Source organism: Pelodiscus sinensis, chromosome 7 (assembly GCF_052426305.1).
Source record: "Pelodiscus sinensis isolate ZL-2025 chromosome 7, ASM5242630v1, whole genome shotgun sequence".
Taxonomy (NCBI): Eukaryota; Metazoa; Chordata; order Testudines; family Trionychidae; genus Pelodiscus; species Pelodiscus sinensis.
The window spans coordinates 60,470,136-61,585,644 of NC_143058.1; the positions used below are offsets into that span (position 1 = coordinate 60,470,136).

At 43.0% G+C, this 1,115,509-nt stretch overlaps 1 protein-coding gene and 2 long non-coding RNA genes across 8 annotated transcripts; all 3 read right to left on the reverse strand.

Annotated features, from left to right (window-relative positions):
• Positions 1–41,479: 41,479 nt before the first annotated feature.
• ERBB4 (erb-b2 receptor tyrosine kinase 4) lies at positions 41,480–964,491 on the reverse strand. Of its 6 annotated transcripts, XM_075933933.2 has the most exons (29): positions 964,063–964,491; positions 599,430–599,581; positions 462,255–462,441; positions 342,812–342,946; positions 315,101–315,166; positions 298,460–298,578; positions 294,363–294,504; positions 291,508–291,621; positions 289,588–289,714; positions 283,896–283,969; positions 281,208–281,298; positions 278,696–278,895; positions 265,807–265,939; positions 263,833–263,926; positions 262,236–262,390; positions 253,564–253,608; positions 253,367–253,441; positions 225,461–225,593; positions 221,908–222,030; positions 220,815–220,913; positions 194,759–194,944; positions 94,571–94,726; positions 89,454–89,529; positions 86,797–86,943; positions 82,956–83,053; positions 79,688–79,858; positions 57,383–57,430; positions 56,149–56,449; positions 41,480–50,787 (listed from the first exon to the last, which is right to left on the reverse strand). In XM_075933933.2, the coding sequence occupies exons 1-29, from the start codon at positions 964,145–964,147 to the stop codon at positions 50,342–50,344; spliced, it is 3,978 nt and encodes a 1,325-aa protein (XP_075790048.1). In that variant the 5' UTR covers positions 964,148–964,491; the 3' UTR covers positions 41,480–50,341. The 6 variants fall into 6 exon arrangements, with proteins under 6 accessions (XP_075790048.1, XP_075790049.1, XP_075790051.1 ...); XM_075933934.2 differs by lacking the exon at positions 253,564–253,608 and having other exon boundaries at positions 964,063–964,490; XM_075933936.2 differs by lacking the exon at positions 253,367–253,441 and having other exon boundaries at positions 964,063–964,490.
• On the reverse strand, positions 859,330–894,550 carry LOC142830233 (uncharacterized). Its single transcript, XR_012905320.2, has 3 exons — positions 872,503–894,550; positions 870,233–871,110; positions 859,330–861,395 (listed from the first exon to the last, which is right to left on the reverse strand). It is a non-coding gene; the product is annotated as an uncharacterized LOC142830233 (long non-coding RNA).
• A 5,394-nt stretch (positions 964,492–969,885) lies between the features above and the next one.
• LOC112546481 (uncharacterized) lies at positions 969,886–995,028 on the reverse strand. Its single transcript, XR_003090182.3, has 3 exons — positions 994,904–995,028; positions 990,739–990,920; positions 969,886–974,989 (listed from the first exon to the last, which is right to left on the reverse strand). It is a non-coding gene; the product is annotated as an uncharacterized LOC112546481 (long non-coding RNA).
• Positions 995,029–1,115,509: the final 120,481 nt, after the last annotated feature.

Sequence of the window (1,115,509 nt, forward strand, 5' to 3'; positions counted from 1 at the left end):
ACTAGCAGAACCACAACAAACTTAGTGACAGTCCTAAGTCCCAAAACAGAGATGGTCTGATAATAGCAGTAGGCTGCTTCGCTCTGAGACTGTATCAGGAACCGTTCGACTTCAGAGATCCACCTGGCTTTGTACTGAAGGCTCTGAAACTGCCATTTTACAATGTTTGGCTTTCATTTGGAATACCAACGCACCCCGATTTTGAAATATCAAAATCTTCTGCAAAACAAAATTACTGTTTTCTGTGCAGCTATCCTACAGACACCATGGTTATAGCCCAGGATCAAACTCAGGGTCATCGGCCTCAAAAGCACGAGGTCCCACCACTTGGAACAAAACAAGTAAGTCTTTGAGTTGTAAGTAGTAGCAGGCTGTTTTAGCCACTGGAGGAAGGCGTGATTGCGTGCACTAATCCAGTACAATAATATGAGCTCTTTTGCCTTGCCACTTCTTAATACCTTTCCTAAATCCTTGGGCAACTCAGAGATCTGTCCCACTCCTGTTGGATACTGGTGGAAAAATCTGTGCAAAGATCAGTAGGCATATGAAGATATCAACTAAAGGGAAAGTGCTACATCTAACGCATTAGGCTGTATTTTTTGCCTCACTCATCATGGGTTGTCATTCAGTATAGCCAACTCTGCTCTTCACTCCCAAAAGAATATCTTGGGAGGTCATAGACAGGTGAGCTAGGGGAAATTAACTTCTCTTTGCTACAAGATAGTAAGTAATTTTATGTCTGTAACACGTGGAGGGGAGAAGGGAAGAGAAAGTTCTCTCTAAATGGTCGCCTTTCAATACATGCTGCTTGAGACACTTGGTTGGGATTTGTCTACATGGGAAAGTTTTAACTAGTTACAGGTTCAACTTCTCACATAGATGATTATTTTGAAATAAGTTTCTCTCCCTCCCCCCGTTTAACTTAAACTCCCTCCAAAGCAGTGGAAGCTAAACTTTGGAAATACCTTAGTAAAAGTGTCCACCTTAGAGTTATATCGATACAGGTGCAATCTTTCTGGTCTGAGCTTCTGGACCAGAGAGCCCCCAGCTGGGAGTCCAGGAGCAGAAATGGGATTGGGTGGGGAGGGGACTGGTGTCTGGGAGAGGAACTGAGAGCCCAGCCTCGGGAACAGCAGTGGAGCAGTGAATTCAGCAGCTGGCCCAAGGCTGGGGCCCGTGGAGTGTGGCAGACAGGGGCAGGGAGCCCAAGGGTTGGGCTGCCAGCCAATCAGGGAGTCAGACTGGGAGCCAACCTGGCAGCAGAGCTGGATGTGGGCATGGAGCCTGGAGGGGAGTCCAACTGGGTCTGCTGAGGAGCCCCGGGAGAGCTCCAGAATCCATCAGCAGCAGTGCCAAAATTGACCTTCCCTGGTCTGGAAAACTCTCTTGTTCAGGACTGCTCAGGTCTTGAGGGTGCCGGACCAGGGAGGTCCAACCGGTATAACTACACAATTAGTTTATATGGTTGTGTCTACACTGGCATGAATTTCCGGAACTGCTTAAAACGGAATACTATTCCGTTTTCAGTTTTTCCGGAAAAGGAGCGTCTACATTGGCAGGCTGCTTTTCTGGAAAAGCCCTTTTTCTGGAAAAGTGTCTGTGGCCAATGTAGACGCGCTTTTCCGGAAAAGAGCCCCGATCGCCATTTTCGCGATTGGGGCTTTTTTCTGGAAAAGACTACTGGGCTGTCTACGCTGGCCCTTTTCCGGAACAGTGTTCCGGAATAAGGACTTATGCCCGAGTGGGAGCAGAATAGTTTTTCCGGAATAGCGGCTGATTTTGTACAGTAGAGCGTCGTTGCTTTTCCGGAAATTCAAGACAGCTCGCAGCTTATTCCGGAAAAGTGGCTGATTTTCCAGAATAAGTGGCCCAGTGTAGACACAGTCCATGTGTATAATTTCCCTCTGTGGGCCACCCCCTAGCATTAGAGGGTCTGTCCATTCCAGTTTCCCCAGGGCAATCCAGTTTTCAAGGTAGAGCCATAACAGTGCCCCACCTGAAACCGAACCACAGATGCAGGTGTTAGGAAGTGGCAGTATTGAGTAGTGACATGGCAGCACTCCACACCACCTTGACACCTCCACTGTGTGCTTGGCATGACATTGAGAGGTGGAAGGATCGCCCTCTCAGATAGACTGATCCAGCGCATCCTTTCTTTGCCCTGACAAGAGGCAGAGCCTGCTCAAGCTAGAGGTCCATTTCTTTGTGAATCAGTATGGCTCCCCTGAAGCCAAGGGCCAGCACCAGTTTCCACCTGATGATAAATCAGTCCACATGCTCTTTATTGAATGAGATCAACGTATGGCGTATCACGTGTTTGTTTACCCAACCAGGGCACGCTCATCTACAATTAGCACAATCTAGAAAATAAAAGGATAACAGCTTCTTATTGCTACAGGCCATCGTCTCTAGAAATCCAAGCTATGTTCCAAAAAAATTTGGACTTATAGCAAAACAACTTAAAATGGGACTTTTTTTTCCCTGCAGCTGACCTTCATTTGCACAAATTGTTTTTGTTCTGTTCTGTTTTTTGCACAACTCAAGAGCGGGGAATGGGAGGACTTCTAACGCATCACTTCCTAGAAGTGTCAACGACTTTAGTGCAGAACGGATGCATACCAGGGCAACTTATAGTGGGGATGCCCTGTATTAGCTGTACTTTGGTAGTGACTAGATGCTCTGATGTGCTAGGAGCTGTACAGAGAAGTGAAGGTATTTATATTGGAGGCTTATGACTTGATTGAATTTGGCAGACTGTGTTACCACCTACTGTCTCTTTCTCTCTCACCTATTTTTATACTTCAAAGCGACTTGTTTTCCTAGTATATTAAACAGTTAAGTCCCATCGCCACACCTTTAACAAAACATGATACATTGATTATGCATTAGCATTAACCTGTCTTATATATTGAGATGCAAACTTCTGTTAGCTATTTAAAACTCATTCCTTTTCCCCGGTTGGATGACTTGTCAACTGCAGCTCAGGTTTCAGATTCAGTCTCTGATGTCTTGTCCAGGGCTTATGAAAAAGAGAGAAGTCCAGACTTGATCGTTGTGGGGTAAAAGAAGCAAGCAGGAGAAAACATAAAACAGAATATTTGGGAAGTGTCCTTCACCCGTAACAAAACAGGGGCAAAAGGTAGAGAGGTCTCCCATTTGCTGTGCTGCGGTTTGCTTTTGACGCAGCTGATCAAAAGCCAGCAGGAAACGAAGACGGCGAGAAACAACAATCGGTCTGCTACAAAGAGGCTGTCGGGGTGGCTCCTTTTTAATAACAGTGTTAAAAATTAATTTGCTCTGGAATTTAACTGGTGTGCTCATGCGTGACTTCTCTCATGCTGATTGACAATACAGTCCAGGCACTGTTTGGAGAACGGCACATGTTCCCTTTCCGGTATCGGGCAAAAAGGGGAATCTTCATGATATTGGGTGGCTGTGCCATCAAGAAATGGCACAGTCAGTGCAGTTGGATGCAGCACCAAAGGGGAAAAACGCTGTGCCTCTCATTTTCCAATGGGATCCCAGCATCTGCAGATGTCTGCCTTATGCGTAGGATAGCAGATGGCTCTAGTGAAACCAGCTCGGTGCCGGTGACAAGCAACAAAAGGGCTTGTTCACAGTTAATCCTAAATTGTGTTTGAATGGTCCAGTGGATATTCTAGTGCTGGAGAGAACCTGTAGTTCTGAAGCTGGATGTGTGTTTGCTTTTCAGATCACTTTTTCCTTGTCATGCTGCAGCATGCGACACTTCCAAAAACGAGGAGAGACACGGAGGAAGAATGGTGGACCCTGGAGTTCCAAGCTCCAGCCAGGCTGGGAAGATGAAAGGAAACAAAACAAAGAATCACAGAGAGACGTGAGTGCAAAAGCAGCAAGGAGACCAGTGTGCCTTTCAGGCTGTCAAAGCTGTACTACAGCTCCTGCTCCCCTGCTCTGTACTCCCAGTTCTGGCCCAGCCAAAAGCACCCATCAGTGGGGAGGTCTGAGAAACAGGGAATATTTCCATTCTGCAGGAGTAAAAGGTTTCTTTAGTTCTAATTCCTCTGATCTACTTTTTGCAATGCCCTCACATTTGCCTTATGTAACAAGGACAAAAGCAGATTATTCTGGGAATATCTGAAAGGAGACCATGTTGTTTCCCCTGTTGCAACTGCCTTGGTTACTTGCTAGTGTTGCATGGTTTCCAGTTCAGACACATTTTCTTTGCATAGGAATAAAAAAAAGGCTTTCATAATAATAATAATAATAATTAATAATGAATGCAGAGATTGGTGCATCTGTGATGATGCATCAAAGAATTTAACACCATCTTGCCAGAGAGAATAATTTATAGCAGACGAAATAGTCAAGTTCTGTTTTTCCAGATTTCAGGTCCCAGGACCGTGGCCCCAATTCACCAAAACACTTCATCAGGCGTGTGGCTTTCAGCCCACGATGCCGTAGATTCAGTGGGCCCAAAGTTAGGTATTGATTCTCGTTATTACTTACCGCGTTCTAGAGAAACACAGAATAGGAGTCACTCCCTGCCTGTAACGGTGGCACTCACCTCCCGCAAGTGCCCCCATCTGGCCGTGTGTGTGTGGGTCTGCACCGCCTCAGTTTACCAGCCCTTTTGTCTGCTCAGCCCTCCCACTGAGTCATGCTCTGTGTGAAGCACAACCCCTTCAGGGAAACCCCTTTCCCAGGGCCTATCTTGGTGTCCACATCCCTAACCGGCTTTCCACTCGGTGCTGTCCATGGTGCTGCCTCTCCCTTAGCCAGTCACCCCAGGTCTTCACTTGCAGAACTGGGCTGCAATTGACTGCTGCTGTGCTTTGCATACTCCTTTCTGACCCCTGATTGGCTGGTTCCCCCACAGCCACTCTAGACTCCTTGGAGGACTTCTCTATGGCCATTTTCTGGGCTCAGGGCCTGATCTGCCCCGTCACACTGCCCTAAAAATTTCATACGCTTCAGTGCTTTGCTGAGTCAGGGCCTGTATGAAAAGTTGTGATTCCAGTCCTTTACTAGTCTACTTTTTCCCTATGAATGGGAGAGCAGACAAAGGTCAAAGTTCAGTTATTTCTAAAAGTGCCTGAATATTTAAAATGCATTTTACTGCTGTTAAGAAAATACAGTTTTCAGAAAGCAGCTACACACTTCAGCAGGATTGCCCAGTAGAAAGTTTTTGACTGGAATGCCCAGTCAGAAAGAACTGTGGTGACTCCAGTCAGCTCCATTGACTGGACTATTCAAGGTCCTGTTGATGGTGCAGTAGGACAGAAGCAGGCTCTCTGACTGTCCTGGCTCCACACAGCTCCCAAACAGGCAAGCATGTCCCAACTCCCTGTGGCCCCTAGGTGCAAGGGTGGCCATATAAATTCTAGGTGCTGCCCCTGCCCTGAGCAGCACCTCTGCAGCTCCCATTGTCTGGGACCCATAGCCAATGGGAGTTGTCGGGGTAGCACCTGTGGGCAGCATGTAACATGCAGAGCTGCCTGGATGTGCCTCTGAGGGCCCAGCATTTGCTGGCTGCTTCCAGGAGCAGCATGGAGCCAGGGCAGGCAGGGAGCCTGCCTTAGCCTTGCTACACTGTCAGCCAGGAGCCACCTAAGAGAAAAATGCTGCACAGCCAGAGTCTGAACCCATCTCGATATCCTAACCACTTTCCCCAGGTTGGAGCCATCTCTCTCCCCCCTTCCCGCCCCCCGCACTCCAAACCCCTTGGCTCCATTCTGGAGCCCCCTTTTGCACTCTCAATGCCTCATTTCTGGCCCCATCTCAGATCCCCCATCTCTAGCTGGAGCACTCCCACCCTGGACATGCCCGGGTCTTTGGGAGCTATGTGGAGCCAAGGCAGTTAAAAAGGCCAGGAAGACTAAAGCAGGCTCTCTAACAGCCCAGTCAGTGAGAGGGGGGAAGAGTGAGTGGGGGAGGGGAGAGGGAAGGAGGCGGGGCCTTGGGAAAGTGGCAGAACAAGACCATTCAATTTAGTCCAATTAGAAAGTCAGCTACCCTAATCCAGCCTATATATGATACTGCTCCTCCCTGCCCTGGCAGTACTGCGGGTGCTAGACATAAGCTGACTAAGCAATTGCTTTGGGCATTGAACAGCTCCAGGGGGTCCCGTCTTCACTTTTTATTGCACAGACTTGCTCAGTATCCTACTGGGAGGGGAGAGGAGGAGAAATATTCCCGCCTCATTCTGGGCTCTGCCCCGGCAGTATGCTCCCGATGACTGCCTAATTGCCACTTCTCTCATGGTAGCCACTTGTGACCGTCACAAAAGAAATGGATGATTTAAAAAACAAAAACAAAAAACCCACGCTTTTGAAAGCACAGACAGAAGGAAGAAGAATTAAAAAAAGGTTAAGTGTGGAACATAAAAAGGAACTGAATTCCTCAGCAAGGCTCCAAAAAGCAGCCCCAACCTTTCGATGGTGTTGAAAATTAGAGACGTCGCTGGCCAATATTGCCGTTACAAATATTGCAGTGCTGGTGACAATCATGTTAGACAAATCAGAATGAGGAATAATCAAAGGATTTGAGCATGTGATTAGCAATCAGCCTTAGGGAAAGTGACTTTTTTTGATATACTACCAACGCTGAACCAGTCAGGGGAAAGAATAAGAAGAGGGATTGATAAGGAATGATTGAATGAAGGCTCTGGAGAGTTCAGAAACATTTAGCTTCTATGACCAGAAGAGACATAGGTCACAGAATTTCACCCAGTTACCACTGTATTGATCCTAGCAACTTGTGATAAACTCAGCCTTCCTCCAGAAAATGTCCTATCTTGATGTTGAAACCATTTAGAGAGGGAGTATCCATCATTTCCCTTGGTAGTTTGTCCGAATGGCCAGTCTGCTTCAGTTGTAATCTCTGTAGAACAAGGAACCACTTTCAAGGTGGAGAATCAGACATGTTCCCTAGATTTTGCTACTTTCTCCTGTGTCTGTTGTGAGTGAATTGGAGCTGTCCTGTGCTAGCTGATGGCTGTACATGCGCGTGGATATTGGGGTGTTTTCTATTTGACTATGTGGTAACTCAAAAGGAGTCTGTCTGGGAAAATAGGCAGGTGGGAAAAGATTAGCTCAAGACAAGCCATTTCTGAGCAAAGACTCGGCAGTTAAAGGATAGTGCCAGAGCTATTAGAATCATGGAACACTAGAACTGGAAGGGACCTTGAGAGGTCATCAAGTCCAGTCCCCTGCCCTCATGGCAGGACCAAGCACGGTCTAGATCTTTAACTTATTAACTTTGATGGTTTTGTCCCTTTTGCAGCCAACCCACAAAACTGGTTTTGACCAGAGCAGGAAAAGACCTGGGACTGCCAAGAACAAAGGAACTCGGCCTGGTTTGGAAAAGCAACAATCCATCCAGAGAGGGCGAACCACTCACTCACAACTCCCCCCTCCCCACCATGGGGTGTCCAGAGAAGAAGCTAGGTTACCATCAGGAGCAGGTGAGACTCTAGGTAAGAGCATGTGATCCCTGGATGCCAACTGGCTGAAGCGTATCAGGTAGATTTTGTTTTGAAATCCCTTTTCTCTCAAGCTTTGCTTCTATTGCAAAATACACTGTTCTTTCATTTTTACTGCACTTCTTTGCTCTTGCCTGCTATCCAAGCATGTTCTGTATAATGGTCCAGCTGGAGGGCTGGATCTTATGATATCTCCAGTGGTTGTGTAGAGCTACCCAAAGGGTGGAAAAATTGTGGATTTGCATTGCAGGAGAGGTCAAGGCCCAAAACCTGGTGCCTGAGGGGAGCGTGCACCCAGAGATGCTAGGAAGGGCACAGAAGGGCCGTGACAGCCATATCCTGGCAGCATCACCCAAGGTTCTACACAGCCCATGCACGAGTTCACTGCTGGTGTAACTTGGCAATATTAGTGACGTAGCAGTGACATCCTCTAGCTGAGAATCCGGCCAAAGGATTCAGGGCCTGTATAAGGGATGAGGCCAGGCTAGTATCGATGACAATTTTAAAGGTGTCACAGGTGCTCTATGAATAGGCTTCATGTGTCGAGGGAAACTTAAGAAGAGTGATAAACATAAAAGTAATTCCTGTTCACTCCAAAATAATGAAGTCACGTACGGAAGGGACTGAAGAGCCTGAGAGCAGCAGGACTTTGAGGCACAAGTGGACTGTGAATTTCATTTGCCCCTTAACACACAGGAACTGAGTTAATTGCTCTGCTTTTGCACACATCTCTGTGGTCTACATGACTCTTAATAATTGCAGTTTAATTGCCTAGTTATGATTCTCCACTTACTGAAGGAAAATACATCAAAACTTCAGAAGGTGTTTCCATGCAATTGGTTTATAGTAATTAGAAACTGAAAACCCAAGTTAAGGCCACTGCCTAGTGATTCATCAGATACTAAGTTGGTACTACAGTTCCCTTGTGCTGGGTCACATCTCTGAGGCCAGGTCTACACTAGACCCGGCTGCTCGGCTTAAGGTACAAAACTCCAGATATGTAGAATACGCAACTGGAGTCAGATTACCTTAATCCAAGATTGCCCGTGTCCCTACAGCTTGAGACCAATGGAAGCAAACCCTCTCATCAGCTTCCCTTACTCCTCACAATAGCAGTAGTACTGGCCATTGGTAGGGGAGCCCTCTGAGTTTGATTTAGCGAGTCTTAACTAGACTCTAAATTGAACTCCAGAAGATTGATCATGCCAGTGGAGATCTTCTTTTTAGTGTAGACAAGGCCTCAGAAATTAATGCTGAGAGCACAGGTGACTAAGGTCCTCTTCCCGAATCTGCTCTGTCCATACTGTGTGATCTTTGTTGAGAAACGTAACCCCATCTGTGGCTCTATCGGTAAAATGGGATAAATACAGTTTGGCAGAAAAGAACCTGCGGATTACAGTGGATGAGAAGCTGGATATGAGTCAACAGTGTGGCCTTGTAGCCAAGAAGGTGAATGGACTATTAGGGTGAATTAGGAGGAGCATTGTCAACAGATCCAGAAGAGTGATTATTCCCCTTTATTTGGCTCTGGTGAGGCCACATCTGGAGTATTGTGTCCAGTTCTGGGCCCCCCACGATAGGAAGGATGTGGATGCATTGGAGAGGGTCCAGTGGAGGGCAACCAAAATGATTAGGGGGCTGGAGCACATGATCTATGAGGAGAGGTTGAGGGTTTTGGGCTTATTTAGTCTGCAGAAGAGAAAAATGAGGAAAAATGAGGAAAAATGACAGCAGCCATCAACTCCCTGAAAGGGGGTTGTAAAGGGGATGGAGAGAGGCTGGTCTCAGTAGTGACAGATGGCAGAACAAGGAGCAATGGGCTCAAGTAACAGTGGGGGAGGTCTATGTTGGATATTAGGACAAACTATTTCCCTTGGAGGGTGGGGAAGCACTGTAATGGGTTATGTAGGGAGGGATGGAATCTCCATCCCTAGAGGTTTTTAAGTCCCAGCTTGAAAATGCCTTGGCTGAGTTGATTTAGTTGGCATTGATCCTGCTTTGGGCAGGGAGCTGGACTTGATGACCTTCTGAGGTCTCTTCTAGCTCTATGATTTCCTTCTTGGCAAAGCACAGTGGGGCTGTCAGATGAAAAATCATTGTGGGGCCTTATCCAAAAATCAATGAAAGTCTCCTGTAGATATCAGTGGAATTTTGATCGAGCCCTGTAAGACGGTAACATTCTCATTGGAATTGCTGACTCTATGCAAAAGGCGTGGGCCTAACAAAGTGGCAGTGGGGCCACCAATGGAATCGGGAACTAGTTGTTCCTACTTGAGGGAAATGTGCTCTCCTACCCATCATATGCAATACATCTTGGAGGAGGAGGAGAAAGTGGGGCATTGTGGAGGAATAGTTTAAATGCCATGCAAAAAGCCTCCTGTGAATCGTGCTCCTGTCTCCCTGGGTGATTCACAGCTTGTAGGGCCATGGCTAGGCCACATAGAGCAGGTGCCATGATAAACCTTTTCAAACTCAATTTGCGTTTCCTCAGAATGCATGTGAGGGAGGCGCGAGGCGCAGTTTCAGTGTAAATCAGCAGCAAGGGTTTTACTTGAACATAAATGATTTGTAGCATGGCCCTACAGGTAACAGGCATGATGTCCTCCCTCATGCAGCCTACTCCCCATCATCTCTGGGACGCTGCTTACTTGGAATCCCGTTTGGCCATTGTACCAACCTTTCCATTTTCAAGCTGCTAATTAATATGCACAGCACCAGGCTGGAAGGAGGTAGATATTATCCCTGTTTGAACATACCGGGGAAATAGAGGCTGACTGTCACTTGTATGTGTCCATCCAGGAAATTCAGAGGAAATCCTGGCCTACACAGAGTTCTTGAATTCAAGGTAGTGTTGTGTTTAAACTTTACTACTGGGGAATCTCAGGTGACTTAGGTTACTTGGGCTTTCTGGGAAAGAAAACAACCAAACTGTGACATGGACTCTCTTTTACTGTGTGCTCTGATCATGAAGCATAGAGTAATCTTTGCCAGCTCCTGGGAACAATAATACTGAAACGGAAAGTCCGCTGGGCGAGTGACAGTAAATGTGTCTGTGTTGAACTGCCTATGGGTATGTCTACACTACCACCCTACTTCAAACTAGGGTGGTAATGTAGGCATACTGCACTTGCAAATGAAGCCTGGGATTTGAATTTCCCAGGCTTCATTTGCATAAGCCGGCCGGCGCCATTTTTAAATGCTGGCTTGTTCGAACCCCGTGCCGCGCGGCTACACGCGGCACGGGCTAGATAGTTCGAACTAGCAAGCCATTCCGAACTCGTTCCACGAGGTGTACAGATAGTTCGGAATGGCTTGCTAGTTCGAACTATCTAGCACATGCCGCGTGTAGCCGCGCGGCACGGGGTTCGAACAAGCCGGCATTTAAAAATGGCGCCGGCCGGCTTATGCAAATGAAGCCCGGCAAATTCAAATCCCAGGCTTCATTTGCAAGTGCGGTATGCCTACATTACCCCGCTAGTTCGAAGTAGCGGGGTGGTGTAGACATACCCTCAGTGAGTAACACGGCTGCTATTAATCTGATCAGAAACGATTTAAGAGGATTCATGGGAACGGCAAGCTGGTTCAGAGGGGTTTGTAACCAATGAGAATTAAGCAACTTTTTTCTGTTTTCATTGCCCATTTGCCTTCGTATTTGATTATCCTCCCTGGCTTGCTTACTAAAGTGATTATTAATTTTTGAATGCTCCGTCTCAGAAACTTGCCTGATGTCTATATGCTCCAGCTGCATCACAGTGTGTCGGTGCCTTTATGTATCTATACCCTGTACCTTCCCTTTCCATTTCACTCCTGCCTTAGCTGGCTCCCTGCTCAGCTCATTGGGTTCTGAGGATCCTCCTCTTGTGTACCTGTCTGCCTACTGTAGGGTTGAGAATGCTAGTAGATGGTAGGGCACCTAGAAGTTAAGCCAAAATATCTTTAGAATCTGGGCCTTATTGAAAGTTATGGACTTGGGCTCCTCTTTTCACTCCTCCTCTGGTCCAATGAATATTTATTTTACACAGTGGAAGAGGTATGAGGCTGAGACAGACTCATACCAGAATACTTTTCAGCCTAGTCTTTAGAGTAGTTAGCTGGGAGGTAGGAGATCAGATAGCCTTCTGCTTTTGCCAGTCACCTGCTGCTGACCTAGCTTCATCCCATGCTATTTTGATAGCTTTCAGTTCTGCTTGTGTTGTGCCTCTCCATTATCTTTGGTCTACTTCCTCACCTCTTGCACTTGGAGAGCCACTCATGTTATGTTTGGGTTTTCTACCATGTATGCCTAGCTATCCCCATTTTGCTTCTGTAATTTTCTGTCCTGTTTTTCTATTTCATCCTCATCCAGAGTTCTTTGTGATTTTTTTTTGTCCATCTGATATTGAGGATTTGTCTTAGAGTTCTTTATGAAAAGTTTGGAGATTTGATACAAAGCTCTTAATGTCTCCATATTTCAGTGCCATATAGTAAGACAGACTTTACAATGACGTTTAATAATTTAGTTTGAATGGCAAGATTTCTGCTTCTCCAGATCAGCATTAGAGTTATGACAGCATGTCTGGCTTTTGTTATTCCATCTTTGACAGTTCTGTGTGTTGTATTTACAGTTCTGCCAAGATACGGGAAATATCAGACTTCTTCCATGTCCGTCTCAGAAAGTGTTACTGGTGTTTCTTTTGTGTTGATTTTCCTAGTTGTCATGTTTACAGTGTTCATTTTCATCCCTACTAATTGTGTGTAGGCCTGCAGATCATTTGTTTTGGCTTGTGTGTCTCTAGGGATACGGTATCCCAATCATGTCATCCGCCAAGTCAAGGTGAACTTCTGTGTGAAAGTTCATTGTATGCTCTTGTTGTGATGCGGTTTTCTTAGTACCCATTCTCCATTCGCAGTGAAAAGACTGTGGGTGAAAGAAGATCTCGGTCTCTACTGCCCAAAGCAACCTCAAAGGACTTACTCAAAGGACTTACTCACAGCTTTTATATATTACAGGTTGGACCTCCCTGGTCCGGTGCACTAGGGTGAGGGATGAGAGATTTTGCCAGACCAGGCGAGGTCATATCTGGCTCCCCCCAGCTCTGGACAAGCTGCTGCCTACTGACCGGATCCCCCTTGTTGCCAGCGTCGCCACCCTGCCAGTCCCCCCACCTTCTTCCCTGCTATACTCGGCATCCCAGCTGCAGCCCAACTCTCTGCACGCGGGGCTCCTAGCCTCACTGGGCAGCACGACTGGGTTGTGCTTGGCTGCCCAGATTCCAAGCACTGGGCAGCCCAGCTGGCAACCTTCCACCAGGACTCTCTGGTCCTGGAACATCTGTGGTCTTGCCAGATGATGAATGTTGCAGGATCAAGGAGTGCCAGATTACAGAGGTTCAACTCAATGTAGCCTGTCATAATTTCATACACGCTGTGAATTATGTTCACACATTGCTGAGGGATTCCATAGTGGCAGAGTGATGGACCTTTACAAAGCTGGACATAGGATCCCATGGTGATAAGTGTGGTCTGAAATCTTAGTCTTATTGTTACTCTGTTGTTGCCCCCCCTTCTGGCAGGTTTAATAGCTGGGCCTTGCAAACAGCATTAAAGTGTTGCCCCTTTTTCTATACAGTTTCCAATTCCCATATATCTTGTTTAGGTGGGGTGACTGCATCTGCACGCAGTATTCAAGATGCGGGCGTACCATGGATTTATATAAAGGCAATATGATATATCTGTCTTACTCTCTGTCCCTGGAATGATTTCCAACATTCTCATTGCTTTTTTGACTGCCACTGCACACTGAGGCTATGTCTAGACTATAGAGCTTTTCCGGATCCCGGAAAAACTCTGCCACATCCAGACTGTTTCGTAAGTTTCCAGAAAAAAGCAGGCACATTCTTTTGGCATCCATGTATTTCTCAATGTCAGAAAAGCCTCTTCTGAAAAAACAGGCGGACAAAGATACGTAAATTGTGAACTGCAATTAGCGAATCTTTTTCCAAACCCCCATCCCACCCCCCGGCAGTGTAGACATAGCCTGAGTGGATGTTTTCAGAACACTATCTACAATGACTCCAAGTTTTTTCTCTTGAGTGGTAACAGCTTATTTCGATTCCATCATTGTATATGTATAGTTGGTATTACGTTTTCTAGTGTGAGTTACTTTGCATTTAGCAGCATTAATTTTCATCTGCGATTTTTTGTTGCCCAGTCACCTAGTTTTGAAAGATCCTTTTAAAACTCTTTGAAATCTGCCCGGGACCTAACTATATTGAATAGTTTTGTATCATCTGCATATTTTGCCACACCAGTCTTTAACCCTTTTCTCAGATCATTTCTGAATATGTTGAATAGGATTAGTCCCAATACAGACTCCTTGAAACCTCACTCTTGACCTCTGTCCATTCTGAAGACTGACCATTGATTCCTGCCCTTTGTTTTCTGTCTTTTAACCAGTTACCAATCCATGGGAGGACCTCTTGTCCCCTCACAGGGTGAGTTACTCCCTACAGACATTTTTAAATGCCAAGAAATGGTATTTTAACACACAAGGCAGGATGATTATCCCTATTATATTAGGACTTAGAAGTCTGGGCACTCCAAGAACACCCACAAAGACATTCATCACCCTGAGGTGTTGTGGTGTTAGGGAGGTTGGGAGTGGGGGTGGGGGAGTGAAGGTGAGTGAGGTAATTGCAAAAGGAACAGGGTTTTCCAAGTGGAATCTCCAAGTCCTTTGTCTTCATAATCAGAATATACATTTCAGAGCCCAAACTCTGCTGGTGTAGCTCCATTATTTCAGAGGAATTTTTTTCAGCAGTGAGTTTGCTTATGCTTATATTCTGGGTCTGGTGCAGAAAAATGTGCGCCAGCTAGTTGTGTGGTTCTGGTGGCAAGAAATCACCCTCGGGATAGCATATTTCTTTTTTCTCTTATGATTTCACTTTGAAGCCTATCCTTCAAGGTGAATAACTTGCCTATCCTACGGCTTGATTTTTCTTCTCTTGCCTCCTACTCCCCTGAGAAGCATAAGGTATTTTTTAACCTTCTGATCTCTCCTTCCTTGCTTGTGTGTAAATATGTACATACATTTCTAGTATATAAGCCCAGCTCAGATTGCTGTTTCTGCATGTTTAATAGACTTTTTCTCTATACTCAACTCATCCTTATTCTAGCAAAGCACTGAAAATTCAACACAAAGAACATTCTTTTAAAAAAAGACCATTTGCTTTATTAGCATAATTAGTACAGCTCAAATTAAATCCTTCTGGATGTAGAGCTAGACTCAGTGAGATTTATTTTTGCATAGCTCAGTGGATAACACTAGGAAGCACTGTGGTGCTGTTTTGGTACGGTCGACTCTGACATGCTCTTGGTTTAATTTTTGAATAAATTTCACTGTAACTATCGTGCAGTGGTTGCCCTTAAAACTGTTTCTTTTCCCTGTTTACTAGGGCAGAGCCAAACATTTTGGGAAAAAACCCCAAAGCTTTTCGAACAATCGAGTTACGTTAGTGAATTTTCTGATTTATTTTTCTACCAAACCATGTGAAATATGGGGAGGAATAAAGAAAAAAAGAATCCATCCAATACTAATTTCAGTTGCATTCCACTCAAATCGAAAAGAATCAACGTTTTACCTCATGGAAAATTTTTCACTGAGTTTTCCAACAAAACGTTTCAGAATGTAAAATTGTCAAACACAATGGAGACAAGTCTTCATTTTCTTTGAAGAAGTGTTTCACGGAAAACAACGGTGAATTTTTTGTTCTTCAGGCCATGTCTCCTGTTTTCAGTAGTTGTGTGAGCAGTGCCATATCCTATTTATACAATAGCTGCTGAAACAAGGCACATCTCAGCAACTGAAGAGGAAACTTAGGAGCTTTCATTGGCTTTATGCCACACTATCTCCCTGGCTGAGTGCACAACACATGTCATTCTGGGTCCTAGATAGAGCTCACCATGCCCTTCTACTGCCCTCTTGCTTTTGAAGGGCAGAACATTTCAATGGCTGGGGTATGCCTCATAGGAGACCTGTAAGGAGCTGCACCTTGCTAATGTACACAACCCACATCCCATGCTCACTGGGAGTAATTAAGAGCCTCCATTCTGCTCCTCCCGCTTCATTCCTCACCCCCTTCCAAGGTAGCATCTCCACCCCTTCCTGTCTACACAACCATGGGCGAGAAAATGGTGCTTCAGGATTCCTGCCAGTAGAGCCGGCGGTAGAAAGTGGAACAACTCTCCTGGCCATTCCCTATGGCACGGTGTTTCTGTCCAGTTAAAATACTTACCTTACAGTGTACGTGGGACTGTGCTCACTCTCTTTCTCTCGTGTCAGGCAGGGATGGTCAATATTATCATCTACTAGCTACTCACATCTCTGGGCAGAGTTTCCATCCGTTCTACCTCAGCGGTGGAAGGGTCCTTTTTTTGGCCAATAATGGAGTCAGTCAAGATCTCTAGCCTCTGTCACATGTGGAGTCCGATGTCATTGCTGGATGTGGCAGAGATGTGCCTTCACGCAGCCGCCCTTCGCTGTGTTATTGGTGCACTCACCAGGAAAATAAGCACCCAACACCCAGAGAGGATGGTGCCTGCAACTGCCACCTGCTTTGATGCCTCAGTCGGCAGTTGTTCTGCAGCATCATATGGCTCGGTCTCAGGTTTGCTGCTGGAGGGGGAGGGGCTAAGGAAGCAGTTGCCCGGAGATGCAAAGGGGGCAGTGGTAGCAGTGGGGCCCTTCAAGTGGCTGTCAGAGTGCGACACCACACACTCTTGGCATTGCCGTGGGCTGCAAGGGTGGGGGAGGGGACTGCTCCCCAGGCAGCGCTGAGGGTGTGCTGCACTTCTGCTGGCACTCAGGGCTGGCTGCACTGGCCCCTCTTCTTCCACCCAAGGCCCCGCCCTTTCCAGGAGCGTGGAGTCAGGCCCTCCCCCACCTTAGAGGCTGTTGGCACCCCTGCTCAGTCTGAAAAAGCTGGCAGCTTCCAGCCTTTGGCCCTGCCAGCTACCTGAGAGGTGCATATGGCTCCCAGGGAGTCTGTGTGAATCCCCTTTATAGTCACTCTGTTCGCCTCAGGCCGATCTGTTGCAGTGCCTGTGTCAAAGCTTTGGCAGAGCTTGGATGCTGAAAGTGAATGGAGTGGAGTTCCTGCAGGTTGTCTGCTCTCTCTTCTAGGCCATGTCACACAGGCATGGTGCCAGGCTGTTGTTGTGAATGCCACAAAGGATCCCTGGGGAATGGGAAGGAGTAACCTGTCAGAAGAGTAGGGCTCTAAAAAAGCCACCTGACTGATCTGGATGGTTCCGTCTAACTGAGATTTGCCAAGCGGTGGAGTATTGTAATGAACAACCTGACAGGCCCATCCGTCCTGCAGGAGAGGTTATTTTGAGGCACTCAGTGTTATCAGTAGATTAATCCTGCCACATTAGAAAGTCTAGGATAAGTGGAAATGGAGGGTGCGATGTGGCACTATCTGAGGTCAGTTTGCCTCAGCGTGTTCTATTTCAGGACGAAGGCTCAAGGACAGGACGCTTGTTGCCCTTCCACAGGCTGTGCATGACATGCCCAGATCAAAGACAGTCCCTAGAGGTGTCTGTTTGGTCTGTGGTAGACACTTCCTCTCCGCTCGGTGCTGCGCTGCGCTTGTTTGGCCCATAAGGCCTCTTGCCTTCGGACAGGCCAGTGTCAAACTCTGTTGCCTTGCAAGATCCGTGTAGCAAATGCTGACAGATGCGAGGGAGCCACAGCATCGCCTGCAAGGCAGATGTACCAGCTACGGCAGCCAAGAAGGTTCCCTGTTGCCCTGAGCACTGACACAGCAGCCTTATTTATCCCCCTGCACCGTGAGAAATTAAACACATAGTTCAGTGCACTTCCAGCCTCACCTTGGGCTGAGTGGATAGGCCTGTGGCTTGCATCCAGACAAGGCAGTGCCAATGAAATGTGATTTATGATGCGGCATGCTCAGAGCGAGAGTGTGCTCAACACCATGCTTTTCTGGCTACAGTTCTTCAAATGCTTATGAGGGGGCTGCACTGGAAGTGCCGAGGTATGCGTGAACTCGCAGACTAGTACCAAGAACTCTCTGGTGCTTCTAAAAGTCACCGCTCTGAGCTGCTGAGTGATTTGCCCTCAGAAGCAACTTCCCAAATGGGTGAGGCTAGGGCGGAATAAGGCTGATGTCCAACTGGTTGCTCTCTGTTATCAGCTGTATCGGTGCAGCCAGGTCTGGGTACAGTGGTGTTGCTTATGATCACGAGGTGAAGGTGTAAGAGGCAAGGAGAGGCATTGCCTCTCTGGGTCTTGGTGCTCAACATTTCCCTTCTTCCTATCTCTGTTCTGAACGTACCTGAAGGCTACCCCAGCAGGCTGTTGCAGACCGATAACTGGTCCCCCCCAAGAAGATCTGTTCACTTACAAGTGAAAAGCCTTCCAGCTTAGCAGAACATTGAACCAGTGAAAGAGCCATCAAGTGGAATGAAACCACTTAAGAGGCATGTGCCAGCCCTGAATTTTACAGACCAACCCAGTTGGGCATTACTATGTCTGCAGGACTTTAGTTTAACTTCTGTTTCAAATATGTCATTCATTTGTTGTTGGAGATTATAAAATCACATCTCTAAAATATCCTTGCATAAATATTTAGATGTGCAATCTGAGTGTTCAGCTTTAGCCTTCAGTGCTCAGATCTTCGGACGTACAGATTTTTAATAAACTCTTCAAAAGGCCACCTTTATCTAAAATACACATTTTAATTTTGATTATCATCATACAAAAACTTGCTTCCAAATTCTTCCTGTCCTTTCTACCCATCCCTACTCTCTTTGTACCCTCCTGTGGAAGGGACAGCATTTCTTTTCCTCTAGATAGCTGGATGAATGAGTTTCCCTTTACTTCTGACTTCTTGAAGAACTAGTTTTTAAGAGTAAGGTACTGACTTCAGTGGACGGTTCTAAGATATGTTAAAAATGTGTTTTCAAAGATTTTAGGTATCACAAAGGATTTGATAAGTATATAGTGGTATATAGTGAAATTTCATAAACGTGTCATGTTATGAAAATAACCAAATAAATTAGAGTTCCCTATTTCTAAAATCAATGACCTTTGTTATGAACACACTCAATTGCTCTCAATGATTAATGTGAAATAATACCTTTTATTAGACTGTTCAAATATGTCATAATCTGGAGTGGTTACTTTATGAAGGCTTAAGAGCATATTTAAAATATAAAATTAGCCTAGAACTGCTGGTGAAGAAAATGTAAAACAGAAAAGGGGCACATTATGTATTCCATAATGCTTCATGTTGTATTTAGCAGGATAACTGACTTGCCATTACTGCAAAGTTTTTGCAAATCAATCCCAGACAAATGTCAGGATGTATCAAAAAACCCTGTGACTGATATTTTTTATTCCCCAATTTAGTGCCTTTAATTAGGTACCTTCTTCATGTCCACTCTTCACAATCTGGCATGCCGTGGAAAACGTGCTCCACTTGCTTTAGAAAGCAATTTTAGAAGACTGGTTTTAGTAAAATGCCATTTACCCCATTTGGCTTTGGGGATTTGGCTGGAAGGGGTGAGCCAAGATAGGGGGTAGGGAGCGGGGTCTGAGCAGAGGAAAGATGGAATGGGTGGGGCCACAGGCTGGGGAACTCGCTTCCCCAAGCAACGGCTTCACCTACTACTCATGCTCCTGTCCTGGAGGAATGTCTTTGCCGCTGCTTTGCGGGGGCAAACAGGATGAAATGGGTTGTCCTTGGCTCCAGTGCTGCACAAGGGCTCGGGCCAATCACCATTTCCTTCCACTGTCGTTCAGGGTGCACGTCACCCTCTACCCCTCTCAGACATACATGCGCAAAAGTTAATTGTTATGGAGATTAGGTTCAGTGGGAGTCCATCATTGTTCCTGTGCAATGTACTCACACCTGCAGCACTCAGCAGGCACAGAACTCACCAAAAAAACCAGCCACATGTGACCCCCTCTCGGGCGAACGTGGAATCGTTGGGGTTTGAATCCACCTCCTCATTCCCTTTCCACCCACACAGACTAGTCCCCCGTACTACTGATGGATCCAAATGCCACAGAGCAAAGAGATCCGTTTGAAAGCAGCCAGATAGCATTCTTCATAACACCTCCCCACTCCAGCTCCAACGTCAATACTGTCTCTCTGAGACTAACAAGAGAACCACGTTGTGGAGTGTCATATAAAGTACTTGCAAGGTCAGTAATATATTTCCTTTAACACTTGTAACAGAGGTATGACTGATTGAACATAACCAGAAATCATACAGGGTCAGGGCTGACTCTGTCCTGGGTGTGGTTCACTGTCCCGTGTAGTGGCACTTAGACCTCCTATAGCCAGATATAAGAACAAGGGAGCTCTACAGCCTAAGCTGAGAGCCAGCTGGCTTTATAGCTCAAGCTGTAGAGGCTCCCATGCTAAGCTCCAAAGATCCCAGGTGGCAGTTATGAATGAGGGCTCATCTGAGATCTCAGCTGGGTCTCTGAAGCTTGGGTCATGCTCCCTCAGATGGGGGAAGTACGTAAGCCCACACATCTAGTGGGTGTGGTTCTGATCTCTCATTGTAAGTGGTCCAAGTGCCACTACATGGGACAGTGAACTAGGTGTGTAGGTTACAATAGCAAAAGCAAATCTGATTGTGGTTGATGCTGACAGTTAAATGTACAGTAACAAGCAGATTAACACACAAATGGAAGTGACTTTGTATAATACTGTAAAAGTTTAACAGGAATCCATCAAAATGCACAAGAAACCAAGGGGTTTGGTTCAAACTAACGCATCCCGGTGCACACTTTCACTTTCGAAACAAATGGCATTCGGAGTAGCGAGATCATGCCAATGAAGCATAGGATATTTAAATCCCCGCTTCATTGACTATTTCAAATGCCTGCATTTGCATCCCTAGTTCGAACTAGGGTGCAAGTGTAGACATACCCTATTCTATAAGGTGCCACAAGACTTCTCATTGTTCTTGCAGATTCAGAATAACACGGCTACCCCTCTGTCAGCTGATGGTCAGGGCAGTGTGTGTGTGTGTCTGTGTGTGTGTGTGTGTTACACCCGAGTCTTCAACTGCTGGGACACACAGCCCCGTCGCAATGGGCAGTCTAGGAGAGACTGACGGGCACCCTGAGGAGTTTAACGTCCGTGTCCGTGTCTTAGTCCGCTAGGATCGGGATCCCTTCGCGGAGGGCAGCCAACAGGCTGACAGACGCCACAGAGTTTATAGAAAGAGCTTATTAAGTCTCAGATTTTAACTGCTAGGATACAGGATCCCTTCGCAGCAGGAAGCCTAGGGAAGACTGAGAGATGCTCCTACGGATCTGTCCTCTGGAAGCGACACGATCCAAATGCCCAAGCTCTTCCTATATCTGTCCCTTATGACTGGCTGAAGTTCTTTTAAATTGTGCTTGGTTCTGTTACCGCAACTGAAAGAGTCAGGTTAAAGCTTAAACAGTTACAGGTTTATTAAAGAAGCTTATAAATCATATGGTTACAATGGCTGTTGCTCTATTTCTTAACTGCTAGCGCAAATAGATCTTAAAAATGGTTACCAAAAAAATAAAGATAGAAAATAGAAATAATGGTACCAAATGACAGCTTAATCTTTAAAGAGTTCTAAATCTATGTGTACACGTAAGACAAAGGACCACATCCAGGTACAATTTTTACCCCCTTCTGTGCCTCTCGACTCCAGTGTATCAGGCCAGGGCTGGTCCCTCAATTCCTAGAAAAGACGAATACGAGGTGGGCGTCCCCGTGGAACCTCGGGAGGCCAATCACCTAACCCGACCAGCAGATAGATGGTAGATTGATACTCAGAGCAAATGGGCTGCCTGACCCATCTTTATAGGAGCCCGTATCCTCTTTCTTATCTAAGATGCCAAATTGTGTTGGTCTGTCTTTGTGACGCCAGTTCTTACAAGGGAGTTTCAACTTAATTTACACTTGCAAGAGAGATAACTAAATTGTGAGTACCGGACATTTTTTTTTACTGGGCGGGAGATTCCTCCCCCCAGTCAGTGTGTGTTCATATCAATATGGGTTTCAGTCAAGGGCACTCCTCGGCAGCAATTGGCGTATCTCTGTTTACAGCCATCCAGGGTCACAGCAGCCTGCATATCCGGGCCTTCTGTTCAAGGCTTTTACTGCTCTGTGTGCCCTGCATGCTCCAGGCAAGCAAAAATGGATGTTACAGGGGGCTTCCTGTCTGGCTACACCCTCTGATACTAAGCTAGGGGGAGAGGTAGATACGCTGGAGGGCAGGAATAGGATCCAGAGTGACTTAGACAAATTGGAGGAATGGACCACAAGAAATCTGATGAGGTTCAACAAGGACATGTGCAGGGTCCTGCGCTCGGGACGGAAGAATCCCAAGCATTGTTACAGGCTGGGGACTGTCTGGCTAAGTGGCAGTTCAGCAGAAAAGGACCTGGGGATTACAGTGGATGAGAAGCTGGATGTGAGTCAACAGGGAGTCCTTGTAGCCAAGAAGGCTAATAGCATATTGGGATGCTTTAGTACGAGTATTTCCAGTAGATCTAGGGAAATGATTATTCCCCTTTATTCACCACTGGTGCTACCACATCTGAAGTAGTGTGTCCAGTTTTGGGGTCCCTACTATAAAAAGGATGTGGACGCATTGGATAGAGTCCAGCGGAGGGCAACAAAAATTATTAGGGGGTTGGGACATATTTATGAGGTGAAGCGGAGGGAATTGGGCTTATTTAGTCTGCAAAAGAGAAGAGTGAGGGGAGATTTGATAGCAGCTGAGAGAGCCTCACAGGTCTCCTGCTCCGTCAATGATGATATCCATGCGGCTGTGTGCATCTGCTCCGGCTGTGTGCTGTATTGAACTTTGCGCAAGTAGTCGATGCAGCAGTCTCTGGGGGATCCCCCCGTAAAGACCACAAAATCAGATAAGGATAGAAGGTATGTGCCCAGTTTTATTGTCGAACAAAGTACAATAATAGTTATCAGTAGACTCTACCTATATGTACCCCATGACAATGGCTCAGCTCGTTCAGTGCTAGGAATGTGGTACTGTCCCCTTGACTTGATAAAGACAACTCCTTTGGGTTTCTTTTTATACACAGGTACAAACAAGTTGCATATCATTCCTCCTGTATTAGTTTTTCACCCTCTGACGTACCTAGATGCACCCGTTCCCTTAGTATGGAAGACAGAGATCGAACCCCCATGTATGTCAGTTTAGACCCTGTCCTGAACTTGGGTTGGTATGTTCCTTTTAACTGTGTGTGTGTGTGTGTGTGTGTGTGTGTGTGTGTGTGTGTGTGCGCGCGCGCGCAAGCGTGGGGGGAAGGGTTGGTAATGAGATGTTTCTTCATGAAGTGTTTTGTTTCCACCCCTCTGTAATGTGTTTACAGCCTCCTACATCAGGTAGAAGTTGGCAAGAACAGGGCCGATATAGAAATAAGCTGTGAGGAAGATGCAGGCCTGGCTCACAGGAGTAATTTTGCTTTATGTCGGCAAAGTCTTGACCATTGTAACCTAGACCATTAACCTTACACAAGGACTGTTATACATGAGCTTATTGTCCAGGTCCTCATCTTACCTCAGCAGCTTTCACCTTCCTGAAGGGGTGTTCAAAAGGGATGGAGCTAGGCTATTCCCAGTGGAGGCAGATGACCCAGCAAGAAGCAATGGCCTCAAGTTGCAGTAGGGGAGATCTAAGTTCGAGATTCCACTACCTCCTTGGCAAGCCATTCCAGTGCTCCGCACACAGTAGTCTTTCTTAATATCCAACAAACCTCCCCCTGGAAACCTCTAAGAATAAAGTCCTGTTGGGATGATTTAGTTGGGGCTGTCGCAGCTTTGGGCAGGGCGTTGGACTAAATGACCTCCTGAGGTCTCTTCCAGCCCTGGGATTTTCTGATTCTAATGCTGGGAGGTGTATTTCAGACCCTGCCTGCTGCTTGCTCACTGTAAGAAGTTTGCTGCCCCAGCCCTTTTCCTGGCACAGGTCCATGTTGGTGATGCTGGCTGGCATGAGGGGTGGGTGGAATGAAGGCTCTCCCCACCTGCATGCGGTGGAGTGCAGCAATACTGCAGTAGCTGCTCGCTTCTGCCCAGAATCTGACAGGAGGTCTCTTACTCATTTGCATGGGATACCTGTACTTACACCCTTTTACTGTTCTGTCCGAGTGCGCAGCCAGGCTCACTACTGAACCCCAAGTCGAGCCCTTTTCAGGGAAGCTCTCCTCTCTGGTCCCGGTAACAGCACTGCACCCCGGGTTTTTTTACCTCACGCTGTGAATTAACATTTCTTTTATTTTTCCCATCTACCATCACAATCTTGTATTTGCTCCTCCTACAGAAGCAGGTAGCTTATTTCCAAACAGCACATCTACATTGCAGGGAAGCCTCAAAATTAGTCCATTTTGGAGTAACTATTCCAGAATAGCTTATTTCGAAATAGCACTAAGGGTACAGCTACACTGCATGGCTTAGGCAGGCTTCCCTAATGTAGATGTGCTATCTCAATTTAGAGCCCCAGGAGGCACTGGGAAGTAATAACTTAGCCACTCACCAGGGTCATCCTATTTTGAAATAGCTATTTCGAAATAAGGCATGTGTAGACGCTCCACTGCTGCTATTTCGGAATAAGCGTTATTCTGAAAACTGTAAACCTCATTCTATGAGGAATAAGCCATCTGGTATTTCAATATTATTTCAAAATAACAGAATGGCTGTGTAAACACGTGCATTGTTATTTCGAAATAACGCTAGTTATCTCGAAATAACGGTGCAAGTGTAGATGCACCCTAAGGTAACTGCATAAGAAAAGCTGTGACAGACAGAGCTTTTATTTTAGCATGTAAATATCTTCCCATTAGCTATTTGACAGATGTACATTTTGTAGATATTCACAGGGAAGTTACAGCTGGTAAACTTCACACAGGCTTAGTCCTGAGTAGGACTAGAACACCAGAACATATTATATTGGTGTTTTCAACCTGCACTGGTTCTCCATTCATTACTTTAATCCATTTTAGAAGAGTAGTGCAGATCTACAAAGACCAGAATGGGCCACACTGTTATTTCAAGGCACATTTCGCCTGTAATGTGCCATAGCAGCTGGGATTCTCCAGTATACTGCAGAGTAGACCTATCCTGAGGTCCAAGAAAGGATTAACTTAACAGGTAGGTTTTGTATGGAAAACCTTCTGTTCAGAAGAGAGAATTAACAGATAAATTGGACAGGATGATGTTCAACAAAATGCTGCAAGGTACCTTCTCTATTTTGCCACCTCTCATAGCCACTTTTGAGACTTTCTGAAAAAGTCTTTGGCTGCTTAATTAGAATTTGAATGGTGAAATAAGCTGATAAAATACAGGGGGGGGGGTGAGAATCATCTAGGCTGTGTGTAGACTGGCAAGTTTTTCCGCAAAATCAATTGATTTTGCGGAAAAACTTGCCAGCTGTCTACACTGGCCGCTTGAATTTCTGGAAAAGCACTGACAATCTCATGTAAGATCATCAGTGCTTTTCCGGAAATACTATGCTGCTCCCGTTCAGGCAAAAGTCTTTTTCTGAAAGACTTTTGCGCAAAAGGGCAATGTAGACAGCATAGTACTGTTTTCCGCAAAAAAAAGCCCCGATCGCGAAAATGGCGACCGGGGCTTTTTTTAAGAAAATCGCGTCTAGATTGGCCACGGACGCTTTTCCGCAAAAAGTGCTTTTGCGGAAAAGCATCCTGCCAATCTAGACGTGCTTTTCTGAAAATGCTTTTAACGGAAAACTTTTCCGTTAAAAGCATTTTCGGAAAATCATGCCAGTCTAGACGTAGCCCCTGTGTATATTGATATGGCAGCAGTGACTTCAATGAAACAAAGCTGACTTTCACCAGCTGAGGAGGTGCCCCTATGTATTTTTAACCTGGGAAAAGTTATTCAATATTGAGATTTTTGGGGGATGTTTTATTTAGCTAATTTGTCCTTCAGGTATTACATGATTCACCAACTAATCACAAAGCCTTACTCGTACTTGACTGAATTCTGGCACTGGGCTAACATTCATTGAACTCAATGGGCGTGAACTCCCATTAACTTCAGGGGACCTTTGATTGGGTGAGGCTTTACAGTGCAAAGAACTTTTTGTTTAGTGTGATACAATGGAAGCGCAAAATCTATACCAGCTCACTGTGATGGGGATGATGGCAATATTCAGGCATGTGCTGGTCAGGCTTTTGGTTGTACCCGTTGGCAAGCGTTAGAGCTGTGGTCTAGTTCTTCAGGAGTCTATTCCCTATTTCACCCTGAAGCATGCGGTTTGCCTAAGGGTTTCCCACACAACATCTCTGCATGGCTTGCATGACGTCTGAGGCCAATACATCTCTGGAACACCGGGACTCCTATCCCACAGGAAGTATCTTTCCCTTACTGAAAGATCACCCTTTCTCCAGAAATAAGACCACCTCACCTCAGTAACCTGGTTAATGTTTGGCCACCCGCTTAAGGTTCAGAAGGGCTTTAGGTTTGAATTGAACAATTTTTCTACAACTTTTAACACTGATTGATAAGTGGAACAGAACCTGGGACCTCTGGAGCTTAGTACAATATTGAGTCACTAGCGCTTGAGTGAAAAGGCAATTGGCTCTCAGCTAAGGTGGAAGCTCTCTCTCTCTCTCTCTCTCCCTCCCTCCCTCTCCCTACCCAAAGTGTGTGGGTCACACAACCTTTCTAAATGAGCATTGCAAGGCCACAAATTAATGTTATTTCACTAGCAGAAAGTGGGTTGATTAATCCTTTTTGCTAGAACAATAACCTTTTTTTTAGAAAAAAGGCATTCGGTAATATTCAGGTCCCGGGCATGGCTTTTACAAGTACCCTGTATGCAATGTTTGGATGCATTGCCAATGCCTTAGAGTAATCATATCAATAAGTTTTTTTTTTGTCAACCTCAGCCCTCTTGTCAGAACAGATCTATCCCGCTGTGAAGCATTCATTGCATTTATATAAGGCACAGCTTTTACATTCTTTCTTTGAAGCATTTGAGAAAATTTACTTAGACAACTTGTCAATTGAGCAGTGGAAAATATGCTCAATAGCGACACACCCACTTTTGATCCTCAGTTGGTAGAAATGGAGTTAGCACTGCGGAAGTCAACGGAGCTATGTCAATTAACTCACACAGAGGAACTGAACTGTTATCCCCTTCTGTTTGCCAGTATCATCCTCCTGGCTGTTTCCCTTTCACTTTGGCATCGGGCCCTAATTGAACAAAAACAGAAGGGTGTCTCTAACTGACCTTTTTCAATGGTGTTGGGGTTGGAACCATACATTGATTCTTAATGGCCTGTGATCACGTTCTACCACCTTATATTTCATACCTTATTCTCAGAGGCTGGCTGTAGTTTTCTTTGACACTGCCAATCTTGTTGATACATTTTCTTTACCTTCTTTAATAAAGAGGGTCCTCTAGAGGTTCAGGATGCTGCCTTGGTTATTCTAGTCTTAACTTGCCCAGGCACTCGTAAATGAAGTTAAGTTCCAACCATTCCCTGTCTATTTGGCTTATGAAATTGTTCTGAAACAACAGGGTGACTTGGAGATCCATTAATAAGTTTGATTCTTATCAGAATGGAATGAACAGGGATATCAGCTGGCTTGCACGCTACCTTCCATGTCCTAATGACTTAAGGACAATTAGCACCTCCATTGATTGGTTGGTTATCAGCCTCTTGAAACTTGAACAATCTATTCATTGTCTTTTTTCTCTCCCCCGCCCCTCTTATTTATTCTTGGATCTGAACTTTTAATTCTCCAGTCATCTGAAGAAGTAGGTTGTGCCCACAAAAGCTCATGATACCATCTGGCTGTGTCTACATTGGCACCCTTTTCTGTAAAGGGGATGCTAATGAGACACTTCGGAATTGCAAATGCCGCGGGGGATTTAAATATCCCCCGCAGCATTTGCATGAACATGGCTGCCGCTTTTTTTCAGCTCGGGGTTTTGCTGGAGAAAAGCGCCAGTCTAGACGGGATCTTGCGGAAAATAACCCCCTTTCCGAAAGATCCCTTATTCCTACTTTCAAGTAGGAATAAGAGATCTTTCAAGTAGGAATAAGGGATCTTCCGGAAAAGGGTTTATTTTCCGCAAGATCCCGTCTAGACTGGCGCTTTTCTCCGGCAAAACCCCGAGCCGGAAAAAAGCGGCAGCCATGTTCATGCAAATGCCGCGGGGGATATTCAAATCCCCACGGCATTTGCAATTCCGAAGTGTGTCATTAGCATCCCTTTTACGGAAAAGGGTGCCAATGTAGACACAGACTCTATGTGTGTTGTTAGTCTAGTAGCACCCTAAAGACTAACCATGTACATTAGAAAAACTTAAAAAACAACAAATAGACTCTCCAGAACTGTAACACGCCTGTTTCTCATTGGAGTACCAAATATATATATATAAAGAGTGGCTTAGTGGTTTTAAAAGCCTGAGAGTCAGACGAGAGATCTGAGTATTAAGCCTGACTCTGTACCCATAATCACACAGGGAGCTGATGGCTTTCTGAAAAGTGCTCAGTATTCAGCTGCTTCCATTCTTCACAATGGGAACTGCTGAAGTGCAGGGAAAATCTTGAAAATATAGATCTAATGGTGGTTGCTGAACACTTGGAAATCTGCCCCCCTAACCATCCTGGGTCTCCATTCTCCATCTATAGAACAGAGCTAACAGCATTTGCCCCACCTGAGTCAAGCACTTGGAGACTGCTTGCTATATAAATGTAAATTATTAATGTTTATTTAATCTAACTGTAATAATTAATAAGGAACTTCCCAGCAGGTGGGGAAATTCCATGCAGAGCATGTTTCGAAAGCACTGATATTGTTGCAAGCTTTTGTTGCATCACCATCATACCCGGACACAAGATGTGGGACTTAATAAATAGATTCCAAACATTGGAGACCACGTACTCTTACAGTTAAAAGAACTGAATATATCTGTGAAATGACCTTTCCAGGCTACTGAGGATAAAATGTTGAGGTCATGCACGAAACAAATAGTTGCAATCCAGGGAGATTGGAGTATTTTAAAATGCGCCTGGAAGAGCCAAATGACCTTTACTGTTTCTCACTAAATTTAAAATGCTCTCATGAGTCCTGATAATACAGTTAGTGAGAGAGGCTGATTCGGGGGGGTTAGTGGGTTTAGATTTAGGGCACTTGCCAAAACTCATTGCATTAACTAAGGATTTTGAAGCTAAAGGCTCCCTGTGGAAGATTTCATCTGCAGAGCGGAGTGCCTATGCCAGGGGATACCAAGGCTCCAGTTCAGAACAGGACTTGGGCACATGCTTAACAGTGTGTGCTTTAGTGACATTGGCTTCAATCGGATTTACACCTAGATTGAAGTTGAGCATGTTTTGCCCTGGATAAGCTGAATATCATTGGGCTCATGTTTCAGGCCCTGATTCTGACAAGCGTGCTTAACTCCAACGGCAGGTCTCCATGTGGAGAGGAGGGTCTGGTTCAGATCAGATAAAAAAAAAAAACCTTAAACATTTTAATGACTTTCTGGGTTGAAGTTGAATAATTCGCCCCACCTTTTAACCCCACACTTTTGGGGACAGTTCTAGTGTTCTATGATTCTATTATCCTATGGCCCGAGAGAGGTGGATTTTGACGTACTCCTGCCTTACTTTCTGCTACCAGTTATCACATGAGAGTCTAGTTCAGCTGACACTGAAAGCTGGGACATGAAGCAAACCTTTGAGGGTCACTCAACAGGCCTATCAGGGTAATGTCATTTTAGCTACCAAGCTGGATTCTTTTCTGCATCACTCATGCTACATGGTTACTCTATGGGTATCTAGACTGCATCCCTCTGTCGGCAGAGGGATGCAGATTAGGCAGGTCGCCATTGAAATGAGGCAGGGATTTAAATATCCCATGCCTAATTTGCATAAAAATGGCAGCCGTTTTGCCGACTCAGCACTTTGTCGGCAAAAAGCGGCCGTCTAGAGGGGGATCTGTGGAGAAAGAAAGCCTTTTCTCTCAGATCCCTTATGCCTCCTGCAAGGAGGTTTACAGGATCTGTCGAAAAAGCCTTTCTTTCTCCACAGATCCCCCTCTAGACGGCCACTTTTTGCTCACAAAGTGCTGAGTCGGCAAAACGGCTGCCATTTTTATGCAAATTAGGCACGGGATATTTAAGTCCCTGCCTCATTTGCAATGTCAACCTGCCTAATCTGCATCCCTCTGCTGACAGAGGGATGCAGTCTAGTCATACCCTATCTGTCCATTGTATCAGTATAACCAACAGTGACATGAGGATTTAGCTTGTCTCTTCAAACTCTTGGGTGCTAAGTAAAATCCAAGGGCCAATGTTACCAGTACAGAATCTAAACACAAGTCTCCCCTTTCTACCTTCTGGACTTAGCTAGCGCATAACATGCCCACATAAGTAATTGTCGATTCAGATAGTTTGTTCCCATTTTGTATAAGTGGTTGGTGGCAACTGGAGAGAATGAATATGAACTGTGAATCAGCAATGTTAACAAGTCTGCTATAATGGTTGTGTCCTCATGGAGAAAATAATGGTGTGGGAGGCATGCTTTTTGGGCATGAAGTCTTGAGAAGCCTGCAGAACCACTGGTGTAGTGCAATGAGAGAGCTTTTAAAGTAATCACTGGGCTCCAACTGTGTTTCTAGCACTGCATGAATGGCCGTTATCAGCTGCCTCGTGTAGGCCTGGCTGGTTGGAGCTTTCAACGCAAGTGGGGTGATGTCACTTCTGAGAGAACGCAAAGCTCCAAGGAAGAAAGGATGGGGGAGGGGAAGAACTGGGAGAAATTTGCATGTAATTGCTGTAATTTCATTAAATAACATTTGAATAATTGTTAGGTTTCCTTTCCCTGGGACGCAGACAATTTAATGCTCAGGCTTTTTTTAATGGTAAGATGAAGTATAATTGTAATGTTTTCTGAGCCGCGGCACTGGTGGCCTCATTCCATGAGAGAGAGAGGTGGAGAGAAGAATAGAAAGCATGTTCCAGCACATGCTTAGAGGTGACAATGGGAGCTGTTTTCTCTGAGAGAAGAGGCTACGTAGGAGCCTGTGAGTTCCAGGCCTTTGTGGAATTGACATTCATCTGCAATTTTACAATCGCTTGCTCTAATTGTCTGGTGAAATTCCTTTGTAGAACATATTCAAACTGATTTACACCAGCTGAGACTCTGACTCTACTGTGCAGTAGTGTTCTAGGACTGATTTCTATTTTCGTGGGCTTGAACAATGACATTGATTGGATGTTTTGTTACAAAGCCAGTCTCCCCTGCCTCTAACAACTTCATTTTTGTATCAAGTGCTAAGAACGGGACACCTCCAGCCCACTTAATTAGCACGGGTCCTAAAATTGAGAGATACTTCTCCCCCCACTCCCCATTATAAATATCATGATTCTCTTATTTCCACTTCAGCTCCTCTGAGGAAGTGGTTTTTACCCACAAAAGCTCATGATGCTATATATATTTGTTCTTTCAAGCTAAGGGTGCTGTGTAGATGCACCCTTAGAGACAAAGCTATGTAATTTACACTACGCAAATTGTGTAGCTTATTTCAAATTTATTTTGAAATAGCTTCTTTCATAATTTGGCATTAAATAGCTCGCTATTCTGAAATTCCCCTTAACCCTCACGGAATGAGGATTACTGGGACGTCGGAATAAGCTGCCCGGTGTTTTGAAATCTATTTCAAAATACCGGTCTGCTTTAATAGATGTGGAATAGCTATTTCAGGATACTTCCAGTATCCAAAATATCTCCGCAGCGTAGATGTACCCAAAGGCGTGAGAGCTACTCATTGTTTTTTAAAGATTAAACAACTAGGCTATGTCTACACTCGCGGCTTCTTGCGCAAGTATGGCAGTTCTTGTGCAAGAATCCGCAGAGCATCCACACAGCCCGCCTGCTCATGCGCAAGGAAATTACAGTACGGCGTGGGACGAGAGGGCTTCTTGCACAAGAGCTACGCTCTTTTTTAACAGGTGTAAGCCCTCTTGTGCAGGCGCTCTTGCGCAAGAGGGCAGTGTGGACGGTCGGCCGGGGTTCTTTGTGCAAGACAGCCCTATGGTTAAAATGGCTATCAGAGCTTTCTTGCGCAAAAGTGCGTCCACACTGCCATGGATGCTCTTGCGCAAAAGCACAACTGGCACATGGCAGTGTGGACGTTTTCTTGTTCAAGAGTTCTTGCACAAGAACCCTTGCGCAAGATGTTCTTGAGCAAGAAGCCGCTAGTGTAGACATAGCCCTATAGGCATGTCCACTAACTCCTCCAGTGGGGCACCGATTTAACTAAATACATTTATATTTTAGAGAACCTAGCACAATATTGAGTGAAACTGTGTCCTCTGCCTCAGAGTCACCGATTATTTTCAGCTGCCATATTAGTGTCTTGCTCAGTAGGGGCTGAGGGATTACTATGTAATGTCCATGCCTGCCAAGAAATGGCTACATTGATGGCGGTGAATTAGTTTGTTATTCAGATAATGTGAATGGCACGGCATAGGCCGGGTGACAGTAAAGGTGAGCTGCAGGGGATGTGTGGTGTGTGTGGGTTGTCTCTTAAAACAAGTGTTTCCCTTGAGTAGTTGTCTGTTTGCCCATGGCATGGTTTGAAGACTTTGGCCTTGTCTCCACAATCCCTGCTGCCGCGATTGATCTTCTGGAGTTCGATTTAGCGAGTCTAGTTAAGACTCTCTAAATCGAACTCCATGGGAGCCCCCTGCTGGTATCCAGTATGCCTCCTTTTGTGAGGAGTAAGGGAAGCTGACAGGAGCATTTGCTCCCATCGCCCCCCCTGCTGTGGGGATGCCGCCAAGCTCCGCTTCAGGCAAACCAAACCCAGCTATGTATACTACGTAGCTGGAGCTGCGTACCTTAAGCTGAGCTGCTGGGTCTGGCGCAGATGTGGCCAGGCATAAGCATCGTGCGACTCTGATCAGAATGCGCTTACTGTGAGTCCTGCTTTGGTAGCTGTGGTATATTTATTTACCTTCTTTTTACCGTCTTTTTGTTGTTGTTGCCTGAGTCTGTCTTCCTTCCTTTTATCAGTCATCTCTCCATGCTGTGCCTAGGGGATTTAGGCACCTGGAGTGTTGAGGAGGGCAGTGGCACCCACACACTGCACTTGGACACCTTATAATCATTTTGAGCACCAATGTCTCTTTGTGGCTCTCGTTCTTGGCCTCTTTTGTCTCCCGGTCCCTGTGTCATTACTGAGGTTGTGCGATCAGGAGAGGAGGTTTTTCAGTGGGTCTGTTAGCTCCTAGCACAGTGGGAGTGACCTCAGTTAATGGGGTCTCTAAGGGCTACCAGTGAGTTGTAATTATGATTCCCTGCCCTCCAGACAATATCGGTGGGGAATCAGACCCCCCATTTTTAAAGGGACAGCCCCACATTTAAGATCTCCTGCAACTTCCTCTTAAAAACAAGCCAACTGGATCATATTTTCTGTCTCCCCCATTAGTACTGGTGGGGCCCTGTGGCTGGCTGGATCCCTGCTTGCCAGCTGCCTGCTCGCTAGCGGTCAGTGGTTGACCTTGAACAGGCTGGGTGTGCAATGTTGGTGGTGGGGCGAAGACACAGAGCATGGGGTGAGCTGCTTCCCTTGCAGGCCTATCATGGGGGGAGGGGGCGTTCCCAGCAGAGCCCTGCCTCTATCCCATCATGCACTGCAGTGGCTGGTGAGTGTGGCAGGCAGTGGCCAGTTATGTCTTTGTGCCAACCCATCAGCCCTTTATGTGCTGCCCTGCTTGCGGTCCTCTTCCTTCAGCCCTCCCTCACACATCCCCTGCTCCTCCATGTGCCTCCTGATGGGGCCTGTCCAGCAGGAGTCGAGCCTTGCATAGGCCCAAGCCTTGCACGGCAGTAGCACGGGGAAGGCTCTCCACAGCTTAGCTGAGGGGCAAAGTGAGATAGGGGAGCAATTTTCTGCTTGTTCATGCCCTGAACCTGCAGGCTCCACAGCAGCCACCTGGGCAGGGGGATTCACACCCTTCTTCACAGCCCCCACCTTGGGTCCTGTCCCCCCCCCAGGGAACACTGTCCCCTAGGTACTCCCCCACCCCCCAGATGAGCCACCTCTCTGGCTTGATGCAGGCAGGTTCTCTGGGCCCTTGTGCACATCAGAGCTTTAGGGCTTCACCGTTTTCTGCTTGTGGTGTAGCTGGAGGAGAGGCAGGGGCCAGCAGAAGCCTGGAGGTGTTAGCTGCCTTTTGACATTGTGGGCAGGAAGAGCCAAGTTGCCCTCAGCCCTAGCAGGGGAAGGAAAGGAAGGGAGAGAAGACCTCTGCAAAGAGGGGTGCCTGGTCATCCCTCCCTTCCCCACGCCTCTGACACTCCCCTACCCTCACAGCTGGAAGCAGCTTCCCTCCCATCCAACGCCAAAAGGCTGCTGTGGGACACATTCTGCTGTGAACCCCGGCAGAAAGTGGGGGAGGTATGTGAACCTGCAGTGCCCCCCCCCCCCACCTACACACACATATTTTGCCTCAGGAAGATGCAATGCCTAGGTTTGCCAGGTATCCGGTTTTGAACCGGACAGTCCAGTATTTGAGCTTTCTCTCCGGGAAACAAATTGAGGAAATGGAAATGATAAAATATAAATGTCTGGTATTTTCTAAATAAGATGTAACGTCGATGCTGATGTAACATCAAGTGTGTCTGGTTTTGTTGTTGAAACCATCTGGCAAAGCCAGAAGAGGCGGGTGCATCCCAGGGGGGTCCAGCCAGGCATGGGGCGCTGGGCAGGGAGGGTTTCGGCAGGTCAGTCACCCCCTGTGTGAGGGAGACATATGGGAGTAGGTTTCTCCTGTGTGTGTGTGTGCGGGGGAGGGAGGTGTGTTCACAGTAGGCTGATGCATCACCCCTCACTCTATAAACCCTAAAGCCACACGACAAAGATAAATACTGTGTAGGTGGATTCTTTTTATTTAAACAGGGGCTCTGGCAACTCAGTATAAATTTGCGCATTGGTACGATCGAGGGCCGTGGAACACTCCTGAATTAAAGTAATTTTACTCAGTGTCCTGTATTCAGTGTGGGGCACTGTATTCAGTGTGCCCCCTCAGTCTATGGGCAGGTACAGTGAACTAGCACTGGGTGTACAGCAGCAGCATGGCTAAAACCTGTCCCTCAGCAGTGCCATGCTACTGTCGCTCCCAGCCCCGGCACCCATACGTCAGTTTTTAGGCTACAATTCTTCAGCCTACACAAGCTCCAAATGGGCCCATGAAACGGACCGCCACAGGCGTACAAATGTATGCTCCATACCTAATGAGAATTTTGACATGTGAGAATTAAAGCGTGAATGCCTCCGGAATGACCCGCCCTCTCGGTCATTCACTACATCTCTGGGAAAACAGCACTGAGGGCACCTGGTTTCCTCAAGGGCCTTCATGCAATTACCTTTCTTTTGTGCAGGAATAATGCCTGCAAATAGGCCTACAAAATACTATTTACATCCAGCTCTAGGCCTGCAAAAATGTCACTGGCTCAGCACTAATAACACCATTTCTAACATCAATGGCAAGACGTACTTCTGTGGGGACTTTTTAAGGTGTTTTCTTGTATTTGAATTCCTGTGCGTTTCCCCAGCCGTCGTTCTCTGACATCTTTATGTGCCGCAGCCCAGGATTGCAGATGAAAGAGCTGCCAGCAAAGGTAAATTGGAAGCTCCACGTGGTGCTGTGGTACACAACCAGTGAGAGGTACATTTGTACAGAAGACACATGACGGCGCCTTGCGATTTAGCGGCCTGAGCCTGACCACTTACTGCACTAAACTCCCTTGACTGCTGCAGGACCTAATGCCCTGGCCATTGTAGTCAAGCTGTGTAGTCGCTGGCTAGTACAAGGCAATCTGGAAAACAGCTCTCTGGCAACACATATGCCACCATCTGATAGGCAGAAGATGCCCAAGAACATGTAGCATAATTCCTGGGTTTTGCAGGACCCATCCCGCTTGTGCACTGCAAATGGTGTCGTCTTTGGTACTTATTTAGGCACCGAGGCCCCCTCATGTAACGCAAAATCCCTGCTGGCCTCGTGCTCTTGTCTAGCTAAGGTTTCTGGGCCACTGCTCAGGGTAGGATCACTTGTGTAATGTTGTTTATTATTGAAGCGAGGAGCCATTGGTGTTGTGACTGGCTGTTTCTCAGGAAGACCACGTGGAGGAGGGACAAACTCTGAAGTTGTCTTAGCCCTCGCAGCTGCGGGCAGTCTCGGAATGAAAGTCCAGAGGAGCTTTGTTTCAGCCCAGCTGGGCTTTGGTCTAGGCAGTGTGATTTATGGAAATGTGGCGGTGCACAACTGGTTTGGCCCTTTGGAAATGTTTCTCCGGTGCAGCAAAGGTCAAAAGGATGACTGGAGAGACGCCCATTGAGTTGAGGGAGTGGTTAGGCTTTTTGGCCCCCCCTTCCGCCCCAGAAGCTGCCTTGACAGACTTCCAGCGGGGGCGCTGTGGCAGAGAATACACGGGACATCAGACAGGAAGTTGTCAAGTGGTTAAAAAGAAAACTCAGGTATTTTGCCTCGCTCGTTACCTTTCAGGAAAAACAACGATAAGTAAATGTATAAACCTTCCGCGGGGCAAATCCCACTCAGCAGAGAAGCAGCAACAGAAATACCAGCATTCCCTCCCCGGGTCTGAGGTGTTTCCCTGTGCCCTTCCGGCACGTGCCCAAGCACCACTGTAGCAATTGATTTCAGCGTTGCAGGTGTGGGTTTGGGCTGGAGGCTCAGCCGGTCCTTCCAGGCCTGTGTGACTTGATCAACTCAGAACCCTGTATGAGGGTGGGCACTGGTTAGTGCTGCCTGGATTAGGGTTTGTTTTGTGTCTATGCTAGACGCTGTCCTAGCTCGCGGCTGTCCTGTGGGTGCTCTGAGCTTGCCTGAGGGCCGACCCAGCATTCCCATGCAAGGCCTGAGTAAATGTGAGTCCATCATCCTGGACAAATGCAAAGTTAGACTGTACTCTAAAGCTAGAGCTACACAGCAATGGTAAGTCGGAAAAAGAAACAATTTGCAGTATGCAGTATGCAAATTGTGTATCTTTTTCTGCTTTATCGTCAAAAGAGGATTTTCTGAAATTTGGCTCGTCTACATGGTGACAAATTTCAGAAAAAAAGTGCTCTTTCGACACAACCCTTATCCCTCGTAAAATGAGGTTTACAGGGACAGTGAAAGAGCCTGGCGCCGCTTTTAAATAAAAGGCCAAAAAATGCATTCCTTGGATGCGGTATTGCTTTTCCAGGATTCCAGAAGTATCCCAGAAAAGCAGTGCAATCGAGACATAGCCTTAGTCATAGAAAGAAAAAAAAAAGCTGTTTCCCATTTGTCTCTCCTTTCCTTTCACATGCCGGTCAATGGTGGGGAACAGCACAGCCAAATTGCAGCCAGTGAACAGAACGTTCTGGAATGTGGCCACATGCAGTTGCCCACAGCCAAGAGAGCTCAGGCTGGCATTAGAGACAAACTCACCTCGGCTTGAGCAGGCTTCGAGTTGAAGCCACGGCTGCCATTAATACCTGGGGCATGATAATACAATGTATTTAAATAAGGCTGATTCCTAGATCAAATATAGCATGTTGCATCACTTTTCAACAGGATGCCAGGTATCAATAGCTTGCTTTAAGGACAGTTCGTGGTCTAGGCTACACTTAAAACCCAGGCTATTAGCTTCCTGGCTGTCTTTTTGTACAGCTCATTGAAACCTGAGCTGTATATTATGTTCCCTTTCTACAAAGGTGCTTGTAGCGAATGCCTCACCGTAGTGTCCGAGTGTCTCTGCTCAGGCTGCACAGTGTGAGCACACACTGCAGTGTTCCACACGCATTAGCTGTAATTAACTTAATCAGAAAACAGGGAGATTTGCGCCCTAACAGCAGCCCCCAAGGCAGACTTTGGCGTGGCGTCACACTGAAGTAAGCGGGAGCAATTTTGCCTGCTTCTGTGGGGAATTGAGGCCTGATTTTTTTTAAAAAATCGGAAGTGTGCCAACTTCTCAGTAACATTTCACTCCTGTGGGCTACCCCTCAGTGTCCCTCCCTGTCTGTGGAGCCGTGCGCTTAGCTTCCAGCCCCCTTGTCGCTACCTCTTTCAAACGCCTCGTTCAAAGGGCTCCAACCTTTTTAAGCACAAGCTCACTTTTTGAATGTAAGGGCAATCCAAGCTCTACCTCAGACCCAACTACGCCGGCCCCACCTCCATTCCCCCTCCTTTTCTCCAGGCTGGGGCGCAGGCTCTGGAGTGTGAGAGGAGCTCTGAGCTGAGCTTGGGGCAGGCCAGAGGGGGTGCTAGGTGCAGGTTCTGAGAGGGTATTTGGATGCAGAGGTGCTCAGGGCTAGAGTAGGGGTAGGGTTTCAGGATGTGGGTTCTGGCTGGGCCCTGCTTACCTCAGCCCCACTGCTCCACCCCCCAGGAGACACCTGAGGCAGGATCACCTCTGCCCTGGCCTTGCACCATTCCCAAAAGCAGCCAGCAACCTCCCTCCCACGACCTGTTGTGCCCCCTGCCCTGCTCTGTGGAGAAGGGATACAGGTGAGGAGAGGGGGCACCAAGACATCAATGTCCCCGTGGGAGTGGGGGAAGGCAGCTCCAAGGAGAGGGCAGGAGGTGCACAGCAGTCGGGGGAGGGGCAGCTGAAGTCCTGGCACTTGACAGCCTCTTGGCCAAACCAGTCAGGCTCACCCACCACAGGCTCCAAGATCTACCGGTAGACCCCGATCGATGTAGGTAGGAATGTCTAGGGCAGGGGTGACCAACCAAAGTGTCTGATTGCTCCTCCACAAGTTGTTTGTGTTAACTGTCATGCCATTGCATGTACGCCTGTGAGAAACGTGGGGGCATTCTTTAGCGAGAAGAGGAAGAGGAAACAGAAAACGCCCACTTTTCCATTACGTGGCACCTTTTAAAATATGTGCTGGTGATTTGCAAGTGGCGATTTTGCAGTAGTCGCATGTCTCCCGGGACCCATTTGGTTTACAGCCCTCACATTGCCGTCATGTGGAGACGCTTTCCGTGTGCAGCTTTCAAATTGCTAGCTGGTTGACAATCTTCCTGTCTGGCATCTTCAGTTGGTTAGGTAGTGGCTTTGCGCCCCGTGGCTAATTGTGCAGTTTGGAGGGAGACCAAAAACCTAATTAAGTACAGCCGCTCGGCATACACTGTTATGACGGTTACTTTTGAACAGGAGAGATGTTTCCCCACGTTTCTTTCCTGCAGTGTGTGCAGATCCCAAATTACCTCCCCCTGGGGCAGACTGAAAAGGAATGTTGCTTATGGCACATTGTAACTTCGGTCCTATTTTCTTTGTCAGCTCCCGGACTGAACAGCTGGTAGCGAGCCAGGGACAAATGTTCTACTCTAGGTGTCTCAGAAGGCTAGTTGGCTGTTGAGCTAACAAAATGACAATATTAACCTTCGGGGGGGGGGGGGGGGAAACCTGTGCCACCAACGTGCCAGACTTCATCCATGGATGAGTCGTTTTTTTTCCCTTCCGTGTTCACGTGAGCTCCTGATAGCATTAACAGGAGTTAATACGCATGGAAAGGAGAGTGGACCTTGAAGGCTGGAATGTGAATCCAGCCTCGAGGAAAAAAATGCTGAACGGTATGAGGCAAACCCCATGGTAAACTGTCCACGTCGAAGGCAAACTGTTAACCCAATACTGGTCTCATTGAGGGTGCAGGAAATCCACCAAGGCTGCTGGTGTTATACTGGTTTCACACCAGTGTGAGGGCAGGATGATGCCTTAGTGTATTGATCTCACTCCTGCGCTTTGAAGATCTTACATTTAAGAGGACATTTCAATTGTACATGAATGAGATGTCAGCTGAGTGGAGTGTTGGGCTAGTTACATCCTGGGATTGGTGGGGCAAAGTGCTGGGAGAAGCCTCTGGTACACCGTTTTTGTGCTATCACTAACTGGAGAGAGAAAGGGACTTGAAATGTAAATTTCATAACCTCACAATGGAATAAAACCCCACTAGCATCTCCAACCTCAGCCCGTTTAATTCAATGTTTAATATCTTCATTGAATGGCCTGGCCTGCAGACAGATGGGATAAATTGGCACTCAATGGATGACACCAGGTATTGGAAAGTGTCACAATGTGGTGCGTGCCAGGGGAGGTTGCAGCTGATCTAGAAGTAGGTGTTCCAGGCAATGTGCAGGCATGACAACCATCTCACCGCTTAGACCTGTTCCATAATACAGGCAGTTCCCGGGTTACATGGATCCGACTTACATCGGATCCCTACTTACAAACGGGGTGAGGCAACCCCACACTAGCTGCTTCCCCCCAGCAGACCAGGGAGACGCGAAGCTAGCGCTCCGCCCCCAGGAGACCAGGGAGACGTGGAGTGGCTTTGCTCAGCAGATACCTCAGCTTGAGAATAAAGGACTGAGGGAAGTGCGGTGTGGGAGAATAAAACTGAGCTCTGGAGAATGTTTGGCTAGAGTTTCCCCTACAATATGTACCAGTTCCGACTTACATACAAAGTCAACTTAAGAACAAACCTACAGTCCCTATCTTGTACGTAACCTGGGGACTGCCTGTACTAAGGCTCTGGCTAGGCTGTCTCATCAAGAGAGGACTTACTCCATGCTCTGGTCACCTGCAGTGGTTCAAATACTAAATCAGCCCTTCCTACCCCAAAGACTGAGGTTTTTTTTTTTTTTTTTAAAGCTATTTTCCCCCAATGTACCTTTTGAGCATGAAGGAAGCATTTGGGTCGGATTTTCAGGCTTTTTTCCCTGTGATGGTTAGAAACTCTCCCTCGGCTCTCAATTTGTTAAAAAGTGAGTCTCACAATCATTTAGCTGCATGAGCTGGCAACAGTTCAGCGGAGAACTCCCTCCCAGCACAGTATGGCGGGATATTAGAGCTAATATAATACCTAATGATAATTTGGCAGTCATTTTAAGCGCACTGGGAAGATTTCCTGGAAAATACTGACAGTTTGAAGGGAGGAGAAAATTTAGCCTGTCTGGAGGCCCGAGGAGATGTTCTTAGCCTTGAATGCTTAGCTGATTCTTTTTTCAAGGCTGCACTTGGATGGCAGGAGAGGGATCGGGTGATGAGTCCCTGTTCTGTTCACTCCCTCTGGGGCATCTGGCATTGGCCACTGTTGGTAGACAGGATACTGGGTTAGATTAAACTTTGGTCTGACCCAGTGTGGCCATTCTTATGTAAAATGGGTCTTTTTCAATTTCTCCTGTTAAACTGCTTCCATTTCCAGCCTCTGACTAACAGGGTTCAAAATTGAAATTGATAAATTCATGGAGGTTAGGTCCTTCGACACTTACTAATGAGGATGGGTAGGAATCGTGTCCCTAGCCTCTGTTTTAGTTCTAGCCTTCACAACATCCTCTGGCAAGGAGTTCCACAGGTGGATTGTGCGCTGCATGAAGAAATACTTCCTTTGGTTTGTTTCTTACAACTAACTTTCAATGGGGCAGAGACTTGAAAAGCTAACAGTGCAGAGCACCCTCCTATGTGGTGGGAGGCCCCACTTCATGTCCCAATGTCCAGTCATTGCCGATGAATGACAGTGAATTAGGCCAATGAGAATGACTGTACAGCATAGTGGTTAGGGCATTTATCTAGGGAATGTGAGAGACTCCAAGTTCATGTCCTTTCTTGACATCAGGGTCCAGAATGGTAACCAAGTCATCCCTCTGTTTATAATGCAGGGGAACGTTTTCCTGGGTTGCTGGTGCCATTTATTCCTTTCCTCTGAAGGAAAGTAATCTCTGAGTGGTCTATATTAGTGGTGAATTCCTTCCTGGCCAATGTACAAGGGGATTAAAGGAACACTTGTGCAAAGGCTGCTGGCTTCTCTGTACAGTCTTGCATTTCCGCGTCCATCTTCCAAGTGGGAAAAAACAGACCTTTCAGGCTATTTACCCATCTTCCCATGTTCTGCCAAGACGGCCACACTCAGCTGCTACGGCCGTCAATCAAACATCCAAGGCACACGCTGAAACTTTTGTTTCATATTTTATTGAATTTCATTTATATTAAATTAAAAATATATTTCTGACAGATTCATGTAACAAAAATGCAGAACAGTTTTCAAATTGTTTAGCGGGGATGATCAGTGGGGGCTAAGCAGGTCCTGATCTACATTTGTTTTAACAAACAGGGAAAAGCGCTACCACCGGGAGGAGGAATTTGGGAGTACACTGAAAAGAAGATCGTAATCAGACAAAGAAAAGGGCCACTGGTTTCTGCCCAGCCTCCAAAAGGAAAAGAAACATGGCAAATCAAGGGAAAGGGAAATAATGCTAAAATATATAGCTAATATTAACCCAAGTCAGTATCTAGTTTAACAGTGCATAATCCTTCATAGCTGAAATATGAGACAAAAGGTTAAAGTAACATTACGCCACACACAACTGGCATACGCTACTGTGTAAGCGAGTGCAGAAAGTTTGAACATACCACAATAGTGCTAAACACAGAGTCACACAGAATGTCAAAATGATAACGCCAGCAAAAACTAAAAAAAAGGAAATAAATCACCAGCAAATTACTCATATACAAATCAATCCTAAAGACAATTATGTTCTGAAGAATGATGTCCACGAAAAGAAAAGAAAAGCAACATTGTCCTTATTTACAAATGCAACTAGCCGTGTCTTTAACAAGCTATAAAAATACTATTCACATTTTCAAAGAAACATACAGTAGTGTTTTTTTTATTTGTTTGTTTAAAAAAGGTAGCTAACTCTGAGTGCACTGTGTCAAATGAATGCAGTCACCCTCATAGTCCTCAAAGGCAGAACTCTTTTTGTTTGTATTTTTTTACATTTGACGCACGGGGAATTGGATAACCAATATAACACTCAACAGGAGGTACATGAAAAGGCAGACATGTAAAGTTCCTCATGTTGACTCTGCAAGGAAACGCTTGGATGAGAAGATGTGGGTTGGAATAGGAAGGGACAAGATAATGAATTCCACAATTCTGTTGCTCTGGAAATCTATTCTTGTGGCCTCTTGTACCTCCTTTGGTGTGACCTTTCTTGAAACATGATCCATTTAACCTAAGCCCATTGGAGTCAAGTATTGAAGGTCTACCTATCATACAGCCTTGAGCCCCTTTGGAGGAGGGCTGTGTAGAAGTGAGCCTAAGCCAGGGCAGGGCCAGTGGAGGATGTGGGTTGGGAGTGAGAGGCACCAGCAGGGCCAGGGTAACCCAGAGCTGGTCTTCGCAGTAGGATTCAGAGACGAATTTGGATTAGAGGGCATTGAAATGAGTGGACGGGGAATAGCAATTTTTCTTATTTTTTCCAATTCAAAATTTGAAAATTTGTAATATTTTGACCAGCTCTGAACTTGGCTGAATAGAATGAGTGAACAATGCTTTGTGGATTATTTTTGTTTTGTCTGTCTGCATCATTTGAAAATACTTTCAACAGCTCTAATTTATGGAGTCAGATATGTTTTCGTTTTCCACACCAGATCCACAATGATACAACATATGTACTTGTTCCCATCATACAAGAACTAGGAGTCTCTAAGTGAAATTAATAGGTAGCGGGTTTAAAACAAACAAAAGAAAGGATTTTTTTCCACTCAGTGCAAAGTCAACCTGTGGAACTCCTTGCCAGTAGAGGTTGTGAAGACCAGGACTTTAGTTCTTTCTTAAATTCATGGAAGATAGGACTATCAATGGCTATCTAACATAATTCAATAGCCAGGACAGGTAGGAATGGTGTCCCTAGCCTCTTTCAGATGCTGGGAAGGGGTGATGGGCACGGGACTGTTTGAAGATTCCCTGTTCTGTTACCATGTGTGGCTGTCCTTATGTTCTTATAACCCATCTCTACATATTCCAAGCCAACACTTCCTACCTATAAAAAGACAGCTTAGCTTTCAGCAACAATAACACATCACCTTAGTCACTTTTAAAGGATGGGTTGTTTTAGTGCATTCAAAGTTAGTTACCCTTTACACAGCTGCTCAGTTTAATAATCGACCCATTTAACAGCAGTACCAGTTTATGCTACATATTTCATAGTACCTTACTTCAAAAGAACAGCTTACGTATCTACACTGACTTATAAAATACCATTCACATTTTGATTCTGTGGTTTTCCCAAAAGGCTTGACTCTTCGGAGTGCTATGGAAAATACAGCGATTCCTCCCAACAAAGGCTGAAATGGCAACTTGGTTCTCCCACCACTGGAAAGGAAGAATTTGCAAACAATGGACGTCTGACGCAACCAGAAGGAAATCGCTTTCCCATCAGAGTAAGTACAGGACTTAAGCCCCTAAACTCCATGGAGGAGCTGATCCATCATTGTTTTGGAGCAGATTTGGGCATGCTAAGTCATGCTGTACCACTCCTCAAAGCTGTGACTACCACCACTGATGTGACTATGGCCTCTGTTATTTCACTTAAACTTGAGGATCTAACATCTCCCAGTTAGTACGTGACAGAAAGCAGTAACAGATGGCTAGAGCGGGAAGTAAAGTGGGGCCAGAAAACCTCAATTTGAAGCATAAATCCCACCAACTTCGATGGGACTTCGGTGAGGGCTTGGATCAGGTTGTTTTTCCGAGTTGGGACCTGGGCATTCTCTGCACTGTACCCAGCACAAATCCCCAATTTGTTCTGCTATCCAAATACTAATACCTTACGGCTTGAGCAATCCCAGTGACATTAGTGCTACAGAGTAGAGTACTTCCCGTGAGGGTCTTGGGCACTGGCCCTCAGCTTTGAAAGAAGCAGCTCAGCATTAGAACATCCACTAGGAAGTTGGCAGGGGGGTAGGGGAGAAAGTTTGTTGACAAACTAATGTGGACAGTTTAAACTAGTGTCGCCAGTGATGCAGCTTGGTTTCTGTGCCTTTGTCCTCTGGGTTTTAAAATGTATTTGAACAAATAACTTTTTCTACCCGTCTGCCTAAAGCTCACCATAAAAACACATTTTAAAAAAAATCTAAAAAAAAAAAAGGAACATTGGGCAAAAGAATGGCCCTATTAGACCGCAACAGTCTCTACCGTGTTATGAAGCATGGAAACAAGGGAGAAAGAACACCTAGGAATAGGCCCATCTTCCTACAAAATGCAGAAATGGTGACTTTACAATGAACACACCCAACGTGAGCAGCGGTGGGAGGGTGGAGATCAACAGCAATGAGAGAATGCCACGTGGCGGAGCGGAAAGCCAGCAGGAAGCTGCTCAGCAAACCATCCAGCTTCCATGTTGTTATTGCAACCGAAAAGAAGAACTTGACTTTTACAGAGTGAAAAGTAAAGGCAACAGCCTCAAGCTGCAGTCTCTGTTTAACCTGCTCATGGAGGGCCTGAGCCTCATTTTCACAAGGGCCCAGTATGTAAAGGGGGCATCACTATCAGTGTGCAACATAAAAGGGGCCTTTGTGTAAATGAGCTGCCGTGGTAAAGCACCTCTGTACCCATCTTGAATTTCCAGCTATGAAAATGGGGTGTAAAATGCCAATCCCGGCCCCATAGTACCATGCCAGCAAATAGCACCCCCGTTCTATATCTAGCACAATAGCCTTAACTCTGCTCTCACCCCTGGGGCAGTTGAGAGGGGCTGTCCTGAGTGCCCTGCTATGCAAAGAGCTTTGTTGTTGCAAGGTGCACACATAAGGAGCTGTGAGACGCAACCAACCCTGCAGCTGTCAGAAGAGGCGTGGCCCCAGAAGATGGAGGGATGCTACAACTCCTTTCGGCTTGCTCACTGAGACCTTCCGTTTCAAGTCCCTGCATGCCGCCACAGTGATCTAGACGAGCCTGCATGGAAATAAGAACCCAGGTGCCCTGCATCCTCAGCTCTCTTCCCTCCAGTCTCTTGTCACGTCCACCAAAGGCGAGGGACGGCGTGCCCACTGTGCATTGGCGTGAGTGACTACACACAGAGCTGCAGGCCCCACGGGTTCACGTTCCTGCACAGTGCAGAGCAAAGGAAGGCGTCCCAGGTAATTGGTACTCCAGGTCCCTTTGCCTCCGGTGGGTGCAGCATTGAGTTGCTAATGTCTACCTAGAGGTCTGCTTGACCTCAACAAAACATAGCCTGCAGTATCTTCAACCTCTTCCCCTCACTGCCACAAGCTGTGGGAAGAGCATGGCAAGACACTCCCTCTAGTCCAGGGACTCTCAGAAATAAATAGCACAAGCTGACCAGGCAGCAACTTGTGCAGGCAGGTGATGGGCCCAGTCCCTGAAACAGCTGGCAGTGTTAACATCAAGTTTCTCGGCATAACTAAATCAAGTTTCTGGTCTGAGGTTAGGCCTTGAACTAAGGCTCCGGTTTAAATCTTGTGAATTCATCAATTAAGAAAAAAAGAGCTCAAGGGATGCTGGCCATTAAAAATGGAGTCAAATTCCGTTCCCCCAAATCATTCAAAGGGATGCCGTCGACTTGAAATCTAGCAGGATGGTTTCTCACCATTAAAAAAAATTACATTTTTGGGGCAGTGTCTAAAATTCATTTTCCTCCTACTGATACGTGTAAAACCTAGCCTGGGAAATGATGGAATGAAACCCTCTTGGTTTTCTTTCTGTTTTCACATGATAACACTTGGCACAGGCATTTTTTCTCCTGAAAAAAAAATTAGTCATTGTGTGGCTATACTGTGGGCAGGAATAGGGGAAAGAGAAACAATGCAAAATTTGCTTGTAATGACAAGGGGCAGAAATAGAACATGAGGTTTTGACTAGGTGATCAAAAAAATTCAGTGAAAATGTGTTTTTCATGGAAGAAAAAAAAACAAACCCTGAGTTTTCAACTAAGTGAATTTTTTTTCGTGGAAAAACATCTGCTTTCCAAAGAAAAATTTGATATAATTAAAAAAAATGGAACGACATCTGTCTTAGTCATGGTTGTTAATATTGTGGTGAGAGGAGGCCCCAGATTAAAATTAAACGTCACAGTGTCATATTTTTCCCTTTGGGAAGTGCTCAGATTCTATGGAAGTGAGGGGAGGAGGTTTTCTATCTTAGCTGGAGATTTCTGTTGAAAACATTCAGACTGTATGTAACAAGCCATGCTAATGACTGTGTGTTTTGTTGTAGGCCAAGAATAGTCACCCTTTGGGATTACAAAAAGAATCTATGGCTATGCCCATACTGCCGGCTTTTTGCGGAAGAACGACTGTTCTTGAGCAAAAACTTGCAGAGCGTCTACACTGCACATGTGTTCTTGTGCATGTAAATTTACAATAAGGCATTGGAACAGAGGGCTTGCTGCGCAAGAGTTATTCCTCTCCGCACGAGGAATAAGCCCTCTTGTGCAAGAGCTCTTGCGCAAGAAGGCAGTGTGGACGGGCAACAGGGATTTCTTGCGCAAGAAACCCCTATGGCTAAAATGGCCATCAGAGCTTTCTTGCGCAAAAGAGCATCTACACTGCCATGGACGCTCTTGCGGAAAAGCACATGGCAGTGTGGACGCACTCTTGCGCAAGAACTCTTGTGCAAAACAGTTCTTGCATAAGAAGCCTGCAGGGTAGATGTAACCTAGGTGTTTAGCTCAGCATAGGCCAATACCTCATATCCAGAGCAATGACTTGTTAAAAGGCAATTTTTGGCAACGGGACTATCCCAAACCAGAAACTTGGGAGATGTAACCGGGCAGCGATTATGTTACTTTGCATTTCACTAATTCCATTTCCCTTTGTCGTGTTAACTGTTGGTTTGGGTTGGTTGGTTTGTTTTTAAAGACACATTTGACACTGCTCAGCCTGTAATTGTAAACCTACTTCAGGGTTTCATGCTCCCTAAAGTGAGCCTCATATACTCAGTCATATGAGAATGCTATTTTACCCACAACTGATAATTAAAAAGTAAATAAACAATTCAAGCATTGGCCGGCGAGGAAGGGGGGGGGGGGTTAGACTGTTAAAAACAACCATATTTACATTTCCTTTTTTTTCAGCAGGACTTATTTTTAATGTTGATATTACTGAATTATCAAACAGGTTTTCTACCTTCTGTTAGCAGCTGGATTCTAAAATCCTTGTAGCGGTTTGCCTTCAGTAGGTTGGAGCGGTGCACTAAAAGATGGACGGTGAGAGAAAAGTGCACCCCTTCAAATACAAATACGCAGCCTGTATCTAGATTTCCATTAGCACTTCACTCTTCTCTTATACCTGTTCCGTGATGGAGTTCAACCCAACTTCTCCCGCCCTCTATTCTAAGCTTTCTCTGAGTCACAGAAGGGACATAAAACAAACAAAAACCCTTGTACCAGAATTGTATCATTTGTCCATTTGCTCTTTTCAAGAGACTTACCTCCTGGATCCCAACCTTGAAGATTTATGCACTACTCGCACATGGAGTGCTTTAACAGATCCGAGGGGGTCTAATTCTTTTGTGGTCATCCACCCTGCTTTAATGGTCAGCTGTTCATTTCATTCTGCCGTGACAAACTGATTTGTTAGGTAGCCACCTGCCCACTCCTTTTAATAGCTGCAAAGACTTATTGTTCTTGTTTATAAATCACCTATTTACATACAAGGGTTATGGGTTTAGTAAGTGCACAGCAGCTGGTAATTAAGTTCTGCTCGTTCAAATTGGTTTGAAGCACCTCATTCCATAATGCCCTATTGGCTGAACCAGCCTTGACCTGAAATTCTGATGGACACAGTGGGGACCAGCCACAAATGCTGTGTCTAAGTACAAGACTAAGAAGTAACCCAGGTTAGGATCCCTTTCCTACCCAGAGCTGACTTGTCTAGCAAGCCCCAAGACACAGAAAATTAAGCAATTATTGCATGGCGGCCCTGGGAGAGGGAAGAGGGAGGGATTAGGCAATTTTGTAATGTCGCTTCATGAAGGCATCACCAGATACTTGCGTAACATGGTATAACATCAGCTCCTACAGTAAACTCAAAATGGCAGACTGAGGAAGAGGGTCATAGCTTACTTAGTTTTCCTCGTTCAATCGGAGGGGTCTGCTCTCCCTGAGAGGGAGCTCATGATGGCAATCCATTAAAATTAGGATTTAACCGAAAATAACCATTGCTTCCATACTGTTCCTCCCTCTTGCCGCGTTCCATCATCCAAAGGGCCTTCATTTTAGTGGTAGTAAAGTGCATTAATGTGAATACTGTTGCCCTCTTAAAATTTGAGTCTAATTAGATAGATCTATTTTCTTTAAAAGTCTAAATAGCTAGACACTTAGTGCATTAAAAAGCAAGACACCCTCCCTGCTCTTCCCTTCTGCTTCCTATGGTGTTCTATGTCTGAGGCTAAAGTGAATTTAAAAACACTGGCTAAAAATATTTCCAGGCATGGGGGTAGACGGAGGATAAATGAAAGGTTCTGTGACAGCTCAAGTTGATGAAAGAGAAATAAGTGCATGGAAATCAACTCATGATTTACATTTCGGACTGAAAGCAGTGTGTATCATGCATGCATTGACTTTAAAATCCTTGTATGTACTAGCTTATGTGCTGGAAAAATCTGTCTATCAGAGCACTATAGTCCTTGCTGGGCTCCAAGCCACACCTAGCCAGTCTTCTCCCCAAATCCCTTCACTGTTTGCATTGATTTCCATTGTGCAGCAGTGTTTGAACTGGTTCCTTCTTTACTGTATCCTCTGAAGTAGTCAGCGTACTGGCCTCTAGAACCAGCCGATGCTGTTCCACAGATGCGACTTTCTTCATTTTGGCATTTCCACAGTTGTCCTTTATGTATAATTTCCTTATTTAATTTAAAATTATTTTTATTTTGCTGGTCACTTCCATATTGCTTCATTCAAAATCCAGAAAAAAACAGTTCAGAGTGAGGGCAAATAAAACCATAGCTTAAGTGCAAACTAACTTTCCAGTGATCTGCTATGAGTGTTTTACCCACTCCAGTGTCTTTCTTCCAGTTTAAAGGACTCCTTAATAGGCCACCCCTTAGAACACCACCGGTTTTCCTGAACCGGTTAAACTCCCCTCCTCCTGTCGACTGTGTCCCCAGATAATTTAAATCCATGAGCAAAAAGAAAGAAGAAAATTGGCATGGATACGTTGTCTGTATTAAGTAGGTATAAAACATGAAGGGGAGGCTCTGTGCCTACAAATCACAGATCTTGGCCTCTCTTTCAGCTTCAAGGAGGCTGTTGGCTTTTTGTGTTGAAAATACTTGTCGTCATGGCGACACATACAAAAAAAATTGCACTGTTATGCACAGGAGCTTCAAGAGAAAGTCTCGGTGCTTCGGAAAGGGGACAAAACTGTGGGAGTGGCTAAGAAGAGGGGACAGGCCAGAGATAAAAGTCACCTCGTTATCACCTTGGGTGGCTGTGATGGCCAACTGAATCGTTATGAAAAGCTGGGATAGCTGTTTGCAGCTGCCAGGATAGAAAATGTTAGGGAAAAGAAATTGGATTCTCCAATCTCAATTATTTAGCTATCACACGTGATATAAAAGTTGTCCTTTTCTCCCCCGAATGGAAACCACATTGCGATTTCCAGGAATGCTGAAGAGGCTCTCGTGGGTTTCTCTTGGTAGAAACAGACATGGTGTGACGTCCCCTACAGCATCAGTTGAATTACCAAGAACGAGGATGACAGCAGACAACCCTGTAACTGGCCTTTCCTGGCATTTGCTAGCCCCTCAAGTCCCTCTGACCCTCAGGGTCTGGGAAAGGCAAGAAATGCCAGGTTTGGGCCTTCTTTCAGTCAGTCTTTCTTTCTTTCCTTCCAGGTTCAAAACCCGATCTGCAAATGACTCCAAGGTGTCCTTCTACTTGGAAATATCAACGTGAGTGAACTGGCAAAAAGAGGAAGCTTCCGAGAAACAGAGAGGGAGAGAGAGAAAGAGAGAGAGAATCCAGCAGCTAGAAAGGGGTTACCTCTCCGCAGGTGTAATAGTGATGGGGCTACACCACTGTGTTCCGATGTCTGTATGGTGGTGGGGGCAGTACAGTGCCAGGCTTCAGCGAGAACTCAGAGAGGTATTCAGGGTTCTCTGCCACGATGGGCCGGATCCGTCCATTTTGTTTGTAAAAATATTTTGTGCTGTACTCCTGCAGGCAGTCTGGGTGCTGGAAGGTGCTTCGTGGGGGCAGGCTGTGGTTCCAGTAATCCGGGTTGTCGAAGGCCTTCTTGGATTTCTCTGGCAAAGGAAGCCCGTTGTTCTTCAGGTACTCTGCGTTTTCCAAGGTGTTAGCAAAGGTATTGAGGTACAATGGCTCGTTCACGTACTCGTCCTCTGCTTTGGGTTGCCCATTCGGGGCGCTGTGATACTCGGGGTTGTCCAGGGCTTGAAGATCACCGTTCTTCCGGCGAGAGACAAATGGGTTCTCCTCAACCGGGTTCAGGTAATCTGAAAAAGATGAGAGGCATGTCAACACAAGGAAAAGCTCATGTGTCCACAGAGTGGCCATCATCAATCATTACCATCTGTTCACTTGAATGTACACTTCAGCCCAAAGTCCCTAATGCATACAGCCTACTTTACTTATCTTCACTTTGCTACTAGCAGATAGTGCCGAGAGGCCTAGAGATCAGGGCCACACTGTGCTAGGTGCTGTACAGACATATAACGCGGGACAGACCCTGCCCAAAAGAGTGTATTGCCTAGCCAGACAGGTTGGGCAAAGTGTAGAAGACAGGAAAGAGGGAAACTAAGTGACTTGTCTTAGGTTGCCGGGGAGAATGTGACAGTGCTGGGAACCAACCCGAGATCTCACCTTCTCTCTCTAGAAGAATTGGCTATATGGTCCACTAAAGTGGAATGAAGATACCGGGGACTGCCTCTATCACTGACTCTTTGTGCCACCTTGTCTAAGTCAGGTAAACTCACCACCTTCTCAGCAATTCTACCTAGAAAATGCTAATTAAAATTATTGTTCCTCTTCTACTATCAACATTTCCATTCTAACCCTGTATGGCTGCATTATTAAAAACTCAGCTCTGTGATTAAAAGCTGCCCTGACTGAGGGACAAAGGGCCTCCAAATGCGAAGGAACAAAGATTATAATTAGCACGGAGCGGGACTCAGATGAGTTCCTGAGCTAGCACTAAACAGAGTAGGACTGTGTGAAATTAGCACAAAATGTCAACACCACTTTGTAAACAAGGCTGAAGGTCACAGCGAAAATGAGGACAGGTTGATGGAGGCAAGAGGGGGGCTAGTCACTCGAACACCACAATCTCCAACATAGACCCATTAGGCAACAAAATGTTAGGAGATTGGATGGTGATGCGATACTGCACACGCCTTCTGGAGTAATGCAACACTGTTAGCAAGTTCTCTCCCAAGGCTGCAGCCTGTGGCTCTCAAGTTGTGGTTACCATGTGTTAACAGACCTACTGGGTCTCCACAGAGCTCTGTGAGAAGCAATTTTGACACAGAGGTCAGTGGGGCTGTCTGCAAGAGTAGTGGACTGCAAATGGAATTGCTTAGAGATTAACTATAGACACACAAAAAATCACGTTCGCAGTGAGATGTGTCAGAAGTATCCAGTTCAAACAAGTCCAAATATGGCTGGATCAAATCTACATCTTGAATGGGTTTTGTCTTACATTTTTCATCTGGAAGGATCCCAGTGCATTTTACTAGATGATGTGCTAAACAGTGGGAGTAAGCCATAACACTTGGAGATTTGGGTTTATTGTGCCTACTTCCCACCACTGCCTTGCCCCTTATGTGGGGTTCTCCACTCCCCCACATCAGTGCGTAAATGACACACAAGGTGCAAGGCAGTGGAGAGTCGAGCCATTGTCTTTAGTGAACATGGGCCACGGTGGCTCTTGCTGCACCTTTGGAAAGGGTGTGATATTCCACAGTAGCCAAGGATCAAAGAGATCAGGTACCTATAGAAACAACAAGGAGTCCTTTGGCACCTTTAGAGACTAACAAAAATATCTAACATCTCACGTTTTCGTGGGCAACACCCACTTCATCAAATGATGAGCTGGAGTGGAAATATCAGAAAACATTTTATTTATAACAGGAATTATAAAAGGAAAAAAGGTACCTGTCAGTTGTAGGGCCAGTATTAGTGAGGTTAATTAAGTGGGCTGGAAGTGTCCATTAACTGGGTGATGCATTATAAAGCCAGTCTACCTTGTCTTTAACACTGTATTTTTAAACATCAAAAGCTAAGTGTGGGGCACTGCCAGCCCATGTCAGTAGCTGGATATATTTTGGTTAATCTCTAAGGTGCCACAGGACCACTCCTTGTTTTTAAAGTTACAGACTAACACAGCGACCCCGCTGAGACTTAGGCACATTTGAGAACCACTGTCCTAAACTTTTTGGCTCGTGGACCACCTGGCTCGATGTAAACCTTTCTGTGGCCCACCAGTTGCTAATGGAAACTCACCATTAATTTGCATGATTACACCTGAGCCATTTTGCTAGTGGGAGACTGGTTAAATTTCAATTATTAAACAGATTAAGCACTTTAACTTTCTCATATTAGTTTATCAAATGTTATTTTAAATAAAATAAAATATTATTTTATGTCCAACACAAAAGGTTTCAATGTTTTTACGGCAGGTGTGGGGAAACCTCTTTTGTGTTGGGGCCACAGACAAATCAGTTGGGGACCCACAAGTGAGAAGAAAAAAAACTTCCCCCAAATTCCCCAACCCTCACTGATGTGGTCCCCCAATTGAACCACCTCATTCCTCTGGTGTTCCAGCCCCACGAGGCAAGGAGAAGGGAGGGGGTGGGGGGACGGAAGTGTGAGGCTTCCTAGAGGCCAGATTTACTTTTCTGGGGCTCTGGAGTTAGTGGATTTTATGGACCCCCCCTTTAGGCTCTGGGGTGGGGACAAAAATGAGGGTTTCAGGGTACAGGACAGGGCTGCCAGTGAGTGGGATAGGGATGGGGTGAAGGATCTTGAAGGGAGGTGGGTGTAGAAAGATCAGGGTGCAAGATCAGGGAGGTAGGATGGAGAAGAGGGTCAGGGATAGGGTGTCTGGCTCTGCCCGGCTGAGCCCCATTCATCCCAACTTGATGCCTGCCCTGTGGGACCAACCAAGGGATGCGCCCCCCCCCCTTAATGTGGCCACAGTGCTCCTCCACGTATAGGTCCACAGCCTGCACGAGCAGGAGGGGTGAATTTGCTTTCTTCACCTCTCTGCTCGCCAGCCGGCGCTAATACTAAAATCTCGCTGCTGCATGTCGATCACGTGGTGGCAGCATGGGCTCCCTGCTGCATGGGGGAGGAGGAAGGGTGAGCTCCCGCTACGGACCACTAGTGGTCTGCAGCCTGCATTTTGAGAACCACTGATTTAGAATATAGAAGTGAAATATCAGTATTAATTAACATTGGGACATAGACCTAAGGCCTGTTTGTTTTGCTAAGCTAAATATCTTAGAAGGCCAAGTCTCAGGCCAAAAGATTAGCTTACCAGCAAGCAAGATAATGTCAGCCTTTCATATCACAAGGTGAAACAAAGTCTGTTAGCTCATCTGCTGACATCCAACTTGAGTTGGTACATTGCAATATTTTTTCCCCCTGAATATCAGCAGCTAAGCAGAAGTTTAACAAACAATGAATAGTCCTGCAGCACTTTAGAGACTAACAAAACATGTAGATGGTATGGGCATAACCCACTTCTTCAGATGAATGGAGTTCAGGTTACAAATAGAGAAAGAAAGGGGATAGGGAGCAAAAGAGAAGGAAAACATAGGAAAGGAAAAAAAATATCTTGTCAATTAAAGTGTCTCTGCTAAATGAGTCTAATAGAGTGGGCTGTAAGTGCCCGCTAGCTGGCTTTTGATGTCATTAGAGTGTGGAATGTAGCGGCCCATCCTATTCATGTCTTTGACACCTGGAAATAAGGTCTGACCAGACTTGTAATTTAAACCAAGTTCTGCAGCTTCTCTCTCAAGTTGGTTTTTGAAAATGGGTTGTCATAATATAGTCACTCTTAGCTCCGTTACTAAGTGCCCAGACAAGATACCATTTCAAATATCTGATTATAATACACAGAAACGCATTGGGGAACATTTTGTGTCCATTAATCCTTTGTTGTAGAGGTTTCATTTGCAAGTTTGACACCTGGAATTGAGGTCTGAACAAAGACCTGTACTGGATGGGCTGCTACATTCTACACCCTAATGACAGAAGAAGCTAAGCACCGGGTAATATAGAACCCACTCTCTTACCCTCATTTAGCATAGACATTCTAATTAATAAAGTTTTTTCCTCATTTCCCCCTTTTTCTTTCCCTCCCCACCCCCCCTCTTTCTCTGCTATTTATTTGTACCCTGGACTCCTTAACGCCATTCATCTGAAGAAGTGTGTTGTGCCCATGAAAGCTCATGATACCACCTACATTTTTTGTTAGTCTGTAACTGAAAAAACAATGAATAGTCCTGCAACACATTAACACGGCTACCTTTGTGAGACTTAGTTCCCATTATGCTTGTCAATGTCTAACAAGTTAGACTATGTCACTCTTTAACCAGAAGTTACTATGAAAAACAGGGCAACTCAAATTGAGTGGAGTGTGGAAACACAAAACAAAAAGGAGTTGAAACCTTCATAAATATGTACGATCCCCAGTGGGCATAAGTGGAACTCGTGTTAACAGGTGTAAATCGGCTGGTGTGCCATGCAAGAGGATGCAGATGCTGAGGAATATAACATCTAATGCTCCAGGATTCCCATTCAGGAGTCGTGAGTGACAGTAATCCCAGGGCCACGCATTTTGTACTGCTTCTGTATCTACTGTGGTAGTTTATTGACACATTCGCTGAGCTGATTCTGCAAAGGGACTGGTGCGTTCCTCAGCTCTCATTCTAATCATAAGAAACAACTGCAGTTTATCACATTGGTAACAGTTTTCCTGATGCTCTAGCTGCTCAGGAGACTAACCCTGTATCGACCACTGCAGTCTCAGCGTTTAATCAATAATCAATATAAAATATGTCAGAAGAACTCTGTCTTCTCCCATACAGGTAAGATGGTGCCATACCCCCATTCTTCCCTCTCCTTCTCAGGAGGCTACTGTTTCTAATCTCAAGTGGGCCAATCAGATTATTTATACAACGTTTTTGTCCAGCACCTCCCTTGATGCATGAAAACACTCAAAGATGTGCTTAAAGTTAAGCACACAGTCAGGTGCTTTGCTGAATGACAGTGCATTCCTTTTTCTTCCCTTGTGTACCTGTGCAATCACAATCCAGCTGTCTATTTTGGGCAATGAAATTTAGCTGCCGTGCAACAGTACCAACGACATAACTTAAGTTCTTCAGAAAGGCAGGAAAGGCCACAACAACTTCTCCAATGGAAAACTCAGAGGCTACATCTATGCTACAAGATTTGCCAGAAGAGGCAATGCAAATGAAGCATGGATTAGCATTTTTCACACTTCATTTGCATATTCTCGTTTGATCCGTTTTTGCACTAGGGGTTTTGCACAAAAACTTTATTTTTGAGGCATAAGGCTCTTGCACAAAAGGGGGTTTTTGCACAAAAAGAAAACATCCACACTGCTTGTTTTTGCGCAAAACAGATCGGAAGAGAATATGCAAATGAAGCACGAGAAAATGCTAATCCGTACTTCATTTGCACTGCCTTTTCCGGAAAATCTTGTAGTGTAAACGTAGCCTGAAGGACTTTAGAAACATGTAATTATACACACTAGAATTGAGCACATGTGCCCAAAATTTGTGATTAGCTCAGCCGGAGATCTTTCATCCCTAAAAATATTCAAGGTTTACCTGTTTTGGGCTTGTCTCGCATTGGAGTCATGTACCCATCTTCATCCAGCGAACCCCGCGAACCCCGCTCAGGTACAAACACCGTTGGGTCAGCGCTGTACCGTTGAGCGCTACTGTCCTCTTGTGCGATGGCGGCAGCCACCTGCTTCCGCAGAGTGCCGTTGCAGCAAGTGTCATCAAAGATCTCTGCTGTGGCCCCCTGGATGGCTGACGCCTCTGGAGTTATGCAGCTGACAGCTCTGTAGGGCACAGGTACTCCTTGTTCTGTAGCAAAGCCGCCGCCTCTGTACGTGAACTGGTTCTGCGCCAAAGACAAAGTGGTGCAAGAAAGGGCAAAATAAAATAACAGACTAAACACAGACATGGTGGCTCCTTTGGGTTCACATCAATGTGGGTTCGTTTTCTCAAATGTTCAAAGCCTCATCTAGGCCAGGGTTCTTGCCACCATTACTATCTCTGGTGAAGATACACAATGCCTATATCAGCATTGGAGGATCGGACCTTGGTGTTGGGCAGACTGGAACGCCAAGTCAATAATTATTTTGCATTTACACTGATGCAATCATACAAACTGCTGGCCACCAAGAGCAAATCCTCAGTCTATAAACAGCTAATAGTGAGCTATCCAGTAACCAGGACCATAATGTGTAATGCTCCTTAACTATTGGGCTGGCTAGAACAAATGCTGTCTTAAGAACAAACCTTAAATCCGACCTGCTGGAAACCTTCCTCCGGAAAGGAGAGAAAAGGCTCCAATTTCAGAACTGTTTTATTCAGAATGGTGCTGGTTCGGGTGTGAACAAGTAGCTACAGTCAATGAATGGTCATGTAAACCATATCTTATTTCCACTGGGAACTGAATTTTAGTTGGGTAAGATGCAATCCCATTGGCGCATCAACTCATTGGATTGGCTCAACCTAATAACTGCTTATCGGGATGAGCCTGTCAATTTCAGCATCATGACAAAACCGATCATCATCGAAATGCAGTCTCTATCAACTATGAGTTTGTATGAACTATGATCAGCCATTCTGGATACATAGTACCATAGAACTCTAATCCCAATCTGGATTCATCTGGAACCACAAAGAGCCCTTGTATGCTTGCCCAATTTACTCCAGTGCCAAAAGTGACGAGAAAGAATACAGAGGCTGGCCAATTTATGAAGAAATGTGTAGGTTTAAAATGATGAAAAAAACCCTACAGGATGAAGGTTGATTGTGAAATACTTACTCCTGACATAGGGGCGTAGGCAGGAGGAGGGCTGTGTCCAATTTCACTCTAATAGGAAAGAAAAATGGAATGATGGATATAAGAAGCAGTCACATGAGCTATATGAACTAATGGGGGGAAAAACATGCACAACAGTGAAGTTCACTGAAGAGGGGTCAATTCCAATCATTCCTACTCAAGCAAAACTTCCAGTGAAGTCCGCAAGCCTCCAGTGTCAGCGGGAGTATTACCCTAGTAAGGGCTGCAGGATGTGTCCCCAGCTGATTAAGAATGGGTGGTACACTTTCTGAGAGATGAGCGTGTTCTGCCAGTATCCTTGGTGTAATTTGCAAAAGGAGAGATTTACATAGAGAATGATGTATACATAAAGAAGCCATGTACGGCCCAGAAATTCTGACTTCAAAGGGGTGTGGAATGCCACAGTTTCTAAACAGCCTACTCTATAGAGAGGTTTCCTTTTCCACTCTTAGCAACCAACAAGGACTGGGTAAGAGCTATGGGAATTCTGAATCCAGGTAGAGGGTGGGCTCAGGTGGATTTCACCCATCTTTGTACCTGCAGGAGATGGAGAAGCTCTTGTCCTTGCTTACCTAGCCTTGGGGAGAGTGGGGGAGGGTCTCAGTAGGATTGCCAAACCTCTGGGATTATCCAGAAGTCTCCAGGAATTAAAGTTTCAATCATACAATGAAACCTCAAAGAATGCAGCCAACCAAAATTGGCAACCCTGAAGGCTCTCTTAGTTCTGAGAGGCTATGTCTACACTGGTGGCTTCTTGCGCAAGAAAACGTCCACAGAGCCATGTGTGAGCTGTGTTTTTGCACATGGCAGTGTGGACGCTCTCTTGCGCAAGAAAGCTCTGATGGCCATTTTAGCCATAGGACTTTTTTGGGTAAGAAATCGCTGCCGAGCGTCCACACTGCCCTCTTGCACAAGAGCTCCTGCACAAGAGAGCTTACACCTTGCACAAGGAGCCATCTCTTACCATGCTGTACTGTAAATTTCATTGTGCAAGAGCGGGTGGGCAGTGTAGACACTCTGCTGATTCTTGCGCAAGAATGGCCATACTTGCGCAATAACCCACCAGTGTAGACATAGCCAAAGTGCCCCCGTGGTCTCCTACGGGCCCTGGCAATGTCTGCAGTCTCAGCAGAGCTGCATGCTGGACCCTGGTCCAGATGTGGCCCCCTGCTCCTGACTCGTCTCCTAGTCCTCAACTCCTACCCCCCAGCATACCTCATATGCAAGGAATTTCAAGGTAGTCCTTGAAAAGGAGCATATGGCTGCCTTCTACAGTGCCTGTGCTAAGGGAATCTTCCCCCAGCTTGGTATAGGACCCCTGCTCATAGCTATGCTTCGTTTAATGGGCCAGTGTGGCAGGCAGGTGCTCATACCAGGCCTGCATACACTAGAAGCTGTGCACATTTTTGGAAAAAGGTTTTATTTTCATTCTTTTTTTAAAATTGTTTTTGATTAAAAAATAGTTGAAATATTTTATTTAGATGCATTTGTTTTGATTCAATGAGGAAAAAATGTGGCTCTTTTTCAAGTGGAAAAAGGAGGGGTGAGAGGGAATGTTACACAAGGTAGGGGAAAAAAGCTTTTCTCATGCAAAAAATGCATGCAGATTTAGCAAACACCAATATTGAAGAAAGTTCACTTTCTTTTTCTACTCCATGTGGTGAGTGGCTAGGAGTACAGAGGGACAGCAACAAGCTGGAGGAAGAGGCAGTAATGGCCCATAACCACTAGAGCACACTCTTTTATAGAAGTTGGAATTGCTCCTAGGAATACTGAAGCTCCCATTCCTCTGCTGTCAGCAAACCATGCAGAAATAATTTTCCCTCCTCCCCGGCCGTGCATGCGCATCATGATACTGTCTTTAATTCTGTGGTGAAATATTATTTTGAATCTTCTGATTCTTCTCAGAGAAAGAGAGTATCCAGGAGGGAGAGGTGTAATCTTCACCCATGCAGCACAATGGAACAAGACCATCAACAGCTCAGTGAGAATTTACAGGCTAAAGAAAGAAGCACTCAAAATGTTTGTCTGCAAAACTGAAACAGCTGTTGGTATGACACTGGAGAGTCAACGACATGCTTTCAGGCCCACCAAACCTTTCAGGTGGCACCTACAGGAGAGCCTTCTGGCTTTCAACTGAGAAACTCCCCACTGAGCTATGAATTGCATCTTTTGAGGGACCAAAGAACAATTCAAAGAGCAGCACAGACATTATTTGCTTTTGTAGTAGTTTACTTGAAGAGCTCCTGGATCTGAGCTTCCAGAGTTGAAGCCAGGAAGGAGAGGAAATAATCCTCAAGCACTCTACAATTATTCTGGGGGTGCTGGCTGACCGGGGTAGAGCACAGGGCTCTGGCTGGAGGCAGGAAACGCTTGGCTATGGTTAAGTCTTTATCAAATAGTTGACTACTTCTGACGGCCAGAGCTGATGTACAACTTTGGCTCTGTAAACAGGGTTCTTTCTGAGCCAGCTGTGGCTGCTGCCAGCTCTAGAAAGGAGGATGATACAAGCTGCAAAGGAAAGCACTGCCCGAGGCAGGAGAATAAAGAGGACGTAGCAGAGACAGGTCCGACAACCTTTCTTGGTCACTCTTCAATGTGAAAAAAAATCTCTGAGTAGAATGAGCTGCAACACATTGTTAAATGAAACCTTGAGAACCTTGGCAGCTTCCACAGTTCTTGCATGATGTCTGATGGATGGACTGACTCACAGTGCCTATGAGGGGAGCCGAGATGGAGGACAGCTTCAGGACTTCTGCATCTACGTCTAGAGCTATTTGCAATATGCATGCACTGTGGCTCTAGGGTTATCAAGAGGCTTATGCTTGAGCATGCAGGGATGTAATCCAAGCAGTTCCTCAAGAAATCCATTTGGAAACACTTGGAAGAGAGGAAAGTGATCAGGAACAATCAACATGGATTCACCAAGGGTAAGTCATGCCTGAGCAAACTGATTGCCGTCTATACCTGGCTCTTTAGAGATGAGGAAGGCGGTGGATGTGATATACCTTGCCTTTTGCTGGAAAGATTACTATGGGAGACCGTATCAAAAGCTTTGCTAGTTAAAGAAGTATGGCCTAGAAGAATGGACTGACTGATAAGTGGGCTAGACAGCAGGCTGGATCATCAGGCTCAACAGGTAGTGATCAACAGCTCAATTTCTAGTTGGTGGCCAGTATGAAACAGCGTGCCCTAGGCTCTTTACTGGGGTTGGTTTTGTTCAACATCTTCATTAATGGTCTATATAATGGGTTGGGTTGAATCCTCAGAAAGCTCACAGATGACACCAACCAGTGGGGAGAGGTACATACGCTGGAGGGATAGGGTCCAGAGTGACCTAGACAAATTGGAGAATTGGGCCAATAGAAATCTGATGAGGTTCAACAAGGACAAGTGCAGAGTCCTACACATAGGATAGAAGAATCCCAAGCACTGCTATAGGATGGGAACTGATTGGCTAAACAACAGTTGTATAGAAAAGGACCTGGGGATTAGAGTGGATGAGAAGCTGGATATGAGCCAGCAGGGTGCCCTTGTTGCCAAAAAGGCTAATGGCCCATCTGGGTGCATTAGTAGGAGCATTGCCAGCAGATCTAGAGAAGTGATTATTCCCCTTTATTCACTACTGGTGAAACCATATCTGGAGTAATGCATTCAGTTTCGGGATCCACGCTACAGAAAGGATGTAAACAAAAGGGACAGAGTCCAGCAGTAGGTAATGGAAATGATGAGGGCTTTGGGGCACATGAATTATGAGCAGAGGCTGAGGGATTTGGGCTTATTTAAAATGCAGAAGAGAAGAGTGAGGGGGGATTTGATAGCAGCCTTCAACTACCTGAAGGGGCGGGTCCGAAGTGGATGGAGCCAGATTATTCTCAGTAGTGACAGATGGCAGAACAAGGAGCAATGGTCTCAAGTTGCAGTGGAGAAGGTCTAGGTTGGATGTTAGGAAAAACTATTTCCCTAGGAGGGTGGTGAAGCACTGGGATGGGTTACTTGGGGAGATGGTGGAATCTCCATCCCTAAAGGTTTTAAGTCCCAGCTTGACAAAGCCCTGGCTGGGATGATTGAGTTCGGATTGGTCCTGTTTTAGCAGGGGGGTGGACTCAATGACCTCCTGAGGCCTCTTCCAGCCCTCGGATTCTTGTTCATCATGAATGAGTGCAGGATAGATTTCTAGAGAGAAGGAAGCTACTGGTTTTGCAGCTGTCTCCCTAACCCTTTCCTGACCCACAGAAAAAAGGAGCTGCCAGGAGAAGAGACACCAGAAGATGTTTTACATGAGTGTTCGCACAGCGGAGACACATCATGACCTGCAGTTTGCACTGATCAGTTTGAGAGTCGGGGTCACTTCCAACCATCTCAAAGCTGGGCACTGGGCACTGGAGCGTATGCTTTTAAGCAGGGCAGTCATGGGTATGAGAGAAGGAGAGCTGCCCACTGAGATCTGTACTGTACTGGTCTTGTCTGTTCTCCAGACCTAACGTCATCTCTCAGGCCTTTTATCCCGAGGCTGGGAGCTGGCAACAAGACTGCAACTGATCAGGAGATGGATAAAGGTTGGGGAAACGTCCTTCCTGAGCCACCAGCTACTGATCAGAACTATGAACAGTGGCTGTTACTGCATCAGCTAATGCCCGGGAAGAACTAGCACGCTGGTTCTTGTGCTCAAAAGAAAATCCCTTTCTCCTACACAGCTACAATCAGGGAAGATTCCTGGCCTACCCAAAAAAGATGGGACTGAAGGGGAGACAGGCAGGAGTCTGTGGATAAGGCAGACAGGCCCTTTGTGAATCCAGAACGAGGGAGCAATGATTTAAGAGGGCACTCTCAGAAACAGCAAAGAACCCGATTCGGGGCTGGGAGTTCTCTAGCTATCTCTCAGTGCCCCATTCTTGTCTTTATCTGTTGTCCGATCAGCTCATCTTCCTTCCTGCTGTCCAGGACATGAGAAAAGTGTAAGAGAGTTAGAGGCCAGATGAACCGTGAGTATGAACCAACACAAGGCTCCTCTGTCTCTAGGCTGCAGTAAGGAAGAAAAAAAATTGAGTGAACAGGTTTAATAGGTAGCAGGTTTAAAACAAAGAAAAGGAAGTTTTTCTTCACTCAGCACATAGTCAACCCGTGGAACTCCTGGCCAGAGGAAGTGGTGAAGGCTAGGACTTTAACCGGGTTCAAAAAAGAGCTAGATAGCTATTGATGGACCTAACCTCCATGAATCTATTAGCCAGGATGGGTAGGAATGGCGGCCCTAGCCTCTGTTTGTCTGGAGGTGAGTGACAGGGAAGGGATCACGAGAGGATTATCTGTTCTGTTCCCTCCCTCTGGGGTGTCTGGTATTGGCCGCTGTGGGCAGACAGGATAATAGGCTAGATGGATCTTTGGTCTGACCCAGCATGGCCCTTCTTATGTAACAAGGCAGTAAGGCAGCAAGAGATCTTGTTTCTTCCAATTGAGGGTATGTCTACACTACCCCCCTAGTTCGAACTGGGGGTAATGTAGTCATACAGAGTTGCAAATGAAGCCCGGGATTTGAATTTCCCGGGCTTCATTTGCATAAAGCCAGCCGGCGCCATATTTAAATGCCGGCTAGGTCGGACCCCGTGCCGCGCGGCTACATGCGGCACGAACTAGCTAGTTCGGATTAGGCTTCCTATCCGAACTAGCTGTATGCCTCGTGAAACGGGGTCCGACCTAGCCGGCATTTAAAAATGGTGCCGGCCGGCTTTATGCAAATGAAGCCCGGGAAATTCAAATCCCGGGCTTCATTTGCAACTCCGTATGACTACATTATCCCCCCTAGTTCGAACTAGGGAGGTAGTGTAGACATACCCTGAGAGACTTCTAAGTGGACTATTATTCAGTTTGAATGGAACCATATTTGCATAACAGGGAAGGACAATATGCACCGCAATAGGGCCCCAATTCTTGTTTGTTCTAAGATGACCTGCCCATTGTTTTGCTTTGTTTGACTATTCATGAATCATGCAATCATCTCTAACAGCTCCTCTATGCTGTCTCCATATTCTCTTGGCTATTATGCTTTCCATTAAATAGACACGGCATAACAGAATAATGCATTACAGGATCCTCTTAGGAACAAATTAACTAACCCCCTTGGATTGGGGTTATCATAAGACCTCTGGAGAGGACCTACCAACATTTAAGATAGCTTACACTCACAACCTCCGGTCAGACACTTGTACACTACACATGCTGCCAAATAAACTCACTGTAATGATGTTTTCCGCATGCATTTCCTTTATTTCACCATAAAAGCTACTCATAGAATACTCACCATAGAGTATTAAACAAGGCTCCTTTTTTGTATCTATTATCTGAGCAGTTTCTTTAATGATGGCAAAAAATAAAATGAATGTACAAAGTGCCAGAGTCATTCTTCCAAATAAGGAGGCAAAGAGAACAGCTGTGGCGCAAATTAGTGAGGTTGAAAATGCGATATAATTGGTGTTTAAATGTCATTAAATTGCCTGCTAATTACAATGTGATGTCATCATTTTGTAGGCTTCAGAACCCGCTTTTTGTACTTCAGCCAACTTTTATTTTATTGTGTTACTTGTAGTTGGCCAGCAAATTACATTTTGGCAGGTGGGGGTAAGCGGCCAGGAATATTTTTATATTTCCAAGGGTGAAGTTTCAATAGCTGAAATTATAATTCTGATACAAATCATGTTGTGAATTATTATGGTTTTGGCATTTGGTTTGTCCTTGCTTTTTAGACACTGATTTTTTAAAAGAAATGCTTTAGAACAAGTAGGGTCTGACGGGTAGAAAAGTAACACAACTCTATATATGGTGTACTGTCTCTCTCCCCTCACATATAGGGCCTAGATTTCTGAAAGCATCTTATTCTGCTCCATGGCTGAGTGCATAACTTGAAATCCTGCTTAAGGAAGTTTGATTATTAGAGAGCACATATTCTGTGCTTCCTAAAAACCAGTCCTTTCTATAGAAAATATCGCACGCCGGGTACTGAAAAATCAATAGCCACTTCAGAAGATGTAGACAGGCATCTATGCTATATGCATCCCCTAAATTTAAACCCTGATTACAAGCTATGGAGAACCCAGCATTTCTAATGGCCAGTCAGCACCCCTGACAAGGAACATGTGAGGTTCCACGTTTTTTGTCTCTGACTCTATTTGTAGCACAAAGCAAAGTACAACAGGCAGAACATTAAAATAGGCAAAAGCAATCCCTATGACTTTCCAGAGAGCCTTGTGGTATTAAATGCCAATGACCTAGGAGCTGGTGTGACTTCTAACATGCATGTAAAACAAGCCTCAATAAAAACAAACATACATAACTAGGCATTGGTTTGTGTTATTGCTCTCTGTCTGCTAATCTGCCTTCCTTTTCCTGGCCTTTGCAGTCTCTCTCACTCAATAGCTCATCTCTTCATAGCCTGGACACAACATTATTGTGGGGGTGCGTTACAGTGTAAGGAAACCAAAGACAAACCATTCACATCACACCTATGTGAATAGCACCTCATTCGCCTCTCCTTTCATTCTGTTCTGCTGATACTGTGGGACTGTGCCCACCTTATCCTTCCAAGTGGTTTTTCTCATACTCCATTTCCAGCAGCCCCTTCTGCAGTATCTAAGGGACCACTGCATTTTTCCCACTTCCCTCCCCTTGACGAGGCTGACTGGACACACAGCCGTCCCCAGAGCGGCACTCAATGCTTTTCATGTGGCAGGAGGTGCTAAGAAGCAGCGAGTCCTGAGCCTACCAGTTGGGATTCAGGGTGCTCACCACCACACACACGTCCCTGGCCTGGTGAGGACCCAGCACCCCCAAGCTGTGTTCTTTCCCACAGCAGCTCTGAGCGCCTATGGGCTGTGGGGTTTCACTGCTGTCAGGCATGAACCACAAACGTTTGGTCCTACTTCTTGTGCTAAACCCATCCTACCGTTACATAAGAATATAAGAACAGGCATACTGGGTCAGACCAACAGCCCATACTGCCCAGTATCCTGTCTGCTGACAGTGGCCAATAGCAAATACCCCAGAAGGAAGGAACACAACAGGCAAGCCTCACGTGATCCCTCCCCTGTCACCCACCTCCAGCAAAACAGTGGGTAAGGACACCATTCCTACCCATCCTGGATAATAGCCATTGATGGACCTCACCTCCATGAATCTATCTGGATCTCTTTTGAACCCTGTTAAAGTCGTAGCCTTCACCACATCCAGTGGCAAGGAGTTCCACAAGTTGACTGTGTGATGATTGAAGAAAAACTTCCTTTTGTTTGTTTTAAACCTGCTGCCTATTACAGACAGGCAGATTCTATTCACCTCAAGCTGAGCAGCACCTACCTCTGCAAATAGCCGTGCTATGGCAGACACACCCATGCTGGCTTTGCTGGTGCTAGGCCACTCAAAAAAGTAGCATGGCAATGGTACAGACCTGATTACTGACCGGGGGAGGGGCAGGCAGGCCTGTACTCAGGCAAAGTACTTGTGTTAGCTTGGGCACAGCTACCACATGTCTGTCTGTCTGTCTGTCCAGGATGGGAGGTGCACTCTACTGCAACATAGCTCTATCCAATGAGACAGCATAAGGAGCCAGGTGCTAGCTAGCAGATGTGTGGCTAATACTTTCTCTTAACTGCTTCATTGTTGATCCTTCACTCCAGTATCTGTACTGCCATGTGGTTCTGCTGCATTCATTGGCTAGCTCCAGAGAACACTCGGATATGTACTGTCCAGTGATCAGAGGTGCATTTTGCCCGATGACCTTGGCAATTTATGTAGCAGCGAGGTGTTGCAGAAATCTCAGGCAGTCAGCCTCAGAAAGGGGAAGGGGAAGGATAAATGAGGCAGGCCGGCTGGCAAAGTGCTCGGTATCGTGATGTGTGTCCTACTGAAATGACTCACTAACAGAGCTAGTGAAAAAAAATTGCTGGTACATATTTGGAATTAAAAAAAAATAGCTTTTAGCACAGAGCAAAACTTTTCATTGTGGTTGAAATGTTCTAGTTTAAAATAAATAAATAAATACAAATTAAAAAACTGATAAAAACAAAAATAAAACACTCCCCAAAAACAAAAAAACCCACAACAATCCCAGAAATTAAAAATAAAAAATTTTGTACAGGAAAATTTTCAGGGTTTTATTCTGGTTAAAAATCCCTCTTGTTTAAGCCATAGTTTGTTTGGGTTTATTTTTTAAAGTGAAAAACCACAAACTTTCCACAGGAAATAAAGACTATGCTTCGGAATTCATAAACAGCTCTGCTTCGTGGTGCTGAGAAAGGAAGCATCTGAGTTTAGCTGGCAGCAAGCTCTTTGAGTTTGATTTAATAAAAAGGGAAAAATCATCTCAGGATTTCTCGCTCTCTCTCATGTAAAACTCTCCCTTCCCCACTTCCTTATGCCCGGTTGCATAGTTATTTACACCCCTGCAACATGAATGCAACGTAGGAGTAAAATATTTGCACATCCAAATGCCATTTCATACCCACTTAGCACAGGAGTAAAAGATTGCACAACCTCCACAGCAGGCCACGGTTTGTGGTATCTCTGACACATGCATTTCAGATCTCACATGTCCTTTGTCTACATCCCTGTGAGAAATTCCATGCCAGGCCTGCTTGTACTACAGAACAGATGATCAACAGGAACTGTCTTGATAGAAACCGAGTGAGTATTCAGGCTTAAGTCACCAACTGTAACCTCCTAAATGTACCTGACTGCACAGCTGCTGCTGCTGTAAGCATAAAGATTTCAGCAGTCCGGCTGGAATAAGGACAGCTGGTTTATGCCAGTGGATCTGAATTAAATGCTTTGGATACTCGTGTCGTGTGCCAACGAACAAACAACAGGTAGCTGTCCCATCCACCCAGAGCAAATACCAGTTACATTTCAAAGGAACAGGCTGGTATTTACAACTGCTCCAAACTGAAATGGAATTGAAATAGGAAACAGCTCCCCAGGGGGACCATCCACCTCTTCCCAGAACTATCCTGGCCTTCTGCTGAACACTGAACAGTTTACTCTGCTCTGCTTACCTACAACTCACAGTAAATATATCTGACCCTGAACCAACCCGAGGAAGGGACATTTTGTAAAACAAACCTGGTCTATATAAAGAGACACATAAATGAACTGAAATACCTACAGTTCCCTGCAGCCCAACAGGGCTGAGTCAACCAACCTGTCCTTCCAAAGAAGATACAGTATGTTCCCTTCAGCTTATTGCACATGGGAATTTCGGAGGCAACCTTAAAACCCAACATCCGGGCTGCAACGATTCCAGGGAAATCCCGGAATCTTGTTACAGAACGTTCCCTGGAATCTTTAAGATGACAGCTTGGCCCCTTGCTCTTGGGCAATCTGGAGCAGAACAAAGGGTTTGGAAATTCACCCAATTAGGGCAGAAGTGCGTTTCCCCAGTGTTGTGGCTGGTGCACCAAAAACAGGAGGGGCAAGTCAGAGCGTTTGCTACTCTGGCAATGACTGGCAGGCTCTATGGCCTCTGAGGTTGCTCCAATGCATGCTGGGGGCTCAAATGGCCCAAGCTATACCCAAAAGTGTGAGCTTTGGCTGCTGACGCTAAGCCGCTACAGCCTCTACAATCCTTAAAGGACAGATCTACCTTCTGCAACCCTTCCTGACCCTGGACCAGCTGCCCATTCCAACCAAGCAAGCAACAGCAGCTCTCCTTCCCTACCTGCTTAGGAAAAGCTGGGCAGAACAGCTTCTTTGTGCAGCTTGGCTTGTATTCGTGGGTGTATGGACCACGCAAGGTGCTGACTCTGCCAAAGGGCCGGGAAGGTCAAAGTGCACAGTGCAGTCCCCACAAAGCAACAACGTTGACCTCAGCTGTGGGCGTGTGCCTCTTTCAAAACCCACCGATTTGTATTACCCAGTCGGCATTCTTGTGTCCCTCACCACCGAGCCAAGGCAGGCAGCAGCAAGACCTCCACTGTATTTGCAAGTGAACTCAGGCACAGTTATTTTTGGAATGAGCTGCAGGGAAGCCTCAAAATTAGCACATCTACATTAGGGAAGCCTGCCTCAGACTCTCTCAATTTAGAGTCGCGGGAGGAGTGACTTGGCCATTCTATTTCGAAATAGCTATTTCAAAATAAGGTGTGTGAAATAAGGCTCCATTTCTACAGTCCCAGCTCCTCTGCATTGTCCCTTCTCTGCCAAATGTGCACATCTGGCTCCTTGCCATCTTTGGCATCACTCCCGCTATGGCCAAGAGCGGTGTCCCACAGTGCAAGCATGGAACAAATCTGTACCTTAGGAATGGGTTAGAGACCCACCACTCAGTACTGACCCATTGCTGTATAAGCAGAAATAGCAGCAGTGTCTTTTACCTAACAATGCTAGGTGTGAGCAACACATCAGCTATTAGTGTTGTTTTTTACGTTTCTTTCGAAAGCACTGTGGGTCACTTGAGGTTCTGCAGTTACTTAGTACCTGAATATTTCTGACAACAGAGCGAAATAGCCAATAAAAAGGACAGATTTATAACTATATCTTTCTAGTAAACTACAGTTCCCTCAAATGTTTTGATTTGGCAGTAAAATTCCATCAGGCTAGATTACTCTACATTTGACTTGGCGCTGTTGAGTGTCTTTAACCTGCCAGTTGTAGAGTAGCTGCCAGCTTTTTTTTTTATATGAGCGCGAAGGCAGCAAAAAAGGAGTCGGCGTCACTCCATGTTAACCAAATCATTTGCTTAGATATCTGAGGCTCCAGCTCTTAAGTTGGCTGTGTCCACTTAAGTGAGCTCAGTCAGAAGAAAAAAACCCCATAGGGGCAGCATTTTCTGCCTGTTCTGTGCGACTGAAGAAGAAAATAGAACATATTCTCCTCCACTGAAATTGCTAAAGTGGTTGGAGCTCTGGATTAGCCGTCAGGAAAATATGAGAGTCAGGGGTCTACTGGGGGGAAATTGCTTAGTCTGTCTGTTTCCTCTCCACCCTTTCTCTGGCTTTTTCACACCAAATGGAAGTCTTTAAGACAAGGACTGCTAAGGGCTATTTGCCCTATGAGGTATGACTGGAGAAGCAAGGCCGGTATATTTATTGGCTCATCACATGATTGAGCTACCTAATTAGCAGAGATGCTAAAGATTAAAAACGTAGGGGGGTTGAGTTTAGTGGGCAGATGCTAGGGTGGGGTTGGTGGACACAGAAAGCCAGACTAGATGATCTGATAACCCATTCTGGACCTCAAATTTAGGACTCTAAAATAGTATGAGCTGCTCTCTACAGTCTTGCTGGCTATAGCCTTGTCTTTGAATAATCAGAAGTGTTTTGCTGCATTTCTTTAAATATCTGTTGCGTGGACATGCTTGGAAATGCCATGCAAAACAAGCTAAAACCTTCCTAATAGCTAATTGGCTTTCATCATGCCATACCGACTTATGACCTAGGATTTTTTTTTCATTCAAAACTGCCATACTTTGTGTTAATACAATAGGGGTAGCAAATGGGCGGGTAGGAAAGCCAGTGGCGGGTAGGCTCCGTATGTGTCTCTAATCCCTCTTTTCCATTCCTCCTGATTCCCTGTAGAATAGTGATAGAAATGTAGCCGTGTTAGTCTGTAAAGTGCTACATAGTCCTGTTTTTTGTTCCTGATTCCCTGTCATTCTTGGTCCAATACCAGCTCCTTTTCATTGTACAACCAGCCGCTAACACTTGGCGCATCCTCTCCATTTAGAGGCGACGACTTCGTGGTTCAGTCAGGGACCACTGCGTAAAAGCAAGGTCAACAGCTTGACCTTTCCGCACTGGCTATTTTTATCGTAGCGAGGTAATGGCAGAGTCCGAACCACACCTTGGTACGCTGCTCTTCAACCAGAACTCTGAACTTCTGAGCAGACAATTTTTGCAAAGGAAGGAAGGTGAGAATAAAAACACCACATGCTTGTGATTTGTGATTGTGATCTGTTACCGGAAGAAAAAAAAAAAAGCATAATAGAAAGTTGATGAGGAGCACTCATAGCAACACCCTCACTACATAGCTAGTTTCCCCATTCTGTTTGATACAGTAATCAAAGGCTATTCTGAGCCTCTCAAAATGCCATCAACCCTCATTGAGAATGAAATAGAGCACATCTCCTCCAAAGCCTTTACAGGAGTAATCATTACTGCGGGCTGGCCTGAACAGGGAGCTCTAATAGATAAAGATGGAATTTAAAAAAAAAAAAAAAACTCCTAAAATCTGAATAGTAACTTGATGATAATCTCTCAATTTTGTTATGCAGAAGGATAAGAAACCCATAATTGTGCACTCTTGGGCTCTTAAAGCAAAGAATAGGCTTCTTGATGAGCTGCTGGGATGATTTAGAACAGGGCTGGGACTCTGGTGGCAATAATACTTTATCCAAATCAGTTGGAGAGCTATTTCTTTTAAAGTCATCATTAGCATTCTAAATCTAAACCTCCTCTGGATTCACTCCCACCCCACCCCCATCTAGCTTTGCTTCTTTTTATAGCTCAGATTTTTTCCGTTATCAGCACTTCACGAACAAGGAAGGCAGCATCTTTACATTGGCTATGGCCCACCTATTTTGAGGGGAGCATAATCCTTGGTCAGACTTCATCTACCACGATGCACCACAGCGTCCCCTCTTGATGGCCAGCTGTGATGCATCATGGGAGTTCTATGGTTTGCTGGGAGATGTAGTCCAGTTCAGAAGCAGCTGAGAAGGGGCACAAGGCACTCAAGTGCCATCTCTTCTTGAGACACCTAAATCAAGATTTCTGTTTTTTTCCCTTTCAGCCAAAAACTTGTATGTTTGGGGGGGATTCAGGGTTTTCCTCTCCCCCAAAATGTGACAATTTCCAAAGAATGTGCCACTTTTTTTGGTGAAAAAATGTCACTTACTCAAAAAAGCAGTTCCAAATTTTGAATCAGTCCTCAGCATTATTTCCTGACTCCTAGTCCACCTTCCTAGCATTGGAACTATGCAGAGCTGTCTGGTCTGCCTTTTCCAAGACTTTTTCCCACCCTCCAGCTCAGGTAGGTGTACAGTATGGACTGCCACACTCTGGCCCTTCCTATAGTGTTTCAGTTCCACTGCTTCTGTAGTCGAGAGTGATGAACACACTGCGGTCACTTCCTGGGCTGGCGACCCACAGCCCTTGTGACGAGGTGACTCCTGGTCCTGGAGCACATTTTAAAGTGTGCCATGTTGTGGAAGCTCATATATTTTGCACCATTCACTTGGTTAAATAGCAATCATTTGCATTATTGTGAACTACATTTTCAAATGCGCTGGGCACTCACAAGAGAGGAACGGGTTTTTATAAGAGCTCAGCTCCCATTTCAGCATCAAAATAAGTGTTCAAATTTCCAAAAACTCAGCATGCAGTTGACTGGGCTCTGGTGAAAATCTTGCAACATGGACAGTAACTCCTCACCCTCTCGCTTAGCCCTGGTCTGCACGAGGGCTTTATTTCAAAATAATGCCCACTTAAGTTGAATTAATAAGCAGAGCATCCGCTCTACCAAGCCCATTATTTCGAACTAACTGGCTGCTTATTTTGCAATCTGTACTCCTGCTTTTTTCAGGGAACAACACTAATTTCAAAATGGTTATTTCTGAATAGCATTAGTGTGGATGATCCCTAGAGTCATTCAAAGTAATTATTCCCCAGTGCTGCCTGGGGTTCTACGTGTTCACGTGAATGGAGCCTGCCTCAGACTAATTTCAAGGCTTTCCTGTAGTGTGGGCACATTAGTTCGAGTTTGTTATTTCAGGAGTTATCAAATCGATTTTAATTAGTGCGAAATAGTTTCTGAGTTTAAACATGGCCTTAATGCTGTTCCAGTGTGACGTCCCTGCCCCAGGAGTGAACATGCTCATTTAAAGGTGCCCCGTGCTCCCTTACACTGTTGTTACCGTGTCCACTTCTTGTAGGTATCTCCAGGAGGCAGTGAATTTATAGGAGACCCCCCCCCATCAGCTCCCTATCACCCCCAGTGCCTCCCAGCTGCCAGTGGACCACACTGGTCAGCCTCTCGCTCTTCCCCTTGCTGCAGCAATCAGCAGAAGTCAGGAGGTTGGGGAAGGAGGGAGGATGCGATGTGCTCTGGGGAGAAGGTAGACAGGGGCAGGAGGAAGCAGGCCTGGGGTGGACCAGGGACAGGGGTTGAGCATCACTGGCAACTTCAGCTGGGGAGCTGCCCCCCCGCAGGGACTCACAGATGCTTTGTGATCCAGCCCCGACCCTGCTGGGGAACAGTGCTTGGGAGGCCACTAACCCCCTGCAGAGCAGCCGTGCGGGAGGAGAGGGTGAGTCATGGCCTGGCTCTGCGGCTGAATACAGTTCTATGCATAATGTGCCATTCCCCCCCTTCCACCCCTCCATTTTGCGGGATGGGGGGCAAGAACACCAGAGCAGCAGCCCCCCACCCCAAGCAAGTTACAACTGAGGCAAGGGCAGCTGCACAACGTGCCCGGCCAATGGGAAGCAGGGCAGCTCTCTGGGCGACTCACCTCTGCAGGTCTCCCCTGGCAACCAGACCAGGCCCTGCGAGGGGGAAGCTCATTAGGGCCGGATTCAAAGCAGCCACTTGTTCCGGGTGATCCCTCAAAGCAGCTGGGGCTGCCAAGGCAGGCTGAGGGTGCCTCCTACCCCTCCCCCCCGGGCACAGAGACATTAGGGTGATGCTCACGGCACAGCAGGGAAGGCATTTACCCCAACCGGGCTCGGTTGGGGGCCTGCCTCTGGGGAGCTGCCCCGGCCATCCATCAGGCTCAGCTGGCTGTCTCCTGGCCCACAAACTGCCTGCAGCTGTACCAGGAGTGGAGCACCTGGACCTCTTCCATCTTCTGCCCCACTGCACGGGAGCGCCCAGCAGCAAGTGCATGGCCAGTCAGGAGCTGTACGGCTCTCATGGGTCGAGTTCCTTCCTGGGGAGGCGCCCCACAATCCACCCGCTAAGGAGCTGCCTCTCTCAGCTGCAGGGCTGTGCCCCTCCCTCCTGTGTGCATGCAGGGGCGAACAAACATCATTTTCCTCTTCTTGCTACGGTATTTGTTTAAAATTGTTTAACACTCAGATACGTGTTAAATGGCTTGTTTAGAACTGGTTATACCTTATATTGTTTAATACACTTGGTGCCTTTTGTCTGGCAAAGCTCTCTCCTTACAACCTAACCCCCCATCCCGGCCTTCTGGGAAATTGGATCCATTTAACATTGCTTCGCTGAAAGCCGCATTTTTCAGGAACATCATAACTATAACATTAAGCCAGGGGTTACTGTCTCCATCTTGTAGGGGTCTGAGCATGTTTTAAAACCCATCCCTATATCGGTGCCTCAAGGGGAAGTCTTTTCCAATGCTGCCCCCTCCTCCCTGAGGGTTGCGGGCATTTGAAAATCTGGGGCCTACTCTTCCCGCTGTGCTTTCTGAACAAAAATGCCTGACACTCGGATTGGAGACTCGCTGCATGCTTCCTCAGTGGAGTCGAGAAATATTGGGCAGGTACACCCTTTGCATCCACTGGCTTTTTGTTGGGCTGATGAAGCGGATCAGCTGCAAGCGCTCTTGTTTGTTCACAAAGCCAACAGCTTTCATAGAGGAGGCAGATGTACTGAGATTCCCTGTCACTGGTTTAACATCAAGGAGCGTTTCCACCCCACACACAGATAACTCTTGCGAACGACAGCTGCAGTCCTCTAGACGGGTTACTGTCCTGTGGTGGGATTATGAGCTCATGAATCCCAGAACAAATACCCCCAAAATGAGAACAGTTGATTCTGGATGTAAACATGGCTTGGGACCGTGTATGTCAGGGAAAAAACAAGAGGGACAAGATTAGCACTGCAGGCGCTGGTCTACACTAGGGCTTTAGTTCTAAATAACCCCTCTTACATCAAATTAATAATTGGAGTGTCCACCCTACTATTTTGAAATAACGGGCCACTTATTCCCCGAGGAACATAGGAGTACAGATTTCAGCATAATGCTAATGTCAAACCAGTTATTTCAAAATGGCGGTGGCGTTATTTCAAAATAACCACTCCCCAGAGTAAGTCCAGCTAATGACTCCCCAGTGTTTCCTGGGGCTCTAAGTCTGAGGCGGCGCTTCCACATTAACGGAGCCTGCCTTGGACTAATTTGAGGCTTCCCCATAGGGAGGACATGCAAGTTTGAGGTTGTTATTTTGGAAGTTATTAAATCGATTTTAGTTATTTTGAAATAGTTTCCTAGGGTGGACATAACCTAGTCCTGGTGTCTAGATGTTGAAGGTCATGTTACAAGAGTTGTCGTAGGGAAAGAGCCCACCCTTACTCACACTGCGCAGCACGGAGTAACACCGCTAATTTCCAAAGGACTGCTTACGGCGTGAGGTAATGTTGATCATCAGGCTAAGGAATCCATACTAAAAAGGTACCCTTCTCTAGCTAAGTCTGGCAGCATGTGTTTTGTTTGATCCCTACATATGAACTTCCCTCTCTTTTTTTTTCTGTCACAAATTTAGCATATTTTAAAGGGGCACAGTAAATTATCCTTCTTTTAGAATAAATCAGTAAATTGAACTGTGTGTATCTAATTTATTTTACATCAGCTTTGATGCTTGTTTATTTTCCTTTATTTTATACTCAGCCTAAACAATAAAATTAGACCCGACAGTTCCAATTTCTGTTTATAGCTAGGTTTGCTTTCTGGGTATTAAGCACAAAAACTACCTTGTTATGTTGGATTTCCAACACAGGGGTTAGAAATAGGCGCATGGTATTAGACATTTCCCAGGGACAAGGAGCTAAAACTGTTTCAAACTAGCCTTACAAAAAAAATTGATTAAACTCTAAAATCCATCCAAAACTTCTTAAGGGAGATGCAAAGCAGAAAGAGTAGAGGACATAGAATTAAAAAAATATATTTAAAAAGCAAGAAATGGTACCAAAACTAACTGGTAATATCCAAAAGGAGGTTCTTGATTACACAACTGATCTATAGATTTGACTTTGTACCAAATACTAAACCCACAAATTAAGGACAATGATAGAGTAGAGAAATATCTGGAACATTATCATTTAATGAAAGACATTCAGGATGGATTAGTAAAGGAAATGATTATTCCTAACAAAGTGTTTTGAAGAAGCAAGACAGCTAACAGAGGAACACTGTCAATATAATTTTCCTGAACTTTAAGATTGCCTTTGATACAGTATTTTATTAATCTACGAGCTCATCTGTTATGGTATTGGAAAGGAATTATAGCACTTGAATGAATAAGGCAATGACACAAACTAGTGGCAAGATATGTTGTGATTGCCAAAACTTACGAGAAGAAATTAACGAAACTGGATGCAAAGTTAAAAAACTAAGTTCTTGGTAGTATAAATAAAAGCATTAAGCCTTACATGAATCAGAGAGCTCCTGTCTTGCGGAGGAAATTGGATTAATAAAGAAGTCGCATTTGGGGAAAATAGAGACCATTCTGGTTGCTTTATGATGACTAAGATGCTAAATAAATACAGAGGGCAGTGTATGGCAGGAACCAACGAGGATAAAAAGGCAGCGTTAAATAAAATTCTGCTGTGAATAAGGTGTATATAATCTTATGTGGCACCATTTTGTTCAGCAATCCTGCCCCCTGAGAAGAAGAGATTTTGGATAGTGGGCACCTGGTTAATCTAGGAAGAAAAGGCCAAACGAGCTCCAATAGTTGGAAGTTAAAAGCTACACAAATTCAGACTAGAAATAGGGCCAAAAGCAGTGAAAGGTTAAGTACTGGGTGGTGGTGAATGCTCCAACACTTGCAATCGTTAAAAAGGTATCCAGTCCTGACTCTATGATGTATTCTAGTGCAAACACTAGTGCTGGGCTTAATGTAGAATTAAAGGTGAGATTCTCTAGCCTGTGTTATGCAAGGGATCACACTAAATCAAGGGTGGCCAAGAGGCTGCCCGCAAGCCGGATCCAGCTCACCAAGCCATGAGGTCCGGCTCACGGCCTTCTCACCAGAACCCTCAGGCAGAGAACAGCTCACCCTTTAAAGAGCCAACTGTTCTCCATTCTGGATAGCTGGGAAGGGAGGAGGGAGACTTCTTGTGCTATTCCCGCCCCCCAGCAAAATCTTAGCTCCCATTGGCCAATCTCTCAGTGTCCAGCCAATAGGAGCTGAGAATTTTTGTTGGGGATCAAATCGACCCCCACTGAGGTTTCCTCTTTCCTACAGGGTGCAGCTCTATGTCACTACTGCATATTAAACGGTTTTCTGTAGCTGTCTTAGGCACCCATGAATGGGGCTATAGATAAATGCAATGTCACCTTGCAGAGATTTAGACCCGTATAGCAGAAACTTCATACCTTTCCTTTGTAAAGAAGTGCTCCTACAACAGTTCAATGTCTTAAAAAAAGGGGGGGGGGACTCAGCGTTTCCTTGCTTTCATCCCGCTAGACTTGTGCGGTGGCACCCTGCACCCAAGGCATTCTGTGCAGTATGCACATTAGCCCCGCGCACTATGCATGCCTCATTTTGCAAATGACAAATGCAATCATTGTAAGGGCAAGGCGAGATGGTGCGTAAAAGTATTTTTCAGGCGCCTCATCTCCAGGAATGACTTGAAGGCTCCGCGGCATTTGGCTCTGTGTTTTGCCTTAACGAAGCAGCGCGGAGATTTTCACATCAAATTTAATTTCCCAGTAACAATGAGCATAAACGGCCGGAGCTGTATCCATTTATTTGGCATTCACAGTAATAACACTGATCATAATGAGTTCATTTAATATTAATATTCATTACACCAAACAAGCATAAATCCAAGTTACCCAAAGGAAACAGAATAAGCCAGACTCAAAGCATTCTATGTAAAGATTCTTGAAGGCATTTCGGTTCTATGAGATTCTTGTAATTGACATTCATCTGCACTCAAAATATGCACAGTAGAAAGAATACTTAAAAAAAAAGCTGCAGCGCATTTGGTTTTAAACCAACATGAATGTTTAGAGGAGGAACAATGGCAGCCTTATCTCCACTGGTTATTAAATATGATATTAAGTTTTCTGCATTAATGCAACTGCCGAGACAACAGAGCAAAGTTTATATCCAGAAAAAAAAACCATCTGTGTTAGAAATCAGGGGGTCTCTCTGGCAGCCCTGTACCTTTGGGTACATCTACACTGCAAGCTTATTTTGGAAAAAGCTATTCCGGAAGATATCTTTCGGACTAGCTTATATCAAAATAGAATGTCCACTTGCCTGTAGTGTGGATGCTCTCTCTTGATTTAGAGCCCCGGGAGGCACTGGGGAGGAGCTATTTTGACATAGCAGCAGTGGAGCATCCACACACCTTCTTCCAAAAGAACTTTTTCAGAAGAGGCATTATTATTCCTCGTGGAATGAGGTTTACCAACATTGGAAAAAGCCCTCCGTTATTTCGATTTTTTTTCGAAATAACGCAATTGCAGTGTGGACGCTAGTATTGGATTTTCCAGAATAACAGTGCAGTGTAGACGCACCCTTGGACACAACATATCTGATTCACCCCTGAGGTTTTTCAGCATTACGTTGATCTAGCGCTACTGAAATATGGCCCTGGGTGTGCCTGCCTGGATGTGTCTGCTGCCTGGTGACTCCTGTGAGAAGCATAAGACATGCAAAAGCTAGCAACGGGCCAGGCTTTCTGTGCTGACCCGAAACAGGGGATGTGGCTCAGAGTTTTGATGGTCAATATTTCTGTCACATGAGAGGAGTCCAGCAGCAGCTTTGAAAAATCAATTGTCCATTTATCGGCCACACCCTGTGCAGTCTCTTCTCTTCCCTCCCCCCCCCCCCCCGAAAATAATGCCTGGGAATTAGGGTGAAAGGATCCCCATGGAGGAGGGATGCAGGCTGTGACTGGATTGTGTAGGCTCCCTATACCCTACCCCATAGCTCATTGGTTACACTGCATTCTGGGCCTTCCACAGCCCTTAACTGGCCCAGAAAGTTTGGCCCAGAGAATGAAAACAATGGGAAAAGTATATTATGTTGGTTAAAATGCTATAGGGTGCTGTAGGAAAATTCAGAGCCATCATCCAGTCCCATTGGAAGCCTCGTGTCCGAAAGCATTGCCCTCTCAGCATCAGATGGCCCTGGTTTCCTCTTTATAATGTGACATTCTTCTCGGAAGAGGACTTGAAGGGGCGGGTCCCACTGGGTACATCTACACTGAAAAGAGAAACTCATGGCACCAAGTCTCTGGGCCTGGGTTAATGGACTCAGGCTCATGGTGCTAGCAATAGCACTGGGGGAGGTTTGGGCTCTGAAACTCATTCAGGAAAGCCTCAGTCGACTGACCCAGGCTCTCAGACGTGGCACTTTGGGGTTGTTCTTGCAATGTAGATGTGATGAGGGTTGCATGGATCCTGCTGGATCCATGCTCCGATAGCAGCTGGGAGGGAAGTCAGAGTAGTGAGGCTTCTGCCAAGCTTTGTGGGAGTTGGAGTCAAGAACCTTGATAATGGCAGCAACGCCCGGATGCTCCCACAAGTGGCAAGCCTGCAAGTTTACACTCATGATTTTCCCTACATGGAGTTGAGGCCCTGTGAAAGAAAGTTTTCCAGTCTAAGGCCAGGTCTACACTAGACCCAGCAGCTAGGCATAAGGAATGCAACTCCAGAACGCAGAATTCATAGCTAGAGTCGGCTTACCTTAACTGAGCTTGGCACCATCCCCAAAGTGACTCCTCCATCTCTCAGCTCCTTCTAGACATTGCTTGATTGGCTGTTCTTCAATTCACCTTCCTACTGACTGTCTTCCAATCCTTCCTCCTATTGGCTGGCTGCAGTGCAGCTGCCTTTAACCCTTGCCACGAGCCAGAGCGGGGCAAGTGCCCCAGCACAACATGAAAGATGTGAGGGGCTTATAGTATAGTAACGGAGCCCCTAGATAGACTGGAGAAAGAACTAGATTCCATCCTAGCTCAAGACACATTGAAAGGCTGGTGTACTTAGTTCCCTCTGCCCTCAGTTAAAATCCTTTACTGATCACGGAGCCGCACAGCAGACACCGTCAGAAAGACTCTTGATTACTGGCACTGATGATGCACTGTCCAGAAAGAACACCACATGATCATGTCATCTGAGACGTAGGACTAGCTGTTCAAGGAGCACGTCCATTCACTTGTGCACAGAGTGACTGACTTGGAATTCATGGAGACCCACTAAGCTAGGAACCCCAGCATGCGATTATTATAGTCACTCTCCAGCTCAAATTTTCCAGGGGTAACTCAGGCTTATGCTTGATTAGAGCACTTAAAACTCTATTCGTGGTTTTGAGAGTCAGTAGCTGCTCTTACCCTGTTGGAGTCAATTCGGGCCCTGGAGGTGTAGACAGGCGGAGGAAGGTTAAACGCCTGAGGAACTAAGTATTCCTCGGCATCCATCATATCGTCCAGGTCTTCCTCGTCCAGCAGATTTTGGAAGAATTTGCTGTCGTTTGGGCTCGGGAGCTTCATCCGGTCATCACCCTGAATGTAGCAAAGGCCAGAGCAAGATAACAGAGATTAATTCATTTGATGAGGGTGGTTACCTGCTTTCCATGCCACCTCACAGTCATGGTGCAGTGTCCCTGCATATTACTCAAGTTGCCCTCCATCTTCGCAGTTACATTTATTGTGATAAATTTGGCTGGGAATCTGATGGCAGGAAGGGAACAACTACATCCATCAAGGAACAATAAATGGTCTGCATTCCTGTTATTGATGTTTATTTTCTTTCTGTTTTCTTTCCATTTTTAACCAAACTCAATTCTGGACCCTGTAGAGCCGCTTCTGGCAAGGTTTGATGTATATTGTGAAATATTTGGGCCGTTAAGGCTAATGCAAGATGCTATTATATATGTATGGAGACCAGCTCTTTTTGTTTGTGTTTTTATTTTATTTTTGGTTTTAAGGACTTATTGCGTTCAATTCCCCTGTTAGCCATATGGAAGGTCATATAAGAATTTAATAAGAGGGAAATCAATAGGAATTATCCTGGTTAATGACATTTGGATTGAAGTAGTGCCCAGTCAGGGATCAGGGCCAGATTGTGTTACATACAAACACAGAACAAAAGAGCTCGCAAGATATAGAAATTATGCTATAGCATGCTGTAGAACTCATCAGACAATTATATCTCTGCTATGGAATTCTATAGGTCGGTTGAAACGTCCCATGGAGAGGGCATTTGCACTGTTGTAGAAACCATGTTGGGTCCAGGATATTACAGATCAGGTGGGTGAGGTCATATCTTTTATGGGACTAACTTCTGTTGGTGAAGAGACCTGAAGAGGAGCTCAGAGCTTTTTCAAAGCTCGTCTCTTTCACCACCCTTAAGTTGATCTCCTCAAAGGCTATGCCTACACTGCGAGTTTTCTCGGCAAAAAATATGCTAATGAGGGACTCATTTGCATGAGTTACAATCCCACTTGAATATTTTCTGCCGATCCATTTTTCCTCTAGGGGTTTTTGTGCAAAAACAAGCAATGTGGACATTTTCTTTTTGCGCAAAACCCCCTTTTTCCGCAAGATTGTATAACTCATTTTTTGGGGCATAAGGATCTTGCAGAAAAAGGGGTTTTTCCACAAAAAGGAAACATCCACACTGCTTGTTTTTGCGCAAAACCCCCTAGTGCAAAAACGGATCTGCAGAAAATATGCAAGTGAGATTGTGACTCATGAAAATGAGTCCCTCATTAGCATATTTTTTCCAAGAAAACTTGTAGTGTAGATATAGCCAAATATATTACCTCAGCCATAAAGAAGTTATATAACATAGGACTTCTCATAAGGGCAATGACACCAGTGTTGCAATAGAGTTAAACTGAGAAGAGCATTTGGCCTTCATTATCCTCACAGACTACTAAGGAAGAGGTCACCTGGGTGACCTCAAAAGACGAAATATCTGCCAGATTATAATAAAATACCTTGACAATGAGATTCAAAAGGAAGCACCAAAGAATGCAATAATTGTTTGTAGTTAGTGAAATAACTATGCTGGCAGGTTTCCTGAGGCCTTCGTTTTTCAGAACAATGCTCTTCTTTGAGCTCAGAGAGGAAAATTGGTAGGAAAAGGACCCATTATGATGCTATTACTTGTGCTATTGTTTTACAGATTGAACTGTTCCACCGACTTGCCTGCCTTGCTCACAGTGAGTAAGCCTATCAGAATCTGACCCATGCTGATTCCACATTCTGGTCTCTGGTATTTCACAATTCCGGTTTTGATTTTTTTTATTCGTCTCCATTTGTTTGTCCAACCTGTTCTTTGGAAAATCCCTGTTACTGTAGATTTTTTTAACCTCCCTTGGAAGCCTACTTGAGAGCTTAACTACCCATAGCATGAGAAAATTTTCTGAATGTCTAATCTGAAATTCCCTTGCTGCAAATTCAGCATATTCTTTCTTGTCCAATCTTCAGTGCACATGGAGAACAAGTGATCACTGTCCTTGTTAGAACAGCTCTTCACATATAACATAGTGTGCCCTCCAATACAGAAAAGATGTGGACTCAACTGGACAAAGTCCTGCAATGTACATTGTTAGGGGGATGGCGTGCAGGACTTAGGAGGAGAGGCTGAGGGATTTGGGCTTATTTAGTTTGCAAAGAGAAGAAAAAGGGGGGGGAGGGATTTGATAGCAGCCTTCAACTTCCTGATGGGAGGTTCCAAAGAGGATGGAGAAAGGCTGTTCTCAGTAGTGATGGACAATGGTGTCAATGGTGTCAAGTTTCAGTGGGGGAGGTCTAAGTTGGATATTAGGAAAAACTATGTCACTAGGGGTGTGTCTAGACTACATGGCTCTGCAATGGAGCCATGTAGATGAGTTTACTAGACATAATAAACGAGGCATGCCGGAGCGGTCGACAAAGGCTTCCTTTGTCGACCGCGGAGCATCTAGACTGCCCGCTGTGCCGGATCAGCTGATCGTCGGCACAGTGCGGCGGCCATTTTGATGTAAATGAAGCAGGGATTATTTAAATCGCCGCTTCATTTTGCTATGTCTAGTAAACTCATCTACATGTCTCTGTCGATGGAGCCATGTAGTCTAGACACACCCTAGGAGGGTGGGGAAGCACTGGGATGGGTTCCCTAGGGAGGTGGTGAAATCTCCATCCCTAAAGGTTTTTAAATCCCAGCTTGACAAAGCCTCAGCTAGGATGATTGAGTTGGGGTTGGCCCTGCTTTGGGCAGGGGGCTGGACTCGGTGACCTCCTGAGGTCTGTTCCAACTCTAGGATTCTATGAGTCTATGATTTCACTAGGAGGGTGGACCAGCACTGGAATGGGTTATGTCATGCCTGTATATATTAAGCTGCCGTATAGTATTTGTCAATGTTTTCAAGAAGAGGCGAGTCAGGCACCTGGCAGGGATGATCTAAGTTTGCTTGGTCTTGCCTCAGGGCAGGGGACTAAACTAGAGGGCCTCCCAAGGTTCCTTCCAACCTGATATTTCTATGATTCTATCATCATCACAACTGCAGTTTTCCTTCAGCGGGGTTGAGAGAGCTTCTGACACACACAGATTAGTTTTAAGTTTTTTAAAGGCAGAATTAATACGATTTCCAGAGGTACCACAGTTGCTGACCTGAATGACCAGGTATCTTTGAGGGTCTCGAGCCATTCTAGAAAATTCAGCCGCTAATTCCTTGAATTTTGGCCGACTGTCAGCATCAATCATCCAGCCTGGGGACAGATGTAAAAAGAAAACAAGGAATACAGTTAGCTTTTGAACTACATTTGAAACAATCCCGGGTTTGAGGTGGAACCCCGCCCTTTGTGAATGTGGTGTGCAGAAGAAAGGAAATACAATTCACTTGCTCAGGAAAATTGGAAAGATCATCATAAACATTGCTTCTAAAACAGAGGAAGATCGATCTTGTGGTGAAGGCACTGGAAATCTAGATTCATTTCCTAGCTTTGTTGTCGTTGGGCCTTGGGCAAGTAGCTTAAGGTCTCTGCCTCAGTTTACCCTCTCTAAAATGGGGGAAAATACTATTATTTACTAATACTTTCTAATTCTCCTCCTTTGTTAGTCATGTCTGTTTAGATCTTAAATTCTTTATGGGCAGGGGATGTATTTTCCTATAGAGCTATACCATCCCTTGCATGATGAGACCTTTATTTCAATCAGGGCCTCTAGGCATGATCATAATACCACAAGTACAATAAACATTTCAATCTGATCTGCTATTCCACAGGCCCTACCAGACTGTTAGCTGGTGATGGCAACATTAATACAAGGTGACTCCAACAGATCTAAACACTCTAACCTCCCTCTCTCCCTCCTCATCATGTATCGGCTCTACTGTAACATTGTTTGCAGGCATAAGACTGTTGCAGGCTACGGAGATTATTGAGACACTTGCTACCGTTAAGCAAGCAAGGACTCCCCACACCCATTGGAAAGAACAGCCTCCCCTTGGTGAAGCAACCGAGACCTGCTGGCGTTTCTCAGTGCCAACCTCTTCTACCAAAAGCTTCTAGTGGTAGTTGCTAAGGAACATCTCGGTGACATGGGCGGTGTCTCCGGCGGTGTCTCCTACAGTGGTGGTTTTCACACTTTTCTTCTCGTGACCCAGTTGATGGCTGAGACCCAGCCTGAGGGTGCGAGGTTTGAGGTGTCGGAGTGGGCTCCTGCTTTGGAGGGGGTCAGGGCTGGGGCAGGAGAGGCTTGCCTTTTGTGGCTCCTGGCCAGCAGTGCCGTGGGGTGCTAAGGCAGCTTCCTGCCTCTTCTAGCAGCACAGACCAGTCTGTGCCCCAGAAGCAGCCGGCCGCAGGTTCCCAGCCAATGGGAGTGCGGAGCTAGTGCTCAGGGCAGAGGCAGTGCGCTGCTGGCTGCTTCTGGGGCGCAGCGTAGTCTGTGGTCTGTGCCTCAGCACCACCTGATCCACCCGCAGGAACAAGCCCCAGTGCCCGACATTCCACCACCCAGTCCTGGGTCGCGAGTGGTAGTCTGACAACCACCGGCCTACAGCCTTATTACGCTGAAGGTGTGATCAAAGTACAAGACCCAACACCCCCTCAGCCAGAAGGAAGTTTGGTAAGAATATTAAAAGATTAGAGGACACCATTAGCTGCCGTTCCCCCAATGGTAGATATTCAGAACATGCACGTTCCCTGTATCTCCTTCCAACACTACAGCAAAATGCAGGACAATTTAAAGACTAACAAGATGGTTTATTAGATGATGAGCTTTCGTGGGCCAGACCCACTTCCTCAGATCAAATAGTGGAAGAAAGTAGTCACAACCATATATACCAAAGGATACAATTTAAAAAAATGAACAAATATGAAAAGGACATTTTTTTAAATTGTATCCTTTGGTATATATGGTTGTGACTACTTTCTTCCACTATTTGATCTGAGGAAGTGGGTCACGAAAGCTCATCATCTACCATCTTGTTAGTCTTTAAAGTGCTACTTGTCCTGCATTTTGCTTCAACTACCCCAGACTAACACGGCTACATTTCTATCACTATTCAACACTACAGCACTGTTTCTTATTCAACTGGAAATGTGTTCTGCTAAACCACGGTCCTCATGGTCCTCCCCTTTTGTATAGTTAGCTCTTCGAGTCGACTTCCCCACCTCCATGCTGTTGCATCAGTAGCTGCCTTGCTCTTTTAGCCTCTGTGTCTTTTAGAGCCCATAAGGATTCTACGATCCTTTCTAACAAACTTCTGTGTGTCAGTATTCCTGCCAAAGTGAAAGGGACTCCTCACATGCCATGTGGACTCTTCAGCATCATGCGGAATTAGTTTCTATGGCAGAAATGAAATGTTGAGGAGCGTTCCTATATTAAAGGAAATGTCATGCGAGTCTTACAAAAATAGCAGCTGAGCCACAAACAATCAAAGTGCATAAGGGGCTGATTGCCTTTCCACTAGCCTTGCTGACATGAGGGCAGTCTGCAAAAAAACAAAAAATAAAACAAAACAAAACACAAAAACCCAAAACACAAAAAAACACCTTCTATTTATTCCTATCAGAATTGTTTGTGTTTGCATTTCAGGGCCCATGTATATTCCGATGGACAGTGCTAAAGATTCAGATCCTATTTACCCACAGATTGTGGATAGTACATGAAATTCCATTACAAATGACCTCATAACGTCCAAGCGGTGTGCCTCACACCTACAGCCTTTCCCGAGATTGGTGTTACAGTCATTGGCTTCTCTGCTAATACTTCCAAAAAGCAAGTGAACATAAGAACGGCCATACTAGGTCAGACCAAAGGTCCATCTAGCCCAGTATTCTGTCTGCCGACAGCGGCCAATGCCAGATACCCCAGAGGGAGGGAACACAACAGGTAATCCTCACGTGAGCTCTCTCCTGTCACCCATTTCCAGACAGGGGCTAGGGACATCATTCCTACTCATCCTGACTAATAGATTCATGGAGGTTAGGTCCATCAATGGCTATCTAGTTCTTTTTTGAATCCTGTTAAAGTTCTAGCCTTCACCACATCCTGTGGCAAGGAGTTCCACAGGTTGACTGTGCGCTGAGTGCAGAAAAGTGACAAGCTTCAGGTTACAAATACAACTCCGGGAAGAGAGAAATCCCACTTTCTTACTAAGAATATGTATATTTTCCTGCTCCAGTTTATCTTTCTTAGTTCTGATACTTTTGTGTGAAAAATTAAGTGAAATTAACTTACAGTCATCTCTTTGTTCAGACATGGGCCTTTCCCTTTTGATTAAGTCAGAAACACCACCGAGATATTCCTAATTCTTTTTTAATTAGAAATCTAGGTTTCAAGGATCCATTTGTGTGTGCATCTCTGTCTTTCTCTCACAGGGAGGAAAGGCTAGGTACGAGAGAATCGAGATATAAACTATTTTCATTTTTTGCTAAAATATGAAATGTCCATAAACTACAGGGTCTGACTAAACAAGCAAAAACAAATCTTCAGTTGTGGCAAATTTGTGATATTGATTCCATTTCTCTTTAATAACAAAGCATTGTGGATTTCTTTCCTCAATATCTGAGATTTTTGTTTTGGAACCAACTCTACTTTTTGCCACCTTGAATGCTGGGCGATCCATGTACCGTAATTATGTTTAATGCTATCATTTTTACATCAAAATCAATTGTCATGGAAATGACAAATGTTTGCAATAACAATCATACCATTTTGACTTCATAGTGAGATGCACGATACCATCTGACAGTAATAAGAAGCAGAGCTAACACAAACCCTTCGCAGCTAAACTCATATCCTTTGCAATTGGAAAAAAGAAGGTGCATGCTATGTTCAAATTTATAAAAGCTTAGGAAGCTTTTTGTTTTGGACGAGCCTGCATTATTAGCAAGCAAGGATCCATTTATGGGCATGGCTCTCTGTCTCTCTTCTCAATGACTGCAGATGTAATGGAATATGCTCCGCTAGCATTGCCCATAGTGAGATTAAAACAACAGGAACTCACATTTCACCATCACCATGTAAACATCAATGGTGCAGATGGGAGGCTGGGGCAACCGTTCTCCTTTCTCTAGCAGGTCTGGAATTTCTCGTGTTGGGATTCCATCATAGGGCTTTCCTCCAAAGGTCATAAGTTCCCAAATAGTGACACCTAGCAACAAACAAGTATAGGATTAAGAGTTTCAGAGGGGTAGCCGAGTTAGTCTTTAAAGTGCTACCAGACTATTTCTTGTATTTTAAGTTTTTCCTGTTACAGACTAACAAAACATGTACAGTAAACTTCCGATAATCTGGCACCTTTAGGACCCAGGGGGTGCCGGATTATCAGATATGCCGGACTATTGGAAGGGGGGGGCTATGAGGGGTCTGGGGTGGGGTGGGGGATGCCACCCCAGACCCTTCATAGCCCCCTCTTCTGATAGTCCGGCTCTGCCCCAGGCATCCCTGATTCAGCCGCTGCTGGTCAGTTTCAGCAGCGGGTGAATCGGGGACACCTGCAGCAGAGCAGCTGGGGTGCTGCCGGGATGGTCCGGTAGTGCTGCCCCTCAGCGCTGCAAGACCAACCCGGCAGCACTCCAGCTGCTCTTGGGGACGCCTGGGACACAGCAGCTGGGGTGCTGCTGGGTTGGTCCTGTAGCGCTGCCCCTCGGGTTACAAAGTGACGAATTGGTCTCATTCATCCTCAGAAGCAGTGCATGTATAAAGCATCCGTAACTTGCTCTGATTTATGCTGGATCCACCATGGAAAGACTATTGCAAGCCTGTGTAACAGCACTTGAGTTCAATTCTAACACTCAGGTCTCTTGTTTGTACTGGGTTAAGAACGGGGGCAGGCTAACAGATATGGGAGAATCAGAACAAACCAAAGGTGTAAAGTGCAGGCATGACAGGTATAGAAGACTAAGGACAAATAAATGGAGACAATAACAAAAGAATATGTCCTGTTCTTTTATCATATCAAAATGGAAAATGAATGGCTGATGTACACTATTATTGTAAGGGGGGAAAAAACCTAAAGATGTTCTCTAAATTACAGCATCAATTTCCCGTAATGATGCATAGTTGAATAAGGTTATGTCATTATCTTTGCCCTGCAAGTCATTCACAGTCAGTTGTGTTGTTTTCTCTTAAAGCACCTTTTGGATTTGGATTATGATAATGCTATGATTTAAACCCGGGATCCTCCTTTTGAATAGCCGGAGGATTTTTTTTTTTTTTTTGGCAGCTAAGCAGAAAGATAAATAATGTATTCCACAAGTAACAGAATTTATCCCAAAAGACAATCTTTAATATTAAAAATACGGCTGCTTTCTCAACTCTCTCCTTTGTTTTGCTTTTATGTTATTGTAAAGGTCATTTAAAATATGCCTCCAGCCTGGTAATCATATTTTGCAGACTGTCACTTCTAATCTGAGGAGAGAGAGGGAAAAATACATATCCATGAAACATGCATTTATTTTCTCCCTCATTCACCTCCACGCTGATGTTTAATAACTAAATTTTGTCAATCGTCTGGTTTTCTTCTTTCCATGTACAGGTATGTTGGGCTTCCTGTTTGAAATTGAGTGGCATAAATAATGGAGAAAGATGTATATTTTGCTAACTTGGTCAATACACAATTTGCGGGGGGAGGGAAGGTAAGCTGCTTTATGCATACTATTTTAATATCCTATAATCATATATTTGTCTTAACTGGACAGACAAAAGGACAGCTACCTGGTAATAGCAAAGAATGAATTTTACTGCTACCCACAGGTAAAAGTGAGTAATGAATTTCGAAACACGTCTGTTTCCAGCACCAGAAACTTTGGCCGAGGTCCAGTATCTCTAATTACCTATTATGGGTTTGATGCTATGAAATTCCATTTAGAAAGGGTGCAGGTTACTGCCTCACTAACAGCTGGACAAGATAAACAGGCAAACAACTAAACAGATGCTGAACAGCTCATTATGATATGGTAGTTAACGCAATTAAATAAACTCTCCAAATATTGAAATCACTTGGTTTTCAGTTTAGAATTGGTGAGAAAGGTCAGGCCACAAAGAATCTGAAGTTGTTCAGGAAATTAAACCTAAGCCTCTATAAGTCAGCCTCTGTTTTCTTTTCTCCTCCCTTTCCTGCTTCTCTCTTGCTGTATTTGTATGTGTGTGTGTGTGTGTGTGTGTGTGTGTGTTATATTCCCTTTTATCTGACTGTAGTACAGAAACTCCCATAAGCCAGAAAATATTTTTTTGACATTCCTGGCTTTCAGAGTTTGGTTTTCAAAGAACTGTTGGAAATTATGACCCGCAGTCATATTTCTACCAGTCTGTGGCAAAACTGAAAGAGGCTTTTTTCTGTCACAACAATCTGCCAAACTGCTACCAACACAGAGCTTCTGGCAGGCAACCCAGAAGGGACATTGTGATAATGCATTTTAGTGAGCAGGGAAGTAACACAGAAGACAGGTAACAATGCTATTTAGAAGAGAGTGTAACAATGCTATTTAGAAGAGTGTGTGTGTGTGTGTGTGTGTGTGTAATTAAATAGAGGAAACACAAGATAACAGTTATCCCCTTTAGGAAATATGGGTTGATAATTAAACATCAGTGACACAATAAAAGAACTTCATGTATTTCACAAGAGATGAACTTGTAAGCACAATCACATGGAAGATTTACCATAGCTCCAAACATCGCTTTGATGGGTGAATTTCCTGTAGTGTATACATTCCAGAGCCATCCACTTAATGGGCATCTTGGGAACAAAAGAAAGACATGGAAGTTAGAATAATAATATGAATCGGTTCTAAACCCAGGTTTCCCTCTCTCAGGTACTAATTTAAAAACTCCAAAAGTTAGAAAATTAAAAAAATAGTAATAAGGCTCGCAACAATAAATTAAATAAATGCTTGGCCAAACTCCATGCTCCTTCACATGCAAGGAGCCCTCAGAGAAATGGTGTAGCAATGATTTACGGTCTGTGCCACCCCACGGAATCCTTCATGTCCTGCTTTAAAGTGGGATTGCTTGGAGGATGGAAGTTGCCTTGGGGTACATCTACACTGCAACACTATTTCGAGATAACTAGCACTGTTCCAAAATTACTGCCTGCTGTGTAGACGTAGACTAAGTTATTTCGAAATAGTGTCAAAATACAGTCAAGCTGGAGAGCTTCTTACTCTGACTCCTGTAACCCTCAGGCTACGTCTACACTGGCCCCTTTTCCGGAAGGGGCATGTAAATTTCATGAGTCGTCGTAGGGAAATCCACGGGGGATTTAAATATCCCCCGCGGCATTTAAATAAAAATGTCCGCCGCTTTTTTCCGGCTTTTAAAAAAGCCGGAAAAGAGCGTCTACACTGGCCCCGATCCTCCGGAAAAAGCACCCTTTTCCGGAGGCTCTTATTCCTACTTCAAAGTAGGAATAAGAGCCTCCAGAAAAGGGTGCTTTTTCCGGAGGATCGGGGCCAGTGTAGACGCTCTTTTCCGGCTTTTTTAAAAGCCGGAAAAAAGCGGCGGACATTTTTATTTAAATGCCGCGGGGGATATTTAAATCCCCCGTGGATTTCCCTACGACGACTCATGAAATTTACATGCCCCTTCCGGAAAAGGGGCCAGTGTAGTCGTAGCCTCATTGTATAAGGAGTAAGGGAAGTTGGAGGAAGAGGGCTCTATTTCAAAATAAGATACCCAATTCAGGTAGCTCAATTTGAGTAGCTCATTTTGATGTAAGCCCTGCAGCGTAGACGCACCCCTTGGTGTTGTTGTACACATGTAAAGAAAAGAAGAGCAGGGATTCAGTATTGGGAATGGTGGCGGAGTCCATGTAAAGAGTTTAAATAAAGAGAACAGAATAGATTTTGTCCCACAGGGAACAGTGAGGTAGGAAATAAGCAGAGCTTTCTATTAGCAACTCTTCATCCCACCCAAACTTGGGTTTGATTTCATATTGCAAAATGCCGAGGTGACAAGGTGGTTCTAGTTTATCTGAGCTACCCGTTTGCCCAATATAATGACTGTGTCCAAACTGAGGTAGTTTGGAGAAAGGGGAACCCTTTTGATTTTGACCAGGTTTTGCAAAACCAAAGCCCACTTGCTAGTGAAGATACGGAGCAGCCGATGTAGCCAGCAGGAAAGCTCTCAGGCCATGAGTTAACGTCTCTGTTTCCTGACATACGAGGGGAGGGGACATGGGTGAAGGGGTTCAAACCCACCAGCCCTCTGCAGCCAAACACCCGTTGACTTCAAATGGGCGGAGTGTGAAACAAACATTGTCTTGTAGCACCGGAGCCTCAGGGTATACGTTATATCCTACCCAGTAAGGAGCATTTTCTTTTGCAAGCATCCAACAATTCATTGAAAGGAACCTTCCTCTCCTCCCCACCCCACACCAAATACACCTACAATTGCAGGTGCCCTAGTAAAATTGTAATGGATGTATAAAGCAGTAAATAGGTCTGCCTCAGGAAAATGTCCTGTGTAGCTGAGTAGAGAACTGTAATCTCTATATTGACAGGCAGAGACATCTTTCTCTCTTAAATTCTATAGGTTGTTTGATGCCCTTTATTGTAAGGAAATCATCTTCTACTGAGTTCTATAGAAACCTATTTAATTTCTGCAGAAGTCTATTAAATTCCATAAGACTTTTCCAGACAGGAGCAATTTCAACAGCAGAGCTGTATTATTCATCAGCTGCCTAAGCCCTCCTTAGCAAAATTACAGTATAGCTTGAAATGAAAACAGTTTCTAGGTTGGGAAGCAATACTCTCCGAAGCAGGACAGACCTTTCCGGTGCATGCATCCTGCCCCAGTCCCCAGTAGTGTGTTCGGGCCCGGGAGTTTGGGAAACTCAGCAAGAGCTGAGGAAAGGAATGGGTGGAGAAGAGATAGAGGGGGTTACTGAAGGGGAGATCAGAGGACCTGGAAGAATCACAGAGGGCTGCCAGACCGCCAGAGGGTCCTTGCAGTGCTAGTGGGTTGGAAAGCAGCCACTGACAATTGCTGTGAAAATAACTGATTTTTCAGTTCTCCAGTATTTTTTGAGGGAAAAAAGGGTTTTCACTTGACCCAATTTTTTAAAAATATTTGGAGAATGGAGACGTTAAAAAAAAAAAAAAGTCCCTTCATTTTGGCTTGAAGGACACATTTTGTTCAACCCAAAGTGACATGTTTTCTTTCACTTTTACAAAACCCCCACACATTTCAATTTATATTAACATCGGCTTTAAAAATAAATTTCAAAATGAAAAAGGAATTTGGAAAAAAAAGCCCTGAAATGTTGAAAGATATTTTTGGATTTTTTTCCGTTATTTGCCAAAACAACTGGGCACATGCTGCACGAATTAGTGGGGCAAGACATATCAAAGAAATCAGCAGCAGGGCCGGATGAAATTTTTTGACAACTTTTTTTTGTTTTACAAAAATGAAAAAGCAGGCCAACCAAAGCATTTCAGTAACAGTATCCCCGTGGCCTGTCCCCCACAACTCCTGTTCATGGAATAGTTGGACTCAGAAGCGGTGCGTTTAGAAAGGCCGTCATTCTCCCAGGGACGAGCAAGGGATGGCTGTGGTTTATAGTCAGCCACCAATATAAGGCCATGTCTACACTGAGGAACTATTTCAAAATTAGTAAAGTCGACTTAAGTCCCAATTTAACAAAATCGAGCTAGTGTGTCCACATGACAGGGAAGCCTCAAAATTAGTGCAAGGCAGGATCTATTAATGTGGACACGCTACCATGGATTTGGAACTAATTACTTCCCAGTGTTTCCTGGAGCTCTAATTACTCTAGGGAGTGGTTATTTTGAAATAGCGGCACTGGAGCCTCTACACTATCATTATTTCAAAATAACTATTGCGGAATTAGTATGTTTCTCCTCATGAAAAGCAGGAGTACAGATTTCAAATTCCACGGCCCGTTATTTTGAAATAACGGGCTTGGTAGTGTGGACGCTCCACTTAAAATTCAACCTGGGGGGGGTGTTGTTATAAAATAAAGTCCTACTGTAGACCAGGGCTAAGTGAACAGAGCAAATGAGGGGTGAATGAGAAAAGGAGCAGAGCAACAAAAGGTTTCAAAAAGGCGCTTCTAAAACTCAAAAAGTCTTTGGTGGGTGTGTCTCTCTACTCATCCCCTAAGGCAGATTAAGATGGGCATTTTTGGTAAGGCAGTTCAAAGATGCATAACCTGCATCTGGAACCCCCTGAATATTGCTGTGCCTTTGTTGGGTGCCTTTATAAAATCTTGTAATGGTGAATCTATTTAAGACACAGTATGGGATAAAGGTTATGGAGGTGCAATGGGAAATAATATCAGAAGAACATTGGAAAGTGTCTCAGTTAAAAACCAACTTTTTAATGACATGCAGCAGAACTCCTTAGGGTCCTGGTATTTTGCACCCTTTCTTGAGCAACTGTTGGCACGGCAACAAGGAACCGGGAAACAGTGGTCACCGGTGCTTTTACCAGATCGCTTAGAACCAGAGGTAAAACCTTAGTGGGTATGCTACAAGAAAGCACCCCCTGCCCAAGGGAAGGCCCTTGGAGAGAGATCTGTCTAGGAAACGAAGCCTGCAAACTACTCAATCCAGTGCTGGCAATGGAGAGGTAGCATACGGCGATGGAAATGGAACAACTTCACTGGCTTCAGATGCCTTGGTTGCAGCAGAGGTAACACAAGACCCAAGAACAAAGCGTGGCCCTGATTCGGTTTTGCTCGGTGGGGCCAACCCCGGTACCTTGCAGAGTTCCACTGAACAGAACGGAATGGCTTGCAGGACCGGGCCCACTGGGTGCTGAGTGCACATAATCATAGCTCTCACCGAGGTCACGGTTGGCGCTGGTGCTCTTGGCACTGTTGAAAAAAATGAGTCTGGTACCGACAGAAGAATCCCAAGCACTGCTACAGGCTGGGGACCTAGTGGCTAAGATCTGCAGAAAAGGACCTGGGTGTTACAGTGGATGAGAAGCTGCATATGAGTCAACAGGATGCCTTTGTAGCCAAGAAGGCTAACGGTCTCAAGTTGCAGTGGGGGAGATCTAGGTTGGCTATCAGGAAAAACTATTTCCCTAGGAGGGTTGTGAGGCACTGGGATGGGTTCCCTAGGGAGGGGGGTGGAATCTCCATCCCTAGAGGTTTTTAAGTCCCAGCTTGACAAAGTCCTGATTTAGTTGAGGTGGGTCCAGCTTTGAGCAGGGGGTTGGACTCGACCTCCTGAGATCTCTTCCAGCCCTAGTATTCTATGATTCTGTCATTTAGGGCCTAACCTTCAGTTTCTCTTTTTGAACATCTCAGCCTTCAGCTACAAAGATTCCTTTTAATTAGGATGATCAATTGTCCCATTTTGAAAAGGGTTGTCCCATGTTTTCTAAGAGCAAGTGGGGGTATCTACAGGTGGGCTTCAATACAGGACTATGTGCCCATTTTTAGTCTTGTGCCCATATCAGTATTGGTGGGCCCTCTACTTTGCATCTTCCAGCCATCTGGCCTCAGCTCTCCCTGTCTGCCCAGCGTGGTCGCTACACTGCCAGCTGTGCTAATTAACTCCCCTCCCCCGCATGAGACCTGTGTACAGGAGAGTGTGGGGTCATTCCTCCCTGTGTGACCCCTAAAGTCCTCAAGGTAAGAAGGCAAAGACCCTCCTTTTAATAATGTACACAGTCAAGCACCAATAGCTGTAACCATATCAAGTGATGGTTAGAGAAAACCAGGGCTTTACACTGGAATGAATAAAGCCTCCCTCTCCCCGCCCCAGGCAAAACAGCAAGACGAGGGCTGTCGGTGTGAATGCACCCACCTTCCCTCCATCTGCGTTGTACTCTTTCTCGTCTCCTTCCAGCAGCCGGGCCAGGCCAAAGTCCGTGATCTTTACATGGTTTGGTGATTTGACCAAGACATTCCGGGCTGCTAAGTCCCGGTGGACCAGTCTCCTCTCTTCCAGATACATCATGCCCTGAGGGACATACAAAAAATGAAAATAAAATAAACCCTTCAATCTTTTTTTTCCCCCCAGAATTCTCCTCTCTCTGTGACCTGTTTTCATGAAACATGGAAAAACAGCATCTATTGTTATTAATTATGATAAAACAGTGTTTAGAAGGTCAGTGACCCATGTAGGCTCAACACTGCACGCATAAGGGAGTCCTCGTTGCTAGCAACATGCAATCTTACTAGACAAGACAGAGGAAGGGAATATTTTCCACCCGATTTTGAAGACAGGGAGCTTGAAGCACAGAAATTAAGTAATTTTCTGAAGGCCTCAACAAGGAGTTTATGGCAGAGCTCGGAACGGAATCCAGATCTCCCGAGACCCCATGCAGCTTCCCAACTACAAGAAAACACTCCTGTTCTATACCCAAAGCCTCCAAGCTAGATACAAATTTTCAATGTTCTTAGTGAAATATGTGGAAAACAACTGTGCTCCGTTGGCTGCAATCCAGCTGCTTTTCCAACCCCATTAAAACTTTACCTCTCGTGTTATAATTGGATATAAGATCAATGTTCAATGTCTTTTATGAGCATATACATCCTGTTACAAGTAGTTTTGTTAACAAGCCATCCAGGTGTCTTCGCAGATAAGCAAACACATGCCCAAACTGACTGGCTGGTGTCTGCCTTAATCATTTACTTTGCCTGGTGACAGACTAAGTGCTTGTGATGAAGGTGGGAGTTTAAATGAGGCTTTACTGCACTGAAATCATCTTAGCCTCGGTAGGTATATGGACAATGCCCTGAAAGGGTTCCCAGCCTGCCAGTTCATAAAGAGGAACTTACGACATTAGTAGTCATTTTAGCCACCTGCAGATGATATCACATGTCTGGCAATTACCCTTACGGTAGCTTTTAATATAGCAAATCTATAACTTTAAAAAAACCCACCATTGGTGAATATCAAAGAAACTGCATTATCATATAAGATGACAATTCAAAGAGCCACTGTCAATGATTAAATTAACTACATTCTTCAGTATAATAGGCCAGATTCTGATTCCTTTGCACTTCAGTGCTACACAAGTAGCCGTATTCATGTGACAGGGTCAGAGTAGAAGGCTATAAAAAAGTATTGGAGAGGAGATGTATAAGCCTCAGACTGAGGAGATCTCTGTTTCCAGAGTAACAGGGAGAGGCTGGTTTAGAACCAGCAGAGGCAATCCAGGGCAGTGGAACACCTGGGGTTAACTGACCAGGCCTGCAGAGTCAGGCCAGCCTAGGCAGATTAGAACACTTGGGGGTAATTAAGAAAACCAGTTCAGACTGGCTATAAAAGACACTTTGCCTACAGTTGGGGCACACATGTAGCTGAGAGGACAGAGGAGGGCCTCACTGGGAGTAGGAGGAAAGGAGACAACAACTGAAATCGAGGAGGACGAACCAGAGAGAAGGAAGGTGCTAGGGAAGGGGTGGGGAAGTAGCCCGGGGGTCTTGGAGCTGTATTTCAGCAGGTGTTAGGGATTCACATGAGCAGCTACTATCAAAGGGCCCTGGGCTGGAACCCGGAGTAGAGGGTGGTCCCAGGTTTCCCCCCACATCCACCTCCCCATTTCTACTAGGGGAAAAGGACCGTGGAGCTTCTTCTCTGTTTTACTATATGCTAACCAAGGAAGAAAATATCTCAACAAACAGAAAATTAAAGCCCTGGGCGTGGTACCTAAAACTGTGGGCCTGCTGTGAGCCTATGAGGCAAGCAAAATCCACCAGGAAGCGCAGGCCCCGCCGAGTTTTCATAAGAGCTTTGACACATATCAATGGGTCATACGTTGATGTACTGTTCAATGCAAGGTGGTCAGAATCTAGTCGTATGCTGGCACGAAAGAGAGGGACACCTCTACAGAAGTCATCTGGGGGACACTTTGAAATGTTGTTCAGCAAAAAGGAAACCAGTTGCCGTAATATTCCGCTATTAACTAGAAGATTTCAATGAAATCAACACGGGAGCTATGAAAGGCTCATGGGGAAGCCTTGGTATCAATACAGTTTTATTTTTAACACAGTATCTTTTGCTGCGGTCAACATGAAGAGAGTTTGCTATATGCCATATAGTCCCCACTTCCCTATTCCCACAGAATTATTTTTAAAAGGCACTTTTAGATGAAGCAAGTGCTCCCTCATGCCAATTTCAAATCAGTGCTGCTGGCTGCTGAACACGAGAAGTGTAGGGCTTTGAAGGAGTAAGAGTTTCTGACATTAAAAAAAAACCTGAGGTAAAAAACGACAAATACATCTCACAGAGCAAACAGTTATGAACCTGGACCAAGCACACCATGAAACAGCAGATTGCGTTGGATGATGATATGATGGGAGTAATGCTTGGACCCCAACCAACAAGAGATACTGTATAAATCAGTCAGTGCCTGTGACAGTCCAGGATATGGAAGCAGCAGGATCGACAGCAGTGATATAAGGTGATGGGGAAGAGGAGCCCAAGGTTTGGAGAGATGTATCTGTTAGGGGCAGATTTATGGAAGGGGAGACTCTCAATCCCTAGCAAGGAGAGAATCTGACAAAAGTACAGATAGGAACTGAAGAGAAACAGTCAAATGAAAAAAAGAGTCCCGTCTAATTACATCACATGATGGCAGACAATTAAATTTTGACGGGGCTTCTGAACTATCGGTCACCAACTGTCCAATCATGATCGTGAGATCCTGGGGAATCTCTCAGCCTATTGTAATTGGCATTCCAAGAGCTCCCTGTGTAGTCTATAGGGCTAACCTGCTTTCTTGCTTGCCTATGGATATCAATAAACCTTTTATGGTTTAATCACTTTGTTTTATTATAGTTTCTGGTAAAGCAATTTGGCTGTAACGCAAGGGACCTACAGGACATATCCTATATGTTAAGCTAAGGCAAGTTAGTATTTTTGTCTGGGAGCTTTCACCCAGACAGCAAAAGACTCCTTGCATATGTTTGGGACCTTTCACCTGGATAGATGGTGATAAGATAGAGCAACTTTTTTTGTGTGGAATAGGGGCTTCCAAGCATATCCTCAAATTTAACAAGTACACCACACGAAGAGCAAAAATAACATAGAAATAACGTAGGTGAGAAGGATCTAGATTAATGAATAAGTATGTTCATGTCATCACTAGGTACAAACATGTTACATGTGTCCAGGCCATGGAGTAAGTGTACCCCAATTCTTTGTGGGTGAGGAAGTTAAATTTGGGCATAGAAGGAGGGCCCAGGCTCTTGTGCTTCTAAAACAGGGTTCCCGAAGCCTTTGCTAGGCAGAAAAGGAAGGCAGAAAACGAGAGGAGAAGGAGAAAGGGAAGAGGAGAAGAGCTAGAGAGAGAAAGAAGAAAGGCAGGAGGAGTTAGGGGCTGAGATTAGTCTCTAAACTTTATCTTTAACTTTATTTTTTGAATAGTCAGTTAGGTAAACTAGGGGTGCGTCTACACAGCACCCTAAACTTGAAATAGATACGCAATTTGCACTATTTCAGAATAGCTTATTTTGACATTTGGTCTCTACACGGCACCAAATTTTGAAATAATGCTCTATTTTGAGCTATCCCTTATCCCTCGTGCAACAAGATTTACCAGGATGGTGAAATAGCAGCCTCATTATTTTGAAAAATATTTCAAAGGGGGCTTGTGTAGACAAAGGGTAGCTTTTTCGGGATCCTGGAGGTATCCCAAAATAGCCATGCAGTGTAGACGTACCCTAGGTTACCTTTAATAAGCATTTAGCATTAGCCTTTGCACCTCTCCGCTGAGAACGGAGAAAGCTGGACCTGAACTGCTGTACCAGAGGCCGGGCTCGTCCTTTGTCTTTTATCACCAGGTTACCCAGATCGGGTGCAAGTCTATTAACCACCACTTATAGAAATAATCCCAAGTGTATCTGAGACCAATAATCCGGCATTTGTAACTCTGATTTATTTTGCTACTTACATTGCTATTTGATTTCAATTTCCGTCTATTTTAATAAAGTTTCAAATTATTTTGTCTCAGTATGAACATCTTGTCATACCCCCGAAGGTCCCTGGTATATTCTGTGCAGCCTGATTCTGGGACAAGAACCTGGTTATCTCCTGATGAGTTCAACTGGCAAGCCTATAATCCAAACTATCCAAATTAATAAGATTTACAATCCTTAAATCAGGTGACACCTGCCTGCACATGCCCCACACAACTCGCTGGTTCCCAGGAGTGGGCAGCACAACCCCATGTGTGTGTGTGGTGGGGGAGAGGATGGGAGTCTCAGCGCACTATTCCTGTCTGCAAGCCCCACCCCTTGCAGCTCCTATTGGCCAGGAATGGGAAAGTATGGCCAATGGGAGCTATGAGGGATGGTGCTGGCAGAGAGGGGCAGTGTACAGAGCCATGTGCTCCCCACCTTCCACCTCTGCGGTCAAAGTGGCTTGTTGGTCCCTTCCAGGAGCCCTGCATAGATACAAATGACACCTCTAGATAGACATCAGTAGCCACTCACCAGCAGGGCTCTGCTGCCGGGAGACACTGTGGCCAAAGCAGAGGAGTGGAGCCGCCTTTCCCAGGAGCCAGCGCTGTGCACCTGCAGCTCCACCTAACCATGCGGGGCTCTGATGTGGGGCCACAGCTAGGGCCTGCAGGCCACAGCTCACTGCATTGCCACCCTGGAAGTACCTTGAGGGAACCAGCACCCCAACCCCAGTCCCCTCCCAGAGCCAGCACCCCCTCCTGCAGCCCTGCCCCAGCTCTGATATCCCCAGATTGCCAAGAGTTTTTAAAGATAATAGACAAGGGCTTGGAAATCATATTAGCAACTCTATCAGCATTAGATCTGGCCACATGCCCTCCTGCACCCCTAGCCCTGGTCCCCCTCCCAGAGCTAGCACCCATACCCTCCTCCTGCACCCCAAACCTCATCCCCGAGCTCTGTTCCAGAGCCAGCACCCATACCCCTTCCTCCACTCCAAGCCCCCTCTCACATCCCAATCTCCTGCCCCAACCCAGTAAAAGTGAGTGAGGGTGGGGGAGAGGAAGTGATGAGAGTGGGACAAGGCTTTGAGGAAGGGAAAAGACTTTGGGGAAGGGGCAGAATAGATCTTGAGTTATCCTGAAATTGCAAAACTGATCTAGGGCATAAAAAGTTTGGGAGCCATTGCTGTGCTCCCATGCAAGAAGTCTAAACATTAAAATGGGTGAACTCAAGTGCCTGGTATTAACTAAGGATACTCATATAATACTCATCAGAGAAACGGGATAACAATGATAATCACTGGCACATGGTAATACCAGGGCAAAATGTATTTGTTGGCGTGTCAGAGTAGATTGTATTGCTGGAGAAATGGCACAATATACGGGGGGGGGGGGGGGAACCCATCAAATGCACTAAAAATTTGAAATGAGCAAATCAGGGAATCTCTACAGTTAGAGAACAGTAAGCATATAGCAGTAGGACAATACTACTTACTACCTCACCAGGATGGTGATGGTGTTTGTGAAGGGCTCAGAGAGACTGGACAGTCTACAAAAACTGAAAACTTAATAATAATGGGGGATATCAACTATCCTCACAGAGCAGCAACGTCACCTCAGGATGAGATGCAGAGATAAAGTTTCTAGAGACCATTAGTGACTGCTTCTTGGAGCAGATAATCCTGGAACCCACAAGGGGAGAGACAATTCTGGATTTATTCCTAAGGGGAGCACGGGATTTTCTCCAAGAGGTCAATCTTATAGCAATAATATAATTAAATGTAACATCCTTTCTGGGGAGAAAATACCAAAGAAGCCCACCTGAACATTTCACTTCAGAAAGAGGAATGCCACAAGGATGAGCATGTTAGTTAAATGGAAAACAAAAGGAACAATCTCAAGACTGAAATGCTTGCAAGTTGCATGGAAATTAAAAAAAAACCCTATAATTGAGACTCAAAAGTCAAGTGTAAAAGTACAATTGGACAAGCCAAAAAATAATTTGATATATAAAGTAGGGGTTGTGTCTTTTGCAAGTTGCTCTTTAGAGGAAGGATGTCTGCCAAAAAAAATCGGTGGGCACAGGGGATGATCAAGAAGCTAAAGGGGCACTCAAGGAAGACAAGGTGAATTCTTAGTCTTCACTGCAGACAATGTGAGGGAGATTCCCATATCTGAAGTTTTCTTTTTAGAGTATAACTATGAGGAACAGCAGAAAAGGTTTTAGAGCAAACTTACACCTGGCAGTAAATAACCAGGGCCAGCAAGTATTCACCAAAGTATTCTGAAGGAACTCAAATATGAACGTCAGAACTATTAACTGTGATATGAAAACCTACCGCTTACATCAACCTCTCTATCAGATGACTTGCAGATAACTCATATTAGTCTGATTTTTAATAAAATGCACCAGAGCCTGACACTGATGGGCTGGTAAACTTAACTTCAATACCAGGCAAATTAGTTGAAACCATAGCAAATAACAGAATCAGACATACAGGGTAACACAATATGGTGAGGAAGTCACAACGAGGCTTTTGTGAAGGGAAATCACGCCTCACACATCTCTTAGAATTCTTTGAGGAGGTCGTCAAACACATGTACAAGGAGGATTCAGTGGATAAAGTGTCTTTAGACTTTCAGAAAGTCTTTGACAAGATCCCTTGCCAATCAGTTATGCAAGAAGAGAGACGGTCCTCTCATCGGGAAATAGGAAACAAATGGTAGGGGAAAAGGTCCGTTTTCACGGTGAAGAGAGGTTATGAGCAGCGACCCTCAAGGATCTGTATCAGGACCAGTGCTGATCAACATATTTAAGAATGATCTGGAAAAATCAGTAAACGGGGAAGTAGAAAAGTTTTCAGATGATACAAAGTTACTCAGAAGTTTGCGCTCCAAAGGGCAATAGCAAAGGGTTACAAGGGATCTCTCAAAGCTGAGTGACTGGATAGCAAAAATGGCAAAAAAAATTAAATACATGCAAAAACAAAGCTAATCGGGGAGGAGGGGGGGAAGAATCTCAAGTAAAATTACAAAATGATCAGATACAAATTAGCTGTTACCACTCAAGAAAATGGAGTCATTGTGGATAGCTCTCTAAAACATCTGTTCAATGTTCTGCATCTGTCAGAAAAGCTAACAGGATGTTAGGAAAAGACTAGATAATGAGGCAGAAAATATAATTGAAATTATAATCCATTGTATGACCACACCTTGAATATGACATGCTGCTTTGGCTGCCCTCCTCTTTCCCCCCTCCCCCTCAAAAAAGCTGTAGTAGAATAGAGAAAAGCACAGAGAAAAGGAATTAAAATGATTAGGGATATGTAACAGTTTCCATATTAAAGAGATATTAAAAAGACTCTTCAAGATTAAAAAAAGACTGCTCATCTTGGGAAAAGGAGGACTGAGAAGAGACATAACAGAGAGCTATAAAATTGTGAACACTATGGAGGAACGAACAAAAAATGATTAGGGGGGCTGAAGCAATGATTTATGAGGAGAGGCTGAGGCATTTGGCTTATTTAGTCTACAAGAAGAGTGAGGAGGGATGTGATAGCAGCTTTTAACTACCTGAAGCGGGGTTCCAAAGAAAATGAAGAGAGACTATTTTTAGTGGTGACAGATGGCAGAACGAGAAGCAATAGTCTCAAGTTGCAGAGGGAGGTGTCTAAATTGGATATTAAAAAACAAAACAAAACAATTTCCCTAGGAGGGTGGAGAAGCACTGGGATGGGTTCCCTAGGGAGGTGGTGGAAACTCCATCCTTGGAAGTTTTTAAGTCCTGGGTTGACAAAGCCCTGGCTGGGATGATTTAGTTGGGGTTGGTCCTGCTTTTAGCAGTGGCTTGGACTTGATGACTCCTGAGGCCTCTTCCAGACCTATGATTCTATGAGAGTGAAGAAGGAATTGTTACTCACCCCTTTGCAAAACCTGGAGTCACTCAATGATGCCAATCGACACAGAGGTTTAAAACAAACACGCAGAAGCTCTTCATGCAATGCTCTATTGCCTTGATGAACTCACTGCCTTGGGATGATGCAGAGGCCCAAAGTAGCACTAGTTAATTCCTGGAGGATCGATCCATCAATGGCCATTAGCCAAGATGGTCACAAGTTCCTTGCAGTCTACCACACGTGTCCTCTTTCTTGCATATTTTTGCTGCAGTTAAAACTGTTCTCTAAACCAGAGGACTCCATATGTACCTGTTTAATCCATTCACTGATTAGATATCTTACAATATGGGCCTTCATTTTGTGAACTAGAGGAAAAACATCCAAACTCCACAGCTGTGGGATTGCTCCTCAAGTACTAATTTGGACAAAACTCCTATTAATAACTTCAGATAAGAGGGTCATGTGGACAGATCCTAGATAGATAGATAGATACACACACACACACACACACACTCACTCTACAAGTCTAAATAATAAGAGGGGTGAACTAGAGAGCCTCAGTTTGAATGAGGATATTGATATAATAGGCATCACAGATACTTGGTGCAATGAGGATAATCAATGGGACACAGTATAATATCTGGGTACAAAAAATATCAGGAGGACAGAACAGGTCATGCTAGTGGGTGAGTGGCATTCTGTGGAAGAACACATAGAATCACTTGAAGTAAAAATAGCAAATGAACCGAACTGTTCCATAGAATCACTATGGATAGTAAGTCAGTGCTCTAATAATATGAATATTACCCACCACCTGATCGTGATAGTGACTAAGGGAGATAAGAGAGGCTATAAAAATAAAAAACTCAATAATAATGGGGGATTTCAACTATCCCCATATTGTCTGGGTATGCATCACCTTAGGGCAGGATGCAGATATAAAGTTTCTCGAGACCTTAAATGACTGCTTTCTGGAGCAGCTGGTTCTGGAACACACAAGAAGAGAGGCAATTCTTGATTTACTCCTAAATGGAGCACAGGATTTGGTCCAAGAGTTGAGCATAGCTGCACCGCTGGGAAATAATTAACATGATGCATTAAATATGATATCCCTATGGTGAGTAAAACACTACAACAGCCCAACATTGTGGCATTTAATTTCAGAAAAGGGAGCTATGCAAAAATGAGGTGGTTACTTTTGGCACTATACCTTTTAATTTCTGTTTAACTGAAGTCCCATGCAAGCTGCATGGAAACATTTGATAGACACCATAATCGAGGCTCAAATTAAATGTATACACCAAATTAAAAAACTCAGTAAGGGAACCAAAAAAGTGCTACTGTGGTTTAACAACCAACTAAAAGAAGCAGGGAGCGATAAAAAGTTATCGTTTAAAAAGTGGAAGTTAAATCCTAGTGAGGAAAATAGAAAGGAGCATAAACTCTGTCAAATGAAGTGTAAAAATATAATTAGGAAGCCAAAAAGGAATTTGAAGAACAGCTATTCTAAACCCCCCAAAAGTTTTTGCTATTACTTTTTAAGTACATCAGAAGCAGGAAGCCTACTAAACGGCCAGTGGGGCCACATAACAATTGAGATGCTAAAGGACGATAAGGCCAATACAGAAAAACTAAATGAATTCTTTGCATTGGTCTTCACGGCTGAGGATGTGAGGAAGATTTCCAAACCTGAGCTTTTTAGGTGACGAATCTGAGGAACTGTCCCAGATTGAGGAGTCATTGGAGGAGGTTTTGGAACAAATTGATAAACTAAACAGTAACAAGTCACCGGGACCAGATGGCATTCATCCAAAAGTTCAGAAAGAACTGAAATGTGAAATTGCGGAACTATTAACTGTGGTTTGTAAACTATCCTCTAAATCAGCTTCTGTACCAAATGCCTGGAAGACACCTAATGTGATGCCAATTTTTATAAAGGGCTCTTGAGGTGATCCTGGCAATTACAGACTGGTAAATCTAACTTCAGTACTGAGCAAATAGAGAATTCTGCTCTTTACAGTAATTTCAACCAGATGCATAGATGAACATAACTTGGAGGAAAATCCGCATGGTTACTGAAAAGGGAAATCATGCCTAACTAATCTACTAGAATTCTTTTAGGGGGGGCAATAAGCATGTGGCCAAGGGGGATCCAGTGGATATAACGTACTTAGATTTCCAGAAAGCCTTTGACAAGGTCCCTCACCAAACGCTTTGAAGCAAAGTAAGCTGAAATGGGGTAAGAGGGAAAGTCTTCTCACAGATTGATAATTGGTTACAAGATGGGAAACAGAGGGTACGAATAAATGATCAGTTTTCAGAATGGAGAGAAGTAACTAATGGTGTCCCACAGGGCTCAATCCCATACTGAGACCAATCCTATTCAACATGTTCATAAATGATCTGGAAATAGGGGTAAATAGGAAGGTGGCAAAAATTGCAGACGATGCCAAACTGCTCAAGATAGTTAAATCCAAAGCAGACTGGAAGAGCTTCCAAAGGATCTCACAAAAATAGGTGACTGTGCAACAAAATGGCAAATGAATTTGAATGTTGATAATTGCAAAGTAATTGGAAAATGTAATTCCAATGCACACTGGAAAATGTAATTCCAACTATATGTACAAAATGATGGGGACAAAAATTAGCTATTACCACTCAAGAGAGAGATCTTGGCATTATTGTGGTAGTTCTCTGGAAACATCAACTCAATGTGCAGCAGCAGTCTCCCCCCCCCCCCAAAAAAGAAGCAAATAATGTTAGAAATTATTATTAAAAGGGACAGAGAATAAGACAGAGAATATCTTATTTCCGCTATATAAAACCATGGTACACCCACATCTTGTATACTGCATGCAGATGAGGTTGCCTCATCTCAAAAAAAAATAACTTGGCATTGGAAAAAGTTCAGAAAAGGGCAAAAAAATGATGAGGGGTTTGGGACGGCTGCCATATGAGGAGTGATTAATAAGACAGGGACATTTCAGCTTAGAAAAGAGGAGACTAAGGGGGAATATGTTAGAAGTCTATAAAACCATGACTGGTGTGGAAAAAGGGAATAAGGCAAAGTTATTTACTTATTCCTATAACATACAAATTACAGGTCACCAAATGAAATTAATAGGTAGCATGGTTAAAACAAACAAAAGGAAGTTTTTCGTCATGCAGCACACAGTCAACCTGTGGAACTCCTTGCCAGAGGATGTTGTGAAGACCAAGACATGAACAGGGCTAAAAAAAGAACTAGATAAATTCATGGAGGTTAGGTCCACCAATAGCTATTAGAGGCTAGGGACACCATTCTTACCCATCCTGCCTGTTTGTCAGATGCTGGGAATGGACGACAGGGGATGGATCACCTGATGATTCCCTGTTCTGTTTATTCCCTTTGGGAGCACGTAGGATTGGCCATTGTCAGTAGACAGGATACCGAGCTAGCTGGACCTTTGATCTGACCCAATTTGGTCATTCTTATGTTCTTATCCTGATGGCAGCATGAAGTTCTTTTTGGAGATTCATGACCTTCAGGATTGCATGTGCTTTTGGGACTATCCAAGGTAAATAACATATTGATTTTCCTCCGCATCCTATTAACAAGGGCTGTGCATAGAGGGTCACGTACAATATAAACAAATCACAACAAGGAGGGAGGGGATGGGAGAAACCCATGGTACTCATTGCAACAGCACCATGTGAAAATACCTTATGCTAGAAACCATCTGAAGACCTTCTTAAACCAGGCAGGAGCAGCATTATCTATGTATTTTTAACATTTGTGTAAGATACTTAGACTTGGCAGAATTCAATATCGTTTTTCATTATTTTGATGGATTATACTGATCTTTATTTTTAAGCTTTTTTAATTCGTATTGATTTACATTTTTACGGATGCATGACATTTGCTGTTTTAAGCATTTTTAATTTTTTTTTATCAAATTCAATGCTCACACTTGCAAGAATTTATGGGCACATCAGACAATAATGATTTGTTGACAATCTCTAATAAGTTAAGTTCTCAGGCAATATTTTTCTTACGTTGCCTATTTGTAAATTTCCAGGACTATAGATGGAAGTATTTTTGGTTGGCATGTGCCTGGTGAAAACCACGTTTGTCAACATTTACCAGTGAAAATCTAATCCGTCCAAGTCTAAACATACTCTACTGTATATAGCCAAGGCCCCTTCTACAGTTAGACTATGCAACTGCCCAAATGCTAGCATTCTTCATTTTGTAAATACACGGTATGAGTGGCTGTCCTGAAATCTTGGGACTTAACAGAGATAAGACCAAGTAGCATCTGTGTAGATCACAGACAGACAAATGGTGGGAGGATTTCAGAGAAAGAATTTTCACAGCTCTAACAGAATTTAGAAACCCTGCAATAAAAATGTCTTCTCTAGCTGCTGAGCTCAATCAAGATATGCAACTCCAGCTCCGTTAAGTATATAATTGGAGTTGACAAACCTTGGTTTGTACCTTGGTTTGAGATTCCCTGCCTTCCCCACCCACACATCTCCATCAGCTTCCCTTACCCCTCGCAGAAGCAGGAGTACTGGACACTGATGGAGGTGCCCTCTGAGTTTGATTTAGCGAGTTTTAATTAGACTTGCTAAATCAAACTCCAGAAGATCGATCATAGCAGAATCGATCTTCCGTTTAGTGAAGACATGGCCTAAGAATAGCACAAGAGAAGAGAACAATCATGCACCTTACAAGCTCCACCAGAGTGGGGTTGAAGTAGTTAGGCTGTGAATAGGGAAGGCCAACGTTTCTCCTACACACCTTAGGATCTTGACAGCTGGGGAAATGCCTGGTGAGGGGCTCCCACAAGCTCGTTCCACAGGTCAGACATTTCCTCCTGACAGTTTCTTAGCTGCTTGGTTTGCAGTTTAACAGCCTCCGGCCTGCAGCCTCATTCTCAAGCTGGCATATCCACAGACAACAAAGAGCAGCTAGTGAAAACACTCCTGCTGGAAGGTGGCAACATGACACTATTTCTTAGGGCTTGTCTCAGGGTGATCGTGCACGATCCACTTTTTAAGATGTGCACGATCTGAGACACTGTGGCACTTTTTTGGGGGGGAGGGAGGGAGAGACTGGGTGTTTGCCCCATTTGCTTTTGCCAGTTGATGACTGTCAGTCCTGAGCAGCAGAGGTAGGGGCATTAGCCATGGACCCAGGACAGGGGCTCGAGTGAGCAGCTAGGGCATGTGTCTCAGGAGAGCCCCATATGGTGTGAGGGTTCAGGCAGGCATCATGCAGTGACCGGTTTTCACTCTGGGAAATACGGTCGCTCGTGCCTCTGCAGACAGGGAGTTAGCACCTAACAAGCTGAGATGTAAATCTGCATTGCCTGGGCTTGCTGTCTGGGTGGATCCTGCTACAGGGCTCCTGGAGATTCCCTAGTGCAGGGGTCTCCAACATTTTTAAGCACACGATCACTTTTTAAAATGTAAATGCAATCTAAGAGCTACCTCAAACCCAAATACCCTTTCTCCGCCTCCTTTGTGCTAGGCCCCACCCTGGCTCACTACATCCTCCCTCCCTCCCCCATCCGTCCACTCTTTAATCAGGCAGGGCAGAGGGTTGGGGCGCAGGCTCTGGTGTTGTGCTAAGGGATTTGGAGTGTGAGAGGAGCTCTGAGCTGAGCCTGGGGCAGGGAGTTGGGGTGCAGGATGCCGGCTCTGCAAGGGAGTTTAGGTGTAGGGGGCTCAGGCTAGGGGTGCAGGAGGGGGTTTATGACTGGGGCAGGGGTTCAGGATGCAGGCTCCAGCTGGACACTGCTTACCTCAGGTGGCTCCTGGGTGGTGGAGCAGTGGGGCTAAGGCAGGTTCACCCCTGCCCTGGCCCTGCACCGCTCCATCCCAGGCCTTGTGCCCCCCATCCATTCTGTGGCGATAGAATACAGGGTGGGGGGCACCCTGACATCAGCACTCTCCTCCCCCTTCCCTACCCTGCACAGCAAGTGGGGAGGGGATGGCTCCAAGGCAAAGGGCAGGAGATGCACAGCAGTAGGGGGAGGGGCAGCTGACTGCCAGCCCTTGAGAGCCTCTTGGCCAAACAAGTCAGGATCATCTGTCAGAGGCTCCAAGATCTACCGGCAGCTCCCGATCGACTGGTTGGTGACCACTGCCCTAGTGCATGCTGTGACCTACTTCCCCCTTCACACAGAGTGCATCAGAGCACAGCAGGGAATATTTCACATACAACAGCAGGGCCCACGCACCCCGGCAGCACTGCGCACGCAAGTGCTGAAGTCGACTGGCACCTCCGTGTGCAGGGCATTCGCTCTCTCGGCTGTAGGAACCTCGCTCACAGCAACACAGTGACAAAACAGGCTGCCGATAAAGCGGAGGGCACTGTTCAAGCCAGTTTGCTCTAGGCTGGCTTTTTGCAGGTTAACTGCGGAGCAGCCAGGTTGCGCACAGGGATCAGAGTCCCCCCTGGCCTGCAACTAGGACCAGCAAACCTCTAGCATTTAAAGTGACAGCTTGTAATTTTAGCACAGTTTTCAATACCCCACACATACCTTCCCCTCAGGCAGAGCTGACTTTTAGGAGACCCTCCTTCTCGGTGCCCTGGTCTACACTAGGGCTTTATTCCAAAATACTCCCCTCCCTTTAGGTAGAATTAATAAGCAGAGCATCCAGACAACCAAGCCCGTTATTTCAAAATAATGGGCCGTTTATTTCGAAATCTGTACTCCTGCCTTCCTCAGGAATAACGCTAATTTCAAAATAGTTGGAGAATAATCTAAGACCAGTCTAGCACAAGGAGGGCTATGCCTACAAAGTGCATAGTATGCCATACAGAATCAGTTATATAGCGTCATACTTTAACAAGGAGCTTTGCTAACCTCACACAGGATCTGGTGTTGCACCATAGGATATAACAGCAAAAATCCTTTTGCCGTCAGAGGTACAGAATCAGTCTCTTTGGAGAAGAAGATGGTTTTATTCAGAAGGAATCATAGAATCATACAACAGGAAGGAACCTCAAGAAGCATCCAGTCCAGTCCCCTGCACTCAGAGCAGGACCAAGGACCATCTAGATCAGTGGTCCCCAATGTGGTGCCCGCTGGGCCATTTATGTGTGCCCGCAGAGCAATCTGGGCTGGCCCCATCCTCGGGTGTATGGCAGGTGCTCGCCCCGGGCACCTAGGCAACCCCTGCCTGGGGTCGCAGCATATGCTTGGCCCCACCCCCCGGCACGTAGCCCAGGAGCAGCCGTGGCCCCGCCCCGTACGCACAGCGTGTAAGTGGCCCCGACCCCGTACGCACGGCAACCCCAAAACGTTGGGGACCACTGATCTAGATCATCCCTGACAGGTGTCTGTCAAACCTGCTCTTCAATATCTCCAGGGATGGAGATTCCACAAGCTCTCTAAGCAATGTATAACCACCCAGACAAGTAGGAAATTTTTGCTAATATCCGAACAAAACCTCCCTTGCTGCAATTGAAGCTCATTGCTTCTTGAAAGTGGGGAGGCAGACAGGTACGGGTGACTGGGAGCATCAAAGGCAGAAATAGTACGCAGCTGCCTAACTCCCTTTGAAAGTCAGACACGGACCTCCATCTGCCATTTGTGATTTTGAAAGCTTCCACTATCATTAAATACAAGAATGTACCTATGTTTGACTCGGCCAGATTCTGCTCTTGGTTACCCCTCTGTAATGCCAATGACCCCGTGGGGCAGCTTAGGCGTAACTCAGAGCAGAACGTGGTCCATTATACAGACTCAGAACTAATCCATACAAGGTGTATGAGAAGAGACCCTTCTCAAGTTCATCACGGATTGATAGTCTCTAAGCCCTGGTCTACACTAGGACTTCATTTTGAAATAACCCTCCCCCCTCCCTCATCCAGGCAAATTGATAAGTGGAGCGTCCACACTACCAAAGCCATTATTCCATAATAATGGACCACTTCATTTGAAATCTGTACACCTGCTTTTCATCAGGAATAACACCGATTTTGAAATAGTTATTTCGAAATAACTGTCACGTGGATGTGCCAGTGCCACTATTTTGAAATAGCTACTCCTGGAGCTTTAAAGTCCGAGGTAGCACATCCACATTAACAGAACTTGCCTCGGACTAATTTTAAGGCTGCCCCATAGTGTGGACACACTATTTCGATTTTGTTATCTTGGGAGTTAAGTCGAATTTACTAATTTCGAAATAGCTTCCTAGTGTAGACAAGGCCTAAGTTCTCAAACAGACAGAAGGATGCTGATAAATTAGGGCTCTGAGTTGCTGTGAGAAAACTGGCCTAACAAAAAATGAGCTATTATGTGTCAGTAACAAAAGTGCTCTGGGGCAGAGGAAAAGAAACTTCCCGGGGGTGAAGACAACACATGGAAGAACTGTATGAGTTAAAGAAAGAGCTGCACTGCAGCAGATGAGTCTTGAATAGGTTCATAAAGTACGAGGACTGTTGCTAACGTAGGCATCCGCAAAGCAGGCTAGCCAAAGGGTGTGTGGAAATAAAAGTATGTCGCAGGAGATCTTTGGAAAGAAATAAAATTGAGCTTCTCAGATGTAACTCTGAGTTATAGGTCTGTCCCCTGAGATGCCTTGCCTTGAAAATGTGGGCACCTTGGCAATAAAGTAAAAACACAGCAAAGCATTACTTTCTGTAGCTCTCATTTGTCTGAGGGCAGTTGTTGAGCCGAGCGGCGTTTGGTACAGCTTGTGGTCTGGCTGTTGCAAGGTGGGACTGTTGAGACGTATCGATTTGGTTTTTGTACCTTTTTGTACTTTTCAAAGGACCTCCTGCTCGGCCCCAGCCACAATTTGAGTCTTTCACAGGGGGCCCAAGATGCTTAGGAAAAGTTGAACACTTTGATTTCAAGGAGCCCTGTCGGAAGTCCACTTCTTTACGGTACTTGTGTGACAATTTTAGGCTCCAGTTCAGAAGAGCGTTCCTATTCAGGAAAGTGCCGAAGCATGTACATCCCATGGAAGTCAAAGTGCCCTCTGGGATAATTAAAAAGAGATGAGCTGCTGCTGTCACTGAGGGAGACGTGCCCCTCCCCCAGCCAGGCAGCTCCGTGGGCGGAGCTCATTAAGCAGCAGCGGGACTGTGCTGCCACGCAGCTTAGGGTACATCTATACTGTGGTGCTATTTCGGGATACCCGAAGTATCCCGAAACAGCAACGCCACCTCTTTAAACGCCTCTGCTATACCCTGAAATAGCAGGCGCGCTAGTCCAGTGTTCCTGTTAAGGGATTTGTTGGAATAGTGCCTTATTTTGAAATTTGGTGCTGTGTACAATTTCAAAATAAGCTCTTTCGACCTAGATTCGGAATAAGCTACTCAATTTGCTGCCTAGACACACCCTTAGAGGGAACCTTGGCCCCAATGTGCATACAGTTATATCAGTATAAAGGTGCCTTATGCCAGAATCAAAGTGCTTATACCAATACAGTGTATTCCTATAAGGAAGGGGAATGTCTATACTGGTATAAGTGCATCCACACTAGCAGGGTTGTAACTCTATAGTTTAAAGCAGTAATACGTCTCTCTGCAGACATGCCCTTACTCACTGGTATCATTTGTGAGTTTTGTGGGACTATTTATACTTGTAAAGCCAAACATGGGCATAAGCGCTTGCAGTATCAGAGGCCTGATTCTCCATGTGAACTTATTAGTTTAAGTAAAGCTGTACTTATTCTTCACAGTACTACCAGTAAGCAGAGGTGCTATAATCACTTCCCTGCCTCATGTATCCCTAAACGTCCGACTCCTGGCAGCTGGGATGGATGAGTAGGGATGTATTGCTCCATCGATTGCCGTGTTTGGTTAGTTCCCCCTGTAGCAAATGGTACTGGCCATCGCTGGAAGCCGGGCTACGGGCCTAGATGGATCATTGGTCTGAGCCAGTAGGTCTGTTCTCATGTGCTTGGCGTGACTCATTTTTGAATCTGGAATACAAACATTCACTTCTCTCAAAGTAAAAGTTGGGGAAGGGGAGGAGGGAGAGCATTGATCTGCGTACCCCCAGGAAGGTAAAGAAAGCCAAGGGAGGCCTGAGTTACTCCGATAACTTCTGCTCACCACAGCCAGACGGTGCGGCCGAATCTTCAAACGGGTGTGTGAAGCCAGGAAATTTCAAGCCGGCCTAGGAGCGAGGGGATATTAATCTGCAGAGCTGGCAGGAGTTCTTTTCTTCCTAATAACCTGAAGCTTGCTTAATAAGAGGAATCATCGGCAAAGCAAGCTTGAAATGATAATCTCTCCTCCCCTTTCACCACTAAAAAAATATAATTCTTCCTCGGGAGAAAGCGGAAGACACTTTCAAGGGACAGAGGCCGTTTTTGTTATCAAAAGCCACTGGCAGCCTCGAAACAGCCCAAACTCCCTGAGATAACCACGGGTAGGAAGCACTGAAGTTGCTCTGCAATCTATTGACTCAGCTACGCACAGGGTTTTTTTAAAGACTCTTTCACTGCGGAAGTATGATTTGTGACAGGGTCTGCCCATGGAACTAGACACGTGGCCGTTCCCCCAGCGAGGAGATGGTGAGGGATGATAAAAGAATTAAATCCAGTCAGCAGATACAATCGAACGTGGGATTTACAGCCGGCACCGTGCTATTCTTCCACAAGACCAGCTGCTAAAGTGTTCCAAGAATGCCTACAGTGCAGTGAGCGAACACCGAGGCTGGAGAAGCAGCAGAGGGAATATTGTGCTGTAGCCAGACCCTCAGCCTTCAAGTTGGAGGGTGATTTCACCCAAGCAGGCTGTATGTGTGGGAAAAGCATGCCCCCTTGCGGGATTTCCTCTGCATGGAGGAAGTGATGGACTAAGCTACACACCCTTCCTCCCTGCTCTGAGGGCCTGTCTTCACTCAAGGCACATCTACACTCAGAAATGATTTCGAAATAATAACTCCTCAAATAACTATTTTGAAATAAGTGTTATTCCTCTGGGAAAGCAGGAGCTATTATTTCGAAATAACCAGCCCCTTATTTCAAAATAACAGGCATGGCAGTATGGACGCTCCGCTTTGTTATTTCGAAATAACACCCTAGTGTAGACCAGGGCGCAGAGTTAATCTGAGTTATAATTCAAGGGTTGCCCTTGATTTGAGTCCCAAGCATACACAAAAAGCCTCAACTTGGGCCTGAGGGTGCTTGCAACTCAAGTTGGCTGGCTCAAATCAGCGCAACTCGGCAAGAGCTAACACAACTGTAGTATGCTGCTCCAGGGTTGTTTTGCAGCCTTCCAGTGTCACGCCAGCGTGTGTGTTAGATAATGAGTCAGTACTGCAGCAAAAACATTGCCTCAGTGAGAGATAAAATGAAAGGAGTCAAAGCAGAACTGGACAAAATGAGGCACAGAAATAACATGGAAAGGAAATAATTTAGTGATCAGGGAGATACAATTTTAGACTGGGCAATTTCAAAGAGTATTCTGGCTTGCCATTAAACTACTCCAGATTCATTATTTTTTCTCTTTTTTTTCTTTTCCCTTCTTTCTCTCCCCTCCCGCCCCCCTTATTTATTCTTAGATCTGGACTTCTAATGCTCCAGTCATCTGAAGAAGTGGATTGAACCCACGAAAGCCTATGATATCAGCTACATGTTTTGCTAGTTTTTAAGGTTCTACTAGACTATTTGTTGTTTTTTAACGTGAAAAACACACGTGATTCATAAAGGGAAAATGAGAGAGGGAGAAATACGCCAAAGAGAAACAAGGAACATATTGACTTTGAAAGGCCTAGACGCCAGGACCCATCAGTTACAGTCTTAACAGTTTCATTTCAGTCATTCATTCCTCCAAGGCAGTAACTGGAGTGCTGGCTCCCTTACCGCTTGGAGATTTGGGGAATTAAACCTTTCAAGCCAACTTCTCTGCTCTGGATGGACATTAAAAGGTCATGTGGCAGTTTGTGCAAAAGGAATTTGTGCCGCTGTCGTGGTCAAACATTTCCCTCCCTTCATGGTTCCCCAGCGTGCCATTTGTCTCCCTGACTGTGTGTCCCACCCCAGAGATAGCTCCATGTGCGGTGTTTGAACTGAGAGATTGTGTATAAACCGGAAGTAACAGCGAGACACATGAAGCAGGAATCTAACAACTGTGTTCCCTTGCTTTGCTGGGAACAGGCCTGCCAGGTATCTGGTTTTCGACTGGAAAACATGGATGAAGAGAGACCCTGATGGCAGCACCACTGACTGGGATGGTAAAAGTCCAGTTGGTGGGCTGGCAGGCTCCCTACCTGGCTCCGAGTGGCTTCCCAGAAGCATTGATATGTCCCTCAGCTCTTAGACAGAGGCACGGCGAAGGGAGCTCCGTGTGCTGCCCCCGCCCTCAGCGTCGGATCTGCAGCCCGTTGGCTAGGAACCACAGCCAATGGAACTTGCAGGAGTGGGGCCTGTGGGTGGAGGCACTGCAAAGCTGCCAGGTCAGGCCTCAGCCTAGGAGCCACAGGACACAATGACTTGTAATGGTAGCACCACCCAGATTGGTGCTCTCTAAAGGCTGTCTTCTCTCCACCACTATCAATGCAAGTAGAGGAGAAAGCAAGGCAGAAGCCACTGGAGATTTCAGTGTAGCCCTGTAATATGTTTCCTTCCAGTTTGAGGAAGCCCTTTCCCAGTTCCATACAGTGCCTGGACTCTCTAGGGCTGCGTCTACACTAAACAGAAGATTGCCGCTGCCGCGATCGATCTTCTGGAGTTTGATTTAGCAAGTCTAGTGAAGACTCGCTAAATCAAACTCAGAGGGCACCTCCACGAACTGTCGGTACTCCTGCTTGTGTGAGGAGTAAGGGAAGCCAATGGGAGCATTTGCTCCCATCGGCCTCCCACTGTGGGAATGGTAGGGAAATGGGAAACAAGGTATGTTGACTCCAGCTATGAACTTAGTGTAGCCAGAGTTGTGTCTCTTGCTTTGACATCCCCTATTAGTGTAGACCTAGGTTAGGTTTTTAATAACAGGGTTTAGTAACAGCTAGTGAAACGGGACTGAGCACGGCTTGTTGTTATCTGAAGTATGTTCAGCTGTAATCACTGCTGACATATGAGGGGAGCATTTCTTAGCTTAAATAAGACCTTTAAATACTATCTTCTTAGTAGCCCACATTTTCCTCGCTGGTCAGTTAACACTTATTGCCAACTAAAGTGAAATGATTGGAAGCAACACAATCCACTAACACACATTGCAATACGTAACTTTGTTTCCAAAGCCTAAGCTGCCCATGACAGAGTGTAACGGCATGTTTATACTAGCGAGAAGATTGACCCTACAGAGGTTGATCATCAAGCATTTGATTAAGCAAGTCTAATGTAGACCCATAAATTGAATGCTACAGGTGTCTGATACTCCTCTTTTTGCTCCCATTGGCCTCCCATAGTGTAGACGCTGCGGCGGCTCGACTTAAGGTAAGCCAAATCCAGCTACACATTTTGCGCAGCTGGAGTTGCGTACAATAAACCGACCTACCTGGTCTACTGTAGACCAGGCCAAAAAGTTGCCTTCCTCTACCTGCCTATTGAAGTTTGTAGGGGATTCAGTTCCAGAGTCACAGTTGATCTAAACTTCATGAGAACTGCTTGGTACTTTTTAAAGAGGGCTCATTCAAGAGCACTTGGCATTTGAAAGCTATTTATCTCCTTTTCTCCTCCCTTACCTTAATCTCTGCAATTTTAAGAGCGCCAGGACCTTCCTCTGAGAAGTGAGGTGGACCAAATAAGACTCCCTAAACAAATTTGCAATGCAACTTGCACTCTAGCTATGATGCCAACTCCAAGGCCAAAAGGGACCACTGTTATCATCTAGCCTGACCTCTTGCATAACACAGGCCCTAGGGTTCCTGCCCCCTTACCCTAGAGCAGATCTTTCAGGGAAACATACAATTGTGATTGAAAAGTGATCAGAATCCCACCACCACCATTGGCCAATTGCTCCAACGGTTAATTATCCACATTGTTAAAAAATTACACCGTGGAAGCCTGAATTTGTCTAGGGCTTCAGCTTCTAGCTATTGGACCACATTCCACCTTTCTCTGCTGGACTGCCTGTTGTTACCATGTGTTCTCCAAGTACATACTTGCAGAAAGAAATCAAGTCGCTCTTTAACCTTCTCTTTGTTAAGCTAAATAGACTGAGCTCCTTTGTATCTATCGCTATAAGACAGATTTTCTAAGCCTTTCATCTTCCTTGTGGCTCCTATGCTGAACCTTCTCTAATTTATCAGTGTCCTTCTTGAATTGTGGGCACCTGACCTAGACAGCAGCTGTCTCACCAGGCCCCAAAACAGAGGCTACTTTCTTACCGCTGCTTTCTGAACACTCCCTAGTTACGCGTGAGAGAACCTGGCTTTCTGAACCACTAGGCATGTGCGAAAGGCTCAGCTCCTCACACGGCCAGCAGCATACTAAACAATGTGTTACCCCCGCCCCCGCCCTGCTCCCGCTGACCTCTTGCCAACACAATTACAAGCAGGAAGGTATATTGTGTAGTGCATGCACTCTCTCCAAGAAGTGTATTTAAAATGGATTACTTCTGCTCCTTAGGCAGGCGATCAATAGCGATGTGGACTGCAATAAATACAGCCATGTCTGTGGACTGCAGCAGTTATCCTCTGTCTCTTTAGAAATTAATTAAAAATCGATGAAGTGTGCAGCCTATTAATAAGATACAACCTCCAGATTAATAGATACAAACCCAGCCTTCTCTGGGCTGCCATCAGCGTGTGGCCGGAGTTCAAACAGAAAGCAATGAAATCCTGAGTCTTCCAACAGAATCCTTACTCCATTGACTCTCTATATTCCCCTCCTGTTCCTGGCCTTAATACATTATGCATAAGTTGTTTGTATGTGGTTAAGTAGGAGGAGTACGTGCACTGACAGTTTACAGCCTATATACTTATGTTTGTGCTTTCCATACAGGACCCTTAGGGTACATCTACACTGCAGGAGTTTTCCGGGATACCGCCAGTATCCTGGAAAAACTCTGCTGTGTCCAGGGAATGTGTTTGTTTTTCTGCTTTTTTTTTGTGTGGAAGTGCAAATGCGCTCTTTCGGAAGCACTGTCTTCCTCATTCCATGGGGAAGAAGGGATTTTACAAAAAAGGGGGATTTTCTAAAATTTGGCCCAGTGTGGACGTGCCAAATTTTGGAAAAGCCTCTTCTGGGAAAAAAAAATCGGAAAAAGGTACGCAAAATGCAGCACACATTTTTGCGCAGCTTTTTCAGAAAAAAAAGCTGTAGTGTAGACCTAGCCTTATTGTAATGCACCACCTGTACTAGCCAGCACAGAGCTAACAGATCCTAGCAACCACCTTCTGGAAGAGGGATAACTTTGTAGGATGAATGTCACAGGTGTGCGTCGGTATCCTTAGCATGCACACTGTTTATCTGACTTCCCTGACAAAGTTCTGATGAGAACAGCTCGCAGTCCCGGGAATACTAATTACCTATTTACCACTGATGAGGGCGATCAGGTGAAGTGATTGTGTGAACAGTGTCTAACTTATACACTGTTTACAGCTGGCCTCCAACTGCCACACTTCTCCTCTTTGGGGCTGCATTCATGGCTTGAGTTGGTTAGCACCCCACGTACTCCAGAACGCACATGTTCCTAGACAAGCCATTGCCAGAGGCTCAGAAGCGCCTCCCGTTCCCCAAGTCCAGGGCTCCACTGTGCATGCACCCAGTAAGAGACCGTCCTTGCCTTCTACAGCTTATACTAAGTACCAGTACTCCCAGTTTACACAGAAGGAGCCTAAAAATGAACTGGATGTGTCCAAATCCCAAGGTGTCTGTGACTGAAGAGATCTGAGTTCAGTTCCCACTTCTACCTGAAGTTTTCACCACAAAACACATCTTTCCTCTATAATCTGCCACACTAGTTTGTCTCCGGTTCCTGATTTCCTTCGGGGGGATCCACATTAGACCAGCACACCATGCGTGGCCAGCCAACGGTTGGGTTTTAATGTGTGACAGGTCCAGATGTCAGGGCGTAATGTAAATTACTACAAAAAAATATAGAAAACTATCATTCTTTCCTATGGGTATACATTCTGCCTGTCCTGGTGCCTTGATATGGGAGATATTTGCACAGTTGAAGAATTTGACATGATGTTTACCCCTTTCCGAGGGCCTGCTGATCACAGAAAAGCTAGGTTGTTGGTGTGCACAGATAAAAATATGTTTCAGACTGTAGGCTCCTTGGGGCAGGAGCCATCTTTCGGTTCTGTGTTTTTACAGCACCTGCCACAATGGGGCCCTGTTCCATGAGGACTCCTGTGTGCTACAGCATTGGAGAACAGCACATTTGCATTGCACACAAATATTTTTATTTGGGGCCTTTAGACCCATCAGGGAAGAGCAGGTAGTCACCAGGTCCTGCACCCCCACCCACACCCAGGGGTGACTCAGCTGGCAGGGAGAACCGAAGATTTCTTAGTTCACAGGGACACAGACTTGTTAGCGCAGGAACCAAGACCAGCCAGTATAATCCAGCTCGGGGATGAGAGGCCCAGATTCAGGGCCCCGGGACCACACCTGGCATCCTAAGCCAGCCAAGACTAACTCATACACTCAGCAGCCAGTCCCAGACCTGCAGGCAGCCCTGCCTCCTCCCTTTGTCCAGCTTCATGGGCAAAAGGTGTTACCTAGTTGCACCCCCCCCACCACCACCTAGGTGTTACCTAGTTGCACCCCCCCACCACCACCATCAGGTTATAAGAGAGCCTCAGCCATAGATAGATAAAGATCTATAAAATCATGACTGATGTGGAAAAAGTGAATAAGGACGTTATTTACTTAGAACATAAGAACATAAGAATGGCCGTACTGGGTCAGACCAAAGGTCCATCTAGCCCAGTATCCTGTCTGCCGACAGTGGCCAGCACCAGGTGCCTCAGAGAGGGTGGACCGAAGACAATGATCAAGCGATTTGTCTCCTGCCATCTCTCTCCAGCCTCTGACAAACAGAGGCCAACGACACCATTTTATCCTCTGGCTAATAGCCTTTTATGGACCTAACCTCCATGAAATTATCTAGCTTCTCTTTAAACTCTGTTATAGTCCTAGCCTTCACAGCCTCCTCTGGCAAGGAGTTCACAGGTTGACTACACGCTGTGTGAAGAAGAACTTTCTTTTATTAGTTTTAAACCTGCTACCCATTAATTTCATTTGGTGTCCTCTAGTTCTTCTATTTGGGGAACTAATAAATAACTGTTCTTTATCGGCCCTCTCCACACCACTCATGATTTTATAGACCTCTATCATATCCCCCCTCAGTCTCCTCTTTTCTAAACTGAAAAGTCCCAGTCTCTTTAACCTCTCCTCATATGGGACCCGTTCCAAACCCCTAATCATTTTAGTTGCCCTTTTCTGAACCCTTTTCAAGGCCAAAATATCTTTTTTGAAGTGAGGAGACCACCTCTGTACACAGTATTCAAGATGTGGGCGTACCATAGTTTTATACAGGGGCAGTAAGATATTCTGGGTCTTATTTTCTATCCCTTTCTTAATACTTCCTAGCATCCTATTTGCCTTTTTGACCGCCGCTGCACACTGCGTGGAAGTTCTCAGAGAACTGTCCATGATAACTCCAAGATCTCTTTCCTGATTTATCGTAGCCAAATTAGCCCCCATTATACTGTACATATAGTTGGGGTTATTTTTTCCAACATGCATTACTTTACACTTATCCACATTAAATTTCATTTGCCATTTTGTTGCCCAGTCACTCAGTTTGGTGAGATCATCTTGGTGTCCCTCACAGTCTGCTTCTGTCTTGACTATCCTAAACAGTTTTGTATCATCTGCAAACTTTACCACCTCACCGCTTACCCATTTCTCCAGATCATTTATGAATAAGTTGAAAAGGAATGGTCCCAGGACTGACCCTGGGGGTACACCACTAGTTACCCCTCTCCAATCTGAAAATTTACCATTTATTCCTACCCTTTGTTTCCTGTCTTTTAACCAGTTCTCAATCCAAGAAAGGACTTTCCCTCTTATCCTATGGCCATGTAATTTACACAAGAGCCTTTGGTGAGGGACCTTGTCAAAGGCTTTCTGAAAATCCAAGTATACTATATCTACTGGATCCCCCTTGTCCGCATGTTTGTTAACCCCTTCAAAGAACTCTAACAGATTAGTAAGACAGGATTTTCCTTTACAGAAACCACGTTGACTTTTGTCCAATAAATTATGTTATTCTACATGCTTCACAATTTTATTCTTTACTATTGTTTCGACTAATTTGCCCGGTACTGAAGTTAGACTTACTGGTCTGTAATTGCCAGGATCACCTCTAGAGCCCTTTTTAAATACTTGATTCCACAATATAAGAACTAGGGGTCACCACATGAAATTAATAGGCAGTAGGTTTAAAACAAACAAAAGGAAGTTTTTCTTCAGTCAGTGCAGAGTCAGCCTATGGAACTCCTTGCCACAGGATGCAGCGAAGGTTAGAACTTTAACAGGATTAAAAAAAGAATTAGATAGCCATTGGTGGACCTAAACTTCGTGAATGTATTAGCCAGGATGGGTAGGAATGGTACCCCTAGCCTGCAGATGGATGACAGGGGAGGGATCATCTGAGGATTACCTGTTGTGTTCCCTCCCTCTGGGCATCTGGCATTGGTCACTGTCGGCAGACAGGACACGGCTAGATGGACTGTTGGTCTGACCCAGTCCGGCCATTTTTATATTATGTTCTTATGCTGGGTTGGGGCAGCCTCCCCTCAATGAGAGGGGCACCTGCAATTCCCATCCCCTTCCGGGGAAACTGAGGCACACACACAGAGCGGTACTACGGAACAGGATAGGACCGTAGAAGTCACATGCAACATAAAGTGAGCAGAGTCACTACAATCTCCACAAGACCTCAGCAGGTTCTTTTTATAAAGGCATTTGGGGTTCAATAAGGAAGATTCGTATTACTCCATGTTCTCAACAAAGGAAGGTTCAAGAGACATTTCCCATAATGGACCCTTTAGGTCAACGCTGTAGGTGGTCCACTGTATCTTGTCTGATGCATAAGTGCCCTTCAGTTCTATGTCCTGGCCTGTAGCAAGTCATATCCAGCTGATTGCTGTTTTGGAGCTCCCTTCAGGAATGTGAAGAAACAACACAACACTTTACTGTGGTCTTGGGTTGTCCCATGAAGTCCTACTGCTTGGACTTAACATGTCCATGTGCATTGTACAGACTGGGCTGCAGACACGGCTGTTTCCCATGGATCCGTCATTTGGACAAGCTATTACATTCCACGCACAATTATGCATTCTGCAGAGAACAGCGATGAGGGCACAGATATTTTGCTCTAGTTCAATTTTTGCATTTTCTGAGCAGGGCTGGTAGCCAAGTATCTTGTGGAAGCTCTGCTGTTCGGTCACAACAATGCTGTTCGGCAACAGAAAAGATTAATGTCTCGGACTGATTTTAAATACTTTCAATACTCTGACTCAAGTGTCCTCGACTAAATTAAAGCCTTGAACGTCCAAACTCCAGTGCCATTAGGTTTCTGTACATTCCTTAGAAAGCCGCAGCATAAGTAACCATAGTTTTTTAAATTGAGAAACTTGTAGTGGTTTGTGGAACAGGACAGAATGGTTGAATACTCAGGGGCTACATCTACATTGGCCCCCTATTACGGAATAGGGATGCAAATGTAGCACTTGGGAAGAGGCAAATGTGCAGGGGATTTAAATATCCCCCACGGCATTTGCATTTTCATGGCCGCCGCTTTTTTCCGGCTTGGAGATAAGCCGGAGAAAAGCGTCCAGACTGGCGCGATCCTCCGGAATAAAGCCCTATTCCCGAGGATCTCTTATTCCTACTTGCAAGTAGGAATAAGAGATCCTCGGGAATAGGGCTTTATTCCGGAGGTATGCGCCAGTCTGGACGCTTTTCTCCGGCTTATCTCCAAGCCGGAAAAAAGCGGCGGCCATGAAAATGCAAATGCCGCGGGGGATATTTAAATCCCCCGCGCATTTGCCTCTTCCAAAGTTCTACATTAGCATGCCTATTCCGTAATAGGCGGCCAATGTAGATGTAGCCAGGATGTGTGGTGGGAAATAGCTGGAGAAAACCACTAAGCAGGTTCTTAGCACAATTCAATGAGCCTAGATATCATAGGGGACGAGTGGGTGAGAAACACTTTTTGGTTTCAAGATGTGGATTTTTTCCCCCAACTTAAAATGACAACCATTTCAGAAGGGTGGCCGTGTTAGTCTGTAAGTGGAAAAATTTAAAAAAAACAACAAATAGTCTTGCAGCACTTTAGAGACTAACAAAACAATGTAGAGGGTATCATTAGCTTTCCTGGGAGTAATGCATTTCTCAGTTGCGCCCACGAAAGCTCATGGTACCATCTACACTTTTTGTTAGTATCTAAGCTGCTGTAAAATTACAACCATTCACAGCAGTTGTATGTTGACAGAAAAAGTTCACAGAGTGAAAAACAAATGGCTACCAGGCCACATGTTAGTTCCATGCATTCAGCCTCAGCATCCTTTGTTGAGTGTTTAATAAATAAATGCATTTAAAAAAATATCATGACGCTGTTTTAAATTGGTGTAATTTACCCAAGCATATATGTAAAGGCTGTGATGGTTCTCATGCTCCATGCACTTTTGGACTATGAACAAGATCCTTGGGGAGCAAAAACTATGAGGTCCTTGGGGAGAGGAAGGATGAATGGTTAGGCTGCCAGCCTGGGACTTAGGAGATCAGAGTTCAGATACCTCCTCTGCTACAGACTTCCCATGTGACCTGGAGCAAATCACTTAATTCCATAAATATAAAATAAATACATAAAGGAGTACGGGGTTCAGATACTATGGCAACAGGTGCCATGTAAGTGCTTGAGGCTTATTCCCATGGTGTTTAGCCTGCACTAGAGGATTGTAAATTCTAGTTGACACAGGGGTGAGCTATGCAGTAGCTGGCCTATGCAGAGCTTGCTGGCCTGCACTAGAAGTTCCCTGGGGCATATTAATATAGCATAGTGTGAAATGGGACTACATTGTTGCTTGTTGCTTATTAGGCAACTTCTAGTGCAGGATCTGTGAGTCCAGCTAGTATGCACTAAAATTTACAGCCCTCTAGTGCAGTCCAATGCATCATGTCCACAAGGCCTTAACAGAGGAATACCTGTTGTGGTAGCACAGTACAGTCTAATGCATGTAGCCGGCAGGCACGTGTAGAACAAGTAACAGGTAGCTATCAGTCACCGGAAAGGCCACAATGGTTATGAGGAAGTTCCAGGAAGATCACAAAGCACAAGCATTTAGCTCACGGGGGCAGAAATGTCTGTGCATGGAAAGTGCTGTAGAGACTCCTCTTTTCTCGTCCGTGTTGCAGCCATGCATTACAGAGCCTGGCAGCAGAAAGATGCTCTCTCCCTGCTGTGAACTGAGCGGCAAGACACAAAATCCATTCAGGGCAGGAGGCCCATGTGTGTGAGTGCACAAGGGAAGAGATGAACACTGGTGGAATGCGTCTGCATCGGGTTTCACGCAGCTCCATAGTGACCCAGATATTTACATAATTTAAACCCTAGGGACATTTTGGGTCTTGCAGTCACAAAGCACTTGTAAATTAGTTCTACCTTATCCCATTACTGGGGGGTTGCAAGTTCAGCAAATGCCACAATGCCACTCAGACGTCTAGTGTTAAAATCTAAGATGCGTCTTTTAAAGCACAGAAAGCCCTGATTGCCTAATTCAGTAACATCTCAACATGTTTGGCTCAGGCTCTCCAAACCGGTTTGCCTTTTAATGGAACCAAGCACAGAAAGGTTCAGACCAAAGAGTCAGGAACGTTACAAGCCAAGGGTTCTAATGAAAATCTGTAAGCACCTTAACCGTACCAAATCCCGTAATGAAGGCTTGACCTATGTCACAGGAGTTATAGACTCCATGATTTTCATGTTTTTTAACTTATGTATTTTGACATTTAGCATTTAAATGTCGTGGTGTGTGAATCAGCTTTACTAAAAAGCTTGTGAGCTTCCAAGCTAAAAGAGGTCACTAGGGCTACGTCTAGACTACAGGCTTTTGTCGACAGAAGTTTTGTTGACAGATACTGTTGACAAAGCTTCTGTCGACAAAGAGTGTCTAGACTACATCCAGTTCTGTCGACACGACAGCGTAGATGCAAAGGACAGTGTAGATGTAATAACGCCTTCTGTCGACAAAACTCTGTCGACAAAAGGCATTATTCCTTGTAGAATTAGGTTTACGGCCATCGACAAAACTGCTGAGTTCTGTCGACATTATGTTGACAGAACTCAGCGGCAGTGTAGACGCAGGTATAGTTTTGTCGACAAAACCCTGTCGTCTAGATACACCCTAGAAGAACAGGAACCATGAAAAATTAGGGTTATTGCTTTCTCATCCAGGGTAACATAGGAATGTTTCCAGTGACTTTAAGGGGAGCAGGTTCAAGCTGTGAGTGACTTAGGAGTTGTAATGAGAGACTTGAGCTTCTAAATCACCTCGGCACTTTTGAAACTTTTACTGCAGACACTGAATGGAAGTGGTGGGGCAGAGTTTCCATGCAAGACAGAATGGATATTGGCTGCTGCTAGAGAACTTCAAGAAAGCACCAGGAACGTATATTTAAATAGCTTAAAATGACTGGTTTAATGGCAAAAACAATGAGGAATCTAGATGCACCTTGGGCATGTCTACACTAAGAAACTATTCTGAAATAATTAAAATTGATTTAATAATTCCTGAAATAACAAAATCGGAAGAGCTTGTCTAAGGGGAAGTCTCGAAATTAGTCCGAGGCAGGTTCCATTAATGTGGACCTGCTGCCTCGACTTAGAGCCCCAGGAAGCACTGGGAAGTAATTACTTTGAATGACTCTGGGGAGTAGTTATTTTGAAATAGCAGCACCGGAGCATCCACACTATCGCTATTTCGAAATAACTATTGTGAAATTAGCGTTATTCTCTAAGGAAAACAGGAGTACCTATTTCGAAATAAGTGGCCTGTTATTTGAAATAACTGGCTTAGTAGTGTGGATACTCCACTTACTAATTCGACCTAAGGGGGGTTATTTTAAAACAAAGGCCTAGTGTAGATCAAGGTTAGAGACCAACAGATTTATTACGGCGTAAGCTTTCGTGGGTAAAAAAAAAACCCCACTTCATCAGACAAATTGGAGTGGAAGTTACAGAAGCATATGTGTGTGTGTGTGTGTGTGTGTGTATATATATCTATATATGGAAAAAGTTTTTTGTGTTAATGTGGCAATAGGCTGTGCTTTTCAAGGAGAGATCCAATGAGAACTGGGCATGTTAACTTCTTTGCAAATCCAACTTATGGGTTTTTTTAAGAAAATGTTAATAGACGTGATGCATATTGGAACTTTTGCCTTTTTTTAATGTAAATTCATGACTTTTAGATTTTTATCCCACACCTGGGCTGTGACTTTCTGCATAATTTACTGTGACAAACTGTGAGTTGTAGATGATGAGAGAGGGGCATTGCCTAGAGTAGCCAAAGCCCTTTTCACCAGGAATCAACTCCCTTCTCCAACCTGTCAGAGTCCCGGTGTGTGTCCAGCGCTCTCTTCTTGCCTCAGGAGGCATCTCCTCCATAGCTACCATCACATGCAGTCTTGCTAGATCCTTTGCGCCCTGCTGTTTCACCCTACAGTCACTATCATTTAACAGTCACCGGCTCTGTCAAGTGACTTGTTTGTTTTAAAGTCAAAATTCTAGTAAAAGATAAATCCTATGGCTAGCCTGCCATTCATTTCAGTGCTGTTTGATGAGTGCCATCTACCCAGGTCCTGTTGGGCCCATTGACTGTCTAATTCTCTCTGATGAAATTTTTCTAACACACCTGTTTCTCCTGGCAACTTCACCCACCATTGTGTTTCTTCCTCTTTCAAACTGCCTTCAAACAATGCCTGAAAATTACAAGGTCACTCCAACAGAAGTGTTAATCTGTGGAACTCCTTGCCAGAGGAGGTTGACAAGACCAGGACTTTAACAGGGTTCAAGAAAGAACTAGATAAGTTCATGGAAGATAGGTCCATCAATGCTTATTAGCAAGGATGAGTAGGAATGGTGTTCCTAGCCTTTGTTTGTCAGAGGCTGGAAATGGGTGATAGGAGAGGGATCACATGATGTTTCCCTGTTCTGTTCATTCCCTCTGGGGCACCTGGCATTGGCCACAGCCGGCAGACAGGATTCCGGGCTGGATGGACCTTTGGTCTGACGTAGTATAGCCGTTCTTATGTTCTTATGTCACAAAAAGGTTCTTTATAAGAAAGGTTCTTTAAGGACAGGGGTAGAGAGAACCAGGCTGTCACTGAGAAACCCAGTTGCCATAAAAAATATCATGTCAATAATTGCCAGGTTGTCACCAAGTGGCACCAATATTAACTGAAAGTGCTTCTCTTCTGCAGGTGCCGCAGTAATTGAGGATACAGACAATCACATCAACTGTCTCATTACTCACAAGATCACTGCCATCAGACACACACAATAGAAATTGCTTCCCCTTTCCCTCCCTTCTCCCCATAAAAATGGCCACATGTTCTTGAAATAATGAGGTCACCCATACTGCATCAATATGAAATTACTTTCAGTATATTAGCCCATACAGTACAGGACATATTCAAACCTCCACTAATAGGTCTTGGTAATAAATGATGTTAATTAGAAACTGAATGTTAATGCTTTGCCAGACATGCAGAGCATCAGCCTGTCAGCTCCAGAAAAGATGGATTAAATCCATCTGGGGGTCACAGAAATTATATACAATTTAGTGGTTCCCATCCTGAAATGCCTGTAAGTCACTGTTCTTTGCATTCTTTTTAGTACAGTTGAAAAATGTTTTGCTACTTGGTGTGTGGGTTTTTTTTTAAGAAAATAGCTTTAGTGGTCTCAAGAGATCAGAAACAAACAAGAACAAACCTCTTTTGGTCAAATCCTCCAATTTGTTTAGGTCACTCTGGACCACATCCCCACCCTCCAAGGTATCTATGTATCAGTCTATACGGCCAAGAGGATTTTTGTTTTAGCAAGGACAAGTGCAGAAGAATCCCATGTACTGCTACAGGCTGGGGACCAACTGACTAAGTAGCAGTTCACTAGAAAAGGACCTGGGGATTACAGTGGATGAGAAACTGGATATGAGTCAACAGGGAGTCCTTGTAGCCAAGAAGGCTAATGGCATATCAGTGTGTCTAGACTACAGGGTTTTGTTGACAAAAGTGGACTTTTGTCGACAAAACTATACCTGTGTCTATACTACCGTCGAGTTCTGTCGACAGTAAGTCGAAAGAATGCGACAGTTGTGTCGATGGCGGTAAACCTCATTCTACGAGGAATAACACCTTTTGTCGACAGAGTTCTGTCAACAAAAGGCACTATTGTATCCACACTGTGCTTTTTCAAAAGAGAGAGTCTAGAATCTCTGTAGAAAAAGCGACTTGCTTTGTTGCTAGAACTGGCTGTAGCCTAGACGCTCTTTGCCGACAAAGCCTCTGTCGACAAAAGCCTGTAGTCTAAATGTACCCTCAGGATGCATTAGGAGAAGCGTTGCCAGCAGATCTGGAGGAGTGATTATTCCCCTTTATTCAACACTGATGAGGCCACATCTGGAGTATCACAATAAGTTCTGGGGCCCCCATTACAGAAAGGATGTGGACACTTTGGAGAAGGTCCAGTGGAGGGCAACAAAAATGATGAGGGGGCTGGAGCACTTGACTTATGAGGAGAGGCTGAGGGATTTGGCCCTATTTAGTCTATAGAAGAGAAGAGTGAGGGGGGATTTGAGAGCAGCCTTCAACTACCTGAAGGGAGGTTCCAAAGAGGCTGGAGAGAGGCTGTTCTCAGTGGTGGCAGATGGCAGAACAAGGAACAATGACCTTAAGTTGCAGTGGGGGAGGTCTAGGTTGGAGATTAGGAAAAACTATTTCACTAGGAGGGTGGGGAAGCACTGGGTGGGTTCCCTAGGGAGGGGGTGGAATCTCCATCCCTAGAGGTTTTTAAGTCCCAGCTTGACAAAGCCCTGGCTGGGATGATTTAGTTGGGATTGGTCCTGCCCTGGGCAGGGGGCTGGACCTTCTGAGGTCTCTTCCAGTCCTAGGATTCTATGATTCTTTATTGATCGATAGATTGAAACCGGGGTTTAATGACTGGTCACATGAAGCTGGCTCCTACTTCCTATTTCTAGCTGCCAAGGTTATCTCTCTGCTGCCCGCAGTTTGGGAGTCCTGTAGGACTATCTGGGTGTGAACTGGGAACTTTTCTGTGCATGCCTACAGCACCCACACAGGGCAGTTTTCGTCAATTAAAACTAAGGTTTAACATGCACCACGCTTAATTTGTTTCTCTATTTTGACTGAAAGACACTGATTCCAACAGATGCTCACTTTGGTGAGCGCTCGTCCCACCCATAGTCTGAAGTACAAGGCAGTACAGACATCCCCTGGGCTAAACATTTGCTAAATACTTTTTCTAATAATGGGCCAGAATATCCTTTCCAGCAGAAAAACCACCAAAGGGAGCCTTTTATTTGGCCATCTCTCTGAGGAATTCCCCCATGGAATTAACCTAAATTGTTCCATTGATGGGGCAAGGGTGCTTTTCCCCCTTGTGGAAAATCTTCCTCCCCCCACACTTACATGATCACAAATGACCTGTCAAAATACGGGCATTAAAATACGGTGTGGGCTCTGAAAGAGGTCGGACACTTACCTAGGAACACACAAAAATTGCCAGGCTGATCAGAATTTGGTTCAGCTAGTAGAGAATTCTGCCTCTGGCAGGGGAGAGTACCAGAGGCTTTGGAGGAAAGTGCAAGAAGCCCCAAAATAGGCAGATGTAGGATAACCACCCCATCTGCTTTTTTATAGGGAGTCATTCCCTATTGCCCTTCCATGGGGTTCTGGCTTTGTCAGTCTAGCAAACAGCTGGTTAGGCAATTGTTTAAAGTCTCCTAGGGTGTGTCTACACTGCCCCTGTAGGTCGAAATAGGCTATGCAATATGAGCTAGGCAAATTGCATAGCTTATTCCAAGTTAATTTAGAAATAGCTTATTTTGAAATTTGGTGGTGTCTACACAGCGCCAAATTTCAAAATGGAGCGCTGTTCCGAAACATCCCTTAATGTTGAACAAGGGATTTACAGGGACAAGGTTTACAGGGACGTCAGAATAGCGCGCCCGTTAATCCAAAAGCTATTTAGAAAGAACAGGTGCACTTTCAAGATGCAGAAAATGCTATTTCGGAATACCGGGTGTATCCCGAAATAGCACCTCTGTCTAGACTCACCCTTATGGAATCACTAGTAGCATCTGTAGCCAATCTGCTACCTTCGGGTATAATGCTATGGACTGCTCTGAAGGGGGGGGAACCCTTATTTTCTTATAAAAAAAATGCAAGGGAGAATTATTTTATAAAAGTATTTTTGTTGGGTTGGTGTTTTTGTTGATTTGTTTTCGTTCTAAAGCTGGTGAGAAGGTATGATTAAAATATTTTTGCCCTTTTTTATTTTATGGATGACAAATTTAGCCCAGTTCTGATACCTACCATCGGCTTCATCTGAACTGCATACCGCTGATCAAGACAGGGAAAGTACAAGAGGCCACAATAATCCCATACTTTCAAAAATCATGAGCCCAGATCCCCAAATCAGAAGATTTAAAAAAATCTATTTAAAACGCAATCTGCTTCCCTTCTGGTCTCTGAGCCTTTAAGGTTCATTGTGATCCCATTTGCAAACATTTTTTTTCAAGTCTTATTTTTAAATGAAAGCTGAAATCCCCGTGTAGGCTGTTGATTTGTAGAACTGGGGTTTTAAGAAAAGCACCAAGACCGTGAGACTTGCATTAAGAATCACAAAGCTTTTTTTAAATAGTTCCAATAGTTGGTGGGGTTTTTTAGTCCTTGTTATAACTTTACTATTTGCATTGTAGTAGTATCTACAGACCCCAAACTGAGATGTCAGCCTCAGTGTGCTAGGCGCTGTACATACAAATAATGAAAAGATTGTCTTTACTCCAAAGAGATTACAGGCAAGGACCCAATCATGGAGACATTATTATTGTTGCTGATTTTCGCACAAGAATAATTCTCTTTACATCAACATTAAGTGATAGGGGTCTAATTCTTCATTACACTGGCATAATGCCATTACCTCAACATTCGTCCTAAAGATAAACTCAAACCATACCTAAATCCTTCCAACTTCAGATTCAGATCCAAATGTAGTAGACATGAATTACCTCTATGATTATCCCCAAACCATACAATTCCATAGCCTGGATCCCTCTCTCTCTTGTGTTAGTATTTTAATGATCAGATTCTTCTACAACTAGGACTGATACACGTTGTGTGCACCCACTGTCTGCCAGATACAACCACAAGATGCCTCCTGGTGCACGGGAGAGGAACTTTCCGTTTAGTGTTTCACGCATTTCAGTCCAAGATTAGTGGCTGCCAATGACTCATGGAAATGAGCAATAATTATGGGCATTTTAATGGTTTTCAAACTCCACACTGAAGGGCAATGGAAGTCACACCTCAGGTGGAAATTGCAGGTCAATATTTTCACATGCGGGTACTTCAAGTTAGGCACTTGAAGTGGCTTTTCAGAGATGCTGAATGTGTTCAGAACTACTAAAAATCATGGCACTTACATCAGGGGGCCCAAATGTAGATTTAGTATCCAAATGTAACTGTCCAATTTTGAAAAATGTGATCCTCACGCACCTAACACTGAACAAATGGTGGAATGAATATTGGGGGTATGTAGTTTGTTCTATATTAAAAGGGGCAGAAAGCTTTGGAGAACCTTTGGTAAAATGTAAAGAAAATTGTTAATATTTGAGAACTCTGTCAGTCTGAATTGCACTAAGTACTATGAGAGAACCCTTCAAGGGGGAAGCTACAGAGAATCAACATGCTAGCCAGGGATACAAAGATGACAGCTGAACTTTTTTTGGGGGGGGGGTGGGGGGAATGTAATTTCCAAACTAAACCTGAAATAATTGGGTTCAGAGCTAAATTTGACCCTGAAATTACCAAAGAATGGCAGTGCACAGATACCAGAGTGATGGGGCTGATAGAAAGAAAGAAGAGGCTGACACATCAGATACCTTAATGGCTGTTTTATCTTCTTCTCATTAAGATTATTTTCAAAGATCACAACCAAATATCATAGGAAAGTAATATTTTGTACAAACTTCAAAGCGATCTTTTTCTAATTAAGTCCTAGGTGTTTGCATCTTTTCTCAGTCTCTTGCATCAGGATAACAACTAAGCTGTGCAGTAAGCACAGTACGCTTGGATAAGCTGTTGAATGAGTTACTGAATATGCTAAATGTCATACAATTTAGCCCAAGAGACAGAAAGGGAATAAACTGAGGTGCATATGTACAACATTTCTACTCACTCATTCAGTAAGGCAGCAAAATACATATACTTGGTTGTTAGCCATGTATGAAATTTTACCCTAATATATAAAGGCAATTAAGGGACTGATCTAAAACGGGTCAATAGAAAGACTTATTACCTTCAACTGCTTTTGGACTAGGTCCTCATTGAGGAATAGCTCATAAATATGATAAATTAACATATCTGCCGGTCTTTGCTCTACAAGCTAGCAATGTGCCTCTATGTCAATTTTCATAGACTTAGATAACAGAGCAGTATCTACTACCTCAGAAATAAGCGATATGCCCTCTAATTCCTGCTGGGTATTTCCAGGCAGGCCTGAAACAAGTTTCATGTGGTAATTTCATCTTTTCTAAAACTCCTCCAGTTATGATTGTATCACTGGTGCCCTAAAACGTTAAATCTATCGCTGCGCAAATAGACAAGTGTTCCATGTCTCTTCACTGGCCACCCAAATTACAATTTTATTTTGGATCATCTTCACTCAATACTCTAACAGCTCTGAGAACAGCCCAGAAGAGGAGTGAAATGAAATCTCTGCACTGAATCTTTAATGCTGGCCGTTAGTAAATCAGCCCCAAGCTATTGCTAATCAATATCAGTTACTGAAATGGATCACAATTCCTTCCCCACACAATTCTTCACAAGATTGATCCAAATCAGACCTCAGGCTGCTTTCGCTCTTGTTGGAAGCCTAGCCAGACAGCTGTAAAGAACTGGGGATAATGTTTAAAGGAGCTCTTATAGGTTTAAGCAAGTGCAGCTAGTTTGTAGCTCCAACGGCCATGCACTCTTGGGATGCCATCATTTTTGTACATAGTGCATACTAAGGGATGTTCATCTAGCCAGGACATTATCAATGATGACAGCTCTTGCCTACCAGCTCCAGTCTTCCACTCTTTTTTCACTCCAAATGGTTTGAGCTTTCTGAAGATATCGCTGACACCAGGTTACCACACTCGATGGTTCTGAATTCCATGCAGGTCTGTTACAAATTAGAGGTGGTCTAGAGCCAAACCCCAGGATCTAGACATCCCAGGTCTGATTGAATTTCAGATCTAGATCTGCACATTGGATCCAGGATTGTGGCACTGCTCATAAAGACCCAATTCCCTGTGTTTCCCAAAGAGAGGATGGGATCTGCACTTGTAGATTAGGCCCATTAATGAAACATGCATTTGACTTCAGCTTACAAAAGAGCATTACACTTTCCAACAGACAATACCTAACAAAAATGCTGTATGGCCTCAAAGACATCTGTTCCTTCCAGATGGTTGTTTACCTGCTTTCATGTGTGCCCTTATTTTACAAGACACAGGGGTGATTTTTAAAAGTGGGCAGACAATGGAACACCAGGAGTAGATTTGGCATTCCAGAAACCCCTAAATGCCAATAAAGGATATACAAATAGAAGCCATCCACAACAAACTTGACTGCTGTCTGTAGTTTAAATATTGTGGATTTTCTTTCCCTGTTTACCCATTAAAGGATTTGTTTTCTTTATTGTGGTATGTATACTATTGCCATGCACATATTCCATTTTCAGCTAGCTGGGATACATTGGTTCTTATTTGGAATTGTCTACTAGACTGCACCTTTGGCTTTTCCCATTTTCTTTTGGTATCGAGCCTTGCAGAGTCATCATGAAAAACTTGCCACTCCAGATACAAAAACGCCAAAGCAAACAAAAACCCAATCTGTTCTCATAACTGGGGACACACCTACTATTAATATAAGCACCCAAAGGCTGTTGACTTAATGGGTGTGTTGCTTATTTAAGGAAAGCAGAAGTTGGTGCTAATATTTTGCTTGCCCATTTGAAAAATTATCCGATAGAAAATAGTAAGCAGAACTACAAGGCTGACCAAATGAAATGTGATACAAGTAACAACATCCACCAGACAAAGCCACCACCATCAAACACATCTTGAAATCTAAAAGCTACATTGGCATTATTCAAACTTTGAATAAAGACCCAAACTGGATGGGCTGCTACATTCCACAACCTAATGACATCAAAAGACAAGCACCGGGCACTTACAATCCACTCTATTAGCCTCATTTAGTACTGACACTGTAATTAACAAGATTTTTTTGTGTTTTCCTGTTTGTTTTCCTTCTTTTTCCCACCCCATCTCCTCTCTTTCTCTGCTATTTATTTGTACCCTGAATCCCATACTCTGCTCATCTGGTTGTTCCCACAAAAGCACACGATACCGTCTATTTTTTTTGTTAGCCTCTAAGGGTATGTCTACACAGCAAAGTTACTTTCCTAGCATCTACACAAGCCAACTGCTATTTCAAAATTAATTTGAAATAGCAGAGGGCTTATTTTGAAATTGGTAAACCTAATTCCATGAGGAATAGCCCCAATTTTGAAATTGCTATTTCAAAATAAGCACTGTGTTATTTGAAATAAGCTTATTTCGAAATAGGGGGCCTCCAGCCCTTCCCAGGGTGCCCTACTGGCCGCCCTCGCTACAAGGTAACTTCTGACCTGATGCCCTGCCGGAACCAGTTCTGGATGGCCTTAAATGCGATTCAGTGACCTATCAGTGTGGACGCACTATTTCAAAATAGCAAAAAGCTATTTCGAAATGCATTTTGTGTGTAGACACGTTATTTCAAAATAAGATTTTTCAAAATAACTCTTTTGAAATTAGATATTTTGAAATAATACTGTAGTGTAGACATACCCTAAGGTGCTACAGGACCATTTGTTGGTTTTTACGTCTCTCCATTTTCATCTGACACGTAACAAACCACCCTCCTCCCACCCGGCCCCATGTGGTAACGATCACAGTGCCCAAGAATGCAAAGTCTGAGCAAAACAGTAGGGGTATGTCTACACTACCACCCTAGTTCAAGCTAGGGTGGTTAATGTAGGCAACCGAAGTTGCAAATGAAGCCCGGGATTTAACTATCCCGGGCTTCATTTGCATCTTGCCGGACGCCGCCATTTTTAAAGCCCCAGTAGTTCGGACTCCATGTCTGTGGCTACACGCGGCATGGAGTAGGTAGTTCAGTTAGGCTCCTCGTTAGAGAGCCTAATCCAAACTCCTCGTTAGAGAGCCTAATCAGAACTCCCCATGTAGCCGCGGGCACGGAGTCCGAATTACCGGAGCTTTAAAAATGGTGGCGCCTGGCAAGATGCAAATGAAGCCTGGGATATTTAAATCCTGGGCTTCATTTGCAACTTCGGTTGCCTACATTAACCACCCTAGTTTGAACTAGGGTGGTAGTGTAGACATACCCTAGGAGAGTCAATAGAGGATGTCATACAAGTGGTGCCTTGTTTCATTCCAAACATCTCTCTCCTCCCCTCCCTCTATTAATTGTGACCATGGTAATAATTGATGTTATTTACTGTAAGGAAGAGAGAAAGGGGCCTTTGAGGGCTCCATTAACAACTCAGGAGAGCAGGAGAAGGCAATTGCTTTTCCTGTTGGGCAAACAAATAGGTCAGCTAATTCTCATCCAGTTTGTCAGATGCTTCCTGCCAGTGCTACTCTGTCCCCTGTGCTTGTTTAAAGGACTTGCTGGCCTCCAGGCAGATCTGTCAGCATTGGCTAGTTATACAACTCTTTCCAAAAGAAATGACTCTGCATTTCCCTGCCTCCTTCCCCATGCAGGTACCTGTGCACCTGCTGGATCTATCAATCCGTCTCTCTCTCTCTTTGCATCCTTGACCAGGCTCTTTAAATCCCCATTAGTGTCTTTCCTCAATGCACTGTCATACATTTTAATTCCAGTTCTTCATCAGTCAACACTGAATTTTGCCAGGCAAACTGAGCTGAAACCATGTTGGATGGAAATAATATGTTTGAATGGTGGGGTGGGGGAGAAGGTCATTTCAGTGGAAGTCTTTCATGTAAAATACTAAAGTGAGTAGCCTACAGTGCACTATGGGCTGTGATCGAACTGTAATTCTCCACCAGACTTCTAAATCATGGTTCTCGGCCTGCTGGCCTGGAAAGTAATTTTCCGAACGTCACCCAACACAGTGGTTATTTGCATGGCATAAAAAAAAATTCACACATTGAAATGTACACATTCCAAGTTTCTAAGGGAATAATACAGGCCGCTCCTGGCCAGAGCACCGAAAAGCTGCTAGGATGATTTCTAGGTGACTGTGTTGTGGCAACAGAAAGATACGTTGACTCCAACTATGTAATTTACATAGCTGTGTGGTTGCATAACCGCCCCTCCTTCCCTCACCACCCCAAAGTTACTCTTTGCCTCTTCTGTTTATGGCCAGATTGTACTGAAAATACTGGTTTCAATATAACTACTTGTGGAATAAGGCCCTTCGCTGCTTAGGGGGACAACATGTGAAACAAACAGTTAAGGGCCAGATTCTACTATTTTATTTTATATTTGAAGGGGGAAAGAAATGAAAAGTGCAGTCAATGCAAACCTGTGAAATGTTATCTAGTGTATTTCCCTGTGGATGCATGCGTAGAACTCCCGAACTAAAAAGAATAGAGGGGGACACCATGAAAAGTGACCCTAGTACTTTTGCTTATGCCAAACTACAGGCAGAGGCAAATAGAGCAAGAGGCGCAGGGTACAAAGTGAGAGTTTGTCTACACTACAGAGCTTTGACAGCACGTCTACACTACACGGAAGATTGATGCTGCTGCAGTCGATCTTCCGGGGTTCGATTTAGCGGGTATAATATAGACCCACTAGATCGAACTCAGAGGGCACCCCTGTAGGCGCTGGTACTCCTGCTCCTCATGAGGAGTAAGGGAAGCTGATGGGAGCATTTGGCGCAGAAACGCGATGTAAGATACATCGACTCCAGCTACATAATTTACACAGCTTGAGTTGCACACCTTACTTTGACCTTCCCGTGTAGTGCAGACCAGGTCTTAGTCACATGGCTTGGTCGACATAGCCGTGTTGCAAAAAGTCAGGCATCGTAAACATTGTGGGTATTTTTGCCGACAAGAAATCTTCCACTCTCTCTGAGTGGAGTTTGCTTTGTTGGCATGATTTAAGAGAGAAAATCTTTATTTCCTGTGTCTACCTAAGACACTTTTTTCAATATTATATTTTTACACTGCATAACCCCACTCCAATTAATCTGACAAAGAGGGCGCCACCAGAGATGTGCAGTGATCTTGGTATGCTCATAAAACAAATGAAACAGTGCCCTCCTCTTTTGGGGGTCCCACAATAAATAAATGTTTGGAAAGACCAATCCGATCATGGCTAGATTAGTCTAGTAGCATACTAATAGTATAATATTGCTCCAACAGTCCTATCCCTGCTCCCATAGTTGACTTTCCTGAGGAATTAGAGAATCTTTCATGTTCCTATTCAATAAAGGCCCGAATTTGCTTTCATGCTAGTATTTTTCAGTGTGTTTTGCTGGGGCGGACTCTCAGCTCCACATTAAATACCCAGATCTTTCAGTTCTAACCTCTTCATTCCAACGTGATTAATGTCATGGCTGGGGAGGAGGAGAATGTTGCTTACCATGGCATTCATTGCTCTCCACTCTCCTTCCCAGATCAATGCAATAACTTTCACTGCCACTTTGCTGGCAAGACAGAAATACGCAGCATCAAACATGCCATGTTAAAGCAGTGTCTAGAATATGAGCTCAAGGAGCCGAGGCCTCTGTTTGTGTCAACAGCATCTCTCGGGCACCCAGAAATGAAGGTCGCCGACAAAGAGCACTTGAATCAACTGACAAGCTACAGATAAGCTTGCAGGGAAAATTGCTCCTTCCCCGTGCCCCTTTCTGGAGGATATAACTCAAAAGGAGGACGGAAAAAAAATCGTAACCCTACAACTATCCGCATCTCATTGCCAAACCACTGGCAAGCTTTAAGATAACTGTTGTTGTATTTTTCCAGAGGACCTTAGCAAACGTAAGTGCTCTTGACTCGCTTATCATTTCTGGAGTTTGAGCTTGCCTCACTTTTCTTCTTTCTAGCACACCACAGGAACGTTGCCAGCCAGACTTTTGCTATAGGGAGAAAAATCCCCCTATGAAATTTCAAGTGGAATAGAAGAGAAAGTGAGATGTACAGTAAGGACCTGATCCAAAACTCAATGGGAGTCTTTCCACCAACTTTACCAAACTTTGCTTCAAGGTTTTAAAAGGTCCAAGTACTTTGGACCCCACAATACATAGCATTCCTATTTAATTAGACAATAACAAAGAACGTTTCCACAGATGATCTCAAAGAACATTAATGAATCAATATACTCATTACACTTGTGAGAAATATGCAAGACTAACCCCATGCTGGGCACAGAGAGAGATTAAATGATCTAGTGAACATGGCAGAGGATGACAGTGGCAGAACCAGGAACATCGCTTTCAGTCTCTGGCTAAACCACTAGACCCCCAGTGTTACTGAGCGCATACTCCCTTGACATTTTGTGCTAAAGCAATCAAATAAAGATCAGTCCTGCCACATGACTTCAGGAGGAGACAAAATCTATGTTAATAAAGAAATAATCCAAGGAACACTCAGTTCTCAGATGTAGAAAGGGAAAAAAAACCATGATGGAGGTGGGTTGGTTACACAACATTTGGCATCTTACAACAGCACTGAGTGGAAAACACGTACCACTACTACCAGGTACTTGACTTTTCTAGTCATGGTACAAGTTTTCTGCTTTCTGGAATGTATTTCATTTTTTAAGAGAAGAATAGTCTAAATGGTGGGGCAAAACTCAGATGGCTGTACAATTTTCTCAATGTTTACGTGCACTCACTTCAAACTGATGTTACAGTAGACTTCCGATAATCCGGAACCTATTATCAGATATGCCAGACTATCAGGAGGTACTATAAGCTGGTTATATATATACTGTATACATTATATACTGTATATAAAGTGTTCTTAACCTTTTTTATTGTACATACTGTATACAGTATACTGTAATGTTTTTGTTTTTTTAAGCTTTTTTTTTACCCTTTTTGCTCAGTTCAGCTGCTGCCGCTGTTACCTTGTGACTCATTTTTTGCCGAAGCTCACTCACTACGCTCTTGCTATTTTGATGCCGGACTATCAGGAGTGCTGGACTATTGGATGCCGGACTATTGGAGTTTTACTGTATTTGGTACAGCTAATTTCTGACACGAGAAACCACCTAGTAAATGTGATATTTTAAAAACAGATAGCCAATTGGCTTGGTATGAAGGAGAGAACACAGCAATTGCTATGATGCCAACAACCCCAGCACTTTTTCCATGCCACCGGATTACTTTGCTCTCTCTGGGGGTATGTCTACACTACCCCCCTAGTTCGAACTGGGGGGGGGGGTAATGTAGTCATACGGAGTTGCAAATGAAGCCCGGGATTTGAATTTCCCGGGCTTCATTTGCATAAAGCTGGCCGGTGCCATTTTTAAATGCCAGCTAGGTCGGACCCCGTGCCGTGTGGCTACATGCGGCACGGAGTAGCTAGTTCGGATTAGGTTTCCTAATCTGAACTAGCTGTACGTTTCACGAGGCGTACAGCTAGTTCGGATAGGAAGCCTAATCCGAACTAGCTAGTCCGTGCCGCGTGTAGCTGCGCGGCACAGGGTCCGACCTAGCCGGCATTTAAAAATGGCGCCGGCCGGCTTTATGCAAATGAAGACCGGGAAATTCAAATCCCGGGCTTCATTTGCAACTCCGTATGACTACATTACCCCCCCCCCAGTTCGAACTAGGGGGGTAGTGTAGACATACCCTGGGTTATTACTTCTTTCTCAATGAACTTGCACGGAGTTACTAATTCATTTATCAGGTGGAGAAGCCAGTGTTAAATCACTACTGAAACCAAATATTGTAACCCTTTGGAATAAGATGGAAGTGTTGCCAAGTGACCAGGGCTCTGAGCTGTATTTCGTGCTCTAGACTAAACAGCTGTGTGGTATTATACAGTCCTGTCACCTGTCTCTGTACCTCTCTTTGCTCTTCTTACATTTCGTACTCTGTCTAAACAATGAGACTGCACTCGTTCAGAGCCTATAGCTTAATAATACTTGACGTCACTGTATGAGTTTGTAGAGTGTTCCTGTAGACAAGGCAGCAGACTGGAAGTCAAGACACTTGAGTTGTGTGACATAGGACAACTCAAAACTTCTCTGTAGCGTAGCTGGCTCTCTCTATAAAGGAGGCACATCCATGTCTCTTAAACTGTTTCCATACTGTTGATGTCAAATGTTGTGTAACTACTACATAATAGTGCTATTTTACTGTCATATTACACACACACATTAAGACGGGAGCGATTCACTGGACCAAAGCATTTACTTACAACACTTGCCCTGACCCCTAACAAGCTTTTTACTGGGTTTTGTGGCTCAGTCTTGCTCTCTTTACTCAGGAAAAAAATTCCACCGATCTCAATGGCTGTTTTCTTTAAGTGGACAGGAGAGGAAAAACAGAAATTTGAAGGTCTCGTTGGGACTGACCTGTGTTGCTGTGCTCTTATTTACTGATTATACAAAGAGCGGCAACTGCAGAGTGAAACCCTTTCAAGGTTAGAAATGTAATTTGATAAATCAGAGAGTATCCTGTTCACTGAGCAACATATCAGTTACAGTGCAAAGCGATTAATAAAATGTATGGAGTGAAATTCCTCCAAGAAAATGCTGGAGTTACCTGAGGGAAGAATTTGGTCCATTTTGTCCTATTTTACTGACAGTCATCTAGATTTGCAGATGTTTTAATTGATGCCATTCTGATGCACAATGGTAGTCAACTGGACATGACATGAAATACATTCTCAGAGGGGTAGCCATGTTAGTCTGTAACTTTGAAAACAACGAGCAGTCCTGTGGCAACTTAGGCCATGTCTACACTTGGAAACTATTTTGAACTGACTAAATTCAATTTAATAACTCCTGATTTAACAAATTCAAAATAGCGTGTCCTCGCGAGGGGAAGTATTAAAATTAGTCCAAGGCAGGCTGCCTGAGGGTGTGTCTACACAGCAAAGTTGTTTCAGAATAATGGTCGTTATTCCAAAATAACAATGTGAGTGTCTACACAGCAATTCCATTATTCAAAATAATTTTGAAATAACAGATGGTTTATTCTGCTTTCTGTAAACCTTATTCTATGAAGAATAACATCTCTTCCAAAATAGCTATTTCAAAGTAAGGCGTGTGTAGACATTCCACTGCTGCTATTTCAAAATACAGTAAAACTCCATTAGTCCGGCATCCAATGCTCCGGGACTCCTGATGGTCCGGCACCATCAGGAACCCGGACGTGCTGGGGCAGCTGGACAGGCTTCCCCCATTCAGCTGCTGCTGAAACTGACTAGCAGCTGAATCGGGGAAGCCAGGAGCAGAGCAGCTGGGGTGCTGCCGGGATGGTCTCGTAGCACTGCCCCTCGGGGCTGCGGGACCAACCCGGCAGCACCCCAGCTGCTCTTGGGGACACCTGGGGCAGCTGCTCTTGGAGACGCCTGGGGCAGAGCAGCTGGAGTGCTGCCATGTTGGTCCCACAGCGCCGAGGGGCGGCGCTACGGGACCAACCTGGCAGCATCCCAGCTGCTTTGCCCCAGGCGTTGGGATTCAGCCGCTGCTGAAACTGACCAGCAGCGTCAGTTTCACGAGCAGGCTGAATCCAGACGCCTGGGGCAGAGCCAGACTATCGTAAGGGGGGGGCTATGAGGGGTCTGGGGTGGCATCCCCTCCCACCCCACTCCAGACCCCTCATAGCCCCCCCCTTCTGATAGTCCGGCATAGCTGATAGTCCGGCACCCCCTGGGTCCTAAAGGTGCCGGGTTATCGGAAGTTTACTGTAGCCCCTCACCAGGGCCATTCTAAGTTATTCCTTCTGGGGCTCTAAATCGAGATAGCACGTCTACATTAGGGAAGCCTGCCTCGGACTCATTTTGAGGCTTCCCTGCAGTGTAGATGTGCTATTTCAGAATAAGCTATTTTGGAATAACTAGCCTTAATGTGGACAGGCAACTTCAGACTTACAGCTCCAAGAAGCACTGGGGAGTAATTAGTAATAGAGATGTAGCCGTGTTAGTCTGATCTTGTTGAAACAAAAGACAGGACTATGCAGCACTTTAAAGACTAACAAGATGGTTTATTTGGGGAGTAATTAGTCTGAATTACTCTGGGGAGTAGTTATTTCCAAATAGTGGCACCAGAGCATCCACACTACTACTATTTCAAGGTAACTGTTTCAGAATTAGCATTACTCCTGATGAAAAGCAGGAGTACAGATTTCGAATTAAGTAGCCCATTATTTCGAAATAACAGGCTTGGTCGTGTGGATACTCTGCTTATAAATTCAACCAAAGGGGGTTATTTCAAAATAAAGTCCTAGTGTAGACCCAGTTTAGAGACTCACAAATCATATCATAGAATCATAGAATAATAGGACTGGAAGGGACCTCGAGAGGTCATCGAGTCCAGCCCCCCGCCCTCAAGGCAGGATCAAGCTCCGTCTACACCATCCCTGACAGATGTCTATCTAACCTGTTCTTAAATATCTCCAGAGAGGGAGATTCCACCACCTCCCTTGGCAATTTATTCCAATATTTGACCACCCTGACAGTTAGGAATTTTTTCCTAATGTCCAATCTAAACCTCCCCTGCTGCACTTTAAGCCCATTACTCCTTGTCCTGTCCTCAGAAACCAAGAGGAACAAATTTTCTCCTTCCTCCGTGTGACACCCTTTTAGATATTTGAAAACCGCTATCATGTCCCCCCTTAATCTTCTTTTTTCCAAACTAAACAAGCCCAGTTCATGAAGCCTGGCTTCATAGGTCATGTTCTCTAAACCTTTAATCATTCTTGTCGCTCTTCTCTGTACCCTTTCCAATTTCTCCACATCTTTCTTGAAATGTGGCGCCCAGAACTGGACACAGTACTCCAGCTGAGGCCTAACTAGTGCAGAGTAGAGCGGCAGAATGACTTCACGAGTTTTGCTTACAACACACCTGTTGATACAACCTAGAATCATATTTGCTTTTTTTGCAACAGCATCACACTGTTGGCTCATATTCAACCTGTGGTCCACTATGACCCCTAGATCCCTTTCCACCATGCTCCTTCCTAGACAGTCGCTTCCCATCTTGTATGTATGGAACTGATTGTTCCTTCCTAAGTGGAGCACTTTGCATTTCTCTTTATTAAACCTCATCCTGTTTACCTCTGACCATTTCTCTAACTTGCTAAGGTCATTTTGAATTATGTCCCTATCCTCCAAAGAAGTTGCAACCCCACCCAGTTTGGTATCATCTGCAAACTTAATAAGCGTACTCTCTATCCCAATATCTACATCATTGATGAAGATATTGAACAGTACGGGTCCCAAAACAGACCCTTGAGGAACTCCACTTGTTATCCCTTTCCAGCAGGATTTAGAACCATTAACAACGACTCTCTGACTACGGTTATCCAGCCAATTATGCACCCACCTTATCGTGGCCCTATCTAAGTTATATTTGCCTAGTTTATCAATAAGAATATCATGCGAGACCGTATCAAATGCCTTACTAAAGTCTAGGTATATGACATCCACCGCTTCTCCCTTATCCACAAGGCTCGTTATCTTATCAAAGAAAGCTATCAGATTAGTTTGGCATGACTTGTTCTTCACAAACCCATGCTGGCTATTCCCTATCACAAATGTATTAGGTCAGATCCCAAGAAGACATGCAAACAGCATAGGACCTTTTACGCTCTACTCCTCTGAGTCCATTGTTTCATCAGGAGCAAGAGAAGCGACTCGGTTGCCATACAATTTGCGTGCTGATCTGCCGTCAGGACCACAGAGCATGGCCTGATAGTTAAAGCTGAGCAGTCTGAACCAACCCTTTGTGTTTGCATTCTCTTTGCAGTGGGAACAGGCCCCTTTTCTCCCAGGGCCCAGGCGACTCTCTTGGAGAGTCTTGTGGAATTTTTGAAGACCGGAAGGTGGCAGTGGGAGAGGCAGTGAGAGGGAGGAGTCATCTCACAAAGCCATTTAGGATGTGCCCCACCTCCATTTAACAGCCTTAAGCTACCTGAAGGGAGGTTCCAAAGAGGCTGGAGAGAGGCTGTTCTCAGTGGTGGCAGATGGTAGAACAAGGAGCAATGGTCTCAAATTATAGTGGGGGAGGTCTAGCTTGGATATGAGGAAAAACTATTTCCCTAGGAAGGTGGGGAAGCACTGGGATGGGTTCCCTAGGGAGGGGGTGGAATCTCCATCCCTGGAGGTTTTTAAGTCCTGGCTTGACAAAGCCCTGGTTGGGATGATTTAGCTGGGGTTGGTCCTGGTTTTAGCAGGAGGTTGGACTCGATGACCTCCTGAGGTCCCTTCCAACCCTATGATTGTATGATTCCATTTCCATTGACCGGTTATGTATTTTTTCTTCCCTCCATACAAGGGAACGAGGCAAATGGTCCCCAGAAAAAGAGGTCATGTACTTCTTTCATGTAAAAATGTGCAGACGACCCTGCTGCAATGCAGTATTCAGTTGCAAAACAACTACTATAGAATTCAAAATATACTTTTTTTCCCTGATGCTGGGAGTGCATATACAAATGTACAGTCCTGGTGTTTTACTGGGATTGCGCTGAAAGAATTGGATGACTAAAAAGGTGAAGTTTGGACGATTTGGATTGGCGCTTATTCACACTTTTGTTTGAACTCCAAATTGTAAAATTCGAGTTGCAAAATGAGGTTCTCACAATGTTATTTTTATGCACGTTTTCAATATTTCTAGATGCCGTAACAGCAGGAGAGAGAGAGACTATTCTAGTGTATTTCAGCAATTCAGCCTCTGGAGAGGACCAGGGAATGCAGACGTGAATGAAAATGAGAAATAACAGAGAGCAGGTTAACTGAACCTTTTGAACCTTGCAAAACAATTCTGCTCAGGTTTGCCTTGAGTTCTGGGGGAGCTTTCTGGTCCATTCCCATATTATTCAAACTGTCTCTCCCGTCCTTAATAATAAGGCTCACAAAAGGCTGTTGTAATAGCAGTCTTAGTGGGTCTGGGGCTGCTAGATTGATCCTGCCAATTACTGTAACCTTCAGAAGGGAAATCTAGCGGTCTAAAACTGTACTGCTCAGACTTTAATATGATTCCCAGAGGTGTAATGGCCTTGCCCGCTAGTGGTTACAGAACTACTCAAAAGAGAAAACCCTATCACTGCAAGCCTGTAGTTGGAAATTTCCTTTTAGCTGAAGTGTTAAAACTATTGTTTTTGGATCACAGGGTCAATGGTTCAATTCCCAGCAAGGGTGAGTAACTTATGCACTGAAAAGGCATTCATTACATTAAACTGCAATGTGGATTGATCGCATGCCGTAGTGCAAGAGGACTTGCTAAATACTTTCCTTAGGACTACTGATGGGCCTGCTAAGGGTCTTCCAAGATATTGCACCACTACTGAATTTCTACCCCTGAAGTTCCCTGGCAAGTTGAGTAATTTGTTCCTCTTGGTTTCTGAGGACAGAACAAGGAGTAATGGGCTTAAAGTGCAGCAGGGGAGGTTTAGATTGGACATTAGGAAAAAATTCCTAACTGTCAGGGTGGTCAAATATTGGAATAAATTGCAAAGGGAGGTGGTGGAATCTCCCTCTCTGGAGATATTTAAGAACAGGTTAGATAGACATCTGTCAGGGATGGTGTAGACGGAGCTTGGTCCTGCCTTGAGGGCGGGGGGCTGGACTCGATGACCTCTCGAGGTCCCTTCCAGTCCTATTATTCTATGATTCTATGAACTCAACAGGAAATGTAATTGGGATCAAATTGTTCAATGAAGACTGATTGTATGGCAGTCAACTTAGGGCTTCCTTTTCATATAACAGTTGCTGGAGTAACCAAAGGTACTTATGCATTAAAGTGATTTCTGTGAGGAATAAAAGAGAGAGACTTTCATTTTCCTGGTATGATTTTCCCACACGGTTCCATTTTGGAATATAGCACAGAGTGTGCATTTCCGAATAACCATTTCCTCCCCTAGCTCCTGTGGATCCCCCTCCCAAATGTATTAGTTTTTAATAATGGGGGGTGGGACATTGCACCAGTTTAAATAAAAGACTTCAGGCCTTATGTGACAGGTGACACATGCTGAGGTGCGGTAGTTGGCACTGTTTAATCTAGCTGCTTGACCAGTTCACTCATGAATATATGTTGGAACAAAACGATGATTCAAACAGCTAATTTCAGGGACATTGGTTTCAGTCAGAGAGGAGAAAAAGAGAAAAAGAAATACATGCTCTGGCACCTGGGAACTGCTTTCCTGGCTAGCTGACATGCTCATTCAAATAGTGGTGCTGGCGCCCTAACAGAGTTGTGGAGGGAGGAAGCCATGGATTTGGGTGGTTATTACTACCTCAAGCCAATTCGGCAGCGCGCCCAGCACCCTTAGTCCAAGCACCTATGTATTCAAGGACCAATCTGCCCCTTTCTTTAGGACATTTCAGGGGATTCCCTGAGCATGCTCAGTGCACATAAGTTGTAAGTACCTCATTCATACGTGGAAGTTTCCCCTGAAGAGCTGTAGTTAGCCACCATGGCTGAAAGGAGGCTGACAGAGCTTTCTTGGGCAAGCAACTGCGCCAAGCTATTTTATCTTTCAATCAGATGGCAATCTCTCTGCTTCTCTATTGCCATTAAAACGTGGCATTCACGTGTGGGTGCCACGGCATGCTGCCCAGATTACCCATGCACCAGAAAGGGAAATGCTACGGGACCTGGTGTGATAAGTGTGGGTAAATAATAGCTTTTTAATGGCGACTGTTGTTGGGAAACATGAGTGACAATCACGTGTGAACATGTCCGATCTTATCTGGTAGTTTCAGAGGGGTAGCCGAGTTAGTCTGTAACAGGAAAAAAATGTAAAACACAACACATAATCTAGTAGCACCTTAAAAACTAACAAACCATGTAGATGGCATCTGAAGAAGTGGGTTGTGCTCACAAAAGCTCACGACACCATCTACATGGTTTGTTAGTCTTTAAGGTGCTACTAGACTATTTTTTGTTTTTTAAGATTTTTCTTATCTGGTAGGCCATTCTTTACCACAACCTACCCCCAATATAAGATGTGTGCCTACGCTGTATCCATACGTTTATGAAGATGAATGTGTTCATTGCATAGTATATAATGCACAGTGTTCAAATGTTTCATGGATATAATCTATTAGAAAGTACATGCAACAGGGAGCGTATTTCCAGATGGACATCCATTGCATTTTGTGAAAGACAACAAAGGCAAGGTCTGCTACAGAGAGGTCTTGTCTGACAAGAGAGAGGCTGCTCTGGGTGATTAGACATTTGAGAAGCCACAGAAGACACAGCAAATATGTATTTCATAATTACAGTATCCGTACGTCTGCGCGTCTAAATCTAGGTTCACAGGGCAAGGTTCAAAAGCTTTTTCCTGGGTTTCTTGCCTAGCAGAAATACAGTACCAGTAGAAAAGTACTTTTCATAGCATTTGGCAAAAGGTCAGAATCATTTGTGAGAGGACAGGTCATCATGAAGTTTTTTTTTTATTCCTTCCATGAATAAAAATTGCTTTGGAGAAGGCAGGCACTGCAACCTTTGAAAAAGACTCTATAAAACCTTCTACATGAAATAGCTTTCCCCTCATAAGTTGGCATTGTTGTTCACACAAAAGCATTCACTTAGTGAGAGTCAAGGGCCAGCAATCTTTTTGTGATAGGTAAAAGGTTATTTTATAATACGACAGGTAGTTAAGTAGATAACATGTTATAGTAACAAGAGGGAAAAAAACCCTCTTGCAATAACCTATGAACGGCTCTAGCCTCTTTTCTCAATAGGCAGCAAGAAAGCGAGACTAGAGTCTTAAATCCCAAATCCTCTAGGACTCAGCAGCTGGGAAAAACATCCCTGGTTCGTGCATACCTGAACTATAGCTCTATCTTTAAATCCATTTTAAATAGAAAATAGACCTCATGACGTGTTTGCACATTACAAAGGAAACTGCAGTTATTACTGAATGGAAAAGTTCAGTGTCACAGCATTGGCTCACACGTATCAGTAATATTGTTCTGTAGATCTCAGAGAGCTTTATACCAGTGACCTAATTTCCCTCATCTGTAAAATGGTGGCCAAATGGGGGGAAAATGAGAGGTCAATTGCTTGTCTATATGGGAAGTTAGTGTAGAATAAACCTGGGTGTGAAATGAAAGTGTAGTAACTTCTTCACAGAAACTCCTTATGCAGACACTCTTTTTCCTCCCTATGTGTGTGGCTTAGCGGAGGGGGTACATATAGGGAGGTCAAGAGTGTGTCACACTAGGATGTGACTAAGCTGCTGTGTGGACTTTGTTACCACGAGCAAAACATTTTCTAGCATGCTGTCAGATATTGCCACTTACTTTTAGTGCATGGCAGTAGATTCTCCACAGCCACTTATCACACAGCACTATGGAGTTACATCCCAGCTTGCGATGTATTGAGCCCTGCGTGACTGGCACAAAGTGAGTCTGTGGAAGCACAATTATGTGGTGTGGCGTGCTTATGGTACCTGCTGACAGAAAGATGCCCTGAAAGATATCCTTGTTTCTTAAACAGACTGGAAGCTCAATTATATTGACTGCCTGATTACAAAAAGCATTTTTTAAACAAAATCAGATGGCTGTACATAGGAAACACTGCCAGCAACAGATACACACCGGGGCCTTCATTACTAAAAAAATCAATCTGATTTTTCTAAGTCCTCTGCATCATTTGGATCATTTTGGACCCGGTGCAGGAATGAGAAAAAAGGTGCTATTCCTCTAGAAAACATTCTAAAAAAAAAGCCCTCCAAGGTAGCAGCTCTATGCTTCATAACCTCATGTACTGCATTGTCAACTAGATTGGCAGAGATGAGAAAGCTGACAGCTCTCTAGAGGACGCTGGCTGAAGCTGTTGTGCAGAAGTCTGGAACGGCAGAGACCTGCTCCCGCATGTAATGAGACCAAACAGAGCTAGAAGGTAAACTCTTTCCCCTCTCTAAAAGGAAAAAATGCCAGCCTGTCACATAGCACCATTTTGGCAGATGTGTGTGTGGGGGGGGAGGGTGGGCGGGTCTCTCTCTCTCTTCCCTCTTGGAGGAGGGGCACTGGTGAAGCATGGTGGATTCTTTCAATGTCAGAAATGAATTACACACTCAAAAGCAAAACAAACCATGGCTCCTAAAACTCCTGACACATCCCTCCTCAGAATACACACTCGATCCACGAAACCAGTGACACAGCTGTGGGCTCCCACTTCTACGTGTGGTTAAGCATGCTGGAAAAGCTCCATTAACTTGCAACAGTTTTAGCCACAAGTCTTGTGCACAGGGCTGGTTGAGACTATTAAGCCTCGTTAAACTAAAAACAATAGAACAAACTTAGCGGCTCTGATGCTACACTGGGTTTGTCTAATTCCCCTTTAATTAGCATTCATGGAACTGATCGCTTGTTTTCATCATGGAACCGTGGCAGGGTATTCAAAGAGACACACGTGTGTGCGCAATGGACTACAGGAAATTACTCTGATTGTTCTTTCCTCCCCAGAACAATGATACTGTTTACAATCTCGCAGCAAGTAACACACCATCCAAAAATACATGGGCATGTTGGTAAGCTTGATTAAGTGCATGGCTCCAGTCAGACTCCGGTGGGGTAATGGTGGTCACTAGGTAATAACATACCTGGACCATTCTACAACACAACATGAGCACTTTATTTCTTAGAAGTGTTGTGCATTTTAAATAAATGGTAAACAACCCCTGCTCACGGCATTTGACGGTTCCTTTGATAGAAGGTGGAGAGCTATGGTATTGAATGCACCATTCAGAATTCTCGCACACCCAGCTGGGTATTGTATTGAAATAAAGGGCCCAATTCTACACTCATCGTGAATCAGGAGTAACTCTACTAGAATTGTTGGGCCGGAAGCTTTTCCTCAATAATGGCAGATCTGCGAGGTTGTCAATGGCTGGAGCTTACTCAATGTTTGACTCTTAACAGAATGGGAACCCAGTGTAAGAGACGGCAAAGCATCGCTGCCATCCTATGACAATGCAAAGAGTAGGTGATTGGAATGTTACAATTTAAATAGAAGGGTCTGTTTTTCCACAATGCCTTTGTACTGGGAGTCCTCATTGTATAAAAACAGCAGGATGGAAACTGATTTACTGTCTTTTACCTCTGGCTCCCTTTCTCCAGGTAAAGGCTAGTTGTCTTCCCACGTAAAAAGACAGCAACCACATACACCCAATTTTTTTTAAACTTATTTAATGCAAAATATTCATGTGTCAACTTATTTGACTGCACTGTCCATCGGGTTCCACTTTCTTTTAAGGCTGGACATGTAAATTCCTTTAAATAGTCGGCTGAAAAACGGCAGGTCTAAAAAAAAAAAAAAAAAAAAAATCAGCATCCACTAGGGATGTTTCCTGATTGCAAATCTGGAAGGGGAAGGTATTATATAGGCCTTCCTCTGTGTGCGATATCGTTCTGTTAAACTCAGCCACTACGGGAGTGATTCACTATCCTTATGCTTTCAGAAAAGACACAATACAAGAACTAAGATAAAGCCCAGTCACTTTGTGATAGAGATAAAAGGGCACGTTGTACTTGAATGGAACTAAATGTGACAGTAATAGTCCAGAAAGTGAAACATGAGCATATGCGGTCTCTGAACCAAGCGCCTAGCGATTCCAACGGAACATGTGAGACAAGTCCCGTACGCCTTATCATTTTGGGTGCAGACACTTGCTTTTTTGTAGCTTCAGCAGTCGTATTATGGTTTGAATTCTTCTTCAGTCACTAGAGGGCGGAGTAGCACTGCCCTGTCTTGAACTGTGGAAGCAATACTGAGTCTGTACCAGAAATGGCCATATAAATGAGATAGGGGCAGCGTCATTAGCACTGTTTATGTTTTTAGGAGGTTGATTAAAACCCTTTAAAGGTGTGGTGACGGTAAAAAGAGTTTACTCATTCACCGAAGTCTTTAACTTTCACATCTGAAGAAGATCTGACAGAGTACGTCTAGACTGAAAGGCTATTTTGGGTATCCCTAAATAGCTACCTCGCATCCAAGGAACACATCCTCTAGTTCGAAATAATCTTTGAAATAACAGATGTGCTATTTCGGCATTCCCGTAAACCTCGCTCCATGAGGAATAAGGGATGTCTCAAAATAGTGCTTTATTTTGAAATTTGGTGCCATGTAGATGCAACAAATTTCAAAATAGCCTATTTTGAAATAAAAATCAAAATGAAAAACGCAATTTGCATAATGCAAATTGCGTATCTTATTTTGATTTTAGAGTGCAGCCTAGACGTACCTAGAGAGAGCTCCATCTTTCAAGGTGCCGAGTCTCCTTTGCTCCCAGTGTAGAGCCCTGAAGCACTTCTCTGGAGTGGAGAGAAAGAGAGGTTCACATTTTTCCCCACCAGTAAAGTAAGTGGTCGAGCACTGTGCTTTTCAGTGGAGAAGGCAAATATATCCATTTGCTGTTTACTGCACACTAGGATTCTGAAACCTGTTTCCTCATTTTCTGGGGTGTCTCCCTCTCTATCCCCAGACTCCTCCTGTGATGTATCATTTTGGCTCCCTTTCTCAGAAGAAGCAACATGCCCAGATTGAAACGAAATGAAACAACTTCCGGGGCTGGCGGCGACCAAGCGTATTGCATTCTGAAGTCCTGTTTTCGGGGTTTGAACGAGACTTTCCAAAACATCAAAGTTCATAGTTGTGGAGGGCTTTGAATTTCCCGACAACAAAATGTCACCAGCCAAGAACAGTGTGGGCATGTGAACGAAGCCCAGGCAAAAAATCCCACTTGAGGAGGATTCCAAAATAAAAAGGCTGATCAAGTAGTTAAGGCCCTGGACTGAGAGTCAAGTGATCGGAGTTAAATTCTTGTCTCACCCCAGGACATGCAGAAAATCTGTGGCAAAGTCACAAACTCCAAGCACTTCTTCATCCTGCCTTTGTCGAATCTGTGAGGCTCTCTGGCCAAGCCCTTGTACAGTATATAGTAGAATGGGGATTCCAGGAACCATGATAATACCAATATTAAATAACTTAATTGACCTTAGCTGGCCAATCGGACACACTGAACTGTGTGCTGGCATGACCCTTTCACAAGAGCCTCAAAACACCCCCAGCACTAGCATCAGTACTAACTGACACAGATAACATTCACATTCCTTCATTGTTCAGTTGCATCCTCTGGCTGGAATATGCCTGAGCAAAACCCCAGGGTATTTGTTCCTGCAGTTTAGGCGGACATACACAGCAGCTTTGTGGAAGCACCTTTGGCAGATGACAGTAACTTCTGTAAACTGCTTCCACGAAAAGAAAAGAAAAGAAAAGAAAAGAAAAGAAAAGAAAAGAAAAGAAAAGAAAAGAAAAGAAAAGAAAAGAAAAGAAAAGAAAAGAAAAGAAAAGAAAAGAAAAGAAAACCTCATTTTTTATGGACACTGTAATTTCCTTTTTAATAACTATCTACTCTCACAGCACACTCGCCAACTCAACAGTATTTAACTAGCATCTTCAATATTTTCGAGAGACTTCAATTATGAATTAGATTATAAACTTATGTTTTAGATGATTCACCAGAAAACATTAGGTTCGAATTCCTCTGGACACACAGACTATTGCTTCAGTCTTATAAAACAACAATGGCCCTGTAGCACTAAAAATATATATAGATACTGTAGTATATATTATATAAAAATATATAGATAGTATATATAGCTTTTGTGGGCACAGCCCACTTCTCCAGATGACAAATATGTAACAAGAGGCACAGAGGTTCAAATATAAAGCAGAAAAAGAGGGGAGAGGGGAAGGTAAAAAACCTGTCAATTAGACTGTCCATGCTAAATGAGACTAATAGAGTTGGCTGTGTCGGATACTCAGCTTTTGATGTCGTTTGGGTGTTGAATATAATGACCCATCCAGTTCATGTCTTTGTTCAAGCCATGAGAGAGCGTGTCAAATTTTGCATATGAAGGCCAGTTCCCCAGACTCTCACTCTAGTTGATTTCTGAAATTACTTTGTAAGGGTACGTCTAGACTGCAATGCTATTTCGGGGCATCTCGAAATAGCTACCCTATGTCCAAGGAATGCATCCGGTAGTTTGAAATAATTTTCAAAATAATGGACGTGCTATTTCGGCATCCTTGTAAACCTCGCTCCATGAGGAATAAGGGATGTCTCAAAATAGCGCTTTATTTTGATATTTGGTGCTGTGTAGATGTATCTTATTTCGATTTTAGAGCGCAGCGTAGACATACCCTAAGAGAATAGCAACCTTTAAATCCTTTAATGAGTGCTCGGGCAAGTGAAAATGTTTCCCAACAAGTACATTGGTGTTACAGGTGCAACAGGTGTGTTACCATTTTGAATATTTGATTTGCGTCAATTAATCCAATTTGAGTTGTAGAGACTGTCCAGTTTGGCCAATGTTCATGGCAGAGGGGCATTGCTGGCATTTTCCATTAGTGTGGATGTGCAGGTGTATGAGCCTCTGATGTAGTGGCTTATGTGCTTAGGTCCTATGATGATGTCTCTTGTGCAGATGTGAGGACATGGCTGGTGCCAGAATTTACTGCAGGGTGGGTTTCTGGGTGAGTACATTTTAGGTGTGATGCGTGGTTACTGGAAAGGCTTATATTAGAGAATGGGGTTATTCCTGCCCATACCCCTGATGATCTCCTGGAGATTACCAGATAAAGCCAAAACCTAGCACCAGCAAATGGTTCAGAAGCCAAATCATGTCTTCAGATGACTGACCCGTTACCCTTCTGTATGTAGTATATTCTCCATGTCTTGAAATTAACAGAAATTCTTAAACCACACAACTCTCTCAAGCTCATCTGAGGAAGTGGGTTTTGCCCACGAAAGCTCACGATACTAGACATATTTTTTTGTTAGTCTGTAAGGTGCCACAGGACTACTCATTTTTTTTACAACTATCCCTGTCCGCCTGAAAGCCAAAAAACATAGCTGGCTTTGCAATGAACTATACAGCTGTTTATTCAATCTCCATGCTTTATAATTAAGCTCTAATACCCATTAAATCACTCATTACTACCAATAATAACCAGTTTGCTCATTAGCAGCCTAAGGCAAGTTTGAGGATAGTTAATTCTGTAACACCACAATTGCCAAGTTCGGTAATGACTTATTCCCAAGGATTTACTTCCGTTATTGTAGAACAATCTATTTGTTGGAAGTCACTGATTGCTTTGCAGATTATTTCCTTTGGTTTCTGAGAGCTTATTCGCTAGTCAAAATACAGATTACAGGTATAGGTTAGCACATAGATAGACCTGCCTGTAAAGACCTATATAAAAGCAAAGCCAAACCAACAAGGCAGGTAAATTCCAAACCAGCAAGGAAGGTGCATTCCAAACCAGTCACAGAAACTTGGGTTGATAGCTGGCAAGGGTCCATTCTCTGTGGGTTATCTGTCTGGTTCTTGGATTGTCTCTGTCTCCTGTATAATTAACTTTTCTGGATGTAAATCTAACACCAACTGAATGTCCACAGACATAGCACACACAGAAACGTAGGTAGTATCTGCAAAGCATTACTTAAATGTAATTGTTTATCGTGAAGGGAGGCAGAACAAATGGAAAGTCTACAGAGCTGCTGTTCTTACCTTCAGTACTGGGAGCTCCGGGCATATCTGAGAGCTAAAATGAAACCCAAATTATTTTCACTATTTTAAACAGCAATGAGTCAAAACCAAGAGCACTTGCTTTTTCCTTGTGGTACAAACCACCTCACAGTAATAGCTTGTTGTTGCCCAAGTGGCATCTATGTATTTTCACCAGGCAAGAGCCTGGGTAGGCATGCATTTGGAAAATGCTGATTCAGCATCTGAACTTGGTAAAAAAGGGGGAGGGGCTGTGTGCCTTTATATTTCTCTTGGGCCTATCAGAAACAGTCAGAGAATGTTACTTTATTACTGTAAATGACGCCGGCAGTGGAGGGCTGCTGGGGTTACCGTGCAAGAGCATTTCTGTCCAGCCACTAGCAGTCGAAGTAATTAGCTGGTGTAATGAAGAGGGAGAAAAAGGAGAAGAATGTTGGACATTGGAGCATTGTACTGCCAGCATTTTCATCTCTCCAAGGCTTCGGAAGAACAATGCATGGCTGAGCCTTTCAGTGCTCTCTACACATGGCTACACATGAAGAGAATAATTAAGAAATGTCAGTGTTTCCTTGGGAAAACACCAGCACGCCCTGACAGAATAATGGTAAATCCTCAGAACAGCCCCCTCCCTCTTTGCTGTGGTAGGCAGTAAACAGATATGACCGTGCTCTGAAATCAACATGCTTTTCTTCTCTTCTTCCATGACACCCTGCCCCATTATGCAGCATCAAAACAAAGTGTTGTCAATGGGGTCGAGAAAGCTGAAACAAAGGTAGTTGTATATAGACAAGGGAGAGAGGCACGCACTTCAATCCCGCCGTTTTACTCACAGTCCAAATTTCAAACTCCTGAGCACCCTCCCCTCCAAGTAAGTGGAACAGTGGCTGTTGAGCACTGAATGGGGACCTTCGCATTTTGTAAGATCAACTGTGCAGACAAGCAGAGCTACCGTTGTTGTAAAAGCAGCTTTTTTCCCCCCCTCAGTCAAGACTGTGCTACATGATTTTGCTTAAAGAGACACAGCTGCTCCAAGAACCACTGAAATCAACATAACTCACGATGGTTTTAGTGATTTAGATCCTACACAAAGAAAGGTGGAGGGAAGAGGACCTTGGTGGAGGTAATTCTTAGCCATACCAGGTGGGAAAAAGACTCCAACTTCTAGGCCAATATACAAGAGAGAGTGGACAGTTTCCCAGAGGATACACTCCTATCATCCTTAATCAGGAGATTTTTACACGGTGTGAATAATCAGCCCATCTCCCCTGAATGAAAAGATGACATTGTGCTGGAACACAGAAAGGCAGACATCTACAATCTGATCATTTCTTTTGAAGATGTCCATAATGACCGAGTGCAAATGAAAAGCATATACACATCCAACCTACATTATAAAAGCGATCGTTCCTGCAGCACTCCGGAGCTACTGCCCTCTCTGCCAGTACCCCGCGCTCTCCAGCTGGAATAATAAACTGTCTTTTTCTTTGATATAAAGATGCATAGCACAGCATGAAATGTAAAACCTTCTTCTCTCACCTTAGCTCTGCCCACAAATGAACCAGAATCCCTTCTAAGGAAAGGCCAGGAATTCACAACACACAAACAGAAAATCCAGAGGGAAAAAAAAAAAGTCAGTGCAGCAATTCTTTGCTAATGAGGCTGATCAAATCAAACCATTTTCTCCTCTGATTCTCTTCCAATTTGTTTATCCTGATCTCTGAAATTAAGCAGTTGTGTCTACACAGCTAATTGTACCTTGGATTCTCCAATTTGCTGCTCAGTTGGATTATACTGGAGGTAAATATTGGTACCCAGAAAGTAGAAAGGTTGAGGCTTTGAGTGTAACCTATGTTAATCCTGTTAGCCTCTGCTTTCTGGGTTCTAGCACCATAACACCAAAACACAAGCTGGGACAAATTCCACAATGCTTTGTGCTGGACACCTTTAGATAGAAATGCAGCAATTGCTTAGTATGGTTCTGAGATTCTAGCTTTCTTTTCCCCCATGTGAGTGAATTACCTACAGAATGATGATACCACATTGGAAAAATAAGTGGGGAAAAAATTAAATTAAATTAAATTTTTTCCCACCTCCATTGATGACTGTAACTGTCATTTCCCAAAGGTGCCCGGTGCTGTTCTGTTGGCTATCATCAACTTACCAGTGTAAAGATGTTGTCAAGAGACACTGCTGGTTTTAGCCTGGATTCCCTCCAGAACACAACAGCTGCAACCAATGAGGTAAACAACAGGATTCAAATAATAACAGTGAGGTTAAAATATTGTGGAAAAAAGTGGTGACTGTTGGAAAGCAATCTAAAAAAACCCCATTTCTATTATGTAAATTTGTGCAAGAGGAGAAAAAAAATTATATGGGGATTGGAAAAAGGCCACATATTTTTAATTTCTACTTGGATTTATTTTGTGAAATCAAAAGAGAGACAGAAATCCACTGCTACTCAAGCCAGGGAAAAGGCATGATTTTAACTCCCCGTCCGCTCAGTTGGAATTCCTATAAAAGCTGTGTTCCCTGTTGGAATTTTGCCCAGCTTCAGTTTCTGCCTATGCACACAAAAATATCAGTTTCCCCAAAGTGTAACTCAGTGGGTTCGCACAGCAATCTAGAGTACAGAAAGAAAAAAAACCCTCAAAATTAAATGTGCCAAGCCGTTCCAAAAAACTGTTTTATTCTGTTTCATTCTAAGATCACAGGTCTTCGTATTGTTTTGAATTTGGTGAGTTCAAAGTGTAAGACAAGTATGTTTAGAATTCATAACAGACCTTATCCTCTCTCAAATTTCACATAGCTACTCTTTGAACAGCCCCTTCATTGAGAAGTTCTGTTTCTTGAGATGCTGTCTGGTAACAGACACTTCAAGAAAGTATTTGCACATGGACAGTAAATGAGAGCTAATAACCCTCCGAAAGAGTCTAAATTGTATTAATAATTCATACTCCATGTAAGAGAAAATTACTTACCTTACCATCCTGCTCCTTTGGCAATATCAAGAAAGATTTTCTATTGCATCTCATCTTGCATACAGTCTAATTGCCCACAGGGCTCAAGTTGGCAGTATTGATGGCTGATCAAGAACCCTACATCCCACCCCCTGGAGATGACACAGACTGAACATTTGCATCCTCCAAAGTGATGTCTTTGTTCAACAAATCATACATGTAGGGGAACAAGTGCATTGCCAGCCAGTCAGGTTAAATCACAAGTCAGACCATATTCTCAGAACACTTACAACCATCATCAACCCCAGAGCAAGAGACATTAGGACAAGATGCTTCCACTTATGAGATGTATCACAGTGTGTGTGGCAAGTACATATAAGAGAAGCCTTGTCTACACCAAAAGGAAGATTGGTGCTGTCACGATCATGCTTCTGGTGATTGATTGAGTATGTCTAAGACTCTCTAAATCAAACTCAGAGGGCATCTTTGCCAGTGTCTGGTACTCCTTCTTTTGCAAGGAGTAAGGGAGGCCAATGGAAGCATTTTCTCCCATCAACTTCCTACAATGGGGATGCCAACACAGTTGTAGGGCCCAAATGCAAAACGTACTCCATGCTCCAGTACCAAAGCCATCATTGTACTCAGTGGGTTCAGTTAGAAAAGGTCTAAACACTTCTGTACACTACACAATATTGTGCATTGTACACTACACAATATTCTTGCCTGAGCAAAAGGAGATTTTAGAACTCTAATAGAACACCCGGGGACTGCTTCCTCACTCCCTTGAACTCCATCTTGTTATAGGTACCTACATTAATAGATTTCAAGGCCAGAAAGTCCATAGTGACCCTCCACTCTAACGTCCTCTACAACAGATCACAGAGCTTCGGCAAAATAATTCTAGGGAGTAGATGTGTGTGCAATGGGGAGGGTGAGTTTATGTAAAATGCTTTGGGCCTGATTCTTGTTTGCATGAAGGCCACTTTCACTCTGGTAATCTGAAGTGCTCTTGAAGCAGGTATAAATGTAACTAAGACTCATTTCCGGAGCACTTTGCCCTTCCAAAACCAGAGGAGTACAAAGTGGCTTTAATGCAAATGAGAATCAGGCCCTGAAGGTCTAATTGGTAGTAACTTTGCAGTTACTTCACACAGGTATAAACAAGCCCACAAGGTGCATGAGAGTGGAGAATCAGTCTGGGAGTTACATCTGAGGAAAAGAGAGCAATGTGACAGATGAACTTGTAACGTAAACAAAGAAAGGACTATGGAAACAGGACCGAATGCGGTCCTCATGCAACAGGAAACTTGCCAATATGTTGGCCTAGTGAAGACGCTTTGTTTCGATGAATTGATTTCAACTGTGTTTGCACTCACTGGTGCCCCTTCTCCAAAACTCCATCAGTTAAGTAGGACATCATGAGAGAAATCCTCCAGAGCATGTGGAACAGACTTCCATATATAACCTGACCCCAGTGTTTTAGCAAGTAGAATCAATATCCTCACCATTTTCATTTCAGATAGTGACTCCTCAGCTCTCATCTAACTCTTCCTCACCCTCTCTGCTGCTCCCTCCATCAATTTTTAGGTACTTTTTAAATACAAGGTCTATTGCCGACATTCAGCTCTCAGAAACTAAAGACAGGGGATGATACACACAATGTAACAGGGACAGTCGCATAAGAACAGAACATAAGAACAGCCATGCTGGGTCAGACCAAAGATCCATCTAGCCTAGGGTCCTGTCTGCTGACAGTGGCCAGTACCAGATGCCCCAAAGGGAGTGAACAGAACAGGGAACATTCAAGCAATCCCTCTCCTATCACCAGCCTCTGACAGAAGCTAGGGACACCATTCCTACCCATCCCGGCCAATAGCCATTGACAGACCTAACCTCCATGAATTTATCCAGTTCTTTCTTGAACCCTGTTAAAGTCCTGGTCTTTACAACCTCCTCCATCTTCAACGCTCTGATGAGCTGATGGAACATAGTGCAGTACAGGGCAATGAAGGGAGCAGAGGATGTCATCCTATGTCCAGATCTGATTTTTGAATCCGCCTTTATGCCTGCATGTTAATGAGCCTCTGCAGGTGTTTAGTCACCTTTCACACCAGTACAGGGGTTCTCCATTGTGCCCCATGGTCATTGGAAATATAGTGATTTCAGTGCACTAAGATTAGGAAAGAAGTAGTCCTTCAAACAGCAGCAGCACAGACAGACTTGTTGAAAGATGAAAGCTACTTGTCTCTGTTCAATAATAGGCCTGATGAATAATGGTGCTTCACTGTTGGTGAAATATGTCTGAAAGTGGAAGATGGATATAGACCTGCTCACTTATCTTAGCCAGTCAATTAAAAGGTTTCTCCTGGCCAGATCCATTTTCCAATATGCATCCAGATACCCCCTGCCTAGTCATGAATTTATTCTTACATTTACAAACCTACCCAACCATCATGTGATAATATTAGCATTGATAAAGCAAATCCAAGGATGTGGCGATGCTGGAGAAATTTCACAGACTTAAACAGGATTAATTCTAATTTCATGGGAGAAACTAAAATCAGAATCAGACATAGTAAGTGTGTATATAAAAGGGCAGGGTTGATCAAATAGACTGATTTTCAGCCTTGGGAGAACAGGCGTGACAGTGCTGACACATTAACATGCTATTTTTGTTAAATGAATCACAGCTTTAAATATTTATTAGGTTGATCACACAGGTAAATAGTCACAAGTATGCCATCACAGGAAATCTAATCTCAAAAAAAGTTTAGCAGAAGAAAAAAAATTTACACTGGGGCTGCAAAAAAGTCCCTGAAAAAATTGGCCGAAATGGATAGCCATAGTTAGAACAAAAATAATTCCTACAAAATAACTTTCTTGGCTTCTCTTCAAGCCAGAGATGAAGGAAAAGTGACTCCCTCCACAGGCTACACCGATCAGTCAAGCCCTTGCTAGGGGAGCCAATGGTTCCACGATACCCCATCTAAGAGAGAAATTTGGCATCTTGAAGGACAGCCTCGGAGACTGACCAGGCTGTGTGGCCCAAAGGCAGGTTGAAAATGGAGCTATCTAATGAGCTCTGAAATGGAGTTTCAGGAAACTTCAACAGTAAAAAGTTCTTCAGCCTGGAGAGCCTGCCCATGGCAGCTGTTGGCTGAGAAAGATACAGAACTAGTGTGCGTGCAAATCACTCCACTGCTTCCCAGGCACTTTTGGATATCAATTTCAGGTGTTGGTCCTAATTTTCAAAGCAATTAATGGTTCATGCCCCAACTATGTCAAAGATCATATTTCAATGTATAAACCACTGTGGTAACATACGCTTCTGGGACAACCTACACCGTAAACTCCAAAATGAAGCATCCCAGAGCTAGGGACAAAACAAAACATTATCTGTCCAGGGGGTCTAGCTAAGACAAAAACTTTCAGTGCAAATAAGGCCAATTCCAGCTCTTATTCCTCATCAATATTTATCTATCGTCTTTAGGAAATACAGCAAAACCTCTTTAATTGAAAAAATGTTTCCAGTCATAAGAATGACTCAACACTTTCTACTCAACAGCCCCCTACCACATACCCCAGCAAGCAAGCAAACCAATAAAGGAATATGGGAAAATGAAATACAAAGAGTCCAAAACAAGGCCCCTCACCCAGTCGGAACTGCTATCAGAATCATAGAATCATGGAACACTAGAACTGGAAGTGACCTCAAGAGGTCATCAAGTCCAGTCCCCTGCCCTCACAGCAAGACCAAGCACCATCTAGACCATCCCTGATAGATGTCTATCTAACCTGGTCTTAAATATCTCCAATGATGGAGATTCTACAATGAGCTAGGGACTTCTTGTAGTCCACTGAGAACTTCATCCTTTGCTATTGAATTCACACAACAGATGCTCAAATAGCATGCTGATGGGCAGCAATATACAACTATAGCTAGCTAGCTCAGTAGACAGTCCAACCATAACCCATCCTGGCCTTGTCTCCATTCTGGCAACATGGACAACAATATGTGCTGGTTAAGATCTGGTCCCCACTTCTCTGCTTGTCCTAGAGTCGCAAATGAATTCCACAATGCAGCCCATGGGAATGAAATTACCCCCGTGTCCAAAGCTGAAGAATATAGTGCAAAGAAGAGAGAAAATCTCAGGGCTTGGGCAAGGCCACTTGGGACAGGAAGTCTTTGCATCCGTAAGTCCTTTGAGCAGCTCTGCACCTACCAGTTGTTGCACAGGAACAGAGCCCTTCTTACATATTCGGCCAATCATTTGGCCAAATGTCCCAGCATGCAACAGGCCGTATGGAACCCTGCTCCTTTTACAGCAACGTCAGCTGTACACAGGGTTTACAGTGCTCCATATTCAAAAGAGATCAAAAAGGCATGAAAGCATTCAAAATGATCAGGCATAAGAAGTGAAAATCTCTCCCTAAAGCTCAGTCCCATGTGACATTCTCTACCGTGCTTTCCCTTTTACCTAAACCGGCATCTTCTTCTCTACCCAAATTCAGTCGACTAGAGTCCCATAATTTGCCTTTACTTATCAGAAAAGCAGGAAGGTACAAAGAGGGTTCCCTCATTCAATAAAGGATACTAAGCAAAATTTATACTTGGTGGGTCAAACTCTACACCCACAGGATTCCCACTGGCTTCAGTAAGACTTGCAAATATGTACATGAAGGCAAAATAAAATGGACCTAAATTTCTCAAAAGAGGCAAGTTTGGTGGTTCTCGGCTTTTCCACACAGACAGGATCTACCAAGTAGCCTGCTACTATTCAGAAGATGGGAAAGGCAGGGTGGCCCTCCATGGTGGTCATGACCCCTGCAGGAGAATGCCTGGGCTAATGTACTTTTCAACATCTTCTTTCTTTCATGTGAAAGCCTCAGTGTGAATTTAAGTTACAAACCCCTTTTTACCAAATACGTAAAAGGGTTGTTTCTATGTTGGCAATAGGATTAAAGAAAACCGGATGTCCAGGGTCTGTGATTCTGAACCTACATTGTTAAAATGCTGATTACCACACCCGAGTCATTCCCTGCTCACCTCTCTTCTAAGAGGTCGCTTTGCCCCGGGTTGCTGAAAGCGCACGTGTGACTCTTTAAAGCTGATTGTTAATTTTGAATCACTGAAAAGTTAAAACAAATGTGTAATGTTTCAAGAGCGACGGCTTCAATGCACCCTGAGCCACGTCGCTTTTTAAGGTAGCCGCTGTTAATCTCGTAGCTTGGTTTCTAGTTTGCTGGGATTGCCACAGTATGGAACACCTGATTGGGACCAATTCATATAACAGAGAATTCCTTTTAATAAGCAAAATTATTAGCATAATTAATCTTGAGAAAACAGCCTGGGCTACATCATTAGCTGGTGTAAATCATTATTCCATAGGCCTCAATGGATCTATGACGACTTACACCAACTGAGGATTTGGCCCCATATTTTTAGAAGGGTCATACATATTTGTTTTAATAATATAACCACATAGGTCTAAGCAAATACATGGAGGAATGGATGGAAACTATTTTATTCTCTTCTTTTCTACATTTCAGTAGAGCAGTCCCATTTTGTGAGATGGCTCCCAAAGAGAAGCCAACCACAAAGTTTGTCAGCAAAGGAGAACTATTTCATCTAGACTATACCCACTTTCCAAGAACCAGATTTATTTTGAAGGCAACCTTGCGATGGCTCTGTACCATGAAGAGAGAGAAGGGTAAAAAATGAACATGTTGGATGGCAAGAGGAGGGAGAATTATATTTAATAGAGCTATAAAATTCTGCCCGACTTGGATCAAATGCTTCTGTCATTGCTGTCAGGCAAAATTATGGTGAATCAGTATGAAAGGTGCATTCTTTTAAATCTATAATCATGCTTCTCATATTGATTGGTGGAAACAGGTCAAATACAACAGCTTTTTTTATAAAAAAAATATTGAAACAGTAGCCAGCGGTGCTAAATTTGCATGTGCGTGATTGCACGCGTGTGCGGCTTCATTTTTTTCCTATTTGCCACATAAATGTCTTTTCTAACACATTCATTATTGTGACAACAGGTTGAATCTGCAATTCACCATCTGCCTAAACAACATTAACCTTCAAGCAACCTCGTATGATCATTGCTCGGCTTTGTCTGAAATTTTAAATCCTGCTAACATAAGTTTGGTGTCAACTCGACACAAAACGAGCCTTCTCCCATGCAGTTGGACATGAATGTTGGAGAGTGAAAGCACATTTTGTTATAGAAATGTGCTAGACTATCTGAAAGCAGTGAGAGTAGAATTGAACAGGCTGTCAACAAATTACAATAGCGGGCATTCTCAATACACACACCTATGGGGCAGATTAATAGTCTGAGCACTAGCACCTGGATGTTAAAGTACTCCTAGAAAATCCCTGTCCAGAAAGCTTTGTTTTAGGAATGTTTTTAAAAAGATCATCTAATCATTTTACTACAGCAATGCCATTCTTAAAGGTTCTTTCACTCTGGCAGAGGGAGAAAGGCTACTTCAGGGAATTATGCAAATGCAAGAAGTGGTTTCTGCCTATGAAAGTGCAAGATAATATCTTTAGCCCATCTACACTGTGGGCTAAAGTCGAGTTAAGCTACACAACTTAAGCCACATCAATTACATAGCTGAAGTTGAAATAGCTTAACTAGACTTTTGGCACTGTCTACGCAGCAGAAAGTCGAAGGAAGAACACTCTTCCTTCAACTTCCCTTACTCCTCCTGAAATGAGGGTTACAGAACTCAGAATAAGAAGCCCGTTATTTTGAAATTATTTTGAAATACCGGACTTGCTGTGTAGGTGTGCTCTCTGTTATTTCGCAATAACTCACGTTATTTGGAAATAAGGGTGCTGTGTAGACATAGCCTAATGTGCTGCAGGACTACTGTTGTTTTTAAAGCCACTGTAACGGCCACTCAGCATTGGCAAGGGGGTGTGGACCTGCTGCCTTGGCCTACCCCGGCTGCCTCTCTGCAGCTCTCCTGTGCTCAGGTCTGGCCTCAGGCCCTGCAGCCTGGGAGCTTCCCTGGCTCTGCCTGCCTTTCCCCAGCACTGTGCTATCTCCAGGAAGCCTCCTGCTTCTCAGGCAGCCAGGCCCCTCATGCTTCAGCCAGAGCAAGAGTACATCCTCCCCTCTCCCTCCTGGGGACCTTCTTTATATAGCCTCCAGCGGGGCCCTAATTAGCAACAACCACCTCAGCTGGGGCATCGCTCTCAGCCCGGGCATCGCTCTCAGCCCGGGCATCGCTCTCAGCCCTTGCTCAGGTATGGGCTTTGCCCTTAAAAGGCCAGTGCAGGTTAGAGGCCCTGTCAGTGCCACCACGAGGAAATGGGGTTACCATCTTACCATTAGGCAAGCATTCTGGGTAACACGCTAGTACATCTGCAAGTTGCTTCATTTCTTTGCAAGCTACTTGGTGATAGCAAACAATGGAATGGGACAGGAGTCCTAGGAAACAGGGAACAGGCCCTACATTCACCATGTTGCATCAATGAGAGGACAAATGTATTAGTTGGTCTTCAGAGTAGGTAACAGGGCCCCAAACTGCAAACACTTATACTTCCCTTTCAGCCCAAATCTTCTGATATAAGTTAGTCTGGCTCCACGTGGGCTTACAGTTAAGCACATGCAAGTGTTTGGATGACCAGGGTCTTTGAACACCTATGACAATGAGATCTTTAAAATAAATCAAGAGAGGGTCCTCCCCCCCAAAAAAGTGTGACATACACAGTACAGTAATTCCCATCATGTCATCACTGAAAGCCAGCAAAATGGGACACAGTAACTTTTCTCATTTCAGAATAATGGCATGTAATTGGTCCACAGATGGCTTGTTTGTTTTTGGTTGGTATTCAGTGTATGCCTGATTCAGATTTATCAGCGATTACTATAAAAATCCCAATTCAGGAAAACGTCCCTTTTCAGGAAGCGGACTTAGACATACGCTTCACACTGTGCATATGTTACAGTGCCTTCCTGATTCAGGGCCTAAATCAGAACTAACACAAATCCAGTTGTTTTGTTTCTTCATTTTCTAAGTCCTATGGTGACACAAGAACACAAATCCCATTGACTTTCAGTCATTTCTGACAATCGCACACTAGTGGATGTAGTATATGAAGGCCGACAGAACGACAGTCTGGGAACTGGGCGATCTCTGTTTAATGAGAAATGGTTTTCAGCAGAAGTGGAATTGTGCTATTTTGTCAATGTGCTTCAATCTTGATTCCAGGAGAACACGATCGGCTAATCTGGCTTCTTCCCTCGGATGAAATTGTAACTTGTCCATCATAAACAGAAATTCATTTACATAAGTCATCAAATGGTAAGAAGTTTCACGAGGTATAAACTTGGGCTAGATTTGAGTCTCAATCTGGAAGTGAACATTTGTAAACGTGTTTGTATACCAATGCTCTGAGAGAGACTACTTTGCCATTGGATTTTCTGTCTATTGTTTGTGGGAAGTTCTGTATTTTGGTTTCTTTCCTTTCTGAACATGATTTTACCCTATTCTGGCTACTTGCTTCCCATACATATCTACTTCTCAAAGACTTCACATCTGTCATCATTATGATACAGAAAACGTCTTGAATCTAGCTGGATAACTTACACCATTCATTCAACACAGTAATTGCCACGTGAGGTTTGATTTCTACTGCTATGTGAATGGCTTAAAGTGTCTTTTAATCTCATTTTTATACCTCAAAATGAAATTGATTAATTTTGATACACAACTGAACATACAAATTCCTTAAGGCAGATTGAAAAAAATCTCTCGATAATGTACAAAGTAGCCCAGGAGATTTAGACACCTCATGTTGCATTAAAATTACTGGCCAAAGGCCAGGTTTTCAAAAGTATTTAGGGGCCTAATAAAGGAAACAGATGCCTTTGAAACTACCACTAGGAGCCTATCTGCATCTTTAGCTCCCTGTCTTTGAAAATCTGGCCCTAAAATCTTTTGACCCGCTTTGAAAGTCTCAGCCATGGGCGCTGCTGAGCATGTCAGTATTACAAATCAAGCCGTGTATTTAGGTGCCTAATCATGGATTTAGGAGTCTAACTCTGAGCAATGAGTTTTGAAGCGCTTACCCACAGCAATTTAAAAGCCAATATAGTCTAAACAGCCCCCAATCAGTCACCCCCAATCACTTCAATCCAAATTCTATTAGTCCTCCGCTAAGTTCTAAGTGATACCAAGAACTGTCACTGCCAACATAGATCAGAAAAATTATATTATAGCTACTGTACCTTTTAGCTTAATAAATCCACTGTCAAACTGTATTTAACATGTTAATGTTAGCTTTGCTCTGACAGCCCCCTTTTGATAATATCTTCAGAATTTAATCTTTCAGTATGCAACAAGGACAGACTTCCCGCAGTGACTATTCACCAGCTAGATTGCTTCAATTTATTTATTTTTTCTTTAAGTAATTTGTTTGGTATAATAGTTCTTGTCTGAAATAGAACTAAAAGGCAGAGACTAGAACTGATGCACAATCAAACTCCTAGAAACAAACACCCCCAATGAGGCTGGATGAGATCAGATCCAGATCTACACATAGAGGGTCAGCCTCATCGCTAATAGTGATTTAAAGCTTGTTAGAGACAGTAGAAGATTTTATACTGGGCCCTGGTCTACAGTGCACACAACCAAGCCTGTTATTTCAGAATAATGGGCCATGGATTTCCAACTCTGTAATCCTGTTTTGCAGTTTGCATGCAATAGCACTTTAAAAAAAAAAAAGCATTATTCCTCATAAATGAGGTTTACTGCTGTCGACAAAACTGCCACATTCTGTCGACTTACTGTCAACAGAATACGGCAGTAGTGTAGATGCAGGTATAGTTTTGTTGACAAAGGCCAACTTTTGTAGACAAAACCCTGTAGTCTAGACACACCCATTAATGAAGCCTGTCTTGGACTAATTCCGAGGTGTCCCCATAGTGAGAACACGCGAGTTCGAATTTGTTAAATCGGGAGTTCTTAAGTCAAATGTAGTCATTTTAAAATGATTTCCTAGTGTAGACATGGCCTGATAGCAGGAAGTGCCTGATCCTGCAAATATTTAAGCATGCGCTTGAGTATTTGAAGGCTTGGGATCTAAATGATGGCAGCGATAGGACACTTCAAAAATAAACATCGTTCATTCATGTGCTTATTTGTGGTAAACGCTTCAGCTAAGCCTAAATAGCTGTATGTCACTGGGACACCATTACCTGTTGGCAATGTGCAATTCTATTACCATCATTGCTTTTTTAACCCATAGACAGTTACTTTAAACCAAAAGGAGCAAACAAGAGACTACAGAATGGAAAGCCCGTTATTTCAAAATAACAAAATCTGTACTTCCTGCTTTCCTCGGGGAATCACACTTATTTCAAAATAGTTATTTTGAAATAGTGGTAGTGTGGATGCTCCAGCACTGCTATTTCAAAATAACTAGTCTTCAGAGTCATTCAAAGTAATTACTCTCCAGTGCTTCCTGGGATTCTAAGTCGAGGTAGCGCATGCACAATGACAGAACCTGCCTCAGACTAATTTCAAGTCTCCCCAGTGGTGGGGACACGCTATTTCAAGTTTGTTATTTTGTGAGTTATTATTTCAAATTTAGTTATTTCTAAGTAATTGCCAAGTGTAGACATGCCCATCCGGTTCTATGATTCCACTATTGACTGACGTCCATCTGGTTCCTCTCTGCAGTTTTCTCCCCAGGGCCAAAAGATGTACGGAAGAGAAGGCAATTACCACCTGGTTCCTCCTCTCTGCTGACTGTGCATGGGACTCTCCTGCACTGTTCTGAGCCCGGAGAGCGTAAGGCATAAGGGTGACCCAGGCTGGGACCCATTTTACCCCCACCCTTTCTACCTTGGCTGCATCTGAAGCTGCTCCTATTGGATGGAATCTCTGGAGGGCTCCTCCCTATATCATCAGGTTCTCCTCCCCCCCCCCCAGTTTAAGCCCTGGAAGAAACTTTTAGTTCTCCGCATGGCCTCATGTGTACACAGCTTGGTATCTTTGAGGGGTAGGCCCCAAATATTGGTATTTCCTACCTTCATATAACTGTGCTTTTTAACGTTGATAGTAGGGGCCAAACTTTTTTTTTTTTTTTTTTTTTTTTTTTTTTACAGTTCTGAGGTGCTGGGGAAGGGGAGGAACTCAGCCACCAAAGAACATACTGAGAGAGCCTGATTTTCTCTCCTCACTTTTAATGACAGCGAACTTGTTGGTTATTAGCAAGGGGGTGTTAGAATAATGTTTATTGCTATTTATAGTTTTTGAGTACATTGGGATGGGCTTGTAAGCAATGGGTAATGGCTGAGCTCCAAAGCAGAGAGGAGTTGTAATCAGAGTACAGACTATTGAAAGCCTGGATTTTTCTTTCTATGAATATTCTATTCATGTCCCAATGGTTGTAAGCTGAAGGGGGAGTGGTCACAGTAAGCAGAAGAGAAATGTGACGGCCTCTTGCTTGAGGCTCTGTTTTGCAAAAGTCGTCAAGTGCTGGCACAACTGACAGAGAATTCATGGTGCTTTTGAGAGTTCAGCTTGCTGCCAGTGGGTAATACTCTCGCACTCATGCTGAACAGTACTTTGCTCCACTCGCAGTCCCAGCAGAGTGTGAGGACTGATCATGTGGTCTTGACTGTTCAAGCTCCTGTTTGGAGGCTTCCCAGAATTAGTATTTGCTGTGTTCAGAGTTTTGCATGTGAGAAAACATTTCCTGGAGTCTCTCGCCCTGCCTGGCTTCTTTGGCTTTCCATGTTTAGCTGTTGGCTCTAGTAGGGAACACTGACAAAAGCGATACAGTAATTTAATAATTGCAGTGTGCAATGCCCATGTCTTTGGCTCTATTAAGGAACGCTGACAAAAATACACAATTATTTAATAATTGCTAGGTGCAGTGCCCATGAAGCTGATGAAGCAAAGGAAAAAACATGCATTTCATTCACTGTAATTTGTTACTATTATTACACATATTACTTAGATGCTCATCATTGAAATATTTGGGTTCCCTTTACATACTTAAGAGACAGCATTGCTCCAAATCTGGAAAAATACTCTTTACCCCTCCTCACCTTGTCAGCAATAACTGATTTAACTGGCACCCGTCTCCCCTGAAAGGTGGTAAGGGTAGGAATCGCCTGTCAGAAAGTATTTGTCTGAAGGGGCCCCATACTCACAGTGGGGTGAGAGGAGAAAGAGGGAGAAAGAAAGTCGTGTGTTTTCTACTGAGACCTGCAAGTAGAGAGACCTGGGCTTATACGGATCACTGTAGAAATAAATTATGTAGTTAAGGGCCTAGCCCACATCATCTGCCCTGGAAGCTTTCAGGTAGTGCATGGCCACTGACTGTAGCTATCATGATGGGTATAAATGACCAGGCAGTCTATGTTACTGCTGGTTCTAGACAAATTGGAAAAATACAATTGGTCAGACTTTGCAAGACATAAATTTACAACATAGGTACATTCTGATGCCTAGTTTAAGTGCTCTACGATAGCTTACCTTGATAAGATTCTATGAACATTAATGGGGATTCTTTTTTAATCCAACAGAAAGGAGATCCATTGGAAACACCACAACTTATTGTGACATATAAGAAAGTATTGTCCAGCTATGTGCAGGCATCTCACTAGCTAGCTGACTCTCCACTGCAATTATTTCTGACTAGATCTTTACTAAATTATACTTGCTACAAAGTAAAATCACACCAGGATTTGCCTTCATAAATCAGGATGAAAGCTGGTTATCAATGGGGATACTCATTTGTACAATGTTTGAGTCCTGTATCCATAAACCAAAGAAGAAAAAAAGGTTCACCATGCCATATTTTGATATGTATTAGTAGTTTGCATACCCAAATATCCAGTTTTCACTCCTGGGGACTTCCGCAGCACTGTACGCATGCAGAATTCATGTCCCCTGAAGATTTTTTTCCTCCGCCAAAAAAAAAAAAAAAAAAAAAAAAAAAAAAGCATTCTGCTGGTGAGGCACTGTAGTTGCACCATTTGCACAGCAGGGGCTGCTGTGAGGTCAGAAGGGAGAGCAACTGGACTCAGGGGAAGGACATAGTGGGGGCACATGGGGCTGGTGGGGAGGTCACAGACTGAGGTTCAGAAGGGCTATCGCCAGGGGGGTAAACTGGAGTATATAGTGGAGACAGTACTGAGTGAGGGGCAGAATTGAAGAGGGTGCCAAGGCACATAAGGACAGAGGTTGACTGAGTGGGGGGTACTGGGGCATTTGGGGATGAGCAAAAAGGTAGCTGAGTGAGGGGGCACGGGTCCTTAGACGGGCCTGACTGAATGGGAGAAGCTAGGGATTGGTCAATGGTGGGCATTGGTGAGAGGCTCTCCAACTCCCTAGCAGTTCCCCCTCCACCCCTCCCAAAAAAAACCTCTGTTCCATATTTCTCCCAGGTTCACTGCCAGCCTCCATCCCATCCCTTCAGCTCCCTTGACCCCCTCAGCCTCTGCACTGCTTCTGAGGGGTGCAGGAAATACATCCCTGTATTGTGGTTTAAATGAATTAGTCAAAGTTCTGCATTAAAATGCCAAATAAAGAATCTAGACATCTGAAAAACATTTCCTGAATCTTTTTGCTGGTTTGTATTGTTACAAACGTACCCATTGACAGATACTTTTAAATCAATTTATCATATTCATTAAAACTGGTGGGATGATACTAATTTTGACAAACAAAACATGCAGAATTTTGCCATTTTAAAATTCTGTGTGTGGAATTTTTAATTTTTTTGGCACACGACTCCGCAAGGAGTAAGTTTTATATTTAATGAGTCCAAGAAGCCCTCAGATAGACCATACTATTCTCTTTCACCTGTCAGCCAAACCACTTACAAATGTCTCCAGTTCTAAATAAAATAGAGAAACATTCAAAAAATAGGAAAAACTTTAAAAATAACAAATACTACTAAAACTACTTTTGTTGTTTTTTAAAGTTTTTCCTGTTACAGACTAACTCGGCTACCCCTTTGAAAAATTAGAAAAATAGTTTGTTAGTTATAAATCAGCTCCATTGTGTTAGTCTACGTCATTTCCGTGGCCAGCCTGTTTTCTCTTATTGTAGGCTGGGATTTACAAAAGAGTTTAAGTGAGTTAAGCACACAATTCTCATTGGAATTCCACTGGTTGGCTTTACAGCAATGGTGATACTGTCATTTCTCTCTACCTGTTCCCATCTATAGCTAGTAATGATACATGCTGGCAACATTAATAGAGAAAGAAACAACATGATGGATAGATTGGATCCTGGGAGGTATTAAAAGACTGTAATTTCAATTCAAATGCCTGTGACTGTATAAACTGGGAGAGCAAAACTTGAGTCATACTGACCCTAATGAGAAATGACAAGCCTTGTAAAACCATCCATAACTTCCCTTTTAAACAGCACGCTGTTCTGATAAATGAAATTGTTTTACATCCTTTTACAGGTCTCCGGTAATGCTGGTTCAGTTTCTGAATTCATTCTTTAATTGCGATGCTATCCGAAGAAAAGGCGTTTCTAAATGCCAATATAAATGAGTACCACAGATGTAATGGATAAAAACTATCTTACTTTGTACAAAGATTTCTATGCATACATATAGATCCAATTAAATATATTTACCTAGGGCTCAATCCTTCAACCAACTCAAACATCAAAACATTCAGACTACCTCCTCCCAGCATGCAATGAAAGGAGGAAAAACAGAAGTATAAGCGCTATCTAGCTCTGCTTGGTACCTGGATACTCTTGTCAGTTCTTGTTAGGAATATGGCATCTCCATGTGTGGCTGCTTGAGAGATTGCTCATGTCAGAGCTGAAAGGTTTTCTTGGGTTTTTCCTCTGGCGAAACATATAAGTTACTGAGCAATAACAGAAGTCACCTATGCAGAGATACCTGCATGTTCATTATGAGCCTCTTCTGACTGGTGCAAATGTTAAACAAAACAGAGGAACCCAATATATCAAAGATCTGCTGAGGCTAAAATACCTGCTGTTCTTAACTCCCTCTGAATACAGATATTCAACTGCGCTCAAACTACACCTTAGTTCTCAAGGCACTGAAAGAATGTCTTTCATTTTTATAGAGTAGGCTGCTTATGAGCCCCTTCCCACCATTTCTGATAGGTGCAGATTCCCCACAGGAGGAATATCATTAAAAAATACAAAAAGGAGTTTGCGATCCAGTGATGACTGATACAGACAAAGAAACAGCACCCAAGTACTCAAGGATATGCAAAATCAGCTGGTACAAATCTGCATATGGACATTAATATCTAAAACAGTCAGGGTACATCTACACAGTTATTCTGAAATAACATAGTCCTCATCTACACGACAAGCAGTTATTTTGACATAATCGAAATAATGTCGAGCTGGAGGACTTCTTACTCTGACTCCTGTAACCCTCATTTTACGAGGAGTAAGGGAAGTCGGAGGAAGAATGCTCTTTCTCGGACTATCTGCTGTGTAGAACGCGCCAAAAGCTGAAATAAGCTATTTTGACTTAAGCTACACAATTAACACAGCTCAACTTGCATAGCTTATTTCAGCTTTAGCCCTGCTGTGTAAACATACCCTCACATTTCTTATGGTTCTTTTAAACAGTAGTTAGCAAGAACAGACAAATATGCTTGGCTATGCCAAATCACTTCTTTGACATGCCAAAAGATGAGTTGGAAATCAGTGACACATAAAAAGAAAACAATCCTGTGTGCGTTGGAGAGAAAGGACGAGGTGTGGCATAGATATAAGACAGACATACTTACAACCTGCTCCTAAAACAATATTTCACGTTTATTTAAATGAGCCGAGAGGTTGAGCATTTGTTGGAGTATTATAATCAAGCTGCACCACTTGCTTTTTTGTTCAACTAAAGTAGGCTCTTCTGAGTTGAGTTTGGCAGGTGTGACATTGTGACATCAACTCAGTGTGAAGCACTAGTACTTTTTACCTACACAGTGCCTTTCATCCAAGGATTTTAAAGATTAAGATTCACCACTCCTACGTCAGCTGGAGGGGGGTGGTGGTGGTTAATGAACCCGTCTGAGCTTCATGGCAAAGCTAGCAATGGAATCCAGTTCTTCTGAAGCTTGGTCCCATAAGAACATAAGAACGGCCATACTGGGTCAGACCAAAGGTCCATCCAGCCCAGTACCCGGTCTGCTGACAGTAGCCAATGCCAGGTGTCCCAGAGGGAGTGAGTTGAACAGATAATGATCAAGCAATCTCTCTCCTGCCATCCATCTCCACCCTCTGACAAACAGAGGCTAGGGACACCATTCCTTACCCATCCTGGCTAATTGCTATTTATGGACTTAACCTTCATGAATTTATTTAGTTCTTTTTTAAACCCTGTTATAGTCCTAAACCCATATGTTAGCCTGAGGTCGTCCATCCACCCTTAATGAGCCTTGTTCTCCAAGATGACATCAGAGTGCAGCCCATACTGTCACAAGACCTACAGAAGCTGGCTCACTTCACTGTGGATTTCTGGTCCCTTGCTTTGAAATCTCTCTCAACTTTCCTTCAATCTAGATTTTATAAAATGTGGTCATGTGCCAAATTAAAAACATATTTGGCTGTTATTGTCATATACAACCTAGAAGGACAGTGCAATTTTCATGAGAAACTAGGGAATTCCTCACAGGAGTAACTATGTAATAGCAAATTGCCCAAGGTCATGCATTTATCTTATATGCCTGAAGAGTTTTCAGCTTGTTGACTCTCATCAGTTGCATGTTGTTCTATAGGACTCCTTTTGCATGATTTCTGCCCTATGCAAAACTCTGAGATGCCCACTATTTCCTGAATTGCCGTTTGCTAAATTTGGGTCAGTTACAAGAGAGAACCCACATTCGTCCCAGCAAATAGTGCGAGAATGCTGGTCCTTAGCAAGCATCTCAATGCAGGATTATCATGTGACATTTTTTTCTTCATTTGCCAGGAAAAAAAACAAGAGTCCTACCACTAAGATATTAATAGAGAAATGTGAGATTCATGCATGCAAGGAAATGGAAGTGTGGACTGAATGTGTTTGGAAGGAGCACAGTACATCCCAGATAGCCGGACAAGAAAGAGTGAAACAATACAGAGAGAACTAACATTCAAATGGTCCTGGAAATCCATCACAGGCCTTTCTAACACATCCAGTCCTTGCAGAATCTCAATTTCTCCCCACCCACAACTGATGATTGTTCATACATTTGTCCAAGAGATCTATGCTATTATTTATTATTGCCTATATTACATTAGTGGTAAAAATCATGCTTCCAACTCCTCTTAAGCTTAAGCATTCCCCCCTTTTTTGTACAATTTCTTCTCTTCCTATTTGCATTCATGAGCTTATGTTGCTATGGGAAGGCTTTCTCCAAGAGGTGGCCTTTGCTTCCCACCCTGAAAACAGCCAGTGCTTTGACAGAAACCTTAACAGAGTCATTTGCCTGCAGCTTAAGGCACCGTACAACCACCTTGCATCTGACAGCAGCCGAGACTCAGGATGCTGAGGGTCCATAGCTCTACTATGCAAGTCAAAAGGAACGTCTCTCTCTCTACCCCCCCACTTAGGAGATTTTTTTCCTACCCTTAGCTCAACCGGAAGTATTCCCTGCACAAATCACAAAGAAGAAATCAAAGGCAAGTTAGGTGGCTCTAAACAAATATATGAATAATTGGGGAAAATATGAGTAGGTGTAGAAAACTACCAGTACGGGCAATCAGGGCGTACAAGGGAAGAGAGGGCCAACCATCTCTGCTGTCCGTGGAAGGCATGGATTCTCTCTGCTGCTCTAGACTCTGTAACCCATGGAGACTCGTATGGCTAGGAGATAATTGCCCTGGCTCAGGAGTAGCTTAGGAACAGGTTAAGCAGCCCTACGCTGATCCCCCTGCTACCGATAAAGCATCTCCTAGTATGTCCCAAGAGAAACTCTTGTCTGCTCCATGCACTAGCAGCCTTTGAGAGCAATGCAGTTTGTTAGAGCAGCCAGGGAATTACACCAGCCACAAGCTGTCTCAGAAGCAAGGCCACCCCTCCCCCCCAAAAGTAACAACAAGCTACCCTTCCCCCCCTCATCTGCTTGAGCCTCATGTTCTCTGCTGCACCCGCCACGGAAGCCCAGCAAAACATGACTTTGGAAGACAAAAGTGGAAATGATCAAATAAAGTAATCAATGCCATTCAAGGCAGAGAGGATGAAACACAAGGTGACCAGGATGGAAAAAATAATCAATGCTGACTTCAAAGGGGCCATCCCTTCACCAGTGCACCCTTATACACATCCAAAAAACAAACAGAGAATGATACAGAAGTTAAGCTCCTTCAGGTGTAAAAGCTCTATGATAGTAAAGGAAGTGGTATTGCTAAGGAACTGACTGGCTTCTCTGCCTTGTTTTTGCAAGGAAAATAGCCCATTAGCAGAGAGATCAGTTTTCTAGAAGGACAAAAAAAAAAAAAGCTTCTTTAAAAAGTGTCATATTTAGGCAGATTAAAAGAAAACAATAGTATTTAATATAGAGGTTGGGCTTTTGGACCGGACAACGCCATGTCCTAGGAGTCGAAAGAGAAATGGAATAAATAAAATCTTTCTTCATTCTTCTCATTGGCATCAGAGATTGTGAAGAAACTCCTATAGCAGCGAGGCAAATTTATGTCTGACTCTGGCACTTTGTTTTTCATAGAATCATAGAACTGCAGGATTGGAAGGGACCATAAAGGTTTTCAAATCTAACTCCCTGCCCAGATGCATGATGTGTTGTGTCTAAATCATCCAAGATGGCTGTCCAGTCTCCTTTTGAAAACCTCCAGCGAAGGAGTTTCCACCACCTCCCTAGGCACTCTGACACATTGTCCTACTGTTCTTACAGCTAGTAAGTTTCTCCTGAGATTTAATATAAATCAGCTACGCTGAAGTTCGAACACATTGCCTTTCATCCTGCCCTCTGTGGCTAAAGAAAACAACTTTCCTCCATCTTTTTTATAGCAGCCTTTCAAGTATTTGAAGACTGCTAACATCTCCCCCTTTTAATCTCTTCTTTTCCATTCTAAACACACCCAATTCCTTCAACCCTTGCATACATGGCTTGTATCCCATCGCTTTGATCATCTTTGTTACTCACTGCTAGATCCTTTCCAGTTTCTCAACATCCTTGCTCTACTTTGGTGACCAAAATTGGGCACACTCCTCCATCTGGGACTTAACTTATGCCAAGGAGAGCAATGTTATTCCCTCCTGCAACTTGCATGCCTTGCTTCAGTCAATGGAACCTAAAACTGCATTTGCCTTTTTTGCAACAGCCTCACACAGCTGGTTTACATTCACCACAACGCCCTGATCCTTCTCAGCAGTGCTGCTGCCAAGTCAGTTTTTCCCGAGTCTGTATCTGTGCATTTGGTTTTAATACCCTAAGGGCGTGTCTACACTGCACTGTTATTTCTAGATAACTAGCATTATTTCGAAAGAACAATGCAAGTGTCGACACAGCCATTCTGTTATTTCGGAATAATTTCTAAATAACGGATGGCTATTCTGAAATCTGTGAACCTCATTTTACAAGGAATAATGCCTATTCCGAAATAGCTACTTTGAATTAAGCATGCAGTGTATACGTACCTTAAGTGTAGTAGCTTACCTTTGCCTTTGTTGAATTTCAATTTTCTTCCCCATTACCCACTTCTCCAATTTATCAAGATCCCTCTGAAGTTTAAGCTCTATCCTCCAAAGTACTGGCAAACCACCCCAGCCTTATGACATCTGCAAACCTGATCAATGCACTCTCTATACCTAACTCCCAGTCATTAACAATGTAAAACATCACCAGCCCCAGAATAGATCCCTGTGGAACCTATCTTGAGACCTTCCAATCTGGCAAAACTCTACTAATGATTGCTCTTGTTTGTAGTAGTTTAATTAATTATGTGTCCACATAATAGTAGTTCTGCTAAACCCAACTTATGTCTCAGAATGTCATATGAGATTGTGTCAAAAGCCTTGTCCGGGTCCAAGTATACTATGTCTACCACATTCCTCCGTCCACCAAATCACTATTTCACTGAAGCACGGATGTAGCAGTGCAGAAGATTCTTTGATGAATGGAAGCGCCATGAAAGGCAAACATTGAAAGTGAACGCTTTCAGAATAAATGCACTGTTAGAGAGAGTCAACTTGTACAAAGTGATTATAGTGAAGGACGGGCGCATCATAAAGAGCTTCTCCCTCAACAAGGTCATCCTGTCCTGCACCCAGTAATGTCAGAAAATACTTCTCAATAAGGGGCTTTTTTCCTGTACATTTACCAATCATCTATTCCAGCTTATCATCATTGTTGTCTTTATCATCTTCATCCTCTTCTTATGATTTAGAGAAAAAATAGCTACAGACTGAAGAGTCAGAACAAAAATAACCGTCCGATCTTCAGCTGGTACAAATCAGTGTCACTCCACTGACTTCAGTGCCAATGTAGGATCTGGTCCTGAATGCAAAACACAGAGCAGCCACAGCAAGGCTGGGGAATGTAGAGAAGAGAAATTTCCATTAAGTCTTTTCAAACCCTAGATCTAGCATGTGATGTGTACTGCTCTGAGCAGCATGCTGTCTTTGCTTAGAGCTACAATGCCCAACCTTACTGGGAAGCACAGACCTAGAGAAGGGCCTACAAGCACTGCCGCTTCTATATTTGGGAGACTGCAGTGCCTAACAGCAAAATTCTCCTCGGGAGGAGCTCAGATGAAAAGGGGTGAGAAGAGGCAGAGAGTCGACTGATCTATGCTCTTCTCCCCACAAGTTGGCCTCATAGGGGTAACATATACTGTCCACCTTAAAATGCCATAAAAGTCTATGAGCTTCTGTATGAACTGAGACCTAATCCTCTGTCACATGCTCAAGCAGCATTCCCCTCAATAAGTTTTGTCTTACCACGGCACACAGGAATAAGCCCCAAGAACTTAGATCTTCCTTTTATATCCAAGAATACAACTAGATTTCTTTTCCCCATAAAATACAGTGTTCTGGAGCGACAGTCTCAACCACAGAAAATAAATCTGTATTCAGCACATGGGTTGAGAGAGAGCTAAACAAAAATAATTACAGTCTGGTAACAGAGCTGTCAAAAGACAGCTCTTTCACGATTTCCATTATCAACCTCCTTTGCCTTCCTATTTTTACATATTTTAAAAATTATATGACAAAATTAGTATTAACATTCACATCGTCACAGAGCGTAACCCATTCCCTGCCCCAAAGAGAGGACAGGCTTAGGGTTCAAGTGCAAGAGAGTGCAGATGGACCATTTGGAAGGAAGGAAGGAAATACAGTGTAAAGAGAGCAGGGGTGGGCAATAATTTTCACAGGGGGAGCACTTAGTCAATTTTAGTTTTATTTTGTGGTTATGGGCTGGCTCCACCCCCAGAAGAGGCAGGGTCTACGGTAGAAGGGGCAGGGTTGAGGGGCAGAGCTGTCTAGGTCCAGAGGCTAGGAAGTAAAACCAGAGCCACAGGCTCACAGATCCTGGCCCAGCCACTACGGCGTTGCCTGGCAACCACCTGGGGTTGCTGCAGCTATTTAAAGGGCTCTGCTGGGGTAGCAGCGCCGCAACCCTGGGCTGCTCTCAGGCAATGCAGTAGCAGTGGGGGCAGGAACTGTGAGCTCTTTAAATAGCAAAGATGTAAAACGCTCGCAGCTCAGGCTCCGGCTGGGGTAGGACCACAACCAGGAGCCGTGAGGCATTTAATTCGGATCTTATTGCCTGAGCCACCACCTGGAAATTCAGTGGCATGGGCAGCAGGATATAAATATAAAGTGTCCAGATCCAGTCCGTGGGCCTGATCAAAGTGTTAGGCACGCTACATGTGGCCCCCAGGCCACATCTCGCCCGGCCCTGGTATAGGGAGAGCATTGACAATCTACTTCCTTCAAACTGAAATGTAGTGCTCAAGGCAGACTGTGTCCAAAAAAGTTTTCCTATCTAGAAAAGTGTTTATTTTACCTACAGCCATCAAACCCAGAACCATTATTTGTTGTAGGGTTTTTTTTTTCTTCCAGACGTGCCTGTACCTTAGATGGAAAGTTATGGGTCATTAGCCTATAATGTGAACTGGAACATTTTTAGGTTAAAATAATATATTCTTCATTAAAGAACTCCATTACGCGCTAGTCTGGCAGTGTGTGTTTGCCACCTACAGTACATGAATCATGATTTACTGATATCAGACCCAAGACAATACTTAGATTCAATTGGGTAAGAAAAGAACAGAGTGCAAGTCTACATCTCATTGGTTTTGTTAGAGTAAAACAGACTCAGCGTAATGGGAAAGATACCCTTCCTCCCACGGAGCAATCTCTCACACTAGAAGAAGTCATGCTGATTTCAATGAGACTGCTTGCCGACTAATATACTATTTAATGTGAGTAAAGGTATCTAATCCGACCCTACTTAAATGAAGGATGAATGAATTGGAGGGAATAAGAAAACCAACCCTAGCTATTGTCCGCATTTTAAACCCTGACTTTCATCAAGCAGAAATATGTCAGAATTGGAAAGTTCAGATCCGGACTCTCTATGTTAAGTGAGGGGCTTTCCTAACCGTCTGGCATTTCACTTGCTACCTCCCCACAAAAAATCTGGAGAAATAGAAAAAACCTACACATGCTGCCTTTTATATATCCAATTACTTTGTATCCACTTTCTACCAACATCAGCACTGAGTTGGCACGGTGACTTCAATGCAACTTTCTCCTGGCATCAAACCGCAAGAATGAAACCGGAGCGACTCGTGTACCTCCAGATCCTAGACGGAAACAAATTCTAGTAGAACCCCATCTTGGCTTTACATACGTATGTATATAAACCATCTTGGTTTTCATCACACACAAAGAGGGTCCTTCCTTTAAGGAGTTTACAATGTAAATAATGCAACATCTTTGCAAAGATAGATATTTTTATAGCGCATCATCCAATTTTCAGCAGAACCAGCTAAAGTTTTGATGTAAAACAGTTTTCTATTAGAAAATGTCACGTTGATGAATCAGAAGTTTTCAGCAATTGTTCATTGATTTAGCCACCATTTCAAAAAGAAAAGAAAAGAAAAGAAAAGAAAAGAAAAGAAAAGAAAAGAAAAGAAAAGAAAAGAAAAGAAAAGAAAAGAAAAGAAAAGAAACCACCCACTTCAAAATTCAGTGTGCTCCCTCTTCGGCATTTTTAGAACCAAAAGTATCAAATGTTGGTGTCAAAATGACATTTGAATTAGAAAGCTGTTCTAGTAAAAAATTAACGAGGGTTGAAATCTAAGCAATTTGAATTTCCCAAAACAAAATCTTTCACCTAATTGTTAGGAATTTCTTTTAAAAAGGGGAGAGGGGGTACTGCTCTGATTTGGGATAATTTTTAGTTTGAAAACTGAACATTTTCTCTCGGCCAGAAGATCAATTTTCCTACCAGCTTCAGTTATGAGCAAATGATTTGTTGCTACATGGTAGGCACCAAACTATTATCAGCCACTGTGTATTATATGATCTTCTTTCTCTTTAACTATCTTGAAGCATTGACAATTGGTCTATAAATGCAAAAGCACTGAGGATTTTAGACCAAATGTTCCCATACATGCAAATGTATAGCCATAGGTAAGAAGGAAGTCAAAGGATGCAGAAAGAAAGCTAGGACCAGAGTGAGAATTGCCACATACTGAGAGCTCCTTTCCCGGACGAGCTAGACAGAAATAGATGGGAAGAAAGGAAGAGTTGACGAATGACACCAGACTGCCAGATGACCCTATAGGTACAAGCACTCTGATGTCACCTGACATGGTGCCAGTAGCCAGTTCGAATGGCCCTGCCTCCCCATATTTCATTAAACAGACGTAAATTGTTCTTCTCCCGGACACAGGGATGTGCACACACACAAAGGGCAGCATCTCCCGAAACGATGTTCTTCTAACTGGGCAACATTTTTATCAGCAATTGACGCAGCAGCTATTTAACTAACTGCTTGCCATTAGCACTGGATTTGATAGTGCACACTGGGAGGGTAAAGGAAATCTGTTCCTTTAAAATGCCTTGAATGTAACACACCCCATCTCACAGCAGTTGTACCACTGCGTTCCGTGGCTAGAAGAGGAATATTAGAACAGGACTAGACTGAGCCCTCGACATAGGGCAGAATCATGTCCTTCGGCAGAGCAGGTGCAGAGGAGTCAGGGAATAGTCATCAGTAATTCCCCTACTATTTCCCTACGCGGTCATGTTAAGGAATACTAAGGAGGGGCAGTGGAGGGAAGAAAGCAGACTTCATTTGGCCACTACTTCCCCTCCCACACGGACAGGTCTGAGCTGGGACCTCCCTGCCCCCACTCCCCTCCATACACTGGACAGTCCAGCTTACACGTCTACAGCCACCCATGGGGTTGGGGTGTATATTAGGCTCATGGCAGCTATGGATTGGGAAGAAGGGGCTCACATATAACACCCTGGCCTGTGACTTTTGTTTGCCCCATTGCTTTCTCCCCAGGCAACAAGAACCACCATGGTTCTGCAGAGATTGGGAATCCTCTTAGAGCCCTTTTGGAACTCCTGTGCCCAGGGGCGAAGATATAAGAAGCAGAACAGAGCCTATTAATATTGATCCAAACTGTACAGTGAAAAAAATGACACGGGCATTTATCTATTCAAATTTACAATCTCCACTTTGTAAACTTTAGTGTCTTGGCCATTCACTGCAAATAGGATAAGCTGCATTATCCATTTATGTCTTTCAAATTTTTATTACACACGAGAAAAAAATCATTTTTAATTTATAGGGATACAAAAGGCCTACAGTTTTCCTTCTCACATCCCTGCAACCTACAAATAACTCAATACATATATTTCTTGAATAACAACAAAAAATGCTTTGGGCTGAGATTTTCATGCCAAGTCACAGCCCAGAGCGAATTTTTATGACTAAGTTATAAACGCCCCCCCAAATATAGGTTTATAATGGAAATCCTGGGTTTATAATGGAAATGTGCTGCTATAACATCTTGAATTTAATTTAGGAGTGGTTTTCAATAATGCTTTTCCAAGCCAGTTTGTTTGGGACTGCTAAGAATATCATATTTTTTTCCCCTCGGTCGTTCAGGGTACTTGATGACAGTGCTGGTGTTTTAATGCAGAACATGCCTTTAGGGTCGACTGAGCCAGTAGCCTTCAGACCCCCCAGTTTTGAGCCCCTCAATATGTCAGCGCTACCTTTAGCTATCAGTTAGCAAAACATTAAATTGTCTAGCTCCGTACCATTGCAAGATGAAGACTAGAAAACATAATGAGCTGACACACTGATTTTTTTCTCACAAGGGCAGATCCTTCCTGCAGGCTGAGCTGGCTTTTGTAGATTGTGAAGCCATGATTTTTTTTTTTGGTGGTGGGGGGGGGGGTAGCATAGCAAACTGATTCTGAACTGGGGCTGCTTTTGCCACCACAACATCTGCCCTGGAGCTAAATTAGCTTGTTTATTGACATGCCACCATAGCCATAAGGGGACCCGAAACTGTGAGCTCGGTCAAGTCCCTTCCTTTGTCTGTCACTCTTCATCTGTCTAGACTAGTGTTTCTCAACCAGGGTTCTGCGGAACCCTGGGCTTCCGCAGACCGTCAGGATATATATATATATATATATATATATATATATATATATATATATATCAGCTTACATTGTAAGAAAAAAAATGTTCTTGACAATAATTTAGCAGTAATTGAATTGTGCTCCCCGCTTTCAACTTTTTCTGGCCAAGGAAATGTTTTCATAGGTAGGGATTCCTCGGGATATGAAAAATTATTTTAGGGGTACCTCCATGGGAAAAAGGTTGGGAATCACTGGTCTAGACTGTAAACAGGATAGGGACTGTCTTTCACCGGGAATATGCACAGCACCTAGCAAAAGGGGGTTCTGATCTTCTCTGGAGATGCTAGCTGCTATTTCAGAATCCCTACAGCAATTGCCAAGAATCCAGTCTCCTGGCGTATTTAGAGAACTGTCGTTTAAAAGAAAATGAAAAGTGTTAGATGTTGTGTCACAGAGTATGCCCCTGGCGTGGGGTGCACCCCCCTTACGGTCCCATTGCCCGCTCTATCAGGGTGACTACAATCCCAGCAGTCCCCACATAAAAGTTCCTGCCCTTCTATCTGGGTATATACGGCATTACCATCCTCAACATAAAATCCAGGCCCTTCTATTCGGGTAAATACAGCACTAGCAGTTCTAGTACAAAGTCCAGGCTCCTCTATCAGGGCATATATGGTATTTGTGGTCTACCTCCAGGAAAGGCCTCTCCCAGCTGGGTGTGGTTGCCCAGGAGCGGGAGGGATCATAGGGGGACCTGGGCCCTCCCTCTCCACCGGGTCCCAGCCCAGGGCCCTGTAGCCAGGGACTCTTGCTCCTGCCTGCTCAGAGGGGAATCCAGCCAATACACACCGAGCTGTAATAACAATCCTTTGCCCTGGGCGGCTTCCTACCGCCTGGGCACCCCTATGGTCTGTCCGCCTGAGCGGCGGTCCTTACCGGGGCCGGGGCTGGCGGCGTGGGCAATCCGGTCCCTCAGGCGGGGTTGGCTGCTGGCTGCACTCCCGGTGGCTGATGCCGGCCCTCGCTCTGGCCTGAGCTGCTGCAGGAACACCGGGGTTGTCGCCTGGGCCCTTCTACCCTCCAGCTGCCTCCTCTCCTGCTGGGCTCCCTCTGCCTTTATATGCTGGCTCTGCTGGGAGCATGCCCAGCAGGGCTGGAGGGGCGGGGCTCTTTCAGCCAGCTGGGCCTGGGCTACTCCCAGCCCTTCAGTGTGGCCCGTTGGCCCCGTCACATGTTGCTAGCTCTTTACTACCCCCTGTATCAAATCTGGGCTCTGCTTCTGCAGCAGAAAAGGCTGCTAGTGGCTTGAGGGCCATCACTCCCACAATTTTATGGGCATGGAGGATTTTGGAGATGTGATCTGAGCTGTGAATTTTGTCCCTGTCCCACTTTTCCTGGAAAAGCTCTTTGATTAAGATTGGGGTCTTCCCAAAGAACTCATTTCATTAGCCTCTCTCTGCAGCCCTGCCCAGGATATCCTCTGCATAGCAAGGTAATCACAGCGGAAAGAGGTTTCAATCTCAGAAGGGCGTACATTTTTGGGCAGGGTGGGAGCCAGTTGCAGAACTCTTTTACTCACAGCTTCAACCCAGACTGACCTGTTTTCAGCGAGCATTTCTCAAGTGTAAATTTGTCCCTGGTTCTGTGCGTGTTTCTGTTAAACAAAGTGCCGGGGTAGGTGATCCTAAACCCTGACTTAGGAACATGCTTTTATGGCACAGCTATCCTGGGCTCCAGAAAGAGAATGGCTGCCTCTCATTTCAGCGTGCCTTCTGTAGACAGCCCCAGCCAGCCAGCAAAAGACGGGAGGAGATAATTATAGAGACAGAAAACTGTGAATATGTGATTTCAATGTAATAAAAATACCTTTCCCACCTATTTTAATTGTGCTGCTCAGCACAATTAAGTCATTATTTCTATATTGCTTTAATTTCATAGCCCTTGGTTTAAACCAGACTATTCTACAGGCTAAGTTGCCTAATAGAGCAGCCCCATTAGTAAACTACGCTTATGCTAATGCACTTGCTTGGAGTGATAATTATCACAGCCCTTAGCCCTGCTCCTTACCAGTCTGAGTGTGTCAAGTGGGACTGGTATCGCATTACAATTATACAATTAGCCTTGTCATGGCAAGGGGCTTTGGGAACAGAGACATCTTGAAGCTTCAGATGTGGACGGCTGATGGATGACTGTCATTAAACGCGCATCCCTCGTGCACTCCGCGATGGAGTAAGTCACTAGGCTGCAGGCTAGGGATGCCTAAATGAAAAAGAATGACTTTGGACCACAGCCTCTCTTCTTCAACTCCTTGCAACCTTCCCGCTCATCCGCCACCACCCACAGGCCACACAGTCTGTTTGTCTCACCCCCTGACTGCTGTAGAACAACACAAGCTGTTGCCAATATGCCATGGCTTATCAGTCAAATCCACACAAAGACAGTCAAGCGGTTCCTCGCCCAACAGGGCCTCCAGATGTCCTTCATCGCAGCCCCCTTTTTACTGTGTCCTTCACTTTCCGGGTCGGCTGGAGGGGAGACAGAAACAAACGCACAGGAGAGGTGCGAAATTCAGACAGCTGCTGCCGTGTCGGACCAACTTCTTGGTTGTTGTTAATCAGTGTAATTCTTCTGAAATCACTATAGCCCTGGCAATTTTCACAAGCGGACGGTCTGCCTCTGCGTCTTCACCCCAGGGGATTACAAAACACTCAGTTAAAAAGTCTGCCACCAAGGGAGGTCACAGGAGCAGAAAGCTGAAGTCCTGTGGAGGAGGTCGGTGGGACCACTCAAGTGAGCAGAGCTGGCAAGAGAGGGGTGTAGCCAAGATAGCAGGAAGATGCACTGAACAGAGACATTCCCTCAGCAGCCTTTGGCTGGGGGGCTCCCAATGCAAGTCAACATCAGCCATTCTCCTGGAGAAAATCCCCCGAGAGAAGGAAAATGGCCCAGATGCCTTGGATGGACCCTTATCTGGAGCAGGTGTGATAACGTGGATTTCCCTTCAACACTCTAGCTTCAGAGAGTCGCATCCTGGGGGCTTTCCTTTGGCATTCCATTTTCTGGTGTCTTTTCCATTTTTTTCCTCTGTTTAGCTGGATAACTGAAGGTGTTCAGGCCTCTCTCTGGTTGATGTAGTTTGAGAAGCTTTTTTATTCTAGAGATGTAAAAATAATCCCCCACAGGACTTGATTTTCCTTCCACGGCATGCCGCTCTCTCAAACTGCTTCTGCGTTGGTTTATTATTATTATTATTATTATTATTATTATTATTAAGTAATGCTTATGGAATTACTGTACTCTGAAATGTGATAAGCGGACTTGGCAGCCTTCAGAGGGACCAATGATAGAATGGGGGAGGGCACTGGGCTATGACTCAGGACACCTCAGTGCTATTCTAAGCTTGGAACAAGTGCTCCAGAGTGCTATTCCAAGTTTCCTCCTCCCACCCTTTGCCTGCCTTGTCCATGAGATTATCAGCTCTTCAGGGCAGCAACTTTCTCTCAGGCCATGTCCTTACTCGGGGGAAGATCGATGCTGCCATGATCGATCATCCGAAGTTTGATTTAGTAGGTCTAGTTAAAACCTGCTAAATTGAACTCGGAGCCTCCTCCCCACCCTCTTGTCGGTGGCCAGTACTCCTGCTTCTGCAAGGGTAAGGGAAGCCAATGGGAGCATTTGCTCCTCTCAGCCTCCCACTGTGGGGATGGCAAGGAAACTCGAATCAAGGTACATTGACTCCACCTATATAATTAACATTCCCCTTTAGTGTAGACCTGGCCTCATAGAGTTTGCACAGGGAGTTCCCTGGACTCAGCTTGGCTCTGTTGTCACCGTGACAATATAAATACACCGTACTGATGAAAGTGCGGCATATGTTAGCATTTACTGCTGCTTTTTCCCTGTTCCTGCTCTGTGGATTAGGACTTCATCTTGCAAGTCTATAGATCCCGTTTTATTCATAAGCACTTACCTGAAATAAGAAATTTTGTGAAATGAGGCTCCTGTCAGGTTGCAGTATGCTGTACCAAGTGAAGAAAAACGTACCAACAGAATTCAACCAGATGGAAAACAGGCAGTGCATTGTATCAGAATTTGAAGGGAACATGCTGAGAAGTTACATAGATTAATTACCATGACAGCCATATGTCCATTCTTGCAGAATAGGAGTCATGCCCAATGGGCGCAAGTATAGCAGAAACCTTTATAGACCTGGTTACTACATGTTCGCTATCCAAGCCCCAAATCAATAGTCCCTAAGCATGCTAAGAGTTGGCAGGATATGCACAACTGAGCCATGGGCGGGTTGATCTAGCAGTCAGAGTAGAAGTCAGACTAGTTCAGATACCAGTAGATCAGAGACCAAGACAGCCCAGACGATGAACCACAAGTCAGGAGGCAGGCAGGTTCACGCAACACTGCCAGGAGACAACCTTAAGGGCAGAACCATGGAGCCATACCCAGAGTCCGAGACGACAGGAAGTCAAGCTAGTAAAGTGGGAACAGGAAGCACAAGACACACAGTCCAGAATAAGAATGACTTTCTGTTCCTCCGATGGGTTTAAATATAAGCTGTGGACCAATCAAGTCCTACGACCTAGGACTAGGGTCCTCTATCTGAGTTCAGCTCTTAATTTGACAACAATTAGCTTGCCCTGCAAGCTCCTAAAGAGCCCTGTGGACCAGTGTTCAAGACTGACAGGCTATTAAGGTTTAGCCATCCCTCAATTAATAAAGGCAGTTATTATGGACCAGAATGCCCCCTTACATTCAGAAGCATTACCAACCACAAGATGTCACACTCTGTTCAACTGAACCACTGACAGAGAACTCCCTTTGAATAACAATATCAGAAACTGGCCCAAAAGAATGACACTTTATTTTATAGTCTGACCTAGCAGCTGCAGGCTCTGTATGAAGAAATCCTTGAGACAGTATTTTGCTCTGCTTGCCTGTGTTAAAATATGTACAAGTCCTGCTCAGGAAGTCTATTTGACAACTTACATCTACTTGGATAGATTCAAGTAACAGCAAGCAAAAAGGTTCCACCAATTTCTCTGGAAGGAAATTTAGCTCTCTCAGGCCACTCCCTTTTCAAGGTTTCAACTTCTGATGCAACAGGGCATCTGTTTTTCAACTTGATGAATGTTAGCAGTTTATTCCACATTGTTACGTACAACCTGCTGTAAACTTAAGAATTCATGGCCAGATTTTAAAGATATTTTGATCCACTGAAATAAGTAGGAGCGAAGTACCTGGACATCTTTAAAAATTGGAACCTCAAGTAATTTTACTAAAAACCTTGTATTAAATGAGTGCCTTGGTAACTGTCCTTCTCTAATTCATTGCAGAAGTGGGGCAGAAAGACAATAGAGACTTCCCCTCATTGGCTTACTAGGGGTGTGTCTAGACTACATGCCTCCTTCGACGGAGGCATGTAGATTAGCCAGATCGGAAGAGGGAAATGAAGCCGCGATTAAAATAATCGCGGCTTCATTTAAATTTAAATGGCTGCCCCGATCTGCCGATCAGCTGTTTGTCGGCAGATCGGGGGAGTCTGGACGCGATGCCCCGACAAAGAAGCCTTTCTTCATCGACACAGGTAAGCCTCGTGAAACCAGGTTTACCTGTGTCGATGAAGAAAGGCTTCTTTGTCGGGGCATCGCGTCCAGACTCCCCCGATCTGCCGACAAACAGCTGATCGGCAGATCGGGGCAGCCATTTAAATTTAAATGAAGCCGCGATTATTTTAATCGCGGCTTCATTTCCCTCTTCCGATCTGGCTAATCTACATGCCTCCGTCGAAGGAGGCATGTAGTCTAGACACACCCTAAGTGTCTAACAGCAAGATCTCCAAAGGCAAGTAGGTGCTTAACGATGAGGATGTTTCACCTAGTGGTATTTCAGAAGTTAAGAGTTGGGGGCTAAGTGCCTAGGCCCTTTCCAAAATATCACTAAGCACCTATCTGCATTTTAGGTTCCTAAAAAAAAAAAGAATTGAGGAATTGGACTCGGTGTCCATTTCTGGAATAACCAGTGCAAACATTTCAACCTCCATGATGATTTCCTTCACCTTTAGTTTCTTGGGCAGGCCTCTTTGCCCCTCCCCCCCCGGCCAAAAAAAATAAAACCAATTTGCAGAGCAACTAGCCAAAGATGTGAAAGCTTTAAGAGCAAAAAAACCCACCTTAAGTACATCAAAAGCAGGAAGCTTGCCAATAACCAATGGCCAATAACCATTGGCCCCTGGATGGTCGATGTGCTAAAGGAACGTTCAAGGAAGATAAGGCCATTGAGGAAAAGAGAAATGAATTCCTAACTGTCAGGGTGGTTAAACACTGGAATAAGTTGCCTAAAGAGGTTGTGGAATCTCCATCACTGGAGATATTTAAGAGCAGGTTGGATAGACATCTGTCAGGGATGATCTACACAGTGCCCAGACCTGCCGTGAGGGCAGGGGACTGGACTCAAAGACCTCTCGAGGTCCCTTCCAGTTCTAGGGTTCTATGATTCTATGATTGCCATGGGATGCCAGGAAGGGCAAAAGTATAATAGGGTTCAAAAAGAATGAAATGGGTTCATTTAGGACAGGTCCATCCATGGCTATTAGCCAAGCTAGCCAGGGATACAACCCCATGCTCTTACTAAGTGTTCCTTGCCTCTTATTGCCAGAAGTTGGGAATGGACGGCAGGGGATGGGTCACTCTGTGATTGCCTTTCTTTACATGACTTCTGAAGCACTGCATTTACCATTGTTAGATGACAGGATACTGAGGCAGATGGACCATTGTTCTTATTCATTATGGCTGTTTTTATGTTCTCAGAGACTACTCCACTGATAGTTCTTATTGTATGACTAATGGTTGCAGATCTCATTGCTTCTTTGCACTTAGTTTCTTGGGGTTCCTCCTAAGGTACATGACAGCTGAACCCTCAACCAACACAATGTTTAGATATTAGAATGCTGTCTGAAAAAGTCAAAGGTTCAGTTCCTAAGTGAGACCCGCTAATGTGATTCATCTACTGTGTGTCCCACAAAACACTGGAAGTACTTGGTTTTTGTGTAGACAAGCAGGCCAGTATTCCCATAGCCGTGGCTGTCATTGAACAACAGTATTTTCTGTAGAATATGTGAGGTGGCAGTGCTGCGGTGACTTTCACCTTTGGAATGAGAAAGTAAACTTCAGGAAAGAAAATGCAATTAGTCTACAATGATCTAATAATCAAAATAAACATGGTCCATGCAGGCAAAGAAATTCAGCTCAGCTCTCGTTCACCTGGAAAATACTTAATAGTCACCCTCTAATCAATGTTCAAAGGAGATCACCAGAGACACGTTGACCTTGGCAAGCAGGCCTCATTCCATTTTAGCCTTTGCATTGAGTGATAAGAAAATACAGACAGCTGGAAGTTAGCACCCAGGCAGCATTCATTAACTCTGGCGAAATGCCTTCAGTGCACAACAGCCTGCATAATGCCAGAAAGAGAATGGCAGTGGGAACAGTGCACATTATAGTCATGGACATTGGATTGCAAATCATTCACCAAAAACAAACCCACCCTCCAAAACAAAGGCTCTCCTACTGCCTTCATCTCTGTTCTTGTAGAGAAAGCGGTCTTCAAAACCGGACCGGAGCAAAAAACAGCGCACATAACAAAAGACAGACATGAGATGTCACCTCAAGCATCTATCTTGGATATCACTGGATGCTCTTTGGGTCTTGTTACACCCCGCTGGATGTTTGGTAGCCTTCAGAAAGACAAAATAAATCTTTTCAATGCATCTAAGTGAGAGAAATTCCCATGCCCAGAAGCAGCCTGCAAACTGAATCACGAGACTCGGGCATTCGATAAGTAAAGCATCTTCCCTTAGCTATCTAATAGAAACTGTAGTTCAACACAACAGCCTACTTCAACGTTAATGCCACTGGTAACGTGCAGGCAAACGGACTATTTCTATTTTCAGAATGCCACTTGATTCCCCTCATTGTTCAAGGTGACGGATGAGCCGCACAGGAACACTGCGATTCTCCTGAGACTAGCATCCACCCTGCACATTTATCCTACTTTTTGGAGTAAGGGGACTCCTTTCCTCTGCTCCAAAAGATTATTTTCACCCTCATTATCCCAAACGTTTGTCTGTGCTCTGCTGCTAAACAACAGACAGACTTGTCACAGAGTCGAAGGCCAGAAGGGACCATCTAGTTTGAGTTCCTATATGTCACAAGACACTAAATCACACCCTGTTATTATGTTTAACTCAAAAACCTGGATTAAACTAAACTACATGTTGAACCTTTCTAGTCCGGCACCCTTGGGACCTGACCAGTTTCGAACCAGAGAATTTTCTGGACCATGGGAGGTCAATATTGTCTAGCAGCGTTACAACACTTCCACTGCTTACTGGGCTGTTAGAGGGCATTTAGGGGTAAATTAGAGCTAAATAACAGCACTGAACACTGAGAGCCAGGACTGGTGGCAGTAAACAAGCTTTTTGGGACTGCGAGAGACTTGGTTGTAGCCATGTAAAGTGGACAACCAGCTAACTAAAATCATGCTGGACCATGGACATTTCCAGACCAGAAAGTTCTGAATGAGAGAGGTTCGACCTATATTTAGTGCCACAGGCTGAAACTAGGAAGAATGGGGATGCACCTCTGGCAGGGAAATGATATGGTGAGACATACTCAGATCACTCGAGGGCTGCAAGAAGAAGAGTCGTGTGGGAATTTCCATTGAGAAGTGCTGTATGATGCAGTGATAACACTGTGCAACTTGAAGTATACAACAGGGTCACCCCTATCCCCCTCACTCTGTTCTGTTCTGTGGTTCCTTAATGTTGATTACACACTCTGGGCTAGCTTGCATTTGATCTTTGTGCACATACATGAACGGTGGGGGAAAAGTCTCAACACGCCATTTTCTTCACCACGAACCTTCTACTCGAAAGCCAGGCACAAAAGAGTCTTGGCGCTCCAACAAGCATCTAAGCACTCTGCACCAAAACTGTATGGTTCTCCTGCTCTCAGCCCACTTGCAAACCAAAAGTGATCAGTACACGGAAAGAAAGGCAGGAGAAATAAAGGGAGATGCACATTAAAGCAAATAAGAGGAGGTAGATCCAATCATGCTGTGACGGCGAAGAACTAAAAGGGCAACTATGTCTAGCATGCAATATGCCGTTTCAGAAAAACAGCTGCTCAGAACAGCCTCCCATGTGAGGAGCCAAGCAGATGACCCTGATTGCTGTAACACGAGGCCAAATTAAAATTAACCATATGCCACTGCAATGTAGAGAAAGATGGATTAATTAAACTTTGCTTCTTCCCCTCATTAATAGGCCACCTTTCGTTCCGGGGAATTTCCCTCCCTCTTCCCCATGGTTCATCTGTTAATATTACACATGTGGTCTAGCCGTCCGTGGAGTGCTGGCGGGCCGAATAGCTCAGTTTTCTAGTACTTGTAATGCCTCACTTCCTTCTCTCCCCATGAAAGGCTTTAGGCTACAGTTTTCCAAGTGCCTGAATCTAGGCCCATGTAGCCAGCCACAGGCCCTTCAATGAGGGACACCATTTTGGATCAATTCCTTTCAAGAAGGCTGAGCCCTGCAGTTCTACTTCAGCTACCGCATAGAGTCCGTCCCTCCATCCATAGCTACCACAGACTAATAGGAAGTGCTGTAGGAGGTCCCCTCAGGATACGCTAATGGGAATTTTTGTCTCAATATACACTGCACAACCAGGGACTCGCGTGGCACTTGAAAAAAAATCCAGGTTATCATTCTGCAAACAGTATCGAGTAAGTAACAACTAATAACCACCATCAATAAGCAAGGGAGTGAACAGATGGAAAAGGGGGAGAACTGAGAAAGAGGGTGATGAGACAAACACCTGTGCTCTCCCAGCCTCACTCTGAAATCTCTTCTGGATATGCCCCTGTAAATACCCAGAGACGGGTACCTACCCAGCAACCAGCTCCAGCCAGCCGCACATCTTCTGCTGCATGAGCATCATGGATGCGGCCATATTGAAATACATTTCTCTATATTTTCACCTATTTGTCTTCCTCCCAGACCCAACATGAAAGCATTAAATATGAATTACATGGCATCTCTTTGAATTATTCCCTCACATCCAGCATGGAGGTAATTGCATCCATTTTCAAGCTATCTGAAAATGTCAATGAAGAACGATGGACTCTCTGGTCCTGGAGAAACAAGCAACCCCTGAGGAGATCAAAAAGACATGACTGCTGCATTCTACCCCTCATGGGAATGTAGGAAGGAAGGCAAGGGAGGCCGTGTTTGCACCCTCAGATACTTTTCTCTCCTGGCACACAAATGCAGGGCTGGATCTTGCTGTGGGCAACTGTATTGGTGCTTCCTTTTTGCAAACAACTCCCCGACAACACTTTTGTGATGATTGCCCCCTTGTGTGACACATTGCGGCCTGACCCCAGGGCTGACAGGATGACCTGCTACAAAGCGACCAAAGAGACAGGACTTCAATCAGCTGCTGGAGCAGACTCATATCTGCCGCCAACTGGGCACCCAAGGGGGTCTGTAACATGAACTCACAGGAGAGTTATTGACATTTTCAGATATGTTGTGGCAATGTAGCTTTGGAAGAATGGTGCAACTATTTAGTGCCTGATTCAGTCAGCCTCACACACTCTGAAGTCCCCTTATACCACTTTGATTGCTATCCGAGAGAGATACTACTCTGGCAGTGTAAAATAGATGAATATTTCAGTCCCTTGACACTTCAGAATCCTTTCATTCATTGCATCTTGATACCTAAAGAAGTGACTCTCAGCAGGTCATTAAAAACCAACATATTTGTTGCAACACATTCATGACCAAAACACAACACTGTGCCAGGAGGGTATGAAGGCCAGATTGCAGTTTACTGTTATTACATCTTATAAGACCAATGCTCTTTGAACAACCAAGTACATAGCGGAACTCTGAAGGCTTCCTTCTAACTTGGGTAAAGCCCAGTGAAGTCTAAGGAAAGTTTGCCAGAATGCAAGAAGAGAGCCAGGCACTCGCTATTCAGCCTACAACAGGGCCAAGTGCTATTACCCTCTAACCTCAGCTGTTGTGGTAGGCCCTAAACATAACAGAATACCTGCAATGGCTCCCAGAAACAGTGCAAGCCATGTAAGCCATGTGGAAAGAATAAGTCTCTTCAGGGCAGTGTGTAGGGGAACAATTGGGCAGCAAATCAGGATAGGGCAGGGACTCTAGAAAGGGAGGTTGGCAACTGGATTCACCCAGGCCTAAAAAACTCAACCAGGCTACACCAGTGGCTCATACAGCCCACAGGGTGAAACAGCAACAAAAGTGATTGCATAATTATTCTGTACTAAGGGTCAGATCTAGGCCTCTTCAAGTCTTCCTCTACAACACCCTACAGAACAAAGCAATATATGTCTGGGGCTGAGTCACCTTGTTACCATAACAGTGTATATTGTATCCCTGCAGAGAGCACTGGAAGTAAAAAGATCACCAAACTGTCTTACAAGACTAGATTTCGCTTTCTTGTTTCCTGCCTGGGAATCAGCACCGCGGACTTTCCAAAATGCTTGTGTTAATTTGCTTAGTCCCAGCAGTGTCCAAACACCAGTAGGGTCTTACCTTGGCGATCTGGACACACCAGTTCAGCAGGAGCTGGGAGCCAATGTTGTCCTTGTGTTCATGGACATAGTCCAACAAGCAGCCGTGGGGCATCAGCTGGGTGACGAGTTGAATGGTGGGGCTCAGGCACACGCCCAGCAATCTCACTAAGTGGGGATGATCCATGCTTGCCATGATGAGCGCTTCCTGCAACAACAAACGCACCCCGAATCCATCATTGTGTTCCACAGTTCCCACCAGTGTGGCCTCTGTGCTCCCCACCCACAGCCCAAAGGGGTTCAGCACCCACTGGTGTGCAATAAGGTTTCATGCTCTTTTCCCCTTGTGAGGAGACAGCACCAGCTACTCTTCAGCAAGGTCCAGACTGGTGTGATTTATGTTCCAGGATACCAAACAATGGGCCTGGCCATCAGCCGGTGTAAAAGCAGCTTAGCTCCATCGACAGCTGCAGAGGGAAATCCTCCCCTGTCCTGCACCACCTCTGAAGAGAGAGCAGCGGGGTAGCTGACCATACTCAGAGCAGGAGATCGGTTTCTCCATGGGAGCGGTAGCAACAAATACTTCTTCCTTAGACTCTGGCCCATAATGTGGAGCAGGCCACTTGGCATTAAGCAACCATTGTAGCAGCAGTCCCCAAACTCTTCAAGATCATGCCCTTTCTTTTCTCCCTTCACCACTGCTTCCTTCCCAGAACCAGAGCCATGGGCACAGAAAGGAGTAAGGGGGAGGAGGCTGGGTCTAGAGATAAGGCCAGAGCCAGAATGGAGCCATAGCCAGGGTTTGAAGGCTGTGGATGGGGCTGGGAGCATCTCCCCCCCCCCCCCGAATTTGGGGACCTCTATGTTATAGCAAAAGAGCCAAATTTTGCAGGTCTGACTCCTCGGGCTACCTCAGGCCTGGGGCTCAGTCCTACACGATGCTGAGTATTCTGGGCCAGACCCAGTAAAGCACTTGTCATGACCATGAGGGATGGGCAGCAGCCTGGGGACTAAGGGGTTAATTATACTTAGCCAGGTAGCAGTCAGCCAATAGAAATGCAGATAGGGATTTCAAACTGAGACAAAGGAATTTTTGGTTTTTCCCTCCTTTCTCTCTGAGCAGTTTCTCTCCAGATACTGAGGGGGACAGACAAAATGTCTCTCTCCAAGAAAAGACTCTTTACTATCTGTAAATAGGGTAAAGTTTAGATAAATCCATTAGGTTTTATTGTTTTATGATTTGGGACTGTGGATCTGATGTCTGTGCATTTAGAAATGGGGTTTCCTCTCTTTTATAACTAAGTTTTGTTCCCCATGGGAAAATTCCCCATGAGTTTATTAATTGGTGGCTCTTACCATCTAGCCAGTCCAACTATGCTTGTAACAGGAGTATTGTGCTGATAATAAAAGTTATTTCTTTTTTATTAACCTGGTATTGGTTAATTTTTGTGTCCTGGTTTTACTTTAGGGCTGAGATTTCCCAAGTCATCTCTTCCCTGGTTTTCTTACCATTACTTGGGTGGTAGCAGCAGATTTTTAGCCCCAAAATCTAGGTTTTTAAGATTTTGCAGGGAAGCTTTATACCAAAGCCTGGGGAAATAAGGTTTTGGGATACTTTTGCAGGCCCCCACTTCTGCATTCATCGTGCCAGAGTGGGGAAATCAGCTTGACAGCATTAAAAGCACATGGTGAGAGCTAAGCCTGTGATGGGCCAAGGACTTGGGGGGGGGGAGAGGGTGTGACCAGACTGCTCAGCACAGGGCAGGATCACGCCTATAATGCAGCAAAGTGCTAGCAATGAGAGTTTCCCTGACTCAAAGTTATTTTTATTCCATTCATTGGGGTAAGACAGAGACGACCTGGGACTGGATATTCAGATTTGCTCAAGTGACTTTGGCTCACAAACCTCATCTGGGGGACTTGTGGGACTAAGAAAATCTGACTCCTGGGGGTCAGTTCCTAGCTCTTCCACAGCCTTCCTGCATGACCTGGGGCCACTTGCTCCATTTCTCCATGACTCGGACTCCCAACACAGATCAGGAAACCCTTTGAGACAGGAGCTGTCTCTCTACAATGGGGCCCTCCCTCTCAGTACAAATTTGAACTTCTGAGTCCATGGGGAAGGCTTGAAATCAGTGCGAGGCAGGCTCCATTTATGTGGATGCTCTACCTCGGACTGAGTGCCAGGAAGCACTTTTGGGAGCTGTGAAAGGCCTCCTGGAGGCCAATTAGTTTGCATTAGTGGCACCGGAGCATCCCCACTAATGTTATGTCAGACTGTCATGTTCGGGAATGGCGTTATTCCCCATGAAAAGCAGGAGTACAGAGTTCAAATTCTGCGGCCCCTTATTCTGAAATAACGGGGTTGGCAGTGTGGACACACTGCTTATAAATTCAACCCTGGGGTGTTTATTTCAGACTAAGTGTAGACCAAATCCTAATAACCACAAATCCTGCAGGGTGAGACACAACAGCAGCCTGTAATTTGCACCTATAAGTCAACTGCATCTCTGCACATGCAGCAAAGCTGCTCCCAGCAGTAGCAGGTGGCTTTCAGAAGAGCAGGCGGGAAAGCTCCTCTCATTCACTGAGCTCTGCCTTCCGGTGGCAATCATTTCACCGAGGCAGAGCAACACTGAAAAGCGAAACGGAAATGGGAAGTGGGAAGCTCTTTTGGTTTTCTCCCCTCCAAAACCTACCCAGTGTACAAGTGACAATTCAAAGTGTAACCGCAATAGTCATTCCGCACAAACAGAGGAAGATAAAACCTGAGCATCAGAAGAACACACCAAGAAAGAAAAGTCTCCTTATCGTTTTTTCTCCGGTATTAAAAAAGTCCTGGCAAGGAAGTTGGGTTTGTATTAAAGAAAATTGCTCATCACAGTACAAAGAGTATTTGAAACCAAATTGAAGAGTATTTGCATAATAGTTTTTTTAAAAAGATGAACAAGACTCTAATTGTAGGTTTTGTTTTTTTCTCATCAATAAAATAGCAGATGGCCTCATTTCCCTCTCTCCCCCCATTTTCTTTTAAAGTGTACGTGAAGGGGGGAAAAACTCAAACCCCAAATACCGAACAATTCAGAGGGGTATTTCAGAGAGTGGATACGAGAGAGATTCTAATGCCACAAATGAGATGGGGGTAAGCAATTTGGTCCATGTTAAAATTAATACAGTTACCCCTACTCTATAAGGGGTATCCTAAAGGCAATTTTAGCCTCTCTTCTGCTGTCACTAGAAATGTCACTGAAGGCCGCCTGACTAAATAGATGTTGACAGGTGCATTATCCATTTTCAAGAAACAAAATTACTTTGCCTTTCTTTTTCTTTATTACCCCGTATATTTTGTCCTGGAGTTGCACCAGGGGGAAATCTCCACTCACACGTCACCAGCTTTGGGTAAAATAACAGGTGCGTCACTAGCTCCTTCAAACTGGGAGCATTTTTCTTTACATTGGGATCAGATTAGAATGTGGGCATTTTTTTTCACCTACCGTGGACTAGGAAAGCCTGGACAAAAAAAGCTTTTGAAACATCTGTCCTCATTAGTCTCTAGCCACATGCTATTTGTAACTCTAGTTGAGTCTGAAGGGAAGACGTTTCTACACAATAATAAAAGCAAGCACTGCCATTCGTCACATCCAGTTATTATTAGGAGTTCACGATTCCATCACTAGTTTTGGAAAGGGGCAGTGGGAAAAAGAGGCATTTTTATCAACTCTTAAGGGCAGACCTGTATGAAATTAAGGCTTGTAGTATAGCCAAGAGCAGCACAACCTTCACTACTGCTGCTGACCATTCATCTAAAAGGAATATTAATTTTGCACGAATCCTGACTTTACATTTCCTCAGTAGTAAAATTATTGCTTTTTGTATTACATTAGCATCTCTGGGACACAGCTGAGGCCAATATGTTAGGCACTGTACACACACAGCGTAACTGGAAGAGTTTATAATTGAAATGAACAAAACAGACAAGAAACAAGAAGGAAGCATGCTGATGGTCCAAAACACCTTATTGACTTCAGAGTGTGAGTCCCAATTTCAAAAGCAGTAATATTTGGGCTTATGTATTTAACCTAACTGTAAGCATAGCTGTAACAAGCGAGTGAAATTTTCTTAATAACCTGTCATGAAAATTGTTAAAGGCAAGATGTAGGGGAGACAGAAAGACTGATACTGCCCAAGGCCGGTGTCAGGGTTTATGCTTGGTAAACAAGAAAGGAGGCCCGGAAGTCAATGAGAAAATTGATGTGTTGGGAAATAGGCTTCTTGGAGGACCAATTACGAGTAGATTGGCTATTCTGCCCATCCCTCCCTCTTGGGGTTCTTAACAGGAAAAGACATTTGGAGAAAATGAGCTGAAAAAGGAACTATCCCGTAACAACAGCTGCAGCAAGTTTTTCTTCTCGGCAGCTACCCTTAACATCTCCTGCTACCCTCACTAATGCTGGAGGATGTCCCCACCAAGTTTGGCCAGACAGATGAAACCGCTACTCCACTGATGTGGACTGAATTCTCGAACACCACCTGGATTAATGAGACGTTGGCTTTTCCACCAATCGGGGGTCTTTTCCTGCCTCGCCTTGCAGATTTTCTTTCCTAGCTCTTTCCTTTTGCCTTGTATTTAATACAAGTGTGGCTCAGCCAGCCAAGATTAATGCCCTCAACAACCTTAACACTGGTACAAATTTAGCTGGTCTCAGAAGGGCCTGTGTTTTTCAGCCATGAGGTTGCAAGGGAAAGTCAATTTCAGAGGCAGAAGCTGAATTCTTTTTATCTTTGCTGTTCTTTCCTCTCTCCTCCTGTTATGTCTTCATCTTGTGTCTTAGACAATGGGATTGGGCTTTAACAATGACAGTTCCAGCCCATTTCAACTACCGTCGCTTCTCTTTTCCCCCAAAAAGGATAGTTATTAACATCTAAAAGAGGGTCAAACCAGGGTTTCTTTTTGTCCTTCCAAAAATTCTCTCTAGCAAAGGGAACGGGAACCAGATGTTAAAAAGACATCCTTATTTAATACTTGCAGTGTTGTAGCTGTGCTGGTCCCAAGAGAATAGAGACCCAAAGTGGGCGAGGTCATATCTTTCATTGGACAAACTTACCTTAGAGAGAGAGAGACAAGATTTCGAGTAACACAGTTCAACCTGAAGAGGCACTCGATGTTTTTCTCTTTCACCAATATAAATTGCTTCAATAAAAGATCTCACCTCACCCACCAGGTCTCTCTATTTAAGGGGCTCTCCACCTTTTTCTTTTGGTAACTCCCCAAAACATAAACACTCCAGGGCGCAGCTGTGCCACAGTGACTGTTTTTCTCCATATAAAGCCAGGGCTGGCATTAAGCTTTCTGCCCTGCACCCTGGTGCACCTAATGCCAGCCATGCTTTGCAGGCTCCCAACCACCTGCTTGAGCTCACCAAGAGATCTCAGGCCCCTACTTGAGTCCACTGATTTTGTAACTGCCACCAGGCAGATCTGAATCTGGGACCTCAGGAGCTTAGTGTAGCAGCATCTACAGCTTGAGCTATATAAAGCCAGCTGGCTTTCAGCTTAGGCTGTAGAGCTCCCTTGTTCTTATCTCTCACTGTAAGTGGGCTAAGTGCCACTACACGGGACTGTCAACCACACTAGGTGTGTGGGTTACACTTTATTTAAAACTTTCCATTCCAAATGCTTCCTTCCTTTTTGAACCTTTAACACAGGGGTTTTTAACTGTGCGATTATAACCAACCCCAAACTGTATTTTAGCGGTTTGATGACAGGGAGTAACAGGGCTACGTCAGCACCTTTAACTCTTTGGAACTATAGACACAATAGGACCAAGAGCCAGATTTTTGATTTTTCATAAACACCCTAGGAATTGTCAGAAACACCTAACCAGGTTAGACACCTAACCCCCACCAGTGGGAGTTGCAAAATGCCTCTAAAAAGTCCCACCGGGTGTCTAAATCCCTTTGAAGAGCTAGCTGCTAGATTCCCATTCTCTTTCAGTGAGATTTAGGATCCTGCGTCACTGAGGTCACTTTGAACATTTTAACTATCCTGCCCATTTACAGATGGGCAACTGGTGTACAGAGATCTACCATGTTCCTGAAAGTCATGCAGGGAGTCTAAACCAGTACTAGCAATTTGGATGCAGATCTACCCACAAAATATAACTGCAGTCTAACCACACAATATATCTTCTATCTTTCTAGGAACTTAGAGGAAAAAAATATAACTTCTCTCTCTTTCCAACCTAAGGAAAAAGGAGGAAATGAAGAGGACAAAACATACGATCTGTCACAAAATGTTGCAATCTCACTTATGCCATTGCTTATGTTTGAATCTGAAGAATGGCAGGAATGTTGACGTGTTAAATAGTCCATCTGTCACAAAGTCACTATTAGACAAAAATTAGACAAAACCAGCAGACACTTTACAGTTAGAGGAAGACTGGGAGACAAGAGAAACCAACTTATCCAGACCTGATCTCTGGCTCAGAGAAGGAAGTGGAAGAAAGACTGTTTGCTCAGGTAGCTGACAGCAGGGTTGTACTGCATCCCAGGGAGGATGCCAAGTGACTTTAATTAAGCATTCTGTTCTTCATTTAATATTCTGATGTGTCCACGTCGGGTGTTTCACACAAAGAAATCATCTGTCATGCGGCGTAGTCCCAGCCTCTCTCCTCTTTTTTAATGAATTTAATCATTGTCACCAGATATATTAAACTCAATTCTGATTTATGAACACGTCCTACATTAAAAACGACTCCCAATGTTATATTTATGCTCCATACTAATGCAAAGGCCTTTTAGGGTGCATCTACACTGTACCCGGAGCTCAAAATAAGCTACGCAAACTGTGTAGCTTATTTCGAGTTAATTTCAAAATAGCTGATTTCGAGATTTGGCGGTGTCTACACAGCACTTATTTCAAAACAAATCACTCTTCTGAAATGTCCCTGATTCCTCGTAGAATAAGGCTTACAGGGACGTCAGAATAGCACACCTGTTTTATTTCAAAATAATGGGCGTGCTCAAAATACACGAAATAGCTATTTCGGGCCACCTCTGAGGTACCCCGAAATCACACTGCAGTGCAGATGTAGCCTTAGTAAGATGATGACAGGCCCAGTGAGAAGGACAGTTTACTCACCTATGGGTGAGTAAAATTATGTCAGTGCTGGGTGGGTATATAACCAAATGGAGAACTAAGGGTGAGGTTTTAAAGATGTCTGTGGGATTTGGGCACATTGAGATTCAGTGGGAATTGGGCACCCAGATCCCAAATTGTAGCTAAAATGGTTTCTAGACCCAGCTACTCAGGGCAGGCATGCTCAACACGGTTTTAGCCTGAACCATGGAACCATGAAGGAGGAGGAGAACATAGAAGAGTGAGCATGAAGCATTCCCCTCCTCCCTGAGTAAACGCTACACACACGAGCGACCATAAGGCTGCATGGAACTGACCCCTTTTCTGGCGTACTGCTTTCTTGGTGAAATAATAATTGACAACTGAACCTAAATATCAGCCTGGCTGCTCCTAGCCCTTTCTGTGGCACCACCTGGCTTCTGACCTTAGTTTCCCCTGACTGGAGGGCTAGGCTCACCTCTTTTATAAACAGGAGGATGTCAACCAGATGCACCTGCCACAAAGAGACAACAGAATGTGTTCAAGATGCTTCATGCCTGGTTCTCATGCCTTTCCATGTGGGGTGGCCTCAGAAGAGCCCTTCTCCCAGCCTGGGTTTGTAGATACTGCCACTCTCCAGCAAGATATTCTCTCAGTTTTCCCCATCACCCTGCTACAGAGCCACAGCCATGGGGTCTGCTGCATTATTTATTGCTTTCCCAGATAGGGCCTGATTATGACCCCCAAGAGCCTGATCCATGTTGGACAGGACCTCCTGGTGGTACCCGGATGTGGGTATGCTGAATGCCAAGTGGGTCTTCATGCATTGCAAAGAGAGAGACAGTGCTCCCTCCATATGCAGCCAGCCTGGGGTGGAGGGGTCTTGACCCCCACAGAAATCTCCCCATTGTCAGAAGGGAAAGCTTAATTTAATCCAGAGTGCTTAGATCAGGGGTTCCCAACCTGGGGTACGTGTACTCCCAAGGGGTACGAGAAGTAGTGTTAGTGAAAAAAAATGTGGATTCTAGAATCTAGAATTTATTTCCTTTCATATTGAATAGGGGGTACGGGAAGGTTTACTAAAAGCCAAGGAGGTACGGGGACCGAAAAAGGTTGAGAACCCCTGGCTTAGATAAACTGAGCAGGTGAAGTACATGGCTCTTGGAGTCAACATTTTTCCTGCCTATGTCCTATAAACAAAGAACCAAACAACCAAACATGTTGCCTTATCCTGTTGCTTCCAACTGTTTTCCACCTTAAACAAAAGAACCTAATTCTTTAGATTTAACGTTTCCCACCTAATTTCCCTAGCTCAGTGCTGTGGAAATCATTTTAAAAAGCTGTTTTTTTTTACTGGGCTGTGCATGTCTTTGAAAGCCCAAAAATGTGTGCTGTGTGACAGCAGAGATACGACCGTGGATACTCTTTTCCCATTAATTTTATGATACCTGTAATAGCTAAAGCAAGAAACCATGCCTACAGTGCATGTCTGATCTGCCTCGGGGAGAATCCAATTATAGACGGATATATTTTCAACATACTTTGTTCTCAAAATCTCCTAGTTAATATGCCCTGTTAGGCCTTGCTAAACCTTAAGCTTGCAGCTGACTTGGCCATATAGACAAACCAAAAACTTAAGGAGAGTGCTAGATATACATACACACAACATATATTGAGTAAGATAGCGATGGTTGCCTGGTAAGTTCCTAATATGGTAATCTGTGTTCAGTTGCTTTTAACTTGGCCCAACTGTCTGGGCCTGACATTTTCATTGCCTCCACCTGAATGATTTTGGAAAGTTTTAGTGAAAATTAATTAATTATTTGGAAGAATGCAATGGCGGGGGGGAATCATTGCTTTTGGGCTATTAAAAATATCCGGCAGCCATTTTGTGGGGAAGCTCTACTGCCATCAAGCTTTTGGATCAGGCAGTTGTAAGGGTAAGTTTGAGAATCCTATACAGCAGTTCTCCCCACTTTTGGAGGAAAACCCCCCGGAAACATTTCATTTTGTTCTAGACTCTCAATGCCAGTTCCCCTGTGCTTCTTTACTTATCACGTCCCTTGCACAACTCCTTACTACAAAATAGGCTGAGAGGATTTTCAGCCAGCTGACAGCGTGTGCGAAACTCCCGCTGTGCTAAGGTTTAGCAGCATTCCTGACTACCTTGGCAACCACTGCACAAACCTATGGCTCCAACTTATTTCACACTGCAACACGCCAGAGTCAATAATCTGGCACAGAGAATGCTGGCACCTTCATTTTGCGTCGAGGGAAATGTGCTTTCACCTACGCTAGTGCAGTTCCCCCACAGATGTGAGCCAAGCATTCCAGCGGGGAATTTACAAATTGACCCTGACTGCATCACACCACAGCAGGGCTAGTTACATTAGGGGCTTCTCCTCAAAGTGTCACATAGGCTTAGAGACATCAGCTTTCCAGATAGTTGAGCTCAGCTTTCAACGATGACGTGAAGGACTGACTAGAATTCAGCTTTACCAACAGCGAGAGCCATGTTAACACATGACCAAGCCCCATCGGCTCAGACACAGCAGAGAGGCACAAGAATTCACGTTTGGGCTACGTCTACACTGCACAGTTATTTTGAAGTAAGCTACTCCGGAACAGTTATTCCAAAATGGCTTATTGTGAAATAGCACATCTACATTGCAGGGAAGCCTCAAAATGAGTCCTAGGCTTCCCTAATATAGATGTGCTACCTTGATTTAGAGCCCCAGGAAGAATAATTTAGAATGGTCCTGGTGAAGGGCTATTTCGAAATAGCAACAGTGGAGTGTCTACATGCGCCTTATTTTGAAATAGCTATTTTGGAAGAGTCGTTATTCCTCATAGAAAGAGGTTTACAGAAGTCGGAATAAGCCGTCCGTTATTTCAAAATAACAGACTTAGGCTGTGTCTACACTGGCATGAATTTCCGGAACTGCTTAAAACGGAATACTATTCCGTTTTCAGTTTTTCCGGAAAAGAAGCGTCTACATTGGCAGGCTGCTTTTCTGGAAAAGCCCTTTTTCCGGAAAAGCGTCCGTGGCCAATGTAGACATGCTTTTCCGGAAAAGAGCCCCGATCGCCATTTTCGCAATCGGGGCTTTTTTCCGGAAAAGACTACTGGGCTGTCTACACTGGCCCTTTTCCGGAACAGTGTTCCGAAAAAAGGACTTATGCCCGAGCGGGAGCAGAATATTTTTTCCAGAATAGCGGCTGATTTTGTACAGTAGAGCGTCATTGCTTTTCCGGAAATTCAAGGGCCAGTGTAAACAGCTCGCAGCTTATTCCGGAAAAGCGGCTGATCTTCCGGAATAAGTGGCCTTACTGTGTAAGACACAGCCTTACTGTGTAGATGCTCGCATAGTTATTTCGGAATAATGGCCGTTATTCCAAAATAACTTTGTGTGTGTACACACATCCTTGGAAATCATGCGTTCATTTCCCACAGACAACCCAACTAAGGAGGCGATTACAAATCATGGCCCCTAGGGGAAATTGTACTGCCAGAGATGTCTGATGCTTAAGACAATAGCCCTATTCTCAATCAAGCACATAGGAAACATGACACAGCTACTAATGGACAAGATGGCTGCCACTAGCTTTGCCTTCCTCACACACACAGAGCCCTCCCTGTTTTTTTGCCAGTGCCACCATTCGCCAGAGTCAATCAGAAGAAGAAAAGCCAATTTAATTGGCTTGTATTGCAGATTCAGGAGCGGCCCTAGATGAGCTGCTGGCAACTGATGCCCTAGGAGAAACGGTGTCCCGGTGCAATAGCGCCAAAGGATCATAGACAGTGCTGGTCAGGTGAGGAGGAGAATGAAATCCAGAAGAATCAAGGAGACCTCTGTGCACAGTAAGCTAAATCAAGAGGCTCTTTCAAGCATTGGCTTGGAAGACAGAGCAGTAATTATCCCTGTGCTAAGTGAATTTTCTTTCCACCATTTAATACCAAGCAAACAAGAGCTCAGAACCTCCCTGCAAAGCACAGAATTTTAAATAGGGATTTATGACCAAACTAACAGTCAAGACAAAATTGTGAGGATAGAATTCAGAGCACTGGCAACGGCACAGTAGGTGTTTTAATCTCGGACAATTAATTTCATGCTCATTGCTAGAGCATCACTTCTCAGTATGAACCTCACAAATACCCCAGCCTTTTTAATGATGATGAAGCTAAGCTGTTTTACAATCAAATTCAGCTCCTGCAATGAGGTGGCCAGATGGAAGTAACCAACCAACTATTATGTTCTGACCAGATCTCTGCAAGTTTCTGGGTTCCATTTTGGTACAAACCCCCCCCCCCCCCACACACACACACACAACATAAACAAAGAACTTATGAAGAAAGTGAAATATTTTGCAGATTTTCTCCCCCCCCCCCCACCCCCCAAGGAAAATTGTAAGCCCCAGTGTTCTGAAAATGTCACCAACTCATGGGAAAAGTGTTTCCCTTCAGCCTCTGGAAAACAAACAAACAAACAAACCCTCCATGATTTTCAGGGAAAAAAAAAACTGAGAAAGACAATTGCTTTTGGTTTTGATTGGTGAGAACTGCACCCTGCCAAAGGCAAAAACTTTGAAAAAGTACATCGATCCAAAACCATTAATATTTGTCATCATTACAACAGGCCAAAACCCAATAATAATTGATTGGTTAGTAATTGGTATTATAGTTTTAGCTGTAATCCCCTTTCAGCAGCAGAGAGTTACTGCTTTAGGGTTGTGTGTGTGTTTGTTTTGTTTTTTAATGTAAGACAACAGATGGCAGGGTCTCATTGGAAAACATTCAACAAGTTCTCAGTCCTTCTGAAGAGTCTTACAGATGTCACTTTGAAAAAAAAACATTTTCAGGTAATTTTCTAACACCACAGAAAGCTTTCCCTTATCACCAGACACTTAAAAGCTCTGTTTTATAGCCCCACCGTTAATGTTACCAATTATATTATCAATATTAAAACTAAAAGAATTGAGATGGGGGGGAATGAATATACTTTTTATCCTGGCACAGCTGCTTCATGTCTTGCATATGAGAAATCAAAACAGATTTCACAGTTTCACTGTTGGTTTTAGAAAATTTCATTGTCAGGTTTTCATGCAGAGTCACAAAGCGTCATATCTGAGTTGCAAATATTGCATGGGAAGAGTTAAGTATAAACCAAGAATGGATTAAAAACAATCACAGAGATATATGTTCTGAAATGTAAAAGTCTAAAATTTAAGCTCTGAGGCCAGGTCTATACTAGATCTGGAAGATTGTCTTAAGGTACACAGCTCCAGCGATGTAGAATATGTAGTTGGAGTTGACTTATCTTAAGCTGAGCTTGGTGCTCCCTTCATAACAGGAAGTTGAAGGGAGAGAATGCTCCCATTGGCTTCCCGTACTCCTTGCGACTGTGAGGAGTACAGGCGCCGGACGGAGCCATGCTCAGCGTTCGATTTACAGGTCTATACTAGACCGGCTAAATCAAATGCCAGAATGTTGATTTCCAATATTATGAGTGAAGACATGCCTTCGGTGGGTGTTTTTAATACTAGTTCAGCCATTGGGTTTTATTGAACCATGAAGATAACAACCCCACCTCCCATTTGCTCAGTCTTTTCACATCACCCTCACTACTACTCCCATCTACCCCCTCCTCTTTCCTCTGCTTTTTGACCAGCTCTATAACTAGCACCACTCTTATCGTACCTATTGTATCCCCATGTGTCTCCATGCAAGCACTGACCTAGTCCAATGCTGCATCACTCACAAAATAATGGCCTGAGGTGGTATAACTGCAGAATAGGACTAAATTCTTCCTTTGGCTACACATGTGGAACTCCTATCACACTCAAATGAAGGGTAACATTGGTCAACGAGAAGTGCCGGCAATATTGGGGAATATTTTTAAGGTATTCAGGTGAAAGGGTGTCCTAGCACTTGTGTTGATACCACTCAATATCAAAGCACAGTATTCTTCTTTACTTGGTGCCAATTTAAAACATTTTCTGGTGACTCAGCTTTCAAACAAATAAACAGTTGTTTCACCACAGCTCAGATGTTTTGTGGCACTACATCGATATTGTTCCATATCGCAGTGTTTAATTTCATGAACTGATTAATGAGACCCCGGAAGATGCTATTGACCACTAATACCACGCTTTTCAGAAGCAATTTGGTATCACATCTCCATGATTTTAGTAATTACCTCTTTTTACTTAAATATTTTGATCACGCTCGCAATGCTCAGAGCTAAGATAACACTGGGCCTTGGTTTGTGTGGCCATTAGGTGCATTCTGATTTGCGCAATAAAAGTTTGTCTATCCAAATAAAAGTTGGCTTTCTGTATTGAAGCAGAATGCTTTATGATCCAATTTCAATCTCCTTATAAGTAACTTAGAGATAAGAACCTCTAATTTGCCCCCTGTTGCTATTTATATAGCTCACCAGTTACGGCAAGTATGCTCCAACTTATTTCAAATACCAGTCTGTGGTGGCAAGCATTGAAAGTAATAGAAATACATATTGGTGACACTAGAATGCAATTGTCTATCCTTATTTGACCAGCAACATCATCTTTATTTCAAAATGAGCATTAAAATCTTTCATACTGACTAACATGAATGTCCAAGCAATTTTATTTTCCTGACTGCCTACAAAAATTCCCTTTTCAATGTTTATGTTTATATTATTAAAAAAAAACCCATTACCCACAGTTCAATTTCTAAAATAGAAATTCTGTAAAAAATAATAATTGATTCAAAACTAATAGCAGACATGTTCTTTTCCCTGTTGTTATTCCCAATTAAAATTATTATAATTTCATATGCATTTACTACCAGGAACACTGGAAAATTTAATTCTCACTCAAAAACACTTTAGGACTTTAGTGTCCAAACCTTCTTACTGCTCGAAGTTGCCAATATCATTTAGTGATCCAGGTTCACAGATAGGTCTGCATGTTCATTCCCGAGAGAGAGAGACAATTTTGTGATAAAGGAATGTGTCTCTATTTTAGAGAGGAAACTGGAATTGAACTAAGATCTCATAAGTTTCAGACCAAAGATGCTAACACTTTCTTTCCCCCCAAATGCCAACTGCTTTGGATATTTATACTGTAAACTTGTCAGGGAAGGGACTGTCTCATATGTGTGGCACAGAGGAGGACTCATCTTAGCTGGGGCCTCTAGACACCGCATAATACAAACAATAACATAACTTAACACACTGAATATCCACTCTGTAGGAAAATGGGTTCTTATTAAAGCTTGTCGGAATTTTTATTTCCTTCAGTGGTGCTGGCTGAGGCCTTAAGAAAACAGCAATCAGTGAGCTAGTGATCATCAGACAGATTATGGTCTCCGCTCCATTGTAGTGTGTCCAACTAACTCCAGGGAAGTCTATGAAGATCTAAATAAAACATCACACGAGTGATCAGAAACTCCTGCGTGTAACAGCTTTAGCAATCTGTCATCTTACAATGCAACAATTTGACAGTCAACAGTCCACATCTTTTGCTCATCAGTGTAAGACAATACACTGAATCTACTATATATTTTACAGAGTTTGTGCATCTCTCTATCTTGTCTGCATGTTCCCCCATCCATGAATCCATTCTCTCAAAAACTGCTTATAAACAGTAAGAGCTAAGACCAGCAAATTCGGTAGGCAACTTCGTCTTATCATAACTTAAAGGAAAGTCAGGGGTTGGTTGTGCCAGGACAATGGTATGTACCTGGAATGGGATTGTTCTGCACCAAACAGAAAAGGGAGAAGTGTGATAGCAGGGACAGTTATACTCACGAATGACCACGGGGGGCTTCTCCCTAGGACTGGAAAGGTAGTCCTAGGGAGAAGCTAGCAGGTGGTCTGTGTGGCTCCCACCTACCCTAGGCCAGTCCCAGGGAGAAGCCAGCATGTGACCTGCTTGGCTCCAAGTTGGCCCTGAGAAATCAGTGATCAGTCTGTATGACTCTCCTATGCCCCATGCTTGCCCGGGGAGAAGTTGGCAGGAGGCCTGTGAGGCTCCCGCTGCCCTGGGCCAGCCCAGACCCGTGTAATGTTGGGTTAGTCTTCTAGTATGTATATAAGCAGAGGTTAATTCTTTTATTTTGATAAGCCAATTGTTATCTTCAACGCAACTCATCACAGAAAAAATCGTCATCCACCATTGGACATGGCCAGACAACTCAGTTCCACCACCTCTTTCTGCCCAAGGTATTAGTTAAGTAGTATTCCAACCTGTGAGTTTTGGGCAGAAGAGATTGTGACACTGGCATTTCACCGAGATCTCACAGACCTTCGATTCTTTCCCGTTCTTGCCATTTGGATCAACAACAGAGGCTCTCATATTCATACTTCCACAAACATTGATATTTCCCCCAACTACAAAAATCCTTCCTTAACCTAATATTGGCCCCCTTTCAAATGTGTGGTGCGTTTAAAGTATTAAAACAAGAATGATAGTCATAGCAGAGAACTTACAGTGCCCTTTGTCCTCCAGTGTTTTCTGCATTGTTGATAATTTGTGAGGCACGGCGTTGAAGAACATTCTAGGGCTAGTCTCCAGTCAGATCAATCTATTATCACGAAAACCTTGTAATGTAATAACTCATCTCCAAAGGGGCAGTTCAGTCACACAGGATCACACTTCAAAAACTGCTTAGCTGGCACATACATACGTTTTCACAGCCTGCTTGGTTGGCTTAAATATCAAGACATTTCTTCTTCAAGCTTTCATCAAATCCTGATTTGCTGACTGCTAACCTTGAACCAACCGTGGCTTGTTTGGAAGTTATTATGTTTAAATCGATGAAAATAATACCTCGTAATATAAACATAGAGCCCATAAAACCATCATTTGCTATCAATGAAGCAGCAATCTCATATATACATTACCCTTTAGAAATTGAAATATCACTGTGTCTACTTTGTATTGCTAATGTGAACTGGAGGCATGCAGGGAAAAGTCCTAAATAACAGGAAGTTCTTAAATATAGGCTTTCAGTTTCTTATTGTAATATGTTGGCACTAATTGCCCAATGCATGGTGCCCAAGTCGACGTTAAGGTTTGGATATTCTTTGTTAATTTCTGCTCACAGTGAAGGTGTGAAATACTGTGCAGTAATTACATCTCCTGTTTTACTCTTTTTTTGGCATAATTTACTCCTGTAACTTTAGCTGCATCTTAAGATATCAGGAACAATATAACATATAATCTCAGTGCTTGCTCTCATGCACTGCTTATTGGACTAAGGGCCATGGAGAGGTATAACTGCCTTGATTTGCATTTGGAGGCATATAAGCCTATCAGCTGCCACTTCGTTGATCTAGCAATAAGTCTGTCCCAGCATGCATCCTTCCTTCACAGGAAACTCTAGTAGAGACCTTAAAGCTGAAGACTTCTCCTCCTCCAAGTTCAGCTCCAGATGGAAGACAGCAAAAACCTCGGAAAATTTGAATCTGGATAAGAACTTTCCGGTTCCAGACCATCTCTGATGGATAGCAAAGGTCTTCAGCAAAATGATGAGAACAAGAAGGGGAGACTGCCTAACTAGTAAAATAAAAAGTGCCAATAGCTTCAGCTTATGTCGTATGCATTTTAGGTGGGATGTATCTGCTCCCACAATGTTACCTTTAGTTATACTTTTCTTTTCCACTCTAGTATTCTTTGTCTTTTGGAGGGGGAAGAGACTCTCTCTTACTGTGTGTCCATACAGCAGCTTTGGACCTGATCAGGAATGCAGGGTACTACCGTAACACAGGCAAAGGAATAATACTGACTACCATTGCAAGCTAGCAGGAGAGCAGGAAAGAAAGCACTAGACTGAATACCTGAACCACAAGCCTCTCCCTTAAAAACCACAGCTGCCTTGTCAGAAGGATGATTTCTAGAGTGAAACCTGGGCCCCACTGAATTCAATGGCAAAACCCTCACTGATTTTATGGGGCCAGGACTTCCCCTCTGGTATTTTTCTAACTTTCATCATCTACAGGACGCAAACTCTCTCTCTCTCACGCGCGCGCACGTGCTGTGTTTCTCAATTAGAAATTTATGCCAAGGGATTGTATCCAGCCAACCTAGCCTGCTCAGTCTGTGCTGGTACGTTAGCCTCTGTCTGTAAATAGGCATGCTATTTCCTCAGGAACCGTACAGAAACAATACTAGGGAAGAAAAGATTACTGAGGTAAGTAAATATTTAAAGAGGAAATTACCAGTGAAGACAGAAATAAAAGGGAACATGGCCTTGAAACAGTTCCCGTGAAATGTCTACAAGCAGTTAACCTTCAGCAGGGCTCAGATTTCCCGCTTCTGCCGCGGCTGTCACTCTAGGGGGCTTGTGCCTAGCGTGCGTACTGCTCTCAAGGACAGCTTGATTTCTGGCACCTCTGGAGAAGTTGGAAACTGTAATTGCGGTCACAGTGAGTTTCTGTGCCTGGAAGTGACAGGCAAACAGGTTCCTTTTCAAAGTGGTTACTCTACAGTATGCATAAAGTGGAAGGGCAAGGGGCAGGGGCACACAAAAGGGGATCTACAATCAAGAGCTGGGAGGGGGGTTGTACCTTCTAATAGCTTTCAAACAGTTTTGTGTTCACCCTGCGATGCTAAGTTATTAGAAACACAGTAGTGCTAGGCGGATGACTGTGATGGTGCTTCTTATTAGTCGATACTCATTTGGGGACCACAAAAACTAGTCAAAAAGAAACACGCGTGTATAAAAGATGGACGAGGAAGACAAAGGAAACTGCTCTGGAGACTCCGGAGCTACTCATTAAGCCGCGCTTTAACATGAGGCTCAGTATTCAATGCTGCTGCAGAAAAAGATGAATCTGCATGTAAGGCAAGGCAGCAAATTTTCCTACCAAGTGGGACGCCCACTGGGGTTGCCCTAGTTTTGCTGGCAGGCAGGGACTGGCAGCATGGCTGAGGTGATGCTCTCCACACGTACAAGGAAGCTGAGCTTGTTTCCTGAGGCTAATCTAGAAAAGTGACACGATTTTTGCAGAGGAACCAGGGAAGGCGCTGGGAACAAACCGTGATTCAGAAGGTGCAAGAGAGACACGGCATGTAGGTAGCATGGCAGGCTGTGATCCTTCAAGGGTCGTATGTGAGAGGACCCATGGGCCTCATCAGAGAGGCTCCCCTAGGATCACAGGGGACTGCCCATACAGATCTCCTGAAAGCGGCAGGACCGCAGCATGATTGGCATGGGACAGCACTGAGAATCCAAACTCTTAAACCTGCTTCCCACATAAGAATGGCCAGACTTGGTCAGACCAAAGGTCCATCTAGCCCAGTGTCCTGTCTGCTGACAATGGCCAATACCAGATGCCCCAGAGGGAGGGATCACAGCAGGTAATCCTCATGTGATCCCTTCCCTGTCACCCATTTTCAGACAAACAGAGGCAGGGACACCATTCCTACCCATCCTGGCTAATAGCTATTGATGGACCTATCCTCCATGAATCTATCTAGCTCTTTTTTGAACCCTGTTAAAGTCCTAGCCTTCACCACATCCTCTGGCAAGGAGTTCCACAGGTTGACTGTATGCTGAGTGAAGAAAACACTCAGTGCAAACACTGAAAAAAATGGGGAAAGGCTCCATCTTTGCTTTTCTCCATTCCCGTCCATCTGCATCTCCAAAGTGCTTCTCATTCCATGATGGAGCCACACTATAAGGAGTGCAGGGAGCAGTGTGATGTATCCAGAAAGCCCACACAATCCTCTCACATTGAATAACAGTTGAATTCGGAGAGCTTCTCTCACTGCAGGCTTGTGTATCCCACCTTATTTCCCCTTCTCTCTTTCAGCTGGTGACCATCCACTTTATGCTTGGGAAATCAAATGCCAGTTTGGCATTCACACCATGTGCCTTACGAAACAGAGCAGCTTGCCTTTTTTATAAAGTGCATCTACTGTGGCAGAGCTCTGGCTGTGCCCATGGGTCTTGCCCTTCTGGAGTATAATGTTCATCCTCAGAGGCTCGCTGTGCCCCTCCACACAGTCTCATCTTTGTAGAGGCGAGAGCTGCAGCCTACTGAGCCATACTCATCACAGATGAGTCCATAATATGGGGTGAAACGCCTTTTATAGTCCAGGTCTCCCTATCCAAAGACAGAGTCTGTGGCAGTGTGGGAAGGGTTGGGGAGAACCTGAGCCCGTCCACTACTCTGGGTTCCAGCCCAGAGACCCTAAGACAGCGGCAACAGATGTGGCTGGTTCTACTCTCAGTCTTGCAACTAATTCTCTGGGCCACTTCCCCAAACAATCCCTCCTAGCACCTTCCCTCTGCTACCTGAGCGGCCTGTTCTGCTCCTCCATGGCACTCTGCCTGGCTCGCAGTTCCCAGCTCTCACACAGACTCCTCTCACTCTCAGCACTTTGGCTTCTTTCTTTCTCATCTGGCACCTCTACACTAACAGAAGAGGAGCCCTCTTGAACCTGTCTCAGCTGGCTCTTGATTGGCCCCAGGTGTTCTGATTAGCATGATGCCCTTGGCTGTGGAATTCTGCTAATTGGCTCCAGGTGTTCCAATTGACCTGATTGTCCAAGCCTGATTCTGGAAGGCCAACTGGATGCCAGTTCACTCAGGGCACAGAGTCCTACTTCATCTAGGGCTCATATACCTCCCTTTGCGTACCCTCCTATAGCCATCAGGCCTGACCCTGTCTCATTATGTTTTCAGAGAAATTGCTTCTCTTTCATTTTGGAGCTAAAGAAGCAGATTGACTTGATTGACTTATTCATTGAATTCTTTAAGCTAGACATACCTCCCTCTTTTCACCCTTGGGACAAGCCATACCCCCTGTCCTGTGCAGCTTTGCATGCATTTGCTACACGCTTGGTAAAAGTGAGAGTTGTTAAACCCTGGCTCAATTTTATTTGTGATCATTATGTATTGCTTAACAAACACTCTCTTGATCACTAGTGACTGGCTATTTCTAGGGAATGACAATAACTCTGGCTAAAGTCAGAAGGGCCCCTAGATCTTAATTATAAAGCCATAAAGCAGACCGACTCCCTTAGCAGCTCTCTTACCAGGAAACAAATGAGAATGGGAAATTTATTTCTAATCATAAATCCTCAACCCTTCAGTTTAATTTTTCCCAAGTTCACTTTCTCACGTAGCTAAGCAGCATTTGCCTTCTATTATTAGCTTCTGGCCCACTATCGGCTGACCAGCATCAGTCAAACTGTCGTCATCTCAATGAGCTAGGGGACTCCCACACATCTCTGGGTCTGCAGACTTCTGCTTGCAGCCTCTAATTATTTTCTAACAGATAACAGAACGCTTCCGTTCAGAGAGGTTCGATTAAACTTGTAAGTGGACCAGCCCACTGGAGAAAAATCATAGCTCACGAGGTCACTTACTGGAAATACCCAGCTTCTTGCAGATGAGATCCAGGCCTTATGTGATTGCCTGCTCAACCGTGACAAACTCGTGTAACATTTTTTGCATCACCAAAGGTTCATTCTGCTTTTGAATGGCAGCAGAACTTAGAACGCAGATTCGCCTTAGCTGTACTCATCTCTTTGCCTTGACGTAAAGCCAGCTGGCTATGCCAATGGCTACATGGCCTGTTAGAGTTCCTGGTGGCATCAAATAAATTGAAGTACAGGAGGGATTTGCACAGGACAGAAATTACAGATTGCTGCTTAAATGCCATTGACCTAGCCAGCTGTCGGCCTCTCCTTGCCTACCCTCAACAGCTGTCGTCTCCTCCTACATCAAAAGCCAGGCCCCTGGTGCTTTCTTACTGCTGCCAAGTAAAGGTGGGGAGTTTGGTTCCCTCCTGGGCCTTCAAGGTACATCAGCTACTTCACCCTCACATCTGCTTTCAGACAGAGCAGCTGCAAGAGTCGTTGCTGCATTAGGTCCAATGGTGGCCTGGTGCAGATGAAATGTAGCCAATCAGAGAGCAGAAGGAATGCCATATGACTCAGGCAACCAATCATATGCTGTGAATGGCTGAAAGGAGCCACGGACCTCACTAGCTTTTGAACTAAGTTCAGAACTTTTTGGCCTAGTCTTCCCCCAACAGCAGCAACTACCTTTGCTCAGGAGACAGAGATGGAAGTTCACACACAGATTTAATTCCTGCAATCTCCTGGAGAGGAGGGAGAAAAAAAGGCCTTTTAGTGGAATTTTCCTTGCAGTATGCAGCATTGGAGGGCATTTGCTACTATGGTGATCGGTGGGAGAAGTAGACCGAAGAACCGTACCAGGAGCGCATAAAGAACACAAGGAAAATACCGTCTTCTATACTTTTTTTGAAGAAATAGCCAAAGATATTGGGTGCTTTTTGTTAAGACACTCGGTATTGCCTGACAGGAGGAGGGAGATGTCCAGAGCACATGCTATCATGATGCATTATACCATTATAAGCATTATGGATCCATTAGCAGGTGTTCCAGGGTGCAGAAATGACAGTCCACTTGCCAAATTGCCGTGCCTTATTCTCTTTTAGTGCAACATTTAGCAGGATCTCCACTGGCCGTAAAGCACTCTCTGGCTTGCCCTCTGTCGACATTAAAAGTTTTAACAAAAACCAATGGGCCCTACCGCTAATCTCTCGGTCTTGTATGGGATACTAGGTATTTCTTTACATCCTTCATGTGACTGACAATATAGCCTTGTATACACGAATTGAAAGGGAGGTTTTGATGGGTTCTGTGCTTTACATACACTCTCAGACAGCAATGCTCACTTATCAGTTTTAAGGGCAAGGTACAAGGACACCTATCACGACGTAGGAAACGATTCCTGTCAAGAGGCACACTTCTACTGCATGCCTGCGGAGGATTGAAACCTAGGTGCTTTTAACTAAGCAAGCCATTGGGAGGTGTCTGTAAAATGGCTTGACCACAACAGCATAATTGCTAGGACTTAAAGTTTCATTATTGGGCTGTGATAGTTATTGACTTGGTAGGCCAATAAAAGGCTCAGTGTAAATAGAGTTATACCGGTATAAGGTGCTTTATATCAGTATAGGTTATTTTGCTCCACCAAATATGAATAAGATCAACTGACATACGTGCTATCAGCACACCTGAATCTACACTCATAATGAGAACTCTTAAAATGGTTTCATCAGGAGATCTCAAATCACTCTAGTGAAAGCAGCAAAACTTTTAAGTGTAAGCAAGACCTAACTCCCTTAGATTAATGTTAAAAAGCTACCAGTGAGAGCAGGGTTCCATTCCCAAAACACACCATAGGCCAGGGGAAAATATCTCCCAAGAGATCAGAATAAAACGGGCATTGGTGGTTACTTTTACAGAAGGAGATTGTTTGTGGCAGCAGAGTCAATGATCTCTAGTTATAGAAAGTCCTCGGTGATGCAAGCAGACTTTGTGATCCCTGTGTAACAGCAGCATCCACTAACGGGCATCACGACAAGCTAATCTCCTCTCCATCTTGCTGTCCCATGTCAGGGTGTGTCTATACAGCAAAGTTATTTCGGAATAATGGCCGTTATTCCAAAAAAACTATGTGAGCGTCTACACAATTCTGTTATTTCAAAATAATTTTGAAATAACGGGCGGCTTATTCTGACTTCTGTAAACCCCAATCTACAAAGACTAACACCTCTTCCAAAGTAACTATTTCGAAATAAGGCCTGTGTAGACACTCCACTGCTGCTATTTCGAAATAGCCCCTCACCAGGCCCATTCTAAGTTATTCCTCCTGGGGCTCTAAATCGAGATAACACGTCTACATTAAGGAAGCCTGCCTTGGACTCATTTTGAGGCTTCCCTGCAGTGTAGATGTGCTATTTTGAAATAACTATTCTGGAATAGCTAATTCTGAAATAACTGTGCAGCGTAGATGTAGCCTCACAGAGCTACAGCTGACAGTCTGGGCATGGAACTAAGCAGACTCTTAATCTTTCATTTTTCTCCACTTTGTGACCAGTGGGGCTGGGGCAGGGTGGGGTAGAGGACAGGCCTCCAACAGACAGTGATTTGATATGGGACTGACCCTAACATGATTGCTGAGATCTCATACCTGCTGATACTGAACCGCTGGGTGACATCAGGCAAGTTACTTTCCCTTTCAGTGCCCAGTACCCCCATCTTCCTTTCTGAGGTGCTTTGTGATCCAGGGATGACAAGAATTATGTAGGCACAATTATATATTATTATTCTCTTATTTAATGCCTTATCAACAGACAGGGCGAGATATTCAGCTGCTCTGAACCACGCAGCTCCAGTGAATGAAGCTGTGCTAAAGTTACACTATCTGGGATTTTGGCTCAAATAATTGAATTCTGCCATTAAGTATAGAGGCTTCATTGCCACTGAATAGCTCTTTGTTCCTTGCACATTTATTTCCCAGGGAGACTTGATTGTGATGCACCAAGCCCTAAAGTTTCAGATATTTAGAGTGATTACTACTCACTCAGAAGTCAGAGTTATTTTGCCCATTAAGTTAACATTCAGTCCTCCTTCGCCCTTCTCCTCTGTGTGTTTCTACCAGACCAGGAGTCAACATGGCCTACGTTTGCTTACTTCTTTGTTTGTGAACAATGATTATTGATGTCATTAGCATGAACCGTGCAGTGTTCTGAACAGCGTTGAAAATACCTTGATCTCAGTGTCAGCCTGACTGCCTGAGAGTTCAGACCCGGTAATTTGTCTGAAATAGCTGAAGCTGTAATTGCACATTTCTGCTGGTTTCTCAATGACAGAGTAGACTACATAATGGGAGCATAGTCTTCGTTTGGATTCTGCTATCATTAATGCTAATCAACACACACACACACACACACACACACACACACACACACACAACCCTAGAAATGCAAATGCCTCAGTAACTTCCCAGTTGAGAAGACAAATTTTATAATTTAGGGCTTGACAAAAAACAAAAAAACAACAACAAAAAAACCCACCACAAGCAGAAAACTCATGTGGACTGTCAAAATACTGTCCCTGCATATGACAGGCATGTTCATAATGTCAATGGCCTTTCTTTCTTAGCACTGAGCTGAAAATCGCAGTTACGGACTCTAGGACTATAAAATAGATCATTAACAGGAGTGTCGTGAGTAAGACATGAGAACTCATACTTCCTACTCTACTCTGTGCTGATTAGGCCTCAATTGGAGTATTGTGTCCAGTTCTGGGCACCACATTTCAACAAAGATATGGAAAAATTGGAGAAGGTCCAGAGAAGAGCAACACAAATGATGAAAGGTCTAGGAAACATGAGATATGAGGGAAGGCTGAAAGAACTGGGTTTGTTTAGCTGCAAAAGAGAAGACTGAGAGGAGACATGAGAGTGGGTTTCAAGTATTTAAAAGGGTGTCACAAGAAGGAGGGAGAACAATTGTTCTCCTTGCCCTCTGATGATAGGACAAGAAGCAATGGGCTTGAATTGCAGGAAGGAAGGTTTAGATTTAACATTAAGAAGAACTTCCTAACTATCTGGATGGTTAAACACTGGAATAAGTTGTCTAGGAAGGTTGTGGAATTTCCAATACTGGAGATACTTAAGAGCAGATTAGATAGATACCTCTCAGGGATAATCTAGACAGTGCTTGGCCCTGCTGTGAAGGCAGGGGACTGGACTCAATGATCATTCAGGGTTCCTTCTAGTTCCAGTTCTAGGAAATAGGCAATCTCCATTATTTTTTTTAATCAGTCACACTCCAAGGAAGCAGGCAGTGTATACCAGCAGGTCTGTCCCTAAACATTATCATACCTCGGTCTCTATATAGAAAATGCCCCAGAACACTGGGGTAAAGATAATGCCACAATATAGAAAGGGCCAATTTCTCCAATCTGCTGAAAACACTGGCTTTACAAGATCTGGACAGAGAGCTGTGGACAACCCCAGTGGAGAGGACCTCTGCATAAAGGAAGGAGGCAGCCCTTCCGCCCTTTGTGCATTGATCCTGCTCCCTTAGAGGAATAGAGGGGAAGGTGGTAGGGCATGCGTGTAAATGTGACTTGGTAGAACAGAGTTCTACTATGCTTGGTCTTCTTTGGGTTCCCTAGGGAGGGGGCGGAATCTCCATCCCTGGAGGTTTTTAAGTCCCGGTTTGACAAACCGGGTTGATTTAGTTGGTGTGTGTCCTGCTTTGAGCAGGGGGTTGGACTTGATGACCTCCTGAGGTCTCTTCCAACCCTATGATTCTCTGATTCAGTTGGCATGAGGTCCTCAGTGGTAGAAGCCAGAGTAGGTCCCCGGCTGCTCTAACTTCCTGCAGCACCAGGCATTGCTGGTCTGGGAGCTGCAATAAGCAACCAAGTGTAAATACGGCAAAGTAACTGTGGAAAAAGTATATTCAAGTTTTATTAGCCCTTCAATTTTAATAAACTAGAGTGTTGCTTGTGAGAGGTGGGGATCCTATTTTTATAAATAAGCTTTCATAGAATCACAGCAGGACCAAGTACCATTCTGATGAATTTTTGCCCCAAATCCCTAAATGGCCTCTGCAAGGATTGAACTCACAACCCTGGGTTTAGCAAACCACTGAGCTATCCTCCCTCCCCCCTAAACACATCTGAAGTGGTGAGCCTTACTTTTGAAGACAGCCATTGTAGAGAGGGCTGAGGAGAAGTTCCCAAACTGGCAGGGGGGAGGCGCAGGAGAGGTAAGGGTTGTGCACATGAGCACGCTAGCTCTCATTTAGCTAGCACAAGTATATATGGCAGGATCGCTGTGGTAACACGGGTAGCAGCAGCATCAAAGGCCTAGTCAGAGCTCTGCCAGGGACATACTCGCTACTTTCAGGTGGATTTGTACATGCCATGGCTAGATCACAGCATAGCCAGAGACTTAATTGTTAGGGCTCTTAGAGCTCTTATCCAGGCATCCTCAACACTGAAATGTAAAGAAATAAAAAACTAGGCAGAAGGTCCTCTTTGCAATTTGTGGCGATTATAGATTGTTTTTCTCCCCACTGTCAACACCAGCATGTTACATATGGGTAAGGACAGAGAGTCTGTATACTCTTACTTACATCCATGAACTCCACATTTGCTTTGGGACCAGTTGTCTCGTTAAGGATTTTAATGGCCACAGGAATCTTTACTGTTTCTCCTTCGGGAACCCAAATACCCTGGGGGGGGGGGGGAAAAAGAGACAAAAAATAACTTTACACCAATTGTTAAATCTTTATCGCCAGCTTTGTTTCTTTTCTTTATGTGTTATCCTGTTCAGCAAGGATCAGCAGAACTCAGCACACACACAGTAAGTACATTGAATCATGGAAACATAGGGCTGGAAGAGTCCTCCAGGGATCATCTATTTCAGCCCCCTGTTCTGAGGCACTAAGGAAATCTGGTAGTGTCTTCGGTGCCATAGGACTCATTTTTTTTAAGTAAATGTAAATCATCCTTGATGGGTGTTTGCCCACACAGTTCTTAAAAGCTGCCAGGGAGGAGTTTTCCATCACAAGGAGTTTCTCTCCCAAACAGTTCGCACATTCCCCTCCATCTTCTCAGGTCATTTTTCTTGGAATTTCAAAACGTTATCACAAATTTAATTGAAAAAGAAATGGCGGAAATGTCATCCCCCACCAAATTCTTTTTCAACCAATCCTGCTTAGTACTTCTAAGCACTTTTTAATCATGACCTTTGGATTGAAGAATCCAAAGTGTTTAATAAACATGAAGGGTAATTTGCCATTATTTTTTAATGGGATCAGGCTCAAAGCATAGCTAATTATGTTTCTATTATTACGTAAGAATTATACACATTTTACAGTGTGGTCAAATGAGGTAGAGAGATTAACTGGCTTGGCCACTACATCAATTATGGAGCTAGAAAGAGAACCACAAAATCTCATTCATGTTCTTTAGTTCTCCATCCTATATATTCCTCCGGTCTCAATGTTTGTGTGAAAATGTTTCTCTCTACATGGAATAACCCTTGTGTTCATTCCAAGCAAAGCTGAAATCAACAGATGAAACCAAAGACGTAGGCAGGATCCCCTGGTATGTGGTGTGGACTGCAAGCCCATCTCTTGTGCAGAGAAGAGCTGGGTCCCACGCTGAGATGGAACATTTTCAGTGATCTGTAGGGTTCTGATGCAATTCAGTGAATACATTTACCTTATACACCGTTCCAAAGGCCCCCGAGCCCAGGACCTTTACTCGCTTTAGCTCAGTTTCCTTCAGGATACGAAGCTGCGCTTGGTTGGGCGCTGTGCCGCTTGGCGTCAAGGGCTCCACCAGCTGCGAAAATCAAAATCCACAAGATTACCCACTGTCCAGACACAAGAGGGCTGCGTGAAAAGCCCTGTTGAAAAATTTAATCTGGTTCCTACCCATTGCAGCTGGCTAACATGACATTGGTATAAAGCAATGGATCTCACGGTCTGTGTGTTCCAGGGCTCTCGATTCCTCATGCAAAACCAGTCAAGGCCAGTGACCAAGACCAAAAAACCCGCCACAGAAACCAGTTGAAGGCTCCTACTGGAATACACGGTTTCCACTAGAGGCTGCATGATGGCATTATACACTAGAAACGGGATCAGTATTACAGTATGTGCCCAAAGACGTTAGCTAAGGGCTGCAATATAAAAGGTTTCTATATGACAGCAGCAGCACCTTTATTATGAGGGCACCATTTTCTATTTGGGGCCATTTTAGTGCCCTTTGAAAGTGGCCATTTTTCTTTTTTAATAATTGTGACTTATTGGTTCATCAAATTCTTATCCTCTTTTTGGGGAAAGACTCATTCTTCCAAGCTCTTAAAAGAGAGCAACTTTTTCAGCAACAGAAAACATCGGCAGTAGAACAAGAATTTATAGCTATCACTAATTTAATGCAAGCACTAATTTTCACTAATTTTGGCCAGCATTGTGAATGATGATTCTACAAAGTTTGTGAATGAAGTACAACAGTACACTCAGGCTAGGGCTACACTACAGTCTTCTATGAGAAAAATCTACGCAAATTGTGTGCCGCAATTTGCGTAGCTTTTTCCGATCATTTTTGTGGAAGAAGCTTTTCTGTCATTTGGCCCAGTCTAGCGGGGGCTAAATGGCGGAAAAGCTTCCTCTTTCGGTGGAGCCCTTATGCCTCATGAAAGAAGGTATACAGGGCTCCCCGAAAGAGTGTGTTTGCTCTTCTGCAAAAAAAAGCAGATGAGCAAATGCGTTCCTTGGATACGCGGAGTTTTTGTGGGATACCCTACAAACCCCCGTAACTCTAGACGTAGCCTCTGTCAAAAAGCCAGCCGACCTCAGCAACATGCAGCCTTTGACGGGAAAACAATGTTTCTTTAAAAAATAAATGAAAAATAAATGAAAAGGACAATACTCTAAACACTGACAAATAGCCTGTCTTCTCGGAGGAGAAGGAAAATAATTAAAGGCTACTCCTACTCAAATTGGTTTGAAACCACTGCAGTATTTCATAGTGTCTGTTTACAAGGCTAAGTGTACTGTGCTCTACAGTTTGAGAACTATTATCATGCTTCTGTGAGCATCATGGACTACTTCGTTAACTGGACGGACGACTTTAGTGCAAGCAGAAATACTAGTTGCAGGAAATTACTTTAAAAAGTACTTCAAGAAAATATAACAAAAAACCAAACAGCAACAAGCCCAGCAATTGAAAGTATTGCAGTCAAACTGTGCACATGAATCCCCTTCTCCTGTATACAGTTGACTTTTCAATAGTCATTATGGTGGAAGATGTAGGTTATAGTAAAAACAGAGAGAGAGAGAGAGAGAGAGAGAGAGAGAGAGAGAGAAATGGGAAAGGTGAACACACTCAGGGCCACAATATTTGATCTACTTCATAGATTCCCACAGAACTTTCCCCATAATGATTCCTATTCCCCATTGCTCTGCCCTGGAAGCATGGGGTTTCAGCCATGTCAAAGACTCTCCCAACCTGGAGAAGTCCCCAGAGTATGAAAAGTTGGTGTATGTTACTCCCAACACCCTCCCCACAGGCAAGCTGCCGTAGAAGATGCAGCAAGAGGGGACGTGTAACCCATTTATTGGGGTGTGTTACATGTTCCCCTCATGCTCATCTCCAGAGGTTGTGGACGTGTGAATATCGTCGACTACAAAGCCTGACGTTTTTGACCAAACTGTAGCAACTCACACTTTTAGCTGTGGCTGTCCCTGGTCCACCCACACCCCGTATTGTAGCCAAGATGACAACTGTCACAAGTGCTCAGTTGCTGGACACTCCCTTGGGGGCGGTTTCTAGCTAGCACAGGTTAGAGGTTGCCCCTAGTCCACCCTCCCCTGTGTTAGCCAAGCAGAGAATCAGAGCATTCTCCATGGAAAGGTATCCAACCTTCTTAAGTGCAACATAACACAAACATCATTCCCTAATGCTCTTTGCAATAATTTATCTGCAGCTAATGGCTGGTTACAAACTTTACCTAATATAAACTGCATAGTATCTATTGATATTCCCAGATTATTATGATTAATAAAAATTAGAAACAACTCCAAATTGCAGCCATTCAGAAATAAGCTTAATCAAAATCCCGTGCTGCTATAAAGTCACTTGGGACCAACCCTGTACCACTGAATTCAATGGAAGCAGGAGCAGGAGTTTAATTATACAGATTTAGCAGGCTTGATGGGGTTTTTCTCCTAATTTTTCTGAATTGTTTTCTGTGAGATCGATCCGTCTGCACTATGTGAGGGTGAAAGAGTGTCCAACGCAAAGGTTTTAGGAGATCTTGCATCAACATTCCTATGTAAGTGAAATGTAAAGGTGTAACACTAACGATGGTCAGACATGATTTTACAACCAAGCTAAAGCTTCTGAAGGCACTGGGATTTGTTCCCCACAAAGGGTGAAGCCAAGAGGGAAGTCAGAGTGAGGTGGGCCCAAGATGTTTGATCTATGACTCCACCTCACGTTTTAGCCAATAGGACCATGGGCCTAGTCCAACTCTCATCTGAATCAATGGAAGTTTTAGCAGTAAGTTCCTAGTTCAGCAAAGCTACTATTTATATTGGGGTAGCACCCAGAGGCCACAAAAGAGCTTGAGGCTACATTGTCTTCACTATCTTACTCACCTTACAAACACATAATAAACAACCTTTCCTGCGTGTCAGCATGTACTCAACACTATTCCCTGTCAGGAAGACCCAAAGTCCATGCAACTGGCATCTTACTGTGGACTTCAACAGGCTTTGACTAGATGGTTAATTGCTTTGACAAGTTAGCACCTACTTTCCTGTTGGGAACAGGACTGGGACATGCAGAGTAGACAGGATAGAAAACAATGGGTGCTCAGCAGTCATCAAAAGGCCGTGTCTATCAACACCTTGCATTTTCCCCAGTGTCTTCCGCCTGCCGAAGATTAGCTGTTATGGGGCAGAAAGGAAGCACTGAGGGGCAGGAAGAGGCAGTGACTGGGGGTGGAATCGAGTAAGAAGAGGTAGGCCAGGGGCAGAAACAGGTAGGATCTTGCCGGAAGGGGCTGAACACGGCCCAGGAAATAAGGAAGTCAGCACCTCTGTGTGTATGCACAGAAAACGAATATCCTAGAATTGCTTCGTTGACGCTATCCATTAAGTCCAGTCACGCAGGGACTCAGTGCGGGTAGGATTAGAACCCTAAACCCAAGCAGTGCTCTAAATCTTTCCAAATGTCCAGATTTTCTGGAACAGAAAGATAGCCTCACCTCAGTCTCCAGGAACCTCCGCAAGGCCCTCTTCTTCTTGATGCTTTTCCGCCGCACGTACACGGCAAATGTCAGGCCCACAATGACGATGATAAAGAGGCCACCAATCACGCCTGCAGCAATCAGGGGGGTTCTACCAATCAGAAGCAAAGACTTTAATACAAGGCATGGAAAGAGAACAAAGAACAGCTGCATGCATGAAATAAGCCACCTGGAAAGCTTATGAAGCGTATAGCTCTCAAACGCAGTCATGTCAGATGATAAATCAAGGAAAGTGCATTAAGTGTGGCCTGCTTTCCTTTATCACATCTCGGGTGTGATTTTGTACTGCACTACTTATGAAGTCGCAGAGAAGGAAACGCACCATGCACTTTGATGGCAAATGCAAATCTGCAATGGCAAAAAGAGGATACATTTGTGAGACCCTTCTGCAAGAAAGTTAACCGACCTGACATCTTCCTTTTTTAAATCCAAGTGGATGAACACTTGTTTTTGCATATAAAAAAAGCCCAACAACACTTGCATCTCCCTAAACCGGGACTGTCTCGTCTGGCAACCTCTCTGGTCTGGCAGGACCATGTATGTTGCTGAATGAGGGTATGTCTACACTACCCCGCTAGTCCGAACTAGCGGGGTAATGTATGCATACCGAACTTGCTAATGAAGCCCGGGATTTGAATTTCCCGGGCTTCATTAGCATAAAGCCGGCGCCGCCATTTTTAAAAGCCGGCTAGTGCGAACCCCGTGCCACGCGGCATGGGCTAGCTAGTTTGAACTATCTAGCCCATGCCGCGTGTAGCCGCGCGGCATGGGGTTCGCACTAGCCGGCTTTTAAAAATGGCGGCGCTGGCTTTATGCTAATGAAGCCCGGGAAATTCAAATCCCGGGCTTCATTAGCAAGTTCGGTATGCATACATTACCCCGCTAGTTCGAACTAGCGGGGTAGTGTAGACATACCCTGAGAGAGCAGTAAGGCCGGGCCACAGCAGCTCAGCAGGGGAAGACTGCCTGGAGCCATGGCAGCTTGGCAGCCCAATCGGAGCCATGTGCCAGCCAGTAGCGGGGCCAGGTCTGCGTGCTGCCATGCCAGTAGTGAGGCTAGAGCAGCAGTTATGGTACTGGGCCCAGGGTAGCCATATTACCCAGCCAGCATCGGGGCCAAAGGAGCCAGCGGCTGGGAGGTGTGGCAGGCTGAGGGGGCCAGTGGCAGGGGACCTTCCCTGGTCTGGTAAATATCCTCATCCAGGACCGCTCAGGTCACGAGGGTGCCGGATCAGTGAAGTCCAACCTCTACTAGAGGTGACATATTTCAATGAGGATGTAAACCTAAAACTCCAATGGTTTTGCAGGGGATGGGATGTTAGCTCTCAGTGTCCCAGTCCCCTTGGGTTAAATACCAGAGCAAGGAAAAATTCATGGGAAGCGGTCAGTGGACTTCTCAGAGGCTTGATTTTGCATGAGATTGCACCCTCTATGTTCTGCTATGATGTCTGGGTTGAAACAAATCCCAAAGCTTAAATGGCAGGCAGAGAAGACAGAGTTGGGACTTGTTTAAGGCTGAAAGCACGTGACACTGCCGGATGGTGTGTGGATCCCACATAAAATGACGAAACCCTCCTCAGCGCCCACAACTCAGCCCCAGACGTACAAAACCTTTGTGAACTTTGTAATGTGGAGTTCAGCCAGTTTACCTGGCCTTGGGGGAAAACGAGCTCTGTTCCCCTAGTCTTTTACTTTAACCCCAGCTAATCTCAAATCCTTACGTCATGTTCCTCCTGGGACCAGCAGCAAGGAGTACGCTTCTTCTTCAGCCCCAGGAGCAGAGGGGAAGGAGTCCTCCTTATGGCTTCCACTCCCCACACCTCAGCCATCTCACCCCAGTACTCCTCATACTTCACCTTGGGCAGCTTTCTGAAAATTTGCTGCTGATACAGGGCAGCTCTCAGGCTCTACGGCCACTTCTGTCCTCTCTCAGCCCACCTATTGATGGTCAACCGAAGAGCCACAGCTGAGAGAGAAATATCCCGTCCCATGGCCCCTTTGGGGCTGCCATAGAATCCATTCCTCATACCCCCGCACACTTCACATTATCGTAGCACCATTGAGCGCTTGTCCCCATTGAGCTTGATATCGTGTGAACTGGGCCTGCCTAAAGAGTGCTAAGTGTAAAGCAAAAGACAACAGGTAGACAAATGCAAAGTATAAGGAAACAATGAGTCTACTTCCTGAGACGCTCCACCAGCAGGCCCCTTTCACATGGGATGGTTTCTCCTTCCCCACACCCCGCCGGCCTGGTCTTCCATAAATGAAAAAAGCAGTGCACAGACTCTGCAAAACTACACCGGGATCCGAGTAGAGACAGCCATAGTCAGGCGGTCTGGGGCATACAGAAGTAGTGTTGGCACTAGCAATGTGGCCCTTCCTAACCATACTGGATGTACTAAGATTCCCTCTTAAAAACTGCCTCTCCAACTCCCCTGTTTGCGGTCCCCTGTTCAAGACCTTCTCTCCCAAGTCAGCCCTAACCCCTCATTAAGCACTCAGAGGGAGACAAAAGTCTGAATTAATAACTGGAAATCAAGCTGTGCGGTGCAACATCTCATCCATTACATCTGCTCATACTAGCGTGTTGTGTTATTGTAAAAGGCAGAAATGGACATTAAAAAGACACGTAGATCTTCATTTTTCACATGTAAACAAAGGCTCTCCCAAAGGAGGTGCTGAGAAAGCGACAGTAGGCGAAGCTGTCAATTGGACAAGCATAAAAGATTTTTTGTGGAGACCTTTTTCAGAGCTTTCCCCTGCTACACTCAAGTGATGGTGAGCAAATGCTTATGGCCTATTGATACCATTGCTTCCTACCACAATTCTCACCAGTCCTAAGTGCTGTATCAAATCCAGATAGGCTAAATTTAAATCTGCCAACTATCAATGGCCAGATTTGGGTAATAAAAGTCCAGGTTTCGATGTTCAATATCATGCTTATCCACAGGAAAATGACTAACCCTTACATGCTGAACACCTCACTTACATATTCAAATATATGTAGGTAATCCAAACCAAGTCTCAAGGCTTCAGGAATTGGCATGTGTTATTCAAAACCCCAGGAGCTGAGTGTAAATACCCAACTCAGTGTAAATACCCAACTATGCCCCCGATAATGGCATAGAAGAAATGATGTAGGATTTAAAATAAGCATAGACAGTGCTAACCAATAAGAATTAACCAAGAAAATTGGATAAGTTTTACTTAGAAACAGAATACTAAATAATTGCCTTCATTTACTGCACCACCATCATGACTTAAGTCCAATAATCTCACTAGCATTACAGAGGGAAGGAGATATTAGATCATTCTATTCATTTTCTTGCCAGTACTGAGTTCCTCCCCAACGTAAAATGTCAAGTGCTTTCTACAGTATCGTTTTAGTATTCAACTCCATCACACTTTTGCCACCCTAACTACACTAAAACATCACATTCCACAGCTGTTCACTATCGCTGTAAAAGACTTCAAGGGCATTAATTCTTTGCAAGTATCACTCACCCTTTGCTCTCTTTTTTTTTAAAAAAGGCTCAGATTTCTGAGCGCACTCTTTTTGTTGTTGGTAACTCTCATTTTATTTCCTGTCCATATTTCTAACTTCAGTAAGTCCCTTTGTGTTATTTCTGTGCTGAACATTTAATATCATCTGCAAATTTCATTCATATGCTGTGTACCCTTTCCTTCCACGTCGCTAATAAAGACCTTTAATGAAAGTGGGCTTAACAATGATCCATCCAAGGGGTGTTTTTCAGAGTGCAATTGCAGGCACAAAACCTTTTCCTATGATGTTTTTTAATCTGCATGTTTTTGCATGTGCTACAGCCACCTACCCAGGCCCTCAGCTTGATGTGCAACTGGACACACAAACCCCCTGATTTCTCATGAGATTAAGAGTTTAACCCACTTATGTGGTTGTTACAAAATAATCCATATGAGGGCAAATGGCAATTTTTGCCTCAGCCCACTACTTTTATGGCAGGCATAAAATGAGTTCCAAGAAAATTAAAAATAATAATGTGAACTGTGAGACAAAGCAAGTTTCCTCACCAAAGTAGAAATTTTATAAATCGTTAAAAAAAACCACACAAGTTCTAAATTTTCTGCTATATCCCCACTATGCTAAGATATTGGCCAGGTCTATCCTAGACTTGGAAGGTCGGGTTAAGGTACGCTACATAAAATACATTGCTGGACTTGACTTACCTTAAGCCAAGTTGACTGCTGTCTTAACAGAGGGAGGCTGATGGGAACAAACGCTCCTCTTGGCTTCCCTTACTCCTTGTGACTGCTAGGAATACTGGGGCCATGCTCTGAGTTTGATTTAGCAGGTCTTAACTAGACCCACTAAATGGAATGCTGGAAGAGCGATCGCCGGTGTAGCAAATGAAGATGTGGTTATAGTAGAGTGACAGCTGTAGGAAGCTGGTTGGTGACTTTCTGATCCTGCCTGGCTCTGGTGGAAATCAGAACTACTGGGAACCCATTCTAACTTCTGTCACTGGTATAAGCTCCAGACTGAATCTGGGCACAGAAAATCCTTTTGTTACACTGGGGTGGAGAGTTCCAATGTTCAAGGGAAATTCTCCATTGGCTATCTCTGGCCTTTCTAAAAGCATATGTTGTACAAAACGGGCCCTGAATCACAAATCAGTCCTAGCTCTATTCCTGGGGCAGCACACACCTTACTGAGGGACAGATTGCAAAGTGCCAATCCAGCGCTTAATGATTAGAAAAATATTCCATAAGAAATACTTTGACTTCTAAACCACATACTAGAAAATGTAAATTAATTGAGTTTTGAATCCTGCTTTAGGGTTTATTAACATATATATATGTAGGATTTGTTATAATTTTGAATGCTCGTAAGCAATGGCTGCTTTTCTGAGAAGGAGTTTTTTAACTTGAGGCTGCAATTCAGATAGATAATTCCCATGACATATCCCCCCTGTATCCCATAGCAAATTCATAAGACCATGATGCTTTTCCATTAGAGATCTAACAGATTCTGCCATTCCCAGAATGTACCTTTGGGAACTCTAAACCCAAAATATGAAATTCCCTGTTCAATCAGAATGGCAGGTAAATGGTTTTTAATTGTGTTTTGATAGTGAGGATGGGTGAGAAGAGAGAGGGTAAATTCTTCAGGTGAGATTTCCAAAAGCATCTTCTCCCATTGAAGTGGGAGAAGAAATAGGCTAACTCTGTTTGCATGTAAGATAGGCCTTGATTTTGCATTTGTTCAGGGAACATTACACTTTTTTTTTTAAGTTCACTAATTAGTGATTTCTCCTCTACCACTTCTTGGCTGTTTTTGTTTGTAAGTAAAGAGTGACTGAGTACTGAGAGGGGAAAACACTTTTTTATAACCAACTTTTCTGACACAATGCTGGCCACAACTTCATATTCAATGTTGAATACAATTTGCCTCTATCTAAATTATGTCAGCTAGTCATGCTTAACCCTGGCGTCCAGCAGCTTTTACACCAAAACTTACCCTTGTCTACACTGCCCACAAAGTCATGGCTGTCATTGAATTAACTAATTAAGCAGTTAAAACCAGTGTTTAAACATCATAAAGTTTCCCCAGTGTAGACACATTCAATATTGACAAACATGTACTGGATTCAGTATGTGCAGGATTTAACTAATGAGCAATAATAATACTCAGATCCTACACAGCACTTTTTATGAGTGGATCTCAAAACACTTTACAAAAGGACAGTATCACTAAGCCCATTTTACAGATGGGGAAAATGACTTCAGTTAAAAACACCAGTAATTCTATTCATGTGTGTACTTTAAGAGTTTAATGGATAGAAGCCAGAGTTCTCAGCACCTTATAAAATTTGCAACACACTGGAAATAAATCCCCCCTTTCTTAAAATAAACAACTTATCAAGACAAGCTTGTTGCTACCCTCAAAACCAATAAAAATCATTCAGCACATGGTAGCAATGTTTGGAGTGGGTGGAACTTATTTTAATTATGAGTAAAAAAAGATTGAAATGGATGGCAAATGCCAATATGATGAACAATGTGTGATTATCAATTAGTAAAAATGTCTCTTAATGTACTAATTGTATGTTTCCCTTAATAGCATGATGGATAATTTCATTTTGTAGTATATATGGAGGGGTAGGAAGATTAACTATTGTAACTGTAACTGCGATTATTGCACGGTGTCACCAAATGACAGATTTAGGGCTCTCTAAGTGGCATAATTATTTATTTCTATACTAGGTTTCCTTTAGGTTAATTTTAGCCCTAAATTTCCTGGATTCAGAATGTTTGATTTGGGACAATTAAAACACCCGTCTCATTTCCACCAGAAATGACTGATAAATCCTCATAATTTTAACTCCATGTCAATATAGTTTTTGGCTGTGAATAAATAAGTAATGGTGAGGCATTATGGTAGTAAAATATAGGTGTTTTTATATACGAAGAATAGAGGAGACCATTTGATGCTACAGCATACTTAGTATTTTTACACTGATATTTTTTTTTCCACCACAAATTGAAGAAAGAGAAAGCTAGTGTTAAGAACTTGCATGGTGGCTATGTCTCCAGGCTTGTCATTTAAATGGATTTAAATGTCTGATACAATATGCTGCATTAGCTCCCAGATAATGTGGATTGATTTATTAGTGATGGAGAGGCAGCTAAATCCACTGGACTGGACTCACAGGTGAAGCAGGTTCATCAAGATAAAGACCTTTCTTTTGGATAGATTGTTCTTGCCATATTTCCATTCTCTTTGGAAAGAGTCATTTTTGCTACACGGAAAGAAAACTAGAATTATATCGGTAGTGTGTATTGATGGGCTGATTTGTGACCAAGACAACCGGCTTCAACTAAAGCAGCTCCCCTCTGCAGATATGTTAGATCCAATAAACTCAGTTAGGATATAGCACCTGGCTTCACTGTGCCAAGTTGCCCGTGGTTGATTCCATGGTCGATTTTGTGCAATTGACATAAAATGTTCTTTCCTACAATGTAAGTATACAGCAAGCTCTGCTGTAAGATATCACACTCCAGCAGGTCAGTTTATCATGGAACCAGGGTCTATTCTACAGCTTTATTTCGAAATAGCCCCGCTTCGGTTGAATTAATAAGTGGAGCCCATTATTTTGAAATAATGGGCCACCTATTTCAAAATCTGCACTCCTGCACTCGAGGAATAACGCTTATTTCAAAATAGAGGTGGTTTGGATGTGCCAGTGCCGCTATTTCTAAATAACTACTCCCCAGAGTAATTTGAACTAATTACTCCCCGGTGCTTCCGGGGGCTCTAAGTTGAGGTCCACATTAATGGAGCCTGTGTCAGACTAATTGCGAGGCTTCCCTGTAGTGTGGACTAGTTCAAAATTATTATTTTGGGAGTTGTTATTTCAAAATAAGTTATTTTGAAATAATTTCCTAGTGTAGACATGCCCATGAATCCTACTGCCTCTTTCCCTTTCTTCTTTCCTAGGAGGAGTAAGAATAAGGAGTCAAACACAGATGTCTTTGCATGGATTCACAAAATGCCCTCATTCAGGAAGACACTTAAGTTTGTGCTTAGCTTTGGGATTTAAAAAATGTGTTTTTCTGAATCTGAATGGAAAGCAACAGAAAACTCATAATTCAAGCCCTCTGAGAGCTAAAGGTACAAAGTGTGTGTTAAGAGTTTGGTATTATCATTATTGTACAAGTCTGAGGTAGTGTGTCGACATTAACGGATCCTGCCTCAGACTGATTTCGAGGCTTCCCTAGCATGTGGACATGATAGTTCGGTTTTGTAAAATCAGGTTAAGTTGAATTTAGTTCTTTTGAAATAGTTTCCTAGTTTAGACATGCCTGGAAACACCTACTGCATGAGAATTGCGGTACAGGTAGTTTAAATCTGGTCTGACTGGTTTATACAGTGCATAATTTGGTTAATCCTTTTCTTCAGCCAGTACTTTACTGGTGTATTAAGTCAATTAATACTGTATTAAGCAATACTTTACAGGGCAGAACAACATACAACATAGAGATCTGGCTGAGTAAAATATGGTGGAATGACCTAAATCAATCAATGACCTACCACAATTTTAATAGGGAGGTACGTATAATGAAGGATATAGGTCTTCCTTGAGCTGAGCGGAAACATCACATAGCACTAAAACAAGGATTGTGAGATCACAATTTTTTCTTCATTGCTTAATCTCTGTGTCCAAAAAAGTGGAAGTAAACTAAATTCAGTTTAAACTAAATTCAACTGTGTTCTAATAACTTCCGCATTACCTTCACTCTTGAACCCATACAACTTTTCATAGAAAAGGCAAAACTCAAGCATAAATATTCAAAAATTCCACCTCCACTTGTCTTGCTTTCACAGCTTGCACAGAGAGCTGAGTAAATACCATAAATCCTGCATTACTGGAAATGCATTAGCATTACAACCGATAGCTCAGTTCAATCAAATTGATGCCACTGTAGTGACAGCTATGCACGATTACGTACACATGCATGGAAATGTGTTTGTTCACACAAAATATTTGGGAACAGCTATTCTTTGTTAGCATACCCACATGTATGTAAGCGTGGGCATTTACAATCGCTACCGGTCAATCATTATTCTTTCCTCTATGGGTACATCAACACTACATGGCTATTTCAAAATTAGCTATTCTGGAATATTAGCTTATTTCAAAATAGCACATCTACACTGCAGGCAAGCCTCGAAATTAGTCTGAAGCAGGCTTCCTTAATGTAGACGTGCTATCTTGATTTAGAGCCCCAGGAGGCACTGTGGAGGAATAACTTAGAATGGCCCTGGTGAGGGGCTATTTTGAAATAGCAGCAGTACAGCATCTATGCATGTCTTATTTCAAAATAGCTATTTTGGAATAGGCATTATTCCTCATAGAATGAGGTTTACAGATTTCAGTATAAGCCGTCCATTATTTCAAAATTATTTCAAAATAACAGAATGGTTGTGTAGACATTCACATGGCTGTTTTGAAATAACGCTAGTTATCTTGAAATAACGGTGCAGTGTAGATGCCCCCTAAGAAAGTTTCACTCATCCAATGAAGGATGACCAAACACATACCATGAATAAAAGACTGTGAATAGGAATTCTAGGAAAAAGCAGTGTACAGTTTTCAAACAACTAGTTGTACGACACCTGTTCAACTGGAAACAGTGGTTTCCCCTTTTCCTGCACTAAGCTGCTTTTGAGAAGCCACTGTGCACTATCACACAGCAGCTGTGTTCCACCACAGAAGTGGCTGGATTCCATGAGCCCTATAATGAGCCATTCAAGTTAGGGAATCCCCAAACCTTTACACAATCTGGGGAAAGCCTGATTGGAAGATTCAAAAGTTGCTTCTCCCAATTAAAAAAAAAAAGCAGCCATGGAAGGGTCCAGGAAGGTTATGGAGCCTAAGAAAGGGGTAAGACTTAGGGAGGGTGTAGAGTGTTTTCACAAAATTGATGGAGTTCATGCACTTGAGTTGAGGTCTAGCCCTAAAGCACTCTCTTTGGTGAAATATAAGCACTAATGACACTGAGGTTTTGGTCCAGCCCTCAGATTAGATTTAGAGAGACTGTGATTTCCCTCAACTTGACTGTCTAGACCACTGTCCGTTCATAGTGGCAGGAACAGAAGACAATGGAAAAAGGTCTCCATGTCAGCCATCCTTTCCCTGGAGGATTCCCCATCTATCACTGCAATGACTCCTGAGCTCAGAGTTCTAAGTGTCTGTCCATCTGCACTGTTGTCCCTCTCTCTCTCATGAAAGCACAATTCTATTTCCTTTGACTGGTTTTTGGGATGCTCGCCTTCATCACTAGTGGGGTGCCCTTGAGAGCAGGGGTCCCCAAGACATTAATAATCACAGGGCAGATTTCATGAACTTTAGCTTACTGGTAGCTATCCTAGTTGTAGAATTATCTAGGATAGCTTTTGTTCCCTCAGGGTATGTCTAGACTACATTGTTGTTGTTGTTGTTGTTTTTTCGAAAAAACTGCCCTTTTTCCAAAAAAACCCTGCATCTGCATCCACACTGCAATCGCGTTATTCAAAATTAAATGGAAAGAACACAGGAGTTATTTTGACATTGGTAAACCTCAAATTGGGGGAAGAATGCTTTTTTCGAAAGAGCTCTTTTGAGAAAAGGCATGTGTGGATGCAGAACAGGGAAATTTTTTCCAAAGAAGAGGCAATCAAGAAAAAGCACAGGAGCCCTGGTGGCCATCAGCAATCAGAAAGCAATCAGGGCTTTCTTTCAAGAGCGCGTCCATGCCATCTGGACACACTCTTTCGAAAAAGAAGATCATTTTTTGGATCCGGTTTTGAGGTGTGGATGCTCTCTTTCCAAAGAAGCTTGCAGTCTAGATGTACCTTTAAGCTCTAGGAAGAATTTTGACTAGACTCGCTAGGATTGCATCTCGCTGCTGGTTCTGAAGTCTTTTACAAACTTCCTTCTTTCTGAATTTGTGCCTTTCTGGTTTCGTCGTTTGCTTTTCTGGGGACCGTTGCTGTGAAGTCTTAGTTCCTTTACATGCTAAGGAGACACCAAGGAGCAGAGCACCTCTCAGCAGCAGCTTGACACTCTGCAGAACTGGTCCCCTTACAGGCTAGTCCTGCAACTTCACCCCATGAGGACTACTCATAGGAGTTAGGGCAGAAGGGTTGGGGCATTGGAGGTTGATCCATACCTTGTGGCATGAACCAACTGGAGGAAAACGAGCAGGTGAGAGCGGGCTGAAAGTAGCATGCATGGTTTTTGGCAACTGAGATCCTTCTATGTGTAACAGTCCTGCAAGCAGAACTCATAGATTTCAACAGGAGTTCTGTTCAACAAGAGTTTGCAAAATTAAAAGGCCAGATTAAGGATTACACTGTACTACATTATATTTGGGATCTATATTAAGATGCACGAAGGATCCAACACTAGGTGTGTTTTGCATTTATTAGGGTGTTCATGTAAGTATATCTATACAATTTGCGTGCGCTTTTATAAACTATTAAGATGTATGTGTTCTCATAGTCTAGCAACAGACCATGATAGTAGTTAGTTCTGCATGTGCACTGATGCTTTTGGAAATTCTAATAAATGCCTCAAATGGTCATGATATTGTATTCACATTTGAACATGTACTCTCACTATTTCTCATTAACTTCCAAATATGCAAAATATATTTCTGTGAGGCATATGAGGGAATAAACTATCCAGTGCTCATAAATATCACAAAGAATCCAAGGCAGACACATAACAAGGTATACTATATTTATTTCTGCTTATGCCTGATGCTACCTAGGGAGTTATCACTATTGTATTACAGGAGTAACATCCTGTCTATAAAAATGTCCTACACAAATTATACCAATCATTAGAAAATCCCATTTGATGGGGGCAAGGGATGAAGACAAAAGAAAGCAGAGAGACCAGTCTAAACAAATGCAAGCAATAGAAAGAAAGACATAGGTATTATGATATGCCTAAGAATTCCAATACACGTGTAATATCTTCAAGGCTATTTACACTAGTGGTCAAAATACTGGGATGAATTCGTAGCCTTAAATCTGACAAGTTACCATTTCACTTGAATTCCTGTAGGGTTTGGTTTGAAGTTACATTTTTTAATTCCTCTCCCTTTCCCCCACCACCACGAGTAAGATGAAAAGAAAATGTCAATGATCGAAGTTATAAATCAGATAATTTTCTGCTCTGTTTCTGGTCTCCATTTAAATCCATGCCAATTGTACTGGATGGGTGGCAAACTTGGGGAGGGAATGTGGTTGTGGGAGGAGTTATACTACTAAAAATTGCCACAAATAAATCTGGCCTTTAGAAGGAATAAACACACCTATTTGCCTAAAACAAACCTTCATTCAAAACTCAGACAAATCTTTTTCACTTCAATGTCATAGAATCCTAGGGCTGGAAGAGACCTCAGGAAGTCATTTAGTCCAACCCCTTGCCCAAAGCAAAACCAACCCCAACTAAATCATCCCAGTCAGGTTTTAAAAACCTCTAGAGATGGAGATTCCACCCCCTCCCTAGGTAACCCATTCCCATACCTATGTAACCCACTCCATGTCCCTTTGCCCTTCCTGTTTCAAGCCAAGACTGTACCTAGATATGCAACAGTATGAGAGAAAAGGCTTTTCTTATGCTATCTACAGCCTTACCATAAAGAAGAAACACAAAAAATTTTAATCTTGTGAGCCTCAATCTGATTTTACAGACTACATAAATTCAGATTATTTTGGCAGAACTGGCCTGGACAGCTAAACACTGTCTTCAGAGCAAGACTGTGTTTCAAGGCATGTGACTTCTATTTCCAGTTCTGCCAGTGATTAGCAGTGTGACCCGGGCCCAGTCTGGCTACACTAAAACCTATTACTGTGTTTGTAACCAGGATGTGACATAACTGATTCCAAAAATGGTTTGGGTCCATGGTTGGCATACTGCTCCAAATGGTGAAGAACAGTTGTCTTTATGTATCAGAGGGTTAGTCTGAATCTGCAAGAACAACAAGAAGTCCTGTGGCACCTTATAGACTAACGGATTTATTGGAGCATAAGCTTTTGTGGGCAAAGACCCACTTCGTCAGATGCATGTTTTGGAAATTCCAGAGGCAGGTATGAATATACAGGCATAAGAAAAGAGTTCCAATCAAGAGTAAGTTTAGAGATAACGAGGTCAAGTCAGTCAGGGAGGATGAGGCTCAATTCTAGCAGCTGATGTGGAGGTGTGAATACCAAGAGAGGAGAAACTGCTTTTGTAGTTGGCTAGCCATTCACAGCCTTTGTTTAATCCTAAGGTGATAATATCAAATTTGCAGATGAATTGTAGCTCTGCAGTTTCTCTTTGAAAGTCTGTTCTTGAAGTTTTTTTGCTGCAGGATAGCTACCTTAAAATTTGCTACTGTGTGTCCAGGGAGATTGAAGTGTTCTCCTTCAGGTTTTGGTGTATAGCCATTCCTGATATCTGATCTGAGTTGTCTTTATGTGTTTGTGTATCGATGGAACCACCTAACTGGGGGTGAATACTCAGGTTAAACAGTCTTCCTTTCTCTCAAGTCTCTATATGGAAGACTAACTCTCAAAATTCATTGCAAGAGTCACTTGGGGCAAGTGTGTTCCAGGCACTCCAGCTCCCTTCTACCTATGCCAGGCCACTCTCAGCATCCAGGATGGCGTGACATAGTTGAGTGCTGTGTTGGCACATTCATAGCCCATGGAAGCCTTGAAGGGACATCTAGGCTGACAGAAGAGTCAGGCCCCTGCTCTTGGTCAAGGAATATATCCAGAGGGAATGCCCAACCTGCACCTTTTCCTCCTGCCAAGGCCATTTGCCCCACATCACATTTTTAAAACATGTGTAAAGCTACACTTCCAAGTGAATATTCAGTGTTCAGGGGAGGAACACCATGAGAAAGCTTGGGATGCACTACCAGGCCTGATCTACACTACAGTGGAAGTTTGAAGTAAGATACGCAACACCAGCTATGTAAGTTATGAAGCTGGAGTCGATGTATCTTAAATCATGTTTTCCCACCGTTCACACAGCAGAAAGCTGACGGGAGCAAATGCTCCCATCAGCTTCCCTTACTCCTCACGAGGAGCAAGAGTACTAGTGCTGACAGGAGTGTTCTCTGAGCTTGATTTAGTGGGTCTATATTAGACCCACTAAATTGAACCTCAGGAGATTGATCATGGCAGCGTCAATCTTCCGCGTAGTGTAAACATGCCCCGAGACAGAACTGAAGTAAAGATGCTGATACACCTTTGGTTTCCTCTTCCTGCCCTCTCCACTAACTACCAATCCTCCCCCAGCTACAGACCTGTGGGAGAGAAACAGTTTCAGTTTGAATGGCTGATGACAGAAAGATGAAATGAGCCTGCCAAAGCCAGGAATCTGGCTTCTGAATCATTTGACAACTTAACAGAGCCAATGCATGTAAAGCTGCAATGGTGAGGTAATACTGCTGTCTTTTGTCTGCCTCCAGTTCATCTACATGCAAAGGATGTGACATCACTGTCACAAGAAAATACCCACACGTCTACTGGAAACAGGGGTATTTTAAAGCTAGAATATTATTCTTTCAAACTATTAATTGTCTGTTATCCTTACTGTGACTGAGACAATGCATATTAATGGCTCCTAGACCATTTTTTAGGTGACTTTCTTTTTCCTCCCGAAAATTATCGGCAGCTATACTGACAATTTACTTCTGGAATTTACACAGTTCAGTGAGAAAAATTATTAAACCTCGCAGCTCAGGGCCTATCCAAAGCTCACAGAAATCTACAGAGAGGTTCCCAATGACTTCAATTGGCTTTGGATCAAGCACCGAGTTGACAGGTAGAAGACAAATTGGGCTACAGCTGAATTGGTGAATTGCTAGATTAGGACTCATCCCCTCCTTCCCACTTCCTTCCTTGCTGCTTTCTTCTGGCCAACTTACATGGATATTATGTTCAAGAGGCACCGTTATGAAAATCTAGTCTGGCCTCCCTCAGAACATCTCACCCAGTAATGTCTGCATTCTGTGACTTTTGGTAGAACAAGAACGTATCATTTTAGAAAGACAATGAGTTTTGATTAAAAGACTCTGTGTGATGCATAATTTACCATCTCCCCCAGTAAATTGTCCTAATGGTTAATTGTCCCACAGTTAGAAGGGTGAATTCCATCTGTAGGCTGAATTTCTTCCTGCTCTTCTTTCTATTTTTTCTCTCCTACTTGGCCATTTAGTTTGCCTCCTTCTCTCAATTCTTGACCCCCCATGCTCTGCTCTTGGACCTTCCTTTCTCTTCCTGTTTGCCAGGTGTCCTCCTCTCCATACAATCAAATTCCTCCTCAAAACTCAACTCAAATTCCTCCTCAATATTTTCTTCCACAAAGCCTTCCAATAAATGAAGTATTTGAAAGTTTTTAAAAAAAGACTCCACTGGAAATTTGACCTTCAAACATGTAGGATGCACTTTCCCATATCGATGAGGTAACATTTGGACTATGCTACCTGCATCTAATTTATACCTTGACGCTCCATCTACTACAGCTAGTGGGGATAGGAAGCTTATTTAATCGGTGGTGCTCGATCAATAACACACAGTAACAATAAATAGCCTGTGCGGTTTTCTTTCTTCCACAAAGGTGCCCCGGTATTTGTTCAGTCAGCAGGGCTGTGTCCAGACTCAGGGGTTCTTTCGAGAAAAGTAGCCTTTTTTCGAAAAAACTTCACCTGCGTCTAGACTGCAGATGTGTTCTTTTGAAATTAAATCGAAAGAACGCAGCTTTTCTTTCGGCGGCTGTAAACCTCATTTCATGAGGAAGAATGCCTTTTTTCGAAAGTGCTCTTTCGAAAAAAGGTGTTCTTGAATGCCAACAGGGCTTTTTAGAAAGAGAGCATCCAGACTCACTCGCTGCTTTCTTTCGAAAAAGCGGCTTGCTTTTTCGAAAGTACTGCTTGCAGTCTAGATGCTCTTTTTCGAAAGAGGCTTTTTCGAAAGATATTTTTGAAAAGGCGTCCTTCGAAAGAGGCTTGCAATCTAGACATAGCCCTATAGCGGAGGTCTACAGTTCCAGTTCCTTTTTGTGAAACTCAGCAGTGCTTCGGCTGAGTGCTTTGTTAGCCAGCAGTGGAAAGAGTTTCAGGATGTGTTTGTTAATTAAAGGTGTCTATTGCACTTGACTGAGCAGAAACTGGGTGCACATAAACCATAGCCACAGAAGAGTAATTCAAGGCTAATATGTTCTTGAGTGACTGAAGCAATCTCGGTATTATTCCCACAGAATCATCTTAGATATGACACCGTAGGGGGCTGTCTACTTAGCCTATGCCTGAACGGGTCTTTGGAGAATAATTAACACTCACACTTTGTCCCTTGTTGGCTTCTGAACTACTATATCTTATTTCTCTCCTCCCTCAGACATCTTTGTGTGACTGCCTTAAGTACCTCTTAAGAACCATTAGAGCTACTCTTTACTGTCAACTAGAAATATCTACACAATATCTACCCCAGCTTGTTTAGAGAGTATGAAGTCCTGAGATTTCAAAGTTAAAAATGAAATAAACTGCAAAATAACAGGAAATACAATTTAAAAAAAATCAGAACGACAAATGCTGACATACTGGTTTGTTGGGTTGTATTTTTGCAATCAACAGTGTGTGTTGTAGGCAGGGTTTTGATGGGAGGCCAAGGCAGGCTGTTTGCAGAAATGACTGGCAACTTTTTACTGTGCATGTTGAGGGGAAATGGTATTTGTGCCAAATTTTCTGCACATAAAGCTTCACAAATTTTGCAGTCAGGGCTTATAAGAAAAGTTGTTTCATCCTGTTTTGTTAAAACGAAATCTGACGTCCGTCTGCATCGCTACATTTCCACTTTTTCCTTGAATTTTTTTCTCCGAACATTGCATACTTGAAAGTGAAGGATTAGTATAGCACTGGCTAGAGACATGCAATGAGCAGACAGGCCACAGTACAAACCTCCTCTGCCAACAAACCTCCACCAGAGCCTGCCAACACCTGCTTTTCATGTGATTTCACAACCGTTTCTTTTCTTTTTCATAACTTGCTCAACCGCGAGGGTCTACAAAAATGATTATTTACATGATCTGTTGTGGATTGAGTGGCTGACATGTCTGGAAGGGAGCCTGCTTACCAGTGTATTGAGCCAATTCTTTAGTTCAGATTGAAAAATGTGAGGAGGTCATTAAAATTAGTCTTCCCACAAGGCAACGCCCCGGATGATGTCCAAAGATTCCAAACACAAAAACACTCCCATTTTCTTGAGATAACACATCTTTGTGTAAATCCACATCTCGAAAAACTGCACTGACGTCAAATAACTCCATAATACTTCATATATATCTGTAACTCCAAGCAGCATCTCCAAGCAATACATCTTTAAGAAGAAAACAATCACCCATCTGAATTGAGGCACAGTCTAAGCTGCTCAACTGCCATCTAGAAAATCACAGAATCATAGAATCCTAGAACTGGAAGGGACCTCGAGAGGTTAAGTCCAGTTCCCTGCCCTCACGGCAGGACCAAGCACCATCTAGATCATCCCTGACAGATGTCTATCCAAATTGCTCTTAAATATCCCCAGAGATGGAGATTCCACAACCTCCCTTGGCAACTTATTCCAGTGTTCAACCACCCCGCCCTTAGGAAGTTTTTCCTAATGTCCAACCTAAATCTCCCTTGCTACAATTTAAGCCCATTGCTTCTTGTCCTAATGAGCAGGGAATAACACCCTTCATGACAACCCCTTTTAGATATAGATCCTCAACATACTTTCATGCAGCAGGAAGAACATGCATTCAGAAATAACGTTGAAACCCACCAATTATTTATTCAGAAAAATGCATGTCTCCCTCATGTGACAATTATCAATGACACATGGCAGCTGATAAGCAAGCCAGGAGGATGTGAGTAGCACAAAATACTGAAAAGCACGGGATGGACTAAAGTCTAAGGTCCCTCATGTCCTCATGGGATTCTTTCCATTGATTCCAATGAGTTTTAAATCCCTTAGCTTGGGCTTCATTTGAAGACTCTGAAATGGCAGCATCAATCTTTCACTACAAGAGAGGTGTACATATACTAGGACAGACTAAGGACCTGAGCCAGCTCCCACTGAAACTAGGGGTACCCAGAGGCTACTATTGGGTGGTGAAATTCACTGGGTGAATGACTACACTGTCCTACTCTCGAACTTCAAACAAGGAGCCTTGTGGTCCTATCATTGGCAAATGAGCCTAGAAAAGACCTCAGTTGGAAGGTGATGTTTATCTCCTTTGCAACTCGTGCATTGCAATAGGCAGCTAGAACAAATGGGGGATAGAGATCACCAGAGAATGCCCGAGTCATCTAGGCTATGTCTAGACTGCAAGCCTCTTTCGAAAGAGAGCGTCTAGACTGCACACGGAATTTCGAAAAAGCAAGCCGCTTTTTCGAAAGAAAGCACCCAGTGAGTCTGGATGCTCTCTTTCTAAAAAGCCTGTTTGCTTTCAAGAACACCTTCTTTTGAAAGAGCACTTTCGAAAGAAGGCGTTCTTCCTCGTGGAATTAGGTTTACCACCGTCGAAAGAAAAGCCGCATTCTTTCGATTTAATTTCGAAAGAACGCGGCTGCAGTCTAGACGCAGGTGAAGTTTTTTTGGAAAAAGGCTACTTTTCCCGAAAAAAACCCTGAGTCTGGACACAGCCCTAATGAATCCCTCTCCTTTAACTTTAGGGATAAAGACCCATAAAAATGAATTTCTCACTGGGTAATGAGACTGTGCTTCTATTAGGGGGCTGCATAAAAAAATAGAGGCACTATCACATGATAGAGACAGCACAGGAGTTAGGGCTAATGGTTACAGTGAGAGCTGGTAGCCAGGAACTGGAGCTCAGGTTTGGAGCTGGAGGTAGGAGCTAGAGTCTGGCAGTGGAACCAGTGTCAGAGTCGCACGCCAGAGCCCAGGGTCAGAGCTGAGGTAAAAGAGCTGGTGCTGGAGGCAAGGAACAGAACCAGGTTACCTGGGGCGAGGCAGGGCTAAGTCCAAGGCAGGAACAGGGCTGGGAGTTAGCAGGCACCGAGGCTCAGGCGGCCATGAAAGATGCTTCGAGCTGCTGCTTACGAGCCGGTCTGCTGACTCTTTCAACCGCCTGGGTGGCGGAGCCTAGTGGTTTTCAACCTTTTTTTCCCTCATGAGCCAGTTGAAGAAAGTGGCTGACGCCTGTGACCAAACATAATTTGAATGGAGTGTGGTCCCCAGAGTGGAGCTGAGGATGGGAGCTTTGGGGTAGATGAGGAAGCTCTGGCCTTGAGGGGGGCCAGGGCTGGAGCAGGAGAGGTTTACCTTTAATGACTTTCTGCCTCTCTTGGCACCGCAGACCATGCTGCCCCCCAGAAGCAGCCAGCAGCAGGTTCCCAGTCAATGCAAGTGCGGAGCTAGTGTTCAGGGCAGGGGCAGTGCATGGAGCCCTGTACCCCTCCCCACCCACTCCACTTAGGAGCTGGGCCTGCTGCAGGCCGCTTCTGGGATGTAGCACAGTCCGTGGTGCCAGGACAGGCAGGGAGCTGACTTCGCCTCCCCCACTGCTCACCTCACCCCCCTGCAGCAATGAGACCCAGCGCCCGATATTCCACCACCTGGTGCTGGGCCCCAACCTGTCGTTTGGAAACCACTGGCCTAGCCAACGCAGCAGCCGATCACAGGCCAGCTGCACTCAGTAGGCTGCCTGGTGACCAGCTCTGCTGCAAGCCCTGCTTTCTGGCAGACGGGTGCTACCTCGAGACAAATCGTAACAGCAGCAATGGACATCAAAAACACGATGTACTGTAGAGCTGAAACCTGTCTGATAATGGGCACATCAGCTCACGTTAAATGAAAACGGACTTCTGCTTTCTCCTGTGCCTGGAAAAGAACCAGTTCTCCTGACAACCACAAGGGCTTGGGGGAACGACCACATTTCTGAAGTTTTCTAGACTTGTGGATTTCCTGGTTCTGGCTGATACTGGAAGAAGAACTCCTCGGTGCTACAAGCACATCTCTCTACATTGTATTGCTACCCCACGTCTAGTAGAGAGCAACTCAAATTTTGAAGACACCCATTCCAGCTTTGTCGACTCACAATGTCTTGGATTCACATTTTGTATCTACAAGAATTTCCAAGTATCTTGAGATTCAACCAGCACTAGTCTTCACTTTTCTCCTTCATTTCCCCAGATCTGTCCATATGATGATAGATCAATTCCCTACACAAACTCTTGTCTTAGTGGCTTTCGCAATAACAAATTACTGGGCTGAGCACACAGAAGCATCTTCACAACATCACAAATTATCAGCGTTCAAACATACCTTAACAGTGGTGTATTGGATCGTTCAAAAGGACTGAGCATTGGTGTAACTCCGCTTCCATTGAAGTCTTTGAGTTAAACCATGGTGCTTTGGAATATCCCAGACTATGTAAATGACTGTACAGTCCCATTTACCATTTTAGTAGATTTGTTCCCACTAGTCCTAATAAAGGAGACAAGAGGCAAAATACCTGTGCAACACGATCATGAAATATAAAGTTGAACTGGTCTCTATCCCTGGCCAAAAGGCTATCCTTCTATAATAACGAGGTGGTTTAACATTAGGGCTACGTCTGGACTGCAGGCTTCTTACAGAACAAGCTTTTCCGAAATGCTGTGCATTTTACACAGAAAAAGTGCAATGAAAAAGCGATCTGCTTTTACGAAAGATAGCATCCACATTGATTGGAAGCTATCTTGTATTTCAGTTGTGATTACTGTGGACCGAGTGGCCACCACAGCACCTGTGCTTTTTCCTGGAGGCCTCTTCTTTCGAAAAAAACACTCTTTCCTGCTTCCACACATGCCTTTTTCTGAAAAAGCTTTTTCAGAAAAAGGCTTCTGCCTCAAAGAATGAGGTTTCCTGCCATTGGAAAAACCCCTCCATTATTTTGACTTTCTCTCAAAAGAACACAATAGCAGTGCGGACATAAGTATTGTTTTTCCAGAAAAACAGCCATTTTTCTGGAAAAAATCTGCAGTGTAGACATACTCTAGAAGTTAGAAATGGAAGAAACCTAACCCACCAGTTTTGACCCCATGAATGCCCGCAACACAACTACACTAGCATGACATTTTTGTTTAAACAAAGCTTTGCATTTTATGCAACAATTTTAACTTCTTCAACTTTCCACAGATTGAAAAAAAAAAGAAGGCTGGAGACACAGATAATGAAGTGATGGTCAGATTTTAAAATTAAATACACATTGTTGTGTATATTGTTGCAACGTAATAGCAGAAGGGGCAAATCCAGCAACTTTATTAAAACAAGATGGAAGCAAGTCTACAGGTTTTCATCCGCACTTATTGTATGTTAAATAATAATGAATCATTAAGATATTATTCACTGAGCACTAAACACTGCATCTTACATATTTTACAGCTCAATGGATGTATTTTAATAATACATAGATGATTTAATATAGATTTAATCTTATTATAATTTAATTGTCTATATATATCCATTTTGTTAATTCAGTTGTCTCAAATGAGGATTTAATATGGATTTAATCTTATTATAAATTAATTCTCATTTGAGGCAACTGAATTAAACTGGAGACCGTGGAGGGACAAACTATATTGCAACAAAGACACTTTTTTCACTGCACAATTTCACTGTACATGCAAGTTCACTATTACCCGAATTGTAAATCATAAACTGCCATTTATTGGAAGAATTTCAGGTGTTCAATGATCCTCATTCTCATTGGAGTTCACCTGTATCTGAGATCACCAGAAGCATGTCTCACTGGATGTGTGTACACACAATGTGGCAACAAAACCAGAGACAGCTATAAGTTACATAAGAGGAAAAATGCCAAAGGTAAGGTTGCGTATCAGTTTTCAGTCACTCAGAACTTTCTGAAACTCACTTTTTCAGCTGAAATTTACCAGGGTTTCTCTGTGCTTGTCATTTTCTTTTTCTTTTTTTCTTTTTTTTTTAAGTTTGAGGAAAAATTGTTCCAAAAAGTGCCATTTTTAAGCACTTGAGAGTTTTAAAACAAAAACAATTTTCCTTTCCTGAAACCATTTTTACAACCTCCTTTATCATCGAACCATACATTAAGCATGAATTGTATACTTGCCATTGTGCTTCTCGTAAATCTGAACAGCATGCGCTTACGAAAGATCATGACCGGGGTGGAGAAAGTGAATAAGGAAAAGTTATTGACTTGTTCCCATAACCTAAGAACTGGAGGTCATCAAGTGAAATTAATAGGTAGCAGGTTTAAAACAAACAAAAGGAAGTAATCTGTGGAACTCCTTGCCAGAGGATGTTGTGAAGACAAGACTTTAATAGGGTTTAAAAAACTACTAGGAATTCCTAGCCTCTGTCAGTCAGAGGCTGGAAATGGATAACAGGGCTCCCTGCTCTGTTCCCTTCTGGGGCATCTGGCATTGGGCACTGTCGGAAGACAGGACACTGGGCTACATGGACCTGTGGTCTGATCCAGTCTGGCCTTTTTTATGGGTTGCACATTATGTCTTAAGTTGGTGCATGTAACCTTATCTTTGGCATTACCTACTTCTGAATGCTTAGCCAGACAATCAGTTTTTGCATTCAGTGACCCTCATTACCTGTTGCAGGGGGACTCTGCTTATGAGGAAGACTAGTGAAAGTCCAAAATTGCCCCAGTGCCACTCCTTTGGTAGTGGACTGCACTCACGAGAGGGCCAAGTCTAGTGCCTTGTACTAATTTTGAGTGTATGGTCGTCGTACAGGCAATGGGCAGTGGGAATCTAATACGTCTTCCTGCAAGCAGCTACTGCTGCATCTGTAGCCTTGCCTCTCTCCTGTTGGTAGCTCCTCTGAGGAGCATTCCCCCCTCCTTTGCTTCTATGCTTCGTCTGATCAGTTCCAAGTCCCGATTAACACTGGCAGGTGCAGAGTGCCCACAGAGCTGTAATTCATAACTCACTGGGGGATCTAGTGTGTGTGTTTACAAGCCTCTCTAAACTCATTACTATGAGTTATCTACATTCTACGAGCACCTAGGGTCTATACCCGAGATCAAACACCTTTTGTGGCAGACAGCATGCACCTGCATCATTTAGACAATCTAAATATGCAAGAGCGGGAGAGGAAAAAGCAGCATTTGAGAGAAATGTCCCGCCCAGAGTCACCTAACTGGCCAGCTGCCACGTCAGGAATAGAACCACTAGATCAAACTGCCTCACCTGATAAACCTGACTTTATCTGTCACTCTGCTTTATTCCGGCAGGGTAAAAGCGTGACCTCAGTAATCTAATCCATAGAAGTCAGGTCCAAAAATAGTTTGCTTTTCTATTCTTTTTCAATATTTAAAAATATAATCCGTTCTCTGAATTGATCTGTTCTGTGACTGTATCCAAAAGTTTCTCTGGAATAGTATATTTTACCGGTCAAGAGGTAGGTTTATAGTTTTATTTATAATCACAAATAAATCTCATTTCCCCCCCTTTGAGTAATTTTTTTTATGGGGAGAGTTTTTTGGCTTTTTAGCTTTGATTTTGGGTTTTCCTTGCCCTCTTCCAAAGAATGGCTGTAATTATTCTATAAATAACTGGAACATATGGAATGCTTTACTCCACGCACTGGAAGAAAGTGCTATAAAAATGATGAGCACTGAGAGTTTATTAGAGGCAGGTTTCCCTTCCCCTTATCATGTATTCTGTGCTACTGAATTACTGTGAAATTCTAATGAAATCACACTGTGTAGGGGGTTATGGAACAGCTATGAAAGGATCTGCCTGCATTACAAAGAGTTTACTGTTAATTAGCTCTTGTATACAGACACTGTATATAAAAAATCTTTTGTTTGTGAAAGGATGATTAGTTGAGAGAACGTGGTTTGTTAATAGGAAGAAAGTATGAGGATATTGTAATTTAAGTTAATATCTACACATCGTTTTATGTAACCACTTCGCAATGGGGGACCGGGCTAATTAGCTTCTGTTAGTTAAAAGGAAAACGTGAAGCCCATTTAGTTAGGGTGTAAATCAATACAGGCTGATTCAGGGAACTATTATGGTGCTGTTTCCTTACCTCTCCTTCCCCGGATTACATCTTCAGTTTCATGATAGATCTCATCCCAGAAATATAGCAGCTCCATCCATTACTTAAGGAATTCTTTTCCTTGAAATTATACCTTGAATGTCTAAAAGTTTAAGTACTAAAAACTTAGTAAATCTAGATACACATTCACACTAGTTGAATGTTATCTTGGGCCTGGCTTGAATAGCTGAATTAAATTCTGTGGAGAAAACAAGAAGACTTGTATTGCTGGGACATTATTTTAAAAACACCACCACCCTGTTGGTAGAGTTTTTCTGTTCATACTCCCTCTCTCTATATCCATTTCAATTGTTCCTAAAATTCTCCTCATCATCATTTCAGCTGGAATTTTAAAAGACACCTGGAGGGATAGGTATCTCCTCCCGCTAACATTCAATTGGAGCTACACATAAAGCTCTGTTAGGCTCCCTGGAAAAATCCCAGCGTACATCAGAACATGGCATACACAGTTCACCTCCATTTTTCTCGTGGTTTTCAGGAAAGGATTAGTGTACAAATACTTGTATTTTCCAGTTAAATTAGCTAAGAATACCACAGCTCAACAACACTCTGATCATGACCCCTCCTGTCATCCCTCCCCACCACCACACAAACACATCCCATAGGCCTGTTATGTACCTGATGCTGAGATTCTGGAGACAGAATCTGATCCTAAAAGCAGCCTAACACATACATTACAATCAGAGACAACCACACTTAGACATTACAAAAACATACAGAGTGTGTCATAACACTCATAACAGAGCTATGGCTTTCCACAGTATTGCTATGTCTACAGCATAGCACGTCCTGTTGTTCCAATAGCTGGAATTTGGCAACTAGCCGCAAATAAAAGAAAGGCTCATTTCTCCCAGGAACTCTAAAAGCTTTTACTGGTTGGTTTAAGGAGACATTTACTCCCTTTATAGATTGAACTTTTTCTGGTAGTTAACAATGTGGTGAAACCCTTTGTAAAGATAAACAATTTATTGAAATCCCATTTGGGTTGCTGTGGAACAAAGAATCAGTGCATTTATAGATCTAACAAGCAATCTAACAGCTGTTTAGATATCAATCAACTGGTCCAAAGGAAAGGGGTAAAATGTTCCTCATATTTTAAGTGCCGTTCAGCTGGAAATGAGAAAATAAAAGTGATTCTAACATCACATGATGTGGAATTCTACTCGGAAATACTAAGAATAAAAATTCCTGAATATAAGGGGATAATAATGTATTGTCATTAAAGTCTCTAGACACGAGCTGAAAGAAGATATGTTTTGAAATGTCACTGCTGGTCTTTCGGAAAACAAGCAGCGTGGTACCCATCTGATTCATCTTTATTAAACATGACAGTAAAAATTCCTCTGCTATTCCATCAGGCTCTTACAAAAACCTTCAGGCCAGCGGATCATGGCAAAAACAATTTGCAAATTGCAAAACTGGAAAGAATAACAGCATTGACTGGGAAAAGGAAGTGAGAAATATGTCATTGGTCTGTATTAGAGACTTTTCTGCTGGCTGTTTCAACAACAAAGCACCCTGCTTTTCAATTCAGTCCTGATTCAAGCCAATTTGAACCAATAGTGAAAATGCAGACTAGTCACTAGTGACATGAAGTAGCTCATGGTGGATAAAAGATCGCTAGAGGAATATGTAAAGGGTTCCGTTTAAAGTGAAATAGACACACTTTGGTTTTCACCACTCACATCACACAGAAAATATATAATTTTTGCCAGTGCAGTTTTGCTTATTTTTTCCCTAAACAAAGGGCACTTTTGTCTCCAGAAAATGGACAATTTTCCAAATTTAATACATGTAGGCTTGGAAGCCATAAACCAGCACTGAATTCTTGCACTGGTTTGAAAGTGACAACACGCACACATCCTAAAATGTGGTCACAGTGACACTGCAGTCTTTGTCACAAAATACATTTAGCAAAGCTGTCAGCTCTAAAGGAAACATTCTTTCTTGGAAATGGTTTTCCCAATTCCAGAGTTGAGAGTCACTCACTACTCACACCAAATGGAGCAGAACCTGGTGCGTTTGAATGGATTAAAACATCCCCTTTAATGTTCACCCCTCCCCCACACCTCAGTAGCCTGCTTGACAGTAGATTACAGACTCATTGCAATAAACACTTCTTAGAATAGAAAGAATCTTATAGTGCACGTGTTTGTTTTAAGGTCTTGAAAATGGATAGCTTATTAGCAAATATCTGCCGCAGACTCATGTCACATCCTGAATTCCTCATACGTCCTCAGTTGTAGCCATCTTGGTCCCAGGATATTAGCAAGACTAGGTAGGCAAGTATTTTACTGATCTGACTTCTGTTGGTGAAAGAGATGAACTTTCAAGTCTGGTCCCAGACTGGAAGAACCGCTCTGTGTAAGCTGAACACCCCATCTCTCTCAGCAACAAACGTCAGGTCAGTAAAAGATATTACCTCATCCAACTTGTGTGTCACACATTTCATTACTCATTTCGCTACCTAAATTTAAAGGTCTGATCTCACAGCCAATGACATTAATGAGAGTGTTTCCATTGCCTTCAGTGTGCATTGGGCCGTGCCCTTGGAGATTTAAATAAGTATCTAGACAATAAATCCATCTTCTGAAAGCAAAGTTAAGCTTCACACTCTTGTCAGTTAAATTAACCAACAAACAGTCTGATGTGCGCTCTCCCTCTTGTGCTAACAATATCAAGCAGCTTTATTTAAAACATGTATACTGGAGACCACAGGATACAAAGCCTGGGGTATTTTCATGACTTATGACTCATCTTCCTAGTATTTCCACTACAAAGTACACAACATTTTCTTACTGTTTGGTTTATACGATCCTCATTGTAAAACACAATGTATTATAATTCCTTTCAAAATGACCAATGGCCCAATCATGCAAAGCACTTATCCACATCCTTAACTTGGATTATACATGTAGTTCTGTTGAAGTTCTTTAAGCTAAGCATGTGCTGAAGTGCTTTTCTCACTCGGGGCCAAAGAGCTTGATCCAAAACTCAGGGCAATTGACAAAGTCAAGGCTTGCAGATGTAACTGGTGATCTGGGGCACTTCCAGGTTGGGTACTTAGTCTGAGATTGAAAATAAGGGCGTCTTAAACAAAGAGTCTTACACTGTGCCTTTAAAAATTGCTGTGCTCACAATGGCTAGTCACTCTTGAAAACCTGGGCCTCTTCTCATGAACTGCGTTGGGCTTTGGATCAAATATTAACCCATCTTGCCTATATCATTGAAGAAAGACATTTGGCTGGCATTTCTAGTTGTATTTTTAAGTCTATTCTCCCCTCAGTAGAAACCCTGCCAGTCAACAACTAAAAAATAAGGATCTTTATGTTGAGTAAGTATCCTGGATGCACAGAAACATGTATTTTAAACCATTAGGCTCATTTATGTTTCCTCACAATCTTTTGGTTCCAGTATAAGGAAATGTTGAAGACAAACCAAAGAGAGCCAGCTAACTGCTTTATGAGGTGAAGTTGCCTGAAAGGAAAAACTCTCAGTCAGATTTTACACTCTGAGGGCATGGAAGCTCTACTAACCAGTCTGAATGGGGAATAAATACAATGGGAAAAAAACCCACAGGATAAGAATGGGATATAACAAAAGATGAGCACAGAGGGCTAATTAGATGCAAACATGTACATTCTTTCTACATAAATTTGGCTTGGCATGCATGCATTTTAAAACAATCCCAGTGCAAACATAGGCTGGATTTCTCAACTTCCAGTGCCATTTTATAATTCAAAATTAAGTGATTAGCGCTGGTTAACAATTTTTGAGATAATTTTTTGGAAGAAAAATAGTTTTGTCTATGTTGGGTCATTTAATGAACACAATTCAATTTTGAGGAACCTTTCGTGTTTCTTTTATCACTTTGTTGCCATTCATTTTTTTTCAATTTGGCTTTTAAAAAACCAGACTGAAATGAAAATCTCCATTAAATTAAATTAAACATTTCCCGGTGTTTAGTTAAGCATTTTTGTTGTCAAACGTTTGACATTGAAAAAAAAAGTGATACACAACAGCTCTGGGGACTTTTCAACCAATTCTATTGATGGTGTAGATAACTTTACTTTCCAACTGTAAAGCCACCTATAGGCCGCGCTGTATATCCCACTGTTGAGGATAAACAATGACACACTTTACGCAATTTAATTCATATTTCTAAACAGACTGGTTAGTACAACTCTTGGGTGATAACCGGGGAAGGATCCTGAGGTACAACATGGAAAGATGGAGGATGTTACCTAGCATGCTGAGGTAAGGTGGACTGGCGTGTCCATGGATAGTAAATGCAGTCATGACTAGTGGGGCCTCTACACCTGCAGGCAAGTACAGAACAGAAAATATCATTCGCCATTCACAGCGACATGCACACACACACGCCCTTGCCCACACGTGGAGTATGGGAGGAGAACAACGGGAGCAAGCGCTCAGCAAGTACCTATCCATCAGGCCGACGCAGTCCTCAATACGGGGGCCTATGCACCTGCAGCAAATCCAAATTGAAAAACAGGGAGAGAAAGAGAGAGAAATCCATTATTTACAGACAGATAAAAAACAAAACTGGAATCCCCCCTGCCATGTGCCAAATGGTTAATTATAATTCTCGAAAGATACCAAAGGCATTGTGAAATTGCAGCTTGTGACACAAAAACAGACAGCAGAGAACAATACAAGCAGCATAAGGTTGGGCCCATCTCGGCTCAAACAATACTTGAGGCAGGTTTCACCTGCTTTCCGTGGGAGGCCGAACAATACAGTTGCTTTTTTGGGCTGTTGTTTTACACACGAAACCAGTGATTACAGCACATGGGCTGCTCGTTCGCATGGCTGGAGATCTCTGGGAGATAGGTGGCAAGCTATTTTCCGTAATTAATATTGTGGTGTGAACTGTCCTCACTCACAGACAGGGCCATTGCAGAAATATTTCCAGCCCTGTCATCTCCTCCTGTCAGGCAAGCTGTGCAGCAGAAGGGGGCAGCATTCGAGCTTGCGTTTTTCAGCCAGTCTTCTTCTCGAAAGCCACGATGGCCGAGGAAGCTCACCACTTTCCATGGCATCATCGCACACCCAATCCACTGGGCTCCTTCAGCAATGCTTTACCACAGCATGGTACCTCCTTGCCACAGCCCCACAAGGAAGGCTGAGCAGCACGGTGTTACCAGAACGGTATTGCCAAGAGTTCTGGGGGACCAGCAACTGGCACAGAGCCTCTGTGGGCAACTGACTCATTTGGGGGAACCTAACAGCCTGTTCCTTTCACAAGAGGGTCCCTAGATGGAGACCCACTGAAGCATGTGGGGATCTGCCTACCTATGGAGCTTTCATGGAGTTCCTTATCCCCTTTATAGGAGCGGTCTGTGAATCGCATAGCAGGGTACCTATGCAGAAAGTCCATTACAGCGTGAAGACAGTGGCTGTAATTTTCAGAAAATAGGTGCCTAAAAAGTCAAGCCGCTCCATCAATATCTGGGCACTCAAATAAGCAGCCTGACCATCAGTCAGCACTGTGAGTTGCTTAGCACTCATGAATAGCAAACCATGTGCTTCGGTCTTTAATTAAAGGCCCAGGAGCTGGGATTTTCACAGGAGCTGAAGAGAAGCAGGCGTCCAACTCTCTGAAAACCCCAGGCTTTCAATTTTGCTCTGAGAGAACGACACGGGAGACAGATTCGAGGGAGTTTAAACAGGCTCCCAGGAGGTCTCCTCTCAGCTTCACTATCTCTCACCACTTAGGAGCTCTTATTTCCTTTCAAATAACTCATTTCAATATCAATCGACCTTTAAAAACTAAATTCACCCAGTTTCACTGACCACTTTTTTCCCCCCTCAGGAGAAGCAGTGTAACACCACATCTCAGTTCTTGTGTGTTTACTGATAGTTTTGCACAAATGCTGTGCCAGGCAAACAAAAATAGGTTGCCATAATAATGAACTCAGGCAGCATTCTGTACATGAAAGGGATACACTTAATGGGCAGGTAGCTAGACAGACTGCCTAGTGCCAGGATTGGATTCAAATACAATTCATAGTAGAGAGACCTCTAACAAGGACTTTTGAAATTTCAGCTGTCTTGGGCTCCGAGGTTTTATATTCTGTCCAGCCTCGGGCACATCTGTAACATTTCTTCTTCCCCGCCTGGCATTCTCAGCAGTTCCAAAAAGCCAGCGCAGTAATGAAGGAGGCTGAAAAGTTGTTCCGACCACCCCTTCTCCTGCTCATCAAAAGCTGCTGAGCTCAGACCCCAGCTATAAATAGAAAGAAGGATTTTTTTTTTCAAATTAGAGGCCTGTGAGCCCATTATCTGTTCAGATAACTGGCAGCCTAATGTAAAAAAGAGCCTTTTGTCTTAGAGTCATTTCACCTTGCTGGTGCATTTATTTTCTCAGGCTTCTGAAGAATAAGACCCAAACTTGGGGAAACTGTTGTCTTGGCCATTTGCATTTCTCCTGTGGTCTAAGCAGCAATGCCATTGATTTTGAGTTAAACATAAAACAACTTTATGCCAGTGATTACTCAGTCTCCACTGACTTTCCTCTTGTGGGCAGATTCTGCCACTCTTGCGCGGAGTACCACTTGCACACACTCCAAGTGAGCTCATTAATTTCAATGTAACAACACAAGGCCCTGGTCCCACACTAGGACTTTATTTCAAAATAACCCACTCTCCCCAAAGGTCGAATTTATAAGCAGCATAACCACACTCTCAAGCCCATTATTTCGAAAGAATGGGCCATGGAATTCGAAATCTGTACTCCAGCTTTTCATCAGGAGTAACTTAATTCCGAAAGAGTTATTTTGAAATAGCGTTAGTGTGGATGCTCCAGACCCACTATTCGAAATAACTACTACCCAGAGTAATTCAAACTAATTACTCCCCAGTGCTTCCTGGGGCTCTGAGACCAAGGTCCACATTAACGGAGCCTGCCTTGGACACATCAGTTAAAATTTCGGGAGTTAAGTCGAATTTACTAATTTCAAAATAGTTTCATGGTGTAGACATGGCCAAGGATATGGTACTACGCATTGTGAGCAATGATAGCAGAAGCTGGGGCTTAGTTAGTCATTTTTCTGAAACCCGTCCCCATTTTTGGTCTGAAACCACCAGTCATTTTTTTTTCTGGAAATAACTGCCTTAATTTCAGAGTTTCCAGGTTGGTTTTAACACTTACAGGCCACCCATAACAAAAGAAATACTTCCCACATGGTACTGACTCATCCCCAGATTTTCCCTCTCCCGGGAACACTGGGGATCCTGGATGTGATTTCATTTCCATCTTCTCCCTGTAAACGAATTGGTTAGCTGACACATACATCTGTTTGTTAGTGAGCTTTGTAGTGATTGTAACTGTCAATACACACTCCATCAAGGAGTTGATACACTTGGTGGCCAGTACAGGGTTTTAGGTAATGGTTCTCTGTAAAGAAATGAGCAGATTAGTAACATGTAAAAGTAAAAACAGCAGCTGCCCTTTCTTGAAATGATCCTTTTTTCTTAGCTCCCGCAGGAGCAAATATAAAGTTTTCTTTTGAGTTAAGGAGGCATGGCTCTTCCCAGCCAGAATCTGTGAAAAGTCATTAGTTTTCCAGTTAAGTGGCAGGCAAAGCTAATGAAATCTCTAAAAAACTGCTCAGCCCTAGAAAAGAGGAATCAGACATCAATTAATCCCATCATCTGTGCTGATCCTACACTCACATCGACATGGGTGAACCCTAGAGTCTATACTCAGCTCCAATGAAGTCAATAGGCCTACGCAGAGCATAATAACCCCACCCACACAGATCTGGTTGCTGGGCTGGAGTCCCTGTTTCCTTGGACGAAGGAAAGTGCATGTTCGGAGAGATACTAAGGAAGCTGAATCAAGTAGGGAAAAGAAACTACCTTCAAGGTTTGAATCCAGCCCTTCATCAGATACGCATGTGGAACTATTACAAGCGGCAGGGATAGCTGAAGGAAGTTACAGGAACGGGGTGGAAGGATGGGAATCACAGAACGGGCACCATCATAAATCAAATGCACTGCTCAGGGTACACTCATAAAGCCTACAAAGATAGAGAAGACCTTTTGGGTGTTCAGCTAAATTCAACCCTAAAGGGTACTACCTACTTGTGAAATATGTACATGTTGAACCTCTCTAGTATGGCACTCTCTGGTCCAGCAAATTCCATGGTCCGGCAGGATTTTAGTTTGCCTCATGTCCACTTTTCATGGGTATGGCCAAGTTTCCTATAATCCCATAAAGTTTCTTTACAGCTCCAATTTACCCCTAAATGTCCTCTAAGAACTCCATAAACAGTGGAAGTGTTGGTAATGCTGCTAGACAACACTGATCCCCAGTGGTCTGTCAAATTCTCTAGTCTGGCACTGGTCAGGTCCTGAGGGTGCCTGGCTAGAGAAGTTCAACCTGTAGAAATCAGAAAAAGGAGTTTGCCCAGTTAAAAATGCATCTTTACGTTCAAGACCTTCCTATTGACAAAATTGGGGAAACTAATAGAGAAAACTACACATATTAAAAAAGAAGAGTAGGTAGTAACTCCTGTTGGTCTTAGACACTGTAATATCCTGCATCTCCACATCAGAGATCAGCTGAGTCCTCAGATGGAAGGGCAGGCTGTCCTCCCTCCATTCCTTCAGTAACAAGGAATTGGTTGACATTCCAGGCCTATTTGTTCTCTTTGGCCGTGGAAACGGCAACCCTCCGGTGATCAGTTGCATGCTGATTGAATGTGTGCTGGGGTTAGGCATGCCTGAGCCTATTCTTGGTGCAGAGGGACAGAGATGGAGGGGAAGATTAGCACATTTGCTACAGAAAATTATCAAAGTGAACCCTGCTCAGCAGGAGGATGAGACGTCTGGCGAGGTTTCCTCTCTTCCGGGATGAGGAAGTGACTTTTAAAATATATATATATATATATATATATATATATATATATATATATATATATATATATTATTGTTTAGGTGTATGGAAGTGTGCCAGTTTGGATACTGGTTGGGAGCACCTCCAGAACTACCATGGGTTAAAGGAGATATCTATCTGGGGTGCCTCAGATCTGCTCCCATTTGGCATGGGACAGCTGATGCACAGTATGGGGCTGCACTGCTAAAAATGCTAGAAGCTTTACAACGTTCTTGCCGGTGCCCACGGTAAGCCACACCTAGTCAGTTCTCCTGTTCAGCAGAAGATAATTAAAAGGGCTGGATGCTTTTATTATTATTAACAAGATTTTCACTTATACCTGCTCAGATGGTGTAGTAAACCCTCGCTCCAAAGTGCAAGCCTGCGGGTACTGATGGACCCGTTCTGTCCATGTGCATTATGAGAAGAGGTGAAGAGGGCCCTTTGCCTTTCCCTGCCACCTCAGACCACCGCTGGGAGTAGACAAGACTAGATAGCAAAGGAAATACTCAGCCCTCAAAGGTGTAACATTGCCCGAGTGAGCCATGCGATTTGTGCTCTACATAACACTTCTTGACAGGTAGTTTAGAGTTGGTGTCAGATTGGTTCCCCACACTCACTCTAGCACAGAAAACAACAGACATGCTAGATGGAGTCTGATTATGATTTTGCGGAACCAATTCAATTGTGAGCCAAATATCCAGAGCGACATCCCATCTCTTCTCTTTTTTTTTCCCCTTTCTTCTTGAAGGGAAATTTAAATACTCATTCTTCCAGGAAGGCAGGGAAGCTGGAGAATTCTAAATGAGAGGGAGGTGGGAAGACAAATTGATTCCTTCTCTCTCCCCAGGCAATATCCAATGAGTGCCTGACAATGCTGGCAAGAAGACGGACGAGATATAGAAACCAGACATCTGGGGCACTCATTATGACCATCACCATTTAACGAAAGTGCAGAGTGATACAAGTATATTTGGGATGATAGAAGAACAGGTTTTTTTTTTGTTTGTTTGGTTTTTTTTTTAAAGAAATACCCAAAAGGAATATGTGAAGTTAACTGGGTTATTTTTTTAAATCAAAGGGCCTGGCATAGATTTTTTCCAGATTGTTAATCTGAACCCAGATGTTCAGTAATTTCAAAGAATGTGCCCCCCTTTTTATAAGAAGGGGATGAGACTATCACTAGAACTAGCGTTTGACTGGCCAAAGCTAAGCTCTCTGCTTTAGAGGCCAACCAGACCTCTACATTCACATTACTCAGGGAGCATACTTTTGGGTACCATCGCTACTGATGCCGGCCATTCAGCTGTAGTCTGACATACCCTGCAAACGTGACACATTTATTTGTCTAATTAGATCTAGTCGCATGGATGCTGCAGGTTGAGGAGAAAGCTTAGGCTTTCATTGTCAAATCACAACACCAGGAGCTCTGTTCAGCCAGGGCAAAGTCCAGTTGCTACGGGCCTGGCAAAATCCCAATAGCTTGTTAACTGTTATTTTTTTTATGACTCATTAAGAAAGAGATGGTCACAATCATTCCCCAGCTGCACAGGGGTAAATTCCTTTCTCTCTCCTGCCTGTATTACATGTTCCAGCCATGACGGGGGGAAATAGGGGCCCATTCGCAGACAACAATCCTTGCTCCGGTGAGGGGGATTGGAAGGTGCATTGTGTGCGCCTCTCCATTCTCTGGAGCATTTACTGGAGGGTTTACTGGTTGGATATACAGACAGGAATGAGCCTTGGGAGAAAGGGAGGGAGGGACAGAATTGAAAGTGTTAGGGTTAGGAAGCATGAATTTCCACTCTGATCCCCCACCAATGCTGCTCCTTGAGAAGGGTAGACCATCGATGTAGACTCAAACCTTAGGAGGAGTTGACCTGAAAAAACATTTCCCTCCTCCATTAAAGCCATCCATGAAAACGCTGCTCCTGGGGTATCTTTTCCTCTTCATAGCGTTTCTTCCTATCCTCTTCTCCTACACGCACAACTGATTTAAACGGGCTGAGAGGAAGACGAATCTACCGCAGATCCTGGCTGTCGCTCTGCGATTTCACTTTCATTTCCCTAATGGCTCCGTTGTAATTAGATTTGCAAAACCAGCAAAAGGTCTCATTTTGAATGGCAACAGCTGTTGACATCAACATTATATTGAATAATTTACTGATTTAATTTTAGCTGCAAACCAATAAAACCCTCCTGTGACGATTGCTGCGCTGGATGAAGTTTTCTTCCTCTGCCTCTTTCTCTCTGCATTGGGCATAGCCCTTTGTCTGCTTAAAAGAAAATTTTGACTGCGAGTGGCCCAGTCAGAATGATAACGGCTTCTTTCACTAGAGCTACTTGGGTACAGGATTTCTTAGCACTCATGCCACTTTCCAAAGCCTTTCCTCTGGCTGCCAAAAATTGGCATCTCTTAAAATGTGCTGACCATAGGCCCCATCCAACAGGCCTGCCCTTAGAAAGTGACTTGGTTCCTAACCCATACGCTCTGGGAGCAGTGTCTAAAATCAAGTCCTCTAGCACAGCTTGGTTTCCACAATACGTGATATCTGGCGAGTGTTGGTAGACACTTGCCAGACATCATGGCCTACATTTTCAAAAACAACTCAGTTTGAGAAACCTTAAAGGGATCTTAATCCAAAATTACTGAGCTTGCTATCAATCATGTTCCTTTCCATGTGCCGCTAGATGGGTGCCCAAACACTGGAGCACCCAAAAATCACTACATGTTAAATCTCCCTAGTCTAGAACTCTCCTGTCTAGAAACATCCATCATCTGGAATAATTTCAGTTAGCCAGAGGTCCACTTATCACGCATGTGGCCAAGTTTCCCACAGTCCCAAAAAGTTTATTTACTGCTACTGGTCCTAACTCTCCGTGTGCTGTGCTGTTATTTAGCTCCAATTTACCTCTAAATATGTTGGTAATGCTGCTAGACAATATTGACCTCCTGTTGGTTCAGCAAATTCTCTGGTTCAGAACTGGTCAGATTCCTGAGGGTGCCAGACAGGAGAGTTTCAATCTGTGGTTGCTTTTGAAAATTTAGGGCACTGAACCAGGTAACAGATTCTATTGGCAAATACAGGAAGTGATATTGCAAGTTGAAAAACAGGAGGAGGAACAAGTAATTCAGTTGAATGACAATGAAAAGGGTTAGTTTAAAAGGTGACAGCAGAAAAAAAGAACTTAAAAGGGCTATAATCCAGTTTGTGAAATCAACAGCACTGCTGATTACGGCACAGGATTCCTCTTGATATAGGTTTGGAGACTGCCTTTCTTATGAATGTGAGAACTTTTTAAACTGATTATAATCAATAGCCATCACCAGTAGAAAAATACTTCCCACTCTTTTTTCTCTGGAAGAAGAAGGTGACTGAAGTGTTACAGACCTCAGGAACGATACAGTGAGGCAGCAAACTTTAAGATGTTTGATTGCCCCTCGTGTTTTTGGTCAGAGTTAGTTTGAACTGTTCCCATTTTGCCTCTGCCACTTCCAACTGCTGGTGTCTTGGTTCAGCTCACAAGAGGATGTGTTAGTGAAAAGCCCAAGTGAGCATTTGCACCTGGATCGGGCCAGGCTATGGCACAGGAGCACAGCACAAAGAAGGCAACTTTTAGCACCCACCTTCCATAACTTGAAAACAAGAAGCCCCAGATGCCCCTCCCCTCTTTATTTCTCCACCTGACAGATGGTCTTGTGCTTGATGTGGGGACGAGGGAGATTTGCGTTCAGTCCCACAAACTTGCCATGTGACTTAGACATGTCACTCAATCTTCCTTTGCCTCCGTTCCCATCTGTAAAATAGCTTTGCATCCTTGATTCACAGGACCCAGTGCACTGATGCTGAGATGTAATAATGTCCACCATGAGAAAAACCTCTCCACAAATAACTGTTAAATAGAATGCCCATTTACATCCAGCTTTCAGGGACATGTATTAGAGGTGCTTTCTGCACCGGAGGTGCTATCGAGAGGGCCAAGACCTCGGCACTAAGGACCTTTTTAAGTTAAAAAAGGCAGTGCTAATTAGTCCTCTAATGAGTTGCAAAACCTTAAGGACCGGGTCTTGTATCCTAAAGTCAAAGATTATGGAATAGCTGGGTATGCACAGACTTCCAGGAATGACAAACTTTTTTTCCCAGCCAAGTAGTAGCCAAACAAACCCGCTACCTCAGAGAAACATCAAACAACAAAGCAGAACTCCAGCTTACCCTTGGGTACAGTTTGGATGGCAAGGGTGGCACTCCCGGTCCTCATCAGCGTATTTGAAGATGAAGCTGTTGGCCCCCTGTACACCATCAGGACACTTTTCCACACAGTTGGGGCCATCCTTAAAATGGAAGCACTTGGTGCAGTGGTCTGGTCCCTGGAGAGCGTGAGAGAAACGCAACCTATGAGATTTTCTTTACCATTTGTTACTGCACAAGAATGGCTGGGAGTAGGCTGGGTGCTGTGCACACAAAGATATCGGGGTACATTTCCCTCATAACGAACAGGGATTTAGCTACGTGACGCCAATGAACGTTAATTGTAGGGCACGGTGCTGAATATGTGCTACATGGACAGTACCATCCGAGTGCTGCTTCTGGAGTGTTTACATGTGATTTGGTTTATTTACTTTTGATGCATACTCCCCAACGGGCCTCCCATCGGCTTCCTTTCAGCTGCACATTTTCCTATACCACTGCTCAATATTAAACGGCGCTACACAATCGTCCTGATTGCACCCTGATGAGCTTGTTTGTGTCACAGAATTATCTCCAGGCCGTATTTTGCCAGTGATCGCTGGTCACAGCAATAACAAGTGGTCGCCTCTCCCTGCAGGAGATGGGGATTTCATTTTCATCGTTACTGATGGAGACCTCAAGTTAGAAACTGTAACTCAAGTCCCCTGAAGGACCAAGAAACTAGGAGTGTCCTAGTTTTGATGATAAGGCACATGGTACCTCATCCAAAGCCAATGCAATCGAGCAAACAGTGAGCTGAGCAAAAGTATGCAGTGTTTCCAGCTGTCAACAGAGAAACTCTGTATGACGAACCCGAGTCACTGACCTGTACGCCAGGGGCCTGTTACAAATCCAAATATCCTACATGGGTAGGAAATGGAGGATGTCAATTTCCTGAGTGGGTGAACCACTGCGATTATAATCAAAGGATGATCAGAGTGCTTGTGTTGCTCTTTACAGAACACTCTGCAATCAGTGAGTCAAAAATTATGAGCCAAATTCTCCCTGCTAATGTGTTACCACAAAAAGCCCAAAATATAAACTCTTCCCATATATTGGAGAAGATGCAGGGAGATTGTATGTATTCTGCACACATGACGGTCCTGCCTGTTGTTAGGGCTATGCACCAAAATAGATTCGATATCCATCTCTATATGGGTCACTTCACATTTCCAACCACCAAAGAGCCTTCTTAATGAAACCCATAAACCATTAAAGTGGTACCAACATTTCATACCACTTAAAGGATGTACACAAGGAATTCCTTATCCAAAAGGGTAAAATCTGCACTGGCAGAATGCAATTGCTGAAGACAGAATTTTTCTCAGGGACAGTGGGCCTAGAGAGGAATAGGACTTCCCGAGAATAGGAGCAAACAATACCTCAGTAGTGATAAAGGTAGGTTCTATGGATGTGTGAAAAATTCTTTTCCTTGTCACCATTTACCGCTGATATATTTGAAATGGTCGTGAACAATGATGGCAAAAGTCCCACTGGACCATAACAGATGTTTATAAAAATGCCTGTGCTAGCACAGTTTACTAACCAGGTTACAGCTACAGAGTATTTACATTAGGCTTACCGGTCCATAGCATGTGATCATGTTTTCTTCCATCTTCTCACACTGGGGATCACATTCCACACAGACAGAACCATTTGCAAACTCTCGAAATTCCCTGGAGAAACATCAGGTAGACAGACAAGGGATTAGTGAAAAATCATCCTGAAATGGATCAGAATTTAATGGGCCAGCTCTTCAGCTGGAGTAAATCAATGTAGCTTCATTAACTTTGGTGGAACTATGCTGATTGACACCAGATGAGGACTAATGTTAAATGTCACATTGGCAGGTGAAGCGTGTATTAAGAAATAAGAATGCCATCAGAATCCGGGGGATTTGGGTGTGGAGGTGAACTACAGCAGGTGGATTTCCACATCTCTCTTCCCATTGATGGGATCATCACCTTAGCTCACATTCAGTAATCCATTTCCAGAATGCAAGATGAATCATCATCAAACAGGACACAGTTTCAAACCTATTAACCATTGATGCATAATTGTCACTTTATGTAAGCACGTATCAGCACTTTCGTTTTCAATCTTGTTTTCCAAAGGGTTCATGACTTCCCCACAGAAGATTGTTCATTGTTCCTGATTGAAACCATACATGTTACGTCATTTACCCACTGATTATGTGTGTTCATAAAAGCTCCCTTTCTGGGTTTCTTTATGCTTATAAGGAAAAAAGCTTGTATATTTTCTTCTTAAATGAATACCTGACATGCCATTGTCTCTGCTTATGGGCTAGTGTCCATGGGAATCTAATGTGTGGCTAGCGGTATGTGACAGCAGCATATGCACACACATCCAAGCCAGCTTTTAATCTGGCCAGCTAAAATAACAATTGCAGTGACATGTAACTTTTGACAGTTTAGTTCCTTGCTTGGTGGGTGGATGGGACGGAGGGACGGAGGGACGAAAGAAAGAAAGAAAGAAAGAAAGAAAGAAAGAAAGAAAGAAAGAAAGAAAGAAAGAAAGAAAGAAAGAAAGAAAGAAAGAAAGAAAGAAAGAAAGAAAGAAAGAAAGAAAGAAAGAAAGAAAGAAAGAAAGAAAGAAAGAAAGAAAGAAAATGTGCAAGATTTTTGTGTGATTATAGGGAGTCCATTCAACAGTATCATGATAATCATCAAAGATGTCATCCAAGAAAAAAGAACAGAAAGAACCATATACTGCTTTTACTGTTAATTAGCATCTCTTGGGGCAAAACTAATTAAAATCTATTATGATTTGTTGATACTTATTATAAAAGAAATGTTGGGCAGCATGTTGTGTCAGCATCTTGGAAATGAGATTCCACTGTCCAACCTTTTTTGCTTTACTTTCTGGCATATGTAACATAGAACACCTTTATCTTTATTTTTCTGTCCCAAGACAGTTTCACACAACTATGCCTACATGATCTATAGGACTCCATCTTCCCAGTGAAAACTATACAAACATCTAAAGAAATGCAAAGTACTGTGGGAATTGTGTAGGAGTGAGAAAGACAAAGAAATCAACCCCCCCAAATTTAGCAAGAAACAATTCCAAGGCATTATGAGAGTTTTAAATCATGCAGTGCCAAAGCTTAACTCTAAAATGCCTACAATTAGCTCTGTAAAAGTTCTTGGCTTGGAAGTAAGAAAGAAGAACATCGCTACTGATGAAGGACAAACGTGAAGCATGCACTGACTATCGCTTCAAGAACATATATACTTAATTGTTGTTCCAGAAGGGAAAATAATTATAAGGGGCCAGAGAATGTTAGGATGTATATAGAGGTAACATCACAGTTAAAGTGCCATAGGAATCCATCCATCTAGACTTCTACCTCAAAGTCAAATTCTGATGGCTCATGCTGGGTAAATAGCACCTTACTACATGGAGTGTTTCCATTGAAATCAATGGGGTTATTGTCAGACTAATGCAGGGTTGTCAGAATCTCTTCCTGTGATTCCTGAATTGTCACCATAAACAATCCTTTTTGGGGAACAAAGGAGCCAGGCTGACGTCTTACCCATCATAAAGGTTGCAAGACTCTATACAGGTCCTTCCTCTGCTAAAGTGTTTGCAGAACAGACACTGGTCTGGCCCTGGCCCCCAACAGCCGTTGCTTGAGCACAACTCGTTACACGCTCTTCCCTCTGCAGCTGAAAACAAAGAGAGGAATAAAGATAGTTTTACAGTGTCATTAGCCATTCCATTGTGAGTCCAGACATAAAGAAGCTACTATAGGTTGAACCTCACCAGTCCGGCACTCTCTGGTCTGGCAACTTCCATGGTCTGACATGATTTTAGTCAGCTGGATGTCCATTTATCATGGATGTAGCCAAGTTTCCCATAACGTTTGTTTACAGCCACCAGTCCTGGCTCTCAGTGTTCTGTGCTGTTCTTTAGCTCCAATTTACCCCTAAATGCCTTCTAATAGCCCAGCAAGCAGTGGAAGTGTTGGTAACGCTGCTAGACAATATTGACCACCTGTGGTTCAGCAAGTTCTCTGGCTCAGCACCAGTCAGGTCACGAGGATGTCGGACGAGAGAGATTCAACCTGTACACACAGAACGGCATCTTGCCCTCCCAGCCTCAGAGCAAGGAGGGGAATCAGCCATCTCCACAACACAGCCCATGCATGGGAAGCAGAAAAACTGGAATGGTCAGGCATTAACTTCCCAGACACCAACTGTAAGTGTTTGCCTGGCTTCCCATTGCTTGCTGCTCAACTCTCATGTTGGATTTCATGGCGGTAGGGGAAAATCTGGCAGAATGGCTACCCTGACTAGCCCTGTGGATTTGCTGGAATTTTACATGTATTGGGGGGAGGAAGGAGAGAATACATCGTCTCCTCTAAAGCCTTTAGGCACGGATTTGCAGAAGCATTCAATGTTGGCCTAACTCAATTTTCACTCACACAGAACTAACTTTGATTAGAGTGCAGTCAGACTGATGCTGGGCTGTACTGAGAAATTTTTCAAGGGCCTTTATCCAATATTAAACCCCAAACGTCATGTCATGGGAAATCCACCACAGAACATGTGCTCTGAAAACAGCAATGAAATAACCAAGTGTAGCACAGTTCAAGTTGTTTTCCCCATTTCATCGTTATTTACCATGTTTATTATGGTAGCACCTATGTATAATTGAGAACAGGGCTCCATAGACACTCTAAAGTCATAAAGTAAGACACGATCCCACCCCCCAACAGCCTTGTCAGCAGAAAAGACAAAGGCTAGGGAAAAGGGATTAACGTCCTGGCAGCCTGACCGATGCACAGATAGCAAAGAGCATATTAGTGTCGAGCCTTTGTTCTTTCTCTTTTGTTATTTAGACTCTTTCTGTGGAGTTAGGTTAGGCTAGGAGGAGGGGTCAGACAGAAAGACAAAGGAAGGGAGTAGTGAAAGGGATTGACACAGGCAGACAATCAGCACTGCCAAGAAAACACAGGCTCTTAGACATTCCACGCCAGCTCCATTGATACTCATTAGACCAACGCCTGATGCCTGAAGGAAGAGTGTGTCATTCTCCCAGATATAGGATTGTATATAAATTGGCGCTATGTGATAGATTGTGTAGATTAAAAAGCAAAAAGTTCACTTTTAAATAGTCTGTCTCAATTCGCCTGCTGGGCGACCCATGATTTGAACAAAATAAAAGAAGTGAATGCCATGAAACACTGAGACAATACAACAATTCACCCATCCAATCAAAAGCATACACCTTTTACAGATCCGGAATAACTCCGACACCTAGGCTATGTCTAGACTGCAAGCCTCTTTCGTAAAAGAGCGTCTAGACTACAGCCAGTACTTTCGAAAAAGCAAGCCGCTTTTTCCAACGAGAGCACCCAGGCAGTCTGGATGCTCTTTTTCGAAAAAGCTCAGTTTGCATTACATAGCGCCTTTTTTCAAAAGAGCACTTTTGAAAAAAGGCATCGTTCCTCATAAAACAAGGTTTTCTGCGGTCGAAAAAACTGCCACGTTCTTTCAATTTACTTTTGAAAGAACGTGGCAGCAGTCTAGATGCAGGGGAAGTCTTTTTCGAAAAAAGGCTACTTTTTTTTGAAAAACCCTGTAGTCTAGACACACCCCCCTAGAAACACATTTACACTGGGGTAGAGGTAGCAAAATCAAGCATAGTTCCCCTTGCAGAATGCAAACATTAGTCTGGAGGCCATGCAAACCTGTGTAAGATACCGATGGACATGGGTGTGGCTTCTCCTACATTTCCCCAAGAGGGTGGTTGGGGGCAGTGTGAGGAGGGGATTAAAAACAGCCACATTCCCTTGCAAGGCAACAGATGCTGCTCTCTTATTGTTACTGTCAGGGCCACAGCTGCGTTGTGAAGGACGACTGTAATGGGCTCACTGCTGAGCTGCCTGTTGACATTTATGAGTGGGTGAGCACAACGCTCTTATGTTGCCCCTGCAGTATGAAGCTGTCTTCTTCCTCATGTATTCCGTTTCCCCTGGTTATTCTGCACTATGAGACTCCTGTTTCCATCTTGTGTTTGTCTTGGGTGGCGGACGCACTTGTTCTGTCTTCTTGCCTGCGTGGTCCTCATTAAGCACTCATTGACTCTCTATCATAGCAGCCCACAGCACAGTCCAGTGCGTTGCACTGGATATCGATTCCCTCTTTAACTCCAGCTAATCGCCTATTTTTCACCATGCCACGCTGTGCCACATCAGCATCGTGTTTGCCGAATGCATCCTTTTGATCTGTAAAGCGTTCCTGTCCTCTTTTATTCGTGTGCAGTCTCTCTCAGACTGGTTTTATCACCCTTTGACAGATGATGTTCATGTTGCAAAGACAGGAGGCATCTCTTTCATCTGCTCTGCTTGCCTGGCTCCTCTTTCCATCATCCTTCAGCTTACTGCCTGCTGCATGTACTACGTACAGTGGAAAATACATGCAATTCAGCACGTGCCGCTTTCCCTAGATTTCTCTTTGCTGACCCCAGGCAGGAAGACTTAAGAACATAACATAAGATGACAAGGTATCTGAAAAGCCAGTGGTCTAAGCAAGGACTGCCACTCTGAGAATCATCTTGTACCTTCTCTTTGTTCTTGCAATTGGATGCCATCCTATTTCCTTGGCTTAGAAAGTGTGTGGGCAGCTGTTCTTCTTTTCCATCATTCCTTTTCCCCCACAAAATGTTTTAGTGGCTTCCAATGCTGAGAGAGGCTCTTGGCGTTTCACTTTAATTTCCTTCCAGGGACTGTGTGGGGAACTAATCCAAGAGTTGGAGTCTCCCAGCCCACATGTACAAGTAGCTTCAAAGGGCAGGGGGTTCACAATTGTACAGAGCAATTGCCGGTTGTGAATGCTTACATTCTGCAGGACTGATGGTTCCGGAGGATGTGTGCACCATTTCATCCATTCCTGTACAGCACGAAACCTGGAGCTGTACAGCCATATAAGACGAAGATCAGGCCACACATTCACCTCGTCTGGAAGAGTTTGGCAACTTTCCTTTAAACATTTTTAGGCTACAAAAGAGCTCAATCATCCCCATGCAAAATGAAAAACAACTAAATGGCATTCAGGGCAGAGAGGAAAGAATACGCTTAGTTAAATATTTCCTTCCATTCCTCAAAGCATCAGTCAGCTATACCCAAGCACAAAGGAAACGATTAAACTTAATAATAATTCCAGATGGCATGCAAGTTTTATCTGAGCACGTCAATTCTCCATGGAAAGCCTATTTCACCTAAATTAATGGCCCTCATTCTCTTCTTGGTTATGCTGGTTCATAACAGGAGAAATGTTTCTGAAGCCAAAAGAACCAGACTGATTTAAAGCACGCGTGAGATCAGGCAGAGCCCCAAACCACCTCAGCAGTATTCTAACCATAAGCTTATATTATGTCACATCATTCTCAAACAGCTCTTTAAACTTACTTTTGTAACATCCCCAAGCAGTTTTTTGGTATTTCATTCCATTTGCCTCTTAATAGTTTGCTCCAAAGTAGATGGATTTACACTATCCCTCTGTATTTCAGCCACTGAACCTCCACCTACCAGCAAATGTGGCGTGTACTCTAGACAATACTACGCTTCCTGATACAAACATTCAGAGACATTTGGTTCACGTTTTGGTGTCAGAGTGGAGGCCTGGAAACAAATGACTATTGGATGCCAGATTCCCCCAGTCACAACTATTATTGATATCATGGTAGAAACACCATCAATCAGCATTTCATTGCTGGATCATCAAGGCCTCGTCTACACTAGACCAGGAAGGTCGGCTAACGGTATGCAAAATGCACAGCTGGAGTCGGCTTACCTTAAGCCAAACCTTGGTGGCATCCACATTGCATCCCATTGCCTTCCCTTACGCCTTGCAGAAGAAGGAGTACTGGACGCTGAAGGGAGCTGCCCTCAGTGTTTGATTTAGCAGGTCTGTAGCAGACCTCCTAAACTGAATGCCAGAAGATCAACCTCTGGAGCATCAATCTTCCAGTAGGTATAGACGTGCCCCAAGTGGGAAAAATCAATTCTGAGGGTTTTTTTACTGAGGCATGGGCATATGCTGTGAGTTAGCATGAGAATGAGCTCCCATTTGCTGATTTATGGAAATTCTCTGCAGTTGAGCACAGCACTGGAAATGTGAGATCCAGATTAGCTGTCCCTGACTATCCCGTGTCATGTCAACCAAACTATCCAAGGGAGAGGAAATATCTGGAGGCTTAGGGTGCCCCTGTCAACTGACCAATGGATTAGGAGGAAACAGAACAACCCACCCAGACCCACAACTGGCAATTGTGCCAGCTACTGACTTAGGCTGGAAACATGCTTTAAGGTAACTCTCCGACAGTCACCTGCTCATGCATAACAGAAGAGGGAGGGAGGAGATCCTAGTTAATATAGGGACAGACTCTGTATAGCTCTTACTCTGGGGAAAGTATAGGGGGAAGAAACATGGGAGTAAGGAACTTCCACTCACCCATATGTGGCCTACCTAATACCGGAGCAGAGCTACATAGGGACTTCTCCCTAGTTACTCATTGGGGAGCAGATAGTTGCAGACCTTGGAGGGGTAATAGGAATAAATTAGTATCCATGACAATGTGTGTGCACTTTACTGCTCCTTCACACTGCCAGAGTAGGCAAAGGGGCTTTACATGTAAATGAGAACCAGGCCCGGGATGCTTCTCTGTGCTACTGACAATTTCCAAACCTAACGGAAACAACACTCAGCCAGGCACTCCTGAAAGTTTAACACAGAAACAAACCATGCTAAAGAAAGAAAAACAAATTCCATTTACACAGAAAATTAAACTGTTGAGGAATCTTTCATTAGGAGCTCAGTTTCCCAATTTCTTTTGTTAAACAAAAGTTCCACAGTAATATTAGTCAGTTAATTAAACAAACAAGGGAAAAGTCAATTAGGCTCCAAGATTTATGAGCTTAATTGACTGAAAACACTACAAACTTGCTGCTTTCCCCACCCCGCAAACAGCTGACACCAAAGGGATTCCAGTGAGGGGAGAGGCTTAAATTCTTGCTCATTGACACTGTTTTATTGCTCTTCCTGATTGTTTCTTCCAGTAGCTGGGAGAAACAGCTGCAAGAATTTCCTGACCCATTGGTTAGTCTCCTGAGAGGGGACATCTCCTCTTAAGATTTGTATCACAAACAGAACTACAATGTACCATTAACATGACTGGCCAAAGCTCTGAAAAGAATATTAATTAGGACAGGTCTATTATCCAGGATGGTCTGTGTCCCAAGTGGTACGGACAAGGCCGATTTCAGTTACAGTGTGTTTACAAGTGATTCCTTCCTCAAGTTGTGGGTAGTCTTCCCAAGCTCTTCAGTTTGGATAAAACAAAGCTTGTCAACACATGAGATTTCCCTACATCATGGTTTGGACCAAGCAGTCAAGACAGGAACAGCTGACTATACAGAGCACCCATTCTATTATGACCCCGATGTTAGCAATGTTTTAAATGAAGGACATCAAAGCATTGACTTGGTTTTAACCAGTTAAAGAAAAAAATGTGTCTCAAAGATCTTCCTGTACAATACTGTGCTATAGGCCATGGATACGAAAAGTCACATCTGTTACCTTGCAGCTATATGGATTGGACTAAACGGGATAACAAAATACCACTTTTGGCAGCAGGAGAACCATGCGATTTTTTTTCCCCTGGTTTCAAATAAGTCTCCAGGAGTAGAAGTGAGCGGAGCTTGTGTGAACAACAGAGTTTATAAAATCCACAATCTGAGCACTCGGAAAGCATTTGCACAAACCCGCAAAACATGCACCATTCTCCACATCAGCTGTGGTTATCCTGCGTTTAATTCAAATAGCTACTTCCTGTCTCCAATGTGTACTTCTTCAGCATGTTTTTCTCTGTTCCTAACCCTATTCCTTACCCACGTATATCACAGTACATGTCACACACATCCCCAAACAGTAGGTGAATCATACTAATCACACACCATGAACATTGGTTCTCTCCATCAAATTTCAGCCACTCATATATACAGATTCCTTGAACTGTATCCATAGTATTAAACTTTGATAAAAAGAAGTTGCTGTGTCAAAAGAATAATAACAATTCGAGATATTGGATGGTTCATGTCCACGTCTCAATGAGGCTCAACAAGGACAAGTGCAGAGTCCTACACTTGGGATGGAAGATCCCAAGCACTGCTACAGGCTGGGGACTGATTGGCTAAGCAGCAGTTGTGCAAAAAAGGACCTGGGGATGTGAAGCTGGATAGGAATCAACAACGTGCCCTTATAGCCAAGAAGGCTAGCAGTATATTGAGTGCATTACTAATTAGGTTTCATTATATTAAAATGAATACTGATTTACTTTCCTTTGTAAATGAATGTGTTTTAATAGAGTCTTATATGGGAGATTCTGTTGAAATAGTGTCTATCAATGTAATGAAATGACTCAGGACAGAAAATTAAGAGAGTCTTATCCAACTGAAACTACAGAGGAATTTTAGGTAGGCAAAATGTAATTACCCCACTTGGAATCTTGACAAGGTAGGCGTACCCACCGGCCAGGAAAAAAAAGACAGGCAGTAAGAAATCATTACTTCCAGGTGCATATTGTTAAGCCATGAAAAACGTGTTCTGAACTGAAATTTGCTAGGGAAGGATTGAAGTGTTAAGACAAGTTGTAAAAAAATTAGTCTGGTCTTTCTTTTTTTCTTTTTTTGTATTTATATGGTTTTGGAATTTGTTTGGGGGTTTTTTGTCCTCTTGTATGTTAAGATATTCTTTTCTTCCCTATACAGCTCTCAATGCATTTAGCTTTTGAAAGATATTACCACTTATGACAGCACTTGGTTTTCATATGGATTTTCAGAAAAATGTTTATACTCTCTCCATGAGCTTTCACAGGGTACATGTATTAAACTCAGTATGCTTCTACAGGGTACAAAGGAACCATGGAAATTAGCTACTGAAGTACATAGCCAAAAACCAATCATTTTTTTTCCCACTGGCAAGATTCATAGCCCACTGAATTCAGTAGGGGTATGCCTACACTTAGGAGAAGATCGACGCTCCGGAAGTTGATCTTCTACTATTTGATTTAGCAGATCTAGACTTGTAAATCGAACACCGAGGGCAGCCACTGCTGGCGTCTGGTTCTTGTCCTGCGAGGAGTAAGGGAAGCTGATGGGAGCAGTTGTTCCCATTAGCCTCCTGCTGTGTGGATGCTGGCATGGCTTGACTTAAGGTAGCCGACTCCAGCTGTGCATTTTGAGTAGCTGGAGTGGAGTATCTTAAGCTGACCTGCCTGGCCTAGTATAGACCAGGACTAGAAAGACTCCTACTGACTTCATCAACTGACTTCAAAGCAGGCCTTATAATAGTGTCCTAATTTATTCACATTTTCAATTGTCTGCTAAATTAATAGGATTTACAACAAGCCATAGAATCATGACTAGCGTTGGCTAATCAGCCCCAGCTAATGAACTGTTACTCCTGGACGTACACTCACCATAAAGTATGACAGAATCAGAGGAGATGGAAAGGAAATATTAGGGTGGTTTTTCTATTTCCCAGAAGGACTCGTATGGGATTTGTTTCTTGTTCCAGACCTGTATGAAAGGAGTGACTAAAGGAATCCCTCGTCAGTAAGCGGTATTCACCCTGCAAATCCCACTTCAGGTGTGGTGTAATTACAGAGCTCAAGACTGATTCTTCTTTGAGTTTTGTCCAGGATAGTTTTAGATGTCTCAAGCGTTTGGGCTTAATATTAGGTGGAATGGTTTTAAAGATTTCCCACAAAACATTTTGCACTCAACTGTGATTCAGTTACCAGTATAACAATACTTAACCAATACATCAGACAAAACCTTTCCCTACATTTTATCAGCTACTGTCTTATTCATCTCTTCAAATGGCAGATGCTCCTTTCAAAACCTCGACAATCTTGCAAAGATCAAGCTTGCTTAAACAACCTGCTGCTTCTGCAAACTGCAAGAAATTCCTTACTGAGCTGAACTTAGAACAATCGCCCTAAAAGGTGCTCAGGTTGATCCTAAGGAATCAACTGTCAAAATGAACACCCAATATTTCATGTTCTTTGGCAGCTGCAGAAACGCGATGAGCCAATTAGGAGGCTCCTGGGAGATGAAGGTGTGTATCCTGCTCAGGATTAATTCTAGGATGCTTTTCAAAATGATAGTGATCCATAAGACTATTCTGTTTATCTCCATCACGTTTCATCATTCAGAAAAATAAATGTACTGACAAACTCCACTGACAAATGCACCAAGATCACTGTTATCATATAAAGCATTGCCTAGAGTAGCATTGTTGTATTCTGAACTTTTCCAGAACGATAACATTCTCTCAGTAGCCTTTCGGAAGATCCATCAACTATGCTCCAGATCTGACTCTGTTGCCTTAACTTGCACATTGCATGTTTAGGTCTCAAATTCCATCACTCCACTAGGATAACTTCAATATTCTCATCTGCAAATTATAGTTGGGTTATAGGACTTTGGTCTTTTAGGCCATATTTTTATCTCAAATTATGGGTGATCATTTAGGCCACAATTTTATCTTCAATTGATCTTTTGGCCACAATTTTAGGTCTTTTTAGGTAGTCAGTTGGACTTTTTGGCCACAATTTTATCTTCAAATTATGGATCAGTGATAGGATCTTAATTTTTTAGGACGCATTTTTTTTTCCAAAACATCTTTGACTACAGCCCTGCACAGATACAAAACATGTATGCGCATCCACATGTGTATCTGCAAATTTGAGCTACGGATAGGCGCATTGACATCCGTGGATGTAGAAACCTGCAGATATAAAGTGGGTATCTGTAGATGTGCAGGGCTCTACCTATGAAACCAACATTTATGCATGACAATCACAGTTTTAGAGGATTCACTTCTTGATTTTTAAATGTACACATCCAATAAAAAGAATTATGTTTCAATATCCATTGGAATGATTAATGTTCTGGAAATTTCTATAGAGCACCACTGATCCTGCTAATAGGGTATTAGACTGGAACTCGAGAGATTTCATTTATATTTCTGACTCTGCCAGCAACCAACTGTGCGACCGTGGGCAAATTACCCTTTGGTTGTCTTGCCTATTTTGTACCTGACACCACAGTTATAGACATGCTTAACTTTATTACTGTGAGCATTCCTACTGGAGTCTATGGGACTAGTAAAATTAAAACACACACATACGTAATTGCAGGATCGAGGCCTAAGACTGTTAGCCCTTTCTCTGTATTTGAATAAAACCTAGCATGACAGGACTCTGAAACTCTAAGATGTTAGCATAATCAAAAAAACTGTTCTACTGTTAATATTAGTTACCAAGACAAGGAGTGATACAATGTATTATTAACCTCTCAATAAAATATACATATCTTTTTACAAGCTTTGCACATATCCTAACACAGGATTAAATTGTCTGTCCTTTATTTTGCTGATAGGTGAGCAAAAGTATAAAACAAACATATTGCTCTTTTCAGTTTCTCATCCACAAAATGCTCTGGATCATTTAGAATATTAATTATTAAGCCTTTGTATATTGAAAATGTCTAGCAGCTTGTTATTCCTACCTTCCTTAGTTTTTCAGCCTCATTGATATGGTTTGGGGACCTGTTCCTGAAAACATTTCTGTTTGTGAGTAACTCTACTGAAGTTAACTCATATGAGAGATTCCAGGATCCTAAAATCTTCATCACCTGCCAATGACTTTCTGTAAGATCACTCGTGATTCTATGCATTTTACAGTTCCTTTCAAGTAAAATTTCACAAAATAGAAATTTATTTCTGCTGAAAAATGCTTTTTATTATGGCCCCCAAATGGTTGTTTGCATTTTCTTCTTTTTCTGGCGGTGTTTGTATTTTCCATATTCTCTTCTGGCAGGACTGTACACTGCAATAAAACAATCTGACAATGGATGCAGACTTCAGTCACTAGATAAGGTAGGGAATTCCATGTTTTCATTGCTTTTTACTAGTTCAAAACCTCCTAAACATGGCGATTACACAAAAAGGTGAAACACTGCCCGACAGCTAATATGGGAGTACTTTTCAGCTCCTCAAGCCATTTAATACTGTGTTCAACCTAAGCCTCCAAGCAATCAAAGCCTATGAAACAAATGAGAAACTGTCCCATGCAGTGAAAAGCATCCCAGCTCAGATATGTGGTTTAGTTCATTTTATACCATTTATTTTCTGTTGTCTTTTTACACAGGGTCTCTTACAATCTTGAAGCAATGCTGAACTGGTATTGTGTGAGGTATGGGGTTCCTGGTGCTCTTCTGCTCTTCTATTTCTTGCTTGATTTTTTTTTTTTTATTTTGTGGCAAGACAGGAAGGAGCGTGGCTGGCTCCTTAAGAAAAGCATTCAATAGCATCCTAGTCAGATTATTGAACCCAGCCAGTGGTTAACACGATATGACCCTTTCAAAGTACCCTTTCGCCCTATGGCAGAGAGAAGAGAAACTTCCTTGTCTCCAAAAGGTCCGTGGATTCATGTACTTCCAGGCTAGCAGCCACTGAGATGATCTTCTCTGATGTCCTGCACAACACATGCCAGGTATTTCATCCCAGCAACCTCTGCACCTTGCTGAAGACATTGTGCTTATGCAGGCACAATATTGTACAGGGTTCTGGATTGGCCCCAAAAGTTCTCTCTCCCCCTGCCCAAGCTTTAAAGGGCCAAACACAGCCAGTCACAGCATATACAATTATTTTGAACGCATGCCTCTTAGATCGCAAGCCCTTGCCACTTCCATCTGCCAGCTCAGTCAAGGGCAAAGCAGCCGGGAGCCCCCCATGGTCAGACATCTGAGCAGTCCCTCATATTGGATATAGCTGGCATAATTCTAACTCTCACCACAGAGTTGGGATTGCTCCAAGATTGGCTAGGGCCATGCTTGGGATAACAGGAGTGGGTGTGTCGAAAGCATAGTGCATTCCCATACCCCCAGCTGTTCGACTGGGTGCTGTTCCCATTGGTGTTTCTGAAAGCAGCTGTGAGGTTGCTCCAAACTAGGGTGGGGCTCAAGGAGCCTGTCTCAGAGTTTCTAACGAGAATTGAAGACTCATGAGATGGGCACTTTCCACACGCGGGGCTAGGGCGAGTCAACATACAAGCCACACTCACAAGCTCACTTATCAAAGGGAGAGCCCCGATACTGCAGAAACACAAAGGCGAACCACAGTCCGACAACCTAAGAGAGCATACACAGCGCACGGGCAACATTTCTGTGTACAAAACCAGGAACTGTCACGTAGCATGTGAGGAATGTTATGAATCTGATCTCTTGCTAGTGGACTAGCAGATGCTTACAGTGAATTGTGCTGATACCACGAAGTAACTGCCTAGTGCCAATTCCTGGCCTAATTCTAGTGTAGGTATGATCATTTTGTCTGTCCCATTGATGCAGTGTTCTAATTAGCACCCTACTGATACACTTATAAAAGAGGCCCAGGATGGAAAGGGGTGAGAGTGAAAGAGACGAAGGTTTTGTCTATGCTGCCAATTGAGCAATTCAAATTTTGCCGTTTACAGATGTGGTTGGTCCAGAAAGTTCTCCCCACCCCTTGAAGCTCACGGGGCTAAGAACACGCAGTCACAGAACACACACTTATTTTGAACACATCACTTACTAGATTGTAAGCCTACAGCCACATCTTGGCCACTTCCCCTTGCCAGCTCAGGCAGCAGCAAAGCAGCCGGGAACCATGATAAGTGGGCAGTGGAACATTCCCGTGGACTGGACATAGCTGGCATAATGCTAACTCTCACCCCTTCCTCCACAAAAGATAAAACTTTTTGCCACGGCAAGTGGCAGGGCAAACAACTTGATTGTCAGCAAGAGTGCTCTCCTGTCGACCACGCAAATCCCACCTGTAAGGGTTTCGAGTATTTTGTCAGCATTTTTATTGCCCAACGTTTAGGAACAGAGTCATGTCGCTAAAAGCTGTGTATAGGTTGAATCTCTCTAATCCGGCACTCTCTGATCTAGCAATCTCTGTGATCTGGCATGATTTTAGTTAGCCGGATGTCCACTCATCATGGGTATGGCCAAGTTTTCTGCAGTCCCGTTAAGTTTGTTTACAGCCACCAGTCCTGGCTCTTAGTGTTCTGTGCTGTGATTTAGCTCTAATTTATCCTAAATGTCTTCTAACACCCAGTAAGCAGTGGATGTATTGGTGCGTCCAATTGCGGTGAGACAGCTACAGTCTCGTTTTTGAGTTGTTCACACCTGACTGCCCTGCCATTGCCTATACGTCTGAGTGGAGACAGACTCTCAGCTAGCATAAAATGATGTAGACTCCAGTGACATCCAAGTGATGCCAGCTGGCAACCTGACCCACTGTATGGATGGCATTCATTCCATGTCGACTCCCGCAAACCAGTCCCAAACAATATCTAGCAGGAGCACTTACTGCAGTTCTCAGCCTTCTTGTTTCGGTGGATCACCGTTTTTTGGGTGGGTGTGCTGAAAAGGCTGGTCCAGTTGATTGTGTGATAGTAACACAGGTTGGTATTGTCTGTTATGTAGACATTGCCAGCACTGATCTGCTTCAGGGACTGGAACTGTAGAGAGGTAATTGCCTGTTGCTTCAGGATGAGCAAGGAAAGGCCGCTGGAGGAGCAAACAAAGCAGTGAAAAACCCTGGAATGTGGGAATTCTCTCACCGCATGAATCGGCAATGGCGCATCTTACCCAATAGGAGTATGAACAGAGGACAACTCAAAAAGGGAGTTTAGTTTCAAGTGATTCCTGGGCCATATACACAGGGCATGGTTCAAAGATTTCTAACAGTTCATTGAAGCATCTGTAATGCAGTGAATGAGCATATGGAAGAATTGAGTGTGAGCCACCTGGGGCTATGGCTACACTGCCATTTTTTTGTGGAAGAGGATATGCAAATCATGCTCTTATTTGCATATCTTCTTCCGATTCTTTTTGTGGAAGAGATTTTTCTGATAAAAAGCCCTGTGTATACGGCGCTATTTATTGGGGAAAAAAAAACCCTCTTATGCAAGACCCTGTAAACCTCAATTTACAAGGAATAAGGGGTCTTGCAAAAGAGGGATTTTTTTTTTTTGACAAATGGCCCCGTCTCCACGGGGCTTTTTATCGGAAAAACCTCTTCCACAAAAAGAATCAGAAGAAGATATGCAAATGAGAGTGTGATTTGCATATCCTCTTCCTCAAAAAAAAGACAGTGTAGCCACAGCCTGGTTGAGTTGTCTAGTGGTGTGTCACTGGTACAGGGAGCGTGACACTAAAAGCTGCAATGCTCCGCCCCACTTCCACCTTTACTGGGTGTTTACAGCTGTTCCTGGCCTGTGGCACAGAAAATACTGTTTCCCTGACTTGCACTCTCTTGAGTTAAAAGCACTATGCTGACAGCTGTGGAAAAGAAGGAAGGTTTCTAACAAAAAGAGGAGGGAGTGATCACGTGAAAGTCCTCTCTCAAAAGTCCTCTCTCATGAGTCACATTCATGCCAGCTACAATAATATGGGAATAAACAATTATTTTCAAAGAAATTTTCAAAGTCTGCTTTCTAGGGTTTTGTTTTTTCTTGTATCAAAGTATCTGATTACCTCCCTTCTCCTTTCTCACCAAAAGCAGATTAATTCCATGTGTGACCCGGAGACGACAATGCATATTATTTTACAGTTGGAAAGTAGCAAAGCCAAAAATCAGGGTGGCTTTGTTTATAATTCATTTATTGCAATGATTATAATTGTTTTCCAGCAGCTCTAAATGAAAATCGCTGCTTCAAAATGGAATACAGGGCTATAATTCAATCTCAAGGTTTTCCTGCTATTCATAATCTGCTTGGGCTGTTGTTTATGATAGCAGCAGACTCCCTTGACTGATTTACTATATTTTGTTGAACTCAAAGCCCAGGGTTGCTGAATAGATCATATAGATATATTGTTTCATCCCCCCATTATTTCTCACTATATTTGCTTCCCTCCAACACCAGCCGCCCCATATCAGCTTTCATATCAAAACATCACTTGTAAAAGTGGAGCCAGCAAACGACTGCAGGTGCCATGTTCTGTGATGCTAGCGGGGATAGCTCAGTGATCATGCCTGTATTTCTCTTCTATTGCCTTTTCATAAACAATATGCACAGCTGCACAAGCAAATGGCAGCTGAAGCAACCCATTCAAGTGTGATCTTTCCTTACAATGCAACACAATAAAATGGTAAGTAACAGGGATAGTATGTGTCACGAGCCATAATCTTCAAAACTATTGATTCTATTTCATCAGTCAAAGCTTCAGAACAGGCATCACAGATTGTACGCAGTGCACATTCTATGATGAATGATATTTGGGGGATGATGAGTTGTCTACTATGGCAAGAAACCTACAAGCAATGATTTTTAAGGCAATGTAATTAACTGGATCAATAGTGTTTGCACAGTTTAAAGCTGTTAGTCTATGTATCCTGTGTTAGAGAATATGTTGACAATCAAGAAAATATGCTAAGGGATTATGTAAGGGTATGCCTACATGGCATGGCTATTTTGGGATACCGGAGGTGTCCTGAAATAGCTACTCCGCATCTACACAAGCCGCCAGTTATTTTGAAATATTTTTCGAAATAACGGGCGTGCTATTTTGGCATCCCGGTAACCCTCATTCCATGGGGGTTAAGGGATGTCTCAAAATAGCTTATTTTGAAATTTGGCACATCTACACAGCACCAAATTTCAAAAAACATGCTATTGCAAAATAGATTAGAAATAAGACACAAAATTTGTATAGCGCAAGATGCGTATCTTATGTCAAGTTTAGGGTGCTGTGTAGACGCACCCTAAGTGGTCCTCATAAAGGAGTTTACATTCTATGCTATACATGGGATAATCTTTGAATAGCAAAGTGATAGCAAAGTACAAATTATTACAAAAATAGAGAAAAGCACATCTTACCTGTAGAGGGCTCTTCCACCTATAGTAACCAAATTTGAAAACACACGGAAGTCTGTCATGTTTTGGGGCCAAGACTGAATATTCAAGAAACCTGAAGGAGATAAAATCAGAAATGCTAGCAAGTATTTCATCATCTCAACCACAGAAACTGCTTTGTGACACATCTGAATTATAAATGAAGTAGCCTATGACAAAAAGATAGTGAGCACCTCAGAAACAGAAATATGTGGGTCCTGAATGAGGCAGGATATTGGCTTTGAATGTCTTTCGCTGCTAGGCTGAGCAGACATTCCAATTGTATAGGGACAGTTGCGATAGTAGGGGCTTTGTCTTATATAATCATCTCTTATCCCAGCACCACTATCCTGATTTTTCATGTGTGCTATCTGGTTGGTCACCCTAGTCACTGCAATACCAGCCTCTCGAAGGCTGTGTCCAGACTCCATGCCTCCGTCGACGGAGGCATGTAGATTAGCCAGATCGGAAGAGGGAAATGAAGCCGCGATTAAAATAATCGCGGCTTCATTTAAATTTAAATGGCTGCCCCGATCTGCCGATCAGCTGTTTGTCGGCAGATCGGGAGAGTCTGGATGCGATGCCCCGACAAAGAAGCCTTTCTTCATCGACACAGGTAAACCTGGTTTCACGAGGCTTACCTGTGTCGATGAAGAAAGGCTTCTTTGTCGGGGCATCGCGTCCAGACTCTCCCGATCTGCCGACAAACAGCTGATCGGCAGATCGGGGCAGCCATTTAAATTTAAATGAAGCCGCGATTATTTTAATCGCGGCTTCATTTCCCTCTTCCGATCTGGCTAATCTACATGCCTCCGTCGACGGAGGCATGGAGTCTGGACACAGCCTAGGAGAGCAAAGATTGGTGCATATGTTGTTTTTGAAAACTCAAACTAGCTCAGTCCCAGAGACCGGAGGCAGGAGAAACCTTGGATCACATGAACAAATTCAACTCTTTTTCCGTTTCCTAGTCATTTTCTGGCAAAAGGTAGCAGTGCAGAATCAAGATTTGCATGCACAGAGGAACACCCTTGCGCAAAACTCACATTTCAGTTCTTTAGTTTGGCTAGAAATGGATCGAACAAAGCATCCCAGTTTTGAAACAATTTTGAGACTGTGTGTGTCAGGCATGGTAGCCTCATCTCCTCTTTGCCACATGACACACCATGATGTCCCGGGATGGGCAGTGGCATAAATATAAATCACTGGGTTGGAGAGGAGTGACATAAATATGTGGCACTGCCATATGGATGCCTGCCCTGGCAGCATGTGCATAGCAGGAAGACCACCTGTTTCACATACCTGTCATCAGCCCATTCAACAAGATGCATCATCATGTCAATGGTCCTATTGACACCAATGGGGCTTACCACTGCGACCTACAGTGGAACTATGCTGGTGCTCTGGAAGTTACGTAACTTTCTCAACTGGGGCCTACATTACTGAAGACACTTTATTATTTAGAGTGAGATTCAGAGCTCACTTGCACATTCGTCCCGCCACTATTTGGGGGTGTTACTGGATACAAGTTAGAACACAACTTGTCCCAATTTTTTTGGAGTGGTAAAACATTTAGGGAAATGTACAATAAGGTCATTTTAAAAGGGCAAGAACTTACTTAAGCAGATCTCCACAATAACCATTCCACAGCAGGTGGTGTGTGTGTATGTGTTTGTTGCTTGTCCTTAATTATACATAAAGGACTGGGAAGAGTAATCAATGAAGAACTCATAGCAATAGTATTTCACTTCATAGCCCTGGGCATGTCTACACTAGGAAACTATTTCAAAATGACTAAAATTGATGTAATAACTCCCAAAATATCAAAATCCAAATGGCACATCCTCACTATGGAAAAGCCTCGAAATTAGTCCAAGGCAGGCTCCATTAATGTGGATGCCCGACCTCCACTTAGCATTACTGAAGCACCGGGGAATAATTACTCTGAGTGACTCTGCAGAGGAATTTTTTGAAATAGCAGCACTGGAGCCTCCACACTACCGCTATTTTGAAATAACTATTTTGAAATAAGCGTTATTCCTTGAGGAAAGCAGGAGTGCAGATTCTTAAATAAGCGGACTGTTATTTTGAAATAAGGGGCTTGGTAGTGTGGACGCTCCGCTTATTAATATGGCCCAAGAGAGGGTTAGTTCAATAAAGCCCTAGTGTAGACCAAGGCCCCGTGAGGTGAAACTATCGCAAGCAAGGTGGTAGTCGATGACGCAGCATATGGGGCTCTAGACATACAACTCTAGCCATCACAAACCAATGGGAGTCACAAACTAACCTTCCCCACTGCAACGTTTTTAAAATCTAGAATCAAGTCAGAGCCTTGGTTCTCAACCTTTTCCTGATAGTGGCCACCTTTCCCTCATTGGGAGTCCCCTAAAGTCCTCCTCCCATCTTTCTTACATCTAACCAGGAGCACCTCCTTGCAATAAGGTCCTGACTAGCTGATGCCTATTTGCATTCCTCACGTTCAGAATCCGAGAGCTAAAAGACATTCTGCCTGAGAATAAGAGCAAAGCAACCTGTAAGCAACAAATGATACTGGAGAGGTTAAGCATTCAATGTTCACCACACTTAAAAACAGGTGTGCTTTAAATATAAACAAATGACAACTGCAAAAAAAAAAGTAAAGAGCCCAAATTATGTAGGAGTCCAAAAGTGAGTTACCTGTTATCTCTCGGACTGTTTGGAAGATATTTAATTTCTCTGGGTCCATTGCTGCAATTGTGTGATAGGGGTCCCTGGAAGATCAGAAGGACACACTATAATGATCAAACTGTATAACGAGCAGGCTTATCCAACTACATTATGCGGTAGCAGTATACGGAATATCAGCACTTAGCTTCTAGATAGCACATTTTTCAATTCACTGACTTCCAGAACCTTGAGTGTTTTCCAAGGAGTTCTGAGCCCCACATTGGCTAGTGCAGCTTGACGGAAGGTGAGGGGTGCTTGTCGTCTTGAAGGTTCAGACCATAAATATTTTTGGGAAATATCTAGGCTCATGAAAATCCAGATACAAAGGGCTGGTTAACAAAATGTGCTCAGCTCTCACCCTCTCTGCGAATCAAGCACTTTCCAAGGTGTCTCAGATGTTTGCCACCTCAGAAGTGCCCACACCAGGTTTTAAAATCTGAGCCAGATTGTGCTAGTGCAGAGAAGGCTGGAGTGGTCTCATTTCATGATTCTTTGCCCAGTACATCAAATAAAAGAAAGTAGGAAAAGAGTCTCCTGACAGGTACGCCTTTAATGTAAAGATGACTTGATTACACTGTGACCTGAACAACGCCGCTTAAAAGCCCACAGAAATGTTCTTGTGTGATCGGTGTTATGGAATGTTTGCGTTTCTTCAAAAAAGAAAGCCCGGGGGTGGAAGGCAACCTCACGAAAGCTGCAGTATGCATTCCTCACATCTCATTATTTTCCTTTCCAAGAGACATAGCTCGTGGGATTGGCATAGGAGGGTAATCAAACATGCTGCAACCTAGCCCTCACGACTCACAGCAGTGGTGGAGAAATGGAGGTCACTTCTAACCTTTACAGAGAGCATTTCCAGGTTAGCCCGAGTGAAATGAGTTCTGGAATCGTAACATAAAGGCTAGTGGACCACTACAATACTGTACTCTGAAGTTCAGCAATTTGGGGCATTCATAAATAAAAGATGACAGGTTTTGAGTGCTCAACAGAGAAATATCTTTTTTTTCTTTTGAAATCCATTCATATTAAAAAGCTCTCTCTGCTAACCATGAGAGTCCTGTATAAAATATCTCCATCCCAATGTTTGTATTTGATGACAAAAATGAAACGTCACGCCGAAAAAGAAGAGCAGCCAATGTACCTTATGTAGCAATTTTCTCTTCTTACAAAACTGTAAGAGAACACATTCTTCCCCAACTATTCCAATTATATTTTAATCTTTAGGCCATTTATTTTTATTGCCATTGGCTAGAAAAAAATCACTGAGGATGCATTTTCCATGCATGTTGATGTTAGTTCAAATCTTACCTGAGCTTTTTCTCCAAATATAGGAGATTAACAACCAGATCCAAAGGCCACTGAAGTCAATGAAAGTCCACTGATTGGTTTTAAGAAGCTTTGAATCAGGCCATAAATAAATGCCTCCAGTACCAGTGATAGAAATGTAGCTGTGTTAGTCTGGTGTAGCTGAAACAAAATACAGGACTATGTAGCACTTTAAAGCCCTACAGTGCTACATAGTCCTGTATTTTGTTCCAGTACCAGTGACATTATTGAACTAAGCTGTCCTATTATCGGACTTCTAGAGAACAAGTGAGCAGCAGTTGATGAACTTGGTATAGCAAGGGCCAACTTTCTCATGATAGCTTCCTTCATTTTGCACCCTTTGATCATAAGAACATATATACCAAGATAAAGACTCCTTCATGCCCCAGCTAGCCCTGTATTTATTTTAATATTTCCTTCCTAAAAGATAGCAATGAAGAAGTCCTGGAAATATACTCTGCCCATTTTGTATTCTAAAGATGCTCTGCAAAAACTGCTCTGGGTATTTTTTTATATGAATTTCCATTCCTGAATTCCAGTCCCCATGGAATTCTGGGTTAGATATTAATACTTATTTAGGGCATGATTGTGCAAACAATACCAGTGACATTTTTTTCCCTCGGGGTTTTAAAATTACAAAGCTTCCAGACATATACCACAGTCAGCACCTCCCCTAGACACTAAAGATCTCTCATTCCTTTTTTTTTTCAGACAATGCTTTATCGATCTCAAACTGAATGCCAGATAGTACACACATGCATTAATAAAGTTCACTTCACTCGTACACTTAGCGAGAAGCCATGTATTAATACTGACAAACACTCCAAGCATTATTTAAAGCCTACTGAAGTTAATAGAAAGATGACATCTATTGACGTCAATGGGCTATTGATTATGCCTTATTTATCTTCACAAGTCTTGTAAACTAACAAATGAAGCAAAAGAGTGGAGTTGCAATATTTTTACAAGGCTGCTGTAGAAAAGGGAAGTGTAGCATAATAAATGTATCTATTAATAGAGGAACCAATACCATTTATATAGTTATCAATCAATTTTCAACCAAGTGAGAATAAAATATGGAGAAGCTGTGTGTGGTTCATTAGGCAAGGTATTTAAAAGCACACACACTTTTAATAGCCTCTGCAATTAAAATTATTCTCTTCCACTATCAAAACTCCTTTTAATTCCCTACCCACCATGAACTCTTCATTCCTAAGACTGGAAATATGAGGAGTCTGCATTGCTACAAAGAATAGGTTAGAAATTGTCCTTAGCATATGCATTCAAGGAAACAACTTCCTTATTTAAAACGACGAGTGGGAAATGCGTATTTGATTATTATTGCAGTACACAGGCAATATATTTTGTGCATGTTTTGTTTAATTTTATTATATCAGTTGTTATTCTCTTGGATTTTGGGAATGGAAATTGATAACCAAAAATACTCAGAGCAGGTTCTGCACAGCATATTTAGAATACTAAATGGGCAGTAAGTATCCCCACCAGCAATGCTGATATAGGGGTATTTCCAGGGCTGCTTCACTACCATCCTTCTGGTAACTTCCTTTCTGGAAATATACATTGTAAAATTTCACATATTTGAACACACCATCAAAAGAAGCCCCCAAACTAAAGCTATTTTAACTCAATTTCTGAGATTTTCTTTTTTTCAAAAAAGCTGCACAATTCACCCGCCTATTTTTTTTCATGAGCTATGGTCTATTTGCATTGTAAGTCATTGAATCATAGAACTGTAAAGGACTTTGAGAGGTCATCGAGTCCAGTCCCCTGCACTCACGGCAGGACCAAGCATCATCTAGATCACCCCTGGTAGATGTCTATCCAACCTGCTCTTAAATATCTCCAGGGATGGAGACTCCACAACCTCCCTAAGCACTTTATTCCAGGGTTTAACCACCCTGACAGTTAGGAACTTTTTCCTAATGTCCAATCTAAACCTCCCTTGCTGCAGTTTAAGCCCATTGCTTCTTGTCCTGTCATCAGAGGCCAAGGAGAGCAATTTTTTTCCTTGTAACACCTGTTTAGACAATTGAAAACTTCTATCATGTCCCTTCTCAGGCTTCTCTTTTCCAAACCAAAGCCCCGTTCTTTCAGTTTTCCCTCATAGGTCATGCTTTTTAGACCTTTCATCATTCTTGTTGCTCATCTCTGGACCTTCTCCAATTTCTCCACATCCTTCTTGAAATGTGGTGCCAACAAGTCCACTGTGCTGCTTCCACTTGGTATTAGACTTTTCTTGCAGGACACTGATTGGAGCATGGAATGGGATCAACAGACGTGTCACAAACTGGGTTAGACCAAAGGTCCACCTAGACGAGTATCCTGTCTGCGAACAGTGGCAAATGCCAGATGCCCCAGAGGGGGAGAATAGAAGAGGGAGTCATCATCATCATAATCCCTCTCCTGTCACCCATTTCTAGTCTCTGACAAACAGAGACAGGGGACACCATTTCTGCCCATCCTGGCTTGTATTTATCCTGACATGGCAAAGTATTTTACCTTTTTGCTTCTCTCTTTATTTCTAGTCCAAATTTTTTGCTTTATGTTCCAGAGATTCATTAGCACAATCCAGTGCATAATTCTGCTCTACATTTTTGCACCTAACACCCTGCATTTCATTGGCTAAAACAGACACTACGGTCAGATTTCTGTCTTTTTTTCTTGCTGCCTTTCTTGAGTTTTCTAATCTCCTTCCTGTCCTGACTCCTCGGTCAGTAATTTCTCCATATTAGAATGTATGAGGTGTGACTCCTGAGGGCTCTTTTTTTGTGATTCCTCAAATCTGCAGCAGCGCTTCTTTGAATCATTTACACCTGGTTCTTTGTCTAATCCCACGCTACATTAACCTTTCATAATGTGGACTCTATGCTGAGAGACAATATCATCTACACAATCAAACTCTAACTTCCCTGTCTTGTCATCGAGCTGACCCAATGCCCACTGGAGTGAACGGAAGCTTTTCCTCTGACTTCAGGGCCCTCTGGATTGGGCAGGAGAATTGGCCGCTACAACAAATTCAGGAATTATGAAATCGGATCTTGAAGGGCAGTGTCAAAGATACATCCAGATATTGACAATTAGGATTTCTCTGCATACCAGAAGACACAGGCAACTATGGAACAACCCACCTCTATTAGTCATGTCAAAATTATGGCTTAGGCCCTTTGTGGCAGTGGTTTTTCCCATTCAGTGACAAAGTCGCAAGTTCAGATTTGGCCTGGGGGCTGTAATTAGAGCTCGGTTCTCAGCCCGATGCTGAAAATGGAAAGGAGCCAGCAGATTGGATGTAAAACTGCAAAAGCTAGATGGTACTAGAAATAATTAAATAGCTTCTGTCATCGCACATTTGTTACCACATAGCAGTAAGGTTTCTACATGCTTGATGGTGTTCCTCTATTTGCAGGATTTTGTTCACTATACCTCACAAAAGAGGCCCACTCACTTCACCCTGGCTGATGACTGATGCTCACGAGGGGATGCTAAGCATATTTCTGTCCCACCACAGAAAACCCTTTTAGGATGGAAGAAAGGCCGTGAGAAAACTGCCAGCTGCAGTCAATTAACACGGAAATTCTTTCCCCAGGAGGCGTTTCAGTTGGGAAATGACACCCATTAATCCAAGGGGACATCAGGCATGCTAAATGTTGACTGGAATAGTGAGCAAAGGGGGCACCAAAACACAATCTGAAGTGTGCTTAATGCTCTGAGGTATCTCCCATAAGCAAGATCCAACCAGCTCACAGCTTGGTTCTCGTAACCCTTTCTGAACCGCTGTCCCTGAGCATTTGATGATGCTTGGAATGATTCGAGATTCAGCAATGTCTGAACTGAGCCACACTGGGATACAACCGCCTTCAGCTTTGTGGGCTTTTGGTACACAATCTTGAATGCTCATTTCACAGCCATGCTCAAAGTCCAGGGGGCAGATCTCCGATCCCCTCCACCCCCCTGGGTTGCCTTGTCATATTCAAGGAGGCAATGGCCATTGAAATCTACCCTCAAATCCGGATCCACATTTTGCACATTTTTAGTTCAAAATAAGAAAGTTAGTGGAAGGGAACTCTTCTCTCCTCATTGCCCCGACCAGTTGTCAATCCAGTCCAGCAGCCAGTCTCCTATTTGTCTCAACTGCCTTGCCCTTTCTTCCTTTCTTACCCTTCATTTCATAAAAGCTTCACAAGAGAGAGGGGAGAACCAATTTGTGTCAGGGCTTCTGTTTCGTTAGGTGCTCCCGCCGCCGTACAAATCAGACACATCCACCATTAGTTCTCTCCCTGCCCTGGAACACCCACTGACGAAAGGTTTGAGGACTCACCCATGAATCCCAGTGACAAGAAAGATCAGGTTCCCGTTGATCTTGGTACAGTTGATGAACTTGTCGATGTTGCTGGAGTCCACGGTCTGAGCGGACATCAAACTGCCTGTGCCAATGCCGTCACATGCTGCCAAAAGAAGAACCCCGTGAGAACAGCTGGCAAGGGGATGAAATGGAATGATAAATGTGTGTTCCTGAGGCCCTGTACCTCAATTTCCCCCTGGGATGAGCAGAATGGGTCTGTTAAAACAAGACCCAATTAGAACTTTTGCCCACCCCTCAAAATGAACAGGACAAGATTCCCGAGGTTCAAAGAATACGGCTGAATACTTGTGATATAGACTTTTGGGCAAGACATGACAATGCTGTCTTCATTCTCTCTCACCAACCAAATGACATACCAACAGGGCCTGGAAAAACTCGTGCACCCTTAGCATCATGGCTTGGCTTTTGTATCTTTCATAAGGGTCTAACAGTGCTAGAAACTTCCCCATAGGGTCCTTATGTCAATGCAATTCAAACCTTGCATGCTCTGGGGTGTAAACTGCACATAGGCATGTACAGTATGTATTACACAATAAGGCTACGTGTCCACTACAGCTCTTTTCCTGTACCCCGGAAAAGCTCTGCCACATCCAAGGAATGCATCCGCTTTTCCAAAAAAAACCATCAGAAAAGCGTACGCGTTCCTTCACCATCCCTTTAAGCCTGGTTTTACGAGGAAGAAGGGATGTGTCAAAAGAGGAGGTTTTTCCAACATTTGGCACCGTGTAGACACACCATATTTTGGAAAAGCCTCTTTTGAAAGAAAAGTGGAAAACAATACGCAAATTGCGTATCGTTTTCCGACTTTTCTTTGTAGTATAGACATAGCCTAATACAACATCTCCATCTCTCTGCCTAACTAGGCAGCAGCATCTAGCAAGAAAGCATGAGAGTCCCCCGCCTCTAGATGTTCAAAAGACATCAGTAATCTCTTTCTTCCCAAAGGGCGAAACTAAGCACTTGATTGGAAAATGGTCTTTGCCCATTTGGTCGGTGTGGGAAAGAAGTGTGTGTTGCAGGAAAGCCATGTTGTGGAGATGACTGTTACGTTCAGCTGAGAATGCAGTAAGGCTAGTTGCACTGATCAGCATACGGTGAAATTCCTTGTGTTTATCTGATTTGTGACAGCCAGTGTGCTGATTGGACCAGGTTTTGTGTAGCTGTCTGATGGGCTAGTGGCATCTCCCCCGTTATGACACAGGTGAGCGGTAAGGGAAATTGACAGCATTTTTTCCCCATTGCTGCTGAAATATGTAACAGGGAAAGGAACTCTAGTCTCCCCCAGATGTGGAGCTGTTGGAAAGGCAAAGTGGCCCAGGTGTCTACCTGGAAGTCTCCTGGGGAAGCAGGAGGGATGTAGATATTTCATCAGTGCTACTGGAGGGAAGGAGAAGGTCTCTCTTCTCTCCAAGCTGTTCAGAGAGGAGGCAGGGGAACATGAGAGCACCAGATGTGAGAGAGAACAGAAATCCAGCTGTTTTACTATCAGGTTTCCTGGGACATCCCACAAAGATGACAATAGAGATAGTGAAGAGTCGAGGCTCTTTGGAAGTGGTCCCAAAAGGTTCTAGCAGCTAAGTTTTCAAAATCTGTAAGTCTATTCCACTCAGAAAATGATCCCTGCTTTTTCCTATGAAGAAATGAGCCTTGTTCTATATTATCACTGTCCATGATAAACCTATATTACATTGTATTTTGGAATATTCTTCAGTAGGCAGCTATCATAGTTCAATGTTCTGTGGACGCCCAAAGGCTATTAATACCAGATTTCCCTGAACTTATTCATGAATGCATTTCATTTAAAAGTAATACCATGTTTTGCTCTATTAGAGTGCAGAGTAAATTCAAGCAAAGCTATTATGAAGGATAATCTACCTTTAGGACAAATGTCAGTGCACGGTTTGCACATCTTAATACCATTTTCTTCAACCTCCATCTTGGAGCTGGGACATGCACGCACACAAGAGCTGGAATCTACCACAAAGTTATCTGCAACAAAATAATGCAGTGCTGAAAACCAATCCAGTACATTAAGTAATACTAGGACATGCTTTTGGAGGTGCTGAAAATCAATACGGTTTCATTACTACCTTGATTATTTTAATTATGGGTAAAATCATCAACTACTGACTCCTAAGCAACTTAACTAAGTCCCACTGAATGTTATTGAGACTTAGATTTTCCTCAGTGCCCATGTCACCTCCGAAAATGGGATGAAGGCTCCTTTGTAATTTTTTTTTATAGTTTTACCCGTTATTTTGTAAAATGTTTTGAAAATATTGTCACTTCTTTTGCATCCAACTACTGAAAATACAGCACTGGACAAATATCTGTGTGAAGGACTTCAACAGAAATCACATGAATGCCTACAATACCCGAGAGTCCTGATATATAGAGCCTTGAGAAGAAACATACCTTTAACGACCAAGAGAGACTGAGTTATCTCATGTGATCTTTTTTTGGGGGACCCTATATGCCAGCTTTTTTTTCCCCCCACATAGTCTGCAAGTATATTGGGTACTATTAATATAATGAAGCTATTGCTGAAATCGTTGGCACTACTCATGGAGTATGCTACTACTCATTGTAAATAACAGTGGAACAATTTAGTCCTTAATATTAAGAGTCAGAGTTCTTACTAGTTACCACAATGACCATGGTCTTCCCTATTGCAATTATATGGAAAAACTCAGTAGTGGTAAATTCTACAGTGTGATAATTGCTACAGTTTTAATGATGCCGGATAAACTTCCAAGACAGCCTGGGGTTGAGGGTCAGGACTTTCTACACATATGGGTAAATGAAACTGAATGGCTGGAAGTCAACCCAGTATGAAACCACCCCTCTTCCCTATTGCCCAGGAAGAAGACCTTCCCATTACAGGTAGAACAACACCTGTCTCCACCTTTTCAATAGAGGTCTTTGCACTCTGCTGATCATTTTAGTATTCATGGGCTTTCCAGCAGTGCATTAAGCAATGTGACTACAAGTTGAACCTCTCTAGTCCAGCACTCTCTGGTCCAGCATCATCCAGGTTCCGGCATGATTTAGCTGCTGGATGTCCACTTGTCATGGGTGTGGCCAAGTTTCCCATGGTCCCATAAAGTTTGTTCACAGTCACCCATCCTGGCTCTCAGTGTTCTGTGCTGTTATTTACCTCCAATTTACCCCTAAATGACTTCTAAAAGCAGTGGAAGTGTTGGGAATGCTGCTAGACACTATTGACCTCCTGTGGGCCTGCAAAGTCTCTGGTTCAACACCAGACAGGTTCCGAGGGTGCTGGATTAGAGCAGTTCAACCTGAAGTATCTGTCATGCACGTCTTCCCTCAGCCTCTCCCCCAGGACAGAAGAGTGTGCAGGGCCTTGTGCATGGTTTTGTTTTTTATTATTATTTTTCAAATGAATGCACGTGCTCTCTCACACAGAACTCTGTGGCTACGTGAGAGAAGGCGATGCCACAGAAGGGTACTCAGAGAAATAAACAAAGAGATCTTTGATGATTCTTAGTTCTTGCGAGCACCTGAAGGCACAGTTCTTTGGTGGGTCTCAGGCACATTGGGTTGAGCCAATCATTTAGAATATTCATTGGAATTTCCAGAATTTTATCCTTAAAATAAATGCTGACAAATAAATGTGACCAGCCATCGATGCTGACTTCGGCTCTAGCCAGAGAGTGATCAACACCCCTCCTCCCTGCCCCAGGCCTCTCCCCCACTCTATCCTGCCTCACGTCTTCCCATCTGATCCCCCTCACTCTGTCCCCTTCTACCAAGCTGCTGTCCCAACCTGTCTCCTTTCACCCCTTCACCAGAATGTGCTGGGTTCTTACTGCATACCTTCCCTCCAGGAGCCTTGGAATGCCATGGAACAGCAGTGCCATGGTTGTTGGAGGTGCTGGGAGCAGAGGGACAGAGAGAAGAGTCGAGCTGCCAGTAGATGCTCAGCACCCGCTAATTTTTCCATGGGTGCTCCAGCCCCAGTGCACACACAGAGTAAGCACCTATGTGTCCATCTCTATCCCAGGGCATCTATGGAGGGAGAATGTTTCTAGAGTGGGATAGGAGGGACCTTTTTGGGAAGGGTTGTATTCAGAATCTATACAGTATAATCTGTACTATACTGAATACAATAACACTGTGTACCCTGTACAGTGAGAGAGAACCCCAAACTGGAACAGTGGATTATGAAATACTTGGATTTAAGGAAAATATTGGTAACAAAATTAGCAACCCATTTCTAAATTTGGGGAAAGAAAGGTCAGAACTACAAATATGTCTGAATATCCTCCCTGTTCTTTCACATCTAGCTTGCATATATAATTGGAAGAAACAAATTATTTTACTGAAACTATAGTTTCTATCCTTATACAATCATTTTTCATTTAGTACTGATTTCTGCTTTACTCAGTAAAGGATAATTCCAAAGGCTGCCAAAACCCTAATAAGAACATATACATAATAAACATTAGTTTTGAAAACTGAAAGCCAATTATGTTTCTTTTGCCCCCCTTTGAATCCAGAACAGCACCCCAAAAGGTCACTCTCTCAATTTCAAGATATTACGGCCAAAGAGCATACATGAAGCTATTACAGTAGTTACTTATAAATTTAAGATTGCTTAGTAATGGTTTCTTAATAGGGTTTTGTTCCTGTTGCAGCTGTTGTTTTTAGGAGTTATTGCTTTATGAAAACACTATTGGACAAAGTGAAAAAGCAGTCGTGTAACTTACGTGGGCACTTCTTGACACAGAAAGCTCCATAGGTGTATTTGGCGTTGTGGTTGTGCTCCAGCTGGAAGGTGGTGGGATTGTAGACAAAAGTCTGGGGGCACTGAGTGACGCATGCGCCACTGTCATTGAAATTCACGCAGGCCTGTAACACAAGAAAGCAAGATGATAGTGGCATGGCACCTTTTGGATTTACTGGTACTTTCTCCCGAGCAAAACCCTGACTCTCCTCTAGCTACAAAAGCATTATTGCAGTCATATAGCCATAGCGGATGGGATATACAGTCAACCTGTGGAACTCCTTGCCAGAGGATGTGGTGAAGGCTAGGACTTTAACATGGTTCAAAAAGAGCTAGATTAGAGGTTAGGTCCATCAATGTCTATTAGCCAGGATGGGTAGGAATGATGTCCCTAGCCTCCATTTCTCTGGAGGTGGGTGACAGGGGAGGGATCACATGAGGATTACCTGTTCTGTTCCCTCCCTCTGGGGCATCTGCTATTGGCCACTGTCAGCAGAGAGGATACTGGGCCAGATGGACCTTTGGTCTGACTCAGTATGGACATTCTTATGTTCTTATACACTGTTTTCCTTTCTTGTCTGCTTTCACCTACTTAGGTTTCTTAAGTTATTAGCAAAACATGGATACATTCAAAGCCCCGAACATTCCATTTTAAATCCATAACACATCTTCTAAAAGGGAAACTTGATTTTGTTCATTATGAAACCTCTTGGTTTCTGAGGACAGGACAAGGAGTAATGGGCTTAAAGTGCAGCAAGGGAGGTTTAGATTGGACATTAGGAAAAAATTCCTAACTGTCAGGGTGGTCAAATATTGGAATAAATTGCCAAGGGAGGTGGTGGAATCTCCCTCTCTGTAGATATTTAAGAACAGGTTAGATAGACATCTGTCAGGGATGGTGTAGACGGAGCTTGGTCCTGCCTTGAGGGCGGGGGGCTGGACTCGATGACCTCTCGGGGTCCCTTCCAGTCCTATGATTCTATGATTACGATAGGTTGCACCTCTATAAACCAGGACTCTCTGGTCTGGACTCTCAGGCTGTGTCTACACTACAGGGTTTTTGAACAAAAATATCCATGTTTGCACAAAAACTCGTGGTGTGTCCGCACCTCAAGTGCATTTTTGTGCAAGAAAATTTATAGTAAAATGGCAGAACAGAGCGCTTTTTGTGGTGTAGGTATATCTCTTTCTATGAGAAATAACTCCTTTTTACACAAGAGTTCTTGTGCAAAAAGGTGTGTGTGGATGCTCAACAGGGGTTTCTTGTACAAAAAGAACCCATCTGCGAATGGCAATCAGAACTTCCTTGCACAAGAGCATCCATGCAGTGTGGACGTGCTTTTAAGAAGTTTTTGCGGAAGATCTCTTCCACAAAAAGCTTCTTGCACAAAAACCCTGCAGTGTAGACAAAACCTCCGATCAGAGTCCTGGTGCACTGCGGCGGGTGGGGGAGACTGGGAGCTCAGCGCGATGTGGGATGAGGAGGGGGGCAGGAGCTCGACTAGATTCATGTTCACCCCAAGTCTGAGAATATCATTAAACCTGTGTAGGTAAATACAATGAAACAGCTATGCCACCACAGGAAGGGTATTGGCTTGCTCAGAGGTGAATGCCTAGATTAATGAGGGCCAGTGGGCGGAGAGGAACAGGAGAACTTTCCCCACCAATATTAAAACATTTTTACCACAGGATTTGAGAGGCTGCCGTGATGGGCCAAAGGATTCCTTAATGCATCACGGACAGCACTTTTTGTTTATGAATAAATATTAATTTACTTTGTTTCCTCAACACATTTTTGACATACACTGTTGTCTCAGCGAGTACTTCATCCCCCACATGACAATCCTCTGACGATGGCTTAGTAAATGCATAATCAGAATGACAACACTTCCCAGGAAGCATCTATTAAAAACCAATCTAGAAGACACAGGAAGTTTGAATTTACGATTGTAGAACTTTGTGTACATTCACGATTGTTTCGCTAACACAGTGTTTCTCACAGTAGGCCATGGGTCTGCTCTGGGAAAGCCACTAGTGGTCCCACACTGCTTTGTTTAATGATAGCATTCATAGACAGGAAGCTTCCTGTGGCTCCCCTTGGCAAGCTGGAGTCAATGCAAGATGCGAGGCTTCATGGCTACCGACCATAGGCAAACTAAATGGACACGGACCTGCTAGTGGCTTTCCCCATGCGCGACTGTGGCATACTTTGAGAAACACTGCACTAACATATGCAAAATATAGAGTGCTTGTTTAGAAATGGACCCACTATGCATATGAAAGAAAAACAACCATCACCAAACAGGCACAGGAAAATTCAAGAGGTACATCTCAATTTTTTCCCCTGGCATCACTCTGAGGCTCTTTGTATTTTCACACTGGAGAACTACAAATGTCGCCACAACTATTTTTAGCAGAGCATTTTCATAATTGCTATAGAGATGCTCCAGAAAATACAAGTGAAGTGTTTACTGGCCCATAGAAATCACATTTTCTCCTATGTGCTGTGGCGTTACAGAAATACCATAGCACATACATGCCCTTCAAACACATCAGGAAGGATAGGGGTAAAGTTAAGGTGATAGTTAAGGTGAGAGACTGGGACTCAGAAGATATGGGGATAAAGTCACAGTACTGCCAAAGACTTCTGAAGTCATCTTGTACAAGTTACTTAACAAGTCCCCAACTGTAAAATGGATAATAATACTTTTCCTTCATAGTTTGTCTTGCTACACTGTAAACTTGTTTTACAGGGACTGTCTCATGGGGGACCTGGTATAAAGTCACCTGAAGTCACTGGATGGATTTTCATTGACTTCCAGCTCACTTAGCACTGAATGTCCACACAGTGGACATGTTCAGTTTTAAATAAGGCCCTCGTGGCAGTTGGCAGTTTTAGTTGTTAATGCAAACAGCAGTGTGTTGGCTGTCACTATGCTTCATCCAAGGTGACTCAGAACTGCTTAGTGGTGGCGGGGATGGAACTAGAAATGAATACTGCAAAGCACAGGCCTTCAACAGTAAAGCTAAGGAAAAAGATCTATGTTTTGTGACATAGTTGAATACTTCTGTTTCCATTCAAGAGAGGCAACTATAGACATACATTCTAGACAGTCCATGATTCTCTCTTGGGCTATGATATAAAATACACAATATTGTGCATGGCATATGCTCTGCTAATGGAATTATGCTATCTTACAGAAATGTTTAAAAGTGTCTATGGCTTCCATTTCTTCTGAAGAAAAATACTTTCTATGCTGGTTTATTAGTATGGATTAGTTCAGTACCTAACCTGAAATTACTAGGGCAAAATTTAAATGCATACTCATCTTCCATATTAACACCGTGTGTCTTTGTAGGGCAGTGTGATCAGGGTACATGAATTTCTTCATTAATAGAAGCAAAGGCTGCTTTCTGAGGTATACAACTAATTGACTGCATCTGGAAATAATTTGCCCCTACTGAAAACGTCTTTTTTAGAAAATTAAACTCCTGATTCAGTTTTCCATCTTTTTCTTTTTGAAAGGGTGTACTGTGTGCATTTGGATTTTAGTGAACGGGGAACCATTTTTCTTTTCTTTCTTCTAAGCACTCCCCAAGTTGAATAGATGAATTTATTTAAATACAGTCTGGGAAGCACAAAAAAAAAGTGTTCACTAAGAAGCCAAAACATATTCTCAAAACTTTGGACAAAAAACCTACCAAGCAAAATAAATGCTACATATGAGCGCGTGTGCACTTCAACCCAAAATGTAATGACAAATTCCTATAAAAAATGCCCCCATCTATTAAAGCTAATTTTAGAAGAAGCAAAAGATAAGAATCACAGAGATTAGCATATAAATGGCTCCCAATCTGTATTTGTAAAGCTCATAAATCTTTTAATGAGTAACATAAGCTGATAAGTAATGTAAATGTAATGGGAAAAACTACGAAATGATAAAATTTGCAGCTAAAAGCTTGAAATGTAGAGGCAATTTAATTAAAGGTGACAAAATACATTGAATCTCGTGGATTAAAGCGTGTGCACTTGCACTGTGGCTGGCAGGGTAAGGGAAAAGTAGTAACATCCAAACGTACAAAGCAGTCAGTGTCTTTCGGTCCAGAACAGCCCCCAGCACATTCCCGATGGCAGCAGTCACTGACGTATGGCCCGTAGCATCGTCCATCACATTGCTCTGCACACACTGTCTTTGTCACTGGAGAGGAGAGAGGAATCAGCCATCAAGTGAGAGCTATTTACGCTGAACCAGGATATTAAAAACAAAAACGACAATGACAGAGTATTAAGAGGTGAACGTCTGATTCTCTAAAACAGCCATGAGGCCAGTGGTCAGGCCTGGCCTGTGTACTAACCCATCTACAACAAAACACGAGATTGCCCACATTGCAGGTCAGGTGTGTCTGGATTTTGGAGGATTTGTTTTTTCAACCTTGGGAAGTCAGGACAAAGCCCGAATCTCTATTTTCAGGGAAAAACTTAAAAAAAAAAACCAACCCCAAATAGTCTGGTTGCACTTTAAAGACTAACAAAATATGTAGATGGTATCATTCATTTTCAGGGAGATAGCAAAGGTTGATAACTGGCTCGGAAAAAGCCACTTGGGATATGAATCGCTCATAATGAAGGTTTCTGTAAAGAATGGCAGGGCTATATTACAATATGCAGTAACTCAGAGTGAGCTGAGCACATTTGGCTTTCAACTAGCACCCATGTAGCTAATGGTGGTGAATGGGTCTATCAAAGCAGCATCTACTTCATGTATGGTAACATTCCACTCTGCAGTCAGTTCTTTGCATCTATTTCCTAAATGCTACATTATAGCCTAGGTTTCAGACAGAAATCAGGCTTCTTGTTCACCTTCAGTGGCATCATCTTCATCTATGCCAGGGTTGAATTTGGCCTTATGTTTCAGGAACCAAATGAGTCTCTACTATTTTTCAGGACTTACATAACATTATGTTGTTAAAAACACAAGCAACTCTGGTGTTTACAAGCTCCATCAACCACGGGGCATTTCTTAATTGACGTCAGTGGTACTAAGATTTGGCCCAACCACTTCCCTGTTACAATTTTTTAAAATAAATAAATAAATAAATAAAATAAATCTTACCCTCTACATTGTATCCAGTTAAATACCAAGTCTTCTTCTCCCGTTAAAGAACTATTGGTCTTCACTTATAAAACATGCAAGAAGTTGCTACTTTTAAAAACAGGTAAAATTCCCAATTCCCTAAATTCCTGGTGATTCAAAGGCAGCAACGGAACATTGATCTTCGATATTCTAGTTAGACTGAGCCTACTTAATTCTGTCTAATTGAAACAGGAATCCTTCTTTAGTGACTCATGTTCAAATGTGGTAAAAGGAGGTTTCTGGAGTTCTCAGTAAGAAGCTGGGAAAGTTCACTGCGGACTCCGTTTTATTTTTTCTAAAATGAAACTTGCACTTAACTTCTGCATAAACTCATAATAGTCTTCCATGTATAGGTCTGCCTCTCATACTGAAGGGTCCCCAACCACTAAATAATTGGTCTGGTATATAGAACACGCAAAGGGATCACTTCATCAAAGCCTCAAATCCAAGTGCCTCTGGATGAAACACAGTCCCGCTGTGCGAAGGACAGAAAGTGAGAAATGGGGAGGCTGATGGAAATTGCAGGTGGAATTCAAGCAGGCAGAATTTGGTAACCAAATTGTAATCTGCACAGTGTCTGGAGATGAACACCACTGCTCTGCCAAATAACAGTTTGTGATTTGATAATGGTAAGTGACTAGCACCAGAGTTCTTTTGAATCCCATTCAAATTACCTAGTTTAGATTCACCTGCAACATTGCTGAGTTCCCTCAGAACGTGATAGGGCAATGTTTCAGTAATGCCAGAGCAACAATGTGTTACTTCCTTAATCACCTTCCTGAAACACATTTCTGTCTTTAGAGATATCAAGAAGCAACATAGAATCATAGAATCGGAAGGGACCTTGAGATGTCATCAAGTTCAGTCCCCTGCCCTCACGGCAGGACCAAACACCATCTAGATCATCCCTGATAGATGTCTGTCAAACCTGCTGTTAAATATCTTCAGTGATGGACAGGCAGGAAGTTTTCCCTAATGTCCAACTTAAACCTCGCTTGCTGCAGTTTAAGCCCATTTCTTCTTGTCCTGTCCTCAGAACCAAAGAAGAACAATTTTTCTCCCTCCTCCTTGTGACACCCTTTTAGATACTTGAAAACCGCTATCACGTCTCCTCTCAGTCTTCTCTTTTCTAAACTAAACAAGCCCAGTTCTTTCTGTCTTCCCTCATAGGTCATGCTCTCTAGACCTTTAATCATGTTTGTTGCTCTTCTTTGGACCTTCTCCAATTTCTCCACACGTTTCTTGAAATGTGGTGCCCAGAATTGGACACAATATTCCAAATGAGGCCTAATCAATGAAGAGTAGAGCGGAAGAATGACTTCTCATGTCTTGCTCACAACATTCCTGTTAATGCATCCCAGAATCATGTTTGCTTTTTTTTTTTTTGCAACAGTGTCACACTGTTGACTCATGTTTAACTTGTCATCCACTATGACTCCTAAATTCCTTTCTGCCGTACTCCTTCCTAGACAATCATTTCCCATTCTGTATGTGTGAAAGAGATTGTTCCTTCCTAAGTGGAGTACTTTGCATTTGTCCTCATTAAACTTCGTCCTGTTTACCTCAACCTGTTTAACTCCAGCTTGTCCAGATCATTTTGAATTATGACCCTGTCCTCCAAAGCACTTGCAACCCCTCCCAGCTTGAGGGATCTATCATCTGCAAACTTAATAATTATATTCTCTATGCCATCATCTAAATTGTTGATGAAGATATTAAACAGAACTGGCCCCAAAACAGACCCCTGCGGAACTCTACTTTTTATGCCCTTCCAGCAGGATTGTGACACATTAATAACTTCTCTCTGAGAATGGTTATCCAGCCAGTTATACACCCAACTTACAGTAGCCTCAGCTAGGTTGCATTTCCCTAGGTTATTGATAAGAAGCTCAAGCAAGACCATGTCAAAAGCCTTACTACATAACAGTGGACAGTAGGAGTCAGCAGACCTGGGTTCTAATCCCAACTCTAACCCTTGCCTTCAGTAAGTCACTTTAGTTCTGTTTCCCTTCACACCTTGGCTACGTTTACACTGGCATGATTTTGCACACATACTTTGAACACACAAGTTTTTGTGTTAAAGTATTTGCACAAGAGAGCGTCTACACTGGCATGTGCTTTTGCGCAAGAGAGCGTCTACGCTGGCATGTGCTTTTGCGCATCCGTGCCAGTATAGATGCCCTCTTGTGCAAGAAAGCTCCGATGGCCATTTTAGCCATTAGGCTTTCTTGCGCAAGAAATTAACGTTGCCTGTCTACACTGGCCTCTTGTGCAAGAATACTTGCGCAAGAGGGCTTATCCCTGAGCGGGAGTGTCAGAGTATTTGCACAAGAAGCACTGATTTCCTACATTAGAATGCAACTACTTGCATTCCTACATTCTTGTGCAAATACTTGCGGCCAGTATAGACAGGTGGCAAGATTTTGCGCAAAAGCACTTGCTTTTGCGCAAAATCTTACCAATGTAGACACAGCCCTTTTGTCTACCATATCTCTTTATATTGTAAGCTCTCTGGTGCTGCTACTTCTCGCTGTGGGCATATCTGCACAGCAGGCCTATAGTTGGAATAAGCTTCACAACTTCAGTGGCATCAATTGCCTAGCTGATGTCAAATTAGCTTAATTCGGGTTTTGGCACTGTCTACACAGCAGGAAGTTGAAGGAAGAGTGTTATTCCTTGGACTTCCCTTACTCCTCATGAAACGAGGGTTACTATGAGGGGGTATGTCTACACTACAGCGCTAGTTCGAACTAACTTAGTTCGAATTAGTTAATTCGAACTAAGCTAATTCGAACTAACGCGTCTAGAACTAAAAACTAGTTCGAATTAGCGTTTTGCTAATTCGAACTAGCAAGTCCACATTGAGTGGACTCTGAACAGGGCTTAAGGATGGCCGGAAGCAGTGCCGGCAGGGCATCAGAGGAGGACTTAGAGCGTGGAGATGCTGTCTCAGGCTAGCCGAGGGCTGCGCTTAAAGGGTCCCAACCCCCACCCCGGACAGACAGTTCTCAGGGGTGCCCCGCTTGAAAACCAGTACTGGCTTGGATTGCCCGGAGTACCCACACTGGGCACATCACACCACTCGGCCATCAGCCCGGCTGCACTTGCCGCAGGCTGCCATCTGGGGAGAGGGGGCAATCGGGGGGCTGCAGGAGAGCTTCCACCCCCAGAAGCCCGCAGAGCCAGCCCAGTCCTCCCCATCGGGGGCTCGCACCCCATTCCTCCCTCACCTCCTTCCACTTACCCTTCCCTAGCCCCCCTTCTTATTGATGTACAAAATAAATATAACGTTTCTTCCAACATTGACTGTCTTTATTGAACAAAACTGGGGGAGACTGGGAAAAGGAGGTGGGAGAGGGGAAGAGAAAGGCTGGGAGAGGGGAGGGCAACTAACATGATCAGGGGTTGGGAACAGGTCCTAGATGAAGAGAGGCTACAGACACTGGGACTGTTCAGCTTAGAAAAGAGGAGACGGAGGGGGGACAGGATAGAGGTCTCTAAAAGCAGGGGTTGGGTGGAGAGGGTGCATTCAGAAAAGTTCTTCATGAGTTCCCATAAAGAAGGACTAGAGGACACCAAAGGAAAGGAATGGGTAGCAGGCTTCAAACTAGTAAGAGAAAGTTGTTCTTCACAAAGCAAATAGTTAACCTGAGGAACTCCTTGCTGCAGGAGGCTGTGAAGGCTACAACTAGAACAGAGTTTAAAGGGAAGTGAGATCAAGTCATGGAGGTTGGGTCCATGGAGTAGTCTTAGCCAGGGGGTAGGAGTGGTGTCCCTGCCCAAAGTTTGCTACACACCCCTTAATTCGAACTAGTAAGTTCGAACTAGGCTTAAGCCTCGTAAAATGAGGTTTTCCTAGTTCGAACTAAGCGCTCCGCTAGTTCGATTCAAATTCGAACTAGCGGAGCGCTAGTGTAGCGGCTATGAATGTTAGTTCGAACTAACGTCCTTTAGTTCGAACTAACATTGTAGTGTAGACATACCCAGTCAGAGTAAGAAGTCCTCCAACTCACCATTATTTTGAAATAAAGGCTTGTTGTGTAGATGCGCTTTTTGTTATTTCAGAATAACGTCCATTAGTCTGAAATAACATTGCTGTGTAGACGTACCTGTGTGTTTGTATAATGCAAGGGACCACTCTATTAGCTGAAGCGTCTCAGTGCTAATGTGGTACAAACAAATGGTGATCAGACCACACTCAAATACGAAGCCAATTAAATTCCATTTTGCTCGTGAAATAGGACAGGATCACAGCACAACATAGCCTGGATCTATGCCATAGCTCACAGGGAGTTTGTTTAATGGCAATATATCAGAGAAGTCAACAGTTTACAGGCGACTCTACAAACCGTGGGATGAAGAACTTCAGTAAGCTCTGTATCAAGCTGTTTTTGGCACAGGGGTAATGATGCTACATTGTTGTGATTAACCGTAACTGCGAATTTTGTTCCAAAGCAATTCATTGTTTGTGCATGGAAACTGGTTTTCAAGTGTTCAAACAACCAACCAAACAAACCCAACCCCCCACAACCCCCTTACACTTACTTTAATGAATTGCTGATTTCTCATTAGTGAAAACTATATTTAAAAACATTGTGCATTTTATAGCATAAAATAACCTATTTTTCAATTTAAAACAAGATTTAACCTCCTAAGGGCCAGATTTTCCAAGGTATTTGGGCCCCTCGTGGAATTTTCCTTAAGCAGGAAAAGTGCCTAAATTGCTTAAGCTTGTTTACTATGCCACATAGTACCTAAATAGCTTGGCCCAAATACTCCAGTCCTAAGTCACTTTTGGAAATTAGATGTAGTACTCGAAGTCATTTTGCATTTTTCAAAATGTCAGCCGGTAGCCTTAATGCTGTTCATATCCCCTTGTTCACATCTGCTTGTGTTGTCAGTCTATCATAGTCCATCATAGTCAACTCTACCAATACCAGCATTGCTAAATCTCATGATTGTACCATCAATATTGCAGGAGTTGGTGATTTTTTAAAACCAGGTAATATCATCAGAACGTCTTTTTCTTTTTAAGTGCAAACCTAGCCCTCATGGTGACAGAGAAAATCTTGAAAATGGTGACCTCTACAAGGTCTTTAAACCAGATGGAAATAACAAGACCCTAAACACATATTTAAACACATTTCCATCTCGTAAGTTTGATAGTTTGACTTGTGATTTTTGAACACTTGGGGTTGGCGATATTGCTACATAAGGGAATTCTGTCTATATATTCTGAAAATCCCAAGCCATTATTTTTAAAAGTCACAAGCTATAGAACACAAGGAATTATTAGTGGAGCCAATGAACTAACTCAAAAGATAGTGAGGCAGAGAGCGCAGCGGGAAGACAGTTAGGAAAATGTGCCTTTTTAGAAACTAATGGAAATTAGCCTCTTGTTTGTTGCACTATGGGATGGATCTGCAACATGGTGCCCATTTTTAATTGGATCTGCATTATTTAAAATGATACTTTTAAAAAATTAGCCCAGTTTTGTGGTTGTTGAGACTGGATAAAAAGCCTTGAAAAGGAGATCTAAACTGTTCTCAGATATATTTTTGAAGCTCTAAGGATTTAATATTATTTTTTATTAAAAAAAAGCAAATTGCATTACAGCTGAGAGTTTGAGTGCCAAATTTCAGGCTGATGCAATTTAAAATATTAAAACTGAGAAAAAGAGGCGCATATGATAACACATTATAACCTTTAACTAGACCAATGATGTTAAAAAAAAAGTTCCTTGCTCTCTCTCCATAGCAATTTAACATTCTGTATAAAATATCTTATAAAGATTTGGACAAAACTAGCTGCAGTAGAAAATTAACATGAATGACAATCAGCTGAATTATACGGCAAAGCAATTTATTTACCATGGCCTCAGGAAACTAGGCTAATCATCATGGCATCGCGAAATCAGTTGACGTGGGAATCATCACCAAAGTCACAATGTAAATGACTGGATGTATTTAATAACACTATGAAGGGAGGTTCCAAAGAGGATGGAGAAAGGCTGTTCATAGTAGTGACAGATGGCAGAACAAAGAACAATGGTCTCAAGCTACAGTGGGAGAGGTCTAGGTTGAATATTAGGAAAATCTAGTTCACTAGGAAGGTGGTGAAGCACTGGAAGGGGTTCCCTAGGGAGGGGGTGGAATTTCCATCCCTAGAGGTTTTTAAGTCTCGGCTTGACAAAGCCCTGGCTGGGTTGATTTAGTTGGGATTGGTTCTGCCTTGGGCAGGGGGCTGGACTTGATGACCTCCTGAGATCTCTTTCAGCTCTATGATTCTATGAACATTATGATAGTTGACTTTCTCTTCCTCTCTCAACAAGTACTGACCTATGGGCTACTTTGATAAATTGGCTGATCTAGGTGTGGTAGAGAGTAAAGCAGAAGATATGTTACCTGAGCTATATTATCCCCCACCTACCCTTAGCTTATACCACTGCATGGACACCACTGCATGTGGACACCACTGCACAGGAAATGTCAGTAAAAAAAGCCCCACAACACAACTCAATCTAAGTACAATTCCTAAGCGAGTTAATGGTGAGTCAGTCAGCACTAACTCAGGTTACCTCTCCACAATCTGAATACCATCTCCTGAGTAGAGGGGATATTTTGATGGGCTTTAGATCAACTTTTGTTTTACTTTTGCTCTTGCCTTTCATCGCACATTTGCAAACTCCGCTCAAATCAACAGTTGTTGGTAGGCAATTCTGTGAATGAAAATTCAGAGCTTCCTTCTTTGTAAACAGGCCCAAAAGGAACCAAAACTGTCTCCGTTATGACTTTGTGTAATCATCACTGGGCAGATTTGAACCTGGGACTGCTGAGAGAGATGTTCACCACCACCACCCATCATTTTCCTTGGGACTGAGGGGAGGTGAGGAAAAGGACACTTCCTCATTTCTCAACCCCTGGACAGCTAATTTTAGCCAGCCAAGACCTATCCACAGTCCCTACATTTGGGGCTGGAGTGTGATTCCCCTCAGAGAGGGTAGGCCCATAACCCAGGTGGCAAGACCCTCCCCTCTTTCACCCTGCCACAGCTACACGCGATGTTTATCATTCTACTCAACGAGACCTAGTGCGAGGCTGCCTCTTTGAGCAGACCATGATGCCACAACTCCAGAGCAGACACCCCCGAAGGGCTATGCACTGCTCCTGCCTCCCGCCGATGGCTGCAAGGGCTTCCATGGGGAGCATAATTTGAAAAGTGCTGAGAAAAGGCAGGCCCCCACAGAAAGAGTCAAGCAGCATGAAAGATGAGAAGAGCAGTGACACCTGCTCAGCTGTTCCCAGTCCTACAGTGTAAGTAATTTTGGGAATACTGTATAACAATCAAAATCTTCCCAACAGGTCAAAGGAGCATGACGCCAGACTTCTAAGGCTTGTGTCGTTTGGGAGGGAAGTGGTTAAAGCAGGCTAGAGGGAGCCGATGCAGAACCCCTTCCAGTCAGGGAGAGGCTTGTAGGGAGCCAGTCAGAGGGGAGCTAGCTGAGGCAGCCCGGTTGATAAGGAGCCGCTCAGCAGAGCAGAGGGCCATCGTGCCTTGTTTTTAACCATAAAGCAATCTAAGTGCTGTGTGGTAAGCAGACTCCTGCTCTAGTGGGAGACTGGTAAGCTGCAGAGCCTTGTTCCTTCGGGAGCAAAGAAAGTGGGAACTGTGGCTATCGAATGGATCGGGGCCGGGCATTCCAGAGGCAGGCTCAGTTGTTTCAGGGGCGGGAACGTGTCTGTCATTAAGCTGTGCAGAGGGGCTGAGGAATAGCCCGACCACAAAGCTCAGATTAAGTGTCCTTCCACTATAGCGCCGCACAAAGCCCAAGGTATGTCCGGAATCATCACAATCACGTGAGGTGCCAGACACTGGGCCATTCTGCCAAGAGTGGGCCCAAATACTGCAAGCTGCACTGGTGAAACCGAGAGGAGAGTCTTGCTAATAAACATCCCAGCTACAATCCTGTAGTCAGGCCCTCTACAGCAGACTCCTCCATGCGGAGCAAAGACTCCACGTGTAGAGAACGAACTGAAAGATTGAGGCCCTGTTTGCAAAGCAATGGAGAGAACACCAGTTTTGTGCCCAAACATGAAAATGGGTGAAAGACTGGGGGGAGGAGGCTACTTGACAGCTGCTTTTAGACCAAAACCTAACTATCCTGAGCAATATTGTCTCTCTGTTGTCTTCTAGTACCTTCTCTGTACATAACCACCAGTTGTCCCTTAGACTGGAAGCCCTTTGACTCTCTTTGTGTGTGTCTACACTGCAGGGCTTCACTCGAAATAAGCTACACAAATTGAGCTACGTCAATTGTGTGGCTTATTTTGAAATAGGGAGCATCAATACAGCACTTATTTCTAAATAGAGCCCTCTTCCTCCGACTTCGCTTACTCCTCGTACCATGAGGGTTACAGGAGTCAGAGTAAGAAGCCCTCCAGCTTGACAGTAATTTGACACTATTTCAAAATAACTTCCTGCTGTGTAGTCCCAAATTATGTTCTTTCAGAATAGCGCTAGTTATTTTGAAATAGTGTTGCAGTGAAGATGCACCCTATGTTCTGTTGGTACAATGCTTACTACAACAGGGTCCCCTTCTGGGACTGGAATTCTTGGGCACTACTGTAACACAAATAATGAACAAGTGACCACAACCCTGATTGAGGCTCATATTAAGAGAGAGAAAAGGATGTTGCTTTCTTTCACAAATGTGCGGGGTTAATCAGTTTCTCTTAATGCTTCCTTTAATTTTACATTATGCCAGAGAACTGAAAACCTGTGAAGGAAAGAGAATGGGAAGTAACCAAAATCAATAAGAAAGCCTTTGGAACATGCAAAGTTATTAGTGAAATACACGGATTTTAATTAAAGATGCTGGCTCCTAGCAAAAGCACTAGGTTACCCTAATTGATCTAGACTGCTGGTTCAGCGCCTTCCCTTGCCCCCACCAGCTCCTGCTTGGTTTCCATTGCACCATAAGGATATTTACTGCATCAGCATCTTCTCTTTCCAAACAATATTTGTTGCACAAAGAATTGCAAATGCAATTGCACCTGGGACAATTTTTTGTACACTCTTTCACCTTCCTCCCCTTTTCTTGTGCTTTACATGGGGGGAGAGGGGGTGCTGATTTGATGCCTATTTGCCTTTTTTTCACTTCATAGGTTCAAACTCCACTGAAATTAAGTTTGTTCTGCTTTCTTTCAGTGATCTCTCTCTGAGGGTATGTCTACACTGCATTCCTCTTTCGAGAGAGGAATGTAAATGCAGGCGAGCGGAATTGGAAATGAAGCACGGATTTGAATTTCCCGTGCTTCATTTACAACAAGAGACCCATGCACATGCTTGCGAGTTGCTCTCAGATCCTCAATGTGTCTCTATCTAACCCCAGATGCCTTCTTTTAAGGCTCAGGTGGGGTCAGCTGACTGGTCACAGGTGCATTGAGTCTGCTCCCTCTTAAAGAGACAGTGCCATGCTAACGCTCACAGTCCTGTAAAATAATGCATCACATTTATAGCAGTTCCAATTTCCTTTTCTGTGGTAAGAAATGATACAGCCACCAAGAAGGGAAGGCTTTCAGACATAAGTAGTGATTTTTGAATGCCCAGATTTTGGCCTGTCTAACTAGAAAGGGGTGTTTTTAATTTGGGGGAGGAGCCTTCGTGCTTATTGAAAATCAGACCCACCATGCTAAATTGGCTCGCCTGAAATTGAGACACCCAAAATCTCTAGCAACTTCTGAAAATGTTTGTTGCTAATATTTACTAATATTTCCACAAATAAAAAAATGAATTAATTGCATAACACAGCATCTGGAAATTATTCCTTCTTTAACTATTAATGAAAACAGTTCATCTATAACTTGTTATTTATTGTGCTCTTAAACTTGTAATTGTACATACTACATTAATAGAGATACAGGTGGTGAACCAGAAACCTAAGGATAAAGATAGATAAACAGCTGGAAAGTAAGACAAAAAATAGAGTAGGTGGATGATATTCATTCAAGTACAAAACTATCCTGTTGCTTTTTTTCCCCCACTGGTGTCATTTGAAATGAAAGATGAGGATTAAGATTCTTTGGTTTTATCCCTTTCCTTAGAAAATTATCTAAATCTTACATTAAGAGGGGGGCTCATTAGAGTTTTTGCTTTAGCAAGTCAATAAAAAATGAAATTATTAATATGGAGACATGTCATCCTTGAGATTTGTTTTCAGGAACAACATATTTAGATTTGAAAATGTTATGCTTTCTGAAGTGTTTTCCTGCATACATGTAAAAGATACGTATTCTCAAATATACTAGCTCAAGGTATATAAAATATGTGACACACAAAATGGCACGAATTGTATCCAAAAATAACATCTATCAGACTGAAAATTCAAGTACTTTTTTTAAGGTGAGATCAAAGGAACCATAGCATGGCGTTGGTTTGATTCTGGTTTTTGATTTGGGTTCATACTTGCATATTTTGATGATTAAACAAAAACCAAGCAATAAATGCCCACATTAATGCAAAATGCATGCAAGGATTCTAAAACGTCTTCACCGCCAACTTAATGTGTAACAACATTTTCCTTTGAAAACAAGTACTTACCAGTGATCACATAAGGTCACGGGGAGAGAGAAGTACGAAAGATAAAATAACTCCAGTCCCTGATAATCAAACACTGCAGAGAGCTACTCTGATATTGTGCTTACAGATAAAAGGGCATGCAGTTGCTATTTCAAATTAGATCTTTTTGGAGCCTAGATAAGCATCCCCTTTTACTAGTTTATTATTTTGGTAGCCACTTCTATGCCTTGGCCTGTCCCTAGTGTTCAGATACGTTTGTCCTTGTAAAGAGAGAGAGAGATGGTTGTCTCTCCAAATAGTAAACCTACTGTATAGCTCTGCTAAACTTTCAACTTCAAAGCAAAATTACAGATAAGTTTTCTTCTCCCTGGCATTGCTACATTAATCTAATAAATGAATATACTTATCTGAAAGCAGCTCTACTACTAGTTAAGTTCTAGGGCCCACTTCCTCCAGCACAAACTTCTGCAGCCACACTAAGTCCTCCCTGAAATGAATAGGACCTCACGGAATTGGAACATTTGCTTGCAAGGGTCAGGACCCAAGGTTGGACTGCAAGGAAATTGCAGTCATTTGTTCTGGGGTTAGCGATGGGTGAACAACCAAACGTTCAATGGATAAATCCTTCAAAAATCTGAATTTTTATCCGAGCTATAAAGGCATTCGTACATTTCACAGCCAAACAATCCTATGTAGGATAAAGAAAGGAGGCTCCTTGGTCCTGGTTCACACTGGGGTTTTATTTCGAAATAACATTTCTAAGGTAAAATTAATAAGCAGAGCGTCCACACGCTGTTATTTTGAAACAAAGTACTGGTTATTTCGGAATCTGTACTCCTGCTTTCCTCAGGGAATAATGCTTATTTCAAAACAGTTATTTAGAAATAGCGGTAGTGTGGACGCTCCAGTGCCTCTATTTTGAAATAACTACTCCCCAGAGTAATTCAAATGAATGAACTGCGCTTCCCAGCGCTTCCCAGGGCTCTAAGTCAAGGTAGCATGTCCATATTAACGGAACCTGCCTCAGACTAAGGGTACGTCTAGACTACAGAGTTATGTCAACAAAAGTCCACTTTTTTCGACAAAACTATACCTGCGTCTACACTACCGCTGAGTTCTGTCGACATAACGTCGACAGAACTCAGCAGTTTTGTCAACGCTGGTAAACCTCATTTTACGAGGCTTAACGTCTTTGTCGACAGAGTTCTGTCGACAAAAAGGGCAGTCTGGACGCAGGGGTTTCCTTTGTCGACAGAAGGAGACCTCCAGGGAAGCCCCCTGCTGGAGAGTCCTTCTTTAGGAAAAACCTCTTCTTGGTCCTGTCTGTAGCCATGTTTTAAAGGCACAGACATCCCTGGCAGGCATTGTGACAGGAGGCTGGCCACAGAGAGATCCTGTCAGCCCAGAGCTCTCCCAGCGTAACCTGCATGTGGTCATGTGTGCAGCTCCAGCGCCACGAGGCCCCCAAGGAGCTTTGAGGGAGCCAGCCCAAGTTCTCTCGGGTGAGAAAAAGAGAGCCCCAGCTTGGTCAGGGACAGAGGTCCTGACACTGTTAGAACTGTGGGGGGAGGAGGAAGCAGTCCAGGCCGTGCACACCCGGTGCAGGAACGCAAACATCTATTGCCGCATGGCTCAGGGGCTGGCCGATAAAGGGCACCATCCCAGGACACTACAACAAGTCCGGGCAAAAGTAAAAGAACTTTGCCAGGGGTACATGAAGGCCCAAGAGCAGAGCTCGGCTTCAGGTGCAGCCCCAGTGAATTGCACCTATTATGAGGAACTGGACCACATCCTGGGAGGCCAGGAACCAATGTCTGCACCGGTGCTCATGCAGACAGGCTTGCACACACCGGTGCAGCATAGCCGGCAGGAGGTCCCCAGGGAAGATGTCGAGGAGGAGGAGGAGGAGACAGCAGAGGAGCAGAGGGAGGACACCCTGACCCTGACTCTGCAGCCTGTCCCAGAGACAGAGGAAGCCTCGCAGGCACCGTCTGACGCTGGAGAAGGAACATCAGGTGAGTGCAGGCAGGGTCACAGACACAGAACAGGGGAGGTGGGAGCAGAGAGGATGCAGAGCAGTGTTCACATCTTGGTCCTCCCTCCTGGACAGCTTGCATCTCTCTGTGCATGTACAAGCAGGCGGGCAGGTGGTGGGTATGTGGGGGGGGGAGGGCATGGGAGACCCAAGGTGTAGCAGGCCCCTGTCCTACTGTGCCTGCACACTGATCTGGCCTGGACAGCCACAGTGGAGGGCGAGAGGACCTAGGGGATGGAGGTGGACATTGTCCTAGCCACAATGGGTCCCCGTGCAGCCGAGGCGGCTGGCAAGGCCAGACGTGGCCTACCAGTAACAACATTTCCATCCCTTGTTGTATGGACTTGTGTGTGAATTGCTAACACTGATCGGTTCTCCCTCTTCTTCTCCACAGCTGGACCTGTTGCAGCTGTCCTCCACGCAACTCCTGTGCTACCACCCACCCGGTCCCACAGCACCCGCATACCTACTATGCATACCTTGTGAGAAGCGTATCCCTATAACTGATGGCAGTCAATATGGTTTCTCTCAGTGTTGTTGATACAGAGGGTGTGTCTCCACTCTACCGTTATTCTGGAATAATGGCTGTTTTTCTGGAAAAACAATACTAGCATCCACACAGCAACAGTGTTATTCCGAAAGAAAATCGAAATAATGGAGGCCTCTTCTGAAAATGCTCTTTTGGAAGAGAGTGTGTGTGGATGCTCCACTGCTGCTATGTCGAAATAGCTCCTCCCTTGGGCCATTCTAAGTTATTCCTCCTGGGGCTCTCAATCAAGATAGTGCATCCACATTAGGGAAGCCTGCCCCAGACTAATTTTGAGTGTTCCCTGTAGTTGTGGATGCTCTATTTTGGAAATAAGCTATTCCAGAAGATATCTTCCAGAATAGCTTTTTTCCAAAACAAGCTTCCAGTGTAGACATACCCAGAGAGAAGAAAAAACTCAAGGAACCTGAAGTCAGCAGAATTACAATGGTTAGTCAAGCTGTGTCCCATAAATATCTGGATCCAGATGTTTCCGAGTGACATCAAATCTTGCTGCTTTATTGTGGAGTGAAGAATTTACAGTATAGTCATTTGGACACTTTTCTTTATTGTAGATAATCTTAGAATAATACTGGGAGAGTGGTTTTGTTTTTTTCTTTTAAAATTTTCCTGTAAAACAATCTCCATTTTCTAATTTCTTGGAGGTAGTCCCCAATGTGTGCAAGCAGTGGTGATATTTCTATTGAATGCAGTTAAACACAGGGGAATACTTATTAGACCCTTGGGGTGTGTCTAGACTATAGGGTTTTTTCAGAAAAAAAAAAACCTTCCCCTGCGTCTAAACTGCAGCCACGTTCTTTTGAAAGCAAATTGAAAGAACAGGGCAATTTTTTCGACCGTGGAAAACCTTGTTTTATGAGGAAAAATGCCTTTTTTTGGAAGTGCTCTTTCAAAAAAAGGCACTATGTAATGCAACCTGTGCTTTTTTGAAAGAGAGCATCCAGACCGCCTGGCTTGCTTTTTCGAACGTACTGGTTGTAGTCTAGATGCTCTTTTTCGAAAGAGGCTTTTTCGAAAGTATCTTTTGAAAAAGCCTCTTTTGAAAGAGGCTTGCAGTCTAGATGTAGCTCTAATGACAGAATCAGGTAGAATGGGCTTGTGTGTGTTGGCAGGTTATTTTTGCAAGTGCTTTGCTCATATCTATTGCCTTTGAACCCAGAGCACAAACAGAACCACAAAAGACAGACTCACTTGTAGAATGTAAGTTGGCTTCCTAGGAAGAGTGACCCCAACAAACAATTTCTAGAAATCTAAGTAGGACCTACATAAAACAGACTATATCCTGAGGTCTCTATCAAGAGCATAATCCTGCAAGGGGACAAGTAACCTCCAGCTCCCATTGACATTCACAGGATTTTAGAAGCTATTCAGCTTTCTGCAGGATAGGGCCCTCATTAAGGATTTCAGGATCACATCCATAGTTTTACATTTTTGTTATTGTGTTTGCTCCAATGTGTTTTGAAGAAACAGCTACCGCTCCCCCAAGCAACGCCCCATGTTGGGACACAAATGCAGAAGGGTAGTAGTGCATTGCCCTAAGCTTCATTAGAAGCACAGAAAAAAAAAAATCCAAGAATTGCTAGATGCAAAAGCACAAAAGAAGCTTTTCTACAAGCAAAAAAGTGAAAACTATTTTTAAAAGTCTCAGAGGGGGTAGCTGTGTTAGTCTGTAACGTAAGAATGAGTAGTCTTGTGGCACCTTAGAGACTAACAAAAATGTATCTAGTATCATGAGCTTTCGTTGGCAAAACCCACTTCTTCAGATGAGCTGGAGTGAAAAAAAAATGGGAACCCAGAATTTATAACAGAAAAAGAAGGGGAAGAGAGGAGGGAAAAAGGTACCTGTCAATTGTAATGCCGGTGCTAATGAGGATAACTGAGTGGGGTGGAGGTGACCCATAGTGAGTTCTTGGTGTAAATGAGGTAGAAACCATAGAATCCCTTTACAGTTCTTCAAAAACAAGGATGAGTTCTGTGGCACCATAAAAACCAATGGATTTATTTGGCCATAAATGGGTAAAACCCACCCACTGAAGCTTATGCCCAAATAAATCTGTTTGGGTGAGTTTACACTGCACCGCAGCTCGAAATATGATACACAATTTGAGCTACACAACTTGCGTATCTTATTTTGATCTTATTTCTAAATAATGCACTATTCTGAAATGTCCCTTACTCCTTGTCGAGTTAGGTTTACAGGGACATTGGAATAGTGAGCCTCAAATAATGGGCTTGCTATTAAGACATGGGATATCTATTTCTGGATACTCCAGTATCCCAAAATAGTGATGCAGCGTAGACATTGCCTTAGTCTTTAAGGTGTCACTGGACTCCTCATCGGTTTTGCAAATACAGACTTTCACAGCTATTCTTCTGAGACTTTACAATTCTTGCCACTCTTCCTTTGCCTGTCCTCACATACTTACAGCTCTGGCAGTGGTTTTCTGTAGGTCCCCAACATCGGCCTCTGCAGGACTTGTGGCATCGTCCACCTGCAGAGTCAAATCAAAGAGAGTGCAGTTAGAAACTCAAGGTTCTTTTCTACCTTGGGGCCCCCATGATCCCTCAAGAGAAGCACTAGTGCTGAGATATGAGGATTTCTATGTCTTACCAGTGTTGAAATGTTGGCAAAACAGCTGAGTTTAGTAGGTGGCCCCGTGAGCCAAACATGTATGATTCTGAGGCACATTAAATTGGTGCTTAATATCCTAACCCTACTCCCTCATTGAATGTATGGGTCTTGAGAACAGATGCCGAAATACAGAGGAGAAAACCAGACTGGGAACATCTAAATACGTTGTCACTGTTAACTATCCTGAGCAGTTAACATAATGGGCTATGTTGGATGTCCTAATGAGACCACTTAGCTTCTTTTTACTGATGCATGTTTCTGCTAGAAATAGCACACAAAACATCTGAACTCCATGAGAGAAAACAAAAGTCAATACAAAGGAGCAAACAAACAGACTTCTGGGGAGAAAAGGAAAATAATCAAGATATGAACAAAGCACTATTAAAAGATATGGGTATTTTGTCAGCTACACAGGTCAGGTTTTTCCTTGACAGCAATCTATCCTAATTTTTTAGGAATCTCTTATTCATAAAATAGTACTCGGAAAAGCTATTGAGTTCACTTCCATGTAGAACTTGATCCAGAATCCCATTAAATTAAAATGGGAGGCTCAAAGAATGTGTTAATAGCATCATCTTCTGTATACACAAACTATGGAATGTTAACAGATCCAGTGTGGTCACATTTCTGTGCTAACACTTTGGACCTTAAAAAACAACAGATAGTCTAGTAGTACCTTAGAGAATAACAAAACATGTAGATGGTCTCATGAGCTTTCATGGGCACAACCCACTTCTTCAGAAGAATGGAGTTATTAAAGTTAAAATGTTCCCCAACAAATTTCTGTGTGTTGCCTTTTTGGATACCAGATTTGTGTCCATTAATTCTTTCTCTAGGAGAAAGAACATTTTAACTTGCCCGTGGAACAAATTAATGGGTCTCAAAGTCACCATATTGTTTCAGGCCAATTCCACAAGCCAACTCCACCAACTTCACTTACAAGTTTGCTTCCTATCACAAAGGTATGAATAAAGACATTGACTGAATGGCCCTCTACATTCCACATCCTCATGACATTAAAAAAAACAACAATGGTTGCTTAAGAACAATGAGTACCTTATCTATCAGCTTCATGTAGAATGGACACTAACTGGACTATTTCTTCCCCTGTTTTTCCTTTTTTCCTTATTTTTCCTTCTCCCCTCAACATCTCTATTTATTTAGAAACTGGATCTTTAATAACTTTATTCATCTGAAGAAGTGAGCAGTGCCCATGAAAGCTCGTGATACCCTCTACATGTTTTGTTAGTCTCTAAGGTGCTGGAAGTGTATTTGTTGTTTTTTAAGCTTTTCCAGTTACAGACTGACTCGGCTACCCCCCAAACTCTGGACCTTGAAAGTCTGGCTCCAAAAGAAAAAAGCGTTCTTTACTTGGCTAACAGTGTAATACTCCCTCCCCCCTCAAATATATTAACTGCTTGGGGGAAGATATGTTGTTTTATTCAGGGAAGTCAGAATGTCATAAAGGTTATGGTTTTGAAACAAACTTATCACTCTGACATGCATAGGTTGTTGATGGCATGACTGGTTATATCATACAGTCGTTACACCAAGTGTGCCAACTACCTTGTTGAAAGTAAGAGGGCTTTCCTGTACTGAAGTTCATTTAAAGCAATTATGCCTGGGAAGCGCTGTTGCTGACATCATCAGCATATAATTTCCTGTCAGTTCCAGCCATCTGTTTATTTAGATCACAAACACATTATAACTACCTAGTGCAAACTCATTTTGGCTGACAGGACGGGAACTCCATCTGGCATGAATAATGCAACTTTAATCAGTAATAACGATAATTATTATTAAGAGGCTACTAGAGTCCTGTGCAGAAAGCTAATAAATCTTAATTGATTTATAACACTGGAAGCTAGGAAAGAGGGCGAGGCTAATAGCAAATGTGGAAAACTTTGAGCAGAAGAGAGTCTCCGTCAGGACTCCATTGTGCATAGCTCCATCCCACTGAGTAAGAAGTATGACCTTAGGTTAGTGGATCCAGATATATATATAACAAAGCAGGTATTGTCAACCTGATTATTCCCACTCCCAAAGAATAGGACACTCCCCATACAGCAGCCACACTTGTGAGCCAATGCCACTGAGCCAATGCAGGCAGTGTTGCAATTTGCTGCTGGTACAGGAATGAGGGGGAAGCCAATAAGGAAAGCCAAACCACAGGTGCATCTCTGAACCTCCCAGAGTTACTCCGACAGCAATGCCGTTGATGCTCAAGGTTGCATCTAATGTCACACTGAGTCTGCAGAAGATTACTAGGGAGAATGGCCTTAAGTTCAAGTGGGGGAGGTCTAGGTTGGATATTAGGAAAAACTATTTCACTAGGAGGGTGGGGAAGCACTGGAATGGGTTCCCTAGGGAGATGGTGGAATCTCCATCCCTAGAGGTTTTTAAGTCCCGGCTTGACAAAGCCCTGGCTAGGATGATTGAATTGGGGTTGGTCCTGCTTTGGGCAGGGGATTGGACTCTTGAGGTCTCTTCCAACCCTATGTTTCTGTGATTCTAGAAAGCTAATGGAAGTCTTGTGGCTAGATCTATTAGACTCTTAGAATACCCAGAAGATTTCTTGTTAATTGTATATCCCAGAAGCAGAAGGAGATCTCATTTCTCTCCTCCTGTCCAGCTTCTATTCCCAGTCAATAAGTACTGTACCCTCTGGATTTTCCATTGCCATAGTAACGTCTGTGGTGAGAGAACAGTAGCTTCATGACAGGTGACCTAGCCAAAGAGCCCTCCTACACTTCTGTGCATGCTGGGATCATTGAAAGCGCCACATATGAATAAAAGTCCCTGCATCTCATATTCCTTGGCAACCACGTGGTCTTTGGTATGGAACCAAACATTCACTCACCCAGCTCCTTCTATCCTGGAAATAAACATGATTCAGCATCTTCGCAAAGAGCTCGAACTAGCCTGTCTGCTTCCTATTACATGACTTTGTTTGGCAGTGTCAGATGATAATTTGCATTTAAATAGAGATATATTTAACAGGATAGCAGGAGGAAGGCTGCCAGCTTTCTCTTCTCTCATTGGGAGCTCAAAGTGTCTGCTCCATTGTTTTCTCTTCTCTCCTTTAGACAAGCAAAATGAGGAGCTGAATATGTACACAGCGTATCTTTGAATTAAATTATTACAAGTCCTTTTGAAGGTCAGATATCAAACACACTGGGCATAAAAAAAAAGTGACTTGTCTGTTTTGCTGTTTGTAATAATCCTGATCCACTTCCAATATGAACAAGAATGAGTCCAAATTTTGTCCTCAGTTATCCTCCTGCAGCTCAAACAGGACCATGGGTTTGTTTACACAAGTGGAACTCAGTGGTGGATTAGACCAGTGTTTCTCAACCAGTGGTACGAGTACCCTTAGGGGTACTCGAGAGAAGTCTGGAAGGTACGTCAACCCAATTGAAATTTGGAGAAAACAGAATTTTTGTTTTAAGTTTTACAGCCCTTTATTATTTTTGTACCTTTTACACCCAAAGAGTTCTTCTCCCATCCGGCTATGATTAAGTTGTTTAAACAAATGTGTTGCAATGGTAGAAAACATTTTGTGTGTCTGAAAAATGTAGGTATTGGGGATACTTATAATTTTTTTAAAGGGCCACTTTATTAAACAAAGGTTGAGAAACACTGGATTAGACCCTCAAGGAGTTTGCAAATGATGCTAACTGGAGGGTATGGATAGGGTCCTGAGAGACCTCGATAGCTTGGGGGATTGGCATAGAAGAAATCTGATCAGGTTCAACAAGGACAAAAGAAGGGTCCCGTGCACTGCTACAGGCTGGAAACTGACTGGCTAAGCAGCCGTTCTTTAGAAAAGGACCTGGAGAGTATAGTAAATGAGATGCTGCATATGGTTCGAGAAGATGCCTTTTTTGCCAAGAAGGCTAATGGCATATTGAGGTGAATTAAGAGAAGCGTTGCCAGCAGATATAGGAATGTGATTATTTCCCTCTATTCTGCACTGGTGAGGCCACCTCTAGAGTATTGGGTTCAGTGTTGGCCCCCCTCCCGCTACAGAAAGGATGTGGACAAATAGGAGAGAGTCCAGCGGAGGGCAACAAACATGATTAGGGGGCTGGGGCACATGATTTATGAGCAGAGGTTGAGGGAACTGGGCTTATTTAATCTGCAGAAGAAAAGAATGAGCATCAATTTGAGAGCAGCCTTCAACTTCCTGAAGGGCGGTTTCAAAGAGGATGGAGCCAGGCTATTTCCAGTGGTGACAGATGACAGAACGAGGTGCAGTGGTCTCAAGTTACAATGTGGGAGATCTAGCTTGGATAATAGGGAAAAAAATCACTAGTAGATTGGTGAAGCACTAGATTGGGGTGCCTAGGGAGGTGGTGGAATCTGCATCTTTTGTGTGTTTTAAAGGCCAGATTTAAAATGGCTGGAATGATTTAGTGCAATTGGTCCTGCTTTGAGCAGGATTTTGGACTAGATGAACTTCTGCGGTCTCTTCCAAACCTGATCAGATATGATTCTATGATTCAGGGAAGACTTTTGTGCTCAGAGGATCTGATTTTGGAACCTTTTCTCACAAGAGGATCTCGCTGGACTCCAGGAGCATAAGGATATGAGCAAAATTAGATCCAAATATCAGCTGTTTGAAAATCTTTCCCTGGGTCCCCAAAGAGGAACTTTCCTGCAAGGAGTCTGCTGCTTCTCTCGCAGAGACTTCTGCAGAGTCTTTTGTCCGTATGTATATGTATCACCTGCCTGTGAATTTCAGAAAAGGTCTTGATGGACAGGAGCAGATTTTAGATGGCTCTGATCCATCAAAGAACTATTTTTTTCAGACTGGGAAATTGAGGCTATTTGGGGAGTAAAGCAGACAATTCTTTTCATCGCACTCTCAGTTTGTAAAATCAAAATCCTGCAAGGATTCTCTGTAGGAATCTCTGGGAGATTCTTTGATTCTCATTTCAATAAAGAAATTTGTAAGTAGAGAAGAATGAAAGTGTCCTTGGTGGATTTTTTTGAGCCGTGGGGTGGAGAGGTGGGGCGATGTGTGGGGTGGGGAGATTTAATTGCAAGTTGAGTTAGGTAAGGAAGTCAGACTTCCTTCCTATGACTTCTGCCATTCATCTTTGCAGACTAGGAGCATATCTACACTACAAAGAAAAGTCGGACAAAGATACGCAAATAGCGGTTTGAAATTTACATATCTTTTCTGCTTTTCTTTCAAAAGAGGCTTTTCTGAAATTTGGTGCATCTACATGGTGCCAAATTTTAGAAAAACCTCCTCTTTTGACACAACCCTTCTTCCTCGTAAAATAAGGTTTACTGGGATGGCAAAAGAACGCGTCCGCTTTTCTGATTTTTTTTTCCCGGAAAAGCGGATGTGATCCTTGGATGCGGCATAGCTTTTCTGGGATACCTCCAGTATCCCGGGAAAGAACTGCAGTCTAGATGTAGCTTCAGGGACTAATTTTGAGCATCCTCAAGTGTCAGTAGTATCAATGGTGGTTGAGGGAACTCAGCAGTTAAAACAGGTACTGAACACCTTGAAGTAGCAGGCCGCCTTTGAGGGAGAGAAAGCCCAGATCTTATCATTCATCACATACAGTCTTTGGGTAATCAAATGTTGGCTCTCAGCAATTAGCTGGAACCTGGCCATCAATATGTGATGCAGAGAAACAATTCTCAAGCAATTTACCTTGTAAGTGGTTACCTTGCCCATCTGCTCAATTGTCGTTCATTATGAATGGCAGTAAACAAAAATCTGTTTCCCAATCTACTTTTGTTTCCTAAATGACACATGGCAAGGCAGCCCCTGGATGAGCCTGTAGCTGTGGTCCTTTCTTTGCCCCTCGTGATGAAAATGGGCGAAGGAGACATCTAGTGATGTCAGTTCAATTTCTATTCCAGAATATTACTCTTGTTCCGGATGCATACAAAGTTCCACTCAATGAAACACAATAAAGGAGTGGGGGTGGGTGGCTGTCACATCGTAAGGCTGCCCCATCCCGGGGTAGCACACTCCAATAGCCACAGCCTATAACACAGCCTCGGTTAAAAGCAACACAACCTAATGGCTAAGTCAGTAATACAGACATGGGGTTGAGGGCAGCACAGCCTGAGGGTAGAGCCTCAGAGGTAGGAACAGTAGCCCTGATAGGAGGGGCTGGACCCACTCTACTACACCGGGTCTCGACCCAGGGCCCTGTCATTGGGGGAGTGCTTCGTCACTCACTCAGTGGGGAGTCCCACCGCAACATGCTGAGCCCTGTCGGGTGGGAGATACCACTCGCGCACCCTCCTTGGGTCACTTCCTACCAGTTCTAGCATTGGGGTGCTCCATGGAGTCCTGTGTCAACAGGCTCTGCAGTGCTAGTCTCCTCCTGTGGCTCTGCTGGGTCTGGAGGCTTGATTCAGTCTCCCGGGTCTCCGGCTCCCATCGTTTGGGCTTCTGGCTGATCCATCTCTGGAGCTCCTTCAGCAGGTCCTCCTCCTCCACCGTCCAGACTGAGCTGAGCTGCTCCCTTTTATACTACGCCAGCCTTGGAGCATGCCCAGTGCAAGCTGGGGGGGGGGGCGGGACTTCCTCTGCCCACAGGGCAGTAAGCCCTCCTGGCCTACTGTGGGGTATGCACAGCTCATTATAGGGGGGCTAAAAATCAGGACGATGCAATTGTGTACAGTTTGTATTTAATCTGAATGTTGAAAGGCTTGAGTCATTGAAGAGCCTGGGAAGTAATTTGTTTTGGTAAACTCCATCAAGAAAATGTACTACGCGTCTTGGATGGTTTATTCACAAGAAATGCTGTATTGTGACCGATGGTTAGACCAGATGACTCTTGTGATCCCTTCCACCCTTACAGTTCTAGGATAATATAACTTGTTTCCCTTTGGCCAATATTAAAGCAACATGTCTTTCATCACTGAGTTCGGGGCATACTCTTCCAATGCATGACGACATCTGTGGGAAATATCTATCAACAGCTTACTCTCTCTGGTCTACCCACCAAAAATCCCACCAAGAGAAACTAGAAGCTCATTAGATTGGAAAGTCCTAAGATTACTCCCTCCTTGCACTAGCCCAAGAACTGAGAACAGCTTTCCTTTGGCTCAAGACAGACATTATTATTACAAGAACTGACAAGACAAGAAAACTGAAGTTCTCCAAGCTAACAGCAATTCCGCCCCCCCTTCCCAGAGTTCCTTGTACACCGTCCTAGCTGCCTTGAGGAGTTCCCTTTCACACAGGAACTGGGAAAGAAGAGTATGCCGTCAAATTCAGAAAAGAAACTGTCTCACTTTACTGTAAGATTCCACTTATAAATCTACTCTGTATTTGAGAGAGTTTGTGTGTCTGTCTGTCCAACTGGGATTCTGTTTCTTTAAGGACTCCTCCTAAACGGTGAGAGCGAGGACCACCAAATTCGGTAGGCACCTTCTTCTAATCATAACTTAAAGCAATACTATTGTTTCTCATAAAACACAAAGGGAGGTCTCAGATACCTGGCTCCGTTATACTGCAGAATGGCAACCGATGGGCAGACACACCAATAAGAGAGTTGACCAGCTGGGATTGGGGCTGTGAATGATGCCTGACACCATACGTGGGTAAGGTTCCCATACTGGTGAGCTGCTGGCCAGGCAGCATGACCCTTCTTACCCTGGCCAGCCCCGGGGAGCCGGCACCCAGGCAACGTGGCCCCCTGGGCAGCGTGGCCTCCTTGCCGTAGCCAGCCCTGGTGATCTGCCAGCTGGGCACCATGCCCCCACTGCTCCAGCCATTTTTGGGGAGCTGTCACTTAGGCAGTGTGGTCCCCTTTTACTCAGTCAGGGAGCTGGAGGCCGGGCACCATGGTCTGCGCCACTGCCCTGGCCAGCCCTGGGGATTGGCCAGCTTCCTGCACCCCACACCACTTCCCCGGGACCCTACACACTTTCCAACCCCCTACCTTGACTCCTGCACCCAGTCCCTGCCCTGAGACTCTCCTCACCCCCCAACCCCTACTCCTGCTCCCCCAAATCTCTCTCCCCATGTTCTGAGCCCCTCACATCCCTAAACCTCTGCCCTTACTCCTGCTCCCTCCCACTCCAACCCTCTGCCCTGAGCCCCTCCTTAATGACTCAAGCAACTCCGAGTACATGTGCTAGTGACTTACAACAGGTAATAAAGGATGGATGTATGTTATCAGCATATCACTGCTACGAGCAGCATATGTGAGGGATGGTTATAAGCACCCTAATGACAGGTGCTAGTCGCCATGATAAGTTACAAGGAATCTTTTGACATTCTGACCTCTGACACAACAAAATACTTGATTTGCCATATATGAAAACACCTATCAATAACTTACTGGCCCTTTATAAACTTCTAACGAACTCAACCTTACTTAAAAATGGGGGAAAAGAAATTAACTACAGGTGGAACCTACCAAATCTGAGACTCTCTGCTCTGACAATAGCTGTGGTTTGGCAGGCCCACGGCTGTTGGCGGCCCAAAGAGTCCTGCAGACTGGGAATGGGAGCCAGCCAGGAGTTCCGCAGGGGTTGGGGAGTTCTGGGTGGGCCAGCAGTGGCTGGAGTCCCCGGCTCAAGGCAAACGCCCTGGCTCAGGACTGCTCGGTTCCCGGGAACGCCAGACCAGGGAGGTCCAACCTGTATATCCCTAAGCTTTAATGACGAGGCTGAGAACCATACATGCCTAGCTTGGCCTCAGGTCCCAGAAGTTCAGAATGACTGCACTATGTCCCTACATTAAGATCCGCCATCTCTTTCTTGTCATTGTTGAAACATGACACCACATTTCAACAGGGCTCTGCTTTGTTTTTGCAAGCAGCCAAAATGACTTGGTTTTATGTGTGAAAAGATACATTTGATAGCAAAATCAAAATATAATTCAAACACTGCTGCATGGTATTAACTGGAATTAAAGATACTATTGTGGTGATGAATTGTTCTGCCTTTATCAGCCTGTAATGCTTTCCATGTCCTTGTCTGACAATTCCTATTGTCATGCGTTTATTCATTCACACTCCTTTGTTAAGTAAAAATCATTTTACATTTTCTACCATCCCTGTGCTAGTTTCCAGATCTCTTCTATTGATTTGAAAGTTAATTACCTAATAGAGAGAATCACACATTTCAGGGTTTCCTCTCCAAGCAAAAGAGGCTTGTCTGCCGCTCAGATACCAGAGCGTGAAAGTAGAAATTCTGGTAAAACAGAACGCTCATCTTACATAAAACACACCGCTTGCTTTCTCTCTGTTTCTACGCACAAAGTTATGGGGCATGAACGTTTAATGGCCAGATCGTCAGCTGATGTAAACTAGTAAAATTCACACACATACAGAAGTTCAGGATCTGTGCTCCCAGGGGTGGTGGGCATACGACATTACCTTCTCAAACTGCAAGCCTGGCCCCACCCAGACTCCGCCCCCAGATTGCCTAATGTAGGCATACTGGAGGCGGAGTGTTTCTCCCCTGAGTGCTCTCCCTCCCTGTGCTCTAGGGGGAGGGGCTTGGCAGAAGGGACGGGTTAGAGGCTTGCCACCACCCATGTGTTCTGCTCCCAAACCCTAACTTGCTCACCAGGCTCAGCCTTTTCTTCAACAAGTCCCTTGATAAAGTGAAGGATAAGAGGCAAGTTGACTTGTGGAACCTGACCTCCTACTCCATTGTTTCCACAGTGGAACCATGAAGCCTAAATGGAGAAATTTGTGCATACACTAAAGAAATCCCTTGGTCCCCAGGATCTATTCAGGGAATATGAAGGATAAATATTTCCCCATAACTAGAAGAAGGATATAGGACCCCCACATGCTCCTTCTGTGCTCACTACTGTAGCCCATAGGTCTGTTCATTATATGGTTCTGCTCATGTCCCTCTGGGATCACACTGAACAGCATTGCTCTCCTCTGGGCTGGGGTTACATCTCCCTGCCTCGCCTCTCTGTGCGCAGCTCACTTACCCCACGCTGGCACCTTAAGACTGTCGCTGCTATTCAGGCGCACACATATCTGGAGGGATGAAAAGCACATTCCCCCAGCAACTCGGGTTAATACAGAAGATTTGACTCTACAATTCTATCTCCTCTATTTATCCCCCGATCTTCCTCTCCAGATCGGCACAGAAAGAGAGAGATTCAGACATAGGCTGCCGAAAAGAGACTGACAAGGGAAATATGTCTGTGTAATGAAAACAAACGGGGAGATATACACTTTGAGACAGGCAAAGAAAGAGATAGAGGGCTCATATGAAAAAAAAGGGGGAGGGAGCTGGAGATAAAATCCAGCCCACACTGAAGAAAACAGAATATTTGCTAACAATGGAGTATGCAATTTGTGAGGGGGACCACCCTAAGCATGCCAGTGTTGACTGTACTGCATGTAGGATCAGAGGAGTCTGTACAGAATTCCTAAATTATAGAGTATCACTAGCTTTGTCCACAACAGACAGGGTTGATCTTAGAAGTGATAGACCCCCAGACATAAGGGAATAAATGAAAAAGTAAAAAAACCCATCATGTTGGCAGGGTGGGACTGGCACAGGACGGTGGATTCATATTTATCTTTGACAGTGCAGGCCTGACAGAAGCTCACTGTGATATTGCTGCTACAAGAAAATGTCTGCAGGCCACAGTAATGAGTAGAGAAAGACTTGTGAGGGAAAAAGGCATAATAAAGATACTAACATTCCTTTCCCCCTCCCCCCCGATGGACAAAATAGGTAAGCACTTCTGACTCGATGTATTAATAAGGGATTTAGTCATGCAGAAAAATAAAAATAGAAACCTTCACATATGACATGGGCTAAAACTTTACTCTGATTAAGCAATTAGGAGCTATTATTTATCACTGCTGATATCTGTTAGCACAGAATGAATTCTCCCCACTGTGATGGAGAATTAATTCCAAACAGCATCAAATGCTTTTCGAAACACACAGATGGGGGTCCCGAGCAAATTGGAAAACCCAGCCAGAAGACTGAGAGACTAGGTCAAGTTATACCTGCTGCATGGCAGTCTCCTCAAGACCCACAAATCCTTTGGAGTCTCTTGTATTAAAAACCAATTGCCCACCTGTTAGGCACAGATAGCTGCACACATGCACTCAAACCAATGCACGTCTGAGGTAAAGATCCTCTAACGCGGCCATATCATCTTTAGGCACAACTTGCTCACTGCTGGGATGTCGCGATGGGCTCTTTTAGCGGCAACAGCAATGGACTCAGCAAAAAGAAGAACAGGGTTTTTATGTATCCACTCTGACAAGAGCATATAATGGGTAATTTTCGGAGGCTAGAGCCCTGAGTACTTTCCGTGTCACAATAATGTTTTGTGAGAGACGTCAATAGCATTACTGCAGATTTTCAGAGAAGGGTCCTTAAAAAAAAAAAATCTACGGCATGTTGACAGGTAAATGATGAGTCTTGTGGTGTTCTTGCCCTAATTTCATACCAAAACCAATTACTCCATTATAGAACAATAACACACGATAACACAAGCTGCTATTAAAATATATCCAGAGTAGTGATCTGGAGGAGGACAGGATCTGGATGAAAATGCAGTTTCCATTGCTGAAAGAAAGGCATTTACTTAAGAACAAAAGACGAGATGTTGAAAATACATTTTTTATTACTTTAGATTTTTGTGAGACACTGTACTATATATACACACCTGTATATGGAGATATACCTACACCTGTATATGGAGATATACCTATCTCATAAAACTAGAAGGGACCTTGAGAGATCATTGAGTCCAATTCAGTCCCCTGCCCTTATGTCACAACCTAGTTCCATCCCTGACAGATTTGCCCCAGATCCCTACATGGCATTAAGGACTGAACTTACAACCCTGGGTTTAGCAGGCCAATGCTCAAACCACTACGCTATCCCTCCTCCCTACTGCTAAGCTGTGTCTGTGTATGTAGATATTTTCTGTCAAAGTGCCATGGAGATTTTAGCACATTTCCAGCCAAGAAGAAATGAAGAACAACACACAAAAAAATGAATTTCCAGGATCCATTTTTATCTGAATAATCCTTCCTGCTAAAGCTGAGGGCACTTTGAGGTTTCCTAAGCATGTTCAGGAGCAAACGGGTAGTCATCTTGTAAACAAGGACTAGCATCTATCCATAAATGGCAAACTACACCCCTTACTTTTTTTTTTTTTTGCCTTATATCGCCACCTCTAATATTGTAGATTTGGTGACCATTAGGAACTGCTCTACCAGAAGGTTCCAATGAGGAATCCATAGCAGTCAAGCAGTCTTCTCCCAAAACGATCAGAGCTAATGCTTCACCCAAAGCCATAAATCTCCCTCAATATCTTCTGCCACTGGGCACATCTACAAACACCTGCATGCTCACTGAATCACTGGCCAGCAGAGCTGAGCTCGTGCAGGAAAGGATCGTTGCTAGAACAGAGAAAGAGCTGGAGAAAACGGGAATTCCCAGCATTCTGTTTCAGCTTGCCTGGCTGAAATCTCGCATGTGTGCAATAATGTCTCTTTAAAACCATGTTTAAAATAGGAGGAGAAAGAGACAGGATGACATTAGAATAACACTGAGGCCTATTTTACAATTTTTTTTATGGTGAAATGAGGTCAAAATCCCATTTGCTTCCTTAGGAATCAAAGGGAGACATTTAGGGCCAATTCAGCACCCACAGAAGTCAAGGGACGTGCTGATTTTGATGAGTAGGGGATCAAAGTGACAGTTAGCCATCCATACCAATGGTTCGCCCAGAATGAGTTGCCCTACACATGATGATTGTACTTTCTAGAGGACTTTGAGTTTGTCATGTAAATATGGCAATTTTTCCACATGTGGTTGTGCCGATTGATATTACCTTTGTCAAGAATCTGGAAGTCATGATCTTATCGGTGGGAGGTCTGAACTCTTCACCTCTGTAAGAAGGTCCTCTAACATGAAGACTGTTGATGATATTCCAAAGGTGATGACGGAATATTTTGCCAAGCATAAGCTAGTTTCAAACAGGAATTCTGGGTAAGATTTTGAGAAGTCAGAGCTTCTTTAATGACTGACACAGCAGGACTTGAAAATGGAGTTTTTCATCACAGAACCAGAAGTATGAAATAGGGAATTAAAGGGAGAAAGCCAGAAGGTCCCTCTTCTTTCTAATTTAGCTAATTTGTCTGCCTGTCATTCATAACTCTCATACAAAGTCCATAAGCTTCATTCTCCAAAATCCAGAAACATTATTCCAAACAGTGGAAGGTATGAGAGGAACACTTTCTAAGAGGGTGTATTGGAGACATTTGGGAACGAAAGAAACCAAGTAGGCCAGGATGACCACCAAACAAAAGAACACAAGTCTTGAACGAGAGAAGCAACTTCAAATCCAGAGGATTTCCTGTCAAACAAGGCCATTTGACATATGCCTAGAAAATGTAACTGTACTGATGTGAAATTTTCTTTCCTGCAAGCAACAGAAAGAGTTTGGGCTAAAACGGCCAACTACAAAATCATCCACTTCTTACCTCTAGGATGAGAAAGTCACATTTCTCTCTCACATGCCCCACTAACCAAAACTCCTTCCTTATTTTCTTTGGGCTAAGAAAATATACAGAATGAAATCAAATTTTGTTAAACAGCTGCTGTCAGTAAAAGAAGTGGCTGGTATAGGTTCTCTTGTTGAGCTAACAGATAGATACCTTCAAAGGAAAGCACATGCCCAGAAGTCTTCAGAAGGTAATTGCTCTCTACAATTTAGTGACTGGTTTTGTAATACTTCCAGTTCCTTTCTTTTCTCTTCCTCAAGCAGCCCTTCAAAGGCAGTCAGCTAAAGCAGCTGAAGCTTAAAGAGACCAATTCTAACCACCCACTCACTCTAAATATGCCAATCACAATTCAATCAGATCACTTCTAATATTCAGAGTATTGGGGATTTATTTCCTACTTTCAAGATTCACTGGTGACGGTGATGAAGTAAGTTGCTAAGTCTATAAGATGAAAGTATCTCCCTTGAGTAAAGTGCTGTTTAAACAGCCTGTCTGTGGGTAAACAGGTGGTTTGCCATAGTACATTATACGCACACAGAGATGCCATTAAAAGGTAAGCATTTGCCAACCATTGTCACATAGCGGCATGTGAATTGCTCTATGAGTTCTCTACTTTTGGAATAAGAGATAATTATTGTACTTCAGTATTGAGGGGGAGTGGCTGCCCCACACAGGCAGGAAAATAGGGTTAAAAGAGCCCCCAGAAAGGCTGTGTAGAACTCCAGCCAATAAGAGAAGGGCTTATTGAGCCAGTCAATAGGGGCCAGGCTTGTTAGGGCAGCTGATGAGGTCCAGGGAGGGCAATATAAGAAGGGGTGCTCAGCAGAGCTGAGTCTCTCTCTGGAGGATAGGATAGGAGCACTGGTGGCCTGCAGAGGAATCCCTTTGACAGAGCCATGCTGGCCAGACTCTGGGGAGCAAAAGGGAACTCCAGCCTGGTGCCGGGGCTTTGGGGAAGTGGCCCCACAAAGCAACAGGAATCTCATTCCCCATGAGACGCTTTTAAACATCCCAATCTTGAGCTACGATCCCTTTGGCTGAGATCAAAATTGAGTTGGTAGAACACAGGGAAGAGCACGTGGGATCCAGTAGAGTACGCTCAAGCACGCAAAAGGATTGAAGGGAAGGGTTATCTTGGTTTTGCAAAACATTCCTCCCTGGGTACAAGAGACTCGATCATTTCCATGCCTGTAAATTAAAAACGGTCTTCAAATTAGGCACTGTGTGTTACCCACATATTTTTTTTAAACTTGGACATGCTTCGATATTAAAGGGATATGATTCTCAGCCAGCTCTGATCACCAGCCCAGTGAAAAATCAAGCCTTCTCATGGTGTGCATATTGAGCGCCTAAAAATTGGGACTGTTGGCCTAAGGCTTTGGTCATGTTTACAGAATTATCCCTCCAACTCCACACATGCTGGTCTGAATAAAGAAAATAATTTCCTAGTGCCTGCTGTTCAATGAATCAGGTCAGCCTATCACTGTTCGACACCCCAGACCACGGCCAGTCTTAGGGATGGGTTCCTCAGGGCTGTCAGGAGTCAAAAGGCAGAGGTGTGCGTGGTGGGTGTAATTAGTAGCAGTTCTTGGCTGGCAGGGGAGTTGTGTTTGGGGTAGTGCCCAGATTTCTCCCTGCTGCCTACTGGTGAAGGAGCAGTGGAGGGTTGAGTGGTGATGGACAGGTCTTGCCCTTGCCAATGCTCTTCTGCACCCTCCAGAGGGATGGAGGGAGGAGCAAGGAGCAACACTGAGTGGTGGGCACATCCAGGTGATTTTCCACACCTGGGCTGTGCTGTGAGGTGAGCAGTAGGAGGAAAGTCACCTGGAGGAAGGGAGCCCTCACCTAGCTCCCTGCTAGAGCCCTCCAGGGGTGTGTGGAGAAGCGACGTTCTGGGCTGGGGAGTGAAGAGCCACGCCAGCTGCTCCATGCAGCCAAGTCCACTTCCCCACGTGGGTGCAGGAAGATCTGTGCAGGGGGTAGGTGTGGAGGCTGATGAGGGAGTTGGCTGTCCAGGGGCCAGACACAGTGGAAAAGGTGCCGTGCCCAGAGGGGCACCGAAATACAAGTTCAACCAGAGCGCCTTTTTCCCCGAAGGCCAGCCCTGGCCCAATTCACTGTGCTTCTGAGTACAGGTCAAATCTCCTAAATCCCTTAGGACCATGTATATTGCTGGACCAACGTGCCCTGGCAGCCAGACGCAAGAGCAGGTTGGGCGCCTAGCAGCCAGGAGCACCAGCTAGACTGGCAGAAATGGGGCTAGCAGCCTCAGAGCCCTAGCTGGACTGGCAGAAGTGGGGCCAGCAGAGCTCCAGAAGCAGGACCGGCAGGAGGGAGCCCTGGGGAGCTCCAATCGGGCCAATGACAGCATGGCTGGCGGCAGCAAACCTGACAGCAGCAAGAGACTGGCTGGGAGGCCGGTGGCAGGGGACATCTCCTGGTCCAGCTAATTCCCTCATTCAGGACTGGTCAAGTCCCCAGGGTGCCAGACCAGGGAGGTCCGAGCTGTAGCAGCTACTGAAGGAAGGCCAGGAGCCCTGCCAATCTATTTTCCACTTTTCATTCTTCCCCCACCTTTAGCTCTCAATCACTTGGCAAAATGTCATGCCTCAAGAAACATTGTTTTTGTTTCTGTATTATTATTTTTTCAATTGCAGATTATATTCGGAACTGATATTCATTAATTGGAGGAAGGGGAAAATGTATATACACTTTAAGAATATAAAGTAGGTTGTGGAGCTCACTAGCTCTCTGTTCAGCTCTGATTTAATGTGCTTCCCAGCTGAGAAATCCATGGAAATATTGCTGCTGTTAAAATGCAATTTTGCAAGCACTTGAGGGGCATTCAGCACAGAAAGAGCATTCTCAGGGTAGCGTAGTTATTCATGGCGTACTGTGTGAAGAAACAGCTACTGGTGTTAGCTTTGCACAGTGACGCCTGTCACAATGTCTTCATTCTACACAGAGGCCACCTGTCTGGGAAGCCCCCCTTCCCTGGTCTCCAAACATACATTTAAAATGTTAGTTCAAGGTAAAGGAATGCACCTCACTGAAAGGTTATAATTTAACAAACTCTGCAATAACAAAAGTCTTCAGCGTCTACTTTCCTGGAATGTCATTTTCCCTGTCGGTAGTTTCCAATTTAGCTGTACACCCGAAATGATGTACTAGCTACTCTTAAAGTTGGCTTTAAGTCTGAACTAGGTGCCTACTTCTTTTCCTTGGCTTACAATGTATTATTATTCCATTTTAATCATCATTAGAATTTATCTATTTAGAGATAAATCCTGCTCCTTTGAAGGAGAAAAAAAAGTCTTGCAAGTGAACAAAGTGGCTTTGCATGAATCCGCCATAATGCCTCAGTAATAAGGATTAAGATAATTTTGTTCCGAGGCATAAGTTTGTCTTCTCAGAAGAAGCAATCCATTGGTCTCAAGAAGATATTTCTAAGTGGGGATGCCCATTTTGCACTGAAAGAGCTTTTCTTCTGAAGCATTGGTAACCATGTTTCTTCTTTGATTCTGCTCTTCCAGGAAGAGGGAGAAAAATTGTTCTCCTTTGGCCTCTGAGGACAGGACAAGAAGCAATGGGCTTAAACTGCGGCAAGGGAGGTTTAGGTTGGACATTAGGGAAAAGTTCCTACCTGTCAGGGTGGTTAAACACTGGAATAAATTGCATGGGGGTTGTGGAATCTCCATCTCTGGAGATATTTAAGAGCAGGTTGGATAGACACCTGTCAGGGTCTAGTCAGTGCTTGGTCCTGCTGTGAGGGAGGGGACTCGACCTGATGACCTCTCAAAGTCCCTTCTAGTTCTAGTATTCTATGATTCTATCCATCCAACCCACAGAACAATTCTTGCCCAGAGCCAAGTCCTCCTGTTCAGGCACGGATCCTACACAATGGAGTAACTATGAAATTTGCTCCTCATGCATCCATTTCAGATAGCGTGATACATACCGCTGGTGTGTAAGGGCGTGACTTTCCATGGTAAAACTGCACCCTGGGATCTGGTGGAAGTCTGTGCCTCTCAGGACGGTTAGGCTGATAATCTGCCATTTGGGGTGTTTATCTGAACTTAACCCAAATGTCAGAGTTTGGATCATCACCCGTCCGTGATAAGTATGTGCAGATTTGAGGGCAGGACCAAACCATAGGTGCGTATATTAATACAGCACTGCAGTTGCTAGGATTTTATAGTACAAGGAGTACTAGGAAGGGCCTTGGATTACAAGGAGTTAAGATGCTACATGGTTCTTAACACAGAGCTGCTGCTGACTTATCACAAAATGGAACACCTGAGGTGCATAGCTGAGTAGAAATTTCTGGGTAGTCTAGTCGTTGTTTTTACCCTTTCCTAGTATTTGACATGCTTCTACTGAAATGAGTTTCTGTTCTCCATAAAGAATTACAAGATGTGATGGAGGTATTTCATAGAATCCCAGGGCTGGCAGAGACCTCAGGAGGTCATCGAGTCCAGCCCCCTGCCCAAAGCAGGAGCAACCCCAACTCAATCATCACAGCCAGGGCTTTGTCAAGCCAAGACTTTAATCATCTAAGGATGGAGATTCGATATAAACTCCATGCGGCCAGACATGGTTAAAGACTGGGCCCAGCCAGCCCTGGAGGACATGCTCCAAGTGAGGAATAGTTGAAAAGGGAGCAAGCCAGCTCAAAAGAGGAGGCTGAGGAAGAAGACAGGCCTACCCTGAAGGCTCCTGCCGTGGGTGACTGAGAAGCCGCTCGGAGGGACTAAGTCTGTATGCTGAGCCCAGTTGGGCCTATTGGCTTGGTTGCCCCTTCTGTTCACCTTATATTAGACTGCAAGCTGGGGGAAAATAGCAGCTGGCAGGAAGTGACCTGGGAGGGCACCTTTGGAGGTCAGGCACCACTGACCCTCGTAAGGCCCGGCAGCAGATCATGGTGGAGTTAGTGGACCCAGTTTCCAATATCACTAACCTCCCTCACCACATCTCTGCTTAAAAGAGGGCCAGGACTATGGCACCAGGTGTGTTAACCACTAGACACAACACAGTGGCTTGCAACCTTTCCAGACTACTGTACTCCTTTCGGGAGTTTGATTTTTCCAGCACACCCCTAAGTTTTGCCTCACTTAAACAGCTGGCTTACAAAATTACACCTCCAAATACAACGGTGTCACAGCATGCTATTACTGAAAAATTGCTGACTTTCTCATTTTTACCATCTAATTATAAAACAAATCCATTGCAATATAAATATTGCCCTCACATTTCAGTCTATAGTATATAAAGCAGTGTAAACAACTCATTTGTCTGTATGAAATTTTAATTTCTGCTGACTTTGCCAGTGCTTTTTTTGTGGCTAGTTGTAAAACTAGGCAAATATCTAGATGAGTTGACATACCCCTTACAGGGCTGCTGATAGGGAGGGGGGCCAAGAGGGAAATGTAGCCTGTAAACCTATATTTTCCCCTAAACCCTGCCTGCAGTTTGTATACTTTCCTAACCTTTTAACCATGTTGGTAGTGAGGTAAGGGGCCTGCAGAAATCATCTTTCTGTAAGAAGTTAGCTTTGGCAATAGAGTAGGTTATAAGTAAAAATGACAGAATATAGTGTTAGGAGCTTAATAGAGTGTAGGGAAATTTCCAGTCTTGTTGATGGGGCCGGGTCAAAACCACAAAGGGAGCGAGAGCACTAGCCTAGAGTAAAAATATATGTTAAACATCCTGCTATTTTGTAACAAGAGCAGAGGGCCCCAAAAATATATGCTATATGTCCTGCAGGCTAAGGAAGTCGAGCAGACAACATCTGGCCATTTTTAGAACTTTCAGCATCTTGCCCATTTTTGGATTTGAGATTAATTCTCTCCAATAGAATGTGGACACCCTCGCAATCTTAAGGTGTGGGAATCTGTCATTGGTGATATAACAATGCCTATAAGATGCTACAAATGCTCTGCCTAGGGTCGACGATTCCCCTATCTTTTCTTGCGTTTCATACCTTAGGCTATGTCTACACTGCACAGTAATTTCGGAATAAGCTATTCCAGAATAGTTATTCCAAAATAGCTTATTTCGAAATAGCTCATCTATACTGCAGGGAAGCCTCAAAATGAGTCCGAGGCAGGCTTCCCTAATGTAGATGTGCTATTTTGATTTAGAGTCCCAGGAGGAATAACTTAGAATGGCCCTGGTGAGGGGCTATTTCAAAATAGCAGAAGTGGAGTGTCTACACAGCCCCTATTCCAAAATGGCTATTTCAGAATAGGCATTATTCTTCACAGAATGAGATTTACAGAAGTCAGACTAAGCCGTCCGTTATTTCAAAATAATTTTGGAATAACAGAACTGCTGTGGAGATGCTTTCTTAGTTATTTTGGAATAACAGCAGTTATTCTGAAATAACTTTGCTGTGTAGACACACCCTTATTGTCCTAGAACACTCTGCTACCATACCTTCTTATATCTCACTGAGACCCCTCTCCATCCATGGAGTGAGGCTGGTTCCTTCATCTCCCAAGGGTCCTGAGGAAGGTTGCTCGGTCTCTGCCCCGAGTGTTGACTTTGCTGCTCCCATTGGATGGGAACTGTGGCCAACGGGAGCTGTAGGGGCAGTATCTGCAGGCAGGGGCCATGCACAGAACCATTTAGCCCCCACATAGGAGCCGGACCACACAGAGCCAGGGCAGGGGGTAGCTTGTCTTAGGCCCTCATCCCTACTTCTTGGCTCATCCCGGTGAAAGTGAGTGAGGGTTGGGGAGTGATTGACAGAGGGAGAGAGGATGGCATGAGGGTGGGGCCTTGGAGAAGGGGCAAGGCAGGGGTGTGGCTTCAGGGAAGTGGATAGGCCAAGGGAGTTTGTGTTTGTGAGATTAGACACTTGGCAACCTGATTAGCTTACTGTAAAGGAGATCAAGAGATGTCTTGATTTCAGTGGGTAAGTATCTTCATGGGGAGAAAATACTCCGTATTAAAGAGCTTTTTGCATGTGTAGAAAAAGGAGTATAAAGAATCAAGTGCTAGAAGCTAAAGCCAGACATATTTAAAAAAGGCAAAAAACAAATAAATAAGCAGGTGGCATAAACTACTATGGGGGACGGAGGACTCCCCATCTTTTGATGCCTTCAAATCAAAATCAGATGCCTTTTTAAAAGATGTTTTAATCCAACCTGAGTTTTCAGGTTCAATACAGGGGTAACAGGATAGACTTCAAAGGCCTGTGAAATAGAGGAAGTCAGACTTCATGACCCAATGGTCCCTTCCGGCCTTAAAATCTACAAATCTATGAATAATCTCAGATAGTATTATTAGAACTCTGGAAGAATTTTTAATCTAATTGTTTCCCTTTAAAGCAACACAGATCTATCAGATCAAATGCAAGCAGATAATGAATAATCTTTTTTCCAATCTACAAAACAATGTAAAAATATACCGCTTCTGAGCACCATGCTGTGCTTTCTACTTTGCTACATGAAGTGCATTACCGGGTGTTACTCTAGATAAAGCAATGACAGAACAGAATAGCATTAGGTATAAGAAACTACTGAGGATGTAGTTATAATCTGTCTGCTTGAAAAACTTTGCCACCATTTGATAATTTCACAACTAAAACGGGGCCTGATGTAAAAAGCCCATTGACCACGATGGAAAGTCTTTCATTGACTTCAATAAGCTTTCAGTAAGGCCCATAAACCAAGTCAGTACAGCACTTTAGCATGTGCTTAAGTTTCACTTATTTCAGATAAAGCTAAGCCCATGCTGAATTCCTGTACTATATAGGCAATTTATCCCAAATAATCTATTACAACATTGCTAGTTTCAATGTAGTACAACATGGAAAGTAATTCTAATCTCTCTCAAAGGTTAGTGACTCCATTGTACATATGTATCCAGATAGTTTCAGTATTTTTAAAAGCAGTATCGATTCACGTGAATTACCCCATTTGCTATGTGCAATTGTATTAATCTAATAATTTTGGATACTTCATGATCTGCATTAACAAATTCAGAATCTCACAGCAAAGCTCTGTCCACTCCAAATTTAACCCAGTTGTGTGTCAAAATTCTGCAAAATTGCTCACTATGCATGGTGTTGGGGCTCCCTGGGAATAGGAAAGACATGAGGGACATTTTAGGTAAAATAGTAACAGATGCACAGACCAATGCAGCACAAAATAATAAAGACTGTACCACATCATCAGACAGTTGTCAGCCAGAAAAACAAATACCACCTGACCAGTTCAAGACAAGGCGTGCAACTTAACAAGGAAGACATCAGAACCATTAAACATATGTAGGTAGTTAATCAAGTACTGAATGCCGAGCCAGTGGTTAGTCCCCCGGCGACAGAGCAAAGAGAAGACCTGCACATTGAACTCAGACCAATAACCAGAGTAGAAGGAGAAAAGGCCGTCAATTGGTAAAAAAGTGGAAAGGCACCAGTTCTGGTTAACATTCCAACAGAGGTTTTTAAGTCAGACTTGATTAACACAATAGACATTTTGATAGCTATCTTGAAAGAGACATGAAAACACAGTTTAGTGGACAACGCGCCTTATAGTGAAGCTGCCAAAGAAAGGATCTCTCAGGACTTGTGCTCCTACATCAGTTAGGCACAATTGAAATCTCTCGATCTTTTAAGTGCCAAGACCCCCGGGTTTGAAAAAGGCTAGCCTAAGGCGAGCCAGCATTGAAGAATATACCTGAGATGATGAAATTTTGTAGAGATGCAAATAAAAAGGTATAGGGAAGAAAAAAATATCTGAAAATAGTAAATACTATTTGAGTATAGAAGTCAGGACAGAGGACGAGGATACTTATCCTTAGAGCCAGAGCAGTGAAGCAGAGTTGGCCCGAAGGTGTAGTATTCGTTTGTTACATTTCAGAGATGCTTAGTGAATGGCATGCTGGCGCTATCAGATTTATTCTTCACAAGAACAATACCATCACCAACCATGTAAACCCAAAAGCCTCAAGCAGGCGTTTACTGCATGCATTTGTGGAGAAAACATGATGAGAAAGTGCCAAAGAAATAAAAGCAGCATTAATGTACTGGCACAATTGTTACCAGGAGGGTTAAACTGCTTTGGTCTGTTTAGCTGGCTTCTTAGCACCAATACATCTATGAGAGTCATTACCCAGGCTGCAGAGAAGGAAAGCAAAGGGATAATCCCTAGAGTCCTCTGCCCAAATTCAGCCTTGTTGCAATACTGATGAGGACTAGGAGCAGCTGCAGTGACCCAAACTCTGCGGCATGGGAATAGTATCGCTTCAGAGCATTTTAATTTCATTCCTCTCTCCCCTTAATCCTACTCCAATGATGCCTTGGGACAGCAGGGGAGGGTTCCAAGGGAAATGATCCCCGCTAGCGGCACAATTCTGCTTTAGGGCTCATTAAGCTGGTGCCTGGCAGCTGGGGTAGAGAATGACACGGGGAGTCAGCTGTGAAACGTGGCTTGGGGCTGTGATCTCTACACATGGCCATGGGGGTAAGGGCAGGACAGGAGGTTATGAATGCATGCTCCTGTCTGAGTTCATGCTGTTCTCCTCGGTGAGATCTGAGGGCTGTTGGGAGAGTTGGAAGCATTGGTGGGGTGTCCAAAACCCATGATTGTAGATCCTTGCTGAGGACCAGTGGGGAGGTTTCATGCTCATTACTGATGAGGCTTGCTAACACCTCACTGGAGGCAGGACACCCCTACATACAAGGAGAGACCAGACCGAACATCTTGACACTCACAACTTTGCCAGTGGCTAACTCCGAGGAAGTGATGTCGGAAAGTATGTCTGCACTGACCCTATTGCATCTAACAACAGAGGTCTTACTGTCATGCCTGTGGGACCTTACCAGTGTAAACAAAGTGCCTCTCCCATGTGTTCTTCCCTTGATTTGTAACTGGTAGATTCCCATATCGGGTCACCTATCCCCTTAACTAGTTTCTACAGCCACTGACAAACACGAGTCACTACACTCTAAGATGAACTTAGCCAGCAGGGCAGACAGCCTTGCTAGGCGTCCAGGCAAGGACAAGGATAGGGCTTCTCTGTGCCTCCTAAAGGGGTGAGGCCTCCGGCAGAAGGGGCAGGGGTGGGGCGAGGCAGCTCTCAGCACTGCCTGGCGTGCACGGTGCTGCCTGCAGAAAACTGCACAACACTCCCGCAGGGATTTAAAGAGCCCAGGGCTCCGGCCACCGTGGTAGCAGCAACTGGGAGCTTCAGGCCATTTTGTATCACCAGGCCCCGGAGCAGGTATCCCCTTTAGCCTCCCTTGTCAGCAGTCTCCCCTCATAGCTCTGTAAGATTCTGAGGCACCTGAACTTTGACAAATTTACACAATTCATATCATCATAATTACACAGTCATTTTGTATCCATCACCGATAATCACAGAACACCCACAGAATGGATGTACAAAAAGTCCTTCTGACATACTCGGCAGATGTTAGATCGGGATAGCTCAGGTTGGTCAGGGCTGGGGTCCCCATCACCCAGTAGATAAGAGAGACATCTGTGGCAAAGGAGAGGCGTATGTCCTTCACTTTGGTACAGAACCCATTCTCAGGGTCGTAATTAAATGTTCAAATCATTTTACCAAGCTTGTCTTTAAGACTTCTGTAAAGAGCCAAGGTAACATATTCACTTCCCCCTGACTCTTGACAGGTGGTAATAAGGTTCTCCCATTTCTTTGAGTGATGTGATTTGAAGGCTTTTTTGTATACAACTACTTAATTGCATCTATTTTAAAAGGGTGACGCCTGCACAGGGAACTTGAATAGTATTTCAACAAGTTTTAAGAAGCTGTCACTTTCTCTGTCTCCAAAGCTCCAGTACATTTTGTCATCCCATTTTAGCCACTTTTAACATCAAATCCTAGGGTTGGAAGAGACCTCAGGAGGACATCAAGTCCAACCCCCTGCTAAAAGCAGGGCCAACCTCAACTAAATCATCCCAGCCGAGTCCAGTCAGTGACTTCAAAACCTCTAGGAATGGAGATTCTGCCACCTCCCCAGGGAACCCATCCCAGTGCTTCACCGCCCTCCTAGGGGAATAGTTTTTCCTAATATCCAACCTAGACCTCCCCCACTGCAACTTGAGTTCCACATTCTGTCATCTGTCACCACTGAGAACAGCCTCTCTCCATCCTCTTTGGAACCCCCCTTCAGGTAGTTGAAGGCTGCTATCAAATCGCCACCCACCCCCTCTTCTCTTCTGTAGGCTAAACAAGCCCAAATCCCTCAGCTTCTTCTCATAAGTTGTGCACTCCAACCCCCTCATCATTTTTGTTGCCCTCCACTGGACTTTCTCCAATACGTCCACATCCTTTCTATAATAGGGGCCTGAGAATTGGACACAACACTCCAATTGTGGCCTCACCAGTGCCAAATAGAGGGGAATAATCACTGATCTGCTGAATATTTTTAACCCTGGTTGGACAGGATATGGCCTGCGGGCTGGTATTTGCTCACTCTTGGATTAGTAATGATGATTCCCAGGCCTTGCCCGTGGCGAGTAGATTTCAGCCCGGCACCCTGTTTACCGGCGGTGCGCGCATACGCAATGCAGCTCTTGCGCATGCGCAGTGCGGGGCTAGTGAGCGGCTTTCACCGCAGTTCGTCAAGCCCTGATGATTACTACATACATTTAGCATGAGCTTTCCATACGAGTTTAGCATTGGCTTAGCTCTGGTTCCATTGAAGTCAATGGTAAAACCCTCATTAACATCAGTGGCGTATTGATAAATCCATCAGTAACAGGGTAGTCACCCTGCTCCCGGTGGAACAAGGGTTAAACTCAGCCTAGGAATCGTGAGCCAGCAGCTGAGGCAAATAGCTAATTAGGGCCCCACTGGGGCTCTATAAATAGGGGCTCCTGGAGAGGAGGGAAACAGTAGCACTTGTTTCATCCGCAGAGCAGGAAGGACCTGGGTTAGATGACTGGCAGTAGGGTCACTGAAGGAAGACAGGCAACCACAGGCGAGAGCCCTCCAGCAGATGGCACTCCAAGGCTGAAGAGCTAATTCCTGAGCAGACCAGGAGAGGGCGCCACAGAGGTGAGTCACACCCCATTACACCATCCTTAAATGCCTCATTCATTGCATTGGCTTTTGGGTATTGTTTTTTTCCCATTTGTCTCGGGGGAAATAAAAACCCAAAGGAAAGAAAATCACAAGAGAAAAACTGCAATTAAGCCTGCCACCTGTTGTAGCGAGTCACTCTTAAGAGGTTCTTTCTGTTTCAAAAGGTTATACTGATTTGATTCCTTATCCTTACAATGTGGAAGATCAGTGGGGAATTCTCCAGCAAAATGGAATGAACTTTTTAAGTGCCACTACTGTAGCTATATAAATCGGAGACAAATAAAGGTGCCTGCTGGGAGGCAAAAGCTGCTGAACAGCTCCTGAGTTGGAGGATGCAGGAACAATGAAATCTGACAGGCTCCTGGAGGAAATGAATGTTCACAGCTGACTATGAGACCTGATCCTTGTACTTCAAACTTTTTTTTGGTTGGGGTGGGCCAGAGACAGATGAGGAGAGGTTCTCTCCCTGCGAGTGCTAAGCAAGCGATTACAGTGTGAAGAACAAGCACACCTTCAAAACGGATTCTTCGCAATGAATATGGAGGCAGGTCCTGTGGCCCTTACCTAAGGCGCAGTTGGGGTCTGCAGTTCTATCTTTCAGTCTCCTTCACTCCCATCCATTTTGGAGCACTGTAGAGGCTATGGAAGCCATAGGTATAACCTACATAGGCAGCATCCAAGGTGCAGTCGCCTCTTCCCAGTGCCCCAAATCCCTTCAGCGCTGTACATGCTCCAGCTCTGACCTCTCAGAACTTCAGTAAGCCTTGCTCCCGAGGCTTGTGGCAGGGCTCTACAAGGCTTAACCCTGGCAGACGACAGCCCAGCCAGGGGGATTGGGTTACATCATCATACTCCGTTACAAGTGTTAATTACTCCTTTATATACAATTTGCACCCAGTCATTACTGTGTCACTACCACCTCTGCACAGTAGTTTTGGTACAACAGGCTGCACTTGTATTAACTGGAACTCTGGTCTGGCCAGACCACAGATGATCCCGAATCAGAGTCCCAGTGCACAATGGGAAGGGGGTGTAGGAGCCCAGCATGATGTGGTGGGACCCTGGGAGCCTGCCACTCAGCCCAGCTGGGTGCAGGGGGAAGAGAGGGGGGAAGAAGAGGGTGGTAGTCAGGAAGGCCTACACATGGCCCAGCTGAGCTTGGGGGAAGGGGTAGGGGGGAATAGGGAAGCCCAGTGTGCATGAGACCCAGCTGGGCTTCCGGGGGAGCTGGGAAGCCCCATGAATCCAGCAACGGGGGGCGGGGCAGAAATGACCTCCCCTGGTCTGGCACAATCCCTCATCTGGAACCTCTCAGGTCTCGAGGGTGCCGGACCAGGGAGGTCCAACCTGTACTATAACTGCACGGGGCAAATAATAGCTGAATTGAGAAATCATTTCTTTTTCTTTCCAAAATATTGTTGATTAATGATACCTCAGTCAGGGAGGAACATGGTTAATGCAATTCTTACATATTCTCACAGTCTGGAAGAGAGGAACACATTTTGTTTACGAAAACTTGGTTAATTGTACTCTCTTTTTTTTCTTCTGAGTCTTTTTTCTTGCTAGGGTTATACAAGAAAACTGTTTATTCCTCATCTAAGTAATATTAATCCTGTGTTTGTACCATAATTACTACAGCAACTAATTACGATGTCCCAATCAGAGGATTGTGACTTAAGGCAGAGAATAAGCAGCAGGAGCAAAGAAATCCTAACAATATGGATTCTGTCTTCACGCCAACATCTCTGCTAATAAAGAGGAAAGAAAATACCCATGTAAAAAGAACTGCCTCTAGACAAAATACTCTCCCCACCCCCAAAGGAGTCAATGAATTTTTAAAGAATGCACAGTAAGGAGGGAGATCTTGCACACAGTTCTAAAGCTACATCCATGGAACACCAGGGATGGCATTTCTATTATGTGCAGACTACAATGCTGGAAATACAAACAATACTTACATCCTGCGCTGCCATTGGTCGGCACCAAAGTGAAGTTGGAAGCCCGGGGGTTACGCACGATATCCTGCCAATGAATGGTGTCCGCGTAGCAAAGAAACTTGTTCTGGCCAACGTATACCCCTCCATTCAGTATTTCTGTATCAAAGAAGAAGACAACAAACTCTTCAGTGTTGAGATGTACAGCAGACGTACATCTAGGGATGCGTCTAAGAGTGGGGAAGGAACAGTAAGGTTAGAATTACGAAAATAGGGGTGAAAACGCCTTGTAAAACTTCATACATTGATGATCAAGGAGCTCACCAAATTGGAAAACTGAAACCATCTATTTACACAAAAAGGTCCTAATGGAGATAGCCACAGATAACAGTGGAAGCTCTTCACACCAATCAGCAAACGGATTTGACAGTCTCCAGAGGAGTTAGTGCGGAAACCTGATGTTCTAGTTTAACTCAAGAGTGTACTCCGGATTTATTTTGGGGAAGGGTGGAAATGTCCAAGATTCTGTTCAGATAAAATAATGAAGTGGCACACTCTTCTACTCTGAATCAGACACCTGTAATACCATGCTGTAAGTATAATTAACAGCACAACAACTACATGGTTTTATGGGGAGGAGGAAGATAAGAATTCTCTCATTTACAACTGGTTGAATTTGGTGCAAGTGACATGACCATTGGAAAGGACTTGTACTGCATGGCAGCATAACCAATCAGAAATCCTCTTATTCCCTTCCATTCGGCACTGGTGAGGCTACATCTGGGATACTGTGTCCAGTTCTGGGCCCCTCCCTAAAAAAAAAAAAAGATGTGGATGCATTGGAGAGAGTACAGCAGAGGGCAACAAAAATGATGAGGGGGCTGGAGCTCAGGACTTATGAGAAGAGGCTGAGGGATTTTGGCTTATTTAGGCTGCAGAAGGGAAGAGTGAGGGGGGATTTGGTAGCAGCCTTCAACTACCTGAAGGGGGGTTTCAGAGAGGATGGAGCCAGGCTATTCCCAGTGGTGATAGATGACAGAACAGAAAGCAGTGGTTTCAAGTTGCAGTGGGGGAGGTCTAGGTTGGATATTAGGAAAAAAATCACTAGGAGGGTGGTGAATGGGTTGCCTAGGGAAGATGGTGAAATCTCCATCCTTAGAGGTTTTTAAGGCCAGGCTTGATACAGCCCTAGCTGGGATAACTTAGTTGGGGCTAGAGCTACTTTGAACAGCGGGTTGGACTATGTGACCTCCTGAGTTTGCTTCCAACCTTAACCTTTAATAGAATCACAGAAATTATCTTCATTCTATTCTCTACTGACAACTGAGGGTGCAACTTACAAACTCAGGTTAAATCTTCAAGAGTCGTCCATGCTAAAGGGCACCTTCTCTCTTGAACCAGACAAAGGTGAAAAGCGGTGTGTTTGTGTGCCACACTTTGGCCGTACAGGCCAGGTTCTGGACTCCAGACACCATTCATTTCTTCTTCATCGGGCAGCTGAGTATTCTCTTGACCTATGCTATGCCCCTTGCAGTCCTTAGCATAGTGAGTATATTTGGGGGAGTGGACGTGGACAGAGTATTAGGAATGAGCCACAGGTTATCACAAGGCTGACAAAAATAGCCACTTGCCTTTCAAGTGGGTGTTGTCTCATAATATATTTAATTTCTAATGATCAGCAATTAATTATGTTTTCAATCTGAACAGTTTATGAAAAATCAGGGGTTTTGAAAAAAGGATTTGTGACTAAAAGATTTTTTGTTGGGAAAACCCACAAACATTCTGATGAGGATGTTGCAGTCCTCCATTTTCATCTCTCTGGGCTGTGCTCCATAATAGGCCTGCATCTCCCATGAGGCACTGCTTCTCTTCACTAAGGGTATGTCTACACTGCGGCCTAAAGTCGAGTTAAGCTACCAACTTCAGCTATGTTAAGTGCGTACCTTAACTTGGCTTTAGGCGCTATCTACACAGCAGTAAGTTGAAGGAAAAATACTCTTCCTCCAACTTCCCTTACTCCTCGTGAAATGAGGGTTATAGAAGTCGGAGTAAGAAGCCTATTACTTCAAAATTCTTTCGAAATAACGGGCCTGCTGTGTAGATGTGCACGCTGTTATTTTGAAATGAGTTATTTCGAAATCAGCGTGCATTATAGACACAGCCTCAGAGGGGAGATTCTGGTGCATGGTGAGGATCATAGTCTCACTAGAGAGCCCAGACTATAAAGAAGAATGGGATCATGAGGCATCTGGACTACACCTTCTATAACGCACAATGGTAGTTTTGTAAATCAAATCAAAATATTTCAGTTGCCCCAAAATGTTTTGGTTTTTGAATTTCTGGTGAAAACACAGACATTTTCCTTGGAGAATTTAGATGAAGACTTCCCCCCCTCACACTTTTCCCTGGAAAAAACCTGAGTAAACACCATTAAATACACAAATATCTGCCAAAATATTTTGCATTCTTTTGATGAGATCTCCTATTCTACTAAAGTCATCATCAGAAAAAGTGACCTGTCAGCTCTCAGCACTGAGGTTTGTAACTGAAACTAGTTCAAGTAAAAGATTCTGTGTCTCCTGCCTTGTTCTGTTTTCAGTACAAGTCGGTGAGAAGAAACCCATCTGCCTTTATCCAAAATGCACAGAAGATCCATTATGGGAAACTCGAGCCGTGAGAGATTTGGTGCCGTGCCTCTCATTGGCATGGCATAGAACTCGCAGTGCAAGGCAGGGAAGGCTTCACATGGTTACAAAACATCTTTGCACTGACCTGAACAGGCTCCTCCAGGGGGGTCAAGTTGTCCTTGGAGTAATGAGGACAGCCTATCCCCGGCCCCTGGGGATGCAACCCTGCCCAAAATATCTGTAGTGAAGTATATGCACCACCCTGAAATGCACCTTCCATTCTTGGAGACACTGCAAATGCCAGGACTTCTGATGGGGTGCTTGGTAGGGTGACCATATTTCCCAAAGTAAATTCAGGACAAAGTGCAGGGCTGGCCAGAGCTGCTTGCCCTGAAGATTCTCCCAAACCACCTGGCATTATTGATTACCCAGGCCACTCAGAACTGGGGCTGGCCGCTGAGGCCTGGGACTACGTTTGTCCACCTGAGACTTGGACTGACTGCCCAAGTCCCACCACCCACTAACACTTCATGTTGCTCCTGGACTCCTCAAATCTTATTCTCTCCCTCAGGGGTGCAACCCATTTTTTGGGGGAGGGGGAGGAACGGGGCAAGAAATTCAGGTCGTCTGGGATGGGACTTAAAAGGGGGACTGTTCCGGCCAAAACAAGACGTATGGTCACTCCTGTCCTGGGACAACTGGCAGTTGTCCTCAGAATTCCTTCTCCAGCTTGCAGCCTCTCTTGACACTGCTCCAGTCCTTTCCACTGGCAACACAGGGCCAGATGGGAGACAGGGTCTCACATCAGGAGGCTTTAACCTGACAGGTGTAATGTTTCCTTGAGCATAAGAATTGTACCCTACAGCAGTGCAAACAAGAGAAGAACAGAGGTCCTTGATAAAACAGAGAAGTAGGTGGAGAAAGGCAGAAAACAATCTACGGCCTCCCCCCACCATCACCATAAAACACCTGACATTCCTTGTTCCTCAATTCTTTCTCGGAAATTAGAACGACAGCCCCCTTGGTGCATTTTATGCTCTTTAACTGTGCAGGCAGGAGCTAATCGCTGTACAAGAGGCATTAGAAAGTGATGCTCACAATGGGAATGTACCTTAAGCATAATCATTTTTACTTTTTGCATTTGTTCCTAAATTATTTTTTGCAAATTTGATGTTACTAATATCTAGTAATTACAGAGTTTCTGTGGCAATGCTTACTTTCTAAAAGCACTCCTCATTTCTCTATCTTCTTAACGATTTGATCGGTCAAATCTCAATAGAGAAGGCTATTCTACTCTTGTTATGAAAATGAAATCCTGCTGCTGTTTCTAACTAATCTCTTTTTACCTCCCAGAAATCCTGCTGGTTCCACGGTTTCCTTTCTTGTTTTTCAGTATTTCAAAGCACTGGACAAACTTTTAGCCATGTGACTCTCATTAAAGTTAATAAGGACTGTGAAGCTAAAACCCCGTGAGCCACTCAGAGTCACAGATGCGAGTCCTAATGCCGAAAATGTGAAGGTTGCTTACTAATGGCATCTTCGAATGGCGTTAAGGGGCGCTACTGATGTAAGGAGTGTCATCCTTCTTAAGGAGACATTAAAAGTAAATCTTGACTACTTTGGGGATGATTAAGGTTATTTGTAGTTTACAGATCCAGAGCAACTCTTCAAAAACTTCTCCAGGGAATATTAACAGCTGCAAACAGTAAGGAAATAAGACACTGAATTTTTCACTAAAAATATTAGGATTTACATACTATGAAAAGGAGACAGTCTCCCAAACATAACATATTAAAAAAAGGGATCGCATGAAAACTCCTCTTTCCTCCGCATTAATCAATTACTGGTAATGACATTTATTTCTAGGAAACCTTTGGTTTAAGAGCTTGGATTTTTTTTCCACTGAAAAAGGGCTTAAAATAGAGACAAAAATAATTATTTTGCACAGAAAGGAATCCAGATTAGAGGTAGACTACTGATCCATCTGGATGATATTCTTGTGATCCCTGACATATCCCACACGGCATCTGTTAGCAATTCTGCCTCAAGAGAAATGAAATATTTAGAAGAATGTATCAAAACACTATTAGTGATCATTTCTCCTTTTTGTGCCATCAACACAGAATGAGCAAATCCACTCTGTCCCAAATCCTGACCCAGAAGAACCTTGCCAATGGACACCAAAGATCTACTATCATTTCCAGCTAAATGGGTTATAAATTTGTCAATTGATTTATGTAAATAGTTGCAAAGATATACATTTTCTTATATAGGCATTCATTTGAGAATGCGTATCAAAAACTGGATTCACTTTGCTTGATAGGAAACTTCTGTACGTTCTGATACACTCAGCACCAACTTATGCTAGCTTCAATGGGAGTAAGAAGCTATTAATTGGAGGTAAGAGTTTGAGAATCAGGCCCCTTTCCTGTCTCCGCAATCAATCACGAGCTTTCAACGAATGTTAACTCAAGGTTAGCATGAAAAGTTATCTGAATTCTATTGACAACCCTTAATGTCAATAACAAGCACTGAGTTCATAGACTTTAAGGCCAGAAAGGACCATCTACGATCATCTAGTCTGACCTCCTGTACATTGCAGGCCACAGAACCTCACCCATCCACTCTTTATCTACCTGGCCTTTCTGAAGCCCTTATTTCTCACTGAGTAGTCCCTCTGTCCAAGGATTATCTCACTTACGTTAACAAGGTCAATCCTGGAGTAAGACACGAGTACACTCCAGAAAGGATCTCAGAATCTGACTGTTACAGATAAGGAAGCTAATGCAAGTTCTCAGGTTAATTTTTGGATATTATCTTTCATTAAATAGTCATTTTTAATTCCTGGAGATTCCAGGACAACCCTGGAGGATTGGCAGCCCTAGCTTTCCATCTCCCTTTCTGTTGAATCCACACACCAGCCTCTTCTTCAATTTGCGCTCTTCTATCTCCTCTCATGGCACGCCCTCAGCTGGTACAAATCAACCCCGCCCCATTGAGTTCTCGGCAGCTACATTCCCGGATTCATAGAATCCTAGAACACTAGAATGGGAAGTGACCTCGAGAGGTCATCGAGTCCAGTCCCCTGCCCTCATGGCAGGACCTAGTACCATCTAGACCACCCCTGCTCTTAAATATCAGGTTAGATAGATATCTATCAGGGATGGTCTAGACAGTACATGGTCCTGCCCCATAAGAAAAATAAAGGGTACATTTTATTTACACCGACTCAGATATCTGGCCCCAATGCAATTTGCTTCCTGTTACTCTCTTATTCCAAGAGCAATACTTGGAAAGACCTAATACACCCTGGTATGTGTTAAGCAAATGAAGCACAAATGTAATTAATACACAATAGAATTACAGTATAATCAACTCATCATCATAAAGGCATCATCTAATTTTAATTTACTGCACTGAAAGAAATGTTAAATAACAAAACAACAGGAGAAAGGCAGAGATCCCAGATTATGAAAACAAGTTGGCAGAGAAAGGTAGACAAAAAAAAAAAAAAGAAAAAAAAAGAGAGAGACCTATCTTTCCCCCTCCATATGAAACACCTGAAGTTCCTTTTCACTGAACTCGTCCTGGGAGTAGTAAATGGAATGACAAGTCCCTTAGTGCATTTTATGCTCTTTAACTGTGCAGATAGGAGATAATCTCTGTGCAAGAAGCACTGGAAAAAGATGCGCACAATGGGAATGTATTTTAAATATCATTTACTGAAATATAACCATTTGCGGCTTTTGTCCTCTTTGCTTTAAAAACCCTTTCTACAAATGGGGAACATGATTAGTGTCTAATCATTGCATTTCTTCCTAATATAGCAGGGATAGCACTCAAAGATCAGTGCACAGCTGCCTGCAATACCCCGTCTTTTGGGTAAAAGTCAGCTTTAGCATTTCCACCAGGGAGATTTATAAAGGGAGACAACAGATTCTGAAGCACAAATCCTGTTGGCTACATTAGGTGTGTTTTCTTTTTTAAATCAGCACTCGGATTTGGCTCGCAAAAGAACACCGTTTTCCACACCACCATCAGGACTGCAACAGGGTCTGAGAGCAAGGAATCTTGCGACTTCATTCTGAACTGAATGCAAAATCTTCAACAGACTACAGCAACTTGACTGGTACAAAAGGGAAAGGAAAATCCTTTCACGCCAGTGTTTTCTTCAAATAAAGCACCAAGTTCAGTTCACTCTGACTCACGGGGGCCTCGTTATTTGGAGAGCTATCAGCTGTTTGAGAAAAACTAAATATTTATGAAATGTCTAATATTTTATGAATGATTATCATGAAGAATGTCAGATCAGAAATGAGCAGCTCCTAATAGCTGCTACTTAAAATGTTTCAATCAGCGAATAACAGAGCAGCACTTTTCACATGAGGTAGGTAACCTATCACCCCACGTGACTAAGTCAGAGCTATGGCAAACAGTTCATAGGCAACCCATGAGCCAAAAATGTCTCACGCAGAGAATAATTATGAAAAAATGAGCCAATGATTAGCATATAATTGTCTTTCTAACTATCAAAAATGGATACGTCCATCACAAATATTATGTGTAAAGAATAGTATCACCAGATTAACCTTCATTGTGGACAGGTCTGCTGGTGGTGGGGGCAAAGGGGCAATTGCCACAGGGCCTGGCAATTGAAAGAGGTTCATGGCTCCCATCTCCCACTGTGGCCAGAGTCCTAAGCCCTTTAAATCACCACCGGAGTACTGTACTGTGCGACATACTCCATGCGGCGCTAAGGGTGGGATGGAGCAGCGCCTCTATCCAGGCAGCACTGAGGCCTGGCTACCCCAGCCCTGCCCCTTCTGCCTAAGCCCCACCCATTCTGGGAGCAGGGAGCTGCCCCCCCACCTTTCCCAGGGGCCCATGGATGCTGTTGGCACCTCTGCCCCATATAATGGCCGTTGTGATATGAGCAACCAGGATTATGACTTCATTGAAGAGCAAGGCAATATTATGAAGGAAAAAGTCCCTATTAAAATCATATGATCAATAGAAAAGATAAAATAGAGCAATAGGCACATGAAAAGGCTTTTGCTGCATCCCTTCCCCCATCTTTGTCTGCACATTGTTTAGATTGCAAGTTCACTGGGGCTGGGACCTCTCTCCTTCCCCATTTGAGCAACACAAGAAAGGCTCTTCTCTGCAAGAGTCACAAATGTCCTGGCCCCTGCTTAATCACTAATGGTACGTCCACATAGCACCCTAAACTCGACATAAGATACGCAATTTGCGCTATGCAAATTGGGTATCTTATTTCAAATCTATTTCAGAATAGCTTATTTTGAAATTTGGTGCATCTATACAGCGCCAAATTTGGAAATAACATGCTATTTTGAGCCATCCCTTATCCCTCGTGCAATGAAATTTACCGGGATGGTGAAATAGCATGCCCGTTATTTGAAAAATATTTCGAAATAACGGGTGGTTTGTGTAGACGTACCCTAATGCTCTACTTCTCCCATTTTCCTGTGCAGATTAAGGTTGTGAGGTACTTTCAGGTCCTGTACAGTATCCTTAACTGCAAGCAGCTCTAACCTCTTTCACTTGTATTTCAAATGGAAGCAGTGTGCCTTTCTGAGAGCCAAATCTGGCCTGGAATATTTCCTCCATTGTATCTAAAATGGATATAATGACCCCAGATTAAAAATGAAGTTCTGTTTGGGGATTTCTCAGCCCAGAGGGCAGGGCAAGAAAGAGATACGGAGCTACCATGTTTTTGTTACCATTTTATTTTGAAGGAAGTTGGGAAGGGTAAGCATTCAACAGGGCAAAGGGCTATTATCAACTAACCACTATAACCAGTCAGAAGGGAGATTGCAAATCTGAGTTACAGAAACAAAACGGGAGACCATGTTATACGTCCTAAGACTTTTCTCTGGAAACCGAACAAACACCTACTGTATACCATGCAAGATGTACCCTACACACACAATCACACACACACACAAGGCATTCCAGTCTAAGGTTGCCTATCCTTAATTTTCAAGGTCAGTATCCATTACAGTTGTTGATACCTCTCCGGATGCTGACACGGTGACATCTTTCCCATTATCACCCACCGATCTGTTGTCATACCCTGTATTACTCATACAACCCTGTCATATTTCATCCAGGAAGCTGAACACATCACCTCCCATCCCCCTCAGAATGGCTTTGGCCTGGAAATTTCATGCCTGTTCCCTAAACAAAGTCTTTTGAACTGCTAGCACAGAGAATTGCTGATGACCCACTAGGAAAACACTTCAGGTCCATTATTAATAAGCGATGTCTTTAAAGGGTAATGAGAACTGGGTGGTTTAGGAGAAAATAGCTCATCCATCATCAATCAACATCTGAAGGATTTGTACAGATGATTTAAGAAGAGTTAGACTGTGTAAAATTGAAATGTCACATTTGTATTGGGGAAATGGGGGCAGTTTGATAATGAAAATGAGAGATTTAACCTTCTGTATTTCGGCTCAGTGACCACCGTCATAAGCTCACGGATGCGGATGCGGTGTATCAACTAGAAACCCCAGACAGCCTTCGATCTCAATTGTGCAATTTCAAGTAAAGATTATCTGGGTCATTAGTTGGAAGCCAGTTGAAAGCTTGGTGGTAATGGCCAAATATCTTTTATTTCTGTGACATTGTGCTCAGTGGTTCCTTCCTACCATGCATGCAGCCAAATTTTCAAAGCACACAGCAACCATCCGCTCTCACTTCCGAATCATTCAGCATTCGGCATGGAGTCTAACAGGGAGCCCTTTCGGAAATCTGAGCCCGCTGAGGGAGGCCAGGATCTTTCGAAAATGCTGTCCCCATGTGCAGAGTCTCAAATTAATGTTAAATGCACCGTACATACTTGTACCACTTGCTTTGGGTTTCAGTTTGGTCTGGTTACAGTGCAGAGGGAAATCAGGTTTTCATTGTGACGCATGCTGATCTTTCCTTTTTTTTGAAGGCGAGTCCTTTCATTCAGCACGATAACACGCAACGTAAACAAACCGAACACATCATTCCAGCCTACCATCTACATGTTTTGTTAGTCTATAAAGTGCTACCAGACTATTTGCTTGCTGTTTTTTTTTTTTTTAAGAGAAAAAGTGCTGGATTTCTGCCACCTGTGCTGTGCATTTTCTGTATTTGCAAGGAGCTGTATATTACTGAATAACCGAACGTTAGGTCAATAAGCTTCGTCTCTGTTCCTTGTGCAGATCTTTGCACCAGTGCACAGTGAATCTAAAGCTCTACCACCCTGATTTTGCAAATGACAGTACAAATGTCAGTGGAGTGTCAGAGCTTTATATATAACTGGAGACAACAATAGAAGCAGCTCAATAAAGTAAATAGAGCAAATGGAGTAAAAAAGATGACTCCTATTTTCATATCTTGTTCTGAGCAATAGGGCTTAAGAGCATGATTAAAAATAAACCCCCACATAGTCTCCTGTCATAGTTTCTCTCTCATTATAGTTTCTCTCATCTGGGAGTTTTCCTGATGTTGCTAAACTTGCATTATTGTGACAGATTAAACCAATGGATACCTTCTTAAAGGAACAATGTACAGCACCTTAGAGACTAAGGGTATGTCTACACTACAGCATTATTTCAAAATATCTAATTTTGAAATAGTTTATTTCGAAATAACGCGTCTACGCACAAAATGCATTTCAAAATAGCTTTTTGCTATTTCGGAATAGTGCGTCCACACTGAGTGGATGCTGAATCGCATTTAAGGCAGGCTGGAACCAAGTCCGGCAGGGCATCAGGTCAGGAGTTACTTTGCGTGGCTGCTGCCTGAGGCTATCTGAGGCCTGTGCTTAAAGGCAGCTCCCCTGGACAGCCAGTTCTCAGGTTTCCCTGCTTGCATGCCTACCTTGATGAAGGATAGCAAAGCATTTTGTCTCTGCGTGCTGTTTCCCCTCACTCGGGACACCACAGCACTCTGCATCATGGAGCCAGAGCTGCCCCTGGGCATGCTGGTGATTCTCTTGGATGCATTGCTGCAAGCCTGGTTGCACTTGCCATCTGGGAGGTCCATCAGGGGGCTGTCAGTATCCAGGAGGCCCTGCGGGAAAGTTTCCACCCTGAGGAGCACTAAGAGCCTCCCTGGTCTGCCTCACTGGGGTCTTGTGCCTCATTCCTCCCTCATGTCCTTCCACTTACCCCTCCCTAACCCCCCTTCCTGATGTAAAATAAAATACATGTATTTTCATGAACACAACTGGGGAGGGGGAATGAAACTCTGGCGAGACTGGGGAAAGGAGAGGGTGGAAGAAGGGAGGGAGAAACCTGGGAGGAGGGAGCTGGAAGGGAAAAGCAAAAGGAAGAAGGGGGAGGGGAACCTCAGGGCTCAGGGTTGGAGGTCTTGCTGGACCAACTTGATTTTCATGTGAACCTGCTCCTGGGTTCACATGCGGCCTTTGGTGGCCAGGCTGGCAGCTATCCTGCCATAGACAGCCACATTCCTCCATCTAGTGTGGAGATCATGGAAGTTGGGGGCATCCCCCCAAAACCTGAATAAGGTCCACGATCTCCACCCTGGACCAAGAAGATGCCCACCTTCTCTGGGCCCTGGCAGACTGCTCCTGGGCACTGGTGGTGGGCTGGCTGTCAGTGGCTGCTGGCTCATGTTTTGGGGCCACTGTGTCAGGGGCAGTGACTGCTGGCTCTGGGCTGGCAGGCTTGGAGCTGGCACAGGCACTGTGGCCAGAGTATGCCCCTATAAGGGCTCTGGGGCAGGGGGAAGGAGAGGAGTGTTCTTGGTTGAGGCTAGAGTGTCCACCAGGGCACCCTGGGAAGGCTGGAGGCCCCCTATTTAGAAATAAGTGTCTACAAAGCACTTATTTAAAAATAGCAATTTTGAAATTGGTGTTATTCCTCGTGGAATGAGGTTTACCAATTTAGAAATAAGCCTTCCGCTACTTCGATTTAATTTTGAAATAACAGAATGGCTGTGTAGATGCTAGTAAAGTTATTTCAAAATAATGGCTGTTATTTCAAAATAACTTTGCTGTGTAGACTTACCCTAACAGATGTGTTAGGTCATGAATTCTTGTGGGTAAAACCCACTTCATCAGATGAGTTGGAGTGGAAATTACAGAACCCAGGGGATATATAACTGCAAAAGAATTTTCCTGTCAAGTAGGACCAGTCTTAAGGAAGCTAATTAAGTCAGACCTGATGTGTCTCATTCATAGTATTAGATGTGGAAATGTGAATATCAAAGGTGGGGGAGTTGCCTTTGTAGTCTGTTAACCAGTTAAGATCTTTATTCAAGACTAAATTGATAGTGTTGAACTTGTAAAGGAACTCCAGTTCAAATGTCTCCCTCTGTAATCGGGTGATAAGATTCTTTTGTAGAAGGATGGCTATGTTTAAATCCATTATTGAATATTCAGGGAAGTTAAAAGGATTCCCTACAGTTTCTGTGTGTTATCATTCCTGATGTCTGGTTTGTGTCCATTTATTTTTTGGCACAGTGACTGTCTTGTTTGGCCAATATACATGGCCTGCAATTGGCAGGTAACACTTTTTGCTGTTATATATACCCTGGATTCTGTAATTTCTACTCCAATTCATCTGATGAGGTGGCTTTTACTCATGAAAGCTGAAGACTAATACATTTGTTAGTCTGCAAGGTGCGACAGCACTGCTAATTGTTTCTAAAGTTACAGATTGACATGGCTATCCCTCTTGAGACTTCTTAAAGGAAGTGTGAGAACTGAATTTGGAGGTGACGGTATCTTTAATTATCCCCTCTCTTCTTCTGGCCTGCTAAATACTCCCACTTTCCACCTCTTCCATCAAAATCTACCTTTCTTCACTGGTACCCACGTGAGCTGAGCACCTATTCATGTTAGGCGGGTCACTCAACTTCTCATTTCCTCTAAAATAATTGGGCAGAGCAAAAGATTACCCAGCTCACTGGAGTGTTATGGAGGGCAAATTTATTAAAGCAAGGTGCCTTGAAATTCTAGAATGTGCTAAGTATTTATTGTCAATATTATTACTGACAACAACCTATTGCTGCCTGGTTCTCCTTACTCTCTTTTCTTTGTCCTCCACGTGGACCAAAATTCAGCCGCTAAATTCATTTTTTCTTTCATTCCACTATACATAACCAGCTTTGATCTGGTAGCTGAGTTCCCATGCCTATTTTAAAGTAAAAGACAATCAGTTCTAATGTTATAAACCCTTCATTCTGATCTATATTTAGCTCGTTGACTGCCACAATTATTATTTCTCCTTTTCCTTCTCCCCGACTATGCTGCTTAACCTAATTCATGCTTGTTTGCAGCCAATCTGGTTTGAAACATTCTGGTAGAACAAACTTCCTTGCGACAGGCAAATCACAATGGGCCTGATTTCCATCTCATTTATATCAAAGTAAATCAGAGGTAATTCCATTGCACTCAGGGGAGTTCCACTAGCATAAAATTGCTGTCAGATCATCTTGACCAACAAAGGAAACTGACTACTTTTTTTAATGTGACCTACCATATTTTAGATTGTCTCCCATTCTAACTTGTTTCTGATCTATACCACTGCAGCCTTGTTTGGGCCGCTGATGGCTTTCATGTCCATATTTAATTGCAGAATACACTTTATTCCTGGACAAGGAGCTGTATTTTCTAACATTGCCATCTCTATGCAATTAAATATATTCCCAACTGATTAACCTGTAGCAAAACAATGCTTTGTCCATACTTCTGGTCAAACAGGATGCAGCACTGATAAACTACATCCATCCAGACATTCTTGCAGAGTGCTTTTACTGTATAGACAATGCTAGAAAATGTGTGCTCGGAAGAAATTACAGGGAAGATGAACTTCAGACTGATGCATGTTGGGAGGCACAGGGCTAATTAGCTAGATGACAGTCTTTTACAAAGGACAGAGATGGAGAAGAGGAGAAAATTCTTGGAAAGTCAAATCTCATGAAGGCCAGTTAGCTGAGGGCCGCTGGGCAAATTCCTGGCACTAAAAATTCAAATAATTTTGCAGTTCTTTGTTTCACAGGATTTCCAATTATAGATAATATAATGTAATAAGAAGTGATCTAAAAGTGTAAAAATTAAAAAAAAAATGGAGACTCCTCAGAAACACCACTTTATTGGCTTCTCAGCCTTCAGAAGTTCACTTGTTTATATATTTTATTCATTTATTCTCTCAGCTGTATCAATATGCAGTCAGTTGGTATTCTAGTTAAGGTAGTTCCAGAATACTGATGCTGCTAGGATCATATGAACCGAGCTACTATTAATCATTATCACAATACTTTGCCTCAAAAGGCCATTTATAGCCTTTCCAGAAGGAAGATGAGAGTATGTCTACACTGCAACACTATTTTGAAATAACTAGCATTATTCTGGAATAACTTAGTCCGTGCCTACACAGCAGGCAGTTATTTCAAAATAGTGTCAAAATACTGTCAAGCTGGAGGACTTCTTACTCCAACTCCTGTAACCCTCCTTGTATGAGGCGTAAGGAAGAGTGCTCTCTTTTAAAGTAAGTGCTGTGCAGATGCTCCCAATTTTGAAATAAGCTATTTCGAAATAAGATACACACCTGACGTAGCTCAATTTGTGTAGCTTATTTCGAGTGAAGCCCTGAAGTGGGACTGGTCAAAAGATACTGGGATGACCCGAGCAGGTTTTCTCCCTCTGAGTAAAACACTGGCTCCTAGAAAGAAACCATTTTCTGTAGGCCCAAGAACAGATGGCTTTCTATCACTGATGAGAGAGAGAGAGTCTCTTGAGATCCATTTTCTACAACTGTACCTGAGGATTTCTACCCATGCTCTCCAAGGGATGCTCAGCTTGTTCTACACATTGCTATTCACCCAGGGAGTATGGAAGCTGCTGGTTGACAGAGATCGTATTGGATGAAAGGCTGAAGGAGATGTAAGGCACTATAATCTCCATGAGGGAGATATTGGAGTAGGCATTAAAGGGGGCAGAGTTAAGGTGGTGAGGAATGATACCTTCAACCTACATTTCCCATATAAGTCCCAAGTAAAGAAACCTTCACTCCACATTTCTCTGTTTTGCAATATTTATGTTTTGAGACTCCTACTGGAGAGAGATCTGGCCCCATGATCCACTCACTTTTTCAATGCCTTTAAGAAAACCTTCCACAGGCCAAGGGAGAATTCCCCCTATGCAAGCTCTCCCTGGCAACACTGCTCCTCCAGCCCAAAACTCCAGCACTGGGAATCAAGCTGAGGGGGTGGAACCAGAGACGTCATGGGTTGCCTGCAGGAAGCATGGCAAAGTCTCATCCTGGTGTTCTCCAAAGGCACAAGCCTGCAACCTTAACTCTACATTAACAAAGCTTTTCACACGCAGGGAGAAAGAGAGGCGCCACATGATGAGGGCCTATTCTGTCTCCGGGGGTGGCACTAGGCAATTCAAAGCAAAGACACTTCTAACGTGCATATTGCTTCAGCAGACCCCTCTCCTTATGCTCACATTCCGGCTGCACTAAAATGCCCAAAGTCAATTTAACACCTCACTGGTGTTATGGTTCCTCCCCTTCTAGGAGTCCCTTGTCCTGGTGTGAACAATATTTTCTAGTTAGCGACTGCGGCTCACTTCGCACATTGGCCGTCTGTCACAGCTTCCTTTTTGCAGCTGGATAGATCACGCAACCAGGCAGCATCTTACACTGCCCATTACGTCTCCTCATGTGCCAATTCTGAGCATTTTCCCTCCGTTCTCATTCTCAGTCCTATGGCTGCTTCCCAGCGGAGGTGGTGATTGACTAAAGCAGCAAAAAGTGGTTGCTGTTTTTAAAAAACCAACTGCATGAGTTGAGGTGGGGGATGTTGCAGACAGTTTTAGCACTGCTTGCATTTTTCCAAGGCTTTCATTATCACTGGGTACAGTGATCAAATTAGATTCCAGAAGGGAGCAGTGCAAAAGAAGAGAAATGTAAATTTTAGGCGGCTCACCTGACACTTCCTCCCATGAAAATCCCTAGCTGGGGAGGGCGCCAGATTGGCCCAGGAATGAGAGGGTTAATAATAGTCACTCTCCTCAGGTTCGTCCGTCTTCCTAAAATCTGCTGCGGCTCTGTGCCTAAGTTAATGCTGATGCTTTCTCGCTTATCACACAACATGAATGCAGAGGAGAGGAGGCTCACATTTCAGGTTGCCAGACAGAAGCTGGCATGGTGCAATGTAGTCAGAGTACGTGGGAAGAGGAATTCACAAGATGTCTGGTGTTTTCCTCAGGCGCTGAGTGGATTGGTTCATTTTGGGAGTCAAAATGTGACTCCCTACGGTTGACAAACCACGCATTGGCTACTCTATTAGAAGAAAACACCGTGAAGTTGATCCCCTGAAAGCTTTCTCCCCTCACATCACCTAGGAGACAATATTGTCCATTTTCATTACGCTCTGTGCAAGACATCCATTTTCTACATGTGAGGTTAAAAAAAAAATCAGTCACCAGCTTAAAAGAAGGATGCAATTGCTTAACCATCATGCCTTTGTCTCAGGAGCAATACGGGCTGTGTTTGATATTAAAATCCAGTAGGCCAAGTTCTCTCTAGTGCTGCCCCAAACCTGGTGGAACATGCAGTATTCTGACAAGCACATTTCATTCGGGAGTCCACTCGTCCTTCACCTCTTTGGCACGGGAGACAGCGATCTGAAGCTCTGGAAGCCTTTCATCTGTATCTGAGGCTCATCTGGCACAGCAGAGATTTGAACTCACATCCGTTCAAAGGGCAGAAACGGCATGTTAGAGTAGCACCCCGCATTGCACAGCAGAGCTACCATATGGCACACTGCAGGCAGCCCCCGGGTTACGTACAAGATAAGGACCGTAGGTTTGTTCTTAAGTTGAATTTGTATGTAAGTCGGAACTGGTGTCCAGATTCAGCCGCTGTTGAAAATGACCAGCTGCGGCTGAATCGGACACGTCTGGGGCAGAGCAGCTGGAGTGCTGCTGGATTGGTCTGGAAGCACCAACCCTTGGCGCGGCGGGACAAACCCGGCAGCATCCCAGCTGCTCTTGGGGATGCCTGGGGCAGAGCAGCTGGGGTGCTGCTGGATTGGTCTCGCAGCGCCGCTCCTTGGCGCTACTGGACCAACCCGGCAGCACCCCAGGTGCTCTGCCCCAGGTGTTCCCAAGTCAGCCACTGCTGAAACTGACCAGCGGCTGACTACAGGAAGCCCGAGGTAGAGCTGCTCTGCCCTGGGCTTTCTGGAATCAGTCGCTGGTCAGTTTCAACAGCGGCTGAATCTGGACACCTGGGACAGAGCAGCTGGGGTGCTGCTGGGTAGGTCCCCGCAATGTCGCACCTCGGCGCTGCGGGGACCAGCACCCCAGCTGCTCTACCCCACGTGTCCCCAAGTCAGCCGCTGCTGAAACTGATCAGCGGCTGATTCCAGGAACCCCGGGGCAGAGCAGCTCTACCTCGGGCTTCCTGTAGTCAGCCGCTGGTCAGTTTCAGCAGCGGCTGACTTGGGGACGCCTGGGGCAGAGCAGCTGGGGTGCTGCTGGGTTGGTCCCGTAGGGCCACACCTCGGCGCTGTGGGACCAACCCGGCAGCCCCCCAGCTGCTCTACCCCAGGCGTCAGCAAGAAAAGCCTGGTCTGCTGGGTGGGGGGTGCACTAGCTGTGCACCCCCCACCCAGCAGACCAGGGAGACGTGGAGCGGCTTTTCTCACCACAGAGGACGCGGGCGGTGGGACCATGGCGCGTCTTGGCGGTCCCGCCGCCCGCGTCCTCCGCAGCGAGAAAAGCCGCTCCGCGTCTCCCTGGTCTGCTGGGGGGAAGCGCCCCCCGCACCGCTGGAGGCGGCAACAATGGGGGAGGCACCCCGCACTAGCTGCGCCCCCTCCCCCCCGTTTGTAACTAGGGTTCCAACTTAAGTCGGACTGACATAACCTGGGGCCTGCCTGTATATGGTTCCGGTTTCTTTAGGGGTCACGGAGAAATCATAGCTGGGGAAAACACACACACACCCATACACACAACTAATGTATTAGAAGGCAAGGCGACAAGAGAGGTACTCAAATATACAGAAGAATTTCTTATGATGACTTAAAAGAACTCCCTTTAATAAAAATTCTGCTCTTTCTTATTTGGTGAATTAGATTCACCTACAAGGATAATTATCCTTTCAGAGTATATGAAATGATTCTTGTCAGACAAGAATAAACAGGGTGGTGAAAATGTCTCAAGGCTACAACGCAATAAGATGCCTGTATTTTTAAATTGGTCTAGGGGGTTCCTTTAGAATTTCCCACGTAAGCACACATCTCAGTTGTATATTCCCTTTCTTAATTAAAACTAAGATTAGTTACAATTTTCACTTTTTAAAAAAAGGATGCACTTTCATGAGGCAAAAATATCTCCCTTCGCATACTAATATCTTAGAAGAAGAAGGAAATCATTTATAAACGTGGACCTACTAACTACTAATATTAATACCTTCTTGAACACAGGTCTGCAACCTACGTCTCAGTATGGAACCAAATATGGCTCTTTTGTCATTTTCAAAATACATGCAACTTTTAAAATTAAAAATTTTAAAAATACGTAATTTCTTGTGGAGCTTGAGTGTGTGCAGGAACCTGATTTGGACCAGTTGTGATGTAAACGTGAAAGAAATGTGCGAAAAGATGCAGCAGAAGTAATATTAAAGAAAGTCCGTGAGTACAATGTTTAATTTGTCCTATTATGAATCAGCATGTCAATTATCGATAATATTAAGTGATATGTTTTCAGTCATGCAAATGGGCATTCTTATACTGGCTCTTTGTTGACCACTTGTTCTGATCTTTGATGTAGTTTGGGTCTCTGGTTTGAAAAGGTTGTTGACCCCTGTTCTATAAGGCAGTAAAACAAGCTTCACCGCAGATGCTGGAAGATTTTTCTTACCATCAATAAGGTTGTCAGCAGCAGCATCATTCCACAGAGAGTCCGACAGACCAATAGGAGACAACGATTTTGCCTTGAAGAACACACTCCACACAAATTGCTGTACACTCTACCAGAACTGAACTCAGGACCTCATTAGATACTCTCTACCTGTGTTCCCTCTAATCTTTTCCGTCCACATGTGGATTTTTTCTATCCATGTGAGGAATAAAGTTTTATGTGCTCTGAGGCACATGCAAATGTGCACCACCATCAGAAAAAAAACATAGCAATGGGCACTCTGCTAATCAGCTGGGCAGCATCTGAATTTATCTTGAGTGGACGCACAAGCACCCAGCGTAGAGGGAATACTGCTCACTACCAAACTGACAGCAAAACATTGATAACTGTTCTTTGAATAGGTTTGATTTATAATGAGCGTAGCTGTGTCTAGATGGTGATGTTCTTCCGAAAAAAGGTATGCAAATCGTGAATCACAATTTTCATACCTTTTTCCATTTCTTTTGTTGGAAGAAGCTTTTCTGACATTTGGCCCATCTACACAGGGCCAAATGTTGGGAACCCTCCTTTTTTTTGGCACGTCCCTTTTTCCTTGTGAAATGAGGTTTACAGGGATGCCAAAAAAAAGCATCTGCTCCTCTGAAAAAAAATTCGGAAGAGCAGATGCATTCCTTGGACGCGGCAGAGTTCTTCTGCTGTGTACACATAGCCTGTGTCTACACTGCCCAGTCCCTCCTGTGTGCCACCAGCACCAGCCTGAGGTGACATCCACACTTCAGTTTAAGGGCAATGTAAACCTGGTGTATTGGAATTGGGAGGTACTGGCCTCAGGTGGTCAGCCAGGGTGCTCCACGCTCTACTCCAATGCTCTTCAGCAAAAGCCCCGGGAACTTTGGAATACACATGTCCCATTGGAGCAGCACAGGGATCTCACCAGCACAGTGGAGCATGCCCAGGATCACAAACGCCTGCAGCATGGGGCATGGGGGCAACAGCAGATCTGACTGGTGTGGGAACAAGGGCAGAGAGCCTGTGCAGGCAGAGCTCCGAACCACAAAAACACGGATATCAATGCCAAAACCGCAGAGGACACGGTGGGTAAAGGTCACCCGAGGGATATGCAGCAGCCAGTGGACTACTTGGAGAATACCGCACCACAGGACAAGGTTGGTTCTGAGCCACAGACATGGGAGGCCCATAACCACCCGCCTCAATATTTGCAACCCATGAGGCCCTGGGACCTTAGCCCAGAATTCCAATCTGTGGCAGGAACTGTGGGATAGCTACCCACAATGCATCACTCCTTAAGTCAATGTAGCCCTTGGCATTGAAGATGTGCTCGGTTGAGCATGGGGCTGTGCAAAAATCACATCGGTTACATCAGATGCTCAAAGTCAAATTAAATATAATCAGCCTTGTTTTGTAGTGTGGGCAATATCAAGGGCTGACAAGGAGCCCTTGGAGTAGCAGCAGGTCGTGGATAAATAGCCTGACAAGACACTGGTTTTTTACCTTAGGATTTCTGCTTTCATAATTTCGATCTGTCCATTAAATAGCCAAAACCCCTGGCTCGATGGGAGAGTTAGAGAGAGAGAGAGAGAGAGGGAGAGAGCGAGAGAGCAAGATGTTGAACTAAAAAGAAACCCCAGGGAGAAACAGGGAAAAGCTACACAGAGCGCTTTCATGTGCTTTGACTCACCAAGGTAGTACAGGAGTCGCACGCTCAAAATGAATAGGTCATCTGGAATTTAGATCTTATGCAGATTGTGCTGGGTTACCCATGAGCCGTTAAAGTGACACTTCTTTTGTATCCCCGCTTCAATGAGTAAGGAATCAAGGTTGCTGGTGCCTTCTTTATACTTTCATCCTCAACTATATTAGTGCAGAGATGTACCACAGACTGGAATCTCTGTCTCCTGGAGGTAAAACAACCAAAAATTGCTCTTTGTGGACCAGCCAAAGGAGTGGCTTATTTATTTGAAGGCAAGGTGTGAGTAGAATCACAGAAATACCAGGCTAGATGGGACCACAAGAGATCCTCAAGTCCAGCCCTGGGTGGTGGGGCAGGACCAAGTAACCTAGATCACCCTGTCAGCTGATTGTTCAGTTTGTATTTAAAATCATCCCAACACTGCATTTGTGGTCTTGCCAGTGCCAAACATAGCATCACCTCCTCTGTCTTACTTACAGCACTCCCGTTAATATACCCCCGAATAATATTAGCATTTTTGTAGGTGCCTCACACAGGCACCTCTCATTCACTTTGTGATCCACTGTAACTCCAGATGCTTTCCAGCAGTACTCCCACTTGCACAATTGTTCCCCAGTTTGTCGTGGCACATTTGGTTTTTCCCATCTTAAGTGACGTACTGTGCGCTTGTCTTTATGGAATTTCATCTCATAGACTTTAAGGTCAGAAGGGACCAGTATGATCATCTAGTCTGACCCCCTGCACTGTGCAGGCCACAGAATCTCACCCACCCTTCTTAGAATAATCCTCTCACCTATGTCTCAGATATTGAAGCCTTCAAATACTTTGAAGGCCCCAAGATGCAGAGAATCCTCCAGCTGTGATCTGTGCCCCATGTTACAGAGGAAGGTGAAAAACCTCCAGGGTCTCTGCCAATCTACCCTGGAGGAAAATTCCTTCCCAACCCCAAATATGGCGATCAGCTAAACCCTGAGCATGTGGGCAAGACTCACCAGCCAGACACCCAGAAAGTTCTCTATAGTAACTCCTATCATCCCTCCATTGACCTATTTCCCACTGATAATAAATGGTCAATTAGTTACCAAGATCATGTTCTCTTGCTGAGTGCAAAGAGATTCTCCAATTTGTCAAGGTAATGTTGCATTTTAAACACCTCTTGTGAAGGGTCTGCAACCCCTCCCAGCCTGGTGAAATCTACAAATTTTATAACCATACTCTCCACTCCATTGTCCAAGTCACTGATGATAATATCAACTACAGTAAAATCCAGTGGTCCGGCATCCAATGGTCCAGCACTCCTGATGGTCCAGCACCATCAGGAACCTGGAAGCGCTCCAGACAGCCGGACAATTGGAGCTGCTCTGCCCCCGGCTTCTCCAATTCAGCTGCTGCTGAAACTGACCAGCGGCAGATTCAGGGAAGCCGGGGGCAGAGCAGCTGGGGTGCTGCCACGTTGGTCCCACAGCGCCGAGGGGTGCATCCCCCCTACTCCACCCCAGACTCTTCATAGCCCCCCCTTCCGATGGTCTGGCATATTTGATAATCTGGCAAGCCCTGGATCCTAAAGGTGCCGGATTATCGGAAGTTTACTGCGATACCAAACCTGACCACATAAGACTTCATTAGATACTCTCTACTAAATTGACAGTAAAACATTGATAACTACTCTATGAAAATGGCCTTTCAAGCCTAAAGTAAGGAGGACCCAGTGTGGAGTTCTTCTCTTTTTGATACATAGATTGCGGGACTTTAATGCTCAGGAATAGGTGGGATTCATCTGTGCTTTCGGTGAGGGGCTAAAGAATCACTGCATCCCGAGATCCCTGTGACAGCGTGAGTAAAGCCACACTGAGCCACCAGAAGGGACCATGGAGATGTGTCCAGTCACAGAGATCGCTAAGATTTTATTATGGAGATCAATAAACTGAAGTTTCCTAAAAGGCTGTATTAAAAACCAATGGAAGTGGACACCCTCCAATTAGCCTGAGTATAGAAAGCATCCGAGCACATGCTTAAAAAAGACAGGCCTAGCTGCACCAGATAGGTGAAACAGTGCCATAGGCTATGCACTTCTGCCCTCTCTCAGCAGAGATCTGAAGAGCTGACACCAAGCTCATTCTCCATGCAAATTAAAAAACATATATGAAAATCACTCATTTGCCGCTATTGCTGGTACAGGTGATTTCTTGCTCAAGGAAAAATAGAGGAAGATTTCCTTAACAGCAATGCAAGTGAGGTTGTGCTTTGGTGTAAACCAGAAATGTTCATGCAGCCATCTTGAAATCTCTTTGATCTCCTTTCTCTGCTTCTGCAAGTTTTCAGTCATCCCACTAGTGACCAGAAAAGAATATCGCATCACTAAGGGGTCATGTCCCAAATAAAGAACAACAAATAGCTGAATGTAAAGCCAATATTTCACATACAGTATTTGTCAAACAATGTTGACTAAGCAACAGACTTATTCAAAAAAATCATAAAGAAAAAAACAGCCCCCAAATTCCTCTTACAACTGAAGATGGACATCTTGTTACAAGATTAAATATTGTACTGTCTCAGTGATTTAAAGCTAATAGTATGCAATACTGTAACCTTTAGGAAGACTTCCATCCTCACTTCTATTTCTTCAAATGCATCAGAGACTACATGTAAGATATTATTACTGATTAGTGCTATTCATTATTCCAAAGCAAGCTTGAATTGCCTATTTGGTCAATAAAACACATATATGCAAATAAAAGACAAACTAATGTTTAAGTTTTAAAATAATTATGGTCTTTAAGAAAACAAATTCATCTCCAAATAACTGTCTCTCCTAAACTGTGTCTTAGCTATGATTATTCAGTGACTCAGCTCCCAGGGTGGCAATTAGGAACTGGCAAAAAGCGTGGCTGAAGCAATAACAGTACTTAATAAAGGAACTGGATAACTTCTATTATCAAGAAAGAAAACCTAGACAGCGACAAGGGAGTGTGTTATTATTCCACAAAAGCAACGTCGATATTTGCCAACAACAATAACAACAAGTTCTACAGATTGACCACCATTATTTCCTACTTTAAGTTCGTGGGGGGAGGAGGGATGATACGGAATTTCAGGTAATTTCTGCTGCAATTGTGGTTGACTTTTTAAATAGTAACCATTCAGGCACTAAAATAAGTGGTTAGATTTAGATGCATACATGAAAGCTGAGCTGAAAATCTGGCCCATTCCACTGGGTATTGAGTGTTTGAAATTCTTTTTGCAAGCTCTCCTGAAAATGTGTGTCTATGTATCCTGCAAAATAATGAAGTACAAATACTTGTAGTTCTCCATCTGACCTGGCATGGTGATTTCTCCAGTCCTTTACAAAGAACTTATACCATGATTCCACATTAGGAGCCATGAATGGGAATGTGATTCCACAGAGGACAGGACTCATGCCAGTAGACACTGGTATAACATTAGGGCTCTTGTCTGAAGAACATTCCTAGGCCACATGGGCTACGTCTACACTACACGGAAGATCGACTCTCCGAAGGTCGGTCTTCTGGTGTTTGATTTAGTGGATCTAGTATAGACCCGTAAATCGAACACTGAGGGCAGCTCTGGTGGGTATCCTGTACTCCTCCTTTGGTGAGGAGTAAGGGAAGCTGATGGGGGCCAACGCTCCCATCAGCCTCCCACTTTGTGGACAGCGGGGAAACACAATTTAACATACATCAACTCCTGCTATATAATGAATGAAGCTGGAGTTGCGTATCTTAATTCAACCTTCCTCTGTAGTGTAGAGCAGGCCAGGGGCACTGGCCTGTTGAAGACATCCCCACAAGCAAGACTAGAGTAAGCAGAAAACATTGCTACTTCTCTGCCACTTACACAAGCACCGTACTTCATATGTGTATTTCCAATCCATCTGTTTGAGGGGAAAAAATGAAAACTCTGGTTTTTTATCTGTGTAAACAATTTCATGGGAAAACAGATGGACTGGATGTAATTGTACAGATGCTGAAGGTATAAAAATGGTAACAGGCTTGAGTATTTATTTAGGATTTCATCTCAACGCAAACGCCTAAATCCCTATCTTTTGCAAACACTGACTAGTGGTCTTTTCCAAAGGTGTGTTTAAATATGGGATTCATATTACAGCACTAACCTCAGAACCTCTGCTGCAGCACCAGTCACAGTTACTACCTTCTTACCCTGTGTCATGATCATGAGGGTTAGCCAGCAGCCTGGGGACTAAGGGGTTAACTATACCTAACTCAGGTAGCCAATAGGAATGTAGGTAGGAATCTCAAACTAAGACAAGGGCATTTTTGGGTTTCCTTCCTTTGTCTCTGGGAGTTCCCTCTAGCTACTGAGGAAGACAGACATGTCTCTCTCTCTCCAAGAAACAATTCTTCACTTTCTGTAAGTAGGGTAAAGTTTAGATAAATCCGTTAGGTTTTGTTATTTTATGGTTTGGGAAATGGGATCTGATGTTTTGGCTTTTTTTTTTTTGTAACTAAGTTCTAGGCCCATGGAGTTTCTCCATGAGTATATTATTTTGTTACTTTTCCATCTAGTTATTATGCTTGCAACAGGAATATTATGGTGAAAATAAAAGTTCTCTCTTTTCTTTTTATTAACCTGGTATTGGTTAATTTGTGTGTCCTGGTTTGTACTTTAGGGATGAGATTTTCCAAGTAGTCTCTCCCTGATTTCTTTAACATATTTGGGTGGTGGCAGCGGAGATTTTATTCCCAAAATCTACGTTGTTAAGATTTTGGGGGGACGTTTTATACCAAAGCCTGGTAGATAAGGTTTTGGGGTACTTTTGCTGGGCCCCACTTCTGCATTTATCATGCCAGAGTGGCAAAGCAGCCATGACACCCTGCTGGTGTTTCCAATGACATCACTAGCACCCGAAGAAGAAAATAGAAGGCAATCTGTCAAAGAGCCAGGAGTGCTCATTAAAAACAAAAAGAGAAACAACAAAATAAAGAAACTCAAAGCACTCAGGTAGTGCCGCCTACACCGCTCCAGATTAATATTCTGATATGGTAGCAAATAGATGTGATGACACACAAATCCTATTTTCATTAGCGCTCTTCAATTATAAGACCAGTCCCTGATTTTATTCCTCACCTCTGATTCTCACACAGGGTAAATGCTACTACACAAAAAGCAGTCAACCCCCTGGGAAATTCACATGGTTTAAGAAGAGGAAAGCCATGCTCTTATCAAATATGTCAACTTCATCTGGCCACAGTGCCTCTAAAATCAGATGTTTCATTTAAAAAAAATTAATTGCATCCACAGATTTCTCACGTTTTTATCAAAAGAGGCACAACAGAAACATATAGAGTTTTGATATACTTGACAGGTGTGAGAACCCTACAGTGAGTGCAATGCCTAACCTTTTTTTTATTAATCTGGGAATATTAGATAACCTGGACATTTTTAATGGAAGGCATTCACGTAGCTAGCTTCTACCAAAAAAGTTTTAAGCTACAACAAGAACAACAAAAATCACATCAGTAAGCTGAGTGAGTCAACTTTCCATTTGTCCCAATGGTACTAAATGCATTTGAGTTAGTCTCCAAATACTGTTCCACCTCTTCGTTGTAAGCAGATCACAGAACTAGAGGTGTATCCGTATCCCATCAGCTAATGAGGAATGCTATTGTGTACAGACCTCATGTTTAACAGTTCTCTTCTGTGCCATGGATTCCATGTGTTTGTTTTTAAGGGGCAAGATAAGATTTGAGTTCCCTGAAGCACACCAGCAAAGCCTGGAGTCAGTAAAGAGAAAACCAGTTTCTTCTTTCCTCTGAGTAACATACTGTCCTCCACCTTCATTTTGGCATTCAAGAATTGGTGCTCCACGTATATGTCCAAGAAATATAGCACCAGATTGAAGTCCTCATTGATTCTCACTTTAATTTTCACACCGTGGTGGAGCAAAGCCCAGGAGTTATTTATTTACAAACAGCTTGGCAGGCAACCCAGTAAAAAAGCTGATGCACACGGATTCATTTAGCACAATTTGAGCCCAGGGAGGGTTGCAGTCTATTCAAAATGTCAGCCAAATAATACAGCCTGTGTAAAAAATAATAGATCTGCATTTGCTTGTGTGTATAGACGAATGGATTTGACGGATATTGTAAGGGTTCTTGTCCTACAGGATTTTTTGTAGGCATTTAATGTCTGAAGTCCAGGATTTATTGCTTGGAGCATTTAGCCTGGAGTATTTCTGACTCAGAAGTTATATATCTGGGGTACAAGACTTTTGCTCAATCAAACCTTAAAGTAATTCCCAATCAAACCATAAAGTAATTCCTAAAATGACTAGTTCTTAATCTGCAGGGGCATGTCTATACTTGCAAGAAGATCGATCCTCCAGAGATCAGTCTTCTAGCATTCTATTTAGTGGGTCTAATACAGAACACCGAGGGCAGAGAAGTAAGCCGGCAGGACCGTGTGCTCCCATTGGCCTCCTGCTGTGTGATCGCCGCCACAGCTCGGCTTAAGGTAAACCAACTCCAGAAACACATTTTGTGTAGCTGAAGTTGTGTGAGATGCTTTGGCCAAAACAATAATGTGATCATTGGACGTATACAGAAGGAAGTATAGCTTAGGAGTAGACCTCTGTATTTGGCCCTGGCTTGGCTGTTACTGGAAAAACAGGTCTAGATCCACTAATTAAGAAGGATGTTGATAAACAGGAAAAGGCTCAAGGAGGGTTAAAGGATGGAAAATGGATCTTGCAGTGATTGAACTCCTTTTGTCTATCAGTTTAGCTTCACAAAGAGAAAATTAAGGAGTGACTTGAATGGAATCTCTGCCAAGCACAGAAATGGGATGGAAGAGGATTCATCAATCTAGCAGGCAAAAGAAGAAGAGGACACAGTGACAGGAAGTTGAAGTGAAGACAAATTGCTCAGAGTGGGTATAATTAATCATTGGAACAGTTTTTCCACGGTTTTGGTGGATCCTCTATCCCCAGTAAAAGTCAAGATGAAATGGATTTCTAAAAGATTAATTCAAACATAAATTAATTCAGGGAACTCCTAGAGCTTGTGTTATACACATAAGATCAGACTAGATAACCACAGTGGTCCAATTAGATTTACAATCGATGAAAATCTGAGAGAGAGATCTCCAACAAATGCACCTTCTTCGCACTGGGCACCTCAACCTGTCTTCTGTAAGAAATTTAGTTGGGCTTGCCCTACCTGAAATCCTAGTATATCCATAGATCGAGGCAATGTGGAGGAAGGCTATCTTTGTCTCTGCTTCCCTCCACATAAAGCAAGGTACTTAAGTGTGTGCCTAAAGTACACACTTGTGTAGTCTGACTGATGGCATGTGCTTAAAGTCAGGCAGGTCCAACAGGGCCATAGTGGGTGTGATACTGGGATGATGGTTAACCTTTTTTGCAAGCATATTGCCCCATATGTAAGACTGGGCGATTAACATGAGGAACAATGAAATATTCCACACTTTGTCATGTCAAGCTGACTTCTTGCATAACTCTGTAGGCAAGCCGGTTCCAGTAGTAGGTGCTGATGGAACCTGCATGATTGGGTGGCTCCAGTTGGGAAGATTAGCTGCTCCACAGGTGTTTTGGGTTTGGAAGATACTTTCCCGTGGTTTCTTACCTGTCATCCAACAAACTGGTACTTATCCAACTTTCTTCTATGATGAGATGACAAGAGCTTGAGAAAGGATAGTCATATTCACCATTCCAAGCTGCCCACAAAACTTTTGCCACTTTGCTTGTCCAATTTTGGAATATTCTTCCCTTCCAACATATTCTACGTGATTAATAAAAACGTAGTAACAACAGAGCAGACTTGGTCTTTAGGGGATCCCTAGTATTGAACATTGGTGATGAAATGCCAATTAGTTTAGGTCTTGTGATTTTGATCAATTTACCCAGAGACCTGACATGAGCATCTTGCTATAATAAGCTTTGAAGGCATTTTAATGGATGTATTCACTTTATGGAAGTTTGTGTTCCTGGCCTGTAGCTTTAATGGAACAAATACCAGGTACATTTTGTACAAGTATTGCAAGATAGTTCAAGTGACATAAGGAATCATTTGTATCACTATTTCATACCATGCCACGCAAGAATCTGACCAAGTCCCTTTGAACCACAGGAAAAAGCACAGAGAATTTTAGAAAGATATGACTGAACTCAAGAACACTGGGAAAGAGCTGGCATTGTTCAACTATAAGAATATGTGTTAAAGAACCCAGATGAGTGCTTTATCAGAATCCAGAATCAAAGTTAGACCATCTCACAAATTTTGCCAGTGGAGGATGTTCAATGTTTTCATGATTCTATGGCTGGTTGCTCTTTTATGATGAAGCCAGAGTAGATCATGCATATGAAAACAGCAGAATTGAGGAGAAACAACAGGTTATAATGTTGGCAAGTGTTTAATTATCCCCATTAATCAAAGGCATAGGCAGATACGTTTTGCACTCCATTTTTTTTCCAGGAGCACTCTGATGAAGACAAACCTCCACACTGGAATCTGTTCAGAGAGAACTAAAACAGCTGATTCATTCCAGGGACCAGATGTTCTCAAAAGTACTTGTAAAATTCTAAGTTGAAGCCATCTGGTGTCCCGGTGATTTGCCACTTGGAAGATCTGATATTGTATTCTCAATTTCCTCTCTTGATATTGCTGCTTCAAACTGAGCTTTCTGTCCCTCAGAGATGTAGGATATTAAGTTTCTCCAAGAAATGTCGCAGCTGATCAGTAGTGGAATTTTCTGATGGAGAATAAAGTTTAAATAAAAATGAAAGAAAGCCCCTCTCTCACCAACTTGTTCCCTCCCCCCCCCATATAACTGAGATCACAAGTGGAATATAAGAGGGCTGGAAATTAACCAGTATTTATTTCCCATCACAAATATGTGCTGTAGATCCTTAAACTAGCAGTGCAAGGGATGCTGCATGACTCTCTGGCTTGCAGTGGTTTCCATGATATGCCGCATTTACTGTTTGGTTCAATGGCTCTGAGCTCCCCTACTAGACAAATTCTTCCAGCCCCCCACTTCTTCCTGTGAACTTGAGATATGGAAATCTGTGCCCTTGAAATCACTAAGTTTGGGAATCAAATTCTGAACTGCATGCTGCTCTAATTCGGTGTCTGGAGAGTTATTTTAACATAACTTCCATTCCGGATTACAGTGGATGAGAAGTTGGATATGAGTCAAAGTGTGCCCTTGTAGCCAAGGCAGCTAACAGCATATTGGGGTGCATTAGTAGGAGCATCGCCAGCAGATCTAGGGAAATGATTATTCCCCTTTTATTTGGCACTGGTGAGCCACATCTGGAGCACTCTGGAGCCTCCATTACAGAAAGGTTGTGGACACATTGGAGAAAGTACAGAAAAATGATGAGGGGGCAGGAGCACAGGACTTATGAGCCTGAGGGATTTGAGCTTATTTTAATTTGCAGAAGGGATGAGGGAGGGGGGATTTGATAGCAGCCTTTAACTACCTGAAGGGGGTTCCTAAGAGGATGGAGAGAGGCTGTTCTCAGTGGTGGCAGATGGCAGAATGAGGAACAACGGTCTTTCAAGTTACTGTGGGAGAGGTCTATGTTGGATATTAGCAAAAGCTATTTCCCTAGGAGGGTGGTGAAGCACTGGAATGGGTTCCCCTAGAGAGGGGGTGCAATCTTCATCTCTAGAGATTGTTCGGTCCTGACTTGACAAAGCCCCGGCTGGGATGATTTAGTTGGGGTTGGTCCTGTTTTGGGCAGGGGGTTGAACTCTGTGACCTCCTGAGATCTCTTCCAGCCCTGGGATTCTATGATGCAGCAATCTAGAGCCCATGGGTGGATTTTTCTCTCTGTTGGGGGAACCCTTGTGTGGCTCCGAGCTGTGGCACCATTCCTAACCCACTATCTTCTCTGATGCCACGACAGAGGTCAGAGCCCAAGGAAAGGGGCATTCCTGCCCTTCAGTGTTCCCTACTACTCAAATAACCCATGGGAGACCATAAGCAAACAGCTCTATTTACAGCAACTCCCTTCACCCAGGACCTTCACAGTCCCAGGTTCTTATCCGTGCTGAAGTCGTGCCACTATTTCCACACCGATGAAGGTTCACAATCAAGACAATGGAATGACACTGACTTACACTAGTTGGGGATCCTAGAGAGTCTGTTTTGCCCTTGAAACATGTACTGTTGCCCTGAGGATACTTAGCTTTCTTGGTCCTGGCTCACAGCCACCAAAGGAAGCCCAGCAAGGATGATATTAGTAGCTCTGCCATTTGGGTACAGCTAAATTAAAATGTTTTCTCCGTTGTTGCGTGCAGCAGTTACCACAAGTAGCCTGTAAATGTGAACCGATTCTGAACAGAGTTAGACCACACAGTCGGGAACGTTTAACAAAGTCATTATTAACTTTTATTTGAATTAACATGCAGAGCTGGGGACTATGCTTTGTATATGTTCTTTCCAAATTTAACAGGCCTCCTAAAATTAGGGTTGAACTAATGGTTCATAAAAATGCTTCTCTAGAATAATTTAACTGCTCATCTTGAAGGAACAGAAAGAGGTTCTGGTTCAAACCAAGTGGGATCTGCTTTAGTTGGGTTTGATTGAACAATAATTTAAAGTCAGAAAAAGATACCTTAGCTCATCCTTCGCATCCCAAAGCTTCTTAAGAAACTTTCCTAGCAATACAGTCGCAAACCGTTTTTCTGAGTTAATTGACTATATACTTGAGAGAGTCTGTCTGTCTCTCTGTTCAAATGATAAGAGGTAAGACCACTGAATTTGGTATTCAGCTTCCTCTTACCATAACTTAAAGCAATGTAAGCATTCGGCTGTGCCAGGAGAATGGGATGTGCCTAGAATGGGATTGAGTCTCATAAAACCAAACCAAAAACAGACAGAGGTACCCAATCAAGTACACTCCTCAAAACTGACACAACTGAGTGAGTATTAAAAGAGGGCTCAGGGTGGGCACACAGAGTGCCACCTCTGCCCGCTGACCTCAGCACAGAGCTGCCACAACAGCTCTCTTCTGGGCTGGTGAAGACTGTGCCTCCCTCCAACTATGGCAGCACTATGCTGGGACCATGGGAAAGGATACCTCTCTTCCTGACAACAGCAGCTCCATGCTAGAGCTGGGGGGTGGGGGGGGGGGAGGTGAACCACCTCCCAACCTCCAGCCATCTCTGTGCCATACTCGGGCCAGAGGAGAGGATGGCTCCCCCACAGCCTTGGCACCCAACCTGGAACTGTTCCAGACCTACCACTGCCAGGGGACAGGTGGTCTTCCTTTGGCTCCCACCCAGCCTAAGGACCTGCCTCAGATGGGGGATATGCACCCCTCCCCCAGCTACGCCCAAGAGAGCTGCAGCGACCGTGGAGAGGCGCTTCTCACCTGGTCCCGACTTGCGTCGGTGAGAGGGGGCTGGGGTAGTTCTCTCTCCCTGGAGCAGCCTGCATCCTGCACCCCTCCTCATGGAATGAGGTTTAACAGTTAATTCGAACTAAGGGGTTTCTCTCGGAATCCTGCTTCTCTGCCGCATGTAGATGTTGGCAGTTATTTCGGGCTAGTCAGTTTCCAAAATGGCAACCGGCCAGGAATATGCTAAACAAGCACGGGATATTTAAATCCCATGCTTCATTAGCAATTTCGGTCACCCTCATTAGCCTCCCTAGTTCGAACTAGGGGGCTAGTGTACACGTACCTGTACTGAAGCAAAACAAAGACCATGGCAGGATTAGGAGAAGTTTGAGCCATTTACTGGGAAAGCACTGTTTCCACACTGCAGAAGGGTGCTGGTTTCAGATTTGATGACAGGGGGCCACAAAGAACCTGGTACACCGATTGCCCGGTCCAGAAATCAGAAATGCCTAAGCATAGTCCTTTAGCATGTTTCATTTTTAACGGGCCAACTGGAAAACTAGAGTAAAAGCAGCACTGCATGCTTTTAGGCTGCCACCAAGTTTAATAAGTAAGGAGGAATCCAGATGAATGAATCATTTACACCACTGGTAGAAAGGCTGAACATATTTTCATAGTCTTTGCCTTTGACAGAGGATAATGAATGACATTCAGAAATGGGATGCGTGTTGTGCCTAAACATAGCATACTCCACAAAAGGACTTCTTTTCACCAGCACAGCCTAAAATCGGAGGAATCTGCTGAAGCATTTGTTAGAAGCTTGTGGATGTTAAGAGAACACGAGAACTTTGAAGCTAGTAAGAGTGAGCACATTTGAGAAGGACTCATCATTAGCATTCCTAACGATTTATCAGCAGAGCTGCAATTAAAGTCAGGTCTGGCAAGTCACTCCGAAATGATTCATTGAGGTAACCAGACACGGAGCTGGGGGGGAAAATGTTTTAAGGAAGCCACACTCAAAAAAAGATGTAGCTTCTAAACCTAGAAAATGATAGTGGAAAAGCAAGCATGCCCAGGCAAATCACAGGAGAGGTCAGAAAAACAGCAGGCGGTACACAAGGTGTAATCATGGTTGCACGTAAGGCCTAGTATTTAGCCAGGAACACAAAGGGCTAGTTAGATCTTCTGCTTCAGGGAAACTACATTGATTTCAGCCCAGTTTCTCCAGGGGTGTAAAGTGAGGAAAATGCCCAATGCACAGTGGACAGTACAAAAAGGGATGAAAAAGGTAGTCACTTTCTGAACAAGATGAATCATTCTTTCTGGACTTAGCCACAAAAACAATGATGAACTAGCAAGAGTGAATTTACCAATTCATAGGAGACATGTCAGTTTTAGAATAAACGCGGGGGAGGTATAACTTATGCTAATGTCTGTGTACGGCAATCCTTATCAATAGCCTGAGCCAAAATCCACAAACAGGGCTATCACATTGTCGTCTGTTTGCATAGTGCCTAGCTGAGTAGGGTCCTGCACTATGACTAGGGATCCTGTGTTGCAACACACAACACAATAATAATTGATTACCAGTGGTATATTCTGGATAATCCACAGGACACAACGGTATGGCAAGAGGATTCGTACAGAGGAGTTCACACTCATCAAAGTATGCAGGACCAAAGGTTATTCGACTGCTGGGTGTTCTGCAGTGTGATTCATACATAATGCAGAAGAGGTTTCCATAGGAGTCATGGTGAAGATGAAGCCAGAGGAAAAGACATTGCTTTTTAATGCTAATAGAGGTCAGAGTCGTGAATCAATTGTTGCCCAACATGGAGAATGACAGAACGGAAATACTGCGAGGGATGCAGCAGTTGAGGGGACAGGGGGGCTAAAGTTTCCTAGGCCCATTGCCTATGCCCCCGTGAATCCCAATTTGAATATCCAAACAAACTCTACATAGACCCCATTCAGAAGCAGGTCAGAAACACGTTCACAGTGGGAAGAGATACTGTGTAGTTCCCCGTCATTATGAGATATACAGCTTAACCTAGCATGCACTAAAATCAACGCTCACTTTGACTTCCGGGGTCTAGAATCAGGCACATAATCTCTATGGAAGCGACATGTATGTTCTCTCATTACCACACACTTCAAGCAGGGTTTTGGCAGATGCTGCCACATCCAGAGTGCCAGATTCACTACATATATGACTCTGTTTAACTATTATTATCCCCAACACTTATGACTTTGCATTGGCAAGTTGAGCTGAAAATCTCCCATGTGAAAGGAAGAGCTGCAGTTGGGTGGTATTTTGATTTAGGACTAGATCCTCAGTCTGTATAAACTGGGGCAGCTTCACTTAATCTGCAGCAGACTTCCTTGCAAATTGGAGTGAAAACCTACAATTTTCAAATTCAGGAAAATTCCAAAAAAGATTTCTATGTTGACACACAGGGAATATTTCATCCTTTCAATTTTGACTTTTGAATATTTTGTTTATCAAAATACGTAACAGAAGTATTACAATATAGAATATATTACCAAATAAAAAAATTAAATGAAAATTTATTTCCAAATAAAAAACTGAGGTCAGGACTACACTAAAGGGGAAGGTTGAATTAAGATGCACAACTCCAGCTATGTTAATTGCGTAGTTGGAATCAACATAACTTAATTTGAACACTCACATTAGCTTCCCTTGCTCCTTACAGAAGCAGGAGTACTGGCCGCTGATGGGGCACTCTCTGAGTTTGATTTAGCAGGTCTTTACTAGACCTGCTAAATCAAACTCAGGAAGACCAATTGTAGCAACGTCAATCTTCCCCCTAGTGAAGAAATAGCCTGAAATGTTTCAATCCAAAAGAGGAGACTGACGTAGTTGGAAGTTTATCCAGTGGGAAAGGCTAAAAATGAAAACTTTTTGCTGAAACAAACTTGATTTCACAAAGCATTTCAATTTCAACAAAACTGTATATTCTAAGGTTTCTCTGACCAGCTCTCCAGTGTATTACAGAGGCCATATAACTAGAGCTGAACAAATAAAAATGTGTATGTCAATCAAACAAGCCAAATGATCTAGGGCATCTCAGAATGCTTTGAGACTAGACTGTAAAAGAAAAGCTGTCTTCTCCAAGACGTGTTACTATAAAACAAGATTTAGATACATTATTTAATTAGGGAAGTATTTACCAGCTCTGCTTGGTATCAATATTAGTTCCCAGTATGTCATAAAAAAATCAAAATGAAGTATATGAAATCTAGTATGAACTGATTAAAAATGTGACCCACATTTAGAGCCAGTTCTAATTAACATCATGCCTCAAAATATGAGACATTTTCTATGCAGAAAGAAAAGAGAAGAACAGAACAGAAAATAAAATTATTTCCAAATAAAAAACTGAAGACAGGACTACACTAAAGAGGAAGGTCGAATTAAGAAAAAGAAAAGAGGAAAAAGGAAAAAATATTTTATGGAGTCTAAAAAGGTGTTTCCTATTGAAGGGCAGGAGAGGACAATTCCCTTCAGCCTGAAAGATGATATTGAGACAAAATAAAAGATGATTATTAGGACATACAAAGTGTAGAAGATAAGCAAAGATTTCTGAATGAAATCTGAAAAGAAAAGCCATTCTGAGGGGGTTGTCTGTGGACACTGGAAGGCTAGTTGTGAATACATACAAAGAAAAATGTCTTTGATATAATCCCCTTTTCCCACCAGTTATTGAAGGTGTGTGTGTTAACTTGCCTGGCTGAGACAGATACAAATACTTCTTTGCAAATGTTTCTTTTTCAAGAAATTCCATTTTGTGCTCTCCCAAAATCACCAACCTCAGCATCTATGGAAAGCTTCAGAACTACCTTAAGAAACTTTCACCAGTTGTCAAAAGGGGGAAAAATCTTTTGCCAAGATCCTAAGAGATGGAAGAGAAAAGAATTGTAAAGTGAAGCCTCAGACAGTTGCAAATCGTTCCTCAAGGGAATGCTGAGAATTATTGCCAGGGAGAGAGTGCAAACTGAGGACAAGAAGCTAATATTGATCCTTTAACTGAAACAATGAATGAGCTAGTCCTCAAGGCACTAACCCCCAATACAAATGAGTCTGAACATCTCCTCTTCAGCATCTCCTCAGTGTGAAACCTTTAAGTAGAAGGATTACTAGATAGTGTAAACAATACAGGGACGACTACATTACTTAGCAAGCGCTGCAGACTACAGAAAAGACTAATCCCTCACGTAGACATCAAATCGCATGGCAGTTTTCCCAGAATCTTCAGGCTTACCTTCCTGTGTTACAGACAGAACAGTGGGCCGGAATCTAGCTGCAGGTCGGACCTCCCTGGTCCGGCATGGTTGGGACCTGACCAGTTCCGAAGGACAGAATTTCCTGGACCAGGGGAGGTGTCCCCTGCCAGGGGCCACGAGCCAACCGGCTCCCTGCCTCTGGCCCCCTCTATTCACGCCCCTGCTCTGCTGCTCCTGCCCCCAGCCCTAGGTGGCCTTTGGCAGTTGGGGTTTCCCGCCCTCGCCTGTGTGGCATTTTTCCCCAGCACTGCACTGCCATGGGCAGCCACGCTTCTTTGTCTCCTGACCCCACGCTGCTGCTGGCTGTTGGGGGTTCCCGGGGTTCCCACTGCTGCAGTGGCCTGCCAGGGTTCTCCTGTCCCTGGCCCCAGCACTGTTGTGGGGCTCTTCTGGCCCCGGCTCTGGCTGGGCTCCAGGGTTCCCTGGTCTAGGAGCATCCATGGTCTGGCCGGAGAGTACCAGTTTTCAGAGAGGCAACCTGTAGTTAAAATAAATTCCTCATGAAGTTAGCCCCTTTTGGGCAGGGGAATTTGCTCCCAAACCTTTGCTGATGTTTCTCCATTGTGTTCACGCATTGACTGAATCGTTGGGGATCTGGTGTGACCCACCACCGCGGTGCCTCCTGCTGGTCACTCTGGGACTCCGCTCTGCTCAGTGCCAGAGTGCCCTCTTCCAGCTGGGGTCTCACTTGCTGTTACCTCTTTTCGGCTAATGGCTCTGCCACCTTACGTTGGGACCCACGTACCTCCCAGACTGCAGCCCCTTTCCCTCCATGTACTGCCCTACACCCTGGGATCCTCCCCCTCACCTCAGGGGCAAACTGCAGTCTGAAATGGCCACTCATCGTAGGCAAGGGGGTGTGGACCTGCTGCCTTCTGCTGCCCTGGCTGCTTCCCTGCAGCCCTAGAACCCTCAAGCTTTACCCTGCAGCCTGGGAGTCTCCGCGCCTCTCCCTGCCTTTTCCCAGCACTGCTTTGTCCATGGTACCCTGGCTAGCAGGCTGTTAGGTCCTTCTCCCTCCAGGTCTGGAGTGAGAGTGCGCTCAGCCTGGCCAGCCATCTCTTTTATACCGCTCTCCTGGGTCTTGATTGGCTGCTGCAAGGCCTCTCATGATTGGTCCCCTAGCTACTGACCTCTCCTAGGGCTGTTTTAACCTTTTCTATGCCTGGAGTGGAGAGACTGCCCTGCTACCTGAGTGCTTGCAAATAGTTTGCTTATCTATTAGAGGAGTGAGGTTCTGGAACGGCCTTACAAGGGAATTAGTGGGGGCAAAAGATCTATCTGGCTTCAAGATTAAACTAGATGGGTTTATGAAGGGGATGGTTTGATGAGATAACATGATCTTGGTAACTAATTGACCATTCATTATCAGTGGGAATAGGTCAATGGCGGGATGATAGGAATTACTAGAGAACTTTCTGGGTGTCTGGCTGGTGAGTCTTGCCCACATACTCAGGCTTTAGCTGATCGCCATATTTGGGGTCAGGAAGGAATTTTCCTTCAGGGTAGATTGGCAGAGGCCCTGGAGGTTTTTCGCTTTCCTCTGTAGCATGGGGCACAGATCACAGCTGGAGGATTCTCTGCATCTTCAAACTATTTGAAGGCTTCAATATCTGAGATATAGGTGAGAGGATTATTCTAGGAGGGGGTGGGTGAGATTCTGTGGCCTGCATTGTGCAGGGGGGTCAGACTAGATGATCATAATGGTCCCTTCTGACCTTAAAGTCTATGAGTCTGAGTCTATTCCCTACCAAAGCCCACTGAAAAGGCTCTCATAGATTTCACTATCCTTTGGATCAGGCCCTCTTTATTCTTGTTCTGCAGCTGGTCATGGAACTGAACTGTTAATAATTGCTGCTCCCTGATTGGATAACGGAAACATTTTTGTACCAGCAGATGAATGAGTAATACACTTCCGGGGTGGCCTTTTTGGACGAGTAATTGCTTTCGCTAAACTTCATGAAACTTTCAGGACTCAAGAGTTTCATGGACACCTATGGACCAGCTGACTATCAATGAATGACCACCCCTCCCCCCCAAATAAGGCGACATGAAAGACTGAACCAAACTTAGTGCTTTCATTTGCAAAAATGATTTGTGAAACTGGGACTGCGGGAAGGGAATGAGAAGAGGCATTGCTGGTTGGTTTGTTTGTTTATGAATTATTATTGCATATGTTCCAGCTTGGCTCACTCTGAAATAAGTAGGGTGCCCACCAGATGTTGCCATCTCCATTGCTCTTGGCAAATATAGGGGCATTTACTCAGCATTCCTTTGTTTTAACTATTGAAGTACAAGCTCTCCAGAATCTTTCATAGCTGCTGACCTAGATCACGCAGCTGCCTGACATGCTAAAATGAGCCATTTTTAGCAAAAGCATTTGGATTATGGGTTCTATAGTTGCAAGTGAGAGAAAGTTGCGTCTCGTGTGTGTCTCTCCTGCACCTCTCTTCCCTTCCTTCAAACCTTCCACAGGATCTCTCTGCTGCTGGCAATCTTTTTTTTTCTTCTTCTTTCCCCCCTTGCATGCCTGATGGTGAGAGGAACATCTGACACTGTGTTATGGGAACAGAGTTGGAACATGATTCAGATAGCCCAGTAGTGAGAGTAGCCCAGGACCAATTCAATTCCTTGCTTTGGCTCTGACATCCTGCGTGGCCTGAGGTAAGTCACTCTGCATCTCGGTGCCTCAGTTTCCCCTTCTGGACAGGGACTTCTCTGCCTCATCACAGTGTTGTGAGGATTAAACACACTAAAGAGAGTGAGATGGTCTGACACTGCAGTGAAAGGGGGCTCTTCAAAATTAGAACGAACAAAGAGAGAGAACGGGCAACAGAGAAACACCTCCTGCTGAGAAGTCCCTTAATAAAGTAAGTCACTCACAGAACATGTCCTGGTTCTCTGTAAGAACAAGACGATCCCAAATTTTATGACATTATAGAATCCTAGGGCTAGAAGAGACCTCAGGAGTCATTGAGTCCAGCCACCTGCCCAAAGCAGGACCAATCCCAACTAAATCAACCCAGCCAAGGCTTTGTCAAGCTGAGACTTAAAAACTCTATAGACTCATAGACTTTAAGGTCAGAAGGGACCATTATGATCATCTAGTCTGACCCCCTGCACAGTGCAGGCCACAGAATCTCGCCCACCCCTCTTAGAATAATCCTCTCACCTATGTCTCAGATATTGAAGCCTTCAAATACTTTGAAGGCCCCAACATGCAGAGAGTCCTTCAGCTGTGATCTGTGCCCAATGCTACAGAGGAAGGCGAAAAACCTCCAGGGCCTCTGCCAATCTACCCTGGAGGAAAATTCCTTCCTGACCCCAAATATGGCGATCAGCTAAACCCTGAGCATGTGGGTAAGACTCACCAGCCAGACACCCAGAAAGTTCCCTATAATGAATGGTCAATTAGTTACCAAGATCATGTTATTTCATCCAACCATCCCCGTATCATAGAATCATAGAACTGGAAGAGACCTCAGAAGGTCGTCAAGCCCAGCCCTCCGCTCTAGGCAGGACCAATCCCATCTAAATCAACCCGGCCAGGGCTTTGTCAAGCCGAGACTTAAACACCTCTAGGGATGGAGACTCCACTACTTCCCTAGGTAACCCATTCCAATGCTTCACTACCCTCCTAGTAAAATAGTTTTTCCTAATATCCAATCTGGACCTCTCCCACCACAACTTGAGACCATTGCTCCTTGTTCTGCCATCTGTCACTACTGAGAACAGCCTCTCTCCATCCTCTTTGGAACCTCCCTTCAGGAAGTTGAAGGCTGCTATCAAATCCCCCCTCACTCTTCGCTTCTGCAGACTAAACAGACCCAAGTCCCTCAGCCTCTCCTCGTAGGTCATATGCTCCAGACCCCTAATCATTTTGGTTGCCCTCCGCTGGACCCTCTCCAAATTCCACCACCTCCCTAGGCAATCCATTCCAGTGCTTCACCACCCGCCTAGGGAAATAGTTTTTCCTCATATCCAAACTAGACCTCCCCCACTGTAACTTGAGACCATTGCTCCTTGTTCTGCCATTCACTTAATCTCACATCACAAACTGCCCTGATTAAGGACAGACAGTGCCCCATGCTACCGATGGCATGGGTGAGAGAACAGCAAATTCGAACTCTCTCTCTGTCTCATCCCCTCTTTCAAAGCACATTGAAAGATATGTAGCAGCCAGCTGTTTATTGTCATTATTTTGTGGTTGTACCACAAAGTGGTTTGGAGGGGGGGGGGGGATCTTCCATCTTCATTTAGCAGGTTTATCAGACCTTAGTGTTATGCCATCCTGGAGTCAGAGATCCAGATCCCATGGATGTGGATACCCTTGCTTATTACAGGAACAGAGGTTTTGCACCAAGGCCGCAGCACTGGGTGCCGTAACACATCACTGGCATCATTGTTAGCTCATTGACTGAACACGTGACATCCACGTTAGCTGGGTCTCCATTAGCACTCATACTTAGTTTAGTTCTCTAAGAAGCTTGCTCATTCATTCTTAGATAAATTCATGCTATTTAAGAAGGCAATGTGATTGCTTTAGCATGGTGTTTATACGTACAGTAGTATATGCGTTATGTGCCAATTCAATATGAACAAAAGTTACAAGGAAATGGCAAGTCATTGGTTGTGTGATATGTCAATCGTATCAGCGGTGAACAAAGAGCACGTTGGTATGTATGTTGCAAAGTGCTAGAAAATACACTTATCTTGTTCTTTTCCATATACTGGTGTCCAAATTGTAACAATTAAAGGCAAAGACTCTGGTTCTTCCTTAAGGGAAATGTTACCTGCTCTTACAGTTCTGTATGAATGAGTTATTTCTCTGTCTTGAAATGAGAAATTAATGCGTCCTGTATGTACCATTCAATACCGTGCGCATTTTTAATTGCATGCAATATTCTTTTTTTTCTCCTGTTCCAAGTAGTTATCCACTGTTCTCAGCTACTGTATTCCACCCCAGAAGTGGCTGCAAATAACTGTGTGTAGAAATTGTATAGAACTTTCAGGGTTGTTGTTTTCTTTAAATGAAAGGAATTACAGAAATACTCAATATATTTCCACTTGTGCAAGTGGAAGAAAATATGCAAGAAAGTGTTTTTTTCACATCATCAGAGTTCATCCCAGCTTTTACAAAAATGTGTATCATTTAAGTTTACACCTATGTTTCTAAGTAGTAGAAGGCTTAAAAGTGTGAGGGACACCTTTTGTGTGTGTTTTGTTTATTATGATTTTAACACTGATAGATATTTTTCAGTCTCCCACCTTCCACAATTCAGTCCAAAAAAATAAAGATTTCCCCTTGCAACTTTCAAGACATTTTCTTCTTTAATCAAAAACAATATTCTGTAGCTACCCTGGGGAGCAGAGTTTGTAATTACTGTTTGGTTTTATCCCCATCAAGATAGAAGTGAACCAGTACCTCTAACAGTGTAAATTTAAAGAAGCAGATTTTTTTTCTTTCCACGTTTTTAAAAAAAAATTAGGTACTGTACTGGTATAATCCCCAAAGACAAATATACTTCAGTTAGCAAATATTGGTTATCATGCTATGGCATAATTTAAAGTACATGATTGACATGCAGAGAAAGAACCTTTACCTAAGAAGCAAAGATTGCTCATATTATATGTGTATTAGTTATAATATAATTGACTTGTCAGCCTATAGTTTACTTTCTTTTAAATGTTTTGGTGGATGTGGCCCACTACCAGCAGTGATAAGAAGATGAAAATTCTTAGGTAAAAGTCAGCAGGTATATGACAAGTCTTATGTTCAACACTAAATGGAGGCAGCCAAGTATAGGAAGTCTGCAATGCGGATTAGGTTCTATTAAGTTATGTAGTCTGCAAATGTTGCAGATAAGTACGTTAAAGAACAAATGGGTGTGGCCTACTACCAACAGTGATAAGAAGGTGAGAATACTTACTTATTGGGCCACATCTACCCTGATTAAATGAAAACTGATATAACACTACCATCTCTGTATCCCTACCATCAGATCTTTCACTTCATGCATCAACAAAGTGAGTTGCTTTTCATAAAAGTTTATGCTCTAATATATTTGTTAGTTTTTAAGGTGCCACCAGACTCCTTGGTGTTTTTTGCTGAAATGGACTAATATGGCTACCTCTCTGAAACCTGGTTCATCTGTGTCATCTCTGCCTTAACATATTTATCTGCAACATTTGCAGACTACATAACTAAATAGAACCTAATCCACATTGCAGACTTCCTATACTTGGCTGCCTCCATTTAGTGTTGAACATAAGACTTGTCACATACCTCTAGACTTAGCTATTGTAAGAACTTCAATTCTTAAAATGGATCTTTTTCTCTTAATCTTCTCTATGCTGGCCAACTATCAATGGCTGTGTCTGCAACATCTGCAAACAATGACTCTGCACATTCACTCTCTATCTTCACTGTGACAGACAGCACAAGTTGGGTTTACAACTTCCTTTGTGTGCATCAGGTGAAACTCAGAAGCCATGAGGACCATCTACAACAGAAATTCAGATGTTTGCCTTTGTCTGCAAGAATGACCCTGCCGCAGGAGTTAGAAAAGCCTCACTCTAATAAAAAGCTACAGCAAAACAGTATACAGGACAGTTAAATGCAAGTGAGATCGAAGCGAACAGTAGACGGCCACAAGGTATAATACTAAGGGAGCCAGAATTCCAATGTCAATCTTTCGTACGGGTTGTAAACCTGGATTTACTGGAATAAAGGGATGCTGTAAACTTGCTGTAAATCTATTTGAGAATGGGTTGCTGTAAATCTAATTGAGAATGCAGAAGGTGGCTGCCTTCCTAGAGTTCAGGAGCTTTATCTGGCTAAAGAAAGGGAATGTTTTATTTAAGGAACTCAGTATTGGAAAACGTGATTTATCTTCATGAGCTTCGAACTCACCCCTCAAACAGTGGAACTATAATGACCTATTGCCATAGATTCTTTAAATTATCTGAAGTTAGTCATATGCAGAGTGGCATTGTAGCATCAGCATACAAGTAACAGTGTGGATCAAAGAATAAACACTGACCAAATTATTAGCTTAATTAATGTTCTGGTTGCTTTCCTGTATTCATATGATTTGCTGTGCTATGCAAATTTAATACCAGAAACACAAGGGCCGATGTTATGAGTCTCTTCAAATATGAATAAGGGGTTACATTTCTCAAAACAGGACTTCGGGTTTGCTTAATTCACCTGGAGTAGTCATTATGGGAACACTTCCGCCTTCTCCACAGATGCATTCCCTCTTTTTTGGTTGCTGTGACACAACTTGAACTAGGTTCTTCTCCAGGAGAATCGCTATTGCTATCTGGGTTTATCTTGGAAAGATGGTTGAGTTATTGTAGGGTTTAACTAAAACATGTTAGCTAAGCGTGAGGTAGACTCAACATTTTTCCTAGTGTAAAGACTAGGGAACACCTTGACTTGATTTTATTGCCCACACTCCTGCTTAACCAGCTGAAATCAAGATTAAGTTGTTACCCTACATCTAAGCAAGGGAAAAAGATCAAGTACATGTTGGGCAGAACTAGCATGTGTTACTTAAAACTTGGCCTAAGCTCAACTACATATTCTAGCCAAGACAAAACCATCTGAGGCTGCATTTGGTACTAATTTGGGAATGATTAAGTCAATCAAACCACACTTGCTACTTCAGCCAAGCTGCACTGTGAGAGATCTCACATCCTGATTCCAAACCAGCATTCTGCTAACCTGGTTTTGTTTTTAGCTCTGATGGTAGTTTCTATCATTTCTCTTATGTAGCTGAGAGAAGATATGCTATCTGTGCCCTTTCCCCTACCTTCTTCCATTGTTGCAGAAAACAGAACATCTCAGGGCATTTCTACACTAAAGGGGAAGGTCAGCTTTAGATACACAACTCCAGCTACTTTAATTATGTAGCTGGAGTTGACGTACCTTTAAATCACCGTCCACACAGCGGAAGGTTAACAGGAGCAAACGCTCCCATTGGCGTCCCTCACTCTTCATGATGATCAGGAATACTGGTGACAGCAGGTGTAGCCTTTCAGTTCGAATTAGCGGGTTTTCACTAGACCAGTTAAATCAAATTCTGGAAAATCGACCATGGTAATGTTGATCGTCCCCATAGTGTAAACATGACCTCAGAAGAGTTTCATATTGGAAATTAATTGCCGATATCAGCAAGACAGTGTATTGCAAAATTTAAGCTTGTTTTTTTTTCTTGCAGCGTGTAAATACATTTCGGTTGAACTAAGAGACAATGCTACTATTTGCTGTACCGAATAGACTGTTCTAAATAGACTGTTCTAATAGAGGATGTGATGTGATGTTTTGTGCTTTTCAGACTAACAGCTCAGATAGTTTGTAATTATAACAGCCTCTGATTTTCCACTGACACAGCCAAGAACTTATTCTATAGAGTAGCAAAATGCCCATATAATGAAGTCACATCTGTGTCCTCTTGACATCGCTGGGAGGAAAGCTGAACCCTTAAACCTTTATAGGAGGCCTATCACTTTGAAATCCTGGCACAGATGCTTCCGGAGACAGTAGGCAATACTTACAAGCTGAGTGCTTCTTTTACACACACAGTGAGGTTTAAAAAAGGCTCCTTTCCAGACCATTAAAATCTTTAATACCCCAAATGGATTTTCCCTTAATATTATAAGTTGGTCATTGCAGGTTGACACTTATGCTCAGATTTTCACCTGTGTCCCAGAAAATGTATCCATTAACTTCTTAGTCTCACAGCAGCTTTAATCTAGTGTCAACCAGCAAATGACTTTTCACTTCTCTGAGAGCTCATTTTATAATTTATAAAATCTTTCAAAAGTTTTGTTCATACAGCATCTAAGATTCTTACCCATTTTACCATAAATCTAGGGCAAATCGTAAGTGAACCCCCCCACAAATTCCACTTCCCTCAAGGGGCTGGAAACCACACCTCAAAATCTCTTTGATTTTCAACATATGCCTCTTTGTGGCCATATAGCATCTTTAGAAGAGGTTCAAGCAGATATTTTCAGGGAGTCTGCTGACAATGGTGCCAGACTGCCAAAAATGCAACAGATCAGATATAGAGAACCAGGTCTCAATCACTTTAAACAGATATGAAAATTAGAAAGGCTGGATCTGGAACCCATAGAAGTCTTCCCAATGAATTCAGTGGCCTTGGATCAAGTCCCTACTGCATGACACCTTCTCTGTTCTTTTGGGACAGTTCTTTAGCAGGAAAAGACCAAATATTTCAGAGAAAGATGGATAGAAGGCTCCCCCTCACTAACCAGAGCTGATCCCTATTCTGATCATAATGCCTGTTAGCATCTATTTGGGATCTAAACACTTACTGCATTTGGAAAAGCTTATTTCTCTAGCAGGATGGGGAAGCATTGGAATGGGTTACCTCAGGAGGTGGTGGAATCTCCATCCCAAGAGGTTTTTCAATCCCTGCTTGACAAAGCCCTGGCTGGGCTGATTTAGTTGGGATTTGTCCTGTTTTTAAACAGGGGGTTGGGACCTGATGATCTCTCGAGGTCTCTTCCAACCCTATGATTCCAACCCTATGATTCCATGAACATTTGTAGATGACTCATGTGGAATCCCCATAGCATTCTATTCTCCATGCTCATTCAGGGAACTAGAAACAGAGTTTCTTTGCACAGGTGAGTTCCTGTTAAATCGCCTTGCTAGGTGTATAAGATGTATCTGTAGCCCTTTAAACACTTTAGTGCTGCAGAGGGCCAGAACATTGTTGTTGATGAGGTGGAAAACACTTGGCATCTCACTGTGTTTTGCCTAAGATTATACAAAAAGATTTTGTTCTTCAAAATGGCAAGAAAACACCACCTGACCATAAGATCAAAATTCAACCGTTCATGTTATTTTAAAATAAAAACAGAGGTAGCTTACAAGCCTAGATGACACATTCATCTTTGTTTGGTCTTTAGTTGTCAGTACTTGCAAATAACTAAATAAATAACCCAATGCAAATACAAATACAGCTAATGTAGCTTTTTATACATACTACGTCAAAACCTTCAAATGAATTTTTGTCAGCCATTAACTATTATGCCTTCCAGTCCTGACAATACCTCCAAAAAGCTGAGAGAGCACTAGCAGGTCCTAGAAAGGTGTTGATTGCTGTAAATAATTCTTCTGCCTACCGTACAGTGCATCATCCAGTAGGACCTAAGCAGTCAAAAAAGATTAGAGTTTCCAAATATAATGGAAGATATTGAGAACATGTGCTGTTACAAATCATTTTAAAGACATACACGTTTTTTCTAAATGATAATTGCAAATTTAATTTCTTTGTTAGTCATCTGTCTCCTTTGTTTTTCTTCTAACCTCTTCTAAGTACACTCATAGCAGAATTTTCGAAAGAGCTTAGTATCCAAAATCAGGGCTCAACTTTCAAAATGGCACAGCTTCCATGCTGGCCATTTGGCCATAAATTGCAAAAGGAACTAATCAGTCAGGGTCCCTCTGCATTGGGCAGTCCTACCTGAGACACCTGAAATGGGCCCAATTGTCTATGGGTAGGTAGGTGCCCAGCACTTTCTAAAAACCAGAATCCTTCAAAGTAACTCAAATTGGACACCCTAAAACATTTTTTGAAAGCATTGGCCTAAAGTATCTCATACAGTGAGTTCTTCAGAAAATTGGACCTGACGTTTTTAAAGCAGCAGCTGCTGGATGCTGAGCATTTCTGAAAAAAAAATGTCGCTTTGATTTGGGTGCCTACATGATTTATATTTGGCCCTGTGCTCTTCTGGAAATCTGACTTACAGGTTTCCTCTGTATCTAGTCCTTAAACACTCATGCTAAAAATTAAACTTTTAGTAATATCAATAGAAAACTGACATATTAGAATGGAATCCAATATCTATTAAGTATCTAACCAAACAGCTCTCCTTTATTAACTTTCTCTGTCTTATTATCTTACACATACATACTGACACATACAAATAGGTAGCCACAAAATATATAATGAGCAAACAAGGACTAATCCTATCATCTTCCACATTATATATAAAATGAAGGTCTGACAATGTATTGTATTCTACTGGATTATTGTAGGGTTACCATATGTGAACTTAGGGATATAACACATATGTGAACGTAGATAACACACATTAATACGATGTGAGTTGGTAGATACGGATACAGATACACTCCCTCTCAGGGATGTCCTATTTTTTGAATGTTCAAATATGGTAATCTTAATTACTGTGTCCAGTTGTTGGCACTGTGGAGAAGTCCTCATAGCCTGCCTTGCCTTGATGTGAGTCTGGCTAAGTAAAGTCTAAACCCTGCTAAAGTCTAGTGCAAATGTGCACACAGGCGGAGCCTTAGACAAAACTAGTGTGGAAACGTAACCTCTTGCCCTAGCTTACTGGGTAAGGCCTGACCGTAAATTACTAACAAAATGCTGAAAATGTGAAGTGTGATCATAAATAATAAGCATGGCTGAAATGTCCAGATTTTTTTTAGCTGAGGTTTGCGGGAATAGGGAGCAAAATAACAGACACACCTTTGCATTCTTCAAAAATGCCAACCACAAAAGGGGTAAACAACTTGGGATAATTGCGCATGTTAGGGGACTGGACTAGAGGACCTCTCAATCATAGAATCATAGAGCTGGAAGAGACCTCAGGAGGTCATCAAGTCCAGCTGAGGCTTTGTCAAGTCGAGATTTAAAAACTTCTAGGGATAGAGATTTCACCACCTCCCTAGGTAACCCATTCTAGTAGTTCACCACCCTCCTAAGGAAATAGTTTTCCCCTAATATTCAACCTAGACCTCCCGCACTGTAACTTGAGACCCTTTCCATTCCTACGATTCTACAGTTAATTCTTCAGCATTTTTTCCAAACATAATTATAGTATTGTTAACCCCAGTATCCCCACTATATTCCCACTCAATCATACTGTTACTTAAATACATACTGCTTACTTAAATTCTTTTCTGGATTCACATGGATATATTATTCCTCACAGCCCCTCCTAGCAACAGGGAAGCAATGTTACCTCAGTGAAATGACTTTGTTTTTCCACCCAAGATTTGGCTGCATTTCACCAGTACATGAAATAATCACTATTTACAAGGAGTCAGATTCAGTCCTTGAGTAAAGGGAGTCAGCTCCACTGTGAAAAGTCTTTCTCTGAACATGCACACTGGACTGAAATTAGTTACGTAGATCTGGACCTATAGCTATTTTGAATATACTCTCATTGCCCCTCAATTTATTTTACAGGCAAAGAGAGCCTCATACATCAGCAAAATATCTGAGCGTCTCTCTCTTAGGCTGTGTCCAGACTCAAGGTTTTTTTCGAAAAAAAGTAGTATTCACCTGCGTCCAGACTACAGCCGCGTTCTTTCGAAATTAAATCGAAAGAACGCGGCTTTTCTTTCGACGGCGGAAAACCTCATTTCACGAGGAAGAACGCCTTTTTTCGAAAGTGCTCTTTCAAAAAAAGGCGTTCTTGAATGCAAACTGCTTTTTCAAAAGAGAGCATCGAGACTGCCTGGGTGCTTTCTTTCGAAAAGGCTGCTTGCTTTTTCGAAAGTACTGCTTGCAGTCTAGACGCTCTTTTTCGAAAGAGGCTTTTTCGAAAGTATCTTTCAAAAAAGCCTCTTTCCAAAGAGGCTTGCAGTCTAGACGTAGCCTCCAGGAACGTCTACTCTAAGAAATTATTTTGAAATAACTAAATTTGAAATAATAACTCCCAAAATAACTATTTTGAAATAAGCTTATTCCCCGAGGAAAGCAGGAGTGCAGATTTCGAAATAACTTGCCTCTTATTTCAAAATAACAGGCTTGGTCGTGTGGATGAGCCACTTATTTCGAAATAACGGGGGGTGGTATTTTGAAATAACTCCCTATTTTAGACCAGGACTAAGAGTTTAAAAAAAAATTTCATGTACTCAAAATATTCTAAACTCCAAAATATTCTGTTTCCTGGAAAATGGACCATGTTAAATTAACTGAATGCTGCTTTCCCTGGCACAGTATGATTCGTGACATTTAAACATTAATAGCACAAAACATTCCCAGTCATAGCCCCATTATTTCCTGGATGGAGAGTCACTCATGGAAGGTTTAAAGTCCTCGGAGATAATATTTGGGATAGGGCTCACCCTCTGGCTTTCTGCCCACTTGAAAAGGGAAGACCAGAACAAGAAGGGGAGCTCACAAATCTTGCAGGCCGTTGGGGTGTTGTGTCACCTGGGAACACAACACCGCACCATCTCTGGCTGACAGGGTGCTGTGTGGAGAAGGAAAAGTGGAGAAAAGATGCCCACATTCACAGGGTTATTGATATATTTGGAGGGAATAAAAATGTCTGCTTGGAGATTTGAGGGTCGAAGAGTTGGTAAAAAAGCAACTTTGTTTTCTGGGATGGAGTTAACAGAGAAATACATGAAGCTGTGAGCCTGCATACTGAACAGATACTGGAGGGGATGTGCTTCACAAAGACAAGTTAGTTCCTTCTCTCCTATTCTTCAGTAGGGTCCCCGCACTGGGCTGCCTCGTCTTCCCTTTACTGCACCCCTTCCTTTTCTTACAGGATGGGTGCTCCGCTCTCTCCATCCGGCTGATTCGTTTCCCTCCCAAAGGGTGGTGGCACGTAGCCTTTCTGGTCACTAGGCAGAAGTCCAGGCATTTAAAAATCAACAGTCAGACCTCCAAAATCATGAAATGAAATAATGGAATGGAATGAAATGAAACATGATTTTCAAGCCAATCAGTTTTGGGTTCTTATTTGCTTCCTCAGGGTTTGAGCCTGTAGCTTCATGTTTTCCACATTTTCTCCACCACCATGATGGCTAGAAACATATTACTCCCCCCCCCCCCACACTCCCCATCCCCAAAGAAGAAAGCTGGCCTGATTTTACAAGAGAGCAGCGGTATTCCAATCTGCCTGGGTTAGCAGCCAGAGAGACAGCAATTAGATGACTATGAAGAAATTTGGACTCAGTTTCTAGATATAGTTGGATAAAATACTGAGATAGCTCAAATAATGCCAGGTCTACGTTCCACCTAACTTTTCTGGTGTCTTTCCTCCCCTCCTCCTCCTGATTATTACTTCCTTCCTTCCTTTCCCTACTCATGTATAACTTCTCCTAATCTATTACTGTTATCCCAAGCCTAACGTGTCACATCTGTGGTATAATTTCCGGTCCTCGGCAGCTTCAACACATTGTAAAATTGCATAATATCCATAGGTGATTCCATGAAGAGTGAGGTATTTGGAAACATATACAAAAGTTAACCATTTTCAATTTTTCATTGCCTGTTTAAGAAAAATCAATACAACGCATCAAACAACAGAAAGCTGAATATCAAACAACAGAAAGCTGAATCTTACATCATAATCATGCGACTCAATGGAAAATGTTGCTTAAGCTAAAACTGGGAGAGATGGCAACATGGCAGCGGTGAGTGATTTTGGAAATCGATATTGCAAAACAATCTGAGGCTGAACCATAGAATCAAAAAACTGGAAGAGACCTTGAGAAGTCATCGAATCCAGTTCCCTGCCCTCACATCATGACCAAGCATCATCTAGATTACCACTGACAAGTGTCTGTCAAACCTGCTCTTAAATATCTCCGGAGATGGAGATTCCACAACCTCCCTAGACAACTTATTCCAGTTTTTAACAACCCTGACAGGTAGGAATTTTTTCCTAATGTCCAACCTACACCTCTCTTGCTGCAATTTAAGCTCATTACTTCTCATCTTGTCCTCAGAGGCCCAGGAGAGCAATTTTTCTCCCTCCTCCTTGTAACATCACACAGTCCTTCCTAAAACAAACTGCCACTGACCCCTCTGTAAAATCCCACTGCAGTGAATACAAACTACAGGATTTGACCCATATGCCCTATTTAAAGTCAATAGAAAGCCTCCTACTGATTTCAGTGGGTTGTGGATCAGATCCATTATAAGTTATAGCCACGTTTCTCAAACTGTGGGTCCCGACCCACCAGAGGGTTGCGAGAAACTTAGAGGGGGGTCACGGTATCACAAAGTTTGAGAACCCCTGAGTTATAGAATATGTTTAATTACATTGAATCCATTGGATTATATGCAGAAAAGGATGAAGATATGAACAAGGTGAAACGCTTTGGTATTTCAAATATGTAGCATGCCACCTTGCATTTTAACTACATTTCACAAAGCATGTATGACTATTTAAAAGTATATCTAACATGCATTTAAATATGTACAGTATTATGCTAGGCCACAATTTTAAAGTGTCATGGAAATATTCTAGTTTAATAATATTCTAAGTGGATTATTCCCAGTAGAACTGATGCTAAAGCAAGTGGCCTTTCAAAAGAGAAATATTTTCGTTCCAAAGCGATGTGTTTAGATTATGTTTTTGGCTACACAGCCACTACAGATGCGTACGCACCGAGGTGAGCAAGGAGCCTCACGCTCCAGCCTGGAAGAAGCAGAGAGAATAGCTGCGGGAACGGCATTGGTTTGGGGATGAGAGTGGCAGGTCTATCCATCATCCACAACTCCTACTGCTCCGAGCTATCGAGAGCTGCTGGCGGGGCTCTTCCATCCCTGCACCACTCCCTTTGCCTCCAAAACAGGGCAGAGGAGAGGTCAGAAAGCTGTCAGGCCAGGGCAAAAGCCCAACTAGAATATTATTTCCCAGGAACGTGAATGATTTGCGGCTGCTTTTCAGCTGTTGCGGTCAATGAGGAATCTTTGGGATTAATAGGGTTTATTTTTCTTTTCCTTCAGAAAAATAATTATGATACTGTACCTCAGGCATTATCATCCCTTAACTCCTACAAATTATACCAGCTCTTCTGAATACACAGGAGGCTTAGGGATCCTCTCCCTAACAAAAGCCGCAGAATGATCTTAAGCTCCATATCTATAAGCACTATTGTTGTAAGTAATACAATGACAGACACACGTAAACCTGCATACAAATGACCAGAGTCTGGCAGAGGGCAGTGGTTGTCCAAAGCAGCGTAACATCAGGGGCAGTTTTTGTTCCATGCAGCAGTACACAACTGGGCTCTCATGCCCAAAAAAAATCACACCCCGTCTAGGCCTGTGTGATGCAACAGCCCTTTCCAGCAGCAGCTTTTGGAGCCCAGATCGCTTTTTGTTGTAAAAATCAAGGCCCTGATCCTACCTGGAGCAAAGTCTGCACAGATACAGGGGGCATAGTGCAGCTAATACAATACATTGAGTTCAAATGCCAGGAATGGAAAGGGCTCTTGAGCTTCAGGAGAAACCCTTAACACAATCTAGGGGGAAATGCACCAACAGATCTCTTTAAAAAGCAGGAAAGGGCATTTATCCTGCAGCCACCTCCCGAGCACTGCTCCCCAGCCAAGGGGCCTCTGCACCGCCTTACCCTGCATTCCTCTACAGAACTCTTTCAAGAGCTCACCGCTCAGTTCAAAAGCAAGTTCCAAACAAATCTCCTCTTGCGGGCCGAACGTGAAGCCCGCCTGTGCACACTGACTCCAGGCCTCAAGCACAACGGTCTCCCTCTGGATTGTGTGCCTGGTTTCCTGTATCAATCTCTCACATTCTTCATCTCAGCTGGCCTTGGCGATCTCTCAGGCCTCCCTGCCCAGAGAATTCTTCCTCCAACGCTCTCCTGCTTCTTCAGCTTTTTCCCTCCTGACTCAGGGGTCGTCTTACTCCCTGCATATTTACAGATCCAGCTGCAGGCTCCCAGGCTCCCTAGTGGTGCTGGAATTATGTGTAGGGGGCAGGGTGCTGTGCAGTGCCTCCCTCACACCTGTTCAGTCTCCTCCCCGCCCCAGGCTGGGGTCACACCTAGAGCTGCCAACTCCCCCGGAATGAACGCCATTGGCTGCAATGGCATCTGGTCTGTCCCGTCTGGGAGAGTTGGCTATAGCCGGATGCAGGTGTGGAGCCTGGGCCGGTGGCAGGACCTCAAGTAGCAGCACGGCCTCCAGAGCTGGATCCTGTGGACGGCAGGCAGAGGGACATCAGGGGCAGCGAAAGCCGGCTGGACTCCAAAGGAGCCGCCCAGAGGCTGAGTCCCATGATGAGCGGAGCCAGTGGCAGGGCCAGCCTCTGGGCATGGGGAATCTGGGTGGAAAGTCTGGGGGTGCTGCAGCACTCCACGCATCCTTACTTCCCGCACCAACGGGACTCCCCCGTGCTGGAAATTACCTGCTCTTTGTATCGTGAGATCACCTCATTCAACCCAGGTGGGCTTGTCCTGTAAGCAAAGCTGGTTTATCCCTGAATGGGTTCTTCCACCCCTGGGGCAAGCCACCCTGTTAGAGTGTCGGTCCCTACCAATTTCTTTAATCCTTCTACATGCGACTCTGCAACACGTACGCAGCAAACCTGGAGTGCCGGGGCTCGACACTGGGAAGCCCTGGCATACATTAAACTCGGCTGATAGTGACTTATATGACTTGTACTCCCAAGTAGTAGTGTATTGCTGCAGATGTGTAGGGAATGCACTGTTCCTGTTGAGATAGATTTTCCATAGACCTTAAAAACGACTCATCCTGAAACAAGGTTCTAGTGTGACATCAAATGGCTCAACAGACCAGGCCCCTCAATTTGTAATTCAGAATAATGAAAGGCTACTCCTGTTCTTGCACTGTGGAGGGAATGTGTCTCTTGGAGTTTGCTGCTACTCAACAACTGCTCCTATTTATTGAGTATTAATGATGCTCTTGGCAATGTATAACATAGACAAAAAGAAATGGGGGCAGCTCAAAGGAACTATAAAGCATAGACACTTTCCTGCAATGGGTGGCAAATTAAGGCTGGTGGAAAGTGAGGGAGCTTCTTTTGGCTCCTTGATTCTCAACTACCTCAACACAAGTTATAGGAGATGCTGGAATTAGGTGTAAATTATACCATAAGGCCTGGTCTACACTTGACCAGGCAGGTCGGCTTAAGGTACGCCATCCAGCTACGAAAAATGTGTATTCAATGCTGTTGGATTCAAGCCACTGCAGTGTCTATATTGTGGGAGGCCAACAAGATCACATACTCCTGATGGTTTCCCTTACTCTTCACAGAATGAGGATTACAGGACACCCAGGGAGGTTGCCCTCAGCATTCAATTTGGGAGTCTATAATAGACCTGCTAAATAGAACTTTCGAAAATTGACTTCCCAAGGGTTGATCCCTGTCATAGTGTAGACAAACCCTAGGTGGAGTGGTGCCAAGGGGCAATAATGCATTAGGAAATCTGGCTTTAAAACATCCCAATAAAATAAGTCTGTGTGAAAATTTACCGACAGTAACAACAGGCAGCCTTTGATTTTAGGGTGTGTTCCTGACCCACATTAGCTAAGTGGGGTTACAATAGCAATGGAGACATGGAAACTCGACTTTTCACTTGCCTCAGTCACTCAAACTAAGCCACCAGCTCCTGTTTAGATGTTGTCTCAAGCTGCTAACCTACGTCTTCACTTCTATTTGTAAGCCAAGTTACCTAACACAGTGAGTTATGTATTTGCAGGGTTGACACATCCTTAGTGTAAGGAAGGAGAAACAGCTGTTTGCTTTTATGCCTTCCTGCCTGGGACTTTTTTCATCCAGACTCTTGACTGCATGCTTTCCTTTGAAAATTTCACCCCACAGGGTGATGAAGGAGTCCCTACAATGTGAATGTTAGAAAGGCTCTGTCCTTTTGCAGCCTCAATTTAACTTTTTTCCTTCCGACAAAAGGAAAAATAACATTGAGTGGGTATCAAAGGAGAGGAACTTATCCAGGTAGCACTTTTCACATGCTGGTTACTTTAGCTGGCCTTAAAACCTGGGATTCCTAAGATGCTCCTTAACTTCCTGTTGCATGTCAAACATGAAGTGTCCCATCATTAATATATTCTATCAGAGCTCTCTGATCTTCATTGGCTACTTAGGAGGCTTCCAAATGGAGCTAAAACGGTTGAAATCAACTTACAATGGCTTAGTTTGGTTTAGTATCACAGAATCATAGAACACTAGAAGTGGAAGGGACATCGAGAGGTTATCGAGACCAGTCCCCTGCCTCCACGGCAGGACCAAGCACTGTTTAGACTATCCGTAATAGATGTCTGTCCAACCTGCTCTTAAATACCCCTAGCGAGGGAGAGTCCACAACCTCCGTAGGCAACTTATTCCAGTGTTTCACCACCCTGACAGTTAGGAACCTTTTCCTAATATCCAACCTAAACCTCCCTTGCTGCAGTTTAAGCCCATTGCTTCTTGTCCTATCCTCAGAGGCAAAGGAGAACAATTTTTCTCCTGCCTCCTTGCGACACCATTTTAGATACTTGAAAACCGTTAGGTCTCCTCTCAGTCGTCTCCTTTCCAAACTAAACAAGCCCAATTCTTTCAATCTTCCCTCACAGCTCATGTTCTCTAGACCATTATTCATTCTTGTTGCTGTTCTCTGGACTCTCTCCACATCTTTCTTGAAATGTGGTGCCCAGAACTGGATCTTCTTAAAGAGATAATTTCTCTCCCTGGGACGCAACTACTACACATATGAGATCTGTCAAGGAGACCAAACTAGACTTTCCTTTCAGTTTTGGTTGTTGTAAAAAAAAAAAAATTAAGGGAAGGAAAACAGATTTAGCTGTGGAATTCTGGATAGAGCCCAATCTTAATGCGAACTATTCAGAACATTTCAAATGTAGGACATTAGCTCTGCATGTGAGTAAAGGCTTTGAGAATGGTTCTTTTTCTTCTGCACAGGTTCAATCATACACATTTCTGCATTATATATATATATATACATATATATATATACACACACACACACACACACACACACACACACACACACACACTGTATTTTAAAGACTCACTAAATCAAACAAAATCATTAAGGACTTTGCAATGCTGCGGAGGTGATTTGACTACCCACTATGAATGCAGAAAAGTTGGTATTAAGAAAAAAAAATAGCCAACATCTTTTACCCTGTATAAACTTGGAGAAAAAGACAAAAAAAATGTGTGTCTAATCAAAGGCACTGGATGGAAGTAAAGAAATTAAAAAGCTGTTTCCCTAGGCATTTTTTCACTACTTTCATGCTTTTGTCGTCTAGCGTACTTTAATTCTCTTCTCACTTTTAATGGCATGTGAAGTTTTGACTAGCATAGAAATTATCCTAAATGCAACTTTAATGTGTTACCCACCAAATATCATATTTCAGTTCTGGAAATATTGTAAGCAAACAGATATTACAGGTACCCTTTCAGGACATGTCAGGCAGCCCTTTACTTTGTTAATAGTCAATTTTTAGTTAAAGATTACTGGATATAAACTTACAAACCTGTTATCCACTATATTAATATGGAAGTGTTTATCCTTCAGTCATGGATCAGACTGGAAGTTATTTCTTGGATTTTATTTGAGATTTTCAGGTAGCACAGAATTTTGAGAGGCAGTCAAATGTTGAGTCAGTCAGTTTGAAGGGGAACATAGTGCTGTATTTAGCAGTGCCTGTTAAAGCAAATGAAACTGATGTGTCCAGGCTTAAGCTTGGTAACACTCTCTCAGACTTTTTCTTTACTCTGCGGAAGATCAATGCTGCCACAATTGATTATTTAGAGTTTGTTTAGTGAGTCCAGTTAAAATTAATTAAATTGAACTGAGAGGGCACACACATCAGTATCTGGTACTCCTGTTGTTGGGAAAAGTAAGGGAAGCCAATGGGAATGTTTGTTCCAGATTGGTCTTCCATTGTGGGGACGGTACCAAGCTTGGCTTAAGGTAAGATGACTCCAGCAATGCGTTGTGCATCTTAAGCCAGCTTCTGGGTATAGGCCCTGGCCTTAATCTGTCCTTCAGAGGAGGCGATTTTGCTTCTCTGCACGTCTGGTTTGAGGAGTCCATGTTTAAAAACTCTTTATGTAGGATCCTTCAAAGGTAGCAATAGAAAGATGGACTAGTGGAGGAGACTTTAATTTGTACCCAAAGTTAAATGAGTAAGTGTGATACCAACAGGTGGAAACAGACGTAGGACCTCTGGAGCTTAGTGCATGATCCTCTACAGCTTGAGCTAAATGCCAGCTGGCTCTCAGCTAAGGCTGTAGAGCAAACTCATTCTCTCCCTCTGTAAGTGGCTTAGGTGCCACTACATGGGAGAGCGAACCCCATTGAGTAGTTGTGTGGGTTACATAAGCAGGGCTACTTGGGTCATCTTTATAGCAGTGGGCAGGAAGAAGTGGAGCCGGGGCTCCCCTTACACACTCCCCGTTGGCTAGAGTGGTTGAGCCATCCTGGAGATGTTGTAATTTCCTCTTGGGATGCTCTTGCAATACAATATCTCCTGCCCACAAGGAAGAAGCAGGGAATCACTGATGCTGTGGAGGAGAGTGCGTCAGGCACAATGGGTCCTGGGGCGACTTGTGGCTGGCACTCCTCCTCTTGCAAAGGGTTGTGTTTGTACAGGGTCTACCTCAATGGTGTCCTGGTGTTTGGCCAGGGCTCCTTGGGGCTACGGTAACACAAACAACAGCAACAAATGATTTTCAACGTTTCACCCGTTTCATTCAGTTCATAATTTATTATGTATATTAGTTGTCATTATTATGATTTGCAAACAATCTGTGCTACCTCCTCTGCAGCAGAGCCATTTCACAGCTGAGTTACTGGCCTGCTTGCCAAAGTAATCTATGCCTCCTTTCTAGGCGCTAAATGTCAGCGTGTTAATTGACTACCCCCTTTCAGTTCCCCGGTACTAAAGAAAAAAAAAGAGGGACTCTTAGGATCTGAGTATATGCAAATTAATCCTTAATCTTTCCACACATTCCTTGCTTGCCCATTCATCTTGGAAATGAAAAGAGAGACGAAGAAACCTCTTTATTCCTCATCCGTAATCATAACAGATGAACTCTTTTTCAATTATGACACTGTTTATTTTGTTCTCTCTCTCATTAATACCCTCGGGCTTGTCCACCTGTAGAAATAATTATCCCTTGAGTCTCTTCTCCCTTCCATTAGTTTGGTTTTAGCCATATCGCTCACTAGAACAGAGGAGATTAATACAGCTTTCCCACCAAATTTAAGCAGGAATAATCAGATGCTTTAGCAGCTGCCCAGGCTTCTTAAGAACTCACTAATCCTTTAATCTCCAGACACTTTTTTTTTCCATAAAAAATTCACAAGCAAAACAAATGCAATATGAATCAAAAAATTTAATCAAAATGCTTAAAATGCAATTACATTCATCAGGGTGTTCTGTTAGGCTGGGTATTAAATCTGGGCTTTATTCAATATACTCCTTTTATTATAAAGCAATATTTTTCCACTCTGTAAACCATCTGATCCCTAGGCTAATGTCCTCTTTGCCCAAATATTAAAAAAATAAGTGCTGCAAAAAAAAATGGGCTGGTTAAAAACTCTGGCATAAAACAGTTTCACGAGGACTATTCAACCAAGGTGCAAGCTAAAATCCTTCAATGAAGTGGAATGGCTAATATGAGCGGGTGAGTTTCTGTTGTTAGGGCTTTAAATAGTAACTGTCAAGTTCCTTTTTATTGCCAATTATAAAGCCAAGTCATCCCCATTTACATCTTCAGTCTTCCCAGGAGAATTTCTGTTTCCATCCATGCCAATCTGATGGAATTTTGCAATGTTTTCTGCATCTTTAAATGCAACAGCTGCAGAATTCCCCTTTTTGTTCTGTATTTGAAATTCAGCAACACTCAAGCATACCTAAATGTGCTGCAATAACCATCCAAACCACTATAATTTAAAACTGTTTGGTTCCATCTTTATAACAGCTGTAAGGAGGGCAAGTTTGATTTTATGATTAAGACACTAGATTGGGATGCAGGAGATCTAAATTCTCAGCTCCGATCTCTCTTTGGGAAAGTCACTTGATCTGTGTGTCTTAGTTTCCTACCACCAAAATGAAGTTTAAAATACTTTGTCTTGTCTGCCTAGACGAAAAGGTCTTTGGGGGGCAAGTGAGGACTGTTTTGCAACGGATTTGTACAGGGCTGGAACAACAGGGCTCATGTCAGCTGGAAATAAAAATACATTAAGTAATGCATCATTTTTACCGGAGTTGGGTAAAGGAACAGGAGTTAGGATGAAGAGCGAGAGAAACAACAGAGATGCCTTCATCAAACATGACACCTCATTGCAGATAATCCATACAGGCTCGGGAAACCCAGCTGGCCTATGCTACAAAATGAAATAAATTGCAAAATCTTGCTAATTTTGCAACCCCTGCAAATTGATCCTTTGGGGGATGATGTCACAATCTTGTCAAATGTCTGAAATGTGCTGTCACTTTTTGACACTTTACAGTGGCTACTTGCAGGAAAGCAGAAGGATATTAACCAGCTGACACTCGGCTGAGCTGAACTGACACCTGTCAAAATCCAGCACTTGTAATAGCTCAATTAAATACTGCAGAAGAGATTGTGAAAACAGTGCACAATCCACATAAGAGGAGACGCGCTACCAGAATGTGAGCCTCCCTCTTTGCTCAGCCAACACACTGGGCAGCGAGTGGTGCGTATCCTCTGTGAGAACAGGCATCCCGCTTTTGATCAGAATGCCTGGATGAAAAGGGACTCCAGCTGTTCTGGTCGGCAACTCTGACTGGGTCAATAAAAGTCTGTTTGTCAGCACAGCAGGGCTAAGGAAGGCTCCCTGCCTGCCGTAGCTCTGTGCAGTTCTCAGAGGCATCAGCATGTTCCCATTCTGGCTCTTGCTCATAGGAGCAGCCAGGGGGCTCCACACACTGTCCCCCTCTTCAAGAGTGGGCTCTACAGATCTCATTGGCTGGGAACCACAGCCAATGGAAGTTACAGGGGCAGCATCCGAAGACGGTGCAGTGTGCAGAGCCACCGGGCCGTGCCTCCACATAGGAGACAGCGAGAAAACATCCCGCAGCTTTCAGCAGCTGCTAGGGGTAAACACCACAGGAAGCCTCCACTCGAGTGCCTCTGTGCCCCAAGACCTTGCCCCAGCCCTTCCTGATCCCCAAACCAACTTGGTCCCAGCCCAGAGCACTCTCCTGCCCCACAAAACCCTCATCCCCAGCCCACCCCAGAGTTTGCATCTACACCTGAAGCCATCACACTCCTACATTCCAACCCAGGATGGAGAGCACTTCTGCTCCCTGAACCCCTCATTTCTAGCTATCTCAGAGCCCACATTCCCACCAGGAGCTCTCACCTTCTTCTATACTACAGCCCCTAGACCAGTGGTCCCCAACCTTTAGAGGCTCCCGGGCGCCCGGGGCCACTCACGCGCCGGGCGCCCAGGGGGGTGGGGCCGTGTGTCCGGGGGCACGCCAGGGGACCGGGATGCCCTTGCACCCGGCGCCGGCATGTGCCCCAGGGCCGGGGCTGGGGCCACTCAAGTGCCTTGTGCCGTGGGCCTGGGGCCGGCACCAGCGCCAGTCGAGCGCCACGTGCCCGAGCGCCCGCATGTGCCCCGAGGCTGGGGCCGCCCGAGCGCCGTGCACCCGACGTCAGTGCGCATTGCATGCCTGGGGCCGGCACCTCCCGTGTGCCGCATGCCGGGGGCAGGGCCAGCCCAGTTGTCGGCAGGTGCGCACAAATGCCCCGGCGGGTGTCATGGCGCCCGCAGGCCCCGCATTGGGGACCACTGCCCTAGACCCAGCCTTGTGAAAATAAGTAGCTGAATGAGGGTGGCAGGAGTAAGCAGCAGAGGGAGGGGATGGTGTAAGAAGGGGTGTGGCCTCAGAGAAGGGCAGGGGTGGGGAGAGGCGTCTGAGGACAGGTGGGGTAGGGGGCAGGGCAAGGGCAAGGACATTTGATTCTGTGTGTGAAGAAATAGGGCATATCCAGAGGACGTGGGTTTGCCTGGCTCTCTAGCTCAAGTTTGAAAGTCATGTGGGTTTTTGTTTTCAGTTTTATAGATCCCTGGGTCAATCCACGGGCATGGCCAAGATCACAGACGGCAAAAGCGATTCCTGTATCCTGTGTGGCTGTTTACGGCCGTTTAGGGTAGAGGGGGAATTCAAGAGGCCCTGGCCACACCACCTCTGTTGGCTGCATGAATGGGGCATCCTATATAGGTGGTGCATGGTAAGAGTGCTTTGATGCCCCACAAGATCCGCTTTCCCCCTTTGACTATTCTGTAGGAAGATATAAGCTTTGTGCATCATGGAATTATGAGCCTCATTTTCAAAGGCATTCCAATCAAATCAGAAGATTGTGTCAAAAATATTCACAGTGTTTCTGTGCTGCATCCAATGCATAGGATTTCCATCATTTAAGAAATGTCTGCTTCTCTAGACTCCTCTGTATGTCCCAGACTACATTTGTGCAAGGTGGAAGAACACCACTTGGCAGAAGAGCTGGGTCGATCACAGCCATCTCCTAAATAGCTTTGCCAGGAGTATAACCAAGATTCTGTTCCCTTTGCACAAAGGAACTAGCAAATAAAAGGAGGTGGAGGTTGGTTCTTTTATAACGCGCATAGACTAGTTATGAGTAACAAATGGAAAATGCAGTGAAAATTCATGAATATTAATTACATGATTTTTTAATACTGCATCAGTGATGTTTGGGCCCTAAATTCTTATATATATTGTTTGGCTGTAGTACTAAACAGGTTGAAACTCTCTAATCTAGCACGTTCAGGTCCAGCAACATCCGTGATCCGACATGATTTGTATTCGCTGGATGTCTACTTATCATGGGTGTGGCCAAGTTTCCCACAGTCCTATAAAGTTTGTTTACAGCCACCAGTCCTGGCTCTCAGTGTTCTGTGCTGCTATTAGCTCTAATTTACCCCTAAATGTCTTCTAACAAGCCACTAAGCAGTGCAAGTGTTGGTAATGCTGCTAGACAATATTGACCTCCCATGGTTCCGTAAATTCTCTGGCTCGGCACTGACCAAGTCCCCAGGGTGCTGGATTAGACAGCTTCAACCTGCAGTTCCTAAGGATCTCAACTAAAACCAATAATTTACAAGTTTTGGGCATTTGTCTTCCATGTGCCCAGATACCAGATATTAACTCTCACACACTTAAAGAGCTGCTTCTAATTTTATTTTATTTTGGAAAGAGTCTACTTACATACATTTTGCTTTACAAAACCTTCTGCAGGTTTAATTCAAAAAGGGCTGTGGGACTCTGGAAACTATATTCAACATTGGCTGCCAAGAATGTGAATACTGTGTTAGACAAGGACTTTGGGTCACTCGTTTCTGTGCAATCATATGCAAACTTGTATTAAATTCCTGTATGGGATACTGATCTTATGACTGCAAATGCTTCACAGGAAGAAATTAAGGTCAGGGGTGAGCTCTTTAGAAAGGTTTCAGTTCGTTTAGAATCAAATTTAAAGACTGAAGCTAATCTTTGAAGGTGCAATCCAATGCACATTGAAGTTAGCGGGAGGACTTCATTTGACTTCTATAAGCATTGGCTCAGGCCCTAACTCGAACATTTCATTCCTCCTTGAAGGGAAATGCTAACGTTTTGAATACTAGACATACTTTATTTACTGCAGATGTAACTGTTCACCTGTATAACCCTGTGATTTTGCAAAACGCCAGCACGCTTGGTTCTCTATTCCCCCCCTCCAATTCTCCACCACTTTCCCCCATTAACTTCAGTGAGGCTGCTCCTGGTTTTCTTTCAAGTATACAACAAGGGTCCTATCAGCAAAGTCCTCCATTTCCCTGCACATTGTGAACACATTGACACACGAGTGCAACGAATGCACAAGTGGGAGTCGCTACCCATTTTTGATTTGGCAACATTTTGCTTCCACTTTTCACACAGTTTGAATAGGGATCCATCACTGCACAACATAGAAAGGAGTGGAGAATCAAGCACCATTTATCCCTTTGCTTTAGAAGGGCACCATAACGTGGGAGGACAACGTGGGAGGAGACAACTGAAGTGTTATAAGGACTTGCTAAAGGATCGCTTAAAAGAAGGGCAACACTAACACTTGGGAGACACTTCACCCACGATCATTCAAAATGGAGACAAGCCCTACACACTGGCCTGCCACATTTTGATGACAAGCTGAAGAGAAGAGGCTCAGAAGGAAGGGGAGACTGGCTTCTAGTCATGGACAGCAGCCTCCTGCTGTCCCTGGAAACATCTGTCCTCGCTGTAATGGAACGTGTGGTTCAAGGATCAGCTTTATCAGCCATCTGAGGGTCTACAACTCCCAATGAGTGATCACCCATCATCATCAGTTCGTTTTTCTGGGCCCCTCTTTTCCCTTGCCCTGACCTTGTGTTGTCATTCGCACCTGTGCAAAATGCTACCAATGCAGAACGGTGGCATTGGCACCAACTTTATACGTGTGTTGCACTAGAGCGAATGGCTGTACACATTGTAAGGTAAGAGGAAATCTAATTGAATCAACCGCCTACTCTTCAGCACAGCTGCTGAATTTTAATCAAAGCATAAAAACAAGCAAGAACAAAAGGAATAGCAAAATAGCCAAATACAGACCCTAAAGAGGTGACAGTTACAAGCTGGAACCATCCCTAGAAGTTAGCTAAGAAGAATCTTGTCAAACAAATGAGCTGGCTAATTGCAACATGCATTCAATGAACCCGGAAGTGTATTTTGCTGTGGTAAAAGTTTTGCTCCGCTGCAAAGACAAATCCAAGATTAATAGTTCATACCTGAGGCGTCACTAAAAAGATGTTGAGTAGCCAAAAAGCCTTGTTGCATTGACCTGTGGGAGAGCATGCTTTTTGCAACAATCCAACTTCAGAGTCAAAGATTAAATGGAATTAACTATTGGATATAAGGTACACAAGAAAAGGCACTGCCATTCTGGGCCGAGTCTGGGGTTCACAAAGGCCAATAGCCTGTCTCTGAATGCAGCCAGTGTCAGATGCTTTTGAGGATTTATCTACTCATAGGGAGAGTTGATTCTAGGCAGAGAGCAGTGGTCGTATGCCCAGAAGCATCTCGTAACTGTGAAAACTCTTATTACACATACAAATGTCTAACCCATTTTTGAATCATACTCTGCTCTAGGCATCAATAATATTTTGTGGCAATAACTTGCATGGGCTAATAATTTGTTGTGTAAAAAAGAATATTCTTTTATTAGTTTTACATTTGTGGCATTCGACATTCCCCTACATATTTCAGAAAGGGCGTAAGAAGAGTTTCTGCAGCAGTCTTCCTTTTACCTATCCATGTATCTCTACTCTACATTACACGATTCCAATGTTTTCAGGGGGAACCTTTCCTCATCTCTAATTATTTTAGTTCACCATCCCTGGGACCAGTCCTGAACATCTCTCAGGTGAGGGTGCCCAGTGGAGTTATATGGTGAGGTTATGTTGATATCGTCAGTATTATTTACTCTCTGCTTCTTTATACAGCCCATCAAAGGTTTCTTTTGTTAACAAGTGCTGTGCAGAGGGCTCTTGGTTTCTACTGAACACTTGACCCTTAGATAATAGGGTAAAAGTGCTCTGGAGGGTGCTACAGGAATCTTTATAGAAGGTAACTCATTTAAAAAAACCCCAACAACTGCACAATTTAATATTGTAGCTCTGAATGTTTGGAACGCGAACAGTCCAGAAATGATAGAACACCACCTTTATCCCATACCCCCTGTTCAGCTTCTAATGCCTAAGAATAGGTAAGGCTCCTCCAGCTAATGAAAGATGTTTTTAGCAAATAGTGTACCTACACATATATCAGATTTGGGTTTCACACTTATTTTTTTCCTCAATGCATAATAAGCCGTGGTGTTACACGTTAAACACACTGGGAATAATATAATATTTCTAAGGTATCTTTTTTGCACTCTGTCAAGTTTGTAATATTTTCAAACTGCACTAAAAGGGGATGATTTATTCATCACCGCTCTCTGCCTGGCATCTGATAAAATAAAATAAAATTGCTAATGCAGTACATTCACATATATTAGCATAGAATCATAAACTGTTTGTTAGTGTGTTCTAACAGGCTTTGGACAATATCCCTCAATATTTGTCAAAAAACAATTTGGTTCGGTATCCGTTAAGCAAAGAGCCGCAAGCCAATTGATACTATATGTCACCATCTTGTCAAAAGCATTCTTTTGTAGATAATGATCTTAGACCGTGTATTTATTGTAGTGGACAGAAGCACAGTGTTTTTTCTGCTGTCTCTGATTTGACACCACCTTCCCCCCCCCCCCCCCAATTACTTCAGCTTACCTTCTAATCACTTGGCACACTGCTGCTTGCTTACAGACATTGGGTGTGAGTCTCATCTCCCGTTTCACATCCACCAAGATCACAGGGGAACCACCTGAATTAAGAGCAGTCTAAGCAAGATCAGAATCAAGGCCCATTAAATCTTCCGTGGATGAATTAAGCTGGCATTTCACTTTATAGAAACATACAGGCTCCTTGCTTTTTGTTTTCCTCTTCTCAATGAAACTAATGAAACCATGTCAAACTTTACAACAAAGAAAGATTGTTCCTTTTACGCGTTAACCGAGAGCATGCAGAATGACGTCACCCCAATTATCATTATCTCTGTGTGTGTGTGGGGGGGGGGGGGTTCTTGGTATGTTACCCATCCAGGATAAATAATTAATTAGCCCTTCTCGTTTGCAAGCTCTGCACACATTTTGAAGTTGGCAATTTTCTGCTTTTCTGCCCCCTTGCTGGCATAATTAAAGTTTATTGACAGTAAATGTCATAAACTGTTATATTCGCAGTAGAAATCTCTGATGCTGTAGACCCTACCAAAGCCATACCTTATGCGGTTTAGGGACCAAATTTAAGTTGACAGCATCCCTTGAAATATAATGCCACCTTAAAAATGTTATGGGATGGGTGTGAAAGATTCTTGCAAATATATAAATGCAGAATTCATATTTGATGCTTCCCCAATTCACAACAATTACTTTAAAGCTTGATCTACATCCCATGAGCTTGGGTTTAAAAGGCAGCTGAACAGTCAGGTACTTGTTTCAAAAGGCAGCCAATGCAAAGCATCGGGTAACCATTCTTATGGCTGAACATCCTTCATCTGTGTCCTTGTGCCCCAGGTTTGTTATTTTATCAGACTAACCATTTGCTGTTTGTCAACAAACGTGTCCCTACAGTTGGAAAAAGAATGCAGCTATTAATAAATTATAGCAACTCTGACCCACCAACTAACATTGTGCCCCAGATAAGATAGTGTTGCTCTAGTTAAATGTCAGTGCTGCTATTATAAATCCTCTTCTTCAAGGGATTACTTATGAGCTGTAAAATATACATAATCATCATCATCTAGGCCAATACATAGTTTATGAGACATCAATCCAGGAGCCTTTTCATTTTTAAACACAGCAATAGATTTAAGAGAATTTAGTGCTTCTGGGAGGAGCTCTCCACACTGGGCAAATGCAGAAGAGGTAGAACCGGTTTCATGAAGATGATAGTTTGCTTCAAGTCCCAGTTCCTGGAGTCAAGTGGGCGGGAGGGGATTCCAGCCTTCATTCAGTAAGAAAAAGTCCATTTTTAGCCCTCCTGGCTATGGAGAAAGCTTCCAAATATAACTCCAGTGCACCCTCAAGGCTCAAAAAGCAGTAGGGAAATCAACATCTATTAAACTTAAACAATGAGTTTTAGTGACCTCGAATCATTGCTCATTCGGGGTGTTGGTTTTCTTATCACCAGGAGAGCTCTCCCCCTGGTGATACAGATTAACTGCACTGCGGCAGCACTGTAAGTTGAACAAAGTGTAGACACACCCTTGGTACACTGCCTAGGAGGCAAGTAGCTACATTCCCACCAGACACCTCTGTTTGTAGTCTCAGAGAAGATTGTATGGGCCTGGGAACAACATACTCCCCTTTTAGGGTGGTGCATCTAGATTTTAGATTCTAGGTCAAGGACCAGACAGAGGGACAAGAAGGGTTTCTGTTGGTGAGAGACACAAGCTGTCAAGCCACACTGAGCTCTTTCGCAGGTCTATGAAAGGTAATCCCAGAATCACAGCTCAGCCCAAGGTGGAGCCATTGCTTAGTTTGGGTAATTAGCACGTATTCTAAGGGGCCATTCAAGGGGGAGTGGTTTGTTAGCTCCTCTGGAGACATAGGTCAACAACAGGGGGGGTTAATGGGCTTTTTGTCCGCTGGCTGAGAGGTGTTAGTGGGCGACTATTTTGAAATCACACCACAAATAGTACCAGAAATAGCAATTTTTGTTCACTTCTGACCCTGTGAGGGATGCCCGACACTACAGACCTATATCAATGTAACTGGATATAGGAGCATGAAAAAAACCCTCCGCTGTGAACGCCGCAGTTATACCGACCCACCTCCCTCTCTCCTCTCAGGCAGACAGCACTGTGTTGACAGGAGAGCTCACTTCACCATAGTGCAGCTGCATTTGGGCAGGTGCACCGAGGAAGCACTGTAAGCGCAGACATGCCCGCAGCGAACCTGAATCAATTACTAGGAAACCAACAACTCCCTTAGTCCCGCCCCAAACTCCAAATACATATTATCCATTTGGAGGTCCAGATCCTTAACTGATGTATTGCATAGTTCCATTGATGCCAGGGGGCTGCACCAATTTACAACAGCTAAGGATCTGTCCCTGACCATTTCGATGGCCCCCCAGTTTCAAATGGGCAGGAAAATTACGATTTCTCAGTTCTGAATGTATTTTAGCACTTCCTTTCATTAAAATGCTGGTTTTTCTTCTCTGTTTCAAACTAAAATTTGCAGGTCATTTGCTCTGGAATACAAATACACACGAGTTAACAGTTCAACACTGCCCACGCTGCATGTAACGTGACTTTGTTTCACATTATATGATAAACATATATGCAGTACTGTAGATATGACACTAGAGTTCGGGGGGGAGGAGGAGGGGACAACATGATACAACAGAAAGAGCCAGGACAGTCTGTCAAGTAATAGTACTTTTTAGTGCCGTAATGCCTTTTTGATGACTACGGCAAGCACTTCGGGTTTGTTATGATGTCAAGCTATGTGATTTACTCTGGCAATAAAAAGGAAGGGGTCTTTTATTAAAATGTAGATATATTAACAAATGAGTATTGGGATGAATAAATGTCAAGAGGCACAAGGTCTGTCTGGCCCAGATCCACAGCTGTTGTACATCAAAAGGAATGCTGAGGATCTAGGATGCAAGAGAGAAATACAACAGGAGCAGACCAGTGGAAGGATGTGTAATTCTACAAACTGTCATTAGTCCATCAACAGGATGCAAAGATTAACTGAAAGGGTAGTCATGAGTGTTCTTTAATATGGAAAGTACAAGACACTTGACTATATCAAGGGCTATGTCTAGACTACAAAGGTAAGTCGGAAAAAGATACTCAAATTACGCTTTGCAATTTGCATATCTTTTTCCACTTTTCTGTTGAAAGAGGCTTTTCTGAAATTTGGAACAGCTATACGGTACCAAATTTTGGAAAAACCTGCTCTTTCGACACATCCCTTCTTCCTCGTAACCCCCCCCCCCTCAAAAAAAAAAAGGGACGCGTTCTCCGTCCCGGAAAAGCGCTGCATTCTAGACGTAGCCTAGCTCAAGAAAGGGACTAAGCGACGGGGGGAAAGGCACTGAATATCCGACACTCATGAAGGTATGAAAGGACCCTCTACAAATACATCATTTATATTAGAGACACCAGTGCTCAGAGGTCTGGATTTGGTTGGGTTTTTATTGCTCTTTTAGCATTTTAAGGAGACAAACAAAGGATTTTCACTCAAATTTGGCATGACAAATCTGCCCCGTACAGGTGGTTGCACCCAAAGAGGACTTTGAATTATTTTCTTGTTTAGCAGGCTTCCTTTAGTTTTAGTTAAACAACCTCCCAAAACACAGGGTAGGTGACATAATTCAAATACCTCTAGAAGTTCAGGGCTAAAGGGAAATGTGGAAGCTAATCTCTTTACATTTCTCCCCTTGTTAAAACTATTCTTGATAGTCTAAAGGCCTATGGGTCTAAAGCATTAAATGTGACACTTAAAAAGTAAATCAAGGCACTGAAAACAGAGGTTCCTCCCAAGACACCCTTGTGACTGGTGGGACATCATTACATTCTGGGGCAAGAGCATTCCATTTACTGGTACTGCTTCTATGGTCTACAGAGCATGAACATCTCATCTAGAAAGTCTCATGCTCAGTATCTTTAAAACAAACAAAAGGAAGTTTTTCTTCACTCAGCGCACAGTCAACCTGTGGAACTCCTTGCCAGAGGATGTTGTGATGACTAGGACTTTAACAGGGTTCAAGAAAGAGCTAGATAGATTCATGGAGGTTAGGTCCATCGATGGCTATTAACCTGTATGGTTAGGAATGGTGTCCCTAGCCTCTATTTCTCTGGAGATAGTGACAGGAGAGAGGTCATGTGATGATTACCTGTTGTGTTCCCTCCCTCTGGGGCATTTGGTATTGGCCACCATCTCTCTGGGGAGGGGGAAGTGTTCTGATGGAATAGGATGTACAAAGAGCTCCACAATAACTAAGAACAGCAGCATGAGACGGTACGGGGTTTCAGCTGTCATTTTATAGATGCTACAGTTCTCTTGGGTTACGTCACACACTTTCTATCATAGGCCTGACTTCTAGATTTGTTGTGTACTCATAGTTCTACAGCAATGGGAAGTGCTCAGAACTTCCGAAAATTGCAATCTCTTACTTTAAATAATAGGCTTTACTATAATTAACTTCTTGTATGTATAACAGAGGAGATATGTCTGCCTCTATTGCTGAGTGGGAAGCAGAGAAAAAAAAGGGGGGGGGAGACTAGAAGGACTACATAAGCACTTACAACTTTTAAAGATTATTCCTTTTGAAGCCAGACATACATTTTAATCAGCCGCTTTAATGATTATTCATGAATGAATTATTAATTAGCGCTCTTGACTAAAAATATCATTTTACACTTGCTCCAAAAAATAAAAATACATCAACATGAAAAATAATACAAGTAAAAGAAAATCTTCTGCATCATTAGCACTGGGGTAAAGGCTTGGCATTTGATCTTAGTGTAATTAATGAATGCCTAGTTTGTAAGAACATTTCCACATCACCAGTCAATAACACTCGTGCATGCGCTTGGGTGTAATGTACACAGAGAAAGTGCTGTCCGTGGCTTATCTTGCACTCAGCTTTATAATTTCGGGCACTGAGCATGCTAATGCTAGGTGTAGGGTGGAAAGCTGTGTCTATATGTGTTATTGAAGTCTTGTTTGCTCTTGTAATTTCCCACTTTAATGGGAAAAGAACAAGCTAGCCTTATGATTCATTCTACTCTTTGTATTACAGTAGTTCCCAGCCAAGATCGGACCCCTGCTCTGCAAGGTGCTGTACAAAACACACACTAAGAGACTATCCTCATCTTGAAGAGCTTATAATCGATATAGATGAGAGACACACAGAGAAGGGAAACAGAAGAATTATTGTCCCTACTTTACAGATGGGGAACAGAGGAGCAAAGTTCAAAAGACTCACCTAAGTCAGGAATGGCACCCTGATCTCTAGGGTTCGTCTCCAGTGCCTTAACCACAAGCCTTCCCCACACTCTCCCGCCGCCATACTAAGTTCTCAAACACAGAGGTCTCTAGTCTATTATGAATTGTGAACATGCAGAAAATCCTTCATCCATTCCTGAAAGAACAGAGTAAAACCTCCACCATCACATTTCATGCGGGAGACCCCTGTACCACATGTTCTAAAGCCCTGCCCCCATTCTGAAAGTCCAACCCTCTTTTTCCATCTGCTTTGCTGGAGCAAAGCAACCGTCAGTCATTCCCACTGAGCAGGGTCTGCATGCAAGGTACCATCCTCTCATCAGTGTTCTAATGGCATTAGACGTTCCCGTTTTTAAAGCACATGGTTACCACTTACTAGCTGCTTGCGTTCAGCAGAGTATAAGGAAGGAAAGATTCAGTATTTCAGGATGGTTCTCCTTTCTCGGCCCATGCTCTGTAGAGGAGACACCACCCAGAGAAGTACCTTCAGACCATGCTCACCTAGCTAACCCCTGGTCTATGCAAGACCAGGCAAGTCAGGTTAAGGTATGCCATCCAGCTACATAACATGCATAGCTGGATTTGGCTTACTTTAAGCCAAGCTGCCATGGTGTATACATGGTGAGAGGCCAATGGGCGCATACACTCCTGTAAGTGTCCCTCATTTTTCACAGAATGAGGAATACTGGACACCAGCGGGGACTGCCCTCAGCATCCGATTTGGGGATCTACACTAGACCTGCTAAATCAAATGCTAGAAGATCGACCTCCGGAGGGTTGATCTTCTCCGTAGTGTAGTCAAGCCCTACCAGTATAATTTAACCAGGGAAGACTACTTCCCCCAACACGGAGAGTGGTTCCCTCTGTGCCATTCTCTGGACAACATACACTGTACATGGACTGGTCAGAGTCTCAGATTTTGCCACTGCACGCCAGGCAGTCTGGGTGACTGGCCTTGGCTACCAATTATCACCGTGGCTTCAGATGTTCATTCTCTAGGGTGGCAGCTGTGAGGGCCAACAATGGGTTTGGTAGGCTCTGTCTTCAGAAAAGTTAGGTGTGGCTCAGACTCTCTTGCCTTTTTGTTCTTTGAATTGGTTTTCTATGCTAACACACCTCATGAAAAGTCTCTGTAATGTTATTTTGCTAACTATCACACACATTTCAACTAAGCATGTGCCAGGAGCTCAGGGGAAGGGGGAGAGGAGCCAGAGGAATTTGAAATGACCTGGGCTGTCTATGATCATTTAACAAAGAGCTAGAAAATTGTTTAATTAACAGGTGTAATTAACCTTCTTTCATCCATTTTAACTGTGATTGAGTTATGCACTTGCCTCCAGCTCAAAACCAGTTTCTTAGCTCCAGGCACATTTATCTTAGCAAAAGCAAGTGAGCTGCTGTTGTCTAATGAAAACACATTGCAGATGCAGTTTGGCTTTTAAATGACAATGAGGACTTGAAAGACAATGTGCCGCTCCTGAGTGACAACCAAATACCGAGGGCTAGATTCTGCATCTCTTGTTGAGTAACCATCTTTCATCTTTCAATACAGCGGAGTGGGAAATAAAAGCAGACATCACCTTGGTGTTTTCCCAGCCCCAGCGGTTGCTGGAGACTGGTTCAAATTCTGGCATAATTTAAAGCAGCGCAGGTGCTGCGCTAAACAATGTTGGTTTGTAATGGCTTCCAAGACTTCTTGGAATATTCTTCTAGGGGAGACAGGAAACACCAGAACAGCAGCTGGAAAAGATGAAGCTAAGAAATGAAAAGACAAGTGGAAAATAAAAATACATGGAGATGGTTCCAAATCACAAAATCCAGGTCTAGATCCAGATAGGAATTTTTGGAAAGTTTGAGGGGAGGGAGAGAAGCTATTTGCATTTACTAATTATAAGCAGACAGGATGACTATAAAATTCAAGGTCTGAACTATCCCACCAATTTCTTATATCAAAGTTGGATCCTATTTCAGGGCCATCTCTCAAACTAACATTTACAATAATGTCACCACGTTTTTAAAAATAATTTGTTCAGATTTAGTCATAGTGAATCCTCGATCTGTGGGATGCTTCAGATCTCTTCCTGCCCTACATTTTTGTGTTTCAGAGTACGTCTAGATGACAGATTTTTTCCAGGATACCGAAGCTCTGCCGTGTCCAAGGAAAAAATTCGGAAAAGCAGACGCGTTATTTCGGCATCCCTGTAAACCTCATTTTACGAAGAAGAAGGGATGTTCCGAGAGTTTTTTCATGACATTTGACCTCATGTAGACAGGCCAAATGTCGGTAAAGCCTCTTTGGAAGAAAAGCAGAAAAAGATATGCAAATTGTGGTTCACAATTTTGCATATCTTTTTCCGACTTTTCTTTGTAATGTAGACATAGCCTCAATGAGTTTGGGTGGATTTCTTTTATAATCAGAAATGATTTGCCCATCTTGATCCCTTGTCCTTCTATGGCTCTACTTCACTTGAGTATTCATAAAATATAACGCATGGCTAACTTGGGGGCAGACATGAAGCCAAGCAACGGCATTGTCTCTCCTTGTACACACACCGAATTTTGTGGCACATACATGCTGCACTTTTTCCTCTCGTGAAGTACAATAAGCACAGAGCACATTCAGGTCAGGCATCTCCAGAGTGGAAGCACATGCATCTCTTTGGCGGTTGGTTATTAATATTTCATTAATTTCCAAGCTACTGCACTCCTCCCCTGGGATATCATTAATAAAATACCACCCAAATCAGCAAGATAACAGCCAAAGTGACCAAACTACAAAACAACTTTAATTATCTTGATTTTATACCTTGCTGAGCTCTTGCTTTAATTTAAAGAACTGCATAATCCAGAGCTTTAAGTGATTAGGAGAGGTCTTTCGCTTTCAATGTTTTGTCAGTTTGTTTTAATTACTTCTCATACTTTCCTCCACCTTGTTTCTCTGTTTTGCTCAGAAAAATGTGTGTGCCTTTATAAGAGGATGGAAGATTGCTTGAAGGATTTCAGTAAAAACCTAGAGTGAGTCTATACAGCATTGTTATTTCGGAATAACTGCCGTTATTCCGAAACAACAATGCAAGCCTCTACACAGCAATTCTGTTACTTCAAAATTCAAAATAACAGACGGCTTATTCGACAGCTTAAGATGATGCTTTCTGGCACAGAGAAAGGATTCATGCAATCCCTTGACAGCCTGAATCCTCCATTTCTTCTTAGATTAGACAGTCAGCTACATTGGTAGCAGATATCTGAGGATTAAAAGTAATTTAAACAAAGAAACAATGTAGCATGACTGACCACTCCTTGCCGAAATGCTGTAAAAACTAGTCAAGTCCATGGGTGGGATTTGCATAAGAGATTAGGGAATACGGAACAGAATGGCTCAAACGAGCAAGATATACATGTTCCCTAAGAAAAAGGGGGAACTTATGACAAGACTGCCTATGTAGTTCAAGCTGCGGGGGATATTTGCTGCTTTTGTTGGTCTCTCTCTTCACAGAATTTAAAGAAACACTTATGTCTCTCAGAGTACAAGTCACTCCCAACTTGCATTACTCCCAGTTTGTATTACCATTAATAACAGGAAAGGGAGCATTTTCTTTGCATCCTTCTCGCCCTCCCCCCAATCCTTGTGGGAACGAAGTCTTGAAGAGAGATAGCCCTACAAAAAAGCTCAACAAGATCATCTTGCCCATCTCTTGGCAAAAAGGAAGTCTCTCAGACTTCAGTGGCCACTGGATCAAATCCAAATGCATATTTCATCTGTGGAGAACACCTTCCAACCCTTTGTCATGGCAAGCTTTAAAATACCTCAGGCAAGGAGACACCCATTATTTCAGCTGCAATCTTATCCTACAGTCTGACAGGACCCAATGGTGAGAAGTTTCATTTGATCACTTGTGGGCTGAGTCTGCAAACTTCAGAGCTCATTAAGCCAGCCTCCACTCTACCAACCCTTCATGGGGAAACAGGAGCATGCCTCTTTCCCTTTGATGCATTAGTTTCTTAACAGCTTACATGTAACTAAGTACTCCGTTAGGGTCAGAATCTGAAAGCCTTACTCATTTGAGTGATATCTTACTCTGTGCACAATCCCACTGAAACCTCAACACCTAGGGTGTGTCTACTTTGCACCCTTAGCTCGAAATAAGATACGCAATTTGAGCTACGCAAATTGCGTATCTTATGTCGCTTCTTTCAAAATATGCTGTTTCAATATTTGGCACGTCTACACAGACACATCCCTTGTTCCTCATAGAATGAGGTTCACAGGGATGCCAAAATAGCTTCTTTGCTATATTTCAAAATAGCGGAAGCGTTCAAAAGATGGGAGGGGCGTAGCTAGTTCGGCATACCTTTGGTATCCCGAAATAGCATTGCAGTGTAGACATACCCTTAACTGACAAAGTAAGGTAGCATTCAGCCTAAGCAAGGGTATCAAAATCTGGCCCGTAATGATTCCTAATGACTTCAATAGGATTACATCCGGAGTTGAGGACTAATCTCAGTATTTTATTTCTATTATACGTTCAATGGGTTTTTTTAAGTAAATAGAACCTTTAAATAAATACATCTCCCTCTTCGAGGTGGCTGAGTCTTAAAAAGTGTTCATAATTTCAACCTGGCATTCCTCTGTCAAACAGGTCCTATCCAAAGTTTCAGTGGACATAAAGAAGAAAACTAAACAGATGTGCAATACCATGAAAGAAGCTGAAAGGTTAATATTCTTCTTCCTAGGCTAGAAAAAAGTCAATGAGTGACTTTTTGATTTCTCACCAGAAAAGCTGGATTTTTGGTAATAGGAAAGAAAATCTGGATTTGAAAGTGTATAGATTAAACAACAACAACAAAAACCCAGCTAAAACAAATGATGGGAGATCTAGGGAGAAAACAAAGAAACAATTGTCAATCTTTCTAATGCCTAGCATGACTTTGATCATCGTCAATAACTGTTGTACTGCAAAGCAAATCAGTTCAAATACAATTTTTGCTGTACAGAAAGCGTTGTGCGTGGCTTATGATTCATTTTGTGAATTAGATAAAAGCAAACACTCTGAAGGTTTAAGCAAGTGTCAGTGCTGATCTAGCACAAAAGGCAAGCGCTATAAAGCTAGTGCTTGCAAGCAGAGGGGGCTACCTGGCAATGCCTTTCTTTGCCCTTTATGCAAAAGTTACATGAATTCTTGATTAGTCAAAACAAGCAATTAGTAGCATAGAGCTGCACTGAACAACATTTAGGGGTCACTGGTGATCCAGGAAGAACTAACTAGTCAGATGGGATTGATCCCAAAAGATGCTGAATACTCTACTGCTGGTCCAACAAGCATCCGAGTCAGTGAGTAGCTCTATAAAACTACTCTTTAGCTTGAAGAGAAACACTTTGTTGGATTGGATGCTGAATGCTCAGAATCTTTGAGGGTATGCTGCTACCTCTCCTCCTCCTTTCCATCTGCTATGTTGCAATGAGGAAGGGAACGCTAGATTCATTATTTTCCTCTTACTTCTTTTCTACTTGGGCAATTGCTGAACATGCTAGAATTTGTTCTTCATGTGGGCCTCGTCTATACAGGCAGTCCCCGGGTTACGTACAAGATAGGGACTGTAGGTTTGTTCTTAAGTTGAATCTGTATGTAAGTCGGAACTGGCGTCCAGATTCAGCCGCTGCTGAAACTGACCGCCAGTTCTGACTTACATACAGAATCAACTTAAGAACCCCAGGCGTCCCCAAGTCAGCTGCTGCTGAAACTGATCAGCAGCTGATTCCAGGAAGCCCGGGGCAGAGCAACTCTGCCTCGGGCTTCTTGTAGTCAGCGCTGGTCAGTTTCAGCAGAAGCTGACTTGGGGACACCTGGGGCAGAGCAGCTGGGGTGTTGCTGGGTTTATCCAGTAGCGCCGCTCCTCGGTGCTACTGGACCAACCCAGCAGCACCCCATCTGCTCTGCCCCAGGCGTCCTGATTCAGCCGCTGCTGAAACTGACCAGCAGCAGGACCAATCGGCAGCGCCCCAGCTGCTCTGCCCCAGGGTCCAAAACAAAAGCCTGGTCTGCTGGGGGGGGGCACACTAGCTGCGCCCCCCCCCCCCAGCAGACCAGGGACATGGGGAGCAGAGCCGCAGCGGCAGCGGGGTGCCGCGCCTCTGAGGCTTTGCTCTGGCAAAGTCTCAGAGGTGCGGGACACCGCCGTGGCTGCAGCTTCAGTCCCAGTGCCTGTGGTCTGCTGGGGATGGTCCCCAGCAGACCACAGGCACCGGGACTGAAGCTGCAGCCACGGCGGGTTCCTGCGCTTCTGAGGCTTTGCTCTGGCAAAGCCTCAGAAGCGCGGGAACCCGCCCGGTGCCCCTGGTCTGCTGGAGACGGTCTCCAGCAGACCAGGGGCACCGGAGCAGCTTACAAACGGGGCTCTCTCGCCCCGGAGCTCACAGGTAGCAATCAGCCACCTCGACCTCCGGGGCGAGAAAGCCCCGTTTGTAAGTGCGGATCTGACGTAAGTCGGATCCACGTAAGTCGGGGACTGCCTGTACTTACTTGGAGATCTACACTCCAGGGATCGATCTTCTGGGGCTTGATTTAGCGGGTTTAGCAAGGACTGGCTAAATCAATTGCTGATGGTACCCCCATCAACCCTGCTACTTGTCTGCTTCACGAGGAGTAAGGGAAGTCAATAGGAGAAGTTGCTCCCATCAACCTCCCACAATGGGAATGGTGTGGAAATTCAACTTGTTGTGCATTGACTCTAGCTATGCTATTCTCTTAGCTGAAGTTGTGTATCTTAATTTGACTTTCTTCCTAAGGGTAGACTTGGCCATGATCTGCATCAGAATTGGAGATGGCTGGAAAGAAAGACCCTTCCTTAATACAGAAAATGTTTGAATTCCATGTTCTATCCTAATCAATGGAGGCAAAGACATTATATTTATTTTTTTAAAACTAACTCTTAACAGATATCAATTTAGCTTTCCTACGGCACATTATCTCATCAAAATTATCAGGAACAAATGGGATGAAAGTGGCTTCCATTGTTTTTATTTGAATGTTCCTCTGTTTGAATTACGGGCAGAATGGATCTGATTTTTCCTTTTTTTAATATCTTTATTTACAGTCATCTCCTTCTTTGTTAAAAAAAACAACCAAAAGAAAGAAAATGCAGAGTTTACATTTTCTAGAAATATATCATTCATTTTACACTTACACTTAAAATTCCTTTAAAAATGAATTGATTCAGATGGTCCTATCATAATTCAACTTAAATGATGTATCGCGTTATTTGAAGACCATAAGAATTGCTTAAACCAGGGTATCTCAAAGTGGTCTGCGGGCCCGCCTTGGGAAAGCTGCTAGCAGGCCTGCACCACTTTGTTTATCTAGAACAGGGCTACTAAACATGTTAGTTTGCAGCCCGCAGTGCGGTTGGGGTTTACGCAGGGCTGAACATGCAGCCTGGAGGTGGGATCCTTTGAACATGGCCTCCGCTGGGAACACGCTATACAACAGCAAGTCAATATAATGGTCTTCTGTTGAGATGCATTTTAGTAGTTAAATTCCTGGACAGTCATTGGTCATTGAAAGAGCTGTCCTAAGGGTGGAAATTGGGTAAAAATTGCATTTTATTAATATTAGCAGAACGAATTTAAATGGGGCCTGTGTGTTGTGTAGTCTTGCCTTAATCTTTGTATCCATGCCCATCAGTGTGAAAGAAGCTATTTGCATATATTTTTGCATGTATAGGCAACCACACTTAAGTTGTGTCCCTCAGTATGTGCTAGGAGTATCACTGTGGACCCCTAGGGCTTCCAAAGTTGAGTAGACCTGACCTAAGAGGACCTGTAGTCATAGAGCCTCGGAGCTCCTATTGGCTCCAGTTCGGTGTTTCCAGTTGAGGAGAGCTGCAAGGTTTTGGTGCTACAGACCTTTTAGGTAAACAAAGCAGCACAGGACCACTAGCAACCTTCTCAAATCAGGCCTGGGGCCTCCTTTGAGAAGGGATGCTTCTGCGTCTAAGCCATGCCTGGATAATATGGATGGGATTTTAAAAAGTGCCCAGCACTGGCCAAACTTTGCTCTTCTTTGCTCACTAAGACTTGAATGGGAGCAGAATTATTGAGTGTTCAAATAGCACAACTTCTCCATCTCAGTATCACGGTGTTTTGTCACATTTTTCAGTATGTAACATGACAGAGAACATCGCCTCAGAGGACCCTGAAATATTAATTTAAACTGTTTACATAATATCGCAATTTGCATAGATTGCTAATTTTTGAATCATTTAATGCCTGGAGCTTTTAGTGTTCTGTTATGTTTCAGCTCTTTAGATATTCTTGAGAGGTGTGATAGATATTGGAACAGCCCCGTGCAGGCTACCAGCTGCTTCAGTATCTAGCACTTTGCCTTCAAACAGAGAGCAGATACACAGTGGGCATATCTGTTCTCAGCAAACGAATGAATTTTCAGCAGACAGGAACCATGAGTAGCTGTTATTCATTATTAGGCCCTGGAAGTGCAAAATACAGTGGTGTTAAGGAATGCTGGGAACAGGACAGAGCATGCACTGATATGGAGCTTGTTGACTGTTCTGCTCAGTAGCAGCTAACGCCAGATGCTCCTGAGGGAGAGAACAGAACAAGGAATCTTCAAGTGATCCCTCTCCTGTAATTCATTTCCAGCCTCTAACAGACAGAGGCTAGAGACACCATTCCTACCCATTCTGGCTAATAAGTATAGATGGACCTAACCTCCATGAATTTATCTAGCTCTTTTTTGAACACTATTAAAGTCCTGGTCCTCTGGCAAGGAGTTCCACAGGTTGATGCTACACAGAGTCAAGAAAAAACTTCCTTTTGTTTGTTGTAAACTTGCTACCTATTAATTCAATTTTATGACCCCCTAGTTCTTATGTTATGGGAACAATGAAATAAATTTTCCTTATTTACTTTCTCCATATCCATCATGATTTTATAACGGCCGTTATTCCAAAACAATTTCAAAATAATGGATGGCTTATTCCGACTTCTGTAAACCTCATTCTATGAAGAACACTGCCTATTTCAAAATAAGGCCTGTGTAGGTGCTCCACTTCAGCTATTTTGAAATAGCCCCTCACCAGGGCTATTCTAAGTTATTCCTCCTGGGGCTCTAAATCGAGATAGGATGTTGACATTAGGGAAGCCTCCTCAGACTAATTTTGAGGCTTCACTGAAATGTAGATGCTCTATTTCAAAATAAGCTATTTCAGAATAACTATTCCGGAGTAGCTTATTCCAAAATAACTATGGAGTGTAGATGTAGCCACAGAGCATGAAGTTGCATCCCTGACCACCTTAGCTAGTAGCACTGATGGACCTAGTCTCCAGAAACTTATCTAGCTCTTTTTTTGAATTCAGTTGTACTTTTAGCCTTCACAACCTTCCTTGGCAATAAGTGTTATGGGTTGACCGTGCATTGCGTGAAGAAGAGATTCATTAGGTTTGTTTTAAATCTGCTGCCTACCTATTGATTTATTCTTTTATTTTCATTTTTAGTAAATAATTTATATATTCATTTTTTATTATTTTTTTTAATCCTAAAGGAATAACTAACACTTCCGTATTTACTTTCTCATCATGTGCATTATTTTTGTAGACCTCTACCACATCTCCCTTCAGTTACCTCTTTTTCTAAAGTAAACAGTACCAGTGCTTTTAATATCTCATCATATGGAAGCTATTCCATTACCCCCCGGCATTTTTGTGGCTCTTCCCATTATGTTTTCCAATTCTAATATATCTTGAGATGAGGGGACCAAAACTGCATTTGGTATTCAAGGTGTCAGTGTAGCACTGATTTATTTAGAAACATGATGATATTTTCTGTTTTAGTATCTATGTGTTTCCTAAGGATTCCTAACATGGTTAGCTTCCGTGACTCTTACCTAAATTTGGCCACCAGGATCTCTCTCCCACCTCTCCCTTTGGTTCTGGAACCTACAGGTACCTAAACCAACGACTCCTCCCCAGGGCTGCATGTAAATCTGGTTGTCTCGGGAGACCCGTAACTTTCACATCCTGCAGGCAACTTATCATATGGTTCTCTTGATCATCACAGACCCAGCTATCCATATTTCCAATAATCAAATCCCCCACGATTATTACCGGTCTCTTCCTAATAACATCAAATCCCTTCCACTAGGAGGTGTCCTCAGTATTGGAGGATACCATGACATAATCTAGAAGAACATTATGCAAGAGGCCAGAGTTTATAATGGTCCCATCTGGCCTTAACATCTATGAATTTACAGTTCCATTCTCTGAGGATATCTACTCTACAGAGGGGGTTTTTTTTCGTAAAAACAGCCATTTTTCCAAAAAAACTTGAGCTACGTCCACACTGCAATTGCGTTCTTCCAAAAGAAAATCAAAAGAACAGCAGGTTTTTTTCTGGCATTGGTAATCCTCATTCTACGTGGAAGAAGCCTCTTTTGGAAAAAGGTATGTGGGGACAGGGAAGAGGGAGTTCTTTTGAAAGACGAGGAAAGAGGAAAAAGCACAAGTGACATTCTGCCCACAGTAATCACAGCTTACATGCAAGAGAGCATCCATTAAATGTGGACGCTCTCTTTCGAAAAAGCAGATCGCTTTTTTGATGCACTTTTGCAGTGTGGACACTCTTTCGGAAGAAGGTTTTCTGGAAGATCTCTTACGAAAGAAGCCTGCAGTCTAGACATAGCCTAATAATTAAATTTAGAATTTGCCCATTTATGGTCACCACATCAATAAAACGCTGTTAATAATACAACTTGTGCTCAACAGCCAGTTCAAAGCAGCTGAACATAACAGAATAATAATATCCCAGTCTGAACTGCAGAGGTATGAAATACAGCAGTGACCTACTTGCAAATCTTTTTACCAGTGTTATTAATAATAATAATTGATAGAACTTGTATCACACTATAGTCTGAGTAAATGACAGGTCTAGTTGCTTGTACACCAGCTGTTCAGTGTGTCTTGCTAATATTCAGAATAAGCTTTCACTAAGATAAATGTATTTTAAAAGCATCCTAAAAGCTTCACATTAGCCTATTTTGAATGTCCGTTGAATGTATGATCAGTGCAATAGCAGAAGAGTTCCGTTGACTCAGCCTAACTTAAAAAAACACAAAGTACACTGTATTGCCATAATAGAACTATGTTCTTCATTTCACGTTTTGGTTCTTTACCACGAGACGATGAAAACGATAATATGGAACCTCCTGCAATAACCAGCCGCTTTAGGGTGTCAGCTTGAGATGAAAAAAAAAAAAAAAAAAAAAACCTATTTCATCATTTTGCTAAACTTTGTAGCGTAAACAGAATATATAATGACTTTGAATGAGATGCCATGTTTAATCCAGTCATCTCATTTTATTTGTGCCTGCAGCACACATGAATTAGAATGTCTTCCTCATGGGAGGATCAATGCTTTATCTATCCCATTAGAGGAATAACAGATTGCTTCCAAGTGCCTGCACATTACTACAGTAACAACATTCCCATTTGCAATTTGCCCAAGTATCCAGAAGAGTCATCTCTAGCCAATGTACACTCAGAAGCGCCTTTTTATTTAAATTTGGGAGACTAAGCAAATCTTCTGTATCTAAATGACACAGTCACTTCAAATGTATCATCATCATCTTTTGGGGGAAACTCTAAACAGCCTTTCCTGAGTCGCCCTTTATTACCTGCATCACAGTAACACTTAGAAACTCCATCTCACTTCAGGCTATTAGGAACTGTACAAATAAGCAGTGATAGACTCTCCCGGCATCTAAAAGGTTATAATCAGTGGCGAGAAAGATAGAGAGATTTGCCTACGGTAACACAGCAAATCAGCGGGAAAGCCAGCAACTAAACCCAGCCCTCCTTAGCATCAACCCAAAGCTCTATCCACTAGGGATGTTAATGTGTACCCGCATGTACATAGTTACATGCCCTCTCCTCCCCCGCACTGTCACCTCTGTATCAGGGGAGGGAGGAGAGCTGGCTCCCTACAAGCGCTGGCTCACATGGAGTTGTCTCCCTTACCCCGCGCTGCTGCCTCTGATACAACAGGGGCAGGCACAAACCAGTATGCACAGGGAGCCGGCTTTCAGAGGCATGTACCGGCTCCCATCACCCCCTCCCCTCCACGCTGCTGCCTCTATATCAGAGGCAGCAGCATGGGGGAGGGGCAAGCAGAAGCTGGTGTCCAAGAGGAACTGGCTTCAAAGCCTTCTTTCCACTGGTGCCTGCAGAGCTGCCTGCCCCCCACGCACTACTGCTTCTGATATAGAAGCAGCAATGCATGGGGAGGGGCAGGCGGGAGCCGGTACATGCAGGGAGCCGCTTTCAAGCTGATACCACTTCCTGCAGAGCCACCTGTCAATGTTACCTCTGCCTCTGATATAGCACTGGCTCCTGCCTGCCCCCTCCTCCCCAGGCGTAAATGTGTAACCGTTGAAAATTTCAGCAGTTACGTGTTTACAAAAATAAACTCATTTGAACATCGCTGCTATCCACAGCACCATACTGTCCCTCTTAGTCACGAACCATCCCTGAGGAATCTCTCGGGTCAGGAAGGTGCGTCTCAGCATAAATATGAAGAGCGGAACTGGGTCCCTCATTTGCAAGGCAGATACCTCACACAGCATTTCATTACATTATAAACCAGCCTTGGTGAGAACAGTAAATCATTAACTAAATTATATCTTCCACTAATGGGCACTGAATTTCTAATTATTTTTTGGTGGGGCATCAGACTGTCATTCACTTGTGTCTACATCATACACCCCGTCTCAGTAGGAAGATATCAGAAGGGTAGCTGAGTTAGTCTGTAACAGGAAAAAACTCAACAAATAGTCTGGTAGCACTTTAAAGACTAACAAAGCATGTAGATAGTATCATGAACGTTGCCCATGAAAGCTCATGATACCAGTTCCATGTTTTGTTAGTTTTTAAAGTGCTACCAGACTATTGGTTAAGTTTTTCAACAGAAAATGTTTGTGTTCTCAATCCAATAGCTGGCTTCCTAAAACAGAGATGTAACCAAGAGTTTTGTAAGCCCCCAGATGTCCAGTCAATTCCTGACTTTTGCAGTTTTAGTCCGGAAGCCTTAACTAAACTCAAAACTCAGTGTTACATTTATGTAATATTCCTATTTGTGTTACAAACACATGTGAATACATGCCTGGAATCCAATATACAGGGGAAAAAACCCTGAGGTGATTAATTGATAATACTAATGTCTGTTACATGAATCAAAAACAGGCTATGAGTTGTTGTAAATTTGACCCTCAGCCATACTCAAACCTGTGCCCAGCCATTAAAAGTAGCAAGTGCCGTGCTTCATCTAATTCAGGTTTGATAGTATCTGCCAGTCTCTCCACTGGCACTCGGGAGGTGGTACAATTTAGGTGCTGCGAATTAACCTTCCCAAGGATAGTTCTAAGACCAAATCCCAGGCGTCTCACATATCAGCAGTGGCTGAGAATGAACTGTTAGCATAACAGTTTAGAGCTATCAGACAGGAAAAAAATCACAGCCAAATATAATCGCCAACCCCTGGCAGGGAAAACACACCCACGGCGCTTACTAAAAGTACATCTTGCTGCCAGTATGCCAGCCGTGTCTCTGGCAGTTGGCTCAGTCTAGCATAAAGCACGTTGCTGTTTTCATATTCTTTTAAAACAAACACAGACACTTTCCCAAATTTGCACCCATCCGCCAGCCAAACTTCTTGCTGTGCAAGTTGGTGGAAAAACCCGGACTGGCGTCAATGGAAACTGGATCAGCCCGCAAACCATTTAGGTCTGTGGCACTGATCATACATTCAACAGGCAGGCAAGGGAAGAGGGCAGGAAAACAAGGCCCTCATGCTAACCCCGGAACAACAAGGTGAGAGGTGGGGGTGGGAAGAGTAAGTGGAACTATGATGACCCTGCCTTGACATACCTGTTCCTCCTTCCCCCTCACAGGTCGGTGCGGAGGATGCGCCATCTGGTAATGGACCAACATTGCATACACTGAAGACCAGGGAAGGTCCTTAGGAATTTTATTCACAAGGTTGAAGCACAATTCCTATCCGTCTACGGCCCTAGCACTTCCTTAATCTGGCCCTGGAAATATTCAGAAAAGTGATCTGATCGGGCCCGTGTGGCTGCCGGCCTGGGGAGGACTCACCCACATGCACAGCTCCCAGCAGCACCCAGGGCCCCCAGCGCCCACAAAGTCCCAGCCACAGTGGGTGCCGCTAAGTCCGGGAAGCTGCACTAGTTTCTGCTGCTGCCAAGCGAACCATGCAGCTCAGGGAGTCACCTGAGGCAATATGTTTCTACAGCCAGCGGGTCAGGTTTTGCTTTTTGGTTACCTCAGGCGGGGGGAGCCCAGCGTGAGGACCTGACTTGAGCTTTCCAGACCATAAAACACCCCCCAAAAACAATTACTAGGAGGCTTGGATACAGTCTAGTTCAGAACATGCTAGCCCACCAGACTCAATTAGAGTGTGTGTTTCTAATAGCCTATAATTTGGTAGCCACGTATAAACAGGAAGAATGTGATGGAACGTTTCCCAAACTCTGTCACCTCTAGGAGCTTCATCGCCAGTGCATCTCTGGGAAACTGCCATTCCTCATCCTCTCATGGCAGTTTCAACCGTTTTCTTTCTCTTCCCTTTCTCCCCTTGCCGAAGGAGTTGTGTTACAGCCGGCACACCAGAAGGTGCTGCTCAACACACACTGCTAACAGCAAGGCAGAAGCCATCTACCAGTCACTAATCCCATGTCAAACAGCAACAAGTGTCCTGGGCTGAGCTCGATCCCCAAACATGTCGTGCCTCCACCGTGGGGGAACTGCTGTTAAAAAACAACCACAGAAACACACAGCTTGCCTCCTGCTGCCCCGGTTAAGTGAGAGCTATTTCCAGACACATTACATGCTCAGAGAAGACAGTTGTTGCTATTTTAAAAATCACCCATGCTGAAAATTTAACCTTTCCCTGCCCAGCAGCAAACTAAAAGGTCTGTTTACAGATTGCTTTTAAGGGGAAGGATGGATCTCAAAGGTTTCCATGTCTTGGCAGCAGGGAGCACACAGAGCTTTGCAGATGTTACCCTGAGGCCTTATCGATAGATTGATATTCTGGAGATCGATCTTCCAGGGCTCGATTTAGAGGGTCTAGTAAGGATCTGTTAAATCAAATGCTGATGGCACCGTCGACCCAGGTACTCCCACTGACCTCCTGTGATGGAGCCACTGTGGAAATTCAATTTAAGGTACATTGACTACAGCAATGCAATTCTCACAGCTGGAGCAGCATATCTTAAATCAAATTTCTCCCCCAGTGTAGACCTGGCCTTAGGGTAGCCTCTCATCTGACATATGCTTGCATAGCTCCATTGGGTTTCAATGGTCCTTAATATTGTAAATGATTAAAATGCAACGGCCCTTATGTGTCTCTGAGACAAAATAACCTATCACACCCTATAACTCACTCCAGGCTGTGCTCTTCATGCACTCGTTTGTTTTGTAATCAATGTTCACAAGCAACATACTGTCTAGCTCTCAGAAAGGAGCAGTGAATACCAAAAGGTTGTACCTTATATCAATAATGGAAAAGTTAATTAACATCCTGACTATGGGCTTGTCTATACAAGTTCCACAAATATATCTTAAGGTGTGAATTCAAATAAATATAGTTAAATCAGTGCAAATCCACATGCATGCTTGTTTTGGTGCAAGCGTGGCTTATATCCATTAGGGACAGATTTAACTAATGAAAAAAAACCCAACCCTTTGTACTGAAATAAGATCTGAAACTTTTTTTGACAGCTGTTCAAATTATATGGGATTGTGGGCTCATTTCAGATCTACTGGCAAGCCCTAAGGTTCCAGTCTTGCAAGGACTTATGCATGTTCTCAAATTTGCACACTCCATCCGTTACAAACCGTCAACTTGCGGTACCCAATTAAACAGGGCTGGTCCTAAAGCAGGGGTGGGGAACCTTTTTTGGGTCAGAGGCGCCGACCTGCAGAAAAGTTAGTTGGGGGCTGCACACACATGAGAAGCAACCTCCCCCCCCCCAAAAAAAACCCCCAAAAACCCAAAGCAAAGAACAAACCCTCACCGAGAAAGACACTCCCCAGCACCAGAGCCTAGGGAGCCCTGACTAGCAGGTTGTGTGTGCTCCAGTCCCACATTGGGGTGGCATGGGGGACTGGAACACCAGCATGGTCTCCCCAGTGCTGGAGGGGGAGCCTTGGGGGCCTGATCCACTCAAGATGGGGGCTACATCCAGCCCCCAGGCCTGAGGATTCCATCCCTGAAAACAAGCACCTCCCATTCCTAGGGATCTTCCTGTCTGCGCTGGAACGAGGAGGGGTCGTGTTTTTAGGGCAGGTAGACACAGACGCATCAGCTTTGATCGAGCTGCCGCCCTAAAAATAGCAGAACCAGGGTAGCAAAGGTTGTAGAAGGTTGTGAGGGGGTCGACTCTCCACCACGGCACCACCAGCCGGCTGTCCTGGGAATTAGCTCTTTTTGCCTTGCTGGACACCTTTCTCTAGGTGGTGTCACCTCGTTTCTCCTCGGGGCAAAGCGAACTTTCCAGACACTGCCCTCCGGCTGTGCCCACACCAGTGCCCGAGCATCCCTTCCGGGGGTAGTTGTTGTCCACTCTGCTCACACCCCAGGACCCTCTCTTTCCCAGAGCACCTTGTTCTCTCCCTTAGGTACTGCAGCCTGGGAGCCTTCTTGGCCAGCACTCCCCTAGCCCTGCCTTGCCTCTCCAGCTCCAGCTCCAGCTCCAGCTCCAGCTCCAGCTCCAGCTCCAGCTCCAGCTCCAGCTCCAGCTCCAGCTCCAGCTCGCCTCACAGCCAGGCCCTCTCTGCTCTCTCTTGAGCAGCTGTCAGTTCTCCTTATACAGGTCCCAGCTGGGCCCTCATCAGCTAGACCTGCCTCAGCTGGGGCTTTGCTCCTCACCCCTGCTCCAGTCTGGGGTTTTTCCCTGAAAGGGCCAGTGCAGGGCAAGTGCCACGTACATACTTCCAGCTCTAGGGTAGACCAGCCCTCAGAGACGTAAACTTCTCACTGAAGTAAACTCAGCCCCCTTCACATAGGTGTGTGAATGCGATGAGAGCTGGCTCTCTTTCTTGGCCTCTGTAAGTTATACATAATGGAAATGCACACTCAGGGAACGTTTACATAACCCTTCCTAACACCTGGAATAAAAGTCTGCTTTTGCGCATCAGTACCCAGAAATTAGCACAGTATCCACACACACACACACACACACACACACACACACACACACACACACACACACACACACACACAAAGATGGGCTTTCTGTGAACTGTCTAACACACACACACACACACACGGACTTTCTGTGAACTGTCTAACATCACACTTGGTTATTTTGGACAATTGTGTGTAAAAATCCAGTGTAGAACTGGTGTGTGTGTTAATTTCACTTAAGAGCCCCTTCATATTCTACATATTGAAGGCTCCTTTTTGAATCAACATTACACCATGCGTCCATTTCATTTATATATTAATGAACAATAAGCAGGGCAAAAAGGAACGGATGTCTTCCAAAGGGAAAAAAAAACATACATATGCATTTAGCTGATTTGTAATATTTTGCATGGTTTCATCACTGTCCTCACAAAATAAGATGTATCGTTACTCACACAGAAAGTAATGTTAGGCACAGAACATAGGAGACGAAAGACTAAAAGCCTCATCTTGAACCTGTTCGTACCCCCACAAAGATTTTCTGGACTCCAATGGGTCAAGTCCCAGTGGATTGTTGACATTTAGGACTTATTACTCTGAAATAAAGAAAATGGGCCACCACGTGTCAAAAGACAGGCACTGGACTGTCCTAGTTCATGCCCGATAGCCTTAGGTTTTGGCTGGATTCTGGCTGTTAGCAGGTGGAGCTTCTAACAGTTGGCCTGGCTCCTGACACACAAACAGACCTTACTCAAACTAGTTTCTCTAAAAGGGAGAAGAAAGAAAACTGTCAACGGAGAAACCTGCGAGGTAATGAGCTCATATAAATGCTAGGGCACTAACACTCTGTTTTCCGTGTGATCGTTTAACTCGGTGTTGCCCAGGATTTTAAAGAAAAGATTCAGATACACACGCAGAGTGGGGGGAGGGGAGAGAGAGAACATTACCTGAAGTCTATATGAAAGAGAAGAAAATTACAAGTAATAAAAAGATGAAGAAATCTTCAAATAACAATGAAGCTCTTTAAATCTGAGAAACTCTGTGTGCTACAGGGCACAGCTGTACCAAAGTGGAAACCTCAAACTGGGACTACGAGGATTCAGCTGTCCAACCCTTAAGTCCCAAATGCCTCTAAGTGCTACCAACCCAATTTCACAAGGGCTGACTGTGTGGCACACGGTATAATTGCAACCAGAAAGGAGGTCAAGTATGTTCACACCATAAATCGTCACAGCAGATTTAAAAGAAAGCATCACTTCTTGAGTGGGGTTTGCTATAACTGTGACTTATAGAGAAATCACGGACACAAACTGTGCATTTGTGTGTGCTCTCTAGCCTAAACAAACTATATTAAGGCCCTGATCTTATAACGTGAAGAGAAAAGGGTCCTTCTATGGGGCATTCAAGATTGGTCTTCAAGAATGTGGCAAGACAGAAACCACAGAAGAACCCCCTCAAATCTTAATGACAGTTCTAGAGATGCTGCAATTGCACCTGTTCATAAAAGACTTCTTTGTTATGCTGTTTAATGGGGTGGCACTCACCTCGCACCCCCTATCTGGCTAAGTGCCCATGGGGCACCCCCCATCTGGCCAAGTGCGTTTGCCTGCAGTGCTTCTTTAAAAGCCTTTTTGGCTACTCAGCCCTCTGGCCGAGTCACACTCTGTATTCACCTAACAGGGGCCCATTCCACTACTCTCTCCAAGTCTGTCTCTCTGTTTGCCCTCACTCTCTTCCCCCACTCAGAGAGAGTGGTACCTCCCAGGCTTCCCCTGCGGGAGACAGCTTCCTCACCCAGCTTTCAGACTGCTCACCTTGAGCTCTGCCCCTCACTGACTGCTTCTGAGCTTTGCAGCTCCTTTTGTTGCCCCTGAATGGACAGTTCCTCCAGAGCCTCTCTAGCTTCCTGGAGGACTTATCGATGGCTCTTTCTTGGCTCAGGCCCTTGTCTGCCCTGTCGCATCCTGAGACAGAGCTTACCATACAGCAATAATGTTGGTGGCATGAAGGAATAATTTCTATGACAGAAAACTGAGCAACTGACTGCAGTAGGGATATTACATTTGTCCTTCTTTAGAAGATATGTCCATGCCCTGAGAATTCAACATAAACTATATAGTATGGCTATAGATGGGTGACACTTGTGGGTAGAATTCTTTCTTAATTTTTAATCCCATTGATCCAGCTCCACACCCACTAATATTCCCCCCTGGATGCTCCAGCCACAGAGCACCCATGGAGTCAGCCCTTATCTGGAAATGGACAAATATTTGTATTTATATGCAATTCACGTACACTCAGGCATATCAAAAGGACTAAGACTACTTCCATTACAAGTATATACTTAGCTGTGTTGTCTATAAAGATATAGGAGGGAAGGAAGGAAGGACATAGGGGAGCCCTGAGAAAAACATTCTTTTATTATCATTTTTAATTGGCCACATTACAGTAGTGCCAACGGCTCCCAGCTGAGTCTGGAGCCTGTATTATGCTAGGTGTTATGTGTACACATAAGAGACTCTGAACCAAAAAGATTACAGTCTAAATTTGCTCTACACACAAAAGGTACATCTACACGGCAACATTTCAAAATAACTTAATCCGCATCTACACAGCTGGCAGTTATTTTGAAATAATGTCCAAATACTGTTAAACTGGAGGACTTCTCACTCTGACTCCTGTAACCTTCACTGTACAAGGAGTTGGGGAAGTCAGAGGAAGAGGGCTCTGTCTCAAAATAAGTGCTGTGTAGACGCTCCCAATTTCGAAATACGCTATGCAATTGATTTAGATCAATTTGTGTAGCTTATTTTGAGTGAAGCCCTGCTGTGTAGATGCCCCCAAAGAGTTATTGCTTGGTGGTATAACCAATAAACTAAAACGAGAGTGGTGATTGTGGTCCTAAAACATAAGACTTGAATATCTATGTTCATAATACATGGCCATTTCCCATTTCTCAATGTGTCTTAAGGTTGAATCCCCTGAGATATTAAATCCATACAACAGACTGGGGGAATAGGTGTGTAAATCAAAACAGTGATACTACAGAAACTAACCAAAATAGCTGCCCCACTAAGAAAGAAGTAATTTATTCTGAATGTTCATACGAGACATTCTTGAAATGGAAAACCAGCAATGAATCTTAGGATTTCTTCAACCACCCCAATAAAACAATATGAGTCACTGTACTAATACACTGACATGATATTTGTACTGAAAGATGATATTTGTACTAAAAGAGAGTATTCTTTCATAAAAACATACATACTCACAACATGACATTAAGGGTGTGTCTAGACTACAGGGTTTTGTCGACAAAACTATACCTGCATCCACACTGCCTTTGAGTTATGTTGACATAACGTCAACAAAACTCAGCAGTTTTGTCGACGTATGTAAACCTCATTCTATGAGGAATAACGCCTTTTATCGACAGAGTTCTGTCGATAGAAGGCATTATTGCATCTATACTGTCCTTTGCATCCGCACTGTTATGTCGACAAAGCGGCTTGCTTTGTTGACAGAACTGGATGTAGTCTAGATGCTCTTTGTCGACAGAAGCTTTGTCGACAGTATCTGTCGACAAAACTTCTGTTGATAAAACCCTGTAGTCTAGACATACCCTAAGAGAAGCACCTATGAAAGGTTTCATATTCTATGGTGATATAACATAATAAAATGAAATATACCTTTTCTTTCCATTTCTTAGGGTATGTCTACAGATGTATCCTGAAATAGCTACCCCATTTTTTTTGAACGTGTCCTCTATTGCACAAGATAGTGGATGCACTATTTTGGCATCCCTGTAACCTTCGTTGCACGAGGGATAGTGTGTTATTTTGAAATTTGGCACTGTGTAGACATGCCAAATTTCAAAATAGCCTATTTAGAAAAAGAATCAAAATAAAATACGCAATTTGCATAGTGCAAATTGTGTATCTTATTTCGAGCTAAGGGTGCAATGTAGACACACTCTAAGAGATGACCACATGTCTACCTACACGCCTACCTGTACAGTAAAATAGTGTATTATGTTGCCCTCCCTCTCTCATAGATTATATATAAGTTTATAGACCCTCTCAGCCATTTAGAAAGCAGAGCCATATGAGATTAGTAACTCATTGTAGACTGTTCTTCTGAGCCAATCAACTCACATTAGCTGAACTCTACATAGTAAGGGAAGGACAGTGTTTTCCACTCCCTTCCCTGGCCATCTCAACATTAAGGTGCACTACCAATCATTACAATTTGCAAACTTGTCGCTGTCTGATGCAGAGCAGGGTTGCAGGGAAGCGGTTGTCCGGAATGAAGCGTTTTCTGATAACAGAGTCTCCTGTGCTAGGGAAATGCCAGAGCCACAAAGCTTGGAGTTTATGATCCCAGAAAATATTTTTGTGGGTGTCACATGCTCTCAATTATGTATGTCCACACTGAGAAATTACACTGTAATGTCCTGATGTTAAGAACAGCTGATGTTCACTGTCTTTGCAGTTCAGTGATGCCTTAGGATACATCATGGTATGAAAAGGCATATACATGGCCCAGTGTGTTCAAAGATGCTAGCCCAGAGCTAGGCTCAAAGTCCCTATTTAGCCTTGCAAATAAAAAAGCATCTGATTTTTTTTTTTTAAATCAAGCCCTGGGTTCTTGCTTGTGCAAACACCTATGTTTAGCCTTAAGAAAATGAAGTCCCATTTACTGTAAAGGAATCACTTGTGTGTAAAATGTAAATATCTCCTTTGCAGAACCAGGGCTACATGTATGTTTCTTATAGCATCCTTTTAAACAAATCCTTGGCATGCACCCTGCAGAAAAGGTCCCCAGAAAAGGTCCCCTACAAAAAGCGGTGCTATTAATAATGCCTGTATGTGAGTCAAGATCGGCCTTCCGACCCTCTGTCACCCCTTTTTATTTAGTACTGTTATTAAGACATGCAGCCTGCCCTGGTTGCACTGTTTTCAATCAGCTCCCAAGGGAATCGCTTGCTTGCGGTATTGGATGGCCAGAAAAACAACAGGGGGACTGGATGAGAAATGAAGTGGAAAGGTAGGACGGCAAATGGAAATGGAGAAAAACATTGAGACCGAAAGTGGAGAAAAAGGTAGAGAAGAGCTGCCAGAGCAAGGGGTTGACAAATCATTGGGTTACTTACTAGCCTAATGCCTACCTGGAAGTAGATCACATCCATTCTACCACCTGCCATTCAGATTTGCATGTATTAACATGCACTGGGGCTTGATCTGCTCTGAACCCCTGTGTCCACTGTAACAAGAGAGTAGGAGCTGAAACTGCTGAAAAGGAGACAGGCACGATGGTTGGGTGCGCAATAGAAGAGCTCACCGCTACAGAAGGAAGAGAGATATCACAGTCCCCCTGACCAAAAAAGCCCCCAGTTTGCCCTGGATGCAGAATTTGCGACACTAAATGCTGCTTGCAAGTGCTAACACAAGAGCGCATGGGCATTTCCTGGGTTACAACCCTGACAACCAGAGTCTTCACGTACAATTCTTGACATCTCCCCACAGCCAAGTGACATGAGCGGGAATTTGACCTGAGGGAAAAGATACCAGAGGCCAGGGGCCTGCATGAAGATGCGCAGCTCTTCTTTAGCCGGACGCAGCACAAAGGTTAATACAATTTGTGTACAGTGGCTTTTCTTACAGCGTTAATGCTTTGAGCTCAGTTCAGCCCAACAGATCGGTTTTAATTTTCCATTTCTCCCCCCCACCCGCTCAGTAATTATTCTTAAACACTTCACAGGGTTGCTCCTCTGAGGCTGCTGTTGTGTTATTACCCCAGGGCACGCAGACCACAGCTTTGGGTTGTTATGCAATTTTTAATTGTAGGAAGGGAGCTCTTCCCCAGCGTTCCTCTGTTGCCAAGGAATTTATATGTCCTATCCCAGGCTACCCCTCTTTTTCATAGCAATCCTGTGCTCCCTTTGATGACCATGTTAATTGAAATGTCATGGTGACATTTCTTGCTGCATCGGAACATGGCTTTGTTTTTAAGAGGCAAGCAGCAGCAAGGTGGGAAAAACGACAAGTAGGATGTCACAAGATAATGGAATGATTACGTTTCAGACCAGCCTGCAAATCCGGGATGCTACTGGAAACTATCACACATACTCCAGCACAAAACACAGGCCACATTTCAAATCCCATGAATTGGCCAGCACTTCCTGTTTGAGTAGGATAAGCCTGGGTGACTTTAACAAGTTGCTTGTGTCTTTCAACTCTTCCTCAAAAAGCTTGGAGGGAAGGCAGAGATTGATTTAATGAGGAATGAATGGAAGAGTCATTTAGACTGCACCAATTAATCAATTAGCCAAGTCCATTTTAAAACATTCATTACTATTTTAATCTTTAATCAATTTGCTTGTTCCATTTACCGTGTGGTCACAGCTTCTCAGTCTGTGAGAAGAACAATAGTTACTCTGCAGGGGGAAAATGCTCCTTTCTCTGCCACGTCACAAAATAAAAATGTGTCTGCGGCTACATAAAGTGCCCAATCTTATGTCTAATGGTTAACAGGGTGATTAAATACTTACTGTAACTTCTGTTGGACACGTCTATTAAAAACATTTATCGGATGTTCCCAACAAAGACTGATGCGCGTTTAACCTCTGAACAATGTTTCCATCTTCACGTCTCAGAACTCGTCATGCCAGAAACCATGTTCCTAGATTCAGAGCTGCTTGTAAACTGTGATTTATTGGTAAGGAGAAAAGCCAGAAAACTCAATGTCCCCCTGCTTCTCCTACCTAGGCTATCTCCTCCCTGGATCCAACACTTGATAACTTCACATTCAGATGTCGTCCACTTTCACAGGACTGGATTCAATGCTCATTTAAGTGAACAGGAAACTTTCTCTTGATGTCAGCAGGCTTTGGATCAGGCCTATATTCCTCCATATATATATATATATGCTAAATTTATAATGGAACAAAACTGACCTTACACAGCAGCTTCCAGATCTACCTGCAGCTTTATCTCCCTAGGAATGTCACCAGAATTCATAGCTTGGGACACGACAGCCAACAGGCAGGAGGAGGTCAGATGCCCTGGGAACGGGCCGCCACCACTGCTAGTGCAGCAAATGGAGGCAGCCAGAGTCCTGGGCCCTTGAAATGGCTGCTACCGTGCTATTCTGCATGCTCCATGGGGCTCTGAGGGCTGGGGGCGGGGCCAGTGCTGCAGTTCGAGCCCACGATCTCGTCCTTTCCTCCTGAGACCCTGCTCCTTCTGTGGCATGGAATGGCCCCCCCTCACCTTGCCAGGGAGCCCATGGAAGCTGTCACACATGGCCCCAGCTTTGGAGATTTTACCACCTAAAACAGGCTCTTTGGAATGCTCAACATCAATAAATACCAAGCGCAGAGGAAGGACTTTGGGAGCAAGAAATGAAGGAAAGTGATTAAAAAAAGAACAGGAATCTCCCATTTAAAGTAATCCCGACCAGAAATGCTCCATAGCTGTTGAAGAAAGCGCATGTGTGGCTCGCTAGTCCAATGCTGGGTGTATACATGCAGTGTACAATCTACCGCTTTCATCAAAACCGAGAGGATTTATCCGTCAGGGTTGAGAAATGGAACAGTTTAAAATGGTCAGCGACCACAGAAAGGATTAGCACATTATCTTGTTAATCCACAACATTTACTTTTCCAGGCTTTATCAGAGCAAATATAAATGTGATTAGTGTTCTAGTTTTGCCAAAGCAAGAGCTTGTTTATGACTCTATTTCCATACCTGGCCTGTGATAAATACAAAGTAGTAGCTGGAGCCCAGCCAACATAGGAGGATTTCATCATAAATTCAATATTTACAAATAATAAAAAAGGACTTTTTTCATTTTTCGGTAAGTTCCTAGAGGATGATTTACTGCAAGAGTGGGTGATTCCAGTACACAAGCAAAAGGTGACGTGAAAAGCTCCCTTAGCTTTTCATCCCTTCATTAAACAAATGCTCTAATTAGGGATTCAAAAATCAGGTTTCTTTAATGATCCGAATACTTCATTACGACTGAGGTTCCCAACCACATGAATCCTATTGCCCAGATCATGGTTAATAATCTTTCAAGTCATGCAGCAGCAAGGAGGGGTGGGAAAGAAACCCCAACACAGCCAATAGCTGCTTGGGGTTTTTTGTCTAACTGTAAACATTTTGTAGAGAGCTGTGAATTACTTCTCTATTGTTCTTGCTGTGTTATTATTTTGAAGTGGCTCAGGCCTAGAGGATGCTATTTGCCTGCCTGCTTTTGTTTCCTTTATCAGCTTGCTAGGTGATGTGTAATTAAAAAGTCCTGTTTTACCATCTCACTCTCAGATCTCTCTAGATAATACAGCAAAACACACAATGTAGCCTTCTACTGTTGCAAGCTCCTTTCTGTATTTATTGAAATGCTCCTTTTTGGAATAAGTAGGCCAGTGTCAGAAATGGGCTCATGCCACAAAACGTAGTATTGAGTATTGCACAGTGCCATTGGGGTGCCGAGCATTTTGTAGAGGTAAAACAACAATTAACACAAGAGCTTGCAGTCAAATGGCATTATCCTTCCACCTATCAGCTACAGTTCCCACTGACGTTCCCTTGAGGCACTCAGCACTTTGACATATGTCTGAGTTAGTGATCCAGGGGGACACAATTTGAGAGAGAAAGTCTCAGAGGGGTAGCCAGATTAATCTGTGACTTTAAAAACAATGAGCAGTCCTATGGTACCTTAGGATATGTCTAAAGTACGCCCCTTTTTCGAAAGAGGGATGTAAATTAGGCAGATTGAAAGTGCAAATGAAACGGGGATTTAAATATCCCATGCTTAATTTGCATAATGGCATCTGAGTGCTTTTTCGAAAAAGGGTTTTTCGAAAGTGAAAGTGCCATCTAGACACGGTTCTTTAAAAAAAAACACACCTTTTTTGAAAGATCCCGTACTCCTCAAATATTCAAACAAACATGTTAGTACTTTCTCCCATATTGCCCCTCTTGTGCGGGAGTAAACATCTGTAAAGCTGTCTCATTTCTCTCTAGATCACTCTTTAAAAAACTCTCTTTTGTCATAGCCATAGTAATCTTAAGAACACGTAGGCACCCAGAGAGCTAAGTCCACTGTCTACCAAGGTGGACAGCATCCTATTGTTTCCTTGTCCTCCTCACATCTGTTTTCCCATATCCGACTGTTGTTTCGTCATACATGTTGACTGTAAGCTCTTTGGGGCAGCACACTTTCTTTTGTTCTGCATTTGTACTGCAACCAGAGCACAGGGGATGCTTTCTCTGTCCAGGACTGGGAACTGTAGGAGATACCTCAATATCAATTAATGCTATTGAACAATCAATGCTACACAGTTTGTGAGTTACTCTCGTATCTTGGAACAAATATTTGTGGAGCGCTACATGAGCATCTGTTAGTGTACTCAACCAGTCAATTCAACTTAAAAACAGAACCAAAAACCTCTGAGTACACCACCGAAATCAAATTCTGCTTTCAGGCAAGCAGTTCACTGCTTACTGGTGTCTATACCATACGTATGAACTTTTGAAAGGCAAATCTGTTCTTTGATCCAGCCTCATTCACTCAGGCACACACTGGATTTTGATGTCAGTTACTCTGGCTTTATGACAGTGTCAATAAGAACAGAATTTTGCATGGTGTCTTTACAGTACATGATGCTTTTAGCTTGGGAATTTGACATTAGCTTGAGGGGGTGTGTGAAATAAGAACGTATTGCCACAATGATTGGGGGAAGAAGGTGTGTAGGAAAGAGGCAAGCAAAGGTGATTTACTCTGAAATGCATTTTATGCAAAGGGAAAACACTTTTAGTTGCTTTAGGATTCCACCAAAAAAAATGCCTTTTTTTTTTCAGAGCAGGGTGAGGCAGGTATGGTATTTTAGTCTCTTTTTCTCCTTCTCTTTCCAGGCAGTGGCTATCAATACTTCTGGGAAAAAAAGGGGGAAACAATCTTTTTCATGCCACCATCTGCTAGGAGCTATTTGGGAGTGACTGGTATCATCAGAGCTTCTAAATTAGGGTGCCAATACCCCAGCATTATACTCAGCAGGGGAACACAATTTGTTTTTGATTAGCCACTTTCTCAATAGGAGTTCCAACTCGGTATTGTAAGCTACCACTCACTACACAGCTCTGAGCAAGATACATAAGTGACTAGAAGGGAGACCTAATCTACACACACACAAAACTTGCACCAGCTTCACTAAGATGGGTTCTGAAATGCAGTCGGTTCAACTGGCATAGCCGCCATATGGACATGCGCATAATGGCTGACATCTGACTTATCCCAACGTAGCTGATTTGTGCTACGGAATGAAGCCAATTTAAAAGTGGACCCTCGCAAACGTTTGCACCAACTTTGTCAACTCCACGTAAAAACTGACGGTAGACCAGCTGGTTCATGCTCTATATGTTCCAGGCCTAAACGCTCTGCTGTGACTGCAATTGACTCTTATGCACACTAGCGGGGATGGGGAAGAACTCCCCTGACAGCCCTTCTTGGCCTACTTGAACTTCTGGGCAAGGCCTCAGAAGTGAACAGGGCCCTGATCCCCAACAACCGGCGGATGGAAAAGGGGCTGGCTACAGGCCAGTTCAGTTGAGCTGACGTGGGAGTCTCCTGTTTGTTGCTGGTACAAACCATCAGCAAATTACTAACGGGGTAGAATGGAGGCATTGTGACTCAAGTGCCATGCCATCAGTTGGGGCTATTCATTAAGTGATACATCTTATGCGCTCCCTTACCCCCTGCCTTGCTCAGGCTTGTGCCTAACATGACAATTCAGGACACCAGCGAATCTTTTTTCTTTAAAGCAACAGAATAGACCAATCAGGAACCTCCAGTGTGGCTGAGCCCCGAGCTGTTCAGACGAGACAAGGGCTCTTGTCTCCATGTCCCTTTGGATCCTTTGCTGAGACTGTCAATGTTCTTACCAATGATGGTCGATTGCTAATCCACCCTGAGATGGGGCAATAGGAGCCCCTCTTAGAAGTACCCAAGAAGAGAGGTGGCAGAGGAAGCCATTCACAGAAGATGCAAGAGGAATGAAGCAGAGTTGTCAGGCATACTTGATTTTGTAGGGTATTTCACATTTCAGCTGATCAGCTCTCCTGTTTCACTGCACTGCTACATGAGGGTATGGCTACACTGCAGAGAAGATGGAAGCTGCCGCTGTCATGTTAATTCGAACTAAGAGGGGCACTTTGGTTGATGCCGGCAGTCCTGCTTCCATGAGGCATAAGGGAAGTCAAAGGGAGAGTGTTCTCCCTTCAACTTCCTGCAGTGTGGACAGAGCCAGAAGTTGAGTTAAGATACTTCGACTTCAGCGATGCAATTCACTTAGCTGAAGTTGTGTAGCTAAATTCAACCTTGTCCCATAGTGTAGATGTACTCTCAGAGAGAAGCTCTCTATCCAGAACCATGTAGTGAGGTATCCAAACACTGAGCGGGGAAACGGGCACCCATGAGTTTTCTTATCATCTCCTGCTCAGCTGTAAGGCCTCGCCCTAGCAGGAAGCCATATATTGCCCCCCCCCACACACACACACACATATTACAAATACAGTAACTAAGAGCTTGAAAAACATTGTCCAGGCAAGATGCATGTGGAATCCAGCATTCTAACACGATAAATCTAAGTCACAGCTTTTCAGAATGACCATGTCAAGCAATGTTCCTTCTATTTTTTTCCATCCATGAGTGGAATAAATTTTGTTATGTGCACCAAGGCATGCATGCATGCATAGATAGATAGATAGATAGATAGATAGATAGATAGATAGATAGATCACATGAAATTTAAAACAGCAGATGAAAACCTTGCATACATATTGGTGTCAGAAACGTGCATCACTTTTCAAGCATTCCAATACACAGTGGAATACAGTATCTCCTCCCCAGGATTTATGTTGGAGTGTTCCCACGTAAACCTGTGGAGTTACCTTAGCTCAAATCTGGTAGCGAAAACTGGAATATACGGACACATGATGCTGGAAACTGCTTCAGACACTCAACAGTCATATTACAGTTGGTGTTTCTTAATGACAAAAGATTTTTTCCCATCAATAATCATCACTCGAATGACTAGGCTGATTGCAAATTAAAATGTTTTCAAGTCAAGATATGCTCTACGATAAACTGCAAAATACACATAAAGAGTATAACTGAAATATAACCGCACATGAAAGGAGTAGTGCATAAATGACCGTTGGATTGAATTGACTGAAACTGCGATCGAGTATTAATGGATCTTTCACTTAGACCAGAAAATGTACATGTGTCCATACAGTGTCTGGCATAACAGAGTCCTGGTCCATGTCTAGGGCCACTAGATAGGATGGTAACACAAATAATAAATCACGATTGTCATAATTGTATTTAGGAGCAATACTTGCAACGTTCAATGCCATTTGGAGGGAAAGGCTCCTGAGAGCCCATGCGGTGATCACAAATACAGTTATTTGTGTCTTTCAGGTCATTCCACTAAAGATGTGTCTACGCTGCAGTATTTTTCTGGAAAAATGGCCATTTTTTCGGAAAAACAATCCTTGCGTCCACACTGCTATTGAGTTTTTTCGACAGAAAGTCTAAAGAACAGAGGGGGTTTTCTGACAGAGGTAAACCTCATTCTACGAGGAAGAAGCCTTTTTCAGAAAAAAGCTTTTTCGGAAGAAGGTGTGTGTGGACGCAGAAGAGGGAGTTCTTTCGAAAGAAGAGGCCTCCAGGAAATAAAACGGGTGCTCTGGTGGCCACTCCGTCCAGAGTAATCACAACTTAAATGGGAGATAGTGTCCAATCAACGCGAATGCTATCTTTCGAAACAGCACATCACATTTTTGTTGTGCTTTTGCTGTGTGGATGCTCTCTTTCGAAATAAGCTTTTCTGGAAGATCTCTTCCGGAAAAGCTTCTTCTGAAAGAAGCTTGCAGTCTAGCTGTAGCCTAGCAGGTGGGCCTGGCAAGAACATGAATGCTGAGCCTGAGGCACTGGGCATGAAAGAGCATCGGCCTATTCTCAGCAAGAAGGTCCATGGGGGCTATATACTGGGTCTCCAGCCTGTCCACAGCCCAGGCAGCAGAACAAACACCAAACTTTGGAGCTGTGGGCCAGCTCACTAGAACAGAGGACTGCACCAAATAAGCATGGAGACGTTTTCCTATGGCCAGGTTTGATGGGGCATTGTACACGCATTGAAGTAGAATTACTGGGTTGGCTGGGTGAGCGTTTCTGGACACACCCATAGAGACAGCCCCTAAAGGCGTAGTTACTCCCACATGGGAAGAAGCCCTGTTATCAGGAAGGGAACGTGAGAGGAAGTCGAGAGCATGGGGGTGTGCTTCCTGTCCCAGGGAGAAAGCAACTCTGGCTCTGGTCAGAAGCACCAATTGCAGAAGAAGAGCAACTTCCTCTTCCAGTAATGAGGAGGTGCTGTTTGGTGGTTGAACTGAGCTCAGACGAGGGGAGTCCATGTGGCTGTGCTGGCCCATCAATAAGGAGACTGCCAGGTCCCAAATCTGTCCTGTAGATGGGCCCACAAACAGAACTCAGTTTGCCACAGAAGTTGTTTGAACCACAGAAGTTGTTTGAACCAGGTTTCTTTGGGATTATTTGGGGAATGCTTTACTGTCCAACCCAGTTATCCACATCAAGAGCTCGCAACCACTGACGGAGGAAAATCCCATTTCTGTGTGTTGCTTTGGAGTACCGTCGGACCTGGCTTCAGTAGGGTTGCCAGACCCCTTTTGTGATGCTGGCAAAGATTTGGATTGTCATCAGTGGAGTACAGGACACCTCTCTGACTGAACAGCCCAGCAGCTCATCCTTGCCCGTACACCAAAACTGGAGGGGGGCTTCTAACAGTCTGTCACTGTTCTTAGGCCATTTATCTTTCACACCCATGGAGAGTCCATCGCAGGTGACCCATGGCACCAAGGTCAACTTTGTAATTTGGCTGATCAGAAAATGAAAGCGATGGACTTTCTTCACCACTGTTTTGGTAAATACATTTTCTTTCTACTCCGAATAAACTGGGATATCAGCCACCAGGGCTTGTCCATCCTTGGCAAATCATAGAGGCTAAATGAAATTAACAGACTCAGGATTACTCCTATCCAACAATAGTGGGAGTGAGCAGAATGACGTCAGCTGAAGTCACAGCTCACTCATCCTGTCATTGTAGGCAACTTAATCAGTTGAATCACTTTTTTTTTTTCCAAATTCCTAGTTACATGTAAACTCCCGCCAAAAAAACAACAAAAAAAAACCCGGCCTAAAACTGAGGACCATACACCATTAGTAGTCAATCTCGAGCAGCCCAAAAGACTGGGAAGTGAAACGTTTCTAAATATTCAACCCAAACCATTCAGCTCAGAAACATCCAAGTGTCTTGCTCGGTAACAACATTCAGGAAAGCAAGGAGATTTACCAGGCTCATAGGAAGGAAATCCTAAGACCTGTGCGACTCAACCCTTCCGCACCCATGCTCATCAAAATAAGCATCTTCACTTCTCTCATGGCTTTCCCTTAGGGTGCTGCTGGTTTTAGTGCCGTGCTCACCAACATGCACCTTTTACCCATACTCTTTACTACCTATATTGTGTGCATACCAAATATCATTTCAGGAACATCCCTCTCCAAAGCTTAATGGCCTTTTAAGCCGGGGGTGGGGAGGTGTGACCATTCCGCTCTGCTATCAAGCTGTTCACACAGCCCCAAAGATTGGCGTCATATAGGAGCAGGACTGTTTCTAAATGTAGGTTCTAACTGTAATTAAACTGTGCTCGGACAAGTGACATCATTTCAGGTTGCTGCCCTCGCCCCTCAATAAGGAGACGGGGTAAGCACCTGCTGTATCTCCCTCAGACTTTCGAGTTCCTGACAGAGGGTGTATCTTCCAAGAGTAATATTTAACTCAGCAGGAACTGGTCAAAGCAGTGGCAGCCGATCATTAAAGAATTCCTGAACGATTCTGCATTGGCCAAAAAATAATCGAGTCCCGTGCCCTCCAATTCGTTTGGGAAGAGTACACATTTGACTCTTTCAGAGTAATAACCGCATCCCCCTTTCATCTGTTTGTCTCTTCCCCCGCAACCACCCAGGGGAAGCAGACAAACTTCTTGTCGATGGCAGCTGTTGGCAGTAATACAGCCAGGCTGTTTGTTCAGTGTTATCACATACCAGCCCGGGGGCAAGCCTTCGTAACAGGGCTTTGACATCTAACCAAAGAGCAGCAGAACGCTTCCATGAAATAAATAAATAAACCCATTGTCTGCAAACACAGAGCCCAGCAGCATGTCACCTTCCTGGGGAAAAAACCAGGCCCGGCAGTGTTTATTGCCAGCATCTTACATAAGAACATAAGAACAGCCACACTGAGTCAGACCAAAGGTCTATCCAGCCCAGTAGCCTGTCTGCCGACAGCGACCAATGCCAAATGCCCCAGAGGGAGAGACTTTCAAGACAGCAGGTTCTCTCCAATCTGGGAATCTAGAAGGACCTTAATAAGAAACCTAAACAGGCCCCATTTTTGTTATTGTTTTTAAACATACCTAACAAACATTTGCAGACGAGCTTTGATTTACACCTGCAAATGCCACCGAGTCAGTACAAGTGACTTACCAGATGTGGTTCACTCTCCCATGTAGTGGCACTGAGGTCACGTGCAGAGGGAGAGAAGGAGTTTGCTCTGCAGCCTGAGCTGAGAGCCAGCTGGCTTTTAGTTCCTGCGGTAGAGGCTCATGCATTGAGGTGCCAGGTTCAGGGCCACCTGTCTGCAAAGCAAGGCATTATCTATCAATGATAATGTAAGAGAAGAGAAGGATGGGCTCCTGGTTAACATACTGAATTAGGACTCAGGAAATCTGAGCTCGGTTTCTCACTCTGCCACAGCCTTCCTGCACGGCCATGGGAAAATCACCTGATCTATGCCTCAATTTCCCACCTGTACAATGGTGATCATAGCACTTCCTTTCTCCTGCCCTTCCTCTGTGTTGCCCACTGATCATGTAGTTTCTAATTGTAGTTAAACTGAGCTCAGATGAGTGACGTCCTTCCATCAAAACCAGGAGTCTGTGTTAGCCCATCAAGGAGATGGTAACTACCTGTGTTGTAGTGGTGCCTGAAGTATCTCGCTCAGCCTGCATTTGGATAGCTTCCGCATGTTATGTTGGGATTTTTTGTGGGGGAGGGGAGAGTTATTTTAAAGTTCCTTTAAAAGAATTTACATTTCTAATTGAAAAGTCATTTTGAACTGAAAACCAGAAATTTACATTTTGCAAATATCGCAGTGATACATTTGGGTGATTTGAAAAGTTGTTTTTAAATGGGAAATTGGTCAAAACTAATTCTTTCCTGAAAAAATGTATCAATTTTGATAAAGTGGCATTGGTCAATAACAAAAATAAAATAAAAATAAATATGCTCTGAGATTTCGTTGCAAAAAAATGTTGTAGGAAAGGCAAGTCAAGCTGTCTCACTGAATACGACATTAAATATGATGGAATACACAAAGTAGCTCTTCTCTGTTACATATGTTCTTCGTCGGTGTTTCTAAGCTGATTTCAGATTTTAAATGTACTCCTAAGCCTTCATAAGGTAATCATTCCAGATGACTACATATTTAAAGTGCTGACACAAAGACATAATTTAAAATAATCAGAAAGCCCTGTTTAGTGTGTTCATAACAAAGCTCATTGCTTTTAGAAAAAGGGAACACTAACATAGTTTGTATGATCTTCATAACAATAGACATGCTTATCCAATTTCACCATATGTTTATGTAAAAGTACATTTCCAATTATTTTAGGCATAACAAAGGATTTTTCATCTTAGGCTGTGTCTACACCGAAAAGATTTGGTGAGGAATATACTGTCAACATTCATGTGTTGCCAAAAAGAAAGTTGACAAATGCTATTTACGCTGCCACCCTCTGTCAATAAAGTTGACAAAAAACCTATGTAGTGTACACTGCATGATTGTTGACAGTAAAGGGTGGGGAGAGAGATAAAAGTCCACAGTGGAGGTGGAAGCCCTTTGTCACCAAAACTGGGCACTTGTTGCAACTTTTGTCACATTGCAATGTGAACACACTCTGGGTTTTGTCACCAGTGTGAAACTTGCCAGTGTAGACCAGGCTTTCATAAGGTACTCATTTTGGGGGCAGTTTCTCTTAAAACTAGCTCATCCAATAGTCAGGAGGGAAGAAAGCGTGGTCTTTTGAAGAATTTATTTTAAAAACTGTATGTCTGAATATCAAAGTATTTAAGGCTGCAGCTGAAGACTCAGACTGTGCACCTAAAACTCTAGGCAAGGATTTTTTAGAGATACGATTTTATAATCTTTAGTATAATGACATCGTTCGAGCAAATTTCAAACTAAGAGCCAGTGGACCTAGTAATGCACAATTGTTTTTGTCAGTAAATTCAGGGCTGGCACATTCCTATTAAATGGCTTCCTTACCACTTAATCACTCTCTCACAGGTTCAGTGTTATGCTAAGAGGTCTAGCAAGCTGGAAGGCTTTTCACTTGTAAGTGAATTCCTGGCCTATAGAAACTGCAAGCACCTGTATCTGCAGAGGTGCAGGTAAGTGTAGTGGGAGAGGCCCTTTCCCAGCTAACCCTGGTGAACTCCTGCCATCTTATTGCTCACCTCTCCAGGGATGGGAAGAGAAGAGTAGTTGAGCACTAGGACCCAGGGAAGGCATTGCATCTCCTTGCCTCTTATAGCCACCCAACAACCCACTTGTTGGAACTAACTCCTGGGTTCTGTCTATCTGAGCACATATGTCATTCCCCCCACTCCCCCCCAAACAAAACCACCACCTCTTCTGCCATTCCTTCCTCAGCAACAGGTGCTCTCTTGAAGGCTGGGTCCCTGTTAATTACAACTGGCAGAAGCATCAGACAAACCCTTGGAAGCCTGGAGCAGGAGCACCAAGTCAGTATGATGGTGTGCCAGACAGATGAGCTCTTCCTTTAGTATTTAAAAGCAAACATACCACTGTGCTTTAAAGTTTCCCAGGGAAAAAAATTGAAAGCAAAAGGGATGACAAGGACACAGCCCCTCAAGCACTTTTCACACATCAAATAAAAAGGTCTCTCCCCTGTGTTCTCCTCCTGACATGCCTTTGTTTATTCATCCCAAGCCTGTAGGCACATGTCTTAGGACACACCCAAGTTTACCACTGCGGTGTAAACAGGTGTAACTACATGTGAATGACTCATCTGTTGGTTTGTCTGCCTGGGCTCCTCATGCCACGAATCAATGTCATTTTCTATGGAAAGCTGTTCTTCCGAAGCAAGAACAAACCCATCTGGCAGAGTGATGTAGGGGAGAGATGCTACAGGTTTACAAGAGAGGCATTACACAGCTGACTGTCTGCTCATTTATCTATCCCAGTTATGTGGCGCCTGGATTCTGGTGTGGATAGCTAACTCTGGGTATGCGCTGTCCATCTCCCTTACTTGTGTGTGTGTCTATTTCTCACCTCCTCCTCCTCTGTGTTGTCTATTTTTATTTCCCCCCTGGCTAAATTCAAGGTTATGTGTTCCTTTCTATCTCACTGTCTGTATAGTCGCGCTCCATGGAGCTCGGCACTTGTACGTTTACAAAAGCACCACTGCACTACGGATGATGTTAAAACAGACCGCTTGCGGGGAATGACTTTCCTTCTAGTGCCCCCTTACACTGGCAGGGAGGGCGTCGGGTGTTGGAGTAAAATTTCCCTTTTCCTTCATTCCTCCCCGTCAGGCCACACTGTGAATTCCTCACTCACATCCGTTAGCAATTATTTGCATGAGTTGTCGTATTGATTTCAATGTGAGAGCATGTGCGCACCACTGAGCAAAGAAGCTAGGGGTATTTTATAGAGCAGGGTTTCAGGCTGCCCCCAATCTCTGTAGCATCTGGCTCCACACTGAAAATTCTGTAATAAAGACAGTGTTCCCACCCAAGTGATTAGAACTCATGCCTACATCTGTGATGGGCATTCTGAGTCGGCCAAGGGCCGACAAAATGCACCATCCCAAGCCAAAGGCAGAGAATTGGAGCCACCATGCAGCCCTGTCCTGAACTCAGCTGGTCCCTGCCATGCCATGTGGGCCATGTGGGATTGAAGTAAATTGATCTGGGTAATTACGGAGGAGGTATTCCCTACTGCTCCCCAGCTCCAAGACTCCTGTTTACGCACCAGCCTATTGGAGGAGTGGCAAGGAGACCCTGCCTGCAGTGCACACACACAGTGTGAATATTTGTCCTCCACAAGTTTTAAACAAACATACAGAAGTTTTTCTTCACACAGCACATAGTCAACCAGTGGAACTCCTTGCCAGAGGAGGTTGTGAAGACCAGGACCTTAACAGGGTTCAAAAAAGACCTAGATAAATTCAGGGATGCTAGGTCCATCAATACATATTAGTCAGGAATGATGTCTCTAGCCTGTTTGTCAGAGGCTGGAAATGGATGACAGGAGAGGGATTACTTGATGATTACTTGTTCCGTTCACTCCCTCTGGGGCATCTGGCATTGGCCACTGTTGGCAGACAGGACCCTGGGATACATGGACCTTTGGTTTGACCCAGTATGGCTGTACCCCACCCCTCCCAGTATAGAACCACTACCCTGATTAAGTAGTAGAGAGAGTCACCCACAGTAGTGAATGACATATAAGCATGACTTTGTGCAGGCTTTGACCTTAGCATCATGAATTCATCAGTCCTCCGAGGTCTATGAGTCTGATTTCTTGTGCACTCAAGGATCCCCCTTAAATCAGTGGAGGATCTGGGTGTGCAAGGAATGCTGATTCGGGGCCTAACGCTGCCTGTGCCCGAAAAGCAGGGAAGCCTGCTCCTTGGGTGCGTGCCATTGCTTTATGCCCTCTCTGTGTTTTCAGTCATATACAAAACGTCTGCTGCAAAGCCTTTGCTGAGCTTTTCTCCTCAGAGGAAAGACACTAATTTTAGTATTTGACCCCTGAGCGTCGTGTCATTATTTAGCCGGCAGACTCACCACAGGACGCTGGGTTCTCGCTGCTTCAACAGCACATGGTTCATCTCCCTGTCGCACGCTGACAGACGGGCCCCGCCGTGCCGCAGCTATTGAACTACCCAGCACCCTCACCCCCGAACCTGCCCTTGTGCTGGGGAACAGCAACACATGACGAGTTCCTGGGGGGGAGGGGGGGAGACACAGGAATGAGATTTTAATTGTTTTACAAAAGCGCCAACAAACTGATTGTGAGCCAAGGCGCATCAGAGGTAACTAGGAAGCTGAGGCACTTAGATGGTGGACAAATAAAAAATCCATGCTTCTTTCTTCTGAGGACAGATTGTTTGGAGAATTCAGATGTCGGCCCTTAAAATCCCTGGTGCGCTTACATGGAAACGGGGTAAGGGAAATCAGAATGGGGTACACAAAGGGGGTCAGTAAGGGGAAACGGTCCCTTGGGACTGGATAATTACTCCAAGCGGGGCACTTTTCTCACTAATCTCACAAAGGAGAGGAGATATACATGGAATCAAAGGAAAAAAGTGAACGGTAATGTGGAATTCTACCATCAAAACTTCTATGTGGCTTTCTATTATCTTCTGCATGCTAAGTAGGATCTCTGTGCTTTTTTAAAATACACCGATTTTAATAGATAATTTCATGAGGTTAGCTCCATAAAAGCTATTAGCCAGGGTATAGAAATGGTGTCCCTGGCCTCTGTTTGGCAGAGGCTGGAGAAGGATGGCAGGAGACAAATCGCTTGATCATTGTCTTCGGTCCACCCTCTCTGGGGCACCTGGTCTGGCCACTGTTGGCAGACAGGACACTGGGATAGATGGACCTTTGGTCTGACCCCATACGGCCGTTCTTATGTACCGAGCTAAACTACTACATGACTGGTTTTGCTTATACCCAGATAACTAAGACCAGATTTTAGAGCTGTGTACACAAAGTTTTTTTTCCTTTTTTTCTCAAAAGAAGTTTGGGGTTAGTCTGACAGTGCTCTTGCTACAGAGGTCATGGCCACATGCACATTTCTTCTTCACTACCAGGCCCCATGTGCTTTTCTCAACGCACACAGTTGATCCACTTAGACTTTTGTTCTTGGTGAAATGCCAGGCATTCCTGACCTATGTGAGCAAGCTGGAGGATTATGCTATAAAAAATATGACCAAAGAAATCCCAGTCTTGTCAAAGTGTTTCACGTCACACACATTTTGGTGAGCCAGCCCTGGGCTTAATGGCTTGGATTCTCCCCCTCCCCGGATTTATTGCTGTTGTTTACGTTTCCCATGAGTTAAAAGGATGTCTCCCACATCCAAATTGTGAAGTGAGTCTTATTGAATCATTGAAAATGCAATGAACAGATTTTATAGGAAAGAACCAGGAAAAGTAATGACCGACTATATGGTATTGGAGGCAGATAGTGTACCTGGATTCGTTCCATGATGGCAATAACATTTTGCAACAATAACACCTGATCGTAAGCCCAGTGCAGTCAGTGAAAAGATTCCCACTAACTTGAAGCCCATATACCACCTTCACGAGGGAGCTCTCACAAACCCTGGTAAAAGTGGGTAAACACTGTTCTCTCCTTTTTACTGGTGTAAAAATACAGCGGTGAAGGGATCTGCTCAAAGTTACATAGTGAGTCAGCAAAACAGCTGGGAATAAAACCCAGGCCTCCAGTCTAACAGCCCTGCACTCAATCCTCACAACCCCAGGAGGTAACAAAGCAACAACATAACTGAGTACCTGAGTCATTTGTCATTAGGCGCAATTAATCTGCAGTCACTGGCCTACTTGCCGTGTCCTTAAAGGGGCATAACTGTGGGGTTAGGCACTAGGTCACTGATCGGTTGAAATGTGAATTAATGTATCCACTAAGGCAGTGGTTTTCAAATGGCCGGTCGGAACTCACTACCAGGCCGTGGAATGTCAGGTGCCGAGTCTCATTGCTGCAGGGGGGGTCAGGTGAGCAGTGGGGGGCTAAGGCAGCTCCCTGCCTGTCTTGCACCACAGACTGCACTGCGCCCCAGAAGCGGCTGGAAGCAGGCCCGGCTCCTAGATAATACACAGGGCTCCATGCACCGCCCCGAGCACTAGCTCCGCACTCCCTTTGGCTGGGAACCTGCTGCCAGCTGCTTCTGGGGTGCAGCATGGTCTGTGGTGCCAGGAGATGCAGGAAGCTGCCTAAGCCCCCCTCCCCCATCCCACTGCACTGCAGACTGGGAGTCACTCAAGGCAAGCCCCTCCTGACCCAGCCCTGTCCCCCCAAAGCTGGAACCCCCTCCAAAGCTGTCCTCCTCAGCCCCACCCTGGAGTGCACACACTAGTCACATTATGTTGGGTCGCGGCATCAATAATTTTCTTCAACTGGGTCAGGAGAAAAAAGAAAGTTAGAAAACGGCTGCACTAAAGCAAGCAGGGAGTGGTTTGAATCACTGCCTGCAGAGTGTTCCCATGTGAAGGGAGCAATGCCGATTTACACGACCTGAGGATCTGGCCAAGTTTCTCTTCCCCTCCTCCCCCCGCCTTCCTCCCCTGTTCTGTTTCAGGAAAGACCATATGGTATGGTTAGCATGCTCTCCTGCTGCATGATATTGAAGACCCATATAGTATTGGGGGCCCTGATGTCCCCGACATCCCTGCACGTTATTTTGGGAAAATAGTTTCAGACAACTCACAATCCGATATCCGCACATAGCTGCGTACGTGCAAACTTTGCCTTGAAAATAAAACACAGACTGAGGGCAGGAGGTGAAGACAATCTGGAACAGCCCACGTCTCAGTGGAATTCTCTGAATATTCGATGGGAAAACACTTGCCAATAAATCAATCTGGTTTTTATTGCTTGCCATAATCTTTTCCAACAAGTGCTTGTTCCTCCACTGGCCAAGACTGAGTTGAGACTAGGAAAGAGACTTGAATCCACTAAAGGAGCAGGAGCCAAATCCACAAAAGGATCACGGGATGCCAAAGTCCAGATAAGCACCTGACAATAGCAGGGATAATAAAATACTTTTTAGGGGATGTATACACTGCAGTTAGACACCATGCCTGGCTTCGTCCAGCTGGCTTAGGTTGCCGGTTGGGGTTAGGTTGTTTGGCTTAGGTTGTTTCGTTGGGGTTCAAAAATTGTGGTTCCAGTCACAGTCCAAGGTCTGGGACCCTCATGCTCCAAAAATCGACACTGCAAAGAAACAGCCCTGCAGCACGGCCAGAGGCAGGATTTTAACTGCAATGCAGACATAGCCTTGGAGCCGATGGGTAAAATCCTGGGCCCGTGGAAGTAAGTGCGACAAGTCGTTACATAAGACAGGAAATAACTGCCTCTTTCATGGGGCCAAATAGGGAACTCATGTCTGATAAAATAAGATATGACTCTTTCTGGGAAATAGCGCATGGGAATATTTCTGCTCCTTTTTTAATGGGTGAGAGAAAACGGCAGGTAAACTTCAGCAGTTGCTCTTCACCCTCAAGCTCTCCCTGATATAAGACACCTTATGGCTCTGTCTTCTTGCCCTCTGGTCCATATGTCCCCATACGGGAGATAAATCGAGAAAAATAGGGGGGTGTTCCCTGCTCTGGTCAGCCTATGAACTACTGTTAATAGCACACACGGAACCAAAGGAGACTTTCCTCCTTGCTAAAACAGGGCAGGGCGGCTGTCAATGGGCCATGCTCCTGTCACACGCAGGCCTTTAAGTGCAGGGCATGCTGGGGATTGGGGAGGGGGGCAGGCGTGCTCTGTGTGGAGGGATTCAGGAGAGGGGAAGCTCATATCAGCCCCGCAGAGACGGCTGGAGTTTGGAGCAGTCTCTGGGGCTGCTCTGAGTTATGCGAGTGGCCCATTTTGACCCCCGCGGTAGCCCGCAATTCAGAGGGTGCTCAGGTGGCTTTCATACGAACGAGTTTCCTGCAAGCTGCACAGCTGCCCATTTAGCACCACACAGGCGCTCAGGGAGCTCTCCTGGGGCCCGCTACAGCTGGGGAACGGCCACCTCCCCCCTAGCCCCAACCTAGCCTGGCCACAGCCTGCTGCCAACCGTGGGAGGGCCTGCCTGAATGCGGTGCCTCTCTCCGATCCCGCACCCAACTGGGACAGCCTGGCCCCAGCGATCCTGCCCCACGGCCAGGGTGGCTCGGACCCAGCCACGGCGCCAGGATCTGGGAGCCAGGGCAGCCCTCCCACAGCTCCAATGGAGCCCCCGCTGGAACCTGCCTGTCCTGCATCCCCAGCTCTGGAGGTGCCACAGCTGGGTGAGGTGCCGTCCCCTCCCAGCCCAGGTGCTGCTGCCAGGAGAGAGAATGGGGGGGGAGGACCTGGGGGGAGTCCTCCCTCCTCACAGCAGTCCTGGAGCACCCACCTTCACACCAAGCCCTACCCTATAGACTGTGCCCCAACTGGAGTCCTCACATCCATACCCCAACCCTCTGTCCCAGACCTGAGCCCCTCATCCCTAGCCAGGGCCCTCACACCCCACACCCCACTTCCCCAGGCCTGAGCCCCTTCCCACCCTCCCTCTGGCCTTACACCTGCTATGTGGATTTTGCTATGTGCGCCGATACAAAGGCGATGGGTTTCCCGTCACCTCAGTGGCTCACAGTGCCTCCATCTCCATGAAAATATGGAACACATTATACAGTGTGGTACTGACAGAACAGTCACAACACTCGTTGCGCTCAGAGATGAGAACGACCAGAGGTACCACGGCTTACAATTTCCATAAGCGATTACATATTTCCATAAGCGATTTCAGTCCAAATGCCAAGAAGGACTAATTGCCCACGTGTAGACAGACAATCCATCGTGGCTGACTAGTCAGTAGGTATGGCGCTTGTGAATTCTCCTTCCTCGCTTTGCCTCGCTCATGAAGATAAACAGCATAGTGGGACTTGTTCACCAGGGGTCTGTGACATATGTGATACCCTATGTGTGAACAGGGATTATGCCTTTCATTGGATCAATTAGAGTTGACCACCTAGCTACATGGTAAAGCCAGAATTGATTTGCCCTAGGTCAGCAATTCTCCAATTGTTGTACTTGTGAGTCCTGTTGTACTGCGTGTGAAACCCCCGCCCCCCCATTATAAATTTTAGCAACATTGTTAACACCATTATAAATGCTGGATGCAAAGCAGGGTTTGGGACTCACGACACTCCCCCCCCCCCCGGTGCAATAACTTCATGACCCCCGATCGGTCCCAACCCCCAGTTTGATAACCCCTGGACTAGGTCATTCTTGGTCTGTTCTGTCAGTACCACACTGTATAATGTGTTCCATATTTTCATCTTGCATTTTATCTTCAGGGCATCTTTATATTATTGGCAGGCTTATGAAGGTTGGAAGGGGAGCCCAGCTGAGATGGCAGCAGCTAGTTTGTTAGGATAACAGCTGTTTGCTTTGGATACATATGTGGAGTAATTACCTGTAGATTTCAGAGGTGTGTGATTACATTTTTATGTCCTGACGTGAGAAATATGTTTTTACAGCCTAGATTTCCAGATCAGCTTCAACCTTCCTGGAACTGATCCTATTGTCAGTTCACACACAGAACTGCTGCTGAGGTTAATGGACACTTTCCATGGCAACTGTTGCTGGGATTACCCCCTTTGTGTGGTAGAAATGCAGACTATAACACGTGTGTATCATTTGAATGCAACATATAGGGCACACAAATATTTATAGTTGAGTTTAGACATGAAAGAGCTCTGCATACAGATCTGACCATGAAAACACAGATGATGACGAGACACTGCATAAGAACGGCCATCCTGGACCAGACCAAAGGTCCATGCAGCCCAGTACCCTGTCTGCCAAAAGTGGCCAATGCCAGGTGCCCCAGAGGGAGTGAATTGAACAAGTAATGATCAAGCGATCTCTCTCCTGCCATCCATCTCCACCCTCTGACAAACAGGCTGGGGACACCATTCCTTACACCTACTGGCTAATAGCCATTTATGGACTTAACCTACATTAATTTATCTAGTTCTCTTTTAAACCCTGTTATAGTCCTAGCCTTCCTCCTCAGGCAAGGAGTTCCACAGGGTTGACTTCAAAGAACACAATAACTGATAAGGAAAATCTGAAATATTTTCCTTGCATGTGGGAAAGGGATACAGTTGTGTTACAGTCTGTGGCTACACAAAAGCAGGAAGAAACTAATGGCAGGGGCCTCTGTTTATATGAGTTTCTTGTACAGTGCCGAGCACGTGGTCTCAAAGTCTGCTGGGGGCATCCAGGAATGGGTGGAAAGAACGGAAGTGAAGCCTGATCCGTGCATCATCTGTCACGAGGGGTGGAAGCGTTATCATCGGCTACGCGGCTGCTGCGCCTAGGAACTGCACGCACTCACCGCCCAGGCCTCCTCTGTACAAACACAACAAAAATGGCTTTACTGTTTGGACAGGGCAAAAATCCAACAAGGAGCATGCCACCAGGCTGACATGTAGCTCCGAGGGTTACACCCAGGTTTTAATGAGCTGGAATAATTGCACAAATGGTGCACGGTTCTCTCTGCGATAAGCTGCAATGCAGTGGAAGCGGCAGGGACAGTTTCATTTGAAATGAAGCACAAGACTGAAGTTATGAGGATTGTTTCTGACCTGGATATGAAGCCGCTGGGATATGTAGACATAAGGTCACAACTAAAGCCAACCCTGAACAGTGTAAAGTCATCGACCTCCACAATCCCAGGTTAGTTTTGCACAGCTAGGAAGAACAGTGTATAGTCTAAAATTGTATTGAAGCGGTTAGCAATCAAGTGTTATGTATGAATGCGCCCTGGAGATAATATGTACAGTATGAAGCCGGTTATGGGAAGAGATAGCTAAAGCACCAGCCATATTCCAAACGGCAACGGGCTATGTGTTATCTAGACCAGGGGTTTGAGCACTTGGGCCGCAGTCCCTCCAGGAAAAGACCCGATGAACCTGCAACACAATGTTTACTCTAACGCTCCCCAGCCACAGGGCCTCGCAGCTCCCATTGGCTGCAGTTTTCCATTTCCAACCAATCGTGGCTGTGAGAAGTGGCTTTCCCTGGAGGGTCCGTGACCCAAGTTTGAAAACTTCTGGTCTAGACAATATTATGATTAGCTGGAAGTCTGCGTTAGTCCGTCTTCAGTACCTGTAAGCTGTTTTTAAGCATTCAGGCTGGGCTTCTTTCTCATGCTGAGTAATAAGGTGAAAGGATTGCATGCTTATGAAACGTGTCCGTTTACTAAGGGTATGTCTACACTAGCCCCCTAGTTCAAACTAGGGAGGCTAATGAGGGCGACCGAAATTGCAAATGAAGCATGGGATTTAAATATCCTGCGCTTCATTAGCATGTTTCCGGGCGGTCTTCATTTTGGAAATTGACTAGCCTGGAATAACTGCCCGCATCTACACGCGGCAGTGAAACAGGAGGTCGAAGTAAAGCCCTTAATTCGAATTAGCTGTTAAACCTCATTGCAGGAGGAATAACAGCTAATTCAAGTTAGGGCTTTACTTCAAATTCCCATTTCACTGCCATGTGTAGATTCGGGCAGTTATTCCGGGCTAGTCAATTTCCAAAATGGCAACCGTCTGGGAACATGCTAATGAAGCACGGGATATTTAAATCCCAAGCTTCATTTGCAACTTCTGTCGCCCACATTAGCCTCCCTAGTTCGAACTAGGGGGCTAGTGTAGACGTACCCATAGAGAACTTTTGACAGAGATGACCCAACTGCAGCTAGCATGCAAATCGCATGCTCCTAACCTGACTTCCCAGTGCTTCCTCTAAATTCTTCCCTTCTGCAATTTACGCTCATCCCACCAAGTTGCATGCAAATTGCTACATGTCTAAGGGTGCATCTACACTGACCGTTATTCCGGAAAAACAATACTAGCATCCATACAGCAACTCAAAAGAAAATTGAAATAACGGAGGGCTTTTTTTGACGTTGACAAACCTCATTCCATGAGGGATAACACCTCTCCCGAAAAAGCTCTTTCGGAAGAAGGGGTGTGTGAACGCTTCACTTCTGCTATGTCAAAATAGCTCCTCCCCAATGCCATTCTAAGCTATTCCTCCCCCAGTGCCTCTTGGGGCACTAAATCAAGATAGAGTATCCACATTAGGGGAGCCTACCTTGGACTAGTTTGGAGGCTTCCCTGTAGTGTGGATGCTGTATTTCAAAATATGCTATTCCGGAAGATATCTTCTGGAATTGCTTTTCCAAAACAAGCTTGCAGGGTAGACGTACCCTAAAAGTTAACGGAGCTAGCCACTTTTCTTCCTAGAAACAATTATGCATCTTGAGCAACAAATTCCAAGAGAGGATGGCTAGAAACCTACTTTATCTAAAGTGGCTGCAGCAACCAATAGTCCATAATAAATAAAGGGCCAGAGGCTGAGCTAACGGTGGTGTTCGGAGGCTTTTTTTGAAAGAAAGGAAAATTAAATTATTCACTGTGCCAGTTTGATGCTGTGCCAGATGTACAAAAGTGACCTTTATGAGGAATGTCTCTGAGTCAAATGAACAGCGAACGGGATCATGACAGCTGGTTCAGGAATGAAATCCTGAGCTGGGAACTTAAAACGGCAGCTGTTTCACCCTATGAGCCAGCAAAGTCCTGGCTAAGTGTCTGCTAAAAAAACCAGCCCCTCTACTGTCTGTTATGAATGCTTTTCATCCAGGGGTATGTCTACAATGCAAAGCAAAAGCAAAAGGTGTGTTCTTAACTCAGCTCATCTGCAGTAGCTAACTTGGTTTCAAACAGCATTTAAGATGTAGCAATTGGGCTGTTCACCCAGGTTAGCAGCTCAAAATAAAGCCTACAGATCATATGGGGGTGGAAGACACCTTTTCTCACAATGTAGACATAGAGTAAGTTAGTGTATGTCTACATGTGCCCCCTACTTCGAAGTAGGGAGGCAAATGAAGCATACCGAAGTTGCAAATCAAGCCCGGGATTTAAATATCCCACGTTTGATTTGCATATTCCTGTCCGGTCGCCATTGGAGTAACTGCCCGTGTCTACATGCGGCAGTGAAACAGGAGTCCGATTTAAAGCCCCTAATTCGAATTAGCTGGTAAACCTCATTGCAGGAGGAATACCAACTAATTCAAGTTAGGGCTTTAAATTGGACTCCCATTTCACTGCCACGTGTAGACACGGGCAGTTACTCCGGGCTAGTGAATTTCTAAAATGGCGACTGTCCGGGAACATGCAAATCAAGTGCGGGATATTTAAATCCCGGACTTGATTTGCAATTTTGGTATGCTTCATTTGCCTCCCTACCTTGAAGTAGGGGGCAAGCATAGACATACCCTTACAGAAGCCACAAAGCAGTTGGGTGCACATCTTATATCATAGAGTAGGGAGATTTCTTGGACTGGAGGAGAAAATAGAGGGGTTAAATGATGAGGTGGGGGATAGGAGAAAAACAGATGGAAGACTCCGGGACTGAGAAGAACACTCCGTTATCAAGGCAATGGGTATAACAGGGAAATAAGAGCATGCAGTCAAAGCCAGTATGTGGTTTATGAGATGACTAATACCACAACTGCAGACCACCTGGTTCTGGCAGGACCACGTTGCTGACTGAAAAGAGGTGAGTACTGTGTACAATCTGATCCAGGGTCGGACAGCCAGCCAGAAAGCGATACTGTCTCTGTTTCAAAGTTACCGTCTGCAGAGGTTGGCACCACAAAGGGAGGCCAGTTCCTTAAAAGGTGAGTCGTTAAACTCTGTCTGCCTTCCCTGACAGCGTAATGATGCCTGCCATTACATACAAACTCTGTTTTCTCTCAAGGAGCTATTTATAGGATGGCAATGATGTTTACGTTTTTTTATTTTTATTTTTTTTTTTAATATCCATGCTTCAGAGTCTCCTTTGGTAGCTAGAAAACATGTTCTGTTAGCAAGAAATCACAGCATGTTGCAGGTCACAAGGGTGTTGGTGGCATGTTTTGCAGTGCACCCAATGTAGTGCACTCTTGGGTAAACCACAATACGCTTTATTTCTTAAATGCGTCCATATGTGCCTGAAATAGATAGCTTTGAGGATAATGCAGAAAAGGATAATTGGGCGGAGGGGAAGATCATGAGAAAAAAATGTTCCCATGTGCCTAAGTGACTTAGGAGAATAAATTCCAATTTCAGAAGTGAGTGATGCATCTTAGGACATTAAGCTTGATTAAGTCAAAGTTTTCCTACATGCCTTATGACCAGGTTTTAAAAACTAGGCATTGCTGGAATCACCATTGTGATGCCTCGCTGATTTAGGAGCCTAAATAGCAGTTTCAAAAGGATTTAGACACCCGAGTCTGAATTCTATCAATGCTGAGTAATGTTTATATAGCTTCAAAAACCTGGGCCTCGGTGATTTATGCTCATTAATCTTTCAAAAAAAATTGCTCCATGTTTCCAAAATGACATTGTAGTTCAGTATGAGGAAATACCATGTAATGGAACGAGAATGGGGCCATTTGTGGGTTGCTATGTCACAGCAGTCTGATTTTTGTCTTTCTAAAAGCAGGTGATAATTTCAGGCAATCCAAAAAGGCATAAACAAAAGGAGGCGGGAACTATTTGCTCCCATGTCAACTGCTCTGTACAACAACAGAAAAAAAGGAACGGACTGGGGATAGGTGAGGCCTAAACTCAGTTCAAAAAAGTTGAAATACACCTTTTGCGTACTGAAGGTCAAACTTTAAATCCAGCCAGGGTTATAGTTTGTGATCTGCATTTAGCCACAAGCCGAGTGATTCCATGTCACAAACCCCCCGAGTGTGATGTAAAATGATCCGTTAACAACCTCTCCTCATGAGGTTCCAACGATAAATAAGACTGTTTCACCCTCTGAGCCAGCAACGTCATGGCTAAGTGTCTGAATGAATTCTGGAAAAGTTTGCAGAGCATCTGCCTGCTTTCTGTTCTATGCTAGCCAGGATTACAAGCCATGTTCCCTTTAATCTTCTCCATCCACGTGCACGTTCTTTCCATCCTTGTGCAGAATAATTTTTATGTGAACTAAGGCATGTGCAAATGTGCACCACCAACAGAAACACAAAACCTAGCTGCGGGCACTCTGCTCACCAGCTGCACTCCTCCTGAGCGGCCTCACAAGTGTACAGTTTACCACAAACACGGGTTACCAATCTCATAAACACCAAAATCCAGACCGTGTGGGGACATACATGGTCACAATAGCTCTAGGCCAATTTGCACCACCTTGTGACATGACCCCAAATCTACAAATTAAAAGAAGGAATGGGCCACCGTTCTTATGCTGAAGATAGCTTATGTGTCAAGGAAATTGTATCCTACCAGAAAATAATGGAAAACTGACAATCAGAAAGCCACTCGTGCACCTCTTTGAAACAGAACTTTGCAAAAGTTCATCTACTTTTTTAAAAATAGTTCTGCTTCCTCAAGCTAGAGATGAAAGAGAAGCAGGAGCATTAGAGGGAATAAAAGTAATGCTTTAGGTAAGGTATAAGTGTGTGCCCTAGATGCAGATACAACTCTTTAGCAGAAGTCAGCCAAACTCAGCAGGCCGGCTCACCACTGGGGTAAACTGGTGCAGCACCGTTGACTTCAGAGCCAATTTATTCAGGCTGAAAACCTGGCCTTGCTTTTCAAGTCTGTTTCATACCTACATGTTCAGCCACTGAACCTTTCCTTCCATGTTCATTCCTTCTAGCCAACCCTATCCTCTGGATTGTGAAATCACAATTTATTGGATCAAACCAGAAACACTATTGCTACGCACCAAACAGCGAACCAGATTAGACATCTAGAAATTGTTCAACTGCATACAGTTTTCAACTTGTCTCTCTCTCTCGGTACACATATGGCTCCTTTATGCTAGTATCCAAGTGTATCAGTGTATATAGTCCACACACTCCACCGCCACTATGACTTATCTGCTATTTATAGGTGTTTTCCTTACCAGTCAAATTCTTCAGGCCAAGTTCCCTGAGTCCAAAATTACCATCCTTTCTGTAGTTAAGAAATATCTCCAAGGCATATCGGTCCTCGTAGAGTTTTGTCCCACGAATGATGCGTAGGTTCTCTAATGGGAGATACTCAAACTGATTCAAAGCCACCAGGACATATCCCGTGACTTCCCGGATAGACTGAAAGAGACAGAAACAACATGCATATTAGAAATACTTCACTTTTAAATGATAAGATGTTCATGATTTCCACAATACAACTGAGGTCTCTGTTGCTCCCTGAAAAGGAATTATGTATAAGACTGCGTAAAATTAATATGAAGTTTATATACTGATGTTGGCTTGCCCACCAGAAATCAAGGGCCAGTCTCGAGGTGCTTTCTGAAACATACGTTATTGTCTGTGCGCGCAAGTTTGATATTTTAAACAGTGATTTCTGGTAGAAATATCTGGTGATATATTTCATACCTGAGATTAGACTCTGGTTCTGAAGTTACATCATCATATAAATCCAGGAAGCACTGTGTAAGTATTAGAAAAGAGAGAACTGTTTTATTGTCCCAAACACACGTGTCGATCAGCGATGCTCCAATTTTCGGGAAAAGAACCTATTTCTGGAACTGGCAAGTTAGTGGGAGTGAATTTTGGCAGAAGAGATAGCTGGGACATCTGCACATAAGAAAGGGAAATGGACAAAAGAACTGGTTTGGAGGAGTTAATAAAGAAACCTGCACAGTTCTGCACTTTTGACTGTAAGTGAGACTTACTTTATTTTGAAATAAAAATCAACTTTTTTTTTGTCCTGCTTGAAGTGTTTGAAATTGGTCCATTTCACCTCACTCCACCCCCAACTATTTAGCAAAACATTGTCAAAAATAACAAGGCATTCTGTAGCACCTTAAAAACTACCAAGTTTATTTGGGCATAAGCTTTCATGGGCAAAAAGCCCCACTTTATCAGAGGGGTCTTGCGAAAGCGTATGCCCACATAAACGTGCTAGTCTTTATGGTGCCTTGTTGTTTTTTGCTGAAATAGCTTCACATGGATCCGCTCTGAAACACTGTCAAAACTGTTATCCCAATGGGCACCAAACATTTGGGCTACGTCTACACTGGCCACTTTTCCGAAAGGGGCATGCTAATTTTCAACTTCAGAATAGGGAAATCTGCAGGGGATTTAAATATCCCCCGCGGGATTTAAATAAAGATGTCCGCCGCTTTTTTCCGGTTTGGAGAAAAGCCGGAAAAAAGCGTCTAGACTGGCCCGATCCTCCGGAATAAAGCCCTATTCCGAAGGCTCTCTTATTCCTACTTCAAAGTAGGAATAAGAGATCCTCCGGAATAGGGCTTTATTCCGGAGGATCGGGCCAGTCTAGACGCTTTTTTCCGGCTTTTCCCCAAGCCGGAAAAAAGCGGCGGACATCTTTATTAAATATCCCCCGCGGGATTTAAAATCTCCCGCGGATTTCCCTATTCTGAAGTTGAAAATTAGCATGCCCCTTTCAGAAAAGGGGCCAGTGTAGACGTAGCCTACGGCTACATCTACACTGCAAGCCTCTTTCGAAAGAGGTTTTTTCGAAAGATACTTTTGAAAAAGCCTCTTTCAAAAAAGAGCATCTAGACTACAACCAGTACTTTCAAAAAAGCAAGCTGCTTTTTCGGAAGAGTACACCCAGGCAGTCTGGATGCTCTTTTTCGAAAAAGCATAATGTGCATTCAATAGCGCCTTTTTTCAAAAGAGCACTGTCAAAAAAAGGCATTATTTCTCATAAAAAAAGTTTTCCATGGTAAAAAAAACCTGCTGCAGTCTTTTGATTTACTTTTGAAAGAATGTGATAGCAGTCTAGAAGCAGGGGAAGGTTTTTTTTTTCTTCTTCGAAAAAAGGCCATTTTTTTTTTTAAAAAACCAAGTAGTCTAGACACACCCTTGGTGGATGGAAAACATGACTTGTATCAAAGGAAAACCACTTTCATCACATTTCAGAACATTTTGGATGAAAAACTTGTGTCTGAAAAAAGCACAACTTCCCCTAAAGACAAAAAATATAGACAAGTTAAACAGGCCATTTTTTTGGGCCAAGAATATCCCTCAAACTTTTTATTCCGGCTATTTCAACCCATTCTAACTGATCCCCGCCGGGCAAGCAGCTTTGAATGGGAACAACTCTACCCCTCCACGGAGCCGTGCTGACTTCAGCAGAGGCTTCATCTGGATGGAGGGGTATGCTTGCTTGCATAGAATCCCTTCTATGTTGTCTGTCAATTACTGTGTATCTGTCATGTCTATTTAGACACCAATCGTGCAACGACTTCTACATAACTATAAGCACTTGAAATCAAGGGGCTACTCACGTACATATGCACATTTCTTTGAAGGCCAGAGTCTTAAATTGCACACAGTATTAGACAGCCCCTGCCTAAAACCATATGCACATATGCTATTCAGTACACGCGGCCAGTTCTTGAACTGGGCCTGCAGTCACGACCATGATAGAATATGTATCTTAACAATGGTATGTATAAAGTTCCATGTTACATTTACCATTATAAAGAAAAGCACTGTAGATCTGCACGACTCGGACATTTCAACTCCCAATGTATCAAGAAGCAGTTCCCTATTTTTTTAATACCCTGTAGAGCACAAACTTTTTATAAACATAACAAATGTGTGCAATAAACACGAGATGTAGTGTGGGCTACTGGACTATTATCTGAAGATGGGTTATATGTTTCACATATGCTGCCCTTATATTGTCCCATTAAAGTCATCCTGCTTAAGTTATATTTCAAGTGAAGTTACTAAAAAGGCTCTGGAGCAATTTCAAAATCAGTTCAGCATCCAAACAGATCACTCTGTCACACAGGAATTTGATGTCAGCCCAATGAATTTAGCTAGGTCGGGAGGTATTTTAGGTTTGGCAGATTTTTTTTTCCAATGGCTGTTATCAGGGTTTTTTTTTTTAAGCATATTTCTGTTTTCACTGATTTAATTTTTCAGTTACTTGAAATTATGAGGAAGCCAGACACTTATTTAATTACAGTCAACACTGAATTTAAAAAAGATAAAGCTTTATAAACCATTAAAACGGTCAACATCCCATGTTAAAATAAGCAAAGTAAATATCATTAAAGGGAGGAATTATTCCTGTTTATTATTAATTCACTAGTCAATTTGTAAAAAGCCTAATTCAAAAGTCTAAATCCCTAGATTTTGACTCTAGGTTCCCACATAGCATTTTTCTTTCCCTGACTATTTGTAAAATTTTGTGGCATTAGTTTATGTTGGTAAGGTGGAACAGATATCTGCCAATAAAAATCTAAGCATTGCAATCTAAGTATAGAACAACAGCCCTTTGCAGAGTTTATTATATGTTGGGACACTGGCTTCATTATCGTTCGAAGACTATCAACAATTTCAAGCAATATCGTTGATTTCAGGAGAGTTTGGTTTAAACATTTCAGAAGTTTTTTTGTTTTCAACAAAATGTTCCTAAAAAAAACCCCTTCTCTCCCCCTCCCACAGTTGATTGTTTTATTTAAACTTAAAACAATACTAAAAATATACTTATGACTTCAGTTACAGCTTTTGTGGCCGGAGAGCGTGATGATGATTTTCTGTTGCACAGAAGGACAAATTTTTATATCTTAAAAAAATTAAAAGCAGTTTCAAAAAATGGCAAACTACACCAGCCAATTTTTATAGTTTTTAATCAGATTTTACTATCTTTAAAAATGAGTCTTCCCTTTTGCCACATGTAAAGCCACACACAAACAACAGGAATGAACTGACCAATTATTGTTATGATTTCGAAAGGCACTTCAGTTTTTTCAGAACTTCAAAATATTCTGAGGCGTTCCAAGGCTGGTAGAATAACAGAGGAAGGAAAGAACACTGACAATAATTTTTTTTGAAATTCCAAATGACATTCCCCCCCCCTTTTTTGGGAGGGGTGAAGCTCAAAATTCTGATGAACATTTTGATTTAAAAAAAAATCAACATTCGTGCTGTTCAGAAAACATTTTTGCCCAGAAAACATTGCATCTGAATTTATTTGGTAGTTACAGAGATAATTCCAAGCAGCTCCTATTAGCTTGGGGGTGGGGGGAAGGGAATCCCACAAACTGAATTGTGTTGGGAATGTGCAGTGGGAAGTGCCTTCTTTTCCAGCCCTACCATTGGACACAGGATATGCCAGTTTACCTCCTTCCCTCACTGCCAGAGAGTGTGGCTGGTCCTCAAGCTATAAATTTCTACACAAACTCCAAAAAAGGTCTGAACAAATCAGTTATACTAAGGCTGTGTCTAGCCTGGCGAGTTTTTCCGGAAAATCATCTGCTTTTGCGGAAAAACTTGCCAGCTGTCTACACTGGCAGCTTGAATTTCCGCAAAAGCACTGACGATCTCATGTAAGATTGTCAGTGCTTTTGCGGAAATACTATGCTGCTCCCGTTCAGGCAAAAGACTTTTTCTGAAAGACTTTTGTGCAAAAGGGCCAGTGTAGACAGCAGAGATTTCTTTTCCGCAAAAAAGCCCCGATTGTGAAAATGGCGATCGGGGCTTTTTTGCAGAAAAGCGCATCTAGATTGGCCACGGACGCTTTTCCGCAAAAAGTGCTTTTCCAGAAAAGCGTCCTGCCAATCTAGACGTGCTTTTCCAAAATTGCTTTTAACGGAAAACTTTTCCATTAAAAGCATTTCCGGAAAATCATGCCAATGTAGACGTAGCCTAAGAGTTTGCATCTCCATTATGAGTGTCCTGGGTATTGGTTTAATATGGACACACAATAAGATGTTATGGCAAAAGTCAAGAGATGGCATTCTTACACCCTAGGGAAAAATGCGGAGGAGTGTCTGAACCAATGTTCAGTCTTGGGAAGATGAGCTGCCATTAGTTGTGATATGCATGAGATTGTGTCGCAGTTGCAATGTTATCTGCAGGAGCATTCCCTTTCTGCCTCAGGCTGTAACTGGAGTCCATTTCTGAGGCACAGAGCACCTGAAGCAGGCTGGGATTCCTGAAAGCAGGGATTGCCCTACATGCTGTTTGTAACTCTCTCTGTTCCAGGGCTGGTGTATGTGTGAAAAGAAGAAATTTAACTCGGCACATTCATAATGCGTCCTTCTGGACATCATTAAGGGTAGCAGGTCCCATGCAATGCCACTCCCACAGCCTGCAGCAAAACGCCCATGCCTGGGATGCTAAAGACAATGCCCCAAATTTTACCTTGCAATTTGACAGTGCGGCACCCTGGGCCAACTGCGGATGGATTACTGCAATGTAGACAGGGCTGAAATATCCATGTCTCAAACGGGTGCCCATTGAGAGCACAGGGCTGCACAGCTCACTTATTTGGGTGATGCATTCTTTCACGGGTGTGGCAGTAATATTAACTGTAAATATGAACAACAGTGCAAGGACTTTCAGCCCTGTGAAAGACAAGCCTGTTAGTAGTCATTGCACATGATGTCCTAACCTGCATGTGTTTAATTACCTTGACAGTTAGGAAGTTTTTCCTGATGTCCAACTTAAATCTCCCTTGCTGCAGTTTAAGCCCATTGCTTCTTGTCCTAACATCAGAGGCCAAGAACAACAATTTTCCCTCCTCCTCCCTTTGGTTCCCTTTTCGATACCTGAAAACCGTTATCATGTCCCTTCTTGGTCTTCTCTTTTCCAAAACTAAACAAGCCCAATTTCTTCTGCCTTGCCTTATAGCTCATGCTTTCTAGACCTTTAATCATTTTTGTTGCTCTTTTCTGGACCTTCTCCAATTTCTCCACGTCTTTCCTGAAATGTGGTGCCCAAAACTGGACACAGTACTCCAATTGAGGCCTAATCAATGCAGAGTAGAGCGGAAGAATGACTTCTCATGTCTTGCTCACAGCACTCCTGTTAAAGAATCCCAGAATCATGTTTGCTTTTTTTGCAAGTGTCACACTGCTGATTCATGTTTAACCTGTCATCCACTATGACCCCTACATCCCTTTCTGCAGGACTTCTTCCTAGACAATCGCTTCTCCTTCTGTATGTGTGAAATGGATTGTTCCTTCCTAAGTGGAGTACTCTGTCCTTAATAAACTTCATCCTGTTTACCTCAGACCATTTCTCCAGTTTGTCCAGATAATTTTGAATTATGACTCTATCCATATCTTTGCATTCTAAACTCCCTGTTTTCACTTCAACCGTAATCTGGTCCACACTGTCTCCTACCTCTGTTCTCCTGCATGGGAAGTTTCCCTGGCTGGACTACATCTCTCATGGTGCATTGTGGTCATGCAAATCCCATGATGCACCATGTCACTTCAACCACAGAGATAACCTCACTGGGGTGAAAGGGAATATGACACACGTAGGTTATAACTGCTCACGGCACGCTGGATATCGATGTTCTGGTGTTTGATTGAGAGGGTCTAGTACTAGTCTAAGCCCGTAAGTCAAATGCTGAGGGGAGCTCTGGTCAGCACCAGTACTCCTAACAGTCACGAGGAGTCAGGGAAGCTGATGGGAGCCTTTCCTGCCATCAGCCAACTGCAGTGGGGATGGTGCTAAACTCGGCTTAAGGAAAGCTGACTCCCGCTACATATTTTACTTAGCCGGGAGTTACGTACCTTAAGTCAATCTTCCAGGTCTAGTGTAGGCCTGGCCTAAGAAGCATTGAAGTAGTTGAGGCAGATACATATTCCTATCTAAGTGACCCCACACTAATTATTTTCCTGAATCAAAAACCTTTTTCCCTGAATATTTTGGAAACTGTTTTCCCAACAAACAATTTTGAAGACTGGAAAATCCCTGGACAGCTCTGGGCCCGTGGTTACTTCCCAACCACGAGTCATAATTGTTTTTGACAGTATCTGATGGGAGAGGAAACAGACTGGTGTTACCCACAGCGGTTTTCATTCTGAAGTAAACACAACCTGGCAGCCCAGTAACATGCATTCATGAGACGTTTCCTCCCTATATCCAGCTGACTTTTTTTTTTTTTAAGTATAGATTCTAATGAAAAGATCTGAAAACTCTGCCTTGTGGAGGAAGGAGGCAAGATGTTCACACAACCATGACAACAGATGCTGGGGTGTTGGAAAGCAGATGGGAAAACTCTGAGGAGACAAGAGTCAGAGGTGGCTGCTCTTCTGACTTGGCTTGTTAGGTTTTTGCTGTTTATTGATTTTTAAGGAGAAAGAGTGTGCGTTTCTAGCAGAGAAAAAGCAGCCGACTTGTTAGAACTTGGCAGGATTTAAACATTTGTCAAGGCAAAGCATATGAGCCTGATGTATTTTCAGGAAACAAATATTCACCCCCATTAATATTTAGTTTGTCAGAGCGTCTCTGAGCCATGAGACTCTAATGATCAGTGTTACTCTTGCATTTAGAAGTCAGCAGAAGGGAACACTCCTAGGTTGTGTCTAGACTGGCAAGTTTTTCCGCAAAAGCAGCTGCTTTTGCGGAAAAACTTTTCAGCTATCTACACTGGCTGCTTGAATTTCCGCAGAAGCATAGCCGATCTCATGTAAGATTGTCAGTGTTCTTGCGGAAATACTATGCTGCTCCCGTTCGGGCAAAAGCCCTCTTGCACAAATGCTTTTGCGCAAGAGGGCAAGTGTAGACAACACGCTATTGTTTTGCGCAAAAAAGCCCCGATGGCGAAAATGGCAATCGGGGCTTTCTTGCACAAAACCACATCTAGATGGGCATGGATGCTTTTCTGCAAAAAGTGCTTTTGCGGAAAAGAATCTGTGCCAATCTAGATGTTCTTTTCCGCAAATGCTTTTAACGGAAACACTTTTCCATTAAAAGCATTTGCGGAAAATCATGCCAGTCTAGATGTAGCCCTAGGATATAAGGCACATATACGCAACAAGACAGCACTGTGTAAAGATCAACGCATAGCAAATGTATGTCCTTCAGATCTGCAACTCCCTTAACGCACCCTGCCCATCTTCAATTATTCCCTGGAAGTGTTCAGAAAAAAAAAGTGTATTCATTTTCCTCTGACTCAGTGGATGCCGTCTTATATTCTCTTATGCTACAAGTAAAGCAGCTTCTTTAGGGCTCATATCAATTACATTAATTCACACCCCTATTTTCCATTGCCTTCTACTTCTCCCCACACAAAATTTTTTCAAAAAAATATGGCATCACAAGTTTTTCAGTGACAATAAATCAGGTTTTAGCTGACAAGGGAATGACAAACTCAAATGTCTCAAAATTAGATTTCTTAGAAACAATTTTTTCCAAAATGAATCAACATTTGATTTCCATGATTTGAGTTTTAAATTCCATGGGTGACTGTTTTTCAAGCAGCAAGCACCCTCTGAATTGCTATCCCACCCAGCCACGGCGGCACTGAGCATGTGAGAGTGAAACAGGCTATGAAACAAAAGCAAAATAAAAGCCAGTGATTTTCATTGGCCTAGAGGATAAGAATACATATGGGAAACAAGCAGGTTGAAATGGCGAAAATGAATTATTACCACTACTGTCTTGACCCACCTTAGTCCCAGATGCGCTACCGGCTAAGTACACTGACCAGCCTGGAAGGTATGATGTTCTCTGTAGTAAGCCACAGAGCGCTTGTTTGTACCAGCCCCGTTCGTTTTACTTAAACATTACTTGATACAAGAGCAATAAGAACATAAGAATGGCCGTACTGGGTCAGACCAAAGGTCCATCTAGCCCAGTAGCATATCTGCTGACAGTGGCCAGCACCAGTTGCCCCAGAGAGGGTGGACCGAAGACAATGATCAAGCAATTTGTCTCCTGCCATCTCTCTCCAGCCTCTGACAGACAGAGGCCAAGGACACCATTTTATCCTCTGGCTAATAGCCTTTTATGGACCTAACCTCCATGAAATTATCTAGCTTCTCTTTAAACTCTATTATAGTCCTAGCCTTCACAGCCTCCTCTGGCAAGGAGTTCCACAGGCTGACTACACGCTGTGTGAAGAAGAACTTTCTTTTATTAGTTTTAAACCCGCTACACATTAATTTCATTTGGTGTCCTTTAGTTCTTCTATTTAGGGAACTAATAAATAACTTTTCTTTATCGGCCCTCTCCACACCACTCATGATTTTATAGACCTCTATCATATCCCCCCTCAGTCTCCTCTTTTCTAAACTGAAAAGTCCCAGTCTCTTTAACCTCTCCTCATATGTGACCCGTTCCAAACCCCTAATCATTTTAGTTGCCCTTTTCTGAACCCTTTCCAAGGCCAAAATATCTTTTTTGAGGTGAGGAGACCCATCTGTACACAGTATTCAAGATGTGGGCGTACCATAGTTTTATACAGGGGCAGTAAGATATTCTGGGTCTTATTTTCTATCCCTTTCCTAATAATTCCTAGCATCCTATTTGCCTTTTTGACCGCCACTGCACACTGCGTGGAAGTTTTCAGAGAACTGTCCACGATAACTCCAAGATCTCTTCCCTGATTTGTCTTAGCCAAATTAGCCCCCATCATACTGTACGTATAGTTGGGGTTATTTCCCCCGATGTGCATTACTTTACACTTATTCACATTAAATTTCAATTGCCATTTTGTTGCCCAGTCACTCAGTTTGGTGAGATCTTTTTGGAGTCCCTCACAGTCTGCTTCTGTCTTGACTATCCTAAACAGTTTTGTATCATCTGCAAACTTTACTGCCTCACTGCTTACCCCTTTCTCCAGATCATTTATGAATAAATTGAAAAGGATCAGTCACAGGACTGACTCTTGGGGTACACCACTAGTTACCCCTCTCCAATCTGAAAATTTACCATTTATTCCGACCCTTTGTTTCCTGTCTTCTAACCAGTTCTCAATCCAAGAAAGGACCTTCCCTCTTATCCTATGGCCATGTAATTTACACAAGAGCCTTTGGTGAGGGACCTTGTCAAAGGCTTTCTGAAAATGCAAGTATACTATATCTACTGGATCCCCCTTGTCCGCATGTTTGTTAACCCTTTCAAAGAACTCTAACAAATTAGTAAAACAGGATTTTCCTTTACAGAAGCCATGTTGACTTTTGTCCAACAAATTATGTTCTTCTACATGCTTCACAATTTTATTCTTTACTAATTGTTTCTACTAACTTGTCCGGTACTGAAGTTAGACTTACCGGTATGTAATTGCCAGGATCGCCTCTAGAGCCCTTTTTAAATATTGGTGTCATGTTGGCTACCTTCCAGTCATTAGGTACAGAAGCCGATTTAAAGGATAGGTTACAAACCACAGATGATAGCTCAGCAATTTCCCATTTGAGTTATTTTAGAACTCTTGGATGAATGCCATCCGGTCCCGGAGATTTGTTAACATTAAGTTTTTCTATTTGTTCCAAAACCTCCTCTAATGACACTTCAATCCAGGACAGTTCCTCAGATTCATCACCCACAAAGGACGGTGCAGATTCAGGAATCTCCCCAACGTCCTCAGCCGTGAAGACTGAAGCAAAGAAATCATTTAGTTTCTCTGCAATGGCTTTATCGTCCTTGATTGCTCTTTTTATAGCTCGATCATCTAGGGGACCTACAGGTTTTTTAGCAGGCTTCCTGCTTCTAATGTACTTAAAAAACATTTTGTTATTTCTTTTTGAGTTTTTGGCTAGCTGTTCCTCAAAATCTTTTTTTGCTTTTCTTATTACATTTTTACACTTGATTTGACAGTGTTTATGTTCTCTTCTATTTATCTCACTAGGATTGGACTTCCACTTCTTAAAAGATACCTTTTTGTCCCTCACTGCTTCTTTTACATGGTGGTTAAGCCACGGTGACTCTTTTTTAGGTCTCTTGCTATGTTTTTTAATTTGGGGTATACATTTAAGTTGGGCCTCTATTATGGTGTCTTTAAAAAGTTTCCATGCAGCTTTCAGGGATTTGGCTCTAGTCTCTGTGCCTTGTATTTCTGTTTAACTAACCTCCTCATTTTTGTGTAATTCCCCTTTCTGAAATTAAATGCCAGGGTGCTGGACTGCTGAGGTGTTCTTCCCACCACAGGAATGTTGAATGTTATTATATTATGGTCACTATTCCCAAGCGGTCCTGTAACGGTTATATCCTGGACCTGATCCTGCACTCCACTCAGGACTAAATCGAGAATTGCCTCTCCCCTTGTGGGTTCCTGCACCAGATGCTCCAAGAAGCAGTCATTTAAGCCATTGAGAAATTTTATCTCTGCTTCTCTTCCTGAGGTGACATGTATCCAGTCAATATGGGGGTAATTAAAATCCCCCATTATTATAGAGTTCTTTATTTTGGTAGCCTCTCTAATCTCTCTTAGCATTTCAATGTCAGTATCGCTGTCCTGGTCAGGTGGTCAGTAATATATCCCTACTGCTAATTTCTTATTATTGGAGCATGGAATTACTATCCATAGCGATTCTATTGAACATGTTGATTCACTTAATATTTTTATTTCGTTTGATTCTACATTATCTTTCACATACAGTGCCACTCCACCACCCACCCGGCCTGCTCTATCCTTTCTATATATTTTATATCCTGGTATGATTGTGTCCCACAGATTTTCCTCATTCCACCAGGTTTCAGTGATGCCTATTATGTCAATCTCCTCCTTTAATACGAGGTACTCTAGTTCACCCATCTTATTAGTCAGACTCCTAGCATTTGTGTACAAGCACTTTAAAAATTTGCCACTGCTTATTAGTCTGCCCTTCCCTGATGCATCAGAGCTTGTGGTTTACTGCAGCCCTGCCATCCAAAGCGCCTCATTCTAAAATGGAGGATGACGTTTGGGTCCATGCTACTACAACCGCATTTATACATAAGAATGGCCACCGCTCTTCTGGCTGGGTGTGCAAAGCAAGGATCTTCCCACCTCTCTCTGTCCCACCTCTGGGCATTGGTTCACCGCAGGGAGCACCAGATTCAGATTCTTTTTCCTGAACCAGACAAAACGAGCAGGGCAGTAAAAGCCACCTGACTAGTGATAATGTAAGCTCCTATCAGTGGATATTCACCCTCTACACAAAGAGCTAGGTTCACTTGCTCAATCAGCAGGCAACTTTACATCTTGTTGACAAGCACTCTATGCTTGCAAGGCTGAGGTAAAAGATTCACCATCCAGCTGTCTCAAATGCAAAGTATCTAGCTCATGTTACATGGATAAGTAGATATTTCAAGGACCAAACCACATGTCTGGTATTTATTCTGAGTTGAGATCTTGGTTTGGTTTTATAGCTTTTGCAGCAGATAGTAAATAAGCAAATAGAAGAATAAAACAAAAACCGTGGAGATGATGTGGAGGGACATGAAAGCAAACCTTTTACTCATTTTCCACATGCATAGCCTATTGTCTGTCTACAGTAGAAAATCGGCTTTCCTCACCTTGGATTCATTTTTTCCTGTTTCAAACCAAATTGAAAAAGACAACTTGTGTTTCCACATCATGAGTCAAGTTTCCCACCTCTCTGCTTTGGATGTGATTTGTTAATCATACTCTGTTAAAGTAGAGACCAACAACACTGAACTACTTTTTTCCCTGGATAGCCACTGTGTTCACTGTATTTTCATTAGAGCACTAGACATAAATATCCTAGAGCACAGGAGCTACCATAGTGGATTAGACCAATGGTCGATCAAGTCCAGTACCAGCTTTTACAAGAAACCCCAGCATAGGCAGTTATGGGATAACCTGCTCTCAGGAAACATTTCTTCCTGACCCCCCTGTAGTTGGAATAGACCCTGAAGCATGAGGATCTGTACCACTCCACAGTTCTAATTGCCCCTTCCATCTCCTCCTCTTCTTTATATTATAGAAGTTCTTGGCTAGCAATGCACTCTCTATTTGTTTGTTTTCACAGTGCCTAATACAATGGAATTCTGGCACAACAACAGCAATAATAAACTGTCTCCGCAGCTGGTAAATATGGTGAGTGGTAAGACTATATTGGTATCTGCAGATATGCAAATCCAACAGTTGCAATGTACCTACTCACACATTTACCTGGTGTTGCTCAGGTCCTTAATGAGGGGCTCAGGGAAGGAGCTGGTGACATGGGGATTGTAGGAGTCAGGGTTGGAAAGTAAGGAGGGGCTTGGCAGGGACCTTCCCCCATCCAGACCCTAAGATTCAGACCAAGGATGCTCACTCTTCCCCTTCCTGTCCTTGTCAGGGAGCAAGGGCAAAGCACACAGCTCATCTGCCCTCTGAGCCCCCCACCCAGAGTGAGGAATGCAGCAAACAATGATGAAAGGTAAGAACCAGCAATGTCCCTCTACAAATCTGAGGTGGGGAAGTAGCTTCAGCCCCCCCCCATCCCCTCCCACACACACACCATCCCCCCTAAAGGCCACCTGGGAGGTTGGAGGCTTGGAGCTGGGGTAGTACTGGTCAGCCCATCCTTTCACCTGCCTGGCGATTCTGCCTCTTTTCGGTATGGTTTTTTGAGAAGCAGTCTCATTCCAGGCACAGCCCATTGTCCTGGCACAGCCAAACCCTTACGTGCTTTAAATTATTATAAGAAGGAGCTGCCTATCTCTTACAATTTAGGAAGAATTCTTGAACCGACAAGACACAGACAGACAGACAGACAAACTCCCTCAAATATATAATATATATAGTATTTCCATACTGCTCAATTCAGGTAGGCCCTTCAAGCCAGGAAGTGCATTTGGATTCAGCAAGTATTTAATGTCTGCTGAAACTGCACGCTGCCAAATAGCTATGAGGTATGAGACTCCGACTTCCTTCTAAATGGATAACTATTATACTAGGTAGATGGCAAACATAGAGCACATTAAAAAAACCAAGTGGCTACTTATGTGTTGCCAGGAAGATCACAAAGAAAGGCTTTTCACACAGTCCATTGAGTAGCGCCGACCTGCAGCCATTATCTGCCTTAGATTGAAACCAGTGATCTAGAGGTGTAAAGCTCTAGATCAGATTCTCGATCCCCTAATGCATCCTGTTCCCTAACAATTTTGATTCCATGAGTAAGAAGTAGAAACTTCATGTCCCTTTGCCACTCTGGTATTTGCTCCTTAGCTATGATTAAGGTTCCGGATTTCTGTGTTTATTTTTCCCTGAAATTCATTTTTCATTTTACGCAGTTCCTCTAGGTATATATGTCATTGTTACCATCTTTAAAAAAAAATCAAATTCATTTCCAATGATCTTTAGTGTAAATATACCTCCTCCGCCTAGTGACAATTTTCAATTTGGAAAGCGCTCTGTTGTTTAACACAGGAAAATCCATAAACTGCAGCCTGCAATTTTTCATCATTTTCTGGCTCTAGATCATCATCAGTTAGATTTTATGATGGAAGTGCTGAGAGATGCTGATCAGGACTGGGGTAATTTTGAATAAAACTCTGGGTGACATCTTTGCCCTATTGAATTCAGTTGTAATTTTGCCTGCCTACTTATCTTGTTTAACTTCTCAGCAATGCATTCTGGAATATAATGTGACAGACACACCAAACAACTTAAAGAAATGAGATTTCTTAAATCACTTGTTTTCAACACTTATTTTCAAGATGCCACCCTGTGAAAACAACTTCAGGGGGATTCTATCAGCCGAAATCTAAATCCAGAAACTCTAATGGTAATTAACACTAACTGAGCACAAGTAGCTTAGGAAAAGAAATCAAGAGTAAGTTCTATCAATGGGAAATTAGAGGAGGTTGTTATAGCAGATCTTTAATTGTTCTTTTGTTCTGACACTTGAAGTAAGTGAAATGGAGAAAAATAAGAGGTTTTTTTTGTCTTTGATTAAGAACAACAGATCAATGAACAATTAAGACAACTGAAGTTTCCCATAAAAATGGGTAAGGCATTTAGGCAAATTGTATTTAGTTCTTGGCTCTGACACACAGACTCTGTTTGACCCTAGGAACAAAATGCGTGTTTGAGGGAGTGACATCTTTGGCCACATTTGTTGCTGAAACCCTAGTCGCCTGCTGCAATGTATTCAATGTTCTGGCAAACTGCAAACTATATATTACCTAAAGATCCCAGTGTGGTTATTAATGGGGGGGGGGCGCCCTATGGGAAAGGGGGGGTGGTAGCCAGGACTAATTCCACTATCCCTGACAGACACAAAGATTCTTATCAATGTATGCATTCCTGAAAAGATCCATAGGCGATCCCCATACTGTTGAGCAAACTGATTGAATGACTCTCCTTCATCCTCTCCTAAATGTTTTTCAATGGATGGGTCCCAGTAAAAAGGGCAGAGAATCTTGTGGTACAGAGAAGTAGTGGGAATCCAGATACCAGGGTCTCATCTGATACCTATAAACTGTGGGGAGTCCAGCTTGTCTAAGCCTAACAGGTCCCTGAAGTAGCACAATTCCTGCAATACTAAGCAGGTCAATACTCATGCAGCAGTTGAGATGAATGGTACTGTGGATCTGGAGCACCTCAAAATGGTGTCTGAGTGAGTTTTCCTTGCACTACAGAGGTAGTTATGGTAGGTTCGACACCTGTGTGATCACCGTTGGCCAATATTATTTTAAATGATATTTTATCTGCTCCATACATTATATAACTCATGTAATGAAACAAATTCGGGTTTTCAAAGAAATGGAAGAGCGATTCAACAGCATTTGGGTACTTGATTCCCTTAAATGCCATTGAAAGACCATCCACAACGATGTGAAAAAATCATGCTGACTTTGTGGGGGGAAGAAAAGAGATAATGTAGAGACAACATTTAAACTTTCTCTCTCACACATACACAATATGTCACAAAAGAGGTCCTATGTTTTGCTTTCCAAGGCTGAATATTCTTCTAGTACTTCAATCTTAATGAAATTGTGTTCTTAAGCCCTTCCGAGCATCAATGGTTTCTCACATACACAGTACAAGCTTGAATGGAAACTTCCTCGATTTGGAACACGATGACAGAGTTCAGGCCACATCTCATGAATTTTTTTTTCCCTACCGCCAGACCTAGAAGCAAATGGTGACCCATCACAGGACCTGTGTGTTAGTCACAGAAAATGAATAGTCCAAAATACTGACGTTACGGCTTTCATTCACATTTGTTGAGGAAAAAAAAAAGACACCTTTGCTAGATTTCTAAAACAAACATGAGACCAAACTAAGACACTGAGCTCTGCAGTGCATCTGCAGACCTACCTGCCGTTCCTGGCTTTCCCCTTCACTGCAACTTTCTGCTCTTTTTATCTTGGTATCACATGATTCAACCCATAAGTGGGCCATCCTGTAATCAGGTCTGTCTTATCCCCAAGCTCTCTAGCCCATGGGGCAAGCCACCCCGTTACACCCAATTATATAGTTTCTCCTTTATTACCCATGACTAGGAAATATCTAACTCATAGGCAGATGCAGAAATCCCATGAAAGCCTATTAAATTTAATTCTGAGCTCTTCAAATTCAGTAGTGTCATGGCCTGCTTAAACCCTCCAGTGTGTATCAGTTCCATCTTTAAAGCCAGCATCTTCCTGTCCTGGAAGAAACCTGTAGCACTTACATCTAGAAAGCCAGTGAGAATTTTGACATTATACCTCGGTATCTGATGCCCTTTAACATATTTTCAGAGTGATTCCCTGTGCGAGTTTGTTATATGATCTCCTAAGGGAGCAAAGTGTCTTAGCCATACATCAGGTTGGAAAGAATAAAATGAGAGCAATACGCTGCTTCAGTGATTTACCATGTAGTGCGGCTGTTCTTGGTTTCTGCAAAATGTGACTACCGCTAGACACCTCACATTACAGCTGCCCAGCTACAGAATTTCCAGCAGGTAAGATTCATATCTCCTTTTGGCTTACTGTCTTTGGGAACCTCAGAATATTTTTTACCCCTGTCTACACCACAAAAAATGCAGCATATTCCACCTACTATTGATATACCAAATATGTAGAAATACAGGACCACCTCCCTTAATATCAATGTTTTGATGTATACATTTTAAAAGTATGAAACATAAATTAGATGGGAGGTAACGTTGAGCTTAATGTCTGCACCCAAGGAACCTGGATCTAAGTTAGATCCAGACCAGGTTTTTGGATTTTTAAAAAATAACATTTCAGCAAAAAGGGTTTGGTTATTTTCAAGGATGAGGTGAGTGAGAAATGCAATCTATGGCCCATAATAAAATAATTCTTACAAGCATTTCATTGGGTATTTCCTTCTCTAAGGTGATTCACACTGGATCTTTCTAAACCCACGTCAGTGGAGTCGTTTTTAAACAGAAACATTCTGGCTGTTAGGAACTGATAGCAAATGTCAAGTATCTAAAAGTTTGTCACAAGGAGGAGGGAGAAAAATTGTTCTCCTAGGCCTCTGAGGACAGGACAAGAAGCAATGGGCTTAAACTGCAGCACGGGAGGTTTAGGTTGGTCATCAGGAAAAACTTCCTACCTGTCAGGGTGGTGAAACACTGGAATAAGTTGCCTAGGGAGTTTGTGCAATCTCCATCTCTGGAGATATTTAAGAGCAAGTTAGATAGACATCTATCAGGGATGATCTATTCTAGATGGTGCTTGGTCCTTCCATGAGGGCAGGGGACTGGAGTTGATGGCTTCTCAAGGTCCCTTCCAGTTATAGTGTTCAATGAGTCTACGATTCTGCTTGGGAAAAAGGACTTGAAATTTAGCCGGATGGATGCCCTAGCTTCAGGGATGTGCCTTTTGTCATCCCCGTGGAAGGCCGGCCAAGTTCTGAACCTCTCATAACACTCAATGCACAGTTAGCAGAGACTTGGAAAATAGCAACGAAATCCTTAGAAAATTCTGTCCACAAGGGTCATCCTTCTGCCCCTCACAGCTCCTTCATGCCAGCTGGGCTGTTCCTGTGCCTTCCAAGAGTGTGACTGAGCATGCTCCAGCCAAGAATCACAGGACCGGTCCAGGGCTTTCCCAGCAACTGCTCCTCCAGGCTGCTCGTATTCGCTGTGGTACCAGGCTCAAGAAAGTAGAGCAGGAAGATTGTTGCTACCATACCCTCATTGCCTCATCTCATCAGACAGTCCGTTGTTTTTTTTTTTTGGCTTCTATGTCCAGGTTCCATTTAGGATAGCTTGGTCAAAGTCAAAGGAGGAGGAGATGGCAGCATGCTCTGGGGAAAAGAGGTGTAGAAAGAGCTGGGGCCTTGGGGGAAGGAGAAGAATAGGGGGGGTGGGGCCTCAAAGGTCTGATCACCAGAAAAATGGCAACCCTATGAGGGGAGAGATAGGCAATAAGAACCCAAGGGGAAAGGCTTAGGAACAGGAGTTGGTGGATGCAGACCAGAGTAGGAGCAGGGGCAGGTAGAGGATTATCTATATACATATGTACACAGAGGGAAGGGGCACACATCAGTCTGCACAACCAGCTTAATTCTGGCATTTCTTAATTTTTCAATGCTTCGCTTTGCAACCGTAACTGTATTTCCCTGTCTTTTCTGGATATTATATGCGCTTTACAAAATTGCTTACTTATGTCCCCAACACAGATAAAGTATTGGAAAAGCAATCTGTTGCCAAATGCGTAATTAGAGGAAATCTCCACATTTAATATTGTTCCTTAACACACTGAACTGTGTTCAATAGACTGCTGAAGGCAGAGTGAATAGACTGGTGATTGTCACAGTTAAAAATGGAACAAAGGCCCAATCATCACACTTATCACAGAAATAATATTAACGATACAGGAACAATCGGAGTGCTTTCCAGACGAATGACAGTGGTAACATAATATATCAAGCTAACAGATCACCCCATTTTTAATGCCCCTATTTTCTTTCCAGGAAAGAATTTTTTCAAGCGCGATTAAATTTGCTTACTGCATTTAATATAAAATAAAATTAACCATGGCAAGATGTGACCATGTCATTTGAACCTTTAAATTGGCTGTTAGTCATTTGTCAGGGAACATGGATGTGTCCTTGAATAGGAGACCAGTTTTGGCCAGATAGCAGCCTGCACCAGAATTCCTTGGATTCTGAGAAGAGGTCCTTTGACTCACTGAGAGCCTTTGGCACAGTGGACCTATGCCAGGGAAGGACAGGCATCTTCCTACCTCCTGTGGGAGTGGAAGGATGAGGAGCCAAGACACAGGGCCGCCAATGGATATGCTTTCATCCAGCGCACAAGTTGTGGTCCTTTTGAGCCACGGAGACTGGTCTTGACAATCTAGCTTGGAGGACTATTTTGGATCATCAGAGAAGAAAAGGGGACTGAATGCTCAAGAGTACATCTACAAGAAACAATATCAATGGCATTTTCTTGCCTCCACACCCTTTAATTAGTTCTCACACAGGACTATTTAGCCAACTATGCTAAATCAGGACCATCAAAGTATAGATGCCCATGAAATTATTACAGGAGATGCTCCTCATTAATTAACATATGCTCATTGAAGCTAAGCACACACCTCATAACTAATAAGAAAATGAATTATTTAAATATCATTCATTTAACAATCATAATTGACATTTTAATTACACCCCGGCTTTATTTTAACATTAAAAAATGCCTTTAGACTTTTGCAGAGCTACAGTTTTTTGTTGAAGTCTTGTGAATTTCAGAGCTTTTTTTTTCCATTTTAAAAATAAATATATAAAAGTTTTCATTCCTTCAGGGAATATCGGCCTTCTGGGACACAAGATATCTAAAACCCTGATCTCTCAGTACTGCCCTCATTGGACTGCCCGGTACTGCCATAGGAGGGAAGAAAAATCCAGGATGAAATGCCAGCTTTTTCCCTAACTAAGCGAAAGACCTTGCATTCTCATGGCCTTACAGTCATGCGGTCACATAATTTCAGGGGAAGGATGACAGCCATCTCTTGCCATCATTCTTGGCTCCAAACTTCTCACCTTTACCTCTAGGATCCAGTTGTTTTGGGATCCATTGAGAAAATAAAACCATTGAGGTCAGGGTTTTCTACTCCTATAGAAAGACTCAGAAAATTACCGTGACTAGCTTCTATATTAGTATCTTTAGTTTGTCTTCTACAATAGGTGGTTGCTTTCCAGACATGGCAGATAGACGTGCCTGTTGATACAAAAGCTGTTCCACATACTTCCTTCAATTACTGTAATTTTGAAGTGCATCTAGTCCTAGCTGACCTACAACACAATCTAAGTTCCATGGGGCATGGACCCTCAGTTTATTCTATACAGTACCTAGCACAAAATAGATTCCTGGTTCGTGGTTGGGGCTACTAGGCACTACCACAATACAAATAATAGTAATAACACCACCACATCCTGGAGGCTTAGGAAAACACTACATTAATGTAAATGAGTTTATTTTGGTTGGTCTGGATTGCTAGGGACACGTAACATCACACCTACTCAAGATTCCTTTGTTTATCTGGTGCCCACATACAGGAAGGATGTTAATAAATTTAACAGGGTTCAAAGAAGAACCATGAGACTTAAGAAAAGGTTAGAAAAACAGGCTTTATCCTGCTCAACCTAAGGAGCTCAAGCTATTTAGCTTCACAAAGAATGTGTCTACACTGGGCCACTTATTCTGGAAAAGCAGCCATTTTTCCGGAATAACTTGCCAGCTGTCTACACTGGCTGCTTGCTTTTCCGGAAAAGCAATGACGATCTACTATAAAATTGTCAGTGTTTTTCCGGAAAAACTATGCTGCTCCCGTTTGGGCAAAAGTCCTTTTCTGGAAAAACTGTTCTGGAAAAGGGCCAGTGTAGATAGCACAGTAGTCTTTTCCGCAAAAAAGCCCTGATCGCAAAAATGACGATCAGGGCTTTTTTGTGGAAAAGCGCGTCTACATTGGCCATGGACACTTTTCCGGAAAAAGTGCTTTTCCAGAAAAGCATCCTGCCAATGTAGACGCGCTTTTTCTGGAAATACTTATAACGGAAAACTGTTCCGTTTTAAGCATTTCCGGAAAAGGGTGCCAGTGTAGACGTAGCCAAAGAGATGGTTAAGAGATTACTTGATTCTGGTCTATATTTGGGGAACAGATATTTAATAATGGACTCATCGGTCTAGCAGAGAGGGATTTAACATGAGCCAGTGGCTGGAAGTTGAAGCTAACCAAATTCTGACTAAGAGGTAAACTTTTAATGGAGAGAGTAATTAACCAATGAGACAATTTATCAAGCCTCATAGTGAATTCTCTATCACTGACAATTCTTCTGAAAGCTATGGTCTAGCAATTGTTTAGGGGAAATTTTATGGCTTGTGCTGTAATGAAGATCATATTAATTGATCACAACATTCCCTTCTGAGCTTGGAATCTGTGACGTTTAGCATGCTATCTGATGCTGTGCACGCTCTGGTCCCATCTGTCAGAATCGGTGTCATGTCTCCATAGTCAATGTCTTAGACCCGTGTCGCATGCAACAGATGCACGTACATCAAAGGGCCGGCAGAAGGTTTGAAACAAACAAAAGGAAGTACCACTTCAGACTCTGTATAGTCATCCTCAGGAACTCCTGAGAAGAAGATAGTGTAAAGATCAAAAGTACAGCTGGGTTAAAAAAAATTAAATAAGTTCATGGAGGATGAGTCCATCATTAGCTATTAGCCAAGACGGTCATGGACACAATCCCATAAACTGAGTTTTTAACTCTATGACTGCCAGGAGCTGGGATTGGGCTACAAGGGAGGGATGACTTGAAATTGCCCCTTTCTGTTCATTCTCTCTGAAACATCGGACACTGGCCATTGTCAGGAGACAAGTTACTGGGTTGATGAACCATTGGTCTGCCCCAGTATGGCCGTTTTTGTGTTGGAGAAACATTTTGGGCCACCACTTTCTTGTGTACATTACTGCAGGTTTCACTCCCCCTCCCCCATTTGGGGGTTCTTGTCCTTTATCCCAGGGCCATAAAGCGCAGCTGTTAATAAGAAACTTTCAGATTCCCAAACGTGGCTGCGTTCAGTAATGACAGTTTGGAGGACATGGAAGATACAAAGGGATTGGTTAGACAATGAGTGCTATTCTAATTACTAAAGCTTAGATCCAATTTGGTGAACAGATTCATTCGGCTAAAAAGTCAGCCTCAACATTCCTTTACGACAATAAGTATAAGGAAATACTAGCTGTAGGAGAAAGAGAGAGAGCCTGAAGCACGGGCCTGGTGCTTGAACCAAAGTAAGCAAGAGTTATATATACTATGAGTCAACAGACAGGCCATGTCAAAATCAGTGTCTTTCGGCACTAGAACTGCTAGCACTGATAAAAGCACATGAAGTATGTAACTACATTCCATCAGGACAGTACAGGGACACCCAGCTGAGTACATGACAAAATAGTTTGACACAACAAGAGTGACAGCATAACAATGAGTAGTGAATGCTTTGGAGGAAAGTCTGGGAGGTACCAAACGTATCATTAGTGCGTAAGACGATACCTACAGTGTGTAGCATAGATTGTTCATTTCTGTCTATAAATACTGGGGTACCTTGTCTTAATTCTTTTGCCAGACTAGGGAGTGATAGGGAAAACCATACTATTGATTGAGCCAAGTCCATTGTCCTGGGTACAAATATATAGAGGCTCGAAGGCCATCTGACTACCGACGAATATTTATGTACTTTGTTCGAAAATACACCTGAACTGGGTCCCTTCATAACTTATCTGAATCTGTGGTCTTTGGGGACTCTTTTGAAGTCTATGATTCTAGCTATCTCCACGGCGCTGGTATGATATACTGAGAGAGCATATGAAAATGCACACAGCCGAATGTTTCTCATCACTGTCGGAGCAGGAGACCCATCTGGACGCCACACCAGTGAATCCCAAATTTCTTGTATCACTATCCTGAACTACTACACTTGCAAGGTTTAGGCTGTGGAATGCCCCTTGCATTGTTTGACACCTAGAAAATTTACAGTCCTAAAGCATGTATGAAAAGCCCAGCAACTCCCCCACCTGCTAGTCTCCCCATCGGAAGCAGGGTCTTTAGAAGCATGCTGCGCTAAAATACTTTGGCATCCCTTTCAGTTGTAGGGCGCCAGCTTCAGACCTTGTTCATGTTCAGCTGCCACTGTTCGGAGCAGCAATTTATTTACAGTAAGTTTCCTAATAGCCTTTCCTGGCTGGCCAACCTTTCTGCTCAATAGTTGTGCTTCCAACATTTCCAGCATCCATTCTGGTGCTTTCTTGTCTTCGTTTTACTCTGAGGTGCATGAATATTGGATTAAAGCATTACAAACGAAGGGATGAATTCCATCCTGGATTCACAGTGACAACTCCCACCTTCTATTACAATTGCACGTGCACAGGTAGGTGCCTGATTGGTCAACAGCCCCCTGCTGTCCCTGGAAACATCTTTCCTCATTGTAATAGAACTTGTGGTGCAAGGATTGGCCTTATCAGCCACCTGAGGGCCCACAACTCCCATGGAAGATGATCAAACTCATTAACGAGTGATCGCCCAACATCATCATCATCATCAAGGTTCCTGTCATTGCAAAAAGCTTTGGAGGTCACATTTTCACTGCCCCTGTAGAGTTGCACAAAAGGGATGGGAACTGTCCTCTACCCACACTAGCACACCTGCTCTGAGGCAATCAAAATCTCAGTGTTGGTGCACTTTGAGCCCAAGGATAATGGGCACAATAGGCCATCAAGAAGTGCTACACACTTTAAAGGAGTCATGGCTTGGCACCATGCCATATCTTTTAAGACACCAACTGATGGAAGGAGGCTGTGAGTAGGAAGAGTACTTCTTAAGAGATGGTGTAATACTACTTCAGAGCACAGTCCTGAAAGCCTTCCACCCGTTTCAGCTTTCTGAGCTCTCTCCCACCTGTTCCCCATAGATCCTATCTAGCCCAATAGCTCATGAGGTGTAGCTTGCTGAAATCAACAGAATCTTTACATTGACTTTAGTGGCCATGGGATCAATACCCGATAAGACATTTAGTTGGATATTGCAAAGCTCTTACATTATGTTACACACAAAAAGGTCTCCTGGAAAGCTTGCAATTTTTCACTTTGTCCACTTCCCACAATTCTAAAAGCACGCACCACTACTGAAAAAGAAAATTCTTACATCTAGGCTTGGACTTTCTATTTTTAAAATTAATTACCCTTTTAACTAACAACATTGTTATAGCATATTTTGCTCTTATACAATACCATTATGAAGTAAGTCCCCCATTAAATTGGAATTTTTTGTTTGGGGAAGCAAGAAAAGTTTGCCTTGCAGTATTTCCAGCCCAAGCTGAAACAGCATGTGCTGGTAACCTCTACTGAAACTCTGACCTCATCAGACAGGTTTTCAAATGCAAGGAATTTCTGGCAGGCATCCAAACTTGTGTGTGTTTACCAGACCAAATCCAACCTTTTGCAACTATCCCTTTGCAAGTTCAATATTGTTACACTGGGACCTTAACCTCACACAAAGAATCTCTACTTGAAGAGCCCAACTCCAGAGGCTGGGTTGCAGAGGTCTGGAAGGATGATTTACACTCTAGGCACTAACTTCAACTTAGGAAAGGTGTGTCAGGTTATCATCTCTGTCAACACTCCCTATGCAACAATGGGCAGGTCACAATCTTTCCTGGCCTCGCTTCCCCATCTGTCAAATGCGAATGGCAATATTTCCTGTCTCCCGTGCTCTCTCTGTCTTGTAAGTTGTAAGCTTTTCAAGGCAGGGACTAGGCTGTCTCAGGCCATATAGCTGCATAATTCCCAGCATAACAGAACCACAAAAATGCTTCAGAAACACAATGAATGATAACCAAGGCTGCCCACATGAGAATGGGTCCATCCAAGATGTGCCTGCATTTTGGTAGTCAAACCTCAAAGCAATGGGAGAAGAAGGTGGGTGCTTCACATGAGAATCCCTGACAACTTATCCCCTGTGAGAAGAGCTACCACGATGCCTAAACACATGGAAGATTGGTCCCTGAATTTTCCAGTATCAAAAAAAAAAAAATGCAAAAAAAAAAAACCTCTACCCCACAATTTTCACCAACATTTCCCTCCATTTTTCCCACTTTATTTTTCCAACAATTTTTTTGAGATTCAACATGAATTTTCAAGGGGAAAATAAACCTTTCTTATATGCACCTGAAAATGATCAGCAGGTATTCCCTATTGAAAAAGCATAATTATAGCTGTTGCTCTTATGTGATGACACCTTTTCAAAATAATGTAACGGCTGATTAAAGCCGTTGTTGGGGATTTATGTAAGTAGGTTCTCAGCAATCACATAGGTAACAATGAAGAAAAGGCAAAGCCAGGCATTCTCTCTCTACAGACCTCAATCTAAACAAAGAAACAGATGCACAGATTTCACTGTGGCACTTTTTCCATCCTGCCCTTCCGTTTTAAGACTATTTTATTCAAGGTTCGAGAGAGAGATGAAGATCCTGCAGATAATGAAGACAATTAGAGTTCATCTCCTATTTTACAGTCACTTGTGTCAAACATTCAGGCAAACTATGTTTTCCTTTTCAGGTGAAGCGAAAGGTAACTTCTGGGAAGATTATGAATTAACATAACGTGTCCTCTTCATTGGCTGTTCTGGAGGAGATTTATAACTAAAGCTGAATTAATTAAAATAGATACATCTCTAAAAAAGTATAATGCTAAACCAGAATTTCGTCATTTATTCCCAAAGGAACTTGGGGAAAGATACCTGAGGCCAAATTTACCTAATTGTTCCACGGTAAATCCTTGTGTTTAATCACAGACTGCTTCAAAGGAACTCCCGGTAGTTTTAATTAATTAGCTTCATACAAAGTTCTTTCATGAAACAAAATATTTCATATTTTTATCTTAGCTGGCAAGCCATCAGTTTTCACACTGCAGGATATCTTGGAAACAGAAGCTAGTCAGCATATATGATAGAGGTGGAAGGGGACGAAGGATTGGAACAGAGAAATCTGCCACTTTTCTTACTTTTCACTGCAGGTACTTCCTTCTTAGGAATATTAATTGATATCTATGCTGACAACAGAGAAGAGGTATGTTTTGACACTAGCAATTATGCGATACATCTGGTAGAATGAAACATTGAAGTATTTATTTTACTGTAATAGAAATAAATCGGTTAAGGGTTTGACTATAGGGATGTTGTTGAACCACAGTTTAAATTCAGAGGTCCCCCTTTTAGATTTCACTGACAGTGAGTTAGGACCTGCACCCACCTTTGCGGTAAGCAGCTTTATATCAGAAACAGTTTCCCTTTCATAAATGCAGGCTAATATTCTCACTCGCTGTGGGAGGATGAATCATAGTCAACAAGGGACAAATGGCTTTAGTGTGAGTTTTGCCTAAGTCCAGACTTCTGAACTCAGGCCCTGACCCAGCAAAACACTTAAGCACAGAATCATAGAACTGGAAGGAAACTTGAGACTTCATCAAGTCCAGTCCTCTGCACTCATGGCAGGAACAAGCTCCAGCTAGACCATCCCTGACAGGTCTAACGTGCTCATAAAAAACTCCAGTGCTGGAGATTCCACAACCTCCCTAGGCAATTTATTCCAATGTTTAACCACCTCGACAGGAAAATGTTCCTAATGTCCAACCTAAACCCTTGCTGCAATTTAAGCCAATTGCTTCTTGCCCTAATATCAGAGGTTAAGAACAATTTTTCTCCCTCCTCTTTATAAGAACCATTTAGGCCCTGGAAGGCTGTTGTTATGGCCCCTCTCAGTCTTCTCATTTCCAGACTAAACAAACCCAATTCTTTCAATCTTCCCTCACAGGACACGTTTCCTAGATTTTTAACCAGGGGATTAGTCAGCCCTGGAAACTAAAGTCCTTTACTCAAAGGCCATCCAACACCTTAGCAGTGGTGATGCAAGCTTCCCTTACAGCTGTGCTCCTCCATATGGCCTCCCCCACGTGCTTCAGCCCCACCTGGATTGGACACACCTAGGGGAGAGATGGTCATTCAGTTTCCACCCCAATTTTCCCTCCTTCCATGATACTACAGATGAAAGTACCTGCAATGGCGTGTTTTGAAGGCCATTCTCGTACAAACCCTCTGGGGCTGGATAGCACTTTGGTGGCCAATGTCATAGAAGATGGGCTGCTGTGCAGAAATTGGATTTTGGTTTCCTAATTTTGCTTGGTTGCAAGACAGGAAAAAGAACTAGTTCGAGAAGGTGATTCCTCCTTCTGCTCTCGCAAGGAGTTGTCATCTGCCTCAATTTAGAATTATCCTTATGTGCCCACAATGCTAATTTATGTTATGAAAGGTAACCAAGCTCAGAGCGAGATCCCCAGTGCCCTCTTAGCCACAGTGAATCTCTTCAGCGTGTGGGCTGATTTGAATGTTCTCTCTCTTCCATGCCCAAAATACATGGGGTTTTCATGATTCTCTTGTCTGACTGATACATTATTGCCACGTTAGTAAGGGATTGCTGGGTTGACCTTTTGATAAGGTGCCAATAACAATACATGGGTTTAGGTGCACCCATGGATTAATGCAAGGACTTTGCACCTTCAGAGACCTACATGCAAGTTTTGACTGAAGTCATCAATGGATCTGGTGATATTCTACTCCCTGAGAATATTTATCCCCAGCAGGAAAGCACAATGCATTTTACCTCATTGGCACACCCTTCTCTAGAGTGATTTAGGATCGATAGACAAAGCTTGTTGCAGGTCTGGATGGAGGAGTATTGGCGGTGCAAGAGAAGACAACCTGTGTGACATGGGCAGCCCACTTGTTATTAGAAGAGATCAAAGTAATTGTTGAATGCAAAGGAGTGTTTAAACTAAAACAAGTGGGTTGTTCCTGGCATTGTTTTCCCTTCTCTGTTATAATGCAGTAGCAAATGCAGGTAGAACCTCTCTAGTCCAGCACTGCAAGGACCTGACCAATGTGGAATGAGGGATTTTGCCAGACCAGGGGAGGTTCCCTCCTGCCACCCGTTTCCCAGCATGCTGCCCCTCCCTGCTACCAGAGCCGGGGGGGATCCCCAGCCTTGGGGATTCCTAACTGCTGGCCCCACTGCTGCCTGCCTGAGGTTCTGAGACCCTGGGGATCCTCAGCTGTTGTTGGTCCTGTTTGGGGATTTCCGGCCTGGAGATCCCCAGCTGCTGCTGGACCTGCTACTTCCAGTGCTGCCAGCGGGGATCCCCAGCCACCACTGGCCCCACTGGGGATCACCAGCCCTGGGGCTGAAGTTGCTTTGAGAGGGAGCAGGGGTGTCAATTGGACTGGAAGGCCCCCTGAAGCCTTATCATTCATTATAAATTCCATCTCGGTGCTGTTATATAAAAAGGGTGTGAACACACGGCTGTACCAACAGGCTGACAAATACACTGTCTCTTTGGAGACCAAGGACTTGATCATTTCTGGAAGTGCCCAGTGACAGGGGCTTGCTTCTGCCAAGGAATACTCCTCCAAGGCTTGACAGCACCATGCATTCCTGGCAAGGCAAGGCCAGGGCTGGCAGAGTCCTGAGCTGCGTGCTGGGCTGCCTTACAGACTAGAGCACCAGGGAGCTGACGCACCGTTTAGCTGCAGTGGGGCAGGGGTAAGGCGATGCACCATTCTTGACGCTCTGAGAACGTGTCACGCCCATGCCCACTCAGACTGGCTCTAGGAAGCGCTATTAGCCACTCCTCCTTCTGTCCAAACAGCCCCAGAACACGGAAGCAACCTGAGGAAATTGGGGAAGGTTGGATACAAGCCCCAGAAAGACAGAGGTGTGTGACTGGCTCTCTCAAACAGTGGTTAATTGACTGCTTTTCCTAGACCCTGCTCTACAGACCATCAGTATGAATTGCTCAGACTGCTTGAGTGTTGATAATGCATGAAGAAGCAGAGCTTCTCCAACATTTCATGCCCTGCTTGAGCCTTTGCTCCCCAAATCTTGACACTTGGCTGATCAACGGCATTTGCATTACTATATATCTATTCATTTGATAGCCCAGAGGCTTAGACATGATGGGCAGATCCTTACCAAAGCTCTTTATTTATAACAGCGAGAAAAGTAAAAGTTGGAAGGGGAGGGTGATGATGGGAGAATGCCTTCCAGGTGGGCAAAAAAAAAAAAAAAAAAAATGCTGACATGACAGATCTTCCCCTTTCATCAACTTATTTACCCTCTTGAAAGCTCATGATGACAAAGTATCTGAACTGGAGCAGCTTGGGAGCCAATATCCCTCAGCGTCCCTTGCGGTAAATTATTGCTCTCTGGCCCGGCTCTGCTGACAGAGATAGAGAAGGGTGATAGTGTTCCATAACAAAGGATAAATGGTAATATCCACTGTTCCTTTCCGCTCTGCAACCAAGCTGTTAGTATAGAGTGCTTAGATTGGGAAGTCGGTGCTATTAAAATAAAATGGCTTTTCTTTTTTTCTCCCTAAGGTGAACAATGGCTATAAAAAGCCATATATTTCCTAATAAATACTAAGCCATGAAGCAATCAGATAACCAAGTTTATGCCAAGTCTAAAATGCATTTTTGTAATGAATTGTCACTCAGATATCAATAAACACGGTGTACTTCGTCATCATATTTCTGGGTTTGCAGGCAGCTACAAGATTTTTTATTTCAGTCTTAATTTTCCTGTTTCTCAGAAACCTACTCCCACTAACTCCATCTTCTCTCTGCAGCAACTTCCATAGGTGGAGTGGATCACATACATTAAGGCTCTCCTTTTCTCACACTGTTCCACTGTACTTTCTCCTTGTGACACACAGCATGTATATTTTACACACACACCCTTTGCCTCTCTTTCTCTTACCCTCACAGATCAGGGACTGGGAGAAAGTGCCAGAGAATAAGACACAAGCCTACCTCCAATCTCACAGAAATACTAGTGATAAATGTGACATGGTCCACTTTAGGAGCTAAGGATTCCCTTATTCATTCCACAAGGACATGGATAGTTTCCATACAAATGAACTGCAGAATGGGGCCTTCCACAACTTCTGTCCTGTTGTTGCACAATATTTCAAAATAAGTTACTTCAGGAAAAAAAAACCCAATGATGCTAATAAAACAGCAGAACAGAGCTATAGATAAGAAGAGGCCAGAAACAATGTCCCTTCTATTTGTGATTCTGCTCAAAGAGAAATTCAAAAGATAAAAATGCATCAATATGTGATAAAATGGGTGCTTTGCCTCCCCTCAAAAAGGGATTTAATAAACTACTAATTTTGCAGAACTCAAACTGCACTCAAGAGAATCACAAAAGCGTATGCCCTAATAAATCTGTTAGTCTCTGAAGGGTCGCAGAACTCCTCATTGTTTTAATCACCTAGACGTTTCAGTGACACTCCGAATTGCTTTCTGCCCCTCTCTCCCCACTCACGGGAGCGGCTTCAGAGATGCTTGTATCGCAATTCTTTGATGAGAAGAAGAAAATATTTTAGTGGCCCTGACAACACATTAAGTAATTCCTTTCCGCAATCCTTCACACACAGAGGAAGTTGTACGTTTGCCACGAGCTGGCACTCAAAGAAGTTCTGCTTAGCCAGGTAGCCATAAGCCCATTCATTTTGCAGGCATTTATTGGATTTTTTTCACTTGGATAGATATGATTAAAACAGCCCAAGATGCTTTTACTTCAACCATTTATCATAATCATGTTTCATTTACCTGAAAACCACCTGGTTCGAGGCATTTCAGGTGTGATTGGCTCTGCCATCCTCCCCCCTCATCTGAAGAATGTTTGTAAGTGAACATTAGTAAGCGTGCTGCAAGAGTAGCTGCAGTGTACACTCTACCAGGAGCTGTTCAGCATCACACTTAGGATCAGTCTCCACAAAAGACTAGTGTGTAAGATGAATCTAGCATTATTTTTCCCATCCACTAGTGAGGTACGAACACCAGGAGAGGCTGAATTACCTTAGGCATTGGAAATATGAGGTGACATCAGTGCTGTTAGATTTACGTACTTCACAGTTATGCTGTCATACTCTCCATTTCTGCAAAGGCATCATACCTATTTATAAGGGGCCATATCACAATAGGATGCTCATACCCTTCTCTGTGGTTCTGTTGATCTAATTTGAGCTCACTGAAAAAAAAAAATCTACATGTCTGTTACATTCTGGGATGTAATCCGGGCTGATGAACAGTGGTGTTACCTCTAATCTTACTAACCCGTAAAGGAAAGAGAGGGGTATCATTTTCACAGGAAGGTGAAACTCAAGTGCTGACTTGTTTAGAGAATTCCAGTGAATAAGAAAACCCCTGTAGGATGGGTTGAAATTTATAAGTTCTGAAGAGCCTTAGGCTAAGTCTAGACTACAACGGTAAGTGGGAAAAAGACATGCAAATTGCAATCCACAATTTGCTCATCTTTTTCCTCTTTTCTGTCGAAAGAGGCTTTTCCGAAATTTGGCCCGTCTACAAGACGCTAAATTTCAGAAAAACTGTCTCTTTTGACACATCCCTTATGCCTCGTAGAGCAAGGTTTACAGGGATGGTGAAAGAGCGTGTCCGCTTTTCCGAATTTCTTCTTTGGAAATGCGGACACGTTCCTTGGACGCGACGTTGCTTTTCCGGGATCCCTCTGGATATCCCGGAAAAGCACTGCAGTCTAGACATAGCCTTATATAGGTCCCATGGGGGTGTTAAGATTAATTAAACAGAGCAACTAAATAGCAGTGATATCACATCCAGCTACCAAAAAATAACACACACCACAAAGACTTATGTGCAGTATTACCTGATTTAGAAAGGACCGAATAGTGAACAGTTCATCCTCCTATCCTAACATGTCCAACCTTTTTGATATAAAATGTCCACCTAGGCAGTAACTATTACATGCATTATAATTGAATGATTCATTACATGATAACTTAAGATTTAAATAAATCAAAGTTAATTATAGAGATATTAATATTAGATCCAAACCATGACAACTGGAGTTTAACACGGTAAATACAGAAGCTCGGCTAAATGATACTTGGGTATCATATTCTCAATCGCTACATTTATTCAGATGCATTTAGAAGCGTTAACCATAAACGAGAACACCACGATGGACTGACCAAAACCTGAAAACAAGAGCCACAAACTGTATTATTTGGGTTAATATGTATTTATACAATTTGAAAAGAAAAGCCTTGTTAATTTAACCGCTGGTCCGCAATAACAACGTAGGAACTGTTCTGGTTTATAATGTAAATAATGTAATTTAGGGCATGCATTATGTGTATTAAAAATGCAAAACAAAATCCTTATGAAGTGCTGTTAATTTGCAGTAGCCACTTTCCAAAGTATAATTTTGCGGGCATTTACATATTTTTTTCTGTAAAAAAAAAAAGAAATTAAAATGTAGTTAGGAGTATTTGCATCTAAGCTACAGGAACATGAAAATGGCAACAGAAATTGGTAAACTTCTGATTTCTCTTTCTTATAAAACTGAATGCATGGTTTAAAAGGGTTCCAAATTTTTTTAATTAGTAAAAAAAAAAATCTCATTTCAGGCATACATTATCTTGTATATCAAATTTTGCCGCAAGAAACTGTTTGAGCCTGAAAATTAGAGGCACATAATGGAGAACCAATAGCAACAATTTGCAACTATGAATAAATAGACGTGGGTCTTGAGACACAAATCTAGCCTAGCTGTATTTGCCATAGGACTTGGAAAAGGACAAATTTGTCTTCATTTCACCATTGCCCTTCTTAAAATCCAGGTCTGGTTCACAGCAGGTATAAGTTAGAGCAGCCTCATGACGTGTCTGATCTTTGACTAGCTTCCTGCAATGGGTATCGAAGTGCACCTGTGGTAACCAAAGCCTACTGGAGGACAGCACACTTTGGTTCTGTCCCTCTCCCCGTCCCCAAGATGCCACCCATGCCGAGAGCTGGGAAAGCGGTACAGAGAATAGTGGTAGAAATGTAGCCGTGTTAGTGGTACAGAGAAAGCTATGTTAGATCCACATCAGCCAGGTTACCCCCAGCTACACACACCTGAGAAAGTTACATCTGCTGAGGGGGATAAACCCGTGAATGGAAATTAAAATATGACATGTTTTATCTAATGGAGTGGGGATCTTCCCCTCCCCTCACAAAGGATGGGCAAGGAATTTAATACTCTAACAAAGCTGATCCTTAATTTCTGTGTGGCTCTGGCAGGATCGAAAACTCCACCATGGACTTTGTCGGGAGATCTTCAGCAGGTCACTTAATCTGCCCATTTCTACCTCTGTCAAGTGCTGATAACGAGCCTGACCCAAAGCCTTTTGACCACAATGGGAGTCCACTAGCTTTAATGGGCTTTGGATCAGCTCTATTCATGCGTCGTAGGACACAGGGATTGCAGGATGAAAAGCACAAAGGGTTTCATTATCTGTCCCACCATATGCAGGAAAGTGACAACTGAAGTAACAAAGTCAAGACCCACACTTTGTCAGGTAACTGTCAAAGATCTAGAATCTATGTGAATGTAACCACTGAAGGGTCGGGTCAGGCTGATAAAAGCAGTTCCTCTTCCCCCTACTTAACTTCCAATTCAGTAGCAAGGCCCATCCACACTCCGGCTACAAATCAGATCTGAAAAATACTGCTTGATTACTTTTTAAATGGCTTGAACTAGGTCACCAAAAATAGAGTCTCTAATGGCCTAAATGTGGAAAATCATTGCTCAAAATTAACAAGTTGCTAGGCTTCCGTATTAGACAAAGGCATTTTGAATAGATTGCTTGCAATGACACAAACTGCATCCCCTCTCGCACATGGCAAAAACCCGGCTTGCCAGATGCTAAATGATCCTTTCTGCAAAGTTTAAAAACGGTCTTTAAAAAAAACATAAAAAGAATTTTTATTCTTAGAAAATAATTACTTCAACCTCTTTTCCTTTCATTAGGAAATTCTTTATAAACACGGGCTCTAAACATGTCTATTTGAGTGATTACAGAATGAGACATTAAGCTCTTGATGCTGTTCCAAAGTTATCTTCACCCAACATGCGGGACATAGTACTAAGCCACCAGAAGGTGTGTTAAAGAATGTTACTTTCTGGACCCTGGTAGTTGATGTGCACAAGTTTTATCAGGTAGCTGTAAACTGAAGTACCTACTAAATCTTGAGAAAGACCTAGAAGATTGTCTGTTTACCATCAGGCTGAGTGACATGTGAGCAGTTAAAGCAAGAAGTGCTGTATTTCCGACTGTAGGATACCTCAGACTGATAATAGCCAGACGCTGTACAACAAGATACCAGACAGGACCAGTTAACACAGCTTCTTACAATCACAGGATCTCTTTGATTCCCCTGTAAGGTACACAGGGGGACAAAATCGATGCAAGATGTCACAGGAATGAACCACAGGTTGAAGGAAATGGAGCGTCAGCCCCGGCTCATCCTTCCTGGCACCACATTAATTGTAGAATAGCAGTTGGTGGGAATGGAAAGGGTCCAGAGAAGATCAGAGTGTATTCAGGTCCCCTCAGATTTCTACAGGTACCTATGCAATATTTAACACAGCTCCTTGCAACGTTTGCTCCCAGACCAGAGAGAGGAGCAAGTGCTGCATGTGAACGAGGGGAGACGTCAGTGAACGCACAGCTCCCGAAGGAGACTATGGAGATGCACGGCAATTTAAGACTGTGCCTCCTGACTTCTGTGTAACTTGTCGGTCACTTCCCCATTGAACTGAATCGCTTTCCTGGACTCCTGCCGCCCTTCCCCTGTCAGGTTTTCCTGTAGAAAGCTATGAACAGGCTTTCCATCATCAGAAAAACATGAAATCGAGAGAAAGCAAGCTGCTTTATTACACTCAACTCACTTTCCCCGGAACCCTTTCTTGTTTCAAGCAGAAAAGTTTCATCTATGAAGCCACATTCTGCCAGGTTCATGAAAAGTGAGGTCCTATTCCCCCCCCCCCCCCCCCCACACACACACCCCGATGCTGCAAAAGCAACATTGCTTCTGTAATATTAAGGATTTTTCAGGCTTTAGTAGGTGTTAATTATCAGATTATCTAGGGGGACACAAGACTCTAACCCCAGCTCTGCCAAATGTTTAGGCAAGTCATTTAACCACTGTCTTTCCATGGCGATCACATTACCCCCCTTTGGACAGTACTTGAGACCAAGGGGGGGAAGGAGGTCACAGAAGTGCTGAGTATTATTCTCATGCTGCTGGTCCCTTCACCACCCTCTGCAGCATTCTGCTGTGCTGCCCAGCAGAAGGTCCAAAGAGCAAGTTTCCAAACGATGGCCAAGAATGGGATGGTCATCTCATGCCCTGAGTTGAAGCATGAGTGCAGCCGTGCAGGACTTTTGATGCTAAATGCTTGTGTGCATGAGTCCTGAAATCTGGACTGGGAAATTGCATAATGCTGCAGTCAGCCTGACCTTTAAAACATAAAGCACAAAACTGCCCCCTAATGATCACTTCAAATCACGTCACTGATTTTAGAGAGCATACTCCTCACAACACTTGTCCTGTTAGCATTGTGTTTTAGGACACAATGGAACAAGACATAGATTGCAACACGATCGGAAGTGTAAAACAAACTAAGAAAGGTTTAAACACACCGTTCTGTGGAAGGAACTGTTTTGCAGAAATTCAACTGTGCAGGGAGTTGAAACACAGAGAGGACTTTTACCTCTAGTGCAAGTCCAACCCTGGTTAAAAGTTGATTTCAAGTTGGAGCTGTCTGATTGCAGCTCTCAGGGCTGCAGGACTTGGCAGTCATAGTATGTCTAGACTACATTGTTTTTTCAAAAAAACTGCCCTTTGTTCGAAAAAACTTCACCTGTGTCTACACTGCAATCTCATTCTTTCAAAATTAAATTGAAAGAACGCAAGGGGGTTTTTCGACATTGGTAAACGTCAAATTACGAGGAATAACGCCTTTTTTTGAAAGAGCTCTTTCAAAAAAAGATGTGTATGGATGCAGAACTGGGACATTTTTCGAAAGAAGAGGCAATCGAAAAAAAGCACCGGTGCTCTGGTGGCCATTCTGTGAATAGCAATCAGGGCTGTTTCGATCCAGTTTAGAGATGTGGATGCTCTCTTTTGAAAGAAGCTTGCAGTCTAGATGTACCCATAGACGAATTCCTAGTGGAGAGGTGTGCAGTTGAAACCACTGCCACGTTAGCACCACAGAGGACAGTCTCCCACAGGCCTGCCTAGGAATGAGATTCTTAATTCATTCCTCAAGGGGACAACCTCATTGGTGGGTGATTCTAAGGAAAAGGGCACTGCTGCTTCCTGCATGGGAGTCTGAGGTGTCCCTTCTGTTAACACCCAATTAGCTAAATTAATTAGAAAAGATGGATTTGTGATTAAAGCACTGAACCCAGAACATGTGGATTCAATTCTTCACTCTGCCACCAACTCGGTTTAATCTTGCGCAAGTCATTTAATCTCTGTGCCCACATTCCCCTGCCTCAATTGAAGATAATACTGTTTCCGTTCTCCCCCACTGTAATTTCTCTGGGTCAGGTATGTTCTCGCTGTGGTTGCAGAGATCTGGCCCAAAGAATCCCTAGTCTCAGTAGTAGACTCAGGAGTCTTCTGTAATAACAAATAATGATGATGACAACAAAACTTTGCTACCCAAAACCTAAGTTTGGGGTTATAGGCTTCCTGCCCTCCACTATGCATTTAATTCCCTTTCCCATTAATGGAAATTCAGGGACCAGAACACATACGAGATATTTCCTGTAGTGAATTCCACTCAGGCTGCTTCTAAGAATTACTTCATGATGGTTTTGATACATGTTTTCAAGTGCAAAAAAGTTATTACGGTACTGAGCTCTGGGACACCGTACGAATGCTACCAAAACCACATGCAACCAAAGCCACGTGCAGGAACAGAATGCTATGCTGAGACAACTGCACCAGTTTGCTAAGGTTTCATCAACTTCAAGAAAGTTTCTTCTCCTTAGCTAATTTTCTATAGTCCCCTAGGTGCTACAGAGACATTCACACCCTTCACATAGGTGGGTTCTAGAGGCAGCCGGTGTGTGAAGGACAGAACATGCGCATGCACTCGATTCTATGTAATGGAAGGGAGCAGCACTCCCCCAGGATTCCTTCTAACGGGCTTTGCAACAAGTTTCTTCTAGTGCTAAAAATTTGGAAAACAGAATATTTCCAAAAAGATAACAGAGTGCTCACTAGGCACAGGTTTGCTTTTGTGCTCCCCTGATGTACTGTGGTGAGTAGAGTTATATTCTAATTATTGCAAAAGGGGTGGTAAACATTTGTGGTCACCTCAGGGCATGCCTTTATACCTGGAAATAATGCTTCAGGGGCTCTGCCCCTCAAACACCTTCTAGGCACCACTCCCTGGGGTGCCCAGTCACATCCAGCATTGTCTCCAGAATGCCTCTCAGGATTTTCTGTGGCTCGCCCTCCAGTCAAGTCACCTAACAGTTTACTCCCCTGCACCAGAGTAGGCTCAATATAAGCTTCCCAAAAGACCCAGTCTTATAATTCTCCCCTTTCAGGCTTCACTGAAATCCCTGGCCCCCTTTTTTGACCCTTGAAGAGATTCTCTGGAATCAGTTCTTCCTCAGCAGGATTCGCCCACTGCTTCCCTTCAACAGGCCCTCCAGCTCTATACCTCTGAGCATCTCTCATTTCTCAGGGCTCCAGCCAGGTCTTCTCCCTAAATGACTCATATTAACTTAATTAGGTTCTTCTCAGAGAGGATATCCCCTTGATCCTCTCACCATGGCCTTCCTTCCTCTATTGAATTCCTAGCTCTACAAAGCAGTGCCTTCCCTGCTTCACCACAGCTATGGTCAGCTTGTCTAATTAAGCCCCACTGGGGTCACTAATTAGTCCTTAGTTGCCAGCTCCTCAGGGAGGCTAAGGAATAGCTGCTACATCATGGGTAAGACTGAGGCCAGTTTGCCTCAAAGGACAGGGAAGCCTATAATGGGCACCTAAAGAGATAACAGGATTTACTAGTGATAGAAATGTAGCCATGTTAGTCTGGGGTAGCTGAAGCAAAATGCAGGACAATGTAGCACTTTAAAGACTAACAAGATGGTTTATTAGATGATGAGCTTTCGTGGGCCAGACCCACTTCCTCAGATCAAATAGTGGAAGAAAATAGTCACAACCATATATACCAAAGGATACAATTAAAAACAGTGAACACATATGAAAAGGACAAATCACATTTCAGAACAGGAGGGGGATGCGGGGGACGGGGGAGGAAGGAAGGAAGGTAAGTGTCTGTGAATTGACACTTATAAAATGTGCTACTTTTGGCCGGAGGAAGTCCCTCTACTCACTGGAGGCGTGTCAAATTACCCCCATATCATCTCAAATCTTCCCACAAGGGAATTTCAGCTTGAGTTATTTTCACTGGAATTGAACATTCAACATGCGCATCTTTTCCACAAATGCTGCCTACATTTTTTGTCAATTTGAGCTAATCTCTGTAGTTTAACATAGACATTTCTCTGTTAAATGTATTTCCTAGAAATCTTGAGTATTTCCAAGCAGAACTGAGGCTATATGTTTGATTCTTACTTTTGAGTGAGTAGAAATGTCGACAATGGGACAGCTTAGTTTTGTATTTGAGAGGCCTATGCTGTGATGAAAAGCAGCCCCCCTTTAAGGTGTTGCAGAGAGCACCCGAAGTCTGACACACAAAAAACAATGCAGGTTGAACCTCACTAGTCCAGAACTCTCTGGTCAGGAAACATCCGTCACACGGAATGATTTCAGTTAGCCGAATGTCCACTTTTCATGGGTGTGGCCAAGTGTCCTGGGGCCCCATAAAGTTTGTTCGCAGCCACCCGTTCTGGCTCAGTGTTCTGTGCTGTTATTTAGCTCTAATTTACCCTAAATATCTTCTAACAGCCCAGTAAGCAGTGGAAGTGTTGGCAATGATGCTAGATAATACTGACCTCCTGTGATTTGGCAAATTCTCTGGTTTGGAACCGGTCAGGTCCCAAAGGTGCCAGACTAGAGAGGTTCAACTTTTTTAAAAAAAATTGAGGGTTATGGTGATAATCATCTTTGAACTACTTACAAATGGCCCAGACAGACAGACATAACAGTCCAAGTATTGTGTATTTTACGCTTCTTTTGGAGTGTGGGGTGTCTGCCCTACACTGGCCCTTTAGGGATTAAAACCAAGCTCTGGGAGAGTGCTGGAGCAGTGTGGCCAGTGTGAGCCAATTTGGACCCAGCTGAGGGCAGTATAAATAAAGGCTCCTGGAGGGGTGGAACCAGACACATTTTTGCTCTGGCTGGGAAGCAGGAGGGACATGGCTGCCAGGGCAGAGCCTGAAACAAGGCCTGAGAAGACTAGGGCTGTAGTTAGAGCAGGGCTGGGGAAAGGCAGGCAGAGCTGGGGACGCTTTGGCCAGGCGAGCTCCCAGACTGCAGGGCCTACTAGGACTGCAGAGAGCCAGCCAGGGTAGGCAAAGCCTACATCCCCCTTGCCAATGACGAGTGGCCATTACAGACTGCAGTTTGCCCCTGAGGCAAGGGGTCACTGAAGCAAGGTGAGCATAGGGGGTTAAGGATTCTCAGAGGGGAGGACTGCAAAGTTTGGGGGCACTGTGGCAGGGCAGTATCCAGAGTGAGGATGCCACAGTCTAGGAGGGACGCAGGTCAGAACACAGATGTGGAGAAGGATAGGTAACAGCAGGCATGACACTAGCCAGAAGGGGGCGCTCTAGCACCAAAGAGCTAATTCCCACAGTGACCAGCAGGAGGCGCCTCGGGTGGCGAGTCATACCATGTTACATGGAGGAATACCAGAAACTTTTATTCTGCTTTGCCAAGAAACTTGTGCTTTCATGGACAAACTATAGGCTCTAATTTCTGTTTTATAAATATAAAATTAAATAATTTATTTTCATTGCTGAATTATATGGAACTTAATTAATTGTAATTATTTATTATTATTGAGTAATTTTGGAGTTTTGCCATATTTTTGCTGTGTCTACTGTTCCTGAGTTTGACTATCATAATTAAAACAACTCTCTGTACAATACTAATTGATTTTATGATCAAATAATTAATAGCAATTAATTCATTTTAAACTATTAACATAAGTATTTTTCCTCCAGCTGACATTTTCTGTCTCTTAGAATTCATACCCTTAGGCATGAGATGTAAAACACCACAACTTTCCTTGAACAGATATCTACAGGGAGTGCTACTTGCACACCCTCCAAAAATACATTCCACTAACATTCTTTGGTATTCTGATCACTTTTTTTATGATCTGCAATTAATACTTGTGAGCCTTGCCAGTTTTCATTATAGTAGTTAGCTAACTTCGGTCTAAAGCAAGGAGAGACTTAATAGATTTTTGGTTCAAGTTTTGAACATAAGAACATAAGAATGGCCGTACTGGGTCAGACCAAAGGTCCATCTAGCCCAGAATCCTGTCTGCCGACAGTGGCCAGCACCAGGTGCCCCAGAGAGGGTGGACCAAAGACAATGATCAAGTGATTTGTCTCCTGCCATCTATCTCCAGCCTCTGACAAACAGAGGTCAAGGACACCATTTAATCCTCTGGCTAATAGCATTTTATGGACCTAACCTCCATGAAATTATCTAGCTTCTCTTTAAACTCTATTTTAGTCCTAACCTTCACAGCCTCCTCTGGCAAGGAGTTCCACAGGTTGACTATACGCTTTGTGAAGAAGAACTTTCTTTTATTAGTTTTAAACCTGCTACCCATTAATTTCATTTGGTGTCCTCTAGTTCTTCTATTTAGGGAACTAATAAATAACTTTTCTTTATCGGCCCTCTCCACACCACTCATGATTTTATAAACCTCTATCATATCCCCCTCAGTCTCCTCTTTTCTAAACTGAAAAGTCCCAGTCGCTTTAACCTCTCCTCATATGGGACCCGTTCCAAACCCCTAATCATTTTAGTTGCCCTTTTCTGAACCCTTTCCAAGGCCAAAATATCTTTTTTGAGGTGAGGAGACCCATCTGTACACAGTATTCAAGATGTGGGCGTACCATAGTTTTATACAGAGGCAGTAAGTTATTCTGGGTCTTATTTTCTATCCCTTTCCTAATAATTACTAGCATCCTATTTGCCTTTTTGACCGCCACTGCACACTGCGTGGAAGTTTTCAGAGAACTGTCCACGATAACTCCAAGATCTCTTTCCTGATTTGTCATAGCCAAATTAGCCCCCATCATACTGTACGTATAGTTGGGGTTATTTTTTCCAACATGCATTACTTTACACTTGTCCACATTAAATTTCATTTGCCATTTTGTTGCCCAATCACTCAGTTTGGTGGGATCTTCTTGGAGTCCCTCACATTTGCCCAGAAAATGGTTGGAATGTTTTTATTACAATTTTAAGTTGTAATCCTCTGACAATTTACACAAAGTTTTTATAAATGTGGAATCAGGGAAATTGGTTTTTTCTTCCTAAATGGGTTTGTTTTCTGCCTTCCTCCCACTGAAATTCAAAATGCAGGATCCAAATCAGGAAAGCCTCCGTGTGCAGGGAAATTCTGAAGCAAATGCTTTCCTCTCGCTGCAGTCAGTGCTTAAAGCAAAGAGTTTACTTACGTGCTTTCCTGAACATGGGCCTGTAATGCAATTCCCTCCCCACTCTGGCATCTGCTGTCAGTTGTCATGGGAACGAGCTCTGCTCTCTAGGACACCTACCTCTGGTGGGGCCTTGCCACAATCACTTTTCTTAGTGGGTCCGCACCACTCCTAGGAACTTGGCATCCTCCTCAGAGATGCTGCCCTCTGGCTGTGCCCACTTTGTGAACCCCTCTTCCAAGGGGCTTGCAATCTTCTCAGCCCCTTTCTAATTGGCTGCCCCCCTATAATGCTAGTTTGGTGGTCTGATCAAATGGTGTAATGATCGCTTAAGGCCTTCAACGCCACAGAACTATGCACATTTTCAAAAATGCTTCAAAGGCTTAGGAGCTGAGATCTTATTTTCAGAAACGACCCAGACATTTAAGAACCAGTAGGTCCCTTTGACTTTCACTGTACCATAGGTTTGTGGAACACTTTAATAAATGGAATATAAGAGCCCAAATAGGATTTTCAAAAGCATCAGAATCTTTAGGCTCTTCAATTCCTTTGAAAACTTGGTTCCACTAGGATCATAAGTTACATACGTGCTTTTGAAAATGTGAACCAGGTTTAATTATTTGTGCGTAAAAAACATGATTTTAACAACACTACATGTATGGTAAACCTACGAACATACTACATGTATGGTAAACCTGAAGTGGGTCTTTGCCCACGAAAGCTTATGCTCCTACACTTCAGTTAGTCTATAAGGTGCCACAGGACTCCTCGTCATAATTACCATGAGTACATGCACAATTGTTTTTACTTAGACCCAAAAGGTCAGTCAGGCCTTATGGAAGCTTTTTTCCCTCCACTTTTTCCTGCTAACAGATTTAAGGAATTCTGGGCCATACATTATAATTGTTATTTCCAGCATAAACACTGGAAATGAAGGCATGTAAAGATAAGGCAACACATCCCCCCCCCCCCCCATCAGTGTACTGCAGTCATTTTTCAAAAAACTTTTATGACAAGATATTTCCTAACCATGAGTAAAACTTTTCTCCATGAATAGTTTTACTAACTTCATTGGAATTACTCCCTTAGGTCCTGATTCTGCAAGGTACCCAACATTAAGCACACGAGTAATTCCAACCCTGTTCTCCAAAGTGTTTATGCATGAGTAACTTCAATTAATGAATAAAGCCACATCGATATAAGCCAATTTGCAAAATGATTCAAGTATGTCCAGGTAAAGAGGGGGAGGGGGAGGTTTGAACTGATTTAATTACATCAATTTAAAAACTGAATTTAGATACAATTTTTTAGTTATTTTTGTTTTACCAAGGCTGTATTTACAGGATTATGAGCTTTCCACTATGAATACTAGGCAGCTTTTTGGTAGCTGAAGAATAAACATGCATGCAAAGTGAATCATGTCTTTTATTATTGTTTGGTTGTTTCATTTCATCTCAACTAATTTTTGTGGGGAAGTTTGTTTCCCGCCCCCCCTCCCCCCTTAGTGGATGACTGTCAACCATCTCCAACACTTTGACTCAAAAAAAAAAAAGTGGATTTTTTTCCACATTGGTAACAAACCACAACAACTCTGCCATTGGATGAGTATGTAGAATTTTGTCCTCTTGAAGTAGATTACCTCAGAAGTGCTCAATAACTAACTGCTGTAGAATGATCAGCGAGGCTGGTTTTGGTCAATATCTTCAAGTTTGACACAATCAACTTGGGATTAAACAAAGACTGTGAAAGGCTAGCTAATTACAAAAGCAGCTTTTCCTCTCTTGGTATTCACACCTCCAGATCAGCTACTAGAAGTGGGCCTCATCCTCCCTGATTGGATCCACCTTGTCATCTCTAGCCTGATTCTGGCCTGCATATTTATACCTGCCTCTGGAAATTTCCACTACATGCATCTGACGAAGTGGGTCTTTGCCCACAAAAGCTTATGCACCAGTACATCTGTTAGTCTATATGGTGCCACAGGACTCCTCACCACTTTCATTAAGTATCTGGATGATGGGTTGATTTTTACCTTGAGCATGTTTGTGAATGACACTAAGCTAGGCAGGGAGGTAGATATGCTGGAGGGTGGGAAAAGGGTCCAGAGTGACCTAGACAAACTGGAGGATTGGGCCAAAAGAAATCTGATGAGGTTCATCAAGGAGAAGTGCCGAGCCCTGCAATTAGGAAAGAAGAATCCCATGCATTGCTATAGGCTGGGGACTGACTGGCAAAATGGTAGTTGTTCCGAAAAGGATTTGGGATCACAATAGACGAGAAGCTGGACATGAGTCAATAGGATGCCTTGTTGCCAAGAATGCTAACAGCTGCATTAGTAGGAACACTGCCAACTGACAGAGGGAAGTGATTCCCCTCTATTCAGCTCTGATAAGGTCACATCTGTAGTACTGTGTCCAGTTTTGAGGCCCCCGCTACAGAAAGGGTGTGGACTAATTTGAGAAAGTCCAGCTGAGGACAATGAAAATTATTAGGGGGCTGGCGCACATGACTTATGAGAAGAGGCTGAGGGATTTGGGCTTATTTAGTCTGCAGAAGAGAAGAGCGAGCGGGGATTTGATAGAAGCCTTAAACTTCCTGAAGGGAGGTTCCAAAGAGGATGGAGAGAGGCTGTTCTCAGTGGTGACCAATAACAAAACAAGGAGAAATGGTCTCAAGTTGCATTGGGGGAGGTCTAGGTTGGATATTAGGACAAACTATTTCCCTAGGAGGGTGATGAAGCACTCGGATGGGTTTCCTAGGGAGGTGGTGGAATTTCCATCCCTAAAGGTTTTGAAGTCCCAGCTTGATAGGAGTACAGGATCTTTTGAAAAGGTACACCGTTGTAAAAAAAAAAAAACCCGAACACATCTAAACCGCGGCTTCAGTTTTGAAATGGCACTTGTTCGACAGCGCCATGACGCTATTATGCAAATGAAGCGTGGGATATTTAAATCCCCGCTTCATTTGAGCTTTCAAAGTGCTTCATTTACATCCCTCCACCAACAGAGGGGTATAGTTTAGATGTAGCCCAACTGACTAGAAGTTAGGAAAAAAAGTGTTATAAATGTAACTTCTATGCACATATACTCCCAAGCGAGAGCCCATCTGCAAGCCTTGCCTTCTAGTTCCATAACCTCTGTTAGAAATCAGGGAACAAAAAAAGCATCTATTGCTTTTACTGCTATCCATGTTAATCTATAACTAACTATACATTTTATTTAATAGCTGTTTAGAACATTAACATTCAGGTTACAATTAAAGTGTTTCCATGTTTGTTGTACATTTAAAAAAAGATTCATACATTTGAAGTTCAATGGAAGAGACAAACATTTTGCATTTAATTGTCCTCATACCCTAAAAGGAAATTGTTATTGCACAATTTGGCATATCCTAAGAATTTGTTTCCTAGTTAAAACTCTTTCTTTTTTTAGTTTCAGACAGATTTCCATCTGCAGAGTAGACCTGCAGTTGCATCTGCCCAATACTGTGAATTCTTGACATCTCAAATGGTGAATTATAATGGCTCATGGAGTGCTTATGTATATTAATGCAATTCTTTCCACTTGAATTGGAAATTTCCTTCTCTGATGCTTTTATGAAAATGTCCTTATGTTTGGTGTCATTTGAGTAAGATTTCAGAAATCTGCATCAGGCCCGTTGTGTCTGGCTGATTTTAAAAGATCATCTTTTTTTAGGATACGACAGGCCACCATAGCTGTTTGTTTGGATTTAACCAGCCTGATCTGTTTGAATTCACAGGAAGTTGCCACTGTGTTGGCTTAGAGTTTAAGGTAAGCAAACCCCAGCATTTTTAGGAAACAAGGCGGCAACCCCCCGGGTAACTTCGTCACTTTGTTAAAAAAAAATGCTATCTAAAGTTTGCATGATCCTTTCTCCCTCCATTTCTACCCTACCACCACTGTTCAGCTCACCTGACCCTGAGGTTTTCTGTGGGATTTGTGGAGAAAGCCCCTTTGCTCCAACTACCCTCAGTGTATTGGGTAGAAAAATATGGTGTGCCAATCCCACATCACTGAAGATGAAATTTTCAACATTCCCAGGTCATTCTGCTCCATTCTGAGACTTTTCCCATTTTTCCTGTGTATAGCACATAGGAAAATCCTTCCATTAAAGGCTACCATCATAAGAGACAATGGAGATTAAGCCCTGTCAAGGAGTTAAAGAAAAGCTTTTCTTCCAAGGTTCCATCGTCTAACTACAGCAGTTTAGTGGAACCGGTCAGGAACATTTCATCCAAAGATATTTATGATGGAAAATGAAGCTTCTTCAAAATTCAATTGTGGTTAGTTTTGCTGAAATTGTTCAATTTTATGGAAATGTTCAATTTTTCTATTGGGAACACCAAAAAGCAGCATATCATTTTTGGATAGGTTTGAGTTAAGTGAAAATATTGCGGTTTGTTAAATGGACCCGAAATGTTTCATTTTGAGCCGTTTCCACATTAAACTTCACTTTCTGGTGCAGCATTGCTTTCTGAGAGTTTGAGAGAGCAATTTCTGATATTTCAGCTTTTTATCACAGTTTGGGATGCCAGCAAGCAGAGACAGGAGTTTCCTACAGGGTAAAAAGTCTGATTTTCACTCACCTCTGCAATTTACATTACAACTCTTGGTAAAGAAATCATCTGCTTTTGTTCAGCGGCTCCTTAGCACAAGACAGCTCAGCAATGTTCAGTGAAAAACTGCCTAGATTGAACAAGATGAGCCATTTGGCCTTCCTGACCCTGTGCACCCCTGCAGCTAGTGAAAAATCAACCTCAAGGTGACGGCAGGAAGAATGAATTGTGACAAAATGAAAAAGTGGCTCTCTCCTAGTTATAAAGAAAATCTATGAAACACTCAAGGAGATGAAAATTGCTTCACGCAAGAATTATCAAGGCCCTTATTATGCCGCAAGCAAGAGTAATTCCATTCTCCTCCTCTTCCCAAAATACATGCATTTAGGAAGTCATCAATCGAAATACAAGAAGCTAACAGATTTTAGATTCTTCTTATCAGCAGTGACATTAAAACAAGTCACATTCAGTTATAAATATGCTCAGTCACCCTATATATCCTGGGCATTCTCCCTAGACATCAGACCAAAAAATAAAAATAAGTAATATAAATAATAATTATAGCCACAGGGTCCCACTCAACTCTTCTTACTCAAGCAAAACTCCCAGTGAAGTCACTGCTGAGTACTAGATAAAGTCTGTGCAAAAGACTATTAAAATCATACATCACATCGGAAGAGGAATACAGAATCCTGAAGCAGATGAATGCATGAAGAAGACAGAGCTTTGCATAAGACAGGTAGAAATAGATTGAAATAATTAAAAAGTGCTAAAGGGAGAAAGACGGAGGTGCACATAATAACAACGGTACTGCTATGTCACAGTAAGTGGAACGAAGACAAAAGTGGAACAATGGTAGAAAGTAAATGGAAATGCTACCGATAAAATGGAAAGAAAATAAAATTTTCACATTCATAATTTATTCATCCTCTGAATGTTATTAAGATTCAAGCGCCATATTACAACAATTACAGTACGATTTCATTTATAGCATCCTTCATATGGAGCATAATAAAATGCTTTACAGGGAGAGGGGTAGCAGAGAGATTAGGCTTGGCAGAAAAACTACGCTCTTATGGACTAAAAGGGGAAAGAAAACTAACAAAAACTTAGACCCAATTCCCAAACAGCTGATGTCAGGTAGGCTCTTCATAGCTTTATGTGCTTCTCCCCATATGGAATCTCTTGAAGAAATGGGACCTTCATGCACTGTAGGAAAAGCTATGATAGTTAACAGGAATGAGCTATGCCAGTAAGTACTCCAGCAAACCAGTGAGTTTTGAAAGAGGAGGAGAGGGATGGGTATGAATTGAGTACACAATTTGCTGTAGGTAAACTTAAATTAAATACGCAATTTGTGTGCCTAAAGTTCAGTATCTAAGCCCAAACTGAGGCACCTAAATAAGTGGCCTGAGATTCAGAGGTTTTGAGCAATTGCGCTTTCCCAAGAAAGTTAAAATAAGCTCCCGTAGCTCAGAAAACTTTGAAAGTAGGAATAAGGGATCCTCCGGAAAAGGGCTTATTTTCCAGAAAATCGCGTCTAGACTGGCACTTTTCTCCGACAAAAACCCCGAGCCGGAAAAAAGCAGCAGCCATGTAAATGCAAATGCTGCGGGGGATATTTAAATCCCCTGCAGATTTGCAATTCCAAAGTGTCTAATCTGCATCCCTTTTCTGGAAAAGGGGTGCAGTGTAGACACAGCCACAGGAAAAAAAAAGACATTTGAATTTGACTCCTATTTTAGGTTACTCGTAAGTTGTCACAAAACCCACTTAATTGTTATAGGTAATTGATTCTAACACATTTAAGGCACTCATATTCTTCCATGTAAGTTATTCTTGCTCTTCACTGCAAGCCAATGCGTAGTGCAAAAGAAGCCATATTATATATTAGAGGGAAATGAAAAGTTTGTTGATGAAATTTGTCACAACATGCAGCACAGACTGTGCATTATCTTGTGAACCATGAAGTACAATGGTTAATTTCATATATACACATTTCAGACACACACACACGAGGAATACAAAGGTCCACCACAAAATTGCGCTCTTTGCAGGCAAATGACATATTACAAAAACAGCTCTGAAAAATGACATAAAACAAAACAATCTGCACAACCTTCCCACTCCGGGCGTTGTGACCGGTGGGTAAGGTTGCAGTGTGGCTCAGGTATGGGACGGTTTTCTCTCTGACCTGGCCATCTCTCTATCATCTGGACAATTTGAACAGTTTGCATTGTGATCAGGTTGCAACATGCAGAGCAGGAAGCTTGGCCCAGCCTTGCGGGACTGAAGTCATTGCTATGGGGTGAGGGTGGGGAGACCCAACCCCCTTCCCAGTGTCCCTTCAACCCCCAGGACAGGGGAGTGGATAAAATGAAGTAAAAAATCCACAACATTCTAAAAGTAATTTCATAAGACTTCACATCAGCAATCCTGACATAACAGTGGAACTATTGATTATGCAGTAGCCAACTTCACTGAACTTAAACGTGCAGGTGTACCTGGAGTGTAAAGCACTACAATTACATGGATCTTTCAGAAGGAGCTACTATTTTCCTACTGCAACTTTTTACGAATCAGTTACCAGATTTCCCATGGTTTATACTGATTAGAAAGACAAATACTTGAAACATTTAGCATACAGCTAGACCGTGGTGATTTTTCGGAATACCGAAAAAACTCTGCCACATCTAGGGAATGCATTTGCTCTTCCATTTTTTTTTTTTGGCCCGAAAGAAGAAACACACTCTTTCAGAGGCTCCTGTATTTCTCGTTCCACGAGGAAGAAGGGGGCTTTTGAAAGAGGGTTTTATTCCTAAACTTGGCCCAGTCTAGACGGGCCAAATTTCAGAAAAGCTTCTTCCGACAAAAGTATCAGAAAAAGATATGCAAAATGCAGAGCGCATTTTGGGTATCTTTTTCCAATAGATCCTCGCCGTCTAGATGTACCCTTCAAAATATTTTCATAAACAATAGCACTAAGTTTGATTCCCTCCCATGTGCTCTTTCTGGCTTGTGAGTAATTAAGGGATGTCTATATATGTGCACAAGTGTTTGCATGTTCTGAAGGCTTCACAGGTTTTAGTAGAAGCAAATTTCTACATGAGAATTCATACTAGAACTGCATTATTGTTGTTCACAATTCATTAAGTCTTCTTAAAGCATTTCAGTCTTTCAGGGAAGCCACAGCAACTACAGCAGGTGACATAGTTAGACAGTAACTTAGGATTTATAATACCTTTCACACAAGACACACAGGGACTAGTCTAAAAGAGCAGTGTGTGGACAACCTAGAGTCCAAACTGTATTTGTCCATACTACAGTGCTTGGTAAATATATACAAATATCAAATGTACTGGAAGAACATAACAATCAAATCACAATTTGCCAACCAAATCAGGAGTGAAATTCTTAGGCTCTGATTCAGCAAAACACTTCAATTTATGCATGTGCACAAGTTTATCTCTGTTTAATAAAGCAATTAAGCATGTGCTTAAGTCCCACTGAAGTCAATTAAAGTTAAGTACATGTTTGGAAGCTACAATGCACAAGGCCTTAGTAAACAGTTTTCGTAACTTAGAGTTTGATGAGTTTCAGCATTCATCTACCAGAAAATGAAGGCTTTGCACAAAATAACACGCTGTATACAACAATGGTACCAAAGGATTAAATTATGTCAGGACACATTCCCGGAAGGCCTGTTAGATTTTCTTGAAAAATTAATTCCATATTTTCCAAACTAGCATTGTTTGTCGCCTGCCCAAATTATAGACAATTCATAAGGAGTCCAAGTGTGTGTGATACAAACAGGAAACGTCGGTGGTCAGATGCTCTGCCGATGCAGTTAGCTGGAGGTGGGACCTTAGCAGGAAGATTTGGGGGCCTGTCCCACATACAACACATAATGGAAACGGTGTAGGGGGCCCGCTAAGCTGCTCAGAGGTCTAAGCAATTGCTCACGCCAAGTGGCAGCTCTGTAATCGACATTGCTTCATTGCTTTCACTGGACCGAGACCAATTTCTGCTCACTGAGGGTCTGGTACATGGATTCTACGAAGTCCGGAATCTCATCACTGTGACCTCCACGAATGTGGGTTTGATTGAGCTAGCAGCGCTGCTGTTACAATTCAAATGTCAGACTCTTGGAGCCGAAGAACATGGTCTTAATCCCCAAGGTCGTATTTCCTCAGGTCTCCTTATTCCAACTAGAGAGGGTTCTCCTCAGATCACTTGAGCTAATGGAACCTGGAGCTCTACAAAGGGTAATTTCACATGGCCACCCCCCTTTAACTCCTCCAAACTAGGAGACTCAGCACCATCACGTAACAGCCCATGTCTTTGCAAAGGTCAGTCAACTGCCGCAGGAGGCAGAAAGGATTAAAATACTGAGGCGTAATGGGGTTTTCAGGATTGTCAGGTGTCCTGTTTTTGACCAGAATGCTCAGTCAAAAATGGAGCTTGGCAGTTCCAGTCAGCACCATCCACCAGGCCGTTACAAATCTGGTCAGCGCCACAGTGGCACTAAGGTAGGTTCCCTGCCTGCCATGGCTCCTGACAGCATCAGCATGACCTGTTCCAGCTCCACCTGGCCATGTCTCTCCCTTGGAGCCACGGTGCTGCTGCTTCCAGGAGCTGCTTGAGGTAAGTGCTGCCAGGAGCCTGCACTCCCCCAAGCCCTAATCCTCTGCCTCAGCTCTGGTTTCTCTCCCTTTTGTTCCCAACCCCGAGCACCCTCCTGCAACCCAATCCCGTCACTCCCAGCCCAACCCGCTGCCCGCATCCCCAGCTGGATCTCTCAACCCACCATGTTCTTACTCCGTGCTCCAGCCTTGATCCCCCTCCTGTCCTCTGAGCCTCTCCAGCCCAGCCTAGGGTGCTCTCTGCACCCCAAACGCCTTGTCCAAGCCCCACTCCAGAGTCTGCAAACCCAGTCAGAGCCCTCAGCTCCCCCACAGGGCACTGAAAATCCCTGTCTGGGGCTCTCTTTGTACCCAGAACCCCTCATTTCTAGTCCCACTCCAGAACCTGCACCCTGAACCCAGAACCTGTATCCGCACCCTCATCACAACCTCCTGCCTCAGCCTTGAGGCCCTGCCTGTATTACAAACCCCTCGGCTCCCTCCCCAGCTTACAGCCCCTCTATACCCTGGACTCCTCCCTTCTGGCCCCACGTCAAAGCCACACACCCCCAGCTGGAATCCTCTCCCCTTCCCACGCCCCAATGCACTGAGCCAGACTGATGAAAATGAGCGAATGAGAGAGAGTGGGGATAGCAGGCACCGGGAAAGGGGGGGGGGAGCGAGATTGGTGTGACCAGGTGCAGGGTCTCAGCGAAGGGGCGGGTGAGGGCGGGGCCTCAGAGAAGTGCTAGGGCAGAGGGCGGAACAAGGATGTCCGGTTCTGTGTGAGTACAAAGTTGGCAACCCTACGCCATCTAGATGCTCTTTCATAAACTAAACATGGGAGGATAACACCAGAGCAGTTTGCCACAAGCAAAACATTAATTTTAAAAGCATTATTAAAAATGCATATTCCTTTCCCAGAAATTGTGCATCCCCTGCTTGCCAGGGAAGTCGCCCATCTTTGAGCAAAAAACACAACTCTGCCAATTAAAACCAGCAGAAATGGTGGTATGTAGCATATAATTCTTAGCAAATGCCGCAAATTAACTGGCAACAATAGCATTTTTTTCTGGCAAGAGAAGGGTCACCTATATTAACTACAGGGAAATGTTTTGCTGACTACAGATTCTTCATGAAGTTTGAAGCCACTAAATTTACAAAATGGGTTTGTTGCTCTGTCATCTAGAAATAAAAATGTTTTGGAATGTTTTATAATTAAGCATACAAAAATGTGTATCCCTGTCATTAGAACAGACCTCTAATGTTTGTGTACTCTTTTTCTTGCACAGTTTTAAATTACATATATTGTGACAGGGTCAGGCCAGATGGCTATAAGAGGGTACTCGAAGGGAGGTATATGAGCCTTAGATTATGGAGTTCCCTGGGTAAACTGGCAGGGGCTGGGCTAGAACCAGCAGGAACTTTCCAGAATCAGGATGGATAATCAGGCTAGTTGGAACACCTGGAGCCAATTAGGAGCCTTCCAGAGCCAAAGGAATCAGGCTATTCACACCACCTAGGCCCAATCAAGAGCCAGTTGACCTGGGTTCAAAAGGGCTCCTCTTCTGTTAGAAGAGAGGGGCACAAGGAGGAAGGGAGAAGCCAAAGTGCTGAGAGTGAGAGGAGTCTGTGAGAGAGCTGGGAACTGCGAGCCAGGCAGAGTGCCATGGAGGAGCAGAACAGGCTGCTCAGGCACCAGAGGGAAGGTGCTTAGAGGGATCATTTGGGGAAGTGACCCAGAGAATTAGTTGCCAGAGTGAGAGTAGAACAAGCCCCATCTGTTGCCGCTGCCTTAGGATCCCAGGGCCAGAACCCAGAGTAGAGGACGGGCTCAGGTTCTCCCCAACCCTTCCCACGCTGCCACAGAGTCTGTCCCTGGCTAGGGAGACGTGGACTATAGAGGGGTTTCACCCCATACTATGGACTAGCCTGTGATATGACCTATGGACAGATGGATATATATATATATATATATATATATATATATATATATATATCTTTTGCAAAGATAAGAAAAAAGTGTCTTGCCTGGAAGAAACAAACTGGCAAGAGACTGTAAAGTTTTTGTGAGATGTGGCCTTCCCCTCAAGCCATGGAGTTAAGCTCTGGATAAGTCAGACTCTTTTTACAGCTATCCAGAGGCTTCTGCAGCTCACATCAATTCAGAGTGATTCAAAAGACATCCTCACAAGCTTTTATCTTTTCAGTGCTTCTCACTTGAGCTACTCCAAGGTTACCTCAGTGCTGTAATATGGACATTTTGACATGAATGCCAAAGTGGAAGGGAAATGATTGCATTGATATGTACCTAAGGGTATGTCTAAACTACAGGGTTTTATCCACAAAAGTGGGCTTTTGTCCACAAAACTATACCTGCATCTACACTACCACTGAGTTTTGTCGACATAATGTCGACAGAACTCAGCAGTTTTGTCAATGGCTGTAAACCTCATTCTATGAGGAATAACGCCTTTTGTCCACAGAGCTCTGTCGACAGAAGGCGTTATTGCATCTACACTGTCCTTTGAGTCTACACTGTCATGTCGACAAAGCAGCTTACTTTGTCAACAGAAATGAATGTAGTCTAGACGCTCTTTGTCGACAAAAGCTTTATCGACAGTATCTGTCAACAGAACTTCTCTCGACAAAAGCCTGTAGTCTAGACGTACCCTAAGAATCTCCATTGAGTGCATGGGGGTATAAAAGTGTTACCTCTGTTGCTTCTCCAAATAGTCTACTTCCCTCTCACAAGCAAGCATTCCTAAAACAGTGGTTGTCAACTATTTACTGAGCTCCATCACATGTAATGATCACTTCCAGCCAACAAGTGACTCAAAACCCAGAAACTCATTTCATGTTCTCCCTTTTATTGTCACAGAAAAGCATGTTTCTACCATACAGGTGGACATCAAGCAGACAGCTGCAGTCTCTACATGGATATCCCCTTCTCTAGGTCTTAGCATGTAATCTGGAGAGACTTTAATTGGTTAGAGAGCAGATTTGATTTTGATCACACGAACGGTTATATCATACACTACTATGTCTCCCAGGCACCCAAATTCTTCGTTGGTAACAAAACGAGCAAGGACAATGATGTGTTTTTGGTTTGCAGCCTTACTCAATTACAAGAGATTCAACAGGAACAGCAGCTATCAAAGCTATATCCTGTAGAGAAGAGCTCAAAGAGCTAGGCATGCAACCCTTATGCTTCCACTCAACTCCTGCACAATCCTAAACACAAAGTGGCATGTAAATTGTTTACCCCAGATTATTTGTCTGAGATTATAAACGCTGTGATTCCTCACTTCTGTCCTAGGGGGCAGTGGAAAGTCCCACCACTGGCTAGTCCATTGTCACAGCCACACACACGTTAGTGTACCTGTAACTAGGGCGCTAGCAATGTGCTTCATTGGCAATAAACTTGACCGGGTGCCTTAGCTACTAAACCAAGCCTTATGGTCAGCTTGGGCAGTTCAGCTGGAGCCTGTTACGTGGGCTACCTGGCGAAAGCTGGTGCAGTGTGCAGAGAAAACGCATGCAGCTAAACATCTAATGACAGAGTACACTTGGGGGCCTGCCTTCAAAGAAGAACTGATACTTTTATTTATAATTCCCGCTGGAAGTGCGACCTCAAATAATTCTCTTTCCAGTCATTGCCATAATATGGAGGGGTGACACTATCAGATAACAATATAAGCCATGTTATACACTAGCAACCAATCTAAGGTTAAATCCAGCCGGCTAACTGACCCAGAGTCAACCTGTAGAGACATGTTAGGAAAAGTACGAACAAGGTAATTAATTAAGACCATTCAATGCTAGTTAGTCTAGAGCTTGGAAATGCAAACTGGAATTGTTAGAATTTAGAGGCAATACTAATTGAATGTGTTTACTTACGTTGTATTAAATGTTAGCCATGTAAACAGACAGGTCTAGTCTTTCACTATAGCTGCCAAGATCAAAGGGAATATTAACATTTAAATAGACTGTGGATGAAATAATGTTATTGTCTATATGTTCCTTTAAAGTTTGTGTTAAACTGTTTAATGGATAAATCACCTTATGTTAATTACCCTGATGATTGGGAAACAGAAGGTTACATCAAAAAGCCTATTGTTAACCTAGGACTCAGTGTAATCCATGCCCTCTACAACACTATGAGAAATTTAAGCATCCCAAGCTAGCTTCCAAGTTTGTCTAAGGATTTGGATATGTCACTTGGCCAGATTTCTGGAAAACTGGAAGCGTAAGTGACTGCTTTGGTCTCTGGGGCTCATCTGCTCAGTCAGACAATCCGAGTCATATAAATGAACAGCTGCTACCATTTACTCCAGGGACCGGATCCGAGCCCGACATGACATTTAGCTTGGCCCTTGTGAAAAGAACTGACTTTATTAGGTCTGCAGTGACCAGGGCTGTTCTCAGAATCTCTGCAAGAAACAACAACTAAACCCAGTTGTATAATAAAACACTGCATTTTCCTGCCCCTTTGTAATAGCTGCTGTTTTCATGTATTTTTTTTAATTTGAGATCTAAAAATCACAGTGTACTACTGAACATTATGTTAATTAGAAGTAATTTAAAAATAGATTTTTCCCTTGATTTTAATGGAAAATTAGTCTAAACAATTGTTTTTGGTTAATGTCCATTTGAACACCAGCTCAAAAAGCAGTCAACACAGAGTAAAATTCAGAACAGAAATGGAAAGTTATGTTGGGTATATTTTTGTCTGAGAGAACTTTAAACTGAGGCTGTGTTTTTTGTATCAATATGTCACAAACGGAAATCGTTACATGACTCACTAATATATAAAAATGAATAAAATCACCCTGTACACAAACATAAGGACTGAGTGCACTGTGACTTAGACTGGTGAAAAAATTCCAACTAGGACTTTTTTGCTAGAAAATCAGGGTTTGACTAAATAAAACATTTTGGGGGCCACGGTCTGCTTTCCTGAAAGAGTTTGAATTTTGTGTAGGAAAACTGAAAATTGCTATTTTCTGACAGCAGTTTTTGGCCACTTTTGTTTTGGGCAACCACACAGTTTGGGTTTTTCATTGAGAAGTCAATTTTTCCCAATGCAGTTTGGTCTCTGAAGTCCCTTTTCCAGCCATAATTGTGATCATTAGAGCTATCTAGTAGGGTATGTCTACGCTACAGCGCTAATTCGAACTAAGCTAATTCAAACTAACGCATCCAGACTAAAAAACTAGTTCGAATTAGCGTTTTGCTAATTTGAACTAGCATGTCCACATTAAGTGGACCCTGAACCGGGGTTAAGGATGGCCGGAAGCAGTGCCGGCAGGGCATCAGATGAGGACTTAGAGCGTGGAGCTGCTGCCTCAGGCTAGCCGAGGGCTGTGCTTAAAGGGACCTGACCCCCACCCCGGACAGACAGTTCTCAGGGGTGCCCCGCTTGCAAAGCAGTCCTGGCTTGGAGTGCCCTGAGGGCCCACACTGGGCACATCACAGCACTCGGCCATCAGACCGGCTGCACTTGCCGCAGGCTGCCATCTGGGGAGAGGGGGCAATTGGGGGGCTGCAGGAGAGCTTCCACCCCCAGAAGCCTGCAGAGCCAGCCCAGTCCTCCCAATCGGGGGCTCATACCCCATTCCTCCTTCACCTCCTTCACCTCCTTCCACTTACCCTTCCCTAGCCCCCCTTCCTGATGTACAAAATAAAGAAAATGTGTGGTCAAAAATAGAATCTCTCTTTATTGAACAAAACTTGGGGAGACTGGGAAAAGGAGGTGGGAGAGGGGAAGAGAGAAGGTGGGAGAGGGGAGGGCAACTAAAATGATCAGAGGTTTAGAACAGGTCCCATATGAAGAGAGGCTAAAGAGACTGGGACTTTTCAGTTTAGAAAAGAGGAAACTGAGGGGGGTTAGGATAGAAGTCTATAAAAGCATGAGTGGGGTGCAGAGGGTGCATCAAGAAAAGTTCTTCATTAGTTCCCATAATAGAAGGACTAGAGGACACCAAAGGAAAGGAATGGGTAGCAGGCTTCAAAGTAGTAACAGAAAGTTGTTCTTCACAAAGCAAAGAGTCAACCTGTGGAACTCCTTGCTGCAGGAGGCTGTGAAGGCTACAACTAGAACAGAGTTTAAAGAGAAGTGAGATAAAGTGATGGAGGTTGGGTCCATGGAGTGGTATTAGCCAGGGGGTAGGAGTGCTGTCCCTGCCCAAAGTTTGTGGAAGGCTGGAGAGGGATGGCATGAGACAAATGGCTTGGTCACTGTCTTCGGTCCATCCCCTCCAGGGTCCCTAGGGTTGGCCACTGTCAGCAGACAGGCTACTGGGCTAGATGAACCTTTGGTCTGACCCAGTACGGCCATTGTAAGCTCAGGGCTCAGGGTCGGGGGTCTCAGTGGACCACCTTGATTTTCATGCACACCTGCTCCTGGGTGGCCAGGCTGGCAGCTCTCCTGCCCTAGACGGCCACTTTCCTGTGCCTAGTGCGGAGGTCGTGGACGAGGTCCACGATGTCCACATTAGACCAGGCGGGTGCCTGCCTCTTGCGGTCCTGGGCAAGCTCATGGGAGCCGCCAGCCTGGTCCCGGGAAGAGGGGGAGGGCTGGGGGGCATCAGGTGGCTGGCTCGAGCTGTGCCAGGTCCAGGGTCTGCTAGATGGGTGCTGGCAGGCTTGCACCTGGCACGGGCACCATAGCCAGCCCGTGCCCATTTAAGGGGTCCGGGACCGGGAGGGGGGCAATAGAGTTTCCCTGGTGTTGGCCAGAGTGGCCACCAGGGAAAGCTGGGGAGGGCTAGCCTCCCACTAGTTCGAATTAAGGGGCTACACACCCCTTAATTCGAACTAGTAAGTTCGAACTAGGCTTAATCCTCGTACAATGAGGTTTGCCTAGTTCGAACTAAGCGCTCCGCTAGTTCGAATTAAGTTCGAACTAGCGGAGCGCTAGTGTAGCGCCTATCAAAGTTAATTCGAACTAACGTCTGTTAGTTCAAATTAACTTTGTAGTGTAGACATACCTGTAGATACTCACAATTCAGCTATCCGGTCACGCCTCTCATGGCACAGAACTCAGAGCAGAGACAGAGTGGAGAAGTTTCTGCTCCCCTGTCCTAGAACAACTCTGAGATAACTGCCAGTCTTTCTATAGAGCAGTGGTCACCAACCAGGAGAGCCTGCACCTAGAGCCCCCTGCTGCATCCCAATGGCCTGCTCCAAGGTCAACTCAGAGCCCCTCTCACACTCCAGATCCCTTAATTCAAGACCAGAGTCTGCACCCCAACCCTCTGCCCCAGCCTGGCAAAAGAGAGAGAGGTTGGGAGGGAGGATGGAGTGAGCGGGGTGGGGGAGGAGTGGGTGGAGCTTGGAAAAGAGGCACAAAGGAGGTGGCACAAGAGTATTTGGGTTTGAGGTAGATTTTGGATTGCACTTAAATTCAAGAATTAATCTTGTGCTTAAAAAGGATGGAAACCACTGCAATAGTGGCATACCTCAGTTTGGCCATTAAACGTTTTGGAAAGCCCCTTCATCAAGGAGTCCTTCTTGTGGAGGAGGGATTGATGTAGAGACCTCTACACCATTTTCCTCTACCAAGGAGATCTGCTACTCATAGGTGTGTCTAGACCACAGAGTTTTGTCAACAAAAGTGGACTTATGTCGACAAAACTATACCTGCGTCTACACTACCGCTGAGTTCTGTCGACATAACATGGACAGAACTCGGCAGTTTTGTCGACGGTGGTAAAGCTCATTCTACGAGGAACGCCTTTTGTCGACAGAGTTCTGTCAACATAAGGCGTTATTGCATCTACACTGTCCTTTGCGTCTGCGCTCTCATGTCGACAAAGCAAGATGCTTTGTCGACAGAACTGGATGCAGTCTAGACACTCTTTGTCAACAGAAGCTTTGTCGACAGTATCTGTCAACAAAGCCTCTGTCGACAAAACCTGTAGTCTCGACATGCCCATATTGTTCAAGAATACAGGGGACTTATCAGGAAGAAGAAAGAGCAATTGGAATTGCAGCTAGCAAGAGCTGTGAAGGGTAACAAGAAAGGTTTCTACAGGCATGTTAACAATAAGATCAGAGAGGGTGAGCAGCCCTTACTGGATGAGGGAGGTAACCAAGTGACAGATGATGTGGGAAGAGCTGAAGTACTCAATGCTTTCTTTGCCTCTGTCCTCATGGACAAGGTCAGTTCCCAGACTAATGCTCTAGGCAATGAAGTATGGGAAGGAGGTGGACTGCCCTTGGTGGGTAAGAACAAGTTAGGAACTATTTAGAAAAGCTAAACATACACAAATCCATGGGCCCGGATTTAATGCTTCCGAGGGTACTGAGGGAGTTGGCAAATGTCATTGCGGAGCCTTTGGCCATTATCTTTGAAAACTCGTGGAGATCGGGAAAGATCCCGGATGACTGGAAAAAGGCAAATGTAGTGCCCATCTTTAAAAAAGGGAATAAGGACGATCCAGGGAATTACAGACTAGTCAGCCTTACCTCAGTCCCCGGAAAATCATGGAGGGGATCCTCAAGGAATCCATTTTGAAGCAATTTGAAAAGGGAAAAGTGATCAGGAATAATCAACATGGATTCACAAAGGGCAGGTTGTGCCTGACCAATCTGATTAGCTTCTATGATGAGGTAACTGGCTCAGTGGACATGGGAAAGTCAGTGGATGTGATACACCTTTAGCAAAGCTTTTGATACGGTCTCCCACAATAATCTTGCTAGCAAGTTAAGGAAGTATGGATTGGATTAATGGACTGTAAAATGAATAGAAAGCTGGCTAGACTGTTGGGCACAATGGATAGTGATCGATGTTAGGTTGGCAGTCGGTTTCTAGTGGAGTGCCCCAAGGATCTGTTCTTGGACCAGTTTTGTTCAACATCTTTATTAATGACCTGGATGAGAGGATAGATTGCACTCTCAGCAAGTTCGCAGATGACACTAAGATAGGGGGAGAGGTAGATATGCTGGTGGGCAGTGATAGGTCCAGAGTGACCAGGACAGATTGGGCCAAAAGCAATATGATGAGGTTCAACAGAGACAAGCGTAGAGTCTAGCACTTGGGATGGAAGAATCCCAAGCATTGTTATAGGCTGGGAACTGAATGGCTAAGTAGCAGTTCTTCAGAAAAGGACCTGAGGATTACAGTGGATGAGAAGCTGGATATGAGTCAACAGTGTGCCCTTGTAGCCAAGAAGGCTAATGGAATATTAGGTTGCATTAGGAGGAGTATTACCAGCAGATCCAGAGAAGTGATTATTCCCCTTTATTTGGCTCTGGTGAGGCCACATCTGGAATATTGTATCCAGTTCTGGGCTCCCCACTATATAAAGGAAGTGGATGCAATGGAGAGGGTCCAGTGGAGGGCAACCAAAATGATTAGGGGGCTGTAACTCATGACCTATGAGGAGAGATTGAAGGATTTGTGTTTGTTTAATCTGCAGAAGAGAAGAGTGAGGGGGGAATTTGATGATAGCCTTCAACTTCCTGAAGGGAGGTTCTAAAGAGGATGGAGAAAGGCTGTTCTGCCATCTGTCACTACTGAGAACAAGGAGCAATGGTCTCAAGTTACAGTGGGAGAGGTCTAGGTTGGATATTAGGAAAAACTATTTCCCTAGGAGGGTGGGGAAGCACTGGGATGGGTTCCCTAGGGAGGTGGTGGAATCTCCATCCCTAGAGGTTTTTAAGTCTCAGCTTGACAGAGCCCTGGCCCGGTTGATTTAGTTGGGATTGGTCCTGCCTTGGGCAGGGGGCTGGACTTGATGACCTTCTGAGGTCTCTTCCAGCTCTATGATTCTATATGCATTCACCATGGTGGCACTTACGGACGGCTTGCGTACTGAACACCTGTGAACTACTTCATATATTAAAGGAATTGTATCCAAAGCCAAAGACAGGCAAGCCTAGCTCAAGAATGGATTAAGTTCAGATTATTCAAGTTTGCAAAAATTCCATTTGGAATCTTGAAACGTTTTTGGTACATCCAGCATGGCTGTGGGCCACTAGACTAAAAGTTGTTGAAATTGTTTCAGTTTGTGAGATTTGTACTTATTTTGTTAGCATGATGTGTTTTAGGTTAAGAAGAAGAAATTGTTTTGTTTTGTTAGCGGGGCCACTCATCTGGCAGGCTGGCAGGACTCATGTGCATAGCCCCAACTCCTGCTCCGCCCCTCGCTCGGCACATCACAACAGCCTGCCTGATGCTCCTTATGCCTGCCAGGACAGGTTGAGACCCCAGTCCCATGATTGGCCCCTGGCTAGCTGTCTGCTGTCTGTCTTCCTTCCTCTTTGCCTCTTTTTGTCCATCACAAAACCCTGCCACTCGGCTTGCCACTGCCTGGCTGGCTGCTGGGCCCAGAGCCCCACTCCCAGAATCCTCCCTTGCAACCCGCAAACCCTTTGGCCAGGCCTATCCAGAGCACTGGATCTCAACCAGCAAAGCCTGGCTCCTCCACTCACATTCAGTCTAGCTGGCCATTAGTTTGACTCAAGCAACAATAAGGGCTGGTAATTAAAACACCAGCTGCAGAACTTGTGTGTGTGCATGGTGTGACTGTAGGCATATGCTGATATTTACTCTGCATTTTCAAGAAATGCAGAGTACTGCCTTGTCCCCGAGAATGATTACACATGCTTTTTAGAAGCATAACATGGTGATGGACCTGCAGGGAGAACAGGCCTTTTCTGGAGAAATACATATGCACATTTTTACTTCTGGTTCCACTCCCAACCAGAAATTAGACGCAAAAGAACATTTGAACGTTGCCAAAAACCTCCAGAAGAGGTTTGTTTCTGGGTCACTTTCAGTGTTGGATGAAGTGTCTGTTAGTGGGTTTTTTGGGTTTTTTTAATCCACCTGATTTTGTCCTTCCTTGTGAGACTCCTCCACACCCCTAACCAAGGTGGATTCATGAAATATTGTCTGAAAAATGTAAAACCGGAGATATATACATAAAATGGCAAAGCTGCTTGAAAGCATTTCCTGATGATGATGAATTACCAGTTACTTTCTCCTCAAAAGTCCCCATCTCCTGACAAATGTCAGGGATGGACTGCAGAGGAATGGATTCACAAAATGCTCAAGGCAGTGTTTGCCAAAACGGACAGCCTGTTAGAGATACATTTTTGGAAATATTTAAAATAAATAAATAAATGAGAAGTTGCAAACAAAAAGGAACATTTTCAACAAAAAAAGTGTGTTAAAAAAATTCATTTTCATTGAAAAAGCGTCTTAAAATATTTAACCTGGACTAGTCACCCGATTCTAGCAGTTATTTTCTTTTAGTCACAGAAAGGCAACTCATTTCTAAAATTTCTTTAGAGGAAAAGATTATGAATGGTCCAATTTCCCATGGCGTTATTACCATGTTACCACTGGAGAAGCTGAGGCACAGGAAAGTTCTCATTTGCTCAGATCTGCCACAGACACCCTGTGTAATATGGGGCAAGTCAATTAACCTTTCTCTGCCTCAAATACCCCATCCATGAAATAATACTATTGTGTAAAATGAGGCCAATTTGAATAGTCATTGGTTTGTATTACATTTTGTGCATTTGAAACTGTTGCAAACTGTCCCGATCTCATGCCATAACCGTCTTTCCTTCCCTTCCTTCCTTTTTAGTCCCTGACCTCATTCAGAATTAGAGGAACAAAGGGTGACCTAAAGCCCCAGACACGGTGAACCCCACCCTTCTGTTTTTACTGTGCGCAGTGAATTGATTAAACAACTCTAAGTTGACCAAACATGGAGGCTTTCCCTCCCCTTTAGCAAACTCGCAGGGAAGGCATTTTCTTTGTGCCAAACAAAAGAATTAAAGGTAGCTAAGACAATGTCTGGGTCCCAGGGACATTGTTACACCCTGAAGCCTTTTACCATAGTCATCCATCATCTAAAACATACTCCATAAAAGAAATATTTGCTGTGGGATAAGTCCTTGGCTTTTCTGAACCTCAAAGTACCCATTTTCCAGACTGCGCCCTGTGTCCTCCCCGGCTCAGCAATCTAAACAGAATGATTGTGTCTAGCACTCTTCATAAGTGATGTTTCTAATCCAGCCAAGAACAAAACGTCAGCAATTTAAAGGAAACAGATGATTAATCCCTTATCATATTTAGCTGTTATAATGTCTCCCTCTCTACTTACAAGCATTTATCTTTTCACAAGATCTTACTTTGTACTTTTGGAAAATACAGGCTTTCAAATGACATTCTTTTAAATTAGTAGCTTATTGTTTCAAGATGTGCCCAAGCTAGGGTTGGTAACAGAACGCTTTCTCTGATAAGTTTTGTGAAGCCATGAATCTAACAAAAGATTATTTTATAAAGCAGTAGAAATTCAACTTGTTAAACTACTCTATAGGGATCAGAGCAAGCCGTTTGGCAAAGAATTGCTGAGAGCCCTCTTTACCCTGAAAATGAAGTAGCTTACTTGTCACTCGTGAGTTTAGGAGAATAAAAGGATAGAACACTCCAAACACAAAAATAGCTGTTGAAGTAAAGAAACTACATTTCAGGTGAACAGCATAATAACGCAACTTAAATTCAGAATTTCAGCAGCAAGAACAAACAGTGATCTGTAGTACATCATTCTGCCAACATTTTATCAACCGTATTTCTGAAAGGTTTGAATTTTAAATTAACAACAGCCTGAAATTATGTGTCCAAGGGCCATTTGTGTATTCACCCAAATTAGATGGTTATTGTCAGACTCCAATGTATATGTGTTTTGTGTAATATCACGCATGTTTCGCCTGAGGGGTTTTTTGAGTCCCGTATTTACACTTATTTTCCAAATCTGGGAAGGTCCTAAACAATCAAGATATAGGACCAGAATTAGCCCTAGAGAAAGATTCAACCTGCCCCAGATTTCAGTTAGTTGAGTTGAGCCTCAAAAAGGTTCATCATACAGTTAAATTCAGATAAGAACTACATATTCCAGAGGCATACCTATCTTAAACTCTATAAGACCAAACTGAATGTTGTGCAAAAACAATCTCAGTCTGGTGATGGTTTGTTTGGGGCATTGTTGTTTTTTCCTGCTTTTGATCTGAGCAAGCAAACTGAGAAAATGACTATTTGCAATCTATATCGTTCTAATTTATTATCCATCTCCATTGGGCTAAAAGCAGCAAAAAGAGAAGGCCCACGTTCAGAAGAAATTTCAGTCTAGCTATCAGAGAAGAGACAACAGAGAGATTCAGCAAACCATGTAGGGGTCCAAGGAAACAAGCAGGCAATTTGAGTGGAAGTGGTCAGGACAACAAGTTGCGTAACCAATGAGTTTCACAGCAGAGGTGAGTTTTTAGGAGGCATTATAAGGATGACACTGCGGAGTGGCCGCTTTGTTAATGTTTCCTGGGCACTCCTTCCTGGCATAAGAGACAAAGGATAGAGGCGTTCATGAGAAATTTGGACGGATGGCCGATGAAGGCTGTTAGAGTGGATTGGGAAAGGGCAGGGAGGACCAGTGTCATCATAGCAATTCTATTTATTACAAAGATGATGAACCACATCTTGTTTCTTTGAGCACAGCCGGAATATCAAACACAGTCCTTCTGTTTAGTGTTTCATCCCTTCCTTTCTACTCTGTATAAACACAATCCCACTCTTAGCTTTTACCAGCACCTCTCTTACTGTTCAGCCACTTCTGTCTGACTTTGCTCCTTCTCTTACGCTTCCCCCAGTGCCTACCTGCCTCCTGCATTCCAAACCCCTTTGGCCACAGAGTTGAGCTTCTACTAAAACATGACCATGGGCCATGAGTTTTGGGTGTGCTTTCATTTCAGACTCCTGTTTACATTTATATTGCAAAGGCGGCAGTGATTACAGCAGACCCAGAATAGTGCTTTGACTATGTAGCACAAGCATCGACTCAAGGTAGATTTTACTACTAGTTCCAAAATCTGGGCTTTAAAAAAACTCTTTAAATAATATTTAGCCAACAGACATCAATTAAAAAAATTAAATTGATGGCTAAGGCTGAAAATCCAGCGTGACAAGCTATCTTTACTTAACACTCCTAGTGCTTTATTATTTGAGGGCTCTCTTTGAAATGGATGGTCTTCTATGTTCTGTAATACCCAGGCAGAAGTGGATGGAGGCAGTTAGAATGTCCGGTCAGATTTTTCAGGTTTAACTCTGAATTTATTTGCATATAGAGGTTTAAGTTGGACTATTACAATGTCCTTTATAATAATTTAGTTGTGGGTGTATATTAAACCTCGGCGCACCTGTCACCATCATTATGAAGCCCATGTTTTCATGTGGTTGTACAGCTGTAATTTGGCAAACTAGGGACTGGTCTGGAGAGGATTCACAACCATTCGCTTTCTATTGGGGACCATGTATGTGAAGGCACGTGTTTGTGAAGAACCCATAACAGCTCCCCTAGTGACGTTTCACAGGTTCCATGGGCCGACGGGGCTGGATGCTGCGAACAAAATCATCCCAAAAAGCCATTTTTCTGACAACCACACAGTAGAAATGGAGGTAAGAGTTGCAGCCACAGAGCGAACTGCTGGGCTGTGTCTAGACTGGCAAGTTTTTCCGCAAAATCATCTGCTTTTGCGGAAAAACTTGCCAGCTGTCTACACTGGCCGCTTGAATTTCTGCAATAGCACTGATGATCTCATGTAAGATTGTCAGTGCTTTTGCGGAAATACTATGGTGCTCCCGTTCGGGCAAAAGTCTTTTTCCGAAAAACTTTTGCGCAAAAGGGCCAGTGTAGACAGCAGAGATTTGTTTTCTGCAAAAAAGCCCCAATCGTGAAAATGGTGATTAGGGCTTTTTTGCGGAAAAGCGCGTCTAGATTGGCCACGGGCACTTTTCCGCAAAAAGTGGTTTTGCAGAAAAGCATCCTGCCAATCCAGACGTGCTTTTACGAAAATGCTTTTAACGGAAAACTTTTCCATTAAAAGCATTTCCAGAAAATCATGCCAGTGTAGATGTATCCCTAGTGATCACTGATGCCAGCACCACTACCCAGCCTTGGGAGTGACTTGTCCAAGATCACAGAAGAATTATCTGTGGCCATGTCTACATTAGGAAACTATTTCAAAATTAGAAAATTTGACTTCACTCCCAATTTAACAAAATCGAACTGCTGTGTCCACACGACAGCAAAGCCTCAAAAGTAGTCTGAGGCAGGTTCTGGACACACTACGTCAGACTTAGAGCCCCAAAAAGTACTGGGGACTATTTAGTTCAAATTACTGTGGAGAGCAGCTTTTCAAAAGAGTGGCACTGGCACGTCCACAATACCGTTATTTCAACATAACTCTTTCGGAATTAGTGTTACTCCTGTTGAAATTCAAGAGTACAGATTTCGAATTCTGCGGCCTGTTATTTTGAAATAATGGGCTTGGCAGTGTACTGCTTATAAATTCAACCTGGAGGGGGGGGTTATTTTGAATTAAAGTACTAGTGTAGACCAAGGCTGTCAGACGTGGAAACGAACCTTCAGGTCCCTGCCCAGTGCCTTTGAATTAGTTCAGCACCATTGTCATGGGGCTTATCAGTCAAACACACATAATGCTGACATCCAAAGATTTAAAATCATCTGAAAGAAAAAGGACAGCAATGTGGATATTAAATTATGGGCTTGATCAGCCATAAAATATATATATATGAGGAGAGTTCAAGCAAAGCCAAGACAAGGATTCCTATTCAGAAGGATGTCTGTTCTTCCTCAGTGTGCATTAGCTCATTAATGCTAGTGGGAGTGACTGTATTCTATGCAAATACTTCAAGGGAAGAATAGGCCACCAGATTTAATTCAGGGATGGAATTGCAGTCCAATTAGTTCCCGTCAATAAAAGGATGCAGGCAAAATCCACAAATGTGGCAGAGGGGCTTTGGTAATGAAGTCGTCAGCTATTAGGTGGTAAATGGGTGAGGCCTTTCCTGGCTACTGATCTTTCATCCTTTTCAGGAAGGGGCCTGCCCAGCCCCACGTACCACGAGGGTTGCCAGCATTGTACGCGTACAAAACCGAACACTCCTGCCCTGCCCTCTTCTGTCCTACTCCTCTTCCGGGGCCCTGGTCCCGGCACACTTCACAACCCTCCCCCCACACCTCCCACCACTTGCTCTCCCTCATCCAATGTGGATCAAAGCACCAAGTTTCTGGAGCACTGCCTATATTTCACACACACAAATGTCACCAAGGCTCCGTGCCACACCGTGACAAAATCCAACAGCCTGTAGTAGCTCTTTTAGATCTGTTACGTTATATTAAGTACAGTACATTGCACATGGTCTAAATATTTCATTTCACTATCTAAGGTTTCTATTTTCTACTTAGAAGTGTTTTAAGTGTCTGAATTTGCACTTATATACTACATCTGTTTGCTAGTAAGGAGATTAGAAAGTGTAATTTGGGAATCGTATAGCCAAAAAAATATTCTGTTGGTTACACGATTAATCAGTAAGCGGCTCTGCATTTAAAGGAGCATGAGAGCTGATGGGCAGGCATGCTGGCTCAGTTCTGGCTTGCTCTGAGTCCCAGTAGCTACCCCTCCTGCAGCTCTGTATTTAAATCTTTTGGAAATCTGTGCAGTTCATTTATATCAATGACAAAAACCTCTTTAAAGCAATCTATTTTGCTACTAAGGTTGGGATTAGGAAGCAGACACATTATAAGCTTTTAGAAGTCACTAAATATTCTTCTTATGCAGAAAGCTCTCCATTATTTTGGTTCTGTTTTAATGTTCGTTTTTCCATTTGTAAGTCCCCTACCGGCTTTTCATCAGGATCACATCAAGGACGCACTGGGATAATCAGAAAAACCAGGGCCAGCATAGGAAAAGCTCTGATAAGCAGCAGCAAGCTAACTCAAATCTACAACCCCCCCAATCAGAAATAAATTCAAGTCAAGATAAATCAGCACAAATCATGAAGGAAAAAGGGCCAGATGAGAAATTATCACTATCACTGAGGGTGCATCTACACAGCAGCGTTTAACTCAAATTATGCAAATTGAGCTACGTCAATTGCGTAGCTTATTTCAAAATTGAGAGCATCTACAGAACACTAATTTCAAAATAAAGCACTCTTCCTCCGACTTCCTTTATTCCTTGTACAATCAGGGTTACAGGAGTTGGAGTAAGTTGTCCTCCAGTTTACAGTATTTTGACATTATTTCGAAATAACTGCCTGCTGTGTAGAAGCGGACTAAGTTAGTTCGGAATGGTGCTAGTTATTTCGAAATAGTGTTGCAGTGTAGACGTATCCTGAGAAATAATTTCACATTGAAGAAAGAGAAAAACTAAAAAACCTACTGTCTTTATAGGACCAGATTTAATTCAGATGAACTCCGTGTTACAAATCGATCAATGGGACTTGGACTGCTATGTGCCTATGAAACTTTTGAAAATGGGACTTGGTTGCTTCTGGAAACTTTGACCTATGATCTATTTTCCTTAAACTGCCACTTCACTGGAGAATGTTGCATCAAAAAGTCCTACTAGAATGTATTTGTCTTTTTAAAACAAAATAAAAATTAAACTTACAGCTCCCAAACTTTCTAATTTAGGTATCATCACTTTTCAAAAGTTAAATGCTAGTTGCTTTAACAGTGAGATGCAATCTAATCAAAATCACTCCACTGATAACCTTAGAACTGCAACAATACCTAATTAACAAAATAAAAAAAACATTGGAGTTGTTTAGCCAAATCTGGGAGGATTGATGACTCTAAATATGTCAGTTACAGGTATTAAGTGAAAGCATATTTGGGTGCAGGGATTATGAGAATCTATCAGCTCCAATTTGTTTTTAAAATAAAGTATTAAAGCACTCTATCTTCATTTGTAACATAATTGGATTTAAGTAGAATATTTTAGGCACTGTAAATTATGTCGGGATGCTGTTTAAAAGCATAGACACAATGGAATCTGTGCACAAGATGTTTACCTTGTTAGCTAAATTAGCTGATGCTGTTTAAAAAGAGGATCATGCAATCATAACAACACAAAGACTATAGTCCTCTCTCTTTCATAGATAGCCACTGCCTTATCACAGCAGATCAGATTACAAACAGATCTCTTAGCAAAATACCCACATGTCCTCCTACACCTTTTTCCCTCCACTCGTGAACTTCAGTGGCATGGAAACCAATCATTATTACAAAATGGATGGTTTCTTTCCAAAATACTCCTGCAAATATTTGGGGGAAGGTAAGTTTCTAAATGCTTTATCCCTTGGATATCTGCCTTTTATTGAGGGGTCTAATGCGGAGTGGGACAATCCACCACAAATAAAAACAGTCACAGGTAACGTTTGTTAGTAGTCTGTGTGTTTGTGCCATTGAAAGCATGCTAGAAGGAGATGTTTGAAAGGACTTAGGACACTCTCCAGCGCCTATGAAATTTTCAAAGCTCCACATGCCCACAGATAGAAAGGATGGCCTAATAAGGTCAGTCTCCAGCTCTGCCACAGATTACTGCATGCCCTTGAGCAAATCACTTAACTTGTGCCTTGGCTGCCTGTGTGCAACACAGAAATGACTTAATACCTTAGGGCATGTCTACACTCGCCGTGCCGGAGATTGCCGCTCCACCATTTTATGTAGCAAGTTTGATTTAGGCCCGTAAATTGAAAGCTGAGAGAAGTCGCGAGGAGTGAGGGAAGCTGATGGGAGCATTTTCTCCCATCGGCCTCCCGCTGCATGGATACCGTCACGCTCAGCTTAAAGGAAGTTGGCTCCAGGTAAATCATCTTCGTAGCTGGAATTATGTACCTTAAGCCAAGCTGCCGGGTCTGCCTGGCCTCACAGAACTGTTGTAATGAGGCATTCTGACACTGAGCGGGGGGTGGCAATAGAAGGGCCTACTTAGAAAAATACACACAGACGCCAAGAGGGAACCATTTGTCTGTACTGTTGTAGTGTTGACTTTCCCCGTACATGGATTCCTGCATATGAGCAAAGGAAACACCATGAGATCAAGCCCACAGATAGCAATCTCATGGAGAGGGCCGATGCTTCCAAACCACCCGCCCGTGCCTAGAGGGAGGAAGGGGAGTCGGTGGCCACATACAGACATTAAGAGAAATGGTTACTAGTGGAACTAGCTCGTCACTTCAATGTCTGGACATATTCTTTAGAACCTGGGCCTTCCACCCAGTTCCCGAGTAGGATGGGGAAAGGCAGAGGGGTGGGAACAGTTTCACAGCCCACCTGCTTCTACCTCCCCAGGAATCTGGCCCTGCTAGGCTTCTCCATTGGCTCTTCTTCCAGTGTTCTCAAGATGCCCAGCCATGCCCCCACCCCTGGCCTATTGAGACCCAGGGACGGGGCAGCACGTGAAGTCTCCTCCCCATGCCAGGGGTGCGCAGCGCCAGAGGGAACCACCAGCTGTTCAAAATGGCTGGCTGTTCCCTCTGGGTACCATGCGCCATAGGTGGGGTGGGAGGGAGGGGAGAGACCTCCCGTGCTCGCCCACCCCACAGGAGAGCACATAACGTGTACACACACACACACACACACACACACACACACACACACACACACACACAGCCTAGAGGGAGCTGCCCCTTGCACCCGAGGCCCTGCCCCTCCTACCTAATGCCCCGCCCGTTCCGGGGCCAGCTCGCAACAACTACCAACATTGATTAAGTGGCCTCCCTGCAAAAATGACTGCCTGCCCCTGATGTAGCTGATAATAACTAAGCACAAACCACCTGAAATAAGCAAGACTCTAGTGAATCACAAGCAGAAATTACTAAGCTCTGAACGAGACAGATCCTCAACACAATTAGCCAATCTTCCAGCTTCTCACTCCTATTGTCTCTGCCCATCCTGACCCTACAGGGTCTGCCCTGCTCCAAACTCACCTGCCCTGTACACAATTCCCTCGCAGAGGAAATTTCCTGAGGCGCAGAGCTACCCACTCTGTTTTCCACCTGCCCGCCCATCAGCAATGCTACTGCTATCTCCAAGAAGGCTTTGAGAGGTGCCCCCGTGCTCACCGACAGGCCTCTGGAGAGACATACATGCTGTTTTGTACCACCGGGAAGGGAATGTAGCATAGCCAGGCTCAGGAGATGCAGGGACATCTGCAGTGGCAAATACTAAGCAGTATTGAAAACCCACAACCCATTTGCTGTTGCTTTTTTAGGCTCTGAGTGGGAAAGGAAAGCCGAGAGAAGCAGCGAGCCCCCTCTGTGAGCTCTGCCCCCTACGAATGGCACACCTGCTCAAATGCTCTATTTTTGTGTTAAGAAAGGGGGGGGGGAGAAAATTTTGGAATCCAATTCAGAGCTGGTTTTTAATCTAAAAAATGCTTTGTGAATGGCCCAGCTAAAATTATTTATAATGAGCTAATTTCCATAAAATTGGGCTAATTAATTTCTGGGCTCTCTGATGAAAGTGGCTAAGATCGGCTTTTTGCTGACAAGTGAGGTCCTAGAAGCCGTTTCAAACTCAAGACATTCAGGGCCAGATCCTAAATTGGCGCAACTCCACTGAAGTGAATAGAGCCACATTGATTTACACCAGCTGTGGATCTGGCCTGGTCCATTTTTAAAGCGTGGGAAGAAACAGCAATATCTTATTTTTGGAGCATGTGTAACTATAACAGCACATTGGGAAAAAGCTATTGTCAAGCTCCTGAAAGCAAGAAAAAGGCCCCTCTAAAACTATTTTCCAGCCATCCAAACTTATGACACGTCTATACTAGGAAACGATTTCAAAATAACTAAAATTCACTTAACTCCCAAGATAACAAAATTGAAAGTGTGTGTCTACACTAGGGGGAAGCCTCAAAATTAGTCCAAGGAAGGTTCTGTTAATGTGGATGTGCTACCTCGACTTAGAGCCCCAGGAAGCACTGGGGAGCAATTAGTTTGAATTACTCTGGGGAGTAGCTATTTCAAAAAAGCAGCACCGGAGTGTCCACACTAACATTATTTCAGAATAACTATTTCAAAATTGCATCATTCCTCGAGAAAAGCAGGGGTACAGATTTCGAAATAAACAGCCCATTATTTTGAAATAACACGTTTGGTAATATGGAGGCTTTGCTTATTAATTCGACCTAAGAGGGGTTATTTCGAAATAAAGTCCTAGTGTAGACCAGGTGTTAGGGAAATTATTGCCTTAACAAAACAGAGTCTTAGGAGGTAAGAATTGTGGAAAACTGCCTGCAAAACAAACACACACACACACAAAAATGAAGGCAAAACGCATCAAAATTCCATCTAAGGATCTACCAACTTTCAAACTCCTAATTTCCATGTTTTGATTCCTATTCACTTGTTGAAGTAAGGGAGCCTCTTCCTTACTCCCAACTAGCTGGACTCGATTATTAATCATAAAAGTTCTATCAAATCCACCCACATTTCAATGTGCTCCTGACTCCCTGCAGTAAAGACAGAGGGTAAAATTAGCAAAGCAGCAATGTGAGTTAGGAGCCTTTGTCTTATGAAATATTTGATGGGCACTTGGCATCTTAAGTGACCTTGGTGCTTTTGATCATTTTGTCCGTGAAAGCTGCCAGTGAAAAGGCAATAAAATGATTCTTGTTCTAAAAGAGTGCCATTCATCATTAATAGCACAAACCTGGTGCGCCTGCCCCTCCATGAAGTACTTCTGCCTTCATCTCCAAAATACATAAAGAGTTAATAGGATGGTAGGCAGTATTTAGCCAGCCTGACAAACAGAGAAGTGCTCTAGCAGAGTCTTCATGTTATCAGATATAATTTGATGGCATTTTCACAGTAATTTTAGCATTATTTCCCCAGCCTCTCATGCACTGTATTATACGCCGGAGGAAACTCATATATGCATCCAGGGAGACCCTCTGAAGGCTAATGGTCATGATTTTTAACTACTACTGACTCTGCAGCATTGAATCTGAATAACTCATATTTTTTCTACAGCCTCTCCATCACCTCGCCCTAGCCTTGCAAAACCCCTTCACTACCAAATAGATTTGAAAATTCTTCTAACCTTCTCTTTGTATTTGACTCCCAAAAGGTGCATGTCGTTTTATAGACAAAAATTGACCTGCTGCTCAATATTCTGGCATCGTTTCTAAATGGAACTTTTCTGGTTCTTAAAGGTTATAAGATTGATCCCGGACTCCTCACAAAGAGCCCAGCCCTGCAAGTAGTAACATACGTGTCGACCCCTCTATCCAGTAAAGCCATGTGGCGCTCGTTGCAGGATTGCATCCTAGGCATGGAAGGTAGAGTTATGCCTCCAGAAGACTAGAGAGAGATTTTCAGTGTGGCCTAAGGGCAAGACTCGTCCTCTGTGATTGAAATAAGGGGTCTCCTGTGACAGTGCAGCTGGAATAACATTGTTAATTCTGCAATTAATTGTCACTCTTAGCTATATTGCCATTTGGTGTGTCAACCACTATGTCAGTGGCTGTACAATAGCTTGAAATAGATCCCTGGATCCTAAGGCTTTGTCTTCACTCTGCAGAAGATTGACACTGCCATGATCAATCTTCTGGAGTTTGATTTAGCAAGTCTAGCTCAGACTTGCTAAATCAAATTCAGAGGGCGCCCCGTCAGCGTCTGGTACTCCTGCTTTTGTGAGGAGTAAGGGAAGCCAATGGAAGCATTGGCTCCTGTTGGCCTCCTGGCTTAGACGCCGCCAAGCTCGGCTTAAGATAAGCCGACTCCAGCTATGTATTTGACATAGCTGAACTTGTGAACCTTAAGTCAAGCTTCTGGGTCTAGTGTAGACCTTGCCTAAGACAGACTCTGGTTATCTTCTTATATTTCCCCACCTGCACATTTTTCTCTCTGCTTACATCTACTAAAAAAAAAGGTGAACACTGAAAATTCATCATCTCAGATCTAACCTCGCAGCAAGATGTGGAGTTGGAGCACATGCCTCAGTTTCTCCTTAGTCACTGGTTGGCCTATTCCCTTGTCCAAGTGACAGTATTTAGAGCCTTCTAAGCAAACATAGCAATTGCTGACAGGCATGCAATGGCTGTTACTTTCTGAATACTATCTGCATAGTTTTTTCTTGTACTATAATGTGGCCAGGGTCTGATGGGAGTCAGCTGAGGTTGCTCAATTAGGCCAAACTACAAACAATAAGAGGGCCACTTCCCAAAGCTGTTGGTTATTCCAATACTTAGATGTATCAAGCCAGCACAGAATAGCTTCTATACTATCTTACTGCTTACCCAGATGCCAACAACACTGTTCCCTTAAAGGAGCCCAGGATTAAGCCTCCTCTCAGACACCAAAGTTGAAAAAACTTCCACCAATTAAAAAAAAATTAATGGAGATTGCCTATCTCCTAGAACTGGAAGGGATCTTGAAAGGTCATTGAGTCCAAACCCCTGCCTTGACAGCAGGACCAAGTACCATCCCTGTCAAATTTTTGCCCCAAATCCCTAAATGGCCTCTGTAAGGAATGAATTCACAACCCTGGGTTTAGCAGGCCAATGCTCAAACCACTGAGCTATCCCTCCCCCCCAAAGGATGGGACACATTACATCCCAGGTCAATGAATATTTCAGCTCTTATCCCAAATACACACTTACAACCAATTCTTATGAACTAAGATGCAATTTATTAAAAAAGAACTAAAAGAGAGAGAGGATTGGTTAAAAGAGCAATAGAAATGAATATGTTTCTAAGATCGGATTAATGGTAGAGATGGTGAGCTTTGCAGTTGCAAAGGATTCTTGCAAAATTAATCTGTAGGTTATAGCCCAATATCCAATATTGTATTCAGGGATTCGATGGGGTGCTGTCAATGATTTTTCCCCAGTGTGCTATTCACGCCAGTGACACCTGCCTTCTTTCTCCTTGGGGCTCCCAACCACATTTTCCTTTTGGAACAGGTCCTTGGGTCTCCCCCAGATTAGGAAAAGTTGGGGTTACTGCCCCCCTTCAGAGCAACATAGACTACAGATCTGGGGGGATGAAGCTCTAAGGCACAGCACCCAGGAAACCAACCCCCAAAAGAGATCAGACCCCCAAATAAATCCCCTTTTCTCCCTGTACAAGTTTTACACAATGATATAAGCTAAGCTCTCTATCAGTGAAAGAGAGATATTCAGAGTGATTGGTCCCTCCAGGTAACAATTATTTACACTGGGCTGGATAGTAAACAAAAGTGTTTTTATTAAATGCGATCAGTAGGATTTATGTGGTTGTGAGTAAAAACAGACAGATCAAAGTAAGTTACTAAATTAAAATAAAAAGAAAATGCATAACTAGTTCTAATTCACTCAGAAATGTATTACATGCAGATTCCTACACTAAAGAGCTGTTCTTATTTCAGGCATAATCTTCAAGTCAGAGACAAACTCTTTTACTCTGACTTGAGTCTTTAGCTCTCTAAAATTCTTTGTATCCATTGAGGGTGTGCCAGGCAGCTTCCCAGGCCAGACGAAGATAAAGGATATTACTGCCCATTGCTTAAATAGTCTTTTCCACAGTGTGGAAGCCTTTGTTTTACATCCCCCTTTCCTTGGAAAAATACCAGGTTCAAAATGGATTTCAGACTCACACTTCATATTTCTAACTTCACATGCAAGAATGGAGCATGAACCAAAATAGGATAGACAGATCCAGCAGATGATAACATTAAAATTGATAGGTTACGTGAGATATTTTGTCTAAAGCACCTTCGAGTTATGCATATTTATCTTCAAAAGCCAATTTTCATAAAGAGTGGGGAGGAACCATTACAAGGGTGCACCAGTTTAGGACTGAGATTTCAATCCTTATAGCTCAGGCATCTCTGGCTTGAAAACATAAGGCGATCTGAGATGACAGGATCAGGGCCCTTTGGTCTTTATATACCATTTTCAGGCCGCCTCTTGACTTTTCAGTCATGGGTGAACAATAAGCTTTTGATGTATATATCTTTCTCTCAAAGATCATGGTAACACAAGGTAATTTCTCAACTAAGCAGTTCATATTCAGTTTACCACAAACTTTAAAGAGACATATAAATAATGCCAATAATTCACCTATGATTCACCTAAAGGTTAACAATCCCATAAGCAGCTGTGGTAATACACAGACACAGTTTGATTTAATTATTAATGTCTAACACAGTATGGCTACATCTACACTGGCACCCTTTTCCGGAAATGCTTAAAACGGAAAAGTTTTTCCGTTAAAAGTATTTCTGGAAAAGCACGTCTACATTGGCAGGATGCTTTTCCGGAAAAGCACTTTTTCCGGAAAAGCGTCTGTGCCAATGTAGACGCGCTTTTCCGCAAAAAAGCCCCGATCGTCATTTTCGCGATCGGGGCTTTTTTGCGGAAAAGAAATCTGTGCTGTCTACACTGGCCCTTTTCTGGAACAGTTTTCCAGAAAAGGACTTTTGCCCAAACGGGAGCAGCATAGTTTTTCCGGAAAAGCACTGATGATTTTACAGTAGATCGTCAGTGCTTTTCCGGAAATTCAAGGGGCCAGTGTAGACAGCTGGCAAGTTATTCCGGAAAAGCAGCTGATTTTCCGGAATAAGTGGCCAGTGTAGACACAGCCTATAAGAACACACACAAGTAGCATTACCTCCAATTTCTAGCAATATGAATTTGCATTTCAAAGTTCGAGGCTATCTCTCGTGTTGAATAGCCCTAATGACCATTTACATACATTTTGAATATGTCTCTAGAGGTTGACACTGGGTAATTTAGCCTGCGAGATGCTTCACCGTTTCTAGCCAGGTGTCTTGCTTGGCATAAGATGTGTTACAGTGATAACAGTGGTAGAAACAATGGTCATATTTTAATCAGCTAATACCACAGATCTCTGTAACTCACTGACTGTTCTGCTTGTACCATAGCCTCAAGCCCACTTAGTTTTATAGAATCCTAGAACACTAGAACTGGAAGAGACCTTGAGAGGTCATCAAGTCCAGTCCCCTGCCATCACGGCAGGACCAAGCACCATCTAGACCATCCCTGATAGATGTCTGTTCAACCTGTTCTTAATTAGCTCCAGTGATGGAGATTCCACCATCCTCCTAGGCAATTTATTGCAGTGTTTAATCATCCTGACAGTTAGGAAGTGTTTCCTAGTGTCCAACCTAAACCTCCTTTGATGCATTTTAAGCCCATTTCTTTTTGTCATCAGCGGTCAAAGAGAACAATTTTTCCCCCTCGTCCTTGTAACACCCTTTAAAGTACATGAAAATTGCTATCATGTCGCCTCTCAGTCTTCTCTTTTCCAAACTAAACAAACTTAATTCTTTCAGTCTTCCTTCATAGGTCATGTTTTCTAGACCTTTAATCATTTTTTTTGTTTCTCTTCTCTGGACCTTCTCCAATTTCTCCACATCTTTCTTGAAATGTGCCCAGAACTATGATCGCTAGATCCCTTTTGACAGTACTCCTTCCTAGACATTCTCTTTCCATTCTGTATATGTGGAACTGATTGTTCCTTCCTAAGTGGAGTCCTTTGCATTTGTCCTATTTACCTCAGACCATTTCTCCAGTTTTTCCAAAACATTTTGAATTTTGACCTTATCCCCAAAAGCACTTGAAACCCCTCCTAACTTGGAATCATCTGCAGACTTACTCTTTATGACAATACCTAAATTGTTGATGATTGATTTATTTGGAATGATTCCTATAGATATTAAGACAGGGATTTTCTCCTGTTCCAGGCCTTAGAATTCCATGGCGGCCACTAGATTTCAATACAGAATCATTTTCTGAGTTCTGGCCCAGAGCGGATATTCTTAAGAACATAGTGGATTACACCCATTAGCCATCTAATCCAGCATTTTATTTCTAATAGTGATTCAGACTAAAAAATAAGAAACCTCAAGCTGGAATAATCTGCCCCTCAGGACGGTCTCAGTGATCAGAGATCCTGATATTAGGAAATTTGTCTTATATATGAAATTCTGCATGTGTCCCCCACCCTCAAAAAGGGTCCCTTTTTTCCCCCCACACTTGCTATCTGGTCATCCTAAACTCTAACAGTTAGGGTATGTCTAGACTACATGGCTCCGTCGACGGAGCCATGTAGATGAGGTTTGTAGACATAGGGAAATGAAGCGGCGATTTAAATAATCGCCACTTCATTTACATCAAAATGGCTGCCTCACTATGCCAATCAGCTGTTGGGTGGCACAGGGAGGTAGTCTGGATGCTCCACAGTTGACAAGGGAGGCCCTTGTCGACCACCCCGTTATACCTCGTGGAATGAGGTTTACCGAGGCGGTCGACAAGGGCTTGCCTTGTCAACCACGGAGCATCCAGACTACCGCGCTGTGCCACCAAACAGCTGATCGGCACGGCATGGTAGCCATTTTGATGTAAAAGAAGCAGCGATTATTTAAATTGCCGCTTCATTTCCCTTTTTCAAGTACACTAACCTACATGGCTCCGTCGACGGGAGGGCAATCCTGGAAGGTTGGCGATCCTAATCGGCTGCCAATTCCTCTTTGTAAGGAGAAGTCCTATACGTGAGAATATGGGATGGACCCACTCTGTGCACCCATTTGTAGTCACTGAAAGCATTGCCTGAGACACTCCCATCTGCAAATAATTGTAAAGTTCCCAAGCAGGCTTCTCCACAAGGAAATGCCACTCTATGACTCTTTGATGTCTAAACTTATTCACATCACTTGCAGTCCGTGCAAGCAGATGGAGAACTCAATCAGCTACTCATAGCACGCCTTGCTCCCCATTAGCAATATGCACGTCATAGGCATAACTGTAAAACTATATTAATATATACTTACTCAGACCTTGACGCATGTCTGGCTAATTTCTCTTTCACCCTTCATTTCTAGCCTTTCACATCATAAGCTTGATCCTGGACTCCTCTGAATTATTAATTATGAAATTTCCCCCAACTGTACCTACATTTGTCTTTTGCTTCTGTTTACTGCTCAGTAACAGCTCGAGAGCAGACAGTCAATAGCTTGGTTGGGTTTTTTTCCTCCACTCCTAGGCAATTCTTATGGATGGCACATAATAAAAGAAAAGAAATTAAAAAGGCATGTGGTGGGGAGGAGGGAAACACAAATACTAGGTTATGGCCATGCGGAATGACATTTTCCAAGAAGGCCTCACTAATTGCTTTCTTATTTTTAATTCAGGGAGGTGTTATCATGGCATGACTTTGGCATCAATAGCAAAATGAAAGATGGATGTCAGGCTTGCTGATTTGTTTGTTTTTCTGCTTCAACATGAAAGCTCCCTGGGTGAGCTCTTAAGCTCCACGGAAAGATCAATCAGACGGAAAAATGGCCAGAATGAGGTGGCATGGGAGAAAGCACTCTTCTTAACACTGCCTAGAGGGAAAGCTCCAAATGCAGCATCATAATGACCCAAAAGGTTTAGAGGATCAATTTGGGTAAACTCCTAAAAGTTGGCCAGGCTTTGTTTTTAAGCTGTTTGAAGGACTCTTGTGTCTTATGGGGTTGTAAGTTTACCATACTAATAATGGAATGAGCAGGACTAAAATGTTCCAACGTACTTACATTTCATTTGTAAAAGTATGACACAAATGTGCCTACGTCCCACTGACTTTCATTGAGATTAGGCTACTAAGGGCCAGATTTGTAAAGGTATTTTGGTGTCAGCTAAGTACTTATTGGGATTAGACAAAGAGTGTATATACCTAAATGACACACAAATGAATGTCCCTCAACCCTTTTGAGAATCACACTAGGTGCTTGCCTGATTCTTAAGTTCCTAAATGTTACTGGTTTCAGTGAGAGTTATATGCCTACATACCTATAAAATCTGCCCATAAGGCCTGGTCTACACTGGAGAGGAAGGTCGACCTAAGATATGCAACTCCGGCTACATTAATTGAATAACTGGAGTCAACATATCTTAAATCCCCATCCACACAGCGGGAGGCTGACAGAAGCAAACACTCCCATTGGCTTCCCTTACACTTTGCAAGGAGCAGGAGGACCGGCACCGATGGGGGCACCCTCCGAGTTAGTTTTAGCACATCTTTGCTAGACCCGCTAAATCAAACCCTGGAAGATTGACCGCGGCATCGTTAATCTTCTCCCTAGTGTAGATGTGCCCCTACGTGTTTAAACTCACTTTTGAAAATGGGAGTTAGGTTCTTAAATCGGGTGCTTTTGAAAATTCTGCTCCTGAACATCATGGAGGACAGCTTCATAAAAACCTCTGCTCAATGTGCAGTAGCAGTCAGAAAAGCAAACAAAATATTAGGTACAACAGGAGACTGGAAAGATCAGGTCTGATCCAGTATGGAAATACATAGAATCCTAGACTCAGAAATGTGTGGTTGGAAGAAACCTCAAGAGATTTCTTAGTCCATCGGCCCATGCTAAGGGAAGACGAACAACACCTACAGCCTCCCTGACAGGAGTTTGTCCAACTTTGTCCTTAAAAACGCCACTAGTGGGAATTCCATAACCTCCTTTGGTAGCCTATTTCAGTTCTTAACTTCTCAGCCACTCTTTCTGTAACTATCTACTATTATCAAATAAGCCATGGGTCAGCAGAAGTTACATTTAAAACAACACTGTCGCTAGAGACTATTGACTTCGCACAGGCATCTCCCTTGATAGGACCTAGACTGGGGGTGGGCAATAAGCCGGAGACAGTTTGCCAAGTGCTACCTCCTCTGCTTTGGGCACTTGAAGCTCCTGTTGGCCATGGATCACCTTCCCAGACAATGGGAGCTGTGGGAAGTGGCGTGGACCAGGATACTGCTTCTGACAGATCCCCTTCACAGTGAACAGGGGCTGCAAGCACCCACATCTGTGGAGGCGCAGGTAACAAAAGCAGCAGTGATTCACCAGGGGTTAACCATGGTGAACCCCGTCTGCTCCATGGACCAGTTATTGCCCATTGCTGACCTAGATGATGGTTCCAGGACTGATAATACCAATGGGTTTATCTGTTGTCCCTGAGCCTAGGATGCAGGATGGGCAGAACTTCTACTTGGGCACTGGCTTGGAAGGCAGCATCATGTACTGCAGCTCATCTGGGGACTGGAGGGCTCTAAGGGTACTGCCTCTGGGATTGGTCTTTGGGTATATACAAGGCTGCTGATGAAGAAGGGTGAACGTACCGACTTTCTCTCCGTGGCAACTTCCACTCACCTGCTGCCCTACTGAAAAGGCAGATTTGGCAAACATCAGCCCACATGTCTAGAGGTTACCTTGAGGGCATTGGAATACAAATGGCAGATTACTTGGCTTGTGCATGTAGGCGAGCATTGCCAAGTTGTAACTGGAGTCTGGAGGAACCCTGCTGTACAGCATATACCTAGACAACACAGGGCAGGGTGGCAGCATGTCGTTCTGGTATAATCTTCCAGGGACATCAATGTGGGGAAGCTATTTCATTCCGAAACCACATGGCAGCAGTTCAGTGGAGTGTTTTTTATCTAACTGCTGAAATGATCACGTGTTGTTCCACCTGCTGTGTATGTGTGTGTGTGTGACAGATGGGAAATTGGAAATCTTAGAGTGCTAGGTATATATCAATGGGCATATGTTGGGATTCAATTCTATTAAGTAAAACATGATAGGCTGGAAGCTCTTGCAGTGGGAACCAAGTTGTTTTAGCTCTTTTCCCAACATCTGGGAGCAAGCTGGACTCACACAGACACAGATACACACATGTGCAAGGAGGAGAATTGGGTCAGGGTTTATGGCCAGGTTTATGTATGATCCACCTTGACCTCAAAATCCAGCCAACTCTTAGAATCATCTGAATCGGAGGCTGGACAGAAGGAAAAATCCAATTCCCGGAAACAGTGTTTTGGCCTGTAATTGTGTTCAAATCCCTGGGAGTTAAATGTGACCGACCTGCATGACTATGTTTGCTGTTGGTTTAATTTGCAAAGGTGTTATCTGACTTTTAATCCCCGTCACCTGTCTATGAATGCATTGCCGCCGCTGGAAGTGGAAAACACGAGGCTGTTAAGAATAAATGATTAAAAACAACAGAAATGAGGACTGTCGGCCTGTTTTACAGTGGGCGTGCTGACAGTCCTCCTCCCCCCATCTTCAATAAAATATGTAAAAGAAAATATGGAAATAACAGTATCAATACAGAGTATCACCTCCTCCCACAAATGCTTGAAGACAGCTCTGGAGTGTCGAAGGCATGTCCTTCAATATTTAACTTCTTCACTCTTTGTTCCCCCTCTCAAGTTGAACAATACGTTAATTACCTGATGAAGCGTTATAATTACTCTAACAGCTCTGCTCTTAGTTATAATTACTGCATCAACACTTTCTTTTTCATATGCTTCAATCTATACCTATTACATTGTCATGATGAAGACACATTAACATTATAATACCGTATAATTAGCTGATGAGCAATTAAATTATTCCACTGCTCTTGTTCCTCTTTGCCAAGAGGATGCCTTCCAAGCTTTATTATCTCTCCCTTCTCTCTGCTTTGCTTTAGAAGGTTCCTTTTTAATTTTTGCTCCCCTCTTTTAAAAAAAGAAAAGAAAAGAAAAAGACCTCTCTCCTATGCTTTATTCATTTTCATTTTAAATTCAGAAACTGTATTGCATTTAGGATGCAGGGGGAAGATGATTTGTTTAAAACTTTCCTCCAGCCAGGCTCTTTTGCTGAGTTAAAAGATTTGTCAAATCTACGCAGAATAAAAAAGTGCAGTGGAATATTCCATTAACAAAAATCATTATTAGTCCTTTAAAATACCAAGAGCTACATCATTGCACTATATGAGCCAGGAAAAAAAAAAGTTTCTGTTTTGTTCACAACAGTGCACTTATATTGTAACTGGGGAAAAAACAGAAATAATTTAAAAAACACCTAAATTTTTAACAACCCAGAAAATAATGTTGCAACGCTCAGTGTAACAACTTGAAAATCTAGGTTAGACATAAACCCCAGAAAACTCAAATGGCATATAATCTCATAACAAATATTATATAATATAACATAACACCACACACCTCGGACTATTCTATCTCCAGAACGTATCACTAAAATTATTTCCCTTTTGTGTAGGTCTGATTTTCCTTGTCCTTTTGGTAGTTATTTTGTGTGTGTGTGTGTGTGTGTGTGTGTGTGTGTGTGTGTGTGTGTGTGTGTATGCGCGTGCGAGAGAAAATTATTGTTTTTCAATAAGTGCAAACTTTTTCGCAAATCATGTTAAGCACACCCCCTGCTTCTCCTTCCTAGCTAACAATTTTACTGTGGCTCCAAAATGTTTTTGATTCTATAGCATGAGATTTGTAGAACAAATAGAAACATTTTGTTTCACAGCACCCCAATGCTCTGCTTTCAAACTCAGTAGCACTGCTTACTTTCTTTTATCCGTACCATAGATAATTGCTGTTGGTTTTCAATCACAATAATATTCCCTTAGGTAAAAAGCACAACAAACCTCTCATCAACATTATCAGCTGTACAAGAGAAGAACAATCTGTTACATAAGCCCATTTTACTGAAATTAGCTTTACTCTCTTTGCCTGCTACAATAAATATCCCAAGTCTTCGGAGTGTATCACTCATTTTTGTCAGGTCACCCTCATGCTATCAAATGCAGGAAAGGAGCCATTATGAAATATATATATATGGTACAGGAGTGCCTTTGTATATTTACCATTTACAATAATTAAATTTAGCCCCATATCTGAGCTATTCCCCAATTTAAGTACAGTGCTCATCAGGGCTAAGGAAAATATCATGACACATAGAGGAAGGAAAGATCCCATTATTCAGTCCCAAAATATTTGGATAATTGTCCATCACTAATCAGCCCCCAATTTTCTTCCCGGAAATAATTGTTCATATAAAATATGATCTTTTTTGTGTGGCTTTCTTAATCGCAATCTTGTCTGTGTGTGTTCAGTGCTAATGCCAGTTGCTTGAAAGTCATCAGCATCTTTCACCATTATGATTACATCCTCCTGTTCAGATCTATTCATCATATCAAATTTCCCATATCCTTACCTCCAAGTTCTTACACTCCGGTGTCCTAGCCTAAATCTCTGAGCCAGTCTGTAAGCCATATCTTTGCCTATCCTTATTCAGGAAAGCGCTTAAACATCTGCTTAACTTTAAATACTTGCTGAAGTCCATTTGACTTCAAATGGGACTGACCCAAAGGCTTAAATGTTGTTCTGAAGGGAGATCTTAGTGCTTTGAAATCCCCATCCCTTCCAGCAATTGTGGCAGCCTCAAAACCCCTTTCTTTCACCATTTCCTCTACAATCTCCTCTTTACCATGACTTCCCCTCCTACGCCAGTTCAGCAAGGCACCACCACATACTTTACCCTCCTGAAGACTCACTACTTCTGCAATGCCACACAAAGTTAGTCAACAATATGAATAATGCATTTTAAAAACATCCTGATTATTCACTCCTCTGGGCTTTTACAGTGTCCCCCAGCGGCTCTGTGACTCTCTTGATTAGATTCTGAGCTTCCTGGGTCAGGGACTGTTTATTTTGTGTTTGAAACAAGTTACTTGTAGGCCTTGAATCAGTAAGTAGTATTTCTAGATTATATTAATTCCAAACTAGATTTCCAAGTCGGGCATGTGACAGCTTACAGTAAATTCAATAATTGTTCTAACACCCAAAACAGTTTCAATAACAAAGAGTAAATTAACCCACTGAAGTGTGTTGCTTTGTGCTTGTGACCTGTAAACCTCCTGGGAGGCACAGGGTGTGCAGAGTTACAGGGATCCTCTGGGATCACTAAGGGTATGTCTACACAGCAGAGTTATTCTGAAATAACAAAGAGTGTGTCTACACTGCAAGCCATTATTTTGACATAATGGCGAGCTAGGGACGATGTACTCCCACTCCTGTAAAACCCTCATTTTATGAGAGTAAGGGAAGTCGGAGGAAGAGTGCTCCTCCTTTGACTTCCTTCTGTGTAGACAGCACCCAAAGACAAATTAAACTATTTCAATGTAAGCTACACAATGGACGTAGCTCAAGTTGCATAGCTTAATTTGACTTTTGCCTTGCTGTGTATATGTGCCCTAAGAGGGGTCATGTAAAATCTCTACTGAAAGCAGGATCTGTTTGCAGTCTGGATGAGGAGCAGGACCAAGGATTTACAAAGACAAAGGGATAGTAAGACAAGTCTCTGAAGAGGAGACCTCTCCGTGTAAGGGGCCATGTTTTATAACTGCAAAAATGAGGTAGAGAGAGGAGAAGGTTCTATCCTTCAGTCTGGGCAGGCAAATTGCTGGTGGGCTTTATCTTATGAAAGGAGGATTTCAATCTTCCAGGCTGAAAACACCAGGGAAAGGATTTGCGATAAGCTACCCATTAGGAGACTTGGGAATGTCTTATGAGTTAAGTTTAGGCTCTAGAAATGGTGCTATGATTTTGCTTTGTGTCTCACTCTTCATTACCAACATTCTCTCACACTGAATCTCTGCTCTGTGAAAATAAACTTATTCTTGCTTTTTACTACAAATACATCTAAGTGTTGTGATTGTAGCAGAGCCATGATCCTGAAGTAAGTTGGAACATCCTCTTCCTTTGGGAGGAGAGAATGTGAGAGTTCTGGGAGTGTCCCATGGAATGCAGGCTGAGCACTTCAGAGGGACCCTGCCAGGACTAGGGGGTTTGATTTGTTTATCACTAACCTGCATGGTGTGAGGGAGGCCTGTGCAGCCTGGAAGGTAGGGCTGGTATTGGCAGAAGCTGATGGAATCAGGAAGCTGACTCACAAAAAGCACACAGATAAAAATTCTTCACAATAAGGGCAGGTGGTAGTGAGGTACCTCACTGCCCAGGGTCCCCGGGAAAGTGTCATACTGTGCTTCTCTGAATAAAGGTTCTGCCTCAGCTTGCCAGGAGGAAAGGCCCAGGAGAAGATACAAACTCAAGGCACTTTGGGTCAGAACGGCCATATTGGGCCATTTTTTTCAAAGTCTTTCCTTTGAAAAAAAAAAAAACGGTAGTTGCTCTAAGTTCAGGGGTATGTAAGTACACCAATTGTGTTGCTTTTATATGTCACCCACATGTAGCTTTCTCCTGGGGCAGACTTTCTTTTTTCAGCCAGATAGGGAAGAGTTTAGGGATTCCCAGAGAGGGCCAGTGACATTATGTATTCTTTCTTATCCTACTGCTGGAGTTCTTAAGGTAATATGACCAACTGAGAGGTTCTGCAGAGTTCTTTCTTACTTCTCAGCTATTGGTAATTCTTCTGCATTTGAGTTCTTTTTACATCACATAGATCCAGGCTGTGATTAATACCATATTCCCATTATTTGTGCTACTGCCTTCCTCATTTTTGTGAAAACAACCATTTATTTTCTGCAGTACCATTTATAAATAGGCCTTTCAGTTTCAATGGTGGGTTTTTTAAATGTTGATGAATAACATTGATGTTTATATCATTTATTTTACTTTTGCATTTGTGATTCAAAAGTCTAAATCACTGGATTTTCTGCACAATCTATCTATAAATTCCTATTATTATTGTAGGAAATAGTTTTTGCATCAGTTAGTGTGTGCAGAATGAAATCGTCATTTACCGATAAATATCTAACCCTTCCAAGGCACTATAAAGAGGTATTGTGAAGATACAACGGTACTGTAAAGGAATTAATAAAACAAGACAATTAAAAAAATAGAAGTCAGTTCTTCCCCTTTTCCATTCTTTATTTTGAACTAAGGAGCAGTCACAGTCAGCCTGAACTTGCCATTACTGGCAGTAGAGAGCCCTTGCTTTCTGAGAAAGCCCTGTTCTTAATAAATGACCTAGAGAATGTTGTGAGAAGCTTTACAAAAGACAATCTTCTCATTTTCTTGCTGGCTAAAAATGTCCCTTCGTCAATGGGGAAAGGAGGTTGTCACATCTTAAGCTGGGGATGAGGGGCTGCACAGGGCATTTTATACACATTTGTTCAGTTACGAGCACCAGAAGGCCTGAGTCCTGCAAGAGGCCATGGAGTAGTGGAACCCTTGGATTGCCTGGAACCCCACTGAAGTCAGTAACACAATGATCTTGGATAGCAGTGAAATGAGCAAAAGAGCATATCACTCTGCTGTGGTGATATTGCAGACCATTCTAAAAGGACTGTCAGGCACTCTGGATCCACTTCCAACACTCTGTTGTGGGTGCCTGTGTTCTGTATCACAATGAAAAAAAAATCACTGGCTTCCCATACCCAGATACTACTTACATTTTTGCAGCTGGCTGCATGATCATTTATTTTTAGGAGACGGAAAAGTCCTTCCATGTTGAAATGGGTTCAGAAGCTCTCTGACTGCTCAACTCTGGGCATCTCTGTTATTTCCATTGCTGCCATTTACTGGAGTATCGGAAAACCTTCCACATAAATCAATAGCAATGACAAAAGCCACAGAGACTTCATGGAGTCTCAAGCACATCTCTGATAATGCATGTAGGTTTAGAAAGGGGGCATTGATTATTAAGTAGGCACGAGAGTTGGAGAATCTAATAAAATGGGGTGTGTGCATGAGAAAATAGAAGATAGAGTACCAATAGTGTGCTCATGCAGAGGTGTACATCACCGATGCTGTGACCCTGCAAACTCAATCTCTCTCCGGGAGGAGTAGTTGGTTGATATTGCCATCTGTGGGCATCAGAATTGCCTCATACTCAATACAGGAAAGAAGTTTCCGCTGTGGTGTGGAAACATTTCCAGCTGTGCATTTTACTGTGCATGTATCTATATTTATTCTGCAAGGACCCTTCAAGAGCAACATGTACACTCATGAACATGAGGTTGGTTATTGTACTTATTTCTCTACAGCCGGTTACAGGGTGCATCAGTATGCCATGAGGAGCCAAATTCCTATGAGGCTTGCTCTGGATTCCTCTTGGTTCTACGATGGGTCCGTTGGTTCTTAAGGTCTTTTAAAGGGTTGATTCCATCATCCCAGTGACCACCTGGAGTGAGATAGGATGGGATATCTCCACCACCTACCTCCCCTACCATTGAGGTGTTCCGTCAGCACCTATATTCAGTAGGCAAAGAAGCTGCTTTTGCCATGGCATTTGCTTGTTCCCCTTTATTCACCCCTTGGCCCATCCTTCCTCCCATAAAAATAAATCCTAGGGTCAGATCCTCAAGCAGATCCTAAATATAAAAAGTTCCGTTGAGGTCAGGGGAATTACACTTGGATATCAGCTCAGAATCTTCACACCAGCTGAGGATCAGCACTTTTTCAGGGGTGTTTTCAGTTGAAGAGGTTGTTCTGCACCTCTCCTGGACCTACCACCCTTCTGCTATCCCCCTAATGTTCAGTATTTCAGTGATTCCAGTGATTCAGTGATTCCAGACTGTTCCATTTTAAAACATCTCGTCATTATTTTCCCCATATTGTTTATTTTCTGATGTTGTTTTACACTGTTTGTACATGGCCTCTAGCATCTCAGTGGGTAAGCACTTTACAAATAAAATGATGAGGCGGGTTAAAAGGATGTGACTTGAAAACACATGCTTACAGCAGCCAGATGTCTTATTGCCTTGGAAAGGAAGGAAAAATAAAAGCTAATTCATCCTTATGCAGGCTTAGTTATATGCAGAACTCTTTAAAAATGGAGAGGAAGAACATAATGTATTGTATGCCGAAAAACCAAACATACACACACCACCCCCAGAAGCTTAGCACAAATGATCTGTAAAGCTAGCACTGCAAAGAAACAAGAGAAGTTCAGTTCCTTTTTTTCAATTCATTGAGACTCTGGTCATGTATAATGCATGACACTAATATGATTTTTGTCCCAAAAAGTATCTTTGACACAAGTGAGCAGTTTAAATGTATTTTCTAGTAAATGAAAACAGATTTTTTTAAAACGCTAATAAAAGTTAGCACATAAATACATCACCAACACAGGCTGGTGTTACATGAAGAAGTATGGAGTTACAGATTAATAGAGTAGATTGATACCATTCTATTGTTATTTTTTTAAAATCCATATATCTTCTCTTATTTAAAGTATGGTTTTATTGATTCCTTTTACGCAGAAATATTTCAGAAGCGGATGAGAGACTGATAAATGTCCTACTTTTTATGTTATCGCGTTCCTATCACACCTTAATATGCCACAATGTTGGTTTTTTTTTTTTTTTTTTTGCAAAATTACTACCTGCCATACTGAATGAAGTAAAATCTTGAACAAGGAAGACTGCTGCAGATTCATTCTTTTTATCATGCAAGATGGGGATAAATGAGAATCACTGGAGCTGGTAGTGGTGAGGGTTTCAAGGACAAGCGTGATAGACTTCTTCACATTTTTATTATATGATTAGTTGTCTCACACCAAACCTAATTGGAAAGGCACATGAAACAAACAGACAACCCCCCCCAACAAATTGGAATACCTCATAATTCAGAATACTTAGGTAAAATGCCAGCAAAATCAAAAATATCACTAACTTCCATCCACTCCGTTGAAAAATCCATTGGAGATTTGCTGGGAACTACAGCCAATGGGAGCTGTGGGAGCAGCACCTCCGCATAGGAGCCAGAGTGAATACATGTTGCTGCTTCCAGGAGCTTCTTGAGGTAAGCTCCACCCTCCACCCTCATCCCCATCCCACCCTCCAGCCCCTTCAGTCCCAGCCCAGAGCCCCCTCTTGTATTCCAAACCCCTCAGACCCAGCCCTACCCCAGAGTCTGCATCTCCAGCCGGACCCCTCATGCCCTCCAGCACCGCAACCCCCTGCCACAGTCCAGAGTCCCCTCCTGCACCTCAGACTTCTCATTCCAGGCTCTCCGACCAGACCCTCACAGTACCCTGAACCCCCTCCTGCAATCTGAACCCGTCAGTCTCTGCCTGGAGACCCCTCATTTGGGCAGGGCAGAAGAGGTGCCTGGATTCACCTCCGCGTAAGAGCCAGAGTGGATACAGCTTACTGCTTCCAGGAACTTCTTGAGGTAAGCGCCACCCACAGCCTGCGCTCCCAGGACCACACCCCCAGCCAAAGCCCACATCCCAGCCCTGAGTCAGCCTGGTGAAAATTAGCGATGGGTGAGGGTGGGAAGTGTGAACGATGGAGGGGAGAGAGGAGGAAGTGGGTGAGGGTGGTGCTGCATAGAAGGGGCAAGGCATGGGTGGGGCCTCAACAGCTGCAAAGGGGAAAAATAATTATGGAAAAATCTCAAATGTACATTCAACTACCATCTAAAAGCCTGCTGAAGTTCAAATTAGAACCAAATCCAGTTGTGCCTCAGTGGCAATAAATAAAATATAAAATATCTCAGGGGGCGACATTTTCGAAATTGTAGCAAAATTTTTTAAAAGTGACACCCGCGACTGAAGTTGGCCTTTTCTCTTTCACCAAAGGCCTGATCCAAAGCTCACAGAAGTCAATTAGTGTCTTTCCATTGACTTTGGTAGACTTTGGATTAGACCCTGGTCTTGATACCCAACCTCTAATCCCATGGACAGTCTAGTTATTGGTCAAAACATACCCCTATAATTATTTAGAGAAACATGTGACACTTAAAGTTTGCCGACATGCTTGACTGATCTCTAAGCCCGAAAGTTTCAAAGGGGTAGCCAAAGTTAGTCTGTACCTGGAAAAACTTAAACAATGATGAATAGTCCTGCCACACTTTAAAGACTAACAAATCACGTAGATAGTATCATGATCTTTTGTGGTCACAACCCACTTCTTCAGATGACCCAAGTGAGGCTGTGCACATTTCTAAGTTGGTACATAAGAACATAGGAATGGCCGTACTGGGTCAGACCAAAGGTCCTTCTAGCCCAGTATCCTGTCTGCCAACAGTGCCTAGCACCAGGTGCCCCAGAGAGGGTGGACCGAAGACAATGATCAAGCGATTTGTCTCCTGCCATCTCTCTCCAGTCTCTGACAAACGGAGGCCAAGGACACCATTTTATCCCCTGGCTAATAGCCTTTTATGGACCTAACCTCCATGAAATTATCTAGCTTCTCTTTAAACTCTATTATAATCCTAGCCTTCACAGCCTCCTCTGGCAAGGAGTTCCACAGGTTGACTACATGCTGTGTGAAGAAGAACTTTCTTTTATTAGATACGGTGGATACTATGTGCTAACATGATACTTTTAATTAGTATGCTAAGTATAATAATTCCTAGGGATACTGGGATAGGGGCCAAATTAGCATAGCTCCAATGACGTCAATGGAGCTACCCTCGTTTAACACTAGCTTGAGGTTCTAGCTCTTGGTATCTGACAGTGTTACTCTAATTCTGGGAGTTATATCATGACATTAGGTGAGATTAGACAATGATAAAATGACTGACATTGGGACATCCCTTGGCTACACTTTTTGTATTTATTCTGGGGAAAACAGTCTAATATGTTGGGCCCTGGAAGGAGTATGATGGCTGAATCGTGCCCAACCCACAATGGTAATGGAAGCTCTGAATGTCCATGTTATTGAACTTCATCCCAGAAAACAGGAGGAGTTCAGGGTCTGCTGATGGAAAAGGGTATTAGGACAAGATTTTCTTTTGCTTTTTTTCCCCAGCCATTTGTTCCAGAAATCCTCTTCTCGTTTCTACTGAGGAAAAAAATTCCAGGAAGAAATGTGTGGGTTTGAATGGAAACTATTGAAAACTTGCTGGTATGACAAGATTTTAACTGACAGGCAAAAATCTAGCAGTTTCACTAATCTTAAAGCATCTTTCAAGGGGTGCAAATGAGCAAAACCAAAAATAATAAACGGCTAACGCTGCTGAGTTTAGCTCCGCTCTAGTTATGCAGCTATATTTTATGTCAATAATACAGAAGCAAATATTCTACACAGCAAATTTCACTGAGGAGAGGAGTAATCAGTACTTCCAACTAAGGACCTAATGAATAAAATAGGCAACTAGAAAAACAGTGTCAAAGCGAAACAGACATTCTTTTACCAATTATTTTTCTTGCTCTCTTTGCAATCCTTTTGATTTTTCATATTGAATGTAAGCTTTAAGTTTCTCTTTCATTTAAGCACCTGACTGAAAAGAAATGTGGCTGCACACAATACAAAGACAATGCTACCTTAACTCATTTTCTTTTCAAGGCCAAATGAGGAAAGAGGGTTTTTTCCTTTAAGGATGGTCTGGCTGGCTAGAAAACCCTACAGATGTGCACACTTTGAATATACTCTATTTTTGATTACAGAGTTATACATTTAACAAAGGGTTTTATACATTACAATTTAGGGTGTGTTGTAAGCACCCCAGTTTTAATCCAATTAGCATAGGTTGCAATAGCAGATAAGATGCAGTAGGACATGGACCCAGGTGCAGAGAAACAACCCAAGTACTCAGCCAGCGTTGCTAATGGACTTGCACTCAGGTGGCTAGATTATACTAAAGTCCATATGATCACATGACTGTTATGGTTATCCAGACAAGATGGGTGTGTATAGAAAATACAAATATACATATATAAAAGCTAGCCCCGCTAGCTTCAATTACACTTAACCTACGCTACAATTACACTTAACTTCCAGCGCAGACACATTCTAAAGGGAACAGGCTTGCACGGTTTATCCTCAGAGACCCAATTTTCCCTATTCACCATTGAGATTGCTAGGAAATGCAAAGATTACTTTGAAGTATAGAGAAATTATAAATAGTAGAATATGTTCACATAACATTAATCTCAATAAACTTATGTCCACTAATATACTAAAACAGTGGGATTCCTTAGGCCTACTGTACAGAAAGACACATTTTTCATGGTCTGTATAATAAGTACCATTGTAGCATTTGCATCTGAAGTTAGTTCATTTGGTGCATCGGTGAGATTGTATACCCCTTCTAAGGCATGAATGGGTTTAGCTGCCTTACCACATCACGGAGAAATGCCTCTGGAGTGCACTTTAGTCTTCAAAGTGACTTTTTTTCCCCTGGCCATGTGGGAGAAAACTACAGAGAGTAGCCAGCCAGAGATACTGGTTGGTAGGGGCAGATACAGCCAAAGCCACTCCAAATTCAACCATCTTTTGATGGTCTCTGCCCTGTGCTGACTGGTTGTTGGCTCCAACATTTCCCTCCCTCACAGACTCTTCAGCACCTTCTCTATTTATCCTCATTTCCTTAGCCCTGTCCTTTTTCTTCCCTTTAGCAAGTCTCTACCTTAGTCAATTGCAGAAAGAAAGAAAGAAAGAAACAAAGAAAGAAAGAAAGAAAGAAAGAAAGAAAGAAAGAAAGAGAAAGAAAGAAAGAGAAAGAAAGAGAAAGAAAGAGAAAGAAAGAAAGAAAGAAAGAAAGAAAGAAAGAAAGAAAGAAAGAAAGAAAGAAAGAAAGAAAGAAAGAAAGAAAGAAAGAAAGAAAGAGGCATGAACATATTTGCTGTCATCACATTGTTCACACTGTTGGTGTGTTATACATCTTGGCTATGTCTACACTCACAGCTTCTTGCGCAAGTACAGCCGTTCTTGCACAAGAAACTGCAGAGCGTCCACACTGCCCACCTGCTCTTGCGCAAGTAAATTTACAGTACAGCGTGGTAAGAGAGGGTTCCTTGTGCAAGAGCTACGCTCTTTTTTGACAGGCGTAAGCCCTCTTGTGCAAGAGCTCTTGCGCAAGAGAGCAGTGTGGATACTCAGCAGGGATTTCTTGCGCAAGAAAGCCCTATTGCTAAAATGGCCACCAGAGCTTTCTTGCACAAGAAAGCGTCCACACTGCCATGGGCGATCTTGCGCAAAAGCACAGCTCGCATATGGCAGTGTGGACGTTTTCTTGTGCAAGAGTTCTTGCACAAGAACACTTGCGCAAGATGTTCTTGCGAAAGAAGCAGCGAGTGTAGACATAGCCCTTTTTCCATCCCCCATCTGTCTTGCCTAATTTGAACGTAAGATCTCTGGACCAGGAACTTCCTATTGATTCTTCTGTGACTGCACAGCATTTAGCACTCTTTGGGGGTGGGGGGCACTCTTGGATGGTCCTTAGCCTCTACTATAACAAATGTGATTAATATCAAGTTCAGTCTAAGTCCCAAACTTCGTGACAAGGAGACCTATTAAGGAGAATTAGCCTCCTCATTTGATACAACTACAAATACTAAACTGCTAGCAAACGTGCCATGAAGCCCCATTCTGCAACGTCTGGGAGATGAAATAGATTACCTCATGTACCATTCCAAGTAAGTGGTCACCCTTCCCTACCCACCCACATCATGGTGCTCTACACCCAGTGCTGTTCTTTCACCATGCATTTGATTGATATTATTTGTACTCAAGCTGACACTCCAGTCAAGAACAAGGCCCTGTCATTGTGTTGGGCAACGTTACTATTCAAGAGAAAGAAATCCATCGCTCATTCAGTACACAAATGTGTGGAGCACAGCGAATGAGGCAGCGGATCAGTGTTTCTTTTTATCCTCGTGCATTGTGTGGCTCGTGCCTTATTTGCTCCATACCTTCTGACTCCTGCAGCAAAGGAGGGAGAGGGCCTGTCATACTATGCATGTCACAGCCTTGATTCCTTCAGTGAGCCCTCTCTGTGCCTGTTCGTGGAATTAAGCAGAAGTCCTCCCATGACAAATAGCGTACCATCCTTGCATTGCAACATTCCATAAATATGGCATCATCACACTTTCAAAGAGACGGACAAATGGTTCCACGGGCAACTTCTAACATTCTGGCATTTCCAACTTCTGAGTGCTTGAAATTGCTGTTTTAATAATGCTCTTTTACTGGAGGTTCGTATGTGTGCTTGCATGGGCACAACACGGAAAATGCAGCCTTTCATTTTCATCCAGCACGTTTTAAGCCAATGTTAAAAAGCAAACACTGCACTTATCAAAGCTAATGACAAAGGATCCAAGCACCCATTATAATCTGCCATGTCACTCAGAAGTCAAACAGTGAGCCCTAATCAGTGTTCTTCCTGGTAGGTTTACAGCGTAATTGATAGAATTATGGTAAGTACTATTGTGCTAAACCTCTCTGTAATTTTAAATTCCCTTTGTTTAAACAACCGCTAGTTCTTGCATAGAAAGTGTTGCACTTGAGGTGAACATGTCTTTTAATTCCCTACTTAGCTATTTGTGTCAAGTGTTTTCATGTAGGTAACTGGACTGCCAGGGTTATTCTATTCTATATTGGTTTGTATACTGTAGCATGAAGTTATTCTTCACTGGAGTATCTTACCACCTATGTTGGTCCAATTATGCTATGGGGCATCTGCATTTTAAAAGCTTATTTATGTGGAAGTAACCAATCTCCCATCCCCAAAGTTAATAATGCACTACACAATGCCAGTGTACTTATATCAAACTGAAAATATGATAATAGAAAGCAAGGAAAGTAAAGGCCACACCATGTCTCAAAACAAAGGAGACTATACAAAATGGTAATTTATCTCTAAGACATGCGCAATGAAAATGCTACATCCACCACATCAATGAAGTGCCAGGGTGGCCCGAGGTACTTGTGTTTCCCAGAAATGCAGAGAGCCCCTTAAGTGAAGCACTGTGTGAATGCTGATGTCCAGACAGCTATCCTGCTGGGGAAAAGCATGATCGCTACGGATGGCTGTACATAGTGTGGGACACAGGTGTATACACAGAACTTAAAAAAAACAAAACCAAAGGACTGCTCCATCTTTGTTATACATCATGGACAGGTTGATCCTCTCTAGTCTGGCAACATCCCTGGTCCAGCATGATTTCAGTTAGCTGGATGTCCACTTATCATGGGTGTGGCCAAGATTCCCGCAATCCCATAAAGTTTGTTTACAGGCACCAGTCCTGGCTCTCTGTGTTCTGTGCTGTTATTTAGCTCTAATTTACTCCTAAATGTCTTCAAAGAACCCAGTAAGCAGTGGAAGTGTTGGTAATGCTGCTAGACAATATTGACCTCCCAACAAATTCTCTGGTTCAGCACTGGTGAGGTCCCAAGTATGCTTGACTAGAGAGATTCAATCTGTAGTTTCAAAGCACACTGTCTAAAATTACATTCTAGCCAAAATTCAAATATGTTCTATAATGATTAATCTCCAGTTAGTGACCCATCTCTGAACTTTGTCTTGGTTCCTAACTTCACTTTGGGGGTTTCTCTGTGCAGAAATGGTATCCTGTAATACCATCCTTTAATCAACATAACATTACAGACTTAACCTACATGTTTTTTCACATTGTGTCAGCTGATTCTGAACATGCATGAAGAGTTAACTATGACCATTCTACACCCGATTAACCATGGCAGTCCTTGCCTAGACTGAATCATAAATTGCATTTTAACGTCATATTGGTTAACTTTTGTTATTGTAACCCCATAATTAGTTTATTACAAGCTCTCCTCTTTTCCAAATTCATAGAGATTATTAGTACAGTGTTCCAGAGAATAAATACTATATTTCCCAAACACTTGCAAGGTTTCAAAATTTGTCTTCTTTCTACACTGCAACAAAAATAAAATCGTTGGAATTATTTTCCAAAATGGAATTGTCATAGGTCATGTTTTTATTTGGCTCTCTCTCTCTCTCTCTCTCTCTCTCTCTCTCTCTCTGGAAGTGACTAGAGAATCCACTTTTGCCTGAGGAAACCTGTCATAAACTTCAAAATAAATTCAACATTGCAAAGTGCTTCCATACTGACAAAACTGCATTTCTGTGAATAAATTTAGTTTTAAATGTTTCAGACAGGTCTAAAAAAGAGTCTGTTAGGGTCCGTCTACACAGCAGGGCTAACGTCGAATTAAGCTCCACAACTTCAGCTACGTCAACTACGTAGCTGAAGTGGAAATAGCGTAATTCAGCTTTTGGCACTGTCTACACAGCAGGAAGTCGAAGGAAGAACACTCTTCCTTGGACTTCCCTTACTCCTCGTGAAATGAGGGTTACCACGAGTCAGAGTAAGAAGTGCTCCAGCTCAACATTATTTCAAAACGATGGCTTGCTGTGTAGACACACACTTTGTTATTTTCAGAATCACGTCAGTGCTGTTGTGTAGACGTACCCTTACAGTCTGAACTAGAAATCATTAGCCACGCTGCAGAGCCCCAAAGGCCTTCTAAGGGCCGTTGGGCTCAAGGTGAGATAACTCTATTTCAAGATATGGCCCTAAAAGAATAGGTATCAAAAGACCAAGAAGAGAATAAGGCCAAGTCCCAGTCAGATGGCTCCCCCCATAGCATGAAAAAAGGGCTCTTTTCAACATAATGGACAGGAGCTTGAAGGGAGGAGGGACACAGAGAGAAGCTCCTTGGGGTGAACCAGAATACTGAAGGGCTGATTTTACCACCTGTCAAGAAGAAGAGGTTAGAGCTAGAAAGAAGCTTGGAAAGTCTTCTGGAATTGAAAAACACTCTCTCACAGGAGAAGGCATTTGACCTCAAAGAGATCTGGCGTCCAAACCAGGAAGAATTCAAGCTAATCAGGGCTACAGAACAAGCCAGAAGAGCAGAATTTGTGTGTAATATACATAATGGTCTCAGGGAGCTAGGTGATGATACCTGGCCATCTCTGCAAGTTTCTAGCCATTAAACTTCATTATAAAAATGTACAAAACAGTAAACCAGTCTAATAATATTGCTTTTCCGTATCAGCAAATGCTGTAAATGTCACATGCGTGAAATGTGGTTATGAACAAGGGCTCTTGTGATCAGGAAGTGGTCAATAACACACTATAATTGAATTTTGGACAGCTTATGAAAAAACAGAAAACCTCTGGGTAATCATAGCTCCTATAATCCTAGCTCCTATATGCAACTAGATATTTACCTTTTAGTTTCTGGACACTGGATTTAAAGCAAAATGGATTTAAAAATAAACAAATGATATGTTCAGTAGTGGACCTCAGCCTAGATCTGTCAGGCACCAAATCCCAACATTTTATTCAGCTCAGAGACATACAGATTTCCCATCTCCTCACTCCTTGAGTTTATTGTTCATGGCCCTAATCAGATAAAACAGCTGCTTTCAAGCTACTGTTCCTTACTGATTTCCCTCTGGTTGATAAGGTATCTAGATGAAATATCTTTAAAATGCTTGATCTTAATGTTAGAAATCAAACATTTTCTGTGTTTGTTATGAGTTAGGTTTCCTTTTAAAGTAAATTACCAGTGTGTTTGTGTGTGTGTGTGTATGTGTGTGTGTGTGTGTGTGTGTGTGTGTGTGTGGTGGGGGTAGGGGGGAGAGGGGTTGGGAGCTACATATGTTGAATGATTTTAATAATGAGATTTCAGCACAGATGATGGTGGTTTTGGAAGTTATGCTCTCTGTCCCACTGACCATGTAGCAGAGGAATTAGTGGAGATTATTTAAATTACGATCTTTTATCAAAAGTCTCAGAACCAGATCCTCACCTGTTGGAAACTGGGATAAGTTTCCATGACAGTGTGCTGATTTACACCTGAGAATGGGTTACTCAGACTTCCCGTGACAGCGAGCGCAGACTTGCATCTGAAATAATCTAGAACAACTTCACAAAGCAAAACAGCTGTTTGGGTTGTAAATCCACCCTCCTACATTGTTCAAGATTATACCCAAGAATAGAAAAAAAAAAAAAACAAAACAGCTAGGCAAGATTTAAGAAAGGAGAAAATAGACAATCCACCTTAGAGAGAGGAAGGACATAAATGGGGAAGAGAATTAACAATCTGTTATGCAAATTAAATCCAGAAAAATACAGACCACTGAGTTCTAGTCACAACATTCACCAACAAACTCCTTTAACTCCATCTCACATTTTATAGCATCAGAAAAACTGTTAATTGAATTATGCTGGTGACTTACTGATGCTTATCAGTTGTTCTTCTATGCACTACATAATGTGTTTATACAGTGTACAGACACATACATGCCCTCCCCAAATGTATCATTCTCTCTCTCAAATGGTCTAATCGTGCGCTCCCTTATGACTGCAACATCACCACTCACACACACTACAATGGCAAAGTCTGACAGTTGTGGGGTTTTTTTTTAAATAAATGACCAATGGGTATGTTTGTGGTGGATGGGAAGCTGCACATGTTCGCTAATGATAACATTTAAATGAGTCACACCTCATTGAGATGAGCTGCAGGAGGGCGATCTCTGCTCATGCCTTTACTGTTGCTCTTGTGCGGCTGGACACAACTTGTCCTATTAACTCATCTTTGGAGATCGTGGCTCTGGATTACAGCTGAGTGACTCCCCTTTTGAAACCAAGCTCTATGAAGTGCCCTCTATCATGGGGTCTCCTTTCTAAAATACACCCTGTCGCACAGAAGCGGGGGGCCACTTGGGGATGGTTGCCCGTCATGAGCAGAGGCATGAAGATGAATGTTTCCTATGTACGTCTCCCTTCTCTTCTCTCATATTTTACTTTTTAGGGCAGGGTTTTGCTCTTGCTCAGTCTACACAAACTGTTCGGAGACATTCAGTGGTCAACCACCATGTAGTTCAGTTACATAGTCTTTTCCCCACCATCTTAATGGGCCACACACCACCACATTTACACCATTCTTTTCTCCTCAACCCCTCTGCCAAGACAAGAATACAGCTTTCTCCATCCAGACTTCCTTCTTAGTTTTGGATCTACCAGTCTTTCTCCTCCCTCCTACCCCTCCCCCTCCCCACCACCTCTGTGCTAATGAGCCAATTAGTCTTTTAGTTCCTCCCTGGCTCTTAAAATGTGCTAATTAGGCATGCAGGGGAAATAATTGGTGATTAAATGATCAGCATGCTGACTCAGCTGTGGGTTCCCAGTACTCTGTCACAATGTATTTCTGTGCTGTTGATTGTTATTGGTTTCATTGTTCTGCCGTTGTGCTATGCCTCCAGAAATTTGGATCAAAGGGCTCTATAAATGTAATTCAATAATTACAGATTGTGAGCTCTTTGGATTAGGAATTTTATTTAACTCTATGAACATAAAAATGGCCAAGCTGGGTCAGACCAAGGGTCCATCCAGCCGTGGCCAATACCCGGCACCTCAGAGGGAATGAACAGAACACAGAATCAGCAAGTGATCCCTCCCCTTGTCATCCATTCCCAGCTTCTAAAACAGATGCTAAGGGCACCATTGCACCCACCCTGGCTAACGACCATTGATGGATCTTCCTCCATGAATTTATCTAGCTCTTGTTTGAGCCCTGTTCAAGTCCTGGGCTTCAGAAATAATAGAGTTCATGATCTTAAGGAAAGGTAGAAGGGAGACCAGCACAATTGAGGTAATGGATTTCAGGAAGGCAGATTTTGATAAGCTCAGAGAACTTGTAGGTAAGGTCCCATGGGAAGCAAGACTGAAGGGAAAAACAACTGAGGAGAGTTGGAAGTATTTCAAAGGGACGTTGTTAAGGGCCCAAAAGCAAACAATTCCGCTGTGTAGGAAAGATAGAAAATATGGCAAAAGACCAGCTTGGCTTAACAAGGAGATCTTGCACGATCTCAAAATAAAAAAGGAGTCATATAAAAAATGGAAACTAGGACAACTAACAAAGGAGGAATATAGGCAAGCAACACGGGAATGCAGGGGCAAGATTAGAAAGGCAAAGGCACAAAATGAGATCAAACTAGCTACAGGCATAAAGGGAAACAAGAAGACTTTTTATAAATACATTAAAAGCAAGAGGAAGACCAAGGACAGGGTAGGCCCACTGCTTAGTGAGGAGGGAGAAGCAGTAACAGGAAACTTGGAAATGGCGGAGATGCTCAATGACTTCTTTGTTTCGGTCTTCACCGAGAAGTCTGGAGGTGTGCCTAACGTAGTGAATACAAGCAGAGAGAGGGTAGGTTTAGAAGATAGGATTCACAAAGAACAAGTTAAAAGTCACTTAGGAAAGTTAGATGTCAGCAAGTCACCAGGTCCTGATGAAATGCATCCCAGGATACTCAAGGAGCTGATAGAGGAGGTATCTGAGCCTTTAGCTATGATCTTTGAAAAATCATGGCAGACAGGGGAGATTCCAGAAGACTGGAAAAGGGCAAATATTGTGCCCATCTATAAAAAGGGGAATAAGAACAACCCAGGAAACTACAGACCGGTCAGTTTAACGTCTGTCCCAGGGAAGATAATGGAGCAGGTAATTAAGGAAATCATATGCAAACACTTGGAAGGTAATAAAGTGATAGGGAATAGCCAGCATGGGTTTGTGAAGAACAAGTCATGCCAAACTAATCTGATAGCTTTCTTTGATAAGATAACGAGCCTTGTGGATAAGGGAGAAGCGGTGGATGTCATATACCTAGACTTTAGTAAGGCATTTGATACGGTCTCGCATGCTATTCTTATTGATAAACTAGGCAAATATAACTTAGATAGGGCCACGATAAGGTGGGTGCATAATTGGCTGGATAACCGTAGTCAGAGAGTTGTTGTTAACGGTTCTAAATCCTGCTGGAAAGGGATAACAAGTGGAGTTCCTCAAGGGTCTGTTTTGGGACCCGTACTGTTCAATATCTTCATCAATGATGTAGATATTGGGATAGAGAGTACGCTTATTAAGTTTGCGGATGATACCAAACTGGGTGGGGTTGCGACTTCTTTGGAGGATAGGGACATAATTCAAAATGACCTTAGCAAGTTAGAGAAATGGTCAGAGGTAAACAGGATGAGGTTTAATAAAGAGAAATGCAAAGTGCTCCACTTAGGAAGGAACAATCAGTTCCATACATACAAGATGGGAAGCGACTGTCTAGGAAGGAGCATGGCAGAAAGGGATCTAGGGGTCATAGTGGACCACAAGTTGAATATGAGTCAACAGTGTGATGCTGTTGCCAAAAAAGCAAATATGATTCTAGGTTGTATCAACAGGTGTGTTGTAAGCAAAACTCGTCAAGTCATTCTGCCGCTCTACTCTGCACTAGTTAGGCCTCAGCTGGAGTACTGTGTCCAGTTCTGGGCGCCACATTTCAAGAAAGATGTGGAGAAATTGGAAAGGGTACAGAGAAGAGTGACAAGAATGATTAAAGGTCTAGAGAACATGACCTATGAAGCCAGGCTTCATGAACTGGGCTTGTTTAGTTTGGAAAAAAGAAGATTAAGGGGGGACATGATAGCGGTTTTCAAATATCTAAAAGGGTGTCACAAAGAGGAAGGAGAAAATTTGTTCCTCTTGGTTTCTGAGGACAGGACAAGGAGTAATGGGCTTAAAGTGCAGCAAGGGAGGTTTAGATTGGACATTAGGAAAAAATTCCTAACTGTCAGGGTGGTCAAATATTGGAATAAATTGCCAAGGGAGGTGGTGGAATCTCCCTCTCTGGAGATATTTAAGAACAGGTTAGATAGACATCTGTCAGGGATGGTGTAGGTGGAGCTTGGTCCTGCCTTGAGGGCGGGGGGCTGGACTCGATGACCTCTTGAGGTCCCTTCCAGTCCTATTATTCTATGATTCTATGATTCAGGGAACTCTCAAGGCGCTACCCGCAAATCAAAATAATTAGTAAAAACAACAATGAAAAGTTACAGACGAGGAAACAAAATAAACACATGAGCCATGACTTGCTTTGGCTTACCGTTAGCCAAGCATTTGAAGGCTTCATTAACTTGGTAGCTCACAATATTCATCACATTTTGCATGACCACAATGTGGCAATGGAAACTAAAATACTCTTCTCTTTCCAATTTCTCTTTCCAGGCCCTATTGAATTGTAGCAGCATTGATCCAAGCTAATTTCCCGGCTGTGAGTCTTCAAACCAGGCTCGAGTTCCTTAGGTACACTGCTTCTTTTAATTTCTCATTAGTGCCCTGTTAGAGACTAAAGTGTGTGCTTAAAGCCTAATTGGATGTATTTTTCCAAACTTCTGTTGAGAAAAGGCAAGGGAAGGGAAAGAGAAATTGAGGCAAAATGGCTGTAATGACTAATAGGGACTGCATATCATTAGGCTCACTCTCGGATATCAAGGTCAACCTCAGTGCTCACTAATCTCTGATGGGGTGAGGAAGCGGACATAGCCATGTTCTCAGAACCTTGGAATAGTCTAAATTAATTTAGAGAACCTGGTGCAGAGTTGCAACAAAAACATGCACATTCTGAACGTGGCTGAAACTCTTGTATAACTCTGTAAGTTATTTAATAAGTAGCCTGCTTGGAAGCAATTAATCTCTCAGGAGACTCATGTAATTTGTCTCTTCTCTTGACTCGAGCAATATGCCTGCACCAAAATCTTCTTTACAAAGAGCTTCACGGATTATGAACACCCAATTGTGATTTGGCCCGATTGGATATGCCCATTCAAGGATAAATTGAGGTCCATGGCTTGGCTGCTCTTTGCCACTGATGGAGTAAAGAAAATCAGGGAGGAAATTAACATGTATTAAAAGTGTCACCGAATAACACCGTATTTACAAGTTTCTTTGAAATATTTAGTCAAACATTCATCATGTTCTTAAGATGTAGATATGATAGTTTATCTAAACTGTCACGAGTCACAATGTAATTACATGGTAATCAAACGGCAATTAATTTATATGATATTCAGTTGAAATAAAGAAAAAATAGGCTTCTGGTAGCATGGAAAATTAACAGGCACAGCAGTACATGGAGTAGAAATTAAGACACAGAGGACCAAAAGAAGAAAAAAAGAAATGTTAAAATAAATAGTTAAACAAATTGGTCCATGATTTAGGAAAAGGCTCTCCTAGACTAAACTAACCAATGGATTTTAACGTCTTTCTTAGGCAATTTCTCGTGATTTTCCAGTGGGATTTGAAAACCTTTCTCCCATTCTTTCCATAAGGCGAATTTTAGAATATGCTTTTATAGCAATTTCCAAGACATAATTGCACAATAGAAAGAAAAAGTGCATCAGAGAGACCGTATCTTCATATATATTTGTATTGAGGCCTAAAACAATGGGACCTGCATTATGTTTGGGACCTCTGGACACTACTGCAATAATTGATTTGAAGGGGAAGCCCAGAATGGACACTATATTACTCAACACGAGTGAAGTTCACGACTTAGCTATCGATGCTGAGTGCAGCTCCAGAACTAGGCACAAAAGGATGTACATGGAACATTATCTGTTTTTACTTTCTTTCAAGCTGGCTGAAATCTCATTTTCTATGTCCCAAGAGTATGACAAAAGATGAAATGGTCCTTGTAGCTCACAAATAAATGCCCTAGGGTAATGCATCTGAACATGCAGATGCTTAATTGTAGAAATCTGACAAATTAAGCTGCATATTTTCGTTCATCCTTATAGCACAGTAGCTCCTCTTAGAAAGAACTGAAATCCATTTAATGCAGTTTACTTCAAAACCCATTTCCCTTGATAAACAAGGTGGTACCTCAATAGGAATAATAAATCGAATACGCCAGAGGTCATGATTTCCTTCAGGCATATGGCTGAATGGAGGTGATTCCTTTCCAAGAGACAAGCAGTTTGGTCCCATGAATGAGCACAGGACTGAGAATGAAGAAAAGAATGTTCTATTCCTGCCTCTGCCATCCACCTGACCACAAGCAAGTCACGTAAACTCTGTAACACCGTTTGCCCATCCTCAAAATGGGCATGCTTGAACTCATCCCTTATAGTTTTTCCCATCTGAAAGGTCAAATAATAAACGTCTCATGATGTATCAGCGGGGTTATCTATGCATTTTTATGTACATCAACTGATGGACCTTCTGGGACTGGATTTTCGCCAAGGTTTAGTGCTTGCATTGCTTCGGTGAGTTCTCTCCCTGTAATTTCTTTTTCTAATTTATTAGTTAACTCAGGGTCAAACGTTGCTACTTTAAGTCTCAGCTTCCCCTGACAGGCAGGACCCCGTGTCTGGTGTAGCAGCACTCTGAACCGTCGTAGGAAGAATTCTGAGAGGATCACAAAGATGATTTTGTTGACCATCAATATTTCATTAAACCAGAGGAAAAAGGAGGGGGGAGGGAATCGATAGCGCCAAATGGAAAAGCTAGAAAATCAGAAGGGACTTCCCCCTTCAAAAGAAAAACCAAACACTTCTGAACTTAGAAAACACTTTTTCTAATAGCAAGAGGGAATAAACACCCATTTTTTTAAAGTACCTGACAGTGAAGAAATTAAGATGCAATACATGGCGAATTATTTCATTTGTGCCTCCTTTTTTAAAAAGTCATATTAATTAAAGGCTTTAGTTAATCTCATTTGTATTCATCAGACAGGCTCTATTTATTTTGAAAAGAAAATGTTGAACTGGGGCTAGCCTACTGAGGTCTTTCTAGCTCCTATTCTGCAGTTGTCTGGGGAGATGGCAGTGTAGTAATATTTAATACATGGACTGTGTACAGCAACTTTGATGAAAAAGGAATAATATTATACAATGATTGCATTAATTATACATTATATGTTTTTGTTTGATGGCCCTTCATGCTTTTTAGCATGGCTGGGTCACCTGAACAGGACTGCACTGAAGAGCTATTGCTTTAGTACTGTGAATGGTGCACCTTGAACACTGCAAGCAGTTGGTAAACACAAGGCATATTAAATAAGTCAGAATATTTTGCCTGAAAAAGGACATCTGCCGCATGTGAGCATCTCCCCCAAAGAGATGCATATTTCTAGTCTCATGTGTGTGCCATGTTGCCAGGAGGATGGGTTCAGAAGATATAACTAGGATGTGGAAGACTGGCAGTCAGCTCCTGGCTCTGCCACCGACTGCCTGTGTGTCCTTTGGAAAGTCACTTAAACTACTATTGTCAAAAGTGCCTAAGTGATTTAAGTAACTAATCCCTTTTCTCTTGGATTGTGGTGCCTAAACCATTTGTGCACCTTTGAAAATTTTACCCTTAACCTCTCTTTGATCTCTGTTAGGGCCCCTAGGAATAATGACAGAAGGTTATTTCCATGTATCATTATGACAATTCAAAATGGAGTTATAAAGGGAAGCAAGTGCATTTTTCCTTCACATTACAATTAAAAAATACCTATTTTGAGGCTCCTCAAGCTATTCCTATGTAGGTTTATATTTATGCGGGGCAAACATCAAACGGCGTAGCTAAAACATGAAAAAAAAATCCACCCTATAAATAACTTATTCTCTGATGGACTTGATAAATACTATTCAACATAGACAGAGGTGGGACACTGTATTCATGCATAATGTATTCTTCAATTGATGGGAAATATTTGTTGAATGAACCTGTAACAATCTGGCAGCGTCACCTGAATCAGCCTATTAGCAAGTGCGGATTCTACTGGGAAAAGTTTAAATGAGTTTGGCTGATGCACTGAAGCAAGGAACGTGTTACCCTATCTGATTTAATAGCACAGGGAGGGGCCCTGTGGAGACACAGGAGTATGAGAAGATCGATCTCCACAGCGTCAATCTCCCAGTAACAGTAGACAAGGCTGTATGATGGCCCTGTTCGCATTAGTGGTTTTTCTTCTTTTATACTTTACAAGTGCCAATGCCTCAGGGAAGGAGCGGATGCCTATTTACTTGTGCTCCTAATCACTGATAAAGCAGAAGATGTGGGGTGGTTAGGGATTAATCTATCCTTATTTCTCACTGTTTGCTTTTGTATGTCACTTGTGTGCATCTAATTTAACATATAAACAGGACTGTTGCAAAAGCAGGAAGCTACCTCTTGACTCTCCAGCCGCTTCCCGACTCACGCAGTGCTGGAATCCCCTGGGGTGGGGGAAGCTGACTTATAATGAAGGACACTGGTATGAAGATATTACCAACTCTTCCATGCGCTGCTGAGCAGTCCTCTCCCTCTCTGCCGGGGACGGAGGGCTGAGAGAACCACGAGCAGCAGCAAGGAAAGTGCATTAACGTCATAGAATCCTAGAACACTTGAACTGAAAGGGACCTTGAGAGATCATCGAGTCCAGTCCCCTGCCCTCATGGCAGGACCCAGTACCGCCTAGACCATCCCTGATAGATGCCTATCTAACCTGCTCTTCAATATCTCCAGAGATGGAGATTCCACAACCTCCCTAGGCAACTTATTCCAGTGTTTCAACTGCCCTGACAGTTGTCCTACGGCCAAGGAGAACAACTTTTCTCCCTCTTCCTTGTGACACCTTTTTAGATCAGTGTACCTTAAGGATTAGAGCATCACAACAGCATGTAAGTAGGGGCCATGGAGTAGCTACAGGCCTAGACGGGAGAAGCCTTGAGGAGAGGACAGGAAGCCCACACACAGCATGCACAAGGAGGAAAACGTGTATGGGGATTTCTGGAAGCCAAGGGAGATGATGGGTGGCTATATGCAGAATACGAAGAAGGGGGAAGAGAATGAGGAGTAAAATCTCACTGGGCAGCGCATTAGCAGAGGGGAATGTGTGAAGGGATGTGAGCGTGTGGGGATTCTAGCTGGAGGAGAATGAATGCGCAGAGCATGTTCTTCCGGGAACATTCCAGACAGACGAGCTCTGTCCCCACTTAAGGCCCCGATCCTGTGAGGGATGGAGTTCTGTGCCATGCCAAGTCCCACCAACTTTCATCAGGCACAGCCGTGTGGCCCTCCCACGTCCTGTTCCAGAATTGGAGCCAACGTGTTTTGCTAAAAAAAATCCTAACACCCTTTAGAGTCCAATGGGCACGTTCACATTTTTCGGCCAGAGAGTCTCTAGTCCACAGATGGCTGGTCTAAGAGGCAGGGGAGGCTATACCCTCCCAAGTTGTCAGTTATTGCCCCATCCACATGCTGCACCTTGTTTCAGCATGGCTCCCGGGCTTCAGCTGCATGGAGATTTCAGATACTGGAGCAGTGCTCCCTTCCCGTGCTCCAGGCTGGGGAGGCTCTTGTGGCAGGCTGAAGGCTTGCCCCTGTGGTGGGGGAAGGGCTTGTCTCCAGTGAGGGGTGGGGCCTTGGGTAGAAGGGGAGGGGCTGGGGGCTGGCCTCCCCCAGCCTTATGTTCATCCACGGCCCATGCTCTAGTCGTGCCAGATTTCTATTTTTCTGCTACCCCGTCACAGCTCTCCAAAGCTTCTTCCATCTGGCTGACGATGGGCCAAAGAAAAAGTATGTTCACTAGTTACCACAACAAGATTTATCTTAATTTTGTTTCATATGGCCCCAGACACTTTTCATAGATGACACTTGATGGAAGAAGCTTTAATGGCCAATAAATTCTTCCATCTCTGTTATGCTTGCTCCAGGCTTCAGTTAAATATGGCAAAGAAGAAACTATTTGTACTTAAGTAAATTATTCGTCTGTGGGTTCAGCTACTGAATGGGAGAGATCAGATCCAGTTCAATTAGTGCATCTGTGACAGTAATGAGAAAAATATTCTACCATGACCTATTATAAATCTAAGAGAAAAGACTCCAGCAGGGAGCTAGCAATTCCAATGCTAATGGCACATAATTAAACAATGGAACAGCAGCATATACAATAATTTCAATGAAGCTCAATGATATTCAAATTTATACTTTTTGATTACAACAGATGTGCTTCATTTTGCCATATCAATTGCATTTTTTTTAAGGCACGGATGAACTGCTTTAGATAAATTAAGAACTGACCTGCACTTTCACTTCTTATTTGAACCAGATTTAAATTAACTTTGCTTCTCTCAATTTTCAACAACTCTAGGAAGCAAAGGTGTCAAATACTAAGAGAAACTCTCATGAAATACTATTTGCTGTGGTGGATGTGGGTTGAGGAGGTTGTGTTTTGGTTTTACAAAATCATTCACAGAATAGTAAGAGAGCCAACATTAAAAAAAAAGCCGTAAGTGTAAAACATGTGATTAGAGGCAGAAAGACGAGCTTTACAAAATTGGAAGTCAAATCCTACAGTTGTAAATACAAAGGAGCCAAACTCTGGCAAATCAAGCATCATTATACAGGCCAAAAAAGAATTTGAAGAGAAACTAGCAAAAGATTCAAAAGCTAACAGCAAAACAGTTTAAGTCCATCCGAAGCAGGAACCATGGCAACGACCAGGCCCGGCCAAAGAGTTTGCGGGGCCCAAGGCAGCACGCTGTGTTTGGCTGAGCCATATGGCCATGCAGTTCCCAGTCAGGGTCGGTTGGGCAGGCTCGAGAGCGGGGCAGCATGGGGCCCTGAATGGCAGGGCCGTGGGGCCCTGGATGTGCGGACCCAAAGCAACCGCCTCACTTGCTTTGCCCAAAGGCCGGGTCTGCCAATGACTCTCTGGCCCAGTGAACAACTGAGGTGCTCAATTTAAGACAAGCCACTGCACAGAAGCTAAATGAATTCTTCACATCAGTCTTCACTTTCAGAGAGATTCCCACACCAAGGCTGAAATTTCTAGGTGACAAATCCAAGGAACTGTCCTAGGGTGAGGTGACAATACAGGAGGTTTTGAAACAAATTGGTAAATCAAACAGTATTAAGTCACCAGGACAAGATGGGAGTGATTCATCCAAGAGTTCTGAAGGAACTCAAATAGGAAATTGCAGAACTTCTAATGGTACTATATAACCGATCACCTTAATTCTGTTGGAGATGTCTAGGAGGATAGCTAACATGAAATTGAGTTTTTTAAAGTCTCGTGAGGTGATCTTGGCACTTACAGGTCAGGAAGCCTAACTTTGGTCCCAGACAAACTGGTTGAAAGTATAGTAAACAACAGAACGATCATTCACATAACTAAGGATGATTTGTTGGAGAAGAGTCAAAATGGCTTTTAGAAACGGAAATCATGCCTCACCAATATATTGGAATTCTTTGGATGGATCTACACACATGTGGACAAGGGAAATCCAGTGGATATTTCATATATGGACTTTCCAAAAGCCTTTGATAAGGTCCCTCCCCAAAAGCTTTTAAGCGAAGTAAGCAATCATGGGATAAGAGGAAAGTCCTAATATGGATCAGTAACTGATTAAAAGATAGGAAATACGGGGTAGGAATGAACTGTGAGTTTTTAGAATTGAGTGAGGTAAATGGTGTTGTCCCTCACAGGTCTGTACTGGGACCAGAGCGATTCAACATACTTGTAAATTATGTGGAAAAAGATATCAACAGAAAGGTGGAAAAATGTGTAGATAATATAATATTTTTCAAGATCGGTAAGTCAAAAGTTGACCGTGAAGAGTTGCAAAAGGATCTCACAAAACTAGGTGACTGAGCAGCAAAGTGGCAGATGAAATTCAATGTCAATAAACAGGGCTCAACAAATAATGTGCAATCCGGAAGAGCCGGTGCAGAGCGATCTGAGCATGTGCAGAACGGTCTGCGCATGCGCAGAGTGCAGAACCGTGCGGCTGGCGAGCAGGGCTCGCCGCTGCTTGGTGAGCTCTGTCAATAAATACAAAGCAATGAACATTGGGCTAAAAATCCTTTTGCTCCACTCATCTGAACAAGTGGGTGGTGCCCACAAAAGCTCATGATACTAGGTATATGCTTTTTTTTGTTAGTCTCTAAGGTGATACAGGACCACCCATTTTTTCCCCAGATGAAAAAAAATAAAATAAAAATACCTTACTTAGTCTGTAGTTACATCTGTTTTTGAGAGTCACCAAAAATCTTCTGTAACCTAAGTTTTTGCTTAATAAAAAGCTGTTAAAATCCTGTAGATACTCTAACAGAAGATTATTTTTGTCAGTACTATGATCAGTGTTGAAATGCAGCATAGGGAATCTCTCACAGAACATATGTTGTATAAAACTGGCAAAGTTGCTCATAATATTATCCTTAACATAACATTCATTGGTTTATTAGTTATAAAGTTTTCTTCTTGGTATCTCGCCACTCTCAATGTACAGTCCAAACTGTCGACTACAAGCACAAAGTTCATTTTAGCCTTTATTTGTTCTATTTTACAACAGCCTACTTTTTTTCATTTTTATCTGTCAATAGTACTAAGGACTCCCAACAAGCCATAAAATGTTTCTGACACTCCTGACTTCTCTAGCTAAGGTTTCAAAGAACTGCTGAGGGTTATGTTGATTAAACACAAAGATATATTTCTATAAATCTAGAGCGTAAATTAAAAAAAAGAAAAGAAAAGATGTTTTGCTGTGCCAGTGATCAGTCAAACTGTTTCTGTCTGAATTGGAGCCTGAAACCCCACTGAGCAAGTTGTGGTGTGACGCTTTACTAAGATGTGCTCTCTGCAGCAGTGCTCAGGCACAGCGTAAGATGCAAAGGAGGCTTTTGGATCAATTAAAAATAAACAAAACCAGAGACATGTCTTAAGTATGGGTGATGGAATATTACACAATAGCTAGGTGGCACTTTCAAAAACTTTGATCACTTAAAACAAAAGATCACTTTATTTTCTGAGTATCTGTCAGTGGAGTTCTGAGAAGCTCCGTGGGTAAAGGAGATTTGTTTCAGGAAAACAACAAAAGGATTTATTGGAAACTAGTCTCTTCATAACATGGGATTGTATACGTGTCCTCACTTAGCTTCTAGTAGGTTCACACTAACGTGACAACAGGAATCATTGTTCTGGCAAATTAGTATCAAACGGGAACCGTCTGCAGCTGACTGGATTCAAATTTGCATTAACCATAAATGCACAGATAGATGCAGCATTAAATTTTCATTGACCAATTAAAAAAAATGTTTAAAGCACTGTCTGTTGTGGGCTCTTCCCATGTGACGCTAATAGTTACAGGCAGCAATCATCGTAAAATTATCAGTCTCCTCACCTACCAAAACCTCAGGTCTGATTAGATGTTGTGCCATGTTCCCACAGAAGCCAGAATGACACCCCAGCGTGCTGAATGTGGTGGAGGGGCAAAGGTTTCAAAGAACAATTATACTCTTAAAGAGCAGTGCTCCTGGAAAATGAAAGCAAGAGTTTCTTTTTCCCCCTAAGTATGGCGCTGCCTTTGGAAAAATGTGAAATTTTACAGGACGAGCTAAGGGAAAGCAGCCTAATCAAAATGATTTCTTTTTAAAGAGAAATCTCAGACTGCGTGTGAACTCTGTTCCAAGCCATTTAAATAAATAGGAATTGTATCACTTCTGGCGGCTGGTTTAGCTGGCTCTGATGTGTTCTGTGCGTGGTGCCCGCAAATTACCTTATTTGAAATGGTTTCGGTGAGTGATCTTTTCATCTTCATATTGTCAGGCAGATCGAATTTAGGGCAGGGAGCCTGAGCGCCCATAACTTCTACTGGAATAAGGTGCTCAGCTCCTCTTAGATTACGTCATAAGAGCAGCCCTGAAGCAGCCCATAGTCACTACTCACAGGACATGAGAGTAGATAGACCATGGGACCGATCTAGTGTAACACCCTTTATCTTCTTAAAACTTTAGCCTTAGCTCATTACCTCTCCATTAACTCTATGCACTATCCTGCAACACACAATATTCTGCACTGAAAGGCCAGACGGAACAAAGTTTTAATGTTTCTTTTTGTTCCCATGCTATAGTAAGTTTTGCTGCATAGTCTTTCCTTAGATATGTTCTTTCTGGCAGTAGTTTTAAAAAGAAAAGTGTGCAGAGTTGGAAACAATTTTTTCCCCTGCATGGACCATCTTTTTTTAAGAATTAATTTATGAAACAACTTGGTTCAGGGTTAATGAATAATGTCAGTAATATTTTCCTATTTAAAATAGGCATGACAATTTTCCTAACAAACTGAACCAATTCAAAGGTGTCTTTCCTAAAATTTCAAGTCGTTCAACACAAAACTAACAAAGAGTGACACTGATGACAAGAATATACACACAAAAGAAAACAGGGGAGTGTACTCTCAGTCCTGTTCATAGACTCAAAGGGTATGTCTAGACTACAGGTTTTTGCTGACGGAAGTTCTGTCAACAGATACTGTCGACAAAGCTTCTGTCAACAAAGAGCATCTAGACTACATCCAGTTCGGTCAACAAAGCAAGCCGCTTTGTTGACATGACAGTGTAGACGAAAAGGACAGTGTAGATTCAATAATGCCTTCTGTCGACAGAACTCAGCAGCAGTGTAGATGCAGGTATAGTTTTGTCAACAAAAGTCCACTTTTGTCGACAAAACCCTGTAGTCTAGACACACCCATAGAGCTGGAAGAGACCTCAAGCATTCATCAAGTCCAGCCCCCCGCCACCACCTCTCTAGGTAACCCATTCCTAGGGAAATAGTTTTTCCTAATTTCCAACCTAGACCTCTCCCACTGTAATTTGAGCCTATTGCTCCTTGTTCTGCCATCTGTCACTACTGAGAACAGCCTTTCTCCATCCTCTTTGGAACCTTCCTTCAGGGAGTTGAAGGCTGCTATCAAATCCCCCCTCACTCTTCTCTTCTGCAGACTAAACAAACCCAAATCCCTCAGCCTCTCCTCATAGGTCATGTGCTCCAGGCCCCTAATCATTGTGGTTGCCCTCCGCTGGACACTCTCCAATAGGTCCACATCCTTTCTACAGTGAGGGCCCCAGAACTGTTTCCCATATTCACCCTATGAATGAATATTTACTATATTCAGGAAACCTGCATGGGCCATCCCAGCTTTTATGAAGCGCTTCGGGAGTTTTTCCACAAATTGAGATTAGCTTATTACATCTAATAGATAAGGAGAATGTTTGTAAGTTTGTGCGCTAATAACTTGGACACTATAAGACTGTGGTCCCCAACACGGTGCCCGTGGGCGCCATGGCGCCCATGGGGGCATTTGCATGCGCCCACCAGGTGCTCAGGGCTGGCCTGGCCCCAGGCACATGGCGCACGGTGCGCCCGGCCCCGGGCGCACGGTGAGCCTGGCCCCGGGCACGCGGCACTTGGCGGGGGGGGGGGCGCAGGCCCCAGGCGCGCAGCCCTTGGAGGGGGCACCGGCCCCGGGCATGTGGCTATGGGTGGGCCCCGCCCCCGGGCATGTGGCTATGGAGGGGGCCGCCCCCGGGCGTGCAGCTATGGGGGGGCTGCCCCCGGGCGCGCAAGTGTCCCTGCCCCCTGGCGCCCGGCGGGCGAACGGCCACGCCCCCTGGCGCCCGACAACCTCAAAAGGTTGGGGACCACTGCTATAAGAGCTACCATAACCAAACCTTGCATGGGATAACCTTTCATCCAGGAGAAGGTTTTAAGGTATTTTTGGACCCGATCGGGCCTGAGCTCAAGCTGTAAAAATAAAAAAGTAACCTATCCCGCTGTGCTGCAAAGGCCTCCCCGCCCACCCTAGGACTCATGGCTGCCACCCTGCCTACCCTAGGTCCCATGCCCGCCACCTGTGGCCCCCAGCACCGTCCAGGACTTGCCCCCTCCCTCCCATGAGGTTACATAAGCAATCCTCTTTCCCCTCCCCCACCCCCCGCGCCAGCACGCAGTGCCCCGACCCCCCATGCGCACAAAGGCTCAGGCACCCGTCCTGCCCCCCCGGCACCTTCAGCCCCAGGTGCGAGTTGGGGTACCCCTCCCGCATGTAACCTTCCTTCCATCTGGGGTTGCACCAATCCCCCCCCCCCCCGGGGATGACACAGACCTATATCTTAATCCACATAGAAATCAGTGCAACTCTTCTACCGTTCAAAAAAAGATAACCGACTACTGGTTTTCTACATTTTGTTCCTCCGGTTTCCCAAGCAACGCCGGGTAACTCCAGCTAGTATTGCTCTATTCCAGTGTTTTGTGGGCAACATTTGTTGGCTCTTCATAACTTTTAGTAGTATGACAAGAAGTCAGCAAAGGACTAGAGGTTCATCCTTTTTTTGTCACAATTTTGAACTTCAACAAAAAAACTCAGATTTTCAACAATTATGTCCAAAAAATGTTAAAAGTTTTTTGTTTGATTTTTCAAAAAAATATTCAAAATCTGAAAATTTCCAGCAAACTCTTTCGCCATATTTTGAAAAAAAATTACACATATACACAACCCCCCCAAAAACTATGCTGTGTTAGTTATATTGTATGCAATGACAGTTCTATCTCAGAAGATACGTGCAAACTGCAGTCTAACATAAGTGAATGGCTATCAGATAAAGCTTTAGAAGTGCTAAAAAAAGCCTCTCTTCTAACCACACACAACACCAGATCTCCCAGTCACAGATAATGCTAGCATTTTATCCAGATCAGCCTTTGGAAACAAGAGTGCTCAAAGATTAGGAGGCTAATAGACGTAGGGCCTCATCCAAACTCCACTAAAGTCAATGGAAAGACTCCTGCTGATATCAATGGGATTTGGTATATTGTGCAGTCTATTCACTTGTGTTAGCACTGCACATGCAAAGAACAGGCTTCTCCTTAAGTAAACACATGCTCACCCTTCTTTTTTTTTTTTTAGCACTGGTTTAAATGTAGACATACGAAATTTGAGAATTTTGCCACCCCAAGAGTTTGAAATGGTCACACAACCTCAGACTCATTCCCAATTAAAACTCCCCAATCTGAAGGGGGAGGGGGAAGGAACTCTTCTAATTTGGGATGGGTAAGAGAAAGAGTTGTAAAGTACAAATCAGGGATCAAAAGAAACAGCATGGAAGTGCTATTCTCTTGGAATCAGCTCTCTCCCTCTCTGTGAGGAACGGGAAAATACATGAGCCTGGAATTCTGCTATTCTTTTTAAAATGGTATCTAATAATGCATTGTAAAAGGAGCAAGAAACCTTTTTTTTTTAATTAAAACTTTGGAATGAATTGATTGGGTATGAGAATAACATGTAGTACCCTGCACAAGAATCAATGTATTCTTTCAGGATTCCGAATAAAGTGCATAGAATCATAGAAGGCTAAAACTGGAAGGGACCTCGAGAGGCCATCAAGTCCAGTCCCCTGCCCTCACAGCAGGACCAAGCACCATCTAGATCATCCCTGACCAACCTGCTCTTAAATATCTCCAGAGATGGAGATTCCAGAGCCTCCCTAGGCAATTTATTCCAGTATTTCACCACCCAGACAGTTAAGACATTTTTCCTAATGTCTAACCTGAATGAACCCACACCTGCCAACAGCTCCTTGTCTCTCATTTGCTCTTGATGGTGCTGCTACCTTGAACAAGAACCAGACGAGAGACCCTTGGTGTGATCAGGCGTCACTGCATCATCGTTCCCCCTACTCTGTCCTGTACATTCACAGGGAGGCTGGTGTGTCTCAGTAGGAAGTAGGCTGTGGGACCACATCAGAGCCCTCCTCCCACCACCCTCACCATTCTATGGCCATCGGGAAAGCTGTATTTCAACACAAGGCCATTCCATGAGAAGAACATCCCTGGACTTTACAATGGCATCTGGGAAACGGCACTGTCCAGCAGAACTCCTAATAGTCAACTGAGCCACTCGACCAGGGATGACTAGTTAGCCAGTGCTGAGGGAGAATCAGCTGCCAAGCTCAAGTAGTTGCTGCACCTTGGTCTTGTAAAACACCATGCTGTCGCACACTACTTTGGTTGTAGGCAACAGGCTGGCCTGCTTCGGACCCTAGTGCGTAGCACAAGCCCAACCCCAATCTATTGGTCAGTGATTGCTAACATGGAATGCTCTTTGGAGGATGAGTGTCTGTTAACAGTCTCCAGCTACAGAGGGTGGCTCTTTATCTCAAGCTGCAAAGGCTAATGCACCTCATGAAGGAGAATCTAGGTTCAACCCACAATGTGTTGACCAAAATGGCTGTTGCCACATAAATGGGGTCTGGTCTAGCATCCCCACTGCTATGTGTAGATAAAGGGGATGTGTTTTCTCTAGCCAAAGCAACTATGCAACCCACCGGTCTGTATGTATTTTGGACAGCCAATCCAAAGAGGATGGTAAAGTACTTCAAAATATTTCTTGACTTTTTTGGGAGGGAAGAACTTTCTAATAGGCTCAGATCAGAATGGTTTTGATCACCATCAATGGTTTAGAGGATTATCCAGTCAGGGATATTGGACCTCTTTAGTCCGGCATTCTCTGGTCTGATAAACATCCATGGTCTGGCACGATTTGAATTTGCCGGATGTCCATTTATCATGAGTGTGGCCATGTTTCCTGTGATCCCATGAAGTTTGTTTATAGCCACCAGTCCTTGCTCACTGTGTTCTGTGCTGTTATTTAGCTCTAATTTACCCCTTAATATCTTCTAACAACCCAGTAAGCAGTGGAAGTGTTGGTAATGCTGCTAGACGATATTGACCTCCCATGGTTCAGAAAATTCTCTAGTTCTGTCAGGTCCCAAAGGTGCCAAACTAGAGAGGATCAACCTGTAATTCCAATACTTGGAAGCTGCACATATATTTAATTTAAAATGATCATTCTGCTATTTTTTATAATTACATATTCCTTGTTCTATTAACATAATTTGCTATGCTGTGGTGAAATAAATACGACTGTCTTAAAGGGAAACAAGGCTTGATTCTCCAGGAAGAGATATTGGTAAGGATGGTAATAGAAGATCTGTAGACAATGCCCCAACCTCTTTTGTTTGCAATGGGAATTGGAGTGGGACATAGCATTGTTTTAGATATAAGATGACCGCCATTCCTAAAATGAATCAGCCCCCAAAACTAAAGTGATGAGCTGAAGAGTGGATAATTTGTGGTTTAAAAACAGCTGTTCTACTGACATTGGATGATTATTTCTGTGCTGAAGTGAATAGCTGACAAGGGAGTGTGTATCAACACTCAGTCATTACGGAGTGCCGGGGCACTGTTGTTGTAACCTCAGGATAAACTGACGTTCAGCAATAGATCTAATTGACAGGATGGCTGTTTTCAGCTAATGATTTGTTAAATCGACAGACCTCACACTGGCCTCAATTACAGATATCAGCATCTTCAGGAAACAAACAGGTATGGGTCTCAGAAAAGAAGGGTGGGAGAGATGACTAATCATGATTTTTAACAAGCCTGAAAATAATGTTTTAGGTTTTAAAGCTTCACAGCTGTCTCGGTTTGCGAGATAAGTTTTAAACAAGACCGTTAAGTCGTTCTTCACAAATACTTCCTGGGTATGCATGTCTGCTTACAGATCTATGTCAATTACAAAGACCTCAAATTCATCTCAAGCCTTTCTGCAGTGCCCTTCCAAAGAGATTCTGCAATAATTATTTTTAATAGGTTTGTTTCTTTAGCCAATGTAAAGGTTCCCCTCCCCCATATGAAGATCGAGATGGGGTGGAAATGCAAAGAGGGTTTTGAGGGTTTGTGATCTTCTCTGTTGCTTTTTTAAAATGATTGAATATAGCAGCCAGTGTATAGTGGATGAAATATTAACATTGTCACACCAGCAGGCTATGCTGTTTGGCCATTATAATAGCATGTATGTTTCATACTGCAAGAACTGTAATGTAACTCTTCTGCAGAATATGCTCCCTGTCTTCTTCCCTTTACATTAAAATACTCCAGTCGGGGGAGGAATTAATGACAATATTTAAAGAATGACAGAAATCAGAGATGCCAAAATCTTATTGGATTATCTTGCCCATACCCTGTCAAAATAAGAGTGTTCTTCTCAATATAGAGCATCAAGTTGTTTATTTGATCTATCTTTTAAAGGCTCCAATGATGGGGCTTTTCCCCATTACATTGTAAATAGGCTTAATAGACCAAACCATTAGACAATTTTTTCTGATATACAACACAGATGCTCCTTTCGTCTAAAGCCTTGTCCCTGTACAGTGCTAATTGACACACGCCTGTGGTGGGGATTTAATAATTCATACAGTTTGTATGATATTGGTGGATTCCATTTGACTTACAGCACATAATCCATGTCTCTCTCCTTCTCTCCAATTTTCACACTCACTCCGGGCATTCTCACATGTCCAGAAATTAAGGAATAGTCATCTCATTCTGAACCTGGGAGTTGTCTTATCAAATTTCAGCCATCTAGTAAGAGAGACTTCTTGATTTCCATGACTGAGGTTGGAGTCAAAACGGTGGTTTCCCATCCACTTTCTGGTTTACCTTTTGTTTTGAGCCCTAAAAAAAAGGGCTAAAAAAATACTTTCATTTATGAATGTTTTGTTGTCATGTCATTTGTTCACTGATTTATTTCCCCTCGCAGATACTCTGTGCAACTCATTGTCACAAAGTCATTGAAGCCGGGAGTTTAGCAAGATTCAAAAAGATTCAAGACTGGATAAATATATATAGATACCAAGACAATTTAGTCACAAGAATGAATGACAAGAACCATTTTGGAAGGGATATTGAACCTCATGTTTGAGAACCTCTAGCTACTGGAGATCTAGCTTTGACTAATGTGAGGCAGGTTATCCTGTATCTGCCTGCCATGGAGTTCTTACGCTTTGCTCTGAATCAGAAGCATCTGCTAGCGGTCACTGACACAGACAGGATACTAGTCTAGATAGACCTTTGGCCTCCTCCAGTCTTGCAATTTCTGTGCTCTTTGTTCACTTCATCTGACTCAGGCTGAGAGGAGTTTTCTTTGAGGACATGGTAGCCCTACCTTGGACCTGTTTGAATTTTTTCCCCTTGGGCAGAGAATATGCTTCCTTTCCAGTATACAGTATTATTCTGTCATCATTATCATTTCTCCTAAGCACAACAATACAAGGTTGTCAAAATACTTGATATTTGCACATTTCCTCTTGACATTTTCAGGTTTATTACATTCAGGTGGTAGTGAAAGGCACTTCACTCCTCTTATTCACAGGAAGGACTTGCCACCATGAAAACAAGAACAGAAATAATATTGAAAATATACCATGTAAAACACAGACAATTCTCTCCCCACTTTGGGATTTTGTTACAGCATAAATTCAGAAATGAGGATGATCCTCATGGTTTTTCCTGATCATAGAAATGTGTGTAATCTACTGTTCTTTCATTAGAGAATGTCACTTTGAATCTAATTGTTCTTTTAGGGATGAACATGAATTTCAAATCTTGTACATTCTCAAGTTAACAAGGACATTGAGGAGATGTTAGCACTCGCCAGAGTTCACATCATCATGTTGGAGACAGCATTCCAAAACGGTAACAAAATTACCATTTGTGATTGTTTTCACAAAAAAAGTTTAATTCAGTATGTGAATACTCGAGATATCACTGAAAGGTCAAATTTGTAAAATTTTCACACAGTTCTCTAGCTTATTTTTAAAGGGATTTTTTGTTCACAATTTACTTTGTTTAAAATGTTCCTGATTTATTTTTCAAACCAGCTCTAATTTTGGATTTTATATCTTGGAGGGAGGGGACTATAAATCGGACAAATCAATAATGCAAGACATTAAAGGGCAACATTTTCAAATTTGAATTCCCGTAAAGCTCCCTAGATTCACATTTTCTCATCTCGGCTTTATCAAAGCACTTAAGCTCATGCTTAATTTAACTATTGAACTGAATAGAACTATTTGTGTGCTTAAAGCTAGCCACATATGTAAATGCTTTGTTGAATTCGCGGTTTCATCTCCCTTCTCATTAAAAGGGAAATACCAACTTCACCACAGAAAGAAGTACTCTCTTTTACAGAACAGATACTAAAAATGTCTTCTACCATTGTATCACATTCTAATTAATACTTCTCTTTCATTTATATCTTCTCCTCTCATTCAAGCCACATCTAATTTACAAAAAAAAAAATCTTATAATTTACAGACCGCCAATGACTGATGGCTGATGAGACAAGTAATATCCTTCACTAGGTACAAACGAGAAATCCTCATGACACAGAGAGAGTGGAGGCATGTAATACTGAGTCCCAGTGATGGAGATGGGGCAGGCACACTGGCAAAGAGGCAGGCCCTCTCTGGGTTCACAACAGTCTGAGTTTGTCAGGCATCAGGGTGCCCTGCTTGGTTGGTGTTTCTTCCCTCTTTTCTCAGAGAGGGGCTGGGTGCCTGCCAGGGCTTAGTAGAAGAGGGGTAAGATTCCAGTAGGACTGTGTGGGGAGGTTACATTTTATTTATGCTGTCAAAGGGCTATTGTACTGACCTTGGGAAATGATGAATCTGGTCAACTGGGGGAGTTTTAACTGGCGGAGCCTCGCTCCCTGAGCATTGGAAGGCCTCACACTCACTGTAATTTAGTAAAAATGCGAACGAATAATAGATGAAAGGGTTTGACCAAGTGCCCATATCAGTCCCATTTGCTTTTATCGTTGTATTGATCCATAACCAGATCTCCCTTGGCTGCAGTGTTACCCGTGCTTCAAGGGGCAGTCCAGACCATTGAGAGGTTGGGTCACTGCCTGCCCTGAAACTCTGGGTACCTCAAATGCCCCCCTGCTGTGACCCACACTAGAGCCACTAGAGAATGTGCACTTCACACTTTCTGGGCATCTCTGTCCTGTCCAACCTTGGAGCAGCCAGCCAGTCTATAGCAGCTTGCCTAAAACACAGTGCCCTACCCCACTTCCAGCAGCCTTCTTTTAGTTACGACTTGCAGGGTGACCCAGGCTCAGCCCTGAATTTCTCCCAAACCATGTGCTCTGCTATGTCCAGCCTTCTCCTGGATCACTCAAAGAACTAACAGGACACACGAGCTCCTTTCAAGAGACAAATCACACCCTACTTTACTCATGTAACTGGGGTGAGTATACCTTTCATTTTAACCACAGGGTGGAGTTGGTTTCCTGTAAAAATGAAACAAATGTATTAAGAAAAGGGCATCAGTTAAGTCATGCCAAGGAAAAGCCAGAAATGATGCCAAGCACATAAAAGTGAAAACACGCACAGAAGTCTAGCAAGGTTCAGGCTTTGCTGAAGATATTTTCTCTCACCAAACTTCCTTCTTTCCAGCCCTCTTTGACTTTCCCTCAGTCAGGCCTGCCATGGAAGTACAAGGCACTAGCCTCCCTTGTCTTCTGAGGTGAAAGCTCTTTGCTGAAGCAGGTTTCTTACCTATATTCAATGCCTGGAGACTTCATCTCCCCACCTTAGTTAAAGGCCCCCCTTGTTCTCAGCTTGCAAGAGCACTGGTCCCTTGTGTCTGTCTAGTGATGGATGTTAAAGATGGCTTCCACTCTCTTGTATCTTCCAAAGTTCAATGACCTTGGTATTAAAGGCAGGATGATTTTACACTGTTATTCTCTTCCTGTGGCCTTCCCACCCTCATAGTGGTTTCTATGTAAATGGAGCTTCCCTTATTTCTGGTTACACCTTACTTAATTTCATGGGAGTCAGGTAGATAGCAGCCTTTCCTCCCATGTAGGAGAAAGCCTCTTTGTCCCTGTGTTTGAGCACAGACTGTAAAGCATAGTATCCATGAGCATGCAGAATTTGGAATTTATGTATTCACTTTGACTTGATGATGTCAATCACCAGGGTGTCACACATTTTCACACAAGAATCATAGAATACTAGGACTGGAAGAGACCTCGAGAGGTCATCGAGTCCAGCTCCCTGCCCTCATGGCAGGACCAAATACTGTCTAGACCATCCCTGATAGACATTTATCTAACCTACTCTTAAATATCTCCAGAGATGGAGATTCCGCAACCTCCCTGGGCAATTTATTCCAGTGTTTGACTACCCTGACAGTTAGGAACTTTCTCCTAATGTCCAACCTATACCTCCCTTGCTGCAGTTTAAGCCCATTGCTTCTTCTTCTATCTTCAGAGGCCAAGATTAACAAGTTTTCTCCCTCCTCCTTCTGACACCCTTTTAGATACCTGAAAACGGCTATCATGTCCCCCCTCAATCTTCTCTTTTCTAAACTAAACAAACCCAATTCTTTCAGCCTTCCTTCATAGGTCATGTTCTCCAGACCTTTAATCATTCTCGTTGCTCTTCTCTGGACCCTCTTCAATTTCTCCACATCCTTCTTGAAATGCGGTGCCCAAAACTGGACACAATACTCCAACTGAGGCCTAACCAGTGCACAATACTCCAACTGAGGCCTAACCAGTGCAGAATAGGTCGGAAGAATGACTTCTCGTGTCTTGCTCACAACACATCTGTTAATGCATCCCGGAATCATGTTTGCTTTTTTTGCAACAGCATCTCACTGCTGACTCATATTCAGCTTGTGGTCCACTATAACCGTACTCTGCTGTACTCCTTCCTAGACAGTCGCTTCCCATTCTGTATGTGTGAAACTGTTTGTTCCTTCCTAAGTGGAGCACTTTGCATTTGTCTTTATTAAACTTCATCCTGTTTACCTCAGACCATTTCTCCTATTTGTCCAGATCATTCTGAAATATGACCTTATCCTCCAGATTAGTCGCAACCCCTCCCAGTTTGGTATCATCTGCAAACTTAATAAGCGTACTTTCTATGCCAATATCTAAATCGTCGAAACAGACCCCTCCAGAACCCCACTTGTTATACCTTTCCAGCAGGATTGAGTATGGTTATCCAGCCAGTTACGCACCTACCTTATAGTAGCCCCATCTAAGTTGTATTTGCCTAGTTTACTGATAAGCATATAATGTGAGACCGTATCAAATGCCTTACTAAAGTCTAGGTATACCACATCCACCACTTCTCCCTTATCCACAAGACTTGTTATCCTATCAAAGAAAGCTTTCAGATTGGTTTGACATGATTTATTCTTTACAAATCCATGCTGGCTGTTCCCTATCTCCTTGCCATCTTCCAAGTGCTTATAGATGATTTCCTTAATTACCTGCTCACTCACTATAAAATAACTCACTCTGTGCACTTTTATAATACAGCAATGTGGTATACAATCCACTTGTTCAATTGCTCACCCTCACCACACTGTCCTTATAGACCAATACAACTTTTCAGTGTATTTTTTGAGAAGTAAACTGCAGACTCAGCCTCTCATCTTGCTGGTGTAGACACCAGTCTGTCTCCTCCCTCACTTGTTAGCTTGATAGTATTGTTTACCTAATAGGCAAGTAGACCTATGTAGTTTCCACCTGACAATTGGCTGGAGAAGATCTGTTTACCAACTCTGCCTGACATACCTGGATCAAAACACATGTAAGTCATCCTTCTAGCACATATCCATAATGCTTAATTATAAACATATATCACACAAGAGTATTAACGATCACTGAGTTATTCGTTTTCCAAAGCCATATTACATGATTCCTTATCAGATACAGCTTATACCCACAGAGTTGGGGTATACTGAGTGGGTCATCCCACCTGAAACTCATGCCCTGTCCCCAGTGAACCCCTTGCCCTCTGGCCCCAGGGATGCTCCTATGGCCACCTGTCTACCTATTTATCCAGAACAATGGGACTTGTGGGACCACGCCTCTTCCCAAGGCACAATGTTGTCTTCTCACATAGGAACGGGGGTGAGATGGAGGACAAATGGCATTGTGCATGTGACAGGGGCTTAACTTTCTTGTACGAACACAGAAGTAAATTCAAGGTATGACCTCAGTGCAGAAAGCTCACGTTCCCTTAGATTTCACATTCAAAATACATCTCAACTCCGAGAGGTTAGTTAAAAAGTAATATATTGTGCTTTTAGGTACCTTGTACTTTCAGAGTCTACTTCACAGCGGGCAGTATTAAACGCTGATTACATTCAACCGCACTGCTGTTTGCACCTTAAGTGAGCACAAAGCAGGCAACAAATACCCACACCATCAGAGAAGGTGGCATTTCACTCCCCATCCGACATAGTGAGGATGACTCTACCAGGTGAGGGGGAATAACAAACCCAGAATAAATTCCAGAAAGGCACACCCAACGCTGGTCATTCACACAAGCTTCGCAACCTTACTAGATCCTAAAATGGATTCTCTTGAGCAGTGAAGCTATCACTCTAGGAAGGTTACACAATTCAGAGGAATTCCCCTAAAAGTCAATTAAAATGTTGGGGTTTGTGACAGAGAGTGAAACGGAACCAAACTGTGGAGAGACCAGAATCTCATAAAAACGACCCTCACTACGTACAGAGGTGGGATGCACATCTTTAATTAGTTGCCTTTGTGGGAATAGCAGGTTTAGCACAGGAGTGTTAATACTGTTAAATGTTGCAATCTGCACATTTGTGTTGACATTTCTGAACTTTACAAGCCTGCCTGCAGGCAGCTACTGAGGAAACCTTTAAAATTGATCTGGTTTAGTGCAAAACAGCTCGCTAAGCCTGCCCCCCGACACAGCTTACAGTTAAAGGCTTTATCTTAGGTTTCTTACAGCTTTTAAGAGCTAATCAAGCACATTGATCCAGGGCTCTCTGTCAATGTATTACAATACAATATTATCCATCTCTTTCAAAGCCAGTTTGTTTCAATTCACTTTATTCCATATTAACGGGGTAGGAGGGAAGTCGAAATGAGGCTTTTTTTCCCTCCCATTAGCGTGCTTGGGAAAATTGAGATAAAGGATTCAAATGTAGAATGCAAAAGGCTTCAATTTAGCTAAGGCAGCCTTACACCAATTCTGTACATGCACACACTGTGTGTGACTTGGAGAAACTTCCCAAATTCCATGGATAAAAACTGTGGATGAACAAAGATGAGCGTAAACAAGCCTAAACACTTCCAATGATTCCTCAGAGCAAAGCACAAGAATCGTGTGAAGTGGTGGGGCAGGTGGGGTTTTTTAAAATTCCTAACTAAGGTTGAGACCAGCCTATTAAACTCATTGCACTCACCATTTATACCAAATTTAAATGCCCTCTGCTCTGCTTCCCAGGGCTAGAAGAGAACTGCACTCATCTGCTTTACGACCTAATAAACCCATTTTTAATTTAAAAGTATTTGCCAGTAGGGCTTGTGTTGGTTTAAGTTTACTTGTTTGTTTGTTTTGGTAAAATGTTGATTAAGCCAGCATATGGGGTATTGAAGAGGCTGAGGTTGGGGAGCGATTGGTTTTGTTTCCCTAATGGGGAGCTAAGGTTCTAAAACGGAAATACTTAATGAAGAGTGGGTTGTTTTTTTTAAAATTTTATTTATCCAAGAGCTCCCAAATTCTCAGCTAGTGCAAACAGCCATAGCTCCATATCTTGTAGCTATGTCAATTTATAACAGCTGAGGATCTAGCTCTGAATCTCTGAGTACTATTGAATCTTTGGCCACTTGTGTTTTTTATAGACTATTATGAAAAGTGCTACATAAGAGAGACAATAGTTGGACATTAGGAAAAAGTTCCTAACTGTCAGAGTAGTTAAACACTGGAATAAATTGCCCAGGGAGGTTGTAGAATCTCCATCTCTGGAGATATTTAAGAGTAGGTTAGATAAATGTCTATCAGGGATGGTCTAGACAGTATTTGGTCCTGCTATGAGGGCAGGGGACTGGACTCGATGACCTCTCGAGATCCCTTCCAGTCCTAGTATTCTATGATTCTATATTATTTATTATTATCCTTATAACACCTTGGGCATTTTCCCTGAACTCGTTTTTAAAAATTGGCTTTGGTTTCAACTTTATTGTTTCTTTGAATGGACACAGGAAGTGAACACAAGGTGTAATTTAAAGTCTGCCTTTAAGCTGCCCCATACAGGTACACTCTTCACACCCATGAGAAGCCCCCTGAATCTCAAGAGGTATTGGCCAACCACCTCCTGTAGATCGCAGGGTTGGGGCCTAAATAATGTGTTTCCCTTAGAATCTCCAACCTCACCCTTTTGGTAACTAAAACCAAGTAAAATCTTTGTAGCCCATGGGCAACAGTCCCATGTGTTTTCCAGGGAACAGGAAAAGCATCACTTGTGGTTTATTTTTAAATTACGGGTTATGTCCATGAATTTGTCCTTTAGGTGTAGATGTACACAACTCTGAGAGATGATCACAAGGATCATGTGCACATATTCTAGTGTGGAATCTGGTCACACAATTAAAAACAAAACAAACAATTTTTGTAAACTGATCAGATCCTGAACTTGCAGGTCGTCAGTGAGGTCAGTGGGAGGTCTCCAAGAGCTGGTCCCAAAAGATAGGGTGGATGTTATTCTACATTCACTTAGTATACACATTTTTACTAAGAGCATCACAGTAGTAGCTGAATGCATGGCTTAAGTTAAGGTAAAAAAATTTCTAAAGTATAAAGCACAAATAGCTCATGCCTCTCCAAGGACAGAGACAAGAATGAGCTTGAGAATGAACTAAATGACAAGAAAAATGCAGCCAAAAGCCGAAAAACCCACCCACCCCTGGACAGAAACATACAAACATGACAAAGCTTGGTTTCAGACAAGATTTTGGTGGTAGTAAATTCCAGGTACAAGATCCAGGAACTAAGAACACCCTGGTTCCTCAACTCTTACTATGAAGATATTATCTTAAAATTTTCAAATGAACACCGAGAGAAAGGAGTTTTCCCTGCAGTGCCCCATTTAGGGCTTTCCCTGGATCTTTTGCCTGGAAGTTCATTGGCAGATTCTGAAAAGTGTAGAGGCCTGGCAGAATACGCTGTTTACAAGCCACTTTCATCAGAAAATGAACAGCTACAGGTGAAAGGAAGAGAGTGCCGCGGTAGCATAGTAACGAAGATACAGCTAAGCACAGTGTGCTCTGCATTGGAGAGAAAAAAGATGACCAGAAGAAAGAATGAAATATTTGCAGCCATTGCTGTTATCTGGTCATCCAAAAGAGTTTGGAGATGGAGGAGCATCTTAAGCAATAGACAGATATACATATTAATGCAGTTGACAGAGTAATGGAAGACAGGTCCTGCTTTGGGTAGGGGGTTGGATTTGACCTCCTGAGGTCTCTTCCAACCCTAGGATTCCATGTTGCAGGTTCCTCAAACTGCTTCCCCCTTGTCCTTCAGCTTCCTTTCCATTTTGCCCCAGTTGAACTTAGGCCAAGTGCCTGACATCTCCCTTTACCAAACACCAGAAACAGTTTCACTAGGGACAGAGGAACAGGAAGTGCACAGTAGCCTGCACCCCTTCACAATCTCACTCGGTGGTTTCAGTATTTCATTGAACAGAAAGGTGGGTATGAGAGGAAGAGAAACAGGCAGAGAAAAACAGAGCTTGGTGGAACCAGACGAAAAGCCGTCATTCGTGACCGTCGTGTAGCAGCTAATCAACACCAGTGAATAAAACCACTCTAAAGACACTCCTCTGCCTGTTAGGTCCTGTAAATATCTCAACAGCACCTTATAGCTGAGTGTATTAAAGGGTACTGAAAGAGCTAGCAGAATTAGCAAGAATGTCCAACCTCTCTCCACTGCCAAGAGGCGATTAACTACTGAGGCTAAGAGTCTGTGTGTGAAGTATTGGTCTTTGATTGATACACAAAAGGCTAGAAAATGTCAGATGCCAATGAAGTTGGTCAACTATCAACCTCCAAGGGACCTTTCCTACAAAATGAAGATCTGAGCAATATTCCTCTATCAATAGAAAAGTAATCTTTGGTACCCACCTATGGGCTTCTTAGTGATGTAACACCTGTGTATTTTTACATCTTTACTGCATAATTTCAGTTTTGGTTCTTCTATCTGCATTTGTTCAAATGTTGTAACATCTATACACAAGTGAAGTACAGAGCATTTCCCATGCAATTTGAAGAGACAGTGTAAGAAACACCATGGAAAACGAGCTAGAAGCCTAAAAGAAAAACAACTGTAAGAGTATGTTAAATAACAATTCAGCATCTCTTTCTCATTCACATAAAGAATTTACAAAGCTTCCATTGTCAAGGACTCAGGGAATAATCCTAATAATCCTAGCTACGGATGAGGAGGGCTGCAAAAGGAATGGAGGAAACTCTGAGGAAATTGGGAATTAAAAAACAAAAACAAAATCCCATGATTGCAATCTGTCCTGGTGTCATTCCAGAGAATTAAAAGCTGATACTTTCCCAGAAGTCAGAGGCTGCATGTGTGTGTTAGGAGGATGGCGGATCACTACCATCTGCTACCCAGGAGAGTTGATTACACCTGAACAGAAGCTCAAGAATTATAATATAGCTGTGTAACTGAAACGGATTAACCTTTTCAACTAGCAGATTTTTAAATGTAAGATACCATAGTCCTTGTGTGGATATTTCCTTTTAATTAATAGAAAGATACAGGAGTGGGACCACATTTAAATCCAGAAAATAGGAGAACAGATTGCAGTGGCTTTTCTAGCTCCCAGGATCCAGCTCCTTTCCAATATACACATTGTGACTGGTCACAGTTGAAAGGCAGTGTTGAACAATAGCCAGTGTACTGGACTGTAAGACAAGAGAGAGGGGTGCTAATCCTGCTGTTAGTTTGCTGTACAACATTGGACAAATCTCTTCTCTATTCTGAGCCTTTGTTTCCTCTTCTACCCTTTGTATTTTCTATTTAATTGTGATTTCCTCAAGACAGAGACCGTTTCTTGCTGTGAATCTGTACAGTACCTAGCACAAATACCACTACTACAAAGGTTAACTTTATAGTACCCCATTGGCACTATTCTAACAGCCCCTGTTAACTATTGTTAGATAACCTGTGTTCATGCCACATTTACACAATACACCCGTCTTTTTGTAAACACGCTTTAAACTATGTCATTGATATGGACCCACAAAAACAATTTCCGAATTAATCAGATGGCAGCTAATGTGTATGTAATTTGTTTATATTCTGTCAACCCCAGTTTGTGGATTAATTGTATGCAAATTCACTTTTTTAATTGTTTTGCAGAATCTGACAATTTAATATGAAGAGCCAGCATGTTTTGCTTTTAAAGTTGCCCTATGAGGATTGCTTCTAGTGACCTCTTGGAAATTTAGCTTGGAACTAAAAAGCCAGAGGAACTGTCAGACACAGGATAATGCTTCTCTCTCATTTGGAGCCTGTAACACAAATCTCAGAGTTCACTGCTTAGTTAACCCTTAGCTTTCGGGAAAACTAAAAAAAATGTGCAAAGCAAAACCACTGTAAAATCTATACTCCTGCATTATTCTGAGGTTACTTTTAACCACAGCCTTTTGCAACACACTTCTGCAAAGGAATAATTGATAGTTCTGCCAGGTGAGAATCCTTTCTCTCATTAATGTTGAGGACATTGCATCTTTTGCATGAGCTCTGATAAATTACAGGCTTGGCTGGTTCTGCACATGACTTGGTTCATGGAACAAATCTGGTAACTAACCTATGGTCAGTGGAAAGTGTTTTTTCCTCCTGTCAGAGGCACATGACTAGCTTCCTGTGACTCACCCAGCACAGACCTTTTTGCCTACAAAAGTTTGCATGACCAGGTTGGCTTTTCTTTACATCCAGCTGCCTGTGTGGTAACATACCAGCCTGCACTCGCTTACATGCTGCAGGTATTAGTTGCTAGACCAGAGGGGCTAATCATGGGATTGAATGCCGGAGGACCTACACAGTCTGAGTAAAGACACTTGTGTTCTATTCTACTTGAATTCCGCCACTGATCTGCAGCATGAACCGGAGAAAGTAACGTAAGAAAATGTCAAGCCAATGGTCTACGCAGTCCTGTCTTCCAACGGTGGTCAGTGCCAGATGTTTCACAGCGAGTGAACAGCAATTGAATCATCCATCCCATCATCAAGTCCTGTCTTCTGGAAGTCAGAGGTTTAGGGGGATTAGGGGGGTTGCGTTCCTGACGCGAGTAGCTATTAGCTATTGATGGACCTGTCCTCCATGAGCTTAGCCAATTCTTTTAAAATTCATTCATATTTTTGGCCTCCACGACATTTCCTAGCAATGAGCGCCATGGGTTGACTAGGCTTTCTGTGAAGAACAACTTCATTTTGTTTGTTTTCACCTTGCTGACTATTCATTTCCTCGAGTAATCCCCATTCTTCACGTTCTCCTCACCAGCCATAATTGTATTGACCGCTATAGCATATCGCCCCCTCAGTCAGTCCCAGTGTTTTCAATCTCTTTTTTCATGAAAGCTGTTGCATTTTCCTAGTCATTACCCCTATTCATTTTCACTGCTCCTCTTGATACTTTTTCCAATTTTAAATAAATAATTTTGGAAATGGGGTGAGTGGAAATGTGCATAGTATTCAAAGCATGGGCTTACCCTGGATCCATAAAGCAGCATTATTATATTTTCTTATCTCTCTCCCTTATTTAACAGCGCTTAACATTCTATTAGCTTTTTTGAATGCTTTTTATGTAGATGTAGTTAGAATTAGGTTTTCCAATATGTATTCCTTTGCATTTATCAACATTGAATTTCATTTTCCATTTTGTTGACCGATCCCTTAATTTTGCAGGATTCTTTTGCAACTCTTCACGGTGTGTTTTGGATTTATAACTACATTGAATAATTTTGTATCATCTACAAACTTTGTAACATGGACTGTTTGCCCCCTTTTTCCCAATCACCTATGAATATGTTGAACATCACAGATCCCAAGCAAGGTCCATGGAGGACTCTAATATTTACCCCTTTCCATCACGCAAAGTGACCATTACTCCTATCTTTTGCATCCTTGTCTCCTACCCCATGACTTCTTACTCAGCTTAAGAACCTTTGGTATGTGAGTTTGTCAACAGCTTTCAGAATGTCCAAGTACACTGTATAAACAGAATTATCCTTATCCACAAGTTTGCTGCTCTAGACTGGTGAGACATGATTTCCATTTACAAAAGCCGTTTTGACTCTTCCCCCCAAAATCATGTTCATTTATGTGGCTGAGAATTTTATTGTGGACTGTAATTTCAACTAATTTGCTTCATGATTAAGTTAGGTTAACTGGCCAATGATTGCTGGGATTGTCTCTGGAGCCATTTAAAAAAAATAGGCATTATAAATAAATTAGCTTACATGCGTCATGGAGGCTAATTCAACAGGTTACATACTACTTGCAATTTCATATTTGAGTTACTTCAGAACTCTTGGGTGAATACTATCTAGTCCTGGTGACTTACTACCATTTATGTTATGAATTTGTTCCAAAACTCAAAACTGTCTCTACTAATATCACAATCTGGGACAGATCCTCAGGTTTGCCATCCACACAGAACAGCTGAGATGTGGGGACCTGCCTCACATCCTCCACAGTGAAGATAGCTTCTCTGAAACAGTTTTGTTTTCCTTGAATGGTCCTTCAGCACCTCAGTCATCCAGTGACCCGCTGACTGTTTGCCAGGCTTCCTGCTTCTGAGGTATTTTTTGCTGTTAGTTTATAAATCTTTTGTTTGGAGCTCTGCAAACTACTTTTTGGACTGCCTTATTATACTTTGACACTTGACTTGCCAGATTTTATGCTCCTTTTGATATTCCTCAATTGGAGTTCACTTCCAGTTTTTCAAGGATGTCTTCTGCCTTTCTTATTTAATCTCTCAGTGCTTTTGTTTCCCTTCCCATTCTGCTTCTGCCTTGTCTGTTTAAGCTTTCTCCAGTACAACAGGGCCATGATGGGACATTTAGACACTAGTATAATATAAATAATGAATATTGGACAGCAGCCCTGATTGTCACAACACAATTTTACATAGCTAGGCAGCCTGGTAGGATAGGAGGAACAAATATGCTGCACAACCTTAAAATTTCTGCATCATTTGTATTCAGTCAATGTGAGCATAGTTAGAATAGGCGACATAACCACAGTTAAAAGACAAAGCATGACAGGACATTAATAAAGCATTGTTAAAGTCGTTGTAGATGATTTTCTAAGGACAACTGATTATTTAGAAAAAAAAGTTTTCATAATAATCTGGACGAGTTAGCCATTGAGAGTTCCCATCATGCTTTTAAAATAAATTTATCTGAATTGGAGACATAAAATCCAGTGACAAGACGACATTTTGCTGACTGTAAACTGGAACGCTTTCAATGAAGATTAATCTAACAGAACTTTTGTGTACCGGATTTGTTTAATCGAGCAAGTACATTTGCAAATGATTGTTTTGTGGTACAAAATTGAATGCTTTATTTAAAACATTGAATATAAAGATGCTTTTAATATATATAAACTGTCAGTTTTTGCTACATGAAACTAAAGTGAGTTGCCATTTTCCCAAGCATGTATTCCTCCACAGTATCCAACAGTGTGGGATTTCATCCTTTCTGAGCAGTTATTTATCAAACATAAATAAAAGATAATCTGTAACTCTGACCTTGACTTCACAGAACTGGGCACTTACATAACTAGACTGATTAAATTACAATGGGGGCAATCCTTAGCATCATTGTGCTGCTGCATTGGCCATTTAGACCTATTTCATGTGACCCAATGTAATTCATGAAGAGGGTTGGGGTTAGGATTGAGGGCCAGGAGACCTGGGTCAAATCTCTGGCTCTAAAAGGACCTGATGAATCATCTTGGGCAACCCATAATCTCTCCATTTCCTAACCACACTTTTGTCTTGTCAGTCAAGTTGCAAGTTCTTTGTGACGGGGACTGACATACACTATGTGTAGTGCCAATGGGGCCCAATCTTGGTTGTAGACTCTAGGAGCAAATGATAATTATAACACTAAATCAATGTACCCAGTAATCAATCATCATGCTGGGATAGCATGTTTATGTTAAGAGTTTGCATTGGTATACCTAAATGAATGCAGTTACATTGCTGCAAGCATAATAATAATAATCCTAATTATGATTACATAGTCAAGCTACATCAGGAGAAAGTGATCACGCTATATCCTACCTCACAGTCCCCATCCTCAATGGAAACCTGCACAACATTCTGAAAAGACAAGCCTTTCAAAAGGGAGCTTAAATTGGTAACATTGTCTTAATAGAGACACTGGATGTATGGTTTATTACAACAATCTGTAATCCACTAACCCCCCATTTTGCCCTACAAGGGTGTTAATGGGCCACTTCACCTGGAATGGTCCTTAGAATACATGCTAACTACTTCTGCTAAAAACCCTGTTTGACCTAGTATGTAGCTATCATACTCTTACGCCAGGTGTACACTGGGGGGAAAAGTCGACTTAAGATACCCAATTCCAGCTAAGAGACTAGCATAGCTGGAGTTGATGGACCTTAAGCATCCTTACTGCAGGAGGTTGATGGGAGAAACTCTCCCATTGACTTCCCTCACTCCTGGTGACCCTGTGGAGTACCAGGGTCAACAAGGTGCCATCAGCAGTCAATTTACTGGGTCTCTTTTAGACCCGCTAAATCGAACCCTGGAAGACCAGTCTCCAAAGCATTGATCTTGGGTAGGAGTAGGCAAGGCCTTACTACCTCTCCCAGACCTGAAGAAAAGGGTTGGGGAGTTCAAAAGCTTGTCTCTTTTGCCAACAGAAATTAGTCCAATGAAAGATATTACCTCACCCGCCTCATCTCTATAAATCAATTTAGCCATAACAATTAACATTGCTTGTGTGTAAATTAGGGTTCAGAAGAAAAAAGAATGGGGGGTGGGAGGGCAAAAGGGGGGAGAATAACTCTTCCAATTGGATGCATAGCTTGAAATTCATGAGCTTCCTAGAAACGATCCTCTCAATTTTGGTAAGATCAGATGCTGTCACACTTTATTTTTGCTGGGTATTACCTTCCTGGGCAAGGAGTCCCACTAATCTCAAGGCTACTCTTGAAGCAAAGTATTACTTAATCATAAAATTACACTTACTTCATGAGTAACCCTAATCTAGCCCAGTCCCCTCCACTAAGTTATTTCTAGATCATCTCTGACATGTATTTGTCTATCCTGTTCTTAACAACTTACCATGACAGATTCCACAAGCCTGCTAAGTAACTTGTTCCCGTGGTTAACCATCCTGACAGTTAGGAAATTTTTCATAATGTCCAACCTAAATCTCCCTTGATCATGTTACTTCTTGTCCTGTCCTCAATGGTTAATGAGAACACTTTCTCTGCCCCTTCTTTATAACAATGTTTTTTATTTATTCAAAGACTTATATCCTCCCACAATCTTCTCTTTTCCAGGCTCCAGGGTTTTTTTTTTTTTCTATATTTCCTCATAGATGAAGTTTGCTAGACCTTTAATCAATTGTGTTGCTCTTCTTTGGACTTTCTCCAATTTTTCCACATCTTTTCCCAAGTTTGGCACCCAGAACTGGACACCATATTTAGTCGAGCCCATATCAGAGCTGAGAGGAGCAGAATGCTCACTTCTTGTGCCTTGCTTACAATACCCCTACAAATAATGTTAATTAATGCGGCTAAAGTTGGCAGAGTCTACTCCTAAGTTCACTGCTGTATATGATTACCTGATGCTAGTTGCATATCTATACAGGCAATTGTTACAGGATATATAAAACAGAATGAAAATCTTTTACACTCACCTTTCACAGGAATAAGTCCCTTATTCAGAAAGGGACTTAAGCAAGTGTGTAAATTGAAGCAGAAGTCAGCCTTTTTTAAGTTGACAAAACTAATCACACACTTTTACCTGTTTGAGGACCCTCCCGAAACAGGGCATAAATGTTAAATGCCTTAACAAAGTGGAAGGCAATGCAAAACGAAACCCATTCATCTTCAATAATTAGACAACCACAAACTTAACACCCAAACATGAAAGCAATCCATGTAGGTGTTAAGTGTCTGAATAAATATGAAAGCTGGGCTGCTATTTTTTAAAATTCTCTTCCACAGTGTAAATAAAATTATCTTCTCACCCTCACATTCATGCGGGTATTCATCTGCGATTGCAGAATAAAAGGCAAAGCACACTGCCTAGTTCAATAGGTCCTGCCTGTTTACTGGCGTGAAAGGTTTCTGAGTCGGGGTCAGCACTAATGAGGAAGAAGGAAGGCTTATACAGCCAACATGCTCGTCAGTGAGACACACAAATAAACCAGCAGTCTGTCTATTGGCTACTTGAAGCCCATTTGGTGTGGAAGGAAAGCAAAAAAGACTGAGGGGAGAAGGGCAGAGCCCTGCGTCAGCTGCATTACAGAGCTCACCATTTAAAAGGCGAAAAGTGACTAATAGCCTGGCTCTTGGTTAGAATGCCACTGCCACCTTCGTTAGGCCATTAAAATTGTTTTTTTAAATAAGTAATAATGTCTAACTAATGAATGTTGAATTATTAGCATAAATATGCCACCTTATTTATGTATTTACTTATTTCACCAGCAACATGATTTCCTCTGTTTAATGATGATAATTCATCATATTAACTAGAGCTGCTGGTTTGTTTTCATGTTGGTGCTTTTTCTGGTTTTCTTCCCCTTGAGACATCTGTGAGAGGGTAGTCCCCAGTTAAATAAACAAATAAAAGCCTGGGTAACAATCTCCACAAATCCAAAGCTAGTAAATTGCCTTGATTTACCACCAACAGCCTTCATTCCTTCATCTCATTTGCTTAGTTTATTGCCATTTTTCCTCTAACGGTTTTCCTCTATTTTTCCGTTTAAGTCTTGCTCATCAGACTAAACCCCAGAAGAACTGCAAGGGGTTGGGATGAAAACGGAAAACAGTTAGGCTCGCAGGGGAATCGAATGGGAAAAGATCTCCATTTTCATTTCTACTTTGCTTAATGAAGAAGCTGCAATCATTCTTTCAGGCAAACGGGGCCAGCCTGAAACACAAGCAACCCTCACGGAAGCAATCCTCGGGGCAGAGCCCTGACTCAGTCATTCACCGCTTACCCTGATCTTCCTCCCCAAACTGCCTGCCAGGGAAGCAAAAGGGGGAAGAATTTAGAACCCTGAAAAGCTTCCATAGCAAAGCTTGGAGCCAAGCAAAACTGCCCTTCTTTGCAGCCTCATTGCATATCTGAAACTTGGATCATGTTCAGTGAAGGATTTGTGTAGAGTTTTTTGCCCTGTCTTAATGTGAATTAACTGACTGCCAATTACCTAACAGTGCCGTGAATATTATAGTCAGACCATAGACACTTGTTCCAAAGTGGACGTTTTTCCTACCACTCACCACCATTTACTAGTCAGACTAGTAATGGTAATTATGAAGCTACCTACTAATCGACTGTGTTACATAAATGGTACTCCCAACTAACCTTTTAGTTTGAGTCAAGCTCACCCACCATTTAGCAAGCCTGGTCTAAGTTTTGAGGAACCATGAGCCCAAGTTGTGTTTTGGAATGCAACTCAGAAGAAACGGCAGTGATTTTAACCTGAAAAGAAGCTGTACATGACAGTCAGACTACGTGTCTGGTTTGTGCTTCAGCTTTGTTAGCAACAACAACAGAAAGTTAAATCTTTGTGATCTCACATTAAACAAAAGGCTCAAATAAGGCCCTGCAAACCAAAATGACTCAGCTTGTAACAGATCAAGAGCAAATATTCTGCCTATCCTGGATCTTTCCCAGGCCAATGATGCAAAGAAAAACATTTTGGTTCGGTATCAGCTCTCCCATTCCTTCCTTTAGACTGAGATTTGTCCACTTCCCTTGTTCTCTGCATCTCCTACAAGCAATATCCACACACACACACACGTTTAGAAACACAGTAATTTTTTTATGAGAGTTGTATATAACCAAAAGAAGCCAGGTCAGACGGTGCTTTACTGTATTTGTAAATGGTTTGACCTCATCCATATTGACCAGCTATGCCATATTATGGCCAATTTGTGCCACACTCATGCTACGATTTGTTCTCCCTTCCTTTGGCAGTCAGTTCCTACCCTTGTGTATCTCTTCCTCACATGTTGCAGCCTTAACCCTGGGGAACACACTCTCAGAGGAGCAGAATACACTGGCTATCCCATTAGCTGGATGTTTCCTCTAACTGTCAAAGAATAGATGACAGGGATGCTTAGCAACTCTTAATTTGGCTTTCACCCTCTGCCTTTCTCTACATTACTGGGTTGGGCTGTCTGCAGTCTCACAATGAGAGCACTGCACTAACTCATAGGTGAAGGGGTCTCTTCCCAATGGGAAACACCACCTATCTTTGCACCCTTATCATCCTCTTGCCCCTGTTGACTCCACTTGAGGCTCCAAGAGTGTAAGGCTACACATATAAATGGGTGGGTTTTCCTGAACATTTTAAAGGGATAAAAGTGACACAGATAGTAAAAGTGGAGTTTTCCTATATTTTACCATTGGAATGGCTTCTGGCTGGGATTTTAAAAGGATTAGATGTTAAAACCAGCCATGTTCATCTGCAAGATCCTTCCCAAGTCCCTTCCTAATGCACCTTTTCAGCAGCTTGCAACTCAGAGAAACAAAAATATTTAAAAAGTCATGTACTGTGCACTGACAGTACCTTCCATCGGATACATTGGTGACTGGAAATGTAGCACACTCAGTGCATGCCATTGTTCTTGTGCTTTGCACCTCTGTGACCTGTCTGTGTCTTTTGATGGTCAGTTTATATCGCTGTCTCAATCAATGGGTGGAATAGAAATGTAATTTATGAATAAGACACTCAGTTTCACACCAATATCTGCACACACAAAGGAGAAGGTGGGAAAAGAAGTTGCTTACCCTTAGGAAGGAAAGATCACGGTTGTGTTCAATGCTGGTGATTTCTAGGTTACCCATGATGACCTCACAGTTCTCATAGTACTTGCGCAATGTTCGGTACTGCTGCTCTAGATCAGACAGAGAGCTCAGCTTGTTCTCTGTACCAGCACACACTGCAAAGAAGAAAAAAAATAGGTATATTATAGACTAGGAGATTTACCCGGCATTACTCAGGTCCTAACGCAAATAAGATTTGTTTTTCCTCATTGAAATCATTGTTCTGGGGTGGGGATGAGGGGTTGAAGTTGCAGGCTTCCCTAGGAGAGAGGACAACCCCAGTTGGGTCCAGGTGAGAAGCACCTCTCCATGGCTGCCGCAGCTGCAGTGGGCACAGTAGGAGGAGAGATACAGGTCCCCATTCTGGGGGATGGACAGACACACAGAAAATCTCTTTGAAATATATAGTACATAAATGTCTCTTTCTCCACCCCTACTGGCTCAATGCAGTTCTAGCTCTCCTGGTCCTCATCTCTGGCCCCTTGCTGCCCCCATGTGGTCATTCTGCAGTATAACCACCCCTCCTGACAGACCTCTCTTTTCATTTTATGAGAGACAATTGAGTTCCAGGCACATCCCATTGTCCTGGCACCACTAATCCCTGACCTTGTTTTAAGTTATGACAAGAGGACACTGTATACCAAATTTGGTGGTCCTAGCTCTTACTGTTTTGGAGGAGTTCTTATACAAACAAACTCAAAGACAGACAGGTGTACATTTCTAAAACTACATAGCAAGATAGGTAATGATTGAAGACACAGAACCGTAACTTTTAGCACACCACGGCAGCACACACTAAACAAGAGGGGGGAGGGTAGTGGCACAAAACCTGTAGACCAAAATACACCGAACTGTAATAAAAATTCTGTTTGAGTCTCGGTGTTATATCATCAAGGAAAATGTTGCAAGGCGCAGTAACAGCAGCCACAGAGAGAGGTAGCTACAAATGTCAGAAGTGTAATGCGTGTGACCAAAGGAGACAGTGCTGTGGTACTGACCTGAGAACAAGCAAAAGGCTTTCAAAAGCAGAAGAGTAAGAAGCAAAGCAATGCAGAAGTAAGGGCAAAATCTACATTTCATAGGAATCTGCCTTTGACCAGAATCCATCTCTAAATGGAAGAAGGCTATTCATACTTTCAAAGGTTTTAAGACCAGAAAGGACGCAAGGAACATCTAGCCAGACCTCATGTCCAACATGAGCCAGAGACTTTCATTCAGTCACTCCAATAACTTCTATTGGAATACTCTTTGAAAGATTTTCCAGTCTATACATTTTTTGTAGGGAGTACAGAAGTAATAAACAAACCAAAAAACCTCCCACCCTTCTTTTTCTCTACAATAGTTATAATACAATATACATGCATACATTAAGGATCAGGCAAACTGGAGAATCTTCAAAATAAATTTCTTCAAGTGTAGTTCTATTCTGAAAACTCACAGATGCTTCTCTCAGTAGTTCCAAACAAAATCTGCTCATTTACAAGTAAAAAGATGTTGCCCCCCTACCAATTCAAACTCGGCATGATTCTGAAAGTCAAGCTCCTTTCTTTCCAGCTCAGACCTTCCTCAGCAATAAAGATTTCACACTCAAAAGGTGGTTAAAGGAACATGGTGAGAGTCATTTTCTTTGAAATGTATTTTCTTTACATTTCTGCCGACGCGCACTTTAAACAATACTCCAGCTTTTAATTTTTTTTTAAAGAAGGTAAGGGATTTTCCAGTTCATCTGCTTATGTTTAGAAAGTCTCAGAGGGGTAGCAGTGTTAGTCTGTATCTTTAAAAACAATGAGTAGTCCTGTGGCAATCTTAGTCCTGGTCTACAATAGGGCTTTATTTCAAAATAACACTTCTGAGGTCGAATTTGTAAGCCGAGTGTCCACACTACCAAGCCCATTATTTCAAAATAAGGGGCTTATTTCAAAATACATACTCCTGCTTTCCTTAGGGAATAACGCTACTCCCCAGAGTAATTCAAACTAACAGCTCCCCAGCGCTTCCTGGGGCTCTAAGTCGAGGTAGCATGTCCACATTAATGGAACCTGCCTTGGACTAATTTTGAGTAGTGAGGACATGATATTTTGATTCTGTTATTTCTGGAGTTATTAAATCGATTTTAGTTATTTTTAAATCGTTTCCTTGTGTTGACGTGTCCTTGGAGACTAACAAATATATATAGTGCCATTTGGGCACAGCAAGAACACCACTGAGCCCACTCAGACCCAATTTTGCTCCTCTTCCCAACTTCAGGCACGTCTGCCTCCTGTTTGGTTTCCATTTTCCTGCTGCTGTTACCAATGAACATCGTCTTTCTGAACTCTGGGGGAAAGCTTGGATTCCCAGAGCACTGCAGGAAAGGGATGCCACTCTCCAGTTCTAGTGACAGGAAGTTCTACCAACAGCTAAATGGTGAACTTGCTTATTCCCTTTGGCTGTGTTTACACGACAAAAGCTATGCACAGGCTCGTCTGCCTGAGCTAGCTTCAGCTACTGTAGGCGTTGACAGGAGTGAAGACAGCACGACCTGCGCTTCATTGTGGGTACTATAAACTCAGCACACACATTGGGTACACATTTGTCTCAGTAGTCAACTCTGAAGGTGGCAGTGTGCTCTCTTCACTGGTACTGTTGCCCCCGTTCGCTACATTCAAGCTAGCTTGGGTAGGTAAGCCCATGCACAGACGTATCTAAAGCACACATGCTGCCAAAACCCAAAGAAAGAGACAAATATTGTTTCTTTGCTCTTTCATTTGTAGCAATCATGAGTGTTACTTGGAACAATGGCAAGTGCAACATGCTACAGGGAAATGTGGTTTCCCAGATGACCGGGTGTGACATCGCGTCGGGGTTCCCCTGTCTCCTGCACCCCCGTAATGGCACAAACAGAGTCCACCAGCCAGTAGAATAGAGGGAGTTTATTGCTTCTCCAGGATACAGTACAGCATAGAAGTAATCTGGTTATAGGGCAGGCCTAGGATGCCTCAGCCCCCCTTGAGATGGGGGAGACTGAGCCCCCAAATCCCAGCCCCTTGCTTAGGCTGCCTCCTCCATGATACCAGACAGAAACTCAAACTCTCTTCCAGCCCTGCCCCCCAGCCAGGTGTTGGTCTCCACCCTCCTTCCTTTGTCTCCCTCCCTGGGAGGCTGAACCTGGGTGTCTGGGTTAATCCACATTTGGGAGAATCAGTGAGAATCTCCCGTCACAGCACAGGGGGATCCCGGGTCACAGAGCAGACAGCACCCCCACTACGCCACACCGGGTTGTTTTAACAATTCTGTTTCACAACGCCACCACCAGACTTGACTCTCCTCACTTGCTCTTAATGGTATTGCATAGTTGAACAGAAGTAAAAACACAAAAACAATAACAAAAAAATAATCCCAAATAATCCTTCAAAAAAAAAAAAACCCAAAAAAGTTTGCATATTGTGACTCTATACACAAAGGCGGAATGTATCTCGTGAGTTTGAACGTGCCATTTGTACACAGATTTCAGTGAGTGTCTGACCTCCTTTTAACATTTCAGTGAATGTTCAGGCTGGCATTCTGTTCTAAATGCAAAGACCTACTCACGGCCACTCAATGAAGAATTCCCAGGGGGTTAAATTAGAAATCCACACTCGAGCGGCTACAAAATCAAAGATATTTTTAAAAAGCACTTTTGTTTTGGGTGTCTCAGTCAGTCATAACTTTAATGTCACTTACATTTGGAGTGAAATTTTATTTAATTTCTTTCCTTATGCATTTGCTCCCCCCCCCCCCCCCCCCCCCACACACACACACACACTCAACTATCTCCTTTTGGGCCATTTTTTTCACATCAGCAAATCTAAATTTAGCCAAGGTTTTGAAACATAGAGAATATGAAATAAAATAGCGGCCAGACAGAAATAGTTTTTTCAGAAACATTCCTATCTTTAGACTGAATCAATAAAAAAAAAAAAAACCCTGCCTGACTAGAGCAGAGGTATTTGATCAGTGGTCCGCAGACCCCTGGGCATCCATGGACTATATCTAGGGCAGTGTTTCTCAACCAGTGGTACCCTTATGGGTACTTGAGGGAAATCTGGGGGATACGTCAACACAATTGAAATTTGGAGAAAAATGAATTTTTGTTTTAAGTTTTACAGCCCTTTATTATTTTTGTACTTTTTACACCCAAAAATGTCATTGCCCACCCAGCTACAATTAAGTTGTTTAAAGAAATGTGTTGCAATGGTAGAAAAAAATTGTGTGTGTCTGAAAACTGGGTACTCGGAGTACTTATTTTTTTTGTTTGGAACAGGGGTGCTTTATAAAAAAAAAAAAAAAAAGGTTGAGAAACACTGGTCTAAGGAGTCCACAAAAGCTTGTTCTTACTATAAAACAATGATTCTCAGACTGTGGTCCTGGACTCCTGGGGATCTGCAAAACTAAGTCTAAGATTTCCTCTGGCATACTCCTTCTGGCTTGAAAAAGCTAATTGACAGCAGGCAACTGAAAAATAGTTCCTAGACTATGGCCTGGTGCAGGGCTGAGCAAAATATGGCCCACGGGCCAGATTCAGCCCACCAAGCCACAGTATCTGGCCCGTGGATGCAGCGGGGAGCCTCACACAGACTCCCTGCTTGCCCTTCCCCCACCCCCACACATACCGCTCACAAAAGTGGTGGCTGTGGCGGTTTCTCTTTCTCAGCTGTGAGCCCAGGGGAGGGGACAATGGTGCTTCATGCACTCCTCCTGCCTCCAGCACAATCTCATTGGAAATTTCTGGCCAATGGAAACTGCCTGACTGAAGAACAGGCAGCACATGAAACGCCCCCCCCCCCCACCCCACCCTAAGGCTCTTATTCATCATGGCACATGGCCTGTGTAGCCTCTGTAGGGGTGAGGCAAGCAAGCGGGCTTCCCAGAGAAACATGCTGGGCTGCTGGCCAGGAATCACCCAGGTAAGTTTCCCAACCAGAGCCTGCCTCTGGCACCCAGCCCCTCCCTTCCCCAACCCACTGCCACCCCACATAACCCAAACCCTCTGTCCCCTTCCTGAACCCATACCCCCTACCAGACCCTGCACCCCAAACCCCTGCCCAATGTCACAACCCAAATGTCTGTACCTCAGTCCAGTGCCCCAGGTCACAAACACCTCCTTCATCCAAACTCCCTCCAAGTCCACACACACACCCGTACCTCAATCCCTTACTCCAAGCTCTCTTCTGCACCCAACCTGCATCACAGACGCTGCACTTCCTCAGTCAATATCATGGTTGTGGCCCTTGACCACTTTCTAAATTCTTGGAGTGGCTCCCCCATTAAAAATTATTGCCCACCTCTGGTCTGGTGCCTATTGACTAGCAGTGCAAATGGAACTGTCCTCTCATTTAACATTGACTCCCCTGGTTTTCAGCTGTTAAATTACATTAGAAGTTAAAAATATATTTAATATTCCCAAATATTGTTTCTGTATATTCAATGGCTACAGTTGCTAAAGGAATTAAAAGTTGAACCTCTCCAGTCCAGCAACATTCGTGGTCCAGCATGATTTTAGTTAGCCAGATGTCCACTTGCCATGGGTGTGGCCAAGTTTCTCATGGTCCCATAAAGTCTGTTTACAGCTGCCAATCCTGGCTTTCAGTATTCTGGGCTATTATTTAGCTCTAATTGAGCCCTAAATTAGGAGTTTTCAAAGTTGGGGTGTGGGCCCACCTGGGTAAGCCATTGGAGAGCAACAAGATGTTTTGTTCACCTAAACATCCATAGGCGTGGAGCCGCACAGCTCCCATTGGTTATGGTTCATCATCTCCAGCCAACAGGATCTGCAGGAAGTGACATTCCTACGGACGCTCAATTAAACAAAGTGACTTGTGGCCTGCCCGTGGCTCATCCAGGCAGGCCGCGACCCAATTTTGAAAACCCCTGCCCTAAATGTTTTCTGAGAGCCAAGTAAACAGTGGAAGTGCTGGTAATCCTGCTAAGCATAACCACGGGGTTTTATGCTTTATCTATTTATTTCCTTTGGCTGATACACAATTTTACTGTAACAGCACTGACACTTTGTTATGAGGAGAGCTGATAAACTGTGGCTAGGCTCATGTTTATATAGGGTTTATCAGTATAATCATACATTACAAAGCAGCTTTGCTCTATTTATTTACCTCAGTGAAATAAAAATAGAGAGAGACCCACTCACTACAATATTGACCTCCTGCGGGTCAGCAAATTCGTTGGTTCAGCACTGGTCAGGTCCCGAGGGTGCTGGACTAGAGCGATTTAATGCTTATTAATAAAACTGGCTAATTTTTTTAAAAAATAAAGCGGTTTCCTCTTGAAAGGATTTGAAATGTTACGGATCAATGTATTCAAGATTGTGAGCTGCTCAGATATGTTGGTAACAGAAGCTGCATAAGCACCTAAGAGAAACAGACTAGACAGAGCCCTGCATGGATACAAAACTTGTGTCTACGTTCGCAAAAATGATCCGTAGATACCCACATCTACCTCTGCGGATGTGGATACCCGTGGATACAAAGCAGACTTGAAGGGTCCTAAATACAAAATCAGTATTCACAAAGGCAAATGTGAACCGTGGCTATCCATGGATGCGGGTACCTGGATTGGCAGGGATCTAAAGATGGTGATTGAGAGGGGGAAAAGTGAAGGTACGAAAGTTTTAAAATATTCTAGGAGAGAAAGTTCCCAGATGGCCTTACCAGTTTCAATGACTATTAGCCAGGATGGGTAGGAATGGTATCTCTAGCCTCTGTTTCTCTGGAAGTGGGAGACAGGGGCGGGATCATGTAAAGATTACCTATTGTGATCCCTCCCTTGGGGCATCTGATATTGGCCACTGTCTGCCGACAGGATACTAGGCTGGATGGACCTTTGGTCTGACCCATTATGGCTGTTCTTATGTTTAGTATCGCTTTTTTCTCCCCAAGAGGAGACTCTTCAGAGGCACCTGCATGCCACCCACACCGCATGGTGTAGCCCAGGTGTATGAACATTAAGTGTATGCCTTGTATCCCATTCTCCATTACCAACCTGTTTGCTTTATAATTTTAAGGACATTTTTCAAATCAATAGAGACCCATTATTAAGGAGAGCTCCAGAATGAAGCTGGAGTTCAAAAACGTTACTCTCCACAAAGAGAACAAATCCCATGAACGGAGTTCCCCAATGTTGCACATTGTCTCAGATATTCTCGGGGATAAAGTTCTCAAGGTACCTCTCCTTCCCGCCCAGGAAATCAGTCAGTGCAGAGTACAATACTAAGTGATAAGAAACTACTCCAGGAGTGAGCTCTCTTCCCAATAATGACAAAACCCCTAATGAGAGCCATCGTAAGAAGTTCTTCCTGGGAAAATACAAAGACACACATCTTCAGAGTGACTCCACTCCCCCTCTCCTGGGATTTGAACTCCTAGCTGAAATAAAGGAATCTGATATGATTTTTTTTACTTGAAGATGTAAGTAGCAACGTAAAAAAAAAGATCCCTGCAGTGAAGGAAAATGCAGGTCTTATTTATAATAACAAAGGAGTCCTAGTTTATCTGGAACAATGTCAGATCCCCACTAGGGGGTCAGAACCATTAGGGTTCTTTGTGCAATGCCTATTGTACATTTCCTACTGCAATGTTCAGATGTCATTTCGAAGATACAAGAAAGAATCTCTTACTAGTCTTTCAAGATTCGAACAGAGGCCTAGGCCAAATGGAGAAATAAACTTGTTAGGAGAAGAAACATATTGGCTTGTGTCATGTAGCAGAAAATAAAAAACGGGGGCATCACAAAAAAAAGTGAGGAAGGGTATTTTAATCAGTTAGTAACTGTAGTGACTCCCAAAAAACTACAGAGCAGCAGCACCGTAACACATCTTTGAGGGTTGGATTACACAAGTTTCTTAAGTGTGCACATAATTTTAGTGAATAGCAAGCGTACACCAAAGTTTAAGTTACTTGCTGATTTGGGTCTTGAGTTGGATTTAGTTAATTAGTTAATTGCTTCTAACTCTGACTTTCACAGAGAATATTAAATTAGGCCTCTCTCTGATTTTCAGTTCTTGTAACAAAATCAATACCTGACACTTACTTACACTCACCGCTTTTTTAAATTAAATGCAACAATAATATAAATATTTTAAAGGATGCTGTTGCAATACGTACTTTGGCACTTATGTGTGTGAATACATTTATGCCAACACGTGTCAGCTTTTCCGTGCAATTCAAAACTTGGTAATCTATATTTCATAAATAAAATAGTGCCTCTTCAAAGCTCATCACTGTATATTGTTAAACACATTTATATACTTCACCAGAAATTGACTAGAAGCAGTAAAATAAAGATCACACATTCAGAGCTGCCCCAGTAGCCTTAGTCATCTCTGATAGAGAACATTCCAGCCTCGATTAGAAATTCACACACTGCAGTTGTCACACGGGAGGTAAAAAATAAGGGAAAATGCTGAAGAGTCGCGTTTGTATGTGTAATATGCACAGGAAAATCTCAGGCTTCCTCGCGTTTTCCAATCCAGACAGACAAGTACAAAGTACATCAACCCAGAAGCTACAAGTGGAGGGTGTGCATGTAGCACGCAGCTTTGAACAGTATATTTCCCTGCAGACAAGTTATACGCACTCCAGCTGCAATTGCCTCACATTTGTTTTTCTCATGGCAGTAAGTCAGGGCGGTAGGCACCAATCCACACCCATCACCAGACTGAAGGTTAAGTGCTCTCCGTTACCTGAGAAGTCCAATATCCTATTGAGACACATCATTGTGGCTTATCACTTTTCAAACATGGCTATGTTTCATTTAAAAATAAAATCAACGGAAGACTACACAAAACTATGTGTCCTTTCACAATGAATAGCTATTAAGAGGGGAAAAAAATAGTAGAAAAAAATATAAATAACATCTCCCAATTAGTTGGCAGATAGCTACAGTTTGTACAATTTTGCTACCCCCTTCTGCTGTTGCTTTATTTCAGATGTCTTGGACTATGCTTTGCTGTCCTCCAGAAGCCCCACTGCTCTCTCAACAGTAGTTTATAGCTCAATTTTTTTCATATAAAAAGAAAACGTGGTCTATTAACGGGCTCCCAATTTAGTTTTTACAGTGGAAAATGGGTTATAAGTGGCTGACAGATGGTTGCTGATTGGGCATCTTGAAATTTTGGAGAGGGGGCAGTTGAAATGGTCATTCCCCCCCCCCCCCCCCGACACATCCTCTCATCCCCCGTACCAATTACTTCTCTTCATTTCTCACATGAATTTTGTGCTCCTGCCCTGTCACCACGTTTTCCCTCCTGACCCACTGATCATAAAGGATGATAGGCTGGGTTTGGGCTTGATTGTTTGCTTTTTGAGAGTTTAAATGGAAGTGCTGTACGCTTAGGTCTTAATGTTCAGCAATGACATCAACTGAAAGGGCCCACCGTTTCATGACATCATCCAACAGAGTCAACCCTCCATGCAGAATGCATCTTTGGGCAGATGGTGCCAGGCCAGGTTCTACTGAAATTTATCCAATACTTGAAAAGCGTTCAGTCTAGGGCTTAGGTCTCACATCTTCAAAATTCTGCAGTTTGCACTTGTGCTTGGGCAGCTAAGTCACAGACTATGGTTTCGGCTCTCTGATTAGATGTGCACACAAGCAATTATAGCACTTACATGCATGAATTTAGCTTACTTTTTCCATGCATACTCTTACATGCAACTTTGAAACGAAATTTCCCATCATCATTTTTCCAGCAGCATTGAACTGTTCAAATGTTCACTCAAAACTAACACGTAGCAAGCGTGAACATGACTGAATTGAATTCACTTAAAAATTACAACAAATACAAGTTAATTGTATGCTGCTCTAGTGATGTTCATATATTTCAAAGAAGGAATCATTCTTACCCAACTTAACTAGTCTTCTACTAATTCAGGATGTTTATTTTTTAATCTTCCTACCTCAAATATTGATCTTTTTAATTTTTTAAATCAAAATTCCTCAGGGGCTTATCTAGTCTTGGACCTACTCAGCAACTGTTATTCCTGAATTACTTCATGTGTGAATCCAAAGGTAGATCCATCTTATTCTGGAATATGAACATAGAGTTATTCAGGAATAGCAGTTTCATGTGTAGACAAGCACCAGGAGATGCAACTTTCATTCTTTTTAAGCCAGGAAAGATTAAGTTTGACTTTTTTAGGAGGAAAAAAAAATCTCATGACAAGGTGCTGGCATTGATGTATAAAAATTATTTGTCTCACTCTACATGAGCCTTTGCTTGAGTGCCGCACGACTTTCATTTGTTGATCGATTTGTCAATCAGGCCATATATACACAAGCCAATGCTTAAAACATCAGAGCCATTGATTTCAGGAGACTGTTTATGAAAACAGAATAGCAAGTTCTCTTACTTTGGACAAGACGAGTTAAACACCACACACTGCTTGTTACACTGTTGCCATCTATTTGTGTGCTTCTCCTGGTAGTAATTTATTTACTCAATTAATTTTGCTTTTATTGACAAAAGATTGTCGGTGACTCTTGAAGCAATGGGCAAAGTAATGTTTTATTAGCAATCGCAAGCATCTGTGCCAAGTTTTTAAAACTCTCAGAAAAAAAATCACCGGTGGGTCTTTTAAGAAGCCACTAATTACTGGCAAATTTGGAGTACTTAACACTGCATTCATTATATCCTCACCTCTTAACAATAACTCAGATTACCCCTTGCTGCAGAAGACACAGAAAGAAAGGGAAAACTCCCTCCTGGCATTTTTATTATTTTGTATCTCTAGTAGCTTTTTCCAGGTAATTAACCATAAACCAGATTTTTTTATTTTAATTTTATTTTATTTTGCAATTAAGAATGTACTAATTAAGGAAGGGTCTTACTGAATTTAAACTTTTGCTGATCTCTCTTTTGGGAGGAAGCAAAACAAATATGAATTCAGAAGGATTTTTTTTTCTTTTATTTCATTTTTGAAGGATGATTCAACATGCAAGAAGTATATTTCCGGCTAAAAGAATGCTTGTAATATTACATTAGAGACAATTTAAAAATGGGTTAGAAATGGCCATCCACTTAGAGGGCAGTTTGGAAAGTAGGGAACAGGATCACTGCCTTGAATTTTTCTCTACACTGCCTATTCAGATGCTCAACTGACACAAATAGGGCTACCTTCCTTACAGACTTGTCTGTATTGCAAATTGTTACCGTGTTTGAAATACGTCTCTACAGAATGGAATAAGGTGATGGTAAATATGATTTTGCAGTCACCATAGACCAGGGCAAGGAGTATTCATAACATGCCAGCTAGCAATGCGTTCAGCCTCCGGGTTTACAAATGATTAGCTGTCACAATTTATTCTGATTGCTACTGACTGCAAAAGCAGGAGATACAAAGTAGGAGAGGTATCATCTTTTATTGGACCAGCTTCTGTTGGTGAAAGAGACAAGCTCCAAGTTTTCCCTGGGCCTGAAGAAGAGCCGTGTGCAGCCCGAGAGCTCGTCTCTCTCACCAACAGAAGTTGATCCAATAAAAGTTATTACCTCACCCACTTTCTCTCTTTCGCAGTGTGAATGCATGGTCAACAGCAGACCACAGAACTTGATTCATCACAACTTATGTGGCAACATTTTTAGAATATAGGAAAATGCTTAGGAATCTAAGGGGCGTCAGTGATTTTAATTGGCTTACTAATGGATAGCATGAACCTCTCTAATCCAAAACTCTCTTGTCCAGAAACAGCTGTTGTCTAGAATTATTTTAGATAGCCAGTTGTCCACTTTTCATGGGTGTGGCCAAATTTCCAGCAGTCCCATAAAGTTGCTTTACAGGCAGTTGTCCTAGCTCTCACTGTACTGTGCTGTTATTTAGCTCTAATTTACCCCTAAATGTCCTCTAACAACACAGTAAGTAGTGGAAGTGTTGGTAATGCTGCCAGAGAATATTGACCTCCCATGGTTCAGAAAATTCTCTTGATCGGAACCAGTCAGGTCCCATGGGCTCCAGACTAGAGAGATCCAAGCTGTACTACTCAGCATGAGTGAATGGCCCAGAATCTGTCCCAATACTCATGAGACACTGATGCATTAGAAATGAAATGAAACCTTTTTCCAACTGAAAAAAAAATCTTCTAGTTTGTGGTGATTTATTTTTTTGGTCTGGTTGATTGGCTGGTGGTTGGGGTTGTGGGTGGAGTTAGTGTCATTCATCACTGAAAGAATGAAAGGCCTTGAATAAGCATTCTGAATTACGGGTCCAACGTTGTTTGAGATGCTGGTCATTGCCCCTCCTAAATTGTATTCCTATAGATCTTTCTTCTGAACTCTCTCTCTTTCAACCAGGGCTCATCAGAAAGTGTCTACCACAAAAATGAGTCTGAAATGACAAGAGTTTTCAAGGAGAAATAATTTCTCAGTCCTCGGAGACTATTATGAAGAAGTGATAGGTATTTCTAAATATTGAAAGTGACTGTATCTTAATCAAGAATGATTATCTATGTGTGATTACTCTTTCTTGGGCTGATACACAGACTTTGCACAAAGTCCCGGAAAAAAAAACCTGTTCATCTTATGTGACAGCATATTTCAGAGGACGTAGTAAACATGTGGGTATCAGTCAAAATGATATCATGTTAGTAACCAGCACAGTGTTTCAAAAATAATTATTCAGATTGGAACATGCTATTCTTTGTTGCCTGATCATTCTAACTTACTTTTTCCAGCATTATTCTCATCTAGTTTCATCATACACATTTTGTCCTCTTCAGTTACATCATCATGGAATGAAAATGTGCCGCAGGAGGTAAACCTGCCCTAGAAAGTAGGTGTGAGTTCTTTACACTGTGCCAGCAGTTCCTCCTCAGGGATGCAAGTAAATTGGTTTACCTTGGGCATCCCTCCACTTTTTGTTCCTAATTTTATTCTGTTTTGAGTTTAGGTAGTGGACCCTTAACTCTACATCGATACCAGACTTGACAAGCAATTAAAGCAAATAATTTCCACTCATCAAACTTTGCCAAATCAGTCATCAGCCATCTGCTCTATCATCTGCCTCTCCTTGAGGTCTTGCTGCGAATCTGGAACCGCTTGCTTGGATTAAGAGGAACAGTACAAGCCTCCAAGCTGGTGGGATGCCAAGGGGATGAAGGTGACACACAGTGTGTGGGCACTCTCAGCCGTCTTTGCCCTTTGCCCTAGTTGTATTTTCCCTGTTTCATTATTTAATGCAACTATCCTTAAAAAGGACTATGATTCAACACAGCCTCTGTGATCAACCTGGAAAATTCTGGATGCAGAAACTAAATTAGAAAACAATTTAAAATGAAAGGCTTCACTTAATTACATGTAAGTCAATATGTAATGAGACTGAACACATGGTGGCTTAGATAGGATGTGACATTTTGTCATCATGAGCAGGAGACAAAAACCAAAACATCGTTTTCTTATAAAAATCTCTCTAATTAGTTCCAAATGGTAGAGTCTGGTTAGAGAGTCTGCTTCTTCACAAAAATGGTGACTCTCTTCCAGGTCACGACTGAGGCCACAGTGGTACAAAATGATGTACTTAGAGATTTCCTTAATCCTGATTGTTTTTTCAATTGTCAATCTTTTCTAACCAAAGGAAAGATAACGCCACAGAATAGATCCTGACTGCAGCTCTGGATAGTCACTCTTCATCATAGTTTCCTGTTACTCCTCATTGTTATAATTCCCAGCCTGATCAATAGCATTCATCACACAAGATTAAACACCGATTCTCTTTCACCACCACAATCTCCCACAACCAGGATACAGCAGGTATTTTTTTTCCCATAACCACGGACTTTAGCTGAGAAATCTATAGAGCAATACAAAAGGTCATTTCCCTCAGTGAAACCGATCTTCTCTCACATTGTCATTTATGATGGATGCAGACCAAACGCAAAGCAGACTCAAAACCTCCTCTTGACTAATAAATCAAAACTTTCTTTCACTTTCTAAATATTGGTGTGGACTCTGGAACCTGATTTATGTTAACTAAAACTAATTAAAATATAACGTGTTTGTAGGGGAGAGGGGGAGGATATCACATGGGGACAGAGAGCATTGGAGCTGCTAGATATCCCATTCCCATCACTAAGTAGGGGAAAAATACACTGAGTCTTTTCACCGGGAACCAAAGAGAATCCACCAGAGGCGACAGAAGGGTAGAAGTCCACCTGATAGGTGCAGAAAATGGGGAATGAGGCCACTAGCATTAGGAAAATAAAAAAGGGAGAAAGTTTATAATCTTGTCAGGTCTGCAAATTCCTGGAACCAAGATGTCTCGTTTAATATGTTAATGACTTTACACTTGTGAGGTCCTTGTGAGGAAGGCTTGTATGCACACATGGTATTAGACCCAGTTTATTTCTGCGGAGGGAAAAGTCTACATTTGCAAACATGGATACCTAGAGGCAGAACTCTAAATCTGTATTTAGGCACCCAAATGAAGGATGATCAACAGCAATGCCCAATAAGGGTAAGGAGAGTCGCTGGTGTCCAATAATTATGCAAATCTGTACACTTTTTTTTAGGTCTTTAAATATGGATCTAGGGACCTCACTTTCAGCAGCCAAGTTTGAAAATATTGGCCTAAGATTACAAACTAGAACCCTGACAATGCAATTTCCAGAAGTGTGCTTAATCCACTAGACTATAGCACTTTTGCAGCACGAACTAGCTGTATCTATGCTCTTACCCTTCACTTCATCATAGTAAATGTTTGTTCCATACAGAATAGTTCTTCGCAATTATAGTTCCCAGGGTTATCAGAGGGGAAGTTAGCTCTCCTTAGGGAGCATGAGCCTAGTTATACCACATATACAGGCACACCAACTACTAGCCTGGCACACTCTGCTCTGTGGGGCTCCTGCCAGCTTGGGAAAAACCTGTCGTGCAATGAGAGGATTTTAAATTTCCTCCTCAGTGCATAATGACCGGAAGGTTTCATGGTGGTTGTGGGACAAAAAGAGAAGACAAGCCACTAAAGAAACAATGAAAAAACAACATATGGTCCTGTAGCACCTTAAAGGACTTTTCTTTCATGCCTCGCACCACTCCCAGACATTGTGTCCTAGGCACGGCCTCTCGCTGCTCCCATTGGCTGCCAATGGGAGCAGCAGGGAAAGCCTCCAGGCAGCGCATCTGTGCACAGCTGTTTCCCCCAGTCGGAGGAGGGAGAGGGAAAGGGAGATCATGGGGTCGTGGGATTGAGTCCCACCACCTTCCTCTTGCCTCAGGAGCAACCACCACCAGCTTTCCCAGGGCTGGAACTAAGGAAGCAAAAGCCTCTCGGTGCTATAGGACCATACTTTTTTTTTTTTAAAGTTTTTTTTTAAGTTACAGATTAATACAGCTTCCCCTCAGACATTTAAATGAACAACAGTGTCCCATGAAAGAGAAACACTTTTGTGGATGTATTTTAAAATCATTACCTGCCATTACTCTGCAGTGAAGTTGGTACCAAGCCATGTCCCTTCCTTATAAATAATGCTGCTTTGCTTGAAAATATGAACTATTCCTTCCCCTCTTCCCCCACCCCCTGCTTCTTGTTTGTAAAGCAGGCACTCTCCTAGAGGGCCAGTGCAGCAACGGAATTTCATAGCAACCCCAACACCAGCGCAAGTCCCTTGGGGATGTGAACTTTATTCATCTCTGGAACAACTAGGGGGCTTTTTTGGAGAGGGATGCCTGAACCCCACATGCATTTGCTGTACTTAAACGCCTTTTAATTCACAGTGTACACACATACCAACATTGTGCGCACACAGGGGAGTCTAGTCATCCAGGCAAGCCGAAGCCTGATCCCACTGAAATTAAAGGGAACAAGAGCTGGATCCTAGCTGCAGCTCCTATACACTCTGGGTATATTTTACATGGCAATGGCAATATGATAAACATTTATATTGGTCTCTCTCCACATTTTAGCGTGTGCTTGTACAAAAGATGCTTAAGGTGTTACCAGTGTTTTATTTCAAAGGACATTTTGTTAATGTAATTGAGTATAACTATTTACCATTTAAGAGCATGGGAATTATTATGTAGTTACTGAGGCAACTACTTGCATGTTCAAAAGCTTTAGGGGGTTGCTGGGTTAGTCTGTAACAGGAAAAACTTCAAAAACAACAAATAGCCTAGTAGCATCTTAAAGACTAACAAAACATGTAGATGGGTTCATGAGCTTTCGTGGGCACAGCCCACTTCTTCAGACAATTGGCGTATTAGAAGTCCAGATCCAAGAATAAATAAGGGAAGGGCTGGGAGAGGAAAAAAGGAGGGGGAAAGAAAAAAAAGAGCAAGACAGACAGTGAGTAGATGGTTGAAATAGTTACAAGAAGCTGATAAGAACAATTAGCAACCCCATTGTTTGTTTTGTTGGTTAAGTCATTAGGATGTGGAAGGTAGTGTGGGAGCTAGCCGATGTCCCTGTTCATACCATTTGCATAAGAATTAAACTTGTAAATGAACTGCACATCATTTAACTGCATATCCACTAACGTGATCTATGACATCAAATGCCAACAATGTCCCACTGCTATGTATATTGGACAGTCTCTACGGGAAAGAATTAATGGAGAAAAATCAGATACCTGAAAAGGCAACACACAAAAACCTGTTGGAGAACACTTTAATCTGCTTGGGCACACATTAATGGATCTCCAAGTCACCATGTTGCTTCAGGCCAATTCCACAAGCCAAATATACAGAGAAGGGTTGGAATGTAATTCATTTACAAGTTTAATTCTTATGCAAATGGTATGAACAGGGACATCCACTGGCTCACACACTATCTTCCACATCCTAATGACTTAACCAATCAAGCAAACAATGGAGGTGCTAATTATTCTTATCAGCCTCTTGTAATTATTCGAACCATCTATTCACGGTCTCTCTTTTTTTTCCTTTCACCCTCCTTTTTTCCCTCTTTTTTGGTCCTGTTTCCCCCACCCCAGTTGTTCCCTTATTTATTCTTGGATCTGAACTTCTAATACTCCAGTCATCTGAAGAAGTGGGTTGCACCCACGAAAGCTCATGATACCATCTACATGTTTTGTTGGTCTTTACAGTGCTACCACATTATTTGTTGTTTTTTAAGCTTTTACATAGTTACTGTGATGTAAAAAAAAAAGTTTCTCTGAGACTTTCAAAGTACAGATTGAACCTGTCTGCTCCAGCAACATCCATGGTCCAGCATGATTTTAGCTAGCTGGATGTCCACTTATCATGGGTGTGACCAAGTTTCCCGCAGTTCCCTAAAGTTTGTTCACAGCCACCAGCCCTGGCTCTCAGTGCTCTGTGCTGTTATTTAGCTCTAATTTACCCCTACTTGTCCTCTAACAACCCACTAAGCAGTGGAAGCATTGGCAATACTGTTAGACAATATTGATCTCCCGTGGATTGGCAAATGCTCTGGTTCGGCACCGGTCATTTCCCAAGGGTGCCATGTTAGAAAGGTTCAACCTGTACAATTATATAGTACAACATTGTGTGGAGTACATTAGCAATATAATCCATTGGCCACATAATTAAAAGGATCAACTTCCTAGGATATTTTATTAGATGAAGCTAAATCTTTATTCAAGTAGAAATTATATCCAAAATTCTAGCAACTTTGCAATATTAAAACTATGAGAACTAAAAGAGAAACATGGGAAATAAAGAAAAACAACTTTTCAGCAGGGACCAAATAAATTGAGTGTTTAAACACAGAATAGCCCCTTCAGGGCTTGATAACCTCTTCTCAATTGAGCAAGAGAGAAAACAAAATTAACTGGCGGTAATGTTTCTCTCTAACTTCTTCAAGCTGAATGTGCAATTTGGTAGAATAGGACTTCTTTTTTTTGCCTGCACCAAAATGTTCAGTTTTCCTAAGCTGAAATTAACCTACTGTAGGTTATGATCCAAAAATAAACATACATGCTGACAAACAGGAAAAAAAACCCTGTCAAAAAGACAGAAAAGTTCATTTAATATACGCCAGCTGATTAAATATTACTTAGACCTTTAAGTATTGCTGAGATTATAAGTGGTTGCACAGCTTAATACCAAGGTAAGTCTGATCGCTGTATTGTGAGTGGCAAGATAAATTTGGGATATGACTCTGTAGTTCTTGCAGAGATGAAGGACAGGGCATTATTGGCAATCGGGGCCACAGTTTGGGTGCATCTACTCTGTACCCTTATCTCAAAACAAGCGACACAATTTGAGCTAATTTGAGTTAATTTCAAAATAGCTTATTTCATGATTTGGTGCTGTCTACACAGTGCCAAATTTTGGAATAAACTACTATTCCAAAACATCCCTTAATCCTCATGGAACAAGGTTTACAGGGACTTTGGAACAGCGCTATATCTTTCGAAATAACGGGCGTGCTGTCAAGACGTGGAATAGCTATTTCTGGATAACAGAAGTATCTCGAAATAGCACACCAGTGTAGACATAGACTTTGGGTCCTGCACTGATGTGGGTAAAGTACCATTTTTTAAAAATCTATTGAGTTTGAGAAACAATGCAAAGACTTGTAATTGACTTTCATTTTCATGTTCTGAACATCCCCTACTATACTGAGTAATAAAAACAGATGGCTGAATTTATGTGCAGATTTCTACATTTTATAGGATGTGAGGCTTAACTTTTCAGTATAGGAACATAAGAACTTAAAAGGTGTGTAGCATAGTTTTAATGCAGAGGAATATGTTTTTTAATAGAACAATCCCACAGGTCTTACCCATTATTCATGGTTCATATATAAACTGTTATTCCTATGGTATCATTTTGTAAAAGTGTGGCTGTATATAAACACACCCGCAAAATGCAAACTATCAACAGTAATTACAATATCTTGTACAAAGGGGGATATGCATGTGCACACACATACACAGAGGCCCACATTTCTACTGATCCAGGGATTGCTTGACACCTGCTCTGCCCCAGCCTTCATCCCCACTCCACCTCTTCCGCAAAAGCCCTGCCCCCGCCTTCCCTCTTTCTGCCTCACTTCCTCCTGCCTCATTCTGTCCCCTCCCCCGACACCTCAGCACCTCCTGCCTGTGGGACAGCTGATTGTAATGGGCAGGAAGTGCTTTGGGTTGGGGGAGGATCTGATGGGAGGAACTGGGGGGCACCCATGTAGTCAACACCTATGCACATACACGCACCCGCCAAAGTTTTCCACAGGTAAGTGCTTTCTCTTAAGTTCCTAAATTTTTAACCACTCGAATAAAAGTAGCTTACTGTGCAAAAAGGATGAGCATCACAAATCCCAGCAAAGTCCATGGGAACTGCAGATGCTCCAGGACTTCTAAAATTAAGCCCGTTTTTATTTACCTGCCTCAATATGGATTTAGGAGCTTACTTGACACAGTTTGGAAAATGGGATCTATTAGAGCATACTATAAATCTCCTTTTTGCTATTCTCATAGTCTTTTGGGAAAATGCATCTGAGGCATAAACTTATGCACAGCTTAGGGTTTTATTTATAGAGGAGGGGGGCTATTTTGTTTTGATTGTGAGTTTAGTATTGAAATAAATCTGCACGGGTTTGATTTGCCTTAGTCTCTGTGTGTTCAGTTTAGAAGGGTAGTACTGTCACTGGCTTAGTGACATTACACCAGGCCTGGTAGTCTCATTTACTTCATTAGGATGGTTTCTGCAATGTGTGTAAGGATGGCAAAGTTTGGACTTAGCAGATAGCTCGATAGGATACATTTTCCACACTTGTTTTCCTTGCTGCAATTTTTTTCCTTCATCACTTTTCTTGCATTCTATACTGACAAAAAATACCAGTGCTAAGATGACTAGAACATCGACTTAATTTGATTTTTGGTTATGGATTTATATTGAGGTGTGGTCGTTTTTGTTTGTGGTTGTGATGAGAAGGCTGTTGGAAAAGGGGTGGGTTTTTTTTTTCCATTCTGTGGTGTAAGTGATGTTGTTGAATTCCTAGCTATTGAAAATAAGGCCGCACTATTTATAGCACTGCTATGAATGAAGAAAACCTGCCATAAATCAAAGAAAACACTTACACAAATGAGCATAAAAATGTAGGGAAATGTCATGAAATAAAAATAAAATATTGTCCAAATGGTAAATCCCATGAGCCAATACAACATTAATGGTGACTCCTACAAGTCACCAGTAATAGGACTCTTATCAGTGGAGTAATATTTGTGTCTCTGTTCAAACAAAACGACAAAAACGTTGCTGGAAATTACATAGGTTAAGAGAAAAAGATTGTGTGGGTGGGTGGGCATGCACACACACACATACAACAAGTATACTCAGAAGTCATTTTTCAGGCCCATAAATTGAAATTTTGTCTTGATCCCATTTCTTCCAACATAGGAAAGGGCGAACTCCCTTTACAAAGTTTGCAGGCTTTTTAAGATACCGGTGAGAAATAAAAGTCTTTAAAATCCCGTATTTAGTCCTGTCTCCTTCTAACACAGAAATACTTCAGACCTCAGGCTCCATTTCACTTGCTGAAAAACCAAACCAAAAAAATTATCCATTTTTTATGAAATATAGGGATGTTAAAGGTTAACCAGGTAACCAATTAACCGGTAAGCATATGCCTACTGGCTAACTAGAGCCTCCCCCAGCAGGGCCAAAGCAGATGGCAGGCCCGGAGCAGCCGTTGCTGTCCGTGTCGTGGCTGTGGTGGGGCCAGAGAAGTCCCCGCTGCCTGCAGCCAGTGGCTAACCAGCTAAATAAACTGTTTAACCAGTTAACTATTCTGTACAGTTTTTACTTCCCTAATGAAAACTCCAACATTATTCCACAGGAAAAAATCCCCAGGTCTGGAACAGCTCTACACCACAGTTCTCTCCTCTTGAAGCAGCAGACCATGGAGTGGGCAATAGGGCGCCTCCTTGGCAGTCGGGGAACATAGAAGGTCTGGGGATGAGGCACAGGGATACCCTGTGGTTTATATGGCTGCCCAGACAGACTGGGCAAACTGTCCCATTAGGAACACGTGTTTGTAAGTGGCACAGCACGGAAAGCGATAAGGAACGGCTGCACAATAGTTCTGCTGCCAAAGAAAGGGATTTAAATCTTGTAAATGGACATAAACCCTCCCATTGACTCTCTAGGACCTCACCTTGATGTTTAACAACGTTTCTAGAAATGCCACCAGAAGAGACATCGACATTTAAGAGGAAAATAAACTGCAGATCAATCGCTTTTTTCGCTCAAATGTGTTGCAAGCACTGAATGCATTTTAGGGACTTTATAGCTACAAGTTCTTTATTCTGTTCCTTTGTAAAGCACTTGCAGAATAAAGAGTGTGTGATCATCGTTATGGCATCGCTAGTGAAAAAATAAGGTTCTGGTACCAATGAACTTAACAGCTTAATTTTAAACTTCAAATCACAAGAGGAAGTATCAAACAATTTGAGAGAGACAGGGAGAAAGGATGATGGATGCTAAGAACCTGATGTATCATGACCGTGTAGAAAATTTATTGTGTTTTTTAATTGATTTGAAATCAAACCAAGAAAATATTAGAAAAGAAAAGGCCAAACTTCAAACACCCACCTATATGGGACCTGGACCTTGCTTTCAGGTCACTTGGCCCTAATATTAGTACTGTATATTACTCTGCTTGAACAATGCCCCTGAAGGGTTAGTCAATCTCAGCTAAAGAATGTGAGAGCATGTGAGGAGATGGGGGGAGGCATAACATAGGATTCAGCATGTGATCCATTTAAAGAACTACTCTATTAACACAAAACTTTACGTCTGGGTTGAAATGTCCCTGCCTAGTCTAGCAATGCGGAAGCATGAAAGATCCAGTTGGCGATGAGTGGCACTCGGTGTGAATTTACCCACTGCAAAATGTCCTTGAAGCTGCCTGTCTGTTACTGGTAAATAGCAGTGAAGGTCAGTGAATCTAATTTGACAATAATGAGCCTGCTCAGCATTGCATTCTAATAGGGTGCTCCGTGCCTTTAAAAGGAAAGAAGAAAAATAGATCAGGCAATAAGAAAGGCTACTCAATGACACTCCAGAAATCCCACGAGGCACCGTCTCAAGGAACAGGGCTCTCTTGTTTTTCCTTCCGAATAACCACGATGACAGAGGTTACAAATGCATTCACTACTTATTACAACAAAAACATGGAGACTGATTGGAATAGCTTAATTAATAACAATTATCCAGTGCAGAGTTGGTATTCAGGCTGCATTTCTGATTACGAAGGAGAGCCTGGAACACTTTTTGCTTCTGTGCACGGAGACACAAAATTCCAGGCGCCGTTAATGGAAACTGAGCTGACGATTGACACCAGGATTCAAATGTACTCTAAACCGATTGAATGGAGCCCCATGTGAGAGGGACTCAACGTGCTGCTGTTACGATTATTAGCCCTGGCTGTGTTTTTACAATATTTGGTCAAACGCCTCAATCACATGTCACTGAGACACTTCATATCTCAGGGAAGATTTTTGTTGTTGTTTTTGCAACAAAGGGGAAATAAAAAGGCTGGAGCTCTGCCTAGGGGGGATAATATGTCAGCATATCAAACCTTGGCTGCAACGCCCCGGTATCACATTCTAAGCGCTGGTGCTTGTGAATGTGATTGTCAGGTGGTGATTCTGGATCTGCTCTGTCACTTTCTCTCTGAGAAGAAGCGGGGACAGGCGAAGGACAGTGTATGAAATTCCAATTGTCTAAAGCACTAGAAACTCTTGTCAGTCATGGCTGGTTTATTGGCTGAGTTCACCGGCAGGGGGGCTGCACTTGATCGCCTCTGCCATAATTAGTGTCACTGCAGTCAAATGCAATTTAGGTTTAAACATATGTGGAGGATATGAAGATAATCCTAGCAAACGCCACGGAATGACATCAAAAAGCCTGGACTTCAAAGCCTGCTGGAAAAGCATCATTTCTTCGATTCAGATCAGCCTCTCTTAGCAGATTGGGAGACAATTTCCTGATCCAAATGAGAACACCAATATTCCAAGTGCCGTTGTGGAAGCTGGGTCCATTTTTGACTCTGTCACACTGAACAAAGCCTTGGGAATATATTTTAGAAGAAGAAAGTAGGTGTGTCGATGCATACAAAGTTACCCACATAATATGCATACAAAACTACAGCTTTGGATACAAGTTGAGCTGTTCCACATGGAAGTGGAACTCTTCAAGCTTCTAGGAAAGCTGTGGTGAAAACTGCATGCAAATTAGCTGAGCGACGGCAGACTCAGCTGTTCGTAAAACGATGAAGAGTTCGGGTTTGGTTTGGCTTGGCTTGACACCAACAACTTTGGATTGCTTCATCTACCCCCTTTGTCCTCCCAGGTTTGTAAAACTGGATGATGAGCATCCTGCAAAGCAGGTATTTTGTAAGATTTCCATCATTCAAAAGTCATGAGAAGGGCTCCAAAGACATTGTAAGATAAACTTAAAACTCATGAAACTTAAAAGAAAAATAAACCGACTCATTTTTTTTCTTTGCCTTCTGTTTTTAGCCTTTGGGATGCATTATCATCATCAAGATTTTCTCCTCAAACATAAAGGCGAGACACGTGTTTGTATTCTTCACATGACAGTGGAGATTCCCAGGTATCGGGGAACTCAGGATAACATTACAACAATTGGAAACACTGAAATGGTCAGAGCTGGGCACAAACAAAGAAAAAATAACTTGTGTGAGAGGAGGCGGAAGGGTGGATAGAGTTCTTATTTATTTCCGCCCATGACTAGGATGAGTAGGTACATTGCATCCTCCCCCCCCCCCCCAATAAATGTGAAAAACTTAGGGACCAGTAAGTGTCTGCACTCGTTGAAGGCAAAAGAATGAAAGCTCCATGAGGAGAGGAGAAAGCAACTGTACCGATAGGTGGACCTACATCCTACAAAGAGGACCGATCCATTGGAAACAACGCGCTTGTCCTCATGAATTCTTGGCTATCTCCACAGCACACCTATTCCTCCACCCAACTGCCTGGCACCCTCTCTCACCCAAATGCAATATAGCCTCTCATCTTCTGCCAGCCCTCCTCACCTTGGGAGGCAGCAAGACGGTATGGAGATGATAATTCCAGTAGCATTAGAGAACTCTAGGTTGGATATTAGGAAAAAACTATTTCCCTAGGAGGGTGGGGAAGCACTGGAATAGGTTTCTTAGGGAGGGGGTGGAATCTCCATCCCTAGAGGTTTTTACGTCCCAGCTTGACAGAGCCCTGGCTGGGATGATTTAATTGGGGTTGGTCCTGATTTGGGCAGGGGATTGGACTCAACGAGCTCTCAAGGTCTCTTCCAACCCTAGGATTCTATGTAACACCCATTTTAGTAGATTGGGACTAAGAGCCTGTTTACACAGAGCAGCAAAACACATCACTAGAGTGTAAACTGCAGAGCACCCTAAAAAGTGTTGCATTTTGCGTTCCCCCGTAGACTCCTCTGATACACTCCAAAGGCACCTCATACGCATTGATACAGATCCATTTGAAACAGTACCACATTCATTCACACTAAGGACCTTTCAAAACATGTCAGCAGGATCTACCCAGGACAGTTAGATCACTCTACCATGTACCTCCTTTCTACGGATATTACCATATTAGGTAAACAGATAAAATTCCCTGTAAGAAAGAAGACTTACAAAAGGTAGCAATGGGCTAAGCTGTCAGGTGCAGAAGCTAGGATAACTTTTTGGGTGAATTTTCTAGTTGGATCAGACCTTAGTTAAAACACAACATTTCTGTCCCACAATATAGAAGCAATAGAGAGCAATACAGAGCAATATAGAAATGTTATCTTGTGAGCCAGGCAGATGCGCCTAAACTCATGGGATAAGATCAGAGACAAAGGAGAGAATTTCTTTCACTCACAAGCAAATTAGTCCTGCTCAGTAAGCAGGTATCTTTCAGCAAGGTAACATATTGTGCTCCAGAATCTAAGATTTCATTTAAAAACCAACCAACAAAAAGCCTAGCACATCTGGTTGTAAAATTACAGTTCAAATTTTGAACCATGCATAAATCAGGACAGTCATCTCTGCTTCGATCTCCAGAGAGTCTACAAATTTCATTCTGAGAGGTATGAACTGCCCTGGATATTAGCAATAGAGTCTAAAGATGGTAATTAAATGTCAAAACTGTGAACAATTTAACGGCTGGCCAAAACATTGAAGAAATCAGAGAAAATATTAGAGTTTGCAAAACATTCAAACAAAGTCCTCCCGCCCCATCAGAAAGTACCAGTTTGTCAAAAACAAAACATTATGTGGAAAATTAATGATTTTGAGGATTTTTTTTTATGGGACAGATTTTATGGTGGAGACTCGGGTCAATTTGAGAGATCCCCACCCATATCAAAAACAAAACCGGATGTTTTCAGTCCAAAAACTGATGTTTCAACCATTCTATTTCACTTTCTAAGGAGACAGTAAAGTTTAGTTTTCCTTCCAATACAGACTGAAAACTGATTTTAAACCTTAAATGTTTTCACAAAATGAAATGTTCATTTTCTGGCCAGATCTAGAGAGGACTGTATCATGAACAGTTACACAATAGATTGTAAATAGTGTCTTGGTTTCACAACTCATTTTTGACCAAAGTCTTGGTTTGCAAACAGAGCTTAGCACTAATTTTTCCCCAGTTTGATTTCAATAGGTACCATCTGACTTAACCTAATGTGTTCTCAATAAAGTATATTCAAGCACAAAACGTACTACCAAGAGAATTGATTATGCTGCCCTCTCCCCAAATATTACATTAGCTGAGAAAATAAAACAATGGTCTACAATAATTTTTGACTGTTTTCTATGTCACAAACATCAGTTGCAAAACGTTTGTGGCTATAGAAGCACAAGTGACAAAAGTGAAGATGAAGAGAGAGAAATATAGACAGTTTAGACATGAAGAAAATACAAGCCCTCCCCCATCCCTGCCCGAAGTTTTTCAGATGTTCCCCAAAATCAAACCAAATGTTAGTAATACTACAGATTTTCAGAGCACATCCCTATAAAACATTTACCACAATTTGGTAGCAATATGCTGTTTTATTGTACGTGAGCCCCTTCATATGTTCTTAAAATGTACCCCTTCCACTCTGCTTTCTCCAGAGCCTTAAAGTGGAAACTAACTGCCACTCTAGATTTGTTCTTAACTAAAATGCTGAAGTTAGTAATCAGGTTGCATGCTTGAATGGCTCAACTCTGAGGTTCTTCTTCCTTATGAAGGCAGCAGTTGTTTGCCCTTAAATATAGTCGCCTAATCCTCGTGACTGGTAGCACAAATCAATCGGCATTCACTGTGCTCTAGGATCTGCTGCCTGAAATGGCTATTATACTTATGGAAACAAATTCTCCCATATTACCCTCATTTGTACATTTAGGGGTAAATCCCTTTGACAGTGCGCAAATACCAGAAAAAGAGGAAAACTACATTTGCATCAATAAGAGAAATGCATTGTCGAAAACAGCACATAGCCAGGTATTCATGGCTACCCAGTATTTAGACTCTTGTGATGTTTAGAGTTGTAACTGTCTCTGCTAGGGAAAGCAGCATAGTCCATATTGAAGGGAAATACTTCAAGCCTGAGCCAAATTTTTCCCCTTTACAGTTACTAGCGGCATATGATTGATAGATCAATTTTTTCTTTTTACAATATCCTATCTTTCTCTTTTTAATGTTCACTTTGCATCAGATGACAGTTTTAGTGATTCCTCCTTTAGTTGCATGTCCCTTAGAAGAAGCTTCATTTCTCCTTCTAATCAAGTCATTAATTTTCATGAAAATCATCCCTACCCTAAAATAGCTAAATTCTAATTTATCTTTGTCACACAGGTGACAAATATCACTTTTTCTGCCAGGCCGGGATATATGGCATATACCTGGAATTTAGCATGAAAGGGTCAAGATAATGCTTCCGTAGCTTTCACTGGTTTTCTCAATGGGGGTTTGATTCAGTCATGAGGCTTCTTTGGAATATTTTCTATTAATTTCACACACACAGTAGTTTTGCCTTGTTAACACAGATTTTGTTGGCAATTTTCTGGCATGCCAAGAATAGTGATAATCATGCCCAAATCACTTCATTTTACATTAAAAAAAAAAAAGAAGTGTTCTCTGCATTAAGAAGTGTTCTCTGCATTCTGTTTACAGACTTTGCCCCACAGTTGGCAATGTCCTTCACAAACATGTACACCTCCTGTAGCATAGAGTTTCAAGTGCTTTTCTCATATATCAATATTAATATAGATTTCGAGATAGCTATATAGCTAGATCTCATTGACATGAAGAGAGAACTGTCTTGCCTGTGCACAGAAGAGTTTACATATGCTAATCTGAAGTCTCACCTTGATGTTTGTTTTAAAGATCTGTTCTTTCCCTCCCACAATGTTTTCTTTCTTTTTTTTCCATTCAAATTCCACATAGTGGGTTGGGCAGCAGTCAGAAAAAAAGACCACAAAAGCTAGAGTGAGCTGAAATGTACCTGTATAAAATAATGGAGTGCTATACAATGTGCAACTGATTTTATACAGCACCTGCTTAAAAACCCAAGGCTATTTGCTAGTGCTTATACAAGAGGGCTGGAACTCAGACTGATTCCTGGTAGTCTAAAAGCAAGATAAGCTTCAGGCTTTGGGTTCCATCAACATTTGTACTCTGGTGTTTAGAGATACACGTACAGCATCATTATACAAGGTGCTAAATGTTACATACTGCTGCTGAGTGCTTGACAGATTACTAATGGTTTTACATTTAATACACTGTGCCGCATATCTACAGCTATTTCTGTCTACACAGTTCTTGATATTAGTGTGTATTGATTCAATATTGCAGAACAAATTCTTGTACTGCAGTCAATAGTATTACGGATGCATTGAGTTTTTCAGCCTCCAAACAATGCAAGCCAACTCAGAAAGAAAGTTATGCTCACTGAATATTATTCTTCAGTATCTATTGCATATTATCAAAAGGAGAGTGGTCCAGATTTTCAGCTAGCATGAGCCAATTTAGGAACGGTGCTGATTTATATCCATTGATGCTTTGGCTTTTATATACATTATGACAAAGCCATGATGGGCTGTCACAAGAAAACTCCCTGCTTAGCCCCCAAGAAACTCTTTGTCCTATTTGCTGTGATAAGGGGTGAGTGGTTATCCATTTATTTTCTCAATTAAACACGACTACTTTCTTATAAATCACAACTAAGGAGGAAAAAATCCCACACTACGTGGCTAACAGTCTTATATAACATTGAATTCACTGGACAGAATATATATATTCTGGAAAACCTGGAGAGATAGTATAGTGTTTAATTCATGTGATTCATGAGACGTAGGCCAGGTCTACACCAGAGGAAAACGTCAAACTAGGATAATCAACTCCAGCTACATGAATAGCATAGCTCGAGTTGACACAGCTTAGGTCCAATTTCCACGACATCCCTACTACAGAAGGTCAATGGGAGAAACTCTCCTATCGACTTCCTTACTGCTTGCAACCCAATGGATTATTGGATTTGATGGGGGCATGATCAGTGTTCGATTTAGTGGGTTCTTACTAGACCCGCTAAATTAAACCTTGGGAGATCGAACTCCACAGTGTTGATCTCCCAGTAAGTGGAGACAATCCCTTAGAAACTTTGCCAAGTTTTAATAAATATTTAAGTGCCTAAAATGGTAGATACCATGGATTTCAGTGGAAGTTAGGCATCTAGTCACTTTTAAAAACCTGCAGTGCTCCTAGCTGCCAACCCTTGACCCGGACTCCCTGGTCCTGGAACATCTGTGGTCTTGCTGGACCACGGATGTTGCTAGACCACAGAGTCCTGGTTTACAGAAGTTCAACCTGTACAATAAAGTCAACTGCTCAGGGACAGCGATACTTGCAAATGTCCTCACATTAAGCCTGGCCATCTGTATAAATGATGCTCTGTCCTAGAAACTAAAACAGCAAATGAAAATCCTTTACTCAGTTTGTCTTGGTACTTATCTGCCACATTTGTATAGTATTTGAGCACCTCACCATCTTTATGTGTTTATCTTTCCATCCCTATAAGGTACTACCCCCATTTTACATAAAAGGCATAAAGAGGCTAAGTGATTTGTCCAGGGTCACAGAAGAAGTTTGTAGCAAAGCAGAGGCTTGAAGGGAGATCTCCCAAGTCCCAGACTAGTTCCCTAACCCCAGGACCAGCCAACCTTACTTTATTTACTTAAAAAGATAAATGATATGTGGGATCTGAGGTTTGAAAGCTTAATGCTCTTATAGCACAAAAGACAGGCTGAATAATAAACACTATGAATATAGATGTGCATTGAAACAGCTTATTGTTTAAATGGTTAAATCAAAGCGTCATTGTGGTTTCCCATTTATATTCTTATTACCTTTTCAGGCTTTGCAGGAAACTCACTGTTAATGCACACAGACCAGTATTATCAAATTTGGGTACCTGAAATTAGTACCTACAAATACATTCAGCTTCAATTAAAGTGGATTTCAGGACCTAAAATACTGGAAATTTTGGACATGCTGCTAATTCACTGTTTTGCAGAGTCTTGGGATCTCTCTTGATTTTTAGACGAATGATCTAATTTCTGTTCAGCTCACTTCTTTCTTCCTAAGGTCTCAAGTGCATCACCAAATAACATTTCCTTAAGGAAGCAGAGCTATCAGTCCAGCAGTAGCTATGATCAGTATGCAAGGTGCCAGATGCTAATAAAAAATGAATTCCAGCTCAATTACATCGAATAAATCAAATCTTTATCTTTTTTTCCTCCTCGAGTTGCTGTTGCCTTAGCAGTTCACCCCTGGAGAATTTCCCAGCATTTTTGTTTTCCATTTTTGCCTGCAGTATTCCAAACCTCCTCAGAGAATTCTAGGGAAACTTTATCTGAAAGTAAAAGTGGTATTATTCATATGGCATCACAAGTTCTTGCAAAGTACTCTATTGTTCGCTCAATAGAGAATCTCTGCTAATAGACTTGATTATATATTCTTCCTGTACCTACAGTTCATAGTATAGTGTCAGTGCCACATCGAATACTGTTCAAAAGAGCACAACTACAGTTCTGGTGAGCGCTACACCTCAGGGCCTTTCCGCCAAGGCCTTCTGTAACTGCTCCTCCGCTAACTTATTCAACCTGATTGTGTGTCGCACTGCCCTTTCTCCACTTGGCCAATCACTCCAGTCCCAATACTTGGTTCTTCCACAACAGTCTTCATCTATGAAGTAACCAATTCTTTATTCAAGTTCCTCCATGTCACAAGCCTATGAAATGTTCTTCAAGTCAGACATGTATTTGTTGACAACCACTCCCGCCTCCTCCCAAAAGAATGACATTCTTCTCTACCAGGATGTGCAGTAGACCATTCTGGGTATCAAACTGATTCTACACTATTTAAATCAATGGAACCATGGCATTGCATACAGTAGTTCATCACTTAACTTGAAGCATGTGCCTAAATGATTTGCTGAACAGGAGTGAATCATTTAACTGTGGTCTAAATGCATTGTCCATATCCTTCTGCTTGTTACCACTTCGTATTTAGAATTGAACACCAGCTTTTAAGTAGCACTGGTAAAAACAATCAGAGATGAAATTTTGATATTTTTAATTTAAAAATTCAGAAAATATATTCCAAATTTCTCTCATGTTTAAGGACAGCAGTAGAGCTGCTTTCAAATTCAGAAAATATAAATTTTGAGCTAGTTTTCATAACATCCCTTTTCTCTAAATTTTACCAGTTGTACCTGTAAACTGCTTGGCTAGGTCTAGACTGGCATGATTTTCTGCTAATGCTTTTAACGGAAAAGGTTTTCCATTAAAAGCATTTGCGGAAAAGAGCGTCTAGATTGGCACGGACGCTTTTCCGCAAAAGCATTTTTTCTGGAAAAGCGTCTGTGCCAATCTAGACGTGGTTTTGCGCAAGAAAGCCTTGGTCGCCATTTTCGCGATTGGGGCTTTTTTGCGCAAAACAATACCACGTTGTCTACGCTGGCCCTCTTGCGCAAAAGCATTTGTGCAAGAGGGCTTTCACCCGAACGGGAGCAGCATAGTATTTCTGCAAGAACACTGACAATCTTACATCAGATCGTCCGTGTTCTTTCGGAAATTCAAGCGGCCAGTGTAGATAGCTGGCAAGTTTTTCCGCAAAAGCAGCTGCTTTTGCAGAAAACTTGCCAGTCTAGACGCAGCCCTTCAGTCATAGATCATAATCCCAGGTGTGTGTTCCCTTTTCCTTTGTAGCCCTAATTTTGTGGAACTATAGTACTGTTGTCCGACTAAAGAAGGGCAAAGTTTTTCAGAAAGAAGAGCACACCTGAATCTCAGTCCAAATTCCTAACTGAATCCAAACTTTTCTTCAGGTTTAAAAAGGGAACATACCTACCACCACCACCTCCTCCATCACTAAGATATCCCATTTTTAAACTCCAGGGTCTCATATGGTTAGAAGAGAAGCAGTGTCGATTCAGGAGACATGAAGCCAAGATTTGAGTTCATTTATTAGTAAGAGCCCAGAAGGAAACAAAGGGCAGACATGAGATTCTTTAACTGAAAATTATCAAATGTGCAGTATATGTTGAGGTTCAGAGTGAAGCAGCTTGACTTTAGGGAAAAAGAAAAAGTCCTCAAGGAAGGAGAAGACTTGCCTTTAGAATACACACTCAAAGGTCTTTAATCTGAACAATTTGGGGGGCGGGGATCAATTTGGGACTTAATCACTAAGCCTGACAATCACTAACTGTGACAGCTTTTTAGTTTCAACTACCAAAGTCAATAGTCTCCTGTCTAACATCTTAGACTGAAATTTGGGCCATGCTGATGTTAATTCATATTTCACAGAGCTTGGGATCCCCCTCCATCTTAAGAGTAATGATTTTGGTGTCCCTAGCCTCTGTTAATATGTCCCTTGTCCTTGTTTCCCAGAAGCTGGGAATGGGTGACAGAGAATGGATCCCTTGATGATTACTTGTTCTGTTATGTTCATGCCACCTAGGAACCTGGCATTGGCCACTGTCGGCAGACTGGACTACTAGGCTAGATGGACCTTTGATCTGACCCAGTACAGCTGTTCCTATGTTTTTATTTTACCTTCAGATTGATAACTAAATAATATTTAGACACCTAAGCAATGGCCTGAGTTCAGGCACTGAGCAAATGTAGGTCCCATTGACTCAAAGTGGATTTGATGAGAATCATGCCAAAATATGGATTTAAAATTCTGTTTGAAATGTTTGGCTTTAGTGTTATGGGGGAGAGGGGGAGATAAGAACAGGTCCAGACACACAAATTTTATATATTCTCCTTATCACTTCACCAAGAGATTATCCTCACAGAGAAAGTCGATTTTTTTTCATTGAAATACTTTTTAGTGAAAAAATGACTTTACAATTTTTTGCCACAGAAAAGTTATCGTCATCAAAATTATCCAGTTTTTCGAACAAAGAACAAAAAGTGTTTGCCTCTTCCCCTCTCCTTTTGCACTGGAAAACTGGGAAGTGTGTGTGGGGAGGGGAGACCCTGAAAACTTTTCAGTTTTCATTTTGTTGAAATCCTAGAAACCAAGTCAATGATCTATTTTCTTTTGCTGATAATATTTTGTACTTTTCCAACAGCTGCGTACCCTTGTCTGATTGTCAATATCACCGTTTATTTGTGATTACCTGAATTTGTTCTTGCATGTGATAGGCACTGAGTTTCTTCAGCTTTAGACATACAGGAGACTCTTAATCACTCTTCAGCCTCATTGGCAGGCAGTCCAATGAAAACCCCATTTTTCTGCACTGACAATGAAAACTTCAACATGCTAAGTCTTACGATCATCTTTGTTCATGTCTGAGAGCCTCTTGGTTACACTTTCACTACTACTCAGCCTTAATGCATTGCAAGTTGAAGCTTCATGTGCGCTGTTGTTTTCTTTTTAACAAACTCTCCTTCACGATTCCTGTGCCCTACGATAGCTGCCTGGATTTATTTGTCTTCCTCAACAGTTCTCCTCTTCTGGGGGTGGATTGAGATTGATCACCGTCATCATGGCATTTGAAGATTCAAACGGTGCATTATCACAAGAAGCAGCAGGGATGATGAAGAAGCAGCGGCGGCTGCTTTTCAGACATCAACAGGGACCAATTCAGGAGCTCTCAACCCAAGCAAACTATTCTGCTAGCTCTATTACCCAGTTCTAAGAGTCTTTAATAGACTCTTAGAACTGGGTAGCAGTCTGTGCACTCCCCATTCACAGAAAAGGTCTCCTGGACTGCAATCCCTCTGGGTTCAAATAAGTCCCGAAGACAAGTTCAGCAGTACCCAAACTATACAACCTAAATCATTTTTTCAGGTTTTCTACCAAATACCAAAAATTATACAAATCTGTTCATAGTCATGCTTCAGGTTTGCTACAATGATTGGGTGAACTTGGCTGGAGTTTCTGCTTTGTCACCAGATGGGAAAGCAGGAGAAGTTTTGCAATGCTTAAAGGGCTAACCTAATTGAGGCCATCTATATTTAGCTCCAAGTGGGCAAGAGAAAAAAAAAATTCATTACCAGAATACAAGGAAAGAGTGGGAATGGGGGAACAAGAAGGACAAGTGTATATAGCACAGAAAGGGTCTTCTCATATCAGCTGCATTCGATTATTTCCTTGTAAAGTGCAACTTCCATTGATTTTCCTTTAACTATTTTAAATAAGTGTCTATCTAGCTGGAAAATGTCCATATTGAACTGTCAGCTTAGACTTTCAACATTAGCCTGACTGAATAATGTACGTCTTCCACCAAGCTTGACACTTTAAAATGGACTACTTAGCTATTATTCACAATCAACAGTAATAATCTCAAAGCCTCAAAGTCGAAGACATGCAGAAATAATATCTCACTCAGAAATCATTTCTTTTGTAAGGACGGCTGTCAATTTTGTTTGGAAAGGCATCCATTTTTCATTTTGCGAACGCAACAAAGGTGATTACCCTTCAAAAGCTACGATCAAAACTTTGCCATTTAGAAATTTAGACTCAGACACTGAAACAGAGTGCAAGATTGCTGTATCTTTTCAGCAATCTGGTATTCAGCCATGCTTTACAAAGCTCCGCCATATCGTACCTGTTATTCCAATATGTTGTGTGCTGTCCTATCAAGGCAAAGGCTAATCATTTGGAGAAGCCTAGTAGACTAGGTGCTTATTCTTCATTATCTTTGTTCAGCAGGAACAAAGACACGGGGTCAAATTTTCTTTTTACTGGAAATAGTGCATTTAAACAACTCCAACCATTGTCAGGAAAACTAGAAGTAACTACTCTGGAAATTTTGCCTTACATTTTAGCAACCTCCCTATAGACATCTGAAATTCTGAAAATATGTTTGAAATAATTTTTGTAGTCCTGACATGCTGCTGGAGACCAGTTGAGCATCGCTTACTAACTTACCAGCATCACCTACTTATAGGAGAGAATCACAGAGTCATGGAACTGAAGGCCAGCAAAGACCATCTGATCACCTAGTTGGACCACAGCACCCACACATGAAACCCAAAGACTGAAAATTAGATGGTGAGGAACTGATTAATGTGATAATCCTGGCAAGTGATTCATATCCGACACTGCAAAGAACAATCTGTCACTTGGTAGAATTTAGCACTTCCCAGTCGCACCAGCCACCTCTTTATATCTGTTGACCATGTGTGGTGTGAAGGATCTGAGTAAATCGCTTGACTGCGGAGGAGGGGGCAGGGAGGGCGAAACAAACTCCAAAATGATTGTAGGCGAGATAGCAGCCTATGACTATCAGCTAGCTATTAACTCGGTCTATGCTGACAAATGTATTTCTACACATCTCTCAAGTTCTGAAGTGAACACAGAAATAGCTTTGCACTTCAAAACAAAAACGAAAACAAAACCCTCAATGAGGGAAAAAAACCCACATTTTTTCCCTTTTCTAATTTAAATGAGTTTAGTACTCATGGTATAACTTCAGACCCATACTAAGTATCTGGTCATACAAGCCTGAATAATCATTCAATTCCAAGTCAATCCCACTCTTTGTTACTATTAGAATAGATGTTAGAAAAACAAGATTAATTTGTTTTCATTATGTCCCCTTTTTAAAATTAGAAAACAAGCCCCTAAAATACTTGGAGAGGTTTCTGAACGTCTTACACAGGATTTCTTTTGCTCCAGTAAAAATACAAAGTATTTTTGCACAGAGCATTGGTTAGTATCTTACCTATATCTAGTACGGGGCGGGGAACTGTTTTTGGGTCGGGGGCTGCTGACCTACAGAAGAACTAGCGAGAAGCAAAAAACAAACCCAAATTCCTCACTGACATGTCCCCCAACTAAGAGGGAGAGAGACACTCCCTACATTCCCCTTGCACACCAGAGCCTAGGGGGCCCAGTTAGAGTGCCAACGTGGTCTCCCCAATGCCGGGAGCCTTGGGGGCCAGATCGAGGCAAGCCAGGGGCCGCATCCAGCCCCTGGGCCTGAAGTTCCGCACCCCTGATCTATCACAGAGGAGATACTTGTGGATTGGAGGCTGATAGCAGCTTTCCTAAAGTAGTTGCAAACTGTAGGTGTGAGCAACCTCTTGGCTGGTGTTCATTAGTATTCACTCAAATCACTTCTATTTGTAAGAACATAAGACTGGCCCCATTGAGTAAGTCTAATGGTCCATCTACCCCAGTATCTTGTCTCCTGAGAGCAGTCAGTTTCATATGCTTCAAAAAGAACGAACAAAAGAGAACCAACTTCTGGATTTCAGAGATTTAAGAACAGACAGAGTTTGTGGTTGCATCACTGACCATCTTGAGTAATGATCAATGAAGGACCTATCCATGAACTTACCTAAAAGTTTAACAAACGTAGAAATATTTTTGACTTTCACCACATCCATTGCAATAAGTTCCACCAGTTGACTATGGACAGTGTGAAGATGTATTTCTTTTGGTTTGGTCTGCCTATTCATTTCATCGGGTGATCCCTAATTCATATGTTATGTGAAAGGGTAAATAACACTTCTCTATTCACTTTCTCAACACCATTCATGGTTTTACTGACCTCTATAATAGCCTGCCTTAATCATCTCGTTTCCAAACTGAACAGTCCTAGTCTTTTTTAATCTCTTATCAATAAGGACTTCATTTCATACCCATAGTAATTTTCATTGTCCTTCTCTGGCTCTTTTCCAGTGTTACTAGATTTATTTTTTGAGATGAGGTGAATAGAACTGCACTCAATATTCAAGTAAAAGTAAGAAAAGTAAATGTTTACCTTGGATTTATACAGCATTATTGGGATACTTGCCATCTTATTAACTATCACTTTCCTAATGGTTCCTGACATTGGTAGGTTTTCTGATTCCACTACACATTGAGCAGATATTTTCAAAGAACAGTCTATGACTCCAAGACCTCTTTCTTGAGGTGGTAACACCAATTTACTTTCCAACATATTGTATATATAGTTGGGATTATTTCCCCCCCAATTTGCATTACTTTGCACTAATGAACATTTAATTGTATGTGCCCTTTTGTTGCCCAGTCACCTCATTTAAGGAGATCCTTTTGCAACTCTATGCTGCAAACTTTGGATTTAACTATGTTGAGATATTTTGTATGGTCTACAAACATTCCCACCTCAGTCTTTCCCCTTTTTTCTAGATTATTTGTGAATACATTGAGAGCAGCATAGATCTCAGTACAGAAGCTTCTGGGACCCTTCCATTTATCTCTTCCCATTATGAAAGCTGACCATTTATTCCTACCCTTTGGTTCCTATTTTTTAACAAGTTATTGATCCATTAGAGGACTTTCCTTCTTATCCGATATCTGCTTATTTTGGTTAGGAATCTTTGATATTGGATCTTATCAAAGGCTTTCTGCAAAGTCCAAAAACATTATTTCAATTAGATCACCCTTGTCCACATGCTTGAACGTCTGAAGAATTCCATTGACGAGGCATGATTTCCATTTACAAAATCCGCATTGACTCTTCCCCGACATATTGCATTTATCCACGTTTCTGACAATTTTCTTCTCTGCCTGCTACTGAAAGTTAGGCTTATTGGCCTGTCATTGTCAAGATTGCTTCTGGAGCCCTTTTAAAAAAAAATCAGTTTCCAAGATAGGGGAAAAACAAAAATACAGAAAACTCCAGAGATGCTAAATACTGTTAAACCCATTTCAAAGATAAATGATGACATGGCCTTCCTCCTATAGCTCCATGATCATGTATGGGGCAAGTCAACACTATTTGTTGACTAGGACATTACTCTAATTGATGCTTACTATCACTCCTATGGAGGATTTATTATTAATTCTGTGAACATCTCGATCTACAATTTAAGATAAGTAACTATTTCAATTGTCACAGAAGCAAAGGCTACAGTAGCAGAGCATTCAAATATTCCCCTGAAAATGAAAGGGGAAAGCAATGTGGCTGGGAGACAGAAAGACTGTTTGAAATCTTCTCTAGATAGCCACAGAGATAAAAATGATAACTACAAAGTATGCAGCCTGTACAGTGAAGGCTAAATATGGGCTCCCACTGCCATTATTTATTCTCTGGAACAGCTGGGAAATTTCTGAAGTAGTTAATATATCACAGGAATAGAGAAAACGAGTCTGACTGTATAAACATACCTCAGGCTTGCTACTACTCCTATTAACTGCCTGTCTTAGTAAAAGTCTGCTATTAGATACACTTCTGCCACATCCCTGTTGATTGAACAGTGCAGGTAGAGCAGGGAATTAGAATGAAACATGCCCATAAAATCCACTTGTGAGAGGTTCACGGAGCACCTTGTACATGGCAATTTTGTGACAAGCCAAGTGAGGTTTTGGTACATCCCATGTTTAAGCCCAAATTTGCCACATTCCTCCAAAAACTGTCTGTCACTCTTCTTGCAGAGGGGGAAAAAACACAGAATAATCCGGGACTGTGTATTAATATAGAAAAATGTAAGTCTGTCTCAGTCAGGCTAAATCCACAAAAGGCAACATGGATCAAATCAAAGGGAAGGGAGGGAGTTTGAATTTACATATGAAGCAGGTCAACCTTATAAAATTATCAAGGGATGATCTCCTAGGGGTCAAAATAAAGCAGAGAGAAGGGTAAAAGAGAAGGAAATCTATTTTTAAGAGATTTTATGAGTGAAGGAATTTGCGACTAAAAGGTCTTTGCTTCTGTCTTGCTACCTGTAATAAAAGGAGTAATAAAACTGTGCAACACACAACAGTTTTGCTTTGCAGGGATGTGTGTCTACATTTTCTTGTATCACCATGTTTTGCTTTAGGAGGTGCAAACACAGAATTCCAATGCCCAACTGAGGTGAAATATCAAGTCTTTGCCTCTTTTGTGGCATCTTATTATCTATCACTTTTCTAATGGTTCCTGACATTGGTAGGTTTCTCTTTTGTGGAGAAGGGCATATTTGAAATTTTTTTTTAAAAAAAAGGTTCCATTCTATACTAGGAATGAAACAGACTGTCAATGCTTTTTGTTTCCCCCACAAAAACAAGAGGAAGGGCCATTTACCTACCACCCAAGAATAGACAGTAAGTCAAGGCACTTATGTGGAATATGGAAAAATCCAGTTCAAGTCCCTGGTCTCTCTCTCTCTCCCCCCCCCCCCTTTTGACCAGAAAATTCCATCCCAGACTTGAGAAACATCTCTCATCAAAGCCACCATGTTTCCCTCATGAGCACAAGACTCTGCTTTTTCACAACCACAGAATGTGTTGTCAAAAAATTCCCAGTCAGCACTATGGATGCGTTTTCCATCTGGCTCCATCTTACGCATCTTTGGGGAAAGCAAAGCTGACTTTTCTCCCTAATGTGTTGCTGAGAGCAGACGAATCAAGCATGTACTCTCCAAGTTATTTAAAATCAGAATAAGGAGTTTGCCACGTTCTCTGCTCTAGTCCATTCTAGGGCCCGATTATGGACATAAACTTAACCCAGTGGCCTGCATGCGTAATCCCTTGTGCCCAATCCACACAGGATATCAGTTGTTACAGGCCTCAGCTACAGAGTCTTGGCTTGCTAGTTCAGACGTAGCAGCTCATGATTTTAGCTCGGAAGGGATTTTGGCCAAGAGAGTGGCCGTTACTTTAGCATGATCCTTGGGCTCACTTGTCCAGAGCTAGCCAACTGCTAAGGGAAAGTCAATGTTGGAGAATCTCTTGGAGACACAAGTAGCAGTCAGAGCACACCTACCTGTAGGCATGGGAGCTCCCATTGGAAAGATGTCTCATCTCCACCCCAATTACGGTCCTATAAGGTGCTGAAGAGAGGACTCCCTACAGTGCAATTCAGAGAACAAGACAACTATTTCATTGGCCCACCTGGCATATCTCAGCTATAGGCTAACAGGCAGATATTTTAGAAAGATAAGAGCAACTTTCAACATAGGGTTACAATGGAAATCCTCCTGTAACCTTCTTCAACTTTCACAGTCCTTGTCACTCTCACTGTAATCCTATGGCACAAAATGCAATGCAAATTGTATTACAACACATCACAATTAGAGGATGTCAGACAGATGCCTTTGAAATGAAAGAATGGTGATAATTACCATGTATAAGCAAAAAAATTGGTTTTACTGTGCAGAGATCTTCTTCCTTTTTATCTGAGGGAATGTAGCATCTGCCACTTATATAATGCACCAATAATGGAAGCATATAGTGTGTACTCATGGGGACCATAATGCTGTTTTATTTATTCTTGGCCAACTGTGAATATAAACCAACGTTACTAAAAGCATTGCATATGGAGTCCTGTGTTCACAGAGAACCTATATATTTCTCAAACAGGAAAGTATTGAAATTGAGTAGAACCTCGCTTACCCATGCTAATATGGATGAGGCTGACAAGGAGGTAGGACAATGCCGTTGTGGGTAACATTACACCTTCTGCAGGCCATGGAGGAGTGCCTCATGGTGCATCCCAGAGCTTATGTGGGAGGGGCTTTAAGACTTCTGAGGAGAGACCAGATGACCCAAAACAGCTGCATCCTCTAGCCTCCCACATGTGGCAATGAAGGGCACCTTAGAACAGGCAACAAGGTGGATAAGAAAAACCACATGATGCCAACTACTGTGCACATGAATTACCCACTACATGAAGATTACTTATATAGCACCACAAAACCAGGTATGTATAATATGTATTCCCATGTATGCATTTCAATATTTTTCCTCTTTAGGAAAGAAGCTAAAAATCAAATATCATGGTCCACCACATGTAAGTAGTAAGTTTTTGCCTGTTTTGTGTTTTCAGATTCCTTGATTCTCACTTTCCCTCCATCTTTTTTCCTCTCATGGTGGTATATAGTTTTCTCTCTAGGTTTCCAATGACTGTTTTTTTCTGGTTCAGTTTCTCTCTCCTCTTTCTTTCTACTTTCTTTCCCCATACTCTTTTTCTTGCCCTTCCTTCACCCTCCATGACTGAAACTGTCCTGCTGTCCTCCTGGGGTGCTATTTGGCAAGGCTGTGGGCTGTAGCCACCCCTAGATTTTGACACAGGGGTCTACTCACTCTTATCCAAAATAGAGCTCTTAACTACAACATAGCCTGAGTGTGATACGGGATGGATTCTGAAGCTGTGAGCAGTGTAGCCTTAGAGGCAGAGAGTTTGTTTGCAAAGAGAGGCAGGGTGGTTTTGATAGCAAAAGGCCTGTCATTAAAATAAACCAAAGACCATTGGATGATCCCGGTAAGCGCTGTCAGGTTCACGTTTAGTCAAAAGATAGGGAACGAAGGATGGGAACAAACAGTGAGAAGAGAGGGAAATAAGTAGTGGTGTCCCTCAGGGATCTGTACTGGGACCAGTGCTATTCAACACATTCATGAATGACCTGCAAAAAAAAGGGGGGTCATCAGTGAGTTGGCAAAACCCTCATCTACAGACAACCCCCAAATCTGAAACAAATTCTTTCCAGCATCTATGCAGCACACCTCAATCATACTCACCCAGGAACCCACCCCTGCAATAAGCTCCAGCGCCAGCTCAGTCCACACATCTATACAAGTAACACCACCACAGGACCTAATCACATCAGCCACCACAACAGAGGTTTATACAACTGCACATCCACCAAGGTGACCCGTGCCATCAAGACTCAGACTCATAGACTTTAAGGTCAGAAGGGACCATTATGATCATCTAGTCTGACCCCCTGCACAGTACAGGCCACAGAATCTCACCCACCCCTCCCAGAATAATCCTCTCACCTATATCTCAGATATTGAAGCCTTCAAATACTTTGAAGACCCCAAGATGCAGAGAATCCTCCAGCTGTGATCTGTACCCCATGCTACAGAGGAAGGCGAAAAACCTCCAGGGCCTCTGCCAATCTACCCTGAAGGAAAATTCCTTCCCGACCCCAAATATGGCGATCAGCTAAACCCTGAGCATGTGGGCAAGACTCATCAGCCAGACACCCAGAAAGTTCTCTAGTAATTCCTATCATCCCTCCATTGACCTATTTCCCACTGATAATGAATGGTCAATTAGATACCAAGATCATGTTATCTCATCAAACCATCCCCTTCATAAACCCATCTAGTTTAATCTTGAAGCCAGATAGATCTTTTGCCCCCACTACTTCCCTTGGAAGGCCGTTCCAGAACCTCACTCCTCTAATGGTTAGAAACCTTCATCTAATCTCAAGTCTAAACTTCCAACTAGCCATCTTACATCCATTTGTTCTTGTGTCCACATTGGTATTAAGCTTAAATAATTCCTCTCCCTCCCTGGTATTTATTCCTCTAATATATTTAAAAAGTGCAATCATGTCCCCCCTCAGCCTTCTTTTGGTTAAAGTAAACAAGCCAAGCTCCTTGAGTCTCCTTTCATAAGACAGGTTTTCCATTCCTCGGATCATCCTAGTGGCCCTTCTTTGTACCTGTTCCAGTTTGAATTCATCCTTCTTAAACATGGGAGACCAGAACTGCACACAGTATTCCAAGTGCCAGTAATGCCCTTCTGCCATGTGTATTGGCCAAGCTGGACAGTCTCTATGACAAAGGATTAATGGACACAAATCAGATATTCAAAATGGTCACACACAGAAAGCTGTTGGGGAACACTTTAACTTGCCCCGGCACTCCTTAATGGATCTCAAAGCGACTATATTCTAACAAAGCAATTTCAAAAACCAGCTGGAGAGAGAAGCTGCGGAACTTGCCTTCATTTGTAAACTTCACACTTTTAATCTAGGTTTGAATGAAGACATGACCTGAATGGGCCGCTACATTCCATACCCTAATGACACCAAAAGTAAGTACCGTGCACTTACAGCCCACTCTATTAGCCTCATTTAGCATGGACACTCTAATTGACAAAGGTTTTTTCCCCTTCTCTTTCCCTCCCCATCCCCTCTTTTCTGCTATTTATTTGTACCTCTGGACCTCTTGCTCCATTCATCTGAAGAAATGGGTGATGCCCACGAAAGCTCATGAGACCATCTACATTTTTTTGTTAGTCTCTAAGGTGCTGCAGGACCATTCATAGTTTTTTAAAAAAATTTCAGTTACAGACTCACACGGCTACCCCTCTGAGAATGTTGGCAGACAGACTTAAGTAGGGCCTCCAAAAGAGCAGCCCAATGTTTGGCACTAATCTATAAAGTTCTTTAAAAAGTACTCACCAAGTCTGAAGTTTTATACAAAAAAATCTCACATTAGCATTCAGAACCACTACTGTAGCATTAGAAATGAGATGAAAGGAGACCAGTCAGACACAAACATACTGAAGTCAAAGAGAGTTTTGCCTATATAAGAATTGCAAACTAGGCTCTTGTTTACTAAGCTGGATCAATAATTTGATCAGACAAAAAATATTGTTGTGTACTGGCTGGAAATGTGGCTTACCTTTATATGAAAAATTAGCAATGAACAAAATGCAGTGGAGCAGGCTTGATTATCCTAACTCCTCCACCATCCCTCCCCAACACACACAAACATGCACGTGCACCAGAAATACACTAGGTATTTTACAAACTTAGAGCCAGATATTTGCCATAAAGATCTTATCCCCTAAGCCTTTGTGAGAAGATTTCATGCAGGTACATTTGAAGGTGTATTTATTCCCGAGAGTCACTAGTTGGTGTTATCTGATTGTTTTGTTATGGGGAATGAATGGATGGAGTCGAGGTATTTACTTTATTGAAATCACTTCTTGATTTATTTGATATTGTTTTGCACTGGTTTATCTTATTGTGTTTCAAGAGCATTGATAGACATTACCATAGAATTTCTATTTTATGAACTAAGATAGAGGTGTTTGTAAAAAATCAAAGTTCAAAAAACTGAACATCTCACGATTATAGTAAGTCCAGTGCATAAACTGCAGTATATAGCACTGTTACAGTTTTCCTGTCCTTCACACAGCAAAGTGATTTCCATTGCACTGACAACATCAGAATGTGAAAAGATGGAGCCTTGCTCTTCATTGACATCCTTTTAGTTATTACTGATCATTTGTAAGACTGGTGTCTGCACAATCAAGAGTTCAATAAATAAATACTTCCATCAATGGGAGAAAAGTGTGGTTATGGCACCATCAAAAGCCAAAGTTTAATTCTCGGCTTAGTCGCAGACTTCCTGTGTGAAATTGGCCAAGTCAGCAAACCTTCCCAGGTAAAATCTTAGCCCAACTGAAGGCATGACTAAAATATCCATTTACTTCAGTGGGGCCAGAAATTTTCACTTCCTGTTTTACTTTCCTTTGACACAACATGCACGCACAGAGGTTTTGAGATATTATTTCACTGTTGGTAACATGCTTTGAGATCCATGAATAAAAGTTGTTATAGAAGTATAAAATGTTATTGTGTTATTGGGATTGTCTGTGATAACACTTCCTATTGTGCTAACTCTCTACTTAATGGGCACTACTCCCAAAATTCCATGAATATGTATGTATGTATAAATAAGCAAACAAATAAAGAATGAAAATTGGCAGGTGGCACCTACCACAGTTGATTAGCAGGGCATAGACTTATCTAGCACATGGGTGTTTCATTTTGCAGCTGACAGGCAGCCAGTGCTAGACATATTTGGGGGGATCCCTTGCAGTTCTTGAGAGACAGAGAGAAAGAGAGAGAATGTTCATGTCAACTGGAACTAATTATAATAATCCTCCTTCATAACAATTTAAGCACTGGAGCCACATCTCACACTCACTTTGCTGTCATGCCAGTACAACTAAGGAAAAGAAAACCAGTCATCACTCTGTATGTCCAAATAATATAGAACATTCAGACAATATCCGTCTCAAGATTTCATATTTGTTTTTTCCCCCCTTTATATAATCAAATCCTGAAGTCTTTATCACTCAAGAGTAACTGTGGAAGGAAAATGGAAATTCCACCCAAATAAGCACTTTTCTTTAGCTGGAGCATATGTAATTTATCGACAGAGTGTGGCTTACAAGCCGAGAGCGAAATGAATTCTATGCCCAGAAAGACGCCAGATAAAATTTTCAAAAAAAGTATAATGTTTCTATTTACTCCATACAAGGGCTATTTGACTTGACATAATCACAAGCTTCACTGAGTGCAATGAAATGAACTCTGTGGCAGGAACTTTCAAAATATACCTATGAACATGTGCAGCCCACATCCCTCTGTTCTCTGGAATGGATATATGTTAGCTTTTCAAAGCAACTGTTTCGGCTGGTGAACCAAAGCAGACACTAGATGAGGCTTTGCAAAAATGAATTTCCTCACAAGCTGATCCTTACAGGAGCTAGGCTTTCACCTCATAAAAGCCTGTTCTACTACTTAAAAACAATGCTGGAAATACCCCTTTGTAGTGTAAGCACAAAACTATTTAAATAGTTGGTGAGGGGGTTGGGAGTTGCTTTGAGCTGGGAGCCCGTCTTTCATTGCTTACTCCTATCCGCACTCCCATGCTGAACACTGCCCCAAGCAGCTTGCTATCTAAGGCTCCAGTCCTACAATCTGAGCCATCAAGGTGGACCTTAGTTCTGCCCATCTGACTCCAGTGGCAGGACTGGGACCAGAAATGAACATTTACTGATGATGCATCAATTTAAATGACTATAAAGCAAACCGAAGTTACCCAAAGTGAATTCCTCAAGGGCTGTGTCAGAAAACTACCCACCTTAGGAAAGGGGGATGAATTAATCCCCACCCCCTGTTTATCTTCAGATTGGCAGGTTCCCCAGCTGTCGTAGGGGCCTGTTCATCTTTTCTGTACTGCTGTAGCCCACCTCTGCTCTTTCTACTCCTCCATCACCCAATGTATCTGATTTACTGATCTATTACTCATTTATGTTAGGAGCCTCTTCGGGACTAAATTGAAGCCTGTCTCTAGGAGAGGCAATAAAAAGAAACACACTCAAGAATCACTATAGGGTGATATTTTACTCCTTTAGCCCATTAAACAACAGATAAAACTTTCAGACAACTGTAATCACAGACCAGGCACATTCGCCTTAAGAATCTCAGTAGCTATCCATCTTGTCTCATGAGTGCCACTCTTTGTTCACCATAGCTATCTTTAACAGCTCAGCCTCTTATTTCACAGGTAGGTGTGTTTTTCATATAGAGCCAGAAGGTAAAAATTACTAATATCGTTGCTTGAAAATCATGGGGTCACCGTTTTCTCTCTCTCTGAATGGAAGGAAGAATTATACTTGGACAAATAATTCAGGATCTAAACATTTAAAACTTATTTCCAAATAATAACAAGGTTAGTCTTTAGCTTGGGGACATCTTGCATTCCCTGGAGCTAGTGTCATACTTAGGGCCTGTGTACAGAGAGAAAATGGCCTAACAGGTTTTAGAAACAGTCAACGTGAAGTTAGTCTATGGTAGCCAGGTTGTTTCCATTGAATCAGGTTTCAGCCTACTTGGTGGTGCATATTTAGCCTCCACCTGGGTAGTATTAGAACTAGTTCCATTTAAAAAAAAAAAAAAAAGTCAAGCCACTTTAACAAATAATTCAGACCCAGGTTTAAACTATGGAGACCGTCTCCCCTTCTAAAGAAGATGGCCAGAGGAGAATTACCCTGGTTTTAACACCATAAATGACGGAACCCTGGCAAGTCTTGGGATAGGCAGCAGGGTGGGGGTGGGGTGACCCGCACATGGTACTACAGCCATTATGGGCATCTCAGTTCAGGTTGTGGTAACCCAAAGCAGCTCACTTCTCTGACTCTACGTACAGCAGCTATTTTAGGATTCTGGGCTGGTTGCAGAGCAAAGATGGCTTAAATTCTCCCTGAATTGTTCTTGTATTTGCTGTGCCATCTGGAAACCCTAGGGCTCTAACTAATTTTAAAGTTGTTTGAGCTGAACTGGTTTTGAAACCAGTTAGAACATTTCCCCGGTGTAGATATTTCCTTTAGTGACAATCCTACAGATTGAACAGACGATGTTCTTCATCAGCTTCCTACCTGTGTTCTCTCATTTAAAGAAGCCTTTAAACTGTAGTGTGCATCTAAAGCAAAGTGTTACCCTCTTAGAATCTTTAATTACGTACGGCAAGAATTTATTATAAGAAGTTTTTGATGCAACTGACCTTTCAGTCTCTCTCCTCCCCTTCCCTTCTGAAAACTTTTACTGCTGCTCTGATATTCAGCCGTTGTGTTTCAAGACTGACAATTATCTCATAATGAAAAACAAGTCACAATTAATAAAGCTCAAAACTAATACCTGCTAAATTCATTTAACAATTTAATGAACTAAGAGAGAGCCTTATAAAAAACACTTTTAAAAGCAAAGGACTCAATTTCCAATTAGAACTATCATTCAAGAGGAAAAATAAAGATATTTCAATTGCTTTTTTTCTCTCTATTCGTTATGAAAACTAACACTGTTTCTGCAACTGATTCTGAATGTAATATGAGCTTTGGGTAGGACTTCATTATGGAACAAAAGCATTGATTCACAAAGTTCTATGGAAACGAAGAATACATGACAATAATCAGGGTGATTAAATGCACGTGCTTCTGGTGTCTAGAACGAGAACAATTCATATAAAGAAGGTTTTCACAGTAACTATGAGTCAGCAACTATGCAAGAATTTATCAACTCAAGTGAGTCCATCAGGTAGAAAACAAAATCTTTTGCCCATCATCTTCTGCAACTCAGATGCTACATGGTTTGAGCAATTAGATTGACTGAATTAAATGCCATCTTTCATGCAGGCAGAATTTGGACAGAAGAACAGACAACTTCCACAGCTTCAGGACTCACTGAGTTGGGAAGTTTATAATAATGCCTTGCTCCCATTGCCAATTTAAATCTTTTGCTACTTTGATGAACACGGTTCTTTAAAAATGTTTGTGATTGGAAAGCTGTATTTATAAACCTAAAGTCAATGGACTCTCTCCCAATTAATTAATGGGGGCTGTGGGGTAGAACACTTCAAATCAGTAACTCTACTGGGTGCTGGGCATTGCACAGAATAGTCTTGAAGGTTTTTAAAAGGGACTAATCAACATCTGCATCCCTCTAGTTTGAGTCTTCAAAGTACTCTGAGGCAATTTCAGAGAAAAGAGGAAGAAACAAATCTGTCAACAACTCAAAACATTAGACCACCAGGGATAGTTCAAGAAAAACAATGGCCTGAAGAGAATATTCAGTAACAGAGACATTTTGGGGGGGGGGGGCGGGGGGAGGGAGAGGGTGATTAATAACAATAATTACATCAAATTATCCAGAATTTAAGTTGACATTAGATCCCAGCTCAATTTTTAAGTTTGACTTCTGTGGGCTTTGGGTAGCTATTAAGCACTCAACCACCATGATCATTGGACTCAGGGGATCTGCATGTAGGATCAAGGGAAGTTTTGCATAAGTTCAGATGGCAGGATGTTCACTGCATGGAAAATATTAATGGAAACATTTTGGACGTGAATCTTCAAACCAGACCGTACACAGAGTTGTGCATAAATCCCAGCACCCAAGCCTCATTCTGCCACTGGGTAAACGTACGATTATGTTTGCAACAGGATCAGTAAGCAAATATTCTGATATCCCTTTCCATGTTCCTATAGTCACAGTCAGAATTTTGTCTCCAGTTGATCAAACGACTTAGCGTGTTCAAATCTATCCCTATACAGCAAAACACTTAACCGCTTGACTTTGACTTGATTGGGACTCATGTGCTTTGCTAAATAGGGGCCTCTCTGCAGCTTTTAAGAGCTGTTTCTCCACTACTTAACACTTTCAATAATATTCCATCCTGTGCATCTGCCTTTCTCGATTGCTTTATGGATTTTATCTATGCCGTGCAGATGGATAGGTGTGGTCAAGTAATTTATTGCTATTGAGATCTCTTTACCATGAAGTACTCTGGCTGTACTGCACTTTCAAATCTTAATGTAAGGTTTTTTAATGCCCCTTCCCCACACTCCGTGCTTAATAGCCATTTGTATTTGTATCACAAATTGGAAAGAAAAACAACACATTTGATTCTCTTTGTACTTTCTAACTGCTGCTCCGCACTCCCTAACTGAAATGAGCACACAAACACCTGGTGGAATCAGGCCCAGCCATAAGGCAAGGTGAGAAAGGCAGTTCCCTTGGGTCCTGTGCCTTCAGGGCTCCACACTGCCTGGCGCCCACCCGCCCGGCTGGGAGCTGTCTGGCCACAGGGGGCAGCCAACCATACCATGCCACCTTGGGCCCTGAAAACTCTTTAGCAGGGCCTGGGTGGAATCAGATGTTTCCAAGCTTGGACAGAGATCACTGGAGATGTGGGAACTGAATTCTCTTCTTTATGATAAACCCAAACGAATGAGAGTGGTCCAGAAATATCTCATGATATGCACTGTCCCGGAAGAGTTCAGCTGTCAACTGATGGAACTCCATTTTCTTGAACAAAGCCTGCTAACACCAGAGGTGAACTTGGCTCTGTCCTGTGATGTGGAATAAGATTCATATTTTATCTTTACTGAATGTACAGGAATCTTGCAGCTTTTGAAAACAAAATGCCTGAATTCGTTTTAGCCAGCAGAAAATACAGTGCTTCTCTATGCACCCCGGAGTCCAGACTACGGATGGGAGAACACTGAGAATCTGCATTCTAAGCTGAAACCGAACATACATCAAACCATGGAAACTGGAAAATACTGATAATTCTTTTTCTCTTTTCCATTTTGCACATCTTTATATTTATGAGTTCTGAATTCCCCAAATACTGTGGAGAGGCTATTTCTGAAGAATTTCCTATGCAACTGGAAAGAGGAATGATCAGAAATATACCGAGAAAGATCTCTAGTCCAGCTTTACATAAAAATCCACACTATAGGGACTCACAAAGCCAACCTTTCAAACATTTTGATATTCATGTTACAAGAGCTAATATACTTTTCATCTTACACTGTGTCTTTGAACCCAACATTACATTAAGAATGTGAAGAAACCAAATGTTCACAGGGGTGTTCCAAATAATCGTGTTTGCAGACATACAAGTCCTAGTTACATCCATATACTCCCAAATTATTTAAGGGGATACCACCCAATTTCTATACACTACAAACTACATAAAGTATAACTTTGGGATGAAGAATCTTAAATCCTGGTATTCTTACAAGCAGGAGGGGAAAATTTTGCTCTCCTTGACAACTGATGACAGGACAAGAAGCAATGGGCTTAAACTGTGGCCAGTGAGGTTTAGGTTGGACATTAGGAAAAACTTTCTAACTATCAGGGTCTTTAAACACTGAAATAAATTGCCTAGCGAGTAGGGATGTAAAAGAGTAGTCAAGCTGACAACTCACATTTTTGCCCTCCCTTGCTGCCTCTATATCAGAGGCAGCAAGAGGGGGGGAGGCAGGAGTCAGTGTTGGGGGGAGTTTTCCGTAGCACAGTCCCCAAGGGCGCGGGGGGGGGGGGGGTGGGGAGAGCAGAAGCACAGCAGTTCTGCCTTTTAAATGTAGTAAAAGCCATCCAGTTCTTACTATATTTAAAAGGCAGACACGAAGCGGTCTGGACCCAGTGTGAGCTGGCACTAGAGCAGTCCTGGCTCTCACTGGGTCCTGGACCTTCCCCAATTGTGGCTCTGTGGTTTAAATGTAGTAGGAGTTAGTCAGTCTGCATGCCTGGCTCTTACTACATTTCAACTGAGGAGTCACAGAGGCCCCTTATGGACCAATCGTGTACTCGATACAAAGTGTATTGAGTACACAGTTAGGTATTTACTTGCTAATCAACATCCTTACAAGGGAGGCTGTGGAATCTCCATCCCTGGAGATATTTAAGAGCAAGTTGGTTAGACATCGATCAGGGATGATCGAGATCGTGCTTAGTCCTGCCATGTGGGCAGAGGACTGGACTCAATGGCCTCTCGAGGTCCCTTCCAGTCCTAGTGTTCTACGAGTCTGTGATTCCTAGCAGTTGTCTAGAAGATGCTACTCCAGAGAAAAGGACTCCATATATATAAAATCACCATCCACAAAACCTCCTGAACTTCGAAAATTACACTAAGGGACACAATTTTAAATATCCATGCCACAGTAGTAGCTGCCTGTGCTCAGCACCTTCCATACCCACAGAGAATAAGCCCGTTTTTCATTTGTGCTGCACCTGATGACCAAGGATCTCAAATTACTTCACAAAAATGAGTATTATTCTCCATGGGGAACTGAGGCACAGAAGAGTAACATGGCTTCACAAAGGTGAGATCGGGCTCAACATTGGAGTCACCAAAAAACATGCGTGTTTCTCAGTTTTCTATTCTAATCATTCTCTTTCTGTCAATTGACTAATGATACCCAATTGTGTAAATTCCAGCTTGAGCAGAAAAACCTAAGATAGCTCTGATCAACCTAGCATGGGAAAAACAGAAAAATAGCATTGATAGTGGGGATAATGGAGGGTGTGAGATGCACCAAGGTTCTATCTAGGGTCTTGGATGGGTTTATACTTGGGGCAGATAGCTGCTCTCACAGCGGGGACTACCCTTCTACTTTTAGCATGTTAGGTTGATGAGAGCTAACACAGATTTGTCTTCTTGAGCTGGAATTCACACACCTTCCAGCTCTTGCACTTGGCAAACCCATAGACACATTCAAACTGAAATGGGAAGTTAGAGAGATTTGCAACTATTAGTCAGAATAATACAGAACACAGACCCATGAAACAAAGTGTTATAAACTATTATACTCTTTGGAGTGGCAGATTGCATGGCCAGGTCTACACTGGACCTAGAAGGTAGGCTTAAAGTATGCAACTCCAGCTATGCAAAATGCATAACTGGAGTCGGCTTAAACCTTAAGCCGAGGCCTGGAGGCATCCACACAGCAAGAGGCTCCTATCAGCTTCCCCCACTCCTCACAAAAGTAGGAGTACCGGACGAAGTAGGGGCTGTCCTCAGCATTCAATTTACGCGTCTATACTAAACCCACTAAATCAAATGCTAGAAGATCGACCTCCAGAGCATCAATCTTGCAATAAGAATAAACATGCTGCATGAGATTCCATTTTCATAGAAACAATATATGGTCCTGAATCAGCCTTGTATTTAACTATATGCTTAATTGATTAGCTGAACACGGAAGGATTTAAACACATACTTTTGTGTTTTTGCTTAATTAGGCCTATGTGAGGTAAAAACGACATTCCGAACTTCTGTCAAGCCAAAGGAAAAAACAAAAAGAGGTGACTGTAAATCAACTATGTGACTCTCTAAGCCTTTTCCCTCCCAATTCCCATCCCTGAGTAGTAAAAGACAATATTATAAAAACGTATTCTCCCTTCCTCTTCAATAAAATACTCCCTCTGCCACCCCCAAGTGAAATTTAAATACACTACAATAAAACATGCATTAGTCTCTCTGTCAAAAATTGCAATCACATCTCAGGTAAAACACACAGGCTCAGCCCAGAGGCTACAGTTAGCAAGCCTTCAGCTGACTATAATGTTCATTGGGAAAGCAGAGAGAAATCTATCTAAGGTGACACAATCTAGATTGCAAGAGCTGAAACACAACACAGCTGTTCTCTGAATATTTTAGATAATACTCTACTGTAATTGATAATATTAAGGCTGCTGTCTCTTTCAGTGCGCTGGTACAATAATCACAACGCCAATAGAAATATTACCCACCTATTCTGCCATCAGGGTCTTCTATATATTTCATTTGGGTTATTATTTTCTCGCTGTGACATATGTTGGTAATATAGATTTTTTGACAATAGAGGATTCTCAAAGTAAACAGAGCAGAAATTAGCTACCCACAGTTTTTAATCAGAAAGGAGATTGGATTTTGCGTTACTTACTCTGGTAAAACATGAAGCGTGGATTCCACAAGGGTGTTAGGCATTGAAATGCTGACAGCACAGCGCCTAACTTTAAGGCACTACAAAATCATAGGAACTAGGGTTTTAAGAGTGTAGCCATTGAAACGAGTAACAAATAAGCTCATGCTTATTGGTTACGCAAATGGCTACACATGGCTCCCAGTCCGGTTCACAGGGAACTGCCAGCCACCTGCACCAGCTTAAAAGCCAGCTCCGAGTACTCACTGGCTCCTAGGGACCTGGCTGTTGCCCTGCCTGTAAACGTGTAACCGCTGAGCCCAGGGTATCTCAAAGATTCCCTAAAGAACTGGAATGGCAATGAATTTCCCCCAACCACTATTTTTTTAACATATTCTAGTTAATGACGACAAAGCTTAACTAGTAGTGTCAACATCCTAGGGCGGACCCAAAGCTATCTGGGTCACAGCTCTCTGGTTTAATCTTGGGTGAGCTAGAGACACGCAGTTTCAAAGCGGGGAGTTCAACTGTGGGACCTGCTCCCTGCATGGATTGACAAGAGCTGAAATCTGCTGAATTTCCGTTCACGTTGCAGGGCCTATCTGGCCACTAGATTTCCCTTAGGGGGAGGAGTAGAGGAGAGAAATTACTAAAAAGGGCCAAGAATCTGTGCAAGATTCAATTATTCATAGTTCTTTGGATTTAGTCTTGGGTTGGGCACATTTTAAAAGACCGAAAAGGCAACTATGGGAATAAAAACTAATGCGGTAAATAAAACACAACTGTTTCATTTTAGATCTGAACCTCAAAGCTTCCAATCAGTTTAACAGCATGACAGTTTCAGAGCCTCTGTTTTAACAGTGAAACTCTATTCAAGTGAATAGTGTGAATGAGGGCAGATGTGCCCCCAAAATATTTACACAAGCCTCAGAAGGACCCCAGAAAGTCTGCAGTGTATGACCATATTTTATATAACCCACTCTCTAGGAAGGCTGTTGAATTTTATATACAATTTTCAATAAAGAAGTGAATTATAATTTAACTGGTCACATTAGGGTAGGAACACCTACAGTATTCACTCTTGAAACGCAACAATAAACTCTTCATGCCTGTGGCAGTTTCCATATAAATGTCTGTGCAGCAAGCCCCTATGTTAAGCATGACTCTTTTCTCTTATGCAGCTAATATTCCACTAGAGTCTTGCTCCAAAAGAAAAGCACATATGTTGTCCGGTATTACTGTGGTAATACCACAAAGGGACTTTACGGGCAGCTCAGGAAATTAATTTTTAAAAGGAAAATGCAGGTCATACGACTATTAAAGATAAGCAGATTTCCATTCTGGTTTCACTTGAACTCAATCCAGAAAGTTTTTCTGGAGTAATTTGTCACCTCCTTTTTTCAGCATACAAGTTTGCTCATGTTTCAGCTTTTCCAAGGGCATTAGAACTATGATGGCAATTAGGCGTAGTATGTTCTTGTATACGAGCATTTTTATTTCTCTTGGCTCCCTACTCCGCAATCTCTTTGTACAGAAAATCAAGGCTCTGCCCCAAGGGAGGCCCTTAACACTAGGGCATGAATCAGCCTCTTGGGGAGCAAAGACAGACACCAAGTCCTCATTTTCCCAAAGCTTGAGTACTACCCCAATGTAGCCACTGCAATAGCTCCTGCATTTTAGCCAATCATAGTGTGAGTTCCAGACTCAATGCTACTTCAGGTTTTTCCTGCCCATTAACATGCCAACAAAGAGTGTGGCTAGCTGAGCTTCCGGGATCAATCTCCCACTTTATTTTAAAACGCATCATACCAGAAATAATCTCTGCTGAGGAAAGAGGAGCATGTAAGTGAGATGGTTTTAATGAACCTGTCAGGGTTTTAAAGTCTTTTGTAATTCATTTCACACTCACGGCAAGTCATTCATTAGTATCTTTAAAAAAGAACTTTCACAGTGCAGAGCTTCAAGTAGAGTAATAACCTGACACTACTCTAATGTAGCATGGTGATCTGGAAAACGGGATAAACAGTGAGGTGGCAAAGTTTGCTGATGATACAAAATTTCTCAAGATTGCAGTCTGCTTTGGATTTAACCATGAAGGGATCTCTCATAACTGGATGACGGGGGAAAACGAAAGATAAAATTCCATTTTGATAACTGCAAAGTAGTGCACCTTGGAAAACATAATCCCAACTATACATACAGAAGGTTAGGGTCTAAATTAGCTACTAACACTCAAAAAAAAAAAGACCTTGAAGTTATTGTGGATAGTTCTTGGAAAACAGCTGCTCAATGTGCAGTGACAGTAAAGCCAAAACAAACAAAGAGCATGTTAGGAACCATTAGAAAAAGGATTGATAGTAAGACAGAAAAGATAATACTTCTACAAAAATCATGGAACACCCACACCTTGAATACTGCATACAGCTCCAATTACCCTATCTCAAAAAAGATACCGTAGAATTGGTAAAAGTACAGAGATGGGTATTTTTCAAGACTGGGAGTATAGAACAGCTTCCATATGGGTGAGACTTAAAAGAACATAATTGCTCATCTTAGAAGAGAGACAACTAAGGGGAGATACGACAGAGGTTTATAAAAATCATGAACGGTGAGGAGGAAGTGAATAGGGAAGTATTATTTACCTCTTCATAATATTCAAGAACAAGGGGTTCACCCAATGAAATGAGTAGGCAGCAAGTTTAAAAGAATTAGATAGGTCCATAGAGGACAGGTCCATCAGTGGCTATTAGCCAAGATGGTCAAAGACACAACACCATGTGCTGAGTGTCCATAAACCTCTGACTACCAGAAGCTGGGACTGGATGATGGGAATAAATCACTCGATAACTGGCGTGTTCATTTTATCCCAATCATTCATCATTAGGCATGGCCAGAAGCCAGGATATTAGGCCAGATGGACCATTGATTTGACCTGCTATGGCCATTCTTATTTTCTTATGGTGTAACCGTAGTTTAGTATGCGTTAAATGTCCGCACTCAATGCTCGCTTCAATGAGACCACATCTCCACTTGCTGTGCCAGAGATGGATCTTCTGGCATTCGATTGAGCAGGTCTAGTAAAGACCTGCTAAAATGAATGCTGAGGGTGCCCTTTGTTGGCACCGTTACTACTCGCAGTTGCTGTGAAGATGGCACCAAGGTCAGCTTAAGGTATGTTGACTCCAGCTATGTTATTTATGTAAGTGGCGTGGCATACCATAAACCAACCTTCTGGGTCTAGTACACACCTGGCCCAAGTGTGAGTATTAATTGCTACAATTCACACAGTTATCTTAGTTATTTAGCTCAAAGTACTTTTAACTCTGGAAGTCAGTCTGCTCCAATCCCCAATCTAATCCCTTTATTCCATCTGGTACATTTTTCATGGAAAACTCTTCCTTTGTAGTGTTTCCAGCTTTTCGAAGGAATGTAATATGATCTGAACCAATAGTAAGGGAATGACATCACTATACAGTCAGATTGACAGACTGCAGTTTATACATTAACCTTTCTAAAGTTATTCTTCTGGCCAAATGAGTAACGAAAAAGGAAGTCTGCAGGCCTTGAAAAATCAAGAGAATAAGCTCTTGTCAGGGATGAGATCTTCTAGAATGACTCCATTTACTGTAGGAAACTTCCCCCCCACAAGATTTAGTTAACTTTGCTACTGCCCTAGACGTGGATCTAAAATGCAGCATTCAGATCTGCATACCAAGCAGCCAAGTTTAGAGATTTTGTTTTATCTTGTTATATTCAAATAGTCAAGTTGCAAAATTCATATCTACATCCAGTGCAGATTTCCAAATCCTTCCCATCTTAAAGGATGGTGGGGGTTTGGTACTGGGGTTTTGGTTTGGGCCTGTATCTGTAATGTTTGCATTCCATAAGCATTGCATGATCCTTTGATGAGGACAATAAAGGGAAAACAATGGACACTGTCTCAGTAAACAAGTTACTTAGGCATAATCTGAGCCCCAAATAACTAGTCTATCCCTTTTAAATAGGAGGGCAATCCCATTTCCTCTCTCTTCCTATTTTAGTGGCTCTAGAATGTAGTATCTTGGCCTCTATTTATGTGCATTACATTGTTGTCCTTACATGGACTTCTCTAAATTGCTTTCTGACTTACCTCTGAGATACTTGCAAACTGAGGATGGGAGAGAGAGATGCAAAGAAGAGAACTATGGAACAAAGGTGACTTAGCAGGGATTTCTGTGGTTTGCCTGAATTCCTTCAAATTCTTCCAAAGGAAGGTGACTGTTTCAGTTAGGGCAGGATTCAGACAGGGTTGCCCATGAGGGTTCACATACACACTACCCACTAGGAGAGTGGCTCTATTTATATTCCCAGCCAGCCCACCTGCTTTCTGCAAGTTTTGCAGTTACACTGCAGACAGATCAATACTGTGATTTGCTATCAGTGGGAAGGAGGGGACACCCTCTGGTACTTCCTATTTTTAAACAACTGAAGTTGTTTTGTGTTTCCTAAACCGTATTGATCCGCAGGGCTAATGACAGTTTTTTATTAAAGATCCTTTTTGTACACACTGTCACAGAGGAAGCCTTGGAAAATTACAATTAGTGGCTCAGAAAATGTTTCAAATCTATTTTATTGCATAAGACTCCTGGTGGCTCCCGCTATGTGCAAAATAAAGCAATATACACACATGCTAGCCCTCCTGTGTGGAAGTAGGACAGACTCGTATAGCAGCAATGAAGGCGGCTTATATTTGTGTCTCCAGGGTGCTGAATCCTTCACACATCTTATTTACTTGCCCATTGTGTGAATGAGCTATAAAGAATCTATCAGTCACCATGTCCAGTGTAGAGGGAAAAAACAGTTGGTTGCCTTTGGCCTATGCGTCCTGTCCCATATCCGTCCCCATTTGTCGAGTTCCTCATTGTAAAAACAGGAAATGGGAGAGGAACCATCATAAATTAGTATTTAATTGGAATCAATCTCTGTGGTTCTATAGTATTAAAACGTTGCTGGGTTAGAAACACTATCATACACACAGATGAGGAAATTCCATGACAGCTTTATAGAATATTGCGTAAAAGATAAAGTGAAAGGATAAGTATTAGCCTGTCACTGCTCCTAAAACAGTCAGTTGGTCACTAATGGAGACTGTTCCCCGTTCATATCTTTTGAAACACATCAGGCAGTGCCTCACTCTAGTTAAAATAGTATGAACGTTATTCTTAAAACCTTATCTTGATGTCTAGAATACTTTTAATTCTAAATGGAAAGGATTAGAAAAGCAGGCCACTTCTCTAGTTTATATCAGACAACCGATATTTATGTTGTCAGCTTGAAGTCCAAAATGAAGAATTTCAGAAATTTAAAAAGATGCATACAGTATTTATTTATTTACTACTGTAGCTACTTTGGAGAGAATCCCTTCAGAGAATAATAGCTTTATATATGTACATATATGTGGTCATATTTAAGACTCTCTATGTACACTGGGAAAACAGACCATTACCCCCACATTGGACCACTTGGGTGGGACTTAACAGCATCTAAGGATACTCCTATACTGCATGCTTATTTTGAAATAAGATATTCTGGAATAGTTATTCTGAAATAGCTTATTTTGAAATAGCACATCTACACTGCAGGGAAGCCTCAAAATTAGTCTGAGGCAGGCTTGCCTAATGTAGACATGCTATCTCAATTTAGAGCTTCAGGAGGAATAACTTAGAATGGCCCTGGTGAGGGGCTATTTTGAAATAGCAGCAGTGGAGCATCTACACACGCCTTATTTTGAAATAGCTATTTCGGAATAGGTGTTATTCCTCGTAGAATGAGGTTTACAGATTTCAGAATAAGCCATCTCTTATTTCAAAATTATTTCGAATCAACAGAATGTCTGTGTAGACACTTGCTTTATTATTTCGAAATAACGGTGGAGTGTAGATGCATCCTGAGAGATTGAAACAGACAAAAATTGCAGACAAGGCTTAACTATGGCAGTTAGGATAGTGGGGGGGGGGGGTTATTCACTAGTTAGAGGTATACCATAGCACAAACAATAGACACAGTTAGACCACACGTGAATAAACAATGCATCTTTTTATAGGCGCACCCACAAAAGTATCAGAGTTGTGTTAGTCTGAATTTGCAAGAACAACAAGGAGTCCTGTGGCACCTTATAGACTAACAGATTTATTGGAGCATGAGCTTTCGTGGGCAAAGACCCACTTTGTCAGATGCATCTGACGAAGTGGGTCTTTGCCCACAAAAGCTCATGCTCCAATAAATCTGTTAGTCTATAAGGTGCCATAGGACTTCTCAAAGTAGTTCTACCATTTTCTCCAACTTGACAAAAAAAGTCAGACCTCTCACTGGCATAATTATACTGGGGAAAAAATACATTTACTTGAAATGTAAGTTCTTTGGGGGCAGGGGCGGTCTTGCTTCTCTGTTTGGCCGGTCCTTAGTGAAGTGGGGCCCCAGTCTGTGATTTGGGCTCTACAATAACACAGATAAATAGTCACAGCAATAATGTGGAGAAAAGGCCTTAGAAAACCTAAGTTCTAATGCAAGCAATAGGTCTCATACGACTAGTGACTTTGAATAATCCGTTCCATTCAAGATCATCTTTCAAACCTGCTGAGTGCTCAGTTTTGCTCTTTGCTGGAAACATTCACCCTGATTCTCCATTGTTTGTTACCTTGTGTCATGCCTGTGAACAATAAATGCAAGATGGGTGTCCAAACAATGGGGAATCAAGCCCCATTTCATATTCTGGATCTAAACCATTATTTTCCCCAGAGAGAAAATGTAATACACATTTCAATAAGGTAGTGCTGCTGGGAATTAACAGGCTAATAAAAAGGACTTTAAGAGTGCATTAAATTGGAGTTGGGAATGTCTCTAGCATTTGCAGCATAAATGCCAATAAAATTATAAATCTGTTATTAACTTTTTATATCCATATCAAGTGATAAAGATAAAAAAAGTTAAAAGGGCGATAGATGTAAGCTTTATCATGAGAAAGCTATACATGTGAGCATTAACATGAGAAACAAAGATACTTGACAGGGAATGAAAGAACATAATTACATCATGGGGATTTTTCATAGGCGGGTTGTTGGTTTTTTCCTTTAAAACTACATACTTGTCTCCCAAGGCAAACCTGAATTGATGTTTGGTATTTACCCAGGGCAGAAAATGTTTACTATTCCCTTAAATGATGACGGAGGCATTATCTCAGCAGATTCTACTCCAGGGTCAGCTTGGTTAAATATGTATTGTTTACCTGACAATAAGCCATTTATGTCAATCCCTTGCCAACAATGTAACCATGCCTGTTCATTAGAATCATACAACTTGCTTGCTGTTACTCAGTACACTCACCCATTCAGCATCCTCATTGTTCAGGCTAGAACAACATAGATTTAATTGCTACATGTAGAAGGGAAATTAAATGGCTAGTCCTTTGAGACAGTTAGGTCTGTTTCCAAATGAATTTAATTATTGGAGGGGAAAAAGATTGCATTGTCTCAGCCATACTTGCAGATGAAGGATTTAAGGATAAACGGTTCAAGTGGGTACCGACGCTCTTGGTGCCATTGCACACTACCAAGGAATGATGAGTCGCTGCAGGGTGAAAGGGAAACAGTGAAAGCATTCCCATCACCAAACATGTTTGATCGTGGAAGCGCCGTACCAACCCACCCACCCACTGAGCTCACCCAGTATCTTGTGGGAAGCTCTTCTCGTGCAGAATCAGGCCCTCAATTAGCTTGCCACTATACTACATGCCATTAAAAAATGTGAAAAAGTACAACAGTGGGAAAGCTGTTTTGGGCAGCCAAAAAGTGTGTCTCTCACATTTTGCAGGTCAGATGCCATGAGGGGTAGGTGCCTTGAAAAAACCAGTGGTAAAGATTGATACAGTTGGTTGGATTCTTTTCCAGAACAGATCATCTCTCGGTTGCTGGGGGCAGCGACGCATTGACATGTTTTAACCCTGATAAAAGGCTTTTCTTTTCATAAAAAGGCAACTTTGCTAACTTTAAGCTTGCTGTCCTATCAGTTCCGTCGACCAAGGGCCAGATCTTGAGCTGGTGTAAAGCAGCACACTTAAGAACATAAGAATGGCCATAGTGGGTAAGACTAAAGGCCCATCTAGCCCAATGTCCTGTCTCCTAGCTCTGGCCAATGCCTGGTACCCTAGAGGGCATGAACAGAACTGGTAATCTTCAAGTGATCTCTCTTCTGTCACCAATGGTCCCTCTAATCTTTTCCATCCATGTGCAGATTTTTTTCATCTACGTGTGGAATAATTTTTGTGCACTGAGGCATGTGTGAATGTGCACCACCAGAAGAAACACAACACCTTGCTCTGGGTGCCCTGCTAATCAGCTGGCCACATTGGAGTCTCTCCTGAGTGACCACATGAGCTCCCAGTTTACAGGGAACACTGCCTGTCACCCATTTAAAATTTCTGACAGACAGAGGCTAGGGACACCATTCATACCCATCCTGGCTAATGGCTATTGATGGGCCTACCCTCCATAAATGGACCTATTTTCTATTGGCTACAATGGAACATGGCTGATTTACACCACTAGAAATGAGGTCCCATCCTGGGGTGCCACCTAATCATCATTCATTACTCTCCTTTGCTGAAAGGAAACACTTTTATTCTACCCAAAGTTTTGTTGAAAAAGTTCTCAAGCTGGTGGTTCAGAGGAGCTCAGCTCCCATGAAAGCACCAAACCCAAGGGACAGATTTTTAAAAGTGTTTATTAGCTGAGTTCCTTTCAAAATCGGTCAGAACAGGAGCTCCTAGGTACTGAGCAGCTGTGGGTGGGAAGCATTTCCACATCAGATGGAGCCTAAGAAAGCAAATGGAACTTTCAAAAACGCTACCAAGAATAAATCTTTTAAAAATAATATTTTGTCCAAATTACCTAAAATGATCTTATTTTATTTATTTGAATATTTTTTTCTTGCGGCATCACTTAGCTCGATAGACAATGGCAGCATGCTTCAGTTACCTCATGAATATTCGCCTTCACATAAAGCCCATGCACATCATGTAAATTTAGCTTTAAAAACAACTTTGCCCAGAGCGGATTTTTATGAGCTCTCTAAAACATATATTTCTTTTCGAGCTCCACACAGACACAACAGGTGTTATTTCAACAAGTATCTTCAGCCACACACTGTACGTTGCCAAGGAAACGTTAACCGAACTGAAACGGAGGGAATAAATGCTCACATGGTCACGACTCCCATATCCCACAGTGGTTCTTCTCTCACCTTCTCTCTCCTACTGAAGGGAGCGGGTGGAATGGAACTGTGATTGAGATTCAGCCAAGCATAGATGTCCAAAGCTGTTGGCTCTCTCTCAAAAACAACAAAAAAACAAAAACGTGTTTTGAGACAAGTCTATGTCAGGGAAATCTGACACAAGCAATGTTGATGAAAGACTGAGGTCCATGTCTGTGGAACTCAGTCCCTTCCTTCTGGCTAGCCTCTAGCCTTGAGGGAAGGTGAAGGAATGAAGCACGAGGTCCTTTAAATCACAAGCCCAGAGAATCTCAAGTTACAGTCTCAACAATGACCTACGATGCTTTGTGGCTGCTAAGGAGAGTCATTCCGATATAGTTGAAATTCTCACTATTTTTGTCCTTGAACTCTTTTGCTGTTATTGTTACAACGCTTGCCTAGAATAACAGAGCACAACACACTTCAGACTTTGAAAGTTTTCATGACACTAATATTTACTTTCCCTTATGACATTTCAGAGACTTGAGATGACAGTAAATGGGTTGGGAAATAACAAGGAGTACTATTTATTTCCTATAGGTGTATGCATATTTTATATTTTGTCTCAAGACTCAAAGACGCACTGAACTCAATGAGAGTTTTTCAGGGTCTTCAATGAGCTTTGGCTAGACCGCAACACTGGCTCAAATTCCTAGACTGAGCTATAGCAAAAGATGAACATTTGAAAATGTCTATCTCCCCCTGCTATCACAGAAAGCCAATTTCTTTCTATGGTTCTTAATTCAATGTCTACATACAACTGAAGAGCCAGTGAACTCAATACAAAACCAACATCATCAAGCTAAAGAAAGGCCATTTGATGTAGTTTTAGTCTGTGATAATACACCATATATTGCTGCTCTCAGCACTTCTTTTCAAGTCGTTGTCCCTGTATTTCTCTGCATGAAATCAATACAAGGTTTGCCAGTGATATCAATGGGAACAATGTTAAGCCTCAAAATAGTAAAATGGATCCAAAAATACTGTATTTGCTTCTAAACTGGATCAATGGCAACTTGAATTCACAGAAATTGTGGCCAATGGGAACTGTGCGCAGCCATACCTACAGAGGCGCAGGTAAATAAAGCAACTGGCCATCTGCCAAGGGCTAACCCCAGTGAAATAGCAAATAAGTTGTACTGCTTATTTCCCTAACCTCCAGCACATGGGTTGCATATTGCCTACCCCTGATCTAAATCATTGATGAAGATATTGAACAGAACCAGACCCATGACAATCATCTGCTCTTCTAGAATGATTGAACCCTTGATAACTGCTCCCTGAGAATGGTTATCCAGCCAGTTATGCACCCCACTTCTAGTAGATCCATCTAGGTTGTATTTCCCTAGTTTGTTAATGAGGTCATGCGAGACTATACCAAAAGTCTTACTAAAGTACAGATTTTTACCACATCTACTTCTATCCCCCGTCTACAAGGCTCGTTACCCTGTCCAAGAAAGCTATCAGGTTGGTTTGACACAATTTTTTTTTGACAAATGCATGCTATTACTTATCACCTTACCTTCTAAATGTTCACAAATTGGATTCCTTAATTATTTGCTCCATTATCTACCTTACTACAGAAGTTAAGCTGATTGGTGTGTGGTTTCCTGGGTTGTTCTTATTCCCCTCCCTTTTTTAAAAAAATACATGGGCACTATATTTTCCCTTTTCCAGTCTTCTGGAATCTCTCCTGTATTTCATGGCTTTTCAAAGATTATCTCTAATGGAAGTTGTGCTTACGCATCTAACAACAGAACTGGGTGCTTTCTATAAACCTCAGATTCATTTAAACCCCCAACATTTTATTTGCATCTTGTACTTTTTTTATTTTAAAACAAATGTCAGACAAAATATTTCTTTCTGGAAAGTTAAGAAGGAAGATGAGGGCAGTATCTGGCATTCAGTTGAAATGATTCCTTGCACAAAATCAAAGCTAGAGCATAAATCCAAATGAGACAAATAAAACCTAGCTTAATTGGGAATCCTAATTTTAGTTAAATTAATCCATGTTTATAAAAATCTACTGCCTTAATACACTTACTCTATGTTTGAGAAAATAACCTGAAATTCCAGGATTTGGCTTGATGGTCACATTCGTTAAGATTCCAAAATATTAATTACTCGGGTGTGGAGCGTGTGTGTGTGTGTTTGTTTACACACAAAACCACACACACATGATCAAGTGTATGTATATATTATATATATATGAATAAGCTTGTCTAGTTTCAGCTACCTCATGCTTATTGTGCTCAACTTTCAATTACTGCAAGACAGAACAAAGGAAACAAAGGGTGCTAGATTTTCATCCTCAAGTTCACCTTTCTGTTCACTTGTCATAATATTTAATTACCTAATATCTGTTGATTGATTTCCCTCTTTATTATCAGGTAATCAGCATGCAGCTCCTACGATGTCAAATTATCTTAAAATACATAAAACTCAAAGAAGTGTGATTCCTCCCCTCCCTCTTTGCAGTACATGAAATTCTATTCTGATATCAGAAAGATATTGGAGGTTGCTACTTTATTTTTCCACAGTTGTGCTAGAATTTTTATTCCAATTCATGATTTAAAATGCCTCTTCGCTGAACATTTCAATTACCATGAGGACAAGGTTGGGTTTCTTCTACAGGTTTCTCAGCCCCAATGCAATTTATTTAAATTAAAAATGGTTGAAACAATTTAAGTCATTTTAAATTATAGACCTTAAAAAAGGGGGAAAAGTAATTTGGACTCTATTTGATATGAGGTTTTTTTCCCCCTCTTTCATTTGCTAAGCTCTGAAACAAAACTGGTTTCATTTAAAACAAAATTCAGAGGCTGCTAGTTCCAAACAGCCTTCAGGTGTTTGGTGGGGGAAATGTTATCAAGATATTTAAATTTGAAAATTAGCGGTAGAGCACACACAGCAGTGAATTTTTATAGCTTTTTTGTTACAAAACAGTAACAGCACTGCAAACCTTGTTTTGGGATAAGATAAATTGACCATAACAAATTTAGTTATGGTGCTTACTCCCACATTTTAACTAATTCAAGTGAATGGGAAAGTATCACTATTCACTTTAATGGGAATTTGTTGACGGCACCTCACATTAAAATGAATTGGAAGGTAGCAATGTTCATTTTAATGAGCTTGTGTGACAGAAACATACCCATATAGTGGTGTTGAAACCCCTAAGGAGGTAAAAATATAAAAACTAAAGCAAAAGAACCTTAAAATTATGACAAAAATAATAAAAGAAAGGGAAACAATTTAAGGCTGCTTTAATTTATCTACTGCATTCTTGCAATGTAGCACACAGAGAGAGGTCTGCTAACTATCCCCTGATCCAGAAGCAATGGATCAAGCTACAGAATTTACTATACAGTGGTTTCCATGGAATAAGGCAACATTTACCTACCGTTAACACATTGTTTTCCAGAAGTGCAGCGTTTCCTCTATCAACAGAAGAGGAAATTAACGCAACATCTCGGATATCACTCCTATAAGAACTGTTGGCAATGACTTTCTTATGTTCTGCAAATGCTCATGTGCGGCACTGAGCTGACAAACACTCCATGGATCAATACTGCTAGCTTGCTACCGCCCCAGCTGGCACCCTGCCTCCGGTTGCTTGCCGTGGCTGCCAGGGGGCTGCTGCCGTATGGCTCCGACCTCAGCCTCATGCTGCTGGGGGCTGCCTAGAACACCAGACCTGGTCCTATGCTGCCTCAGGCTACTAGGCCCAGCCCCCTGTGGGAGTCCGGCCCCGTCCCAGCTGGTCATGCTGCCAGACCATAGATGTTCCAGACCACAGAGTGCTGGTTTTCAGAGATGCAACCTGTATATAGGAAAAGTACACGACATTCCAGGTTTCACAGGGGAAACACGATTTCATAGTGTGTGACGTGTTCTTCCCAGCTGTGAATTTGGCAGGGCCTATGCTAACACAGAAACAACACGTGTCCCACTTAGCTCTGATGAAGCACAGGTTGTGTGATCGGTTTTCCCTGGCAACATGACTGAAGATGTTCTAAAGGTACAGAGTCACTCCAGGTACTTCCTCCAGTTGAAACTCAACAGATTTACACTAGAACATGCTCATTCTCCAAGGATAATCAGTGTTTTCATTTTTGGTCTGGTGTGCTTCAAATTCCTAACCCGCTGAACATGAGAGAGATTTCATTACACCTGCTACGTTCCACAAGTTTCCACTTCAAATGCCACCCAGGAGCTAATGCAGAAGAAAACCGGCACAAGAGCACATTTACGGCTGCTCTTGCCTCTGGATGGCTAGCCAGATTATTTTGGCAGTACTGCCTCTGGCTAAATGCCATGCTCTGTTAGGCCCAAGATGAAGGGCGGATGGCCTTTGTTTTTCTGCAGCACAGCATTGGCCTGTAAAATACACAGACAACATTTCTGTCTTTTTTAATCATAAAGAATGAACAAAAACTCCCTCATGTGCCCTCAGATCACACAAAAGCCTCTGCGGGTTATTTAAAAACATTGCTTTTTCCCCATTCGGCTTTGTGTTTTTAAATCAATGTCACCTATGTGACTAGACACTGGCTGAGGGAGAGACCTTATGGGAAATGCTTGTTTTTGCTTTGGGCAATATCTTTCAGATGTTAACTTTCCAAATATGATTCTCAGGCTGCATTGTGACCCTCACACCACCATTTGAAAACCAGGGCACCAAAAGTTGAGATGTGAAGGTTAACGATGCATTTGTACATGAGGTTAATTAGCTCTCTGCCATTCTCTTAGGCTATGTCTACACTACCAGGCTTTTTCGAAATAATTTTGAAATAAGCATATTCCTCTTCACAAGCAGGAGTTATTATTTTGAAATAACAGGCTTGGCAGTATGGACAAAATAAGGCGAGTTATTTCAAAAGTTGTCCGCAGTGTAACCATGCACTTAGACTGCAGAAAAACAGCTCCGTTTGCAGATGCAAAGGCATTAGTGAAAACAATGTGTCTGCTTTGGAATGAAATTAAAACACCAAAAGAGAGGGCTGAGGCAGAGAAACAAGTATAAAATATCACACTTTGTATTGTATACACCTAAGCAGCTCTCCTAGGCAATGACAGGCCAGGGCTACCAGAAAGTTCGAAAACAGCACTGCCTTCTCACATCTTTCAAGTCTGTCACCTTTAAAATTAATCATAAATGACAAGGGAAAGGACATTAAAACTGACGATTAATTCTTTAGGGCACCCTCTTACAATCCCTGCGGCAGCAGTGTAGAGACTGTAAGGAACGCAGCTATGGAACTGAGACCTGAAGAGAGGAAAGGAGACGGCGTCAAGTTCAGCCGTGATACTTGCTGCTATTGAGAAGAAAAATGCCTGTTTCCAACTAATTGAATGAAGCTGTTGCTGCTTCTGTGAAGAGCAGCCCTGAAATCGGAAGCAGCATCTGCTCACATACAGCGACACAGATGAGAAAAGGAACTCAATCTGTGTTAAAACAGGCCTGGTGAGACCTAGGTGCACCACACCTATATATCTGCAGACAGAACCAGGCCCAGAGCGAATAGATCTATGGGTTTTCTATTTAGATGCAAACAAATGCTGAAAACAGAGCTCCTGTCTTTGCTACCCTCTTTGTAATTGTCTTTGTACCCTGGTTGTAATTTAGGCATCACAAAGTACAGAAACCAGCCGTATCCTTGATTTGTTGCCCCTGAAAGATGGCACCCATGGAAGTCTAACCCCTAAGGCCAGCCCAGCATGCTGGGACCCCTGACCTCATGCCAACCCCAGTGGCAATGGGTCAGGGATGATAACAGCCAGTCTGGGGCCAAACAAGAGGAGGAAATGCACCCCTCTGTTTGTACAGATACAGTTCCCACAATCAGGGCCAGCCCATAACATTTTGGCACCTGAGATGGGGAGCTCAAATGATGCCCCCATACCTCCTTTTCTCCGGCCTGCCTGTTATGTCTCTTGAGCCCTCCTTCCTCCACCATCTCTGTGCATCTAGAGCAGAGAGAATACATACGCACCAGCAGCAGACACAATTTTCTACACTCTGGGTCCTAGTGGCACCCTCCCCCCCCAGTCTGGCACCTGAAGCGGCTGCCTCATGGTAAGGTCAGCCCTGCCCACAATCCATTGCATGGCTATTGCAAAGGGGCTGAGGTCACAATTCAAGCACCACCGGCTGGCAGAGCAACCGCGGAAGCAGATGGATTTCAGCTCCCTCCACTCCTCCCTTACATAATCCAAATAAATTCTCAGCTTTGCCACAGATGCCCCAGTGACTTTGGGGAAGTCTCAGTTTGTCTGTGCTTGTAGTCCCTTCTGTAAAATGGGGAGATGAACACTTCCTTACTCCTATCTTTTACCTATCCCCACTTTATACTGTACATTCTTCAGAGCAGGGAATGCCTCTGACATTTGCCAATTACACTTATCCCAATGGGAGGTCAATTCTCATTTGAGTTCTGTCGATGCTATAACAAAAATTATTCAGGTAGCAGAGAAACCGTAGTACAATATCAAGCGCTCATTGATTTTTCTATAAACTCTGATGGAGCAGTGCTGCCTACTAGGCAGAGCACTAGCCTGGGACTCAGGGTCCTGGGATCTAGTCCCATCTTTGCCAGTGGGCTGTTGGGTGGTCTTGGGTGAGTCACTTTGCCTACCCCAGGACTCAGTTCCCTCATCTGAAAAACAGGGGGTAGGAAACTGATCTCCTTTGTGGAGCACGTTGAAATTGTGATAAAAAGCACAAGGTAAGGGCTAAGGATCGCTATTACTGAGACAATAAGATTTCAGGTTGGAGAGACCTGGTAACATTTTCAAAATTGACTAAATGACATTTTTAGAGCTACTGAAGTACTTACAGCCCTAAATCTCATCGCAAGACTGGGTGATGTAGGCTCTTAAGAGCCGTTTTTGAAAATGGAATTTAAGCACTTTTGAAATGTTGACTATCATCTGTACTAGCATGGAAAGGAGGAAGCTGTGGGGTACTCTTACAAGAGAACACCCTTAAAGATTTTCAGTGGGATACAGACCTACACTTTTATTAGCCTCATAGGTATAAAAGCAGATGTGTCATTTAATATTGGCCAACTTCAACAGCTTAGTGACAGACCTGAATAAAGACATTTATCATGATAAGTACAGCTATAGGTTTCTTCATTTAACTCATAAATTGCCACGGAAAACAATGTCCCAATGTTTAGCCTCGGGGGTAAATATAAGCTTTACTCACTGTGAGCTTCTTTTGAGCTTATATTTATGGTCTGTTAGTAGTAACTGGTTAGAATCAGGCAAGAAAGTTAAATTACCACAGGATGAAAAAAGTTTCTTGAAAGTCAAGAAGAACGGACCTCAATGAATATCATTGGAAAGTTCTATGCACCAGCATGTTCTTGGCCCAAACAAAGATACTTCTCATCTACAACATTGAACTCCCACCTATATAAAACCAGCCAAATTGGCTCCATTGTCTTTCTCACTCAATATGGTCTCTTACAACCAAACACAGCAAAGGGTTATTTTTTGTCAAGGAAAAAATAATACATGGTGACTATCAATGTTCCCTCCTAATTTTTCCATCCATGTGTGGAATAAATTTTTATCACATGCACTGAAGCATGTGTGCCAACAGTGGAAACACAAGTTGCTGTTTGTGTGTACTGTGGATGTTCTGTTAATCAGCTAGCCAGCACATGAATCATACAAAATGATGGGGACTAATTTAGCTATCACCACTCAAGAAAGATATTGCAATCATTGTGGATAGTTCTCTGAAAATGTTCAATCAATGTGCAGCGGCAGTCAAAAAAGCAAACAGAATGTTAGGAATCTTTAAAAAAGGGATAGAGAATAAGACAGGGAATATCTTATTGCCACTATATAAATCTCACATCTTGATTACCGCATACAGAAGTAGTCGCCTCATCTCAAAAAAGATGAGTCATTGGAAAAGGTTCAGGAAAGGGCAACAAAAATGACTAGGGGTTTGGAACAGCTGCCATATAAAGAGAGATTAAAAAGACCATGACCTTTCATCTTAGGAAAAAGGAGATTAAGGAGGGGATAGGATAGAGGTCTATAAAATCATGACAGTTATGGAGAAAGTGAATAAGGAAAAGTTATTGTCATAATGTAAGAACTGAGCGGGGGTGACCAAATGAAATTAATAAGTAGAAGATTTAAACAAACAAAAGAAAGTCTTTCTTCATGCAGTGCACTCTCAACCTGTGGAACTCCTTGCCAGAGGATGTAGTAAAGACTAGGACTATAACAGGATTCAAAAAAAGAACTAGATAAATTCATGGAGGATAAGTCCATTAATACTTATTATCCAGGATGGGTAAGAATGGTGTCTAGTTGAAGCCTCTAGCCCCTGTTTGGCAGAGGCTGGAAATGGATGACAGGAGAGGGATCACTTGATGATCACCTGCTCTGTTCACTCCCTCTGGAGCATGTGGCTTGGCCACTGTCAGAAGACACAGGAGGAAACCAGGCCCCAGTGAAATCAATAGGAGTTTTGCCATTGATTTCAATGTACCTGGGGTTTCACACATAGTTATTACTTATTAGGACATTTCCAGTGTTTATCAGGGATGGGGAGGGGCGGGAAAGAAGGGAAGAGAGGAAAGTTTGAAAAGAATTACACTATTGCTTTTGTGAAAAGCATTTCATGTTTGACCAGCTCTAATTAGTACTGGCTTTTGGAAAAACATCCTACACTTTTCTATGACAACAAAGCACATGCTTATCAGAGAGACAACAGGATAGTCGACTAATCGCTTCTCCCCCTCTCCCCATTGTCTCTATCAGAAAGAGGCAGCAAGCAGAGGGGGAAGAGGAAGAGGTACTTCGAAGAGGCAGTGCCACATGGAGACTGCGGCCAGACCCCAGGCTACATGCAGTGCTGCCATTTTCAAATGCCACTTGCTGCCTGGGGCCAGATGGGATGTCATAAGGCTGCACACGGCATTTCAAAGTGGCAGTGTCGCATGGAGCCCAGGGTCAGCAGTGCATTTGCCTTTTGAAGTGTAGTAACAGCCCACTGTTGCTACACTCAAAGGTGGAGGCACCCTATCGACTAATCAAATAGTCATAGCAACATGCGTGGACAATTCAATTAGTTAATTACTGGCAATTTAACATCCCTAGTAAATAAGAACATAAAATCATAAAAACATAAGAATGGCCGTACTGGGTTAGACCAAAGGTCCATCTAGCCCAGTAGCCTGTTTGCCGACTGTGGCCAGCACCAGGTACCCTGGAGGGGGTGGACCGAAGACAATGATCAAGCAATTTGTCTCCTGCCATCCTTCTCCAGCCTCTGATAAACAGAGGCCAGGGACATCATTTCTACCCCTGCCTAATAGCCTTTTATGGACCTAACCTCCATGAAATTATCTAGCTTCTCTTTAAACTCTGTGATAGTCCTAGCCTTCACAGCCTCCTCTGGCAAGCAGTTCCACAGGTTGACTACGCGCTGTGTAAAGAAGAACGTTCTTTTATTAGATTTAAACCTACTACCCATTAACTTCATTTGATGTCCTCTAGTTCTTCTGTTACGGAGAACTTTCTTTATTCACCATCTCCACACCACTCATAATTTTATGTACCTCTATCATATCCCCCCTAAGTCTCCTCTTTTCTAAACTGAAAAGCCCCAGTCGCTTTAACTTCTCTTCATATGGGACCCGTTCCAAACCCCTAATCGTTTTAGTTGCCCTTTTCTGAACCCTTTCTAAGGCCAAAATATCTTTTTTGAGGTGAGGAAACCACATCTGTACACAATATTCAAGATGAGGGCGTACCATAGTTTTATACAGGGGCAGTAAGATATTCGGTGTCTTATTTTCTATCCCTTTCTTAATAATTCCTAACATCCTGTTTGCCTTTCTGACCACCGCTGCACACTGTGTGAAAGTTTTCAGAGAACTCCAAGATCCTGATTTGTGGTAGCCAAATTAGCCCCGATCATACTGTACGTATAGTTGGGGTTATTTTTTCCAACATGCATTACTTTACACTTATTCACATTACATTTCATTTGCCATTTTGTTGCCCAATCACTCAGTTTGGTGAGATCTTTTTGGAGTCCCTCACAGTCTGCTTCTGTCTTGACTATCCTAAACAGTTTGGTATCATCTGCAAACTTTACCACCTCACTGCTTACCCCTTTCTCCAGATCATTTATGAATAAGTTGAAAAGGATTGGGGTACACCACTAGTTACCCCTCTCCATTCATAAAATTTATCATTTATTCCTACCCTTTGTTTCCTGTCTTTTAACCAGTTCTCAATCCATGAAAGGATCTTCCCTCTTATCCCATGACAATGTAATTTACACAAGAGTCTTTGGTGAGGGACCTTGTCAAAGGCTTTCTGAAAATCTAAGTATACTATATCTACTGGATCCCCCTTGTCTGCATGTTTGTTAACCCCTTCAAAGAACTCTACTAGACTAGTAAGACATGATTCCCCTTTACAGAAACCATGTTGACTTTTGTCCAACAAATTATGTTCTTCTATGTGCCTGACAATTTTATTCTTTACTATTGTTTCTACTAATTTGCCCAGTAGTGAAGTTAGATTTACCGGTCTATAATTGCCAAAATCTCCTTTAGAGCCCTTTTTAAATATTGGTGTCATGTTAGCTACCTTCCAGTCATTAGGTAAGGAAGTCTATTTAAAGGATAGGTTACAAACTACAGATAATAGTTCAGCAATTTCACATTTGAGCTCTTTTAGAACCCTTGGATGAATGTCATCTGGTCCCAGTGATTTGTTAACATTAAGTTTTTCTATTTGTTCCAAAACCTCCTCTAATGACACTTCAATCTGGGACAGTTCCTCAGATTCATCACCCACAAAGGACAGTGCAGATTTGGGAATCTCCCTAATGTCCTCAGCCATGAAGACTGAAGTACAAAAATCATTTAGTTTATCCGCAATGGCTTTATCGTCCTTGATTGCTCCTTTTATATCTCAATTGTCTAAGGGACCCACAGGTTTTTTAGTAGGCTTCCTGCTTCTAATGTACTTAAAAACATTTTGCTATTTCTTTTTGTGTTTTTGGCTAGCTGTTCCTCAAAATCTTTTTTTGCTTTTCTTATTACATTTTTACACTTGATTTGACAGTGTTTATGTTCCTTTCTATTTATCTCACTAGGATTGGACTTCCACTTCTTGAAAGATGCCTTTTTGTCCCCTGCTGCTTCTTTTACATGGTGGTTAAGCCACGGTGACTCTTTTTTAGGTCTCTTACTATGTTTTTTAATTTGGGGTATACATTTAAGTTGGGCCTCTATTATGGTGTCTCTAAAAAGTTTCCATTCAGCTTGCAGGGATTTGGCTCTAGTCACTGTGCCTTTTAATTTCTGTTTAACTATCCTCCTCATTTTTGTGTAATTCCCCTTTTTGAAATTAAGTGCCAGAGTGCTGGACTGCTGAGGTGTTCTTCCCACCACAGGAATGTTAAATGTTATTATATTATGGTCACTATTCACAAGCGGTCCTGTAACGGTTATCTCCTGGACCTGATCCTGTGCTCCACTCAGGACTAAATTGAAAATTGCCTCTCCCCTTGTGGGTTCCTGTACCAGCTGCTCCAAGAAGCAGTCATTTAAGCCATTGAGAAACGTTATCTCTGCTTCTCTTCCTGAGGTGACATGTATCCAGTCAATATGGGGATAATTAAAATCGCCCATTATTATAGAGCTCTTTATTTTGGTAGCCTCTCTAATCTCCCTCAGCATTTCAATGTCAGTATTGCTATCCTGGTCAGGTGGTCGATAATATATCCCTACTGCTAAATTCTTAATATTGGAGCATGGAATTACTATCCATAGTGATTCTATTGAACATGTTGATTCATTTAATATTTTTATTTCATTTGATTCTACATTATCTTTCACAGACAGTGGCACTCCGCCACCCACATGGCCTGCTCTATCATTCCGATATATTTTATAGACCGGTATGATTGTGTCCCACAGATTTTCCTCATTCCACCAGGTTTCAGTGATGCCTATTATGTCAATCTCCTCCTTTAATATGAGGTACTCTAGTTCACCCATCTTATCAGTCAGACTCCTTGCATTTGTGTGGAAGCATTGGATTCCTTTATATGTGGTTGTTTGTCTGCTCTGGCCCATGGTTTGTCCTCTCTCCTCCTCTCTTTCTGACTTCAGCTTAAAGAATCTCTATCAATGGATTTTCCTCTAAGAGAAGTCTCCATCTGATTTACGTGCTTCTCTGCACAAACTGGCTTTCCCCCATCTCTTAGTTTAAAAACTGCTCTAAGGCCTTTTTAATGTTTAGTGCCAGCAGTCTGGTTCCACCCTGGTTTAGGTGGAGCCCATCCTTCCTGTATAGGCTCCCCCTCTCCCAAATTGTCCCCAGTTCCTAACAAACCTAAATCCCTCTTCCCTACACCATCGTCTCATCCACGCATTGAGACTCTGAAGCTCTGCCTGCCTACCTGGCTCTGCACGTGGAACTGGAAGCATTTCCGAGAATGCCACCATAGAAGTCCTGGATTTCAGTCTCTTTCCTAACAATCTAAATTTGGCCTCAAGGACATCTCTCCTACCCTTCCCTATGTCATTGGTACCTACATATACCACGACCATCGGCTCCTCCCCAGCACTACACATAAGTCTATCTAGATACATCACTGCCACTATTATGCATAAAAGTCACTGCCACTGTTATGCCAGCTCTTCCCCAGCACTACACATAAGTCTATGTAAATACATCACTGCCACTGTAATGCATAAAAACCACCAGCTTGTCTGCCTGTACCAGCATTCCTTCTTCTTACTCCTCTGTGTACCGTCATTAAAGTTGGTTGAAAAACAGGACCTAATTCCGAAGCTACTTTTTGTTTGCCTCTGTTTAGGAGGCACTGAAAATGTGGCCAAAAAAATTGTCTGAAAGTGTTGCTGAAATTGAAAAATTTTGCCCTGCTATTCTAATGGCTTTGTTTGAGCTGATTTTGACCTCTATCAGCTAGCCACACCAAAGAGACCTAGACGTGGTTTACGCTAGTCCAGAGAGGTTGGTTTATGGTACGCAACTCCAGCGACACAAAATACATAGGTGGAATGGGCTTACTTTAAGCCAAGCCGTGGTGGTACCCATGCAGCAGGAGGCCCAATATGAGCACATGGCCCAAGTGACTTCACTTACTCCTCCCAGAACGAGGAGTACCAGATGCCAGCAGGGGCTGCCCTCCGTGTTTGATTTATGGGTCTACATTAGACCCGCTAAATTGAATGCTAGAAGATCGACTTCTGGAGGGTCGATCTTCTCACTAATATAGACATGACTGTATGGTGCAAATCCTCCATCACTTAAAACCTTTAAGTCAAGACTGGAGTCTTTCTAGAACAGATGCTTTAGTTCACCCATCATTGATCCGGGTTGATGGAAGAATTACAGAGGCTATGTCATCCAGCAGGTCGGATTTGATGCCAATAGTGGTCTCTTCTGCACTTAAAAACTATTAATTTTGTTCAGTTCCACTGGCAGATGCCTATGTTTTTTGGAGGTCAGGGTTGCCTCCTATATAACTGCCTCTGGTGTCTTTGGAAGATATGGAATGTTACAGGGTGTGAATTAATAGGACCTGTGTTGGCACACAGTAGCTTGACAGGAGCGCGGAAACTCTAGACCTTCAGAAGACCTTTTATAAATGGAGCTATCCCAGAGACAAGCAGATTGGTTGATCTGAAGTTAGTCATAACAGAAGTCTTATCTATTGCACATGAAGCCATGTCTAAATTGAAAAAAAAAAAACAGGTTTTGTAAAAACACTAATGCTCTTTTAAATGTTTGGAGGTTTTATTTGGCTTTCTGCTTGGTTATTGGCTACACAAACAATCTCAAATAAAAACAGAGCTGAGGAAATAATTCATGCCCAATACATTCACTAGACAATTTAGCCTTTGTTTTTCTACTCGTGATGTTTGCAAACAGAATGTGATTTCCTGATTTATTCAACTTTCCAATAGTCCTGACTAATCTAGCCTATTTGAAAGCATTTTTTTACTCCCTAGATTGACTGCAAAAAACGATAATGTATGAGCATTTGCTGTTTGAGGTTCAAAATTTGAATGTTAGGATGAGATTTTAAAAAGCACTTAGCACTGGTCTAATTTTGTGCCCACTGAGTTCAGTGACAGAGTACAATGGGAATAGATTTAGGCCAATGCTGAGCACCTTGAAAATCTGACGTGCTATTTCATTATATTGGTCAGATGTTATTTGCTTCTGTTCACTGGCTGGGTTTAACTCTCATAATCGACTGATTTGCATTAAGAAGCCACTGGGCTTTCAAACCCTCAGGGACAGGTAGCAGGTTAGGGATAGATAGCAAATTGTAGAAATTTCATTTTCCTCTCCATTTTTCTGGGTCACACAGTCCCAGCCTGAAGCATGGGGAGACTGTTAGAGAGTTGTGGGCTTTACTATTTTCTCTCCGTATCCACACAAGGTAACTGCACGTTGGGATGATGTTACAGATTCTAAAGGTATGGTCAAATCTTTGTCTTGTTCCATAATTATCTCTGTGTCAGAGCTCTGGTAACGGTTTCTGGGACTCATTCACTTGCTGCTGTATCAAGCAGTTTTCTTCTCCCAAACCACATCAAATAAAATGTATGGTGAAAATACTGGATACTGAGAATGCTGAAGTGTGCATGGGTATGTTCCCAGTTTTACAGACTCTGAACTTGCTGTGAAACTTTGGTTACTTTGTTCTCCCCCATACATGTCCTTTCAATACCTGAGAGCCTTGGAAATACTGGATCCAGATGGAAATCTTTTGGACGGAGCTTCTCCTTTCTGATCATGGTGAGGGCAACATGATCCAAGTCAAACTCTGCAGAATTCTACTGCAACCTTAGTTTATACACAGACTTGACAGGGTGCGGCTTTTATTGGTAAATCAGAACGTATGCGCAGCCACGGCAGGTCAGAAAAATGGTCCATCTAGCCCAATATCCTGCCTTCCCACAGAGGCCAATGCCAGCTGCTTCAAAAGGAATGAACAGAACAGGGCAATTTCAAGTGCCGGTTTCTGGTAGTTAGAGATTTAGGGACATTTGGAGCATGAAGTTGACTCCCTAACCATCTTGGCTAATAACCACTGATAAGTTCATGGAAGATTAATCTAATTCTTTTCTTAATCCAGTTATACTTTTGGCCTTCAAACCATCGCATGACAACAAGTTCCACAGGCTAACTGCGCACTGTCTGAAGAAGTGTTTCCTTTTGTTTATTTTAAACCTGCTGCTGGTTAATTTATTCGGGCGAAGCCAAGTTCTTGTGTTTTATGAAGAGGTACATCATACTTCCCTATTAATTTCTCCAGAATATTCATGATTTCATAGCTCTCCAGCCCATCTCCCCTAAGCTGTCACTTCTCTAAGCTGAAGTAGTCCCAGTTTTAGTCTCTCCTCATACGGAAGCTATTCCATACCCCTAATCATTTTTGTTCTCATTCACTGACCCTTTCCCAATCCTAATATAGACTTTTTGAGACATGGCAAAGAGAAATACACTCAATATTCAAGGTGTGGGCGTAAGATGAATTCATACTGTGATATTTTTGTCGTCTTCATTCTTTTCCTAATGGTTCCTAAAATTGTTGGGTTTTTTGTTTTGGTTTTTTTGACTGCCACTACACGTTAATCTGATGTTTTCAGAGATCACATGGCACCAGGCTCCTTTTTGAGTGATAACAGCTAATTTGGACCCAATCATTTTGTATGTAGGTGGGCTTTTTTCAGTGGGCATTTTTACACTTATAAACATTGAAATTGGTCTGCTATTTTGTTGCTCTGTTGTCCAGCTTAGTGATATCTTTTAGTAATTGAATAGCTATGTGTCACCTGTAAAGTTTGCCATCTCACCATTGACTCCCTTTTCCAAATCATTCATGAATCTAACAACACAGCTCCCCATACAGATCCTTGCAACCAGTGACTAATCCACTACTGCATATGCACATGCATGCAACCCGCCTAGTAATTTACTGATAGGCAAAGTAAGAAAAACGACTGCTTGGGAACTGATTAGTTTGATTTACAAATGTCCGCATGTACAAATATACAAATTATTGTTGACACCCCTTGTTAAAAGCTATGAAGCTTCAGCATTTTCCATCTCAACATCTACTGTCCTGAGAATGTCTGACCCTTCCCACTGTCATAATTCCTTCCCATAATTTCCTGCTATTGTGAAAATAATCTAAATCAATACATCATTTTAAAATGCTTTAAAATGAACATTAAAATCGCTTCTGAACTGGAAAAATTAAATAGAATTTGTGTAGCCTATTCATATATGTATTCATGTGTGCTATGTACAACGTACGATAGCCACCTTTCATTTGGTGAAAACATTTGACTATTGCTTCATAACTTTTCAATGAAGAATATTTAAAATGAAGTTTGGGGCTTTGATAACATTATAGCCAGACTCTAGCTACACAGTGTTTTCATGGTATTCTGGTTATGAGGTTATCAATTAAATAAATCTTAGGTCAAAGTTGAGCATTCTCACAGTGAAATGGTTAGCAAATAGATTCTATATTCCTTAGGAAAAGGAATATAGCCACTTATCTTTATGAACATGAAAACAGACTTTTTCCATCGGAGTAACACTTTGAGGAATCTTACATCAATTAAACTAAATGTACCCCTTTCATGCAGATGTCAGAAATTAAAACCTGAAGAATGACAGACTTGCATGATAGCAAAAGACACGAAAATTGTACTATCCAAGATTACTATTCTCTTGGCTGTATAGCAGTGATTGTAATTATTGTTTGCTTTTCAACTATTTTGGGGTAGCCACATGGGAACGAGATGTATAACATCAAGAAATGTGGATTAAACTTCAGCTCACCCAGTTCAAAATAGGTAATGAATACTAGGTTAAGAATACCAGTGGTAGCGCAATATTAAAAATGAGGACTGCTCAAGCTATTGCCTTGGACATCTTTACAGAGTCAAAATGTTTAGTGTCACTATACAGCATCTAGATGGCATTCATTTTGAAGCTTCATGAACTTGGCCATTGTACCATCCTGATTTAAGCCTGAGGTGCTCCGATTCCTGCCTGTTCTCACTTTTCTCAACCAGATACATATTTCTAATGTGCCTATTACAATACTGCATAAGGAGTGTGTGAGTCTCTGTCTCCCTCTAGTGGCTGGTTTCTGACTTAGTCCTACAACTCAAGGTATAGACGTGAATGCTTCTGATGCAGAAGGTCCCGGGTTCAAATTCCACCCTCACCACTGGTGGAGCTGATTATAGATACAGGTAGAATAAATAATTTCCCGTGCTTTTTAATTTGTGATTATCCCAGTAGTTGAAGACTGATGCAATGAATGGTGATGGCTCTATGAGGGCCTGATCCTGCAAAGTTGTAGAACAGCACACCACAATAGGACCTGATCTCATCCCTCTCCATAGGCTGAGCTGTATTTACTTATATAAAGCTTCAAAAATAAATTTGTTCCTGATTTCTCTGCAGAATCAACACAATAGGAGACAGTCATCTGGACTCTGTAACCTTTTATGCATCCTCCAGAACCGTTTACTAATTCCAGTCAGATACACTGGTTAACGCTCATCAAGAAGGCAAGGGGTTTGCACGGGTATCAATGATAGCATACTATGAAAAGAACAGGGCTACAGCAGCATGGCCAGGGCCACAGTGTCATCTGCAGAGCCTGCACTAAGAGTGGCAATATGCAGAAAGACACCGTCGTCACTTTCAGACCGCTGACAGATGGATGAATTCACACCGCTGACAGACAAAATAGAATCTTGTTCCTTGTAACCTGAGCACGTGTGATATGGACATTATTAAACAGGGAGTTTGACATTGCCCCTTTCAGAGTCCATTTTCAGTACAGGCAGTCCCCGGGTTACGTACAAGATAGGGACTGTAGGTTTGTTCTTAAGTTGAATCTGTATGTAAGTCGGAACTGGCGTCCAGATTCAGCCGCTGCTGAAACTGACCACCAGTTCTGACTTACATACAGATTCAACTTAAGAACCCCAAGCGTCCCCAAGTCAGCTGCTGCTGAAACTGATCAGCGGCTGATTCCAGGAAGCCTGGGGCAGAGCAACTCTGCCTCGGGCTTCCTGTAGTCAGTGCTGGTCAGTTTCAGCAGCGGCTGACTTGGGGACGCCTGGGGCAGAGCAGCTGGGGTGCTGCTGGGTTGCTCCAGTAGCACCGCTCCTCGCTCCTCGGCGCTACTGGACCAACCCAGCAGCACCCCAGCTGCTCTGCCCCAGGCGTCCTGATTCAGCCACTGCTGAAACTGACCAGCAGCGGCTGAATCAGGACCTGGGGCAGAGCAGCTGGGGTGCTGCTGGGTTGGTCCAGTAGTGCCCAGAGTGGCACTGCAGGACCAATCGGCAGCGCCCCAGCTGCTCTGCCCCAGGGTCCAAAACAAAAGCCTGGTCTGCTGGGGGGGGGCACACTAGCTGCGCTCCCCCTCCCTCAGCAGACCAGGGACACGGGGAGCAGAGCCGCAGCGGCAGCGGGGTGCCGCGCCTCTGAGGCTTTGCTCTGGCAAAGTCTCAGAGGTGCGGGACCCCACCACTGCTGCTGCTTCAGTCCCGGTGCCTGTGGTCTGCTGGGGACGGTCCCCAGCAGACCACAGGCACCGGGACTGAAGCCGCAGCAGCGGCGGTTCCCCGCGCTTCTGAGGCTTTGCTCTGGCAAAGCCTCAGAAGCGCAGGAACCCGCCCGGTGCCCCTGGTCTGCTGGAGACGGTCTCCAGCAGACCAGGGGCACCGGAACAGCTTATGAACGGGGCTTTCTCGCCCTGGAGCTCGCAGGTAGCAATCCACCACCTCGACCTCCGGGGCGAGAAAGCCCCGTTTGTAAGTGCGGATCCGACATAAGTCGGATCCGCGTAAGTCAGGGACTGCCTGTACATAATCACACTTTAATGTGAAAGCAGTTGCATTTAATACATGGTGATTAGAATGTATAGAATGGGAGTTGCAGAAGAGTATTTCATGTTCCTGGCTTTGTGTGCATCACTTGTACGTACCTGCTTGTTTCACTGTGTTTTTACTATTCCAAAATCATGGATCAAAACAATTAAGCTTGGATTTTCACAAGAGCCCAAAGGAGTTACAAATTCAGTTAATTCCCTTAGGCTCCTTTAAAAAAATTCACAGACTTAAAGTCTATTATTCTTCATTTATAAAAGGCATCAAAATATTAAAGGTCACAGAAGAAGCGGGATTTCATGTATCATTTAGGAAGACCACAACAAAAGTAATTTGGAGGTTTTTCATGTGAATGCTTGTGACTGAGAATTCAATATTGATTTGAAAGGAATATGTTACCGCAACCAGAATTAACTGAAATTGTAAAAGCAATTTTTCCAAAACATAGTTTAAAATGTTTTGCCAAAAAAATTTGTATTGACATTTTGAACATTCAAAAATGTCAGCAGTCTCTTACTGTAAGCACGCCTCCTGGTAGTCTACTTAACTCAATTCTTTATGAAAAAAAGAACATAGGCAAGGTGAAGTCTTTTAAAATATGAATATTCAGGGATCTTTAAAAGTATCTGTTCAGCTCTCATTGCAATCATCCTCCTCCTTTGCATTTATATAGTGCACATCACCCACAGATCTAAAATCACTTTACAAAGCTGGCTTTACACATGGGGGACTAAAACACAGGCAAGGATAAGTTGTTACAGAGAATCAACAGCAGAGCCAGGAATACAACCCAGGTCACCCGATTCCTGAATCCCCTCCTATGGGACCCGATCCGAAGTGGGTTGAAGTCAATGGCACTCTTCCCACCAACTCCAAAGGAATTTGGATTTTGCTTGTAACCACTAAAACACGGTGTCCTTACTTTCTGTCAAAGGAAGAAAAGCAATAGTTATTGCTTTTATTCCTGTAAGAATACACACAAAGGAGGCAGCGATTCAGTGTCTTTCAGAAAGGCACATGCTAGAGAAGTAGGAAAATTATGTAGATGGAAAGAGACAGGCAGAAAGCGTTCTTCAAAGAAATGCTTCATACAAGCTGATTGAGGAAGCCCCATGGTGTGTTTTCACAGTGTATATCTACCTGGAAGTTTAAGCGAGGAAATTAGCTTTAGAAATATTACTTATCAGCAACCTGTCATAATACAGCAACCCAGGGGAGGTTATATTATGCCTACCATGCATATATATCCATCACAACACAACCCCATTAGCTATTTAAAACTTAAACCCTTATTGTGGGTGCCCTTTGCATATATTACAATTGTACACCATTTAAAACCTGCAAGTCGAATTCAGTTTTCCCTTGGCTACCTGCCCATTTTTTCTTTAAATTGATTTATTAATGTCCAGTGTTGCTTTGCAGTTTTATCCTTTTAGCAATAATAGATGTAATATATCACAAAAACAAATTTTTAAGAGGACATCATTAGAGTGATGTAGCACTGGTAATAAACCCCTTCACACTTGGATGAACTTAAATCAGTTTCTCTTTATTGATTTTTGGCCATAACATAATTTTAAAGTTCAGCTCAGTTAATAAAAAAAAGATTTTTGCTGGTGTTGTGTGTAAAACACTTGTGTTGTACCTTTTCACACCATTTTCAGGAAAGGCTGCTAGATCTCCATTGTATATAGATTAATATATGCCCTCACATGAAGGTTCATCCTGTGTCCTACCTATCTTTTTTCTACAGAGTTGCATTTACTTACCTACCTTTATCATTGCTAAGTTCAGCATACAATAGATGTTTACATGACGACGATTCTACTTGGACAGAAACAGTCGTTTTGCCCTTATAGAATCATAGAATCATAGAATAGTAGGACTGGAAGGGACCCCGAGAGGTCATCGAGTCCAGTCCCCCACCCTCAAGGCAGGACCAAGCTCCGTCTACAAAGTTCTCTGGGTCTATACATAAGTTCTCTGGGTAATAACTATTTGCATTTTACTAAACTGTATTGCTATGCAGAATTTCACATGTTGACAAAGCCATTTGGACAACTATACTTAATATTTTCTTTCAGAGGAACAGGCATAATACACAGTTTCCAGGGTTGGTGGGGTTTTTGTTTTGACCACATATCTAAAAACTTTGATAAATCATTTGTACCTTTTTTTAAAAATCAAGCAGCACTGAATAACATACAGAGAACAAGTTAATGATCGCTAAACTCATAGAGTTATTGTGTGGCGCTGTTCTTGACCACCTAGCATATCATTTAAACGGGTACATAAGCACTAACATGCCATTTCCCTATCTTTTTGAAACTGTATCATAATTACTGTACAGTCTACGATTCCAAGACTGCAGGTGCTTAAACCTAAGTGCAGCTTTACCGCAGTGATGCTACTTCCCAATGTGTATACCATTACTGATACCTGTAAAGTGATGTACAGATTTACTTATTAGCATGATTGGACTTCATGTATAATTCTTTGTCATTCTTTGTCAGTTATAATTTGAAAACAAAACCTACTCTGATGGTTGAAACAGAAATCTGCTAGACTGTATATTGTACAAACTACTACATGACCATATTCTAATTATCTGTTTGTCTCTCTTTTATTATCCTCACACAGACTATGTCTACACTACGACTTTTCTCGGCAAAAAATATGCTAATGAGGGACTCATTTGCATGAGTCGTGATCTCATTTGTATATTTTCTGCTGGTCCATTTTTGTGCTGGGTTTTTGCGCAAAAGCAAGTAGTGAGGACATTTTCTTTTTATCTAAAAACCCATTTCCACAAGATTGTTAATAAGGATCTTGCAGAAAATGGGGTTTTTGCATAAAAAGAAAACATCCTCACTGCTTGTTTTTGCACAAAACCCCCCTTTTCCACAAGATTGGTAATAAGGATATTGCGGAAAAAGGAGTTTTTGCACAAAAAGAAAATATCCTCACTGCTTGCTTTTGTGCAAAAACCCAGTGCAAAAACGGATCAGCAGAAAATATGCAAATGAGATCACAACTCATGCAAATGAGTCCCTTATTAGCATATTTTTTTGCTGAGAAAACTCGTACTGTAGACGTAACCATAGAGTGCAAAAAGGTCCACAAAAAGAAAGGCACAATGAATGAATACTCAAGTGAAATTTTGAAAAGAACTGTAGACACAGTGGTAAAACATGTTTTTCACTTGTTAAATAAAATATAGGCAAGAACAAGAACTCAGGGTTGGCATTGTATGAATAATGGTACTACCAAAGTGGATCCAGCCATTATCAATCTAGCTCAGTGTTCTGTCAATGATGCTGGCTAGTGCTAGACTCTACACAGACGGAGACCACTACGTCTTATTATGCAATAACCAACCCATCAGGGGACATTGCTACTAACCAAGTCAATAGCTTGCCTATATCCAAGAGCAAGAGGGCTTGTTTCCTGTCTATGTTTCCCCATCCACGTCAACTGTGGATGTTTTTTAGTCATATACACATAAAACAACAGAATTAAGGTTCCTAAGATATCATGAACTTAACATCATATTCACAAATCCCGTACACCTAAAGGTGAAGAAATGACCAGTAAAAGAACATCACATATTTTCCATGCCCACCATCGTAAATAATTCTTATCAAGTACACTGAAAAACATATCTCATAGCACAATCATTTTAACTTTGACCCAAATCAAGAAAAATTTATGTACCATGAAGCTCAAATTTAAACTTAAAGAAATACATGCATACACATAAACACACATTTACGTAGGCATGTCGAAAAAGCTCTGTCACGTCCAAGGAATGAGTCTGCTTTTCCGAAAAAATGTTCAGAAAAGCAGACGCGTTTTTTTGGCATCCCTGTAAATTCTATAAGGAAGAAGGGATGTAGAAGGATGAAATGTCAGAAAAGCCTCTTGGAACAGAGTTTGTGTACCTTCTTCCGACTTTTCCCTTCATTGTAGACATAGCCATACATGCACAAATTTATATATCTGTTCTTTCAAAGTAAACCCACTTTAGCACACACAGCACACTGACATATAGTCAGTGGCATGATAAAGAAGAATCTTGTGACTAAGCAGCTTGGCTTGATCTAAAAAAATAAATATTTTTAGTTGTAGTTTAGTTTAGGAATTCCAGCATTTACATCTTGCATTTTTTGGAGTAGAAATCGGTCTCAGACAATTATTTTGCATCGTTGCCAAATTCAGATCAATAATCACTAATAAAAACAACGCTTCCCAACATATGCCGCACAACATGTTAGAGCATTTCAGATTTTGTCTAATGAAAGAAATATATAGCACACCAAAACAATATGAGTATTTTCCCTGCCGTACAAAATGCAGTTCACGAATTCGCTGATGGACGATACATTATACCAAAACAACTACAACAATGCAGAAATTCTGATAAGCATGGCAAACTGGTGAGAATTAGACTCTCCTTTTCCCCCTCATATTTGTATCATAAACAAGCAGTTAACAAGGAAATCCATAAACTTTTTACAGCAGATGTTGTAAAACAGTATTTCTTCATATGCAATAGCATATTGATTTTTAATCTGAATATATGCAAACATGACATTTGCAATAGCAACTGCACACAAAAAGAAAATGAAATCGGTATTTGTTGATCTGCATTAAATTTCTAACTATTTGACATCAATAGCTCAAAAGAAAACCAACCCCCCAAAACAACTCAAAGTGAGTGGCCCCGAAACGTGTTGCTTGCTTAGAAAAACTGTTGAGTAAGTATAGATTTTTCTTAAACAAAAATATTAATTTAAAAAGTCTACATTTATAAAGGAAACTTGTTAAATGCAGAAGTTATTTTAATTTTATAATGCTGATATTATGCATGAAGCTGGTTCCACCACTTACAGTAAAGGTTGCCAGACACCTTGTATTATAAAACGTTGATTTCAATTACATTCAAGTTCCCTAAATTTTAATCATTCAGACTGAAATTCTCTTTGCCAGGTGCCTGACTCAGGCGGAATTATTTCACAAAGGTTCTTCCAAAATGGTTCAGCCAATTCCAATAAACAAATTAGGGGAGAATAATCTTACAACTAAAAAAAAATCTTTTAGAATTCTTTCAGAAATTTTTTTACAACTGTTCTATTGAGAAACTCCATCAGGGACCCTAAATGTGGTAGGAAGATAATTGTGAAATCAGAAATCTGTCTGAAATTTGGCTAAGTTATAAGCCTCTGAAAAATTTTAGTTCACTTACGTCCAGTAGAAACTTGTCAGAAATTGTCAGCTGAATTCTCTGAGCACATTCTATCGCGTGGTTGCAGGGGTAGATCACAAGTTTTCGCTAGCAATTGCTGCTGTAGCAGGGGCTATGTCTAGACTGCAGGTTTCTTTCGGAAGAAGCTTTTCTGGAAGAGATCTTTCAAAAAACTTCTTCCAAAAGAGAGCATCCGCACTTCAAAAGCGCATTGAAAAAGCAATCTGCTTTTTCGAAAGACAGAGTCCATACTGAAGCCACCAGGGCACCTGTGCTTTTTCCTTTTTCCTCTTCTTTTGAAAAACGCACTCTTTAACCATCCACACATGCTTTTTTTTCCAAAATATCTCTTTCAGAAAAAGGCTTCTTCCTCGTAGAATGAGGTTTATCAATGTGGGGGAAAATCCTCTGTTCTTTCCATTTTCTTTTGAAAGAATGCAATTGCAGTGTGGATATAACTGAAGCTTTTTTTTTTTTTTTTTTTTTTAAAGTGGCCTTTTTTCTGAAAAACCCCTCTGTAGTATAGACATACCCTGGTGGAGCTGGGGGGGGGTGGGCTGGGTACCAGAACTGAAAGCAAGGGACCATCTCTCCTGTGCCATCAATGACCACCCAGGCATCTTGATGGAGAAAAGCAGACTGACTCAAATACATAAGGGTGAGAAATATACATGCTAGTGTGGTAGGGTGCCCCCCTCCCTCCATCACTTGTTCTCCATGGGGCTTGCTTTCCTGCTCATTTTCACTAGTCTGGGTTAGGGATGCAGGAGATGGTGAGGGCTCTGGGCTGAGGGTGACAGTCAGAAATGAGGCATTTGGGGATTCTGGGCTAGGGTGTTGGGGAGAGAGGGCTCCAGCGGGGGGTCTGAGCTTCAGGCTGGGACAGGAGATCAGGAGGTTGTGGTCCAGGAGAGGGTTGTGGACTGGGGCCAAAGAGTTCGAATTGCAGGAAGAAGCTTAGATCTGGGGCAAGGAGGTGAGTTGTGACAGGGGATGTAAGCTCCAGGAGGGAGTCTGAGTGCACAAAGTTGGGGTAGGGAGCTGGAATATGGGAGGGAGTCCCCCGCCTGCAGGTGCTGCCCCCTGCAGTTCCCACTGGCTGCAGTTCCCAGACAATGGGAGCTGCAGAACCAGCACTTGGGATGGCGCCTGTGGTTAGGAGCAGCTCCACACAGAAACCAGAGGGATATGGTTCCCGCTTCCCAGGAACTGTATGGAGCCAGACCCGAAGCCTGCCAGCAGCCAACTGGACTTTTAGCAGCCTGGTCCTTTTTTACTTGGTGTTCCGGTTGAAAACTAATAGACTGAGATGGGGACCATAGCAGGAGGGCACTGAGTGGGACTGGGTGGCTTGGGAGTGGGAGCAGGAGAATTAGCAGAATAGTGGGCAGTAAAAAATGCATGGAGCCTCCCATTGAATGAGGACAAACAAAATAACAAACAGCTGTCTATGCAGCTTGCATTGTCCATCCTGGGCAGGGATCCAATAGAAAAAATGCAATGTGATCATGCAATTAAAGATAGGATCACAACATACATGCGTGGAGATGGGGGGGGAATTAAAAGTTATACAAGCCACCTTCATTCTGGCATTTCCTAACTTCTGAGAGCTTAACTTTGCACTTTTTGTGTGTGTATGACTCTATATAACTAGAATAGAAGCCAGGAAAGTCTACAAGTACGGAAAATGATCGAGTCATTCTCTACACAAGTAATGTCATTACCTCCTGGCTAATATAGGTCAGAGATTTTGGTCTTTCAAATGTGCAAGAACATTCTCAGCAGAGTCTGTCATTTGTTACGTACTTACAGATCCCAAAATACAACACGTGGACTTCAGTCAGTGTATTCCTGAAAGGAGCTTCCTATGTCCCAATAGCATTCTAAATTAAATTAGGAATGAGAAGCTGTTTTAAAAACCTTTCTACCTACCTAACCCAGATAACTATGGTTATCACAAAATTACACATAATCATTAACCGACAAATCACTTAGCACCCAGTAAAGTGTGCATTAGCTGTGCAGTCTTCAAACTAATTCTCCCCATGGGGTGCATCAAGAACATTCACATCAACATTGAGCATCATTGCTAGGATATAAAGAGCTAATAGGAGGCAACACAGGGAGACAAACTTGTTTTGGGTTCCTCTCCCAGTCCTAGTTAAGTCACAGGATTGGCGTTTGGTACCCTGCAGCAGAAACACCGGCTACAGAACACTGGCTATCACACTCTTGTATTTATGAGCTCACCAGTGCATGAATAGATCTCTGAGGACAATCCTGGATGGCTCAGAGCAAACGAGAGAGAAAGAAAGGAACTCACCCTTGCTCACCATCCTCTCCGCAAGTTTTATGATTGAGTGACAGACGCGTTAAAGAGATTTTTTTGGCCCGTTCAATCTTTTACATTAGGCCACTAGAGTTTTTCTTCAGTACACAACGCTAAGATCAAGAGCACGGAAGGTACAGTCTAGTCTAAAGACAAGCTGAAGGCCGGCCAGGTCATCTCTGATTGTAAAAGTCAGGCAGCATTAACGTCAGTTGTTCTTCTGACGGATGGTTACTCTAATGCCACTGGATAAAGAAGAAACAGCTGCTTCAGTAAACATGGAGTGGATGCAGCGGGACACCATATGAAGAGGCTACAGAAAGAGCGGAGGAACAAGGAGAGCCCCTTTTATTAGACCATTGTCTCAGTTGTTGAACAACACACATTTTTGAGCTAACACAGAAAAAGAGCTCCGTTTCAGCTCAAAAACTTCTCTCTTCCACCAACAGAAGCAGAACACCAACAGAAGCAGATCCAATCAAACATATTACGTCACTCATCTTATTTCTGCATACCCTGGGACCAAGATGCTCTGACAGCACTACAGACAGCTATTAGACTTGTCATTTGGGGCTACAGCTTAGAACGGGAGTTTGGGGAGAGGAGACTTCATGGAGATAAAAGGAAGGAAAAGACATTAAACCCTCAGCAGGAGTAAACTGGCATAGCTATTCACTTCAGTAGAGCGATGCTCATTTATACCAGAGACCCTGAAATGGTTTGCAGCTTCTTCACATTCATAAAGTACCTTATTTTGATACAATGTAATATAACAAAATCCTGATCTAGATCTGTGTATTTCCGACAACTAAGGAAAAAAAAAGTCGTATTTTGGAAGTGTACATCTTGCACTATAAATGCCATATTCCTAATAATTTCCTTAGTGTTAAGCAACTTAAGGGAAAAATGCTGAATATTTCTCAGAACATACCCTATAATCTTGCAACATATTTAGAATGGGAAATTAGAGCTGTGCCAAACTACTAATTGTGTCAGCAAAAACAGCCTTTCCTGGCAAACGGACAATTTTCAATCTCTGAATGCTGTCTTGACTGTTAAAATTGAAATGGGAATGAAAAAGTGAGTGTCCTTTTTTTTTCAGTTGTACAAACCAGCAAAAATGCAGTCTGCCCAGAAACAATTCTGCCAAATCAGACATATTTTATTATAACTCACTCAGAGATCAGTCATAGTAGCAAAGAATTAAGAAAAAAATACTAAGCAGAGTCAAATAATTTAGCTATCGCCATTCTGAACTATCAAGATAAATAGTTTGTACAGGTGTTCATTATTTTTAATGAACATTCTTTCTGAATGTTTCATTTTGAGAATGAATGTTTCTTAAACAAAATTTTGGATGGGATCCTGATGCCATTGAAGACAATGACAGTACTTCCTTGGACTTCAAGGGGACCCACATTTTGCCTTTTATATTTAATCGTGATCCTTTACTAGAAGAAATATTCACTGACTTCTTTAAATACTTCCATATTGCCAAATAAAGATTTTGCTATGGCAAACACAACAAAAAAGGAATGCCTGGTCAGATACTATGTTACACGTGTGCATATATACACAAACAACGCACACAACCTCTAATTGATTTTATTTGCAATTACTAGTTAATATTTGGATATGACTGCAGCCAGTCAACACAAGCAATTGAATTCTAAGCTATGAAACAATAATAAGGAACCTTACAGCCCCACTGCCCCTTGAAATTTCTAAAGAATCTCATTGTCTTGGTTTAGTCCAAACAATTTGGAATTTGGTGGTACAAGCAAAACAAGATCGATACCTGTTCCTGCTCTCCTTATTAAAATGGAAGCTCATTCAGTGGAGGAAATGCACTTTCCTCAATATTGTGCTAATCCTAAGGTAGAATCCAGTAAAGCTCTAGCACAATTTTCACGTGGGTCGTGAATCTGGAAGAATAAAGTAACTTGTAAGGAACTAAGAGAGGTACTGCACTATTTCTTTCCAGGAGGGAAAAATGATGATAAAACCAAGGTTGCAGGTATAAATAAAAACGAAAATATAATTATCTTATTTTGCTAGTTCAGCAGAAATAGGGAAGGAAGGGGAGAGCGAAGTGACACAGACCAGAGTTTTTGCTTGTAACACAAAAAAAGAAAAACAAAAAAAAGAGAGAGAGTGAGGGGGTGGAAGAAGGGGACAAATAAAAAATTAGGATGTTAAATCTTGCTGTCCTGCTAGGGCACTAGCAAACGGCTTTAAGGGGACAATTAAACCCGCAAGTTGAATGGAGAGAGAAGCAGTGACTGTGGCAAGCATGCTGCAGTTTAAAGAGGTATAATGAAAGGTGGCAGTGATGAATAGCTGATCTGTGCATGGCTTTGAATAAGATGCAAATCTATCAACAATGAGGGTTTTTTCCCCCCAGGGAAAAGAGAGAGAGAGAGAGAAACTGGTTAGTTTACTGGACAAAGTCACTTGGGATTTTTCCCTGATTTCTGGGATTGAGATTTAAGGTTGGCCTATGCATATGGTGGTTGAAAATCTCATACCTCTGTCATCTAACTTTAGACTAATACACTTCAGCTATTATGTCATTGCAACTTCGGTGAAATTTTCCCAGAAGCCACAAAAAATTGAGATTACAGGCTTTGAACCAGACAATAAGGTCTGATCCTGCTCCATGTGGGGATTTTGCAAATGAATTAGTGGAAGCAAGGTCAAGATCGTAATACAGATGAGATCTCTCACCCCTTCAGAGTCATTTTACCCCCTTTCCTCCATCACTATCGAGAAATGTTCCTGGTGTTGGATGAACCCCGTGAAAAGAAATTGAACATCGGAGGAGCCTCCTCTCTCATCTCCTCTCTTCAATTTGGTTACAGGCCAAAACGTGGTCCCCTCTGAAGCCAGCCATAACTTTCCCATTGCCATTGATAATGATCCAACTGTGTGTCACAAAGAATAGAACATTCATAGTCTTATTTAGAAACCTTTCCGAAGCAGACAGCTTTGCTTCAGTACCACAGTCCTCTGAGCATTACAGACCTAATAGTTATACTAGCAATATAGGATTTCTGCTTAATTATAAAGACAAAGCATTGTATGATATCAGAGACCAAAAAAAAACCCACCACACACCTTTCCCTACTGTAACCGAGCTACCTCACTGAAAACCAAAATTTCAGGCAGCCCGTGTGCTGTTAAAACCTGCTGAATCCATCGTGCTGAAAGTGGAAGATTTGCTGTTGATTGGATTATAACGTAAGTGAAACTTTATGAGTATTAATGATAAAGTGTGTTCTTATGGATAAAGGTAAATGAGAAGTCAGGGGGCACATTAGTTACTAACTTTTAAATGTAGATTATTTCTCCCAATGAAAAAGCAGAAATAATCCCCTTTAAACCTTGTTCAGTGTTAGTACTTGCTGGCTGACAGCAACATCTGTACACTTCCACTCCTGATATAGTGGAAGACATTACCACTCATATATATCCTATGTGGATCTGTCACATCATTTTGCCTTACATAAAAATATAGGCAATGGATTTAACAATTGTATATATTAACTATTGACCCTTCCGAGTCTATAACTCACAGCCCCACGTCACAGCTGGACAATAGAATGAGTGAATTTGCGTCAGACAGTAGCCAAGACATGAATAAAGCATTACCAGACAATTTAAATAACTCCTCTTTGAACTGTGTCCCAGCTCTGTCCCCTATCCACAGCTGTGAAAGCAACTTCCATGTGTCATATTGGGAGCGTCTTTTGATGTAGACGGGAGATGGAAGGGTGGGAGTGCAGATCTTATGGATTATTGGCTGGACACATGAAAAATTCCCCATGGGAGACTTGTTCTGACTGCAAATCAATGAGCATACTACAGATAATGAGATTTATAGTGATGAGACTGCGTGCTACTGTAAAAGAAATACGCTGGTGGCTTTCTGCCAGTCAACCTGACCTTAAAGGGCATGCCACACCATTCACATCATATGACATTAATGAAAAGCTTACGGAAAAAGAGAACTATCTGGCTAGGACTATGTGATAACTCACTCCAATCTCTCTATGTAAAACTCCTCAGCAACCATCACCCTCTTTCACTCCCTCCTCTTCATGCCCCTTTTTCTATGGTGTGACGGGGCGAACGGGCCCCACACTGAAAGGCTGGGAGTAGCCCAGGCCCAGCTGGCTGAAAGAGCCCCGCCCCTCCAGCTCTCCTGGGCATGCTCCCAGCAGAGCCAGCTTATAAAGGCAGAGGGATTCCGGCAAAGCGGGGGGCAGTTGGAGGGTAGAAGGGCCCAGGCCACAACCCCCGTGTTCCTGCAGCAGCTCAGGCCAGAGAGAGGGCCCGCACTGGACTCTGGGAGAGAAGCCGGCTGCCAACCCCACCTGAGGGACTGGACCCGCTACGCCGCCAGCCCCAGCCCCGGCCCCGGCCAGGAGCGCCGCTCAGGCAGACAGGCCATAGGGGGGCCAGGGTGATAGGAAGCCGCCCACAGCAAGGGATTCATATCACAGCTCGGTGTGTATCGGCTGGATTCCCCACCGAGCAGGCAGGAGCAAGAGTCCCTGCCTACAGGGCCCTGGGCTGGGACCCGGTGGAGGAGGAGAGCCCGGGTCCTCCTACGACCCCTCCTGCACCCTGGGGAATCACCCCAGCAAGGAGAGGCTTTTTCCCGGAGCTAGGACTCTGGTACCATATAGGCCCGGAGAGAGGGGCCTGGACTTTGTACTGGGACTCTAGTACCGTATAGGCCCTGAGAGAGGGGCCTGGACTTTGTACTGGGACTCTGGTACCGTATAGGCCCTGAGAGATGGGCAAGGACTTTGTACTGGGACTCTAGTACCAGATATGCCCGGAGAGAGGGGCCAGGACTGAGACGCGGGACCCTAGAAGGGGGACACACCCCACATCAGGGGCATACACCGCAATATATGGGCTCTGTTTTTCCCCTTCCATTTTTCATTTCCTTACCCAAGATTTTAAAAAGTGAACAGAAAGGCACCGCAATTCACTAGCTATTTCTGAAAATCTCAGCCTGGCTGTCTCTCTTTTTCTCACCATTTGGATTCAAACCCAGGAACCTCACTTTACACAAGCTCCTATTCACTGTAAAGAGACCCCTCACATAAGGAACAGTGGTAACACTAGGTCCTTAATTAGTCTAGGCCTTTGCTAAGCACCCACGCCTGCTAACACTTGAAGTCCTTTAATCGCATGAATACTTTTTATGGGATTACTCATGTATGTAGAGCTATGCGTGAGATTTAACGTTTAACGCTCACACCCTGAATCTGCAACCAGTCAGCAGAGAAAAACTACTAGTTAATATGTTACTTGCTAATCTTTCCTGGTTATAATGTAACTAGTATAGCAAATATATTCCTAAATTAACACAGAGGACATGCCTTGTGGGTTTGATCCTGTAGAGCTCTGAGCACCCCAAATTCCCACTGGCTTCCAAGGGTATGAAGGGCATTCAGTAAGCACTCAAAACTGGACTTTAAATGTCATATTGCAGTACATTAGTCATTCTGAAAAGGTTTTCAATCGCCTATTATGACTAAATAAGGTTACCTCAAGAGGGGCAATGCTCCTTGTGGAAAGAACTGGAAATTCTGAGGTAACCTTATTAATTATTCATTGCAAAGCCCTGCTTTAAGGGCAACTGTGGTACATTTAAATTCTACGGTAAATACTCCTTTCATAGTATTGCATATCAGAGTTTTTAGCACCTGTATAACCAGGATAGGAAAAAGTAAATCTGCAAGCTAAGAGCTTTGGACAGCAGAAAAGTTTCCAAACAACAGACTTGCCCATCCTTCAAGGACTGCTTTAAAATGTTTTTTTCCAGCAAAGATCCTGATTCAAACACTGGACACACATTGCCCTATCCACCTGGCACTGAATGCAACATCAGGGCCTCTAAAATATTTGTCAGTATAAAGCAGTTTGGATTTTTGATCAACAAACAAAGCATTGTTTCATTGGGAGGTTAATGCAAGGGGAATAGCTCAACCACTGTGGTTGAGTTGGACTTGATTACAGTATTGCCTGTCTCTAGCATTCAAAAATGATTAAGCAGGCACCAAAAATTCATAACACTGGCTTAAAAATACGGAGGGGGGGTGTTTGTTTTTTGGAAAATAATCCATTGGAAGTTCTTTTTTGGTGCTTGTTTTTGGACTTGCAGTGTTCATGCTTTCAAGCTTTTCTCTCACAATGCAGACTAGAAACTTTTTTTTAATGAAAGCTGAGAATTTCGTTATCACATGACTCCAGGACCTGGGGTATAAAAACACCCATACCTATCAGACTTTCAGAGAAAGAGAACCAGCCCTAGGAGCTGCCGAAGGTGAGTATTTCTGAAGATCAGGTTCTTTGTACTTTCAGATGATGGAAGGGCGAATGGAGTAGGCCTGCAGAGTTCAAAAATAAACCTTTTGGGGTCTGTGTGCAAAGTTGAAAGTAAATATTTTAAAAATGTAACATACTAGTCGTTTCTGAAGACACTGAAAATGACAGAAGCCTTTCATCACCAATACATTCCAAGAGATCCTTTTCTTAAAGAAAGTACTAGAAGCATTTCTAACTGAGGGAGACAGAGAAGCCATTACTTATAGTGATGAGATGGCAGAATGAATATGTGGGCTGGACAGGTTAATGCGGCATTACTCACAGGTGGTAAGTCCGAGGCATTAGGCATGACTGCGGGAAAGCAAACTGGATGTTTCTAATGGCCTCTCATTTCTCTTCAGTCTCCTGACCCTTATCAATGTCCTTTCTTAAACCAGACATTTTAAATGTCAGCTTAACCCCCCATCAGTAACAGCCCATTGCACTCTCTTTTATTCTGGAAATAATTAACCCTCTTTCGTGGGCTTTTTTTTTTTTAAACAAGCTGTAGCTGTTTTGAGGAGGAGTGGCCAAAAAAAAAAAAGGGCCCCGGTGTAGCAAAACATCCTGCAAAAATAAAAATCACATGCCAGGAATAGGGGAAGTGCTAGGGAAAGGTTGCTTTGTTCTCAGCTGGATTTCAATTCACGAAACGTGGGAGAACATGGCTCAGTCTCACAGGGTTAATTTTTGGTGTTTAAAACATATAACAAGGCACCATGGTGGTTATTAATACATCTCTTTTAAGAATGCAATTAAAATTGTGGTCCTTTGATATAGGGAGAAAGGGGAACTATGGTGTGTGCAAACACATCCTTGCAAATACCAGTGGAATCATGTTTTTTCAGCATATCTACACAGCACACATCTTCCTTGCAATACTATTATATAGTGTCAGAATAATTCCTTCACTCCAAGGTTGGCTTGGTCTCTCTCCTCCTTACCCAAGGATCTGTTTGCTCTCAGGTTGTGGTGGCAGGCTTCACTTATGCTTTCCATTTTACTGAAACCAAGACTTTTTTTTTTTTTTTTTTTTTAATTCTCACCTAGCACTGTTCAGGAAGTTTGCCTAGCGTTTCCTTAAAAAAAACCCAAAAAACAAACCAAAAAAAAAAACCCATAAAAAATGTTGCTGGAGATAAAAGGGTTTTCATCACAGGGTTTTTCAAATATTTTCTGATATTCTTCCAAATACTGAAAACCCCACTTTTAATGGGTTTGGGTTTGGCTGCTGAAAATGGACTAGGAAGATCTATTTTCTGGTTTTCCATGATGAAAATATGAACATATTTCATTAAAAATGTGTATGTCCCACCCAAACTTGTGCTTTTAATTAAAGGTCAGTTTTAAAGAGGAGAAAAAAAACACCAAGTAAAAGTCAGTTTCTCTAAAACCTTTTGAGAACTAGTTTGCCCAAAGTAGGACTCGCATCCCCCAGCACCAATCCCTACCATGTATGGCACTGTTGTTAGCCCTGATAATTCAGCCAAGCTGGCATGGAAATGTTGGGTAACATGCTCTATCAAGAGTGTAATCATAAAGGAAAAGACACTTATATTGCAGCAATGGGACTCAAGTGGCACCTTAGTTATGGGGACTGCAGAAAAATATCTAAACACATACCCATGGTAATGATAAATAAAGGGATGGACCATCCCCACTTTCCAATGTTAACAGCGGAATACAGGTTCATGGCAATCCAGGATTCCCATTGCAATGTACTGTTCTCTTGGGAGACGGTGAAGACAGTTAGGGGAGATAGGGAACATGGCTGACAAAAGCTCAGAAGGCCAAGGTTCACTGGGGGAAAGGTCACAGACATTTTTCTCTTCCATGCAAAATTGCTTAGGGTACAAATTCTGTCCCCACCACCTAAGACATTGAAGTTCCAATACAAAGAGAACAGGTGTAGCTCTACCGGGGTGGGAAAATACGTTATGTGTACAGAAGGTCAACAGAATAGGGCTCATTTGTTTAAAAAAACAACAACACTGAAGTGACTCCAAAGCTCTGTGCCCTCTGGATCTTAGCTTCTAGCACGTCTTGCCTCTCATTTCTCTGATTAAAAAATGCCACTTTTGGAAAATGAGATCTTATTTTCGCACTCATAGTCTCAGGCTCTGATTGCCAAGTTTGATAACATAATTTTCAGCTTTAAATGGCCAACCTAGCACATAAAAATCATTGCCAATAACAACCAGAAAATCGGTTTGGATTACACAATAAGTATTCTTGGCAATTATTTGTGATAATCACGTATCAAGCTGGTACAATTTCACAAACAAAGAGATCTCATGCAGAGCTAGGAATAACACTTTTAAAGAAACCTAATATGCAAGCAGAGCTAAGAATTGCAAACAATATTTGAGGGTTGAACTAAGTGAACATAATATGTAGATGCTAGAACAGCGAAATACATGTTAGATTACACTAATCATCAATTTTCCTGGAAGACAAAAGGAGCAAGGAGCAACACACTACTGTTGCAGTTCTGATGGCTAAGAGTTTTCTTTCACTAAGATCATGGCTTCTATAATTATCTAAGCAATTACGCAAACAGGGCCTTCTGCAAAACAAAATATCTGATGTTAAGTCATCCTATACACTTGATTTTCAAGTCAAGGTGTAAAAGTATAAAGTTAGAAAAGAATTCCCAAATGTACATGGCTCCCTCATTTTCCACCACTTTAGAATTTCTTCTTCTTGTGTCCTGTTGTTTGGTCCATCTTCTTTGGTCAGGTAGGCTTACCGGAATGGCAGGGCTAGAGTAAGTGTGACCATCGCCATCTTGGCGGATGTTGTGGATTGAACTAGGCAAAGCTTGTGAGTCTCTATCACCTAAGCTGGAGAGACATGTCTCAGGTTGAGAGCTGTAACAGGCTCCTATCCTTTGTGGGTCCAGCAGAGAAGGGTGTGAATCACACACAATATGACCAATGGTTTCATAAGCCCATTTACAGACCCCAACAAGCAGAGAGAGATTGCCCTAAAGGTTTTGTTTCTAAAACTGTTTCTTTGGACACTCCAATAGGGTAAAACAGCCGCACAGCTTCACAAGGGAATACTCTGGTGGCACTGAGCTAGTGTAAATTCACCCCATCTCCTCCCCTTTCCTACTGGCCAATGGGGCATAGCTAGTGCACCCTCCCTTGGACTCATCCTCATGCAACCACAGTTTCGGCACCGGGGCTGGGGAATGCTGGCACCTGGAACCCAGTATGGAGCATATTGAGAGCTCCTGGAATTTATCGGAGGATCTGGGCTGGATCCTTTGTCCATGAATCAGGGACAACAATGGTGACAAAGTCTCTTTTACACCTCCCTGGGCTTGTTACCCAGTCCTAAGACCCTGATCCAATTGTGGAATAGTTTCTTTCACCTGCAGTGGCTATTGTGGAAGGAGATACTGTTTTTCTAGCAGCCAGGACACTAGCCACATAACCATACGAATTTTTTTTCCTTTTAATATTCTTTCTTTTCCTTTTACCCAATAAAGACTCTTTGTTGTTTATCAACTCCATAATGGGGTGGAAATGCCTCACTTACTTTTAAGTGATAGAAATGTAGCCGTGTTAGTCTGGGGTAGCTGAAGCAAAAGGCAGGACAATGTAGCACTTTAAAGACTAACAAGATGGTTTATTAGATGATGAGCTTTCGTGGGCCAGACCCACTTCCTCCGATCTGAGGAAGCTCATCATCTAATAAACCATCTTGTTAGTCTTTAAAGTGCTACATTGTCCTGCATTTTGCTTACTTTTAAGTAACTCTCTACATTGTATACACAAAGTAGGAAAAAAAAGATGCCTCAAATGAACAAATCTCATTTTTATTTAGCTGGTTTTTGTAGTTCTCTCTCCTCATCCCGATCCATCCACATGTGACAAAAAATTGGGTTCCTGATCCCACTTTCATAGAACCGTGGAATACTAAAACTGGAAGGGACATCGAGAGATCATCAAGTTTAGTCCTCTGCCCTCATGGCAGAACCAAGCACCATCTAAGACTACCCCTGTCAGGTGTCTGTCTAACCTGTTCGTATACATCTCCAGTGATGGAGATTCCACAACCTTCCTGGGCAATGTATTCCAGTGTTTATCCACCCTGAAAGTTAGGAAGTTTTTCCTAATTTCCAACCTAAACTGCCCTTGCTGCAATTTAAGCCCATTGCTTCTTGTCCTATCCTCCCAGATTAAGTAGAATCATTTTTCTCCCTCCTTTTTGTAACAACCTTTTAGATACTTGAAAGTTGCTATGTCTCCAGTCTTCTCTTTTGCAAGCTAAACAAACCCAATTCTTTCAATCTTGTCTCTCAGTCTAGCCTGCACTGCTTGCCCACAGTTTCGACTACTCAAGGAATGGTGAACCATGGCCATAGAGCAGCCATGCCTGTCGACAATCAAATAAACAAAGTGCCTGACAGCCAGCTAATGGCTTACGCTTACAAGTCGCATCCCAGAGTTTTAAAACCCCTGGTCTAGAAAGTGTTTTCAGGGAGATTTCTCCTGGTAAAAGAAAAGCTACTAAGAAAAGCCTGTTGCCTTCATGGTGCATTTTGAAAGTTTCATAAAGACTATTGGCAATGGCAATTTTACTATGATCAAAGATTATCTTTCACTGAGCACCCTCGGACCTCAAAGATCACAAGGGCATGCGTATAAATAAAATTTGCCTAATGTGCAAAGTTGACATCTTTCCCTCTTTGCTGAGCTGATCATTCATCATTCAGATAGTGCAACCTTTATATATGATTAAGCATGTTTACTTATCTGGCATAAATACAACTATAACTTACTCTCCATTCAACACATTTAAATGTGTAAATTCAATGCCATGAATCTGTCAACATTGTCTTTTAAAATTTAATATCGATATTTCTCTGTAATTCTAGTCTGCAAAATGGGAAAAAAATCCTAACGTTCTCCCCGCTAATGCTGCTCGAGGTTTATTACATCAAAACACCTCAGATTCTGCGTGGATTCATCAGAATTATGCTGAAAACGACAACTGATAAAAAGATTAAGAAAAACTGTGCAGTACGAGTGTCGTTTACGTTATGTCAACGAGCTTTCACTCTAGAAAAGTGTCTCTCAAAGTGAGCCAGGGGGCCTGCTTTGGGAAAGCCACTAGCACATGGCTGGGCAAAACGTGGTCGGAGAGCCAGATCTGGCCCTCTAACACGTGGATCCAGCCTGCAGACTGCATCTGGCCGCTTTCGATTTATATCCTGCTGCTCGTGCCACCGAGTTTCCAGGCAGCGACTCAAACAGCAGGATCTGATTTAAATGTCTCGCTGCTCCCAGTCGCGGTGCTATCCTGTGCGTGGCCGGAGCTGCGAGCCCTTTACATAGCCGCAGCAACCCCAGTCGTCTGCCAAGCAACGCAGTAGTGGGTCAAGAGCCCTTTAAATAGCTGCAATTTCAAGGGCTCCCTGTCCTGCCGCTACTGCATTGCCTGGGAGTCGCCCAAGTTTGCTGAGGCTATTTTAGAGGGCTCCTGGTAACAGCTCCACCCTGACTACGCTTTAACTAGACGTAGTAACCCTGGGCAGTTGCCAGGCCGCGCGGTAGTGGCAGAACTGGGAGCCACGAACCCTTTGCTGTGTTTTTTAATTCAAAGCATCTCCCCCCAGACAATTCTGGAGGGCGGCTAGCTCCAGCCCCGCCCCTTAAACCCCAGGCCCTGCTCCTTCTGGCGTGAGGTGGGGGGCAGGGAGGAGCCAGCCCATGACCACGTATCAAAATTCTTTATGTGGTCCCCTTTGAAAATGATTGCCTCCTTCCCCACACATTAGCAGGCCAGTGCCATTTTGTTTACCTAAAGCATCCACAGTCACTGAGTCTCACGGCTCCGGTTCCCTGTTTCCAGTCAGGGGAAGATGGGAGAAGGGGCCGTTGCCCACTCTGAGAAACACTGTTCGGGAACATGTCTACTCTACTGAGTCCAGTCAGCATTAGTGTGCCCCGGAGTTGTTTGCCTGAGAATGTGCTGCAGCCTATATAGTAGCCAAACTTTGAACGCTCAGTCTGGACCCAAGCCATCAGGCCTTCTGGGCTCCTTCAGCTGTGACCTCAGAAGAGCTAATCTTGCAAACTGTAATTATTTACAAGTAGCAGTGGTAATAGTTTACAATATAAACATAGGCCCTTACCAATATAGAGACCTCATTGAGTGAGGCACATGTAGTCCCTGTCCAATAGAGGTTACCATCTGCATTAACAAGACAAATGATGGGAGGAATGAAGCACTATTACCCCATTTTACAGCTGGAGGCCTGAAGCACAAGCTGGTTAAGTGACTTGCCCATGGTCACTCAGGAAATCTGTGGCAGAGCTGGGATGTAAACTCAGACCTTCGTGGGTATTTAAATGCCCTAATACCTTGAGTACCTCATACACTTTGTATTTACCCTCACAAAACCTCTGTGACCTAAGGGAGTATCATTCCCATTTGAGACCTAGTCTCCACACGGTTCTTTACCATACAGATGTGTCAGTTAGGGGTGTGACTATGTACTAAGTGACACTACTTTTCTACAACCCTGAGCATGGACACATACTGATATAAAGGTTATTATACTGGGACAGGTTATTGCCTTCCTGTATGGAAATAGAATACTATATAGTATAAAGGTACTTGTACTGGAATAGCTTGATCCAAACAAAAAGGACAACCAACTGTATTGGTGTGGGGCACCTTCATACCAGTACCTCTTTCTCCATATCTAAGGATATGGGCTACTTTAACTATACCACCACCGTTAAAGAGATGAGCAAGCTCGTTTAGATAAGGAATGGAGGCAGCAAGAAATCGACTTGTCCACCATCACAAAGCAGCAGCAGAGCCAGAAACTGAACCAAACACTGAATTATGGTTTACACTGAGAGGAAATATATATATTTTTAAAGATGCACTTGCTTTCTCTTCTACGATTGGGGCATTTTTATGTATTTATTTAGAAACCACAGCTATGTAGGTTTATGTAACTGCCATGATAGGTCAAATGGAAAATTTAGCAGATCAGGTTCAATCACCCATCTAGGATGATAAAAGACTCCCCGTGTAACATGAAATGCACTTAAAAAGCTGAGCCACCAAAAGAAAAAAAAAGCCCCCAAAACAGATGTGCAATGATACTTAATTTTAGGATCTGCACTTGTGCTCAGCAGGGAGCTTATTGTGAGTGCTCTGGTAGTGCTGTGTAGCAAACATGTGAACGGGCTCAGTGGATAACATGACTCCCTTGAATTTAGTTCAGTTTTCCATTGAATACCAGTGAAAGTCAATATTAGTGAATAGCCATATTGACATTTTTATATTAAAAAAAGCTAACCCCACAGATGGCCTATCTTCCCACCCAACAATATAAAAGGAATCACGTTTATGTGAAGCATCGTCGGTATTTCTGCATCCATCCATGAAAAATTCTTCCTTGACGACCTCTCAAGGTTCCTTCCAGCCCTGCCTTTCTGTGATTCTATGACACAGTGTTGGCTGTCAGAGCTAATTATTAATATAAATGGTGCAAGTGCATTGGATCCTGCAACATAAGCTGGTGTTCCAAGTTTCCCTCTCACTTGCAGTCTGTGCAGTTTGGGGGCAGCGCGGCTTGTTACTGCAAGACAAAAATCAGAGCTAAAAGGATATGGCAGAACTCCACGCTGTCGTCTAATTGCGTTAGACTGAGCACAGCAAAAGAAATAAATATTTAGACAGGGGAGATGGCATCCTGAATGCATCCTAGTGTCAGTTCTGATATCAGATCATGGAAAAGCACCCTCCCTTCCCTGCGTTCGTGTGAAACCCGGCCACTTGCTGTATCATCCAGATAGCGCGCTGAGCGCTCTTTTCGGCTTCATTCCTAGAGAGTTCAAACTCCGCACCCAATCTGCCATGTTATTTCCTCGTCGCTCTACATTGGCTCATTTGTCAATGCCAGGGGGTCTAGTGCTGTGCATGCTCCTTCTCCGCAACTCTTTAGGATTTAAAAAAAAAAAACTAAATGACAATTTAGTTACAGCAGCACAATAGCGAATGGGGTTAACTAGGTTGCGGCTGCCCAAGAGGTACTGGACTTAATTAAAGGTAAAGCATTTTATATTATAGGGAGAGAGGCATGATCCTCCTTGTGCCACATTTCAGTTTTATGGGAATCTTTTATCAGTAACTATGTAAACGAAGAGCATTAGAGAGAAATGCTCCATATTTAAACTAAGCATGCAACCATCAGCAGCAAGTTATCACTGATTTAGGTGTGAAGATCCATCAGTTATGAGAACAGGGGGCATGATCACCATGCAGCCTTTGCACCTAAGCCAGCGAACGGTCTCCTTGCCGCACTAAAGGTAACAGCCACACAAGTCCTGATTGGAGGAGGTTAAGGGCAAATTGGAGTGCATATTGGAGGAGCGTTGCCAGCAGATCTAGGGAAGTGATTATTCCCTTTTATTCTGCATTGGTGAGGCCACATCTGGAGTGTTCCGTCCAGTTCTGGGCCCCCATTACAGAAAGGATGTGGACACATTGGAGAAAGTCCAGTGGAGGACATAAAAATGATTAGGGGTCTGAAGCACATGATTTACGTGGAGAGGCTGAGGGATTTGGGCTTCTTTAGTCACCAGAAGAGAAGAGTGAGAGGGGATTTGATAGCAGCCTTCAATTACCCGAAAGGAGGGGGCGGGTTCCAAAGAGGATGGAGAGAGGCAGTTCTCAGTAGTGACAGATGACAGAACAAGGAGCAATGGGCTCAAGTTACAGTGGGGGAGGTCTAGGTTGGGTATTAGAAAATTACTATTTCACTAGGAGGATGGTGAAGCACTGGGATGGGTTGCCTAGGGAGGGTGATGGAATCTCCCTCCCTCAGTAAAGGTTTTTAAGTCCCAATTTGACAAAGCCCTGGCTGGGATGATTTAGTTGAGGTTGGCTCTGTCTCCTCCAATTCTCTGATTCTTTGAAGAGCACCTGCGCACTAAGTCCCACTAAGTGGCCCCCATCAGAAGACAGGATAATAAGCTAGATGGTCCTTTGGTCTGAGGCAGTATGGCCATAATGTTTAAATAAAAAAAATTCTTTCAACCTTATCTAGACAGCACATAACAATTATGGTCTATAATACAATCTCCCAGAGCTGAAAATACTAGAAGAAAAGCATCTGGCATTCTGACTTCACTGCCAATTTCTTCTGAGCTGGGAGCAGACCATCACTCAACTTTCCTGCCCACTCCTCAAGTCTCTCAGAGTTTAGTTATCGCTATGCAAAATGCTGGGACTCGACAGTGGACAATAGCGAAGATTAAAGCCACTGGATGAGGAAAGAGGATAGTCATGTACAATTTAAGTGCTTTAAATGCTGAGAAAAATCACAGAATCACACTCATTCAATGGCAAGTGAGAGAGTTGTAGAAGATTTTCTGTGGGGAACTTGGTTAGGTTATTTCTTGTTGATAGCTCAACAATCCCGTCAATTTTGTACTGGTTTCCAAAAAGGAGTGTAGCTGCATCAGCCAAGCACTGCTGGCAACATTATTGCCTTTTAGCCAGATAGCGACAGCTTCAATTCCCCCATGGGGATCTGGCCTCCTATTCAATGCTAACGATGCCACGGAGGGGATACATGGTTAGCATTACCTGCCTTGGATGAATCAAGGCCCTATTACTCCGGGCTTTCCAGATGCCACAGTGAGTCTGCTGGCCCCTCTGACGGCACCACGGCCTGAGTTAGAAATGTAATTCTTTCTAGAAAAAACAATAAAGCCAACACCCTCTCCCAGCAGATTAAATCCACATGCTCAAGAAGAATCAAACCTAGGAGGACTGAGATCTTCACTCAGAAGGAATCAAGAACTGCATTTCTCGCAACACATAGCAGAGGCACTCTCGGGCCTCACATCTTCCAAGAGGGTGTGTGCCAAATGAGATGAATCTTTCCTCAGATACTGATAGTGGCACAGTTTGCATTCACCCCACCCTGTGATAAAGATCCCACAGATTCCCCCCCCCCCCCCCAAAAAAAACCCACAAAAATTAAAATGGGGAATTCAAATTCCCGGCCAATGTACTTTTGTCTCAATAAAATATCTCGTAATGCCAGCAGCTCTTGTAAAAAGTTACCCCTATATGGAATCGACTAGCAGAAGGCTGACACGCTATGTAAACTACATTCTGAGGTGAATGGGGTTTCCGTTAGTTCTTTGCACAGAAGTGATTTCATCCTATGTGAGTGGCTGGTGAGCACACAAAGTCTGATTCACTTTCGTGTAGCCACTGCACCCACAATATCACTGCTATGTTCTGTTACGCGTTCTAGGACCGCAACATCCTATACCGTACTCTACCAGCGGTACTTGCCCCAAAGCCAAGACTGTTTCATCAAGTCAAGGTCACTGAGTTGGGGCTCTCATCTTTAGTTCCTCAGAGATCTGGAAAAGAAGCAATGTGTCAGTTTGATTTTTACTGTGACCAACGCGGTCATGAATCAAGGCACGGTTTCCATAGACCCATTTTCATGGTAGCCATTTATTCGTGACACACATATAAAAAATACGCTTAGTAGAAGGACAATGTTTATGAGCCTGTAATGCTTTAGTGGAAGAAATTAAAAGTAAAAGTAAGGGCTAATTTATGCTAATGAGATCATTTCATCAAAGAAAGTAGCACAAATTACTTTGTTTTAGAAATTCCAATTAACTGGATTAATTTTTCATTTAAAGCAGCTTGAGTGTGACTACGGTGACTGACACATGACCTGGACATCTACCAAAGATGAGACAGTCAAGTCTGCTCGTGTGCATGTTATGGGAGGGAGAAAAATAGAGAACAGACATTTCACTCCATCCTTCTCTGGGTGTTTTTCAAATGTTTGAGTATTCAGCCCTCTTCAAAAGTTAATTAGGTAATTTATGGAGTAATGTTCCCAAGACTTTGATGCACATACTTTCTATGTAATACCATATTTCCCTGCATTGAAAGGAATATGCAAGATTAATAAAGTCATTTAAAAAAACCCTACCTTAGTGATTATAGCTACAACTGTATGAAAACTCAGAAGTTGCATACCATAGGATGTGTTAGTCAACCAATTTAATTTATTTAGTGCAAATGGTTATCTATACACTCTTCCTTGCCCCTGCATTTTGCTTTCATTCAGTTTAAAGTTGAAAGGAACCCGAAATCTTGAAGCAAAATAATTGAAAGTAACTTTACTTCCAATTTTGTATCAAAAACACTCGTTTCCTTTCCCCAAAACCATATAACTACCAAATATTGCAAAACCCTAACATTGACTCAAGCTTTTTCCCAAAACATTCATGCAGCTTTCAACGTTCAGAGTTTGTAAGGAAATCCTTGATCACTGAGTTTTGGTCAGTTGCTGATTTCAATGATTTAGCTCTTCTCCTTGAGCCCCTTGTCACATCTAGGTGGGATCAGGTTTTTGAGTCCTTCTTGATTCTACTCCATACAAGCAGTTCTTCAGAAATGTATTTGGTAATCAAATCCTTTTATAGGACATTCATTCATCTAGATTTGGGACTTCCGACCACTCTCTTAGGGTATGTCTACACTACCACCCTAGTTCGACGTAAGGTGGTTAATGTAGGCAACCGGAGGTGCAAATGAAGCCCGGGATTTGAATTTCCCGGGCTTCATTTGCGTATTGCCGGGTGCCGCCATTTTTAAATGTCCGCTAGTTCGGACTTCGTGCCCGCAGTGTACCAGTAGTTCGCAATAGGAAGCCTAATCCGAACTACCTAATCCATGCCGCGTGTAGCCACGGGCACGGAGTTCGAACTAGCGGACATTTAAAAATGGCGGCGCCCGGCAATATGCAAATGATGCCCAGGAAATTCAAATCCCGGGCTTCATTTGCAACTCTGGTTGCCTACATTAACCACCCTAGTTTGAACTAGGGTGGTAGTGTAGACATACGCTTACATTCCAGTTTTAAGTTTAAAACTCTGTGTCCTATATATGCCCCCAAACTTCTTTTCACATGCTCACACCATCGAATCCTGAATTTCCTAAGATTTTCTATGCTTGGTACAACCACAACGGGTCCCTTAATTCATTTGTTCCAAACACGATCCATCCTTGAACATGATCCCACCACGTAACTCCAACTATGCATCTTAACATGTTCATCATATTCAGGGAAAACTCCTGTATTTTCCTCCGGTCACATACAGCTCAGCTAATAATTTTACATGATGCAACTTTTTCAAACTCTGTTTTACCTACTCCACTCAGCTTGGATAACAACATTGAATTGTTCAGTTTCTTTTTTATTTATTTATTTATTTTATACTCAAGTTTCTACGGTTAAGTTCATTTCCTGGTTACATGGCACTTGCATAATATTATTGTGCTGGGTTCACAATATGTCAAAAAGTAGTCAAAATTAGATGTTTTAAATGGATTAGATTTGAAATTATGTCATTCAAAACTGCGCTTAAATTACATATTATACAATCAAAGTATATTGCCAGATAATTTTATGCTTTAAGTTGACAGTGAAGTTTTTACTCCTTAAGAAATGCATTTCAGATCACCACGTCCAGCCAAGCTTGGTCAGTTTTGCAATCAGAGTGAGGGTGTGAAAAAGATAATAAGTCACACTCCTGTTCTCTTTTGGGGTACTGTAGAACATCTTTGCAATGCTCTAAATTATGCTAGCTAAAATGGTAACAATTCTACTTATAATAGTGAGAGAGTATATGTTATACAACCAGTGAAAATAACTTTTTGCCATCTGGGAAATTCCTATGCCTTACTGGGAAATGCTGGCTGCTTTTTTCAGGATAACTATTAGTCTCTTCCAAGCCACTAGAATTATGATCATTCCAGTGCCAAGATCTGTTCCAATGAGGCTATTAGGATTAAAAACCAGGAGAAAAAATTACAAATCAGTATTTGACTATTAATTATGCTTCTCTATTCTCAGTGAACTGTTTTAGTCCACTCTAAGGGTACATCTAGACTACCTGGCTCCGTCGACGGAGCCATGTAGATTTGTTTGTTCAGCAAAGGGAAATGAAGCCGCGATTTAAATAATCACGGCTTCATTTAAATTTAAATGGCTGCCCCGCTCTGCCGATCAGCTGTTTGTCGGCAGATCGGGGCAGTCTGGACGCTCCCCTGACGTCATGAAAGCCCTTTATCGACCTCCCTGGTAAACCTCATCCTACAGGCATAGTGGGGCTTTCAGGTCAGCGCGGGAGAGTCCAGACTAGCGCGCTGAGCCGACAAACAGCTGATCAGCTGTTTGTCGGTTCAGTGCGGCAACCATTTAAATTTAAATGAAGCCGCGATTATTTAAATCGTGGCTTCATTTCCCTTTGCCGATCAGCCTAATCTACATGGCTCCATTGATGGAGCCATGTAGTTTAGACACACCCTAATAGTCCAACGGATCAGGAAGTAGAGAGAGAAAAAGCTAATTGTTTTAAATGCTATGAATAAATGGATAGTGCAATTTTATTTTCTTTTTCTCTATATTTGACATGTCAAGAAAGGGATCCAGTCCTTGAGACTGAAACCTCTACAACTGAAAAGACAACTCTGCAGGACAGAGTTCTCATTTACAAGCTTGTTTAGTTCAACATCTCATTAACCAATGGCCTAACCGGTCTAGAGGCTGAAGGGCAGTCTAAACTTTTATACTGTCACCATCTTGAGAAGAAAGTGGTTAAAATAATTCTGGGTTTCTGTGCACAACAGGGGCATCATATCAAATCAAACTGGAGAGCAGGCAGCACGGCCCAAGCCTTGGTGGAGCTCAGTCCCTCACAGCCTGGGGTAGACGCACTCAGGGGAGAAGCAGAGTGTGAGCACGGCCGGACTAGCAGTTTGGGAAGGAATGGCTTCCCCCTGCCTATTATACCCACCTCCCAAGCTTGGCTAGCTCCACAGAACCAACAAGATATCAAGGAGTCTGAAAGAAACTAGTTTGTCCTCTACCCCCTCCCCCTCCCCCAGGGCAGCATCGCAATATCATTCCCTGCCATTTCCACAAGGGACCTCAGCCATGCCACCCTTTTCTCAGGGTGAGACTATTGCCCTGCCCTATTTGGAGTTTTACTTTAGAATAGCATCTCCCTCTTCTCCTGGGTATGTGGGGATCCCTGCAAAGACAACAGGAACCAGTCTATTGTTCCACTGACCACTTCCTGTTCAGCCTTGTCTGCCTAGACAAACACTTACCTTCACCCTCCCTATGCCTACTGCTTTGTGTGTATATCCCATCACAATAGAACTAATTAAAAAATGTTTCAATTAACTTCTTATGACTCCTTGAAAACCATCTGTGCAATTTTGCATTCATTTCCTTTAATACCACTGACAGAATTATGTTCATCTGCCTGAAATACTTTGTTTATTGTTAATATCACAAGACCTCATTTATGGATGTCATGGTCCGTTACCCAATTTTAATAGCAGCCAGCATCTATCCTGTATTTGTGTTTGCGTAGTGCAGTGAATGGTGCTCTTGAGACATGGCAAAAGGGATTATCCATTACGCCCAGGTTTAGCGAACTCACTGCTCTGGAGCAAGGAGTGTTCCCCACCGTGCTGAGTCAGGTCATTATGCAACAGCTTTCCAGTCAGTCACTCCCTTTCAATTAATTAGCAACACAACAGGCTGAGTGGAATGATGATGATTTGTTGTCAGGCAGGTGGTTGGGCCCATCTCTAAAAGTTAGAAGCCTGATTCTCCACTGCCATGTGTGTGTGTTTATTTGGCAAGTCTTAAAAGGCTATTGTGACGGGGTGGACCAGGCCCTGAAGCCCTCTGCTGGAGAAGGCCTGTGTCCTTGCCACACCCCACCCAGCAAACCATAGAGAAGTCCTCCAAGAAAGCTGGAGTAGCACAAAGGACCAATCAGGGCCCAGCAAGGCCATTAAAAGGAAGCTGTTGAGCCAGAGTGAGGCAGTTCCTCCTTGTAACTCAAAATGCTCAGACAGGGCTGGAGAGCTGGGTTGCAGGAGGGCTGCCACAGCAAGCAGTGCAGACTCAGGCACTTGGCCAAAAGGGGGCCACTCGCCTGAGGTGAGTGACATCATGTTACAGCTGCCCAGTCAGAATTTTCCCCTCACACTGGCGGTAGCATTGTATGTCCACTTTATAAAGTGCATAAGTTAATTATGAGTCAGGGCCAATTTATTTCAGGTTTATTAAACTTTGCCCACACCCACTTATCTTAGGATAGGCTTAGTATAACCATAGGTATAGGGAAGGATGGGTCAGGAGAGGCAGGGCAGAACATACAAGTCGAGACACATGTGACACATACTCTTTAAAAGAGACTAGCTGAGTATTGCATGCTTTCAGCAGGGGTTTGGATTCGATGACCTGCTGAGGTCTCTTGCAACCCTAGGATTCTATCAACTACCAGGCTCGGGTTCTATGCCCCCTATCACAGGCCATAGGGACCATGCAGCAAAGTTTGTTGTGAAAGGTGGGACCTGCCAACAGTGTTATCTTGATATTTTGCACTAGTGATGTGATGTGCAACTAGAGAGGTAGCACGGTCCAGTGTGCTGGAATCAAGACACTTGAGTTATACTCAGGGGCAGATATAGGGTAGGGCGAACGGGGTGGCCGCCCTGGGCCCCGCGCTTCAGAAAGCCCCGTGCATGCGCCGTGGCACCGCTGCGCATGTGCATGGCGTCACTGCGCATGCGCCGTGGCAAAGGGGGGCCCCGCGGAATTATGCTGCCCGGGGCCCCGCAAAACGGTCATCTGCCCTTGGTTATACCCATCACTGATTCCCTTCCAAGCTACATCTGTTCTGTCTATTCAGCATGTAAACTCTAAGGGACACAAACTGCCTCTTTCTGTGTCTTTCTATAGCTCTCAGCAAAATGCAGCCCTGATTTCAGCTGGGACTGATCACACCAAGGGTCTAATAAAAAAGGCGGAAGGGGCTTTCTGCGCCCCTTTCCTGTCTAACCTGCCCCAACAACATAGGGCAAGAATCAACTCAAAATATTCTTCAATGGTTGAAATATTTTTAAGCAATTTCATTTTATTCTATTCTTCCCAAAGGAGTTTATGGTGTTAAAGTAAATTAGCGGTACAGGTTGCACCTCTGTAAACTGGCACTCTCTGGTCCAGCAACATCCGCAGTCGGGAAGGACAATGGATATTCCAGGATCAGAGTCCTGGCACGCTGTGGGGGGATAGGAGGCCAGCGTGGTCCAGCAAAATCCCTCATCCGGGACCTATCAGGTCCCGAGGCTGCCCAGGGAGGTCCAACTTGTAGTTGGCAAGGTTTGTGCATCGGTATTGTACACAGCTTTCCTGGTTACCACACCATAGTTTCCCCGTGTTTCTTTAAGATGACAGTTACTGCCTCCAAAATTAATCCAGCAGATTGCAGCAGTGATAATACGGGGCTTTTTTACTTCAGTTAGTTCCCACTCACAACCAACTCTTCAGCTACAGTTACCTGCTGATACCTTCTGATCAGCACTTGATACCTACTAATCATCTTCACCGTATCTCTATGTCTGCTCAGCAACATCAATGCCAGTAATAACCTTTTCACGTGTCTATCACGCACGCTTGCATCATCATCCAATAATCAGCAGTGTGCAGAGTTTCAATATTTGTCTGGTTGAAACAGATACCACTTGGGTAGAAGGTTGGTTTTTTTTTCCAATCACTCTTTTAGCAACAGCATAAAAGAAGCCATAACACCTCCTCCAGGAGAGTTGTTGCTTATTGTGTTTGCAGAGTTGCTACTTGGAAGCCCAAAGGCTGATTACACACTGATCCACTCATTAAAGAACTAGATTAACACTGTACAATGGGGTTACTTGGACTGGAGTCTCCCAAAATCAGCATCCATCTCCCAGTGACAACTGAAATCAATCCTGGAGGCTTTAATAGATCATGTGGCACAAAGGAAACAAACCCTCAAAACGTTATTTTAAAACTGCAATTTGCTAAATGGTAATAAACATCACATACTTTCTTGCTGTGTTTTCTTTCCCTCACCAGCTGTCCTGTGCCAGGTTTTGCTAGCTCAGTTTGCTCTGCGTGGAATCAATAATTTGAACTAAACCCCAAAGGGCAGTAATATACGAGCCAGCCAATAACGTCTCTGAACAGCTCATGACACTGATTCTTCACGAATTCACAATCTTATTTATTTAGCGGCTATCACCCAGGAGAATGACAATGTACTACTGATTGTCAAGCTGTTTAATCTATTTTCCTTCTTAAAGAAAAAGGATTTCTAACTAAAACGGAAGAATCATGCAGTGCCCAATGCACCTGCTTTCCTCATATTAATGTGATTGCATAGTAGAGGACCAAGCTAATATCAGAGACACCAACAGCCCTAACAATAGCTCCTGCCTAAGAAAATAAGAATAGGATGTCACCTTGAAATGACTTGATTTAAAAGTGGGACACTGACTATTGTGCTGAAAAACTAAATGTGTTTGTAATATGTAAACAACATATGAGATGAACAGTCTTTTTATAAAAGACACCATCAGCTTGAAAGATGGTCACTTTTGGGCACTAAGTGTCTTCTAAGTGTTTGTAAAAACACAATCACAGCTTTGTATTTAAAAAATAAAAGTGTCTCTCTCCCTTGTTGTTGCTTGAAAGACGCAGGCATAAACAAGGAAAACTGACTATCTAATCGATTACAGGCAGTCCCCGAGTTACGCGGATCCACTTATGTCGGATCCGCAGTTACGAACGGGGCCGTTCCTCTCCCTGGTCTCCAGCAGACCAGGGAGAGGAAGCAAAGCAGCGGAACACGTGGGCAGCGGACAGGGCTGTCCGCTGCCCACGCGCTCCGCGGCTTGGCTCTGCTTTGCCCCCCCGTCCCCCTGGTCTGCAGACCAGGGGGACGGGGGGGGGGCAAAGCAGAGCCAAGCCGCGGAGCGCGCGGGCAGCGGACAGCCCAGACGCGTCTGGGCTGTCCCCTGGCAGCACGCTCCGCGGCTTGGCTCTGCTTTGCCCCCCCCCTGCCCCTTGTCTGCAGACTAGAGGGACGGGGGGGGGGCAAAGCAGAGCCAAGCCGCGGAGTGCGTGGTCAGCTGACAGCCATGGCGCATCTAGGCTGTCCCGCTGCCCCCGTGCTCCGTGGCTTTGCTCCGGACACCTGTGGTACAGCAGCTGGGGCGCTGCCAGTTGGTCCCGTAGCACCGCTCTGGGCGCTATTGGACCAACCGGGCAGCACCCCAACTGTTCTGCCCCAGGCGTCCTGATTCAGCCACTGCTGGTCAGATTCAGCAGCGGCTGAATCAGGACGCCTGGGGCAGAGCAGCTTGGGTGCTGCTGGGTTGGTCCAGTAGCGCCGAGGAGCGGCGGCGCTACTGGACCAACCCAGCAGCACCCCAGCTGCTCTGTCCCAGGCGTCCCCAAGTCAGCCGCTGCTGAAACTGACCAGTGGCTGACTACAGGAAGCCCCTGCCCCAGGCTTCCTGGAATCAGCCGCTGATCAGTTTCAGCAGCAGCTGACTTGGGGATGCCTGGGGTTCTTAAGTTGAATCTGTATGTAAGTCAGAACTGGCGTCCAGATTCAGCTGCTGTTGAAACTGATCAGTTTCAGCAGCGGCTGAATCTGGACGCCAGTTCCGACTCACATACAGATTCAACTTAAGAACAAACCTACAGTCCCTATCTTGTACGTAACCCGGGGACCGCCTGTATATCAAAACAGGCCATGTCCAAAAAACCCAGAGATTTTGCCACTCCTAATCAGGTAAAGCAGTGCTTTCTACATAGCCCCTTTGATTACATACTGGGGGAACAAAATGCCAACAAACCTGAAAATAGAATAAAAAATAAAGAAAGAAATCACTTCCTCTCAATGTTGTATTTGATGCTGTTGTTGTCCTATTGGTCCCAGAATATAAGAGAAGCAAGGAAGAAGAGCACTATGTAGCTCTAAAGACTCTCTCTCTCTCACCAACAGAAGTTGGTCCAATGAAATATAATACCAGTAGCTTGCCCACCTTGATTGTCTCTCGAAACAGTTTTAGGTAATCTAAGCTACGCCTTTTAATGACTCTTTTTTGGGGGGGTCATTCAGTAAAAGGCCAATATGCCAATTTACAGTTACTGGCCTTGAGGGCCTAATCTTGCATTGCTTTGCTCTGCCAATAGTTACAGTAGTTATTTATTTCCGCACTGAAGTAATGCCACAAAAACCTAATCAAGGGCCCACTGTGTTTCTACATGTACAGGAAAACAACTGTCCCTTTCCTGAAGAGTCTACAATCTAAATAGGACTAGTGAACTGAGAGCTAAGTCACGAGGCATGCATGTAAGGATTCCTCACTTGAACAGTCTCCAGGGTCGGCCATATAGGCATAATTCATATGAAAGGCAATGTAACAAAGAGGCTAATCCGAGGACTACCACAGAAGACCTTAAACAGCGAGTAGTCCAGCAGCACCTTGTGGGGTACATCTACATAGCAACATTATTTCAAAATAACTAGCGTTATTCTGAAATAACTTAGTCCACATCTACACAGCAGGCAGTTATTTCGAAATAAATATCGAAACACTGTCAAGCTGAAGGACTTCTCACTCTGACTCCTGTAACCCTCATTGTACAAGGAGTAAGGGAAGTCAGAGGAAGAGTGCTTTATTTCAAAATACGTGCTGGGTAGACATTGCAAAATAAGCTACGCAATTGACGTAGCTCAATTTGCGTAGCTTATTTTGACTAAAGCCCTGCTGTGTAGACGCACCTTTTGAGACCAACAATAAGGTAGATGGTATCATGAGCTTTAGTGGGCACAGCCCATTTCTTCAGATGAATGGAGCAAGGAGTCCAGAGTTGCAAAAACATAGCAGAAAGAGGGGATGGGGAGGGAAAGAGAAGGGGGAGAAATTGTCAATAATTGTCAAAAATTGACATAGAAGACCTGCCTGTTCCATAAATGCCGGACAACTGAGACATGATCTCTTGGGAAGAAAACTCATGGCTATGCAATGCTCTCATAACTGCACTCCCTTTGAGAAGGCTTCGGTCCAGTGGCACTAATACTCATCGTAAGGAGGTATTAAGAGAGCAGGAAAGCAAGGAAATCATTTTATAAATGTGCTAAAACTAGTGGAAAGGAGAAATATAATCTGCACATTAAATATTCTTTTACTACAACCCCTTCAATTATTCCAAGTTGTGCTCATCAAAATTCTTTTTTTCCTCCTTCCAGAATTCCCTCCCCGCCCCCGCAAATTAAATGTTTTCAAAGAATATTTCAGCAGAAAAAAAACCACATTGGTTTTTAGCAATAACTGGGGGAAAACAAAACATTCCACCTGAAAACAGGAATGTTTTTGCTTTTCAGGATTTAGTTTTCTAGTGGAATATACAGACAGGCAGAGAGAGAAAGCAGAAATCAAATACTTTCTTCAAACGTTTTCACTGAGTCAAAAATCCAATTTTTTTGTTGAAAAAAGTTATGGTGGAAATTTTTCGATCTGCTCCTACTCTAACTTTATTTGGAGAGAGAATCGCAAGAGGGTGATACTGCAGGATAGGGACTATGACAAAAAATGTTTCTCCTCTCTTCGGATCAATGTGGCTAATTATATTTTAACTGCAATAGAAGCTGACTCTCTCTAATAGGACTTAGGAACTATTCTCCCATAAGGCTCTATTTCTGCTATTACAGCAGTTAATGGGAGGTTTGTCACTGACTTCCATAAAGACAGAATGAAGCTTACTTCAGTTATTATCCTTAACAGCATCTTGAAGGCAGGGTTGTTTTCCAGAGCCATAACTGGGCACAAGCTGTCAGAAAAGATTGTGGGGTAGGTTGAGTTCATTCATATTCCTCTGTGCTGGCTCGCCTACCCTTAGTGACCAGGGGAATGAAATAAACTGAAATCATCAGTTTATCTTACAAGTCAGTGAAGCTCTAAATTACCTTTAAATCTGAGGTGTACTCTCCCCTTCAAACTTTTTGTGGGGATGGATAGAAACTATACGGTAGCTTGATTTCCCGTTTAGGATAGGTGCATTAATATTTTATAGGAAGTGCAGCATAGCTTCAGTGGAACTATCTTTTGCACCTTAATACTAAACAGGAGCTCAGAACTTCTCTATCGCTTGTTCTTCTAAAGGCCGACTAGCTGCAATACAGGGAAAGAATGTATTACTAACTAGCGCTGTGAAAGGCCTTCTTAGGCAAGATTCAAAACTTTCACACGGAAACCCTCTACCCTTGGCAGCTACAGCAGATTGCTTATCATGGTACATGATTCCTTAAGATCTACCAGTTTCTACCACCAGTCCTTTCTTATTGACCAGACTGCCTTTAAGATGTGGAAGAACTGAACTCTTTTCCCAGTAGCAGGGCTTCAGATTGGCTCGATGCCCCTAAAGGGAGTCCTATCAGGAAAGCAGAAACAACAAAGGAGGGATTCTGCAGACAGAATATAGCTGTGGTATTTATAGACATGACATTTTTATGATACAATGGAAGGTATGTGAGAGATGCAAGTACTTTGAACATCAGTTCTGTAAAGAGCACCAGCAAAAGACATGGCACCGCTTAAACCCCGTTTCAGGGATTAATTGATACTCAGGATTTTTAATGGCCCTCTACACAGGAGTGAATTCCCCTGCCCCAGAGTGGCAGAGAGATATTCGGTGGTCTGGGCTGGTACCGATTAAACAGTGGGATTATGGTAAAAAAACAGAAGTGGGAATTTAGCCTAAACTCAACTCAAAAGCCCACTCGATTAGCCTTATTAGCACGAGTCCTACAATCGACAGGTACTTTCTCTCTCTCTCTCTCTCGCCATTCTTTTTCTCTTATAACTTCTGGGTGCCCCTTTTCCTACTCTAGGTCATCCAAAGAAGTGGGTTTTGCCCACAAAATCTCATGATTCTATCTATCTATCAGCTGTCACAGGACCGCTCGTTGTTTTTAGTTACAGACTGACACTACCCATCAGAGACCACTAAACTCCACATGAGAGATGGGTGGTAAACTCTATTTGTTCCCATGATATCTATCATAATCTCTAAAGAGAGAGACACACAGACACACATACATGTAGATAGATAAATTGCTTATCACACATACAGTAGTTTAGGCTGAACACTTCATGCTGCAAAGAGCTTGGATGGATAGGCTCTGAAGTCCTCAATGTCAACCCCTATTCTAAAAATGAAGAAATCACCCAAACTCCAACCTAAATCTCTGTTTCTTTATCCTGTAATGTCCCTTCATTTGCTATCAAGGAAAATTAGACTTGGTAAACATAGATCTGTTGGCTGTTTGCTTTTGCTCCCTCTGTGGATAGCACAAAGAATTGTTGCTATGTATGTTTCACCGGCTGTCTTTTAGAAGTATTTATCTAAGAAAAGTTGATGCAACTTATGGAGCTTTGCCAAAATACTTTGCCAAAATACTTTGCCAAAATAATAAAGTAAGTTTAGCAGTTCCTAAAACTCATGTCTATATTTTCAACTCTTTCCTCTCCCCTCACCCTAACACATTCATTTTAGATGAACCTCCTGAACAGAGTAGCCAAAAGATATAGACTGAACTTATGTTTCATTTTGGAAAATTCAAATTTCAAACAAATAATCTCCCTTGAGATTGTTTTTTTATTTGTTTGGAAATTCAATAAGCAGCAAAGCTGTAGTTTACATTTTACTACATGCTACTTATGTTTTAGAACAAAAACAAACCTTTTGCTACACATTTACATAAAAGAAAAGGAAGCAAAATGAAATTCAGTCTCTGAACAACACATATGATTAAAATGCTCTGGCTAGAGCATTGCTGGAATGTCATCTCACATGTGATCTTATTTCTTTGAACAAGAAGCAATTATAGAAGATAATCCACAATGTGGATTTTTGTGGTGGTTTTGTTTTGCTTTTTCACTTTGCCAGGATAAAGGTACAAAGACAGCCACGGGAAAGGCTATAAATAAACACAACAGATAACATACTAACACCAGCCCCAAAACACAGGAAATAAATATGTTGAATCAGCATTCTCTCAATGAAATGTCACTTTAATATTTTTTAAAACAAAACTTTCAAAACATTTGAAATTTTTAGTTAAATGTAAATAAATTTCTTGTGTACCGGTATTTGTTTTTCCCTGAGGTGAGAAAAATAAGAAAACATCAGTTTAGTTTAGAAACAGTTTTTATGGGAAGGGATTTTTCAGTTTGGCCACTGAAATAAACAAACAAATTATTAAAGCAACTCTCATTATACTCTCCTTTAAGCAAGTGAGTAATTCCATTGCTTTTTGTGATGGAAAAAGCAGATCTACTCACATGCTTAAGCACTTGGCTGAATTGGAGGCTGAAAGAGTAAGTGGTTATTTGGGGGAAATAAAAACACAGGATGATGTAATTAAAGACTGTTTCACAATGCACATGACAGAACTAATGCTGCACAGACAACTTGAATTTCCACGCTTTCTAACTTTTTAGTGCATGACATGGTAACCTTCATGTTCTTTTAATGTTGTATGTTACTGTGGAATGTTGTATTGTATATCCTCCTTCCACTCAACACACAAACAGAGCAATACAAATCAAATTGAATTATTCAATATCTCAAAAATCATATTATTATTCAATAACTGTACAGTACTTGACCTGCTCCATTAAAAATCCACACAATACTTGGGCCTCCATTTTACAGTTTTAATTCACATCTCAATGTTAGCTCTCTCACAATTATAAAGGTCTTTTCTCCAATACACGAATAATACCATAGTAGAATGAGGAGATTCACCTTCCTTAAATAAAGCTTTCTCTTTTGATCTTCCAGACCAGAAGTCGGAAGGATATTTTAATCTACCATTATCTGGCACCCCTGCTAGGTGGAAAGAGAGTCAATTATTCTGGAATGTCATTCCAACAGATTTTTTTTTCAAATCTATCTCCAGAAATTAGGTAAATACATTTTGGTCAGAGAATCCAAATGTCCCCTAGCCCAAGCCACAGAAAAATAATGAGCCATCAATTTAGATCTGACCCCAGGAGAGGTGGAGTTAGGTTATGGCAAATGCATTGGTATTTCGCTGAAACACAATGTTTTGAACATGACTGCAGCAGGAAAGAACCCTTTCTTGGATGGTTTCCATTTAATAACATTTGAATATTGTTTGTTTTCAAGAATGCTTCAATCCATTAAATACCGCCTGAGTTATTCAAATGCCGTAAGGCCTTGGGCTTTTCATGTAGCCATAGTACTGCCAGGACTTTGTTAATCCCATGCATTTCATTAATAATTGCCCTTTATGAGAAAAAAAATCAGAGAAAATACCTTAATAAATTTTATTCTTCCTGATAGGAAAGATTTTTTTCTGGTAAGCAACTTATTTGCTAGTTAAAGCCTTGAAATAAGGAATATTCTGATCCACTCATAGAAAATAGTATCCTGCAGAAATCATGCAAAATGCTAATGTTTACAATACTGATCGCATAATGTTTGGCACAGAGATTGGGGAAGGCCAAGAGCATCAAAATAAACAAATGCTCAGTGTGACTTTTCCGGTACTGAAATGAAGAACACAGGCCATGCAGCAAAATGCGGCCCCACCAAGCAATCCGGATTTGTGACGGGGTAAATTCGGTTTCCACTTGAGAGTATAGCTACACTTTGCAATCCCAGTTCCATGGACGTAGCTGCAATGAGCTAGCACACAAAACATGTCAATACAGCATCAGGAAGAGCCAGGCTCTCAAGTATACATCCAAAGGGATCATACACTGGGCAATTTTTTCCCTCCTGCTGTTTGCATCTGTGTGGCCACCTTTCAGTTTTTCAGATGCTAACCTGATGAGAGTGTAAATATATCTCTTCAAGCTGGAACTGAAGCCTTCTAGCTCTACTAAAGGTGTACCCGAGGAATGAACTTTTAAAAAGCATTCCTTGTTAGCCTAATTCTGTTCCCCCCGAATCCCACCATGAAAATCTAGCTCTGATTATTTAGGGCTCCCTGTTCGTCTGTGATAATTGGTCACACAACAACCAGAGAGAGAGAGTATCAGAAGTAGAACAGGCAGACTAGAGAATATGGTATAAAAAAGTTCACTTATGATATATCTACACTGCACAGCTTTTCTGAAGAAACAGCCATTTTTCCCGGAAAAACTACACTTATGTCCACACTGCAGTTGCATTATTTCAACAGAAAGTCGAAAGAACAGAGGGGTTTTTCTGACAGTGGTAAACCTCTTTCTATGAGGAAGAAGCCTTTTTCCGAAAGAGCTCTTTCAGAAAAAGGCATGGGTGGATGGGGAAGAGCGTTTTTTTTCTGAAAGAAGAGGCCTCCAGGAAAAAGCACAGGTACCCTGGAGGCCACTCTGTCCATAGTAATCCCAACTTAAATGTAAGATAGTGTCCACATTGATTGGACGCTATCTGTTGAAAAAGCAGATTGCTTTTTCGATGCGCTTTTGCTGTGTGGGCGCTCTCTTTTTAACGTTTTTCCAGAAGATCTCTTCTGGAAAAGCTTCTTCCGAAAGAAGCCTACAGTCCAGACATAGCCTTAGATGGCATGAATAGCCAAGCAGTTTATACAGCTTTCCATGTATGGGACTTTATTTTGGAAAAGGTGAATCCGCCTTTCATGCAGATGAAGCATGAATACATTATTCACCATTAAGATACCAACACTTACACTAAGCTACCATACACTGGTAGCTGAGATACTAAAGCCATTTCATATTGTATGCACAGTGAACTAATGTGTGATTAGCTTTGATACCAGTGAATGGTAACTATTGATAAATTCTTCAAGGCATTCCCTGGAAGTTAATTTGCTTGTTGAGTTATTTATTCCAGTGAGGTGAGAGCAGATCTAAGGAATGGAAGAATCATGATGAAACATAGTTCCATGTGTGGGGAGAGAGAGAGAAATCTTCAAAGGTGTCCTCCTTCTCAGCCTACCACTGCATTACTGCCATCATATCCGATGTAGGTGAATAATTAGCAAGACTGATGTCAAGCACCCTCCCCCAAGACTATGAATAATCCCTCAATATACACAAGTCCTTTTGACTCAGTGAAAGAGTTCATGTTCATTCCTACACACAGATATCCTCTATGGCGATGCAACGTATTCCTTCTGTATGTCATCGACAGGAAAAGTTCGCTGATGATTTATCGGTTTAAATAGCACGTAATCAGAGCAATAAATCCAATTTACAGCTGGATCATTACTTACCCTGAGAGCTGTGTGAGAAGCAGACTAAAACAAAATATCCTGTTCCCAGGAAATGAATATCCAATAAGTCCAGTACAAAAGGCACATGTTAGCCGGATGGTAACTCCGATCCTATCGTATCCATCAATGACATCTGGAGCATGATAAAAGCTTGTTCTTAAATAAGGTAAACCAAATTGATCTATTCTGTTTTGATGCATTTGCCATCCTGTGCACACACCCTCCCTGACATTACACCCCTCTTGAGCAGCAAGCAGGCATAAACTAAACAAAATGCTTACATTACTGACTTTCACTATTGCCTGATAATCCATTTCACAATACAATAAAAGCCAGCTGATGAAGAGATCCACCGGCATGGCCTAACCATGCTGCAGAGAGATTCATTGAACTGCACCGAAACACCTTCACAAAACCCTCTTGTCTATTGGATTCGGCTGACAATCACAATAATTTCAATGCAAATGTCAGAAATGGGAGAAGAAAAGAAGCTGATTAAAGAAGCATCTAACAAGGAAGGCTGTCGACTTCCACTTGAAAAAGGTTACCGTTTACATGAGGCAATTCCTTTTGCTCTCTGACTGTGAAAGTAAGAAGCAGTCCTTTAGACTCGCTACCGTTTCCCCTTGACGTCAGTGGGGGCAGAGTTAGGCCGATGCTGGGTGTTCCTGGTAATGCCAGTCTTGGTGTAGCACTGCTTTGGGTTTCCATTACAGACGTGGAGAGATTTCTTTTCATCCCTTCGTTAACACCCAAGGTGATCGGTATCTTTCCACATGGGGATTGGCCCGACCTCTGAGATCATTTCAGCCTCAAATTAGCAAGGCGCCTAAGCATATAAAATAGTGATAGAGATGTAGCCATGTTAGTCTGGGGTAGCTGAAGCAAAATGCAGGACAATGTAGCACTTTAAAGTCTAACAAGATGGTTTATTAGATGATGAGCTTTCGTGGGCCAGACCCACTTCCTCAGATCAAATAGTGGAAGAAAGTAGTCACAACCATATATACCAAAGGATACAATTTAAAAAAATGAACAAATATGAAAAGGACAAATCACATTGCAGAACAGGAGGGGGATGCAGGGGGGGGGAGGGAGGGAGGAAGGAAGGTAAGTGTCTGTGAATTGATGATATTAGAGGTAGGGAGAGTGGGATGTTTGTGAGTTAATGGTATTAGAGGTGATAATTGGGGAAACTATCTTGGTAATGGGTGAGATAAACATTTGAACTATCTCACCCATTACCAAGATAGTTTCCCCAATTATCACCTCTAATACCATTAACTCACAAATATCCCACTCTCCCTACCTCTAATATCATCAATTCACAGACACTTACCTTCCTTCCTCCCTCCCTCCCCCCCCCCCCCTGCATCCCCCTCCTGTTCTGCAATGTGATTTGTCCTTTTCATATTTGTTCATTTTTTTAAATTGTATCCTTTGGTATATATGGTTGTGACTACTTTCTTCCACTATTTGATCTGAGGAAGTGGGTCTGGCCCATGAAAGCTCATCATCTAATAAACCATCTTGTTAGACTTTAAAGTGCTACATTGTCCTGCATTTTGCTTAAGCATATAAGATACTGTGGGAAAGGGTGGTGTTATCTGGACTGTTCTTACATTGATCATGTGTGATTCAGATGATCTGTTTTTCCACATATGTACTTGGGCAGGGGAGACAGAATTGCCAGGCCCCTGGGGAAAGTGGGGGGGCCCAGCTCCACGCTCCCAGAAGGGAAGGGGGTCTCCTAAGGAAGAGGCAGGGATGCAACAGCCATCCCTCAGTGCTGCCCCATGCCATCTCCCTCCCCCCCCCCCACACACAGACCCCAAGCCAGTCCTCAAAGCTGCGGGGAGCACGCCACGTGGTGCTCTGGTGACCATTGAAAGGGCCCAGGGCTCTTGCTGCCGCAGTAACCAAAGCCTGAGCAGCTGAGAGACCTAGGCCCTTTTGAATCTCTAAGTCCAGAGGCAGCTGCCCCTCTTGCCCCCCACCTCAGGTTCTTCTCCCCCCCCCCCCCCCAACAGCTTGCCTATGAGTACTGGAATCCTTGCAGCTGGCTAATCCATAACCTCTTCACTGTCCATACTTCTGTTTTACAAATAGTCCATGTTTTGAAACATTTGCTGAGAGAACATGAAGGGTTATGCAGGGTCGTTGACTTTGTAATGATTAAACTCCAAAAATTCCAGCCCCGAGGCCCTGCTGCTACCATGCCTCTTTCCCCTGGGGACTGGCCCTGTGCCACCTCTTTCCTCAAGGCCCAGCTCCTGCCCTACCCTCTCCCTTCCCCATTCGCTCCTCTTTCCCTCTCGGTCACTCACTGCTCTCCTCCTCCCGCCCCTGGCACCAGCAGCATGCCTTGGAAGGGAATTGCCTGCTGAGTCAGAGCTGCGAGCTACAGCTTTGAAGTGGCTCCAGCTGAGAATCGGCCGGTATAGGTGATGATCCCCTTGGTAAAGGTGCCTCCCCCCACCTTCCTGGCCCGCAGTAACCAGACGTTGGGTGTCCAGTCAGAGCAGAGTATATAGATCTGACCAGACACCAACAGGTCCAGTCAAAAACTGGACACCGTCAGGATAGACCATTAAATATTTAAAGTCAGAAAATGCTAAAAAGGGGGGGGGGGCTATACATGCAACTGTTGCCCTTTCTTCTTCCTTGTGATACCATCTTTCATTTCACTATCACATTATTGTTCAACCATTGCACTACAGCATACCATTTTTTTCTACCAACGGGCCAAATACTAACTCACAACCCATGATGTTGCTCAGGCAAATAGTTCAGAAAATATTTCCTAGTGGTCCATAACATTGTTTTCATTTGTAAGCCTCAAGGGACGGGGCAAAAGATGAATAAGCATGGACTATCCTCAATATACAGAGAACATATTTAAGCACATACCTCTGAAGCAATTTTTCTTACAGGCACTGTTGTCTAGCAGCTAAGATAAATGTGTCACATCAGAGATCTAAGATCTATTCCTAGTTCTCCCAGAAATGATCTGTGTGACTGCATTAGTCACTCAGCATGGGATTTTAAAGAGTACTCAACGTCTGCTGAGGAAGTTTAGTGAAAGACCATTAACTTCAGTGGTAGTGTAGTTAAACAACACTGAGTACCTTCGAAAAAAATCTCCTCCTAAATCTTCCTTTGCTATCGTTACCTTCTCTGTAAAATGGGAGTAATGACATTTGCCTACTCCACGTTATTTGGTGAGAGTCTTTATTAAGTAAGGGCTGAGTGCTGCAGACTCAGGTCAGACATTCCAAGACACGGAAACAGAATTTACACCCCTCTTGGCTTCCAGCCCTTGTGCACATTCACCAAGGTGAAGCAACAGAGCTGAAGGAGGAAGAGAGGCTTACTAGATCCGCTGCCAAATTCAGCAAGGGGTTCCAAGCACCGTAGAGCAGTTTAGGGAATGAAACTGCTTAGTCTGTCACTAAGATGCATACACCTGCATGCAAAATGGTGCACACCGTAGGATTCTAAATGCAAAAAAAATGTATTAAACCCAACCCAATTCTGCCAGGCTTATTCAATAAGTTCATGGTTCTGTGATAACTTTTCCTTTAGTGAAATATTGCCATGTACATCTAAAAATTCCCAGAATCCCTTAAGTTCTGTCAAGAAACCAAAGTGACCATGACTGAGTGTGGGCCCAAAGCTTCTGGGGCCCAAAGTGTGAAAATGCATGACTTTTTGTCATAGCTGCAGAAGTTTTTTGTTCATCGCATATGTGCTTGCCAGGTAAGATACGAATAAGTATTTATAAATTGCAACGGTAACCAATGGAGAGGGATAAGCAGATAACTCATAATGAAAGGGAAATCACAATGAAAAAGCTCACAAGAAGAGCTATAACATTCAACAGCAAATGGGTAAAGCCTTGTTTGGAACCCATGCCAAAAGTAGAATAAAGTTGTTGTGCTCCTTTATGTCTGGACATCTGGGGCTCATTTGTAAGACAAGACTTTGACAGTAAATTGACATTTCTTCATGACTGGATGACATGACCTATCCACTTGAACTGCAAACATTGATTCACCATTAGTATCAATTTTTAAGATCAAGATTTCTCTCTCTAAAAGATCTATCTGCTCCAGGAATTATTTGAAGGAAGTTCTGTGGTCTATGCTATACAGAAGGTTAGATTAGAGAATGACATGGTCCATCTTGGCTTTGGATGAATGTCTCAAGAAATAATCCAAAGCCCCCATTATTTACAGAAAGAACTATATGATTCCTGCTGATGTTAAGTTTGTGTTGCTAAAGATCCAGTACAAACTATGAGTAGACAATATTTACATAATAAAGTCCAATCCTGCAAGTTATCTGTATGCAGCCCTCCCACTGAAGTCAATGAGTTTGCATGAAGTAGTTCTAAAACAGTAATTGTGTTAAAAAATTGGATACTGGCGAGACAATTCTCCACTCCCACAAGAAGTAAACAATTACACAAAGCCCTTGATTTGAGAACATTAAGTGGGCCTAGTGCTGACAGGAGAGAATTTCAGCATCATCGGAACTGAAAATAAAGTAGTTCCTAGTCAAAATAGATTTGACATCTTACTGCCTATTTTCTCTGCTTCTTCCCTGTCAGCTCAAAACTAACACCTTCTTCTGTTTTGCTCAGCAATTAAGTATTACGCAATGAATGCTTTAGTACAGGTAAAAGTAACAAAATACACAATACAGTAGGAAAAATGGATTTCCAAGTCACCTTATCATAACAATGCTTTGTGATGAGGAAGAAGCTCTTCATCAGAGACAAACCAGCCTCTGCACTAGTTATCCTGTGTCCAAATGATCAAAAACTGTCTCTGGAAATCAAATACAGGTTGAACCTCTCTATACCAGGACTCTCTGGTCCGGCAACATCAGTGAGTTCCAGTGGAGAGTTGGTGGCTGGGAGCCTGGCAGGTTGCACCTGGGCTGCCGGGTGGGGCCAGCAGTCTGGAATGCCACAGATGGACTGGGAGTCAGACACACTCACCAGACAGCCCAGTGGGGCTGGCAGGACAGCGTTGTTGGGGCTAAGAGCAGGCGGCTGGGCCGGGCCAGGGCAGGGGAAGCCATGGTAGGGGGCGTCCTCCAGGACCAGTCAGGTCCTCATGGTGCCAGACCAAGGAGGTCCAGCCTGTCTAACAGGACAGCTCAAGCCACAATTTCATGTAAAGGTAACAGTGAATCACATGGGCAAAAGAGACTCCAACTTCTCTCACCTTCGTGTTCTATGATACAGGAACCCCTGAAGCAGCACAGATGATGTAGGACACAGAACCATTGTGCTAACTGGTCCCCACAGACCTAATAGGGCACTATAACACAAACACTGTTTTCATTTAGTAACTAGAGCACCCTTTAAAGGAACTGTTCTTTTTCAAAACCACCCTCTCATACTCAGAGAGACTTAGGCCACATCTACACAGCAGGCTTTTTGAGCAAGAATTGTTTTGGGCAAGAGTTCTTGCACAAAAGGTCTTGTGCAAGAGCACGTCCACACTGCCATGTGCTTTTGCGCAAGAGTGTCCATGGCAGTGTGGACACTCTCTTGTGCAAGAAAGCTCTGATGGTCAATTTAGCCATAGGGGCTTATTGTGCAAGAAACCCCTTTTGCCCGCCCACACTGCCTTCTTGTGCAAGAGTTCTTGTGCAAGAGGGCTTATTCCTCATGGAAAGGAATAACTCTTGCACAAGAAGCACTCTTTTCTGACACCTTACTGTAAATTTACTTGTGCAAGAACGCACGTGCAGTGTTGACACTCTGCAAGTTTTTGCACAAGAACAGCTGTTCTTGCACAAAAAGCTTGCAGTGTAGACATAGCCTCAGAATTGGAATTCGTCTTCCATCTCTTCTTCCTCTAAGGGACGAGGTTTGAAGACTAAATTGGTTGAGGAAACAGAAAAAAGCTCACAAGACTTTGAAATTTAATATAAAAAGCAATGTCCCTTGAAAGTTACCTATAGCACACCTCCACAGTATATTTCTATTCGGCTGCCAAACACTTTTGCTTCTTCCAAAAATAAAAGCTATTTTTCTTTCATTTCATAGTGGTATTAGTCTTCATGGTTTCCCCCCCTCAATATAGTTCTAGAAAATATGCCAAAACTTTATTTTGGAGTCCAGGTTAAGGCCCAGTCCTGCCAATCGATAAGGATGGACCTCTGCCCATTTTAAGAACAGGGCATGATGCAGGAGCGACAGGCAAGGATCCGAATCCTCTGTGTGTTATTCACGTAAATAGCTCATTGCTGTCAGTGGGACTGCTTGCCTAAAGGTGGTGAATTGAATTTGACTCTACATGTGGTAACCTGGGGTATGATATGTTGATTTATAGAATTTTATTCAACATCTAGACTTCTGAGCATTTCAGAATCCTAGACAAGGCGTGGGCCCTGGCAAATAGGACAAAATTGGAATTCAAACTGTGGGGGCAGTGATCATTTGTCTCCAGTCAGTGGCTGTTTTCTTTAATAAATGTTTCCCTGTGAAGACAGATTCTAATATCATGAGGCCTCACATGTGCTGAAACATGCCGTTAGAGATGGATGTGCACTTTTATAGTGCCCCGTTAAAGGATTCACTCAGGTGATCGAGATTCACCAAAATACCAACATCACTGCCAGGCATATTGCAATGACATTTTCGAAGGAATCAAAACTGTGTCTTGCAAAAGTCTCTTACAGCAGTGACAGGAGTTATTTTCAACATAATTCAGTAATAATGTGATAGCATTCATCATCGCTAGACTTCACATCTCCAGTCAGCCGGTCTCAAAACAGCTAGCCAACCTGCTCGCACACACAAGGTTTCACTGGAATTCCGTTGGCATAATACCAGACCTTAATGGAACTGTTGATACAATTATTTTAATAACACTTTCAATTTAAAGTTCCCCCAAGCACGTTTAAGAGTATTTTTAAAGTGTTGCCTTGGCTTTCTGCTGCAGAAAGCCTGTTGGCTTTAAACAGCAAAAACCCATTCCACAAATTCATCCCTTATTTTAAGCTAGTAACATACATACATAAAATATATATATATATATATATATTCAATGTCAAGTGTACAATCACATTTTAAATAGAAATAACAACACACATAAGATGGGTGCTGGTTAGCTGAACATATAATCTAAAAAACTTTTTCACGTTCTATATCTAAATTACTGACAAGACATTTGCATACCAAATATCTTACAAACATCTAGGATAGACTTACAGGTGTTAAACGTGGTTTTTTTTTAATTTACATTCTACAGTGAAAAGTTTTATTACATTTAGAGTCACACATGATGGATTAGCTTGTATATTTTGAATGAGCAGAAAACTTGTGTCTTGAGTTTCAACAAGTCAGGTAGGCAACTCCTGCCAGGTCCCCTAAGGCGAGGAAGAGGAAATCGCACTTGACATAGACTAGTCATTTAGGATCTGATCCATTAAAATCAATACAAAGATTCTCACTGAGTTCAGTGGCTTGTGGGTAAGGTGGTCATATACCATGGCGATGGATATAGCCTAAGAATCTGAACAGAGCTGAAGAGTTTCATAAGAATTTATTCTGATAGCTGGAACACTAAAGGAAGAAACACCCAGATTTATATGTTAAGCCTTCTCCCTTACTCTCTTCCACTTCTGAATCTGAGTCTTTTGTGTAGTTGGATGGGGGATTTTTGGCTAGAATCTCAATCACATGGGTACTAAAACACTTGGAAGCCCTCTGCGCAACACTCAAAAAAAATCAATTCTTGTTACCTCTTCATCGGGTCTTTTGTCTTTGTTTAGTCGATTTGGAATAGATTGGGTCCTTTGTGTTATTCAGTGGCATGTCAGGCTCTCTCTGTCTGGCAGGCAGTACCTGAACACAATGTTATTCTACATAATGCATTCTTTTCACATGCACAGTACGGCAGCAGAGTAGCAGAAAGGTTGAAACATGTTCCTTTAATTTAGTTTTGGTTGATGAAATGGAAAAACCTGCCTGATGCTGTAGGGTGGATTCATTCCTTCAAGCAACTTGTCTCTTCTGCAATATTAAAATTATCTTTTACATAATGTGAGGGAAACTCAGATTTGGGTTTAGATTTGAAATGGTTGCAATTAAAAGTCTACTCATGTATACCCTTTGACTTTAGTTCATGGAAAGAGTGTCTGAAGAACGCCTTATATCAGAGAACATTTCTGATGCTGTTGTTAACAGCAATATACCTACAGGGTGTGTCTAGACTACAGGGTTTGGTCAACAAAAGTGGACTTTTGTCGACAAAACTATACCTGCATCTACACTGCCGCCGAGTTCTGTCGCCATAACGTTGACAGAACTCAGCAGTTTTGTCTATGGCTGTAAACCTCATTCTACGAGGAATAATGCCCTTCGTCGACAGAGTTCTGTTGACAGAAGGCATTATTGCATCTATACTGTCCTTTGCGTCTATACTGTCATGTCGACAAAGCGGCTTGCTTAGTCGACAGAACTGGATGTAGTCTAGACGCTCTTTGTCCGCAGAAGCTTTGTCAACAATATCTGGCGGCAAAACTTCTGTCAACAAAAGCCTATAGTCTAGATGTAGCCACAGTCAACAATGCAAACAGTATCAGAATATACCTATTGGACTCCTGCAGATGCAATGTGGCCACATCTTTAAAATGCATAGGACAATAGCCTTGATTCACTCCACTTGAAACTTATTTTTGTAAACTAAATGTTTAACCCTAAAATTGGTTTACTTTCTCCCTTTCCCCACCTGCTAATTATTTTAGGGGGAGAGAAAAAAAGGCAACATCCATGAAGTGCAAGTCCATTCAGATTTTTGTGGGTTACACGAAAGTATTCAGGGCTGATTTTGGCCTGAAGTCTATATTTTAACATATAGTGGAACGGTTAAATCCTTGATATGCAGCTTCCTTGGTGTCTGATTCCTCTTTTGAGGATTCAGATAAAATGTTCCTTTTTTGGTGGGTTTTGGTTGAATTCTGCAATTTTCTTTCAGCTGTTTCTTTAATTCAGTCCATGTTCAAGGACAACTAAGAGGTATGAAAGGGGAGCTGAAACATAAGGGGCTGGGCTATGAGCAATACATACATGCCTGGACCAAATAGTAGTTGCCCTGAGATGAAACTATGGGTACGTTTAGACTTGAAGGCTATTTCAGGATACTGGAAGTATCCCTAAATAGCTATCCCATGTCCAAGGAACATGACCACTATTTTGAAATAATTTTCGAAATAACGGATGCGCTATTTCAGCATCCCTATAAACCTCGTTCCACGAGGAATAAGGGATGTCTCAAAATAGTGCGTTATTTTGAAATTTGACATAGATGCACAACATTTCAATATAGCCTATTTCGAAATAAGATACGCAATTTGCATAATGCAAATTGCGTATCTTATTTCGATTTTAGAGTGCAGTTTAGACATATCCTAAGATTTCAGCAATTATTCCTGTTAGCTCTGGTACTTACAGGGCATCTTGAGAGGCGTCAGTGGGAGGAAGCAATAGGTGGATGGTTCTCCCTACTTGTGCCCGCGATAGGGCCAAAAGAAGTTTATAGCAAATTAAAAATCTTAGGGCACGTCTACACTACATAGAAAATGGATGCTGCCATGGTTGATCTTCCAGGGTTTGATACAGTGGACGTAGTATAAACATGCTAGATTGAACTCAAAGAGTGCCCCCATCAGTGCTGGTACTCCTGCTCCTCATGAGGAGTAAAGGAAGCTGATTGGAGCGTTTGCTCCCATCCACCTCCCGCTGTATGGAAGGCACGGAAACGCAATGTAAGATACTTAACTTTACGTAGTTGGAGTTGCGCATCTTACTTCCATCTTCCCCTGTAGTGTAGACAAGGTCTTAGAGTACTCACTGATTGGTTTACATATTAACACATATATCCAGAGGCTAGATGCCCACCAAACTTCACCTAACTGCCTCGCCAAACTAAGGACAGAAACAAGGAATATCCATACAGAATCTTCAGGCTGGCAACAACTTCCTCCTAAAAACTATCACTCTTCTTAAACACCTTAATTCATAATGAAGTGTACTTGTCATCAGTCAGTCAGGATCCAGTGAATCTCTCTGAGTTCCTGTGAGTTGAAAGGGGAAAATTCGAGTTTCAGTAATAAACTGGAAGGAGCTCCCATGAACCTGTTTGAATGGATTTCTACTTTTGGATACATGAAGGATGACCTGAGCTACCAGTCTCTGGGCCTTTCCATCACCCACCTTTATTTTTACAGCAGGAGCCTGCAGAAGGGGTCAATTTGTGGATTCTTCCCACCCCCTTGGCTCCACAACACACACTTTATGGGAAATGAGTTGTTCAGTTGGAGCAATACCCCCCAAAGAATTATCTGGCTGGCCCCTCCCAAAACCTCATGGCCACAGCTAAAAAGAAATCTTCCCTTGTGTCCTGGGAATGTTTGGCTGAGAGAGAGGGTAATCGGCAGAACAGAAAGGCTCTTTCTTTTTCACTTCAGTATTGCAAACGCAAGTAACTAAATTTGAAACTGCTGCTAGGGGCCCAACAGGGCTATGGCAGTATAAAGCATGAACTGCTACAGCTTGAGCTAAAGAGCCAGGCTCCAAACCTAGGCCTAGAACTTCTGTGGATCAGGGACCACAATGCTTCATTGGCCAATGGGTTATACAATGGTAACCAAAATAAATTAATAAAAATATGTTGCAGGGTCTTCCCTCCTTCGGAATAAACACAGAGGTTGTAAAAACTTTTGGGGCGGGGGGGGGGGGGTGGAAGAAGGGGGCATGTTACTCCTGGTGAATGAGAACAACCCATCAGTCTGGCTTGGTGGAACTCAAGCTGCAGAAAAGGAAACTGCAAGTCTCTTTTTAACCCACACAAAATGAAAAGGGTTTGAAAGAGACAAGATCTAGTTCTGCTACCTCCTCATATGGAGGAATACTTTGATCTACCCCTGGGGAAAGGTACTACTTGATAAGTATGAATGGCATAATCTCCATCTTTCATCTACATCACACAAACTTTCCCATATCCTAGCTATGCCTTCTGAGCTGACAAATGGGAGGCAAAAAGGAATGCTGAAAGATACCACATTGTACCAAGAACTGGTGATGGCTATCAGTAGGTGTGATTCGGCACAAATTTCTGAAATTACCAGGGACCCGCATCAGACTTTGCCACCATCACGCTCCTTCAGGGAGCTCCTACTAAACTATGCTCAGCAGGGACAGGTCAGCTGTTCAAAAAACAGACATTGCCGAGGTTCCGTTCCTCACACTCCTCCTTGCTGGCAGGCACTATTTCTGTTTAATTTTTGTTTTCACTATTTATTTAATTTAATTTCTTAGAAAAGCTAGGTCATAAGCCATCTGATGACTTTGTAAATGCAAAGGGCCAATGTTGTGGAACAGACAATCTAATGACATAGTGTTTAGTGTTCCCTAAAGCGGGAGACAGATGAAGAGAAACGGTGAACCGGCAACCTTAGCATAATTAAGACAAGCCTGAATGCTTGCCGTAGTGCCATTACATTAATCTCACATCAGTGGCACCTGGCTAAAATTTATGAGATATGTAAAAAGGGCCTTTCTGACTGACCTTGATAAGACAGTGTTATTTATCTTGCGAGGGAACAGGCAGGGTTGTTGAGATAGGAAAGGGTAGGCGAGAAATGAGCTGGGAAGGAGGTAGGAAGCCACTGGACTAAGATCTGCTTACACTTGAAATTTTAAAAGGCGCATTCTTTGATGATGCTACATAAAGTACAACCGTACAGTAGTTGTGCATGACATCTGTAATCAATCAATCCCAGTGAACCTCTGGAATTCAAGGAGAGTTAATGGTGAAATAGGGCTCATCTTCAGAGCAATCAGAGTCTTTGGAAAATGGAAATTCTAAGGAGGTAGATTCTCAGTCCATGTAAGTTTCATAGTATCATAGATACAATGACTTCCAGGGGTGCTGCTACCACAATGTGTACCCACCAAGGACCTGCCCTGAAGTGATCAAAGTTCTCTTACTCAGTAGATTAAAAACAATCTTATGTTGAAACAGCAAAACTGACAATGTAATTTTTTTAAATTTACAAAGCACTTTATAAATATTAATAAATAGGGCAAATCCTGAGAGTCCCCGAACACCTGAAACTAACCTAAGAACATAAGAAGGGCCATATTGGGTAGCCCAAAGGTTCATCTAGCCCAGTATCCTTTCTGCTGCCAGTGGCCAATAGCAGATGCCCCAGAGGGAGAGATCACAATAGGTAAACCTAACATGATCCCTCCCCTGTCACCCACCTGCAGAAAAACAGAAGCTAGGGACACCTTTCCTACCCACCCTGACTAATAAGTATTAATGACCCTAACTTTCGTGAATGTATCTAGATCTCAGTAACTTGATAGGCACTGTCAGTTCTTTGGAGCTGGCCCAAGATGTCTATGCACCTCTCTTTGGAGAACAATATTATCTCCATTCTACAGATGGAAAAACTAAGGCCCAGCCACATTAATTTACTTGCCCAAAGTACAGAGACTGCTTATGGCAGACCAGGGAATTGTTCCAAAGCCAATTTCAAGGTCTATGTTTTACCTGCTAGATCATCTCCCTTCATCTTACCAAACATCACTGTGCTTCAAAAAAAAAATCAATAGGGAACAATGTCTATCTCATGTGTCCTAGCAGAATTGAAGCCAGTGACACAAACAGAAGTCCTGGAAGCTCTGAGCAGCCTGTGACCAGTTTTGTTGGTAGAAATTCTGTCACATCAGCTCGTGTACTACAGCTGGCTTTTTATTTTTTAAATGCTCCTAAATATGATAAGGCAAAGAACGGCTGAATAACAGACAAGTTTTTCAAAAGAAGAGATCCCCCTATCATCCCTTTTATCACAGATAGTTTTAAGGGGGGGGGGACAGGGGACTTCCCTGTTTGCCTTGTGAAGTGTTTTTGTTGTTGTTTTTTTGTTTTTTTTCCCTTCACAGATTTTCCAGGCAAATGCGATGAGACATATATTGGAGATTTGGTTCTTTCATGCTCTCTCTAGGATAATAGGCTACTTGAAGGAATTCATTTAAAATTTATATATACATAAACACATACTATTTGGTGACATTCCAGACTTGAAATCTGTCTCTCTTTTAGACTCAGAAGATAAGTGGACCTCTGGGAGCTAAGAAATTTTTTCAACTGTGTTCTCTCTGTCCACATGTTAACAGAGTTTTCAATGCCAATGCGATAGACTCAGTAAGGTAGTGTTTTAAAAACAGGTTTCAAAGGCCAAATCTTGCAAAAAACAGTATTCATTCTTGGGTGGGTAAGCCTTCATGTTTTATGCTGCGCTCTTTAAACAAGCCTCACTGAGTAGGTGTTCATAAATAATAAACAAGTAGAAATGTAACAAGGTGTAGGAGCGGCTCTTGAGTTTCAGTGTGAAGCGTTAAGGAGGTTTTGCACCGTATGCATTTTTCCATTGGGTCATCATATAGAACCACGCTCTCCAGCACATATTTCAGGACAGCAAGACCTCTCGTAGGTAATAACTAAAATATTAATAATTGGAGTGCCAAATTCCTCTGAGAAATGGTTCTTTTAAAGTTGTGGGCTTTATTTAAAAAAAAAAAAAAAGCAGCAGCTCCCTTCCCCCTAAATCACCCATATTTTGCTTCACAATTCCCCCCCAGGAAAAACAAAACATGGAACTATTTGTGTTACTAACAATTTATTGCTCTTAACATGCCTACATGCCTTTTGGATAGCCTGCATATATTACGGAGGTACGTCTAAGTGCAACAAAGAGCTTCTTTGTCTGAGGCTCAGTCAGGAGTAGAGAAGGGTAAAGGGTGTGAGATTTTTAGAGTCCTTTCAGTAAATCGGCAGCTTGGCAACTGTTACCAGGGAGGTGGTAACGTATGCTAGGGTCTCTGCCAAATTTATACTGTACTCCTAGCATTATCCACTTGTATAATCTATTATTATAGAGGAAGATTTATCAGATCTATCAGTTCACTTTCTGAGAGGAGTCTCCTCTTTCTTGCTGTGCAAGTACAGTCTTTTCCTAGTGGAATTTCTTCATCGATGTGTGGCCGCATTGACCTGGGTGATGCTGGTAACTCCCAGCCTTAGAAATTTGCTCCCCATCGCCTGTACCTTCTCTACACTCAACTGACACAGAGATCTTCTGCACATCTAGCTAATCAAAGACAAAGCTCAACCTACAGAATCCCTCTGAGCTGCCTTTCAAGATGCAAACTTGCCTCTCTCCCCCTTCCATCTCCCAGGAAGGGGCAGTGCCTTTCTGTTTTTACTGATGAGGCAGAAATGCAGATCTTTCATTTTTAAATTCAACAGAAAGAAAACGAACACAAAAAAAAAAATCAATATTTTCTGGACAGATCATTTCAATGAAACACCTCTACTCCAGTCTGACAAAGGATTAAAAACTAGCCCCTACCATATCTGATAGGTACATACATATTGGTCAAGGTTACTTACACTTACACACACAAACACAGTCGCCGTGTGTACATGTAATTTGTGTTATATATTTTTTCTGTGAAAATTAAAATGTTGAGCCCTCAGAAAGCATTATTCCATCAGCACAAGCAGAATGGGTTAAAAAAGGAGCTAGATAGATTCATGAAGGTTAGGTCCATCAATGGCTATTAGACAGGATAGGTAGAAATGTTGTCCCTAGCTTCTGTTTGTCTGGAAATGGATGACAGGGGAGGGATCACGTGAGGTTTACCTGTTGTGTTCCCTCCCTCTGGGGCATCTGGTATTGGCTACTGTCAGCAGACAGGACACTGGGCTAGCTGGACTTTTGGTTTGACCCAGTATGGCCGTGCATATGTTCTTATGTAATGCAATGTATTTCACTTCATGAAAATTTCCAAAATGCATAGGTTCACAAAAATATTGCAAACATTTTTTATTTAAAAACAACCACCTTCTTTGGGTTATGGGGTAAATGACAATTTTTGATCCTCGTGTTATGCTTGAAAATCAAGCTTTGGCATGGGAAAGTTTTACTAGGAGCTAGAGGGAAAATAAGATGTCCCAAACTTGGAACAGCAATAACTACTGTTGTTGATGGCAAGCCATCCTATATTTGTATAAAATTACATTGTTCACTTTAAAACATGCTCAAGTGTTGCCTGGTCTCTGTTCCCTCCATTCACTGGTTGACCTTCAAAGGGAGCAAAGTTAAACCAACGTTGGGTGGTTTTGAAAATCCCATTCTGAAATATTAACAGAAGAACATAAAAACGGACATATAGGCTGAGACAAATGGGTCCATGGAGCTCAATATCCTGTCTTCTAACAGTGTCCAATGCCAGGCGATTCAAGGGAATGAACAGAAGAAGTGTTCACTGATTGCTCTATCCCTGGTTGTCTTCTCCCAGGTTCTGGTAAGGCAACAGAGGCTAGTGACTCCCAGGGCATATGGTCACATCCCTGACCATCTGAACTAATGGCATCGATGGGCCTATCGTTCATGAATTTACTTATTTAATTCTGTTTTGAACTCTATTATATACTTGGCCTTCACTGGCAATCTGTTCCACATGTTGGTTGTTTATCAAACCTACTGTCTATTAATTTTATTGGGTGACTTCCTAGTTCACGTTACTTGAAGGGACTGAACAACAACTTCTTCGTTCACTTTCTCCACATGATTCACAGTTTTATAGACCTCTATTGTATTCCCTCTTAGGTGTCTCTTTTCCAAGCTGACAAGCCCTAGCCTTTTTAATTTCTCTGCATACAGAAGCTGTCCCATACCTCTAATCATGTTCCAATTCTAACAACTCTCTTTGAGATGAGAACTACACACAGTGATCAAGGAGTGATTTATATAGAGGTATTGATTTATAGAGTAGCAATATGCTTATTTTCTATCTTACTATCTATCCCTTTCTTAATGGCTCCTCCCACTCTTAACTTTTTGACTATCACTGCTCACCGAGGAGAGGTTTTCAGAGAACTATCCATGAGGACTCCAAGGTCTCTTTCTTAAGTAGTAGGAACTGATTTAGACCTCCTCTTTTGATATGTATGTAGTTGGGATTATATTTTCCAATGTGCATTACTTTGTATTTATCATCATTGATTTTCAACTGCCATTTTCTTGAACAGTCACCCCCATTTGGGGAGATCCCTTTGTAACTCTTTGCAGTCTGCTTTGGACTTGACTATCTCGAGTAATTGCACATCATCCGCAAGTATTGTTACCTCATTGTTTACCCCTCACCCCCAGATCATTTAGTAATATGGTGTTCAGCACTGCTGCCTGCACAGATCCCTGGGGTACACTGCTAAATATCTCTTCCCCCTTCTGAAAACTAACCAGTTATTTCTATCCTTCATTTTGCCCTCTTTTAACCCGTTATTAGGATCTTCTCTCCTAGCCCAGGACTCCTTATTTTGCTTACGAGCCTTTGCTGAGGGGGAAAATAACTTGGAAATCAATTTCTTCCTCACCAAGTCCTGATTTCACGGCTCTATGAATCCCTTTGAGAGTTAAACTCATCTCAGTAGCTTACACCAACATGGCTCCCAATACTAAACTCAATTCTTATGAGGAAAGTGAAGGGAGGAGGGCCTAAGTATTACTCATTTAGCCATAAGATGCGTTTGTAGTTTTTACATCTACACAATATTCTGACAATAGATTTGGGATCTTAAAGCATTTTTAAAATGTTTAAAAATCTCTGACAATCAGGCCTGCCGATGAGGGAGGAATAAGGTGGCAACTTCCAAAACATCCGGCGACTAACAGGCCTGGGACTCCCAGCCACCAGCACAAATATGGCAGCAGCAGTGCCCAGTACCTCGGGCCCTTTAACTCACCATCGGAACACTGCACGGCATGCTCTGGCAGTCCTAAGGACTAGGCGGGAAGTACCAACATGGTGCACTCTGGGTGGTGCAGAGAGCAGGCTAATCAGGCCCCGCCCCTTCCATTCAAGGCCCTGCCCCTTCCAGGAGCACGGAGCAGGCCTCCCCACTTTGCCTAGAGTCCCAGCATGGTTGTCGATTCCCCTGCTGACAATCAACTTCGACAGTCAGAACATGATGATGCGCTAGCCACAGGCAACGCTGAGGAGAGTCAGTTTTCTCCAGGACAGCTCAATCATCCCAACTGAAATGAGACAACAACGGTAACAGCTGAAAAGCCTTAGCCTCCCATGTAAGAGGTTCTGGTAAATGCAAGTTCATGGCCTTGTGCTGTATTTGGATGGTGAAAGAAGTCAGAACGCCTTAACCATAAGAATGAGGAAATACTTAGATACGAGATCAATGTTATGCATATGAACTGAACTTTCACTGTGCCCTAACAGCTAGCATTTAAGTGGTCCTTCTTGCTAAGGAATAAGGTGGTTTTGTATGTTACACTAATATTTCTGACTAATATTTCTAATTTTAATTTCAAGAACAGTTCAGTGATTTTTTTTCCTTTCCTTTTGCCACATTAAAATCAATGGCAAAACTTCAAATGAGTACAACGGTGCCAGAACTGGACCTCATTGCCAAAGGAAACTGTGTTCTTATCTCATTCAAACAGATCCTAATGCATGCTATCAGATATTGCTCCCTCCATCTCTGACAATTACAACCTTTTACTGTATGTGCTGAACACAGCAATCCCAGCAAGGACAACACAATGAATTACATGACAGGCAAATCAAGCTCCATGTTTTAATTTTATACAGTTTGTCCTTGTGCTGATTATACCATTCTCATTTAATCTCATTCCGCTGGGGTCATTCTAGCTTCCTCATATGGGTGTGTGTCTAGTTCTTTGGCTTTCTTTTTTCTTAAGATTGCTTCCCACTGACCATTTAAATTTTCAGACCAAAGCAGTTCATGGAAACATCATAGTACAGTGAAAATTGTATCCAAGAAAGATACGGTGAATAGAAAATTACCACAAAGGGAACTATTTAAGAGTATATCAGAGTTGCTATTCAACTTGCTTTAATCAACAACCTCAGATAAGACTCTAAGTCTCTCTCATGGGATAGGTTCCATCAGATTTTTTAATTTAAATAACCTTGTTTATAGCTCTTTTTTATCACTGCACAAAGACTCCTTCCCCCCCCCCCCCCTTCCTGGTCCCCCATCTCTCTCTATTGGTGCTGTTTACTCCCAAGTCTGTTTCTGAACTCTGTCTAATTAGCTCTTGATAGATCTGCTGCCCTGTTTCCACAAACATTTAATTCTGCTGTCAGTCCCATTTACATTACAGCATGTTACACTGTCTTTTACCAGCCTAATTTTGTTTGAGTGAATGTAAATCCCATTAAGCAGTCACTATGTACCTATTAGACTGTGGCATAAAAACTCAAAAACCTTCTTATTTCCAAGAGTGAAAATAAGTCCCACTTCATAAAAGATTTCTGGGGCACTGCAATTGTGGTTTCTGCCAAAGTAAATTAAATTCTTACAGGTTGCAACACTCTTAGACTTGAAGTTTCTTGAGGGTACTATTATTGCAATGCTCAAAACTCGATATGTTGCACTACACAGCCCAACAAAGTTTTTCTCGTGCTAATGAGTCCACAGGGAGGGTTCATTAATTAGAACAATGATTTAAACTTGTCATTATAAACGTTCTATATTTTGTGCATTAGTTCTCCATTTTTTTTTAAATCAACTTTTTGGGGAAAGATTACCTTTTTCGCCTAACTGAACTGTCTACCATAACACTATGAGAAAAACAAAAGTCTGTATGCAACTCATGGAGGTGATCAATAAGGACTTGAAGTTTCACCTCAAACGAACCTTTCCTAAAAACTAAATCCTTCATAGCCACGTCTAGCAATAATTAGGCTGGCTGCCCGTCAACTCCAGCCTGAGTGATTGCTGGCTCAGACGATGCTGCCTAATCTAGGAACAGAGGGTACACTTCAGAATATTCTATGCAGCACTAGCCTGAGGGAGACACTGGTTTTTCTTCCTGCAATGCTAAGTAGTCTGGTACTATGACTTGTATGATGGCAATACCTTAAAGACTAACAAAACACTTAGATGGTGGTATGAGCTTTTGTAGGCACAGCCCACTTCTGCAGAGGACTCATCTGAAGTGGGTTGCGCCCATGAAAGCTCATAATACCATCCACATGTTTTGTTAGTCTTTAAGGTGCTAGACTATTTTTTTAAAAAATTTTCCTATTACAGACTAACTCGTCTACCCCCCTGAAGCTTTTGTATGATACTGTAATGCCCTCTCTTCTCAATTTGAAAAGAAGGAAATTGGGGAAATTAAATAAATGAGTCAATTCCCATTGGATTGTACATTCTGAACCAAATCCTCAGCTGGTTTAAATCAGCATGGCTCAATTCACTTTACCAGAGTGTCATGAATTTGCATCAGTTTGCATCCAGTTCTGGGCACCACATTTTAAGAAAGATGTGGAGAAATTGGAGAAGGTCCAGAGAAGAGCAACAAGAATGATTAAAGGTCTAGAGAACATGACCTATGAGGAAGACTGAAAGAAATGGGTTTATTTAGTTTGGAAAAGAGAAGACTGAGGGGGGACACGATAGCAGCTTTCAAGTACCTAAAAGGGTGTTACAAAGAGTACGGGTGAAGGAGTTTGGAGCGCAGGTGGTATTCACTTCGATTCTTCCTGTCAAAGATAGGGGCCCAAGCAGAGACAGGTGCATCCTGGAGGTGAATGCTTGGCTGCGAAGATGGTATTGCCAGGAGGGCTTTGGCTTCCTTAACCATGGGATGCTATTCCAGGAAGAACTGCTAAGCAGGGATGGTGTTCCCTTTTTGAGGAAGGGAAAGACCGTATTTGGATACAGACTGGCTAACCTCGGGAGGAGGGCTTTAAACTAAGTTTGATGGGGACAGGTGACCAAAGCCCACGGGTAAGTGAAGAAAATGGAGACCTGGGAGATGGGTCAGAAATGGGAAGGAGTGTGGGCTATAATAGCAGAGATAAAGGAAGGACAAAGCAGAACTGGGAGGCAAGATCAAATCAGTATCTTAGATGCCTATATACAAATGCAAGAAGTATAGGTAATAAGCAGGAAGAACTGGAAGTGCTAATAAATAAATACAATTCTCATCGATGGCATCACAGAGACTTGGTGGGATAATACACACAATTGGAATATTGGTATAGAAGGGTACAGATTACTCAGGAAGAACAGGTGGGGAAAAAAGGGAGGAGGTGTTGCCTAATATATTAAAAATGTACACCCTTGGACGGAGGTGGAAATGGACATAGGAGACGGGCGTGTTGAGAGCCTCTGGGTTAGGCTAAAAGGAGTAAAAAAGGGTGATGTCATGATAGGGGTCTATTACAGGCCACCTACCCAGGCAGAAGAGGTGGGTGAAGCTTTTTTTAAACAACTAACAAAATCATCCAAAGTGCAGGATTTGGTGGTGATGGGGGACTTCAACTATCCATATGTATGTTGGGAAACTAACACGGCGGGACACAGACTATCCAATAAGTTCTTAGACTGCATTGAAGACAACTTTTTAGTTCAAAAAGTTGAAAAAGATATTGGGGGGAAGCTGTTCTAGACTTGATTTTAACAAATAGGGAGGAACTGGTTGAGAATTTTAAAATGGAAGGCAGCTTGGGTGCAAGTGATCATGAAATCACAGAGTTCATGATTCTAAGGAAGGGTAAAAGGGAGAAAGGCAAATTAGAAACAATGGATTTCAGGAAGGCAGATTTTGGTAAGCTCAGAGAGCTGATAGGTAAGGTCCCATGGGAAGCAAGGCTGAGGGGAAAAACAACTGAAGAGAGTTGGCAGTTTTTCAAAGGGACATTGTTAAGGGTCCAAAAGCAAGCTATTCCGCTGCATAGGAAAGATAGGAAATATGGCAAAAGACTGCCTTGGATCAACCAGGAGATCTTGCATGATCTAAAAATAAAAAAGGAGTCATAAAAAATGGAAGCTAGGACAAATTACAAAGGATGAATATAGGCAAACAATACAGAAATGAAGGGGCAAGATTAGAAAGGTAAAGGCACAAAACAAGCTCAAACTAGCTACAGTCATAAAGGGAAACAAGAGGATATTCTATAAATATATTAGAAGCAAGAGGAAGACCAAGGACAGGGTAGGCCCATTGCTCAGTGATGAAGGGGAAATAGTAACAGGAAACTTGGAAATGGCAGAGATGCTTAATGACTTCTTTGTTTCAGTCTTCACCGAGAAGTCTGATGAAGGAATCCCTGACATAATGAATGCCAGTTTGAAGTGGGTAGGTTTAGAAGATAAAATAAAAAAAGAACAAGTTAAAAATCACTTAGAAAAGTTAGATGTCTGTAAGTCACAAAAGCCTGAATAAATGCATCCTGGAATACTCAAGGAGCTGATAGAGGAGGTATCTGAGCCTTTAGCTACCATCTTTAGAAAATCATGGAAGACAGGAGAGATCCAGAAGATCAGAAAAGGGCAAATATAGTGCCTATCTATAATAAAAGGGAAATAAAAACAACCCAAGAAACTACAGACCAGTCAGTTTAACTTTTGTGCCGGGAATGATAATAGAGCAAGTAATTAAGGAAATCATCTCCAAACACTTGGAAGATAATAAGGTGATAGGGAACAGCCAGCATGGATTTGTAAAGAACAAATCATGTCAAACCAATCTGATAGCTTTCTTGGATAGGATAACAAGTCTTGTGGATAAGGGAGAAGCGGTGGATGTGGTATACCTAGACTTTAGTAAGGCATTTGATACGGTCTCACATGATATTCTTATCAATAAACTAGGCAAATATCACTTAGATAGGGCTGCTATAGGGGGGGTGCATAACTAGCTGAATAACTGTTCCCAGAAATTAGTTATTAATGGTTCACAATACTGCTGAAAGGAGTAAAAAGGAGGGTTCTGCAGGGGTCTGTTTTGGGACCGGTTCTGTTCAATATCATCGTCAACAATTTAGATATCGTCATAGAGTACGTTTATTAAGTTTGCAGGTTATATCAAATTTGGAGGGGTTGCAACTTCTTTGGAAGATAGGGTCATAATTCAAAATGATCTGGACAAATAGGAGAAATGGTCTGAGGTAAACAGGATGAAGTTTAATAAGGACATAATGGAAAGTGCTCCACTTAGGAAGGAACAATCAGTTTCACATATACAGAATGGGAAGCGACTGTCTAGGAAGGAGTACGGCAGAAAGGGATCTAGGGGTTATAGTGGACCACAAGCTAAATATGAGTCAACAGTGTGACGCTGTTGCAAAAAAAAAAAAAAAAAAAAAAAAAAAAAAAGCCAACATGATTCTAGAATGCATTAACAGGTATGTTGTGAGCAAGACATGAGAAGTAATTCTTCCACTTTACTCTGCGCTGATTAGGCCTCAGTTGGAATATTGTGTCCAGTTCTACTCGCCACATTTCAAGAAAAATGTGGAGAAATTGGAGAAGATCCAGAAAAGAGCAACAAGAATGATGAAAGGTCTAGAGAACATGACCTATGAAGGAAGACTGGAAGAATTGGGCTTGTTTACTTTGGAAAATAGAAGATTGAGAGGAGACATGATAGCAGTTTTCAGACATCTAAAAGGGTGTCACAAGGAGGAGGGAGAAAATTTGTTCTTCCTGGCCTCTGAGGATAGAACAAGAAGCAATGGGCTTAAACTGCAGCAAGGAAGATTTAGGTTTGACATTAGGAAAAAGTTCCTAACTGTCAGGTTAATTAAACACTGGAATAAATTGCCCAGGGAGGTTGTGGAATCTTCATCTCTGGAGATATTTAAGAGTAGGTTAGATAAATGTCTATCAGGGATGGTCTAGACAGTACTGGGTCCTGCCATGAGGGCAGGGGACTGGACTCGATGACCTCTCGAGATGCCTTCCAGTTCTAGTGTTCTAGGATTAAGGAGGAGGGAGAAAAATGTTCTCCTTGAACTCTAATGATAGGACAAGAAGCAACGGGCTTAAATTGCAACATGGGAGGTTCCGGCTAGACATTAGGAAACACTTCCTAACTGTCACTGTGGTTAAGCATTAGAATAAATTGCCCAGGGAGTTTGTGGAATCCCCAGCACAGGAGATATTCAAAAGCAGGTTAGACAGGCACCTATGAGGGATGATTTAGATGGGGCTTGGTCCTGACATGAGGGCAGGGGACTGGACTTGGCCTCTCAAGGTCTCTTCTAGTTCTAGTGTTCTGTGGCTCTATGGCTTTAGTGAGCTCTCCCTATCAGACATGTACTCACTACAGAGTCCATGTGAACGTAGTGGCATGATCTTAACTTAGGAGAACCGGACTCAGCAAAGTACTGTTGAGTGCAAATGTCTAAGGTATCACTGAGGGGAAGTTTGAGAAACACTGAACATGAGCATCCTTGAAAAATTTATTCTGGTCCTAGAGATAGTACCATTTCCTGTGATACTGTTCTCATTCAAGCCAAGAGAATAGGATTGGAACTAGCCTCTGAAAAGTCAGAGTGAGCTTTTTTAAGTGTGCTCTAACGGATTTGTAAAACACAAACACTAGGTCTTTCAAAGTAGCCTACAATAGTTAGAGTCCCTCTCCCATGCACTTTCAAGACTGAGGACCGTAACATGCTTTGAAAATAAAAGCTGAAGAGACGAGGGTTTCCGTGATCCCCCATGTTCTAGAAGGATGCCATGAACTGAAACAATATCAACAACAACAAACATATGGGTATGTATGTGCATCTATTTATTAATGGATTTCTCTATTATTGGCATGCAAACACGAACACCATTCATGTAATTAAATCTCATGGTTTAGGTTCTTGTATGTGGTCACAGGGTTAACTCTGGGCATTAGAAATAATCCAACACACTCAAGGAAATCTGAGTCAGCACTCACCAATGTTTATCATATATTGCTTAATTTTGCAGATAGTTACAGTGTAACTGGGAGAGATCAAAACACCAGGGTGCATGAAATGAAAACATATAAACTTGTGTGGCAGACTGCTAAATTCTTTGCCGTATACGTTTCCACTTTGGATAGTGGATTTTTGACGGAATGCAACCTTGTATCCAGACCCTATATGAAATTGTAATAATCTTTGTACAAAATAAGCCTTGTGAGGTAGCATCTGGCAACATAACCTTTTGGTCAATAATATGGCATAATGTAGATAACATTATATATAAAGTTATGAATTTTCTCAAACGATGGTTGTAGCACAGGAAGCCCCAATTAGGCAGTACTGGTCAAACAGATCTTAAAGGAATTTACCTCAGTTGACATATAAGACCTAAATATGGTCCACAGCCAGTGATGGGGGAAGATGGGAGACAAGGAAAATCTGTATCTCAGCAAACAGAGAAGAAATGGCATGACATTTATTTTAGCATCTGACACCTCTTTAGAGCTTGAATGAACATTAACTGAGGGAAACCCTCAAGAAAATGCATTGGAAAGGGCAATTGAACTATAAAAGTGAGGGGCAAAACACCTCAAATTATATCTCCCTATACATTTCTCTCACTGCCTTTTTTTTAAAACCTAAGACAACAGAAGAAACAGCCACTGGACTTGGGAACAGATCCCAGCTTGAGAATTTTGTTAGTGTACTGAAAACATGTGTCTAAGGACTTCACTTTGAGCCAAATCTAGTTTGTTACATTTAGAAAAGTGTTTTATCTTTTTCATATGACCTTTTTTTGACTTTAATGCTTCATTACTTGCACTCGCTTAAAATATTTCTCTTTGCAGTTAAACTAAGTTACAAGTTGGTCTGCATTACACCTTGGGATGTTATAGGTCTGATGTGAGGTTCTCTCTCACATCACAGCTGACGTCTCTAAAAACTATTTTTGCACTGTATACATAAATGGATGAGGGAAGAGGGGAGAGAAGAAAAAATGAATTTTAAACATTACAAATTGACCTATAAGATTCATAACTGAGCCATCTATAAAGCTCATCCCTAATGTTGAAACACACTGTTGATTACCATTAATTCGGCAGTTATAGATGATCAAGACTGTTGTGATTACAAAGTCGATGGGATGGGCTTTAATTTGTAATATTATGAAGCCTTTTGAAGACAATTTGACACAGATACCCTTCAGGAATATATCTGCTTTGATAAAGGAAGTCAGTGATTCACATGGCACAAGAGAGAATGCGGCAGAAACACATTTTGGAACCTTTACACAACATATGGGAAAATTTAACAAGTTGCTCTTACTTCTGTTACCCAAGTAGTTTCCTGCAAGTATGAAGAGAGGCAAATGGAATCACAGTTGCACTCTGTGGTCTAGCTCAGTCATCTCCAAACTGAGGGGCTCAGAGGAACATTTGTGGGGGTGAAGCAGAACTGGGCCAGCCCTCATGGTAAGCTAGTAGGGAGACGGCCCTGCCTCACTCTGTCCTCGCTGTCCAAATATGCTCTTGGTCCCAGCTACAGCCCCTGCTCCTGGCCTTGCCATGGTCTCTATCCCCTACCACCAAGAGCTCTTGCTCCAACCCTTGGATCCCTGCCAAAATGCAAGTCTGGTGCCCCAGCCTCATCCTCCGGTCCAACTGCGGGTTCGGCACCCCGGCCTCGGCCCCAACAGCAACTCTGCTCCCAGCCATGGCCCCATTCCCAGCCAGGGTGCAGCTGTGCTTCAGGGGCATGAACAAGAAGGGGGGGGGGGAGGATGTGGTGGGAAAAAGCTGGGAGATACCACTGGTGTATCTAGTATTTGTAGAAGTCAAATAGAGGTTTTCAGAGCTCAGTAAAGGATCTAACCATACAGCTCGTATGTACACGTGTTTTCCACTGAAGCAGCTGCTGCAGGATAGAGTTTTAATAAAGCAGATAAATTAAAAGTCAGTGGGATTTTCAAAAAACCCTCCAAGAGCCAGTCGGACTCTGCTCTCACCTCAGTCAAAGAATATTAACTTCATTTGGAGCAGAGTCGGCTCTGGGCTTCTGAAAGTCTCATCCATTGCGTATTGTCATGCAAAGTATATCGGACACAGAAGGCCAAAGCTTTCTTCCTCCCAGTCTTCCCCACCCTTCCCTGACACTGCACACACTTCCTGCCATTTGGGGGTTGAACTGTCACAAGTGTGGTGCCCCACTACTTGGGTAGCCTGAATCTCTAGCCCAGATTCAGCATTGGAGCTGAACTAAAGTGAATCTTCAGCCTCCCTCTGTTTGGCATCTACCAAAGAGAGGCAGATTTAAACAATGCAAGATGAAAACAAATCATTTAAAAACTGCATGGATTTCAGGCTCCATCAGCTGTTTAGAACTCAACACAGCACGCTCTCTACAGGTAAAGTGCACGGCAAAATCACTGGAAGTTTTACTTGCATAAGGATTCTGGGATCAAGCGAACAAAATCCTTGTATACTTGAGAGTACTTGGGGAGCTGGGAGTCTTCTTCCCTCTGCTTTCAATGCCTGCATGTATCTTCCCATCTCCTGTTTCATGAATTGCCACAGGATCTGTTTTGGCTGGATCTGACCTGCCAAGCATGTTGAAATACCGTGAAAAGATATAAACCAAGACCTAAAGCACTAAGAGCTTCCAAAAATGCACCTCTCCCCCACTTGATATTTATGGATTATTTATGCAGTGTCCATTCACAAAGATTTCAAGGGAACTTCCCTTCTCCCCTCTGAAAATAAGATTAATTAAAGGTCTTATTCCACGCTGCAGTACGTGTTACTGACTTGTGGATTTACACAAAAACTAAAATTCTCCAAATGACTTTTTTTGCCAAGCCTCTCCCAGACTTCATAGCCAAGCACAAGACATTTTTCAAGGTTTTCTTTCACCAACTGTGTGTAGGAAAGCCAGTAAAGCTCTGATAGAACAAGAAAGAAATTATGGCTCTTGTATTTCTTAAGTTTTGCAAAAATAAAACCGTTATATTTTATTAGGACCACACTTTGAAACAAAAAGTTTCTGATATAGAAAATGTGTTTCATCTACTGACAAATTGTGGCCTTTTACTTTCTCAGACATTTTACAGCCTGTACATACTCCACAAACCTTTTTTTTTTTTTAAACACATAATTCTACCTCCATCCATCCTCATACTTTTTGTCCTTGGCACCATCTGTAGACAATTTAAACTGCCATTATTCACTGCCGCTCTAATATTTATTATGAGTTCTTCTGCAGTGACTATCTCATCTGGTTTTGAAGGGTTAGAAATGCCTTCTTCACAATTAGCACCTTCGTTGTGGTTTGTACTGACTTCCCATTTTAAGGGAAGCATGTGCTATGTAACTTTTACTTTCTGTCTTGGAAAAAGAAAAAGGAAAAGGAAAAGGAAAAGGAGTGTTCCTGCAGATGCGAAACAGAGAACATAACAAGGAGAAAACCACAACTTGTAATCCATACTCTTGCACATCACAAGTAGAAAAACTACTGGGTTACACTCAGCAGAGGCAGCAAAGAGAGGTCAGAGTGTGAATATTCATGAGAGAATGGGAGGTATTAAACCTTGTAAACTCTTACGGTGAGTCGTATGCAGATTCATTTTCAGGTGCCTCCAGGCCAAGACAAAGCCATGTATGAGAATCTCCCTGAGTTACCAACGAACTGGCTCATGTGTGAGAGTATTAGTTAGATGGTCCTATGAAGCGGCAGCATGGAGTGAACCAGCTGTCCAAGGCTTAAGCACCATCTGTACCTAAAAAATACTGCCAATTTCGCTGGCAGAGCATAAAAAGTGCGTCCCTTAAAACAGAGCTATAAATCACAAACTGGTCTTACGTGTTGTCAATTAGAATAGTGAATGTCCGAGATGCTTCATTGACTTCTAGCACCTTGAATATGGCATTTGAGGGTACCACCACAGGGGTTATCTATTAGCCTCAAGTTTTTAGTATCAGAGCAGTCCTAATGCATCCCAAGTGACATGGCTAACATCATGACTGGTTTAAAAAAAAGAGCCCTTAGTAAGGCATCTTAGGCAGACCCAAATATGGTAGAACAATTACAGTTTTATAACTCTTGGGAGAATGGGTTAGGTTTATTCCATTTTTCCAGTTACAGTCATTGTTAAAGATGCCTGCTTGATTGTGTAGCAGTAAGTACCATAGCGTTCAGGAGAATATAACTTTAAGCATCAGGTTTGAACCACAAGATTAAATCCTGGCTGATTTGAGTCAGCTCCCGCTGCCTTTAGAAGGGAATAAATTGAGTTGCCTGCCTGTCTCTCTGTGTATATTTTTAATGAAACTTTTCAAGCCCAAATCCATTCAGCTCCACAAATTGCATTAAAGGACGTATGGCAAAATATCTCAGAGCAAGGGGCTGTCCTAGTCAAATTTGTTCAACTTGCCCTTCTCTCATTACTAGGGTGTCATGTGGTTATTGTCTTCTACCTCAGTCATTCGTTTCAAGTGCTTCATTTGCTGTGTGGTATGAAGATTGCAATAGACATGAAGATCCTTCAGAACAAAACAGTATAGCTACATGCACAAATTTTAAACGTATGTTTGTGATGAGGTTGGATTCATTTCTGAGTTGTCAGTATGAATGTTTTTCAATTCCTGAAAGACTACCAAGTCTTAGACTTATAGAACTTGACAGAGGAACAAGATTACAGGTATAAACAATAGGCCTTACCTACTCAACTTCAGAGTATGTCATCATCTCTGGTTGTTCCCCAACCCACCGCCGAGACCTGACATTGTCACTTATCTTGACAAGCTTTTTGGGGGACAGCATGTTGACAGGAGGCACTGCATCAAGTGTTTGCCTAGGCTCTTCATATCAATGTAATTTGTCAGTTTCTGTTTTGTGATGCGGTCACCAATCTTTGACGTTCCTCTCTGACTTAGGGTTGCTAGGTGTCTGATATTGGCCTGGACAGTCCAGTAATTGCGGCTTGTTTTCTTGGACGAAGGCCCCCCATTTCTTTTATTTTTTTTTCAAAAATTTTAGCCCCCCGTTTATCGAGACTTATTAATGTAATTAGCTGCACTACTACTTTGCAATCCCTCTCAAGTATTATCCACAAACCTGATGGTTTCTTCACCTAGTGGATCCTGGGCAAACTGTCCTAAACACCTTTTATCCAGTTGACTCATCTCTTTTCAAAGCCCAGGTAAATAAAGCATCAGCATACCCTAGGGATATAATTTGGGGAAGTTTTCCATACCAGGGAGACAAATTCTCCTTAATGCTCATGTGTCACAGCACTATTATAGATGGACTCATCCAGTTCAAAGATAAAGTTTTCGCAATCAGCCTCTCTTAAATTGACTCAAAACAGATACTTGGTTTTCCCAGGTAGTACTGTGGCCTCTGTTGACACTTGTACTATTTTGCAGTTGTGGGATCACTGCCATAACCTCCCTCTTGAAGTTGACTGCATTTTCAAGGCTAAACTGGGACTGTTCTCCTTATTCTACTATGCACGGTGGATGGTATATTTGCTTTGAAGCCCTAGAGCAAAATCCGACTATTGCTGCCAGCCACTTCTTGACTTCTTCCCCGGTTTTGTCATTGTTGCATTTCCCCAGATGATAATGTTGAGTTTTTTCTGTCAAGGAAAAGTCAGTAGACCATGCAAACTCTTCACCTCATGGTTACTAAACAGAAACTACTACTATTTGATGGAGTTCAACCATAATAACAACTTCAGTGTCTGATACATTAGCTAGACAGCTAAAAGATCACATGTGCTATTTTGTACTGGCAATTAAGAGAGTTCAAACTCAGAAGGCAAAAAATAGAACTTCAAGATATCCAGCTATCTTCTTCCTTATAATTTAATGGGATCAGACACGGGAGACAGAAAGAATATTCACAAATGAAAACAAACAAAACATTGAAAAGGTCAAGGTACAGTACTATGAATCTCAAGTTTCCCTGTCAAAATATGGTACATAAAACACTGAGCTATTGATTCCCCATATTGTGCCTGCAAATGAGATACACAAAAAATGAAGAAAAACAGCGCTTTTCCTGAAATCTTTACTCAGGCATGAGTCCAATTAGCATAATCCAATTTTAAAATGGTACTCTAATCTCAAGGTCCCCTTTGAATGAGAAATCATCATATCTCAAAAAGTAACTGAGATCTTTTGGTCTTCTTGCAGAAGAAACAAATAAAATATTTTGATTTATTTTGCTTTGGTTTTCTGGGCCTCCTGTTCCTTTGCATCCCCGACTGAAGAACTGATTGGATTCAGAGGAAGGCATTTTGTTCCTGGACCATTTAAGACTAAATAGACCTAAACAGACATTGTAAGTTAATGCAAGGCACTAGGATACAATGTTTTTATGTTGTGAGATGGTAAACTCATAAATGTGTGCTACCTGTAAAGAGTTCTGCCATCTGCAGTGGGAATTAAGATTTTTATATAATAAGATAAACTATTTAGGGAATTTATATACTTTAAAAACCAGACAACTTTTTAAATACATATTTTGATTATATATGTAGGTTTACTCTTGCATGTAAAAATGATCCACATGGAGTTGTCTGAGGGGTGGGATTAAATCCAGCCTTTCTGGCTTGCAACACAAATACCTCTGGTTGCCTGAACACCAGGAAAGGCCTCCATTAAGCTTTGTCTACACTATGCCGTGGATCAATGCTGCAGCAATCAATACATCTGCCATTGATTTATCACATCTGCTTAGACATAACCAATTGAGCTCAGTGCGCTCTCGTCAATGCCGGTACTTCACCAAGATGAGAAGAGTAGCCAGCATTGATGGGAGAGCAGTCTCCACTGACCTAACTGCATGCAAGGTGCCACAGGATGCTGACTTCAGTTACGTTATTTGTGTAGCTGAAATAGATCGACAGTGCCGGTAAGTGTAGACAAGGCGTTAGTGTGAAGGCAGAAGTAAACTCACATCTCACTGAAGGTGCCTTCCAGGGTTTTGAGGGCCACCTGCTCAAAACTCATTGTAGGATCCAGGAATTTAGTTTGTTCCTTTTGGAGAAATATCAGGGGTTCTTTCCCGTACATTTATTTAATAGAATCAAAAGGTTGGAAGAGACCTCAGGAGACCATCAAGTCCAACCAACAAAAGTCGACAGAAAAAAATGCCTAAAATACAGAGCTCATGCAAAGTTCCAGATGTGTAAGTTCAGGAGTGAAATTTCACTGTTTTCAATAGGAACATTTTCTATGGCATGTAAGGTCTACCATTTTGGTGCAAACAATCTACCCTTCCATTTCAGAATCATCTTTGCATTCAACTTTAGATTTGATTACAGTCATGTCTGAATACAAATTTGCCCTGACGTTCTTTTCAGAGGAGGAAAAAAATTCAAGTGCATTTGCATTCAACAGCTGAATACAAAAGGCAACTTTAAAATGAACAGATGATTTTTGAAAGTATGATCTACAATAGCTCTTTAAAACTCGTATGAAACTTTTTCTTCAAAATAAATAAAGTTGATAGCTTACGTGATCTAGCTTGTCAGTGTTTTAAAACCAAAAAAAAAAAAAATTTCTAAACCACAGTGCCATAAAAGAGATAATAGAAAAGTGACAGGGAAGAACTGGATGTCAGAAACTTAAAAAATGAGGGTAGAAATTTTTACAAGTATCTTGTGACGATTTATTATTAAAAAGAAAAGTTGGTGGAAATTCAAAGAGTGGGAAAAGAAGATGAGCAGAAGAAGGATAACGAAGGGATGATGGCTTCCCCGCCCCTTTTTTTTTAAATGTTTCTGACTTCTTGCCTGGAAATCTTTTCTGCTGACTTCATGTTTTCTCATGTATTTTATCCTTATTTCTGTGCTGGGGTAATATTGTCATGAATCAAGAAAATCCCCAGAAAACTTGGATCCTACATTAGTAATACAGGGTATTAGCAGTGTGGTTATAAGATAACCAGCTCTCAAACCCATTCTAAACAATTAATATTGCAATGCTATTTGTGGAATTCCCTAAACAGTCCCTATGCTAAGTATAGGAAACACTGTGGAAATGTCATCTATTGGCAAAGGCAAAAATCACAAAGATTTTAATTGTACATTAAATGTCATTGAGTGCTCTGAATAGTGTTGAGAGCTAATCTTACGAATGCCAGCTGGATGAGACTAGTTCTGCTTTGGAGTAAAACATTTTCAAATGTTTATTTCGCAAATATATCTAAAGTTTTCCAGTTTCTCTTCTGTAGCCCAGCCAAGAGGAAGAAAAGATGATGCATTAAATATTTGACTTTTTCCAATACTGAAGCAGAAGCTGCAGTATTGACCATATATAAATTTCAATTGCTTTGGAAAAATATGCACATCAATGTGTCATGGATAAAGCTGTGATGGTTTTAGATTGAAAAAAAAACCCACTATCCTCCCAACATCTGTAGGAAAAAAAAAAAACTATATTCTATCAAAGGAGGTTGTTAAAGAAGTAAGGTACGAATTCTTAATAACAAGAGCAACTAGTCATTAGTACAAGCCAGTAGAGAGAAGTGTTAGATTTTCCATCATTTGAAGTCATTAATTAAAATAGATTGAATGAATTCTGAAGTATAGAAGGTTCACGTTTTGGGTTCACGTTTTGTGTTCCATGTGGGAATCACTGGATGACATTGAGTGCCGAGAGCCACAATAATATCTTTCTGCTCTGAGAGTCCATCAATATCAATTATTTCTTACAAAATATTTTATGAAGATCTCCTTCACCCACATGTGCCACCGTTCCAGATGCTCACAAACTATGTATCTGAAGATGCTAAACATTTGCCTTCAATAACTAATCTCAGGTCTAGTTCAGGATTTCAAAAACCCAGAGTGATTTTATAAAGGTCCACATTTAAATAGCCAAAACAAAATTCCCTGTTCAGGCAAAGGTACACTTCATAAAGCAAGGAAGGAGGAGGTACAGTGTTTGTTCACTGGTGGAACCCCTCATTTTTATATAGGAAGATTTTACAAAAAGACAATGAGCAAGTAAATTCCCATTCACTTTCCCTCCAATTCCCCCATGTGTGTCTTTCAAAGTCTCCCTATAGCTACACTAGATGTCAAAGATTTCTTTTGTGTTAATTTTTGAAGGGTACATACATATTTTTTCTTACACTCATTACTAAAACTTGAATATTTCAGGCAATCTGAGGAAAACAAACACTTGCCCCAAAAGAAAATGTAGATTTTTCTCTCCCCTCCCCTCCATGGTTCAAAATCAGATCTGGTAATAGTCCTAACCACCAATGAAGATTTCAGATGTGGTCAGGTAAAAATCCCTCTATAGAACCATGGCACATATTAACTTATTAACTGCACACTGCTTACCAGTGATCACATCATGCCTTGGTTATTCTAACCTACTTAAAACAATTCCTCTGCTACACAGGGAAAGGGTATCATGCTATTGAGAAACGGTCTGGTAGCACTTTATAGACTAATGAAACATGTAGATGGTATCATGAACTTTCGTGGGCACAGCCCACTTCTTCAGATTACCGGAGTTATGAGTTGGGGATATGAAAACTAACTACATGTTTCGTTAGTCTGTAAAGTGCTACCAGACCATTTGTTGTTTTTTTCTGTAACAGACTAACTCGGCTACCCCCTGAAGCTACTGAAAGTTAACATCCCCAATACTAATCAGTATGTAACTACTGTACTGAGCTAACAGTGGGCCCTTGAAAGCTTAGATTCCACGCACTAATAAGGGACATCTGAAAAAAGAAATTTCTCGTTAGAAGAGACCAGTGGATTCCCCCTACAAACTATTCTATTCACTCAATTTATTTACAATAATTTCTCAAACCCACAACATAAATTGTTAGTTTTTTTAAACCTTATGTCCTAGATTTGATCAGCTGGAGTCAATATTCGCATACAGTCAAGAAGAGCTTTTCTCCTATGCATGCACACACATGCATCTTCTACCTGAATAGCTGAAGCCAAGTTGAGGGAAGTCATTACATGAGTAAATTAGTTCACCCCAGAAGTAGCCTCAAACCACAGGTTAATTTGAACTGTTCAAATATAATTACTTGAAAAGGGAAAGGAGTCATTACTTTTCTCATGTTTGCTGGTCTATTGCACCATTGTTGGAGAGACTGTCAATAAACAAATTACATCTTACACAGTGCCTTTCTGCTGAACAGATCTCCTGAGAATATCTCCTTGCACAATACTTTGCTTCAGTTCTCTGCGGCACGGATACAGAAGTATCTTTCCTCAAATGCTGGCTCCTTCCCAGTCCCATTTTAACCTAAAAACAGGTGGAAGAACTAATGTTCAAGATTTTTTCCCATGTGTTTCTCTTCCAAGGGGCAACTCCAAGTAAAAAATCAGAGTTTTGAAATGTCTGCCTAAATTTTCCAAAGTGGTTAGTGATGGTGGGTCAAAAATCAATCAGTTATACATAACTGCTTTTCAGAAAGTTCTGGCAGTAATGGCAAAATGAAGCATGAAACACCACAGGGGTCTTTCATCAAGAATGGTGAATTGGAAAGTATCTGGGAATGGGAGCTGCAGGACAGGCGGGTGGATTGATGGGATCAGGGTAGGGGTGCTGGTCACGGTTCAGAAGAGACGGTTGACAACACTCAGCAGTGTCGCACAGTGGGCCAATGCAAATCAACAGCTCGACTCAAAGACTCCTTTGCACATGCAGAGAGTTGAAGAACAAAAATGGCCATCTCCAGCTCAGAGCACGTGCGGCTAATTAGAGGGACCTATTTTTTTATGGATACAGTTTATAATGGGTCTTAACAGCAGTGTACCTATTCAACACGGTTGAACGGGTCTTTGCAGTTTATCTTTAAGTATAAACTCTCAGTGGCCAAAAATATTTTCAGTAAACTAACTTTTTTCTTTAATTTCATAGCGATGAAACCACTCATTACCAGAGCTCACATGTTAAGTTGAGCCAAATTCAACTCCCATATGCACAAGCAAAGCGTCCGTTCACTTCTGTGGGACCTATGGAATGGTTCTAAACTGGAGGGTAAATTTTAGCCTCTCTCAGACACAAACCTTTTGTAAGGGGCTCTGTGTCCACAAATAGCACTGGCAGGTGCACGCATAATACTGTCCTTAGCCCAGGAGCAGGCCTATAGTTAGTTCAATGTAGAAGCATAGGACAGTATTAATAGGAATTTTCTGTCATTAAAAATAATTTGGCATCATGCAAAGTCCTTTTCCAGCCACTTTAACACCAGTGAACAATCACACTGGCCCATGGCAAACTTAACAGCCATTTGTCCTAGCTCTTCAAACACAGCAGTGCCTAACATTAGTGGAAAATCACCACTGTAACAGCAGGAATTGCCAACAGCTTCTATCCCAGGTGCCAAGACATAGCTATTGAAATGAAACACAATGCTCAGAAATAGATCACTGTCATATGATCTGCGTTTAGCTAGGATTTGGTTTGATGTGTAAGGTGAGCTAAGGGCCTGAGAGAAAGCGAACCACTAGGCAATCTCACTTGTATATGCATGTAATAATAATATATGTTATGACAGAGGGAAGAAAAAAAGCAGAGGGAGTTGAGAGGGAACTGAAACGAATCCCTCAACAATCCTTTTACCTATAAAGATGCTATTCAGAGTGAGTGATGGTAGCAGAATCTGTCCTGCTTGATTTAGAATTACTAAGCTTTCGTGACACCCCCTGTCAATCCACATTCATCTGCTCTTTTGTTTTCTCCTACATCAGGAAAAGTGAATGGATTGTTGACGACAGAGACAATTTCCCCCAAACTCTGTCCACTTGGGTTTCACACATTGCTAGGTATGAAACAAAGAAGGCAAGCCACTAACCAGCAAACACATAGTGTATTAAAGAGAAAAATCAAACTGAGATTGTATGACTTCCTTTCAATATTGTTAACGTCAGTTTTGTTTCAGACACAAAACAGACTGGTGCTGGAGACAGGTTCATTACAAAAAGCATCAAATCATTTTTTTTAATTGGGTCAGTTTTATTTGTTGACTCTGCACATCACATACACTACAGGACTGCAGAAACCAGGACAATGAAACAATGCACACTCTGCTGGGTCACATCCTACATATTAATAGTACGTAACTATGCATTTTTTCTGATAACAGCACTACAGTTGACACTACAGTTGAAAGGTCATGTGAAAGATAACGTGTTCTTTTCTCCCCCCCTCCCTTCTTTTTCTGTTATAAATTAGGAAGTTCTCCTTCCCCCGCCTCCCCCATTCTCATCTGAGGAAGTGTATTTTGCCCACAAAAGCTCATAATATTTATTCACTATCTCTTTCTCTCGAGATATATATGTTAGTTTCTAAGGTGCTACAGGATTACTCTTTTTTTTTTTCCAAGTCATAGACTAACACAGCAACCCCTCAGACTTTTTTCTGATAAGACAGTTCAAGAGTTATCAAAACATATTACCCACACCCGTTAGCCCCAGTGACAATGTTCCTTCATTGTCTCCATCTGTGAGCTAGAAATGCTAAGTTCCAGAACCTGCTACCCAGAATAACTAACAGTAGTTGTAAAAAGCAAAAACACATCTGAATATGAATTTATATTCTCAAATTAAATAGCTCTGATTTTGATAGCTAGTAAACATATTTATAATCATTCAGATGCTAAAATATGTGTCTCTTGCCCTTGGATGAATAAACATGAAAGCTGCGCCTGTTGATAAGTGCTTATACATTCATACCTTTCGTTCAAATCGTTTCGCGTTTTTTAAAAGAACACACAAGAGCTCCTTCAATGAATCTGTGCTATTGTTACAGACTTGCTGGCCCTGAAGTGTGACAAGCACCTGAAATGGCTGCATATGATTCCACTGGTGTTCTCATAAAAGCCATTCCCACATGAAAAGCTAAGACCTTCCCTTGTAGTGTCAAACATTTGGTAATGGCATTAATAAATGCACACATCACAATTTTTAAATGAAGTGAAAACACCACCATCCATTCTCCAGTCAGAATGTGGAGGGAACTCTGGCCACACTGAACGGTTTAATTCTGATGCAGTAAAAAATGTCCTCAAAATAGGACAGGTATTTAAGGGCATGTTTATACTAGGAAATTATTTCCAAGAAACTAAATTTGAAATAACTACCTGAAATAAAATCAAAACAGTGGCTCCACACTATGGGGAAGCCTTGAAAGTAGTCTGAGGTGGGCATGCTATCTTGACTTAGAGCCCCAGCAAGCACTGGGGAGTATTTATTTGCAATTACTCTGGGAAGTAGTTATTTCGAAATAGCGGCACTGGAGCATGCACACTAACGCTATATCAAAATAACTATTCTGAAATAAACGTTATTCCCCAAGGAAAGCAGGACGACAGATTTTGAAGTAACGAGCCCGTTATTTTAAAATAACTGTCTTCATAGCGTGGATGTGCCGCTTACATACATACACTCTGCTTATACATATATAAGGGTTTTTTTCCCCTGAAATAACTCCCTAAAGTAGACCAGAGGTGAGATTTTATCCTTAAAGGTAAACTGCAAAGAACTGCTAAAATGTTTTTATTAGGTTGCATTGATGTTAAGATTCTTAAGATTCATAAGTATACTGTCCTGGATATTTTCCTTTATGTTTTTTTTTGCTTTTACTATATGCTTATCCTATGCTCCCACCAGTTAAAAGGCCCCCAAGAGGGATACAAGGGGAAGAAATTAGGGCCTCTCATGCCATAAGCCTGTAAAAAGTGGGCAGAAAAAAAGTACATAGACATCATCCAGTTTTTTTCTTCAAGTCAATGGGTGCCTTTACTCAAAATGCTCAGAACTCTGAAGTTTCAGTCGGAAAGAATTGTCACTTAAGCCATATTGGAAATCCGCACTGGTGTCAGTGGACTTAAAAAAAATCAGCATCTATCTGTTTTCCTTATTGTAGAATCTGAGCACTACAACATTTTTAATAAGTAACAAGATTAGGTGCTACTGTAGTATAAACAACAACCTAACCACAAAAGCCACAACATCAGGGGCTCATACAACTGCACGTCTTCTAATGTAATCTAGGCCATCAAGTGCCAGCAATGCACCTCTGCCATGCATATTGGCCCAATCAGACAGTCTTGACAACAAAGGATAAATGGATACAAATCAGACATCAGAAATGGTAACACACAAACCAGTAGGAGAACATTTTAACTTGCCCGGACACTCAGTCATGGGTTTAAAAATAGCCACCCTTCTACAAAGGAATTTCATCAGCCAGTTACAGAGAGTGTGTGTACAAATGACATTCATCTGCAAATTTGACATGGTTTCCCTGGGCTTGAACAAAGACATTAACTGGATGTCGCATTATAAAGCCAGCCTTCCCTGCTTTTAACACCTCATATTGTTACATCAAGAGCTAAGTATGGGACACTTTCAGCCCACTTACTTAGCCTCATTAGCACCGGCCCTACAATTGACACACTTTTTTCACCTTCTTTTTCTGTTATAAAATACTAGGTTTCTGTTAATCCTCTCTAGCTCATCTGATGAAGTGGGCTGCACCCACGAAAGCTCATTGACACTAATATTATTTGTATATTTTGTAGCCCCTAACGTACCACAGGACTACTTGGGTTTTTTTAAAGTTACAGACTAACAAAAGCAGAGGGGGGTATTTAGCTTATCAGCAGCCAGAATAATGACATGCTTAAACTCTAATTATGTTGTTTAAAATTTCACACACACACACACACACTTTCAATGGGCATTTTCAATACAGCAGAACCCTGGGTTTCGAGCCACAGGGGAAATAATCTGTGCAAGGTAAAAGTATAGATGCAGTCACCAACTCGACACCCAGTTGGCAGGAATATGATAGATGGATACCTTGTTGGAAGAGTTAGTCACAAATGCAACCCCCTCCCATTATTTCATTATGCAGCTGTCTGAATACCGGGCAATAAAACTGCATTTTCATCCATAGCTCATTTCCATTTAGAGCCGGTCGTGTTCATACTGAAATAAATTGCTCTAATTGCTCCCAAACTTCATCAAATTCACATTTCTTCCTTGGTTTTATTCAATATTTATTAAAACTCCTTGTCATGACTTGCTGGGCTGGTAAAAGCCGTCCAATCCCTGACTAAAATTATACTCCAATATCCAATGTATCAATTTTTTTCCTTTCGCTCTCTTGAATTTTAATAGCGCGTATAAAGTTTTGGATTCATGTCACTAGTAATCATGAAATTTGAAAAAAGAGAACAATTTGCAATACATCATTATTTTCCCATAAGCTATGTTTCTGATTCTAGAGCAGGGGTGGGAAATTTAAAAAAAAAAAAAAAAAGGCAGCCCACAGGGTGAGTCCCTGGCGGGCAACCACCACTATGTTTACCTGCACCTCTGCAGGTATTGGAGGATCACAGCTCTGGTTGGATGCGAATCGCCATTTGCAGCCAATGTGAGCGGTGGGAAGTGTCGTGGATTGGGACACCAGTTCTTGCCACTCACATTGGCCATGGATGGCAATTCATGCCCAACCATATCTGCGATCCTCCAATACGTGCAGAGGCGCATGTAAACAAGGAGGTGGGGGCCTCCATCAGGGACTAATCCTGCGAACCAGATCTGGCCTACAGGCCTGAATTTGCCCACCCCCATTTTAGAGTTCCCCTCTTTCATTTTTTTCGAGAGAGAAACAGATCAGGGGCCAAATTTAACTCTGGTGTAGCCCTTCACCAATGGAATTAGATTAAACAGGCTGATGACAAGAATGAATTTTCCACTTTATGAACTTGGTGGCATAACTGGGCACAACCGTATAATGAAGAATTTCATAAATGAGTGACTAGCTGTCTCTTCAAAATAAGCTTTATGACTTGCATGTCTAAATGCTGTACATGTTTATGTTGGACTGAAAGCATGTATTTTGTATTCTGTCCTTATAAAGTGCTTTTAGAAGTGTAGTACAGAAATTATGTAAGCGGTACCAATAGAATGGCACATGATTTCATAAGCCTAAAGTAATTCAAAAATAGGTATACTGCTGAAATGTAAAATTGATAATGTGGGTGAATTGCTATAGGTTTTTCCAGCAATAAAACAACTACTTTTTTTTAGTTTTATTATTTCTCTGCTGGTATAGTTATTTTTTCCCCCATAGTAATGATGATCAAGAATGGAGTGCATAAACTGGTTTTGAAATTATAAAGACATGAGGAACTTCACTGCAGTAGAAGTACTCATGGGCTTAACATTAAGAACACGATGAACAGTTTTTCTGGGTTGAGATTCAAGGTTTGGCTTCAATCACAAAATGTTCCTCTTACCGAAACGTGATTAAGAATGACCAATTGATTTTAAAATTGAATGTTAAGTATTTCTTCTTCCAAAAGGATCACTTTATTTGATCTTTGGAACTAAGTCTATACTCGTTCCATTTCAGAACTATTTCATCCATCAGCATTACTATGGAATCAAGGGCACAAACACAAATGAAATTGAAAATATTTAATATGATCTTAAGCCTTGATAACCTACAAAGGTCCATCAGCTCTCTTCTCCATTTCAGTAGTCAACACGCTTTTGAACTATTGTAGGTTCATGGGAGCATGTGCTATTGAAGGCAATGGAACTACTCACAAATTTTAAACTAATTACTTGCTTGGCTGGATCAGTGCCCTGGCACACTAAAGAATTTTGGCTAGGTTTCCACAACATGGAACCTGATTTATGGATCAGATTGAGACTGGATCATTGAACTATTTGTGCAGATTCTATCCTGACTATATAAACAAGGGGCTATATTTTGTAGATTCCTTAAGGACCCTTTAAACTACTCTGAGTATGTACAGGGTCCTCAAAATGGGCTGGAAATTGCACTTCACCATCGGAGAGATATTAAGAGGCCTTAGCATAAATGAGAATCAGGCTCAAAGGGCCTGATCCTGAAAATCCAGAGGCATATGACTAGAACTTAGTTCTATGAATACCATTCCTTTCATTCAGGTCTGTTCACATGAGTAAGGATTTGTAGGTTTGAAGCCAAAAAGAGGGGGGGAGGAAATAAGAGTACCATAATTAGCTACATTTCAGCCCTCCATATAGGTAGCAAATTCTATAATTCACAGCAGTAGCCCACCTTTTATAGCAGATACTGGACTACAGGTTGTACCTCCCTTGTCCATCACCCTGAGAACCTGAGCGGTCCAGAACCAGGGAATTTTCTGGACCAGGGGAGGTCAAGGCAGCAGGGACTCTGGTTTTCCCCAGGCAGCTCCACTGCCACCAGGCTTTGCTGCAGTCTCCACATTGTGGAGGAAATGGGGGGATATCTACCTGCCCCCCAGGCTTTGCTGCAGCCCAGGGCTCCCCTCTCCCCGCAGTGGCGGGAACTCCACTGCAGTCCAGCACACCACTCTGCCTGGCATCTCCATGCTCCCTCCAGCCACCTGGGGCTTTGCGCTGCACTGAGAGTAAGGGAGTCTGAATGCCATGCGGGGAGATTGCAGGCTATTCTCCTTCATCAGGGAGTGAAGGGAAAGTGCACAGTTTGCTGCATTCTACACTCTGACTGGGGAACACAGAGGGGCAGATGAACCTGGCCCTGCCTCAGCCAAGGGTCATGCACCTCTTCCCCTGCTGTGCCTGTTGGAGCTGCAGTAGCCACGGAGAGGTGCTTCTCACCGGGCTCCAAGCTAGGGTTGTCTTCTCTCCATGAGGCAGCCTGCATACAGAACCCCTCATGCCCTGCCCCAACACGAGCAATGATTTAAATGAAGCCTGCACATTTTCATTTTATTTAAAAAAAACAAGGTAAGGACCTAAGCAACGCTGGGTAAATCATCTAATTTGAGATACTTTCCTGTATTTTGCCACATGTGAAATGTAAAAAAGTCACTATTCCCCCTGCAGACTTCATTAATAATGACATTATTTTCATGTCATTTCAATTTGCATTTATTCAAATACCATCATGTCGAACAGTGTTAATTACATGGCATTGTCCTGGACATCACATTTACAGTAGCATCTGTTGAACTGCTGACAGGCAAGATCTGTCACAATTAAAATTTCCTGACAACCATGCTGTTAAGGAGCTGTCGGAGTTTTCCAAGAGTTTTTAGATATGAGCCGGTTTTGTCTTGCATGTTTTTTGTATTTCAAGGGAAAGGGACATAAAAGCAAGGTCTCTCTATTATGAGTTTGTGTGCTCCCTTGCTTTGTATCACTTAAAATCAAACTTCAGGACCCAATCCTTCATATTACTGAACAATTTCAGCTCTGGGCACTTGGCATATTTTAGCATTGGCTTCTCAGTTTGCAATGTAACTGCACCATAGAAATAAACTGTTATGTCAAACTAGATTATGATGGCATATGAGGAATAAACAGCTGGAGTAGATATAGAATAAATTCTTACATCACTGAAAATGAATGAAAAATAGCATCTTCTTACTCAACAGATGTGCTTCCTTATGTAGATTCAATGACAGCTGTTTACTTAACTAAAATATGGGTGTTTTTCTTCTGATTTTTAGTCCTGTTAATTTTGAAGAACTAACAGAGCCAATAATAAAGTTGGATTCTATTTTGGTTAGGGCTCCAACTCAACACTTAAGCACATGCTTATGTCCTACTGATGCCATGCTGAAGTGCTTTTTTGTACAAGAATGGATTTAAGTGTTTTTAAGTAACACCTGAGGATACATCTATACTTAATGGAAAATCGATGCTCTGGAAATGGATCACCTGGCGTTTGATTTAGTGGGTCTTATATAGACCCCTTAAATGGAATGCTGAGGGCACTCCCACCAATGCCACCAAGGGTCGGTTTAAGGTAAGCAACCTTCCTGGTCTAACGTAGTCCAGGCTCGAATGTTTTGCAGCACCTGAGTGTAATTTCTAATCTAACTCCTGTTAGCTTCAGGTAGGGCTAGATTGGGCCCCAAATTCTAGTTACAGCATCTATCATTATACGTGTGCACTTGCACTGATGGAAATGAGACTGCACAAGAATCAACAGGGGCATATTGGAAGACTAATGGGATTTCAATGGATGTAACACCTGAGGGCATCATTAAACTTGCAAAGCCCTTGTTACTAGTGGTGAGGTATGAGAAGGAAATCACGCAGCTTTACTTTCAGTTCTCAGAATAGCTCGATACCAGACTAGTAGTTAGAACAACTATTGTTTTACTTATAAGCTGATGTTGGCAGACATACAATGAGGGCGAGACAAACCCCAGAGTGCCATTTTGACAGAACCATTCTTCAGGGCAGAGCTGTCATTTAAAGAGCAGAGATCCTCTTTTCATGTAAATATTCTTTGCTTAAAATCTTGGGAAAGGGAACGAAGGAAATATCGGAGATAGAAACAAAACTCTGTAAGCACTCTGGTTTTCCAAGTCTCCATGAGAGGACAACTGAGCTTTAGATATATTAAAGTCCTGCCAATTAATATATATATTTATTGGCAGGACTTCATTCATATATATATATATATATATATATATATATATATATATATATATATATATATATATATATATATTATATGGAAAAACATCATAAGTTTTATATAAGGCTATGAATAATTATCTCTTAAGAAACAGAATGGTCTAATGGAACAGATATACAGGCAGTCCCCGGGGTTACGTACAAGATAGGGACTGTAGGTTTGTTCTTAAGTTGAATTTGTATGTAAGTCGGAACTGGTACATATTGTAGGGGAAACTCTAGCCAAACATTTTTTTTAGTTTTGGATAGCATAGGGAAAGGTTAACTCCCCTTTAATGTTTGTTTTGCTGTCTGTTCCCCTGTTCAGAAGATTTCACATCTATTTCTGTCCCTGTGACAAACTCAGGACTAAAGGAGTAACTCATCAAATACCGAACAGCTCTGCACCATGCTTTGAGCTAATAGCTTTATTTCCACACACCACCCAGGGTTCTAGGAGGAGGGTCCTTTTTTTGCTAACACAATGAGGCCAGCACTTTGTTTGTTTTGGTGGAGTCTTTGTTTGCCCAGGGAGCCCAGCATGTATAGGGGGAGGAGGGGCGGAGAGGCTGCTTTTGTCTGCTGTTCGGCAGCCTGTTGCTCAGGGGAGGGGGCAGCCTGTTGCTGGCAGGGGGGGAGGGGGGAGGCGTGCAGGATGCGAGGCCGCGGGGGGGGGGCAGCGGGCGTGGGGAGGCACTTTTCCTCTGCCCCGCAGCTCTGCGGGATCCCTGTCCCTGTGGCCAGCTGCTGCAGGCAGAGGCCAGTTGGAGCCGGCCGAAGAGGAGGAGGTGGTGGATTCTAGGACCCAGGTGAGCGAGCCCCGGGGACGCTGCTGCACTCCTGGAGCCCGGCATGTATAGAGGGGAGGAGGGGCAGAGAGGCTACTTTTGTCTGCTGTTCGGCTGCCTGTTGCTCAGGGGAGGGGGCAGCCTGTTGCTGGCAGGGGGGTGGGGGGGGCAGCAGGCGTGGGGAGGCACTTTTCCTCTGCCCGGCAGCTCTGCGGGACCCCAGTCGAAGCCGGCCCGAGGAGGAGGAGGATCCTAGGACCCAGGTGAGCGAGCCCCGGGAATACTGCTGCGCATGTGCGGGAGTTGCCTCACCCCGTTCGTATCTAGGGATCCGACATAAGTCGGATCCACGTAAGTCGGGGACTGCCTGTAGAGCAGTTAACAGAGAAAAGTGTGAACAACCTAAACTAAACCTCTTTAAATTGGGTAGAGGGTCCCGGAGTTGATCTATATTTTTTTTAATTAAAGCTAAGGTAACAGATTGCATGAACTAAGATGATAATGTCAATGCCTTATCACATGTTCTGAACTCACTACAGGAACAAAGGAATGCTTGATAGTTACTAGATGGAGGTAATCTACAGGTGAATTAATTAATTCGTTTACATTTGGAGCATTTCTGTAATTAAAATGCAACACAAACTAAAAACTGGGGGGGAAGTTTGTAAATAAATGTTTCTTTCATTTGCGTCTTTTTAGTATTCACAGTACCTTATAATACTAATGTATATACATAAGAACCCACATCAGCAAATACATAGTTTTGGATGGAGACAACCATCTTTTTTTGAGTCAAGTCCTTTAAAGGAGCTGAACACAAATGTACAGTGGCTCAGAAAAAAAGTAGGATTAGGAAGATGAGACCAAACATTGCAGCACCTAATGGTCTTGTGTCCAATTCCCGGAGGCGGTACTGCTTGGACTTGTAAAAACCCCATAAGTGTTGGTAGGAGTTTGACTAGACCTCAGGCCTGGAAGCAGTTAGAATGGCTTTAACCAAATAAGTGGTAGGTCTTCTTTTAGTCTCCAGTTTGGCACAGCACCTAATTACATGCTGAAAATTAAGCACATCACATACTGAAATCCATTTCTATTGAGCAAAACACTTATGCTCAAAAGTCTCAATGCTTAGGTACAGACCTCATTTTTTTCCTAAATAGGGATGAACTTAAGCACATGCATAAATACCTTACTGAATCAGGATCCAAGTTCTGCTCAAATGCCTCTAAGTCAATGCAAACTTTCCCACTGACATCACAGGATGTCAGATCACACCTTCAGAACACAAGCTTCTCTGTAGTTCTAAATAAAGGTTTGCTGCTACTGACTAAATTTTACATCTTTTTACTGATATATATTAAACCCCTTATATCTGCCAACTCTGAGTAGCCGTCTGTAGATCCTAGTAGTGAGAACAATTCTAAAAGCTGGTATAAAGCTCCATCTGACAAGGTCTTTAAAATGTTACAACTCCCCTTGCAAAATTTTATCAAAGTGTAAACAGCTAACTAGTACATAAATGCACTTTAAAACTCATCTGGTTGTGGAGGTCATTTAAAAGGGAGGAACTGGGGAAAGCCTTTTCCAAATCATTATATTGCTCCAAATTGCTTAGTGGTGAGTCTTTGACCCTTCAATGCCAAGAGTGCTTTCACCAGCCTTGAGATGCCAGGATAAATCATCATCAACATTTAATTCTTTTGTACCTTTTTCTTAACAGATGTAGCAAACAAGCGTCTGGACACTGGCAACGTCTCTCACTGCATAATGCAGGCTGAGGATGAATTAATTGATCCAAGATAGTAGGGAAATTGGAGCTAATTTGTTGCATATTTTTAAAGAGATTATTTATGGCTTGAGCTACTGCTGCAGACTTACATTTGTCTAAGAATTTAGCCACGTCAAGCAATTAGAAAACATACATAAAAAAAAGTTAATGCAGGGCAGTACAGCCAAAAATGCACTAGGGGCATGGGAGAATAATTTAATTTCAACACTATTGGGCATACCCCCATTCCTCCCTGACTCTTCACTGATCATAGTGCTTTCTGAATTAAAAAAAAAAAAAAAAAGCGAAACAAAACACATCTGCTTTAAAAAAAAAAAAAAAAAAAACACATGAGCAAACCATCCAATACCCTTCCCCTGAATATTTCAAGGACAATAAAAACTATCAAGGCCATCCCGATCTTGAGGCAACTGTGTAAGTGAACCGTTAACTGGGAGATCTGCGCTAGGGAGTTGAAGTGGATCGGTTGCTGTGGGCCTGCGAGGAGCGAGTATGTGGCATAAATTAGATACGCTGCCAAGAGGGAGATGGAGAGTCACGTAACACCTAGCTCATCTACTAAAGCCACACTGCCTGCTTTACAGAAGGCTACAGGCTGGCGGTATTATAAGCTGTCAAGTATCGGACAAAGAAAAAAAAGGAGCACAGCAAATACAAAAAAAGCTTGTTCTTTCATTCAGGGTTTGCTTTGTTACACTCTGGATGTTCTAAATCTTGTTAAATCAACAATAAATTACACATATGTAAGGTTAAAGTTATGGCAAAAATTAAGATATTTAGCCAATAAGGTGCTCGTAGAAGAACTAGTTAAAAGGGAGACAGCTAAGGACTGAGTCTATGGAGCAAGTGTTGGCTGCCTTGCTAACATGTGTGCTTGTGGAAGTCTTTTGATCAGGTTCTTTACACCATTCTAGACTGGTATATCATACCTGTCAATACACTACATGCTGCAATATCAGTTCGCCTGTCTACAGCAAAACACTGAGCAAAGCTCAATAGATAAAGTAATAGAGGAACTCTGTGAAGAGTATTGCAAAAGACATCAAGAATGGATCAGTTATTTGGGGCGCAGGGGTTCCAGAGCAAACAACCGCGGGTGTATGTCTGAGAATATTGGGCCAGATCTCTTTGCACTGCTCTGGGAGTATAATGAGTTTGAGAAGCTGGCTTAAATGCGAGTCACCACAGGGGATATAATACTGGTTTCAGCCCCCCAGAATAAGACGCAAACATGAGGGCTGTGTCTAGACTGACAAGTTTTTCCGCAAAATCATCTGCTTTTGCTGAAAAACTTGCCAGCTGTCTACACTGGCCGCTTGAATTTCCACAAAAGCACTGACGATCTCATATAAGATTGTCAGTGCTTTTGCGGAAATACTATGCTGCTCCCGTTCGGGCAAAAGTCTTTTTCCGAAAAACTTTTGCGCAAAAGGGCCAGTGTAGACAGCAGAGATTTGTTTTCCGCAAAAAAGCCCCGATCGCGAAGGGCAATCGGGGCTTTTTTGCGAAAAAGCGCGTCTAGATTGGCCACGGACGCTTTTCTGCAAAAAGTGCTTTTGCGGAAAAGTGTCCTGCCAATCTAGATGCGCTTTTCCAAAAATGCTTTTAATGGAAAACTTTTCAATTAAAAGCATTTCCGGAAAATCATGCCAGTGTAGACGTAGCCGAGGAGTCATGGGAGGGCATATCCATAGTGCCTTGAACTCCTATCTGTAGGGGCTGTAAGTGTAGCTCTGAGACTGATATATGATCCAGTCGGAGAAGGCAGGGGGAAATAGCCCACAGAACTAGCGGCGAAAAGATGGCATAATAATCATTTTTTTGTTCCCAGCCTTCGATTCTGAGCCAAAATTGGGCTCCAGCCTATTTTTATAAGCAGTTCTAGAAGTACTAGCCTTTTAGTGGGAGCTTCAAATGTTGTTGACCCAGAAGTAGACAGATGTTATCTAGGCACACCATGCTATGCAAATCACACTCATATAGCCTTGCTCAGCAAATTGCTGGACTTTGACAGCTTTCCTCTTGGCTCTACTTTTGAAGAACACATGTATGGGGGAGAGAGCCTTTCTGAATCAGAAGCAAGCCTGACTTGGCAAATCTATGGCTTCAGAGAGCACCACACCCCAATTTACCTAGGAATCGCATAGGATTGTAAGTAAGTTCCAAACCACTCTCTCATAGAATTGCATCCATACAGCTCTAGGCATTGTGATAAAAAAGTGGTTGTCAATAAAATGCTGAATGAAACTGCCTGTTTGGAGACTCTGGTGTCAGATGAGAGTTAAGCAACTGTTCTTTTCCTCTTGAAATATAATGATTTGTAAGTGTCAGGAGAAGAACACCTGCTCGTTCAGCCTTTTTTTTTTTAAATCCTAGTTTGGTTTGATCTCTCTGAAGAGAGCAAAAGGGATATTTTTATTGTGGGACAACCACCACTGATGTTTAACAGCTGATATAAACACAAGCCTTTCGTCCAAACTATACACTAGAACCTTCCACCTTTTCTCTGACTTACTCAAAAACTGACAAAAAGCTTCAGAATAACCATAAGTGAAGGTATCTGGTTTTGCTGGACACACTTCAGGGAAGGGAGCATGCAAAAATGAAGCTTGTGGCCTCTGGGTGTTCCCTAGAAACACAGAATGTGTCTTTCCAGAATTACACCTGACTATTTCTGTTCAAAAAAAAAAAAAAAAAGCACATTCAGCACAGACTTTTCAGAATTCTAAAAACGATTAATACTTCAAATTGTTATTTGCATTGCTGTCTATCTAGAGGACCCAATGAAGGGCAAGGCATCACTTCTAGCCACTGCGTGCGCGCGCGCACACACACACACACACACACACACACACACACACACACACACACACACACAGTGAGAGTGTCTGTGCCCCAAATACCTTACAATCCAAATAGCCTACACATGAAAATGGTATGAAAAATGAAGGATTATCCTTATTTTTAAACATGAAAGCAAAACTGAAGTGCACTTCAATAGAAACTGTAGTTCCACATCTGAGAACTGGAATCATCTTGCAAATCTGTCAGGTCTACAGAGAATATATACAAGTTATTGCATAGGACAGACAACTGTTCAGTAAAAACAACCCAGAGTCCAGTGGCACTTTAAAGACTAACAAATTTATTTGGGTTATGCTTATGCCCTACTATGTTAATGCATTCATTAGTCTTTCAAGTGCCATCAGATTCCTTTTTGGTTTTGTTGAAACAAATGAACATGGCTACCCCTGTGAAAATTATTCAGTATTTTGTTATATATACAGTACAAGTAGAACTTCTCTAGTCTAGAACTTTGATCCAGAAGCATCCGTCATTCAGAATTATTTTAGTTAGCCAGATGTCTACTTTTCTTGGGTGTGGCTAAATTTCCCATGGTCCCACAAAGTTTGTTCACAACCACCAGTCCTGGTTCTCAGCACTCCGTGCTGTTATTTAGCTCTATTTTAATCCTAACCTTTAGCAGCCCAGTAAGCAGTGGCAGTGCTGGTAATGCCGTTACATAATACTGACCTCCCATGGTCGGAAAAATTCTCTGGTTCAGAATCAGTCAGGTCTGAGGATGCCTGACTAGAGGGATTCAACTTGTAGTTCCTCTTTCAAAAATTCCAGTTGCCCCAAGATTTGCACATTCCTTTAGGCATCATTATGGGGAACACTGAGAGATAGCATTATGGATTTATCTAAGGCAAAACTAGCCAGCTTTCCAAGAGCAAAAAGCAAACTTTTCTTCCACTAGAGTCTGACATTTTACTCTTCTAATTTTTCCTTGTGCTGGTTCAGCGTTTTGCTCATACAGATAGGAAACCAGGGCTATACAGACTCTCTCCATTTGCCAATATAAGAGGAGTATTCTGTCAAATTAGAACAAGGGATGTGCTGAGACACATTTTGAAGGCTAGTCCTCATCTCAGATGGATGCCTGAGTAAACAGAATCCTTGAAGAAACTCGTAGTGTTTGAATTCTCTTTTGACCAGCTGCTCTTGTCACTCAGATATTAGACTCCTGAGTGCCCACCAGACACTCTCAGTGGTTTGTCAATGTGCATCTTTTTCTTCCCTGGAGGACAGGAAGAGGCAGCTCAGAATGAATCCTCGTGTCAACATATATAATGTGATTTTAATTACATATGTTGGCAATCAAGACTTGCTTTTTGCATGTCCGACCATTTCCCTGTGAGTTGTTAGTGTGTTGCTTCTACTTAAAGAATATCTTGCTGGAATATTGCACAGATGTCATGCATAATGTTCAGTACCTAGGCACTGAAAAATGAAAAACCTTGTCAGTTGTCAGATATACACGTCCAGGACAAAAGGTCTGGCGTAAGCATAAAGTTCACAATCAACTGGCTTATTCAGCTTTCCCTGCTTAGCTCCATTTATTATGGTTTTCTTGAGTTTAGGCAAATTCTGCCCTGCACTACGTGCTTCATACAAGAGTCTCTTTCAGTAGTAGAAATTTTTTGAAAAAGAAAAAAAAAAAAGATCGGTTTCCCTAAGGTACAGTTCGTCAACACTGTGTTTGTAATACATGAGACATAAGGATGGATTTTAGAGAATGCAAACTTTTTTTTTTTTAAGTTCACAAAACTAGTTTGGATTTGCAAAGCTTTCACTCCTTCCTCCAGTACCCTGCAGTAATTTAGGGGCAAACTCTCAAAAAGCTCAAGGACAGATTTTCAAGAGCTCAGCATCCAAACATAAGAACAGTGATATTGGGTCAGACCAGAGGAGTGAATTGAATAGGTAACATCAAGGGACTAATTCCCCTGTCACCAGCTTCTGGCCAACAGAGGCTACAACTTCTGTCTATCCTGGCTATGGGCCATTGATGGACTGATCCTCCATGAATGTGTTTAGTTCTTTTTGGAACCTGGTTATAGTCTTCTGGCAAGGAGTTCCACAGGTTGACTCTGCACTGTTTGAAGAAATACTTCCTTTTGTTTGTTTTAAACCTGATGCCTATTAATTTAATTTGATGCCCCCTAGTTCTAGTTCTGACCTATTTTGGAAATCTGGTTGTTTGTTTAGGTGCATACATGGGAGGTGACCTCTTGTGAAAATCCAGTTTTTAAGGCACATCCAGAATGATTAGTTTGCATTCACCATCTTGTTTTACAGGGCTGAGGGTATAAAGAGTAACAGGACATTTATCAAGGTAATAGACCCTGAGATCTTCACCCAACATGTGGAATCATCCTGTTTGAACCCTGAAGTGCAGCATAATTTCAACTGAGAAACTCTGGACAGACATGCAATTAGTACCAGGCAGTGTATATTGGTGGTTGGAGCCCCTCTCTAAAAGACGAATAAATTTCGGCATGGAAAACCAGTCCTGTAGGGAAAACATTCAGAAAAGACAAACTTTGGGGGAAAACCAAAAACAGGTTCAGGTCTATGTTCTGTTATTTATCATTAAACAAAATTTCACCAATGGACAAATGTCACTTCATGCACCCTATGTAAATGGTGATCAGAGCATGGGAAATTCCACTTGCTTACAGACCAATTTAAGTTTGTCTAACATTAATTTAACAATTAGATGGGTAACATACACGTGGCTACGTTATTTCATTTTCTTTTCTGATAGTCAGGCAAGATTGCTTTTTCACTGTTGCAATGGTTAAGAAAAAAATGAACCATGCCTACAGTGTGTTAGGAATGGGAGAACTAGCTTTGTCTAATTTTGAAATCCATTTGTATGTAAGGCCATGTCTACAGCAGGAAATTATTTCAAAATAGCTTATTTCAGAATAGCATCTCCTGAAATAACAATTTTGAAATAGTGTGTCCACACTACAGGGAAGCCTTGAAGTTAGTCCGAGGCAGACTCTCTTAATGTGGATGTGCTACTTTGACTTAGAGCCCCAGGAAACACTGGGGAATAATATATTTGAATGACTCTGAGGAGTAGTTATTTCAAAATAGCAGCAGTGAAGCGCCCACACTATGGCTATTTCAAAATAACTATTTTGAAATAAGCATTATTCCTCATGGAAATTTCAAAATAACGGGCTTGGTAGTATGGGCACTCTGCTTGCTATTTCAAAATAAGGGGAGTTATTTTGAAGTAACTCCCTAGTGTAGACCAGGGCTGAGGCCAAGCCTACGCTAGGTCTGGAAGCTCGGCTTAAGCCATGCAAGTCCAGCTATGTAGAATACGTAGCTGGAGTCAACTTACCTTAAGCCGAACTTGACACCGCTCCCACTGCATGCAGCCGATGGGAGGAAATGCTCCCATCAGCTTCCTTTACTCCTTGCAACTGCGAGGAGTACAGACGCCAGCTGGAGCTGCTCTCAGCATTCAATTTATAGTACTCCCACTAAATTGAACACCAGAACGTCGCTCTCTAGCGCGGCGAGTGAAGACATGCACTGCGTGAACACAGCTATGTGCATGCACACGTTTAGATATGTGTGTGTGTGTGTGTGTGTGTGTGTGTGTGTGTGTGTGTGTGTGTGTGTGTTCATATGTGCACAGGCTGTAGTATACGCACCCGGCTTTGTCTAAAGATAGGTCTCACCTATCAAATGATGAAGAAAGTCAACACCAGCAACTAAGCTGTGAAGACAGACAACAAGTCCTGCTGTGGGGGAGGAGATGGCCTGCCCCCACGTTTCCCAGGGGATGAAGAAGCCAGCTGGCGTGACAGAACACCAGCCAAATAGCCCAGATGTCTCTGCTAGAGAAGCAAAATGACTGCTGTGAAAGAGAGTAGCCAGCTGCCCTAGACGTCCTATACTCCCTATTCCACTCCAAAGCTTTGTTCCTCCTAGTGGAAGGAGGCAGAGGGGAAGAAACCTTAAGATTACTTTTACCTCACCACATTCCTCCATCTGGGGAACCCCAGGGCCCCCACTAGAAAGAGAACTTCTCCAAAATCACAAAGTTTACTCTTGTTCTATCCCCCAAATTTTGTTTTTGCTATGGCAGGCCTTGGCCCTGTGAAACAAGAGGCAAGATAATAGGCGGTGGGATTACAAATGAAAAACATTCACCAAGAATTAATGAGACAAACAACAACAGTCAATGCAAATAAGAGCAACAGAAAATCTTTGGTAAAAATAGTTACTTGGATTTTATATTGCCCTCGGCTTCAGGTAAAAGACCGCACTCTATTCTCCCAGGTTAATGCCGTCAGTGTTGGTTATTATTTATAACTCCATGTCTACAGACACACAAACACGTGAACATACAGCTTTTCCTACCAGGGATGTGTGAGGGCGAGAAAGACAAACGGTCCTGGGCACTATCTGGATACAACAAACGGGCTTTCTGCCAAGGACATTTTTAAGGGGTAGTAGTAGGGAGACAATAGCTGTTTTCCAGCTTCGTGCAAAAACTGAAGCCAACTTTGCTGACAGGCGCTGCGGGAAAAATGCCTCAAACTTCAGCCTTTCGTTATTACATCACATTAAGCCAACCGATCAAGTGGAAATACAATACCAAGGTTGTGTCTGGGTGCCCGTAATGTATCTCCTTGTTTTAACTTATTTATATCTAACAAAGAGTTTGCATCCTTTAGCGTTAGCCTCGGGACTTGTTACACATCATTGCAATGTGGTAGTTAGTCTGGACTGGAAATAGAGAGCATATCAAGGTATGCAGCAGGGTTACTGCCTTGTACCTAATTTAATAGTGCAAAGGTGTCTCGTTCCAGCATTTCTCTTGGGGCGCTAATCTTTTCTACCGCATGGCATCACCTCCCGGCTCTTAACCCTGCCGTTCTAGACCTTGCTGCATCAGCCTGCCAGCTTGACCAATATCAGTGCAGGATAAACACAAAATCCTGCATGGTAGCAGGGTACATTGCTTGAAATATGCAGGCAGGAACAGCCAATGGCAACAACCTTGAAAAATCCATTGTGCTGCAGTATATCTAGGAAAATGTCACTGCCATATACACAGACTCTAGGATTCCTCCCCTCTCCGCCCCGCCCCACTGGACAGCAAGCGATAAGAACAAACATCCATTTTAGTTTCAATATGATTTGGTGTTGGGTTCACCTCAGTCTCCCCAGCCTGAATAAACTGCATTTGCCTGCTTCCCCGTTCTCCTTCAAAAGCCTGAGGTGTCCGTTCCGTGACTAACACCTCCATGCCAACTACTTGCGGCCCTACAAGCAGATAATACTGAGCCAACGCACACCTGTGTAAACAGGCCAATATTTACAGAGGTGCTGAGCCCCCACAGATCCCACTGACTTGCTGCATGCTCAGCCACTGTAAACAATCAGGTATCATACATAGATCCCTACCTATGAATTCAGACAGGACTCGGGTCCCTGCACTGCTGCTAACTTGCTCTCTGAACTAGGGCAAGCCACAATCACCCTGGAGTATTGTGGGAAGGAAAGAAAATGGGCCAGAAAACCAACTAGGAAACAAAAACAGAGCAGATACACATTTAAAGGCTTAGCTTTATGCAGTCCAGTTTGAAAATGTTGGCCTAGCCACACTGGTTTCAGATTTCAGGCACCTACATTCATTTCCTCCCCTCCATGCTATTCAGCATATCCTGGAGTTAGTGGACTGGAGACCTTCGATTTCAATGGGAACTGAAGGCCTAAATCCTTCAGCCTCCTTTGAAAATCTCTGACTAGGTGACTTACCGTTGTTCTGAAGGGCTGCCAATGAGAAACCCAGAAATGCAACCCAAGCCCAACTCCCAGTCTCCGATTTAGCTGCATTTCCTGTCTCTGTTATTTAAGCCTTTCATGTGCCAAACCTCCCACTAGATAAAATGACTGGAAAAAATTTATTATCTCCATAAAAAAGGGAAGAATTTTCACCAGAGGGAAGCCCATTGGGGAACCAAAGCTCAACAGTACTAAATAATGAGGTAATAGAGTGGTTTGAAAAACATTCTTTGGACAAATCTCGCATGATAATGGTATCTGTTGCTCTGAGCATACAGTGATATTGATTCTAGATAGTTCCCTTAGAAAGAAAAGTCTGAGACTCACTCGAGAACGATTCAACGGAGACTAGATTCATTAGGCAAATTATGCTCCCAATTGGAAACAGGACAGCAGTAGCTGTTAGTTTACAGCCCCGCATAATACGTGAAGGCTGTGCCTCAGTTTCTCAGCTTAACCTGTCTTGTTAAGCTCTTTGGGCAGGGTCTGTATGGTGCCTATCACAAAGAGGCTCCAATTTTTGTCAGTGCCTTTAACGTAACACATAGCACAGTAACACTGATGCAACTGTAATTTTTTCCCCCTCTTACCAATGCATAGTTTTTCAGAGTGAAGTTCTCGGTTTCTCACTTTCCAAGACTCAGAACTCATCACTAGAAGATACAGGAAGCAATATGATTTTTTAAAAGCTTTAAAAGATGCATAAAAGTTACTGAAGGGACCTCAGAATGCTTTGTTTACCACAACACTTTATGAACATACACATATTTTAGATCTTGTATTAGATTTGCGGCATGCAGTGAAGGTTTGATGAGATGAAAATAAGTCTTTGCAAAAGATTTCCTTCCAATTACTCTGCTGCTTTTATTGTGGCCATGCGCTCATGCAGTTTTCAAATTAATATCCTTAGTTTTCTAAGTGGGTGATCAGAGCAGTGGAATTATACAGGGAACTAAATTACCAAAGAAAATGATCGCTCAAGCAGTTGAGAAATCAGAACTATATCTAGTTGTGAATAGTGGATTACTATCAGTATTATGAAAAGTACTCGGAAACAAGTGCTCGGACATACTGCACTAGAACAGCCTTATTATGCTGTGTATCACACCACAAATCCAAGAACGTTACTTGGATAAATGCTATCAGATGTAAGAAATTTTGTTCTACGACGGACAGATGAATCTAGCAATAACGTTTTATGGTCAGGTGTATGTGTTTGCGGCCATTTTCCAAGCTGAGTAAATAGCTAAAACTTTACTCTTAAAATAGACTCCTAAATCCATAGCTCTAACTTTACTGAAAGGAGCAAGGCAACGTATATGGACCAAATTCACAATTTGACTATTAGATACACCATTACTTAATTACTACATAACAGGGATCCTCTAATTCTATTAGTCAATCTCTAGATCCATCCACTTGGAAGCCACCATCAGGACTCTGATTCATAAAGTACGAGCCCAGAAGGAACTACCGAGATCTAGTCTGACTCGTGAGGAACACAGGATGGAGAAATTGCCCCAAAATAATTCCTAGAGCAGAGCTTTTAGGAAAAAAATCCAATCCCGATTTTAAAAATTTCGTAATGGAGACTTCCCCACAACTTTGATAAATTGTTCCAATGATTAATTACTCTGTTAACATTTACACCTTATTTCAAGTCTGAATTTGTCTAGCTTCAACTTCCAGTCGTTAAATCACGATCTACCTTTCTCTGCTAGATTCAAGAGACCACTCCACGTTGCACCTCTGTAAAGCGAGACTTTCTGGTCTGGCATCATCTGTGGTCTGGCAGGACCATGGATGTTCCAGAATCTAGGTACCGGTGTGCTACAAAAGTTGTATGTGTGGGGGAGGGGGGAGGAAGAGTCCAGCACAATGCCAGAGACGGAGGGAAGATCCTGGTGCAATGGTGGCAGCCCAGCATGATGCGGGGAAGGAGCCAGCAAGTAGCTTAGCTGGGCTGCTGGAGGGGCCAGGAGCTGATGCACAGCCCAGCTGGGCTGCCCAGCAGAAACAGGAAGCTTGTTGGGGCAGCAGGGCAAGGAATGCAGCCGGCAGCAGGGGGGCCAGAAATGATCTGCCCTGGTCTGGCAAAATTCTGGGACCAGTCAGGTTCCAAGGGTGCCAAACCGGGGGGGGGGGGGAGGGGGTAGGGGTAGGGGAGGGTCCAACCTGTATTAAATATTTATTCTCCAGATTGGTGCTTTAGACTAGAAACAAATCAGCTCTTAATGTTCTTTTTGTTAAGCTCAGCTGAAGAGTTTCTCGAGTCAGTCCTCATAAAGCATTCCCTCAAACCCTTTCATTATTCCCAGGGCTCCATTTAGCACTTGCCAGTTTCATCCTCCTCTCTGAATTGTGGAAGCCAAGACCGAACACAGAATTCCTGCAGTGGCCACACCACTACGAAATAGAGGTAAAATTTCTCCTCTTCTCCTATGCAAGAGTTTCCCATTTATGCATCTCAGAATCAAATTAGCCCTTTTACCAGTGTCACACTAGGAGCCCATGTTCAGGTGATTATCCAATACACCCTCCCCCCCCACGTCTTTTCCCTAGTCATTGCTTCTCAGGATAGAGCCCTCTACCCCAACCACAGCTAGCATTGACTCATGCTCTTCATTATTTATCACCCCTCATCTGCAATCTTTATCAATGATGATTTTATGGGGGGGGGGGAGGGTTTCCAGCTCATTGATGAAAACATTAACAAGGGTAGGGCCAAGAATGGATCTTTGCTGAGCCCCATTAGAAATGCCCGTTTCAAAAGGAACATCCTTTTATAATTACACTTTGAGACCTACCATTAATGAGCGGCTAATTCATTTTGTGTTCCACTATAAGGTTCATCTCCTCCCCTTACAGAAATCTGAAAATGGGGAATGGCGTGAGGGATGAGGAATGATCCATGGGGATTTCTGGTGGATCATTTTAAGTCGCTGCACTTATATGGGGCATATTTCTGGCGCTTCTGTAAATTTAAAACTTAATTGTAAAATTTAAAACTTAATGTAAATTTAAAAACTTCTTTTTAAATGTCTTCTCTGGTTCCTCCCATCTTTGCCGACTGACCCTAAATCCTTTCTCCGTTTGAGCCCTACTATGCTCACTGGATAACGATTTCAGCACTGCCTATTGTTTGTCATGCTTCATCGGCACACAGGAATTTTAAGTCCTCAGCTGAAGGGCTTGAACTCAAGATAGCCTGCTTTGCTTAGCAGAAGGAAAATCAGTGTAATGGAATGTAACACCTATAAGGCTCCATCCAGCTAGCCTAGCAGTTGGATCAAGGACTAGCAGACAAGAGGCTGTAGATGGGAGGAACGAAAGTGTTCCTATAGAGCAGGGGTTCCCAACCTGGGGTATGCATACCCCCAGGGGGTACAAGATGCTTGTTAAGGGAATATGGGGATTATTTGGTAAATAACTAGATTATCCTCATTGAAATAGTCCAAAAGTAGTACTGTTAGTGAAAAAAATTGTGCATTTTAGCATCTAGAATTTATTTCCTTTCACATTGAATAGGGGGTACGGGAATATTTACTAAAAGCCAAGGGACCGAAAAAGGTTGGGGACTCCTGCTATAGAGATATTGATACAATGAGCTATCAGAAAAAAAAAATTCAAAAGCTCTTGAGCGGTTTAAGACCCATTTTCAAAATATTGGACACAAGCTCCTATATGCCCGCCGCACTTTTTGAAAATTCGTCCATTGTAAACAAGTCCTAACAACCTGAAGGTTTGAGCCAGTGAACATTAGCTTCGTAGGCATACAAACACAGAGTTTGCTCTACAGCCTAGGATGAGCGCCAGCTGGCTTTTAGCTCGAGCTGTAGAGGCTCATGAACTAAGATCCAGAGGTCCCAGGTTTGGTGCCCATGCCCAATACTAGAACAGTGAAACCTGCTTGAAGATGTTCACATTGGCTGCGGCTGGGGAGGAATTATGCAATCTACATTGATGTATAGGCATCAAAATGCAAATGAGGTTGGATAGAAAACTTACCAAAGTACCCATGCTGCCATTCCTTCCATGCATTTATTCCTTCACACGATTACATAGTGTTTGGGAGTTAATATAACCACAACTCCATTACAAACCCAATAGTGGTCTCTCCTTTAAAAGTCCTCCCAAAAGTTCCTCTACCAACATAAAGTGTTATGGGGGGTGGTTTGTAGTCCACCGGATTTTGTTTGTTTCTATTCAGTTTGATGAAGCATGGACGGCCATTTCCGATATTTAGGAGTAAGGGGAAAATGGTGTTGCTCATGTATTTGAAAAGTTATAGAACTTATTTGCCATCTCTTATTGCAAAGAGTGGCTTGGCTCGAGACTCCAAACAGTCTCAATGAGAGAGGTTGGCTAGATTTGGTGTACAAGGCCAAATATGAGATAGGAAAAGGCCTATCTGAGAAGCTACTCAATGGCAAACCAACACAGTTGGAATGCCCAGTTGAGACCAAGCAGGCTTTTACAGGATGTTGAGAAGTGACACGCAGAAACCAACAATTTCATTCACAAAAGCTCTGCCACGGGGCTTACCTGATCTGGCTTGGGAAAGGGGGGTTGCTGCTGCTTCCTCAGTTTCCCTTTCTTCTCCAGGGGATCCAGCTTCATACTGCAGCTGATTTCTTAATAACTCTCTCCTTTGGAGAGCTTGTGCAACCCACAAATCCACTCAGTGTAGTTCATTGTCCCATGCCGTGGCACTTACACCGAGTGATAAGAATGAGTTTTCTCTACAGCCTAGGCTGAGCTCCATCTGGCTTTTAGCTCAAGCTGTAGAGGCTCATGCACTAAGCTCCAGAGGTCCCAGGTTTGGTTAATTTCTACAAAGTTTGAAAGGAAACAAATCTTCTTGTCAACCTTCTTAGCTGGCACTCGCCCTCTGTGTGAGGTTCTTGGATGTCCCATTGCTGAGGTTTTCCTCACAACGAGCTTCCCATTTCCATCCTTCCCTAGTGGCTCCTGCTACCTGTTGACTTACTCTCTGCCTGGCTGCTAAAGAGTCGCTCGGCTGAGGCCTTCTCTCAGGCCCTGGCCTGGCTGTTCGTCCCCCACCCGCCACTCTTTCCTGGAGCACGCCCACGTTTTCTGTCCCGTGATTCCTGGCCTCCACTAAGGAACTCCACCTGAAACATGGTGCTAAATTTCAATGGTCTTTAAGGACCGACTTGGTCTCACAGAAACATTCATTTTCCATTAAATTCTCTTTGGCAGGGAAAAAAGTGAACCCGTGCAAGAGACAGCTTTACTATGCTGATTTTTTTCTTAAAATACTAAGGAAGAGTCTGAGCCCTCCCTTGCATCCCAACCCAACGTACTCTCACTCAAATTCACCACCCAGCAACAGGTGCAACCCAGCAGCTCCTCGGAAGCAGATTTCCCATACAGAAACAGCCTCTGTCTGAACAGAAGCACAACACACCAATAACGGCTCCTCCACAGCCACCAGCACAGAGCTAACCCTGAAACACAAGCTGTAACCCAGTCACAGGTCCACTGATCTCCCTCTTCTATCTGCTGTTCCGCCTCTTTGCGCTATGCACTGGAAAGGAGTGCTTAGCCCACTTTCAATGCCAAACCCCATTTCTAGCTATACTGGACTCAGTGTTGACCGTAGTCTGTTTCCTTAAGAGAAGGGTAATACATGTTATAAAAAAGCTGTAGATATTTAAAAAAAAACACAGGAAATACAGACTGTGCTGAACTTTGAGCAAACATTCACAAGCATACAAATACGCAGTTTTGCTACCAAAATAATTGTCATCCTGCCCCTGAAGCCAATCCTGCCCCAGTGTATCTTTCTTGCCTTCCATGCCTACTTATTTCTGGGTTAAGACTTTTTCTTAAGAAATCTTCAAGCTACCTCTAAATAAACCACTTTATGGAAACAGTGACCCCAGAACCACTCAACATTTTCTGCGTGTGGACATGATGGCTGTGGAAATCGTGAATTTGGAGAATGCAATGTTTATAATCTCAAAAACATATACTGCTGAATATTAGTGTTTTATAACGGTTTCAGATATACACAGTTCAGAAACCTAATGTAGTTCTTCATCCTCATATTAGCCTTGGGTCTTAGCATGCAAGCACTGTCATTTCATAACCTGGGTCTTGCCATATAGTGTATTTATTTGTGCTAGCTCTGCATCTAATAATACTAAAGTTACAGTAATGAAATGGGAAATGACTAGCTTTTGTGTATTATTTCCTAAGCACAAGTGTGAGAAATCTATCTTGATCAGTGGACCATTACAAAAAGGGAGAAGTTGACACAATCAGTGTACAATTAAGATCAAACCTTCTTATTTCTGGGGTTTGCAGAGAGCCTGAAACTCAGAACTCAACCCTAAAAGACAGAATTTGAAATGACAACATTGTTGTCTCTTCAGTCCTGATGATTTTATCAGAAAAGTCCAGCTACCGTATTTATCCCCCAGTGCCAAGAGAATGAAATGTTCATTAGTGATTAAAGTAGTATCTCAGAATGTTTACTACACTGCCATTGGGACTTAACGAGCATAAATATCAGTATAAACCAAAGTATTGTACTATAACTCCCTTGTGTGGACAATGAAAGTGCAAACTTAAAGGCCCAGAGTTCAGAAGCAAACTGGAAGAAATGTTATTATTATTCTATTGAATCAAGACCTCAGCTCTGAATGTAAAGCCCCTGATCTTGCAAGTACTTCTGTGAGTGACCCCATCAACACGAGTGGCACTACACATGTGCAAAACTGTTTGCCGGATTAGGTGCTTGGAATTGAGTTGATGCAACCAAAAGTCAGCTCTGTCATGCAAGTGAGACCAGCCAGCCTCTGCAACTGAATTTTCACCCATCTTGCCCCAGAGTGCAGGGTCCTGGGTCAAATGCATTGGTTACTTGTGTGAAAGACTGACAATAGTCTGGAATAGTCTGGAAAACAATGATGGAATTGATGTAATCTTTACTGAACCAACTTAAACCTTACTGAATTATATTCAATAGGTGGGGGGAATGTTACTCAACTAGTTCTGTTATCAGCCCCTAGAAGCCTGCATCTTCCCACTTCCTCCAGAGCAGTGCCCATATATTAGTTCAAACTAGCTTCTCCGAGGACCAAGAGACAAAAAAAGATTTTTGGGTAAATAGTCTGATTTTAAGCAAGCTCATGGCCGTCCTCCTAATCCAGTAAACAGAAAAGACCCTGAATCCATTAAAAGCCAGTCTTCAGGGAAGGACCGGGCCTACTAGGTCCTTTTAACACATTTTTTCCTAGTGCTTTTACCTTCAGAAAAAAACAAAACAGGAGAAAAGCTATGTGGTTACTTGTAACAGTTGCAATTACACCTGAGGAAAAAGGCACAGCAGGTCTGCTTACGTGGCCTGGCTTTACTGGTGAATTCACACTAAAGGCCCGGAATACAGCAGCTGCGAAACACCCTGTTGAAGAAAGAGACACAAGGGCAGGTCTCCACCAGGGATGCCTGAGAGCGGGCCCCCTTGCTGGACCACGGAGGGGAAATACAAGTGCAGTGGCCCCGGACTGTGACAAATTGGTCTAAAGCTGGTTCAAAGAAATTACCATGGTCTAAACGGAAAAACTCCCATTTAATTGTCCGACCAAACTTTACCTTGGAGTGGATTATTAGCCCTTTGGGCATGGAAGGTATTTCATATAGCTACACTTGTCTTTCCCAAAGGATAAAATGGGAGACAACTGGAGAATAAAACCATTAACAACATGAAAGTCTTGTAACAGGTGGCTAGCTTGCTTTCCGACACGGTTGAAATACTCCAGGAATGCCTTAAATTTGGGACCTACCACTAGGTTCGCCTCCACATTTAATTAGAAAAAATTATAAATGCATTCTTGTTGAGCTAGAGCTTTAGGGAAATGCAAAGGAACTCACAAGCAATAAAGCACCAGCTGCTTCTCTGTTGCTAAGTTTGTCAGAGTTTAACAACAAACATTTTTATATAATTTATCAGTCTCAATATTAAATCTCTTTAAATAGGTACTTGTGAGATCCTGTAAATACACACCATGTTTCCACTGCTGATGTTCAATAGCAGAGTATGTTAAAGTGATGTGGGCTAGTGAATTTCCAAAGGGGGGAGAAAAAAACCCACCACCATCCTTTCCAAAATTGCTGCTGACACCCAAACAATTGATTGTTGGGAATAACACTCCCATCCCAAAGCAGCCCTGGTCACTGCTGCCGTGCTATGGCACAGGTGTGAGCTAGCTTTAATATGTTTTCCTTCATTCTGAAAGACTGTAGAACTGTGAAATAAAATAAAGATGCACTCAAGCCTGATCTTTTACTCTGTGAAAGATTGACGCTGCCAGGATCCATCTTCTGGAGTTCGATTTAGCAAGTCTAGTTAAGACTCGCTAAATCTAACTCAGAGAGAGACCCTGCTGGAGTCCGGTACACCTTTTGTATGGAGTAAAGGGATGCCTCCAAGCTCAGTCAAGGTATGCTGACTCCAGCCACATAGCTGGAGTTGCGTACCTAAAGCCAGTGGAGACCTGGCTTTAGTGAGCAGTCACAATTCAGGGCAATGGCACCTGCCTTCTCCTGCATTTGTCTCCCCCCGTCATCATACACACCGATTGTGGTCAGAACTGTCCAAACAGAGAAAACGTATGACAAGAAATGGTACCTTTGACTAAAGCCCAGTTCAAGGATTTAAGCTAGTGGTTCATTTCCATTCAAGTCAATAGACTTCAGCATGTGCTTAGCTTGAAACACATACCACAGTGCTTTCCTGAATAGGAACAGAAAGCTGAAATAGGATCTGTGAGGGCAGATACTGCAAAAAGTATCTACTAGCAGCTAAAAACACATTAAACTTGCACACGTCAGCAGTTGTAGGCACTGTCACTGCTTCTCCAGCCGTGCTACTGTTGTTATATCTACCATTCGATCTCTCTCTGATAGTTAGTTCCAACTGCTGGTTTAAAATAATAGAATTAGCAACTGTAAATAAGGTCCTTTACACCGGGCTCTTGTGCACAAAGCAAAAGAACAACAACAAAAAAGCGACGGAGCAATTGTCATAAGTGGTAGTCATTTGTACATTCCATCCTTTACAGTTCATTTAAAACATTGCAAGACACGGTATTCCTCATGCAAAAATGTTTATTCAACTTATCTCTAGACTTATTTTGTCCTGTCTCTGTACAGTTACATGACAATGAGCATCAACTCTATCAGAATTACAGAGGTTTCCACCACACGCTAACGAGCCTTGGAAGTATGGACAACACACTATACATGGACAGACTACACACTCTTCAAAGAAACACACACACTAAAGGATCCATCTTTGTATTGTTAGAAGACCAAACAAGCTAGTTCATCCCAACTCTCTTAGTCCTGGAGAAGGTCAGCAAGACATAGTAGGAGAAAATAATTCACTCAAAACACAACTACTCACATAAGAACATAAGAACGGCCGTACTGGGTCAGACTAAAGGTCCATCTAGCCCAGTATCCTGTCTACCGACAGTGGCCAGCTCCAGATGCCCCAGAGAGGATGGACCGAAGACAATGATCCAGCGATTTGTCTCCTGCCATCCCTCTCCAGCCTCTGACAAACAGAGGCCAAGGACACCATTTTATCCCCTGGCTAATAGCCTTTTATGGACTTAACCTCCATGAAATTATCTAGCTTCTCCTTAAACTCTATTATAGTCCTAGCCTTCACAGCCTCCTCTGGCAAGGAGTTGCACAGGTTGACTACATGCTGTGTGAAGAAGAACTTTCTTTTATTAGTTTTAAACCTACTACCAATTAATTTCATTTGGTGTCCTCTAGTTCTTCTATTATGGGAACTAATAAATAACTTTTCTTTGTCAGCCCTCTCCACACCACTCATGATCTTATAGACCTCTGTCATACCCCCCCTCAGTCTCCTCTTTTCTAAACTGAAAAGTCCCAGTCGCTTTAACCTCTCCTCATATGAGACCCGTTCCAAACCCCTAATCATTTTAGTTGCCCTTTTCTGAACCCTTTCCAAGGCCAAAATATATTTTTTGAGGTGAGGAGACCATATCTGTACACAGTATTCAAGATGTGGGTGTACCATAGTTTTATATAGGGGCAGTAAGATATTCTGGGTCTTATTTTCTATCCCTTTTTTAATAATTCCTAGCATCCTATTTGCCTTTTTGATCGCCGCTGCACACTGTGTGGAAGTTTTCAGAGAACTGTCCATGATAACTCCAAGATCTCTTTCCTGATTTGTCGTAGCCAAATTAGCCCCCATCATACTGTACGTATAGTTGGGGTTATTTTTCCCGATGTGCATTACTTTACACTTATCCACATTAAATTTCATTTGCCGTTTTGTTGCCCAATCACTCAGTTTGGTGAGATCTTTTTGGAGTCCCTCACAGTCTGCTTCTGTCTTGACTATCCTAAACAGTTTGGTATCATCTGCAAACTTTACTACCTCACTGCTTACCCCTTTCTCCAGATCATTTATGAATAAGTTGAAAAGGATCGGTCCCGGGACTGACCCTTGGGGTACACCACTAGTTACCCCTCTCCAATCTGAAAATTTACCATTTATTCCTACCCTTTGTTTCCTGTCTTTTAACCAGTTCTCAATCCAAGAAAGGACCTTTCCTCTTATCCCATGACCATGTAATTTACACAAGAGCCTTTGGTGAGGGACCTTGTCAAAGGCTTTCTGAAAATCTAAGTATACTATATCTACTGGATCCCCCTTGTCCGCATGTTTGTTAACCCCTTCAAAGAACTCTAACAGATTAGTAAGACAGGATTTCCCTTTACAGAAACCATGTTGACTTTTGTCCAACAAATTATGTTCTTCTACATCCTTCACAATTTTATTCTTTACTATTGTTTCGACTAATTTGCCCGGAACTGAAGTTAGACTTACCGGTCTGTAATCGCCAGGATCGCCTCTACGGCCCTTTTTAAATATTGGTGTCACGTTGGCTACCTTCCAGTCATTAGGTACAGAAGCCGATTTAAAGGATAGGTTACAAACCACAGATAATAGCTCAGCAATTTCCCATTTGAGTTCTTTTAGAACCCTTGGATGAATGCCACCCGGTCCCGGTGATTTGTTAACATTAAGTTTTTCTATTTGTTCCAAAACCTCCTCTAATGACACTTCAATCCGGGACAGTTCCTCAGATTCTTCACCCACAAAGGATGGTGAAGATTCAGGAATCTCCCCAACATCCTCAGCTGTGAAGACTGAAGCAAAGAAATCATTTAGTTTCTCCGCAATGGCTTTATCATCCTTGATTGCTCCTTTTATAGCTCGATCATCTAGGGGACCCACAGGTTTTTTAGCAGGCTTCCTGCTTCTAATGTACTTAAACATTTTGTTATTTCTTTTTGAGTTTTTGGCTAGCTGTTCCTGGTCGCGCTCTCCCTGGTCGCTGAGTCACAGGCTTATATAGCTCTGGTAGCCCCTCCCCCTGACTGAGGCTCAGTCATTTAACAGAGGCTTCTAGATTTCAAACCTTTTAGAAGTTCCTTCAAACAAACAAAGCAAACAAACAAACCAAACAGACAAACACAAGCTCAGCATACTGCAAATAACTCCCCCCCCACACAAACTACAGGAAACTACAGACCGGTCAGTTTAACGTCTGTCCCAGGGAAGATAATGGAGCAGGTAATTAAGGAAATCATATGCAAACACTTGGAAGGTAATAAAGTGATAGGGAATAGCCAGCATGGGTTTGTGAAGAACAAGTCATGCCAAACTAATCTGATAGCTTTCTTTGATAGGCTAACGAGCCTTGTGGATAAGGGAGAAGCGGTGGATGTCATATACCTAGACTTTAGTAAGGCATTTGATACGGTCTCGCATGATATTCTTATTGATAAACTAGGCAAATATAACTTAGATAGGGCCACGATAAGGTGGGTGCATAATTGGCTGGATAACCGTAGTCAGAGAGTTGTTGTTAAAGGTGCTAAATCCTGCTGGAAAGGGATAACAAGTGGAGTTCCGCAAGGGTCTGTTTTGGGACCCGTACTGTTCAATATCTTCATCAATGATGTAGATATTGGGATAGAGAGTACGCTTATTAAGTTTGCAGATGATACCAAACTGGGTGGGGTTGCGACTTCTTTGGAGGATAGGGACATAATTCAAAATGACCTTAGCAAGTTAGAGAAATGGTCAGAGGTAAACAGGATGAAGTTTAATAAAGAGAAATGCAAAGTGCTCCACTTAGGAAGGAACAATCAGTTCCATACATACAAGATGGGAAGCGACTGTCTAGGAAGGAGCATGGCGGAAAGGGATCTAGGGGTCATAGTGGACCACAAGTTGAATATGAGTCAACAGTGTGATGCTGTTGCAAAAAAAGCAAATATGATTCTAGGTTGTATCAACAGGTGTGTTGTAAGCAAAACTCGTGAAGTCATTCTGCCGCTCTACTCTGCACTAGTTAGGCCTCAGCTGGAGTACTGTGTCCAGTTCTGGGTGCCACATTTCAAGAAAGATGTGGAGAAACTGGAAAGGGTACAGAGAAGAGCGACAAGAATGATTAAAGGTTTAGAGAACATGACCTATGAAGCCAGGCTTCATGAACTGGGCTTGTTTAGTTTGGAAAAAAGAAGATTAAGGGGGGACATGATAGCGGTTTTCAAATATCTAAAAGGGTGTCACAAGGAGGAAGGAGAAAATTTGTTCCTCTTGGTTTCTGAGGACAGGACAAGGAGTAATGGGTTTAAAGTGCAGAAGGGGAGGTTTACATTGGTCAGGGTGGTCAAATATTGGAATAAATTGCCAAGGGAGGTGGTGGAATCTCCCTCTCTGGAGATATTTAAGAACAGGTTAGATAGACATCTGTCAGGGATGGTGCAGACGGAACTTGGTCCTGCCTTGAGGGTGGGGGGCTGGACTCGATGACCTCTCGAGGTCCCTTCCAGTCCTATGATTCTATGATTCTAAACACACACTCCAGACAGCCACTTACCACAAGGGTCCCGTTTTTACTCCTCTTTTACCTGGAGAACTCCCTCTCCAAACTCTCCTGTTAGCTGTTTCTGGTCGCTGAGTCACAGGCTTATATAGCTCTGGTAGCCCCTTCCCCTGACTGAGGCTCAGCCAATTAACAGAGACTTCTAGATTTCAAACCTTTTAGAAGCTCCTTCAAACAAACAAAGCAAACAAACACACAAACAAACCAGACAAACACAAGCTTAGCACACTGCAAATAACTCCCCCACACACAAACACACACTCCAGACAGCCACTTACCACAAGGGTCCCATTTTTACTCCTCTTTTACCTGGAGAACTCCCTCTCCAAACTCTCCTGTTAGCTGTTCCTGTCGTGCTCGCTTTTACACTTGGAAAAGATTACAACTGCTGCTTGAAGCCTGATAGTAGTTGAACTTATTCCCCAAATAAGTTTTGGCCCACAGCTCACAGTGGTTCTTTGATGAAGGGAGCAAAGGAAAAGCCAGACAAGAGCAGGAAAACCATCAACCATTTGAAGCCAACCATGCAGGCGTACAATGTAGCTGTACAGAATATTAGTAAAACATTCGGCACAACTGCAGCAGTCAAATTTTAATCAGCAGAGCAGTACTGGCTTCTCAACCCTGAATGCTGTCATACACACAGGATAGACACAGTCAGGTCAACAAGGACGAGCTCTCATTCTACTTTGCAGGCCAATCAAATGGGGGGAAAGTCCCCCAAACAAAGTAAGAAAATAGTCACGGGCCTCATTGAAGAGAAGAGCCAACACCAAAAGAACACAGGACACTCACAGAAAATTTCTGCTGGTTCCCAGAATGTAAAGCCTGAAGAACTTTGGATTTACCACCTGAGAAACTTGACCCTCGTGCCTATGATGACTGGCAAAGTCTATTGACAAGAATAACACAAAATCATCGCTATGCTTTCAATGAAGAAGGCAAATTCTATAAGGCATAGTGAAAAATACACCTGTCAACCAAACCTCAGTTTTCAAGGCACCATGAAAGAATACAGAGAACTGGGAGGAACTCCTCATTCCCCATGAATGAGTATAATCGTATCTACTCAAAGTAATAACATTATTCACAAGGGTACTCGTCCTAAGTAGAGAGACTTTTCAGTGCTTTTTATGTTTCACATGGCAGCAGTTCAGTGGAATCTGGAGATAGCTACCTTGTCTTACATTCTAAGAGAACATCTGATATGAATGTCAATATGAGTTTAGGTGCCTAACCTAGTTCTGCTGAGAAAAATCCACGGAATATTCCTTTGATAAAATAAAAAATGAGGTCTGGTTCCAAACCCATGGTTAACAGCAACTGATTTTTCAAATATTAGAGACAAGGACATAAATCTTAAGTTTCAGAGTTTAAGCCAAATTAAATGTTAGAGGAATGAGACCTATTTGAGAGGCAGACTAAATACTAGCACAGGGTTCTTACATTTTCCTCTGAAACATGTGGTGCTAGTCACTGCAGGAGACAGAATATTGAACTAAATGGATTATGGACCCAATCCATCGTGGCCTATACTTCTGAGTTGGAATTGAAAAATCTACGTAGACAATTGTTAGTCCTTGGGCTCCAAGGGATCCTTTCTGACCAATATTAAAGCCTTTGCGGGATTTTATGACTCAGTGTGTAGTCAGACAACACTATTTTCCATCATGGCAATCATTTTTTTATTCTAATTAAGGTGTATCTTCACAATATTTCAGACATAAGCATATGAATATTCTCAATTATGATACTTAATTGACTTCAGATTTTTGAAACTAGTAGAAATTTCAGGAATATATGTATGAAACATGTTGGTGACTGCAAATGAATTCTACAACAAACATGAGAAATAACAGCCCTTGAGTAGGTTCTCTTATTGTGACGTTCCCCTTTAGAGAATTGTGTAAACTGCAGTACATTGACAGAAAGGTTAACTTTCCATTTAACTGCTTGTTCATGTCCATTTTTCTGTTCTCCCACGCCAAACAAAATGTAACTAGCAACCTTTATAAGTCAGCCAACACATTATTGTAAATGGTGAATATATTTCTTGTCTGAAGAAATGATCACTAAGAAATGGCTAATGGGCCCCTTACGTGGGAACAAATTCACTTTGTGAACCAAATTGTATATTTTTTCAATCACAAAACAGGAGTTCAATTCAACAAGTCGAATACCCTTGCTCCTTATCTGCATCTGTGGCCTAACAAGGAAGAGACGGTGCCTTGTTCTGTGTCATCTTGTGTGGGCAGCTGGCTACGTGCTCCAAATTTCCTGCAGTCAACGGGGAAAGCTTTAAGTTTACAGCAGGATGAGTGAGTATCTTTCCTAGCTATCAGCGTAGTTCTGCTGCTTCCTTGTAGCTCCTCAGAACCATCACCGCAGAGTCAACACACAGGAAAATTAATTAGCAACTGTGGATTTCCTGCTTACTTTTCCAAGTCAAACGACTAAATGTGGGGTTTGGTCCTGCAAATGCTCACACACAAAAGTTACACTGCACCTGTGACAAGATGCACTGAGCTACATAGGACATCTGGGGGAGTAATGTGTTTGCACAAACAGGCCCTTAATGAATAAGATATTTTGCAAATTGCAAGTGTTGGCACTAACTATTCCTGCTATAGCATGCAGCAGGCCAGTTGCTGCTTTAACTTGAACCCTTGTCAATTTAGAGTGGAGAGTGGCCCTTCTTTATTGTTTGCTCTTGCAAACCATTAACACTGCTCACGTAAGGCAACAAATACGAGATAAACAACATTAATACAATCCAAAAGCTAAACTTTAACTCTGCCTTCACTATCAGATTAGATCCACTATCCATCTGAATAAACCCTAATTTACAACAGCAGATTCAGACCATGCGAACGCCAAGGTTACCTTAGTGGAGTATACCATGACTTTTACACAAACTGTAGGATCAGAATAGTGATAGAAATGTAGCCGTGTTAGTCTGGTGTAGCTGAAGCAAAATACAGGACTATGTAGCACTTTAAAGACTAACAAGATGGTTTTATTAGATGATGAGCTTTTGTGGGCCAGACCCACTTCCTCAGATTAAATAGGATCAGACACTGATAAGTTTGTTTGAAACTGATCAGAGCTGGTGGCTAATGTGATAGCCATGAGAAACTCACCCTCTATAAACCTCTCTTCCATTGTTAAATCCCCTCTAATCACACAGTGTCACCAAAGTAAACCTTTGTGGTTGAATTAGGATGAACTGCAGCATGGACTTTACTAAGAAAACAGAATCAATAAAAGAAGCCTATAGTCTGGGAGACTTCGGGGGGAAACAGACATTATTCTGGTGAGGTTTGAAAAAGTTGTCCTCAAAAACACAAGAATTACCACAAAGTGATGCATGCTTAAAGGAATTAAAAGAATTACTACATCACCTCCGTTAATTTCAATAGGAGATATGCAACTACACAGCTTTGAGAAATTACCCCTACAAATCTTGCCATGCTTAGTTCTGCCCTTAAAATAAATGTTGTGTTTGTGAAAAATTCCTCAGCCCTGAATATCCTGTTATTCCAGAGTGGACTTCTTCTGAAGCAAGATAGCTAACTGGGCTGTCCACTATGGTATTTGTTAGATGTGGGAAAACGTCCACTACAGACAGTGTTGAGAGCACCACCAATCATTTAATCAGTGAGTTATGCTTTAAGTTCTGGGAACAAAACACTAGTATCCCAATTCTGGCACCAAAATAATGGGATAATTACATTTTGGTCAGCACTCACATTTAAAAATAAAATCGTTATATCTCCTCCACCTCCCAACACATCTGTTGGCTTGAGTATGTGTCCCCTCCCGCTACCACGAGCATTGTAGACATTTCCCCAAGCTTCTGCAAACTCATGATAATGTTTCAGAAACAGGAAACACTAAAGTAATGGGCTCTTGGGCTAGCTAGGGTCACTGCTGGAGTTTATCCAGGAGCATAGGGTACAGCATGTGAAGTGATGCTGAACAAGACTGTAGTACTTTCCACTCTAGGCAGAAGAGTAAGGAGATGAAGGGCAAGTTATATCACCTGTTCTGATCTTCCTTGTCCTTTATTCTGTGACCATTACCTAGCAGATTGACATCATATCCTAAGAATTGCACTATCCAACTAACCCAGTGTTTTCTAGATACCAGCTGCTTACCCTATAGCTCCTCTATTTCTCCTGTGTGCCTCAGGGCTAAATCCTCAGAGCCTCCTACAAGGCTTTCCATCCTTCCAAAGCATCACTCTCCTCAGGAACAAAAAAAAGAGAAGTTAAGAAGCCAATACAGCAAGACAGAAGAGTACGTACCAGCTGGAAAGTACAGTACTGCAATGAGCAGGCAGGTGCAAAATGGCTACCTTAGGGCCACAGCTTCTTCTCTCTACCATATTTAAAGGGCCAGCCCCCACAAAAATATGCTGGGAAATTAACTCCCCTGCTTCTCTGGGGATAAGTACCTCCTTTTGGGAAAGCTATTAAGCTGGCTCGTCACAGATTGCTCTCCATTTGTTGGAAAGGAGGAGGGATTTACAGGAGTCGACAATACTGACGTTCACAGAAGAGTGGCTATAAGCAAAATGAGGGAAGAGAAATAAAAAGAACCAGTATCTCATGCTGGCTTGGGCAGTGCAATCGAAGCTCTAGCACTTTCAGAGTAAGGATTAGTAACTCCCAAGATGGAGTGTCTGAATAACAACAGTGGGCTACCTCATTCTCGTGATGCATTACAGCACGGCCTGTTGTAAGCATTCTATATCTCCCCAGGCATCTTCCTTTTATAACATACTCCTGAAGCACAAATGTACCTTTTCTAACTTTGCCTCCATGTTATTCTCAATTCCAGAGGAGTGAAATTCAAGGCAAGCAGCATGAGCAATGTCGTGAAAGGCACATTAAAAACTCATACCGCATGTCTTTCAAATGCTGAATTCCTACAAAACAGTTACCCAAATTCACAATTTAATCTACTAGCCATCTCAGATAGAGAGATATAGCGGTCAAAATAAACCACAACTACTGACTCAGTAGCCGTTTGATACCAAAGAAGTGAACAACGCTACATTCCCGGTTATTTCATTAGAAATTGTTTATGTTCAGTTCTAGTCAATGAAAGAATGGCACAAGAGCTAGAGGAAGTGACTTGCATTCGAATAACAGGAACAACTTCTGTGGAAGTGGTGAATTTTTAAGAGGGCTTTGGAAATACAGAATATTATTGGTCAATCATATACCTTTGAGCTACCCCCAGAGGTGTATGTGATTTTGATAAATTAACCTGAAAAAAGAGGGGTAACAAAGTCAAACCCATATACCATACAACAGCAAGCGAGTCTGAACTCACTGCAAAATTCCTCCCACAACAGAAAGTCAAACTCTCTCTACTGCTTACCTTGCAAAAATAATTTTGAGCCTCACCAAAAAATCAAGAATTACATAAATCATTTGGGTTTTTGTTCAATTGGCTGAGAGGACAGAGCTTAGAAACACAGCAAATGTGTAAGAAACTTTATCTTACAATGAGCATTATTTCGTAGCGCTGGTTGGAAAAAAAAGCCAAAAAACTTTGATGACGATTTTCACTAAAAGTTTGACCTCTGGTCTCTGAAAAACTTGGAAAAATTTTGGATGCGTTCTATTATTAATTACTACTTTTTAAGTACAGATTTGATTGACAACCTAAGGCAATTTAAATCAACCATCACTTCAAAGAGTATACAAAGTAGAGGAAACAAGATGGTGTTTTCCAAGGAAAAGGAAGAAAAAGACAGTGAAAGCAGGCAATATAAGCTTCACTAGAGTGACACTGTCCACAGGGACATATCCCTCCCATTTCTAAGTCCAATGGGTCCTAGTCATCTCTAGAAATGAGTTGGACAAGAACTCTAGGATGTAAACTTTGGCTGCTACTTTGTTACTCCCATAGAAAGAATAAAATGTTTTGGTAGATAGAGGGGTCTTAGTTTTGGCCTGATTCTGCCATCTGCCCCTGGGCTGTATATTACTGCTATGGCAGGAGTCACCAGACAGTGCCGTTACATACAAGCAAATTTGTAGTCTTTGCAGAAACGCTGCATTGGTACTTTTCTGTTATGGAATAATCCTTTGAAAAAAGCTGTGGTGCCTAGCAAGGAGTTTATGCTCTATGTTCGCAAGTACAGAGCTGTTTCTGGGGAACCAGGCTTTGGTGTGTGGGCTTACCTTTATGGAAGAAGGGATGGACTGCATGATGTTCGTGACAATTTCTGTGCAAGCACTGGTGTAAATGTGCAAATTAAGCAAGTGATATTATACCCAGAATATAAACCATTTCTCCTTCAACAGCTAGTTGACCTGCAAGGCCCCAGAATTCTGCTACTGCTCAGTAGACGGGTGATGTCAGAAACCAGACCGCGGGAGCTGGCAGGAGGGGCAGCATGACTGAGTAGAACCACTGGTTGCCACTAGAATGGCTCCCATTGGAAGGTGCAGAACTGGGCCCATTCATTTTAGATAACAGAGGGAAGGTGCAGAACCCCAAAGGACTGTAACACCTTTATGCTTTATTCTCTTTCCAACAGATTCTGGTTTCATCAATCATAGAACCATGGAATACTAGAACTGGAAGGGACCTCGAGAGGTCATCAAGTCTAGTCCCCTGCCCTCACAGCAGGACCAAGCATTGCCTGTCTAACCTGCTCTTAAATATCTCCAGAGATGGAGATTCCACAACCCCCCTAGGAAATTTATTCCAGTGTTTAACAACCCTGACAATTAGGAAGTTTTTCCTAACGTCCAACCTAAACCTCCCTTGCCGCAATTTAAGCCCTCTGCTCCTTGTCCTATCCTCAGAGGCCAAGGAGAGCGATTTTTCTCCCTCTTCCTTGTAACACCCTTTCAGGTACTTGAAAATATATAATATAGTATGAGGCATATTTCCTTGGACTGCAAAATGGCCTGAACGCATTGTACTTTGTGGGGTTTTTCTCTCACTTTTGCACAAAAATACTCACCGTGGCTCTGTTGCTACAATGAGCATTATGTCAGAAGATTTCTGTGCCTGTGGCAAGCCCTTTTAAAATTAGCATGGTTGTGAGGGGATAAGGAGGCCACATAGGATCCATTGCATGATCTGGACCTTATTTTTGCCCCAGACCTATGAGAACTGGACTTTTCTCCCACTGAATAGTAAGCACATTAGAATATGCTCTAGTTAAGGATAATGAAATGGAAAGAAACCTCAGTATGAATACTGCCTTTTGCATATATATCTTCAAGCCTCTTTAATTAATGCTGTCCCTTATTGGTTAGCATTTCATTGTACCACCATCTATTTTTCTAGGCTTTTAAGTCAGTTAGAAAGAACTTGGGTGTGGACATTATGGGCAACATAATTAGCATCTTTTTGCTTTAATATTACAACCCTTAACCCGTTTCTAAGTCTAAAAGGGGTGAGGGCTATAAAAAGTACAACAAAGAGCTTATTTTCTTGCTATTCAATATGGGCTGTGCTTGAAAGTTGTTAATGATGAAATAATGAAAGGGCCACTTTCATAGGAAGTCACCAGAATTAATTAACCAGAACTCAGTATGATTATCCTGCTTTCAAGTGGCGCCTTTACTTTGAACTCAAGGGCATTCTAATTCCTCCTGCCCTGACCAGCGTGTTTATTAAGAAGGAAACGTAGCTTGAGTTTGTATGTAAAGCAAGAAGTATGACGCTTAGAATGCACCTTACCTTGAACTTACCTGTTGAATTCATGTTTATTTATTAATAGCAACCCTTCTAGCAGCTCTTTCTTATTCCATGATCTGAAGCCACGCCTTACGCTTAATAGGTCTTATCTTTCCTACCTGCTTGGTGGGTTAAGAACAAACTTCTCTGGGAGACCAGAGCCAAGTAACCATGACTACATTCAAACACAGGTCTGCAATCTTCAGACCTTTCCACAAATCTTGAAAAGCTGCTCCAGTATATAACTTTTCCATTACATTGCACTTTACCTCTCAAGTGTAATTAATTGGCAGGAACGCCCTTGATTTCATTTAACCCTCCACTCCCTTTCTTAAGCTAATGGTGCCTGTCACTTAGTTTTAGAGCACAAGAAAAATCACTGACCAGTCTCCTAAGAAAGTGGATAGTTTTAAATATAAGTCTCAGAGGGGTAGCTGTGTTAATCTGTAACTTTAAAAACAACATTTTTTTAAAAAAAATAAGTAGTCCTGTGGGACCTTAGAGGATAACAGAATATAGATGTATAGTATCATGAGCTTTTGTGGGCAAAACCCACTTCTTCAGACGAGACTTTCTTGAGATCTTTTTGTTAGTCTCTATAGATGCTACAGGACTACTTGTTTTCTGGTTTTGTTTTTTTTAAAGCTACATTTCTTGATTTTGTTTTCATAGATCATGTTCCTACACTTCAGCACATTGCCCTAGAGTTCTCTGTATGAGGGAAGATGAAAAGGATGGTCAAACTCTTTCAATAGAGTAAAAAAAAATCCAACCCAAATCTTTCATTCCTCAAAGCAAACAGGGATGGAATCTTTCTTACCCTAATCCAGGATCAGGGGCCTATGGCTGAACAAACAGGCAACAAATATGACACTGATACAGGGCGCTTATGTAACATCAGAATAAAAGCTTCTTTCAAAAATCCATCTGAAAATATATTTAAAAATAAAGCAGGAAGCCTAAAGCTATGTATAAAGCCAGGAAAATCAATGAGAAACACAGAAAACTGCAGCCAGTATCTCTGGAAACAACAGAATACGTCCATAACTATATGTATAAATGTCCCTGCCTCTCTCCTCACAGTATCGTCAGCTTCCAGTACAGCAAATGAAGCAGATCGGAGAGGAACAGACATCGCTGCTACACCCTTCCACTCACCATGGAATCCTCCATTGGACTTTACAGGCTTTCCGTCAGACCTGCCAATTCTCTGACCCCAAACCACGGAACTTTGGCCTAGCTATGATCCACATTCTGCACCAAACTGCTCAGCACCAGTCAGCTCCATTTCCTCTACAGGGGGCAAGTTTCCACCTCTCTCAACTTCCATAGGAACCCATCCTAGGAAAACCTCACTACACATTTGACTAGTCATACTAGAACTCAACAATCCCATAAGCCTCTCCCTGCCTGATCCCAGCTTCCACTCAAGGCAGCATGTATGTGCTCGGAGATACTTGGTGCTCCTTACGGCATATACCGAGGGACTGTATGAAATCTGAATTCAGTAGGACAGGACCAGCAATCTGCTAGAATTCTACTACACTTTCCTTTGTTAGTGGGCCATCCCCTGCTTTATCCCAGAGAAGAACTGTGAGGACTGAAAGAACAACCCAGCAAGCCCCTCCTTTCATCAGTGCACGACTAGCGGTTGTCACCTATGACACGAGAGAGGAGAGAAGGATCCTGAATCCTCCCCACAAAACCCCTCTACTTTGCACGGTCTCTAAGCACATTGTGAACTCACAACTGGGACAGGTTGAAGATTTTCCAGCCAAACAGTTTCGCACTGGAAAATTGGAGGGGATGGGGAGACTGCACACTTTTGTGTGTGTGAAAAGTGTCTCATTTCATTGAAAAAATGTAACAAATATTTCAGCTGAAAAATTTAAGTTAGCAGTGAAAAATTTTCAGTTTTTGACTAAAAACTCAAGTAATTTCCATGGAAAATTCTGTTGAAAAGCAAAAGTAGAAAGAAAACAATAGTAAATTAAGTTCACATCTGTTCTGCTCATCACATTTGGGTCTGAGTTGATCTTCCCCAAGAGCCTCAACATGGGGAACACTAAGGGTACGTCAACACTACAGGACAAAGTCAAGTTAAGATATGCAACCTCAGCTACATTAAGCTACAGTGAAGTCGAAGTAGCTTAAGTCTGTTTTTGGTGCTGACTACGCTGCAAGAAGTCGAAGGGAGAACACTCTTCCTTTGACTTTCCTTACTCCTCATGAAAGTAGGGTTACCAGCATTGACAGGAGTGCCCCTCTCATTTCAAATTAGCTGCCTCAACTGTTAATTTGAACCCTGGAAGATCGACATCGGCAGCTTCAATCTTCCTCTGTAGCATAGACATACCCTAATTTTCCATCCTTGGGTGCAGCAATGCAATCCAGTGTGTTTCCAGACTTAAGAGGCAGCAGATCATCATACCATAAAAACTACTATATAGTAAGGTGTGGCCATGACTTCCATACCAAAACCCACAAATTCATAAGTAGTCCCGGGCTTAACATCCCTGGCTTGCTGTTTACTGATTGATAACCCTCAATTGTACATCCTCTTCTCAGTAATTATTATGATCTTAAAAAAAATTGGTATGGGACTAAATTCTGCCACAGAATAAAGCAAAACTGATCATGAGAATAAGAATGACGGAATCTAGCTCTTAGTTGTGAAGGAAACCATTTTCCTCTTACGCAGTAGAACGCTGCTCTGAAACGCTCCTGTGCATTTCTCATTCTCAGCAGTTTGTGGCTCTCTCATGCTCTAAAGACAGCATGATTTTTTGTATTTGTGTAGCAGATTTAGAAAGTCAATATTTGTTTGATCTTACAAACACACTTAAGTCTGTTCTTCAAACAGCAGTCAGTGAATATGGCACCTCAATTAAACCAGCATATATTAACATGTATTAATTTCCCTCTCCATCTCCAGAATTAGCCTTTCTTGTGTCTTTTCATCCATTTAACCCCCTGAACAGCAGAAGTCACCTTACTCCCAATGAGCACGTCAGCATCACCCTCACCCCCTATCGTATTCTGACTCTCTGCATCATGACCTCCTGACAGCAAAGGGAATGCCTTACAGTGATCAGGAAGTGGGCGTGAAAGAGTACAGCAGGGAAACAGTGAACCCAGTTTTAATTATGACACAACGCAGATAAATAAACATGATTCATGGGGTGCACAGAGTTGTGTTGACAGCAACCGATTGCTCTGCTTTTTACACACATGGGCCAAAACTCGGGCCTCCTTCACAGACTTTTAAGGAATGCACAAGCCTCCTAATGCCTGTACACCTCTGGGGAGAGCATTGTTTTTGAGCTATAAAGAGCTGGGTAGTCTGCACCTGCAAGAGGATGAAATCCTCACTCTGTGCAAGTCAATGGTGAAATTTCTATTGCCTTCAACCAGGATTTTGCCCTCTGAAGATCAGACCCTCCTTCCTTTTCTCTCGGCTCCCACCCTGGCTGCAGGAACCCCACCCACCTCCTGTAGGGGGAAAAAATGGAGGAACTGGGACACAATTTTGGTTGTGCAGGGTGGCAAGTGGATGGCAGTACAGAAGCTGCCCTCTGCCTGTTTCCCACTGGTGCACGGGTTATGGGGAGGCAGTCAGTCTCTGGGGCATTGTGTCCGGGAGAGCTGAGCCATCACAGAGCTGTTACCAAGGAAGGGTTGGTTGTTCAGACTATAGACTTGCAAACCTCATGGTTATGTCTACACTGCAGTTAGACACCCATGGCTGGCCCGGGTCAGGGGACTCTGGCTCCGAGGGTTCAAGGTGAGAGGCTGTTTCATGGTGATGTCTATATTCTAGGAGCATCCCACCCTGCAGGGTCCAGCCCTTGCCAAACATCTACACTGCAACAGAACAGCGCCTTAGCCTTTTTCCTGGAAGTCCAAGTCATCTGGCATGGACCAGCCAGAGGTTTTTAATTGCAGTATTGACATATTCTGTTTTTTATCTGCTCCATCCCAAGACACAACTACGACCAGGATCTGGGCCAGTGTATTGGATGCTTGAGCAAGTGTAGTCTTCTCCATTTTTTTTCTTCCTGGCAAGCATCAGTGGTAATTCTTGTGTAACCCACACAGCTGCTGGATGTGATGGACTCTCTCACCTAGTGGCACCACAACTACTAACCGAGAACAACAAGACTGCTCTACAGCCTTAGCTGAGAGCCAGCTGGCTTTTAGCTCATGTGGTAGAGGCTGATGCACTAAGCTCCTTAGGTCCCAATTTTGATCCAACCTGTCAGCATTTCACTTGTCACTTCCAAGTGCACATGGAAGTTTACGAACTCATATTTGTTCTGCTTGAGTCTACAAAAATGTACTTCACCTAAAAACACCTTCTTGCCCCCCCCCCCCCAATCTGAATGGCTTTTGTGGCATTAAAACAGATGCTGCTTGAGACATTCTTTGCATAAATGGCACCCTCTGATTCAGTGAATCTGCTCCCTTACTGGAGCTGAACAAATATCTGATTTTTTGGGGGGGGAGGGGGATTCATGGGTTGAACCAAAACCATCTCTGTTTTTAAAATAGTATCAAATTAAGATCAAACCAAAATAGAAAATGTTCAGTTTTTGTTTTGCTTCATTTAGGGCATAGGAAGGTTTTTTTTTTTAAAATATACAGCTACATTTTTAAGTGAAGTATAATTTTAAAACAATAAGGTAAACAGTGTCATAGTGAAGTAGTTGAAAAACTGTTTCAAATTTTTTCAATTTTTTTGGAGGGGGGGAGGACTATTCACCACATTCACCCCCAATTTAATAATATTTTTCCGTTCTTCCCAAACATTTATTTTTCATCAAATTTACCATCCCCTGAAAGTCTCTCAAGGCTACTGCTCACAAAAGTCAGTAAGAAAAATGTACGTCTTGATACTTTCCACTCTTTAGCTCTGTAGAGCAAACAACAAAGACTGTGTCAGCTGCGGATTCTATGACACTTTGTGCATTCTTCCTCGGTATGGTTACACGTGTGCAAACCGACAGAGCACGACAGATACAACAGTCTCATCTAGCCATGAATGCCTTTATTACTCCTGATGCTGCACTAGAAGGAAAAACAGCAGCTTCACTCTGAGACCAGAGAGTTATCTATCAGGTTCTATAGTTGGAAAGAGCATGTATTCTTCTCTTGTGCATTAAACATACTTGATCTGGGAGTCAGTTAATTCAAAGACTACACAATTCCTATACTGAGTTGTTTTCTTTCCAAAGTCGCTTTTCAGTGCAGAACTGCACTTTAAATAAGCATTTACGGTGTTTCTTTTCTTATTCTAGTTTTTTAAAAAAAAAAAAACTTTAAACCATTGTGTATGGACTGTTAAATGTTTAATCCACCTGTTTTCAGTTCCTAGATAACAATCACATCTGGAAAGGAAGACGTGTTAAGAAAAATCTCACCCCCTTTGAGTGAGACATAAAAACCGAGTTTTTGTACATCCTTTAAAGTGTTACTCTCTTAAAAGAGCACCATGAAATTTTTAGATTATTGTTATTTCTTCTTAAATAGTTGTTGTTGCTCTAAACTGTGGAAACAGTGACTGTTTGCCTAGTGAAAATACAGGGATTTGTCTACAGGATACAATTACCACCAGTTGTCAAGGGGGAAAAAAAGTACTCAGAGTCACATATGGTCATTTGATAGAGAATTTGGCCCTAAATTTAAGGTTTTAATGCTCCCCTCATGCAAAAAACACATGGGAGGAGGGAAAGGATGCTAGAAATTTCCTGAAGTCAATTCATGGAGGATCCAGTTCAGGATAACACAACAGTATTCTTTACATTCAGCATACGCTTAAGTGCTTGCCTGAATCGGGTGATCAAAATGTATGTCTCAAGCTTACTCATTTGACACAAGGGTAGATTGTGGTTAATTTATACATCACTTCCTGGGAATATATCATACCTTGTGGACTGATTCCAGGGCATGCACAGAGTACCACATACGCCAGCTGTGCCTCTGAGTGAGTCCACCCTGATAGGGCTGGTCATTGAAAAAATACTCCTACAGCCCTCAAGAGGTTGGGTCCTTCTCATACGAGAGAGAGAGAGAGAAAGAAAATCTTTAAGGCCTTGCAGATAGTCTTGGTTCCCACCTCCTGCAAAGGGCTGCAGGCAGAGGCAAAGTCCTGGAGGCTCCTGGCTTTGCTGGGTGCTAAGCAACACCCCCAGTTGCACTTCTTCCCTTTTAATGGCCCACACTCCCAGGCCTGACCAGTCAGGCAGGTGTGACAGGGTTGGCCAAACAGAACAAGCAGTGTTCTTAACTCCTCCAGGGGTGGAAGTATCATCTGTCCCACCACACCATCCTAAGAGCGGGCAGGGGCATTTGCTAAAGGGCAAAGGGAGCAATTGCCCCGCAACCCTCACAACTTTTCTTAGGTCTGCATCTTCCATTATGTCTTCTACTTTGTGCTTCCCTGCCAAAATTTACAAAATCCAACCTCATATAACATGCTATGCGCTGACACGATTCCCCCCACGTGGTTCTGAAGTGACATGCTTGCCGAGAATTCCCTTCTCTGCTGCAGAAACAGTGGTTTCCAATCCTGGGCTGAAGAGAAGAGCCCTAAAAGTGCCACGTGGAAACCAACCCCTAGTCCCAGAGAGCTCCAGCTTCTGCACTGTAAAGCTAGTTCCTCAATATGCTGACCCAGCACCTTCAGAAGCCATGTAGCTACTGGGCGCTCATTCCTAGGCAGATGGCTTCTTGGTCCCCGCCCCCAGAAGGAGAGGGGTGCATGTCATGTACAATGGCTGTTCCCATCTCGCTCTTCTCACCCATATTTTTCCCACTTCAGCTGAGAGAGCGCCCCAGCTCCACCCTCGTCCTGCAGGGTATGCTGAAAGTTCATACAATCGTCCTGGAAAGTACTTAGAGCAATGTTTTTATACATCATTTTATGTGGGTGGTGTCACCAAGAACAATGCCGGGATGGAAATAATTTCACAGGGCTGCACATTACACTTGAATAATGAAAATGGCTTATTCCAAGACGGTGATGAATCCGCAGTTCAGCTAAGGAAATATTCCTTCACACAAGCTCACGAGCCTTGAATTACTCTTCACAAGCATCTTGAAATACCCACTTCATGGATGGCAGAAAGTGGATTTGCTTTTCTTCCCAGCAGGAAAATGCCACCTCCAGAGTTTCGCTGGCACACCGCTTTTAGAGTTGCTTTTCCTTTCCACACCCAAACAGAATTAATTTTTCAAGTGCTGTTGGGAGGCAGGGATCTCTTGCCCTGTGTTTTGTAATATCGGTGTTAATACATAAATAATTCAGGAATGTGTTTAACACTATTGAAGTCTGAGGGTTCATTATACTACAGGTTGGCCCTCCCTGGTCCGGCACCCTCGGGACCTGACTGGTCCCAAATGAGGGGATTTGTTGGACCAGGGGGACATCCCCTGCCACTGGCCTCTCAGCCCCACCCTACTGCTGGCTGCTTATGGCCTGAGCCTGACCCTGCTGCCCTCAAGCTCACGCTTTGGCCCCAGACCCACTGCCACTGGGCTCCGACACCAGTCCCCCTATGGACAGTCGGGCTGGAGCTCCCTGCTACGCGGAGAGGGCCAGAGCCCCAGACCATCACCCCTGCCATGGACCATCCTGCCACACTCCTGGCCTTGCCACCAGACCTCCCTATCTCTGTGCTCTGTGGTCCAGCCAGATGCGTGGTCCTGCTGGGCCATGGATGGTGCAAGACTGGAGAGTTCCAGTTCAAGGGAGGTACAACCTGTATTGCTCCCAGCAGATTTTGGCACAAGAGCGACAGCACATAAGGAAGCAAAATGCTATGGCCACCAGACCGGGGCTCTATATTTGGCTCTGCCGCTATTGCTCTACATGGCTTTGGAAAAGTCATTCCCCCTTTCTGTACCTCAGTTTCCTCTTCCCCCCTCTGTTTAGACTGTAATGTTCTCCCTGGCATGGGAGCGCTCTCACTAGAAATTTGTACAGCCCCTAGCACCAAAGGCACCTGGCTCTTGGACAAGCCTTCCAGCAAAACAAACCACAAAACACAACAATGGTTGGTTGTCAGCTTCACGTATGGGGAAGGAAAACCATGGGATGGATGTGTGGCATGTACAGGACTAACCAGTCCTTAGCACAATACAGTCACCGGACACGTTCTTATAGGGAACAGCCCTCTCCCTCCCACGTTTGCTGGGGGTGGAGGGAATCCAACACTGATGTTACAAATGCTACAGGAAGCCAGGTCATCCCAACCTTGCCTCTGCTCTTCTCACACGCTAGGCAGCAGAGCCGTGTGGGGAAAGCACACTTGGGTCTGGTAAAGCGCAAGGCATTAGCCACTGTGGGGCGTGTTCCTCCAGGGCACTTGCTTCCCAGGAGGCAGGCAGCTGGTGATCTTCTGTTTGTACTCTGTGCGACTGAGAAGAATGGGACGACTTTTACCTCTTGGGCTACACAGTAGAGTCCCTCTTCCAGAGACAGGGGAGTCTGATACATCCCCAGCAGCAGTTACTACCAAATGCTGAGGACTGGCATTAACAGGCAGATATACCCTTTCAAAGCCAGAGGGAGAATCTCTCTCATACACTGGCTTGTCAGTGGGAAAATGTGGGCACAGGCCAGCAGGAAAAGTGGCAAGCGCTTTGTCAGCTGCACATGACAGAGGTATAGAGAGAAGGGAGAGAGCACTCTCGGTCTCAACTGGGGAGACGGAGGATATCAAGCTTGGGGTAAATATGCCAGTGAACACTCAGTCATTGAGAGTGGACTAGTACCCTGAAGTGGTATCATGTGGTGGTAGCAGTGGTCAAAAATCACACCTGGCTCAGCTCTGCCAAGGCAGACCTAAGAGAAATGAACTGAGACTGTGGGCGGGCAGTTCAGAAATACATTAAATGCCACTGGATGAGCAGAAGCAGCAGGAATTCAGACCAGAGAAATACTTAGATCAAGCCAACAACCACTCAGTGTGTGCCCTGGTAGATGCCAAAAGGGAAATTTGTGCTGAACGGACGGTGCTCAGAGTCAACTACAGATTCCATTCCCATCTGTGCCAGAGGATTCCAGTGTGACCTTTGGCAAGTCACTTAATTTCTCTGTGCCACCATTTCTTCATCTGCGCAATGGGGCTAAAGATGCTTACCTACCATACAGGGCTACTGTGACTCTCACTTGTCCCTAAAACACTCTGATCTCCAAGCATTACAGGCAGCTACAGAAAAGCAAGATACTGTTATAGAAGGCACCAGGGTAGAAATCAGACAGATTCTATTTGTAACTCTGCCACAGGCTTCCTGGGTGACCACGGGTAAGTCAGCCTCAGTTCCCCATCTGTAAAACGAGGATGACAACACCACCTGTCTCTTAAAAGGCACTTTTCAGCCATAGGGCCCCAAACACTTCATAAGTCCTTAATGTATTTATCCCCTCAATGCCCTCTAAGGAAGAGAAATGCTAATACTCCCATTTCACCACAGGGGGAGCGGAGGCATATAAAGATCTGAGGCCAAGTCTACACTGGCACATTACAACTCTGTAACTTTCTATCTCAGGGGTCTGATACCCCCCCCCCCCCCCAAAAAAAAAACACATAGCATGTTACAGTTCTGTAAAGCACCAGTGTGAACCAGACTACAGGACTGGGAGCTGCTCCCCCTTCATTTCCCTAATCAATGGACCATCATCCTCTACTTTCCTCATATTAAAAAGTCTAAAAGGAGTAGCTGTGTCTGGCTGTAACTTCATACCATATATATTTTTGTTAGTCTCTAAGGTACCACAGGACTCCTCGTTTGTGTTTACTGGGTACTGTGAGGATAAACACTTTAAAGACCATGAGATACTCAGATACTGCACTCAAGTGGTCCATAAAAGTACCAAAGACAAAAGGCTAGAAATTCCTATTGGTTCATCACACCACAGCACTGAGAGCCATTTAATGTTGTATTGGAAAAATTCCCCCATAAACCTAACAACGGGTGTTTCCCCTAGTGCTTCACGCTTTTTCCTTTTGTGACCAACTCATTCCTTCAAAAAAATCAACACTTTTGGTTATTTTCCACATTTGTTGAGGAGTAGTTGATTTTCAAAACGGAGCTGTTCCACTGTGTCATACTACGAACACAGCCTGCTACCGAATTGCTGGCTACTAAAAATAACAAGATGTTTCAAGGGGAAAGAGGAATCACAAGTTCACTTTGCAATGACACAGTGTAGATTGCAGTGGAAAGCACCCCGTTTTTCCCCTTAAGTCAAAAACAATGAAAATCCTCTCTCTATCAAAGTATGTAGCTTGGCCTTACAGACAACATCAGACATCGCAGTCAGTAAAGAAAGTACACTTGAAGATGACTGGAATATATCTACGGAAGGAGAGTGCCCGAGAGTTTTGAACGAACAAATAAAATTGAAAACCTGATATAGAGTGTCATGTAAAAAACAAAATGCTTCCAGCGATTAAAAATAGTGGGATGCAAACCCAAAAGCTCCATAGCTGGAAACAGAAGCATAATAATCTAAGAAAAGCAGCCTAAGACAATACAACGAAGCTAGCTTGCTGTAAGATTCATAACGGGAATCATTTACTATTCTGCCCTAGAGCTTCTATATTTCAATATATGAAAGGGGAAGGGTAATTTTCATATGGCTTTCTCCTTTCTCCTTTCTCCTCCTCAGAAAAAAAAAAAAAGTCTTAGGTAACTAACAAATTTTACTCTCTTGACAGGTTATTCCCTGCATGCCTAACGCAATGCCTCTTGAACTTTCCTTTGCAGCAGAAGTCACCTCCTTCTGCTGGCGATGGATTAGGGTTAAAATCACTGGTTTGTAGCGTGAAGCAGATTGAACATTCCAATACCCAGATACGTTTCTTATCCCACACACAACTACAAACACTAGCTATTTCCGGGAGTTTGTCTGTCTGTCAGTATGTCTGTCCACCTGTGTCTCTGTTCAAACTCTTCCTAAACAGTGAGAGCCAGGACCACCACATTCGGTCGATGCTTCCTCTTATCATAACTTAAAGCAAAGTCGGGGTTTGGTTATGCCAGGACAATAGGATGTGCCTGGAATTGGATTGCATCGCATCAAATCATATAGAAGAGAGACCGAATCACCAGGCAGGTAAAAGGGGCTGGCTGCAGGCATTCCTCCTTATCTAGGACTGCCCCATTCTTGAGCCTCCCACCTCTGCAGTGCCCTTTAGCAGCTGTTCCCCCAGGAGAAGTGCAGTTTTCTGCATTCCTCACTCTGCCTGGGGAGTGCAGGGAGCAGATGAACCTGGACCTGCCCCACCTGGGGGACATGCACCCCTCCCCCAGCTGTGCCTGCTGGAGGTGCAGCGGCCATGGAGAGGTGCATCTCACCTGGCCCCAAACTGTTGCTGAGAGAAGGAACTGGGGTAGCCCTCTCTCCCTGGGGCAGCCTGCGCACTGAACCCATATCCCCAGCCCCAACCCAGAGCACTGGTTTAAATAATGAAAAACAAACAAAAAAAAATCAGATGAATCAAGGACCTGAGCAATGCTGGGTAAATCTTCTAGCATTCTATAAACGGGGGAAAATGTTGTCCAATTTGCCTATCAGAATTATTTAACTGTTGCTCTGAATGTTGTTTTGGAAGCTTCCCAGTAAATAAGCCCAAAAATAAACAATAAAAAGAAATAGTAGTAATAAATGCAAAAGCAGTGAGAAGAAGGATAAGGCCTGCTCTTCTTCCTGATGAAGACAATGGAAGTTCTACCTCTAACACCTTCCCGGTGACAAGTGAAAGTATAATTTCTTGCAGAGAACTTATACACTAAAGTTCAGTTTTGCAGCAGAACGCAGAATTAAGTACCACCCCTGTACGGCCACATTCCATTGGTGGTTATTCCCAACTAATACGCAGAATGCTCCTGGAATGCTCATTCGGTAATATATAGATAGAATCACCCCCATAGAATGGAAAGCCATTATGACTGTCTCTTCATATCCAATAATTATATTCTCTCTCAGTACTCGAACCGTTTGAACATTGCTGCGGCAAAACAAGCTGTGTGCACCTAGCCAGTCCCTGTAACCCGCCACGGAACCTTAATTATATCCTTTCCATTGGAACGAACAGCTGCAGCTACACTAATACAGGATATTTTTAAGGCATTTGGGATGCCACTTCCCCCCCGCACCCCACACACACACTCTAAACTAAGCATGTTGCTCCATTTTATGGGAGGCGTATGCATCATTCCGCTGTTTGATTTCGTCATGTCATCTCAAGGCAAGTTGACTGCAGCAGATTGAAATGGCAAATATGGAGCACACCATTCAATTTAACTCTCTGTAGTGATACAGCTATAAGTGTAGCCTTGCTTTGGGGAGGGCGTGTTCAATAGAGGACTCATTTCATAGCTACGCTGCATTCCATTGAACATCTCCAGGAGTCCTTAAAAGGTTCCCATGTCACCTTCCTCCAAATTTAGCCTCATGAAGGGGTCTGGAAAATCCTGAGGAGATATGAGAAAGCATTGCCAACATCGTCTGGACGTGAAGCTTGCCTCACAGTTGCGAACCCACTGCCGCCAGTATTGCACTGAATAACTGGGTCCTACTGTGTGAAGGGGAGGGGAGAGAACCTACAGGAAGATGTGAAATCACCACCTGGAGTGTTTATTATGAATCAACCAAGCAGAAACGCGGAACACCACCAAAACAGCCATAACGTCAGAAAAGTATATCATGTATCATCTGCCCCAAACTGTTTTTAGTTTCCGTGGGCATTAGACACAGTTCTTGTGATGGCTGAAAGCAGTGAGGAACGGGCAATCTCAGTGGCCAAGGATGGCCCATCTTGACCTGTCTGCCCTGGCCTACCTGTTAACTGGCCAGGGAGTTCATTGGAAGTCACAGCACGTTATGGAAACCTGCTTGTAGAAGGTGCCAAGGAATGGATTGATGGTTATTCTGCTTCTCTTTAGAGGAGCAAAAATTCATTCGACTCATGTTCTGGAACAAGTGGGCAGGCCCACAAAGCTGGCTACTGAAAAGATCTTGGGACCATGCAGAGGTCATCTCCTTGACAAACCGTTTAATTTCAAATATCTGTCCTCAGTCCAGAGAGGATGTCATGACCATGAGGGTTAGCCTGCAGCCTGGGGACTAAGGGGTTAATTATGTCCCTTACCTAACCAGGTAGCAAGCAGCCAATATAAATGTAGGTAGGAATTTCAAACTGGGACAAAGGAATTTGGGGGGTTTCCTTCCTTTGTCCCTGGAAAGTTTCTCTCCAGCTACCGAGGGGGGACAGACAAAATGTTCCAAGAAAAGACTCTTCACTATCTGTAAGTAGGATAAAGTTTAGATAAATCTGTTAGGTTTTATTGTTTGGGATTGGGAATCTGATATCTGTGCTTTTAAAAATGGGGTTTCCTTTCCTTTATAACTAAGCTCTTGGCCCATGGGGGGGTCCCCTCATGAGTATATTAACTGGTGACTTTTCCATCTAGTCACTATGATTGTACCAGGAGTTTTGTGGTGGTGATAAAAGTTGGTTCTTTTTTCTTCTTTTTTATTAACCTAATATTGGTTAATTTTTGTGTGTCCTGGTTTTATTTTAGGACCATGCACCGGTATTTTCTTTTCATCACCTGTTTTCAACAGCATAGATGCTTCCATGTCATTTTCCTTAGGAACTTGACCTGTTCTTCTGTAGAGAACCATGCAAGACAAAAACACAGTAGCAGTTGAAAAATGCTCCCTTTTGTCTTGTCATTAATCTGAGACCCTTTTCTAGGTGTGCCAAGAAAAACTAACTGTGGATGCTGCATTTCAAACTTCTTCTTGGGTGGCTAAGTGAACAGGTTGTAAACCTGTAGTGAATTCTTGTCCAACTGGGACTCAGGCAAGAACACCACATTAAATTAATTTATATTTAGGTACACCCATAAGTCAGACACAGATTCCTAAAGGCAAACTTTTTTTCTCCATGTAGCTACAAAGCTATCAGAACTCCATGTAAACAAAGGCACTTAATTAGGCATGGAGTTGTTTCATTTTATGTATATGCAAACCAACGCCTTGTTTTAAGGCATGCTAGTGTTAAAAAGCATCAAGTATTGGCTAATGATGAATCAACCTCTCATTGCCAATTCCAGAAAAGATTTCAATGCAGGGAACAAATCAGATAATTTATATTATGTCTTCACTATAAAATAATGGAAATTTCAAACAGCTTCTGTCTTATTGCTGAGATGCTGTCGGGAATTGCCACTATTTTACAGTAGTTTTGTGTGTGTGTGTCATCCAAGGAATAGAAAAGCTGTACAGTGACTACATTAGTAAGGTCAACACACGATTCCTTAGCATACCAAAATACAATCCTGGAATTGTTCTGCCTATTATTTGCACTTCAGTAATGACCTTGCAAAATCACATAGCCATGGAATATACCCCAACCATGCATGTGTTGTGTAGGAAGAACACAAATCTTCTTATGTTTTCCACCCCGATGATTTCAAGGATGGCAGGGGGGTTGAGGAATTCTTGTTCGAGGCCCTTTTGTTCCTTTTCACTGAACAAAGAGTTTCTCTCAATATTTGTTCTTGCATTCTGATGCATTGCTGTTGCGGCAAAGAGAAAACGTGTTGACACACACGGAGGCTACACAATAGACTGGCAAATGTTATTTGATGGCAGGGCAAAATTAGATGGGAAAAAAAACAAATTTGGATGAAAAGCTTTATACAATAACGTACCAAAGCATTAAGCATAGGCATTGCATATTTTACAAAAAACAGAGTCCTGGTATGGATACTATCTCTTCACTAGATCTCCTTCACAATAGGAAGTTGTTCATGGTCAAGTTTGGAAACAGTTGACTCCATTATCTTACTTTTGCAAAGGGTTTTATAATGGAGTAGAACACCACCTTTGGTGAGGGATATAGCTAATAAAATAATGTGACCAATCTGCATTCATGCTTTTATGCATTTTAATTTGATTTTCACTTTTACAGTTGAAGAGAATGGAACAGTCATTACCATCATTCTGCTTCTCTTCCAACCACCATGACCGAGTCTCCAAATGCTTTGTCTTTCAAAACACACATGCTATATGGTCCTTTGGTAGTTGGTACATGCAGACAGCAATTTTGCTGATGTTGTGGGACCATTCGAGACATGCACATGCTATAAATCAATTGAGTATCACTATCTTTCATGCATACTAGGTAAAACTGTAAAGATAGATGCAATCAAATGTATACTAATTAGAAATTCAGGCTAGTATAACATAGGGTTTATAATCTCAGTTGGGATAGTCTCCAAGCAGCGATCCACTAGGAATGTTTTCTACCAAGATAATCAGCTGGGAGAATGAAGTGGGGAGAATATCATGACAGGAAAATAGCCTTGGAGAATTTCCAAGACAGGACAACTCCTGGGGAAAAAAAAAATGTCCTTGTCAAGAGAATTCCCCAGAGAACAGACCACAACTGAGTAAAGTAAGTGAATGGGAAGGAACACGTTAACACTATTTATAGCTTTAATTCTAGAAGCTGTATTTAATGACCAAAAGCAACTATAACTGAGTATTTTTCAAATGACTTTGAAATAGTTTCCACCCAACCTTCTGTTTGTTCCTCTTCTCACACGCTGGCGTCTGCTTTATCTATTTGCTTAAAGGAGACAGATGATAACCATTTAAAAGAGAATATGATTGAATGAGTAAAAGAAATGAAAATGGAATGGATATTACAGTACTGGTCAGAAAGTAATTCAGGGCCATTCCAACAGCAAAAACACAAGACTTATTTTACCATTGCCTGAAGAATTGGAGCCAAGCAAGCAACGGCCACCAGAGGTCCAATCTCGTCTACATGATTAGTAGCTGGGTATGGTTCAAATTAGGGCTACTGCCTCTTCAAGCCTCTCTTGAAGGTCATGCAAAACTTTTCTGGAGCCCCAAAACAAAGGAAAAATGTAAGTGTTCTTTGAACAATAGGTCAAAAGTTCCTGGTAGTATAAGTGGGCGCAATTTAGGATGCTGAAGACTTACGCTTAGTCCTCTTCATTTTCTTTGCCCTCCATCCTTTTTCTTTCTCTTCTCTACTGCTCCCTCAATTCCCCTACCTATTCCCTCTATTGCCAAAAGTCAACAGCTGGTCTGTTTGCAACTATGTAGGATAAGGATGCTGAAATGCCATATTTATTTTCATGACACAATTTACCCCTACGTGTCTTTGCATGCTATACATAATTGCTAGCAGGTATATTCCTTTGTTGACAAATGAAACAAAGCTGGATCTCAAGTTGTGCGGAAGCGTGTTTAGGTTAACATATGTTTATTAAACACCTCCTATTTTAAGAAGGTCTGAGTCTATCTATTCGGACAGCCACATACATTCTCATAACTACATGCCAGAGAGAAAATGAAATGAGGACAGTGAAATGCCACCCAAGGCTTACAGCACTATACACAAGTTGCTAGGGGAGTCAGCTCCATTAACAGCCACCATAAAGAACGAATGACATCCTTGTATGGAATCTAACATTAAAGCACTGAACATTGCAATTTAAAGTCAACTGATCATTGATCACATTTTTATTTTACCATTGACCCCTTGCAGGTATTATAACGTATCTCTTAGCTCCTGACAAGCACTTACTGTCAAGAATACACTGTGCAACACTGCATCGAACGGGTCCTCAACATGGACAATATGCAGTGTGTTCAAACAAATGATCATTTGGTTACCCTTTCACGCTGCTAGCATGGAGTAGGTACGAACAGTGGGGGGCAAAGTGTATGTTCTGGTAAGTGCTAATTTGGATAATGGATACACAATTCAGAAATTCGCAGTGCCACCTTGCACTTGATTTACCTTGTTATTCATGTTAGAGTTCATCACAGATGGCTTTTTAGAAGCCTCGTTGCATTATTATTTTCAAAATAAATGGTCTCTTTGGTATGCATAGGTCAGATCCTGCAGCCATTAATCAACTTAAATTTACTCAGTACTTCCTAGGTTAAAAATGAGCATGAGCCTTAGGATTTGGCCTCATATTTATATCGGAGAGGCAGGTCTATTATTTTGCCTACTAAAAAGCACAGAAAGTGAATTTACCTTGCAAAAAGCCGTGGATAAGTCTCACTCTGTCATCCACTGCATGCACCTTAACTAACCCAGCCATGTTTGCAGCTGTGGGTATAATATTGCTATTACACCAAGCGTTTTTTCCAAGCTCAGAGGCACTAGGATACAGATTAATTATCGCCATTAGCTTCCATAGTCTCACAGCACTTAACCTAGTTGTGTGTCATTCTCATACTCCATGCACTTTCTGAGAGTCAAGAACTCTGTGATCTTCCCTTCTTCAAAAGCCCTTGGTTTCAAAAGACATCTGGCTGACATCCAAACAAGTCAAGGGTTCTCAAAGTGCGATCTGACCATCTTGCACCCATTTTGTCATCATGGGTGATTGGCGGGTGGTCTGCAGAAAGGTCTGCCTTGAGTGGGGTGGGCTGCCAGCCAAAAGAACCACTGAAATAGGAAGGACTATAGGCGCAACAGTGAATTTGGATCGCTAGCCATATAATCGTTCTTCCACTAAAGAATCCGACCAGTTTTCTTTTTCAATTAGAATTTGGTCCCCAGTATTCAAGCCCGGATATAAGTCAGTGCAATTTCTCTTAAAAAGCAAAAGGTATGATACAATTTTAAACAAGGACTATCACCTGTGTGGTTAAAGGGATATATCGTGTCATACGTGTATGGAACAGGCTAGTGGTCAGTGTAAGATTTAGATGTCTAAGGAAGTCTAAATCATGTGCTGTAATTTAACTGCATATGACAAATGGAAACACTACATATGTTATATAAGAGTAGTCATTGCCAGAGCCAGATTAAGAGAGAAAAAAAATGGAGAACATAATCACAGATTAATTAAATGGTATGAAATCAGTGCATGCCCTTGTACCTATTTAGTTCATTCTATCATTTAATTGTGTTATCCGTTATCAATGTTAATTCATATGTTGTTTCATATATAACCAATATGTGATAAATGTATATCACTTGTTGATATTGGTATAGAAATAGCTATTAGTAGGATAGGATTATAGGAATACATGATGGACAAGCATTTATGAGTGATGAGCGAGTAGTAGTTCTGTAAGTAAGGATATAATGCGAGGCCTACAGGCTAAGGTCTGTAAGATTTCAGTTTAGCCACATTATGCCTCAGACATGAATAGGTGACCCGGGAAAAGGCCTGTACTGTAATAGATGGTGTTTGGGAAAATATGCCACAATATGGCTCTCTAAACCTGCAAGATACTTACTTGTAGCATCATGGAAAGTTTTGCTCACACTGGAGGTTACCATGGGCAAGGTGGATATAAGCGGTAGTGAAATTCTAGTGAGAACAAGGGGAACTAAGAGAACAATCCATGAAAAGCTGGGTCTCTCTGAATGTATAGGATGTGGAAGTAAAGACAAGGATAAGGAGGTTGGAACCCTCATGGCTACGCATAAAGTGGTAGACGCGGCCGTGACATAGGATGAAGATGGTTCCCGGATATCAATGGGAAGGGAGGAACCAAGCAAGGAAGATCTCATCAGGAAACACCCCTCTCTGAATGACCACCTGTTGACGAATGCACCTGAGTACGATAGCTTTGGGGAGGTTTGTAGGAGTACAGCACTGACTACTGCAAAGGTTCTCTCAGGTATTGGAAATGCGTTTGTGATTGTAACCTTAAATTATCTTAGTGAAACTCGTAATACAGACCAAATGACTTACTTGTGATCACAGGGCCCCTGTATTCATTCGCTGTGTACTCCTAGAGTCTCCTGAACTATGGGAATCTCCCCCAGTGAGTGTCATCCTGCTAATCTTAAACTGAAAGCAATACAGGAGATGGACTCACTCACTGTAGTTTAACCCACAATTATTGACCACTATAGCCATTCAGTTTAAATAAAGGCTACATCCAAAATCAAGGTAACCAAGTGCCATCATAAAAACCAAGTCACTGAATTTATGAGGTGACTTTCAAAGGCAAAGTAATGGAGTGTTAGTTGGCCAGCTCCCATTGAATGTCAATTTCCAACGCCCTTTGCAAATTGCCTCATGCGTGTCTGAGCAGTTAAGATAGTGTTTCCTAACCTGAGCAGGGATCAGACTAGTCTGAACTGGAGCAGGAAGAGGAACATAACCCTGGATCTGCCATACACTGCTATAAAGGTAATTATTTGTGGATTTGTAGCAGGTGGCTGCTTGAAAGCCAAAACTTCCCTCCCTGTCCTCACAGCCGTCCTTGATATGTATGGTCTTGATGAGCTGCACGGGATTAAGTGATCTGTCTGCCCCCAGCAGACTAATCTCCTATTCCCATCCCATGGAACTTTACCCCATGGAAGCATCAATGAATGCAACCACTTCATGAGGTTGCCTGTAGCTGAGTAGGGAACAGGCTAAGCAAGCTACAATAAGAACAGCTATAAAGTGTATATCTATAAGTAAAAAGAAACAAACAGATGAAAACAAATGAGAGAAAAAATGGACTGAATCAATGGCCCACCCACCCTGCCATCCCATGAGGTGCTTCAACAAACTATTCAGAGTCACTGAGCAATGATAAATTGCTTAGTGCTTTCACTCTAGGATACTTGTAAAGTCATCTACAACTGACTTTTTGGAATCTGGTCTCCAGAGGCTTATTTACTAAACAGGCAATAATGTAGCTAATGTAACATCATGATTTACTACACAATTTCACGGTGGTTCTAGAAAAACTCATTCTCGTGTCGCAGTGATTACTGCCCATGATCTCTGCATCTGTCTTTTTAGGAAGACATTGTATAATCCGTATTTCAACATTTCATCCAGAGTCAGAGCTGGAAAGCCAAGTGGATGAGGTATCTGTAATTCCAGGGTTCGGGGTTGTGTGTGGGTTGTTGTTGTTTTTAAAACAGACTATCCTGCAGTCTTTCCCTGTCATTTCATAAATCAATGCACATGAGTTTTATTTTGATTAGGTTATAGCACATGATTAACTTTCTTCTGCATAGGAAAAAAAAGGCCTCCAATTGTTGGGTAATTCTTTCCTGTACCTGGAGGGTTAGATAGGTTTATATCAGCTGCTGCCAACAGCAACAAAGAAGGAACAAGCCAAAAAAAAAAAAAAAAAGAAAAACCCTAAAATAAATCCCAGGTTGCTGAACACAGATTTCTAATGTCTTCTTTTGGCTAATGCAGCCCATTTCCAACTTTCCAGCAATGCAATGAAGAAGAGCAGAGGGCTGAAAAACACTGGCTTAATTATCCCCATCAGTCTCTGAGACAAGGCGCTTAAGAGTTTTAGCTGCTGTAAACACTCCCTTGATAGCAGATAAGGAATCTGCTGAAAGGCAGTTTTGTGTGGGGAAACCTCAGGGACGCACCAGTTAATCATTAGTACCATACTGTACATGCATTGTTACCTCACTGGCAAGACTACCCCAGGCTTTGCATGCGGGGACTGTCTCTTGGTGGAGGTAAGGAACAACATCAGTTGGTAGCATATGAGTGGCATTCCAGGAGGGACAAATTTAGGCAGCGTGTGCTTTCATTTATCTCATTTTTCAAGGGAAAAGCTACTTGTTACTAATTTATTGTTTTCTTTGGGGTTATCTTGGTCTTCGGATGCATAGCGCCCATGAATCAAAAAATTTCAGAGGGGGAGCTGTGTTAGTCTGTAACTTCAAAAACAATTACTGGTCCTGTGGCACTTCAGAGACCAACCAAAACAGAGAGAGAATCATGAGCTTTTGTGGGCAAAACCCACTTCCTCAGATGAACTGGAGTGGAAATAACAGAAACCAAGAGATAGATATAACAGCAGAAGTAGTACCTGTCAACTGTAAGGCCTGTGATAATGAGGCTAATCAGGTGGGCTGGGTCTAGCTTTTGATGTGGAAATGCAGATTTTAATGACAGGAGAAAATGGCTTTGTAATGTGCAAACCAGTTAAAGTTCTTGTTTCGGCCTAGTGTAAGGGCATCAAATCTGCATATAAACTCCAGTTCTGAAACTCTAATTGGTTAGTGAAATTACTTTGTAGAAGAATGGCTACTTTTAACTCCATGATTAAGTAATCAAATCAAAGAGAGCCATAAACACAAAGGTCATCCAAAGATAAAATAATGGCTCAGATAAGGTTCGTTTTGGTTCCTCTTCATGTTATAGGAGCTCTGACTCTCAGCAAGTTTAAATCAAAATAGCCTCACTGAAATTTTACGAAAGTTCATGATACCCTCTATATGTTAGTCTTTAAGGTGCTGCTAGATTATTCGTTGTTTTTTAAGTTTTTCCAGTTACAGACTAACTCAGCTTCCCCTCTGAAGCTTTTGAAAATTTTACAAGAATGATCCTCTAATCATGGCCTAGAGTAGGGCTTTATTTCAAAATAAGCCCTCTTAGGTCCAATTAATAAGAGGCGCATCCACACTACCAACCCCGTTATTTTGAAATAACAAGCTGCTTATTTCAAAATCTCTACTCCTGCTTTTCTCAGGAAATAACACTAATTCCACAATAGTTATTTCAAAATAGCGGTACTGTGGATGCTCCAGTGCCATTATTTCAAAATTATTCCGCAGTGCTTCCTGGGGGCTCTAAGTCGAGGTAAAGCGTCCACATGAATAGAGCCTGCTTCGTTTTAATTTTGAAGCATCTCCATAGTGTGGACATGCTATTTGGATTTTGTTATTTTGGGAGTTATTACATCAATTTTAGTTCTTTTGAAATTGCTTCCTAGTGTAGACATACCCCTAGAGATGAATTGTTTTTATAAGCATGACCCTAATGGAGTTCACGTGTTAGTTCCAAGGACAATATACCAACAGAAATTATTTCCAGACCAGCTATAGCCCATCAGTAAAACAAGAGTGGTGAAGATGACACACAACAGTTACTTATTTGATTTCACAATATATATAATCTTCTTAGATTCTCAGAGGCATTTAGAAACTCTGGAAATGATCCATCTTTGGCACAAATTCATACAGATCCCTTTGAGATCCATGGTGAGCTGTGCTTTCTTATAACAAATGTTAATTTGGTAAAGACCCTTCAATGGAAAGAAGCCAATTTTTGGTGAACAAATGGCATGTTTAATAGTGCCACAAATTCTGGGGCCAAATTCCATTCACAGTAGAAGTAGTCTGGTGCAGCATTGAAACCACAGGTCAAGTCGGATGCACTGTTACGATCTCCAAATCATTAACATATTGATTGATAGTAACAATGCCAGGGTGAAATCCTGGCTCCACTCAAGTCACTGGCAAAGCTCCCACTGACTTCAAAATGGAGCCAGGATCTCACCCTTCAACCCCAACAGTGACGTAACAGGCTGGGAACATGCAAATGGTTGTTTAGCAGTTATCACCATTCTAAGCTCTGAATCGGTTTATGAGTTTCATGAAGAACCCCAGGGAAATCAATGAGATCCACTCAGACGGGCATATCTTGTGTGATCAGGGACGTAGGTAAAAAAAGCAGACCTCTGAATTTTCAGGTGGCAGAACCAAGAAAGTCATGACAATACTGAGCAAAAGCTCCTTGTGGAATATCCTACAAAGTGCAACCTACTGGGACACTGCTGAGCAAAACACACTAGGTGAAGTAGTTAATAAGGGTAAATAGACAAATATTCTCAGTACCCATTAATAGCTCACATGTCTATGTATAACACACACACACACACACACACACACAGATACAGTTGAACCTCTCTGGTCCAGGACTCCCTCTGTCAGGCCCATGGATGTTGCTGGACAAGACAGACCTAGTAGTGAGGAGCAGGGGCCTGCCAGGAGTCTGCTATTAGCTCAGTTGGCAGTCGGGAGCCTAGCTGGACCAGGAGTGGAGCCCAGTGCCTAGGGATGTCAGCAGGGTCATCAGCCAGGAGGTGAACCTGGGGTCCGGTGGCTAGGAGAGGAGGCTGGCAGCCCCCTGGGAGAGTCCAGAGGCTGCCTTCAAATGGGCTGGCATTGACCTTTCCTAGTTCAGCAAACTCCCCCATTCAGTATCAGTCAATTCCCAAAGGAAGGACCACACAAGGGAGGTCCAACTATTTGCGCATGTGTACTAGTGACCCATCTGCCCTACAAAAAGCCACAGCTGATATTGTACCACTGATAACTTCACTCCATGGTGGGAAAGTATTTCTCTACTTGTCCCTTTTGTTGGTCATTGTTCCTTCCCATAAACAGGAGCTTTGTAGTTGATTAATATCTGGCGCTAGAGGGGACCAGTTACCGTGCCTTTGCTCAGTCAAAGGCACTGGCAACAGTCTAAGGACTGACACCCTTCACCTGGGCAGCCAACCTGTAAAGGAGCATCGCTTTGTCCAAATCAAGATGGAAGCTAGGAACCATCCTGGTTCCACAGATGTTTGTCATCACACTGTGTAGGGCCATCTGGCACCTCAGGAGATGGGTAGCTATGGAATGCCAGGAGCATCCCACTCAAGGTAAAACACTAAGGATTATGGGGCACTTTCCACCTTGAGTAACTGCAGAAGCAGGCGGGAGGAGGGCAGGGCTATTTCTTAGCTCGTGAGCCCCTACCCATTCTGGCTTCCCCTGCCAAAGTACGACTACTGAACTGGGAGAGGCTGTAACCATTTACTGAGAACTGCAAAGACAGTAGGGGACCAATACTGACCAAATCCCTCAGGACTTGGAAAGAGAGCCCCAAGACATATTCTAAGACAGATCTCACCACCATCTGCCTCCCTTCATGCTGCAGATCCCTGCAACAATCTACAAAAAATATAGAAGTCTTTTGCTAAAGAGAATTTAAGAACAAACTGACACCCCTGGTTCACACAAACCTCAGAAAACTTTCCTTTAAGCTTTACTCAATGTCACACACAGAGCTCTGCTTTCTATGCAGCTAGAATCTAACATCGTTTACTCAGCAATCTGGGCTTTTTAATTACAGCTGATGTTCGACCAAGCAGATCATAACCAGTATTGTAACAGAGTTCAGAATGTTTACCTAGACTGACTTGAACTTTTCTGATTCCTAATATAATTAACCAGAGTCCACCTAGCACAGGAGAAGGTCAGAGTTGCAAACACCTCGTGAATCTGCTCTAATCCCACTGACAGAGACCAGAAACTTCAGGATCTCTACCAAGCATTTATAAACCTCAACTACCCACCCGGAGAAATAAAAAAGCAAATTTAAAGAGCCAGACGAATACCTAGAAACCATCTACTTCAAGACAGACCCAAGAAAACCAACAATAGAACACCACTTGTCATCACCTACAGCCCCCAACTTAAACCTGTCCAACACATTATTAATAAACTACAGCCTATACTGGAACAGGATACTAAACTCCAAGAGGCTCTGGGAGACAGACCCATAGTCTCCTATAGACAACCACCTAACCTCAAGATGATTCTTACCAACAACCACAGGACATACCATACTAATACCAACCCTGGTACCTTCCCTTGCAACAAACCCCGTTGCCAGCTTTGTCCACATATTCACTCTGCTGATACCATTATTGGACCTAACCAAGTGAGTTATAAGATCAAGAATACATATTCCTGCGCATCCAGAAATATAATTTATGCTATCATGTGCCGAAAGTATCCGTCTGCTTTGTACATTGGACAAACGTCTCAGACACTTCGCCAAAGGATCAATGCCCACAAAACAGATATTAGACAGGATCACAAAAAACAAACAAACAAACAAACAAAAAAACCAGTTTCTTGCCATTTCAACCAGAAAGGACACTGTCTCAATGACTTAACCACCTGCATCCTGCTTCAGAAGCCTTTTAAATCTGCACTTGAAAGGGAATCCTCTGAACTGTCATTCATGCTAAAATTTGACACTCTACGCGTCGGTCTCAACAAAGACGCTAACTGTCTTACTTGGGGAAGCTATCTTTGTAATGGGTATCACATCCAATACCATTAGCTCACAGACATCTACCTTCCCCTGCCCATCCCCCTTCTGTTCTGAAATGTGATTTTTCCTTTTCATATGTGTTCATTTTTTTAATTGTATCCTTTGGTATATATGGTTGTGACTATTTTCTTCCACTATTTGATCTGAGGAAGTGGGTTTGGCCCACGAAAGCTCATCATCTAATAAACCCTCTTGTTAGTCCTGTATTTTGTTTCAGCTACACCAGACTAACACGGCTACATTTCTATCACTACCTTGTGAATGGACGTTGTTCGTAACTCTGAAATGCTTGTAGTGCTGAACAAAAACCACATGAGCGTTCTTTCAAAAGTTTGCAACTGAACATTGACTTAACACAGCTTGGACACATTCTGGTGCAAAGGAAAAATGCCATCTTAATGTAAATGACAAACACAGAAACCATTTCTTTACCATGTCAAATCTTTTTTGTTATTATTTAACACAGTATTGCAGCATATTAGCTTTTTTCCTCTCTGTGTCTGCCTGATTGCATACTTCAAGTCAGTTCATAACCCTGCGGTACAGATCTCTTAGGTTCTACTGTCTGCAGCCAGTCGCTGTTTTGGTTTTTCAGGACTGAGTAGGGGATGGTTGTTGTACGAGTATTAAACTGACAACCCAGAGCATGCTTTGCCAAAGATTTTACACAAAGCATCCTAGGCCGCTCCAAACTTTTCTGTGCCAAACAGAACTTTTATTTATTAAGAAAAATGAATTTCTCTCCACATCCCTTTGACTCCTGCTCCAGCTAATAAAGACTCCTCAGTCAGCAATCTCCAGTAGGTGAAAGCTGGGGATAATACAAGTGGGCAGCTTTTTTCCAGAACAAACAAAACACCAGGGAGGGGAAATAAAAAGGCTGACAAATAGTATAAATTATCCCTGAAGATTCATATTTTATTTCCCCCCCTTTAAAACTTATTTTCAAGTGAGCTGAATCAGCTCTCCATGCGGCAGCGTGTTGTTCTCGTTTATTACAGCACATTATTCCGCAGTCATTTACCAGAGGGTAAGAAAAGTTGCATGTGTGGCTTGAGCAAAAAGAAGTGAGGCCAGGACCACTAACCCCTTGTGATGGCAGACGAAGCTGTGAGCAGACTCTAAATAAAATCCATCCCCTCACACAATATCCTCGCTTTTATGCCTGTCTTGCATTCTGGGCATGCCAGCGAGCTATCAATTCAGCATCCCTTGCTCAAACGGGAGACAGTAAGGGCAGTCTCCTACGTTGTGAGGCTGCTGTGAATCAGCTTTTAATACAGTGAGACAAATAAGAGCTTGGCCATTGCTTTTGAAAGCCTTCTGACATCAAAGCTGAACCAAACATGACTTATTATCCATGTTCAACTAAACGTACAACTTTGGGTGGAGGAGATCTGCCTATATATATATATATATATATATATGTATAAGATGCTATTGCTCAGAGAACAAAATATACACTGTTCCTTTCTAGATAGCTTGGCAAAATACCACGAGCTGCACAAATAATCACGTCATGCCTTAAATGTCGTGATCTGTGACATGCTGATTTCTAAAAATTAAATTTGACATTTCTTTTGAGAGTTTAGTATTTTGAGTTGGGTTGGTGGGGGGGGTTGGGGAGAGGGGTGGAGGGTTTACTATCAATGTATTGTGGCTTAGTTGTCAGCTATTTAGATGCCCACACACTGTCTGACAGAATCATACGCTCCCTACCAAAAACTGACAGAAAGGAAAGGACCCAAAAAGTGTCTGGACATGTAGTAATTCACAAGACTATTTGGAGCCTCAAATAGCAAGGATCAATATAAAACAAACCAAGAAATGCTCATACTCATGTTCAGAAAAAATCTAGTCTACTAACACAGGTCAGGCACTAACTTTCCTTTTAGGAAGGTTATCAGGATTCCCATTTTGCACTCTCTGGAGTTTCAACCTCATGGACTTTCAACCTCCTAGCAGACTGTCAAAAAACAGGGCACAAACCCCAAACCAATTGTAAGTTCTATCATTAGATTTCTCCAATCCAGTAACAAGTATGAACTCCTAGAGAACTGTAGCAGTCTGACCGTACTGTCAAAGACAGTCCCTCTGGGCATCCCAGTCTATCTTGCTATCCAGGCAAGCTGGACTATGGATGATAGCTTTACACCAAAAATCACAATACTCAAGCTACTTCCAGTTGCAAAAGACAGTTACTTACCCCAGATCAATTGTACTTAGATCTCAAACCAAAGACAACACCTATAGCCAATCCTGTAACACAAAAACTAAACATGCATTAAGTAAGAAATGAGAATTATTTATGAGGTAAAAGCAGGAAAGACACATGCAAACAAATGATTTACGGTCTTAAAATTTAAAAAGGTAATAAGCTCTACAAAAAGCACCTTTTAGGATGGCTTATGTCAAGCAGCATGGGAACAGCTTGCTTATGTTTAGGATTCTTTGCCTCTGGATCCAGACATCATAAATATCTCAGTTTCTTCTTGTCAAGAATTTTAACACCTTCAAGAAAGAATGCAAGTGCATGGGTAAAGCCTCCCCTTTCTGGTGGTAGGGACAGAGCCAAATTTTGGAGAAGGTGACCCTAGTGACCACCTGGAGTGCCAGGTTTGGGGGTGGTACTGGGCTCTCAGTGCTATTTTTGTTGCTAGCAACCTGTGGGTATGTCTACGCTACAGCACTATTTTGAATTAACTTAATTCAAAATAGTTAATTTGAATTAAGCTAATTCGAAATAGCGCATATATACACAAAAACTATTTTGAAATAGACATACCCAAAGAGAAAATAAATATTTCAAGTAATATTCTGGTTTCATATGAGGATTCACTTTCCACTAACCTCTGAGAAGGTTCCAGACCTTTGTGGAATCGACTGGAACCTTCTAGATTCTGAGAACTACATTTACTTTGACCCTCCTTGAATGTTGTCAGCCATGCCCTCGCTGATATAAGTAGCAAGGTGTTGCCTGTTAGTCAGCAGTATATAAGAATGAAATGAAGTGAAGTGAGAACCCAGTTGTAATGTGAGCTTTGTGTTACTGGGTAATTGTGAAAGTGTACTTGGGTTTAAAGACTTGAAGAGTTGCAAAGAGACACTAATTAAGGACATATTTAATGGGACACCTGAAATCTATTGAACTACTGTCTATGCAACAACATAGAAGAAATACCGTTACTACTTTTGTCATGCTTAACATGTAATGTTTGATGAATTTCTAAGACTACAGAATAGACGCTCACCAAGACTGACTGTTTTCCCACATAGAAAATAAAAGATGTCCCATGAGAAGCCTTCTGGAGGTCAGTATAAGAAGCAGAAAGCTCAGTTGCAATCTAGGGATGTGAAGTACAAGTCGAATAGTCAACTGGTCGCTCCCCCTCACCCCTTTGCTGCTTCTAGAAGCAGCAAGGGGGCGGGGGGAAATAGGGGATACTTCAAAATGGCAGTGGACTCCCTGTGGTGTTTCAAAGAGGCAGCATCGCACAGAGCCCGGGGTCAGCAGGGGAGTTCCCAGCGGACTCCGGGCTCCATGCAGCGCTTTCACCTTTGAAGTGTAGCAACAGCCCTAGGTATTTCGCTACATCTCAAAGGCCAAGGCGCCCTATCGACTAATCAAATAGTCGATGCAAAATGCATCGACTATTCGATTGTCTGTTAGTCGATACTTAACATCCTTATTGCAATCTCGTGTGCAGCAAAGGGAAAATTTGTTGAAAAATGTTGAAATTTAAAAATGTTTGCCTCGTCTAACTAGGAAGCTATGGGGAATAGCAAGGAGATTCCAATAGTGTCACATTCTGGTATTTTCTCCCTGAATTCCTCTTAAAGGTTTGGTTTGCTTTTTGCAAATTAGGCTTATATCATTATATGACAAAAAAATTGAAAAAAATCTGTTCTGTCTTCTTCACAAAACTGCATTGCAAGCCTTGGCTGGCCTTTTAAAAAAAAAAAACCCTATGAATTTTCAAAAACTTGGCATAGGCTAAATTCCATGTTTGCAGATACACTTCAATTTTGCGGTGCAATGCCCCCTTTTCCCTCCTCTCTCCCACTTTTCCACTAACCTCTATTTTCATAGGCAAAATCCTTTTGTACCATTTTAATGGATTCTCAATAAAGAACTGACACAACTGGCATTTGTAGTTACATAATATAAATCTTAAGGTACTAAATTACTGTTACAAGAATATGGTGTGAATCAAGTGTAGTGAAATATGCTACAATCTCAATCTGAATTAAATATATAGCCCTAAAACAGCCACTAAGTGCAGCTGTATACAATTACAGGAATTCCAAAATTTGTTCTTAAAGCTCTCTCATTATGATTGCTTAACGGGGTCCCTTAATGTGGGTAAGTTGCTTCATTAAGCAACCATAATGAGGATCTTTTAAATCATAGGCTCATTTTAAAAGTATTAATTTTTTTGGCCTACAACTCAGCTGCATGCATATTTTGCCATGAAAGCTCACAATACTGTATATATTTTTCATTAGTCTCTAAGGGCATGTCTAGACTACCTTTTTCTTTCGAAAGAAGATAGGCAAATTCATGCCAAATTTGCATATCTTCTTCCGATCATTTTTTTAAAAGAGGTTTTTTCGAAAAAGCAAGCAGTCTAGACGTGGTTCTTTAAAAAAAAAAAAACACCTTTTTCGAGAGAACCCTTCTTCCTCAAAAAATTAGGTTTACAGAGTTTTCAAAAAAGAGTTTTTTCTGAAAGAACCGCGTCTAGGCTGCTTGTTTTTTCGAAAAAACCTCTTTTGAAAAAGCAATCGGAAGAAGATATGCACATTGGGCACAAATTTGCATATCTTCTTTCAAAAGAAAAATAGTCTAGATGTGCCCTAATGTGCCACTCAGACTTTTTCAAATTTAATATATATTTAAAAAAAAAAACAAGCATCCTTCTTTTCAAATGTAAAGGGACACATTTTGCAGGTGAACTTTCCTCTGACATTCCTGTAACACAACCATAATAATAATAAGCTATTGTATTTGCAAGTCCAAAAAATTCAAGAGTGAAACAATCCTATTTTGACAAGGATCTCTAACTAAATTAGTAGAGAGGTCTCACATTTTTGTGCTCTTTTCAGCCATTATATCATACACATTTTTTTGCTTCAAATTGTACCAGAGGATGTTCTACTGCTCTGGAGGTCAGGAGTTCTTTGCATTTCATGCTCTAATGAATATTACAGTGCAGATAATTCATTCCATTTACTTATATATTGACTGGGCACAATTGTACAGCATACACATGATTGCTGACATTTCTTTTAAAAGTGGTTTAATCTCTTTTGGAAAGGTTAGGACAAAATTAAGATTAAGATTTCACGTTCTCAACTTTTTTTAACTGATATTTTGAAGACATTATTACAGCAACAGAGAAAAGGACACCTATATGACAGTAATAGAAAACAAATTTATACTCCTACTATAACAAATGGGCCATGCCTTGATGAACAGAATATCACTCTAATCATGAGGCATTCTAGAAAATATACACGGGGGGTTGAAATCCTGTCACTGCTGAAGTTAATGGGACTTTTGCCATTGACTTCAATGAGACCAGGATTTCACCCAGAGATTTTATTCTTGCCTTCGTGGCTGGTTGTTAATCAGATAGGATACTTTACTGTCAGAACAAAAGTACCGTGTATATTAACATTATGGATAGAAACTCTCACACATCAAGGACATAAGCCAACCATTAAATGACAAAGGTTAGTGTGAAACTTTTCCTGGGAGCCTGTTATTTCATAATTGCCTTCCACCAGGTATTCCTCTGAAGTATCTGACAGTGGTCACTGCCAGAAAGGGTCTACTGGACTAGGTCCATCAGCTGCTCTGGGCTCCTAATACATGTCCTAAGTTAAAGAAATAAACCGGCTGGAGACAGCAGAGGCTAGTTGAGTTGTATCAGATCTGGATTCGGTTTGGCTACATCCCTTCCCCGCCTTGTGCCTGTTCCTCCTGGCACCCGTTGTTGGTCGTCTTCATTTGGAGATCTCCTGGGATTACTCCATTAGCGCTCAGGGTTTGCTCCCTGTGAACTGGCCAGAGACATGTCTCCTAAGGGATCACGGATGTCTATTTGCAGTCACGGTGCCCTCTTGCCACCTCTTATTGGCCACATCATTTCCAGGACCTGCCACTGCCTACGCGGTTTTGCTCAACATAAAAGGATTTGGTAGAGCTGGTGCCCCTGGTTCTTTTCTTGGTGCCCAGGGCAAGTTATTGGACAACTCTCTACAGCACCTGGGGCTACCCTCAGTACTTCTGATTGTGCTCCCAAATCCCGGTTGTCGCATGAGGAGTCTCTTATCGAAGCGAGAACTAGCCACAGAATCAGAACCCGAAGGAAGATAGCTCATCATGGAAGGTTCACTTCACACCATATGGTTATTCAAATACTTTTTAAAACATTTATATTACAGTAGCATCTAAAAGCCTCAGTTTGGGAACAACAATGCTAGCCGCTATATAGTCATATACTAAAAGACAGTCCCACTCCCATTGGTTATTAGAATACAGTATAATGAAGGTAGCATTACAGTGAAGTACTGGGCAGTTTTTGCCATCAGTTTGAAGTTACTGTCTACGTCAAAATTATTCACCCTCCAGAGGCGTCTTTTTTTCCAGCCTTAAGATAATTCAGAAATAACCTAATTATATATTCATCTAGTCAGTGGAAACAATAATAAATCAACTTTCCTCATTACTCTCCAGTGTTCAATTTTCTGATTTGATTTTTTTCAAGCACTTAGCACAGTTTCCTAAGTAATAATATAACAAAGACCAGCAAGTACAGAGACCAGTTTTACAGCACGTTAAATCATCTCTAAGAAACTAACAGAAAGAGAAGCTCATCTTTTCAGAAATCTGATAGTTGTTAAAGGCCAGGCATTGGGAAAGGTTGGCAAAGTCATTGATTAAATCAAATGACAGATCATATAAAATTATGGTTATTAACTATTGTGCAATAAACATGACTGTTGCAAACGTACGTATTTGCACAAATTAGAAAAACAGATGTGCTTTTTCCAGTGGCCAATTTGTGAGGCTCCTGCTTGGAATAACTAACACATACAGAGTAGACATTGCTGTAAAAGCAGAACTGCAAGAGGTACAGATCATCACTTGTTGCCAAATGCATGTGACAGCATAGTTATTGGCTTTTTTTTAGATCTTAGAAGAGCCTAGAATTTTGGAGTTTCTAGGAGAGCAGGTAATACAAGAGCAGGAGACAGCATTGTCTCTAGTGATTTCTTCTTTAGACTAGCACCAGAAGATATGGGGGGTCTGTTCTTTCCTCTGCCACTTACTTGCTGATTGACCTTGGTCAAGTCACTTATGATAAATGGCTTATGGGGATAACAATATTTTCCCTTCATGGTAAAATTCTTTCAGAACTTCCTCCCCAGTATGCTTTGTTTCTCCTTTTGCCCTCGAGGTCTAACCATCCAGCACCGCATGCGAGTCACTTTGCCATATGTTCTCTTCTGAGACAAATCAGGGTGGTTTCTTGTTGACTTCCCTTCAGTTTGCGATAGTCCTTGATTAAATCATGATGCAAGTTGTCTGCTTTCAATGACATTTCTTCCACCTAAGGTCTGACTACCCACCTCAGCTGCCCAATATGTCCAGAGATTTGCCATATAGCACAATTGGGACTGTCCAGTCAGAGGTGGCGCTGTCTCCTACCATTCAAATAGCAAGCTACCAAGCCTCACCTGTCCAGCAGAACATAAATTATTCCTCACACCAGCAAAATCATTATTTATTCAACACAGCTTGACTATTTTAAACATATGCATACAAGAGCAATGAACAATTGCATTCTTGTATAATAATTCTATTAAATGGCTTTTCCAAGTGGATATCCTATGGCGATGTGGGCAAATGCTGACTACATACAAAGTTTTAAATATGGCAATGTTTTGACTCTGACGCCTTCTCACATTTTTGGAATATTTTAAAGTGCCATTTTAATGTTTTATTACAAATACGGCCTACACGCAAAGCCCACCCGCAATTGCCAGTCAGCATTTCAAACAAAGAGGCCAGCTCGTGTGAACTTCCCTGCTGAAACCATCGAACACCAGCTGTCATTTGCCAGTGATCAAAGTCACTTGCTTGATTCACTTATATAAAGAACTGATATCAATTCTAATGGCGATAAGGTCACTCCTAGGGGATAGTTAGCCTTTGTGCTTTGTGATGTTTCAGGGTGAGAATTAGAAAATATCAAAGCAATGACGTCTCCACCATTGCTTAAATAATCACATTTACTGTACAAGGTAGAGACAAAGCAAAATAGCCAGTACCTGGACATTTTATTCACCTTATATTTTATAGACCCTATTGATAAATCTTGGAAGTCAGTAACTCGATAGAGTAAATTAACTGTTGACTTCGGAAAATGTATTCTAAAGCTGTTCGGCTCAAGGGCAGAATCCTTAAGCCAGATGTTAAGTAACTGGTGAGCATCTGGTTATGACTATTATTCACTGTTCTTCTTGAGCCACAACCCAAGAACCCAAAACAGGAATCAGGGCCTCACTTTACAAAGTGTGCAGCTTAAGGATAATCCCTGCCCAAGGGAGCCAACAGCTTTCACGGGCCCCCAGGGCTAGGTGGGAGGGAACTGGCTTTGCACTCATGGAAGGGGTGAGGCCTCAGATGGAAGAAGGGGTGGAGCTGGGGCAATTAGCCCTCAGCACTGACGGGATTGCCCCCCCCCCCATCCTCAAAGCCACTTCCTTTCCCCCTTCCATTGGCAGACCTGTCCCTGTCCTAGAATGCTCACAGTTTAACATTTATTCATGACGGTAACACTCTGAACCTTGGGGGGAATGCCCTGTAAACCCCCATATTCCTCATCTTTATAGCACTATGATCTTCCGAGAGCACAGAGCTGCCCCCACATTGCTCAGGGGGCTCAGTGAGCCTGTCAGCTCGATTCCTTCCCACTCACAGATGCTCCACTGAGCAGAGGCCTGGAGGTTCTAGGAGTCCATCTACTTGTACGAAAACTCAACTGCTTAGCCCCTTGCAAGCCACAAACTTGGCATTTCTTTTGCCTCTGAGGCCTGATCTGGACCACTCCACATGCAGCTCTATCGCTCTAAAAATGCAAGAAGGGATTTTACACCTCGAGCCTGCAGGCTCTTAACACACATACTTCATTTAATCGAGTAACCCCATTGACTTCAACGGGACAGCTCATGTGAGTGAAGTTACATAAATATGTGTTAAAGGGTTGGTGAGATCAGGCCTTCGCTGCTATCAGACAGTGTTCCAGAAAAGCACACACTGTGGAGATTTTTAAGGAATCCAGAGAAATGTCTGAAAAATAAAGAGAAAAGATTAATTTACCCTGCTAGTGCCTTCTGGTGGGTGGACGGGAGCCCCCTTGTGGGGGAAAGGACTGCCACAGTAGGCAGGGTAGGTACGAGCCACGTGTCAGTGGGTACTGGAAAAACGAAGACACAAGAATTGCTCACAACTGATTTTGCACAGGACTTCAGTCTTGTGATTCCTCAGTGGAATGTGCTGCTTTTGGAAAGGAGAAGTAGTAAAACCAAGGGCAGGGGATGAGAAACAAAGACAGAATGACGACAAGACAAGGAATTCCAAAAATGAAAGAAAGGGGGAAGAGGGAGGATTTATCGGAAAGCTATCCCCTCTTACAAATATGATGTCTGGAGTTTCTTGCAGCTACTCTTCTTTCTCTTCCCGGAAGGGCTCTAGCATCAGTCAAAGACACTTCTCTGCACGCCCATAATATCGGTGTCCCTTGTGCGAGATGCCAAGTGAATGCACTGCAAATGCGTAAGCACAGCAATGTCACAATCTCCGCCTCTCCAAGTGATGCTAGTTATAGAATTCTGAGACATCGGAGTCAAATTCTCGCTGTCACATGTACAGCCTCTCTATTGTTTCAGGGAGCAGGGTTTCTGATGCATGCCTTGACAATTTATCCAGTGAAGCACTGGAATGGGTTACCTAGGGAAGTAGTGGAGTCTCCATCCCTAGAGGTGTTTAAGTCTCGGCTTGACAAAGCCCTGGCCGGGTTGATTTAGTTGGGATTGGTCCTGTCTAGAGCAGGGGGCTGGACTTGATGACCTTCTGAGGTCTCTTCCAGTTCTATGATTCTATGATTACTGGTGTATGCTAGTGCTGACAGTGTGCTGGGCCCTTCTCAACAAAAAAGACGACACAGACCCTACGCCAAAATACTCATAATATAACAGACCAATAGACAGTCAAAGGTACAAGCAATGTCACCAACGTGAGAAATGGCTTGGCTAATGGTATCTTGCTAATACCAGTTGGGAATCGGGCACCTAGCTCCATTAAGCCCCATAAAGAATTCCACCCACAGTATTATGGTAACATAAAATTATTGAGATTTTTGGTAGAATATATGGATTATCACCACATACCTCTAGCCCTGCCGTAACTAGCCGGCAAGTTTGCTTTACATGTGATGACATGAGTGTACTGGAGGCATTTCCAGGGAGAGGACGAGCAGGCTGCTAGTGCATTATTCATGCTTGTGAAAGTCTTCAAGAACTGCACACAGAAGAGACTGGAGAAGTGGCGAGTCTTATGGTGACAGGAGCTGAATCAGTCCCTCCGACGCCACAAGGCCGTTGTCAAGTCAAGTCACCTCACCCCTTCTGCTGGATTAAGATGCCCCAGGGGACTTGGCGGCAGCGTGAGAGCTGCACTGCAGACAGTAACGCACTGCTGTTAGTCTGGGTAAGAACAGCAACACTTGAGCAAGGCTGGGCCTTCCAGGAGCATTACATAACGGAGCATGGGTACGCCAAGCGAGAGCCAACCAACCCGAGCGCATCAGGAAGAGACCGTAATGTGCAGAAGGGACCGCGTGTCTTCGAGCAAGGCACCCCTCTCAACAGAGCTCGTTCTGGCATGAGTGTTAATGCCTGGCCCTTTGTTATTCGATGCCCCGGGGATGGACACTGCTGTTGAGCGTGACTCTAGTAACCCTTTTAAAAATCAACAGGGTTGATACAACCTTAGCCTTAGGACAAGGGGTTAAGCACCTTCTTTTCTCTGTCCAATTGCTTGAAACAGTAATGGGCCCACCGGAGGGGCTACACTCCTCCCTGCGGGCGATGGAGCTGAACTCAGCCCTGGCATGAGATTTTCCTGGCATGCCGTGCTGGGAAGTGATACCCAGATACCTGGGTAAAATGATGGGCGTTCACAGGGAGGGCTGTGGGCCAACCAGCTGACAGACATTTCCCACAGACTCCATGTATCGAGGAGAGAGGACAAAACGGGTCACAATTATTACATCTCATGGTCTGTAGTAGCAGCTGCTCTCTGGCTTTATGGGGTTTCTGCAACCCCACCTTCAGGCTGGGGAGGATCCATTGTTTCCCCCAAAGCCCATTAACCAACTAAACACTCAGGGTATGTCTACACTACCACCCTAGTTCGAACTAGGGTGGTAATGTAGGCAACCGGAGTTGCAAATGAAGCCCGGGATTTGAATTTCCCGGGCTTCATTTGCATCTTGCCGGGCGCCGCCATTTTTAAATGTCCGCTAGTGCGGACTCCGTGCCGCACGGCTACACGTGGCACGGACTAGGTAGTTCGGACTAGGCTTCCTATTCCGAACTACCGTTACTCGGTAAAATGAGGAGTAACGGTAGTTCGGAATAGGAAGCCTAGTCCGAACTACCTAGTCCGTGCCACGTGTAGCCGTGCGGCACGGAGTCCGCACTAGCGGACATTTAAAAATGGCGGCGCCCGGCAAGATGCAAATGAAGCCCGGGAAATTCAAATCCCGGGCTTCATTTGCAACTCCGGTTGCCTACATTACCACCCTAGTTCAAACTAGGGTGGTAGTGTAGACATACCCTCGGGCTTTTTGCAAGGGGCTTTAAGTAAAAAAAATACCTATTACTTGCTGCAAATCCTAACAAAGAGGCAGCTTGTTTGTCTTAGTTCTCATGCCCCTGCGCCAGTTTTCCTGTCGTCTTTTTACATCAAGATAGGTAGGTAGCTAGACAGACATATAGAACTAATCTGTCTGCAAAGGAGAGGGAGTATGTTAAAAACATCAACACTTTTCATTTTGAAAAATTAAACAGTCGGATTAAGAGGAGTTGTATAAAAATTAATCTCACATTGATTTACCAATTTGTTTTTTTACCAAGAAAGGAAGAGGCCGGACTGTGTGCTGCAGTCTGTTTCTATATCAGTTATTTAATACTGTGACTCTTTATGCTACACACACTGTACTGCCTATGAGTTTAGTCTCTTACTTCTGCACAAACAGAAATCTTACCTGCAGAATGTATTTTGTTGGTAGTACAACGTATCTAGCAGACAGCTCCCCCCCCCCCCCCGCAAGTTAAGGATTGGCTTTTAAGCTGTGTTTCAGACACTACATTTGGATAATTGCACAGGACAAAATGAATAAGCTAAATACACATTAGGACTGGCTTGCCTTTGGCATGCTGAAATCCACCAGTGTCTGAAAGCCCTAGGCAAAGTTTGTTTGAGTCCCAGATATGATTAGATTTGCATGTCATATTTTCAAGGCTACAGAACCCTGTTTCCTGCCTAGGGGACAGGAAGAAAAAGTCTGAGGTTCAAAGCTTTGCTACAACTTGCTATCCCAGTTTGGTGACTGCTGCTCCCTTCCTTCCATCCTGCACTCCTGTTATTTTGTACCTCTCCCGCCAGTCAATTCACAGTGGGAAATCCACAGGCTGCCAAATAAACTCTTTTAGAGAGAATAAGGAGGTTCCATGCCTCAATTCCTAAAGGAAACATCTAAAACTGTATCCAAGAGTCTGCAGAGTTTTATTTAACTGTTGTTTACTCGTGTGGTTTTCTTAGAGCAATGGCTCCTTTGTCTGGCTCCGGAGAGCAACGCCCTCTGGAATGTTTTGTTCCTGGCTGGTCAGACTTGCACCAAGATTCTTGCATCCAGTCTTAGAATAAAGGTCTCTTTAAAAATCAAATAATTTATGGCAGACAGCACTGGCCAGCCCAGCAGCCACAAGTTCTTAATGAACACAGGAGCAGCCTTTTCTTTCCCCCGAAGCGAAACATCATAAAAAGTAAGTGACAGCCATTCTGACCCGATCGGTGGCAGTTTATGAGCATGATTTGCAGGCAGATTGAGTTACAATGTTATTGTAACACCTCATCAAAATTCTTATCCAGTTTTGCGGCAGTGGCTTCAAGACAAGTGGACTGCCCCACAACAGGCTGGATCACTTCCAGGAGCATCCACCCAGGCACAAAGTAACCCTTTTCAGTTAACCTCTGTTATTTCTCTCTCTCCTCTGGATGGCTGCAGGAGTACATAGGGAAAGGATGAATAGGTGAGTTGCTTGCACAATGCCAACCATTAGGCTTGCCCTAGTCTCTCTTGCAAACCAATGGCTAATACTTCTAAAAGTTCACACTTGTGACTTAACTGCAACACTTTATTTTGGGAGCTAAATATGGAAAGGTCAAAAAAAATATCCTCTCATTCTCCTTTTCTGTTGATTCCACTGTGCAGTCGCTGAACTATTTTTTATTTTGCTTTTTTTAGGCAGGCTTAGCCTTTCCAAAATGGCGGTGCATATACAAGGATTTTTTTTTTTTTGTTTTATTTTGCAAGGTAATTCAAAACCATTTACGCAGATGGAATGATGTAATTGCAAGATTCATTTCCACCTCATGTCAATTTCCATTAGGTAATGGAACCAATATGGTTTGTCTAAAACAAATAAATAAATAATACAAATCTGGCAGTCAAAAAACCCAGGAAAGGATTTCAGTGCCAAGAGAAACAGTGAGTGCAAAGAAAGAGTTGGAGTTTGGCAAATTCCTGTTTGAAAGGCAAAAGCATATACTATCACAGGTAATCCACAATCTTGTCTGCAGTAAATCCTGAGCAGAAGGAACAAAAAAAACCCACTACTCCCCTCTGCTCCCTAACCCCCAAAATTAATCTAAGTCTCAGAGCCTGCGTTCTAATACAAGGATCACCAGTTAACATAAACAAACAGCTTAAGCAACTGGCTGCCAAGTCATCTGTGATAGCTAATTTATCAATTCATAAATCTAAGATACTGAAGGGAGTGGCAGTACAAACAATTGCCCTAAACGATTTGTTCCACTGAGCGCATTGTGTCAACATCTTGCATTTTGTTTTGTTTCTATAATTTCATTCTGACATTGATTTAGATTCTTTGTTCGGCTTACAAATATTCCATACCACAAGGTTATAACTCTGCTCCAGGCTACTCAAAGAACCGACCGATGTCTGTAAATACGGCTTTTGGGTGGCTTCTGAGGGAAGGGAAGTTTGCACGAGGGCATAAAAATCACCCCTTTTTTTAAGAATATGCAGCAAAAGAGTATAACATGTGATTCAAACTTTAGATGATGCTCAGCAGCAAAAAAGCACGTCATTCAATGGGCAGTAAAATCCTGTTCAGACCTATGGAAAAGGAATGTCTTGAAGAAAAAAACCCCACCTTTTGTTTTTCTTATGCAGCAGTTCTGAACTGTCAAGAATGACCTCATGAAATAATGATGGAAGTGGTGAGGGTGTTAGCCTGGGATCCGGAGAACCCAGTTTAGAGTCCCAGCTCCACCACAAAAACTTACTCTGAATTTGGGGAGACACCTAATGGCTCTGTGCCTCAGTTTTCCTTCTGTAAAACTGGGATAACAGTCCCTACCTCAAAGGAGTGTTGTGAGATAAATACATCAAAGACTGTGAGGCACTCAGGTGCAACACTGATGCAGGATATATCAGTACAACAGTAGATAACTGTTGTCCGATGCTGTTTCTGCATTTGTGTAGATGAATGAAAGAAGGGGAGGCGAGTGAAGGCCCATCTGGGGAAGGCAAGTCCCACCCTTTCCACCAGAGGCTCCACCTTTTCAGCAATCCTCCTGCCTTCCCCAGTGGCCAGGAAGTGTGGGCTTTTTTGGGAAGGCAATGCCTTCCCTTGCCTACATTCCCCACCGCTCATGAATGAAAGCATTGCTTTGAATTTATATATGCAACACTTGGGCTAATAATCAATAATATTCAGGCTTACTGATGCTGAAGGCAGGGAATCAGTTAAAGTTGCCGTATAGTACCAGATTTTTCAAGAATTAACTTTCAAAAAAGACAGGAGAATGAAGGCATTGTAGCTCAGACGGCCCAAAGGGAGCAGAGAGAGAAACTCAATTATTGGTGGATCGTTTGGATTACTCTTTCTGCTCTGTCTATATTTGTTGAGGAAAAAAGTTCGTTGGAAACAGAGGTCCTGCAGGACTGTTGAAGAAAAGGCAGTTTGTGATTAATACATTGGAGAAATGTTCAAAACCACTCGATCCGTTTGAAATTCTGGACCCTATCGTATTATAATACCAAGGTTAGTGAAAGAGCTGCAGTAAATCAACATTCTGTGTGCATCCGCGGTGCAATTCAAAGCTGCCTGACTGTTGATTTCACGGTTGCAAACACATCTTTCAAGATTTCTAAAAATCGTATCAAGAAGATTATATGTAACTTTCAGGTCTGCATCAGTTTCCCATATCCTTCTTTTTCCTGATCCTTTATGAATAGCCTCACTGCATATTCCTGGTGTGACTTCCTGCAAAGTTCTCGATACCAGAGTACATACACAGTTTTAAAATGAATAAGAGCTATTAGACTCTACTGCTTTTTAGATTCAATTACTCATATGTCCAAGAGAGTCCCACTGAAGTCCTATGCAGAATACAACTGAAGTTAATAAGATTCTGTATGAGTTTAAAGGACTGAGCTGCAGATTCCTTTGTATCATTGGAGCATATAATCTCTAATTAATATCTATTATATATTTTGAAGCTTGTGTTTGTGGATTTGTTTGTGCAAAATAAAGTCATAGTACGTGATTATCTACAGATACCAAATTTTACACAAACAATTCTGCCACTTAAATTAGCGGAATACACTACTTTTTATACCAGAATATGCTAAGTGAAAGGTAGAAATAATTATTTTTGTTTTTCCATGGGAAACAAAATCATGGCTGTTATGATTAGAGTTCATAAAAATTATTTGCTAGCAACATTAAAATGGAGGTGCCTATTCAACTGTCATTTAAGCGCAAAGAAAAGTTTTACTGTTACAAATCACAAAATAATTCAAATTGGTTACGGAAAGAGTAATGGAAGCGTTACGAGTTTCTGATTCAAATGTACTATATACGGTAATTATTCAATAAAATGAATGATGTTTGAAGTTGAAATCCTTCAAATGTAAAACTGTTCTTTTACTTCCCTTTTGTAAGTGCACAAACAACAAAAAAACCTATGACATAGATTTAATTTCTTGAACTTTCCTATAAGTGTAATCTATGCAAAATGACTTTGCCCAGTCAGTGACAGGCCTCACCTGCTAGTTTGACATAAAGAGGGCATTCCACATGAGCCTCAATGCATATAAGCCGAGATACAGTAGGGCTTTGTCTACACTGCAGGGTTTTTGTGCAGGAAGCTCTTTGTGGAAGAGATCTTCCACAAGAAGCTTTTTGCAGAGACCACCTTCCACAAAGACTTCTTGCGCAAAAGCACGTCCACATCTCAGAAGCACGTCGCAAAGGCCATGTGCTTTTGTGTAAGAGAGTGTCCACACTGCATGGACACACTTGTGCAAGAAAGCTCTGATGGCCATTCACAGAATGTGCTTTTTCTGATGGGTTTCTTGCACAAGAAACCCTTGTGGAGTGCCCACACCTGCCTTTTTGCGCAAGAGCTGTGGCACAAAAAGGATTTATTCCTCATAGGGAGAGGAATATCTCTACCAGCAAAAGCCCTCTGTCCTGTGCATTTACTGTTGGTTTTTTTTTTTTTTTTTTTTTGCACAAAAGCATGCTTGAGGTATGGACGCTCCGCTGGTTTTTGCACAAAAACATTTGGTTTTGTGCAAAAACCTTGTAGTGTAGACATAGGCCTGGATAGTTAAAGGCAAGTATATCTGTGACCAGTACAAACAACAGCGTGTGGTTAACCTGTGGAATTCATCTCTGCTACAGGTCATCATGGCATAGCCTGGGCTGATAATTCCATGGTTATTAACAACAATTTTAGCCATGCATTGGAGAACCAAACAAGCCCCATGCTTCTGGTCATGAGCCACCAAAGGGTCAGGCTGGTACTCAGTTCAGCAAACAAGCCACCTGCAGCATTGTATGGTGATCTAGATGAACTATGGGGTTGGGATAACTTCCCTGGTATTGTCTGCTGGTTTAAAAAAAAGGATACTGAAGCAGTAAGATCTGTATTCTAATATGGTACGACAACTCCTGTGTTCTCTGCATGAATAGCACCGCTGCCCTTCCCACCCACTCCAGTTAAAAATACACTGTGAAACTCCATAATGAGTCCTTTTTATACAGTTACTGAGTTTCATTTTAAAATACATGGTCGACTAAGGAAAGAGTTCTGACCATGAAATTATTTCTGAACAGCAGAAAGGACTAAGAAGGTTTTAAAGCTGGCCCTTCCTCCCCAAGGTGAAATTCCTCACCAACTGAGCCAAAGAATCAATGTAACATGATTATGCTGAACTCATGTAAGCAAATAAAGCAATTTTTGCTTCATTCGGTTCAGAAGCAATAGTCACAGCTGCAAGAATGCATTTTCAATTGTTCGCATAAATAGGTCACTTGTAGAAGAGAACAACTATCATGTTAGATCACAGCTGGCAGAGTGGTCCATTACATTAGCTCATCCATGAGTGTGGAGTTGTCATTACGCCTTCCACATGGAGACTGTGCCGCTGTAACAGCAGTTCTCGCAACCTGGTAGCAAGGGAAGAAAGAGGTCCATAAGAGGCTAAAGTAACTAATTTTCATCCAGACTCCTTCACCCAAAGTTTGATCTTGCTGAAGTCAGGGACAAAACTCCCATTACCTTGTATAGGTGAAAGATCAGACCCATTATGAAGTTCTCTCAATCTGAATCATCATTCTGTGTTCAGAGTTATTGGTCTTAATGTTGTTTTTAGTTGGTATTGTTGTTCCTCCAAAATGATTACCCCAATGCTGGGGCATGCTAATTTTACAGCCCATTTTATGTTAAGTTAAAAGAAAACAGGAGCTGATTCAGAGTATTTTCTTCCTCCTCCACACCTGCCTTCCAAAGTTTAAGCCTGTAGAATGTCTTGCCACTCAAGCAAGTCATAATTACATTAAAAAACACCCATTCTTGTTTAAGTCAGTATCTCACAGCAAAGCAAAATGCCACTATTCATCTCCTGCTGTATACAAGAGACTCAAAGCTAAAGCGTACAGTTAAAAAACGGTTCTCAAGTCTGACAATTGGTACATAAACACATCATTTGCACCATGTGATCAGAAGCCATTAGGAGAGGACGACTCAGGATGAGCAGGCTTTTAACAGTAATAATAGAAATTGGGATTTAATAGACCAGAAGATAAGCCCTTCTCCCTCCACGCATTTGCATTAGTAGTTCTTGAGACTCTTTTACCAGTTGAGAATGCAATCGGTCAAGCAGCCACGATGTGTTTGTGAAAAGTTACTGGCACAAAAGTTATGGGAGCAAATTCTGCTCTCGGTCAAGTTCCTACAACCACACTGGTTCCAGCGGGGCTGCGTAGAGCCTGTTACATAGAGCACAACTTCATCCCAGTTAAGTACAGGCTCTTGGTGGAATAACATAAGGGAGTGGGATAGAAGTTGCAGGAAACACCACAGGGTGAATCTGAGCTTAGCACTGTTTTAGAATTTCTTCCTATTAGAATTCATTTCCTCATGGGGGAGAGGATTATAAATCTGTAGAAGTGGTAGGAGGCCCCTGTTTCTAAACATTGTAGGCTCCCCAAGCAGACGGGCAAAGGAGGTTCCTTCCCTATGATGCACCAGCCCCACCATAGTACTGCTTAACCTCTGTCCCCAGTTTGGTAGCATGGTGCCACCAGGACCAGTCCTCGTACCCAGTCCTGCAATTACTTAAATACAACTCCTGCTGCTGTTTACCATCACTTGGAATGCAGATCATTTTAAACTCTTGGCTTCTGTATCAGTAGAGGAGGGTTTGAATGCAGGTGAACGATACATTTAATGCAGGATACTGCCCCATCACCGACGCACAATACCAGCACCCCAGGATCTACACCGGCCACTGGGTGGAGGTTAAGGAATCGTTCGGACCGACAAAGTTCTAAGGGTGCGTGTTCGGGCTAAGTCTACACTGGCACTATACAGAACTGTAACTTTCTGGCTCAAGAGTGTGGACCCCACCCCCTCCCTGAGCGCAGCAAGTTACAGTGCTGTAAAGTCCAGTGTGAACCGCTGAGCACGCTCTCGCCCAGAACTCCTGCCCGGGCCTCTTAAAATGCTGCTGTGGCTACATTTTAAACTTCTAAGTGTAGACAATGCCTGTGTGGTTAACCCCAGCCTTGCCCAGACGAGAGCAGCCGTATACCAAGCCATGACATAACAAAAAGAGACAGTTCCTGCCCCAAAGACTGAGGGTAAGACAGGTAACACCACTGGATACACACAGATGTACCCACTGCATTCAAACAGGTGAGTTTCTAGGACCTGGGGGATCATAGCTCTGTGCTGCTCTAAACCAAGTCATCGTATGATTTTCCTTACTGACGTGTGGGTGAACTTCCTCTTGGGTACACAAGGGGAATGATGGGAAGGCACTGAAGGACTTACCTGAATTCTGTGACCTCTCTGCAAAGGGGGCGGGTAACCAGGCCAAGCGGAAGCCTCTCTTGGGTTTTAGCCAATATCCCCATGTGAGCTTATCCTCCACTTGGCCCCCAAAGAGCCCACAGCCAATGATCTTGAAAGAATGCTGCAAAGCTTATCTGCTCTCCCATCTCTTAGGCTGTGTCTATACTGCAGGTGTCTTTTGGAAGAAGCTTTTCTCAGAAATGATCGTCCGAAAAAACTTCTTCCAAAAGAGCCCATCCATGCTGCCAAAGCACATTGAAAAAGTAACCTGCTTTTTCAAAAGAGAGCGTCCGAAGTGAATGGACGCACTCTCGCATGTAAACTGTGATTGCTATGAGCAGAAGGGCCACCAGGGCACCTGTTCTTTTTCCTCTTTCTCCAAAAGAACTCCCTCTTCTCCATCCATACACGCCTTTTTCCAAAAGAGCTTTTTTGCAAAAAAGCTTCTTCCTTGTAGAATGAGGATTACCAATGTTGGAAGAACCCCTCTGTTCTTTCGATTTTCTTGAGGAAGAACGCAATTGCAGTGTGGACGTTGCTCAAGTTCTCAGAAAAACGACCGTTTTCCCAACAAAACTCTGTAATGTAGACATATCCGTAGAGAATAACAGTGAGGGTGAGCATATTGGAGAAGCAAGGGGTATTCTTGGAGGGAAATCTAATGTTAGTGAAAAGGAAGTGAAATTGCTGGATTTGTACCTTATTGAAGATAGTGTTTTACCCATTTCTTATGGACACATGGAGCCCGAGAAAGCCACTGTATAAACAATTCTGTGCAAACCGAAATATAAGTAATTCCCATTTTGTTCAAATTCCAATACCGCTTAAATGGAGTCAAAGAGCAACAGTACTCTTGCTTTCTTTTTAAAGTTAGAAAGTGCACAGATGTCTTCTGATATAGTGCTCCAATAGATGTAAAATTCACCTTGGGAAAAGGATCAATATTGGTTTCCCATGTCAAGCAAAACGTGTTACTTTCACTGCCAACGACTGTCAACGCTTAAGGAAGCGGTGAATAACTTTGCATACTTCAGCTGTGCAGTTATTTCTTTCTGCTGCATCCACTCTGGATTCAGCTTTCAACACAAAATAGCTTGGGTCACATTTAGGCAGGATGAAGCGCAACTGGGAATTGCTCTCGGCTCATGCATTGCAAGTGATGACTCAGCAGTTCAATAACTCATTTGCATCAGTGGAGAACTGACACTTAAAGGACAACTACCTACCATGGCTGTGCGGTTTGGGGGCAACATATTAAATCAAGCACAGTGAAGGCCTCTAAACTACACAGTGTTCTTTTGGAAATGACTGACAAATAATTGGTGCCTTTTGTTATAAACACAAGCACTTAAATAATTTAAGTGAAACCTTCTGCAAAATCATATTCAGCCAAAAATGTGTGAAAATAGCTATGTATTATTTTATAAACTAATGAAAAAGTGGGTCATTCACAGCTGTGTTCATTGGTTAATTCTCTTAAGCAAATTTTTTGGAGCCGCTGAGTTTTATATCCATCTGTATATCTCTACCCGTACCGTAGCAGCTACCAATGGCTCATCTGCACTACTACAAGTCAACCACGCCTGAAAAATTATTGTGGCTCCATTGAAAGCCTTGATAGGTCACAGAATTTTACTAGGTAAGTTTAGGAGTGCACTTGTGCAGACCCGATTAATGCCGGCTGGTCATGAACACACTAGATCAAGAATGAGAGAAACATTAAATAAATAATAATACAGCTTATGGGCATATGGGCACCTTTTATCATGAAGGATTGCTAAATGTTCTACACGCTTAAGCCCTAAACCTAAACTTGGTGAGATAATTAACCAATATGCCTAGGTAAGCACTCAAACTCACGGATGTCGATGGGATTGTTGCACACAGCTCCCTGGTGCTTTTTGTATTTTTAATGTTGGTTAATGGCCAATGGGAGCTGCCCCTTTTCGAACAGTGTTTGAAAATGAAGAACACACCTGCTAAATAAAGCTCCAGAAAGGTTAGAACTTGATTTAAGCCTGAGGACGTACAAGAGAATACAACAGATAGCGGGATAGCACACTAATTAACATAGATAAAGCTGCCATCATAGACTCCCTCAGGACTTTGCTTTACTTCAGTATGGCCAAAATTCCACCCAATTTGTTTTCGATAGGATTCCTTTGTTATGCAGGATTAGACTATACAAGTCTGGCTAATTTAGAATGCTGACAGATAAGCCTTTTGCTATTTATGTACCACTGCTTTCTAAATATGCATCTCAGCACGTGCTTTATATGATATCGGCCCTTTCTTATCCATTCGGAATAAAGCAGCGCAGTTCTGGTAAATGCAGTGTCTATCTCTATTAACTGAAAACTGCCTTCCTTGGAAGAAGCGTTCAAGTGTCTTAATGACCCGCAGAACAAAGAAGTCTGGCAACTTCTGGTAAAACTTGATGTTCTTTACTTGACTTTGCTATACTCCAGGATATACTGAACATATTTCTTGAGTTGTAGTGTGCTTTTTGTCACAGATCTGCGCCGTGAAACTAACAAGCATGTCTTACTTCTGTAAAAAAAAAAAAAAAATGTATCCAGATACTGCCCATATTATACGTTTTCTCCTCTCATTTAAATGTCAAAGGATGTGCTGGAGCAGGAAGTGGAGTGGGTGAATGAGGTGGTGTAGGAAAAAAACTAAATTGTCTCGGTGTACATAAAAACAGAGAGAACAGAGAATTTGGCAAACAGAAGACAAAAACTGTGCACCACAAGTAGGTACGCATGATCCTGCTTAATTGCCAACCTATTATTTGAGCAGAACTGAGTACGCCTGTGCTACTGACTTAAAAAAAGATCAGTTCCATGTATTGTAATATTTAGTTTCCATTATCCTAAAAATGTTTTGAATTCAGTATCTAGCAAACAGGTTTTTTTCTGAACAGGTCAAACTCTTGGCAAATGTACTTAGTGATGTCTTGTCAGTTTTTGCTTTCCATATTACATTAAAAATAGATATGTAAAGAAGTCTAGAGAGACAGATAATTTGATTTATTGTTTTATTAATTACTGGCCTGAGTTTCACTAATGCCAATTTAACTGGAAACATTCAATAATGTGGTTTAGTTTTCTGTTAGCTTCTGAAATTTCACTCCTCCCCTGCCCCCTTTGCACTTTTAAAAGACTAACATTTTTCTATTACAATAATAAAGACACTTAGACTGTTTTCATAATAGTACCCCCTGAGAGTATATCTGTCCTAAGACGCTCAAGTGGTTAATGGATAACGTTCCAGCAATCCAAAGAGATCCACAACCCTCTTTGCAGACTGCAAACCTACTGTAAGTTTATACATTCTCCCTAAGGTTGCACCCTGTACTTTTTTTATTCCGTATACAACTTTTGGCCACATAAACATTGCTCTCGTTTTTAACTAAAATCTAAGCAAGGGACCCTTGGATTTGTCTCCAATTGTTGTTTCTAAGAAGTGACAAATGATAACAAATGCACTGGAGAGAATCCAGCGGAGGGCAATAAAAGTTATTAGGGGGCTGGAGCAGATGATTTATGAGGAGAGCCAGAGGGATTTGGGCTTATTTAGTCTGCAGAAGAGAGGAGTGAGGGGGGATTTGATAGCAGTCTGCAGCTATCTGACAGGGTTTTCCAAAGAAGCTGGAGAGAGGCTGTTCTCAGTGTTGACTGATGACAGAACAAGGAGCAATGGTCTCAAGGGTTAGATATTAGGAAAAACTATTTCCCTAGGAGGGTGGTGAAGTACTGGAATGGGTTCCCTAGGGAAGGAGTGGAATCTCCATCCCTAAAGGTATTTAAGTCCTAGTTTGACAAAGCCCCAGCTGGGATGATTGAGTTGGGATTGATACTGCTTTGGGCAGGGGGTTGGACTCGATGACTTCTGAGATCTCTTCCAGGCCTGATCCTTTATTGCCTCACCTAATGGGCATAGCAAAGGAGATGAGTATTCTAATCAGAGTACCTTACAGATAGATAGGGAGAGAAGAGAGATACCGGAACATTTTGTTGCCTGAACCACCCCAGGTATACCATTTATCTGCTGGATAGGAAGTACTTCCACGGCTTTTATTTCTGTTCTCCCACTAACCCTTTTATTTTGCTATAGGTGGTTTTTGCCGGAAGGGAAGAGGGCACTGAAGTTCGGTGTGTGTGTTCAGAGAAGGTGAACAAGGCATCTGCACTCCCCCTATCCCACAAGGGAAGAGAGAATCTCGGTGAAACCAACAGGGACCAAAATAACTGTTTACATGCCCACTTTTTAAAAACCCACAATTAGTGAGTGGAATTTATTGTACTAATACTTTTCCCATTGCCACAATATCTGAGCAACCCCTATTTAATCTCTTCACTCTCACCACACAACTGTGAGGTAGGAAAGTGCTATGGTCTCTATCGTACAGCGAGGGAACTGAGGCACAGAGGCTAAGTGACTTGCCCAAGGTCACAGGATATCAGTGGCACAGCAGGAACCTGACTCACCCAACACCTAAGCTAGTGACCTAATCTCTGGACTCTCCATCCTTCCAAGCAATGTCACTGAAGCCAAGAACTTCACAGGATTCCAAATACGACTGGTTATTTCTAAGACTAACAAAGCCACAATGACAAAAGGCAAGATCTTTTTTTTAAATTTACCAATGTCAATGGAAGACATCTTGGCTACCACATCCACTATTAGGAGACACAGATATAGTACTCAGGAGTGGACTAAAGAAATCCTCATGAGACCTAGGGAAGGGACATCATGATGAAAGTCAGGGAATACAGGGACAATTAGCACAGTGATTCCCTCGAGATAGCAGCAAAAGCGATTTAACTCACATGGGATGCCACCTGAGGTAGAGACTTTTTTTTTTGAGGGAGCCCTGTTAAAATATTCTGCCATACATCAGAGAGATTAACTCTGTCAGCTTAATTTTTTTTTTACATTTCCGTTTTCAAGGGGGGTGGTTTTCAAATGCAAGCTTCAATATTACAGCAGATGTATAAGAACATAAGAATGGCCGTACTGGGTCAGACCAAAGGACCATCTAGCCCAATAGCCTGTCTGCTGACAGTGGCCAGCACCAGGTGCCCCAGAGAGAGTGGACCGAAGACAATGATCAAGCAATTTGTCTCCTGCCATCCTTCTCTAGCCTCTGACAAACAGAGGCCAGGGACACCATTTCTATCCCCTGGCTAATAGCCTTTTATGGAACTAACCTCCATGAAATTATTTAGCTTCTCTTTAAACTGTTATAGTTCTAGCCTTCACAGCCTCCTCTGGCAAGGAGTTCCACAGATTGACTACATGCTGTGTGAAGAAGAACTTTCTTTTATTAGTTTTAAACCTGCTACCCATTAATTTCACTCGGTGTCCTCTAGTTCTTCTATTATGGGAACTAATAAATAACTTTTCTTTATCGGCCCTCTCCACACCACTCATGATTATTTTATAGACCTCTATCATATCCCCCCTCAGGCTCCTCTTTTCTAAACTGAAAAGTCCCAGTCGCTTTAATCTCTCCTCATATGGGACCCGTTCCAAACCCCTAATCATTTTAGTTGCCCTTTTCTGAACCCTTTCCAAGGCCAAAATATCTTGGGGGCTGGGAGTCGTCCAGCTGCCACAGAGCCAACTCCAGTCTTTGTAGCATATTGAGATGAACATGAGGCGATGCCAAAAGACCACTCATTGGCACCTTCTCGACCCAGGGTTAAACCTGGAAGCTTAGGGCTGAATGATTTGCAAATCACACACAGTACGCACCAGTATCTACCTGACTGTGTTCAGAGCATTGATGGGGCTAATAGATAGCACAAAGAAGAAGAAAAATTATTTGTATTTGTTATTTTGTGGACTCAATTCTTTACATATGGGCTTCGTACCAATGTAAGGGTGTGTGTGTGTGTGTGTGTACGACTCTCATGGGTTTCAACACACACAAGCATCCAAGGGTAGAATTTGTCTCAGGGAGATTTTTCCCCCCATAAGCTGAACCATCATGCTTAGCATTTAGTAATAAAATTCTCAGAAAAATGAGTCCCCTCTGATACTATCTAATTTAAAATAAAGTTAGCCAGTAAGTAAATGATCTCTATGTGCAATGAACACCTGAGATGGTTCCTTCTTTTACCACAAGTTGTTCCTTTAGACTATCGATATAGATGTATCTTAGAGATTTGGGTGTGTCTGTCTGAATCCGTCTGTCTGCAAGTCAGTTTAAGAACACTTCCTAAATTATAATAGCTAGGGCCACCAAGCTTGGTAGGCAGCTTCCTCTTAGCCTAACTTAAACATGGCCAGCGTTTGGGGGTCCAGAAAAATGGGATGTACCCAGAATTCAAGTGTTTTCCATCACATGGAAACAATGAGGAGGGATGCTCAACTGCAGACTGACCACGGGGTCGCCTCCCTCAGCCCTGGGCTGCCCCTCCCCCAGGCGAGACTTGCCACATGCTGAGTAAATCTTCTGTTTGCCAATATTATGAGAGCCTTATTGCACCAAAGTGTGTAACCTGATTGTGTTTATTCTGACTTGCTCTCTTGAACTGTGTTTTTTTTATTTTAAACAATTAATTTTACTTACTGTAGCTATAGTGTGACAAAACTCATGATATTATTGGGACCATCCCACAATTGTGTAGCTTAGTCTGAATTGCGCAACTATATCTCCAGCTGCCTCAGAAAAATAATGTCCCAGATTTTCACACTTGTTATCTGGTCACCCTTTATAACTAGAATATACATCTTAGAGTGAGAGAAATGGGCCAAAGTGGGGTGGTGGTTTTGACTTAGAAAGCTAGGAAGTCATTTGGTTCTCAGGCCACGTCTGCACTTTGCAGAAGATCGATGCTGCTATGATCGATCTTCCGGAGTTCAATTTAGCGAGTCTAGGTAACTCTCACTAAATTGAATTCAGTGCCCCCACTGGCATCCGGTGCTCCTGCTCTTGTGAAGAGTAAGGAAAGCTAACGGGACCGTTTGCTCCTATCGGCCTCCCATTGTGGGGATGCCATGAAGCTAAGCTTGAGATATTTATGTAGCTGGAGCTGCGTACCTTAAGCCGAGCTGCCGGATCTAATGTAGCCCTGGCCTCAAACTCATTTAATACAAACCTGCCAAGTTCAGAGACTAGGTTATAGACGATTCCTAACATGCTTACCCTACTACGAGTAGTCCCCCTGACTTAAATGGGACTGTCTCACGGGGGAAACAAAGCACTTGCATACTTGCAGGAGAGGGGCCACCATCAGGTTTTACAAATTCAAACTCAAGGTTGATTTGGACCGTGGTCCCATTTTATTTGAAACATCAAGATCTAGCTGCTCAAAGAGAAAATGTGTTACATAGAAAGTGACAGGTTGGGGCCTCATCTCTAAATTAGATACATTATCACTGACTCAGTCATACCTTAATCCTGTCATCTGGGTGGTATAATCTTTTCCTTTTTTTTTTTTAATACTGGGTAAAAAAAGATGACACGTGTGGGAGATATATGCTGCCACTGAAATTTGCCTTCAAGCTAAGACCCCAATCCTGCAGTAAGATGCAAGCAGGCAAGCCAGCGGACCCGTTCTGTTCCATTGGATCTATGGGAGAGTGTAATTTACCAGCAGGTTTTAGAAGGCATGTGGTAATAGTCATGAGAAAAGGCACAGCATACGGCTAGCTCACCATCCATTTTCTTTATTCTTATTAAGATATACGACAGTATCTTCAGTTTCAATTTTTTGTTTCCCTTTGTTGAATTTATGAGCCCATATTTGTATTCATAAAGGTTATACGAAAGTCAGCATTAGAAATGTAAGTCTTTAAGTATTTATGTTAAGGCCTAAGCCAAAAGCACCTTCAAGGGAAAATGTCTCAGGACTGCCAAACCCACTGCTGCAGGTCAAAATGTAATTCACCCTTTTGCATGCACAACCCAGCCGCAGACTTGGGAACAGACTACATGCTAATATGCCTCATTTCAAGCAGAAAACATTAATTATCAAACTACCCAGCATGTGATGCTCTTATAACACATTCTTGTGCACTGTGGGCATATCTGAAACCACTAAACTCATTGGAATGTGTATTAAAAATATAAATTCTTCAGTGATTTCAGAGGTTAAACTCTCTGCTATGAGATAGCCTCCATTTTTCAAACAGTATTTACTTTGGAGGAAATAGATTTTTTTTCTGGCAAATGATCACAAGAATTACTCTAAAAGCAATTTAATTATTTCAAGCCTAAAAAAAAAACCCACAACAAATTCTGATTCTATACTTTGAAAGTGTTATATTGCATGAAGTCAAATAACCAAAAGATTATTACAAATTAAGATTACTTTTGTATTTTTCCCCCCTCACATAATTAAAATGCATATGGCTGAAGATATAGAAAGCACTAAAAATGATGTATATAGAAAGATCTTGCTCAACTTAATGTAGCATGAAATTATTCAATGGATTGGTTTAAATACTTTGCTGTAAAAATACACAGCATAAAGCATGTTTCAGTGCACTTTGCTTAACAGCTGAGCTTTTTAAAAAAATAGCTAATACTCTATTCTTACATTTTGGAATGTATTTACATTTTGGGGAATTTCTTAGAAGGAATAGTATTTTGCTTCTAGAATAGGAGACAAAGCTTTTCATGGACTACTTTTTTGGGCGGGGGGGGGGGGGGAGGAGGGCGCCGTGGAGGTAATTCTCAGACCATCCCTTTCAAAATAATGTTTTTAAAAAAGTATATGAATAATATATCTAGGCTGATTGACTCTTCTATTTTTCCAGATTTGGCTTGTTTCAATGACTAGCTTATTTTGACCTTGATTCTTTTGGGGGCTATGTTTATTCCACAGATCATTCTCAAGACCAAGTTTACAGATTAATCCTACAGTAGCAAAGATGATCACTGCATAATTTGGGTGGCCCTCACAAATATTTGCACAATTCTGAGCTTAATTCCCCTGAGCCAGATGCTACCGCTGTAAAGAAAAAAGCACAGGTTGTGTCCTTTCCGCAGTGTCTAATGCGTATTTTTCCAAATAAAGAGTTTAGTTTAAAAAATAATTAATAAACCCCACACTTGGGACAAGAGGGCTACCACATATTAACCTTCTCAGTGGTGACTCCAGTCATGAGAGGAGGTTCTTTCGAATGAGAATGAGAGAGAGGCAGCGCATAAGACTGAAATCTTCTATTAAATCAAGAGACTTGGCAACACAGACAGCTAAGGTGAAACGCTGGCCCCGTGGAAGTTTAACAGAGGGGTTAGCAGTATTTCACCATTAGTGACTAACCTACCGTAACAAATGCCTCACCACTGATGTGCTGAGATCTTTGGGGGAGATTCTGTCTGGCCCTTGTGGGGGGGAAGGATGATCTAAAGGGGGTGAACACAGGTGCCTTCACCCCCTTTTTTCGCCCCCTATTCCTTCAATTATACAGCCCACGTAAGGGGAAGGAAGAAGCAAGTTTATCCTTACCTCAGAGGGGCTCAAGGTGTAGGCAGCTCTGCTAAAGAAAGACAGGTGGACCAAAATCCTGCCTCCTCATTTTCTTTCAGCAAAAGCATGCTGGGAACAGGAGAAGCATCGAGCTCTATGCAATTCAGGTTTGCTTACCTCTAAGTCATGGCTGGAAAGAGCAATGCCAGCATTGGACATGTTGCCCCAATGACCTTGGAGGCAATAATTTGTTGGCCACATTCAGAAAAGGGCTTTTCTGTGTGTGGGGAGTGGACTGGAAGCCTATTCAGTCTTCTAAGGAGAAGCTATTAGCATGTTAGCCGCCAAGCACCTTAGGGTTGCATGTGTCAGTGTAATAAATAACCCACTGTTTGAAATGCTGTTCCAGCTCCATTCTCCTTCAAACCACTGTTTCTGTGGTGGGTAGGGCAGACTGCCCTCAGTGCTGTAGCGGTATTGTATTAATGCTGCCCCTTACTAAGGATTGTGTCTTAAAAGCGTGTCCTATAGCACCCCTTAATCCTTGCCATTTCTACTCAGAGTTCCAACTTGACTAGCAATCCCGAGGTGGACAGGAGTTGACTGGGAATCGGACAGGGCCCCCACGTAATTTCATATGAGTGACTGAACAAGCATTAGATGACATCAATGGGCGTCACTAAAGACCAGGGCTTACGCAGTGACTTGGAGAGTGGTAGCAACAGCTGTCAGTAAGTATGGCATTTGTGTAAATGAATGCTGTATCAAAATAAAGGAGATCATTTTGAATCTTTTTTGTACAGAAAGATTTTTATGGTAATATCTGAGAGGAATTTAGCGAAGAAATCTAACCAAGCTCCTATCAAAGTTTCACAATGGAAATCATGTAATAGAACTAAATGAAGACCAAGGGCGGACTTCCCATTCTGTGTTTCTACAGTACCCAAAGAAATAGGGTCCCAGCACAGTTTTTTGTCACTATGACAATGCTAGTTGAACCTCTCGTGTCCAGCATCCTCAGGACCTAAACTAGAGAATTTGCTGGACCACAGGAGATCAATATTGTCTAGCAGCGTTACTAACACTTCCACTGCTTACTGGGTTCTTAGAAGACATTTAGGAGTAAATTAGAGCTAAATAACAGCATAGAACACAGAACCAGGACTGGTGGCTGTGAACAAACTTTACAGGACTGCAGGAAACCTGGCCACACACATGGTAAGTGGACATCCAGCTAATTAAAAATCCTACCAGTCCACGGATGTTTCCGGGCCAGAGAGTGCCAGACTAAAGAGGTTCAACTTATACAAATAAATAATGCATACTGGTAATGATATTTAAGACTGTACTCTACAAAATAATGACATAGCTATGCTTATTATTGAAATGGAACATTTATACTGAGCTCAGAAGCAAATGTTCACAACTCTTCCCACTGCAGGTGTATTTAGCCATGCAAGGTAAATACCTATTTACTTTCCTCACACTGTTAGGTAAAATTGTTACAGGCACCGAACGATCTACCATTTCGTTGACACTTTGTACTTGAAGGTTCATCACTGGTTCTATGGAAAGAGATATGCTCTCATAATTTGCTTTGAATGTAAATCATTAAATTCAGTTGGGGATTTGGAATACCAATCAATGTGGAATAAAGTATATTTTGACAGCAATTATCATAATTTGTTTCCTATCATACCCCATGTCAGCTGGCTGACAGAATAGCATACTGATGCTTGCTCTTTGCAAGTTGAATGCATATTCTTCTTTTGATATGATCGACTACAGGAGCAATCAAGATACAGCGAGCAACATTTTTAGACTTCAGAGAGAAAAAAGTATAAAACATGAGCTGTAAAATAATTTATTAACCACCCAAATTAAGCTAGTAGAATGTTGTAGAACAACCGTTCAGTAATTTTAAATTATGCCAGTGCTATCTAAGTTGTGTGCCACTCAATTGTGTGTATGTGTTATTTTAAGTGTGTCCAGATGTGCTGTTCTACTGGCACTGATGCTTCTTTTGGTAAGAAAGAATCAACGAGGATATTTCTTTTACAATGCTTCATGGGGCTTTGGTCCAATGCCCACTGAAGTCAATGGAGTGTCTTCCCCCCACTGATCTCAGTGAGATAAAAGTAGGAGGTCAAATTCTGGAGCTATCAGCCAACAAGAGTCTCTTGAATAGCCAGACTTGCACCATAGGGGAAATAAGAAGAACAACAAGCTCAGCAGCAAAACTACTAAGGGAACACTGACTTGCTGAACACAAAAATAGGTTGAGAACAACAATGCTATAATTTTTGAAAACTAACCTAAAAGCGTGATTAAGTTGTTAGCGTACATCTGAAGAACATCCTCCCACCTGATAATGAATAATTTCATTCCTGGAAGAACAATATTTTGAGTCTCTCATTATTTCAACTTTTGAGATTTGTAAATAGCCACACAATTTGCTTACACCTAACATTTAAGAGGAGATGCGGTAGATTTGTGCCAGAGATGCTCTTGTTTAGTTATATATTGAGCGTAGTATGAATGTTTTTTCACGGTTTACCTTTTTAGGGGCACTCTCCCCCTGAAATCATTACTTGATGCTACTTGGCCAATTATATTCAGCATATTTTGAACTCTGAATGGATAGGATTCTATCCTGTCAATGATTTCTCAGTAGTTATTGATGTGACCTTTTTCGAAATATAAATAGAAGGTCAAAAATAAGGGCTTCACACCCAGATATTTGAAAGGAATGGTAATACTGCATGAAGTAAGATACTGTCTCTTGAATAATGTGGAGATGAATTCTGGCAGACCATTCCCAAAGGTCCTGAATGTACTGAGCAAAAACAGACATTGCTCAACAACAAAATTCTGCCCATATGCTTCCAGAAAAATAAAATAAATAAATAAATCTCTCTCTCTCTCTCAAAAAAAAGTCTCCCCCACAATCTGCATAGCACCATGACAAACCAGGGTCCAATTTTCCCCTCTGCTATCACGGGTAGTTAAACCCGCTTCTCTGTCAGTACAGACCTAAAATGTTTTCCTGCCAGGTTGAACTTCTCTAGTCTGGCACTCGCTGGTACGGCAACATCAGCAATCGACATGATTTTAATTAGCTGGATGTCCGCTCATCATGGATGTGGCCACGTTTCCCAAGGTCCCATAAGGTTTGTTTACAGCCATCAGTCCTGGCTCTCAGGGCTCTGTGCTGTTATTTAGCTCTAATTAACCCCTGTTTGTCTTCTAAGAGCCCAGTAAGCAGTCGAAGTGTTAGCAATGCTGCTAAACATAAGCCTGGTTTTTATGCTTTATCTGCTTGTTTCCTTGTGCCAATACAGTAAAATTGTGTAACAGCACTAACACTGTTACGAAGGGAGCGGCTAAGCTTTGGTTAGGCATAAGCTTATATGGGGTGTATCGGTACAGACATGCAATATTAAGCAGCACTGCAAACACTGTTCCCTTTATTTACCTCAAATAAAAATAAGAAGAAACCCAGTTGCTACAACATTGCTCTCCTGAGATTTGGCAAAGTCTCTGCTTCGGCATCGGTCAAGCCCCAAGGGTGCTGGGCTAGCCAGGTTCAACCAGTGGTGGTAAATCACAGTCATTTCTCCTGGGATTGAATCAAGAAAGTAGGCAGGAAAACTTGCTCTAAACCTTACAGGTAGGGCCTTACTCCAGAAATGAATACATCCTAGCTAAAAAGAATGGTACCTTTTTCTCCACCTCCTCTTCCTCAGTTCATATGTGCACAGTGGGTATAAAATGCTGGGGGGGGGGGCATTATACACTCCTAGTGAAGAATATCTGAGGAACAGAATCAAGTTGAGGAAATTTGGCTGCTGCATAGGTGTAAATAGTCTGGCCTATATTTGAACATCAAAATGTGTCTGAGGTGTGACAGCTCAGGGTAAAGGGTTTCACTGCTACCTAGATAACTCCTAAAGGTGACCTGTCTCACTCTAAATTAAGGCGGATTAAAGCTGTGACCCCTTTACCTAAGAGATTCTAACCCCTCCTTCTAAACTCATGTCTCCCCCCTTTGCCATCCCAAACTCATATTCAGCATGGATGGAATTACAAAGTTGGCTGTGACTGGTAATACCTCAGACCTAGCTTTATGGTGACTGTTTGGAAACACTGGCTTTTTAATGTAAAACTGTATATTAAATGTTCCCCGCAGCACTCTAAGTGGATTTTGTTGGATTTAAAAACAAACAGATATTATCACCAGCATTGGCATCACTAATGCTGTAGTTCTACCATTTCCCTTCACACAGAAATCACTTCATACTGAACTCCAGTCAGGAGTAGTCAAATTTAGTCAGATAGGAGATAAAAATCTCTCCTTCCCCCTCCTCCCCCCCCCCCCCCCAACAGTATAATTCTCCTTGTTACAACCAAATCCATTCTGTGATTCGAACTCCAACCTGCAGAGGTTGATTTTCTATTTTGCAGAGAGTTTTTTTTTTAGTATATGGAAAGGTCTGCTTTTACCCCCCTTCGAAAGTATCTTATATCACTCTTCCCTCGCTCTTTTTTCCCCAAAAATCCCTCTTCCAAGTGACATTTGCCAACATTAGTCTGATTTAAGACCTTTTATCCAACCCGCTGCCTTTTGCTTAACTATATTGCTTCGAAACCTATTGGGAACTCTGGGAATCATTCATTAGCATTCAGACTGAAGCTGGCTTTAGGCAATGAGCTACAGCTTCTTCAGGGAATGCTTTGCACCATCAGCTGAAATGCTGTGAACAGGTTGCACTAGTAAATGACCTCTAAAAATTGACTCTTCCTAGCCAGTGAATGCCCTTTTTCTCAGTACACCTGTGCTGTGGCAGAATGGACCAGCTGTAGAGACACAAAATGTAATGGCACTGATTTCTCACAACAAAAATGGACAACACAATACTACATTCTGTGGCATACCACCACAGAGATGCCTGCCTCATTCCTGAATATAAACTAATCCCCCCGTCCCATGTTAGGAGATGGAAAGATAAGCTGTAGTTAATGCACAAGAGCGGAAATTGGAAAAATCTAGCATTTTATTTCCAACAGCATAGACTTTATGTCCTTGGCCAAGTCACATGATTTCCTAGTACCTCATGTACTCCTGGATGTAAAATAAGGACGTTCCTGCGTATGATCCAAATTTGCTGTAAATTAGTGCTTGCAAAGGTATTTGATATCCATGGTAGAAAGGGCTCTCTCAATGTGAAGTATTCATATTATTTGTAGAATTTACAAAAATTCTGTGAACAGCTCAGCAAGGTCACTTAGTCTAGCAGCAGAGAGAGAGAGGGGGGATGAGGGTTAGAAATTAGCATAGTCTAACAAGTGCCAAGCAGGCTACATAGTTTATTTTAAGTGTCAAGCTGCTATCAACACATAAGAAGCATAAATAGTGCTCATGACAAGGAGTATCATAAGTTTCACTAGACCAGTTCTACTCTGAAGGGCTAGCCTTTCTAACCCACGTATGAGCATTCACATGGCCCAGGAACTTAACATGGACGAAGTTCTATCATAAAAATATAATTTATATTTAACATGTATTGTGTGTTTAAAATACACAGTACTAGCAAACCTATCCAGCGCTGTCTGGGCCCTTCAGAGCAGGGGGCCGGTGGTGTGGAGGATGCAGGACTCACATCAGGGCATTAGAGATGTGATAGGCAGTGTGCAGAAAGCTGGGGGGGCACGCGCGCAAGAGTGAGAGTTGGGGGGGTGAAGAGGGACTCAGAGGGAGGAGGGACTCCCATTCAGCATGGATCTTTTCTCTCCCCCCACCTGTTTCCCCCCAAGCTTCCAGGGGCCATTTTCTCTCCCCCTGCGCCCTGCCACCAGGAGCCTGGGTTTTATTTCTCCAGACCTCCCATGGCGACCAGGGGCCTTTTTTCTCCCCCCTCTCCTGAAGTGCTGCGCCCAAGGGCCAGGAGGGAGGAAAAGGGCTTGGGGCTCACAGGCAAGGTAGCGAAGCCCCAACCCTGATGGTCGCTTCCTTGGCGGTACCGCTGCCCCCAATGGACACTCTGCAGGATAACGTCCCCCCCCCCCCGCCCATGGGCTCACTGTCCCCAGGGCCATTTAAGGATGCGTCCACACTGCAGCATTGTTCCAGAAAAACAATCCTTGCATGCACACTGCCATTGAGTTATTTCAACAGAAAGTCAAAAAAACGGAGGGGCTTTTCCCGACGGCGGTAAACCTCATTCTACGAGGAAGAAGCCTTTTTTTGGAAGAAGGTGTGTGTGGACTCAGAAGAGGGAGTTCTTTTTGAAAGAAGCAGCCTCCAGGAAATAACACAGGTGGCCTGGTGGCCCCTCCGTCCAGAGTAATCACAACTTAAATGCAAGATAGCGTCCAATCAACATGGACGGTATCTTTTGAAAAAAGACATCGCTTTTTCATTGCACTTTTGCTGTGTGGACACAGTATTCCTCAGAGTTGCCAACATTATATTTCAAAGATACAGGAAAGGCCTCAGATGTCCCATGAGTTGAATCTCTGGAAGTGAATGTTTTCCCTCCTCCGGGTCTGGGTGCAGCTGAAAATCAAGATCTCAGACACTGGGCAGAGTAGTCACTGCAGTTTCTGTTCAGGTTCTCCATGGGCACTGGGAGTCAGATGCTGCAATTACTCCATGTGCCAGGCTCAGGGGTTAACACTAAAGGTTGCCAGGCCAAATTTGAACCGTGTTTCAATCCCGTGCCCCAGCTGACACGGCAACCGGTGGTACTTTGCACAGCAAAGTAATAACGAGAAGGGAGAAAACTTGTTCATCTTCGCCTCTGAGGATAGAACAAGAAGCAATGGGCTTAAACTGCAGCAAGGGAGGTTTAGGTTGGACATTAGGAAAAACTTGCTAACAGTCGGGGTGGTGAAACACTGGAATAAATTGCCCAGGGAGGTTGTGGAATCCCCATCTCTGGAGATATTGAAGAGTAGGTTAGGGATAGTTTAGGGATATTTATGAGTAGGTTAGTCTATCAGGGATGAGCTAGACAGTATTTGGTCCTGTCATGAGCACAGGGGACTGGACTTGACCTCTCGAGGTCCCTTCCAGTCCTAGTATTCTATGATTCTATGCCGGAAGATGTGGATTTCAACTTTGGATGCAACATTCTGGATTGCTCCAACAGTACGCTGCCATGTGGGATAAATAAGCATCCGACACAGATTTAGTGTGGGATAAGCAATTTGTTATTTTAAAAAGGGACACCCTTTATAGCGCGGGGGTGTTGACAACTCTAACGCTCCCCTTGTACACACGCGCACACAGACACGCACACAGCAAATTTCGGTGGCCACACATGAGTGTGCAAGAGATTTGGACACCACTTGCCCTGCTCACTCCCTATAGGCACTTTTAGCTGCCGGACACAAGCTGGTTCCATGAAGCAGCCTTGCTTCCATGTACGGAAGTGATGGTTTTGTGCCTCATCTCCTATGCAGCATTTAGATGGGCAAAGCTATTTAATGCTCAGGATTGCACCTGAGGTGAGAGGTACGTGGAGGGGAAAAAATTCTGCATCTCTCAGATGTCCTTCATTTAAGATGAGCCGCTCAAAGTCACCAGTAAGTATTTCGGTAGCTGAGTATTGGTACATTCGTGGTTCCAAGTAAAACTAAAGACTTTGGGCCAGATTTTCAATGTTCAGCTCCAAACCATTCTCACTGAGCACAACAGAAGCAGCTACGTGCTTGAGAAATTCTGGCCATTTCAGTGAGGTGTCTAAATGGGAGCTGACCCTGTTACAAAAATCTGGCCACTTGTCTGCTCTGCATATGATTAAAAAACATGTTTCCAGCATTGTCAATATAATGTATTTTCAAATGTGGGGAACCAGTTTATGAATTTTACATAGGCCACTGAGAACACAGGTAGAGCCAGTATTGAATCAGGAATGGAGACATGGGAATAATAGAAGAGGAAAAACAATATAAGAGTTAGTGAGTACAGAAGACCTTATATGTAATAATTGAAAACATCATTGTGGACCTCGGCATAACAAATCAAAACCCACAATATCTTCTTTTCCGATAGAGGTATTTCTTACCATTTGCCAGTATGAGAATTTAATTCATCAATGAAATAAGGGCTTAAATGCAATAATGGAAATCTACATTTCTTTTCTCTATATTCCTTTTTTAAAAACTTATCCAATAATACTGCTAAGCCATGGAATCTAGTGATTCAACAGCTATTAAAACAGTAGGTATTAGTCCCCTCTGATTTAATTAACAGACAATCAAAATTCCTTACTGACAAGAGGAAGTTCTATTCCAAGCCCCACTGTATGGATCTATATTTTTAATTTTCTTGTAGAATGATAGTAATGATGCACTTCAGATAGGATCTAGCTCATCTATTACCCTCATTTTCACCACTGCATAGTTTCCTGCACTTGTCACGTAAGCAGTTGACAATTAAAAATTAACAGAAGAATCCCAAGCATTGCTATGGTATGGGATCGGCTGGCTACGTAGCAGTTCTGCAGAAAAGGACCTGGGGATTATAGTGGGTGAGAAGCTGGACATGAGTCAATTGCGTGCCCTTGTAGCCAAGAAGGCTAACAGCATATTAAGGTGCATTAGGAAGAGCGTTGCCAGCAGATTTAGAGAAGTGATTCTTCCCCTTTATTCAGCACTGGTGAAACCACATCTGGAATATTTGTCCAAACCTGGGCCCCTATTACAGAAAGGGTGTGGATGTACTGGAGGGAGTCTAGCAGAGAGCAACAAAAACGACTAAGGGGATGGAAAACACAGGAAGAGGCTGAGGGATTTGGGTTTGTTTAGTCTACATAAGAGAAGAGTGAGGGGGAATTTGATAGCAGCCTTCAATTACCTGATGGGGGCGGGGGTTCCAGAGAGGATGAAGAGAGGCTGACAGAACAAGGAGCAATTGTCTCAAGTTACAGTGGGGAAGGTCTAGGTTGGCTATTAGGAAAAATTATTTCACTAGCAGGGTGATGAAGTCCTGGGATGGGTTCCCTAGGAGGTGGTGGAATCTCCATCCCTAGATGTTTAAGTCCCAGCTTGACAAAGCCCTGGCTGGGTTGATTTAGTTGGGGCTGGTCCTGTTTGGGCAGGGGGTTGGACTCCGGGACCTCCTGAGATCTCTTCCAACCCTAGGATTCTAGGTAAATGCCATTGTATAGCATGAAGTTCCTGGGGGGACAGGTGGACTCTTCCTTTCTGGACTATCAGAATTCTAAGTCTTCACTACTGTGTGTTATAACTTGACTTCTGAATGACGTAATTAAGGCAAGGCTAAGCCAGTGCGTAACTCCTTGTGAACTTATGAAAAGTCTTGACATTTTAATTCAGACTTGCTATCATTATGGTTTGTTTGTCTGAATGTAATTAATAGAGTTTGAACTTAATATCCATGTCCCTGTTAAGTTTTTATGTCTGCATGCAAGGTGATTACTTCTTACATTTCCGAACAGCTCTTTGCAAACCAGGCTTCTCCATGGAGATCAGCTGTACAGGCCAAGTAGGAAACACACACATAAAATTAAAGTTGAGTGCCTAAATGATCTCTTTAGTGTTAATTAGATTTTACTGTGACTATGAGCTAAGTCACTAGCAAGACTGTAGGCTGAGATTTTGATTTAAAGCTGTAGCTAATGTGTTTTATTGCCAGATTTGCTCATAGTCAAAGCTAATTATCCCTCTTTATGCTTACATGATCTTTGAAACAAACAAAGTGTTAAAAATACAGCATACGGAAGACTGTTTTTTATATATTTATCAACCATTTAAAATCTAGATCTTCCATGGTACGCACAAGCAAGCAGCTGGCAAGCAAAACAAGAGTGCTACCATTAAGCAAACATCTCATTTTCAAGGCCCATCAGGAAATGTCACATGGTCTAAAAGGTGACACTGGCATTCCCCCGCCCCTCCAACCTCCCCCAAGATTTTGTTTGTTTTTTTTAAATTTGAGATTTTTTTCAGGGGATTTTAAATGGAAATATCAGAAAATGGAAATATCTAGATTTGTTACATTTTTATTCTCTGTTTTAAGTTTTTTAATCCTTCTTCCCCTCTTTTAACTTGACCCATTTCCCTCCTCCCCTTCTGAAAAGCAGCAAGTGATAATAATAGATAATGGAGGAGCAAACTGTATGCTGAAATATTTCTATTTTCATGGGGGCGAGGGGTGGAGAAAAATTCAAGACACAAAATTTTTCCTTGCAAAAGAAGCACTTAAAAATAAAGCTCTTCTTTACCTCTAAATGTCTTCTAAGAGCCCAGTAAGTAGAGGAAGGATTGGTAATGCTGCTAGACAATATTGACCTCCTGAGGTCTGGAAAATTCGCTAGTTCACTACCAGTCAGGTCCCGAAGGTGCTGGACTAGAGAGGCTCAAAATATACTTCAACTACTCCGCATTGGACTATAACACACAAAAAATCAATGCTGCTGCCTTCCTTTCCTACATCTAAATCCTAAATCCCACAGCAAACTCTGGAGTCCATAGATTTTAGGAAGAAAGTTATCACAGTGGTGGGAAATTACTAACCCCTTTCCATGAGCGAAAATCATTTGTAGGGCTTTCTTTTAAAAAAATATATACCAGAAATGGGAGTTTTGCCTTAAGGGGGGGGGGGGGGCAGTGAGGGATGTGCCATCTTATCATTGGCTATTTTGATTTTTCACAATTAAAACCCCCAAAACCAACATTTGTTTTGGAAATGCCACCTCTGTACGATAGGGGAGAGGTTACTCCAATGCCTCACATTCTCCCATGGGCTGGGTTCCCCACATGGACTACATCTTCCTCAAGCACCACAGGCTGAAACTCCCATGAGCAAGAGGGGAGACCCAGTTCATCACATTCTAGGACCTAGCCTATAGGAGAAAGTAAGGATGTGCAGCACTCAACTCCCACTGGGCACTATGTGTAGCATTTACCAATGGAAAGGTTCAGCTTTCAGCCAACATTTTTCACTTGTAGATTTTTCCCCCCCTCCTCGAGAAATTTGACAAAAGGGAAATTCTTTTTTAATTGAAGTTTTTCATTAACTCCTCCCTTCACACACATGCACACACAACTTCTGCACCGACTCTACTCATTTCTATTTAAGTCCTTCAGAAGGCCTAAAACAATTAGTTTTGAGTGAAGGGGGAAACTATACATGACGCCTAGTGGTTATATCTACACAATTTTGTAAGTCGAGTAAAATATCTGTTTCTTTTAACTCTGTAACAAGCTGAAACCAGATCCCTTTTGGGTAGCCTGCATGTACTGCAATACCATTCGGTAAGCATGTGGATTTTCAGAGTGACTTCGCATAGAGGATAGAGTCTATTTATATTTCCAAATGGATTACTTTTTGAAACACACGCAGTAAAGTCATTCTTCCCACTCCACTAAAATAAAATACCCATTTGAGGTAATGTCATTTGCCTTCTAAAACTTAGACCATTCCAGACCATGTGACTGATCAGCATGCTCATGGATGAAACATGCAAAGAATAACTTCCTCAAACTATGCTGAGGATTGCATATTCATTGACTTATCCTGTAACCTGACAGGGTCAATGGTGCCATTCTAATTTTGTGAAAGTAGCAATCAGCTCTCTTTAGAGAGACAAACCATCTTCTTAATGCTAATGTTTGAATGGCAGAACCTATACTACATGTGTCTCAGCAGTAAGTCATATACGCAATTTTTTTTAATGAACCTCCAGCAAATCAGACAGATGTGATAATAGTGGACTATATAAAAGCTTATGGAGGGAAAAAAAGAAAAGAAAAACTCATTTTAATTCTGTAAGTGCTTCTAAATGTTGCAAATGTAGGCTTCTAATAAAGTGGAAGCTTCCGGCAATATGGGAATTTTTAAATATGTCATAAAAGACCTAAACGCATACATTAATTTTTAACAACATTATTAATGGGCATTGCATTTGCAAACACAACCTTTTAAAATACCTCTTGTGAAGCAACGTAAAAACCTTCTTCTGCAGTTTATTAATTTCCTAGACGGCTTTAAAAAAAAGGCAACAAAATTATAAAGATGCTTTAAAAAAAACCACACAAACACACATCTTGTTTTTCAGTCCCAATGTAACTCTAATTGACATGCAATTGCATTTCCCATGGCTGTTTCACCCTCTGTAATTTTGTATGCATATTCGTTATGATGTTATCATCGTGAAAAGGTGATGCTACAATGATCAAGATTCTCTGCTCTCATCTACTTGGAGGATCCTTTGACTTATTTTGCATGTCAGCCTCCCATTCTCATCACTGGAGCATCTGAGCCCAACATGAATACAGGAGATGTCTTGAGAGCTTCCTCACACAGTGTGGGCAGTGGAGGCGCCCATGGTGAAGCCCAAACAGGGTAAGAGAAACGGCTCAGCTGGGGCTTCCAATAGGAGTGCTAAGCCTCTGGAATGCACTTCTTTGCCAGGTAGGTAACAGTCCAACTTTGTCGGCCTTCAGTGTATGCTGCGAGGCCACTTCCCTCTTAGCAGGGGAGTGGTGGATTCATAGTGGAGTTGAGGGGATAATGGTGTCAGACTGTGAGGAATCTGTATCTAATGCAGGACCGGGGGGGGGGGGGGGAGACGCACTCCAATCCATTGCCTCTGTGGTTTTTGACTTGCTCTGGGGGACCGGTGAACGTGTTTATTTATGGATTATGTTTTGAAGCGATGGCCAACAGTGCTGAGGGTATTGGATGCGAGTTGTTTTACCGTAGCTCATGAAAATCCAAATACATGCAGAGAGTATTGTCAGTGTGTTTTTGGCTGATGAGGGCAGCGTGTCGTTTAATAAACTAGTGCTTTTGAGTATGTATTCCCTGATCTGAGTCATCGTGCCTGATCTACTGGTCACTATTGCGAATTAAGTGAATTCTGTCATCGTTTAACTTTTACTCATTAAAGGGAAAGTGTGATAGTTAACAATGGACAGTGGTGGCCTATCCATTTAGGTGAACTAGGGGGTCGCCTAGAGTGCCAAATTTAAAAGGCGTTGAGGGGTTTGGAGGCAGAGGTGCTGATCGCGTGCTGACCGTGCGTTTCGCCTAGAGCGCCAGTTGCTGGCAGCTCATCTAGGGCCGTTCCTGACAATAGCCAAAGCTATTGCTTACACCCTCTAACAGGGTTGGATTAATTAAACCTTAGCTGCCTTTCCTGGTTTTCTCCATCTCACTGGCAACTAATGTGGTTGAATGAAATCTGGCTAGCTTGCTTCTACTTCCTCATCTACCACCACAAATGCACAAACGATCAAACCAATCATTTTTCATCTCCCATTTACTGCTGATAGTAAAAAACTAGGAGTCCACTGATGTTTTCTTTTTATTCAAATTACTTTTTATTCTAAGACACTTTATTATCCCGTATGCAAACCATAACTGGTTGAGTGCACACAATCATATATCTATTACATAATTTAAATTAAACATCAATTCAATCCCCAGCCAGGTACGGTGGGAGAGCATGAGCATGTAATGATTGCGGATTTTTACAAACCCGGTCTACTGCTACCTGTGGCTGTGAATTTATAGTACAGAGCAAGCAGCAATTATGCCTGCCGTTTTCCCATGCCATAATTTTAAAAAGGCAATAGGGTATGAGGCCCTCATAGGTAACTTAGTATGAGGGGAAATGGAAAGAACTGGGTTTGCTTCATTTGCAAAAAGAGAAGACAGAGGGGACATGATGAAGCTTTCAAGTACCTAAAAGGGTGTTACAAGGAGGAGGAGGAAAATTGTTGTCCTGTCCTCAGAGGCCAAGGAAAAGAAGTAATGGGCTTAAATTGCAGCATGGGATGTTTAGGTTGGACATGAGGAAAAACTTCCTAACCCTCAGGGTTAGGGAAAGATCTGTCAGAGATGATCTAGACAGTGTTTGGTCCTGATGTGATGACAGGCAACTGGACTTGATGATCTCTCGAGATCCCTACTAGTTCTAGTGTTCTGTGATTCTACTAGCATCTTGGAAGGATTTGGGTCACCGCACACTTTTGAATACATTTCAAAAGGAGTCTTTGAAAAGGAAAAAAACCAAAACCTTTCCCCCTCTCTCTCCTCAAACAAGTTGATTTCTAATGTCCAATAAAAGAAATTCAAACTTGTGAAGTCTGCTGAAACTACCAAGGCCTCCCCGGGCTCCGCAAGGAAATATCATTAATATGAAGGGACCCGTCACCCTGGTGTCTGGGCACCTATGTGATGACACAGTGGCAGGTTCTGAACATCCATCAGCCCCAGTGGCAGCTGAAAGGTTAAAAGGGCTCTTCCCAGGACCACAGCCGGGCTGGTGTGTAAATGAGGGGGAAAGAACTGCAGTGAAAATGAAGTGCTATGCTATGGGATATGAATGCCTTAGCATGCTTTAATAGGAGAGGAGCTCTCCAAGGAAAAAGACTCAGCCAAAGTTATCAGTCGCCCACTCACTTTTGCTACACAGAAGAGAAATCACATAGAACGGCTAAGGCTCCTGTGACCTTGACCTACATAAGGCTAACTATCTTTCCCCAAGCATGGAGAGTATACAGTAGGGAAGAAACTCAGGCACTCCACTGCTCACTGTGGGATCCAGAGCTTTGTTTTGCTTTGTGGCAAGTCAAACTCTTCCCTGAACAGGTTTTCATTCTAGGAGTTATATGGCTCTGAAGGAGAGGTGTATTTTCTTCCCGACTCCAATGTGTCCAATGTGTCGCTGCTTTTATTGTGTTGTAGTAGAAGTTAAGCAAACCAGACCCTGCAAAAACGTATGCATGTGCTTAATAGTTAAGCATGGAAATACTGCCATTAAAATCTACAGAATGATTTGTACATGTGAAATTCAACTATGTTTGCAGGTCTGTGACCTAGAATTATGTTTAAGTGGTTAGCACAGGCAAATTATGTTGTATGATTTGGTGATCGTTTTATTATATTACGTTGCAGGAAAACGTCATCTCAAGTCAACTTAATCAGAATTGCTTTGCCCGTATTGTGTTGGCATGTTTACTACATTTTATTTATGCTTTATTTGATGTAAGTAGAAAAATACACTAGGTTATGCATGATTCCCATGTGTCAATAAACGCCAGGTTCCAACATTGAATAGTTTATTGAGTTCAGTAATGGGAATTGCTCACAACTAACATCACCTATTGACTTTCTAAAACAACTATTTTGTAACTAGTTACAATTAATTGATCCCACAAAAGACAAACCTTAGGGGAAAAAAATCTTCCACCGCAACATTAGCATATTAAAGGTCCTCACTAGCAGTTCACTAAGGAACAGGCAATTGGATTATTTTTCAGGCTTAGACATTAACATTTGGAAAAACTTTTTTGTTCAGAACTGATAGCAAAGGTGAGCAGAAACATGTTAACTACTATCCTTTTTCAAAGGCTATAATGCAGCACCCTTCCCCCTCCAACCTTTCCCCCTCCCTCCCAACTATCCCTTGGAAAAGCAAAACACATTCCAGTATTCAACTTTGATGTCTCTACACCATACTTTACTCAGTTAAGAATTTGCAAGTTATTTTTGGAGGCGGGCTTGAGGGGCAAAGTTCAAATCTAGTATCAACATAGTCTTGAATTTTAAATCTGAGTATTTCATACCCCACCCACGGCAGACAAAGAACCCACTCATTGGGGAAAGCACTTAAAGCAACACTGTTTACAAGTGGGAAGGCAGAAGTATAAAAGGCATTTTAAAAGCATTAGTTAAAAATCTGATTTAAGGCTAATTTCCTGCTTATTTCAAGGGTACAAAGACAATGAAACAGGTGTGGTGCACGGCCCCTACTTAGCTAGCAGTCTCAATGAACAGATGATATGCCCCCTGACTTCCAGTAACTATTTCAGTCTGTCCTGGACACCCACGCTTGCAACACAACTTAGGCCTTGTCTACCCTAAAGGGGAAGGTTAAATCAAGATACACAACTCCAGCTATTTACGTAGCTGGAGTTGACGTACCTTGATTCAAATTTCCCCATAGTCCACATAGTGGGAGGCCAATGGACACAAATGCTCCCATCAGCATCCCTTACTTCTTGGAGGAGCAGGCGCACAGTCTATGATGGGGCGCCCTCTGAGTTTGATTTAGCGGGTCTTTGCTAGATTCACTAAATCAACTCTGGAAGATTGATTGCGGCAGCAATCTTCTGCTTAGTGAAGACCTGGCCTAAGGCTATGCAGCATGTAAAAGGACTGTTAAGTTATTGAAGCAGTGTTGCTCAGAATCACACCAGGCTCAAAAGACATAGCCCTTGCATTTCAGTTAATCTAAAATGAACGCATCCAGTGCTTTTTTCCATGGCACAAGATGGAATAAGATTTATCTTGAAGGAGGTTCTGACTGAATAAATGTCAATAAACAAATGAACATGGTTTTCAAAGATGTAGCTTTATGTGGGCTACATTCCGCTCTGAGCTCCACTACTGTAATTCAGCTGAAGTCAATGACTTGCACTGTGGGACTACATGAAGAATGTGGCCCACTGTGGGAGCTACTGGATGAAATGAAGCAAAGGGACTCTTTATGGGACGTCATCCGAAAGATCTTTTTGACTGTACAATATTTAAAACCACACAAGTCCTTCAAAAGAAATAGTGGAAGCCCAATTCCTAATGATCATTAAACCATGACTAGTACAAATATTAGGTCATGTAAAGAAGGAAACAGTGTTTCACAGGCACAGGAACAGATTAGATGTCTGAAAGAGATAACCAGATATAGGGTTGCATTCACTTTCCCCCTATGTATTTCCCAGAAAATTGACTTAACACTTATTGTCCTCAAAGTCTTGCCTATTTTCAACATCGTCCTTTGAACTTTCGGGCCTTGCATTACATCGCCAATTCACATCCCAGGTTTTGACACAGAGGCTGTAGGGCACTTCACTTACTGTTTCCAGATGCAAAGAGGTAAATCACCAGCCAACTGAACTAACTGACAGCAAGCAAGATATTTCTGAATGTAGGTACTAATCTGATTGGTGCCCAGTCGTATTAGTGTTCATCTCCACTTTGGTGGACAGTTTACAGAGATAGGGAACTTTGCTCCACTTTGGACAGTACAATCTCTCTCGTTAGGCCTAAGAGTGTTCTTCCCAGTTCTTCCAAAAACTCTAATAGCCATGTTGACTATTGTGACCAAGACAGGCCTATTACCCATGGAAGGAGCAGTATTCAGAGACCTCATTTGAATCATTATCACCTAGCAGCTGGATGTGGTGCTGTTCTTCAATACAGAACTGGGATGATCCCTTCAAAACAAATACCTTTGCGTTCATCGATTGTGGATGTAGAGAATGTACAATTGGAGCTAGGTCTCTGCCAACAGTTGAGATAGGGTGAGAGGGAGGGTGAGAGGGAGAGGGGGATACCCAAAAATGCTGGTTAAGTAACATCTGAACTGCGGGTTGTTGGAGTATACCAGTATATGCTATCACAAGTCCCAGTAGATACCAGGAACAACTGGATTTGTGTCTTTGTGACAGCACTTGTTTTCCAGTATTGACCAACTTCTATAAAAATTGATATGAGTCCTTATGTGGGCTAGAATTCGTCTTCAGCCCAGGCCTTCATATAGTAGATCTGAGATTAGCAGTTTAAGCCCTCACCCTCCCTTGTCATTAGATGCTTATGAGAAGTCTACATCACACTCAACCACACTACAGAGTCTTGAGTCAAGCTGTTGACTGTCATCAACTACCCTGTGTGCTGTGTATTTAAGTATGTCTTACATACCCACCACCACTGTACCTTAATGGACCTACCACAGCAAAGAGGAGGGGAATATCTGCATAGGAAAGAAAGGACCAACTAAAATATAGTGCAATACTGAGACGCAGAATTGAACTTGGGACCTCTGGAGCTTAGTGCATGAGTTTACTTGTGCTTAAAGCCAGCTGGCTTTCAGCCACACCTGTAGAGCACACTCACTCACTCTCTCCGCAAGTGGTCTAAGTGACAGTGAACCACACTCAGTAGGTGTGTGGGTTACAGTAGCACTGGATCTGGTACCACGGAGAGCCCAAGATCAAGTACTTGGGACACTTTCCTAAAAATAAAAGTAGCAGCTAAATAAGAAACAGGAGTTGTTGAGTCTAAAAGAGGAATAAGCAGAAGAATAAACCTTAAGCAATTCCAAATTTGTTTCCATGCAAATTCTTGGAAGAACAGAATGGGGAGGGAGGGGGAAGGAGGGGATGACAACCTATCAACAGAATTTAATTCTTTATGGAGTATTCTGGGAATATTCAGTGAGGCATCAGCAGCTATTTGAGTTCTATAATAATATCTATGAGCATGAAATGTCACCAAGCTGATTACCTTTCTTAAAGCATCTTTTGTAAAACTTCACAGATGACAGGCCTGTATTTCTATTAGCAAAAGGGAATAAAAACCTGTATTCTCATTTTATACCATTTTAGAAGGTATCTAAAAAACCCAGCATGATTTACCATTTGCAGTTTAAGTAGGGCCAGTCGTTGTTATACCAAGGTAGGGACTTCCTGCACACTGCCATTGGCGTTCCAATTCGGAAGACTAAAGGCGTCCTAAAATTGTCAAGTGCTGCAATAACTTCAAATGACTTTACACTGATTCATCCCAGACCCCAGCTATTTCTAAGTGTTTAAAGGAAATTGGAAGGTTCCAGTATTATCATCATTATTTTTTAAATGTATAGCTTGGATCCTTATCACTCGCATATTCTCATGTTCCACTGGAAATTTGCACTCTAATCATTCTAAATGAATTCCTGCAGTGCAAAGTTACCAGAAATTAGTGCAGCGTTTCTTACTTCATTTTTCCCCTGCTTTACATAGTTATGAAGCAAGAAGCATATTGTACTGATCTAAGATGAAGCCCAGAGAAGGAAGTTGGCTGTGGACATAGTAGGACATACTTTTGTTTCAAGGCTATGCTCTAATCATGCAGTCTTACTGTCACAATCAAGGACTATGTACATAGATTTTTGTCTGGTTGGATATTTAGAGACAGGGAAACATCCAGAGAGGGCTTCCCAACCCTCAGTTAAAGCACACACTTGCTTTCAGCTTTTCCAACCTAATTCTGCTGCTTTCTGTTCGCTTTCAAAAAATGCCTCTCTGAAACTAAGTTTTTATGATCCTCTCGAGTAACTGGTGTCTTATGAGATTACTACCTACTTACAGAGAGTTTGAATCTCTCAAAACAGGCAGAGCTAACAGTCGCTTATCTGATCCAGAAAAGCTTTTCCAAGTTTGGAAGGTCTGTTGTGGTTTAGGGATAAAGGAATTAATGTGGTGCAAGAAAGAAAGTGTTGCCCAGGATGCATTTGAAAGAATGACACCATGTGAATTGGAAATAGTTTTGACTGTTCTCAGAGGGTGAAATGCTCTTCATGCTGGGGAAAGCAGGGTAACTTCCATGCAAGTGAAGTACAGGCAGGCAAGATCAAAAATATCTCCAAGGTGCAGTGCTTCAACATGTACATAACTATTTCCAGTGTGGCCACTATTCAAACCTCTGGACTGGAATATCAACCAATGCATCAATAACGCTAGGGAAGACAACGTCAGTGAAGTAATGCATTTTCCTGGACCATCTTCTGAGGGTAGAAGGGAGAAACTTTCAGGAAGAGCTCTATGCGAGCTCGAAAACTTGTCTCCTACCAACAGAAGTTGGCCCAATAAAAGTTACTACCTCACCCACCTGGTCTCCAACATTCGAGGACCAGCATGGTTACAGCAACTCAAACACTAGCAAAGGGACTCTGGAATAATGTAATTCGCCATATAATTTTTTGTATAGACCCTATAGAGATGAGCAGCACTGGGAGATTTGACAAACAAAAATATCTTGCTTTTTATGTTTTTGATGAAAATCCTCCCAAATCAGGTAAAAAAATTTTTTTTTTTAAAGTTAATTCCTCTCATAAATGTTGTACAGAAAAATATATTTTGAACATTTCTAAATACTCGGTTAGCTATTGTATCAACAAATATAAAGCCATACTGCTCTCTGAAAATACCTACATAAGATAAGCCACAAATTGCCAAAGAAACTCCCTTTGAACCTATTCCAGCCATGCTTTCAAACTCTGAGAACACATTCTCTCTCTCCCCCCCCCCCCCCCCCCCCCCGAAGGAGATGTTTAAGAAATACATTTGGGTATTAGCTCCTAGAAAGACCCATTCCTATGACTTACACATATACAGCAATTTGCATTGTCTTGCTTTCCGTCTACCTCCTGTGGCCTCGATGCAACTGTGAGCAATGCCATAGAGCACTTAGCATAACAAATGCAAACATTGTTGTAAAGATATCACATGAAATGAATGCTGGAACCTCTCTTCACTTCTCTTGCCCACCAGCTCCATCAATGGAACCCACTCACACCTATTTAGCTGTCACATTAAAATGAATGAGCGCTTGGAGAGACGGAGGGGTGGGGGAAGTTGAAAGGGGTGTGGGAGTAAAGGCAAACACAGTCCTCCAGCTTCCTGCCTCGGACGGAAATTCACAATAGAGCTCTGCTTGGGGCACCCTTTCATTTCTTTGGTAGAAAGGTCTGCCTCATGCCCACTGCGGCCTTGTAAAAAGCTGCCGGCGGGGGTGGGATCCAAAAAGCTGTATGCTTATTTTCAACATCTTTTCTTGGCTCAGTTGAAGGCGTCACAGAGAGCTGCTGCACCTGAATGAGAATCCCACCACTTCCGACTGCCTCCATGGAACTTGGAAGTAAACTCCTCCCAAAAAGACTCCGAGACTTTTCTAACCCAGCCAAAAACTGACACACCACAGCATGCTGGTGTCTATCAACTCTGCTATGCATGTGGAATCAGCATTTGCCACCGTACGGCAAGGCCCCTTACCTGCAGGCCCACATTCAGGCTTACGGCGCGGGTTCCTGACTGCAACACGGGGCCGAAAAGGGACACTAGCAGCTCCAGCCAGCACTGATGAGTGGGCTGTTAACACGTCAGTGGGTGGCACAGCAGGGCAGGGAGGGTCCCTGCCTGGCTCAACAGCACAGCTCCTAGGAAATGGCTGACGTCTCTCTCCAGCTTGGGGCAACCACTGGGGTCCCAGGTACTGCTGCTGCCCTGGGCTCATTGGCTGCGAGCTGCGGGCGCTGGGAGCTGTGGGGGTGGTTCCTGCGGTTAGGGGCAACACGCAGAGCTACGGCACCACCCTTTCCCCCCAAGAGCCAGAAAGATGTGATACTGCTACTTGGGAGCCAACTGAAGCAAACGCCTCATGGAATCAATATCCCTCACCCCCTCCCACACTCCAACCTTATCCCATCTCAGAACCCTGCTTCTGCACCTAGACTCTCTTTCTGAGCCTGCCCCCACACCTGCTCCCATTCCCCAACCCCACTGCCCCAGCCTGAATCTCCTCCCATACCCTGAACTCATTTCTGTCCCTACACCACTCTCCAACCCATGCCCCAACCCAGAGCCTGCTTCTGCACCCCTTTTCATTCTCAACCCCATGCTAGAGCCCTCACCCCCTTCTGCACCCTGATCCCTTGCCCCACTCCGTGATCATGAACAAGGGTGGGGATAGAAGCAACTGGAGGGGATGGGCCTTGGAGAAGAGGCGGGTAAGGGTGTTTGGTTTTCTGCAATTAAAAAGTTGGCAATCCGACTTATGTTTCAAGTTTTGTTGCTCAGTTTCAATGGAAATAAAACAAGAATCTTGAATGACGACTATAGAAAACTGCTTCCTAGCAGCATTTTCTGAGTTCCTGTAACACACAAGATAAAAATCGGCGTATTGGCATCCCTTGCGTCTCTGAACCTGAACTCTAATGATAAGCTGGATTGTTTCAGATTCCTTTGGTCCAAATAGTGCTTGAAATAGTTCAGATAAGATTTTTATCAACGATTATTTCCTTGAAGGGAAAGTAAGTCTACGGGAAGAAAAAACTAGCATTGTTTGTGCTAGCAGCAAAATTAAGAAACGCGTAATTCTCACAAGATAACATCAAAGGGACTTATTCAGGGACACAAAGACCTACAGATGGGATTTGGCGCTCAGTATTTGTGGTTTAAAGTTTATCTGGTCTGAAAGCAACTCCACCTGCAGCTTCCTACCTGCTCTTCCTTCTTCCCTAGTGTTTGTCAGTGAAACAATCATTTCAAATGCTGTGCGTTTGGTTGCTGAAAGCCTTGATCCTGCAATCAGCTCTGGGAAGGCCCACCCCTTTTGAAGTCAATGGAGCTCGATGCCGGTATGGCTGTCTGCCCAGCACAGAGTTCAATGCAATGCTGGATCTTAAAACACAACTGCAACCCCCATTTCCCTGCCTTATGTCGGAGTCGTTTGCTGTGAATAACCAAGATGGGGAAGTACGTGACCACTAAATAGCAGAGATTACAAAGCATCTTCTCTGCCTTCCGGCTGTGGTTACTGGCCAAAGCTCAGGCCTCTCACAGTCTCTCGAGTTCCTTACCGGTGATTCTTTTCCTCACCTCCTCTAGAGTTTGATTGACATCAGTGAGGGTGGGGATTAAAAAAACACCATCAGTTTGTAAAGAACAACATTCCCCATTACGTTACATAGGTTTTGAGTGTAACTTCCATAGAATACTATTAAACTTATATTCAAACCCTGGGTTTAACGCTTATTACATTCCATAGCACTGTTCTACAAGGGTCTTCGTATCGTGTGTTTGGGATCTAAATATTGGCTGAGTTGTATGCCCATTAGCTGCCTGGATAAGAAGAAGTGAGTTAATGTGAAATGGAACACTAGTTACTGCCAGGATCGGGTAAGAGGGCTTATGTATAAACCAATAGGTCCAAATTTGGAGGGGGAGGTGGATTTTGCTGGAAACAAATTGTGGGGTATGCAGTGGATGCACTGCACAGCCAGACCGTGTGCTGCTGAATATTAGTGAATTTAGTTGCACAAGAACCCTGTCAAGTAGGTGAACGTTATCTTTTGTTAAGACTGAGGAAAACAAAGCACATTTAAGTGGCTCACCTAAGAAGTCTTCCTAAAGCAGGGACTAGAATCCTTATGTTCTGACCACCAAGAAGATGCTACAGATATGTAGTTCCTCAATTTTCAATGGGGCCTACAACGGCACAGAGGTTCTACCACACAGAGTTCACTACACAATGGGGATCTTACCAGGCGTGGCTGACTTTCATACCATATCTGCTCAGTTTGGGAGTAAAAGGCATATTTCCAAACAGCAAGCTCTTCCAACTCAGCCTGGGATTGCACGGTCAAGCTGAGTTCTTCCCGTCTGGCACATCACACTCAATCACAGGGGTTCTGCAAGTCAAATGGGGAACTCTTTCACAGATACTAAAGCAGCACCATTGCCTTCAAGTTTGGTAGGTTGAAGCTCTCTCGTGTGGCACCTGTGGGACCTGACCGGTTCCGAACCAGAGAGTTTGCTTTACCACAGGAGCAACGTTTCCACTTCAACATTACCAACATTTCCACTGTGTAATGTGCTCTTAGAAGACATTTAGGGATAAATTAGAGCTAAGTAACAGCCCAGGACACTAAGCCAGGACTGGTGGCTGTGAACGAACTTTATGGGACCATGTGACACTTGGCCACACCCATGATAAGTCAACTGCCACCTAACTAAAATCATGCCGGACCACAGAGGTTGCCAGACCATGGAGTGCCAGACTAGAGAGTTCAACCTATACAATCACCATAAACTGAAGTTGTACTCTAGGACATAATGTTACCTGCTGAATAAAACTACCAGTGACAGTAAAGATGGAAAGAATCTAGTGCAGTAGAAAGATACACCCCTCTATTTGTAAAATGAGAAGAGTCGATGGAAAAACTGGTGAAATGAAAGGAATGTGGAATTACTCTGTCATTTTCTTTAATGTCCTTGAAATACTTAAGAGTCAGCTAAAAAGGTATATGGCTGGGTTTCTCTTTTGGCTTTCACAACGCTGCATAGCTATTTTTGTGCCCTCCTCATTGAATTGTTACTATAACATTACTCCACTTACAAGGACAAACATGCACCTAATATGCTACATTGACACTAAAGCAGTACTCTAGTGAGTCTTTTGATTCTGGAGCATTCCTGTTTCATTCCCAATAAAGTTTAGTTCAACATATTTTTTCTTCTATTCACGAAAAAATGTCTGCCAGAGAACATTACAGTAAGTTAATAGAAGTTCTGATCTTGTAATAAAACACTTGTTCTAAATTATAGCTCCTGCAGGAAACTTCTCTTCAAAATGTAATATGCTCATCAGGTTTTGAATATATTTTCATTCCTGCATAATCCACAGTAGTAAAACAAAATATTAGTCTCTAGCTAGAAAGGTGCCAAGATCTTTCTAAAACTAAATGTACTAGAAAGCACACAACAAGGACAGTAAATGATTTCAATGTCCTATCTTTTTGTATCTCCAAGTGCATTTATCACCATCATTATCCTCACTTCACCACACACAAATCTTTCCATCAAGCAGCAACACATTTGGCCTTTTGTCTCTGCATCAGTATATTTTTTTGTTTCTTTACTCTAATTGGTATCTCTCGAATTAAAATGGTAAGACAGAATTTCACCACATTATGAGCTTCACTTAGTGAGTATCTATGCCCAGTCACCTGTCCAATATTTATTCTGGTAACAAAAGGCATGGCATTGCATGAAAGTAACTATACTCTCCCACCACAGGGAATAGATTGGCTCCATCTCTTTGGAAACCATCTTCAAGAAGTTGAAGTCTACTGTATAATGCCTCCTCCCCATTCTTCCATTGACTAAATAAGCCTAAATCCCTCAGCCGCTCCTTGTATGTCATGTGCTCCAACCCCCTAATCATTTTGGTTGCCCTCTACTGGACCATCTCCAATGTGTCCTGGATGCAATACTTGAGATGTGGCCTCCCCAATGCCAAATAAAGGGGAATAACTCCTCTAGACTCACTTCATTTGGAACCAGAAGAATGCAAATCAGGTAGGAGAAAACAAAAAGGAAAACAATCCAGTTGTGTGCTAAATGTAAACTATTTAAAAAACAAAGGGAAAGCTTAAAAAAGATTGAACAAACTTTCTGAGCTTGTTTCATTTAAATTAAGATGTTTAAAAGCAGCATTTTTCTTCTGCCAAGTAAAATTTCAAAGGTCTATTAAATGAGTGTGCAGTTGAAGACTTTTTCAAGAACAACCATAATATTTGGTTCAGAATTAGGAACATTCCATTCCAGATAGATGTTGGTAACCCTCAGGTTCTACTGCATGTGCAAATTCTTCTGGGCCCTTTAAGCAGTAACTGTAATACACGTAATTAATAATAGTTGTCCAGATACTCAGCTGGTGAAAGTCAGAATAAATCCCAAACACGTCGGTGGGGCCAGACTCCCAGTTGCTATAAACTGGTCTATCTTCAGTGAAGACTTGGAACTATGCTCACTTTCACCTGTTAAGGATCTCTACCAACATTTCCCTACTAAGCCTTCAAAATAATTTAATTTTTTCAGACCCATGATACTATCTATCCTCTTTCATAGAACTGGAAAGGACCTTGAGAGGTCACTGCATCCAGTTCTGCCCTGAGGGCAGGGGACTAAGTACTGTCCCTGACAGATTTGCCCCAAATAGCCCCATCAAGGATTAAACTCACAACCCTGGGTTTAGCAGGCCAATGCTCTAACCACTGAGCTATCCCTCACCCCTTTAATTCACTTGGAATATGCCGCTCCCAAGGTTGAGATCTTCTCGTATTACCTAATGGATCCATTTATAGCATTGTCTCTTCCCTTTTCCAGCCTCCATTTTTTAAGGGTTAAAACATATCCCTGCCATTCAGCACTTGGGTATGAATTTGTTATACCAAAGAGTTTTCTACTCTAAGGCTCTGGCACAACCCAACCTTGAAAGTATAACTGATATGGAAATGAGTGTAATTAGCAGCAGAAATGATGTTTTATTCATGGGACAAGTCAGAGTGGTACATCAAGAATGGTTCCCTATCATGACCACACAAATAGGTGGTGGCTACTGAGCCATGTTTTAAAAAAAGGCACTTGCTTCTACATTTGGAAAGGCAAGGCAGGGGTGTGCATTTAAGCTAGGAGACAAGATAGTTCTTCCATGGCTCTGGAATGACAACATGATGAAGAAAATCCAAAAGGACTGTCAGCTTGGAATGTTATTTGTGTTAATCACAGGATCACCAGAATTCCATGCCAGAGATAACCCAGTCCATCTCCAGGATAATTGAGTGGTTCATTAGGGTGTTTCAAATAATACACTATGGAACTACATGGAAAAACAACATAAAGACCACGTCCCCACTTTGGAACAACACTTAGGCAAAATCCCACCTCTCGGCTTAAAATAGTCATACTTAAGCACATGTTTAAAGATGAGGGTGGGCCTCAGTACTGTCATGAATGGGGTAGGGTGGGCTCTCTGAGTAAGGGGTTGAATAGTGCCCCCCCACCCATTTTCTTGTAGATTCTTCACTAATGTGTTTTTTCCCCCCAACAGAGTTGAACTAGGGATAAATTTGATCTTCTGTGTTGGTCACCTCGGGAACCGGATCTTATCCGATTATGTCAAATTCCCCATCTTTACTATCGGCGTACCTCACAATCTTTCAGGTATAGGTTGAACCTCTCTAATCCAGCCCCTTTGGTACTGGGACCAACCCAAAGAATTTGCTGACCACAGGGCAGATCAACTTTGTCTAGCAGCATTACTAATACTTCCACTGCTTACTGGGCTCTTCAAAGATACCTAGGGGTAAATTAGAGCTAAACAACAACAAGAGAGAGCCAGGACTGATGGCTGTAAACAAGCTTTTTGGGACTGCAGGAAACTTGGCCACAATCTTGGTAAGTGGACATCTAGCTAAATAAAATCATACTGGACCATGGACGTTGCCAGACCAGAGTGAGATGGACTACAGAGATTCAACCTGTAATAAGTCTCCTGCCGTGTGAGGTATTTAAGTGTCAAAATACAGCTGGAGAACCAAAGGCACAGCACATCTAAATGACTTGTCCTAAAATTCCAATCAACCCAGATATATTTAGGGCCATGATTGCTATCAATCAAAGCAGATATATTAATTCGATTACCAACACAGTGGTGTTGGATTAACAGCTCCACACCTCAGTAACAGCTACTATGTTAACCTCACCCAGATTTTACACTTCATTCATGCTCCTGCGATGTGAAAAACCCTGGAAGGAATGACTTCCCATGGTCACCAGCTAGGTCTGTAACGGGGTGCAGTGAGTGTGCAATAGGGTGTTACACTGTCGTGTGCCTAAAATGTGTCTTCCCCTCCACCAGCCGCTATTACTGCATGTAATGGAAGGTGGGACAGTCAAACTCCATGACTGATCTACAGCAAGGGTGATATAACAATATGTTCTGCCTCAACAGAGCTGCTGCTATTAGCTGTGTTTTGATACATCCTTGGGAAGTCTGTTTCATTTTTAAGGAACAGTCCTTATCCTGTCCTCCCCCCAGTTGTACTGCTTTTCCTTTGGGGTAGCACATGTAGCTTAGGCACACTGGCAAAAATGAAAACTGCAAGTCAATAAATACACATGCATTAGAACTCACAGAAATTAAACTCATTTCACTAAATTATTAGCTAAACAGAAACAGTGAGACACTTAACCCTCATGCATGATTTACTAATAAGCTCCAATAAGCACTATTTATATTAATCTTATTTCTCACTCAAAGACTAAAAATAAAGAGAAACTACAAAAATTAGAGCCATATTTCCAACCAACAATTGCATCACTGGTGCATATGATAAAGTTGTTACAAATACGTATTGTCTATTGTGTTCTTCTTTCAATTACTTATTTGTGCTTTTTGTTAGCTGCAATTAATACAAGTGGGAACATATGCAGGGCTTGCTTTCTACCCATTCTCACACAGAGAAGAATACCACACCTCCATGATAGAACAGGGTCGCCACTGGGAGATGTTGGTCAGACTTGGTGTTATCCGCCTTTTCTCCAGGGTCCTGCACAGGGGACAGCTTTGGAATTCAACTGCACCTGATGGCTACCTTCTTGCCTGGCACTGTGAATCATGCAGGGTCCTGCCAGAACTAAAAGCATGAGCTGCAATAGCTAGAATGAAACTGCCTCAGTGAGGCTGCACACAGAAGTAGCAATACAAACACATGGAGCTAACTGCAGGTGTAAGCCACTAAATTACTCTCCAGGCCTTTTCAGGGCTGGCCCCTGCCTCACCAACATCGTGAGTGTTCCTATTGACTTTATGAATGGTGGCCAAGTTCCCACAATGAAGGCTACCAGGACATGTGAGAATCTTCACAGCCAGCTTTCACAAACCAAACTAGTATTGCTCTGGGGAGGAAGTATTTCCCATCTTGCATTGCTGCAGCTCCTCTGTGAGCATGACTTTCCACTGGTTTCGGGAGAGGGGAGGGTTGCACCTGGTTTTATGCTGGCACAATAGGGTTGCACTGATTTTCTGAGGGTACATGCTTAGCAATTTATTTTCAACAGGCCTTAAGGTGTCTCCAGGGAAGAATGCAAAAATGTAGGCACCCAAAATCCCCAGGCACTTTTCATAATCTCCTCAGCCTCTCTGGGCCTCAGTTGTCCATCTGTACAATGGAGATAATGTCACAGTCCTAACACACAGAGGTATCGTGTGCATTAACGTGCTACAGATTTGCCAGTCACTCAGATGACATGTTAATAGCGGCTATGTAAGTACCCAAGCGGCACTGATGGGTGACCCTTGAGAATGAAAGTAATTAGAGTTGGCTAAAATTCCACTGATTTTTTTTCCTCTACATGAATATTTTCATTGTTTTTCCACCAGCTCTCAAAACCCATATTTTCCTTCTTTTGAAGTAATGTAAATTAATAAGGTCCAACAGTAGCATTCTGGCTTCATTAGTAACTACTGATGGAAACAAGGGTTTTTATCACACACGCTCCAAAATAAGTTGCCAGTCTGATAACGTTTACACAGTGCTTGCTATTCGTATGGTAAATTGCTATACGAGGATTTAAAAATAATTTGTTTTAATGGTATTAAGACCTGGGGTATTTATCAATGGCTAATATTTTCATAAAGAGAAATGGAACACAATGACTGTGAAAGGGATATTGCTTTACAATACACGCTCTGACACATTTGTAATCTTATAAAAACCATCTGTCCTGTCAGGCTCTTATCATTTGGCTGCTGTTATCTTTTTAAGCACTTTTAGCACTTGATTAATTAATAATTGTTGCTCAGGTCATGCTGCTCTGCAAACTCCGGTGCCCTGAGTGCGAATCATAATCTGGTACTAAAAATTTAATAGGTGCACTGCAGTGATATCTGAAATGCACACCCCGCTGAGTGTTGAAATAAGTTTTTTTTTGCAAATCTAGTCCTTTTTTAATCTAAAAGGATAGATTAGGCTTCAATAATTCCAAATGCCACCAATAACAGTAATTAGCAGCTATGCTGGTGCATTGAGAGATTACCTGATAAGAATCCAATTAGTTTTTTTTAAGCCATCATTACACATTATTGAACTCTATTCTCTTGCAGTGCAGCGGAGTTCATTAGATACCTGGAGAAGCTGAAACAGTCAATATATTTTTTTTTTTAAAGGATGACCTCTGAGAAACTCACTTCTAGATTGTGTCCCCTCCCCCTCCACTCATAGAGGAACTATTCGTTTCATCCGCCAGCCTCTTCTTGCTTGTTCCTGAACGATTCACATGGACAATCGGGTCGGAGAAGAGCAGCAATGAACGACAGGCAGCATCTGTGAGCCTAATGGAAGAGTATTGTCTTCCCATGTTCTACAGCTTTGATTACTTTGTAAAGTAGACACTGGGTCTTTTATAATATACCATCCAATAAATTCTGCTGCCTTGAAGTTTACAATACATACTCTAACGCAACGAGAGGGTGAGGATCTCTTCACAAGGGAGGTTCCTTGAGACATTGACTAACTGTTAAATGAAACATATGGTCTAAAACAACGATATGTGTGTGTGCACGCATGTATGTGTGCACATGCGTAAGTGTAAAATTTTCTAAAAGCTCCAACCAACTGCCAGTATATTATAAACGTAGGATTTCTACATCAACTCTTCATGCCTTCCAACCTGCACTGTACATTAAACCAGAGGCATGGAACCTTTTTGAGTTGGGGGCCGCACCCAGATGAGAATCAGAAGACCAAAACCACCTCTTTGACATGGCCCCCGACTGAGAAGGAAAACACACTCCCCACAGTCCCTAGCTCATCAGAGTCTGCCCAAGATAGTAGACGTTCGTATGTTCCAGCCCTGCATGGGGATGGCTAGGCAGGTTCTCCAATGCTGGGTGAGAGTCTCGGGAGGCGAGTCCATGCAAGGTTCCCTATCCTTGCATTGAACCAAAGGCCCAGATTCTCACTTACCAGAAGTCCTTTGTACACTGCTTTGGTTGAGTAAAGGGGTCTTAGAGTGTATGCTCATCAGACCCACACTTAGAGCGAGGCAAGCAAGGCGGTTGCCACAGGCCCCTGGCTCCATCAAGCCCAAGTACAAGGGACTGCAGCAGGACCTGGCGCTGAACAAGCTGGTCACCTGCACTGCCATGCAGTTGCCGCTGTGGCTCCTCTCTGGCCTTCACGCAGGAGATGGCCACACCCTCCCGGCCAGCCTCTCAGCTCGGCACCCTGCCACCGCACCAGCTGGAGTCCCTGTAGTCATCTGGGCCCCAGTCTGGCTGCGTAGGCAAGGCTGCGGGAGCTGGCTCAGCCTGCGTATGTGTTGACAGCTCTAGTGAGCCAGAATGCAGCCGAGCTGCTCGCCTTTCTCTGTCTGCCACAGATTGTGTTTCATCCATATGGTGGGGAGAGTCACACAACTCAGCAGAGAACCTGGCCAGTGTATTGTGCAATGCATCCAGCAAGTGACTTGTGATGGCTGGGCTTGACTCTGTAACCCCTTAACTGGGTTTGACTTCAACTACAGTATCCACCCGTCAAGCTCCACTGTCACGGTGCCACCTTGGGCCCTGCAAACTCTTTGGCTGGCCTGCCTGATGCCTGTTGCATTTAAACGCACACTTAGACCTTCTGAGATTCCAAAGATAGGAGTGCAAAGTTAAAATCAGGCCTTAATTTCAAACCAGACTGCATCCTCTGTGAAACACAGGTGGAGAAATATCAATTAGCTTCGGGGTTTTCCTGGTAGCATACAGAATTACATGTGGCATGGCAGTAACAGTAAAGCAAGAGCATATGAGAACAAAGGGTTCAATGTCTGATGAAAGGAAAAAATGTGCCAAAATATTGGATAAAGAAACCTATGAAATATCAGGAGATTTTATGCCAAAAGGGAGGGCTAAGGCATTACTTTTCTCTCTCATTTTTCATCATCAGCAGCAGCAACGTGAACCACCCAATACCCCGATCCTGCCACCTGTTCTACAGTTGTCAGAGTGGTCCTAAGAGGGTGCAGGCACTAAATAAGGCTCACAAGTTTGGAGTTGCAGTACTTAAGGGCTTGTCGACGCAACAAGTTACTGCATGGCAAACCAGGGTGTGAATCTATGTGTTCTAACTGGACTTGCAGTTATCACATGTGGATATTGTGACAGAGCTCTGGCACTTTTAGTTTGCTAAAACTACAGATTAGCCAAAACTTTGAGCTCAAAAAAGAGGCCAGTGAAAACAAGAGATACCCTTAATTGAATGTTCATAGTAATGTTCATATCAACATTAATAAATGGAAAAAATGAGATGCCACCCTCAGTCCACAAGAGGAAAAAACACAGATATCACCTTATATAGAAGTTAGCCTAAAAAGTTTGGTTGTAGAAGTGTCAGAATTGCAGCCTCTTCATGTGGGATGTTTAATTATAATGGCGTGCGACTGAATAAGTAAAAATCCGGATCCATTTCTAGCATCGAGCTTGGTACGTTCTCAGGTAATCACTACCACCAATGGGACACTGGCTGCGGTGGCTCTTGGCTACCAGAAAATGAGCACATAACCTGGGAAACCAACCAGAGAGTGTCTTGAGACAGCTTGGATAGAAAATGTAACATTCTAGGAATTACAGCTGGCCAAATCCTCAGCTGGGGTAAACTGGGGCAATGCCACTGAAGTCAATTATTTTTTCCAGATGAGGATTTGGCCCAAGGAGCTTAGAAAGTGGAGTCATAGTTATGCTATGATAAAGGTACTTCCTAAAGCACATTTTTCCCTCAGCTAGAGGGGTCTAGTGTCCTTAATTTTTTATTCTGAATTTCCGCCCTTGTATTACATTATATACCAATTATCTTTGTTCCCACATAAAAATGGCAACATGGAGACTTCAATCAGGACTGACTGTTGGTGGGGTGCTTCCCGGAAGACACCGGAACAGAGAGAGGGATAAACGTCCTGAACTGTCCGTTATTGACAGAGAATTAAAGCAATAGTTTTGTCATGTCCATCCCACTCCACCCCAGATTTAGTTCTGGTGTTAAACTATGGGAGAACCAAACCAAATCTACGATGTGTTACATTTAGTTACAATAAAAATAACAATTCATTTTGTGTCCTAATATGGATCTGTTTTTCGTCATATAAACTAATTTTTTAAAAGAAATTTAAGGGGAGATTGACTGTTACAATGTCCATGGCTCAGTAAGTTCAAAGAGCACAAAGAACGGACAAGATTTAAATAATTTAGAGCATTCAAGTTGTTCATATTTTTTTGGTCTCAGGAGAGAAGAACTTCAAAGAGGAAAAAATAATGGATATTACAGATTTCCATGTAACAAGCCTCATGAGAACAAACCTGGCATAAGAGTAATAACAAATGAACTAAATTATTGGAATAACAACCATTTGACCATTCTTTCTGTTGGCTGGCATTAGTGTTACTTGTTATAGCTTTGCCAGCCACATCAGATGTGGGGCTAGTTGCAAAGAGTTTGCAACAAACAGATATTTCCAATGGGTCTGAAAAAATATATTTGCCTCAAAGCATTCAGGATCTCAGCAATTCACAATTCTTTGTCTTAACTTGGTTATCACTTACTAGAGAAAGAGGAGGGCAAAGATTAATAAAAAAATCTGGCAGAACTAATTTAAACCCAATCACTTGCTACTAGCTACCCATTTCTTCTCAAGACAAAATAAAAATAATAATAAAAAGACTCTGGACTCTATTTTTTCATTTTTAGCAGTACGGTAGAACCTTAGAGTTGCAAACACCTCAAGATTGGAGGTGATCCCTTCATTTTTTTAGTAGTTGACATTTAACACAGTGCCGTAATGTATTGCATACTTCCAGTTCCAAATAGAACTGTGGGGGTGACCAGTCAGTTTGTGACTCTGGGGTTTGTAGCTCTGGGATTCTACTGTATTGTGTCTCAGTCTCATGCCAGCCTAAAAAGCAGTCTCGTAAGGTCATGTCAGCATTAGTACTTACCTCAGCACAACTCTTGTAGCTAAGGGGTATAAGAGAAACATCCAGAGTAACATCCATGACATTACTTTTGCCAGCACTCATGTACTGCATCAGTGGCAGATGCTCCCCCACATACGTAGATAGCTACCACCACTTGGAGAGCTGGGTTTTTTATGTTGATGGAAGAGATCTTTCCCAATCCAGCTGTGCCACTTGAAGCTTTTAAGTACAGACACAGCATAATGTGTTAACCAGTTCATTATCAGCAGCAGCATTAGTTTGGGACAAATTATTCACATGAAAAGTACATGCAACGTATTTCTCTCCCTCTCTTTTGTTTGTGAATCATCCACAAATTAAATTGAGAACCTCAAAAATTATAACGGCATCAACCAAAAACAATGGAAGACTGCCAACCTGTAGTTAATAGGAAGTAAGAAGGATTTTTTCTAATTATTCCAAAACAGTACAGTTTCCAAAAATGAAGGAGTTTTCTGATACTGCCCACGGTCAAAGACAGATACCTCATTAGATGGACCTGAGTCAGCGTAGCACACTTTTTTTTGTTATTTGGAATTATCAATGAACATTTTGGGCGGGACTTGCAAAAGCACCAAGCCTTGTGCCCATCATGCAATGCAATCCACTGTATATTGCTGACAAAAACATTTCGTGTCTGCAGATGACAAAGTAGACAGAAATTCTAGATAACTACAGTTATTAAAAAGGGAGAAATCAAATCTTAAACAAAAACAGTATTTGAAAGACAAGCAAATTGGTAAAAAAATGAATTCAGGCCAGTTTTGGAAGAGTTTTCTGACCCATAACTTCACAAACATTCCTTAATGAATTATATATGAGATGTGTCACTTAATCCAAACAACTTTACATTTTCAATTTGATATTAACCTCTACAAAAATTGGAGTTCGGAAGTCACCACTTTCAAATCAAATAGTCAAAACTACTAGTTTATGCTCTCAATGTAATGACACTAAGATAAAATAAGTGGCGGAATTATATTAAATATCTACCTAGCCACAGAGGATTGAAAATAAGATAATCAGGAAAACAGGGCAATAATCAAAAGTCTTATGTCTCATACTTTGATAGGCAAATCTGTCTAGGCAAATCTGTCTATGCCAGAAGTATTTTAATGCCCCGTCAACAGAAAGGGAATTAATATTAAAATGATCTCTGGGGAAAGACATAACCTCCTACCCACAGTCACATCACAGGACTTGTGCCGTGTTTTCAAAGGGCTTCTCAATCCAACTTCCCAAGGGATGTCTTTAAACTATACTGAAGCCATGCTGATATTTGCAGGGAAAGAAACATGGAGGAATAGAAACACCAATGAAGAGGAGGTCGGAGATGGCAAGAAGCCACCCCGGGGTGCTGCACTGGACAGTTGGGGGCACGCATACACACCCTGCCGCAAGGCAGCAGAGAACCATTGAAATTATTGGGATTGAAAGGCATAAATAAGGAGAGAACTTCTCGAAAAGCATTTAAGATGGGAATAAAAATGAAGCAGATTGCATCAAGTAGCATGTGTCCTCCTCAGTCAGTCTGTCCTGGGAGTAGTGCACCACAGAGGCAGTGTAAAGCTCTGGGCTCTTTTCTTTAATCTATAAAAGATGCAAACTTTAAAAAAAAAAAAAAAGAGAGAAGCAGCCCATGTTTGTACATACACAACAGGCATGGGCATTCTTTGCTGCATCCTAGGAGAAACCAGGGAGCCAAAATAAAGAGTTTAGAAAACCTAGAAATCCAAGAGTTTGCTATTCATGCTTTTTGAGGAAGATAGGAGCTGGCCTCTTTTGTGGTGCTGGATCATTTTCATTGTTACATTTGCTGCATTATTTATCTGCACCAGAATTTTTCAATCTGGTAAGCCCAGGTAAGGGTCGTAGAACTTCATAGGCTGCTATTCTCCACCCCTCCTCCCTGTTTGGACTTTTCTAGCATATGACCAGTAAGAGGATAGTCTCTCTCTTTTCCAGCTTGCCTCTTTACCTTACTGTTTTAATATTAACACGGATTTATGGCACTCATCTACTTAGGTCTCTGCTCTGCCCAAAGTTCTAATTTTATCTTCTTAGCTCAGTGGTTTTCCAACGACAGGTTGTGACCCAGTTCTGGGCCATGGAATTTCAGGTACAGTGGGTCAGTGCTGCAAGGGGATCAGGTGACCAGCAGGGGTGCTAAGGCAGCTACCCACCTGTCCTGGCTGTGTCCCAGAAGCAGCCAAAAACAGTTATGGCTTCTAGGCATGGACCGCTAGCTCTGCACTTCTATTGGCTGGGAACCTGCTGCTGGCTGCTTCTGGGTGCAGCAAGATCTGCGGTGCCAGGAGAGGCAGAAAGCTGCTTTACCCCCGCCCCCCGCCCACTGCACTGTAGACCAGAAACCGCTCAAGGTAAGCCCTTCCTGACGAAGCCCTATCCCCCTCCAAAGCTGGAGCCCCCTCCTACAGCCCAAAGCTCCCAACCTCAGCCCCACCCAGAGCCCATACTCTAGTCAAATTATGTTGGGTCGTGGGAATCAACACATTTCTTCAGCTGTGTCATTTGAAAACCACTGTGTTAATGACTATGAGGAGGAATACAGGGATTGATTTTTTTTCCCTCCACGACCACTGAAGGTAAGGACAAGTAGTAATGGGTTTCATGTGGTCCAGTGATACGTAAGCGCACACAATGAAAGACTAAAAAAAATACAAGAGCAGGTGTCCAAAAATTCAAGCATTGTGGCTTATAAAACTACAAAAAAACCTAATGCTGTGCATAATTATATGCTGTTGGCCATGATATTATCCAAAGCCATAGGCCCAATGTCACGGGACAGCTGAATTGTAGCCCAGGGGTACATGCATGAATACAATATGGTACCAGTTTACATTCCTTTCATTTCTGTCTCATTGCCCCAGGGCCTCTCTGTGCACCATGCCTGCTAACTTTATAGATGATGCAGGGAATGGGCAGCTTACAAGTAAAAGGAAAGAGTTAAATACAATCAGAACAAGAATGACACTGTTCCCAGCACCGCGTTTGTGCATTGCATGGATTGTGAACCTTCAAGTCCCTTTTTTTAGTTTACTAGGTGCAGAAACCATCATTCATTCTGCTGTAGAAAAAAAAATTGTGGGGGGGGTTCATGACTAGGCAGAAAGGTATGAAAGGAATGAGAAGGAGAAGTTACCATACAGGCTAACTGACCTTTCACGAACTATGCATAGTCAACTGTTTCTAACATGCAGAGTTGTTTTCTGTGCTCTGTGGAAGGGGAAGGGGAAAGAGGCAGGAGGAAACCCAGATCACAAGTTATTCAAACTGGGACTGATCACTGTCAGAATGGATAAAATAGTTGGGAAAAAATAGTGTGAACATTTTAGAAAGAAAAGGACACAGGTCAACATGTTCAACTATGTCTATACTGGGAGGGTTTTTCAAAGTAACTTATTTTGAAATAATGACTCCTGAAATATTTCAAAATAGGCTTATTCCCCAAGGAAAGCAGGACTTACTCTTTTGAAATAACCAGTCTCTTATTCCAAAATAACGGGCTCACCCGTGTGCTGGTTCGCTATGTTATATAGGCAAATATAGTGCCTATCTATAAGAAGGGAAATAAGAACAACCAGGATACTACAGACCAGTCAGTTTAACTTCTGTGCCAGGAAAGATAATAGAGCAAGTAATTAAGGAAATCATCTACAAACACTTGGAAGATAATAAGGTGATAGGCAACAGCCAGCATGAATTTGTAAAGAACAAATGTCAAACCAATCTGATAGCTTTCTTCGATAGGATAACGAGTCTTGTGGACAAGGAAGAAGCAGTGGACTTGGTATACCTAGACTTTAGTAAGGCATTTGATACGGTCTTGCATGACCTTCTTATCAATAAACTAGGCAAATACAACTTAGATGGGGCTTATTAAACTTCATCCTATTTACTTCACCTGTAAGGTGGGTGCATAACTGGCTGGATAACCATTCCCAGAGAGTAGTTATTAACAGTTCACAATCCTGCTGGAAAGTACTAAAAAGTGGGGTTCCGCAGGGGTCTGTTTTGGGACCGGTCCTGTTCAATATCTTCATCACTGATTTAGATATCGGCATAGAAAGTACTCTTATTAAGTTTGCAGATGATACCAAGCTGGGAGGGGTTGCGACTAATCTGGAGGCTAGGGTCATAATTCAAAATGATCTGGACAAATAGGAGAAATGGTCTGAGGTAGATAGGATGAAGTTTAATAAGGACAAATGCAAAGTGCTCCACTTAGGAAGGAACAATCAGTTTCACACATACACAATGGGAAGCGACCGTCTAGGAAGGAGTACAGCAAAAAGGGATCTAGTAGACCACAAGCTAAATATGAGTCAACAGTGAGACGCTGTTGCAAAAAAAAAAAGCAAACATGATTCTGGGTGCATTAACAGATGTGTTGTGAGCAAGACACGAGAAGTCATTCTTCCGCTCTAGACTGCACTGATTAGGCCTTAGTTGGAGTGTTGTGTCCAGTTCTGGGTGCCACATTTCAAGAAAGATGTGGAGAAATTGGAGAAGGCTCAGAGAAGAGCAACAAGAATGATTAAAGGTCTAGAGAACATGACCTATAAAGGAAGACTGGAAGAACTGGGCTTGTTTAGTTTGGAAAAGAGAAGATTGAGAGGGGACATGATAGCCGTTTACAGGTAACCAAAAGGGTGTCACAAGGAGGAGGGAGAAAACTTGTTCTATCCTCAGAGGCCAAGATGAACAAGTATTAAAGGGCTTAAACTGCAGCAAAGGAGGTTTAGTTTGGACATTAGGAAAAAGTTCTTACCTGTCATGGTGGTCAAACACTGGAATAAATTGCCCAGGGAGGTTGTGGAATCTCCATCTCTGGAGATATTTAAGAGTAGGTTAGATAAATGTCTATCAGGGATGGTCTAGGTGGTGCTGGGTCTTGTCATGAGGGCAGGGGACTGGACTGTATGACCTCTCGAGGTCCCTTCCAGCCCTAGTATTCTATGATTTCAAAATGAGGAGAATTATTATTTCAAAGTAACTCCCCAATGTAGACAAGCCCTTAGTTATCAGTGATTAGAGGTAACTCATGTGAAGTTCCCAAGGGGCCTGCTTCTCAGAAAAGATTGAGCACCCACATTCTGAGCATAAGTTTCTTTTCATGTTATATGGCTAACCCATCCAGCCCTCTCCCCGCCAAAAAAAACCCAAAAACAAACAAATGAACAAACAACAACAAACCACTTTGGAAATCCCTAACCCCTCACCCTAGCAGCAATGTGAAGTTTTGAGGTCAGTGAAGATAATTTTCTTAAGGTTCAATTTACTGATTGGCCCAGATTACAATGTTTGTATCTGGATCTTGAAAAGCTCAGGATTCATCAGACCCAAAGTTTTTGACTCACTTTAATAGGCAAACTGAGCACTACCCTTGCCAGGACTGGGTCCCTGAATAAGAAAAACCAGGGCAAGAGAGTCCAACTGGTCTTGATTTCAGCGTGAGAGGGTTAGCAAGGCAGTTCATCATAACTGTCACACCATGAATCCTTTGTCTGAAGCAGATCAAGAACTGTAAATAAACTCCCAGGGCAATAGGTATCCTAGTGTGGTCTTTAATCTGTCAAATATGATAATTGTTAGAACACTCTCGCTACTCCCTGGCTTGCAAATTAATCACTCAGTCTTATCAGCAAGGCACATCTTTTTATTACAAATGCTTGGCATATAAAATATGGCTAACAACAGACCTATGATTTCCTCTCAGACATCGCTGTTTTATAGGGCCATGACTGCATATAAAGGAACTGATCCTGATAACACAACAGAGCACACTGATGACTGACATGACTGGTGCTACTGAAGTTGCAGAGGATCAAAGCTGATAATACAAAAATTAAAGAGATTCATCTTATGCCAAAACACCCAGCTTTCTAAAGATTCCTGATCTGCATAGGTAAAGCACCCATCAAGAATGCACAGTTTAAACTGAACAAATTGATTTGTTTTTTATGGGTAGCAGAAATACTTTGCATTGCACGTTACTGGAGGGGTGTGGATTCTCTTCCTATGGGATTGTGATATAGTAATGTGTGGGCTCTTCCTATAGTGGAAAAGCTTTCACAATGATTACGTACATGTGAGACGAATCAAAAAGTTATAGGTATTTTGACATTTGGTCACACTTTTTAGTGTACTCAGAATAAAGGGGCTCCCCAGCTAACAAGCCTGAATCTTAATATTCAACAAACCAGTTAAATTGATCCTGAATAGGTAATAAGTCATGGGCATTCATGTTTTATTGGTTCTTAATAAAATGTTTCTAAAACCCTCCAAGTCATTCATAAAGAGTAGTCAATACAATTATCTCCATTTCACAGATGGGTAAACTGAGGCACAAGAGGAGAAGACGAGACTTGGGCCCAGAGTCATGCAGCAGGCTAGTGACAGAGCCATAAATAAGTCACCTGAGTCCTAGTCCAACTCGCCATTCCTAGGCCACATCGGAAACAAAGGCAATGCAGCACACCAGTCATGATTTCATAGACCTCTGTCACAGCCCCTCTTAGTCATCTCTTTGGGACTGCAGGTTCCACTTGGCAGTTTTATTAATCTCTCCTCAGGGGACATCTGGTTCCACACCCCTTATTGTTTTTCTTAGGCGATCATCTTTTCTAATTTCAATGCTTTTTTTTTTTTGAGATGGGAAACATCTGCACATAGTTAAAATGCACTTCATTAAGTAACTGACCCGTCAAAACCTATTTCAGCGGTTACACAGGGTGCAACAGTCAGCTCCCCAGGAGGCGGTGTGCGAAGGGAGCCGGCTTTTAAGAATGTTCCCCAAGGACTCCCAGAGCCCTTTCTTGAGTGGCAACATTTAATTTAGGCCCCTTTGTTTCATAACAGACACCATAAACTCCCAGGCAAGGTGGGGGGAAGGGCAGGCCCTCTGGCAGAATAGACAGAGCTAGGGTAGGCAGCCCTCAAAGCCACCCTAAGCTCGGCACATCCCACAGCCCTCAGAGCCACGAGGCGCACCCAGCATGCTGCTACAGCACTGATTCAAAGAGGCCCAGGCTGCCACAGTAGCAGTGGCTGGAAGCCCTGGTCCCTTTGAATCACTGGACCCCAGGACAACTGCCCCCTTTGCACACTCACACTCACACTGCAGTTTTCCTGTCAGCTGGCCTGTACAAGTCTTAGGTCTAGATCTATATCTGTAACACCTTCAAGCTGCAGATATTCAAAGCAAATGTTCTGCTTTCTCTTATGGCAAGGGCCATTTGTGAATTTCAACCTGGGATGAAATCTCAAACAAGCTCAAGGTTCAGCAGTGTTTAGACATGAAGAGGTTTCAAATCCACCTATTTCTACTTTTAGGAACAAATCAGTTGCAATGCCTAGCTAAAGATCAGAGTCAACTGAAACAATCTGGACTGCAACCCTGCCACAATCCAAGCCTCTTCCAAGAATCTGAGACGCCTGTGAAGGATTAACTTGAGACTCAGGAATGGGCAGGTTTCTCCTTGGGCATCATGTTCCTAAGCCTGATTTGCAGAGGGACCCCAGCGCTCCCATACTTTTTCAAGGTAACGGGCAAAGGAGCAGCTCTCTCTTTGTTCACCCTCAAAGTTTGGTGGGGAAAAAAATGTTTCTCTTTGAAAAACACAGCAACGTATTGAAGGAAGAAGCCAAACAGATGAAGCAGATTTTCGGAAAGTGTTTTCTGTGCAAATTGCAGCAATTGAATCTTGCTAACATTTTGAGAGTCCTCATTTTCTGTTACAAGATTGTTTTGATTTTTAAAAGATGGGGAAAAATCTGTTCAGTTTGTGGTTAAATAATTTAAAATGCTTTGATGGCAGTGAACCCAACACAGATAGAACTGCTAATCTACAGAAAGATCTAGCTATTTTACCTCTTCAAGGCTTTATAAATCTGATTTGGTTCATTCCACCAATCAGATGAAGAGCCTTTGTTTAGCTCATCTTTTTCTTTCGATCAAGAAAATCACCTGCATTTGCATTTCTTCCATACTTAGCAACAACATTTTACATATGTGGACTATCGGGGTGGGAGGAGGTAGACAAGTTCGTAGCATTTAAAATGAACTCTTTATTTAAGAGTTCAGTCCAGTTTATACCTCTCCTCACTTCTGGCCTCTGTTTGACCATCAACCCTGCAGTCAGGTCCCCAAAATGATCTTAAAGCAAACTTCTCCCGATTTCACCTACTGCCAAGCTCCTTCTCCTTAACACCCATTCTTCCTGCTGGCCACCCTCCTGCCTGAACACGATATTCCAGATTTCACTAACATGCAAACATTTCTTCCGGGCACTGTCCTCTTTCAACTCACTTGTGAAATGATTCTCCAACTATCCTTGACTCCTTCAGCTATCTCGCTAAATACTTTTGCTATCACCACCCCATTGCCTTCTTCCTTCTTTCTTTCCAACCAGACCAAAAGAGCATTTACAACAGTTGTCTGGATTCCATCCAGTCTGCATTCCTCCTTTTCCTCCTCCACATCAAGGAAGCCATGCCTTTGAAGGGTTCTAAACCTTTTCAACATCATGTCAGGACCTTTTCTCTAGGCTTCATTCTTCACCTCCAACTGCCACTGATATTGCAGGCCTTTCCCAAATTTTACAGAATCATGTCCTCATTCAGCTGTCCCAACATGGTCCTCTGTTTGGTTGTTCCTCCCATGTCTCTTTGGGTGGCTAAGAACATAGGAATGGCCATACTGGGTCAGACCAAAGGTCCATCTAGTCCAGTATCCTGTCTGCCGACAGCAGCCAATACCAGATGCCCCAGAGGGAGTGAACAGAACAGGGAATCATTGAGCAATCCCACCCCTATTGCACCCCTTCTCAGCCTCTGGCCAACAGAGGCTAGGGACACCATTCCCACCCATCCTGGCTAACAACCAGTGATGGACCTCACCTCCACGAATTTATATAGCTCTTTTCTAACTCTGTTAAAGTCCTGGCCTTAACAAAACCTTCTGGTGAGGAGTTCCAAAGGTTAATCATGTGCTGCGTGAAGTACTCCCTTTTGTGTGTTTTAAACCTGCTACCTAGTAGCTGTCCTTTCTGTACATGTCCCACAGAACTCGTGCCCCACCACTTTTTTCCTTTTGCATTCCCTCATCAAGTCATCAGCATCATACAAGAACATTGCTCATTTACTTTACTTCCAACTCTCCCTTCTCCTTTCCCAGAGTCAGTTTTTAAACTCTCCTGGCAGGGATAGTTTGTCTGTATACAAGGTGCCTACAATGCACCAGGATGCTGTGGTATTATAATACTGAGAGTTGACTCCTTTTTCACATGCTAGCCCATATTATATGATCCAACTGAAAGGCACTGATGAGCTTTTAGCTAGGAAATGCCAGCCCAAGCAGATACCCCTTCCAAAAGCTCAGGGCCCAATGGCAGCGGTGCTGTTGGAATCTATTTGGGATTTCACTGAGAAGGTGAAAAATGTCAGCTGTGTTGTCAAACAAATAGGAAGCCTATTCTGATAAACCGTTAATTCACAAAGAATAATTAATTAGCCAACATTTTCCACATACATTTGAATTTTGTATTCCTTCTAGACGTGCCCCCGTCTTCTCCATGGAGACATGCCCTCTTCAATGCAACAGATGCTCATAAGCCGAAATGGGGCTTGAGTCTTCACGTCCTTGCACTTAATATCGTAATTTACACCACAGCAAAGAGCTTGTCAACACTTCCAAAACTCTATGCTCCAATTCCTTGTGCATCAGCAGCAGCATTTTCCATGGGCTCTGCTCTCAGTTTCCACAGGGGTAAGGCAGAGCACTGAAATCCTTTAAAGTATCTGCTGCAGACACAAGACAAATTAAATTAAGGAAAAGGGGTGGAGACAATTTCCTAGATATTGATGAGCATCCACAATGTCTTTTTCCCAGTACAGCTGAAGTATTTGGAGAACTGCACAGCATAAGGCTGAATTAGTTGTGCAGTGATAAAGCAATGGCCAGTAATACCACAGATTCCCATGCATTCCAACTTTGGTTTTGCTAGCAACCCAACCAAACCTGCTCTGTGTCACTGGATTGCTGGTAAAACAGAGGCTGCTTTGAAATCCAAAGCTGTAACAGTACGATGGTACAATGCTAAATATCAAAAGAAACGGGCCATCTGAATTCATGAAGAAGCTGTAGATTTAGGTAAAGGCAATAGTCATCATCCAGAGCAGATTAATGAACATAAAATTATGCCAAAATCTGACTTATTTTCAGATATGATTTTTAGAAACTTTGAGTTTGTGCTTTGTAAATCCCATGGCGCTTCTTTCGTTACCTCTGTGCTTGGGTAGCAGCAGAATATTGGAGAAAGGTAGGGGACAAGTGTGTCTCTAGAATTCTCCAGTGGCAGAACGCATTCATTTTAAAAGTCAGAGGAGTTTCATTTAGTTTCAGAATGAGGAAGTCCTTATCCTAATTACACTGTATGTGCTCTATTGTAGCCATATTTTAAATGCCAGAGGGTGCTCCTTCTTTAAGAGTTATATTTACATTCACAGCACTCTAACATCCAACTTTGTGACAAAAGTATGGATCTCTTCCCTTAATCCAGCCCGTTTATATAACTCCGGGCTGTATATTGCTGGCTGGGAATGGTCCTGTTATGGTGGATTTCTCTCTGGCAGAGTAAGGTCCGAAGAGCTGGTCCATATGTCATGGTAAAAGAAGCTGGGAGAGGCTATTTTCAGAGGGTGGGAAGGAATCTGCAAATGCCGTCTGGCAAATCTGAGTTGGTTGAATGCCCCTTTGTCATTTCCAGACCTAAAGGCTGAATGGAAAGAACGGCAAAGTTTTATTACAATTCCTTAATGCCTCACGCTGTTAGACAGCAGACATTGTGGAAAACCTAAAAATAAAATGGAGAAAGAAGTCTGGATCTATTACAGCAGGGCCCATACCTTAAAGCGGAGGTGAGTATTCATTCCAACGTAAACATGGATTCAGTTGGGCTAAAGCTGCATCTCTTTTGTAAACAGTGCCATGGCCATGTTTAACTCTCAGAAATGCTCACAGAGCTTAAACCTTAACCCTGTAATAGTCACATTCAAGGTTATGTATACGTTAGGGGAGAGCGCATGGGACAGCTAGAGGGAAAAAAAAAACACAACACAAGTCCCCATGTACCTTGCTAGAGCCCTAGAACAGCATACAAGCCAAACAATACTAGTATGGTTATGCGTGACTGGGGAAATCAGGAATTTGAAAATATAAACTAGTCCCCGTGAATAAACGATCTTTCCAATGATGGGTATATTGAGCACTCTACACTCAGTTTCCCTTTGTCTCTGTCTCGCATACGGATGTTAAATTGTGGATGATCAACTAATCCATCAACTACTATATTAGTTGATGGGCTGGTGGGAGCCAAAACTGCTTAGTCCTGGTTTGTGCCACCCTGGGAAGCTAACCCCACAGTGGTTCTGCTGCCCAACTCTTAATACAATTAAACTGCAGAGCTGCAACGGGTAGAACTGCAACGGGGCTCCCCCCACCTGAGAGCCAGCCCCTCTGCACCTTTGACTTTTAAATGAGCCACTAGGTTCTTACTATATTTACAAGGCAGAGCACCTCAGCGCAGACCAGACGCGAGCCGGCAATCAGCTGTCCTGGCCGTGCCTGGGCCCAAACCACTATGGCTCTGCTTTTTAAATGTAGAGCCACAGCAGCCTGGGACCATGAGAGAGCCAGGACAGCTGACTCCTGGCTCGTGCCCCATCCCCCTCTGTGACTCTGCCTCCCCTGTCTTCCCCCTTCCCCTCCCGCATAGATGGTGCTGGGAGGAAACTGGATTTTAAGATGGTTTCCCCCAGCACCAGCTTCTGCTCCCCTCTTGCTGCCTCTGATACAGAGGCAACAAGGAGGTAGGAGAGAAAGCAACTAGTCGAGTAGTGACTTGACTACTCGATAAACCTAAACTTATCGCTTACATTCCTAGTCTCATAGCTAAGTCTTTTGAAATGTTTATCATTTCAATAGCAATCATTAGTCCTTTTCATCCTGTGTACCGTAGACTGAGAATATTTGTTAGACTATATTAACATGGGCAGAGTAGATAACAGATACATATTCCCATGTAAATTGCATAGTCACATAAAAGTACCAATTTAAAATATACACTAAGTATTTTCATTGACAAAGTATTCATATTCTGTACAGACCCGTGCCCCTCAATTACAAATGAACTGGGTTCGTGCAGATTAATACCCATGAGAAGACAATGCTCACAACCAGCTAGGTTTTACTTTTGAGGCATTTCAATGATGATATTAAACACACCCACCACAAAGCAAACACTGCTGCTCTAAACTGTAGCTATTTGCCTCTACATAATTGAAAGCAAAATTGACTCAATTTAAGCTATAAAGAGTTAACACCAGAATACATTTCAGAAGCCCCATGTGCTAGACTCATTCTGCCTTGGGAAGAGATGGTGCCTCCAACTCCCCTCAGCTCTTGGATGAGCTGCACCAGACCAAGGAGGGTACAGCTTGTGCAGCCAGAAGTTGCAATGATGGAAATTCACCCCTATCAGCCTCCAATTGTCTGGTTCACTTGGAGGTCAGGCTCTTACCTTAATCTATGCACCCCAGATGATCTCACACAAGGAGGTAGTGGCAGCACAACACAATCCTAGGGTTGGAAAAGACCTCAGGAGGTTGAGTCCAACCCCCTGCCCAAAGCAGGACCAATCCCCAGCTAAGTCATCCCAGCCAGGGCTCTGTCAAGTGGGGACTTAAAAACCTCTAGGGATGGAGATTCCACCTCTCCCTAGGAAACCCATTCCAGTGCTTCACCACCCTCCTAAGGTGTGTCTAGACTACAGTAGGCTTTTTTCGAAAAAACTTCACCTGCACCTAGACTGCAGCATTTCTTTCAAAAGTAAATTGAAAGAATGCGGCATTTTTTCGATAGTGGTAAACCTCATTTTACGAGGAATAACACCTTTTTTTGAAAGTACTCTTTAAAAAAAGGCGCTATTGAATGCAAACGGTGCTTTATCGAAAGAGCATCTAGACTTACAAAAAAGCAGCTTGCTTTTTCAAAAAAATCTGCTTGTAGTCTAGACTGTCTTTCAAAAGATGCTTTTTCAAAAAGTTTTCGAAAAAGCCTCTTTTGAAAGAGGCTTGTAGTCTAGACCTAGCACTAGTGACATAGTTTTTCTTAACATCCAACCTAGACCTCCCCCGCTAATTTGAGCCCATTGCTCTTCATTCTGCCATCTGTCACCACCGAGAACAGCCTCGCTCTGTCCTCTTGCAACCCCCTTCAGGTAGCTGAAGGCTGCTATCAAATCCCCCCTCTCTCTTCTCTTGTGCAGACTAAACAAGCCCAAATCCCTCAGCCTCTGCTCGTAAGTATGTGCTCCAGCCCCTTCTTCATTGCTGGACTCCTCTCCAAGGCATCCATATCTTTTCTGTAACGAGGGGCCCCTTGCCTTGAAGATTCACAAGGACCCCACCAGTACAGGCAGGGCAGGTCTCAGTCTGGCCCTTGTGACACTCTGAAACCAAAAGGAAAAACATGGCACCTCAGACTTACCATGGTGATACTTTGATGGTATATTTTGTGCAAAGTAAGCCTTGTGAGTTATTTTAAGAGTCTCAATCTGCTGAACATGAATTTACTGTTCAGCTGTATTTGCTAGCATTGTACATGTAGCTTTGCTATGTGTCTCTGTATTCGTGAAATATGTGGTGAAGCAAGAAACACCCACACTGGGCCAACCAAAAACTGATAACTCATCAAGGGCAATACCCACACTCACAAAAATTATCCCACAAACCGTATGCAATGGAAACCTCTCAGAGATAGTTGGCATACAAGAGAAGCTGCTTCACAGGAAAGGATTTTTCCAGCGAGTTGGAAGCTATGTAAGAGGGAAGTGACGACAACATTTGATTTTACTCCCCCCACAATTCAACACCTGGCAGCACATCTGGAGAACAAAGACTAACCTGGGAGGTGGCCCAGGCTAGAAAGGTGAATATCTCTTGATCTGGGTGAAACACTGAGATCTAAATGGTACTTTCTAGAATTCAGATGGTATCTTTACTTTTATTTCTTAACTAGCGAGAGTTACCCGGTGTTGCTCGGGAAAGCTGATATAACTGAGGTGAGGAGCCTGAGGGGAAGGAGGGGAAAGGGTGCCATGCCCGAGCCCGTCCTTTGCTTCCTTGTCCCTCCACCGGCCTCAGTGAGTGACTGTCCTTGCCACTTCCCCCAGGAAGCTTCTTCTCCCCACACTGCCAAGCTCTGTGCAGCCCCAGGGAGAGGCGTCGGTCTCATCTTCTCCTCCCACAGTACCTTAAAACCTTCTCCTGAATATAAGGTTATCCCATGCAAAGTTTGGATGCTATAAGAACTACCGCAACCAAGTTATTTGCTCACAAACATACCAATATTCTCCTTTATGTGTGCGCGTCTGAAGGGCCTGGAGGGGTTTGCAGCTCGTCACAGCATCACGTATGAGAGAGATCTCAGGCTGATAAGATGAAGGATTCTGTTGTACTCCAGTTCCAGGTTGCATCCTGGGGAACCTGTGTCAGCCCTGTTTTCGCTATCTGAGCGCAGAAATATGAAGCCACCTGGTATGGAAAACAATTTCCCATTCCTCCCCGACACCCTGAATAAAATGTAGTCTGAAAAAAAAAAAAAAAAATCAGGAATGTGTTTTGAAACAGTTACAAGTGTCTTTTTGGAAATGTTGAAGACACACATTTAGTTCCATTTCAACACAATATTTTGTGTCATTGTTTGAAAACCTCCAAAATTATTTGTTGTTGCATTTCCTAGCTAAAATTTTGAATAGACGTTAGAACAAATTGCCTGAACTTGAATCAATACAGTTAATTAAATCTTCAAAGATGAGCAGGTCACTCTTGCCACCTGTAATCTGATAAAAAAGGATGCACTACACTACAGATTTTTATTTGATATTTGAAAATCCCATATTCAAGCATTCTACACAGATAAATTTCTGTGGAGGATGCTATGTGCATTGGATGTTGTGTAGAGATTAGGCCCACCAATGAGGAGAAGGAGAGAAAGTCCCATCGTTCTTTCACTGGGTTTTCATTCTACTCTTCGACTGAATTCTCTGCACACTTAGGATAGGGCTAGACTGCGACGCTCTTTTGGGATACCAGCGTATCCCGAAATAGCTATCCTGTGTCTTCACAGCAAGCTTGTTATTTTGAAATATAACAGGCTTGCTATTCCAACGTCCCTGTAAACCTCATTTCATGAGGAGTAAGGGATGTTGCAAAATAGCAGGTAATTTCAAAATTTTGCACTGTGTAGACAGCACCAAATGACAAAATAAGCTATTTCAAAATAGGATACACAATTTGTGCATCTCAAATTGTGTATCTTATTTTGAGCTATGGTGCAGTGTAGAGACACCTGTAAAGATCTAATGATTAGATCTGGGCAGAATCATTTTTTGATTTGTTAGCATTCTGGGGGAGAAAAAAGTTGATTTTTCCTCCGTTTGACCCAGGTCTAGAAGTTATGAAAATACCTGGTGAATCGGAAAAACAAAAACTGCATTTGGGTTCTGGGTACTTTTAAATTAAAAGCAAAGGAAATGAAGGTCTATAAACTACTGGAGGAGATGACTTTCTCCCATAGGTCATACTGAGAGACACCTTTCACCCACCCACCCCACACTATCCCATATCCCAGTAGTTAGAAAGTGCTTTTGCAGCGTGGGAAACCCAAATTCAAATCACTTCTACATATCAGGCGGAAGAGGAAACTGAACCGGAGTTTCTCACACCCCAGACAAGTGCCTAAACACTATGCTGAAGTTTAAAAAGGAGGCAGGGTCTCCTTTTTGTTAGTGGTATGTAAGTCCTGGGGAAAATATCGTTTTGTGATCAAACTACTTAGCAAACGGGTGTCATAGTTTTGAGGTGATAAAGCGTTAACCAGGTAACCATTGCTTTACCAGCATGCTTACTGGGATTACTGGTTAACTGGTGGTACTCCACTGCACCAGAAGGGGGACACTCTAGCCAAACTGGACTCGGCCCAGCCTGGCTGGAGTAGCCCACAGTGTGCCACGGGCCAGCCTGACGCACCATGATCATTAACCAGTTAAAAATATAGTTTAACCAGTTGACATATTCAACCAGACCCCTCCCTTTCCATTTTGGCTCGGTCTAGACTGCAAGCCTCTTTTGAAAGAGGCTTATTTGAAAGATACTTTCGAAAAAGCCTCTTTCGAAAAAGAGCATCTAGACTACAACCAGTACTTTCAAAAAAGCAAGCCGCTTTTTCAAAAGAAAGCACCCAGGCAGTCTGGATGCTCTCTTTCGAAAAAGCGCAGTTTGCATTACATAGCGCCTTTTTTCGAAAGAACACTTTTGAAAAAAGGCATTATTCCTTGTAAAATTAGGTTTTGCGCAGACGAAAAAACTGCCACGTTCTTTCGATTTACTTTCAAAAGAATGCGGCAGCAATCTAGATGCAGGGCAAGTTTTTTCGAAAAATGCAACTTTTTTTAAAAAACCCTGAAGTCTAGAGACACCCAATGAGAAACAGTCAAATTCTTGCACATGGCATTGTCCTGGTGCAACCAAACCCTTACCTTGCTTTAAGTTATGATTAGAGGAAGCTGCCTACCAAGTTAGTTAGTCTTCGCACTTACTGTTTCAGAGGCATTCTTGAACAAACGGATTCACAGAGATAGACACGCTCTCTTCCTCTCCTTTTAGTTCAGCGGACATTTGGGGTATATCAACTCTAAGGCAGCAATCTACAAAGGGCAATTTACAAGTGCTTGTGAAAAGGTATATACATGGCCAAATCCTCAGTTGATGTAATCTGACATGGGTGCTGTCATCAATGGAACTGTCAATTTATCCAACACAAGCATCAGGATTATACTCCTCTGCAGAAAAATGTCAAGATTCTTTCACCTAATCTCTACGAAAGTCTCCCAAAGTTACCAGTTCTACACAGAGAGCAACACATACATCACTAATATACTTAATCTGGTTGGCTGCTCCCATTACAATGATGTATTAATCTCTGATCGGCTAAAGCAAAAAAAAATAAATATGTGGTTTTGACAGAGTAGAAGATAGTATCTGTTTGTAGCTAGATAGCCCAAATAAATGAAAATTTCACAAAATTGTTACACAGCTTGTAATTCATTATTTTTTCATTTCAATTTTTTCTTGTGATTATCTTCCATAAAAGTCTCTGCTGCGCTTGACTGAGGATAAATTTAGCTGCTATTCTGCTTGGTAATTTCAGCCATCAAACCATGTTAATTACTCTGAGACGAAAACAGTGGGGAAAAAAACCCCATACTCCAACTGAGTTGTCATGGTTAAAAGTAAGATACAGTTTTCCAGCCTGGATCGGCCCATGGCAGCATAACAAAAAGCTTAGTGGCCTGGCAGCAGCAAACTGAAACCATTTGGGAAAAATGGGAGAACAAAAAGGAAAAAAAAAAAGAGAAAGGAGAAGAGAGTGAAGCTCACACTACTGATGTGAGTTCTTTACTATGCAAAGCCTTCATGCAGGAAAGAAAAGTGCTATTGAGAGAAGGTGAAGGGGACAAAATGCAGACTGGCTAACGAGCAAAATATGCTACAACATACACAGCAGGGGGGTTTGTTTCCTCAATGGCGCAGGCGTTGCTCATGCTTACTAACAGAATTTGTTTTGACTACACAGTTTGGTGCTCGCTCCCTCCCCTTTAAAACAGACGGAGGCATCACCCAGAAACACATATGGACAGCCTACAAAAATAAAAATATCGGCGGCGGCGATGTGCAATGAATGCCCCCCAAGTCTCAGCAATCAAGTTGATGTTGAGTTTCCTACTGTATGTTTATTATCTGTGTCGTGGGAGGAAGAACACAAAATTGGGGGGGGGAGGAGAGAGGAGCACTAATGATACACAAAAATCTATGGTCCTGATCCTCCAAGGATTGCCAGCAGAGTCATGCCAATCAAGGCTTAGTGCTACGGAAGACACCTAGTGCAGAGACCCACAACAGATCCACCGTACAAACCAAAGTCAGTTGCATGAAAGGGGGCACTCTCCTCCCGCTTCACAAATGGGCTTCAAGCCATTTTCATGCACATGGGGGAAGGGCTATTTACAGTGTGCTTAATGCCACTTCTGCAGCAGCTTGCACCTTGCGTATGAGTGCACTATTGTGTGTTTCAGGGGATGCTAGGGGACTGACTGCCAAGGGTGTCCACACTGGACCCATGGACCTAGCTTTCACATCCACCCCTGGAGCGAGTACAGGAATCATGGTCTCCTTTTCAAAACACAGATTAAAGCAGGCTAATGTCAATATGCCTCACATGTAGATCAAGGGCAGGACATGATCCATAGCCTTAGAGGCTCAAAAATTTATACAGGGCATTCTTCCTTCATCCGCAATCAAAATAGTGGCTTCATGGGTATTCTTAAGCTGTGCAGAAAGCCAAAAATCCAATACAAATCTATTATTTATTCCATGGCTTATTAATTTAGCAGTGAACTGTATTTAGGCCAGAGCAAGGGGCATGCCTTATTTTTATTAAACAGAAGAGACAGAGCCTGTGAAAACACTGCCCTTTGACATATTTGTACCATCGGCCTTCTCATCTGCATAAAATAATTTATTCACCTTTAATTATCCACATGATTGATTGGTACGGCGAAGGTGGGGTCCTGCCAAAGCTAAAATATAGGTCTTCCTCAACAGAAACAAGAGGGAGGGGGATCTAATCTATGAAAGGGTACTGTTCAGTCTGATAGGTAAAAATTCCACATCAAGAAACAAGGCATTTGATGACTCTTGGCTTCTGATAGTCTCCAGCTGAGAGCTCTGATGTCTTGTGATGAAAGGATTTATTTCTTCAGTGGCTCGTAAATAGAAAACTGTCTCTTACCATGTCACTGTGAAATTGCAAAATCTAAACATTGCAATTTACAGCAATCACCAATAATAACTACAGGTTACCTCTGATGCGTGGAATAAAATCACCAATAAGTTAAAAGTTCCTTCTGATCTGTCCTTGCTTGTCTCTGGGGGCCTGATCCAAAGCCCACTGGTGTCAATCAAAAAGACTTGCAACTGATTTTAGTGGGTTTTGGATCAGGTCCTAGAGCACTAACCCTGCAACTTTTAGTCATGCAAGTGGTACTGAGCCACAATTATTCTCATTGCTTTCGCTATATTATCTCTCAAATAAGGCTGAAGGTTTGGTCCTACAGCCATGATCCAATTCAACACTGAAGCTCAAGTTTACCTTTAGAGTCCCGCTGAATTCAATGGGAACTCTATTTGCTTAGAGCTGGAGGTGCGGGGGGATTTCAGTGTTCTGCTAGAGCATGCCCCAATCCCATACAGTATGGGCCTGATCCAAAACCTGTTGAAATCAAAGTGAGTTTCTCCATTGACTCCTCTGAGGAAGAAGCAGGTACTAGATTACGTGCCATCCATCAGCTCAGCAGTGATTACAAAACTGAACACAAATTGCCCATTTCTCCCATAACTATGGGAGATCTTAATTTTTTTCTTCCAGTTTTTACACTTTTATTGTTATTTCATGGCTACCTCTCCCTTCCTCCTACAACATACATGGTAGCATAGAGTCAAATGATAGCTCCTGTTATTTATCTTACACAAGGGACAGCAGAAAAGGAGACCTTATTCATATCTGTGAATCAATCTCAAAACATTTGACTAATAGCCAAGGCCAAAACCTATCATCTTTGCTTGATTCAAACTCCCTTTTGCAGCCCACAAAACCAGCTTTAGCATTTAATTTAGGCATCCGTAATACAAGGAACCTATGGATCTGTATTCTGTAAGATGCTGGCTACAGCAGTTTTCACTGGCCTCAAGGCTTATGATCTTTGGAACACATAAAATGGCCTAATGGTCACCTTTAAGTTTTGGCAAACTTGAAATGGAGACTAAGGAGTTTTGTCTCAACACCAGCAATGTCTGCCCAGCTTTCCGAGAGAACATCTGACCACAAACAGGGTTGGCAATCCTCCAGGATTAATTCCTGGAGACTCATGAAACTAATCTTTAATTAAAAATTAAGTCTTGTGATGACACCTCCAGGAATTCATCCAACCAAAGCTGGCAACCAGGGTGTCTAGAATACAGGGTTTTTTTTCAAAAAAATCTCCCCTGCGCCTAGACTACCACCGTGTTCCTTTGAAAGTAAATCAAAAGAAAGCGGCAGTTTTTTCGACAGCGGAAAACCTCATTTTACAAGGAATAATGCCTTTTTCCCCTCCGAAAGTGCTCTTTCAAAAGGTGCTATGTAATGCAAACTGTGCTTTTTCCAAAAGAGAGCATCCAGACTGCCTGGGTGCTTTCTTTTGAAAAAGCTGCTTGCTTTTTCGAAAGTACTGGCTGTAGTCTAGACGCTCTCTTTCGAAGAAGGCTTTTTTGAAAGTACCTTTCGAAAGTATCTTTCGAAAGAGGCTTGTATTCTAGACATAGCCCCACTGTTCCCTGTAAGCTGTGAGCTTGTGTGGATGCTCAAGAGAGGTTCAAATGCCGCCCCGCTGATCAGCAAAGCATCCACAGATAGAGTTTTGTTTTTACTGATGTCTCAGACTCATAGACTTTAAGGTCAGAAGGGACCATTATGATCATCTAGTCTGACCCCTGCACAATGCAGACCACTGAATCTCTCCCACCCACTGCTGGAATAATCCTCTCACCTATCTCTCAGATATTGAAGTCCTCAAATGGTTTAAAGACCCCAAGATGCAGAGAATCCTCCAGCAAGTGACCCGTGCCCCATGCTACAGAGGAAGTCTCGGTGCACATAAAAAAAAAAGTAAGTCCATGCATGGCTGGAAAAGATTAGAGCCAACACTGGTGACAACCCTACCCCAAAACTGTCAGGGCTACAAAGTTACGTACAATAAATTTAGACCGTTAATACTCTAATCCAGGGCTACTCAACTTCGGAAGCCATGGGGGCAACAATGATACTCACAGCACATGCTGAGGGCTGCAGCTCAAGTATAGTTGCATATACATGCAAATATATATGCAAATAACTTTTCACACTGACGGGCATGAATACAAAGATTAAGGCAAGACTACACAACACACAGGTCCCATTTAAGTAAGTTCTCCTGATTTTACTAAAATGCAATATTTACCCAATTTCCACCCACGTGACAGAACTTCTAAAGAGCAATGACAGTCCAGGAATTTAACTACTAAAACACAGATCATCAGAAGACTATTATATTGACTCACCATTGTGGAGCATATTCCCAGGGAAGACCTTGTTCAAAGGATCCTACCTACGGGCCGAGTGTTGAGAACCACAAACGGAAACTGCACAGCAGGCTGCAAACAAAAGTGTTGAGTAGCCCATCTCTAACCTATTAAGATCACCTTGATATTAGGAGGAGGAGGTGGTACAAGTAAGGCAGAGAGGAGAAACGCTTACGGAATCATCATTAGACATAGTGTAACACAGACATCAGTGTAGCCCCGCCTGTGGGCAGGAGAAGAGAGAGATGTAGTAGTCCTGAGAAGCTGACAAGATACCAGCCACTGGTGATGAGGAGGAAGGTGATGGTGATAAGGAAGATGGTGATATTTCACCAAGTCCTGTAAGGAGCGATGCTTTCTCTCTTTCTACCTTGCTAAGTTAGAATGATTGTGACATTGCTAAAAAAAACCTACCATAAATACAGAACCATTCCTATAGTGTGAGTGTTACAACTGAATACATCAGGGTTACCAGCTGTACAGTAATTTTAATACTACTGGGCCTGATCTTGGGGCAAGAACCTGTCAAACCTCAGAGTGATTATGAGATCTATATAATTAATACATAATTTTTAGATCAGGCTATACCATGAACTCAGTGAGTGTTTTACCTAAGTAAGGACTACAGCGCTTACACCTTAAATAATAGTATTTCATAGTAAATAATTACACTCAGATTTTTTTATTGAAATGTTTTATGGAACAGTCACTATCTTTATCTCCATTGTACAGTTGGGAAAACTGAGGTGCAGTAACTTGACCATGCTCACCTAAAAGACCAGTAATAGAATGCGGATCATGTAAGTCTGAGTCCAGCACCAGTCCTAGAGCTATCTTGCCTGTGTGAACACATGCACATCTTCAGTATTTCACATCATCTGGGAAACCAATTGCCAACACCTCTACAGCACACAAACCCTTTACTTTTTATGCATGAAATTTGCTCAGTCACTTCCACACAGTTGAATTCCTGGTAAGCAACAACTGTCTGTTTAATAAAAAGGAGAAGGGCTCTAAAATATAATTTCCATGTCAATTAATATTTTAATGTGTAATGAAACATCATAAAAAACCTACTACAATACCCAGATACTGACAACCTAAGAGATGCAAACTAATTATTTTGTGTCTTTTCCAGCAAGGTTCGTTCAATTAGTGGCACTGCTCAGTTCAAAAGGTGATTAATTGAGGCCTATTTTGTATTACTGACTTACAGTCCCATCCATGATATATGCAGAGACATTGGGAAATTTTAAATTTAAGCTCAATTTCCTTGACTAAATATTAAAAAAAAAAAAAAAATGTGAGGAGGGGAAGATGAAAAAGGCCAATTGGCATTCAAACCTCATCTGAAGTAAAACAATTAATTTCCCACTCTGCTATGACCCAGTGGTGTAGCGCGCACATAAATACTTGTCTATCAGCAGTCAACACCTAAGGCAGTAGAATATTGAAACAGCTTCTCGATTTAACTAGCTGGAGCGAAGCACCAAGGATTAGTTATGCATGAGGTACTACCAGTAACCCCTGGAAGTCTCAAAATAATAACCATTCCACTCCTGTTCCTGAAAGCCAATCCTCTTAGCTGGGTTTTGAGATGTTTAATTATTATTTTCAGACTAATGGCTTTTTTTTCCCCCTCACGATTTTCCTCCTTCCTTTGTTTATCCATGCTGATTAGGAAACATATGTTTCAGGATGCTTTTGCATAAAGAAGTCACTTTATGAAATTGTAGTTACCATTTATCTGAGGTGACGAAGAAAGAAAGACTCCAACTGCAAAATAAACTGAAGTCGTGATTTTCAGGGGATTTTGTTTAGAGATTAATCCAACCCTTACTCCTGATGATGAATGAAGTTTTGCAAAGTGCCTTTGTCACTTAGGCTCCTTAGTCCCATTGGATTTCAGTGAGATGTCTCTATGGAACAGGTCCTACAGCAATTACGTTCGTGCATCTGTGCTGGAAGGAATATTTTCAAACTTTGTCAATCAGCACTTCTGGAAGGTGATAGCGAGGTCAATGAAAAAAAATCTTCTGTCCAATGACCAGTGTCTACACCAGGGCTTAGTTCTTAGCTGTGGGAATGTTTCACATCTCTGAGCAATGTGGCTAGGTTAAGGTTGCCAATTTTGGTTGGATATACTCCTGGAGGTTCTCTCCCATGACATAAATCTTTAATTAAAAATTAAGTCTTCTGACTCCTGGACAATCCTGGAGGGTTAGTAACCTAAAGATAGATTGACCTACATTTTAGGCCTTGGAATCCTTTGTTACTTTGGTCCAGATTTCCAAAGGTCATCAGGCATCTAAAAAAGATGCTGACAGGGTGCTTCTCAAAATCCCCCAAGGCATCTAGGCCCAGATTTGTGAAAGGTATTAAGATGTTGGTACAGTCAGCATAAGAATGCCTAATTGATTTAGGATACATCTAATTTTCAAGACATTTTGACAGACAGTGGGATTTAGTCTCCAAATTAAAAAAATAAATAAATAAAATTGCAATTGAAAATGAGACAGACTCCAACATGGAAAAAAAAACAAATGGTCGTGTAGCACTTTATAGACTAACAAAACATGTAGATGGCATCATGAGCTTTCGTGGCTACAGCCCACTTCTTCGGATGAATGGAGCATTAATAGTCCAGATCCACGAATAAATAAGGGAGGGGGGAAAAAGTTAATTAGTGTGTTCAAGTTGCAAGAAGCTGGTGAAAACAATTTGCACTTTCTCTTAAGTGCCCATTGTTTAGTTGGTTAAATCATTAGGATGTGGAAGGTAGTGTGGGAGCCAATGTCTTCATTCATACATCCATGATAGGAATCAAACTTGCAAAAGAAATTAAGTTCCAACCCTTCCCTATGTATTTGGCTTGAGGAATTGGCCTGAAATAACATGGTAACGTTGAGTTAGGCATTGCAACACAGCACAGCAATATCTAACTAGCTTGATCATTCTAGGCCCCTGTTCACATTTCAACTGGGGTTGAGCAATTTTGAAGATCCTACTAGGTGCTTCTCTGCATTTTAGGTCATCAGCACTTTTGAAAATTTTACATGGTATCTCTAAAGCACTGTCTTTTTCTCATTAGCAGTGAAAATAATCTTCCCAGGTTTCAAACCAGAAGTTAACACTAATGATGGAATTTCCTACAATAATTTCCTGAAGTTACTTAAAACACATGCTCAGCCACATGTAAATTGCCTAATATCTGACATTGAGTAGATCCTGAAACAGTGGATGCAACGGGACTGAAAGGAAGGATGCAACGGGACTGAAAAACTTCAAGCCTATATCACTGCTACATTACATCTACAAACTGCATAAGAATCTCATCTTGAACCATCCCTCCCTCCTCATTGAGAAACACCTAATCCCGAAGCAAGTTGGATTCCTTGCAGGCAAATCAAGAGCTAAACATTACTCACTATACTGAAGATGGCTTAAGAAGAGACTGGTAACTGGTGTCATGTTTGTTGGTCATCAACAGCATATAACCTAGTAAATTACCCGTCTCCCTCACTAAAACACACCACAAAAGGCTCTGAAGCAAGTAAGAAGTTACAGGAGAAGAGGGAAGGCCCTCTTATGGATCAGCAACTGGTTAAGTGACTGGAGACAAACAGTAGGAATAAATGGCCTCACACTGGAGAGAGGTAATTAGCAGCAAGCCTTATGGCACTGTACTGGGACCTGTGCTGTTCATAATATTCATAAATGGTTAGAGAAAGGGGTAAGTAGTGTGGTTTGCAAAGGATACAAAATTGTTCAAGATACTTAAATCCATAGACGACTATTAAGTGTTACAATACCGGGCAGCTGGGTGATATTTTGTTGAAAAATCGCAGCTGTAACTCAAAGACGATAAATGCAAAGTAACGCACATTGGGAAATATAATCCCACCTACACATGTCAAATAATGAAACCTAAATTGGCCACTGCCACTCAGGAAAGATCTTGGAGTCATCATAGATAGTTATCTAAAAACTTGTGTTCAATACGCAACGGTAGTCAGAAAAGCTAACGATTGTTGGGAGCTGGTAGGCAAGGGATAGGTAATAAGACAGGCAAATGTGAGAATAGGGAAGTGTTATTTAACCCTTCACCTACCACAGGCACCGGAGGGGGGAGCCAAGAGGGGAGGAAGTCAGTTTCAAGTAATTTCAACTAAAGCAGTAGGAAGCAGGTTTAAAAAACAAAAAAGGGAAGTGTTTCCTCACCCAACTCTCAACCTGTGGAAACCATTGCCAGGCAACGTTATGAAGGCCAAAAGTATAACTTGGTTAAAAAAGTTGCATATGTTCCTTGGAAATTAGATATATTCAAGTTATACCAAGATCTATGAGGGAAGAGTGAAATAATTGGGCTTGTTTGGTTTGGAAAGGAGACGACAGGGAACATGGTTTTCAGGCTTCTAAAAGGGTGTCAACAAGAAGGAGGAGGGAGAAAAATCGTTCTCCTTAGCCTCTGATGATAGGACAAGAAACAATGGGCCTAGATTGTAGCAAAGGAGGTTTAGGTTAGATATTAGGAAAAACTTCCTACCTGTCAGGATGGTTAAACACTGGAATACATTTCCTAGGTAGGTTGTGGAATCTCCATCTCTAGAGATATTTAAGAGCAGGTTGGATAGACATCTGCCAGGGATGATCTAGACGGTGCTTGGTCTGCCGTGAGGGCAGGGGACTGGACTTGATGACTTCGAGATCCCTTCCAGTTCTAGTGTTCTATGATTCATGGCTATTAGCTGAGACAGCTAAGCCTCTGCCTGCCAGATGCTTGCACTAGATGTCAGGGGATGGATCATTCAGTAACTACCCTGTTGCATTTGTTCCATCTGAAGTACCTGCCAGTGTCAGAAGACAGACACTGGGCTAGATGGACCACTGTTCTGACCCAGTACATCTGTCCTTACGTTCTCATGTTATGATAGGCTGCACGGGGCCCATCATAAAATACAGCAGCCTATGGTCTGCTTTGATTTACCACAAACCATCCTAGTCCCTAAGACACAATATGTCAACTGAGAACTGCCAGTGGAGCGCCTTTCCTATCCTCATCTTATATTGGCATGTCATCTGAGCCACGTAATTCTTTACTGAGGGGAAGAATTTATGGAGTCCTTTCCTTTTGAAAAAGGAAAGCTTGTCATGGCTTGCTGACATTTTTTCAATATATCTGATTTTCAGCACATGTTCTGCAGCCTGCTTTGTCCTTGCACCTGGAGATATACAGCAAATTCCAAGTGCAAACCAACTCTCAACAAAATGGTTTATCCAATGTGCAAGGGGATTTCTGCAATTTGTATCATGCACATTTGTATCATGCTGCCACGTGCAGAAATCCTTATTTCTTTCATTCAGATGACAACATTTTGGTGAGAGAACAAGACTCCATTCAGGTGCTAAGACATGGAATTCTCAGAGGGCATTATGAAAAATGTTACATAAGAATGGCCATACTGGGTCAAAACAAAGGTCCATCTAGCCCAGTGTCCTGTCTGCCAACAGAGGCCAATACCAGATGCCCCAGAGGGAGGGAACACAACAGGTAATCCTCACGTGATCCCTCCCGTCACCCACTTCCAGACAAACAGAAGCTAGGGACACCATTCCTACCCATCCTGGCTAATAGCCGTTGATGGACCTAACTTCCATGAATCCATCTAGCTCTTTTTTGAACCCTGTTAAAGTTCTAGCCTTTACTGCATTTTGGCCTAAATGACTTAAGAGCATAAATGCCATTTTTAAAAGTGACTCAGAACTAGATGCCAAGATATTTAGGTGTCTTAAAATGCAGGTGAGCACCTAAACTATGAAAGTCATTGGGAGCTAGGCACCTGGTAGGTTTAGGTACATTAGAATACCCCGGTGGGGACTTACCGACATCTTTAAGCTTCTAAAGATCTTTGCGGCTCTGGCTCTGAAGAACTTGGAAACCAAAATGTCATTGAAGAACAATGCACAGATTCCAAGGTTTTAGGTTTCATCTTTCATGATTGATTTTCTCCCACAAACAGGCATGTTTAGATGGATGGATACAGTACAGACACGGTTTTAAAAATATTAACCTCTTAAGTAATTCTTTTCGGAGATATTACACATAAGACCCAAACCATAAAAAAAAAGTGTAATAGTCGGATTTGGTCATGGATTTGTTTGGGTTCCCCCCCCCCCCTTTTTTATACACTTCTTTAAAACTATAAAAATCCACATTGGTACTGCCACAAGTCACAAGCATTTTTATATATCAATGTAAGTGGTAGACAAATCAATACACTTCCTGTACTTACATTTAAAGAAATCTTAAATAACTGCTGTTTTATAAAGGAGGACAGCTGTTTGCCTTGCAAACTACGTGGATTTTGCAACAGAATAGATGGTTGTTTCTATTTTCTGTTCTTTGATCAGAGCCATTGGCAACTCAACGTCATATTTTGATAGTTCTCCACTCTGTGTATGGAGAGCTCAACGTCATGTAATCACAAAAGCAAAGCAGTCTGGTAGACTAATAAGTCTAGATGAATGGTGTTTATACATAGTTCTTTTCTGAGATGCCAGATTGCCCCTACTGAGAAACTTTGGACAATGTTTTTCTTTCACCTTGTGAAATATACTTTCACTCAAGTGTGTCTAATTTTTTAAAATAAGCATTACCTCTGATTTTTTTAAAAATATGTTGGTTACTTGGCCAATCTAATAGAGTTGTTAGGAGTCTTATCATGCCGCATCTATCATGTATAATTCACATTGCATCCAGAATAGGCCCTCTAATTATGCCAGCCCTCATCTTTCTTTGCAGTGTGGTTTACTTTGATTAATGAATTGGCACAGTGCATCATATCTGGCGCATACTTGAGAGCTTTCCTGATTGAACTGGTCCACTTAAGACCAAAAGCTCTCTTCCATGCTTGCATGTTATAGATTGAAAAAGAATATAAAAAAAACTAGAACAGAACTGTAGAAGAGACTTAAACAGAAAAATAATGTATTGAAACAGCCATTTTATAACAAATGCAGATGCTGGAAAGTATGAAAAAAGAGAATGAGAGACAGACAGACATACATACACACAGAGTATAACAGATTATGAAGTATAGGACTACCTAAATGAATTTCACTTGCAGTCTAGGAGTAATCCAAAACACTAGTATGTTTAAAGATAAGTCATAGGTCTGGGAAATATTTTCCTGCTTTCCCTGTTATCATACTAACTTATCAAATTGCTTTCCATTTTGGGAAAATACAGTGGGTTGTGTGTCTAATAACTCAGGTTTTGTTTATTAAAGAAAATAGCAGAAAAGAAAATTTAATTTTTGTCAAACCCAATCAAAGAGCAAGGGGGAAAATGCACAGTGACACAAATACCAGCCTCTCACATTCCACGTCACCTCTATAAAGACAAGTAACAAGGTATCAGATGAGTATAAAAGTATAAAACCTATTAACATATATACATATGCACATAAACACACACGCACAAAGCAACACAAGTACAAGTAAATGAATCTGAATACTGGTTATGCAAAAGGTCCTCAACGTAACAGGCAATACTGATACACAGAACAACAAAGCAGTGGGATAGTCTAAACAGCTATACAACATAAGGCAGCCACAATAGATCTCAGAGGTAAAGTAGCAGTACTGTGACTAAAGTAGTCTACCGATTGTAGAGAAAGTCTGAGGAAAGATGAATACACAGGACAGTCAATATAGATACAAGTAAGAAAAAAGTATCTGTAATCACCATAAAGGGTGGGGAGGTACTTGCTCTTATCAAGCAATTAAGATAAGATGCTGAAAGAAGAGGTTCTGCATCTAACTGGTAAATTGAACAGAAACAATTCACTAACACTGGATTACTTTCTTCATAGTGATCCGAGGACTGGCCACACCTCAGGTGAGTTGTCTGAATACTGAATGGTGCAAAATGGAGACAGTTTTCTAAGGCCATGTCTATACTTACCCAGAAGTTTGAATTAAGATACGCAACTCCAGCTATGCAATTAAGGTACCTTAACAGATCTTTCACACCAGCTTCACAGTGGGAGATCAACAGGAGCATTTCCCTTACTCTTCATGAATTGAGAAATCAGACTCATAGGGTTGGAAGGGACCTCAGATGGTTGAGTCCAACCCCCTGCCCAAAGCAGGACCAATCCCAACAATCATCCCAGCCAGGGCTTTGTCAAGATGTTACTTTAAATCTTCTAGGGATGGAGTTTCCATCACCTTCCATGGTATCCCATTCTAGTGCTTCACCACCCTCCTGGTGAATAATTTCTTCCTATTATCCAAGCTAGATCTTCCACACTGTAACTTGAGACCATTGTTCCTCATTCTGTGATCTGTCTCCACTGAGAACAGCCTCTCTCCATCCTCTTTGGAACCCCCTTCAGGGAGCTGAAGGTTGCTATCACATTCCTCCACCTCTTCCCCCCACCAACACACTTCTTTTCTGTAAGACTAAATATGCCCAAATTTCTCAGCCTCTCCTCATAAGTCATGTGTTCCAGTCCCCTAATCATTTTTTTGTTGCCCTCCACTGGACTCTCTCCATTATGTCCACATCCTTTCTGCAATAGTGGGCCCAGGATTCGATGCAATACTCTAGATGTGGTCTCACCAGTGCAGAATAAAGAGGAATAATCACTTCTCTACATCTGCTGGCAGGACTCTTGTGGTTGGAGGAGTACCGGTATCAACAGGGGCGCCTTCCGCGTTGGATTTAGCTGGTCTTTATCAGACCCATTAAATTGAATGCCAGAAGATCGACCGCTGCAGCATCACTCTCCTCACTGGTATTGATGTGGGCTAAGTTACCTCTATTCATACAGGCACCAGCACATTGTGTAGCATCATAAGCTGTATGTGTAGGTGTCAGTTTGTTCAAAGACTCAATGAGAACAATAGAGATTGTCAAACAATTTTTAAAAATCAATTGGGATTAATCATGAAGTTAAAAAAATCACAATTGCAGTTTTAATTCCACTGTTAAACAATAGAATAACATTTATTTAATTTTTAGATGTTTTCTACATTTTTCACATATATTGATTAAACTTACAATACAGAATACAAAGTATATGGACCTCTTTAGATTCTTATTTAGTTACATAAATTTTCACTGTAAGAAATATTTTTTGCAATTCACCTCATACAAGTACTGTAGAGCAATCTCCATTGAGAAAGTGCAACTTATAAATGTAAAATTATTTTTACATGACAAGACTCAAAAAAATTTAAAAAATGTAAGCCTTTAAAGACTAGAGATCCATGTTTGTAAGATGAAGTTTCATAAAGAGATTGCACTGTGATATTTATGAAATGAATTAAAAATGCTCATTCTTTTACAGTGCAAATATTTGTAATAAAAATATCAAGTGAGCCCTGAACACTTTGTATTCTGTATTGTAAGTGAAATTGATAGATTTGAAAATGTAGAAAAAACATCCAAAATATTTAACATGAAATTGGTTTTTTATTGGCTTAATGATGTGATTAAAACTGTGATTGTTATTAGTTTAAATTGAGTTAATTTGTTTTGAGTTAATCGCTTGAGTTAACTGTGATTGTCAGCCTTAAAAAAAAAAAATCATGCTCATACACACTGCAAGGAATCTGCTCTAACTCTAATATCCTTGTCTGAGGTCTCTCCTGGATTTATTTAGGTTTTTTTAAATAAACTTTAAACACCCTGGGGGGCTGGGACAAATTTTGCTGTTCCCAATTTAAAAGCTAGAAAAGAGGGATTTTTCCGGAGTCAGAAAGTGGTCAAAAAACTGGGCTGGTTATGTGGCTCATTTTTAAAACGAAGAAAGACTGCAAGATAGATAGATAGAAGAGTTTGTTATTAATTCAGTAGGTATCAAAACAGCTTTCACCATACTGTCACCATACTGTCAAATGTCAGTAACACGGATATTGACCTGTTAGAAGGCTCTAAGGAGGTGTGTTGTGCTACTGTGTTCCAGGTGGTGCTGTTACATGTAGTCTTAGAAGTTTTTACTTGTGTGCATAAGTGTTGGAAGAAATGCCATGCTGTTCTTGTTTTTCTGTTGTAGCTCTTCAAGACAGCTCAGGCTAACCAAAGTCAATTCTTGTGGCAGAGTTGCTCCCTGGAACAGAGCACTGGTGTTTGGCTGAGATTTATGAAAGAGGGAATTGCCTTCATGCTGTTAAAGGACCACCCTGGGGCACAGTATATGCATGTAAATAAAGCTTGCCAGAGAAACAATATACCCATTCCCCGACTCCACATTGATTTCTCTTCCAATAGAGAAGACCCCAAATCTGCTAAGGCAGAGCAGTGACAGTAGGATCTAGGAATTTCGTTCACATCCTGAATAATGTGACAGATTTTCAGTCTGAATTTGTGGTTTCCATAAATATGAAATAAGGGTGTGATGGAGTGCATATAGGCTCTTTGGGGAACCGACACTAGAGGGTTAAAAAAAGGGAGGTATCCCATCTCCAGCTGCCGCCTATCCGCAGGATAACAACAGCAGGGATAAAAAGCTGCAGCCCAGTTGAAAGAATGTGACTCATGTTCCACAGGGTCCCACAGGAGGCAACTCCCTGGAGAAACCTGTCCTCTGCCAGAAGGGATCAGAGGAGACTTGCCCGCGGGAGGTACATGCAAGGCCTGTCTCCATTACCTAGCCTTCTGGGGGCTGGACGCCCCCCACTCTTGCATGAACATGGATAGCAGGGCTGAGAACACTGAGATCAGGGACTGTAGGAAGAAGGGAACATGAGACTTCACCTGTGTGTTCCTACTTGAGCTTTATTTTTCCCCTGGGGAATAAAGAAGAGAAGCAGCCTGGACAAGGGCCAGTGCCAGAAAAGGTGTTAGAGGCCCTGAGATGAAGGCCTGAATCCCAGGCTCTACACAGCCAAGGTTCACTGACAGGACTGGCAGCGCTTTTGGCAAGGCTCGATTCCTTTCAGTGCCAAAAGGGGGGAGACACAAGTAACGCAGCAGGAGGACTGGAATTAACAGACGAAGAATTATGCCCATCCCTGAATCAATCCATCACGAGAAGCGAGGTAGGGAGAACCGCAGTTCCCTGCCACACCACCAGGATGTGCAACAGGGCTGAAGCTATTTAGCGACTAATGCCCTCCTCTAAAGTGAAGTCACTGGCTGTATTTCACATGAGTTTTAGGGCATCCACCCAATTTTTGCTCTCCTGGCAAAGTCGGGTGATGGGCATCACACAAAAGTTACTTTGATCTCTCCAGCCTGTGTAAACTCCCAGAAAGAGTGGGAGACAAGGAAGGAAGTCTGACATGGCTGAATTTTCTGCCCAGCACCAACTTCCTACCTCTGAAAAACTAAGATACTTTTCAAAGTCAACATATGTAAAAAGGGTGGCAAAAATAACCATTACAAATAATCAGTTCAGAACCACTTTGGAATCCTACTGCAGAGGCAGAAACTTAGGTGAGACATCTGAATCCAGAACTGATCACGACTACAACTGGCAAAGCACAGCAGTTGCCTGAAGAAGAAAATGAAAGTGAAGTAGGAAGACTGCTTCATGATAGCAATTCAGCATGGAAATGCTTTGTGGACTGCAAGAGAAACCAAATGTTTAATTTTTTGCCTAATGAGTTACTAACGTTTCTCCCCCCCCCCCCCCTTAAACAGGCAGAGAGGTGTTCAAATAGTGTTTGGCAAACCAACTTGCTGGATAGTTGAAACTTCCCAAGTCCAGCCAATTTCCAGCCTAGAGTCCCTATGTGAATATCCATGTGTACAAGTGCACAACCTCCCCTCCCCCTTCCTGCCACACTCCTTTTTCAAAAGGAAAGTACCACTTTTAAATATTTCCACTTTACTCCCTCTGAATTGCCAGAGATCAAATGAGTCAATTAAGTGTGGTATCTTGTTTGTTTCAGAGGCAAGATGAAGGTAATTTGCTGCACAATGCATCTGTTTCCTCATCAGCACAGCGAGCACCAGGTAATTAGATGAGGAAAACAATATGGTCATATGGATAGGCCAGATTGCTTGTCACTCAGCTTTTCAGTGTGCAGATTCTGCTTTGGGGACGAGAAACATATGAAGATTCTTAGTCTCCTTCCTTATGTACCTCACGAGGGAAAAACCTCCAAGCACTCAGCTGTTTACCTACTTATTTTTAGCATTAATCCCAAAAGGTTTCTCACTTTCTCTCATTATAATTTATTGGGCCCTTAATGAACATTCTAGTTTTCTGCTGTCCAATCAGCATGAAGCAAACTAGGCCGGGACAGAGATTTCTTTTTTAGAAGTTCGTCCCAGGGCACTGTGAAGTGTTTCAAATCATTTAAGCTACAAGTTAGCCCAAAAAACTGTAATAAGTTTGGGCATGCTACATGGACTATAGGATTATCACTATTCTCTCAAACTCCAAAAACATAATGTACACGGTAAAGTAACAAATAATGTAAATTTGTAAGATGACTTTACTGTCTGCTTCGCAGTATGAAATTTAACATGTGCTCTGAGGGCAACGTAAATGTTCAGACATGTTGAGAGTATTTTAAAGAAACACGCTAAAATAATTTTTAATTTTTAAAAAGAATGGGGGAGGGAGGGCGGATGGAAACTCGCAAGGCCAAAGAAAACATTTTTAAGGCATAAGAAGAATATATAAGGACTATTTTAAAAATATCAATTATTTCTATCACCTTTACATTACTCACACTGACAATTCCTAATTATTTTTCTCTAAATTTACCTTTAATAAATTAAATTAGCTGCATGATTTCATTTCTTATGACTTCTAATTTTGTGGCATTGCACAATTACGTAGCTGGATTCAAAGCGCATGTAGGTAAATGCTCTTCAACTTTATGCTGCTAATGAGCAACAGGTCTACAATTTGCTTTTAGGATTACTGGTAAGCTACAACAGCATGTATTTAGGGGGAAAAAAACCTTAATAAAACCAACTGGAGAAAGCCAATTACTTAATCATCTCTAACACTACACACTACATTATTTTATTAGAAAATATGGGAGAGCAGAAGTATGTGTATTTTCTGGCCTATCAAGCCGTTCTACAGGACACTTACTAAGTATAACCTGTTTTCACAGCTTCAGAATGAAACAGTATAAGGTAAGGAGAACACTTAGGTCACATTCTGCAATGGAATGAAATGCACCCTAATAAAGAGCTTTCACAGGCACCTGAGACCAGTGACTATCAGAGGTGACACTGGAAATACAGCACAGCCCTTCGGTAGAAAATACTCTGGCAGTTGCTTGGTTATTGGAGAGCCAATTATTTGCAGCCATAATGTAAATAAATGAGATCATATGTATAATATTATCATAGATAAGGCATATTGTAGCTATGGATGTAGGTCTTTGGAATCGGCTTGCTGCCTTCTTGCTGCCTGAAGTTTTAGTAAAACAACAGATATTTTCTGAGTTTGCTAGGTATCCAATATACCACAGGCCTTTTTGCACCTCCCATGAACCCCCAAACCTTGCATAGTAGTTTTAATCAAGTTGAATAAGTCAAGTTTTCTGAGAAAAGCAAATCTCAGAAAACTAGCCAACACTCACTACTAGAAGGCTAATTGCACTAGAAGGTTGGGGATTATTCCAGATGTATCTAGACCTTCCAAGGAGTTGGCTTCTTTTTTCTAGGGCACTGCAGAGAAGAACTCCTAAGGGGGTCAGCCAAGGGAATCACTTTCTGGGCATGAAGCAAGAAGATAACACTATGTAAAACACACTTTTCCAGCTACTTCATTTTTAACCATTGCAGACTTGCCGGACCTTATCTTGAGAACATGCTTGACTTCCTGCTGTTCTGAAGCAAATCCCTTAGCAGGTTGTGCTTTAAGTTAAGGTACTCACACACCACAGCTTCAGCTATTCCCTACCACTGCTATTCACTATGAGACAGTGCCAACCTATCAGTCTGGAGAGAAGTACAGGCTATTTCTTCTACCCACAGTTGTCAAACACCAAGAAAGTTCATTTCTCAAGCAAAGGCCTAATATTTCAACTTGTGTAGTATAAATTCACAGGGCACACTTGCAGTTAGGAGTTGCCTACACACGAATTCACACCTGTTAATTTAATCCAATTCAAAAGCCTGCTGAGAGTGAACACTCTTATTTCAGTTGGTTTAAGCTACCAGGGGAGAGAAGGGGAGGACCAAAACAAAAAAACATTTTAAAATTGCAGTATTAAACAGCTTAACATTTTGTACAATAAAAGATAAATGTCCCAGATAAATGTGGCAGAAGTTTATCACACCAATTTGCAATAAAGGGAAAGAACACAAATTCAGCTTCTTAAAGCCATTTATATTAGTGCTTTTATCAGTCTGTAAACTTTATATCCATCTATTAAACTTGTCCAAATAGCGTAATCAAATTTACCAAACTAAATAGTAAATGTGGCTGGCTGAAATGGGCAAGAGGAACCCTTTGCCTCGTTAAACAAATTCCACTATAAAGTCTGTCCTTAGAAGAAGATAAGCACTTCATGGAATGACAATGCATTATGTGTATATGGCATTCGAAAGACATGATGGCTTGGTGTGATCTAACAATATAAAATAATGCCAGCATTACACATGCGTTCCAAGAAAAGCTTTATACCATTCCACACCATGTAGTTACAAACACTGCAGGTGTTGCAGAAAAGCTATTTTAGGAAAGATTTAGAGAGCTTAAATATTATACCGGGACTATTTATTTCTGTTCCTCTGCCTACAAAACCTTAATTACAATAATGAGTTCCACTGCACAGAGGAAGCCATAAAAAGCCTTTAAAATATCCTAAAAATGCCAAGCTGGGAGCACAGAATGGGATCTTGTGCTAAAAGCAGAAGGAGGCCTTCCCCCTTTTTTGACTGACTAGAAGAAAGCCCCCTCCTCCTACGTGGAAACCGCAGAAATGGATGTGTAGGTAAAGAGTCTCGTCAGTAAAACTGACCTAGGGGTCACAGTGGGCAAGAAAGTTCAATAGGAGCTTGCAGTGTGAGATCATGGAGCAAATTCATGTTTTGGATCTACACGGAGTGGGATAGGGATGTAATAGTGTAGTCGATTAACCGATAATGTTATCGAATATATGCATTTCTCTCCACTCCCCCGCTCTGCCAGTAAATTTTTAGCAGGCTGCCCAGCCTTTCAAAAGGCCATTCTTACATTCTTAGTCCTGGCTTGTGATTGGTCCGGGACCTACTCCTGCTGCTGCTCTGTATTTAAAGTATATTCAGAGCCAGGTGGACAGACAGCCTGGCTGAGTTTTGGCTCGTACCGGGTCCGGGAGCTCAGACTCCACCCCGCAGACAAAGGCTGCTGCCACCCTTCTGATACAGAGGCAGCAGCGCAGGGTGGTAGAGGGCTCCTCAGGAGTGAGGCTGGAGTGCACTGGCTGCTGGCCCCACCCCAGGGGACTATAGAATAGTTGACTAACCAATAAGAATTCATGAGGTTACTCTACTATTCAATTAACCGATATTTAACACTCTCAGAGTGGGGTCTATTTTTTTAAGTTTCTCAATGTTTAATCATCAGTCCCAAAGAAAACCCAAATGCAGAGGAATATGGATAATATATTTGTGATATGGATACAAGTACAGTATAATATTAACTTCCTTACAGAAGCTTAACTTAGGGTTTCCACAACCAATCCATGTCACTTAAAGTCTCCCAACGGCAACTTTTTAAATAACACTATGGAGTTGGCAGATATTTCAGAAAAAAATGGCTGTTTGGGAATTTCAGCTAGGTTGAGTGCAGTGTGTTACCAACATTGGCGTTGTGTTCCAAGGCAATTAGGAAGGCCGAAAGCCAGATGGCTGGCAACTAGCAAAGTGATGCATTACAGACTGTTTATCCGTTAGGATTATTGTTCAGGCAATAATTGCTGTTAGCAGATTATTTATGACTGTTAATGTTAAAATGTGAAAGCAACATTTTAAATGTGATAAATACTCGATGTTTCAATATTATTTGCCTCTGTTCTAGTTTAATGATTTTTCAAGGGCACAAGTATTGAGAAAATGCATCAGATTTTATCAGAAAGACGTGCTGGACATAAAGATTCCTTTGGAATCACATTGGCAGTAGATACCATGCAGGTAATCCAATATGGAAATAGCTGTTGCATTAAGGACCCAACCCTGTGAGGTGCTAAGGGCCTCCAGCAGAGAGTTGAGCATCCAGACTTCCTATTTATTTCAGTGTGAGTTGAGCCCATTTAAGGTCTTTCAGGATTGACTCCACAAATAACAGACATCTCAGACCTGTGTCTTCTTTCTTCCTCTGACCGCTAAGTGTTGGCTGTACATTCATTACCACCCCCAAGAAAATGATTGGGACGTTAAGATGATCAGCATTCCAACACACAGATTCATTCTCCCACTCAAAAGAAAAAAAAAAGAAGTCAGTCCCCTTTAAGCGCTCTCAATCTGTGCACCACATATCACTAGCCACCACTGAAAAATTAAGTCTCGTGCCTCGCTTTGGAAAGTAGAACTCCAGGCAATAGTACAAAGAAGCGAATGAGCAGATTTTAAGTGCTGTGATGGAACATAAGGGAACGGCACTCTCTCAAGAAGGAGTCTACATAGAGAAAAAGGCAGGTGGAAAATTGAATACATGGTGCTACGCTCCCAAGAAGAAGAGAAATGGCACCAAGTTAAGAATAAGTACATTCAATAGCAGGTCTTGCTCCTTTAATATTAGTGGAATTAAAATTATACAAAAATAATGGACAATCTACTATTCTTTAGATCAGTGATTTGAAGATCTTATCAACTAAGGTCAGGAAAAAATCATAATACCGTTCTAGTAACTTGGATCCAGGTCTCCTCGGTATTGTAGATATTAACTATAAATCTCCACAGCAATTATCTAAAGGTCTAGCTATTTCCCATACTGTGTAGGAAGAAGTTGGTTTTAAGCTTCCCTTCTATATCCAAAAATGTGGTGTACAACATTTGAAAACAGTTCTACTTCGTATGCAGTTCCGTCACTTTTTTTTTTTTTTTTAAAAAGGTTCTTCTAATGCAGCGGTTTTCAACTTGTGGTCCGTGAACCCCTGGGGGTTCACAGGCTATTTAATATTTCCAAAGAGCTCTGCATCTCCATTTGAAATTATTTTTTAAAGGTCCACACATGCAGAAAGGATGAAACCACTGCTTTAACACATTAATGAGTTTGGGATGCTTCAAGATAAACATTTAATGAATGTTTGGCAACTGCTTTCCAGATATAGTCTCCTCAGTCGTTCTCTAGGGGACCAGAGCCCTCTGAGGGGCCACAAGCAGGTTTCAGAGATGCTGTTAAGCAGCACCAGCACTAGACTCTTGGGGACCCAGGGCAGAAAGCCAAAGACCACTGTACGCAGCTGAAAACCAAGACTCTGAGCCCCGCTGGGTAGAAGCCAAAACCTAAGAACTATAGCTTTGCGGGGGAAGGAGAGGCTGTGGTGTGAGGCCATGTGCAATTGCCCTGGCAGATACCCCCTAATGCCAACCCTGGCTTTCATATGCCGAAAACCAGTTGCGGCACATGGAGGTTTTCTAGCAAGGGGGATGGAAGGGGGAGGGGAGAGCGTCAGCTCAGAATGAAAAGGTTCAGAACCCTGGTCTGGGCAGTCACTGAAATAGTCCAATTATACTTCAAGGTTACACACTGTGAATTTCAGTCTCCACCACAAAGGCTCTGATTGCCTTTTAAAGATAACATGTTTTAACATGTGATTTTTTACTAACATAAGCCCGATAGGATATGTTGTCTGTATACAAGCAAAAGAAACTATTTGAAAGCAAGTACAGGTTAAACCTCTCTAGTCCAGAACTCTCTGATCCAGAAACATTCATCATCCAGAATGATTTGAGTTAGCTGGATATCCACTTTTTGTGAATGTGGCCAAGTTTTCCACAGTCCCATAAAGTTTGTTTATAGCCTCCAGTCCTAACTCTCACTGTTCCGGGCTGTTACTTATCTCTAATTTACACCTAAATGTCCTCTAGCAACCCCGAAAGCAGTGGAAGCGTTGGTAATTCTGCTAGACAATATTGACCTCCTGCGGTCTGGAAAATCCTCTGTTAAGAACTGATCAAGTCCTGAGGGTACTGGGCTAGAGAGGTTCAGCTTATACTAATAAATGGGCAATATTTTTCCAGCTATCAGGAATACTTTGGGGAAACTCCCGGCAAATCACTAATGCATTCAGAGTACATCTTTTGTTGGTTATTCGCTGACACCAAGAGTCAAGAATACATGCATACAAGTCCTACTGTAATCAGCAGGACTTCATCACCCACTTCAAGTTAAGCACATGCTGAAATACTTTCCTGAATCAAGACTTATTTAATTCCATTTTTCTTTGAAATATTTACTGTCTGAGTCACAAGTGGATTCAGGATTCATACCATTTACCCATCAATGTATGCTCCAGTAAGGTTATAATCACCACGGTACTACATGGAATAAGCATTCTATTTTATAGTACAATGCTTTACCTGAATAAATGTAGTCTTTTCTTTACAAGAAGCCTGGCTTTTTAAGCCGCAATTGCTTGGTATTTTAGTGAACTGGTTGTCTTTTTTCTCCAATTTTGATTAACTTTTTCCTTAGGGTTTTTTAAGCCTTCTGCCAAATATATGTTATTAATATGCTTCTATGAAGAGAATGTTGTGATGGATAAAGTATCAGACCAGTATTAAGAAACTATTCAATGGAAAAATGCATCTTTGTTGAACCAGCCAGGGGCAGCCCATCCATATAGGCCAACTAAGTGGTCGCCTAGGGTGCCAAGTTAAATGGAACGCCAAATGGTGGTGCAATATCACAGTGTTTGGAATTGGGGCGCCAATTGCATGGTTTGCCTAGGGCGCCAGTTGCTGGCAGCTAGTCTAGGGCCGCCCCTGGAACCAGCCAATATTCCTCATTGTAAACTAAATGGAACGCTAAGAGATAGATGCTTTATCACCAACACCTTCGCAGAAGACCTTTTCTTCATACAATAGCTGGCTGGTGTTAATGGCTCTTGGCTACACCTTGGGCCATCAACTCCTTCCAAACAGCCATTAATCCGAACCTATTACTTTATTCATGTGCTGCACCATCTGTGTAGACAGAACACAGTTGGGAGGAGTTTACTTAGGAGCAACAAATTGTTAAACTCAAAAGATTTCAAATACCTTACTAAAATCCAATAAAAGAAGAAATTCCAATATGATAATAAATCAGCTGAAGCAATTCTGGGCCTGACCCAGCTACTGAAATCACTAGATTTAGGTGGGAGCTAGATGACCCACTAAGTCTTTCAACATTATGCCATATATTATCAGCCGGTATACACCTCTTTAAGTAGATCGAGGCTATAGACAAGTTATTTTGGAAGTTTCCTTCCAGCCTCTCCAAAACATCTAACCTGTTATTTTTGCCCCTCTCCCTATCTGTGCAGCTCCCTGACATCCCAAACCAATGGCAATGGAAGATGTCATTTTGCTTTCTGGCTCCTGACAGCCAACAAAATCTTAGCCTTGCATTCCAGGCAAAATTCCAGAGTCCTTGGTGGAGTTTTGCGTAAAGACAGAATTAACCCAAGTAATGGTTTCAGGCTTGGACCCTTCACGTATCTGAGAGCCACCATTTCCCGGCCTTCCCCCCCCCCCCCCCCCACACACACACACTCTTTCCTGGAAGTGTCCATTAAGAGAAAAAGCATTCCAGGGTGATGAATAAACTCAGCATGCCACATCTGGAGGAAGTCCTCAAGTTCTTGGAGTGAGATTTTTACAAAGCGTTTCAGCATAGATCTACTCCACTATAAAGTTGGCTGTAGATTGCCCATTAACTCCAGGCTGCGTCTAGACTGGCAAGTTTTTCTGCAAAAGCAACTGCTTTTGCGGAAAAACTTGCCAGCTGTCTACACTGGCCGCTTGATTTTGCGCAAAAGCACTGATGTTCTACTGTCCGAAATCAGTGCTTCTTGCGCAAATGCTTTGACGTTCCCGTTCGGGCAAAATCCCTTTTCTGGAAATGCTTTTGCGCAAAAGGGCCAGTAGACAGCTGAAAACTGTTTTGTGCAAAAAAGCCCCAATGGCAAAAATGCGATCAGGGCTTTCTTGCACAAAACCACGTCTAGATTGGCACGGACGCTTTTCCATAAAAAGTGCTTTCGCGGAAAAGCATCCATGCCAATCTAGATGCTCTTTTCCGCAAATGCTTTTAAAAGCATTTGCGGAAAATCATGCTAGTCTAGACATAGCCCAGTGGTATCTAAGTTAGGTCAATGCTATAAGCACTTTGAGAATTTACCCTGAAGATGGTAACCATTGTCTGCAGCTACGTACATTGTTAACTTCCCCCAGGGCTGACAGAGGAAGGTATGCATATCCGAGCCACTTGTGCACACAGTGTTAAGGTGTCTGCAGCCACACACAGCCTGAATGCTATGAAAAATAAAAGGTTAAAAGTGGTTTTAAGTCTCCAGAGAAGTCATGAAGGAATCTCATTAGGAAATCTGTGGGCTGGATACCTCTTTTGGTCAGGATTTGGGGTGAAATACAGTGTCCAATTAAGTCAACAATGAAGCTACCATTGAACTTTGGGGGGGCAGGGGGCAATATTTCCGACGCAACATATAAAAGATGAGATACTAGTGGTGGTTAGTCAATCGGTTGGTCAAGAAAGGGTGAATTGCAGAACAGCAATGGGGTAGATTATACATATTTATCAGGTGGGTTATTTTGTACTTCACTACAGTGCTGTGTATTAGGGTACCACTCAAGTATTTATAATTTTGCTTTGGTAAGGAATACCTAAGAAATACTATGTAGTATCTACCTGCAACAACTGTGAAGATTTCAATAGCAGATACCACGTATGACTCATATCGCCAGTGCTGCAGTAGAGCATGTAGGAATAATGTAGCAGGCTTACCGACTCTCAATTTTATCATGAGTTTAGGATATTTGATGTTTTCAGCTCCTGAAGTCATGTGGATCTCATGAGAATCTCAAGTTAAACTGTTTAAATAAACACTAAATTTTTAATCCCGATGATTGCGGAGAAAAAACTTGGAAATATGAACCCAGAAGCTTCAGAAACCCAGAAGGCAAATATAAACAACAGAACAATTTTTTATTTTTTCAATTCCTGATTTTTGGGTCTTGACGCATGAATTTTAAATGTTGGGGTTGGAAACTGTGCTTTACGGTGCTCAGTTTCGCTAGCATGAAGGCAACAACAGGCATAAAAGACTATCTGAAGGCTTGTCTACATGGTGCACGAAAACACTTCCTAGGAATGCGATTTATAAAGCACTTCAACAGTTTCTGCTGGTGTGCTCTAAAAGCTCTCATTCTGATAATGTGAAATAGGTACCTTTAGAAGTGGTCCGATAGAGTGGACAAGGGGCATTTAAAGGAACAACATATTAGTGTGCTTTGCTAATCAAAACCCCTCTAGATATTTGATGAACCATGTAGACAAGCCTTGAGACTCATTAATTCTATCTTAACAGATTGTTGTTTAAATTTTGTTTTAATTGAAAGTGTGCTGGCTTTCCAATATTTCTGCAGAGGCTGATTTTTATGTATTTATTTTGCATTCTTCCGAGGCTTTTGTTTTCACCCCTCAAGTCCTGGCTATGGATTTACACCCTTAACTCCAGCATTAGGAAGTTATTTCTTGGCACTGTTTCATGGGTGCCCGGGGAGAATTGGGTGCATTTTGAACCACTGAATCCATAACTGCCATTATAAATAGAAATGAACTGAGTGACAGAGTGATTTTAAACAAACCCTCTTATAGAGTTGGACAGAGTTTATAATTCGCTGGTGAGCACTGATGTTAATTCTCACTACATTCAATTGGAGATGCAAGCAATCAACTTATCAGAAAAATCTGGCCCATTGTTCCCAAGCAAGTAGGCTATAGCTTCCCTCCTTTGAGGAAGATTGTTTCATCACAAAACATGCAGGACAGCATTTGAAAACCCCTTGGAACAATAGACAAACCAAAGGTTATATTGCACAAAACACTCTTCATAAAATGTCCTTTATTTTTTATTTGCGGTAAATTGCATCAGCTACCAGTTGTTCACTTCATCAACAGAGATTGTGGGGGATGAACTTGGAAGGGTTGCATAGGAAATAAAATTTAAAATTGGTGACTTAAAATTCACGACATGCCATGGCTTCATGCACAGTCAGTGAGTCATGTAAAGTGCAGCTTCCAAAAGTGAGAGAAAAACTCTAGTCTTAATATTGCTCTGAATCATCTAAACTTGCAATCCTTTTCTCGATATTATTATATTATTTTGTGATTAAAAAGGCACTTTCATAACAGCAATGTTTTCTGTTACATGAACATAACAGCCGGACTGGGTCAGACCAAAAATCCACCTAGCCCAGTACCCTGTCTGCTGACAGTGGCCAATGCCAGGTGCCCCAGAGGGAGTGAACGGAACAGGGAATTAAGTGATCCCTCTCCTGTCATCCATTTCCGGCCTCTGACATTTCCTACCCATCCTGGTTAATAAGTATTGATGGACCTATCCTGCATGAATTTATCTAGTGTGGTGGCGGGTTTTTTTTTTTTTTAAAACCCTGTTCAAGTCTTGGTCTTCACAACAAGGCGGCTATCAAATCCCCCTCACTCCTTTTCTGTAGATTAAATACAGCCGGTCCCTGAGTTGCCAACGGTCAACTTATGACCGTTTGCATTTATGACCAAAGTTGTTGTAAAAGGCAGACCGCAAGTTACAAATGCAATCTGCGCTTACGAACAGCACGGTTGCATGTAACTCTATGGGGTCCGACTTGCGAACAAACCAAGTTACGACCAATTGCTTGGTCCATAAGCTGCTCGTAAGTTGGGAAGAGGCTGTATGCCCAAATCCCTCAGCCTCTCCTCATAAGTCATGCACGCCAGCCCCCTAATCGTTTTTGTTGCCCTTTTCTGGACTCTCTCCAGTGTGAGCACATCCCTTCTATAATGGGGGGCCAAGAACTGGATGCAACACTCCAGATGTAACCTCACCAGTGTCAAATAAAGGGGAATAATCACTTCCTTCCCCATTGTGGTCTTTTGGCCACCTTAAAAGCAGCTGTTCCTCTGTGATTACAGAGCTTAAATTCAGTTACGAGTAACTATATACTCATTATCAGTTACCCAAAGCAAAGATTTAACTTTTCTACTTCACAATGACGCACTAATAGTTAGATCCCAAAGAAGACCCAACCTCCTCATGTGAGAATTCATCAGGAAGTGTTTTTCTACCTCCTATGTGGCTACGAGATATTAATCTGTCCACCTGGGAACTAATTGGACCAAAGCATTATTTAGTGTGGGATTTTTTTGTTTTGTTACGCAACGTTTAAACCTATCCAGGTGTAACTAAATACGTCAGAGGCATGCAAGCTGCTGAAATGGAGCATCTTTCACACCTCATGGATTTTCCTCGGTGATACAGCAGCCTGTGCATCACCACTTCCCAATTTGGCATTCTGAAACTATTTCTTAATTATCACACTAGTACAATGATGGCTCGTGCCTCAGGTACATTATCTAGCTGCTTCTTGCCATTCTATTCCCTCTCCCGCTCATCATATGGCTTTTTGTTTTTGATTTGTTCTTATGAGTTTTTTGTAATAAGGGTTCACCCAAGCAGTTGAGTTCGCTCTCCTCCCTCCAGGCTGGCTACCTACCTGCCCTAGTAGCTGCATAATTAAAAGAAAAACCGCTCCAGGTAATTGGCAGGCTCTGCTTGGTAGATAATCAATTGGCCTGGGGAAACACCCCACTCGTATGCCGTACTATGGACTACCATCTGTCTGCCATAGTGAAATATTAACGCTCAAATGACTGACAAAAAAAGCTGCTTTTAAGGAGCTCCCTTGTATTAGTTCTTCCCTTGGTCAATCCATTTTGCTGTCAGAAGACAACGTCTGTTACAGGGGATTGGCTAGAATGTCACCAGCTTTGAAAGTTTTAACAGGTATCTCTGCCAAGGGCAGCTCCCCAATGGTATTAGACTGCTCTTCTATTGGAGGGTGCTAGCTGAAGTGTCACCACCATGGTATTGAGACAGAGCTTGCTCTCCGGAGAGCAGAACATACAGCCTGGCACAATGACTATTAACTCACCACATGCCATTTCTTTTTCATTTACCATGATTACCTCAACTTGTGACAAGAAAAGCACTGCCATCTCCGGCAAGCAAAGCCCTCTATGTAGCCACAAAATGCTCATCTAATAGAAGCAGCACAGGCAACAGAAATATGAACCTTGTGAGCGTCAGGCAAAACAAGAACCCCCACCCAAGAGCCAAAGAATTCTCTTCTGCCAAGGGACAAGTATTGCCAACACCATAACCGCCGTGGTCGTAGTCTTTCCTAAAATGGGGCATTCACTCCAGCCTCAGAGATTCATTTCTGTGACCCCCACCTTCTGCAATGCAAAGGATGAGCTGCCACTATATTAGGGTCAATTCATTTCAACTGAACTAGAATTCATCAAAACCCGAGGTAAGGGCTTGACAGATGTCCACCAATGGATCTAGACCCTTGGCCTGTAGAAAAAAGATCAGCAGAATTTCTGGCTGCATAATCCTTCAAATAAATGTAGCCACAGAGTCCCCATCATGACTATGTAACAGGGGTGAGCAGTAATTTTTAAGGGGTGGAGGGCGAGGGAGAGCACTCCACAAATGTTAGTAAATCAGGGGTCAACTTCAGGCCCCCAGATGAGGCAGGACTTTGGGTGGAAAGGATGGGGGCTAGAGATAGAGTGAGAATATGGGAGAGAGAAACTGACACAGACTGTGTGTGTGTGGGGCACCGACAAAGTGTGAGATTGGGGGGGTGACAATATGCCATGCTCTGGACAGTTCTGAGGGCATGAGGGAGGAGAGATGCACTGTGCTCTGAGCAATGCTGAAGGCTGGCTGCCCCCCACCTCACTCCATCCGGTAGCGTGGAATCAGGGACACCCCACTTCCTTGCCCAGGGGCCCAGCAAGGCTGTCGGCTCCCCTGGATATGGGAGAAAAAAAGTCTCTCTCCTGTCAGTTCTGTGCACAGCTGGGAGGGAATTCTCAAACTTCTACATACCAAAATCACCCCTGGGAACTTTCCCTGAGTTCCCAAACCAGCCAGGGAGCCTCCTTCCATTTAGTAATACAGGGAGAGCAGGAGACCTCAACGCCCCGAAGGTCAGGGGATTGTGTAAGCCCCATAGGTCCCCCATACAACACCAGGGCACCGTTGCTGATAAGCATTACTGAGACCCACAGAGACAGTTGCTGCCCAGCAGAGCTCACAGTGTAAATCAACAAGACAAATAATGGGCGGGAAACAGAGGCTCTGTGAGAAGTGAACTGCCCAGGGTAACAAGTCAGGTGAGTGGCAGAGCTGGGAACAGAACCTGAAAACCCAAGCAAGCGCCTGGTAAGATATTCTTCTCCAAGGAGAATCACAACCCTTCAGGGGGCAGAGGCAGTATTGTCTATGGGGCACTCTAGCCGAGAGAGAGCATGCATGAATCATCCTTTAAGCCTTCTTTTCTCTTTCACCTCATATGCGTTCAAGGCAAGCTGTACACCACCGCCTTAAAACAAGGCTGCTACTCCAACAAGGCAGCTAATTTGCCTAATTAAAACCGTAATGGGCAGTAGTAAGACAGTATATTACAATATGAAATATATATTTGCCATTTACAGGTTCACATAAGCAATGGAGAACTGGATTTGGGGGAAGTGTGTTACTTACAGAGTGTGCTCTACAAATAATAGTCATAAAATCTACATAAAATTGATTCATTTATTATTTCAATTGCATCTTTCCATTTGAATAATAATCTACACAGGCTATTGTCTAAGGGCAAGTCTGCCCTGCCACAAGAGTCAGAGACCATGTCAGTGGAACAGTGTCTCCTGTCACCATGTTCATTCACATAGCCAGTGTCATTCCATCCCAGGCAGCTATCCCCATAGCTCTGTGCAAAGACAGAAGGGGTTATAACTTACATTGCATGGCAGAAGACACACGTGGAACATACATAAGGAAGCACCTATTCACAGCCCACTTGTGGGACTCACTGCCAGTGGATGTTGTGAAGGCCAAAAGAACCAGGCTGTTGAAGGATTAGATGAAGAATAGGTCCATCAATAGCTATTAGCCAAACTGGTCAGAGATGTAACCCCATGCTGCAGGTGTCTCTAGACTTCGGACCGCTAGGAAGTGGGACTGGACAACAGGGGACTGATCACTTGGTACATTACCCTTTCTGCTCATTTCCTCTGTAGTATCTGGCACTAGCTACTGTCAGGAGACAGGATATGGGGCTAGAAGGGCCATTGGCCTGATCCAATATGGCCATTCTTATGTAATGCAGCACCAAACTGACCTAGCTCCACAAAATGGATCCTGCACCATAGTTAACAAGCCACATCCACCTTTAACAACCCAACACCGTATACGAAACCTCGGTCAACACCTTAGGAATACACTAGGACAGCCATGGCCAGCCTGAGGCTCCAGAGCCACAGGCAGCTCTTCAGAAGTTGATATGCAGCTCCTTACATAGGTACCAAATCCAGGGCTGGAGCTGCAGGGGCCAACTCTCCACTGGGCCAGAGGGTGCTCGCTGTCCTCCCTCCTTTCCCCCTAGGACCCTGCCACTTCCTACCCTCTCCACTGAGCCTGTCATACCCATGCTTCCCCCTCCAGTGTCTCCCACAGAAAGAGCTGATCCCAGTGGGCCAGAGGAAAAGGAGGAGGCCCTGCCCATGGGCAGCCCCACCGGTCTGGATGTACTGGGGTGGTGGTGGGGAGAGGATCCGGGCTGGTGACATAGAACTGTCACTCTTTGGCAATGTGCATTGGTCAATTCTTCTCAGGTTTCGGTTGGCCACCCGTGCACTAGGAGGTCCACCATGGACTAAGGATTGTATGGACACACCGGGGTTATGCCCCTTTCTCTCACAGGAATGCAGGCCTGTCACACTGCTCACAGTGGGCCCGCAGGTAGGAGCGCACATGGGCTATTCCACTGCAGCACGTGTGCTTTCTAGTGTTAGGTTGGGAGCTTTCACCAGGGCCTGGCACTGCACAGTGCCTCTTTCTGCATGTCAAGCCTGGAGCAGCTTTCCTGCAGGCCCCTTCCATGCTGACAACTGGACTGCTCCTGCAAGCAAAACAGCGTCAGAGCATCTCTTCTGCATGTACCTGTTGCCTCCTGCAAGGATCACAGCTCAGGGCAATGCGCAAGGGCTGCACCACAGGCATGGCTCTGTAAATCTGTAAAAAATGCACAATTGCGTTTGCCGTGCAAATTGCAGTCCCTCATAACTGGAAGGAGGCAACTAAGCTCCTTGCGTGGTTGTGCTGCAACCGTTAATATGAATCCATGTAACAAATTTGTTCTACAAAAGCTGTTAAAATGTAAGAAGCCAATATATGAAAAGTCAACACATGACCATTGTAATTTACAAGAGGGGAGAGGTTACCTTGAGACATGAGCTGGTCGGTCTGCTTTTGAAGACAACTTGACTCTTCAAGTAGGCACTTCTACTAACAAAGGCAATTATAGTTACGGAAGCAGACAAATCTAGAAGAGGACACACATTGCAGCATCTATGGTCAAGCTACAGCAACACAACATGACATGTACAAATTTGGCAGTGCCTTTAGATACAAACAAAATGTTTATCTAATGCAACACTTCAATTCCCTGCACTTAGCACTTTATCCACTCTAAGAAGCCAGGGGGGTGGGAGGGAAGATTCTCAGACTAACTGGTGCTCCCTCTTATAGACATCACAAAAATAGAATAGCAGGTTTCCAATGAATAGCAAAAATATGTCTAAGATATAGGATCACATGTAAATCATTTTCTTAGGACATACAACTGCCATTAGCACTTTACACAAACGTCTCTCTTCTTCAGATGTTCCTTATTTCTGCATCAATTGTTTTGCTCATATATTATATATAAAACCTCTATGATCCTTTGTTACATTTCAGACAGAGTAAGGAGAAGCCAATATAAAAATCTAATGTGATACTTAGAATTAAATCTGAAAAAAGCTTTCTGTCCATTTTAATTATCTTACCAAGGTCACAATCGCCATCTCAAATACCCTCTTTCTGCAAGAGCTCTATTTTTATTTAAGCTGAGGCATCAGAACAAAGTAACCGGCAAAAGTTTGAGGCCAAGTTGCCGAGGGTAGAACTCATCTGTGACTCACCAAGGTAATTAACAGCTATGGCGACCCAATCAAGAGTCAAAATGCACGTTTGCAATCAAAACAGGATGCTTTTTCCAGATCTTGCACTGTGTCAGTTCAAACATACACATCCAGATGGCAGCTTTGAAGAAATACAATTCCTCATAAGGTGGGTGCTTTTATATTATGCCATAAGTAAACACACAAATACAAAATAATCATTTTTGGTGTGGTGTGTTGATGTGTCTCCCTTAAACATTTTCAGGTGTCACCTCTAATAAATGAAGCATTTACTGGGTACAGATGACACCTTAAACAAATCAGCACAAGTCCCTACAGGAAAACAAGCAGCAGCACATTCTGCAGTATTTCATCATTTGGAGCTGGTAGAAGAAAACTGACAAGTACATAAGATGAATACTTGGCTCTGTCACACTGTGTCACATTGGGAAAAATAGGAAGTGTTCTATGACCTTTGGAGACACAGCCAAGAGGAGCCACCTTTGTTATTTGGATGTGGGTGTTTGAGAACTCGAGCAGCACTGCCTTTTAGCAGCTGTAACTTGGGGGGGAGCGGAAGGGAGGGTTGGTGGCCTCATTCCCAAGGGGTCACTCTGCACTGGAACGCAAATGAGAACACACGTGGAAGCACTGAGCAACTCTTCATTCTGCAAGGGAACAAGATGCAGCAAGTTTGCCAAGTGCGAACAGAGCCTGTGCAGATGCTGGCTGCTTCATTGCTTGTAGCTATGTGGTACTTAAAAATACCACAACTGAGTTACTGGAGATGGGAAACTGACTAATTTGTAGGGGGGAGATATTCCCTTTCTGCTGAAAACCTTGAGGGGTGTGTCTGTGACCATGTGGTATTCCCCTAAAAGGAGGGCTTAGTCTGTGGCATAGCCAATGTATTGGTGATAGCACTTAAATGGCCCAGATTCTTACTGACTATGGGGAAACCCATAGTTCTGATGGAATCAACATAGAGCTCTCTCACTTCTATATACTCTTCTGAACGTCATTGTTCCTTGCCACATGGCTAGTTTTGATCATTACAGACTCTATACATGTGAGGGTATCTATGGGGAAGGAGATCTCAGAATCCATATTGGCTAGTATTCAACTTTCATCACACAATCACACTTGCCTATTATGACAAAACTAGGTTTACCTTTAAAACCTACCCTTGCCATTTTGGAATTTCATTTATTCTAATAATATTTTTTGCTGTCTATTTGAGTGTGTTTAGTGTCTGGCACCTCAAAGACGAAGCCAGACACTAAACATACTCAAATAGACAGCAAAAACAATATCAGGATGGAAAGGCATCTCAAGGCATTTCAGTCCTGTTTACATTATGGAGTAATATCCCAAATACAAATCCACTTATGAAAACACTTTATTCAACCTGGAAGTGCCTTTGAGAGAATGAAGATTAAAGTCTAAAACCATAGCATGATGGGTGCTTGTACAAGAGAGGTTAGAATCAACAGACAAACTTCTTTTGCCTGAAAAAAGTGTACCCATCATTTTAAGTACAACTGTGGTTATTGTATTGTATTGGAAACAGTACATCCATTTCTCTGTCTGAAAATGAGTTTACTATGTGCATTCCAAAACCATTTGGACCTAAACCAACACACACGGAAGTCGATCTGGAGATTGCCACAAACTTCCATGGGTTATGCAGCAATTTCTTTGGGTACAGGCAACTTTGTTTTCCTTTGTATTGTCAGTCTGGGTGGACTTGACTTCTCTCCTCTGAACTGAAACAAGAAAACATGGCTGCAAAAAGGCTCACGTTCTGGCAAGAAGATCCAGCACCTATTGGGAGATTATTTTAAAACACATTTATGAAACTGATTGCGTATCAAGTATATGCTGTGTTGGTGTAGCCATGTGGGTCCCAGGATAAGAAGAAAACATGGGTGAGGTCAGCTTTTATTATAACAACTTTTGAGCAATACAGATCTCTGCATGAGGTCTGGGATGTGAGTTCTCCATTTAAGTTCAAAAGCTCATCTCTCTCATCCGCAGAAATTGGTCCAATAAAAAGTATTACCTCACCCACCTTTTTTCTCTACATACTGAGCTGGACAGCATCTATTTATACACTCACTAAGTTCCCAAACAAATTTACGTCCTCAGACACTGTTAGCACACGTGAATTATTTCATAAGAATGGCCATATAGGGTCAGACCAAAGGTCCTTCTAGCTCAGAATTCTGTCTTCCCACAGTGGCTAATGCAGGATGCCCCAGAGAGAATTAGTAGAACAGAAAATCATCAAGGGACCCCTCTTCTGTCATCCATTTCCAGCCCCTGACAAACTGAGGATAAGGACACCATTCCCGCCCATCCTACCTAATAAGTATTGATGGACCTAACCTCCAAGCATTTATCTAGTTCTTTCTGGCCTTCACAACATCCTCTGCTAAGGAGTTCCACAGGTTGACTTCCGTCACACAGCACTCTCTTTGGCTGGTTTTAAACCTACTACCCATTAATTTCATTTGGTGACCCCTAGTTCTTACGTTATGGGAAAAAGTAAAAAACTTTTCCTTATTCACTTTCTCCACATCTGTCATGATTTTATAGACCTCTACCCCAGCGCTTCCTAAACTATGGGCCGCAGCAAAAAAATACCGGGCCTCAGCGTGGTTGACGGGGTGGTCTGGGCTCCCGGAGTGCCCGTGTGGCACCGGGTCTGCCAAGCCCTTGGCCAGCCTGGGCATAACCTGCAGCCCGATGATCCAGCTCCCGGGAGAGGAATAGCTATGGGGGGGGGGGAGGAGGAGGAGGAGGAGGAGGAGGGGAGAGCCGGCCACCAGAAGCAGCACTGGACAGGGGAATCGGGGGAGGCAGCGCTGGCCGGGAGATCGGGAGAAGGAGTAGGGGAGGAGTGGCTGCCAGAAGCAGGGCTTGCCTGGGGCATCCGAGATGGCCGGGAGAGATTGGGGGGCTGGAGGAAGCAGGGCTGCCGGGGGGTTGGCCGAGGAAGATGTGGGAGGGGGGTGGCGGGGAAGAGAGAGAAGAAGCGGCCGCCAGAAGCAGGGCTGGACATGGGCAGTGGGGCTGGTCAAGGGAGACTGGGAAGAGAAGCGGAGGAGAACTAGCTGTCTGGGAGGGGGCTGGGGGAAGTGGGGCTGGCCAGAGGCGCAGCGGGGGGGAGGGGGAGACGAGAGAGAAGAGCAGGACTGACCTGGCCATATGTAGATCTTGGGGCACTGCCCCCCCCCCCCCGCAATGCACGAGTGAGTCCTACTTGGGGATTCTATTGTGTGCCCCCCCCCACACACACACACCCTCGAGTAGTTGTGAACTGGCTGGCTGGCAGACACTCATGCAGCCTGAGCACTTTTAGCAGCCAGGCAGTTCGAACCTACAAACTAATACATCTAGTAATAATAAAATGTACCTAATGAGAAAATATTAGACATGTTATATGTCTGGTATTTTCTCAGTTTGTTCTTTGTGTGTTTATATTTTTGGGCTGCAAGAAACAGCACTGAAAAAAAAGGGTTCCAACTAAAGTAAAAAGTTTGGGAAAGCCTGGTCTAACCAGCTTTCTGTCTGTCCTGTACTCCATTTATCCAATCCATATTCCTTAACTTGATGGGAAGAATCTTGTGGGTGACCATATCAGAAGCTTTGCTAAAGCTGGCACTGGGGGCTTTGGGAGGACCAGAAAACTTATTTGAATACTCCTCATTTGATTAATGAATATGCAAATAATGTTACCAGTCCTCCAAACGTTCATGAATGGATTTACTGGTCCCCATGTCAAAAAGCTTGGGAACTCCTGCTCTACCCTATCTCCCCTTAGTCTTCTCTTTCCTAACCTGAAAAAGCCCAGTCTTTTTAATCTCTCTTCATAGGACACCCCTTGCAAAGCTTGAATACATTTTCGTTACCCTTTTCTGAACCTTTTCCATTTCAACATGTGAGAATATTTTTAAATGGTTTTCCTCATCTGTCCCCCCTTTTCATCTAAGGAAATACCTGCCCAATGATAGTAAATAAGATGTTAATCCTCACTAATTACGCTGTCACTTTTCTGTAACAACCTGCACTTACAGAATCTCCATTACAAATTGTATAGATTTACATCAGCTACACAGCTTTCACACTTGTGCAGCTAATTACTGCGGAAGTGACAGATATGTCATTAAGTTGTTTGCAAATATAAAAGAATTGAATTATCACTGTGAAGAGATACACATTTGATAGCACGTCCCTATCATGGTGTTGCACAGGACATAAGTCTATAGGAAAAATCTCCAAACAGGCAGATATGCATCTCTAATCATTAACGATAGGTTTAACATTTGATTCTAAGTGTCGCATCCTTATCAATTTGTTCAGTATTCATTATTGCTGCTCTGATCATAATTAATTAATTTGCCAATTGTATGGCTTTCATGGAGACATCCATAGTTCCAATACAATCCACTTCAATATCAGTTCAGTTCAACGTGAATTAATAAACATTTAACAAATTAAATGTTGTAATCATTACTAAGCTCATTAAAGAAAACATAGCTTCGACCAGCAATGTGAATCATATCAAACAAATGCGACTCTTTGGACTTGAATAGTCTTGACATATTGATTTTTGTATTTCCATTACTTCCTGTAAGCCCATCCATCCATCCCCGCCCTGGAGATGTTCCTTCAGTAAACAATGCTCCATCTCTTTCTGCTTTAAAGATGTTTAAAGGCTATTACAATGAATGTACTCTTGCAATAAACTGTCGTCATCCATCTAGATATGGGTTCTTGACATTAGAGGGAAAGGCTCTGTTAACAGAACCCATAAAATATGGAAGCTCTTCAGCATAGCAGAAGGACAGTACCCCTAATTAAGTAAAGGGGATCCAAATGTGAAGCAAAAGCCATATGACTAGACAAGTGGAAAAGGAGGCATATTGGCTCTACACAACACAGGCTTTCAAGATTCACCGGTAGGATGCACAGTCGCAATCTCGGCTCTTGTTGAGCCCAAGCATGTTGGTTTAAATTGTTTTCAATATCCTACGTGCAGGTATTTCACAGTGCAGCACCAATGAATGCCAGTGCCTAAGGAACACACTGGCATCCTTCCCAGATATCCCAGCTTCTGCAGGCAACATTCACACAAACAGAGGAGAGATTCCAATGAGTGAAGGGAGTTACGACATTTACTCCAACTAAGGATCTGACCTACAATGTGACAACAACCCATTCTCAGCACCCCCAAAAGAGAGTCGTTTGGATATTTGGGGAGATATCATCAGGCAAGCCTGCTCACTAGCCATTCATTCTCTATTAATTTATTTCAGCCACCTTCCTCTTTAAGTGTGATATGAGCTACAAATGGCATGATACTTTATCCACATTAAACAAGAAAAATAATTAGTTATAAGAAATAAGAGGAAACCCAAGTGATAACAGTTTATTTTAAGCATCCATTAACTAATGCTAAATTGCAATGAAACACTTTTAGAAGTACATATGGCATCCCCATGAATACTAAATGACTTCATTATTTTCACTGCTGTTAGAGCGAATACCAAATGAATTCATAATAATGAAACTATTACTAGAAAATATTGCCCAGAAAAGAAATAAAAGGAGTATGAAAACTGCTATTACTTCAAATCTTTCCATCTCCTGATTCCACCAACTGTACAAAAAAAATAGAAGGGCAATACAAGAACAGGAGATCTTGAAGACAAGATCACTTGTTTTAACAACTCTCTTCCACTTCTAACTCCCCAAATTCTACCAGGAAAGTCCTTTGTATCTGCCGTCTTACCTAGTCCCTAACCTAGTGTGACTGCTAAGTGTCCAACTCCTTAAACTTCATGACTCCTCAATGCCTCTTCTAAAAGCTTCTCTCCATGGATGAATGGGAAGTGGCAATCTTGAAGGATATATGGGGGACCCCTACTGAGGTAACTAGAACATTTTAAGGACTTGGCATATCTAAATGAACAAGTTGTTTCATGAACATCCAGGCTGCAGCCAATGAAAGAAAAAAAGACCTCTTAGCAGGGACTGCTCATGGCAGTTTTGAAGCAAGAAACAAAGCGCCCCCATCTTTTTATCACTCTAGGCTTATGAACAATGATACTTTGCCCCTTGTTAGCTAAGTAAGATTTCAGAATGTCTGCAGCATATATATGATCTATATCAGTATTTCTACTGTTACATTTCAGGTAGACCAGAGCCAGCTGGCTGAATATAAACGTGACTGAACATTTTATGGTGCGAAACTCAAGCAGGTGCTTTGCAAGATATATTTAAATTGCTCTCTCGAATGTGCAAGAGTGGAATTGTTCACTGATTGCATTGGGTTCCCTCAAAGTTGTTGCAGCCAGCTATTTGGCTGCAACATGTGGGTGCTGCAAACACCGGGTTTTTACAAAGGAGCTATTGACCAAGTGCACTCTTTCCAAAGATAATCAAGTTGAATTTTAAGCCACGCTCTACTGGTACATTCCTCCACTCAGCAAGACGAAGGGCAAATAACTATATTTACTACAGGACAACTCAAGTTGATGATTACATTCAGCAAAAGAAGCACTACTGTATAGGCTCTTAAAAAATTTGGTGTGGGGATTTTTCTTAACTTTCGCTTGCTACCTTCTTGTAGTCTCTTCACCCTAGCCGTGGGAATTTATAGTTCCCAAGTGACCACTAATATTCTACACTTTTAATATAAATCCATGCACTTAGATACAAATAGCACACACACTAAAAATAAACCCAGTGCTACATCTACACGTAACTTGACACTAAAGCAATAGGACAGCTGGTATTTGTCTCTCTCAGGCAAACCAATGAAAGCATTTAGTCATGGTGACCTGACGGATACTGTAGCAAGTGCTGGGCTATTATTGGAAGATAAACAGACCCTGGTCAATGCAATGAAAGGGAGAAGTGAGGTTTTCATGAGGTAAAATTGGGGAGTAAAGGATAGCGTGGTAGTATGTGACAAGGCCTTGAAATGCACTTCTGGGCACTAAGGAGAGGCCGTAAGGGAGAGAGCGCTGAAATTCACAGGCTAGATTAAGCACATCTGATATTTTATGTAACACAGCTCTAACGCAGCTAAGCAATATAAAGGGTAGGCAACCAATCTCTTTGGGCTGGATGCTCTCTGCTGCTTCCATGGGAAATAGGGTGTGAAGAACAGGCATGAGGTCTAGAGCCTTATCTGGCATAAACTGAGGGTTGGGTCCAAGGAATGCAGAAAGGGGGTGCAGGTGCCGCACAAGGCAGGCACTTCTTTACTCTCTTCTTACAAATCTATAGAATCCTCCTCCACCTACACTGAAAGGCTGGAGGGATGGGCTGGGGCAGGGAGTAGCTAGAGATAACAAATGACAGAATGAGGAGCTATGATCTCAAGTTGCAGTGGGGGGGGGATCTAGGTTGGCTATTAGGAAAAACTATTTCCCTAGGAGGGTGGGGAAGCGCTGGAATTGGTTCCCTAGGGAGGGAGTGGAATCTCCATCCCTAGAAGTTTTTTTTTTTTTTTAAGTTCCAGCTTGGCAAAATCCTGGCTGGAACAATTTAGTTGGGGTTGGTCCTGCTTTGAGTAGGGGATTGGACTCGATGACTCCTGAGGTCTCTTCCAGGCCTAGGATTTTATGATAGTCCTTAAATACAGACCTCGATACCCAAGAGCCTATGGAACAGGAGTTTGGCTGTTTAAGGGATACCGTCTCTCCTTTCTCTCAGCTTGACAGCAGCTCTGTTTTCTCTCTCGGTATCCAGACCTCATTGCCTCAGTTGGTAGAAAGTGACTAGGCCATCTTTAGCTTTGGCAATGCCTTTTGTGAACCCTTCTCTACCAACCCTTGTGGCCCCTAAACCAAGATGTAGCGTGGTTTCCAAGCCACAGGCTTGTGAACGTGGGAAAGCTAGGGTGAGACTGACATCAGTATCTCTGCCTACCGATGCTGCCACAGGAAGAAACTCAGATACTCTATCCCCAAAACAAGCACTGGATTTACGCGTAAGCTCAGTAAGCTACCACTTACGGCCTCAGACTACAAGGGGCCGCTAAAAAAATAATCATTTTTTAGTTGCATCCTTGCCTATCTACTGCTGTCTAAGCAAATATTTTTATTGTTCTTCCTATTAAGATATACATAACACAATGATGGTCTCGCATGACCTTATCAATAAACTCAGGAAATACAGGCTACTCTAAGGTGGGTGTATAACTGGCTGGACAACTGTTCCCAGAGAGTAGTTACTAACAGTTCACAATCATGCTAGATGGACATAAGTGGGATTCCGCAGCGGTCTGGTTTGGGACTGGTTCTGTTCAGTATCTTCATCAACAATTTAGATATTGGCATAGAGAATATGCTTAAGTTTGCAGATAGTACCAAGCTGGGAGAGGTTGCAAGTGCTTTGGAGGATAGAGTCAAAATTTAAGAAGGAGGGAGAAAAATTGTTCTTCTTGGCCTCTGATAGGACATGAAGCAACAGGCTTAAATTGCAGCAAAGGAGGTTTGGATTGAACATTAGTAAAAACTTCCTACCTATCAGGGTGGTTGAACAGCAGAATAAATTGCCTAGGACAGTTGTGGAATCTCCATCACTGGAGATATTTAACAGCAAGTTGAATAGACACCTGTTAGGGCTGATCTAGATGGTGCTAAGTCCTGCCATGAGGGCAGGGGACTAGACTCAATGACCTCTCAAGGTCCCTTCCAGTTCTAGTATTTTAAGATTTCTGGTAATGCTGTGGGGCCTCAAACTTGACACAGTTTAGGGCCTCAGAATGTCTTAATCCAGCCCAGCTCAAAACATCAGCATGGGGGGGGGGGGGGAGTAAAAAGGGAAACAGGTATACAAGAGCTACTAGGTATATCATGGCCCCCAAGGCTTGTGCTAAGTAAGAATTGCATGAGCAGTGTAGAAGATGATTGAGCAGTCAGATCAATTCAGTAGAGGGCAGTGTTATACATACACTCATTCATTACAGAGTCAGAACTGTACTGAATCCTATTATTTGCTCCAACTGAGCAGTAGGAACTGGACAAAACAGGCTTACAAGTATGCCCTAAAATAGCAGACGTGAAAATTGGTAGTATCAGATCATTAGAATGAAAGCATGCTGTTAACTATGAACTAAAGACCCAGTCTTGCTCCCATTTATGTCTAAGGGGGTTGTGCTATTGACTTCAATGACAGCTGGTCCAAGAAGGCATCTCATTGCAGTTCTGATCTCACTGATCCTAGGGATGTAAAATCCGATCAGTTAACCAGTTAAACATTAGGTTAGCAGTTCCCAGACCTGCATGGGGCTGGTTGCCAGGATCGGCTCCCAGTGCCACCCTCCAACCACGGGGGGGCTGGCTGGTGGCCCCACTCAGGGGCCCAGTGGAACTGTGGAGGGCTGCTCCTGGGAACCAATTAAGCCAGGTGATGCTTACCAGGTCACAGTTAACCAGTTAGCTGTTCACATCCCCAGCCAATCCTGGTGTGAATTAGCTCTATCTGTGCTGAATTCAGTAGTGTAGATGCAGCTGTTAAAATCACTGGGAGATAAGCATTTCCAAGATTATAACAATTTAATTATTTCACTTATTATCCAAAACGTTTGTGTTGTCAAATTGACCGTGGACTTGAAAATGTTCAAAACGTGAGACCAAAGAGGACACAACAACATGAAACTTAAGCAACTATAAAACCACCACGTTAATACTTTAATTAAACCAGTGGCCTCAATTTAGAGACCACATGTTAATACAGACATTTTTAGCACGTCGAAACAGCATTTACCTGAAACCATTCAAAGGAAGACGAAAGATGCAATCCAAGTGCCCATTTTATCTCCTCTTTTGCTAAATGTCTGTTTTATGCATTATTTTGTTGCAAATTAAATTTGATTTGTATATTGACCTCAAATTACCTTATCCCTGTAGTAATACCCTAGAATCTAAGGAAGGAAAAACAACAGACTTGGCAATACCAATCTGAATATATTGTACTTGGCTATTATATAAACCTTTATTCTCTTTCCTTTCAAATACTCTTTTTTTCAAACCCATGGGCTTTTGCTAGTTGAGAAGCAAGCTATCTGCAGTTTCAAGCAACCTAGTGGAATGCGAGAGACACAAAGAAGGTACTTTTTATGCTCTACACCAAATGAATTCAAGTAACATGGGTAATGCAATACCGTAAAAAAAAATTGCCTGTGAAAACTTGAGTCTTTGGGTGCTAAGCTGTTCCTCGTTAGCATGAGAGCAACTGCAAGCCAAGGTCATTTCTTTTTCTTTAATTCTCTCCTCTCTCAAGGCATGGGAAGAGAGCTTAGTTATTTCTGCATGGATGCAAGGTGAATGAGGCTGTCGCTTCTCATTGCAGTGCTATTTATTACAGATTGCTGGCATAATACCGTTATTTTTTTTTTTTTAAAGAAAAAACACAAAAGGAGTTCTTGAACATTATCTCTCTCACTTTGTTGAAAGGAATATATGAAGGGTTTTTATTGATACATATTTACGTAGCCATCTGACAACTGAGCTGCATCAGTCTGTTTTTGGCAAAACTCACGATGGAAAAGCAATCTACCCTGTTATAAGAAATTAAAAAAGCAGTGTCAAAGAAATTATATACATGGAAAAGTAACTGGCAGATTCAATATCTAGCACCCTGAAATAACACCCGTGTTTGCAATAAAAGAATGGAAAATATGAGAGACTAGATTGGGGTGGCCAACCCATTAAATGAAGAGAGCCGAAACAGTGGTGGAAAAAATGCAAAGAGCCACACCAGAAATTTTTTTTTAAACAAATTTTTGTTGGACCAAAAAAAGGACACTGCCCCTTTAAAAGACAAGGCCAACTTGGGCTCCCATTGGCTGACGCCATCTTGAATCGCCGCACAGGATAGCTGTCCTGCCCCAGTGAACACAGGGAGCTGGGGGCCAGGGATTCTTTCTAGGGGTGCAGGGGCGGCTTCATGTGCCGCACTCTAAAGGGAGGGAGGGGAAGAGCCACATACGGCTCGCAAGCCACGGGTTGGCCACCCCAGACTAGACAGATAGAATCAATTCACATACATATATAGACATCATGGGGACCAGCCACCTGATTTTTCAACTGAACAAAATATTGTAAGGAAGGGCCAGATCTTTAGCTGGTGGAAATTGATGTACTGGTTAAACCACTCCAGTCCAGAGCTCTCTGGTCCACAAAGATTTCAGTTAGCCAGATGTCCACTTATCATGGGTGTGGCCAAGTTTCCCATAAAGTTTGCTCACTGCCACAAGTCCTAAGTCTCAGCATTCCGTGCTGTTATTTAGCTCTAATTTACCCCTAATTGTCCTCTAACAGGCCCGTAAGCAGCAGAAATGTTGGCAATTCTGTTAGACAATATTGACCTCCCATAGTCCAGAAAATTCTCTGGTTTGGAACCAGTTAGGTTCTGAGGGTCGGAAATAGAGAGATTCAACATGTAGTTCCATGGACTATGTCATTTTCAGTAGCTGAGGATTTGGCTGTAAGGATTAAAATTAGGACCCTAGAGATTCTAAGTAGCACATCCTAATTTAAGTCATAGTTTCAAAAGAGGAGATTTTTTTTTTAATAGATCCCTCTTCTGAGAGTAGTCAGTCTAGAAGACCGAGCAGTACATTTATGATAAATCAATTTGCCTACGCTGTATCCTTTAATCTGCATTCTTCACAGGACACAGAGGGCTGTGTATAAACAAAACCGAAAAATGCAATACACACATTCCTCACATGGTTTTAACTTCGACTCCTCCACCCAAAAAATCAAGAATAGCCATAGTCTATTTTTATGCTACTAATTATAACTGGCAGCCACTTAATAAAAAAAAAATCCCATCCATTGTATTTTATTTCATGGGCTGATAAAAAGATAATGAGATAGACACCAAAGGCTGCGCACCGAGCATGTTGCCATTGTGATTTCTGAAAATGCGAAACCCAGCCACTCAAACATTAATATAAAAAGGATCATGCATTAATTCCTTATGGGATGTGCTTCTAATGCACTCATGAGGTCGAGCCTGACAACCCGCTCACCCTTACAGGGCTTGTTAGTCATTTAGCTAATCCTCATTCATGAGATCAATATTGTACTCTGCAGAGAATCATATGGTATCCTCTTGTACATCACCACTACTGCTGAACAACATATATTAACCTTGTCCTTCTGCATTTTCTCCCAGCAATGTCTGTGACATGAAAATCAGTTGCTATGGAGCACAGATAGCTACAGGCTTGCCTGTTGATATTGTAATCATAATCCAAATGTATACGCGGAACCTGTTGTCCCCAGAAAACTCCAAACGCTGAACAGACAGACTCCTCCTGATGGGGTTGTCCTCCATAGCACCCCAAATAAAGACTTGGGCTTTTTGTAGGGAGACAGGGAAAGCAATTTACTAGAACCTCAGGACTGCCTTCACCCCCGGATGTTACAGCCGTAAGTAATGGAAGCTGGTCAGTAGGCCCTGGTCTACACTAGGACTTTATGGCAAAATAATCCCCCACCCCTTAGGTTGAATGAATAAGCGGAACATCCACATACCAAGCCTGTTATTTAGAAATAACGGGACATTATTTCAAATTCTGTACTCCTGCTTTCCTCAAAGAAGAACGCTAATTTTGAAATAGTTATTTCGAAATAGCGGTAGTGTGGACACTCCGGTGCCACTATTTCGAAATGACCACTCCTTGGAGTAATTCAAACTAATTACTCCCCAGTGTTTTCTGGGACTCTAAGTTGAGGTGGCATGTCCACATTAATGGAACCTACCCTGTATAATTTTGAGGCCTTCTCATAGTAAGGGCACGCTAGTTCAATTTTTTATTTCAGGAAGTATTAAATTGATTTTAGTTATTTCGAAATAGTTTTCTAATGTAGGCATGCCCTTGCGGTGTTAAGGCTCCCCAGTTATGCCCTGACTTTTCAGTTTAGAAAAGAGGAGACTGAGGGGGGATATGATAGAGGTCTATAAAATCATGAGTGGTGTGGAGAGGGCTGACAAAGAAAAGTTATTTATTAGTTCCCATAATAGAAGAACTAGAGGACACCAAATGAAATTAATAGGTAGCAGGTTTAAAACTAATAAAAGAAAGTTCTTCTTCACACAGCGTGTAGTCAACCTGTGGAACTCCTTGCCAGAGGAGGCTGTGAAGGCTAGGACTATAATAGAGTTTAAAGAGAAGCTGGATAAATTCATGGAGGTTCGATCCATAAAAGGCTATTAGCCAGGGGATAAAATGGTGTCCTTGGCCTCTGTCAGAGGCTGGAAACTTCACTCTGGAAGGGATAAATACACAGAACAATGGGAGTGTTACATGACTATGCAGAGGACTGGTCCTAATGAGAGGCCAATTCAATCAAAGTGGACGTGGCCCACTCCCTACAATGGATGAGAAGGTGCGAATAGCAAAAAGGGGAAAGTGACTTTTTGCAGTGAGCAAGCCCAGTCTCTACTCAGACCCACTCTGAAAGTGTTACGTTTGCATATGAATTCTAGTTCGGCAATTTCACGCTGCAGTCTGGTTTTGAAGGGTTTTTTTGCTCTAATGCACAACTTGCAAGTCTGCTACTGAGTGACCACGGAGGTTGAAGTGCTCTCTTACTGGTATTTCAAAGTTATCATTCTTCATGTCTGATTTATGTCCATTTTTTCTGTTGCAGACACACAGTTCGGGTTGGCCAATGTACCTGACAGGGGGGCACTGCTAGCTCATATCACATTAGTAGATGTGCTGTAATGAGCCATTTATAGAATATATACATTATATAATAAATATTATAGGACATACCTAGGATAGCAAGCCCCCATGGGACCTCTCTCCATCTTTTTCACATGCCTAGTTCCCAAAGTGACTGGAAATTTGTACGGAGAAAGTTTTCCAGGATAAAGTCCACAATGAACATGAAATTTGAAACATTTCAACTGTCGCTTTCTGCAAGCTTCTCCCCGCCCTTGTCATACTTATTCTTCTTTGACTCTTATGACAGATGAGCAAAAATGTATTCAATAAAACGTTAGCAAAAACCAATGAAATAGTGCATAAAAAAATTCCTGATGCCAATCACACACAATGACTATGGTTCTGGTCGCCTTGTTCATATCGGGAAATAATTCATTATAGACAAGCATAAGGTAGATTCAATAAGCCGTGTCGTAACTGTCAAGGTTGTTACTCTGAAATAGCTCAAAACTTAAAATTAAGAAGACAATAGCGAGTGATTATTATTTTTTTGAGATGCTAGATGACTTGCAACTCAGATGGCTAAGTAAACCTTCTCTTATAGGAAAGCATTTTCTATCGGATGGCATATTTAAAAATTCAGCCTCAGGAGGTATTAGCTATAGAAAGAAGATCTGAACCAGACATTCATAGATCCCTAGGCCAGAAGAGACCGCTGTGTTCCTTGAGTCTGACCTGCGCATCACAGAGCTGCCCCAAAATAATTCCTAGAGCATTCATTTCAGAGGGGAAAAAAATCCAATCTTGATTTAAAATGGTCAGTGATGGAGAAGCCACCATGGCTCTTTCACTGGTTAGTTGCTCTCACGATTAAAAGATGTATGCCTCATTTCCAGCAATGCAGTAGACACAGCATAAGAGGCAATATTAACCCATGGAGGTAACTAGACTGGGAGTCGGATGACCTGAGTTATTTCCTGGTTCTGCCACTAACATGCTGTGCAAACTTGGGCAAGTCATGTCACCTCTCCCTTCCTATCCCAGTTTCTCTTCCCAACCTCCCTCTCTCTCTCTTTAAAACAGTAAGTTCTTTGGAGGAGGGACTATCATATTCGCACAGCACACTGAGCAGTGAGTGCCCACTTTTCGTTTTAATACCAATACACTAACAGTTACTGTACTGGAACATGAACTATGAAAAATAAAATACAGTGTTTATTTTACAGATAACTCTGGAGGGAGAACTTAATTTTGAAATACTTCTGTGCTGCTCCATCTGTGTTCGAAACATCTTACTCTTAGGACTTCAGGTCATTTGAAGTTAACATTCATTCCATGCAATGTTGCATTTGCTACGACGCAAGTTATATTTTGGAAATATTTCCCTTTAAATATTCAATATTGTTTATTGTGTGTTAATTGAAAGATACCCCTCAGATCTCTGTGTCTCAAGGTACGTACACCATTCTTCATTACACAGAGATATCAGTAACCTTGCAACTGAGATGAAATGAACAAGGATTTGTGAAGGCAGGAGGATACAAATCATAAAATATAAAGCTGTGCTTTACACAATGAATATTTAAGGCCTGATTTGCAAAATTGGGTAATTTTGCATGCTAATGGACAGTTACACATCTAACTGGCCATTTGTGCATGCAATTATATGCACAATTACCTGATTGCATAATTGCGTGGGCTTAATTTTGAAAACTAGGTCTTTCATTTTTGGTTCCAACACAAGCAAGATATCTAATAAATAGACACGGACTTGTTTGGAGGCAAAACATCAGATTTGTTTACCCAGAAAGCGAAAACCCATGGAGTATGTTGCGGTTCATACCATTTCATTAGGAATAATGGGACAGGCACATGGCTAGTGTAAATCTGGGTAGCTCCAGTGCAGTCGAGGAAGCAACACCGATTTACTGAATCGAGGATCTGACCTGTAAGATACGGATATTGTTGTAAAAATACATATGCCTGCATTGACAATGTCAACTGCTTTCAGCCACATTGGCGAATTTCCCCAGTGTGGTCACGGCTTTCTTTAGCGTGTTGTTTTAAAATGTCATTCTAAGAGAAATATAAATTACAAGTCCATAAAAAAGCTATCATTCATAAGCCAATCAGTAAATGGGCATGGGCATATACGATATAATTAGCTATATCTTGAGGTCAGAGGAAATTACTATTGGCTTTCAAGAATCAGGTATAATGCACTCATTTGCTTATACCATTTTCCCATAATTTATCATTTGTGACTTCCAACAAGGGAGTGGGGGAAAACCTACCAACATGCAAAATATCTAACTCACAAGTCTATTTCCAGCCAATTACAAGTGAGGATATTTTTTCTTTTTGGGTAATAATCCTTTAAAGAGCATCAATTTTCATGAGAACCTCATTCACAATTCACAGTTATTTTACACGTCCACCAAAAGCTCTTCAAGCTTAGCTGTCAGAGTACTCAAGTTTTGGCCAAACATCAATTTTCTGTGTGGATGATGCATTAAATTTAAGACGTTCGTTGCTGTTTCAGGCAAAGTAATATAGCAATTACGAAACGATTTCCAACTTACAAACCCATAACTAATCATATTGTTGGAAATCAAAAACACAGAGGGGGAAAAAAATCCAAGTCAGAAGAATGGTTAAAATAAAGACAAAGACAAACTCATCCACTACCAGACCTATCAATATGCACTGCAACCCCAATGATACCATAATGAATACTATCATCGCAAGTCATGCACACAGTTAGGGGAAAATCCTTCCTAAAGGAAACAGTCCCAATTTACCATTGCCCCGCATTTAACATAGCAAATGCTCACCAGTGCTATTTTTCTAATTGCATAGCAATTTACACTCATTTTGTGTTATTACAATGCAATGTCCCTGAAATCCAAAGACTTTTTGCCCCACCTGGGTACTAGTAGTAAGAGAGCACAAGCCAGGTCTCGTGGCTCACCAATACACATGCTGTTCCAGAAGTTCCAGTCAGATCTCCTGGGGTCATGTCTGGCAATTATACCCACAAGTCAAGTCCAATAGAGCTGCTCAACTTTTGAGGCCTTTTTCCTAGGCCATTAGCACACGTCTGCAGGGCTTTAGTGCTTGCTTTAAAGTTTTTCCATCAATGCTTCAGTGACTGTTTTCCTTGGTGCTTTAGTACTTGCCTTTGTTATTGTTTTTCCTCATCACATCAGTACTGGCTTTAAGCCTCTCAGGAATCAATTAGAATCCAGCACCCTTTTTATCAGGGCTCCAATACCAGATCCCTCTTTTTGCCATGCCTGACAATCCAACTTGGCAATCAGAAGTTACTGGTCATAGCAAGCAAGCTGAATTCCCTGCAAATTTCCACGAGGCCTGCAGTTCCTGGTGCTTACAGAATGGGAGCGTAGGACCCTTTCGCTTCAGATACCATTGAGAGAGAGGGCCTTGTGGAGTCTCTCAGCTTCCTTGAATCTAGTCAACAAGAGAGCTAGCTTTTGAAGGAGGGCCTGTCCTCCTCTCCCTCTCCCCTTTCAAAAAAGGAGATTTCAAGGGACAAGACACAGGCCTGAGAGCTTCCCTTTACCTCGTGAGCCACTTTACCTCAGATAGTTTGGTATGGGCCTCCAAGATTGAGAGAATATAAAGAAGATGCTGCAGAAAGCCCAATCCCTCTTGACAATGCAAGTCTTAAACTCTATACCACCAGGTGAAGACTGGAAGGTGTTTTATTCCAGACACTCCCTTTATTCAAAGACAGGGGGTGAGCCAGCCCAGAACTGAACCATAATTGGTTAAAGACAAGTGCAAGATGGCTTCCCTGGGCGCCTCCATTCCACAGAGGTGGGGGTGGGGGAGGTCTGTGCTCTGGACCTTGACATGCTTTGATACATACTGCTAAGATCATTCTCATTCTGGGGGTTAGTCACAGGGTAACAACCAGTTTCATCTCCTGCCTTGTTGACTAGCATTGGGCGCGTGCAGTTTTGTGAACTGCTCGGCAGAAGCCCCGAGCTACCTCCACCGGCTGGGAGTAGCGCATTCGTCTTGCTTGAAAAGCTAGCTGCTGAAGGTCGCATCTCTAGAATGTGCTGAAAGATCAGTCGTGTCACCACCAGGGCTCATGAGACACCAGACGAAGCCTTAGCTTGTCTCCAGCAGATGACAAGTGGAATTTATAGAAGCCTTACTGTACACCACTCTAGTGTTCCTGCATCAGGATGGTATCCAATACAACAGAGACAGAAACAACATGCAAGGGACAGGGAGAGTAGAATCACTTTACATATGCTGGATATTTGTATTCCTAGTAACTATTTCATATCCCCACAGGGACACAACGTACTGGCCCAAGAGATCTTAGCAAAAGGAAGCATTACAGAGCCTCTCATTACATCCAGTGACAGATGCCCATTGGACCTCTCTGGTCTGGTGGAGATCCAGGGAAAATCTGCAGTTAGAAAGGGGATCCCAAAAGATGTTTGGGTTCTAAGGCCAGAAGGGACCACTGGAGTCATCTAGTCTGTCCTGTGTGATACAAGCCAGAGAACTTCTCCAGAAGTTCTCCAAAAGCCAACATATTCAAATTGTAGGTTGTGCATGAATCCAACCTCAGATGGAGAATCCTCACAAAAAGACTCCACACACAGGAAACTTGGTCTTTCCTGGAAGAGAGTGTCTGGATCTGTGGTGTTTTTTCTAGCTTTCATTCATTTTCAAAACAGCCCAAGATGAGGACAAACAACAAAAGGTTGTTATATGCCTTTTCTGGAGGATTGAGAAACTTCTGAGAATCTCATAAAAGCAGATTTAGTGCAACTATCCTGGCCCCACTGGAGTCCGTTTGAAGGATTACACTCTTTGTTCCTCTGCAATTTCCATTGTTTTTTCTTTTTTACTCTACCAAGTTAAGTCTTCTATTTACCAAAAATTACAGCCCTTGTTTTGCAATGCTGCAAAATGCAAAAGTTAACCCTAATGATATAGTTGGGGTTGGTCCTGCTTTAAGCAGGCAGTTGGACTAGATGACTTCCTGACGTCTCTTCCAACTCTAATCTTCTATGATGGGTGTTTTTTTACTTTAAACCTTATTTGTTGCAAGGATTTTGACCCTAGCTTGGATTTTCAGAGTTTGCGCCAGAATAGTTTCAGGTGCAATGCCACAGAATTAAACTGTGATGTGTGCATCACATACAGCAAAAATGGTATGAGGAAGGATGGCCTTACATTTAAGTCACAGCAATGGAATTAGATATATGAATTCTATTCCTAGCTCACCCATAGGTTTGTTTTGCCTATGTACAAAAGTCATACAAACATGAGGATGACTGACATGTTCATTCTGGGATTATCATTTGCCTTCTGAATTTTTTAGTATCTCTCAAACCATGAAAAGTAGAAACTTACCATTTTTCTTTAAATAAAAGCTGAAGTAATCTCTTGACTCCAGAAGTAGGAGATTTAAGACAAATTCCAGAGAACTGGGGGTGAATATGGGAATACCTGGCAAAACTACATAAATCTCTGCGTGTCCTCAGTAAAATACATACAACTTTTGCCTATGTAGATTATAAACTCTTTAGGACAGGGGACCATCTTTGTGTTACAACACACATGCAATTTCTAGTAAGATGCAGCCCGAACCTCTGATTGTATTCTGTTAATGCTGAAAGAGTTCAAATAATGAATATAATAGAACAACTGGATTAATAAATAGTTTATTAAATAAGGACTGTTAAGAGATTACACCATTATTTACATTGTGGGTCATACCCACAACTCTGTGTGCTATCGGGACCATATCCCTATATATATATAAATTACCTGTACAGCCTCAAGAATGTCACATGGGCTGCAGCTATGTGCTGATTGGGTCTAGATTGATCAGACAACGCAATTGTGTATGTACAGAGCCAGTATTCAGGGCTTTGCCTTATATGGGGGGGGTCTATTATTAACAGGGAACAAATTCTACCATAAGTAACCCCAATATAAAACTTAAAGTGACCCAGCTCACGTCTATGAATAGTCTTCTCAAAAGACAGGATGTCTGTCATGGACAAGACAAGGGGAGAGAGGAAAACTGAATATGCTACTTGCTATTTATATAAAAATAGTCAACTTCTGTTAAGGACTATTAACTCAGTTTTTTCTGTTAATTCCACAGACTTCAATGGAGTAACTCCAAAATTACATCAGAGTTGAGTTCAGAATTTGGCCCATATATTTTTCAGACATATTTATGAACAGGTGACTGAGCCAACTTTCAGAGGGCATGAAATGGCAGGGATCAGATCTCAATTTGCTGAACAAAATTAGCTGCATGTCTTTCTGTTTGTGTATCAGGTTCCCTGCACAGGGCACACTAATTCAGGCAACAACCGTTACAGTACATATGGAAAGAATAATACAAGCATCTTTTACAAGAAAAAACAAAACATCAGTTATTTTGTTTTCTTCCTATTCAGCTTTTTGCATATTCAATATTCGTGTCCTGCACTTCATTAATAGCACTAAAGAATGATATCTGCCTACCAAACACTCCACTTTCCTAGTTAATGGGGAGTACATGTTTAGAGCACTTGATTTATCAGCAAGGACAATGGTTGCTAAATTTGAACTTAACAACAACTGGAAGAGAAATGTTACCTACTCCTGGGATATTTTTACACACTAAACAAATCTCTCTTAAAATAAGTAAGCTTTTCTTCATTTTTAGTAAAATTTTAACATACGATAATATAATGCTGAAGTCTAAACGCTGCTGCGGAGCCTTCAGAAACATCAGTTGTATTGCTTAACTGTTGAAAATAATGAATTAAAAGATCCATCGTCTAACTTGCTTTGGTGGGTCAAAAATGTTAAACAAATCGTGTTTTGGCAATGATCCGACTGATACACACACCCTGTCTACCAAGAAAAATCAAGCTCAGTGAGAAGGATCTAACAAAGAATGGCTAATGAACAATGCCCATCAGCTATTGGGCTACCTTTAAATGATTGCTAAAAAAAAGTTAAGTTATTGGACTTCCTAAACTTTCATTGTGAACATTTTATATACCTCACCACTATTTAAACGAAGAGACGTTAACCACGGTAATATAAATATTCTGTAAAGTAGTCGCATGATTGGAGCACCCAAAGTGAACAGAGACCCGGTCCTGCGGGTGCTGAGCGCTTCCTACAAGTCACACTTTTCTCCCAGCTCAGGCTAATGCCTGGCCTCCGACACCCTCCTCACTCACGGCCCAGGCCTCAGTTCTAACCCAAGCCCTGGTCTACACGAAGGAGTTATTTCAAAATAACCCCCCTTTAGGTCCAGTTTATAAGCAACGTGTCCACACTACCAAGACTGTTATTTTGAAGTAACTGGCCACTTATTTAAAAACTGGTACTCCTGCTGTCCTCGGGGAATAACGCTCATTTTAAAATAGTTATTTTGAAATAGTAGTAGTGTGAACGCTCCAGTGCCACTATTTTGGAGTAACTACCCCCTAGAGTAATTCAGACTGATCGCTCCCCAGTGCTTCCTGGGGCTCTAAGTCGAGGTAGCACATCCACGTTAACAGAGCCTGCCTCCAACTAACTTCAACGCTTCCCCATAGTGTGGGCGCACGCTATTTTGATTTTGTTATTTGGGGAATTAAATCGATTTTCGTTATTTCGAAATAGTTTATTGTAGGTGTGCCCCAAAAGCCTACATTGCAATTTTATAACCTTGTAGCTCAAGCGCTGAGTCTGAGTCAGCTGATTCAGGCCCAGCTGCAACTGTTCCTCCGGTCTTAATTGCAGGATAGGCGAACCCTCAGGCACTTGTAAAAATGGTGCCCAGTATCTTTCTATTGACTATTCAAAGGCAGCAGCAGCATCTGTCGCCATCTGTGACGCTGGAGTTAAACTTGTGTCAATATTTCCCAACATTCTACAGTTTCCCAATTCATTTAAAAAAAAAAACAAATAATTTGATATGAAACAAAAAAAAACTGGCATAAAGGGTCTTTTGACTGCAAGAACAATTTTCATTCTTTTTATAAACATCTGCCTGTGTTTGCCTTAATTGCAAAAAAATATTACACATCTTCATTTATTCACACTCAGTTACCAGGCCGTTTTAGTCTAGTGTCCAGTGTAATTCCTTGATGAATTCCAGAAAGTTCACAGGCAATTTTAAAAGGGACGTGGCACCGGATGAACTGCACAGGTTCCTGAGTGCAGGAGAAGGCGCAGCCTTGCAAGCAAAGCCTGACAAGCCATCTGATTGCAAGGAACACATGGCAAGAGGGCAAAAGGGACACTTCTCCTTGCCTCCCTCCCTCCCCCCCACCAATGATCTGCAAGCAAGGTTCAGAACTACTACTACAGCACAGTCTGAGAAAGAACAGCTGCCATGTGCTGCAGACGGAGGATTCTTATGCACGTCCCCGCAGACTGAAGCTTTTAGGAGCTGCAGAGGGATGTTGCTCACAGCCATTGCTGGGGTGACTCTGTGCCTCTGCAGGATACAAAGAAGAATTGAAGAAGTAAAACCACTAACAGCTGAAAGTAAAGAGCTTCACATGAGCCATTGATTGGTCCTACAAAACCCAGGCACAAGGTTACACATTCCCAAGCGCCATCTACTGACACTTTATTAACTATTTTCATATAGATGCTGGTCTTGGCTTTAGACAATACGCAGACCTCCACTTCCTTGCAGAGAAACATACAGTGTGCGGGGTCTCTGAACCCAGAAACAGCAAGGCGGCAACTCACGTTTATGTGCAGCTTTACAAGACTATCAGAGCCTGCAGGATTTGCACCGCAGCGTATAGTATAACATCACTGTGTAACAGGATAGGCAGCCAAGGTTTCAATGTTTGTTGTTCTTCTGAACCACTGAGCCTAAATCTTCATTGATTACTGATGTAAGAAGAGTTTACCCAACAGACCATAATCACAAGAGGTGTGTTACAAATACTCTCTGATAAAGCAAAGAGTGTTTTCAACCTTCAGATCTGATCCTGCCAGGAGAGATACAGGCTACCGGCAATGAGAAAAACAATTACACAGTGGACCGCATGGTACCTTTACAAAACGAAGTGACACATACATACATCTGGCTGCAGGACAGTGGCCTGGGGAGAGCGACATCACACAGCTTCAGTTTGTGCCTGCTGCACCACAAGTGGTATTAGTAGCAGGTGGCAGATCTGTGCCTATGTAAGTTGTATATTCAAAGTACGTGCCGACATGAAAGTTCTAGTTTCATGACACTAGCATGGCTGCATCCCAAGCAACAGCCAACACCACACATAAAATATCATGTACTCTGTATGCACACCGTGCATTTTACAGAAACAAATGCAAAACTCTGCCCACCATTCAATTATATTACTAGGGCCCTACCAAATTCGTGGTCCATTTTGGTCAAGTTCACTGCCACAGGCTTTTAAAAATTATAAACGTTATGACTTCAGCTATTTAGAATCTGAAATGTCACTGGGTTGTCACTGTAGGAGTCATGACCCAAAAAGGAGTTGGGGGAGGTCACAAGGGCAATGCTGAGGCAGGCGTTGTACGACTGCCAGCCATTATTACGGTGCTGCTGCTGGCAGGGGCGCTGCCATCAGAGATGGGCAGCTGCTGGCTGGGAGCTCAGCTCTGAAAGCAGAGTGTCCACCAGCAGCAGCAGGGAAGTAAAGTATGGCATGGTAGAGCGTTGCCATACTTTGGTGCTGCTGCCTTCCCAGACAAGGTCTTGGTCTGTAGCTGCTACTCATGGGCAGCAGGTATACTAGGCAAGGGTGGGGCCAAACTGCCTCGCCTGGCCCCACCCATTCCCAGCCTTGTGCCATGCCTACTGGATAACTCTCTGGAGCTCCAGGGCCAGCTGGGGCCATGCCACATGCTGGCTCCCCGGAGCTCTGGAGATGAGGGAGACTGGGAGGGGGAGGCTATCACGGGGCAAGGGCCAGCAGCCACATTGTTGAGGTGGGACGAGGTTGTGTAGGGTTTAGCAGGCCAGTGGGGAGGAGAAGCATGGGCTCTGGTGGTCAGGGCTGGGGGCAGGGGTCTTGCCTCCCCAAGCTGTGGGGTCACCCACTGCCCATGCTGCCACTGTCATGGCCACTCAGCTCCAAAGGAAGCTGAAACAGAAGTAAGGGAACTAGAGATAGAAGCAAAAAAAAAAAATCGCTGGGAAGGGGGAGGGGAGAAATCTGCCTGGTTTTCTACTGGTGTGAAAGTCCCATTTCTAGTTCTAACGGCTCTCAAGATGTTCAAGCCTAATCTTACTCCCAATGCAGGAGCGAAGATGGCTCATTTTATACCCCATTTCCACGTAATTCAGAGAAGAGAGGAAGCATTTCTCTGGCAGGCTGGAAAAAACCCACAACCACCTGGCAGCTGTCTGCTGCTGAGAGGGTTGGACCATTAGGAGCACTCCTGGCAGACATGAGCCAGTGGACACCATAGAAATGATGCTGTCGAAGAGGCACTACACATTCCATGTATTACATGACTCCACAAGTTCTAGAGTTGCCAACCCTCCCGGTTTGGCCTGGAGTCTCCTGGAATGGAAGATGAACCTTTAATTAAAGGCTACGGCACGTGATGAACGCTCCAGGAACACATCCAACCCCAGCTGGCACCCCTAACAATTTATCACAGGGATTCTACCAGTAAGTAGGAGCTACATTGATACCCCCATCCCCAGTCAAAACCAATAGTTCAAGTTGCATTAACATTGCTCATGCAACTATAGCACTTCATGGGTGCTGGGAGTGGGGCAGAAGGGGAGAATCTGCTAATTTTTCCCCATGGGTGCTCCAGGACCAAGTAAGCGCCCATAATGACCACCACTAAAGAAACCAAATGATCAGTTAATTATGTAAGTGATCAGTCTCTTCCCCCACAAATGGGCACGTTGCATTCCTACCAATCTTCACATACAAAATTTCAACTTACACCCCCAGCAACAGCCTCATCACCTTTGACCAGTCTGGCCCCTCCTCACAAGGTGGGACCCAGGCTCGAGTGCCCCCAAATCTGTCTGCCCCAACACCCAGTCCTTCTGCCTATAGCTCTCACAGAGCCTTAGTAAACATTGCTCCTTTAAAGAGACAGGACACAGCTCCCACCTGTTAACTTAGCGGCAGACTCACTTCTGCAACATACAGCATTGAGATGGTTTAGTAATAACTAAAAGTAAGCAGATACCATTTAATCCTATCTAGTTTTAAGGTTCACTTCACAGGCATATTTTTGCACACATTTAGGTTTCATTATCTATCGCCCACATATACATCACATGTGTTTCCTGTTTACCCAGGATGCCTCACATGACACTAGGGCCATATTCTGTATCTGGAAGGTGAGACAGACAGACCTGGTCATCAGTTACATCGTGGTGTTTCCTCTGCCAGCTGGCACTGCCAGGCTCCCTGGGTCAAGTATCCAAATAATGCAGTATAACCAAAACTAAATCTTAAACCCATGTTTACACAATACGCACTGAATGCTCCTAAGGAACCAGAATGTGCATGTCAATCGTGGTGCATTAGGAGAATTCTTTTGAACTCCCGTACAAATGAAAGGTCCGGTTATAGATTCACAGATTCAAGAGTATGATCTAGCCTCATGGGGAAACATAAAAACATGTTTCAGATTAGACTGAAGTTGAGGTTTAGAAAAACAGCTAACCTTGATTTAAAGAGACCTTGAGACATGGAGCAGCCACTGTTTCCCTCAATATGTTGCTCCAACCAAGCCCACCAACGAGGGTGAGAGGTGAAGTGGGCGGCAGCCAGAGCCCCAGGCTCTCTAAATCACCACCCATTGATTTGTCTAGCTTCCAACTCTCAGCTACTGGATCTCATGAGAACATTGTTTGCTAGGTTAACAACTCCTCCTCCATCCTCAGGGTTATTGGCCGTGGCCAAGTCATCTCTTGGATAGCTAAGCAGATGGATCTTCTTACGTCTCTCCAAGTCAGGCAGATTTTCTAGACTGCCAACGATTCTTGTAGCGGTTTTCTGAAGCTTTTCCAGTTTCTCCAACATCCTTTCAGAAGTGTAGACACCAGTACTAGATGCTGTATCCCTGCAATGGGCTCACCAAAGCTAAAAAGGAGGACCTATCACTTTCTCTCTCCTACTCAGGGGTCTCCTGTTCATACTTCCAAGCATCATAAAAGCCTTCTTAGCCATGGCACTGCATTGGGAATTCACCTTTCGTTGATTACCCAATGCGACTCCTATGTCCTTTCCAGAGCCAATGTTTCTGAATTCTATTCCTGTCCTCCAAGTGCTTGCAACCCCTCAAAGCTTGGTGTCATCCACACATTTTGTAAGCATGCTCCCCACTCTATTATCCAAATCATTAATGAAAATATTGACTAGTCCTGGAATCAAGGAGGACTCTAGTGGGACCCCACAAGATACACAGTCAGACAATGAACTACTCAACTATTCTTTGAGTTGGTCTTAACTAGTTTACAGTTAGTTACAGCAATTGAATCTAACCCACATTTCCCTAGTGTGCTTATGAAACCTGCAACACCACACCTGAATAAAATTCCAAGAGAGATCCCAATTACAGCTTCTCTCCATCCACTCGTCAGTAACCGTGTCCAAGAAGGAAATTAAGAGCACCCCTGTTTAAAAAGGGGGGCGGAGGGTTGCTGCCACATGCAGATGCCCAGAACAGCAAGGTACCAATGGAACTGTCTGGCCACATGAGTTTGAAAAAGCAGCTCTCTCATGGATAGGATACAGCAGCATCAGTATTTGCACCTGGACATTAGCTATAGCTAGTAATATACTTATTAAAGGGAACCAATTTTGTAATAAAGTTTTTTGTACAATGTCTGTCCCATGTGTGTGCACGTGCTACATGTTAATTCACATACACATCCTAAATAAAATATATATGACATCAAACCACAGAGTCTAATGGAGCAGTTGAATATTTTAAAATTTCTACCTTTCCCTATAAACTCATGGGCAGCAAGCCACCGAAAAAGCTAGATTAAGTGAGGGCTCCAGTTAATTCCCACAGTAACATGAAAAAGAAAATTAAGGCCACTTTTAAGAACAACTCAGAACAAAATTCCTAGGTGGCTTTTGAGGCAAATTCCTCTCTGGTGCATGCCAGCGCAGTGTTATTGATTTCAGTGGAGCTGTTTACACTCACAGCAGACTTGTATTTGGCCTTACAACCGAAACTTGTGACTCCCCCCCCACACACACACACACCTTTTCTTTATTGAAGAACGATAGGAGTCCAGGAATAGCTGTCTGAATGGTTAATGTGGAGGCTAATTTTGCATACATATATGCATTTACCCCAAACCCTCAATGTTATCTGTTGTAGCCTCGTGTGACTTCTTATAAATGCAGCTCCCAGGGAGGCCTATAGTACATACGAGGAGACACTGCCATCTTCCAAAACCAGGCAGCCTCAATTCAGTGAGTTGGGTTTTACGGGTGTAATTAAGAGTAGCGTCTAGGCCACTGTATAAACAACAGTGTATCGGTTACAGGTATTTATGATCTGCAGCCCTGATTCTGCGTGGCCATACAGCTCTCATCTGCCACAAGAATATCTGCAGCAGCCTGTCACGGCACAGGATAAATTTGGGATCAGACTGCATGAGGAAAGGGACCTAAGTGATCAGGGTCTGTTTATCTCAGAAAACCCGCACTGGTCCATCAGTCTTTGCAATGGGAACACAAGAGGACTGTCTTAACCCTGTGCTCAAGACACAACTGCCCCCAGCAGTCCATGAGCACAAGCAGCGTGGTCTGTCTGCTTTCTAAACCCTGCACCAGCCTCAGTCGGAGACTCTAGAAGCACAATCCTGGGGTCAAAACCGCAGCGGACGTCAATGGAGTTTTACCTGCGAGAGGACTGCAAAACTTTGGGTTAGCCAGCACTTGGGGAACAGAAAGGGAAACTAGTCCCCTGATACTGAAGGAATGATACAATATTGCCCACCAATTGGATTTTGTTTTCTCAGGGCCTGAGTCCACCGCCCCCCCCCCCCCCAGCACACACTGATTTTTCTAGTTAATATTTTATATATCTTTTCAAAAGCATTCGGGGGAGGGGAGAGAGACTCAACTACCAAATATCCATCGCAGTGCAACAAAGAGGCCAAGCATCAAAGACAGCGGCTAGAGAGGAGGCACAACGCAGCTTTCAAAAGAGGCCCCATCTGACGTGACCCAGAGAAGAGCTTTGACGTGAGCATAAAGACGCGGCCCATCCGGCTGAATAGGCTCATCGGAAAGAAAACGGAGAAAAAATATTTAAAGTGCAATTCATTGCACAGAGTGCTTGGACACGTCACATAGCACAACTTAATTTGGCTGGACTTGTTTAGCCCTTCTGCAGTACTGTCTATTACAACAAAGAATACGTTCATTGGCAATTTGCTAATTCAGCAAGGACAGACTGGTTTCCAATAATAGCACAAGGTATTTTGATTATGTGCCCCAATTTAAGATTGCCATGCACAAACAAAAAAAGGGAAGGGGGGAGAAGAGAGGACATACACACTGGTTTTGTTTTTACTTCCTGGCTAACAGAAGCAGGATAATGAAATTAAGAGTGCTTGCTACTTATCTCATTCACAAGAGTGAAAGTGCAGGCAGCTTAATGACCAGCTCATCACGAAGAAAAAAAATGGGCCTGATCCAAAGCACATTAGAATCAGTCAGAGATTCCCCCATCACACCATCAATATTTACAAAAATCAAGCACACTTGTACAATCTGACACACTAATTCATCAGGTGCCAAGCTGCATGTGTCATTAACAGCTCAATAAAAGCTTAGAATTAAAACCGTTCCTTCCTTCCATTTCTATTTAAATACTGTATTTTTCTTCTTGTGTAGTGCGAGGAGTAAAACATATTACTCAGAAGAGATGCGAGGCTTGCTTAAAAAAATTGAGATTTGGCCTTGGGAGTCAGTGCTTTGAGGATATGCAAGTGACCCTGGATCGATGCTTTTTTATTTGCTCTCAGGAATAAATATAGTCAAGGGAATGACTTTGTGACTGGCCAGCCAGCCAGCCATATCAGATTCATCAGAAAGGAGGAATGGACAGGGAGTCAGGGAACTCCAGCAGTGCCGAAGCAGAAGGTTGCTAGGGAAAAAACAACAAGGAGGCCAAAGTAGTGAGTAGGAAAAGTAGTAGGAAATAGACAACTATACAGGAGTGGGGGAAACTGCAGAATATCAGAAAGAATTTAAAAATCAACTCTCCACTAAGAATAATAAATGATACGGGCTGGTGAAATAAATAGAATAGTTAATTTACTGGCATTAACCAATCACAAACATGGCAGAGGAAAATATAAAAAGGAAACAGGTAAAAAAAATCTGAAGTAGGTTAATCAAACTGTTAGAGATGATCACATGCAAAAAAAGCAGCATTAAATTAAAACCAAAATTACGTATAGAAAGGGTACGTCATTATAAAAGCGTTTTCCTAAGTGTCAGATAATATATCAGTTCTCTCTCAACATAGCTCTGATCTCAGCTACTTAAAAATAGGAACACAGACCATGTCAAGAATGTGTGAATGCACCAGTGATTGGTCAAACTTCTTCATCTCCCCATTATTTAAAACAAGAAGGAAATGTGAGCAATTTTATACGCCCTCTTTTTAATGTCTAACTTAAAACAACTGTCCCCTAAAAAAATATAGCCAACAAAATCTCATTGTGTTTCTATCATCAGGTCTATACACAAATGCAAAATTTTACAATATATCTAAGCAGTAGTATTCTGTTCAGTGAGACCAATCCAAACCCACGTTAAAATCTGAGCAAATCAACATCTTTCTGAACACAAGAAAACCTCAAGCACTATGAAAGGAGTTTAAGGAAATTTTGCACTGTGTATTTTTCATAAACATGTAGTCACCGTGAAGGAAAAATGTACATTTAAGGCTTTTGTTTTCCTCTTTCAAGGTCATTACATTTTTTAATAAATTGGTTAAACAGGAATCCAACTATGTAGGTTTACCTGGCAATAATTGGAAACATTGAAAAATATATGGGGAAACCCTTATTTATATGCCTCGGGACAGACCCAGGTTAAACAGCGTAACACACTTTGTGGACTTGGAACCGCTGCTTGCTTCTGTCTAGGAGTGTGTTTATGTTTCCCTTTTGCAGAATAAATGAACGATATACTAACACTTTCTTGTAAATCACACATGAACACCAATACAGAGTTACTTCCCAGGAATTGTTCTGCTGGGGGATATAACACTGACATCGGAAACGTAAACGGTAGTATAATGTATCGTCTCTAGGGATGCTACGGGACACCCCTTTTAAATATCTTACAAGTTGACTCATAGATGCACCCCTGCAATTTTAAAGGGGAAAAATTGAAACAAGACTTTCTACAGGTTTCTTCGAAGAGACAGAACCACACGTCTAATGATTTGTACTGGGGAGGGGGGAGAAATCAATATTTCTATTCTATTCACATAAACCAGTAAATAAGGTGCATTCCTTCTGCTTCTTAAGACATTAGCATTTCAAAAATATGCCACTTTCCCCTGAACTCCAAGCGTGTCTAATAATGCGAGAAGCAGATTGTCTCCCTCGTTTCCTTAATTTGTTTCATCTAAAAGCAATTCACACAACATCTTGTCGCCCTCTGGCAGCTTAGTTTACTTATCCGCACTTAATTTCTCATTTGGACCAAAACAAACTCCTCCAAACTGCTACTGACGGGGGAACGCTCAATACGGATATACTTGGGGAGAGCACACAAAAAGAACAGACAAATCATTGGCTTTGGTAGTTAGACCGAAATTAAGGGGATCTCTTTCCCCACCCCTCCCTGCACGCAGAATTGTTGCAATTTCTCAGCCGCAATCGTCTTTCGAGTCAAAGAAATCCACGAACTAGCTTTCCTCGCCCCTCCTCGCGCATCCTGGCTCGCCTGGTGTCTGAAAAACCCGAGCTTGGCTTTTGTGACACCAGCCTTGTCCAACATACACTCATCACATCCCACTGACTCGGACGGATTCGCGCGCGACGGGGACCCTACGGGAGGAGGCGGCGGCGCCGCGGGACTAATCTGGGGGGATATTCCGTGCCGGGGAATCCCGAGAGGGGCTTGCAAAGGAGAGTCCCCCCCAGGAGCGCGGTTGAAAGCAGAGGGAAAACGCTGTAGGTTGCCCCACAGATATTCCGCCCGGCCAAGCGCACGCTGCTTTGGAAGGGGGGGGGGGGGGCACATGCACCGCCAGGTGGAAGGGGGTCTGCAGGGGCTCGAAGGGCACCCCAGGCTCGCACGCCGCGGGTCCGACCCCGCAGCCAGCCGATGCGTGCCCGCAGCACGGTGCGCGCACAAACGCAGGGGAACCCAGCCGCGTCTGGCAGGCTGCACGGGAGGACAGCGACACGGACCCGTCCAGCCCACCTCGCCCCGCGTTCACCGGGGGGGGGGGGGAGGGGGGCACCCTAGAGGATGGGCTTAAAGCCCGAGCGTTTTGACTCGGCTCAAAGTCTGAGCGGGGCAGCCGATTCCCGGGGTCACACGCGTCGGGGGGGGGGGGGTGAAGATGCCGCCAACCCTTGCACCAAGATGCCGGGCTGGGTTGTTCCCCGCTGCCCGCGTGCCGAGTTCATCCCGGGACCGGAGCCAAGAGCAGCTCAACAACTCCACAAAGTCCTCCGGGAGCCACGCAACGGGAGTGTTACCGGGGGGGGGGGGGGGCTGTGCCTGGCTCCACAGCAGCCTGCCAGGGGAGCGCCTAACGCAGAAGGGGGAGGTTAACCTAGGAGCCCTGCATGCCGGGGAGGCCAGACCCCCTCCCGCCAGCGCTGCGCAGGGCGCCCGGGGCCGCACGCAGGTGGGGCAGCGAAGCGCCCGTCAAGCCGCCAGCTCCTAGAGGAGCCGTCCCGGCCCGCGGCACCGCAGCGTCCCCCTCGGAGCGGCCGCAGCTGGACCCCGGCTGCCCCAGCAAGGCCCCCCCCCCCCTCCGCGCAGGGTCACACTTCAAGGGGGGGTCGTCAAACCGGCTCGGCGTCGCGGCCACCCACCTGCCTGCGCCGCGCCGGGCTGCAGGGCGCCGGAGACCAGCAGGCAGCCGAGCCAGCACAGGAGCCCAGCGGCCGGCGGCTTCATGGCTGGCGGAGGGTCGGGCGGCGCGCTCACATGGTCCCCACGGGCAGCTCCCCCCGCGGCCGGGCGCGGGGCACCGGCGGCTTCTTCCCCACTCGGCCCGCAACAAGTGGCTCCCCCGGCTCCACTTTCTTTTTTCAGGGGGGGTTGGTTGGCGGTGCCCCTCCCCTTGCTGCTCCTGCTGCTTCTGCTCCGCTCGCGGGTCCCGGCGCTGCAGGGCTGCCGCCCGGGAGCGCCCCTCGCCTCCGCTCCCCGGCTGCTGCGCGCCGCCGCCGCCCCCCCAAATAATCCCGCACCGAGCGGCGGGGCAGGCTGGAGCGAGACACACACCGCCGAGGCCCCGCCCCCTCTGGGCACAAGCCCCGCCCCGCCCGCCGCCGGCGGGGCCCGGCTCACTCCCCCCACGCGCGGCCCGGGAACACCTGTCACGCGCGCTTGGCGGGCGGCGCGAGCCCTGCCCCGGGTTAGCCGTAAGGGGGGGGGGGGTGATATGCACTGGGCGCCCGCCGTGCCCCGGAGACGCGGCTTTGCAGTGGCCTGCCCATGGGCTCGCTGCGGGGGGTGTCCCGCGGCTGCGGGGTGCTGTGCTGCCCTTGTTTCTTCCTGCTCCGTGCAAGCGCGGCTGGGGGTTGCTTTCCCCTCCTTTGCAATCAGCGGTTGCACCTGGCTGAGCGCGGGAAGGGGTGGGGGACACAGGCACGCTGCCTTTTCCAAGCAGGCGCCCCCCCCTTGCATTGGATCTAGGGGGGTTGTCCACACACACACGCACCCAGCTGCATCGCCGCAGACAGGCTGGACCGCTGGCAATCCCGCAGCTTGCGGAGGCTTTTCCCAAACGCAGCTGGGTCCGCTTTGCAGCGTTTTCCGGGCAGCCCCTGCTGTGGCAGGCGGCGAGGAGCGTGAAGGGTTCGCTCCTGATCTCCCTCACACACACACACACACCCGCGCGCGCTCTGCAAGGGAGCAGACTGTCCACACGCAGCTTCTCACTCTGGCTGCTGATTGCCCGGGGCGGGGGCAGCTCAGAGAGGCTGCAGGTGGCTGGGTTCCCTTTCAGGTGGCATCATTTAAACAAGAGCCGTGTCTGCCGCGCCTATGACTCAGTTCGACATATGGGATTGCTCCCAAAATAATCCGAAGGGTGTTTTGCTTTGCTTTTGTTACTAAAGCAGCAAGGCAGGAGCTATTCTGGACTGAGGCTGCTGCCAGTGGAGGCTAATTAAAGTAATCTAGAGTATCTGTACCCCTGAGGTTTATCCTTGAGAGGAGCTGTTCCAAAGAGCAGGCGGCTTGCTGGGAACAGCCTGGCGACTATAGACTGGCATGATTTTCCGCAAATGCTTTTAACGGAAAAGTTTTCCGTTAAAAGCATTTGCGGAAAAGAGCATCTAGATTGGCACGGACGCTTTTCCGCAAAAGCACTTTTCCGCAAAAGCATCTGTGTCCAATCTAGACGTGCTTTTGCGCAAAAAAGCCCTGATTGCAATTTTCACCATCGAGGCTTTTTTGTGAAAAACAAAGCTGAGCTGTCTACACTTGCCCTTTTGCGCGAAAGCTTTTGCGCAAAAGGACTTTTGCCCGAATGGGAGCAGCACAGTATTTCCGCAAGAAGCACTGATTTCTTACATTAGATCGTCAGTGTTCTTGCGGAAATTCAAGCAGCCAGTGTAGACAGCTGGCAAGTTTTTCTGCAAAAGCAGCTGCTTTTGCAGAAAAACTTGCCAGTCTAGACACAGTCCCTCAGTTTCTGTAGCTTATTGAAGCTTTGGAGTCTTCCCCTCTTTGACTTTCAACAGCCCTTCCCACCTAGAAATAAAACTTCTGATGGCCCATCAACTGCCTCCCCTTCCCTGATATTCTGCAGAGGGTCCTCTCCAGCCACCGCTATTCCATTAGCTCTGGTCTCCTCCTTGCACATTTATGAACCCTCTGTAGGTCAGGCAATGTCCTTGATAGGACTTTTGGTATCTGCCCTAAAATCTTTACATTGCATGGAGTCAGGCCTGCCCAAGGCACCAGCCGGCTGCCTTCCCGTGCCACATGTGGGACCAGCCTGAGGCCTCCTGCATGGGGGCTTTCCACAAGATCCTCTGCTTAGTTGGCCTGGCCCGGCCCGGCCCGAGCTGTTGTCTGTCTTCCTTCCTCCCCTGGAAGGCTGGTGTTCCTGCCAGTCCTCCCCACCATGTTCCTCCACGCCATACCAGGGGTCGAGTCCCACTTTTTTGGCAAAACTGGGTATGTCAGTTGGCAAGAGCTAACTGGGCGAATGCCCAATTTTGCCAGAACAGGATGGCTGAGACAAGCTTTCAAAAGTGGACTGTCCCAGCCAAAACAGAACACATGTGTTCTCCCTACTGTGGCCTTCCAATGTTGTCTTCAGCAGCACCAGGGTAATTGCTAGGGGGAAGAGGCAACGCGTTTTCTGGCCTGAGCCAGTGGTGAAAGTGCTTGGGCAGTAAGACAACATAGCCCCTGCCAGCCCTGGGGATCCCGTAGCTGGGCCGTGCAGTGGCTGCACTCCAAGCCCAGAGCCCCCCACTCTGTCTCCTCAGTCTTGCACCCACAAACACACCTGCCCTGAACCCCTCCCCCTGAAACTCTTTCCTCTGACTTCTGCACCCACACCTGCCCTGAGCTCCCATCTCACCCCTACCTTCACTCCTGCACCTACCACCCCTGCCCTGAGCCCCCAACCCCTCCCAGCTCTCTTCCCTGATTCCTGCGCGCACACACACACACACACACACACACACTCCCGCCCTCAGCTTCCTTCAACCCCCTGCACTCCATCCCACACTTAACATTTCTTACAGGCACTGTCCTATCGCAGCACCTCCAAGGGTAAAGGGGGTTTCAGTAGGAGAGTACCTGTAAAACATTTAAATTACTTGCAGCTCCAGCCTGAGCTCAGTAATGCCAAAAGCTTGCTGCAGTACCTGACTTGAAGGGAGGTATGGGTGTCCAGCACTCATGCTTATCAGGCCAGGAATGTTATGAGTTAGGAGGAAAGATTGGACTGAGAACTGTACTGGGCATTGGAGAACAGGAGGGAGTAGGGTATTGTATCCTATCTCAACATGAAGAAAAGGTTGTAGTGATTGAATGGTCAGGCTGATAGTTACTTTACTTTAGCTAGATGACCAGTGCTTGTCAGACTGTCTCTGAGCACATGTTTATGTCACATTGTGTTATTCTAGTAACATGGTCAAAATGTGTAAGGGTAGAAATAAGCAGCATGTGCACGGACATGTAAAGTGGCACTCTGGTATGGTTACCAACCAAGGTCAAGATACTGGGGTAGTTGGACCCCGGGTCTGATCCTACGTGACACTGCCTAGCTTCCTGTACCCCTGCAAGGGGAGAAGTACAAGAACCTAAAATAGAACAGAATGTGTATTTGGAGTGGATTACAGTTACTGACTAGCTGTAGCCCAGAAATGTATCCAGCAGAGCAAAACAGCAAATGCTAACATACCTCTGTAAATTGTTTTGAGCAGCTCACTACATCTCTAATTAAAATCTGTCTGATTCCTCTTGTATCCATCCTAGGGAACAGAATCTGTTTTCTGGCGACTGTTGCTTGGTATTAAACTACCTAATATAGAACAAAGCAGCCAACATTTAACAGTCCCTAAATCCAGACTGTTTGCAAACAAATTGCTACAGCAAGTGCATGGGTGTATGAAGGACATTGCTGCCTGTTCAGACAAAGTCCAATCCTGCTCAATGATATTTTTTTCATTGACTTCCACTTCAGTGGGAACAAGTTCAAATGTATTATATGTCCAGTATTTCATGGACTTTAGTATTAGCTTTTCTATACTGTTCATAATGTTTACCTGATTAACTGAGCCTGCCACACCACGGACTGGGGGAATTGGGCCCGGCCGCAGCAGTCCCCTGCAGGATAATCAGTTCCCCGTGGATGCTTACTGGGTAACTGGTTAGTTCTTTATATCCCTAATCAGTACACAGACTCCAACATTCCCAGGCAATTTTTTCAGGCTGTTACCTGCCCAATTTAGGGTACTCTGTCTTTTACCACACCAAGGGCTTAAGGTGCAAACTGGTTAATTCAGACACCCTCTACCCTTTTCCTCCTATGGGTTTGGGGCATACAGCACCCACCCTTATCCATCTGGGACTCAGCATGAAACTGCTCAAAGTAAGCACCAGCTCTTCTCACTTTCCTTTGGGATTTAGGGCTTTATGCGTTCGCTGGATCTTTTCCCAGTGAAAGAACCTTACACAGCTCTCAATCCTAAACCAGTGTCTCTCAGTCTTTCCAGACCATTGTACCCCTCAGGAGTCTTGCTCACCCCTCAAGTTTCACCTCACTTAAAACCCACTTGTGTACAAAATCAGACATAAAAATACAGAAGTGGCACCGCCCCCTTTCTCATGTTTACCATATAATTATAAAATTAATCAACAGAAATATAAATACTGTACATACATATCAGAGAAGAGCATATAAAGCAGTATAAATGAGTCCTTGTTGCTGTGAAATTTTAGTTTTTACTGACTTCACCAGTGCTTTTTATGTCACCTGTTATAAAACTAGGCAAATATGTAGATGAGGTGATGTGCTATCTGGAAGACCTCTGCATGTCCCCAAGGGAACATGCACCTCTGGTTGAGAGTCACTGCTCTAAACATCTGTTTACTAGCAACTGACAGAATACATTTGCCAACCAACACTATTCTGCTTACCACTCCCAATATACAAATGAATTTTACTCAATGGCCATTTGGGATTTACTTGTCTGGAGTTCAGCCACCCTTCCATGTCACACTCATGCAGGAGGTATGTCATCTGGAGGTTTGTTTTCGCAGTGCAGTTCGGAGTTCATTTTTAAAGAGCCTTGTTTATATTTACATTATATAGGCTAAACTATTTTTTTAATTTAATAAAACCTATCCCATTGTCCAATACCTTTAGGTAACAAGTTTTAATCAATTATGCTTTGGCACCTAAGGGCTTTTTTCGTGCTCTACTTTTTATTGCTTATGCCCAAATATTAACTGAAGACCTTTGGTTTGTGTGGATGGTTAGCATAAATTTGCCAGTCAGAGCTTATTTACAACCATTTGAGTTTTGAGGGTTTAACTTTTTAGTAGCTCTATGTACTTATTTCACAACCCTTGGTGATCATGACTGTTGGTAGGGACATTTCTGAGATGGGAGAGCATCACTAGCACCATGCATGCTTCTTCTTAATTTTGGTTGTGAGCTCCCCCAGTTTCATCCAAGCTTGGCCAAGGCTGGTTTAATATGGGCATGGGTTGTGCCACGGCCTACAAGGCAGTTTGATGGTGAGAGGATAAAAGGAATGTCTGTGTCTTACCAAATGTTTGAGATGTCGACTGGTGACCATTAATTATTCCCTTCGCACTTGATACAGACTGTATTGAAGGCACTGGGAGGTGAGTTGGGTCTTGACACAGCTAGGGAGAATGGGAGAGGGTATTCCCTTCAGATGTCTTTATTTGACATTTCTAAATGATCATTTTAGAATACATTTAATTGCCACTGGATAGGGGCATCAGATTAGGTCTCCTGAAACCTGGGTTCAGTCCTGTCTTTGCCTCTAGCTTGCTGAATGACCCTGGCTAAGTCACCTCAGTTTCCCATCTGTAAAATGGGGATAACCATATTGACTTCCTTTGTAAAGTACCTTAAGCTCTTAAGATGAAAAGAGCTATGTAAGGGTGAGGTGATATGGTATCTGTAGCAGAGTGTCTTCTGCCCCACATAGGGATGTCATTGGTTGGCTGTATTCCTGGAGGTTTCATCTTTAATTAAAGATTCATCTTTAAGCCTGGTGACTCCAGGATAACTCCGGTGGGTTGACAATCCTAGTTCAATATCAATTTTTTAGTGAAGATCAGGGATAACCTATCACTATCAGCCCAAAAGTATTAATTGTTGCCTCCAAACATTATTTTTGATTTAAGAGAGAGCAGCAACTCACATTTATGCTTCTATAAGCGCATCACTGCTGCAAAATGTTGTCACTTAAACAGAACATTTTTCACACAGGAATTCATTTAAAATAAACTCAAGTCACCTCCTCCCATCCCAACTGATGCCAATTTTTATTGCCTCTTTTCCAAACAAGTTTCAGACTCTCTTTTCTTTAATATCTCAAAGTCAAAGCCAGATTTCAAGTGGGATTACAGTTCTTTTTCGAAAGCACAAAAGTTTTAGTTGAAAAGAATTAACAGAACGTTGCAGAAAACAGACTATAAAGAATGCAGTTTCATTGTACTTAGTGCTTCATTTCACTGCCCTGTGCATACGTCAGTGGTGGCAAAGTAGCAGTTATACCAACCAGCAGAAAGAAGGGGAATGGGAGGAGCTTTGTATTCAGAGACTGTAAAACAGTCTGACAACTTAGCCAGGAAACCTTTTGTGCAGTGGATTTTCTTAAAAGGTAACAAACACGACATGCAATGTCTTTATCTTCTTGCTTGCAATTTTCAAGAGAATGTAGCTCATTGAATTTTACTAGAGAAGAGGCCAAAAGTTAGCCCATTTCCTTAACAACTGAATTAACTGAAATGCTAATCGTCTCTCTCTGCAAGCTCTGTAAAATGCATAATTCCCACTTTCAGTTACATAAATGAAACCAAAAGGAGGCTGCAAGAATAAACTCTTTCAAATGTTTAAATAGATAATTTAGCTCTATCTGCCTTTGAGTAAACAATGACTAATTTTGCTGGTGGAAGGTGCAGCAACTTCAAGACTGGAAGGTGCAGATTTGGGGACGATATGGAAGGTTCCTTCTTACATAACATTGGCTGTACATTAATCAGAAATGTTTGCTATGCAAATCTTGTCATGGAAAGCAATTATTGCTGTTCCCACACTGCCCTCATGTTTATTTATTACACCACCTCTTTATTTGAACCTTGTCTGGTCTCTCACCATAGAATATTAGCGGTATTACTTCCAAAGGCACCCAGTTGGGAAATTTTAGATTGATCTGTGCCGTGTATAAAACAGGACTGTTCACTCCATACAGACTGCAATGCAGAGCTGAGAAACTCTAATGTTATTCTAGCGTCCGTTCATGCAAAATATTCTCACCCCAGGGTCTTTGTTAGGACAAAGGGGGCCTTCTAATAGCTTGCGGCTATAACACCTTGTTTGGTCTGAGTCTGCAATTTTAGTTGATGGTTAATGGAAACTGTCAGATACAGTTACCAAGCAGGAAAAGTAGAGTTAGATTTTTATAGACTGCTTAGTAAAAGTAAAATTATAAACAATAATTTACCCTTGATTAAGTTTCTGCTCCTGCAAGACTCAGTAGAGATTTAGCTCCTGACAAAATTAGTTTCAAATATTAATAATCTAAATGGCAGAAATGGAAAATTTTGTCTTTGCTATCCTAAAATTCTTTTACCATAAAGTTTTCTTGACGTGACTGCATAGTGACCAGCAGTGGCATCCAGTGGCTGCTAGGGGTCTTTCTCACTGATCAGTATTCCTCACAGCTCTCTTTCTGTTTTGACATGTGTCCTCTCCCTACTAAGATGTAGCAATTTCAGTTGAATCTGGCTTTTCTCTTTCTTTCCTTCATCTTCACTTCAGGTACACACAAGACCAAAAGCTGGATTAATTTTTGCAGCCATATATTTTATATATGAACAGGATAGTCACCTTCTTTAGTATAATTTAGTACTGGGAAAGACTGATTACATCATCTGCCTCATTTCGCTTATAATGCTGGGTGTTCCCTCAGCATTTTAATCTGTGTGCAATTGTAAACGGCCTGGACAATAGGTCTCCCACTCTTTACCACAGAAATCTGTTCCACGTGCCTGATCCAACCAAAGCCTTTGAGAAATGTTTTCTGATATTGACCCTTAATTTTTCCTTTCTGTAATTCCATCTAATTACTCTTACTTATCCCGCCTGAAGACCACGGCATGTAACATTTTCGGCAGTGTTTCAGATATTGTCGCTGATTTTTTGTGTATTCCAGTAGGGTTTGATCCAAAGCTCACTGACATCAGTGGAAAGACTCTTTTCAGTGGATTTTTGGACCAGGCCCTTTGTTGTTGTTTGGCCAACCATAGAATCATAGAATACTAGGACTAGAAGGAGCCTTGAGAGGTCATCGAGTCCAGTCCCCTGCCCTCACTGCAGGACCAAATACTGTCTAGACCATCCCTGATAGACGTTTATCTAACCTACTCTTAACTATCTCCAAAGATGGATATTCCACAACCTCCCTGGGCAATATATTCCAGTGTTTGACCACCCTGACAGTTAGGAACCTTTCCCTAATGTCCAACCTAAACCTTCCTTGCTACAATTTAAGCCCGTTGCTTCTTGTTCTATGCTCAGAGGCCAAGATGAACAAGTTTTCTTCTTCCTCCTTATGACACCCTTTTAGATACCTGAAAATGGCTATCATGTCCCTCCTCAGTCTTCTCTTTTCTAAACTAAACAAACCCAATTCTTTCAGCCTTCCTTCATAGCTCATGTTCTCTAGACCTTTAATCATTCTTGTTGCTCCTCTCTGGACCCTCTCCAATTTCTCCACATCCTTCTTCAAATGCGGTGCCCAGAACTGGACACAATACTCTTACTGAGGCCTAACCAGAGCAGAGTAGAGCGGAAGAATGACTTCTCGTGTCTTGCTCACAACACACCTGTTAATACATCCCAGAATCATGTTTGCCTTTTTTGCAACAGCATCACACCGCTGACTCATATAAGCCCTAGATCCCAGTCTGCCGTACTCCTTCCTAGACAGTCGCTTCCCATTCTGTCTGTGAGAAACTGATTGTTCCTTCCTAAGTGGAGCACTTTGCATTTGTCTTTTTAAAATTTCATCCTGTTTACCTCAGACCGTTTCTCAAATTTATACAGGTCATTTTGAATTACGACCCTACCCTCCATGGCAGTCTCAACCTCTCCCAGCTTGGTATAATCTGCAAACTTAATAAGCGTACTTTCTATGCTGATATTTAAATTGTTGATAAACCTATAGCTGTTTGAGGCCTACTTGCTCAGTTTGGTGCATGTCTTTCAGCTGAAGTTCTGGATGAGAACATGCAGATGAACTGGGCTGAATGTTCAGCCCCAGGCATGCAAGAAACTATCTTCGGTTCAGCCACCTTAAAGCAGGGGATTTTAGCTCAGAAGAAAGCATAAATTCAAAGGCCAGAAACAGGGGTGCCGAGAGCCTCTGTGGAAGCCTAAGCAAGGTGTGTGTGTGGGGGGGGGGCCCTCGGGGCTTCTAAAGGGGGCGGGGCCTCAGGTGGAAGGGGCGGGGCTAGGGGCAGCCAGCCTGGAATGACCTTTAACCCCTCCCCCCATGCTAGCCATGAGAGCCACCTGGAGTGTAGCACACTGGCCGTGATTTGAAGGGCCCATGGGTCTGGCTGTTGCTGCTGCCACAGTAGCAGCAGCGGTAAGCAGGAATCCCAGGCCCCTCTGAATCACAAGGGCCCAGGGCAGCTATCCCTTTGTCCCCCTCCCTGTCAGTGCACCTGTCCAGAAGGGACCATTATGTTCAGCTAACACAGGCCACAGAACATCCCCCCAAATAATTCCTAGAGTGGATCTTAGAAAGGCATCCAGTCTCGAGTTCAAAATCGCTAAAGGGTTAATGACTTTCACTGCTACGACTGCATGGCCTCTGCTACTATGAAACTGGACCAGGGCGTGGGGTGTGTCCCTGCTAGAGTTTGGGGGGTAAGGTCTGGTAGTGAAAAGCCCTTCTCCCCTCTCCTCCCAGTGTGGTAGAATGCTATCAGGGTGGTGATAGGCAAAGAAAGAAAAAAAAGTAAGGGTAAAGTCCAGAAAAGATTTCTTAGTGGTGTGATTTAGAACAAACATGAGGAACAGATTTTTGTGGTAAGTGGTAGAAGTCTTATTGCCAGAGCCATTTAAAATTGCACCAGATTGGAATAAAACTGTTTTTGAAGCCCAAAGCTACTTTGGCTTTTCTTGCCACCAATTTGCACTACTAGACTGTTTGTAGTTTGCTATCTGCCATCATCGCTAGCTTTCTTTCGTCTTCCTACTTTCCAAATTCCTCCCTTTGAAAAAATTTCTGTACTTCATAGTCTTTCCCTATAGAATTATTAGCCTGCACTTTTCCCCTTTGTTATTTACTTTCCATGTTTCACTTGGGCTTTCAGCACCTACCAATTTCGTTGCATCCTCAGATTTAATTAACACAGTTTACCCTTGTTTCCAAATCATTAATAAAATGTTAATTAAAACCAGACCGAACAAAGCACCCTGCAATACCACACTGCATACTGCTCGCCCTCTCCCCCCGCTTGAATCATTGCTGTTAGACATTACCTTTTATTTATAAGCCTTAAGATAACTTTCAGTCCATCAGACAATTCTCCTACTCCAGCTAATCTGAAAGAGTTTTTCAAGTATTTCTTTCACGCTGTACAGCTGGAGCTTTTGCTAATTGTCCAAGACATGACATTTAAGTAATATTTTTGTTGGAAGGTTGAATTAAGGAGGATCACAAATGACTTCCAAGACTAAAAGTAATTTTATAAAAAAAATTGACAGACTCCTAAATCCATATTTTAATTCTTTGAAGCAACAGTTTGATTTGTTGAGGGGCTGCAGCTCCCATGACTGAACTAGCAGGCTGCGGTGCCAAACAAAAGGCTTGGCGGAAGAGGGATGGAGAATATGGACAATGTTCTGTCATTGCAGATGTCCACAGTTCCTCTTCACCAGGAATATCATGTGCAGTTTTGTCACTATATTTCAAAAAGGACACAGGTGTCTGGAAACATGTGATGAAAATGACCGTGGGCAGGGAGAGACGCCAAGAGAAACTGAGAACATTGGCGCTGTTAAGAGAGGAGACAAAAAGGCAACAAGATGATAAAGGTAAACAAAACCATGTTATACTTTAGTAACCCTTACCCTATGGAACTCACTCCCGCCAGATACCTGAGGCCAACATTTTGTCAGGACTCAGAAGCTGGATCAGATATTTATATGGTTAAACTGTCACATTTCAGAGGCAAAAATTTAGAAAGGGAATAAACCTCTTCTGACTCTCACTACTGTTTTCCCAGTGATCACGTTAGCCCACAAATGTTTACTGCGAGGAGTTTTGCATGTTCCTCTGAAGCAGCTGTTACTGGTCTCAGTCAGTCAGAGAGAACACTGAACTAGACGGACCGTTAATCTGATGCATTTGGGCCATTCCAGTGGGAACAGCAAAACAAAATCTAGCCACTTTCACTGAGAATCCTAAGCACAGCAATAATAATACTGCACCAAGGAGTTTCCCTGTAGGCTCTCACATCGGGTGATGAATGCAGTGGAAGACATAGGAAAGACTGAAAATAGTAGCCTCTTGCTAACCAACTACAAAACATGTAACCCTGTTTCCAGGGCCATTTCTTTCAAACCCCTTTGTTTCTTTCAAAACTCTTAGTTTTTCAGACCAGGTTTGGGACCCATCGCAAAGGTATAAATAAAGATGTTACCTGGTTGGCACACTAAACATTTTCGAAAGAACGGACACGCTTTTTCACCAACCCTGTAAACCTCATTCTACGAGGAATAAGAGATGGCTTGACAGAGCACTTTCTTTCACAATTTGGTGCCACGTAGATGTGCCAAATTTCGGAAGAGCCTGTTTTGAAAGTAAATTGAAAAAAAGATATGCAATTTGCGTGCCACAAATTGTATATCTTTTTCCAATTTAACAGTGCAGTCTAGATGTAGCCACGAACTAGCTTACATACCCCTCTGAAGCTTTAGAACCCTTATAGTGTTCTGCCATGAAGGGCAGATTGAAAGCCAACTGGACCTCGGGATAGAATCTCCACTGATGCTCTGTATCCAAATAGGGTAGCCAAGCCCCTGTTCAGCTACTACTCTGGAGAAGGAATTGCATACAGCTTGTACTCTTCTGTCACTTCTCTTGGAAAATCTTTTGCCTACCAATACCCAGTTAGTACGTCTGGCCCTGTATTTGCATCATATCACTTTTGCTTTCGTCCCTGCCTCCCAAGTACAGATCCTCCATGGGAAACTTACTTTTTCGCAATTGGCTATTGCCATTGTTGATATATCGGTCCCATGATAGGTTACTCTTGTGCTAAGAGAAGTGCTGTCTGTCAGTCAACACTGAAACCAGTCCCGGTAAATTTGATCTAATTAAAGAACATCGTTTAAAGAAAACACGAGCTAATCCTGATGTTCTCGCCAAATGCTTATTTGAGTAATTACCTTCAATATTAAATTGCCCCTGCGATTTCAATTTGTTAAAGCATTGTTCATGTTCTTTACAACTGTTCTGTCAGGGTATGTCTACACAGCAGGGCTAAACTCAAAATAAGCTCTGCAACTTGAGCTATGCTAATTGAGTGGCTTAAGTCGAAATAGCTTATTTCAACTTTTGACGAGGTCTACGCAGCATTCTTCCCCCGATTTACCCTATACCTCATACAATGAGGGTTACAGGCATCGGCATAAGAAGCCCATAATTTCAAATTTATTTTGAAATAACAGGCTTGCTGTGTAGATGCTCCCGGTGTTATTTTGGAAAGACTGACATTATTCTGAAATAAGGCTGCTGTGTAGACATAGCCCAGCAGTTTTGGTTGCTTATGAACTCACGATATATTTCACTACCAGCTGTTGCATTTCAGTGGACTAGGAGGGTTTGGGTGTGAGAAGTGAGACATATATACATAAGACCAGATTTTCCAGAGAAGCTTCTAAATCAGTGTTTCTTAAACTATGTTCCGTGGCACACCGGTATGCCGCAAGGCAATCAGTGGTGTGCCACGGAGAACAACTGAGTTCAAAATGGCCATCCTTAAAGGGGCAGGCAATCTTTTTTTCACCCTCAATAACTTTCCCCCGACCCTGTTTTTTTCCCTCCCCTCAACAAAATTCCTCAAAAAAAATTATTGTTTGGTGTTCCTTGGTCTTAAAAAGTTTAAGAAACACTGCTCTAAATCAAGCTCCTAATTTTGTATGCCCAACTCTGTGTGTTCAAAAGCCTGACATTTGTATATCCAAAAACATGTTGGAGGTGTGTGTGTGTGTGTGTGTGTGTATGTGTGTGTGTTTAATGGAAGCCAGTTAGTGGTGAGTGTAAGATTTTTAAACCAGGTTGAATTTACATTGAATTCAGTTTATGAATTAGTGTGCACAAGTTTAGCTATGTTACTACAGTGGCTAGGAATCCTAGTCTGACCCCGGAACCTTTTGTGCTGGCTGCTTTACAAACAGAGAACAAAAAGACAGTTTCTGACCTAGCAAGGCATTTTGTAATCTATCTAGTTCAGAGGCATTAGATACTGTCTGTGTAAATGGTCATTTTGTATATTCTAGTCTCTATGCCATTTCTAAGTACAGAAAGAAATGGCCCACGCTGGTTAATGTACAACAAGCTATGATGCTCAGGGTTCTTGCTTGATCACAGGCCTGGAGAAGGATGCATAAATCACAATGGCAAATTGTTGAGGGAGAAAACTTGTGCCTTGTACAGTGGAATCCTATGCCACTTGACAAAGAAAGCATGTGTCAGCTGCAAAAACAGACACTCCCCTTGTAATCCTCGCTGAGAGAGAAGTGCTAGTTATCAAGCAATATATTCCATGCAGCAAGAAGTTGAAGGGAAGCATCTTCATGTGAAAGCAGGTTAGAAAAGAACTGTAACATGGACTGACACAAAAATTGTATGTTAAAACTCAAGCTAGTTTGCTGAGCATATACAGTTTGGCAGCATATCCTCCCCTGGTGCATGCTGCACATGAAACCTCCTACAAGATGTAAAAGGCTCTCCTAGCTAATACCTACCAACTGAGACAGATAGATACATGGCCTAGTATTTAAAAAAAATGATTAGTGATTTTTGGAGACCACACTTCAGTTTCCTTTAAAGGACCTGATTTTTAGTGGATTGTCTCTGTACTTTCAGAAAAATAAGCCTCATTTCATGTGTCACGAGTAAGGGATCTGGAAAGCAGAGAGCTCCTGGTCTCTTTAGGAAATGCAGATATTTATCTTTCTCCCCTTTTGACATGGATAACTAAGTGATGGATGACTGGGGAGGAAGATAGTGGAATCAAGAGCATGCCCATCACCTAAATCTCTAGAAAAGAGCCCTTGGTTGGTCCCATGTTCTCTGTTTATCTACAATGGATGCAGTGTATCAGCCATTATTTACAGGACATAAAAGATGATATCATAACACAAGTGGTAGAGCGAAGTGGAGCTACAAGAGGGTTGTGAAGTCAGCTATTCATTTGAGCCAATTGATCTGATAAACAATAGGGCCATTGTATTTTGTTTATAAAACAGTCATCTGTTTATTGTTGAATTCTTGTTTGGATGGAACAAAAATGTCACCAGAGCATGAGGAAACATGTTATGGAATTTTTATCCTGAAAGAAACTGGTCCTTTTTGAGTGTGATAAAACATTATTTAAACATCATGAATTGGGCACTTCAAAAGTTTGTAGGTTGAAACTTCCAGTTCTAAACACACACACACACACACACACACACACACACACACACAATCTCAAAAAAGATATTTTAGAATTGGACAAGTTGCATAAAAGGGGAGAGATTAAAAAGACTGGGATTGTTCAGCTAAGTCAAAAGATGACAAAAGGTGCAGGGATATGCTAGAGGTCTGCAGTTATGAACGGTAGGGAGAAAGTATAAAAGGAAGGCTATTTGTATATTCATATAACATAATGAAGTCAACATTCTTCACACAACACAAAATTTATCTGTGGAACTCATTGCCAGAGGATATTGTGAAAACAGAAAGTATAACTGGGTTCAAAATAGAATTAGATAATTTCATGGAAGATAGGTCTATCAGTAGCTGTAAGACACAATAGTCAGGGATGCAAACCCTTATTCTAGGTATCCGTAAATCTCTGACACAAGAATCTGGGACCAGATGATGACAGGGGACGGATCAATCAATAAACTGCCCTCTTCTGTTCATTCTGTTGGAAAACAAGATTCTGAACTAGATAGATCAATGGTTAGACGCAGTAAAGCTATTTATATGTTCCAGTTGATAAAACAGCAAAGCTAAGAACCTGTATTTCCTGCAAAATGGATCCCAAATTCAGGAAACCATTTAAGACATCAATGGGACTTAAGCGACTTTGTAACAGTAAGTAAATCCTTGCCTGTCTTTCATGAGTAAGGATGTCTCTCTGAAATGGAGTTTAACACTGTTCCAACTTTGTTTGATTTTAATTTCGTATAACCCCAAATGGTTAGCCTTTTACATTTTCTAGGCTTCCAAATCTACAATCTGTCATCTCTGAGACACCAAGGCTGTGTCTACATTGGCAAGATTTTGCGCAAAAGCAGTCACTTTTGTGCAAAAACTTGCTGCCTGTCTACACTGGCTGCGAGTTCTTGTGCAAGAACACTACAGTATTCTTGCGCAAGAGGCCAGTGTAGACAGGCAACATGAGTCTATGTGTGATCAGAGCAAGAGCTGGGAGCGATGAGTTAAGCCAGGAACAAGGCATGGAATTTCCAGCATACCAGAGAAGGACTAACCCTTGGAACAGCAGAGATGTATGTAGAACAGGGAATATTTAGTAAGATGTGATCAGCTTATCTTCTTTATTTTGGGGGTTGTTGAACTCTTTTGTGCTGAGTCCAAGTACTTCTCCCTCCCCGCCCCCCACTGTAACTTTTAAACTGAATCCCAGGGTAGCAATTCTCTGTGTTTTAATCTTGCCTTTTTCCAGTTGTTCTGTAACACCTAGCATCCAAGTAATATTTACCAATTGCACCTTCTATGTTTCGTAAATAAAATCAACTTTTTAGGACTACAATCTGATTCCTGTGTCCTAGAAGGTGGAAGGTGCTGGGTGTATGTGCCTGAGACTGAAAGGTCATCTAGTAAGAAATTACAGTTTGTTTTCAAGCTCTCTTCAGAGGGAGGGTTAAAGAGCATGAGGGTACCTGTGGTGGGGTGAACAAAGCCCGACCTCCCCACTGGAGGCCTTTCAGCACCCTGGCCAGCAGCAGGTGCAGTGGAGAGGTCCTCGGAGCAGGGTAAGGGGCAGCCTTCACTGCTGCCAGTCAGGGTACAGCAGGCTGCTATATAAGGAACTGCTAGCTAACTCAATCAGTTCCTTCCTGGAGCTCAACCCAGGTAGACTTCTGAGCTGTTTGGGGAACACCAGAACCGTGGACAGCTCCGAGAGGGAGCTGGGCTCTCAGAACTGAGTGGCGCTAGGTCCTTCAGCTAAAGGCTAGCCAGCAGCAACTCTGTGGAACCCCAGACAAGAGGAATTTAGCAACAAAGCCCTAGAGAAGGGCTGGATGAAAAAGGCATCCCAGGGAAGTGGCCCAGGGATGTGATCACAACTACTGACTTTGAAACTGGACAGGTAACTGGTACGTATAGGGTCCCTGCCCCCCCGCAAACCATACCTGAGCAAGGTGGTAAAAGAAGAGGTCTGAACCTCAGCCAGGACTGGCCTTTTGATTCACCCACAGACAGGAGAGTTAAATACTGCAAGACCCCTTCAGCCACCAAGGGGCACTCGCACACAGGACTGAACCTGTTATAGTACCCCACAGAAAGAAATTCCACAATGTATCTTCCTGGGGGTTTTGCATTTGGGTGGTGACAGCCGTACCACCCAAAGTCAGAGAATCTGTGACCTTGGGAAATTTTTAAGCAGAAGTCGTTAGTGGCAGGATATTTTAAAGTATTTTGAGGGTTCCCTCAAAGGGTATCTTCACTCAAAGTGCCAGAGTGGGAACAGTCTTGACAGGCCTATATTACTCTAATATTTTCCAACGTCTTTGGGCAGATCCAACAATTTCCTGAGTTGAATCACTCTTGGCCCAGATCATGCCACAAAAAGGCCCATGATCTAGCAATCAGCTCACAAAAATCACAAGCCTGCTCTTTCACTTCCTCCGTCATTATATCCAAAGCTGCTGCTTTATTCTCTTCTGTCCCAGTGATGTGCTGAATTGTTTTTAGAGCTGGCCAATGGGTGGCGTGTTGTCTCTATTGTGTTTATTTACATGAGTGGAAAGCTTATTTCACAGTCCATTTAGACACCATTTTGTTCAGACACTCGTAAATGGTCACGTCAACTCTGAATTCTGTAAATAGTTGCAAATCTAGTAAAGATGCTGTACGCGGTGATTATCTAACAGTGTTACATTTTGGACCAAATTCTGCTTACACGTAGTAAAATCACAAACTTGGAAAGTTGGCATAAACATGCACAACTGTGAATGAATTCAGGTGTTAATAGCAGAGCCATCCATGGGAAGTGACCCAAGATTTTTTGCTGCTGCTTTGTATCTAGGCCATGCCTATTATTGGCCAAAATAAATATGCAGTCCCCTCCGCCTCCCCACAACACCCACACTTCATTCTCATAAAAGTGTACTGCCATAGTCCATCCAGCACTAGAGCACAAAAAGGTAAGTAGAAAATTTTGGCTTGTTCCTGCTCACTGTGGGCTTATCTACACTACAGAGAAGATCGACCCTCCAGAGGTCAATCTTCTAGCATTTGATTTAGCAGGTCTAGTGTCTACCCCCAAATCAAATGCTGAGAGCAGCCCCCACCGGTGTCTGGTACTCTTCAGTCTCTGAGGAGAAAGGGAAGCTGAAGGGAGCATGTGCTCTTGTCGGCCTCCTGCAGTGCACTGGCTGCGGCGGCCCGGCTAAATATAAGTCGATTTCAGCTACATATGTTGCATAGCTGGATGGCGTACTTAAGCCTACCTGCCTGCTCTAGTATAGAACAGGCCTGTGAAGTCAATGGTAAAATTCCTATTGACTGTTTGTGTGGAAGTTAGAATGGGGCCAGTACACTCCTGGATTTATGGGCATCTCTATGTATCACATACCTACACGGTTGCCTTACATTTTAAATTTTGAACCTATTGTTTTAAAGTGGCAGATGATGCATGTTTTGAGGTGAGGGTGGCATTATTTCAGGGGAAAATGAATATTTATTATTTTAATTTTAATGAGCAACACATGCTTTCCAAGTCACATTTTTCCTTATGGTGTATTGGGTGGTTTTCTAGAACTATAGTGTTAGGTGGCAGAGTTAGACCAACAACAGGTCATACTCTTGAGTTTGTCACAAGGCCCCTGCATTCTAGCAGCGCCTGTGTTGGAGTATATACTTAGAAATTCCAGGGACTGTTTTAAGCAGACGTACCACTGGGAAATAATATCTACCATACACATGAATTCTACTTCTCTGCCTTAAGCATGAGGTGTAATCAATACTCCGACCCTTTGGCCATTAATTCACTGTGTGCCTTTCTTCGGCATTCCCACTGATATCGATAGGAGTTCTGTGTGCAGAGCGACCACACCGTATGGCCTTTAGAAATTAATCATTTTACCTGTGTAACCACAGCCAGAAGGAAAGAGGAGGGGATGACAGTTCTAACAGGCCCTTTATTGTTGTAATCCTTATCTTCATTTAATAATTAGAGGCCTCTCTCTACTTCCCCCTACTCACCTTCACAGAGCCGCGTAGACTCAAATGGGGGTTACTTGTATAGAAGGGCTCCAAATTACCTCTGATTCTCTAGCAAGCTACTGTATTGTATCTAATAGAGTTTTTTTCAACAAAATGTGTGTCAGATATTGAAGAAGGAGATATCATATGGTCTGGCATTAAACACAACTCCAGTCATATAATACAGGAATAACTCTGTCAGTTAGGCTAGGTGAAATAATAAATCAGGGGAAAGCAGTTTGACTCAAAAGTTACTATAATCCTACTATCTAGAAAGCCAAGTATTATTGAGCTGCATATTTGATACATGAGAAATATGGAAAGAGACAATTTCACTCCAGATTGACTGCTGTCTTATTCAGTGTAGATCCATTGACTTCACTTCATTTATGCCATCTAAAGAGTCAGCCAACAGGCTTCTTTCTGGATGTAAGGCATAACTACATAATTATGAGCTCTTAAGTCTAAACAATGCAAATCCCTTCACATTCTTAATCATCCTTCCTCAAGGTTTTCCTCATCCTTCTCTGAGACTTTCCCGGTATCATAAAGTGCTGCAGAAGGAAATTAAGAAATAGGTCCTCCAATCCTCCTAATTCCCATTACAGGAGGCCCCCAACTTGTGACTTCCAGAGGAAGCGTCACAAATCAGGGGTGTTGTAACCTGATCCCACATTTACGGTAGATGCCGTGCGCTATTGTAAATGCAGGCTGAGGATGTAAGTCAGAGGTGTCCAGCCTTTTCCGCACTTAAAAAAATGGTTGTAAGTGTGGGGGTGTCAGAACTCAGGCAGTTGCAAGCTGGGGGCCTCCTGTACTAACAGTGGTGAAATTGGAACTAAATTTGGATGAGAAATAATTATGGCAGAATAAAGGCAGCAGAGTAAAGAAAATCCATCACAAATGAAGTACAGGCAGGCAGTAGACTGCTAACAGAAAAACAAACAGAAATTAAGAAGGCTTAGGAGGGCATAATGGCCTGGCAAGTTATGACCAGAGATAGTAATTTGTTCTACTAATGCTGAAATTTCAGCAAATAAATTGGTGACATTGTGAATTTAGACAAAAGAACTTGGGAAAATCATTAATTTTTCATTATTTTTTCTTCCCTTTTAACATCTCTTTGACTTTGAGCCAGTTATTAAAAAACAGATATAGTTTTCAGTATCCAAACACACACACACACACACATACAAGATCCATTCTAATTCCTTCATTACCACGGACTTCACTGGATGTTTGCCTGAGTGAAAACTGAGCTCCCTGTTTTGACCTTACTTCGGATTAAATGAGGGTCTCATTGGCTTCATTCCGATGTGGCCCTTTCCCCCCACCTGTCAGCCCACAGAGCTACCAAAAGCCAGAGGCATCCCACAAAGTTTCTTGTCTCCATTCTGCTGCTCACAATCCTTCCCTTAGCTTGCAGCAGGCTATCGAGCGCACAGAACTGGCAAAAGTCATTCTCCCAGCGACTTCCCAGATTCCACAGGCTACCTCAGAACCTCACTTCGATTTAGTAATGGGACACAGCACTGTAAACTCAAACTATTGAGTTGCTGGAGATGTAATGGCTCCAAGGTCCTCCAGCCTTATTTTCTCCCAACCAACAGATGGACTTCCACAGGATAACAGATGTTCATCCTGCTGCCGAGTGAGTGTTCTTTCACGCCCCACTCCAGAAGGGATCCACAGATGGAGACACCTTTTTGCCCAGTACTTGTTAACATGAAGGCTTTCTTACACTACTCTCGGGTCTAAAAGTGCCTCTGACAGTAGGCTTGCCAGACTCACAATCCATTTATAAAGCTATACCCACGTGAAAAACACATTTGGTTCAGATCCTCCAAAGTTCCCATCATATAGGGTGCATCTACACTGGTGGGCTCAACTCAAAATAAGCTACCCAAATTGAGCTACATCAATTGCATAGCTTATTTCGAAATAGGGAGTATTTATACAGCACTGGTTTTGAAATAGAGCAGTCTTCCTCCGACTTCCCTTACTCCTTGTACAATGAGGGTTACAGGAGTTGGAACGAGAAGTCCTCCAGCGTGACAGTATTTTGACAAACAACAAATAGTCTAGCGGAATTTTAAAGACTAACAAAACATGTAGATGGTATCATGAACACTATTTCAAATGCCAGCTGCGTAGACGCAGACTAGGTTATTTTGGAATACCGCTAGTTATTTCAAAATAGTGTTGCACTGTAGGTATAGCCTATACTTAGACCCTGCTCACTTGGGTGCTTCCATTATACTGAACAACTTGTGTTTGCAACATCAGGCCCTTTCTCAGCATATCGGTAACCAGATCCTCAAAGGCAAAACCATGTGATGAATTCCATTCCTCTTCCCTTGCCCACTACTCGGTGTTGTGACTACTACTGAATGCCCAAACATTTGAGTTGCTTTCTAGTGGCCACAATATTATATATGCAATTAGATATAAAATAAAACATGCCACAAAAGTATTCCCTTGCCCATAACTCTGGAATTACTACGCATCCACCCCTTTTCCCTTGCAGTTACACAGAATTTACAATGTTCACTCCCTTCCAGTTATATTTTAAGGTCAGCAAACATTTCAGCTACAAACATCCGTGCTATCTCACTAGAGAATCTTGAGAATTGTCCCATTAAAATGTATATTCCCCTCCGATAGGTGGTTAGACAGCTAACCTTAATTTCAAAATATCCCAATTCACAGAAAAGCTAGTTTGCTATTTTTTGTGCTTTAAAAATCCATTTGTTCTCATTTTTCTTGCTCTGCCATGCCAGGAACCTTGAATGTATGGTAAGGCAATTTAACTTAACAAGCAGAGACAATGAAAAATTGTACCAACTTTATTTTCAAAGTTCTAAGAGGTTTAAACTCTTTGGCACAATCGCCCCTTTTAATAAAAACAAATGTCAGATAGTATGTGGTACTGCGGAGGCTTTACTGGCCATATAAATCACTTATAACTTTGCTATTCATGAGAAATGAAGCAGTCCTCAACTCATGAAATGCAAGTAATACTGCTGTGCACCAGCATATAAAATATGTGATCATACTGTCGGTATCATGGTAATGCCGACGTGATAAACTGAACAGGCATCGAGCTCTTCACGACACAGGTGTGTGTGCCTGTTAATGTGTTTTCTGAGAGGAGCAACATATTTTTGTGATGGTTATATAATACTAATAATGTGAAAATTGCATTAATTTTAAAGTTTGACAATTACACCTGCACTCTGCCCCTCAGTCAGCCTCCCAAGTTTAACAATCGGAACTTAAAATGTACATCTTTAAAATATGAACTGCCAAGTGTTTCCTTCCTCCCTCTTGCATGTGCTCCCATCCCACATAATTGTAGTGTTCAGAGACGCAAAAAAAATTCCTCGCGTCTGTGGGGTTTATGAGATTGATGTCTTACAACCCCATAAGGCTTGAAATAGGAAATTTATGACATGGGAAGAAGTGATTTCCAAACTCCCAAAGGTAAGTTTTAGAAATCTTTTGTGTGTGCTGGTCACAATTTACCTCTCTCTGAGATGCTGGAAACCAAGTCATAGAACGAAGGCACCTGACACAAGACATGGATGGGTCAGCTTTTTTTTTTTTTTTTTTACTTGATATTAACAAAAACCCCTCTCCAATGCTTCCATCCTCAGGGTTTTTTTCCCTGTCAGATGCAGGCTACTGGAAGGAGGGGCATAGAGCAAGGAACTACTTGCTCAGGATAATTTGTCCAACTCGCTCATGGTTTTGTCAGTTGAAGGTTGTGGGTTAGCACCAGACAGTGGCAGTGGGGCAATTTTTAGGATGGGGGGGGTACAGAGACATCCTCCCTCCCTTATACCTGTTTTGTGCACTTCCTATGGTTGCCAACTCTCCTAGACCGGACCCAATGGGCACTATTTGTGGCAACTCTGGGAGAGTTGGCAACTCTGGGAGAGTTGGCAACTCTGACCCCTCACTGCCCCCAGACTGGAGCCACAGCTGGGGGGCAACTGCTGAGCCCCAGGCCAAGGCCAGTAGCTGAGTCCCAGGCTGGTGACAAGATACCAGGTGGTCATGGAGCTCCCAGAGCTGGTGGCCCGGACTCCTGGGCCAGTGGGCTGCCGAGTCCATGAGGGGCGGGCCTGATGGGTGATGGGACCCTGAGGGCTGGCAGAGCCCTCAAGGCCAGTGGATGGCCAGTGGGGCTAAGGGGGGACCCCAGAGGCACAGCAGGGCCCTGCGGGGGACGGCCTGGAGGCTGGGACCCAGGGCTGGCAAAGTTGGTGGCCACAGGTGAGGGGAAGGTGTGTTACAGCACCCCCTGCATTTCAACTTCCCATGCCTATGCCTTTGGATCATTGCAAAACAGCCAGAGTGCAGCCGTGTATCTGACCAACGTGTTTCCAGCTATTTTTCATAATATTCCTACAGGCGGTAGCCTTGGAAATGTCTGAAGTGATTTCCGTCAACTCAACACAACAAAATATGCACTTAAATCTATGTCAGTCACACTTACCAGTTCGGGTCTCAATCCAGCAAAGGAGTTCAGCACATGCCTAACTCGGAAGTCAGTGAGTGAAGGCCTGGTCTCTGAAAGTCACTGCAAAACTCCCAATGGACGTGTCAGTAGAAACTGTTCAAATTCTTAGAGTTAAGCAGGCACTTAAGTCCTTAGCTAGATTCGGGCCCCTTCAAGCATGTATGTGCATGTGCTTGCTAGATGAATACTAACGCCCACATATAATAACATCTATTTAGAAATCACCAGCTACGCTCATTGAAAACGAATGAAAGAACAAGAGTAGGTCCTTAGAGAAAACTATGGTACTCAGACATAGTGCCATGTTTGTATTTGCACAATAGGATTTATGAAATGTATATAGTCTGTATTTTTATAAGGGCAAAAATTTAAAACCTCTCTCGTTTGAAACTATTTATGTTAGGCTGGTATTTACTCTGTTAAAATTTTTCATTACATTTCCCTTCATTGGATGGATCAAGTTTTATTTTTATGTAACATTTTTGCTCCCTGTAGCAATGTTTTGTAAATAGGCTGGCTTATTTATGACTGTAAACGAGATGCAAAATCCAGTGAATATCTCTCAGTATTAAAAAGAAATAGCTGTAGTTACTGCCTTATACAATACACTTGATAAATTTGAATAATCTAAATTTTTATTGCAGCCATCTTTAAAATAAAGGGCTACAGTTTCTTTTCATTTTTTAATAATGCACAAAAATTCTTCCAACAAACAATTTAATCTGAACTAAAGGGAGAGAGAGAAGGCTGTTTAGATGTACAGACTCAGTGGATTGTTGAAAATGACTGTGCTGGAAATACCTTGGCTTGACATTATTATTTTTTTCTTCTTATCAGGATCATTGTGGAGCTTTTATGGAAAGTGAAATGTTCCCTGGTTTCCAACAGAAATATTTATGTGCTTTGAGAAAAATACAACTAAGACCTCAATCGCTTTGATGGAAAAGCCCCCAAACCTAACATGCACACTTCTTAGATACTGGAATTGTGGAACTCCGTCCTTATCTTCATGCCAGGTTCTTTATCAGTTTGCTTGGCTTTCTTTCCCCAGCCTAACTGTTGATCAATTTTTTTATGCTTTTTCATTAAAAACCTCACACAAAAATGAAACATGAGGTTTGTAATTTCTCTGGGAATCTCTGCTGCCACTTTGTATAAAGCAGATGTAAATTTCAGTGTTGCATCATCTGTTCTGCTCTGTGACATTAACTAGATTATGCCTCCCACTACACAGAAAACCACTTCCGTCAACATTATGCCAATTTGTTAATAGTCAGCTTGAATTCTTTTTTAAAATTCATATTTACAGCTAACCACAAGACACAGCTGAATGGTGTTTCCCTCTAACTAAAAGCCCATACAATTATGTGGATCATATCATTTCTTGGGCTGTGAAAAACTAACCTTGCTAATTCATTTGCATGTAATCTGATTTTATACAACTTTACTGACAGAATAATGTGCGTTCTTCAAACACAAGGACTGGTTGCTGGGTTCAAAATGAAAATACTAGTATTTGTTTTCTGTTGTCATGGGTTTTACTCTGTGAGCAAATGTGCATCTGATAAAAGGCAAGAATTTCAGAAATAACTAGTCTCAGTAAATTGCGTTAATCAATACATTCTGATTTGTTAACATTTCAACAGTTTCACGGCACCAGTACATCAGATTCCTCCATTCGTAAACCTAGACTTCAAGATCTGTTTCGGTAGCTTTTCTTTTATGAATGTATTGCTAATTAATTATTGACAGATGTGACATTAATTCTGCATTTCCAAATTTGAAGATTTATTAAGTGACGCAGCTGAGATAGACCTGTAACAGTCAAATATCACCAATCACCCAGAGAACATTAAACATTTTATCCTGACACTCCATTTCTTCAGTAACACTGAGCAAATTGCCCTGAGTTGAAAGCAATTTTTCCTCTGGGGTCTCAGTTTTCCTGGAGTTGCACTGAAGAGAAAAGAATTGGATTGCTTTGTTGACAAGGTCCATGTTGCTCAGTACAGAAGAACAAGGCAGACCACTTTGCTTATGAACGGGATTACTGAGCATCATACCAGACTAAGGGTACATCTACACACCAACTTTATTTCAAAATAACTTAGTCCGCATCTACACAACAGGCAGTTATTTTGAAATAATGTTGAAATACTGTCAAGGACTTCTTACTCCAAACTCCTGTAACCTTCATTGTACGAGGAGTTAGGGAAGTCGGAGGAAGAGAGCTCTGTTTCGAATAACTGCTGTGCAGATGCTCCCAATTTAAAAATAAACTATTTCAAAATAAGCTACGCATTTGACATAGCTCAAGTTGCGTAGCTTATTTTCAAGTTAAGCCCTGCTGTGTAGACGCATCCTAAGACTCACTTTAGCTCCACAGAACATTGCATGGAAAATAAACCACCATCTGTGAGCAAATCATACTCCTGCAAAATCCAAACGGTTTCTAGAAGGGACTTCTTTCTAAGAAACAGGACTATGTAGCACTTTAAAGACTAACAAGATGGTTTATTGGGAGATGAGCTTTCGTGGGCCAGACCCACATCCTCAGAACAAATCTGAGGAAGTGGGTCTGGCCCACAAAAGCTCATCACCTAATAAACCATCTTGTTAGTCTTTAAAGTGCTACATAGTCCTGCTTTTTGTTTCAGCTGCACCAGGCTAACATGGCTACATTTCTATCACTATTCTTTCTAAGAAGCCTTCTGAGGCTTCCGAAAGGGAGGAGCAAAGAAGCCCTCATTACTCCTGATAGCAGCTCAATCTTGAGATGTCTTACAGGAGCAAGAGGCTTGCTTTGGGCAAGACTGGAATGTACATATATACCTTTCGGAGTACATTAGTAACACCTGGCAGAAGACATTAATTAACGGCACCTGCTCTAGGGTACTGCTTAAGATGCTACATTTTGCTAGACCACTGCTTTTTTGCTTCTGAATTGTCACAAAAGGATGATGGTTTCAGAAGAATAGGAATGCAGAATGGGAGCTAGAAAGAGGGGAAGGGTACGGCTCTTGATGGGTTTAGTCAACTAAAGAGTTGCATAAAGAGAAGCAGAATTTGGTCCAAATTCACAAGGTTAACACAGAAGAATGTAAGAATTCAGGACAATTATCATCATGCTTTGTTAATTCATTCTGTTGACCTTAAACTTTCTAGAGGGGGTAGCTTATAGCAACATAAGCTTCAGGTATAAAATATTTCCTGGACTCCCTTGACTCAGAGGCTCAAATTGTGACAGGATCCACTATATCCTCTATCCTTTCACGGCACTGACAAAAAGTTGGGGGCTAACTACCCCATTGTACCTTGGAAGGCGACACCCTATCTGCGTAACATATGCTCACTAATTGCAACTATCTGAGAATTCTAGTAGTAGTCAAAAATCTTATCCTTCCTTCCCCTCCCTGGCCCTAAAGGTCCGTGCCAAATACTGCACGGGAGGCATTGAAAACGTAGCCTGTGAGGTTCCGAACAATGTTCTCAAGATTTCATCCCGTTTACATTACAAATGCATGCATAGCTCATTTGCTCTTCTTCAGTACCTGATCCCAGTGTTGTCAGATTTTGACTCCATTTGCATCCTTCTTGATCTGGAACAATTATTTTTTTTAATAAGTAGAGCTGCTCTGGACTCATGAGGATGAAAATCAGATCCGTCTGCCCCACAGCCTTCAGTAGAAATTGAGAGCAACTCAGCATCGTTCAGATGAGGCCTCTGCAATGGCTGAAAGTTTCGAGGGCAAGGAAACAAAAGGGAAACAAAGAAAAAGGGGAAGATTATAATTTTTGACCATCTAATATTAAAGCTAATGTAGCTTTATGACACAGACATGCTGCTTATGCTATAACTAAATAATAGATTATAAAACAGCTCAGAGAGGTAGCTGTGTTGTCTGTAACTTTAAAAACGAGTAGTCCTGAGGCACCTTGGAGACTAACATACATGTATAGTATATAATATATATAGTATATATATAGTATCATGGGGAAAACCAAGTGGTTTTATCCATGAAAGCTCATAACCCTATATATTTTTGTTAGTCTATAAGGTGCCACAGGACTACTTCTTGGGACCATAAAACATTTATTTTAAGGTGCTGTAGCCAGTAAGTCTAATTAAAGTAGCATTTTTATTGGCTCAAGGAGCACTTGTTTCAAGTTTAAAATATACTGAGCCAGACGTTGATGGTACTGTGACAATCTATGAGGATGCCCAGCGATGAGGACTGTCTGTATTGCTAAATTGCAGGCATCCAGGATGTAGCTTTGTATAGTCCATGTCTCTATGGGCACGTCTACACAGCAGGGCTAAAGGTGAACTAAGCTACGCAACTTGAGCTACATCAGTTCTGTAGCTGATGCTGAAATAGCTTGGTTTGGTTTTTGGTGCTGTCTACATAGCAGGAAGTTGAAAGAAGAACACTCTTAGAACATAAGACTGCCCATACTGGGTCAGACCAAAGGTCCATCTAGCCTAGTATTCGGTCTGCCGACAATGGCTCTTCCTCGGACTTCCCTTACTCCTCGTAAAATGAGGGTTACAGGAGTTGGAGTAAGAAATCCTCCAGCTCGACATTATTTCCACATTATGTCAAAATAATGCCTGGCTGTGTAGGCATGGACTATGTTATTTCAGAATAATGTCAGTTATTCAGAAATAACGCTGCCATGTAGACATAGCCTAATAGAGTATGTGCACATCATGATTGACAGTTTAAAGAACACATTAAATTGTTAAATGAATATATTCCTCTCAATTGCACTGTAAAAAACACTGTGGAGCTTGTAGACACAAATTTCCTAAAACGGCTTTCACATGTAAGCTTCACTGCGGGTGCTGCTGAACAGCTTTTTCTGCTGAGATGATTGTTCTACCCACTATGCCCATAATAAAAATTAAAACAAAATTCTTATGAAAGTGTTGTTGAATGTTGACCTTAGATACAATATTGGCATCTTTGCTCTAAACAAACTACAGCCATGAAATACTATAAGAACAGTACCAGATACATACGTTGCTGAGCTAATGTCCTATAGATGGAAACAACTCCGATTGCTGGCGAGAGATACAATGCAAAGTGCGACATTGTCCCCTAGTGGGCTCTCGGAGGAAACACAAAAACATCACAGCACCATCTTTCTGGAAACACAGCGAGCTCGATGAAACCATGTAAAACAATCTGCTTGATTTCTGTTCAAGATTTTACAATACTCATATGCCGTAAACTGGATTATGATTCAGGGCTAAATTCAGAGGTGAGCCAACATGAACCTAAAGAAGTCTGAGTTGGTATAATTTACATGTTATTCCAACTTGCCCTACATGTAAGTTGCACTTGCACCCACTTACTACGGTGCAACGGGAACTCACCATGTGATATTTAAGTGACACTACACACTATCTGCTCAATTTAGCACAGGAGAGCATAAACAGGTACAACTTAAGGTGCGTCTACACTGCACCGTTATTCCGGAATAATGGCTGTTATTCTGGAAAAACGATACTAGCGTCCACACAGCAATTGCATTATTTCAAAAGAAAATTGAATTAACGGAGGGTTTTTTCCAACGTTGGTAAACCTCATTCCATGAGGAATAACGTCTCTTCCAAATAAGCTCTTTTGGAAGAGGGTGTGTGTGGATGCTCCACTGCTGCTATGTTGAAATAGCTCCTCCTCAGGGACATTCTAAGCTATTCTTCCCCTGGGGCTCTGATGTGGATGAGATAGTGCATCCACATTAGGGGAGCCTGCCTCGGACTAATTTTTAGTCTTCCCTGTAGCGTGGACACTCTATTTTGAAATAAGCTATTCCGGAAATTATCTTCTGGAATAGCTTTCTCCAAAATAAGCTTGCAGTGTAGACATACCCTTACTGTGCACTTTGGAATCCTAACCATGCATCAGACCATGGGGTAAGATGATATTAAGTAAAGTTACCTACGTTATTAATATATATGAGGAGTGTAACTTTTAGGAAGAAGGTTCAAATTCTAGCAACTTACTCTTCCCCCTCCAATTGATTTGCTGTCATTCGCCATTCAGTTTTGTACTTTCATAATTATTGACGTTTCAGTTTGTGTATTTTATCCCAGGAAAATAGATACTGTGGCAAAATTCTGTTTGCCTGTTAATGTGAGCCTCAATCCAACCACGCCTATTCACATGAGGCTTTCCCCGTGAAATCAACAGGACTCCTCAGATGAAGAAGGGCTGTAGGCACTACGGTTGTATGTTTTTGTGACTCTATAATATCAACAGCTTGGACGAATTATAAAAAATAGAGATGTGTCAATTTTGGACCCACTGGTGCAAAGAATGGAGGATGGGCGAGTTTATCCTGGGAAGCATTGACTCTGAAAAAGCTATGGAGGGCTAAACATGAGCTCCCAATGTTCTTCAGTGGCTGAAAGAGCTAATGTGATCCCATGGTGGAGAAACAGGGGAACCTCAGTTAGGTTATTTTACATCTGTTTGGCACTGGTGCAAAGATGTGGAGCTGCTGGAAAATTGTGTCTAGTTTTGGGGTCCATATTTCAAGAAGGGTGCTGACAAATTGGAGACGGTTCAGTCAAGAGCCACAAAAATGCTTAAATTAGAAAATCTGTCTTGAAGTGACAGACTCGAAGAGCTAAATCTATTTAGCGGCGCAAAGAAAAGGTTAAGAGAGGACTTGATTACAGTGTGTAAGATAGAAGTCTCTAATATTTAATCATGAGTTTTTCAATCTAGAAGAGACAGGAATAATGTGATCCAGAGAGTAGAAACTGATGCTAGACAAATTCTGATTGCAAATGTAAATTTTTTTTTACAGGGGAGGTAATTGACCAGTGGAATAATTTATTAAGTCTTGTGGTGAATTCTCCAACATAGGACATTTTTAGATCAAGATCAGATGTTTTTTTCCAAAGCATCTGCTGTAGGAATCATTTTGGGGAAGTATTCTGGCCTGTGTTATTGAAGATGTCAGATTAGACTATCACAGTTGTCCCTTCTGGCCTTGGAATCAATGAAATAGTACTGTGGAAGAACTTAGAATCCTTCCACGTTAGCAGTAGTGAAGGTGGATTCAGGAGATGCCTAGACGTAAAGCTAACATCCTGTTTCAGAAAAATCACAGTCATTCCAGGTTTAACCCTCTCTACTTCCAATTCTCTCCCCTCTAAAGTCTTCTTGCTCCACTTAACAACCACTGAGATTTTTTTTAAAAACCACCTGTTTCTACTGCATAGCTGTGATCTTCAGATGGAAATACATTTCTTTTCTGGTATAGGTTGAACCTTTCTAGTCCGGCACACTCTGTCCAGCAACATCTGTGGGCTGGCATGATTTTAGTTAGCTGGATGTCCTTTTATCATGGGTGTGGCCAAGTTTCCCGCAATCCCATAAAGTTTAACAGCCACCAGTCCTAGCTCTCAGTGTTCTGTGCTGTTATTTAGCTCTAATTTACCCCCAAATGTCTTCTAAGAGCCCCATAAGCAGTGTAAATGTTCGCAATGCTGCTAGAAGATATTGACGATATTTGTTTGGCAAATTCTCTGATTTGGCATTGGTCAAGTCCCAAGGGTGCCAGACTAGACCTGTATCACTTTCCTGATCACAGAATCAATCCAGAACTCTACTTCTTTAGTCAGTTTTCTAGGTTTTTCCATGCAATTACACCTGTTAGGGCAGAATCGGGTTCCATGAATCCAAAACCATTACCTACCTGGATTTTACAGAAAATACACTAATCCATCCACCTCTGTCAAGGTGTTCATAATACAAAGTTACAGGCGACTGTGCAGAACAGAGTTCTATTCAATGTTACCTTTCCTCCTGTGCTATGCCACACACACTAAAAATAAATGAAAAGAAAATAGATATTAACTAAAGGGTAAGCAATAAATATCCTGTTATAAAACACATTTCTCAAATTATTCATTGACATGAGTTAATATTCTCTAGCCAAAGATTATTTTTTAATAAATAATTTTAAACAGAACATGCACAAAGGAAATCAATTTAGCACTCAAGATAAGGAACACTTTTGATCAATTTCCCCACCGTGCAGTCAGTACATTTATAAAACTCTTCAAGGAAAATCATAGCATTTATCAATCAATTTCAAAACCATATTTGCGAGCAAGATCAGATTTATTACATAAATGTTTCCCCTCCTCCTTAAAAATAAACTTTTCTAAAAGGTCATTTCTGGAGCTCCAATGACTTACACATTATTCTTATGGCCTTGCTTGCTGCTAAGCTAGAAAGTTATAAAAGCAAAGTCAATTTCTGACTTGAAGTGGGGATAAAGGAACGTGATCCACCGCATTGAACAGGAGAACCCAAATCTATTTCAGCTGGTCACTGACCTGCCATGTGACCTTGAATGTATAACTTTAACTCTGTGCCTCTGTCTCCCCCTTCTTGTCTATTTAGATAGTGAGATCTCTTGTTCATAGACTCACAGAGTTGGAAGAGACCTCAGTAGCTCCTCTAGTCCAACTTGATGCTCAAAGCAGTGTCAACCCCAACTTAATCATTCCAGCCTGGGCTTTGTCAAGACTTGCTTAAAAATCTGCGAGGATGGAGATTCTACCCACCTCCTTAGGGAACCCATTCCAGTTCTCCCCTCCCACCCCAAATAATTTTCCTAATATCCAACCTAGACGTCCCCCACTGCAACTTGAGACCATTGCTCCTTGTGCTGCCATTTACCACCACCGAGAACAGCCTCTCTCCAACCTCTTTGGAACCCCTGTCAGGTAATTGAAGATTGCTCTCAAATCCCCCCTCACTCTTCTCTTCTGCAGAATAAATAAGCCCAGTTCTCTCAGCCTCTGCTCGTAAGTCATGCACCCCAGCCTCCTAATCATTTTTGTTTTGCCTCAGCTGGGCTCTTTCCAATTTGCCCATAACTTTCTGTAGTCTGGGCCCCAAACTAGACACAATACTACTCACCCAGTGCTGAATAGAAGGGAATAATCACTTCCCTCAATCTGCTGCCAATGTTCCTGCTAATGATGGGTGGCCAGTACGCTAGGCAGGGGAAGGTGTTGCCTTCCCAAACCACCAGGCTGGCTCCACCCACACTCCACCCCCAGAAGGCCTACTGTAGTGTTCCAGGGCCTCTTCGTGTTCCAGGGCCTCCCCCAGCCCTACCTCCACCGAAGACCCATGCTACTAACTCATTGTTGATTCATATCTAGTTTCTCATTCACTGTAATCCCCAGGTCCTTTTCTGCAGGTCCTTGTTATATGTGTTTATGGAGTGCCTAGCACAATGGGGCTGCCAGGAACTATTGGAATGCAAACCATAGTCCCCAAGCCTCAATAAGGGCCTTCAGGCTTTACTGAACTTCAAACAATGTCAGCAAGATCTTGAACTTGATAAACTTCTTTGACAACTGCTACAGAGAAAAGGGAAAGTTACTTCTCGGGTGTGTGGAAACCAGACGAGCAGAAATTCTTGTGTAGTTTGGCCATTGTCTTGTGTGAGAGGTGGGATCGCCAACAGTTCATGACTGTCAGCCTCAGGAACGGAGAAAACAAACGCTCCCTTTGGGCAGCCGCTGAATTCCGACAATTTATAAGAAGAGGATAAAATTGTCGAGACGGGCTTTCTGAGGATCTCTCATGAGCTCTTGTTTCTTCCAATAAATGTATTTTTCAGATACAATTATTCAGTGGCTGAGTTCAAGCCAGTGCATAGCAGTATGAAGGTTAGGTAATTGACCATATTCATCTTTGTATGTCTTTTACAGCTTGCTGGGATCATAAACATCGGGTAAAATATTACGCCAGAACACCAATGTTTGACAAAGCACTGGAGAGGTGGCTTATTTTTAAAACTAATTAGAAAGGATGATATGGCAGAGGAGGGTGTTTGGGGCTTCCAGAATCCCCTTGTTAAAAAAGTCCCATCACAAAATTTAAGGGTTATTAGGATGATTTCTCTGCTTCCCCTAGATTTTGCCACTTCTCTGAATACTACTTAATCATCCTAGAGGGCTCTGACATATCCCTGGGGTTCATTAAAACATTTTAGAGAAGACAATTTACCTTGGGCTTAACCAGGATGGGCTGAGTGTCCAGTGATACGTTAGAAAAATTACTGTCTCAGCAGAAAATATTTCGTTTCAAGATTTTTAAAATCTTTTTTAATCAACTTTTTAAAAAATAAAATTGAAGGAAATTCAGAAACAAAACATCTTTTCAAACTGAAACATCTCATATTTACTGTCCTCTTGCTCCACAAATCTGAAGAAGTGGGTTGTGCCCACAACAGCTCAAGATGCTATCTGTATTTTTGTTAGTTTGTAAGATGCTACAGGGCAACTCTTAAGGGTTATTTTTAAATCTGAAGTGTTTTGTTTCAGACACGCTGAAACAAACAATTTTTATATTTATAGAGTTTCTCCCCTGCCTCTCCCCAGCAACCAAACTATTTGCCAAAAATCAGCCCGAATGAGGAAAATGTTTTGTTGACCTGATTCTTCATTTTTCAGTGGGTGTGTGGGAAGCATTCCACAAATACTTTTGCCCATTATACTACACAGCTGCCCCCAGAGAAGAAGCATTCTAAGTCTGCAAGCATGTGGTTATAAGGCGGCAACAGACTCTCTCAAGGCACGTGTCATTCCTTGAGTTGCCTACACAGTCGACAGGTCCAAGTATCACCTATAAACTGCTGAGGGTGACTGTCTGCATTAGAGACTGCCTCCATTCTTCCTGAATGAATACAACCAGACCTGAAATTATTTGTAGCACTGCTCTGTGATCACTTGACTCGGACTAATTACATTGTGGTCCTAGACACAAACTCGATGGGTGATTTGGGACAGGGGACCGGCACAAAGGTCTGTGAAGAGATGCGCAATGGAGGCTGTTACAGGTTCACAAGGTAAGCGTGAGTATCAGTGGTATTCACATGGCCATAAAAAAAGTTTGTACCTGCAAATATTGGTATTGATTGCACACCTACTACTTGTTATCCCAATCCCATCAGCTCTCACAGACCTTAAGGAATGCGATCCATTCTGTTTCAGCCCAAAGTAGTGATTCTCTGAAGCTTTTACTTGTCTATAGCTGTCCATTATACAGTTCTCATCTCATCATCATAGTATTGGAGCAAATTCTCAAGATACAGGAAGTGATAGCTGTTGGTAAATGCATCGCAATTAGTTTCTTTCTTTAGAAAACCCTATTCTAGATCACAGCTCTGCTGGCAATTTTAAGGAAATCTAATATAACAAATGTGACCAGCTGTCAATATTTTTAGCGCTGTTCCTTCTAACCCAAAGGGAAAATGTAGCATTTCTACACTAGTGCCCCTGCCATTTTTATCAAGAAGCATCACTAGTGCTACTAACCTATTAGAAGATTTCCTGAAAAATCTCACCTGTTTATTAGGCTTAGTAGCAGAAAAACAACCATAGCATCCAATTCTGGTGTCTGTATAGACTTTTTAAGTCTGATTTTGCTGGATTTCAGACTCATAACAAATGGTGGATCTAAATTAAGTGTGGACCAAATTCTGCACTGATTTGCAACTCAGATATTTCCACTGTTTTAAATGGGGCTATGAGAGAAGTAGAAATATGACCAAATTCTCTACTGTCCTAATACAAAGGCCAGGTCTACACTACAGCCAAAGATTGGTTTAAAGTATACAATTCCAGCTACATTAAAAAAAAATGTTGCTGGAGTCAATGTACCTTAAGCCATGCTTCGGTGCTGTACTCCCAGCAGGAGGTCAATGAGAGAAGCGCTCCTGTTGACTTTCCTTTCTCCTTGTGAAGAGTAGGAGTTCCAGCATTGCTGGAGGTGTCCTCAACATTCCACTTAGCAAGTCTTTATTAGACCCATTCAGTTGAACACTGAAAGACCCACCATTGCAGCATGATCTTCTCTGTAGTCTAGACATGGCCGAAGACTGGAACAAAAGGCTTGTTGTGTTTCACATTATTGCAGCTGTTTCTCTTCCTCTAGCAAGAGTGAGAAATGCAGACAAATCCTCTTACTGTTTGAATCAATCAGCTAAGCAACATACATCACATATTAACAAAATCTTAACTAAAGCTCCAAATGATAGAAATTTAGATTTAATGCTGAAACTCCATCACTGATTTATCACATTGTATACTTAGTATAGTGGTGTCATTCAATTCATTAGATCAATAGAGACACCTAATCTTGTGGGGTCTCTGGTGGTGGCCAGTTTGAGATTCCTCAGAGAAAGGGGGGAAAAACACTCTAGAAATTTACTAATCATGGCCAAATACATGTTGGCTTAGTGCAGTCAAAAAAAGCCATCCAGTTCTCTGTGAAGAACCAGTTCATATCTGGAAGGTGCTTATTTTAAAGGTGAACGGGTGCATTTTGATACCTTCTTTCTGCACCCCACAAAGCACTACAGCCAAAAAAAACAAAAACAAACAAAGTTAGGGGTCACTCAAGAAGGATGAACTTCTAGGTGAAATAAAACTGTAGGTTGGCTCTGGTTCAGGTTCTATTATCTCTGAGCCACTGAAGCAGAAGGGAGTTGAGATAAAAAGTTCCAGTTTTGGCACATCGAAAAAATAAATATTAAACTGGTTCTGGTTGGCTGAAGTAGTAGTACCTTCTCCTCCCCATTTGTTTAACATTGCCATGTCTGTTCCTCTTCCTCTGACAGGAGTCAGTAGACCAGAACCAAATTTAAATGCCAGCTAGCTATATCTGCTAAATCTACATTACTCAGTGAAGAGGCTACAGAAAGTGGAGCCAAGGTTCTCAGTGAGGGTGCGTCTAGACTACAGGGTTTTTTCGTAAAAACAGACTTTTTCCAAAAAAACTTCAACTATGTCCACACTGCAATCGCGTTCTTTCAAAAGAAAATCGAAAGAATGCAGGGGTTTTTCCAACATTGGTAAACCTCATTTTACGAGGAAGAACGCCTTTTCCGAAAGAGCTCTTTTGGAAAAAAAGTGTGTGTGGATGCAGAAGACTGAGTTTTTTTTAAAGAAGAGGCCTCCAGGAAAAAAAACACAGATGCCCTGGTGGCCATTCTGTCCATAGGAATAACAGCTTACATGCAAGAGAGCATCCAATGACTGTCGACACTCTCTTTCAAAAAAGCAGATCGCTTTTCCGATGCACTTTTGAAGCATGAATGCTCTCTTTCAGAAGAAGTTTTTTTTGGAAGATCTCTTCCAAAAAAGCTTATTTCAAAAGAAGCTTGCAGTCTAGACGTACCTGGAGAGAGAGAGCCAGAGATGGATGTTACCTGTTTACTTGGAAGTGATGGGGCCGTGTTGCTGGCTTATGGACGTAAAACTCACTGAAGGCTTGACCCAAAGCACATCAAAATCAATGCGACCCTGTCCATCTTCAAAGGTTTTAAATTTCTCAGACAATGCATGTCCGATGAGCAGAGTCTAACACTTAAAAGTAAGAGTGCTGTAGGCACTGGTCCTGCAAGATGCTTGAAGAAAAGTGCTTATGAACATGCTTAACTCTCACAAAAATACTACCCAAAGGCAATGGACCTTATTCTCAAAAGAACAATGTTTTCTCTGCTGCAGAATGTACCATTTTAAGGACAAGAGATTTGGAGGTAACCTAGAGGGATAGGCTTTTATCCAGTTGGTTTCAAATTCCCTGCAAATTCTCCCAGATTTTTTTTGTTTGGGTCGGAGGGGAGAACCATTCAAGTTAGGGGCTGCTGCCCTCCATGTGCATTTCATGAGGCAGGGAATAGAGACTGGGGGCATGAGGAACAGCTCCTGGATGGCTCTTGGGCTTGAACTTAGAAGGGCCCCAAGCTAAGGGTAAGCCCTGCCTTCTTTTTCTCTGCATCGAATGCTGCAGGGAAAATTCTCTTTGTACAATCCCAGCATGTCTCAAGTTTAACCCACATAGGGAACAAGATGTTTTATAGTAATCAACACAATAAAGCTACCCCTCAATTGCATTTTTTTCCCACCACACTTCACCACAAGACTATAACGACCCAAGAGCTGCTAACTTTGAATCTACCTAAGACGGGCCAAACTTTTGGCTAATGTCAAGGCTGAAAATCTTCACTCTCAAGTTAATGGGACTCTACCACTTACCCCAGCTGAGAATTTGACACAATGACCATCTGTTCCTGCATACACTGCAAATTTCTGCTCAATCACCACCTTGAAACATGAGATGACTATTGCCATCAGGCCCTTGTTGTGGGGTTTGGTTTAGTTTGTGAATGTCTAATCTAATATAAGCCATAACATAATGGTTCCTTCCTAGTACTAACAGATGACATTATGAGATATTACATTAGAGTTTATAATGTCACTAGAATCATTTTGCATTAAGTGTTACAACAGAAATCTTTGATAGGGAAAGACATAAGGAGCAGTAATTACTTCACATCCACAGGAGCTACTATTAAATGTTAATAACCCAAATGTGAGTTTTTATAATGGTCCAAAAGGAACAGCACAAGATCTACAGTTCTCCAAAATACAGTGGCCTTGTTTCCTTAGACCTAAAAAAAAAGATCAGTCAGTTGGAAGTTCATACCTTTTTGAAAAACGATTTGCTCCTTCGTTAAGGCGTCATGTACCACATTTTGGCTGAGGGGCAAATTTGTGTGTGACTTCTAATCCCATAAATATAGTTATTTAAACAGAAAAATGTAAATGACCCATAACTGTAGCAACAGGAACAGAAATGTATAACATATATAATAGTATATGGAGTTCAACAATATGTTCCGTGTAATGTCACCTCTCATGAACCTGCCCTTCCAATCAGGTGTGCCTGAAGTCTTTGGTATCGGGCTGTACCCTGCACTTCCTTCCTGGATGCAAGGGATTTCACTCTGTTTTGGCTCCTGCTCTCCATCCGGGCCACTTGCTAGTTCAATCCCCTTCTGCGGGGTTTACCACTAACTACTTGTAGGCCCTTTTCCAGTGGCCTATGCGGTAAGGGAGAACCAGGTGCCCACACAGGTACCTTTAGAATGCCAGCCATGTGCTGCCTTGTCCCTTTAGCAAAAGGGACTTCAATTCCCTATGGTACTTGCCCATGACCCCAGCCTTCATCAGCATCTTACCCTGAGCTCAGGGCCCTTCTAAGTTGATGCCCAATAGCCAACCAGGAACTCTTCCTCACTTCCTCAGTCCCTACTAGCAAGAGCGCGGGGGGGGGGGGGGGGAGAACCATGCGTACCGGGACTCAGCTTGCTTTTCTTCACGTTCCCCTGACAATAAAGGAGCAAGAGGAAAGTACTTGGGTTCTGTGAATTACTCTGCCCCCTCCCTTCACCAGCCAGGAATAAGAGGCATGCATGGAATCCAGGTACTTTCCCCTCACTCCCTTACCGCCAGAGGAATGGGAAGAAAAGCAAGTCGTGTCCTGGTATGCATGGCTGCTGTCCCCCGTGCTCTCTGGAAACTGCGCCCTGGCCAACTAGCACTGAGCTCTCTGTTGTCCTGTAGTTCTCCTTGATCAACCAGGACCACCATCTACAGTCCTCTAGCTCCAGCAAAGGACTGCCCATCTCACCTGTGGCAACTCCTTTTTATAGAGCCCTCCTGGGCTCTGATTGGCTGCTCCCTGCAGTCTCTCTCATTGGCTGCTTCTCTGCAAGTACTCTAGGCCTCTTGGAAGACCTGTCTTCTGCTACTCTTTGAGGTGTGGCAGGGGGCCTCTTGGCCTACTCCACCTCATAACATTCTGTAAGTATCCCAGGCAATGGTGCTGGTTTTGTAGTTGGCTTCAAGTGTAGGCCCCTTTCTCAAAAGAAAAGAATACAACAGAGCGCTCGTATGTTAATTTGTGACCCAACCTACTCAATCAGTTCTAATTTCTACTTCTGATAAATGATCTATTTCCCGTTTGGATCACTTAGTATCCACCAACCCTCTACACCCAGCTGAGAAATGCAACAATTAATGGCAGTGTAACAGGTCAGTCATCCCCTCCTCTGCATGACACAGGCTAAATTCGTTAAGGAAAATTCTGCTAGACTATGCCACATACTGCTGGAACTTCTCTTTAGATGGTCTTCTATATAAAAGCCATATGACAAAAGCTCTGTGTCTGTAGGGGATGGCTGGGAGCAGCTGGTCTATAAAGTATTCTCTGAAAATCCTGGAGAACTGCTTGTAGAAATACTTCCCCTCATCCTGAAAGACATCTTGAAGGAATCATGCTGCCAGGCTAGAGAAAGCCTGGCCTTCTCCATAAAGGATACAATGTGAAATACTGGCCCTATTGACACCAAGGGCAAAGCTCTTATTGAAATCAATGGGGGAGGGGGGTCAGGATTTCACACCCTCCCCCACTCTCTGTAATTAGACCCTTTATAAGTTGTCCTTTCAAGTCGAGTCCCCCAAAATTGAGGCATCCAAAATCATTAGTGATTTATTAAAATCTGGGCCAGTCTACATGTGTGCCCACCCATTTGTGCATGCACACCATTTTTAGGCTTGTTTTTCATTAAGTACTCCTTGCAGCAATACGATAAATATGATAAAAAGATATTTTAAATGATGCAGCCGCATCATTTATTTATAGCTGAATTCATAATGATTTCTTACGCTACCTTATTTGAATTGGCCTTAAAGTGTACATTAAAGCCAGATGTTTTTACTTAATATTTAATCAGAATTTACACTGACTTAAGCACTTCAGGATTTGCAGAAGCGTAAATATGTGAGTTTTCTAGTGGTTGGACTTCATAAAACAAACCTACATGGAATTGCTTGGCAAGCCCTATTTTGCCTGGGCAAAGTCATGTGCTTTATGGTGTGTACTATTAATTTTACAGAATGACTCAGATTTCCGTTAAGCAGAAAAGATAGAGCTGTACCTAATCATGCCATTATGTTTGTCCTGCCATTTTCATGTTGACCTTTTAAAAAAGGTACCCAACATTTTATTAGTCATTTTATGTACCAATTAAAAATTACTAGACGGGCTACCTTACTGAAGAAATAAGCTGTCGCTCGCAAAGGCACTTCCCATTTGTCCATCAACAATAATTAGGGAAAGATGATGAAATAAAGCTACATTAATAGTCACAACTGTGGATTTTCACCTTTAGTTGCTGAGTGTTTTAACCTCGGTTCATAGAAGCAGCATGGCAGTAAGGACTTTGCATAAATAAAGAAGACTCTAAATGCTTCAAAAGAACATGCCAGCATATTATTACTATTAACCATTTTTTAATGATGCTGTCTTGCACATCAACCGGGATAGGTAGAAACAATTGCCCTTTATTTGGAAGATGCTCATAAACGAGTTTAACTGCAAGCATGTAAGTTGTCCCAAAGACTTCAAGACAGGTGTATGGTGCATACATTTTGTCTGTTTCAAACTGAAACATATTTAAGAACTTTACTGAATCAGGGCCTACATTAGAGATTTACCAAACTAGAATTGAATTATAAGATGCAGAGGTATGACTACAGGGAACACTATATAGCTTGCACCCGTTAGAAAAAGTTTAACATGAACTGATGTCTAGTCTCCATAGCCATCTGAGGCTATGTCTAGACTGCAAGCCTCTTTCGAAAGAGGCTCTTTCGAAAGATACTTTCGAAAGAGCCTTTTTCGAAAGAGAGCGTCTAGACTGCACGTTGAACTTTTGAAAAAACGGCTTGCTTTTTCGAAAGAAAGCATCCAGTGAGTCTGGATGCTCTCTTTTGAAGAAGCCCTATTTACATTGAAGAACGCCTTCTTTCGAAAGAGGAACTTTCGAAAGAAGGCGTTCTTCCTCGTGAAATGAGGTTTACCGCCATCGAAAGAAAAGCCGCGTTCTTTCGATTTAATTTCGAAAGAACGCGGCTTGAGTCTGGACGCAGGGGAAGTTTTTTCGGAAAAAGGCTACTTTTCCCGAAAAAACCCCTGAGTCTGGACACAGCCTGAATGAAGGAATATCCATTCCTAATATCATTGTGATAAGAACATCTTCCACTGTGGAGGATAATGGATGGTTTTGTGAGATAGCAAAAAAGCACTTTCCAAAATGCTAAACAAAAATTGTCCAGTAAAAAGCAAGGGTACAATAAATCAAAAGCCAGCAATTTATGTTAGCGGACTGCTTAGACAAAAGAAACAAGCATTTTACATTATGAACAGATATTGTGCTGCCTGCTTATTTGTACTAGAAAACGTCAAATCAAAGAGTTGTTTCTGTATTTGAAATCCTGTGTTTGGCACATAGTGACAGTATAATTTTTCTTCAGTGTTCCTTTCCACAAGTCCACCACCAAAAAGCACCCAAACAATCCAACAATCACACTCCTAAAACAAAAAGAGCAAAGAAAAACACATTAAGATCCTTTTGATTGAATTCTCCATTTGATGTCCTTTGGAGAGCAAGAAGTTATATATAAGCACAAGTCATCATGAACTCCTGTTCAGGATTCATATCATCCCCCAATCTATATACTATATAGAATAAATGATGTGTGCAATGCTAAGTAACCAGGAAATAAACTTGAGCTTGGTAAATGAAAGATGAGTTCAGGAACAGCTGTTTCTACCATCCAAGGTCTCTTAAAATGAAAGAAATAGCTTCTTCCTTTTGTCCTTTGTGTCAACAAAGTATGGCTTTTCCATTGCAGCTGGGTCTGAACTATACAGTCATGTGATCATTTTTACTGGCATTTTTCCTCAGTTCTTCATTTCATGTCACCTACCTCCAAGATGACAACAACCCTAAGCTGGCAAAGCACTTGCCCCAAAAGGATAGTTTCAGTTTGATCAAAACTACAGTAATTCCAATTTTAACACTATAGATGTTTCAGAAAATGATCGTGTTACGTGAAAACGTGTTATGTGGGGTCAGTTTTCCCATTGAAAATAATGGAAAAGGTGGGGGTTGCATTTCAAGAGGTGGTGTCTGTTGGAACCGGGACATAAGGTTGGGGGAGAAAGGGGACTGGGTTACAGCAAGGTGGGGATGTGTTTGGCTCTGGGGAAGGAAGAGGGAGGAGAGAGGAAGGGGACTGGGTTGGGAGTATGCCCCTGTGACGGGTCTGCCGGGGAACGGCGCGGCTAGTGGCGAACCCTCCACCACTTTGCAGGGAGGCGGGGGAAGCCCCGCGCAGCCACCAGCAACGGGCCAGCTGGGGAAATCATGTTATTCCGGGGATGGTTGTGTAATTCAAAAAACGGTCCTTAAAAAAAATCGTGCTATCGTGAAAACGTGTTAAGCAGGCACGTGTTAAACGAGGAATTACTGTATTTGTAAATTTGGGTCAAATTTGATGAATAGTTTTAGCCAAATTATTTTGTGTGGAACTCCTTGCCAGAGGATGTTGTGAAGACCAGGATTGTTAAAAGGGTTCAAAAAAGAGCTAGATAGATTCATGGAGGTTAGGTCCCCCAATGGGTAGGATTTGTAGGAATAGTGTCCCTAGCCTCTGTTTGTCAGAAGTTGGGAATGGGGGGACAGGAGAGGGATCACTTGATGATTCCCTGTTCTGTTCCCTGTTGCTGATTCCCTGTTCTGTTCACGCCTTTTGGGGCACCTGGAATTGGCCACTGTGGTCAGACAGGACACTTGGCTGGATGGACTTTGGTCTGACCCAGTCTGGCTGTTCTTATGTCTTCTATCCTGCACCCAATCTCCATCCCAGACTCTGCACCCCTTCCATAGAAAAGTGTGGCCCATGATCACTCACCAAACCCTTGGAGTGCCCCCCATCAAAAAATTATTACCCACCACTGGTCTAGAGTAATACATTAATTTGAAGCACTGCCTATTTTATTCCAGGTAGGCTCATAGACCATGCATGAACAACCAGGGCACCTGAATCCTTAGGTAACTGTAAACAAGAGAAAGAGAGCCCAGGGCTTAGATTAGTGCTATAGGGTGTGGGGCACCTGGGCTCTGACACACATGCTTTGGGTGACCTTGGGCTAGTCCCTTAGTGTCTGTCTTTGTTTCCCACCTGCAGAATGGGGGTAATAGCACTTCCTTATGTCATAGGAATTTTCAGAGGGGGAAAAACCCCCATTAAGAACCGTGAGGTAACAATGGTAACAATGGCAGTATGTAAATACCTAAAATACTTAAAACAAGCACAGCTGCAGAGTTTAAGGTGACACATGATCTGCAATCTGCAGTGTGGGAAAGTTGGCTAGACAGAGTTGGGCAAATGATTTGCAGTCATTAGCATGTGCATTTTATTGGGTTCTTTTTCCTATTCATGAATTACCCTAATGACATTTTAGTAAGTTAAAATTATGAGCAAAGCATATCTCAGGCTACCAACTGCTTGTGAACTTTTTGCTCTGGGTGGAGCTACCATATCTGAGCTTTAGAAATGGGAGCTGTTTGGACTGGCTGCTACTCTGCCTTGAACCAGATGGCTGGTGAATACAGCGAACATTCCTGCAGACTAAATACAGAGGGGTCATGAACACACTGAGCGTAAATTCATCTAGAAATGGTGGTCGTGTTCATTCCTTCTTTGCAAGATCTACCAAAATCTGAGCAGAACTCTGTGTTTACATAGCATTATCTGTGAGCTGAGTGCCCCTCCTTCCCATTTTGCTTCCCCACTGCCTTTAGGCTATTGCTGCCTTCTTAGTTCTTTATAGCTGACTATCTTCATTGTGAGTCAAGAGTTATTTTTCTTGGGGGCAAGAGGGAAACAATCTTTAATTTTTCTCTACATGTTTTGGCCAAATGATTAAGGTTTTCATCAATAACTGGTTTTCCTTTTCATTTTGGAAACAAAAGCATGACGAAGGTGGAAATTTTCATTTCAGATAAAAGCAGCAAAAATGTTTCCGCCTGTTTGTTTTTAGGTAAGGTTCTGCTGTCTGTTCCTGCAGAACTAAGTGGACTGTTTCCCCGTCCTTCGCTCCCCCCAGGAGACATCAACATCAGTCTCTTCCTAGCTGAGCCACCTGGGGAGAGAGAGAGGAGAAGAGGGAATTTTAAAGGGCTTCTGACTCCACCCAAAAATAAGCCCCACCAATCTCACAGCCTTCACTCTCTGGTACCTGCTCTTCCGGCTATTTCCTTTCCACCGGGGCAAGGCAGTCCAGCCCTTGTTGAGGTGTTTCCCATTAGGGCCACCCAGTCCCTTCCACAAAGTGTACACCAAAAGAGATGCTCCAAAGCAAACTGACTTCACAAGATGGCAATCCACTCTGAGGGTGGCCCTGTGACAACAGTGAAGATACCTCTTCTCCCCACTCCCTCTTCCTGCAGCAAGCTTCCAGTTTGACCCCTTCAAGCCTTCGCTGAACCTCAGTGGGTCTGGAAAAATGAAACTGATACAGGAAGGTGTCTTCCGTGATGGAGGTCAAGCCATGTAGTTTGCACATACTCATTGTGGAGTACTCTCCTTCCCTTTGAGTTCACACCAAAATCCTATTAAATTTTCCTGATGGGAGGACACACACACACACACATACCACATGAAGATGAGTATCTCCCTTCTTTTCCCTTCATTTACATGCCCAAGAGCACCCCTGCCTGCATTCTTCTGAGGTACAAATGGGCTGCTCTTATTATGGGTTGTAGACTGATGACTGGTTTGCAAAGCAGTTGCTACCAATGGTATCACTGGAAGTACAATATCTGAATACCACAGAACATGCACTCAGACATGCCTGTTTTTACCAAGCCACACAGAGGTGCCTCTTTGGGAGAGAAAGCTGACCTCCCTGAAATATTACCTGGGAACTGATGGGGGAAAAGGAGAGTACTTAATACACAAAGCTACATGCAGATACCAGTTAGCAACATACTGGGAGGTTAGCTAATGTGATGCCAATTTTTAAAAAGTATTCTAGAGGTGAACCTTGCAATTTCAGGCCAGTAAGTCTGATCTCAGTACTGGGCAAACTGGTTGAAACTATAATAAAGAACAGAATTGATACACAGATGATCATAATTTGTTGGGGGAAGAGTCAACATGGTTTCTGTGAAGGGAAATGACGCCTCACCAATCTACTAGAATTCTTTGAGGAGGTAAAAAAGCATGTGCCCAAGGGGGATATAGTATACCTGGATTTCCAGAAAGCCTTTGACAAGGTCCCTCACCAAAGGCAAAGTAAGTTGTCGTGGGAAATAGAAAAGGTCTGTTTATAGACTGGTAACTGATTAAAAGATAGGAAACAAAGTGTAGAAATAAATGGTCAGTTTTCAGAATGGAGAGAGGTTCCCCCAAGGGTCTGTACTGAGATCAATCCTATTCAACATTATCATAAATGTTCTGAAGAAAGGGGTAAACACCAAGGTGGCAAAATTTGCAGATGACAGAAAGTTGCTCAAGATAGTGAAGTCCAAAGCAGACTGAAGAACTTCAAAAGCAGCTCGCAAAACTAGGTGCCTGGGCAACAAAATGGCAGATGAAATTCAATGTTGATAAATGCAATGTAATGCATATTAGAAAACATAATCCCAGCTATATATATAATATGACAGAGAATGTATTAGCTTTTACCTCTCAAGAGAGATCTTGGAGTCTCTGAAAACATCTACTCAATGTGCAGTGGCAGTCAAAAATAGAACGTTGGGAATCATTAAGAAAGGGATAGTGAATAAAACAGAATAACTTATTCCTGCTATATAAATCCATGATACACACACACTGGGAACTCTGCATGCAGCTGAGGTTGCCTCATTTCAAAAAGACATATCTTGGCATTGGAAAAAGTTCAGAAAAGGGCATCAAAAGTGATTTGGGGGCGTGGAATGGCTGGAGTTTTCAGCCTGGAAAAGACACAAGTAAGGAGGAATATGATAGAGATCTATAAAATCATGACTGGCTTTGAAAAAGCGAATACAGAAGAGTTATTTACTCCTTCCCAGAACACAAGAACTAGGGGTCACCAAATGGAATGTATAGGTAGCAAGTTTAAAATGAACAAAAGGAAGTTTTTCTTCATACAGCATACTGTCAACCTGTGGAACTCCTTGCCAGAGTACAGTAGACTTCCAATAATCCGGAACCTTTGGGACCTTGGTGGTGCCAGATTATCAAATATGCTGGACTAGCACGACATACTATAAGATGGTAATATATATATATATATATATATATATATATATATATATATATATATATATATATATATATATATATATATACACAGTGTATACTGTATATAAAGTGTTTTTAACCCTTTTTATTGTAGCACAAGCACTGTCCAGCATCACACAATGCCATTGGCAGACTGACTCGGTCCCATCCAGTTTTGCTAGGTTCAGCTGTTGCCACTGCTGCCTTATGACTCATTTTTTGCCAAAGCTCACTCACTAGGCTCTTGCCATTTTGATGCTGGACTATGGGGAATGCTGTACAATTAGATGCCGGACTATTGGAGTTTTATTGTACATTGTAAAGGTGAATACTATACCAGGGTTCAAAAAAGGAACTAAATCATAGAATCATAGGACTGGAAGGGACTTCGAGAGGTCATCGAGTCCAGCCCCCCGCCCTCAAGACAGGACTAAGCTCCATCTACACCATCCCTGACAGATGTCTATCTAACCTGTTCTTAAATATCTTCAGAGAGGGAGATTCCACCACCTCCCTTGGCAATTTATTCCAATATTTGACCACCCTGACAGTTAGGAATTTTTTCCTAATGTCCAATCTAAACCTCCCTTGCTGCACTTTAAGCCCATTACTCCTTGTCCTGTCCTCAGAAACCAAGAGGAACAAATTTTCTCCTTCTTCCTTGTGACACCCTTTTAGATATTTGAAAACCGCTATCATGTCCTCCCTTAATCTTCTTTTTTCCAAACTAAACAAGCCCAGTTCATGAAGCCTGGCTTCATAGGTCATGTTCTCTAGACCTTTAATCATTCTTGTCGCTCTTCTCTGTACCCTTTCCAATTTCTCCACATCTTTCTTGAAATGTGGCACCCAGAACTGGACACAGTACTCCAGCTGAGGCCTAACTAGCGCAGAGTAGAGCGGCAGAATGACTTCACGAATTTTGCTTACAACACACCTGTTGATACAACCTAGAATCATATTTGCTTTTTTTGCAGCAGCATCACACTGTTGACTCATATTCAACTTGTGGTCCACTATGACCCCTAGATCCCTTTCCGCCATGCTCCTTCCTAGACAGTCGCTTCCCATCTTGTATGTATGGAACTGATTGTTCCTTCCTAAGTGGAGCACTTTGCATTTGTCTTTATTAAACTTCATCCTGTTTACCTCTGACCATTTCTCTAACTTGCTAAGGTCATTTTGAATTATGTCCCTATCCTCCAAAGAAGTCGCAACCCCACCCAGTTTGGTATCATCTGCAAACTTAATAAGCGTACTCTCTATCCCAATACCTACATCATTGATGAAGATATTGAACAGTACGGGTCCCAAAACAGACCCTTGCGGAACTCCACTTGTTATCCCTTTCCAGCAGGATTTAGCACCATTAACAACAACTCTCTGACTACGGTTATCCAGTCAATTATGTACCCACCTTATCGTGGCCCTATCTAAGTTATATTTGCCTAGTTTATCAATAAGAATATCATGCGAGACCGTATCAAATGCCTTACTAAAGTCTAGGTATATGACATCCACTGCTTCTCCCTTATCCACAAGGCTCGTTATCCTATCAAAGAAAGCTATCAGATTAGTTTGGCATGATTTGTTCTTCACAAACCCATGCTGGCTATTCCCTATCACTTTATTACCTTCCAAGTGTTTGCATAGGATTTCCTTAATTACCTGCTCCATTATCTTCCCTGGGACAGACGTTAAACTGACCGGTCTGTAGTTTCCTGGGTTGTTTTTATTCCCCTTTTTATAGATGGGCACAATATTTGCCCTTTTCCAGTCTTCTGGTATCTCCCCTGTCTTCCATGATTTTTCAAAGATCATAGCTAAAGGCTCAGATACCTCCTCTATCAGCTCCTTGAGTATCCTGGGATGCATTTCATCAGGACCTGGTGACTTGCTGACATCTAACTTTCCTAAGTGATTTTTAACTTGTTCTTTGTGTATCCTATCTTCTAAACTTACCCTCTCTCTGCTTGTATTCACTACGTTAGTCACACCTCCAGACTTCTCGGTGAAGACCGAAACAAAGAAGTCATTGAGCATCTCTGCCATTTCCAAGTTTCCTGTTACTGCTTCTCTTTCCTCACTGAGCAGTGGGCCTACCCTGTCCTCGGTCTTCCTCTTGCTTCTAATGTATTTATAAAAGGTCTTCTTGTTTCCCTTTATGCCTGTAGCTAGTTTGATCTCATTTTGTGCCTTTGCCTTTCTAATCTTGCCCCTGCATTCCCGTGTTGCTTGCCTATATTCATCCTTTGTTATTTGTCCTAGTTTCCATCCTTTTTTATTTTGAGATCATGCAAGATCTCCTTGTTAAGCCAAGCTGGTCTTTTGCCGTATTTTCTATCTTTCCTACACAGCGGAATTGTTTGTTTTTGGGCCCTTAACAACATCCCTTTGAAATACTTCCAACTCTCCTCAGTTGTTTTTCCCTTCAGTCTTGCTCCCCATGGGACCTTACCTACAAGTTCTCTGAGCTTATCAAAATCTGCCTTCCTGAAATCCATTACCTCAATTGTGCTGGTCTCCCTTCTACCTTTCCTTAAGATCATGAACTCTATTATTTCATGATCACTGCCCCCGTACTGTATTCCACTTTCAAGTTCTCAACTAGTTCCTCCCTATTTGTTAAAATCAAATCCAGAACAGCTTCTCCTCTGGTAGCTTTTTCAACCTTCTGAAACAGAAAGTTGTCTCCAATGCAGTCCAGAAACTTATTGGATAGCCTGTGCCCCGCTGTGTTAGTTTCCCAACATATGTCTGGATAGTTGAAGTCCCCCATCACCACCAAATCTTGGGCTTTGGATAGTTTTGTTAATTGTTTAAAAAAGGCCTCATCCACCTCTTCCACCTGGCTAGGTGGCCTGTAGTAGACTCCTAGCATGACATCACCCTCATTTTTTACCCCTTTTAGCTTGACCCAGAGACTCTCTACCTAGCTATCTCCTATGTTCATCTCCACTTCAGTCCAAGTGTGTACATTTTTAATATACAAGGCAACCCGTCCTCCCTTTTTTCCCTGTCTGTCCTTCCTGAGCAAGCCGTACCCTTCCATACCAACATTCCAATCGTGCGTCCCATCCCATCAGGTTTCTGTAATACCAATGATATCATAGTTGTATTTATTGGTTAGCAATTCCAGTTCTTCCTGCTTATTACCCATACTTCTCGCATTTGTATATAGGCATCTAAGATACTGATTTGATCTTGCCTCCCTGTTGTGCCCTGACCCTCCTTTCTCCTTGCCATTATAGGCTGTATTCCCCCCCCATTTCCAACCCATCTCCCAGTCCCGCACATTCAGCACTTACCTGTGGGCTTTGCTCACCTGTCCCCGTCGAACCTAGTTTAAAGCCCTCCTCACAAGGTTAGCCAGTCTGTGTCCAAACAAGGCCTTCCTGCTCCTGGAAAGGTGAACTCCATCTCTGCCAAGCAGTCCTTCCTGGATTACTGAAGGATAGGTCCATCAAGGCAATAAGCCAGGCTGGGTAGGGATGGTGTCCCTAGCCTCTGTTTGTCAGAAACTGGGAATAGGCGACAGGGGTTGGATCACTTGTTGACAGAATACTGGGCTAGATGGATCTTTGGTCTGACCTTGTAGGGCTCTCAACATGTTTTTCCCTTACGTCACGTCTTCAATGAAACTAAGAAGAGACCAGCATTCATTTTAAATTGATTATTCTGTTATTATTGGAGATGGACTGAGAATTAAATGATCAAATCCAAATTAGTACTAGGATGAATGATGGCCTTACTAATAGCCTAACGTTGCTGAGTTCCCAAAACCACCACAAAATGGATCTAGCAACATTGTGTTTCCACTCCACCCCTGAAAGTAAAATTACCTTTAATTCCAATACAAAAATATCCCCCACCTGAATTTTTACCCACTGCTTCACCCTGCATACTTTAGCTCTCAATGCTACTCCCATTCTGCTTACAGATTCATTTTGATGAGAATTCAAGACAAGTCAAGAATGGAAGACGAAAGTAAATCCTCCCTTTTGCATTGCCTAATACAGGTGGTTGGGGATTGTTTTTCAGAAGATGAAATTTCAATAATGATCTAAATTTTCCATAGAAAATAATATTTTTCCAAAAAAATCAGTTTAAATCTAAATGAAATATTTTGTTGTCAGCATGAGCCAATTGCAACATTTTGGCTTTTAACTGACCCAAAAGATTTTGTTTTGAATCAGTTCAATGAAACATTAAAATGCATTTCCTATCAGCACATAACCTCAAGGGAGTTGTATTCCAGGCCCCCATTCTTTTCTATGGGCCAGGCTCTCGGCAAAACATTTTCCCATAATGCAATACAAATTTATCTCTGGCTGAGCTGCATAGTGTATCATGAGAGTCACATGACTCCGGATGGAGATCGGAGATGTACTCCGCAGAGGAAAGCTAGCCTGGCTGGATGAATGAGGGTATCAGATTTCCTTGGGAAAATGCCATTTTCTAGTTAACTGACTAGAAATTAAGATTTTGCTTCAGTTCAATAAAACAGGAAGAAGCATTTAAATTTGAGCAATATAAAAATATTTTGTTTCAATTGAAAAATTCAGAACAAAATATAAGGAAATATCTAAACAGATTTTTTTTCAAAATTTCTGTTGCACACACAAAAAAATTGGAACATTCAACTTTTCCTCCTAATTCGGAACAAAAATAAATATGTTGAAATATTTAAATTTCTTTCTGGATGGAAATTTCAAATTTTGCTCATCTTAGCTATTCATTTAATTTAGACCAGGACTGCTCAAATCATTGTGTGAAATATGTATAACATCTGCCTATTCCCTTCACGGAGTAACTCAAGCCTTGCCTGTAACCTATTGTCTCTGGCACTGTCGGGTGGGAAAAAGGACTACACGTTGCCTGAAAATCTGGTAAATCATGAAAACATTCAATATTCCATTCCTTTTGTTTTCCCTTTCTTCTGTGGAACAAAACTACTGAGATGAAAATTCCATTCTTGAACCGACACATAAGCATTAAACCTGCTTTTAAAAATATTGATTATGGGATGGTTGCACTGGGTAGCAGCTGCAGGTGTGTTCATGAAAGATCAGGTTGTTGCTATCTTTACTAACACTCTCTCAAAGGTGTGATGGATTTATAATCAGGTTGGTTTTTTTGCGGACAAGCGGACCTTCTCACCATCAATGTTGAGAAGCATCCATATGTTCCAAGCTCACTCCAACGTCAATTCAAAAATCTAAGATTCTTTACTATCATAATACAGATTGAATAAGTCATCTCATTTTGAAGTCTGACCAAAAGGAGCCATCTGATCATCTAAAATAGGAGCTTTAAATGTGAGTCCAATAACTCGTGCTTAACCCAAGTGTATCTTCCAGAAAGGTGTCCAGTCTTGATTTGAGGACATCTACCACTTCTCTTTGTAGTTTATTCCACTCATCACCCTCACTAAGGGTATGTCTACACAGCAAAGTTATTTCGAAATAACAACCGTTATTTCGAAATAACTTCCCTAGCGTCTACACAAGCCAACTGCTATTTCAAAATGAAATTAAAATAGCGGAGGGCTTATTTCAAAATTGATAAACCTCATTACACAAGGAATAGCGCCAATTTCAAAATTGCTATTTTGAAATAAGTGCTGTATAGACACTTATTTCAAAATAGGGGGCCTCCTGCCCTTCCTAGGGTGCCCTACTGGCCACAAGGTAACTTCTGACCTGATGCCCTGCTGGAACCAGTTCCGGCTGGCTTTAAATATGATTCAGCGTCCAATCAGAGTGGATGCACTCTTTTGAAATAGCAAAAAGCTATTTCGAAATGCATTTTGTGTGTAGACGTGTTATTTTGAAATAAGATATTTCAAAGTAACTATTTTGAAATTAGATATTTCAAAATAATGCTACAATGTAGACATACCCCGAGGGAAAAAAAGTGCCTTATTTCTAATTTAAATCTGGCTTTAACTTCCAGCCATTGGTTCTTGTTCTGCCTTTTTCAGATAAATAAAAGAGTCTTTTAATACTCCTCATGAAAGTGTCATAATGATTAGGTCATAATAATTGACATCTAATGAAGGTATCATAATTATTATTAATTATTAGGTCAGACGTCTGAGCATATCCACTCTAGGTCTCTGGCCTCTTGCCAAACCTGGCTAAAATCATGCAATCTACCCCTCTCGGACCAGGTGCTGGGTTATAGTGCCTTGAGAAGTGACCATGACTACTTCAAGGAAATGGGCAGGGGTAAGAGTAATTGTAATTTATTATTTTTTTGTTCCTTGATTAAGCAAAAGTACTTCTTTTAAATAGTCAAATCCAGTAATTCAAAGGATTTGAGTCTAAGCAATTGTGTCATTTCAGGCACTAGATGTCACTGTTTCACTTAAGCTTATTGGAATTTCAAATCAGAGCGAAAAGTCACAGGACGTTTTAGCATATTTCAACCCCAAAGAAACAAGCAGCGACATGAAAAAATAGGCACTTCAGCTTCTCTCGCAATAAGTTACAAGTTTCCAAAAGTTAATAAAGTTTATGATTTGCTTATGAAAGGGACTTTGGGGCGGGAGGAAGTTCCTGGGTCAAGCAAATGTATGAAACTAAGAATTTCTAAAATTTAAATTCATACAATACCTACCAAAACATTTTAAAATTATTACACTTGTTTAAAAACTACTTATTAACTTGTCTAACCAGCCTTCTAAGGAAAAGGGAAAAGCTCCTTGTTAGAAGACCAGTTTCCCAATATTAAAGCCATATTTTATGTTTGTGTGTCTCGCATAGTGAATTCTTGCTCCATATAGCCATCATTTTCCCTACAAATCAGAAATTGTAAGGAATAATGAGATCTCTGTGTGTTTAGCCCTGGTAAACTGTGACCATTAGCATCACAACATTATATGGATAAAATGACTTTGGTAGTTTCTAAGTTGTATTCCATTTAAAAAAAAATTCACTCTGAGAGCATGTTGGTTTAACTCATGGTACAAATGGAGTTTGGATTTAAAGGTTGAAGAAAGTGGAAGAAGAGAATATCAACAATCCAATTGTAAACATTTGTAAAATATCAATTCTATAAATGTGGTAATTTGGACTCAATCCAGAAACGTGTTTCTAAGCAAACACATGCAAATGGCGCAGGGGTAAGAGTAATTGTTATTTATTATTTTTTTGTTCCTTCATTAAGCAAAGCAGTGAGTTAAGCACATGCACAAGTGTTTTGTTCAATAGAGATGAAGGTAAGTACATATTTAATTAGCAAACAAAAACTCTGCGAAGTGGAAGGGCACCCTTCCTCCACAAAAAGATTAGAATGAAGGAAGAAATACAACGGGTTTTCCCCCCATCTTCATATTGGCAAGAACTCATTATAACATCCCACCAGGCTCTCTCTCCTGTCTCTGGGTATGTCTAGACTATATCCCTCTGTCTCCAGAGGGATGTAAATTAGACATACTGACATTGCAAATGAAGCGGGGATTTAAATCTCCTGCGCTTCTTTAGAATAAAAATGGCTGCCATGTTTTGCAGAGTCAGCAGTTTGTCCGCAAAAAGTATCTGTCAAGATGGGGCTCGGGTGACAAAGAAAGCCTTTGTCGACCGATCCTGTAAACCTCGTTTTACGAGGTATAAGGGATCGGCCGACAAAGGCTTTCTTTGTCGCCTGATCCCCATCTTGACATCCGCTTTTTGCCGACAAACTGCAGACTCCGCAAAACGCGTCAGCCATTTTTATTCAAATGAAGCGCAGGAGATACAAATCCCCGCTTCATTTGCAATGTCGGTATGTCTAATTTACATCCCTCTGGCGACAGGGGGATGAAGTCTAGACACACCCTCTAAGGCCATGATGGAGGACATGCTATTTTGGAAACATAACTGAACTATACTTTTGAAATAACAAAACAGGCTCTGGTTCAGCAAGCTACTTAAGCACATGTGTTGTGTAATCGACTTTACATTACACAATGGTTGTGCAAATGGTGCATAAGGATTACTTCTTTCATTTGCTGTACTGAGAATGCAAAAGAAAACATCCACTGGACCCTGCAGGAGGGTTCCTGAAGTTTGGTCAGTAATCTGTTGGAGCATGCAGTAAAAAAGTTTGTTCTGCAACTAGGGTAGTTTCCTAAGTAGACACTAATAAACATTTTAACTTTGTTTTTCTTGAAACCGTTCCTGACCTTTATGCTACCTCCCTCATATTCAATTAGAAATTTCTCTTTGTAGTTAATAAACTTGTTTTGGTGTTTTCTCTAATCCAGTGTGTTTAAGGTTAAGTGCACACCTTCAGTCCTGGCAAATCAGCAGTGTTTGACAAAATAAATGTTAGTTGCAAAATTTTCTACCAGCTTTATCTAAAAATGTGAGGCCATCACCGCGGTGTGCGGGAGTAAGCCTTGGATACAATATATACTATGCTACTTCTATAAAAAAAAATGGTGTTAATCAAATAGTTGCAAGAACCTGCTGGAAAAAAACAGTAGGAATGGGGATACTAAAGTTGTTGAGAGTTTAAATTCAAGACAGAGCTGAACGTAACTTGGGTGGGCTTCTCCATTCATGAGATAAAGCAGGATCTTGTGGTCAAAGCGCTGGAAACCAGGGCATGGGAGATCAGTTCTTGGCTCCCTACGCAAACAACCCCCATCCCCACCCCTCCCCAAACCTCACAATCTGTAGAAAGGAGGAAACAATACTGGCTTTCCCCAATCCTTTGCACTGTCTATTTACACTATCAATTCTTTGGGGCAGCAGGTAACACAACAGTTCATTGATCCCAGTTGGTGCAATTATTGTAATACATACAACACAGGGATCCTTAGACTTCATTTGTTTGAAACAAATATATGTGCTGGAAAGGAACTGAAAATGTTCATACATTTTAGCAATATCTAGTCTTTATTTCTCTTCCCTTTGTTAATATCTGTATGTTGCATTTCACCCCAACGCAAGACTTGACCCAGAAAATGTGATCACTGTTCCCTGGTTACTGTGGCAAAAATAAATAAAACAATTCATAAGGCATAGAGTAAGCAAAATGTGTTTTTTCTAATATATGTAGCACTAACTGTACTCAAAGGCTAGAGACGGGCCACAGAGAAAGGTACTATAGCATATTTGCTGTAGAAAGATCGATGTTAACAATGTTATGTCACTTCTCAGAAAACAAGTACCGCAAAGGTCACATAGATTCTCAGCTAGTGCAGAAAATTGTAAAACTTCCCTGAAAGGACAAGGGCCGTGCTCACAGTTGAAATGAAATCTAAGACAAAAGTTGTCTGCTAGAAGAACATGTCAAGGGTCTTTTCATTTTAGTTGCCATCAGTAATGAGACAAGCAAATAATCTGCTATATCTAAGTAATCACGGTTGCTTATTTTTAAACAAAGGCTGACAAAGAATCCAATTGTCTTGTCTACTTCTTAAAAAAAAAAAAAAACGCCACATAGTGACCATCTAATGATCAATTTATTGCAAATGCTGGAAATTCATTACTCTTCTTATCAGCCATATGAATCTAGACCTCAAGCCAGTGCAGGTTGAACGAGTCAAGGAGATAAAATGTAAAGGTTGCATTACAAAAGGTAAATGTTACATTCCATCCTACCACGTTTGAAAAAGCTAGTGTTCTCCATTGCCCATGTGTTTGTGGCAGCTTTCTTTCTGCCAGCGGGAAGCATATGCTTAGCGGTACATTGAATGACCCGGGCACAGAATAAATGAGGAGAGTAAATGAAACAATAATAGTTTAACTTTTTCTGTGGCATATGGCTTTTGATTATAATTTTAAAAAGCGTAGCCAAAAGGTTAACACTCTTCTGGGAAATAAACGACAATATTGCCTAACAGTACTGTGAGTTCCAGAGTAGTCATCCATTTCCCACTCAGACTGCAGGTGCCTTTCTAATAAGCAGAGTTCTCTGAAAGAAAGGTTTCTAGCAAAACAGACACAAAACCTCATAATTAACACAGAACATCTGGAAAAAAATAATAGGTATGACAACGGCATAACGAAATTCGGTGTATGGATTTGCTGAGAGCTGTAAAATCAACATAATCACTGACCATAAATCAGTGTTAGACTTTGAGACACAATATTACCAATGGGTTTGATCAGACATATGCTTGTGTCACAAGTGCACACCCACCCACACAAACAGCTCACTGAGAATCAGGCACTGCAGCAATTCAACAATATGTCACGGAACTGTCATTGTAAAGTGGTCACAGCTCTCTCCCTATTCGTTAGAGTGGTAGAGGACATCCGCTCATTACAATTCTTCTGGAGGAGGGAATTAGCTGATGGTTAATGACCCCGGCCTGCAATCAGGCAGAGCAGCAGTGCATCTATGTCCCTAGGGCCCTCAATCAGGGTGGGGCAGCAAGCAGGATAACGAGTCTGGCTTGTAGTCAGGCAGAGTGAGACAGCGATCTTGGGGGATCAGTCAGCAAAGCCATCAGGCATCCTAGCTCAGGTGCACAACATACCAGTTTGGGCTTCTTGGACTGAGGATGGGAAGGCTGTAGAGTCACAGGGGGACATAGGGCCACCTGCCCCACCACATCCCAGCTTAAGGCCTTAAAGGTAGCCAAGGAGTCCACCACTGGGAAATTGGCCACCACACGCTGATCAGCTTGATGTCAGTAAGACAGCTGAGCCCTGCTTGGCTTCCCTGGGTTCCTTGCTATGCCCAGTCAGGAGGTACCTGGGTTCGGGGGTTGTTGGTCCTCTCGCTGGGGTAAACAGCTCATCGCATCCCCAGCAACTCCTTGGTTTTCCCAGTGTCTGGCAGCTGAGGCAACTCCTCTGTGTCTTTGGCTCTGTAGCAGCCTCTGTCAGGTCTGGGCTCCAGCAGCGGAGAGAGAGATATCCTGCTTCTCTGGCAGCTCTTCTCCAACTGAGCGGGAAGGCTTGGCTTTTATATTTCCGATTCCTGTCCCGCCTCTCTGCTTCTGGGAAGGTGGCCGTGGGTGTCCCTCCTCTGCCTGCTACAGGGTAGCCACAGGTCTCTCCTATCCATCAGGGTGGGAGACCATGTCCCCTCGCTACAGGCCCTATCAGAAAAAAGTTGCTGGTTGTGGTTCATTAAGGTCAAAACTCTCATTGACTTTTCAAAAGTGCAAGATTAGGGCCTCCACATGCTGTGTTGGAGACGGGAAATGCATTTGCTTTTTCTTTATGGATGCTCATATATATGGAGAAAGTCCTTCTTAGAGCCCTCCTAGACACCTAGACTGTTTTGTAGATATTGCTGTTGGATGATAAGGTGCGGTTCCAAACACAGTTTTATGAAAAATAATGAATATTTTCAAAGTGGGTGTCATATTGAATGATTCTCACTTGCCATAGGACTTTATTTCTGAGAAAGACAAGATTTCACCTTGGTGAAAGTAAGCAAAATGGCTGTAATACCACCATCTCAGAAATTTACTAATAGAAAAAAAAATCATGAGTGGCCACTAGAGAGGATAATTTTGGAGAAAAAAAATCCATGGATGCAAGAGGAGCCTTAGGAAACACTGGGTTATATCCTTTGAAGGACTGCCCAAAGTCCATTTAAAATTTAAACAGATAAAAATTATCCCAGTTCTTGTCTTGCTTCTATCTTGCAACAACAAATTTGGTATTGATTTCAATGAGATAAATATCTTTATAGAATGGAAAGCGATTATCTAGGAAGGAATCAACAGTGTGACGCTCTTGCAAAAAAAGCAAACTTGATTCTGGGATGCATTAACAGGAGTATTGTGAGCAAGACACGAGAAGTTATTCTTCCACTCTAGTCTGCTCTGAGTAGGCCTCAGTTGGAGTACTGTGTCCAGTGCTGGGCACCACATTTCAAGAAAGACGTGGAGAAACTGGAGAAGGTCCAGAGAAGAGCAACAAAATAAGGTTTAGCGAATGTGAGCTATGCAGGAAGACTGAAAGAATTGGGCTTGTTTAGTTTAGAAAAGAGAAGACTGAGAGGGGACATGATGGCAGGTTACAAGTATCTAAAAGAGTGGTACAAGAAAGAGGGAGAAAAATTGCTCTGAGGATAGGACAAGACGCAATGGGCTTAAACTGCAGCAAGGGAGGTTCAGGTTGGACATTAGGAAAAACTTCCTACCTATCAGGGTGGTTAAACACTGGAATAAGTTGCCTAGAGAGTTTGTGAAACCTCCATCATTGGTGATAGTTGAGAGCACTTTGGATCTTAACTATAGAACTATAGACATCTATAAGGAATGATACAGATGGTGCTTGGTCCTGCTGTGAGGGCAGGGGGTTGGACTCAATGACTTCTTGTGGTCCTTTTTAGTTCTAGTATTCTACGATTTTATAATAGGCTAAGCTATAGAGCTGAAAATTGTTTTATGCACAGCCATTAACAGCTGCATTTCCAGCCAACTGTAGTTGAACTATGGATATTTTTTATTTCTGTATTTTAATTTAAGGGATTCCCCCCCCCTTTATATTCAATAGTATCTTCTTGATTGCAATATCCCATCAAAACCAAACCAAACAAAAATGCAGTCAGCTCAAAGGGCATTGTTTCTACTTCCCATTTGGGTGAGCTATCCTCTATATAGTGCTTCCATTAGAAATGAGTTCCATATGCCTACGAAATAAGCTTTGTTTCAGGATTGCATACATTTGGTCTGCAAACCAAAATTCTGTTCTCCAGTTTCATGACCAAATCTTCAGTCTGATGGGTCATTATGAAAAAGGGGGCATGAGTGTGACTCAAATGAAAGTCTGCTAAGAAGCCACTAAAAGTGATTGTGGCTATTTTTTCCACTGATTTCCTCCAGCTCTTCCTATTCTACGTAATGACTCCTTAGGGATTGTGTGGGATGACTTCCTCTGACATCAACTGGAGTTGGAGTAGCTGCTTATTCCATTAGCTGTCTCACAAGTCAGCTCCTTAAACCACTGGCTATCAGATAAGCTATGAACGCACAAGATCCCCAAGTTCCCGCCAGAGGGTATCAGTGATCTCAGAGGACAAGTTCCACATCTGGTAGATACTCTGAAGCCTTCCCCTACTCCATGCCATAAAAAAAAACAGAACGTGTGCTTCCTTTCCCTTGAAGAAATCATAATATCCTAGGGCTGGAAAAGACCTCAGGAGTCATTGAGTCCAATCCCCTGCCCAAAGCAGGACCAACTCCAACTCAATCATCCCAGCCAGGGCTTTGTCAAGCTGGGACTTAAAAACCCCTAGGGATGGAGATTCCACTGCGTCCCTAGGGAACCCATTCCAGTGTTTCACCACCTTCTAGTGACATAGTTTTTCCTAATATCCAACACTCCTGGAAGCCTACCACACATCCTGCCTGCTGAGGAAAGTGTGAAGGAATGACCATAATGACTTTGCCATGGAAACAGCAGCCTTTAGTCCCTTTCGGTATCCTGTGGCTCATAATATCCACTCAAAGTCTTCCTGGAGCTACATGTCAGAGATCACATAGTAAAGGCAGATACGTTCCTGAACAATCCCAGCTGAACTCTATCAACCATGTCAGCCTATAATGTGAACTCTGGTTAATTTCCTCTACAACAGAATGGATCATTTCATGGCTCATTAAACCGATAATTTCATTCGGCATTGCTGGGCTGGTGTGGTGTTGGTTTTGCTCAATTCAGCTTTGTGCAATTAATTAGATACGAACACTGTCCTCATCAAGCAGTTGACAAAGGAATGCCAAGTCCTGTGTTTTCAAGTGCCGGAAGGAGCCTACACACCCCACAAACACTGATTGCAATACTGCCATCCTGCATGAGGTATTTTCCTCCGGAATGTTGATTGATTGGTAGCAAACTTCCGTCATCGAATAATACCAGAAAAGCCAATATGGGCTCATACCTTCATGATGGCTCAGAACCAAACAGACCTTATCTTTCAGCCTTTGCTAATTATATGAAGTATAGTAATGCCCTTTAGCCCGATAAAGCAAAGTCCTTACACTACCATAGCATGGATATCAGTCTACAATAGACCTTGTCAGAAAGCGGATGAAAAACCTGCATCTGGTGCTCCTGCTGGATGGGATGGTTTCTCTCTAAAGGCACATCTACACTGCAGGGCAAAAATTGAATTAAGATACATAACTTCAGCTACATCAATTGTGTAACTGAAGCCAAAATAGCTTAATTCGGCTTTTGGCCCTGTCTACACAGCAGGAAGTCGACGGAAAAACACGCTTCCTTGGACTTCTCTTACTCCTCGTGAAAGCAGGACTATAGAAGTCAGAGTAAGAAGTCCTCAATCGCAACAGTATTTGAAATAATGGCTTGCTGTGTAGATGCGCCCTGTGTTATTTTGAAATAACGTCAGTTATTCTGAAATAATGCTGCTGTGTAGACATAGCTTAAGGGGCTATCACTGTAGAAAAGCAAGGTTATACACGTGTGGAAGCATTTTGGTACAATGCAGAATGGATATTTTCGTCATAGCTTTCTTTAGTCAGGACTATACCAGTATCAGAAAGAAAAGGAAAAGGCCTGAAACATCACAAGCATGTCTTTGCAAAGTTCACAGTGAAACTTCAACCCAGTAAAACTCATGGATTTGTTAACAGCCTCGGACCTTTCTCTCTCCTACCACACACAACCCCCTAGCCCTCTTTCGACCTTTAAATGCTTTCTATGGTGTCTCAGTTGCTCCTTCTCTTTGCCTGTACTTTTTGAAAGACTCTCAACTGGCCAATTTGCTTCAACTGATGATTCCCATTAAAGTATTTCTAATGGATTTGGAGCAAACTCTCAGAGACTCCTGATGATCTGTATTGAAAGAACACAAGGGTGTGAAATAGGACATCCCGTAGAGAAGAAAGAGGCTCTCAGGGTATGTCTACACTACCCCCCAGTTGGAACTAGGAGGGGTAATGTGGCCATACGGAGTTGCAAATGAAGCCCGGGATTTGAATTTCCCGGGCTTCATTTGCATAAAGCCGGCCGGCGCCATTTTTAAATGCCGGCTAGTTCGGACTGCGTGCCGCGCGGCTACACGCAGCACGAATTAGCTAGTTTGGATTAGGAAGCCTAATCCGAACTAGCTAGTTCGTGCCGCGTGTAGCCGCGCAGCACGCAGTCCGAACTAGCCGGCATTTAAAAATGGCACCGGCCGGCTTTATGCAAATGAAGCCTGGGAAATTCAAATCCCGGGCTTCATTTGCAACTCCGTATGACCACATTACCCCCCCCTAGTTCCAACTGGGGGGTAGTGTAGACATACCCTCAAAGATGGTCTGTGGGGGGCCAGAGTACGACTGTGTCAGATTTTCTGTGTGTTATTCTCCATTGCCCAATGGAGGTAGGACAAGTTGTAACGGGATCCATCGGCAGCAATGGCGATTTAGGTCAGACATTAAGAAAAAACTAACTAACTTTCAGGATAGTTGAATACTGGAACAGGTTGCCAGGGGAGGTTGTGGAAATCGTGCCAGTGGAAATGTGCAAAAACAGGTTAGACAAACACTATCAGGGATCATTTAAGAATACTGGCTCCTGTCTCAGCACAGAGTGGTAGATTAGATGTCCTCTCAAGGTCCCTTCCAGATTTATCTCTTTATGGCTTTGCCTGCTTTACAAGCTAGAGTTGTGAGCCCCCTGCTTGTGTAGATCTCACAGTAGCTTCATGAGAACTAGAATGAGTACAATAATGTAACAGTGGGAGCTGTGACAGCAGAGGCATGGCCAAGTACTAATCAGCTTGGAAACAGCTGGTAGATACATCATGGGGCTTAACCCTGCTTCTTCTGTTACTGCCCACGCGGCTGCAGAACTTTGCTATTTAAATCCCCACTGGCACTCACTGTGCTATCACAGGTCTGTGTACAGGTGCAGTGGACTCTTGCCCCTCGCTCATGGTGTAGACGTAACCTCACACAGCTGGCCAGGTGGCAGGCAGGATAGAATGGTTGCAGGAGCTTTTCAAAAGTCACAGAGGGCAGCTGGGAATCAAAGGGAGCTGGGCATGAAATTCCTGTTGGTGCCTTTGAAAAAATTCTCCTCATCCATCTAACGTGGCTTATTTGCTAATAGCCCTGACAGAAGCTGAGGGCATTTCTCTCGCCAAGTGCCCAGAGCACTCACTGCCAATAGCTGAAATATCCTGACCTTCTGCAGTCTACCATATAAATGACTTTTATAGTGGTGCCCCATACGTCTTCCTGTAATAGAGCCTCTCCCAATCTCTTTGGTTCTCCATCATTTAATACACCCTGACATACAATATAGTTCTTGGAAAGTATTTTTCATAAACCAATCTGTGTCTAGAGCCAATCATTTCCCCTCTGTGATGTTTCTGAGTGCGCACTCTCTCTCAGAGCCTCCCAAGCTAATTCTCTGCTGTCCCTCAGGGGAGGAATAGCGCACGGATGATCATTTTAGCACCCCTCAGTGGTAGGTTGTCGGCAAAAAGTTCATACTGAAATTTAGGGAAAAGTTAGCATGAATTTCTCAGTCTGGTCACTCTAGCCCCGTGGTCCCCAACACGGTGCTTGTGGATGCCATGGCACCTGCTGGGCCATTTATGTGTGCCCACGGAACAATCTGGGCCGGGCCCAGGCACATGAGCAGCCCCTGTCCCGCAGTCACGGTACATACCGGTGCTGGCCCCGGACGCCTGGCACACAGGCAGCTCTTGCCCCGGGGTTGCGGCACATGCCGGTGCTGGCCCCTGGGGCATGGGCGGCCCCTGCCCGGGGTCGTAGCACATGCCAGTGCCCAAAAGGTCGGGGACCACTGCTCTAGTCTGTGGGCTTCATGCTAGTTATGCATCTTGAAAAAGAGAGCAATTTTTTCCTCTGTGGAGGGGAGCCTTGCCCACCTGCCGGTGAGGGAGGCGAAGGGCTCTCTGCAGTCCCTCGGATTTCCTCTCAGGGTAGGGTGTTCTAATGGTCCCAGAGTCTATATACTTCAACTTGGGTTCAGGGCACTATGGCCTGACGGTCCCAGAATCTATATATTGTCCTCTGTGTTCAAGGCCGTGTTCAGGGTACCCGGCCTAGCAACCACAAAGTCTAAACACAGTACAACCCATTGGCCACCAAGTCAGTCTACGTGTTTCCTCAGTTCAGGGTAGCATAGCCTAGCAGCCACAGAAGTCCCCTATGGTCAGGGTAGCATGGCCTAGTAGCCACAGAGTCAATCCATTTCTCCCCAGGGTAAGGGTAGTACAGCCCAGCGGCCAGGAAGTGAACATACAATTCCCCTGAGTTAAGGGTAGTATGGCCTAACAGCCAAAGCGTCTCTACAATAGGCAAAGCTGCCCGTGTGGGGGAGGAGCACCTGGGCTCGCCTTCTCCATCAGGTCCCAGACCAGGGCCCTGTCAGCAGTGGAGCAGTCCACTGCTAGCTCGGTGGGGAATCTCACTGCAACACACCCAGTTCCCGGGAAACAATTCCCCTCCCTGGATTCCTTCCTACCAGAATTCTGTAGGTAGTCCTCTCCATCCCTCCGCTCTGGTCTGGGGGGGCTTCAGTCCCTCTCGGCCTAGCCATTGCTGCTTGGTCCTCCCCTGGAGCTCTTGTGGCACCTCCTTCCCTGACGGCCCTGACTGAGGCCTTTATAGCCAGCCTCCAGCTGGAGCATGCCCAGTATGGCTGAGGGGCGGGGCCTCCTCACCCAGGTGAGCTACGCTAATCCCTTTGGGCCCAGGGCGGAGTTGAAACACCCTGTCAGAGCCGCCTACAAATTTCGATTGAAAGGTTCTTTAAATGTTGTTGGCACAGAATTCTGCATAGTCCTGTACTTAGGATACTATGTCTTCTCTTAGTAGGAGGCTGCCGTGAAGCACATCTGTACTCTCTTTCTGTTGCCCCGCCTGCCAGTTTGTAACTGGATTATTCGCTGCTCACAGATCTAGACCTCGGCTAGTCACGACTGGTACGTCCACACTGCGGTAAGAGACTCCTGGCCTGACGTGGGAGGGGGAGGGCGACAGGTGCAGCTGGCTGAGGCTTGCTGGACTCAGGCTGCAGGTCTATAAAATCGCAGTGTCGATGGGGGAACTCTGGCTAGATCCCAGGCTCTGAGATCTTCCCCCTTCACAGAGTCCCAAAGATTAGGAGCCAGCCCAGGCCCAAACATCTGCTTTGTAATTTTACAGCCCAGCTCCTAAGAGTCAGCAAGCCCTGGCACCTAGCGGTATGGGGTTTCTTTTACCTGCAGTATAGAGCTAGCCTATGACCTGCTGTTAAGTCTCAGTCTGCTTTGTAGAGATGATCTTGCTCTGAATTATACTGATGCCTAGTTTGCAACGAAGACTTGGCATCGCAGATGCTCAGTGGAAAATGCATGAGCTGGCTTGATGGGTGCCAATATAACATTCTCTCCCTTTATTCCAAACCAGACAGACCTAGGAAACACAAGATCCCTCTTGCTGTAATGCAGTAGCACTTGTGCGTGCCAAGACACAATTCCCCCACTCTTCCTAGAGCACCACCCTGCGTCCTCAGTGCATGACTGAAAGACTCCAGCTGAGAGCAGGGAGGAGTGCCTTAATTACCAGTCCCAAAGTCTGACCTAGTATTACCAGTGTGTCCCACTGCCTGGGAACCAAGGACGTTCCCCATATACTGTCACACGGTCAGGTCTGGCACACCATTGTGACTTTATTCCTGTCACTAGAGTTGCATCAGCTGATTCTACAAAGCAGGCCCAAAATGACCAGTTAGTCTCATCTCCTGTGTAAAATAGGCCCCACAGGGCCCCACCCAGTAATTATTGCCGTGTGAAGCCCATACATTCTAGTCGAGCGACCGCGTACTTAGACACCTCTGATTTTGATTTAAAGATGAATTTTCTACATCTCTTGAGAAGTTCTTCCAATGGTCATTTACTCTGGCTGTGAAAAAAAATGACCAGTTCTTTCTAATTGGAATTTGCCTGACATTATTTGGCAAACCAAAAGCAGCTTTTGAACGTACTGTCTGGTGTATGATTTCAATACAGTTCTGGCAGTTATAAACATTGTATCCCACTAGCAATAAGACCTGTATTGTGCCCTCACAAGTAGCAAAAGTCTCCATGACATCTGCTTTTAAAACCACATTATAATGCTCATTTTATTCGTGTTATTGCTTGCCTGCAGTTGTGCAGCTTTCAATAGACATCTGTTTGAGCTGGGTAAGTAACTTGCATGTTTCTTATAGGATTCCTCCTCCCTTTCATCTGTGACCAACCATGAAATGTAGTCTTTTCACAATGAACTTGCTGTGAAAATTTGTCAACTTTATCGGTGATTTCCATGAAGCCCTATGCACGCGGCACCAGTTTGACTGTACATAATTTCTTACTCCCATAATCTTCGGTGTCGGATTGAACTATTGGAAAGGCATGCTTCACAATTTTAGGGTCTGTACAGCTTCAGAAGTGATTGTGTACATGATCCGACATTGTGCACTTGGCTGTTAGCAGATGCACATGCATCCAGACACTCAGGAAGGTTTAAGGCTTCTCATTTCTTTATCACACACCCTTAACTGTATCAATTTAAGAAAACAACAGTGTCCATTTCTCTACTGAAGCATCTCTATTGACTGTGTATGGGCACACGTGTTTAGCATCTGGAAGCCTGAGTTATAGATCAGCCCTCCCTCCCCCTTCAGCTAGATTCTGAACAAACTTTGAAGAAAAGGCAGAAAAGACAGTCCCCTTGTCAAAGTTCCTGCTAATATTTTCCATCCATGTGCAGAATAAATGTTATGATGTGCACCAAGGCATGGGTGGCTGTGCACCATCAGTAGAAACACATGCTGCTGACTCTGGGCCCTGTGAGTGCTCTACCAATCAACTGGTTGGCGTTAGAATGTCTCCTGGGTGGTTGCCCAAGAGCTCAGTAAATAGGGTCACTGTGCCAGAGGTTGAACGGATACAACAGATGGGACCTCAATATAGGCCAGCGTGATAGGATCACAGCATCCCTGTGACCTGGGCATGCCCCTACAGATAAGAATGTCTCTAATCAGAACATTCACACACGATGTTCTACATAGTGAAATATTTGGTGCTTATTTTTTTACTGAACAGAAAGACCGCAGTAGGCGGGAGGGCTTTTTTTTCTGCTTTTGATTGCCCCGAATATAATTTATTCTTGTATCTTCAGGTTTTGTTCAAGTAGATAATAGCTGAATAGAATGCTTCACAATGATCCGGGATGCACACTCCTTAATAACAGAGAGATCATTTCTTGGAGAAGAGAGCATATTCATGCATAATCCTTTCTTTTGTATGAAGAAGTTTCAAGGACATGAAAGAAACAATTCTTTTCACCTTGGCTAATGCAATTAAGCAATTTGAAGTGCTGGAAGGAAATCTGAAGTAATTAGACCTTAAAAATCAGGGACTTATGAGTTGTGATTTACCTATGGGCTAAAATTAAACCAGAATACAGGAGTCTGACCCCCCAAACCATTGAAGTTGGGGGAGGCACATGTATGTCTTGCTGTTGAGTTCAACAGGCATGATCCAAAACGCTATTTCATCACATAATAACATACAAAGGGCCCTACTGGGTCAGACCAAAGGTCCATCTAGCCCAGTATCCTCTCTGCCAATAGTAGCCAATACCAGATACCCCAGAGGGAAGGAACTCAACAGGTAATCCTCACATGATCCCTCTCCTGTCATTCATTTCCAAACAGAGGTTAGGGACACCATAACTACCCATCCTGGCTAATAGCCATTGATTGGCCTAACCTCTATGAATCTATCTAGCTCCTTTTTGAACCCTGTTATAGTGCTAGTCTTCACAACATCCCCTGGCAAGAAGTTCCACAGTTTGACTGTGCCCTGAGTGAAGAGAAACTTCCTTTTGCTTGTTTTAAACCTGCTACTTATTACCTTGATCATGATTAAGATAGAGCCCAATTAATTTTTAAAAGCAAATCCAGAAGAAACAAACAGTGTGAAAAAGATAGAAGGCAATGTCTCCTTATGAAGTTCATAGTTCTGAATTTCTTTGCTGTAGTTGATTTTTTTTAGCATGTGATGAGAAAAAAAATCACTTGAAGACTCAGTTCATGTAAGCATCCAAGTGTTTAGATGGTCATCTTAATTTAAGAACATATTTGTCCTGGACAGCCTGTTTCCATGTGATTTATTTTTTCCATGGGATTACTGAGTCTTCCTGGTTTCCTGGGGCTGTAAAGTTTCCATGAAAATAATATACCCAAACAGAAATAGGAAGTGCGGACGGTTGTACAAATTTGGTGACAGCAATGATAGTAGTAGAGTTAAGCATTTTTTAAACTAATCAAAAATTACATACTGTATTAAGTTTCATTTTGTATGAAGTTACATAGTGTATTAAGTTAATTTTGGCGAAAGGTTTGTTTCAGTTCTTATTGTGTCTGGAGTGGTTCATCAGTCTCTATTTTTAAATCACAGTTGACTTCTTGATTATGATCTAATTGCCATTTTAATTTGTTCAAAATAATTAATTCTCTGAAAAATACAAACAAGCATGGGAACTGTTGAAAGCAACGTGCAGCTTTAGCTACTCGTAGAAGATTTTCCTGGCATTGCTTGTGTCCTTAACTACATTTTTGGTTTTTTGGAAAATAAAATGTAAATATCCAGGCTTCATTGGAGTCATTGCTCTGGGGTGAGGCTGGGGATGAGGGGTTCGGTATGCAGGCTGCAACGGGGGGAGAAGCATCTGGACATGGCCCCCAAAGGCCACAGCAAGAAGAAGTAGGAGCTTTGTCAAAGGGAATAATACTTTCTTCTGCCCTTTGTCTCTTTCATCTATTTAGACTGTGAGGGCACATCTACACTGCAGGGCTAAAGTCAAATTAAGCTCCGCAACTTCAGCTACATCAGTTGCGTAGCTGAAGTCAAAATACAGTATAACTCCATTAGTCCGGCATCCAATGCTCCGGGACTCCTGATGGTCTGGCACCATCAGGAACCCGGAAGTGCTGGGGCAGCCGGAGAGGCTTCCCCCATTCAGCTGCTGCTGAAACTGACCAGCAGCTGAATCAGGGAAGCCGGGAGCAGAGCAGCTGGGGTGCTGCCGGGTTGGTCTCGTAACGCTGCCCCTCGGGGCTGCGGGACCAACCCGGGAGCACCCCAGCTGCTCTTGGGGATGCCTGGGGCAGAGCAGCTGGAGTGCTGCCGGGTTGGTCCCGCAGCACCAAAAGACAGCGCTGCGGGACCAACCCGGCAGGACCCCACCTGCTCTGCCCCAGGGGTCCCCCGATTCAGCCGCTGCTGAAACAGATCAGCGGCTGATTCCAGGAAGCCTGGGGCAGAGCTGCTCTGTCCCAGGCGTCCCCAAGAGCAGCTGGAGTGCTGCTGAGTTGGTGCCGTAGCGCCGCCCCTTGGCACTGCGGGACCAACCCGGCAGCACCCCAGCTGCTCTATTGCAGGCATCCCCAATTCAGCTGCTGCTGAAACTGACCAGCAGCAGCTGAATCAGGGACGCCTGGGGCAGAGCCAGACTATCGTAAGGGGGGGCTATGAGGGGTCTGGGGTGGCATCCCCTTCCACCCCACTCCAGGCCCCTCATAGCCCCCCTTTCTGATAGTCCAGCATATCTGATAATCCGGCACCCCCTGGGTCCTAAAGGTGCTGGATTATCAGAAGTTTACTGTAGCTTAATTCAGCTTTTAGCACCATCTACAAAGAAGGAAGCTCCCGCCTGCCTCTAGGACGGGGGGACATACATGGGGAAGGTGGGAAGGTCTCACATCTCCACAGGGGGCCTCTGTCAGCAGCCAGGGCCCCCTGCTGGTCCCTCCGCAGCTCCCCTGGCAACAGTCTCCTGCACGCCAAGGGAGAGGAGCAAGAGTAAACGGTCACAGGGGCACTCCCCCTGCCCAATCCCCTCAGCATCCCCTGCCGCCCCCCCTCCCACCCCCTGCTGAGCTGGGCAAAGTGGGGAAGGCGGCCAAGGGTCTGGCACCCCCCAGCATAGGGACTATGGGGAGGTGTATTTGCACCCTTTGCAACCCGCCCCCCACGTACAGGCCTTTCAAGGCATGGGCGTGGCTTGGCAGTGTGCCGCAGCCCAGAAGATAGCGGTTCGCAGCCCAGCACCAGTCCAGGGACCGACGGTTGGGAACCACCGCACAAGAGAGACAAATCTGTGGCAGCGTGAGGATTCTGTACCCTCAGATGTGCCACAGAGGAGTTTCCTTCCTCGGGTCCCTACAGTGTCTATAGAAGGGGAGAGCCGGCATGCCAAGACAATGGACAATAAACCCACATATAGCATGCATGGACATGCTCTCAACTTGCAATGGTGAGAGACTCTTGGGCCATGTCACCTACTTCCCCCACCAAAGCTGGCTATGTCTGTCTGCACATGCTTCCTTATTTGCATTTTGGACTGTAGTAGGATTCCTTCTCTCTGGCTGACATGCTTTCTTTCATAGAATCCTAGGGCTGGCAGAGACCTCAGGAGGACACTGTGTCCAGCCCCCAACCCAAAGCAGGACCAATCCCAGCTAAATCAACCCAATCTTGTGAAGCCAAGACTTAAAAACTTCTAGGGATGGAGACTGCACCACTTCCCTAGGGAACCCATCCCAGTGCTTCACCCCCTCCTAGTGAAATAGTTTTTCCTAATATCCAACCTAGATCTTCCCCACTGTAACTTGAGACCATTGCTCCTAGTTCTGCCATCTGTCACCACTGAGAACAGCCTTTCTCCATCCTCTTTAGAACCTCCCTTCAGGAAGTTGAAGGCTGCTCTCAAATCCCCCCTCACTCTTCTCTTCTGCAGATTAAATCATTCCAAATCCCTCAGCCTCTCCTCATAGGTCATGTGCTCCATCCCCCTAATCATTTTGGTTGCCCCCGTTGGACCCTCTCCAATGCATCCACATCCTTTTTATAGTGGGGGGCCCAGAGCTGGACGCAATACTCCAGATGTGGCCTCACCAGAGCTGAATAAAGGGGAATAATCTCTTCTCCAGACTGAACCTTATTGTTATCATATTTTTTCCTATAGGAGAGGAAAATAAGTTTAGAAAAAGTCAACACACCTCTCTCGAGTCTTACTTGTAGACTTATAAATTAAAATCAGCTAAACAGATGTTTTCCCTCCAAAATCTACTCCCAGATTGAAGTTGCCTGTTTGCAGCTAGTGTTCATGTCCAAGTTAAAATCCAGGAAAACAGCAGTGTATAGGCCAGAGCCACCAAGGTCAGCCGATGGAGCAACGCTAATTGACTGAAGAATGGTGTCGGTATTATAACAATAATGCAAGCAGGCTCTGAACTACAAGAGACACCTAAGACAACACTGCAGGACCATTCACACCAATGTTGTCAGGACAAGTCCAAAGCGGTACATGGGCTCCGCGGGGCGTTTGAACGACGGTCTCCACAAGTAGTCCCTGCGCAGGTCACAACAGAACACCAGCTTGTAGCAGCAATTAAAACAATGGCCAGAGTAAAGGCCATTGTAAAGGGAAGCCATTTAAAAGAGTGAGGCGCCCTTGATCTGTGAATGGTGTTCTCAGCTTCGTGGCTTCGATTTGGGTGGCACTGGTGGAATGCACCCACTGCAGGACTGTATTAGTAATTCACTCCTATTGCAGTAGCACCTCACTGTCCCAAGTAGGCACTGAGGCTACAATGCATTAGGCCCTATTAACACCTTGAGCAAAAAGACAGTTCCTGTACCAAAGTGCTTACAATCTAAGTAGCAGATAGCTCTTTCTTCTTTCCTAGTCTTACAGGCAAAGCCATCAAATGTAGCCGTACCCACAGGAAAACAAACCAGTGGAAGCCTTTTTAGTATCTGCTTGGACCTTTGTGTGGCTACGTTTTCAACTGTATTCCTAACAGCAGAGATGATTCCGAACCACATTCTGCCCTCAGATATACCCCAGCAGCCCCCTGGATCTCACATCTGCTTTCTTTGCCCCGTCCAAAGTGGAATCAGTCGCTAGGAATCTCTTTTCTACTCCCATAGGCTTTGGACCAGGCCTTCACTGAGAGCAGAATTTGATGTTCCCCTGGGAAACGATGTACAGTAATTCCTCGTTTAACACGTGCCCGCTTAACACGTTTTTGCGATAGCATGATTTTTTTTTAGGGAATGTTTTTTGAATTACATGACTGTCCCCGGAATAACACAATTTCCCCAGCCGGCCCGTCGCCGGCAGCTGCGCGGGGCTTCCCCCGCGTCCCTGCAAAGCGGTGGAGGGTTCGCCGCTTGCTGCGCTGTTCCCTGGTGACCCCCCATCGCCGGATGCAGTGCGAGTCCCAGCAGACCTGTCACAGGGACATATTCCCAACCCAATCCCCCTCCCCCCCCACTCCTCCCCTTCTCTTCCCCAGAGCCAAACACCTCCCCTTCCTGCTGTAACCCAGTCCCTTTTCTCCCCCAAACTTATGTCCCGGTCCCAACAGACACCACAGCTTGAAACTCAAACCCCACCTTTTCCATTATTTTCAATGGGAAAATTAACCCCACGTAACATGTTTTCACTTAACACGATCATTTTCTGAAACATATCTGTAGTGTTAATTGAGGAATGACTGTATTTCCATTGTTCAGATATTATCGGAATTGGGTTTAAGTTTAAATCTGAAAATAGCAAGAGTGTTGCTTTGAAAAATACATAGGCTTGGTTCTCCTTGTTTGTATCATAGTGGGAAGATTCTACACGTCATTTTGCATTCCACTGAGGATAATATTTCAGGGCAGAGTTTCTTGGGCTTTGCTTCCTACTGGATGATGTTATGTCTAGGAATCCAGCCATGCTACTGAGCTTTGGCAGCATTTCTGCTCTAATGCCAATCCTGCAAACCTGAGGAAAAGCTCCAGTTGGCATCTATGGGCTTTCTGCTGGCACACAGACCTGTACGATCAAGCCCTAAGCTGGGCAGCAGCCAGTGGAAAACGTATCCCACTGGCTGTACCTTTGCTTATGTGCTTAGGTAAGAGCTGAAGTTTGCAAATGCCACGCACACCTTTGGAACTGGCTTTGATACCAACACTCTGGCTGACTGACCCCTCATTCCATATCGATTCCCTCTGACTTGTCTTGGAGCATTTCTATAGTGATGTGCTATGCAGCCTGAGTAAGGGCATCAGAATTGGGGGTAGAGGAGAAAGCCAGGAAATGTGGACATTTCTCCTGGAAAAAGCTTTATACTAATATTAAGATTCCGATGCAGGATCCAGTGGGTCCAGCTATATGAACTGGATAAATACAAATAAATTTACGTCAGAGCATTTACATAGTTAGGAAAGCAGGGGAATAATTTCTTATCTCCTTGGTTTTGATGTGAGCCCATTCCAGTAATGGATGATCCGTCCCATGTACATCAATTAGGGAGGCAACTTCCAGGAGCCAAGGCACACAAAACACAGTGGTGTTCCTCTGGATTTGCTACGGTGGAACAGATGTGACTGACCCTAAGGTTTATTCCATGCAGGAATGCTCCTTCCCTTCCCCAGTTAGTCCCCGTTCTCTCTACGCTGGGTCAAGCTAACTCCTAGTTTAGCCATGATTTACACACATGCAGCACACCCTGGCTTTAACCTGGGATAAGGAGGGACTCATACAAACTGTGCCATACCCACTGAGAAGTGTTCTACTGAGAAGTGTTCTACAACAAGAGTACAGAAAACTTAACCCCCCCCAAACACAGACAAATCCTTTGGCATAACCTTGCTTCCATTGCAAATTTGTGAGAGAGCTGAGGAGGGGGTTCTAGACAGATGGAGCTGAGTCACTGGAAAGGGTGATGGGGTGTAAGTATTTCTTCTGTTAGCCAGTTTCCATCAGTGCACCCTGACAGGATGCAACTAACAGCCAGTTAAAAGCAAGTTGAGCTTCTAAAACTGCAATAACGCACGATCTGGATTCTGCAGACAAATCCAAATGGGCTGGCTCGTGTGGCCATCCTGCCCTGCTTGCTGTTAGTAAATAGGTGCAGCCAAGTATTGGTTTGCAACATGTGATTCCATACGTCTGTTCTTAGGAAAAGAGCTTCATTGCCAGATGGAGGAAAAGCAGGAAGCAATCCGCTGTTGCTGAACCACCAAAAACAGTAATCACTGCCAGACTCATGGACTCCTTCTAACATTCACTGTGGGATGAACCCAGAAATCATTGACTGACATTTTCAAAACCACCTAACGAGTCAGGACACTGAGGGTGCATCTACACTTAAGGGCAGAACTCAAAATAAGCTACACAAATGGAGCTACATCAATTGTGTAGCTTATTTCAAAATCGGGAGCATCTACACAGCGCTTATTTCGGAACAGAGCCCTCTTCCTCCGACTTTCCTTACTACTCGTACCATGAGGGTGACAGGAGTCACAGTAAGAAGTCCTCCAGCTTGACAGTATTTTGACACTATTTCGAAATGACTGCCTGCTGTGTAAACATGGACTAAGTTATTTTGAAATAATGCTAGTTATTTTGAAATAATGCTAGTATATTCCAATGGGCTACTGAGATCCCAGTTAGCTCCGGTTGAGGCACTCAGAGCAAGAAGCAAGCTCCAGGGTGTGTGTGTTGCGGGGGGGTGTCTTACAAAAGAACTTGGCTCAGGTGGAAAGCACAGGCAGGGGGAGCAGATGTGAAGCTCTCACTGTGATGCTGAAGGCTGAGCTGGAGCAGAGCCTGGAGAAGACTTGTGTCTACAAGACCTCCTTGGGGGATTGGAAGGGTGTTTTGTTTTATATTAGTTTTGGATTTTGATTGCCCCGGGAGGGGAAGGACTGAAAGCCGGGGAAAATGAGGCTGTGTGATCATGCCAGGCACCAGAAGAGGGCATGCTGGAAAGGGTGCACAGTAACAAACCCCTACCCCTACTATAAGTCATCCATGAGCGAGAATATTTTTTAATGGGCTGGGTTTTGTGGTGGAGAGACTGAAACACTTAAGTGTAAAGCGGTGCCTTGGTGGAGGCTACATCATGACAGTTGTCACCACTAGTGGAACCTCCCAAATCCAGGATTCTCTGGTTCGGCAACATCTGTGGTCATGGATGTTGATGGACCAGAGAGCCCCGGAGGCGAGGAGCAGGAGCCGGCTGCGAGGCCAGTGGGGGCTGGTCCTGTGGTGGGTGGGGAGTCCAGCCCCACGGAGCTCCAGTGGAACAGGGCCCGTGGTGGCCAGGGGGTATCCCCGACCCTAATCAGGAACCCTGGAGGCAGAGGGGCCGGAGGCGCCTGGAGTGGGGGGGAAATCTCTGTCCCCGGCCAGGGACCCCAGCAGCACTAGGATCAGCGGCAGGTGGAGAGTCCCATCCCAAGGAGGCTGACCCCAGGAGTCCTGGCAGCAGGGTGGGGAGCCCAGGACCCCCCACAGCCCAGAGAGAAGATTAACCTCCTTGGTCAGGCAAACTCCCTGGTTCGGGACTGCTCAAGTCCCGAGGGTGCCGGACCAGAGAGGTCCAACCTGTACACCCAAAAAGCAGCATGGTTTTGTGCTTTAAAGAAACATTTCCAGCAGCATCTAGAAACCAGTTTGCTTTTGGTAAGCTAAAATACCGAGCAATCCACAGGGAGCAGAAAGTTTGCTCCGCCTAGTTCATCATACAAATCAAAAGTGGCAGGGTTTGCAATTTGCAAAAAAAATTCAAGCCCACTTTCAATTAAGCGCATTTTCCACGGCTCTGTCTTCGGCATATGTTCAGGGCTATGTTATGCAGTTAATCAACCCCACGCCTTTGTTAGCTCACAAAGCCACATGTTGGCTGCAGTGCATGGCATTCTGTTTGCTGGCTTGCAGTCGTTTACTTATTCCTGCCACACCTGTGTTCTAAAAGAGCATGTCCTTGCCAATTTCCACTGGAACCTCTGAACCTTTCACAGAAGGCAGGGCTGTTGGAGAGATTGTGGTCGGCCCTTCACCTGTTGTGGGGGATGACACCCCGGTCGCTTTGATCGCGGTGCGGCCGGGGTGCATGCACGCTTATTGCCACCACCCACAGCCCTAGCAGCAACAGTGACTCAGAGCAACCCTCCTCTCCTTTCCCATTTCATTGAAAAGGTTTTACTGTTAAAGTGTGGGCATGGTGAGGCTATGGAGAATCAGATTCTTTTAACTAAAAAAGTGTTTCCATTATGAATCGTCGTTTCCTGATTCATCAGCAGTTGGGTTTCCTGTCTAGTGACATCAAAGAGAATATCACATAATTAACCCTTTGTTTACTGTACTTCCTTTACACAATATTATGCAGCCCAGTCTCAAGCCAATATTGAAATCAATGACATGAAAGTCAGATTACAACCAGTGCTGTCCCTCTATGTTGGTGACTAGCGCAGTGGCTCAAAGGTCAGCTCTAGAGTTCACAGCAAGTCGTACTAGCAAGACTCAATGGCTCTGTTGGAAGCAAAAGCTTACAGTTTAAGGTGATGCAATGTTATTTTCATGGAACTTAACAACCCTTGGGGGAAAGTCCAATAGAAGTTTACATTCCTACCTGTCAGGGTGGTTAAACAGTGGAATAAGTTGCCTAGGGAGGTTGTGGAATCTCCATCTCTGGAGATATTTACAAGCAGGTTGGACAGACACCTGTCAGGGATGAGCTCGATCAGGGCGATTCAACATGCGGCCCACAGACCATTTGTTTGTGGCCCATGGTGTGGCCCATGGTGTGGTTTGGGTTTACACGGGGCTCAACACATAGCCCGCACCGTGGGTGGGATCCTTTGAACATGGCCTCCACTGGGAACACACTCCACAACGGTGAGGCGTCTCCCAGGAGGGGTGAGCATTGAAAGACGCACACGGACAGACTGGTTGGAACAGACGGGTACAGGGTGTCGGCATTTCTAGCTGCCAGGGAGGAGGTGCCGGGAGCGCCAGGGCATTGTGGGAAGTGCTGGCTGCTTAGCCTTGTGGGCAGAGCCTGAGAGGTGCTGACTGGCTCACACTGGCCATGTTTGGGTCTGGTGCTGCGGCTTAAGGCTTAATCTTTGTATTCATGCCCGTCAGCTATTTGCATATATTCGCATGTATATACAACCACACTTAATTTCAAATCTTCCACAGCGGAGTAGCCCTGATCTAGATGGTGCTTGGTCCTGCCGTGAGGGCAGGGGACTGGACTTGATGACCTCTCAAGGTCCTTTCCAGTTCTAGCCTTCTATGATTCTTATTAAGAAGTCATTTTAAGGTACAAAAATATTTTTCTATAGATTTCAATCCATCCTATATAATTTTAAAGCAGTGTTTTCCATTTAATTCTATAGGCTGGGTTTAAAATCTTTAAAGGGGCTTTCATTTATTAAACTCTATAGACTTTTCATCATGGGAAGAGATTTGCAGTCGTCAATTCATTCTGAGTGCTTGGAGAAAAACATCCTCCGTATCATGGAAGGGATCGTGCAGCCTGTACTTCACGCACACATTATAAATTGAGCTGGTAGGAAAACAAATTCTCCCCTTCAGAAAATGGCAACTTTTGGCAGACATTCAAATTTCAGAAGATTGAAGGTGAAAACAGAGATATCTCAGTTTGGAAAGGTGACTATGGTGCCTCACAGGAAGGTGAAAAACAGGCTCCTCATGTTCCCTGTTTGTGTGGGCTGAGCTCCATGATAGGCTACATCTCTCATGATATACCACAGATCTTCCCTCTTTGCAAAATGGAGGCTGTGTCTCAGGATAGTGCCTGGCTATGGTGCATGGCAGGAGACAGTTTGGCTGAGGAGGCTGGACCATAGAAGAAAGTGAGAATGAAAGTACAACTCCCATGAGGTACTGTGGTAGCATTTGCAAATTATATATATATATGTTTTTTGGATGAAACATTTTGTGAAAAAAAGAATTATTGAGTCAAAGCCCAACAGAAAGTTTTGTCCGGTCTTGCAATGTGGATCTTATACTGTTGTACAGATTTAACCTCTCTAGTCCAGAACTCTCTGGTCTGGAAACACCTGTCATCCAGAATGATTTTAGTTAGTCAAATGCCCACTTTTCATGGGTGTGGCCAAGTTTCTGGAGGTCCCATAAAGTTTAACAGCCACCAGTCTTGGCTCTGAGGGTTCTGTGTTGTTATTTAGCTCTAATTTACCCCTAAATGTCCTCTAACAGCCCAGTAAGCAGTGCAAGTGTTGGTAATGTTTCTAGAAAACACTGACTTCCCGTGGTCCAGAAAATTCTCTCGTTCAGAACTGGTCAGGTCCTAAGGGTGCCGGATTAGAGAGGTTCAACCTGTATTTAAGTCATATGTACGGAGTTGGCCCAAGAACGCTCTATTCTTTTTCAGCACTAGAGATCACTCAATTAGATCAGGATTATTTTCCAAACTAGGCTACTATACCTTTGTGCCACTACAGCAGATGGCCGAGAAATAATTTATCTGATTCAGAAATGGATTAAACAAGGCCTGCCCTCCACTGTGCAAACTCATGTATTTGCAACTTTAATTTGTGCAAGTCCTTAGAAGGTAAGAAATGAGCAATGGTGCCTCCTTTCTGAATCTGTGATTTAGGTCACCGGGCTTCTTGAATCAAGTTAAGACCCTAGTGACACTCCAAAAGCTATTGACTTCAGTCAGAACAGAACTGGACCCTGAATTCCCACTTGAAAAAGAGGAGTCGATTTTACAAATCATGCAAAACCACAATACCTCTCGTTTCCTTTACAAGCTCACAAGGATACCATGTGGTATTTCTCATCTCAACTTCAGTTACACACGATTTCCTGGAAGGAACATTGATTTTCCATTATTAAAACTAGATCACATAAAATGTCTGCTTACTATAATGGGGTTCAGTACAAAACTAGGGATTTAGCTCCAGAGATCAGCTTGCCAGATCACCAGGGCCACATGCAGTCAGCTATTCCAGGGCAGGACTGTCTTGGGAACGTAAGAATTGCCACCCTGGAAAGTGGCCAGTGTCACATGCTTCAGAAGACGCAGCAAGAAAAGTGCCAGTCGATGTAAAATAATCTGTTCACTACGTTAAGTCTCTTCTCATCCCCTTAGTTAGATGTTGCCTTAAACATTGACACATGAGGAGTAATATTTCTTCCAAAATGTATCTTAAAAATTGACTTGTTTTAACTGTGAAAACAAAAATTAGAGAGAATCATGAGCTTTTGTAGGCAAAACCCACTTCATCAGATGAATTGGAGTGGAAATAACAGAAACCTATATCTCTATCTCAATAACAGTAGAAGTACCTGCCAATTGTATGATTTGTGTTAATGAGGTTAATTAAGTGGGCTGGATGTGCCCCATTCATAGCTTTCGATGTGAAAAATGTGGATGCTAAAGGTAGGAGAAATTGGCTTTGTAATGTGCCGAGCAGTTCATGTCTTCATTAAGCCCAGGACAACAGTGTCAAATTTGTAAATGAATTCCAGCTCCTCAGATGCTCTCTATAATTGTAATTCACCTGAGGAAGTGGGTTTTGCCCACAAAAGCTCATCATTCTATACATTTTTGTTAGTCTTTAACATATTTAACAGAGTTTTTAAAGTTACAGACTAACACAGATACTCCTCTAATGGTGATTATTTTTCATAATCCTATAAACATCCACTCTTTTCTCTGAATCTTGCTAAGTTTACCAACACCACAGGGCCCATCAGTAGCAGAGCTGTAGAACTCAGAGCTCCTGGCACTATATGCGGCGATTTTATTTAATTTGCCACATGACCTCTCTCTACATCTTTGTCTCACAATTCTGTGCAGTGCCCACTGCAGTCTTGGGTTCTACCGAATAAATAGCACACCTAAGAGACAGGCTTCCAACTGCTCACAATTTGCAGAGGGTTTAAGCTATTCAAAGCCACAACAGCAATTAAGAGCACAAGTTCCATTGACTTTCTACCTTTTCCTTTTGCAAAATCCCACACCGAGAGATGAACGGATTTGCCCGCGATCGCACAGGAAGTCTGCAACATCAATGGGAGAAGAAAGCCTAAGACCATGAGAAAGGGTAGGGTCTGGTTTCACAGGTTTTCATGCCAAGTTTTTCTTCAGTTTTCACAAGCCTCAGATCACGCCCCAACCCAGCAAGTTTTGTGCTGAACTGCAATATTGAACTGACTTAAAATCTCAAAGCAAAACTCATTGTTGCCAAGTTTCCAAAACTTGGCATCATGAGTGAATCTTGCATGCTGACAATACAAAACCCACAATTCCACCCGAGCAGCTCAGGAGCTTTGAGACCTTTAACAAGCATTGAGTTGTGTCGCCCTTCTGCAGCATAAGCTGGTTTTGCCCTTCAGCCTACCCTCCTCCACGCTGGACTCCCTTCCCCAGGACCCTGCATTCTGAATTAGAGCAGTGAAAGAAAACAAAAACCCATAGAAAACGTAGACCAAGGTTTCACGTTGGGATCTTTAAGATGGAAGGTGTTATATCAATAAAGGTTTTAGAGTTATGATTAATTGGGCTGAAATGGAAATCTCCACTTTGAGATTTGGGCCTTAAAATTTCAGACAATTAAAGGGTCCTTAGATTCTGGAATTTACGACTTATAATTATCTGTTAGCTATATTTAAATGTTACTTTTGTTAAACTAACTAGCACATTTACTTGGCACTTCTCGGATCATTGAGGTGGGGCTCAAGGTAGGGGGCTAGAAGTGTTGTGGGGGTGCAGGATTCAGGGTTGGGGGTGAGGAAGGGCTCAGGGCAGGGGATGAGGGGCGAGGAAGTTGGATGAAACCCGGGACTGGCCATGGGAAGGAGGGGCCGTGAGCTCCAGCAGCTGGCACTTTAGCATGGGAATCTTACCCATGTATGGTGGCCAGCAACATCCAGATCCCTGCCCCTAACCAGCCATTCTCTCATCGGTGTGCCCACCTCCCTCAGGTCATTCTGCAATATAACTGTGGCTGCTAATAGACCCCTTTTGCATTTTATGAGAAACAATTCCATTCCAGGCACATCCCATTGTCATGGCTCAACCAAATTCTGACCTAGCTTTAAGTTACAAGAGGAAGCTGCCTACCAAATGTGATGGTTCTAGCTTAGGGGGAGTTTTTGAAGAAACAGACTTACAGACAGATGGATGGGCAGACACTACAGACAGACACACAAACTCTCTCAAATATGTAGTCAGTGAGAGGAGGAAGCAATTATTTGTGAACATGTTTTCAAATTCCACTGTGATCTGTAACTCAGTGGAAATGGAGATTGGAATCTCTTTTCCATGGAAAATGTCAACTTTTTATTGAAAAACTGAACATGTTCAGTTTCTGGTTTTCAGATGAAAATGAAAACAATTCATTTAGTTGAAATGGTAATTTCCTGTTGAGAAAAGATGCAACGGAGAAAAAAAATCCTACTTGATCTATCGCATAGATTGTAAACTCTATGGGAAAATTATTATTCTGTATTTTGTACAGCACTGAGCACAATGGTACATCAGTCCATGGCTAGGGGGTCTTAGAGGCTGTGAAATTGCAAATAACTCAGGGCATGTCTACACTACTGCGTTATTTCGAAATACCTCAGGTTATTTTGAAATAACAAGGTGAGTGTCCACACAGCAAGCCTGTTATTTCAAAATTATTTCAAAACAACAGGCTTCTTATTCCGGAATAATAAACCCTAATTTCACAAGGAATAACACCTATTTCAAAACTGTTGTTTCAGAATAGCAGTAATATAGATGCTCCATTGCTGCTATTTCGAAATAGCTCCTCCCCAGGGCCATTCAGACTAATTACTCCCCAGTGCTTCCTAGGGCTCTAAATTGAGCTAGCGCATCCACATTAGGGGAGCCTGCCTCGGACTAATTTCAAGGCTTCCCTGTACAGGTTGGACCTCCCTGGTTCAGCACCATCAGGACCTGACTGTTTCTGGATGAGGGATTTTGTCAGACCAGGAGTTGTCATTTCTGGGCCCTGGGCCCCCTCCAGCGCTTGCCTGACCATTGCCCTCCTAGCTGCTCCCCCCCCCCCCACACACACACACACCTCTCGCTGGCCCCGCTGCCCTCCCAGAGAGTCCCAGTTAAGAGAGTTTCAACCGGTCCAGAGAGTGTGGACGTGCTATTTCAAAATAGTTATTTTGGGAGTTATTATTCCAGAATAACATATTTCAAAATATCCTTGTAGTGTAGACATGCTCTCAATGACTTTCTTAATGTCTACTCACTATAGTTGTTTAATATAATATCTTAGGATAGATTATGAAACTGAAAATGATTGTGTCATTGTGACAGGGCGCCTGCCCTGCACTGGCCCTTTAAGACCAGGACTCAGGCCCTGAGTTAGGGCTGGTAACAGAGCGGCCAGCTGAAGCTGTTCGGGCTAGTGAGGGAAGCTCAGTTTGCCTGGAGGGGCAAGCTGAAGGCATTAGGGTGAGGGAAAGCCCATCTGCCAGCTATACAGAGAAGCCCGTTTGGCGGCGAGAGCCTAGCTGGAGCTGTTAGGCAAGGAAGGGCCCAGCTGGAAGCTATAAATAGCAAAGCCCAGTTTGCTTGGGGGGGTGTGGGGGGGTCAGTGGAGGGCTGACGGTGGGGGAAGCAGGAGCTCCTAGTAGGGAGGCAAGCTGGGGATAGCCAGCAAGGGCTGGGAGAGGGCCAGCCAAGAGTCCCCCTGGCTAGGGGGCGGAGACAAAACCCTGCTTTGCGGGCGGATCATGAAGCCGACTAGGTAAGCAAGACAGTGGAGACAACCCAATGCCAATGATGAGCAACCCATACAGACTGCAACTTGCCCTGAGAGGGGCTAGATGAGGACAGTCAGGGGGCACTGAGGCACGGTGGGGGCTTGCCCCCTTGACAGTCATCAATACAAATCAGATTCCAAAGGGAATCTCCATTCTACACTTGAGATTGGATGTTCCAGTTTAGAAAATGTTTAGCAGATCTGGATTTCTGAGGCTTTCACACAATTATTAGGAGGCATGTGCAGTTGCACGGCTTGCCACAAGATGGAGCAGATATGCCATTTTTACCGCCGGGTTTTCTTGTAAATGAACATCATGTAGAGCGGATAGACCCTGGTCTTTAGCTAGAGGGAGGGCACGTAGGACCTTAGAAGCTAAAGCCATGTGCCTCTACCGCATCAGTGAAAAGCCAAGTGGTGCTCAGCTAAGTTGGTAGGGTAGACTTCACACTTTCTTGCCAGTGGTCTCAGTGTTTCTGGGTTACAATTGCATGCCTTGTCTTTTATACATTTTTACACTACGGGCCATATTTTCAAGGATCCTCGGCTCCTAGCTGCTCTCAGGGTGACATTTTTGGCCAGAATTTTAAGTGATCTCAACAGCCAACATAATGAGGGATTTTTTGGTTTGTGTTTCGTTTTGTGCCCAAGAAATGCTTCAAGTTCGGCAAATCCAGGCAAACACCAGTCCCTCAGAGACAAAATCAAACAGGTGCTTCGGCCAGGTGGCAACGAAATCAAATGAACTAACTATCTCTGTGATCAGCAGCCACTCTTTGGCAGGAAGAAGAGGTGTGAGTGAGAAATATACATCTCCATGTAAACCCCAGCTGGAGAGGACTGTCAAATAGGAGGAAAAGATATCAAAATGAGGAGCAGAGGCCCCAAATCACCTCTCCTCCCTGCTCCTTGTGGCATCAACAGTGTTTGAAAGACGAAAGGAGCATCACTGAAATGGGGGGAGTGGAGGGGAGCGCTTCCTGGCTAATAGATCCAGCCACATTGCTGTAAGAATATGGTGAGAGAAATCTTTGCTTTGAATTCTCTGAGCTTGATTAGTGAAAATGTGAACTAATACCTACATTAATTCTTGGTAACCAGTTCTTAATTTTATGCCTCATTACCTGTAATCACTTGAAATCTATCTTTCTGTAGTTAATAAACTTGTTTCGTTGTTTTATCTACACCCATGTGTGTTGGGGAAACTTCATGTGAGACCACAGAAATGGTGACAGCAAGCCGGTGTGCCCCAGTGCAGCACTCCAAAATGAAGCTAGCCGGCTGGAGCACGCAGCTGTAGTGAGACGGGTGGGGTGCTCCCAGCCTAGCTCGTGGAGCTTCCTGATGGCTGCTGAGCTATGCAGAAGGCTGCCAAGCAGGCGAAAGGGGCTGGAACTGCCTCAAGCCGGACCTCCCTCCCCCGGGTGCCATTTTGAGAGGGCGGAGGAAGTGGGTTGCAGCTGCACATCTCTGGTCCCTGCTGCTTTTCTTCTCCTTCCGCCCAAAGTTAAGGAGTGAGGGAAAGTGCACAGCCTGCTGCATTCCTCCTCTGCCCTTTCCTTGGGCAGCCAGGAATGAGAGGAATTGAAATTTGACTACATGTTGAACCTGTAGTCTAGAACTCTCTGGTCCAGAAACTTCCGTCATTTGGAATGATTTCAGTTAGCCGGATGTCCACTTTTTATGGGTGTGGCCCAGTTTCCTGTGGTGCCATAAAGTTTGTTTACAGCCACCAGACTTAACTCTCAGTGTTCTGTGCTGGTTTTTTAGCTCTGATTTACCCCTAAATGTCCCCTAAAAGCCCAGTAAGCAGTCGAAGTGTTGGTAATGCTGCTAGACAATAATGACCTTCCATGGTCCAGAAAATTCTCTTTTTCAGAACTGGTCAGGTCCCAAGGGCTCTAGATTAGAGAGGTTCAACCTGTAGTCTCTAAAGTCAAAAAGGAACAATAGTTTTTAGGATAAAGTTCAAGATAATTTCAACTGCAGACGGCACTATGAGGCAAACTAGAGACTAACTTTTTGTTTTAGCTTCACATTTGTTTGTGGAAACTCACTCTTGTTACATTGCTTTAACCCCTTCCATGCCGTTCAGTATTTTACCTACAGCCCACAGAGCATACCAGCCATGCGTGAACAGCCTAACTATCTCAGTGGCATATGGATTGAATAATAGCAGCACCACAGTTTCAATTTTTCTTGCCATTTCCTTAGCAATGTGCTTGAGAATGTTGCTTTTAAATCAGTTAAGATCATGAAGTTTCTGCATGTGAATGGCAGTTAACGCTGCTTGGAGAAGGGAGGATAAAGAGAGAGGTGTCACTTTCAGAAGTTTCAGTTCACTAGGTCTAGTGCCAAATCTTTTTTTTTTTCAGTTTCACTTTGAGTTTCACATGTGAGCGAAACTATACCTCCAGCAATCAGATAAAAACCTGAAATCTCCACATTTCACATGCTTTTCAGCCAGACCTGCAAGCCAACCCTGGTTTGCATGGCTGAAAACTACGCTTCCAACAAGCTCCCATGGTCCATGTTTAGAGGACTATCTTCTGTGCAAATCTTAGACTTCCTGCTGCATGCATGCAATGGCACAGGAATACCACCAATGAAATCTGTGACTAAAGTAAAATCAGCCTGCGATTTGATTGCAAGCATTTTAGGAAGATATTACAAACCCTTCCCCTCAACAAGTCACCAGTATATTTTCATTATGAACCTTTTGGCTAGGCCAAGTGATACAAAGTGACCAGAGTTTGGAAATCCAGAAGCAGGGCAATTTTTGTGGCAACATCATTTTAGGGTTGCAAAGCACACAGAAAACTGAATTACAAGATCTACCGTGGTGACGCTACAGCCGGTTTATAACTCAAGCATAGGAATGGGCCCCCTCCCACCTCGCCAGTAACTGTGTGAATGCATTTCTCCAGGAATACTGAACAGGTGTCACCAATATTCACTCTATATAGAAGAACAGCTTTAGGAGGGCTAGGTTGGTTATAAAGAAAAACTATTTTCTTAGGAGGGTGGTAAAGCACTGGAATGGGTTCCCTAGGGAAGTAGTGAAATCTCCATCCCTGGAAGTTTTTAAGTCCTGGCTTAACAAAGTCCTGGCGAGGATGATTTAGTTGAGGCTGGTCCTGCTTTTAGCAGGGAGCTAGACTCAATGACCTCCTGAGGTCTCTTACAACCCTATGATTCTATCTACATTCATTCCACTTTTTTACTCATAGCACTGAATGCTTGTTCTATTGGACGACTGGAAAATAGGGCAAATTCTGTTCTATAACAATAGGCTGTAAACAAACAAGCTGCAGGCATAACGTTAGTACAGTTTGATGGATTAAATTAAAAACCAGGGTATTCCAGGCATCCTGACAGATTTCTGGGACAATGTATGAGAAACGAGAACATACCATTTCTTTATATGCTTTCCTCACAAAAAATTACTTCTATCATCATGGGTCAGACATACCTATCTTTCCATACCACAGCGATGGTACATTCAGTAATGTAGAGGACTCTGAAGGGTTTCGTTAGATCTCGCTTCTGAACATTCAAGCTATGTCTACACTATGAGTTTCCTATACAAAAAATATGCTTATGAGGGACTTATTTGCATGAGTCGTGATCTCATTTGCATATTTTCTGCCGATCTATTTTTGCACTAGGGTTTTTGCGGAAAAACGAGCTCTGTGGACATTTTCGTTTTGCACAAAAACCCCTTTTCCCACAAGATCGGTATAAGTCCTTTTTGGGGGGGGGCATAAGGGAGAAATATTCAACTGAGATCCTGACATATAAATGAGTCTCTCGTTAGCATATTTTTTGCCGAGAAAACTTGTAGCGTAGACGTAGCCACAGGGTTAGCTTTGCTACAAGGGCATAGACTATAAAGGAAGAGATGGTGTCTAGCGGTGCTGCTCCAGGTATATTCCCGCAAAGGGCCTGGTGCTAAAGAAACCATATTCGATTTCCTCGCCACTGGGGTCCATCCTGCCAATCAGGGCAGACTTAGTTCCAAGCTCTCTGGTGCATCAGACAAGCCGCTCTGTGACATCCCTGAATATTGCTCTGCTCCACTGTTGAGCCATTGGTGGGGAACTGCCACGCTGGGAGAGCAGCTGCAACAGCAAATCAAGCAGGAACCTCTGCCCTGAGGGAGAGGGGGGAGAGATGCACCTGTCCTCTCTCACCAGCTGCCCCAGAACGCAGCCCTGTGCAGGGACCTCCACTGGGGGCAGTAGGACTTAAGTGGCATCCTCACTCTTTCTAGCCAGGTAGCCTCTGGGACAGAAATTGCAGGGAGCATACGGACTGCTTCTACAACTCCAGGTTCTCCTCCTTGCTCTGGGTGGAGCACGTGGAAACCTCCCTCCCACTTCTGAGGGAGGGGCTGCCGTTTCCATGCAGGGGTTCCGACAGCCTCCATGCTCTTGAGGGGCGAGGCTTTGGGTGCAAAAGGTAGAGCGGGGCCAGTGAGACCTCTCCGTGCCTCCTCCCCTCCCCCGCCCTCAGAGCCACATGGAGCGTGCAGCATTCCGGCGGAGATTTAAAGGGACCAGGGCTCCGCCATAGCTGCTACAGCAGGAGTAGCAGCTGGGAGCCCCAGGCCCCTTTGAATCGTCAGGCCCCAGGGCAACCGCCTCCTAGCCTCCCACACCAGCGGGCCTGCCTACGTGTCTTTGCAGGTCGTGTGCCACACGCCGCCCATCTGGGTACTCTACTGGTGGGCTGCGAGACCGCTGATCCTCTACGGTCAAGGTCACCTGCAGCCCTCACAGGCTATGGGGTCACCATTCCCAGCCAATGGGAGCTCTGGGAAGCAGCAGCTAATGCATCCCCATATCCCGCGTCAGTTCCCACAGCTGCCATTGACCAGGAATGGCAAACTGTGGCCAGCGTAGGGAACCATGCCTGTGGACAGTGGATGTAAGCAAAACGTCTTGTGGCCCATCAGTGCATTAACTTGATGTGTTACATGCACTAGACACTGCTCTAGACACTCCCCCACATTCCCAGGAAGTGACGGCAGTATCCCAGCAGCAGCCGTTGTCCAGTGCCAAGTTCCTGGCTTACTAGGCTGACTGGTCCTGCCCAACTGAGCCCATTTTCAATCATTTCCCTGTTCCTTGGCTCTCCCTCCAGCCCAATTGCAGCCTGTGAAGTTAATTGGAAGTACTTCTTCCAGTCCTGGGTGGGGGTAGACACCCCATCACTAACTCCCTTACTTTGCCTCTATAGTTACCAGACACAACAGGCTTGGATAGAACATCATACAGCTGTATATTGAAAGAGTTGTCATGGGGGGAGGAAAAAATCTCTCTGTTTTGTCAGGTCATAGATAACACCCATCCAACTATCAGTATAATGCAGTACCTGAAAGAGAAACATATTTTTTCCTAGCAGATAACAGATAAATCGATAAAAAGCCACCTACCGACTCATGCGAATGTTATCACCTGGGGGGATGTTGATTTTCTGTTATTCTTAATCCAGAAATTCCACCTGCCTTTAGAATTGGATACCAGCTTCTTGTAGTTTACCGCCACCGTTATCAGCACATGATATTTTTCTCTCTCCTTCTCCCCCTCCCTGAGGCGCCTGTGTGATCTCCACCCACCGAAATGCAATACACGAATCTCTCCTCAGAGTCAGAGTCCTAATTCAGTGAGGTATGTATGCACAGGCCTAACTTTAAACATAAGAATGATCCCAGACTGATTATTCATGTGTTTTCAGAGGACTTAAGGACCTTTCTAATTTTGGACCTTAACATGGACTATTAGGACCTAGTTCAGAAAGGAGCTGAGTGCCTCTTTCCAGTGCTTTCAATGTCTCTTTATTTCAATGGGAAATAAGGCCCTATGTTTTGAATCCATCATGAGCCAAACTTTATATTGAATAATGATTAACTTGATTTAAGAGCATAAGAACATAAGAACAGTTATACTTAGTCAGATCAAAGGTCTATCTAGCCCAGTGTCCTGTCTGCCAACTGCGGCCAATACCAGATGCTCCAGTGAGAGGGAACACAACAGGTAATCCTCATGTAATCCCTCCTTGTCATCCATTTCCAGACAAACAGAGGCTAGGGACACCATTCCTACCCATCCTGGCTAATAGCCATTGATGGACCTAACCTCCATGAAAATATCTAGCTCTTTTATGAACCCTATTAAAGTCCTAGCCTTCACCACATCCTCTGGCAAGGAGTTCCACAGGTTGAGTGAAGAAAAACTTCCTTTTGTTTGTTTTAAACCTGCTGCCTATTAATTTCATTTGGTGACCCCTAGATCTTATATTATGAGAGTATGCTAATAACTTTCCCTTATTCGCTTTTTCCACACCAGTCATGATTTTATAGACCTCTATCATATCCTCCCTTAGTCTCCTCTTTTCTAAGCTGAAAAGTCCACATCTTTTTAATCTCTCTTCATATAGGACCCGTTCCAAACCCCTAATCATTTTTGTTGCTCATTTCTAAATGATGTCTTCTCACACACAAAGAAACAGCAATAAATCAGAGCTCCTTCACCCTTTCTTCCCGTCAAGAAACACCCGCTCCTTTAAGCCTGCCCACACCTCTCTGTAAGCCCAAAATGTGCTTCCACGGAGATGCTTGTTTAGGTAGTCTGATCCTGACAGAGGCCATCTTCATTCACTTGAGTAGTGGGGCTACTCACATGATCAGGGGGCTGCTTATAAAGGGTCTGATCCAAAGCCCACTGCCGTTAATGAAGCTCTTCCTGCCGACTTTGCTGGGCTTTGGATCAGTCTCATGATGGCTGCAGGATCACGTCCTAAACTCATAGCTCCCTAGGGCAGAGATTTAGTCTTGTATTTGCTTATGAAGCATCAGTCATGGCCTTAAATAAATTAATAGATTATAAGGCCTGAAAGGGCAATTATCATTATCTGAGCTTCTGCAGAGCACAAGCCATAGAATTTCATCTCTTGATTCTTAAATCAATGGTTCTAGCCCTGGTTGTGCAGGCAGGGATAGTTTCCACCCTGACCAAAGAAGAATTCACGGGAAACTCGTGGCTCCATCCTTTGTAGAACACCATTGATGAGGGTGGTCTCCGGAGCCCAACATTCTAAGTCTTCACCTTTCAATATTTGCACATCACAGCGACCCCCTCTGACCCTCTGTGCAAAGGAGTGACTAGTTCTGACAAGGATAATTGGAGCTGGGATAGGAGACAGGCCTGACTTTCTGGACCAGGAGGAGGATGAATGCCAGTACAGATTGTTCAGGAGACAGCCTCTTGCATTGGGATGCGCTGCTGGTTCTGATGGCTCAGGGACATGTTCCCTGTTGTTTTCATAGTCAGGAAGGAGCTTCCATTGAGCTTTGTTTTGCTGCCGCAAGGTAAAACTTCAGGCTGCTTCCAAAGGATTTTTAATTTTGCAATGATTTATTTCATTCCACATATTCCCCAAACCACTCCTCCTTTACTCAATACACTTTCTCCAAGCCTTTTACGTTAACCCTCCTTCCATTTCCTGCATTTCATTTGGTGATCTCTGGTTTGCTCCCTTGTGCACTTGGAAACATTTAGGCTGCGTCTAGATTGGCATGATTTTACGGAAATGCTTTTAATGGGAAAGTTTCCCGTTAAAAGAATTTTCAGAACAGAGCATCTAGATTGGCATGGATGCTTTTCCACAAAACCACTTTTTGCAGAAAAGCGTCCGTGCCAATCTAGATGCGCTTTTCTGCAAAAATGCCCCGATCGCCATTTTCGCGATCGGGGCTTTTTTGCAGAAAACAAATCTGAGCTGTCTACACTGGCCCTCTTGCGCAAAAGCTTTTGCCTGAATGGGAGCAGAATAGTATTTCCGGAAGAAGCACTGATTTCTTACAGTAGGAAGTCAGTGCTTTTGCGGAAATTCAAGCGGCCAGTGTAGACAGCTGGCAAGTTTTTCCAGAAAAGCGGCTGATTTTCTGGAAAAACTGGCCAGTCTAGACACAGCCTTGCAGAACATGTTCTTGATGCTTTTCATTCAAATCCCTTGTTGCAGTCCATTTCTTCAAGCCGCGCCTCCTATTTTATTGTTCTAGCAAACCAGAGTAAAGGACAATTCAAGCTCCCTGCATCATTTACTCTCCCTGTCCCATGCACAAAAAAGAGACATGGATTTTAATGTGTTACTCCCACAGGATCCCCTAAAAAAGCAGAGGTTATGCTCCAAATCCCAGTTACGTCCTGACCTGCGGCACGAAGTGCTTAGTGAACATGAACTATTTATAGATAGTTACATATCTAGGTATTTCAGCATTGGGCATGAATCATGCAAGAGCTGAAATAAGGGATATCCCCCTAAATTTCCCTGTTGAAAATCAATGTAACTTTTCACAACTTTTTCTCAATCAACTTTATAAGTGGGTGGAATCTTTCAAATTTTGACAGATAAAGAAAAATAGGGGAAAAGATGTTGCTATTTTTTTTCTTGGCTGTTGCCCTACTATGATTAAAAATGTGTAGCAGGCCAGGTAAAGACCACACCACCAGGGCAACATACAAAAGTTTGCTCTGCTGCTGCCCATGTTGTACCTGTTCTGTAGCTTACCCGGAGAATTTCAGCCTTGCACACAATCAATCCAAGCACTCTTGGTCTTTTCCAAAGGGTGAATCTTGTTCACCATGCATGGCCAGGAGGATACACAGGGTGAAATCCTCATCCCAACAGAGCCACTGAGAGATTTTGCCACCAACTTCAGGTTTCACTAAGAACCACCAGTGAGTTTCTGCTGTACAAGTCAGAAAAGAACTTATGGAGACTACAGGGGGCATATGCTCACCATGTGCATTCTCCAGAGGGATCTCTGAGAGCAGTCACATAGGCCGTGTCCAGACTCAGGGGTTTTTTCGGGAAAAGTAGCCTTTTTTCGAAAAAACTTCCCCTGCGTCCAGACTCAAGCCGCGTTCTTTCGAAATTATTTCGAAAGAACGCGGCTTTTCTTTCGATGGCGGTAAACCTCGTTTCACGAGGAAGAACGCCTTCCTTCGAAAGTTCCTCTTTCGAAGGAAGGCGTTCTTCAATGTAAAGAGGCCGTCTTCGAAAGAGAGCATCCAGACTCGCTGGGTGCTCTCTTTCGAAAAAGTGGATTTCTCTTTCGAAAGATCCGCCTGCAGTCTAGACGCGATCTTTCGAAAGATACTCTTTCGAAAGATGCTTTCGAAAGAGCCTCTTTAGAAAGAAGCCTGCAGTCTAGACATAGCCATAGAGAACATAACAGGAGGTTGGGCAGATTGGCTTCTGCACTGAGCTTTGGAACAAGGCACAAGAACCTGGTGTAGCATCAGGCTGAAGGTCATCTCCTCTACATTATGAGACTTGGCCGCCTTTCTCTGGTCCTGCTACTGAGCTCAACTTCTCCATCCATGTGTCTGTTCCCAAAATTTGCAGCAACGGGAAGCCACCCAAAGGATGAGTGTAACACAAGAGACATGCGTATCAAAATGCAGGTGCCTCTACTGCTTGAACTAAAAGATCCACTTTTGTTGGCTCAAATCAACAGCAGAGCCATAACCCTCTAGGTAGGCCAGCTAGTAGAAAAGTATGGAATGTAAGCATGGATTGCAGAAAGAATAAAAACATTTCCTTCCTAACAACTGAACCTTTTAGGGACTTTAGAAGAACAGGGGTCTTGTAACTTGAAGAAACAATAATAATGACTAACCATTAATTTTCTATTACAATAGCACGTAGGACCTCTAGACCTGGACCCATTGTTCTGTATAAACACAACCCAACAAGCTGGCCTTCGCACCAAAGAGCATTGGGGTGGCATTAAGGAGAAAAGATAAATAAAACTAAGGTGGAATTTTCTTCTCAAAGTAAATGGCTGCTCTAGTCTCTTTGTTGCCTAGCTAGTGGTATGAACTCTCCCTTCCCCCCTTCCGCCTCCAGATGCTGGACAAAGCAGCTACAGTGCCAATGAAATTAACTGTGCAAAAAGTGGGTTTTGCTCTTCTGCTGTGTTACTGCACACTAGTCTGAAAACTTTTTTGGGCGGCAAATCTGGCTTCCTGGGGTTTGCAGAAGGGACTTCCCCACTCACCTCTAACCAGCACTTCAGGCTGCTTGGGCGTTCGTTCTACATTGAAAGAGGCAGTAGGAAGTGCTTTTGCTGAGCTCTGTCTTGTATGTTTATTGATGGAGGGGAGAAAGAAAGAGAATTTGTACTTGCCCCACCTGCTTTATCATTAGAAACGCAAAGCAGGACCGTGTCCAAATTCACAGCACAAAAATTCTGTCAGCCAAAGGTAGGGTTAGAATTTAGATACAGAGCCAGACACTCTCAGGATCTGATAGCTCTTTCTTGGTGGGGGAGGGGAGGTTTATAGTTGATATTTTTTAGTGCAGTTATTACAATGTAAAATGCCACATGTGGAAATACATCAAATAAACATGGACAATAATCAATTCAAGCAAGCAATTCAGGTTATTTGGCTTGATGCAGAATGTCACCCAGTAACTTCTAGGATCTGTGTTATATAAGAGGTTAAATTAGATAACCATATGTTTCCTTCCGGCCTTAAAAATCAAGGAACAATGTTAAGATGTTGGTCTGCTATGAACTGAAAGAATCAGTATACATATGTTGTCAAGTGCATCATTTCCATAGATGGAAGAAATGGTATGCCCACTTATCAAAGTCAGGCAAGTACTACCAACCAGTGATGGGGATGAATATACATTTTCGCGCCAAAAACATTTTAGCTGGAATAGCTTCCTGCTCCTTTTCTTCTTTTATTGTTTTCAAACATTTGCCCAAATAAGTTCTTGTTCACAATGAGTTAAGGAATGGTATTCCTCAGGTGTGAAATAGCTGTATATGTGAACAATGTTAGGATAAAAAAAATACTGAAAGACTATAATGCCATTATGTAAGTTACCTCTACATTCCTCCCCACTCCTCCTCCCCAGATTACTGTGATCAGTTTTAGTTACTGTGGGTACGTCTACACTGCACGCTTATGTCGAAATAAGCTATTTTAGAAGAAATACTCCAAAATAGCTTATTTTGAAATAGCACGTCTACACTACAGGGGAGCCTCAAAATTAGTCCGAGGCAGGCTCCGCTAATGTGGATGTGCTACCTTGATTTACCTCGAGGTGTACCAGTAGTTCGGAATAGGAAGCCTAGTCCGAACTACCTAGTTCGAGCCCCGTGTAGCCGTGCTGCACGGGGTTCGAACCAGCGGGGTTTTATAAATGGCGGCTCCCCGCTTATGCAAATGAAGCCCGGGAAATTCAAATCCCAGGCTTCATTTGCAAGTGCGGTATGCCTACATTACCCTCCTAGTTCGAACTAGGGGGGTAGTGTAGACATACCCAATGACATTGAAATGTGCGTGCGTCTAGAAGCGTTTCTGGATTTCTTTTTAGCACGTACTTACACAAGCTGCTTTTGTCAGCAGCTATCAAAGCCCCTTGATTCACCCATCTAAAACTGGAGAGTCATTGAAACAAATATTTAATTGAATGTTAATACCACATAACTATATTAATTTCTCTCTTTTGCAGCCATTTCCCTGATTCTGCCAGACAGGATTAAACACTAACACTGCAGCAGTCAGCATTCTGTATCACTCGCCGCCATGATTTTAATCACATATAGTGGTGCTAATTGAATTCAGGTGATCCCGCTGTAGTCTGAAGGATAATGTCTCACACCTGATCAGCACTAATGAAGTGGCTAACTGCATTCAAGAGACACCACTGCTGATGCAAAGGTAATTTCTTACACTTCGTCAGAGCTTGATGCCATGCACTTAGCAACCTGGCTAGCCAAAAATATCCCACCCTCAGAATTAATGAGGTGTGTAAGTGTTTTAATGAATGGGATTTTTAAAAATAATCACTTAGGAGCATCTATGAATGTCAGAGTCATAGTGATGGGCTTTGCCAAGCAGTGAAGTGGGAAACGTACATGCCAGCAAGAGACCCTACTGCCCTCTGCAGGGCGGCATGTCAGATCGCATGTATGAATGCCACGGGGCCTACAAGGGAGGCGTATAATCCCTAATTCTACCTAACCTAAAAGGAGAGCCTCCTTTAATCACAGCATCATAGAACACTAGAACTGGAAGGGACCTCATGAGGTCATCAAGTCCAGTCCCCTGCCCTTACGGCAGGACCCAGTACTGTCTAGACCATCCCTGATCGATGTCTGTCTAACCTGCTCTTAAATATCTCCAGAGATGAGATTCCACAACCTCCCTAGGCAACTTATTCCAGTGTTCAACCACCCTGACAGTTTTTCCTAATGTCCAACCTAAACTTCCTTTGCTGCAGTTTGAAGCCATTGCTTCTTGTCCTATCCTCAGAGGCCAAGGAGAACAATTTTTCTCCCTTCTCCTTGTGGCACCCTTTCAGATAACTGAAAACCACTACCATGTTCTCTCTCAGTCTTCTCCTTTCCAAACTAAACAAGCCCAATTCTTTATGTCTTCCTTCATAGGTTATGTTCTCTAGACCTTTAATCATTCTTGTTGCTCTTCTCTGGACCTTCTCCAATTTCTCCACATCTTTCTTGAAATGTAGTGCCCAGAACTGGACAATACTTCAATTGAGGCCTAATCTGCACAGAGTAGAGCGGAAGAATGACTTCTTGTGTCTTGCTCACAACACTCCTGTTTATGCACCCAGAATCATGTTTGCTTTTTTTGCAACAGTGTCACACTGTTGACTCATATTTAGCTTGTGGTCCACTATGACCCCTAGATCCCTTTCTGCCGTACTCCTTCCTAGACAGTCACTCCCACTCTGTATGTGTGAGACTGATTGTTCCTTCCTAGGTGGAGCACTTTGCATTTGTCCTTTTAAAACTTCATTCTATTTACCTCATCCCATTTCTCCAGTTTGTCCAGATCATTTTGAATTATGACCCTATCCTCCAAACCTCTGGTGGTTGAAGCTTGTTCTCTTGGAGTCAAGAAATGTGATTTCTATCTCCGCCCATAAATGTGAAGTAGCAACAGTCCTCCTGTGGTCAGGGAAGAATATCCTGGAAAAGTTGAAGTTGTGGGATCTGGAACTGCTCCTTGACTCCCTGGATCCCAGCACTAGATGCAATGTATGCACATTACATGGCTCCTATCGGGCCTTCAGAACTGGGAAAACCTTGAGTTCTCTGCTGTCTTGGATTGCAGCAGGTCTGCCATCTACACTTGCAGCCTATCCCTGTGGCCATTCCATCTCCTTGCTGCAACCCAAGAACAAGATTACTGATGCCTGGATGCTTGTTGGATCAGCAAAGGCATCCTAGCTTTGCAGTGCGAGGAGAGTGGGAAATGGACATATCCTCCTAGCATCCCCGAACCATGTAACAGAACACTGCTTAGCCATTATCTGCTGCCACCCTCCACTATACTGAACTCTTCCTCTTTCTAATTCCAGGCTTTGGAAAGTTGAGAAAGTTGACCTGAGTAGCCAGCCGATGGCTTTGTGGCCACATTACAGCTGGAAATCTCATTGACCTATCTGGTACCAATATATTTGACTGTGCTCAAAAGAGAATTAAATTAAGAATTCTCTCTCCTTCCGTGCTAGGCTTTGAGGATTTCTGTAAATTGTGTAGCTTATTTTGAGTGTATTTCGAAATAGGTTATTTCTACACAGCACCAAATTTTGAAATAACTTGCTATTCTGAAATGCCCCTTAACCCTCATGGAACGAGGGTTAACAGGATGTCAGAATAAGCCACCCATTATTTTAAAATCTATTCTGAAATAATGGGAGGCTTCAATAGATGCAGAATAGCTATTTCGGTATCCCAAAATAGTTCCGCAGTGTAGACATACCCATTTCATGAGAACAATACATTCTTGCTCTTCTCTGGAATGGTTCACAATCAGTCAGTTAACTATAAAAGCGGTGAGGAGTCCTGTGGCATCTTATAGACTAAACAAAGTGTTGGAGCATAAGCTTTCGTGGGCAAAGACCCACTTCATCAGATGCATGTCAGTTAACTATGTGTCACCTCCTGGGAAGTTTACAAAGGGGTCATCAGGAAACAAATAGTTTAAATGGTGGGGTTCTGTCATTCAAAGTATTTCTTATGGAGAGAAAGCATTTGTTCTGACAGACACTCTTTGCATAGAGTTCTTTCTTCAGGTCGGTGTTACTAGGGTCTCACTGGCTATGCTCAATCAAGATGGAAGAGCCAGCCCCAAGACTAAATTCAATTTCCATTTATTTAATGGATATAAAGCTTTCTGATTTGTGAATGCTTAAGTTATGCAGAAAAGAATGAAAGGACTAGTCACTGGAAGCAGAGTACCAGGACACTCTCAGCATTTGATTTAGTGGGTCCTTACTAGGCCAGTTAAATCAAATCCAGGAAGATCAATTTCCAGCGAGTTGATCTCTGGGTAATTATAGACAAGGCCTTAAAAGTGAAAAGCCTTCCAATTTGCCACACCTATTATAACACTGAAACTGTTATAAGAGCCATTAAATGGTAATTAAGTCATTTAACGAGAATGTGCTGATCTGGAAATACATACTATCAGTTTCTGAATTTACTGAAAAGAAAAGTTGTGCGTTACTGTAATAGTCACTCAGAACAGACTCTGTAAAATCTTACTTTCACATTGGCTTTAAGTATTTCATTAGTTTGTTGCTGAAGATTATAAAATCTCATCCCTAAAAAACCCTTGCGTTGCTTTTAGAGGCACAGTGAGTATTCATTAGCTTAAATGCTTCAATCTTCAGACATATAGTTTTTTAAATACATTCTTCAAAAGGTCACCCTTATCTAAAATACACATTTTAATTTTAATTACGATAGCGCAAAAAACTTTGTCCATCTGTGCTGTAATCTTTCTCCCTTCAAAAGAACACCCTCCCCCTTTTCTTCCAAATAGCTGAACAAATGAGTTTCTATTGTTATGGAGATCACACAAAATAAATTAGTGTTCCTTTTTGCTAAAAGCAATTAACATGGTTATGGACACACTAAACCACTCTGACTGATTAATTTAAAATAATGTCTTTGTTTCCACGTGTTAAATATGTACTAATCTGGAATGATTACTTTTTGAAGTCTTAAGCGTACATTTAAAAAACAAAATCAGTTTAGAGATACTGTTTAAGAAAATGTATAAGTGACATGCATCATGTATTCTATAATATTTAATGTTGTATTCAACAGGACAGCTGACTTGACCTTATTACAAAGCTTTGCAAATACATATATGTGATAAACCTCAGGGTATATCAAAAAACCTGTGTGTGAGGGGTTCATTCACCACCACAGCACCCCCTGCCGTCTGTCCTAGGAATTCGCTCCTTCTGCTGGCGGGGTACCTTCCCTCAGGTGGCGTTTCCCCTCTTTCCTCCAGGCCATGGCGTTCTCTTCAGGACACTGCCCTCTCTGAGCCCCCCTTCCGGAGGTTGTTTCTTCAGCAGGCCGTGCTTCAGGCCCTTCAGTCTCAGGGTTTGCTTGGCCAGAAATCCCCTAGCCCTGCCTTGCCTTGCCTCCCCAGCCCTGCCCTAGCTCCAGGGAGCCTCCTACTCCCCCAGCAGCCAGGCTCTCACTGCCTTCCCTGGGAACAGCAGCCCATCCTCTTATATAGCTCCCAGCTTGGCCCTAATCAATTAATGCAGCCTCAGCTGGGGCTAAACTCCCAGGCCCTGCTCCAGGCTGGGGTTTGCCCTGAAAGGGCCAGTGCTGGGCGAACGTCCTGTCACACTGTGACAGACATTTTTTTATTCCCAAATTTAGTGTGTTTAATTAGGTACCCTCAGCATGCCCAGTCTTTATAATCTGACGTGCAGTCAAAACATGTTCCATTTTGTTTAGGAAAGTTTTTTTTTTCAAATGTCATTTACTACATTTGGGATCAGGGATTTGGCTAGAAGGGGGTGAGCAGGGAGGGGAGGAAAGTGAGGAGGGAGATACTGGGGCGGGGGGCGGAGCCAAGGATGAGCAGGTGTGGAGTGTGGGCGGGCTCACGGGAGGGGGAGCTCACCAGCCGCTTCACCCACCGCCCATGCCTCTAAGGATAGAGATTCCATCACCTCTCTAGGGAACCCATTCCAGTGATTCCCCACTCTCCTAGGGAAATAGCTGTCCCTAATATCCAACATAGACCTCTCCCACTGCAACCTCAAAACCTCTGTCCTCTGCCACCACTAGGAATAGCCTGGCTCCATCCTCTTTGGAACCCCCCTTCAGGGAGCTGAAGGCTCCTATCAAATCCCCCTCAATCTTCTCTCCTGCAGACTAAATAAGCCCAGTTTTCTCAATCTGTCCTTATAAGTTATGTGCCTCAGCCCACTAATAATTTTTGTTGCCTTCTCCTGGACTCTCTCCAATTTGTCCACATTCTTTCTGCAGTGGGGAGGGCCCCAAACTGGTCACAATTCTCCCGACATGGCCTCACCCATGTAGCGTAGAGTGGAATAACCACTTCCCTCCATCTGCTGGCAATGCTCCCACTAATGCAGCCCAGTATGTTGTTAGCCTTCTCGGCAACAAGGGCACAAAGCAAAATCAATTTCTCGTTTAATCCTCAAGTTTTCTCTGCAGAACTGCTGCGTAGCCAGTCAGTCCTCAGCCCGTAGCAGTGCTTGGGACTCTTTCATCCTTAGTGCAGGACTTCGTCAGACTTCTTTCAACCCAATCCTTCAATTTGTGGAGGTCACTCTGGACCCTGTCCCTACCCTTCAATGTATCTACCTCTCCCCTCTGCTTGGTGTCATCCGTGAACTTGCTGAGGGTGCAATGCATCCCCTCATCCAAATCATGAATGAAGATAAACAAAACTGGCCGCAGGACAGACCCCTGGAGCACTCCGCTTGATACTGGCTTTCAACAAGACATTCATCACCACCTGTTGAACTTGACAATCGAACCAGCTTTCTCTCCATTCGTACAAACCACACTTTTTTAACTTGCTGGCAAGAATACTGTGGGAGACCATATCAAAAACTTTGCTAACGTCAAGGTATAGGACATCCACTGCTTTCCCCATACCCAGAGAGACATAGAAGGCAATTAAGTGGGTCACATATGACTTGTCCTTGATAAATCCATGTTGACTGTTCCTGCTCATCTTCCTCTCCTCCGGATATTGGAAAGTGGATTCCTTCAGGACCCGCTCATCACAAATTTTCTCTTGGCACCTTCGGATGCATTAGATCTAACCCCAGGAACTTGTGCAGCTCTTCTAAATAGTTCTTACCCTCTTCCTTCTCTGAGGGCTGCTCACCTCTGCCCCATACTGTGCTGCTCAGTGCAGCAGACAGGCTGTGCAAGGAAGCCAAGCCCTGCAGAGTGACTATCCTCCCTCTTCTCCTGCCAGGAAAGGCACTTTCTCGGGCCAGATGTTATTCTTCCATGGTCCTTGTTCTGCCTGCTGTGTAGACCACAAGAAAGCTAGTCTACAGCCTGGTACCACAGTGGGTGTTCTATGGAAGCGTATCCCCCCATACCAACACAGCACTCCCACTGAGCTCTGCTATCTGATTCCATTACTCCTGTCCCATGATTGCCCCTCCGGCTGAGCTGGACTGGCATCATATATAGCAAGGCAGGGACTTGAGCGTGAGCCTGAAATCCTTACCTCTTCATATTTGCAGGCTTTACAGCCCTCAGCCCATTGCCTCATGGGTATGCTAGGCAGGAAGGCACGTTGCCTTCCTAAACTGCCAGCCTAGCCCCACCCACACTCTGCTCTGAGGTGTACTGGGGGTGGAGTGTTGCTGCCCCTAAGCGCCCTCCTGTCTCCCCATGCTGGGGCCATGCAACTACCCTACCTGTGCTGGGGGGGGGGGAGCATGTGATGCGCTGTGCTCCCTCCCTGTGGTGGTCAAGGGGGCGGCCTGGCTCCTGTGCTGTGCGGGGCCACCACAGAAGGGGCGGGGCTGAGGGAGAGGTTGGGTGCTTGCCTCTCCTAGCCCTGCCTTCATGCATTGCCTCCCTCCCACCTTCCCTTTGGGCTTCCACTGGCTCCCCACCTCCTTGGGTCTCTGCCCCTCTCCCCCCTTTTGAGTTCACGAGCAGTTCTTCCCCGCGTTCCACTGCTCATGCCCCACATGCTATTCCTGTGCCAGCACTGCCTCTGTATGTGTTAATCCATCCAAGGTTAATAGCTACAACAGCTCTAACTAGAAGCCATCACTAGCAATATGATCATCCTTTTTATTACCTCATAGGCAAAGAATACCCTGCTAACACTGTTTTTAGGGACATTCCTTTGCGTGGAGATACCTCTCCTTTCTCTTTTTGCTTAAGGGCTTGCCAGAGAGTCACCCGCACTGCTTTGCTAGGCTGTGGGTGGCTCTCTAGCTACATATGGCGTGGTGGACAGGGCCCCTGGGAAGTCATCTGAGGTGCTTACACACCACTAAGTCCCCTTCTCTGCCAGCCTGAGCCCCCTAATACCTTGTCTTACTGCATCAAGCCCTCCAGCCTGTACGGACAAAACCCACAGGCAAGGCCACAGCAAAAGCTGTGAATGCAGACACTGAGATCAACTTTGGGAAGATTCAGTTTAAGGGATTTACTCCAGCACTCACCCCTTGAGGTACAAACCCAAAGTTATAGGAAGTCGGCCTCCTTCCCCCATTGTGAAGGAAGGTACGCACAGACCCTCCCCGCCCCTCTTAGACATTACATAAACTGTGTACACATTATCAACCAGAAATAAGTGTTTTACTATAAAAATGTGTATTTTCAGTGGTCAAAGAAGTAATAAACAGAGCAAAGCTGGTTACTAAGAAAATACAAAGCGTGCAATTACAGCTAGATACTAGGGCTGTCAACTGACCTGCACTAATGCCTGTGATTAACGCAGGGCAGGATTAACATGTTAATTTTTTAAACACATTAATCGCAGACATTAATATTGTGCTGCCCCTTTAAAGTGCCAAAATGGCACTTCAAAATGGCAGTGCATGAGGAGCTCCGACACTTCAAAGGGGCTTTGCAACAGCGGAGCCGGGGATCAGATGGAGTCCCCAGCTGATCCCAGGCTCCTAATGAACTGCCCCTTGGAGACGCTGCCATGGTGCTTCCAAGGGGCAGCACTGCATGGAGCCTGGGGTCAGCTGGAGACTCCATCTGATCCTGAGCTCCATGTAGCACTGCCCTGTTGAAATGCCACCATGGCATTTCAAAGGGACGTGCACATGATTAATCGCACAATTAAATGTGATTAATTTTTTTAATCATGCGATTAATCACGATTAAATGTTTTAATCCCTTGACAGCTCTATTAGATACATGTAAGATCTCATCCTCATTGTGATTCTAATTATCTTCTTCACAGGTCAGGCATCCTTCTAGCCTAGGCCAAGTTCAATCTTGGTTGTTTCCAGCAGTTACCTTAGGACCTAATATACCATATAATACATTAATACAACGTGAGTTGGGTAGATACGGATACAGCTACACTCCCTCTCAGGAGTGTCCTCTTTTTTGAACGTTCAAATATGGTAACCCTACCTTAGGTGGGGTAGCTGGGGGGAACCAATGACCTGGAGGGGGAAAGACAACAATCTCCCACAGAAGTCACCAACACTGGGTGTTTGTTCCAACAGAAGTTGCACTGCTATGGGTACGCACTCACTGTTTTGTCAACAGACGGCAGTTTTTTGCCACACAGCATGCCAGTGTGGAAAAGGCCTTAGTGGTGGGATGTGAGGTGACAGGAGAGATTACAATCTCGTTACTGTCGAGAGCCCTTGCACACGGTGCCACATCACTTCTAAATAATCTGGTGGAGTGGTACCACATTATGCGGAGTGATTACGTGAATTTATTACAGAACAATTTGACTGGCAGTGGAGCTCTGGTGTGGGGGAGCTGGAAGCACGCAGGGATTTCCTCAACCAAAGGGGGATTTGATTTTTGAGCCTCGGGTTCAAACCTCTGAATGAGTGCAGATCCAATTACCTGTTCATTGTTATGACTAAAACTCGTTCCTATTTTCAAAAATACAACCGGAAGTGCTACCCAAGACTGTGTTGTACCTCACAAATTAAAACTCACAATGTAGACAGAAGGAGTGTCCATAAACATGTGCATCTCAGCTTGCAGCTTCCCCAACAGCTGTAGCAAAGAGGAGCTTTGCAGTGTCCCTGGAATATTAACAAATTTGGGCTCTGGCAGAGCAACATAAGAATGGTCATAGTGGGTCAGACCAAAGGTCCATCTACTCCAGTGTCCTCTCTGCCAACAGTGGCCAATGCCAGGTGCCGCAGAGGGAGTGAACAGAACAGGGAATCATCAAGTGACCCCTCTCCTATCATCCATTCCCAACCTCTAAAAAACAGAAGCTAGGGACAACCATTCCTACTCATCCTGGCTAATAGCCATTGATGGACCTATCCTTCATGAAGCTCTTTTTTTGAACCCTGTTAAAGTCTTGGGCTTTACAACATCCTCTGGCAAGGAGTTCCACAGGTTAACTGTGCATCGTCTGAAGAAGTGCTTCCTTTTGTTTGTTTTACGCCTGCTACCTACTAATTTCATTTGATGAACCCTCCTTCTTATGTTATAGGAACAAGTAAATTACTTTTCCTTATTCACTTTCTTCATACCAGTCATGATTTTATAGACCTCGATCATAGCATAGCAAGATGGGGGAGCAAGTTCAAAAATAAAGGCATCCACGTGCACCACTCCAAGAATATTGTGATCAACACGTATGAAACAGCGGGCAAATAGCCAAGAGGAAGCTCTATGTAGTTGAAGTATGGAGAAGGGATAAAAACAATGGAATAAGAAAGCAAACTTTGCTTCCCTCTCTCAACTAACCTATTAAAAGTAACTAAAGCCATAAAGCCAGCATATGGCACCCTCTGCAGATGGATCAGCATGAGAACATACACTATAAAGGTATTTTGTATTTCAGATGTACTGGAGCTGTTTCAGGTTGTATTTACTAAACAGCTATTTAATGATCAAACTTGTACAAGGGATCACTCATCACCTTTTGCCATATAGAAATGTCCACCCACTATGTCAATAAATGCCGTCATCTTCACTCCCTCCCTTTTCATCTTTGTTAGAGTTACAAATGAGGGGCAGAGGCATAACTCAGGACATTTTCTAGATTAGTCTTTTCTTTAAATAAACAAACTGCTCCCAGAAAAGCCGGCTCCTTCAGTCTGCAACAATAAGCTCTGTCACCTGGACTGCTGGGTATATGATGGGTTGATGGATAACCCAGCAAACTCTAAGGCCAGGCGGTTGGGTTTTCAGGTCTACTTCAGAGGGAGACATGGGATGGAAAGCCGCAGAAAAGGGGTAAGATGGACTGTAGCAGGCAAGGATGTAAGCATAAAGAGTATAATTTAATAAAAATTAAATATACACAAGTTCAAAATGTAGCAAAATATATGTATGTTATAAAAATTGCATTTTTTATACACATGAAGAATGCTGGACAAGTTACGTCAAAGGACAAGAAGGATGCAATGCTGAGATGGTTTAGTCAGCGTTTGCTGATCTTGTCCGCTCTTACATCTGCCTGGGGTATGCCATGGCAACCCTCTCCACATTCATCACCTTTAGAAGCTTAAGGGATGTGCTTCCCAAATGCAGGCTCACAATATGAGTGACAATCACAAATATTGCTCTCCAAAGCATCAGTTTGGCAAATCACTTCACTTTGTGGACTACATTTCTGCTTAAATGTCACGGGAACTACTCCCGTGTATTAGAGCTCAAGGGCTCAGTCCTGCTTCTGCTGAAGTCATTGGAAGAACTGTCATTATCATCAATAAAAACGGAACATAAGAGCGGCCATACTGTCAGACCAAAAGGCCATCTAGCCCAGTATCCTGTCTGCTGATCGTGGCCAATGCCAGGTGCCTCAGAGGAAGGGAACAGAACAAGTAACCATCAAGTGATCCCTCCCCTGTCATCCATTTCCAGACAAACAGAGGCTAGGGACACCATTCCTACTAATCCTGTCTAATAGTCATTGATGGACTTAGCCTCCATGAATTTATCTTGCTCTTTTTTGAACCCTGTTAAAGTCCTGGTTTTCACAACATCCTCTGGCAAGGAGTTCCACAGATTGACTGTGCACTGCATGAAGAAAAACTTCCGGATTTTCCAATCTGCTGTCTAGAGGCCACATTTAGGATTTGATCCCAATAAAATGTTCTTTTCCCAGCATAATAAAGAAGGGTCACCACTCCAAGGGAGAGCTTTCTGGGGAGTTTGTTGGGTTTTTTGGATCACTATGTATTCTTGCCACATATATCATTGGTTCTTGTGCTTGGCTCTGCTGTCCTCTCCCACCTGCTCATTAAAAGGCCACACCTTAGCTAATACACCTGAAAGTTCTTTGGGAGATTCGTGGGTGGAGTCGTTGCTGAAGTGGGTTTAATGGAATACAGCATTCAAATATTTGCCTGCTTCTCCTTTTCAGCTGTCCTAAGACATATCTATCATTTGAGTGCACATCAAAGCCCGTGAACAGGTTGCATTTCCCAAAAGGTAAACCGACTGGTTTAGCTTGCCAGCTAAATTTATTTCAGGTAGTCATTACCACAATTGTGAGAACAAAACAAGGACAGTTGGCAAGTTTCTAGCTCTCTTTAAACAGGGAAAAGAAAACCTACCCCTCCACGTTCAGCAGGCCCTGGAAAAGTATTACAAAAGTTAACTGTGTTGGAACGGCTTTTAAATGTAAGATATTTGTCAGAGAGGCTGCTCTGTAACATCCCCCACTACCAATGGCTTCTGTCCTCAGATTATTTTGTTAGCCTGCCCCCTGGCAACTCTATGCTCTTTTGGACTTCTCAATGTTCCTGGGTATCCAAATAGCAAAAAAAGCCCATCAACGTCCACCAACCAAAAACATGATCACTGAGGCCCTGCCTTCAGACACAGACCTGGTCACAGGTCACTATCTATTTGTAGCCTCCAGCTTTCATTTTCCCTAGGTATGAAGATACACACCTTGAAATAAAGCTTCATCGGGTACAAACCAGATAACCCTATCTGCTCAGCAGCTCCTGTCACCATATCACTATAATGGTCTGCGTTCTAGAGCAGATCTAAGCACTTCGCTACCCGAGAGACTGCTTTTCCCTCCAAGACAGTGATCTCCCATGACTGCTCTCCTCCTCTAGAACCAAGGACTTGCCCACCAATAAAAGCCAGCTTGTGAACACACATCAGATGGAATTTGTATAGGGGCTGACAAAACACCATGGAACATTGTGTCACATGAAATAAGAAGGACTATTAGTCACAAAATTGCCAGATCTGTGAGCAAAATTTGTCTATTTGCCTTGACTTTCCTCCTCTAAAGTCTGCTACTTTTCTCTCTCTCTCTCTCTCTCGATCTCACACACACACACACAGGAGGACTAAAACACTATAATATTGAAAGGTATAGTGGATGCCAACAAGGTGGGAACTTGGGTCTAAGGACAATCAGAGATCTTGATGCAGCCAATGGGAAGGCCAGGAGTTCTCTTACCAGCTCCACAGTAGCAATCAAGGCACTTTATGTAGTAAAAATAGGCAGGAACTATGGAGCCACTCCCGAAGGCTACGTCTACATGGCAGTGCTATTTCGGAATACTGGGGGTATCCTGACATAGCTATTTCATGTCATTTGAGCAAGCCCGTTATTTTGAAATATAATGGGCTCGCTATTCCGACGCCCCTGTAAAACCTCATTCCACGAGGAGTAAGGGATGTTTCGGAATAGCGAGTTATTTCAAAATAAGTGCTGTGTAGACAGCGTCGAATAAGCTATTTCAAAATTGACTCGAAATAAGCTACCCAATTTGTGTGGCTCAAATTGCGTAGCTTATTTCGAGATCCAGGTGCAGTGTAGATGCTTACAGGTCAGAGCCAAGACATGTGGGCCAAGGGGTTTCCCTGCTTGCAAACGCAGATTACATCAGGACCTGTGTGCAATGGAAACAGAAAGCCAGGAGGAGCAGTTTTGACCCTGAGAAGAAGCAGTGCCACAGAACTTCCTGGACAAAGAGCTAGCTGGAACGGCAGACTTGGGGATTTCTGAGCAAGGAAACTTCTCACTGTTTGTTGTTGTGTCTTACTACTGCATTCAGGGAAACAGGACTTTATGAACACTTTTGTAAGAACACAGCTACTTTGCAACTGCTCAGCCCAATGAGAAAACCTTGCAAGCCCCCGAATGTGGTTAATTTCTTAGGCTAAAAGGGGAACAATACTACGCAAGCTACTTGTTCTACAGGCAGGCAAGAAAGAAAGAGTTATAATGTTATCGTTATTTCTGTTTTTACCGGGAGAGGCTCAGACACATAGAATGATGAGGCCATGATAATAGATAACAAGATCAGATGATCCCATAAGCTTAAATTAGCTAGCTACATAGGATACAATAAACATCATATCTGGATTTATCTTACACCATAGTAGCACTCATGATGTGCCAGGCATCGTAAAAACTCAGCACAAAAACGTTGTATTTGTTTACTTACTGGCATAATTGTAGATGCATTTTGTTCAACTGGGGGAGGGCCTTGTGGAGAAACTGAAACAAGTAAAAGCGGATTATTTTGATGTAGCTTAAATTGATTCCTACTCAGCTCCAGTTTAATCCAAAGAAAGTTTAAATTGAAACAAGAGCAGTCGCCTGCTGGTTTTCACCAGTTTAATTACATGGGTTCAAAAACTCACCTTAAATTAAGCCAGTGAAAGATTCTTGAGTGGACAGGGACTAAAATGAAAACAGGCTCTGGCCTAAAACAGATTCTGGATATAATGAGGGAGATGATATGGGAGCTGACAAGTAATAATGAGAAGAGAGGCAGCCATAACAGCAGAATAAGGGATTGACAGGGCTAAAATGACAACGGACTCATGAGTGGGCAATAAGCGGCCCATGCACCGGACACAATTCGCCAGGGTTAGCCCCTTCAGGCCCCCAGATGCTTTATTTACCTGCACGTCTGCAGGTACGGCTGTTCGCAGCTCCTATTGGCTGCAGATCACCACACCCAGCCAATGGGAGCTGCGAGAAGTGGTGTTCTGGTCCATATTGCTTCCAGCCACTTCCATTGGCTGGGAACAGCAATCCGCAGGCAACAGGAGCTGTGAGCATCCATACCTGTGAACACACAGCCCACCAGGGGCAAACCTTAGCAAACTGTGTCCGGCCCGTGGGCTGCTTATTGCCCACTCTAATAGTAAAGAGAGAGAGACATTTTATCCCCATTAAAATCAATGGGAGTTTTGCCCTTAATGCTGGAGCTAGTAATTTACCCTCCGAGGTCCTTACTTTGTATTGCTTATGATTATGTGAAAATATCACAATTTTCATTATTAAACTTCAGGTAACAGAATCAGGAGACCTGTGCAACCTCTTAATTTTTTTTAGCTTGTTCCAACAGTGATTGATTAGATTATGAACAGGCTAATCATGTAAATGCGAATAACATGGAAGCAGTCCCTTATCGCTCCTGTATCTCCCTTTCCTAGTCTTGAAGTGTGTCAAGATGTCATAACAACTACAGCTACATTGGATAATTGTTCATTAAACCTGAGGTTAATTCTCTGTCCTACTGTAATTACCATCCTTTCCTGAAAATCTAGTGAGGATGACGTACAAGACGTGCAAATTGAAATATTGCTTTGGAAGGTTATTTGTTTATTGCTACCTCCAGCTATAGACATTTCTAAACTGGAATTTCATATCAATATTTTACGTTCAGCTTCAAGGAGCCATGTCTTATTTCAATGTCTCAGTCTTGGGAGTCTATTAGCAAGCCAAGCTCAGAAGAAAAAACGTGGTGCACTATTAGGCTTTTATGGTGCAGATCTTGTTATTTACTATCTAAGCAATAAGTATGCAATAGCCCTATAAAGGAATATCAGATGAAAAGGGACATGTCAGGTTGTTCTGCTCCACAAATGTTTCAGGGTGTCACTCACAGACTTCACTGGTGTCAATTAGGAAGCTTCCAGATGCAAGGGAGCCAGACGAATCAGGACAGCTGGAGCCAATGAGGAACCAGCTGAGACTGGTTAAAAGGAGCTTCTCATCTGTTGGCTCATGGTGCGCAAGGAGCTGAGGAGAGGAGGTGCTCTGGGAGGAACAAATGCAGTCAGGTACCAGGAGAAAGAGCCCATGGCAAGGAAGGTGCTAGGGAGGACCATGGGCAAGTGCCCCAGGGTATCGTAGCTGACACGCAGCCTATACTAGACACATCACAGGCCGCTGATATTGCAGGATCCCTGGGCCGGAACCCAGAGTAGAGGGTGGGCCTGGGTTCCCCCCATGACCCACTCCCCATTTCAGCACCAGAGAAGGACTAGTTATGGTAAAAGGGTCTGTCCCGCCCTGTTCCACCTGGAGAGGCAGCAGAGACTATGGAGTTTGGTTTCTCCTCTTTCCCCTCCTGCTGAGAGTGGATCAACAAAGAGCAAGCTGGAGCCATAGAGAAAGTATCACAACTGAGGGCTGCCCTGAGCCTCTGAGGCAAACAATCCACCTGAAAATGCAGGATCCACTATGGTCACAGTATATTTCTAGAGGAGAAAGAGCCCAAGTCGCATGAAGACACAGATACGTGAAGGTGAAGCAGAGTAAGAGACACAGGTAATCAAGAGGTGATTGATGAATTCCAGCAACTAAATAATAATATATTTGGACTAATATTGGGACGGACATAGCTACGACTACATTGCATATAAAACATTGCATGTAATCTATCATTAAAAGTAGCTACTATATTGGAGGACTGAAATAGGGCCAACATTGCATCAAGCTTTTCAAAGTGGGCTAATGTCTCTCCAGGGATTTAGAGACCCTCACTTTAATACCAGGAAAAATAGCTAGAAAGGTCATTTGGTGGGAGGGGCGGGGAAAAGAGACCAAGAGAAATTTGATTACAATCATGTGAGAGGAAGAAACCAGCATAAGTTTTTTTGTAGAAGCAAATTGTTCTATCCTAAATTGTTCAAATTCACTGAAAATGTTAAGTAACGGCCATAGGAGAACCAATGGGTATAATTTAGATTCTCAAAGGATTTTTTTCTTAATGGCTCGAAGGAGACTACAAACCTTCTGACCATGAAAGACAAATACTTGTTTTAAGTTATCTGCCGTGAGGATTGGGGATTATATTTAAATCCAAATTCCTCATATTCAGAAATGGAAAAGACCCCACAATTTGTTGTTATTTTTGGTGTCTTTGCTAAGAGACAGAAAATCTGACTCTGCTTTTGTTATACCTCTATATATTAGGAATAACTCCAATGAAGTAGTCCTTTGAATTACACCAGAGTGATAACTATATGTAGGATTTGACTCAGTCAATACTAAGTTGATAAATGCCCCTGGCACTAAAATGAGACTAACCTCCTTCAGTCATTACGCTGTTTCTCCTCTTGTTTAATTTCGGTGTGTCTCTCAAGCAGTTCTTTATCACAGAGACTTCTGTAGCCCTGGAGCACACCGAGTTCCATCGCAGAAGGGTTATTGATCTTTGTTAGTTCATCCTCTAAAGTGGCTCCCTTCAAATGCCAATAAGTCAACCAGTTTGAGCTGTGTGGGCCGTATACACAACTGAGGATGACACACTTCAGTTTATCAAGGAAACTTTTGTTTGTTTTGCTCGGGGGAACGAGGGGCCATTTGATACAGCTAACATACCATATTGGCACGTCCTTAATAATCATTCTGAGTTCATCTAAACCCTAAATAGGTTTTATAAGGAGTTTTTGTATCTAGTTAGAGAGTGCTGTAAATGCAGTAGTAAATAAAACAGACTTCAAGCATCAGCTACATCTCAAAATGTGAGATGCTTTTTTGGCCATGCAGTAACTCCAAATGGTAAGCACAGCTTTTTTTTTAAATCAATTTGGTGACAAATTCATGTCTCCTCTTTCGCAGTAGTTGCTGCTAAATATCATATCTGTTTCCTTGGATTCGGCTCCTTTCAATGTTTTATTCTGATCTGGTGGGACTTTTTTTGCTGCTCCAGGTTGGACCTCCCTGGTCTGGCACCCTTGGACGCTGACCGATTCTGAACAAGGGGATTTGCCAGACTAAGGAAGATCTCTCTCCTCGTAGCCCATACTAAATCGCTTCCTGCCCCTGCCTAGTCACTCCCTTGGCTGGAGCTCTCTAGTTCCTGCTGGCCTCGCTGCTGCTGGGGCCAGAGTTCCTTGTCTACCACTGGGGCCAGATCTTTGCAGCAGGGGCTGCAGCTTCCTGGCTGCCACTGGGCCAGAGCTGTGTAGCTACTGCCCAGCTGTTGGGGACAGATTTACTCTTTGCCCCGACCCCCTGCAAGGGGCTCCCAGCTGAGTTGCTCCTCCCCCTCGCTGCACTCCTGTCCTACAGCCAGACTTCCCTATAGCTGGACTGTGGTCCAGAAACATCTGTGGTCCTGCTGGACGATGTATGTTGCCAGACCAGTGAAGGGAGGTACAACCTGTATTTTAATTTGCACCCACACATCTAAATGCTGCAGTGTTGTTAAATATAAGTCTTCCGAGCCCTGGTCAGTACTAGCAATTTTTGCGGATACAGTATTGTCTCTTGGGGGCAGCTCACTGTGGCCTATAACTGGTAAGATCTTCCTCCCAGATCCTGTGCCCCTCATTCCACCTCCCTGCCCCAGGCTCCGCCCAGAGCCGCCTCCCACAATCTGAAGCCTCCAGCCCCAGCCTCCAGCCCAAACCCCCTCCCACACTCCAAGCCCCTGCCCCCACTGGTGAGAGTGAGCGAGGGCAGCAGTGAGTGACCAATGGGGACAGAGTGAGTTGGGAGGGACCTCAGAGAAGGGGTGTTTGGGTTTGTGGAGTTAAGCAGTCAGCAACCCTAATTTGGGGCAAAATCACACCCATATAACACACTTGATCTTAGAGCTAGAGAAAGGGGGGTCTGCTGATTCCATACCATGCAAGGTTGGTGGGGTGGGTATCATAAAATAAGGATCAGCAATTAAACTGGGGAAAAACAATGTTCCTTTTTAGATCAACCGTGAGTGTCACTCACAATACTGCACCCTGAGGGAAAAAACAGTACATACTACCCACTTAAGCAACTTTACCAGACTCTTCCTCTTGGACTAGAACTGCCCTGCAAAATCATATCTGAATTTACTATAGGAGAGAAGGGCTGACCAGCAACATTCTTGACATGGCAGAGCACCCTCTACTGTCAATACTAATACACACAGCCACAAATTGTCATGAGCCTCCATATTTAGGAAACAAATGGATTAGAGAGTGTGTTGGGAAACAAGAGTCATGGTGAGCAGCTACAAACATTTAGTCTTACATCCCCACATCTCCTGTACACCTGCCCAAGCTCTCCTAGTATTAAAAATTCCAAGGATTTATTAAGGGACTGAAACGCAGTTTGCAAACTCTGGAGCTAGCGCCTAACTGTTGCAAAGCTTGGGGGCAGAGGAGGGTGGGATGTGGACCTGGGGATCACATTGGAATGCAAACTAGAGATGTGAAGGGTTAGCTGGTTAACTGATAAGTATCATCCTTACCAACATGCTTATCGGGTAACCCGTTAATTGGTGACTCGGCCCCTCTGGAGCAGCCCCTCTTTGGTGTGGCCTGGGCGGGGAGCTGTTCCAGCCCGGCTGGGCCCACTGGCCCACAGCAGATGGGGACTGTGCCAGGGTTAATTGGTTACACATAGCGTTTAACTGATTAACTTTTAAACTGGGAATTTACATCCCGAATGCAAACCCTCCAGAGTTCAGAGTAATGAGGTGCAAAAAGAAGGAAACGCACGCCACAGGGTATGTCTAAACTACGTTCTAGTTTCAAAAGAGGATATGCAAATACCATGGGAATTTGTATATCTTCTTCCAATCTCACTTTCGAAAGCAGAGCTTTCAAATGTGAAAGTAGTCTGGATGCGTTAGTCTAGTCTAACTGAAATAAAACAGGACTACATAGCACTTTAAAGACTAACAAGATGGTTTATTAGGTGATGCGCTTTTGTGGGTCTGGCCCATGAATGCTCATCAACCTAATAAACCATCTTGTTAGTCTTTAAAGTGCTGCATAGTCCTGTTTTTTCCTTTCAATGTCTGACTGCCCAGAAGAGGTGGGCTGACTTAAGTGGATTATTATCCAGTAGCTTGAATGAAATTCCTATTAGGCAAACTTTAATAGACCTGCCAAACATCACTGCACAATAGAAAGTCCTAGGAACATTAACAAACTTAAAGTGGTCATTAGCCCCTGGAGTACATTAGGGGATAAGTTCGAATTAAGATACGCAACTTCAGCTACGTTAATCGCGTAGCTCAAGGCAGAGTATCTTAACTTGAATTTTGGTGCCGTCCACACAGTGCGAAGTCAAAGGCAGCACACTCTCCCTACAACTTCCTTTACTCCTCATAGGAGCAGGACTTCCAGCGTCGATGAGGGCGCCCTCTCAGTTCGAATTAGCATGTCTTCAGTAGACCCGCTAATTCGAACCTCAGAAGATCGACTGCGGCTCCTTCGATCTCATCTGTAGTGTAGACAGGACCTAAGGGAGGAGGGCTCTGTTGTCAATGAACTCTTACAATGCTAACCATTTCTTAAGCTCTAGCCAAGAAGGCAACTCATGGCCATTACTCCATAGGGTTTTTCCCTTCTCTGTTGCAGGAAGCAGCAAAAGAACTGGGGGGAAATGGTTTGGGCTTTTATGGGGGCTAGAGCAGGCACAGAATAACTTTGGAGGCACCCAGAGTTTACACTTTTGTTGCAGTGCCTCTTCGGGGCCATCATAGTAGTGCACAATGACTGGGGTGTGGGTGTAGCCCGAGCACACCTCTTCTTCTGTACTCCGTCTATGGCAAATGCCCTACCCTAGGACAGTCCTTGCATTCCCTGGTTTCTTCAGAGGCAGCTCTGCCCCAGCATAGAAGCCTCCTTGCATGCACTCTCTGTATCTTTTGCACCAGTCTAGCTGACCCTAAAGAGCACTAAGGTGTTGATTAATCAAGTCCACCATTGCGGACAAAATTTTCATTTGGAGTAATACTTTTAAAAGTTGCAATTACTAAAGTCTGATCTAGAATCTAAATTCTTCCTGTATAGGAAGATTGTTAGGTTTTGTCTGCTGTTGAGACTCTGAGGAGAGGTTTGGGAAAAGGTTTTCTGAGTTTTGGATGAACTCCTCACTCCCCACACATGTCAGGAACAGAGTTACCACTTTGGTGGGAAATTAACCATAAAAAACATCAGTTTGGACCCGAGACCCAAACCAGTCTCAATGAGGCTAACACATGGAGAATGAATAATTCCCACCAAAGTTCACCTACCTGAGGAAAAGTTGTTTCATCTAGACTCTGTCTACGCTAGGAAGGTTTGGCAAGGGAAATGCTATCAACATGCAAAAGTTGCCACAAGTGAAAACTGGCCAAACTGACTGTCAGCTTCTCATGGCCACATTTTAGCACCAATTTGTTTAAACAGAGCTTATGCTGTATTTCACATTTGTGTATTATATTATAATGATGTTTACTTTAAATATATTATTCAACCACTAGATGTCTCTGTGTGCCATAAAGAGTGTCTGGACAGAATGTGGTTCATGGTAAACGGAGGAGACAAAGTTGAGTGTCAAGCTGAGTGGAATCCTGTTGGTGTCTTTAATTTGTTTCCTTTGATAAATGCCTCCTGTCTAAAACAGTCTGTGATACCTTCTATCATGCTACACGAGGCTCAAATAAAAGTGGTGTAGAAAGATAGAAGAAATTGATCTAAGTGCCAGTTGCAATTAGCTTATAACATTATCATTGTATTGAATAAAATAGCATATGCAATAGTCTTCTCCTCCAAAGAGGGGTTGAGAGAATGGAAAGGAGAACATAATGTTCTTTCAGGGGGTGTGGGCTGCCTTGCACTACCTTTAGGAGTGATTCTCATAGCTTCATAGCTTATTGGGTTTTTTTTACAATGTCTAATTCCTTCAGCTATCCCTAATGCTACATCCACTAATAAAATGGCTTTAGTATGGATTGAATAGTTATTGATAAATCTACCTATAGGTAAGTGATCCAGAGGGTTTAATCTTATGTATGCATATCCCCAGCATTATTGTAATAGCTGAACACATCATAAGCGGTCATGAATTTAGCTGCATATCACCCCCATTTTTGCAGATGGGGGACCGAAGCAGAGAGAGCTTAGATAGCATGCCCAAGATCATACAGGAAGTCCGGGTTTACCTATATTGTTTAAATTTCACACATTGGGAAATTGAGGCACACAGCTAAGAAGCATTTTGTGCCTATTTTTGCCTCCCTCTAGTCCATCCAAAAATATTCATGCCCAAATCGTCTTTCACCTTTTGCTTTCACTAGAGCACACCTCTTCAAGCCACTTCCCTGGACCCATATGGTGTGGGCATCTTTTCCTTGCTTTCAAACCCCTAATCATATACCGCAGGCCTACTTCTCTGACTTGGCCTCCTTTGTGTAAAGCTGACGGACCTAGGTCATCAGCAGGAAGGACTGAACCTGGGAACTTAGGGGCTAAAGCCATGTGCTTCTATAGCATGAGCTAAACGCCAATCAGCTCTCAGCTGAGGCTGTAAAGTAGACTTTACTCTCTTTCTCAGGGGTCTCAGTGCCTCTGGGTTATACATGTTTCCCTCGCCTTCACTGCTTTTCCAGCGACACCAGCCTCCATCTCTCTCTCTTTTTAAAAAAAAAAATCTGCTCACATAAACAACGCTGTTCCTTCTTTCATGCAGATTGGATGCTTCTGGAAGCTGAATGCTTAATATGTAAACATGCTAATGTTTAGGTAATCTGATCTTTTGTAGCAACTTCAACGAGGGGAAGGCATAGGTTTGACCATGAAATATTTGAGCTGCTGAGACCCATGCATGCTTACATTGAACAAATATGTGGTCATGAATCTATCGCCAGCATTATTTTTTTGCCTTAGCCCCTTGTTGCGTATGTTGCATCTTCGCTTGCTTGTTGGTGCTTAGAATGCAAGCATTCTAGGACAGGGATCTGTCTCCATTGGGTTTTCAGGGACATGCGTAGCACATTTATGGCTGCTGGTAGAATAGGCTTCTGGGTAAGGATCTAGTTCAGGAAAGAAGTGAAGAATTATTTAAGGCTCAGTGACAGGGCAGAGAATGTCATTACATAAACTGGAACCCTCCCATATTCCTTAGCCATGTTTTGTACCGGCCAACCAGTAGTAACACAGTGCTGTTAGGCGGGAGACACGTTAATAACCAACCTAGCGTCACACCATTTCATCTTCTAACGCAAAGCGGCCCAGTGGCGCGCACAGGATGGTCTCCTCCCATATGACTCACGTTGACATTGATTGAAAAGGTTCATGGAAGCAAAAGAAAAGGCAAGGCCTGCTATTGTATGGGGAAAGATGTTGTAACTGAGCAAGGAATGCTAGTCCTGGATATCTGCCATGGCCCGGCAAGGAACTTGCACCTCATATCAATGAGGAATAATTATCCCCGTGGTGGTGACAGGACATCAACCTTTGTGACCATAGCTGTGTTTGTCAGGGAAGTCAGTCTCACGTCAACCCACCTGTAGGCCAGGCAGTAAAAACTGGAGTGAAGATTGTGTATATCCTTGGCATGTGATGCTGAGGCTTTGAATGGAACCAACCTTTGTTTGCTTGCTCCCTCCCTCTCTCCCCCCCCAAAAAAAACCCAACCCACCCTAAAGCGCACTCCTGTAAATATTTGCTTAAGAGAGATCCTTTCTGATAACAGAACCGGATCCCTTTTCAGGGTGACCGCAAAAGGTAGGATTAGGGTTGTTTGGGTGGATTGGGAGGGATTGGCAAAATATGAGGCGGTTACCATGGAAAGCTGGAATCTTGCTCTACTGGTGTGTTGGGTTGCCACTTTGGAATCTTTTAATTGCACAGAAGCCCCGTCTCTTTGAAAGCATGAGGGAACTAATAATTTTAAATGAAGAGTAGGGAAAGAAGAGGGAATCTCACGACACTGAGACGCACTGAGTAATGCCGACAAGAAACACATCATTTGTAATTATAGCTCTTTTTGGAACAAGAAAAAACCAAGCCCATAGACAAAATGCTTGGAATGCCCCTGCAGAAAATAGTCACAACCCAAAGTGTCATACAACATGTCACATTCAAAATGTACAGCCTCCCCACTACTCTATCATTAGGATTGCTTGGTGTGCCCATGCCTTAAACAAGATTGTGAGCATAAGAACATAAGAACTGCCATATTGGGTCAGACCAAAGGTCCATCCAGCACAGTATCCTGTCTGCTGACAGTGGTCAATGGCAGGTGCCCCAGAGGGAGCAAACCGAACAGGTAACGATCATGTGATCTCTCTCCTGCCATCCATCTTCACCCTCTGACAAACAGATGCTGGGGGAAACATTCCTTACCCATCCTGGCTAATAGCCATAAATGGACTTAACCTCCATAAATTTATCTAGTTCTCTTTTAAACCCTGTTATAATCCTAGCCTTCACAACCTCCTCAGTCAAGGAGTTCCACAGGTTGACTGTGCACTGCGTGAAGAAGAACTTACAAGGAGGACACATTTTCCTCTGTGTTTGTACAGTACCCAGCACAACTGCCCCCCCCCCCCCCAAGTCCAGATCTGTAAGTGGGGGCTCTCTCAAAACTAGGAAGAATTACAGTTGTTCTGAAGCTTCAGAGGGGTAGGTAAGTTAGTCTGAAGATATTCATTTATGGCATGGATCCCCTGTATCAAGCTCTCCTGTTTAATGACCTTCCAAACATTGTGTAAAATGGACTTCTTTGAAGGCATCTTGCCGAATCCACTCCTTTTTGTGAGTGACACTTAGGGTCTAGACTACATGCCTCTGCCGACAGAGGCATGTAAAATAGGCTACCCGACGTAGTCAATGAAGCAGGGATTTAAATATCCCTGGCTTCATTAAAATAAAAATGGCCGCCACGCTGTGCCGGCTCAGCTGATCGTCGGCACAGCGCGTGAGTCAAGACGTGGATCAGTTGACAAGGGAAGCCTTTGTCGACCGCTCTTGTAAACCTCGTTTCACGAGGCATCAGGGAGCGGTCGACAAAGGCTTCCCCTGGCAACCGATCCACGTCTTGACTCGCGAGCTGTGCCGACGATCAGCTGATAGCCGGCACTGCACAGCGGCCATTTTTATTTTAATGAAGCCGGGGATATTTAAATCTCTGCTACATTGACTATGTCGGGTAGCCTGTTTTATATGCCTCTGTCTGCAGAGGCATATAGTCTAGAAATTCCCTTAAAGACAGACACTAACCATCCACATTTTCTCAGCTTCCCCTTGTCCTCCTGGCTTAGAATAATGCCACTGGCAAAAGGTAACCACGTTCCTAGTTTCTGAATGCAACGAAAAGTTGAAAAGCCATGCTCCAGTTCTCATAGAACCCACCCTTAATTACTGTATAAACACAATGAATAGAGCTGTGGAGATGTTTCCATGGATTCAGGTGTCAGTTTGTTTAATCTGAATGGTTTGTTTTCTTATTCCTGAAAGAACATTTTAACTGAAAAGCCTACACTTTTTAATCAGGGAGGACTGGTTTGCACAGACTTCTGGCTAGTATTACAATATTCTACTGAGCTAGCCCAACCCATAGCGGGGAAGCATTTGTACTGATACAATTGATTGCTATAACACGACAAGCATACATATACAGATATAACTGAGCCATATTAGAGGGTTGTACTATGTTAACTACATCACTGTCACTGAAGCAGTGCAACTGTTGCATATAGACAAGCTTTTACTTTTAACTATTGTGATGATAACATAGTTCATAATAAACCTATTGGATCAGAACTCTCACCTGACATGTGTCTGTGCATCTTCCCTGAGGATCTTTCGACAGTTTAAACTAGTTCAGGATTTGTCCCAGTAGCTCAGTGTGTACAGTTTTAGTATTGCAAAATAAACATCCATAGGTCATGGAACTAGATCTATGCTGCAAAAGATTTTCCACTAAAAATCATCTGCGGTTATGTTAAAGCCCCCTTCTGAGTTAACCATTCTAGAAATAAATGTATTGTCAGCAACATAGCTAGGTCAGAAAGTATTCCTCCCTCCCTCAGAGAAAGTTTCTGCAAAGACATTTTCATTTTTCTCTAAATTTTCTGCAGAAGGTTTCTTTTAAGGAAATTTTTGACCAAAACCCCAAATATTTTCACTAACAATAGCACTGTGGTGCATTATGGGAATTAAATTTTTCATTCCATACGCTCCCTTCCATTGTCCTCCGGATTACAACTTTCATAATACACCACAATCACAACCACCACCATCTCTCCTCACCCAGAAGAGAGAACATGATGCATCCTGATTGATGTAGTTTAGACAGGAAGTCCAGACAATGGAAGAGAATGGATGCACAGAACTACCAGCTTCCTTGAGGTGAGGCAATGCCGTGACATTTCGAATAGAAATATTTATGATTTTACTCTTTTGACAATATCAACATTTTCTGAGAAATACAAATTGTTTAACCCCCAAACCAATTTTTCCATTTTTCCATCAGTTTTAACTGATTTTTTTTTGACCAATCCTAATCAAGAAACAAGAATTTTGCCCTTATCTTATGCGGGAGCCAAGATTTCATCCTAAAGTTTTAAACACTGTGCAGAATATTCACTAAAAAGCAGATTTAATGTTTGCAAATATTAACACCATCAATCTACCAAGCAATAAAAACTTTGCTGTTTGATATTTGTAAAGCTTCTAGTATCATCGGGTCTTACTGCATGATAATGGTTCTAGGCACGATGATAAATCAATAGTATAAATATGAAATACATCCCATTAGGGCAACTCTAATTTTTAATAGTTTTCTCCCAACAGATATGTTGTGACCCAGCTACAGACTAAGAATTAATCAGAGAAAATGTATGGCAAATAATGTAATGGCTTAGTGAGAATATGTATATCTTCTCAGGTGTCACCTGAGACAAAATGGGGTGAAGACTGTCCCTGACCATATCAGTCACTGCACACTTGACAAGATCTGAGATGTATGCGCAATGGCTTTCTGAGAGTGTTTAGGCAGATTTTGGAATTTATGTTTAAAAAAGATAAATACAGCCCAAGACATTTCCTGCCAAGACATGAAGAGGCTGTTACACAGCTGAGCGTCTGAAAGGCAGGAAATGTGAAAGTTAAGGTTACATATACAGCCCTGTGTGCCTGCATTACACTATTTCTAAAGCTTCAGAGGGGTAGCCGAGTTACTCTGTACAGGATAAACGTAAACAACAAATAGTCTTGTAGCACTATAGAAACTAACAAAACATAAGCTCATGATACCATCTACATGTTTTGTTAGTCTTTAAAGTGCTACCAGACTATTTACTATTTCTAAAATAATGCAATGTAATTTCAACAACTTTCCCGACAGTGATGACTGGTGTGCATCTACCACTCCTCCATAAGTAGGCAGGAGGAATACAGTGCTGGACCTTAATTGCAGCCAAAAAGTACGAGACCTTATTTTCTGAGCTAAAAACTTCAGAGAAATAGTGGGCACTAATCCTCTAATGTGGAGGGAGAAATGATTGCATATCCAGCCCATATGTTAGCTATGCTCTGCTACAGGATATAAATCAACTGAATGTTGGAGAACAGATGAAATATGCACATAGACCACAGAAACACTTGTTGTAGTTCCCGTTCATCGTATAAGATGCACAGTGGGAGAGGCTCAACTACCCTGATATTCCTAAAATAGAAAAGACACCGTCTGACTGCCCTTCCATAGTTAATGGGACGCACCTATGTCCCATTAGAAAGCTGATTTTGACCTCCCCTTGTGATTTTGAATAAAGGTTTTTGTACTTTCCCAATATTACACTTAAGTGTTACTAGAAACTAAAATTTGTAATATCTACTTAATTTAGTCACACATTTTTATATGAAAGCTAACATTTTCTCTGCTTATATGCATATTTCACAGTTACCCATAAAGCAGGACCTCAGAAATTCTTAGCAATGACTAGAAAATCCATAGCAAAATGACTGAATAAAATGACCATAACACATCTCTAAAAGCCTTATCTATTCCAGTGTATTTTAGCTATCTTTATTTCTAAGCTATTTTCTTTTGTGTGATACTGTTGGTGAGAAATATCAATTAATAACTATCATCAGTAAATGTTGCTCAAACTCCTTTCAGTTGCTATTTTTTGGTGAAATTGCAGAATTAGCACGCGCACACACACACACACACATATACTGCCATGGCTGAGTGACAGCATGGAAGAATAAAAAGAAGATATATTGTGCTTTCAGCAAATCAGCCCCATTTGTAGCTGGGAGCTCGTGAAGAAGCTGAGGGTATATCTACACTGCATGGCTATTTCGGGATACCAAAGGTATCCCAAAATAGTTATCCCATGTCTACATAAGTCACCCGTTATTTCGAAATAACAGGCGTGCTATTTCGCCATCCTGGTAACCCTCGTTGCACGAGAGGTAAGAGATGGCTTGAAATAGCACGCTATTTCAAAATTTGGCTCTGTGTAGATGCACCAAATTTCAAAATAAGCTATTTTGAAACAGTTTCTAAATAAGATATGCAATTTGCCTAGTGTAAATTGCGTATCTTATTTCGAGTTTAGGGTGCTGTGTAGATGCACCCTGAGAGTGAAAGGCAAGAGATATGTAATGAATAATCACCTAGAATGGGGTCTACCAAGAAGTGGTCATGTTTGAAACCAATGCCGCATGCTAGTTGAAAACAACTATTGCGCCCATGAAATCAGACCACAGCTCTGCCATGGGTTGCTGAACTGCAGAAGAAAACAATGACTGGTTTTTGTACGGTTTCCTTTGTGCGTTAGTTGGGGTGCCCATTGGCAAACTGAAGATTGAAATCATTTCCGGTTCTACAATGTCTTTCTGTTGGTGAGAAATATCAATTAATAACTATTATCATTACATTTTGCTCAGATCATGAGAACAGAAGAACAGCCAGACTAGATCAGACCAGTAGCCTGTCTGCCGACAGCAGCCAATGCCAGATGCCCCAGGTGGACTGATCTGGTCATTTTACAAGCCATAATTAAACTTCTGTCAATCATTTCTCTAGTTTGCTTGTTGAATTGTTTACTATTACGGACAGGACAGAGAAGCCACCCGTCCCATATTCCCATGTGCTCAGAAATACAAGACGAGCGATTTTACGGAAACAGTTGAAACAGCAGTTTTCTGAGCTCTGAGCAATGCCGAGGTCAGTGCCTGTGCTTTGAAAGTGGCTTAAAGCCAGCCAAGCACAGCTCCTTCCCTCTCCTCCCCGGCACTAATGTGTATGCACACATACTCCAGCAATTCGCAGGTTACCATAGTGAGTAGAATTACCATTCTAACCACAGGAATGGGAAATGAGAGCACTGCCATGCCATGGGTGTTGCTGGGCATAAGAGGGCAGGAAAGGCCTTAACAAAAGACAAGAAAACCCTCTTGGCCTGGAGGTCCTCGTTTCTATTGGATATTGCTACACTGTTTGTACTGGGCTCCCTAGGAGGATTTTATAGTGTATCCAACAAGTGAACTTTCAGCTTTTCAACTGGCTTTTCCTCCTGAACAGGGGCACTGACAGGACACCTAGGCAGGGTGGTGAAGGGGCCAGCCCTGCACTCCCAGAAGGGGCGGGGCCTCACGTGGCAGGGGTGGGGCCAGCAGCCCTCAGCATCACCAGCATGCGTCACACTGCCCCCTATCCCTAGAGCTATCTGGTGCGCACAGCATGGTGCTCTGGAGGCAAATTCAAGGGTCCAAGGCACCCAGCTGCGTCAACAGTGACTGGGAGCCCCAGGCCTCTTTGAATCAGTGGGTGACAGGGCAGCTGCCCCCTTGCTCTCCTTCCCTCCCCTCCCCGCCCTGTCAATGGGCCTGCTCCTGAATGTAGGCCAGTCCATGAAGAACTTAAGCAAGTGTTTAGCAATCAGCACACAAGTAGCTTCGTGCACTGCTATGGCACGTACTTGGCTTGCTGGGCTGAAAACATAAATATCACAGCAACCTAACTGACGCGTTTTTCCATGCCAGTCGAGAGAGGGAGGGGGATGGGCTCCTCTGGATCTGAGCATCAATTTGCGGCAGCGTCGTGAAAAGGACAGGGGTCTGGGAGTGGGGGGAGATGAGAGGGGAAGGCTCTGCTCATTGCTAGACGGTGACACTTCCTGACAGCTCGGGGGATTGGCTTTGGGCGGCTGACACCGTGATTGACCGGGTGATGGAGTGCACTCACTGTGCAAGTTCCCCTTCTGGGATGGTCTTGCAAGGGCTTTCTCCGCGGGCTGCCCTCATGCCACATGGCCTGGCTACATCACTCCAGCAGCGCCTCCTCCAGTCTTCATGCCCACTGCCCTTAACCACAGCACTCTGAAGTGGTTGCTAGGGGAACCTGGGCCCACCTGGGTTCTGGGCCAGGGGGCTGGAGTGAACAATAACGCTTTGCATCCACCCCAACTTCGCTGCACTCACCCCGGATTCCTTCCTACCAGGCTTCCTCCAGGCAGCTCCTCTGCATTACCACCAGCCTCCTGGCCAGGGCCGGCCCTACCATGAGGTGAATTGAGGTGGCTGTCTCAGTGCCAGACTGTGGGGGGAGGGGGGACGGGAGCAGTAGGAACCAGAGTGTCGAAAATTGTGTCTGCTGCTGGTGTGTATGTATTCGCTCTGCTCTACATGCACAGAAATTAAATATATTAGAGGGATAAATACCAGGGAGGGAGAGGAATTATTTAAGTTTAATACCAATGTGGACACAAGAACAAATGGATATAAGATGGCTAGTAGGAAGTTTAGACTAGAGATTAGACGAAGGTTTCTAACCATTAGAGGAGTGAGGTTCTGGAACGGCCTTCCAAGGGAAGTAGTGGGGGCAAAAGATCTATCTGGTTTCAAGATTAAACTAGATGGGTTTATGAAGGGGATGGTTTGATGAGATAACATGATCTTGGTAACTAATTCATTCATTATCAGTGGGAATAGGTCAATGGAGGGATGATAGGAGTTACTATAGAGAACTTTCTGGGTGTCTGGCTGATGAATCTTGCCCACATGCTCAGGGTTTAGCTGATCGCCATATTTGGGGTCAGGAAGGAATTTTCCTCCAGGGTAGATTGGCAGAGGCCCTGGAGGTTTTTCACCTTCCTCTGTAGCATGGGGTACAGTTCACAGCTGGAGGATTCTCTGCATCTTGGGGTCTTCGAAGTATTTGAAGGCTTCAATATCTGAGATATAAGTGAGAGGATTATTCTGGGAGGGGTGGGTGAGATTCTGTGGCCTGCACTGTGCAGGGGGTCAGACTAGATGATCATAATGGTCCCTTCTGACCTTTGAGTCTATGAGATGGAGGAGTGCTGTGCTGGAGGAAGGAGTTCTGGAGTTTCAAAGTTCTGACCCAAGCGAGGGGGCATGGGGGCGTCGTTTGAGCTCCCCGCCTCAGGTGCCAAAATGTTGTGGGCTGGCCCTGCTCCTGGCTTCTTGGAAGTCCCACCAGTTCCTTCACAGCCGAGCTTCCTCCTCATTCACTCCCTCCACACAGCCTAAATCCTTCCCCCACCTGCCACATAATTGGCTGGCAGGGCCCACCTGGCCTAATTCAGCTCTGGCAGAGCCCATGTGGGGCATTCGTAGGCCCCATCACAGGGACATTTTCATTTTGGAGCAGCATTGTTTCTTCTCCAACAAACAGGTGCAGGATAAACCACTTCTGTGAGCAAGAACAACCAAGGCCTAGCATGACTGAATGGCACTAGGGGATTAATGCTGAGATAATGTCCCTGTATGCTGACACAAATGGGTGTAGCAATTCTGATGTCAAGGGAACTATCCCAATTTAGAACAGTAGGCCATTGATCCTCAGTCCTATGTTGGAGTGGAAGAAGAGAGAAAATGAGTGGTCTTTAAAGAGGGTAAACAACTGCTATTTGCTGTTTGAGGCAGCAACTTTTTAATAAGGGGAGGAAGGTCGCTCCTCATGGACACACGGGACAGATGATTGCACACACCGAAAACTAAAAGGGAGAGTGCGATGGAGGAGGAAGAGAAAAGACGTTAATTTACTCTGAGATTAGCAGAGACCCACCCATGAAGTATCGGGTCGGTGTAGTTCTGAAGGGATTAATTTGTCCTCGCCCTTTGGGAATTCTCTGCGCTGTTTTCATAATTGTCACTCCAAGGTGTGGTAGTGAAGGGGTCACATGAAAGGTGAGTGAGCTATTAACCGCTCCACTTCCCCTAGGAGAACTGGCAAACCAGGCAAATAATGATCTGTGGGTTTCTCTGCAGATGTAGGATTCCATAAAAGCCCTTTCAGTCAGACTCCATTTTCCTATGCTGGGCTGCTTTTTGTGTTTTCCCTTTGCCCCTACTATGCCAAGCAGTATTTTGGATTTTCTCTTGAAGGGCCAGATGCTGATACCCATGGGAAGTTGCTCCATTGAGTTGTATGGGCTAATTGGTGGAATAATTGGTGGTAAAGTCTAGTCCCAAGTGAGTAGGTTATACCATTGAATTAAGCTAGAGGGGACAACATTTTCACTGATTTTTGGGTCTCCTTTTCTTTGTGAGGAGGATGCTTGGCTCTTAAGGAGCTCTGCAGGGGGCAGGGAACCCCCAAAGGATCAGGCATTCTCCTCAGAAGATAAAAGGAGATCCCCACAAGACCAGACCGTATTTTGGCGAGCATGTTCTGCTTGCAACTTGCCTGCTAAGTCTCAGCTGAGTTCACAGTCTGTGCCCGTCCTCTTGTCACAAAAAGGAAATTTTGATTTCGTTTGGATGGCCCAGCTTTCTTCCCTGGTGCTCAGCTGAAAAACAAACATGAACAGAAAAAAAATTCTGGACAAAAATAAATGAATAGGGAAGGGGAAAGAAACTGTCTCTCCTTTTCATTCACCTTCCTTGCCCCTGGATGGGCTTGGTGCTCGCATTCTGGCTCAAATCTGTTCTTGGCAGTTTTCCCTTCCCTGTCTTTCCCACCCCCTGAGCCAGCAGAGACTAGGAATGCAGATGAGACAGCCTTCTCAGCACCTGCAGGGGAAAAGGGTGCGGCTCATGTCATGCAGATGTTTGATCCCTTTGCTTTATTAAAGAGCATTGCTGACTGGCTTTGCGGGCAGCTCTGATCCATTCTCTTTAGCGGGAAGCAAGGACCATGGCACAGGTCCTGGAGGGACTGAATGCAGCGTCCAGTGGGTGACCCACTGAGAGCAAAGGCTTCCTCTTTTAGTTTCACAACCCAGGAAATATGTTAATACAAAAATAAAATTATTCCACGTAAGCCCACTTTCACCCCCATCATTTTTTTTTCTTACTCAGATTTATAAGCCAGTGTTCTCCAGCTTTCCCCTGAGGGTGTGTCTAGCCTACAGGCATTTTTCAAAAAATGTGGCCTTTTTTTTGAAAAATCTTTACCTGAGTCTAGACTGCTGCTGCGTTCTTTTGAAAGTAAATCGAAAGAACGCGGCAGTTTTTTCGACCGTGAAAAACCTTGTTTACAAGGAAGAACGCCTTTTTTCAAAAGTGCTCTTTCGAAAAAAGGTGCTATGTAATGCAAACTGTGCTTTTTCGAAAGAGAACATCCAGACTGCTCCTTTCGAAAAAGGGGCTCACTTTTTTGAAAGTACTGATTGTAGTCTAGATGCTCTTTTTCGAAAAAGCCTCTTTCAAAAGAGGCTTGCAGTCTAGATGTAGCCTCATAAGAGATAAAGTCCCACTCCTCAGTCTATAGTCTATTTCCCAGCTCTGCCACTGACCAACTATGTATCCTTGGGCAAATCACTTCCCCCTCTCTTTACCTCTGTTTCCCCTTCCACCCTTTGTCTGATGGGAAAGCCAGGGTAAATGCACATCTGTAATAGATATAATAATATAGTCAAAGTAACCAGGCCAATGAGTGGAACACATCTTGTTTGTGGGACCCATACCCCTCAGTGAGGCGTTCTCTTCCCCTCTTGTGGTGGGGTTTAGGAGCCTGCTGTAGCCTTTCTTAATGAAGCTGGGTCTTTTAACTCAGGCAGCAAAGGCTTTAGATCTAAACCCTACTGAATCCTGGATTTAAAAAAAAGGAGAACCAAGACGCTGAGTTCTTCTGGGGGCACAACCTCCCCCAAATGCCATAGTTTGTCCATGGTTAAGGGCTTGTCTACCTGGAGAATTTGCTTTGACATAAGCGAAGGTGTGAATTTAAAGTGCAATTGCTGATTTGGACTCAAGCCCCCCTGTGGAGTGTTCTTTCACATTGAGAGTGCCTAGGGTGGTTTAGGTTAATTCCCTTTCAAGTGGATCTAAGCTGTACTGCATACAGGTACTTTCAGTACAGAATAAAGACGGGCCCTTCTGGCTTGTCTACACGGGGGGTTAGCCACTAGCCCTTCCAGCTCAGTGAGAATGCCTCGTCTACGCTGCTGCACTCGTGTTAACGGACTTACTCTAGCAAATCTTGTCCGGCTTTGATGCCTACTGCATTTCACTCATGCTACACTAACTCCTCAGCTCTTAGGCTTCCCCCTGAGCCAGTGTTACTTGGGGTAGATACAGTGACCAAGCATGGAAATCTCAGGCATGGAATCTACGCATTTTGAGATAAACAGTAAGTAAAGGGAGACCTCTCCAATGCTGCCAATGCCGTACCGGACCATTAACGGTCCCATCAATCCCAGTAGAGTGAAAATAATCAATTCAAACAGGAACTCGCCTCCAGGAACTCCTTCCCATCCCTGCATCACCTGGGAGGCAAACCCGTAGCCTTGTCACACAGGTGTCCCCTGCAGTGTGCCTAGAAGACTGACAAATGTTAAATAGCTCAGGCTGGGGGAGCAAAGGGAGCAAGTTCCAAAGGCCCAAATTTAAACCAATTTAAAGGGCCAAGGGTTTCAGTCACTGCCCCTGCCACAATAGCAGCAGCCCCAGGGCCCTTTGAATCATCATGCCCTGGGGCAACTACTCCCCTGGTCCCACCTCCAGCCGTGGGCCTAGCAGTGTGGCATGGGGGGCGGGGGAGAGAAGAGACCCTTCTACTGTGTGTCCAGCTAGCCACATCCATTCTCCTGTGTTTCCTAAGTTACATATTACTCCAGTGCTAAACAATCTTCATCTGCCCGAAAAAATGAGGCAAACCGCACATCAGGCTGTCTAGCAAGGTGTCAGAAAACCTGGGATGGAGCAGCTGGAGAGTTTGCAAACACGACCTTGATGAGTAATCACTGTGTTTCCTTTTTAAAAAAGCTATTAGCATGCTTGGGAAGATCTAATTATTAACAGCGCCTGGTATTGCATTAACATAATACCAGGCATTCACGTGGGTCGCAGCAGGAACGTCCTACAAAGTGACAGGTCTCAGAGTTAATCCACCTCCTTCCCCGCTAGGGTATCCCTCCCCAAGCTAATTTAACATCCTAATCCCATAGCTCTACATCCAGAGCTGACGATCCATGGAGTGACAGCATCTGGAGCTGTAGGAGGAGCAAAAATGGGCTTTTCAGAAAGGGCCCATGCATTGGCTGGTGGATGGCCACTTCACCTCCTTGAAGGAGTGTGAAGGGAAAGAGCTCAGCGTATTAGCTTCAAGCTGGACAGGAACAACCACACTGCCACCTAGGAGTGCTCCAGAATCGCAAGTCAAGCCTCTGAAATCATGACATTCACTTAAAAAACCACGAGAGGAAAGAAAATCAATCCTTGTTTTTCATCCATTCAGGCGGGCCCTCTTCCCCTTTCCAAAGTGTTCTTTGCTGCCACGAGAGCTAGAGAACGTACTTTTAAAACAAAAGCCAAGATCCCACCCAGTCTGCAGAGTGCAGTGTCTGGGTCAACAAATATTGCAAGACTCACAATAAAATAATGAGCAGGATCTAACTCGCAGTTTCTTCTGATGGTACAACGACACCTGCCTCCAGTTCTGCCTATGCAATGTGAGAGTTTCTGTGCTGGGCTGGGAGCAGAGATGCAAGCTGGCTGCATATCTGCTGTGCTTCTACCTGCTCTGATGCATGACATGCCCCCCATGGCTTATTTAAATTCATATAATGCATTCAGGCTAGATTTGCATAATATTTTAAAAAAGTAACGATGGCTATAATTTAGCCAGGATTTTGCTTCCTAAATTACTTCGCTGGCTCCCATTACCGTAACATCTGAGCACCTCACTATCTTTTAATGTATTTCTTCCTCACAACCCCATAGAGAAACATCATTGTGCCCATTTTACAGATGTGTCTAACTGAGGAACGGCAAGATTAAGTGACTTACCCAAGGTCATACAGGAATTCTGTTGCTAAGAAAGGACTTGAACTCAGGTCTCCCAAGCCAGGGTCCTAGTCACTGAATGATCATTGCTGTCTAGAGCAGATTCAAACTAAGCAGCTGCCTCAAACACTGAATCTCTGCACAGGTGAGCCCCTTTCCTATGGGAATTTCATCAGATTCTGAACACTGTGTCAACACGGAAAAGTATTTATAAGTTTGTCAACTCTGAACAGAGTTTGGAGATTGCCTAATGTGTGCTATTGATGAAGCCTAACATCAATTTTTGGGGGGACACATGCGAGGGGTAACAAACAAGAAATTCCCCCAGAATAATTTGCTGTATTTCATCTCCCTTCCGGCCTGAACATGCCCCGAGAAAGCAGTTCAGAAGCAGGATTTTGCAGGAATTCCATCTGCGCCTACTCTAGCAATTCTCTCCTAGAGAGATTTTAATTAGACAGGACTAATAAACTGTGTGTCAAATGGATGATTTCAATTTAATTATATTTTGCAAAGGGTAATGAATAGTTCCATTAAAGTGAATACAAATCCAAGGTGCCATTACACAAAGCACTGTTTAGTGTCATTTTTAGAGGTAGGCCATTTGCACAGCCCCCCGTGTCGGCAGGTTTAAACACCACGAAGTACAGATTGCTCAATTGCTGTGTATTGGTTGGCGTTATATACACCTGATGTTATTATTCATGACTTACTGCACATGGTACTTTTTGTTTCAGGTAGGCTCTTTAATCTAGCAGAGAAAGTTGTAACACAAGTCTAGCAGTGGGCATTAGACAAATTCATACTGGAAAGAAGGCATGCATTTTTTAATGATGAGAGCAATTCACCATTGGAAGAATTTAGTTAGAGTCAGCATTCCCTGTAACTCGTGCAATTTTGTGGCCATTCAGGAGAGATTCGAATGCCACCCAGTTGGTTAGCAGAGCACCAACAGCTAGGTTTTTATTTCTATTGGTGGTCCACACTCACACATGACTCGGCACACATCATAACATTTATTCCACACGTGGGTGGAAAAAATCCACACATGGAGGAAAAAGATTGGAACATTGGTTAGGGTGATGGTGGATTCTCCATCACTTGCCATCCATCAAGATTGGATGTTTCTTTCTAAACATTATGGTCTAGGAATTGTTTGGGGAAAACTCTATGGTCTTGTTATGCAGCAGGTCCAATTAAACAAAGTGGACCCTTCTGGTTTTGGAATATGTGAATCAAGGATTGCATGTGGTGGTTTTTTCTCCGTGATCATGTAAAATATTGATCTGGGGAAGAAAATTGAAAATAGACACAAAATGCACATGTCATTGCTAATACTGGCAAGGTTGCTGTCGCAGTGTTGGTCTGAAGAGATGGAAGATATTACTAAGACACTTCAGATGGGGTTACCAGAATCGTTTGAGTTAGGCACTCAAGTCCCATTGGCTTCCAATGAAACTTGTGCACCTCATTCACGTAGGTGATTTTGAAAAACCCACCCCTCAGTCTTAAAGAGAGCTTGCCGTCTCAGATTAAACCAGCCGATTAGTCAATACTTTTCATCCTCCAGGGGAGAGTCGTGAAATTTATACAGTTAATACCCCCAAATCAGGTGCCAGGACCTCAAAAATAATGAGATTTTTGTTTTAAATTATAAATTTGGAGGATCAAAATGTACTTTCTTTTTTAAATTTCCAGGTGCCCTGGGGCCCTATTCTCTACAGCCCTGTGGAAGCATGCAAGGTTGGAACCTGGACTATGGGATTTAATGATGCTGTTGCCCCACCCCTGGAGGCTTACATGGAGCTCCCTGGGAGGCCAGGGTTGGCAGGAAGTACCGCCAAGCAGCCTGAGTGGCAGCCCCTTCCAGACCACTGATTGGCTAGTCTCAGTACTTAAACCAGGAAGCCATGATGGGAAGCTGTCTGAGCAACAGTGCAGACCTCATGCTTGTCTCTGCTCCAGACTCTACTTGTGATAGACCCTAGAGCACAACTTATGGCCTTGGTTTGGCCTTGGCTCCTTTTCGATTGCCATCTGTAGCCTGCCTGACCCGGATTTCCAGGTAACGTGACTCGGCTTACCTCCTGTTACTTGACTTTCCATTTGCCCTCTAGCCCATCTTGGACTCTGACTTCCCAGTATCTGACTCCCTGCACTGACCACTAGGTCTGACAGCCTTTATCCCAGTCATGCCGCAAGACACTTACTTTCAAAAGCTTTCATAAGGTCTCTTGATTCCCCCAACTCGGGCTTGAAGAAGTGAACCAAGTATTTCAAGACTCCTGACAAAATAGCAAGAGTTGGCGATGAGGATTCAGCATAAGGCCACCTCTCCAGCTACATAACACCCCATAACAACATCTAATCAACTTTCTAGCTCAGGTACTTTGATGGTACCCATTGCCGTAGCATTTGAGCACCTCCCAATGTATTCAATGATTTATTTGTCCCAACTTACAAATGGGCCATTGCAGCACAAAATACCTCTTGGCCACAGTAGGCTAAATGACTGGCCCAAGATCACATGAGAGGTCACATGGCAGAGCAGGATTCAAATCACGTCTAGCCAAGCTAGTACCGTAAAGACTGGATCATCCTGTTTCTGTCTGAAGATAACCAGCATGGACTCTCATCTGCAAAATCCTAGCACCTGGATAATGTTACTCATGTAAATAATGGGGCTAGTTACATAAGTCAAGTTATGCGGAGGCTTCAGTGTTTACAGGTGTAGTCTCTCTGCAGGACTGGGGCCCTTCTGGCATGAAGCAGAAGTTTTAAGTCACAGTATTATAACAGCCATAAAATTACACCGTGACTTTCTCTTGCAGTCTCAGATAAAAGTGACCAAAATACAGCAGAACGCCTTAGTGACAAATTTACAATCGTCACGTTTGTATAAATTCAGAACCACAGAGCAGAATCACTGAGATGCTGGGGCAGATCCTGGGGTCTCCTTGCATCATGCTCATTGCTGGACGGGGCCCCAAAATATTCATGTTCACATTAGAGGAACAGGAAAGTTCTGTAAGGGGACCTGAAGGGGGCCCACACTGAATCCGCTTCTGTGTAACCCCGTTGCCTTAAATAGAGTCACATCCCTGTGTTATAAGCAAAGGCTGGATTTGGCCCTTCATTGGGAAACAAAGCTCCCTTTACTTTTTCTACCTCGCAGAATCCTCATTCATTTCCAGGGAAATGAATGCTCATGTTTTATGCACCTGCACTGACAGACGGGGGAGTGAGAGGATGGATTGAAGAGGCCTTATCTCTTCTAGCATCTCAAAATCTCTCCTTGGGCATCTGAAGCATTCAAAAGCAAGGTCACTATAAACAATTTTGTATCCCAATGCTGTTTAATGAAAACATTCTTGTGTTTACCAGCCTGCTGCTTAACAACGATCCTATTGACACTACGCTAACTGGAGAGCAGGGATCTCCTGTGTTAACAACTCCAGAGCCAGCAGAATTTCTGGCCACGGATCTAGGTCAAATTGAATGTCTTATTTACCCTTAAACCATCTAAACTTTCCCCTTTCATGTTAAAAGTCTCCCCTTCAAGCTGATAATCTATATTTCAAAATACAGGCTGGCATTTTTAAAGTGTTAACTGTAAGGAGGTAACCACAAAACCACAGTGGAGTTCTTACTAATGGGCGCCACTCAATCTGTACCACACACAGAGACCTAGTGCTGGAGGGATCTCAGAATTAAAGGTTAAATCACACAAATGAGGCAAGTCGGTGTCATTTCTGTACTAAGAGTGGAATTGAGGCTGGGGAAATGTAGCTAACTGAGTTGGAATCTTGCCAGATGACATGGTTAGACACTGTTGATCTTGCAAAAAAAAAAAAAAAAAAAAAAAAAAAGAAGGCTCTGACCACAAGTTTGCAGAAGTCCTTGTCATGGATCTGAAACTCTCTTAGGTACAACCCCGGAGTTTTAGTATATGAGTGTGGTGTCTAGACACTGCATAATAAGGCCAGTATCATGTCAGCCTTCAATACACAGAGCATCCATTAACATCAATGGATGTTCCACTCATTGAGATCTTGGAATGGCAACTCATAACACAGTGTCATAGCCTGGACTCTAAGGAGAAGGATTTTGTTTTGGTGGCGTGCAGTTGTGAAAAAGACAGCCATCATTCTGCTCACTAATGTGCAAGCTTTACTTTAAAATCGCCCATCATCCAAACAAATAAAGTTGTTTGGTTAGTTGGAGTTGCAGCTACCCATGGCATTGCTGTGTCTTTTGACTGTATTGCCTCCACAGGATTAAATCCCTTCAGATTTTCAAATTACCCACTGCCGATTTAAAGTTACCACTCAAATGACAAGCTTGTTATTGTGTCTTCACAAGGCACAGACTCACAAACCTATTGCGACTTACTCATTGGAGAATGCAGGTCTTTCTGGAATGTATTCCCAAAAATTTACAGTGCAAAAGGCTGAAACAAAAAAAAATCCCTCAAAAAACAAACAAACAAACAAACAAACAAAAAGGGCACTTTCTGTATTTTTCCTTTCACTTTACAGATCCTTCTCCTCTTCGGGCATGAGACAATTCATGTGGCTAGGCAGGTTTTCCTATGCTTTACGATTTGTGAAAGAGAGGCCAAGCCTTGGAAAGAGAAAGAGAAGTGCCCAAATTTCTGAGAAGGAAACGTGTCTCAAATAATTATGTTCTGGAGTTGAGATTAAAATAAATCAATTCTCAGATTTATTTTGTAGCCCCATAGTAAGTCCTGGATATTGAGAAATAACCCACCACTCTAGAGCATCCTTGCTCAGAGTCTTCCTTTATCCCCCACACCAGCTGAGCGAGACCTCCAACAGCCAGAATAGACCCTCTCTATCTCAAGATCCAAGGATAACCTATTCCCCAACTGACCACCCAGGTCAGCATCAAAGAATCTGCCTTCCAAACCTAGACCCTGACATTCAACTTGCTTGCCATCACGGCTACTAAATAGAGGCCTCAGGACAACCCATCTGCTGCTGCTGCGAGGCACATCAGCCGTCCTACGGCAGTAGACTGATCCTGGTGGCTTCTTCCTCTTTTCATCTCATGCTCTCTCTCTTTTCCATGTCTGGCAGCTCTACCATGGTTGTCGGTGAGACACAACAGTGGAGGAGAAAGAGAGACAGCTTTCTCTCTAGCACACCCAGCCCCCTTAATGACTGGGAGGAGGAACTGAGTCCAAACCACTGCTCCAACTGATGGAATGGAGGCTGCTACCCAGAGAAAAATTCTGTTCCCATCGACCTGCGAAGAACCCCACTTATGCTGGTGCAAAAGGGAAGAGAATTTGACACAGTGAGCTGAAAAGCAGGATTGTCCTGCCCAAAACAGTATCTCAGGTAATGGTATTCTTCCTAGTTTACTTTCTGCTAGTCATTTCTGTATCTGGAACAAAGTCAAATGCAGGCTTACCCTGCTGTGCAAAGCAAGGTGTGTCAGAGCATAGAACAAACAAGGATGTTAGCACGAAAATGCTATATCTGTTATAGCTAAGAGCTGATTAATCACAGAGTCATAGAACACTTGAGGTCCCTTCCAGTTCTAGAGGTCATCGAGTCCAGTCCGCTGCCCTCACAGCAGGACCAAGCACCATCTAGACCACGGGTTCCCAATCTGGGGTATGCGTACCCCCAGGGGGTACGAGGAAGCTTGTCAAGGAGGTACGGGGAATATTTGGTAAATAACTAGATTATCCTAATTGAAATATTCCAAAAGTAGTAGTGTTAGTGAAAAAAGCTGTGGATTCTGGAGCCTAGAATTTATTTCCTTTCATATTGAATAGGGGGTACGGGAAGGTTTACTAAAAGCCAACGGGGCACGGGGAACGAAAAGGGTTAGGAACCCCTGATCTAGACTATCCCTGATGTTCATTTGGTCCATCCCATATTAAAAATATAGTTAACTTTCAACTACAACATTTATCACTTTAAGCTATATGCGCTACATTCTCACAACTTAATTATAAATCCTGCTACAATTTAGACAGCCATTTCCCTCCCTCATCCAAATTTGGATTTGTGAGAATAATTAATAGTGTGCGTGGGAATCATTTTGACCCCTGCTTTGTTTGGGATATTGAAAAACAGATTGGTTACACTTGATATAGAACTAAACAGGGCCACATCCTCAGCTGGTAAATCAGCAGCAGTCTGTGGAGTTAAAACCGATTCCCAATCCTGACACAGACAAGCTTGCTTTTAGTGCATCAGTGGTCTTCAGAAATATCATTCTACTTTTTGCCAGAGGTGAGTTTATTTGTTCAATTGCTTCACTAAGAAGTTTAAAACCTACTGATGTGCCAATATAACTCCAGAGAGCACTATAATTGGAGGAAGAGCATTTGGAGCAATTAAAAGGCATTTATTTTTGTACATGCATATGAATGTGAATTGTTGGTGAGACTCGTGACCTTTACATGCACAAGTTTCTGCAAAATTTCATAAGGCTTTAATGGAAGCCACTTCCTGCATTCATAGAAAGTTGATGTGCTCTGTCAATTTCCCCATTGAATGATCTATTTTGACATGTATAACTTCAAAGCCATAGCTGCTAAAGATCACATTTTAACCATTTCCTTTCTGAGGAATATGATCATTTGCTGGAAAAATAGTGTCTGGTTTTTTTAAAAAAACAGCTGAGAACGCCTGCCACAAGGAGTATGTTTGCACGTTCCCGTCATCATTTATCAGAGAGGAAAGAAACAAGTGTTGAATGGACTGATAGTATCAGGGTAAGGACGTATTCAAGTACATGTTGTAAATTTAACCACTGAATATTTAACCCACCATGGCATTTTTCCTCCCACTCCGCTATAAAAAAGTAATGAGAGAAAAACCTTTTAGAACCTATCAATACCACTTGTTGACCTGCCGAACTGAGTCACTTGAAGCACTCCCTCCTTCCAGGAGTGAAATGAAAAGGCCCCAGGGGGAAAGATTTGAGATTCATTGACACTCATAGGTTCTTGGCCAGGCTAACTGTTTGTTTCAGCGTTAGCATGATCTGGGGTGGGGTTGTGAGTGATGGACAGGCAGCACTGGGCAAAGCTCGTCATGTTGGATATAGACATGCCTCAATTCCCACATAGCTCAGTGCCAAGACTTTACCTGAAATAGCCTCTACTGTTTTGTGCCTGGTCTACCCCTGGGCAGAGTCTACCAGTTTCCATGTGGATTGTAAAACACGGACTTCAACGGACAATTACATTGAACCCAAAGCAAGGCACATACCTCACTCCACTGCCAGAGTGCCTCTGGAATGGGGAAAAAGCAGCCTTTACTTAGTTGCCTCCTAAATCCATAGAAGAAGTTTGGAGAGCAGCTACTCAGCACCTTCTGAAGACCAGTGAATGCGCCACCAGGCGTTGGGAAGGAATGGGAGTTGGTTCTGGACATGGGGCCTGCTGAAAGATAAAACAGAATCCAAACATCCAAGGGAAGTTGCCATGGTGTGTCACTCACTGACTTGCATGGGTAGAGGGGTCTGACTTCCAACTGACTTCGCTTTGTGTGGCTGTAGGCAAAGCTCTTAGTCCACTTCCATAAGGAGCATTAATCATGTCCAAAAGTAAAACAAAGACCTCAAGCATTTAAACCTGCAGAAATTGACAGAGCAATAAACAGAGGAGAGAGAAATTGCTCTTTGAATAAGGCGGCTGACCATATTTTGGGCATTGGGGCAATGGGATGTGATTGTTGTTATGCCACAAGACATATCCTATGAGAAGTTATAGGTACGTACCTCAGGGCAGAAAAGAACAATAATTATTACTTGGAATTTCTGAAGCTGGCCAACTATTTGTCCACCAGGCAAGCACATTCCTGTTTGACTAGCTCCCTCCTCAAACTACTTTCAGGTGCTTGAACTATAAATGTCCTTCCATGAAAGAAATATAAGCAGCAAAAATGAAGTCCTGTTTTAGAGCTCCATTGCTAAAATTACATTTTTAGAAATTGCTGTATGCTGGTTTTAAAAAAATATATCTGTGCAATCGAGGGGGGAGTTGGCTTTCACTGGTAGAATGGGAACAGGTCATTTTATCTGTATTCCAGTAGCACCTCAAATCCCATTGTGCTACTATCTGTATATACACAGACCAAGAGGCAGTTTCTGCCCCAAAGAGCTTACAAAACAGTCAGCATTTTTGTCTGTAGTACTGAAATTGTAACCTTTTAGACTTTAATTGTCAGAGTTCTGTTGTCATTTATCATTTTCCCCCATGAACTTCCTTTTGGCATTCTCCAGAGAGTGCCAGAAACAAAAGGTAAAATGAAATGAAAAAGGAGCAAGAACAACAACAAAAAATCCTTATGTTGTTCACTGTGTGTGCTGTGGGGAAAAAGGAGGAAACGGGAGAAAAAAGAATGAAAACAAAAACTTAACTTAAAAAAATCACTAACATTCTGAAAAATTGTTTTGAACTCTGCACAACATAATTGATTTTGAGGTTCCAACTTATTTTGAAAATTATTTTCCCATTTTTCAACCACCTTGGGCAATTTACTTCTGCTTTACCTCCCTGCCCCTCAGTTTGACTATATTTTAAAATAACAAATGTACCTAGAATTGTTTGGATCCATAACTCAATTAAGTGGTTTTTTTTTTTTTAATAAAAGGAAAGTGTACATGCTTTATTTAAATGATTGTATTTTTCAAAAATGTAGTGTTATTTTTATGAAGTTATAATTTTTTGGATTTATTAAGAAAAGAGCTTGTTAAATTTTTCCATTGAAATATTTGTAGTCATTTTTTTTAAAATGGAAATTCCATTGAGCGGTTTTTTTATCCCTATAAACTTCTGTCATTCACGAAGTTTTAACAAAAAAGGGCTGTAATCAATCTGGCTTTCAATAACATTTTCTTCTAGTTTTCTTTTTGTCAGTCACATTTTAGAATGCTCACATATTTCTGACTCGTTCTCGATATATATTAAATATTGGCGTGACATCAATCAGCATCTACTGCATATAAACCTGTGCATGCAACAGTGTATGAATTACAGGTTTCCGGATCCAGTTGTTTAGGTGACTTCTCATCCTTCGGGTATTCTTTTCCCACACTCATCTCGTGTTTCATGCCATACTGCAATGCTGCCACATCTACTGACCCAAGAATGCAAGTGTATGCATGGGTGAAATAGCAAACCTCCACCCAAGGCCGCAGTGAGTGAACAAAAAGCTATCAAAGTCTCATGTCTATTGAGTGAATTATGTGGAGTGATAGTTTTCCTCAACCCACTTCATCATGAACAGGGAAAAAGCCATCACCCACTACAGCTAATACAGTCATTCACAGTTTCAGCAGAGACAAGCATTCTAAGGCGCTGGACCATAAGCCCACTGAAGTAATTGTTTTTTATTGACTTCTGTGTGTTTTGGATGAGGACCTGTGAGGAAGCTGAGCTATCTTCTCATCCCCAGGGCAGGTTCCTTCTGAACAAGGTTGAGGCAGGATGATATGGAGGATGCTGTTGCCATTTCAGCTCATCTGTCATCCACTACGTGGTTAATTCCTCCTGATTACAGCGGAGATAAATACAGGTGAAGTTTGGTCCTTCTGGTCTTTTTCACTGACGTTTCTCTCGGCCGGTGGATAAAGCAGAAGCAAATCATTTTATGTGAGAAAACAGCTGAGCCAGCGCATGGGCCTCCAACAGTCGAGATGCATGGATGGCAAATGGTGCCATGACTCATTATCATGACAGATCGTTGTAATGTTTTCCTTATTAATATTCCAAATGATTTAACTGACAATTTTCTTCTGGTGGCACATACAGCCGAATTAGATGTTACAATCATGTAAAACTAGCCAGGGTCACATTAATTATAGGTGCTTAAGGATCTATGAATCTCTTCACAAATTAGGCCCAACTGAATTTTTCTCTATACTCTACTGGTCAGTAGCTCTTGCTCGTTGCTCAATGTTTCTTTATCTCTCAGTGCCAGTGTGGGGCAGACGTATCCACATCTCTCTCACCACCGATGGCACCCAGGCCCCATCCCAGAAAAGCCTAGTTTTCAACGGGAATAAAGACTTGACTGCTTCTTACTTCTAAAGGTGACCGTGTCAAGTCAGGTGTGACGCATGAAGGGCCATGTTGGAAAGCCTACTACATTCTCACTATGGCTAGAGTTCTAGAGTATCTCCAGAGCAATTTTCGCAGTATTACATTGACTCTCCCCATTTTTAAAACATTAAAATTGCTACAATGATTTCATAGTTTAAATAAATTCCACTTCATGTCTCTCTCTAAATCCTAAGTAGGACACCAGATTCAGACAAGGAGCTTCGAATCTTATCATCATGGGAATAGATTACTCTTGTTCCATTTCCTCTGCTTTTTTTAACCCTCATAAGAAATACTTCATTCACCCTGTGCTATTTCCTCTTCTTGTCACAACCTCTCTCAACAGGGAGTTCTCAGAATTTTAATGCTTTATAATACATTTGACCTTTGAATTTGTACACATTTTGATTGGCTGTCCTGTTGACCTCATCCTTTCTGGTGTCATGAGCTGTAACCAGGAGAGGCAGGTGGATGACCAGCGATTCATAGGAGAGCACACTGAAAAGGTCAAAGCAAGACAGCTAGCAATTAGCTTTCAAAAGAGTTGGTACAATTCAAAAAAACGTCACGCTGCTGACACGGGCTATCAAAATAGAAATGGTGCCAGTGGACAGCATTCCCTTGGCTTCGGGGAGACTCAGAAGAACAAACAACATAACCCTTAAAATTTATTCATCACAAAATTAAAAAAATCATGCTTCCGATTTCTGGTTTGCCATTGCTAGAGACTGTTCTTTAGCCACAGAACAGAGGTAGCACAAAGTGCAACAATGCACACATGGAATGATAGCAACATTTTACAGTGACACCAATTCCTATAATACCACAGTAGGACAGCCCATAATTCAACTGTTAACGATTTATCATTGTCTTTTTTTTTTTTAATACAATCCATCTGTTTTCATTCCGCATGACCATGTTCTTATCCAAGAGCCTCGCAACTCTCTTCCACTTGCCGTTCATCTGCATTTCAGGCTAGAGTTTTCACCAATGTAAATCAACATGCTTTCATTAACTCCATTAAAACCACTACAGGGTCCAGTTTTGGGTTGCTGACCCACAGAAAAATCAGTCGGGGAGGCCACACACAAGAAAGAAACAAAAACAAAACACACACACACACACACAAAAACAAAACAAAACAAAACAAAAAAACCCTCACTGACATGGCCCCCAACTGAGAAGGAGAAAGACACTCCCCAAATTCCCCTCCCACATCAGAGTCTAGATGGGGCCCAGCTGTTAGATGTGTGTTCCAGCCCTGCACTGGGACAGGGAGGGCTGGAGCACTAGCATGGACTCCCCAATTCTGGGCGGGGAGAGAGAGGAGGATTTGAGAATCAGGGGCTGGATCCAGACAAACCGGGGGCTGGGCCTTCCCCGCCTCTGGTCTGGTTCTTTATTTTTTATCTGCTGCAATCAAGTAAACCTGGCTAATTTCATAACTCTTTAATAACTCATTCTACTTTTGGCTCATGGTTATGTTAACTTGTAGATGTTTAGTAAGTCTGTCTCTCTCTCCCCTCCCCTCCATTTTTAATGTATTCCCTTACTGTAACAGGAATAGCAGTGTGACTTACTGGGTACTCCCCTCTTTTCTGTCCAGCTTTTCTTCGGAAGATCCTTTTGCAGAATCCATTTTGCCTCCTTTGATCTTTTGTTACCTCTCAGTTTTCCAAAACTTTGCATTCAAATATAGAACATCCGTACAATGGAGCAATTTACTGCCAGGCTGCAATTTATACCTATGTATATGGCAAATAAGAGGCCTTGGCATCACTCAGGTGCTGCTGAAGTCCTCAAAACAGTGGGAATCAAGTGATACAGAGCCGTCTCGAGGACCATGACACCAGGGCACATTTCTTCTCTAAAAATAAAAACATATCCTTACTCTTTCTCCATTGAGACTGTTGATAATTTTGTATTGAGTTCAATGTCTGTCTCCCCAGTCCAGAAAGTCTATTGTCTTTTCATACACCTTAAGAAAATGTACCCAATTTCACCCATTTTAGTTGTTGAGATTATGACAGACCCAGGGCAGTTGGCTCCAATAGTTTGTTGGAGAGCAGACATACCAGGAGCTGGGTGAATGCTTTTCTGTTCCTGAATAAACTGCTACGGACTGCTGCCATGTAATGAAGGCAAGCAGCACCTGAGGTTAGTTAAGAGCATGCCTGAAGCAGCAGGCTAATCAGGCATCTGCTGCCAATTAAAGCCTGCTGTGCTACTTTAAAAGGTTTCCCCCAGGCATGGGAGTGTGAAGGAAAAGAGTGAAAGACTGAGAGGAGGTGTTGCTGAAACCTGCAAAAAGAGAGTATTTGGGCTGAAGCAGGAAAGATTCACTCAGGGAGCAGGACAAAGGTGCTGGGGGGAGGGTGTTTGGGGAACTGGTCCAGGAAAAAAAGGCTGCTGTATTGGCTGCTACTGCCTAGGGAATCTGGAGTAGTGGGCAGGCCTGCATTTCCCTTCCAACCCTCCCCACACAACTAAAACAACTGCTCTTGGAAAGGGAGACCAGGCTCCTGGAAAGGGGTTCGCTGCAATCCTTGGACTTTGTCAGTGATGAGGATGGCTCAGTGAGCTGTGACTCTGGCCTCCAGAGAAAGTAAGAGGCGGTGCGGAGGGTCACTGTGAGGCTCTGAGGCTCACAATAACCACAGAGAAGCACAGAACCTGCGGGTCGTGGTGGGAGCTTTGCCACAATATGTCAATAGCATAGTCTCATCTATTTCGGTGTTTTCCATTCCTTCAATGTGAGGCAATATTTTAATACCTGCTTCCATGTGCTACCCTCACCTTTTCCTCAGATGAAGTATGTAGGCCGCAACCTATTTCAAGAGCTCAGTTTTTACGTTACGTTAGTTTTTCTCAATCACAATTAAATTAAAAAACAACTTTTTTTAAAAAAGTTGTGAGGGATTCTAGATGTTGGTTTGCCAATTCCCCTCACACGACAGAACGAATTCTATCTGGCTCCACTACCACGTATGGCCTTGATCCAGTGCCATTGGGAATCCTCATGTTGATTCCCCTGGTGTTGCATCATACCCCCGATGCTAAGAATTTTTCCCAATATCCTGTTAAGTTTCCTCGAGCACTGTTTTGATCACTGTTGGTGGTGTAGGTGTGTTCCGCACCTTGCTGTGCCTTTCGGTATTTCTGCACAAATATTTTATATACATACACTGTTCACAAAGGGGAGGGAGGATGGTACAGTGGGCAGAAATGCAAAATGGTGCCAAAAAGGGACTAAAATTAGTTTGAATGCTACCACATGCCACACTTGCACTGGGAATATGGTGCAGGCCTAGATCTATCCACCAGAGGTTGAGAGAGGCCTCAGGGACCTTAGTCACCTTTTATGTTTTCGGTGGGGCAACCAATGTCTGTTCCAAACTGTTCCCAACTGCGGTTTGAGGTGTGCTTACTTCGGTCCCATAGACAAGCACTCTCCCAGTTTCTGCCCTGATGGTGAAGACACCACACAGCCGTAGGCCATTGCTTGCCCCACTTATGGGCCTCAACTGAAAAAGGAACTCCCTCCTGATCTTATCCAGCCAGCCCCCGCTGTGTTAAATTACTCCACATTCATATCCTATTTCCCAATATTGTGAACAGCCTCGCCATGAGAGTCGATTCCTTTCTTTGACTGATGTCCTCTTCCACTTATCTTCTTGTCACCTCAAAGTGCATGTGTGGATTGAGGCCCGGAAAGGCCTTCACGCTTGAACTGCTGCTGTTTCTATTCCTGTGGCTTTGGCCTCGTCTCCAAATGGCTATTTCTCTATTGCGCTTTCATGGGCTTTAAGAGGAAGATTTTCAAAAAACCCCAAATGGGAAAGTTTTTCACAAACTGCATGCTGGGCCTTTGATGATCTCCCCCTAAATTAGTTTTATGGGGCACACTCAACGGCTAAGTGCACAGATGTAATGAGAAGCTTCAAATGCGTTCAGGAGAGAGGCTCCTTCAGAGAAGGAGCTTCTCTCCTGAACCCACTGATATATGGCTGATGGTAGCAAATAGATTCCCAGGCATGCCTCTAGGCCCCATTATGCCAGGTGCCACACCAAAACAGAGCAAAAAGGTGGCCTCAAAGAACTCCCCATCTCTTCCTGCTTACCTCTACAAACAAAAGGATAGCACAATTTTTTGATGATTTGTAATACTCTAACCAAAGAGTTCTCTGTTTTATTCAGTTTCATCAGGGATATCATCAATTCTGTTGATTTCTAGGCATAACCTTTAAAAAAAAAATCAGGCTGTGCCAGGCTTGCAAAACATCTGAGGCTGTTGCAAAGAGTGAGTAATTAGTAATGAAATAGTGCAAATACAAGAGTGCCGGGACAGAGAGTGGTAACAATTTGAGAGGTGGGAAACCTGGCATTTGAGACATGCAACTGCAATTCAATGCACTGGGATCATGATATAACCACTCTACAAGTGTCTAAGTGCAATTTGAAAGAAGAGAACATGGGAAAATCGAAACGGAGGTGATAAGAATATACCTGGGATGCAGGAGGTGGAATGGTGACAACCTGAGAATATTAATTACACCGATGAGGAGTGTTGTGAAAGGCCATGTGCCATCCAGTAACATTAATTGGTTGCAACTGACTGATTTGCTTGCTTACTGTTTCTAACTGCCCTCCCAACTGCTCCCTATTTGGTGTAAAATCCATGTTATTTAAAAATCATGTTAAAGCCAGAGCAGGGTAAAAACTAGCAGTGGGTCTGCAAGTTTGCTTTTCTACTTTCTCCTCAAACCTCTTCCAGGTTCCTTTGAATGGTAACCGACAAGTGACTTCAGTGGCTATAAACCAGATCCTCAGTCTGTGCTAAGGTCCTTTAAACCATCGTTTCCGGGGGGGGACTCCAAGTTTCAGGTATGAAAAATTAAATGTTTTGCAACAATGTTTCATCCAGCTCTATTATGATTTTGGAGTCAACCAATTGTGACTTTTAATTCCACTATAATGTCTGCAATATAGTCAGAACAACACAATAATAATGCGGGTAGAGTGAGAGGATCCATATTTACAGCCCCCATCATGCTTAAGTTCAGTTCCCAGCTTCAACACCGGATGCTGTGACGCGTCTGTGAATTTTGTATCCAGATTGTCACAGACAGTGGTGATTTGGTAAGCGCACACCATCACCCCACGTCTTGTAGCTTCCCGCACTAAGCTTTCCTAAGCCGTCAAGGCACAAATTACCTGGGAAGTTAGTTAGATGGTTCTAGAATCCCACGTTGGTGGGATCACGCCCCCATCCTGCACAACAAACATCTCAGTAGACGGAGCTGTGGGTTTGCCCTAATTAAAATATATAACTATTAATCTAGGCTTATTGACTGCACCCATCACAGGACTTAACAAAACACTAAGATCTCATCTTAGCCAATAAATCATTACACAGCATATTATTATTTTATAGCATTCCCCTGGGGGAAACCAGAACGAAACCAAAGCAGGATAACAGTATGAATTTATTACTTCAAATCTGTTCTTTCTGTAACAGGGGGAAAGATCACTGGGAATAAAATCCATTATGAGGTAGGGTTATTTTAATTTTTTTTTGGGGGGGGGGGAGAATCCACGCAGAGAAGCTGAGATCATAGAAAGAAAAACATTCAGAGCCTGAACTGTTCTAAATGGAGACTCTCGTGGAGCTACGCAAATTTACAGCATAGAAGATCTAGTCTGATATTTACAATGTAAAGTCGTAAACCAGAACAGATTTGTGCACATGCTTAAATGTATGTGTTAACTCCAATGGAGCTAGTCTCCTGCATAAAACAAAACATCTGCCTGGCTTGTTGTCGGAGTGCAACATGTGTGCTAAATGTTATTATTACATATAAATCTGACAGGAAGGCCACGGTGAAGACCGTCTTTTTTGTTTTTAAAATGCAGGGGGGGTTGTTTGTTATTGTTTTTTAAGAAACTACAACTAGTCGGAATCTTAGTTTTTGTGAAGGGAAGTCATGCCTCTTCTTTGATGTTCAATAGAAGGAAGACTGACAGTGTCACCATTGCATTCATGGAATTCATTTTGGGCACCAAGGGGCAGAATCAATGTATTGACCAAGTACTGGCTGGGCTGATTTAGTTGGGGTTGGTCCTGCTTGGAGCAGGGAGTTGGACTATATGACCTCCTGAGGTTTCACCCGACCGCAATCTATCATTCTGCTGAAAACCCAGGCAAAGTTAAAATAGCAGCAGCTGATCGGGCTCCAATTCTATTCTTAAAAAGATTCCTGTTGTTTGAAAGTGGAGATGACAAAGGAGCTAAAGAAAACCAGATTGTATGAAGCAAAGCACGGGAGAAGTTCTTAATGGCTTTTCTTTTTAGATGATGTCTCTGCTGATCTTTGTCCTCCCTCCCTTGCTCCCTCCCTCCACTCCAACTCTGATGTGTATGAACTGGAAATACTTGAAAAACAGTAGGGCCTACACCAAGTTTGGAAGGCTAAAAAGATACTTACCTCTTTCTGAGGAGATGCAATGGTGGAGAAGATGCAAGCAGCTTTGTCTCATCTCATTGCATAGTCAGAAGCATTTTCACTAGGAAAAAAAGATATCTTAATTTGTGCTATGGCTTGTCTCTGTGGGGACATTTGGTAAAATTAGTCTCATTTCATTAAAGGTGTGAATTAAAAGTGGATTAGTTAGCATCTTGTTCAGATATTTATTCAGAATTGAGGTGGCTTTCATTCAGTTGAGCTTAATTCACTTGGTCCATCATTTTAATTCTGAATAAGATCAACCACTCAGAATTTTAATGCAGAGCAACTAAGCAACTTTAAAAATTATTTGATTAAGTTTCCTGAGGGAACTCTGTAGACAAACCCTTTGCCAACATGTAGTAACTAAGAGGTAAAATCCCAGTGAAGACAAGGTAGTTTGTAGTTCCAACACGAAGTTAACAACTTGAAGCAAACACCAAGTGTTGCCTCTAGGCTGAAGAACTTCTAATATGGGGAAAGAACTTTTCAGAGAGCAAGTTTTTTCCCCCCTCCTAAGTCCTCACAGTTCTGCTAAAAACAAGAAGTGAACTGGGTCAGGAAAGGAGTTATGGTTAATGCTGCAGGACAACAGATAAGCCAGCAGGCAGTTATAAGGCTAAACATTTTATCTAGAATTGCAAGCCTGGCTTTGTTTCCATCTTGATAAACGTTCAATGGGAGATTCTGCTGATGTGTCACTTGGGATAGGGGACTGGCCGTGGAATTGTGGCAAACCACTAAAGGGAAGATTGCATCAAGGCTTTGCACTTCCATGATCTTATTCATCCTCTGCCTCAACTGACTTAGCTTAGAATCAAACACAGATCAAACTAAAATAACAGCAAATGTCGCCACCTTCTCCTGACTAGCACGAGGCTCTAAACAGACTGGAAACAGGAGATCTTTAGTTAAAATGAGTATATGCTGTAAAGCGTGGTGGTGCATGGTAGCTATTTATTTGCCTCTATTTTGCAGTACAGGAGAGTGAAAGAGCCATTGGAGAATGAGCAACTTTAAATTCAGTCATCTGAATTTCAGACCCACTTCTTCCTTAACAGCTTGGGTTTTTTTAAAACCAAAGATGTCTCAGACTGTATGCACACTAAACTCAGAATGCTTTCAGTTGTTCTCCACTGTATCGAGGTGCCATCTGAAACTTGTTGAAGTTAGCTGAAACTGGGTGAGGCTGCATCATTCCAGATTAATGAAGAAATTCATCTTCCAGATGTTTTCTGGCTGATTTGACCATTGTAACATGGAATTCAGCATTAATGCTATTCTGATGGTCACTCATGGGAGAGGACAAAAATCAATGTGTATACATTTAATGGATTAAAAACTGGCTACCTGATAGATCTCACAAACTAATTGGCAATCACCATCCAGTGAAGGATGTTCCTAATAGGATCCTACATAAATCTGTGCTCAGCTTAATGCTGTTCAATATCTTTATCAATGATCTGAAGACAACATGAAAGCATTACTGGTAAAGTTTGCAGCTGACAAGGATTGGGGGAGAAATAAATAACAGAACACATATAGAGACCAATCTAAATCTCATGGTAACCTAGGCTCTCTTCAAGAACATGTGTGTCAGTCCAGCTAAAAGCAATGTTATACTTAGGAACCAAGAGCATAGATCGTGCTTATAGGCTATGGGGTTGTATTTTGGAAGCAGGGACTCAGAAAAGGGATTTAGCAGATAACCAGCTAAACATAAACTAACCATATGATGCTGAGGCTAACACAGCAAATGCAGGGTAATAGTGATTAGAAAGAGCAAACAGTTTTTATTATGGTATATGGTGTTATTGAGATCAGTTCTGGAATGCCACTGGTTTTGTGTGTCTTGAGATACCTAGAACATCATTTTCAGAGGCTCTGCAAGCAGCAGGTGGCAAAACACAAGGCACTAAAGTCCTGGGTGTCGAGTTGAACTCCCAAAAACTGAGCTTTTAAACTGAATTTTTACCTCTGTATCTATGACATAATATTGACTGGAATCTAGAATGTAAATTACATGAAAAGGTGATATAAGCCACATGCCTACTATGTGCAGATTTGAGGTCTTTCCAAAGCTCATCTGGTAAGATGTACACCATGTTCACAATCTGCATATTGCTTATGATGCACTATTGAAAGAACACATCCTGTAAGACACAGGCACAAATCTTCAGATGGAAGAAATCAACAGAATTCAATAAAAACCAACAAACAAAAATACCCCAAAACAAGTCAAGAGAGAATCTGGCTTGTTGTATGAATTTCCCCTTCCCTTCGGGGTGTGCTGGACTTCACAATGGCATTACAATACCTGTAACACCATGTTATAAAATGAAGAAAAATGATTGCAGGAAGTGAATCTAAAAGCAGTTTGGGATAGCTGTCAGGACCTGGAAAATACCTCCTAAAATAGCTTTCAAAAACTAATCTAAACAAACATGCCTAGCAACATAATTATTGTTAAGGAACTCAAAGTGAGCTGGCATTCAAGATCAGCATCAAAAGCAGACTAGAGAGTTTTTTCTCTTGTGTTATCCCCCCTTTCTTACCAATCATGACTAATATTCAGAGTCTGGGACAACTAGTGTCAAAATATACTGTAGTTGATGAGTTTCAGGTTGGAGGGTCGGAGGACTTTGCAACTACCTGCCAAAAATACACCACAGAAACAAGTTAATTTTATTTCAGAGAGAGTAAAAGCTTCAAATAAGATGTTTAAGAGATGGACATTTTTAGGTATGCTTAGAACTTTTTATTTTATTTTAGGAATATAAGGCTTTTGCTTGATAAATCTAAGTCTCCTCTGCTGTGAAGATAGTGATCAGCTAGTAAAAGCCACAAAATAAACAGTTAGAAGGGTTGAAAATAGGAGTTAGATATAGTGGTTGTTCAGTTCTATGTAATACTCTTCACTCCTTGCAGCATCATACAGTGTTACAGTGAATTAAAACATAGCCAGCCCTAACGCTGGAAGAGCCATTGATTTGTGCAACCAAAAGGTAATCAGATTTAGATAGGAGTGGAAAATGTTGCCTTTTCAGTGAAAAACTGAAAAGGGTTTGGCCAAAACCACAAAGCTTTGCGGGTTTCATGAGGTTAGGCTTTTCAAAGAAAGGTTTAATGTTTTGTGAAAGAAAAGCCAGACAGTTTGGGAAAATGTTCACTCAGCCTGTGATGTTAGACAGGGTGAAGTGTTAACCAGTAAGAAAGCACACAATGGCTAAAGAATAGGGATAGTTCATAAAGGGCCAAGGGAATGGGTCAAGATCATTCTTCCTTGCCTAGTTGGGAAAGTCTTCCATGCTGAGGGATGAGTTCTGATGTCAGATTGTGAAGGAATAAGATGTTCTACACTTACGTGGAAGTCTTGTATCTCCCATTCTTCTTTCAGTCGGACTGGGTTGTAATGTGGAATTATAGATGTGCGAGAATTAATAAACAGATGTGTGTGAATTAATAAACAAACATCAATAATGACATAATATTCAGCAATACTGTCATCAAGAGGGTGGAGACTTTTTCCTGTACTAACACATGGGCAACAGTTTTATTCAGCTACCTCAGCAGTATTACTTGTAATAGGCATTAGTAGCATATGCAGATTACTTTATAAGCATATTAATTTTAAAAAAGCTTTCATTCCACCCCTACATTGCAAGCAAATTTACACATTAATTCCTTCAACCCTTTGTATCCAAAAGTTATTACAGCTCACAAGGTACTCAGCTGTGAAAAATCATGCACTGATACCACCATGTTGGAGATCGTGGCCTGCCATGTGTTCTATGATTCTGTGGCCATTAGGAAAAACATCCTGTCAGGGTGGTTAAACACTGGGATAAATTGCTTAGGAAGGTTGTGGAATCTCCATCCCTGGAGATATTTAAGAGCAGGTTAGATAGACATCTATCAGGGATGATCTAGATGATGCTTAGTCTTGCCATGAGGGCAGGGGACTGGACTTGATGGCCTCTGAGGTCCCTTCCAGTTCTAGTGTTCTGTGAGTCTATGTTCTGAAGGGAAGAATGGTAAAAATGGAATTTACTTGGGACTAAATACATTAGGCGTGCCAAAGAAAGAGTCAGGTTCCAATTGCAATCAAAGCAAATTTTATGTTTGGTCGTTCAGTTATTCCACATTTGGCAATAGCAAATGTAGAGGGCATAGTGGTCCTTATATCAAATAATGCCATCATTCTCCTTGCGGAGTCATATTTAAAATGATTCCGTATAGGCACTCAGGGAACGTATGCTCAACTAAAGAGATAAAAGAAAGGAAGAATCTCTTTGCCCACTCATGGCTTTTGAGAGACAAACACACATTCAAGTGCAATTCTGACCATTTTCTTGGCCTACTACACACCAAAGATAATGCATTGTTAGACATATTGGCACCACAGTGAAGAAAGCTATAGACCTAGGCTAAGTCTACACTGGCAAGTTACTGGGCAGTAAATTAGCTCCCAGTGCTATAGCTCCCCAAAAGTGTCCACACTGGCAAAGCACTTAGTGTGCACTAATTCCTCAATTGGTGCACTCTAGATGAGAAGTAGAGAGCTAGCTGAGCTCTGGAAACAGCGCAGGGGGACCAGTGTGGACACTTGCATTGCTTGCTGCATTGTGACTTGCCTCCAAGAAAGGGCCATAATCCCTCAATCCCCTCTGCTTTTTGTTTGGAACTCATTTGTCTGTCCTGCAGATATGCAAATCCCCTTTCAGAGCTCCATTTTGGACAGCCTGCAGGCTGTGCTAATTGGCTCCAGGACATGGAGCAAACCTGCCAGGTGGAATGTTCCTGCTGTTGAACATGGAGGTGTATGTGTGTGACTGTGAAATAGAGAGAGATTGCAGTGCAAAGAGCCAGTTGGGGTTCCCCCTCCTTCTGCCTCAGGAGGGGTTGTTTCTTGACACTGTGGCATTGCAAGAGCTTCTAATGTGGACATGATGGAGCAGAGTATGGACACACAACAGCAGTTTTCCTGCAGCACTCTGTGAGCAATGCTGTAAACATCTGCCAGTGTAGACATACCGATAGCTAATCCTTAGTGACTGGGACAACTATTTAGTTTTAGCACAGCTGTCCTTTGTGGGGTTGATTATTACACTATATGGGCTCTTCTAAGTCAGGATTCTAGTCTCCTTACTTGTCTGAAGTGGCATGAATCCTATAGCTCTACATAGATAACTACTAACAAAATCTTTCAGAAAGGCCTTGAATCATTGGTCACTATTGCTGTGGAAAAAATACTGAGTGCCATGGAGGAGCAGGACAAGCTGCTTAGGCACCAGAGGGAAGGTGCTGGAAGGGATAGTTTGGGGAAGTGGCCCAGAGAAGTAGCTGCCAGACTGAGAGTAGAACCAGCCCTATTTGTTGCCGCTGCCTTAGGATCCCTGGGCCAGAACCTGGAGGAGTAGGTGGACCAGAGTGCCCCACAACCCTCCTCACACCACTACAGGGTCTATCCCTGGATAGCGAGGCCAGGACTATAGAGGGGTTTCACCCCCCCCATTATGAACTCTGTGATGAGTACAGCTCTGAGACTCCAGCCTCTAGTGAAGAAGAAGGCCATGTGGTGGGACACACTGAGCCTCTGAGGCTGAACATGATCCACCAGAAAACATGATTATTTTGGGTTCAAACAAGAAAACAGTTGGAAACGCTTTTGCATTGTAATAGCCTTTCTGGAGAAGCAGGGATGGTGCCACTTTTAAGACAACTGAAAACCCAACCCTTGGTTACCTGGAAAAATAAACAACACAGAACAAGATTCAGCCATACAGACTTAATTTCCTAATGCCTAACACAAGGCTCGTCAGCAGGGTTGTCTGGCCACTTTGCTTTTTAGCTATTGTCAAGGAAGGCATCGGAAAAGGACATTATTACACCATTATTTGAACCTTAGCAACACATTTATGCTAAGAGTGTAATTGTATACTGTCCTTAAGGCCTTGATAGTAGACTCCCATAAGCCCTTGAAAACCTGCATGCAATCTCCTTCATGCATAGAAAAATTAAATCTCATCAGGCTTAACAGTCATCCATCAGTCTGGTTTTTTCTCTCTCCCCCTAAGCTTTTACAACCTGCTCCAAAGCCCATCAAAGTCAATGGGAGATCACGGACTCCAATAGCCTTTTGAACAGGGCCCCATCTTGCCGCTCTCTCCTTTGCCATCTTGTAACAGTTTGATGTGACTTGTCTTTCAGCTGGGAGGGTAACCGTTAAGTAAAAAGATGTCCGGGAAGTACAACATTCCCTGTATCTTGGAATCTTTCCAAGTGCAAACCAGTAACTAACAGTAATGGATACACTACAGGGAAGAAAGATGGAAAAAACGTACTAAAGTAAATGTAAGTGTGTGTCTGAGACAATCACCGCCAGCAGCACTTAACATACCAATTCTTGCCAGTGATGCTCAGAACCGTTACCCTTATGATGGCAATGATGAGCTACCTAAGGCGCGAGGAATGCGGTTTTAGTCATGGAACTACTATTTTATAAGAGCCTTAAAGCAACCCACAACTTTTGGAGTTTCCTGGTGGGTTTTAATTGTGTTTTAAAAACGTTTATTTGAAAGGGAATTTAGTGCTCGTGAAAGCTACTAGATTGAGAAGAGAAATGCAAAGTGCTCCACTTAGGAAGGAACAATCAGTTCCATACATACAAGATGGGAAGCGACTGTCTAGGAAGGAGCATGGCGGAAAGGGATCTAGGGGTCATAGTGGACCACAAGTTGAATATGAGTCAACAGTGTGATGCTGTTGCAAAAAAAGCAAATATGATTCTAGGTTGTATCAACAGGTGTGTTGTAAGCAAAACTCGTGAAGTCATTCTGCCGCTCTACTCTGCACTAGTTAGGCCTCAGCTGGAGTACTGTGTCCAGTTCTGGGCGCCACATTTCAAGAAAGATGTGGAGAAATTTGAAAGGGTACAGAGAAGAGCGACAAGAAG

Coding starts and splice junctions, on each gene's coding strand:
- ERBB4 (XM_075933933.2), bottom strand. CDS start 964,147: ATGAAGCCGCCGGCCGCTGGGCTCCTGTGCTGGCTCGGCTGCCTGCTG. Junction 289,715..291,507: donor CACTGACATTTGTCCTAAAG/GTAGATTATCCT, acceptor TTCTTTTGGCAG/CATGTGACGGCATTGGCACA. Junction 79,859..82,955: donor AAAGATACCTGGTCATTCAG/GTCAGCAACTGT, acceptor TGCTACATTCAG/GGTGATGACCGGATGAAGCT.